The 1,153,433-nt window shown below is 46.1% G+C and overlaps 1 protein-coding gene across 7 annotated transcripts; it reads right to left on the bottom strand.

Annotated features, from left to right (window-relative positions):
• Positions 1-342,888: 342,888 nt before the first annotated feature.
• NBEAL2 (neurobeachin like 2) lies at positions 342,889-1,093,767 on the bottom strand. Of its 7 annotated transcripts, none has more exons than XM_086940998.1 (55): positions 1,093,497-1,093,767; positions 807,189-807,277; positions 760,943-761,107; positions 691,072-691,153; positions 686,268-686,395; positions 685,040-685,122; positions 655,288-655,373; positions 650,524-650,830; positions 641,984-642,090; positions 638,957-639,043; positions 624,449-624,532; positions 622,533-622,631; positions 619,814-620,394; positions 616,810-616,942; positions 597,920-598,039; positions 596,097-596,421; positions 595,172-595,248; positions 589,860-589,952; positions 585,866-586,037; positions 584,549-584,682; positions 583,759-583,918; positions 574,704-574,806; positions 572,016-572,169; positions 569,019-569,177; positions 552,034-552,193; positions 545,034-545,122; positions 543,358-544,086; positions 536,727-536,905; positions 535,727-535,886; positions 533,212-533,349; positions 524,616-524,921; positions 509,724-509,873; positions 508,644-508,801; positions 502,692-502,813; positions 501,371-501,497; positions 498,045-498,202; positions 496,881-497,014; positions 485,175-485,282; positions 481,556-481,651; positions 468,097-468,221; positions 467,692-467,832; positions 466,439-466,569; positions 463,571-463,680; positions 445,996-446,113; positions 439,417-439,514; positions 437,866-437,982; positions 432,093-432,182; positions 430,980-431,089; positions 420,152-420,324; positions 419,189-419,283; positions 408,335-408,451; positions 407,567-407,728; positions 386,983-387,131; positions 352,500-352,635; positions 342,889-349,242 (listed from the first exon to the last, which is right to left on the bottom strand). In XM_086940998.1, the coding sequence occupies exons 1-55, from the start codon at positions 1,093,545-1,093,547 to the stop codon at positions 349,141-349,143; spliced, it is 8,367 nt and encodes a 2,788-aa protein (XP_086797124.1). In that variant the 5' UTR covers positions 1,093,548-1,093,767; the 3' UTR covers positions 342,889-349,140. The 7 variants fall into 7 exon arrangements, with proteins under 7 accessions (XP_086797124.1, XP_086797123.1, XP_086797121.1 ...); XM_086940997.1 differs by having other exon boundaries at positions 502,692-502,816; positions 1,093,497-1,093,765; XM_086940995.1 differs by lacking the exon at positions 1,093,497-1,093,767 and adding an exon at positions 850,626-850,860 and having other exon boundaries at positions 502,692-502,816.
• Between the last annotated feature and the right edge of the window lie 59,666 nt (positions 1,093,768-1,153,433).

The raw sequence follows: 1,153,433 nt of genomic DNA, 5'->3' as shown, positions 1-1,153,433 counted from the left end.
TAAACATTCCTCCCTTAACATATCAGATCACTGAATTGCTATCATGTTCCATAACCTATAATAATTCCTGTGAGAAGGGCAAACTATCTCTTGTCTGCCAAAGAGATCTCTCTATCGAAGTCCTCATATAGGTGCTTGAGTTGTGTAGAGAGTACCAGCAAATGAGGCATAGGATGGAAAGAAGTCTGCTAGGTTGAAATCTAAATTGAGATTATAATTTTTAGTGAGCTTTGGATTGTCACAATATTAGACCCGCCATAGTACTAATGATTGATGCTTTATAAAAATCTTTTTTTGGTAGTGTTGCATTTGGTTTGGAAATATTCAAGTTCTAAAAATTGACTAACAGTGGACTTTTCCATCTGCAGATTATACTGAATGGCCAACAGAGGCAGTGTTGCAGAGGAATATTTCTCTGCTTGCTGAGAGAAAAATAAAAGAAAAGTCATTCCCCAGCCTTCTCCATGCCTCGATCAATATACATGGTAAGTCAAACTCTCATTTAATAATTTTGCCATTAATAAAAAGTTCATACCATCTGATGGCTCTCAGTGCCTTTTAGTGGGGTCTTTCGCATTTATATAATCTTCTAAGACGGTAGCAATATGGGTGACGCTATGGCTATCATGATAGTTTATCAAAGACTTTGACTGTCTATGTGGCTGACAAAATCTTCTTTAGATACTTGTGCAGGCAATTTCTCCTCTGAGTTAATTACCATCTTTCATGCTGGAATGAGGTTTCTTAGGTTAGAGCAATTGACTTACTTTCAGATGGAGGGAAGCTATTTAACCTGTTTCCTGCTCTCTGTGAGTGGGACTCTGATACTCAAGATGGACTGGTATTTAGAAACTGTGTTCTTCTAACTCTAGCCCTCTTTAAATAGGAGCCCAATGCTTTCAATGGTGCAGAGTACTTTCCCATTACACCTCCTACTTGCTGTGCAGTCTTATTCCCAGATACTTCCCTAGTGTGTAATTACTGATGTCTGGTCCTCCGGTGTACTCGTCACCCAGGCCGATTGATCAAGTGGTGCCATTACATCACAAAGCTACAGTAGGATGTCATCTCACATGAGGGCCAATCAGTTGCCTCTTCTAACTCTAACCCTCTTTAAATAGGAGCACAATGCTTTTAATGGTTCAGTGTACTTTCCCATTACACCTCCTACTTGCTGTGCAGTCATATTTACAGGTAGTACCTAGTGTGTAATTGCTGATGTCTGGTCTTCCGGTGTAATCGTCACCCAGGGCGATTGGTCAAGTGGTGCCATTACATCACAAAGCTACAGCAGGATATCATCTAACATGAGGGCCAATCAGTTGCCTAGTACGCAATAGGATACATGTATCATGGTATAGCAAAGGGAGCAATGTAGACAGGATGCCCAGCTGAAGACTAAGGTGGTGAGATGAAATGACCTAGGCCATTATTTGAAACGTATACATTTGTTTGAAGGAGTGGTTGATCATAACATTCTGGAGTACTCTAGCGGTTAGCTGTTAGGGATGTGCTAAAATTAAGATGTTGGAATCTGTTATTCATAGTTTTTATTATTCCCCCAAACCGTAGCGTAAACATTCCTCCCTTAACATATCAGATCACTGAATTGCTATCATGTTCCATAACCTATAATAATTCCTGTGAGAAGGGCACACTATCTCTTGTCTGCCAAAGAGATCTCTCTATCGAAGTCCTCATATAGGTGCTTGAGTTGTGTAGAGAGTACCAGCAAATGAGGCATAGGATGGAAAGAAGTCTGCTAGGTTGAAATCTAAATTGAGATTATAATTTTTAGTGAGCTTTGGATTGTCACAATATTAGACCTGCCATAGTACTAATGATTGATGCTTTATAAAAATCTTTTTTTGGTAGTGTTGCATTTGGTTTGGAAATATTCAAGTTCTAAAAATTGACTAACAGTGGACTTTTCCATCTGCAGATTATACTGAATGGCCAACAGAGGCAGTGTTGCAGAGGAATATTTCTCTGCTTGCTGAGAGAAAAATAAAAGAAAAGTCATTCCCCAGCCTTCTCCATGCCTCGATCAATATACATGGTAAGTCAAACTCTCATTTAATAATTTTGCCATTAATAAAAAGTTCATACCATCTGATGGCTCTCAGTGCCTTTTAGTGGGGTCTTCCGCATTTATATAATCTTCTAAGACGGTAGCAATATGGGTGACGCTATGGCTATCATGATAGTTTATCAAAGACTTTGACTGTCTATGTGGCTGACAAAATCTTCTTTAGATACTTGTGCAGGCAATTTCTCCTCTGAGTTAATTACCATCTTTCAGGCTGGAATGAGGTTTCTTAGGTTAGAGCAATTGACTTACTTTCAGATGGAGGGAAGCTATTTAACCTGTTTCCCTGCTCTCTGTGAGTGGGACTCTGATACTCAAGAAGGACTGGTATTTAGAAACTGTGTTCTTCTAACTCTAGCCCTCTTTAAATAGGAGCCCAATGCTTTCAATGGCGCAGAGTACTTTCCCATTACACCTCCTACTTGCTGTGCAGTCTTATTCCCAGATACTTCCCTAGTGTGTAATTACTGATGTCTGGTCCTCCGGTGTACTCGTCACCCAGGCCGATTGATCAAGTGGTGCCATTACATCACAAAGCTACAGTAGGATGTCATCTCACATGAGGGCCAATCAGTTGCCTCTTCTAACTCTAGCCCTCTTTAAATAGGAGCACAATGCTTTTAATGGTTCAGTGTACTTTCCCATTACACCTCCTACTTGCTGTGCAGTCATATTTACAGGTAGTACCTAGTGTGTAATTGCTGATGTCTGGTCTTCCGGTGTAATCGTCACCCGGGGCGATTGGTCAAGTGGTGCCATTACATCACAAAGCTACAGCAGGATATCATCTAACATGAGGGCCAATCAGTTGCCTAGTACGCAATAGGATACATGTATCATGGAATAGCAAAGGGAGCAATGTAGACAGGATGCCCAGCTGAAGACTAAGGTGGTGAGATGAAATAACCTAGGCCATTATTTGAAACGTATACATTTGTTTGAAGGAGTGGTTGATCATAACATTCTGGAGTACTCAAGCGGTTAGCTGTTAGGGATGTGCTAAAATTAAGATGTTGGAATCTGTTATTCATAGTTTTTATTATTCCCCCAAACCGTAGCGTAAACATTCCTCCCTTAACATATCAGATCACTGAATTGCTATCATGTTCCATAACCTATAATAATTCCTGTGAGAAGGGCACACTATCTCTTGTCTGCCAAAGAGATCTCTCTATCGAAGTCCTCATATAGGTGCTTGAGTTGTGTAGAGAGTACCAGCAAATGAGGCATAGGATGGAAAGAAGTCTGCTAGGTTGAAATCTAAATTGAGATTATAATTTTTAGTGAGCTTTGGATTGTCACAACATTAGACCTGCCATAGTACTAATGATTGATGCTTTATAAAAATCTTTTTTTGGTAGTGTTGCATTTGGTTTGGAAATATTCAAGTTCTAAAAATTGACTAACAGTGGACTTTTCCATCTGCAGATTATACTGAATGGCCAACAGAGGCAGTGTTGCAGAGGAATATTTCTCTGCTTGCTGAGAGAAAAAAAAAAGAAAAGTCATTCCGCAAGCTTTCTCCATGCCTCAATCAATATACATGGTAAGTCAAACTCTCATTTAATAATTTTGCCATTAATAAAAAGTTCATACCATCTGATGGCTCTCAGTGCCTTTTAGTGGGGTCTTCCGCATTTATATAATCTTCTAAGACGGTAGCAATATGGGTGACGCTATGGCTATCATGATAGTTTATCAAAGACTTTGACTGTCTATGTGGCTGACAAAATCTTCTTTAGATACTTGTGCAGGCAATTTCTCCTCTGAGTTAATTACCATCTTTCAGGCTGGAATGAGGTTTCTTAGGTTAGAGCAATTGACTTACTTTCAGATGGAGGGAAGCTATTTAACCTGTTTCCCTGCTCTCTGTGAGTGGGACTCTGATACTCAAGAAGGACTGGTATTTAGAAACTGTGTTCTTCTAACTCTAGCCCTCTTTAAATAGGAGCCCAATGCTTTCAATGGCGCAGAGTACTTTCCCATTACACCTCCTACTTGCTGTGCAGTCTTATTCCCAGATACTTCCCTAGTGTGTAATTACTGATGTCTGGTCCTCCGGTGTACTCGTCACCCAGGCCGATTGATCAAGTGGTGCCATTACATCACAAAGCTACAGTAGGATGTCATCTCACATGAGGGCCAATCAGTTGCCTCTTCTAACTCTAGCCCTCTTTAAATAGGAGCACAATGCTTTTAATGGTTCAGTGTACTTTCCCATTACACCTCCTACTTGCTGTGCAGTCATATTTACAGGTAGTACCTAGTGTGTAATTGCTGATGTCTGGTCTTCCGGTGTAATCGTCACCCGGGGCGATTGGTCAAGTGGTGCCATTACATCACAAAGCTACAGCAGGATATCATCTAACATGAGGGCCAATCAGTTGCCTAGTACGCAATAGGATACATGTATCATGGAATAGCAAAGGGAGCAATGTAGACAGGATGCCCAGCTGAAGACTAAGGTGGTGAGATGAAATAACCTAGGCCATTATTTGAAACGTATACATTTGTTTGAAGGAGTGGTTGATCATAACATTCTGGAGTACTCTAGTGGTTAGCTGTTAGGGATGTGCTAAAATTAAGATGTTGGAATCTGTTATTCATAGTTTTTATTATTCCCCCAAACCGTAGCGTAAACATTCCTCCCTTAACATATCAGATCACTGAATTGCTATCATGTTCCATAACCTATAATAATTCCTGTGAGAAGGGCAAACTATCTCTTGTCTGCCAAAGAGATCTCTCTATCGAAGTCCTCATATAGGTGCTTGAGTTGTGTAGAGAGTACCAGCAAATGAGGCATAGGATGGAAAGAAGTCTGCTAGGTTGAAATCTAAATTGAGATTATAATTTTTAGTGAGCTTTGGATTGTCACAATATTAGACCCGCCATAGTACTAATGATTGATGCTTTATAAAAATCTTTTTTTGGTAGTGTTGCATTTGGTTTGGAAATATTCAAGTTCTAAAAATTGACTAACAGTGGACTTTTCCATCTGCAGATTATACTGAATGGCCAACAGAGGCAGTGTTGCAGAGGAATATTTCTCTGCTTGCTGAGAGAAAAAAAAAAGGAAAGTCATTCCCCAGCCTTCTCCATGCCTCGATCAATATACATGGTAAGTCAAACTCTCATTTAATAATTTTGCCATTAATAAAAAGTTCATACCATCTGATGGCTCTCAGTGCCTTTTAGTGGGGTCTTCCGCATTTATATAATCTTCTAAGACGGTAGCAATATGGGTGACGCTATGGCTATCATGATAGTTTATCAAAGACTTTGACTGTCTATGTGGCTGACAAAATCTTCTTTAGATACTTGTGCAGGCAATTTCTCCTCTGAGTAAATTACCATCTTTCAGGCTGGAATGAGGTTTCTTAGGTTAGAGCAATTGACTTACTTTCAGATGGAGGGAAGCTATTTAACCTGTTTCCCTACTCTCTGTGAGTGGGACTCTGATACTCAAGATGGACTGGTATTTAGAAACTGTGTTCTTCCAACTCTAGCCCTCTTTAAATAGGAGCCCAATGCTTTCAATGGTGCAGAGTACTTTCCCATTACACCTCCTACTTGCTGTGCAGTCTTATTCCCAGATACTTCCCTAGTGTGTAATTACTGATGTCTGGTCCTCCGGTGTAATCGTCACCCAGGGCGATTGATCAAGTGGTGTCATTACATCACAAAGCTACAGTAGGATGTCATCTCACATGAGGGCCAATCAGTTGCCTCTTCTAACTCTAGCCCTCTTTAAATAGGAGCACAATGCTTTTAATGGTTCAGTGTACTTTCCCATTACACCTCCTACTTGCTGTGCAGTCATATTTACAGGTAGTTACCTAGTGTGTAATTGCTGATGTCTGGTCCTCCGGTGTAATCGTCACCCAGGGCGATTGGTCAAGTGGTGCCATTACATCACAAAGCTACAGCAGGATATCATCTAACATGAGGGCCAATCAGTTGCCTAGTACGCAATAGGATACATGTATCATGGTATAGCAAAGGGTACAATGTAGACAGGATGCCCAGCTGAAGACTAAGGTGGTGAGATGAAATGACCTAGGCCATAATTTGAAAAGTATACATTTGTTTGAAGGAGTGGTTGATCATAACATTCTGGAGTACTCTATAGGTTAGCTGATAGGGATGTGCTAAAATTAAGATGTTGGAATCTGTTGTTCATAGTTTTTATTATTCCCACAAACCGTAGCGTAAACATTCCTCCCTTAACACATCAGATCACTGAATTGCTATGGTGTTCCATAACCTATAATAATTCCTGTGAGAAGGGCACACTATCTCTTGTCTGCCAAAGAGATCTCTCTATCGAAGTCCTCATATAGGTGCTTGAGTTGTGTAGAGAGTACCAGCAAATGAGGCATAGGATGGAAAGAAGTCTGCTAGGTTGAAATCTAAATTGAGATTATAATTTTTAGTGAGCTTTGGATTGTCACAATATTAGACCCGCCATAGTTCTAATAATTGATGCTTTATAAAAATCTTTTTTTGGTAGTGTTGCATTTGGTTTGGAAATATTCAAGTTCTAAAAATTGACTAACAGTGGACTTTTCCACCTGCAGATTATACTGAATGGCCAACAGAGGCAGTGTTTCAGAGGAATATTTCTCTGCTTGCTGAGAGAAAAAAAAAAGAAACGTCATTCCTCAGCCTTCTCCATGCCTCGATCAATATACATGGTAAGTCAAACTCTCATTTAATAATGTTGCCATTAATAAAAAGTTCATACCATCTGATGGCTCTCAGTGCCTTTTAGTGGGGTCTTCCGCATTTATATAATCTTCTAAGACGGTAGCAATATGGATGACGCTATGGCCATCATGATAGTTCATCAAAGAGTTTGACTGTCTATGTGGCTGACAAAATCTTCTTTAGATACTTGTGCAGGCAATTTCTCCTCTGAGTAAATTACCATCTTTCAGGCTGGAATGAGGTTTCTTAGGTTAGAGCAATTGACTTACTTTCAGATGGAGGGAAGCTATTTAACCTGTTTCCCTGCTCTCTGTGAGTGGGACTCTGATACTCAAGATGGACTGGTATTTAGAAACTGTGTTCTTCTAACTCTAGCCCTCTTTAAATAGGAGCCCAATGCTTTCAATGGCGCAGAGTACTTTCCCATTACACCTCCTACTTGCTGTGCAGTCTTATTCCCAGAGACTTCCCTAGTGTGTAATTGCTGATGTCTGGTCCTCCCGTGTAATCGTCACCCAGGGCGATTGATCAAGTGGTGCCATTACATCACAAAGCTACTGCAGGAGGTCATCTCTCATGAGGGCCAATCAGTTGCCTCTTCTAACTCTAGCCCTCTTTAAATAGGAGCACAATGCTTTTAATGGTTCAGTGTACTTTCCCATTACACCTCCTACTTGCTGTGCAGTCATATTTACAGGTAGTTACCTATTGTGTAATTGCTGATGTCTGGTCCTCCGGTGTAATCGTCACCCAGGGCGATTGGTCAAGTGGTGCCATTACATCACAAAGCTACAGCAGGATATCATCTAACATGAGGGCCAATCAGTTGCCTAGTACGCAATAGGATACATGTATCCTGGTATAGCAAAGGGAGCAATGTAGACAGGATGCCCAGCTGAAGACTAAGGTGGTGAGATGAAATGACCTAGGCCATTATTTGAAACGTATACATTTGTTTGAAAGAGTGGTTGATCATAACATTCTGGAGTACTCTAGTGGTTAGCTGTTAGGGATGTGCTAAAATTAAGATGTTGGAATCTGTTATTCATAGTTTTTATTATTCCCCCAAACCGTAGCGTAAACATTCCTCCCTTAACATATCAGATCACTGAATTGCTATCATGTTCCATAACCTATAATAATTCCTGTGAGAAGGGCACACTATCTCTTGTCTGCCAAAGAGATCTCTCTATCGAAGTCCTCATATAGGTGCTTGAGTTGTGTAGAGAGTACCAGCAAATGAGGCATAGGATGGAAAGAAGTCTGCTAGGTTGAAATCTAAATTGAGATTATAATTTTTAGTGAGCTTTGGATTGTCACAATATTAGACCTGCCATAGTACTAATGATTGATGCTTTATAAAAATCTTTTTTTGGTAGTGTTGCATTTGGTTTGGAAATATTCAAGTTCTAAAAATTGACGAACAGTGGACTTTTCCATCTGCAGATTATACTGAATGGCCAACAGAGGCAGTGTTGCAGAGGAATATTTCTCTGCTTGCTGAGAGAAAAATAAAAAAGAAAAGTCATTCCCCAGCCTTCTCCATGCCTCGATCAATATACATGGTAAGTCAAACTCTCATTTAATAATGTTGCCATTAATAAAAAGTTCATACCATCTGATGGCTCTCAGTGCCTTTTAGTGGGGTCTTCCGCATTTATATAATCTTCTAAGACGGTAGCAATATGGGTGACGCTATGGCTATCATGATAGTTTATCAAAGACTTTGACTGTCTATGTGGCTGACAAAATCTTCTTTAGATACTTGTGCAGGCAATTTCTCCTCTGAGTTAATTACCATCTTTCAGGCTGGAATGAGGTTTCTTAGGTTAGAGCAATTGACTTACTTTCAGATGGAGGGAAGCTATTTAACCTGTTTCTCTGCTCTCTGTGAGTGGGACTCTGATACTCAAGAAGGACTGGTATTTAGAAACTGTGTTCTTCTAACTCTAGCCCTCTTTAAATAGGAGCCCAATGCTTTCAATGGCGCAGAGTACTTTCCCATTACACCTCCTACTTGCTGTGCAGTCTTATTCCCAGAGACTTCCCTAGTGTGTAATTGCTGATGTCTGGTCCTCCCGTGTAATCGTCACCCAGGGTGATTGATCAAGTGGTGCCATTACATCACAAAGCTACTGCAGGAGGTCATCTCACATGAGGGCCAATCAGTTGCCTCTTCTAACTCTAGCCCTCTTTAAATAGGAGCACAATGCTTTTAATGGTTCAGTGTACTTTCCCATTACACCTCCTACTTGCTGTGCAGTCATATTTACAGGTAGTTACCTATTGTGTAATTGCTGATGTCTGGTCCTCCGGTGTAATCGTCACCCAGGGCGATTGGTCAAGTGGTGCCATTACATCACAAAGCTACAGCAGGATATCATCTAACATGAGGGCCAATCAGTTGCCTAGTACGCAATAGGATACATGTATCATGGTATAGCAAAGGGAGCAATGTAGACAGGATGCCCAGCTGAAGACTAAGGTGGTGAGATGAAATGACCTAGGCCATTATTTGAAACGTATACATTTGTTTGAAAGAGTGGTTGATCATAACATTCTGGAGTACTCTAGTGGTTAGCTGTTAGGGATGTGCTAAAATTAAGATGTTGGAATCTGTTATTCATAGTTTTTATTATTCCCCCAAACCGTAGCGTAAACATTCCTCCCTTAACATATCAGATCACTGAATTGCTATCATGTTCCATAACCTATAATAATTCCTGTGAGAAGGGCAAACTATCTCTTGTCTGCCAAAGAGATCTCTCTATCGAAGTCCTCATATAGGTGCTTGAGTTGTGTAGAGAGTACCAGCAAATGAGGCATAGGATGGAAAGAAGTCTGCTAGGTTGAAATCTAAATTGAGATTATAATTTTTAGTGAGCTTTGGATTGTCACAATATTAGACCCGCCATAGTACTAATGATTGATGCTTTATAAAAATCTTTTTTTGGTAGTGTTGCATTTGGTTTGGAAATATTCAAGTTCTAAAAATTGACTAACAGTGGACTTTTCCATCTGCAGATTATACTGAATGGCCAACAGAGGCAGTGTTGCAGAGGAATATTTCTCTGCTTGCTGAGAGAAAAAAAAAAGGAAAGTCATTCCCCAGCCTTCTCCATGCCTCGATCAATATACATGGTAAGTCAAACTCTCATTTAATAATGTTGCCATTAATAAAAAGTTCATACCATCTGATGGCTCTCAGTGCCTTTTAGTGGGGTCTTCCGCATTTATATAATCTTCTAAGACGGTAGCAATATGGGTGACGCTATGGCTATCATGATAGTTTATCAAAGACTTTGACTGTCTATGTGGCTGACAAAATCTTCTTTAGATACTTGTGCAGGCTATTTCTCCTCTGAGTAAATTACCATCTTTCAGGCTGGAATGAGGTTTCTTAGGTTAGAGCAATTGACTTACTTTCAGATGGAGGGAAGCTATTTAACCTGTTTCCCTACTCTCTGTGAGTGGGACTCTGATACTCAAGATGGACTGGTATTTAGAAACTGTGTTCTTCTAACTCTAGCCCTCTTTAAATAGGAGCCCAATGCTTTCAATGGTGCAGAGTACTTTCCCATTACACCTCCTACTTGCTGTGCAGTCTTATTCCCAGATACTTCCCTAGTGTGTAATTACTGATGTCTGGTCCTCCGGTGTAATCGTCACCCAGGGCGATTGATCAAGTGGTGTCATTACATCACAAAGCTACAGTAGGATGTCATCTCACATGAGGGCCAATCAGTTGCCTCTTCTAACTCTAACCCTCTTTAAATAGGAGCACAATGCTTTTAATGGTTCAGTGTACTTTCCCATTACACCTCCTACTTGCTGTGCAGTCATATTTACAGGTAGTACCTAGTGTGTAATTGCTGATGTCTGGTCTTCCGGTGTAATCGTCACCCAGGGCGATTGGTCAAGTGGTGCCATTACATCACAAAGCTACAGCAGGATATCATCTAACATGAGGGCCAATCAGTTGCCTAGTACGCAATAGGATACATGTATCATGGTATAGCAAAGGGAGCAATGTAGACAGGATGCCCAGCTGAAGACTAAGGTGGTGAGATGAAATGACCTAGGCCATTATTTGAAACGTATGCATTCGTTTGAAGGAGTGGTTGATCATAACATTCTGGAGTACTCTAGCAGTTAGCTGTTAGGGATGTGCTAAAATTAAAATGTTGGAATCTGTTATTCATAGTTTTTATTATTCCCCCAAACCGTAGCGTAAACATTCCTCCCTTAACATATCAGATCACTGAATTGCTATCATGTTCCATAACCTATAATAATTCCTGTGAGAAGGGCAAACTATCTCTTGTCTGCCAAAGAGATCTCTCTATCGAAGTCCTCACATAGGTGCTTGAGTTGTGTAGAGAGTACCAGCAAATGAGGCATAGGATGGAAAGGAGTCTGCTAGGTTGAAATCTAAATTGAGATTATAATTTTTAGTGAGCTTTGGATTGTCACAATATTAGACCCGCCATAGTACTAATAATTGATGCTTTATAAAAATCTTTTTTTGGTAGTGTTGCATTTGGTTTGGAAATATTCAAGTTCTAAAAATTGATTAACAGTGGACTTTTCCATCTGCAGATTATACTGAATGGCCAATAGAGGCAGTGTTGCAGAGGAATATTTCTCTGCTTGCTGAGAGAAAAAAAAAGAAAAGTCATTCCCCAGCCTTCTCCATGCCTCGATCAATATACATGGTAAGTCAAACTCTCATTTAATAATTTTGCCATTATTAAAAAGTTCATACCATCTGATGGCTCTCAGTGCCTTTTAGTGGGGTCTTCCGCATTTATATAATCTTCTAAGACGGTAGCAATATGGGTGACGCTATGGCTATCATGATAGTTTATCAAAGACTTTGACTGTCTATGTGGCTGACAAAATCTTCTTTAGATACTTGTGCAGGCAATTTCTCCTCTGAGTTAATTACCATCTTTCACGCTGGAATGATGTTTCTTAGGTTAGAGCAATTGACTTACTTTCAGATGGAGGGAAGCTATTTAACCTGTTTCCCTGCTCTCTGTGAGTAGGACTCTGATACTCAAGATGGACTGGTATTTAGAAACTGTGTTCTTCTAACTCTAGCCCTCTTTAAATAGGAGCCCTATGCTTTCAATGGTGCAGAGTACTTTCCCATTACACCTCCTACTTGCTGTGCAGTCTTATTCCCAGATACTTCCCTAGTGTGTAATTACTGATGTCTGGTCCTCCGGTGTAATCGTCACCCAGGGCGATTGATCAAGTGGTGCTATTACATCACAAAGCTACAGTAGGATGTCATCTCACATGAGGGCCAATCAGTTGCCTCTTCTAACTCTAGCCCTCTTTAAATAGGAGCACAATGCTTTTAATGGTTCAATGTACTTTCCCATTACACCTCCTACTTGCTGTGCAGTCATATTTACAGGTAGTACCTAGTGTGTAATTGCTGATGTCTGGTCTTCCGGTGTAATCGTCACCCAGGGCGATTGGTCAAGTGGTGCCATTACATCACAAAGCTACAGCAGGATATCATCTAACATGAGGGCCAATCAGTTGCCTAGTACGCAATAGGATACATGTATCATGGTATAGCAAAGGGAGCAATGTAGACAGGATGCCCAGCTGAAGACTAAGGTGGTGAGATGAAATGACCTAGGCCATTATTTGAAACGTATACATTTGTTTGAAGGAGTGGTTGATCATAACATTCTGGAGTACTCTAGCGGTTAGCTGTTAGGGATGTGCTAAAATTAAGATGTTGGAATCTGTTATTCATAGTTTTTATTATTCCCCCAAACCGTAGCGTAAACATTCCTCCCTTAACATATCAGATCGATGAATTGCTATCATGTTCCATAACCTATAATAATTCCTGTGAGAAGGGCAAACTATCTCTTGTCTGCCAAAGAGATCTCTCTATCGAAGTCCTCATATAGGTGCTTGAGTTGTGTAGAGAGTACCAGCAAATGAGGCATAGGATGGAAAGAAGTCTGCTAGGTTGAAATCTAAATTGAGATTATAATTTTTAGTGAGCTTTGGATTGTCACAATATTAGACCCGCCATAGTACTAATGATTGATGCTTTATAAAAATCTTTTTTTGGTAGTGTTGCATTTGGTTTGGAAATATTCAAGTTCTAAAAATTGACTAACAGTGGACTTTTCCATCTACAGATTATACTGAATGGCCAACAGAGGCAGTGTTGCAGAGGAATATTTCTCTGCTTGCTGAGAGAAAAAAAAAAGGAAAGTCATTCCCCAGCCTTCTCCATGCCTCGATCAATATACATGGTAAGTCAAACTCTCATTTAATAATTTTGCCATTAATAAAAAGTTCATACCATCTGATGGCTCTCAGTCCCTTTTAGTGGGGTCTTCCGCATTTATATAATCTTCTAAGACGGTAGCAATATGGGTGACGCTATGGCTATCATGATAGTTTATCAAAGGGGCGTGGCTAAGGCGCCGATGTAGGTGGAAGCGGGACTCCGGAGCTCCTCCGTGCCCGCCTCGCACCACCGCATATCCTGAACCCCGGCTCGCACCCAGACCCCTCAAAAGTACATAGGAGGGCAACGGGGGCACGCAGGGTGAGTTTGGAGGACTGGGGGCCCCTGTGTACACCCCCCCCTGGACTTAACGATTCGAGCGCGGCTCCCGGAGAGGAGAGCGCCCAAAATGGCGGCCGCCGTCCTGCCCTGATGTGCCTGGCGGCTGACTCCAGGAGGCGAGGAAGGACCCCCTGACGCGGTGACGACTGACCGCTGGCCGGCGGAGAACCCCCGGAGACCGGACAAAGGTGAGGGGACCTGGCTGGCACACTCGCGGGTGACGCTGAAGGACGGGAGTCGGCGGCCATGCCTGACCCTAAAATGGCGCCGGCGGAGACCGAGTGACCGCGTTGGCGGCCGGCGACAGAGCCCCTGGTGCTGCGTGGACCGCTGGACCAGCGCACAACACACGACCCGACCTCCTGGTGGTGGCGTTGGGGGGTGCGCGAGGACACTGGCCGTCAGGGAGAGCGGGGTTTGAGGGTCTGACTGCCCATCCCCCCCCCACCACGAGGCGCCTACCTGGGCTGGGTGGCTGTCTGCGGAGCTGTGGGGGCCGAGTGGAGGCCTGGACCTACGAGGGGCACCTGTCCTGATATCCCGGTGACGGCCTTGCCAGGGAGCCTGTGCCACTGTGGATTGGCAGCACGCGCACAAGGGGGACGAAGAGGGGAACAGGAGACGAGGTGCTGACTCCCCACCCCCATGAGTCCCTGAAGCTCCGGGCGGGAAGAGGTGCCTGCCTGACCGGGGGCGTCCGAGCACAGCGGACCAGGTACTCATCGGTGACTACCCTGCCTTAGCCTTCTAGGTGCCCGGACCAGGGGCACTGGTGCCACAGGACGCCGGCGGAGACTGGCCCTTGAACTGGACCCCACGAGACGCAGGCCCAGTGGTCGGAAGGCACGGCGGACCGGAGGCGGACCAAGGACGGAGAGGGGGAACATCGGTGGCCACCGCAGGGGCGCTTGACGATCACTGACCGCCAGGATGGTGCGGGGCAACAGCAGGAAGAAAGGCTTCGAGGCCCTGAGACAGGACGACCCGGGGCACCTCGCCGAGGACGACCCGCCGAGGGAAGGGGCCGGGAGCTCGACCCGCCCACGCGATCCCTCTCTGGGGGACATAATGCAGGCGATTGTGGCGTCGCGGGAGGCACTTGAGAAGCGCATGGACACCATAGGGTCGGACCTAAGCCTGTTGAAGGACGACCACAGGAAACTGAAGGAGCGGGTGACGACCTCAGAGGTGGCCCTGAAAACCTTGCCAGGGGACGTGGCGGAGCTCAAAACGTCATTGGCGGTAATGGCCCAGAAGGTGCGGGTCCTGGAGCTCCGAGCAGAGGACAGTGAAGGACGCTCTCGGCGCAATAACCTCCGCCTGGTGGGGGTCCCTGAGAACGCAGAGGGGCGGGATGCGGTCACCTACCTGGAGGGTTGGCTACGATCCGAGGTGGCCCCGGAGGGACTCTCGCCGTTCTTTGCCATTGAGCGCGCACACAGGGTCCCTGCGCGTCCCCCCAAACCGGGGGTGCCTCCGCGCCCGATTGTGCTGCGGCTGCTGCACTTCAGAGACAGAGACCATATACTGCGGAGGGTGAGGGAAATCCCGGACCTGAGAATAGACAACAGCAGGGTCATGGTCTTTCCGGACTTCACCAGAGATGTGCAGAGGCAGCGTGCCTCCTTCCTGGCGCTCAAACGAAAATTGAGATCACTGCACCTGCCCTACGCTATGCTGTTCCCGGCACGGCTGCGGGTGGTCGATGGGGATCGCACTCACTTTTTCCTGACGCCGCAGGAAGCTTGGAGTTGGTTGGACGCGAGAGGGGAGCCGGACACGGGCCCCACGCCACAGACCCCCCCCCAGGAGACACTCCGCGGAAGGGACACCGACGCGACGATCTGGCTCCCCAACGGGCTGGCAGCAGGAGCGAGCCAAGGCGGTGCAAGCGGTGGCGGCCATCAGCCAGGGGGACGCCAGCCCCTCCAGCAGCGCATCTGAGCAGTCGAAGGACAGCACTCCCAGCCCTGGCTCCAGCAGTGGGCACGAACATTCTGAGACGGACCTGCCGGTGGTGACCCCCCAGACAGCGGAAGGTATCCTTGGCTGAGACGGATCGTGAGACCTTGGCCACACAAGTAAGATAATGGGACATGCAGGTGGGGGGGGGGACCGCTTCTGGACGCTCTGCAGTGGGATGCGGATGCCCCCCCGGGACTTCGCACTGGCACCGTGGGGGACGGGGTGAGTCGGGGGGCCTCTCCTGATTGTTGTTAGGGGTAGTGGGGCGGGGGCGGGGGGCTTCGGACCTGTCTGGAGCCGGCATCGCTGCCACTCCAGCCCTACTATGTAGTGATACGCTCTTTGATTCTTGAGTTTGGATGGGGTTTCCACGTTGGTTGTCTGTCCGGGGGTGTGGGAGTTGGGGTAGTTTGATTGTGCAGGTTGGGGGGGGACCTAGGCGTGCTGGGGGGGTTGCCGGGAGAGTGAGTGGAGTGGATGGGGCTTGGCAGACTTCGCCATGGGATCCGACTTAGGCTATAGATGTCTCACATGGAACGTAAGGGGGATGCACTCGATGCACAGGCGTCATAAGATCCACTCATATCTGGTCAGGCGGGGCATACACATTGCCTTCCTTCAGGAAACCCATCTGCTGGACAAAGAAGGGAGGGCACTGCAGCGGCGCTGGAGGGGGCAGGTCTTTCACACCGGCTACTCCGCTTATGCTAGGGGGGTGGCCATCTGGGTGCGGGCGGGGATTCCCTACCAATGCACACAACAGGTGATTGACCCAGAGGGGAGATACATAATGGTGCGCGGCAAGCTGGACGGGAGGGACCTTAACCTGGGTTGCATATACGCCCCAAATGTGGACCAACCTGCATTCCTCGCACAACTGTCCAATAAACTAGCTCAATTTCTGGTGGAACCCTTGCTCCTGGGCGGCGACTTTAACAGCGTGGCAGACGTTAACCTGGATAGATCCCACCCTCCACTTCCGAATGCACCAGCTGGTAAACTTGCACTCGCGCGCTCGGCCTGGCAGCGCCGGTGGGGACTGGTTGACTCCTGGAGGGCTAACCACCCGTCGGACAGGGACTACTCCTTCTTCTCCGCTCTCCACGAACTACATGTCCGGATTGACGCCTTCCTATGCTCGCAAGACGTGTACGCGGAGGTGTGCCACAGTGAGTATCTCACGCGCTCGATCTCGGACCACAACCCGCTCCTCGTGCGGCTGCGCTGGTCGCAGCTCCGCCCGAGGATCCCGGCTTGGAAGCTCCGCCCTGAGGCACTGGACGATCAGCTCTTCCGTGCCACGATTGCCTCGGGCATTGAGGCATATTTCCAGGAGAACGCGGGTACGGCGGGGTCAGCCGCGACGGAATGGGACGCCTTCAAATCGGTACTTCGGGGCCAGTGCATTGCAACGGCTTCGGGAGTGCGGAGAACGTTACTAGAAGACATCGAGAAAGAGGACGAGACCCTGCGGAGACTAGAGAGGGCTAGACCTGAGCGGCCGGACACTCACGAGGCCCTGCTAGGGGCGCGAGAGGCGGTGGCGGCGACAGTGGAGCGTCTCCGATGCTTTGACTACAAGGCCTACCTCACGCGAGCGCACTCGGAACGCGACAAATCGGGGGCTCTCCTGGCCTGGCTGGCCAACCCGTCCCGCCGAAGCTCGGTCATTCTTGAGCTCCGAGACCAGGCGGGGGCGGCGAGGTTTGATCAACAGGGAATTAACGCATTGTTTTATGACTACTACACAGAGCTCTACCGCAGCAGGGTCCTCCCGTCGGCGGAGGAGTTTAGGGCCTTTCTGGAGGGTCTTGACCTACCGGTGCTGGAGGAGGGGATCGCAAAGCGACTTGGGGACAAGATTGAGGAGAGGGAGGTACGGGTTGCCATCAAAAGCATGGCAAGAAATAAGACGCCGGGCACCGATGGATTCCCGACGGAATTCTACCTCACCTACACGGATCTCCTAGCGCCCCGGCTGACGTGGGTTTACAACGAGTCGAGGCGGCTAGGCTGCCTCCCAGTGTCCACGAGAGAGGCGCTGATAGTCCCCCTACTTAAGCCAGGTAAGCAGCCATGGGACAGGTCAGCGTATCGCCCACTGTCCATGCTCAACCTGGACTATAAGATTCTGAGCAAGATCTTGGCGACGCGTTTGCTCCCTCACATGCCCATGCTGGTACATGCGGACCAATCGGGCTTCATCCCGGCCCGCAATACAGCGCTTAACGTGCGGCGACTCCTGCACATACTAGAGGCCGACACTTACGACGGGGATGAGGCAGTGGTGTTTGCTGTCGACATGGAGAAGGCCTTCGACAGCCTGGAATGGCCGTATCTCTTCCATGTGTTGCGAGCGCTGGGCCTGGGCGAAGGCTTCGTAGATTGGACGAGGCTGCTCTATACGAACGCGACGGCAAGGGTCAGGACGGGGAGGATCATCTCTGAGATGTGCGGAGTGGGCAGGGGCACCCGTCAGGGTTGCCCTCTTTCCCCCCTGCTGTTTGCCTTGGCCGTCGAGCCGCTGGCGGCTCGGGCCCGGCTGGGGCAGGCGTATCGGGGCCTGGACGTCTATGGTCAAGACCACCACATCGCACTATACGCAGATGATCTGCTGATGTTCCTGGCGGATTCGACGGACTCCCTGCGAGGAGCTAAGGCCCTCCTGCAATCGCTGGGTAGAATCTCGGGCCTCCGAGTGAACTGGGAGAAGTCCCACCTATTCCCGGCCCGCCCACGGAGGGCATGCCCGCAAACTACAGAGGGAGTGACCTGGGAAGAGAGGAGCCTGCGATACCTTGGCACCTCGATCTTCCATGACAGAGCCGATATCCTTGAGGGTAATATCGGTACGGCGATACGGCACACTAGAGAGAATTTCGACTTTTGGGGCACGCTCCCACTGTCACTCATGGGCAGGGTGGCGTTGCTCAAGATGGTAACCCTCCCGCGGCTGCTTTACTTCTTCGGGACCCTCCCGATCTGGATCCCGGCGAGCTACTTTCGGCGGCTGCGATCGATGGTCATCGGCTTCCTGTGGGGGACGGGAAGGCGCAGGGTGGCCCATGCCACGCTTCTCCGCCCTAGGGCGGAAGGAGGTCTAGCGGTGCCGGACTACGAGCTCTACTACTTAGCGGCGCAGCTGCAATGGCTGACACAATGGGTGGCTCGGGCCAGGAGGGGGGAGGATGGAGCAGGAGAACCGGCGGGTCCGGTCCAGGTGTTGTCCCGGATTGTCCTGGGACTTCCGATGGGGGATTTCCACCTCACCCAGGAGTTTGCGACGGCCAGGAAATGCTGGAACAGATATCGCCGGAGATGCGGCGTTACGGTTCCTTACGCACCAGAGATCCCGCTTAGACTCTGCGGGGCGCTTCCGCACGGAGGCTCGTGGCACGGGCTGAGCGGCTGGGACCAGCAGGGGCTGTCATCCATAGGTGACCTGTACGAAAATGGAGTGATGTTGCCCTTCGACCTCCTGCAGGACCGCTTCGAACTGGCGGGTGGGGACTTCCTTCTTCATGCGGCTTTAACGGCGGCGATCCGCAAACACTGGGGGGCGGGCATTTCGGAGCCACCATTGTCCCTGGGATGTCAGTACGTCGTGATGATGGCAGGGACGCTCAAAGCGGTCACGTGCCTGACTCGACGCATGGTCTCGGAATCCACCGCTCCGCTGCTGACCCTGAAGACGAAATGGGAGGCCGATCTGGCGACTGAGATCCCCGAAGAGGCCTGGAATGGTATACTGGAGGGGGCCCGGAACGGCACGCGCAACGCAAGGTTCCAGCTGGTGCACTTTTATGTCCTACATAGGGCGTATCTGACCCCTGATAAATTACATAAGTACTTCCCGGCTCACCCAGCGTCCTGCCCGCGCTGCCCGGCGGATTCCGCAGATTTCCGACACATGTTCTGGACCTGTCCCGAGCTGGGGCCCTTCTGGGGGGAGGTGGTGGAGGTCCTGAGGGAGGTGACGGAGAGGGACCTGCAACTCACCATGGCACATTGCATACTACATTGGTTCCCACACACATCAAAGAACAAAGTCACTAGCAAGTTCCTGGACTTGGGGCTTCTCCTGGCGAAGCGGGCCATTACGTCCCAGTGGAAGGCGTCCCGGGGCCCCGTAGTAGAGCGCTGGAAGGCTGAACTGCTTAAATGGGCTAGATGTGAGGGTGAGCTTCGCCTGCGAGCTGCGCTCAGGATAGACAATGACTTGGCACTGGAGAGAGCCAGGGCGTGGGAGGGGCTGGTCCTAGATCTCACGCTCCTGGACGTGGAGGAGGAGGAATCCCCGGTACATAGCCCGGCTCAAGAGGGACGCCCGCCTGACGGGGGGGCGGCATAGACCGCTCGGCTATTGCACTGCCCTTGCGTTCCATCGAGATGTTTTACGGATGATTGCAGACGAATCCTGGTACCATGCTTCGGGTCTGATCTTGGTGACAAGGTTGAGAGTTCAATTAGGTGATACTCTGGCACGCCTGGGGGGGTGGGGGGGCTGGGTAGGGGGCGGGGAGAGTTGGGGGGGGGAATCCTGGGCGGGGATGGCGGGGTAGGAAAAGTTGAGGGGGTTTAGGGGAAGGGGAGGGGGGTATGTTCACGGGAGTTGCACAGAAACTCTTGGCTTCAACTGGACTTGGGACAGGGGAGAGGGAGTGTTAGGTCCGAAAAGCAGCGTTGCCGTTTCCCATCCACTTGTTGGCTGTAGCCACGCACAGAATGCTCCAGCGCAGTTTCCTATGTACCTGCGACTTTGCCGCTCGACCTCCGGGGTGCGAGCTGAATGGCTGTGTGATACTGGGGAGTGGGAGCGGAGCTCACACTGAGCATCAAGGGGAATGGCATAAATTGTACTGTATACCTATCTATCATTGCTGCAATAAAAAGATATTTACAAAAAAAAAAAATGATAGTTTATCAAAGACTTTGACTGTCTATGTGGCTGACAAAATCTTCTTTAGATACTTGTGCAGGCAATTTCTCCTCTGAGTAAATTACCATCTTTCAGGCTGGAATGAGGTTTCTTAGGTTAGAGCAATTGACTTACTTTCAGATGGAGGGAAGCTATTTAACCTGTTTCCCTGCTCTCTGTGAGTGGGACTCTGATACTCAAGATGGACTGGTATTTAGAAACTGTGTTCTTCTAACTCTAGCCCTCTTTAAATAGGAGCCCAATGCTTTCAATGGTGCAGAGTACTTTCCCATTACACCTCCTACTTGCTGTGCAGTCTTATTCCCAGATACTTCCCTAGTGTGCAATTACTGATGTCTGGTCCTCCGGTGTAATCGTCACCCAGGGCGATTGATCAAGTGGTGCCATTACATCACAAAGCTACAGTAGGATGTCATCTCACATGAGGGCCAATCAGTTGCCTCTTCTAACTCTAGCCCTCTTTAAATAGGAGCACAATGCTTTTAATGGTTCAGTGTACTTTCCCATTACACCTCCTACTTGCTGTGCAGTCATATTTACAGGTAGTTACCTAGTGTGTAATTGCTGATGTCTGGTCCTCCGGTGTAATCGTCACCCAGGGCGATTGGTCAAGTGGTGCCATTACATCACAAAGCTACAGCAGGATATCATCTAACATGAGGGCCAATCAGTTGCCTAGTACGCAATAGGATACATGTATCATGGTATAGCAAAGGGTACAATGTAGACAGGATGCCCAGCTGAAGACTAAGGTGGTGAGATGAAATGACCTAGGCCATAATTTGAAAAGTATACATTTGTTTGAAGGAGTGGTTGATCATAACATTCTGGAGTACTCTATAGGTTAGCTGATAGGGATGTGCTAAAATTAAGATGTTGGAATCTGTTGTTCATAGTTTTTATTATTCCCACAAACCGTAGCGTAAACATTCCTCCCTTAACATATCAGATCACTGAATTGCTATCATGTTCCATAACCTATAATAATTCCTGTGAGAAGGGCAAACTATCTCTTGTCTGCCAAAGAGATCTCTCTATCGAAGTCCTCATATAGGTGCTTGAGTTGTGTAGAGAGTACCAGCAAATGAGGCATAGGATGGAAAGAAGTCTGCTAGGTTGAAATCTAAATTGAGATTATAATTTTTAGTGAGCTTTGGATTGTCACAATATTAGACCCGCCATACTACTAATGATTGATGCTTTATAAAAATCTTTTTTTGGTAGTGTTGCATTTGGTTTGGAAATATTCAAGTTCTAAAAATTGACTAACAGTGGACTTTTCCATCTGCAGATTGTACTGAATGGCCAACAGAGGCAGTGTTGCAGAGGAATATTTCTCTGCTTGCTGAGAGAAAAAAAAAAGAAAAGTCATTCCCCAGCCTTCTCCATGCCTCGATCAATATACATGGTAAGTCAAACTCTCATTTAATAATTTTGCCATTAATAAAAAGTTCATACCATCTGATGGCTCTCAGTGCCTTTTAGTGGGGTCTTCCGCATTTATATAATCTTCTAAGACGGTAGCAATATGGGTGACGCTATGGCCATCATGATAGTTTATCAAAGACTTTGACTGTCTATGTGGCTGACAAAATCTTCTTTAGATACTTGTGCAGGCAATTTCTCCTCTGAGTTAATTACCATCTTTCAGGCTGGAATGAGGTTTCTTAGGTTAGAGCAATTGACTTACTTTCAGATGGAGGGAAGCTATTTAACCTGTTTCCCTGCTCTCTGTGAGTGGGACTCTGATACTCAAGATGGACTGGTATTTAGAAACTGTGTTCTTCTAACTCTAGCCCTCTTTAAATAGGAGCCCAATGCTTTCAATGGTGCAGAGTACTTTCCCATTACACCTCCTACTTGCTGTGCAGTCTTATTCCCAGATACTTCCCTAGTGTGTAATTACTGATGTCTGGTCCTCCGGTGTAATCGTCACCCAGGGCGATTGATCAAGTGGTGCCATTACATCACAAAGCTACAGTAGGATGTCATCTCACATGAGGGCCAATCAGTTGCCTCTTCTAACTCTAGCCCTCTTTAAATAGGAGCACAATGCTTTTAATGGTTCAGTGTACTTTCCCATTACACCTCCTACTTGCTGTGCAGTCATATTTACAGGTAGTTACCTAGTGTGTAATTGCTGATTTCTGGTCTTCCGGTGTAATCGTCACCCAGGGCGATTGGTCAAGTGGTGCCATTACATCACAAAGCTACAGCAGGATATCATCTAACATGAGGGCCAATCAGTTGCCTAGTACGCAATAGGATACATGTATCATGGTATAGCAAAGGGAGCAATGTAGACAGGATGCCCAGCTGAAGAATAAGGTGGTGAGATGAAATGACCTAGGCCATTATTTGAAACGTATGCATTTGTTTGAAAGAGTGGTTGATCATAACATTCTGGAGTACTCTAGCGGTTAGCTGTTAGGGATGCGCTAAAATTAAGATGTTGGAATCTGTTATTCATAGTTTTTATTATTCCCCCAAACCGTAGCGTAAACATTCCTCCCTTAACATATCAGATCACTGAATTGCTATCATGTTCCATTGATGGAGCGGTAATTTCTTCTGGTAATTTCTCAATGCAAAACCCTCATGCTACCTCTAATTTACCGCTCAAAAGGTGTTGGGCCCTTCACACCATGTAATACCTTCAGGAGACTTTAAATAAAGATGAACAGTCAAAAATGCAATTTTTATTTTAAGCCAATAAAGAGAGTTGAGTATTTAAAGGGTTTTATTTTCTAGTCAAAAGTTAATTTTCTCTGACCCTTTATTCATTAGTAAAATATCAATCGGGTTACAGAATTTGGAAAACAGAAAAAATAGCATTAATACAGAACATTTTACAGTCTGCATATAATCATTACATATAGGATAGAAAATGTGGCGCAAAATGTCATTCAAAATTCTTAAGGAGTTTCTAAGAAAAAATAGTCTTGCAAGGCTAATCAAAAATCAAATAGTTTGCAAAAATCTCCCATAAAGAGAAATAAATGCATAAGACAAATCATTTCAGACCTAATTAATTAGTAAAGCATAACTGAAAGTTTAGCATCTAATTCTATTTAATCAGCTGCACTCTCTGTCTGTCTGTGTCTAAAGAGCAAGCAGGGAGGGAGACAGCCCGCCCTTCACGAGACCTCAAAGGAATGTGGCCAAGATATGACGTGGAAGCAAGAAACCTCCCCCTGATTCTCCTCGGACACAAACCCTCAGCAATCTCCCGGGACGTTTCTCGTACCTAACCCATAGAAGCCTAAGCCAAAATGAGCAAGAAGCCAGCTGAGCTGAAAAAAACCCGCCCCTGTCAGTTTTTATACACAAAATTTTGGCAGACTACACAAAATGTTGCATTTCAGGAAAACCTGTACGTTGATTGGTCAATCATGGTGGCATGAGTTTTCATCACCCTGACGCATTCTAAAAACCTGACCATGCCAGTTTTTAACAAATGAAGCATACATAATAAATACATTTTATAAGTTTGCAACAATTGCTAGGGAAAATTTTCAATAGTCTTCCTTCCTGCCAAAGCGCAGTCAGATGGACACTTTTAACTAACACTGGTACATTTAGCAGAATCACAAGGATGTACAGTTCAAGGTGTTCTTGACTTCTTGGCATGAGGAAAGCTGCCACAGTCTGCGCATGCTCCCTTCTCATTCAAAGCAAGCCATAGCTTTTGATGGTTTCACAGGCAGCCATTTAATGGTAGGCCCGAAAATAAAACAAACAAAAAGATAATATTAATGTCATGTGAATCAGCACATTATGTTTCCAAACTCCATTATTTATGTATAACATGTAAAATAAATGTGCAATGTGCAACAAAGTAAAAGAGGTGTTATTAACTGAAAATATTTATCAAAATATGCAACAAGTCAAAGTCTTTTAAGATAGAAATTGTGGATTTAGATTACATGGGATGCGCTGGGAAGAGAGAAACACATTCTATTAATCTTCAAAGCTAAAAAGGCCACTTTTCTCTACATTGCAAAAACACATGTTAATTCAGCAGAAGCATTTCAGACTAAATTGGCCTCACTTTCATATTGTGCCATGTTTTTAACTTGCACCAAAATGTGCGTGGCAATTTAAATGCAGTCTGTCTGAAGCACAAAAATAAAACAATGCCTGACTGCAGAGGAAATCTGCTCCATCAATCCACCCTTCTGATAATTCAAATCATAATAAAATGATTTATAATTAATCACACATATTTCATTTTCACAAGTGACATTTTTTAAAATTGCAAAAGCTGAGCATATAACAATTTTAAATCTATTTCTAAGGCAAACACAAGTCTATCTGTAATCAGATCATATATAGCCAAGCTCAAATGTTTTAGTGCAGAGTTCTGTAAGTAGCTTCTTGAAACAGTTAATCTTCTTTAAAATAAGTAACTAAAATAATAAAAAAGGAATTCAACAGGACAGTTTCAGCATTTCTTTTCTCTTTGTCATCAGCTTGCCATCAGAATGGCTCATTGGCATTCTGTACCTTTTTCAATGCAAATTAGACTACTTAGGTGCTGAGAAACTCGGACAGAGCACCACCAATCCTTGGCACTTTTTCAATCAATGCCTTTCACTCTTATCTTCACTTTGATCAGATTCAGATGATTCACCACTTCATCTCTCAGACCAAAGCCGTTGCACCATCCATTATGCAGATCTTGTGTAGCAGCTGCAATCTGGTGAGAAACTGCACACTGTACATCAACCAGACCTACACAGCCATGGCTAGTGTTCTCCTCAGTGTTTTCCACAAGTGCATTTGCATATGCATTTTCAAGCCACTTTGGTGTTGGTGAGACACCGTCTTTGGCAAAAGGTAACTCAGTGCTGCCATTGTGTTGCTTTATTATGCTTGACACTTCAGGCAGATAGCTGCAATCCATTCCTTGTCCAATCTGTTGTTCTGCACTCATTATCTTTGAGACCACATTATAATCTGATTTCAGAGAAACTGGCAATCTATACCCGGGTATCAGTCTTTGCAATAACACTTTTGCCACTATGCAGTTGTCACTTTTCTCAAAAACAGTTCTGATACAACCCTGTTGTGCTGCTTCAAAAACATTTTCTTGAGCCTCTTTTAATTCACCTGTGAATATTCCATAGAATGTGCATGCTAACAGAACACAAATGTGTGCAACTGAATAAGCATTTCTCTCTCCCATGACAACAGTGACTCTCATTTGAGCAGATATACTGCATGTTATGGTAAGGGCAATCAATTTCGAATTTTGGACTGGGGCAACTACTGAGAGCCATGAAGCTTTGATAACATAATGTATAAGGAGCACAGCATGTGCTGCTTTTAATGTGTCACCTTTCAAACATGGGCCATCTACAAAATGGACATTGTTGGGCTGACTCAGGCGTTCATCATTAAAGTCTGAATTTGGCTTTATGCATATTTTCATGATATTTAGACACCCATATTCATTCTTATCACAAACCAAATCATTTGCTGATATTTCTGTGAGGTTAGGGTCAAAGGTCATTGGGCAATACATCACAGGGCAATCAGAAAGGCGAAAAAGGAATACTTCACACGTAGAATATCTGAGAATAAAAATTCCTCAAAAGAACTTTTTAAAATCGTCAAAGAACTATGCAACCCAACCAATCTTTCCCTACATCTTACCCCCTCACAGGAAAACTGTAATAAGCTCAATGACTTTTTCTGTGAAAAAATTGATACCATCTATGCCTCCTTTCCAAATCACATGACCGAAATCAATGAACAGGATGTACCAACCGTTGCACATACCAGCTGCCACGGTTTCGGCCCTTTTTCAGAAGAGGAGGTAGAAAAGGTCATGCTTGAGGTCAAGTCGGGTTCTCCACTTGACCCTTGTCCACATCACATTTTCTCCCAGTTAACTCCTGTAATATGTCCAGTAGTTACTAGAGTACTCAATCTCTCCCTTAGCTCTGCTGAATTTCCAGATTCATGGAAACAGGCCCTAGTCACCCCTTTAGTAAAGAAGGCTGGAGCAGACGTAAACAATCCGGCCAATTACAGACCAATATCCCAGCTACCTTACCTATCAAAGGTTCTGGAGAAGTTAGTCAACAGAAGTCTTTCCACATTCTTGGAAGTAAATGGCCTGCTGGATGATTCACAGACAGGGTTCCGGACAAACAACAGCACCGAAACTACACTCCTAGCGGTGACAGACAGTATCAGAACCAAGGTGGATCAGGGTAGAACAGTCGCACTGATACTCCTTGATCTATCAGCGGCTTTTGATACCGTACCCCACAATCAACTATTGAACATCCTGGCAGAGAAAGGAATACTGGGCAAAGCATTAGGATGGCTACAATCGTTCCTAGCGGATCGAACCCAATCAGTACGTTTGGGTGACTACACATCCCCTCCACGACTCATAAAATACGGAGTTCCCCAGGGGGCGTCATTGAGCCCAACTTTGTTTAATGTATTCGTCTCCTCGCTGGCAACCATTGGCAAAAAGTGGGGTGTCGAAATGTGCTCCTATGCTGATGACACTCAGCTGATGGTCACCATTGATGGAAACGATGACTCCAAAACTAGATTGACGAACTGTTTGACTGAACTGGCAACTTGGATGCAGGACCACTGTCTTAGACTAAACGCCGACAAATCTGAAATCCTACTGTTCGGCAGAGGTACACAGGCCTGGGACAACAGCTGGTGGCCAAGTGACTTGGGTTTGCCTCCCAATCCAACTGCTAAAGCAAAAAACTTAGGAATAACACTGGATAGGGACTTATCCATGAAATCTCATGTTTCTATGATTTGTGGAAGGAGCTTTGGACTTTTGAAGTTGCTTAGACGTGTCTTCCCCTGGGTGCCAACGGATTGCAGGAAAACCTTAGTCCAGTCACTACTGATGAGTAGGCTGGACTACGGTAACTCTCTGTTTGTAGGAATGGCGGATTATCTCTTTTCTAAATTGCAGTTGGTTCAGAATGCCGCTGCCAAAGCCATCTGCAATAAAAGAAAATATGATTCAGCTAAAAGTTGCATGCGTGAGCTTCATTGGCTCCCAATGCGGCAACGAGCCATTTTTAAGCTGTTGTGTATTTCTCATAAGGTACTCTATGGCTCAGGCCCCACCATCCTACACGACAGGGTCAGATTTCATAAACCCTCTAGACACCTGCGATCTATGACGTTAGGAAGAGCAGTTATCACCCGAGCTCGTACTGTCAGGATGGGAGAGCGGGCCTTCTCTCACATTGCTGCAACAAAGTGGAACGAGCTACCCCCTAAAATGAGAACAAATGACTGTTTTGTCTCATTTAAGAAACAACTGAAAACATTCCTCTTTCCCAGGCCAGATCAATAATCTTCAATCAGAGCTGATGTCAAATCACTTGCAACTTCTTTAGCGCCGTGATGTCCTTTCAGGATGAATGTTAGCGCTTTACAAATAAATAAATACAAATACAAATACAGAGCTTTGAACACAGTCATCTTTTTGAATAGGCAATGAGAGAGTGCAGCCCTCCCTCTCACTGCAAATTGGTATATTTTCTTTTAAATAAACTTTCATTCCTAGTGCTGGGGCGCAACATTCTTTCTCTTTCAACTCTAGGAATGCTTTTGTGCAATTGTTGTCCAATGGAAGCGGATCAGACACACCTTTGTGTGTCAGCCTCAGTAAAGGCTTAGCCACTAGGGAAAGGTTTAGTAACCACTCTCTACAGCAGCTAACCATTCCCAAAAATTTCCTGACTTCTGTCTGAATTTGAGGTGGATTTTTCTTGGAAAACATTTCCACCCTTTCTGGTGACACCTTTCTACCTCCCTTTCCAATTTTGTGTCCCAGATATTCATCTGCTTTTTGACAGTACTCCTGACTATTGTCATGCATTGACACTGTGACATGAGCTTTGCAAACGTCAAAAAAAGTAAGCCATTCTTCAGCACATGAAATGTGAAAAAATATATTGGCTGGATTCGGTACCACAGGACAATATGGAAAAAATATGCTTTTAATCTCCTGCACTATTCTGTTCTTTTCATTTATTTTCTGTGAGCCTGTGATCAGAAAGTTACACAAACTTCCAATCAATTCCATCAAAAATCCTTTTATTGGTAAAATTTCTGCAACTGATGGTGTACCTGAAGACATGTCATCTGGTTCTAATTTTAATAAGACATGTTCTGCACATTTTATTAATTTGGCATCCTTCTCTGTGAACTCTCTTATTTCTGTGTTTATTACCTTTTCAAAAACAGAAGGTAATTTTTCAACTGTCTTTTCTGAAGATAATGCTACAACTGTTTCTTGTTGGGCCATTTTAAAGTGCACATCCTCATCAGGAATCTGAAAAATAACATTATCTGATGCACAGTAATCTCTGCCGCTTAACTTACAAAACAATTGTTTTTCTGCTGGGCCTGAATCACAGACAACAGTTTTGCAATCTTCCTCAAATGGGCCTAATTTTGGTGCACATTTTTCTAAAACCTGGTTTGTAATTTCTTTGTTTAAAACTCTTGAAATTAAGTCTGGACTTTCCACTGCCTCCACAAAGCACTTGGTAAATTCTGAATTGTGAGGGTTAAAACGCTCATTTTCAAACACAGCAACCTGTTGGACTGGGTTATGATTTTGTGTCTGGAAATAATTCACTCTTGCCCTGGACACCTTATTTAAATTAATTTTAGCATTTTCCACATTTTGTGGGACCATCTTTGCTTGGAAAATTCCTGCCATAGGTACCTGTTTCTGATTTGACATTTGCATTTGCTTAGCTGGCATATTTTGCATCTGCATTTCTCCATGTTTTTGTGCATCATGTTTAAATTTATATTTCTTCTTCCAATGCTCAAATCTGCTATAAAGATGGCAAAAGGACACATTTTCCCGCAGTACAACATCCATACCTGAATTTGCACAAACCAAAACACCTTTACTTCCATCATGTGTTCTGTAAATCTGTACCCAATCAACATCCTTTGCTGGCACTCCACCCTTCAGGAAAGTAATCACTGCTATATTTTCCTCCATAACAACAGAAAATGATGGTGCATTCATGCAAACCCTTTTCATTGTCTCTTCACTTGGCTTTTCCACAACAACTTTAGATTCAAACCACAATTCAGTTTGCATGGCAATGTAAAAGAACATTTCCAAATTAATGCACAGCTCTTTTAAAATCTCAACAAATCCATCAACTCGTGGGTACCACAGCATAATTCTGTCTCTCAAGTGTGGGAATGTGTTCAGAAATGCTGCAAGTTCACTTTTATTCTGTGGCATAGGAACATGCACTTCTCCCACCTTTTCTCTCAATGAGTAAGCAAAAGTTTCTCCCTCATTCTGCTTATTATTTTTCTCAACTAAATCCGGTGGCTTCTTTTCCTTATCCAGTCTCCTTGCTAGGTCTGGTGGTTTCTTTTTCTTCTCATGTTTTCTTGCCCATTTGTCTCCTAATTTCTCAAACCCATTGCATTTAAAAACAAACTTTATTTCTGCAATGTGCAATTTCATTTCTGAAGAACATATTTTCTCATTTGCTTCATCATCCATATGTACCCTAAAACTTTTCTGAGATGTAAAACTTCCTGAAACATCAGTTTCATATTTTTGAGCCAAATCTGCCAGGCCATTATGTGTAGTTAATGCACATGCAACTGTTTCCTTACTCAGGGAAATTAATTCTTTTTCCTGACACTGGTTCACATTTTCATTATTTAAACAGCATGGACTGTTATTTTTTCCATGTTCTGGTGCTGAATTTAAAACACTAAGCTGTCTCTCTTTTTCGGTGCCTGTGTTAATATGTTCTCCCATGTTTTCAATATTTTTAATCACTGCTGCTTCCTCTAAGCAGGTTTGAAAAATAACATTTTCAATTACATTTATTTTATTTGGGGCTGCAGATGTTGTAAATACCATGTTTCCCTCACCTTTCAGTGCTTGGGGTAATTTCTGTTCAATAATCTGTGTATTCTGAGTTTCTGAAATAAACTCTGCCATAATCACTCCTTCTGCAGCTCTTTGAACCTTTTCAGTAGGGACCATATTAATTGGGACAGTCATAATGTTTCTATGCATTATCTGTGCATCTGCATTTTGCAATTCTTGGACTGAATCAGGCACATTTGAAGCAGTAACACCTGGAGGTATCACTGTCAGTGCTGAATCAACAGGTAATGGGTCAATCTGAAATGTTTGCAAAGTTTTCTCAATCTGTATTTTTCTCTGTTCAACAGAAGCAGTAGCCACTGTAGTGCTTAATGGTACACTATTTTCAGTATTTTTAATGGGAACCACATAAAGTGGTGGACACTCAGTTAACAATGCATCCATTATTTCATCACCTGAATCATTATTTATTTGAAGCTCTTTAACATCATTAATTCTCTTCTCCTGTATTTGGTTCTTTACCTTTTTATCCTCACTTGCTTTCTCTCTTGCTGTCTTTTCCCACAAGCTTAAGGCCTCAAATTGTGCAGCTTTAGATTGTGTCTTTGTTTCACATAACACTTCCCTTAATTTGTCAATAATTTGCAATTCAAAAGTACCATCTTTTGGAAACCTCAAAACACCCTCTTTTTCAGTAATCTTGCACCATTGGTGAACCCACATACATGTATTTTGTCCCAAATTGGTAGACATAAAATGCACAGGTGTTCCTTCAGGAGCATCACCAATAAAAAACACATTTTTCACTTTACCACCTAACAGCTTCTTTAAGCCTTCAAACAATTTCATTTTTGCAATAGTTCAATGCAATTTCTCTTTTACAAAGCTGTCAGTCTCAATTTCAGTCAGTTTTACTCCTACTACTGAACCTCCACAAAATCTTACTGCAATATTTCTCTGAATCAATACCTCTGTTAGTAACAACATAAATACATTCGCTACTCTGTCTGTTGTGCTAAATAAAGGATAGATTTATATTCACTGCGAGTAACACATTCCGCTTACCCTTCACAAAGTAAGACCTTCCGTTTACTCTTCAAACACTACAGGTAAATCCCTTCCGCTTACCTGTCACACAAGCTCAGAAGAACCTGCTACTCCTTTGGACTCATCCTTCAGGATATATCTTAGTCCAAAGTTTCACCAGCGAACCCTTTTGCTGTCACTCAAGCTCAGAAGAACCTGCTACTCCTTTGGTGTGACCCTTTCTAGGTGATATCAGACCAAAGTTTCACCAGCGAACTCTTTGCTATCAATCACTCACGCAGAAAATAGTCCCTAATTTAACACTGCCAGCCCTACCTAGCTTCTCAGTGCTATTCCAACAGACAAGTAACCTCAGTGCAGTGTGGCTTCCATTTACCACCCGCTATTCCTTCCCGGGATTCCACAGGTGTGCATACCTGCGTGTTCAGACAACATGGAACACAACACTAACTTAACATGAAAAGTTAAAACATGTAATCAATAACCAAAAAAGTATGTCCTATGAAATTACCAATATATTTCAATAACACCATCAATTCAAAATGAGCAAAATGTCGCCAACAGTAAAAAAATCCTTACTATTTTCAACACTTCAAAAATACATATATGCTAGCATATTAACAACATTTCACAACCCTATTCATACTCACACCACTTCTTGCATCACCTGCCAGTACTGCTTTGCCAGTCTTCAGGTTCCGAGCATTGGAGTCAGGAATCAGGACTTGGACATTTATCTAACTTGGGCAAATATTTTATTTCCCTCTTAAGGTCAATGATCCATTAGTTGAGTAGTTGATGGTGAAATCAATAATCATTAATCACCAAACTAATCAATAATGACCATCCTCTGATTACCAAAAACTGATGGAGCGGTAATTTCTTCTGGTAATTTCTCAATGCAAAACCCTCATGCTACCTCTAATTTACCGCTCAAAAGGTGTTGGGCCCTTCACACCATGTAATACCTTCAGGAGACTTTAAATAAAGATGAACAGTCAAAAATGCAATTATTATTTTAAGCCAATAAAGAGAGTTGAGTATTTAAAGGGTTTTATTTTCTAGTCAAAAGTTAATTTTCTCTGACCCTTTATTCATTAGTAAAATATCAATCGGGTTACAGAATTTGGAAAACAGAAAAAATAGCATTAATACAGAACATTTTACAGTCTGCATATAATCATTACATATAGGATAGAAAATGTGGCGCAAAATGTCATTCAAAATTCTTAAGGAGTTTCTAAGAAAAAATAGTCTTGCAAGGCTAATCAAAAATCAAATAGTTTGCAAAAATCTCCCATAAAGAGAAATAAATGCATAAGACAAATCATTTCAGACCTAATTAATTAGTAAAGCATAACTGAAAGTTTAGCATCTAATTCTATTTAATCAGCTGCACTCTCTGTCTGTCTGTGTCTAAAGAGCAAGCAGGGAGGGAGACAGCCCGCCCTTCACGAGACCTCAAAGGAATGTGGCCAAGATATGACGTGGAAGCAAGAAACCTCCCCCTGATTCTCCTCGGACGCAAACCCTCAGCAATCTCCCGGGACGTTTCTCGTACCTAACCCATAGAAGCCTAAGCCAAAATGAGCAAGAAGCCAGCTGAGCTGAAAAAAACCCGCCCCTGTCAGTTTTTATACACAAAATTTTGGCAGACTACACAAAATGTTGCATTTCAGGAAAACCTGTACGTTGATTGGTCAATCATGGTGGCATGAGTTTTCATCACCCTGACGCATTCTAAAAACCTGACCATGCCAGTTTTTAACAAATGAAGCATACATAATAAATACATTTTATAAGTTTGCAACAATTGCTAGGGAAAATTTTCAATAGTCTTCCTTCCTGCCAAAGCGCAGTCAGATGGACACTTTTAACTAACACTGGTACATTTAGCAGAATCACAAGGATGTACAGTTCAAGGTGTTCTTGACTTCTTGGCATGAGGAAAGCTGCCACAGTCTGCGCATGCTCCCTTCTCATTCAAAGCAAGCCACAGCTTTTGATGGTTTCACAGGCAGCCATTTAATGGTAGGCCCGAAAATAAAACAAACAAAAAGATAATATTAATGTCATGTGAATCAGCACATTATGTTTCCAAACTCCATTATTTATGTATAACATGTAAAATAAATGTGCAATGTGCAACAAAGTAAAAGAGGTGTTATTAACTGAAAATATTTATCAAAATATGCAACAAGTCAAAGTCTTTTAAGATAGAAATTGTGGATTTAGATTACATGGGATGCGCTGGGAAGAGAGAAACACATTCTATTAATCTTCAAAGCTAAAAAGGCCACTTTTCTCTACATTGCAAAAACACATGTTAATTCAGCAGAAGCATTTCAGACTAAATTGGCCTCACTTTCATATTGTGCCATGTTTTTAACTTGCACCAAAATGTGCGTGGCAATTTAAATGCAGTCTGTCTGAAGCACAAAAATAAAACAATGCCTGACTGCAGAGGAAATCTGCTCCATCACCATAACCTATAATAATTCCTGTGAGAAGGGCAAACTATCTCTTGTCTGCCAAAGAGATCTCTCTATCGAAGTCCTCATATAGGTGCTTGAGTTGTGTAGAGAGTACCAGCAAATGAGGCATAGGATGGAAAGAAGTCTGCTAGGTTGAAATCTAAATTGAGATTATAATTTTTAGTGAGCTTTGGATTGTCACAATATTAGACCCGCCATAGTACTAATGATTGATGCTATATAAAAATCTTTTTTTGGTAGTGTTGCATTTGGTTTGGAAATATTCAAGTTCTAAAAATTGACTAACAGTGGACTTTTCCATCTGCAGATTATACTGAATGGCCAATAGAGGCAGTGTTGCAGAGGAATATTTCTCTGCTTGCTGAGAGAAAAAAAAAGAAAAGTCATTCCCCAGCCTTCTCCATGCCTCGATCAATATACATGGTAAGTCAAACTCTCATTTAATAATTTTGCCATTAATAAAAAGTTCATACCATCTGATGGCTCTCAGTCCCTTTTAGTGGGGTCTTCCGCATTTATATAATCTTCTAAGACGGTAGCAATATGGGTGACGCTATGGCTATCATGATAGTTTATCAAAGACTTTGACTGTCTATGTGGCTGACAAAATCTTCTTTAGATACTTGTGCAGGCAATTTCTCCTCTGAGTTAATTACCATCTTTCACGCTGGAATGAGGTTTCTTAGGTTAGAGCAATTGACTTACTTTCAGATGGAGGGAAGCTATTTAACCTGTTTCCCTGCTCTCTGTGAGTAGGACTCTGATACTCAAGATGGACTGGTATTTAGAAACTGTGTTCTTCTAACTCTAGCCCTCTTTAAATAGGAGCCCTATGCTTTCAATGGTGCAGAGTACTTTCCCATTACACCTCCTACTTGCTGTGCAGTCTTATTCCCAGATACTTCCCTAGTGTGTAATTACTGATGTCTGGTCCTCCGGTGTAATCGTCACCCAGGGCGATTGATCAAGTGGTGCCATTACATCACAAAGCTACAGTAGGATGTCATCTCACATGAGGGCCAATCAGTTGCCTCTTCTAACTCTAGCCCTCTTTAAATAGGAGCACAATGCTTTTAATGGTTCAGTGTACTTTCCCATTACACCTCCTACTTGCTGTGCAGTCATATTTACAGGTAGTTACCTAGTGTGTAATTGCTGATTTCTGGTCTTCCGGTGTAATCGTCACCCAGGGCGATTGGTCAAGTGGTGCCATTACATCACAAAGCTACAGCAGGATATCATCTAACATGAGGGCCAATCAGTTGCCTAGTACGCAATAGGATACATGTATCATGGTATAGCAAAGGGAGCAATGTAGACAGGATGCCCAGCTGAAGACTAAGGTGGTGAGATGAAATGACCTAGGCCATTATTTGAAACGTATGCATTTGTTTGAAAGAGTGGTTGATCATAACATTCTGGAGTACTCTAGCGGTTAGCTGTTAGGGATGTGCTAAAATTAAGATGTTGGAATCTGTTATTCATAGTTTTTATTATTCCCCCAAACCGTAGCGTAAACATTCCTCCCTTAACATATCAGATCACTGAATTGCTATCATGTTCCATAACCTATAATAATTCCTGTGAGAAGGGCAAACTATCTCTTGTCTGCCAAAGAGATCTCTCTATCGAAGTCCTCATATAGGTGCTTGAGTTGTGTAGAGAGTACCAGCAAATGAGGCATAGGATGGAAAGAAGTCTGCTAGGTTGAAATCTAAATTGAGATTATAATTTTTAGTGAGCTTTGGATTGTCACAATATTAGACCCGCCATAGTACTAATGATTGATGCTATATAAAAATCTTTTTTTGGTAGTGTTGCATTTGGTTTGGAAATATTCAAGTTCTAAAAATTGACTAACAGTGGACTTTTCCATCTGCAGATTATACTGAATGGCCAACAGAGGCAGTGTTGCAGAGGAATATTTCTCTGCTTGCTGAGAGAAAAAAAAAGAAAAGTCATTCCCCAGCCTTCTCCATGCCTCGATCAATATACATGGTAAGTCAAACTCTCATTTAATAATTTTGCCATTAATAAAAAGTTCATACCATCTGATGGCTCTCAGTGCCTTTTAGTGGGGTCTTCCGCATTTATATAATCTTCTAAGACGGTAGCAATATGGGTGACGCTATGGCCATCATGATAGTTTATCAAAGACTTTGACTGTCTATGTGGCTGACAAAATCTTCTTTAGATACTTGTGCAGGCAATTTCTCCTCTGAGTTAATTACCATCTTCAGGCTGGAATGAGGTTTCTTAGGTTAGAGCAATTGACTTACTTTTAGATGGAGGGAAGCTATTTAACCTGTTTCCCTGCTCTCTGTGAGTGGGACTCTGATACTCAAGAAGGACTGGTATTTAGAAACTGTGTTCTTCTAACTCTAGCCCTCTTTAAATAGGAGCCCAATGCTTTCAATGGTGCAGAGTACTTTCCCATTACACCTCCTACTTGCTGTGCAGTCTTATTCCCAGAGACTTCCCTAGTGTGTAATTGCTGATGTCTGGTCCTCCGGTGTAATCGTCACCCAGGGTGATTGATCAAGTGGTGCCATTACATCACAAAGCTACAGCAGGATGTCATCTCACATGAGGGCCAATCAGTTGCCTCTTCTAACTCTAGCCCTCTTTAAATAGGAGCACAATGCTTTTAATGGTTCAGTGTACTTTCCCTTTACACCTCCTACTTGCTGTGCAGTCATATTTACAGGTAGTTACCTAGTGTGTAATTGCTGATGTCTGGTCCTCCGGTGTAATCGTCACCCAGGGCGATTGGTCAAGTGGTGCCATTACATCACAAAGCTACAGCAGGATATCATCTAACATGAGGGCCAATCAGTTGCCTAGTACGCAATAGGATACATGTATCATGGTATGGAAAAAGGGTACAATGTAGACAGGATGCCCAGCTGAAGACTAAGGTGGTGAGATGAAATGCCCTAGGCCATTATTTGAAAAGTATACATTTGTTTGAAGGAGTGGTTGATCATAACATTCTGGAGTACTCTAGCAGTTAGCTGTTAGGGATGTGCTAAAATTAAGATGTTGGAATCTGTTATTCATAGTTTTTATTATTCCCCCAAACCGTAGCGTAAACATTCCTCCCTTAACATATCAGATCACTGAATTGCTATCATGTTCCATAACCTATAATAATTCCTGTGAGAAGGGCAAACTATCTCTTGTCTGCCAAAGAGATCTCTCTATCGAAGTCCTCACATAGGTGCTTGAGTTGTGTAGAGAGTACCAGCAAATGAGGCATAGGATGGAAAGGAGTCTGCTAGGTTGAAATCTAAATTGAGATTATAATTTTTAGTGAGCTTTGGATTGTCACAATATTAGACCCGCCATAGTACTAATAATTGATGCTTTATAAAAATCTTTTTTTGGCAGTGTTGCATTTGGTTTGGAAATATTCAAGTTCTAAAAATTGACTAACAGTGGACTTTTCCATCTGCAGATTATACTGAATGGCCAATAGAGGCAGTGTTGCAGAGGAATATTTCTCTGCTTGCTGAGAGAAAAAAAAAAGAAAAGTCATTCCCCAGCCTTCTCCATGCCTCGATCAATATACATGGTAAGTCAAACTCTCATTTAATAATTTTGCCATTCATAAAAAGTTCATACCATCTGATGGCTCTCAGTGCCTTTTAGTGGGGTCTTCCGCATTTATATAATCTTCTAAGACGGTAGCAATATGGGTGACGCTATGGCTATCATGATAGTTTATCAAAGACTTTGACTGTCTATGTGGCTGACAAAATCTTCTTTAGATACTTGTGCAGGCAATTTCTCCTCTGAGTTAATTACCATCTTTCACGCTGGAATGAGGTTTCTTAGGTTAGAGCAATTGACTTACTTTCAGATGGAGGGAAGCTATTTAACCTGTTTCCCTGCTCTCTGTGAGTAGGACTCTGATACTCAAGATGGACTGGTATTTAGAAACTGTGTTCTTCTAACTCTAGCCCTCTTTAAATAGGAGCCCTATGCTTTCAATGGTGCAGAGTGCTTTCCCATTACACCTCCTACTTGCTGTGCAGTCTTATTCCCAGATACTTCCCTAGTGTGTAATTACTGATGTCTGGTCCTCCGGTGTAATCGTCACCCAGGGCGATTGATCAAGTGGTGCCATTACATCACAAAGCTACAGTAGGATGTCATCTCACATGAGGGCCAATCAGTTGCCTCTTCTAACTCTAGCCCTCTTTAAATAGGAGCACAATGCTTTTAATGGTTCAGTGTACTTTCCCATTACACCTCCTACTTGCTGTGCAGTCATATTTACAGGTAGTACCTAGTGTGTAATTGCTGATGTCTGGTCTTCCGTTGTAATCGTCAACCCGGGCGATTGGTCCAGTGGTGCCATTACATCACAAAGCTACAGCAGGATATCATCTAACTTGAGGGCCAATCAGTTGCCTAGTACGCAATAGGATACATGTATCATGGTATAGCAAAGGGAGCAATGTAGACAGGATGCCCAGCTGAAGACTAAGGTGGTGAGATGAAATGACCTAGGCCATTATTTGAAACGTATATATTTTTTTGAAGGAGTGGTTGATCATAACATTCTGGAGTACTCTAGCGGTTAGCTGTTAGGGATGTGCTAAAATTAAGATGTTGGAATCTGTTATTCATAGTTTTTATTATTCCCCCAAACCGTAGCGTAAACATTCCTCCCTTAACATATCAGATCACTGAATTGCTATCATGTGCCATAACCTATAATAATTCCTGTGAGAAGGGCACACTATCTCTTGTCTGCCAAAGAGATCTCTCTATCGAAGTCCTCATATAGGTGCTTGAGTTGTGTAGAGAGTACCAGCAAATGAGGCATAGGATGGAAAGGAGTCTGCTAGGTTGAAATCTAAATTGAGATTATAATTTTTAGTGAGCTTTGGATTGTCACAATATTAGACCCGCCATAGTACTAATAATTGATGCTTTATAAAAAATTTTTTGGTAGTGTTGCATTTGGTTTGGAAATATTCAAGTTCTAAAAATTGACTAACAGTGGACTTTTCCATCTGCAGATTATACTGAATGGCCAATAGAGGCAGTGTTGCAGAGGAATATTTCTCTGTTTGCTGAGAGAAAAAAAAAGAAAAGTCATTCCCAAGCCATCTCCATGCCTCGATCAATATACATGGTAAGTCAAACTCTCATTTAATAATTTTGCCATTAATAAAAAGTTCATACCATCTGATGGCTCTCAGTGCCTTTTAGTGGGGTCTTCCGCATTTATATAATCTTCTAAGACGGTAGCAATATGGGTGACGCTATGGCTATCATGATAGTTTATCAAAGACTTTGACTGTCTATGTGGCTGACAAAATCTTCTTTAGATACTTGTGCAGGCAATTTCTCCTCTGAGTTAATTACCATCTTTCACGCTGGAATGAGGTTTCTTAGGTTAGAGCAATTGACTTACTTTCAGATGGAGGGAAGCTATTTAACCTGTTTCCCTGCTCTCTGTGAGTAGGACTCTGATACTCAAGATGGACTGGTATTTAGAAACTGTGTTCTTCTAACTCTAGCCCTCTTTAAATAGGAGCCCTATGCTTTCAATGGTGCAGATTACTTTCCCATTACACCTCCTACTTGCTGTGCAGTCTTATTCCCAGATACTTCCCTAGTGTGTAATTACTGATGTCTGGTCCTCCGGTGTAATCGTCACCCAGGGCGATTGATCAAGTGGTGCCATTACATCACAAAGCTACAGTAGGATGTCATCTCACATGAGGGCCAATCAGTTGCCTCTTCTAACTCTAGCCCTCTTTAAATAGGAGAATAGGAGACCAATGCTTTTAATGGTTCAGTGTACTTTCCCATTACACCTCCTACTTGCTGTGCAGTCATATTTACAGGTAGTACCTAGTGTGTAATTGCTGATGTCTGGTCTTCCGTTGTAATCGTCAACCCGGGCGATTGGTCCAGTGGTGCCATTACATCACAAAGCTACAGCAGGATATCATCTAACTTGAGGGCCAATCAGTTGCCTAGTACGCAATAGGATACATGTATCATGGTATAGCAAAGGGAGCAATGTAGACAGGATGCCCAGCTGAAGACTAAGGTGGTGAGATGAAATGACCTAGGCCATTATTTGAAACGTATACATTTTTTTGAAGGAGTGGTTGATCATAACATTCTGGAGTACTCTAGCGGTTAGCTGTTAGGGATGTGCTAAAATTAAGATGTTGGAATCTGTTATTCATAGTTTTTATTATTCCCCCAAACCGTAGCGTAAACATTCCTCCCTTAACATATCAGATCACTGAATTGCTATCATGTGCCATAACCTATAATAATTCCTGTGAGAAGGGCACACTATCTCTTGTCTGCCAAAGAGATCTCTCTATCGAAGTCCTCATATAGGTGCTTGAGTTGTGTAGAGAGTACCAGCAAATGAGGCATAGGATGGAAAGGAGTCTGCTAGGTTGAAATCTAAATTGAGATTATAATTTTTAGTGAGCTTTGGATTGTCACAATATTAGACCCGCCATAGTACTAATAATTGATGCTTTATAAAAATCTTTTTTTGGTAGTGTTGCATTTGGTTTGGAAATATTCAAGTTCTAAAAATTGACTAACAGTGGACTTTTCCATCTGCAGATTATACTGAATGGCCAATAGAGGCAGTGTTGCAGAGGAATATTTCTCTGCTTGCTGAGAGAAAAAAAAAGAAAAGTCATTCCCCAGCCTTCTCCATGCCTCGATCAATATACATGGTAAGTCAAACTCTCATTTAATAATTTTGCCATTAATAAAAAGTTCATACCATCTGATGGCTCTCAGTGCCTTTTAGTGGGGTCTTCCGCATTTATATAATCTTCTAAGACGGTAGCAATATGGGTGACGCTATGGCTATCATGATAGTTTATCAAAGACTTTGACTGTCTATGTGGCTGACAAAATCTTCTTTAGATACTTGTGCAGGCAATTTCTCCTCTGAGTTAATTACCATCTTTCACGCTGGAATGAGGTTTCTTAGGTTAGAGCAATTGACTTACTTTCAGATGGAGGGAAGCTATTTAACCTGTTTCCCTGCTCTCTGTGAGTAGGACTCTGATACTCAAGATGGACTGGTATTTAGAAACTGTGTTCTTCTAACTCTAGCCCTCTTTAAATAGGAGCCCTATGCTTTCAATGGTGCAGAGTACTTTCCCATTACACCTCCTACTTGCTGTGCAGTCTTATTCCCAGATACTTCCCTAGTGTGTAATTACTGATGTCTGGTCCTCCGGTGTAATCGTCACCCAGGGCGATTGATCAAGTGGTGCCATTACATCACAAAGCTACAGTAGGATGTCATCTCACATGAGGGCCAATCAGTTGCCTCTTCTAACTCTAGCCCTCTTTAAATAGGAGCACAATGCTTTTAATGGTTCAGTGTACTTTCCCATTACACCTCCTACTTGCTGTGCAGTCATATTTACAGGTAGTTACCTAGTGTGTAATTGCTGATTTCTGGTCTTCCGGTGTAATCGTCACCCAGGGCGATTGGTCAAGTGGTGCCATTACATCACAAAGCTACAGCAGGATATCATCTAACATGAGGGCCAATCAGTTGCCTAGTACGCAATAGGATACATGTATCATGGTATAGCAAAGGGAGCAATGTAGACAGGATGCCCAGCTGAAGACTAAGGTGGTGAGATGAAATGACCTAGGCCATTATTTGAAACGTATGCATTTGTTTGAAAGAGTGGTTGATCATAACATTCTGGAGTACTCTAGCGGTTAGCTGTTAGGGATGTGCTAAAATTAAGATGTTGGAATCTGTTATTCATAGTTTTTATTATTCCCCCAAACCGTAGCGTAAACATTCCTCCCTTAACATATCAGATCACTGAATTGCTATCATGTTCCATAACCTATAATAATTCCTGTGAGAAGGGCAAACTATCTCTTGTCTGCCAAAGAGATCTCTCTATCGAAGTCCTCATATAGGTGCTTGAGTTGTGTAGAGAGTACCAGCAAATGAGGCATAGGATGGAAAGAAGTCTGCTAGGTTGAAATCTAAATTGAGATTATAATTTTTAGTGAGCTTTGGATTGTCACAATATTAGACCCGCCATAGTACTAATGATTGATGCTATATAAAAATCTTTTTTTGGTAGTGTTGCATTTGGTTTGGAAATATTCAAGTTCTAAAAATTGACTAACAGTGGACTTTTCCATCTGCAGATTATACTGAATGGCCAACAGAGGCAGTGTTGCAGAGGAATATTTCTCTGCTTGCTGAGAGAAAAAAAAAGAAAAGTCATTCCCCAGCCTTCTCCATGCCTCGATCAATATACATGGTAAGTCAAACTCTCATTTAATAATTTTGCCATTAATAAAAAGTTCATACCATCTGATGGCTCTCAGTGCCTTTTAGTGGGGTCTTCCGCATTTATATAATCTTCTAAGACGGTAGCAATATGGGTGACGCTATGGCCATCATGATAGTTTATCAAAGACTTTGACTGTCTATGTGGCTGACAAAATCTTCTTTAGATACTTGTGCAGGCAATTTCTCCTCTGAGTTAATTACCATCTTCAGGCTGGAATGAGGTTTCTTAGGTTAGAGCAATTGACTTACTTTTAGATGGAGGGAAGCTATTTAACCTGTTTCCCTGCTCTCTGTGAGTGGGACTCTGATACTCAAGAAGGACTGGTATTTAGAAACTGTGTTCTTCTAACTCTAGCCCTCTTTAAATAGGAGCCCAATGCTTTCAATGGTGCAGAGTACTTTCCCATTACACCTCCTACTTGCTGTGCAGTCTTATTCCCAGAGACTTCCCTAGTGTGTAATTGCTGATGTCTGGTCCTCCGGTGTAATCGTCACCCAGGGTGATTGATCAAGTGGTGCCATTACATCACAAAGCTACAGCAGGATGTCATCTCACATGAGGGCCAATCAGTTGCCTCTTCTAACTCTAGCCCTCTTTAAATAGGAGCACAATGCTTTTAATGGTTCAGTGTACTTTCCCTTTACACCTCCTACTTGCTGTGCAGTCATATTTACAGGTAGTTACCTAGTGTGTAATTGCTGATGTCTGGTCCTCCGGTGTAATCGTCACCCAGGGCGATTGGTCAAGTGGTGCCATTACATCACAAAGCTACAGCAGGATATCATCTAACATGAGGGCCAATCAGTTGCCTAGTACGCAATAGGATACATGTATCATGGTATGGAAAAAGGGTACAATGTAGACAGGATGCCCAGCTGAAGACTAAGGTGGTGAGATGAAATGCCCTAGGCCATTATTTGAAAAGTATACATTTGTTTGAAGGAGTGGTTGATCATAACATTCTGGAGTACTCTAGCAGTTAGCTGTTAGGGATGTGCTAAAATTAAGATGTTGGAATCTGTTATTCATAGTTTTTATTATTCCCCCAAACCGTAGCGTAAACATTCCTCCCTTAACATATCAGATCACTGAATTGCTATCATGTTCCATAACCTATAATAATTCCTGTGAGAAGGGCAAACTATCTCTTGTCTGCCAAAGAGATCTCTCTATCGAAGTCCTCACATAGGTGCTTGAGTTGTGTAGAGAGTACCAGCAAATGAGGCATAGGATGGAAAGGAGTCTGCTAGGTTGAAATCTAAATTGAGATTATAATTTTTAGTGAGCTTTGGATTGTCACAATATTAGACCCGCCATAGTACTAATAATTGATGCTTTATAAAAATCTTTTTTTGGCAGTGTTGCATTTGGTTTGGAAATATTCAAGTTCTAAAAATTGACTAACAGTGGACTTTTCCATCTGCAGATTATACTGAATGGCCAATAGAGGCAGTGTTGCAGAGGAATATTTCTCTGCTTGCTGAGAGAAAAAAAAAAGAAAAGTCATTCCCCAGCCTTCTCCATGCCTCGATCAATATACATGGTAAGTCAAACTCTCATTTAATAATTTTGCCATTCATAAAAAGTTCATACCATCTGATGGCTCTCAGTGCCTTTTAGTGGGGTCTTCCGCATTTATATAATCTTCTAAGACAGTAGCAATATGGGTGACGCTATGGCTATCATGATAGTTTATCAAAGACTTTGACTGTCTATGTGGCTGACAAAATCTTCTTTAGATACTTGTGCAGGCAATTTCTCCTCTGAGTTAATTACCATCTTTCACGCTGGAATGAGGTTTCTTAGGTTAGAGCAATTGACTTACTTTCAGATGGAGGGAAGCTATTTAACCTGTTTCCCTGCTCTCTGTGAGTAGGACTCTGATACTCAAGATGGACTGGTATTTAGAAACTGTGTTCTTCTAACTCTAGCCCTCTTTAAATAGGAGCCCTATGCTTTCAATGGTGCAGAGTACTTTCCCATTACACCTCCTACTTGCTGTGCAGTCTTATTCCCAGATACTTCCCTAGTGTGTAATTACTGATGTCTGGTCCTCCGGTGTAATCGTCACCCAGGGCGATTGATCAAGTGGTGCCATTACATCACAAAGCTACAGTAGGATGTCATCTCACATGAGGGCCAATCAGTTGCCTCTTCTAACTCTAGCCCTCTTTAAATAGGAGCACAATGCTTTTAATGGTTCAGTGTACTTTCCCATTACACCTCCTACTTGCTGTGCAGTCATATTTACAGGTAGTACCTAGTGTGTAATTGCTGATGTCTGGTCTTCCGTTGTAATCGTCAACCCGGGCGATTGGTCCAGTGGTGCCATTACATCACAAAGCTACAGCAGGATATCATCTAACTTGAGGGCCAATCAGTTGCCTAGTACGCAATAGGATACATGTATCATGGTATAGCAAAGGGAGCAATGTAGACAGGATGCCCAGCTGAAGACTAAGGTGGTGAGATGAAATGACCTAGGCCATTATTTGAAACGTATATATTTTTTTGAAGGAGTGGTTGATCATAACATTCTGGAGTACTCTAGCGGTTAGCTGTTAGGGATGTGCTAAAATTAAGATGTTGGAATCTGTTATTCATAGTTTTTATTATTCCCCCAAACCGTAGCGTAAACATTCCTCCCTTAACATATCAGATCACTGAATTGCTATCATGTGCCATAACCTATAATAATTCCTGTGAGAAGGGCACACTATCTCTTGTCTGCCAAAGAGATCTCTCTATCGAAGTCCTCATATAGGTGCTTGAGTTGTGTAGAGAGTACCAGCAAATGAGGCATAGGATGGAAAGGAGTCTGCTAGGTTGAAATCTAAATTGAGATTATAATTTTTAGTGAGCTTTGGATTGTCACAATATTAGACCCGCCATAGTACTAATAATTGATGCTTTATAAAAAAATTTTTGGTAGTGTTGCATTTGGTTTGGAAATATTCAAGTTCTAAAAATTGACTAACAGTGGACTTTTCCATCTGCAGATTATACTGAATGGCCAACAGAGGCAGTGTTGCAGAGGAATATTTCTCTGCTTGCTGAGAGAAAAAAAAAGAAAAGTCATTCCCCAGCCTTCTCCATGCCTCGATCAATATACATGGTAAGTCAAACTCTCATTTAATAATTTTGCCATTAATAAAAAGTTCATACCATCTGATGGCTCTCAGTGCCTTTTAGTGGGGTCTTCCGCATTTATATAATCTTCTAAGACGGTAGCAATATGGGTGACGCTATGGCCATCATGATAGTTTATCAAAGACTTTGACTGTCTATGTGGCTGACAAAATCTTCTTTAGATACTTGTGCAGGCAATTTCTCCTCTGAGTTAATTACCATCTTCAGGCTGGAATGAGGTTTCTTAGGTTAGAGCAATTGACTTACTTTTAGATGGAGGGAAGCTATTTAACCTGTTTCCCTGCTCTCTGTGAGTGGGACTCTGATACTCAAGAAGGACTGGTATTTAGAAACTGTGTTCTTCTAACTCTAGCCCTCTTTAAATAGGAGCCCAATGCTTTCAATGGTGCAGAGTACTTTCCCATTACACCTCCTACTTGCTGTGCAGTCTTATTCCCAGAGACTTCCCTAGTGTGTAATTGCTGATGTCTGGTCCTCCGGTGTAATCGTCACCCAGGGTGATTGATCAAGTGGTGCCATTACATCACAAAGCTACAGCAGGATGTCATCTCACATGAGGGCCAATCAGTTGCCTCTTCTAACTCTAGCCCTCTTTAAATAGGAGCACAATGCTTTTAATGGTTCAGTGTACTTTCCCTTTACACCTCCTACTTGCTGTGCAGTCATATTTACAGGTAGTTACCTAGTGTGTAATTGCTGATGTCTGGTCCTCCGGTGTAATCGTCACCCAGGGCGATTGGTCAAGTGGTGCCATTACATCACAAAGCTACAGCAGGATATCATCTAACATGAGGGCCAATCAGTTGCCTAGTACGCAATAGGATACATGTATCATGGTATGGAAAAAGGGTACAATGTAGACAGGATGCCCAGCTGAAGACTAAGGTGGTGAGATGAAATGCCCTAGGCCATTATTTGAAAAGTATACATTTGTTTGAAGGAGTGGTTGATCATAACATTCTGGAGTACTCTAGCAGTTAGCTGTTAGGGATGTGCTAAAATTAAGATGTTGGAATCTGTTATTCATAGTTTTTATTATTCCCCCAAACCGTAGCGTAAACATTCCTCCCTTAACATATCAGATCACTGAATTGCTATCATGTTCCATAACCTATAATAATTCCTGTGAGAAGGGCAAACTATCTCTTGTCTGCCAAAGAGATCTCTCTATCGAAGTCCTCACATAGGTGCTTGAGTTGTGTAGAGAGTACCAGCAAATGAGGCATAGGATGGAAAGGAGTCTGCTAGGTTGAAATCTAAATTGAGATTATAATTTTTAGTGAGCTTTGGATTGTCACAATATTAGACCCGCCATAGTACTAATAATTGATGCTTTATAAAAATCTTTTTTTGGCAGTGTTGCATTTGGTTTGGAAATATTCAAGTTCTAAAAATTGACTAACAGTGGACTTTTCCATCTGCAGATTATACTGAATGGCCAATAGAGGCAGTGTTGCAGAGGAATATTTCTCTGCTTGCTGAGAGAAAAAAAAAAGAAAAGTCATTCCCCAGCCTTCTCCATGCCTCGATCAATATACATGGTAAGTCAAACTCTCATTTAATAATTTTGCCATTCATAAAAAGTTCATACCATCTGATGGCTCTCAGTGCCTTTTAGTGGGGTCTTCCGCATTTATATAATCTTCTAAGACAGTAGCAATATGGGTGACGCTATGGCTATCATGATAGTTTATCAAAGACTTTGACTGTCTATGTGGCTGACAAAATCTTCTTTAGATACTTGTGCAGGCAATTTCTCCTCTGAGTTAATTACCATCTTTCACGCTGGAATGAGGTTTCTTAGGTTAGAGCAATTGACTTACTTTCAGATGGAGGGAAGCTATTTAACCTGTTTCCCTGCTCTCTGTGAGTAGGACTCTGATACTCAAGATGGACTGGTATTTAGAAACTGTGTTCTTCTAACTCTAGCCCTCTTTAAATAGGAGCCCTATGCTTTCAATGGTGCAGAGTACTTTCCCATTACACCTCCTACTTGCTGTGCAGTCTTATTCCCAGATACTTCCCTAGTGTGTAATTACTGATGTCTGGTCCTCCGGTGTAATCGTCACCCAGGGCGATTGATCAAGTGGTGCCATTACATCACAAAGCTACAGTAGGATGTCATCTCACATGAGGGCCAATCAGTTGCCTCTTCTAACTCTAGCCCTCTTTAAATAGGAGCACAATGCTTTTAATGGTTCAGTGTACTTTCCCATTACACCTCCTACTTGCTGTGCAGTCATATTTACAGGTAGTACCTAGTGTGTAATTGCTGATGTCTGGTCTTCCGTTGTAATCGTCAACCCGGGCGATTGGTCCAGTGGTGCCATTACATCACAAAGCTACAGCAGGATATCATCTAACTTGAGGGCCAATCAGTTGCCTAGTACGCAATAGGATACATGTATCATGGTATAGCAAAGGGAGCAATGTAGACAGGATGCCCAGCTGAAGACTAAGGTGGTGAGATGAAATGACCTAGGCCATTATTTGAAACGTATATATTTTTTTGAAGGAGTGGTTGATCATAACATTCTGGAGTACTCTAGCGGTTAGCTGTTAGGGATGTGCTAAAATTAAGATGTTGGAATCTGTTATTCATAGTTTTTATTATTCCCCCAAACCGTAGCGTAAACATTCCTCCCTTAACATATCAGATCACTGAATTGCTATCATGTGCCATAACCTATAATAATTCCTGTGAGAAGGGCACACTATCTCTTGTCTGCCAAAGAGATCTCTCTATCGAAGTCCTCATATAGGTGCTTGAGTTGTGTAGAGAGTACCAGCAAATGAGGCATAGGATGGAAAGGAGTCTGCTAGGTTGAAATCTAAATTGAGATTATAATTTTTAGTGAGCTTTGGATTGTCACAATATTAGACCCGCCATAGTACTAATAATTGATGCTTTATAAAAAAATTTTTGGTAGTGTTGCATTTGGTTTGGAAATATTCAAGTTCTAAAAATTGACTAACAGTGGACTTTTCCATCTGCAGATTATACTGAATGGCCAATAGAGGCAGTGTTGCAGAGGAATATTTCTCTGTTTGCTGAGAGAAAAAAAAAGAAAAGTCATTCCCAAGCCATCTCCATGCCTCGATCAATATACATGGTAAGTCAAACTCTCATTTAATAATTTTGCCATTAATAAAAAGTTCATACCATCTGATGGCTCTCAGTGCCTTTTAGTGGGGTCTTCCGCATTTATATAATCTTCTAAGACGGTAGCAATATGGGTGACGCTATGGCTATCATGATAGTTTATCAAAGACTTTGACTGTCTATGTGGCTGACAAAATCTTCTTTAGATACTTGTGCAGGCAATTTCTCCTCTGAGTTAATTACCATCTTTCACGCTGGAATGAGGTTTCTTAGGTTAGAGCAATTGACTTACTTTCAGATGGAGGGAAGCTATTTAACCTGTTTCCCTGCTCTCTGTGAGTAGGACTCTGATACTCAAGATGGACTGGTATTTAGAAACTGTGTTCTTCTAACTCTAGCCCTCTTTAAATAGGAGCCCTATGCTTTCAATGGTGCAGATTACTTTCCCATTACACCTCCTACTTGCTGTGCAGTCTTATTCCCAGATACTTCCCTAGTGTGTAATTACTGATGTCTGGTCCTCCGGTGTAATCGTCACCCAGGGCGATTGATCAAGTGGTGCCATTACATCACAAAGCTACAGTAGGATGTCATCTCACATGAGGGCCAATCAGTTGCCTCTTCTAACTCTAGCCCTCTTTAAATAGGAGAATAGGAGAACAATGCTTTTAATGGTTCAGTGTACTTTCCCATTACACCTCCTACTTGCTGTGCAGTCATATTTACAGGTAGTACCTAGTGTGTAATTGCTGATGTCTGGTCTTCCGTTGTAATCGTCAACCCGGGCGATTGGTCCAGTGGTGCCATTACATCACAAAGCTACAGCAGGATATCATCTAACTTGAGGGCCAATCAGTTGCCTAGTACGCAATAGGATACATGTATCATGGTATAGCAAAGGGAGCAATGTAGACAGGATGCCCAGCTGAAGACTAAGGTGGTGAGATGAAATGACCTAGGCCATTATTTGAAACGTATACATTTTTTTGAAGGAGTGGTTGATCATAACATTCTGGAGTACTCTAGCGGTTAGCTGTTAGGGATGTGCTAAAATTAAGATGTTGGAATCTGTTATTCATAGTTTTTATTATTCCCCCAAACCGTAGCGTAAACATTCCTCCCTTAACATATCAGATCACTGAATTGCTATCATGTGCCATAACCTATAATAATTCCTGTGAGAAGGGCACACTATCTCTTGTCTGCCAAAGAGATCTCTCTATCGAAGTCCTCATATAGGTGCTTGAGTTGTGTAGAGAGTACCAGCAAATGAGGCATAGGATGGAAAGGAGTCTGCTAGGTTGAAATCTAAATTGAGATTATAATTTTTAGTGAGCTTTGGATTGTCACAATATTAGACCCGCCATAGTACTAATAATTGATGCTTTATAAAAATCTTTTTTTGGTAGTGTTGCATTTGGTTTGGAAATATTCAAGTTCTAAAAATTGACTAACAGTGGACTTTTCCATCTGCAGATTATACTGAATGGCCAATAGAGGCAGTGTTGCAGAGGAATATTTCTCTGCTTGCTGAGAGAAAAAAAAAGAAAAGTCATTCCCCAGCCTTCTCCATGCCTCGATCAATATACATGGTAAGTCAAACTCTCATTTAATAATTTTGCCATTAATAAAAAGTTCATACCATCTGATGGCTCTCAGTGCCTTTTAGTGGGGTCTTCCGCATTTATATAATCTTCTAAGACGGTAGCAATATGGGTGACGCTATGGCTATCATGATAGTTTATCAAAGACTTTGACTGTCTATGTGGCTGACAAAATCTTCTTTAGATACTTGTGCAGGCAATTTCTCCTCTGAGTTAATTACCATCTTTCACGCTGGAATGAGGTTTCTTAGGTTAGAGCAATTGACTTACTTTCAGATGGAGGGAAGCTATTTAACCTGTTTCCCTGCTCTCTGTGAGTAGGACTCTGATACTCAAGATGGACTGGTATTTAGAAACTGTGTTCTTCTAACTCTAGCCCTCTTTAAATAGGAGCCCTATGCTTTCAATGGTGCAGAGTACTTTCCCATTACACCTCCTACTTGCTGTGCAGTCTTATTCCCAGATACTTCCCTAGTGTGTAATTACTGATGTCTGGTCCTCCGGTGTAATCGTCACCCAGGGCGATTGATCAAGTGGTGCCATTACATCACAAAGCTACAGTAGGATGTCATCTCACATGAGGGCCAATCAGTTGCCTCTTCTAACTCTAGCCCTCTTTAAATAGGAGCACAATGCTTTTAATGGTTCAGTGTACTTTCCCATTACACCTCCTACTTGCTGTGCAGTCATATTTACAGGTAGTACCTAGTGTGTAATTGCTGATGTCTGGTCTTCCGTTGGAATCGTCAACCCGGGCAATTGGTCCAGTGGTGCCATTACATCACAAAGCTACAGCAGGATATCATCTAACTTGAGGGCCAATCAGTTGCCTAGTACGCAATAGGATACATGTATCATGGTATAGCAAAGGGAGCAATGTAGACAGGATGCCCAGCTGAAGACTAAGGTGGTGAGATAAAATGACCTAGGCCATTATTTGAAACGTATACATTTTTTTGAAGGAGTGGTTGATCATAACATTCTGGAGTACTCTAGCGGTTAGCTGTTAGGGATGTGCTAAAATTAAGATGTTGGAATCTGTTATTCATAGTTTTTATTATTCCCACAAACCGTAGCGTAAACATTCCTCCCTTAACATATCAGATCACTGAATTGCTATCATGTGCCATAACCTATAATACTTCCTGTGAGAAGGGCACACTATCTCTTGTCTGCCAAAGAGATCTCTCTATCGAAGTCCTCATATAGGTGCTTGAGTTGTGTAGAGAGTACTAGCAAATGAGGCATAGGATGGAAAGGAGTCTGCTAGGTTGAAATCTAAATTGAGATTATAATTTTTAGTGAGCTTTGGATTGTCACAATATTAGACCCGCCATAGTACTAATAATTGATGCTTTATAAAAATCTTTTTTTGGTAGTGTTGCATTTGGTTTGGAAATATTCAAGTTCTAAAAATTGACTAACAGTGGACTTTTCCATCTGCAGATTATACTGAATGGCCAATAGAGGCAGTGTTGCAGAGGAATATTTCTCTGCTTGCTGAGAGAAAAAAAAGAAAAGTCATTCCCCAGCCTTCTCCATGCCTCGATCAATATACATGGTAAGTCAAACTCTCATTTAATAATTTTGCCATTAATAAAAAGTTCATACCATCTGATGGCTCTCAGTGCCTTTTAGTGGGGTCTTCCGCATTTATATAATCTTCTAAGACGGTAGCAATATGGGTGACGCTATGGCTATCATGATAGTTTATCAAAGACTTTGACTGTCTATGTGGCTGACAAAATCTTCTTTAGATACTTGTGCAGGCAATTTCTCCTCTGAGTTAATTACCATCTTTCACGCTGGAATGAGGTTTCTTAGGTTAGAGCAATTGACTTACTTTCAGATGGAGGGAAGCTATTTAACCTGTTTCCCTGCTCTCTGTGAGTAGGACTCTGATACTCAAGATGGACTGGTATTTAGAAACTGTGTTCTTCTAACTCTAGCCCTCTTTAAATAGGAGCCCTATGCTTTCAATGGTGCAGAGTACTTTCCCATTACACCTCCTACTTGCTGTGCAGTCTTATTCCCAGATACTTCCCTAGTGTGTAATTACTGATGTCTGGTCCTCCGGTGTAATCGTCACCCAGGGCGATTGATCAAGTGGTGCCATTACATCACAAAGCTACAGTAGGATGTCATCTCACATGAGGGCCAATCAGTTGCCTCTTCTAACTCTAGCCCTCTTTAAATAGGAGCACAATGCTTTTAATGGTTCAGTGTACTTTCCCATTACACCTCCTACTTGCTGTGCAGTCATATTTACAGGTAGTACCTAGTGTGTAATTGCTGATGTCTGGTCTTCCGTTGTAATCGTCAACCCGGGCGATTGGTCCAGTGGTGCCATTACATCACAAAGCTACAGCAGGATATTGTGAGAAGTTGGCCCGATATGCAACGTTCGCTATTCTAGCGACCGCTATGTATCGTTCCAACGACCCTTATGGTGTTTGGTTGTAAGTCAACCTATAGACCAGCTATCCTAGTAGCGTGGATACGAGCAGTCTAAGGCTAAAGACTCGAGAGGGCGTGTTAAGCCAGCTGTTTACCACACATGTACCCCTTGAACACCAAGTGAAAGGACACCACACAAGTGTTATGAAAATAAACAGGATATTTATTAAGAATCACAACATCCCTGTATTCTTTATGAGGACAGGGTACTAAGCACAAACCAAATCTCTTAGGAAAATACTTCAAGTGCACAATTAAAACAAGTGTCCGAGGACACGGAAAGTTTAAGGTCTCGGGCGGACCCGATAAGGCAAGTCGGAAGCGAGGGACTCAGGACCCTAGAGTAAAGAGGCTATGCAGGCACCGAAATGCCGAGTTACCTAGCCACGAGGGCTGCGGCTGCACAAGTCTTACAGGCGTCGGGGTCTTCGCTGACGAGCCAGGAGCCGGAAGAAAAGGAGTTGCTGGCCGGCGACCAGTGATGAATAGTTCGTAGAGATCCAAGCCTGGATCAAAGATTGATGACACCTGAAAGCAGAGGGGACCAAGTTCGTACTACTAGCCAGTAGTCAGAGGGTACCAGGAGGGCACCGGTTGGCCGTCACCTCGACTAGGTGAGTGGGCGACGCTAGGCTCTGCAGTCTCACGGACCAGGAGGCGTTGTCGGCGACCACGGTGGAGGTGCGAGCTGTCCCACGAAGGATGATGCTGTCGGCGTCGCTGGGCCCAGGATGGGGCAACAAGCCTTGGCAAATCTCAGGGCCACGTGGTGGGCCTAAGATGGCGTCTTGAGTGGACCAGGAGGGTCCGGGGTGCTCCTCACAAAGATGGAAGCAAGGGCCAGTCTGGAGCAACCAGACCAGCAGTGTTGAGTGTCGGATGTCGTCACAGAAGGGCACAAGCCAGCGGCGAGTGACCAGACAACGTGCTGAGCAGCGAGCAGAAGGGCCCCACGCAGATCGTGGAGATGCTGGGAGACTGCACTTCGGTGCTAGAGCGGCTCAGGGTCGGGGCTTCTCGGACCCCAGAGCACTCACCAGGGAATCGCTTCGATGGTCGTGCTGGTTTAAGAGCGTGCAGGTTCTGATGATGGCCGGTCCCTCGAGGTCTCGTCGCACCCACAGATCACAGCTGAGCTGATGACGTGGGTAGAGGTCAGAGGTGCCAGGGAAGCCGGTTCTCGTCGAGCTGGGCCGTCGGATTCCTTGAGGAAGGACTTACAGCAAACCGCAGAGTTCTTAGATGGTGCCCGCTGATGCAGGGTGACTACTCCTTAGCCACAAGGGAGAAATCTTGAGAAGAGTCTTGAGTGTCCTTTCGTAGAAAGTAGTTCTTGATTCAAAGATGATCTAATTTGGAAGGGTCCCCGCTCCGGCCTTTATTCTAAAGAAAGGGGTGGGTACATGACTAGGTCCTGCCCTAAGGGTGGGACCAGGAAGGGGGTAGTTACACCCCTCTCCCCTGCCGGACTTTCCCCAGGCCAGGGCTGGCGCCCCTGGAACTGGTTCTGGCCGGCAGATGCGTAGTGAGCACCGGGGTGCCACTCCGCAGTCACCTTCTCGCAAAAGCCCTACCTACCCAGAATACACAAACCCTGTCTGGGACGGTGCGAACACCGCCCTCGACAGGAAACCCTTTGTCCAAGCTCTCCTCGCTGGAAGGACTCCCAGCAGCAGGAGGTCAGACTCGTGTCTGTGGTGGCAGCATCCATTTTGTGGAGCTGAGGCTTTAGTTAACTTTAACCGGGGTTCACAGTTAAGTACATGTCGTGTCCCTCTAGAAGGGCGGAAGGCTAACCTCGTCGCCAGAGTTGGTGAGAGGGCAGCATCCCGATTCGTATGACACCTTACTCGACATGCCTTGATAACGCGACACCGAAGTTACCGATGGGGTACGCGTTATCATGGAACAGCCATTGGGTCTTGGTTCCGCAAGCTGCAACCGGGCTCGGCTCGGGCCAGAGCCTAGTTCACACGAGCCCATGCACTCTGCCTTCAGGATTGTCAAGGCCTGCCATAGGAGTGACTGATAGGAACTCGAGTGTCCATTGTATGGTTAGATATAGGGCTACTATATCTATAGCAAAGTGTGATTACACGACTTCGCCCCAGCTGTCATGCAGCCAGTTGTGTCAAATTTAGGCGGCCAGCCAGGGGTGGCATAATACATGCTGCAGCTCCTGGCGGCCCTGGGTACACCTATGCCCTGAGTTACAGGGTCTGATAAGGTGGCCCAGTACCAATTGGTAAATGCACCTAGGGTACATGTCGTAATTTAGAAAGAGAACAGCCAGGCTGTGGGTCTGATTAGCAGGCCCACAGCCAGAGAAAGTCGTAAACCAGTGAAACAAAAGCAAAAAATCTGGGTGATCATAGGATTGCAGACCCTACTCTCCTACATGACCCCCCCCAAACGTCGGAACAATAAGCTAACCTTGACCAGGTGAGTCTTCTTGTTCTAAGTGGAAATATCTGGAGAGCCCATCGGCATTGCCATGATCAGTACCAGGTCTATGTTCCACTGTAAAGTCCATCCCCTGTAGGGAAATGGACCACCTTAGTAGTTTGGGGTTTTCACCCTTCATCTGATTTAGCCACAAGAGGGGCTTATGGTCGGTCTGAATCTTGAAGTGGGTGCCAAACAAGTATGGCCTCAGCTTCTTCAGGGCCCAAACCACAGCAAAGGCCTCCCTCTCAATAGCTGACCAATTCTTCTCTCTAGGGGTCAGCCTTCTGCTTATAAAAGCAATGGGCTGGTCTTGACCATCGAAATTCAGTTGAGAAAGAACAGCTCCCACACCCAACTCAGAAGCATCTGTTTGGACAATGAATGGTTTGGAGTAGTCCGGACTCTTGAGGATAGGCGCCGTGCACATGGCCTGCTTTAGGTCATCAAATGCTTTTTGACAGCTCGCTGTCCACTGAACCTTCTTTGGCATTTTCTTACTTGTCAGTTCGTTTAATGGTGTCACGATGGAACCATAGTTCCTGACAAACTTCCTATAGTAACCAGTCAGGCCCAAGAAAGCTCGAACCTGAGTCTGGGTGGTTGGAGGAGCCCAGTCCCTGATTGACTGTATCTTGCTCTCCAGTGGCTGAACCTGGCCTCCACCTACAAGGTGGCCCAGGTATACAACCTGTGTCTGCCCTATCTGGCACTTGGTGGCCTTGATAGTGAGGCCTGCCGCTTTCAGAGCCTCTAACGCTTTCCGCAGGTGGACCAGGTGATCCTCCCAGGTGGAGCTAAAGACAGCGATATCGTCAAGATACGCCGCACAGAAGTCATCCAGCCCAATAAGGACTTGATTCACCAACCTTTGGAAGGTGGCAGGTGCATTTTTCAGACCAAAGGGCATCACCACGAACTGATAATGCCCACCAGGGGTTGAAAATGCGGTTTTAGGCTTGGCGTCCTCAGCTAACCTGATTTGCCAATACCCAGCGGTCAGGTCAAACGTACTTAAGTAGTTGGCCGAAGCCAATCTATCGATAAGCTTGTCCGCCCTTGGTATTGGGTGGGCGTCAGTCTTAGTGACTGCATTGAGACCCCTGTAGTCTACGCAAAACCTCATCTCTCTCTTACCACCCTGGGTGTGAGGTTTCGGCACTAGAACTACGGGACTAGCCCAAGGGCTATCCGAGGGTTCAATGACTCCCAGCTCCAACATTTTCTGCACTTCACTCTTGATGCAGTCTCTAACGTGATCAGGCTGCCGGTAGATTTTACTCTTAACGGGCAAGCTGTCACCAGTGTCAACCTCATGGGTGCACCAATCGGTCTGACTGGGTGTTAGAGAAAACATATGTCTGAACGACTGAAGAACCTGTTTACAGTCGCTCTGTTGATGTTCGGAGAGGCTGCCACAAAAGACAACACCATCTACCGATCCATCGTCAGGGTTCTGAGTGAGCAGGTCGGGGAGAGGGTCACTCTCTTCTTCCTGTCCCTCATCTAGGGCCATGAGCAAACTCATGTCCTTCCTGTCGACATATGCCTTGAGCCTGTTGACATGAAGCACCCTGTGGGGGCTCCGGGGAGTTCCCAGGTCGACCAGGTAGGTGACCTCTCCCTTTTTCTCCAGGATGGTGTAGGGCCCGGACCATTTGTCCTTGAGTGCTGCTGGGGCCACCGGCTCCAACACCCACACCTTCTGTCCGGGCTGGTAAACAGTCAAGACAGCCTTTTGGTCATGCCAAGCTTTTTGGAGTTCTTGGCTGGCCTTAAGGTTTTCAGATGCCTTCTCCATGTACTCAGCCATCCGCGAGCGGAGGCCAAGCACATAGTCCACTATGTTGGCTGCAGGCTTTTTGAGAGGTCTCTCCCATCCTTCCTTCACCAAACACAGGGGTCCTCTTACAGGATGCCCGTACAAAAGTTCAAAAGGGCTGTAGCCAACCCCCTTCTGTGGGACTTCTCTGTAGGCGAACAAGAGGCAGGGGATCAGGACGTCCCATCTACGCCGAAGCTTTTCAGGTAGTCCATGAATCATCCCTTTAAGGGTCCTGTTGAATCTCTCAACAAGCCCATTGCATTGTGGATGATAGGGTGTAGTGAACTTGTAGTTGACACCACATTCCTTCCACATAGCAGTTAAGTAGCTCGACATAAAGTTTGCACCTCTGTCGGAGACGACCTCCTTAGGGAAGCCCACTCTGGAGAATACTCCAACTAGGGCTCTTGCCACAACAGGTGCTGTAGTGGTCCTAAGGGGAATAGCTTCAGGATACCTGGTGGCATGATCCACTACCACCAGTATAAACTTGTGCCCTGATGCTGTCGGTGGTTCCATGGGACCGACGATGTCGATCCCCACCCGTTCAAAGGGCACCCCCACCACAGGCATTGGTATAAGGGGGGCCTTTGTCGTGCCACCTGACTTACCACTGGCTTGGCAAGTGACACAGGAGCGGCAAAACTCCTTGGTATCTTCGTTCATATGAGGCCAGTGAAAGTGTGAGACAAGCCTGTCCCACGTTTTCGTCTGGCCTAAGTGACCTGCTAAGGGAATCTCGTGGGCCAAGGTAAGTAGGAAACCACGCTGAGACAAGGGTACAACCAGCCTCCTGGTCATGCCAGGCTTGGGGTCTCTTGACTCAGTGTACAGGAGTCCATCTTCCCAGTATACCTTGTGGGTACCTGTGGCGTTCCCAGCAGCCTCAGCAGCAGCCTGCTGTCTGAGGGGTTCAAGAGAAGGGCAGTCTAACTGGTCCTTCCCCAGGTCCTCCCTTGAGGGTCCCCCTGAACCCAAGAATTCAACTTGATCAAGTTCGAACTCCCTAGGCTCAGTTTCCCTCAATTCCTGTAGGTCAGCCTCCTCTGAGACTTGATCCACGACCTGGGGCAAGGGGGAAGGCGCAGCCTTAACCCTACCGCTCTTTTTCTTGGGAGGTGTCTGGTCCGTTGTTCCAGGATCCAGCACCTGTTCAGTGGGGCATTTCCTGACCTGTGACCTAGTCACAGCGAACACATGTGCTGGCAAACCTAACATTTCCATGTGAGTCCGGTGCTCCACTTCTGACCATTGTGATGACTCCAAATCATTGCCCAACAAACAATCCACTGGGAGGTCTGGACTAACTACAACCTTCTTTTGGCCAGTTACCCCTCCCCAGGAGAAAGCTACAATTGCCATACTGTGATTGGTAGTGACATTGCTTGCATTGGTCACCAGGAATTCTGTACCTGGCATGATCTGTCCAGGGTCCACAAAGTTAGGCGTCACCATGGTGACGCTGGCACAAGTGTCCCTATAGGCCTGAGCCATCTTTCCATTTATGAAAGGCGTCTGTCGGTATTTGCCCAAAGTATTGGGACTTATGTCAGGGGACACGTCCGCGTCCCCTGTACTGACAAGGACAGCCTGAGTGAGCGTGCCAACTAAGGTGTCACGCCCCTCAGAACCCAGGGTTAACCCTACTAAACCCTTGGGAGGCGCACTACCACTGCTGACTGTACTAGGGGGCACAGGTGCCTTAGGGGCTGCAGTGGCAGGAGTCTGCCCTCCTCCTTTCTTGGTGCACTCACTAAACCAGTGAGATTTACTTTTACAGTACTGGCACCATCTTTTGGATTGGCCTTCTTTCTTCTTTTGGGGAGCCTGACCCCCACCCTCTTTGGGTTGTTGGGGACCTGTCGAAGACTTCTGGTCATTTTGTTCCCCCTTAGAATCCTTACCCTTCTGGTCTGCTTTCTTCTGACCACCTTGATTCTGGCCCTGGTTCTGTTTAACTCTCGTACGAACCCATCTGTCTGCCTTCTTTCCCAATTCTTGGGGAGAGGTCAGATCCGAGTCGACAAGATGCTGATGCAACAACTGGTTCTGACAATTGTTTAAAATTTGTTCTCTCATCATCAAATTATACAATCCTTCGTAATCAGTAACCTTACTGCCCAGCAACCAGCCCTCAAAAGCCTTAGTGGCACAATCGACAAAATCAGACCAATCTTGAGACTGCGTTTTCTGGGTATCCCTGAACAGCACCCTGTACTGCTCAGTGGTTAGGCCGAACCCTTCAACGAGTGTATTTTTCAAGACTTGGTAATTGTTCGCATCCTCCACCCTTGTGGTGAGGAGCTTGTCTCTTCCTTTTCCTTCAAAGGAGAGCCACAAGATAGCTGCCCACTGACTCTGGGGTACACCTTGCACAGTGCAGGCCCTCTCCAAAGCAGTAATCCATTTGTGGATGTCGTCCCCTTGTTTAAAGGGGGGCACTATCTTACCAAGGTGTTTTGTATCAAAACTCCTTTCCCTATTGCTAGGTATAATGCTGCCACCAGTGGGGACCGCCCCACTTAACTGTTGCTCTCTAGCAAAGGCCAGCCTCTCTTTGGCCAGGGCAAGTTCTTCCCTTTTGATCCTCAGATTAGCTGCCCTTTCCTTAGCTTCGTACACTCTCCGCTGAGGGGACGTCATCCCTCCTTGCGAAGAGTTGTGAGAGCCATTGGTTTGAAGGGATCTGCCAGAGCCTCTTGACAGAGATCTGGCTCGTCCATTCCCAATGTTAAGCTGACCTGATAGTGGCCCCAGGAGTCCCCCAGTACCACTGTCATGTTTGCTTAAGTTGGACCTGCTTAGTCTAACGACTTCTACCTGTCCCTTATCTGCCTCATCCCCAGAGGGATCCTCATCCTCATCCTCCTCCACATCTTCGTTCTCAGTTGCGAGGTGGATGAGGTCAGGATCGTCTCTGGTTCCCTCGAGGGGAGGCATGTCTCCTTCTGGATTAGAAGGGCTAAGAAGCTTCTCAGCCTTTCTGGCATCATAAGTCTCTAGGAGACCAATCAGAAAGGAGGTGGTGGGGTTAGCCCCTTGCTTAATCTTCCTAGAGGTACATACTTGTCGTAACTCATGGAAGTTAAGCGCAGTATATCTTGAAGGAATGACCTGTGGAGGGTCAACTGACACAAGGGGAGACTCATGGTTTCCTCCTTTGTCCGACATACTGTTTCTAGTGTGGTGTAAGTGATGCACCTACCTACACTATGGGTTTACCTACTGGTCCCTTGCTAAGAGTTGCAGCCAAGGTGTGCTAAGCCTTGGGGAGCTGCAACAGCTGGTTCAGTAGAACTCAGAGTATTTTAAGCTTTAGTTATATGTACTAATAGTACTTATGTGATCTTTCAACAAGATATTCTTAGGATACGCGTGGTAAAACAACAGCAAGCTCAAATCCCAACCGCTGCTCACCAATGTGAGAAGTTGGCCCGATATGCAACGTTCGCTATTCTAGCGACCGCTATGTATCGTTCCAACGACCCTTATGGTGTTTGGTTGTAAGTCAACCTATAGACCAGCTATCCTAGTAGCGTGGATACGAGCAGTCTAAGGCTAAAGACTCGAGAGGGCGTGTTAAGCCAGCTGTTTACCACACATGTACCCCTTGAACACCAAGTGAAAGGACACCACACAAGTGTTATGAAAATAAACAGGATATTTATTAAGAATCACAACATCCCTGTATTCTTTATGAGGACAGGGTACTAAGCACAAACCAAATCTCTTAGGAAAATACTTCAAGTGCACAATTAAAACAAGTGTCCGAGGACACGGAAAGTTTAAGGTCTCGGGCGGACCCGATAAGGCAAGTCGGAAGCGAGGGACTCAGGACCCTAGAGTAAAGAGGCTATGCAGGCACCGAAATGCCGAGTTACCTAGCCACGAGGGCTGCGGCTGCACAAGTCTTACAGGCGTCGGGGTCTTCGCTGACGAGCCAGGAGCCGGAAGAAAAGGAGTTGCTGGCCGGCGACCAGTGATGAATAGTTCGTAGAGATCCAAGCCTGGATCAAAGATTGATGACACCTGAAAGCAGAGGGGACCAAGTTCGTACTACTAGCCAGTAGTCAGAGGGTACCAGGAGGGCACCGGTTGGCCGTCACCTCGACTAGGTGAGTGGGCGACGCTAGGCTCTGCAGTCTCACGGACCAGGAGGCGTTGTCGGCGACCACGGTGGAGGTGCGAGCTGTCCCACGAAGGATGATGCTGTCGGCGTCGCTGGGCCCAGGATGGGGCAACAAGCCTTGGCAAATCTCAGGGCCACGTGGTGGGCCTAAGATGGCGTCTTGAGTGGACCAGGAGGGTCCGGGGTGCTCCTCACAAAGATGGAAGCAAGGGCCAGTCTGGAGCAACCAGACCAGCAGTGTTGAGTGTCGGATGTCGTCACAGAAGGGCACAAGCCAGCGGCGAGTGACCAGACAACGTGCTGAGCAGCGAGCAGAAGGGCCCCACGCAGATCGTGGAGATGCTGGGAGACTGCACTTCGGTGCTAGAGCGGCTCAGGGTCGGGGCTTCTCGGACCCCAGAGCACTCACCAGGGAATCGCTTCGATGGTCGTGCTGGTTTAAGAGCGTGCAGGTTCTGATGATGGCCGGTCCCTCGAGATCTCGTCGCACCCACAGATCACAGCTGAGCTGATGACGTGGGTAGAGGTCAGAGGTGCCAGGGAAGCCGGTTCTCGTCGAGCTGGGCCGTCGGATTCCTTGAGGAAGGACTTACAGCAAACCGCAGAGTTCTTAGATGGTGCCCGCTGATGCAGGGTGACTACTCCTTAGCCACAAGGGAGAAATCTTGAGAAGAGTCTTGAGTGTCCTTTCGTAGAAAGTAGTTCTTGATTCAAAGATGATCTAATTTGGAAGGGTCCCCGCTCCGGCCTTTATTCTAAAGAAAGGGGTGGGTACATGACTAGGTCCTGCCCTAAGGGTGGGACCAGGAAGGGGGGTAGTTACACCCCTCTCCCCTGCCGGACTTTCCCCAGGCCAGGGCTGGCGCCCCTGGAACTGGTTCTGGCCGGCAGATGCGTAGTGAGCACCGGGGTGCCACTCCGCAGTCACCTTCTCGCAAAAGCCCTACCTACCCAGAATACACAAACCCTGTCTGGGACGGTGCGAACACCGCCCTCGACAGGAAACCCTTTGTCCAAGCTCTCCTCGCTGGAAGGACTCCCAGCAGCAGGAGGTCAGACTCGTGTCTGTGGTGGCAGCATCCATTTTGTGGAGCTGAGGCTTTAGTTAACTTTAACCGGGGTTCACAGTTACGTACATGTCGTGTCCCTCTAGAAGGGCGGAAGGCTAACCTCGTCACCAGAGTTGGTGAGAGGGCAGCATCCCGATTCGTATGACACCTTACTCGACATGCCTTGATAACGCGACACCGAAGTTACCGATGGGGTACGCGTTATCATAGAACAGCCATTGGGTCTTGGTTCCGCAAGCTGCAACCGGGCTCGGCTCGGGCCAGAGCCTAGTTCACACGAGCCCATGCACTCTGCCTTCAGGATTGTCAAGGCCTGCCATAGGAGTGACTGATAGGAACTCGAGTGTCCATTGTATGGTTAGATATAGGGCTACTATATCTATAGCAAAGTGTGATTACACGACTTCGCCCCAGCTGTCATGCAGCCAGTTGTGTCAAATTTAGGCGGCCAGCCAGGGGTGGCATAATACATGCTGCAGCTCCTGGCGGCCCTGGGTACACCTATGCCCTGAGTTACAGGGTCTGATAAGGTGGCCCAGTACCAATTGGTAAATGCACCTAGGGTACATGTCGTAATTTAGAAAGAGAACAGCCAGGCTGTGGGTCTGATTAGCAGGCCCACAGCCAGAGAAAGTCGTAAACCAGTGAAACAAAAGCAAAAAATCTGGGTGATCATAGGATTGCAGACCCTACTCTCCTACAGATATCATCTAACTTGAGGGCCAATCAGTTGCCTAGTACGCAATAGGATACATGTATCATGGTATAGCAAAGGGAGCAATGTAGACAGGATGCCCAGCTGAAGACTAAGGTGGTGAGATGAAATGACCTAGGCCATTATTTGAAACGTATACATTTGTTTGAAAGAGTGGTTGATCATAACATTCTGGAGTACTCTAGTGGTTAGCTGTTAGGGATGTGCTAAAATTAAGATGTTGGAATCTGTTATTCATAGTTTTTATTATTCCCCCAAACCGTAGCGTAAACATTCCTCCCTTAACATATCAGATCACTGAATTGCTATCATGTTCCATAACCTATAATAATTCCTGTGAGAAGGGCACACTATCTCTTGTCTGCCAAAGAGATCTCTCTATCGAAGTCCTCATATAGGTGCTTGAGTTGTGTAGAGAGTACCAGCAAATGAGGCATAGGATGGAAAGGAGTCTGCTAGGTTGAAATCTAAATTGAGATTATAATTTTTAGTGAGCTTTGGATTGTCACAATATTAGACCCGCCATAGTACTAATAATTGATGCTTTATAAAAATCTTTTTTTGGTAGTGTTGCATTTGGTTTGGAAATATTCAAGTTCTAAAAATTGACTAACAGTGGACTTTTCCATCTGCAGATTATACTGAATGGCCAATAGAGGCAGTGTTGCAGAGGAATATTTCTCTGCTTGCTGAGAGAAAAAAAAAGAAAAGTCATTCCCCAGCCTTCTCCATGCCTCGATCAATATACATGGTAAGTCAAACTCTCATTTAATAATTTTGCCATTAATAAAAAGTTCATACCATCTGATGGCTCTCAGTGCCTTTTAGTGGGGTCTTCCGCATTTATATAATCTTCTAAGAAGGTAGCAATATGGGTGACGCTATGGCCATCATGATAGTATATCAAAGACTTTGACTGTCTATGTGGCTGACAAAATCTTCTTTAGATACTTGTGCAGGCAATTTCTCCTCTGAGTTAATTACCATCTTTCATGCTGGAATGAGGTTTCTAAGGTTAGAGCAATTTACTTACTTTCAGATGGAGGGAAGCTATTTAACCTGTTTCCCTGCTCTCTGTGAGTAGGACTCTGATACTCAAGATGGACTGGTATTTAGAAACTGTGTTCTTCTAACTCTAGCCCTCTTTAAATAGGAGCCCAATGCTTTCAATGGTGCAGAGTACTTTCCCATTACACCTCCTACTTGCTGTGCAGTCTTATTCCCAGAGACGTCCCTAGTGTGTAATTGCTGATGTCTGGTCCTCCGGTGTAATCGTCACCCAGGGCGATTGATCAAGTGGTGCCATTACATCACAAAGCTACAGCAGGATGTCATCTCACATGAGGGCCAATCAGTTGCCTCTTCTAACTCTAGCCCTCTTTAAATAGGAGCACAATGCTTTTAATGGTTCAGTGTACTTTCCCATTACACCTCCTACTTGCTGTGCAGACATATTTACAGGTAGTTACCTAGTGTGTAATTGCTGATGTCTGGTCCTCCGGTGTAATCAAAGTCAAAGTCAAAAAGCTTTATTTCGATAAAAATTCAATATCATAAAAGCAAGACAGTGATATAAAAATAAGTTTGCAGTTTACATTTTTACATTTTCTTAAAAAAGAGGAATTCTGTATCTCTGGCCCAATCGAGGAAAAGCCTCTAGGTTTTGTTAGCTCAGTAACACATAGCCCGTTGGTGATAAAAAATTGAAACATTATTAGAATATATATCCTTTTTAAAAAAGAATTAAACAGAGTGTTTTAGCTTTCTGGCTCGAATAGCCCAGGCCCAAGATAAAAATTTGGCTAGGGCACACACATAGGGTACATAGCTGTCCGAAACAAGTATCCTGATTGCCACATCATGGCTCCTGGTTCCCAGCTGACGGCATAGGTTCTTCAACCACACCCTTCTTGGATTAGCATATTCCTTGCAGACAAACAAAAAATGAGCTAATGTCTCTGGGTTGGCTAGGCATGATGGACATAAATCAGTTTTACCTGTACAGGATTTCCATGTTTTGGTAAAGGTATTCAGTGGCAAAGTACCCGTTCTAAATCTAAAATACAAAGTCCGGGCAAAAGGTTTCCCAATTATATCCAGGTAGGGTTCTCGCCTGGGACAGTCTTTAAACATCAAAAAGTCCTCTGTAAGCCTGCCAAGGGACGTGCTGGAGTGTCTTTGGGAGCAAATCCAATCCCGATAGAGCTTTTTAAGTGTTTGTTTTGGGGGAGAGGTTCTGCTTAGCCAAGATTCGAGTAAGCCCAGGTTGGACAATAGAATTTTCATGTTTTTTAACCATTTGATTCTATCCCAGTTTGGTGATGCCATTATTTCTTTAAGGCCTCTGGCATATCCACTGAGTTCTTCTACCCGCCAAATACGAGCCCATAATAGGAGAGGGCGGAATTTCGCAATTTCGCCAATCTGGGTACAGCCAAGGTCCATGAATAAAGGTAAAAGTGGGGTACTTTGTGGAAGGGACATTATTTGTCTACAGAAATTATTCTCAGATCTTTGGAGAGCTTCGGTAGATGCAAAGCCCCAAAGTTCCGCTCCATAAAGGGCAGAGCTGACACCTTTGGCTGCATAGATCTCAAGGACTGTTCCTATTGGTTTAGTTGAACTGGAACGTTGCTCCCTTAGGAGGGCACCTGTGATCCTTTTATGGTTCAGCAGCATCTTGTCTAGATGGGGCGTCCAATCCATTTTGTCTGAAAGGCGTATCCCCAGGTAGTCGAAGACTTTTACCCTTTCCAAGAACTCAGAGTTTAGGGTAGGGGGACGCACATGCTGTTTGGGGGGATTGAGGACCAGGTACTTTGTTTTGTTAGTATTTATTACCAGGCCTCGGTCAGTACAAAATGATTGGAAATTGTCCAAGAGTTTCTGTAGTCCCATTGGGGTTTTGGAGATTAAGAGCGTATCATCCGCGAAGAGGAGGGTCGGTATGCGTTCGCCAGCCAAGGATGGTTCATCAGATGGAAATTTAAGAAGATGCTCAACCACCCCATTGATGTACAGAGAGAAGAGGGTGGGAGCCAGAACACATCCCTGGCGGACCCCTCTCTCGACCGGAATACAGCCCGTTTTCTCCCCTCCAGGACCCCACCTAATTTGGGCAAAGCTGTCCTGATGGAGCCTGACCAGTAGGGATAGTAAATACTGTGGCAGCCCCATGTCAGCCAGAACCTTCCATAACAAGTTCCTAGGGACAAGGTCAAAGGCAGTCTTTAGATCGATAAATGCGAGATAAAGACTGCCCTTGCCTATCTCTACCACCTTCCAATAAATCATCATAAGCCTAAATGCTTGCTCAATTGTTCCAGTACCTACTCTAAAACCGGCCTGGAAATCGGTGAGAATTTCGTTTTCTTCTACCCAGTTAAGGATTCTGAGTAAAAGAACTTTACTGACAACTTTTTGGCTGATGTCTAGCAAGCTAATCGGCCTATAGTTAGATGGATCATCCCTTGGGCCTTTCTTGTGGATAGGGACCACCTCCTCCCCCTTCCATGATGAGGGAATGGGGGCACCCCTACAGATGGCAACAAGGAGGGAGTGAATAAGTTTGCCCCATTTAACACTATCGGATTTTAACAAGTCCCCAGGAATGCCATCTGGTCCAGCAACTTTTTGTGGAATAATAGAGTTTATTGCATATTCCACTTCCTTTAGCGTGAAGTCAGAGTCGCTAGGGAGAAGCATATAATTAATGTGAGTAGAGGATTGAACAAGCCCTCTCTCGTTAGGGCCATTGTGACAGGAGTAAAGTTTGGAGAAATGGGCCTCCCACACCTGACCCGGAATGTTACAAGTTATACGGTCACTATCTGGTCTGTTGCGTGCCCTTATAGTGTCCCAGAAACATTTGGAATCTTTTTTCATGCTTGCTTCCTTAAGGGTTAGCCAGTAGGCGTCATCCCACTCCCTTTTAGCTAGTCGCAGGGCCTTTTTATGTTCACTTCTGGCAATTTGAATTGGTAGGGGGAACTTCCCTTTAACTGCCTCTATTAGGCGTGATTTGGCCTTCCTGCATGTTGCCGAGTACCAGTCATGTTTGCCTTTGGGTTTAGATAAAGGTTTGGGTTTCCCTAAAGGCCCTTGTACCCAAAAGAGGTCCCCTATGGTTTTTATGCCAGCTTCAAAAATAGTAGTGGCCTTGTCTGCTGATTTAGTAAAATCAATAGAGCCAATTTCGGCTTGCGTACTTTTAACCACTTCATCTATGGAGGATAATTTATCAGTGTTGCACATAATCTTGCTCCACTTTAGACGCCTACCACAAGAGGAGACAGTAATCTCCTGTGGACAGCTTAATGGGACTGGCAATGCATCAATGGGCCAAAAGTTTTTTAAAGATAAGGAAAGCGAGTTATGGTCACTCTCTATGGTAGAAGTAACAACCATATCGATAACCAAACTCCAGAGACCCCTGTCCAACAGAATGTAGTCAATCCTTGTAGAGTGACCAATTCTGTTGAAAGTGGGAGCACCCAGCAGATCGGATCGTGTACGGCCATTGGCTGCTCTTAAACCGAACTCTAGTGTGAGTGCGTTTAAATGGATTGCACTACGGGTCCAGCGCTTAATGGGTGGGATAGAGAAGGTAGGGATACCCCATCTACTATCCTCCTCTCCTAAGTCAGGTATTCCTTCTAGGGGGAGTGGCTCGTATGTGCAGTTAAAGTCTCCTGCTACCAAAATATGACCAGGTCCACTCTGCTCCCCTAGTTGGGCCTCAAGCTCCATAACTGTAGGTGAAATGCACCCATTTTTAGTTCCTCTGATGTAAACATTATAGAGGTCAACAGTTATTCCCCCATGTAGACCCAGTAGGGAAATACCAAGGATATCAGGTGTTCCTGCCTTCTTAATAGTTATCCTGCAGTTAAGCAGGATGCTTATCCAGATAAGGAGCCCCCCTGATGGCCGCCCCTTCCCTGCCTTGGGTTTTACTGCTGGTGTAAAGAAAGTAACAAACCCAACCCGATGCAGTGGTTCAGTAGCCCATGTCTCTTGGAATATACAAATTTTGTGAGCATCTACCAGGGCATTCCACTCCGGGAGACTTAATTTCCTAGAGATCCCTGCAAGATTCCAGCTAAGGATTTTTAACTCACCATATGGTAGATCACCATCAACTATTTGAGGGGTAGGTGGGTCTACACCGTCCCTAATTGGTGTAGGTGGTGACACCTCTGGGTATGTGGGGAGAGATGTATCGGATAATACATCCTCCGTAACGTTATTACTGGGAGGAAAATTTGTATCGAGGCCTCCCGTGAGGGTAAGTCAATCGACCTCATCTAGTACACAGTACCTATTTGGGTGGGCAAACTGTGAATAAGAGGGGTCAAAGGAAGAAGACGGGTCCTGCCATGGCTGTTGCCATTGATGGTTAGAAGAGAGTGATGGCTGAGGGAATTGTTGCCACTGCTGAGCAGTTTGGAAAAAAGGTGGTAAAAGATGGAAAGGTTGTTGCCACTGGGGGCCAGCATGGTGCGGAAATAAAGATGGAAAATTAGGCGGCTGTTGCCAGTAATTAGGGGCATATTGCGGGGGATGTGCAGGCCCTCTATTGTTTGAGATAATTGGCCGATGGAAATTGGATCTTGCCGGGTTGGGGAGGAAGTAAGACAAGGGGAGTGGTTTAATTTGGGTGGCAGGACCACTGTTAGGTGTATTACAGATGAAACTCGCTGCCCCTATATCCCTAAAATTAACAGTAATCACATCCCCTGATATTGTTTTCTTACTCCTACCCACCCAATCCCCTCTGCGCACAGCAAGAATTTCCCCACTCACACTATTGGGTAGGGGTCTGTGTAGTTGGAGCCACTGGGCACATTTGTTTCTTAGCTCTACAAAGGTTTCTTTGACTCCTTCCTTCAGTGGGGGGACGGCAGTCAACACAACCACAAAAGGAGAGACTTCTGGGGGCAGGCTGATTGATTTGTAGCGTGCCTGCTTAGGCTTAGGGGCTTCAGAGTTGTTTGTAGAGTGAGAAACTGGGGTGTTCGTGGGTTTCCCTTTGGAATCCTTCGCTTGGGAAGTGATAGATTTAGTTACAGTGGCTGGTTGCTGCAGGGTCGAGACCTCACTCACCACCTTTGAGGTGGGGATGAGTGGGGGTTGAACAGAGTTGTTCCCTGGATGGGGCAAGTGTGGTGCAGGTGGGTCCTTGGTGGATGAGGGTATTTTCGTCATGTTGGTAGTGTTCTTGGAGACCTTGGCTGGGGGTTGAGGATTGGAGAGTGGTTCTCTGGACCCTTGATACTGGACAGACCCAGGCTCGTTGATCTTATTGGGCCACACAGGCAGGAGAGGGCTCAAGGGAAGGCAGCACTCTCGGCGATCCAGAGGCGAAACCCAGGCTGCTCACACACCGCAAGGACTTTATCGGTGGGGGGGGCGGGAAGAGGACCAGCTGCGGCCGATCAGCGCCGCGCTGCACGCTGGTCCTCGCAGTCCCGCCTCAAGCAGTAAGGTTGATGGTAACTCGCTGATGTCGCGTTGGTGCTCCTATGCACTAGCAGGTATCCTGGGACAAGTTAAACAGCAAAAGTCTTTGCCTTCGAGCGGCGCGCGAGGCGTAGCGCTGCACACAGGCAGGAGAGGGCTCAAGGGAAGGCAGCACTCTCGGCGATCCAGAGGCGAAACCCCGCCCAGGGCGATTGGTCAAGTGGTGCCATTACATCACAAAGCTACAGCAGGATATCATCTAACATGAGGGCCAATCAGTTGCCTAGTACGCAATAGGATACATGTATCATGGTGTAGCAAAGGGAGCAATGTAGACAGGATGCCCAGCTGAAGACGAAGGTGGTGAGATGAAATGACCTAGGCCAACGTATACATTTGTTTGAAGGAGTGGTTGATCATAACACTCAGGAGTTGTCTATAGGTTAGCTGATAGGGATGTGCTAAAATTAAGATTTTGGAATCTGTTATTCATAGTTTTTATTATCCCCACAAACCGTAGCGTAAACCTTCCTCCCTTAACATATCAGATCACTGAATTGCTGTGGTGTACCATAACCTATAATAATTCCTGTGAGAAGGGCACACTATCTCTTGTCTTCCAAAGAGATCTTTCTATATAAGTCCTCATATAGGTGCTAGAGTTGTGTAGAGAGTACCAGCAAATGAGGCATAGGATGGAAAGAAGTCTGCTAGGTTGAAATCTAAATTGAGATTATAATTTTTACTGAGCTTTGGATTGTCACAATATTAGACCCGCCATAGTACTAATGATTGATGCTTTATAAAAATCTTTTTTTGGTAGTGTTGCATTTGGTTTGGAAATATTCAAGTTCTAAAAATTGACTAACAGTGGACTTTTCCATCTGCAGATTATACTGAATGGCCAACAGAGGCAGTGTTGCAGAGGAATATTTCTCTGCTTGCTGAGAGAAAAAAAAAGAAAAGTCATTCCCCAGCCTTCTCCATGCCTCGATCAATATACATGGTAAGTCAAACTCTCATTTAATAATTTTGCCATTAATAAAAAGTTCATACCATCTGATGGCTCTCAGTGCCTTTTAGTGGGCTCTTCCGCATTTATATAATCTTCTAAGAAGGTAGCAATATGGGTGACGCTATGGCCATCATGATAGTTTATCAAAGACTTTGACTGTCTATGTGGCTGACAAAATCTTCTTTAGATACTTGTGCAGGCAATTTCTCCTCTGAGTTAATTACCATCTTTCATGCTGGAATGAGGTTTCTAAGGTTAGAGCAATTGACTTACTTTCAGATGGAGGGAAGCTATTTAACCTGTTTCCCTGCTCTCTGTGAGTAGGACTCTGATACTCAAGATGGACTGGTATTTAGAAACTGTGTTCTTCTAACTCTAGCCCTCTTTAAATAGGAGCCCAATGCTTTCAATGGTGCAGAGTACTTTCCCATTACACCTCCTACTTGCTGTGCAGTCTTATTCCCAGAGACTTCCCTAGTGTGTAATTGCTGATGTCTGGTCCTCCGGTGTAATCGTCACCCAGGGCGATTGATCAAGTGGTGCCATTACATCACAAAGCTACAGCAGGATGTCATCTCACATGAGGGCCAAACAGTTGCCTCTTCTAACTCTAGCCCTCTTTAAATAGGAGCACAATGCTTGTAATGGTTCAGTGTACTTTCCCATTACACCTCCTACTTGCTGTGCAGACATATTTACAGGTAGTTACCTAGTGTGTAATTGCTGATGTCTGGTCCTCCGGTGTAATCGTCACCCAGGGTGATTGGTCAAGTGGTGCCATTACATCACAAAGCTACAGCAGGATATCATCTAACATGAGGGCCAATCAGTTGCCTAGTACGCAATAGGATACATGTATCATGGTGTAGCAAAGGGAGCAATGTAGACAGGATGCCCAGCTGAAGACGAAGGTGGTGAGATGAAATGACCTAGGCCATTATTTGAAACGTATACATTTGTTTGAAGGAGTGGTTGATCATAACATTCAGGAGTTGTCTATAGGTTAGCTGATAGGGATGTGCTAAAATTAAGATTTTGGAATCTGTTATTCATAGTTTTTATTATTCCCACAAACCGTAGCGTAAACCTTCCTCCCTTAACATGTCAGATCACTGAATTGCTATGGTGTACCATAACCTATAATAATTCCTGTGAGAAGGGCACACTATCTCTTGTCTCCCAAAGAGATCTTTCTATATAAGTCCTCATATAGGTGCTAGAGTTGTGTAGAGAGTACCAGCAAATGAGGCATAGGATGGAAAGAAGTCTGCTAGGTTGAATTCTAAAATGAGATTATAATTTTTTGTGAGCTTTGGATTGTCACAATATTAGACACGCCATAGTACTAATAATTGATGCTTTATGAAAATCTATTTTTGGTAGTGTTGCATTTGGTTTGGAAATGTTCAAGTTCTAAAAATTGACTAACAGTGGACTTTTCCATCTGCAGATTATACTGAATGGCCAACAGAGGCAGTGTTGCAGAGGAATATTTATCTGCTTGCTGAGAGAAAAAAAAAGAAAAGTCATTCCTCAGCCTTCTCCATGCCTCGATAAATATACATGGTAAGTCAAACTCTCATTTAATAATGTTGCCATTAATAAAAAGTTCATACGATCTGATGGCTCTCAGCGCCTTTTAGTAGTGTCTTCCGAATTTATATAATCTTCTAAGACGGTAGCAATATGGGTGACGCTATGGCCATCATGACATTGGCTCAGGTCTTAGCTGCCCTAGACCCTGGAGACTGGATGGTGGCGTTGGACTTGCAGGACTCATATTTCCACATCCCCGTCCCGCAGGCCCACCTGCGCTACCTGCGGTTCACGGTAAGCCATGAGCACTTTCAGTTTACTGTGCTCCCATTCGGCCTTACCAGCGCCCCTCAGGTGTTCACGAAAGTGATGGCGGTACCAGTCGCAGCTCATCTGCACAGATCGAGGGTTTCAGTCTTCCCCTATCTCGACGATTGGTTGTTGAAGGCGGGCTCGCCCCAAACAGTCGTCTCCCACCACCAGACTACGGCCGACCTCCTGCACTCGCTGGGGTTCTCCATCAATGTGCCGAAGTCACACCTGTGCCCCTCTCAGAAGCTCCTTTTCATCGGATCGGTTCTGGACTTGGCACAGTTTTCTGTTTATCCCCCCAACAGCGGGTTCGGGATATTCAAGCTCTGATTCCGATCTTTCAGCTCGAGTTTCAGTCAGATTGACGCTGCGGCTCCTGGGGATGATGGCCTCCTGCATCCTTCTGGTGCATCACGCCAGGTGTCGGATACGGGCTCTGCAGAAGTTTCAGTGAGCACAGCATCAGGGCAACCTGTCCGACCACGTCATGATCTCGGAGGAAAATGCGAGTCAGTTGCAGTGGTGGCTTACGAACCGCGATTGGGTCAGCAGCAGAAAACTCTCCCTACCCCAACTGGAGCACGTATTAGTGAGGGATGTGTCCTCCTGGGATGGGGGGGCCACATGGGAGAGGCGGAGATCAGAGGCCTCTGGCCTCTGGTCTCCGGCGGAGTCCCGGCTCCATATCAACCTTCTGGAGCTGCGGGCGATCCGACTTGCACTGAAGGCATTCTTTCCCTCTGACCGGGGAAGTGTAGTTCAGGTGTTCACGGACAACACCACCGCCATGTGGTACTGCAACAAACAGGGCGGAGTGGGGTCGTGGACCCTTTGTCAGGAGGCTCTGCACCTCTGGACATGGCTGGAACACCAGGGTGTCACCCAGGTGGTTTAACACCTGGCAGGTTCCCTGAACGCTAGGGTGGACAAACTCAGCCGCTGTTGCATGATGGATCCCGAATGGCATCTGAACTTGAACTTGGTGCAAGGTCTCTTTCAGCAGTGCGGAGAGCCTTGGTTAGATCTATTCATCACCAAAGAATCATCACCAAAGAGAACGCGCAATGTCATCAGTTCTTCGCGTTGGAATTTCCAAGGCAGCACTCGCTCAGCGGCGCTTTTCGGTGCGAGTGGAGCTGTGGTCTGTTATACGCCTTTCCGCCTATACCACTTCTGCCCAGAGTGCTGAAGAAGATCAGGCGAGACCAGGCCCAAGTCATCCTTGTGGCTCTGGACTGGGCACAAAGATACTGATATCCCGAGCTACTCCGCATGTCAGTCCATCCCCCAATTTGTCTGCCTCTTCAGGAGAACCTTCTGTCGCAGCAGCAGGGGACGGTCCTCCACCCGAACCTGTCCAGTCTCCACCTACATGCGTGGAGATTGAGCGGCGGCAGTTTAGGCCATTTGACTTGCCTCCTGAAGTCTGTGAATCTGATTCTGGCAGCCAGGCGTCCCTCCATAAAAATGGTATACGCCTGCAGGTGGAACAAATTTGTGGCATGGTGCACAGCAAAGACTGTGGGTCCACTCTCTGCCCCCCTTTCAGAGGTTCTCCTCTTCCTTCTTTCTCTTGCCCAGCAGGGCTCTGCTCTGGGCACTATCAAGGGCTACCTCTCGGCCATTTCTGCCTTCTTGAGGCTACCTGATCAGCCTTCTCTTTTCAAGTCCCCTGTTGTAAAAAGATTCTTGAAAGGCATCACACACGTGTTTCCTCATGTCCCCTTTGTGATGCCTCCGTGGGACTTGAATCTTATACTAACATATCTGATGTGCCCTCCCTTTCAGCCACTTCATAACTGTCCTCTTCGTCTTCTGACTCTTAAAACTGCGTTCCTGGTTGCCATCGCCTCTGCCAGGAGAGTGAGTGAGCTCCAGGCTCTATATTCTAAACCTCCTTTCTTTTCTGTCCATCCGGACAAGGTTGTTCTGAGGACTCGTCCTTCTTTCCTGCCCAAGGTAGTCACAGCCTTTCATATCAGGCAGTCCATCACCTTGCCCACCTTCTTTCTGCCTCCGCATTCCTCAAAAGAGGAAGAGAGGCTCCACCGTCTGGACCCAAAGCAGGCGGTCTCCTTCTATCTAGACCACACACGCCAGTTCCGCGTGGACGACCAGCTCTTTGTTGGTTACGTAGGCGCTAAGAAGGGAAGGGCGGTCCACAAGCGGACCATCTCTCGGTGGGTCATCTTGTGCATCAAGGTTTGTTCCTCCTTGGCGAAAAAGGAGCCTCCTGTAGGGCTGTGCACCCATTCCACTCGGGCCACGGTGGCTACTACTGCCCTGGGTCGGGGAGTCCCCTTGCAGGACATCTGTCAGGCAGCTACGTGGGCCTCGCTGCACACGTTTGCTAGGCACTACTACCTGGACAGCCAAGTCCTGAGAGATGGCTTTTTCAGCCATTTCGTTCTCCAGGACTTTCTGGTGTGATCTTGGTTCGCAGACCCACCACCAGGGTTGGTATTGCTGGGGTATCTATTTTAAGGTAAGGAATCTAACACTAACCTGTTTCTTTCAGATGCACAAGTTACTTACCTTCCGTAACAAGATATCTGTAAGAAACAGTAGTTAGTGTTAGATTCCTTCCCGCCCCACCTATCCTCCCCGTTCTGCGAACCGATATATAGGGTTAAGGACATCCCTTTTAGGGCCCTAGTTTCATGGCACCAGTGTTGGTTTCTATCATGGCTCTGCGTTCCTGTCGTGGAAAGCAATGTACAGAACTGACATCAGCGTGCGAGGGCGGCATCTAAGTACTCCGACGACGTCATCCCAGCCATCACGCTGATGACGACGGATGCGGATGCGGAGCCGCAGACGATGCCTACCGATGCGCAAGAGTACTGCTGACGAAAACTTTCCGGATCCAGTCTAACGCCTGGGGATATTCTAAGGTAAGGAATCTAACTCTAACTACTGTTTCTTACAGATATATCGTTACCGAAGGTAAGTAACTTGTGCGTTGCACCCCTATCCTTCATTCCCTTGAGGAAGGACTTTCATGGAAAAATAAAAGTTAACATTGTCCAACCGTCAAAGGCAACGAGACGGATGCAGGTAGGCCTCATTGAAGGCACCCCCACCTGGTCGCCCCACCCAGATCCCACAAACTTAGACCACACCAATTTCATGTTATGGCAGAATTGAGGCCGCAGTTTATTAGGCAGTTTAAACTTACAAGCGATCATTCCACATGCATTACTTCAATTTATTTGAAAGCCTGTCACCTCTGCACCATAGCCAGAAGCACTGTGCCCTATATCCAGTGCCGGCCATCATTCACTTCCCCACTGGGTGACCGTTCACTTCCAATGCAACCACACGTTTCTTTCAGGGTAAGTGTCTGCTTCCAACCTGACCGGGTGACCTTTCACTTCCGGTGCCACCACACATTCTATTCCGGGTACGCTTCTGCTTCCAACCAGACCGGGTGACATTTTCACTTACATTGCAACCACCTTTGCTTCCGGATAAGCATCTGCTTCCAACCCGACCGGGTGACCTTTCACTTCCGGTAGGTACCACCATGCCTTTCCTTCCGGGTAAGCGCCTGCTTCCAACCTGACCGGGTGACCTTACACTTCCGGTGCCATCACGCCTCCCAACTTTTACCGGGCCAAAGGCTCAGCCCTTGACAATTTTTTTTGGGCTCAACCCCCAAGGCCATTGCGATACCTTGCCAGTACCCCCTGGGTCCTCACTGTTACCTGTTAGTGGCCTGTTCTTGTTCATCAGATGCTAAGTTTAAGTAGGATCGCTTTGTAAGTACCGCCAAGCCTTTCTGGGAGGTTTCGCTGCCAGGAAGGCCCCCCTGCCATAACTGCTCCTCAATGCTTCTAATACACCTACAACAGTTTGTGTTATGTATTGCCCATATGTTCCGTAGAACATTTGGCCTGATGTTGTTTTATCGTTGTATATGACCACTGTATAGCTCCCTCATTGGGATGGAGCCTCCGGACAGGGACCTCCAAGGAATAATCTCAGAGTAACCCACTTTATGTAATACATGCTCCTTCCAAGTTAGGAGGTATTTCTTTATAATGAGAAAGAAGTTGCCCCTTTCTATAGTTGGGAAGTTGTTTCCTATCAAAGTCAATGATCACAACATTAGCATTTGTTGACCAGGTGTGGCACATTTGAATCTTTAAAGCAGTGCACCCTTGACCGTTGAAAGAGCAATGTTGAATTCCCCCTATATTGCCGCTAGCTCTGTCTGTAGCCCTCGAAAGGTCACAGTATTTGATCGCCCAACACCGCTCTGCACTCTGTGAAGTAGAACAAAAACACAGCAATGGTGACTAATAATCTCTTAGGAATTACTTTAATATACCGCTTAAGCATTACATTTTTTCATGACTTTTTGCACCGATGTGACCGTCCTGCCCTGGACACGAGTGTTCACTCCCCTTGCCTCCTCCTCTGCTGAGAGCTGGTATTGTAGCGCCTGTCTCCACTTCTGGCAATAGTAACGTAGCGCTTGACTGCAGACCGGTATTGTAGCGCCTGACTCTGCTTTAGGAATTACTATCGTAGCGCTTAACTGCAGATTACTCACTCATAACGCAGCGCTTGACTGCACAGCCCTTAGTCATATCATAGCGCTTGACTTGAAATTGCTATTTAGCATCGCTAGCGCGCACTTCTTAGCTGTGTATGGTAACGTGTTTTGCATATTATCAAGCGCCCACGCTTCCACTGCTGCTGCGTTTGTTGTTGTTGCTGCCATTTTGTTTGGAACCCCTGGCCCTTCCTCCACCTCGCTCCCGCCTCCCAGCTGACCCTCCCACCCACTGAAGCTGTAGGCCGTCCTCGTACTCTGGTACAGCTGTGACCGTCCTGCCCTGGACACGAGTGGTCGCTCCCCTTGCCTCCTCCTCTGCTGAGAGCTGGTATTGTAGCGCCTGTCTCCACTTCTGGCAATAGTAACGTAGCGCTTGACTGCAGACCGGTATTGTAGCGCCTGACTCTGCTTTAGGAATTACTATTGTAGCGCTTAACTGCAGATTACTCACTCATAACGCACCGCTTGACTGCACAGCCCTTAGTCATATCATTGCGCTTGACTTGAAATTGCTATTTAGCATCGCTAGCGCGCACTTCCTGGCTGTGTATGGTAACGTGTTTTGCATATTATCAAGCGCCCACGCTTCCACTGCTGCTGCGTTTGTTTTTGTTGCTGCCATTTTGTTTGGAACCCCTGGCCCTTCCTCCACCTTGCTCCCGCCTCCCAGCTGACCCTCCCACCCACTGAAGCTGTAGGCCGTCCTCGTACTCTGGTACAGCTGTGACCATCCTGCCCTGGACACGAGTGGTTGCTCCCCTTGCCTCCTCCTCTGCTGAGAGCTGGTATTGTAGCGCCTGTCTCCACTTCTGGCAATAGTAACGTAGCGCTTGACTGCAGACCGGTATTGTAGCGCCTGACTCTGCTTTAGGAATTACTATCGTAGCGCTTAACTGCAGATTACTCACTCATAACGCAGCGCTTGACTGCACAGCCCTTAGTCATATCATAGCGCTTGACTTGAAATTGCTATTTAGCATCGCTAGCGCGCACTTCTTAGCTGTGTATGGTAACGTGTTTTGCATATTATCAAGCGCCCACGCTTCCACTGCTGCTGCGTTTGTTGTTGTTGCTGCCATTTTGTTTGGAACCCCTGGCCCTTCCTCCACCTCGCTCCCGCCTCCCAGCTGACCCTCCCACCCACTGAAGCTGTAGGCCGTCCTCGTACTCTGGTACAGCTGTGACCGTCCTGCCCTGGACACGAGTGGTCGCTCCCCTTGCCTCCTCCTCTGCTGAGAGCTGGTATTGTAGCGCCTGTTTCCACTTCTGGCGTCTGTTCATCACCACCCCCTTTTCTGAATCGTTTTTGGCCACTATAGGTGTGGCAGGGTATACTCAGACATGAGTCCCTTTCTCACTGCTCCATCAGGATTCAAGCAAGCCGGGCCGAAGACGGCTGAAATGCCAGAAACCGGTCCCCGGTAGCTTGTTTCCTTTCTGGTGAAGAATTGGCTTGGTAGTTTAGTCTGCCCTGTTCCCATGATGCACTGGGCCAGGGACAGACTGATTTGCATATAGCCAGGTTCTGAGCTGGGATGGGGCAGTGAGATAAATAACGGTGATGGATCAAGCCCTGATCTTTGGACTGGGTAAGAGTGGTCTGTTTAATTCAGACACTCTGTTCATCACCACCCCCTTTTCTGAATCGTTTTTGGCCACTATAGGTGTGGCAGGGTATACTCAGACATGAGTCCCTCTCTCACTGCTCCATCAGGATTCAAGCAAGCCGGGCCGAAGACGGCTGAAATGCCAGAAACCGGTCCCCGGTAGCTTGTTTCCTTTCTGGTGAAGAATTGGCTTGGTAGTTTAGTCTGCCCTGTTCCCATGATGCACTGGGCCAGGGACAGACTGATTTGCATATAGCCAGGTTCTGAGCTGGGATGGGGCAGTGAGATAAATAACGGTGATGGATCAAGCCCTGATCTTTGGACTGGGTAAGAGTGGTCTGTTTAATTCAGACACTCTGTTCATCACCACCCCCTTTTCTGAATCGTTTTTGGCCACTATAGGTGTGGCAGGGTATACTCAGACATGAGTCCCTTTCTCACTGCTCCATCAGGATTCAAGCAAGCCGGGCCGAAGACGGCTGAAATGCCAGAAACCGGTCCCCGGTAGCTTGTTTCCTTTCTGGTGAAGAATTGGCTTGGTAGTTTAGTCTGCCCTGTTCCCATGATGCACTGGGCCAGGGACAGACTGATTTGCATATAGCCAGGTTCTGAGCTGGGATGGGGCAGTGAGATAAATAACGGTGATGGATCAAGCCCTGATCTTTGGACTGGGTAAGAGTGGTCTGTTTAATTCAGACACTCTGTTCATCACCACCCCCTTTTCTGAACCTTAGTCATATCATAGCGCTTGACTTGAAATTGCTATTTAGCATCGCTAGCACGCACTTCTTAGCTGTGTATGGTAACGTGTTTTGCATATTATCAAGCGTCCACGCTTCCATTGCTGCTGCGTTTGTTGTTGTTGCTGCCATTTTGTTTGGAACCCCTGGCCTTCCTCCACCTTGCTCCCGCCTCCCAGCTGACCCTCCCACGCTCCGCCCCCTCCACTATCCGTTTGTGACGGATGGACTTTCCCGCAGCGTCCACGCGCAGCGGTCGCGCCGAAGGTGCGCCAAAGGTAAGCCCGTCTACGCCCGTCCACGCCAAGCCCGCGCCCAGCGCCAGACCCCCTGGCCCCCGAACCACCCACCCCACCCGCATTACATACGACCCCTCCACCCTCTTAGCCCTAAACCCCGGTCGACTCCCTAACTGCGCCCAAGCCACCCCTGGACACACCCATGGACCCTTCACATGCAACTCCTGCAAGTATGATGGCACCAAGACCAACTCCCCATCCACTAACACCAAACAGAGACCTGACACCAACCACCTAAAATGCATCCTGCTCAACACACGCTCGGTCCACAGACATGCCATCGACCTTTGGAATCTACTAGACACCCTCTCTCCGGACGTCGCCTTCCTAACAGAAACATGGATGAACGCCTCCTCAGCCCCAGACATCACCATTGCCATCCCGGAAGGCTACAAGATCATCCGAAAAGACCACACCAAGCAAACAGGAGGAGGCATCGCTATCGTCCATAAGAATTCCATCCGCATCTCAACCAGCTCAGACGTCACCCTCGCTAGCGCCGAACACCTTCACTTCCAGATCCACACCGACCCCAAGACCACACTCATAGGCACCCTCCTCTACAGGCCACCAGGACCCCGTGCACAATTCAGTGAAGACATCACTGACTTTATCACCCCACACGCCCTCCCCTCCGAGGACTACATTCTACTGGGAGACCTCAATTTTCACCTGGAAAAAAGCAACGACAACAACACCACCACCCTCCTGGACAATCTCGCCAACCTCGGACTCAAACAACTTGTTAATACCACCACTCACTACGCAGGTCACACACTCGACCCTATCTTCACCTCCAGCAAACATATCTCCTTCAGTCACACCACAGTTCTCCATTGGACGGACCACAGCTGCGTTCACTTTATCTACAAAAAGACCACAACCAACAACCATCCTCAACCTACTCTGCGAAGAAACTGGAACAAAATCACCATCGACCAGATCTCCTCATCGCTTCTTCAAAACCCCCCTGCCCACTCTTCGAACCCCAACCAAGCAGCCATTAACCTCACTCAATGGCTAACCAACAGCGCCGACAACCTAGCACCCCTGAAAAAACGTCAAATCAAACTAGGCAGAAAAAACGCCCCCTGGTTCAACGATGATCTTAAGAAATCCAAGAAACTCTGTCGCTCCCTTGAGAAGGCCTGGGAAAAAGACCCAAACACCAGCACCAGGGACGCCTTCAAAAACGCCACCCGCATACACCACCAACTGATCCGGACTGCCAAGAAAGCCGCTTTCAAAGACCGACTTGACAACAACGCCCACAACAGCAAGGAATTATTCAACATCGTCAAAGAGTTTACCAACCCCACTGCCAACTCCAACGACATCACTCCCTCTCAAGCCCTTTGCGACTCCCTAGCTTCGTTCTTCCACAACAAAATCGCAGACATCCACAACAGCTTTGACAACCAACCCGGAGACCAACCCACCCAACCTTCCGCCGTACCTTCACCCCCCCTTGAACATCCTTACTGACTGGAACCCAATCTCCACTGAGGACACCATCCGCCTGATGAACTCCATCCACTCAGGATCCCCCACAGACCCATGCCCTCACCACATCTTCAACAAAGCAGATTCCATCATAGCACCACACCTCCGAGACATCATCAACTGCTCCCTCAACTCCGCCACCTTCCCGGAAAGCTGGAAACACGCCGAACTCAGCGCCCTTCTGAAAAAACCCACAGCTGACCCCACCGAACTCAAAAACTACCGCCCCATCTCGCTCCTTCCATTCCCGGCCAAAGTCATCGAGAAAGCTGTCAACAACCAGCTCGCCGCCTTCCTCGAAACCAACAAATCCCTCGACTCCTCACAGTCCGGCTTCCGAGCCAAACACAGCACTGAGACCGCACTCATCGCAGCAACAGACGACATTTGAACTCTACTGCACAATGGAGACACAGTCGCCCTCATCCTCCTCGACCTCTCCGCAGCCTTCGACACAGTCTGTCATAGCACCCTGTTACAATGCCTCAGAAACATCGGAATCCAAGGAAAAGCACTGGAATGGATCACCTCGTTCCTTACCGGAAGAACCCAGAGAGTCCGCCTCCCACCATTCAAGTCAGAGGCCACTGAAGTCATTTGCGGCGTGCCACAAGGATCTTCACTCAGCCCCACACTCTTCAACGTATACATGAGCCCCCTCGCGGCCATCGCACGCCAACACAACCTCAACATCATCTCCTACGCTGATGACACTCAACTGATCCTCTCACTCACCAAAGACTCTAACACCGCCAAAACCAACCTACATGAAGGAATGAAAGAAGTAGCTGAGTGGATGAAGCACAGCCGTCTGAAACTGAATTCCGACAAAACAGAATTCCTTATCTTAGGTACCTCCCCCTCCGCCTGGGACGACTCTTGGTGGCCAGAGTCCCTTGGAAAAGCACCCATCCCGACAGACCACGCACGGAACCTGGGCGTCATTCTAGACTCCTCATTCTCGATGACCAGACAAGTCAACGCCGTTTCATCATCTTGCTTCAACATTCTTCGCATGCTCAAAAAAACATTTCGCTGGATCCCCACCGAAACTAGAAAAACGGTCACCCACGCACTGGTTACAAGCCGCCTGGACTACGGAAACACCCTATACGCCGGTACCACCGCGAAACTTCAGAAAAAACTCCAACGCATTCAGAACGCATCAGCCAGACTCATACTAGACATCCCGCGCAAAGACCACATTTCTGGTCACTTTTTGGCTGTTGGTACCCGCTCAATAACCTGTAAAGGCCCAATTATTGGTCTTAATTCACATGTGGCCCATCCGGACAACAAATATTTTATTTTTGTATTGTACCATTCCGCTTTACATTGCATACTCCTGAGCACCGATCCTTTGAGATGCAGGGCCTATATTTGCTTGCAACCTTGGCCCACACCACAAAGTGTTTGCCCCGCACCTCCAACTCCCTAAAATTGTGTGTTGAAATTGAAACTCTAGCTGTAATTTTTGCAAACAATTTGTACACAATGCCGGAACTGTTGCTTTGTTCCAACCACTACATCCTTTCCGCCATGCCTTTTTGCTGAGCTTCCAATTCCTGTAATGCTTGACCCAGCTTCGAAACAATTCCCCTTTTGTCACCTGACTAAACTCCTTCTTGCTGATAAACTATAATGAAAAGCAACTTATTACTATTTGTTTCACTCCACATACCACATGGCTTTGCAGTAGCTGCCATCTTCAGCTGTACTCCCAACTACTGAGCCTTCCTACCAGCTATGTCGTTGGAGCAGCCTGTTTGTCCATGCTTCCTAAGTTTTGCTTATCCCTTTATTTATTTATTTATTTATTTATTTATTTATTTATTTTTAGAACCGTGTCTACTTTGGGTCTGCTGCAGGCCGTTAAATTGCTTTCCGTACCCATTAATTTGTGCTTCAGCTGTTCACACTTTTCACCGGATCGTATCTAATAGCCTCCAGGCTGCATGCTCTTCCTTTCCCTACGCCCTAAAGCCTATTTTGTTGTGTTTTTTTTTACTTTCTTAACATGAACATTGAAGAACCTTTACTCAGCTATCGTGGTTACCCTCTTTGATAACCACCTTGTCAACCCGACAGTCCATCCCTCTATATTTGAATACTGGTATTATATTATAAAAACCCCACTAAAAATCCTTTCTTTTAGCACCTGCATAGCAAGCTTTGACTCCTTCCAATGCCTGCATGTGAAATTACTTTTGTTGTATAAACCTGGAACCTTTTATGCCCTCCCATATACCTTCTATAGTATTATGTGCAAAAGATACGCTTCTCCCAACAATCTGTCTTTCTTTTGCATAATTATCTATTTATACTCTCTCCTGAATCGCAGTTGGCCTCAAACTACGCCATTGTACCGGCAACCCCGACTAGACGTCTCACGTTGGTGCCTTTATCTTTTGGAAGCACAAGTATTTAACTATAACATTGACATTTTCCACTTCATATATTTCCATTAATTTTTTTGTTTTATTTTTTATTCGAAATTATTTAACCAAAACCTCCTCTAACCAGTCTGGCTACCTCCACCTGCTGTGTGCCTCCACTGTGAGTTTGCGTCTGTTGCGGTGAACTGGTGCTTGAATGGCACCTATGCCTTTTCAAACCGGCCAGTGCACCCCTCATGTACCGGAAAGGGGGGGCCATGACAAAGTGCAGTATACTGGTTGCACCTCGCACCTAACCATCTGCACGAGCCAAAGGGGCACTATCTTGGTAGCACCTTGCAGTGAATAATTCGACCTGATGACAAGCCAACTCTGAAACTGGAAACCATGTTCCCCTGTTGTGAGAAGGTGGCCTGATATGCAGTGCTCACTATTCTAGTGAACACTATGTATCAGTCCAGCAACCCTTATTGATGATTGGTTGTAAGTCAACCTTATAGACCAGCTATCCTAGTAGCGTGGATACGAGCAGTCTAAGGCTAAAGACTCGAGAGGGCGTGTTAAGCCAGCTGTTATACCACACATATACCCCTTGAATACCCAGTGAAAGGACACCACACAAGTGTTATGAAAATAAACAGTGTATTTATTAAAATCACAACAGCCCTGTACTCTTTATGAGGACAGGGTACTAAGCACAAAACAAAACTCTTACGAAAATACTTAAGTTAGCACAGTATATACAAATGCCCGAGGGGCACGGAAAACCATATACTCTGAAAGTGGAATGCGAAATTACTAGCAGGTAAGTACAGTACTAATAGGCTTTGGAATCGCTAGATCTTGACTATAGAATCTTCAGATTACTTCTAGGAGACCCAGGGGACTCGGGTGCAGAGTGTGCACTCTCACGCGTGATGCGGGACAAAGTCTATGGTAGCTAGTAATGGCAAAGTTAGTGTTCTCGGGCGAACCCGACCTGGTAGGAGGAAAACGAAAGTGGATCCTGACCCTTGGATAGTGAGGCTATGCTGGGGCACCGAAATGCCGAAGTTACCTAGCCCAGGGGCTGCAGCTGCATATGTCTCAAAAGACGTCGGGAATCCTCGTAGACGGACCAGGAGCCTGGAAGAAAGAAGTTGCTGGCAGGCGACCAGTGAAGAAAGTTCGATGGATCCAAGCCTGGATCGAAGGAAGATGACACCTGAAAGCAGAGGGGACCAAGTTCGTGACTACTAGCCAGTAGTCAGGTGGCACCAGGAGGGCACCGGATGGTAGTCACCTCGAACAGGGGGCCCGCTCCCATCTTTATACTAAAAAAGGGGGCTGACCCGGTGACTAGGTCCTGCCTATGGGTGGGACTAGGAGGGGGGTGGTTAGACCCCTCTCCCCTGCCGGACTTCCCCAGGCCAGGGGCTGGTGTGCCCCTGGAACTGGTTCTGACTGGCCTATGCGTAGTGAGCACCGGGGTGCCACTCAGCAGTCACCTTCCTGTAAAGCCCTGCCTACCCAGGATACACAAAACCCTGTCTGGGATGGTGCTAGCACCGCCCCGGACAGGAAATCCTTTGTCCAAGCCTCCCTCGCTGGAAGGACTCCCAGCAGCAGGAGGTCAGACTCGTGTCTGTGGTGGCAGCATCCATTTTGTGGAGCTGAGGCTTCAGTTAACTTTAACCGGGGTTCACAGTTACATACATGTCGTGTCCCTCTAGAAGGGTGGAATGCTAACCCCGTCGCCAGAATTGGCGAGGGGTTAGTATTCCAATTCGTATGACACCTTACTCGACATGTTTTGATAAAGCAATACCAAAGATAGCATTTAACCGCGAGGATTATAATGCATTTAAGAGTATATGGTATGCGATATCATGGAACAGCTATTAGGACTTGGTTCCGCAAGCTGCAGACAGGCTCAGCTCATGCCAGAGCACCATCTCACACGATTCCAAGCACTCTGCCTTACGGATTGTTAAGGCCTGCCATAGGAGTGACTGATAGGAATCTGTGTGTCCATTTTAGGGTTAGATATAGGTATACTATATCTACAGCAAAGGGTGATTACACGACTTTGCCCCAGCTGTCATGCAGCCAGTTGTGTCAAATTTAGGAGGCCAGCCAGGGGTGGCATAATACATGCTTCAGCCCCTGGTAGGCCCTGGGTACCCCTATGCCCTGAGTTACAGGGTCTGATAAGGTGGCCCAGTACCAATTGGAAATGCACCTAGGGTACATGGAATCCATTTTACAGAGAGAGCAGTAGGCCTGGGGTCCTGATTGGCAGGGCCCCAGGTCGACTATGTCAAAAACCAGCTAAAACACAGGGCAAAAAGTTGGGGGCAACCATAGTCAGGAGGTACCTTCCTACACCTGTTACCAAAGTCGGCCACCCTGCTAGTTACGCCACACCCGGTCTCTTAACCTACCATCTCCCACCCTTGAGATCTCTTAAAAAACCCCAACTTATGGCAATGTGCCTGGCAGCAGTGGTACATATGCTTGCTATGGTACCCCCCCAGCACTGTCTTGGTGGTGTTCCTTATACTTTGACGCCTGCTGCCCATCCTTTTGTGTTTGTTTTTCAACTTACTTTTAGTTCTAGTCCCTGACCCCTTATGCTTGTCCCTGCTCTGTAGCCCAGTCTGTGACCTCCGCCACTACTGACCCCACTTTTGCTCAGTTTACACAGCCCCTTCTCCGTCCGAATGCACTGCTCCTTTACTTATAATCTAAATTACAACCAACATATTAGCCTTCTTATTAGCACCACCAGTACCAAGACCTTGACGCACATGCCCTTGTCAACCGTACAGGCAGAGTTTGCCGTTGTCCCCCTATTGGCACCCCCCCCCTAGTATTGTGCCCCAGGCGTGTCCATCGTTGGCAGCATGCCTCCCACTGTACACATTTTATTGGTTTCATGTATTCATCTTACACATACATATTAATCATCAACCATCATTATGATTCAGTCCCTTCAGTGGTCTTCCCTTCTCTGCCCCTCTTGATTTATTCAATACGACTACTGTAATGTATTATGGAGATGAAATGTCAGTAACCATAACCCACTATTCTTGCTTACTACAAAATTCTCCCAACTGTCATAAATCCCCCCTCCCCCTCACCGGTGTGTGTGCTTCTGCCATATCTTTTCGTCTAGTGTCAAAAAGCAGTTACAACCGATCTTGTCTCTCAATGTACCTGTTATCACTCGGGAGCTCCCTACTGCTACTTTTGCCCTCTTCCTACTCTTCCTCTATTTGGTAATCCTGCAAAGCTTGTACCAAAGTTTCCCATGCCGTCGCCGCCTCCAGTGCCCTTTCATTACTAAGCCGTCTCGCCTGCTGGTATCTAATTGCGCTCTCGCTGCTCGCCCACTTTAAAAACAGCCCTCCATCTCTTGCTACTAGGCCCTTCCTTCGCCTTCCAATGCCTTGTTATTTCTCTTTTTGCCAGTAAGAGCCCCATATCTACAAACTTACTCGTTACCTTGGTTTTTGATGTATGAGGGAACCAGTGCAAAACGCTTGTGGCCATATCAAAGGTCAGTTGCCGCTCTGTAGTGGTATTTAGAGTGTCTCCCACTTCCTCCCAGTAGGTTCCCATCCCAGGGCAGGACCATATCATGTGTTCTAGTACTACTCCAGTCCTTGCACATCGAGGACATGCTGCCTCTTCTACTTTAAAATATTTCTTAATTTTCCCTGGTGTTAAATATGCTCTATGGAGTATGTAGCAATGCACTAGCTGGAATATCGCGTTTCTCGTGCTCTTCCAGGCTCTACGCATGATCTGCACCCAGGCTGTTTCAGGAATAGGTTTCCCTATGTCTACTTCCCATTTTTCTCTCAGGGTCTCCAGGGGTGCTAGCTCTTCATTGATCATTCTGGAGTAGAGGTAGGAGATCGCCTTGAAGGTCCTAGCTGCCATCATGGTGTATTGGCATGCCATTGTTGTCTTAAGTTCTGCTAACCCTTCTCACCAGTGCGTTTGCAGTGCCCGTGTCAGTGCTGCATGTATAAGCAATCCTTCTCTTGGTAGGTCGTACCTTTCCTGTAGCGCCTGATAGGGCAGCATTGCTCCATCCTCATATAAATCTCTAACTACCGGGATCCCTGCATTTTCCCATTCCTGTAATGGCGTCCAGTCGCCGCCGTGTGGTAGCGCTGTTGCCATTCCCAATGGGATTTCGGGCTCATAGGGGTGCAAGACTCACACCCTGCGTTGGGATCAATTCCAGCACAGTCTCAGTGTTTTTTCTTCCATAGAGAGGTCCCTAAGGTCTAGTTTTTGTTGCATAACTATGAAAGAGAGTATGTGGCGTGGAATTCCCCTGCCTCTTTGATGTTCAGGGCCTCTAAATTCCTTTGCTACTGCTTGTGTCAGTATCTGTAATTGGGCCGCCAAATAATACAGCTCAAAGTCTGGGACCGCCAACCCTCCCTCAGCTTTGGGCCTAATTAACGTTGCTGGTGCAGCTCTTCGTCTACCCGTTCCCCACAGAAAACCCACTATGAGCGATTTCAACAATTTAAACACTGAGCACGGGATCCATATCGGTAGAGGTCTAAAAAAATACAATAGCCTAGGAAGCGCTATCATTTTCAAAAGGGCTATTCAGCCCGTCACCGACAGCGGGAGAGTGGCCCAAAAGGCTATACTACCTTTTAGTGCTACATGTTTTCCGATGCAAATCCCCCTTATGACTACCTTGAAGACGTTCCTTCCTATCACCCTTTTGGAGGCCGAGCCCACATTCTCTGTAAAATAATCGGTTATCCCTTCGCTCACTTCCCTCTGAAAAATCGGGTCCTCTAGCGTTTCAGGTCGTAGTCCCCAAGTGGGGATACTCAACACCCGGTCATCCAGTGCATAGTGAATAGCAGTGGGTTGTGATCGGAGATCGTCCTAGTGAGATATTCAGTCTGTACCATGGAGGGCATAACTGAGGGCGAGCACAAAACTGTGTCTAGTTGGACATGTAAATCATGCATCGCAGAGAAGTAGGAAGGGGGCGTGGCTTGCACGCTGAGGGTGATGGCGGCGTGAGCCCGGAGCTCCGCGCCTATTCCCCACACTAATCCTGCCTGCTGCTGCGAGGAGCCCGGCGCTGTGCCTGGAAATCATCGGGCCGAGCGTGGGCATTGCTGAAGCGATAGCGGAGCGATCAAGGGGCCGCTGAGAGGACCGACCTCCGCCGCACTGCAGAGCCGCCGGAGCCGAGCCGAAGGAATGCCCAAAATGGCGGCCGCAGCGACGGACTCGAGACGCCCGGCTATCTAAACTGTGGGCCGACGCCTGGGGACACGGCCGGGACCCGCCGAGGATCGCAACCGGTGAGGAGACGCCCCTTCCCCCCCCCGGGGGCCCTGAGGAGTTCTCTCCCGGAGGATCCGAGGAGCAGCGGAGCGGCCGCGAGCGAGCGGCCCGGGAAGGCTGCGGGGAGAGCGCTGCGCGCTGCGGACACCCTGAGGCCTGACAGACGCGGCTGGGGCCCGGCGCACCGGAGGAATCCTGAACGCTCCCCCCCCTCCCCCCCCTGAACTATGCGGTGAGCCACAGAGCAGAGCGACACGCAGGGGGGGTTGAGAGAGGCACGGGAGGGGGAGAGAGCCCAACGACCAGGAGCGCCCTGAACTGACCGCGGGGGAGGCAAGCACGCCAGGGGGTGATCGGGACTGCCTGCTGGAGGGCCACGAGAGCTAGTGAGCCTTGGCCCTGGATAGTGGCGGACGACTGCTGGGAGTAAACCCATCCTTGGCGGCGCTGCGACATCGGAGCCCCACCACTCATGGCCTGGGGCACCACGCACGTACCCCCTAGTGTCTGTCCCCTACCCGGCGACACTGACTGCCAACGCTGGATGCCTGAACAGGGAGGGTGGCCTAGCTTTGTGAGTGTTCGTGCCACGCTGACGGAGCAGTGAGACGAGTGGGTGCTGCACCGAGGCCCGAGACCACGCGCAGGCCATTATGGGGAAGCCAAAAGGCAAGCAAGAGGAGGCGACGGCTTCGGGAGCGGCGGAAGGAGACGTGGGGGAGTCCCCGGACCTGAAGAGGCTGCAGGATCGAATCCTGGAGGCCATCACAGCAACGAGAGAAGCGCTGCATAACGACATTGCGCAGGTGGCGTCGGGGCTCGGCCTGCTCCGAGCCGACCACGACAAATTAAAAGACAGAGTGACGGAGACTGAGGGGGCCCTGAAAGTCCTGGCTCCGGCCCACAAAACTCTTGAGGGAAAACTCACGGAGGCTCTTGACCGGATTCAGGTATTAGAGCGTCGAGCAGAGGATGCGGAAAACAGAAGCCGTCGCAGCAACGTGCGAATCGTAGGTGTGCCGGAGAGCGAAGGGGGGACGGACCTACTGGCCTACTGCGACAACTGGCTAAGAACTGTGGTGGCACCTGAGGGCTTGTCGCCCTTCTTTACCCTGGAGAGAGCTCATCGGGTCCCGTCCGGACCACCCAAACCAGGCCTGCCACCGAGACCTATCGCGGCTAAACTGCTGCACTACAGGGACAGGGACCTGCTGCTACAAAGGGCCCGAGACGATGGCCCGTTCCAAATCGCGAACAGTAGGGTTACGCTGTTCCCGGACTTCACGTTCGAAACGCAGAAGCAGCGGGCCTCCTTCCTGTCGATCAAGAAAGAGCTGCGCACAGAGGGCATCCAATACTCATTGCTGTTCCCTGCCAGACTCCGAATTGTGGTGGACGACAAAACAATGTTCTTCAACCTGGCCGCAGACGCTTGGGACTGGTGGGAATCCTACAAAGCGGGCACGGATGGCGCCAAGGTCCGGGAGGAGAAGGAAAGGGAACGGGAAAGAGCGCCGGCGGGGCCGCGCCAATCGCAGAGACTGCGCAAGCGACGTCGCGGAGCCGGGAAACCGACCGCTTCGCAAACGGAAGCCGAGCGCAAAGCTGCGCTGCAAGCAGTGATCACCATTGGGAAAGGGGGTGGCTCTCAATCCACACGAATATTTACAACAAGGGGTGGTGAGGGACAGAGTCTCTGAATTAAGCAGAAAGCTCTCACCCAGTCAAGAGATCAGGGCTAGATCCAACACCGTTTTTTAGCTCACTGCACCATCCCAGTTTCAGAACCTGGCTGTATGCAAATTAGTCTGTCCCTGTCCCAGTGCATGATGGGAACAGGGCAAACCAAACTACAAAAGCCAATTCTTACACTGGGAAGGAAACAAGCTCCCGGGGACCGGTTTCTGGCATTACAGCCGTCTTCGGCCCGGTTTGCTTGAATCCTGATGGTGCAATGAGCAAGGTGCTCACATCTGAGAATACCCTTCCACGCTTAGGGTGGACAAAAATATTTACAACAAGGGGTGGTGAGGGACAGAGTCTCTGAATTAAGCAGAAAGCTCTCACCCAGTCAAGAGATCAGGGCTAGATCCAACACCGTTTTTTAGCTCACTGCACCATCCCAGTTTCAGAACCTGGCTGTATGCAAATTAGTCTGTTCCTGTCCCAGTGCATGATGGGAACAGGGCAAACCAAACTACAAAAGCCAATTCTTACACTGGGAAGGAAACAAGCTCCCGGGGACCGGTTTCTGGCATTACAGCCGTCTTCGGCCCGGTTTGCTTGAATCCTGATGGTGCAATGAGCAAGGGTCTCACATCTGAGAATACCCTTCCACGCTTAGGGTGGACAAAAATATTTACAACAAGGGGTGGTGAGGGACAGAGTCTCTGAATTAAGCAGAAAGCTCTCACCCAGTCAAGAGATCAGGGCTAGATCCAACACCGTTTTTTAGCTCACTGCACCATCCCGGTTTCAGAACCTGGCTGTATGCAAATTAGTCTGTTCCTGTCCCAGTGCATGATGGGAACAGGGCAAACCAAACTACAAAAGCCAATTCTTACCATTCACAAAAGCCAATCCACACGAGGCACGGACACAGAGACGATCATATCGGCCTCGGGCTCGGAGTCGGACCTGTCGGGGGTCCACGATGCCAAGGATCCGGTGGTAACGCCGCAAACAGCAGAAGAAATCCTGAACATTTGACTTGGACCTGTTGGGTAAGGGGAATGGGCCTTGAGGGGGGTCCACCCGCTTAGCGGGAGAGTTAGCTCCAGGCATGGGCGCTGGGTGACTGGCTATGCGCTGTTCTACGTAGTGGGGGGATAGCGGCGGGCCTGGGTCATGCAGCCCCCTCTTGGGCGAGGCCTCGCTCCGCACGCCCTTAAGGCGATTGCAGCTCCGGCTGTGAACTAAATACCTGGGGGTTCTGAGTTAAGGGAGTTTGGATGGGGTCTGGTATCTTGATATTGGGGCCTGTTCTGGGGGGAGGGGGAACACCACAGTTGGGGTTTGGTGATGGGGGGGATTCTGCAGACGCTGATTTTGACTTTCTTAGGGGTTGACCAGTTGGGAGGTTCTGTTTGGGGATGGGGAGGGACCATCATCCGCGGGAGTGTGAATAGGGAGGGGGAGAAGAACCGTGACTTATGGGACAATGGCTAACTCGAATGTTTTGAAATGCATGACCTGGAACGTGAGGGGACTACACACAATGCAGCGCAGGCATAAAGTGCACGCCTACCTACAGAGGAGAGGGATACATATAGCGCTCTTACAGGAGACACACATCACGAAGCAGGAAGGGGTGGCACTACAGAGGAGATGGCGGGGGCAGGTTTTCTACACCTCTTACTCGGCCTACGCAAGGGGCGCTCTGATCTGGGTGAGGGCCGGGACGCCTTTTCAAATGACTAGACAGCTGATAGATCCAGAGGGAAGATTTGTAGTAGTGGAGGGCAGGTTGCGGGGTAAGGCTATAGTCCTATGCAGTGTATATGCCCCGAATATAGACCAATTAACCTTTTATGCGAGCTTGTCGGGGACACTGGCGCACTTCCTGGTGGGTCCGATACTCATGGGAGGGGACTTTAACTCCGTGGCGGATGTGCAACTGGATAGGTCCCACCCGCCCCTGAGAGATTCCCCGGTGTACCGCGTAGCTAAGGGTAGGCAGGAATGGCAAGAGAGCTGGGGGTTAACTGATGCATGGAGGGCGCAGCACTCAACAGACCGAGATTACTCGTTTTACTCCGGGGTACACGAACTCCACGTTAGGCTGGATGCGATATTGTGCACACGAGACGTGCTGACGCAGGTTGCCTGGTCGGAATACCTGACGAGAACGGTCTCGGACCACAATCCGCTCTTAATCCACTTAGACTGGATGACGGAAAAGCCTAGGGTGCCAACCTGGAGGCTCCGGCCGGAGACTTTAGAGGACCCGATATTCGGGGCGGCCCTGGAGGAGGGGTTGACACAATACTTCGCCAATAACGAGGGCTCCACGGGCTCTAGAGCAGTGGAATGGGATGCCTTCAAAGTGGTAGTGAGAGGGCAGTGCATCACACAGTTCGTAGGCACAAGGCGGGTGCTGCTGACCGACCTAGAGAGGGCAGACGCCAAACTGAGGGCAGCGGAGAGGGTCCGACCAGGCAGGCCGGAACTGCAGGGCACGATTAGCTCGGCCAGGGAGGCGGTGGCGGCTGAAGTGGAAAGGCTACGGGCTTACGATTACCGGGCATACATGCTGAGATCTCATGTAGAAGGCGACCGGTCGGGCACTTTGTTGGCGTGGCTCTCCAACCCCACGAAACGCTGCTCCCCTATCTTGCAACTTGCCGGGGAGGGGGGTAATCTGTCCTACACCCAGTCGGCCATAGTGGACAGCTTTCAGGGATACTACGAGACACTTTATAGTAGCACCCCGGGCGACCGGGAAATGAAGGCGGAGGCTTTCCTGGATGACCTCACCCTACCGCGCCTAGAAGACGAGCAGGCGACGGATTTGGGAAGGGACATCGACTTAGGGGAAATCCGAACAGCTATTAAGTCCATGGCCCATAATAAGACGCCGGGTATAGATGGCCTGCCCATCGAATTTTATGGCAAATATGTCGACGCCTTAGCGCCGCGGCTTCTGGCTGTGTACAAAGAAGCAAGGACTGCGGGTCGCCTCCCCCCATCGATGCGGGAAGCGATAGTCATCCCGCTACTGAAACCTGGCAGAGAAGGTAGTAGTCCGGCCTCCTATAGGCCGCTCTCGATGCTCACGGCCGACTATAAAATCTTGAGCTCTATACTAGCATCGAGACTCCTACCGCACATGACCACCCTGGTCCACGAGGACCAGAACAGCTTTATCCCTACCCGGAACATGACATTAAACATTAGAAGGCTTATCCGACTCATGGAAGAACTGCGGGAGGGGAGTGGAACTCCACTTGCCCTCTCGGTCGATATAGAAAAAGCGTTTGATAGTCTAGAGTGGGATTATCTATATGCAGTCATGGCGCGTTTCGGGCTGGGCGCAGGATATATCCGGTGGACACAAGTGCTTTACACGGCGGCCGTAGCGAGGGTGCGGGTTGGATCCCTGGTGTCCCATCAGTACCCAGTGGAGAGGGGCACCCGGCAGGGTTGCTCCCTGTCCCCATTACTGTTCGCTTTAGCGATCGAACCGCTAGCTGTGGAAGCCCGCAGGGGGCGATACTTCGCAGGTGTGCAAACTGGTGACGGGCGACAGTTTATCTCGCTGTACGCTGATGATCTCCTGCTGTTCCTGGACAACGACGCAACTGAGCTCGAGGGGGCGGAGGAGTTGCTGGAACGTTTTGGCGACCTCTCGGGCCTAAGAGTTAACTGGGCGAAGACGAGCCTCTTTCCACTGAAGGAGGACGCGGCCCGCCCAGAACACAGACCGCTGCTTCATTGGGAGCCGACTTGTCTCCACTATCTTGGAGTATACGTCTATCACACAGCGACGGCTTTGTTCGAGGGCAATGTGGAGAGATGCGTCAGGGGGCTGAAGGGTAGCATGGCATTCTGGGCCACGCTTCCGCTATCCATAGCTGGTAGGATAGCGCTGCTAAAAATGGTGGCCCTCCCGCGGCTGCTGTATTTCTTCCGAACGCTTCCGATCTGGATCCCCAGCTCCTTTTTCCGCCGACTTCGCTCCCAGCTCACTTCCTTCCTATGGGGGACGGGCAGATGTAGAGTGGCGCTGGCGACACTCACCCGCCCGAAAGATGAGGGCGGCTTGGCGTTCCCAGACTACGAGCTCTGTTATCTCGCTGCCCAGTCGCAGATCTTCACGCAAGAGGTGGCTCGGGTTTACCGAGGCCCGGAAGATAAACGACTGCGGGGTACGCCACGACACATACTAGCCTACATCGCGCTAGGACAGAAACTCGCCGCCCGGGATCTGTCCCTTGAACAGGATACATTTCGGCGTTGCTGGAACAGAGCACAGAAGCGGGCAGGGATTCAGCACCCCTACGCCCCGGAGATGCCACTGGGCATGTTGACAGCATTGCCCCATGGAGGCGGTTGGTCCCGCCTGCTGCAGTGGGAGGAGGTAGGAATACAGGTGGTAGGGGACCTTTTCGAAAACGGGGAGCTCCTCCCGTACTCGGCCCTCCAGGAACGCTTTGACCTCCCACGCGGGGGCTATCTCCTTCATGCAGCTGTGACGAGAGCAATGCAGAAACACTGGGGACTGGGACTGGCGGAGCCGGAGACGGCCATGGCGTGCCAATACACCATGATGGCGGCGGGAACGGTGAAAGCGGTATCTTGCTTATACAACAGAATGCTCCACGAGCACCTGCCGCCCCTAGATGCACTAAAACTCAAGTGGGAAACTGACCTGGGTAAGCCCATCCCGGACACGACGTGGGCGCAGCTGGTGCGGAGGGTGCGTAATAGCACAAGGAACGCTTGTTTTCAAGTTATCCATTATTACATACTGCACAGGGCGTACATGACCCCTGGGAGAATCCTGAGGTACTTTGGCGCGACTGATGCGAGGTGCCCCCGCTGCGCGGCAGATGGAGCCGAGCTGGTGCATATGCTCTGGTCATGCCCGGCCCTATCAGACTATTGGCGAGCCGTGGGTGAATCCATGAACGAGGTGACGGACCGGACTGTTGACTTTGATGCAGCGGCGTGCATCCTGCATTGGTTTCCACATACCCCCAAAAACAAGCTCTCGAGCAAGTTCATAGATATGGGTTTAATGGTAGCCAAGCGTGAGATAACCAGAAACTGGAAAGCAAGGGCGAGCCCGACGTATAGGAGGTGGTACAACGAATTTCTGAAGTGGGCGGCCTGCGATAGCACGCATAGATATCAGATGGCGCGTAGAACGGCTAATGAGAGAGCGCTAGAACAAGCAACGGCCTGGGACGTAATGGTACAAGGCCTCAGGGATAGTGGAATAGTGGATGACTGGGAGGACCTAGACGTGGCAGGGGTCAGCACAGTACAATAATCTGGTGTTAAGAGAACCGGTGGAGGAGAAAGCCTGAAGCCCGAGGTTAGAGATATACAACGGGAGGCTCCCGTGCGGATGATGGGGGGGGAGGAGGGAACAGGGGGGGGGGATAAGGGGTTTTTGGGACTGGGGGGTAAGTTGGGGGGGGGAGTTCGGGGTTTCATTAGGCGAGGACGGAAAAGTAGGCACACACACAAATCCGAGTCCATACTCCTGAGGAAGAGCAACCAGGCATGGGGGTGCGAAATTACTGCCGCCGCCCGGCCCCCGGGATGTGGGCCTGCAGGCTGTGTACACGAGAAGTTGATGAACCTGACTGTAGCACTGTGAATGATGCTGAATATGTGCAACTATAGGCCTGTGTAAAGTGTGTCTACAATAAAAATTACTTTAAAAAAAAAAAAAAAAAAACGCAGAGAAGTAGGAATAGTCTCGGTCGAGTGGGTAATGTGTACACCACGCTTCCACCTCGTTCCATCTATTCTGCCAGTCTAGCCTGCTTTTAGTCAATCTGTGTACCGGGGAGTCAGCTAGTGGGGGATGTGATCAATCCAATGATATATCTGTTATGGAGTTAAAATCTCCCCCCAGCACCACAGAACCCGCAAAATAATGTGCTAACGAGCCAGATAGTTGCCCCAAGAAGCTCATCTGGTCGATGTTAGGTGAGTAAACGCTGCAGAGTGCTATATCCCTATCACGGAGTCTACCTTCTATGGCCACAAACCTGCCTGCCGGATCTATTGTCTGTTTTGTCACCTGGAAAGGAACTCCAGCTCTAATCCAGATCAGTGCTTCCCGTGCAAATGCTGAGTAGGTGGTGTTAAATACCTGCCCTCTCCATCTTCTCTGCAATGCTATACCCTCAGCCCTGGTTAGGTGAGTTTCTTGGAGTAGTGCTATGTGAATCCCTCTGCGAACTAAATATGCGTGTATCTTGTGGCGCCGTGTCATCGTATGAAGCCCCCTCACATTCCAGGTAATACATCGTAAATCAGCTGTGCCTCCCATCATTAACATGTAACATCTGCATCTCAAATCGTACTCTAGATTCCACACCGGTGAACCCCCTAACCCAACACCCCTTCCAACAATCCAATCTACCTACCCCCCAAGAACAGGACCTAGAACCAAACAGCTAGTCCCCATCCAAACCATTGCAACCTCTAACACACATCTAAGCCCAGCAGCAGTCGATGAGGGCATACCTTATGGGCTATGAGGGGGACTTTGTGCCGACGGGCCACCGCCCAACCTCTGTGTACACCTCGCCCCGAATAAGCCCCAAATAAATAAGAGCATCATTCACCGCTACCCCCCAGTCACCAACCGATTCCCCCCAGAGCATTTAGCAGTTAGTTCACATAAAACTCTGAGTCCTTGGAGGAGATATACTTCGTTATCTCCCATGATTTTAAATAGTCCAGAAGTAGAACATGGTACTGTGTCCTCAGATCTCTCATCCTCTCCCAGTAACATCATGTTCGTTTCCCCAGGTGCTTTAACCCTCATCCAACATCCCATCTGCTGTCACTGGTGTGATCTTCGGTAGGCGTACGCTATCCGCTTCCGAGTTTTCCGTGTCAGACTGGTCTTTGTCCTTCTCCAAATCAGTTCCTCCCGGAGACAGCGTCTCCTGCTCACCCGACATAGCTGAGACCACCTCTAGCACCCCTCGCTGCTCCGCTTCCGTCTGCGACACCGAGGGCCTCCTCAGACCCCGCCTTCTTTGCCGAAGTCTTTGCGATTTTCGTCGTGGTAATCCTTCTGAGATGTTTTGCGCCCTTTGTTCTTGGCCATCCTTCCCAGCTCTGTAGGTCTCCAGCCAAGCACAGGCATCCTCCGGAGTATCATTGAAACATGTTTTGCCATCTACAATTATCCTCAACTTGGCCGGGAACAGCAGGGAGTACTAAAGTCCCTCTTCCCTCAGTTCTCTCTTGATGGCCAGGAAGGATGACCCACGTCGTTGAGTTTCAAAGGTATAGTCCGGAAGTAGGTTGACCTCACTGTTCCCAACGTGATAGGGTCCATCTGTGCATGCCTTCTAGAGCAGCAGGTTTTTTTCCCGGAAGTGCAACAGTCGGGCTACCAGTGTTCGCGGGGGCCACCCCTGTTGAGGTGGCCTAGCCGGTACTCTGTGCGCTCGTTCTAGAGTGTAGAAAGAAGATAAACCTTCCGGTGCCACTACTGATTTCAGCCAGGTCGCGAGATATTGCACCATGTCCGGTCCCTCCTCCTTTTCAGGAAGACCCACTATGCGGATGTTGTTCCGTTGATTCCTACCTTCGTCATCTTCGGCCCTTCCTCTCCAGCACACCAATACGATCCAAAACATTAGCCATCGTGGCCTTCAGTTCTTTCTAAGCCGGTTCGACGACCTGAATCGCTCCCTCCACTAACTTTACTCTGTCTACCAATTTAGCATGATCTGCCCGCAGTAGGCCCAAGCCCGTGGCCACTTGCGCTATGTCTTGTTGGAGAGCAGTGCGGGAGTCCGCTATTGCTGTTAGTATTTTGTCAAACTGGTGTTGTAGGTTAAGGTCCTGCGGCTCCTCAGGCCCATCTTGCTCCGTCTGTCCAGGGGGTTCGCTGTCCGACAACGGCTGAGCCCCGTCCTTCTTCCCCTTCAATTTCCCCATGCTGAGGAGCGTCGGCGGCTATTTCCCCCTCTCCACGTGATCTGGTCGTATCTATGTAATCCTTTGCCGGGGAAGCCCTCTGTCCGCGCCCCGAGTCAGGAGCCCAGCTACGCAGCTCTACTCCCACCGTGTTGGTGCTAAAACCAGGCGTGGAAGTGTATCATTGTGGCACAATACCACTAGGACAATTCATTTCCAGGGCTGCCAGTATTTTCTAATTCAAATATACAAGCAGGTTCCGCCAGTTGTTCCGTCTCCAAGAAATATCCTCAGGGATCTACCAGCTGGGCATCCCATCTGACCTACGTCGCTCTCTGGCTCAAACCAGGTTAGGGCGCTCCTTTGTCTCTCCTCAGTCAAACCCCCTTCGCTGGCCTCCAGGTCTGCTGTTCTAGCTATGGCAGCACCCGATCTTTAGTGATTTAGTCATTGATGCCAGGTACGATTCCCTTCAGTGCTTCTTCCCTTGGGGAGCTACTCGCTCGGTCTCACCATAATCTTGTGCCCGTTGCTGTTCTTCAGTCTGCTGGGTCTGGGGACTCTTTGACGCCCCTTGCGAGTCTCCCGTGTTCTGGGCAGCGGCGTCCCACATCCAGCCATTATTCCCTCAAGGATTGTCCCTGGTGCTCCTGGGCCACCTCAGACGTCTGATTCCGCTCCCCGTCCCAGGTCACAGCGCACAGCGGTCCCGGGATCCCGCACCCGCCTCGGCAGCTCGCGGTCCACGGCCCCGCCATGCCCTGCTCACCAGTGTCAGGTTGGGCCTCTTGCAGCTTTCTCCGCTCTCGGTGGTGCTGCGGTTTCCCCCGCCGTAACTCCTCTCAGTTCACGGATGCTCTGCAGGCGTCCTCCAGGCTGATTACGAGCTGCTCGGGATGTGGGTTCGCACCGTGCCTCTCCTCCGTCTCCTACCTGGGATCAGGGGCCCCCAGGGCGCTGCTATCATCCACTTTGCCTCTGCTCAGAACCCGCGCCAGGAAACGGTTGTCGTCGCGATTGCCGCTCTACGGAGTTTCATTTCACTTTGCGGCCGCAATCTTGGGCTCCCCATCCTTTTCCTGCGCCAGCCAAGTTACGGTCGAGAATAGTTGGGATTTTGCTTTTACTCGACTCCCAGCTCCCGCTCAGCCGGGCGCGTTCCGTTCCGCCACCCTTTGGTGGCATTAGGGGGACCGATATGCCTTTTGGCCAGGATAATTGAGGGCTCGATTGCTGACCTCGTCGTTTAGGCGGCTTCTTCCATCGGCTTCATACCACCTGTACCTAATCTCTGCTGCACAACCCTTGTGCGCTGTACATTCCCTATGTTGTTACCCCAAACACATGTGGCACTACTTCTCAGCGTGTGACCTCCAAACAACGCTCTATCCTCTTCACTGACCCTTTACCAAATCCATGCCACTCTTGTACTCCCCCCTCCCACCCATCCGGCATTGATGGAGGCATGCTGGAGAAGGGGCAGAGTGTGTTAGTGCTCACCATTCTCCCAACCCCCTACCCCAAGCTCCCGGCATGAGCCTTACTCTTCTCCCAAGGCCGGGGGTGGGGTCAGAATGGCCCCCTTCCCATTTCGCAGCAGCTACTAATCCCGCACCACCACTTGTCATGAAACTTTTCCTTTAATTCTTGAAACCTAACCTTTCACGTTCAGCATCACTACTGTCACGCCCAGTCCATGGCTTGCTGTACCCGCCATATATATTTGTAATTGTAATTTTGAATGTTTTTTTGTGAGAAACAAAGAATTGTAGGCTCTCGGTAGTGCTTTGTAAACCATTGTAATCACTGTAGCGGGAGTGCAGACTTATGCCCCACAGCACTAACAACCGGGGCACGAGCTAATTGATCTTTTGTGCTTTTCGGCATCCTTTGGCCATAAACACCACAATCAATGCACCTTAGTTTGAAAATAACTTACCCTTTATGCTATGAAAAAAAACACAAAGCATAGTTTGGCTGTAGTGGTAAATCCCTACTGAATTCCTAGTTCTTAAATCCGAGATTCTTTTCATATTGTTATGTTTATACTACAATTTCTATTACTAAGTATACAAAGCGATCGATGGAATGATTAAATTCATTAATTTGTTGGACCGTATCCCAAACTCATTATTTTACACACCCTGTAGTTTGGACCCAGGTCCCCCTAACCACAATACCCCCCCCCCCCCAATTTTATTGCATGCCAAGAAGACCCGTAACATGTAGCTCTGCCATTTCCTGCCACCTAGCTAACAATGCAGTGACCACAGTTCTATTTGAACATGGATAGTGCAGCTTCAACGTGAAGAACACTTTCTGTGGGAGACACGTACTGCCCTTACTTATGTAATGATGTGCTGGAAAACAGAGTAAACCTGCCCTTAGTGTGATAGGCCTTTGTATTGACAGTGGCTTTTGATGAAAATGTGTATTACGTCATGTTGTTGCTCTTTGCTCCCTGCCTTTAAATAAGGAAATGATTCTCATTCAGCGGCAAGCCTACAGTGTGTACATTAACTTAAGGGCCTACTACCCCAGCTCATTCGAACTCTGAGTATGCTCCTGCCTTCCCAATCATAAGGCAAGGAAATACTTTAAACCTCACAGGCGTCAACCCCGCCATGCACAGACCCGCCGTGAAGACCGCCCCCTGGACTGTAGCCAGCGCCCACCCTCATCTCCTTATCTGGGAAAACACAATTCCTTCACCTGGACGCCTTGCCCCCCCCCAACCACCCAGCAACGAGACACCTCGCTACCCGCTGCCTAACTTCCCTCCCCCGCTCCCACTGGCGCGCTTCTGCCTCTGTCCAAACCCTAATCAGTATCCCATATCCTGACCCCCCTGATCCTCCCTTAGCCAGATAGCAGAGATACAGCCCTCTCAGCACTTGAAAATGCACCATTTGTCCACCCTGCCGCCGAGTCCCCCTTATGATGGCTGTCGATCCAGCTCACTCGTCACAGGGAACTCATTCCGAATTTTTACGCCATACCACTTTCAAATGTCACTAGCAGCCACTGTTCACCCCGCTCCTCATGCATGTCATCTGATAACGTCTGGCCTGACAGCGTTTGTTGTGACAGGCTACGGAGTTATTTTGTAACTTCTTGGTGCCATATGCCTTCCCCATGTGCCAATATTCCCAAGGGAACTATCTTCTTTACAACTCACTGTAGTGACCTGTAAGGGGACACCCGTGTCCATAGAAAGTTACCCAAGCTGTGATGTCATATTACTTTATTTTTATTTTTCGCCAGACAGCAGAGATACGGCCCGCCTTGTACCTTAATACCTCTGTTAATATCCCGTGTTGTATGAATGAATCTGTCTATGAATTATGACTTCCCCCATTCATGCATGAGTGCCTTATTGCTTGACCTACATGCATTAACGCTATTGTAGCCTATTGTAGCCTTATTAGCTCCATCCTTAGTAAAAGATATTGGTCCTGTTGAACAACTCCCTTCCTTTTTAGGTCTCGCCTAGCGAACGCAGGGCATGCCCTGTTTCGCTTGGCGAGCCTCTATTGTTGTGGCTTTCCTTAGCGAAGGGAGACAAACCATGTGCGCGCACGGACAGCGTCTCTTTCAGCGCACACGGGGACAGGAGATGTGCATGCGTTGCCGAGCTTTGTCAATCTGACAAGAATCTCATCTGAAAGCAAATGCCACAGCTTGTGAGCAAAACCACAAGGAGTAAGATAGAGGGCAGCATCTCGGAGTGGAAAAATCCCACAAACATTTCTGGTTTGGTTATATGACTGTGATGCCTTTGCACGAACGAATCTTTTGAACTGCATGAGAACCAGTGGTCCGGTTAAGCAGCGCATGTATTTTTATAGGTGTAAAAGTTATTGGAAGTGGGAGGTGCTCTTAGCTGGCAGGCTCACGCGCGGTGAGCGTCTGAGGCACGGACCTGCGCGTCCTCTGTGGTTTTGCCGGAGGTCAGACGGGTGAAGTGAAATGTCAGTTAAAGAAACAAGAGAAAATATGCAGTGGAAGCAGGTAAATGGAAAATGCAATCATGAAGTCACTCAAGTACAGCTAAGGTGGGGTTTGTGAAATACTTTATTTATAAAGTAAAGGTATTTTTTTCCTCTGTGACGTGACAGCCTGCTGGCTCATTGGCTGCGTCACCATCTTCTTCATGTCTTCCCTCAGCTTCACGGTCGTCTTGCTTTGCTTGAAGGAACACAAGAAGAGGGAGCAGTCAGTCGCACTCACTACAGGCGGCTGCATGCTGCAAAACCTAAACGTTCCTCATACAACCAACGCGTCTCATGCAATGCCTTTAGGACTAATGTGAAGTTTAGTGCGCAATCCCGCTGGCCCCTTGTTCAAATGGGTGGGCGCTTTTATTTACTGAGGAAAAGGCGAGTGTGCACAGGAGCGCTCGGGACAGAATCCGTGTGTAGCTAGGCGATAGAGTGCTTTCACAGCTGGCATAGGAGGACTGTATCCAAGGAATGAGCGCTACAGCAACCGGAGGGTGTGATTCAGCAGACATTGTGCAACCGCACGACAGACAGTGGCGAACAAGGATGCCTGCGGAAGTTTACAGAACAAGTAGACAGCGGAAGCACTCTGGGGTGAAATAATGCTGCGGTCGTGAAAACTTGAGGCATCTCAGAACGGCATGACAACGTGAGAGCGTCAGTGTGATTAGCACAGGGTGTTTACAGCCAGGAAGTGGGATACAGCGCTTGAAAGATGGGGACTGTGCATACCGTGCAAGTGCGTCCTGATGCAACTGTAAACCATTTTAAAGAATTTTCTTTCAAACAAATGAGCCGGTCTGCGTTTTTTTCCCCAACAGAAACTCAAAACTTTCTGTACAACGCTCAAATCTGCACACAACTATAAGCAGTGTCCATGTTTTTTTAGCACAACTGGGACTCGCCGAATTGAAGCTAAAATTGTTAAATTCGAAACAGCTGCAGGTAGCAAACGCCATAGCTAGACTATATAGGGTGACCAGATTCTCAAAATAACAAGCATTTGAAGTATTTGGAATGCAATAGGTCTCACATTTACGAGAGTTTGAGCTATTGGCATTGTAAATGACAATGCCTTTTATTTGTGTGTTGATTTTTAAAACCTAAAGGCATTTAACAATGCCAATAGCTTAAACTTTCGCGAATGGGAGACCTATTGCATTGCAAATGCTTGTTGTTTGCATTCGCTGTTTTTTGTACACTGCACCTTCGGGTGGAGCAGCAATTTATTTATTTATTTTGCCTAGCATCATACGTATGCGTGAACATTATTTTATTGCCCTAGCCAGGGAGCAATATTATCTCCACGTGCCTTTATCCCTTTACATTTTACCTGTAGTTGTGTGACTTGCGTTCCAGCTATCTTTCCGCAGCTTGCGCCTCTTTAGTCTCCACATGCACCCAAATGTGGTGCCATATACAGCATAGTTTGCCATTGTTTGACGCATAATTTGGCGCGAGCCATAGTTGCTGCTTATTTATCTTATGCAATTAACAACCAATGCCAAAGCCAATAGACCCGACTTATTGTCAGTATGCTGCTACTTCTTGTATCATATATCTGGATGCAATGACCGAAACAGCAAAATACAAGTCAGGCATTACACTATGCTAAGCACCCATTTTTGTGAACGTAATTTAAGCCAAGTCCTTGATTATATTAGCCACGCAGCTGCCGTTGTCCTTTTAATCCAGTTTTCGCTGCTGTACTGTCCCTCACATTTTAGGAAATGAAGGCGTTATATGGGGCTGTTACGGCGGGACTATGGAATGTGGTTTTGCAAGTTGGTGGTGGACTTGTCTTTGTAAAGGCAGGAGAGCTTATAAACTCCCATGGACAGCGGAGACACACAAAGACAGACTGGGGGCGCTAGGTGGCGCTTGACCGGCATGGCCGCGATGCAGTGAGGCTCCCGCCGAGCCGGGCATCAAAAAACACAGAAATAACGTCCTGCGCGATTTAAGGAGCTAACTTTCCCAACTCCGGGCAGCGGAACGTGTAGGGCAGCCGGGGCACCAACCCTGAAGCTCCGGCGGCACCTGGGAGCGAGGCAGCGAGCCCCAACAGTTCGGAGCGGAGCGGAGTGACGCGACGGCTGGAGCGCCCATCGGCGGCCTCAAACTTCCCAAGGCCAGGGATTCTTGGGCCTTGCCGCGAGAGCAGTGCGTACTCTGTGAGGCGGAGGGGTGCTATTAATCACGTTGGAGGCCTGCAGGTGAGGAGCTGTGCTTCGCGGTCCACTGGTCCTGGCGAAGTGGGGGCACAACCTCGACTCCCTGGGGACCAACGTTGTGCTGTGGCCGGACCCCCCGAGTGCTTTGCAGTGAGCTGGGAGTGTCCAGTACACCGCCTACGGAGGCAGCGGATGGGGTGATTGGGCACCCCATTCCTTGTGGAGGCCCAGTCCTGCAGCCGGGCCCTGGCGCGGACTCCCGTGGAGGACACCACTTGCTTGGGGAGAGACCTGGCTACTGATGCGGCCTGAGGGGAACTAGTGAGACTGGCCAGGCTGCGCGGTGCCATTTTGAGTGGAGGACCATTGCTGCGATCCTATGCTTGGCGCGCTTTGGCGAACGCACTCTCCCCGGCTGCTGAAAAAACTGCCTGTTATCACATTTGGGTGAAGACATCACAACACACGAGGCCATACGCTGTCCCTGTCCCCTGACATGGCCTTACAAGCCAGACGGAAAGGAAGGCCCTTTCTGCCACTAATCTGCAGGTCCCCCTGGGTCCTATCACCACATCAGAGAAAATAAAGGGGATAGGAGGGGCTTTGCTACTAAAAGCCCTAAGCGCCAAGGTTAAGTCACCGATACAGGTGAAACGCCGTCTTCTGGGAATTGGAGGGCACAATCCATATACTATAGAACTTGGGCGAGCCCCAGGAAGCTAAATACAAGGTCTACAGTCAAATACCAGCATCCCCTGCCCTCTTAGGTTCTTGGGTGGAAGCGGCTAAGCCATAATATCATTAATTTAGCTAGACTGAAGCCGACTTACGACCACCTCCCAGGGACAGCTGAGACAGCAACGACAAGCCCTTTAAGCTCCTGACCTGCGCAGGGACACGTCAGTGGAGACACAAGCCACTACGACACCAATAGGCGTAACCACCCGGGTACAATCCCTCTACAGCAATAGTGCAGACTATCCCAGGCGAGGGACCAGGTGATGAGGAGGGCCCCCCCTGCAGAGATCCCTCCCTAATATACAAGCGCAGTCACAAAATTCCAATCTAACTGCCAGTTTACGCTTGAGCAACTAATCCCCCACAGGATACAGAAGTCTACTGCAGTGCGCAAATGCATATATTGGTATAACTAGCGACGTGGACTTACAAGTGAAATACAGAAAGCCACGGTGGCAGCCGGAAACACATGCCCCCCCTAGATAATACATGCCCCCCAGTTCAGCCTGTCGGCTGCAAGTCTATACTACCACAGGGATAGCTTGTCCTTAAGGTTAACTAGGACCCCCCCTAAGGGATGGAGAACTGACACCGGGGGGAGGGGAGGGGGGGGCACTGGGAAGAAACCAGATAAAATATTCTCTAAAAGTCTCTAGGGGCCCACCTCAAGGGATTATTGGCAGTCCGGGCTCGGGCTGAGGTAGCCACAGTTGTTCTTACTTATACCTGAATTAAGTGTTGCACTGAAGGCTGCAGACCGCGGGTGGGCTGCCAGCGGATACCCGAGCCTAGGATGAAATATAGACAGCAGGACCAATGGAAGGGGAGAAATGACTATTGACATATGACCTTCCCTATTCATGGCAGAGCGACACATGTGCCGACATCAGGGGTGTACAGGTAATAGGACTAGTTATACCTCTTAGTTGAGGTCCCCAGGAGTGGAAATGCGCCAGGGGGTATTCCCACAGTGTAGGGCTGGGCCTAGACTTGCTGACACTCCCACTTCGGTACATCCCAGACTGTGATCCAAATTACTGCACGCCCCTTGTGCCTGCAGACCGTTGTGTGTACATAATGTCCACACTATGCAATAGCATATGTTTGGCCGGTGTAACGCACCTAAATCACACAACTCTTAGTCCCGGCACACCGATGCATGTATCCATTAGCCACCTCATGCAGATCTAGCTTGGTGCTTGCCTGATACAACATACCTCTCTTGCACAGGGGCACCCAGTTACCTGTACACATAGGCGGTATCATGCAGAGTACACTGGCAGATGTTCTGGTGTACCACACACCCCTCAAACAGGTACTCAGTCCTGTGTACATACAGAGAAAACATTTTCATATCTGCCGGCACTCGGCCCGTACATGCGAGTATATATCATAACTAGGGTACGTGTGGGTTATGCACTAGTGATGCTGTACCCTGCACATTCGTAGAGGTGCATTGTGATAGCGTGCTTACACAGCAAAGGGCAAACAGGAAGCTGCCCTATAATATGCAGTTCGCAGACCGGGCCTGCCAGGCGCACCCAGGCGAGTGTAAGGGATACTCACATTTGCTCATCCCCAAGCCGAACTACCCAGCACACCTCACCCCCAGTCTATACGCAAAACCTCAACTTAATGAAATGAAAGCCCTCTACTGATGAGGGGGGGGACCCACAGTGGAGGAGATCTATCCCCTGACTAAGGAGGGGCCCTACCAGTGTATTCTAATGCATGGCGTCTGCTAATGCGTGCAGTGGAAACCTATTACCTGCGGCTGATTGTGTACAAAGCAGGCTGCACGTGTTGCATATCATGTGCGCATTGCCGCCCCTTGACAGACTTAACTTCCAGTACTTGCACTTGAACTCTTTCACTCTGCTGTGTTCTTGGATGCTGTAGCGAAGCCTGCATCTCCTAACTCCTGGAGAAACGTTCCTAAATTGATTTCCTGCGCCGTTACCTTCAAAGCGCTACCTGACAGCGCTGGTTGAGAACTGCTCGCGTTTCCCGCTGCGCGGGAAACACTCGTGTGGGGATTGAAGGCGGCTGGCGGTGGCTGGTCAGTGAGAACAAACTACAAAGCCCACAAAGCCATCGGGGCCAGGAACAACTCCCCGCCACGCCCCCCTCACCTGGCTACAATTGCACAGAAGGTCCGCGCATCGCGGAACGCGCGCGGGCGTCGCCGGGCTAAGCCCGGGCAAAGGGCGGGCCCTCTGTGGCCCTCAGTGACCGAGGTAGGCCGGGCTGGGCCCGGTCCCTTATATTTTATTTTTTACACTGCTATTATCTATTTGCATCTGTGTCCATTTGAGTGGGAGGATAATTCGATGCAAGTACTGTGATAGCTATACTGCACCCTGGTCTTACCTGCTCCGCCTGGGTCTGACCTTATTCCAGACTTTTATACGTTTAATATTGTTATATTTCTATTTTTTTTTTTTTTTTTTTATTGTGGAAAATGTCTAAAACTCTACGATCAGGAAGGGTAGTGGGAGAAAAACCTGCCCGGAAATTAACTACCATCCGTACAAGAAACAAGTCAGTAAACAACCCACCTTTGAAAGGACAATGTCAGTTATCTGAACTCTGGGATCTATCTGGTATAAAAAAACCTAAAGGTGCAACTCTACATAATCCAGATATTAAAGCCCTGGAAGTACACTTACCAACTACCTCTGAGGCCCGATCTCCCCTGGTCCAACAGGGGGCCCCCCAAACAATGGTAGGAGGATCTCCCTTTCGGGACCCTACAGATGGGAAGCTGATGATTATAAGTGTGCCAGTGCACATACCATCGATCCCTCAGGTACCCCTGAATGACAGACCGGGGGATGACTTGTCTGCATTATCCATTGATCTGGAACTATGGGGACGCTACGTAAGCCCTGCTAAAGTGGAATCCCTGGAGCAATTTAAAGTTCAGGGGGGTGCCACCCCATCAGGGTTAATGCTGTACAGTAGCACCCCGTCGCTAAATAGACATGAAATATCTGACTTGCTAAACTCCTCCAAGAGCCCTGACCTCAATCTCCTGGATAATATTTGCACTGCGGAAGCACGAGAAAAGCCGATCTCTGAGTCCATGATCGCGCTGGAACAACTTCTTGCTTCAATTTTGCTGCTTTTAGGGAAATTTGTTGGCAGCTCGGACTGTATCCTTGAATCAGTTACCCAAATCCTAAAGTTATTGCTGCAGAAAGTGCCGGATTCGAGTAAGGCCTCCCCCCTCGAGCCTGGACAATCTGTATCCGAGGGGAAAGTTAATGCTATTAGAAGCGAACTAGATAGGAAAAATTAAGAGCCTGCTATGGTCCCTCTTAAGGAGGTGCCTCATACTGCAGCCTCAAACTGCATCAAGAATATAGTCCTGGAGATAGAGGAGGAGGATAAGGTCTTGCCTGGCCCCAAAACGGCCCAGGAGTTATTTTCTATCTTTGTCCCGGATGGCGGAAAAGATCTCCTGGCCAACAAACTCGAGGTCAATGAAGAACAGAGAAAACATGGTAAACAAAAAAGTACCAAAGCCAGTAAGAGGAAACCAATTCGAAAATATAGAAAGAAGAAGCAACGGAGGATCATCTTCCAAAAATACACAGAGGCAAGGGAGAATGAAACAAGGAATGGGGAATCCTTATCTACTTCCTTAAAAGTGGACATGGATGTGAACTTAACCACTTCAACCTCAGTGGAGGAGGAAAATGAACAAGGCAGCCTGCCTTCCCAGGAAGATTTTCCACAAATTGGGGGCTCTCTCCCAGGCTCACCTTCTCGGAGTGCACTGGGAGGTCCAATTTCTTATCCATCCGGGACTTTAAACCCTTTGGCCCCCCCCTTTGTGGTAACAATTGACTCCGAAAATTCTCGCCCTCCGGCTCGGCCTGTAAGTAGGCCAAAGGCCCCTGTGGATGTGCGTGTACTAGATTTTGTTCCATTATTTGATACTGACCTCTTGTTAAATAGAGCCTGGCTTCTCAAGCGTTTCAGTGAGGTCGAATGTCTCTACCACATTCAGTCTAGAGACATAGAATTGGTGACTCTGTTGGGTGGAAGTCGGGTTTTGAGTATTCGGGTGAAATTTTATTCCCCTATCATAACAAATTTGATACTAGAGCAGGCTGAAAATTTTCAACGCTTAGGTATTGATATTCTCCCTATCTCTACCCTAGGCAAGCCAAACTCTTCTGATAAACAGGGGTTGAGGGGTGGTGAGCAAAACGGGGTAACCTCTCCTCTGAGAGACCTGAAAATTTGGGTTTCCAGGGGAAAACGCTCAGTATCGCACGTGAAGCCTCTTCCACTAGTTGAGAATTCCACACTCAATGATGACAATAACCGGTGGAATTGGCTTCATAGTGCATTATCAACAAAAAATAAGGATAACCCCAAATTGTTCCACCATCTTTAACCCAGCCTTAAACATAATTTCCTGGAACGCGGCCGGTTTCCATAGCAGCCCGGAGAAAATGACCTTTTTATCCACTCTGGAGGCTGATATATTGTGTATCCAGGAAACATGGTGCATAGATAGGTTAACGCCTTTAAAAGATTTCTATGTTTTGGAAATTCCGGCTGCGCCCTCTAAGAAAGGGCATGCTAGGGGGGGCCTCGCCTGTTTACTGTCAAATAAGTTTCAATGGAGATTTTCCCATTACATTGATTCCAGTAGACTTTTCCACACAATAACATTAGAAAATATATTCCTTGACAATGTAAAATACCCCATGGTAATTTTTAATGTGTATATTCCGCCTGAGGAATGTTTTAATGATAAATTGCAGCGGGTTCTCCAGTATATGGATAAGATAAAAAATTCACCTCCTTTTCCTGTAATTTTGCTTATTGGTGATTTGAATTGTAAAGTATCAAACGCTAGTCTAAAACTCTTCAGGGATAAAGCTAAGGAGGAAGCACATTGCATCCCCCAGACGCTTTTCCCTGAAAATTTAAAGACAAATAAAAGGGGGAAGATCTTGTTAAAAGAACTAGCGATCGGGGATGGTATCATCTTAAATGGAAGATTTCCATCTGACGTCCCCGCAAATTATACCCACAAATCCCCCTTTGGGTCATCAATTTTGGACTATGCCATCGCCAGCTACAGTCTGTTTCCCCAGATTCTTGACTTAAAGATCACCCCCACGACTCTGAGCGACCATAGTATATTGTTACTATCAATTTCGTTAAATTCTCTGAATACGGCATCTTGGTCGCTAAACGGCAAGGAGGCCACTTTCCACTCGACATCTGGAAGATGCTTCTGGAATAATGCTGCCATTAATGGGGTGCAGGAGCTACTGACCGATACCCTTAAGGAAATAGAAGAGTGGAACGGAAATGAAATAGTTTGTTTTGAGGAATTCATGTTAAAGATTCTTTTGAATGCTAAAAAAACTGTCCCCCCTAGGAAAAAAGGAGAGGTAGTTCCTCTGACTCTCCGTAATTTAAATAGGGAATTAAACAAACTAATCCGTGCACAGTACGTTGAAAGGGTACCGGAACGTGGGAAAAATATCGCTAGGCTAAAAAGAAAGAGAAGCAGACTCAAGCTAAAAATTAAACGGGACAGGGAGGATGAAGTATGGATCAAACTAAGGGAATCTGCTGCATATGGCAACATTAAAGACTTTTGGGCTATAATCGGGAAAGGATGTGGTACACGCCACTCCCCCACTCCCATAGCTATACCTGAAGATATATGGTCCTCTCATATCCGAGAATTATATGCAGGGAATGGGACCACAAGTGTGGATAACATTATGTATGCTACCCCTGATGACTCGGTCTTCTTTCCCTCTGAGAAGGAAATCGAGTTGGCTATAAAAAATATGCGTTCCTCTGGGGCCATGGGACCGGATGAGCTTCCGATGACGGTCCTAAAACAAGACCCTTTAACCTGGAGCAAAATCTTATACCCCCTGTTTAGGGCATGCCATCTTTCCAAACGCGCCCCTGCATCGTGGAGAGGAAGCATTCTGGTCCCTATCTTCAAAAAGGGGGCAAGGGACAGCCCCAGTAACTATCGCATGATTGCGCTCCTCGACTCCATCGGAAAGGTCTTTGCGAAATGCCTCCTGAGCTCTCTTTCTGATTGGGTCGAGGAGCGAAACATCTTGCCGTTGGAACAGACTGGCTTCCGAAGGGAACATGGCACTCTGGACAACCTGACTGCCCTTCAGGTTATTACTGACAAATATGTCCAGGTGAGAGGGGGTGTCGTATACGCTGCCTTTATTGATTTCTCCACAGCGTTCGATAAAGTAGATCGGGGAACGCTGTGGAGAAAATTGGCGTCGCTGGGTGTCCCTACTCCCCTGTTGGAATTGGTGCGGGCTCTGCACACTGAGACCTGGTGCAGGGTCTTAATGGGGGGTGAAAGGGGGCTTTCGGCCAAAATACCATCCCAGAATGGCCTTAAACAGGGCTGCTTATTGGCGCCCCTGTTGTTTTCCCTATATACAACTGACCTCCCTGCTGCTGTGTCCCACAGTGAGGGGATCGCACCGTTGATAGGAGGGGTGCCAATCGCCTGTCTGATGTATGCCGACGATGTGCTATTGCTTGACTTAACTCCCGTGGGTCTGGCAAATCGGCTTCAGGCTCTTCAGGACTTTGCTGGGGAGCATCATATGAAGATCAATATTAATAAAAGTAAGGTGATGTGTATTGCTGGTAGGAAGAAATGCCGCTCGACAAACTTTGGTTGGGCTATTGGAGGGCATAGATTGGAGGTCGTAACTTGTTATACATTTTTAGGGAAAATATTCTCGGCCAATATGAGCGAGAATCTCCATATAGAGCATTGCTCTCGCAAAGCTCTTGCCCATGGCAATGGGTTAAAGTCCCTATACCTGGCAACGGGGAAAAGACATTTTTCTAGCCTTCTGGAAGTATTTAGAGCTAAAATCCCCGCAACCATCTTGTATGGTATAGAAATAATAGAGATAAAACTTTGGGACTTTTGCCACAAGATTGAGGGAAAACTCCTAAGATCCCTCTCGACTTTAAACAATGCCTGTCCACTGGCCGCCTGCAGGTTGGATTTTGGACTCAGGAGTGCCTGGGTTCAGGGGCTGTGCGCCTTAATAAGGTGGGTAGCCAGTTTGGCCAGAGCAAGAGAGGGAACCCTGCGAGTTTTACTCAAAAATGAACTTTTGGGCAATTTTAAGGAGTTCTCCAAACTCGTTAGTAATTTTAGAGGGGCTGTGAAAATCCTTAGACTGGATGAAAGCGCGCTTTTCTCCTACTCTCCCATGCAGTTAAAGCAGGTCCTTAAGGAGGCTTCGTGGGAGTATTGTTTTCTATCCGACAAAAAAACAGTTGGAGATAAAAGGAATGTGGAGCCACTCATCTCCTCCTATAGATTGAAACAGCCTCAACCGTATGCCCTGTGGAACTTACCACATGGGATACGTAGGTTTTGGTTTTTATTACGGTACGACTTAATCCCTCTTAATGTGCTGCTGTCCAAATGGCATGGCACTTCACCGTTGTGCAATTTATGTAAATTGAATAACCAGGACTGTATGCATGTACTTTTGATTTGTCCTATGTTACGTAGCTTGCGCAATCGATGGCTTAAAGTAATTTGTCTACGCCTCAGCATTGTCACTTTACAAGATTTTCTTCATGCACTTTATTGCCCACCGAATGAAATGTTTTGTGCTTATGTTTTTAACTTTTTTAAAGGATTTTTAGCTATTTATTAATGTTTCTGGAAGAATGTGTCGGCCCGGCCTTGTGGGACTGATGGTTTGCAGTGTAGCTATTACGGTTCGAATACTATGTTTTTATGACTCTTGCACTTTTGATGATTTTGTTACTTTGTCTGTACATGTTTATGTGGCCCTCTTTGAGAGCCAAAACATAATAAATAAATTTGAAATTACTTGCACTCAGGCCACTCGAGCCTATGGGAACTAATGAGCAGTCACGACCGCCTGACGTGCGTTCTAGAAAAGACCTCTACAGCAAACTGAAGCATGTGTAGCTTGCCTAAGACGCTCTTTCGATGGAACCCAGGGCCTCATACACGCAAAGCAAATGCTGAACCAGTTTGCTACATTCCCCAATACACTTCCTTGCCGTTAAAGCCCTTATGCTACTTGTAGGTAGCGTAAAAGAAAGCAAAATTCATCCTAGTACCTCATTCCGAAGGCAAGGAACATGAGTAAACTAATTATTATACTTTCGGGGCTAAGCAACATCCTAGCTATTTTGAGAATTGGCAGTGTACAGCATCCACGCGCATGCAGGAGCCGCAGTATAGACCGCCACCCTGGAAGCCGTACGTCCCCCGAAGGCAGTGATGGAGCCAAGGAAAATGGTCTTGCTAGACATGGTCTCGAATGGATCCTGCAGCTGTTGCAAGGATTCTGATGTCTACTGGACTTCCACAGCGAGCGTGCCAGTTAGCTCAACATTCATATGTGAACTGGCGGAAGCGCTGTGATGCCGGTCAGTGTGAAATAGTGCAAGTGTTTCACTGAAAGAATCTGCCTAGTGAAGGCTCCCGTTAACACTAAAGTGTATTTTGATATTCACGTATGAATATGACACATAAACCAGTGGATCCGCATTAATGCCAGAGAAGTGGCATCTATAATATTGGCACCTGTGTTAATCAGCTAACTTAATTGCCACTGAATGCAGTTTACTTGGGGAATCATTGCATGAAGTGTCCCGAAATCTAGCCACAGATTTACCGATAAATACCCTAAAATAAATTTAAAGGTAATTTAAACATCTTAAAGCAAACATTCAGGGGTGAGAACCACGTATTAGAAACAGTAGAGGTACCTGCTGTGTAGTCATAATACATTTTAAGAATCATCAGGTGTACGACAGTCCGTGAAATTGAACATGCCCGTTTGCAAAACACCACTCGAGGGCAAGGACGATGATATCCTGCCGTGCTGAGCAATGAAATTCTATGAGAAAACGTGGAAAGGACATACATAATTCCAGCGTGTGCGGAGAAACTGAAACCGAGAGACTGTTCCCCCTGGTGGCCAACACGCCCCACTGCCCAAGTAAAAGGCCGAGCGAAACAATTGCTAACACATCCATGACCAAATTATGCCGAGACAATTGCCAAAGGCGGTGTTGCTGTAAACGGCACGAGAACCAAAACCCCAGCAGGCAAAGGGGTGGCCAGGACATCCAGCGAAAACGTCTCTCCGCTCCCGTCGTTGCCCGGCCTAAAGGCATGTACAAGCACCCTTGTTCTGTGTACCATGCCCTGGAGGGCGGCTGTGTGGAACCATGTGTACATTGCCCGACAGGGGGGGGGCGGGATTAGGGGTGGTGGGTGGAAGGCCACTCCACCAGTCTGCCACTTGAAAACGTGCATGCCAAAACACATATAAATAAAGCCAACATGCCTGTGCCCCACAAATAATTAGCCCTGAAGCCTGATGGCGCATCATTGCCCTCACGCGCGGACATCTCGCACAAAATTGCCTTTGAAAATGGCCGGACATGGACGCCATTACCCGCGTGCCCCGGACATGGTGCAACGTACTTCCCATGACAATGGTGGCAAGTGGACGCCATTACCCACGTGCGCCGGACAATGTATGAGATACCGCCCAAGGAAATGGCCGGCTGCCCAGGAGCATGGAGTCTATGTTTCCAGCAGACTGTAAATATATCTTTTATCCTCTGATCGATAATTCACTGAGGCATACATGGAAGATAGTGTAGTCAAGGTCCGCCTGCAACCTGTTTAGAACCAGCGCAAGGACCACACGAAATCATCGCATTTCAGAATGCCATCCTCTACCATACCGGAAATGAACAAGGCTGCCGAGGAAAATAGCGCATCACTCCCTGCATGCTTACACAACCCTTGACCCTCGGACACCTGGAGCAAAACCCTCCCTCTAGCTCCAGCCACAGTTTCTCTACCGCGCCAAAGGCACAACTGAGAAAACATGGTAGTTCGCACTTTAGCACGTTTCTAATTAATCATCACAAACAATTTGCAGGTATATTTCTGAATCATGAAGACAATGATCGGCATACACCGTTGGTTCGTATCCTTCTTAAACTACTTTCTTACAAAATGATAAAGCATTTCAAGTGTTGTCAAAACGCATTTCTGTAACCAGGATCATTACCAAGCTCCAATATGAATATGCAGGAAGGGAACGTGAATGTTTAACGGGAGAACACCTTGAAATATGAACCTCTTCTCACTCCTGCAATCTTGTCACGCAAAGCGCCCTCAGCGCGAGACACGGCAAAATCTCTGCCCAATCAATTATATTTCCGTCTGTTCAGCTATCTATTAGTACACCCGTCTTGGATACGCAATTCACTCACAGAACTTGAAACCAAACCACTCGCAGCGCACACTTAAGTACTTTAAATTACCCCCGGGAAGTGCTACTAGCTGGGGGAAGGTTCTCCGGCTGAAAGTTCCATATGCAATTGGGGCGGCCGCTCCACCGATGCCGGGCACTGGTCACGCTCAAAGCATGCCGGAATAGGATTGATCAACTGCGGGGCCCCACGCGCGACAAATGCCTACGGAGGCATGTCAAACAGCTGGCATGGCAGCCAGACTGAATCAAGCAGCGCACTACCCGCTAAAACAACAAAGTTTAGGTACGAACAATTCCCTTCTGGACTGTCTGAAAGACCGAGCGGCCACCGGCATGCCTGGGACACCGTAGCCCCGACCCCCACCATCCCATTCGGGGTACACGACCCGGAAGCAAGGCAATTGGAAGACCCCCACCCTCGCTGGAGAACACATGGTCGCAGCCCGGGCATCGCGCGCCCGCCCCTGGACGGTGGGGGAGGGGCAGTGGGGCGCTCAATAACATTTTCTCCCGACCGCAGCAATCTTCACGCTAGACAAACGTGACCCAGTCCCCCGAGCTCGATGCCACCTATTCCTATGCCGCACCACCCCAACACAGCCAAGAAGGGGGGGGGGGGGTCGCAGACAACACCGGCCCCAACCCCTGCCCACGAGACACATGCGACCCGACTTACACACGGAGCCAATGGCAGGAGAGGGAGGAGGGGGGGGGGGGGGAAGACCCGCGGCTAGACCACAGCGCCCACACTCACCGGGACAAAACCGTCGCCAGACCGGCACGATGTGTCACAATGACGATCCGACGGCATCCGAGACAAACGAAAATGTTTGTCCCCGCGAGGACACTCCGACGCGTCCGGTGCGGCATAAGAGACGCTAAACTAGAAACCACATATTAATTACGCCTCCCTAGATCTTTATCAAATGAGCCGTACTCGCGAAGATGAAAAACTCCCACTAGCGCCTAAAAGCGCTGTAAGCGCATAGGCCGCCAAGAGCTGACCTATCGCCATTTTAGCTGCAGCCAATTGCACTGCCTCACCCTCAACATTACCGATAAACACGCAGAGCTCCAGGCTTCGTTCACTGCCCTAACGATACCCCTCCATCTTGAGTCAACAGGAATACATTTTGCACGAGAGCAATAACATTACTCTCCAGGGGGGTAACTAGCCGGCTGAGTTCGTGAGAAGATGCGAAAATTCACATGACAGGCCCCTTGCCCTACACATATCGCTGCTCGGATACCCGGCTCATACAATCAAGCTAATGATGGTCCAGGATCACACAATTGGAATGTGGACTGGAACCCTATTTCCGGTTCTTCAAAGGGGGACACAAAAGCGACTGGCCCCGTCTAGTTCCAACCGAGAAGTCCGAGAACTGTTCTAATGAAGCATACAAGGCAAGCAGAATGCTACGCTACTGAAACCCTTGTAATTTCACACCAGATGTAAATCGCGGTTCGGCACTCATAGTTAGACACCGCCTCTGCAGCCTGCGGTATAGACTCACCAAGCAGAAAGCGGATATTCTGGAGGATACAGGCATCGATCCCTCTACCTCTTGCATGATAAGCGAGCGCTCTACTGTTTGAACAAAACCCTTTATGAAAAGAAAAGTCAGTGGAATAGCCCGGTAGTATACTCGCACCCGAGTTGACCAGTGCATGCAAAGACCGATGCGATAGACCTCACGCTCCCATCCGCGCCGGATGCTATCATACTATCGCCCAGCGTGCCCTTGTGACTCTCGCGCCCGCTGAACTGCAAGCTCCTCTGAGCGATGCCCTCTGCCATTTTGGCGTTGGCCTAACGCGCTTCCTTGTGTCCCCTTGCCGCGCGGGCTGACATGGAACCAGTGCTGACACAGACGACAAGGAACGATAATCGGGCATCACACGCATTTCCATAAGCCCTCATTCTACGGGTACAGGGGCTGTAACACGGAGAAATCCCCTGGGGCACTTGGCAGCGGCATGCCCCCAGGCCCGCGCAGCGACACCACCGCTGCCCCATACATGAAAAACGCCGAGACCCCCAACTCACCGCAAGTGAAAGCCGCCGACGAAAAGCCAAAGTACCCGACGCTAGACAAGCCTCGTTTAGACCGGCCTCCGGCCGACCTCCAGAGGCACACCAAAAAGAGTGTCCCAACAACGAGCTGCGACGTCCGGAGCGGCAAAGAGGCCTCCCCAACGGGGCAGAGGTCTGAAGTACTCCAGACTGCTCCTCCCTGCCGCCCCGGACGTGCATCACTTACCAGTCTCCACCAACCAGGGGAGACTGCCTCAGGTGAGGATACTACTGCGTCATGCGGGGGCGGGACAGCCCTCCGTGACTAGGAGCCCGCCCTCCTTATGGCCACTGCGTGGCCTCGGGCAGGCGCAAAGTGCGGGGTAACCCGGAGTACTAGCAGGAAGTACGGAGTGAGGGGGCTAACGCAGAGAATCGTCCTTAGAGGTTCATCTATGTTGTTCCTCGGAGAAGGGCGCACCGTCCCTACTTACAGCGCCTCATGGGGCGCACCGAGCCTAAGCAGGCGAAGTTATCCTTCGATACTAGGAAGACAGCTGGCTCCAGCTCCAAAGACAGGTCTGACCAGGACCCCCCGACCCTCCGGATGCCGACTGGAAGGCCCTCCTGATAGGCATGCGACAAGGCCTCACCTCTATCGACTCCAAAATGGACGCCATGAATACGGGGCTGGATAGGGTGGTGGAGAAGTTGGACCAGCATGAAGAGTGCATTGGGGAAGCAGAACAAAGGGTGTCAGCGCTGGAGGACGGGGCAGGCTCGACTAAGCAACATATGCTGCAGATGGACAAACTATTGAGGGTCATCGCAGAGAAAAACGAGGAGTTGGAGACTCATTCTCGAAGGAACAATGAGAGGGTCCTGGGACCAATACTGGCAGGCTGGAGGACTTTATGGAACAGCAAAGAACAAAATATGAGGAGGGTCTAAGGGGAAACAATGTTTATAGGCCAGCTTGTACCCTGTCCCCCAACTAAACAATTAAACAACAAAGAAGGGGATGCTAAGGGTCTTTGCGAATACTGTGGAAAAACTAGACACTCAAATGTAGTGTATACAGAGAAAACAAACCAGAGGAGAGCATAGAGAAAAATAGAGAAAAATACCCATCAGCCCACCCGTAGGCGGAACCACATCATCTGGGTTAAAGTTAGAAACTGGTATCCACTAGACACCTCTTTAGATCTCTTTTCGAGGGATGCTAGTGTAGGATCCTCCAGTGAGATGGACAGCCAACATGTAGTATTAGTGGGCTGAGGGGAAAAAAAGTTGCAGTGCTCAAACTGTGAAGAAAAGTGTTAAAAATACCTGTTATGATGACAAAGAAAAACTTTATTAGGGGTGACCATCATAGCGGCATGATTAAAAGCAGAGTGAAGATAGTATGGAAGGAATTACTATCAGTCATAGATGTTTAGTTGGTCAACATGTTTCAGCCTTAACCGGCTTTCGTCAGGACCTATACTATACACTACTGCAACAGTGAATCAAACACACCATGGGTGATAGTGATGTAGACCTACCGGTAAACTTTTACTTTATGGTAGTCTCATTTTAATTGACAAAAACTCTCCTGAGGAAAAAGAAAAAGAGAAATGCACACAAGGTAGGAGCAATTGTAAGCATTTTCAGATAACATCAATAGTGTATAAATCAGTATACCACAGTTAGATAAATTTAACTCCACCATAAATGTTATGGAGAAGGCCTCACCTCGCCTGGCACTCGCTCAGGTCAAAGAGGCCACGCTCTAAACAAGGGGATAAAGGCATGAAAGAAGTTTTCTTACATGTGTACATACTCGCCAATAAGTGCGTGATAAAAGCTTTTGGTGATACTAGATGTAGGCAATGATATGTGGCAAGATAGCAGGGAAAGCACATGAATAAAATCAGAATCAAGGCACCTCTGGTTGGTGTAAATATAAATTGTAGGCGCTCTGATTTAAATCGAATATTAAACTCTCTTAATGAATGTGCATATATATAGCCTGATGCTTAGAGAAGAGAGGGACACATAAACAGAACTCTTGAAAATGTGTCCAAAAAAGTATGTCCTGCATGCTAGGGATATTAACATTATACTCTGCAGCTGAAGCAAATTAATAGGCTAGTATTGCATAAAATCTGGAGCTCAGTATAAGAATAACCAGCTAAAAAATCTGGAGCTCCCAAAAAGAAGAGCCCTGGTTGTGTCACCCACCTGTCCGTCGTTGCCTCGTTCTATCCTCTGAGCCGAGGGGAAGGTGGTGAACATATCCGATTGGATAGAATAAAAGGGCCAAGTGCGGACCAGAGAGGAACCGCGTTTTTTTAGGTTCACCGGACGTGTTCGGTTGTGATTGGTTTAGTAACACTCACCGGACGTGTTCGGTGATAATTGGTTTAGTACCAGAACCGGAAACACTTCGGCATACGCTTCCGTCACGTTTGTTTAGAGTGGAGCAGTGGCGGACCTGGTAGAACAGGGCATGCCAGGTATACTCATAGTTGATTGGTCCTTCTGTGAAGACCAGTGACCGGAAGCCGATCTAAGTGTCTCCGGTCGTACGTAACTACAGCCACGTGTATTGGGGTACCGTGGCGGACCAGATGGGAAAAGGCATGGCAAATCTGCTTGTTCTTGATTGGTTCTTTAGAGAAGACCGGAAACCGGATGTCGATCTATATGCTGATGGCCATACGTGACTGCATATATACGGATTATCAGAATTAACCCGTTGTCAATTAATCAAGTCACCCAGACATACAAGTTTTACGTTTCTAAGATACAATATGCCTCTATAGAAAGGCGTCATTTTGAGGTTAAATAAAAATGCTAGAAGTAAACGGTCGTGCGTACCTGCTGCCACTTGTGTTATAAAGGAACCGTAACAGACCAAATAGATAAAGGCATGACAAGTATACTTGCTGTTGATTGTTTTTTTTGCGAAGACCGGAAACTGAATACCGATCGGTAAGCCTATGACCATGCGTAACTCCAAGCGTGGGGATTTTTACATGATGGACCCGGGCATATTGTTCAAAGTAAACCACAGGTGCAGACTTGAAATGTCTAAGATGGATTGTGCACCTGTAGATGGGCGTATTTCTAGCATTGGATATAAACGTTGGATGTAAACGTTTAAAAGTGCTCCCCTTCCCCAGGTTTTATTTGGCCGGTCAGAATTTTGATACAGCATAGAGCACTAGATTTCCATGAGTTCATACCGGGTTTTGAGGTGTATGTTGGAATTGATGAATCTGCACGTGGGTATAAACAAACAAAACCCGGAGGTGGGAAAAGTTCAGGTATCTCAGAGCTGAATCCAGGAAATTTCGTCGTTCAGCCCCTCAATGTCGCATTTAAGTTTAAAAATCCATTTCTGTTCTTTGACGAACAGAAAATGGGAGATATCGCTAACATGTGCAGGTATGAATGGTTGTTCAAGTACTAACCATTCCATATCCTCAGCAGTGTGTTTCATCGTAAGGAAGTGGTTTGTCATTCGGGTTGCTTGTAAGCATGGGCGGAAAATCCGTTCCGCTCGCGGATTTTGCGGATTTTCGGGAAATTCGCAATCCGCAAGATTCGCGAATCTCCCGCAAAATCCGCAAATCCGCGAGCAGCGGATTTTGCTCGCACTGCTCGCACTGTTCGCGTGAGTTCGCGCCCCGCGAATAAGTGCAAAATTGCAGAAATACGCTCTTAGCAAAACTGAAAGTAACTACTTACCAGGTTCAAAAGTTCAGGCTCATCATTAGTAGCCATTTCCTGTAGTGCTTCCTGAGGGGCCCCTCCAGAGTTCAGTTGCCAGTTGAAACTATTATGTGACCCTGCTCTGAACCTCAGAATAGTTACACATATACCACAAAGGTCCTGAATTACAGCTAAGGGAGACAAGCAGGAGCCAGGCTGGAAGTTAAAATCCATTAATCAGCCCCTAATTCATTATTGTCAGTTGGGGCAGGGCAGGTGTTGTAACTAATTTTGCAACAATGAAAGCACTTAGCAAGTGCAAAAGATCACTAATCAGGGCGCACTAAGGAAGCAGGTGCCAGCTAAAAAAATATTCTGTGACACATTAATCAGCCCCAAATTAATTCAGGTCACTTGAGGCAGGGAAGGTGTGCTTTGCTTTGCCGAAAATAATGTACACTGGACAACCAGAGGGTGTGGTGATGAAACAGAGGGTGGCATGGGTGGGCCAGAGGGTGGCATGAGTAGTCAGAGAGTGGCAGTGGTGACAGAGAGTGGCAGTGATGAAGAAGAGTGTCCCAAACAGGCTGGACACGTAGAAACAACAAGTTCGCAAAACTTGCGACCCGACAGGTAAGTTCGCAAATTGCGAAATTGTAAAAACCCTCGCGAACTGGCAGAAACACGGGCGAACACAAAAAAAAAAAATCCGCGGGAATTCGCGGATTTTGCGGATTGCGAATCCGCAAATCCGCAAAATTCGCGAACGCGAGATCCGCAAAATTCGCCCATGCTTAGTTGCTTGTTTGTTACGCCTAATGGTGCTTTTATGTTCTTGTATCCTTAGTTTGATACATAGGCATGACGACCAGAAAGGTTGAAGGGCACATGGGCAAGTGATTTGATAGATAACTTTCTCGCTGTTGCAATTCAGGTGCCGTTTTAGCACCCATGGGCGTGGTGTGCCAATATTCACTGCAAGCGTTTTCTTGGTTTGTGGGCATACAGAACAGTTACCACACAGGTGGTGACCTTGTACAGGGGGAAGATTCCACAGTGTCGTTGATGGTTCATTTGAGATTGAGCGTGGTCTAGTGTGCACCAGTTCATCTCTCAAATTCGAACTTCTCTTGAAAGAAAAAAGTGGCGTTGGAATATTATCACCCGCAGTGTTCAATATACGCAAATTTTGCCGGATGATTTTTTGGACCGATGATGAGGCCGTACTGTAAGTGGTGACAAAGGTAAGTCTTTCAAGGGGCAGTTTATCCACAGGGCTTGCTAATAAGACCTCACGATGATTGTTGGAGGCCCTTTTACATGATTTTTTAATCAAAGCACTCGGATAGAGTTGTTGTTTCAACTTGGTAGAAAGAACACTGGCATGTTCTTGGAAGTCAGGTTTCTCAGAACAATTTCTACGAACCCTGAGAAATTGTCCAAAAGGCAGGTTCTCTCTAAGGGAACGTGGATGATGGCTGTCGAACTTGAGCAAGGAATTTCTGGACATAGGCTTCCGGTACAAAGTGCTAGTCAGGTGACCTTCCTTAGGAATAATCAAGAGATCTAAGAATGGAAGTTCTGTGGCACTGTATTCCACTGTGAATCTTAGATAGTGGTTCTGATTGTTAAGCCAATGTTGGAAAGCAAGTACAGACTGTCTGTCTCCACGCCACACCACAAGGACATCATCAATGTACCTCTTCCACAACACCGTTTGATGGTAATACGGGTTGTTGTGGTTGAGGACATGCTGAGTTTCAAAAAGATGGACATATAGATTCGCCAGGCTTGGCGCAAACTTACTGCCCATGGAATTCCCCGATATTTGGAGATAAATCGAGTCTTCGAATTGAAAAAAGTTCTCGGTCATAGCGAGCCTCGCCAGATCCATGATGAAATGTATGGGTGTGATGCTTTCATGAGTGGTGTTTTCCAAAAGTTCTCTCACGGCCTGCAGGGTTTTTTCTTGCGGTATGCAAGTATACAAAGATTCTACATCGAAACTGACAAGAATGTCAGTCTCGGTGTTGAACTCCACCTCTGGTAGTAAACGCAGAACATCCTTCGTGTCTTGAAGGTAGGTGGGCATGGTTTTCACCAGAGGTCTTAGAAAGACGTCCACAAAGGATGAAAGGGGTTCAAGGAGTGAACCAATCCCAGAGATGATGGGTCGTCCTGGGGGGGGCTGGCTGCTTTGTGCATTTTTGGCAGTGCATAAAAGTATGGAGTGACTGGATATAGTGTGACCAAAAACTTGGCCTCTTGAGATGTTATCCAGCCCTCCGCACTCGCCTCTTTCACTAGATTTTTGATTTCAGTTGAAAGTCTCGTGGTAGGATCAACCGACAACAGTGTGTAGGAATTGGTGTCACTTAACTGTCTCAGACACTCGGCACGATAAGAGGTGATGTTCTGGATGACTATCGCACCACCCTTGTCGGCCGGCTTGATGGTAATGTTTTTGTCGTTAGATAAGGTTGCCAGTGCTACTCTTTCTGCTCTGGATAGGTTCTGAAAAATACCAGTTTTGGACAGGTTAAGAGAGTTGATCTCATGTACCACTGCTTTTTCAAAAGTGCCCACTTTGGATGGCACCTGTTGGAGAAGGGGAACAAAAGTTGATTTCGTCTTGAGACCTGTATTCGTTTCTATAGTTGGTTGTGCTAATTCTTTTCTACTATCAGCAAAAAAGAAATGAAGCCGAACCTTTCGAAAGAATTTTTCAACTTCACTGCGAAGCTGGAAGGCATCCCCATTGTTGGTTGGTACAAACCCAAGGCCTTTGTTTAGCACTTGATTTTCCATGGAGGTTAGAGTGCGTGAACTCAGATTGACTACAAGGTCTTCCTCGCTTCCTGGAATGATAGTTATTGGCCTTGCTTGCTGCGGGTGTTTGGAGCATCTGTCTCGTCTGCCCATTGTACTTGGGTTTGGCTCCTCCGTCTGCCTCTGTTCCAGCCCCGGCCTTGTCCTAAAAAAAGCTTGGCTGTCATAAAATTGAGGCTGCATTTGGTAGTGGGACATGGGCGGTGGAAATTAAGGGTATCCCCATGGGGTTGGTGGCCACCAGGGGCCCTGTTGGTACATGTTGCCTTGTCCAGTGCGCCTACGATTTGGGCGATTGTATCGACCTCTTCCTCTCCATTGTGATGTCCCGCTGGTGTCTGAATCGCTAGAGTCAGGATAGGAGGAGGAGGTAGCATAGTTAGACCCATACCCTTTGCCCTGTTTGTAAGTATCCGTGGGTGTGTATTTTTCACCAGTATAGGGATAAATTCTCTCATGGGAGAACTTTGCCAGATCTTTTTTGAATTTTTCAATCTTAGCGAAAAAAATGGGGTCCTTGTATTCCTTGTTTGCTTTGTTTGTTTCTTCTAGTTGTTTCTCAACACGTTTGGTCGTGAGTTTAGTTTTAATTTGGCCTTCCAAAACTTGTATCTCCACAAGGATGGCATCAGCCACCCTTTTGGCAGTCGTGATAATTAAGATCAACCAATCGCGGGTGCATCGCCACGAGATTAGCGACCAGTCTTTTAGAAAGGCTTTGTCCGTGAGAACCAGTCTGGGAGCATTGGTCACAACTAGACCAGTTGGAGCACATTTGCCATGTAGGTACTCGGCCATAATCTGTCCATGAATAATGGTGCGTGAATGGCTCTTCTTTAAATTAGGAATAGTGTCCCAGTCCCCTGGAGGAGTTGGTCCTATAGTAGGTATTGAGTCCAACATGCTGGGATTCTCACTAAGAATGGATGATAGTGTCTCATCATTAAATGCTAAACCTGCAAAATCTGCCATGTTTCACGCCTGTTAAGTGTCGCCAAAAGAGAAGGCAATGCTGTTGGGGCTAGTCTACTCAGAGAAAGACCCGCAGCCGTAGCTGCACTGAATCAGCAAAGAACAAAATATGAGGAGGGTCTAAGGGGAAACAATGTTTATAGACCAGCTTGCACCCTGTCCCCCAACTAAACAATTAAACAACAAAGAAGGGGATGCTAAAGGTCTTAGCGAATACTGTGGAAAAACTAGACACTCAAATGTAGTGTATAGAGAGAAAACAAACCAGAGGAGAGTATAGAGAAAAATACCCATCAGCCCACCCGTAGGCGGAACCTCATTATCTGGGTTAAAGTTAGAAACTGGTATCCACTAGACACCTCTTTAGATCTCTTTTCGAGGGATGCTAGTATAGGATCCTCCAGTGAGATGGACAGCCAACAGGTATTATTAGTGGGCTGAGGGGAAAAAAAAGTTGCAGTGCTCAAAGTGTGAAGAAAAGTGTTAAAAATACCTGTTATGATGACAAAGAAAAACTTTATTAGTGGTGGCCATAATAGCGGCATGATTAAAAGCAGAGTGAAGATAGTATGGAAGGAATTACTATCAGTCATAGATGTTTAGTTGGTCAACATGTTTCAGCCTTAACCGGCTTATGGAACGCCTGCTGGGGGAACTGTTTGGCAAAGAGTCTTTTTCTACCCATATGTCGATTGAGAGAGCGCACAGATCTTTGGCGGCATGACCCCCCCAGGAGCCCCACCTCGGCTGGTGATTGTGAGATTTTTAAATTACCGTGACCGGGACACCGTCTTACACCTGGCCCGGGAGAAAGGGGAGGTGCGCTATGACAAAACAACTTTATCCTTTTACCCAGACTTCACTCAGGCAGTGCAGGAAGCTCGCCGAAAGTTCACAGCAGTAAAAAAGAAATTGCAGGCTAAGGAAATAACGTATGCCATGTTGTACCCCGCATGCTTGAAGATCAACCACCGTGGACGCCATACCTCTTCAACTCTCCCCAGCAGGTTGAGGAGTGCCTGAAGCGGGAACGCAGCGTGGAGCGGAGGGAGGAAGCATCCTGAAGATGATCCAGATCCCACTCGCCTCTATCAGACCCCGGCTGATGGACTATTGTGGTAGAATCGAACATTTGTGGCCTTGAACTGTTCATACGCATACCTGCTGTCCCGAGTTGGTGATGTATATTTCTTGTTCTTTACATGCCGAAATAGTTTGCTGCCGCCTGGGCACACACCGACGCCTCGTCATAGAGTTCCCCACGCATACTGAGGGAATGGATGGGTGAAATAGTGCAGTGGAGTGCTAGAGCGGGAGCCCCTAGCGGTCCCCCCATTGGAGGGCATTCCCATGTTTTCACGGTTGAGGCTTAGTTGAGTGGCTTGGATGACAGTTGATGGGTTGAAAGATTGGGGGGGTGGGAGTGATCTTCCTGGCCAGTTTGGGGGGCCGGAGTCGGGGGGCGGGGACGGGGCAGGGAGGGATCGAGCACACATTGAGATGGAACAAAGGGGGGGATAGATCACTGCAATGGGCTGATAGTGTTGTTGGCGCCTAATGGCCAATAGTAATGGTATTCAGGACGCATTGAATGTGATGTCCTGGAATGTCAGTTGGCTGAATGATCCCAGGAAAAGGCGACAGGTTTTGGGATACTTGGACCGCCACCATGTTTAGGTCCCCCTGTTACAGGAGACACACCTTCCGAGTGGGAGGATGTCCCCGTTTGCCTTCCGCTGGGCGTTGCACCGCTGCTTTGCTTCCTACTCTAGCTATTCCAGATGGGTCATCACCCTAATTAGGAGGGGGGTGAGATTTGTGCAGGGGGGTATGGATGTGGACTCAGAAGGTCTATACTGTCTGCTTTGGGGAAGGTTGAATTCCCAAGAGGTTGTGATTGCTAATTATTACGGGCCTAACATTGATGATGCTCATTCCCTTCTGGCACTTAGGGGGAGCCCCAGCGTGTTAAGCTTGCCTCTATGTCATATGGGGGGGGGAGATTTTAATATGGTCTTAAATCCCAAATGTGATAATTCTCATGCAGTAGCAGCACACTACACCGCTACACAACGCACATTGCAGGACACTTTGCAGTCCGATTATTTAGTAGACACATGGCGTCATTTACACCCCACACAAAGGGAAGGTACACATCACTTAGCAGTGCATAACACGTGGGCCAGGCTGGATTTTATACTGGTAGCACTGGGAATGGTACACTGGATAGGCAGAGCAACACACCTAGCCCGCACATACTCGGATCATTCCCCAGTATTGGTGTCCATTGCCACTCCTGTGGATCTTTCCCCCTTCCTGGGCTGGCGCTTGAACCCGTGACATTTGCAGGATGCAGTGTTCAAATCAGAGATTGAACTAGACGTTCAGAATTTTTTTAACTGGAACATTGACTCTGTGGCGAGCCTTACGACGGTATGGGAGGCATTTAAAGTAACGGTGCGCGGCTTGTGCATTGCTAAGGGGGGAGGGCATACTACGAGACCTCCGGAGGGAGCTACATAAGCTAGAAGACAAACTGAAAACGCTGGAGAGGGAGATTGGCGAAGGCAGAGGCTTCGGGGCACTGCAAGCCACTCTGCGAGAAAAAATATCAGAATATGAGAAGGCGGCGGACAGGGAGTGCAAATTCCGGGGGAAACATCACGTGGCTCGAGTGTATGGAGAGGGGGATCGACCAGGCAAAGCCCTAGCCGGCAACATACGGGCCCCCAGGTTGCAAAAATATGTCGCTGAGGTGCAAGATGAGCAGGGTAATGTGCATTGTGACCTCCCACATCAAATGGAGGTCTTTGTGATGTGTACAGTTTGGTGTAAAACCCTACAGAGAGGCACCCCGCTAGATCTCCACAGCTACCTGGAGGACATAGCACTGGCGTGGCTCGGGGACACACAGCGCAAGTTTCTAGCACTTGATCTCGAGGTCGACAAGATTACTGAAGCCATCATGTCCATGTCGTCAGAGAAAGCGCCGGGTTCCGATGGTCTGCCCATTGACTTTTATAAAGCCTTTGTGACCACCGTAGCACCTATCCTAAAAGCAGTGTATTATGCAGCTTTAGAAGAAGGCGGCTTGCCCGCCACTATGAGGGAGGTGCACATAATGTCCCTGTTGAAGCCCGGTAAGACGCCGCTGCTCTGCGACTCATATAGGCCTCTATCACTTCTCAACAGCGACACAAAGATCCTGGCTAAAGTGCTGCTAGCTTACCGGTCACCAGGGGTACTAGGCAAGGTTGCCCACTCTCCCCAGTCCTGTTCGCCTTGACGATAGAACCCCTTGCTGCAAAATTACGTTAGCATCATAATAATAGGAGTATCGTGTACCCATCTCGGGCAGCTTCTGGTGTCACTGTATGCTGACGATGTAACGTTGTACGTTCACGAACCGCAGGACAACTTAAATCCTATTTTGAGAGAAATCACCAAAAATGGTGCGGTGGCCGGAGTGCAAATTAACTGGAATAAGTCTGCAGTCTTCCCTTTGACTGACAGCACACAGCCACACGGGCTGGACTATCCCCTGGCGTGGGAGACGGATGATTTTAAGTATCTGGGCATCCATGTCTCCCGGGACCGTGATGCGCTGCTGTGGCTTAATTACGGACAGGCTATGGACAAGGTGACTGATAACGTCTCCAAATGGGTCAGACTACCCCTTTCCATGGCAGGGAGGATATCTCTGATCAAAATGAATATACTTCCAAAATATTTATATCTATTTATAAACATTCCCTATCACCCTGGAGCCTTCTTCTTCCACACACTTAACTCACAGCTAATCCGCCTCATATGGGGAGGCAAGCAGGCGCGGCTGAAATTAACCACACTTATGTTGCCATATCGTGAGGGCGGCTTTGACGTCCCCAACTTTGAGAAATATTATTATTGTGCGCAGGCACACTTTGTTGCATACTGGTTCCACCCTCCCCCATATATGCCTCAGTTAGCATGCTGTGAGGAAGGGAGAAGGCAGCCTGTGAGGGAGGGTGCCACTTGCAAGTACAGAAGGCATGTGTGTGTGACACCACCCGCTGCCGCCTGTATGCAAACGCCACCGCCTTTGTGTGCCCAGGGGCGCGCTACCCATCATCTCCCCCATATTGCCGACTGATGCCTCTACCCCCCTGTGAGCAAATTACTCCTGCCATTGTAAGGAATTGTGCCAATTCCTGCTTTCTGGAAAACAACGAATCAGACTTTAGCTTTGCTGATTAATTCTTTACATGTACTAAGAAATTGGTTTCTCTCCAACAGAGCCACTTGTAGTTCCCAGTGTCCTTAATATCACCGCCCGAGGGCCCTTCGCATATCCTGAATGCGGCCGTCTGATCCACACGCACCTGAGTAACTACCTGCCGGCTGCTCTCAGCACTCCCCGCATTGCTCTCTGTATAGCGCCTCTTCATCCCTCCCCAGACAGCGCTTCACCCCCAGTCACCAGGGGCCAAAATACTTCAATCCCCAACCACGGGCTTAGCGCCCACCAGTGCCTGGCACTGCAAACCCCCACACTCCTCCATTTCCATATGTGGCAGGAATGCCGAGGGATTCCTAGGAAGCCCACCCCACCCCACCCCTTCAACCTGAGGCCAAAGAGAAATGAGGATAGCGAGAGGGGAGAAACCCAGATGTAATTGGAGTCCAGGTGCTGTACGCCCGCCTCCCGGAGGAACACTGCCCTTGGGGCATGATGTGCAGAAGGACCAGTGGCCACTATGCGCCCCTGACTCGACATCCGCTATACCTTTGCACAGTGCTTTAAATGGGCCGGTACTCACCGGTACTGAGTACCGGCACTTCTTCATTTTCTCCCCTTGAGTACCGGCACTTTTTTCCAGAAGAAAGAGAGTACCGGTACTCATGGGGATCTGACTTTAACCGAGGCAGCGCGCTCCCTTTATACCTCAAGTTATACTAGGGCAGCACCTTTCAAGCACTGCACGGAATCAATCACAGGAGCTCGTCATCAGGACCCAGCGTGAGCTGCTTTGTAAATCAGAGCAGGGGTGTGTCTGCTGAGTCATTTGCTTATCCAAAGATCTTTCACAGTGGGCGCTAAGAGGGGGCTGTAAAATCTAATGGGTGGCGGTGGGAGGCACTATTTAGGACATAATAAAAGAACGAATGGGAAGGCTTTTACAGTCGCCACGCATCTGAATTGCTTTCTTGCACACTTCCACTTTCACACTTGCTGATTCCTATTTCATCGACCTTGGACAGACCTTAAGACCAATCAAAAATGTGGAGATTGGCACCTGGTTCCCCAGTACAGACGTTGTCAGCTCTGGCCCTAACTCTGGTTTACAAATGTTCCAGGAGAGACTTGTTAATTTATTTTATGCGTTTTTATATAGCGCGGACTTTACTCGAAGGTGTCAGAGTGCTTCAAATTAGGAACAGTGATGATACATGAGGAGAAAATTACAAGTGAACAAATTACAAAAGCAAACGTTAAGTTACATGAGGCAAAAGTGACAATTGTGAGCAAACAAAATACAAGAGTGTAGCGTGGGTGTGGGGTCAGTGACAGACTGGAGACTTCTTTTGGTTAAACTGGGTTTTATTTTTAGTAATGCTTTTCTACTACTGGAAGTCAGTCTCTTCCGGGCGAATTCTGACTGGTCCGTGGCGGCGGTGTGGATCACCGGTCCCGGAGAGGGAACCTCTTGGTGGTCTTCTGGGGGTCTTTTTCTTCTCGCCTCTCGTCACCGTCCAGCCCAAAAGAGAACCAACAAGAGGGATCGCCGTTAGTTTCAGAGTATATACACTGACTGCCCGTGGGGAGACCGTAGTGCAGGGGACACCGCTGAGGAGTGCTAATATTGACAGTGCTCGGTGGAGGCTATATACAGTGGCGGGGTGAGGCAGTGTGAGGTACGGTGAAGGGAAGGACAAGGGATGGTCTGATAGGTAAGGGAGGTAAGGATTGAAGGGGAAAGGGAATGGAACACAGGAATGGGGTGCGGATACGGAAGATATATACAAATAGTCTACACCGGAGGCTCTTCCCCTCTCCTCCACACCTTGGCCGACAAACGCCGCCATACCTGCTTAAGCCACACTCCTCCCTCGGGAGTGTGGCACGGCGCCTCGCGGAGACGTTGGCCTCCTGGCTTGCTGTCACTGTCTTCTCCCTCGCTCCTCCGTTCACTGGATTCCTCGACTCTTCTCACGCTTCTCCCGCTTCGTCCGCCGCTCTCCTCTCCGCTCTCCTTGCTCCTACCGCCTTCCTCCGGGTTGACGTTGCACGACGTGAATAGGATATCCTGCTTCTTTACCATTCCGGATCCATGGACGTCATCAGGGGGTGTGGTCTCGTCATTCTCGTAGAACGCCCAGTTAAAGGGACCTTCACCCTTTTCACTGGTATCGTCATCCCGTGGCCAGGATTCCCAGTCTCTCTGGAGGGAAGGAGGGGATTCAACGTCAGCGACCCACCAGTCAGGCTGCCACCCCACCTCGCTACACTCCTCCCCCCTTGGATACTCCCGATCGGGGAGAATAGGCACTCGGGATAGATAATCCGCATTACCGTTTTCGGTCCCCTTCCTACGTTTAACCACGAAGGAAAAGGGTTGCAGGAACAAGAACCAACGCAGTACCCTGGAGTTGTGGGATTTGTTTCTCTGCATCCATTGGAGGGGTGCATGGTCCGAGTATAACACAAAGGGTTTGCCTTCCAGGTAATATCTAAGTTTGCCAATGGCCCACCGTATGGCCAAACATTCCTTCTCCACCGTGGGGTAGTTACGCTCTCTGGGGTGTAGTTTTCTACTTATGTATAGTAGAGGGTGTTCAATCCCATCCTCCCCCTCTTGTGATAGAACCGCCCCGATGCCCACATTGGAGGCGTCTGTGGCCAGAGTGGAGGGTTTGTTAAAGTCAGGGGGTATTAAAACCAGGCTGGAGGTTATTGCATCCTTCAGGCGTTCGAAAGCCTGTCTGGCTTCTTCCGGAGGGGGTGACACTAGAGCGTTCTCGACGTTCTTTTTTAGTAGATCGGTAAGGGGAGCGGCTGTCTCTGCAAAGTTCACAGTGAAGCATCTGTAATTACCTATGAGCCCCAAGAAAGCTCTCAGTCCCTTCTTGGTGGTGGGAAAGTGGGCCTGGGTTATAGCCTTAATCTTCTCTTCCAGTGGTGCTATACCACCCTCCCCTAGCATGAAACCGAGGTATTTCACTTTAGGAAAGGCTGCTCGGGATTTCTTGGAGTTGACGTGTAAGCCAGCGGTCTGCAGAGCGGTCAGGATCCTGTCTATGTGGTCTATATGTTCTTTCCATGTGGTGCTAAAGATGTCGTCTAAATACACCGACGAGTAAGAAGTGTGCGGGGCTAGGATTTCGTTCATCATCCTTTGAAATGTTGCCGGGGCCCCGTGGAGACCGAAGGGTAAAACATTGAACTCAAACAGGCCATCTTGTTTTGATTATTTTCACCCCTGAGGCGGAAGCCGGGGGTTCTCCATCTTTCCCTCTCGCCCTCGGGCACTAATTAGACTGATTGCCATATTGTGATTTTACTCAATGTAAATATTTTAAACAGTGCGTTTTTATCATTAGTATTGCTGTTTCCTCGGCGCGAGACTCACGTCGCCCCCGAGGCACTTGACAGCCACCTCTTGACCGGCTCAGCCGATCCAGGGCTGACGCCGGGAAGCTACGAGGGGTGACGCCATCTTGGGAGAGGAATACGGGAGCGGTCCAGCAGTTGGACGCTTCCCGCCCTCCCAGTGCATTTAAGGAGCCTCCCCTATCAGCACCCAGATTTGATTATTTTCACCCCTGAGGCGGAAGCCGGGGGTTCTCCATCTTTCCCTCTCGCCCTCGGGCACTAATTAGACTGATTGCCATATTGTGATTTTACTCAATGTAAATATTTTAAACAGTGCGTTTTTATCATTAGTATTGCTGTTTCCTCGGCGCGAGACTCACGTCGCCCCCGAGGCACTTGACAGCCACCTCTTGACCGGCTCAGCCGATCCAGGGCTGACGCCGGGAAGCTACGAGGGGTGACGCCATCTTGGGAGAGGAATACGGGAGCGGTCCAGCAGTTGGACGCTTCCCGCCCTCCCAGTGCATTTAAGGAGCCTCCCCTATCAGCACCCAGATTTGATTATTTTCACCCCTGAGGCGGAAGCCGGGGGTTCTCCATCTTTCCCTCTCGCCCTCGGGCACTAATTAGACTGATTGCCATATTGTGATTTTACTCAATGTAAATATTTTAAACAGTGCGTTTTTATCATTAGTATTGCTGTTTCCTCGGCGCGAGACTCACGTCGCCCCCGAGGCACTTGACAGCCACCTCTTGACCGGCTCAGCCGATCCAGGGCTGACGCCGGGAAGCTACGAGGGGTGACGCCATCTTGGGAGAGGAATACGGGAGCGGTCCAGCAGTTGGACGCTTCCCGCCCTCCCAGTGCATTTAAGGAGCCTCCCCTATCAGCACCCAGATTTGATTATTTTCACCCCTGAGGCGGAAGCCGGGGGTTCTCCATCTTTCCCTCTCGCCCTCGGGCACTAATTAGACTGATTGCCATATTGTGATTTTACTCAATGTAAATATTTTAAACAGTGCGTTTTTATCATTAGTATTGCTGTTTCCTCGGCGCGAGACTCACGTCGCCCCCGAGGCACTTGACAGCCACCTCTTGACCGGCTCAGCCGATCCAGGGCTGACGCCGGGAAGCTACGAGGGGTGACGCCATCTTGGGAGAGGAATACGGGAGCGGTCCAGCAGTTGGACGCTTCACGCCCCCCCTCTACCCTGGATTTAAAGACGACCACCTCCCGTCCGCGCAGCGGGCGGGCGCAGCGGGCGCGCCGACGGCGCGCCGAAGGCGCGCCTAAGGCAAGCCCGTCTGCGCCCGTCAGCGCCAGCTCAGTGCCCAGTGCCAGGACCCCTGGTCATGTAAACCTAAATATACACGCAAGTAGGGTTTACAGCCGCGATCAACTTATGAGCCTTAAGGGAGTGAATCAAGTTGACTGCCGACGCATTATCCCAGGTAACGATAAGCCTCTCAATCTAAAGGTCTGTGGAGTCTGCTGTCTTAGTTTACCGGACATCTTGTGGACACCAATTAAGGCCCTAACCGTTCCCCATAACGTCAAACAGTATGCAGAAGATGATATTATTAACTGTATCCTATTTAATGCCAGATCTCTGGTTAAACACAGCATTGACTGTGCTGACCTGATTTTAGAGAGAAGGGCAAAAATTGTATTTATCACAGAGACCTGGACGGACGCGGCTTCAGGTCCGGACTTGGTCAAAGCTACACCTACAGGTTACTGTTGTCGTGTTCAAGACAGAACAGGTCAAAGAGGGGGCGGGATTGCCATTATTTATCATTCCTCGCTCCAAGGCACATTTCAGACAGTGACCTCACAGTCGTCTGAAGCACTGGGGTTTAAGTTTTCCATCTCCAACCACTGCACCTTCCAAGGCTGCCTCCTATATAGGCCACCAGGCTCCAAAAACAAATTCTTAAATGAGGTAGGCACCTATCTGGAAGCAGCTCTCTGCGTGAAGTCTTTCACCATGCTAGGCGATTTTAATTTTCATCTAGAGGAAGACTCAGACCCTGATACTGCATCCCTAGCCGATGCAATGCTCGCGGCTGGATTGATTCAGGTGGTAAGTGGAGCCACACACGTCAAGGGACATACCCTGGACGGCATTTTCACAAATAATCCAGATCTCCATTTCAGCCATGTAGAGCCTTTAGCCTGGTCGGATCACTCAGTAGTCCTTTTTAAAATCCAACCGCTTGAGCCCAACAGAGCCAAAAAAAACAGAAAGCCGGCCAAACTCTGTAGGCTCTGGAAGGATTTGGATGGCAAAGCATTGGAGGACTACTTGTTAGCCTCCACTTTCTTGCCACCTACAGATATAAATGAAGCAGCTGAAAGCTATACAAATTGGTTAGATCAAGCCTGTACCTCCCTAGTCCAGTCCAAACTCTGCCGCCCAACGCGTATAATACCTTCTGCCCCTTGGTTCACCGAGGAACTACGCGATTATAAGGTGTCATGTAAAAAACTAGAGCGCCAATGGCGCACAAAATATTCAAAGGCAGACAAAATGTTACTTAATGCCAGACTTAAGACATACAAAGGAATGATTAAAAAGGCAAAAAGCGTTTACTTTTGCGCAAAAATTGAGATCGCGAAGAATTCCTCTCAAGAACTTTTTAAAACTGTGACTAATCTAAGTACTTTGAAATCAGTCACTATTCCCCCTAGTCTGGAGCTATGCGAGACTCTTGCAAAATTTTTCTTGGGAAAGGTAGAGCAAATATTTACCGCCCTGGAACATCAAGTGAGGCTCACTCTCAGTGAGAGAACCCATAAGCTCATGCAAAAGAACTCACAGTCCCCGGAATTCGTGGAGTTCAGCCCAGTAAAAGTAGAAGAAACTATAAAGTTATTACTAAAAACTAAATCAGGCTCACCCCACGATCCTTGTCCAGCTGCTGTGGCCCAACTTGCAGCCACTCCCATCTCAGTCATGCTGACTGAAGTTTTTAACATGATGTTTAAAGGAGGAGAATATCCACTGTGTTGGAAGCAGGTCTCCATCGCACCTTTGCTTAAAAAAGCTACTTTAGACATCTCAGATCCCAATAGTTACCGGCCCATAGCTAGACTCCCATTGCCGGCCAAGCTTATTGAGAGGGCCATGAATGCTCAGCTCTGTGACTTCCTCAGATCCTCTCGGGGGCTTGACATGGCGCAACATGGATTTAGGGAGGGCCACAGCACTGAGACTGCCCTCATTAAGTCCACGGAAGAAATTAGGAAGGTAATGGATGTGGGCGGACGGGCGGTCCTGGTGCTTCTCGACCTGTCCGCGGCCTTCGATACGGTCCACCATAGTATTTTGGTGGACCGCCTTGAGGGCTGCGGAGTACGGGGAGTTGCGCTGAGCTTGCTGAAATCTTTCCTCTCGGACAGAGTTCAGGTGGTTGCCCTGGGAGATTTTGAATCCACTCCTTTCACACTCCCAGGAGGGGTTCCTCAGGGCTCCTCCCTGAGCCCCACCCTCTTTAATATATACATCTCCTCCCTCGCCCCGGTGATTCGGTCATTTGGCTTTGAACTTACATCTTATGCAGATGATACACAAATTGTGGTATCTCTGCTCCCGGGTCGAGAGGAGGGAACAGCAGCAAGATTTCAGGACTGTATGACCGCAGTAAGCTCATGGATGGCTAGGAATTGCCTTAAATTGAACTCCTCGAAGACAGAGGTTCTTCTCTTTGGCAATGAGACCAACTTATGGACCCCCAACTGGTGGCCTCAAGAAATGGGAGATCCTCCCATACCTGCCACGACAGTAAAAAATCTAGGGATACTCATTGACAATCAACTTACTTTTAAGGCACAAGTCAATGCCCTCTCATCCTCGGTCCACTGGATAATAAAAACAATAAGGAAAATTCTCCCCTTCCTCTCCAGTAGCAGCAGGAAAACTGTCGTGACAGCATTAGTGCTGTCACGCCTCGATTACTGCAATAGTCTGTATCTACAAGCACAGCAAGGGATCTTGAACAAGCTACAGACGCTGCAAAATGCTGCTGTCCGCTTAATTACAGGTCTACCCAAGTTTGCCTCCGTCTCCGGGGAACTGAGCAAATTGCACTGGCTCCCAGTACGGAAACGTATGATGTTCAAAGCACTGTGCATAGTGTTCAAGGCAGTGAATGGACTAGGTCCGTCTTTCCTTCAACAACACTTCCAGCTGTACAAGCCAGGTCGACATTTAAGATCATCCAATAAATGGCTTGTCAAGACTGATCGTATTAGGAAAGCTCGATGGGGAGGTCGCAGTTTTATCTCCGGAGCAGCTGGCATCTGGAATAAAATGCCCCTCCCCCTAAAACAAAGCACTGGCCTAAGGACATTTAGGAAGAACATTAAAACATGGCTTTTCAATCTATAGGGACTAACATCGCATGGAGAAAGCACATCATTTCAGCGCCAGGACACCTGCCCGGTAACAGTGCGCTTAATAAATGGTAAAAATAAATAAATAAATCTTCTGTGGCGAAGGCCGTTTTACGTTTGTCTTCCTCTCTCAACGGGAAATGCCAATATCCCTTGGTCAGGTCCAACGTTGTGATAAAGCGTACTTCACCAATCCTTTCGATGAGTTCATCGACACGGGGAATTGGGAAGGAGTCAAAGGATGATATGGCATTCAGGGCCTAAAGTCCATACAGAACCGGGTTGAGCCATCTGGTTTGGGGACCATGACAATGGGGTATGACCAATTGCTCCTGGATGGTCTTATGACTCCAAGTCTGAGCATCTCCTGCACCTCTCTTCTTATGTCCTGTCTACGGGCTGCTGGTATACTGTACGCCCTTTGCTTTACTATCTTCCCTTCCTCGGTCTCAATGCAGTGTTCGGCCATTGGTGTTCGCCCTGGTGATTTCGAGAAAAGACCGGAGAAGAGACGCAAAGTGCCTAGCAGCTCCTTACGCTCTTCCTCGGTCAGGTCTGGGTTGATAGTTAACTGATCTAGTGTCGATCTCTCTTCCTGAGATGGCACACTGAAGTGGGTGGCTTTGGGTAAAGGACCGATCCACTTCTTCAGGATATTGATATGGAAGCACTGCTGCCTTGTAGGGGACGTTTGCAACCTGTAGGTTGTTTTACCTATTGTCTCAATGACCTTATATGGCCCCTTCCATTCACTCCTAAACTTTTGTGTCGAGGAGGGAAGAAGTACCAGTGCCCAATCACCCTTTTCCAGGGTCCTCCATTTTTTCCCTTGTCATAATGGTGTTTTTGCCTTCGTTGGGAGGTTTCTAGGTTGGAATAAGCTAGGTCCCTTAGCTTTCCTAACTTCGATTTTAGTTTCTGGGTGTATTCCAACAAGGACATTTGGCTTGTGGTCTCTTCTTTTTCCCAGGCCTCCTTCGTTATCTCCAGAAGGGAGCGGGGCTGGCACCATAGAGAAGCTCGAAATAGGAATACCCCAGGCTACTTTGTACTTAAGCCCGGAGGACGTAAAGAGCTAAGGGCAACATCTTGTCCCACTCCTTGTTTTCTATGGATAGCATCTTTTTCAACGTGGCCTTGAGCGTCCTGTTGTAATGCTCTACAAGACCGTCAGTCTGGGGGTGGTAGGCTGAAGTGCGTATGTGTCGTAAATCCAATTGGGCGCACACTTCTTTCATCAATTTTGACACAAACGGTGTGCCCTGGTCGGTCAATATTTCCCTGGGGAACCCCACCCTCGAAAACAGCTCTATCCGTTTCTCGGCTACGTTTTTGGAGGTGGGGAACTCAGTGTGAAGGGCTCGGGGAATCTTGTGTTGTAGTCGACTATTACCAAGGCGTATGTGTGTCCCCTTGCTGTACGTGGTAATGGACCTATCAGATCTATTCCCACCCGCTCGAATGGATTCCCTATCACAAGCAGGGGCTGGAGAGGGACCGCCGCAGGTCTATGCATGTTCTTCTGGCAGACCTCACACTGCTTACAGTACATCGCAGTCTCTTTATATATGCCTGGCCAGAAGAAGTGCTTGACAATGTTTTGTGTGGTTTTCTCTGCGCCTGAGTGCCCTGCGGTCAGGTGCGCATGAGCGTAAAAGAGGATCTGTTCTCTGAACGCCTGTGGCACCACTAGTTGGATGGGTATTTCAGGCTTTCCTTCCCTATACAGTAGCTCGTTCTTTATCAGGAACCGAGGGTAGGTACTCTGAGAGGATGACTGTGCTACGTGAGCCGATTCCCAGGCGTTAAGGAGGGTTGAGTCATTAGCCTGAGCAAATCTGAAGCTGCGGTCCAATACCCAAGGTTCTGAGGTGACATAGGTATTCTGGGGCTTCTTATCTCTCCCCTTAATTTTGGTTTAGAACATGGACAGGAAGTCCGGGTTATCCACCCCTATAATCAGATCCTCTGGTAGGGTGTCTACTACTCCTACCCTAACGGAATAAGGGGTCCTTCCCTCTGGGTGCAGGGTGAGGTGGGCTACCGGATATGGCTTCACATCCCCGTGTACGCACCGAATGTGTACTAAGACCTTGGGATACTCTTGGGAGGGCAGTACTAGTCTTTTTTGAATGACGGATTGCCTGCAGCCCGAATCCAACAGGGCCTTAACTAATGTCTGGTTCACATATACCCGTACATAGAAGGACGGCCCCATCTCTGCTGTGTACATCACCGCCTTGGGGATGTACCCGACTTCCATTGGTTCCTCCGTACTTCGTCTGGGACACAGCCGGGCGATGTGTCCCCACTCTCCGCATTCGAAACATTGGGGCCCCCTCATCGGAGCCACCTCCATCCGTACTGGTCTTGTTTTGGGGATTTATAGACCGGATTTGCTTTTCCTCTCCGGCTTCATTAAAGGGGCGGTTTTATGGCCTTTGTCTGTGTCCCAGGGAAAAGATCGTGGCTGCGCCCTCGTATAATTGGAGGCCATCTCGATAGCTTGGGTTAACGTGAGCCCCGAGTGCTGCTTCAACCAGCGTTGTGTCCCGTAAGGTAGAGCCTCCATAAACTGCTTGAGGTATATGCTCGACATTATGTCCTCTTTGCTACGACTTTCCAGCTTCAGCCATTTATCCGCTGCCATTTTTAGACGTAGAAACAGTGTCTTTGGGTTCTCCCCGGTCACCCCTCTCTCTTTCCTGAACCTCAGTCTGTAGGCCTCTGCGTCTAGTCCCAGATGGTCTAGGATCACGTCCTTTATCTCAGCGTAGGGGGTATCCCCAGCGTGATTCGCGACTTGATATGCCGCTTGGGCTTCCCCTGTCAAGAGCGGAGCCAAAAAGTAGGGCCATTTGTCCTCGGGCCATCCGCAAGCCCGCGCAGCCCTCTCAAAGTTTGTAAGAAATGAGTCGGGATCTTCCCCTGGCACGTATTTCTGTAGAGACACCCCTGCAGGATGGGGTGCCGTATTTCTCCTCTCGAGGGGTGTAGACCCTGCGGGATTCTGGACTGCCTTTTGTAGACCCTCTATCTGGGCACTGATAGTGTTCTTGAACATAGTCGGATCAGCTTCCGCTGTGGTTAGCTGTTGACCAACAAACAGCCCATTCCAGTTTCTGCTGCCCCTCAATCAGGTGTTGTATGACCTGATCCATCGTGGATGTCTGGATAGAGGGGCCCAATCCCACTTCTGACACCAGATGTAGCTTGGGTGTGGGGTCAGTGACGGACCGGAGACTTCTTTTGGTTAAACTGGGTTTTATTTTTAGTAATGCGTTTCTACTATGGGAAGTCAGTCTCTCCCGGGCGAATTCTGACTGATCCGTGGCGGCGGTGTGGATCACCGGTCCCGGAGAGGGAACCTCCTTGTGGTCTTCTGGGGGTCTTCTTCCTCCCGCCTCCCGTCGCCGTCCAGCCCAAAAGAGAACCAACAAGAGGGATCACCGTTAGTTTCAGAGTATAACACTGACTGCCCGTGGGGAGACCGGAGTGCAGAGGACACCGCTGAGGAGTGCTAATATTGACAGTGCTCGGTTGAGGCTATATACAGTGGCGGGGTGAGGCAGTGTGAGGTACGGTGAAGGGAAGGACAAGGGATGGTCTGATAGGTAAGGGAGGTAAGGATTGAAGGCGAAAGGGAATGGAACACAGGAATGGGGTGCGGATACAGAAGATATATACAAATAATCTACACCGGAGGCTCTTCCCCTCTCCTCCACACCCTGGCCGACAAACGCCGCCGTACCTGCTTAAGCCACACTCCTCCCTCGCAGAGACGTTGGCCTCCTGGCTTGCTGTCACTGTCTTCTCCCTCGCTCCTCCGTTCACTGGATTCCTCGACTCTTCTCACGATTCTCCCGCTCCGTCTGCCGCTCTCCTCTCCGCTCTCCTTGCTCCTACCGCCTTCCTCCGGGGTGACGTTGCACGACGTGAATAGGATATCCTGCTTCTTTACCATTCCGGATCCATGGACGTCATTAGGGGGCGTGGTCTCGTCATCCTCGTAGAACGCCCAGTTAAAGGGACCTTCACCCTTTTCACTACTATCGTCATCCCGCGGCCAGGACTCCCAGTCTCTCTGGAGGGAAGGAGGGGATTAAACGTCAGCAACCCACCAGTCAGGGTGCCGCCCCACCTCGCTACAAAGAGGTAGCAAACGATACGTTACAGGAGGAAAAAGTGATATGTGTACAGGTTACGAAAGCATACAAAGTACAAGTAGAGGTATAGTACTGCAATAAATGGCAGACACTCCAGCACAAGAACGAACGTTACATGAGGCAATGGTGGCACTTGCGCAAGTATCTAAAGCAAACAAAATGTAAGAGGTAGCAAACAGTATGTTACAAGAGAAAAGTGACGTGTGCATGTTACAAAAGAGTACCAGTACTGGACAGATGGCTCAGTGGGCTGTAGGCCACCGGTTCGATTTAAGGCAGGCTGGAGCAGCATGTAATCCTTAGGCGGTTGATAAAATGCATGCAGATTTCGTGCATACAACCTTGGCACGGTCAAAAAGCTAACCCCGCCCCATGTCCCCCCTTAGCCCCGCCCTAAACTCCGCCCACTGCTCCTTTTGGTGAGTACCTGCACTTATTTTTTTCCATTTAAAGCACTGCCTTTGCACTGAAAGAGGTGGACAGGTCTTTTGACTGCAACTAAGGCAATCGTAGCAGCGCTGATCCAATGCCCTGCCCCCTCACGTGCACTTCCATGGTCCCCGAAGCAGCCGCTATTCTTTAAAGCCATAAACCCTGCGTTTACCTAGAACCCTTCCCTTGGCTGACTTACCAATAAACAGGCATTCATTTCCGTGTCCGTCCTTAAAGTCTTCAATCAAGAAAGCGCTCTTCCCCCACACTAACCCCCCTCATACCTCATTCATGTCCTGGAGTCCCACATGTTATTAATTTGCAAATCCTACAATAACCCTCCTACCAATCCCAGAGACAAACACGCTCAAGAGCGTCATTCCTGACAATCTGAGCGCTCAGTCACTGCATGCACACAGTGTCCTAGGACCCCTCCACCCCTGCTGTCAGCTGCACCGAGCCACAGGCTGGTGTCAGTCAGCGCTGCGGCTTTGCAGCTCAGTCTTCCCCCCCACTGTAACATGACCCTACATCCGTCCGTGCGCATGGTTACCTCATGGGACTGCGTCCCTGTCCATCTCCAAGCTTGGCCACTCACCGGAGGCTTAGTTGTCCCCAAAACCCTCACTCCCACATATCAGGACCACTCTCTCATATCCAAAGGGGACAAAACCCGCTTCCTGTGAACTTAATACTACTGCCCGCCCAAGAGCCCACTGCATATGCGTCTCTGAAATGACTGGGCACTCTGGGGCCCGGGCAAAGGGGTGCGCTCACTGTTCCATCCGGCCTCGAGGCTTAGCCTTCACTATGGCTGAATGCCCCCCACAGCTGACAGGCGGTCTTGCGGGGCACCCCAGGGACGAACGGTGCGCAGGAGAACCCCCAGCCCCCCACTGTCAGATCTGTAATAACCCATCTCAGCATATGTGCGAGGGTCAGGGGGAGAACCGATGCCCCCAAGACCCTCCAAACCCAGGGGTGACTTGCGGTGTCGTGGCCCTATCATGAAAGCGCAGAAGGCCGGGCCCCACGTTCTCTCCCCTCGCTTGATGAGAGGGCCACCACACACCCAGCCCCGTGCCCCTCAGTCGGGCAGACACTGCACTGAGCCATGGAGAGAGTCCACAGTCGGGCTCCTGCCCCTGTTGGAAGCCCACCCTGTGCGACCCTGCATCCGTCCCGATCCACCCAGCACCATCCATACACTGCTGCCTAGCAGACTATCCATCCTAAGGCCTCACGGCTCCCCTAGCCCTCCCGCAACACCCGCCCCTCACCTCACATTCTGCAGCAGCACCTCTCTTCTCCGTAACCTTCCCAGGAGAAAGAGGGTGTTGCGACCCGCGCTTGTGCTTAAATACCCACCACCTCCAGCCAAATTCCTTGCCTAAATTTATGGCTGGGCTGAACCCCGTGTCCTAATCTGCTGCCAAGCCAGTTCCCTGCCTATGCTCCCCTTAACCTCGCCCTTTCCAGCCCGGATTCTGCTCCCAGGGGGGGTGGCCTCCACTAAGGCCCCGGTCCAACCACATCCCCCACATTTGGGGTGGGGGCCGAACCAAGGGGCATTTTCAGTTTAAGACTCCCAAGTCCTCATCTATTCTACCATCCTCTTCCGGGTACGGGGCATGTAAGCAACGGCAGCCTCCAACCCCCATGACAGGCAGATGCAGAGGGGCAAAGAAGCCGGAATGAAAATGCCATCAGGCGGCCCAGTTAGGTTTTTCGAAAGCTGTCATTCTCACCAGATAAACTTCCTGGTTTGGAGTGTTACCAGCCAATTAGCATGAAGCTTGTGGTCTGGAGGCTCCACGGATCCTCTGTGCCTTTAAATACTGATACTTTTTTAATTTTCATTTCCTCAGCAAATACTGAACGGATTTGCACCATTTAACAAAAGGGGTTCTTTCTGAACCATGGGCTACCTTTTTGCCAAATTTGGTGTAATTTCATTCAGCAGTTCGGGCTGTAGCCATGTATAAAGTTTCCTACGGAAAATTGCATTGGGAAAACATGTTTTGGGAACCCCTTTTTTCTCGGCCCCCGCTTGCCGAATCACCCCAAAACTTTCAAGATATAAGATGACCGGAGCACCCCACAAGTTTTGAAAATTTTGCGAAGATTTATCAGCCGGCGCCAAAGTTAATGGGAATAGAATGTTGCGAATTTCCTATGGAAAATAGGTTCTAACTATAACTGCCTACTGGCGACCGACAGTAGGATATATATATATATCTCCTACTGGCTGTCGCCAGTAGATATAGTTAGGGCCTAGTTACCATAGGAAGAGCATTTTATGTTTTGACAATAACTTTGGCGTAGTTTGACGAGCCCTCACAAAACCATCAAAACTAGTTTGACGCTCTATTCAGCTGCTGTCTTGAAAGTTTTCGGGTGAACCATCAAGCAGGGGGGTTCCAAAAGGCATTTTCCCTATGTTAATTTCCATAGGAAACTTTAGAGACAGCTACAGCTCAAACTGCTGAACGGAATTACACCAAAATTGGCCGAAAGGTAACTGTAACTACTGAATGAATTTAGTCCATATCACAAAAAAGGCAATTCCCTGAACCAACATATTTATTTAAATACATTTCCAGTTGTATATCTAGGGAGGCAGAGGATCCGCAACCCCTCCCGATCTTGTGCTGAGATCTGATTGGCTGCCAACACTTCTTGGTTGAACCAAGACACAGAAAAAAGAAAACAAAAGTGGCTGTGCAGAAAGACCCTGACCTCCTAGGCCTCTTGGGGGGGGGTGCCCCCAGTGCCCACCCCGTGCCAAAAAAGCATTTTCTTAAAAAGCTATCTGGTGGGAGTTGCTCTGGATCTGTGAATCCCACCGAGCATGTTCTTTGTTATTACTCAGCCCCTGGGTAGGCCAGGTCCCGGGGGCATTTGAATATCACCAGCGGGGGGTGCATGCCCCTCCGCCTGGGGCTTAGTAATCCCCCAGGGACCACCACCTTCCTGGGTTTTCATTTCAAATGTGGGGGATACCCTTATGGCCTCCCCGCTGTCCTGGGAACCACCAACTCCTGATGGCTTTATGTATAAAAAAAAAACAGAGAGCCGCACAGATGCACCCAAAGCCCTGAGGGCAGGTCAAACTAAGGGAATTGATTCCGCTTTGGATCCGAGAGAGGCTGGAATCCCAGTGTGTATTATAAAACAAAAATGCCTCTGACACCATAGATCAAATAACCAATATTTTTTCCCAAAATATTTTTTAATTATCCTTGGGGTATAATCATATATACTGTTTGATTTTTCACATTTGTTTTACAAAAACATTCATGCCTGTCACTAGGCAAACTAGACACTATTATCTTACCTTCTCTTATCTCTTCTCTAGATATATAAACGTCAAAAAACAATCAACACAATGTGCCCAATGATTATACACAGTGCGAAAAAAAGGGTTTTGAATGTTTTTGTAAAACAAATGTGAAAAATAAACAGTATATATGATTATACCCCAAGGATAATTAAAAAATCTTTTGGGAAAAAATAGTGGTTGTTTGATCTATGTTGTCAGAGGCATTTTTGTTTTATAATACCCAAAGCCCTGAGGGCCTCCACCTCCTGTAGGCAAATTTGAAGCTCAGACCCGCTCCTGGAGCAATAGATGACCTTTGGGATGACCACCCCTCCAAGACTGAATCCCGTGGTGCTACCCCAGGACATAGCTGTTTGCTATGGCTTGGCGGGGCTGGATTCCCCAGGGCTGAAATCAGCCTGGGGTTGGGGCTGGGCAAGAGCCCTCCCCCACTGAAAAAAGGACTGGCACCTGGGATGGAGGTCACTGATGTAATATGTGCAATGTCATAAGTGATCTCACTCATGATATGGTCAGTGACGTTGTTTGAGGTCGTAAGCAGTGCATTGCAGGGGCATACATTATAGTTAACTCAGTTATCTAAAATAAAAACACATAGAGATAGAGTCCTTACCTTAGAATTACCCCCAGGCGTCCGACTGGATCCGGAAAGTTTTCGTCAGCAGTACCCCTGCTCTTCGAAAGGTGGTGGTGTGCGGCTCCGCGTCCGTCGTTGGCGTTGTGTTCCCCAAGATGACCTTGCGGCAGCTACTTAGATGCTGCCCTTGTGCGCTGACATCAGTTCTTTTTTTCTTTGCGCCAGCAACCACAGATCCGGAGAGAGTGGTACCCCCAGTAATTTTTAACTGAGTTTTTTTAGGCTTCTTACCTCTGCTTTTTTGAGTCGATTGACTCCTCGTGTCGTAGGGATGCTCGGTTTCAAGTCTTGCGGGGACAGTCCTTGGATGATGTCGGTGACGGACCCGCACCGCATTTGTCTCTACTATCTGGTAGAGACATCTAGCCACAGATTCCTTAACTTAGAATATCCCCAAGTTTCAGACTGGATCCGGAAAACTTTCCGCAGCAGCACCTCTGTTGTTGGGTTTTAAGGGTTCTTAGCCTAGGACCCCTTTTTTCCCCAGGAGCGAAGAGAGTGTCCTTTCCCTTCCCAGAAATACCGCTGCCCTGTGCTCAAGATAAAACACACCAAAATGGAGCCTATATTTCCAAAAGAGGAGGGACCAAAAAGAACCATTCAAGAAGTCCACAAAAGCAGCCGACTGGGAGGAGGTCGAGTCCAGCAGGAATGTGGAAAAGCTATGTGGAAGAAGAACAATATGGTATCTGTCAGTGATCAATTAGTTAAGCAAACTCTAAACTCCCACTCTATGTATTGTGCACACCTCCAACTTACTTGTGTGTGGCACTGGTAGCATTCAATGGTCTTCTATATCCGTAGAGAACCCCCAGCCTTGGGCAAGTAATGAGTGTCTATTGGCTGGAGTTCTAGGAAGACCTTGCAGGATTTCCCAAAAAAAAAATAGCACAATGTCTAATTGCACAAAGTTCCAGCGCCCCTGCACTTTAAAAAAAAAAAAAAAATTGAAAAAGGGAAAGCTCCAGTGCAATAAGAAATATAAAAATTACCACGCGCGACCCCATGTTCCTGAGAATTTATTATCACAAGCCCCACATGGGGCCGATGCCAAAAGCACGAATGAAAAGCTCCCAACTCGGAGCTCTAAGAAAAGGAAGGCGGGGCGTCCCCCGTGGGCGTCAGCTGCTCGATAAACAAAACGTGTACTCGCGTTTACAAGAAGAACAAAAATGCAGAGGAGGTTTAGCAAAGTTATCCAACAAGCAATGCAGGAACGTGGGGTGGCAACTCACCATGAGAAGGGAAAGTCTGTCAAGAGGTTACACAGAGAATAATGCTCTGCCTTGGCAGGGAGGTAGTACGAGCTGTCGTTGCGGCTTCTCAGCTGGAGAGGAGGTTTCACTGCGGGTAGCGGGAGGGAAAAGGAAAGAGGACAATTCCAGGGCATCCTCGTGTTTCAGTAAACTGCAGGTAGAGAAAGTAATTAGCGCGACCTAGCGCAATGGAGGGAAGCAGAATCGAGAATCCAACAACAGGGGTCAAGGTAGCTTTATGAGGCTGTACAAGAACAGGAATCCAAAACCAGGAGAGCTGGGCCACTGCCAACACAACGAAAGCCAAGCACTGGGCCAGGTAACTTGCTGGCTTATATCTTCACCATCAGCTGACCAATCCTAGATCAGTATGGGAGTGTGCACAATCCCCTTCTGCCTCAAAGCCTTCTGGGAGATGTAGTCCATTAGTCGTGCATGAAGCCCGACTCCTAACAGTTCTCCCCGCTAAAGGCCGCCTCACAGGTCTGTGTTTGGAAGGGTGTAGGGCATGAAATCTCCGTACCAACAGGGGAGCATGTACATTTTCAGCAGGTTCCCATGTTCTATCCTCTGGTGAATATCCCACCCAATCTATTAGATATTGCAATTTACCTCGGTGTCTTCGGGAATCCACTATCTGTTTCACCTCGTATTCTAATTTCTCTTCAACCTTAATAAGAGGTGGTGGGAGTTCAGGTTAAGAAGGAAGAGTGTACGGTTTTAACAGAGAAGAATGGAACACAGGATTTATTAGCATTTCCGGTGGCAGGTCTAGTTTCACTGTCACAGCATTGATAATTCGACTGATTACAAAAGAACCTAAATATCTGGGCTGAAGCTTACGAGGCCCTGATAAACGTAAATGTCAGGTGGCTAACCACACTTGTTCTCCTACTTTATAAGAGGGAGCAGGCGGTCTGTGTTTATCTGCTTGATCTTTCATGCGTTCCTTGGCTATCAGTAATGCTTTTCTGGCTTTTTCCCAAATGGATAGAAGGAGCTTATGATGGTCTGTCACAGCTGGTGTGTTAATATCAGAAGGGGTTAATTCCACAGGGAGGAATTTAGAATGATATCCAGTGTTGAAGAAACAGGGTGATACTTTGGAAGTTGAGTGCGGAGAGTTGCTATAGGCAAATTCAGCTAGAGGCAAGGCTTGAACCCAGTCACTAGTGATGGTGCTAAGTAAACATCTTACGAATTGCTCTAGCATCTGTTTTGTTCTCTCTGTTTGGCCATTTGTTTGCGGATGGAAAGCCGTGGAGAGACTGTGATCAATGTGGAAAATTGTACATAATCCTTGCAAGAATCTGGAGATAAACTGAGGGTCTCGGTCTGACAAGATCATGGAAGGCAGTCCATGAAGTCGTACTATATTGTGGATAAATGCTTCAGTAAGTTCCATAGCAGTGGGTGGTTTCTTAAGGGGAATGAAATGGGCCATTTTGGACAATATGTCTACTACCACTAATTTAGTGTTGTATCCTTGAGTGGGAGGCAGATCTGTGATAAAGTCCATGCTAATGGATGACCAGGGACTGTTGGGTATAGGCAATAACCCTGCAGGAGCACAATGTAAGGTTTTTTTGTCTGGCACATGTAGGACAGGCTTTAACATATTCAGAAATGTCATGATTCATTCCCTTCCACCAAAACCAGTGTTGACAGATATGTAGGGTTTTTGTAACTCCCGGATGACCTGCCATAGGTAGAGCATGACACCACTTTATAGTCATTTTCCGGATCTCAAGGGTGGAAAGAAACGGTCATCATGGTAAAACAGACTGTCTTTTATCTTATGTCGTGGATCAGTCAACCATTCTTAATGATCTAGAGATGCCAAAGCTTGTTCTAGGAGTGAGAAAAAGCAATCTTATTGCTGTCGGAGAAAGAAAGAATACAGACTCAGTTTGTGATCTGGGATGATAGGCATAGGGTCATCCCCAAAGTCTTTATGTTCTTTTCCTAGACGTGACAGGGCATCAGCCTTGCCTTGTCAGACCCCAGGACGGAATTAAATCACAAAATCATATTCACAAAAAAAGGACACCCACCTCATTTGTCTTGTTGTAAGTGCCCTAACTGTTCTGAAATATTGAAGATTCTGATGATCGGAATAGATGGGGATAGTGCGTGGGGACCCTAACAGATAGTGACGCCATTCTTGAAAAGCCATTTTAATGGCCAGAAGTTCCCTCGCCCCAATCGTATAATTTTGCTCAGCAGATGACAGAGTCTTAGAAAAATAAGCTATTGGGTGGAGAGTGCCAGTTTTAGGATCTCATTGTGACAACACCCCACCAACCGCATATTGGGAAGCATCAGCTTCTACAAAATATGGTTGGGTTTCATCTGCATGGCGAACAATGGGTGCTGAGGTAAAGTGAATATTTTTTCTGCTCGGAAGGCATTGTCCGCCGCTTGATCCCATTTAAGCACTGCCCCCTTTTTCAGAAGTCTAGTGATGGGCGTGATTAAATCAGAAAAATGACTAATAAACTTCCTGTAGAAGTTTGCAAAACCCAGAAAGGATTGCACCTCTTTAACGGTGGACGGGGTATTCCAGTTGGTGATTGCAGACATCTTAGCTGGGTCCATATGTATACCTTCTGGGGAGATGAAAAACCTTAGAAAGGCTACCTTGGGGGTGTGAAAAAGGCATTTATCTAGCTTGCCAAAAAGGTTATGCTCCTGTAACTTAGGAAGGATTAAAGTGACGTGGTCTACATGCTCTTTTTCGTTCTGGGAATAAATCAAGATGTTGTATAAATAGACGATGACAAAGACATCCAAGTATTCACGCAGGATATCATTATTGAAAAATTGAAAAGCGGCAGGGGCGTTACACAACCCAAAGGGCATAACGCAATATTCATAAAGGACAAACTCCGTCCTAAAAGCCTTCTTCCACTCATCTCCCTCTCTGATTCGGATTAAATGGTAAGCTCCTCTTAGCTCACGTTTGGTAAAGATGGTGGCTTTTCTGACTTGGTCTAATAGATTAGAGATGAGTGGAAGAGGGTAATTGTTTTTAATGGTTATTTTGTTTACGGCACGATAGTCTAGACATGGTCTCAATCCTCCTTCCCTCTTAGGGATAAAAAAGATAGGAGATGAGACGGGTGAGGTCGAATGCCTTATAAATCCTTTCTTTAACATATCCTGTAAATACTCAGACAGGTATTTCATCTCGGGTTCGGTGAGGGAGTATACTGTACTCACCGGCAGGTATGCTCCAGGGACAAGGTCGATTCTGCAGTCGTAAGGCCTATGCGGTGGGAGGGCTACTGCTTTAACTTCATCAAAGACATCACCGAATTTTTGATATTCCAATGGTAGTAAAGAGGAGTCCGTGGAAGAAAGAGAACAACACAGCGGAGTATGCCAATGGGTGATGTCTCGGTAGCAATGAGTCATACAATAAGGTGAGCATAACGTCACCCTCGTAGAAACCGATCAATATGTGGATTATGTTGTTGGAGCCAAGGAATTCCATGAATGGCTCCAAAGGTGGGGGTGTCAATTAAATCAAATGAAAGTACCTCTGAGTGACCATTGTCGCACATTAAGACGATATCGGGAGTTTGATTTGTAATCATGCCTGATGATAGCTCCGAGCCATCCATTGCTCTTACTTTTTCCGGATGTTTTTTCAACAAGAATTTTAGCCCCAAGGCCCTAGCCATGGCTATGTCTAAACAATTACCAGTATCCCCAGAGTCAAGAATAATAGACATAAGTCTATGCTGAGATGGTAGACCGAACACCACATTTATACAGAAATGTTTCGGCACAGGAATCAGGGTGTCAGCCAGGAAACAAGAGGTCTGGGTAACTTGAGACTTGAAGGAGCGACCTCTACATTCCCCAAGTCAGTCAGTTTTCCAACTGCACAACCAGACCAGTTCGGTTGGTCGCTGTCTTTATGGTACGCTTAGGTTTAACTGGACAGTCTTTAGCGAAATGGCCACCCTTGCCACAGTATAAACAGAGGTTTCTTCTTCTGCGTTTGTCTTTTTCTTAGCTGGAAAGAGGTCCTCTGACACCGCCTACCTCCATAGGTTCACTAGTATCTTTTGCTTCCTTCTTATCGCTTCTAGCCAGAAATAAACGAGAATAGTCCCCTCTAGTCTTTTCTCCCTCCCTTTCAGAGAGACGATGGTCTAGCTTAACTACTAGATCCATAAACGCAGAGCAGTCTTCAGGGGGGTTCACTATCTGAGAGAGGATATCTTTAAGTTCATCTTTGAGTCCTCTATAAAACAAGGAAGTTCTTTTCTCCTCAGGCCAGTGAGTTTCGGTGACTAACTGATTAAAGGTAGTTACATATGTTAGCAAATCCCGGGACCCTTGCTTTAGGTTCAGTAGTTCGTTATCACTAGCTTACATATAAGAATGGCGTGCAACAAAGACTCCTCATTCTCTCTTTAAACGAGGACAGATCATATAAAATAAGATTGTCATTCTCAATGAGAGGCACAGCCCAAAGTGCTGCATTGCCGCTTAGATATGAAATTATAAACGCCACCTTTGCTGCATCATCCGGGAAAGAGGTAGCTCTGCACAGAAATTAAAGGTGACACTGGTTCATGAAAACCCCATATTTGCTGATATCACCACTAAACCTTTCAGGCATTGCTTGAGGGGTCTGAGGGGGAGTGGCCACTGTGACATTAACTGGTGAAGATGTTGAGTCTGAGGGAGCAGGAACATATGGAGGGGCTGAATGTAGCTACGCTTATGTTTAGGTGTAGTGTCTGTCACCCTGACCTCTAATTGTTTCTGTGACTTCAACACGTTACGTAGAGTGAGAAGTCGTTGGTTTTCTCCTCTAAGTAATTTAAGTTTGGTTTTGAGGTCAACTACCACTGCAGCTAGTTCCCTCATAGTAGACTCAGTACTCTCAGTGGACATGGCCTCATCCATGCCGGCTGAAGACAGGATTCTCGCTCAGGGGGAAATACATTTTGTGGGCTTGGCATTCTACTGTTGGGTTTTAAGGGTTCTTAGCCTTAGACCCCTTTTTTCCTCAGGAGCGAAGAGTGTCCTTTCCCTTCCCAGAAATATCACTGCCCCGTGCTCGAGACAACACACACAAAAGGGAGCCAATATTTCCAAAAATAGAGAACCCAAAAAGAGCTATTCAAGAAGTCCCCAAAAGCAGCCGACTGGGAGGAGGTCGAGTCCAGCAGGAATGTGGAAAAGCTATGTGGAAGAAGAACAATATGATATCTGTCAGTGATCAATTAGTTAAGCAAACTCTAAACTCCCACTCTATGTATGTATTGTGCACTCCTCCAACTTACTTGTGTGTGGAACTGGTAGCATTCAATGGTCTTCTATATCCGTAGAGAACCCCCAGCCTTGGGCAAGTAATGAGTGTCTATTGGCTGGAGTTCTAGGAAGAGCTTGCAGGATTTCCAAAAGAAAAAATAGCACAATGTCCAATTGCACAAAGTTCCAGCGCTCCTGCGCTTTAAAAAAAAATAACCCAAAGTATGTGGAAAAGGGCAAGCTCCAGTGAAATAAAGACTATAGCAATTACCACGCGCGACTGCGTGTTCCTGATAATTCAATATCACAAGCCCCACACGGGCCGGGGCCAAAAGCACGAAAGAAAAGCTCCCAACTCAGAGCTCTAAGAAAAGGAAGGCGGAGCTTTCCCCGCGGGCATCAGCGGCTCGATAAACAAACAACACGTACTCACGTTTACAAGAAGAACAAAAATGCAGAGGAGGTTTAGCAAAGTTACCCAACAAGCAATGCAGGAACGTGTGGGGGCAACTCACCATGAGAAGGGAAAGTCTGTCAAGAGGTTACACAGAGAATAATGCTCTGCCACGGCAGCGAGGTAGTACGAGCTGTTGATGCGGCTTCTCCGCTGAAGGGGAGGTTTCACTGTGGGTAGCGGGATGGGAAAGGAAAGAGGACAGTTCCAGCGCATCCTCGCGTTTCAGTAAACTGCAGGTAGAGAAAAGAATTAGCGCGACCTTGCGCTGCGGAGGGAAGCGGAATCGGAAATCCAACGACAGGGCTCAAGGTAGCTAAATGAGGCTGTACAAGAACAGGAATCCAAAACCTGGAGAGCTAGGCCACTGCCAACACGACGAAAGCCAAGCACTAGGTCCCGGTAACTTGCTGGCTTATATTTCCACCATCAGCTGACCAATCCTAGAGCAGCATGGGAGAGTGCACAATCCCCTTCTGCCTCTAAGCCTTCTGGGAGATGTAGTCCATTAGTCACACATAAAGCCCGACTCCTAACAGTTGGGCGCCGGGGGGCGTTGCCGCATGGCTCCACCCTGACGTCATCCATGGACATGACATCAGCAGAGCCATATATGCCCCTCCTGGCACGCTGACATAAGTTTTTCTTCTTTTCCGCGTCCCATCGCGGATCCGGGAAACACAGGGGTTCCTTGGCCTGTTTTTCGGGTCTTCTCGACGCCTTCAGCATCCCAGAACAGTGTGCAATGCCTTCGGGTTTAAGGCATGTGAGACCTTTGCACGTCAGATGTCTGTCACGGACTCGCACAGCATCTGTACGTGGTGCCTGGGAGTGCATCAGAGCTCCAAAGAGTGTGACGCCTGTCAGAGAATGAAACCCAAGTCCTTACAGGAGCATCATATGAAATTGCTGGCCGCACAACTGTCCGATCCGGCACCTTCACGCCGCCACTCTCCCTCTCGGGACCGAGCCCATTCCCAAGGTCGTTCCCGCAGATGTCGTTCGGAGGCGGGTCAGTACAAGCGTACGTCGCGGAGGTCTACCATATGCGTGATGCTGGCGCCTGCTCTTCTTGCTCCTTGCAGGGCATGGGCATTCAGCAGTCGCATCCTCTGTACCCTCCCTTTCGGGGAGCTGGATAGACGCTGGCCCAAATGGAGGCTTATTCCAAAGCACTCCACTCCTACTTTGGGTCACTCCCTCTCCCTGGTGCGCCTTCGGGTCCCATAGAGGTGGAAGGCACTCATGTAGGGTCCTCACCGGCGGATTCGTCCTCAGCGTTGGCTGTGTGCATTGACTCCGATATGACACCGATGGGACACGGCCCAGAGGGCCCTCCCAGTCTCCCGTCCAGCCCGCCCCTTCAGTCTCAGCATAGCCATGAGCGGCTTCATGCACTGACATCGGAGGCGGCACCAGGTTCGATGCCCTGTTCCCCACATGTTGCAGTTGGGTCAACGTTTGACGGGGTCCAGGCCGAGTTCCCTTTGGAGGTCATCGACGTTCAGACGACTCCAACTCGACATCGGTCAACGCCCGTGCTGACGTCCACGCCGCCTCTATTACATGAGGTTGGTGTCCCACCCGACTCCCCGGATGTCGATGCGACTCCCACACGGCGTCTGTCGATGCCGGTCCTAGTGCCTACACTTCCTCTTATGCAGGAGGTTGAAGCTCCTCTGGACTCTCCAGATCCGAGGTCGATTCGGTCCATGGTGCAGGTTCCTTGTGTGGCGTGGCCTCTGGGTCCTCCACTTTTGCTGTCTAGTGGACGGGTTAGTCTCCAACCATATCCTACCAATGGTTCATTATGACCTCCCCGTATGGCAACTGAGGCTAGTGCTACCTACCCACGGGCTATTCACAGGGCTGCAGCTAGTCTTAGGTTTTAGCCCCCTGTGGTTTCCCTGCCTTCTGATCCCTTGTTAGATCTTCTCCACATTGAGCCGGTTGAGGTGGAGCCTTTGCTGCCCCTTGGGGCATCTTTGTTTGACATCCTGATGGGCACATGGGCAAGCCCTTCCTCTGGTGACCCTTGTTAATCGGGTCATAGCTCGTCGACACCGTCCTGCCCCGGATGATCCGCTCGGCTTATCCCTTCACCCTATAGCTCAGGGCCTAGTTGTTCAGGTGGCTTTTGACTTTGTCTTCCTCCGCCTTACCATTATTAACTCCCACCAGGGAGTCTAGGTGGTTGGCCGCATGTGGTCACCAGCTTTTTGCCTCTGCCAGTGCTGGCATCCGCACATTGAATATGGCTTGCGTATTCGCACGTGCATCCTCTACCCTTTGGGACTTGGTCGAGAACCTTCTTCCTTCTATTCCTGAGGGCCCGCGGGTGGAATTGTTTTGCATCCTGCATGATATCAGGGGAATGACGCAATTTTCCCTCCGCTGTTCCTTGACGCCACTGACTCGGTGGGGCGAGCTCTTGCTCGGTCTGTGGCTTTGCGCCGCCATGCTTGGCTGCGCGACAGTCGTTTCACAGATAATGTTCGGGATGCTCTTAGAGATCTACCATTCAATGTTGTGGACCATTTTGACAGCCATGCAGATTCAGCAGTCTCCTGCCTCATATCTGGGCTACCGCAACTCTTGCAGCATGTCTTTCTGCCATGTAGTATCTTTTTATTCTGCGTAGGCGATGTTGCCTTGTTGGTTTGATTTTCAAACAGGTCTTGGGTTCTTTGCATAGCATCTGGATAGTGTAAGCGGTTGTTCCGCCATCTCCGTGTTCATTCAGTACAGCTGGATAGCTGGTTCTGTCTTTCTTTTCAGTCCTCTGAATGTGTGCTTTGCCCAAGAGGACTCCCCTTGCAAGGGTTAAGACCTACCCTGTGTGGGGTATTTACTGGCTATTGGGTAACTGCCTTAGCACTGGTACGCTCCTATGGAGTCTTCCTTATGGACATCCTTCTGGGGTTCAGGCTCTCCTCTTTTTCTGCTGCATTCCTCCTGTTAACATCGTTCTCTTGCACTTCGGTTGCAATTGGCCCCAGTTGTCTGTAGTGATTCTAGGCTTAGGCATGGGTTCCTTATCGTGCGGCCTCTCCCTTGACAAGGACCTTATGTGTTCTCAGCATTGCAGTGATGCTCTGGTCTATAATGGCTGCTCTTCTTTTGACGGCCTCTGTCTCTTGGAACCCGTGTTCCCTTCACTTCAGGCGCTGTTCTTTCATGGCTGATGCCCTGCCTTTGCTTTGCACAAGGGACAAACGCCGCTGTGCGGTACACTTATTACTATTAGCGCAAATTTGGATACACCCTGGTCTGTTGTGTTGTGGTTTCTGTGATAAGCCCTTACTGGGCTTGTCTTTCAAGGTAGCGGATTACATGTCCATCTCTGCTGGACATTGTCTTATGGCCTCGTCTTCTGGCCACTCTCCCAAAAGCAGTTTTTCCACATTCCCTGCCGTTGCCGCACAGGTGTTTTCCGCGCTTCTGCTTTGGGTTCATTCTATAACACTCTTGAGGGGAGTGTTCTCTTCAGGATACTCGCTTCTTGGGTCCGGAGACCTCTAGGTTAGTCCGGACTGTTTACACTATCGTGCCAAGCTCCATCTCCTCCTCTGTCTTGCGGTGGACCGTTGTTCTTCTCGAGTGCGGGCGGATGTTGCTTATGGACCTGCACATTCTCCTGCCAAGTTCTGCTTCTGCATGTCTGTTGGTACTTTTAGCATGTCCTAGTCTATTGTTGTATTACGCTTTATTTTTGAGCGTCTTTCTTCTTATTTGATGTCTGCTGGGCACTTACACAGTAGACTCTTGCTGGCAACGTTCCTTCATGTGGTGTCCGTGGTCTTTGACCTGGTCTACTGGTGCTACAAATTCTTATGTAGGTGTCCGGCTTGCCAGGTCCCCTTTTTGCTGGTTGCCTTCTTGCTGTTGCATCTCTCGCATCTGGGCTGCTCACGCTATTTTACCGGAGGGTCTTTGCTTTACTTCGTGTGGTTCTGACATCCACTCGGTCTGCTTATGTACCTTTCAGTCCTCCGCTTGGCTATCGTTCTTACTGTAAGTCCTGTTTTGGGCATATCTGCTGGTTGCCATCGGCCCTTTCACATATCTGTGACAGACTTACTATGTACTGGCCATGGGTTGACATCCTGCCACTGCTGTCACACGTATTTTACTGGTGCGTGTTTCAACAGTGCTTCTTCCGCTGTTGTGCATACTACACCGGTATGCGCTAACTCTGTTTTTCCAGTTGCCATTTCTGTGGGTCTTATTTACGGTTGTCACGCTGGATCCTGCGGATCACTCAAACCCTAGGTTCAGTTCCACTTCTTGCGAAGTCCTGCACTTTCCTTTTCACACCTACATATCTAGTATGTGTTTTCTTTCTCTCACCTGGTTCATATACAGGGGTTTTCATGCTGTTCTTAACAGCTTGTGGTGCTTTTGCCTCCCCATGTTTTCTACTAAGGCCGATCACTTCGATCGAGTAATCTTCATCTATTACAGGTCCCAAAAATAAAAAAATCTCGCCAGGGAGGTCGTGCTCTGGCACATACAGGACCTGTCCTTTGGAACTCCCTTCCCATTCAACTGAAACTCATTACCAACCATTTATCCTTTCGCAAAAACCTTAAGACTCACCTTTTTTCTTCCAACTAATCAGTTTATGATTCACTATTTTTGTTTATGATCAGGCATGGGTCAAATGTACCTGTTTTCACCATAAGCGCAGAGATATCCCTTCGGGGATCGAGTCAGGCGCTATAGAAGCACATAAAATAAATTAAAAAATACTCCTTTCTGAGCTTGATGGTCTGGTGTGGCTGCACTGGATTGCGGTCCCCACTGTCTTTCATTACCTTGTTGACTGCTACGTTCCCTCTGGAACTTCTTGGAGTTCAGTCGCAGACTCAGTGGATAGATGTCTCTCTCAGATGGATGAGTTACTTACCTCCGGTAACGATATATCTGGTAGCGACACAGTCTGACCGCCGATTCCTTAAAGCCCGCCCGTCCTCCCTATTCTGCTGGGACATTTTCAGGTGGGGTTTTCTATACTCAGCTCCCTCCGGGTGGCTTACTTTTCTACAGGATGACTTTTTCTCTTCACTCCAACACGCAGTGTTCATTCTGTTTTCATTGCTCTACTCCGCCCGTTCACGTGATTGGGCAGTATGCTCATGTGTCTTTTCCAACCCTGTAACTGAATTGGACGGTATGGGATCTCTTCAGGTTTTGCCCACCTTCCGCTCTCCCCTTCTCCATTGCCTTGGGGTTTCTTTCCAACCCTGCGACCAATTGATTCAGCTCTATTGGTTCTGCCACATTCTATAAGTTTTTTATTGGTGTTGCGACGTCTCCTCTGGTGACGTCTTAATGGTGAACTTGTCCTTGATCCTTAGTTCTGGACTTGTGGTCCTTCATGGTTATGCACTATAGTTGCAGGCTATTGTTGTCTGCCATGCTGTTTTTTCACATCTTCTTTTTCCTCCACAGGTGGTTTGGCCTTCGCATTTGTGGAAATGCTTCCCAGAGCGATGCTCTGCTCTTCCTTCTTCTGGTTAACAGGATTCAGTACCTAGCACGGTCCTTTGTGATTCTATTTTTTTTTCAATTTTTGCACATCATTCCCATATTCTCACAGTTTTTGGTGCTGGTTCCGCGTTGTGGTGTGGAAAAGTTTCTCAGACGAAAACTGACGTCAGTGCGCTGGGAGGAGCATATATGGCTCTGCTGATGTCACGTCTGTGGACGACGTCAGGGCGGAGCTGCCCCCGGCGCGAAGAGACTGAATCTGGAAAACATCCTGCAGCAGCACGACGCCTGGGGATATTCTAAGTTAAGGAATCTGTGGCTAGACTGTGTCTCTACCAGATACAGGGGGAACGGGCTCAGAGCTATCACAATCGTTCGTCTGGATCAAAGTCTTTGCACTCAGGGTCTGGTAGGATGAACCACAAGAAGTTGAAGAAGCATCATCGCTCGACGACTTCACATTGCGTGACGCGGGTGGTGCCTCCCCCGCGGCTCCGGCGGTGCCTAAGGTGTCACTGTCGGCCTACCCGCCCTTCCCTGGTCCGCTGGCGACTCCAGCCCAGCTGCAGGAATTTGTCAGCCATGGCCCACCTCTTTGGGCCGTCGGGCCCCACTGGCGTGCCTATGGACCCCGCTGGCCCGACTAGGGGGGTCCTCACCCTTCACTGTTGGCGGCTCCAGCCTTGGTGCCACAGGGCCCCCAATGATCCAGGTTGATGATGGTTGATCTTGTTACACCTCCACCGGCGTCGACCACACCGGCGCCATCTCTGACATTGCCCAGGGCCCCAGATGATGGCGCCCCCTGTCTCAGCCCTGATATGGACACGGAGCTGGAATGGCGTCGCTCGACGCCGATTCCAACGCTGATGAGGCCTTTCTCCCCCTATGTCCAGCCTCCTTATTTTCGGCCTGTACTTCAGTCTTCGGAGGATGGGGATGACGGGGAAGGCTCTGAGGACACTCTCACAGCTCAGTGTGAGTATGACCCGGACTGGGCAGAGGAACTGGGGGATACCACTGGTATGCAGTGGTGTTGCGTAGGGCGGGCCGAGGCCCTCCAACTCCCTACAGTGGCCATCATGACTAACCTCCTGACAGAAGTTCTTCAGCTGGCGGCTACATCTGCGGAGCCACTGCTGCCCTTTAATGAGGCACTGTTGGAAAGTGGGTTATTGTTAGGGGCATATGTAGGTCTGCCAGTGGCAATAAGGCCACTAACACATGGTAGGACACAACATAGGTCTTAGAAAATTGTTCCTATGCTCAACCCTTGGTAGCCTGGCTGCGAGCCGGCAGGTTTAGCTTCAAAGACAGGTATGTAAACCATTTAAAAACACCAATTCAGTAAATAATTAAGACACAACACAGAAAAAAAATACTATTTTTATAAATTGGTATTGGATTTTTATTACCTTAAACATGACACCAAAACAACAATAATCCAATGTAGGGAACCGGAGATATGACTTTTCAAAAATGTAATAAAATATGGCACTTAGAAGATCATTTTGTGATACCTGCTCGCGATAGACCGGGCCAAAGTCACAGTTTCAGGCCGGGCACGATGGAGCGTTGAGCAGCTACAGCTCACAGCAGGTCCCGGTCTCAGTTTCTACCTTCACACTTTTCTGGAGCTTTTCTTCCCGAGGGCCTTCAAAGCTCCCAGCCAGTCCAGATCTGGTGAGGGTTCGCCGGCTTGCCTTTCAACGAGCTCCCGGTCAACTTCCCTGGAGCAGGCTTAGAAAATTTTCTTTTAATGCTTCAGCGGGACAAGCCAGGAATCCAGGCCGGCACGCGATGAAAGGCATTCGGCTCGACTCTTGCGGTTGCTCCCGGTCACCTTTTCTACGAGCGCGCTTAGAAACTTTTCTGGAGCTTTTTCTCGCGGGGTCTCTAGATGCTCCTCATGTAGCCGGATCTGGTGAGGGTTCGCCGGCTTCTGATTTCTCCAAGTCCAGGTCAATCTCTGGAATTTGGAGTGATGGAGCTTTTAGCGGGACAAACCTGGATGGCTTGGCCGGCTCGCGGTTGAAGGAAGGCGGCATGGCTGGCCAGGTTGAGTCGGTCCCTCTGTGGAGCTTTTTTCAAAGTTGCTTCAAAGTCCTCCAAACTTTTTGAACTTCTTCCTGAAGTTCCTCAAGGGGTTCCAAAGTGTCTCAAACTCACTCCAAGGTCAGGAGGCTCCAAGATGGTCCTTGAAAGTTGAGGACGTCAGTTCCCACAATCCACTGGTACAAAACCCTTACAAATCCACTGGTAGTTATCCAAGGTGTAGATTTAGTTGGTGATGTTCCAGATGAGCTCTTTTAACCTGTAGCTTTCAGGGAGTCCACTCTTTAGTTTTTCTACAGCAAGATAATCCACAGGGATGTAGTTTCAGATGGTGCAGTCTTCAGAGGCCAGGCCTTAGAAATCTTTGCACAGCAAAACTTTGCTTCAGTAAGTTTCAAGCTGCAGATCTGGAGGGCTCTGCCCCTCTCAGATACTTATTCCTAACTCTCTGGGTCAAGCAGGAGGTCAGTTCTGACCAATGGGAGCAGGGTAACTCCTCCAATATATGACCACATCCCGTAGAATGTGGTATTATTTTGTTCCAGAGTGTATTAAATCTTCCAAATCCATAATGGCTGATTTTCCAGCAAGGAGGTAAGAGCTGGCTAAAAACACCCCTAGGATGGCTAATTTACTTAGACTCTTCTCCCCTGCATCTGCTCATACCTCCCTTAATCCTACCATCTGCCTAAGGTGGGAAGTTCAGAGCTGTAAATGACACTGGTCTCTACTCCTCTTTGAGGAACATTGTTTACGACACCTCCCCCTGGCCTGGCATTCCGATGGAATAGCACACTGCCCTGCCAGCAGAGCTGGTTAACCCCGGGGGCTCTTTATCACCTCTTCAAGGCATCCTGGCTAATCCACTTAACTCTGACAAATCAGGGCAGACCACTTGAGGGCTGAATTTAGACTTACAAGAAGTTATAAGACTTTCTTGTTTGTTGAATTCCTCCTAAAGTGTACATACAATGATATTGTTGGATTTATTAATACCATTCTGGGAAGTCTTTGAATGGCATTTCTAGCCCTCTTGTATCAAGAGATATTAATCAATAACTTCCTACCATCTTACCTATATAGCAGAGGATTTGCAATGGGAAAAATGACTTGGGCCATTTTTCCAGCACCAGGACTTGCAAAAATATATTTTATAAGTACTTGTCTTATATCTACAGGACCTCCACCCCATGTGCAACTAGGGGAGACTGTAGGGGTTCTGATTCTGTATAAATATTGCAGATCCTCCCTCCACAGTGCTCCTAACATCAAAGTCGAATGTGAGCAGCACTTTACCACAATGTGGGGAGTGAAATGTGAAATTTCACTTTACCTAGGCATATAAAAAGGGTGTACCTTATAAATACCTGACCCCCAACCCTGGGATACCTGGGGTTGGGGGTGCCATAACATTGGGGTTTGGGGCACTTAAAAATGGATAACCTACAATGTTGAGTTTGAGCACAATTTACTTTTTAAAAGCAGTCCTGGGACCCTGGGCCACTTTTAAACTGACCTCAGGCTTCAGCACTGCACACATTCAGGTGCAGAAAAAGGCTGCCGGCATCTAAACTGCTATGCCCCAGGGTACTGGGAACATCTAGGTAGTTTCAATCCCCTGCCCCATTATATATTAGGGGCCTATAGGGGAGGGCATGCCAATCACAGGGGCACAATAATGCAGATGCAAAGTGGAACGATTGCACTTCCAGTTAACGTATGACAGAAGTTTATTTCTTGATTAAATAGATTACAAATGTGCTGGTGAGTACCACCTCTTGATCCCCAGAGGTTTGGTCAATATAGTTGCTGCGTGAGCACGTTCTTTCCTTGTAGGAGGCGCTATTGTGCACTCAAAAATGGCGATAAGATCGCATTTAAAATGTTCATCAAGTAAACTGAAATCCAATCCAATTATTCATCAAATAGAATATTTATTTTCCAATTCGTGATTCACATTCTTAATATGATACTTCTCATATTTAAGAATCCATAATAATTGGCATACAAGTTTAATGCACAGAGTACCAGGTAGCAAAGACTCCTCGATGCATTTCGGGACTAGCCCTTCGTCTGGGAAAATGTCCTAAAGAAAATAAAAAATAACTTAATAAGCTGAAATCCAAGAGCTCCTTAATGCAAAGCAAAAGAAATGCTATTGGTGACCAATAGCATTTAGCGTATCTTTTGCCTTTATGGATTCTTAAATACGAGAAGTATCATATGAAGAATGTGAACAGCAGGGCATTTCCCTGGTGGTGCAACATCTGTCAGGTTCACTGAATGCCAGGACGGACAAACTCAGCCGCAGGTGTAGGATGGATGACGAATGGTGTCTTCACTCTGACGTGGTGCAAGATCTCTTTCGACAGTTAGGATAGCCTTGGTTAGATCTATTTGCCACCGAAGAGAACAAGCGATGTCAGCAATTCTTCGCTTTGGAATTTCCAAGGCACCACTTGCTAGGCGACGCTTTTCACCCTGATTGGAGTTGCGGTCTGTTGTACCCCTTTCCGCCTATACCACTTCTGTTCAGAGTGCTGAAGATCAGGCGCGATCGGGCCCAAGCCATTCTTGTGGCGCCGGAATGGGCTCAAAGAGTTTGGTATCCTGAGCTACTCAGTATGACGATCAACCCCTCGATCCGACTGCCTCTTTGGGAGGACCTTCTGTCGCAGCAGCAGGGGACGGTCCTTCACCCGAACCTGTCCAGTCTCCTCCTCTTTGCATGGAGATTGAGCGGCGGCAGTTGATTCCTTTTGACTTGCCTCCTGAAGTCTGTGATGTCAGTCTGGCAGCCGGGCATCCCTTCACTAAGTTGGTATACGCCTGCAGGTGGAATACATTTGTGGCATGGTGCACAGCAAAGGCTGTGGATCCCCTGTCTGCCCCTCTTTCAGAAGTTCTTCTGTTCCTTCTTTCCTTTGCCCAGCAGGGCTCTGCTCTGGGCACTATCAAGGGCTATATTTCTGCTATTTCGGCCTTTCTCAAGCTCCCTGATCAGCCATCTCTTTTCAAGTCCCCTGTTGAAAATAGATTTCCCAAAGGCATTACTCGTCTATTCCCCCTATTCCTTTCATAATGCCAAAGTGGGACTTGAATCTGGTTCTTACATAGTTAATGTGCGCTCCCTTTGAGCTTCTTCACAACTGTCCTCTTTGTCTGCTGACTTTGAAGACTGCTTTCCTGGTTGCCATTACCTCTGCCAGTAGAGTGAGTGGGCTCCAGGCTCTTTCTGGTAAACCTCCTTTTTTATCTGTCCATTAGGACAAGGTTGTGCTCAGGACACATCCATCCTTTCTGCCGAAGGTTGTCACTGCCTTTCACATCGGGCAGACCCTAAATTTGCCCACCTTCTTTCCGGCTCCTTCTAGAGAGGAAGAGAGGCTCCACCGTCTAGACCTAAAACATGCGCTCTCGTTTTACTTGAACTGCACACAACAGTTTTGGGTGGATGACCAGCTCTTTGTTGGCTACGTTGCCACTAAAAAAGGCTGGGCTGTACACAAAGCGGACTATCTGCAGATGGGTCGTCTTCTGTATTAAAGTCTGTTATTATTTGGCTAAAAAGGAGGCTCCCGTGGGGCTGTTTGCCCATTCCACCAGGGCGACGGCTGCCACTACGGCGTTGGGACGTGGTGTCTCCTTACAAGACATCTGTCAGGCAGCTACGTGGGTCTCATTGCACACTTTTACTAAGCACTACTGCCTGGAGAGACTGCTTCTTTGGTCGTTCTGTTCTCCGGGACTTCCTGGTGTGATCTTGGTGCGCAGACCCAAAACCCGAGTTGGTATTGCTGGGGTATCTAGCCTAAGGTAAGGAATCTATCACTATGTGTTTCTTTCAGATGAACAAGTTACTTACCTTCGTTAACGATATATCTGAAAGAAACGTTAGTAAAGGTAGGTTCCCTACTGCCTCACCCATCCTCCCAGTTCTACAAACTGATTTCTAGGGTTAAGGCCAACCCTTTCAGGGCCTTAGTTTCTAGGCACCAGTGGTCAGTATCTTGCATGGCTCTGCGTATCTGGTGTAAAAAGTTGTGTACAAAACTGGCGTCAGCACGCAAGGGCAGCGTCCAAGTAGCTGCTGCGACGTCATCTCGGCACCCACAACGCCAATGACGGATGCGGAGCTGCACAATGCCACCTTCCGATGTGCAATTCCTAGAAACTATAGGAGAGGTACTTAGCGGCCAGACTCTCAGGTTCGCTAATTTCACCATACTAGGAGATTTAAACCTTCATATGGACGATCTCAACGACAAACATGCCTCCAGCTTTAAAGAAATCATGCAGGTTCTGGGACTGATGATGCATACCTCGGAACCTACTCACTTGGCAGGCCATATACTTGACTGCATCAGCACTAATATAGCGGCGATGAATGTTAAATCCCCGGTTCAACAAACATGGACGGACCACAAATTTATTGAATTTAGTTTTAGCACTAAGGAAACTGAGAAAAAGAAGGAGGATAAATACCTAAAGGATAAACCTGTACCTTGCTGGGGTAAAATCATTGAACACCCGACCTTTATAATTGGGCAAAGGATAGCAAACCTACTCTCTCAGGAAATATCCACACTGACAATCAGAGATTTGAGGACTGGATGACTGAAATAGGAAATAAGATCACAACCGCAGGGACAGGATCCAAATCCAACAAAGAAAAGTACTCTGCACCTTGGTTCTCAGGCCCTCTAAAAGAAATGTTGGTCAATGTTAAAATTTTAGAGCGAAAGTGGCGACGCCACTATGAGCAGGAGGAAAAAAGAGCATATAAGACGGGGCGAAGACAATATCATGCTGCGATCAAAAATGCCAAAGCCAAGTATTATACGGCACAAATTGAAGCGACAGGTAACAAACAAAAAGAAATTTTTAAAATTGTGAATAGTTTCAAAAACTCCAAGGCACTGACACAAGAGATCCCACCCTCACAGAACTTATGTGATAAGATAGTATCTATTTTCTGGGTAAAATAGTCAGCTATCGAGAAAGGCTTTCCATCGTTTAAGTCAGAGGAATCAGAGGTCAAGTCATTTTAAACATTTATAAACCCTGCTGGGAAACCTTTGACCCCATTAGTCTGGAAGATACGCATAAGGCGATATCTGTGATGAAATCAGGATCTCTTTTTGATCCCTGTCCCCCAACGTTGCAGAAAGCAATAGTAGGAGAAGTCAACCCTGAAATAAATTCCATTATTAATGCCTCCCTCGCATCTGGCGAGATCCCTTCACGATGGAAATGGCAGCAGTTAGACCCCTGCAAAAGAAAGCTGTCAAGGATCCGGCTACTCTTACAAATCTACGCCCAATTTCGCTTCTCCCAATTCTATGCAAACTGACCGAATCCTGTGTCAACAAACAACTGATGACCTTTTGGAGGAGAAGGAAATCTTCCATCCGTGCCAAGCTGGTTTCAGGGCACACCACTTTACCGAATCAGCACTACTTTTCACTACTGAAACCATTCGAGCTGCATTGGATCAGGGCAAGAAGGCTGTCCTGATCCTATTAGATCTCTCTGCAGCATTTGATACGGTGTCCCACGCTATCCTTTTACATCGCCTAGCTAATGCAGGCATAGCAAGAACCGTCCTCGAATGGTTCAGAAGTTTTTTAGCACATAGGCGTCAGGTCACCATGCTGGGCCAATTCCGCTCCGAGGAGAAAATGCTGACAACAGGGGTCCCGCAGGGCTCAAGTTTGAGCCCCAAATTGTTTAATCTTTATATGGTTCCCCTGATCAAACTAATCTCTTCGTTTGGCATTGGCTCGATTGCATAAGCCGACGACACTCAGTTGGTACTAACTCTGGACAAAAATGCTTCGAATGCTGAAGTAACTCCGAAAGAATGTCTTTCGGCAGTATTTTCATGGATGACCAGTAACCATTTAAAATGTAATTCTGCTAAAACAGAAATTTTGCCTTTTGGTCCTAATAACTGCTTCTCTCCTCAGTCCTGGTGGCCTAAGGAGGCAGAGGCCCCACCCAATACCATCAATGCAGGTAGAAACCTGGGGGTTAAATTCGACAACACTCTGTCCTTTAACCAACAAACTAGAGAAGTGGCCGGAAATTGCTTTAATCATCATTAGAGGTCTGAGAAAATTCTTTAAGCTGCTCCCTCTGAGTGCCAGATGGACGGTTGCAGTAGCATCGATAACATCAAGATTGGACTACTGCAACAGCCTGAATGCAGGGCTGAACAGATCTGCCCTGCACAGACTTCAGATGGTCCAGCATGCTGCGGCCAGGTTAGTCTTAGGTTGGACAAGAACATCCTCGGCCTCTGCCGCTCTAGATGCACTGCACTGGCTCCCGATACAAAAACGCATTCTGTTCAAGGTTCTGACAATTTCCTTTAAGGCCTTTCATCATCAAGGCCCAGTTTACCTACGGAAATACTTCAAACAATACCATCCAACACGTGAACTCAGATCATCCACAGCAAATCTGCTTATCGTCCCCAATTTTAGGCTGATGACCAAGGGAGGTAAATCCCTATCTGTTATTGGCGCAAAAGCATGGAACAAATTACCCCAACATCTCCGTGCAGTCAATACAGAATCAAGTTTTAGGAAAAAGCTAAAAACATAGATCTACTCACTGCCAGACACAGTATGCAAAACCCTAATATGATCCTCTTCCATCTCTCGGACAGTCTAGCTATGGTCATCTGCTTGACATAGGGAGTCACAGCGCCAAGATGCTCCTCGGAGTGGTAGCGCGCTATACAAGTACCAAATCACATCACATCACATCACAGGGGTACTGCTGATGAAAACTTTCCGGATCCAGTCAGATTCCTTACCTTAGAATTACCCCCAGGTGTCAATCACTACTAATGTTGTTTACAGATATATCGTTACCGAAGGTAAGTAACTTTAACTGCCAAATTTCACTGGTTTTGTATGAGTGAAATCTGAGCCTAACTATAATGACTCTGTAACCTTTGGTTTTTCAAATGATTGTGTGTGTGTGTGGGTTTGTGCATGTGTTTGTATGTACGCACGTCTATGCTCCTTTGTACATGTGCAAAGGCTTTGGAATGAAAATGCAAGCTTTTTGCAGATGGCTATAAAGGCATACGTGGTAAACACATGCGTTTTTAAAAAAAATACATATATGTACGTGTATAAAAATACATGTGTGTTGGGGGGTGGGGAGGGGGGGCGGGGCGGGAGTGACAGCAGTGATGTAATTGTGTCAACAGGTCTGTCCGGTGGAGGCAATTTACGGTGAACGATGCCCGGCGAACTCACTGCTGGCGGGGGGATGTCAACTTAGAGTTTGATCTTCCAGTGCAGGCCGAACTGTTGATATGGGAAAATATGTGATATTGTCCTTTCTGTATGATTATCCCATGACTGCTGACTAATGTGCACACTGTATGGTGCTTGTTTTACCCAATAAAAAGTTTTTTTTTAAAAATACATGTGTGTGTGTATATATATATATATATATGTACATATAGATATACAAAATACATGCATACTGTTATAAATACATGTATTTAATAAAATATATATATATACTTTTTTCCTCAAACCTCAAAACAAAATCTTATACCCACCCACCCTAAGCATCCTCCGCTCCTTGGGACTCAGTTGCTCACCTTCTCCCTTCTATTCCAGAAGGTCCGCAGACAGAATTGCTTCATCTACTGCTGCATGGCACAGTTCTCCCTTGGGTCATCTCATGATGCAACTGACTCTATGGGACGGGTCCTTGCTCGCGCTGTGGCTTTAAGCTGCCATGCTTGGCTGCGTGACCATCGCTTCCCAGATCATATTTGGGATGCACTCAGAGATCTTTCATTTAATGAAATGGATCTTTTTGACCGCCATGCGGATTCGGCGGTCTCCCATCTCGTCAGGGCTTCCATAAATCTGGTTACCATATTTCCTGCCATATTTTCGGGCGCTCAACCTAATGCTCAGGTTGGTTTTTAGTATCCGGTTACTGTTTAGGGCCGGGTTGCCATCTCTATGTTTGTTCGGCGCAGTCGTTGGGCTAAGCACACGTTCAGAGGCTTGAACAGAAGAGAATCGGCCAAAGTGGACGTCCCTTCTAGGGATTAGCCTTACCCTATGTGGGGTGTTTCATGGCATTGGGTTCTGCCTTTGCACGCTCCTATGGAGTCTACAAGCAGACATCCTGCTGGGAGTCTCTTGTCTCTTACTACAGAGTTCCTCGTATAACTTGCTCTATTGCTAGTTGAGTTGGTCTGCCTGTACTGCATTGGAACCTGGCTTGGGTTCCATGCTGTGTGATGTCTATCTCACATGCCTAGTTAGACACCTTGTTGTGGCAAATCTTTCACAAATGATACCCTATTTGTCGCTGTGCGGTCTGCTGCTTTTTGTTTTTATTGGGCAACTTGAATGAACAGCCCCTTTGGGTTTGTCCTCCAAAATGGTGGAATAATAGATGTTCTCTGTTTACTTACGAGTCTTTCCACGCTTTTGCTTGGATTCATTCTGGGCATTCTCAAGGGGCATGTTTTCCCTGGATACTCGCTCATTGAGATCCGGGTCCTTTACATTTGTCCTCACTTTTGCCTCTGTAGTGACTAGATTTTTTCCCTACTCTGTCTTGCAGGGGACTGTGGTTCCTCTCAGGCAAGGGACATGGGTTACTTACTGCTTTGGACATTGTCCTACCCAGTTTCCGCATGTTGGTGAGTATGTTCAGCGTACTCTGGGTCACGTTTCATTGTTTCAACATTTCTCCTCCTGCTCTGTATCTCCACTCTGTTCTTACACAACTGATTCATGCAGGCTCTTTCATTCAGGCAGTGTCCGTGGTTCCTGACCCGGTCTACTTGTACCACCAGCTCTTGTGGTGTCCGGCTTGCTGGTGCCCTTTTTGGGCCGTTGCCTTCTTCCCTGCCTGTTGGTGTGTGCCTCTGAGCTGCTATGCTACTCTACAGGTAGTCTTCACTTATGCGTATGGTTCCAGTGTCCACACGGCATGCTTAGGTCTCTTCCGGTCTTCTCTCTTGTTGTTGTTGCTCGACAGCTTGTCATCTGCCCTTTACATATTGTGACAACATCACCTAGTCCTGGCGTGTCTTTTACTTTTGTACTACAGGCATCTTGTGTCCATGGATTGGCATTCTGCCGCTGCTGTCACTTGTGCCTTCTGGTACCAGTTTCAACAGGGTTCTTTTTCACTGTTGTACATATCAAGCCGATGTTCCATGCCTGTCATACCAGTTGCCATCTGTGAAGGCTTTGCTGCAATTGTTATGCTGCATCCGGCGGTTCTCTCACACCCTTGGTTCAGCTCCACTTCTTACAAAGTCATACCCTTCATCTTTCCTCCAGCTTATCTAGTATATGGTTTCTTCTCCATGCTGGCACTTACTGGGTATAGGTCATTCTGATAGATACACCTGCCAGTAGATTCCTCACCTTGTGAATATCCCCCTTGCGTCAGCAACGTTTGGAAAATTCTTTGTAGCACGCCGGCGTGGACGACGTCATAGGAGCACGGCATCGCGCGCGACTCCGTCTGACGTCACTGACTCCTTGTTAGGCCTACGTCGGCGTGATGACATCAGTTCCCTTTTTTCCGTGTCATCGACGCTAATGGTTTCTGGGATCTTCTGTGATTCAGATAGTAACTTTTGTAACTATTTGTGTGTTACTGTTTCTGTTCTTTGTCGAAGATGTCGTAGAAGAAGACGGGATTCAAGCAGTGCGGCTCGTGTGCCCGGATGATGTTGATTACCGATCCACACGAAGATTGCTTGTGGTGTCTGGGTTCGGATCATGATGTCAAGGGCTGTCGATCCTGCTCTGAGATAAATCCTAAGGCTCTGCGAGAACGGGAGGCAAAGCTTCTACTGGCCAATGTTAAAGGTAAAGAAGCCAAGAGATCTTCGAGGTCAAGATCTAGACGCTCCAGTTCGAAGCCGAAGTCAAAATCGAAATCTCGATCGAGGTCGCGATCGAGGGCCAGGTCGGAGTCGGCGTCGAAGTCTGCTTCTGGACATGCTTCGGGATCCTCGAAGAGAAAGCACAAGAGGAAGAAGCATAGTTCTCGGCATCATTCGGGGTCGCCGGACTCGAAGAGGAAGGCTTCTCGAAGACATCATAAAGACTTTGTGTCTCCTTCACCTGCTGCTGAGGCTGAAGGTGGAGCCTCGTCGGAACGGTCTCGAGAGCATTCTCCGGATCCGGAGTTGGAACCGAATCCGGTTTCGGGACAGTCTTCGGAGCATGAAGAGGTCGTGGAAATTCCTCAGACACCGACTCTGGAGGATGACTTGGAAGGTCAAAAGGGTCAAGAGGAGCCCAATCCGGAGCAGCCTCCTTCGGATCAGCCATTGAGTTCGTACCCTCCCTTTCCTTGTCCTGGTCAGGACCCGTCGCATTTCCTAAATGCTAAGCTTGGTGTTTATGCGAGGGCAATGTACCCCACTGGAGCACCTGCGGGTCCCATGGGTCCTTGTCATTTTACTTGGGTGTCCCCCAAGCTTATGCTCCGGCGCCTTTTCTACCATTTATGCCGGCGCCATATCCTCCTTGGCTCGGTACGGCGCCGCCAAGGTCATCGACTCCGGTCACGGCTTCGCCGGCTCCGGAGCGACCTCGGGATTTGGATCGGGGCTCGACGCCAGTTCTGGCTTCTCAACCTCCAGTTGTTCCAGTTCCTCGTTCGACGCCGGCTCCGACTCCGTCGGAGTCGTTACCGGATCCAACGACTTCAATTCGTCTGGAATGGTCGAGGCGTAGAGCCAGCGTCTCTTGGAGGAGAAGGAATATGGGGAACCTGAAGTGGAGGAAGGCGAGCTTCAGGAGCACGAGGATTGCTTTGAGGATCTGCATAGTGCAAGTAGCCTGGAACTTTCTCCAGAATGTGGGTTGCCTGTGGTTTCGGACGCACCCTCTAGGGATGTGGTGCCATACCATGTAGTTATCAAAAAGGCTGCTGAATTGCTAAATTTCACTTTGCCTACAGTGGAGTTCAAATCTAATATCCTCACGGAGGTCTTACATTCGCCTTCTTCAGTTGTTGAGCCGACTCTGCCATTCACTAAAATCGGTTCAGTCAGAGCCTCAGAGGTTTGGAAAAAGCCTTTGCCTGCACCTGCGGTGTCCAGATCAGTGGCGAGATGGTATAGGGTGGCACCTGGTGACTCTGAGTTCTTGACTTCTCATCCTTCGCCGGAAAGTCTGGTGGTGCAGGCTTGTTCGAACAGGTCAGCAGGCTCTTTTCCCCAGGTTCCTGGAGATAAGGACTCCAAGAAATTGGATCAAGCTGCTAAAAAGGTTTTCTCCTCGGGTAGCATGGCTTTGAAATCTACAAATGCTACATGCCTACTGGGGAGGTATGTGCATGCCTTAATGGATTCGGTTAAGCAGTTGTCAACTAAGCTTCTGGAGGAAGACAGGAAAAACTTCAACTAGGTTGTCTTGGACACTCAGGCGGCAGCCCGCCCGGTTATTCAGAGTGGCATGGACACGGCGTACTCTGTGGCTAGAGTGATGGGTGCTTCAGTGGCCACCAGAAGAGCCGCTTGGCTAAAGTCTTCAGAGTTTTCCGCAGACTTCAGGCTACTCTTATGGATTTGCCCTTTGACGGCATTGGCCTCTTTTGAAAGACAGCAGATACGGCATTGGAGAGGTTCAAAGATAGACGGGCAATGGCTAGATCTTTGGGCCTGCAGGCAAGAGGCTCTAACACCAGGAAGTTCAGGGGCTTTGGGAGGTCCTCCTCTCGTCCCTTCAAATAAAGCCAACAACAGCAGCAACAACAGAACCCTCTGTATAAGTCATACAGAGGTAGACAAAGGGGTTGTGGACGTCAAGCCTCCTCCTCCTCTACTTCCTCCTCTATTACCCACCCCCACCTACAACAGCAAAGCAGCCCTAGATCCGCCATTCCGGATCATGCGGGTCCGGTAGGGGGTCGGCTTACTGATTTTCTATGGGATTGGGAATCGGTTACATCAGATCTTTGGGTTCTCAATCTCGTAGAAAATAGGTATGCACTTCCTTTTCAGGAGTTCCCTCCCAATTACCCTCCTTGCCAAGGTTATTGTTTCGAGGACCACCTGCTTCTCCTGCAGGAAGAAGTCCTGGCTCTGTTCAGAAAGGGTGCGATAGAGGTGGTTCCGGAGCAGGAGAGGGGTCAGGGGTGCTACTCCCGGTATTTCCTGATCCCCAAAAAGGATGGCAGGCTTCGACCAATCCTGGATCTCAGGATCTTGAACTTGTATCTGAAACAGGAAAGGTTCAAGATGCTCACTCTTGCGCAGGTTCTTCAAGCACTGTTGGAAGAAGACTGGATGGTGTCGATTGACTTGCAGGATGCTTATTTCCACATCCCCATCCTGAAGTCACACAGGAAGTATCTCCGTTTTACGGTGGGGTCGCAACACTACCAGTTTGCGGTCCTTCCGTTTGGACTTACTACTGCGCCTCGAGTTTTCACCAAGGTGATGGCAGTGGTGGCAGCACATCTCAGGAGGTTGGGGATACCTGCATTCCCGTATCTGGACGACTGGCTGATCAAAGCGGAGTCGCCAGACAAGGTGCTCCTTCATCTGCAAGAGACAACTCAGTTGTTGTACAGGTTGGGTTTTTCGATAAATGTACCCAAGTCTCACATGGTGCCCTCCCAGCGCAACCTGTTCATAGGTGCGGTACTGGACACTACTGTATGCCGTGCATTCCCTCCTCCTCAAAGGATTTGCGACATACAAGAAATGATTCCTTTATACTACAATGGAGCGGTTGTTCCAGTCCTGAAGGTCCTTCGTCTGCTCGGTCTGATGGCTTCTTGCATTCTGTTGGTCAACCATGCACGCTGGTACATGAGGGCACTCCAGTGGTGCCTCCGCAGGCAGTGGTATCAGCACAACGGAGATCTCAGGGAGTCTGTGAGGATCTCCGGAGAAACTGCGGCGGATCTGTCTTGGTGGGGTGTGGAAGGCAATCTGTCTCAAGGAAAGCCTTTCCAACTGCCTCCATCGGTGGCCACAGTGATAACGGATGCATCCACTCTAGGGTGGGGTGCTCATCTGGGGGATCTGGAGGTCAAAGGTCTTTGGTCTCCGGAGGAAAGGTTGCTTCACATCAACCTTCTAGAGCTGCGGGCGATATGTCTGGCTCTCAAGGCCTTCTTCCCTTCTCTTCGCGGTCAGTCGGTTCAAGTCCTGACAGACAACACGACCGCGATGTGGTATGCCAACAAGCAGGGAGGGGTAGGGTTGCAGTGTCTCTGCAGAGAGGCACTGCGTCTCTGGTCCTGGGTTCAGGACCACCAGATTTGTCTGATGGCAAATCATCTAGCCGGAGTTCTGAACGTACTTGCAGACATTCTCAGTCGGCAGTGCTCTGTCGACCACGAGTGGATGCTCCATCTGGAGGTTGTTCACGACATCTTTCAGATGTGGGGGACTCCTCGGGTGGACCTGTTCGCCACTCGCGAGAATGCTCACTGCCTGTCATTCTGCAGTCTCCAGTATCCGATGCAAGGAGCTTTGGGGCACTCGTTTCAGTTGACTTGGGGAAGTCAACTCCTTTACGCGTTTCCTCCCATACCCTTGATTGCTCAGGTTCTGAGGAAGATTCGATAGGACCGGGCATAAAGCATTGTGGTACATGGACCTACTCCACCTCTCCTCTCACCCACCGCTCCGTCTCCCTTTCAGGGTAGATCTCCTCTCTCAGATGGAGGGGCAGGTTCTATACCCCCAACTCCAGACATTACACCTTCATGCCTGGAGATTGAACGGGGCAACCTGATTTCCTTTTCTCTCCCTCACGATGTGATGGACTTGGATGTCATTCTTTCGGCCAGGCGTGACTCCACCATCTATTCGTATAGATGGTCTAAGTTTGTTGTTTGGTGTAGGGAGAGGGCTATTGACCCTTTGAGGGCTCATTTGTCCGATATTTTGCAGTTTGCTCTTTCTTTGGCGCAGCAAGGGTTTGCTGTTGCCACATTCAAAGGTTACCTTTCGGCGTTGTCTGCATTTCTCTGTTTGCCGGATCAGCCGTCTCTTTTTAAATCTCCAGTGGTTTTGAGGTTTCTGAAGGGCCTCACTAATAAGTTCCCTCCTTCTCCATTTATCGTGCCTCAATGAGACTTAAATCTTGTCTTAACATTCTTGATGTGTTCTCCCTTTGAACCCTTACACAAGTGTCCCATGAGGCTTTTGTCTTTTAAGACGGTCTTCCTAGTTGCGATCACCTCGGCAGGAGGGTAAGTGAGCTTCAAGCTCTTAGTTCCAAGCCCCCGTTCCTGTCCATTCATGCTGATCGAATGGTTCTTAGGACCAAGGCTGCTTTTCTGCCTAAGGTGGTAACTCCCTTCCATCTAGGACAGTCCGTTACCCTTCCTACCTTCTATCCTCCCCCTCACTCTTCCAAGGAGGAAGAGAGACTGCACCTTCTGATAGATACATCTGCCGTGTGGATTCCTCACCTTGTGAATATCCCCTTTGCGCCAGCAACGTTCGGAAAATTCTTCGTAGCACGCCGGCGTGGAAGACGTCATAGGAGCACGGCATCGCGCGCGACTCCGTCTGACGTCACCGGCTCCTCATAAGGCCCACGCCGGCGTGATGACGTCAGTTCCCTTTTTTCCGCGTCGTCGACGCTAGCGGTTTCTGGGATCTTCTTCGATACTTTTGTATCTTATCACTGTTTAGCTGTTACAGTTTCTCTGTTGAGATTTACTTCTTCGCCGAGGATGTCGTCGAGGAAGATGGGTTTCAAACAATGTGGTTCCTGTACCCGAATGATGTCGAACACCGATCCGCATTCCGACTGTCTATGGTGTCTTGGATCGGATCACGATGTTAAGAACTGTCGTTCCTGTTTCAAGATGAACCCCAAAGCTTTGCGAGAGCGGGAGGCGAAGCTTCTACTCGCGAAGGTGAAGGAAAGAGAAGCCGGAAGGTCTTCGAGGTCGGTGTCCAGGCGCTCGAAGTCGAGGCAGTTGTCGCGGTCGAAGTCGAGGTCGGCTTCGAGGACCAAGGCGAGGTCGAGGTCCAGGGAGAGGTCGAGGTCCAGAGAGAGGTCGAGGTCCAGAGGGAGGTCGAGGTCCGGATCCAAGTCGGCCTCGGGCCATGCTTCGAGCTCCTCGAGAAAGAAGCATAAGAGGAGTAAACATCACTCCAGACATCACTCTGGCAAGGAGTCTTCGGATTCGAGGAAGAAGTCACGTAAACATCACAAGGACTTCATGTCTCCTTCTCCAGCTCAATCTCATGTGGGTTCTCCAGTTCAGGAGCAGGAACAGGATCTGGAGTCGCACCACTCTTCGGTGCATGAAGATGAGGTTCCTCGAGCACCGACTCCGGTTGTGGAGCCTGAAGATCAAGAGGGCCAGGGTGCACCTTTGCCGGATCAGCCTCCTTCGGAGCGGCCGTTGGGTTCGTACCCTCCCTTTCCAGGTCCAGGTCAGGATCCCTCGCAGTTTTTAAATGCCATGTTTGGTGTTTATTCGAGGGCTATGTACCCCACTGGTGCGCCTGTTGGTCCCATGGGTCCTTTGTCTTTTAATTTAGGTGTGCCTCAGGCTTATGCCCCGGCCCCCTTTATGCCGTTTATGCCGACGCCTTGTACCCCTTTGTTCGGTACGGCGCCGCCGAGGTCGTCGACTTCGCATGCGGCTTTGCCGACTCCGGATCGGCTTCGTGGTGATTCGGATCGTGGTGCTTCCCCTCCTCAAGCTCCTCGCTCGACGTCGGCTCCGGCGCCGGCGCCGTCTGAGTCGTTGCCGATCCGTCGACTTCGGTGCGCATGGAATGGTCGAGGCGCAGAGCACAACGCCTCTTGGAGGAGAAGGAGTATATGGACTCCGATGTTGAGGAAGGAGAGTTGCAAGATCAGGGAGATTGTTTTGAGGACCTCCAAAGCGCAAGTGGCCTGGAACTTTCTCCTGAGTGGGGTTTGCCATCCGTTTCAGATACTCCATCTAAGGACATAGCACCCTATCACGTTGTTATTAGGAAGGCTGCAGAGTTGCTAGGCTTGACTTTGCCCACAGTTGAGTACAAGCCCAACATCCTTACGGAAGTTTTGCATTCCCCGTCTTCAATTGTAGAGCCTACACTTCCTTTTACGGATGCATTGACTGAGCCAATAAAGGAGGTTTGGAAGAGACCTTTGACTGCTCCTGCGGTTTCCAGGTCAGTGGCAAGGCGTTACAGGGTGGCTCCTGATGACCCTGAATTTCTTTCCTCGCATCCTGCTCCGGAGAGTCTGGTAGTGCAGGCCGCCTGTTCCAGCAGGGCTGCGGGCTCTTTCCCTCAGGTGCCGGCAGACAAGGACTCTAAAAAATTGGACCAGTCTGCTAAAAAGATTTTCTCCTCGGGTAGCATGGCCTTGAAATCCACCAATGCTACTTGCCTATTGGGGAGATATGTTCATGCGTTGATGGACTCTGTGAAACAACTTTCATCTAAGCTTCCAGAGGACGATAGGAAGAACTTTAACAAAGTGGTCTCTGATACTCAGGCTGCAGCTCGTATGGTTATACAGAGTGGTATGGACACGGTGGACTCTGTTGCCAGGATTATGGGCTCTACTGTTGCAACAAGAAGGGCTGCATGGCTTAAGTCCTCCGATTTTTCTTCTGATGTACAGTCTACCTTGTTGGACTTGCCATTTGATGGGACAGGCCTCTTTGGTAAGAAGGCTGACGTAGCTCTGGAGAGATTCAAGGACAGCCGGGCTACGGCGAGGTCTCTGGGCCTTCAGACAAGAGGCTCTGCGACTAGGAAGTTCAGGGGATTTGGCAGATCCACTTTTCGTTCCTACAACCAAGGTCAGCAGCAGCAGCAGCAGCGACAGAATCCTCTGTATAAATCCTACAGAGGAAAGCAAAGGGGCCGTGGTCGTGGACGCCAGGCCTCCTCCTCCTCCTCTTCCTCTAATAATCAACCCCCTCCCTCTGCAGCAAAGCAGCCCTAGATCCGCCATTCTGGATCATGTGGCTCCGGTGGGGGGTCGGCTTACTCATTTTCTACGGGATTGGGAATCGGTTACATCAGATCTTTGGGTTCTCAATCTCGTAGAAAATGGGTATGCTCTTCCTTTCCAGGAGCTCCCTCCCAATTACCCCCCTTGCCAGGGTTTTTGTTCGGAGGACCACCTTATTTGCCTGCAGGAAGAAGTCCTGGCTTTGTTCAAAAAAAGTGCGATAGAGGTGGTCCCGGAGCAGGAGAGGGGTCAGGGGTGCTACTCCCGGTATTTCCTGATCCCCAAGAAGGATGGCAGGTTACGTCCAATCCTGGACCTCAGGATTTTGAATCTCTATCTCAAGCAGGAGAAATTCAAAATGCTCACTCTTGCGCAGGTTCTTCAAGCGCTGTTGGAAGAAGGCTGGATGGTGTCGATCGACTTGCAGGATGCGTATTTCCACATCCCGATCCTGAAGTCGCACAGGAAGTATCTCCGTTTTACGGTGGGTTCGCAACACTACCAGTTTGCGGTCCTTCCGTTTGGACTTACTACTGCGCCTCGAGTTTTCACCAAGGTGATGGCAGTGGTGGCGGCACATCTCAGGAGGTCGGGGATTCCTGTATTCCCGTATCTGGACGACTGGCTAATCAAAGCGGAGTCGCCCGAGAAGGTGCTTCATCACCTGCAAGAGACATCGCAGCTGTTGTTCAGGTTGGGTTTTTCGATAAACGTGCCCAAATCTCACCTTGTGCCCTCCCAGCGCAACCTGTTCATAGGTGCGGTACTGGACACTACTGTATGTCGTGCATTCCCTCCTCCACAAAGGATTCGCGACATTCAGGAAATGATTCCTTTATTTCACAATGGAGCGGTTGTTCCAGTCCTGAAGGTCCTTCGCCTGCTCGGTCTGATGGCTTCTTGCATTCTCCTGGTCAACCATGCACGCTGGCACAATAGGGCACTCCAGTGGTGCCTCCGCAGGCAGTGGTATCAGCACAACTGAGATCTCGGGGAGTCAGTGAAGATCTCCAGAGAAACTGCAGCGGATCTGTCTTGGTGGGGCGTGGAAGGCAATCTGTCACAAGGAAAGCCTTTTCAGCTTCCTCCATCGGTGGCCACGGTGATAACGGATGCATCCACTCTAGGGTGGGGTGCTCATCTGGGGGATCTGGAGGTCAAGGGTCTTTGGTCTCCAGAGGAAAGGTTGCTTCACATCAACCTTCTAGAATTGCGGGCCATACGTCTGGCGCTCAAGGCCTTCCTCCCTTCCCTTCGCGGTCGGTCGGTCCAAGTCCTGACGGACAACACGACCGCGATGTGGTACATCAACAAGCAGGGAGGAGTGGGGTCGTGGTGTCTTTGCAAAGAGGCTCTGCGTCTCTGGTCCTGGGTTCAGGACCACCAGATTTGTCTGATGGCAAATCATCTGGCCGGAGTCCTGAACGTACGTGCGGACGTTCTCAGTCGGCAGTTCTCTGCCGATCACGAGTGGAGGCTTCACCCGGAGGTTGTTCACCACATCTTTCGGATGTGGGGAACTCCTCAGGTGTATCTGTTTGCCACTTGCGAGAATGCTCACTGCCCGTCATTCTGCAGTCTCCAGTATCCGATGCAAGGAGCATTGGGGGACGCGTTTCAGTTGAGCTGGGGAGGTCAGCTCCTTTACGCGTTTCCTCCCATACCCTTGATTCCTCGGGTGCTGAGGAAGATTCGCCAAGACCGGGCCCAAGTCATATTGGTCGCCCCGGATTGGCCAAGAAGGGTGTGGTACACAGATCTTCTCCACCTCTCCTCTCACCCGCCGCTCGGTCTCCCTCTCAGGGCAGACCTCCTCTCTCAGATGGAGGGGCAGGTTCTACACCCCCACCTCCAGACATTACACCTTCATACCTGGAGATTGAACGGGGCAATCTGAATTCCTTCTCTCTCCCTCACGATGTGGTGGATGTCATTCTTTCTGCCAGGCGCGACTCCACCAGTCCATCTATTCGTATAGGTGGTCTAAGTTTGTCTCTTGGTGTAGGGAGAGGGATGTTGACCCGTTAAAGGCTCATTTGTCTGACATTTTGTTGTTTGCTCTTTCTCTGGCACGGCAAGGGTTTGCTGTTGCCACTGTCAAAGGATATCTTTCGGCCTTATCGGCATTTCTCTGTTTGCCGGATCAGCCCTCTCTTTTTAAATCTCCTGTAGTATTAAGATTTTTGAAGGGACTTACTAATAAGTTCCCTCCTTCTCCCTTTATTCTTCCACATTGGGACTTGAATCTTGTGTTAACCTATCTGATGGGTTCTCCGTTTGAACCCTTACACAAGTGTCCAATGAGGCTTCTTTCTTTTAAGACGGTCTTCTTGGTTGCAATTACCTCGGCAAGGAGGGTAAGTGAGCTTCAGGCTCTTAGTTCCAAGCCCCCTTTCTTGTCCATCCATGCTGAAAGAATGGTTCTCAGGACCAGGGCTGCTTTTCTGCCTAAGGTGGTAACTCCCTTCCACCTAGGACAATCCATTACCCTTCCTACCTTTTATCCTCCCCCTCACCCTTCCAAGGAGGAGGAGAGGCTTCATCGCCTGGACCCGAAGAGAGCGGTTAGTTTCTATCTTGATAGGACTAAAGACTATCGTATTGACGATCAGCTCTTTGTGGGTTTTGCTGGCTGCAAGAAGGGCAGAGCGGTGCACAAGCGCACACTTTCCAGATGGATTATTCTCTGCATCAAGATTTGCTACTCTCTGGCGGGTAAGGACCCTCCTGAGGGTATTAGAGCTCATTCAACTAGAGCAAAGTCTGCTACTTCTGCATTGTCTAGAGGTGTTCCTGTTGAGGACATTTGCAGGGCCGCGACATGGGCTTCCCTCCACACTTTTGCGAAGCACTACTGCTTGGATGCTGAGGTGAGGAGGGACGGCCACTTCGCGCGCTCTGTTCTCCAGGATTTCCTGGTATAGCAGAGTGGTCACCCTCCTCCGGGAGTGGGGACTGCTGTGGGACTCTATTCACAAGGTGAGGAATCCACACGGCAGATGTATCTATCAGAAGAACAAGTTACTTACCTTCGGTAACGCTTTTTCTGGTAGATACAGTATCTGCCTGTGGATTCCTCACTGACCCACCCGCCTCCCCGTTGTCCACTCTGCTATACCTGGGTTTGTGTGCAAATGTATTTATGATTTTGTATATCTGAAATTGTATAGTTTTGCACTTTAATTGTTTTTGGTTGCATGTACTGTGTACATTGTATATATATATATGTGTACTTGTTGGTCCGTCCGGGTGCCTCGAAGGCACAGAACAAGCATTTCCAATGCAACGGTCTCGCCTTTGCAAAAGTTAGAGCTATTGGCATTGTAAATGACAAAATTGTTATTTATGTGTTTGTTTTGAAAACAGATAAATAAATGGCACTGTCATTTACAATGCCAATAGCTTAATCTCTCGCAAATGTGAGACCTATTGCATTTGCACCCACACAGAGCCACACACACACACACATCGAGCCACACACACACACACACACACAGAGCCACACACACACAGAGAGACACACACACAGAGCCACAAACAAACACATACAGAGCGCCACATACACACACACACAGCGCCCCACACACACACACAATGCCACACACACACACAGCGCCACACACACACACACACACAGCGACACACACAGAGCACCAGGGGTGAGGGGGTGTGAGAGTGATTGAGGGTGAGTGTGAGGGTGAGAGGGTGAGGGAGGGTGTGAGAGGGTGAGGGAGGGTGCGTGAGAGTTAGAGGGTGAGGGAGGGTGTGTGAGGGTGAGAGGGTGTGTGAGGGTGAGAGGGTGTGTGAGGGTGAGGGGGTGTGTGAGGATGAGGGGGTGTGTGTGAGGGTGAGGGTGTGTGTGAAGAAGAGGGGGTGTGATGGAGGGGTGTGAGAGTGAGGGGGTGTGAGGGTGAGGGGCTGTAAGGGTGAGGGTGGGTGAGGGAGGGTGAGGGGTGTGAGGGTGAGGGGGGGTGAGGGGTGTGGGGGTGTGAGGGTGTGAGGGGTTTGTGAGGGTGAGGGGTGTGAGGGCGAGTGAGGGCGAGAGGGTGTGTGAGGGTGTGTGAGGGCGGGTGAGGGGTGTGTGAAGGCGAGGGGGTGTGTGATAGTGAGGGGGTGTGAGATAGTGAGGGGGTGTGAGGGTGAGGGGGTCTGAGGGTGAGGGGGTCTGAGGGTGAGGTGGTGTGAGGGTGAGGGGGTGTGATGGGGAGGGGGTATGAGGGTGAGGGAGTGAGGGGTGTGAAAGGGTGTGAAGGGGTGGGGGTGAGGGTGTGAAGGGGTGTGAGGGTGAGGGTGTGTGAAGGTGAGGCTTTGTGACGGTGAGGCTTTGTGAGGGGGTGTGAGGGTGAGGGTCTGTGAGGGTGAGGGTGTGTGAGTGTGAGGGTGTGTGTGGGTGAGGGTGTGTGAGTGGGGGTGAGGGTGTACGGGGAGGGTGTGAGGGCGTATGAGGGTGAGTGGGTGAGGGTGTGTGAGGGTGAGGGTGTGTGAGGTGGTGTGATGGTGCGGGGGTGTGAGGGTGAGGCATCCTATGAATTATGTTACAAATAGGTCATCACTAGAGACCACATCTGAAAGTAGTGTGTGATTTTCATAATACCAGGATGCTGATGTAAAGCAAGCAACCACCAGCAGCGTTCTCAAAAGACCCTTTGTACATTCTCAGTTCATAGCCTACAAAAAATGTGCAATATTGTATGGCCATTACAAGTGATGGAGAAAGCAGATTTGGAGCATGTTGGCTTCGGCAGCAGAACTGTTGGTCATTCCGATTTCATAAACATCTCCTAAAATTCCACTCAAACTATATTGTTTAAAACATCAATCTCAATGTATTACATTTAAAAGCAAACGAGAACGCTTGGCCATTGCACTGTGCACTGAGCTAAAATGTCAGTGTATGCATCAAAATGCAGCAGTTTACCAATGGATAAAATAACCTTTGAAGTACATAGTTCAAGTCAAGTCAAGTCAAGTCAAAACAAGCTTTATTCGATTGCATTTAAAATCATAAAAGCAACAAACAACATATATTTAAAAAATTGATTACAATTTGATAAAATTCATTACAATTTGATAAAATCATGTGGGTTAAAAAAAACATTACAATTCAGTAAAATTCATGAAGGTTAATCAAGCCGGGAATTATAATGATAAAATCACCCTTCCAGTTGTCTCGGGGATAGCAACCTGGACCTAGTACGCATAGTGGCGACCAGGAAGCTAGCAACCCCGAGAATTGTCCTGGTGCTGCCTAATAACTGTAAGTAAAGTAGAGCAGGCCGTACCTGGACAAAACCTGCATCTCTTAAAATGGGTGCCAAGAACCTCAACCTACTCGCTTTGTAGTGACTACAAAACATAATGAAATGCATGAGGGTTTGGTCAGAGAAATTATCACAGCTACACGGGGTAGATTCATCAGGAACACCCCACACGGGAAGATCGCCCAGGGAATATTGAATTAAATTGAACCTAAATCTGATAAGCAGGTGACGATGGTAAGGTCTGCTCACAATTTTTAAATAAGGTTCAATTTGGGGCGAAGTCAGGAGTAGGAAGTTAGCTCTGACTCTTGGTTTTGTTAATTCTTTCTCCTCCCGTGTTTGAACTGCCCTCCTCATGAAGTTTTCTTTGATCCATTTCAGATCTCCCTTGAGTATAGTATTTGGGTGGCTATATAGGTTTGGTCTGCCGAGTCTGCCCATCTCTCCCTTTATGTATTCGAGCCATGGGATTTTTGAGGCGTTGTCCAAGGTCATGCAATCCCTGAGGATTTTGTGATTCAGAGCAATGTCCTTGTTCAGCCAAGTTTTGGTCCAACACATGAGGGGCGCTAGTTTGAGCGAGTCAGTAAGATAACCCAGCCCTAGTTCGGTATGTATTGAAAGGACAGGTGTGGATTGTGGAACACCCAACAAGGACCTGAGGAAATGATTTTCTGCTGTTTGTAGTTTGCCACAGTTTGCGTGGCCCCACAATGGGGCTCCATAGGAGGCTATAGATAGGCATTTGGATTTGTAGACCTTCAATAATGCCTCCATCGGTCGAGACCCAAGACGCTTGGCAAAACTCAAAAGTGCAGAGGTGGATCTGGTAACAGCTAGGGATTTCGCATCCACCTGTGGGGACCATGAACCCTTCTCTTCATAATCACTCCCAGGTAAGTGAACACTTGTACTCTCGAGATCCCCTCTCCACAACAACTGAAAGATTTCAACTTTTTTGGCCTTGGGCGCTTCCCTGCCAGCATAACGTGGGATTTTTTGTTATTGACCAGCAGGTCTAGCGAGGACATAAAGTGACCAAATGCATTGAGGAGCCTCTGTAACCCCACCCCTGTGCGGGCTAGAAGCACCGCATCGTCCGCATAGAGGAGTACGGGAACTGCAGACCCCCCCACATAAGGAATATCGGGTGTAGTCCCCTCCAGGGCTTTATCAAGGGAATTGATATAGATGGTAAACAGGAGTGGGGCTAGGATACAGCCCTGCCTAACACCCCGTCCGGATCTGAATGGTCTGGTGGTTTTACCATCACGGGTAGTTCTGATGTTAGCTGAAAGATCTGCATGGAGTGCGGCCATGAAGTCTACTAGAGGGGGGTCAATCCCAATACCAGCCAATATGGTTCATAACTTGGCCCTATTGACCAAGTCAAAGGCCGAAGAAAGGTCCATAAAGGCCAGATATAGGTGACCCTCCTTGGCCATGGTGTATTTACTAATCAGCATGTGGAGGTTCAAGCACTGCTCTATTGTACCTCTTTTCTCCCTGAAACCATATTGCAGGTCAGAGAGCACCCCCTTCTCCTTAATAATATCGTCTAATCTGTGTAGAATGACTCTGCCAAGAATCTTTACGGCAGAGTCGATTAACGAGATCGGCCTGTAACATGCTGGGTCCGATCTGGAGCCCTTCTTAAATATAGGGATAATGGTTGAGGTGGACCAACTTTTTGGGAACCCCACGATGACAGTTGAATTAAAGACATTTGTGAGGATTTTGGCCCAGAATAGTGACTGCGAGCTATATAGGTCTGCAGGGACCCCGTCTGGGCCCGGTGCCTTGTGTTTAGTCATTTCTTCAATTGCCCTAGTAACCTCAAATTCAGTAAAGGACAAAAGGGGGGGTTCGGTAGGTGGCTGATGGGAAAGTGGTGTGGTTAAAAGGTCTGCACTATTATAAATTTTACTGAAGTGATTCACCCAGTCATCCTCTGGAATCACGCAGTCCAGCACAGTGTTGTTAGTGGAGGCAAAATACGGATGATTTAAGATCGTCCAAAATTGGGAACTATCTCTCAGCACGCTGACCGATGTTAAGCTGTCCCATGCCTCGCTTTTTATAGTTTTTTTGCGTGTCTCGATAGCCTGCCTATATTCTTTTCTAAGCCGACCCACCAACTCCCTATCTCTGGGCTGATGTTTAAGAGCCTGGAGTAGAGCATTATGTTTTTGGGAGCACTCCCTATCGAACCATCTAGGGCTAGTAGGAGCCATTTGGTTTTTAGTGGACGTCAGGTCATGGCTAATTTGTGTACATATGGCAGTAAAAGAGGTGATAATGGCCATTCCCTCGCTTGTACTCTCCATGCAGGTTATGATGTCAGCTTGTCTATTTTGAACAAGCTGATCCATGAAGTTCTCCGGGACAACCTTTGCCCAGTTTAATCTGCGGCCCTGCTCCCTAGGGATGAGGGCGTCTCCACCGGCCCCCAGGCGCTCAACCTGGGTCACAGTGTTGTCGCCCATATCCAATGTCAGGACTACAGGGTTGTGATCGCTAAAAGGAGAGGTGCACACATCATAGGCTACCGCCATGCTTATTAGGCCGGGAGTAATAAAAATGTAATCAATAATTGTACTGGCATCCCTGCCTACAAAGGTTGGTGCCCTCACTTCACCCCATGACCCTTCAGCCTCATATAAATTTAAATTGGCAAGTAGGTTTTCTAGGTCCGCCCCATGCCCGGTGTGCTCAAAGTGAGTACTGACAGCTCCCAAAGGGCCCAGTACCTCCATGGACAAACAACCCCAGCCACATGGATGGACGTTAAAATCACCCAATAACAGAATATCGAATGAAACGCGTTGCTTTGACTTGTATGCGGTTAAAAACAGAGAAAGGGACTTCAAGTGAGGACAGCTACTATCCTTTGTGGGGGCATTATAGAAATTTATTATGAGAATTAGCGGGGAGTTTGGCCTGACCCACTCGATGCAGTACATAGTTCACTTTAGGCGCATGCCCAGGTGTCCCTACACAAGTTTCATTGTCACTTCACTTTAGCAAGCATGGTATACACTGGATCAGGGAAATCACACTGGGTGCCTTGAGTCCCTTTTTCTAAGCACTGCGCTCCTACGTGACGTCCTGTCGCTCGCTCTAATACAACAACGTCCATGGGGCTTTAAGTGGGCCGGGTCCTACAGGCACTGGCACCAGCACTGGCAGTTCTAAAAAGCAGGTGCCGAGACGCATCTCTAGCGGGCTCTCCATTTTGCCTTCTCCATCAGGGTGGTAAAAAAAATCGTAACTCTGTAGCAGTGCCACCCTTCACTGCCTCTGATGTAACTTCAAAGAGGCTTGTTCTAGTTCTTGCTCAATCTCATCACTTCAGAACTGAAGCATTTTGAATATTGTATACAACGAAGCCATTGTTGTGTCTTATTTGTCTTATGCGCCTAACAACCGTTGGTAAAGTCAATAGTCCTGCTTCTTGTAAGTGCAATGTTACATGTTGTATTACACATCTGGATACAATGACAGAAGAGGCAATATACCAGTCGGGCGGCACACTATGCAAAACACAGATTTTTAGCTGAAATGTTTTAGCCACGCCATTAATTACATCGATAACGCCCTTTTGAGAGACTACCCAGTTTTTTCATCCCACTTAAACCCCTGAACGTCCAGTCCTGCCCAGTCAGGGACGAAGCTATCCCTAGTGCATCAGGTATTGTGGCACAGGGCCCCAGAGATGTGAGGAGCCCATTGCATCCATAGTCTGTCCGTCTTCTATTATCGATGGCGATGGCGGGCCAATTCGCCTAGCACCGCTGTGCTCCAGTGACATAAATGAACAGAAGAGAAACTTACTCCTCGGGGTAGTCCGAGGGTGCTCCCTCCTTCACCACAATGCACCCCAGCGATTCTCGGGTGAAAGGTCAGCTCAGCAGACTCGATGTATCGAGAGAGAGAAAAGAAAATCCAACTTTCAATGTCAACCCCTCAGAGCTTCTCCCGTCTCTACCTTGATCTCTCCGTTTATTTTGGAATCCCCTGTAGTGCTTTGAAGCGCCCTGCAAGCAGCCATGAAGCATGACTGTATCGTGGGTATTGAAAAATTGTTTAGCCTTAGCTGTTAGCCAACGACGTGACAACATTTGACACTCGCTTTTAGAAAAACAGTGTATTTCTAAAGCTATTTCCAGAAATAAGCTCGGGGAAGTTATACCTTTCTTACCGCAGATATATTCAGAGTAAAGCCACGAATTATGTGCCAAATGTCACCGGAAGTCACAATGAGACAAAATAGAAAGAAACACGTGCCCCGTTATCCGATAAGTTTAGTACCTGGCTGCTTCTGTGAAAACTTATTTCACAGATGCCGGTAGCCTACGGTCGCAGGCCTGGGGTGAATCTCACGTTAGCGTGGAGGGTTTTTAACTTGAGAATACGACCTTTCATTAATTTGCTTCCTTTGCCCTACCCCCTCCTCCAGAGTACAGAGAGTAGATCGGAAACAGTTCATGATGGCCTATGACCTACGGGAAACTGCTGCGCGTGTAAAGTGCCCTAATGCCTTCGGGTCGAGTAAGCGCTACATAAAACTGCAAAAAAGGGCAAAAATATTCACTCCAGTCCCGCTCCCTTCCCCTCTCTCTTCTAAAGCACCCTCGGTGCCTGCTGTAAATTAACTGTTAAGTGCCAGAGTCGCCAGCGGCAGTTTCTGCCCCCAAGAATCTCCACCGGCCGACCTGAGAAATGCCCGATAGAACAAGAACAAACGTTACGTAGGCACTGGTGGCACTTGGAATAAAATGTGATATAAAAACGGCCGAGCTCGTTGGCAATGCCAAGAACTAAGCGAAACACCGGGACACAACAGAAGGACACTTCTGGAGCAGAGTGAGGTGCTCAGTTGTCCAGACACCAGTCAGAAAGTGTAGATGTATATTCCCTGCTGCAGGAGCAGTTCACAGATCTGCCCAGCGAGGGGACACTAATCTGACTACCAAACAAAGAGACCGGTGGACCCTACAGACCCGGCAGCGCAGGGTGTTTCTCAAACAACAAGCACAGCTTCATACCACACTGAAAAAGAGGCCACTGGTGCGAATAAAGCGGGGCTTACCTGAATGAAGCTCCCCTCTGCCGGGTTTAATTGTCCAGTCCTCGGAAGCACCAGGAGAGACTCCAAGCTCCACTGCACAGCGCTGTCCACAGGAAGCGCAAGCAATACTTTGTGTCCCGGGTCCTAGACGCATAACGAACCCGGCGCAGTCAAACTTGCCGAAGTTCGGCGCTGCTTGGAAGGCGGAGGGGGTGTGCCCCCAGCGCGCGATGGGCGGATGGACTGCAGGTGTCGGTGGGGGGCGGAGAGGCGTTCCACAGGCGCGGAATGTGCGGCGGCCGCTCGCTCGCTTCAGCCGTATCCGGGACTTCGGTTTCAAAGAGGAAGGGAGCTGTAAGGAGACTGGCCACCACGCAGCTGGACTTTCAAACTCGGAGCTCGATCAGATGGGCAGTGTGCTTCAGTTGTATACCACTTTTTAACAAGCGCACGCTGCTGCATGTGTTCACAGCGCTTGTCGGCTGGCTCGTGCACAGATCCTGTGCTAACGCGAGAGAAGCTGACGCCGGCGCCGTACACGCTCACAGCGCTTGTCGGCGCGCGGCCAGCTCCTGACGCCTTTTTTTTTAATTTTTTACACCCCATCCCAACAAGAATCGCCAGCGCTAGCTCGACCGAAACCAGTACGCAGCTCCAGATTTCACCGCCGGAGTTCCCTAGGAGACTAGAGGGACTACTCTGGATGCATGGGGCTACAAAAAACGAGAAGCTACACTCAGGGATTGCACTCTGGACTTCCATTGCAGTCCTGAATAGGTAAGATCTAACTATCGTCAGAAGTACGGGGGAGGGGTGTGTGTGTCTCTGTGTGTGTGTGTGTGTGGGCTTCGGTGAGTGTGGCTGTGGGTGCGCGCGTGATTGTGAGAGGCTGCCACTGTGAATGTGGAGCAAGAGATGTGCACGGCTGGGGGGGAGGGGCCAGGGGGCGCGTCCACGAGGTGCAATCGGCGCTCGTCCCCAGCTCTAGGTCACTTCACAAGCAACTTGGCTACAATAGGTCTCGAGCGAGACCTAAAAAAGGGCGGAACTGACGTCATCACGCCGGCGTGGGCCTTATGAGGAGTCGGTGACGTCAGACGGAGTCGCGCACGATGCCGTGCTCCTATGACGTCGTCCACGCCGGCGTGCTACGAAGAATTTTCCGAACGTTGCTGGCGCAAGGGGGATATTCACAAGGTGAGGAATCCACAGGCAGATACTGTATCTACCAGAAAAAGCGTTACCGAAGGTAAGTAACTTGTTCGTCTGGACCCTAAGACAGCGGTGTCTTTTTATCTGGACAGAACAAAAGACTTTCGGATGGATGACCGGCTGTTTGTTGGTTTTGCTGGCTGTCGGAAGGGTAGAGCGGTGCACAAGTGCACACTTTCCAGGTGGATAATTCCGTGCATCAAGATCTGCTACTCCCTGGCGGGTTAGGACCCTCCTGAGGGTATAAGAGCTCATTCTACCAGGGCAAGGTCTGCTACTTCTGCATTGTCTAGAGGTGTACCTGTTGAGGACATTTGCAGAGCCGCGACTTGGGCCTCCCTCCACACTTTCGCGAAGGATTACTGCTTGGATACCGAAGTGAGGAGGGACGGCTACTTCGCGGGCTCTGTCCTCCAATATTTCTTGGTGTAGCAGGGTGGACACCCTCCTCCGGGAGTGGGGACTGCTGTGTGACTCTATTCACAAGGTAAGGAATCCACTGGCAGATGTATCTATCAGAAGAACAAGTTACTTACCTTCGGTAACGCTTTTTCTGGTAGATACAGTATCTGCCTGTGGATTCCTCACTGACCCACCCGCCTCCCCGTTGTCCACTCTGCTATACCTGAGTTTATGTATACTTATGTATATTTATATTTATATTTGTATATATATTGGGTTTTTGATACCTTTGCTACGCGCTATGTGTGCAGTTTTGATTTGTATGTACTATGTACACTGTATATATGTAGTAGTAGTATAGCTTTATTTCGATACGGTACATATCATAAAAGCAGTACAAAAAGTAAAATCATTACAAAGATGCATAATATAAAATACCGTAGAGAATCATAATAGACAATAATACATAAAATTCACGTTTAAGCTATCCTTACAAGTGTTTGCACTAGTAGCTAAAAACAGGTCACAAAAAAGAGGACATTACTGGATCAATAGCTTTTTTGCAGATCTTATACGCCATGCCCAGCCAAGAAATTTTGCCATACAACATGCAAAGAATGGGCGGGCATCAAAGCGCAATATACGTAGGGCTTCTAGGTGTGATCTTGTTCCCAGACTTCTGCACAAGGGCTTTAACCATTTCAATCTAGGAGCTGCATAGACACTGCACTCAAACAGAAGGTGGGCGTCAGACTCAACCCTTGAGTCGCAAAATGGACAAAATGGGACTGTTTGAAAGGGAGGATTCCAAGAGGAAGTGAACAATCCTAAGGGGAGAACACCCACCCTAAATTTGAAGTAGAGTGATCTGTCTCCAGAGCTGTGGATTAGGTCCAAATAAGGTTCCCTGAAGGGGAGATCTTTAACTAGTAAAAACTGGGCAACAGATTTGCAAAGATTAGGGTTACGCATTCTGTTATTTTTTACCCATAACCAGTAGGCGTTCTTTAGAAGCAGCTTGGGCGGTGCTGTTTTATTGGCCCCAGCATCTCCCAATCCCAGCTCATAGAGCAGTCGTTTTACCTCCCTAAACCAGGGTATCTTATTACAACCTGGGAGAGACAACAGATCTTTCAGGGCGTCAGCGTAACTACACAATTCTGGGACATTCCATACCCGGGACCAAAGTAGCAGGGGGCGTAGTTTTGCTTGCTCACAAATTGGGCGAGTGCCTGCATCCAACAAGAGGGGGATTGTAGGAGTGCTGTGGGGTAGCCTCATCAGATCTTTATGGAAGTTGTTTTCCATCTTCGCCAACGTATCGACTCTCTGCGTACCCCACAGTTCGGCGCCATATAAAGCTGCGCTTACAACCCTTGCTCTGTAGATATCTAGCACTGCCCCGATTGGTTTCAATGAGGAGGCTCGTTGTTCCTTGAGCAAAACACCCGTGACCCTTTTATGAGTCAGAAACACCTTTTGATGGTGTGCCTTCCAACTCATTGAGTCACACAAGCGTATTCCCAAGTAGTCAAATTCCTTGACTCTCTCCAGGGGGGTGGAGTCTAAAACAAGTGGGGCGACGGATTTCTTGGGGGGATTAAGGACAAGGAATTTGGTCTTGCTTATATTTATAGCTAAACCCCTGCTGTCACAGAAGGATTTAAAGCTAGAAAGCAATTTCTGAATGCCTGCTGGAGATTTTCGAGATCAGGAGGGTGTCATCCGCAAACAGGAGCGTTGGGATTTTTCTGCCCGCCAGGGTAGGTGCGTCCGCAGGATATTGCAGCAGATGCTCCACCACTCCGTTGACATATAGAGAAAACAGAGTGGGGGCAAGCACACACCCCTGGCGGACGCCCCTGTCTACTGGGATACGAGATGTTTTTTCTCCCTGGACACCCCACCTGATCTGCGCGAAATTGCCTTCATGAAATTTTTTAAGCAAGAACAACAGGTAGGTGGGTAACCCTAAACCATCGAGGACATTCCATAATATTTCCCGCGGGACTAGGTCGAAGGCCGTTCTCAAGTCTATAAAGACTAGATATAACGTACCCCCTCCCAGCACCACCACCTTCCAGTATATCATCAGAAGGCGGAATGTTTGCTCGATGGTGCCTGTCCCTGTTCTAAAACCTGCCTGAAAATCAGACAGCAAATATACATATATCCTGTCATTGGTCCGTCCGGGTGCCTCGAAGGCACGGAATAAAGGGCGGAACTGATGTCATCACGTCGACGTAGGCCTAATAAGGAGTCAGTGACGTCAGACGGAGTCGCGCGCGATGCCGTGCTCCTATGACGTCGTCCACGCCGGCGTGCTACAAAGAATTTTCCGAACGTTGCTGACGCAAGGGGGATGTTCACAAGGTGAGGAATCCACAGGCAGATACTGTATGTACCAGAAAAAGCGTTACCGAAGGTAAGTAACTTGTTCGTCTATTGCCACTGCTGCCCCAAGTGCCTTTATGGGTACAGGTTCCACAGTGCTTTATACCACTGTTTTGCTTTGTCGACCGGTAATGGCTTTTGCTTTCTGTTAACACCTCAGATCCTGTGGATCCTTCAAACCCTGGGTTGGTTCATCTCCTTTTTTGAAGTTATGTACTCTCACTTTGCCACGAGTATTCTGGCTCTATGTTTTCCTTTTCTCAACCCGGTATACACAAAGGGGATTTTTCATGCTGTTCTTGACTGCTTCTAGTGCCTTTGCCTCCCATGGCTTTATGCTCTCTTTAGAGCTCCATGGTCTTGTGGTTAACTGCGCAAACATTACTGTCCTCATTGTGGTTCATCCCCAAGCTTAACTGTGCTGTTAACTTACCTTATGGATGACTAAGTTCTTTCAGGAACTTGGTGGGGTTCAATTGCAGACCCGCCTCCTCAATGGGTGTGGCTTTGGTATCTATTTTGAGTTAAGGAATCTGCGGCTAGACGTCTCTATCAGCTGAACGATTACTTACCTTCGGTAACGATGTATCTGGTAGAGACATAGTCTAGTCACAGATTCCTTAACGCCCGCCCGTCCTCCACGTTCTGCAAGGACCTTATCAGGTTGAGGCTTTCTATACTGGCCTTCCTTAGGGTGGCTTGCCCTTTGTGTTGGAGTGAGAGAGTATATCACCCTGCCAGACTGCTTTGTTCTGTTTCTTTGCTACTTTCCGGCCATTCGTTAAAAATTAGGCGGTATGTTAATAGATCATGCGTTCCTTCCAGCCCTCTGCCTGGATTGTAGGGTGTGAAATCTACTCATGTTTTTTCCCACAATCCTGCTTTCACCTTCTACATTGCCTTATTTATGGTCTTTGCCACCTCTGCAGCCTTTTCCTTCAGATCTATTGGCTATGTACATTTATGGATCTTTGATTGGGATTGCAACGTCTCTTTTTGTGATGATTAAGAAGAGTTCACCACAAAACTAGTGTTCCGGACCTTGAAATTTGAAATGAAATGAAATGAAATTTGGGACTTCTATAGCGCATGGCTGCCCGTGAGCGTCCCAGCGCTGAGATTGCAAAACCTCTGGGGTTAGAAGCAGGGGGGTAGGGAGGAAAGGTTATTGCGGGAAGAGGTGTGTCTTGAGTAGTTTCCGGAATTTCAAATAGTTGGGCTCGGAGCGAAGATGAGATGGCAGAGCATTCCAGGTGGAGGCGGCTGTGACCGAAAAGCGACGTCCTCCAGTTCGGGCTTTTTTGGTCCTGTGGACTGTGGCCAGATGACCTTGGGCTGAGCGTAGTGGCCTGTTGGGTCTGTATGGGAAGATCATGGTCTTTAGCATTGGGGGGCCTTGATTTTGAATGGCTCTATGAGTGGTACAAAGGGCTTTAAATTTGACCCTTTCGCGGATCGGCAACCAATGTAGGGCCTTAAGAGCGGGTCTGGCTGAAGCTCTGCGGGAGGTCCCTGTGAGGATCCTTGCAGCGGCATTTTGTGTTCTTTGAAGAATATTGATCGTAGATTCTGGGGCAGCCAAAAAGAGGGCGTTGCAGTAATCTAGTCTTGATAAGACTAGACCTTGGATGAGCATTTTTTGTGAGGGTACCGGGAGTAATGGGAGGATCTTTCTGGTGGAACGCAGTAACCCCACACACGTACCTGCAGTTTTTTTGGCCTGCGTTTTCAAAGAGAGGTCCTGTTCAAGCCAAAAACCCAGACTTTTGAGTTCCGTCTTGGGTTGTGGGAGGGGTCCTAGGCATGCTGGCCACATAGCAGAGGGAAGAGATGACCTTTTCTACTTCACGGTTTTACTTTTAGGATGTGTACTTTCTTCTGCCCTCTGCCAGGCTGTTTTTCTACATCCTTGTCTCCTTTTAACTTTGATTGAGCCTTTGCTTTTGTGGGGTGGCTTTTCCAGGCACTGCTCTGTCTCACCTGTCCATTTTTTCTAGTTTTCATAATTTTTGCACATTGTTCCCATATTTTCACAGTTTTTTCTTTTGGTAATGAGTCCACCTTCTGACGTGGAAAAGTTTCTCCAAGAAAACTGACGTCCGCGTGCCTGGAGGGGCATATATGGCACCGCTGACGTCATGTCCGTGGATGACATCAGGGCGGAGCCACCCCTGGCGAGCAGAGGTGCTGCTGCAGAAACGTTTTCCGGATCCAGTCTGACCCTGGGGATATTCTAAGTTAAGGAATCTGTACTAGCCTATGTCTCTACCAGATACATCATTACGAAAGGTAAGTAACTCATTCTTTAAGTACATACAAGTCAGCCCTAGGGTAAACCCTTCACTGCCCAGAGGGCAGGGGGCAATGTATTGTAAAATTTAAAAGTAAATTTTTTATGTCCTAAATAAAAAAAAATCAGCGCTACAAATCCTACCCCTCCCATAAGATAACATTGTAGTTACCGGCGAAGCCGCGATGCAGGTTATTTGTGGAGTGGGCGTGTTTCGGACAGCCCCCGGCCGTCCTCCGCACACGCCCACTGTGATGTCGGATGGCCAGGAGCCATCCTGCGCATGGCACAAGGTAAATTCTAAAAGTGACATTTTCAAAATTATAAAGTTAGCATTTTCCTGTCTTAGCCATTTAGGGCCTGTAACCTGTCTCTGGCCACATAACTGGGTGCTGACGACATTTGGGCTTTGTGGATTCCTCCTAGGCAGCCAGACACAATGGGGAGCTTAGGTGTGACTGGATGGGCTGTCACTGGCAGGATGGGAGGGAAGAGCTGGGTCCAGCCTCACTTACACTTGATTAGCTATGTCCTGTCTCAACACACAGGGCTGCATACCCCCTGTAGTTAGTCTGGAGCCAAGGCCAGGAAGGCAGGGCATCTGCGTACTTCAAAGGCCTGCCTCTTGCAGATTCTCCTCACTTCGAATGCCCAACTGTGTATAAATAGTGGACCTCCGACACCAACTCTTCAGTACACTTTTTCCTAGTAGAGTATCCACAAGTGAAGATGGACTGCTGTGATGCTGAAAGTACTGCCAATCTGAAAGAAAGATGTTAGTTAGAGATTCCTTAGAATAACCCCCAGGCGTCAGACTGGATCCGGAAAGTTTTTCAACAGCAGTACCTCTGCACGTCAGAAGGTGGTGTTGGTCGGCTCCGCGTTCATCATTGGTGTCGTGTTGCCAGGAAGACATCACAGTAACTACTTAGATGCCACCTTCGCGCGCTGACGTCAGTTCTTTCTTTTTCCGTGCCAGCCAGAGCAGATCCGGAGGGAGTGGTACCTCCAATCAGTTTTTTGACGGATTTTTTTGCGACTTTTGTCGGTCTTTTTTGAGTCTATGACTCATGGTGCACGAGGGATGCCCAGTTTGAAGGCCTGCGGCGCCTGTCCCTGACTGATGTCAGTTACGGATCTGCACAGCGTGTGCCTCTTTTGCCTGGAGCGCGACCACGACCCCAAGTTGTGCTCTGACTGCTGGTCGATGGCACCGAAGGGTTTGCCGGAGGGATCCCGAAAGCTGCTTGAGCGCCGGTGGTTGACTCCATGCCGTTCGGATTCCTGGTCGCGGGGGAGGTCGAGGAACTGGTTGCAGAGCCATCACCACTCGTCAAAGTCATCGAAATCTGCTCTTTGACTTCTCCCCATCGGTCGGCTGATGAGACAAGGGATTCGGGTGGTGCCCCGCCCACAGCCCTGCAAACAGAGCCTGAAGAGTCGACTCCGGGCTTCCCTCCATTTCTGGGTCCCGGTGCGACTCCCGCCCAACTTCGTACATTCTACGAAGCGATGCATCTTTGGGTGGCCTGAACCCGCTGGCACGCCTTTGTGCCCCGCAGACTCGGATGGGGGACCTAGGCCTTTTCTGCCATCAGCTCTGGCCACTGCGCCGCAGGCCCCCCGTGGATCCAGGCCTGGATCCAGATCGGCACCGGTTGACCTCATTACACCTCCACCAGCGCCGCTTCCTCCGGCACTGCAGCTGACGCAGGTCAAGTCCCCGCTCGGCGTTAACCCCGGGCCTCTTCCTGAAGGAAACCCGGAGCCAGCCCGGCGTCGCCTGATGTCGGACCCGGTGCCGAGAGGGGTTTTTGTGCCCCTGTTCACTCCCGGGGTCCCTTTTTGGCCAGATTGGCAACCTCAGGGTGAGGAAGAGGACTGAGAGGAGTCAGGTGACCCTTTAACTGATCAGCTAGGTTCTGACCAGACCTGGAGAGGAACTGGGGGATGCCAGTGGTCTCGACACCTCCCCTGACCATGGCATTTTGTCTCCTCCCACCATGGCTACAGAGGAGGGAGCGTCATACACAGTGGTGTTACATAGGGTGACGGAGGTTCTCAACCACAAGCTTCCTACGGTGATGGTCAGGACTGATCTCCTGACAGAGGTGCGAGCTCTTCGGATCCCTTGCAGCCATTGAATGAGGCCCTCACTGACGCCCTTATGGGAATGTGGTCCAGGCCTAACACAGGGGCTGCTGTGGACAGGATGATTGCCCAATGCCACAGCCAGGCTCCGGTGACCCCACTTTCCTCTCCCAACACCCCCCGAGAGAGCTTGGTGGTCCAAGCCTCCCCTTCCAAGAGCACATTCCCTACTGCTCCACTGGAAAGGTTATCCAGGAAGCTGGACTATCTTGGGAAGAAGATTGTCTCTTCCGCCAGCTAAGGACTGCGATCGGTAAACACTGCATGTCTCTTAGACTGTTATTCCCACTCTGTGTGTGATTCAATTGCGCAGGTGCTGTGTCAGTGGCCAGAGGAGGCCCAGGCAGTGCTCTCCGGGGATGTCACCTCCGGGAGGGATGCAGTGAAGTTTACCATCTGTTGTGGGCTGGATACTGCCGACTCTCTGGGCAGGACAATTTCAACATCAGTAGCACTTCGTCGCTACGCCTGGATGAGATCGACTGGCTTTTCGGGGGATGTCCAGAACATGTTGATGGACATGCTCTTTGGTGGTCGTCGCCTTTTTTGCGGCAAAGCAGACAACGCTCTAGAGCATTTCAAGGACTCAAAGGCTACAGCCAAGTCCTTGGGCCTCTTTGCCCGACAAGCGCTGTCTGTTTTTTGCCTCTTTTGTGGCTACGGAAGGGGTACTCTGCTATGTACTGCCCAGAGCCACAGGCTGCAGCAAGTTACCCAACCTTTGCGCGGTTGGGGACGTAGGAACATCTGTCGGTGGACTGGCCTGCCCGCTGGCCCCGGAACGACCACTCCCCCTCTGCAGTAGCCTCCAAACCTTCCTAGTCTGACATTTTAGGCCCATCTAACGCCAGTGGGCGGCAGGTTTCGCCATCACCTCCCCCACTTGCACACCATCATGTTGAACAGGTGGGTTTTGCAGATAGTCCAAAGGGGGTAGTCCCTCCCCTTCGAGGCTACCCCTCCAGCCATGCCACCGCATGTCCGAGAGTCACCTGGCCCTTCTCCAACAGGAAGTTACATCTCTCTTGGCCAGGGGAGCCATTGAGCGTGTTTCTGTCACAGAAGTAGGTTGTGATTGTTATTCCCACTACTTTCTGGTCCCCAAGAAGGACAAGGGCCTGCGTCCTATCTTGGATCTCAGGAATGTCAACCCCTTCCTCCAGAAGGAGAAGTTCAAAATTTTGATGCTCGCTCATGTCTTGTCTACCCTCAACCCGGAACACTGGATGGTAATGTTGGACTTGCAGGGCACTTATTTTTACATCACCGTCCTGCCGGACCACCGGAGTTATTTGTGATTCACTGTAGCCCACGAGCATTTTCAATTTACTGTGCTCCCCTTTGGCCTTACCAGCGCCCCTCGGGTGTTCACGAAAGTGATGACGGTGATCTCAGCTCATCTGTGCCGATCAGGGGTTTCAGTCTTACTAGCTGGCTGTTGAAGGCGGGCTTGCCCCAGTCATCTCCCACCTCCAGACTATGGCAGACCTCCGGCACATTGATGGAGAACCCCAGTGAATGCAGAAGTCATACTTGAATTCCCTCTCAGAAGCTCCTCTTCATTGGAGGGGTTCTGGACATGATGCTGTTTAGGTGCTATCCTCAGGAACAGTAAGTCCAGGATGAGCAGGCAATGATTCAGATCTTTCAGCCTCTATCCCGGGTTTTAGTGAGAATGACCATGAGGCTGCTGGGCTTCATGGCCTCCTGCATCCTGCTGGTCGATTATGCCAGGTGGCATATTCGTCAAAAAACACACAAGGGCCTTGACTCCTAACTCAGCACGGCTGAGTCAAACCAGAATTATATAACAAAACGAGAACCAATGCTGAGAAGTTGACTTAGCCAACAAACGATTCACATAAGTAGCTGTTTTGAATCAAGCACAAACAACTTGCTTAAAGTATAGCAACATACGAAATGTAATCTTTTTTTGATTTCTTCACTTGTTATGACACTATTTTTTAGTGCATGGAAATACAAACAATTTTATATACAATATATACATTAATAACGTAAATAACAAAAAAAAACATTTGCACACTTCAAACATACTTGGCCATTCAGTCATACAAAACACATTCACACAAAATGACCTAAACGAAAAGGACAATGGGTCCACGTATCGGTTGTAAATGAATGGAAACAATCCTTTTGTGATTTTACAATTTTTTAGAGTCCACATCTCTTGCTGATGGTTAAAGGACAGTTATGAAACAATAAATATGAGCCAGATACGGGACTGGGCTGGTCGACGCGTTTTGAACCCCTATTAGTGGCGGGGTTCTCCTCAGGACCAAAGAGGGTTCTTAAACCACTTGGCCAATGATCCAAACGTGAAAGGGTAGAATTCCAAGCACGAAGAGCCAAGGTATTTCCAACAATGAAGTACACGTGGGGGCCGCTGGAGCAATGGCTTCTAACTCGCCGAGGATTCCATGTCTCTCCTTGTTGCTGGGGAGGGGCTGATCCACCGCGGTGGAGAAAAAACTTCCGTACTTCACTCAGGCGTACGGGATGATTTACCTTCGCTTGCTGTGTGTGGCATATTCGGGCTCTGCAGTGGGACCTGAAGTTCTATTGGGTGCAGCATCAGGGAAATCTGTCTGAATGCGTCCCGATCTCAGAGGGCACTGCACGACTATTGCAGTGGCAGCTCACGAACCAGGATTGGGTCAACGATAGATCCCACTCCCTTCCCCATCCAGAACACACACTGGTGACGGACGCATCCCTTCTGGGGTGGGGCGGCCACATGGAGGATGTGGAGATCAGAGGCCTCTGCTCTCCAGCGAACTCCGGGCTCCACATCAACCTTCTGGAGCTTTGGGCGATTTGTGTTGCACTCAAAGCATTCCTTCCCTCTGTCCGGGGAACAGTAGTTCAGGTGTTCACGGACAACACCACCACATGTGGTACTGCAACAAAGAGAGTCCATGACCCCACCCGCCCTATGTCAGGGGGCCCTCCATCTCTGGACATGGCTGGAACATCAGGGCATATCTATGGTGGTTCAACACCTGGAAGGGTTACTGAATGCCAGGGCCGACTAACTCAGCCGCAGGTGCATGATGGATCACAAATGGCGTCTTCACTCGGAGGTGAAGTAAGGTCTCTTTCAAAAGTGGGAAGAGCCTTGGTTAGATTTTTCACCACCGAAGAGAACTCGCAATGTCAACATTTCTGCGCATTGGAATTTCCAAGGCAGCACTCGCTAGGTTACGCTTTTCGTTGTGAGTGGAGTTGCGGTCTTTTGTATGCCTTTCTGCCTATACCACTTCTGCTTGGAGTGCTGAAGAAGATCAGGGGCGACCGGGCCCAAGTCATCCTTGTGACTCTGGATTGGGCGCGAAATGTCTGGTATCCCAGACTGCTCAACATGGCCATCGATCCTCCGATCCAACTGCCTCTTCGGGAGGATCGTCTGTCGCAGCAGCAAGGGACAGTCTTCCACACGGACCTGTCCAGCCTCCACCTCCTTGTGTGGAAATTGAGCTGTGCAAGTTGACGTCATTAACCAGCCTCCTGAAGTCTGCAATGTCATCTTGGCAGCCAGGCATCCCTCCGCTAAGACGGTATATGCCTGTCGGTGGAACAAATTTGTGGCATGGTGCACAGCAAAGGCTGTGGATTCCCTCTCTGCCCCTCTTTCTGAGGTTCTCTTGTTCCCTCTTTCTTTGGCCCAGCAGGGCTCTGCTCTGGGAACTATCAAGGGCTACCTTTCTGCCATCTCTGCCTTCCTTCGGCTTCTAGATCAGCCTTCTCTTTTCAAGTCCCCAGTTGTCAATCGTTTTTAGAAAGGCATAACTCATCTCTTTCCTCCTATTTCTTTCGTTATGTCAGTGGGACTTGAATCTGGTTTTGACTTATTTAATGTGTGCTCCCTTTGAGGCTTTTAACTCTCATCCATCACATCTGCCAGAAGAGTGAGTGAGCTCCAGGCTCTTTCATCTAAACCTCCTTTCTTTTCTGTCCATCCGGACAAGGTAGGTATCAGGACTCGTCCATCCTTCCTGCACAAGGTTGATGATCTGCCCGATGTGAAAGGCAGTGACACTTTGCCCACCTTCTTTCCGCCTCCGCATCCTTCGAAAGAGGAAGAGAGACTCCATTGACTGGTGAGATCCAGATAAAAGGAAAGCGCATGTATTGGGTCCAAACATTTCCGAGTGGATGACGAGCTCTTTGTTGGGTACGTGGCTGCCAAGAAAGATCGGGCCGTACACAAATGGACTATCTCCCGATGGGTTGTCTTGTGTATCAAAGCCTGCTATTCTTTGGCAAAGAAGGAGCCTCCAGTGGGGTTGCACACCCATTCCACCAGGGCAACGGCAGCAACTACTGCTCTGGGATTTTATTTTATTTATTTATTTTGAAGGTCTTATATAGCGCGAACAAGATCCTTGTGGATATCAGAGTGCTTTACAATCAGTTAAGCTGGTTACACAAATGCGTAAAAGTAGTCAGATCAAGAATACAAAGCCCAAAGTACAAAAGTGAAGCATAAGGGTACAACATGAGAACGTTGAGTTAGGTAGTGGTCAACGTGCGTACCTAGAAAGTCTGGTGGCCCTTTGTCCAAGTGAGTGTCAAAGGAAAGGGGGTGCTCGGTCAAAGAGATACCTTGGACTATGGGTAGGTGAGTTTCGCCATGAGGAACTCTTTCACTTCCTTTTTGAACGAAACAGTAGAAGCGTTTAGTCTGATTTCTGGGGGGAGTGAGTTCCAAATCCTGGGCGCCATCCCAGAGAAGGTTCGTTTATATGTTTTCTTCCTGTTGAATCTTTGGGGTTTCAGTAGCAGGTTTTCAGCGTTTCTTGAAGCTCTTGACCCACCCGAGATCGTCAACTTCTGTGCGAGCTAACTGGGTGCTTTGTGGTGTAAGGCCTTATGAGTCATGCATGCTATTTTTAGGTGAATTCTGTCTTCAAACTGTAGCCAGTTCAAGGCTTTTAAGTCTGGGGAAATATGAGAGCTTCTCTTTGAGCCAGTGATGAGTCTTGCTGCTGCATTTATAGAGGCTCTTAGGGGTGCTGTTGTCGCTTTAGGGAGGCCACATAAGGAAACACTTCCGTACTCCACCCTCGGGATAACAAGCGCTTGAACTGCCAGCTTTAAGTCGTTAGCTGGCAAAAATGGTTTCAGCTTCCTCAACGTGTTTATCTGGAAGTTTTCTCCTTTTATTGCATTACTAATGTGTTTCTGCATGGTAAGGTTGCTGTCAAGAGTTATTCCCAAGGATTTAGCTGAGTCTACAATGTTAGGTTGGACGTTGAATGCAGTAATATGTTTGACCAGGTCTTGCATCATGGGGACTTTGGCGGGTGGTGCAATAAGGAGGAATTACGTTTTTTGGGCATTCAATTTGAGATGGTTTTCTGCCAACCAAATCTGAGTGTTCCTGAGCATTGTGTTAAGCATTGTAATGTCTTCTAAGGAGTGAATCTTGAGATAGAGTTGTGTGTCATCCGCATACATGTGAAATTGGAAGTTAGATGCATGAAGCAATTCCGTGTGGAGTTCCAGGAAGAGAATGAACAATGTTGGAGATAGAGAGGAGCCTTGAGGGACTCCTAACTTGACTGGTACTGGATTAGAGAGAGTGCTGTTGACCTTGAATTTTTGCGTTCGGTTATGGAGGAAGGAGGTGAACCAGTTTAGAACAGATCCTGATAGCCCCATTCTATGTTTTCGGATACCTATCAGGTTTTCATGTTTAACCGTATCAAAGGCTGAGGATAGGTCTAGCAGGATGAGAAGGCAAGCTACGTTCTGGTCTAGGATCTGAAGCGCATCATCAATGATGTGTGTCATGGCTGTTTCGGTGCTATGACCTGCCCTGAAGCCTGATTGGTGTTTGTTAAGCAGGTCGAAGTGGTCAATATGCTTAATGAGTTGGTGATGAACGCATTTTTCCAGTAGTTTGAGAGACCTGACCAATTTTGAGGGTGTCTGGGATACAGCCTTGTTGTAGAGAACTGTTAATAATTTTGGTCCAAAGGCTCAAAAGCCATGGGGTCAAGTCTTTGACAGACAAGATTCTCACCACTCTAAAGCCGTCCAATCACTCCTCTGACCCTCTCCCTGCAAATTCTAAGGCTTCTTCCGAATAGGTATCGAAGGATGACCATGCTGCGTTGTTTTTTAAGCAATGTTTTGAAGTGATTTGGTGTGATGCTGAAGGGGGTGTAAGTGCGATGTTCATCTGCGGTCTGGCGTGTAGTACAAGGTCATTTAAAAGCTCCTTCTTAATGTTGTCAGTTTTCTGTCTGAAGAAGTCAGAGAATTCTTCACAGTTGGGTTGCGAGCTAGCTGAGTTTTGAAGTTGTTGGGGAGCAACCTTAGTTTGGGTTTTGATGAGCTCAAAGAGTTTTTTGGGCCGATTTCGTGCTTGGTCTAGTTGGTGGCTAAAGAAGTCAGCTTTAGTGTGCTTGATCTTTCTATAGTATGTGTTTCTTTTTCTCCTAAGAGACTTAAGGTGCAACGAAGATGGGACTCTTCTCCAAATGCGTTCATGAGATCTGAGAGACCGTCTATCCTCGTTAAGAAGACCGTTGTACCAGGGCTTAGAATCTTTGGTAGAGACTCTCTTAGTTGTAAGGGGGCTACCTCATTAATTAACGAGGTCATAGAGTTAAAGTAGTGTTTGGTGAGATCATGTACGTCAGAGGAGCCTGCGGGGGGCAGAAGACGGTTAGAGCAGGCAGCGGGTAAGGTGTTGGGGTTTAGTTTTTTTAGGTTTCTTTTCCAAATCTTTGGTTTTGTGGATTGAACCGAGTTCAATTTCAGAGTTTCGTTGATAAAGAAGTTAATAATAAAAAGGTCTGACCAGTCACAGGGTTGGATCGAAACCAACTGAAAGGCGTCAGTTTTGGAGATTATTAAATCCAGGATTGACCCTTTTTTGTGTGTTGGGCTGTTAAACCGTTTGACGACGTTACCTTGCCCTAAATGTGTAAGACTATTAACCACCTCGTCATTGTGGTCATCCCAATGGAGATTGAAGTCAGCCAGGAATTTTTGGGTATTCTGCCCCCCGGTGTTCGAGGAGGTGATGTTCATGAGGTGTTCGGTGAAGATGAGGTTGTCTCTAGGTGGATAGTATATGATGTGTAGCGAACAGATTGATTTGCGATTACTGCTAAGGTTGAGGCATAAATATTCGCAAGAGGTGAAGACAGGGGATATGGCCCTGTTTACTGTAATATTGCTCTGATGTATGCAGGCGATACCTCCACCTATCTTTTCGATTCTGTCTAGTCTCAGGATGTCATAATTGGGGGGCACTAGGATGTCGAGGAGTGGAGTGGAGGATTCTGTTAGCCAGGTTTCGGTTAATATAATCAAGTCAAGTCAAGTTCTTGTGAGATGATGAGGTCAGCTATGTCTGCTACATGCCTAGAGGCAGATCTACAATTTAGGAGTATGCATTTGAGACGGGGAGTGGTGACGGGGGAGGTGGGATCTTGAGTGATAGGGACTCTTCTAAGGTTATTATCGATGATGCCTCTCTTGTTTTGTATGGAGGGCCTGTAAGGGTTGGGAGGGATAGTAGGAATGGGCATCTGAGTAGGAACTAAGGTGTTCGAGAGTTTGGGATCGTACGAGTGAAGAAGAGAGAGGAGATTGCTCTCGGAGAGCGGGTTGGTGCAGCGCGCTGGGCGTGTTACTGTGTTACGGAGGGGGACTGTTTCGCAGCTGTGTAGGGTGGGTTTTTGTAGTAGAGAAGGGAGGTTCCGGCGTTCACTAGCAATCAAAGTACTAGGAAGAGTTGTGTGCCGGGATTGTTTTAAAAGCACATCCATAAAAGATTGGAGTTCGATTTTGATTTGATGTAGAGCAATCATAATCTCATCCAGTCTAGGGTCTGGTGCGCTGATATATGAGGTTGGTGACTGTGGAGTGTATGTGGAAGGCTGCGTAGTGATTGGGTTGAGTGAGTGGTCGAGTGTGGGTAGGCATAGTGTTGAATGGAAAGTTGTCATTAAGGGTGGATGAGTTATGTGTGTGGATGGATGAGCTAGGCACTTTGATGATGGGGGGGCTTTTGTGGGAGTGGAAGGTGGTGTTATAGAAGTAGATAGCCGAATATTAGGGGTGGTTGACTGAGGTGTGAATGTGGGAAGGGGAATAGGGAGAGGGGTGAAAAGAGGGAATGGCGAGTTTTCAGAGTTGCAGAGGGTTGTCCTATTATGTGCCAGCAGACGACTAGGGAGGGAATGGGCGAGATGGGGTGAAGGGGAGTGATGTGTAACATTATGTGACAAGGCGAAGGTAGTGGGAGAGATGATTCTGGGGGATGCGGTTAGAAGGGGAAGCAAGGATCTTGGTCTGAGGGGATTCCATATCTAGCGGGTGGGTGTACGTTGCATTCGATGAGCTAAGCGGTGGGGGGAATGCGTTAGGGGGAGTGAGGTGCGGAGCTGAGATCGAGGTCCAGGGGAGGTTCCCTATCTTCAGAGGATAAGTGATCTGAATCCAGTGAGTTGGGCGGCAGAGTGAAAATGTTCGGAGGTATGAGGTGCAGTGGGTTGGAGGAAGGGGTGGACTGGGTGGGGGTGAAGTATGAGTCAGGTATGGTTAGAAGATGGGGTACTGGTGGGGCATGGTTATCCGATAGGGTGGGAGATGTGGCATCTGATGTGCTGGAGATGAGGATCGATTGGGTAGGTGAGAGAAAGTATGAGTTTGGTATAGGTAGAGGATGGGGTGGTGGAGGGGCAGGGTTATCAGATGGGGTGGGAGATGTGGCATCTAGTGTGCTGGGGATGAGAGTCGATTGGGTAGGGGATTGGTGAGTGGCCACTCTTCTTTTAATGCTGGGGAAGATGTTGTCTAGGAGACTGAGACTGCGATCCGTGGCTTGAATGAGGATACCACCCGTATTGTAAATGGTGATAGTGGCAGTGGCTTGGACGAGCTGGGAGGGGGAAATACAAATAATAAACCCATGTGTGGTTTTCCTCATGGAGGAGATGGACAGTGTATCTAAGAATGCTTTCCTCCATTGTGCTCTTCGTTTTGTGTGAAAAATGATATCCATGATGGTAATCCCATTGTGTGGTGAGAAGTATGGGTCAGCGAAGAGGGTTTCCAGGTGAAGTTTTATGAACTTGTGTTTAAAACGTTTGGTCGATTTTTTTTTAGAGATGGTGGGGGGGTAGATGATGTTGTAGGTGTGAGTACCAGAGAGCTCCATCTTAAACCCAGCTCACAGTGGAGTCGGGGAAGTGGCGCAAGGTGGGACGAGGTGAGGATGGAGGGGGTGCAGTGTAGTGTGGGTAGGGGAACAGGTGAAGGGGTGGTCGGCGAGACTTGTAGAACTGGGGAGTATCCTGGTGAATGCCGGTAGGGTGGGTGAGGCAACAGGTGACGGGCGTGTTGAGGAGAGCTAGGCATGTAAAGAGGCTGTAAGGGGTAAGAGGGAAGTGGTGAGGAGAGAGGAGGCGTAAGGTAAGGTAGGTGAGAAGGACAGGTGATGGGGTGGAAAGAGAGACCTGTATAGGAGGGGAGAGGTGTCCTGGTGAATGGGAGAATGGAGGGAGGGGGTGGGTAGCAGGGTGGGTAAGAGCCTAGTGATGGTGCGTAGTGTGCAGAGGAGTGTACAGGTAGGAAGGAAAGGTTAAGGTGAGAGGGTAAGGCTGGGGGGACGAGGCTTATTGAAAGAGTATGTTAGAAATAATAATTGGAGGTATCTAGAGGGATGAATGAGGGGAGGGGTGGGATGAGGCTTGAAAGAGACTGAAGTGGAGAATGAAAATGTAGTATGAAGAGGGGTAGGTGAGAGGACTTTCTGAAATAATGCGAAAAATCAGAAGAAGCCGGGATAGAGGTTTGGATCTCCAAGGAAGAGGTAGTCTAAGATGGCCGACAAAAGGGGATGTCTAGCTGTATAGTCCTTTGTTTGTGTTCTTAAAAGGGTAAGGGATCCTGTGGTCCTATGACTGTCACTTCCAATAGTGAGTGACTGTGGACTAACTGAGGAAGACCTGTTTCAACCGTTAAAGGGAAGTTGTGGGAGAATAGTCCTCTTTCCATTGTGACAACTTGTAAACATAGGGGATGATGTAACTGATAGGTGGCATAGACCAGTGGTTGGGGGAGATCTTTTATCTTGTTGTTTTATGCTTCAGCCATTTTGGGAGCGAGCAAGAGAAAAAGTTAACCCAACAGCAACTCCATTGAAAATAGCAAAAGTATGAGTGCGTAGTAGCAAGTATGATAAAGTCTGTTGTTAGATTATGAGGGCATCAGGTCGAGTGGTTCGTTAAAGTAGAGACCCTTTGTTGTGTCAGGCCTGTGTTGCCATGGGGTCGTGAGCTCTAAGCAATCTATACTATTCGAGGGAGAAGCAGCATTCGTAGAGCAGAGACCAGAAGGGGCAGGGGCACGAGATGCTTATTACAGAGCAACATAAGGCGGCTTACTTGTGATCTCGCTGTAGGGCCCACGGGAGTCTGCTGCAGTCGCGTCCCGAGAGGCTTTCCGCCTAGTTTATATTATCCGCCTCAACTCAGCAGGGGACTGTAGTTGCGTTGTGCCGGTTAAATAGGATCTCACAGTGTGTTCTTCCCGGCGGACGAGATCCACTGCCCCTCTCAAGTGTTCGACTCCGCAGCGGAATCGTTTCAGTCCTGCCTCCACAAAGGGAACCCACCGCAAATCCGATTGGCGGAGAAGAGCCTCAACGCCTGCGGGCATCCGGAGCTCGGCGGAGAGGAGCCTCAGCACCTACGATCATCCGGGGCTCGGCGGAGAGGAGTCTCAGCGCCTGCGATCATCCGGGGCTCGGTGGAGAGGAGCCTCAGCGCCTATGGTCATCCGGGGCTCACTGCCACACTTCACAGGTGGATCAGCCACGGTGAGTGGGGGCCGCCCAGTGCCTGCTTTACGGACCTGCCTGGTTCTCATACTGGGGGTCGCAGGGCTCCGAGACACGGCGGGGGATCGGGAGTGAGCGAAATGCAGGATGCCAGAGGAGACCAGGGCAGGCTAAACCGTTCTCCGACCTCCGGATCTTGGCAGTCCTGTTACCGGGTCCAAGCCAAAAGCAACTTCATCACACGTAGACCAGCTTGTCCTCTCACTACAGACGATGCACCACTCTGAGATCCTTGGGGAGGTAAGTGATGCGGTGGATGGGGTTAAACGAATTACTCCAATTACTCCCGTTACTCTTAGGCGGTCGGTTTCAGGTGATGCCTGCCGCTAAACAGGGATATAGACCCGAAGGTGATCCCCAGCGCTAGGCAGCTACGTGTGCTTTGTTGCACACTTTTACGAGTCCGGAGAGATGGCTTTTTTGGCTGTTCTGTTCTCCAGGACTTTCTGGTGTGATCTTGGTTAGCCGACAACCCTCCTGCGCTGGTATTGCTGAGGTAGCTATTCTAAGGTAAGGAATCTATAACTAAAGATGAACAAGTTAATTACCTTCGGTAACGATATGTCTGTAAGAAACATTAGTTAGTTATAGATTCCTTACCACCCCACCCTTCCTCTCCATTCTGCAAACTGATATCTAGGGTTAAGAATATCTTTTCAAGGCTCTAGTTTTGTGCACCAGTGGTCAGTGTCTTGCATGGCTCTGCGTTTCTGGCGTGGAAAGTCGTGTACAGAACTGATGTTAGCACACGAGGGCGGCATCTAAGTAGTTACCTCAACATCATCCCAGCGACACAACGCCAATGACAAATGTGGGGCCAACCAACGCCACCTTCCGACGCGCAGAGGGACTACTGATGAAAAACTTTCCGGAACCAGTCTGACGCCTGGGGGTAATTCTAAGGTAAGGAATCTATAACTAACTAATATTTCTTACAGATATATCATTACCAAAGGTAAGTAACTTGTTCCTCTTCTCGACTGCTGCTCTCATAATGTGCTAACCTGCAGCCCTGTTTGCCCTGGGTTTAAGAGATGTAGTCTCAGTCCTTTATCACCCAGGCAAGAATGTCTTCAAGAGCTAGTTGGCTGGCCTCGGATCTGAGGCTTCTGGGACAAACCGGCTTACACAAACCTCGCACCTTCACCTCGACTCTGCCATTTATCATTCCACCCTGACAAGTGGTCCCATCCAAGTCCTAGATCTTTGGAAGTGGGCTTATGGTGCTCCTCCAGCCTCTCTGGATCCAACTGATCCGACGCATCTCCTCTGCTGTGTGGTGCAGACTTGAGTAGAACTGATGCATCACCACAGCTGTATAGATTGGACCCATTGCAAAGACCCGCATCACATCGTAGCCCATTGGAACCACCACTGCGCGACACACAGTCACAGGCCCTCACACCCCCCAATTGAAGGCAGCCTCAACAGCATCTCCCGTCTCTGCATCAGAGTGTCGCAGCTCCTCGGATACAAATCATCGCCCTGACTGCACACCACATCCCTGACACTGGACTTTGCATCACAAGCCCCACTGACAGGATCGTCTGCAATGACACAGTCCCTGGCAATGCAGCCTCACTGTATATCAGAATGGACACATCGCTCAGCTACATAATGCATCTTCGACGTCAATCCTCGCAATGTTCGGCAAAGCCAGAGTTAAGGCACACTGTTCAGCGGGCCAAACAGGGTCCCTGTAGCTGGCCCGAACTCCCATCACAGTCAGCCTGAAGTTGTGACTTTGCCCCAGTGTGGCGCAACCAGATATCCACAGTTGGCGCTTGTCACTATTTTCACTGATATCTTTAGAATTGCATAGCCTCGGTTCTATAGATTGGATCGTTGTCATTTTGGTCTTGTTTCTTGTTCTACTATTCTAACTTTGTGTGGAATCACATTTGAAGTGTTGCACAAATACTTTACACATTGCTCTGTGCCAGGCTACCAGAGGCAATGTGGCAGTCAGACTTAATTGAAAGAAACAGGATAGTATTAAATTCCTTACCTTAGAATATCCCCAGGCGTCAGTCTGGATCTGGAAACTTTTGCGTAGCAGTACCCCTGCACGTCGCTAGGCGTCGTCTGCGGCTCCGCGTTCATCGTCGGCTTCGTTGGAGCCGGTATGACGTCGCCGGAGTACTTAGATGCCGCCCTCGCGCGCTGACGTCAGTTCTTCTTTTTTCCGCGCCAGCAAGCGCCGTTCCTGAAAAAGTGGTACCCTCTAGTCATTTTTTTACTAAACTTTTTTGATCCTTTTGATCTGTTTTTCGAGTCGACCGACTCCATCGGTGCCGGTAGGGATGCCCGGGTTCAAACCCTGTGCTGACTGCAACCGACTAATGTCGGTTACCGACCCCCATCACCGGTGCCGGTATTGCTTAGGGGCCGACCACGAGGACAAGTCGTGCCCCGACTGCCGGGCCTTGACATAGAAAGCTAGGCGGGAGTGGTCCGGTAAGTGCCTCGAGCTCCGGCAGTCAGCCCCGCGCCGCTCGAGGTCCCGGGCCAGGAGGAGGTCGAGGGACCGGTCGTGGGGCCGGAGTCATCACAGCTCGGCGAGTCGCCACTACTCTTTGGGTTCCAAGTCCTCAGGTAAGAGGCACAAGAAGTCGAAGAAGCGACACACCGCTCTTCTGTCTCCAGCCGAAGCTCGCGTGACGCGGCAGGGGGTTCGGGCGACACTGCCCACGCGGCTCTGCTGGAGCCGCAGGCATCGCTGCCTGCTCCATACCCACCGGTCCCTGGGCAGAACACGACGCCGGAGGAGATCGATGCCTTCCTCACGGCCATGAGGTCGCTCACTCCTCTATCGGGTTCGGCGGCGCCTTCGGGCCCCGGGGTCCTGACTGGGAGCCCAAGCGGGCCGGGTGTTCCGGCACCGGTGCCGTCGGGTGCTTCGGCCCCGGCGCCATCGGCGACTTCAGACGCCGCAGGGCCCCGCTGGATCCAGGTCGCCGCTGGTCGACCTAATGACCCCTCTGCCGGTGTCGACTCCTAGGGTGTCGCCCCTGAAGCTCCCTTGATCCGGCGCCTGAACGGCGTTGATCGACACCGCATTAGACGCCGAGAGAAGTGCCATACTTCTATGATCTGGCCCCATCATTTGAACCTGAGTACCAGGAGATGGAGGACGAGGTGGATTGGGAAGGGTCTGAGGACCCTCTGGCACGGGAGTGCCAGTCTTTTTAGGACTGGGCAGGAGAACTAGGGGAGGCCAGTGGTTTGGACACTTCGCCCGACACTGGATTTGTCTTCCCTCCTACCGTGGCTATGGAGGAGGGGCCTGCCTGCAGTGTGGTGTTGACGAGGGCAGCCAAGGCCTTGTCTATTGAGCTCCCCATCGCAGCCGTGAGGACTAACCTCCTCACTGAGGTCCTCAAACCACAGGCAAGCTCTTCAGAGCCTCTACTGCCGTTCAATGAGGCCTTAACTGACGTTCTGTTGGGCACTTGGTCCAGGCCCGCTCCAGGTCCCCCTGTAGATAGGAACTTGGCCAGACACCACCGCCCAGCCCCGGGTGACCCTTGTTTCCTGTCCACCCACCCCACCGGCGAGAGTCTGGTTATCCAGGCTTCCAATTCCCAGACCGCATTCTCGACAGATCCCCCTGATCGGGAATCCAAAAGGTATAAACAGTACAGAAAAAAGATGTTCTCCTCACTTAGTTTGGGGTTGCGGTTGGTCAACACCGCTTACCTCTTGGGCCGTTATACCCACTCCCTGTGGGACACGTTCGCGGACATGCTGCCACAATGCCCGGAGCTGCCCAAGCCCTTGCGGAGGGGCGAAATGTGGATCGGTATTCTATTCGATGTGGCCTGGTTACGGCCTGGATACCACGGACTCGCTAGGCCGGGCGATTGCAACAACGGTGGCGGTTCACCGCCACACCTGGCTGAGATCCGCCGATTTTTCGACTGATGTCCAGAACACCCTTATGGACATGCCGTTTGCCTTGTAGCCAAAGAGGCGACGGCCATCACACAGTGCGCTTGAGCGCTTTAAGGACTCCAGGGCTACGTCCAAGTCCTTGGGCCTGTCGGCTCCGTGCCAGCAAACTGATGCCTTTCACTCCTTTCGTGGCCAAGGAAGGGGCACCTCCAAACGTCCTGCCAGCCACAAGCCGCAGACTAACATCCAGCGCGGTGGTGGACGTGGTAACTGCCCTGGCGGTGCCAGGGGACAACGGCGAGGCCAGTCCACACCCACCCCTGCAGCATCCGCCTCAAAGCCCTCCTAGTCTGAGCTTTCAGGCCCATTTAACGCCAGTGGGGGCAGGGTTCTCCATCACCTCCTCCACTGGCGTGACATCACATCGGACTGGGGGGTACTGCAAATCGTCCGAAGGGGCTACTCCCTCCCCTTTGAGGCGACCCCTCCAACCATGCCACCGCAATACCATCGCGTGTCGGGGGATCACTTGCAACTTCTGAAAGAGGAAGTTACGGCCCTTTCGGCGAAGGGGGCCATCGAGCGCATTCCTGTGCCAGAAGTAGGGTGTGGTTGTTACTCCCACTACTTTCTGGTTCCCAAGAAGGGCAAAGGGGGCCTGTGCCCTATCTTGGACCTGCAGAACGTCAACGGCTTCCTCCGGAATGAGAAGTTCAAGATGCTGACTCTGGCTCAGGTCTTAGCTGCCCTAGACCCGGGAGACTGGATGGTAGCGTTGGACTTGCAGGACGCTTATTTTCACATCCATGTCCTGCCAGCATACCGGCGCTACCTACGGTTCACGGTAGGCCACGAGCACTTTCAGTTTACCGTGCTCCCCTTCGGCCTTACCAGCGCCCCTCGGGTGTTCACGAAAGTGATGGCGGTGGTCGCAGCGCATCTGCACAGATTAAGGGTGTCAGTCTTTCCCTATCTCGAAGACTGGTTGTTAAAGGCGGGCTCACCCCAGACAGTCGTCAGCCACCTCCAGACTACGGCCGACCTCCTGCACCTGCTGGGGTTCTCCCTCAATGTGCCAAAGTCACACCTGTGCCCCTCTCAGAAGCTCCTCTTCATCGGAGCGGTTCTAGACTTGGCGCAGTTTCGGGTTTATCCTCCCGAACAGTGGGTTTGGGATATTCAGGCTCTAATTCCGATCTTTCAGCCGTTATCCTGAGTCTCGGTCAGGTTGACGCTGCTGCTTCTGGGGCTGATGGCCTCCTGCATCCTTCTGGTGCATCACGCCAGGTGGCGGATCCGGGCTCTGCAGTGGGACCTGAAGTTTCAGTGGGCCCAGCATCAGGGCAACTTGTCCGACCATGTCTTGATCTCGGAGGGCACTGCAAGACCGTTGCAGTGGTGGCTCACGAACCGCGATTGGGTCAGCGGCAGATCCCGCTCCCTTTCCCAACCGGAGCACGTAGTTGTGACAGACACGTCCCTCCAGGGCTGGGGGGGCCACATGGGAGAGGCGGAGATCATAGGCTCCACATCAACCTTCTGGAGCTGCGGGCGATCCGACTTGCACTGAAAGCATTCCTCCCCTCTGTCCAGGGGAGTGTAGTGCAGGTGTTCATGGACAACACCACCGCCATGTGGTACTCCAACAAACAGGGAGGGGTGGGGTCGTGGACCGTATGCCAGGAGGCGCTGCGTCTCTGGCAATGGCTAGAACATCAGGGCGTGACCCTGGTGGTTCAACACCTGGCAGGTTCCCTGAACGCCACGGAGGATGAACTCAGCCGTCGGTGCATGATGGATCACGAATGGCGTCTGAACTCTGACGTGTCGCAAGGTCTCTTTCAGCAGTGGGGAGAGCCTTAGTTAGATCTATTCGCCACAGAAGAGAACGCGCAATGTCTTCAGTTCTTCGTGTTGGAATTTCCAAGGTGGCACTCGCTCGCTTTTTGTCGCGAGTGGAGCTGCGGTCTTTACGCCTTTCTGCCTATACCACTTCTACCCAGAGTGCTGAAGAAGATCAGGCGCGACCGGGCCCAAGTCATCCTTGTGGCTCCGGACTGGGCACAAATATACTGGTATCCTGAGCTACTCAGCATGATAGTCGATCCCCCGATTCGTCTGCCTCTTCAGGAGGACCTTCTGTCCCAGCAGCAGGGGACGGTCCTCCACCGAACCTGTCCAGCCTCCACCTCCATGCGTGGAGATTGAGCGGCGACAGTTGAGGCCATTTGACTTGCCTCCTGAAGTCTGTGATATGATTCTGGCAGCCAGGCGTCCCTCCACAAAATCGGTATACGCCTGCAGGTGGAACAAATTTGTGGCATGGTGCACAGCAAAGGTTATGGATCCACTCTCTGCCCCCCTTTCTGAGGTTCTCCTCTCTTGCCCAGCAGGGCTCTGCTATGGGAACTCTTAAGGGCTACCTCTCTGCCATTTCTGCCTTCTTAAGGCTCCCTGATCAGCCCTCTCTTTTCAAGTCCCCAGTTGAAAATAGGTTCTTGAAGGGCATCACTCATATGTTTCCCCCTGTTCCTTTTGTGATCCCTCAGTGAGACTTGAATCTTTTTCTGACTTATTTGATGTGCGCTCCCTTCGAGCCACTTCATAACTGTCCTCTTCGTCTTCTCACTCTTAAGACTGCATTCCTGGTTGCCATCACCTCTGCCAGGAGGGTGAGCGAGCTCCATGCTCTTTCTTCTAAACCTCCTTTCCTTTCTGTCCATCCGGACAAAGTTGTCTTGTGGACACGTCCCTCTTTCTTGCCCAAGGTCATCACAGCCTTCCACATCGGGCAGTCCATCACCTTGCCCACCTTCTTTCTCCCTACACATATCTCGAAAGAAGGAAGAGAGGCTCCTCCGTCTGGACCCAAAACGTGCACTCTCATACTATCTGGATCGTACATGCCAGTTCCGGGTGGATGACCAACTCTTTGTGCACCGCCCGTCCCTTCCTAGTGCCCACGTAACCAACAAATGGACCATTCCTTGATGGGTCGTTTTGTGCATCAAGGCTTGTTATTCACTGGCTAAAAAGGAGCCTCCTGTGGGGCTGCATGCCCATTCCACTCGGGCCACAGCGGCTACGACTGCCCTGGGTCGGGGAGTCTCCTTGCAGGACATCTGTCAGGCAGCTACGTGGGTCTTGCTGCACACGTTCGCTAGACACTACAGCCTGGACAGCCAAGTCCGGAGAGATGGCTTCTTCGGCCGTTCTGTTCTCCAGGACTTTCTGGTGTGATTATTGGTTCGCAGACCCACCACCGGGGTTGGTATTGCTGGGGTATCTGTTCTAAGGTAAGGAATCTAATACTAATCTGTTTCTTTCAGATGCACAAGTTACTTACCTTCGGTAATGATATATCTGTAAGAAACAGTAGTTAGTATTAGATTCCTTACCGCCCCACCCATCCTCCCCATTCTGCAAACCGATATCTAGGGTTAAGGTCATCCCTTTTCAGGGCCCTAGTTTTATGGCACCAGTGTTGGTTTTTATCATGGCTCTTCGTTTCTGGCGCGGAAAAGCTGTGTTTAAGAACTGATGTCAGCGCGCGAGGGCAGCGTCTAAGTACTTCGACGACATCATCCCGGCGTCAACGACACCGACAACGGACGTGGAGCCGCAGTCGACGCCTAGCGATTCGCAGGGGTACTGCTATGCAAAAGTTTCAAGATCCAGACAGATTCCTTACCTTAGAACATCCCCAGGCGTCAAATACGAACTACTGTTTCTTACAGATATATTTTACCGAAGGTAAGTAACTTGTGCAACAGTGAGTGTTAAGCACAGTTAATTTAGGGTTGGCTTGTTTCCTCACCTTGACAAGGATTGTTGTTGTTGCTTGACCAGGGCTCACACCCAAGTAAACCAACAACACAATTTCTTACAGCAAAAACCTCACTTGGCTTTGAGGATTGAAACCTTTCACCCTATGGTATGTCCACACCATAAATATGCGGTAACAGTGGCGTTCACCCTTCCGTGGTTAGGCCCTCATTATGAGTGGGGGCATAACACCACAGAGAAAGAAAGGGTCTGAGGGATGTTTTAAGACCTGCCATGGTTCATGTCCCCCAACGACAAGTCAAACAACAGGAAGGGAACCAGGGGTCTATAACAAGAGCCAGGTCATATAGATCCTGCTCTAGTGACAACTGCTGCTAGTTCAGTTACAGGTATCAGATTACCACACTAATTCTAGACATCAAGGGTACATACTTGTGTAACTAAAAAGAAAGCACGAGTGGTTGTAAGTGAGACTCACAAAGGAGATGCTAATGGATTCCCATCGAATCTCTTGCGATGATCTATATTCTCATTTGGTCATCCAAACAAACATGGGGTGGTTCGTCCCTTGATCATTGGGACCATATCCACACCTAGTGGTGTGGTGAAATAAAATAAAGTGGTAAAACAGTTGTAACTACGTTTTATTCAAGAAATATTGTTTCACCCTCTAGTTAAAACTAAGAACAGTGCAAATAGACTAGCAGTCCTAAACAAATATTGACTGCCACAAAAAAAGGCCTTTTTTGTGGCAGTCGATATTTGTTTACCACTCTATTTTATTTCACCACACCACTCATTATTTTTTGCACTGCACTTCTTCCCATACGTTGTGATATATCTCATGGTCAGCAGAGTGTATGTGGGTTTGACTCACTGAGATTTCTTTACCAACTAGGTGTGGATATGGTCCCAATGATCAAGGGACGAACCACCCCATGTTTGTTTGGATGACCAAATGAGAATATAGATCATCGCAAGACATTTGATGGGAATCCATTAGCATCTCCTTTGTGAGTCTCACTTACAACCAATCGTGCTTTCTTTTTAGTTACACAAGTATGTACCCTCAATATGAGTGGCCTGTTAAATTTTAAAAAACTGCATATCTTTGTTTGCACACTGTTTGAAATTATGTGTTATTTGGACTCTATCACACTGAGTAATTATTGGGTGCCATAAGATCCAACCCTCTGAGATAAATATTGTCAGGTTTCATCTGATAAAATGCAACTCTATAAAAAGGGCTGATAATTAGTGGAATATGTAGATTTTGGTGTGAAAAGCTTCAAAATGGGCTTTTTATTCACCAAAATCTTGTGATTGGCCAAAAGTAAGACTGCCTAACTTTTATCCATATATAAACAAAATGAATCCACTCGTATGGCGGAAGGGGTTCCCTACTACAGTTGGGAGCGCCCAGTGTTGGTAAAATACCCCTCACACACCAAAAGGACCCTTGGTGTCATGCTTCATCATTGGGGTCTTCGCATTCCTCTATGGGATGCGGCGTGCTGCGACCTACGACTACGCTGGAGCACTTTCTCAATGACTATGTGTAGTGTGCGTGAGGGTTTGTTTTATGTGCGTCAGTGGTGAGGTTATCGACGAGTGATGTTTAAAAAGTGCCTGGCTCGTGGGGTAGCACAAAAGAATTTTAATGGGCCACCGGGCTGGCGCTGTTAAAAGGGGTGAAAAACTGAGGTGTTGGATGCAGGGCAATGTGCATCACCTCCTGTGTGTGTGTGTCAACATGTTTCGGAGTATGGAACTCCTTCTTCAGGACGGGGTACACAAATCCCCACCTTACTCACGTTTCTCTACTTTAAAAATTGTGTTATTTACAAAAGTGAGATATGGTGCAGGTTATGCAATGTACCTACAAATTCAGGTTTCTTTTATCGCTATTCAGCTGACCTGCAGAAGAAGGGGATACAATGTTTTTTGTGGTAGTCCACTCCTCTGCGTCCAAAGGTGCAGTGACCTGTGGGAAAAATGATCAATAGGTGCGGGCCTCGATCTCTAGACAAAATGTCATTCTATGTGTGAAATCGTGCCTGGCGTGAAAAAGGGGCACTGACAAAACACACAAACACTTAACATAAAGCACACACTCTATAAACTATCACACTTTAGAAAGTTAGCTTGGTTGCTCATTAATTTGGCTTCTCAGAGTAGTCATAAAATTAAGGATTGGTAGTTAGTGCAGTGAATAGTATGGAAAAGCATACTTTCATAGGTTAATTTCAATGCCTCATGAGCCTCAGGAAACGTAGGGGTCTTCGTGCTGAATCGCTACCTAAGGAGTAATACATAGTTTTAGTGTTCTCAAGTACCTACATTGTCGTCGGCTTTGCAATCTGGGTACCATTGTTTTTTACTCACGATGCCAAAGAGAGACTTCCTCCTGACCGCCCCGTACGCGGCTCCGCTGAGAGTGGTGGTCTGCCGGGCGGTTCTTGTATTATATACTGGGCCTGATTGCCAATTATCCCTGTACTTGTTAATTAGCCACTCCGATGTGCCCATATATGGTCTATGCGTTGTCCGAAGTTTTGTCGCATCTGTGCAGGCCGGTCAAGTTTTTTGCCCATGCGCACTGGTTAGATGCGGCTCGGCGCATGCGCATCATGACTATGTGGCTGTACCCGTGCAAAGTGGAGTGGTGTGGCTCACTGGTTAGAGCCGGCAGACCCAGAAGCAGAGAACGGCCCGGGACCAGGGTTCAATTCCCGACGCGGCAGGGTCGTGGACCAGGGTCAGCGGACTCGATAATTCTCGCCTTGGTGCCTACTCTAACCAGGGATCACACTCGGCAACTCTGGGCATTAGCTTGCCTCATCTCTACAACGGCCCCCCACATTCGCCAGGGATGCCTGGTTTCACCTTGGAGATACCCAGTAGGGACCATCTCACAGGGATAGCCAGGACGGGTTCCCCATCGGTCTACAGCGCCACGACGCCTCAGGGCAGCAGTGCGCTTTACAAGACCACATACATTACATACAAGTATTGTAACGTGTGTACGCGCATGCGCATAGACAAGACCTGTTTATCGTTACCAGTTGTGTCGCGAAAAAAGAAGAAGATGTGTTCATCCCCACAGTACTAGTAGTGGTGTTGTGACTTCATCTACTGATTATTTAGCCATACAGTTAAGGGTGTAATTAGTGTGTATAAGCCCAGACTATTGAAAACACCAACTGTTCAGTTGTTCTCTTGTGATAATGGTTAAGTAACCTGGGGGTGTCTTCAAAACTATTGCGCATTCGACCCAGGCCATGCGTATGCAGACAAACGCACATAGATCGCTATGATTCAGGTTGCCTACAATGGTTTCATGCATTAACCTAAGATATGTATATGTGCATTGCGCCTCTCGATTGCGAACGGTTCATGGTTACCTCCTGGTTGGGGTCTGGTATATGCATTTTGCTGGCTAATGTGGACCATGCCTGGTCCTATATGCAAAATCTTATACAAGGCACACTGTTTGGTCAGGATATTGAAATGCTTATTAGGGCAGTTTACGTTAGTTGGCCCCATGGTATTTCATCATTGAGGTCTCTTATGTGGGTGCCCAGCCTGAACACCCAACGCTGTTCTTTATCAAATAGTCCCGCCTCTGATGGTAATTGCTCTATGATTGTCCACGCAATATCATTGACACAGTGCTGTGTTTCCAGGAAATGGGTGGCCATCTTGGTGGTGCTTTTCTTGCACCGTGTGTTGCTTTTATGTTCGTTCAGTCGTACCTTTGTTGCTCTTGTGGTCATTGTGAGAAGTTGGCCTGGTATATAATGCTCACTAATTCTAGTGATCACTTTGTACCATGCCAAGCAACCCTTATGATGATTGGTCTATAAGGTTGACTTACAACCAGTTATCCTAGTGGTAACGTAGACAAAGCAGTCTTAGGCTAAACTCTGAAAGGCATGTGAAGCCAGCTGTATTACCATACACAACCCCCTTGAATACCAAATGAACGGACACCACACAGATATATATTGAAAATATATATTGATTTATTAACTGAAAGTATCCCCTGGACTCTTTATGAGCACAGAAGCACAAGCGTTAAACACAAGAAAGTTTAAAATACACAAAAGTTGCACAATATGGATGAGCCCTAGGGGCCACCTAAACCATATACTAAGAAAGTGGTATAAGAGATACCAATCGGAAAGGAAACAGACCTAGGGTCTTGGGAATCGCTGGAGCTATTCGAGACTAGCAGTGACTAAGTCGGGAAAGGCCCGCGGGACTCGGGTGCAGTGTTTAAAGTGCACGCACTCACCAATACAAAGTCTATGGTGCGTAAAAAGTACAAAGTTAGTTAGTTCGGAACCTTCCGAGTGACCTAGAAAGCTGAAACTTGAGACACAGGCCCTAGAGATGTGTACCAGTGTAGGAACACCGGCGGAGCTGAGTTACCTCACCCACAGGACGCGGGTGCACAGGGTCGAAGTAGTGTCGGGTTTCGTCACGCTGGTCGATGGTGCTTGGAGCTCAAGATGCTGCAGGCGGCTCGAGGTGAAGAATTCCGGTGGATCCAAGGGTGGATCTGAAGATGTGAAGACCTGAAAGCAGAGGGGACAATGTTCAAAGTCACTAGCCAGTGACTACCGTGGAACCAGATTGGAACCAGGCGATGTCGGATGCAAACAGGCGTTGAGGTGTAGCTTCTCTCTGCAGCCACGTGGACACCGGGGGTTGAGGACGTCCAGGAGTCAGTCACAAGCTGTCACAAGCAGGCTTCTCGCTGTTGGCGGTGTCGGCAACCTGATCAGAGCAAACAGGCCTTGGCTAATGCAAGCCACGCAGGAGTCAAAAAAGGCTTAACACTCGGACCAGCAAGGTCCGAGCGGGTGCTCCTTTTCACAGGAGCTAGGGCAAGTCTGGAGCAACCAGACCCATGGTGTAGTTTGTAGTTGTAGTTGCCAAGATTGCCGCTGACCACGTGGCTAGTGGCCGGGATGGCGCGTCGAGTGGCACAATGCAAAAGGGCCCCACGCAGATCGTGGAGATGCTGGAGGGCTCTTCTTCAGTGCAAGGGCTGCTCGGTGGTGAGGGTTCTCAGTCCCCAAAGCACAATGTCGAGGATGCCTCGGTTGCTGCGCAGTCAGCTTTTCGAGTGTCTTCCAAGAGGTCCGGTCCCACGTCACTCGGTGCCTCCACGGTTCCCTTCTTTGCAGGGACTGTGGATCGGGCTGTGAGAGGTCTGGGAGTCTGGGTCTTGGCTCGGGCTCCGGCGGGAGGCGGCGGCAAAGCAGACGTCGAGTTGCTGGTTGGTGCCTGTGTTCACAGGGTGGCCACTCCTAGGCCACAAGGGAGAATCTCTTCAGTCTTCTGTGCAGCAGAATGTCGAAGTCCAGTCTTCTTCTTTATTTAAAGTTGATTTCAGGATGATCTGCTGTGCAATGGCACTGCTCTCACTCTTATTCCCAATCTGAGGGATGGATCACCTACTAGGTCCCTCCTCTGGGAGGAACCAGGAAGGGGGGCGGTTACACCCCCTTTCCTTTGTCCAGCTCCTCGCCAGGCCTGGGTCTGGAAAGTCCCAGGACCGGTTTGGACTGGCTTATGCACGGGGACACCTTGTGTGCCCCGGGCATATCTCAATCCATTCAGCCCTGTCCTACCCAATACACAAAACCCTGTCTGGGGTGGTGCTCGCACCTCCCAAGGCAGGAAACCCTTTGTCCAAGCCTCCCTCGCTGGAAGGACTCCCAGCAGCAGGAGGTCAGACTTGTGTCTGTGGTGGCAGCATCCATTTTGTGATGCTGAGGCTCTGGTTAACTTTAACCGGGGTTAAGGCTACACACATGTCGTGTCCCTCTATAAGGGTGGAATGCTATCCCCGTCGACAGAACTGTCGAGGGGCTAGTATTCCAATTCATATGACACCTTACTCGACATGTTTTGATAAAGCCAAACCAAAGATAGCAAATAACCGCGAGGATTATAATGCACTTAAGAGTATATGGTATGGCAATATCCCGGAACAGCTTAGGGAGTGGTTCCCGACAGCTGCAATCTGAAAGAAACACGTTAGTGTTAGATTCCTTACCTTAGAATATCCCCAGGCGTCAGTCTGGATCCGGAAACTTTTGCGTAGCAGTACCCTTGCGCGTCGGTAGGCGTCGTCTGCAGGCGTCCCCTGCGGCTCCGCGTCCGTCGTCGGCGTCGTGCGCCGTGATGACGTCGCTGGAGTACATAGACGCCGCCTCCGCGCGCTGACGTCAGTTCTTCTTTTTTCCACGCCAGTGGACGCAGATCTGAAGAGCGGTACCCGGTCTTTTGACCAAGTTTATTACTACTTATCTATCTTTTGTGCCTGGTAGGATGCCCGGTTTCAAACACTGTGACGGTTGTGACCGCACGATGTCGGTCACGGACCATCACCGACTCTGTCTCCGGTGCCTGGGCCCCGACCACGACGTCGACTCCTGTGTCGATTGCCGGGCTCTGACTAGCAAAGCTAGGCGGGAGCGGTCCCGCAAGCTGCTCGAGCTCCGGGTGTCGGCCCCACGTCGAGAACGGTCTCGGTCCTGCCAGAGGTCCAGGGAGCGTTCGAGGGAACGGTCGCGGAGCCGCGCCGGGCGCTCCGGAAGTCGACATCACTCGTCAAGTTCATCAGGTAAGAAACACAAGAAGTCGGGGCGTCGTCATCGTACCCCCGACTCCCCCCGACGCTCGCGCGATGCGGCCGGGGGTTCGGGTGACCCCAACCCCGCGGCTCCGTGAGAGTCGCCGGCGCGACCTGCCCCATACCCTCAGGTCCCTGGGCAAGGTGCGACGCCTGAGGAGATAGAGGCGTTCCTCGTGGCCATGAGGGCCCTGTCTCCACCGGCGGGTTCCATGGCGCCTACGGGCCCAGTGAACCCGTCCGGGGGCCCTGGCGGTTCAGCTGACCCTGCCTCGACGCCGTCGGATGCTCCGACACCGGCGCCGCCGACGGCGCCGATCCCGGCGCCGCTAGGGCTTTCGGGGTCGACGCCGGATGGACGTCCATCCACTCCGGCGCCGATTCCATCCGGGTTGCCCCCGACGCCGCCCCCGCGCGACGCCGGTTCCTCTGTGCCGGCTCCGGGCGTCGTCGTCCCCATACCCTCACCGAATCCGGACGCGGAGTCGGACCGGCGTCGCCCGACGCCGGGATCGACGCCGATGGGGCCTGTCGACCCCGTGGAGCCGGTCTACATGGTTGACACCGACTATGGTGATGATGTGGAGTACGGTGAGGGCTGGGAGGGGTCTGAGGACCCTCTGTCACCTGAGTGCCAGTATGACATGGACTGGACAGGTGATTTGGGGGACGCCAGTGGTCTGGATGACTCTCCTAACCCTGGTTTTGTCTCTCCTCCTTCCGTGGCATCGGAGGAGGGAGCTGCTTATTCAGTGGTGTTGATGAGGGCTGCCAAGGCCTTAAACCTTGAGCTCCCCGTCGCGGCCGTGAGGCCTAACATCCTCACTGAGGTCTTCAAACCGCGGTCATGCCCACAGGAGCCACTGCTGCCGTTTAACGAAGCCTTATCAGACGTTCTGTTGGGCACTTGGTCCAGGCCCTCTTCAGGTGCGCCTGTTGATCGGAACGTGGCCAGACGCCACCGTCCTTGTCCGGACGACCCCAAGTTCCTGTCCACCCACCCCACCCCTGAGAGTCTGGTGATCCAGGCCTCTACCTCCCAGTCCGCATTCCCGTCGGCCCCGCCCGACCGGGAATCCAAGAGGTATGACCAGTATGGCAAGAAGGTCTTCTCGTCCCTGAGTTTAGGACTGCGGTCTTGCAACACCGCTTGCCTCTTGGGCCGCTACACCCACTCTGTGTGGGATACGGTCGCGGAACTGCTGCCACAATGCCCCATGGAGGTGCGGGCAAAACTCGGCAAAGCTGTAGCTGAGGGCCGAGATGCAGCTAGATATTCTATTCGATGTGGTCTTGATACGACCGACTCGCTAGGCAGAGCGATGTCCACGACGGTGGCGATTCGTCGCCACGCCTGGTTGAGATCCGCCAACTTTTCGGCAGATGTCCAGAATACTTTGATGGACATGCCGTTCGATGGCTGTCACTTGTTTGGGGACAAGGCGGACTACGCGCTGGAACGCTTCAAGGACTCCAGGGTCACGGCGAAGTCCTTGGGTCTCTCGACCCAGCGCCTGCAAACGGGTTCGTTTCGCTCCTTTCGTGGCCACGGAAGGGGCGTCCCCACACGTGCTGCCAGCCACGCACCGCAGCAATCATATCCACACGGTGGTGGCCGTGGAAACCGCCGTGGAGGCGGTCGGGGTCAACGGCGGGGTCAGGCCACATCCCCCCCGCAGCATCTGCCTCAAAATCCTCCTTGTCCGTGCTTTCAGGCCCACGTGACGCCAGTGGGTGGCAGGGTTCGCCATCACCACGCCCGCTGGCGCACGATCACATCGGACAGGTGGGTGCTGCAAATCGTCCGAAGGGGCTACTCCCTCCCCTTCGAGACCACTCCTCCAGCCATGCCACCGCAGAACCACCGTGTGTCGGGGGACCACTTGCAACTTCTGCAGGAGGAAGTTACGGCCCTCTTGGCCAAGGGGGCCATCGAGCGCGTTCCTGGGCCAGAAGTAGGACGTGGTTGCTATTCCCACTACTTTCTGGTACCCAAGAAGGACAAAGGGGGCCTACGTCCTATCTTGGATCTAAGGAACGTCAACGGCTTCCTCCGGAAGGAGAAGTTCAAGATGTTGACTTTGGCTCAGGTCTTGGCTGCTCTAGACCCGCAAGACTGGATGGTAACGTTGGACTTGCAGGATGCGTATTTTCACATCCCTGTCCTGCCGGCCCACCGGCGTTACCTGCGGTTCACAGTAGGCCAGGAGCACTTTCAGTTTATCGTGCTCCCCTTCGGCCTTACAAGCGCCCCACGGGTGTTCACAAAGGTGTTGGCGGTGGTCGCAGCCCATCTGCGCAGGTTAGGGGTTTCAGTCTTCCCCTACCTAGACGACTGGTTGTTGAAGGCGGGCTCGCCCCAGACAGTCGTCCACCACCTCCAGATGACGGCAGACCTCTTGCACGGCCTGGGGTTCTCCATCAATGTGCCGAAATCACACCTGTGTCCCTCTCAAAAGCTCCTTTTCATCGGAGCGGTTCTGGACTCGGGGCAGTTTCGGGTTTATCCTCCGGAACGGCGAGTCCGGGATATTCAGGCTTTGATTCCCATCTCTCAGCCGCTATCCCGGGTTTCGGTCAGGTTGACGCTGTGGCTGCTGGGGCTGATGGCTTCCTGCATCCTTCTGGTGCATCACGCCCGGTGGCGGATGCGGGCTCTGCAGTGGGACCTGAAGTTTCAGTGGGCCCAGCATCAGGGCAACTTGTCCGACCACGTCTTGATCTCGGAGGGCACTGCGAGACAACTGCAGTGGTGGCTTACGGACCGCGATTGGGTCAGAGGCAGATCCCTCTCCCTTCCCCAACCGGAGCACGTTGTCGTGACGGACGCGTCCCTCCAGGGGTGGGGAGGCCACTTGGGAGAGGCGGAGATCAGAGGCATCTGGTCTCCGGCGGAGTCCCGGCTCCATATCAACCTGTTGGAGCTACGGGCGATTCGTCTAGCGCTGAAGGCATTCCTCCCCTTTGTCAACGGGAGTGTAGTGCAGGTGTTCACGGACAACACCACCGGCATGTGGTACTGCAACAAACAAGGCGGGGTGGGGTCGTGGACCCTTTGCCAGGAGGCTCTGCGCCTCTGGCAGTGGCTGGAACGTCAGGGCGTGACTCTGACGGTTCAACACCTGGCAGGTTCTCTGAACGCCAGGGCGGACGGACTCAGCCGTCGGTGCTCGATGGATCACGAATGGCGTCTGAACTCGGACGTGGCGCAAGGCCTCTTTCGGAAATGGGGAGAGCCTTGGTTAGATCTATTCGCCACAGAAGAGAACGCGCAGTGTCATCAGTTCTGCGCGTTGGAGTTTCCAAGACGGCACTCGCACGGCGACGCCTTTGGCAGCCTGCTCAGCAACCCCGAATACCAAAGTGTTCTAGGGTCTCAGTACCTCTCAAGGCGCGCAGGTGCATCTCCACGAGCTCGTCAGCTCAACTGGCTCGAGGGAGCCTTTATAAACAGGAAACCAATGTGGGAGCACACTGCTTCACCTCCCAGCGGGTTCGCCCCTGAGCAATATGGTCCATGTAGTTCACAAGGGTGTGTGATTTTAGGAAAGTCTCGAGTAATTACCCAGTTGTGCTGGCCATCTCTGGTATTCGGGGTTGCTGTGGGTTCTGGGGCCGTATTATGCAAAGCAGGCATTTTTATAGTTTGTGCCGGCCCAGCAGAAGGAAACAATAAAATTGTGCCACATTATAGTGAATGTGCTTCCCCTGCACCTGAACATTTTCCTTCCTTCCAGGACTACCATGACTCAAATAGTGGTCACAGGAAAGAAAAAACAATGACAGGTGATCCATTCAAAGTCCTTCATTAGGACTGGCCCATTGGCTCTAGTGATAATTATGGCATGGATAAAAGTTACAAAGATAACAAGGAGGTGAGAGAGAGTTTGGTGGATTCGTTCTCCCTAACAAGTAGAGGGGTGCGAAGACCCCAATGATGAAGCATGACACCAAGGGTCCTTTTGGTGTGTGAGGGGTATTTTACCAACACTGGGTGCTCCTAACTATAGTAGGGAAACCCATCCGCCATACGAGTGGATTCATTTTGTTTATATATACTTGTTAGGGAGAACAAATCCACCAAACTCTCTCTTCCCTCCTTGTTATCTTTGTTATTCAGGCAGTGCACAGCTGCGGGAGTTTCCCTTTGACAAACACACAACACTCACATAGACACACATCCATTTACAGACTCACAATGGAAGAAGAGAATAGCCTCACTTTTGGGGAAGATGAAATAGACCAAATCCTGACGGCACTCAACCCTTTTGAGGGTCTAAGCAGCACAGAACCGGGACCCAGTGTGGCAGACTGGGACGAATTGGCAAATTTAAGGAGAACTCAAATCAAGGTGACCCTACATGGACTGCTAATGACAGAGTACTTGAGAAACAAGATAGCACCACAGAGACTTCTAGTAAAAAACGAACCCTTCATCTTTCAGTCAGATATGCAATTTAAAAAAGAATGGTCACTAATATCGTGGCACTGTAAATGTGACTGGTTGGTGTTAATAGTCAAGACGGCGACCAGAAATACACAGGAACTAAAGATTGACATACAAAAAATCGAAGTGCAACTCAAAACATATCAGAAACCGGCTGACCTTAAAAAAAGGCTAGATGAATTAATCCAGCAGATGTCCGAGTTTGAGATTACTCTAAAACAGAGCAAATTTAATAAATTAAAAAAGGACAAAGACCGTTTCACACCAGAGGGAGCCTACCCGTACACAAACGTCGGCTATCTCTCAAAGAACAACAACAGTGATATCGAAAGTGATGGCTCAGACAGTGGTTCATCTGGATCGAATTCCAGTGGCAACCATAGACAAAGGTCCATGAGAAGCAACCAGAGACGACAGGGACAACAATACCCAAGACTAATAGGGTGGAGGGGTTATCAGGCACAACCACTCTTTCCACAATACCAGGGACACACGCCTTTCACGCCCTACCACTACGGCCCACCACAGATGGGACCGGATTTCCAACAGTGGGCCCCAGACTATGATACAGGCTTTTACAACCAACAGCCTTTTTTAGGGCCACGCCCAGGACCCCGCAGAGGTCGCAACAGGAAGGGCAACACAGTAATGTGGCAAGACCCAGAACAGGGGGACCCCAGAATGAACACGAGGAGCATGATGGGAGCACTCCCGAGCCACCCCTCAACCAGCTAGAGGGGGACTTAGTGGTGAACATCACTCCCTGGGAATTGACAACTATCCAAAGGGCTGTATTGAGCAAGGGCCTAGGTTTTGTTCCAACTAACAAACTTGACTCTTTCAAATTACATATCGAAATACAAGAGTTTGTACGGAAAATCAAACTACGAACTTTCTTTAAAGACAAGGAAACCCTTAAAAATACAGACACTGGACTGAGACCAAAAACCACTTTCACGCCCCCAGATACCTCGCTTTCCATTGAGGTTCTCACTTTTGAGAAGGCTGTTATGAGTGAATTGAAGACACTTAGCTCGACACATCAAGAATGTTTCACAATACCAGCAGAGCGGAACAAGAGGCTATCCGGGAGCTGGCTACTAAGAGAGAAATTATCATCAAACCCGCCGACAAGGGGGGAGCAATAGTAGTCCAAACTACGACAGCATATGAGCGGGAGTGCTCTAGATTACTGTCAGACAGACGTAACTATAAAATCCTACCCGAGGACCCCACAGAGTCACTTAGAATCACGATAGGTTGCATGCTGGAGGAAGCACTGGCAGACGACTGGTTGTCTAAGAAGGAAGCGGAATTCCTTATGCTAAAATCACCCAGGGTTCCGTACTTTTATTGTATTCCCAAAATACACAAGAATCTGGAAAATCCTCCGGGTAGACCCATTTTTTCAGGCATAGGTTCTATCCTGGAACCTCTCTCTAAGTTTGCCGATGCCTTCCTTCGCCCTTTAGTACAAGCAACGGACACCTACCTCAAGGACACGAAGGCAGTTCTACAATTACTAAAGGAGCTTCACTTTGACCCAGAAAACGAGCTATTACTCAGTCTCGACGTGGAAAGCTTGTACACCAGCCTCCCCCACGACAAGACCCTAGCAATCATTGAGGAAGTTCTATACACCTCTAACTGGAAATACCAGACACCGAGAGGGGTAGTGCTGGAATGCATCGCACTAGCCCTGACAATTTTTTTTTTAAATTCAATACCACCATCTATCTCCAGAGCCATGGGACCAGCATGGGGAGCACCTTCGCTCCAAGCCTGGCCGAGCTGTATGTCCGCCACATGGAGACCAACAAGATTCTCCATACCGACAACCCCTACAGACAGTACATAGTCACCTGGAAAAGGTATATTGATGATGTGCTGGTCATCTGGCAAGGGAACTCACTGTCGGCTACACAACTCATGGAGTGGCTGCATGTCCAAAACCAATATTTTAAATTTACCCACTCAATGTCCAAAGAATCTTTGGTCTTTCTGGACCTGAACAGGAAACCAATGTGGGAGCAATTTGCCAATGCAGCCAAAAAACTCTGAGGCCTGCCTTCTGGGAATGAATCAGGCATTGCGGGGGTGTGGTGCTTGAAATGTTCTATAGCGACCTTCCCTCTTTCTCTTCTTCTTTGTCCTTGTGTATGTTTCTGTTCACTATAAAATAGGCAGGCCATTGAAATACAAATAATTTACCTTGACCTGAATAGTCAGCAGGGACATTCTCATTGGATACATCAGTACATGCTATAATGCCGCCAGCAGATATGGGCCAGATTTGCCAATATTTTCCAGTTCTACACACAGATTCTTGCAGGACCATAAGTGTCCCAGATGAAGTATTGGGTCGGATGTACTAGTCTCAAAAGTGTTTGCACTTTACAGCCGTCTTTTGCGACCAGACACTTATTTTTAGAACCAACCTGTATACTAAGAGGACGGTTCTCAAAATAGGAAATCAGAGTGGGTTGCAGTCCGACTTACCCAAATAATATTATTGAGGTAAATTGCAAATCGCTCTTATTGGCCACAGTCGCATGGATAGCTATCATCAGCAGCTGTTCTGCCCAGCCCTCATCTTCCTGCATCCTTTAGTGGGAGGGAGCAAAAGGGTCTTAACAGAAAAGAGACTCCCAACCCCTTTCCCACCGCAAAAGAAACAGCTGCTGCAACATATACCATCTGCTCCAACTTGGAGCCTCCAAGCGGGTGGTAAATGTTTGTTGATTTGGCCCAGTGGGGAAACATGCGGAATTGGACCCGTTGTTCCGGGGGCCGCACCTCATTTCCTATTCTGGGCAAACTAACGTGTAATCCCTATTATTTCACAGGGAATTGCCACCAGATATCGTACCTTTCCAACCCTCTCTCTCCTTCTGGAGATGACAACAATGTGGCCCCCATTACAAGTTGCCTGTTAAGATCCTGGAATGAGCCTATAATGTGTAGGGTTTTTAAAAAAACTAAATGTAAAGCAATTGGAACAAACAATTATTAAACAACGTATCTGTTGGAGACTACTAGCCACAGATTCTTTCATGTACATTTATCCACAGGTGTGGGACTGGATCCGGAAAATTTTCTGCCCAGCATCCCGGCGCGCTATGGGACGGCATCACACGTCTCCGCCCAGGCGTTGTCCACGTGCGTGATATCAGCGATGTCACATAAGTCCCACTCCAGTGCGCCTAAGTCAGTTTTTTTCCTTTTCAGGATTGTGCCTTTCCCTTTCGCCATTGTGTGCATGTGGGAACAGTATGCGAATGCCTTTGGGCTTTAAGACATGCTCATCTTGTGGATGTCGGTGACGGATCCTCACCCCATCTGCATGTGGTGTTTCGGGGAACACCATGACTCCACTGGTTGTGAGGGGTGCCAGCAGATGAAACCGAAATCCCGGCGGAACGCCGGATGAAACTTCTCTCAGCAGGCGTGTCCAGGTCGGCGGCGTCCTTTCGCACAGCCCTTGTAAGGGTTCTCGAAACAGCTGCCTCCCTCGTCGACATCGTCCTTCTCCCAGGTCTCAAGAGCATCGCTCACCTGTCGGTAAGTGGCGCAGTTTGTCCCCGAGGGTCGGTTCCCGGCCTGTTGGGGGTGTGGATTCTCTGCGGGTGGTGCGGCCCCTCGTGTTGTCCCCTTATCCACAGTTTCCCGGTGTGGGGCGACTAGAGCCCAGATGGAGACATATGCGGCGGCTTTGCAGGGCTCGTTGGCTTCTCCTCCTTCCCCTCCTGGTATGTCAGCCGATCCCTTGCAGTGTGCGGGGCCCTCCGTGGTGTCACCGGCGGCTCCGGCCCTGGCACCTACTGGCCTGGATTCAGGTTAGGAGGATGTGGTGCCGTTGGGGTTTGGCCCTTCGGGGGTCCCTCATTTGGACCACGGTGCCTCTGCCTCGCTGCAAACGTCCGCGGGAGTCCCTGTGGTGTCACGGGAGGGCGCCAGAGCTTGGGTCGCACCCGAGCCCCTCCCAGCCCTCTGGACAGGTGGCGGTCTTGTCTGGGGCCGAGGTGACGCTGCTTTGGCACCGGTGGCTGCTGGACCTGGCAGCGCCAAAGGGGTCAGCGGAGGGCCCTGCTTGTCTTGTCATGCGTCGAGGCTGGCGGGTGCTTCCTCGTCCCTCCCCGGGTCTCTCTTGTCCCTCCACGCAGGCAGCTGCCTTGTTGGAGGTCAGGTCAGTGCCTTTCCAGTGCCGCTCCTTCGCTGCCCCAACTCTGGCCCAACCCCGGTCTCCTGCGCCTTGCGCCGAGACAGAGGCTGCCCTGGCATCTCCCCCGGTACCGGACGACGACGATGTCCTACCTCAAATTGCGGACTCTATGGCGCCAGGCCAACGTCAGGTCGTTTACTTGTGTTCGCACGCCTCTTCCCCGGATGTTCGGCGCTTGCTTGTTTCATCCTCACCGGAGACGGGCCGCCGCGTTGTGGCTTTTTCCCCTGACATTTTCTAAGGGCGGCTTCTTGCAGTCTACGCGGCCGTGGTCTCCGCCAGAGGAGCCGCAGGTCCCCCACTCCTCGGTCCCTCTTCCTTCTTTCCGGACCTGGCTCTTTCTTCCTCCGGTTGGCTTCGGGGATGGCCACCTTAGCTTGCAGCCGTCACCTACCGAGGAGCTGGTTTCCCCTCAGCGGGGCCCTACAGAGGTGGGAGCGGCTTTTGCTCGTGCTGTTTCCATGGCTGTGGGAATTTTGGGCAGGAGTGATCCAGCTACCCATTTCCCCGCAGATCATCTTCTGGAGGTTCTCCATGAGTGCTCTGGTGGTAGGGAGCTGTTGCTCTCCTTCGAGGGTTCACTCCTTTCTTCCCTCTTGGGGATTTGGGGTCATCCCGCCATGGGGGTCCCGGTGCCCCACCACCTTGCACCGCCACCATCTGGCGCTGCATGATCCGGCGTGTCTTTCCCTCCACACCTGTACCAGAGGCCCCCTTTTGCAGAATGGCTTTCCTTCTCTGCCGCCGCCGTTGTCTCCCCCATCACAGGAGGCCCGCTTGCTGAACTCGTGGAGGCGCACTATATTCGCCTCAACCAGTGCGGCTCTGTGGGCCCTTAACATGCTGTGTGTTTTGGCTAGGGCCACTTCTTGCTTGTGGGACTCGGCGGAGTCCCTTATGTCTACAGCTTCTCAGGAGGATGCCTGTGTTGATTTGAGGCACCATGTGTTGGATAGCCGGGAGCTGGCGGCGTTTATTCTTCACACCGCTCTGGACATCTCGGAGGTGCTTGGTCGTGCCATGGCTTCTTCGGTTGACCTTCGTCGTAATGCCTGGCTTCAGGACAGTGTGTTCCCGGAGAACGCTCGAGAACGTCTGGTGGACCTTCCTTTCGATGGTGCTCTTTTGTTCCAAGCCCTTGCGAACTCAGCCATCCAGATGTTCTTGGCAGGGCTTCATCCTCCTCCGCCTCCCCCTTCTTCTCCCCTCAGTGACCTGTGGGTTGATCTGGTTCTTGGAGGTGTTCTTCCGTTGGGGCGGGTCGCCCCAGTTGTCTGTTCTGTGTACTTTGTGGTTACTCAAGTCCTCCTTGTTGGGACTGTGGTTCTGTTGGCTGCTGGCCGGCCCTTCTTGACTGTGTGTTTTTGCTTTGGGTTTTCTACACCATGCTGGCCCTGAGATTGGGACTTCTGTGTTTTCCCTTTTTGGCTTCTTGATAAGCCTTCTGCTGGGTTTTGCCACAGGTCTTTTCTGTTGTCCTCTGCTGCGGAAGTTTTTCCTAAGAGGTTCCAATGTCTTGGGACGTGACATGCCCTATGTGGGGCAGTGGTGGCTGTTACATAGCCCGGTCATATGCTGGGGAGCTGTGGTCGCCTGGGGGATTTCGGCTGTCCGTGGTTTTACGGTATGTTGCAGATGCAATGTTCTTGCTGATGGCTTGGACTAGCTTGAATTGCGTCCCAGGGTGTTCTTCTCTGGGGTCGCTGCGCTGTTTACCTGGTCTGGCCTGCTGTACATGGCCTGGCGTTATGGTTCTGTCCGGTGCCATTTCCTTTTGGGCCGTGTGTGCGGTCTCCTCCCTGGGGCATGTCTGGACTCTTCTTCACCTTCCTGCTCTCGGTTGGCGTCTGGCTTGCTCTAAGTGCTTCGTTCTGTGGTGTCCTTGGGGTCTGGCTGAGCTGCTGGTGCCGACCTGTTGTTTTTCTGCACCATTGTGCCTTCTTGCGTCCTTAGTGGGACTGTCATCCTTGCCTTCTTCGCTTCTTCCAGTGGGCCTTGCACTCGGTTCTGCCTCTGCTCCCTGTGGGAGGAGATGGTCCCTGACTTCTTGTTCCTCTTGCGGGCGCAGTCCGCCCCTACGGGGTGTTGGACGGTTCTTCCTGCATGACCTTGAGCTGTCCTTTCGGCTTCCGCCTGCTTACGGCTCCGTTCTGTCTGGGCTTACCTTTGCTCTGCCTCTTCTCCTTGTAGTCTCTAGGTTGCTCTTCTTCTTCGGTGCTCCTCTTCCTTGCCTTGGGTGGAGGTTTTCTCACCTTGTATGGGCGTGGGGTGCTTGGCCTCCTTTCACCTTGCCTTGTTTCCTCTGCTGAGTGAGGACAGACTGCCTCTTCTTTTCTTTTTTTTTTTGCTTCCCCTGTGGGGTTGGTGGTCTTCTGCTGGCGGGGTTCCCCTTGCATGATGGGACAGGGCTCCTCGTCCTGTCTTGGGACTCTGCCCTCGTGGGACTGTCCATTATGACCAGGCAGGTGGGTCCACTCCTCTTGCAGACCCTCCTTCCACTTGGGTATGGCTAGGGTATCTATTCTACGTGAAGGAACCTGCGGCTAGTAGTCTCTATCAGATGTACGCGTTACTTACCTTCGGTAACGATATATCTGGTAGAGACTATTCTAGCCGCAGATTCCTTCACGGCCTGCCCTTCCTCCCCGTTCTGCGAAGACTTTTAGCTTGGTCTTTAGCACTTGCCTCCTTGTGGGTGGCTGTGTCTTCTATGAGTACATTCTTTCCCTCTTTCTGACGGGATGTTCGTCCTGTTTATTTGTTCCTTTTCCTCCCCTTTTGGTACATTGGAGCATAGGTTTCAATCAATCAATCAATGAAGGACATTTATAGAGCGCACTACTTACCCGGAGGGTCTCAAGGCGCTTGGGGGGGGAGGTGGGGGGGTGCTGCTACTGCTCGAACAGCCAGATCTTGAGCTTCTTCCTGAAGGAGAGGTGGTCTTGGGTCAGGCGCAGGTCGGGAGGGAGGGAGTACCAGGTCTTGGCGGCCAGGTAGGAGAAGGACCTTCCTCCTGTTGTCGTTCTTCGGATGCGGGGGACGGCGGCGAGGGCGTAACTGGCTGATCGGAGATGGCGTTTGGGAGCGTAGAAGTTGATGCGGTTGTTGTGGTAGCTCGGGCCTTGATCGTGTAGGGCTTTGTGTGCGTGGGTGAGGAGCCGGAAGGTGATTCTTTTGTTGACGGGGAGCCAATGCAGGTCTCTCAGATGTCCGGAGATGTGGCTGTGTCGTGGGATGTCGAGGATGAGTCTGGCTGAGGTGTTCTGGATCCGCTGGAGTCTCTTCTGGAGCTTGGCGGTGGTTCCGGCGTAGAGGGCGTTGCCGTAGTCCAGTCGGCTGGTGATGAGGGCCTGGGTGACCGTCTTCCTGGTCTCGGTGGGGATCCACCGGAAGATCTTCCGTAGCATGCGCAGGATGTTGAAGCACGACGAAGAGACGGCGTTGACTTGTCTGGTCATGGAGAGGGAGGAGTCCAGGATGAAGCCCAGGTTGCGTGCGTGGTCTGTCGGTTTGGGTGCGGTGCCCAGGGCGGGGGGCCACCAGGAGTCGTCCCAGGCGGAGGGCGAGGAGCCCAGGATGAGGACTTCCGTCTTGTCTGAGTTCAGTTTCAGGCGGCTGGTCGTCATCCACTCGGCTACGTCTTTCATCCCTTCGTGAAGGTTGGCTCTGGTGGCGGCGGGGTCGTTGGTCAGGAAGAGGATCAGCTGGGTGTCGTCAGCGTAGGAGATGATGTTGAGGTTGTGTTGGCGTGCGATGGCCGCGAGGGGGCTCATGTAGACGTTGAAGAGGGTGGGGCTCAGCGAGGATCCTTGAGGGACGCCGCAGATGACTTCGGTGGCCTCTGACTTGTACGGTGGTAGACGGACTCTCTGTGTTCTTCCGCCGAGGAAGGAGATGATCCATTCCAGTGCCTTCTCCTGGATTCCGACGTTGCTGAGGCGCTGCACTAGGGTGCGGTGGCAGACAGTGTCGAATGCCGCGGAGAGGTCTAGGAGGATGAGGGCCGCTGTTTCTCCGTTGTCCATCAGGGCTCGGATGTCATCAGTGGCAGCGATGAGGGCGGTCTCGGTGCTGTGGTTGGCTCGGAAGCCAGACTGTGAGGGGTCGAGGGATCCATTCGTCTCGAGGAAGGCGGCCAGCTGTTTGTTGACGGTCTTCTCGATGACTTTGGCTGGAAACGGGAGGAGCGAGATGGGGCGGTAATTCTTGAGTTCGGTGGGGTCCGCTGCTGGTTTCTTTAGTAGAGCGCTGAGTTCGGCATGCTTCCAGCTCTCCGGGAAGGTGGCGGTGTCGAAGGAGGTGTTGATGATGTCCCGCAGGTGGGGTGCGATGACAGCGTCAGCCTTGTTGAAGACGTGGTGAGGGCAGGGGTCGGTCGGAGATCCGGAGTGGATGGAGTTCATCATGCGGACGTTGTCTTCGGTGCTGATCGGAGTCCAGGCGCGGAGGGTGGTGGTGGGGGGCGGTGGTTCGGTCGTGGCGTGCGCCGGTTGAGTGCTATAGGTACTTCTGTGCCCTTATGCTCTGGTTGGTCCAGGTTGGGGCCTACCTTCCACCCCGCCCCCCCTCTCCCTTCCCCCTTTCTTACAAGGGTTCTGGGCCCTCTGCTATCCCCTAGGTTGGGGTCTTTTGGCTGTGCCTCTGCCCTTTGTTCCTTATGGGGGTTGTCATACTCTGTGATGGGGGCTGTCTTGGAGTTTTGTCGTTCCTTGTGTGTCCTGGACTGGTTCCCCTTCATTGTTTTTGGTTGGGGTTGCAATCCTGCTACATGTTATCATGACATTTTTACATATGTCCTTTGTCTCCAGGGAGGCTATCTCTGTACTGGCAGGGTTGCTGCTCAGGGCTGGGCTCTGTTCTTTATTCTTTTCTCTGCCTTTGGGTACTGCAGTGCCTGGCACTGCTCTTTATGGTGTTGTTCCTCCCCATTCCTTGTTCCAATTTTTCAGCTCCTTTGCACACTGTTCCTATACTCTTACAGTTTTGTCTGATGGTTCCGCGTTGTGGTGCGGAAAAGTTTTCTGAAAAAAACTGACGTAGGCGCGCCGGGGTGGAACTTATGTGACCTCGCTGACGTCACGTACGCGGACAACGCCTGAGCGGAGTTGCGTGATGCCGTCCCCCAGGCGCGCAGGGCAAAAAAAATTCCGGATCCAGTCTCCCGCCTGGGGATAATTCTACATAAAGGAATCTGCGGCTAGAAACGTCTCTACCAAATACATCGTTACCGAAGGTAAGTGACTCGTACTTCAGAATAATCTTTAGACAGTAGTTACTGATGTCGAAGGAAAAAACGTAGTATTCATTGGAGGTCTCTAGTCCCAGCGAAGGTTAATCAGCCATCCTGCCTGCCTGAAACTTTTCACTCATTGGACCCAGTAGGCACAGGCTGGTAATGAGTAAAGAACACGAAATCCCGAAGCCTTCTGGGGCTCATTCTGGGAAGTGCAATTGTGCTTTCTGCTGTAGATTGACTCAAGTCGCAAGCTGGTATTTTGTTCATTGTTCTAATATTAAAAAACAAAACAGAGGACATGTTTCTGAAGGTATGAAATACTGTTTATCCAATTATGTGAGATTCAAAGCCAGTTTAGTGTTTAACTGCAATATTCTAGTTAAAAGATGTGTTTTTTGCATGCCGGTGGTCATGTGCCTTTTCCACCTGGAAGATTGAATGGCATCTTCCCTGCATGCCTTGAAGCGTTGTAAGACGGAGCACGATTTTCTATACGAAGACAATGTAAATAGAAAAGGCAATAAATACCCTTTCAGCAATAGCAAGAAGTGAACGTGAAATTAGATTTTCTTCTGGATTCTTCAGGCACATAATAGGAACCAGGAAAAAGACTTCAACTACATTTATTGTGATTTTTATATAAATCCCCAATTTGCGTTTACTTTCAAATAACAGAAAATACTAAAAATATGTTATAAATAAACCCTGGACTGGGGATACTAGCGGTGCAAGTACCTCCCAAGAATCAAGATCGGGCTTGGTCTTTAAACCATAAAGCCGAAGGGTGGCTCTCCCGGAGTCCTAGGACATTTAATCTCTCCGTAAGGAGTGACCTGAAGCCCCTACAAAAAAAACGTCTATCTGTGTTAAGCGGAAAATTCCCATCCTTGAATCTAAAGCATATTTAAAGATTTATGAGGACTAAAAATACATTTTATAAAAAAAAGAAAATACTCAAGGGCAATGCTATTATCTGTTTAGTCATGGTAATGTCATTTTTGTGGCTGTGATAAATATGATGGCTTTGATGGGGTTTTTTTCCATTGGAGAGTGCGGTTTGGTTACTTCAAGATGGCAGACAGCTTGTGTCGTGCATAGTCTGTGAACCTGATGTCATGTGCAACAGCGGGAGTTGTAATGTGGATGATCGGCCTACATGGCAACGTTCATACATTCACATGAGGAATGAAAGCAGCTGCACACTCTCAAGGGCTACTTTCACTTCTGGCAATCAAATCGTGATGTGACTTGCTACCTCATGGCACAGCAGCCCTTATAAGGAGCTGTACAATTATTTTGTTTTATCTCTGACAGGGGCGAAATGAATGTGGCAGCAGCTAGTGAAAACAAGATAGTTCCCCCTGAGGTCCTCTACCCCCTAAGGTCCTTTGCTTCTTCTGTCAGACCAAGGAGAGAGACAAAAAAATATGCTGGTTTCATTTAGACTTACCAAATACTAGGATATTGAAGGAGGTGCTACTTGCAAAGTAATGTGTTGACATATCCCTCTGTGCACTGCCTCCCACACACAAAAAGTTCATCCTGATGTACTGTGTTGTAAAGATATGTGTAGCAAAAATGTGTGCAACACCGTGTGTATTCTGCTTAAAGGCTTGTTGAATAACAACTAAAATAAAAAATAATATCCTGCCATGCGAAACCACCAAGCTGACTTTAAACATGATCATGAATTTGTTGTTCCTGATGCAAGCACCCAGAATGCCCTAAAGCAGCCATTTGGGAGGACAGTCCTAGGCACAAATACTCAATTGCTCTGCCCTGACATACCCCACTGCACTCTTGGATCTCAAGGTTCACTAGTAAAGAGTTAGGACCATGGACCTTGTACTTCTTTCCAAAAGTAGACTTACAACAGCCAAGGCCTAAACATGGTAAGCGCATTTATATAGCGCTTACAACCCCTGACGAGGCGTCAAAGTGCTTTTTCGGCGAGTAGCACGCTACTCCGAAACCCATAAAGGATTAGTGGTGAATTAGTATAGTGAAATCTGAAATTTGAGAAGTGGACATGTTAGTCTGTTATTTTGATTGAAAGGGATAGAAGAGGTAAGGATTTAGACTTTTTATTTTGGAGGTCATAGCAGTAGTGGGAGGCTAGGGATGAGTAAAATGGGATGTGGAGGTGAAGAGTCAGAGGGAAGAGTTTAAAATTGCTTGTTTTGGGGGATCAGTATAGTAAAAAGAGGTGTGAGATTGTGCAAGGAGGGGTAGAGTAGGGGAGAGTCTAGAAAGGGCTATTTTGGGGATCATAGTAGTGGTATGGGGTTTGGCAATACAAATATATAGTTACATATCTATAGTACAAATAAATGCTTATATACAAAGGGATATGCTGTATATTTCTGTTTGCGTATGGTGCTTATGTGGGGTAGAGCCGATTCTTGGGTAGTTTTCTGAAGATAAGGTGGTTGTCGTTGGATCTTATGTTGAGGGGTAAAGAGTTACATATTTTGACTTCTTGAACAGACACCCATGCCACCCATGTCTTTTTTTCTTGTATGTTGGGATTTTGAGGCGAGGTGCCACTCTAGAGTGGAGGTTCCTATGACGAATGTGTTTGGTGACTTTATTCCTGATGAAGAGCGGTCCCATTCCATGTATGGCTTTGTGGGTGGTCCAAAGCAGCTTGAATATGGATCTTCTGGCAACCGGTAACCAATGCAGGGCTTTAAAGGCAGGGGAGATGTGGTCTTGCGGTTTGATATGCAAGAGTAGTCTGAAAAGACTACAACGGATTCAAAACTTGGCTGCCATAGTCGTTAATGGTGATCCGCAGTAGAGGCTATTAGCATTATCAAGTTTGGCCAGAACAAGGAAGATGGTAGCTTGGACCTTGTGTGGAAATCCCAAATGGGGGAAGATTAGTTGCAGAGTTTTTATAGTGACAAAGCTTGATCTTGCTAGTTTGTCCACTTGGGCATTCATCGATAGCTTGGTGTCCATGGTCATTCCGAGGTTTCTTACTTCCTTTGATACTTTAGGTGGTGATCCCAATTTATCAGGCCAGACGGCAAGCGGGTCATAATGTTTCCAATTGCCACATGTGAGTTTTTCTGTTTTGGGAGCATTATATTTGAGATGGCTCCAAGTCATCCATTGATCCACGGCTCTGAAACAACTGAAAATTGGCGAGTTTCCAGTGTCTTTGGGGCACTCCAGTTGAAGGAGTATTGGCGTGTCATATGCATAGTTATAGCACCTGAGTTGAAATTGATTGATCAGTACAAGTAATGACTTCATGTAGATGTTGATAAGCATGGGCGAGATGATAGAGCCTTGAGGGACCCCAGCTTTTGTGGAGTATGGTTTGGAAGAGAAAGATGGGGTATGGATGACTTTATTTCTGTTTTGAAGGTAGGATGTGATCCAGTCTAAAGCAGTCCCCTCTGATACAAAGGCTATGAAGCCGGCATACAATGTCATGGTCAACCATGTCAAAGGCAGCCGAGATGTCCAAGAGGAATATCACAGCAACCCAGTTGCAGTGTGTTCATCAGGTCATCCCAGATGGCAAGGAGGGAAGATTCTGTGCCTCTTCCTGGACAAAATCCTGTTTGGAAGTCTGAAAGTATGGCATTCTCTTCAATGAATCGTGACATCTGGGGGAACACTGCCCTTTCTATCAGTTTCCCCAGGAAAGGTCCATTTGTAACGGGTCTATAGTTGTCAGGGTTCATCAGGTCCAAGTTTTTTTTCTCCAGTAAAGGGCGTATGTATGACTTTTTTATTTCTTCTGGAAATATTCCGGTAGTTAAAGAATCGTTGATGCTTCTTCTCACTGGAGTAGCAGCAAAGGTTGTTAGAAGAATACTCTTGAAGGTTTGTGGTGGACACGGGTCAGAAGAGCTGCCGGCAGGCCTGCTTGCTTTGACCAGGTCCATAAATTCATTGTGTGAAATGTGTTGGAAGGAACGGAGAGGCTGAGTTTGAGTATTCTTGGATTGTTCTTTTATAAAACGGTTAGTGCTTGTGCTTTGTCTCTGGCAAATCATTACACAGAAAAAGCACACACATTGTCATTGAAATCTTGTAAGTACTAGTCCAAACTGTTTTAAGAACTAATACCCACAAAACACAGACTTTGTGCCACACTGCTGCTGTTTTATAGACTCAAAAATCCTCAAACGTTTTATGGGCGAAACCTTTAACATTGGTGGCCTGTGCTACAAGATTTCTAATATATCCAACTAACCGATAACGAAAAACCTACCAGTAGCATTAACGTTATAATCTCAAATTTCTCAACTTTTCGATAACCAATTATAGAAAAATCGCCAGGAGAGGTGATTTGGTAGCTGGAGGGACAGGCTCAGTGAGAGCACTTTTGAAGCTGAGGTATCCACGGGCGAAGAGACTAAAACCTCCATGTCTAAATGTTTGATTCCCCCACCCTATGTTCAAGCTCACTGCCAGTCACCCCGCTTTCGATGTCTCTTCTAGCCCTCTCAAGGATTAATACAATAAACAAAAAGGAGCAATTCCAGGAAGGATTACTGCTTTGTATTAACCTCAAATGGAAGAAATTCCTTTTCAAGAAGAACCCTCACTCACCAACCTAGTTGATGAAATGCTTCATAATAGGGTTCCCATTGAGCGGCCGAGTGCCTCCTGGGTGTGCTGTGACGCCTGATTACTGCGGAGTGGGTTTTCTTTGTGCAAAGTGAGAAGTGAAAAGTGATTTAAGATTGTCTCTATGCACCTGAGAAGTTTAATGGTTGGGTTATAGGACATCCACCTACTTTTTAATCTCGTCCTATCTGGTTATAGTGACCATTGACATCCATGGTGTATTTGAGACAAGGTCTACATGTTTCAGCCTTCTGATGTGTTATCGCAAGGCTTTCTTCAGGACCAGTGAAAGTAGTCAGGTGTGCACTTGCTAAGGTGCGCACACGTTATACGAGAATGAGCGCAAACTTTCGGTTCTGCTTGTACCGATTGATATTTAAGACGCAAATCTGTGGAATCCCATGGATCCTGCCAGGGGCATTGCCTATTGTCAAACCTTCATCAAGGTCAGCGCCTGCATATGGCACCTGTTGCAGTCCCGGCCCGTGATCCAGAGGGTCTCCAGGACTAGCCAGATGTTTCACTAACTGAAACATCAGAAGTCCAACATGACATGAGCATTAAATTAGACTGTACTTTCTCTGCCACTTGGAAGGGTCAATCGCCACTGTGCACCATTCCTGGGGCTGGGTGGGAACCAGCTCATTCTTATTTGAGCAGGAGGAAGAAGACCTCTGATGAGATGTGCATTGCAGCAAATATGCATGGTACACAGTGAGATGGGAGATTGTTGCTCTCTGGGTAATGGAGTGGAGCAGCTACTGGGGCCTGAAGAAATGTGTCTCTCCAAGAGTTTCTGTCCTCCTAGGTGGACCCTTCATGATCTGAGCTCTTGCAGGTTTTGGGTCCTAGCCAGGTTCTCCAAATATAACTGTTCTGTTACAGTCACACAAGTGAAACCTCAGCATTGTCTTCAATGCAACCTATCCTACTGGGACTAGTAGTCCTGTTTGGCCCATAGAAAACAGGAATATAAGTCCCACAATTTAAAGTAAAAACCTGGACTGGAGCACCACCTCACGCATGGATCTTGGAAACTTAGCAGGGCTGTGTGCTCAGTAACAGACTCCCCCATGCATCCAACAAGTTTGCAATTGAAAAAGGCTAGGCATTTGGTATTGTGCGTGATACTGAATGAATCACACAAGCAGTGCTAAATGTCCACATAGGATCATATGTCACTATCTCGTGAAAACTTTCAGGTACCATATGAGACATTTGTCATGGAATAGCTGTCACTATCTGAGCTGTTGATGTCATACTAACACATCCCAAGATGTGCCATAAGCACTGGGAGGATATCACATGTACACACACACACACACATAGCACTGCACCAAGACCCCCCCAGATTTGGGTGTATGCTGCATTGCATACCATTTCTACTGGTTCCCCATAAAGCAGAGGGTACTTACCAAGCACCCCCTCAGTTAGTATTTTCCTAATCAGTTACACAGAATGGGGGTTACTTTGTCCCCCACATGGCTGAGTGATTAGAGGACGGAGGAGTTAAACAGCAGCAGGATGGCAGACGATCTTGGTTAGAGGTGAGGATGGCTAAGAATGACCATAAAATGACTGCATGAAACACCCTGTATAGAACTTCCTTTTTTTTTACATTGGTTGTCATATTTGTAGAAAATATTTTTTTCTGCCTTTGGGGCAGGATCTATGCCCCAGGTGCCGAGCCTCCACTTTAGTGCAGAGTTTATGCCATCGGAGTGGAGACTTTGTAGTTGGGCCAAAGCTCAAAGTTTCATACACGAAATTGCAAATCGGAAATAAAAAGCAGGAAGTTCCATAGAGGAAGTTGCTGGCAGCTATTTTATGTTCATTCTGAGTCTTCTTCCCCTCCAAGGATCCTCTGCCATCCTGCTCCTGTTTCACCCACCTGCCCCCAACATGTCTGAGGTACTTGAGGACAAGGCACCCCCTTTTAGCAAAACTGAATTGAACATACTAGCTGAAGGGGGGCTTGATAAGGTCCCTCAGCTCTTTGGAGGCCAAGAGGAACAGCTGAGTAATGCAGCGTGCTCCAGAATCTGTGGAGATATCGCAGTGTGCTGCATTACAGTGGGTGTGCACCATCGGCAGGCCAAGACGTCACAAGCACTGGGAGGACCTGTGACGCTGGGCCCGAATAAAGGCCCAGCGTCACAGGTCTTGGGCTTGTCATCCCAGCCACACTTACAAAGGCTCTACCTCAGCCCACTGTACAAGAGGGTCCTGAAAACAGCCTGGATGACCCTCCATGCTCAGCTTGAGGAGTTTGAACAGCAGAGACCTGGTCAGCACATGAACTGGATTATATGGAAGCACAAGTTACTACTTGTGTAAGGAGTAGTTTCTGTCCTGTAACTCCAGTTCTGTAGTAGGGGTATCTCTGTTATAGTCATAATCTAGTGAATAGTCCCGCCCATGTGCGTGGACTCCGGCAATCAAAAATAATCTCTTAAGTTGTCAAACCATGCAGAAAACTGCAAGACACTTAAGAGAGAATTAAAGACAAATAATGTAGCCTATATCCACAGGCTACACTGTCCAGTACTTCAACTAGAAATTCCACCAAACAAAACCACACACAACACAGCCTGCCAGTTTCTTCCATAGAGAAACTTGCCTCTACCAGTAAAAGACTCTGGAATGATAGAGAGGAAGGCATGGACAGACAAGCCCCATAGGCTGCCATTATGTGGCTTACATAGGATACTGTGCCTTTAAGAGAACTTTCCAGAACTTCACAGTATCCCAGAATGCACTGCAGGTCCCTTTTACTTACAGTTCTTTTTTCCGGCTCCTGCTAACAGGACCCTGGCATTGAGCCCTCCCTTTTTTCAAGGGTTTATTGGATTTTTGTCCACTTTTTTGATAAAAGTGTTTGAAGTTTATATTCCTTGGTGCTTCTCTTCTCTCCTGTGTGTTTGTTCAGGCTTTTTAGGGCTCCAAATTGCCTGCTCTTTTCGACAAATGCCCAGCATGTGGAAGGAAGAAGGCCAAGAGTGATCCACACGACATCTGCATTATCTGTCTCCCTGAGGCACATGTCCCTGAAGACTGCGACATCTGCCAGCAACTTTCAGCAAGGACCCTGAGGGACAGGCTGAAGATTAGGCTTCAAGGCCTTGAAGAGAGACGACTGCAGGCTGCAGGTGGGTCTGGGCAGGCCGGGAAGGTTCCCTCTGCCTCTGCTGAGGCCTCTGGGGGGTCCCCAGAGGCAGGAAGACCAGCAAACGGCCCCTGTCTCCGTCAGCGTCGATTGCCTCGACGAGGACGACGTCGAGAGGGATGACGACGGTGTGTTCCCCTTCTCCCCGGGGCTCCGGGTCGAGAAGGCGTGAAGATTCGACGTCGAGGGGCCTGGTTAGGCCGCCGTAAAGACCACCGACGTCGACCGTCAACGTAGCTGCCTGACAAATGTCCTGCAAGGGCACTCCTCAGTCCAGGGCAGTCGTAGTCGCCTTGGCCCGAGTGGAATGAGCCCTCAGCCCAACAGGAGGTTCCTTCTTGGCCAAGGAGTAACACGCCTGGATGCACAAGATGATCCACCAAGAGATGGTCCTCTTGTGCACCGCCCGTCCCTTCTTAGCGCCCACGTAACCAACAAAGAGTTGGTCATCCACCCGGAACTGGCGTGTGCGATCCAGATAGTAAGAGAGCGCACGTTTTGGGTCCAGCCGGTGGAGCCTCTCTTCCTCTTTCGAGGGATGCGGAGGCGGAAAGAAGGTGGGCAAGGTGATGGACTGCCCGATGTGGAAGGCCATGACAACCTTGGGCAGGAAAGAGGGTCTCGTCCGCAACACAACCTTGTCCGGATGGACGGAGAGGAAAGGAGGTTTGGAAGAAAGAGCCTGGAGCTCAGTCACTCTCCTGGCAGATGTGATGACAACAAGGAAAGCAGTCTTCAGAGTAAGAAGACGGAGAGGACAGTTATGGAGTGGCTCAAAAGGAGCACACATTAGATAGGTAAGTACAAGGTTCAAGTCCCACTGGGGCATCACGAAAGGAACAGGAGGAAACGTGTGTGAAGCCCTTCAAAAACCTATTTACAATTGGGGACATGAACAAAGATGGCTGATCAGGTAGCCTTAAGAAGGCTGAAAGGGCAGAAAGGTAGCCCTTGATAGTGTGAGATATCAAGGAGAGAGGTAGGGAGAGTATATGACACTCTTGTTCCCCGGTCAATAGTCAATAAACAAAAGAAGAGTGTCTATGAGACAAAGAACCAAAAGATGGAGCTCAATAACAACCACACTAGGATGTTTAGGAAAGCCCTCACTCACCACCTAGTGATGACATGCTTCATCATCGGGCCCCACCAAATAGACCGAGTGTCTCTTTGGTGTGCTGCAACGCCAGGATTACTGCGGAGCTGGTTGGTGGGTATAGGGCGTGTTGAGTGAAAATGAAAAATTAGTGAGTGTTGAGGGTATTTTATTAAAAATTTGTCAGTAGTGTATCTGAAGCAATTTTTATTAAAGATCACTAAGGACAACAAGTATAAAATATATGTGAGGATCCAGTCCACTTTTAATTGAATGGTGGGATCCTAGAGAATAGTAGTCAACATGTTTCTTGCCATCGAAACGGTGTCAATTTACCGGGCAATTCTTCAGGACTGGGTGTGATAAACCCTGGCGGTATGGGCACTCTAAGGCCCACCCTTACCTAGGGACGTGACATGTGAAAATTAAGAAAAAGTGAAAAAAGTGCAAAAAAATTAGGAATATTGGATTGATTCCTAATTACTCCTGGTTTAGGAGGCTTCAACTTATCGTTTTCTGCACCTGAAAGGTAAGGGACAGAGACACATAGATAGAACAGGACAAACAATTAGAGTTGCTCCTAGTTGCCAGTAGTTTGTATGGTGAAATTGGTGCTCCAAACGTGATAGACACTCTAGCTGTGGAAGAAATAGCGCTATGTTTAACACCGCCTGGTAGCCAAGGGTTCGCAAGGGCTATGAGAGGTGTGGTGTACTATTTGTGGTACAGGCTAGTAGTGACTAAGGGATAAAAACACGAAGATCTTAATTTTTTGCGATCAAATTAAAATATGTACATATGATCATCAAGTTAAAATTGTCTCACTTTTGAGGTGTTAAGGATAAACACCATGGGTCTCAGGAGGGGGGTGGGAGCGTATTTGGCACACCCTATTTCATGGCATAACGAGAGAAAAACATTAACCCGGCATTAGAATCATGATTAGTGGAGCGCGATCAATACTTAGCTCGTTGCAGGTAAGTTGTTCCTACTTACGCCCTCGACGCTCGGCACCCGTGGTGTACCTACGTCGCCCTCGTACCGGACCCCGACGATAAATGAGGGGGTTCGTAAGTTGTTTTTAAAGCCGTGAGGCAAAGCGGCAAATGCTTCCGGGTGGGCGTGGCATGTTTTCGTTTTCAGACGTCACGGAGGCGTTACTGTATCCGAGCGCCCTATTGGGCGTTGTCTCAGAAAGTCCGTCGAGTGAGAGTGGGCCTGCCATTCTGTTGTCTGGGTAACCGGTAAAGCTTGCGTGACCGCCCTGATGTTAACGCGGCCGCCATAATGGTGACGTTGCCGGGTGGGCGTGGTTCCGTGACGTTGGTCATGGAGGCATCGCTATTCATTGGCTAAGGGAGACGTGGGAAAGCGTCTGGAGTTGCCTGGGTGACCATGTTCGTTACAATGTGCAATCTTTGCCGTGATGGTTGTTAAGCTAAAACGGATTGCGTGGAGGTAACATAAAGTGGTGTATAGCAGATAGCTAACAGCCTGCTCATGTGGGGGTTTTTTGGGGGGGGCTCAGAAGAATCATAGAATAAATGCTGATATCGCAAGACTCTGATTCATTTGATCACTGTATTCCAAGGAATGTCATCATTTAGGCCAATCAGATGGGTGCCCAGTCTGTAGACCCACCTTTGTTCTTTTTCAAAAAGAATGTTAGTGATGTTTCTTGTGCCACCTACATGCTCAATAATAGTCCAACGCATGTCGTTGGGGGTGTGGTTGTGTTCCAGGAAATGGCGACTTAGTTTGGTGGTTAGTTTTTTACACCTGATATTGGAACGGTGTTCACCTATTCTTTGTTTGACTTTGCGGGTGGTCATTCCTACGTAACGTAGGTCGCAGGAACAGGTGATCAGATAGATAACATTATCTGTGTTGCAGTTGGTGTGACATCTTTGTGTCCATGTTTTCCCAGGTTCGAGTTCTAGTGTTTTTGTGTGTGTCGTAAGGTGGCACACACTACAGTTGGCACATGGAAAGTGTCCAGTGATTTGTGGGAGACCCCAAGTTTCTGTAATGGATCTTTCCGTGGTTGGGGTTTCAGCTCTGGGTCGTGTGTGTACGAGGCTGTCCCTCAGGCTGCGCCCTTTTCTGAAAGAGAATAGTGGTTTCTCCCAATCAGTTTTAATGCTTGATATAATGCGCCAATTTTTGTTGATTGATTTTTTCATGTAGTTAGACATGGCATTGTATGTAGTTACGCAGGTCAGTGGTATGGTTTCAACGTTGGTGGCCTGATCTTCCAGGAGTGACTCACGTGGTTGATTGCGTGCCCTTTTGTACCCTTTATTAAGTATGTGAATGGGGTACCCACGATGCTTAAGTTTTTCTGTTAATTCTGCAGACTGTGTTCTAAAATCTTGGAGTTCCGAACAGTTGCGTCTGATTCGCAAGTATTGTCCATATGGGAGGTTTTCTTTTAGGGGCCTCGGGTGGAAGCTTGTGAATTCGAGAAGGTTGTTACGAGCTGTCGGTTTCTGGTAAGTTCTTGTTGACAGTTTTGTGCCACTGACTTGGATCTTGACGTCGAGGAAGGTGATCTCAGTTTTACTTAGTTCAGAGGCTTTCCTAAACATCCTAGTGTGGTTGTTATTGAGCTCCATCTTTTGGTTCTTTGAGCCCTTGATAGTGCCCAGAGCAGAGCCCTGCTGGTCAAGAGAAAGAAGGAAGAGGAGAACCTCAGAAAGGGGGGCAGAGAGTGGATCCACAGCCTTTGCTGTGCACCATGCCACAAATCTGTTCCACCTGCAGGCGTATACCGACTTTGTGGAGGGACGCCTGGCTGCCAGAATGACATTACAGACTTCAGGAGGCAAGTCAAATGGCCTCAACTGTCGCCGCTCAATCTCCAAGCTTGTAGGTGGAGACTGGACAGGTTTGGGAGGAGGGCCGTCCCCTGCTGCTACGACAGAAGGTCCTCCTGAAGAGGCAGATGAATCGGGGGATCGACAGACATGCTGAGTAGCTCTGGATACCAATGTCTTCGTGCCCAGTCCGGAGCCACAAGGATAACCTGGGCCCGGTTGCGCCGGATCTTCTTCAGCACTCTGGGCAGAAGTGGTATAGGCGGAAAGGCGTACAATAGACCGCAACTCCACTTGCGACGAAAAGCGTCTCTGAGCGAGTGCCGCCTTGGAAATTCCAACGCGCAGAACTGATGACATTGCGCGTTCTCTTCTGTGGCGAATAGATCTAACCAAGGCTCTCCCCACTGCTGAAAGAGACCTTGCGCCACTTCCGAGTTCAGACGCCATTCGTGATCCATCATGCACCGACAGCTGAGTTCGTCCGCCCTGGCGTTCAGAGAACCTGCCAGGTGTTGAACCGCCAGGGTCACGCCCTGATGTTCCAGCCACTGCCAGAGGCGCAGAGCCTCCTGGCATAGGGTCCACGACCCCACCCCGCCCTGTTTGTTGCAGTACCACATGGCGGTGGTGTTGTCCGTGAACACCTGCACTACACTCCCCCGAACAGAGGGGAGAAATGCCTTCAGTGCAAGACGGATCGCCCGCAGCTCCAGAAGGTTGATGTGGAGCTGGGACTCCGCCGGAGACCAGAGGCCTCTGATCTCCACCTCTCTCATGTGGCCCCCCCAGCCCTGGAGGGACACGTCCATCACAACTACGTGCTCCGGTTGGGGTAGGGAGAGGGATCTGCCGCTGACCCAATCGCGGTCCATGAGCCACCAATGCAACTGTCTTGCAGTGCCCTCTGAGATCAAGACATGGTCGGACAAGTTGCCCTGATGCTGGGCCCACTGAAACTTCAGGTCCCACTGCAGAGCTCGCATCCGCCACCTGGCGTGATGCACCAGAAGGATGCAGGAGGCCATCAGCCCCAGAAGCTGCAGCGTCAACCTGACCGAGGCCCGGGATAAAGGCTGAAAGATTGGAATCAGAGCCAGAATATCCCAAACCCGCTGTTCAGAAGGATAAACCCGAAACTGCGCCGAGTCTAGAACCTCTTCGATGAAGAGGAGCTTCTGAGAAGGACACAGGTGTGACTTCGGCACATTGATAGAAAACCCCAGCTGGTGCAGGAGGTCGGCCGTAGTCTGGAGGTGGCTGACGACTGTCTGGTTGTTGAAGGCGGGCTCGCCCCAGTCGTCGAGGTAGAGGAAGACTGAAACCCCTAACCTGCGCCGATGAGCTGCGACCAATGCCATCACTTTCGTGAACACCCGTGGGGCGCAGGTAAGGCCGAAGGGGAGCACGGTAAACTGAAAGTGCTCGTGGCCTACCGTGAACCGTCACAGTCAGCATCTTGAACTTCTCCTTCCGGAGGAAGCCGTTGACGTTCCGTAGGTCCAAGATAGGGCGTAGGCCCCCTTTGCCCTTCTTGGGTACCAGAAAGTAGTGGGAGTAACAACCACACCCTACTTCTGGCCCAGGAATGCGCTCGATGGCCCCCTTGGCCAAGAGGGCCGTTACTTCCTCTTGCAGAAGTTGCAAGTGATCCCTTGACACGTGGTGGTATTGCGGTGGCATGGCTGGAGGCGTCGTCTCGAAGGGGAGGGAGTAGCCCCTTCGGACGATTTGCAGCACCCACCTGTCCGACATGTCAGTGCGCCAGTGGAAGAGGTGATGGCGAACCCTGCCCCCCACTGGCGTCACATGGTCCTGAAAGCACAGACTAGGAGGGTTTTGAGGCGGGTGCTGCAGGGGAAGGTGTGGCCTCGCCTCGCCGTTGTCCCCGACCGCCGCCACAGCGGTTTCCACGGCCGCCACTGTGCTGTATAGTAGTCTGTGGTGCGTGGCTGGCAGCTCTTGTGGGAGCGCCCCTTCCTTGGCCACGAAAGGAGCGAAAGGCACCCGTTTCCTGGCGTGGGGCCGAGAGGCCCAAGGACTTGGCCCTAGCCCTGGAGTCCTTAAAACGCTCAAGCGCATGGTCTGCCTTGTCGCCTAAGAGGAGACGGTCATCAAACGGCATGTCCAGAAGTGTGGCCTGGACATCGGCCGAAAAGTTGGAGGACCTCAACCAGGCATGGCGTCGAACCGCCACTGTTGTTGCCATCGCTCTGCCCAGTGAGTCAGTGGTATCCAGCCCACACGGGATGGAATAGCTCGCTGCATCTCGACCCTCCGCAAGGGCTTGGGCGAGTTTAGCCCGGGCCTCCTCCAGACATTGTGGCAGCACGTCCGCGACCATGTCCCACAGAGTGTGGGTGTAGCGGCCCAAGAGGCATGTGGTATTGACTGACCGCAGTCCCAAACTCAGGGACGAGAACACTTTCTTTCCGAATTGTTCGTACCTCTTGGATTCCCGATCGGGCGGAGCCGTCGGGAATGAGGTCTGGGAAGTGGTGGCCTGGATGACCAGGCTCTCGGGGGTGGGATGGGTGGACAAAAAGCAAGGGTCGCCCGGGGCCGGGCGGTAGCGTCTGGCAATGTTCCTATCCACAGGCTGACCTGTGGCGGGCTTGGACCAAGTGCCCACAAGAACGTCACACAAGGCCTCATTAAACGGCAGCAGAGGCTCAGTGGAGCATGCTTGCGGTTTAAGGACCTCAGTGAGGAGGTTAGTCCTCACGGGCGCGACGGGGAGCTTCAGGCTTAAGGCCTTGGCCGCCCGCGCCAACACTACACTGTAGGCAGCCCCCTCCTCCGTAGCCACGGTGGGAGGGGAGACAAATCCAGTGTCTGGTGAAGTGTCAATTCCACTGGCCTCCCCAAGCTCATATGTCCAGTCCTGTTGAGACTGGCACTCCTGTGCCAGAGGGTCCACAGACCCCTCCCAATCTCCCTCGTCACACATCACCTGAAATTCAGGATCAGCAGATGGGGCTGGTTCGTGGAAATAGAAATCTCCATACGACGTCGAGAGCGGCGCCCAGCAGCGCCACACCGGCTCCGGAACGGAATTGAGGGCAGGATCGGGGACGGCGTCCGTAGTCGGTGCCGGGGGCGACACCCGCAGGGGCCGGCGCCAGTGAGGTCGTAAGGTCGACCGGCGACGACCCGGATCCGGAACCGGATCCAGTGGGGGCCTGCGGCGCCGGGACCGAAGTCGCCGGCGGCGCCGGGGTCGAAGCACCCGACCCGCTAGGTCCTCCAGCCGGGACCGTTGGGCCCGTAGGCGCCACGGGACGGGCGGAGGAGGGAGGGACCTCATGGCCATGAGGTACCGCTCTACCTCCTCCGGCGTTGCACCGTGCCCAGGGACCGGAAGGTATGGGGCAGGTGGCGACGTCCGCGACTCCGTCGGAGCCGCGTGGGTGGTGTCACCCGAACGCCCGGCCGCGTCGTGCGAGCGTCGGGAGAACGATGACATCTCTGCGACCTCTCATGCCTCTTACCTGAAGACCTGGATCCTGAAGACCGATGCCGACTCTTGGAGCTACGAGGGCTCCGACCCTCGCGACCGGTCCTTCGACCTCCTGTGGGACCGGGACCTGGAACGGCGCGGGTAAACTGCCGGAGCTCCAGTCGCTTGCGGGACCGCTCCCGCCTAGCCTTAGACGTCAGGGCACGGCAGTCGGAGCAGGTGCGGTCGTCATGGTCGAGGCCTAGACACTGAAGGCACCGGCGATGGGGGTCAGTAACCGACATCAGTCAGCTGCACTTGGAGCAGGGTTTGAACCCAGGCATCCCTACCTGCACGGTAGGAGTCGAGAGACTCGAGAGAAAAATGATCAAAAAGATAAAAACGTTTAGTCAAAAAATGACTAAGGGGTAGAGCTTCTCCGGATCTGCGCTAGCTGGCGCGGAAAAAAGAAGAACAGACGTCAGCGCGCGAGGGCAGCGTCTAAGTACTCCGACTACGTCATTCCGACACGGATGACGCCTGCCCGCGCGCAGGGTTATTGCTACGCAAAATTTTCCGGATCCAGTCTGACGCCTGGGGATATTCTAAGGTAAGGAATCTATCACTAACGTGTCTCTTTCAGATAGATATACCATCATGTGTCTTTTTTAGGTCTCGCCTGAGCCAGCGCATGCAATGCTCTGGCGAGACATTTAGTGAGTGGACTTTAAAATGCCGTTCACAGCTTTTTGGGTGGCATAGAGTGTGCGGTTACGCGCACAGTTACGAGCAAAGGCGCCATCAGGCTTTCCTCTCGCTCTCCCAAGCGTGCGCGCCTCGCTCCGCCTCTCTGTTTTCCTCGTGCTTCAATGACTCCCCCCCGAGAGCGCATCTCACATCCACGGGTCTTGTTTAGGCTGCAAGCTATTTCAGGCGTGCCTCGTACTGTAGTTTGGGATGTAATAATATACAAATTGGAGGGGGAGGGTTGGCATTTGTTTATATAAAGACAAATGCTTCAACATGCGCTACTAAAATGCATTCAGTAGAGCTAGTGCGTTTGCAATATTTTGGAAGTGCGCTTTCGCTTTTTCCCGTAAATGCAGCCTAAAGCCTGTAATTCCATCCATGGTTTTTTTCATTATGTGGAATGTTATGCTTTCCTCGGGCGTTGCCGTCTTCCATTAGGGGTTGTTTGTACTCCGATCAGCGGCGGGTTCTGAGAATACATAGGTATAGATTGTAATTGATTGGTTTGTACAATTATCATTACCATCCAATTGAAATTAGATCATGTGCATCTGCTGCCATCACCTGCCTAGATTAGGTAGTGCGTTCTCCGAAACGGACGTCAGGCACTTTTAATCAGGCATGGGCACTAGCGCAGGTTATATGGTGGCAGTCACTGACAGCAGTGAATATTAAACAGCCTACGGGCTGACCTTCTACCAGCCCGGGTGTGCAATGCTTGTGGTTTCCCACTAACGACACAGTAAAGCATCACATTCAAAACCACTCCTGTGGCTGCTTGTTTTGATTAGAAATGGACGTGTGGGCTTTAGTTTCCTGGCTCCTGCTCGTTGTGCTGTCTGTTACAGCTATCCCCTTCCTGCTGTACTGCTTTTATGTGAAATACATTCACATGAAGTTTGACCACATCCCAACACCCAAGGGATAGCTGAATCTAGATGCTGATGAAAACAGCAATGTAGGAGTTATTTAAGGTGCGAGAGAGTTCGTGTACTTTTTTTGTGACTGTTTATAGATTTACACTGTGCTTTACGGAATAGGTGTACAGCGGGAGTCAGTCAATAGGTCTTGCCTGTTACAACACACTGGTCTTTTTTTACACCACACCCTTCGGAGATCATTGTGTACCCTGCGGCTCACTAGGTAGAGCTGTGGCAAACTGCAGTTAGTGGTAGCTCACTGAGCTAAAGGCTGCATGTAACCTGCAAAGCATAAGTCTGAACACTGTAGGTCTTAACTTATTCTTTGGTTCATCTACCATCTGTAACATGAGCTTGATTGGGTAGTAATAAAGAACGATTATTATGTGCAGAAAAAGACAATATTCCTTTTCTGTGTTATTCCATTTAAATGCTACTATTAGTGTAATTCACACACAGACAGGAATACTGAACAGTCCTACAGGGCATACACACACACATTTACATATCTTACAAAGTTTATGGAGTTTGAGAAAGTCAAAATCACTTTGAAAATATAGTTTTTCTCTTGCCAATTAGTGTAGTGACATATAAAGCGTATTTTTATTTCCGCTAATGCACTGCTCCATCTGGCGAAGTATAGCAATATCTAGACTGGCTTTGTCTCACCTCCAGCCAAGCCACAACTTAGGCAAATGGAATTGCTGATTTTCTGTTAAGTAAAGAATTTGCAATGAGGTCAAGCAGAAGATTGAAAAAAACATTTATATCCCTGCAGCCTACTGCTTCACATGGAGAAGCACACATTGAATCTCTGTGGGCCCCACAGCATGTATGTCCGTGTCAATACAGTACATCAGTACAGACAGGTCAATTTGCTGGGCATTCCCATGAACACGGTTCAGTCTTGAGAATAGTTGACAAAACCAGAAGCTTAGTTCCCACTCTAGGTCAGTCCAGAACCTAGTTCAAACATATGAGGAAGAGTTGACTCCAGTGTACATGCGCAGACAGGATTACCCATCTTTAGTATAGATTTTCTAAATTATTAAGTATTCTTTACAGCAGCATTTTGCAGCCCATGCACAAACATCTCTCAATCGGGTTCAGCAATCATAGACACATTATACCCTGTGTGGCTCATCTGTGCGGTGCACTTGTCAAGCTTTCAGAATAAAAAAATGACAAGATTTTTTGGCATCAGAAACCCGTTAATACTATAGTGAGAGAAAAAAGAAACAAAACCAAGGGCAGTATGTGCTATAAAAATGCAATTGGCATGCTCTTGCTGATTAGAACAGCCAGTCAGTGTCCCATTGAGATGTTCAATTGTCTCAGATGAGCAAAGAAAGTGCTTGGTTTCTAAAACTGAAGCAAAAATGCCTTTTGAAGCCTCTGGGCTCACACCCTACTGAGAACAAGGCAATTATACCCTCTCACTCCCCATGTATCTGCAGACACCTCCATAGTGCCAACATCGGCCCATACCCCAGCCCTCCCACAACAATTACTAAATAACAGTCACAACACAATTGTTTGCTGGAGAATGTTGTTGCAGGTTTATTTGCATAACAATATGCCAACATATTGGGTTATCTTATGGGCGATCCAGGGGCAGGCAGCCCCTCGCCACCTGCCCACCTGATGAGCCATAAACCCCAGTGGTAATAACCGCGGGGTGTTGTCAATTTGGGGGAAGGGATAGACCTCCAGTCCACCCCTTACTCACGCCCCTCCCCGCTACGGGGGCGGAGAGTTGCAGGCAACCCTTGGTTGCTCAGGTCCACAACCGCCCGTAGGACTAACGGGGCGCCGTCGCTCCTCCAGGATCCCCACACGAGGACCTCTCTGGGGATAATTGGCTTTAGCACCCTTACTGTGCTCCTGTAGAGGGTACCCTTCTGTATTCTGTACCTAATTGCTTTGTGTTGCAGGCAGAGTTACAGGGCGATCCAAAGGCTAAGTAGTATTAGATGAAGCACACCCCCCCCCCCCCCCCGCTGCTCGACCGCCGGGTTTGCGGTAGGGAGGGAAAACAGCATTCGGGCAGCTTCGGCTAGGCAGGAGGACGGGGACGGTCCTTCGTCGATGACCAGGATCCAAAGAGGGGGCTTGGAGGATGGAAAGGATACAAATACCTCTCCCGCCCTTCCCCTGCTGGAAGTGATGTCACCAGGGAACCCACGCAGGTCCCCAAGACTATACCGCTAACTGGTGTCTGTGCCATCGTGGCACAAAGGATGGCCACCCTCTTAGGGGGCCCCCTATGGTGGCCTGGGGCAGCCTGGGGCAGCCTGGCATAGTGCCAACATCGGCCCATACCCCAGCCCTCCCACAACAATTACTGAATAACAGACACAACACAATTGTTTGGTGGAGAAAGTTGTTGCAGGTTTATTTGCATAATAATATGCCAACATGTTGGGTTATCTTACGGGCGATCCAGGGGCAGGCAGCCCCTCGCTACCTGCCCACCTGATGAGCCATAAACCCCAGTGGTAATAACCGCGGGGTGTTGTCAATTTGGGGAAAGGGATAGCCCCTCCCACCGGCGGACCTCCAGTCAACCCCTTACTCATGCCCCTCCCTGCTACGGGGGGCAGGGAGTTGCAGGCAACCCCCGGTTGCTCAGGTCCACAACCGCCTGTATGACTAACGGGGCGCCGTCGCTCCTCCAGGATCCCCACATGAGGATCTCCCTGGTGCTAATTGGCTTTAACACTGTTACTGTGCTCCTATAAAGGGTACCCTTCTGTACCTTATAGCCTTTGGATCGCCCTGTAACTCCACCATGGCTCTGGATGTGGGCCCCGCCGCCCCAGGGCCCCCCCACCTTATATTAACCTTTACTTACAACCTGCTGTTACCAATGCCTCGCCTAAGTCTAGCAGAAATGGGATACACCTATCCATAGTAGGTATGGACCTAACGTCTGCAAAGCACCCGTGCTTTTCGCATGCAGCAACCCATGCCTGACAAAACCAAAACCTCTTTGCTCTGTGAATTTGCGCATTGCGCTTTTCGCCCGCATGCGCAAGGTCTCCATGGCCTCCCCTGACCGTGCGCCCCGCCAAAACAGTCTAGGCGTAATTTCGGACCCCCATAGTTCGCAGGACCCCAGCATGTTACTCAATTCGCACAAAGTGCCCCTCATCTCCTGAAGCAGGTCCCTACGTCCTAGGGGAACCAAGTCATCACCTCCTAGGTGTATTACCATTACGTCGGGTGGCGAGTCCGCCCTGCCCAGTCTCTGAAGAATTTTCCGCTTTAAGCTATTCCAATGCATGTCGGGTGTCCCCAGCCAAATTATCCTCGTCGCTGTGAACCCGTGTTTCCATTTTCTGCTATCAGCCCACTGAGATACCCTCAGGATTCCAGCATGTCCCATCACCCAGACCATTTTACCTGGCAAATAAAGATGCAGAAGTTTGGCACACTGTTTATTAAATCAACAAAACTCAGTTCTTCAACCACATCAACATCACAATTACACCGACTCTTAAGTCACACACTAACTAGCACATTAAGCTCCTGGATCATTGTTCAGTCGTAACTCTTATGAACGTATATATTTCTTGTAAAAATTTGACTACCAACGCCCCACTTGTTTGATGTGTTCCACTCGCAAGCCCGCCTGGAAGGCCGTGGTTGCCGCCCCTATTCTAAATGAGTGGCTGCCCTGGACCTTATTGCCTGAGAGTTCTAGACACACATCCATTATGCGCTGCACTTGAAATTTGGTCAAAGGGGTACCATCTGCGTGTATCTAGAGGTAACCCTCGCTAGAGGGGAGCAGCGCCAGGTATCTCACGACTAGGCGCACTGGACAATATTTGGCGATCTCCAATTTGTTCAGTACTATCACTTTGCCTGCCCCCTCCTGGTCTGTTTTTGATCTCCGCAGCCTTAAGGTCAGGACCTCTTCTATCAGTACTGCCTCCCGCCTGGACAAAGCTACACCTGATGTGTCCTGTTTGGATTTCGCTACCAACTCACCCATTCTAAAAGCTCCATTGAAAGCCAGCCCAAAAGTTGCAGAAAAAAGAGCTGCTTCAAAAACAGAGTGAGTGGCCCTGTCCACCCAATCTAGCATCCCTGTAGAGTTACAAAGTCTATGGCTGACCTGGTGTCGGGTGCTCGCGGCTCACTCCTGGCCCAGCCCTTCAAAGCCGACCTTATTAAGAAGGACTTGGTAGGATCTAACTGACCCCTTAACCTAGCGTGGTGGCTGATTGCTGACAAGTTTCCTGCTATCCACGGTTGTGACTTCCCCTGGTCTTTGGTCCACATTATGAAGTCCTGAGTCCTGTTCTCCAGGGAAGGCCTCACTTGTTCCCAAGCACCGGTTACTGCGCAGAACTTCTCCACACCCGCCCGGTACCGCTTGATCGTCCGAGGTGCCAAGGACAGCTCACCTAGCCCCATCAAGCACCTTTCAGATTCAGTAGGAACCACAGATGTGCTGGGAAGGGGGTCATCACCTCCCTCGCTCGCGGCCACACCTCCCAAAACCTGTGCCACCTAAAGCGAGAAAGAGTGTCAGCCATTATGTTTTGTACCCCTTGAATATGTCGCGCTCTACACTCGACGTTCTTCACCAAGCACACCCTCACCAGTTCCCTGAGTAAGCACAAGACTAGCGGGCAGGACGCTGACTGCGAATTGATGGCTTGCACCACCGCCAAATTGTCTGACCAGAAGAAGACCCTACGTGCCGACAGCGCAGCTGGCCAAAGGTGGAAAGCCACTACTATCGGGAAGAGTTCAAGGACCGTAATGTTTGCTGTGATCTTCTTCTTCCGCCACACATTGGGCCATCCCTGCACGCACCACTCCATGTCCAAGATGACCCCGAAGCCCACTCTTCCTGACGCATCCGTGAACAAAGCGAGTTTCGGAGACCCCGCCCAAGGCGCCCTCCAAACCACTGAACCATTGAAGTCTTCTAAGAAGCTTGACCACATTCTTAAGTCCACCTTCATCCCTCTACTGAGTCTGACTAAGTGGTACTTTCTGTTGACCTTCGCTGTAGCCCTGGCAATTCTGCCAGCAAACACCCTCCCTGCAGGTATGATTCTGGCGGCGAAGTTAAGTTTGCCCAGCAAGCCTTGCAAGAAACCTAGTGTCACCTTCTCCTGACCTAAGACTGCCTGGATGTGCTGCGCAAGGTCCCGGACCTTGTAGGCTGGTAACCTGGATTCACCTGCCACTGTGTCAATTTCAATTCCTAAAAAAGTCAACACTTGCGCCGGACCCACAGTCATGCCCGGCGCCAGGGGGACCCCTAGGTGCGCAGCCAGTAACTCAAAGTCCCGTAGGGCCTCCCTACACTCCTGTTACCCATCACTCCCGATGAAAAGGAAATCGTCCAGGTAGTGAGACACCCCTCTGAAACTGCTGAACGCCTCAAAGTACGCGCATGACTCCGCGCAACCCATGGGCATGCATCGGTCGTAAAAGTACCGGCCCTCCAGCTTGAAACCTAGCAGGTGTTGGCTGCAGGGATGCACTGGAGGTAACCGGAAAGCCGCCTCAATGTCTGCCTTGGCTAACCAGGCCCCTCCTTCCTGCCCTCCTGACTAAATCCAAAGCCACGTCCAGAGTACAATACGTGACCAAGCAAGCGGCTTCCTCCAAACCAATGGTTGACAGAGGCCCCATCGGGGTGAGAGAGGTTGTGAATTAAGCGGAAAGCCCCAGGCTCTTTCTAGGGTACCACTCCCAGAGGAGACACCACAAAATTGTCCAAAGGTGGCCTCGAGAACGGGCCCACTACTCTCCCCAGTAACCTCTCCTTCTCCACTTTGGCCCTGACCACATCTGGCAGATCTTTGACTGACCTAAGATTGTCCGCCTCCCTGGGCCCTTTGGGTCCTACGTAAGGTATTTTGAAACCCTCACTAAACCCCTACAGTAGCAACTGACTGTCCAGTGTGAGCAGGTATTTTCTCAGGAGAGGCAACAAGTTTGAGGGTGCAGTGAAGGGCCCTTCACCAGTGATCATATCAAAGACGTCAAGCTTACCTGTGGAGGGGACCAACGAGGGGGGGGCCGGGTGCTGTGGGATGACGGTTGCCTAGCTAAACCTGGGAGGGGGAGAGGTGGGAGCGGGGGGGACCCCAGATGCCCTTACTGATTTCCGGCATCCTGTTTACTTTTGGGGGTGCCCCCTTGCTTAGAGTGGCAAGAAGCTGCTGGGTGGGGGCTTCCACATCTGTCGCAAGCGTGTGCAAATTTGCATGTCTTGCCCCAAGAGCAAGCCCCTGAGTTGAACAAACGACAGAGGGGAGTTCAGGAGGTCGCCACCGTAGACTGTTACTCCCTCTCCCCCTGAACCCCCCAAAAGTACTGCTTGTACCCCCGCATCTCATATCGAAAGACACCACTGCCGACATCCTTGTTCCCCTGACTCTTACTCTGTGCCACTGCGCCTTGCACCATGTGAGAACCCATGTGATCCAACCATAACTGCACTTCCTTCTGGACCCACCTCATTTCTGATCACAATGACATTCTCTTCCTAAATTCCCGGTCATAACTCAGCCCACCCTGTCCGCCCCATTTCATGTCCTCCTTGCGAATGAGAGTGCCGTATTGGACAAGAGCCTGCGCCTTCTCGGGATGCTTCTCTAAGATGACATCTGATAGAATGGCAAAAGCGTCAAGCCAGTTATCAATAGTTTTTTCCGGCCACTGCTGGTACTTCGTTTTCTTGTCTTCCTCTTTTGACCCCGCCTTCCTGACATCCACCCCCTCCTGCCCCAGTAAGAGTAGTGAAAAGATGTCTTTTAGCTCTCGCCTTCAAATAACCTCCTTGGCAGCTAAAGGTACCTGCCAGGACAAGGAGCAGTGACCAGATAACAGGGGTGCAGCGGCGACCGACTGCACCAGCGCTGGGGGGGCTAACTGCGCGGCAGGGGAAACTACATTGGGTTTGTCGCTCGCGGCCAAAGGAAGTTGTGCGGCCCCACTGGTGGACAAAGGGGAAACAGACGTGCCGGTGGTCGGGACAGAGTTGGCTAACACTTCGGCTGTGGAGTCCAAAGCTTCACGACTGCTGCTAGGTGTGGGAGGAAAAATGGGCACCACAGGGGGAGGGGACTCCACGGCTCCCTCCGTGGGCCTACTATGCAAAGGCGTGGCTGTGACCACTAAAGAAACACTCGTGCTAAGGGGGGGAGCCCCCAGCGGAGCCTGCGGCACCTTCTCCTGGTTCACCCACACTGCTGCCGCCGTCCTAGACCCTCCCTCTCCAACAGCTGGGACACTGACCGGCGGGGCCGGAGAAGGGGTAACACGACCCCCCTCAGCTCTGCCATGAAGTCTTTCAGAGTGTTCGAGAGCTTACCCAGGTCTTCAAGTGTAGCGTACCCCGCCGCGGTCGTGATATTGTCTTGGGGAGCCAAGGGCTGAGGGGTGACCGGCAGGGGCACAGCCTCCTTCAGGACGTGCAATGCCCTAGCTTTGGCTGGCAGCGGGTCTGGCGGGAATTCCTTGAATGTGGGCTTGCGTACCCGCTTCGATGCCCTCGAAGGACCGGGCTCCTGATTGAGGTCAAGGTCCGTGGGGGGGGGGGGGGGGGCTCACAGATGACGCCAGAGTCCTTAGATTCAACGTCCTTCAAGATCCCCGTGGCCCAAGACAGATCCCTTCCTTTGGCCATATGAATAAACGCCGCCCACTGTGCTTCCTGCATAGCATCCGGCAACAAATCGTCCACCTGCGGCGTCTGCGTAAAAAGGTGGGGAGCCCTGTCTCTCCATGGCGAAGCGTCGGGCTTGCGTTACTCAATCTACGGGGACAAAGTCAGAGTCAGACAAATACTAAAACTCCCCTGGCTAGGCCACTCCTACTGCCGCCACTGCTGAGCCCGCGTCCGCCAGTCCCAGGACTAACTTACTCAAAATTAGGAGGCTATGCGTATACGTGACCTGAGTCTGAAAAGGAGTCCCTAGCGTGACAATTCTGTATATAGGATGAAAAGAAAGGTTAGCAGCGCACCCCTCGCATCCTTAAAATCACGTTGCATGTTGAAACCCCTCACTGCACCTTCTCCTCCCGAGACCGACCTGCCCCTTACATGCAGAGTGTCAGACCATACCTGCTCCTGACCAACTTCCAAGTCCTCTGTGTCTTTAAATTTCTGGCCAACAGAGAATCTGTAATTAGAAAAAACATGTTAGCCTCATCCCACACCTGATTGCCAGTAGCTCCGGCACCCTGACCCCAGTGTGCCGCCCCTTCTTACCCAAACGATCACTCCTGTGGTGTACCCAGGGAGCCCCGTCTCCTCTCCCGCCTGATTCCTGCATGGACATAGAACAACACGTCAATTGCCCTAACCCAGAGGTCTTCAAACTTTTTGATGCCGAGACCCCCTTGTAAAACCTTTTTAGGCGTAAGGACCCCCTTACGACAAAAGATTCTAGAAACTGGTACTCCTCATCATCAACAACTATCGACAACCATAAATGCGCCTGTTAGACCTCATCACATCCATCCATCCATCATTCATCCACCCACACTTTCACACATCCATCCACCCTTTCATCCTTCCATCCATACGCCCATCCTTTACCTATCCACCCATCTATTCATCCACCCACCTTTTCACACATCCATCCATCCATCATTCATCCATGCAACCTTTTACCCATCCATCCATACATCCATCCTTCATCCATCCACCCTTTCATCCTTCCATCCATACATCCACCATTTCACCTATCCATCCTTCATCCATCCACCCTTTCATTATTCCATCCATACATCCATCCACCCTTTCATCCATACATCCATCCTTCATCCACCCACCCTTTCATCCATCCATCCACCCATCATTCATCCCCCCACCTTTTCACACATCCATCCATGCATCCATCATTCATCCATGCAACCTTTTATCCACCCATACATCCATCCTTCATCCATCTACCTTTTTGTCCTTCCATCCATACATACATCCTTCATCCATCCACCCTTTCATCCATCCATCCTTCATCCATCCACCTACCCTTTCATCCATCCATCCATCCATCCATCATTCATCCCCCACCTTTTCACACATCCATCCATACATACATCCTTCATCCATCCACCCTTTCATCCATCCATCCACCCACCTTTTCACACATCCATCCATCCTTCATCCATCCATCCACCCACCCTTTCATCTTTACATCCATCCACTCATCATTCATCCACCCACCCTTTCATCCATCCATCCACCCACCTTTTCACACATCCATCCATCCTTCATCCATCCATCCACCCTTTCATCTTTACATCCATCCACTCATCATTCATCCACCCACCTTTTCACACATCCATCCATTCATCCTTCATCCATCCATCTACCCTTTCATCTTTACATCCATCCACTCATCATTCATCCACCCACCTTTTCACACATCCATCTATTCATCCTTACATCCACCCATCCATCCTTCATCCTTCCTTCCATCCATCCATCCATCCACCCACCCTTCATCCTTCCATCCACACATACATTCATCCTTCATCCACCCACCTTTTCTGTGCCTCTCTCATGGGGGTGGGGTCAGTATCTCTCTGTGTCTTCTTCCTTCTTCCTCCTTCCTCTCTCATGGGAGGGCATCTCTGTGCTTCCCTGCTTGGGGGGGGGGGGGGCAGACAGGCTGTATAAACACCTCACGGTGAAGAACAGTTTCAGGCACATTTCTCCTGCACAGGCGCCAGGTATGTGGGACTTGAACCAATGACTGTAATGTCCTTCTGCTGTTTGCTATGTGTGTTTGTAAAGCGCTCTGATACCTACGGGTTAAGCTAGCGCTATATAAAACGTTAAAAATAAAAATAAACCCCACAGCTAAGTCCATTGATTGAACTCAAAGGGCTACAGCCTCCTCCCCCAGACACCCCCCCCCCCCACTCCCCAGCACGTGTAAGTGAGCCCGGCTGAAACAGCTTCGGGACACACAGAAAGGCACACCCGAGTACTTCACAGGTCTTCAGAAGACCTTTACTTGTTAATGAGGCGTGAATTAGGCCTCCACCGTGATCACCCGGCCTCAATCAGCCTGACGCCAGGAACTGCTGCACGCTCCAACAGAATCTGCGACCCCCTTCCCAGGACTCCACGACCCCCCTGGGGGTCGCGCCCCACAGATTGAAGACCTCTGCCCTAACCCCTCACATCAGGCAGCGCTGTGAAGCACAAAGCTATACCCGGCCTAGAAGCCCTGAAGGACTATGGGTGCACTGGGGAGGCACCGCCCTCTTAAATAATTAGTAGCACAATCTCGAACAAACACGGTATAACAGTCACTTCATATCCACTGAGGCCGTAACTGCCTTCAAATACACATAATTCACAAGTTAGAGGGGGGGGGGCGATAGCGTGAGCAGCGGCCCACGTGCCCCCGCGCCCACCTGGCAAGCGAGCGCCGGGTCCCCGACAAGACCTCCTCCCGCCCCCCCCCCCCCCCCCCCCCCCCTCCGCAAACATGCTGGCCCTGCCCGATATGTAAACTCAACTGGCAGGGCCAGCAGGCATATCCACTGGGGGCGAGAGGCAACGAAAGCCGCTACCGACCAAGAGAAGTGGGGGCGAGAGGCAGCCTAAAAGAGCGCATCGAACAGCTGGTGCAAATCAATTGTAAACAAACAAAGCCACAATCCGAAAATTAATGCCACTCCAGACCCCCATATTCCCAAGCAGCGTGCGAGGAAGGAGAGATCGAAAACAAAAGATTATAAAAAACAGCCCCTCTCCCCTACCCGCAACTGGGAAAGCGGGTAGGGGAGAGGGCAAGCGTGGCCATGGGAGCAAAAGCAAAGCAGGAAGAGGCCTTCCACTGCCCTACCCCCGCAGCCCGAATAAGAACTGTGCAGAACAGTGTTCGCCCCCCCGCAAGCTTCTGATCTAACGCTCTGTAATCGGCGGGACAGGGATAGGCAGGAGACGTGTTTTGGTGATTAAACCACTGGGTTTTATTTGGGTCAACCGAAAGTCTGTACAAGTTTTACGGGGTGCCGGTTTCCTAGGGGAGCGACTTCTTTCTCTTCGGCTCTTTGTTATCACCCCTTCCTCTCGTCTCCTTGTCAGCGTCCGCCTTCTCACTATACTTTCGGGCTCCGTCTTGGCCTTGGCTTTGCCTCGGTGTGAAAAGACGAGAGGGATATATCAGGTTCGCAGCAAATTATGCTAGTGCCCGCACAAAGGGAGGGGAGTGAGGAGAACCCGGTGCTCAACACACGATAGGGCAAGTGAGGGATTCGTGAACTCCGTGATATTTTACAACACTAACAATAGGGGTCAGGGGTGGCTTTTACGTTTCACCTTCCTCCCCACCCAACCCGCTATACGAGCACGCACCTCTGTGAGCCACACCTCTCCAGGGGAGCGGCTGGGCGGCTCGTGGAATCGGTGGCCTCCTGGCTTCGGGACGTCGTCCTCTCTCGGTCCGGCGTTCGCCTCGGCTCTCTCTCCTTCCCCGGGCTCCCAGGGATTGGCTTCGCGTGTTCCTCCTTCCCCGCCTGCTTCCGGTGATCTCGCCTCTCCGGCTGCCACCGGCGCTCTCGTCAAGTCTCCGAATCTCCACACTACTCTCCGTTCCTCCTCCTCCGTACTCGATGCTTCTCGCCTTCCTCTTCCTTCCAGCGAAGTCTCCAGCACCTCGTCGTCTTCCCACGTCTCGTTGCTGTCCTCCCACTTGCTCCACGCCGCACCTCTCCTTCCGCTGACCGCTCCTCCGGTGTATAGACACACCTGGACCTGTTTACCTTCCTCCTTTAAGGTGGAGTCGGGCCCCACCTCCGTAGTACCGCCGTACCAGTTAAAGGGGCCGCATGCAGTCTCTTCCTCATCACAGCTGTAGCGCTCCTCGTACTGGTTCCACGAGGGAGAAAGCGGGGGCTGTAAAAACAAGAGGGAGGGGTCACAGGTTACTGTCTCGCCTGGGGGCACCAGGGGTACCCCCTTACACGCTCCCACCTACCCTATAACCTGCATGCCGGGACAAACAGCTGCAGACCCCCCCACCCCCGCGGGAGGGAGGGAGCAAGCATGGACGCACGAAGGAGGAGCTGAAAACACACCCCGTGCCCCCGCATGCTGAGGCAGCAAGGCCGCACACCCCCTCTCCATCGCCCAACGCCGCAAGCTGGAACCACGTGCCCCGAGGCCGACCCCGGGGAAGCAGATACCCCCACCGTCCCTCGCAGCGCAACCCGGCCCGAGGAGCAGAGACCCCCTCCCCTGTCACCTCCCCCACCCACGCGGCAGGCGCGCACCATAAACCCAAACCCCCGCACCCATGGCCCCAGCAAACCAGAGAGCAGGGCGACCAAATCCCGTCTTCCCCCACGAGAAAGCCGAAACCGGGCCCACCGTCGCCCAACCACGCACACACCGGAGACATTCAGGGACCCGTACAGCTTACTACGTCCCAAGGGCAAGCCACCGCCCACAGCCACAAACCCACCAAGGGGCAACAGCCAAATACGCAACCCCCCCACCCCTGGACCTTCCCACAAACCCGTACCGACACACGCCAGGACAACCAGGAAAACACGGGAACAAAGGCAAAGAGAACCAGGGAAACAAGGGAAAAGCAAGGAAAACCCCAACGGCCTGGAGGGGGGAGGAAACCAGGGAAAGGGCGGCTCACCTTTGATCCACAAAAAAGCGTTCGGGCAGCTTCGGCTAGGCAGGAGGAGGGGGACTGTCCTTTGTTGACAACCAGGATCCAAAGAGGGCGCTTGGAGGAGGCAAGGATACAAATACCTCTCCCGCCCCTCCCCCACCGGAAGTGACGTCACCAGGGGACCCACACAGGTCCCCAGACTATACCGTTAACTGGTGTCTGTGCCATCGTGTGGCACTAAGGATGGCCGCCCTCTTAGGGGGCCCCCTTCGGTGGCCTGGGGCAGCCTGGCATATGCCACTCCCGCAGCCCCAGACTGGTTCCCCATAGAAATGCAAGTGTGAGGGACATGGGGGTGTTACTCCAGGCTGTCCTGAGTGAGGCGTAAATGCCAAGATGTCCCCCTTCCTAATTACATTTGCCAGCCATCCCCGGGGGCATCGCATGATGGATGACGTCAGAAGCAGAACACTAGCTGGAAATGGAATTAGTATTCAGCCACCCTCAGAAGTAAGCGTGTTTCCTGGTTACGTTCCCTTACTTATGTGCCGATAAAGCAAGTGCCAGCGGCGCTTCTGTTTATTGAATGTGGCATAGCAGCCCCCCGCCTGTGCTCTCCATGAAATAACTGAGCTGTTTGGAAGACTCGAAGAACCAAAATGGTCACTGCTAACATTTTTTTTCCGCACAGGTTGTTATTTCATATCCGAACGGGCAGACAAAGCTGTTCAATCTTCTGAGGTCGGTAAACAGAGTGATGGTAATGTGTGCAGTTATTTTCCAACACTTAGGAAGGGCCGAATTTGAGATATCTGAAAAAGACACGTTAGTGATAGATTCCTTACCTTAGAATATCCCCAGGCGTCAGACTGGATCCGGAAACGTTTGCGTAGCAGTACCCTTGCGCGTCGGTAGGCGTCGTCTGCGGCTCCGCGTCCGTCGTCGTCGTCGGCGTCGTGGGCGCCGTGATGATGTCGTCGGAGTACTTAGACGCCGCCTCCGCGTGCTGACGTCAGTTCTTCTTTTTTCCACGCCAGCCAGCGCAGATCTGGAAAGAGCAGTTACCCAAGTCAATTTTTGACTAACTTTTTGGATCAATTTTTGATCATTCCTCGAAGTCTAACGACTCCAATCGGTGCCGTAGGGATGCCCGGATTTAAGCACTGTGAGGAGTGCGACCGAACGATGTCGGTCACCGACCCTCACCACCTGAGTTTAACTTGTCTAGGCGTCGACCACGACGACAAGGCCTGCTCCGACTGCCGGGTCCTCTCTTCGAAAGCCAGGCGGGAGCGGTCCCGCAGGCGACTCGAACTCCGGCAGTCGGCCCCGCGCCGCGTGAGGTCCTGGTCCCGGTCCCACGGGAGGTCAAGGGAAAGGTCGCGGGGGCGGAGCCACCACAGCTCCGGGAGTCGGCACCACTCCTCCGGGTCAAAGTCGTCGACAGGTAAGAAGCACAAGAAGTCGAAGAGGCGTCATCGCTCTTCTGACTCCCCCCCCCCGACGCTCGCGCGACACGGCCCGGGGTTCGGGTGACACTGCCTTCGGAGTCGCGGACGTCGCGTTCCGCCCCACACCCTCCGGTCCCTGGGCGAGACGCGACGCCGGAGGAGATTGAGCGCTTCCTCATGGCCATGAGGTCCCTTTCTCCTCCGACGGGCTCCGCGGCGCCTCCGGGCCCAGCGGACCCGTCTGGGGCCCCTAGCGGGTCGGGGGCTTTGGCCCCGACGCCGTCGGGTGCTTCGGTCCCGACGCCGCCGGTGCCTTCGGGCCTGGCGCTGCAGGGTCAAGCGGCCCGGCGCCTTCGGGCCCAGTGCGGCCGGACACCGCTGGACCTTCCTCGGGCTCTGGATTGTCACCGGTGGACCTTAAGACCCCCCCGGCGTCGATCCGTCCGGTGTTGCCTCCGGCGCCGTCCTTGGGCGGCGCCGTCCCCGATGCTCCTTCATTCCGGTTCCGGCGTCAGAATGGCGCCGCTGGGCGCCGCTTTCGACGCCGCTTGAGGAGTTTTACTTCAATGAACCGGCCCCATTAATTGACAACCCTGAGTATCGGGAGATGGGTGATGAGGAGGATTGGGAGGGGTCTGAGGACCCTCTGACCCGGGAGTGTCAGTCTCATGAGGACTGGACAGGAGACCTTGGGGAGGCCAGTGGTCTGGACACCTCTCCAGACACTGGCTTTGTCTCTTCTCCTACCGTGGGTATGGAGGAGGGGGCAACCTATAGCGTGGTGTTGATGAGGGTTGCCAAGGCACTTGGGCCATGAGCTCCCCTTTGCGACCGTGAGGACTAACCTCCTAATTGAGGTCCTTAAACCGCAGACAAGCTCAGCCGAGCCTCTGCTGCACTTCAATGAGGCCTTGACAGACGTTCTCTTGGGCACTTGGTCCAAGCCCGCTACGGGTTCGCCCGTAGATAGGAACGTGGCCAGATGCCACCGCCCGGCCCCGGGCGACCCATGTTTCCTTTCCACCCACCCCACCCCCGAGAGCCTGGTCATCCAGGCCTCTAACTCCCAGACCGCCTTCCCGACGGCCCCGCCGGACAGGGAATCCAAGAGGTACGAGCAGTTCGGGGAAAAAGATCTTCTCCTCCCTTAGTCTGGGACTGCGGTCTTCCAACACCGCATGCCTCTTGGGCCGCTACACCCACTCTCTGTGGGAGAGGGTTGCGGAAGTGCTGCCAGAGTGTCCGTTGGAGGTAAGGGCCAAACTCGGCAAAGCCCTTGTGGAGGGCCGAGATGCAGCCAGATATTCTATCCAGTGTGGGCTGGATACCACCGACTCACTGGGCAGAGCGTTGGCAACGATGGTGGCGGTTAGGCGCCACGTCTGGTTGAGGTCCGCCAACTTTTCGGCCGATGTCCAAAGTACTCTGATGGACATGCCGTTCAATGGCCGTCGCCTTTTTGGTGACGATACAGACCATGCGCTTGAGCGCTTTAAGGACTCCAGGGCTACGGCCAAGTCCTTGGGCCTCTCGGCCCCGCGCCAGCAAACGGGTGCCTTTCGCTCCTTTTGTGGCCAAGGAAGGGGCGCCCCCACACGTGCTGCCAGCCACACGCCACAGACTAACTTCCAACACGCTGGCGGCCGTGGAAATCGCCGTGGAGGCGGTCGGGGACAACAGCGAGGCCAGTCCACACCCTCCCCTGCAGCATCCGCCTCTAAACCCTCCTAGTCCGTGCTTTTCGGCCCATGTGACGCCAGTGGGGCGCAGGGTTTGCCATCACCACTCTCACTGGCGCACTGTGACTTCGGACAGTTGGGTGCTGCAGATCGTCCGAAGGGGCTACTCCCTCCCCTTCGAGATGACTCAAGCCATGCCACGCAACACCACCGCGTATCGGGGGATCATTTGCGGCTTCTCCAGGAAGAAGTGTCGGCCCTCTTGGCCAAGGGGGCCATCGAGCGCGTTCCTGGGCCAGAAGTAGGACGTGGTTGCTACTACCACTACTTTCTGGTACCCAAGAAGGGCAAAGGGGGCCTACGCCCTATCTTGGACCTAAGAAACGTCAACGGCTTCCTCCGGAAGGAGAAGTTCAAGATGCTGACTCTGGCTCAGGTCTTTTCTGCCCTGGACCCAGGAGACTAGATGGTAGCGTTGGACTTGCAGGACGCTTATTTCCACATCCCCGTCCTGCCAGCCCACCGGCGCTACCTGCGGTTCACGGTAGGCCACACCACTTTCAGTTTACCGTGCTCCCCTTCAGCCTTCCCAGCGCCCCACCGGTGTTCACGAAGGTGATGGCGGTGGTCGCAGCTCATCTGCGCAGGTTAGGGGTTTCGGTCTTCCCCTACCTCGATGACTGGTTGTTGAAGGCGGGCTCGCCCCAGACAGTCGTCAGCCACCTCCAGAGTACGGCCGATCTCCTGCACCTGCTGGGGTTCTCCATCAATGTGCCAAAGTCACACCTGTGCCCCTCTCAGAAGCTCCTTTTCATCGGAGCGGTCCTCGACTCGGGGCAGTTTCGGGTTTATCCACCCGAACAGCGGGTTCGGGATATACAGGCTTTGATTCCAATCTTCCAGCCTTTATCCCGAGTTTCGGTCAGGTTGACGCTGCGGCTTCTGGGGCTGATGGCTTCCTGCATTATTCTGGTGCATCACGCCTGTTGGCGGATGTGGGCTCTGCAGTGGGTCCTGAAGTATCAGTGGGCCTAGCATCAGGGCAACCTGTCCGACCATGTCCTGATCTCGGAGGGCACTGCGATTGGGTCAGCGGCAGATCCCTCTCCCTTCCCCAACCGGAGCACGTAGTTGTGACGGACGCGTCCCTCCAGGGCTGGGGAAGCAACATGGGAGAGGCGGAGAACAGAGGCCTCTGGTCTCCGGCGGAGTTCCGGCTCCATATCAACCTTTTGAGCTGCAGGCGATTCGTCTAGCACTGAAGGCATTCCTCCCCTCTGTCCGAGGGAGTGTAGTGCAGGTGTTCACGGACAACACCACCGCCATGTGGTACTGCAACAAACAGGGCGGGGTGGGGTCGTGGCCCCTCTGCCAGGAGGCTCTGCGCCTCTGGCAATGGCTGGAACATCAGGGCGTGACTCTGGTGGTTCAACACCTGGCAGGTTCTCTGAACGCCAGGGCGGATGAACTCAGCCGCCGGTGCATGACGGATCACGAATGGCGTCTGAACTCGGATGTGACGCAAGGTCTCTTTCTGCGATGGGGAGAGCCTTGGTTAGATCTATTCGTCACTGAAGAGAACGCGCAATGTCATCAGTTCTGCGCGTTGGAATTTCCAAGGCGGCACTCACTCGGAGACGCATTTAGTCGCGAGTGGAGCTGCGGTCTGTTGTACGCCTTTCCGCCTATACCACTTCTGCCCAGAGCGCTGAAGAAGATCAGGCGCGACCGGGCACAAGTCATCCTTGTGGCTCCGGACTGGGCACGAAGGTACTGGTTTTCCGAGCTACTCAGTATGTCAGCCGATCCCCCGGTTCGTCTGCCTCTTCAGGAGGACCTTCTGTCGCAGCAGCATGGGACGGTCCTCCACCCGAACCTGTCCAGTCTCCACCTCCATGCTTGGAGATTGAGCGGCGACAGTTTAGGCCATTTAACTTGCCTCCTGAAGTCTGTGACATCATTCTGGCAGCCAGGCGTCCCTCCACAAAGTCGGTATATGCCTGCAGGTGGAACGGATTTGTGGCATGGTGCACAGCAAAGGCTGTGGATCCTCTTTCTGCCCCTCTTTCTGAGGTTCTTCTCTTCCTTCTTTCTCTTGCCCAGCAGGGCTCTGCTCTGGGCACTATCAAGGGCTACCTTTCTGCCCTTTCAGCCTTCTTAAGGCTACCTGATCAGCCTTCTTTGTTCAAGTCCCCCATTGTTAACAGATTCTTGAAGGGCATCACTCATATGTTCCCTTTGTGATGCCTCAGTGGGACTGGAACTTGGTCCTTACATTTCTGATGTGCGCTCCCTTCAAGCCACTTCACAACTGTCCTCTTCACCTTCTCACTTTGAAGACTGCCTTACTGGTAGCCATCACCTCTGCCAGGAGAGTGAGTAAGCTCCAGGCTCTATCTTGTAAACCTCCTTTCCTTTCAGTCCATCCGGACAAGGTTGTGTTAAGGACAAGACCTTCGTTACTACCCAAGGTGGTCACGGCCTTCCACATTGGGCAATCCATTACTTTGCCCACCTTCTTTCCGCCTCCGCATCCCTCGAGAGAGGAAGAGAGGCTCCACCGTCTAGACCCAAAACGTGCGCTCTCGTTCTAACTGGATCGCACACGCCAGTTCCGGGTGTATGACCAACTCTTTGTTGGTTACGTGGGGGCTAAGAAGGGGAAAGCGGTACACAAGCGGACCATCTCACGGTGGATCATCTTGTGTATCCAGGCGTGTTACTCCTTGGCGAAGAAGGAACCCCCTTTTGGCCTGAGGGCTCATTCCACTCGCGCCACTGCGACTACGACTGCCTTGGGCCGAGGTGTGCCGTTGCAGGACATTTGCCAGGCGGCTACGTGGGCCTCGCTGCACATGTTTGCACGACCTTATTGCCTGGACAGTCAAGTCCGGAGGGATGGCTTCTTTGGCTGTTCCGTCCTCCAGGACTTTCTGGTGTGATTATTGGTTCGCAGACCCACCACCGGGGTTGGTATTGCTGAGGTATCTATTCTAAAGTAAGGAATCTATCACTAACGTGTCTCTTTCAGATGCACAAGTTACTACTTGTGTAACGATATATCTGTAAGAGACATTAGTTAGTGATAGATTCCTTACCGACCCACCCATCCTCCCCGTTCTGCGAACCGATATCTAGGGTTAAGGTCATCCCCTTTCAGGGCCCTAGTTTTATGGCACCAGTGTTGGTTTTTAGCATAGCTCTGCGTTTCTGGCGCGGAAAAGCTGTGTCTAAGAACTGACGTCAGCACGCGGAGGCGGCGTCTAAGTACTCCGACGACGTCATCGCGGCACCCACGACACCGACGACGGACGCGGAGCCGCAGACGACGCCTACCGACGCGCAAGGGTACTGCTACGCAAAAGTTTCCGGATCCAGTCTGACGCCTGGGGATATTCTAAGGTAAGGAATCTATCACTAACTAATGTCTCTTACAGATATATCGTTACACAAGTAGTAACTTGTGCTTTAGGTTCACAGATGCCAAGCAGGTTCAACATGGAGGCATAATCGTAAGGTTCAACAACATTTTGCAGTCCACGCACAAACATCGCTCAATCATGTTCAGCAATCATAGACACGTTATACCCTGCGCAGCTCATCTGTGTGGTACACTTGTTATGATCTCAGAATAAACAAGCATTTGCAATGCAATAGGTCTCGCATTTGCTGGGTTTGAGCCATTGGTATTGTAAATGACAATGCCTTTGTTTTGGTTTTTAAAACATAAATAAAAGACATTGTAATTTACAATGCTAATAGCTTAAACTCTCACAAATGTGAGACCTCTTGCATTGCAAATGCTTGTTTTAACCTTGCACTTTATCTGTGTACTTGCTGCAGTACTTATAAGGCAAATGCATCATTGTAGCACACGGAATGCTGTTTACTGAGGGCATTCTGGGACTGTAGTTTTTTTAAACACAACTGGGTAAATCACCCTTATAGTAGCATTTCAAACAATAAATGCACTTAGATCATCATGATTAGTGAATTTAGGGCCTAATGACTGTTACAGACAATGCTGAGGGTATGGCTTTGACAATGCCTAGTCTTGGTATTAGAAAATTGTGTGTTGGATGCTGTATATTACGTGTATTTGTGTGTATTATTTTCCGGGTAAAATATTATATCTATGAACCATGAAGTAAAGGCTGTTTTTGTGATACTTGTCCCACTCAAAATGATGCAATACTTAGTTGTATAAGTACACTCAATTCAGCGTGTATGTTGTCTTTTACTATGCTATACAACAAATAATGTTTGATAGTAAGTGTAAGACTGCACATTACAGGATAATTCTGGATCCACTTTTAGGTGTGGATATATCCATCCAGATTGTGTCCCATCTCCACTTGTAGACTTACTTTGGTAGCTGACTATGTTTCAATGTCAGGAAACACACATTGCACTAATACTGAAGGTGACGTTTAGTATATACTGAAAAGAATACTGACCTATATTGAGAAAGATTTAATGGGTGAGAGAACTCTATACAGTGCAATGATAGTACACATACTTTAAGGTCCAAGATACATATAATTGGTTATTGATATCAAAGAAGTACAAGGTATGCACTTGCTTTATGTAGTCACAGGCTTTGTTATGATTTGTACAACAACTACACAATAGTTTGCCTTCTATTTCAGTGAACCAGGCTGGTCAAGAAGCATTAGTACAGGACCAGGACCAGGACCAGAGTGGGAGTTCCTCAGCAGGCACGTCCTCTTGATACCATCAGGAAGGTGAAGAAGGGAACCAAAACATCAGACAGATGGAGCCTTTAGCATCCCCCGCAACAGCCAGGGTGGAGGCGGAAGAGACTGACGGGGAGAACATGCATTAAGACACCCCCAGCCAGAGAGGAAAGGAATGTGGCTCACCCCCTTACCCACAAGAACTTGACTCAGATGTGGGCCTGCCACTGACCGGTCCCTAATTCTTGAGGCCCCATTTCATCTGGGCCTCCAGCTGCACCCCCTGCGACTAGCCCCCTTTAATTGCCTGCCTAGAAGATCTGAGGGAGGCATCTGCCCTGATACCCCACACCCCTCATGTTCTACCCATATTCTTTGATGTGTGGTTACCCCTGTGGCTGTATCCCACGAAGTGATAGCAGCATTTGAGATTTAGCAGAATGTGACCTCTCTGGCCATACAGGATCTCCGGGATAAATTCTGTGAGTTCTGAGAGATACTTACGGAAAAATGGCCTACATCAAGGTCTCCATCACTTCCTTGGGTGCCGCCATATTGTCTGCATTTTCCTAATGACTCACCCAGACCAATGTTCTTGTGTCTTCCAGTTTGTCTTCCCTATATGTTACCCCTGCTCCCCTTGGGTTACCCGGAGCTGTAGGGTATCTTTTCCTGCACCAGCCAGGAATAGTCCACAGGGGCAGAGAGGATGGCTAGTGACTGGACTTTGTTTGGACTATGACCTTTTTGTTTTACCCATGTACATAGACTGCTTCCCTTGACACTACCTGATTTGTTTTATTTATTTCCCACAACCCCCTCTAAGTACCCTTTACCATTCTGCCTGAAGAAATGTATTTGATTTACTTTTCCCCTTTCCAATCAACAGTTATTTACTTAATTTATTTCCTAATATACTAATATTTTTCCTGAACGCCATCTTTGTCTTGTGTTATTTATCCTGGATTCAAGGTATGGAAGTCAACATTGGTAGGTGTTTAACTATGCTTTCAACAGGATACCTTGTTACACAGATGGTCATACAAATCTACATACCTTCTCCCCTTTATTCTCATCTCTTCTTGTGTGGTGCTGGCAGCTGATATCGCAGCTTCGAGGAGGATTGATTCTCTCCTCGGTTTGCCCATTGCTTTCCACTGGTGGATGGTGCAGCTTCCTCAAACAACTCATCATTCTCAGCACCTGAAAGACAGAGGTTGTAACAGGATAAGTATTTGCTTTAGTATTTCATGTACTACACACAAGCGCTGGATCAAATAATCTTTGTATCTATCTGATGTTCTACATGTGACCTGGTTTGTGTAAACCTACATGTGACAGCTCACACTGTAGCACTGTGATGTTCAATGCAGATGTGCAATGAAAATTCAAACTCACCAGCTCCAGACACAACTGTGTGTTATATTGAGATCCCAGTGATGTCAGCTGCTGAACCTGGATCCTTGAGTGTGTTGTGCAAGATGTGGATCCTGATCCAAGAGTTTCAGAAGAAAGTGGCACCATCATTAATGTTCAGCATGATTTATATGTGAACATGCAAAATTAACACATACATCAGTGTTTATGTTGGGAACATATTACACACCATCTTCAGATGTTACAAAAAAAGAGGCAATATCTGCTAATCTCCTTTCACGAGCATTTGGTTACTGTGCACAATGTGGAAATCAATAGGTTACAACACTATATGACACACTTCCCTTATGGACGGATGGAAGTGGGTCTGACTGCTGCAGCCAAGATGTCTTAAATACCCCTATATGGTGTTATCTGGCTCACAGATAAGGTCCTGACAGCAGCTGTAAAATGCCATACATATCCATATTTAAATGCAAGGATGAGAGTAATCATTTTACATGTATATGTCATAGGTATAGACCAGTAATACTCAAAGTACCAGGGACCACATACAGCTTCCTGACCTTTACATGCAGCCCCCAGTCAACAGCAGCACTGGGCTGCTGTTAACACAGCACTAACATTGGAAAGATGTTAAATTAACTTAAATAAACAGGTAAACCTGTATTTGAAGGTTAATGCAGGGAAGTATCCGGGGTCTCCTGCATCCCTTAATGTTAGAAACACATTATTTTGTAAAGACATCTTGCAGCATAGGTGCAAAAGTGTGATAAAGCTTTTTCAATATTTTAATAGGGTATGTCATTAACATGCAGAACTGTTTCACCTCAGTATATCAGATTATATCCGTGCATTGCAGAGTAGTTTTTTCAGAGGGATATTTTTCAGACATGGATTTGGTAACATTCATTCTTCCACTCGCCTGCCCCCCCCCCCCTGCCCTGACAACAATGCCAATAGTGACCTAAGAGGTAAATCGGTTGTAATATGCACTATTTGGGTGGCCTTTGTTCCTATTATACATGAACAACATCATAGTTTTTTAAAATCAAACACTGGAGAAAGTTTTGTACCGCATATATCAGAGCACCTTGAAATACGTCTTCAAGATGTGTGATTATGAAGAAAGAGGATGGAAAGTAAACTAAAACAATTGCTTAGGATCACACAGTTTACTTAAGTGGAGAAACTGCCATAAATTCCAGATTTTCTGGTTTCACCTTGTGCTATTCAGCCACCAGGTGTCTATGTTTCATTTCACCTACTAACACCTTCCAATCAACCCCCCATCACCTCCCGCAACCCTGGTGGCCCTTGGCCGCATTGCTGACCATACATTTTTGCTTTGCTGCTGGGAAAATGTTTGCAAGTTTCCATTGTATAGACTTTCAACTAGGGGTGGGCACAACTCACAGAGTTGTAATCCATGGAATCAGTGGCGTAGCTAGAGCTTCTGGCGCCCGGGGCTATCCCTCAGATTGCCGCCCATGGCAGGTAGCGGCGCGAGGGAGCAGAGGGAGTTTCTGGTGTAAAAGTACTGCGAGCAGCAGGGCTGGATTGGCAGGGTTAAAGTTACAGGGGCGTAGCTAGAGGGGGCGGTGGGGGCGGTCCAGCCCAGGCGGCACTATTTTGGGGGTGGCCGGTGTTTTCTGTCGCTTCCATCTCCCCACCTGCGTCTAGGTTTATAACCAGGGACCCGGATACAAACCGAAATTCGAACTGAGATTGTTTAGCAAAATCCTACTGCAAAGAACATACATTGAAGGACACAACGCCTCTTGCACACATCAATACATGTCAACGTGTTCATTAAATAAAACGTTCAGAAAATGCATCAATGCAAGTTCCCCTTCCACACATTCACAAACGCCAATTTTCATCAATAGCCACGGCCATCGCCCTTGTCAACACTTGCCTCCGTTACCGCCTTCGTTCCAGTCAAAGTTCAACTCGAAATGCTTGTCCAGTTGGAAGAACAACCTAGTTACACATTTCGGAGCTAGCATCCCGGGGAACGTGTTTTGACTGCATTATCCAGCAGTTGCTGCAGCACAGGCCCTGCTAAGGCACACAGGTTGCATTGTGTATAAACTCCAATTCTTTATCCTTTATTCTCCCCATGGAAGGCAATGTTGCTCTTTTTTCACAATAGTTTCATAGTTTGTGCTTTATTTCATGCATATACATTAATTTTTATGGATACATCTGCCAGTAAATTCCTCACCTTGTGAATATCCCCCGCGTCAGCAACATTCAGAAATTCTTATGTAGCTCTTCACACATACGTGGACGACGTCACAGAAGCACAGCATCGCGCGCGGCTCCGCTGATGTCACTGACTCCATAATAGGGCTCTGTCGGCGTGATGACATCAGTTCCCTTTTTTCCGTGTCGTCAACGCTAATTGTTTTCTAGGGATCCTCAGTAGCTCGTTTGTTACTCTGTTACTGTTGGTTGTTTCCAGTGTTTTGTTGATTCCTGTTGAGATGTCTTCGAAGAAAACCGGGTTCAAGCCCTGTGGAGAGTGTGGAAAGATGATGTCCATAACGGATCCACACGAAGACTGTGTTTGGTGTCTTTCTTCTGACCATGACGTCCAAGGGTGTCCATGTTGTAAGAAGATGGACCCCAAGGCGCTGCGAGAAAGAGAGGTGAAGCTTCTTGTGGCGAAGGTGAAAAGCAAGAAAGGTAGGAAGAGTTCGAAGTCTCCGCTCGAGGTGGTCGAGGTCTTGTTTGAGGTCGAGGTCGGCTTCGAGGTCGTCTTCAGGGCATGCTTCCCGATCCAAGAAGAAGCATAAGAAGAGGAAGCACAGGTCTTGGCGTCATTCCGAGTGAGAGTCGGATCCGAAGTCGAAGTCTCCAGGTCGTAGACATCGGAAGGATTATGTGTCTCCTTCACTTGCTGTACTGGATCCAGAAGGTGAGCCCGTGCCTGTGGAGTCACCTAAGCAGTCTCCGGCTCCGGCATCGAATCCTTCCCTGGCGGCAACACACTCTCCACCTCGAGAGGAGGAAGAGGCTCCATTGCCTGAAGGGTCTGTGACTCCGGAGCATCAACCCGAGGATCAGGTTGACGTAGTTCCTGTACCTCGACAGGAGCAGCCTGTGGGTCCATACCCTCCATTTCCAGGCCTGGGACAAGACCCGATGTATTATTTAAATGCAATGTATGGGTATTTTCGAGAGCCATGTACCCCTCTGGAGCACCGGCTGGTCCCATGGGTCCGATGGTCTTTAATCTGGGCATCCCTCAGACATATGCACCGGTGCTGTTTATGCCTTTTATGCCGGCACCGGCTCCGTCTTGGCATTTCTCGGCGTAGATGACCTCCATCTTCACCGGCTCTGGTCTTGACTCGGCCTCATACACTCCAGACTGATACTCCGGTACCGTGCTCGACGCCAGCAAGGCACTGGCGCCGTCTGAGTCGGTTGTGGCTCCACCGACGTTGACCCCAAGAATGAGGTCTAGGCGGGAGGCTCAAAGGCTTCTGGAGGAGCGGAGATATAGAGCAGAGGAGATGGAAGAGGGAGAGCTGCAAGAATCTGCTGATTTTTTTGATGACCTTAAGGAAGCAAGTGGTTTGGAGTTATCTCTGGAGTGGGAGCTTTCCTTGGCTGAACTCTTTGATTTAAACTCCGCAGTGGGCAGATTCAAATCTAACATTTTGACGGAGGTACTCCATTCTCCCTCTTCAGTGGTTGAGCCGATGCTACCTTCTAAAACAGGCTCTGTAATTGCCTCATTAAAAGTGTGGCGTAAGCCCTTTTTGTCACCTGCAGTATCAAGGGCTGTTGCACGGAGATATAGGGTGGCTCCTGGGGATCCGGACTTCCTTTCATCACATCAGTCTCCAGAGAGTTTGGTGGTTCGGGCGGCCTGCTCCCAAAAATCTACTGGCGCTTTTCCTCAGGTGCCTGGTGACAAGCAGTCTAAGAAGCTGGACCAATCAGCGAAAAAAGTTTTCTCTTTGGCTAGCATGGCCCTCAAGTCCGCAAATGCCACGTGCCTTTTAGGGCGCTATATACATGCTTTGATGGACTCTGCGAAGCAGTTGGTGTCAAAGATACCGGAGGAAGACAGGCAGAAGTTCAGTGAGGTTCTTACGGATACACAGGCTGCTGCACGCCAGGTGATCCAGAGCGGTTTGGACACAGCTGACTGTGTGGCAAGGGTCATGGAATCATCTGTTGCCACCAGGAGGGCTGCTTGGTTGAAAACACCTGAATGTTTTCCTGATGTGCAGGCTACTTTAATAGACCTTCCGTTTGATGCTTCTGGCCTGTTTGGAAAGAAGGCGCATGCTGCCTTGGAAAGGTTCAAGGACAGTAAGGCGACTGCTAGGTCTTTAGGTCTTCAGTCCAGAGGATCTTCTAGTAAGATATTCAGAGGATTTGGAAGATCTTCCTTTCGCTCTTACAAGCAACCGCAGCAGCAGCAGCAGCAGCAAAATTAATTGTACAAATCGTCCAGGGGTAGAAACAGAGGCCTCCTCCTCCTCCTCTTCCTCTTCCCACCCCCCTCCTACCACAGCAAAGCAGCCCTAGATCCACTATTCCGGATCATGTTGGCCCTGTAGGGGGTCGGCTTACTCATTTTCTACAAGATTGGGAATTGGTCACTTCAGGCCTTTGGGTTCTCAATTTCGTAGAGAATGGGTGTGCTCTTCCCTTTCGGGAATTTCCCCCAAATTACCCTCCTTGTCAAGGATTTTGCACGGAGAACCACCTTCTTCTTCTGCAGGAGGAAGTTCTGGCATTATTGAGAAAAGGTGCGATAGAGGTGGTTCCAGAGCAGGAAAGTGGTCAGGGGTGCTACTCCGGTATTTCCTGATTCCCAAGAAGGATGGCAGACTTCGTCCAATCCTGGACCTCAGGATCTTGAACCTCTTTTTGAAGCAAGAGAAGTTCAATATGCTCACCCTTGTGCAGGTTCTTCAAGCGCTGCAGCAAGAGGACTGGATGGTGTCGATATTTCCACATTCCAATCCTGAAGGCGCACAGGTAGTATCTCCGTTTTACAGTAGGATCGCAACATTACCAGTGTGCGGTTCTTCCGTTTGGTCTTACTACTGCACCTCGAGTCTTCACCAAGGAGATGGCGGTGGTGGCAGCCCATCTTAGAAGGTCGGGATACCAGTATTCCCTTATCTGGACGATCAAAGCAGAGTCGCCAGAGAAGGTGCTCCATCATCTGCAGATTACAACTCAGTTGTTGGACACGTTTATCGAGAAACCCAACCTGTACAAGTCTCACCAGGTGCCCTCTCAGCGCAACCTGCTTTATAGGTGTGGTACTGGATACCACTGTGTGTCGGGCATTCCCTCCTCCACAAAGGATTCTTACAGGAAATTATTCCTTTATTTTACAATGGAGTCCTGAAGGGCCTTCGTCTGCTCGGTATGATGGCTTCCTGTATTCTATTGGTCAACCATGCATGCTGGCACATGAGGGCACTCCAGTGGTGTCTCCGCAGGCAGTGTTATCAGAACAACGGAGATCTCAGGGAAGCTGCGGCGGACCTATCTTGGTGGAGCGTGGAAGGCAATCTGTCTCAAGGAAAGCCTTTTCATCTGCCTCCATCGGTGGCCACAGTGATAATGGATGCATCCTCCCTAGGGTGGGGGTGCTCATCTGGGGGACCTGGAGATCAAGGGCCTTTGGTCTCCAGAGGAAAGGTTGCTTCACATCAACCTTTTAGAGTTGCGGGCAATACATTTGACCGCGAAGGGAAGGGAGGAAGGCTTTGAGCGCTAGTCAGTTCAAGTCCTAAAGGACGACACTACCGCGATGTGCTATGTCACCAAACAAGGAGGAGTGGGGTCGTATTGTCTCTGCAGAGAGGCTCTGCATCTCTGGTTCTGGGTTCAGGACCATCAGATATGTCTGATGGCAAATCATCTGGCAGGAGTTCTGAACGTACGTGCAGACAGTCTCAGTCAGCATTTCCCAGCCGACCACGAGTGGAGGCTTCATCCAAAGGTAGTTCGTCACGTCTTTCGGATGTTGGGGACTCCTCGGGTGGACCTGTTCAGCACTCACGAGAAACCTCACTGCCCATCATTCTGCAGTCGCCAGTATCCGATGCAGGGAGCTTTCGGGGACGTATTTCAGTTGAGTTGGGGCTCACAACTCCTTTACGCGTTTCCTCCCATATCCTTGATTCCTCGGGTTCTGAGGAAGATTCGCCAAGACCGGGCCCAAGTCATATTGATCGCCCCGGATTGGCCAAGAAGGGTGTGGTACACAGATCTTCTCCACCTCTTCTCGTGCCCTCCGCTCCGTCTCCCTCTGAGGGCAGACCTCCTCTCGCAATCGCAGAGGCAGGTTCTACACCCCCACCTCCAGAGCTTACACCTTCATGCCTGGAGATTGAACGGGGCAACCTGAATTCTTTTTCCCTCCCACCTGATGTGGCGGATGTTATTTTGTCAGCCAGGTGGAACTCCACCAAATCTATCTATTCTTATAGGTGGTCCAAGTTTGTCTCATGGTGTGGAGAGAAGTCCATTGACCCCTTGAAGGCTCGCTTGTCCGACATTCTTCAGTTTTCACTCTCTTTATCGTGGCAAGGTTTTGCTCTAGCGACAGTGAAAGGTTATCTTTTGGCTTTGTTGGCATTCCTTTGTTTGCCGTGACCAGTCGTCCATATTTAAGTCACCTGTAGTTTTAAGATTCTTAAAGGGTCTTACGAATACATTTCCTCCTACTCCTTTTATTGTGCCTCAATGGGACTTGAATCTTGTCCTTACTTTCTTAATGGGTTCACCTTTCGAGCCCTTGCATAGGTGTCCCTTGAGGTTATTATCTTTTAAAACGGTCTTTCTGATTGCGATTGCCTCGGCAAGGAGGGTAAGTGAGCTTCAAGCTCTAAGTTCAAAACCCCTGTTCTTGATTATTCATGCTGAAAGAATGGTACTCAGGACCAGGGCTTCTTTTCTGCTTAAGGTGGTAACTCCCTTCCATCTGGGGCAGTCCATTACCCTCCCTACCTTCTATCCTCCCCGTCAACCTTCCAAGTAGGAGGAGCGGCTTCACCGTCTGGACTTTAAGAGGGCGATGAGCTTCTACCTTGACAGAACCAGAGAGTTCAGAATTGATGACCAACGCTGTCTAGATGGATTGTCTTGTGTATCAAGATATGCTACTCTTTAGCCGGTAAGGAACCACCAGAAGGTTTGAGAGCTCATTCTACTAGAGCAAAGTCATCTACATCTGCTTTGTCTAGAGGTGTTCCTGTGGAGGACAATTGCAGGGTGGCAACTTGGGCCTCCCTTCACACTTTCGCAAAGCATTATTGTTTGGATGCAGAGGTGAGAAGGGACGGACACTTTGCTCGTTCCGTCCTTCAGGACTTCTTGGTATAGAAGGGTGGACACCCTCCTCCGGGAGTGGGACTGCTGTGGGACTCTATTCACAAGGTGAGAAATCCACTGGCAGATGTATCCATCAGAAGAACAAGTTACTTACCTTTGGTAACGCTTTTTCTGGTGGATACAGTATCTGCATGTGGATTCCTCACATACCCACCCACCTCCCCGTTGTCCACCCTATATATATATATATATATATATATATATATATATATATATATATATATATATATACATATATATATATTTACATTGAAACATTGACAGTAATGTATACCTGCAATAGTGACAAAGGAAGTGTATTATTATAATTGCTTTCCAGCATTGCCTGTACACTGTGTGTGTTACCTTGATTATTTTGTACTGTGTACACTGTGTATATATGTACTGTTGTCAGTCCATCCGTGTGCCTCGAAGGCACAGAAAAAAGGGCGGAACTGACATCATCACGCCGACTGAGTCCTATCATGGAGTCAGTGACGTCAGCGGAGCCGCGCGCGATGCCGTGCTTCTGCGACGTCGTTCACGTCAGTGTGAAGGGCTACAAAATAATTTCTGAATGTTGCTGATGCGGGGGATATTCACAAGGTGAGGAATCCACAGGCAGATACTGTATCCACCCGAAAAAGCGTTACCGAAGGTAAGTAACTTGTTCATCTTGTGATGTGCCAGGTATTGGATGGATGTAGGTACATTTTTCTATGCTTGAATTAAAAAGGAATGAAAGTGTACAAGTTAAATAATGTACACTGCCCCCTGCAGTGGGTTTGAAAGGACAAATGCGGGGTAAATCTAATGTTTCATTTAATTAGCAGTGCCCCTGAAATAAAGTCGCTACCTGCTACACTGGGCCATTTGTGGAGAATGTGCTACCCCTAGCTCTAGAGTTTGGGAAATATATATTGACTACATCCGTGTCCCACACCCCTCTGCCACCAAGGCCCACAGCCCTACTTGTCTATTTATGGAAGCGGGCGATCGCGGAGGCTTGGGAAACACGTGGCCCTGGTGTCCCAAGTTTGGGTGAGATAGCGTGGGCAGCTGCCACATCCAGAGAGGCCCGCAAGTTCTGGATGTCACTGAAGTAGCTGGCACCTTCTAGACTAGGCCGTGGACGCTTGCGAAACCGGGGAGGGCAGGCCCGGGTCTTCAGTGCCGTCACTGCGCCCTTGCATTAAGAGGGACATCAGTAACATGACTGAGCTGTTTTAGCTCTAGGGGTACTGAAATGGCAATTAAAAGGAATGTAACGCCAAGAAATGAAAATGAATTTATCTTTGTGCTCGTATTAAACCAGAGCTAGGAATTAGGAAATACTGCTCACCTCAATGATACGAGGTAAAAAATGGGACACACTGCACTTTAATGTCACAAAATACATATTTTGCATGAAAACCGCTGCGTTGCACTGTAAAGCAGCCGTAATGATAGCGCATCTATGCTGGAGCCAAGACATTTTTTATTACAAAGCCACATCTGGCTATTGTCGTCCGTAGTTTTCCAGTGTGTGTATGTTTATGGAGAGAGAGGGGGCTGTATTATGAGTTATTGATTCCTACCAGAGACGGGCAAGCCAGCGAATCTCGAGCTTGGCTCAGGATGAACGACTGTCTGTAGCTCGGCACATGGCCCATGGGGTCTGGATGAGCCAAAATAGAGCTGAACCAATTATCCTAAGGAAACTGCCTTTCAACTGGTAATCACCAAAGGGGTAATATGGATAATAGGCACGGCATGGAAAAAAGCCCCCCAACTCAACCCAACATGAACAATCAATAGCCACAAGGAAAATGGGGTGGCAAAAAAATTAAAAACAATTAAAGCACCTAAGATTGTGTTTGATGTATGCTGATCCCTCACAATCAAAACTGTCAAACCAGACGTCTAATAAAGTCAGTCGAGATACAACTGAAGCTGCATCAGTTAGGAATACATTTAATTAAATCAACGTTTCCTTACACCTTTTTTCCAAGAAACAGTTTATACATATGCCTTTTCGTAACCTGTGATACTTGTATTTATTGAACACAGTGAACTAATTTGGGTCAAGGAATAACTGAACACGAAATATTATTCTTTGGGGATGAAAGTGAAAGTATATATATATATGTATCCAGTGGCAGATCCACACAATGTACAACCAGGAAACCTGATTTGAAATCACAGCTTCTTGACAACATTGCGGATCCTGTGCAAATGTGTTTACTTCATGGAGTCTCATTGTGATTGAGCAGCAAACCTTGGGCAAACTGAGGAAGACATTAAAGTCAGATTTCTATATAAAACATAATCTGAACTTAATGTGGTTTAATATACAATAATGTAGCAGCACATACTATAACGATATTGTCTCTGTATACAATGGAAATGACAAGTATATATCTCTTGGTGCACTAATGACAGTGAAGGCATATTTGGAGGTGGGAGAAAGCTCATGTTTAAAATGTATTAACTTTCACAGATGGTAATGTAGTGATATGATCTAATGTACTAAAGTTAAACAGAAGTGTTGACGAAATAACCTGCTTTTATGTGAAAGACAGTTTGTCATATTTTATTTGATATTTGCTGCATCAGCCTATTGATGCCTCCGCTTGTTCTGTGTCTCTTACAGCCCAGTCAGGCTCCTGGCTCGGCTAGGACTTGGCTCTCTATATAAATCTGCTGGCTCGCCCACCGTCAGTCCTTGCAGCCCCTGTAGCATCCCAGTTAACTGCTGTATCTGGTTTATCCCCATTAAATATACACTTTATGCATTGTAGCTGCATTTGCGTAGCACATACACCCTTGATGGAACCCCTACATCCCTTCCATGGACAAGGTGCCTGCTACTCCCTTAGTTGTGGTTAGCCTGGAGAATGAATGTGTTTAGTGTGGCCTATGTGACATTGGTTTCATGCATAAGGACCTGAGGGGTGTTTCTTACATGACATGCATGGAGTGGAGCTAAAAGGAGATAGCTATAGCTTTGCTTTGCTTATGTTTCTAAATACTGTCATTGTTTGGTAGAGTGTGGGTGTAAAGGTGACCTATGTGGGAGTTGTTTTGGTGGTGTGCTTGATGTCTAGCTGATGGTTTTACTGCTGTGGTCTTGTAGCAGCAGTTAAGTATGGAGTGGTGTAAAGAGGAGGAAGGGATACATTTACTTATGAATTTAGCTACTCTTTTAGTGCTGGTGGGCCTTCATCAACTGAGACTTGACCTTCGAGGATTGCTCTATGGTTACGCTGCAGCTTCACACCCTTTCCTATGCAGTGGAAAAGAGAGCGGCATCGTAAGCAGGCCCCAGTCAGCTCCTTTCCCTCCTTGAAAAAACAAAACATAATGACCTCCACACCATGGGGGAAGAATCCAATGGTTTAGGGGCCATCTAAATGTTTTTACTCTCCCTTATTGACAAGTTTTTCATGGCGGTAAGAGAGACTATAAGCTGGCCATTTGACCATCACTCTTAAGAGGGCGGGTAAACACACGCCACACTGCCAATGGTACCTACTCTATCCGGCAGTCAGAGCAGTATGTTAGTAACAGAGTAGTCTCTGTCCCTGAAATACGTAAGGTCGGCCTGTCTGTAAATCAGACCTGCAGACCTTCAGTTTGGCGAAGAAGGTATTCTGCTACTGTTGCAACAAAATATCTCCTTAATCAAACTCTAAATTAGCCCCCTTCTTTGTTTGTAGTCCAAACAATTCACATCAGATTCATTTTATTACCACCACAAAGGACTACTCAACTGTTGATGCAAGTTTTATTTTCTGTAAGAATTTAATGTGATCTAGATGCTTGCTTTCAGTGCAAATACATTAGATTTCACTTTTCAAATGCTATTAAACATTACTTACTTAAATGACCAGGCGCCCCATGCAAATACCAGTGGGGCGCCCTTAGTCGCTCCACAGGCAGGAGCAAAAGTGGGGAGTCCCTCATCTGTTTTTCACCATGAAGAGGGCCGACAGTGACATCATCTGCCCAGCGAGGCATTAATCTGAAAGAAACAGGTTAGTGTTAGATTCCTTACCTTAGAATATCCCCAGGCGTCAGACTGGGTCCGGAAAGTTTCGTGTAGCAGTACCCCTGCGCGTCGGTAGGCGTCATATGCGGCTCCGCGTCCGTCGTCGGGATCGCCGGGATTACGTCAGCCCTCGCGCGCTGACGTCAATTCTTCTTTTTTCCGCACCAGCAAGCGCAGATCTGGGAAGAGCAGTACTCCTAGTCATTTTTTACTAACTTTTTGATATGTTTTGGATAATTTGTCGAGTCGCTCCTCAACTCGCGGTGCCGGTAGGGATGCCCGGGTTCAAACCCTGTGACGATTGTCACCGTTTGATGTCGGTGACTGACCCCCACCGTCGGTGCCTTTACTGTTGCGGGGCCGACCACGATGACAAGTCGTGCCTCAACTGCCGGGCCTTAAACTCTAAGGCTAGGTTGGAGCAGTCCCGAAAGCGTCTTGAGCTCCGGCAGTCGGCCCCACGCAGCTCGAGGTCCCGGTACAGGATGAGGTTGAGGGACCGATAGCGGGGCTGCAGTCAGAGCAGCTCGACGAGTCAACACCACTCGTCGGGTTCCAAGTCCTCAGGTATGTCGAGGCACTCCAAAAAGAAGTCAGAAAAGCGATGACGCTTTTTTGACTCCCCCGACGCTCGTGCGACGGGCCTGGGGTTCGGGCGACACCGCCCACGGAGCCGCAAGTGCAGCGTACAGCTCCATACACACTGCTCCCTAGGCTGTACGCAACGCCAGAGGAGATTAGTGCTTTCCTCACGGCCATGAGGTCGTGCTTCCCTCCGTCGGAACCCACCGAGGCGCCTTCGGGACCCGCGGGTCTGTCTGGGAGCCCTGGAGGGCCAGCGGCTCCTGCCCAGGCACTGTCAGGTGCTTCGTCCCCGGCGCCGTCGACGACTCTTGTCTCGAAGCCGCAGGGATCCTCTGGATCCAGGCCTGGATCCGTGAAGACGCCAGTGGACCTTACGACCCCTCCGCTGGCACCATCACCAAGAGTGTCTCCCCCGTCGCCGTCCCCGGATGACGACGTCCCCGGTTTCAGCCCCGGTCCGGATCCAGCGTCAGACCGGCGCCGCCCGCCGATCGGTGAGCCCTTCATCCAACGACCCAGCTCCATCATTTATACCTGACAATCAGGAGATGGATGACGAGGAGGACTGGGAGGGGTCTGAGGACCCTCTGGCACTGCAGTGCCAGTTGAGCCAGGACTGGGCAGACGAGCTGGGGGAGGCCAGTGGTCTGCACACTTCGCCCAACACTGAATTTGTCTGCCCTCCTACCATGGCTACGGAGGAGGGGGCTGCTTACAGTGTGGTGTTGACTAGAGCAACCAAGGCCTTGGCTCTTGAGCTCCCTGTTGAGGCCGTGAGGACTAACCTCCTCACTGAGGTGCTCAAACAGCAGGCAAGCTCTGTGGAGCCTCTCCTGCCATTTAACGAAGCCCTCACTGACGTTCTTGTGGGAACCTGGTCCAAACCCTCCACAGGCCACCCTGTGGATCGGAACAAGGCCCGACGCCACCGCCCGGCTCCGGGTGACCCCAGCTTCCTGTCCGTTCATCCCACCCCCGAGAGCCTGGTGATCCAGGCCTCTGCCTCCCAGACCGCATTCCCGGGCGCTCATCCAGCTTGGGAATCCAAAAGGTAGATCAGTTTGGGAAGAAACTGTTCTCCTCCCTGAGTTTGGGGTTGTGGTCTGTGAACACCGCCTGCCTTTTGGGCCGTTACACCCACTCTCTGTGGGATACGGTTGCGGAAGTGCTGCCGCAGTGCTCGGTGGAGGTCCAGGCAAAGCTTACCAAGGCCCAAGCGGAGAGTCGGGAGGCAGCACTATATTCTATACCCTGTGGACTTGATACCACGGACTCGCTGGGCAGGACAATGCAACGACGGTGGCAGTTCGCCGCCACCCCTGGCTGGGGTCCACCAACTTTTCGGGGGATGTCCAAGCCACCCTTATGGACATGCCTTTTGATGGCATCACCTCTTTGGCGACAAGGCGGACAGTGCGCTGTAACGTTTCAAGGACTCCAGGGCTACGGCCAAGTCCTTGGGCCTTGGACAATGCCTGCAAACCTCCGCCTTTTGCACCTTTCGTGGCCAAGGAAGAGGCACCCCCACACGTCCAGCTAGCCACAGGCCGCAGAACCTACCTCAACGCAATTGCGGACATGGTAACCGCCGTGGTGGTGCCAGGGGACAACGGCAAGGTCAGTCCACATCCGCTCCCACAGCATCTGCCTCAAAGTCCTCCTAGTCCGAGCTTTCAGGCCCATTCGATGGCAGTGGGGGGCAGGGTTCGCCTTCACCTCCTTCACTGGCGTACCATCACATCAGACAGGTGGGTGCTTCAAATCGTCCGAAGGTGCTACTCCCTCCCCTTTGAGACGACTCCTCCAGCCATGCCACCGCAGTACCATCGCATGTCGGGGGATCACTTGCAACTTCTGCAGGAGAAAGTTACAGCCCTCTTGGCCAAGGGGGCCGTCGAGAGCGTTCCTGGGCCAGAAGTAGGACGTGGTTGCTATTCCCACTACTTTCTGGTACCCAAGAAGGGCAAAGGAGGCCTACGCCCTATCATTGACCTAGGGAGCATCAACGGCTTCCTTCGGAAGGAGAAGTTCAAGATGCTGACTTTGGCTCAGGTCCTAGCTGCCCTGGATCCAGAAGACTGGATAGTAGCTTTGGATTCGCAAGACGCATATTTTCAGATCCCCGTCCAGCTGGCCCACCGGGGTTACCTGCGATTCACGGTAGGCCGCAAGCACTTTCAGTTTATCGTGCTCCCCTTAGGCCTTACCAGCAACCCACCGGTGTTCACAAAAGTGATGGCGATGGTTGCAGCTTATCTGCGCAGATTAGGGGTTTCAGTCTTCCACTATCTCGACGACTGGTTGTTGAAGGCGGGCTGGCCCAAGACAGTCGTCTCCCACCTCCAGACAACGGCTGACCTCTTGCACTCGCTGGGGTTCTCCATCAACATGCCGAAGTCACACCTGTGTCCCTCTCAGAAGCTCCTTCTTATCAGCGGTGTTCTGGACTCAGCTCAGTTTCGGGTTTATCCCCCTGAACAGTGGGTTTGGGATATTCAGGCTCTGATTCCGATCTTTCAGCCTTTATCCCGGGTCTCGGTCAGGTTGACGCTGCGGCTTCTTGGGCTGATGGCCTCCTGCATCCTTCTGGTGCATCACGCCATGTGGCGGATGCTGGCTCTGCAGTGGGACCTGAAGTTTCAGTGGGCCCAGCATCAGGGCAACCTATCAGACCATGTCCAGATATCGGAGGGCACTACAAGACAGTTCAGTGGTGGCTCACGGACCGCGATTGGGTCAGCGGCAGATCTCTCTTCCTTCCCCAATCGGAACACGTAGTAGTGACAGATGCATCCCTCCTGGGATGGGGATGCCACATGGGAGAGAGGGAGATCAGAGGCCCCTGGTCTCCAGTGGAGTTTGGCTCCGCATCAACCTTCTGGAGCTGCGGGCGATCCGACTTGCACTGAAGGTATTCCTTCCTTCTGTCCAGGGAAGTGTAGTGCAGGTGTTCACGGACAACACCACCGCCATGTGGTACTGCAACAAACAGGGAGGGTCGGGTCGTGGACACTTTGTCAGGAGGCTCTGCGACTCTGGCAATGGCTGGAACACCAGGGCGTCACCCTGGTGGTTTAACACCTGGCAGGTTCCCTGAACTCCAGGGCAGACGAACTCAGCCGCCCGTGCATGATGGATCACGAATGGAGTCTGCACTCAATCATATCGCAAGGCCTCTTTCAGCAGTGGGGAGAGCCTTGGTTAGATCTATTTGCCACCGAAGAGAACGTGCAATGTCATCAGTTCTGCGCGTTGGAATTTCCAAGTCGGCACTCACTCGTAGACACTTTTCGGCGCAAGTGGAGCTGAAGTCTGTTGTACGCCTTTCTACCTATACCACTTCTGCCCAGAGTGCTGAAGAAGATCAAGTACGACCGGGCCCAAGTCATCCTTGTGGATCCGGACTGGGCACGAAGATACTGGTATCCCAAGCTACTCAGCATGTCAGTCAATCCCCCGATTCGTCTGCCTCTTCGGGAGGACCTTCTGTCACAGCAGCAGGGGACGGTCCTCCGCCCGAACCTGTCCAGTCTCCACCTACATGCGTGGAGATTGAGCGGTGACAGTTGAGGCCATTTAAATTGCCTCCTGTAGTCTGTGATGTGATTCTGGCAGGCAGGCGTTCCTCCACTAAATCGATATACGCCTGCTGGTGGAACAAATTTGTGGCATGGTGCACAGCAAAGGCTGTGGATCCTCTCTCTGCCCCCCTTTCAGAGGTTCTCCTCTTTATTCTTTCTCTTGCCCAGCAGGGCTCTGCTCTGGGCACTGTCAAAGGCAACCTCTCTGCCATTTCAGCCTTCTTGAGGCTTCCTGATCAGCCTTTTCTTTTCAAGTCCCCGGTTGTAAATAGATTTCTTAAAGGCATCACGCACATGTTTCCTCCTGTTCCTTTCCTAATGCCTCAGGAGGACTTGAACCTTGTTCTAACCTATATGATGTGCGCTCCTTTTGAGCCGCTTCACAATTACCCTCGTCGTCTTCTGACTCTTAAGACTGCATTCCTGCTTGCCATCAGCTCTGCTAGGAGAATGATTGAGCTCCAGGCTCTATCTTCTAAGCCTCCTTTCCTCTCTGTCCATCCGGACAAAGTTGTCTTGAGAACTCGTCCTTCAATTCTTGCCCAAGATGGTCACAGCCTTTCATATCGGGCAGTCCATCACCTTGCCTACCTTCTTTCCGCCTCCGCATCCCTCGAAATAGGAGAGTGCACGTTTTGGGTCCAGACGGTGGAGACTCTCTTCCTATCTAGATCGCACATGCCAGTTCCGGGTGGACGACCAGCTGTTTGTGCACCGCCCTTCTCTTCTTAGCACCCACGTAACCAACAAACGGACCATCTCTCGGTGGGTCATCTTGTGCATCAAGGCTTGCTACTCCTTGGCGAAAAAGGAGCCTCCTGTTGTGCTGCGTGCCCTTCCACTCGGGTCACGGCGGCTACGACTGCCCTGGGTCGGGGAGTCCCCTTGCAGGACATCTGCTAGGGAGCTACGTGGGCCTCGCTGCACACATTTGCTAGACACTAGTGCTTGGACAGCCAAGTCCGGAGAGATGGCTTTTTTGGCCATTCTGTTCTCCAGGACTTTCTGGTGTGATCTTGGTTCGCAGACCCAACACCAGGGTTGGTATTGCTGGGGTATCTATTCTAAGGTAAGGAATTGTTACGCTTGGCCCTGATACGGGGACACTGATAGGCAACAAACGGGCTCGGGTTAAGGCTGGTTTTATTGAAGCCAGTAATCGATCAGTACAAGTGGATCTGTGGTGGGTGGGACACCGAGGAGATCTGCTTCTACTGCGTCTCCGAGGGCGGACCTTCTCCTTCTTGCGGAACCCTTCGGGACTTTGTGGGGGCTGGTCTTCGTCTTCGGAGTCCGTCGCGGCGGGATGTGTTGCTCCCCCAAGAAGGCAAAGAGAAAACAAGGGAGTCGTGAGATCACTGCTCAAGGAACCTTGTTTCAGGGAAGGGAGTGAGAGGAGTCACCGGTGCTCTACTGTACAAGTGGGTACTACCGTGAGGGTGGGGGGAAGTGCACGGGGGAAAGGAAACTGGGATATTTAGGCGTCCCGTGGCTTGGTACCTAGTGTACCTCTACTGTCTACCCAGCCCCGCAATCGGTCACGCACCTGGGTTAGCCACGCACCTCCCCTGGGTGAGTGGCTGGGCGGCTCGTGGGAACAGTGGCCTCCTGGCTTTCCTCCGTCCTTAGCAGTCGCTGATTCTGCTTCCTGCAGGTGTCTTTCCTCCTCTTCTCCCCCGGCCTCTGATGTTCCTCGCCGCTTTCTTTCTGCTCCCGTACTCTCGACGTCTTCCTCCGCTGTTCTTCTCCTCTCTCGCTCTTCTCCTTCCGACTCCGTCTTCTCCTGCAACTCCGTACTCAATACTCCTTCCTCCTCCAACCTCCGGGTGAACAAGCACACCTGGGACTCAGAGCCAGCCCCTTTTGACGGAAACGCACAGTATGCCAGCTCCTCCCACTCAGCGTCCTTCCAGGAGTTAAAGGGCCATTTCGCTTCCGTCGTATCCTCAACAGCTGATTCGATGTCCTGTGGGGCGGGAGGAGAGAGAGGGGGGTGTGGTAAAAGCACACTGCGGTTCACCGCCAAAGATTCTCGCCTGCCCTGATGCATTATGGTACTTGTAGGCGGCGGTGACAAGCCGCCCCCTGGCGATCTCCTGTACACCCCGTTACAGGAATATAACACTAACCTGTTTTTTTCAGATGCACAAGTTACTTACCTTTGGTAACGATATATCTGTAAGAAACAGTAGTTAGTGTTAGATTCCTTACCGCCCCACCCATCCTCCCCGTTCTGCGAACCAATATCTCGGGTTAAGGTATCTCCTCTTCAGGGCCCTAGTTTCATGGCACCAGTGTCGGTCTCTGGCATGGCTCTGCATTCCTGGAGCAGAAAGCTATGTACAAGAACTGACTTCAGCGCGCAAGGGCAGCGTCTAAGTACTTTAAATTCACCGGCGAGGAAATCCAAGTCCGCCCCTTGGTTTAATAATGAATTGCGGGGCAAAAAAAGAAGACTGTAAACGCCTAGAGAGGAAATGGAGGAGATGTTTTTCTGAGAAAGGGAGAGTTGGATATAGGAAGGGTCTGAAGGAATATCACACCCTTATCCGGAAAACTCGTAAAACGTATTACTGTACTAGAATCAAAGATGCGGACAACTCCATGAAGGAAATGTTTCTAGTATATAGGGAACTGTTAGAACTTGCCCCTCTAGCAGCCCCTATAATCGGATCAGTCAAATCCTGCAATCAAGTAGCAGAGTTTTTTGCTAGTAAGGTAGACAAAATCTACTCTGCCTTTCCGGAGGCAGCTAGGGTAGGGGATGGGAGGGAGGAAATCCCCACGACTTTTAAGGATAGGAGCGGCCTCTCGGCATTCTTGGTACCCTCGTGGGAAATAATATGCCACATCGCAGGAAGTATTAAATCAGGGTCACCTAGTGATCCAGCATCCCCCAAAAGACTGCATGGCAGCCTAAACATTCTGGAGCACTATATTAGACACCTACTTACACTCTCCTCTGAATCAGGACAGGTACCTATAACATGGAAGAAAGCAGTAGTCCTTCCTTTGAGAAAGAAGCCCAATATTAGTATGGAGAAATTAGAAAATCTACGGCCCATCTCCCTTCTCCCATACTTTGCCAAGATCGCGGAGAAAGCAATTAACAAACAACTTTCTGCATTTGTTGAGACCAATGGACTGCTCCACTCCTCACAGTCAGGATTCCGCACCCTACACTTGACGGAGTCTGCCCTGATATCTTCTACTGAAGCCTTACGAAGATATGCGGACAAAGGTCAGACAGCGGTGCTGATTCTTCTCGATCTCAGTGCCGCTTTTGACACTGTAGCTCATCACACACTGCTCCAGCGTCTGAAAAAGGGAGGAGTGAGTGGCAAAGCATGGGAGTGGTTGGAGTCCTTTTTAACAGGCCGCAGCTTTCAGGTCGCACAGGGAAATTTTAGGTCCAAAGAAATACAACTTAAACAGGGAGTGCCACAGGGCTCCAGTCTCAGCCCCACTTTATTTAATCTGTATGTGGCTCCAGTAGGATAGATCATGGACAGATTTGGGGTTGAGATAGTGTCGTATGCAGACGACAAGCAACTGATTGCAACCCTGACGCAACCAGAGGAGCAATGTGCTGCCAACTTCTTGCTCTGTATGCAGGAGCTCGCCAAGTGGATGACTGACAATTGCCTCCAATTAAACGGAAACAAGACGGAGGTGTTGATTGTAGGCAAGTCACCATCAGTATGGAACTCGGCCTGGTGGCCGGATGACCTGGGTGTATTGCCCACACCCAGCAATCCAGTGAAGAACTTGGGAATCTGGCTAGATAACAACATATCTTTCGACCACCAGACCAAACAGGTGGCGGGCATTTGTTTTGGTATGTTACAGGTCCTAAGGAAAACACTGGATCTTATCAAGGCATGGACCAGGGTTTGTCTTACCGGCACAGGCATAACATCCAGACTGGACTATGGAAGCATTTGGTACTGGCCCCTAGGTATAGGACATTTCCAGAGACTACAATGCATACAAAATGCAGCTGCTCGTCTGATCCTACAGCTACCCAGAAGAGCGTCAGCAAAAAAAGCATTGAGGACTCTACACTGGCTCCCGATTAGGGAGCGGGTGACCTTCAAGGCCCTTTGTGTAGGGCACCGCATCCTCCATGGAAAAGGTCCTAGGTACTTGCATAGCCTCCTTAATCGGTACGAGCCTACCCGCCAGTTAGGTCTTGTGGTACTGGGCAGGTTCAGGTCCCAAAGTTTAAAAGATTGTCCACCCATTCTCCCTCTTTTAGAGTTCTGACCGCCACGCAGTGGAACAAGCTGTCAAAGAGGCTGCGACTGGAAACATCAGAGCTCATCTTCCGGAAAGAACTCAAAACGGTCCTGTTCCCCAAAGAATAGGGCACGAATGAAGATAACCCCCCACTCATGCCTGGACACAAGTTGAAGCGGATGCTAAGCTATCAGCGTGGGGACACACTTGCTAGTGTAACAAAGTGCTTTATAAAATGTATAAATAAATAATACTCCGACGTCACCCCGGCAATCACGACTCCGACGACGGACGCGGAGCCGCCGACAACACCTACCGACGCGCAGGGGTACTGCTACGCAAAACTTTCCGGATCCAGTCTGACGCCTGGGGATATTCTAAGGTAAGGAATCTAACACTAACTACTGTTTCTTACAGATATATCGTTACCGAAGTTAAGTAGCTTGTGCTATAAGGCACCACAAAGCAAAAGATTGCTTCTTTTTCTTCCTCTGCACAAATCCTGGTTTATTGTTATAACTTAATTCTCTGTGCCAGTTTGTGAAAGTTTCAAAGGGGGCCGTGGTGCCCTCCTCCCCTATCGGCCGATTTCCTGGGTGAACCTTTGGGTCAGAGGTGTAAAACTACCAGGGGAAAACACAATTAAGGGCATTGCCTGCCTACTGAGCTCTCTGGCAGATTGCAAGGTTGGGTGTAAAGGATACTGTAGTGGGTGTTGACTGCCCTCACACAGCTAAAGTGGAGCTTGTGGGTTGGCGGGGGTGCTGGTACTCTGAGTCACAAGCCTCTTAGCTGCACCAGAGGGATCAAGATGCCCGCGCATTTTCCCTACATTATTAGACACATGGCTGCAACCTGGGAAATCGCAATGAAAACTGTAGTGAAACGAGCGCCACATGCTCCGGAGGCCCCGCTATGGACAATTGTACCGTTCAAACGCATAAGCCGAACTATGACCATTACTAGATGGATGGAGGGAGGTTGCTGTAAGATGGGAGACCTGCATTTGGGGCCGCGGTTCCTTACAAGGGAGAAAGCAGAATCAACGTTTGAGCTGGGCAGGGGACAGTACCTCTAATATGTGAATATTTCTGCTGCGGTATCTGAGATCTGGCCAATTTTTCTGGAGGAGCCACCCGTGACTGCCACTCTTCGGGTCCTTACGTTACTGGCTGGGGGCCACAGACTGGTGTCTCATATATATAAGGCATTTTAGGAGAGGATTTAATTACAGATCCACTCCCAGTTCAGGCCAAATGGGACAGATTACTAGAGGAGCCCTTGATGGAATTAGAATGGAAACAGATAAACAAAGGGGTGAAACACATTAGTTCCAATGTGAGATTCAAGCTTAACCAATTTAATATTGTTCATCAAACATACCTGACTCCACATGTATTACATAGAATATACCCAGACCGCTCTGCTCATTGTCCCAAATGTGGCCAAGCCAACGCCCAGTTCTTACACATGCTATGGGAATGTACGGAATTGAAATCCTACTGGGGGTCGATTCTAGAATGCTTGAGGTTGGTGATGGGGTGGATGCTGCCTTACTCTATCAAGGAGGTACTCCTGGGACGACTTCTCAGACCTAAATGAGGAAGCTTACACGAAGGGTCCTACAGTGGGGGTTGTTGCTAGTTAAAAGGAGGATTGCAATTAGGTGGATGAGCTCGCAACCCCACAAAATGGAAAACTGGGATAGGGACAACAGAGAGTGGGCCACAGCAGAACTAATTCGAATGCGGTGTGCTCGAAGAGATGAAAAGTTAGAAGAGGACGCAAGGTTGTGGTATGTCATGATTTCAGAGATCTCCATTGATGAGCCACCCATTTCCCAAACCATTGTGGAAACGCAGACAGATGAAGGGAGACCAAAGGCAGGAGATTTGCCAGGGAGCAGTCCCGGAACACGAACACATTAAGTTGCCTAGGGTGAGATAACGATGGACCTACGATACAAGGTGAAGAGAAGTGCTTCCCATTGCGACCCAAGGGTGGATGAGGGGGGTTGTTTTCAAGTTAATTTGTTGTAATTTGTTTTTTGAACGATTCATATGTTTATATTCCAATGCTGTGTTGAGCGAATTAATACCAGAGTCTAGCTGGAAAATGTCCTTACTGACAGAACTGTATCATCCCTTTTTTTGCGTATAGAATATTTACAAACTATTGCATGCGATATATAAGTGCTGATATACTGATGCAATGACTATTTACGGCTGGAAATTCAATGTTAATATTTTTTTAAACAAAAAATTGGACCATAAAACGGATGTCCTGTGAACATTCAATTTCCCCCAATAACTCTGTTCATTCACTTTCCTCAGTACATGCTGGAGATTTTGCACTTTTGCCTACAGCGGTCCTGGAGCAGTATGCAGGAATGCTGGTCGCTAAATATTGTATTGTATTGTATTGTATTGTAATTGCATTTATATAGCGCTTACTAACCCTGACGAGGCGTCAAAACGCTTTTTCAGCGAGTAGCACGCTACTTCGGGCCCCATAGAGGATTAGTGTTGAAATAGTATAGTGAAGCAAGTACATTTTAAGTGGTGGATAGGTTAGTCAGTTATTTGGATTTTATTAAGGTATGCAAAACCGCACAGGTTTTCCGTCTTGACCAGCGCTACAAATGATGGACACCCCAATTATGCACTTCTTGATTCAGAGCCATGTGCCTCGGGCTTTCAAATGGGAAAACTCATTTTATTTTGTGTGATCGGCACACTTCTTCCCTGATTAGTAGGAAAGAAAAGAACACGCAGGAGGGGTGGCTGTTCCTCGCTCAGTTTTTAGTTCTCGCAAATCGAGATGTACAAAGAATTGTTCCCGTGGGGAGAGAGTAGAGGCCAATTGCACATTTCCAGGCACCATTAGACATGATGCAGGCGGGAGCCCAGCCATAAAAAGCTGTAGGTCATAGGGCGTAGATCGTAGAAAATATGATACAGTGTAGAAACTGCAACGTTGCAAGTATGCATCTTTAGGCAGATGTATTTACCTAAGTACACCAGATTACATCCCTGCATTAAGCAGTAGGCATTGACATGTATCCAGTATGTGGAACCCCTGTACATTTCTAGACCAGAAGCTGTGGTTCATGAACAAATTTGGGCATGTATCATCAGGCATCCTTGTGAGCGGTGTCTTCAGTAGAATATTAAAGTACACTAATCTTTAATAACATGGACAGGGGTCGCTGACCATCTATGCAGATCCACATCCAAGATTGGGCTGGAGTATGGCATTCCAGAACGAAAGTGGCGGAACAGATGCTAAAGCTAGGACCTGTTGGAGCAGGGTGCCAACCCCGAATGAGGATATCTCCGTATTTTGCACATACCAACTGATCAAAAATTTCCTTTAAAGCACTACACAAATGCTATTGAAACACAAGGGTCTGATGCGAATTCCTGAGGAAAGACATCAGTTTTTTTGGGTACCGCTTATCCGACAAAGGCATTGGCCCAGACAAGGTAAAGGACATTCAAGACACTCCAGCCCCGACGTCAATGTCCGGAGTCCGCAGCTTCCTGGGCATGGTCTAATATTGTGGATGTTTTATCAAGAATCTATCAGACCTGACTGGCCCCCTACGAGACCTCACCAAGACCACCAGCCACTGGGTGTGGGAGACCGAGCAAGAAGAGGCATTCCAAAGGACAAAAGCTGCCCTATCAGCTGACACGACTTTGGTGTATTTCGACCCCAGACACGGGTCCCAGCTGGTGGTAGATGCCAACCCCACGGGCCTGGGAGCAGTTCTGTCCCAACAGCAAGCATGTAGAGAATGGGCCCTGTCGCCTACGCCAGCAGGACCCTCACGCTCAGGGAGCAACGCTACTCTCAAATCGAAAAAGAGGCCATTGCAATCTTGTGGGGTTGCCGGCACTTCCACATTTATCTGTACAGACACCCATTTATGGTGTTGACTGACCACAAACCCCTCATTCCACTCTTTCAGGGGTCCTCATCACGTCCTCCCCCGAGGATAGAAAAGTGGGTGCTACAGCTCTAAGAGTTTCAGTTCACTGTGGAGTACAGACCAGGCACCCGCAACCCTGCTGACTTCCTGTCCAGGCACGCCAGACCAGTCACAGAGCCAGGAGCGGCAGAAGCGACAGCCACAGAGGAGTACGTGCGGATGATCATCGAACAGTCCAGACCCCTCCCAATCTCGCTTGAAGAAGTGGTACAGGCAACCAAGGAAGACAACGGCATCCAGATCACCATTCGGGCACTCTCTTCAGGAGATTGGAGGCCGCTCCAAAACCCAGCACCGTTTCGCACCACAGAAATACAGACCACCTTGAAAGCCCTACACCAAGTGCGCCACGAACTATCAGTGTCCACCGATGGCTGCCTTCTAAGAGGCCCTCACCTTGTCCTACCAGGGCACCTGACCCGCCTAGCCGCCCTACTCGCACATGGAGTGCACCAAGGGATCGTGAAGTCAAAGAACCGCCTCAGGGGCAAGGTCTGGTTTCCGGGTCTCGATCAACAAGTCGAGTCGATCATCCAGCGCTGCCCAGTGTGCCTGGCTACCAGCCTTCCCAGCCGACCTGCACCAATCATCACAGAAGCAGGCCCCAACTTCCCATGGGAAAAGGCTAGCGCGGACTTTGGCAGCCTCCCCAGAGGAAAGTATTTGCTGGTAATTGTAGATGACTTTTCAAGATACCCAGAACTCGAAATCATCTCCTCCACAGCAGCTGGAGACGTCATCCCTAAACTTGAAAAGATCATGGCAACCCATGGCCTGATTGGGGAACTCCGAACAGACAACAGCCCGCCGTTCACCAGCGCAGAACTTTCAGACTAACTCGCGTCCCACCGAATCAAACCTCGCCGGGTAACCCCCAGATGGCCCCAGGCGAATGAAGAAGTGGAACGGCTGATGCGGACACTAAATTAAACAATCCAAATTACCCTGGCCGACGGCCACATTCTTGAGCAAGCTCTGTACCAGTTTCTTCAGAAAAATCTCCTTACATCCCACTGCACCACTGGAATCTCCCCAAGCGGCCTATGTTTTGGTCGGACAGTGACTGTGGACAGAGTCCCCAAACCCTACGAACCAGAGGATGGTGTGGGATGGTGTCAGTCGCTAGCACAGCAGACGAAAACCAAGTTGATGACTCACGAAGGAGACACGCTGCAGAGAGCACAATCATGGTGGGTGACCAAGACCTTGTGCGAGATCGTCACCTGGTGAGAAATTCAGGATGCCATTCAAGCTGAATCCATGGACAGTAGCAGACGTCAAAGGCACAATGGTGACAGCCTCCCGGGGACATGAGAAAGTAACCTGGAACGTGTCATTCTTCAAGAAGATCCCGGCCGACGAGTCTGAGGAGTTCCAAGTGCTCGACGGATCTAACACCACGGAATTGGACAATCCACAGGAACAAGCAGGAGATAGTGACCGTCCAATGTCTGTCAGCGGAGAAGCCAGTTGAACTACCCATGCTCCAGAAGGACCCCAAGGTCAGGATTGCCGGAGCGGTCAGCCAACACAAGAGACTGGAAGTCGAGAGGATGTGCCTCTGACCCCGTCAGCCAGGAACAGTCCGGGTCAATACAACCTGCGGCCCCATCATCGGCCATCCCAGAAGTACCAGGACTTTGTAGCCTGCTGTTGACCCTTGTAAGCCAGAGCCAGAGAAGTCCAAGTAAGAATGTTCCACAAATATGTTGCCTGTCAGAGACTGATGTTTACAGTTTTAAAGTTGTGTTGTGTACGCAGTTGAGTTTGTTTATTCCTTAGGCAAAGGAGGAATGTAATGTTGCCCTGTAAGGACCTGCCGACCTCGCAAGAGATTATGAGGGGTGTAGCCCCAGGAGACCCCGCAACATCACCGTAGTAGGCTGGCCCAGCGTACGCTCTGCTAGCACGTAGGGGTAACCGATAAAGAGCCCAGGGACCTGGGCGTGGACCAGTGTGAGTCTGGCCACTAAAGATATAACTACGTGTCTGTGTCCTTGTTTACTAGGCCCTGAACGTAGGACACTACAGGACCCTCTACACCACTTTCCAGGAAAAGGTTCTGTCTGTCCAGAAACACAAGAGATCAACCCGGTTACACAGGTCACGCGAAAGTGGGTGCAGGGGACAAAGGGTCTAAGGCTCGGCTGGAAGTTTGAACCTGGGCCCATTCCGTGTTTGGATATGTGGAGACAGGCTTGTCCTTGGTGGCATCCGGCGTTCCTTACAGTGTACATCAGTGGCAACTTTATGTAGCATTACATATACGAACAATGCTTATCACAATTGGGAGTGGAGTGGTCTCCCAAGACATGTACTGCTCCCTCCCTTCAACAGGAATTGGTGGGGGTACATTTGAAGGGAGCACAGATATTCTTGCATCTCACAAGCAATGCATGCATGGGGCGCACAATAAACAAGAGGGAGTACCATGACACACTGCACTGAAATTGACCAATATAAACAATTAACACATGAAAACAGAGGTGCACTAATGCATTTAAAAGTATTAATAATAGATGAAATGTCAATGGTAGGTGCAAATATGTTCACCTTTATACACAATAGAATGCAAGAAATAAAAGCATCAGACAAGCCTTTTGGAGGAATATCTATGTTAGCTTTTGGTGACTTTTACCAATTAAAACCAGTTTTTGATACATATATATTTGAAAACTCAAAACAGATGTATGTGAAAAATCAAAACAGATGTATGGACCAATAAGTACAAACTTATGGCAAACACATTTTAAATTATATGAACTCACAAAAATTATGAGACAAATAAATGACTTACCATTTGCACAAATGCTTAATAGACAAAGAATAGGTGAGCATACAAATGATGATGTAGAAAAATTAAAAGCTCGCCAAACAGAACCTGACTCAAGTATAAAACAATCTATACCATATATAATGTCTACAAACAAAGAAGTTAATGAAGTAAATAACAATGTTTTAATGTAACACATAAAACACTATCCAATGTATACAATAGTAGCAATCGATACAGTAGCAGAAGACCGAAGTGCAGAAGTAAAAGAAGCAATAATAGAGAGATTACCAACAAACTCAACACAAACAATGGGCTTGCCAAAAATATTACATATTGCCATTAAATTACGTTATGACCTAACTTCTAATATTAATGTTAATGATGGTTTAACTAATGGTGCAACAGGAATAGTTGAATATGTAGATAATACAAATGATATTCCAATTGTTATTTGGGTAAATTTTGACAATCACAAAATAGGTACACAGACAAGACAACAAAACAAACACCTATACCATACAAATATTTCTCAAAGTTGGACACCAATATTACCAATTTCTCGACATTTTCAATATAGCAAAAAATGTATAACAATTATACGGAAACAATTTCCATTACGCCAGTCATCTGCACGCACTATACATAGGACACAAGGTGAAACAATAGAACCATTATATATACATTTCAATAACAGCAAAACACATCACTTACATTATGTAGCAATCAGCAGAGCAAAATCTTTAAAAAACATATACATAAAATGTTTTCATGAAAGTCAAATATTAACACACTTAAAAGTCCAAGAAGAAATGTTCCGCTTAAAAACATATATGTTGTTAGAAATATCTATAACACAAATACAACAATATAACAAATGTTTCACAATTATAGCACATAACATAAGGTCATTACAAAAACATTTCAAAGCAATGAAAGCTGATACTAATATATTAAATGCTAACATATTATGCTTAACTGAAATCAATATTACACACAAAACACCTTGCAAGACGTATAGTATTGATCATTATAATTGTATATTTGACAAATTTTATAACAAACATACAAAACATGGAATTGTTATATATTACAATAAACAACATATAATACATCCCATATTTACAACTCAACAACAAATTGACATTTTGAAATTCACACAAACTATCAACAACACAGACTATCTGATAGTATTTATATACAAACCGCCCAAAGTTGCAATACAAGCATTGTTAACAATTTTAACTACTACATTGAATGCATACCCAAATCATAAATATGTCATAATGGGGGATTGTAATACTGATTTACAACAAGCAACACACAATACCAAATTGCTATTGAGTTACATGAAAACACATTTCAATTGCGAACAAAAAATAAACACACCTACAACAGACTACAACTCTTTGCTAGTCCACATTTTTACAAATGTACATTTTACAGATTACGGCACATTAGAATCATATTATAGTGATCACAACCCAATATGGATAGCTATTTGAATACATGCATTAGATTGTTACCTTTACAAATTGTTCTTTTTAAATGATTGCCTATAATGTTTCTTAATTACTGCATTATATTTTACAGATGATTTCCATTGAAGAATTGAAGAACATCAAACAAGACGATACAAAGCCATACCAAAAAGCAATACGCGTCAACATTATTAGATGTTCATCAAAGACTTATTATCGGAATGCTAAACAAGAGAATAAAGTTTTATACCATATGGCTTTAGCAGATGAAACTGGATGTATAAAAGCAACACGTTATAATGAGGATTACTATAATCAAACCAAAGAACAAAATGGAATGATAATTCGAAATTATATTATCAAAAATGCTATATTGTTATTGACAAAACAAACAAACATTGCAAGAATGCCACCACTTACAATTTCAGCAGCTGTTATCCAGGAGGCTGAATACATGTTACAGCCACCAGCACCACAAGTGTCTCCAATAAAGGCTGTAAGAGGAGCTACTGTGAAGACACTACTGAGTGTGTCAGGAACAATAACAGAGGTAAGCTACATTCAATTACTTTTTTATCTGCAAACATTTGCCTATGTTTCTTCCCCCCCCCTCAAAAAATGAAAATTTTACAACTGTATAGCTATACCCAATTGTCTCTAATTAAATGCACTTTAAAATGTTTTGAAATATGGATTTTAATACACAACTTGCAACATTCCGATGCTCATATTCAAGGAACTATTTTATTATGTTTACTATAGCCTCTAGAACAATGCTTTTTTAAAAATTAGGCCAACATCCTATGACATAAAAAAAACAGCAATTAACCACCAATATGAAGTAAGTAAAGCGCTTTATATATGTTACCATTTGCAAAATATTCCTAAATACAATGCAATTCACCTATAAACAGCATTTACCTGTCTCAAAGAACTACTTGTACAACAAAAACAAATTGTACAATGCTATTTGTAACAGGTAATTTCTATACAGTTGTTTTTGGGGGGTTGCTCTGACTTCCTTGCTTCTTTTTGCTAGCTTACCATCCTTATCTTATGCTCTTCATTCTTTTACTACAAAACAACACAAGAGCCAGTACTGTGACCTCTATTTAGCTTCAGTTTCCTGCGCGCAAAGAATTAAACTAAGTGCGGGATGATGACAAATTTCACAGATTCAATCACTTATATTTTTATGAAAGTTTTTTGAAAACATTTGTTGGTTAAAGTTCACCAAAGATTCAACACAATTTTGAAAACACAAACAATACATGGTACAATATTCATAAAAATTACATTTTCATAAAACAGACAATAGTGAGAAAAACACATTAGTGAAAAAACCAACAGTCATACATAGTTGATCAACATTTACATTCGAAACTCACTCTCTCATACACACCATACATACGAAAGTCAATATATACAATTTAGAATGTCACAAAATAATTTTTAGAAGGAAAGGGAACACCATAGAGATAAACCTCTGTCCTCTGTATTGTTCTCAGCATAACACAAGTAGAGTAAGCTACTTGTGTTACGCTGAGAACAATACAGAGGACTAGACGCCGTCTTGACCGAAGGCTCTTGATTTATTAGCAGCAATTTTTGCAGCGTTGTGATCAACAACAGCCCCGCAGTGGAACTCGACTCAAACAAATTTCACAAATAACTTGTGTACATCTTCCCTGGCAAGCATTTGGCCAACGTCCGGTTTGTCATTCGCAGTATACGCTCTCATCCAAGTTATGAGGTCCTGATGAGAACCCCCCCAACTTGTCAGGGGTTCGAAACGCGTAGACCGTTTTACAACACCATAAGATCTTGAATTTCAAATATTTTTTTGTGAATCCCTAAAAAAATAGGGTATTTAATCCAAGGTTTATCTCTATGGTGTTCCCTTTCCTTCTAAAAATTATTTTGTGACATTCTAAATTGTATATATTGACTTTCGTATGTATGGTGTGTATGAGAGAGTGAGTTTCAAATGTAAATGTTGATCAACTATGTATGACTGTTGGTTTTTTCACTGATGTGTTTTTCTCACTCTTGTCTGTTTTATGAAAATGTCATTTTTATGAATATTGTACCCTGTATCGTTTGTGTTTTCAAAATTGTGTTGAATCTTTGGTGAACTTTAACCAACAATTTTTTTCAAAAAACTTTCATAAAAATATAAGTGATTAAATCTGTGAAATTTGTCATCATCCCGCACTTAGTTTAATTCTTTGCGCGCAGGAAACTGAAGCTAAATAGAGGTCACAGTACTGGCTCTTGTGTTGCTTTGTAGTGCTAATGAGGCTTGGCCTTACTGTGGGAAGCCCACACCCAGTGTTTTCTCACTTCATTCTTTTACAGCATACTTTCAATTTCATTATACAACTTGCGACTCTATACTGCTATCATTCAATAATTTTTCTTTTTTCAAACTTAGCCTACAAAACAAGGCATTTTTTCATTCCTATCACATTTTATGCTACTCCAAAAAAAGCTCTCAATATTGCCCCCCCACTTTCCTTTATAGTCTGTAAGAGCAGCACAACTAGTATATTACATGTTTATAACTAAACAGAACTGATGTTTAGTAGGTGTGTGTAATTTGCTAACACACATTTATTTACGCCAACTCAGAATGTTACAATTCTACGTGTAACAACTAATTACTACCCATTTGCTTCTTTTGCTGTTCTAATCCCCTTACCTTTTATTTGTTAACTTACCATCAGCTTCTTTTACTACTCCCTAACTTGCAGTATAGCTGAATTTCAATAAAGAGCTTGCAACATTGCAACTGCTCACATTCCAACAATTGAACAACAATACAAAGTAAGTAAAGCAGTTTATATAATTTACTATTTACAGAAAAAACTAACTACACTGAAGCTCACCTACAAACAGCATTTACCGATCTCAACAACTACTTGTAAACAACTTAAGACTGTTGTATGTTATTTGTAAAAGCTAATAACTATCAGTTTCCTTTGTTTATTACTCTGAATGTATTTAGCCAAATAAGCAGCAATTCCTTTACTATGCCTTTTCAATAAGTTAAAATTTGTACATATGAAACAACATGCAAAGAACAATTTTTTTGCCTAAATACAACTATATACAAGAACAGAAATGAATCACGATTTTATGTACTACAGGTAGAAGCTACAAAAAATATATTAGTCGGAGGACAAGAAACAAAGATTAAGAGTATAACAATTAATGATGCCACCGACTCTGCAAAATCTGTTGCTTCTCTCCAAAGACTAACTTTCACAATCGAAATTGGGAAATATGTACAGATAACGCATCTCACTGTACATGAATTTAATGGAGAAAAAATATTAAACACGACTAGACACACTACAGTACAAGTAAGTAATATTTTTTCCACCTGTCATACTGCAAAACGAAAAACACAAAATACTTTGTATGACCTATAGAGAAAGTGTTTTAATACAACCACCAAAGGAAAACATTACCGTAACATTATATGGAGTCGAAAAAACATACCAAGAAAAAAGCACAATGACAGTGCAGGTAGAAACAAGTGAAAATTTTCAATCGATGGACATAAACAATACAACTTTGATGGACCTCCTAGACATTGATACAAATACAGAAGACTTTGAAGATGCTTTAATACCGCATTTACAGATAATACTAAATGTACTGTTTTGCAATGGGTGTATAACAGACATAATTAAACAAGTGTGACAACGTAACAAAAAGAAACACATTTTGTGTACTGCAAGAAACTGCTTTTTTGAAAAAAGAGGAAATCGCTAGCACATAATGTACACATTTTTGCATGCTGTTCTAAATGTACGTTTTTTATTGCAATGCTAGTGCACAACTGTTTTTGCTTTATACTACATTACTTCTTTTTTGTTGTACAAATTATTGCAAGTACTGTGCTTTTACATTGTTAAGTTTTCAAGCATTAGCCTCAAAAAAATGTGTCTTGCAGAAAAAAAAACTATTGCAGTGTTTCTTTCTATCACTATTATGCCTGATACACTTTATATACAAAACAACTTGCATTTAACTGAATAATATGTTATTACTTACCTTAACAACAACGATGTATATACAATTTTTCATATTATTGAAAAATAAACAATTTGTGAACAACGCATATGTAGAAAAGATACTACTCTTTTACACGATAAGTTTTTGAAGTTTATAATTGTACAGTATTGGCAATTGCACATATATATAGAAATGTCTTTGTCTACGTCATTAAAATATGTACAATATCTTAAAAACCATCATTCTAGTCCTTCTTTTATGCGAACAGAAGCTATGCCCACAAACATATATTCAATTAATGTTAGAACACTTAAAAATAATTATCTTGTCAGATGTTAATAGTTGTCTTTACTTATTTATTAATTGCTTTTGTGCCCGTTTTGCCTTATGTTCAACTACTTTCCCCAACCGCTGTACCACCCCCAACCCCGCACCCTTACTGCCGACTGGCCATTCACTGACCCACCTCCCGATTGTATTGTTGTAGCGTCAGCACCCTCATGCCAACATTCACAGCTCTTGTGTGCTATGAGCACACATGCATGTTTCACTTTTCGCTGCGGCTACAAATGTCTAATTTTTAAAAATTAAAAGTATTGCCATTGGAAATGACTAAACTATTAATTTTGTGTTTTTCAAAAACAACACATAAATAATACAATTGTCATTTACAATACCAATAACTCAAACTTAACTAATGCGAGACCTATTGCATTGCAAATGCTTGTTTTATGTAGGTTATCAAATGGGTGGCCGCTCTGAGGTTCGATATGACGTTATTGTCCTTACAGCATTCATAGTAGGCCAATTTTACATGGTGTTATCTCCAACCTCAGCTGGCAGTTCTTACTTCAGCTTACGGTTCGTTGGCTCATTATCTTCGAGAGTCCTTCTAAACCCCCTCCATAGTGCCAGCGTCTTTGATTCCCCTTTATGATTGCCCTGCACATTGTGAAGATAGTAAGTTTTTCCTTCTCTGGTCCCTCACAGCAGTTGATCCTTGTATCTTATTATGGAATAGTGCTTTTTGAGGTCATCCCACGGCCTGGTGCATTATACCTTATACTTATCAGCAGGCCTAAACATGTTTATGCGGCTCTAGCAGTAGTATTTTCATGGTACACCCACAGGGTTATTCATTTGTTTGTGCTGGTCAGGCCTGTAGTCACAGCCTGAGTCAGTTTGCACACACAACCTTCTCACTTCCTCTGGAATGGGCCAGTATTTGAGATGGCTATAGCAGGGGAGGGGATAGAGTACCTGCACTCTCAACACAAGGTAAATGCCTTCATTTGCGCAGGCGAAGGTTTACCTGTTCACTTCCTGGCCGGCATCTGACCACCAACAAACTGCATATGGGCTATTTCCAGTGGACGTCAGTTTCTTGAAGTTTTTTAATATATTGGTATTGCAGGCATCCCATGTCTTTACAGGGGGTGGTCACAGATTGGTCGGTTTGGGTATTGGGTCTGGGGAGCGATGCAACATGGGTTACATCTCACCCCTGCTAGGGTGTGACTTGCAGGGCCAGAAACCGCTAAAGTGGGGCTACTAAGTGCTACCAGATGGCAGCAATGGGTATCCGGGCATCAGATTTTTCACCTAGTACAGGCATGCATTTGTTCCCATTGGACACTCAAAAAATGCCTACCACTGACAGAACTTCTGTTTGATTCTTCGTTAGGCCACCATGCTTGGGTGCATTGGTTTAATTTCAATGGTGTTACGATAATCATCACCCAGAGCCCCCACCTTCTAGAAATGAGGAGGTGGAGGCTTTTCGTCATTCTCTTTAACGCAACAGAGTGGTGCTGAGATGATGTGTTGAATAGTTTCCCTCATTTTGCACTTCTTTTGGGGTTCGAAGATCTGCAAGTTACATTCTTTGAACCGGTAGGGAATCTTGCATATTGAGGTCAAGAAATGTACAGCCGGGTTCAGAAAGGCAGAGCAATTCGCGATTGGCAGGATCGACCCTTCAGATAGCGAGTCCTAGCTACGCTAGGAGGATGCCAAAGAGGCACAGGAGATTACATCCATCCTTGGATGGCAATTTTTGGGTGAGGACACTTCAGCCTCCTGCTGGGGGGAAAAAGGGTGATGGGCGAGAATACATTGGGTCGATCGATGGATCTAGGGTGCCAAACAGTAAAGTTGTGGTATGGCCTGAGATATCTTTTGGGGAACCCGTATAAGGGGGTCCAGAGGACGAAGTAACTATGGGCCAGAAGCTGGGCACCGGAAGTCCCACAATCTTAGGGGCAGTCATGAAGGCTCTCCAGAGGTGCTGGGGGGAAGCAGAGATCACCAGTGAGCTCTTTGGGTAGCCGCCTTCTTCTGCCACAGGGGCAAAGTTTCGACTGATTTACTGAACTTTCCCCTTGAAGGGGTGTTAATTTGCGTGGGCACTGGGCAGGCAGGAGGGAGGACTGACCTGCTGGTGGTCCTGGTCCTTTTTGCGGTACCCCGGGATGCCTGGAGTTGAAAATTCTGTGGGGTTTGGCCTGGTGAAAGGTACCCCAGCAGGGAATTAGCGCTATGCGGTGCCCTGGTGTTTGTGGAACTGTGGGTATTGCCCATCTCTGCGAGCGATGGAGGGGAAGTTGCAATTAACTTATGCCCTGAATGCCCTTAGTTGAGGTCGTGGGCAATGGAGATGTAAAAGGGGCCAGCTGGCACTTTTTCAATTCTGAAGTGTTCTACTGTTAGGGTTGGAGACAACTGTTTTTTTGCATCTCGCATCCCCAAATCTGCAGTCAGTCCCAGGCCAGTCCCTCCACATGGCTTCCCTTGTTGAGTTTTTCTCTTTCTGTCGCTAAAGGAATTACATGTCAAGTTATTTGTCTTGTAGTACAATAAATAAACTACCAAATTATGTAAAGCTAATCAAAACAATAACATTAATAAAACCCTCTAACCACTTCAACGATCCTTTACTTACTAAATTCTCCAAAGAGCTTACATTTTCTATTCTCCCGCTCTGGCCTAAGATTGTCCATCGATTTCTCTCACAAGGCATGATTCCTCACTGCCTAAAGATAGGACAGGTCAACTCTATTGCAAAAAAAATGAAAGCAGACTTGTCAGACCGCCACCGCCGGCTCTGGGTGACCCAGCGTTCCTGACCTAATACCCCTCCCCTGAAAGCTTCATCGTAAGCCTCATCATTAAAAGGCATATTCCCTTCTGCTCCCCCAGATAGTTTCAGTTTGTTTATTTATTTTTGCATAGTTAATTAAAACCATTGCAATAGTAACACTACAAAATTCTGAAAACATCGCTATTAAAACCAATTAAAATTCAAAGATGGAAAATTAATTGCAGTTTAAAATTACATTTAGGTTGTGCTAGACTTAAGAAAAAAGTCAATAGGTCGCTGGATGCTGTCATGTGCTTGTCTCATATTATCTTTATTCCAGTCCTGCTTGTCCATTTGTCCGATTAAATTGTCTTTGTTTATTGCAGATTTGTCTCTGCTGCTGATAAGCATCTTTGATGAGGTTCCGCTAAGTCCTTTTTTCCGTCTGCTAGTCAGCTTTGCCGCAATGGATTTTGTGAAGCATTTTTTGGTATTTTTGGCATTTTTTGTTCAGCCATCGACAGGAGTTTTGCAAATTTGCGGTTTAATTGAATACTTACTGGGTTAAAACAGGTCAACACTGCTTGCCTTCTGGTGCGGATACCTTTCTGTTTAAGAGGTTCTTTTAGGAGCTGTTACTGTGCTTCGTCCAGTTATTCGCATAGGCAAATTAAGTGAACAATATCACCATTCTTGGTGTTGCACAGCCTGCAAGTATTTTGTTCTTTTGTCCTCAGCCATGGTGGTAGGTGCTGGGTACATGGAAGGATCTCCAGTCTGTACCTTAGGAAGTTCATTTTTATGGCCCGGTGATAGCCCTGATTGAAGTATGGTTGTGTGGCGAGTGATTTATAGGAGTTAAGGGTCATCCAGGCATGAGATCTTTTTGTGAAGCTTGTCTTGTCCTCCAGTACGGAGATTAGTTTTATGTTTTTTCAGATTAATTTTTTTAAGTTGAGGTAGCCGAGTTGCGCATCCCAAAGTCCAGAGAGTTTGGTAGAATCCAAGGTTAAATGAAGAAAGTTTCTTGCCTGGGAGAACTCCCTCTGTTGTATATTGTGCTACAGCAAATAGTTAAGCGTGTTTGTAGTGGCACTTCTAATCTTATGCCAACAGATGATATATGCACCATACCTGGGTAAGACTTGTTGTTGAAGGCCAAACTCCAGCCTTATTTGAGCGGGTGATGTGTAGAGCGGAAGTCAGAAGATGGACAGTAAGGTCAAAGCTTACAGAACTAACTCCTTAGCGTCTCTTCCCCGCATCGCCTCGCTACCATAAGTGATAGAGGGGAGAAGTTTGACCCCGCTAATGGTAGTTCAAGCCAAAGTCGGTCCCATCAATTGGTTTGCCAAATTTTTCGTCGTCAGGGCAGTCAACAAACCTTTCCTTCTTATTTCCTCTTTTTTGCGCCAGAACATCCCTTCCTTATCAAATATGAATCCTAGGTACTTATACTGAGAAGCAGAGTCAATTTTAGTGCTGCCAAGGAACCACTTCTTCTGTGTAGTCTTTTTGTTATTTATTGACATTGTCCTCGTCTTACTCAGATTTATTTTTTAATTTTGTTTTCTGTTGCGTATTTCTGCATTTCCGTTAGCAAGTGTTGAAGACCGACGTGAGTATTGCTGAGCAGAACTAAGTCGTCTGCATACATGAGATTGGTCAAAGTTCTCTCTCCCACCCTTGGAGAGTGGGAGTTGCAGGCATCAAGCAACTTTGGAAGATCAGCCATGAATAAATTGAACAGGGTTAGTGCAAGCACACAACCCTGTTTCAGTCCTTTTGTTGTTGGCACTTTTGAGGAGAGATGGGTGCCACTGCCTAGCTTTACCGGCACTCAAGTGTCCATGTGTAGAAGCATCAGCATGTTTGTGGGGGAAACTGGTGCCATGGGACATTCCACAGACCACCTTAGTCTGCCTCTCTCAATGTTGTAAAAGGCAGCACTCAATATAACACAGGTGTAAAGGTAACTTGGAAGCTTTTGCTGCCTCAATTATTAGTGAGATTGCAAGGATATTTGTAGATGTGCAAGTCATTTTGCGAAAACCGGTCTGATTCAGCGGTATTATCTGGTTCGTCTCAGCCCAGAGTGTGAGCTCCTCTGATAATGAAGCAAAATATTTTGCAGGCACCATATTAATCAAAGCTACTTGCCGGTAGTTGTTGGGCTTGTCCCCTTTTTTATGAATTGGGACTATTGTGGAGCCCCTTCAGGATTCTGGTATTCTATTTAGCTGCCTAATTTTCAGAAAGAGGGGTTGTAGGATATCCACCCAATTTTCACTCTTTGCTTTGAACGGACCAGGTGGCATGCCATTTGGTCCCGGGGCTCCTTCTTCCCTCCCTTTGTCGATCTGCTTTTGAATTAAGAGTGACAACGGGCAGCTCTCTTCGCCTGATTATATGATTCCTGTGGCTGGGTACTCCTGCTCCCTTATCTCGGATGTGCTTGGTTTAGCCTGTCCCTCTGGAATCCAGATGCTGACCATTTGAGCTCCTGAGTTTTCTGTGTGATTGTTAAAGTGACTGATAAGATAGTGTATCCAATTTGCTTCTGAGATGTGAGACCCAATGCCATTAAATTGTTGGTGCATGATACCATTCACAGTTTTCCAGAAGCGGGCACTGCTGTTACGGTTTGTATCGTATAGTTTTGCCCAGGTTTCATTCTCGCAATCTCTCTTGATGTTCCATTTCAATCTTTTTAACGCTGCCCTTTGATGATTGAGGAATGCTCGTACATTAATGTTCTCTGGGGATCTTCTCAGATTACGCAGAACCAAGTTTACTGATCTTTTGAGTAACTTGAGCTGGGCTTTCTGCTCTTTCTGTATTTTATTTTTTCCACATTTTTTCTGCAAGTTGTAATTTGTAGGGAAAGCATCTTCAAGCTTTTCTAGCAGTATGACGATCAAATTCGCTCACTGGGGACATTTCACAATCTGTGCTCGGAGCTTGCGAATTGAATAATTGTATTGCAGCTTCAACCTGCAAGTTTGAGTTGTTTATTGTGCATTTAATCCTTTTTAGATTTAAGGTGTGAATAGGCCCCAGGGATATGTCTGGCCTAATTAAACTAGCTGCAGTAGCTGTTAGTTGGATTTCCTGGGGGTGATGGTCGCTGTCACCCTTGTCCCCCATTCTGAACCCGAGGATGTATGGGAACAGCGCGAGACTTGCAAAAGGTGTAATCCAGTGTAGAGCTTGTTGTCGTGGAGTAAAAGGATTCAACTGGGGGAGAGTCTTCACAATCTTCGCGCACTGAATGGAAGATTTCCGGATGTTCTAGGTCTTCAAGAAAGCAGCTTTTACGGCTTTTCCTCTTTCCCTGCAATGAAGCGCATTGTGTAGGAATATTGTAAATTCTAGTTTAGATCCCCTGTCAGGATGAACATTGGATATTCTATCTCTGCAGCATATTCAGTCAATTGGTTGATGATTTTGGTTGAGTCCTTAACTTGTACGTCCATCCAGAACGTAAAGCAAATTATGCAAACCTCCATTTCTATTTCGTCAAGGGCGATTCTAATTGTGGCTGCTGGTATTGTGCTTGACGTCGGGTCTGTGAGGGTTGCTGAGGCTATTTTTGTTGTAGAAACATAAATGATCAGCCCTCCTGAGCAGTGGCCATACCTACCGGTCCTAGTTGCTGGTGTGGCGAAACAAGTGTAACCCTCAATATGCTGTGGGTCCATGAGCCAGGTTTCTTGCAACATAATAATGTTGAAGGAAGTAGCATAGTTAAAATAGTCAGGGTCCTCTATTTTTGTTGCTTGGCCATTAATGTTCCATGAGCATAGACTAAGGGAAGGTTCCATTGCCTTGCTGTAGACTATCTCGTGGGTTGCGTCAATCCTCCTCTGTGCGTGTAATTATTGTGTGAGATAGTGTTTCTCTGAAGAGACCTTGGTTTGAGCAGGCGACTGCCCTCGATCATACATCTGGTCGATCCCGCTAGCTCCTGGTACTCCATTGGCATGATCTCCCCTGCGCGCCTCTGAGTACGCTGTTTGAGTGTACTTGATGTTTTTTTGTTACAGGGCTTACAATGCTCAATAATGGAAATGGGTAGGCTGGTTTTTGAAAAGGGGTAATATCAATGCCCCAGTTTTGAAATATCCCCAGTTCAGCTAGGATTGTGGCTGCAATTTTGCTTCTGGACCACGTTGTCTTTGTTGCCTCTGAGCTTTGAGAATTAGCAATAGTTATAAACTCTACAGAGAGTAGATCCTTTGAACTTATGTCAGCCAGGTTTGGAATGGACTTCGTAAGTCTTAGAATGTTTCCTCGGTTAAGTGAATCATGATGTCCCTTTGAGGTATATAGAGGATGAAAGACTAAGTCCTCTGTTTCTTGCTGTCTGATTCTTGGTGTTTGTGGTGTCGGTAGCTGTAAATTTGCTGTGACCATTGTTTCAATTGGACGTGTAAAGCTGGTAGTTTTTTCGGGTTGTATTTCCACTTGATTGCTTGGTCCTTCTGCCAAAAAGTTATTTATGGTTGGTTTGGATGTTGTAAACATGAGGGTTGCTTGCTTTGGAATTTGGCTCCCGTTCTGTGTCTTTGTTTTCAGTGACTTACTGCTGGGGCTGACTTTGGTTGGTGTAATAAGCCTTTTAGTCTCTCTGAGCGGTGAGACCTGATTTGGCCGGTCTATCGAATCGCAAACTTTTCTTCTGGGCCGTGTGGTTGAACTTGTGATTGCAGCTTTTTGCTTAGCTTCACTCATACAGAGAGGCATGCTATTCAGGGGCCTCAAGGCTGTCTGCTGTAGCGATGCAGGTTCACTGGATGGATCCTTTTTTTCTCCCCTCATTTGTTGTCTGTGTGTAGGCTGTTGGTTGTGACCTCTGTCAGATTTTATTGCTGCGTAGTGGTAGTGGTTTCTTGTCTTTATACTTCTTTTTGTTCTGTGTTGTCCCTTAGTGGGATTCCTTGTCCAATTCCTTCTTCGGTTTCCGCATTTGCCATAATCTCAATTGCCTGTTATGTAGCTGTTCCTTGTACCAGAAGATGTTTGGGAGTGACTGGCAGTGATTGTGTCTGGTTTGTTAAGCTTGCATCTCTGTAGTTGGTGGCATGTTTGTTCTGTGAACCTAAGAAGATAGGGAAATATTTCATCACGTTTGCTTGGGGCTTTTGATTGAACCCTTTCCTTTACTGTTGGCAGCGTTGTTTGGCATTGAGTTTTGGAAGCCCTCCGTCATCGAGCCTTTCCGTCATTTCGATGACCACCTCTGGATTGACTTTATGCGTGTTGCCAGTTGTTTTGCTGTTGATTGTTCCCTCCGTGCTATTGGAGATAGCCTGGTATTTTATTGAGTTTTCTGCTGTCGCACCTTTGATATCCTCTATCAGACCACTTAGCTGCAACTGCGACCAGGTTGTCAATAAATTATCCACCTTGCCCTCAATGCTGAGGTAAGTGTTTGATTGTGCTCTTGTTATCAGGCCATTTAGGTTCCCCAGTTTTTCATCAATGCCTGCGGTAAAGACTGCCAGTGTGTTTAACAGTGTTAATTGGATCTCCATCTTTTCTTACTGATATTGCAATGCTTCGACGACTAGTTGTAGCGTGTTTTGTAGTGAGGTCCAAATGCCAGTGTTTTGATCCTTTCTGTGCTCGTTATCCTTTGTGCTTTCATTGTTTTGTGTCCTGCTAAGAAAGATTCCCAGGGAGATTCTTGGGGAGAGTCTTGAGGAGAGTGCGCTCTTTGTTCCTGGTCTGAAGTGTAAGTGGCGAGCATGTCCTACCATTCTTGTGTGTTTAAGTGGGATATGGTCACCATTCCCTCCTCTTTCTGGTTTAGGTCCGGTATCCCTGCGCATGGTCCTCCGTGTTGGGTAGACATACTTCTTTGAGCAAGGGGTTGTGGGATTGGTGATGATTTTTTGTTTACTCGATTTATTGCTTTGATAGGAGTGCTATAACTTCTAATTGTCATGTTGGTTGAGGGGCTGGAGTTAATTTCACTTGATTGTGCCCCATCTTCTCTCCTTGGGTCTGTACTGACTTCACTCATGCTTAGTTTCCTTGATAGCACAGACGTCGGCTCAGATAGGGAATTCAAGAAGCACCTTGGTAAGAAAATGCTTTCTTCCTTCAGCTTGGCATTGCAGTCTGTGAATACTGCTTGTCTCTTGGACTGATACTCCCATACTATCTGGTATACGGTCATGCAGGTGCTGCCTCAGTGCCTGGAGGAGGCCCGGGGCATTCTCTCACAAGCAATTGCAGATGGGGTAGACGCAGCCAAATTCACCATACAATGTGGACTGGATACCACCGAATCACTGGGTAGAATGATTGCCATGTCTGGAGCTGTTAGAAGTCCTCAACCAGGCATTGCATCTGACTCGGGGGATGTCCAGTCTTCCTTCATGGACATGCCCTTTGATGGCCCTCGCCTTTTTGGCAACAAGGCAGACTCAGCTCGAGAATCCTTGAAGCACTCAAGTGATAAGGCCAGATCCTTAGACTGAGGTGGATGAGAGGTAGCCACGAGGCCCGCCTTTCATCCCTTTCATGGCTATGGAAGGGTCGCCCAACTACGTCTTGTCCAGCCTAGCCACGAGTCACGCAAGCTCTCCCGTCTCTGCATGGTCGCGGAAGTGGGACCCAGAGTCCTCGTGGGTCAGGGAGCCAGGGGCCGGCCAGTCCACCCTTTCCCCCGCCACCGCCTCCAAACCTTCCTAGTCTGACATTCCATTCCCATCACCAGACAGTTAGAGGCAGGATCGGCCTTCACCTCCTCCACTGGCAATCCATCATGTTATCACTACAAACGGCATGGAGGGAGGCGTACTCTTGAAGGGGAAAGATTAGCCCCTTCAGACTACATTATTATGATCGCATGTCGGAGGATCATTTGGCTCCTCATCTCTCTTCGTCAAGAAAGCTATAGAGAGGGTCTCTGTGCCAGAAGTAGGTTGTGGTTGTTGTATGTCCTTCCTGGGTATCAGAAAGTAGCACAAAGGCCTGCGTCCTATCCTAGACCTCCGGGTCCTCAACTTCTTCCTCCAGAAAGAGAAGTTCAAAATGCTCAGCCTAGCTCAAGTTCTGTCTGCACTCGACCCAGAAGACTGGATGGTGGCGTTGGACTTGTAGGATGCTTATTTTCATATAACCATCCTGCCAGCCCGCAGATGTTACCTTCAGTTTACAGTGGGCCACAAGCATTTTCAGTTTACTGGGCTCCCTTTTGGCGTTACCAGTGCCCCTCGGGTGTTCTCAAATGTGATGGCATGGGTTCCGGTCTTTCCTCTATCTTGACAACTGGCTGTTGAAGGTGGGGTCGCCCCAGTCTGTCATCTCCCACGCCAGACTATGGCAGACCTCCTGCATTCGCTGCGGTTCACTATTAACGTGCACAAGTCACATCTGATTCCCTCTCAGATGCTCCCTTTCATCAGGGTGGTTCAGAACACTGCAGTTTCGGGCCTATCCTCCCAAGTAGCGAGTCTGGGATATATTCGGGCTATGATACTGACATTTCAGCCTCTATCCTGGATTTTGGTGAGAATGACTCTAAGGCTGCTGTGCCTCATGGCCTCCTGCCTCCTGCAGGTAGGTCATGACAGATGGCATATGCGGGCTCTGAAGTGGGACCTGAAGTTCCAGTGGGTGCAGCATCAGGGGAATCTTTAAGACTACATCCAGATCTCGGAGATAACTATGCACCAACTGCAGTGGTGGCTAATAAACTAAGATTAGGTCAGAGGCAGATTTCCCTCCCTTCCCCAGCAAGATTTCATGGTGGTGACAGATGCTTTACTTCTGGGATAGGGTGGCTACCTGGGAGAGGCAGAGATCAGAGGCATCTGGTATCCAGCGGAGTCTGGTCTCCATATCAACCTTTTGGAGCTCCAGGTGATCAGACTGGCACTGAAAGCATTCCTGCCCTCTCTCAAAGGGAAAGTGGTGCAGGTGTTCACAGACAACCCCACCGCTATGTGGTACTGCAACAAAGAGTTCACAACCCCACCCTACCCTGTTTGTCAAGAAGCTCTCCACCTCTGGACGTGGCAGGAAAATAAGGACATAACCCTTGAGGTTTATCACCTGGCGACTGCCTGAACACCAGTGCCAACAAACTCAGCCTTCTGTGCTTAGTCGAACACAAATGGCTTTTCCATCCAGAGGTGTGGCAAGGTCTCTTTCAACAGTGGGGAGAGCCTTGGTTAGATCTGTTCACCTCCAAAGAGAATGAGCAATGTCCGCAGTATTGCGATTTGGAGTTTACAAAGCGGCGCTCGCTCAGTGACGCTTTTCGTCGTGTGGCACTTCGGTCTCCTATACACATTTCCGTCAGTACCAATTCTGCCAAGAGTGCTCAAGAAGATCAAGCATGACCAGGCTCAAGTCATTCTTGAGCTCCAGATTGGGCATGAAGAGTCAGGTACCCCGACCTTCTGAGCATGGCCATCGTTCCTCCGATCTGACTGCCCCTTCGGGAGGATCTTCTGTCACAGCAGCAGGGGAGGGTTCTTCACCCGAGCCTGTCCAGTCTACTCCTCCTTGGGTGGAGATTGAGTGGTGACAGTTGACAGCTTTCAACCTTCCACTCGAAGTCTGTGATGAATACCGTTTTAGTGGCTGCCAAGATAACGCCTGTAGATGGAACACATTTGTGGCATGCTTCACAGTAAAGGCTGTTGACCCCTTTCTGCTTCTCTTTCCAAGGTCTTTTTGTACATTCCTTTTTTGGCACAGCAGGGTTCTGCCTTGGGCACTCTTACAGGATATCTTGCAGCCATCTCTGCTTTTCTTCGGCTGCTAGATCAGCCTTCCTTAAAGAATCTGTTAATAATAGGAGATTTGAGTAAGGGCCTTTGTAGGAGGCTGGTTTAGTATATGGTGCACACTTATTTAAGTGAAGCACCCTGCACTAATCCAGACAACCCTTATGGTGATTTTAGTGTTCTTAGACAGCTTTGTATTGTAGCCTGAAGGCTGCTCTCCACAGCCACCTTAGACATAATCCAGAAGGAGCGTAAAGCAGCTTGTTTTATCAGTAATCTTTCACATAACCTACCCCCTGTGATTAAGAACCACACAGTGCAGTTATAAAAATATGTATTTATTATAAACACTCACTAACACATTGCAATATCTCCTTCCTGGAGATATAATCACAGTAAACACAATACAACAATAATAGAACAGGTAAGTAGCACAATACACGATGGTCTCCAGGGGAAGACCAAACCATATACTAAGAAAGTGGAATGCAACCCACAAACGAAGTAAAGACTGGACCCAGAAGACATAGATGTCTTGGAGACCCAAGGAATCACCCAAGGTCAGTCCCCAGGAACCCCATGGAGGCTGTGTGCAGATTGGGAACACGATCGAATGATCAACACAAGACAATGAGGGAGTCACGGTTTCAGTTTTTAAGAAGGACCCTTCCCAGAGGACCCTGAAGAAACCCTGTGGAAGATGGAAGGTTGGAAAGTCACCCCACCTGTGGATACCCCAGGAACCAGGATACCTGTAACAGTGAAGCCGGGTGCAAAGGTGCGAAGTAAAGTGAGAAACCACCATAGACCACAATAGAGGACTTAAAGATGCCGCTGGCAAGGAGACGAAGGAGTCTGGTGGAATCCAAGGGTGGATTCAGAATTTGAAGTACCTGCAAGCAGAGGGGACAGAGTCTTTGCCACTCAGCCGTGACAAGGAGGCACTGATGACGGAAGATGCAGGAGAGTTGATGGTGCCCTTGACGCTGTAGCTGTGCATACCAGGAGATGCCGTGGAAGACCAGGAGCCATTCACAAGCTGTCCCATGTCGGATGTCAAGAGCCAGGGGTTCGGTGTCCGGCAGGAGCACCAACAAGCCTTGGCAACGGAAACCAATGTAGCAGACAAAAAGGTGCAGTGTCGGGACCAGCAAGATTCAAGGGACTTACCACAAGCAGCTATGTCAGGGTAGGCCCCAAACAAACAGGGGAGCCTACTGAAGCCAAAGAAGACCCACGAGAGGACCCACAGGCCAGAGTCACAAGAGTCGCAAGAGGACCTCGAGCAGCTCACCAATGCTGAAGGCTTACAGTGCAGAGGATGTGGTGAGGACAACAATCTTTGGTAGCAGGAGATGCTTGAGGCTGGAGATTCTTACAGCCGAACGATCTCTGAAGTAGAGAGTCAACAAACCTTGGAAACGGCAAGGTGATGAGGTGCACAGGGGTTCTGTTCCTGTGGTTCCAATGAGGGATACTGGCCTCCAACTCTGTGAGAAGATAGTGTAGGTATCAAGGGAATCACAGAAGCACCACCTGTGTTGCTGAGCCTTTTGGAGTCCGCGGAGCCCAGGATCAGCAGACCGATCAGCTTCGTTGTAGTGCCTGCAGATGCAGGGGAGTGACTCCTTCACTTCAAGGATTATTCCTTCGGATGTCTTGGATGTCCACAGGCATGTAAAAGAACCTGTATGGAGCACAGGCACAGACAATGCAGAACACTCGCTGGATAACAATACCAGGAGCAGCAGGAGTCTTCCCAGTGCAGTCTTGGTTCCTAAAGCGAAGTCCAACAAAGTCCAAAGTGCCCAGACAGTTGAAGATGAAGTGGTTTGAGATCTGAATCTTGTCCCACAATGAATCAAGGGACCCACCCACAGGTAAGCCCTTAAGTACCCAAAGGAAAAGGTTGGGATGATTCAGGGGTCACTCCCAGAGAAGGGGCTGGACAGTTCAGAGCATACTCTCATGTCCTTTGTCTAATTTCATACCATAGCGCAAGCCAACAGCTCCCTCAACTGGTTCCAACTAGAATATGCAAGGAGGGCACCAAATGTGCCTTTCAAAGCAGTCTGGTGGGGCTGGGAAACGCCCCCACCCCAGCTCAATACACTGTCTATGAGGTGCTCACACCTCCCTGTGATAGGAAACCTATTGACTTGCCTTCCCCTGCTCAAGCTTGGCTCAGCAGCAGGAGGGCAGAAGTGTGTCTCGGGTCAGCAGCAGCCATAGTGTTCCCAGTACCAGTCTTCTAGAACTAGACAGCAAGCTGAGGGCCTCCCGGAGGAGCTTTACAGTGCATGGAATCATACCTCCAACAAATTTTACGGTGATGAGGTATGATTCCAACATGTTTGATACCAAACATGCCAGGGTTCATTACAGCCAGTTTAGAGTTAGCCATTGCATAATGACACATGGCCACACTATGTATCGTAATGGCTTATGCACTTACAGCCCAGGAGAATGGACTCCGAGGGTTGTAGGCCTGTCCTGCTCATAAATGGGCACCCTCACACTTATATGTCACACCTATGGCAGACTCTTCAGTCCTGAGGGCAGCGTGCTTGGTTAGATATTGGTTTACTTACAGGTTTTAAGTGCAGTGACCTCAGATATGTCTTAAACAGTGCTAGCACCCGCTTACACAGGCTGCAATAGCAGGTCTGTAGTCACAATTTGAGTGGTCTCCCATGGGAGGCATAAAACATTCTTCAACCCATGGGGGACCCCTAGTGTACCTTTGCCCTGGGTACCTTAGGTACCCCCCAGATTGGCTAATGATGTACCCTTGTTCCCTAGTACATGGTACTAAGTACTCCCCATGTCCAATTTAGGGAAGAAGCACAGAGACTGGGGCCCTGATTGGCAGGATCCCAGTCAGACTAGTTAGAAAAACATAATGACACCATCAAAAAGTGGGGGTGACCATGAAAGCAGATCCTACTTTCCTACAGCCTTATTCATCTGTTCTCTTCATCTCCTTTTGTAATACACCAATGGGACTTAAATCTGGTTCTCACTTTTCTTATGTCTGCTCCCTTCGAGCCTTTTCATAACTGTCCCCTCAGGTTGCTGATTGTCAAAACTGCCTTCCTTGTTGCCATCACCTCTGCTCGCAAGGTGAGCGAACTGCAGACTTAATCCGACAGATAGGAAGGAATTAAGGTTTCGTCTGAAGCACCAGTTTATCTTCTAAGCCCCCTTTCCTAAGGTCCTCACACCTTTTCATGTGGGACAGTCCCTCACTCTGCCCAACTTTTACCCACCCCTGCATCCCTCAAAGGAGGAGGAGAGACTCCACCATCTGGATCCAAAATATGCACTGTCTTTTTATCTTGATCGCTCAAACCACTTCCAGGTGGATGATCAACTCTTTGTTGATCTGTTTTTGAACATCCCGACCTTTCTTAGCAACCACATAGCCATCTACTGATGGGTTGTCCTTTGCCAAAGCATAGCATATTTTGATACAAAGAATGACCCTTATTTAGGGATGTGTGCTCATTCCACCAGAGCAAAGGCAGCAACCACAGCATTATCATGTGGAGTCCCAGTCCGTGCCATCTGTCAAGCAGCAAAGTGGGCATCCTTGACAGCCAAGTCTGGAGGGACATGTACTTTGCCTATTCGGTCCTCAAGGACTTCCTGGTATGATTTTGGTTCACAGACCCTCCTCTCTGGATGGTATTGCTGGGGTATCTATTCTAAGATAAAGAATCTACAGCTAATATTAATCTGAAAGAGATGATAGAAACTAAGTAACTTACCTTTGATAATGATGTATCTGGTAGAAATATATATCTCAAAGAAACAAGTTAGTGTTAGATTCCTTACCTTAGAATATCCCCAGGCGTCAGACTGGATCCGGAAAGTTTTCGTCAGCAGTACCCCTGCTCGTCGCCAGGCGTCGTCTGCGGCTCCGCGTCCGTCATGGTGATCGGCGGGATGGCGTTGTCGGAGTACTTAGACACCGCCTTCGCGCGCGGACGTCAGTTCTTCTTTTTTCCATGCCAGCAAGCGCAGATCCAGGAAGAGCAGTACTGTTAGTCATTTTTTGACTAACTTTTTTGATCTCGTTTGATCACTTCTCGAGTCGACTTTCGACTCGCAGTGCCGGTAGGGATGCCTGGGTTTAAGCCTTGCAAGAACTGTCACTGCTTAATGTCGGTGACCGACCCCCACTGTCGGTGCCTTTACTGTCTCTGGGCCGACCACGATGACAAGTCGTGCCCCGACTGCCAGGTCTGGACCTCAAAAGCTAGACGGGAGCGGTCCCGTAAGCGGCTCGAGCTCCGGCAGTCGGCTCCACGCCGTATGAGGTCCTGGTCTAGGAGGAAATCGAGGGACCGGTCGCAGAGCCGCAGTCATCGCCGCTAGACGAGTCACCACCACTCGCTGGGCTCCAAGTCCTCGGGTAAATCGAGGCACTCGAAAAAGAAGCCGAAGAGGTGACATCGCTCTTCCAAATCCCCCCCGATGCTCTCGTGACATGGCCGGGGGTTCGGGCGATGCTCTGGTGGAGCCGCAAGCGCCACATCCAGCTCCACACCCACCGGTCCCTGTGCTGCATGCGACGCTGGAAGAGATATGTGACTTCCTCGCGGCCATGAGGACTCACTTCCCTCCATCGGACACTGTTGAGGTGCCTTCGGACCCGTGGGTCAGACTGGGAGCCCTAGCGGGCCGGCAGCTCAGGCGCCGTTGGGTGTTTCGGACCCGGTGCCGTCTTCGACTCCGGTCCTGACACTGCAGGGCCCCACAGGATCCAGGCCTGAATCTGGGTCGTCGCCAGTCGACCTTACGACTCCTCCACTGGCGCCGACCGGGAGGGTGTCGCCCACAACGGCTTCCCCGGACGACGTCGTCCCCAGTCCCAGCCCGGTCCGGGTCTGGCGTCGCCCGGTGTTGTCTCTGGCGTCGATGGGTGAGCAATTCACCTACTACCCGGCTCCATCATTTGTACCTGACTATCAGAAGATGGATGACGAGGAGGAATGGGAGGGGTCTGAGGACCCTCTGGCACTGCAGTGCCAGTTGAGCCAGGACTGGGCAGACGAGCAAAGTGTCCAGACCACTGGCCTCCCCTAGCTTAACACTGGATTTGTCTCTCCACCTTCTGTGGCTTCGGAGGGGGGGGATGCTTACAGCGTGGTGTTGAACAGGGCGGCCGAGGCCTTGGCTCTTGAGATCCCTATCGTGGCTGTGAGGACTAACCTCCTCACTGAGGTGCTCAAACCGCAGGTAAGCTCTTTGTAGCCTCTTCTGCCGCCGTTCAAAGGAGCCACCACCGACGTTCTGTTGGGCACCTAGTCCAAGCCCTCCACAGGCCTCCCTGTGGAATGGAACGTGGCCCGACGCCACTGCCCGGCTCCGGGCGACCCTAGCTTTCTGTCCGTTCACCCCAACACTGAGAGCCTGGTGATCCAGGCTTCTACATCCCAGACTGCATTCCAGACCTCTCCTCCAGGTCGGGAATCCAAAAGGTATTGTTTTCCTCCCTGAGTTTGGGGCTGCAGTCCGTCAATACCGCCTGCCTATTTGGCCATTACACCCACTCTGTGTGATACGGTTGCGGAGGTGCTGTCACAGTGCTCGGAGGAGGCCCGGGCAAAGCTCGCCCAAGCCCTGGCGGAAGGGCGGGATGCAGCACGCTATTCCATCCTGTGTGGACTTGACTCAACGGGCTCGCTGGGTAGGGCGATTGCAACGACGGTGGCGGTTCGTCGCCACGCCTGGCTGACGTCCGCCAACTTTCCGGGGGATGTCCAGGCTACCCTCATGGACATGCCCTTCGATAACCGTTGCCTCTTTGGCGACAAAGCGGATAGTGCGCTGGAACGTTTCAAGTATTCCAGGGCTACGGCCAAGTCCTTGGGCCTAGGCCAACGCCAGCAAACTTCCGCTTTTCGTCCACAGGCCGCAGACCCAGGCTCAACGCGGTTTGCGGACGTGGTTACCACTGTGGCGGTACCGGGGGACACCGGCAGTGTCAGTCCACACTTGCCCCTGCAGCATCTGCCTCTAAGCCTTCCTAGTCTGGCATTTCAGGCCCATTCGTCGCCAGTGGGGGGCAGGGTCCGCCATCACCTCCCTCACTGGCGTACCATCAAGTCGGACAGGTGGGTGCTGCAAATCGCTGTGGTGGCTAGGCATTTTCTTATCTTGCCCCCCGATTCTGGAATAGCCTGCCTCCTCAGTTACGCTCAGGAAACAATCTGATTCAATTTAGAAAGATGTTAAAAACCCCCCTCTTCTAAATTTCTTCCCTCCTGTTCTGATGTTCCTCCGTCCCCAGCGCCGAGATACCCTCATGGGTGATTCAGCGCTATACAAACCAATAAATATCAAATATTGTCCGAAGGTGCTACTCCCTCCCCTTCGAGGCGACCCCTCCAGCCATGCCACAGCAGTACCACAGCATGTCGGGGGATAACTTGCAACTTCTGCAGGAGGAAGTTACGGGCCATCAAGCACGTTCCTGGGCCAGAAGTAGGACGTGGTTGTTATTCCCACTACTTACTGGTACTCAAGAAGGACAAAGGCAGCCTACGCCCTATCTTGGACCTACGGAGCGTCAACGGCTTCCTCTGGAAGGAGAAGTTCAAGAGGCTGACTTTGCCATCCAGGCTCCTGGGTCCAGGGCAGCTAGGACCTGAGCCAGAGTTGGACTTGCAGGACGCGATTTCCACATCCCCGTCCTGCCGGCCCACCGGCGCTACCTGCGGTTCACGGTAGGCAACAAGCACTTTCGGTTTACCGTGCTCCCCTTCGGCCTTACCAGTGCCCCACGGGTGTTCACGAAAGTGATGGCGGTGGTCGCAGCTCATCTGCGCAGGTTAGGGGTTTCAGTCCTCCCCTACCTCGACGATTGGTTGTTGAAGGCGGGCTCGCCCCAGACAGTCGTCTCCCACCTCCAGACTTCGGCCGACCTCCTGCACTTGCTAGGGTTCTCCATCAACGTGCCGAATTCACACCTGTGCGCCTCTCAGAAGCTCCTTTTCATCGGAGCGGTTCTGGACTCAGCGCAGTGTCAGGTTTATACCCCCGAACAGTGGGCTCGGGATATTCAGGCTCTGATTCCGATCTTTCAACCTTTATCCCGAGTCTCGGTCAGGTTGACACTGCGGCTCCTGGGGCTGATGGCCTCCTGCATCCTTCTGGTGCATCACAACAGGTGGTGGATGTGGGCTCTGCAGTGGGACCTGAACTTTCAGTGGGCACAGCATCAGGGCAACCTGTCCGACCACGTCCTGATCTCGGAGAGCACTGCGAGCCAGTTGCAGTGGTGGCTCACGAACCGCGTTTGGGTCCGCGGCAGATCTCTCTCCCTTTCCCAACTGGAATACATAGTAGTGACAGATGCGTCCCTCTTGGGATGGGGTGGGCCACATGGGAGAGAAGGAGATCAGAGGCCTCTTGTCTCCATCAGAGTCCCGGCTGCATATCAACCTTCTGGAGCTGTGGGCGATCCGTCTTGCACTGAAGGCATTCCTTCCCTCTGTCCGGAGAAGTGTAGAGCATGTGTTCACGGACAACACCACCGCCATGTGGTACTGCAACAAACAGGGCGGGGTGGGGTCCTGGACCCTCTGTCAGGAGGTTCTGCGCCTCTGAACATGGCTGGAACAGCAGGGCGTCACCCTGGTGGTTCAACACCTGGCAGGTTTTCATAACTGTGATGATTATTACATATTTGGTTGGGTCTCACGATGTAGAAAAGAATGGTGAACAGGCAACACTTACCCCACCTACCTCAGATGTACAGGAGGGTGCATCCGCAAAAGATAGAGATATGATCAGGGAAACTAGTCGGATGTTACATGTGGATTTGTCAAAAGGTGATTTCACTTTGAATGCATATACTCGTTTGTTGTATGAGTATGTTGATACAATAGAAGCGACAGACTGCTATGTGTGTATGCAACTGCCAGCATCAGTAGAAGAAGGGATTCAATACCATATTTTACCTTTGACGTATGGCATCACATGTAGTGTTTTGTTGAACATGTTTTATAGTAAGCCACATTTTGAGTACTACTTCTCAAATTAAGAACTGGGACTTCGGAGATTAACACCTTATAATAATAATATTTATTCATGTACTTATGATGTGGTAGAGAGGATATCTACGTATTTTGTGCCTACTATTAATTTAGATACAACTTATGCCCATAGACACAATCTGACCTGTATGTTATCTGACATCGAGAAGAAGTTTGTAGATCAGATAGAAGATCGGCACAAGCAGACTTTATTTAGACCAGATCCAAAACATAAAGGTATTCCATGGACCCAGGAAGAATTAGATCACAAGGCGAAAGGGAGTTCTGGCCCAAAAGCTTAAGATTTCCAGCAAAAAGGGAAACTGTGCATTAGACATCCTTCAACATATTAGGACAAGATATTTGTGGGCAAGAGTGATTGTGAACACATTTTATTAATTGAGGAATCAATAAGGAAGGCACTATTGGATAAATTAACCATAGTGCCAAATGTGTATTGTGTGTGTGGAAAAAGTGCTTATATGAAATTGCCAAAGAATTGGTATGGTACGTGTTATTTGGCTGTGGCATTTCCAAACATCTTCCATATGGACGATTTATGGCCTTTAGAAAGAAAAAGATCTCACAGAAGAAACGTGGTGTAAGTGCCGGAGAAATTGTTGGCGACTTATTTCGCGCTATGATACCTAGCTTGGGTGTGATTTTGAATGATGTGAAAATTAGAGCTTATCCACCAGTGTTGCCAACTTTCTATGTGAATAAGGCACAAATCTTATTACTTGTTGATGGGGAGGTGGTTTCGATAAGGGCTGTGGTTCATCGTCTTGCATTAGACGTGTTATTAGCAAAAGCTGTAGGAGTCTGAAAATTATTGAAAGTTCAACAGTGCTGTACTTATATTCCTGACAATAGTCGGGATATAAGGAAGCACATTAGTATCAGTTCAGGGATACATCAAGATTTACGTGATCTGGCTGCCGAGGGACTTTGGGAACAAATTGGTAAGGGATTTGGAAAGGTTGAAAGCTGGTTTGGAAGCCTGGGTCAAGGAATAATGGGATACATCTTGAAACCGATCATAATAGCTGTCATTTGTATAATGGTACTATTGGGAGTCATCAAGGCTTGCAAAGGGTACGGCCTAATGAAAAATCTTTGAAAAAACCAGAGCAATAGTTTGTACAACTGCAGGACAGTCATTATCAGCACCTTAAAGGGGTTAGAAAGATTTAGATAGGGACTGCAAGCCACAACTTCTGTTTAGGTCGGTCTTTTCTACAAGGAGAAAACTGTGAGAAGGTAGAATATTGGTGTTATCACACTAGTCATAAGAGGGGGGAACTGATAGAGCGCTTACAGCACTCTAAACCATGAGTATAATGCACCCATACAATTTAAACACACTCACATGTATTTTTTTCGTTTGCAGTGTTTATATTAGCATTGAAATGTAGCGTACACATTTAAGTAGGACTTTGCACAAATAATATTTCATCCTCCACATTATACATACAGGAATTATATGTTTCTTTAATACATACAATGTAATTTGTGTTTAGTTTAAGTTGCCTGAATTGTAGGCCCAAACTGCAAGTTGTTTTGAGTTTCGCTTCTCCTTGATTACTCAAGAATTATAATTAAATGAATCCTCTTTGCGCTCGAAGACAGTGTGTTCATCCTACTGCAGGTGCAGGAATTCTACTTCGTTATACTTAGATTTAAGGATATACCCGGAACGTCTTTGAAGAAAGCTGTAAGGCGAAAAGGGAAGACGCCTTTCGTGTCTGGCCTATCTGGGATCCAAGGCCACTAGAAGACAAACCAATTTAATTAAAGCTTCTGTGGAAACTTACTGAAAGATGTTGCAAATGTAAAAGTTTACATTGGGACATATTGTGGGTTGAACATTGAATCTGTCTCTGCGCATCATACAAATAGACAAACACTTCTGCTTATTTACAGAAGAGAAGGAGCATCTTAGAACGAGCTCCATAGCTTTAAGCTATCAGACCCATTTGACGTGAGTACTTCTTATGAAGTCAACACGTGCTGACTCCTTTGGGATAGGATAGCGGGGAAATAGGTAGGATTTCCAAGTACAGCAGAGTAGGGAAAGATACCTTTGTTTCCTTCTCTAATGAAAAGAGAATTGGACTCAGCTTCTATTCTTTGTTGCATTTTGATTTTGGAGTTCATCATATTATGCCTTGCCTTTTGTGCCGCAGGAATTATATTCGTTGACTTGGCTCTGTATTGATTTCAATGTATCTATATACTCTGATATTGAGGTGTGTTTATATTCATTTATTTTTGGCCTTATAAAAAATCCACAAAACTGAAATTTGGAGTCTGTGGCCCATTAAAAGCATGACTAAATTAAAAGTATAACCTTGAATCGTTTTACTCCCCTCAAACATTTTTAGCAGGCTATCAAAGACCACCTGATTTGAATTTACTAGGGAAAGCAAGGAGTAAAATTTTGCGATATCTAGTTGTTTCACGGCCTACGAGGGCTGCTTCTGTCTTGGGTAGACAGCAAGCAACCCAGTAAAGTAGCAGTCCTCTCCTCACAGCTTTCCCGGCTCTTCTTCTTGGCAGGTTTCTAGATCCCAAAGAGTTCCAAGAACCGGGGGTCTGAGCCTCAGTATTTATACCACACTTCACATTGTGCCAGATGAACTTTGTCTTTGTCAACACCACAGAATTTCACACAGTGCAGTTCTGTCCTGCTCAGGCCAGGTTGACTACAGGAGGTGGAGACAGCATTGTGGAAGGCAGACACCATCCATTCGGGTGCATGTGTCAACTCCTCCAATCACTCTAGATGCAGAACTGAACCATCAGCCAGGCTATGAGTCACCCAAGAAGGGCAGGACACACCTCAGCCCGCTTTGTGTCCGTGTCTAGTGTGAATGCACAAACCAGCCCCTGTCTGTGTATTCACTGCCTCTGCTTGTTAGTCTAAAACCCAGACAAATAGATGGTTAGATGAGAAAATACCCACTTTCCAAAAGTGGTATTTTCGAACACAGAATTCAAAAATACATCCTTTAGTAACGATGATTCTTATATTGTGAGTTCAGGCATACTAAACTCCCATTTCTCTATCTTGTCTCAATGGACATTTAGGTTTGTAAACTATACATGGGGGTTGCCTTGTAACATCTATGGGACAGATAGCCTTTCAATAGTGAAAATAAAATGTGTGTTACATGTCCTGATAGGATATGTACTGGTGCACAGTATTTCACTACTTTTCACACACACACTGCACACTGCACACAGAGGTACCTTGGGTCTTCCTTAGTGGTGTCTTCCATAGAAGGAACGGGATGGTTATGGCCCGGCAAGTGGTTGCACTGGCCAGGTCGACATGGCCTTAAAACTGCGCACAGACACTGGAAAGCTACTTGTGTGGGAGGGACAAAGGGTTCTCAGACCTACCACTGTAATCAGTGCTGCAGGCCCACTTGCAGCATTTGACTTATCGGCCCTGGGCACACACAGAGTAACTACCAAGTCCCTAGTATAGTGCACTAATAAGTCAATTATGGAAACACCAATCCATAAACACAATTTACAATAGGAGTACTTGCACCTTTGTACTGCTGATCAGTACTAAAGTGCGCAGAAACACTAAACCAGCAAAAACAGTGAGCAGCACCCTCCCAAAACCAGGTCAGAAAGCCAAAAGGCAGACCTGTCATTTTTTGGCGTGTTTATCCTAACACCCTCCACCCTGAACAAGACCCACTTTTGGCAGCATGGTCATCGGGAAAATTATTAGGCATGAGAAGTGTGTCCCCTCTCAGCCAGGACCACCCCTAAGGTGTCCCAAGCTGAAGTGACTCCCTCCCCAAATGAAGGGGGACATACCTTTAGGGTGACTACGTCCTTTGTAAGTAGCTTATTGGTTACTACCTGCCAGTACCTGTAAATACTCAATTTAGTGGCAACCCTGAACTTTGATCCTCAAATTCCTGCTACCTAAGAAGAACGAAGAAGAAGCCATGCAGCAAAGCCTGACGACGACTACTGACTTAGTCTCCAGCTTTTCAGGACAGACAACTTCTTTCAGTCTTTAGTCAGTGACTTCCAGAAACCAGAGGAGGACTGCCTGCTCTTCAACAAAGACCAGATCTCCCGAAGACTGCGGCCATGTCCACAAGTAACCAATTACAAGGAATCCGGATCCAGCTGGAACCGCGACTCCTGCCCATTCTCCACCTGACACCCATGGTCTGAGTCTGGGCTCACCTGTCCAGTGATTTCTCCCCAGCGATCCTGACCTTGAAACCATTGGTGGCTGACTTCTCCTGGACTCCACAAACATGCCTGCAGCCTCACCTCAAAGGTTGCCCCATATCACGACTGCCTCTGGTAATGAAATCCCGACTTCCAATGGCACCCCTTCAACCTCAGCCCCCAACAGGCATCCACCAACACCTCTATTTACCTGCCCAGCTGTTGGTCACTTTCATCCACCCTCCTGGTCTGAGCCTGCAGTCTCTGGGCGACCGAGATTCCAAATTCACTTGCATTGGGTGCCCGATGCTGATTTGCACCCTGTACCCGGCCACCCCTGTTTCACTGGTGGTGTATCTTTGATGGTGCCTTGTGCGTCCCTGTGCTTACCTAACCCCCCTGGGCCTGTGCCTTGAAACTGCGGGTACTTCCCTACAATCAGCACCTCGTGGTGCTCCCCCAGTATCCATTGACTAACACTGGGCTCAGTGATTCCTGCACCCGCCCGCCCCAGTGCCACCCAATACCTACCTTGATCTGACCCTTACCCAGTGTTGGTGTAAACCCCAGAAGACTAGGGGGCATATCATCAAGCCCCAGCGATAGTTATCGCTAAGCGCACTTAGCGCTAGGATAATTATCACCGGGTAGCGTGGATTTTTATCACTGAGCTAGCGTGCTATTAGCAACGCTTATCTCAGAAGTGATAAAAATCCTTGCGCTAACTGCCAAATGAGAGATTATCGCTGGAAAACCAACGATAATCTCTCGAATTTTGGCGTTAGCTTGATGAAAAGGGGCTCACAAACTTAGTCATGATATCCACCTTCCATAGGATATCATGGCTAAGTCAGGCAAATACCAGGTGTAAAAAAAGCATCGCTAACCGCGGTTAGTGATAAATAAAAAGCAGCACTAACAGGGTTAGCGATATCCTTGCTAATAGGAGAAATGTCGCTTAACAACATTTCTCCTATTATTTTTCTCTGGAACGCCCCCTTTGAATCTCATTAGAGATGCAAGGGGAAGCGTAGAGAAAAAGGGTGCTAACATGCGAATTTGAGTGTTAGCACCCTGTTGCTGATAGGGAGATAATTTTATCTCCACTTTCTTGGCTTTTAAAGCCAAAAAGGCAGAGATAAATGCCTTGATAATATGCCCCTAGATGTGTAAGTCAATTAGTTACCTGTAAATGTGTATAACTGTTTTCCTTTCACAGGATTGCATTGAATGTCTTCCTGTTTGTGCTGTCAATCAGCAGTAGCAATACCTTAGAAATGTACAAGATAGACAGTGCAAAAAAATACTTTGCAATAGTGATAGAACTTTTCAGGTACAGTAGAAATGTGGAATGAGTTGTCTTAAGTTAGGTTATATGAGCTTTCTTCGATGTGAAAGTCAATCGCTCTGTTTCCCTGCACTCTGTATGTGGGTCTCTGATACTCCAGATGTATTTCGGTTTAGAATACTCTGTGTTCTTGTAACTCTAGCCAACTTTTCACCATTGCAAGCATTGGGCTCCTTTTCAAAGTGGTTTACCATTACACCTCCTACTTGCCTTGAATTGTTAATTACAGAGAATTAGCTAGTGAGTAATTACTGATGTCTCGTCCTCCTGTGTATTAGTCCCCCAGAGTGATTGGTCAAGTGGTGCCCAAACATGATAAAGCTACAGGAGGATGTCATCTGACATGAGGGCCAATAAATTGCCTAGCAAGAACTTGTCCTAAAACACCTACAGCCTAAGGGACTCAGTAAATTCTTCGTGGTGGAAAGTGCCCACAGGGTGCCTGGAGGTCGCCCTAGACCCGGGGCCCTCCACGTCCCCTGCTAGCGAGGGTGTTGAACTTTAGAGAGAGAGATGTTATCCTGCAAAATGCTAGAACAACCGCGCCCCTCCCCTGTGAGAACACTGATATAACCTTCTTTCCAGACTTTACACAGATAGTACAGAGGCAGAGAAGATCATTCCTGGCAGTAAAGAAACAACTCAGGGACCGAGGATTCAAATATGCCATGCTTTTTCCCACAAAGCTCAGAGAGGAGGCAGGGGGACGAACTTGGGGGCATATTATCAAGAAACGGCGTTAAAATTATCAAGCCCATTATTGCCGCTTTAGCTGCAGTTTCCTGCCCCTAAAGCGGCGATAATATGCCCTTGAGAATTCCAATAGAAGCCCATGTTCTGGTGTTAACATGGCCTTCTATTGGAATTCTCAAGGGCATATTATCAAGCCCATTATCACCATTTTAGCGCCAGTTTCCTGCAGCTAAAGTGGCGATAATATCTGAAAGAGAAACGTTAGTGATAGATTCCTTCCCTTAGAATATTCCCAGGCGTTAGACTGGATCCGGAAACTTTTGCGTAACAGTACCCTTGCGCGTCGGTAGGCGTCGTCTGCGGCTCCGCGTCCTTTGTCGGCGTCGTGGGCGCCGTGATGACGTCGTCTGAGTACTTAGACGCCGCCTCCGCGTGCTGACGTCAGTTCTTCTTTTTTCCGCGCCAGCCAGCGCAGATATGGAAAAAGCAGTAACCCTAGTGAATTTTTGACTAACTTTTTGAGATCATTTTGATCCTTTCTCGAAGTTTTGCGACTCCGATCTGTGCCGTAGGATGCCTGGTTTCAAGCACTGCGAGGATTGCGACCGCACAATGTCGGTCACGGATCCTCACCACCTGTGCCTGACTTGTCTAGGCGTCGACCACGATGACAAGGCCTGCTCCGACTTCCGTGCCCTCTCTTCGAAAGCCAGGCGGGAGCGGTCCCGCAGGATACTCGAACTCCGGCAGTCGGCCCCGCGCCGCGTGAGGTCCCGGTCCCACGGGAGGTCGAGGGACAGGTCGCGGGGACGGAGCCACCACAGCTCCGAGAGTCGGCACCACTCCTCCGGGTCGAAGTCGTCGTCAGGTAAGAAGCACAAGAAGTCGAAGAGGCGTCATCGCTCTTCTGACTCCCCCCGACGCTCGCGCGATGTGGCCGGGGGTTCGGGTGACACCGGCCACGCGGCTCCTTCGGAGTTGCGGGCGTCACGTCCCGCCCCACACCCTCCGGTCCCTGGGCGAGACGCGACGCCAGAGAAGATTGAGCGCTTCCTCATGGCCATGAGGTCCCTTTCTCCTCCGACGGGCTCCGCGGCGCCTTCGGACCCAGCGGACCCATTTGGGGGCCCTAGCAGGTCGGGGGCTTCGGCCCCGACGCCGCCGGTGCCTTCGGGCCCGGCCCCGCAGGGCCCCACAGTTCCGACACCGCCGGTGCTTTCGGGCCCGGCGCCGCAGGGTCAAGCGGCCCGACACCGCCGGCGCCTTCGGGCCCGGTGCTGCGGGACACCGCTGGACCTTCCTCGGGCTCTGGATCGTCACCGGTTGACCTTACGACCCCCCCCCCGGCGTCAGTCCGTCAGGTGTCGCCTCCGGCACCGTCCTCGGGCGGCGCTGCCCCCGATTCCTCCTTCGCTCCGGTTCCGACGACGGAACGGCGCCGCTGGGCGCCGCTTTCAACGCCGTTTGGAGATTTCCACTTCTACGAACTGGCCCCATTGATTGACAACCCTGAGTATCAGGAGATGGGTGATGAGGAGGATTGGGACGGGTCTGAGGACCCTCTGACCAAGCAGTGTCAGTCTCAAGAGGAATGGGCAGGAGACCTTGGGGAAGCCAGTGGCCTGGACACCTCTCCAGACACTGGTTTTGTCTCCCCCCCTACCGTGGCTTCGGAGGAGGGGGCAACTTATAGTGTGGTGTTGATGAGGGCTGCCAAGGCCTTGGGCCTTGAGCTCCCCGTCGCGGCCGTGAGGACTAACCTCCTCACTGAGGTCCTTAAACCGCAGTCAAGCTCGGCCGAGTCTCTGCTGCCCTTTAATGAGGCCTTGACCGACGTTCTTTTGGGCACTTGGTCCAAGCCCGCTACGGGTTTGCCCGTAGATAGGAACGTGGCCAGACGCCACCGCCCGGCCCTGGGCGACCCATGTTTCCTGTCCACCCACCCCACCCCCGAGAGTCTGGTCATCCAGGCCTCCAATTCCAAGACTGCATTCCTGTCGGCTCCGCCGGACAGGGAATCCAAGAGGTACGAGCAGTACGGGAAAAAGATCTTCTCCTCCCTTAGTCTGGGACTGCAGTCTTCCAACACCGCATGCCTCTTGGGCCGCTACACCCACTCTCTGTGGGAGACGGTTGCAGAAGTGCTGCCAGAGTGTCCGTTGGAGGTACGGACCAAACTCGGCCAAGCTCTTGTGGAAGGTCTGGATGCAGCCAAATATTCCATCTGGTGTGGGCTGGAAACCACCGACTCACTGGGTAGAGCGATGGCAACGGCGGTGGCGTTTAGACGCCACGCCTGGTTGAGGTCCGCCAACTTTCGGCAGATGTCCAAAACACTCTGATGGACATGCCGTTCGATGGCCGTCGCCCTTTTTGGTGACAAGGCAGACCACGCGCTTGAGCGCTTTAAGGACTCCAGAGCTATGGCCAAGTCCTTGGGCCTCTCGGCCCAGCGCCAGCAAACGGGTGCCTTTCGCTCCTTTCGTGGCCAAGGAAGGGGAGCCCCCACACGTGCCGCCAGCCACACGTCGCAGGCTACAATCCAGCATGGTGGCGGCCGTGGAAATCGACTTGGAGGCGGTCGGGGACAACGGCGAGGCCAGTCCACACCTTCTCCCACAGCATCCGCCTCTAAACCCTCCTAGTCCGTGCTTCTCGGCCAATGTGACGCCAGTGGGGGGCAGGGTTCGCCATCACCACTCTCACTGGCGCACTGTCACTTCGGACAGGTGGGTGCTGCAGATCGTCCGGAGGGGCTACTCCCTCCCCTTCGAGACGACCCCTCAAGCCATGCCACCGCAACACCACCGCGTATCGGGGGATCACTTGCGGCTTCTGCAGGAGGAAGTTTTGGCCCTCTTGGCCAAGGGGGCCATCGAGCGCATTTCTGGGCCAGAAGTAGGACGTGGTTGCTACTCCCACTACTTTCTGGTACCTAAGAAGGGCAAAGGGGGCCTACGCCCTATCTTGGACCTACGGAACGTCAACGTTCAAGATGCTGACTCTGGCTCAGGTTTTAGCTGCCCTGGACCCAGGAGACTGGATGGTAGCGTTGGACTTGCAGGACGCTTATTTCCACATCCCCGTCCTGCCGGCCCACCGACCTTACCTGCGGTTCACGGTAGGCCACGAGCAATTTCAGTTTACCGTGCTCCCCTTCGGCCTTACCAGCGCCCCACGGGTGTTCACAAAGGTGATGGCGGTGGTCGCAGCTCATCTGCGCAGGTTAGGGGTTTCAGTCTTCCCCTACCTCGATGACTGGTTGTTGAAGGCGGGCTCGCCCCAGACAGTCGTCAGCCACCTCCAGACGACGGCAGACCTCTTGCACCAGCTCGGGTTCTCCATCAATGTGCCGAAGTCACACCTGTGCCCCTCTCAGAAGCTCCTTTTCATCGGAGCAGTTCTCGACTCAGCGCAGTTTCGGGTTTACCCACCCGAACAGCGGATTCGGGATATACAGGCTCTGATTCCGATCTTCCAGCCTTTATCCCGAGTTCCGGTCAGGTTGACGCTGCGGCTTCTGGGGCTGATGGCTTCCTGCATCCTTCTGGTGCATCACGCCCGGTGGTGGATGCGGGCTCGGCAGTGGGGCCTGAAGTTTCAGTGGGCCCAGCATCAGGGCAACCTGTCCGACCATGTCCTGATCTCGGAGGGCACTGCGAGACAGCTGCAGTGGTGGCTCATGGACCGCGATTGGGTCAGCAGCAGATCCCTCTCCCTTCCCCAACCGGAGCACGTAGTTGTGACGGACGCGTCCCTCCAGGGCTGGGGAGGCCACATGGGAGAGGCGGAGATCAGAGGCCTCTGGTCTCCGGCGGAGTCCCGGCTCCATATCAACCTTTTGGAGCTGCGGGCAATTCGTCTAGCACTGAAGGCATTCCTCCCCTCTGTCCAAGGGAGTGTAGTGCAGGTGTTCACGGACAACACCACCGCCATGTGGTACTGCAACAAACAGGGTGGGGTGGGGTCGTGGACCCTCTGCCAGGAGGCTCTGCGCCTCTGGCAATGGCTGGAACATCAGGGCGTGACTCTGGTGGTTCAACACCTGGCAGGTTCTCTGAACGCCAGGGCGGACGAACTCAGCCGCCGGTGCATGATGGAACACGAATGGCGTCTGAACTCTGACGTGGCGCAAGGTCTCTTTCGGCAGTGGGAGAGCCTTGGTTAGATCTATTCGCCACTGAAGAGAATGCGCAATGTCATCGGTTCTGCTCGTTGGAATTTCCAAGGCGGCACTCGCTCTGAGACGCTTTTCGTCGCGAGTGGAGTTGCGGTCTGTTGTACGCCTTTCCGCCTATACCACTACTGCCCAGAGTGCTGAAGAAGATCAGGCGCGACCGGGCACAAGTCATCCTTGTGGCTCCGGACTGGGCACGAAGGTACTGGTATTCCAAGCTACTCAGTATGTCAGACGATCCCCCGGTTCGTCTGCCTCTTCAGGAGGACCTTCTGTCACAGCAGCAGGGGACGGTCCTCCACCCGAACCTGTCCAGTCTCCACCTCCATGCTTGGAGATTGAGCGGCGACAGTTGAGGCCATTTGACTTGCCTCCTGAAGTCTGTAACATCGTTCTGGCAGCCAGGCGTCCCTCCACAAAGTCGGTATACGCCTGCACGTGGAACAAATTTGTGGCATGGTGCACAGCAAAGGCTGTGGATCCCCTCAATGCCCCTCTTTCTGAGGTTCTTCTCTTTCTTCTATCTCTTGCCCAGCAGGGCTCTGCTATGGGCACTATCAAGGGCTACCTTTCTGCTCTTTCAGCCTTTTTGAGGCTGCCTGATCAACCTTCTTTGTTCAAGTCCCCTATCGTTAATCGATTCCTGAAAGGCATCACACATATGTTCCCTCCTGTTCCCTTTGTGATGCCTCAGTGGGACTTGAACTTGGTTCTAACTTTTCTGATGTGCGCTCCCTTTGAGCCACTTCACAACTGTCCTCTTCGCCTTCTTACTTTGAAGACTGCCTTCCTGGTAGCCATCAACTCTGCCAGGAGAGTGAGTGAGCTCCAGGCTCTATCCTGTAAACGTCCTTTCCTTTCAGTCCATCCGGACAAAGTTGTGTTGCGGACAAGGCCCTCCTTCCTACCCAAGGTAGTCACGGCCTTCCACATTGGGCAATCTATCACCTTGCCCGCCTTCTTTCCGCCTCTGCATCCCTCGAGAGAGGAAGAGAGGCTCCACCGTCTGGACCCAAAATGTGCGCTCTCGTTCTATCTGGACCGCACACGCCAGTTCCGGGTGGATGACCAACTCTTTGTTGGTTACGTGGGGGCTAAGAAGGGAAAAACCGGTGCACAAGCGGACCATCTCGCGGTGGATCATCTTGTGTATCCAGGCGTGTTACTCCTTGGCGAAGCAGGAACCCCCTGTTGGGCTGAGGGCTCATTCCACTCGAGCCACAGCGACTACTACTGCCTTGGGCCGAGGTGTGCCCTTGCAGGACATTTGCCAGGCGGCTACGTGGGCCTCGCTGCACACGTTTGCAAGACATTATTGCCTTGACAGTCAAGTACGGAGGGATGGCTTCTTTGGCCGTTCCGTCCTCCAGGACTTTCTGGTGTGATTATTGGTTCGCAGACCCACCACCACGGGGTTGGTATTGCTGGGGTATCTATTCTAAGGTAAGGAATCTATCACTAACGTGTCTCTTTCAGATGCACAAGTTACTACTTGTGTAACAATATATCTGTAAGAGACATTAGTTAGTGATAGATTCCTTACCGACCCACCCATCCTCCCCGTTCTGCGAACCGATATCTAGGGTTAAGGTCATCCCCTTTTAGGGCCCTAGTTTCATGGCACCAGTGTTGGTTTTTGTCATAGCTCTGCGTTTCTGGCGCGGAAAAGCTGTGTCTAAGAACTGACGTCAGCACACGCAGGCAGCGCCTAAGTACTCCGACGACATCACGGCGCCCACGACGCCGACGACGGACGCGGAGCCGCAGACGACGCCTACCGACGCGCAAGGGTACTGCTACGCAAAAGTTTCCGGATCCAGTATGACGCCTGGGGATATTCTAAGGTAAGGAATCTATCACTAACTAATGTCTCTTACAGATATATAGTTACACAAGTAGTAACTTGTGCTTTAACGCCGTTCCTTGATAATATGCCCCTTGGTTTTTCGATCAGCCGGACACAGCCTCGGAGTGGTTAGACAGCCAGGTAGACCGTGACTCCAGACAGCCCAATCGCGGAGACCGCTCCGCAGTCCGGCAAGGCAACTGAAACCGACTTTGCCGGCTGGCGACTGTACCTGGGGCTTGGACAGATCCTCGGCGAGGCCCTGCGCATACATAGGTCCGGAGGAGACCTCTCTTGGCCTGGAGCCCTTTCCGTCTGACTGACCATAATGCCAGCAGGCAGTAACTCGTTTGGGTTCTACATAAATGTAATGGAAGGGGGAGGGTGGCAAGACAGGTGCTTTACCCCATATTTCTCTTCCTTTAGTTTACCAGTTGGGGCAAGAGGCGCTCTGCAGATTTCAATGGGCAGTTGGGCGCCCAGATTGCAGGGAAGCGGGGTAGGGTTTTTTTGGGGTGGGGGGTTGTTTGGGGTGGTGGATTATTGTTTGGTAAGTGGTTTTCTTTTTTTTCATTGACAGTGCAGGTCGAATGGGTTGTAACAGACGTAGAAATGTATCAAAGCTTTAATGTGTGCTCAGTGGGACAAAAATTTTAAGATCTTAAGTTGGAATGTCAATGGGCTTGGGGATAAGATTAAACGTAGCATAGTGCTCCAACATATCAAAAGACATATGGCTGATGTAGTCATGCTACAAGAAACACACCTAGTTGGTAACTCGTGCAAGGCCATACACAGATATGGCTAAACATGATTGCTCACGCTGGCTTTACGTCTAGTTCACGTGGAGTGGATATAATGTTCAGAAAATCATTTCCTCTCACAGTATCGTCCACCTAGACCGATGATCGGGGTCGCTACATTGGGGTCACAGGCATGTGGGAGAGTCAAACCATTGCACTCATGTCAGTTTATGTTCCGCCGGGTCTACAGGCCTCCACATTCAAAGACCTAAGCGCCTTCTGGCTTTACCGGAGGGTCTGCTAGTGCTCGGGGGAACTCCAACTCAGTACTTTCAGCAACATTGGATCGTCACCCCCCCCACCCCCACCCCCCAGCAATAGGGCTGGTGGATGGTTGGAGGGCTTATAACCCAGACAAAATACAGCACACTTTCCACTCCGGCGCACAAGCTAGCCTCTTAAGACTTGACTACATCATAGTCCCTGGATCAGACATAGAATATATCCTTGAAATCAGACACTTAGCTAGGGGAATTTCTGACCGCTCTCCACTTTGGGTACACTTAGTGGTCGGTCGCACTCGGGTGACATGACAGACGACAGCACTCCCAAAGCGCTACATACGCTTCGCCTTAAAGAAGACAGCTACAGAGACTTAGTGACTGAAAAGGCCAAGGCACTCGGGAGAGACAAGCTGGGGTGGAATCTACGACCTGGGTGACAAGGCGGGGAAGTTAATTGCATGGCTCGACAAAAAGGAGTGGGCCAGCAGGCTGGTCCCTGAGCTCCGTAAAGCCGATATACTCCGTTACGGACCCGCAAGATATAGTTAACCAATTTGCTGACCACTTCCATACCGTTTATACCTCAATAGCACCATTACAATGAAAGTGACTCTGCCGAACTCCTGCGGGACATCTCTCTCCCCGCACTTTCAGTAGAGGACCGTGAATTTCTCGACAGTGCTCTGACCACAGAAGAGATAGCACTTGCTACACGCGTGTTACACCCAGGCAAAGCATTGGGTCCCAACGGTATCCTGATAGGCTATATTTTGTACAGTTCTGACTACCTTGCTCCATATTTAAAAGCCATGTACGAAGACAGCCTAGAGCAGGGGACACTACCGTTAGACCAAAGAATATCTTCTATTGTCGCTATCCACAAAGAGGGCAAGCCCAGGACAGAGTGAGCGTCATATCGCCCTATTTCGCTCCTTAATGCAGAACGTAAAATGTTGGCCACACTATTGGCTAATCGACTTGTCAAAGTTATGGGAGGCCTAGTTCACCCGGACCAATCTGGCTTTATGCCGCACAGAAACACGGCACTGAATCTACGCAGGGTCAACGGCGTCCTATCAGAGCGCCCACTATACAAGAACAGGCAATAATTGTTCATGACCATTCTAGATTTATACAATTGGTGCGCCTCCTCTATTGTGAACCCTTCGCATACTTAGTAGTTAACAACAAAAAATCAGATAATTTTCAGCTCAGTCGAGGGACACGCCAGGGATGCCCCCCATTCTCCCCTATTGTTTGCTCTAGCCCTCGAGCCCCTCGCGGCCTGGATACGGACGGACCCAGTTATCTGTGGATTGCCATGGTCCCTGAACTAGGAAGATCGACTTTCCCTCTATGCTGATGATATTCTTTTATACCTTGCCTTCCCCAGGGAATCTCTGATTGCAGTGTTTGACATCCTGACTATTTTTGTAGATACTACAGTTTCAGCGTAAATTGGCAAAAATCCCTCCTCTACGTCCTCAGAGGGAACTCACCCCTAACACCGCAAGGCTGCCCCCTTCAAATTGCTACGGAGCGTTTTAAATACCTGGGGATCTTTGTATCCCTAGACCGGACACTCCGTTACTCTTGTAATCTTGTCCCGCCGCTGAAAAGACTCAAACGAGATATAACGAGCTGGAAAGCGCTCCCTCTCTCCCTATTAGGAAAAGCAGCCCTTTTTAAAATGATGGCCCTACCCCGGTTCCAATACGCTTTACAGAATTCACTTGATCCTGTCCCCAATGCTTATTTTAGGGAAATGGAAGGGCTTCAGAGAGATATTCTGTGGGACGGTAAACCATGAATTGCTTTGCAAAAATTAACCCTCAACTGGTATGACGGTGGAATCAGTCTACCAGACATTAAAAAGTATTACTGGGCGGCGCACCTTGCGGCCATAAACCACTGTACCTACGGTCGTTCAAACGACCCTGGCTACGCTATGGATAAATGGCTCCTCCCCGGGGGGACTTTCAACCGGTTGCTATATTCTAAACCAGGCAGATATCCCCTTACAGGCCACACCAAACACTCTACTGCTGTATGGTACGCAACCAATAGGTCACTAGGATGGAGGATGAAACTCACACTGGCTACCCCGCTGTGAGACTCCCAACGATTGAGGGACCTTTGGAAATCAAAAGGATTTGATAAGTGGGAACTCATTGGGATCTCACGTGTTCAGGATCTCTGGGACAAAAACGAGATAAAATCATTTACCACACTGCAGCACCAATATGAACTAGCAGACTCAGAATGATTTCACTACACACAGTGCGTCATGCACTTCGATCGCTCCTCCCTGCTGGGTTCTTCCCCTTGACGCATCTCCCTTAGAGGACAGAATACTCAATGGCCATTTACCGGAGAAAACCATCTCAGAAAATCTACAAAAAGTTAATAAGTAGCATGGAGAACCCCCTCCACTTTCTACGAGAAAAATGGTTGAATGAGAGTATTTTTATTGACGATGAGGAGTGGCAGGAGGCGGTGTCCTCCTCAAGAGTAGTTGCAATCTATGCACGCCTGCGACTGTGAAGAATTTGAAGCTGAATCAGAGTCAACGTGACGGGGCCCCAACTGCTACACATGGGGGCGGCTGGGTGGGGGGGGACTGTAGGAGAGGATGCACTCAGCTAGGTACATGTCTCCACATCATCTGGGACTGCACTTGTATTTTATCCAGTAGGATTGTATATAAGAGGTAATCAGTGAGGTTGTTGCGATTTCTCTCCGCCCGGAGGCGCGTCAATGTTTTCTCAACATCCCACGGACCTAAACAATCATCAAACATTATGGGTCACTGTGGGGCTTACCATAGCGAAAAGCAACGTAGCGCTGCTCTGGGGAGCCACTCACGCACCCACCCTTTCAGATTGGAAGAAAGACCTCGATTGGTGCATGTTCAGGGAGAAGACTGTATATATTGCTCGGGTTTACCCCGGAAAATGGACCAGGATCTGGGACCCATGGAATTCCTATAGGGGGAATGTTTGCAGCCCACCCCGTGGAACAGACCCTGATTCTGTCTCTTCCCCATGACTTCCAATAGAAAACATTGCTAATTGATGATTGCTGCTTGTCTCCACTGTAAACACAATTGCCTAATCCTTCGTACTGTATGTAAATGATTGTTAATAAAAAGAATTATAAAAAAAAATAACTGTTCTATAAAAGGCAGCATCTAACATGGAAGATAGAGAGGTCAAGAGGCCTAACAAGAGAATTGATGAGTTTACAAACGACAGAAGGAGTCAAGCCATATTTGTTGCATGTCAATAATATAAGGGAAAGGGAATTACTGGTGAAGTTTCATCTAGGTACCATCAGATGGCACTTGAGTTTTCCTCTTGGTCAATATGAGCCCAAAACCATTCCGCCGTGACCCTGTGATGAATCCCCCCCCCCCCCCCCCCCCAAAAAAAAAGAAATCCTGGCACATTTTATATTGTTCTGTGAGTTTTATGATGTACACAGGAAAATATTTCTACTACCAATAGTTAAAAAACAGGGTTTCTATCAATATCATCCTACCATTTACTATCTGCAGATGCTTCCGAATCATTATGTAACTTATTCTGTGGAAGCCTTTTTGAAAACTGCACTTTATGGGAGCAATTGTTTTGCTTTTTAGGTTTTATTAATTGATAAGTGATTGCATTAACTTGTTTATGATAACTTGTATTATGCGTTGCTGTGTTTTTATTGTATAAAATCTTTTTTCTATGTATTTTAGATCAAAATCCTTAAAATCCCTGTTTTTGTATTTTTTAATGAGCGGAAGTAAAAAGTATTTTTTAAATAAAATTTGCAAAGAAGTGCTAAGTGCTGCATGGATCGACCAGACCTCTCATCACAGGGAAAAGGGCAGACATCAAGGTTCATTTGAAAACTCGGGGGGAAGAATAAAAAGTATTTTACTATGCCAGCCCCAACCAAATCAACAAATTAGGTTCCCAGAGTCCGCTTATAATCAAATAAAGAACCATTACTTGGGTTTCCAAGAAGTGAAATACTTACCATTTGTGTGGGTTTTACCCTTGGCAAGTAAAGGCTAGTGGAATTCTTGCAGTAAAAACTATGGCATCCCAAGATCTACATTTCGGAATGTTGGGAAAAACACTCAGTTTTACTATCTTATTCCTCATTCCCAGGTGTGAGCCAAAGAATGGTGCAGTAATACAACACCCTGTAAATACTACACACTTTAATACTGGTGATTGATGGATGCAGTTTCTGCAGCAAAATAATGGTCTGACTGTAATGATGGCCAAAGGCCACCATAATTATTAGTATCAAAGACAGCTAATCGTGCAAACAGGAACAGCTTCCAGACAATATAATATGGCAACAAAGCAAGTTTTTGTGGAGGTAGTAAGGACATTAACATGAATAAACACAATTACACCTTTCTTAAAAAAAAATACATTTTATTATTATCTCCAAAGACCACAGACACCATACATCATAGCAAAACCAGCTAAGTAATACAAATACAAAGTAAGGCATTTGTCTTCAAGTTTAAGGCATTTTCATCAAGAATGTGCTTCTATTTTGGATAGATAACAAGAGGAGATGTAACATATTTCGTTGTTTTTGTCTACCAAATTTGAATACCGAATTGTCCTTCTGGTACCTCACCTACCCCTAGTATTTCATAAGGTCAGAATCGGTAATAACTGATTTCCCAATCAGCAATAATTTCCTTTTGATATGGGCCCTTGGGCTTCATTGCAATTTAATAGAAAGGCCACGGAGTGTACATGCAAATTAAAACTTTGCACTCGTTCTAGAATGTCTATTATTAATGCAATGCACAGCGTACTATAATAAAACATAGAAACAAATATTGGGATGTGAAACGACTAAGGAATATGATCTAGCAGACTCGTGCTTCCAAAATGAGCACGTTCCAGTGTCTAAAACTAGCAAAATCGATGCTAAAAAAACTGCAGGTTGTGGTTTCTGGAACAAGCAGATAATAGATCATGCTCTTCTTGAGTTTAGGTCTTACTGAATTCAAAACCTATGTTCAGACTGAGCATGCTCTAGTTTCTATACCTAGGAAACTTTAGCACCTCGAACAGGCAGAATCAATGGCAAGAAGTCTGCCATTCTACAACATAAACCCTTCTATTTTTTTCTATGGTCTACAAGGTTTAGATGATACAGACTTTACATTCTAGAACCTAGAGCTGCTGTGACAAAACCAAACTCCAAGTGGAGGCTTGTAGAGGGCAAGCAGAAGAGAGACCATACATGAATATGTTTCCTTTCTATGTTTCATAAGCACCATGAGGGAGTCCATTTTGAAGCAAATGTGACTCATGCAGTCATTGTTTTTAAATATTGGGGGGCAATAATTAATGTATGGGGAAAAGAATGCAACTGTCTTTATAAAAAGATACTTGCCAATGTCAGGGTTTTCCTCCAATGGTGGGGTTTCTCTTATTGAAAAACACTGGCCAAATAGTAACAGAATAAAAATTGGAAAACAGCTCGCTGGTAGTTCTGGACTTTTCAAAATTATTGCTAAGGTGCCCTTTTGAACGCACAAATAATGTCATGGCAGGACAGCGTTACACTTGACTGCATTCCACAAAGTCTAGCAGAGAAGTCTAGTTTCAACTTTTTTATGATTTGTCCATTGACTTAATCGTACATCCTACAGTCTTGTGCCATATGTGCTGAAAGATCTGCAGTAAACTGGCTGTTGGGTCTCAGAGGATTAGCAGATGCAGCCTAGTGGCCAAGTTGTTGCTATCGGACGTGGAGAGTTGGGAGGTTCGGTTTTGTCAATGCCAAATGCCCAAATTCTGCAATTCTTGGCAAATCACTTCATTGCCCTGTGTCTCTGCTCCTTACCTTTGGGGCAGTTGGAATCTGCGCAATGACCACTATTTGCTGGGGCAAGCACAAGGATAATGGATGCTAAAAGGTTGGGCCTACACATCTCATTTGCATGCTTCTGATTTGACAATAAGGACGACCAATGGTAAGCAGTGAGCTGCTTTCTAAGCCCATTACAATGTAACAAAAGGTTACCAGAGACACTACACTAGGAGATAAAAAAGAGCATCTCCTATGGACCATATTCCCAAAGCATCCTTCCCAAGGAGCGTATGGGAAGATGACGACACATGATGAAAAAATCTCACTCCGTGTAGGCAAACGTTGCACACAATATATTTGACTCTGAAGGGCCACAGTCAGCCATATCTTTGGTTTTAGTCTACAATTAGCAGTGAAACAGTAAGGATTGTGGGTGAAAGGTTTTACTCATGCTAACATCTAAATGATAATGTTGCAGGTTCACAGGAAACCATAGGAATGAAAATGGTGACGTTGTTATGCTCTTAAATTACTCATGATGGGACTTGAGGTACGGATTTGTTTTGAATTAAAAGCAAAAAATGAAATACAAAACGGGGGTGAACTCACGTAACAAACATTTTGGAAGTTGTGGACTAAGCAAGCCGTTTGGAAGAAAGAGCTTGTTCTCCAGTGCATGCTTTCATCGATTACACCGTCTCGGTTATGAAGCCCCTTTAACTCTTTCTAAAATCATAAAAATAGCCATAGAAATGCACCTGACTCCATTTTGTTCTTCAGAAGAAGTAAATGTCAATGTTCAGAGTCTAAGCACCCAGGTGGACACCACCAGAAAAGCACTGCTCCCATTTCACAGAAACCCAGCTAAAATGTTCTTTCTGTCAAGAGCCATTAATAGCATCTACAAGCACAAGAATATTCTCTTAGATTAACTAAATTAAAGGCAAGAACCAAGTGAAAGGCAAAATGCAGTATTATCTCAGTGGAATAAAAAAAATATATACAGGTCAAAATCACTACACTTACAACAATATTCAAAATAAATTTCTTTAAAATAAAGTAACTTTTAATTAAAAAATTGATTTTAACAGATAGCCAGCATAAGAAAATAATGAAAAATAAGTTTGTTTTCAGGATGCAAATATTGCACGTTTGCGTGAATGGGATATTTTCCACACAGGCTATTGGTGTCTGACTGCATCATTGGAAATCCTTTCAGGAAGCCCAATGCATTGAAATTCACTGATTCCTGCACTTCTGTATTGATCAACAGAACCCCAGACATATAATCAAGTGGCTTAAGCCGGTCCCCCACTCTGACCCACTCAGGGCACATATTGAGCCAGGGCACAGCCCAGTGTATTTGCTAATTTATTTTCATTGTTCTATTCAGCAGCACGGTTAGCTGGGCCTCACCAAATGTTAAGCGAGTGGCCAGCCTGCCTACCAGGTAATTGTTCTCTACTTCCACAGAGGACCATGCTTCATATTTAGAGATCTCCGCCTGCCTGTTGGTGCTCAAGATAAAGCTACCTTCATATAATTCTGAATGTTGTTATTCTGTTTGAGAATGGGTTAGTACACAGAATCTCAGTACTCTTCCATATTTGCTCTGGCATTCCTCCTCTGAGCAAAGTGTTCCGTACTATGGGCTCTCCTAAACATGGGAATTCATAATGTCACTGAAATCTCGATTTTCACAAAGCATAAGGCTACACAAAAGAACTGATGTAGTAATGTGCTGACTCCTTCTATAACCTTCTTAAGAATGAGACCCACATTAAAAGGTAGATGAACCTTGTCTTGGGATGGAAGACCATGTATAGATGTTAACATTGTGTCTTCTTCCGAAATGGTCCAGACGTACGTTATCCAATGTATAGAAATAAAAGACAGGAAAACCTTCTCCTTAATATAAAGATGGCAAGTACAAAGAAAGTGACCTATCTGGTCTCAAAACGTCAAAAGTGGATCACTAAAACACTGGCCAATAGAGTTGTCTCATTAGTAATCTAAGAAATGAAGGAATGTACCCTGTAGTTCCACTATTTACTGCTTGTATAAATTGTGCATTTATAGGCGAAATAGACAGTTTTACACTACCCAGTAAGTAAGCATCACTGTTGGTCTTTTGACCAAGATAGATGCCCTCTCAGAGATCTACTGCTTACACATTTGCACATTCTTTGGCTTCTCCAGCCAGTAGGCAAGCACACCAAGGATTGAGCTGTCAAATAGAACTCAACAATTCCAATAGTCTGTAGGGTCCCACAGTCAATCACCCTAGTGCCAGGAGCAAATGCATTATTGCTAAGATCTCAATCACATAATGGAATAACTGAACCTTTTGAAAGGCCGAAAGGATCTACTTTCCACTGGGGTTGCACACCTGACGGTTCCAGAGCTGAATGGGGGAGTATACATGATGGTCCCATATACCTGGCCCCACTCTCAAGCATGGACGTACACTCATGGTTCCAACTACTGAGTACAGAGGCACACACTAGTTCCCATAATTCAATGGGGGTACACATACACTGGTTCACCTCTCCTACATACAATGGTAAAAATGTCCAGTATGGATGTATACTCAATTGATCCTCACTTAACAGTCAAACCATTATCAGCTGTCCAAATATACTATGGGGAAGTGCATTCAACTTTTCTATTTAAAAAAAAATTAATTAATGGATGACACATTAACGCCCAAATGATCCATGTGCCCAGCTGGAATGCACATATGATTGTCTTGCTGCCCCATTACAACGCACTCTTACTGGTCCGATGGCCCACCATTGACATCATTGCCAATTAATGTACACACTCATGAAATATCATACAAAATATCAAAGCAACTTACCGTTCATCAATGTTAGAGTATGAAAATTCCTTGTGGTCCCACAAACGTACCACAGAACCAGGATATTGTACAATAACAACAATAAACTGCGAAATTCTTATTAAATAAAGAATGGAGTTGATTTTTTTTATAAAACAATACTGTACACTAAAAAATGCCCCTACAGTAATACACAAGTTCAAAGACGCAAAACCCACAGAGTGGTTTAAAACAGGAAATAAAATAACAAATCTGCTTCGTACTGCTGTTACTGATCTGAAAGACATATACCTATCCATTTATTTTGCCAACCCAACATTTACCACAATGGATAAATATCAACAACATTTAAGAGGCTTTGGTTGCCCTTTGGATATTTGACCTATGACTCCCTTCACGTGCTTTAAATTTCACCTTTGAAGAAGTAGGCACTGCTAAATGTCTAACTTCAAATCATATGGAAGAGCAGCCCTAATGCAATTGTAATAAATCACATATGAACTCCTCTATGGAAAGCAGTGCAATCTCAAGAAATCAACAGTTTGCAACGAAAATAAAACCTTAAACTGCCATGCCCATGTAAACCCAGGGAAGAGGAGAAATGGACTGGGCCACAGAGACATGATGCAAATTCCCAACATGAAGGCACCTCTGAAACACATTCATGGCTCGTTTAGAGACCGGCAGAGGCTGACATGAGCCCATCTCCGACCAGGCAGACTGCGAAGTATCTGCTTGCAAGCAAATGGGAAACTTGCTCAGAAATTCTAATGTCGCACAGAGCAGGTAATGGAAGGGACTGTGCAGGCCTTAAAATGTAGAAGCATCAAGATTATTCACAAACCAACAAATGACATACAGTGATATGACAAATGCAAAATGAGGAAAGAAGGGATGGAGCAATACCAGCCATACAATTCGAATGATCATACAGTATTAGAAACAGAACTGAGCAAAATCTGCCACAGTACATAAGGGTGTGCAAAAGTACAGCAAATCCTCAAAGGTTACAGAGGAAATCCAATTCCAATGTTCAACAGAAGCCATGTCTTTGCCCCAACAGTGTTTGATCCTAAAATGAAAAAGTGCAAAACATTTAGAAATTGTATCATGTTTTAGAATCAAGAATAAAGGCAGAGAGGAGGGCGCTAGCCAGTGGCTGGAAATGATGGCAAACCGATGATGAAGACAGAGCCAAGCTCTACCATTTCAGCAGTCAGGGTAAGTAGTCAAACCAGAAACAGCAGGAGGCTTTTGAATGTTCTCTTTGGGGATGATTCGCTGACCATACCCGCTACAAGACCACCAGTTAAAACACAAAATCCACGTTACAGTGTTGTGACCACATGAATAAAAGCTACGATGCAAGCCCATAAATCACCAGTAAGCTTTTTGCATTCATTTTTGGTACAGTTCCGTTTGTAGTGCAATTCGAGCCCTTATATCCCTTTTCAATGCGGAACGGTAGATTTGCCGAGCTGTTAAGCATTATTTTGCACATGGTTTCCTCCGGACTGTTAATCAGGTGCACACAAAAATTTCAAGAGCCATAAAGACACCACCATGTGAAATCCACTTTAAGGCAACAGACGCAGGTAGAAAGAGAGAGAAGCAGCAGATTGCGTGCTGTCATAGGTAGTGGTCCTTGGTAATGCTTTTTCTGTCTTCTCTAGAGCTCAGGCCATTGCACTGTGTGCTTCTTTGGACTGGTGAGGAACCATCACTGCAGTGAACAGTAGAGAGGGCTCCAGCCCTTCTGAATGCCGACCCTGAGAGAGAGGTAGGAGGGCAGCCAAGTGCTGCAGGGAGGCCTTGCTTAAACAATGCACCACTTGGCAGACTGCAGCCAAGCAAAGGTTCAAAATTCCCTGTTTCCTCCATTTTCAATTGTGCAGATGCAGACCCCTTTCCAGGTTGTATCTGCATGGGTCCTTAGGCCCGTTAAGGCGTCCACTTCCCTTCTTTGTAAGCCACCTTGTGGATGTGTCTGCTACTTGGCCTCTGGTGGGTTATACTCAGTTTCCCCAGATGACACCTGGGAGATTCGTCGGGTAGAACCCCAAAGTCTTCTGGAAAACTGTCCTGTCTTCACCTGAAGGAAATAGAGCAAGAATGAGTTAGAGAATGACCTTAGTGGTTAGAAGACACATCATGCATAGAGCCTTTTTACATTAAGTTCTTTCCTCGTTCCACATTATTAGCTTGCGAGTCCTAAACTGTGCAGGTGAATGGTGCATGTGGACTGTATTGGGTGTGTCTTCTTTCCGTAAGATGGAGCTGAATGAGAGGAAAGTGAATCAGCTGTAAGGGAACAAGGGCAGTTTAGATGGAAGCTTTTTGTAAAAGAAACCCAAGCTTTATGTGTCGACTAACTGGTTTTGCCAAGACATATTTGCCCTATGTTTTATTTCTCTTTATGGGAGATTTTGCAACTATTCATTACTGATTTAGCTTCAGGCTAAGCTCACTCTTGCTTCTATTTCTTGAACTCTTCATGAGTTCTGACTGACATTATTTGTGCCTCATTTTCTTAGAATAGGGATTCTTTCCTTCAGGGAATGTGCTCTATGCAATTATGATATACTCTGTATTTATTCTATTTTTTCTATTATCAATCCTTTAACCTGATTGATGTCGGACTAATGAATGAAGAGTCACAGAATCTTACATTTTAATTGGAAAACAAATACCTTTTAAACTACTCACAACTCTGGTTATTGCCTAAAATATGTATTTGCATTTGATTATTTGCCCATGTTTATGAAGAAGTTCTTTGGTCATACATGGTGGAAAATATTGCATTGAGCGGATACAAGGGTAATGGTAATAAAAGGTAATGGTGTTTTTGCAAGGAGAGATTACTGTGAGATTTCCTTGCAAACACTGCCCAAAGATTCTCTGCGTGCCTTTGCTGCTCACACCATCTTTATATCCACTCAAAGGTATCCATTCTCTGCCAAATCCTCTCTTCTCCACCTTGCCCATGCTGCCCACATCCCCAACTTCTGTGCACTTTCCTATTCATATTTAAGAACCCAAGGAGAAGTACGGTGCGAACAGCCATCACATCGCGGCTGTTACATCACATGCTGTTACGTTGCATGCGTTACAATGGATGCAAAGTTACCACGCGTACACAATAAGACGTATCACATTACATTGCATGCACTTTTAAATGCATGCTCTTTTAAAACCCATGTGATGTAATGGACGGCCGCCGAGACAGACGTGTGCCAGGACAGAGACGAGGAAGAGACAACGTCGGAACCGTAAGAGAGGAACCACAAGGAGAGAGAGGTAAGGGACAGTGTTTTAGGCTTTAGGGCTTAGGGTTGAGGGTAGTGTCAGGAAGTCATAGGGTAGTGTTTTAGGGTTTATGGTAGTGTCAGGGGGTATTGGTTGGTGTACTGTTTTAGGCTTTAGGGGAGTGTATTGTTTTGTTCTGTAGGGTACTGCTGTGGAGTGTGTGTTATGTAGGGTAATGTATTAGTGTGGGGGGTGTTATTTGGAAAAACAAATTGCGATGTAAAAGCATGCTAGGGATTTGGGTGCATTGTAAAGGGATTTTGTATGACTTTCAAAGGAAATGCGAAGTAATGGTTTGCGCTGTATAAACTTGCATTGTAACGGTACATGCAAACTAAAAACTGCGATACATCGCAAACTAAAACTACTAAAACAACGCATGCCTTTGCATACTCATACATCCTAAGTGTGGAGATTATTGAATATTTAGTCTATCATAAAACCTCCCACCGATTATAACAAAACATTAAATGTTTGATGGGCCATTGATTCTTAGAGTGTCATTACACAGATCACACAATTTCAGTAACAACTGATAACTAAGGATTGTTTTCGTTCTTTAAGGCAGGGGCGGCTCCTCCTTTATGGCGGAGGAGCATCGCCACCCTGCTGAAAGCCAGCAAAGGAGTAAGGACAAAAATAATAAAAATGTTTCATCAACATTTTATTTTTACCCCTGCAGGCTGCGAGGGAGGGGCATGGCCTCTCATGCTGATGCTGCAGCACCAGGGAGAAGGGGGGAGTGGTGGGCACTGCCAAGTGCTCATTACAGTTTGGCCAGCCTTCTGGGCCCAGCCAAACTGTCATGCGCACTTAGCCTTTCTCCACCTATCTGCATTGTACAGCTGGGTGGAGAAACCAACATAGAGTGTGAGCCTATGTCTGAGAGCCGAACCGAGGTGCTCAGACCAATCCCAGCACTGCTCACATGCTGAAAATAGCATTCCCAGCATGTGAGCAGCACTAGAATTGGGAGCTGAGTGCCTGCGCACTGTGTTGCAGGCTCCTGGCAAGGCTGGCAAGGACGGGCGGATCAGGGGCAAGGTACGGCTGTCTGAGCAGGTACGTTTTCTTTTTTTATATATATACTTGTTTGTTTGTTGTGTGTACCTCTCCCCACCCCACCACTTCATACTACGAGTGGCAGTTACTGCTTTAAGGATGCTGGATACTCAACCACCAACGCAACATGCTTCTTCATCCTGAGTCCATTTCTCACTCTGGATTGAATTCTGTTTTATCGAGGGAAACTTTCTAAAAAAGCCTTGTTTGATACTTTAACTGAAGGTAGCTTGTGTGCATTTCAACCCTTCGTTAATGCGCAATCTAAATTACCACGAAAACTGTGAGAATTCTGCATACATCTCAAAATATATAATTTTATTTAGAATAAGCTGTTCGTATTTATGAAGTGCTGCAGATAAGTAACGGTGTGTAGTAGTGGCAATGTTGAATAATCATGTGTAGAAGTAAAGTCCCTCAAGAAGTAAGGGGACACTCCATGACACATCTTCGTATTTGAAGTGCCTCTACCTACTCACTAATGTAGAAATATTACATTTATATGATAGGGTAGACATTCCTCATGTTACACATTCAGACATCACATAGTGTAAAAGGCTGAAGTTAAGGAGGAAAAGCAAAGACTAGCTGAACTGTGGAAAGAATGAGAAAGAGAACAAAAGACTTCCTGGTCAGCTTGAAAGAGGGCAAAAGGGCTGGATTGAGAGAATGAAAACAAAGTAGATTAGTGAGTTAGACTGTGAGAGGAAAATGAATAAGAACAAATAAGAGTGAAAGGATGCAAGGGTAGCTAATTGTGAAATTTTTATACCATTTTGAAAGCATTAGACAAATTATTAAGAATAAAGACGAAGACAGAGAGAACAATGGGTTAGAATGCAGGAATTAACAAGTGAATAAAAGGGAGCAGAAAAGAGAGAAGACCAAAAGAACTGGAAGGGAGGCCGAGCGAGACAATACATATGCCTCAATATACCCAGTTCCATATCTCAAGGAAACAGTGCTGAATTCATTTCTCACCTCGGAAGGCTGTCCAGCTCCCACCACAATCAGCTTCCCATCATCCAGCCCAACAAGGATATGGCTATTTTCTTTGGTCACAGAAACACAGTGTATCGGCACCTTCATGGGCATCGGAGGCACTGCCACTTTAAGACTGAAAAATACAAGAAAAGACCCATGACACATCCAGAAAATTTGCATGGAAAGACAAAATAGCATTTATGCACTTTATGACTAGGAACTGGAGGGAATCATTGAATTAATTTCCTAGAATCACCCCAGAATGCAGAGCCCACTCTAAAGGTTGATTGTGACCTTAACTGCCCACATCCAGACATTGCAACAAGAAGTGATCAACCAGAAGAAGTATTACCTACAGATTAAGGACTATATGTGAAAGAGTCACTACAGTAAGTAATCTGTCCCCTTTCTATTGACTTGCTTTGGTTGTGAAGATCACATATATATTGTATTGGAGGTTAGAAATATAAAGCTTGGATGGCGCAATGTTCCACCTTGACCAGCTCCTTTCCCCTGTAATGGCCCACGAGACCAAGAGAATTGTAGGAGGGTTGGTAGTTCAGTATTAGAAGAAGTATACTACGTAATTTGTACACAAAGTAACTTTCAGTGCCTTTTTGTCCCCATGTGAGAATATTGCAGAGAACCCCATCTGAGCAAGAATTACATGCAGAACCTCTGTAAAAAAGAAAAGTGACACCCATCGAACACTTGTAGAGAGAAGGGCTCATAGTCCTTGTGGAGACCTCTTGAACAACAGGCAAGGCTTTAATGCAAAGGCATTGCCTAAAAGCAAGGTATTAAGAGTATTTCTTAACACAAACACAAACGTGAAGAAAAAGAAAGATACTAGTTATAACAACTGTCCTCAACCACCAGCCAGTTAAAAAAGTCTACTCTGAGTTAGCCTGTTATCGACAAACGTGCCCCCCCCCCAAATCCCTATGAGCCCAGGGACCCCAAACACACACCACAAATTTGTAACCAAAAGTACCTCCCAGCCCACTACAAAGGCACAGCCCTCTGAGGCAAATATACATTAAGGAGACCATCAGAAATGGATCATGCCTTTAATAGAAGAAACTGGAACACAAGCCATGACTTCAAGGGGTCGGTAGAAACTGTCCATAATCCTGCCTCAAAAATCTTCAACAAATGATGGAGGGAATACTGAATGATTCAAACATTCACCCCCAGTCAAGAGATCTGGGTTAAATCCATCATTCTTTTGCCCACTAAGCCACCCCAGTTTGGACCCCAGTCTTGACCCTGTGCCTCATGGGAACAGTCCAGACCGAACTGCCAAGCCAGGTCCTCCCTTGACCGGAAACAAGCATACTGGAACCGGTTTCATGGTATGTCACCCTTCATCAACCAGGCTAGTTAGAATCCAGTGGCAAAGTGAGCAAGTGACCCATGTCTGGGCATACCCACCCCATTTAGGGCGAAAAGTGTTAGGGCAAACAAATGATGGACAGAATGCTGAATGATTCAAACATTCTATCCCAGTCAAGAACTCTAGGGTGGTATGGTGAGCAAAAGAATGATGGATTTAACCTAGATCCTTGTGACTGGGGAAGAATGTTTGCAATGGCCAGCACTCCGTCCATCAATTGTTTCTTTAGCATATGTTGCCCTAAGTGGAAAGGGTATGCCCAGATGTGGGTTCCCGTGCTCACTACACCACTAGATTCAAGCTAGCCTGGCTGATAAAGGGTGACGTCCTAAAACTTGTCCGAGGATGCTTGTTTCTGGTCCCGGCAGGACCTGGTTTGGCAGTTCGGGCGGGACTATTCCCACGAGGAACAGGGTCAAGAATGATTGCATATGGCTGGGTCCATACTGGGGTGGTGTGGTGAGCAAAAGAATTATGGATTTCACCCAGATCCTTGTGACTGGGGGAATGTTTGCATTGTCCAGCATTCCGTCCATCAATTGTTTCTCTTTCCAAAAACTTCAGGACCTAGAAACCCATCTTTCCACAAGGAGCTGCACTTGAGACCACAAACAAAGTAGAGTCACAGGCACTGTAGGGTCCCCCAGAGTGCCCATCTCACCAGAGAAGATTCTCACCCACATTTACTGCCAACATGAATAGAAGCCACCTCAAAAGCCTGATAATTCTGACAAAACCAGGAAAAGCAGAAGGTGGGTGTTCAACAAAGACTCGTCAAATTAATAATAACCTCAAAAGGTTATTCAAACATAGACTCCAAAATGAAAATTCTACAGGACTTCAGGAGAAAAAAGACAATATGAAGTTCCTACAGACTCAGTTGGGAGAAAGTTTATTGGAGACTACCTGGAAGGCATTGAGCAAACAAAGTTTTCTTTCTCCCTCCAGAGGCTGTCAATAACTGTTTTTTAAAAGCATGCACCACTTCATGAAAATAACATATCAGAAGCTAGAATGTCTGGCAAGAAAAACACACAAAAACCCTTCAGCAGGAGCTAGGGAGATGGTAGATGTCCAAGTGCCATGGACTGCTCTGTCAGCAAGGTGCATGAAAGTTAGATGATTTGAGTCCTGGCAATAAGCTTGGCCCCTTTACAAATTCTATTTTTCTTGACAAAAATTATCCCACATGCACGTCCCCTGGCATAGGTCAGGAGAAAGAGGCGCTGGTAATGATAATAAGCTACTGTATGAGAAAATCCGCACTGTGTTTTTGCCTAGGACCATGTTTACACTTGAAATATCCCTTCTTAACTTTACAAAGCTCTGTTACAGGTAAAACTGTAAATTTACTAATATTTGGAAAAATATATGAATCTTTGCTTTGCACAAATATCCTGAAATCTCCAAGTCCTAATTTTACAAGTGCAATATATCGCATTGTGATATAACCACTGAGGCCATTGGTGATATAATGCACGGTCATTTGTCACTTTGGAGAATTATGGTTCTATTAAATACCAAGATGTGTGACCTGTGAGGTTTATAATGTAACTTGTACGTGCCCTAGCTTAAGGTGTTTTTAAGGAATATCTTTGGCTTCTGTCATAACATACTAACAAAGCCCAGCAAACCATGCAACATTTTTTGCTAACTAAACTTGAGATTTTTTTGTCAATAACTTTGTTTTTATAATAATATACTTTGAGAAGGCATACCATATTTATGTGCTTTTTCAGCAGACCCTGGACCGCACATATGAATAGTGTCTATTTCCACATAACAAGTTTATCTTACCTAGATTACAGACCACCTACTCACAGACATGAGTCTGCCTACCTGGATCTGGGTCCACCTAAACTGAGCTGGGTCTATCTCCACAGACATTGCTTGACTTGTGTGGGCCTGCACCGGACAACTGCAAGCGGGTCAACCACACAAACTGAACCTGTGTAGACCTCCCTAATAGTCAATCCACCAGGTTAGAAGTTGCTAAGTTGACAGACCACTACTGACAACCGTAGCTGCTGTCAAATCACGTTCATGCAAATACAAGTACCATTGACTGCAGTGCTTTAAATTAACAATTGTATAACAATATTATTGCTTCATGTCATCAATATTAAATCTCGCTAGACCTCATGTGTTCATTCATTGTTGTCCTTCATTGACTGCATTCAAACAACATTTCTACAATTGGTACACAAAGTGTTGTCATGTTATTAAGCGATTAAGCTCTATATAAAGCTTAAAATAATAAATAAATCTGAATTTGCTGCCACATCCTACTCAGACATTTGCCATCAGAACTGGCTCACACTCTTGCAGATCACAGTTTTCCTGTGCAAGTCTCTCTCTCCCTAGGAACAATGGCAACTGTCTTTTTTCCACTTCCGTAGATCAAACTCACAATTCACAATGTGATGCCATAGTGATTGCTTCTACAGAGTCTGCCAAAACAAATGAAATCGGTAGCAGCCATAGCCAGGATCTGAACATTAAACCTTTAGAGCGTAGGGTTGGAGGGTAGGTTGAAATTGACAATTTAAATGGCAATTTGGTAATCTGAGATCATCTGCATTGAACAAATTAGAGTCATTAGTGAAACTTCTCAATGTCCTTTGTCTACAGAAAAATTGTTCACAGTATTGTGCGACTATGTGTGGAACATGTTCTGAAGTGCCTATATGCCAAACCACACAAACTGTGTTCCATAGACGATCATATAATACATTACTTTATTTATTTGACAAAGGTCCAAATTGGTAGGTCTTACAGAGTCGTGTACAGTTAAAAGATATGAAATTCAATTTTCAAAATGCTTTATTCGGTTTGTACAAGTACAACCATATAGCAACACATAAATACAGTTTCAGGTTTATATTCATGTGAATTAAATGATAAAACATTTAAAATAACAGCATTATCCATACCACACTTTTTTGGTTCAATTTGTAGTACAACAGAATCACATTAGGGAGCTAGGTTAGGATTAATTACTCTATATATTCTAACAGCAAATATTATACAGTTGGTAAGTGTAAAGGACAAGAATTCAAAGAACCTATTATATACATAAAGTGCTATTGCTATAAACATGTCAATAACTATAAATATAAAGTGCAAAAGGGCAAAAGGTTATTTTGTCAATATAGTCATTATAGCAGCAATTTTATTTACAATAGATATCTGTGCAAAAAACGCATATGCAAAGACTCTAGTGCAAAAAAGCAAATTCCACATTAAAATGTAACATTTGAATTTAATCACCCTAGCAACAATTATTACACAGTAGGTAAGTACAAAAAAAGTGCAGATGTAAGGTGCTAAAATTTGGAAGACGTACTGTGTACAAAGTGCTATTGACATATCAAATAAATATAAAGTGCAGTAGAATATTTTATCACTATAGATGTTATAGCAGCAGTTAGATGTAAAGTGCAGTAAATATTATATCACTTACAGAGTCGTGTACAGTTAAAAGATATGAAATTCAATTTTCCCATTTTTCAAATGACTTTTGCTCAGCCTTCCATCAACCATGCACATTTACGTATGTGAACTGTTATTAGACCAATGTAGAATTTTAGTTCAAAGATACAATTATTCAAGACATGCAGAGCGCAGTGTTATTTGATTTTCTTCACAGAACGGCAGAGCCACAATACATCATTTCCAGGAAAAGGAAACAATTTTCAGCAAACTTTGTTTAACCGTGTCGAATTAGTTATGATTTGCTAGCCATTTCTACATTCTTCCAAACTAGTACTTCTATGGTACACTGAGTAGGAAAGCACAACCTGGGAACCCCGAGTAACCGCCCCCTAGCACGTTACCTTGTCAAACACATGTATACATCTATGACCCCAATTAACTAATAACGTTCCACAAAATGTAGATGTAGATGTCTACCAAATGTTCTGAAAAAATTTGGTGTGCATTGCTATTTGTTAAAGCAGAAAACACTTTGCAGCAAAAAAAAATGTTGTTCTTTACTCCCAAAGCAATTGCACAAATGATTAGTGCTGGCATAGGTAGCGCAGTGGCTTTTACCAGAACATCTGCCTCCTGAGGTTGCAATTGCATCATGCTCATTTGTTAAAAGGAAACCTATCACTTAATGCAAATGAATCTCAAAGCTCTGTGGTTTAAATTTTTAGCAACTAGGTAGGCCTTGGAGGCCAACTGTAAATGGAGTTTAATATTCGAGCCAGCATATGCCTCAAGAAGAAGCAGCAATATTATTTACAGGGTCAAAATTCCAAGGCTGCTAAAGTCTCACCCAGGACTAAGTCTAAGGATCTGAAGTCCATGGTTTTATTCCATACGTTCATAGTGTAAAACAACAAATGAAATTATTTGTGATTCTGTTGATTCCTTTTAAAAATTGGGTGATAATTTGTTGAGAATTCTTTGAGACTAATCCATGGATATTATCTAACCATGATACTTGATGAGGGACATGGCCTGGCGGCGATGGAGTAAGCAGCAAAGCTCCAGATCTCCGTCTGACAGACTGTCACTATAATCCATCCTGACCCTCCAGACAGCTGAACCGGACCAAATAATCGATCCAGACCCGCAATTTGGTGAGAGGGCACCCTGAGGTGGCAAGACGTTTCGTGGCAGCAATGAAACGAGCACCCGAGGGAGCGTGGCCTCCTCGAAATGGCAGCAACCAACGGAAATTGAAGGAGGGAACCCCCGGCATCTGGTACTGCCCCCGGAGTGTTGGCGGAGCCGAGAAGGTATGGAGCCCGCCACAATCCAAGCCTGCGGGGTGCGCTGGGTCCTGGCTTGCAGGGGACCATTGAGTGGAGAAGAGAAGGTGGATTGCAACTGAAGAGGTGACAGAGGAAGGCACCCTCCAAAGAGTGAGGCAAGTGAAGAAAGGAGCCCAGCTGTGCGATTCCCTTCACGATGTGGTAAGCAGCGGCTGCGGGCGGACCCAGGAGAGAGACCGCCATCTTGGGTGAGACAGCCGTCTCCTCTGTCCTCCTGGCGTCCCTAGTAGACCCCCAGCGGGACAAAGTGGATGACGAAGTGGGTGCCATGGATTGAGGAGCTGTTGAATTTATTCTTTTTACAGTATTCCCAGCACGAAAACTGCCATTTGCCAACACGTGTTTCGTCTGTTACGAGACATTTTCAAGGCGATATGCGTAAGATTTTTACGATGTGGTCTGGAGTATAGTATCAAGCGGAGGTGTCCTGTGCCCTATCAAGACAATAGGTGTACACAAAAGAGATTTGATATTATAACGATGCTTGTCCAAATACGCAAAGAAGTTGCAGATGAGTCCTTCACAACTTGTTCCAGTGCGAGATTGTCTAAATCCAGGCAATCCCTAGTCTCTCTGGCACATGTGTCTAATGTGACTAAAAGCAGACTCTGTATATGGGCTAACGTTCTCTAGTACAACAACTTCTGGCTTCAGTGTCGTAACCAAAAGCGGGGCGTGCTGCCAAGTTTTTATTCCCAGTACTATTGAACGACGTCCGTAACTTTCCGGAAAACACGCTCCACTAAGTGGAGAAACCCTGATAAGTTTCCAACTACTCGTCCTAAGAGGTCTACACGGCAACGTGTATTCCTTCTCACTGCATCGAGTCCAGTATTGCTGGGATTCACATGGACACAGACCCGACCTGTAATCCCAACATGAAAGCTCCGCCCGGAGGCACTAGATGATCAGGATTTCAGGGAAGGGATCCGGATGAAAATCACACAATACTTTGAGGGCAACGCAGGGACAGCTTCCTCCACAATGATGGAGTGGGACGCCTTTAAGGCGGTTCTGCGAGGTTACTGCTTAGCGGAGTGCAAGGGGATTAGGCAAACGCTAATCTCGGAGATAAGCGGGGAAATCCAGACAGAAGTGCAGGACGCTAGGGAGGAAGTAGCGAAGCAAACATAATCGAAGCTTCTCATACATTCTAAGCAATATCGGAGTAGGGCACACGTGGAAAGAGAGAAGTCCGGATCTCTACTAGCATGGCTGACTAACCCCAACAACAGACATTCCCCGAAAGTGGAATTAGAGGACCAAGCGGGCACTAGATGCTTTACCCAGGAGGCAATTAATACCATCTTCGCACAATATTATACAGGACTATACCAGAGCCCCGCGGGGCAAGACGATCCGCAGCACGGGAATACCCAGAGGGCCACAATTGTCTAGACTAGAGCTAGGTGAGGAGGAGGTACTAGGGGACGACATCACAGAGCAGAAGGGAACAGGGGGCCATAAAAAGTATGGCACGCAACAAAACCCCTGGCACTGACAAGATGCAGGCGGAGTTTTATGGGACATATACGGAAGAATTGGCTCTTAGACTAACAGGACCCTACAACGCAGCCCACAGGCCAGAGTTCTCCCGGAGAGCTCCAGAGAAGCACTCATTGTTCTGATACTAAAGCCAGGGAAGCCTGCACACGTCCTTTCAGCCTATCAACCCCTTTCCATGTTAAACATGAACTATAAAAATAATAAGTAAAATCCTAGCAACCTGACTATTACCCTACATGACTAAGTTAGGGCACCCGGACCAGGCTGTGTTTATCCAGGGACAAAACACAGCGATCAACATACGGCGGCTCCTAGCTATCATGGACTCATGGGATCACGACATACCCGAGGCAGCGGTGTTCGCAGTGGACATCGAGAAGGCCTTTGATAGCCTTGAGTGGTCCTTCCTCTATGTAGTGCTGGATGCAATGGGTCTGAGAGGTGGTTTCGCTGCATGGGTGAGACTGTTGTACACCAAACCTATGGCAAGAGTGTGCACAGGTAAAAGAATATCCGGAATGCAGGCGGTACAGTGGGGAATGCTTCAGGACTGCCCCTTCTCCCCACAGATGTTTGCCCTAGCAATGGAGCCCTTAGCTTTCCGAGCGAGACAGGGACAGCCCTTCAGAGGCCTTGTGGTGAGAGGCCTGAGGCATCACATAGCACTATATGCAGACTATCTACTGATCTTCCTCCAAGACCTAGAGGGGGATCTGCAGGGAGCACAGACCATGCTCCGGGAGTTTGGCAACCTGTCAGAACTCAAAGTTAATTGGCATAAGTTGGAACTATTCCCCATGGTGCCACACACACCACCGCCCCTGGTATTGAATACCCTTCAATTTGAGCCCCAATGCCCGTCATATCTGAGAGTAAGAATCTACCATGAAACAGTAGGAGGGCAATGTGGGCAGTGCAGTAAGCTCTCTGAGAGCTTCTATGGGCTTCTGGGAAACCTTGCCATGGTCTATTGCTGGAAGGGTTGCCCTGCTGAAGATGGTGGCCCTGCCCTGTCTGCTGTACTTTTTTGGCACCCTCCTAGTATGGATCCCAAGGGAAACGTTTAAGTACATGGATTCCATGATCACATCGTTCCTATAGGGAACAGGATGCAGGCGAGTGGCTCTAACCACACTGAAACATTCTTCGGCAACAGAAGGGATGGCTGTGCCAGATTTAGAGCTATATTACCTGGTGGCACAGCTCAACTGGCTGATACAGTGGCTGGCAGCGGGGTGGAACCCGGAAAGGATCCAGTATCCATTAGTGCCGACAGAGGCAGAACAGGCAAAACTGCCTTCGTACTCGCAGTAGCAGACATTAATCACCTTGCTTTCCATAGTGTCTTGTGCTAAGTGCTGGTCCAGGTTCCTTCAGCACACAAATCATAGAATCCTGTACTCACTGAGTTACCAATGACACTACTTCTAGGCCTCCCGCAACTAGGGAGCGGAGCAGGTATAGAAGACTGGGAAGAGGCAGGAGGACTGAGAGAGGGAGACCTATAACGTGACTCTGAAATGCTCCCCTTTGAGGACTTTCGGGCAGAATATGACCTGCCCCAGGGTCACTTCCTACTACAGAGGGCAATCACCATGGGTATGAAGAAACACTGGGAGACCGGAACAGTGGACCCACAAGCGCTGGACGGCTGCCAGTATGTTGCCACATTTACGGGGAGGATAAAAACAGTTCATGGCCCTGTTTAGGCAGGAGACTAAGACATTTAGAAGCCGATGGAGCGATTGTGATTGCAATGGGAGGAAGATCTAGGGATCCTGCTCCCAGAGGAGGCCTGGGAGAGTATAGTTGAGAGAACATTAAAAGCAACCAGAAAAGCAAGGTTCATACTAATTAACTATTACGTCTTACAAAGGGCCAACCTCACTCCAGCACGCTTTAGGAAGCACTTCCATGTTGGGGTAGCAGCATGCCCTAGGTGAGGGTTTAGAGAGGCACACATACTACACATGGTCTGGGAATGCCCCAAGTTTATTCTATTCTGGGAACAGGTCCTCCACATTTTAGGAGCAATCGTGGATAAAGAGATCCCACACACCCCAGGACACTGCATACTGACCTAGTTCCCACATACAGTCAGGACCAAAAAGACAGCGAAATTCCAGGATTTGGCATTGGTACTAGCCAAACTGGAGATCAGTGGAATTGGAAGTCAGCAGGGGGAACAAGGGTTGGAACATGGAAGCACAAGCTTAAAAAATGGGCAAGTGCGGAGGGAGGATACTATTGGCAGAGGCAGGACGGGGCATAGGCACCACTGACTGAGCCAGAGCATGGGGACAATCAGTGGAAGAACTATCGGCACCCCAGCAGGAACAGGAGCAGCCAATTCGAGAAAGAGCAAGCCAGATAGAGGAGACAGGTCCTCCCCAGGAAACCCTTTCAGTGACACAAGACACATGACGCACGCAATCAAAAGATCCTACTGTAGGAATATACTAATCGTCAACCACCTGCGGGGACAGAGAGAACAATAAGCGGAAGCGACCTAAGAGGGAGAGAGGGTTGGGGGGGTGAGCAGGATACTAGATGAAAAGTTTGGGTATAGAATGCCAGCAATGCATTAAAGCACAAGTTACTACTTGTGTAACGATATATCTGTAAGAGACATTAGTTAGTGATAGATTCTTTACCTTAGAATATCCCCAGGCGTCAGACTGGATCCGGAAATTTTTTGCGTAGCAGTACCCATGCGCGTCCGTAGGCATCGTCCGCGGCTCCGCGTCTGTCGTCGGCATCGTGGGTGCCGTGATGACGTCGTCGGAGTACTTAGACGCCGCCTCCGCGTGCTGACGTCAGTTCTTATACACAGCTTTTCCACGCCAGAAACGCAGAGCCATGGTAAAAACCAACACTGGTGCCATGAAACTAGGGCCCTGAAAGGGGATGACCGTAACCCAATATATCGGTTCGCAGAACGGGGAGGATGGGTGGGTCGGTAAGGAATCTATCACTAACAGATATCTCTTACAGAAATATCATTACACAAGTAGTAACTTGCGCATCTGAAAGAGACATGTTAGTGATAGATTCCTTATCTTAGAATAGATACCCCAGCAATACCAACCCTGGTGGTGGGTCTGCGAACCAATAATCACACCAGAAAGTCCTGGAGGACGGAGCGGCCAAAGAAGCCATCCCTCCGGACTTGGCTGTCCAGGCAGTAGTGTCTTGCGAACGTGTGCAGCAAGGCCCACGTAGCTGCCTGACAAATGTCCTGCAAGGGGACTCCCCGGCTCAGGGCGGTAGTAGTCGACGCGGCCCGAGTGGAATGGGCCCTCAGCCTAACAGGAGGATCCTTTTTAGCTAAAGAGTAGTATGCCTGGATGCACAACACGATCCACCGAGAGATGGTCCGTTTGTGCACCGCCCGTCCCTTCTTAGCGCCCACGTGATCAATAAAGAGTCGGTCATCCACCCGGAACTGGCTTGTGCGATCCAGATAGTATGAGAGCGCACGTTTTGGGTCCAGACGGTGGAGCCTCTTTTCCTCTTTCGAGGGATGCGGAGGCGGAAAGAAGGTGGGCAAGGTGATGGACTGCCCGATGTGGAAGGCTGTGACTACCTTGGGCAGGAAAGAGGGTCTTGTCCACAACACAACCTTGTTCCGGATGGACAGAAAGGAAAGGAAGTTTTTGAAGAAAGAGCCTGGAGCTCACTCACTCTCCTGGAAGAGGTGATGGCAACCAGGAAAGCAGTCTTCAGAGTAAGAAGGCGGAGAGGACAGTTATGAAGTGGCTTAAAAGGAGCGCACATAAGATAAGTAAGTACAAAGTTCAAGTCCCACTGAGGGATCACGAATGGAACATTGGAGGAAACATGTGTGTGATGCCCTTCAAAAACCTATTTACAATTGGGGACTTGAACAAAGATGGCTTATCATTGCTGTGCACCATGCCACAAATCTGTTCCACCTGCAGGCGTATACCGACTTTGTGGAAGGACGCCTGGCTGCCAGAATGATATTACAGACTTCAGGAGGCAAGTCAAATGGCCTCAACTGTTGTTGCTCAATCTCCAAGCTTGGAGGTGGAGACTGGACAGGTTCGGGCGGAGGACCGTCCCCTGCTGCTGGGACAGAAAGGTCCTCCTGAAGAGGCAGACGAATCGGGGGATCGACAGACATGCTGAGTAGCTCTGGATACCAATATCTTCGTGCCCAGTCCAGAGCCACAAGGATAACCTGGGCCCGGGCACGCCTGATCTTCTTCAGCACTCTGGGCAGAAGTGGTATAAGCGGAAAGGCGTACAATAGACTGTAACTCCACTCGCGACGAAAAGCGTCTCCGAGCGAGTGACGCCTTGGAAATTCCAATGCGCAGAACTGATGACATTGCACGTTCTCTTCTGTGGCGAATAGATCTAACCAATGCTCTCCCCACTGCTGAAAGAGGCCTTGCGCCACGTCCGAGTTCAGACGCCATTCGTGATCCATCATGCACCGACGGCTGAGTTTGTCCGCCCTGGCGTTCAGAGAACCTGCCAGGTGTTGAACCACCAGGGTCACGCCCTGATGTTCCAGCCACTGCCAGAGGCGCAGAGCCTCCTGGCATAGGGTCCATGACCCCACCCCGCCCTGTTTGTTGCAGTGCCATATGGAGGTGGTGGTGTCCGTGAACACCTGCACTACATTCCCCAGACAGAGGGGAGGAATGCCTTCAGTGCAAGTCGGATCGCCCGCAGCTCCAGAAGGTTGATGTGGAGCTGGGACTCCGCCGGAGACTAGAGGCCTCTGGTCTCCGCCTCTCCCATGTGGCCCCCCCTGCCCTGGAGGGACGCGTCCGTTACAACTACGTGCTCCGGTTGGGGTAGGGAGAGGGATCTGCCGCTGACCCAATCGTGGTCCCTGAGCCACCACTGCAACTGTCTTGAAGTGCCCTCCGAGATCAAGACATGGTCGGACAAGTTGCCCTGATGCTGGGCCCACTGAAACTTCAGGTCACACTGCAGAGCCTGCACCCGCCACCGGGCGTGATGCACCAGAAGGATGCAGGAGGCCATCAGCCCCAGAAGCCGCAGCGTCAACCTGACCGAGACTCAGGATAAAGGCTGAAAGATCGGAATCAGAGCCTGAATATCCCGAACCCGCTGTTCGGGAGGATAAACCTGAAACTGCGCTGATTCTAAAACCGCTCCGATGAAGAGGAGCTTCTGAGAGGGACACAGGTGTGACTTCGGCACATTGATGGAGAACCCCAGCAGGTGCAGGAGGTCGGCCGTAGTCTGGAGGTGGCTGACGACTGTCTGGGGCGATCCCGCCTTCAACAACGTCGGTGTCCCCTTCCGCTCGGCCGAACATCGGGGACACCGACGGATAGAGCGGGGCCTCATACTCCCGAGCGGTTGCCGGGTGAGGTGAGGTCTTCACCCACAAAAAGCTGGGAAGAAGACGTATGTCTCTCCCTCCAGTGGACATACAATCCCTTAAGTTCCTGGTAGATATGTATATTTTTGAGATTTTTCACTTCACATACTTTGTAGTTGCAGTAGCTATTCCATGACTAAGGGTCCTGAAGAAAGCCGGGGAAGTCCCCCACTAGGCTGAAACATGTCGACCGTCCTGCAAAGCGCCAAAGAGTAGCCTTACTACTCGGCGTGTTTTTAACTCTTGACACTCAGCCTTCTATTCGAACTCTCTGTTGAATCTGTGTAGTCATTTTTTACTCATCACAACCACTTGAGCACTGCACCTTATTTACATTACTCCACGATGAGTCACATCGCTAGAGTATTGACATTCTGTCCCGCACTGGCACTATATGGCCGGATGTGGTGATGAATAACCAGAAAACCCCCACATGACGTAAACTCCGACATAAAGGTTGGGCTGATGGGTCTGGTTCTAGCGTATGTTTATCAATCGTTTTTTGCACACATCGATCCAACTGTTTTGCAGTGATTAGCATAGTCACACACCATTCTCAGACCTGATCTGCTCTTCTTTGTGTTTTGTAAGTTGATATTAGGGGAGTGAGCAGACAGGTCGTAAAACATTCCCCTGGACCCTCCACATACGTGTTTTGTTTTTGAGTAGGTGTGGAACGGCCACGCCGTTGTCCCCGACTGCCGCCACGGCGGTTTCCACGTCCGCCACTGCACTGGGTGGTAGTCTGCGGCCCGTGGCTGGCAGGACGTGTGGGGGCGCACCTTCCTTGGCCACGAAAGAAGCGAAAGGCAGCCGTTTGCTGACGCGGGCCAAGAGGCCCAAGGACTTGGCTGTAGCCCTGGAGTCCTTAAAGTGCTCAAGCGCATGGTCTGCCATGTCGCCAAAGAGGCGACGGCCATCGAACGGCATGTCCATAAGTGTGTTTTGGACATCAGCCAAGAAGTTGGCAGATCTCAACCAGGCGTGGCGACGAATCGCCACCGTCGTTGCCATCGCTCTGCCCAGTGAGTCAGTGGTGACCAGCCCACACCGGATGGAATAACGCACCGCATCTCGACCCTACACAAGGGCTTGGCCGAGTTTAGCCCGGACCTCCACCGGGCATTCTGGCAGCACGGCCGCAACCGTATCCCACAGAGAGTGGGTGTAGCGGCCCAAGAGGCATGCGGTATTGACTGACCGCAATCCTAAACTTAGGGAGTAGAATACTCTCTTTCCGTATTGCTCGTACCTCTTGGATTCCCGGTCGGGGGGAGCCGACGGGAATGCGGTCTGGGAATTAGAGGCCTGGATGACTAGGCTCTCAGGAGTGGGGTGGGTAGAAAGAAAGCAAGGGTCGCCCGGAGCCGGGCGGTGGCGCCTGGCCATGTTCCTATCCACAGGGTGACCTGTGGCGGGCTTGGACCAAGTGCCCAGAAGAACGTCTGATAGGGACTCATTAAACGGCAGCAGAGGCTCGGCTGAGCTTGCCTGCGGTTTAAGGACCTCAGTGAGGAGGTTAGTCCTCACGGCCACGGCGGGGAACTCAAGGCCCAAAGCCTTGGCCGCCCTCAGCAGCACCACGCTATAGGCAGCCCCCTCCTCCGTAGCCACGCTAGGAGGGGAGACAAAACCAGTGTCGGGCGAAGTGTCCAGACCACTGGCATCCCCAAGCTCTCCTGTCCAGTCCGTAGAATACTGACACTCGCGTGCCAGAGGGTCCTCAGACCCCTCCCAGTCCCCCTCGTCACCCATCGCCTGGTACTCAGGCTCAAAGGATGGGGCCGGGTCAAAGAAATAGAAATCTCCCATCGGCGTCGAGAGCGGCGCCGAGCGGCGCTGCTCCGACCCGAACGCAGAAACAGGGACGGCATTGTCCTGGGACGGCACCGGGGGCGACTCCCTTGGGGCCGGCGCCGGCGAGGTCGTGAGGTTGACCGGCGGCGGCCCGGATCCGGAACCAGATCCAGTGGGGCCCTGCGGCGTCGGGACCAAAGTCGCCGACGGCGCCGGGGCCGGAGCACCCGACGGCACCGGGGCCGAAGCACCCGGCCCCCGTGGGGACCCAGTCGGGACCGCTTGGCCCGTGGAACCCGACGGAGGAGCGACCGACCTCATGGCCATGAGGAAGTCATCAATCTCGCCCCAGCGTCGCGTTCTGCCCAGGGACCGGCGGGTAAGGAGCAGGCCGTGACACCTGCAGCCCCGGCCGCATCGCGCGAGCGTCGGGGGGGGGGGGGGGGGGGGGGGGGAGTCAGAAGAGTGATGACGTCTCTTCGACTTCTTGTGCTTACCTGAGGAGCCTGAAGACCGTGGACGACTCCCGGAGCCATGGTGGCTCCGACCCCGCAACCGGTTCCTCGACCTCCTCGCGGACCGGGACCTCGAGCGGCGCAGGCCGACTGCCGGAGCTCCAGTCGCTTGCGGGACCGCTCTCGCCTAGCCTTAGACTTCAGGGCTCGACAGTCGGAGCAGGCCTTGCCATCATGGTCGAGTCCTAGGCAATGAAGACACCGGTGATGGGGGTCGGTAACCGACATCAGTCGGTCGCAGTCGGCACAGGGTTTGAACTCAGGCATCCCTACCGGCACCGTCGGAGTCGTACAGACTTCGAAACAGATCAAAAAATGATCGAAAAAGTTTAGTTAATAATAGACTAAGTTTGAAACCTAATGGCTTATAAATTGAAGGAAAATTTTGTGGAAGTCTGCAGGCTTCCATATCATGCTTCTAGAGTCATATTCGTCTGAGCAGATTTATTCTGTTAATGTCCTAAGTTTTAAAGAAACATTGTGCAGAGGAAGCTATTCCCAATAGTTGGTCTATTAATATTTTTGTAACTGTGATTCAGAAATTCAAAAGTGGGTAGGCAGTGGCACAACACAGGCCCGGCGGCGCAGTGTGCCCTCCATCCCCTCAGGGGATATCATTTCAATCAAGACCAATGAATATCTATGAGATATGGGGCCTCTCATTTTACATTACACCCTTGGTTGTGGGGATCTCTAGTCCGAACATCCTATATACAAGGCTTGTAGAATCCAAGGAGTACTCTGCTGGATCTGTTCTGGGTTACATCTCAATGAAGACTAGCAGGTTGCTACTAAAATATACCTCAGATTGTATCCCTCTCCAAAGAGTTGACAAAATGGGTAAATATTTCTTCCAAGTCTTAGATGCTCTCCATTGAAGAACTCCGAATGGGTTTTTTTCTTGACACAACTGTATTACTTACTCTCACCTGTCAGTAAGCCTTCAGCCAGTTAAAGACTATACTTTATACCTAATGTTTTATTTCACTGGTGCTTTGAATTTTGCATTGAACCGGGAGTATAATCTGACCATTTAGCACAAATCGTAACCATAAGTCAGCCTTTTCTAGAAAAAGCAATATTAAGCTCTCTGTATGACTGAGAGTATTGACCTAATGAAGACATTAAATAGTTGCAGCTGGCACCCGGGGAGGGGTGGTGGGCGCATGCAAACAAATTTCCAAACGTACCTCAGATGTCCTCTGCTCTTCTTCCGACAGCAGTGCGGCACCTGCAAACTAACTTGCCCAATTCTGGTGCTGCTCACATGCAGCATGAAAGCAGCACCCTGGTTGGTGGGAGTGGCCTCTCTTGGAACTCCGCAGTGCATTGGAGGCCTGCACTTGCTCTTTTTTCAGGACAGCTGGGTTGAGAGGTTTCAAGTGTGCATGTTTTGTTGGCCGTCGCAAGACGGTCAGCCAAAAAGACATGCACACTTAAAACAGGGCAAAGGCAGCCTCTGCCTACCTCTCCTCCCTGCTGGTACTCAGCAGGGCCTGCCCCATCCTGACACTCAGTTTAGGATTAAATATTTTTATTGAGCATGTCACGACAGGATGGATACATAACAGCCATACAGATCACTGTTTGCGCCAAGGAGCGACGTGCAAAGTAAAGCATTAATTGGAGGGTACAGCACCTTTCTCATGTACCTGGGACAATTATACACAGCAAGCCGCCTACAACCCAGATTGGGCCGGCCGCGTTGAAAAACAGGGGGGACTGCAAACTCGTCCGGGCGTTGCCACCCGCTCCCCCAAGTGGAAAAACAGGGGTAAGAACCTGCGATTCGAAGCACTCTAATCCCCGAACCGAATCGCTATTCCCACTGTTAGAGTTTACCTTGTTCGACATGTATCTGTTCATCCATGTCTGTGACATACAATTAAACAACCCACCCCACCCGACCCCACCAGCCACTCCTACGTGAAAACCCAACCTACCCCCCCCCTGCCATACCCCGAACCCGAAACAGCCCCAACAAATCCCCTACCTCCCCCTCCCTCCCCCCCAACCCGAAGGTGGTCCATGGTCCGCTCATCCACCTTACTCTTGTACCTCTACTACTTTCGGGTGGGTCCTCCCTGTCCCCCTGCCTGATCTGCATCAGTTAGCCGCAACAGTCTCAAAAACCTCGGACATGTGACTTCTACAAATTCGGACGACAAGAGAGACAAGAATGGTTTCCAAAGCTCCGTGTACCTAGCTCCTTCACCGGCTTTAACTAAGGAAAGCCTCTCCATGCCCAGCACTGTCCATAGGCGGTGGAGCCAACCCAAGCGGGTAGGGATCTGTGTCGACCGCCAGTGCACCAAGATAGCCATCGCACTGGGGTCGGCGCTGCAGAATATCAGACGGCCCCTTCTAGACTTCAGTGGATAAGTCAAGGCGTTAGGCAGCCCCAGAAGGACATACGCTGGGAAGCGGGAATGTCTGTCTCAAAGTGGGCATCTACATCGCTCAAGACCTGACGCCAGTATTCCTGCAACAACTCGCAATCCCAAAGAATGTGCGTTAGTGTCCCCAGCTGGCCACATCCTCGCCAATACAGCGGATACTTACCACTATCCATCTCATAGAGGCGCTCCGGAGTGTAATACCAATAGGTCGCCACTTTCGTGAGCGTGTCCGTGAGCCCCATATGGTAGGCCGAGTGTCGCGCTCTGTGGTATATCCCATCCCATTCCTTGTGGGAGAGAGTTCTCCCCAATTCTCGCTCCCAACGAGCCCTACTCGCGCTGTATGTATACTTGTGTTGGAGCATGAGTGTTTTATATAGGTCTGAGATCAGTTGCTTGTCAGATGTCCGGGAAATCAGCCAGCGCTCAAAGTTTGTCATCTTTCTGTCTGCAGTGGATCTGATCGCAGGGTTCAGGGCTCAGTGTCTGACTTGGAAGTATCTGAGCCTTTCAGACTCTGGGAGACCATACTCCTGGCGAAGCTGTATGAAGGGGACAATCCCCTCAGGTCCATACATATGACAGAGCGCCCTGCAGCCCGCTGGCTTCCAACGCTCGAAGGCCCTCTTATCCGTCCCCGGCTGGAAGTCGGGGTTGTCAAGAATAGGAGTGAGTGGTGAGGGCAGAGTGGTAAGACCGAGCGCGGTTCCGACCCGGTCCCATATTTCAAGCGGGACGCGTGTGATGAATAATGCGTAAAGATTGGGGGGCCTATGTATACGGTGCGTGAACGGGATCTCCTGCAGGGTCCTCCCAGCTACTGCCTGGTCCTGAAACAACCAGTGCTTCCCGGATTCCCAGCGGACCCATTCCGCCAAAAAGCGTAGCTGTGATGCCTGGAAGTATGTTGCCAGGTCCGGAACGCCTATCCCGCCTTGTTCCGGGGCAAGCCTCGCTATCTGAGCCTTCATGCGGGGTTTCCTCCCGTTCCAAATAAATTGTGAAAGCTCCGACTGTGTCTGCTTGATCCACCCCCTGGGAGGGGTGAGAGGTATTGTGCGGAAAGTGTACAGAATTTGGGGGAGCACCGTCATCTTAATTGCCGCCACTCGACCGAGCCACGACAGCGGGTAGTGTTTCCACTGCCTGAGCTCCCGTCTTATTTTCTGCCTCAATAGGGAGTAGTTTATGTCCACCGTGGTCTGTAGAGAGGGAGCCAAACGAATCGTGAGGTTCCAGACCGCCTCCCGAGCCCATTGTAAGGGGAACCCGTCTTGCAATGCGGCACGAGTGCCCGGATCCAAGGAAATGTCCAGTGCCTCCGATTTCGTCATGTTGACCTTGAAGCCCGATACTTGACCAAACTTGCGCAGGTCTTCAAGACAAGCCGGCAGGGAACTACGAGGTTCCACAAGGGATAGGAGAACATCATCAGCATACAGACTGATCTTGTGCAGATCTCCTCCGAATTTGATCCCTTTAACCTCCGGGTCTAAGCGGATCATCTGCGCCAATGGCTCCATATAGAGCGCGAACAGCAGGGGGGATAAAGAGCACCCCTGCCGAGTACCCCGTTCGATCTGAAAGCCAGTACTGTGGCCGAGGGATGTTTATAACAGTTCAAAACCCTGGTCCTAAATTTCGGGCCCATACCTGCCCCCACCAGGACCTTCTCCAAATAGGGCCAATGCACTCGGTCGAATGCCTTCTCGGCGTCTATGGCCAGTAACATGTATTCCCCCTGAGTTCTAGACGCCTTTTCCAGTAGATGGAGGGCCCTCTTGGTATTATCAGAAGTCTGGCGCTCCGGTATAAATCCGGACTGGTCCGGATCGATCAGTCCCCCCATGTACGGGGCCAACCTAGCAGCGAAAAATCCCTGTGTAGAGCTTGAGATCCACATTTAAAAGGCAAATGGGTCGGTACGCTCCACAAACCCCGTGATCTTTACCTGGTTTAGGTATAACCGCGATGGAGGCCTCAAGGAGATCTCCAGAGATCGACCCCTCCTCCGCAAAGGAGGTAAAGAGCCTTGCAAGCATTGGGGCAAGCTGTGCGCAGAAGGTCTTATAGAAACTCGCCGGGAAACCATCCGTGCCAGGCGCCTTGCCGATTTTGAGTCGGGAGATAGCCGAAATAACCTCTTCTGGTCGGTTGTCCGCCTCCAGGTTATCAATTTGGTCCTGAGTCAGCACAGGCAGAGAAATCGACGCCAGGAAGTCCAGTTCTGCCTCTGAGTCAGTTGGGCCAGCTCCATAGAGTTCCGTGTAGTAGTCACTGAAGGCCCTGGCTATCGCCCGATCTTCCGTGACTAGCACGCCATCCTTTCCCCGCAGCTCCCTGACCTCCCGATTCTGCGTGGCCGTGCGCAGCTTGTATGCCAGAAGGCGTCCACACCATTCACCACTGGTGTAGTAGAGGTGTTTGAGTCTCAGCGCCGCGTACTCTGCCCTGTCTAAATCTAAGGCCGCCAGTTGATGCCGAGCAGCCTTCAACTGGCGCCATATCCGAGGCGCCCCTGTCCGTCTGTGGATCTGTTCTAGCTCCCTGGTTTTCTGGGTGAGCTCGTCCCTTTTAAGTTGGCGTTCCTTGTTCTCCGCTGCTGAGAGGGAAATAAATTCTCCCCGCAAAACCGCCTTCATCGCCGCCCACTGGGTAGCCAAATCTGTGTCCCCATTGCTATTGTGCGAGAGGTAATCTTGAATCACCTTTTGGATCGCGGCGACCGTGTCTGCCCTGTGGAGCAACGTGTCTCGGAGCCTCCACACTCTATCAACCCGCTGTGTCGGCGGTCCAGTAAGAGTGATGGTGACTGGTGCGTGGTCAGAGAGAGACGCTGTGTCAATGTCCACATCCGTGACAAGGGACTGTGTGGATAGTGAGACAAGCAAGTAATCCAGGCAGGCATATGTTTTGTGTGCTGCCGAAAAGTGTGTGTAGTCCCGTGTCCCTGGGTGAAGCGTGCGCCAAGCATCCACTAGCCCTAGCTCCTTTAGACGGAGCATCCCTGCCTGCGAAAGCGCCCCTACCTGACTAGTGCACTGGCAAGATCTATCTAACTGGTTATCAAAGACTAGATTGAGATCCCCCCCTAGCAAGAAATGGCGATCCATGGAGTCGGTGGCTTCGGCCAGGGCCTTATGTAGGAACTTCTCTTGTCCCTCGTTGGGACCATAAATGGAGCCAATCGTGTAGTGCGTGCCGCCAAGTGCAAATCTGTAGACTAACAATCTACCTCTGATTTCCGCAATCTTCCCCAAAACCTTGCCCTTGAACTTGCGCGCGACTAGAATAGCCACCCCTGCTCTCTTATCTGGGCAAGAGGAGTAAAACTGGTGAGGGAATTTATTAGATTGAAGGCGATGGCAGTCTCTCGCCAGCAGGTGCGTTTCCTGGAGGAGGCATATGTCCGCCCGGGATTGTTCAAGGCAGAGTAGGACAGCTTTACGCTTCACCGGATTATTCAGCCCCCTCACTTTTAACGTGAGTATCGTCAATGGGCGGAAAATCCGTTTCGCTCGCGGATTTTGCGGATTTTCGGTAAATTCGCAATCCACGAGATTCGCGAATCTCCCGCAAAATCCGCGAGCAGCGGATTTTGCTCGCACTGTTCGCGTGAGTTCGCGGCTTCCCAGTACAACTTCGCGCCCCGCGAATAAGCGCTAAATTGCAGAAATACGATCTTAGCAAAACTGAAACTACTTACCAGGTTCAAAAGTTCAGGCTCATCATTAGTAGCCATTTCCTGTAGTGCTTCCTGAGGGGCCCCTCCAGAGTTCAGTTGCCTACTTGCAACTATTATGTGACCCTGCTCTGAACCTCAGAATAGTTACACATATGCCACAAAGGTCCTGAATTACAGCTAAGGGAGACAAGCAGGAGCCAGGCTGGAAGTTCAAATCCATTAATCAGCCTCTAATTCATTATTGTCAGTTGGGGCAGGGCAGGTGTTGTAAATAATTTTGCAACAATGAAAGCACTTAGCAAGTGCAAAAGATCACTAATCAGGAAGCACTAAGGAAGCAGGTGCCAGCTAAAAAAATATTCTGTGACACATTAATCAGCCCCAAATTAATTCAGGTCACTTGAGGCAGGGAAGGTGTGCTTTGCTTTGCCACAATAATGTACACTGACTGGACAACCAGAGGGTGCTGTGATGAAACAGAGGGTGGCATGGGTGGGCCAGAGGGTGGCATGAGTAGTCAGAGAGTGGCAGTGGGGACAGAGAGTGGCAGTGATGAAGAAGAGTGTCCCAAACAGGCTGGACACGTAGAAACAACAAGTTCGCAAAACTTGCGACCCGACAGGTAAGTTCGCGTTTGCGAAATTGTACAAAACCCTCGCGAACTGGCAGAAACCCGCGCGAACACAAAAAAAAAATCCTCAAATTCGCGAGAATTCGCGGATTTTGCGAATTGCGAGTTCGCAAATCCGCAAAATTCGCGAACGCGAGATTCGCAAAATTCGCCCATGCTTACAATTCACCCAACTCCATCTACCTGACAGGGAGCCCCTTTTTTTGCCATAGCATCGGGCCCAGCCCGCCCACCCATAGCACTCAGCAGCAACACCTCCACCTGTGCAGCAAGCCCCCCGAAACCACAGACCTTCCCATCTCTGTCTACCATGGATTAACACCAGACCCCTCAATTCCTCCCGCCCTCCCCTACCCTCCGTCTCCCTCTACCCCAACACCCCCCCCTGCCTCCCCACCAACCACAAAACTCAGAAACTGTACTTGTCCATAGTCACTCGGAGACGCCTCCGCCAGTAGACGCCCTTTGGACCATTGTCTGTCGCCAACCCCAACTCCCTCCCCTCCCCCCTTCCCCAACAACTGCAGAAAGTCAATGTCTCTCATCCAGAAAGTAAAAGTAGAAGAAATAGAGGAAAATGTAAGGTATTCTTACTTAGTCTGTCCGGGAAAGCCTTCCCGCCAACGGCCATGCGGCCAGAACGAACCTTCAAGATATGAGCCGGCAGCATTTCATTCAGCCCGTGGTGCCGGCACAGCTGTCTGTTGCCACTGCTTCTACAGCAGCGCGTTGACCTGCTTCGATTTCCGTCGTTGGAGGCTTCTTGACTCGTCGCCGCCGTCTCTGGTGGCTCCACTGCGACTTTCTTCCGTCCGCACCCGGTGCTGATCCCTGGGCTTCAGCCTCGTCGTCCGGTCTCTCTATTCCCAGCAGTGTGCAGGCCTCCGTAACCGAACGCAGTTGGTATTGTTTGTTCTCTAGTTTAAAAACTAGACGGAATGGGTGGCCCCAGCTGTATGGGATGCTGTTCTGTTGTAGGTAGGTCGTGACAGGCTTGAAGAGTCGTCACTTGTGGAGTGTGAGCGCGGACAGGTCTTGAAACAACTGCGGGGATGTGCCCTGGAAAGTTATTGGTTGAGCCTGGCGCGCTTTCTGTAGAATTTCTTCTTTGGTGCGGTAGTCTTGAACGCACACCAGGATGTCCGGGGGAGGCGCAGTCCCTGCACGCGGCGGTCCCGTCCGATGAGCCCTGTCCAGCCGCAGAGGGGACTCCAGCGGCCGTCCTAGCACATGGTTGAACAGCTCCCTTGCGTAGCGAAACACGTCGCTGGTGGCGTCGGACGTGGCTACATTGCGAATGCGAATATTATGGCGATTAGAACAATTTTCCAGGTCTTCCAGGTGGAGTTGTAAGTCCACTTGCTGGTCGTGTAGCCTGATAATCTCCTGTTGCTGGGCCGCCAGCTCCGTGTCCCTGTCGTCGCTCTTGGTTTCCAGGTCCGCCACCCGTTCCCCTATGCCGTCCATTTCACGTCTCACCTCCCGGATTTCACTGGTGAATTCTGTTTTGAGAGTTTGTATGTCGTCCCGTAGGGACGCAAAGAGAGACTCCAGAAAGGCTTTTGTGATGGGTTCCGCCCCACTGTCGGCGGCCTGGTCCATCTTCTTCGGGACCAGAGCCCCCACGTCCCTCTGCGGGGGGGGTCAGTGTTTTCGCGAATAAGTCTTTCACAGTTTTACCCCTAGGATGCCTGTTCGACGACATCCCGCCGCTCCGGAGACGTTACCGCCGATGCGGGGGTCTCTTCCACGTTCCCCCCGGCCTGCTCGGTCCAGCCCGCGTCTCCCGCAGGGATGTCCTCGGAGCGAATGAGCCCGTGTGGGCCCGTCCGGGGCTCGTGATTAGGTGTGTCTGCTATGGGCCGGGTCTCTAGTCTCGCATGGACGGGCCTATCACCTTCACAGAGTCAGTCGCCACCTCCAGTGTCCCCGCGGCCTCCGCTCGTGGCACAGCGCCCCTACTCCTCAAGCCTTACAGTGTGTGGAAGCCAGTCCGACCCGGCAGGCCAGAGTCCGTAGCCCCACTCGTCGCCGCCCAGCAAGGCCCCTCAGTGATGGCGTCCGCCAGGCCTATTCTCAGCAGCGTTCCGGTGAGCACGCCTCTACCGGGCCGATATGCCCGTCGACTGGGTCCTCCGCACCATGCCTCCACACACCCCCACACTCAGGACTCACTGCTTGTTCGTCCGTCGTTCTCAGGGCCAGGACCCCCGCCGCACCCCTCACAATGACCAGGTTGTGGGAGTCGGAGTTTCCGGGGTACGGAAATGTCTGTGTCCAGGGGGACCACCTCGCTTTGCACCGCACGGTACTGATCACCTCCTATGAACAGCCGAGCTCCGGGCGGGTGCGGCTCCGGGCGGGTATGCGTGCCACGTGGGGTGGGTACAGCGTAGCGCGGCCGGGACCCGCAGCTCCAGGGATGGCCCCCGTTAGCTCCCGGGGACCGGAGGAAGCACGGCGGCCTCAGATGCGGTCACCTCCGTGTCCGGGCGGGTCCCCACCGCCGTCCCCCAGCAGACGCCACTCACTGCACAGAGAGGGAGGTAGGCCTGGGCCTCCCCGATGCTGTGGTCACTCAGGCCGCCAGCCCGTAGGCGTCCCCAACTACAAGTTCAGCAAGGGGGGGGGGGGATCATCACCCTCCGGGTCTCGGGCGCGGGCCAGGTAATTCGAGGAGAAGCAGGCATGTAGGATCCTGACTGGTACCGGGCCGATGCGCCCACCGAGAGGTAAGCCGCCACACCTCAGGGCCGCGGCGCTTCGCAGTTGTCTTTCACGGTGCTGTCCGCCGTCTCCACCAGGTCCGCTCTGTTGCTAGGACGGTTCCAACAGCGCTGGGCACCAACTACGGTTGGAGAAGCCGTCGGAATCGGTGCTAAAATCAGGCCGTTGGCAGGAGCAGTGGCGAGACACGTCCGCTCACTCCGCCATCTTGGACACGCCCTGACACTCAGTTTAGGATGTGATTAGATATAAAATCTCTGACATTTGGGGGGGGGGGTTAAGTGGGGTGATGCTCCTCCACTCAGAGGAGCAGCTCCTGGCATTGAAATGAGGAAAAGTCCCAAGTACAAGGCTAGATGCATGGAAAGAGATGCAAAACACTTTAGAATTACTGAGTCTGTTTGATGAGACAAGTGGCTGTGTTATGCGTGGGTCTGTATGGGATAAGGCCCTTAAGTTGTAACTCTCATACAATACCACCATTTTTTTACTTGAAAACATCGACCTTTCATTAACCTTAAAAAAGCCACATGGCATACTCATGCCCTAAAACCCAAACAGTCTCTTATCAATAAATATTTCATGCAAGTGTTAAAACAACCAGTAAGCCTGTCAGCCTTACCGAAGGTAGGCAATTTGCGTGAGCAAAAACATCAATATGGAAAACAAATAGTTTTAGATTAGGGTTGCCACCTTTCCAAGAGAGAAATACTGCTCATTTGTTGTTGTTTTCAGAGTCTGCAAACGCCTGGACATGATACTAAATAGGAGTGTAAACAAAATTGTGCTTATTGTATTTTAACATGACGTTCCTGCCTTCGTTAATGGTCCGCAACTAATAATTACACTAAACAAAGCTCTAGAACACATTTAAACATGTTTTCTATTTGTCTCTGTTGTATGCTATTATTCTATTGTATTCCATTATGATTGTGTATTGCTAAAAATTCTGACTTTAGGTGGTTTTGATTATTTTTCTACCGGTCGGGACATGAAAATACCGGTAGAAAAACGGTCAGGGGCAACCCTATTTGAGATACACATATAATACACAGAAGCCTGCAATCAAAGATCACAAATCTGTCTTTAATTTCCTTAATCATTTTGAGTTGTGACGCTAGTAAAAGAAAATGACGTAACTGCTCAACTGTAATAACTTAGCGCAGTTGAGTTGTGATGTCATAGCGCTCGGTGCCAGAGCCAACAGCCAAAATGGAAGGCAGATCTAGTGGCATAATTGAAGCTGCAGTTTAAGCGAAGAAAAGGAGAACTGGCTTTTTGTTTTTGCGATCTATTATTAAAGTGAACAATAATCAGCAGAAAGGAGATTTTTTCAATGTGTTTATTTCTTTCCTGTAATAAACCCTTGTGGAAAAACAATCTCACAGCATCATGCTGCAATTCATTCTGAATACTTTTAAAACCTGATACACGTTAAAACTGGTTCTAGTATATTTTTTTAAATAAATGAACTGCATTTTGGATATTGCATTTCCTACCACAGATCTGTTTTATTCTTCATGACTGCAACCATACTATCCCTTTTATATGAAGGAGCAAGACTTCAAGAATATAAGACATTTGTGGGAAAAGCAATGGTTTCACCATGTATTATAAGGAATAAAATACCCTCTGCTGAATGCTATTAGGATATTGCATGTCACCTTGATATTACACAGTTATAGACAGGAGCACAGCATGCGGCCTCATTCCTCTATATGCTCCTGGAACTCCTGGATGACCTTGCAATTTTTTTTAATTTACAGAAGGTGTACTTTAGCCGATATTTTGTAAGACCTTCCTGTGTTTTGGGCTTTTGGCACTTCACAGGGGGTTGATCACTAGCTTTATATAATAATACTGCTCTAGGAGAATGTGTTACTTAATGTATTACTTAACTTCATTTTACAGCCGAGCTTGATACTAACCCCATCACATTTAAGCAAGGTTAATAATGCGATTTCATAACGCATAGGCAACTGGAAAAACAACAAAAATCGGTTAAGGGTTTTAAAACAAATAGGGCACTTAGGCCTACTTGTGCCCTACTATGTTATTTAAAAGTGGTCTTAATTAATGGGCCAAATGGTTAAATCTGTCTTCTATCTACCTACTTATTTATGTAGCGCTGAGGGTATCACATTGCATTACAAGACATGTGAACAGAGACCATAGCATTAATACACAGATTCAAGGTTGACAAAGTATATCCAGAGGGAATAAAAAACAATGCAACATTATATAGGTATATCAAATAATACAACATTATTCATTGGCCGCATTAGTGATGGCTTAATTGGTGCATTTGGTCAAGCAAATGATCCTGTTAGTGGGCTGAGCAGTTGTATCCTCTTAGAGGAATCAGAGACTTGGACAGTTAATTCTAATCTCATTCTGTTTTATTGACGGGTGAGAGACCAATTGGCATTACACTTAAAGATCCACAATTAGGCTTACAATAATGACTTCTACTAATGTAGCTGTTTTGTAGACTTGAAAGCCTTTGATGGTCTGGTGGTAGACAATGCCCGACTACAGCATAGTTGACATATGAGCGCATACCATATGCTCTGCTTGGTAATACATGGGTTAGGGTCAAGTTACGGAATGGTTCTAAAATGTCCGACAACATTGATCATTCTACATGCTTTTTGAAACAGGAATTACTTCTTGCAACCCTGTTAATTAGTTTACATACTGCAGACCTCAGTCAGGAGATAAGCTACTAAGACATTTCCCTCCCAAGCTTGACCCTTCTGTGTCTGTTACAATATGATGATGACACAGTAATTCTGAATTTAACTGCAGTTGGCATTTGTAAAAGAACAACCTGGCTAATGTCCTGAACATCAAACATTTGATGATTTTCAAAGTGTGAGGACAAACAGTGACATCTTTGGCTGTAAATCTAACGAGTCAGGTGTGTGGTTCCTAGGTGGCAAAAAAACACATATGCTTAGAAAATACATCTGCTGGCTAGGTACGTGCCATCAGAAACCTTTACACTACCTCAGCCCCTCATTAACTCATGTGTGCGGTCATAGGAGCTCAATTCCAGTCCTCTTTGATGAAAGGGAATGAAGCTTATCTGTGCTAATCTTTGTCCTTACTAGACCTATCCCAATGCACAGTATATTGGTCATTTGGCATGCCATTCGGTTAGATTGCAACAATGACAAACCCTGGACTTGGAGCCAAATTTTTGAAAACCTGTGTTAAGGCTAGGTTTAACATTAATACTTTAATACTACCCACCTTTCAGGTACTGCTACAGCCTTAGTACTATTGCTACAATGAATAGTGTTATTACTATTTGTACCCCAATTGCAGCTTTTAGAAATCATAGAATAGCTGGCAGTACTACTTGCCCTACTACTGCAAGACCTGCTATTACTGATACTGCTACTACAAGTTAAACCTCCAATCCTACCAGCACACTGGAAGCACAATTACTGCAACTAGTAGTATTGCTTACATTAATACTATGGATAAAGCCATGCTACTACTACCTGTACAACTGCTGCTGCTACTATACCAAATATTTCCACTCATACTACTCCTAACGTCTGCCATAAAATCTATCAGTGATAATATTGGTTATACTACTAAAAGTACTATAATGTTCTTCTCAAACTAGTTTCACTAGAAATACCTCATTAATAATACTAATACCTCTACTGCTTGTGCTGCTACTACTGCAACTTCTTTTACTGCCAGTACTGGTTGTACTTCTATTATCAGAAACACACTTAGTACCGCTATGTACAATTTTAATACTATGGGCAGTTCTAACAATAGTAAAAGTAGTATAATTGCTAGTGAATCTAGACTCATAAAAATGGTACCAGCATTGGCAATCACAGAACTAGCAGTGATACAATCAGTGGAAATAATGTGTGTAGTACTACCACTAGTAGCATTGATAGCAGTAGCAATAGTAGAAGCATCACTCGTAATAGTTCACCTCCAGCAGTATTTGTACTGGTACCTGAAGGCTACTTGGAGGAGAAGCTCAGGCTGCACCTGCTTGGAGAGAGCTTCTGTGTCTTGAAATATGGCCAATGATAATTACAATAGCAACTGTACACCAGACAACTTTTCCTGTGTCCAAGCCATGAGTGAAATACCATAGATGCCTATCGTGGTGTGATACTAGCTATGTAAACACAAGGAGATGATTGGGGTGAGTGTCTGAAAAGTTTCAGCGCTCCGTCTCAGTCACAGATCTGGGTTGAATCCATCATCATTTTTTAGCTCACTTCGCCACCCCAGTTCAGACCCAGCTATATGCAAATCAGTCCTGTGCTGCCAAGCCATGTCTTCCCTGGCCGGAAACAAGCATCCTGGGACCAGTTTCAGGCTAACAGCCCTCATCAGCCAGGCTAGCTTGAATCAGTTGCAAAGTGAGCAAGGGACTCACGTCTGGGCAAACCCTGCCAACTTAGGGCGAACAAAACAAACACAAGGAGATGACGGACGGAGCACTGAAACTTTTCAGACACTCACCCCACTGGGCACAGGGTCAAGACTGATTTGCATATGGCTGGATTCGAACCAGAATGGCATGGTGAGCAAAAAAACAATGGATTTAGGCCCAGATCTCCGTACTGGAGTGAATGTATGACATTGTTCTGCATTCTGTCCATCAATTGTGTTTGCATTTGTCACCCGAGTGGGACAGGTATGCCCAGACATGGGAACAATAGAAGGTACCCTGCCACTTATTTATAAAGGTCCCAGCTAGAGGATCCTAATTTGATAAAGAAAGGGGGTGATTAGCCCAGCGGCTGAGGCTGCACAGGACAAAATTAGGTCATTCCAAACAGATTCAACAACATGTTGTGAAAAAATACATATTTTTTTATTATTTTTCTCTTTCTAGATATATCCAAATGACATACATGTAAAAATTTATATATTCACTGATTGTTCAGAAACCACAAAAACAAAGACAAAATGTTTTTTTCAGATTAAGATCTGCCCACATTTCATACAAACTACCACACTCATTCACACAGGGATAATCCTAACTATGGGAGAAACATTCAACTCTCATTTATCCATTTCTCTAGTCCTGGTGCAGACAACAGTGGATCTTAGTTTAGTTGTCTAACGCGGGGGTTTTTTCCTTCCAGGAAGATGGTATTAATACGGGTCCTGATGTACTTGGAGAGGGTTGCCGTATTCCTGGGACAACATGCCGACGCGCGTTTCGGTGGAAAGCCAGTAAGGCTACACCTTCATCAGGGCCAGGGTAGTATGTTGGGCAGAGGTAAGAAGTAAAAATCTGTTTAGTTTTTTCGGTACGCCTATAGATTAAGGGCCACCTTCAACCTTTTTTTTAAAAGGAGAGACTCACTGCCGTTTGTTACCACAATTTCAGGGCTCCACTCGTGATCCTTCCTGTTGGCTTAATAGGGTTCTATCTCTCGACCACACCCCGCTCACACCGTGACATCAGATTCTTGGTGATTTTATCATACCATTCTAAATATGGACAAGACAGGGAGATCAAATCTGCTTTTCCTTTGTCTTAGACAGAACAGTCTTTTCCACTATTAACTAAACAGCTTAGCAAGGGTTTATACCTTCTGTTCGGTTATACTGTCAGTTATCTTGTCACTTCTTGAAATGAGACCGCTGGGCATCCGATGGGACGTAGGTTGGTAAGCGATCCTATTTATAACATGGCACATAACGTTTTTTAGTTGTTGTCTAGGCATGTCTATGTCTCCATAACTTAAAACAAAAGATTCATCTATGTTTAGTTACCTTTAGTTCCTGGTTTTTTACTCCTGGCGTCACAGGTCGGTCCGAACTTAATGCATAAGGTGTTCTTGTAGCTAATAAAGACAGAGAAACAGATGGGGATGGGGGATATAATTAGCCATCCGTTTTCATGTTAATAGAGATTTAGTTCCCGGTTTTGACACAAAGGTGTTTTCCCTTCCTGCCAGAGTCGGGTTTTAAAGATGACTCGTTTTATAGCTTGCAAGATGAACTTTCCCTTCCGGATCAGATTTAAGATGACCCGTTTTGTAATTAGCAAATGCCGGCTTCCCCTTAGTAATTATTCAATAGCGGACCGATAGACAGATAAAAGTAACCACCTTGTGTGATAATTTAGAATAAACATTTCCCGATTATCGAGTGATGGATCAGAAGTGCATACGCCCGGGCTGCACATGTTGGAATAGCTTCCCGGTTAACCGCGTTTCAGTTTTAAGGCGAATTTTTACCTCGTGATTAGAAAGAGCCGGGTTCCTGGTTAGGGGTTCCACCGACAGTTTTCAAAAACATAGCGGGCTGCCGTTTCCACAAGTCCCTGAACCGGGGCGAGAAAGATTACAAAACACCCGTCAAGCAGTGGCTTGGCAAGATTTTACAAGCTCTGCCCAGTAGATGTCCGCAATTTGCTTTTTAGAGCTTACCGTCTATGGGTCGGTTGCTGTCGTTCACGGGGGTTCCTAGTGTCCTGTACCACGCGCTTGGCCGACCAAGGCAGCCGGCGGAACCCCCGTGAACGACAGCAACCGACCCATAGACGGGACTTGTGGAAACGGCAGCCCGCTATGTTTTTGAAAACTGTCGGTGGAACCCCTAACCAGGAACCCGGCTCTTTCTAATCACGAGCTACAAGAACACCTTATGCATTAAGTTCGGACCGACCTGTGACGCCAGGAGTAAAAAACCAGGAACTAAAGGATCGCTTACCAACCTACGTCCCATCGGATGCCCAGCGGTCTCATTTCAAGAAGTGACAAGATAACTGACAGTATAACCGAACAGAAGAATGGTATGATAAAATCACCAAGAATCTGATGTCACGGTGTGAGCGGGGTGTGGTCGAGAGATAGAACCCTATTAAGCCAACAGGAAGGATCACGAGTGGAGCCCTGAAATTGTGGTAACAAACGGCAGTGAGTCTCTCCTTTTAAAAAAAAGGTTGAAGGTGGCCCTTAATCTATAGGCGTACCGAAAAAACTAAACAGATTTTTACTTCTTACCTCTGCCCAACATACTACCCTGGCCCTGATGAAGGTGTAGCCTTACTGGCTTTCCACCGAAACGCGCGTCGGCATGTTGTCCCAGGAATACGGCAACCCTCTCCAAGTACATCAGGACCCGTATTAATACCATCTTCCTGGAAGGAAAAAACCCCCGCGTTAGACAACTAAACTAAGATCCACTGTTGTCTGCACCAGGACTAGAGAAATGGATAAATGAGAGTTGAATGTTTCTCCCATAGTTAGGATTATCCCTGTGTGAATGAGTGTGGTAGTTTGTATGAAATGTGGGCAGATCTTAATCTGAAAAAAACATTTTGTCTTTGTTTTTGTGGTTTCTGAACAATCAGTGAATATATAAATTTTTACATGTATGTCATTTGGATATATCTAGAAAGAGAAAAATAATAAAAAAATATGTATTTTTTCACAACATGTTGTTGAATCTGTTTGGAATGACCTAATTTTGTCCTGTGCAGCCTCAGCCGCTGGGCTAATCACCCCCTTTCTTTATCAAATTAGGATCCTCTAGCTGGGACCTTTATAAATAAGTGGCAGGGTACCTTCTATTGTTCTCTATACAGTGGTTTTTTCCCCCTTTGGCCTGCCTATATATCTCTAAGAAACCCTACGGGGAGCCCCCTTCTATTGTTGTTGATGCCCAGACATGGGTCCTGTGCTCTCTATGCCACTGGAGTCGAGCTATCCTAGCTGTTGAGGGCTGAAAGCCCAAAACTGGTCCTAGGATACTTGTTTCAAGTCCAGGGAGGACCTAGCATGGCAGTTCCGGCTGGACTGTTCCCATTGGGCACATGGTCAAGACTGATTTGCATATGGCTGGGTTCAAATTGGAATGGCATGGTGAGCCCACAAAATGATGAATTTAGGCCTAGATCTCTGTACTGGGGTGAATGTATGACATTGTTCTGCATTCTGTCCATCAATTGTTGTTTTTGCACGTGATACACTCCAGAAGTAGAGGAACAGGTGTAAAAAGATTGCATATGAATAAACAACCCAGAGTTAGCGAAAAAATAAAGGAATAGAAAAGTAGAATTCCTAGTAGTAATACCATGAGCAGAAGAAGCATTATTAGTAGGAGCAATAATAGTGATAGCAGAATAGTGAGTGTACATCATAATTTTATTTTCAGGTATGTATATGGAGTTGGGACAGGATCATTTTGTAAACAATGTATACAATTGTAAAACTGCACTGCCTAGGAATCTGTATGGAGGAACATGATTACTAACTGAGTAAACTTGCTACCGGAAAGAAAAAGAAAATGTAACCTTTCACTTTTCATCATTACTGCGCCAATGGATTTGAATGAAGTCATATTTATTAAGGTATTTTATCCATAGGGCAACCCAGTGCCAATTAGACTCAAGCCCAAAGAGGGCAAGAAGTTTATGGTAACAGGAATAGCCAGGATTTTAGATTTGTTTGCCTAAAGGTACAGAATTTCACTAGCTCTGGGTGAACAGGTGTAGAATTCCAGAGCTTAGCAGCAAGATAGGTCTACATCCTTGTCTGGAAAGCCTGATCCTGGGTATTGTCAGCTGATGAAGATAAGCAGAGTGTTGACGTGTAAGAATTGCGTGTGTGAATCTTCTTTTTATGCAAGCAGGACCTATACTGTGTACAGCTTTATGTGAGATATAGAGAGTATCCATAATGAAGTCTGGATGCTATAAGCTCCTGTACCATAGTTTTACGTGAACCAGTATGATCTTGAAGGAAGTTTTTTTAGCAAGGTGAGCACTATTTTGAGAACAGGTGGAAGCCCGTGATTTATATGTGATGAAAATAAAGTTGGATGTCGATATGATGCCTATGTTTTTAGCCGTTTCTCTGGACATTATTAAGGTGAATAGACATAAGAATTCCAGCCCTCTTCTGATGTCACTTACCTTTTAATGGGATGGAGGCTAGTCAAAAAATAGGCAAGGTAACAAAAATGCTTGTAAGGGACATTTTATTTTGCAAAACTACCATGTTCACATGCCAAAGTTATAGGCTTTCCAAAATGGCTTTGGAGGTAGGAGTTGCTATGTAACCTGATCAATGTGTTTGCTTTTGCGGATGCTGTTATATCAAATGGGTATATCAGCCTACGTGACTCAAAACCAAGATGTACTCTTTGTGCTGTGTCATGAGTTCTCTTATTGAGTCCAATTACCACACCATGCGCCTATTTGGTAATTTTTCCTTGCCTACCTTAAAAATTGTTTCCAGACCTCCTATCCTCATGTGGAGAAGTGTGGCTGAATGATTAGAGCGGCAGACCCTGATGCAGAGGTCTAGCCCGGGACCAGGGTTCAATTCCCCGCCTCGGCTAGTCTTGGGCTCAAAATTCCACGGACCTCATAATTCTCGCCTCGGTGCCTATTCCAATCATGGAGTCCCACTCTGCAACTCTGGGCAATAGCTTGCTTAATCTCCACAACGGCCCCACAAAGCTAAGGATGCCTGGCCTCCACCTTGGGGGTGCCCAGGAGTGGACGCCTCACAGGGAAAGCCAGGATGGGTTCCACAGCGGTATTCGTACAAGCGCCTTGAGATCCTTGCGGGTGAGTAGTGTGCTATAAAAGTATCAATTTACATTAACATTTCACTACTATGGTATCAGGAAAATGAACTTTACCTCTGAAGGTCTCGGATGTGGAGAGAACATTGCATAGTGCCCAGGACCACATACTCTTGGGTGATGCACATGTCGGTCACCTGCTCATCCAAGGGGACAGAGGAGAGATGCTTGCCGTTGACAGAGTACAGATGCAGGGCATATTTATCCTAAAGAAAACCACAAGGGGGAAACACAAAGAAAGTCAAATGTACCCAAAGGCAAGGTCTTTGATAGAGTAAACGTAATGGCATTTTAAACTATCCACTGTAGCTCAACAATTCAATACAGGCTATCAAGCAGGCAGTGCTTAAAGATGCAAATACACTGTTGAATATTTTATACAAATAGGATATACTTGTTCCAGATGACTTTTTAATTCAAGTATTAATGAGGCTGCTGCGGTGTGAGACCTATTACATCCAAAGTTCTTCATACTAATATGCAGATTTCATTTGTTTGTTTGTTTGTTTGTGATTTCCATGAATGCTTGACGCTGTTGCTACCACTGTCTTATTAACATGTGAGAGAAAAGAAAGTGAATAATGTCACAACATGCATCAATATGGTGAGGTTTAAAGACACAAAGCATTTATCCCAAAAGACTGGTACTTGCTTGCAGTTGGCCGTAAGCAAGCAGAGATCTGGACATCTAAATGAGGCCAGCAGGCCGGGGCTCTGAATTCAGGTCTTTTCAGATACTATTAAACAATACAAAGGTACTACGAATAACACAATATTTGGGGTGCTTCGAAACAACAATTTAATGGTATAAAATGAGATATATAATGCACTACTAATACAGTGTAAGCATTCACGATCACAGTTTTAATATCCACTTGTCTGCTTTACATGGAGGATTTGTCCCTATTCTTCGGTGGACTCAATGACATTAGAGGTATGATGTCCATTTGTATCACCTACGGTAATCAATAAACATGCATACCACACTAATTAAATGATGGTGTTGGGGCATTGGATCAATGGGACTCCTAGGGGCCTATTTTGATTCGGGGAAAACCACTCTGAATAGCCGTACAGAGCGTTTTTCCCGTACGAATCGTACCCTGCAGCCTCCCCGTACGTACGATGAAGTACGATTCGTACCAGGAGCAGGACTCCATACGAATCGTACAAAGACTGTACGACTCTAATCTCTGTACGATTCTCCCTCGGAACCCGCTGTAAGCGACATCCGTACGGTTCGAAGCAGGTTTTCCCGACCCAGCAGGTACGATCCGTGTCGGGTACGCACCGTACGACGCTTTTTTTACTGGAGCCCAAAACGTCCGGAGAAGTAGAGTATGCCTCGAAACAGGTACGGAACGCCCCCCCCCCCCCGGGTACGGTTCGTAACCCTGCGATCATGGGGTGTACGCACTGTATGGTGTGTATGTGATTGTCCGTACGAATCGCCCTTACCTGATGTGGACCGTACGAATCGTGTCCGCATCCCCCGGTCGGGATCGTACTCGTCGGGTCGTACGGCATATTTACGAATCGTACGGTTCACTGTGAGGCCCCAAGGCTGGTCTCATGTTCTTAGTTAAAAATGTCAAAGAAACAATTACTCACTGTAAACTTATTCTAAAGAATAAACTTCATATTTAGGGGGTGCAAAATCAATCCTAAAAAGATGTGTATTTGCGATTAATGTAGTCTCTAATACTATGAGAAAAAACAAAGGTAAGCCAATGCAGTGAGCAGGAAAGGGAGGCCATGAAAAACACAAGGTTTTCAAAACTCGGTTACAAAATTTTCAAGCAGTGATCACATGGTGCAGAAAAAAAGTGAAATGACAATTGCCAAAGGAAATCACATCCACTCACAGAAGACATGATTTCCTCCTACTGATTTAGTCACCTCTCGAGTGCCAGTTCCCTGCCTTGGTGTCGGCCTACTAATGATTTATGACTAGTAACTCTCTGTTGTTGCCCTAAGTAACTCATTCAATTCATTGTTATGGCACCACCCTGATTACTGAAAACTTATTTCTGTGGAACTAAATGTGTTAAATAACTCTATTAAGTACTCGTCCACTTTGGTTGGCTCATTGAAATGTGCTTTGACCTAAACTGCTTATTAGATTGTGCTTATTTTTTGGATGGATGTTGCATTCCTCAACTATGAAACTTTATTGCTAAAAATAAGTCTCAAGTGGGGGGCGTGGCTTGGCGGGCGAAGATGGCGGTCGCAGCTTTGTAGAGCTCCCGCCGGCCCGGACACAATTTGCTCATTTATCCTGGCCCCGAGCCCGCTAACGATACCACGCGAGCTGCGTCTGTTCCTGGAGGTGCCTGGACCTCTCCAGTGTGCTGATCTTCCATTTCAAACTTTTCCGGGGACCCGGGACGCCGGCGACGGAGTGCAGCCTGGCGGTTGAGCCGGGACCTCGATTTTCAGGAGGCCGGGAGGTGGTCGGTGGCGGGCTGCCGGAGATCGAGTTGGCCGGACGGGTCCCCATCCGGCGATTGCAGCACCGAGAGCAGAAGAGTTGCAGAGGTGCCCTGGGGGTCTAGTGCCGTACATTGGAGAACCTCCCCGGGCGGCACGGTGCGGCGGCGGCCTATTCCGCCCTTGTGGGACCGGGGCCTCGAGTTTCGCGACCTTGAGACCGGCCTGGACCTGGGCGCAGTGGTTGACGCTTATCATCCCAGAGAGACTTTCGGACGTGTGGATGTGCCCTGGCCCAGGGCTCGGAGCCTCCTGAGTCTAACGCTGTGGGACCGCTCCTGAGGATCCACCGGGGCCCGCCGCGGAGGGCGATTGCCCCAACTCCGGGGTGTGTTGCCCGGCTTAGCTGAGGGCTCCGGAGACAATAACCCGAGGCGGCTACCGAGGTGTAGTGAAGGTGGGACTGCACGCGGCCATGACCAGAGGTGGTGGCGGAGGCCCGCCTAAGCAGGGTCCCATCGACAAATTTACCGGGCCCAGTGGCGGATCTGGGGCGCCTGGCGGCGGCAGCGGGGCTGGGCCGGACAACGCGGCGCTTCTGGCGGCAATCACCCAGCCAGAGACATGCTGGATGCTAAGATTGGGGCTGTGGGTGCAGATGTGACACTGCTGCGCCAAGACCTTCGCAATGCGGTGGAGCAGATTACGGAGATGGAATCCAGAATCTCGGTGGCAGAGACGGACATCGGCGCGCTGAAACAGAAAATGGCGGACATGGAGCGTGTCCAAAAGACTCTCGCATCTCGAGTGGAGGATGCCGAAGGGCGCGCACGCAGGAACAACCTTCGCTTTATAGGTTTTCCGGAGAGATGTGAGAAGGACGACATGGAGCAGTTTTTGTCCCAGTGGCTGGAGAGCTGGCTCCCGCCGGGGGCCCTGTCTTCTTGTTTTGTGATTGAGCGTGCACACAGGGCCCTGACACAGCGGCCGCCGGAGGGTGAGCGTCCTCGGCCTGTCATTGCTAGACTTTTGAATTACCATGACCGCGATGTCATACTGCGGGAAGCAAGGATCAAAGGCCCACTTTCTTATGAAAATCACACCATCATGATCTTTCCCGATTATACTAGGCTTGTGCAACAACAAAGACAATCGTTTGTAGCCGCCAAGGCCAAGCTGCGGGGCCTGAAACTCCAGTACTCTCTGCTGTACCCGGCTCGCCTACGGGTGGTGTACCAGTCCCGGACCCATTTCTTTGACTCGCCAGAGGAGGTCTTTCGGTGGACAGACGAAACGGTGAGGATCAGGCCGCATGCCCAGCCGGGGCTAGATCCGGGCGGGTCAAGGGGATCATCGCAAGAACGGACAAACCGCCAGGCACGAAAAGGACGACATCGGAGGTCACGATCACGCAAGAGATCCGCCTCCGCCAGTGCGACGCAGACCAGTGGAACAATGGACTCTGAACACTCGGACGCTGGCAGTTGAACCCTGATGGGGCCTGGGCCCTTGTCTTTCCCGGTAATGTGTTGCCCTACTTGCAACGGATCATGTAGTGGGGCTGTTTATGGGGGGGAACCGCCGCTGCCAGACTGCCAGCTTTGAGACTCTTTGTGGCTATATGTGGTGACGCTGTTGGGGCTCGGGAGGCGACTTCCAAGGGGCCTCTGACCCTCACGAGTTGTGGGAGTTGTCTGGGGGGGGGGTGTGTGTGTTGAGGTCGGGATGTTGGGATCCTTTGGTATGGTTGGCCCTGGGTCCTCGGTTTTGGATCCGGGTCTATCCATGCCGCGACAGATACTTCAGTGTTCTATGAGGTATAGGGGTGGGGGGAGTTGGGACGGGGATGTGGGGAGAGTTGGTTTGTTGTTGGGGGGGATTCAGGACTGGGATTGGGTGGGAGTGGTGGGTTCGGATTTGGGGCTTTGGGGTGGATGGGAAGAATCGCACGTGTGTATTACTGCTGGACTGGGTGAGCGGTGGGGTGTGTTGGGGTGGCGCAGGGGGCCTGGTGGGGGGAATCACCTGGACAATGGTTGATCAGACTACTATGCTTCCCAATAAGTCCATACGAGTTGTAACATGGAATGTGAGGGGGATGCTCGATAAAATCAAGCGTGGAGCGGTGTTGCGCTGGGGGAAAAGGGAGGCGGTAGACGTGCTTTTGCTCCAAGAAACTCATATGTTGGGCTCCAAGGTCCTTAGCCTTCAGAGGTTTGGCTTCCAGCAGGTCTACCATGCCGGATTTACAAGGGGATCCAGAGGGGCGGCCATCTTGGTTCATCGCAGGGTGGCTTATGTTCATGAGAAGCAGTGGGTGGACCCCCAGGGCCGCTTTGTCTTTATAAAAGGAATGATGGGTGCTGAACCTGTGGTTTTCTGTAGTGTTTATGCCCCTCCCCCTATGCAGTGGGCCCTGTCGGAGAGACTGTTTGCGATATGGGATGAAATCCCGGATGTGTTGACGGTGGTTGGGGGCGATTGGAATGAGGTGATGGACGGGTGCTCGGACCGCCAGAGGCGATTGCCAGTGGCTGTGGATCCTTTTCCCTCTGCCCCGCATACTAGGCTGCATGTGACAGCGGACAGTTTGGGCTGGGTGGATGTGTGGCGCCATTTGTATCCGGCTGCGCGTGAGTTCACATATGTGTCGGCTGTACATGGCTCCTTTTCGAGACTTGATTATATCTTTATGCCTGGTGCCTGTCTGAGTCGCGTGCGAGACGCTGCTATCTTGCCCAGGGGTCTGTCCGACCACTCCCCAGTTGTGGCTACAATAGATCTCCCCACAAAACGGCAGCCGTTCCGTTGGCGGATGTCCTCATGGCATCTACAACAACCTGATTATGTCCGTCACTTGCGGGAGGCGATTGTTAACTATTGGCGCGATAACCTTGTGGGGGACATTGACGCGGTGGTGGTATGGGAGGCGCTGAAGCCCACGATACGGGGGGTGGACATCGCTTGGTGCACTGCCGCCCGCCGGAAGCATCGGGAGGCCATTACCGCTGCGGCCGCTCGGGTGGAGACCCTGGAACAGCGTGGGCGGGAAGGGGGTGATGAGACTGTGGTACGGCTGCTCCTACAGGCGCAGCAATCCTATGCTCCAGTCTTGCATGATGAGGCCAGACAGGCGTGGCTAGCCACACGCAGTAGGATTTATCAGTGGGGCGACAAGTCCTGCACAATGCTCCACAGGCTGTGTCAGTCTACTTTTCAGCCGCTCACGTTGCCGGGCCTCATGGCAGATGACGGCTCGGTGGTAACGGACCCGGCCCGCCTAGCGGCTAGCTTAGCCCATTACTTCGAGGAGCAGTATGCCCCTCGAGATTCCCTGGAGGCAGACGAGATATCCGCATTCCTGGATGATCTGTCGCCGAGGGCCGTCTCCGATGAAGCCAGAACGGCACTGGACGCTCCGCTCTCTGCTGAAGAACTCGGGGAGGCGCTGGGGCAGCTCAACACCGGGAAGGCGCCGGGACCGAGCGGCTACCCGTGTGAGTTTTACAAAAAGTTTCACCTCCAGCTGGGGTCTCAGTACAGACGCGCGCTTGAGGCGGCACGGGTTCGGGGGGAGCTACCACCGGATTGGCGCCACGCCGAAATCGTGGTGTTTCTGAAGCCGGGCAGGGCCCCTGACAGGCACGACTCGTACAGGCCCATATCGCTATTGAATATAGAGGCCAAAATCTTGGCGAAGGCCCTGGCGAACCGCCTTCTTCCCTATATTACGGACCTGGTCCACCCCGACCAGGCCAGGTTCATGCCCCGCAGAGCCACTCGCCATAACATCCGGCGGGCGCAGGCGGCGGTGGATGCCATGGGGGCCCGGGACGAACAGGCGGCACTCCTGCTGGCGGATATGGACAGGGCCTTTTACTCTGTAAGTTGGGCGTACCTGTTTACACTCTTGCCCCGTCTTAATCTGGGCCCGTGTTCCTGTCATACCTGAAGTTGCTATATACCAATGTCACTGCCTCGGTTCGGGTGGCTGGTGCCGCGTCCGGGCAATTTCGGATTGGTCGGGGGACCCGACAAGGTTGCCCATTGTCCCCATACCTATTCGCCCTGGCTATGGAGCCCCTGGCATCTTGGGTGCGTACTGATACACGGATACGCGGGTTTGTGTGGAGTGGAGAGCTGGTGAATAGAATTGCATTATATGCAGATGATATCCTCTTTTTCCTCACGGACCTGCAGCACTCTGGGCCCTGAGTCCTAGACGTCATGCGCGGATTTGGCGAGGTCTCCGGTCTTCGGCTTAATCTGCACAAATCGACCTTATGGGTGCTGGGCGGCGGGGTCGTGGCGGACCCCTGGACAGCGGGACTGCGAGTGGCGACAGATGGGCTGAAGTACCTCGGTGTATTTCTCTCGGAGTCGCGCACCGTTGCCTGGGACCGCAGCATTCTGCCGGTGTGGAAACGGGTCCAGGCCGACATCAAGACGTGGTCCAGGATGTCCCTTACTATTTTTGGAAGATCTGCTATCTTCAAAATGGTTGCGCTCCCACGCCTGCTGTATCAGCTACAAAACTACCCCTACACTATTGGCCCACAGTGGTTTCGCCAAGTTAATTCGGCGCTGGGCCGTTTTCTATGGGCTGGTGGTGCGGCCAGAGTGGCGCTGAAGACATGCTTCCTGTCTACCTATTGTGGTGGCCTGGCCACCTCCGATCTGTTATCTTACTATCAGGCTTCTCAGCTGCTCATCCTTAACAAATGGTGGTACAGTGACAGGGGAGACCCGGCCTATGCCTTGGAGTGATCGCTTATGGGTGATAACATGCTACACACCATTCTATACTCGGCCCGCTTGCGACGAGCACTGCCGTCGGTCACGAGAGTGGTTTTTGCGGTGTGGAGACAGGCCCTACGCCGCATGGGCTGGTGGGGCAAATTGACGGCAGAGACGCCGTTGTGACATAATAACCTGCTCCCGGAGCTTTCGGCTCTAGACGGGTTTGAGGGATGGGAGGCAATTGACATTTCGCTACTGGGCCAGGTAATGTCCGGCACTACCCTTAAATCGTTTCAAGAGCTCCGCACGGAGTTCCAGATGCCTCAGTCCCAGTTCTTCCGCTACTTGCAATTGCGCCACGCCCTCACCCCGAGCATTGCCCATCTGGACTCTCTCCCTGAGTTTAGCCCGGTTGAGGCGAAGGTCTTTATGGGGGACCTGGGGGATAGAAAGGTCTCCCGTATTTACCAGACACTGGTCACTCACTGCTCCTCTACCCTACTCCCTCTTCGGGCGGCATGGGAAGTGGATGTGGGCCCCCTGGATGAGGACGATTGGAGGGAGGCCTTGGAATCCCCGCGTGGGACCGCTATCGCTGTGCGACTCCGGCTTATCCAATTCAAATACCTTCATAGAGCCTATTACACCCGCGAACGGCTGTGGAAAGCTGGGTTGATTGAATCCCCGGAGTGCCTGCGCTGTGGAGCCATGCCTGGATCCCTGTTGCATACCGTGTGGTCGTGTGCTCGATTGTCTGGCTTTTGGAGGGGTGTGTGGAGCTACCTGTCCGAGGTCCTGGGTTGGGATCTTCCCCGCACTCACCGACTGGGGTTGCTGCATGTTATGGAGGGTGTTGGTGGGAACATCTATAAACGTCGCCTGCTGCTCTTGGGGCTTGTTGTTGCCAAACGGGATCTGGCCCGGGCGTGGAAGGGAGTGAGGGCCCCCCCTTGTCTGTGTGGAAGGCAGGGTTGGACTACTATATGGGACTTGAGAAGCCGATCTTTGAGGCAAGGGGTTGCCCCCGCAAACACTACAAAATCTGGAAGCGGTGGGCCGACTACAGAGGACTATCGCTGGATCCCCCAGTGGAACGTGAAGAGGACATATGATTGTGCTAAAGTTGTTGACCCGATTCTGTGGCACACCCGTCACACTACACCTAAACCTTTACTTGCTGCTACTTGTACACATGCGTGGGGAGGGGGGAGGGGGGTAAGGGGGGTGGTCCTGGGAATTAGGGAGTTCTGGGAGTTGACGGGGTAGGGTGGGTTGTGGGTTTATTCATATTTGAGCCTATTTTCGGTACCTAATTGACCATTACTACATGTCCTATAAACTGTGTCCTAACTGTTGGTGGTGATCTCCGATCTGTGGGGTGCCACGATTTTATTGCCTGCTTTGCTCAATAAAAATGGTTGTGAAAAAAAATAAGTCTCAAGTGAACCATTGTTTCTTTAACATTAGCATTGGCCCTTTTCCTGCTTAGTGCATTGGCTTACCTTTGTTTTTGATCAAAGTGAAAGAGATATATAGATATGCTTTTGTGATTAATTCTCTATCTTTTTCTAGTAGATAGTCATTGCTTCAAAATGTGTGGAGTGTATTGCCAAGTCAGAAAGATCCAAATCCTACTCTACAACAGATGACCAAGAGTAAACTGATCAGCTTTGGTCAAGACGCTGGAAAAAGCTCATCTTAATCAAAGGCCTTGTATGGTGTTTTGTTGCACAGAGGCAGTTTTCTTGCTTATGAAACTAAGCCACCAGCTTCAGCTCAGCAATTTTAAACTAATTCAATGGTTTCCCTGTCCCAGATGTGAAGATTTAGTAGAATCTGTCAGATGGGTGAAGTAGAAACTGAACTGCACATATTGCTATGTTGTGAATATTTTTGTGGAGATCTTGTTTTACTTATTATTCAAATGAACAATTGTTACTTACCTGTAAACAGGTGGTTCTCCAGTATTGGTGTCTTTCATAGATTCACATGCTTGAATATTCCCCATCGTCTGAGTGGGAGTCCCACGGTAAATAAAATAGCAATAACATACTAATAATATGTATATGTAAAAACATAACACATGAAATACACATTAGCAAAAAGGCAGTAAAAGCCTAGCCAAAATTCCAAATAGGAATACATGAAGAGAGAAAAGACACTTGTAGTCTATTCCTGTCATTATGTTGGTCCAAACCGTAGCCAATCAGGCGCCAGCAGCCCTCCAGAACCTTCTCCTCAGAGCTCAGTACCTCAGATTTTCGCAGCACAAGAGTGACCACAGAGTCTATGAGGAGAAGAGAGCCTCTGAGGGGAGGTGGGCCGGTCGCATGTGAATCTATGAAAGACACCAATACTGGAGAACCACCTGTTTACAGGTAAGTAACAATTGTTCTTCTCCAGTATTAGGGTGTCTTTCATAGATTTACATGCTTGAATATAGAATAGAAAGCAGTAATAGCCGAAAAAGGCTTCCATAATCATGATACCCATGACTTATAAGACCAAAGCATATATATATATATATATATATATTCACTGAAAAAACCATAGGTTTCACACCAGTTATAGTTAGGTGGAAATTTTACTAGCATAAAACCATTGAAATTCCCACGTTATAGTTAGATGGACTCACTATAACTTGCGCGTGCAATGCACTGCTGATGACGTCACATATTACATCACTCATGACATGGTCAGTGACATCACTCATGACATCACTGATGACATCTCAAATGACATCACTGATGACATCATCCAGTGAATGTGTATCTTTCTGAAAAATAAATATTTTTTATGTATGTATATCTAAAGGTTGATGGAAGAATAGATGGGTAAATAAATGTCTAAATGGATGTTTTTTTTTGTGTAAAATTGATTGGTTAACTGACTTATTAAATGTATCTTAGTGAATACATATATAAGCGAGTAATGTTTAAATATTTAAATATCTGTGTCTCACTTTGTGTATAAGTGGCTGCATGGGTTGGTGAGTAGCTACATGAGTGTGTATATGGGTTATTAGTTGTTTTTTTGAGTATCAGCATCAGTGTCTGTATGGTTCGGTGGGGGATATTACTAAGAGCACAGATGCATGAATGAGTGACTCACTATTTGTATGTATTTTGAAGACATCTATATCATATATCATATATATATGTAGATAGATATAGTCCTGCAAGTCATACAGTAACATGGTAAACCATAATGGAGGAGGGAAGACAGAGGCTCACCTTATTGAAAAAGATTGCGAAGCACAGCCTGCCCCACTGCAGTATCTGCTTAGTTGATGGCACCCAGGCAGTAGTGTTTTGTAAGCGTGTGCCTGCTGCACCACGTGGCTGCTCTGCAGATCTGATGCAGTGGCACACCGGCGAACAGGGCAGTTGAAGACGACATCGCCCTGGTGGAATGGGCCCTCACTGAAGACTGTAGAGGCTTGCCTGCCATTTGATGGCAGAAAGCGATGGCCGAGGAAACCCAACCAGCAATAGTAGGTTTGGTAACTGGACGCCCTTTGTGGAAGCGTCCATAAGCTATGAACAGTTGGTCAGCTTTGCGAAAAGGGGCTGTTCTGCTGATGTAAAACTTTAAGCACCTTTTAATGTCCAAGGAATGCAAGCGTTGCTCCGCTGGAGACTGTGGGTTAGCAAAGAAAGTCTTTAAGAAAACAGGTTTGTTCATGTGGAAATCCGAAGGCACCTTAGGCAGGAAGGTGGGATTAGCGCGAAGCACTACACAGTCCGGCTGGAATTGAAGAAAAGGAGGATTTATAGTGAAGGCATGAATATCATGGGCTTGCACTGGGATAGAAGAAGCAGCTCCGAGAACCATGCCTGTCGAGGCCATCTTGGAGCGATCAGAAGAATGTGGCAAGGCTGCCTCCGCATCTTCCACAATACTCGAGGCACCAAAGGGATCAGAGGAAAAGCGTAAGCAAACAGATTGCACCATTGATCAAAAGGGCATTGCCCTGTGACCCTCGGTGGGGATGCCAGCTTGCGTAAGATGGGCATTTCCGGTTCTCTGGTGTGGCAAAGAGATCCATCGACGGACGACCCCATCGCCGAAAAATCAACTCGAGTGTTGGTTGACGTAACTCCCACTCGTGGGTCGATGACGCGGACCTGCTGAGGGAATCCGCTACAATGTAGGATACACCTGGGAGATGAACTGCGGTGAGAGTGATGTGGTGACTTAGAGCCCAGTCCCAGATCGATTGCGCCAGTTGAGACAAAAGTGGAGACTTTGTTCCGCCCTGCTTGTTTATGTAATGCAAGCTGGTTGTGTTGTCCATTTGAATAAGGACTGACTCTCCTTGAAGCAATGGATGGAATGACTTGAGCGCTAGAAAAATGGCCATCAACTCCAGCCTGTTGATGTGCCAGGCTCTCTGTGGCAGAGTCCACTTGCCCTTTATGGACAGACCTTGAAGATGTGCCCCCCATCCTTCCAACGAGGCGTCCGTCGTTAGAGTAAGCTCCAGAGTGATGGAGAGGAACGAAGTCCCTGCCGACAGATTGGATGGCTGCGCCCACCATTTGAGAGCCGCCCTCATGCGAGCGGTGACACAGACTATGTCGTTGAAGGAACCGGTGACCTGACGTCACTGTCCATCTAGCTCCTCTTGAATGGGGTCTGTCTGTAGTCTACAATTTGGGATCAGTGCAATACACGATGATGCCATTCTTAGAAATTATTTTAATAGTCGGACTGAAACGGACTGTTTTGTCCGTAGAAGAGACACAAATTGAAGTATTTTTTGTTGACGCTCCTGAGACACAAATGCTTTTGCAAGAGTGGTATCCAACGTGGCCCCTGGAAAATTCTTGCAGAGAGCTGGATGTAATTGGGACTTTTCGGTGTTGATGGAAAGTCCGAGGGAGCGAAATACCTCCTGACAAAGGCGTGTGTCCTGAAGCAACTGCGTGTGAGACTGTGATTTTAGGAGACAATCGTCCAGGTATGGAAAGATTTGGACCCCCTGGAGATGCAGATAAGCTACCACAGGAGCTAACACTTTCGTAAAGACGCGAGGGGCGGAGCGTAGGCCAAAAGGCAGTACTTTGAACTGGAAGTCTCTCCTTCCCACGCAGAATCGCAAATACTTCCGATGTCGCGGAAGAATAGGGACATGGAAGTAGGCGTCTTGGAGGTCGATAGTTGCCATGAAATCTCCCATTGAGAGTAAGCGTAAGATCTCTAACAGCGTTAGCATTCGGAAGGATTGGCACTTGAGATATTTGTTGAATGCTCGCAAGTCCAATATTGGCCGCCAATCCCCGTTCTTTTTGATGATAAGGAAAAAACTGGAATAAAATCCCTTCCCCCTTTGAGACTTGGGCACCACTTTGACAGCCCCCTTCTGTATCATAAGGCGAACTTGATGGAAAAGTTCCTTGATGTGGGCTGGAGGTGGGCCGGAAGGTGGAGTAGGAGGAGGAAGTTTGATGAACTCTAAAGCATGGCCCTTCTCTACAATGTCCAGAACCCAACGGTCCGAAGTGATGGAGGACCATTGAGAACAAAACAGGGAGATTTGACCTCCAACTCTTTGGGGCAAAGGCAAGTCATTGTCTCTTGGGAACAGATCCTCTGTAGGAAGATTTCCCCCTATAGGTCTTAGAAGACTGCTGATGGGAAGACTGTTGCTGGTTATTGGAGTAGCATTGGTTGTCTTGGTTGTAGGAACGATATTGGTTGCTTCCTCCTCGAAAAGTTGAACAGGTGCCGCGTCCACGTGCACCTCCAAAGGGCTGCTCCCGAAATTGTACATTTCCTAAAGAGCGGGCAGTGTCAGTATCTTTTTTGATAGATTGTAATGCCTCATCAACATGTGCTCCAAAAAGTGACTCGCCATCATACGGCATATCCAGTATTTTTGCCTGCACTTCTCGCCGAAAGGATGTGGAGCGTAACCAGCCATGCCTGCGTAGAACAGCCGCTCCAGCGAGCTGCCGGAAACCCGTACAGGCAATATCGACGGCACAGTCAATAATCTCCTCCGATGTTCTCTCCCCTTCTTGGAGAAAAGTTGCAAAGCTTCTGCCTTTGAAGCATCTGGAGCTAAAGCCAGAAACGCCGTCATGTCTGCCCATATCTGGCGGTCGTAACGCCCCAAAATAGCCAAAGCATTGGCCGCTCTCACTGTGGTGGAGGCCATCGTTGAAAATTTGCGGCCCATCACATCCAGGCGACGACCGTCGCAATCTGATGGGGTAGTAACAGTAGACGCAGGATTCCGAGAACGGCGCTGAGCTGCCTGTGGTACCACCGAATCCGGTTACGGCTGTCCAATAAGGCACGCTGGACTTCCAACAGGCGCCTTATATTTCTTTTCCAACCGGGGCATCTGTGCCGGCAGCGAATTTGGGGTCTGCATCAACTTCACCCCTTCAGCCCAGATAAAGTCAATAATAGGTACAGTATGGACTTGCTTAAATGGTTGGTTTTTTAAGTCATAGAGGAAGCAATCCTCTTCCCTCTGGACTCTTGGCAACTTAAAACGTTGAGCCGCCCTATCCATCAGCTGATGGAAACTCGCAATGTCCACAGGAGGAGAATCACCTGGTGTTGCCGGAGAGGGAGATGGTGTCTGAACTTGATAATTATCCCACTCCGCCATATCCTCATCATCATCATCTCGCACCTCACCATCTTCGCGGTCCGGAGTAATGTCACCTCCGTCGTCGTCATACACAGTCGTGTGTATCTGAACTGATGTTTGTATCTGAGGAGCAGAAGTTGATAGAGGCGGCAGAGGAGCCCCAGCAGGCATTGCAACAGGCGTTAAAACAGAAGGAACCATAGGTACCTGTGGAGAAGGCGGAAAACGCCTATTATAGTCGCCCAAAATATGCTGGAGATTAGAGATAAGCGACAACGGTACTGTCGCAGTAGGAACTTGAACAGGCGTTTCCTCCTGCTGGAAATATTGGTCAATCAATCAATCAAAGACATTTATAGAGCGCACTACTTACCCGTAGGGTCTCAAGGCGCTTGGGGGGGGGGGGGGGGGGTGCCGTTACTGCTCGAACAGCCAGGTCTTGAGCTTCTTCCTGAAGGAGAGGTGGTCTTGGGTCAAGCGCAGGTCAGCCGGGAGGGAGTTCCAGGTCTTGGCGGCCAGGTAGGAGAAGGACCTTCCTCCTGTTGTCGCTCTTCGGATGCGTGGGACGGCGGCGAGGGCGTGGCTGGCTGATCGGAGGTGGCGTTTGGGAGCGTAGAAGTTGATTCGGTTGTTGAGGTAGCTCGGGCCTAGATCGTGTAGGGCTTTGTGTGCGTGGGTGAGGAGACGGAAGGTGATTCTTTTGTTGACGGGGAGCCAATGCAGGTCTCTCAGGTGTCCGGAGATGTGGCTGTTTCGTGGGATGTCGAGGATGAGTCTGGCTGAGGCGTTCTGGATCTGCTGGAGTCTCTTCTGGAGCTTGGCGGTGGTTCCGGCGTAGAGGGTGTTGCCGTAGTCCAGTCGGCTGGTGACGAGGGCCTGGGTGACGGTCTTCCTGGTCTCCGTGGGGATCCACCAGAAGATCTTCCGTAGCATGCGCAGGATGTTGAAGCACGACGAGGAGACGGCGTTGACTTGTCTGGTCATGGAGAGGGAGGAGTCCAGGATGAAGCCCAGGTTGCGTGCGTGGTCCGTCGGTTTGGGTGCGGTGCCCAGGGCGGGGGGCCACCAGGAGTCGTCCCAGGCGGAGGGCGAGGAGCCCAGGATGAGGACCTCCGTCTTGTCTGAGTTCAGTTTCAGGCGGCTGGTCGTCATCCACTCGGCTACATCTTTCATCCCTTCGTGCAGGTTGGCTCTGGCGGTGGCGGGGTCGTTAATCAGGGAGAGGATCAGCTGGGTGTCGTCGGCGTAGGAGATGATGTTGAGGTTGTGCTGGCGTGCGATGTCTGCGAGGGGGCTCATGTAGACGTTGAAGAGGGTGGGGCTCAGCGAGGATCCTTGAGGGACGCCGCAGATGACTTCGGTGGCCTCTGACTTGTACGGTGGTAGGCGGACTCTCTGTGTTCTTCCGTCGAGGAAGGAGACGATCCATTCCAGTGCCTTCTCCTGGATTCCGACGTTGCTGAGGCGCTGCACTAGGGTGCGGTGGCAGACAGTGTCGAATGCCGCGGAGAGGTCTAGGAGGATGAGGGCCGCTGTTTCTCCGTTGTCCATCAGGGCTCGGATGTCGTCGGTGGCGGCGATGAGGGCGGTCTCGGTGCTGTGGTTGGCTGGGAAGCCAGACTGGGAGGGGTCGAGGGATCCGTTCGTCTCGAGGAAGGCGGCCAGCTGTTTGTTGACGGTCTTCTCGATGACTTTGGCTGGAAACGGGAGGAGCGAGATGGGGCGGTAATTCTTGAGTTCGGTGGGGTCTGCTGTAGGTTTCTTGAGTAGAGCGCTGAGTTCGGCGTGCTTCCAGCTCTCAGGGAAGGTGGCGGTGTCGAAGGAGGTGTTGATAATGTCCCGCAGGTGGGGTGCGATGACAGCGTCGGCCTTGTTGAAGACGTGGTGAGGGCAGGGGTCGGTCGGAGATCCGGAGTGGACGGAGTTCATCATGCGGACGGTGTCTTCGGTGCTGATCGGAGTCCAGGCGCGGATGGTGGTGGTGGGCGGCGTTGCTGTGGTCGTGGCGTGCGTCGGTTGGATGCTGAAGCTGTTGTGTATGTCCGCGATCTTGTTGTGGAAGTAGGAGGCAAGGGAGTTGCAGAGGTCTTGCGATGGGGTGATGTCGTTGTTTGCGGCGTTGGGGTTGGAGAGCTCTTTCACGATGTTGAAGAGTTCCTTGCAGTTGTGTGCGTTGTTGTCCAGCCGGTCTTTGAATGCAGTTTTCTTGGCGGCGCGGATCAGTTGGTGGTGCTTCGGGTGGCATGCTTGAGGGTGGTCAAGTTGTCCGTTGTTGGTTCCCTTCTCCAGACTTTCTCGAGGGCTCGGCAGTTCTTCTTGGACTCTTGAGTTCGTCGGTGAACCATGGGGCTTTCTTGCTGGCGGGTCTGCTGGGCGGGGTCCTCAGAGGGGCGAGTTCGTCCGCGCAGTTGCTGATCCACTTCGTGAGGTTGTCGGCGGCCTGGCTGGGGTTCGCTGAGCTGGCAGGAGGGTGCTGGCTCAGGGAAGCGGAGAGCTGGTCGGCTGTGATCTTGTTCCAGCTTCTTCGGGCAACCTTTGGCCGGTGGTGGTGGATCGTCGTTCTTTTAAAGGTGAAGTGGACGCAGCTGTGGTCCGTCCAGTGGAGTCCTGTGGCGTGGCTGAAGGCGATGTCTTTGCTGGATGAGAAGATGGCGTCAAGTGTGTGTCCGGCGAGGTGGGTGGGGGTGGACGCCAGTTGCTTGAGTCCGAGGTTGGCGAGGTTGTCGAGCAGGGTGATGGTGTTGCGGTCGCTGTTGTTCTCCAGGTGGAAGTTGAGGTCCCCCAGGAGGATGTAGTCAGCGGAGGGGAGGGCGTGCGGGCTGATGAAGTCGGCGATGTCCTCGCTGAATTGTGTGCGTGGTCCCGGGGGTCGGTAGATCAGGGTGCCTCTGAGAGTGGTCTTCGGGTCGGTGCGGATCTGGAAGTGCAGGTGTTCGGCGGTTGTCAGGGTGTCGTCAGTGTAGGTCGTGATGCGGATGGTGTCCCTGTGGATGACGGCGATGCCTCCTCCCATCTGGTTGGCGGAGCGGTCCCTCCGGGTGATCTTGTATCCCTCTGGGATGGCGATGGCGATGTCGGGTGCTGAAGAGGCGTTCATCCAGGTCTCCGTGAGGAAGGCAACGTCAGGGGCTGTGGTGTCGAGGAGGTTCCAGAGTTCGATGGCGTGCCTGTGGACGGAGCGGGTGTTGAGCAGGATGCACTTGAGGTGGTTGCTGCTGGTGTTCGGTTTGGCGGGTGCTGATGCAGGGCAGGTCCGGATGCAGGTGAACTTGCAGGCGTGGCAGCTGAAGGGTCCGTGGGTGCGTCGTGGGGTGGCTCGGTAGCATCCTGGGATTCGGCCGGTGTTGAGTGCGTTGAGGGAGGCGGCGGTGTACGTCAAGCGGGTGGGCAGGGGTCCTCGAGGGCCAGGGGTCCTGGCACTGGGCGCGGTCCAGGCGCGGACGGGCGTAGACGGGCTTACCTTTGGCGCGCCTTCGGCGCGCCCGCTGCGCGTGACCGCTGCGCGTTTGCACGGTCGCCATATATGGCGAAGTGCGAGGGGGGGGCGGAGCAGCTGGGAGGCGGGAGCGGGGAGGGTACAGAATGAAGAAAGGGGCGGGGTTAGCGGCGGTGGCGGGGAGCGGGGAGGGAAGAGGGAAGAGACGGGGGCAACCAACAAAATAACAGGCAAACAGGCAATAGGGGGGACAGAATACAATTTGGAACAGAAGACAATTAATACAATTACAGTGGTACAATGCAGGAAAGCGAGCACAGACCACGCCGCTCGATGGCAGGGGGCGTGGTCATGCGGCGGCAGTCAGAGCAGAGAGGCAGGTAGGCGGGGAGGCACTCGCAGCAGCTGGTGGCCGTGCGGCGCGGGGGGTGTCCTAACTAGGTCACACTCACCTGCGTCGCACGGTCGCCATATATGGCCAAGTGCGAGGGGGGGGCGGAGCAGCTGGGAGGCGGGAGCGGGGAGGGTACAGAATGAAGAAAGGGGCGGGGTTAGCGGCGGTGGCGGGAAGCGGGGAGCGGGGAGGGAAGAGACGGGGGCAACCAACAAAATAACAGGCAAACAGGCAATAGGGGGGACAGAATACAATTTGGAACAGAAGACAATTAATACAATTACAGTGGTACAATGCAGGAAAGCGAGCACAGACCACGCCGCTCGATGGCAGGGGGCCTGGTCACGCGGCGGCAGTCAGAGCAGAGAGGCAGGTAGGCAGGGAGGCACTCGCAGCAGCTGGTGGCCGTGCGGCGCGGGGGGTGTCCTAACTAGGTCACACTCACCTGGTCCTCATCATCATTGCTATAATCCTGACACTTGATGACCAAATCAGATGGACTACGTGCCGCCCTAAAAGACTTGTGCACATCTTCCTCCGAGTCCTGATCCGAATCCGTGGCAAACAAGGGCGAGGGAGGTTGTGGATCACTGGAGATGGAAATCTGGTCAATAGGCACTTTGCGGCGTTGGTGGAGCGTGTCGACGGTGGCAGACTCCATGGACGAGAGTGGCAGCAAAGGCAGAGAGGCAAACGCGGAAGAAGTCGTCGGTGGAGCTGACGACGACGAAGGAGTTGCTGGAACCACACTAGAAGAATCCATCGTCAATGGTTCCGTCGTGAATGGCAATGGAGTCGTCGACAGAGCTTTCGTCGACGGAGTCGACGATGAAGATGACTTCTTTTTCGTCGACGGAGCAACTGTCGACGGGGCGGCCGTCGACGGGGCAATCGTCAACGGGACGGCCGTCGACGGAGCTGTCGTCGACGGGGCTGTCGTCGACGGAGTTGGTTTTTTAACACTCTTCGTCAACGAAGATTTGGTCATCGACGGTGGAGGCTTCTTCGACGACGAAGCAATTGGAATAACAGATGGTACAGTCTTGAAACTGAGAGTTACCTTCGTCGACGATCCTGAAGCAGACGTCGTTGTCACTGTCGTCGCCGACGAGCCAGAGACGGCAGATCTAGTCGTCGGGACGACCGTCGACTTTACCGTCGATGATGAAACATGTTTTTTAACAGAAACATGAATGAAAGATGCAGCAGACGCCTGAGAGCCAAGTCTCGTGGGCGTGGACGTAGCAGGTAGAGGTGAAGACACCGCAGGGGTCAGAGAGAGTGACATCTTCTTCTTCTTAAGGAATGGAGAAGGCAACTCCTGCACACTACCACATTTTGAAGCTGCTTGGGAACGACCAGAAATGATACTTTCGGCATCAGAAAGTACATTATCCTTGTCCTTAAGTCTCTAAAGCCCTAGTAGAGGACGGCCTTCGCTATCTTTTAGAGTGTTTGTGGAAAAACTTCTACAGAACTTACATTTACCCACATCATGGTCGGGGTAAAGACAGTAAATACACTTACTGTGAGGATCTTCTGAATAAAGGCGTAGCTTTCCACAAGAAGAGCAAGGTCTAAAAAGAGACTTCTTACTTGAAGACATGTTGAAAACACAGGAAAAACCTGAAGTAGTAGAGAAAACTGAGCAGAGCTCAGGGAGACTCCCTTTCACATGACGTGCGGTAGAAAGTATGAGGTACTGAGCTCTGAGGAGAAGGTTTTGGAGGGCTGCTGGCGCCTGATTGGCTACAGTTTGGACCAACATAATGACGGGAATAGACTACAAGTGTCTTTTCTCTCTTCATGTATTCCTATGTGGAATTATGTCTAGGCTTTTACTGCCTTTTTGCTAATGTGTATTTCTTGTGTTATGTTTTTACATATACATATTATAAGTATGTTATTGCTATTTTATTTACAGTGGGACTCCGACTCCGACGACGGGGAATATTCAAGCATGTGAATCTATGAAAGACACCCTAATACTGGCGAAAATTTAATTTCAATTACTTTATTAACATAAGCACTGCTTCTTGTTTAATCAACATTCTATTTATGAAAGGTGGACACTAATTCCTATCACTGCCCAATTTTTTCTCTGACTTCCTAGCAGAGCTCTGATTTCTCTAGCCAGAATATCTTTCAGAAATCAAATCCTGTATATATCTGAAACAATGTAGTCTTAACTACATACTAAAAATGTATCTTCTTTTTACTTCAATCAAATAATACCATTCAGTATTGGTTTCATGCCAATTGCACCGAAATAAAAATGTAATATAAAAACAGTTACATAAGTAGCCCGCCCCTATATTGCCCTATCTAGCACTGAGCCTTGTTATTTATGACATCCTCAGACTTGTATATTGCACATATGCACCTTAATGAATTCGGAAGATACGAAATGTATCTCCTTAATTGGTATATTCTGTAAGAATTTGAATAAATTGCTGTTTTTTTTATTAATGTTAAATAATTATAAGAATATTATTCATGATGTAAAATTTCGTATATGGTTTATGATTAACAGAAATAAACAATTTATAAACTTTACCTCACCCATTAACTTACACGGCAACTCACTGTTCTGTCATCAATCAATAACATATTTCAATCAGTAAAGTCTCCCTCACTCACTTTACTCACTTTTGATCTCCCACAAAGAGCGGCAACCCATTTTAGCAAGTGTCCCACAGTGAATCTCCAACTCACACATTTCTGCTACTTCAGCTTATCGCAATCTGCATTAAGCATCTGATTGGGCTATGACCACAATTTCCAATTCACTAATATATTTATTTTCAAAACTGTTTAAACAGTTGTGTGGAGATAAAGTGGCTTGCGACCCCGTCTGAGTCCGCCAACACGTAAGCGGCAGGGGAATCTTCGCGGAAAAACTTTGAGATATATATATATATATATATACACACACACACACACACACATATATATATACCTACCTTTACCTCTTAGTCCATTTTCAATCCTTAGCCTCTCATCCTATTCAAACTTTACCCCTTTCTGAACTCACCTTTATGGATGATCTGTCTTCAATGGTGGTTTGGGCAACAATCTGTCCCTCCAACCCAACTGCAAGATGAGAAATGGTCATCGGTAACATGCTTTCACTTGGAGGTTTTATGGACTTCATGAACTGCCCTCGGCGTAAAGTGTGGACAATGATGGTGCCATCCTGGGAAAGTAACAGACTATGTTATATCATGAAGACATTGGTTATCCTTCATTGTGTTAATTATGTTCTTCCGCAAGGATGGTCTATTTTGATCAAAATATCTGATCATACTAGAGTCATTTACAGATTCAAATGATTTTGAAAGCTCCTTTCCCTCTCCCTTTTCCAACAGAAACAAGCATCCCCGTCTTCTCTTAAAAGTCTAGAAGAAATTCACCGCAGCATATGTAATACATTGTTTTTAAGATCTATCAAACTTCCTAGCAATTGTCTCATTACACAGATGCTGCATCGACTAAAGTAACAATGACCCAGTGCCATTTAAAATATCTTCACAGGCCACAGGCATTCCCTCCCATACTCACAGACTCTATGAATAAGTAAAGCCCTCGTAGTCTTTGCACATGAGCTTATCATCTCCATGCCATAACCACAGTGACTATATCACTCCCAAAATAATTTCAGAAAATACCATTTAAATATTTAATGTATGGGTAACTGAATTTATTGAAGTGTTACAACAGAATCACCGGCGGCCAGTAGTAGAGATCAAAATGTACATTAACTTTAGTTCAGTTAATAGCACTATTCCTATCAAATCTTTACCTTTGATCCAGACACAGTCATGTCCAGTTCTGTGCTTATGGCAACACATGTGACCTCTTCATCGTGTCCATACAATACTTGCACAGGTTTTGGAGCTAAGCCATAGGAGAAACCACCCTGTGAGAGACAAATGCACAATTGGAGAAGAAATACAATTCTCATTAGGCTGCATAGCTGTCAAGGCATCAAAGAAAGCATATTCCATAAGAGTGCCCCACAACCAATACTCTATCTCTGAAAGTAAATTGTATCAAGTTGCTTTGTGGGAGTGAACCATGAAAACAAATATACATCCACAAGTGCATACAAACAAAATCTGCAAAAAACAATGTTTACATTTTAGCTCAATAATGACCAATGTTTTAAGATCACTAGATAAGCACAATTAGAACGACACCTCCTTGTGCACCAAAGATCTCACTCTGAATGATATCACATGGACCAGAGCATATATAGTAGCATGGATACATAAAGGGCTTGCGTTGAGTGGTTTCTATAAACATATAACAATATATCTTTTGTGATGTCACATTTGAGATCATGGATATTGTGACAGTTGGGGGCCAATCGTAAAAAAGTTAAGGTTCGATAAGAACAGTAATTTTTAAATAGCTTGCATTTTGGATTTTGAGAGAACATTGGTGGTACTTCTTATAATTTTTCCAGTGTTATTTGAATTTCATTGTGTACATTTTGTCAGACCAGTTCATCAAACATTCAGAATAACCATAATTCTTGATTTCTAGATTTATAATGGACATGGTGTTTATGAGACTTGTCCATCGATGTCACACACAGTGATTTTTGATGATATGGATATTGTGGCAATAGGGAGCCTTATGAAGTTAAGGCTGTCAGAAAACCTTAAACAATATTGTGTCGCGCGTGGTGGTCAGCCAGCAGTAAGTATCCTGTGGGTGCTGGAGGTGGGCCGTGAAGTCTGTGTGCCACGCTGCCGTACCCACCCAGTACGATTTTGGATGCTGGCCAGTGTCCGGTGGCTGCGGGTCTGTAGTGAGATCTGCAGCGGCGGCGACTCCCTGTGTGCCCTTAGAGAGTGGGGTGGAGCGACCCCCCCAGCAATAACGGCTGATCTCTGGCGCTGTTTGGAAGGTGCGCAAGGGGAGGCCCGCTGCAGTGGAGGAGCTGGGGGCCGCCACCACGATATCGCCCCTGAGCTACCTGGGCCCTGCAAGGGAGCTTTGGTGATGGGTGGACGCACCAACCAGAAGCTTCAATTCACGCCGGCTTCCAGAGGGCAGCGGATCACGGTGTGCGGCAGATAGGACGAGTGCAAGTTATTTGACTGCCCCTTTGATTGAGGTCCTGAACGGATGGAACGTGGGGCCTCTCCCCGCAGTGACATTATTGACCTCGCAAACATATGGGACACTGCAGAGGACATCCCAGGGGCTGAGTGGCATCCTCTGATTTAGCTAGAATATTTGGCTTGGGGTCCTAGGACCCTGGTGGCGAGAGAGCGACCCCATCCACCGGCCTGCACCTATACAGTTGCTGACTACGTCAAAGGCCTCCTCATTTAAGTATGGCCACAGGGGATTGCTTCTTATGTGTGCCCCTCCAGTTTTGCTCCAACCGTCATTGCCCCGTGGTCCTAGCCTTTGGCTGGTGGTCAGTCTGATCAGCGGGGTGTTGGCCCCAGGTGATTGAATACGCAGCAGTGTGGGTGCTTGGGGCACCTGCATCCCGTGGTACTTTCTGGACAGCGGTGGGATACTGCAATTGGGCGGGGCCTGCCCGCGGGTCTGACCCACGTGGCACGCCTGCCTCCACTCCCCGGCACTTACTTCCAGACAGGTGGATTTGGTATACCTGAAGGGCGTGAGAAGTCTGCAGCGGCCCCCCTCCCAATGGGGTGCCTATTTTGACGATAGCCTGCCTGTGCGGCCAGCGCCATTCGAAAGTGGTAGAGAGAGACGGGGCTGCTTCAGAATTATCAGCACACAATAGGCCTCTGAGTCTGGGACTTTTACACGCCGAAAGTGGCCCTATTGGTGCAGTCGAATAAACTGGACAAGTACCCGGTCCCGAAACAGCCATTCTCAGAGGAGGGTGCAACAGGTGGTCAGGCGGACACCTCGGAACAGTCTCTCAGTACAATTACGGCAGCCATTCAGGTTCTGGGAACAACGATGGAAACCAAAATCTACAAAGTTTCGATCAAAATGAATCTTCTCAGAGCCAATATGAACAAAACTTCAGAGCGAGTCACAGTGACGGAGACTAAGATTATGGCGCTTCAATCTACCACTCGTAAGCTGGAGGAGAAAGTTCAACTGCTGGTTCATCAACACCGCCAGGTGGCCCTGAAGGAGGAGCTCAGGAAAGGCGTGGCTGCCGGAACAATATCCGCGTAGTGGGGGTCCCGGAGGGGGCAGAAGGCCCTAGAATGGACCTTTTCCTTGAGGACTTAATAATGAGTCACCTGAAGCCCAAATGACTATCCACCTTCTTCACAGTAGAGAGGGCTCATACAGCTCCAGTCCCTCCACCAAAATCTGGGGCTCCTCCCAGAACGATCATTGTCGGGCTCTTCAATTATAGGGACCGGGATGCTATCCTACAACAAATCAACAAAGATAGGAAGGACCAAAAAAAAGGTGGAGGTGTGGCAATTATCCACAACAACAACCTTTCAGTCATCGAATGCGACACCTTCAACTACAACGCCTTCGAATGCCTTACAGCCAACATCAGAACCACGGACAACAACCTACTGCAATGCCACCTAATATACCATCCCCCAGGCAACAACACTATATTCACAGAACAACTCTCAAACCTAATCGCCAACTGCTCCCTCAAAGAGTCCAACACCATCATTTTAGGGGATCTTAATCTGCATTGGAACAACGTGAACAATGCCATTATAAAATCACTAAACGAACTTCTACACGCAAACAACCTCTCCCAACACTGCTCAAAAGAGACCCACAACAAAGGGGCAACACTGGACGCCATCATCGCCAGGAACGATACAATCTCTATTGAACACATCCTCCCGGTAGACTGGTCTGACCACCACCTAATCCTATTCCACCTCAATCAACCGGTCCAGTCCCACCCCACTAGCACAGCCCCCAGCACATGGTCCAGGAGTCTTTCACAAATCAACCCAAAAGAACTAGAAGAAAAAATAGCCGCCTCCCTGCTGAGCCACACAGAAGGTCTCTCAACTAACGAACTCATCTCTCACTACAACTCCACCACTACCGCCATCCTAGACCAACTGGCACCTCTAAAACAAAAAAGACCCAGGAACATTCCATCGAGAACCTGGTTCAACAAAGACATCAACGAGGAAAGGAGACTTCTCAGAGCCACAGAACGACAGTGGAGAAAAGACCCCTCCTGCAGCCGGCGCGAAGAACTCAGAGCAGTAAGAAGAAGGTATAAAAACCACATCAACAATGAAAAAACAAACTTCTTCTGCAACGCGCTAGAAAAGGCAAAAAATAGACCTAGAGAACTCTTTGAGATCATCAAAAAACAAACCTCCAAGCCATCCACCGTCCATGCTCAACCCTCCAAAACGCTATGTGACAACTTCGTCTCCTTCTTCAATGAAAAAATCGCCAAGATCGAACTATCCCTAGACATCAGCCCTACCCCGACCATCAACATCAACCTAACTACAACATCCACCACCGCTGGAGACACAACCTCTACTGCCTGGTCCTCTTTCGACCTCATCCAAGAAGCAGAGATCCTCAACCTAATCTCATCCTCCAAACCCTCCTCCCATAACTCTGATCCCATCCCCGCCCAAATGGCCAAAGACCTCAAACTCACCCTTGCCCCTCTCTGGTGTAAAATCATCAACAGCTCCCTAAAATCTGGCACCATCCCGGACTGCCTTAAAGTTGGCCAGGTCACTCCCCTCCTGAAGAAACCAGGCCTGGATTCCAACGACCTCAACAATTTCAGACCAGTCTCAAATCTACCCTTCCTAGCCAAAATCCTAGAAAAATGCGTACTACGCCAACTCAACAACCAGCTCGACAGCATCAACTTGCTTGATCAAAACCAATCTGGCTTCAGAAAAGGCTACAGCACCGAAACCGCAATCCTGAACATAGTAGATGACATCCGCAACTCCCTTGACTCGGATCAATGCTGCCTACTCATCCTTCTTGACCTGTCAGCGGCGTTTGACACGGTTGACCACAAGCTCCTCATCAAAGCCCTCAAAGAACGAGTAGGTGCGGAGGACATGGTCCTGAAATGGTTCGACTCCTTCTTTAAGAACCGCTTTCAAAGAGTAAAAATAAAATCCTTCACATCAGACCCTCTACCCGTGACCAGAGGGGTCCCCCAAGGATCCGTCCTTTCCCCTCAACTGTTCAACATATACATGGTTCCCCTCACCATCATACTGAAGAAAGCTAATATCCCTTTCCATCTATACGCGGACGACACTCAGATCTACATAGAAGCCACTTCCTATAACGACATTCTAAGACTCAACAACACTCTAAATGAAATCCAAGAATGGCTAGGGACGAATCACCTCAAATTAAACCAAGGGAAAACCGAGATCCTCCTCATCTCCAACAAAGATGACAACCCCAAATTGACTGAATGGGTGAAAGCCATTGACGCTCTCAAAGGAAATCTCACCCGACCAACACAGTAAAATCACTGGGAATCACCCTGGATAACAAACTTACTATGTCAAACCACATCAAGAACTCTGCGAAAGCGCCTTCCTCAATCTGAAGCTCCTCAATAAAATCAAACCACACATCCCACAAAAAGATCTCCAACAAGCCACCCAAGCATTGGTCCTATCCAGACTGGACTATGGGATCGCAACACTATCCGGCACAGCCATATCCCACCTAGCGCCACTGAAAACCACCCTTAATGCAGCAGCCAGAATGGTCTCAGGTGCAAGAAAATTTGACCACATATCCCCCGCACTCAAAGATCTTAAATGGCTTCCAGTGGAAATGCGCGCAAACTTCAGAACGGCTTGCCTCACACACAAAGCCCTACACACAGGAAAACCGGAATATCTAGCCTCCAAGCTCAAGAAAGCGGGTTAATCCAGAAACCTCAGAAGTACAAACTCTCTACTTCTCATCCCCCTGAAAACCCGGAAACAAAAACCCGCCAGCCTCTCCTTTGCCGACAACGCACCAAAAATCTGGAACTGCATCCCAGTGGACATCAGAACCACTCCTTCCTTTCCCGAATTCAAAAGACAACTAAAAATCCTCTACCTCAACCGCGCATTCCCGAACTCTACCTCATTAGCGCATCCTGGAACTCGGACTACCTCAACAACTCTACCTCAAAACCGCCACCCAGGCGGAAGACCACTGAGCTAATTTCTGACCTGTAGATACCCTGTTTACAGTATGCTGCACTATTTTTCGCACCTGTTTCTTCCTGACTGAATGTAAAGCGCTCTGATACCCTGGGGTCTGGCCAGCGCTATAGAAAACTCCAAAAATAAATAAATAAATAAATAAATACAGGCGGCTCAACAACATGGTGACCTCCCGTATGAGAAAACGATGGTGAGGTTCTTCCCGGACTTTGTCGAAGGTGTGCCGCACCTGTTGCACCTTTAGAGTAGAGTTAAGCGAGCCCTAAGAGATAGGGGCATCAGATATATGATTTTCTTTCCAGCGAAGCTCAAAATCTTTGCTAATGGGAGGTTCTTCACAACTCCATCTGATGCACAGGCCGGGCTGGATGAGGCGCGACCGCAGAAAGGCACTTTACGTGTGGCGGATGGCTGGAGAGATACCCATGAGCGCTCACAATAATTTTCAAGTGGGCAAGAAGGAATGGACATGAATGACCGGCATTCCCGGCGGTCCAGAACGTTGAGCCCGGTGATCTCAGAGACTCACAGAAAATGACCTCACGGCTATAGAGGTTTCGTTCTAGGACTCATTGCTGCATCACGTAATGTATATTGTTGGGGAGAGTAAGTTGGTTAACGCACTCTTTAAGATGATTGACTTTGTAGGCTTGCTGCCACACTGCAACCATTTTTCTCCTGGACTTGGGCAGGAGTGGGGCCTCGCGGAGCTATGTGTAGGCGACGCTCGGCAGCCCCTTTTTTTAGTTTACTGTTTTTTTTTCTTTTTTGAGCGACAGGCTCTCTGCTAGTTGGAGATGCGTGTAAGGTTAAGCCTGCGCAGCAGGTTAGCAGTGAGGGGCGGTTGTAGTTTATGGGGTCTTTTTTCTTATCATTGTGTTATACTTGCTTCAGATCATTGATGATACTTGCACTGACCTGGGTTTTGGGACATGTGGCATTGTACAGATGCTTTGGGGTAGGGGGTGGACAAATGCTGGGAGGGCAGGGGGGAGGTGATTCGGCAGGTGTCTTTTTCCGATGACCTCGCAGCATAGTAAACACCTGAGGGTGCTATCCTGTAATGTGAATAGTCTGCTTAGATAATTTGCACCAAGGTCCGTTTAATTTTATCGTCCAGACATACTCCAGATGTGGTGCTCCTACAGAAGACACACCTGAAGAGGAATAACTATCTTGCGCTCAACAGGTTTGGGTACACGCTGGCAGTCCATGCAGTGTTTACAACGCATTCCAGGGGTAATGCGATTTTGCTTAAGAACAGGTTACCTTTGGTGATTGCTCGCTCATTGACTGACCACATGGGGCGCTATGCTGCACTGTCGTGGACATGGGACGGTCCCCCTAGATCACACAGGATAACTTTCCCAGATCTTAGCGACCTTCTTCTAGACATGCCAGTGGGCACTCACCTCCCACGTGGTGACATGAATGAGACTATGGAGGTGGCACTTGACTGCAACACTCGCTCCCCTAGGGCAGGGGGGTCAGAACCGTTTGAGGGCTTTGTGACTGCAATGGGGTTGGTGGATCTTTGGCGACTACATAATTCTATGACCAGGCAATACACTCACATCTCCACTTTTAGACTACATCTTAATGCACTCTGCTCTGACTGGCCTTTTTCAGGCGACTTGTCATAGGGCCCATGGAATCTCTGACCACTCCCTGGTGGAGCTACTCATATAGGGCCCGGCGAGGGACTGGACTCTACCCCCACGCTTAGATCTCTATTTATTTAAAGATCAGGAGTTTAGGGAACACTTTGAGGAATGTACGGAACTCTATTTCTCAGAAAATGTGGGATCTGTGCGCTCTCATTGTATACTATGAGAGGCATACAAGACGGCAGGCAGGGACTATGTACAAGAGGAGGCTAAGGCTAGGCGAATGGAAAAGCAGGTGGATTGCAATAGTTTGGAACAGGAGATAGCACTGCATGACTCGGCGCCTGGACTGATTCAGGGGGCGAGGCTGAACACCTGCATACACTTTGTTCTCTCTGTTTGAGTCTTAGGGATTTAGGGGAGAATTCAGCCCATACCTACACCATAGCCACACAACAAAGTATTTATGAACTTGGCGACAAGGCAAAATAAACTTGTTGCGTGGTTAGAAAGGAGACAGAGGTCGTAACTGGGTCTCTGAGATTTGGACTTAGGAGGGCGTGGTACGGGTAGCGGGTACAGTTATAGCCGAGGCGTTTACCAAATATTACGAAGGGATCTACCGTTCCTAGTCCGATAGGGGTGAAGAGGAGTGCCTGGAATTTTTGAAGGATATTGCATTACCAAAACTGCCGGATGAGGACCGATAAGCGGCAGACTCAGACTTTACGATAGAAGAAATTGAGGGTGCTGTGCGGGATCTCCAGTCAGGGAAAGTAGCGGGTCCTAATGGGTTCCCCGCGAAATTGTACAAATGTGTGGCAGGTCAACTGGAGCAGCATATGCTTAATATGTTTCGTGAGGTAAGGACCGATGGACAGTTCCCTCTGGACTTGATAACAACTACTATTGTTGTCATTCCTAAGAAGGGCAAACCGCAGGATCTCTGTAGCTCATATCATTCAATCTTGCTCCTGAACTTCAAGGCCAAAGTACTTTCCAAAGCAATTGCAAACAGATTGACTTCATTAATACAGTCTTTGATTCATCCGGATCAGTCCGGGTTCATGCCTCACAGAAGTACTAGATTGAATCTCTGGCGATTATTTAGGGTTATGCATGTAGAACAACAGAGGCCAGATGTCCCAGCAGCACTCCTCTCACTTGATGCCCATGTGGAATTCAACAGTAAGGACTCAAATTCAAGTTTATTGTTTGATTACTTAAAATCATGACAAAAATGTTAAGACCATATAACTCACCTATACATGTGTTAATTTAAAAAGGAGCAAAGAGGAACTTTGGTTAGTACAAACGCAGTGCAATAGATTAACAATAAAATTGGGTAACATTTAAAAATTGTCTGGATGTGCATTTATCTTTTACAGATCAGGCTCATTAAGTAACATGGCAGTCACGGAATGGTTTTGAAAAGGTTTAAAAGAGGGGAACAAGTCAATATGTCAGCTGAATTCGGTGTCCATGTGGACCTTGCTGGAGGGGGCCGGCGGCTGCTTGAGTTTCTATTCCAGAATGAGATCTGGACCAACCGGCGGAAGGATTGCTGCCTTTTCTTTCCCCAACATTTTTGCAGCTCTGGCAACAAATTTGGTAAACCGAATGTTCAGCTTTATATTTTTCTGGTTCATAGCTGCCATTATTGCCTGGCGACCTCAGTGAGCGCCTAAATTAATCCATTCCGCTCTCAATAAGGTCCATCTGTCATGTAACAGAGCGGGACATGCGCAGGCTATATGTTCCAGGCTTTCAACAGTATCGAATGGCTGTATTTGTTTGCAGTCCTTGCAAAATGTGGATGTGGTCCGGGTTTCCGAAGCTGGGTTGAGCTTTTTTACGCTGCCCCGTTGGCTCGTGTTTGGGTTAATGGGTCGGTGTCTAGAATTTTCTGGCTTCATAGGGGCTCTCGCCTTTGCTCTTGGCAAATCCGATAGTGAGGGGGGTGGGAAGAGTATCTCCGTGTACGCATATGATATCCTATTGTATGTCCATAGACCCAGACAGACCTTTCTTAGACTTATCCATAGCATACAATCGTTTGGGCAGTATTCCAGTTACTGCATCAGTTGGGATAAGTCTTTGGTATTCACCTTGGCGGGGTAGTCACCGGCGTTGACGTCGGCCTGTAAGGATCTGGTGCACAGGGACCTATTTTAATATTTAGGCATATGGATCACTAAAATGAAAGAGGCGTTTATTCGCCTGAATGTACACTCACAGCTAGAACGGTTGAAAGGGGATGTTGTTTACTGGCGGAGCTTGACGGTCTCCCCTATGGGGAGAGCAGTTTTATTTAAAAGTATGCCTTTACCGCGTCTTTTGTATGCCATACAAAACACTCCACTCCTGATTTTTGAAGTTTTCTTCCATGCGGTTGAATCCGAATATCGGACATTAAGAAGAAACTACAGAGGGGGGTTTACGAAAGAGGGCTGGCGGAACCGGATATAAGGAAGTATTATTGGGCGTCACAACTGGTTAACGTTGATGGATGGGTCTTCTCACCATTTGATGAACCGGCCTACCGGGTCAATCGTCATGCAATGGGCAGGGGTAGTTTTCTTTCAATCTTATATGGGGGAGGATAGATGTTTTCGTCCCACCCGCCCCATATGCAGTACGTGGTCATGGCCTGGCGGAAGGCTACTAAAATGATTGGATGGGAGTCACGGCTGACTGAGCAAACCCCCCTTTGGGAGGAAGATTTTTTGAGCGAGGTTAGCAGCCTGAGGGGATTCAATGGCTGGAGCAACATTGGCATTGTTCACCTGGGAGACATCTGGAAAAAGGGCAACATGATTTAGTTTGATAGTCCGCGGGTAGAATTCCAAATAACACCGACTGAGCATTTTCATTACTTGCAGTTGTGGCACGCACTCCACTGCCACTTAAAGGATGGAGTTTTGTTGCCGGAATATACACCACTTGAAGACAGACTCCACCTAGACCCAATGATTGGCAAAGCAATATCCCTCATGTATAAAAAACTTATGAATAATGCCCCTGACTGTTTGGAACCCCTGCCGGCGGCGTGGGAGTCGGACGTGGGTCTCCTGGAAGATGATGATTGAAGGGAGGCCATGCAGAGCCCTAGAGAGATAGCTGTACGGGCCAGGTTCAGTCTTATTCAGCTCCGTATTTTACATATATTCTACGTGTTACGATCTGTGCAATACCGCATGGGCCATTGTATGTCAGCACAGTGTGTGAGGGGCTGTGAGGAAATAGGAACGTTTCTTTCATATATTGTGGGATTGTCCCAAGATTCAAACATTCTTGAGGCAGGTGGCACAAGTAATGGCAGCGGTGGTGGGTGATCAGGTCCCGGTAGAGGCGAGATGGCGCATCCTGGGGTGATGGGAGATATAGCCTGTCCTAAATGGGCCACAACCTGGCTGGCTCTTGCAGGAGTGGTGGCGAAGCGTAATAGTGCCAGAGCATGGGGCGCCAATGAAGCCCCAACAGTGAGACTCTGGGAGAGTGAATTAGACTGGTGCCAGCGGGCTGAGCAGACAGTATACCAGAGCAGGGGATGCCCCTGTAAATGGTAGAAGATATGGGGGGCCTGGATCGACTATAGAACTGATCAGTCTACAACATAATATGAATTGTTGAAACCTTATGCTACACGGTTTACCTGCTGAGAGGGTGGGACACTGGGGGTTTGAATTGCTCTGCTCTCAATGGATCTGTGTATGTCGATCTAAATACTATATACTCTGTAATGATTCCAGAAGCAAATATTTTGTTTTTGTTTTTTTGGGTTAATAAAAAGAATATATTAAAAAAGTTGTATTTTATCAAGAAATGTATGTACTTAAATAACTCATATGAAATTGTATTCATGTCTTAAAACAAGACTGAGCTGCTCACCTGCTGCAGGACCTGCCACACCATACAGGTGGTATCCCTTGACCCAGAAATGAGGTAGATTCCACAGAGGTCAAGAGCAAGACATGTGACAACATCTGAAAATAGATGGAAATAAAGGATACTCTAAGTCTCAGGTCATCATAAAGAACACATTATATGACAGTCAGGTAAGTATATTGGAAGTGTCAGCACATAAAATTAAGTGAAGTCATGTTTGTTGCACTAGTAGCATCAAGGGACAGGCATCAAGTGAGGACTGCTTAAACTGTCAGTGAGCGTGGCATAATTAGCATCACTGGTAGAAAATTAACCAGACAAGGTAAGTTCAACATGCTTAACTATGACACACTGACAGCTGGAGGAGTGGAACACACTTCAACATGACAGACAAAATAGGAAGGATTGGTGTGAATGGAAAACAACAGTAATAGAAGCAGAGATGCTCAGATTAGATAATATCAGGGAAATATGTACGAAGGGATTTACGGAACATTATGTATATGTATAGTGAAGAAAAAAAAGGTTGAAGGGACATTATAGTTGGCTGTAAATATCAGTTAAAACATTCCATTTTATACAAACAACACTACATAGATCACTAAAACTGGTGAATTGAAATGATATTGTTATCAATGATGTCAATTCAGATGTTGCTCTATGTGATCAACGATGGCACAAACCATGTTATGAATGACATAATATGCGAGGTCATTAGCAGTGCATGGCGAATCACAGGTTACAGTGACTATAGGGCAAAGATTAACACAAAGAGCTCAGTCAGGATGGATATTGTCATGCACGAAGTTGGATGTGTCTGTAGCAGATGTTATGCTCATATAAGGCATTAACTAATGATTGGCAAGGCCACATGACACTTTCTAGAAGTAACGTGAGATCTTGGCTGAACGTTTCAATCATAGATCCAGCTTTCATTGACATTTTGTCCTGGCCACATTATGTTACCTATGTGCCTGCTGATGTGTCCTATGACCTTCCCTTTACTCAGTGAGGTGACACGTAGGCTGTTGTCCCAGTGTCCAGCACTGAAGAGCAGCTTCCCATCATGTGACACAGCCAATGTTTGTGAGGACAACTCCACACCCTGGGCGAAGGGACCATACAGGAAACGCTGCATTCTGTACAAGAGAAGAAAAAAATCACACATCACTGTCTCCATCCAAAACATAAATATCCCATCCAACTCTCTGCTTCTATTTCACAGCATGTCTTCAGATTTTCTACATTCGCTCTCAGTAGGCACCATTTGGCAACACGTTTCTGTGTTGGAAATTATGTCACACATAAATCTGATATGATTACTTCAATTACCAATACTTTAAGGTTCTGTCATGTCCCTCGCAAAAAAGTGATGTCAGAGATCCCTAAAATACAAAACAAACTATCTGGTGTGTCACTGTTCCATGAATTGATATTGCTTGTGTTGTATATGTTATTAGTGTTTTTCGTCCATCAAAACACAGCTGAACATTTTGGAAGTCAATGAATCTATATTAACCAAATTCTAGAGTTAACAATGTCTATGCTGCTAATCATTAAATGAGAGAAGTAAAGTGAAATACAGGCAAACGGAAAGGATGCCAAAGTACCAGCATAACAAACAACACAATAGAAAGCATGTTTGAATTACCATCAGCCACTGGCAATGGCACAGGGCCACATTCCAAACCATAGTTTTTCACCAACAAAGCCCTTCTAGACAGAGACCCACCTTTTGTACAATCATAGGGTGCAAACAACAAGTACTGTATATTGCATACGTGGAGTTTTAAATTAAGCTTTATAACAGTTACAAAACGTTCCTTAGATGTACTGCTTTTTAAGCACCTGTAAATCTACACAGAAAAATACACAACAAAGTAATCTTTATTGAATCATTTGTGTTTGTAAGATATGTAGATTCTGCTATTAATTCATCATAGTAATTCATCAATTAAACGTAAATTTGGAATGATTTTTTAATAATGTTTTATACATATTTTAGGAACCCCCTTGCAAATATGCTTTGTAAAGCAGGGTATTATGTGCTGTGACAAAAGGCAGCTGATGATGAGATACATGCCCTTAAAATGTGCATTTTTCGTATCATGGCATTTCAGTAGGCTGTCATTTCCAAACAGACATTAGATCTTTACAGGTAGGCCTTTGATAGTGCACTTTGGAACTCGGCATCTGAAGTGGCGTAAAAAGCTTTGTGCTTGAGCATGTTTCATGGGAACACTAAAATCCAAGGAGAAAGCTAATATTCTGTGATAAAAAGAACTATGGACTTCGAAAGGGAATTTCCAGCAACTAAGTTCAGCGATGAGATTTCATCAACATGTTTTTATGCCCAGGAACATTTCTACAGAAGCAGACATATATTTCAATAGAGTAATAGAGAGGGTGCAAATATCTTTTGGCTTAAGAGAAGTGCAAGGCAGACTCCAGAATCTGATCATGGTCCCGGAAATTGAAAGGTGTATAGATCAAACTAAAGTAATGCATTTTGTTTTCTTTAAATGCGTTCAAGGCAAACCATAAGTATTTTTAGAGGTGAAATCAGCATTTTATTTTGCACAGATTTGATCAACTTAGCTATTCTAACTAACAAGAACAGAGTAAAGATGTATTGTTGTATTTCATGTACTCACTGCAACAGGAAAACTGGCTTACAATGTTGCACACAATAAACATTTTCTTTGTCTGCTAAAAGCATCAAAGTTACTTCAAAGCTTTGAAATATACTTTTCTTGGAAGTCATGAATAGTCATATCACCAGATCTAGTTGATGTTTAACTGAGGGGAACACTGTTTTACATAGCCAAAAGTACATAAGTGGTATATTTAGTCTATGGAGATTGTCGCTGCTTTAAATACTGTGCTTCTGAGTATGTATGTAAGAAGTGTTTAGTATTTAGATATTTCAGTAGAAGCAATAGGAATACACAAATTCAATAATTTTTACATGTAAGAATGTTACTCATCAAAGATTGACATGTGAAGTTCAGTTTATTCCCTCAAATAGTATGACAACGTATGTACTTAATAAGATGACTATCAATGTAGGAATGGTTCTAGCTATCTCAAACACCACCTATAACCTTGCAGAGTGGAGCCAATATCAGGTAATGCATTTGTCCATGTATTCAATGTATGCATCTGTTTGACTCAGTAATGGTAAAAATATCTACAGTTTGTTGCAGTCCTTGTTTTGAGTTTGTTCGCCCTAAATTGGCAGGGTATTCCCATACGTGGGTCCCTTACTCACTTTGCCACTGGATTCAAGCTAGCCTGGCTGATGAGAGGTCCCAGAATGCTTGTTTCTGATAGATACATCTGCCAGTGGATTCCTCACCTTGTGAATATCCCCTTGCGTCAGCAACATTCGGAAATTCTTCCATAGCTTCGCGCCGACGTGGACGACATCATAGAGGCACGGCATCGCGCACAACTCCGCTGACGTCACCGACACGATATTAGGCCCATGCCGGCGTGATGACATCAGTTCTCTTTTTTCCGCGTCGTCGATGCTAATGGTTTCCTAGGGATCGTCCGTAGCTTTTGCAGTAACCTTGTTACTTTGTTATATATTTGTGCTTCTTTGTCTTCTCTCTCGACATGTCTTCGAAGAAGACCGGTTTTAAAGCTTGTGGGGAATGTGGCAAAACCATGTCCATTACGGATCGACATGAATGCTGCGTATGGTGTCTTAGCTCCGACCATGACGTTGAACACTGCCTGTCGTACAAGAATATGACACCTAAGGCCCTTCGGGAGAGAGAAACCAAGCTTCTCGTGGCGAAACTTAAAAGCAGAAAGGAGAAGAAAAGTTTGAGGTTGCAAACTCGGCGTTCGAGGTCAAGATCTCGTTCAAGGTCGCGCTCGGACTCGTCCTTGGCCCATGCTTCGAGATCTTCAAAGAAGAAGCATAAGAAGAGGACCCATGAGTCCCGGCGTCACTCGAGGAGGAACTCGGGTTCAAAGCCGAAGTCACAGGTGAAGCTGGTTGAGAAGGTAGTGGTGTCTTCGACTTCGGAAGAGCAGGATGCCGAGGGTGAAGTGTCGCATGTGAATTCGGCAGGTTCACCGAGGCAGATATCGAATCCATCTCCGGTTCCGTCCCATCCTTCAGGTCGGGAGGATGAAGGTGAGGAGGAGGTGGTTGGTGAGGGAGAGGCTCCGTTGCCTGTGAGTACGTCGACTCCGGTGCCCGAGCCCGAAGAGGAGGTCGACGTTGTATCGACTCCGCGCCCTCAAGAGCAGCCCGAGGGTTTGTACCCAGCCTTCCCGGCTCCAGGTCAGGATCCGACAGAATTCCTGAATGCTATGTTTGGAATATACTCAAGGGCTATGTACCCCACTGGGGCTCCTGCTGGTCCCACGGGTCCGATGGCGTTTAGTCTGGGTGTTCCCCAGACCTATGCACCTGCGCCCTTTATGCCGGCTCCAGCGCCGCATTGGCATTTTTCGACGCCGGCGAGGCCTTCGACTCCGAAGCCATCGACGCCAGGACCGTCGACGACGATTCCATCGATGCCGATTCCATCAACTCCGATGCCGAACCCTGAACGACCTCGTGTGAAACTACCTCGTCCAACGTCGGGATCGGCGCCGGCACCGACGGAGTCGACAGTGGATCCGTCGGCATCGTATGTGAGGCACAGGTCGAGGCATGAAGCCCAGAGGCTTATGGAGGAAGAAAGGTTTCGTGAGGAAGATGTGGAAGAGGGTGAGCTGCAGGAGTCTTAGGACCCATTTGATGACCTGAGGGTGGCTAGTGGCCTTGAACTGTCTCCTGAGTGGGATATAGCCTCAGTGTCGGATGCACCCTCTAAAGATGTGGCTCCTTACCATGTTGTGATGAGGAAGGCGGCAGACTTACTAACATTACTCTGCCTACTGCTGAGTTTAAATCGAATATTCTCACAGAGGTCCTTCATTCACCATCTTCAGTGATTGAGCCAATGCTGCCATTTAATGATGCCCTAGCAGAGCCAATTTTAGAAGTTTGGAAGAAACCTTTGTCAGCTCCTGCAGTATCTAGGGTTGTTGCCAGGAGATATAGAGTTGCTCCTAATTACCCGGAATTTTTGTGAACACACCCTCTGCCTGAGAGTTTGGTAGTGCAGGCTGCCTGTTCCAAGAGATCAACGGGAGCTTTTCCACAGGTTCCTGCAGAAAAGGAGTTGAGGAAACAGGATCAGGCTGCTAAAAAGGTTTTCTCCTCTGCCAGTATGGCGTTGAAGTCCACAAACGCGACCTGCCTGATGGGCCGTTATATCCACGCTCTGATGGATACTGTAAAATAGTTGGTGCCAAAAATACCAGAGGATGATAGAAAAGACTTCCAGGAGGTTATCTCGGACACTCAGGCTGCAGCAAGGCAGGTGATCCAGAGTGGTTTGGACACAGCAGCTTCTGTGGCGAGAGTCATGGGCTCTTCGGTGGCTATGAGGAGAACTGCATGGCTTAAATCGTCTGAGTTTTCAACATATGTCCAGTCTGCATTAATGGATCTACCATTCCATGGGTCTGGTTTGTTTGGCAAAAAGGCAGACGCTGCTTTAGAATGTTTTAAGGACAGCAGGGCGACGCTTAAGTCGTTGAGCCTTCAGACCAGGGGCACCTTTGGGAAACATTTTAGAGGGTTTGGCACATCTTCTTTTCGTTCCTACAAGTCAACTTAGCAGCAGCCGCAGCCGCAGCAAAACACACTGTACAAGGCGTACAGGGGCAGACAGAGAGCTCGTCCCAGAGGTCGCAAGTCGCCTCCTCCTCTTCTTCCTCTTCCCCTTCCCCTTCCAAGCCCCTGCCAACGCAGCAAAGCAATCCTAGATCCGCCATTCCGGATCATGTGGGCCCAGTGGGGGGTCGGCTCACCCATTTCCTACGAGATTGGGACTTGATTACATTGGATCTTTGGGTTCTCAATCTCGTGGAGAATGGGTACGCTCTTCACTTTCTGGAGTTTCCCCCAAATTACCCTCCTTACCAGGGTTATTGTTCGGAAGACCACCTGCTTCTCCTGCAGGTAGAAGTCCTGGCGCTGTTCAGAAAAGGTGCGATAGAGGTGGTTCCGGAGCAGGAAAGGGGTCAGGGATGCTACTCCCGGTATTTTCTGATCCCCAAAAAGGATGGCAGGCTTCGGCCTATCCTGGATCTCAGGATCTTGAACTTGTATCTGAAGCAGGAGAAGTTCAAGATGCTCACCCTTGCTCAGGTTCTTCAGGCGCTGATGGAAGAAGACTGGATGGTGTCAATTGATTTGCAGGATGCATATTTTCATATTCCCATCTTGAAGTCGCACAGAAAGTATCTCCGTTTCACGGTTGGGTCACAACACTACCAGTTTGCGGTCCTTCCGTTTGGTCTTACTACTGCGCCACGAGTCTTCACCAAGGTGATGGCAGTGGTGGCAGCACATATCAGGAGGTCGGGATACCTGTATTCCTGTATCTGGACGACTGGCTGATCAAAGCAGATTCGCCTGAGAAGTGGCTCCATCACCTGCAGGAGACAACTCAGTTGTTGCACAGGTTGGGTTTTTCGATAAATGTACCCAAATCTCACCTGGAGCGTGGAGGGCAATCTGTCGCAAGGAAAGCCCTTTCAACTGCCTCCATCGGTGGCCACAGTGATAACGGATGCATCCACTCTAGGGTGGGGTGCTCATCTGGGGGATCTGGAGGTCAAGGGCCTTTGGTCTCCAGAGGAAAGGTTGCTTCACATCAACCTTCTAGAATTACGGGCCATACGTTTAGCGCTCAAGGCCTTCCTCCCTTCCCTTCGTGGTCAGTCAGTTCAAGTCCTGACGGACAACACGACCACGATGTGGTATGTCAAGAAGCAGGGAAGAGTGGGGTCACAGTGTCTCTGCAGAGAGGCTCTGCGTCTCTGGTCCTGGGTTCAGGACCATCAGATTTGTCTGATGGCAAATCATCTGGCCGGAGTTCTGAACGTTCGTGCAGACAGTCTGTCGGCAGTTCTCCGCCACCCACGAATGGAGGCTCCATCCAGAGGTAGTTCATCAGGTCTTTCGGACTTGGGGGACTCCTCAGGTGGATCTTTTTGCCACTCACGAGACTGCTCACTGGCCGTCATTCTGCAGCCTCCAGTTTCTGATGCAGGGAGCCTTGGGAGACGCGTTTCAGATGAGTTGGGACTCGCAACTCATTTACGCATTTCCTCCCATACCTTTGATTCCTCGGGTTCTGAGGAAGGTTCGCCAAGACCGGGCCCAAGTTATATTGATCGCCCCGGATTGGCCAAGAAGGGTGTGGTACACAGATCTTCTCCACCTCTCCTTGTGCTCGCCGCTCCGTCTCCCTCACAGGGCAAATCTCCTCTCCCAGATGGAGGGGCAGGTTCCACACCCCCACCTCCAGACCTTACACCTTCATGCCTGGAGATTGAACGGGTCAACCTGAGTTCCTTTTCTCTCCCACACGATGTAGTGGATGTCATTTTGTCAGCCAGGCGTGACTCCACTAAGTCCATTAATTCCTATAGATGGTCTAAGTTCGTTGCCTGGTGTTGGGAGAAGTCCATTGACCCTTTAAGGGCTTGTTTGTCCAATATTCTTCAATTTGCTCTTTCCTTGGCCAAGCAGGTTTTTGCGGTGGCAACTATTAAGGGTTATTTGCCGGCCTTATCGGCTTTCCTTTGTTTGCTGGACCAGCCCTCTTTGTTTAAGTCACCTATCGTTTTACGGTTCATCAAGGGCCTTACCAATAAATTTCCTCCTACTCCTTTTATTGTGCCTCAGTGGGACTTGAACCTTGTACTTACTTTCCTGATGGGTTTGCCCTTCAAGCCATTACACAAGTGTCCCTTGAGGCTTTTGTCTTTCAAGTTTTTCTGGTAGCAATTACCTCGGCAAGGAGGGTAAGTGAGCTTCAAGCTCTTAGTTCAAAGCCCCCATTTTTATCTATTCATGCTGATCGAATGGTTCTCAGGACCAGGGCTGCTTTTCTGCCAAAGGTAGTAACTCCTTTCCACCTGGGGCAGTCCGTTACCCTCCCTACCTTTTATCCACCCCCTCACCCTTCCAAGGAGGAGGAGAGACTTCACCGCCTGGACCCTAAGAGGGCGGTGAGCTTTTACCTGGACAGGACGAGAGAGTTCAGGTCGGATGACCAGCTGTTTGTTGGATTTTCTGGCTGCAGGAAGGGGAAGGCTGTGCACAAGCGCACGCTCTCAAGATGGATAATTTTATGCATCAAGATCTGCTACTCCCTGGCGGGTAAGGAACCTCCAGAGGGTATAAGGGCTCATTCTACTAGAGCTAAGTCTGCAACATCTGCTCTTTCTAGAGGTGTGCCTGTAGAGGACATTTGCAGAGCCGCGACTTGGGCCTCCCTCCACACTTTCGCGAAGTATTACTGCTTGGATTCCGAGGTGAGGAAGGACGGCCACTTTGCGCGCTCTGTCCTCCAAGATTTCTTGGTATAGCAGATTGGACACCCTCCTCCGGGAGTGGGGACTGCTGTGGGAATCTATTCAAAAGGTGAGGAATCCACTGGCAGATGTATCTATCAGAAGAACAAGTTACTTACCTTCGGTAACGCTTTTTCTGGTAGATACAGTATCTGCCTGTGGATTCCTCACTGACCCACCCGCCTACCCGTTGTCCACTCTTCTATACCTGAGTAATTGTAATGTACTGTATATATATATATATATATCCTGATATTATTATCAAAGAAAATGTTTTATTTTAAATGTTTTTCCTGCATTGGCTTCACACTGTGTGTGCATTATCTTGACATTTGTGTACTGTGTATACTGTGTATATATATATCTACTGTCATCGGTCCGTCTGTGTGCCTCGAAGGCACGGCACAAAGGGCGGAACTGATGTCATCACGCCGGCGTGGGCCTAATATGGTGTCGGTGACGTCAGCGAAGTCGCGCGTGATGACGTGCATCTATGATGTCGTCCACGTCGGCGCAAAGCTACGAAAGAATTTCCGAATGTTGCTTACGCAAGGGGATATTCACAAGGTGAGGAATCCACAGGCAGATACTGTATCTACCAGAAAAAGCGTTACCGAAGGTAAGTAACTTGTTCTTCCGGTTCAGGGAAGACCTGGCTTGGCAGTTCGGGATGGACTGTTCCCATGAGGCACAGGGTCAAGACTGATTTGCATATAGCTGGGTCTGAACTTAGGTGGCAAAGTGAGCTAAGGAATAACAATGGATTCAACCCAGCTCTGCGACTGGGGGTGAGTGTCTGAAATGTTTCAGTGCCCCATCCATCATCTCCTTGTGTTTGCCAGTTCGGTCAACTGATCCTTTGGAAACTAAGAGAGTAAGAGAATGAGCTTCATTAACAGTGAAACTTGCATTTGTAGACAAGGATATCTACTTCAGCAGAAAATATTTTCTGTTGAGCAAAGAGTTTAGACTGCTATTTATGTCATTCTTTCATCTTTGCTTCACTCCCTCTTAGCTGTTTTGTCCTCCTTTCTGTGTTCTCCTCAATGTCTACCTTGGTCTAAACCCTGTGCCACCTCCTTTATCCTTCAAACGGTCTTTTCATCCATGAAGTGCCAGGTTTCAAGGAACACTGAATAATCTAACAGTAAATGTTATGTTATGCACCTGCTACTCCAGCTTATAACCTTTATCATCTCCAAAAAAGACCTAGAAGTTATTTTATTCAACATTAAGTTCCTTTACATGTTTTACAGCTCCACACAATAAATGTGCACAGTGGAACCCTCACTGTATGCAAACCCATTTGCTAATACTGCATCCCATGCTGACCCTGAAAGATGCAATTTTATGCAAAATTAAAAAAACCTTGACTAGCTAATTTATTTTTTGTAGTAATTTCTTGAATACAAGATTTTTTAACATGCTTTCTGTATGTGCTATTCGTCCCATGGGTACGTACATCATTAAGACACTTTCTTTAGTCTTTATTGATGCACTATGAAATTGAAAAAAGATTTTGAAAAATTCTTGGCTGTAACAAGTTGCCTCTTCGAACCCCTAAGAGGACAGGAGATAGAACAGTATTTACCTATGATTTTTCAAACAATCTATTTTCTCGAAGCAAAAAATTTCATAAGTGTATCTCATTTTAACTTGGATTTTCCCAAGTGGAAAATAAAATGTTTACAGAAAGAGAAGGAGCAGAGATAGTTTGTTTGTTCATTGATATATATATCTACCCAATGCAAATAACTAAAAGCAATTAACCTATGACCAGGTTTTGAACTAGGTATGCATTCTAATGCTGGACAACTGAACTTTCTGATTTTGTTTACTAAGGCATTGTATCCCACAATTCTGAACATCATATCATTGCTATAATGGCATGCTGATTAATATACACAGGAGATTGTAGGTGTTTGTGATCATAATATTCTCAGGTTCTCTATAGCTTAACTGATAGGGATGTAATTGAATGAAGATGTCAGAATCCATTATTCATAGTTTTTCTCATTACCACTAACTGTAGCATAAACCTTCCTCCAGAAACTTATCAGATCACTTAATGGTCATTGGGGTACCATAATCAAAAAGAATTGCAGTGACCAGGGTACGCTGTCACTTGGATAGCAATGAGATCTTTTTACCTACGTTCTAATATAGGTGCTAAAGTTGTGTAGAGAGTGGTAGCAACGGAAGCTTAGGATTGAGAGGTATGTTAGGTTGAAAATAAAATTGAGATTTGAATTCTTTTTGAGCTGTGTATTTTCACAAATGTTACAGATGTCATAGTACTGATTGATAACCCTTTATCAAAATCTGTTTGTTGTTGAGTTGCATTAGTTTGAAAATATTCAAGTTCTGTTAGTAGACTAACAGTGGACCTTTCCATTTGCAGAATATATTGAATGACCAGCAGAGGCAGTGTTGCAGAAGAAAAATTCTCGGAGTTGTTGAGACCAACCACCAAAAAAAAGTTTCTGTTCTTTATGTATGGGTTTTAAAAATCTTAATGGAATTTAAAGAAAGTCATACCATTTATTTAAGAATACTCAATATGTTGGCATTACTATAAAATAGCTAATATCTTGGGCCAAAAATCATTAAATAATATCCTAAATAACTCTTAACTAATAATGCCAATATTGTATGTCTTACTTTATTTCAAATGGAGCCTTTTGGACACAATGCCCCAGTGTATGCTAAATTCCTTTTGTAGAAGTGAAATGAAATTCTGAAATTATGGGAAAGTTTCACACCAGGCTTTACGTAAAATGGCTAAGTGGATGTATTGTATCTCTCCGTTTAGAAATGGGAGTACAAATTGACCTTCGTGTGTGTACATTTTATAAAGAGATCTACAATTTTTGCAATCCACATCACTCTTTATAGATTTTATTTCCAGGGATTTTGTATTGTCTACCAGAGAGATGTTCCAGTATCACAACAATAATGGCAGAGTGGCCCCTGGTGGCACACCACAGCTAATTTCACTCATTTGAGCATCAAAATATGCAGTACAGCAGTAACAGTACAATTGTGGCAGACTCCAGCATATCCATTTTATGTTGGAAACTACATCATTCACTGTTTGTTTTTCTCCCGGAAAGCATGTCACTGCTCTTTACAGCACAAGCAGTCACACAGTTTATTTGAAGCCCTGTTTGTGCCTGCCTATAGAGGTATTTGTGCTGACCTAGGTCAATTCTGATTAAATATGTTGAATATTCTTCATGCAATATGGAGCATAAATGAGTGAGACTCTCAGGTAACAACTTCTCATTGTTATCAACAGTATTGGCCAATTCACAACCTGCACATGTTAGACAAAATGGCACTTTGTGATAGTTACCTGATGTTTGAGATGGTGGGATCCTTGGTGAAGCTGAAATAGTTGGAGATATTTTTATCATACGGTAACCACCCATGGGTTCCCAGCAAGCCATTTGCACTAACAGTGACCTGGAATGAGAGAGAAACAATAATAAAATGGGGACGAGAAGAGTACATGTTACTCTTTTGAGCGGGCCATCCACCCAATGAGTCTTCCTACCAGTTTAAAACTAATACCCTTAACATCAATTGGTAATGTGTTACTAGATGAATATGCACCACACAGTACCCCACAGATACAGTTATTGCATTCTCCTGGAGCAGAAGTTCTTTTAGATCTAGAAATTTATTTTAGAACTAGTGGGGGATAATTGGAATGCAAAATCCTTCTTTAAGGTGGTGGCACATTAGTGCCACAGGCCAACATCTAGTTATCTCTAGTTATGATGCAAGTGGGTAGCAATGGGCTATCGGTGCAGTGTCAGATCGCTAGTGGTAGCACCAAGCAGGTGATTGCATCTTGACGCTGCTTCACACATTTTATATTGAGTGCTAGAGACAATTGTTGCCAAGTGCAGTATAAGGGTTGTATGGACAGCTTCTTCCCACAATGTCTGGAGTAATACGGACAATCTGAGTGTAAGGGGCAGCACCCAGATGCAAAAGGCTGTGGTGATGTGCAAGGACACTATTGGTGTGCAAGCAGGGCAGGACTTCCAGGGCTGGTTTGCTTTCCCAATTACGCCAGACCAGCCCTTGGACCACTGCTGCTGCGCTTTTGTTACAAGGGGCCAATTTTTCAGCACTTTAAAAATTCCCCCCAGGAACAAAAATGTCCTCCACCAGTTGAAAACTGCCGCCCACCCTTCCAGCTCCCCGGGGAAACACCTGGTGCCTGCTACGGCCAGATCGGCCCTGTGTGCAAGGGCAGTCTAAGTGTGCTAACAGAGAGACAGACCTCAGTGATTAATGTGAGAGGCAAACAGAAATGAGCAGAGAGTGGTTGCTAGCACTCATATGGCAGTGGTGGGATGATAGAAGCAGGGTGGGAGTGGTGGAAGGTACCTCTTACATGTCCTACAGTGGATTAATTCAAGTATTGAATTTCCATCCAGGATGCTTTGAAACTTACCAGCACATCTGGGGATCCCTGGGTGATGAAGGTGTGTGCCTGGTTTTTAGGGACTACAGCTTTCACCAGGGGCTCTCCATCCATCATTCCCTGTAAAAGATTGTCACAATAATATATTTTAATTAGCATATACTTATTGTGTATTGTGACTAAAGCAATGTAATAATAGAATATTCAGTTGAGCATTCATAGAGTACAAACTTTCTCTACACATCCAACTCGAAGCTACCCCTGTGCTTGATGCTTGCAGAGATTGGAAGGAAATGCATGTGCAAATGGACACGAGGAGCTTGCACATGAGGAAATAGGGAAGTGTTGAAAAAACTAAACTGCATGTATGTTGGATCTCACACTGTGGCAGGCCCTATGTCGCAGTGCAGTAGAGAAGGCACACAGACACCAGTAACTCTGTGTGGGCTTGAAGTTATGCGACCTTCGCATGTTTATTTATGCTCTCTTTCCACGCCTGGCCAGAGTGTGTTACATTGTGTGCTGGCCCTTCCGGGCTATGGGGTAACGGGGAGGATCCATATGGCAGCATCTAGACCGCTACATCCCTACTCAAGTCAATCTTCAAAACAGCAAAACTAAAATGAACACATGAAGTCTGTGAGTCTTTGACTTGGCTTGGGATTTGGTCGGAGGTTATATCTTGCTGGGGTACTATGCTGACAATCCAGAACATCACTTGGCTGCGCTAGGTGCATGGTTGTGGTTGTCTTAGTGCTAGTGACCCCACGCGAAGACAGGTCAGACACAGTTGATTCTCGTCCTTGGCTGAAGAAGCTTTCTTCTGCCGTGGCCGCGGATCCGGGCATGGATCACGACATCAACTTTGTGGCGTCAGGGCTTGGTATCCTCTTAAACCAGGATACATTCTGTGTGATTGTTTCCTCGCCTCGTTGAACTGTGATAGCGATGCCGTAGGTTGGCAATACAGTCCATTGACGAGGTTCATAGTTCGTGCGAAACTTACATCCGCCACAAAGGTTCCGCAACAGGACAAGACTCCCTGGGGTTATGACCAGGATCTTGGCTTTTCTCTTCTCGCTAGCTTCTTTCATTGTTTATTGTTCACCATGTCTGGGTACCAGCAGGGTCATAGGGTTCTGGAACCCAACTGCTCGCTGTGGAATGATATCCCAATGGGGTCCGACTAACATCAGGGACCAGGGTGACCTCTGCATCGTAGAATGTGGGGTGCTTCGATAATCTCGTAGGAATCTGTGAACATCAGGTTCTGGGTCTGATTATTTTGACACAGTAATGCAGATGATATTGTTCAGTGTCGCAAAAGCGTTCCTCCTACCCGTTGGCTTGTGTCCATTGGGGAGTGATGCGATGATGGTGGACTCAGAGTGACTCAAGCATGTTCTTAAACTCAGCCCCTTGAAATAGGGGTCCTTTGTAGGTTTTTGATCTCTTGGGGTAATCCAAATAGTGTGAACATTTGTTCCTGAAATGGTTGGAGATGCACAAAGGCAGTAGATGCAGTTACTTCAACTACGGGATATTTAGTGTAACTGTCAATTAGTACAGCTGTCACTCTTCCGTCCCGAAAACTGCCAAAATCGAGGCTCACCCGCGACCATGGAGACGTTGCAGGTTCATCGCTTATTACAGGAGCAGGGTGTTCTTGACCGCTGGTTAGTTGGCAAGGCCGGCAATTCCTCACTAGCCCGTCTACTGCAGCTTCTAGTTCAGGGAACCACATCTTCTCTCTCATCCTTGATTTCATTGGTGGCTCCTTGGTGGCCTTCGTGAGCAAGGAGCGTGGCTCATTTGTGGAGGCTTGTGGGAACGACAATTCAGGATCCTTTTAGCACTACTCCTTCAGGGGTGATGCTCAGCTCTTCTATCACCTTCCAGAATTTGTCAAGGCGGTCTCCGTTGGCCCCGTCCCGGCCGTTGGGATCCCTTCCGAATAGACTCCAGCACAGATTCTGTGCTCATGAAGGTGGTAGTTTGTTCTTTGATCTCATCCATAGTCAGAGCTCTTGGGTAGGCCCATTGAGATATCATGTAAATGTAGTCTTCCGTCTTTTGCTTTTGTTTTCCCCTGGCTTCAGTACCCTCGGGGGGGGGGATGTTGCGATAGAAAGTCTCCAGGGTTTTTCGCACCTGGTCGGTACACCACTTCCATTTGGTACTATTGTAATTGTATTGCCCAGCGTTCAATCCCTGGTGGTGGATGCGGTGCGGTGCCGCTGAATAGCGGGACTAGGGGTTGGTGGTCCGTCACCACTCAGAATGGATGTCCGCTGACATATAGGTGGAAATGGATGCAGGCCTACTTAATTGCCGGTGCCTCTCTCTCAATCTGGGAATAGCGAGCTTCCGTTGGTGTGAGGGCCTTGCTTGCAAACGCCAGAGGAGCCCATTTTCCTGGCTCTATTTCTTGGGTCAGGAGAGCTCCAAGCCCTGCAGGGCTGGCATCCACCAGGAGTTCAGTCCTCCTAGTAGTGTCAAAATACACCATGGTTGTTTTTCCCAGAAGCGCCGCCTTGATTTTCTGGAATGCTTGTTCATCTTCTTGGCCCCACTTCAAGCTGGCATTCATCTTCGTCAGAGCCCTTAGGGGTTCAACCAGTGTGGCCAGGTTGGGTATGAGCCACCCGCAGTAGGTAGCTATCCCGAGAAAGCTGCAGGTTTCCGATACTGTTGTGGGGGCAGGCGCTTGTTGGATGGCATGTGATTTGCAAGGGTCTACCTTGACTTCGTCTTGGTTGAATGCTTATCCAAAGAATTCTATGGACTTCTGGAAAAACGAGAACTTTTCCCAATGGAGGGTGACCCCATGGTCGGCAAGGCGTTGGATCGTTGCTTTGAGGTGGCGGTGGTGTTCCTCAATGGTGGCGGAATGTATTAAGATGTCATCACTGACAGTAAGCACCCCTTGGAGACCTAACAATAGTTCACGAACCATGTTCTGAAATATCTCCGCTACTGAGGAGATTCCGAAGTTCAGCGCAGGCTGATGTGGGTTGAAAAAGCTGTTATCTATCTTCTCTCCTCCACCAGCCTCAATCAATGGTACCCCAAGTTGAGGTCCGGCTTAGAGAACCACCGGGATCTGTTTAAGACAGCCAGTATATCAGTGACTGTTGGTGTTAAGTGTCTCTTATGTGTCTGTTTGATTACTTGGTTAGGCAGGCGCATGTCAATGCATAATCTGATTTTCCCTGGCTGTTTAGGCTTCTCCGTTATCACCATGGGTGAGACCCATGGGTTGGGCTGGTGACCTTTTCTTTGACTCCTTGATGTTTGAGTTCTAGAAGCTCTTGTTCGATGAGGGGCCTGAGATGAAAGGGTATTCGTCGATGGCGCAGAGCAACGAATTTGACCGCCTTAGAATGCGTCAAGAGACCCCCAATAAAACTACACATCGATAAACCTCTGAATAGTTGGGGAAACATGACTAGGTTGTCTTCTGTTTGTAGGGTCTTGACTGCGTTGGTGAAGATGATTAGGCGGGGATCTTCGGCTGAGTCGCTCCCTACTAGGTTGTCGGCCTCCATGTCGACCACATGAAACATTGTTGTGACCTCACGGTTTTCCAATTTCACTTGTACCACTATCTTGCCTTTGAGGGGTAGAGGCATTTGACTGCCATAGGTAAGGATTCTCACATGTGACGGGACTAGTATGGGTCTTGGACTTAGGTTGTCAACAGTGCAAACGCCTATGACATTGACGAAAGCTCCAGTGTCAATCAGGGCGGTAATGAGATCCGATGATCTCAATGGCGCAGGTGGCTTGGGGGCACTTCTTCCGCTTGAGGGTGCTAGCGAATGATATGAGCTAGGATGCACCTTCTTCATCGGTGGAGGAATCTTCTTGGTAGTGCCATACTTGTACTGCTGTCTTGGATGTCTATGGAATTTCATGGTCTTCTAGTGACAGATGTCTCACTGATTTGGATGGTGATCTCCTTCATCAGGCGCCTCGATTCTGTGGTCCTCCTCTGCACACCACTGCGCAATGGTTGGGGTTGCCGCATTTTGAGCACGTCCTGCCTTGCGTGGGGCATTCTTCTTGGTGGTGTTCTTCCCTTCCACATTATCTGCACTGTGCCCCGTGCATACTCCTGCTCGTCCATCTCTTTCGAGCACCTTGGGTCAGTGTGCGTATAGCATCCACTCTTTCAGTTTTGATGGTTACAGGTTTTTTCACCTTGTTGCGTCATGGCTATGTCCATCGCAGTTGCCCTGGCATCCGACAGATCGTGGAATTGCACCATTATGAGGATATCTTTAAGGATGATGCCATGTTGCCGCAGGATAAGGGTCTGGAGGTTCTTGTTTCGACACCCTTGTATTAGCTGGCCTTTACCTCCTTGTTCTGGTTGTCGGCCGTACATTTGCTGGTCAGTTCTCTGAGTCGTGCATGAAACGCATCCATTGATTCGCCTTCTCTCTTCCGCGCTTGGCGAAGCTTAAATCGTTCATAATCAGGGTGAGTTGAGGATTGAAATGAGCGTTTAGAGCTGTCACTGCAGCATTGTAGTCGTTGGGTGCACTGGCGTTAGTTAGGTGAGAAAATAGCTTGTATATCTCCTCCCCCACAAAGTGCAGTAACAGCGACCGTTTACCTGCCCCATCTGTTTCACGCGTTGTTGTGAAGTAATTGTCCAGCCTGCTGATCCAGACAGTCCACTGAGGAGGAGCAGTGGCCAGGTCAATGAGTTCACTGAATGGGGGCAGGGCATGGATTAGTGAATGCTGTGCCGTCTGGTGGGCGACTGGTGGCTCCCCTTACAGGCTGGGTGGTTGTGGTGTGGCTTGACCAGCTTGGTTATCCATCTTGCTGCGTGGGCCTGGATGATTGGGCCGATCGGGCACTTACTTTTGGTGATACATTGCACTCTGGTTGTATTTGCCTTGAGAACTGCTTCTACTGTGTCCTTGTCAATGGTGAACTTTATTTAATGTCTTGTCCTTCTATTTAGTTTTCCTCTTTGTCTTCTACCAGGCATGCAATGTGTGGGAGGAACTGTTCCCTTCTTTTTCTGCTGTTTTTTTTTTCGCTGTCTCTCTCTTCCCACTATCCCACAATACCAGGGCGGGGCTGCACCAGCCTGCAGGGGGGCCGTGAACCCACTATCGCACGAATGCCTCAGGAGAACAGGAGTGGCACAGCGGGAGCGGGATGCTGCTGGTGGTATGATCATGCCGCATGGGAGGCAGCAGGATTCAGCAGGACGCACCTGTGCATGCGCGCACCTCTCGGCTCGACGCAGGCTACCACTGGGGCCGTACCGGAAGCACCAGCGTCACAGGAGGGCACGTGGGACGATGCAGCACGTAGGTAGGCGTGTGAGCAGGCTTGTACCTCAGGAGCCAGTTGCAGCGGGAACAACGATCAGGCCAGCAGGCCATCGTGGAAACACACGCTTCTCAATCAGCACGTTGGTGCCAGTTTTGACTGTTTAGAAAAAAAATCCACTATGTCTGTTCGCTTATCCGATAATAAATTAGTGGTAGAAATTAAATCCTATGTGTAGGATCTGCTTCTTATAGTTACCCCCACTTTTTGCTGATGTATCACTGTTTTTGGCGTAGTCTGACTAGGGTCCTGCTGCCCAGAACCCCAGTCTATCTGTTTTCTCCCTTAAATTGCAAGTATGTACTTAAGGGTACCCCAGTATCCAATCTGGGGTGTATTTTCCATTTTGACCCAAAATGAAGTGACATGCTTCTATGATGGATAACCAAATTAACACCTTGAAAGGGGACTTGCATATTTGAGATATTCAGAAGAGAAGACAAATTACCTCAGCAAAGAAGGATTTCAGCTCCCCAAGGTTTTCAAAGACACTGGGGGAATAGGTCTCCAAACGGGCCAATCGTCTAGCAGCATGCAAAGCAGAGAGACGTGCTGGGTGCGGCTCCTTTGGGGGGTAAACACATTAGAATAGCTTAGTTCAAACAGTAAATATATGGTTGATGTTTCTAAAGGCCCCAGTTTGTAGCAAAGCTAGATAGCTCAACCATTAATGTCCTCTACATATGACTGTACAAAAGAGACCCACAAAGCACACACTGTGGCAACAAATAAATCAGATTTCTGAAATTCTGATAAATAAGGGGATTAACATTGCCCTACCGAACCTTCACTAACAAATCAGTCTTGAAATATTAGTTCATATTGAAATTTTCATTATCAAGTATGATAAATTTAAGGCATATTTCTGTTAAATGGTTTCATCATGGTTACATAATGAGGGTAGACACCAAGCTTTCTTCTATCTCTCTAGTTCATAACTCCTCATTCTACATTCACGAAGCCCTTCTCATCCTTTGCTACCATGTGTTATTTTCTTTTTCAGTGGGAAGAGAAGAGGACTTGTTAGTTACACACCATGCACATTCATGTTTTGCACAAACCTCTCTCCTACTTTGCCTCTGCTTCCCTTTTCTGCTATGCATCCGTTTAGTTATGAAAATGAACTCGGTTTGCCTCTCTCTTCTGCTGCCATCTCCTTCCATTTTCTTTCTTACTCTACATTACATATTTTGCCCCATGAGCCTCCATCTGGCCAGAACATAGTAGACATAGAAAATGGTCTACTCTGGCTTTTTTACATTTTAATTATGCACCATTCTGTCCTCCAGACCCACTTTAAAAGTTATTTTTTCAATTAGCCTTTAAATTCCAGCCTTGTTAAAAAATCTAAAATTATCGAGCCTTTTTTACATTCATCTTTAAGCTACAACTAGTGCTATTTTGTTCAGAAATGTCAGTTTGGCAAAAGATCAATATGATCTTTTGTCAAATTGACATTTTGAGATTCATCAATCTCAGGGTCATCAGACATTTTGTACTACATGGTCATTTGCCAAGTTGACATAACGAAAACATAGCAGCCTGGCTAACCCCTTCCCTTTAGATTGAATTATTTGCAATCGATATTAGCATACCACAACATAGGAACAACATAATACATCAAACTAGTGCAATACATCAAACTGTACTTACACTAACCCATGAGCAAACAACCCCTGCTGAAACTCTTGTAAACTCACCAGAAAAACAACCCCTCTAGGTACTCGCTCATATTCAATACATGACATGTAACCCCTTCCCAAAAGGCAGGAGAACAGCAAAAGTTGGACATAGTTATATGGAAACAGTTAAAGTGTGCGAATCGTATGCTTGGTTAGATTTGGAGATTGACTCTGTATGGCATTAACCAACATCCTTGAATCCAGAGCTTGAAGACATTCAGACAGAGTGTGAGCAACAATATTACCTAAGCATTCTAAAATGTACATTCTTGAATAATGATGCAAAGTAATGCCAGCTTTCTATAAATCCCACATACCTTGAGCAGCTGGCATGGGGTCTGTCCAAAGTTACTGATGATTCCCTCTAAAGCTTTCCGCTCTGTCTCATCTGCAATGGCATCCAAATCAACAACACCTATAGATTGCGGGAAAAATGTGTCAATCTATGCAAGAAACTATTGCTGCAGAATCACATTTTAGGCTCAAATTTAGGCTCAAATGTTCCCATTCTTTAGGTGATGGTCTAGCATCTGAGCTACTTCATCACCACTAGTGAGTCTATGGGTTATCACAGTTGGAGAGTTACCAACATTTCTGAAAGCTGTACAGTACCACCTCTGCATTCTGACACAAATCACTTGTGAACACTATCATAGGAGCTACAAACATCAAGGGTTTGCACACATCTAAGCAATGTTTTCTACTTGGCAACCCCTTACCCACATCATGCAGCAACTTGCTAGAGCAGCACTCGAGGCTCATATATGGCAGTGCTCAACAGAACGTTGACATGCAGTAACATGTTATCTACTGCATCCTGCAGCAAATCACTGCCATCAAAAGAGAAGAGGATCAGTAAAATCACTTTTGCACACATATCATTCAAAGTGTCAAGGGGATCCTCCATTTTACCCCATGTGGTCTACAGCTGCATTAACCCACTGGTACTCATACAAGAACTGAATACTTTCAGATCCAGATGCTTATTGATGATACCAACATATACATTAACATTTAAAACTCTCACTCATTTTAGGAACTCTGCAGATGCAATGAGATGTCCCAGGACAGAGCAACTGCGCCTGTCTAATGATCCCACAAAATAGTACAAATTGTTCATTGGAGGAAGCCATAAAGTAGCCTAAGCCATGTAACTTTGTATATGTTCTTTTAGTAATACTTTCCAAGCTCAACTATCTAACATTTCAGCAAAAAGGTAAATACGATTTTCACTTAAGGCTACCCAGCAGTTGGAGAGGCATGTGTAGATAGCCTGCATATGCTTTTTGTAGAGCTGCCATCTCTGCGTCCCTTCCCTCTCTGTAGGGAGAATGGGGAACCTACAACTATACTTACTGTTACTTGGGGAAGGCCTACGTTGGCATGGTTGTCAAAAGAAAGCAGCAGCATCACACAAGTAAAAGTGATCAGGTGTAGATATTCTGTGTATAAAGTGTGCGTGGGTGGGTGTGTACTTTGACAAAGTCACTCACAGAAGTGTATGTCACTAACAAAAAAGAAAGATTTCTCCAAGTGTGTGCTCTCCTTGGTCTCCTTATGTGGTACTACTGCTCATGGTGAAGCATATTTGGGATCTAACATGAAGGAATCCTATTTTGGAGGGGGGCGAGGGGAGAACTGCAGGCTATGTTTAGGATTGGTAACGTAAATGGTTGGCCTTATATGGCTTGGCTGTAAGGGTGTGTAACAAGAGAGTGGTTGGCTAGATGGATGCATGAAGTTTACCTGGGTCCTTATTATTTGAAGTGATAAGCCAGTACATTAAGAGAAGAAAGAGACTCTCAAAAGCAGACAGTGGCGGCTGGTCCATGGGGGCTTTTGGGCGCCGCCCCCCCTGTTTTCTCGCCGTGCGAGAAGGCAAACAAAGGTAGTTATTACCAATGATAATAACTACCATGTGTTTCTGCCTTGCCTTCTCGCATGGCGAGAAAGCAGAAGTTCCTGTATGGGCGGTGTTACTCGAGGGCAGGGGGGAGCGGCTTGCCCACTGTTGGTAATACTGTCTGTTTGGGCAGCCTGAGAGGCTACCCAAACAGACAGTATTAACACAGTAGGCAAGCCGCTCCCCCCCTGCCCTCGAGTAACCCCTCCCACTCTCCCTGTCTCTCTGTATGCTGCTGTGCTGCAGCATACAGAGAGAAATGACGTTGGTAGGGCAGCCGGCCGAACCAATCACAGCGCTGGCTGCTGTGGAGAGGAGGGAGGCTGCCTGCTGCCTTCTGATGACGTTGGAATTCTACAGCGACGGCGGGAGTCGGAAGTCTGGATCCTCAGTCAGGAAAGAAAAGCGGGAAGCCATTAACCAAGGTAAGTTTCGCTTCAGTTTATTAATATTGAATTATCCGACCTCCCGCCCCCCCCCCAACCATTCAATAAGCACCTGGACAGCTGAAATATCCAATTTTTACTAACACATATTGGTGCTTTAGCAAGCACATAAGTTAGAAAATGATGAAAACTGATCACTACTATGCTGAGTAGAGAAAGTGATTTGCTTATTTAGTTGCCCTTAAATATTAGAGGGGGCGAGCGACTGAAAGCTCAAGACATCTGTCTGGCTCTGGCTTGCTTGAAATTTTTTTGGACCTTTCAGTCCAAAACTAGCTGAACTTTAACGGGCTTCTTCGTGCCACCTACACTGTAACCTAATGCACCAAGAATTAAAGATAAAATGTTAAGCAGTATGTGAAACAAGAGACAAAAATAGACACTCATCTAGTAGCTGAGTGGCACAATGTGAAATCAGAAAAAATAGGAATTTTCCCGACTTCCCCCAGACCAAACTGCATGATTTTAGGCAATTATTGTATTTTACTGTGCTTCCCTTTTTCCTTTGAAATACCTAAGTTCAGAGTGTGCACTATAAAAGCACATCTCTTGTGTCTGATTTAAATAGACTATAATGTTGTTCCCTGTAAGAATATAGGCCACATACAGTGTGCACATACCTACCAGCATGAGAGAGGCTGGGAAGGGGGCAAGAATATTTGTAAGTTCAGGTTTAAAAACCTTCCCTTTGGCAAATGACTCTTACTGCAGATATATAATCTGTTGTACTAAATTGAAACGCTTCTGCATGTTAAAGAAATGCACTTCTTTGAATTTTGAAGTGTCTCTATCATATTTTTATATGGTGTTTGTTGCAAGGTTTACGTGCCAAACATTTCCCAGGCCTGGCTCCTGCACGGGTTCGTTGAGAGATAATTTGAAGTTGAAGCGATTTTAAGATTGCCAAGGCTCCAGCTCTGTGTTGATTGATTTGTTCGTGTATATCCCCAAGACATTCACCTTCGTCTTTGCAGCATTTACCACCAACTTGTGATCCACTTGTTTGATGTTTATTGTACGGCACATATTGCGACATGAACAGTAACGGACCTTTCTCAATCGAATGGGAGCATTCCTGTGCAATATGTGTGAATTTGTTTTACCCACGATACCGAATAAATACATTTGCAAAACAAATGACAGAATGGTAATCAGAAGACTGGAGGCAACTTTTCTAGGCGTGATTTGTGATACATTGATCAGAGAGATGCCTGTGTTTGATTATGTGTCACTAGTTTGTTTCTTGTCTAGCTTTAAAGGAGGCTGCTTTGTCTTTTTACTGGCTCTACACTGAAGCGGGCTTCTGAGTGGCAGTGGTGAAGGTACTTGCTTCTATATGCTGGGCAGATAAGAAAGCTGGCCATCCTGTGTGGGTGACTGATGTGGTGTGTGTTAGCAGTGCCCTCCCCTATGTACCCTCTCCCTGCATTAACTTGCAAATTGTGTGTGTGTGTGTGGGAGAGACAATCAGGCTTGCTCGCCAACAGGTCCCAAACATTTGCGCTCCACCACTTTCAAATGTCACCAGCCACCACTGAAAGCAGAGAGTCTCTTACGCATAGGGTTGTGAAACATAAACCTCCTGAGAGCTGCCAGTAAGGCCTTACATTGGAATGGTCTCTAGAGGAAAGAGGTAAGCATTAAGATTACCCTGGGTCATTCAAGGGGGATCCATTTGGGAAACCTAGTTCAACTCACCACTCCAAAACACAAAGAGGCTCAGACTCACTGGTGACATCAACTAGGACCAAGAAATGTCAGTAAAAGGCCATGTAGCTTCATGACCAGCCTGCGGTTCATTATGGGCACTGTTCACTTACCTTTCAATCTCATGAGTGAGTGCTACCCCCGTCCAAAAAGAAAAAGCCAAGTTATTATTCTGATCATAAACAAGGGTTATAGGCAGGTTTGAAGCAACAGGTGATTCAAAGTTTATTCACCCACAGACCGTGCACTGACTGCTCCATGACAGCCCCTTCTTGTTCACGAGCAGGATGCTCCAGCTTAGGGAAGCAGTAGAGACTCAGATAGCTTATACAGGGAGCCTACACTAACAATCAAGTAAGGGAAAGGTGGCTTTATGACACGGTTTCTGACCTTCTATAACCTAGTTTAGGCACTAGTTCGGGCCGGTTTGTGATGTTTCTGGTATATGGAGCACTACACGTTGTTTGCATCCCTGCTAAGGCATTGACAGCCACATTTGATCCTTATGAAGGGCCGGGATGCCCTGCTATGCCCTACGACCCTTATTCTGGGACAACCTCCTGTTCAAATTACTAGATCCAGGGATAATCTACTCATAATCCTGTCACATTTCAAAACTGTCCAGCTTTAGGAAAAAATAGGATAAAAGTTGAGGTCATCCAATGGAGAGAGGAGTTGGTCTAACGGCAAGGATGGTCGACCTCGAATCTAGGGAACTGGGTTCGAGTCTCAGCAATGACGCTGAATATCTAGTGATTCTGGGCAAATCACTTAATCTCCCCTTGCCTAACAAGAAAAATGAATGTGTCCTCATGTAATGCAACGTGTGCTATATAAAGCGCTCTGATACCAGATTCGGGTCAAGTTTGCACCATATAAAACTCTGTAAAATAAAAAATAAAAAAATCCATCCTCCAACTCACTCCAAGCTGCTCCATTTGGCACAACACACTCAGCAAACAAAAGACTTGGGATCATACAGAGTTCAACCACTAAAGGGTGCCATCAACAGTGATTAACAGAAGATATCAAAGAAATACATTAGGATCATATGGCCAGAATGGTCTCCATCCAGAGCGAATAGGTGTATACCCAACTTACAATGTAGCAATCGAAGCAGCTCTTGATTATCAATCTCATGATTGGACTATGAGTGCCCAGCAAATTATCTATACCATATCCAACTCGAACACACTAAATACCTCGCCTCCCCTTACTTGCACTGCATTCACTGGGACCATCTAAAATAAGAACCATGCCCTTTTTTCTGCCTCACTAACAACCTTTAGTACACATATAATTTTGAAGCATCACATATTCATCTATACTTCAGACACAACCACAAGGTGACATGTCACCACCATACAAAACACTGAAAAACAAATATTTCCACAACATGTGGCCATTGTTCAACTGGAATGGCATGGTGAGCAAAAACGATGGATTTAGGCCCAGATCTCTGTACTGGGGTGAATGTATGACATTGCTCTGCATTCTGTCCATCAACTGTTGTTTTTGCATGTAGCTAATATCTGAAACAAAGGACCGAATATTGTGAGACCCCATACACACAGCCAAAATACTTGATCAGACAATGATCAGAGTAGATGTTTCTGTCAACCTAGAGTTAGAAGGGTCCCCCAGGATCAAAAAATCTCGGTTCACCAGAATGGCCCCAAAAGTGCATCTTGCATTGCAAGGTGAAGCACAAGAAACACAAGATTAATGAAATGCAAGTGAAAGCACAGATACAAGCAATCTTGTGACAGACAAAATAATGCAAACAAAACAGGTGGTGGACCGAATGTGGATCAATGTCACACACTCACCCCAGTCCGAAGATCTGGGCCCAAATCCATCGTTTTTTTGCACTCCACACTACCCTGGGTTAGACAATGGCGATATGGAAATCAGCTCTGACCCTGTGCCCCATGGGAACAGTCCAGTCCGAACTACAAAAGCCATGTCCTTCCCAGAACGGAATCAAGCATCCGAGGACCGGACCGGTTTCGAGGTAACACCTCTCATCAGCCCGGCTAGCTTGACTCCAGTGGTGTGGAGTGCCTGGGACCCACGTCTGGGCATCCCCAGCGCACTTAGGGCGGAATATGCAAACAAAACAGGTGGTGGACCGAATGTGGATCAATGTCACACACTCACCCCAGTCCGAAGATCTGGGCCCAAATCCATCGTTTTTTTGCACTCCACACCACCCTGGGTTAGACAATGGCGATATGGAAATCAGCTCTGACCCTGTGCCCCATGGGAACAGTCCAGTCCGAACTACAAAAGCCATGTCCTTCCCAGAACGGAATCAAGCATCCGAGGACCGGACCGGTTTCGAGGTAACACCTCTCATCAGTCCGGTCCTCAGATGCTTGATTCCGGTCTGGGAAAGATATGGCTGTTGTAGTTCGGACTGGACTGTTCCCATGGGGCACAGGGTCAGAGCTGATTTGCATAAAGCCATTATCTGACCCAGGGTGGTGTGGAGTGCAAAAAACGATGGATTTAGGCCCAGATCCTTGTACTGGGGTGAATGTAAGACATTGATCTACATTCTGTCCATCAAATTGTTTTTTGTAATTTTCAGACAAAATAATGCAAGCCAAAAAACTGTAGAGTGTACAGTTATTTAAAGTTGGACAACTACTGGCAACCCTCTGCGACAAAAATGAGTTATTTTTGTGGTGTTATGTGACCTGTTTGATGCTAACCTTCCCTGAACTCCACGGGCACCTACGAACCGGCATGTGTTAGTAGGACCAGCCAACTGATAGGGACTGACTTGCACCCCTTAATGGTTAGAGCTGGAGTCTGAAGCACGAGCACCCTCTTACCCTCATAGGTGCAGTAGTAGAAGACGTTGAGGGCCTCCACAGCTGCCGGACCTCGTTGCTTGTATCCAAATATCAAGTCAATCCACTCATGGAGGTGCTCGGAGACGTACTCCGATTCCTATTTGGAGAAGCATAAAAAGAAAATTAATCGTATAGGTTTCGATTGAAGAGCTTGGAAAAGAAATATGGGTGTCAAATGAAGAGAGCACAAAAACTGATGAGTATTATTTTATTTACCAAACCACTATCTTCATGTCTTACATTCAAGTTCTTATTTAGTTTGTGCAGGTGAAAAATGCAATGGCTGCCCATCAAATTATATTCAGAAATTGCTACAGTACAGAAAAGGGAGCAGTGTATATAAAAATAAGTAAGTGAGACCGAAGACCAACTTGCTTAAAAAGGAGGCCAAGGTAGCCTATAGCTTCTTGAAAGAGAAAATAAAGCAATGTTGCACAGGTTTCTTCTTGTTGTTGTAAGGTCTGTATTTCTAATTCAATAGCTGTGAAGTGTAAACAATGGTTGTTGTGCCCTTGTAGCGGAGTTGACAGTGAATGGATATTCGTTTTTATAGATTCAAAATAATAAGATGAGAGCTTTAATGACACCAGGACTACACACCTAAGAAGAACCTTGAAAAACTGTAACTGAATTTATTAATCAATGTAGACTTAAAAGTATCTTTGCTAAGAACACAGGCTGATTACTAGAGAACTTTGTTTGTAGGCAGAGCGTGATGAGATCCCTTTAATGGAGGTGGATTCTGTTTTTGGAAACAGATACTGCAGTTGGCAGATTTGATGGTTCCAGCAATAAAAACACATACCACATTCCCTAGGTAGATGACTTCCAAACAAGGGACTTAGAATTCAATTCATAATGTTTTGAGTCAATATTTGTACCTTTTTAATCACGTATAGGAAAGTCTGAATGCCCAGTCAGAAGTGTTAAAACAACATTTAAAAGTATATTCAGAATCTATTTTCTAAACACTCCTAAATCTAACACACTAGGTCAATAATAAGTGGCAAGGGGACCAAGCAACTTTCTCAGATTCAGACAATTTGTTCAAAAGCAGAAGTTGAGATCAGCATGAAACACCAAACATATTTATCCTCATGAGAATTACACGTCACTGGTAACACATTTTTTGAAAAAATCTCATTTTTACTGGTGCTAGAAACTCTATGATATGCATCTAACATATCAGCAATTGACTGCGATGTTGATCTAATCCAACCTGATGAAAATGGTTAAGATCAGCCACCAATGAAATGGACATTAATGCCAGTTGCTTTATCTCTTCATGTAATGTTAAATAAGGCAGATCTACTAGCTTTGTCAAAGGGTCATAACACGAGAATATAAAAGACTAGCCTATTGACTTTATCAAGGTGTCAGCACATCCACATATATAAAGCACACCTATTGGTTTAGTGAAAAAGAGGCCACAATAAATTTGCTCAGACGTGAGTCCCAGGCTCTCCACACCACTGGAGTCAAGCTATCCAGGCTGATGAAGGCTGATAGCCAGAAACCGGTCCTTGGATGCTTGATTCCGGTCTGGGAAAGACATGACTTGGTAGTTCGGACTGGACTGTTCCCATGAGGCACAGGGTCAGAGCTGATTTGCATATAGCCAGTGTCTAACCCAGGGTGGTGTGGAGTGCAAAAAAACGATGGATTTAGGCCCAGATCCTTGTACTGGGGTGAATGTATGACATTGTTCTACATTCTGTCCATCAAATGTGTTTTTTGCAATTTTCACCCCGAGTGTGCTGGGGATGCTCAGACGTGAGTCCCAGGCTCTCCACACCACTGGAGTCAAGCTATCCAGGCTGATGAAGGCTGATAGCCAGAAACCGGTCCTTGGATGCTTGATTCCGGTCTGGGAAAGACATGGCTTGGTAGTTCGGACTGGACTGTTCCCATGAGGCACAGGGTCAGAGCTGATTTGCATATAGCCAGTGTCTAACCCAGGGTGGTGTGGAGTGCAAAAAAACGATGGATTTAGGCCCAGATCCTTGTACTGGGGTGAATGTATGACATTGTTCTACATTCTGTCCATCAACTGTGTTTTTTGCAATTTTCACCCCGAGTGTGCTGGGGATGCTCAGACGTGAGTCCCAGGCTCTCCACACAACTGGAGTCAAGCTATCCAGGCTGATGAAGGCTGATAGCCAGAAACCGGTCCTTGGATGCTTGATTCCGGTCTGGGAAAGACATGGCTTGGTAGTTCGGACTGGACTGTTCCCATGAGGCACAGGGTCAGAGCTGATTTGCATATAGCCAGTGTCTAACCCAGGGTGGTGTGGAGTGCAAAAAAACGATGGATTTAGGCCCAGATCCTTGTACTGGGGTGAATGTATGACATTGTTCTACATTCTGTCCATCAACTGTGTTTTTTGCAATTTTCACAATAAATTTATCAATAACGTATTCCAAAGAAATCCTTGTAAATACACACCATACATAATATTTGTTGTCACAATCTTTGGAATAAAAACGCTTTATTTTAAATATTTTTGTGAAAAAACAACCATACAGCAGAATCCTCACAGTGGGCAATGTCCTTTTATCAGGCTACTTAAAGCCTTTATATTGGACATACTGATATAATAGCAAATTATGTAAACAGGGATGCCGCAGATACAGAACATTAGGACCTGGTTTATCCATGATTGGCTTATTTGATTTAGTGGTAGGTCCCTACTAAAGTGCGCTGTGTGTGCACAGGACCCGTAAATGAAATACTAATAGAGGGTCTGCAGCATTGGTTGTGTCACCCAAAGAAGTTGCCCTGTAAACTTGTTTTTGGCCTGCCATTGCAGTGCCTAAGTGCAGTTCTTAACTACCATGACAACCTGGCTAATGCACTCACTTGTAAGGCCCCAACCTTCCCATTTAATACATGCAAGGTACCCCTAAGGTAGGCCCAAGGAACCCCCATGGACAGGGTGCAGTGTATGTGAAAGGTAGGACATGTAAAACACACCAGTACATATCCTGACATTGAAATACTGCCAATTTAGTTTTTTGCTATTGCACGGACTAGCTCTGCCATAGGTTATCATTGGAGCTTTACGGTAGAGCATGATAAACAGCATTTGGAATTTCTAGATCTTCTAATAACAGCTACACCAACAGGGCTAAGATCAGAACTATACAAAAAACCTATGGCACGTAACTCTTTATTGTGCTACAACAGCTGCCATCCAAAGGCTTTGAAAAATAACTTGCCTTACGGGCAGTTCTTACGTATTCAACGTAACTGCTCTACTAAAGAGACATTTTATGAGCATGCACACGCATTGGAGAAACAACTAAGAGCAAGGAAATATCCCAAAAAACGTGTACATCAATCCCTGAAAAGAGCTGCGAATAACAATCATGTCTCTTTTAGAACCGGCAACTCCAAAAAAAAGATCAAAGGATAACGTTTGTCAATACATTCAGCACTTTATCTAATAATGTGCAGAAAATAATTAAGAAACATTGGACCATTCTGAACACTGGTTCTGACAATTTACCACTGCCACTTTTTGCCTTTAGATGAGGTCCCAATCTTAAAGACAAACTGGTGCACACGAGACCAAAGAGTAAGATTCCATGCTCTGTAGGCACGCTTTAGGATCTGCCTGCAGTTGAAGGACATCATCCTTGCGGCATGCGTGCAGCCTGCCCGCAGACCTCAAAATCAGTAAGCATAGACATTGGTAGCAATCGTCCCTGGCAACAGAGGAGACTTACCAATTCTAACAGTCAAAACTTGATATACCTTATAACGTGCCCCTGCCATCTTAAATATGTTGGGAACAAAAGGGGTTAGGTCCTTTATGTGGTGAGGGCTAGACCTAATATCAATAGTGAACAACACAAAGTACCCAAACCACAGTGACTCAATAAGTTTTTTTGATACAGGGTAAGAAACCAATTTATTGTCGCTTCCCTAGACACCATTATTTTGTGTCAATCATTTTGCCTCCTCGATTGCACCGGCACAGCCCCGGAATCCAGGATGGGAACATGAGAAGGCGCCCCGGCAAGCACCCAAACCCGAGAAGAAGGCGCCACGTCCGGGCGAGCCACCTAAGCCACGGCCCTGGCAACCCATGAGCCCGGGAGCATCCGGTCCCCAATGCTTTGACTGCGGGAATTGGGGGCACATTGCCAGACACTGTCCAAAGAGAAGACCCCCGGATGAACCGATGGAAGTAGGGTACCTTCCAAAATCCGTACTCTCCTCGGCAGAGATGGGAGGCACGTACAGAGTAAGTGTCAGGGTAAACGGGACCTCCATTCCTGCCTTACTAGACTCTGGGTGTAGACAGTCCGTAATTCAAACCAAACATGTAACCCTGTCCCAGTATATTCCCAGACAAATGGTGAGCATTCGGTGTGTGCATGGGGATGTACGACCCTACCCAGTAGCAAACATTCCTATTCAAATCAAGAAGGGGGATACCCAGACGGTGAGGGTGGGAGTGTTAGCCTCTTTTCCCGAGGACCTTATCATAGGCACCGACAACCCTCGGTTTTTGTCCATGTTTAAGAACAGTACAGAAAGTCACAATAGAACACCACCCCAGGAGAACGGTCCCCGTGCCCCCTGTCCCTCGATGCTCGCCCCTGAACCTTGGCTATTAGACAGGCGCTTCCGCTATGCGCAGTCAAACGACCCCACACTTTTTAACGCCTGGGAGCAGGCCCATCAGGGTCAGGAGCATGATCCGGACAGGTTTCCCCGATTTATCATTAAACATGACCTGTTATACCGGGAAGGAAACCCCAACGAGGAAGCACAACTACTAGTACCAGTGTCCTTCCGGAGTCAGGTGCTCTTCTTTGCCCATAGTCACTTATTAGCGGGACACACGGGGGGGGGGGGGGGAAGACTACCCAAAACATTCTCAGACACTTTTACTGGCCGGGCACATACAAGGACACAGCGGTGTACTGCAAGGAGTGTTGCATTCGCCAGAAAAAGAATATGACAAGGCCCCGCAAATCCCTCTACAACCCCTTCCCATTATAGGGAAACCATTCGAAAGAGTCGGCATGGACCTCATCGGTCCCCTCCCGAAGATAAGAAAGGGGTTCCAACATGTGTTGGTAATGGTTGACTATGCGACCCGGTTTCCTGAGGCCTTTCCACTAACCGCGGCCACCACTAAACAAGTGGCGGAACGGGTGATTGAAGTATTCAGCCGAGTAGGGTTCCCTAAAGAAATCCTTAGGGACCAAGGTACCCCGTTCGTGTCCAAACTAATGAGGGAAGTATGTAAAAACCTCGACATACACCAGATCCGCACTTCTGTGTACCATCCGCAAACGGATGGCCTTGTGGAGAGGTATAACCGGACCCTCAAAACAACACTTCGTAAAATGTTGGAGGTCAGCGGGGCTGAATGGGACCACCTCTTGCCCCTGGCTCTCTACGTGATCCGAGGACAACGGCAGAGCAGCCTAGGCGTGTCTTCCTTTGAACTTTTATACGGAAGACAACCCCGGTCCTTGATGGAGATGACAAAGGATGCCTGGGAGAACGAGCTACCGGAGGAGACAGCCACCACCCTAGAATACGCCCAAAGCCTAAAATCACGATTGGGAAAACTGGCGTATACCCACCTGGAAACGCAACAGAGACGGCAAAAGGCCTCCTATGACAAAGGGAAGAGATGGAGACGTCTGAAGATAAACGACTGGGCTCTGATTCTCCTTCCTTCATCCAACCAGAAGTTTCGAGCAGAATGGGTGGGCCCCCACAAAGTAGTCGAAACTATCGGCAACACAAGTTACCGACTCCGGACTGGGCCCCACAAAACACAAGTGTTAATCTTCTGAAGAAGTGGTTAGGTCCTGCACCCTCCGAAGCACATTTAGCCGCCCCACTGTCAACGCCATCCACCCGTGAAGAGCTGCAGATCAATGACGAGCTTACTTCTAGCCAGAATGAAGAACTAAACAACCTCTTATTACGTCATGACACACTCTTCTCTAATCTACCCGGCAAAACATCTATGGCTGAACACAGCATCGAGACGGCCCCAGGGAAGACGGTAAAAATCAAACCATACCGAGTACCTGAATCCCGGAGAAGGGCGATACAGAAGGAAGTGGAGGACATGTTAAAACTGGGAGTCATCCGACCGTCAAAAAGCCATTGGTCCAGTCCCATAGTCATGATCCCCAAACCAGATGGCTCACGTAGGTTTTGTATGGACTTCAGGGCGCTGAATGAGATCTCCTGCTTCGATGCCTATCCCCTCCCGAGAGTCGATGAATTAATAGAGCGGTTAGGGGATGCACAGTATATCACAACACTCGACCTCACCAAAGGATATTGGCAGGTGCCCTTAAAGGAAGAAGACCGACGGAAAACTGCCTTCAGTACACATGAAGGACATTACGAATTCACGGTCCTCCCCTTCGGATTGCATGGAGCCCCTGCCACCTTCCAGCGACTCATGAACACCGTACTGAAAGACGTATCCCAGTTCGCCTCGGCTTACCTCGACGACATTGTTATTCATAGTCCATCCTGGTCCGATCATCTACGCCATGTACATGAGGTGTTCCTAGCCTTGGAAAAGGCAGGCCTGAAGATAAACGCAAAAAAATCAAAAGTCGCCTATCAAAAGGTGAAATATCTGGGGTATGTCCTGGGTCACGGGCTCATTGAGCCTCAGATTGAGAAGATCAGGGCAATAGTGGAAACCCCTTTTCCCGCCAACCGAAAACAGTTGAGAGCATTCCTGGGATTGGTTGGGTATTACCGACGCTTCATTCCACAGTTCTCTCACATAGCGGCGCCCCTTTCAGATGCCTTGCGACATCCCGGTAAATCCTCTGCGTCCCTACAACCCACAGAAGCCATGTTGTCAGCATTCACCCACCTCAAACATATCATCACCTCCACCCCGGTACTGACATCCCCTGATTTTTCTAAACCCTTCACCCTGCACACTGACGCATCAGAGTATGGTATAGGAGCTGTGCTATCTCAGATTGGACAGGACGGTAGGGATCATCCCATCCTATATGTAAGCAGGAAACAGATTCCGCGTGAGTTGCGCTATGCCACCATTGAAAAGGAGTGTTTGGCGGTTAAATGGGCTGTGGAGAAGCTGTCTTACTACCTGGAGGGGCATCCGTTTACCCTGTTCACTGACCATGCCCCCCTCCTCTGGATGGCCAGAAACAAGTCTAACAACGCGCGTGTGATGCGCTGGTTTCTGTCTCTCCAGCCGTACTCATTCACAGTGCGGCACAGGAAAGGGGTTGACAATGTGGGTGCCGATTTCCTGTCCCGTCATCCGCTCCCCGAACGTGAGCGTCCTAGGGGGGAGGAATGTAACGGGGTGTCCCCGACGTGGCTCCCCGTTAGGGGGTCAGGACCTGTACACATGCCAAAGACTCCGCAAAGTGCTTCCATTAACCCCTCTTCTATCCCTCAGCAGATGGACTATCGAGGGACAGGAGACGAGGTTGCAGCGGCCCAGGAGAAAGACAGAGACTGGCCCTTTAACTATCAAGGAGAGGACGAGTGGGCGAAGTTACGGATTGACGGAACGCCGTCAAAAGCGGAAATCCAGGACGACGAGGTGTGCTTGTACACCTGGAGAGGAGAAGAGGAGAAAGGACGGCGAAGGAGTGAAATGAGCGGGACGGAGGAGTCGCACCGTGGAGGAGGAGGAGCCCCGACTGAAGAGGATACGCCTGGAGGCCACCGATCCCACGAGCCGCCCAGCCACTCACCCGGGGGAGGTGCGTGGCTTGTGCAGGTGCGTAATCGGCTCAGGGGCTGGGTGGGACGAAAGGGCAGTCCGGTGTTACATTAGCGGAGTCCCTGGTTCCCGGTTATCCCTATCCCGAGCACAATCCCCCTCACGACCCCTTCACTTGTATAGAAAAGCTGGAGCACGTGTGGGTTTGAATCCTCACTCCATTTCCCGTATACTGCTGTCCGAGTAGGACAACGCTCTCACGAGTGACTTTTGTTTTGTTTCCCTCCGGTCCTGGGGACGGGGCGTTGGCAAGACGGACCCCGACGATAACACAGCCCGACGGAGCCAGACCGGCTATCGGAGGACTCAATATTTAGAACACCGCTGACGAAGAAGGTCACGAAGCCGATCTCCCCGGAGAACCCCCTTACTGAGAAAGACTTGTTCTGATCATTTACTCAGTTCATTAAAACCCGTTGTAACCAAAACACGCTTGTTGCCCTTCACTGCTCTCCCCGCGAGTCCCGGAAAGGTTACACAGCTCTATAACCGATTCTGGTTATGGGGCAGGGGGTGCGGGTAACATTAGTGAGGAAGGAATAAACCATCACCATTGGTCCCTGGATAGAACACTAAACCGATGAGTGCGGTGCTCAGTGCGCAAAAGGAAATGGTGACCTTAGGATAGTCCCCCCCTCCTCCCTCTGCTACCCGGTCCCCCCCTCTTAAGTCCTAGGAGTGTTCTGAAACACTCCCATACCTGGCTTAGCCACGCGTCTTCCTGAGAGTGGCTGGGCAATGCGAGGGGACGGTGGCCTCCTGGCTTCTCCTGTGGTGGAGTCTCCTGGACGTTCTCTCGGCCCTTGGTTCTGCTACCAGCTCTCCCGGCTCCGATGTCCTCCAGGTCCGTGGCTCCACTGCCAGCTGTCCCGGCTCCGACGTCCTCCAGGTCCGTGGCTCCGCTGCCAGCTCTCCCGGCTCCGACGTCCTCTTGGTCAGTGTCTTCAGTCCGGTCGTCTTCCAGCCGGCTTCCTCTCCTCCGCTCAAAGTCGCATTGGACCACACCGACGTTCGCGTCTTCTGGGCCCGCCTTTCTTTCCCCGGAGGCTAGTTCTGATAGGCCGACAAACTCCGACGTCATAGGGGTGGAGTCAAAGTCCGGGAAGTCCAGGCTGTCCTTAAAGGGCCCGGACCAGTCCTGTTGAGGAGATGGAGAGTCAGTTACGGGGGATCGCAAAGGGGAGTTCGCGACCCCGTGACAAATCCCCCCCCCTAGCTTTTCCCGTTCGGGGGAAAGAGGATAGCGTGACAGGAAGTCAGCATTCGTTTGGTTTGTCCCCTTCCTATGCCGTACTTCGAAGTCATATGGCTGGAGTGAAAGGAGCCAGCGCAAGATGCAATCATTCCGGCCTTTGTTCTGCTGCAGCCAGGTTAAAGGAGCATGGTCGGTAAACAGTGTGAAATGGCGACTTTCTAGGTAATATCGGAGTTTCTCGATACTCCACTTGACCGCAAGGCACTCTTTTTCTATTGTGGGGAATGCCGCCTCTCGAGGGAATAGCTTTCGACTCAGGTACAAGAGGGGTTTTTCCCTGCCTTCGGTGTCTAGTTGTGAGAGCACTGCCCCTAAACCCACGCCTGAAGCATCTGTTTGTAAAAAAAAAAGGTTTCTCGAAGTCAGGGGCCATCAAGACCGGGGCAGAGGACAGGATGTCTTTAAGGGTTTGGAATGCTGTACAGACTTGAGGGGAAGGTTTTTTGAAGTGCACAGAAGTAGCTCTTTTCTTTAGCATGTCTGTTAGGGGGGCAGAGGCTGAGGCAAAGTGTGGGATGAAACGGCGATAATAGCCGACGAGACCTATGTAGGCCCTCAGATCCCTTCTCGTTGCTGGGAAGACCTGTGACTGGATGGCTTTTACCTTTTCTTGTTAGGGAAACAGATGACCCTCTCCCAGGACATAACCTAAGAATTTGACTTGGGTAAATGCTATTCGTGATTTTTTTGAGTTTATGTGTAACCCGTTCTTTTGTAGAGCCCCCAGTATCTGTTCTATGTGGTGGAGGTGGGCCTCCCAGGTGGGACTGTGGACAATGATGTCGTCCAAGTAGGCGGCTGCGAACTGGGTATAGGGGACTAGGAGGGTATCCATAAGACATTGAAACATCGCAGGAGCCCCATGTAACCCGAATGGAAGAACCGTGAAATGAAATAACCCTTCAGGTGTCGAAAAGGCTGTCTTCTCCTGATCTTGGGGTAGAAGGGGCACTTGCCAGTAGCCCTTGGTGAGGTCAATGGTGGTTATGTATTGAGCCTCACCAAGGCGTTCGATTAGTTCGTCCACTCTCGGTAATGGGTACCCATCTTGTTTTGAAACCTTGTTAACGGCACGGAAATCTATGCAAAACCTAGTGCTTACGTCCGGTTTTGGCACTAAAACTACTGGGGAAGACCAGTTGCTTTTGGAGGGGACTATGATTCCAGCGTCCAACATTTTACTTATCTCTGTGCTTAGTAACAACCTTCGAGCCTCGGGGACGCGGTAGGGCTTTTGTTCTATAGTAACGCCATCAGGGGTTGGGATCGAATGGACTGCTAAAGTCGTCCTACCCGGTTGGTCTGAGAAAATGGGCTGATCTTTTAGGAGTATGTTCAGCACTTCCTTTTTCTTCTCTTCAGGAAGTTCATGGTTTAGCACTGCTCGCTCTATGGTATGCGGGATTGACGAGGCTATGGAAACTGCCACAGGTGACCATGGAGGGGGACCCAACCACTTCTTAAGGATGTTAATGTGATATATCTGGGTTCTTGAGGGTGAGAGTTTTAAGGCATAGGTGGTTTTTCCTATTTTCCTTATCACTGGGAATGGTCCCTGCCACTCCTTGCGGAGTTTGTGAATAGACGTGGGCAAGAGAACGAGGGCCCAATCTCCTATGGCCAGTTCTCTCCATTTTTTTCCTTTATCATAAAAGGTTTTCTGTTTCACCAGGGCCTTCTCCATGGTGTCATAAGAGAGAGTTCTCAACTTATGCAAACGGGTCTTTAGTTGTTGTGAATTTTCCAAAAGTTCTTGGGCATTGTGAGCCCCATCTCTTTCCCAGCTATCGCGGGTGATCTCGAACAGAGTGCGGGGCTTCCTTCCAAAAAGGAGCTCAAATGGGGAGGCTCCCAGACTACTCTGATATTAGCTTCGTAGGACGAACAGCGCCAATGGAAGCAACTGGTCCCAGTGTTTCCCCTCTCCTGTCAACAATTTCTTTAGGGTGGTTTTTAGAAGGCCATTATAACGTTCGACTAACCCGTCGGTTTAAGGGTGATAAACCGAGGTGCGCAGGTGTTTAACGTTCAAAAGGTTGCAGATCTGTTTCATGAGGCGGGAAACAAAAGGGGTTCCCTTGTCTGTTATTAATTCCTTGGGAAAACCCATTCGGGCAAACAATTAAACTAATGTTTGGGAAATGGCGGTTGTTGCGGAGGCCCTTAAAGGAAACGCCTTCAGATAGCGGGTAGCGTAATCCACGACAACCATTAAATACTGGTATCCTCGGTGTGATTTAGGGAGAGGTCCGATTATGTCTACACCAATCCTTTCAAAAGGCTTTCCTATGATGGGAAGAGGAACTAAAGGAACTTTTGGCGGGATATAGGGATTGCGTTTCTGACAAATGTGACATTCCTGACAATACTTTTTAACCTGTGCTTATACCCCAGGCCAGAAAAAGTGTTGTATGATCGAATTAGTGGTTTTTCAGCCCCGGAATGCCCTTCCAAGAGGGGGGCATGAGCATAAAACATGACTTGGTCACGGAAGGTGGTGGGCACAATTAATTGTGCGGTCGCCTGGTCATGGCCTAACCTATATAGGAGTCTGTTCTTTTCCACAAAACAGGGGTAGAGGAGCCTTCCCCGATCTTTGTTCTCTTGGGCATTCTGCCAGGTTTGAGCTAAAGAGGCGTCATTTAATTGGGCAGCTCGAAAATTGGAATCTGAGGCCCATGGTTTGGCCACTAGTAAACCAGTGTTACTGTGCTCTATTAGTCTACTCCTTTGTAAAGCTTCCGTCATTAGAGTAGAAAAACACGTATTATCTGTACCAATAATAAGGGGTTCAGGTAATTCGGGGAGTACTCCTACCTCGCACTGTACTTGTGTACTTTCCTCAGTTGTGACTGTTACCCTGGCTAAAGGATAGGTTCGAATATCACCATGTACACATTTTATCCTGACCGTCCGTGAAGTGAAGAGGCAGGCAGGGAACTTTTCCTGACTACTGAATGGCAACATCCTGAATCTAATAAGGCTTGGGTTTTCTGATTATCAAGCAATACACTTACATAAAAGGCGGGCCTGTTTCTTGGGCATACATGATGGCGCGGGGCATGTATCCTACTTCCATAGGTTCTTCCTCTTTCTTTTTGCGACAATACCTCGTGATGTGCCCTCACTCTCCACACTCGTAACATTGTGGACCAGTCATAACAGGAGGATCGATTTTATGGGAGCGGGGTTTAAGAGGAAATTCTGTCGGGCCCTTGTATACTTTCTTTTCGGTTTTTCCTGGGACTTTACTGGCGTTGGGTCTGTCTGCTTCTCTGAAGGTAGGACGGTTTTGGGCTCGGGCATAAGAATTGGCCATTTCTATAGCATGTTCCAAAGTTAATCCTGCATGCTGTCTAAGCCACCTTTGAGTCCCATAAGGAAGTGCTTCAAGAAACTGCTCAAGGTAGATTTTATTCATAACTTCTTCCATATTACCGTCCTGCGGTTTCAACCAACGGTCAGCGGCGTCTCTTAATTTGTAGAACAATGTTTTTGGTGCATCGCTTGGTTGTCCTCTTTCCTGTCGGAATCGTAGCCTGTGGCTTTCATCATCGACCCGAGTCTGTCTAGGACAAGCTGTTTAACATGTCCGTAGTAGGCTGTCCCGTCTTTGTTAGCCATTTGATAGGCTGCCTGGGCCTTCCCGGATAAAAGGGGTGCTAGATAGAAAGGCCACTGTTCTCCCAGCCAGGCACTAGCTCTAGCTGCCCTTTCAAAGTTCAAAAAGAATGAAATGGGGTCATCCCCGGCAACATACTTCTGCAGAGGTACCATGGCCCCAGGAGGAGCAGCAGCGCGACTTTGCCCCAGGATGGCTAAGAGTTGGGTTTGTCCCTCAGCTAGTTTGGTTAAATTGTCGGCTTGTTGTTGTATGGCGGCTGTGAAGGCTGCCCTGTCATTGTCGGCTTGTTCTGTAGACTGTCCCACAGCCCACTCCAACTTGGCCTGTCCTTCCCTCATCTGATTGAGTAGGTTCTCCATCTTTGTCAGACGGAGGCTCCTATCTGGCTCGCCCCTTGTAACCTTAAGGGTATACAAGGAGAGAAGGAGCCAATACGGAAGTGTGGGAATAACTATATTTTTATTAGGCGGTATATACAGCAAGTTCAACTCTTCCAAATTGAATGAGTGTTATGCTTCTTGCAGCTGATCTTCGGTATGTGTACACGGCTTGATCAGTTTTCTTTTCTCCTCACCGTCTCGCCAGGGTATAATGAAAAAGAAAGGAAACGTGGCCGTTAACTCACAGCTCTATAACAGATTCTGGTTACGGGGCAGGGGTTGCGGGTAACATTAGTGAGGAAGGAATAAACCATCACCATTGGTCCCTGGATAGAACACTAAACCGATGAGTGCGGTGCTCAGTGCGCAAAAGGAAATGGTGCCCTTAGGATAGCCCCCCCCTCCTCCCTCTGCTACCCGGTTCCCCCCCTCTTAAGTCCTAGGAGTGTTCTGAAATGCTCCCGTACCTGGATTAGCCACGCGTCTTCCTAAACGTGGCCGGGCAATGTGAGGGGACGGTGGCCTCCTGGTTTCTCCTGTGGTGGAGTCTCCTGGACGTTCTCTCGGCCCTTGGCTCTCCTACCAGCTCTCCCGGCTCCGATGTCCTCCAGGTCCGTGGCTCTGCTGCCAGCTCTCCCGGCTCCGACGTCCTCCAGGTCCGTGGCTCCGCTGCCAGCTTTCCCGGCTCCGACGTCCTCTTGGTCGGTGTCTTCAGTCCGGTCGTCTTCCAGTCGGCTTCCTCTCCTCCGCTCAAAGTCGCGTTGGACCACACCGACGTTCCCGTCTTCCGGGCCCGCCTTTCTTTCCCCGGAGGCTAGTTCTGATAGGCCGACAAACTCCGACGTCATAGGGGCAGAGTCAAAGTCCGGGAAGTCCAGGCTGTCCTTAAAGGGCCCGGACCAGTCCTGTTGAGGAAATGGAGAGTCAGTTACGGGGGATCGCAAAGGGGAGTTCGCGACCCCGTGACTCAGACATAATAAGAACTGTGCACAGCGCAACTGATTGCGAAAACACACAGTGCATGCCAATATTATTGAATAGTCGGGACCACAATTCCCATTACCCTCTGCGAGAACAGGCATAATGCGTACGTACGGCGATACCGAGATGACGTTTTTTTCACCAAATTAAAAATGGCGCCACGGACTGTGCAGGTACCTCCCCGAGTAGGCTCGGAGGGACGCCCGGAGTACCGACAGTCAGGTGAGCAGCCGAGAGTCTCATTTCTTTGCCGGGACAAAGCCTTTTTGAATGTACGCTTAGCCTTTGAACGCACACACGCGACCGTCTTTCGGTCTCTGCGTGTGTGATCGGGTTCTGTTCTGTTCTCTCGGCATTCCCTTATGGCAATCGAGTGAGAGCAAGGGAGCACTTAGCCATCAATTGCAGAATGGAGCCATATTATGCTCACCTTTAACACCAGTTTTGAGTATACTTTGGGCAATACAATATCTGCCAGTATCGTGAGAACTTAACTCTTCTTAAAGAGACGACCCGATGTATTTTGTGATCACGATACACACTGAATCACAAAGTGTCCCTAACATCGATTTTTTTGTGCTTTATTTGAAGCGTTTTAAACCAGCATAGCGCCCACAAAGCAAAATAGACCCCTTGGGTCAGAGGAAATTCGTTGTACACATTCTGTGAAAGAGGGGATGCCTCTAAATAACACTATTGTGTATGTACATAGACTGAAAAGCGATACCTGTTGATGCACGTACTTTTTCAACTGAAAAGTTGAGTCAGGGATACATGCCATACACCCATGATGTTTATGGGCTGAATATGTGTACTAATGACGCATATGGTTGACACAGTACTTGTAGTTGCAATTGGTTGTACCTAACAATTTTTGACACCAATTTTGTGTTTTCTCATTTTGCTCCCTTCTTTTATCTGGCATAACTACTCTCTACCTCTGGACACCATCCAGTACCCCGGAGGATTTTCCGTACGCACCTAGGACGCCCAGGTGACATGGTTGTAATATAATTTATTCACTCTATATCCATGCAGTAGCGATGTATTGGTCCCGATGAAAGCATGAAAGATGTCCATTTACTGCCGAAACATGTTGGCCTATAAATTCATAGAGTAGCTATTTGTTAAACCTACTATTTTCCCGCACTGTTTTTAAATATTGGAAGTTTGAGAGTTATCAATAAAATTTCTCTTCCTCTCAACTCTCCAATTTTATAAATATCACCACGCTCACACTTTCACTTGTTTTCACGCACTGCAAATCAGTTATCTGAACATTGTCACTCAAGATACACCCTTAAACACTGGTGCATCTACTTCAAATCATCAAGTGGCTGCAAGTATATTTTTCTTGTTGTGAGGAGACCCAGATGATGACAAGGGCGGTACCGGACGATAACTGATGGGTACTTTTATACCCTGGAAATATCTTGTTGTGCTTGAGTAACACGGATGATTACTTTCTTTTTAATATATTTTTTCAGGGAGTTTTTATGCTGGCTATAGGAGGTTGAGTTATTTCTCCAGACCCACAGACACCTATTGTTTCTTTGATACCATTGGAGCTGCCTTGTAACATTTTACAAGTGTAACTTTCAACTGGGAACAGCTAAAGGTTTGGAGTTTGGGATCTCTGAGATCAGAATTTTGAAACATACCTTTTTGTAAAGGTGGGTTTTAAATTGTGTGTTTGAAAGTGGCACTTTTAGAAACTGGGCGTTTTCTTGCTTTGCGATCCTGTGCCTCTACCTCCCTGTCAGTCTGGTTTAGACTGACAGGGGCCTGATTGTGCATTTACTCTAGACAGTCACACAAATGGAGTTGAGGTGTGCCCTGCAAATACGGATTAGCTTAGTAAGGCCCATCAGCCTGGTAATGGGCAGAGTGGTCAGAGGAGTTGTCACATACACCTGAAGGCTGTGTCTAACCCCCTGGAGTGTGTCTGGAGCCAAGACCAGGCAAGACAAAAACGTGCACACTATAAAGACAATCCTTTAAAGAATGTCAACTTCAAAGGCCAAAAGTTATATAAGTATTGAACCTAAAACCCCAGACTTTTAGAATACTTCTGGATCAAGAGGAACCTCTGTCAAGAAGAGCTGTAAGGAGGAGTACTCCCCCTTTGCTGCGTGTTGTTTTGCTGGTTTGGCCAGCAGTTGCTGCTTCGGCTGTGGAGAGGGAAAGGACTGAACTTTGCTCTGTATCCTGCTTGTGAAGTTTCTCCAAGGGCTTGTGTGTGGCTTGCCTCATGTTGGAAGTCTCAGGGCCATCAGAAACTTTATCTGCAGCTGCCTGAACTCCACTGGTGGGAGATCTGACCAGCCAAGTGGTGTCAATTCCAGTTCTGAGCCCTTGGCGGTGTTCCCTGCAACAAAAAGCTGCGAAATCCTGCAAAATCAAAACATGACCCTTCCAGCGCCTGTTTTTCTGATGCAGAACTGCCATGTGGGAGAAATTTTCATACACTACCGCCGTAGAATTCGATGCAGCACCTGGCTTTGGCCCAAAGAACGACCCCAGCCGGAGTTCAGCACAGCGGTCTGCAAAGTTTGAGGCCCCCACACTGAATCCGATGCAGGCCACGCAGAGCAGCTGAGAAGACTGATGCCTCATTGGATCGCGGCTGAAGAAATCAATGCAGCACCTAGTTCACCCCTCCTTCCTCGATTGAAGCGCAACCAGATTTTCACGCATCGCACCTGTGTGGCAAGTCTACGAAGATGCTGGGCTTCAGTGAGGAACCAAGGCCGCGTGTCCGGAGAACCAACCCATCACCTCGCCCGCACAGTAAGAAACGTACACATCACCTCTACTCCTAGTAAGAAACTAACACATCACCTCATCTCCAGTAAGGAACAGATGCATCGCCTCCCCTGTGTAGCAGTAAGGAACCCATGCATCAGCTCCCTTGGAGAAAAGAACCGATGTATCACCTTTCCTACGAGTAAGGAACCGACGCATCACCCTCCCTGAGTGAGAGGAACTGATGGTTCATTGTGCTTTATTGCGCCTCACCTCTCCTGCACCGGTTTTCATTGTGTGATTTTGAAGCATAGCAGGTACTTTGTGCTAAAAGGGAAGCATCAATAACTTTATATGGACTGAACTGTTTTAGCTCTTTTAAAAGTAATATTTTGACTAGCGTGTAATGGATTAGTGTAATTATTGTCTTGTTTGGTTTAGATAAAGATATTTTATTTTTCTAAACTGTTGTGGTGTCGATTTGTAGTGGTTTCATTGTGTTACTGTGTGTTATGTACAAATACTTTACACATTGCCTCTGAGATAGGCCTAATTGCTTGTGCCAAGCTACCAGAGGGGTGAGGGGGTTATCTTGCATTAATCCCCTTATCCTGACTAGAAGCAAGGGTACCTACTTGGCAGGGTGAAAGCCACTGCCATCTAGAGACCCTTCATTTCTAACAGGCCACCGTGATGATTTTACTGAACCAGGCATACCAAGGCCTTTCAAACTACCTAAACCCTGATGGAGAAACACTATGATTTAACAATTTGAAAACGTTTTATTCTTTGATAATCTTACCAGTGCTTTCCTATGTTTATAGATAAAATCTTCTCGTGACTCAGCCCACCTTGGAAGCACAACATCGTTCACCTTCCCATTAGAGATCTGAAGGCATCCAAGATCAAATCCTGCACATGAAATATAGATTAGTTCTCTGAATCGCATTTCCCAAAAAATTTACTTCTTGACAAAAAAGATCTGTAATCCTACCACTATTTCAATTTAATTCTCAAACCACTAAAAGTGTTATAGATATAACAAGAATGGATATGGCAAAAATGTGGTAACTGGCAGACTTACTGACTAGATACTTAAAAACTGACCTCATATAAGGAATGCCTAAACCTCTAGCTAGCCCATTTGCCAGCCTCCTTTAGCATAATAGATAATAGTTCTCTTGTCTCCTCCATCTCAACTGTTGTACATAAAAGTACAGTATACAAAAATATGGTCTGACATCAATATTGTCCTAAATATCATTTACAAATCTATCATCTCATCAGTTGTAGATTTTCTATTATTAAACTTAAATGGGGAAATATTTATGTAAATTATATTTAGAACACCATATTTATGACAGACAATATTCTAACTAAGAAATTCAGGTACCACATTCATCTAAAAATCTGTTAATTATTTTGCTGATAGCACATTTTTGTGAGGCAGTGCATCCGAACCTCAGGTGGTATCACTTAAATATTTGGAGCCAACTCTCCACTGGAATATGCAAATTTTCCTAACTTGATCCACACACTTCATACAGTTTGGGCCTGATTCACTAACTGCATTACATACTGTAGTACTATACTGAAGTTACTTACAACAAAATGCAATTCAGAAACCTACTGGGGGAAATGTTCACCCCTCCTATATTTTCAATACAAAAATGAATCTTATAGCATTTATGTTTGAATAAATACAGTTAATAAAATATTTTATATGTATAGAAATCATTTCAATATATATAACATTTTGTGATTGTTAATTCATAATAAATATGCATAAACATTTTAATTAGGTGTGATATTCTAAATGAAACTAAAAAAAGAATTGCAACATATTTAGATTAATTCAATATTTTATTCAACCCAAGCTAATAGTGCTGTGGCGTTGTTTACATGTTTTTGTTCTACATTTAAAGTAGGTAAAATGAATTTACAATAATTTTTACCATAAAAATGTTTTACTTTTTTTTTATACCTTATAGGTTTTCACTCTATGTTTCAGTAGGGACTTCTGTACCCAGTAGTGGTGATCTCTGCCTACATGTGAAACATTACTAGTAGTAACTTTATACTTGTAAATTTAACTCCACCTCCTATTTTCAGTGGTGGAGACATGTCAGTCTACAACTTGTAGTAAATTTTACATTCGGAAATGATAAATAACTAAAAGAGTAAATTAACTACATAGTGTAAGAGCATACATAGATATACTCATGTGTAAATTTACCTTTGTGAATAAGCTCCCTAGATGTTAGTTTCATCTCTACATTTTCTCGCCTCACGATGTTACAAAGTTAAGTCCTTGTCTGTCTTCTTTAACAGAATCCTTATAAACACACTGCTGTCCCTTGTTTAGTCTGGTCTGAGCTGTACTGAGTCAAGTTTTATCCTGCTAGAGCTGCAACTTGGAAACCTAGAATTTACCACTCAAATATACAGTGTATATTTTTGTCTTGTGAATTTTATCTCTACCTTTGACTTCTTTGATCTCCACTCTGCAATTGTTATATGCATCACTTACAGCAAAGAATCAGTCCATCTGCTAGCTGAACCGGACCATAAACAACATGAAGCTATTGTGTTTGGTAGGCCAAAATGGTATGTTTGAGAACATCAGCATCATTTTGTCTGTGATGCTGCAGTTTATTTAGATCTGCTTTCCAGATCAACTTTTATTTTCCTATCACATCTTACTGATATACATGTTGCTTCTTGTGTTCCCCCTTAATCCCAGGTGTCATTTCATACCATGGTATGCATATAAACTTCAAGCAATTTTGACCCAGATCCATTGTTTCTACCAACACCTGTGCATGATACAATCTTATACATTCTACATAATCTTCAAGTTGATTTTTTTACAGTAATACTATAACTACTTATATGCCTGTGTTTCAAGCGATTTATAATTGAAGCTTGTGCAATTATTATGGGCTTGTTTTCTTGTAGAGCGCAGTTTTAAAGACAAGTGAGTTGTTCTCTCTATAACACTGTGCAAACTGAATTGGTTCAAAGTGTGAGCTTAGGAAGCAAACATGTTCTTGTGAAAGGTGCCACTGTCCACCAACTGGTATGGACTGCACTCAGAATAAGGAACAAGGGAATATTTGGTTGAATGAAAAACAGAGAATAGTAAAGGATACTTGTTACACCCATCTTCAATGGAACATGTAGCATTTTCCTTATGCTCCTTAGCCACCCCATATAGCAAAATTACAAACATGATTATTTTAGCCATATAATTGTTTTTTAAAACACTGAATATAGATTGTTTGATCGTCCTTCTAAATTTCAGGTGGCTACTTTTATCCTCTAATGTTTTGTGGGGCAAGTTCAATATTTGAGATCCTAGAACTGTAATGTCTCTTCCGCCATAACCAGCCTGTGTTTTGAGCCTGGTTTGGGTCATAGAAAGTAGTATACTATGCAATGCAACCACTATGGTGGTACTAATGATTCTATAATTTCCACCATCAATGTTTTCTTGATTTTATTGTAGAATCTCCTAGGATGGTATATTTGGTTAGCTATAGGTTGAAATTGTCAAATATTGAACTTCTTCCCACCTCCTTCTAACCCCACATAATTAAACTCAGAAGAGCAGATTATCTGCACAAATACTGGAAAATATCCTGTGGATCGTAACGGATGAGGCCTTTACCATTTCCATTCTCCAAGAACTCTGGAAAATAGAAAAATTCAGGGATTAACTCTTTCACATCCACGGGGTTCTCCATTCGGGCCTGCCAGGCAGCGGGGACCGAGTGAAACTGTCGATCTGAACAGTCAAACCTCAAATAATCAACAGGAAAAAGAAGAGTAAAAATTAGACAAAAGAGACTGCCTTATTTTGTTTCACTTAAGCAATTTCATGCACTGGAGTACTGAGAACCCATTGCGATACATCAGATAGTGGAAAAAAGAGGGGGCAATTTATCAGTCCCACAGAAAACATCAACATAATTAATCATTTAGAAAAGAGTGAGTACGCTGGCAATTCCACCAAGACAGCTCTTTTTGTATCTATAGCAATATATCTCATATCCAAGCCAACAGGCTGTACATGCCTGTACTACAAAGTAAAGATGACAACAAGGACCGGAATTTAAAAACAGTAATGGAAAGAACAGTAATTAGCATTTTGTTTCTAAAGGCAAAAAGAGTAACAATCAGAAACAGCTCAAACAAAGAGCCGATGTAGCAGTGTAAGGTTCAAGAACAGGACACGCTACCCCTTGCACTGGAACTTTGCTTACATTAATCTGAGCACACAAGCTAATTCTTCAGCGAGCACTACGACAAGAAGAAAGACAAACGTACACAAACTATAAGGAACAATACAATACTCTGAAGAGAAGTGTGTAAATGTGAGGTTTCAGCAATGTTGGGATGGCTCGGTCTGCATTGGTCATAACTGGTAATGCTTGGTGGGAGCAGGTTTATGTGATTAGGTGTGTTTTTATTTACTAGTATCATAATTTCAGAAGACAGGATCAGTTCCAGTTAGAAAATATTATAAGCATAATAGTAAGTTTGTGGCTGTTTAGCATCAGGAGCATGATGATTAGCTTTTAATTGGCTATTGCCATGCTACTAAGATTTGATTGAGCATGGTTTTTGTTAAGATTGGGGTGGTTGGTCAGTGTATTTTAGACACAGTAGAGCCACAGGTTACTTAGATTTGCTGAGAGTAAAGAGCGCAATGGTGCTGTTCGAGTTCATTTATGTCACTATTGTGCTGTCTTGGTTACAGTGAGGTTGTCAAATAATATTGCTAGTTCAAAATGCAATGCTTTGGCTGCGGGTTGTGACTATTCTCTGCTGTGTTGATTTAATCATTCATTGCTGTAAAAACAAAGGCATTGGGGCTCATCACAAAAATACAGTCTGCCTGTTTCTTTCCCTGTCCTTTACCTTCCACTCTGGAGCTGTATGTGGAGAGTGGTAAAAGGCTCCACCCGGATCATATAGTGCATCACGCCAGCTGCGTTTGAATAGTGGGTCCCATAGTGGAATTTATCAACAGTGCCCGATGGATCCTCGAAACTCTCATACCTGAGAAAATAGACATTGTTGAGAAAACTGGAATTCAAAAGTTATGAAAATTAAAATAAAAGCAAATATGTGTTTATTGATGTGAAAAATATTTACTCATATGATTTCAGGTGTTCAGTTTGACACCACCACTCTTCTGAAAGAAGTGCACGCAATTTAAGCTAATGAATATCTTCTTTTAATAGCAACCAGATTTTGCTTATGAATAACTGTGCCTCACCTTCCTATGGCATTCATCTAAGATTCACCACAAAGAGAACTCACTTTTCCTTCACTTCCTTTGCGTGCCTCTCATTCACAACACCAATTGGCTTAGAGAGATCCCGAAACACTTCCGGGTTATTCAGATCCAGCGTTTCCGAGACATAGTCCCGCAATATCCAGGGAAACTAGAAGCAGATAAAGAAATACATTTGGTCAAATAGTACCAACCGACTTTAAACTTTAAGTTGAGGGACTATTTAAGGCTGCAACTTTTTTTAAATGTTACTCAGCAAATGTGAAAAACGGTCTTTTTGTTTCTGTTTTTCTAAAATGGCATCGTGAGTTTACGTTAACTTCACAACAACAAATCAAGGTATACTTTTTAAATGTTCATTTACCCATTTATGTTTGCTGGATTAATTTATATCCTGCAGTTTTAACGGATAATGTATTAGAACGTTTTAACAGCCAATCTGAGATTATGGTAGAGGTTAGTGGATCTCTTCAGATATACTAAAAAAAAATCCTAAATAGTTTAAGGTAATTTGTATACTTTGCTGAAATGTGGTGAGCTGACATATGTCACTTATCTCATTACTTAGCACAGCACGCTTATTGTAGGGTTTTCAATCAATAGTTATTGATGGGTGCTTTAAAAAATATGTACTTATCTTTATTAAACAACAAAACACATCTTTTAATAAAGCATATACTTTTTTCCTTTTTGTAATTTTGATATGTAACTTTCAGATCATGATGATTTGTTTAGGTGCTGTTGTATTATATTTTTTATTGAATGGATGGCCAGTCTGTACCAATAACTGATACTGTATTTTGTTTTTACAACAATTTTGGCCTGGATAAGTAATTTTATCAAAAAACACATTGGCATTGTCTACATTCCGTAAAATGTAGCATCAATTTTGGAATATTTCTTAATGTTAATAACAAAGCTCTGTTTTGGTGCCTCCCATATTACCTACCTATGTGCATAATTTTGAAACATTAGGTCAATTAATAGGTCAATTAAGTGTCATAGGGGAGTGCAACTAGGCGTTGGCCTTATCAACAGTTTAATCCTCAAATTTGCATAATTTTAGATTAATATCTGTCCAGTATATATTTCTGTTGGTCAAAAGGAGAACAATTCAAATGTGAGTTTTGTTACTTAAACAAATGGTAATGTTTGGGCACTGGACAATTCATTTGACTGCAAACATTCATAACATCTGAGTGCAAGGGAGGAGCTGTAGAATAAAAGGTCTGGCAAATGTTAAGCTTAACCATCTCATAATAATGGTACATATAAAAAGACAATTGCTAAAAGAGAGCTTGGGTTACGTCTGTGGATTTAAAAGAAGCCAATGTATTTCATTTGGGGGTTCTGTGCAGTGCTGTATGCCAAATAGCCTTTTTTAATAGTTCTTACCTCACCTCACTGCAGTGCAGTAATCATATCTCCTTAAAGATGTTTATTGTAGCATCCATAATATCACAGGAAAAAAATCACATGCATCAGCATCTGCGATCCTGCATTGGTACCCCTGCAACTTCTATATCTCTGACCAATGACTGGATCCAAGTGAGTCTCCACTGCATGTTTTCCTTCCTGTGGAGACAGCGGCTCTGAGGAACTGGTACTGTATTCTAACCATTTGCATGGTTTGGAAAGGATGCGTTGGTGCTAACATCATGGGTAACCCTCCGTGTGTACGAGGCAGTGGGTTAACTCATCAGCTATCTACAGAGAACTAGAACTTAATGGAACGCCTACGAACATCCACACATAACCTACTCAATGCGTGCTCAAACCTGGTAGTCTAAATCTGGTTACCCAACTATTTAAGGTTGGAGTGAATTCTCCCCAATTGGTGAGAATTCTCCTTCAATCTTAACTTAACAGTTTACTCAGGGATGTGTGATTTTATTTTTTATTTAGAAGAAGGCTGCAATGACACTAGGGCCCTCTCAGACCTGATGAACAGCTTTGGCTTTTGCAAACAGGTCAAGTCTTCAACACACATTGCCGGCACAAGCTGGATGATATTTATACCAACCAATGTGGGCATGCCTATAAAAGACTCTTTCTCTAAGCTTGGCAAATCACTAATTGGTGGGGTTTGGAGTGCATAGTGAAAATCTGGAAAAGACTAGACAGGGCAAATGCACCACCTACAGAAGGTGGAGTAAAACCTCCAGCCATGAACTGATTGTGAGAAGTTGGCCTCGTATATGCTGTCCACTAATTAAAGTGTGCACCCTGTACCAGTCCAAACAACGCTTATGGTGATTTAAGAGGTCACAGATAACCTTAGAAAGCTATCCAAGTGGAAGCTGCGGTGAGCAGCCTTCAGGCTGAGTCTTGAAGGAATGTTAAGCAGCTTGTTTTACCAGAATGCAACCTTATAGTATTAGTTAAATGTAAGGAGAACCACAAGGTAGTTATAGAAACATGTATTTCTTAATATTACACACTCTAAATATGACGCAGTATCTTCTACACGAAAATACTCACAAAGCACACAATACTGTAGCACAAAAATAATAGAAAACAGCACTAATACACAGTGGGCTCCAGGTGGAGACCAAACCATATACTAAAATAGTGGTATAAGAACCACAACTTATCAAGACAGTGTCTAGAGGATGTAGACTGCTGGGACCCCATGGAACCACCCAAGGTGAATAAGAAGGGACCCCATGAGGAGGGGTGCAGTTTGGGAATAAGACCACGTGCCAAATACAATTCTATGGGGAGAGTCCCTGTTGAAGTTTAAAGTTTACGGACCCCTCCAAGTGGACTTCAAAGAATCCCCATGGAACTTAGGAGGTTGGACAGCCACCCCACCCATGGAGACCGTAGTACCAGTTACCTATCCCAGCGAAGCAGGGTGCATAAGGCTGAAGTGGTGTCGGAAACCGCAGTCGAACTCAATGGAGGACTTCGAAGAAGAGCCACTGCGGGAAGGAAGAAAAGTGTCCGTTGGAATCCAAAGGTAGATTCTTGTTGAAGAGTACCTGAAAGCAGAGGGGAGAGAGTTTGGGTCACTCATGAGTGACCAGGGGCTTGGTAGACAAATGCCAACCGTTGTCGGGTGCTTCATGTGCGTTGAGGAGGTTCTTGACTCTGCAGCCCCCAGAACCGAGAGACGTCGATGACAACCAGGAGCAGGATAAGAGCTTTCCCACAAAGGATGTCAAGTACTGAGGGGTCGGAGTCCAGTTGAAGCACCAACAAGCCTTTGTAATGGCAACCCATGCAGAAGATCAAAGAAGGTTACAATTTAGACAAGCAAGGTCCAGGAGACTCACCAAACACAGGGGAGTCAGGGCAGGCCTAGAGCAACCAGGGGAGCCTGAAACAAAGCAATGTTGACCCTCAAGAAGACCCACAGGCCGGACGCACAGGAGTCGCAAGGGGACCTCAAGCAGTTTCACAAAGCAACAGCTCACGGACCAGAAGGTGCGAGGAGGCTGTAGTTCTTTGGTGGAAATGGCCCCAGAGTTGGGATTACTCGGAGCCCAGTGCACTTGTTCTGGGAAAGCCAACAAGCATATGCACTTGTAAAAGTACACAGTGCACAGGGGTACGTTTATTGCAGCCCCCAGAAGGGATTCTGGCCTCAAACTTGGTGAGAGGGCAGCTTGGACCTTGAGGGACTTGGAAACCCACCTCCTGTGTTGCTGGAGCCTTCGGAGTCCGTAGGAGCAGCAGACCGGTTAGTTACGATGTAGTGCCTGCGGTTGCAGGGCAGTGACTCCTTCACTCCAAGTGAGATATCTTCAGCTGTCCTTGATGCTCCACAGGTCCTGCACAGAGCCTGTAAGGTGCATGGGCACAGACAATGCTTCGAACTGAGAGGGAGACGAAGTAATGCCCAAACAAAGTCCAGGAAAGTCCAGCGTGTCCAAACAGTCGAAGTTCAGTGGTTTCTGGTTCACAATCTTGTCTAAGTCGAATCTGAATGAATGAATGAATTTGGAATTTGTATTGCGCAACTTTGCCCGGAGGCATCAAGGCACATAGGGTGGAAAAACAAGCTGAGTGAAGTGTGAACACAAAGGACGGGTTACAGATAGGCTTCTGCGAAGAGCCAGGTTTTTAGACCTTTACGGAACGAGTCTAGGGACGCCAGGCCCTTGAGTTCTGCAGGAAGCGAGTTCCAGAGTTTCGGGGCAGGGAAGAAAAGGTCTTCCCTCCCAATCTAGGGTCCTACAGCCAGGCAAGCCCTTTTGAACCCTCGGGAGAGGGTTGGACAGATTCAAGGGACTCTCCCAGGGGAAGTTCTGGAGAGTGGGGAGGTTACTTCCATGTCCTTTGTCCAGTTTCTCATCAGAGCAGGAGCCAATGGCTCCCAGGACTGGTTTGAACTGGACTATGCACAGGGACATCAAATGTGCCCCTCATGCAGACTTTCGGTCGCTAGCAAGCGCACCCACCAAGGTCTAATAAACTAAATCCTGTCTGGGAGGTGGTCACACCTCCCTGTGACAGGATGCCTATTGTTCTGCCTTCCCCTGCTTGAGCTCGGCTCAGCAGCAGGAGGGCAGAAATGTGTCTCTGGTCTGCAGTAACCATTTTGGGCTGCCCAGGACTAGAAGGCTGGTACCTGGAACACCAAAGACCTCACAAAGCGCAATTCTGAGGGGTGAAATCACACCTCACACACTGGTTACGGGTGTGGGGGTATGATTGTACAATGTTGGACACAAAATACGATAAGGTTACTTTCAGAAGTTATATAGAGTGGCGATATGGGACCGCGTGATGACCAACTCTAAGTCATGAATGGCTGCAGCACTAACAAACCGGGAGAATGGAATCCATAGGCTTCCGGGGTGTCCCGCATATGCAGTGGCACCCTCTCACTTAAAACCTATGTCACCCCTAGAGCAGGCCTTGACAATCGTGAAGAAAGGTGCTTGGTTCTAAGTGTAAAAAACACAGTTGATGGACAGAATGCAGAACAATGTCTTACATTCACCCCAGTACAAAGATCTGGGCCTAAATCCGTCATTTTTTTTGCACTCCACACCACCCTAGGTCAGACACTGGCTATATGCAAATCAGCCTTGATCCTGTGCCTCATGGGAACAGTCCAGCCCGAACTACCAAGCCATGTCTTTCCTAGACCGGAATCAAGCATCCAAGGACCGGTTTCTGGCTATCAGCCTTCTTCAGCCTGGATAGCTTGACTCCAGTGATGTGGAGAGCCTGGGACTCACGTCTGAGCATACCCAGCCCACTCGGGGTGAAAACTGCAAAAAACACAGTTGATGGACAGAATGCAGAACAATGTCTTACATGCACTTGTAAAAGTACACGGTGCACAGGGGTACGTTTATTGCAGCTCCCAGAAGGGATTCTGGCCTCAAACTTGGTGAGAGGGCAGCATGGACCTTGAGGGACTTGGAAACCCACCTCCTGTGTTGCTGGAGCCTTCGGAGTCCGTAGGAGCAGCAGACCGGTTAGTTATGATGTAGTGCCTGCGGTTGCAGGAGAGTGACTCCTTCACTCCAAGTGAGATATCTTCAGCTGTCCTTGATGCTCCACAGGTCCTGCACAGAGCCTGTAAGGTGCATGGGCACAGACAATGCTTCGAACAGAGAGGGAGACTAAGTAATGCCTAAACAAAGTCCAGGAAAGTCCAGCGTGTCCAAACAGTCGAAGTTCAGTGGTTTCTGGTTCACAATCTTGTCTAAGTCGAATCTGAATGAATGAATGAATGAATTTGGAATTTGTATTGCGCAACTTTGCCCGGAGGCATCAAGGCGCATAGGATGGAAAAACAAGCTTAGTGAAGTGTGAACACAGAGGACGGGTTACAGGTAGGCTTCTGCGGAGAGCCAGGTTTTTAGACCTTTACGGAACGAGTCTAGGGACGCCAGGCCCTTGAGTTCTGCAGGAAGCGAGTTACAGAGTTTCGGGGCCAGGGAAGAAAAGGTCTTCCCTCCCAATCTAGGGTCCTACAGCCAGGCAAGCCCTTTTGTACCCACGGGAGAGGGTTGGACAGATTCAAGAGACTCTCCCAGGGGAAGTTCTGGAGAGTGGGGAGGTTACTTCCATGTCCTTTGTCCAGTTTCTCATCAGAGCCGGAGCCAATGGCTCCCAGGACTGGTTTGAACTGGACTATGCACAGGGACATCAAATGTGCCCCTCATGCAGACTTACGATCGCTAGCAAGTGCACCCACCAAGGTCTAATAAACTAAATCCTGTCTGGGAGCTGGTCACACCTCCTGTGACAGGATGCCTTTTGTTCTGCCTTCCCCTGCTCGAGTTCAGCTCAGCAGCAGGAGGGCAGAAATGTGTCTCTGGTCTGCAGTAACCATTTTGGGCTGCCCAGGACTAGAAGGCTGGTACCTGGATCACCAAAGACCTCACAAAGCTCAATTCTGAGGGGTGAGATCATACCTCACACACTGGTTACGGGTGTGGGGGTATGATTGCACAATGTTGGACACAAAATACGATAAGGTTACTTTCAGAAGTTATATAAATATGGGACCGCGTGATGACCAACTCTAAGTCATAAATGGCTGCAGCACTAACAACCCGGGAGAATGGACTCCATAGGCTTCCGGGGTGTCCTGCTTATGCAGTGGCACCCTCTCACTTAAGACCTATGTCACCCCTAGAGCAGGCCTTGACAATCGTGAAGAAAGGTGCTTGGTTCTAAGTGTAGTCACCCTTAGATATAGTAACCCTATATCTAAAATAAGTGGTGCTTGCACCATCTTACACAGTCTGCAATGGCAGGCCTGTAGTTCCATTTTGCATGGCCTCTCATGGGTGGCATAATACATGCCTCAGCCTCTGTGGTACGTATGCCCTCGGTACCTGGGTACTGTATACTAAGGACTGACAAGGGCACCCCAGTATACAATCTGGAGTGTACCTAAGGACATGACATATCAGTTTAGGGAGAAAGAAGATAGAGTGGGGTCCTGATTAGCAGGATCCCCATCAGACCAGTCAAAAACAGTATCACATGAAGCAAAAAGTGGGGTTAACCATAAGAAGCAGATCCTACTTTCCTACACTGATGGAAGCTCATAATAATATGCAGGCAAAAGGATATAGAGGTCTAGAAAAAACAGCAGAGGATTTCAATTAATGGGTGCTATCAGCTATTGTTGGGGTAGTTCCCATTATTAGCAAAACCAGGGGGAGGAGGAAAACTTCGCCCCATGGTTCTCAGAGAGATTGAAAGACCTCCAACGGAAAGGCCATAGGCAAGAACGGTGGTGTAGAATGTCTCTTAATTAGTAAGAATACAATAAACTTAAAGAAGCAATTTAAAAATACAAAAGTGCCAACAAAAAGGCAAAATCTTCATATTTCCCCCACAAAATAAAATCTGCTATTAACGTTTCTAAGGAATTGTTTAAGATGGTAAGAGATCTTACGTCTCTGCCAGCTCAACAGGATTTGGAAAATTCTCAAGATTTTTGCAATAGGGTGGCCTCATTTTTTAAGGATAACATTTTGAAGATCTTTTCTAAATTTCAGATAACTGAGGACTGATCAGCTCTTTTATCTATGAAAGATGATTCTTCTGGGGTGACCCCCACTAATGGTGAATTGTGCACATTCTCAACCATTCCGGCAACAAAAATGTTATGTCTTCTGGGACAAATGACACCAGGTTCCCCAGATGATCCTTGCCCGCCCACGGTGTTGCAACTCACACCAGATGTAATTGCTGCATTCTTAGAGAAAGTTTAGTCTCAGGTTTTGGAGTCCGGTGTCTACCCCCAGTGCTGGGAAGAGGTGATTATCATTCCCCTTAAAAAGAAACATAATGGGGATCTGGGAGATTTGAAACATCTTTGACCTATCTCCATGTTCCCAGCATCGGCTATATATCAGGCATTAGCTTCGTTTTTTATGGATCATGAGCTTTTTAATCCCTCACTGAGTAGCTTTAGGGGAACCACAGTACCAAATCAGCACTAATTGCAGAGGTGGACTCTTTTCACTGCCAAATGGATCAGGGAGTCCTGGCTAGTCTAGTTATGCTAGTGTTATCCACACCGTTCAACACCATATCTCCACTTCGGCTGGTGAAAAGACTCTATCAGGGTGGGCTGAGGGATTCTGCTTTAAATCTTTTAGAATCCTTTTTGGTGAATAAGACCCAAACAGTGAGCTGCGGGGACTTCAGGCCTAAACCATCCTAGCTTTCCTGTGGAGTCCTTCAAGGGTCCTTCCTCAGTCCCACCTTATTTTTCCTTCACTTGGCCCCTTAGGCAAAACGTGTATGCTCTTATGTTTTTCAGGTATTGTCCTATGAAGACGATACCCAAATTATTGCCTCTATATCTTGTGACTAGACAGAAGTAGCGGACAAGTTCATGCCTTAAATGGTTGAAGTCAGCATCTGGATGCGAGAGAATCCACTTAAAATGAATGCAGAGAAGACCGAGATTGTGGTCTTCGGGTCAGAGACCTCGGTTTGAACTGACCGTTGGTGGCCTGAGATATGCAATTCTGCTACCTGTTCCGGGGGTCTCTGCTAAAAATGTGGGGGTGATCTTTAATAACATTTTGAAATTTTTACTCTCATGTTAATAGGACAGTGAGCTCTTGTTTTTGAACTATCAAGAGCTTGAATAAGATTTTTCTGTATCTTCCCAAGGAGCTAAGCATGTCAATGTTCTTTGCACTCATACCATCTCGCCTGGACTACTGTAACTCCTTGTACCTCAGCGCCAACCAATACTCGCTGAATAAACTTCAGGTTATCCAAAATGAATAAATGAATGAATGGCATTTTTATACAGCGCAAACTGAGCCCCAAGGGGCATCAAGGCGCAATACAAACAAACATAAAAGTCCAAACTACCAAATAACTAACCCAAGAGGCCACTGGGAGAGCAAACCCTAATATACTTGAGAGAAAAGCTAGGTTTTCAGAAGTTTTTTAAAGATTGCTAAGGAAGATTGACTGGTGAGCTCCAGGGGGAGGGAATTCCAGAGTTTGGGAGCCAAGGTGGAAAAGGCTCTGCCTACCCATCTTACCTTTGCAAACCTAGGAACCACAAGCCTATTCTTCGATGATGATCGAAGAGTTCTACTGGGGGTGTATGCACACAAAAGAGACCTAATACCTTCTGATCCTGAGCCATGAATAGCACCATGGGCCAGACAAAGAATTTTGAAGGAGATCCTAGATGGAATCGGAAGCCAGTGAAGGTCCCTTCTGGCCATTGTTGCAGAAGCTTGCCTAGGAAGGTTTAAGACCAACCTGGCTGCCGCATTCTGTACCATTTGGAGGCGGTACATTACAGTACTCTAGCCTTGATAGTACTAAGCCAGCTGGTGCTTGTTTCCGGGGTGCCAAGGACAGGTAGGGGGCAATTTTCTTTAGGATTTTAATAATGCCACAACAGGTTGACACTGTCCTATTTACCTGAGAATCGAAAGATAAAGCAGGGTCAATTTGTACGCCAAGGTTCTTAGCAATAGAAGTGGGGGTAGGACAGTCTCCCAGGGACGGTGGCCACCAGTCCTTAGACCAAATATCTTGGCTCCCTCCAAAGACCATAATTTCGGTCTTTTCACCATTTAGTTTTAAGAAATTCCACGCCATCCATTGGGAGACTGCCTCCATACAAGCTCTAAACTTGGAGGCAGTCTCACAGGCTGGCTGGGTGATGGATACCAAGATCTGAGTGTCATCGGCATACGATAGCACATCCAGGCCAAAGGATCTTACCACCTTTGCAAGAGGGGTAACATAGAATTTAAATAATAGAGGGCTCAATGAGGAGCACTGAGGAACCCCACATTGCACCTTTTGGGAGTCGGAGAGGAAGTTGCCCATTTTAACTCTCTGCTCCCTGTGATGGAGAAAGGAGGAGAGTAAACTAAGGGCAGAGCCCCCTAATCCGATGTCCTTGAGCCTGGAGATCAATATTGACGGGGACAAGGTGTCAAATGCTGCTGTGAGATCTAATAACACAAGCAGCGAGGGGTGTCCCCTGTCAACCTCAGATCGGATTTTATTAGTCACAACAGTGAGAGCAGACTTAGTGCTGTGAGCTGATCAAAAGCCGTGCTGGGAGATATCTAGCATGTTGGAGTTTTCAATGAAAGCAGACAGATTTTGGTTTATATAAGATTCCAGAATCTTGGCTGGAGCCGGGAGCAAGGAGATGGGACGGTAATTCTTCAGGATTCCTGGATCGAGGGAGGTTTTTTTAAGCAAAGGCCTAATAATGGCGGTCTTCCAGGGGGAGGGAAAGATACCCTCTCGGATCGTCAGGTTCATAACCTCCAATAGAGGGGGAAGCACAGACCCTCTGCAAGTTTTCAAGATTTTTAATGGGCATGGGTCCAGAGGCGAGCAGGACTTGGTAGCATCAAGTAAAAGATTGAGATCTTCTAGAGACAACAGGGGGAAGCATGTGAGCGACGGTTTAAACAGAGCATCGGTCTTTTCTTTAATAGCAGGAGTTGAAAAGGAAAGTCCTACTGCCTTAGCATTTAGCTCTTGATTGCTGATTTCAAGAGCACCGTAGACATCAGCAATCTTATCGTGGAAGAAGCTCGCTATGTTGCCACAAAGTTCCTGGGTTTCGATGGTAGGGACGGCAGGTCTAGGTGCCGAAAGAGAATCGATAATGTTGAAAAGGTCTCTAGGAGATTTTAAGGAGGTCGTCAGATTAGTGAAATAGTGCCTTTTTTCTTCCATTATCGCTTTCTTATAGTCTCTAAGAAGAAATGTATGCAGGGCTTTCCCCCGTGAGTCAGGATGAGCAGTCCAGGACCTTTCTTGTTTCCGGCATTTCTGACGCATGGCTTTTAAACGGTCTGAAAACCAGGAGGGCTCTTACGGGCTGAGTAATATCGTTTAACCGGAGCAAGAGAATCTATAGCACTGGCTAGGGCATTTGAGAGGTCAGAGGCAGCCCTATTTGGATCCCCCGAGGAAGGGCACCTAAGATCATTCATAAAAGATGACAGGGTGTTATCATTTATTGCTTTGTAGTTCCTTCTGGTGGACCATACGCTACTCTTTGGTTTATTACCTAGGTTGAAATTTACTTTAAAGTGAAAGGGAACTGCCAGATGGTCGGACCAAGAGAGGGGAATAGGGGTGCCAGTCATAAGTCTAGTGTCATTTGAAAAAATGGCATCCAACGTATGGGTGGCCAGATGTGTGGGGCCGTTGACCAGTTGGTCTAGTCAACATGCAGCTAGGCCATCTACAAGTGCTAGCGTATCCTTAGTATCTGTGGCCTCTAAATAAAAATTGAAATCGCCCAGACTAGTAAATTGGGGCCTGTCAACATAAGGCTCAATCAGTTTAAGAATTTCATAAGGAAAGGTCGTTTTTGGGCCTGGGGGTCTATAAAAAAGGATACCAGAAAAAGAATCAGAGGGAAGAAAGTTAATAGAAAAGTACAGTGCCTCAAATGTAACTGAGGGCAGAGTGAGAGGCTTGGTACAACAAGTGAACAAAATTCCCAGCCCACCACCCCTGCGCCCTGTCCTATCCAATCTGGACAGGGAATAACCCTCAGGAACTACCTCCACAAGATCTGGGCCAGAGGTTTCTGAGCCCCAAGTTTCAGTAATAAAAATCCAAGGGGGTTTATTTTGGGAGACAAAATCATTAAATGCAACATTGTTTCGCACCAGGGACCTAGCATTTAAAAGCAGGCCCGCCTCACTAAAAAAAATTAAGAACGGGCGACTGGTTTCCAAGTATGACAGGTTTTTTGTGACGAGGGTAACAAGGGCGTCTAGATCTTAGAGCCCCCTTACAGCAGTGGATATTAGCCAGATCGTCAGGAAGTGAGATAAAATTACACGGTTTAAGCCCAGGTCTGAGTGCCAAAAGTGTGGAGTAGGAATACAACTCACAATTTCCATGGAAGGGGAAGCGAGATCCAGCCCGTCTGGCCCCTGGCGCATCCTCGGCGCGGACCGGCGCAGACGGGCTTAACTTGGGCTTAACTTAGGCGCAACTTCGGCGCAGCTTCGGCACACATTCGCTGGGCGCGTCCGCTGAGCGTGGAGAAAGTTGCCCCTCTTAAGTATGGCCGCTTCACGAGCCTGGCGTCCCACCTGACCAGGATTCGACCAATGAGCTCGGGGGGCAGCTGTTCGCCTACGCGCCCTGCACACTAGCGGGAACACCCGTGGTGGACCGGGACACACGGCAAATAAAGTAACAGATGGCTAGGTAAGAAGCCTATTGTGCATAGAGTGCAGAAACACAATATTTTTAAAATGCGCCGAAAAAGTATTAAATTACATTTCTAAAATTACACAAAATCATGAGCAGTCATAAGCACGATTAGCACTACACATGCAATCCCAAGCTCATATTAATCATGCACTGGGAGTAAGGACCATCAGAACTATTCCAATTGCCCTTCTTAAGTATGGCCGCTTCACGAGCCTGGCGTCCCACCTGACCAGGATTCGACCAATGAGCTCGGGGAGCATCTGTTCGCCTAAGCGCCCTCCACACTAGTGGGAACACCCGTGGTGGGCCGGGACACACGGCAAATAAAGTAACAGATGGCTAGGTAAGAAGCCTAATGTGCATAGAGTGCAGAAACACAATATTTTTAAAATGCGGCGAAAAAGTATTAAATGAAATTTCTAAAATTACACAAAATCATGAGCAGTCATAAGCATGATTAGCACTACACATGCAATCCCAAGCGCATATTAATCATGCACTGGGAGTAAGGACCAAAATGGGGCTGTGTGGCTGATGTTGGGCATTCCTATACATCTTTCGGTGAGGGAGGGACTGCGTACACTGCATTGGCTTCCAGTGAGGAAGTGGCCGATTTTTAAAGACATGTGCCAGGTTTATAAAGCATCAGCAAGCAGGACTCTTATGATCTATGAACCCCCTTCCTCTGGTATCTTCTGAACCGGCAGTTGAGATTGGCAGATCAGAGGAAAGTGATTGTTCCCCATTTCAGGAAGAAGAGATGGGGTGAGCGTGCCTTTTCTGTAGCAGCGACCGGGTAATGGAATACTCTCTGTGCAGATATTGTTAGCTGTAATTCTTACTCCTGGTTTCGCAGGCACGTGAAAACTTGACTTTTTTCGTAACCATAGTTGCTTCTACTTACCTTCCCCATTTGCTCCTGCTGGTTATAGAGCTTTAATGCCTTATTGGTTTTATGTGCTTTACAAATTCAAATTCAAGATCAATGTGGCAGGAAGAGCCTCTAAAATGCCACCTGGGCGGAGGCGGAGTCCATTACAGACTACAAACATATCACCTGTACATGACTTATGATTGATTCTAAGCACAACCCTAGTCCAACTCTCAGTTCAGAGGTATTAAATATATCTTCTGATTGGCCAAAAGGAAAAATCCCTCTCTGCCAAAAAGTTAGGGAAATGCTTATGCTGCCCTTCCCATCACACCAGAAAATATGCTCGCCTCTCCAACTTAATACTTTCAAATACCTTTTAAAGGACTGCCAAATAAATGTAAGACAAAGACATACATGGAGACAGAATGAATTCATCATCTTACCACGGGGTACTGAGAGAGGTCATTGTAGGTCCTGCCTGCAATGGTGTTCAGCTGCATCAGATATTCAAAGTTTGAGATCTCCCTCCAGACCCATCTCTGGAAGAGAAGAATGATTTAACAGTGAAACGGATTGTGCTGTTGAAAGGGGCATGCATCACTCAGATTCTAAATAAGGTTGGGCCTTGTCAGCAAGGACAATGATAAAGATCAGGGAAGGTCGATTTTAGCAATAGCCTGCTGTCCAGATATAACAGAAACACAAGCAATGGTTCCTTTGTGTTCATTTAAGAATGTTCACCAATTAAAATGAAGGGCAATATGAAAGAGTTACTTACCTGTGGTAATGCTCTTTCTGTTAGAAGCTTCATCTACCTACAGATTCTTCACTTGTAGAACAATCTCCAGGCATCTGACTAGATCTGGAAAGTTCAAAGCAATGAGGTCACTGATAGAAGGGCGCTGGACTCAGCTGAAGTGATTGTTTAAGATGGTAAGAGCTAGACATCCATGCACTGGGGAAGGTGCTCTGTTTCCCTCAATTTTTCTAAGCCTTCGAGATGAGAGGGCTGGTTGACATAAATTAAGGATTACAGTACAGAGAAAAGGCAAGATGGGATCTTATTAACTTTCTCTATGAACCTTCCATCAAATGGAGAGGCTGGTAGGTTGGTGAGGAATCTGCAGGTATATAGAATGTTCATCAAAAAGAGTGTTACAGCTAGTAAGTAACTTTTTCTTCTGAAGATACTTCTAACTGCAGATTCCTCACCTATAGAACAGATTTCATAGCCATATCCAGACTAGGTGGAGCATTAATAAATGATTAAACTAGCAAATCTAGAGAAAGACAGATCTGGCAAAGTGTTCCATCCTGTGCACCTCCATATCCAAGCAGTAGTGCTTAGCAAAGGTGTGCAAGGACGTCCATGTTGCCACTTTTCAGATTTCAGCAATCAGGACACCTCAAGTAAGAGCAGAAGTTGTTGATTTAGCCCTAGTGAAATAGGCATGGATCCCTCAGGAGGCTCCATTTTGGCTAAAGCAGAGTAGGTCTGAATGCCAAGGATGATTCAGCGAGATAGTTGTCTCCCAAACTGCCTTACCCTTTTTGGCACTACAATAGCCAACACAGAGATGGTAGTGTGAACACTATTCTTTGGTGCGGTCCAGATAGTAGTTCACCGTCTGTCTAGAATCCAAGTGATGCAACCACTCCTCCTCTTTTGTGGGATGAGGTGGAGGGTAGAACGTTGGGAGAATGATGGATTGGGCTAGGTGAAAAGGAGTGATCACCTTAGGGAGGAAAGCACCCTGGGTTTACAACACAAACTTGTCTGGAAAGAAGATAGTGAAAGGAGGATGACAGCCAAGGGTTTGTTACACACTGACCCTACTTACACAAGAACACAGTTTTGAGGGTTAACATGTGAAGAGTACAGCAGTGAAGAAGCTCAAAAGGAGTCCCAATAAAAAAGGTAAGAACAAAATTCAAGTGCCATTATGTAACCACAAAGAGATTGGGAGGAAGAAGTGTTGTCAGGCCCTTAAGAAACCGCATGACAATAAGGGACTGTGGAAGATGCCCTGGCAGCAGATGTAATTTGTCACCAGCAAGATAATGCTGGCTCAGGTTGTCAGCTCTGATATTCAGAGACCAGGCTAGGTAATTGGCAGTTAGCCAGATCCCTTTGTGGTGTATCGCAGACCACAAACTCAACAATTCCAGGTAAAGGTTGAGAGACCATAATCCCCCTTGCTGTTCACATACCACATTGCAATCATGTTGCACGGCAAGATCAGGACAACCCGACCCACGATGAAGGAGAGGAAGGCCTTTAGCACCAGCCAAATTGGGGGGCCCCAAAGTTGCTTTCGGACAGCCTTTCCATGTTGGAAAGGCTTACACAGAAAGACTGTTGGAAACCAGCATCGTAATCCCGACTGCGGAAATGCCGTCCATAGGGGTTTACGGTGCATTTCTGACCAGCTGGAAGACTCAGAGAGCTGGTCGGAATGACCGGGAAGTTTGAGTTCCGAGCGCCGCCATTGTAATTGGGGGGTCGGACATCACACCGTCCTGGTCGGTCGGAAAGCCTCCGACCAAGGTCAGAAAGCTTTTGAATAGCAGTCAGAGGCTTTCTGACCAACATGGTAATCGGCCCCAGAGTGTCTAAACTCTAGCCCTCTCCCATACCAATCCTGATAAAGGCTATAACACCGATAAAGGCACTTCCCAGCCGAAACATGTCGCCCAAACCACAAGGTGTTGTTGACCAATAACTAATCCACTTCAACACTCCTGTCTCTTTTAACCTTATCCTTCTCTTGGTCAAATAAACCGTTGCAAACAGGAAATGGGATCACACTACTGTTGCAATCAAGACAGTCTCCCTCATGGTGGAGGACAGTGGGTCACTAGGAGAATGGAGCACTCAAGGGACAGATCCGATGATGACACTATCCACCAAACAACATGAGCGGAGATAAAACATACACTACATGCTGTGAAAGTGTAGTTGTGGGTCTACGATACAACTTTCCTGAGGCTCTGACGCATTGACAAAAGTGATTCATTCTTTCCTCTTTGATTATAGTATTAAGAACTTTGTAGCCATTGATCATTTACTTACTTATGGGCAGTAATTCTTTCACTAAATGTGCACATGTACACACTTGATTAGTCAGTTTATGGCAGAATGCATTGTATTCCTATTCAATATAATGGCTGTGTGTTTTTAAATGCACCCATAGTACCCACTATTTATGCATCTCTACTAATATTACCTGGGTTCCCATGAATACAGAGATACCTCTTATTTGTGTAAGTCACTCAGAACAGAAGTAAAGTGAATTTAAAACTATTTTATTGTATTAAGTTAAGGCAATCCTTTCAGAAATATAATCTCTTAAATTCAGCCACAACTTTGAAGCAGAGACTAAGGATTGGCCTAGGTTAAAGGGTATAAGAAGGGTGACACAATTTCAATTTTGCCTGTGATGGGGCGCGAGGGCAAGAAGGATCACAGCTCCAATCCGTTCTCTTGATCAATTCAAATGTGGGAATGAAAGAGCTGTAGACTCGAGGGGCTGGATTTCCCAGGGACGTTAGTCAGGAACCCATCTCTACACAGGTGGAGCCATTTATATAGTGTTTTGTTGACAACTTTCAGCCAGTAAAAAGCTCCTAAGAAACTCATTCAATGAAATAAACCATTAAAAGGAAAACCATATTATGCTAGTGTTTTCCTTTTGATATGGCAACCGTGTTTCAAGAGAGCAGTAAATCACTGGGTCCTACTAAGCTGTATACATTATCTCCCTCTCTGATGAATTACAGTCTCCCGTCCTAGAATCTGCAAACTAGTGAGAGTGAAGAACCTTTTAGCAGCATAAATATCTGCTTGGGACTCCACCCAGATCACACACCTGACTTGTATTACCCCATAACTCCTGAATGTATTAAAGATATATAGAAATCAGCCAACTCTGTGGCTCTGGGTGTAAAGCAAAGATAGATATGTGAGATTTACAAAATTCATGAATCGATCCAACGGGTGGTTTGGCAACTACAGTAGGATCCCACACAACTTCTTGAAAAAAGATGAGCAAAGAGAAATACCTGTGTAAGACCCGATGCTTTCAGCAGCTCCTGTGGAGACCGGCTCCCAAAATAAAACTGATTCTGTGGCTGAAGACCAAGGATCCTGGAGTAGACTTTGTTTCTAACCTTTAAAGATACCAAAGAGAAACAATATTAACACTTAGAATGTGATGCCTGATAATATTAAAACCCTGTTTTTATATAGCACTTCCGACCAGTCACCTGCAGTTTCCAAGATGTTTAAAGAACAGTTGCAACTATTACTCATTGATTTTCACCCCTGGTAGGACAGAAGCCTGAACCAGCCTTGCCAGAATTCCTACTTGGGATCTGCAGATCACTGCTTATCTCAGTGGTGAGCTCCAACTCACTGAGGTATCCTGCCAGCTAGGTGGAATCTATCTTGATGTGTAAAAGTGAATTGTATCCTTGGGATTATACTCCACATTTTCAAGACTCCTGGACTAAATGTCAACATCCTGATCCTGCTGGACAACTTGACAACAAAACAAAAGTTATGGCTACAACATACAGATGCAACCTGAAAAATTGATATTTTTTCAAAAATCTAACCATCCCTGACATTTACCACCTACACTGGTGCAATATGAGAGTAATTGTTGTGGTATCAAAGGTAATTTTCCAAATTTGACTCTCTGGCATTTTGGTCAATTCCTATCCTCTTGTTTGCCCGATTTCCAGTTGGTGATTTTTGTAACTACCTGAAATAGATGAGTAACCACAGAAACATATCTGATCTCTATGGATCTATATTACCTAGCAGGTCAGCAGTTTTAAGGCTTGGACATCTGACTGCTTTGTCTGATAGCCTCTTGCAGCTTATCCCACACTTGGAATAGACACGACTGTTCTTTCCTGGCTTATACGTGCCTGAATCTGTGGCCTTGAGTGTGCTACTGTTTGGGAAAAATATGAAGGTTCTCTTTCTTGCTCTGATTCAGAGGTCTTTCTTTGGAAAAGACACTGGCTCTATTTATCAGTATTATAAGGTCTAAGACAGATACATAAAGCATTAATAATGACCCCTTCATTTTAGGATAATGGAATTTGTGCAATTAGAGAAAAACTACTGTGTTGGCCATTGAAAAGTGGGGTACTGAACAGGAAGTGACTACGCTTCACATTTTCGACCACTTACAACAGTGCATCCACTGCTGTGCATCAAGTCTCAATCCATAATGCTTTGAGATTGATACTTTTTAGGCATATCAATGTTGCCTAGCACAGTTAGTCTTTCAGAGAAATGACAGAAAACCTGTAGTTATCATTCAGTCTAAGCATAAAAAAGAGTAAAAGCAAACTGCATTTGGGAATGTACCAATGGAAGACATACATATAAAACTTTCAAGTCTCCCATAAAATGATGCTGAAGTGCAGACACTGTTTAACTTTCCATGCATTTGTTTCAAGATGTCGGGCAGCTGTTGGATGGATAGGAATGTGCTGATCTAACAAAGTAAAATTTGGTTCTTTCATTGTTTGCTGTCTTTCCATTTTTTGTTCTATGGGAGTTTATTCCTTTGAGCAAAGATATTGGTGAGCATAATATTTTTAACTGCAGATGGAGATAAGGTATGTCTTAACACTGATGCACACATTTCCTAAAACGCTCTTTGACAGTGAATCGGTCTGGAATTACAGTCACTTGTTTGCTTTTGTTAATTATTTCCTCTCTGATTATGTAACTCTTTTACTGATTCATTTTCATTCTCACTCCCTCTTGTCACCCGTCTCCCTTTCGCCCCATTTGCTTTTATCGTCTACATTGCTACTGGGTAACCCTGATTCCCATTTTTACCCTCTGTTTTCCATCTTGCCCATTACTGCTTCTCTATCCTCCTCTCCGTATACTGCTCCCTCTCCCTTTCTTTTCCCTCTATAGTTAAGGTTTACTGATGTACATTTTCTTTTTCCTGGCTTCCCTCTTTTTCTTAACTTTATTCTTCTCCTTCCATATTTTCTGCTGAGCCTTGGAATTCCCCAACACCATCTGCACCCCATCTCCTGTTTATTCTTTTACTCTTATTCACTTATTCTATGAAGCACAATCCCACTATTCTTCTGTTGGTCAATCAATCAATTATAAAGTGCGCTACCTACCCGCGAGGGTCTCAATGCGCTGGGGGGGCGGGGCTGCTACTGATCGAAGAGCCAGGTCTTGAGAAGTCTTCTGAAGGTCAGCAGGTCCTGGGTCTGTCATAGGCTGGTAGGGAGAGTGTTCCAGGTCTTGGCGGCGAGGTAGGAGAAGGATCTGCCGCCAGCTGTGGTTTTCTGTATATGATTAACTGAGGCAAGGGCGAGGCTGGCGGAGCGGAGGCTGCGGTGGGGGTGTGGAAGCTGAGTCGGTCGTTGAGGTATGTGGGTCCGGTGTTGTGTAGTGCTTTGTGTGCGTGGATTCGGAGTTTGAAGGTGATCCTCTTGTTGACGGGGAGCCAGTGTAGGCCTCTCAGATGGGGTGTGATGTGGCTGCATCGGGGACGTCGAGGATCAGTCGTGCCGAGGCATTCTGGATTCGTTGTAGTCGTCTCAGGAGCTTGGTTGTTGTTCCTGAGTAGAGGGCGTTCCCGTCGTCGAGTCTGCTTGTGACGAGGGCCTGGGTGACTGTTTTTCTCGAGTCGGGGGGGATCCATTTGAAGATCCTGCGGAGTATTCGGAGGGTGTTGAAGCAGGATGCGGAGACGGCATTGGCTTGCTTGGTCATGGAGAGGGCGGAGTCGAGGATTACCCCCCGGTTGCGTGCATGGTCGGAGGGTTCCGGGGCAGGGCCTAGCGATGTGGGCCACCAGGAGTCGTCCCAGGCTGATGGGGTGGGTCCGAGGATGAGGACCTCCGTTTTGTCTGAGTTCAGCTTCAGCCTGCTGTCCTTCATCCAGTTGGCGACAGCCTTCATTCTTCTGTGGAGATTGGCTTTGGCGGTGTGGGGGTCTTCGGTGAGGGAGATGATCAGCTGAGTGTCATCAGCGTAGGAGATGATGTTGAGGCTAAGTTGTCGTGCAACGTGGGCGAGTGGTGCCATGTAGATATTAAACAGCGTTGGGCTGAGGAAGGATCCCTGAGGGACGCCGCAGATGATCTCGGTGGTTTTTGAGCGGAAGGGTGGGAGGCGGACGCTTTGGGTTCTGCTAGAGAGGAAGGATGAGGTCCAGGCCAGGGCCTTCTCTTGGATACCGGCGTCATGGAGGCGTGTTGTTAGGGTGCGGTGGCAGACCATGTCGAAGGCTTAGGTCCAGGAGGATGAGGGCGGCTGTTTCCTCATGTCCATCAGGATCCTGATGGCGTTGGTTGCGGCGATGAGGGCGGTTTCGGTGCTGTGGTTGCTGCGAAAACCGGATTGGGAGGGGTCCAGGATATTGTTGTCTTCGAGGGAGCGGGTTAGCTGTTTGTTGACAATCTTCTCTGTCACTTTTGCGGGGAACGGGAGCAGGGAGATGGACCGGAAGTTTTTGAAGTCCTTGGGGTCCGCCTTGGGTTTTTTCAATAGGGTGTTAATCTCGGCGTGCTTCCAGCTTTCCGGGAAGGTTGCGGTCTCGAAGGAGATGTTGATTGTTTTCCGGAGGTGGGGCGCGATGGTTGAGCTGGCTTTGTTGAACACGTGGTGAGGGCAGGGGTCGGATGGGGATCCGGAGTGGATGGAGTTCATGGTTTTGATGGTGTCTTCGTCGCTGACTGTGGACCAGGCGGTCAGGCGGCTGGAGGTCGCGGGGATGGTGGTCGCGGTGGTGAGTGCGAGGGTGTCAGAGTTGAAGCTGTTGTGGATGTCGGTGATCTTGCGGTGAAAGAAGGTGGCCAGGGAGTCACACAGGTTCTGTGATGGTGGGATGTCGTTGGTGTTGGAGCTGGGGTTGGAGAGTTCTTTTAAGATGCTGAAGAGCTCTTTGGTGTTGTGTGCGTTGTTGTCTCGGCGGTCTTTGAAGGCGGTCCTCTTGGTGGTCCTGATGAGTTGGTGGTGTCTGCGGGTGGTGTTCTTGTGGGCTGTGTGGCTGTCTGGTGTTCGGTCGTGAAGCCATTTCTTCTCCAGCTTCCGGCAGGTTCGCTTGGATATGCGGAGGTCTTCTGTGAACCAGGCGGATTTCTTGTTGGTGCGGTTGGTTGTGGAGATTTTGAGAGGGGCGAGGGTGTTGGCGCAGTCGTTGATCCTTTGTTTGAGGTTGGTCGCGGCGGTGTCGGGGTCGATGGGGTCGGCGGATTGTCTCAGGGCGAGGGTGGTTGTCAGTTGGTCCTTGGTGACCTTGCCCAAGCAGCGGCATGGCAACTGTTGGGTGCGGTGGTGTGTGATGGGTTTCTTAAAGGTAAAGTGGACGCATCTGTGGTCCGTCGAGTGGGGTTCAGTGGTGTGGTTGAAGGAGACGTGAGGGCTTGAGGAGAAGATGGGGTCTAGCGTGTGTCCGGCGGCGTGGGTCGTCACAAGCTGTTTGAGTCCAAGGTTGGCGAGGTTGTCGATCAGGGCGGTGGAGTTGGCGTTGTCGTTGCTCTCCAGGTGGAAGTTTAGGTCCCCGAGGAGGATGTAGTCCGTTGAGGCGAGAGCGTGGGTGCTTATGAGGTCAGCGATGGTGTCGTTGAACTGTGGTCGTGGTCCGGGTTGTCTGTAGACCAGTGTTCCTCTGAGGGTGGTGTTGGGGTCGGTGTGGATCTGGAAGTGTATGTGTTCGGCCGTGGTGAGGGTGTCATCGGTGTTGGTCGAGACTCTGAGGGTGTCTTTGTGGACAATGGAGATTCCCCCTCCAACTCCGTTGGTCCGGTCTCTGCAGGAGATCTTGGTGCCTTGTGGGATGACTATGGCGATGTCAGGTGCTGAGGTGGCATTCAGCCAGGTCTCCGTCAGGAAGGCGACGTCGGGGACGGTAGAATCTAGGAGGTCCCAGAGTTCACTGGCGTGCTTGCAAGCGGAGCGGGTGTTGAGGAGGATGCAGCGGAGGTGGTTGAGTTCTCAGGTTGGTGGTTTGGCGGGCTGGATGCTGGTGAAGCTGCAGTTCCGGCAGGTGAAGGGCCCTTGTGTGTGCTTCGGGAAGGCATGGTAGCAGGGGTGGTCTCGTCCGGTGTTGAGTGTGTGGAGGGTGCTTGAGTCGTAGTGCAGTCTGGTGTTGCGGCGGGTCCGGGGACCAGAGGTTCTGGCGCAGGGCGCGGTCCGGGCGTGGTCCAGGCGCAGACGGGCTTGCCTTCGGCGTGCCAGCGACGCTTGCACAATGCGCCCTCCTTAAGAGGCGAAGTGGGAGGGAGGAGCAGCTGGGAGGTGGGAGTGGGGCGGCCAATGGGGACGGGACACAGAATCTAAGGGGCGGGGCCCGCGTGGAGCAGCGGCAGGGAGCGGGGAGGGCACAGAGGGCAATGGGCGCAAGGGACCAAGAGAATTAAAATACAAAATACAGAAAAGAACAGAAATAGGCAGTACAAATGAATACAGGGGCAATACAGAAGTACAGCAGAAAAAAGGAAAAGGCTACGAATCACCAGACCACGGGAGCACACCAGCGGCGAACTCCTGGCAGCAGCAGCAGTGGGGCAGAGTCAGGGGAGCACAGGAGGAGCTGTGTGGCGTGGGAAGCGATCTGACCCGAGAACAGGGTCAAGGGTCGCGTTTATCGTGTTTATCTCCTCTCTTAGCCTTTTTTCTACTCACCATCAGGTCTACCTCTCCCAGAGGCTGCCAATTCCTCTTCCAGCTCATAATAAATATCACTATCGCTGAAGATTTCTCCTACCAAGTTTGGAACAGAGTAAGCAAATGCTCCAAATCAGGGTCTGCGACTCAGTCCATTTTCTCCATTGTAAACAGGATACTCTGGTGTCCCACAAACTCAATAAAGGAAGCTTTCTAGAAAGAGATCCTTGTTGGCAATGTAAAGAAGGTGACACATGATCTTTTGTCATGAACTTTAAAAATACTGGAATAGGATTTAATCAAATATGATATATATTTCTACCTTGAACTAATAGAGACATAGGCAGAGCTTTCACTGTTCTAACACTAGATAATCCTTTACAAAAAGATCAGACAACTCCTTAAGACTTGCTCCATGAATTGGCCCTTCAGAAAATTCCTTCTTGTTGTAAAATGTAATAGGCTCTCTCAGAAGCACAATGGTGGAACTGTGCACCAGTCACAGAAAACAACCCTGAACTCTCATCCCTTTCCTACACATTCCTATCACCAAATACCTGAACAAGAAAGACCATGAAACAAATGTGAATTATTACTTGGTATTGAACGCAACCCTTGACTGCTTCATTTTATCACTTCATCTTCTCCCTAAACTCTAGATTAGATTATATTAAGACGTTTACAATAAAAAATTATTACAATGCCAAACATTCTTATTAAGCTAAACATTTGCTATAAGTATTACAATAGCCTGCATCAGTTACAACTAAGATTCATGATGGTCCAGCTGTGCAGTGTTCTTTGATTGCAAGGTCACAGTGCCGAAGTCTCTCATGCTGCTACAGAACAGTATCAGTTGATTACAAAATTACCAAATTATAACACGTAATTTTTTTTTAAAAAAATGAAGAGTTTGATATAGCGTTGGCAAGACCCAGGGGTACCAGAGCGCTTTAAAGAACAAAGAAAGAGACACAGGCAATAGACAAGCCAGTGATTGGAGAGCATTGATTATAAAATACACACTTGATTGAGGGTTGGGTTACAGCAGTTAGTGGAGAAGGAACCAGTAATATTAGAGAAAGAATCCAGTGGTGGGCTAGGTGTTGGACTCTGAGGGGTTGAAGTGTCGGTTGAGGAGAAGAATTTGCAATTGTCTTTTGAAGCTCATAAAGGGGTGGGGGGTTGGTCCTGATATTCACTAGCAGGGCGTACCTGATTTTGGGTGCATTGCCCAAAAGGGAGCATGTGAGGGCTTTTTGTTTGTGTTTATTTGGTGGGATGAGAAGCAGAGAGTTGGTGCTTCTAATATTTCTTGTATGGCCTGTCTTGTAGAGTTTGGACGTAAGGTAAGCTAATTTCCCAGTGTGGAGGAATTTGAGGTTGAGGCAGGCCATTTTGAGGCAGAAACGGCTTAGATTGGGAGCCATTTAAGATTTTTCAGGGAGGGGCAGATGTGATTGTGTCTTTTAGTTCCGGAGACCATTCTTGCTGCTGTATTTAGTGTGGCTCATAAAGGGGGCTATGTATAATTTTGCATAGCCAGTGAGGGTGGCATTCCTGTAGTCCAATCTAGACAGTACATTGCTTGCATGGCAGTTTTTAGATCATTTGGGAAAAGAAATGGTTTTTGTGCAGGAATCTTAGGTTGTAGAGTGCTCTCTCAGTTAAGTTTTTATGTGTTACCTTATGCTCAAGCTTGGGTCATTAGGTGACAGAGTTGGAAACGTTAGTTTGAAGTTCAAAGCATCAATGGGGCTTATCTGCTCTTGGATTTGGGTGGTCAGTCCATTGTAAAGGAGTAGAAATTCAGTCTTATCTTGGTTGAGTTTCAGATGGTTGCATGAGAGCCAGTTTTGGACTTTAATGAGAGTGCAGTCAAGTCATTTTTTACTTCTAGTCAGGCTATTTCTAGGGAGATCTGGGTGTCGTCTGCATAGAGGTGGTAGAGAATATTTGCTTGTTTGAGTATGGTGGTGAGGTGTTCCATGTATATTTTGCAGAGTGTAGCTGAGAGGACTAAGCCTTGGGGGACACCCCTGGTTATGGTGAATGTTTCCGAGGTTTAGTTGTTGATTTTTATTAGTTGGGAGCAGTTATCTAAATAAGAGGTGGACCGGTTAACCCCTTCCATGCTCATGACAAGTCCAGCTCGTCATGAGGCACGGTTGAGCTGTGCTTATGACGAGTTGACCTTGTCATGAACAATGATAAATACCACTTTGCAGCACAGGAGGGGAAACCCCCTTAGCAGCCAAGGTGTTAAAGACCAGGCTGTGTACTCTGATCAGTCTTTGGAGGGATTCTATAAGCAGCTTGTGATTGACTATTTCGAAGGCCACTGATTGATAAATGCTGTCTACTCATCCTCCTAGATCAGTGTCCAGCGAATTGTGTATTTCATATGCTATGTTCAGTAGGCCTGTTTCCATGCTGCATCCCATATCACAGCCTGATTGTAGTGAGTCAAGATTGTTTGAGTCAATGTGTTGGGTGAGTTGGGAAACAACGCATTTCTCAAGTATTTTAGCCAGGAAGGGAAGGCGGATCTGAAGTTGGTGAGGCCGCCTGACGTAAAATTGAATATTCATTAAAAGACATTGTCAATCAAAGGATGTTTTTCACTGGTGTTCGCCCTACACCTGCAATATAATCTATTTTGAATAAGAGGACATGGACGTATGACAAAAAGATGGAACATATATACACACCTTCTTAAAGTTATAAAAGAGACATTATATATAAGGCTTAGTCCGAGTGTTAGCCAAAGCCAGCATGGGTCTATACCTTCATGCTTAAAACCAGGGATAAAACCATATCTAAAATCAACTGTGGGTGTACACAAAACCGTACAGAACCAGACCTTAAAGTGGAGGAAGACTATACTTGCTAGAGGGTTTTTGGTTAATACTTCTGTTAGTCGTGAACTACACTCGGCACCAACTGGGAAGGGTGGATACATTTTGGGCTGCTGATTAGAGTGCTAATTAATTTACAAATTAAGGTAGTCTAAGGTACTGTTTGAAGTGCTATAAATGCCAACCTTATATCCTGTGGCTAGTAAGTTGGGCAGCCTGACTGCTGCATCAATGAAATAAGTGCTTATGGTCTTTCCTCATTTTCGCTGTGTCAAACCTTCTCACAGTAAATCGAAACCACAAGGGGTTTCAATACTACTAAAGGACACATTATTTCTGGGGCAGCCAAAAGGGCTGAAATGCCTACTTTAGGAGATTTCAAGACTCTGGTGGACAATTAGGTGGATTCCCCTTTAATATTCAATTCCTTCACTGTAGGAACTTCTATTCAGTGATCTAAACATAGGGCATATCTAGAATTTTCTATATGGTAATAACATTTTGAATATGCAAACTGCATGAATAAGATTGCAGCTGCTTCTTCAGGCCTTGAGACAAATGGGCTGAGACAAGTACACTGACAGATCCCCGGGAGTATATAAGTTAGCAGCCCAACTTCTATGGAATTTCTCCTTCAGAGCCTTCATTTTGAGATCCGGCAAGATATTTTTTACTAGCTTTTTAAAGAGTTTTGAAGTCTGTTTCGGCGAGAGATTGGCGCACTGTATAGCAGGGGCTTCTATATTATTAAACGAGCTGTCCAAGTACTGTGACCATGAGGAATTCTCCTGTGTTTCAGCCAGCCAAAGAAATGTTATAAAGTCCCAGCAGTGACCCTACCACGGTTGTCTGGCCCAAGTTGGAGCGACTAGAATGAGTGTCAGGGAATGTTGTTGTAGTTTGCGCACCACTAAGGGAAGTAATGGGAGAGGAGGAAAAGCGTACGCAAATAGTCTTGACCAGTTCCTCCATATCGCATTGCCCTTGGACAATGGGTGTGGGTATCTGGCGGCAAAGTTTGGGCATTTTGCGTTTTCGTGGGTGGCAAAGAGGTCTATCTGAGGTTGTCCCCACATTTGGAAGAACGGATGAAGAACTTGTGGGTGAAGCTCCCACTCGTGGATCTGCTGTGTTTGTCGACTTAGCAGATCTGCGATAGTGTTTTGTACTCCTGGCACGTGTTGGGCTAGGAGGAAGATTTTTTAGCGGTATAGCCCATCTCCATATCTGCTGAGCTAACTGAGAGAGCTGCAGAGAGTGTGTGTCCCCTTGTTTGTTTATGTAGTACATAGCTGTCATATTGTCTGTGCGGACTAAGACAGCCTTGCCTGACACTTGAGTTTCAAAGGCTTTCAGAGCTAGAAACACGGCTAGCAACTTCAAATGATTGATATGGAGTACCTTTTGTTGCGTGTCGACCTGCCCTGCGTGGTGTGCTGCAGTAGATGGGCTCCCCAGCCGGAGAGCAATGCGTCTGCTGTCATGACTATTTGGGGAACTGGCTCTAGAAACGGTTGTAGTCAAAAACACACAAGGGTCCCTGAAAATGAATGCTAGGGGGAGGAGGCAGGGAAAACACTGTAATCAAGAACGAGAAGACCTCCCCTAGAACTAAATATATGAAAAGGCAAACACTCTAATCTTTGAAAAACATCATCATAGTCCCACACAGAGAGTATTTATTTGAAAAACATATGTCTATATATTATTTTTTTCTGAAATTAAACAATAAGGACATCAATATATATACATAATCTATTTACATTTCAAAACATATGTGACGCAGGCCCTCTCACAGCTTCATAGCAATCTCCAATCACACCCATCCAAACCATCATCAGTCATACCAATCAACAATATATACAACATATATACAAAGAGCACAGACAAATTAAAAAAATAAACACCATTGAAAACAAACATACAAAGGCAAAACAAAACAAAAGGCGCCGACGCGCGTTTCGGAACAGGACCGATATCCACCAATCCTTCGTCAGGGCGCAAATGAATACATGTAATCTTTTCTGTAACTTCTCAGAACATCAGAAGTATACCAGTAAGTTCAAGATATAATTCAGTAGATACAATTACTTGTATAGATTTTACGCTGAGAAATGAAATCGAGCTTGAGTCGCCTGAAGGCTTGGTTAGCTTCTTAGCCGGGCCCGAAAGTGGGGCAGTAGAAGTGGTTTGACGGTGTGCACCCGTGCTGGAGGGCGAGGGTGTGACCGGGGCCTTCTGTGTCGAGGAGGGGTCGGGTCGACTGTCTTACTTACGACCCGCTGCGCTGGAGTGATGTCCTCGATTTCGGAATCGTCCACTTCGGAGCTGCTGTCGACGTTGTGCTGTTCAGGGACGTTGACGCCCTCCTCGAAGATGCCGTCCAGAATCCGAGCTGAAGATCTTTGAGCCATTGTTCTCCTCGCTCTTCGGTCCCGGATAGTCTTTTTGGAGCAGAAAGAGGCACAAGCTTAACAGTCTTTCGCCTCGTGCTTCGGAGAGAGACAGAGGTTACACACCTCATGCAGGCTGGTGTGGGGAAACTTCGACCCACATTGAGGACACTTTTTAAATGGCGTCCTTTCCATTAGCTGGAGTTGAGGCCTAGGTAGGCCCGACGGCCATCGACGACGACCGGAATCGAGATCCTCCATGTTTGAAGATTAGCGTCGACTGGAAAGCGTCCAAACCTAAGTTTTTGAAGTTTTTGGTGAGGATTGCGCGCCAAAGGAAATCGGTTCCAACACGGAGCGCTGGAACACATCCGAGCCCGGTGGCGGAAAAAAACAATCTGGGGATGGAGCCGATGCCCATGCGCAGTATCATCCTAAGGAGGAGTCACCTATCTCGTGACTTCGAAAGACTTTCTACAAAAAGACAAACTGCAAACCTCTGGGCCCAACACTAGATGGCCATCTATGCATAGTGTGTAATCTTTAGCTCATATGCCTCGAACATTAATTTGTGATTGGAACATAATTTACGGACATTTTTTAAATAATGTTTCGTGTGACAAAGTTTCCTACAAGGGTAAGAAGGGATACAGGTTCACCTAGCACATGGCTGACACTGTCGCAACCCTAAGAGATGTTCAGGGTTACAACCCTGTCAGGTAGTCTACCGATTATAATGCGGCCAATACACTGTTATAATGCTCAGGCAACTGTGAATAAACCATCAGACTCTATGGAAACAAAGGTGATACCAAAACCCCAAGTTCGCCCCTCCCAGAAGAGAAGTACAAACCATTTTCTTGAAGTTCATGAAGTAATTTGCCTGGTCGATGAAGAAGAACTCCAGTGCCGATCTCCTGAGGTTATACCTACGCAGATGGACCTCTCGTAGCTGGGACAATGGCCGTTTGAAATCATAGCCGATTCCTGGATGGTGACAAGAAGAGGAAAAAAGGTCAACAATTGGTTTTGACTGCATTAAAGATTATACCCTGCTCAGTTCTGTGTGGATGATGCATCTTCAATGAGCACCGCCTATGGGTGAGGAATGTGGGAATCTGTTTTCTGAAGTCAAGTCGCCTAGAGCTTTAATACCCTGCGGATAAACATCAATGTATTGGGAGGTGGATGGCACAAATTATGGTTACATACAGATGTCCAGGTTTGGAGCCTTCCACAAGTATCTGAAGCCATGAAGTTAATCAGACAACCGCGGAGTGGCAGAAGAAGCCACAGATGACACAATTTGTTCTTCCCTGCAGTGAGAGACCTGCAGGTGAATGGCAAAACCTTGAGCAGGATATGCTATGGATTTACAAAAAAAAGCGGCACATAGAATACATCCACCACGTCTGTCATTTGACAGAAAGAAATGCAGAAGTGAAACGTTTAAAAAAAATAATAAAAAGTGTCTGGTCTTCTCCCTGGCCACAGAATGGATTCAATCCCTGGGATACGCTGGCTACCTCAGTTTCCCCAGAATTGTGAAAAGAAATCAGCCTGTTTCTGGCAAGTGCATTCCCAGATGACCCTTTTCAAACTGTCATCCTGCCCCTAGCTATGTTACCTAAAAGTTAGTTTAACAAATATTTTAGTCTATGACAGTTCAACACATTTCACTGTCCTGAACATTGATCAACTTTCTTTCTCTCAGCAGTCTCCAAAACCCTCTAATCTCAAACTCTCTTGAAAGCAGCCAGTCAGTTCATCCCCCATATTGATCTCAAGTCAGTATTGCTGATGACTGTGATGTACTTCAGTAGACATCTGAGACGCTGAAGCTCCCAGACCCAAGACCCGAAGAAAGAGTGTTTTTTTGCTTCTCACAGGACCACGTGTCGCCTTCAAGCCAATCCACCAGAAACTAAATTGGTGGGGAAATCTAGAACACAAGGAGACTATGCAGCAAACCAACCATCCAAAAAAGACTCTCAGCAATGAGGAAAAGCAGGCTTACCTTCTTCAGTCTCCTCTTTCTCCACACTGCAGTCATAGAAGTACACGTGCTGCGTGGTGATCTCCAGCCGACCTGGGATCACAGCCACGATGGTGATCATCTCGCAGTCTTCGGAGATCACGAGCTTCTCCTTCTGGCTCTGCTCTTTGGGTTCATGCCTGGCGAAGAAAGAAGCAAACAATACAATATGAGAGCACACATGAACAAGCAAAGCAGAATTGTTGGCTTTCAACAACTCTGTGGGTACGGTGGACCTCTTCAAGCAATGCAACTTCAAAGCATTTAGGATACACCCCAAGATAAAACTATTTGCAGAAAACTAGCAAACCTGTACAATCATGAACACCCAGCGCTTTTGCAAGCAGAACCACTACAATGTAAGCGCTCCGCTATTCAAGTATCCAAAGGGAAAACAATGCCCTGACTAACTCATGCCAACGGAATACAAAGCACACATTTCCACAGCGCGTTACATTCTAAAGGCACAATTCATTGTTAGAACAAGGCTACTCTTATTTTATATTATTTCAAATGATTTCTTCATTTCCAACAGAGTATCCATTTTTGAATGTAGCAAATGCCTGAAAAAGTGGACTTTGAATAGAAGACGGTAACTGAGATCAGAGTAAGAGGAGTAGTGTAACTACCGTGTCCAGACAAGTTACCATGTCAATACCAGGACATCCAATGGTGCAGTTAACATAAGACAAATACAATCTGTGATGCACTGGCTGTGGCGCAGTGGTTCTGCAAGAATTGGTGCTAAGTTACAAGAATGTTACAAATTCTCCCAGCGGGTCAAACCACAACATCGGGGAGAGCTTTATCAAAGTGCTACATGGAGTGAGACATGTCATTTCAGCTAGAAATCCAGGGGCTGTTATATGTTTGCTTATGTGTGCATCATCACACTGGACAAGACACGGCCCAGAAACCTACTCTGACACCCTTCTGAATTAATGGGCTTTTGCCTTATCTATTAAACTAAGGAACTGTGTGACTACCAAAGGCAAATAATATATCTTTCCCTCTTTTTTGGGTTGCATTCTAAATGTATTCAAAGAGAAGTAGACAGGGAACATTAGAATAAATGCCCATTTGCTTAAGCACATTCTTTGGAGATTTCTGCACAATCTGCCAGTCGCAAGAGAATCCTTAAGTGTCGCCTAAATATTTCACCCCTCTGGAGTGCATACAATCAGTACTTTTGAGGTATTGTAACTAATTTACTTACAGCTGCAAGCCTGTGGCAAAGATGCAGAACAAAGAGAACATGGACAAGAAGATTAGGAACAAATAGAATAAGAAATGGCAGCACAAGAATAAGACAAAAAGCATCAAAATAACAAAGGAAAGAACAAAAAAGTATAAAAAGAAAAAAAAGAAAAAAAACAAGAACAAGAAAATGAGGAAGAACAAGAAACACAAGAATGGAAACAAGTTGAACAATACAGCAAACCAAGAAAGAAATACAATAGTAAAATCAAGAGACATCTGTGGTGGTAACAGAGGGAAGGAACACACATAGGTTAGTACCAATATTATATACCCACACAAAAGACCAATATGCACCCAGCTGTGGGCAATACAGCAAAGAAATATCCAAGTAAAAAAACAACAGGCACAGTGCCACATGCAGAACCAACATTTAAAGACAAATACGAACAGTAACATATAAAAGCAAAATAAGTCATATTAAGCAGAAAGAAAAGATCAAAAATACAAAGGTAAAAGCAATGTTTCAAAACAAGCCACACTCATTAATTGAGTAAACTGCCCAAAGGCAAATCTGTAAGTGGTCTAATCACTTAAAAGTATAGAGCTCTTCTTCTTCCTTCAGTCATTATGTTCTTTCTAGTTGCATTCCGTGGCCACATTCAGTACACACATTTCACAAATCATTAAATATAGCGCAATTGAACACCTAGGTAACTTTGTCATCGGTGACATCACGTTATAGAGAGCTTATGACAACATGACTTACCTGTAATAAGAAAAAAAACACTCCTACTGGCATATACTAGTTTAATAAAAGTCAGAAGTGACCGACCAGCATAAACTGTTCAACTTTTAGCCTGCAGGTGGCAGTAACTACACACGTATATTGCATCACACACTACGTTATGGTAACGTTTTTTAGGTCGAGCATTCGAGACCCCTTGTATATACTTTAGTATATACTTATATGTGAATGTACTTTGTGGGTTCTGGAGATCAGCCTTAGGACTTGTCTGCTTCCGCTTAGGGACTTTTTTTCTGTTCAACTGCCTCTATTTAACTGTCTTGATAGAAACGACCAGTAGAGGTCAGTAAAATACCAGAATCCATTTAGTATTCTCTAGATTCCAATCCATAGAAATTGTCTTCCACAATCACCCGTAGACAATAATATTTTGTTAAAATCTTGTATTTTCAGTGATATGACCATGAAGGTCCTGATTTTATATTAAAAACAGAGCTTTGGACTATACCATTTCCAGCTGAAAGGGAATATTGCTCTCCATGTGTTCCCATACCTGGCGTGTCACGCAGTTTGGTGCTTACTTTCCCTCCCAGTTAAACAACAGTAGATGTTTCAGCACTCAGGCTAATGGGCTGCATAGCTACATGCATATAAGGTCCCAAAGGCGAGACTGATTGCATTGTAAATGCTAGTATATATAGTACAATACCTTAGTTTTGCCCACTGCTAAGTAATACTGTACTGGAAACAATATTTGAAACCAGCAGGTCACTTTAATAAAGCCTTATAAAGGCCATGGGCCTTCCACCTAGTGTCTCGACGTACAGTCATGGGACTCCATGGTGGCTTGCAATGCTCTAATAATAATAATAAATGTACAGCTTGTGTTACATTATCTGGTGTATGCTGTGACAATGCAACATATATTTTTACAAGAAATCCAAAAAAGGCATACCGGAACAAATAGTGAAATTGCAGATATGAGAAAAGGTGGAAATGGCGTAAAACATGTCAATCATTAGGAAATTAGGGAGTAGCCTGGAACATTAAAATTATGCCTATGTTTGTTGACACTGCTCGTCATCCAAAATCTCCCACCTAGATTCGACCAACATCAAGGATTTTCCAACCAATGTAAACAAATACATGACACTATGTCCCTTGAGCCACCACTGGTCACATTTCAGAAGTGTCTGTGGCTTTTAGAAACATTTCTTGCTAAACAGTCAAACCAATCTGTGGAATTATTGATTACTGCAGTAGCCTTTATGTACTAAAAAAGGCGTGAAACTACACAACTGCTCCAATATTTCAACAGTCACTGAAGGAACAGAACGCAGACAACATGCAGAGGACAACTTACTGGTTAAGGTTATCCAGAAACTTCAGATCCTCGTCCCCCAGTTGGTCATCCTCCATCTCGCTGACCTTTGCCTCTTTCGCTACAGCCAATGGCAGGGGCTCTGTGAGGTTTGTGAGGTGGTCGCCTCCTGACAAATACAAAGATCGTGTGAATTCTGGCACATCATCGAGTCTTATCTTCCAGCAAAGTGTGACCACTCAAGTAAGAACCGTGCACAAGTACCCATTAAACAAGGAAAAGGACTGTAGTGTGTCACAGGGCTCGCTGAAAAGGTAAGTGTGGGTGGAATATGGGGCGGAACTGATCTCAGATGGCCTTGGAAGAACAGCTGGTGAATGCCACTAGCCTGATGAATCGAGAGAGCCACCCAACCACACTTTTGAAGGCCTTCAACAAAGAACAAAATACAACATATGGCAAGAGCATCCATATTCCGTGTAGTATTAGAGAGGCGGCCACTAAAATGTTCACCTAATGAAAATGCCATCCAATAAGTGAGGCCCCACAGAAAACTCTGGCCACTGACACAATGTAGTGAGGGATTTAGGCTCAAGGAGGAGTGAGAATGTCCTTCAATGCTTTAAGCAGAGGTTCTAAGGCTGTCTTCCATCTAGTTAAAGAGACCCAACAAGTAAGACAGCCTTCTATTAGGGTGAACGGTCTTAAGAACAAGTGGGGCTGTCTCCCAAGAAGATTGCCAGGTACAGTGGGTCAGGCTGTATCATGGATGGGAGGGGTAAAGAGGGAAACTGAATGGATTAGGAATAAGGCAGACAGTGAGGGAGGATGCCTTCCAGCTGGTACTGTCAAGAGAGATATTGGTTCCAAATAGTCAAGTAGGCTTACTAAATGAAACTGCCTTACAATGAGTTCAGCAGACTCAATTTCTAATACTCTATTAGCTGAGTCCCACAGCCATTGCAAAGTGATTTAAGTTGAGTTAACAAGTGAGATCTATTAAATACTACATGGGTCGTGGGCTTAACAGTTGTGACTGACGTCCCATGACCGACCTATATAGGTCACTAAATTGTGATGCAACAGGATTATTTTGTTGACCAAGGCATGTGAAGTACAGACCTGCACTGGGCACCCATGGCCTATGACATGACATTAGGGACAATGTAGAAACGGTTGAAAAGAAGGCCAGCATTTCAGTTCTTTGGGTTATATTTAAAGTAGCGCCAGGATTTTCCCTCACAAGCTATAATTCCAAACATCTGACAACGGGAATTTTTTTTTCTTATTCTGCTTTAAATTATGTGGTTTTAGTTTAAACCAGCAACATTAGCTCTCCTGCAGCCATCATGTATTCTCTCACCTGAATTGTCCCGCAGGGCGCTCGCCTCGCCGTGAGGATCAAAGTTGTAATTTGGCACCAGTTTCAGCCTCATTCTGGAGTAGGTTTCAGCACTCGACAACTTCCACTTCACATTAGTAGGGCTGCTGGCATGGAGGAAGGTAGGAAAGAGCAGGGAAATTATTGATTTTTAATGACATGTGTCAAGCATCGATCATTGTTCACAACAGCATTCATTATCAATATTAGAACATTGGACTGTTGGGACAACATTGAAGACAATCGGGGGAAAACATGGCGGCCGGCTAGGAGCGGGTTGCGCGTGTCAGTAAAGGCGGTGGCGCGGCAATATTGTTGTTATGGCCTGCACGGGTCGGGTATGAGTTGCTGACAGTGCAATTGATGATGAGCGGTTTACCTTAGTGGCTTCTTTGTAGTTGTGTTCTGGGGAATTACGGTTCGGCGGTGCATGGCGGTTCCGGCTGCAAGGAGGTGGAGGCGGAATCAGCAGTGGAGACGGAGCTCTGCTGGGAGAGAGCGGTGTTCGAGCTCGGGAGAGGTCATCGCGCTGCATCTAGGATTCTGTTCCGAGGAGGAGGTGTTCGTGGAAAAGGCAGGGAGGCATTTGCATTTGCTCCAGGCAAGGAAACAAAAGAGAAGTTGCCCCCCGTTTCAAAGTTGTGGATGACCTGCAGGACGTTGCAGGTATTGGAGGTACAGAACAAAGTGAGGACGGTTTAAAGCCTGAAGCTCAGACTGTAGCAGGTCAGACTGGGGTTTCTAGATACGCTTTGAGAAGTGCTGGGAGGGGGGGGGGGTCTGAGAAGCTGCTATCTAAGTACAATGGCTCACCTACAGCAAACATTAAAAGTGTTACTGAAAGCAAGCTTAAGAATATAGTTAAAAAAAACAGGAAACAGGGTAATAGGTGTAAAAAGCTGGGGAAGGCAGGCTTACTGGAGCGTGAGATTAAGATAACACCCTCTCTCACCTCATTTTTTAAAGTTGTGCCAAAGGCTTTGATATTAAAGGGCCAGTCTCCATCTAATTTAACAGGTTTACCAGCAGCCCCTAAATTTAATCAGGCTTCTCTGAGTACGAACTGCACTTCGGAGGTGGGCAGGATCACTGGGCAGGTGCCTGCGGATATAAATTTGTTGGACTGGTCTAAGCACTTGAGCCCCAATCGTTATCAGGTTCTTTCTTTAGACATGGAGGAGGTGGGTCACGGCCCGCAGGCTCAGACGGATCCAATCGGCAGTGCAGAGGACAGCATAGAGCAGCTTGCCCTTTCCTCAAATGCAGGTGTCTCAACTCTGGGGGCCCACAGGGTATTCAGGGAACATGAAGACCCCAAGCTTATCTGCTGTTGAGGTGGAGAAGTCTAATCAGTTGAGTTGTCATAGTGAGGAAGGATTTAAGATAGATCCCAAACCAGTAGACTGTGATCTTCCGGTTATTGCTCTCTTAAAAAAATTCAATATTGACATGCATAAGGGGTTTGAGGTTTCCAAGTTGAATCTGGAAAGTATTAGAGCTGCCTGAAGTTTCTTAGAGAAAAAAATTGACGATTTGAGTTCCCGCACAGTTGTTCTGGAGGCGGAAGATAAGGATCTTCGGGAGGAAGTCATGGTCAACCGCAAGGAGCTAGATGCCATTAAGATTAAGGACAGGGAACATGAAGAGAGGGTAGAAATATTGGAAAATATGCAAAGGAGGGATAATTTGAAGATTTTAAAGCTGCCAGAATCCTATCTTGGAATGTAAATGGGTTGCGTGTGAAAACGAGGAGAGAGTTAATCTTGAAATATTTGAGGGATTGTTTGGCTCAAATTATAATATTGCAGGAGACCCATTTATCAGGGGTTGAAAGTAAGGAACTTTTTTCAGCACATCGGTGGGTGGCTTATGCAGTTTACACTCCTCAAACAGCGGTTACGAAAGGAGTTGTAGTTCTAATCAGGCAGGGGTTAAATATCTCGGTGGAGGGTATAGCTGCCGATGTAAGAGGGAGACGGCTGAATGTGAAATTAAAGATGGCCGGGCGAATGTTTATATTATTGGTTATTATGGTCTGAATCAGGACGATGTGGGTCCTTCAGATGAGCTGGCAAGATAATTATGGCGGGCGATTTTAAAACGGTTTTGGACCATAAGTTAGATCGATGGGAAAAGAGTAGAGCGATGGTCAACTCTAAAATGACGAATAGAGTTAAGATGATGATCGCCCAGGTAGGCTTGTGTGATATTTGGAGACTTAGGTCTGGTCAGCAACTAGGATTTACATTTTATATCAAAAATATAACCATAAATCTCGCATCGATTACTTTTTGTTGGATTCTAGGGTGATTGATTGTGTGACCCAGGTGGGTCAGGTTGGTGTGCATCTTTCGGATCATTCAGCCATTACATTGTCGCTGGAATTAGAGGACGGCATATCGGGTTCAACATGGAGGTTAGATCGCACGGTCCTCAATGACCAAAAAGCATTAGAGATTTTGAGTGAGGAGACTGAAGTTTTTCTCGAAAAAAAATTGGGATCAGCCAGGATTGAGATTGTTTGGGACACATGCAAGGCATTTTTGCGAGGAAGATTGGGTGCCCTGGGAGTGAAGAAGAGGAGATTATATTATGGTAAGGTCACAGAGTTGGAGAAGAAAATCCGTCAGCGTGTGGCTGATATTGTAAATCTCTGTAGATCTGGGTTAAAATTAGATCTGGTGGGAATTCTGAGTCAAAGGGTTAAGGAGAAATGGGATGCAAGCCAACTCGCACATTTTGAATATGGTGAGGGGTGCAGTAAACTGCTAGCTTGGAAGGCGAAAAAAGACCAAGTTTTCAAATCTGATTAAAGAAGTAAGAGTTGTGGAGACAGGTCCGACGATCACAGACTGTAAAGGAATAGCGGCTGCTTTTCACGAATATTTTGTGAAAGTTTATAATGAGGATCTTAGGCCTGAAGAGCAGGCGTTAACAGGTTGGTTAGAGTTTCTGGAGCCTTTATCTGATGAGCTTCAGGACGTATTAAATCAGGAAATCTCTCAGTCCGAGGTTGAAGGGGTTATTAAGGGGGAAAAAGAGGCAAAGCACCTGGGCCAGATGTTCTTCCAGCCGAAGTTTACAAATCAATGATAGGCATACTGTCAACAATTATTTGCCAGCTATTTAATCAGATTTTTTTGGGTAAGGCCTCTCTGCCTCCTTTCTGGAATGAGGCAAATATTATATTAATTCCAAAGCCAGGGAAGTCACCAACGTATATGGATTCTTATAGGCCTATATCATTACTCAATTGCGATTATAAATTGTTTGCAAAAATTATGGCCGATAGATTGAGTGTTATTCCACATTTAATTCATGAAGACCAAAAAGGTTTTATAAAGGGCAGATATTTGAAAGAATTAACCTTTTCACTCATTGTTGCTATGGATATTGCCTCGGCCTACGATCTTCCTTTGGCAGGTATCGCACTAGATGCCGCCAAGGCGTTTGATCCCGTAAATTGGGCATATCTACAGGCTTTGATAAAACATCTCAATTTAGGCCAGAATTTTAGTGGTTCTCTTCAATCTTTATATCATTCCCCCACGTCTCAAGTGGTATTTAATGGGATACTAACTCAGCCAGTCCCAATTATGCGGGGGACCAGACAAGGGTGTCCCCTGTCACCACTTTTATTTGATTTAAATATCGAGCCCCTAGCATGTAAGATAAGAGCCGCAGAGAATATTGCTCCGTTTGAATTTGAGGGCTGGTCCGAAAAGATTGGGTTATATGCTGTTGACATAATCATTTATACCCCTAAGTTACATCAGTCAATGAAATGCCTTTTAGAATTGACCAAGGAGTTCGGGCTGTTTCAGGCTATGCTATAAATAAAGACAAAGCGGAGAGTATGGTCTGAACTCGAATATTGAGGGAATAGGTTGCAAGACTGAGATGAGATATCTTGGGGTTAGGATAACGCAGGAGATTAGGGATCTTACTAAAGTTAACTTTCTAAAACTAAAAAAGGATATTACCGCCACCCTCCGAGGGTGGGCACATCTACCGCTGTCGCTGTTTGGCCGCACGAATTTGGTGAAAATGATGATTTTGCCAAAGATAACTTTGTTTGAAACAGTTCCTTTGATATTTAAGAAAGACTGGTTTGCAACGCTACAGAGCGCGATTAGTTCTTTTTTTATGGGCTTCAAAAGGGCCGCGCCTCTCTTAGAAGAAGCTCAGGGGAAAACTTGTGAAGGGAGGGCTGGTGGTCCCAGACTTTCAAATCTATTCATGGGCCCTCCTGTTGAAAAACTGCAGAATGCTGTTGGATACCCCGAAAATTTCAGTTATTGGGAAAATGCTTTGTGCAATGCTCAGAAAGAATAATTTTAATGAGCACTGCTTTTTGTATAAGTTTGCTGATCCGAAATTTCTTAAAAAGGTTAGGTTAAAGGTTTTAAGAGAACTAGCAGAGTTGTGGTTCAGAATTAGGAGGTCATTAAAAATTCCATATTATAGTTACATGGCTCGCACCAGGGTCTCCCCCTTGGTCAAAGGACGCTTTGGCTCGACCACTAAGAGAGGTCGGTCCCCAGAGATGGAAGGATTTATTTCCGGATGGCAAACTGATTTCTTGGGGACTTTGTGAACAAGAATGGGGTCGGAGCTTCTCCAGGTTTAAATACTTGCAGATTCAGAGCTGGTCAACTGAAATGGAAAGTCTAATTGGAGCTCACAATGAATTTGAGGAGAAGCTTTTTTTAGACAGCCTATTTAAAAAAAGAAGTTGCATTGTGGTATTGGCTGATGCTTGAGATGGAGAACGGTCCCTTTAAGCTGCCTGAGACCTTGTGGGGAGATTGCTTGCCAGAAATCGCAACAGACCACCAATGGCAAGTAACAATATCCATGCTTTATAAAATAGTGAAATCTACAAATTTAAGGTGGAATAATTTTTTTACGATTCACAGGGTGTATTGATCCCCTCAAAGACTTTCTAAATTCAGCTCTGGTGGTGTGGTGGTGTGCCCCAAGTGTAAGAGTCCTAAGGAAGGCGATCTACATATGTTTCTGCTATGTCCGAAGAGAAGAGATTTATTTTTGGGCAGCCGTGGGTAGCTGTTTCTCAAAAGCCCTAGGCCTGCAGATCAAGGTTTGCCCTGAACTAGTTATATCAGGAAGAATGGATCTGCAAGGTAAGGGTACAGATGATTACGCTAAACTCATTTTTTATGCTATACTGTTGGCAAGGAGAGAGATTTGTAAATTATGGATTTCTCCGGCCCCCCGACAGAACTGGACTGGCTACGAGCCATGAGAATCACTGCTAAGTTAGACATTTTGGATCAGACCAAAAAAAGGTACAGATTTTGGACCCCATTTTTGTTAGCTTTCGGGTGAGGGAGATGGTTTTGCTTAAGTTTTTGGTTAAAATATACATCCAATAACTAAGCCTTCGCCTATTTCGGCTGGTTGAAGTCTTCCTAGGTAAAGTGAAGATTTGAGGATAGGGTGGACACGCTCTCTAGGAAGACTCTCTGTCCCACTCACATACGGGGCTGTGCCCAGAGGAGGGTCTTATCTCTAAATAGCGTTGCGCAAGCCTTTTTTCCTGCACAGCCAGTGTATGAGGTAAAAAGCCCAAGGGCGGTATCGTTGGTTAATGGGGATTAAAAAAAAACAAAAAAACATTGAAGACAATGGAGTGCTCCGGGATTCTAATGGCCGATAGAAGCCCAGTACTGGAGCCTGCCTGTAATGGCGGGTATAGGCCGCTATGGCAGGCTATAAAGCTATAATAGATATACCTGCATTTAAGCATGCACACTGAGTAACGGCAGAAAAGTCCCCCAAAGCCTACCAAGTATTTTTATTTTCCAACATATAGAAACACTTAAATTCCATACTTAGAAGTCATTTGACGTTACAATTCACCGATCAGTCATACTTCCGTTCTCATGTCAGGACACATTTATGACCGCTCACCGCTCAGCCCAGGCTCCACGTGCAGATGTCAGAAGCCGACGAAGAGACTTCCACTGTCGCAGGACCGCACTGTGGTGGCAGCCAATCTGCTTCAAAAGGTTGGCGTACCGCAAGCTTTCATACTTCGCCCGCTTCATTACTGGCTCCAGGACCAGATCCTAGGAGAGGATAGGAGACCAATGAGAAGGAAGGCAGAGTTAGAGATCAAGACAAATGAGACTGACACACACTTGCCAATGTGCAGAAGGCAGGGAAGCAAGACCCAGCACCAAGGGCAACTGCAGTATCCAGAGTCTGCTGCATCGTTTGTCTGTCTGTGTGTTCCACATTTGTACCCAGTGTCTAGCATGTCTGTATAATGTTCTGCCTATACCCTTTGTGCTTCTGTGGTGCTCTGATGACTTGTGTCAGATAAGTCTGTGGTCATCATGCAAACACTATATCCCCATAAGTTGATGGCACCAAGCAGAAATTACTAGTCCAGCCTGTAGCTTTAGTGCGTTTTTCAATGAGAATGATAACATTTTCTTATGGGGCAGTCACACTGTTCTTTCGAAGGCCTAGCTTATATTAAAAATGCAACCAGCACACCGCGTCAAATTGAAATATGTTGTGGAACAGTAAAATGGGCAGGAGCAAAACTATGGAACTTAATCTTCAATTTCATTAAAGAGATAGCCAGATTTACACTCTGTACAAGTGAAAATGTTCAGAAAATTGCAACAAGGCCAAAGTTACTATTTAGTCCACCTTTTAGAAGATAAGAAAAAGTTTTGCAATAACTTTATGTCCCTAGGACGATCTTTTAATTTCAGGAACTGCTTAGATATTCACCAATGTAGCCACTATATTAAGGTTAGATAAATGGTATACATTACACCATGTGGGCAATAGTGGTCCAGAATGCTTTGAACCTTTATCTAAAGTCACACAGCTAGCAACTCTACTTGGCATATGGCACAAAGAGTAGCTTCCACCAGCCCATACAATGACCTGGAAAAGAATTAGGAGATGAGATGTGGAAATAGTCAAAGTAAAAGCCAGTTCCTGCTATTCCCAACACCATTTCCATGCATTCACCTGAAACCGGGCCCGGCTCTCCGCTTTCTCAGCCTCGCGGCGCAGGGAGCTGCTCATCAGGGTATCGTAACAGGAGTTCCAAAAGTTGGACATGTGGTCATGGCTCTTGGCAAACGTATCCATCTCAAACTGTGACATGGCAGGCTGCACCTAATAAAAGGATGATGAGGGGTAAATAGCCAGGCAGAACTATTCACCAAAATAATAGCAGTAGAGGTCTAAAAAGACTGCAGCTTTGACTTTTTTTTCATTTCCATCATGTTTGGATTTAGCCCCTCAATCGCAAATACCTTGTTATTGAACATAACATTTGCTCCAACAACTTTGAGAAAACTGTAAGTTTTACTTTCTGTGCACAGGTAAATTAAGTTCTTCCCATTTTGTAGATGTGGTCAGCATTAACCTTTAGAAAGTTGCAAATAATAAAACCTCAGTTTGCGTCCACAGTGGATCTTAATCTAGACATAAGTGGCCGGTTTCTTAAATACTTTCCACCTTTGATTTAGCAGATATCTGAATGAAGCCTGATGATTCGCCCTAAAGACCAAACATTTCACGCTTTGGTAGTTCCAAATACCACAGAAAGGTGGTTACTATTCTAATACTTTTCAGAACTGTGAACAAAGCTATGAAACATAAAATGGGCTTTTCTGAGTGGCAGCTGCCTCACCAATCAAATCACTCAAGTAAATGAGCTCCTTAAGACCCTCATTGCAGGAGAAGGGCTATATTCAGATTCTTTTTAAACCCCTTTTTGAACACGGATCAGCTTATGTGTTGGGTGGTAAGTATTGTCAGAAATAGGGTGGGAGGATGGTATCCCTGCCAACTCAATAACACCACTCTGGTTAGGTCAAAATGCAGGTTTCAGAGACTCTCTGCTAAACTACTGGTTGCTGTGGCATGAGCAGTAGGCAATCCCCAGATAAGTGTGCATGCTAAGTTCAGGCAGTACCAACAATTTTAAAATAAAGTTCACAATGAAACTCTCATACCCATTTTGAAAAATAAAGAACATTTTAATGAGCATCAAGATCATCAAAATGGGTTAAGAGGAGCCGGGGTACAAATGTATAAAGTTTTCAGGTAAAAAGCACCCAGAAAATGTCAGGCACTAAGGAAAAAGGAGCAGATTCTTACCTGTAACTCCAGTTCTGTAGTAGGGGTATCTCTGTTATAGTCATAATCTAGTGAATAGTCCCGCCCATGTGCGTGTACCCCGGAGCAATCAAAAATAATCTCTTAAACTGTCTTCTTTGCAGTCCTGCCTAGACACTTAAGAGAAAATCAAGCCAAATAATGCAGCCTAACACTGCCAAGGCTACAAAGGCCACCACTTCATCTAAACAGTGAAACGGATAGCCAACAATGTCAGATTGTACACATTTTACCAGGTTTCCCTCATAGACAAAACTTCCCTTCGCCAAAATTCTTGAAATGATAGAGAGGAAGGGTTTGACAGACAAGCCTCCATAGGCTGCCATTATGTGTCAGGAAAAGGGATACCGTGCCTGTAAGGAACTCTCCAGAGACCCTCGGTATCCCAGGATGCACAGCCAAAGTCCTTTTACTTTCAGTTCTTTTTGAAGGTGTATAAAGCAAGGCCTGTAGCATGCATTACAGTACCATTTTCTCCACCAGGGAGGAGGGCGGGCGCTTATGACTATAACAGAGATACCCCTACTACAGAACTGGAGTTACAGGTAAGAAACTACTCCTTCTGTAGTAGGGGATCTCTGTGTATAGTCATAACCTAGTGAATAGAATGGCAAGCCCATCCCAAGAACCAATCCGGTGGTGGAGGAAAAAGACAACACCACTACTGTGCAAACAGATTTCTCAACGAAGCCTGCCCAACCTGAGCATCTGCCCTGGCATCAGAGTCCAGACAGTAGTGCTTAGCAAAGATATGGACCGACTTCCAAGTGGCAGCCCTGCAGATATCTGCAATGGGAACATTACGTAGCAAAGCAGTTGTCGCTGCTTTGCCCCTGGTAGAATGAGCCTTAAGCTAACCCCCTAAGGTCTTGTTAGCCTTCTGATAACATAACTGGATACAGGACACAATCCATCTAGAAATGGACTGTTTTGAGGTGGCAAGACCAGTCCTGACTGACCCATAATTGACAAACAATTGGTCCGACCTACACTTGCCAGCCTCTAAAACCTTCCCTTTACTTCATGTGAGTCACCCCTATGGTAGGCCCTAAGGCAGGGTGCATTGTAAGCATAAGGTAGGACAAGCTCTGATATGTATGGCATGTCTTAATAGTGAATTAAAGCCATTTTCGTTTTTCACTATTGTAAGGCTACCTGTTCTCATAGGCCAGAATGGGCTGCTGGAATTATTACACTCTATAATCCCAGCAGGCTCAGGGAACATGGTAGAAAGTCAAGTTTAGTATGCCTGAACTCAGAATAATAAAATACTTCTTTCAGTAAAGTTTATTTTAATATCCTGTGTTTGCAAATGCTACTTCTAGAAAGTTAGTATTTGCTTGCCTAACCATTTCAGCCCGCCTCTGCTAGGATGTGTATCTGCTGTCTGGGTTGTGTGAGTGACAGGGCTGGGGATGACAGGTGGTGAATGGAGGGATTACACCAAGGTGGGTGGTGGGAGTGCCCCTTGACTCTGAATAGGGCTGTGCTCTGCCACCACAATGCTGGCTCCACCCCCTGGGGAGCGACTGATGACTCTGCCCGACACCTGGTCCAGGAAGAGGGGAGACTGTCAACAAAGTGCTCCTGACTGTACTTGTCCTCTCAATGCTGGCTCCACCTCCTGCGAAGCGTCTGCTGTCCCTGCCCCTCACACTGAAAGAAGAAGCCAGGAAAAACAAAACAAAGTGCTCAGAGACTGAAATGGACTATGCAAAGGCCCCCCTGGCCTAAAAAGACAAAAGAAACTGACTATAAATGTAGGAGCCCTGCTCCTAACAAATCAGATCCTGTTTTCCCACAACGAACTTCTGCCCAACTAGAAGGACCAAGAAGAAGCTGAAGGACTGGCCTGCAGTTTACCTTGCTGAGGAAGGAGAGAAGACCTAAGAGAACTTTGCTTTATTGTGCTGAGAACTATCTCCAAGGGCTTGACTGAGCTTGCCCCCTGAACGGAACTCCAGGACCAGTGGGTTCCTTGTGTCTTCGCTCGTCTGTTGAATCGAGCCGTGTGTTCCTCCTGCCGGAGCTGAGACTGCGCCCCCTCCTAGGGCTGTGGCACTCGGGAGCTGGCCTGCCTTTCTACCCGTTGAGAGCCCCGCTCGTGTAGAGCCGCTCTCTGCCCCTCGGGTCAGGCCCCCTGCTCCTCTGCCACTCTGCCCGCTATTGGAGCGTGCAAAAGTGCTCTCTCGCCCATACCACTGGAATTCCCCTTCGGAGAGCGATCTACGCCTGGACGGCCGTCCGTACGTCTGAACATACCCGCCACCCCGCTTTGCCTCCCAAGACACGATACAGGCCGCGTCGCTCTCCTGATGTGACCCCCAGTACCATCCGTACTGGAGGTCGTGGGCCGCGCCTGCCTGTGGGAACACACCCGCTGATTAAAAGAGACCCGGAGATAGGCTGGTGCCACGAAGGGCACTATCAGCGTACGACTCGTCCCCTACAAAGAAGTACGACTGAAGACTGTACGCCGTGCCATTAAAGGTACTGCACTGTACCAACTTGCTGCAACGGGCTCGGGCCCGCAACATTCTGATTTCCCCGTGAATCCTGTGCGCCTCCATTTATGTCAATACACTTCTGCCTGACCGGCCCGGTACGCCACCTGTGTGAGGCACGCACCCTGGTCGGAGCCGTCAAGTTCGTGCCGGAGTACGAGTCGCACAAGAGTGGTACGACTCGTACCCCTCAGTAAAGACGACCGCGCCGTACGCGGCGCACCGCAAGGCGCGTGGGCATCAGCAGGGCCTGTTCTCCCCGCCCGAACGACACGCACAGAAGCGCTACGAAGCGCACAGCCCTCAAGAACCTTGTACCTGCGCCTGGAAATAGTGAACTGAGAGTGGTGGAACTATTTTTAAGGTGATTGGAACCAGGTGGAAGCAGCCTAAGTATTTTTCTGAACCCTAAAGAAACACTTGCCATTTTGAAATCTTGTGGCCTCAATTTTAAAACGTTATAGAAGGTCTTGTGATAATTTTACCTGCCTGCATATATTTTTACATAAAGTACACGTATTTTGATCTAATCTATAGCCTGGTGTCCATCTGTGGGGGATCATTGGATTTACTGTGTGTAGTCATAAATGCATAACTGACAGCGCCCTGAAGATTAGCCTTGGCTGCTCACGCCACGCAACCTAAAGGGTGAGCATGGGATATTCTGAAGGGGTAATTCCCTTGCCCTGAATAGAGGAGAGGGTCCCTGCTAGTCACAAGTGCCTACCTGTGCCAACAAGAGACCCCCAATTCTAACAGACCTGAACTTGTTCTTGTCCTTCTTGCGCACCAGAAAGAGAGTAAAGGCCCTTTCCCCTTTGGGACAAAGGGACGTCTTCTATCGCCCTTTTTCTTAACAGGTTATCGGCCTCCGCTTGGAGCTCGAGCAGTTGGAACTGCAAACAAACCGGTGGAATCGCTGGAGGAGGGCTGATGAAACGAAGACTGTATCCATTGCAAACATTATTCAGCACCCACTTGTCCTGAGTAATTTTTCTCCACTCTGCCAAGTAATTCTGAATGCTTTCCCCTACCGGAGCGGGTATCGGAAGAGAGGGAAGTAGCACCTCAGGGCTTAGACCCGGCCGGGCCCTTGTTCGCCGAGGAGGACTGCTGTCTGCCTCTGCCCCTCTGACGCTTCTGGAATTGCTGCCGCTGGTACTGCTGCTGTTGTTGCTGTTGACTAGCTTGACGACCCTGCCCTTGTCATTGAGAGCCATACCGCCTCTGGAACGGACGGAAGGACTTCCTCTGCTCTTTTGGTTTCTCCAAACCAACGGCTTTAAGTGTCTCTACCTCTGCCTTCGTGCGGGCCATCTCCGCGTCAACATGTGACCCAAAGAAAGTTGATCCAGACAATGGTAAATTAGCGACTCTTTGTTGCGCCTCCGGTTTGAGAGATGTAAGGTACAGCCAGGCATGTCGTCGTAAATTGATGCCATGGCAGTAACCATGAACCGCCAGGAGAGAGGCGTCTGCCGCAGAGCTGATGACCGGATTGGAGACCATCATGCCCTCATTCAAAATCTCCTGGAAGTCTTCTCTCCTATCCCTCGGGAGTAGCTCCAGGAATTGCTGCAGGGACTCCCACAAGGAGCGGTCATAGCGACCTCAGAGCGCCGAGGCACTCGCCGCTTTCATGGAGGTGGCCGCCGTCCGGCAGACTTTCCGTCCAGCTGAGTCCATCTGATGGCTTTCCTTATCCAGAGGCACCGTAGAAGACGGGGCAGTAGCATGCAGCTTCTTGGCCGCAGTTACGATTACAGAATCCGGTACTGGATCTGATCTCAGGAACGCCGGATCGGAATCCGTGGGCCTGTACTTCTTCTGCAGCTGGGACGGAGCTGACTTCACTGAGGCCGGAGTCAGAAAAAGCTCCATAGCCTGTTCCTCCAGTCCTGACACCAAGGGCAACAAGGGGCGAGACAAATGCCGCTTGTGTAAGGTTTCAAATCACACCGATGTAGAAGGTGCGGGTACCGTCAAAGTGATCCCCAACTTCGCTGCCCCTCTCAATAGCGCCTCCTGAAATATTACGATGTCATCCACCGGTGACATCCTCGTATGGTGGAAATCCGACAAGGTGGGAGAATATCTCCGGCCACTTGAAGAGTCTGTATGACGGGACCGTGACCTATCCCTCCGGTGACGATGACGGGACCGTGTCGAAGACCGACTGTCACTCCGTGATCGATGTCTCCCTCTGGACCGTGATCTAGATCTACTAGGCCTCGGGCGATCCACTGGCCTTACAGGAGGCGGGAGCTGCGGAGGCAGAACCAGAGTCCTAGGCTGTGGAGGCCTCGTAGGGGGTGACGGAAGGTGCGGCAGAGATGGAGGAGACAGTTGAGGAGAAGGAGACGGAGGAGGCAGAGAAGTCGGAAGAGGAGGCAAGGGAGGTAGTGGAGGAGGCTTCCTCGGAGGCAATGTTGCAGGCAATGGTGGAGGCGTAGGCGTCCTGGGCCTAGAAGCCGAATAGGTCTGAGAATATTCGGATTCCGAAGACCTAACCACTCTCCTCTTCTTCTGCGCAGGTCTTGACAAGGATGCTCTGGAGGCAGACCTCTTTTCAGCCGAGCGCCGGCGCCGCCGCGACCGGGGACTCGTAGATGCAGAAGATAGGCTGACTACTGAGGCAGAGGCCACCGTCCTGGCCCTTGAACGCCTCCTCGACGACGACTTTTCTCTCCTCGACGTCGACTTCTGCGCCTTTCTGCTTCTCGACGTCGATCGTCCAGACGTCGATGAACTCCTCGACGTCGACTCTTCTTTTCGACGTCGACTCTTCTTTTCGACGTCGACTTGTCTTTCCTTGACGTCGAATGTCGAGTCGACCTCAACGGCGGTGTCACCTCGACGGCGAGCGCCGGTGCCTCTTGGACTCATCTCGACGTCGATGATGTGTTGACGCCGGTGAAGTCCTTGACGTCTACCTCGTCCGAGGTCTCAACGTCGTTCCCCTCGACGTCAAACGTCAACAACGCTTCGACCCAGGGTCGACGGGGAACAGATAGTCGTCATGCCTCTCGACGCCGAAGCCATCGACGTCGACCGGGACCGGTGCCTTTTCTGGGCCTTTTCTTGACTGGGGGGCCCCCCAGATGCCGAAGCACGGGCAGAGGACGATGACTGAGTCCCTCCATGCCCAGACCGACCTGGTTCCTGATGTCTCCTCTGCTCCAGGCCTTGGAGACGAATCTTCTCCCTGTCGTGCAGGGTCCTCCTGGAGAAAGATTGACAAGTCTCACAGACTTCAGGGACATGGGAGGAAGGGAGACAGAGTACGCATACTCTGTGGGGGTCAGATTTAGCCTTCTTCCTGGCACACTCAGGGCACTTGTCGAATAAAGCTGGCATATTCGACAGAAAGAGTGGGCAAAACTGGCTAAAAACACAGCAAAAGGAAGAGGAAGACCCCAGACATCGAGTGAAACACTCAAAACACTTCAAAAGTGCCAAAAATTGAAGAAATACCCAAAAAGGGAGAGCTCAATGCTCCAGGGTCCTGCTAGCAGGAGCAGAAAAAAGAACTAAAGGTAAAAGGACTTTGGCTGTGCATCCTGAGATACCGAGGGTCTCTGGAGAGTTCCTAAAAGGCACGGTATCCCTTTTCCAGACACATAATGGCAGCCTATGGGGGCTTGTCTGTCCTACCTTTCCTCTCGATCATTTCAAGGATTTTGGTGAAGGGAAGTTTTCTCTATGAGGGAAACTTTGTAAAATCTTTAAAATCTGACATTGTTGGCTATCGTTTTCACTGTTTAGATGTTGTGGTGACCTTTGTAGCCTTGGAAGTGTTAGGCTGCATTATTTGTCTTGATTTTCTCTTAAGTGTCTATACAGGACTGCAAAGAAGACAGCTTAAGAATTATTTTTTATTGCTCCGGGGTCCACGCACATAGGCAGGACTATTCACTAGATTATGACTATACACAGATATCCCCTACAACAGAACAACAGTTTGCAATGGACAATAATCTAGGCACAGTTTCGGATGGACCGCTTTGGAACAGAGGTCAGATATACCAAGAAGGTGGTGCAGGTCAAAGGGTTGAGTTTCAGACTTAGTCTCCAACTGCTGGGAAAGCTTCTTCTGGCCAATCCCTCAGCTCTTGGTTCTCATGGTGTACTTCTTGGCACCACTGCTGGGCACTACTCCTGGAGGGTGTAGTCCTTAGTCAAGACCCTGTTCTAGTCAGAAGTCCTACTGCTGTACAAATCCCTGAAGTAGTTTAACAGGAGGCCCACCACATGACCCATGGAGAACAGTTCCAGTCTGTGGGTGCTAGCAGCATTCAGGAGTCCTTGTGTGAGTCCCCTTCTTTCAGCAGAAGACAGAAGTCAGGCTTCTTCTTCGTCCAGTAATGTTCTGAGGAATTGGTGAAAGCGGCACCACATTTATCCTGTGCACTAACAAGTGAATGTAGGTATGCTACCACCCATTCCTAACAATTTTCTCACAGGCCCCCACCTCCTGTTTGCACCATTTTCATTTGCCTTACCGTACAATTACCCAGGAGCCTCCTGTTTCAAGATGTTGTGAAAAACAATTGGTCCTTCAAACATTTAATTCAATTAACAATAAATTTAGACCAGAATCAGTACTATATTGTATCAATCATGTCCAGTCGGACACTTGATTTAATGGATCAAAAGCAATTAATAGTGATCACACACAAAGTAATCGAGTGGGACACAGACCTGTATCCTACAGAAACACAAAAAAAAACAATTACAAACGTTTTTCAGGCAAAACAGGGAAAAACTTTTAGCCAATATAAATAAACTTGGCAAGCTTTTTGAGTAAACAGTGATTGCACTTGTTTTAACAAATCAGTTTAACGTGCAAGCTGTTTAAAACGTTAACAATGTTTCAATACATTACTAGATACTTGGATCATCATCAGGACAGGGAGCATTTTAGGTCTGAGGTAATAAGCTGCCTGTGGAGACATTGGAGCGGGGAGGGAGGCAGGACACACAGAATTAAATGTAAATGTAAAAGATTTAGAGTGCAAGGCCTACGGGATCAATGGCCTTGTTTGTAACCAATGCGCAAGGGTAAGGATCGAGGTGCCTACAAACAGTCATGCTGTTCCCGGGTCTATGGTGGCACTCAGGTCAGAGAATCTGTGAATTATGGTGAGGACCGAGTAATGGTTGAATAACAGCTTAAGAAAAAAAGCTCCAGTGGCTTGGTGTGTGTAAAAAATTGAATCTATAGGTGAATTGCAAGGATCAAGGTGCCTGCATTTACTCATGCTGGTGCGGGTGTTGGTGGCGCGAGTCAGGGGAGTGGGGGATCGCATGTTATTTTGCACAGATGCGTCAGAGCTAAGGGTGAGCTTCGAGATGGGTGGAAAAGGTGTTTTAAACTAGGACGGATGAGCGGTCGCTTGAACGGAAGATGAAACAATTGAACCGCAAGGAATAAAGCACTGACCTAGACCAGAGGAGTGGAGGATCAGTGTGAGAAGGGGAGTGAAATTTGCATCCTTGTGGTGTGGAAGACACTACAATGAGCGGTCTTAAAAAGAGATGCGGGGTTGGTACCTATTACGGCTATGAAGGCTGGGTGCCGTACTGTAAAAATTCCATGAATTAAAGGAGGTGCTTACCTAGGTGGAAATCCAGAGGCGGCTTTTATAGGAACCCTTACAACAGAAATAAAGGCAACCTTGTATTGATGGCCGAAGGGTGTCCGAGTTAGTACGACTCGATACAGGCGCTGGCTGTGTGCCGATCACACATGCAGCCTGGGGAGGAAAAGAATACTGGAGTCGGTTCAGGTTCACGAGCGGCGGGTTGTCAAGGTTCAGCCAGTGGTCTAGCGCAGTTGCTGTGCGTGCTTACCGGTAGTGTGAAGTGGTGTGTGTCAATCTGATCACGAGCTCAATGGCTGGGATGTAGAGACGGTGCGGTCGAATTAAAATAGAGTGATGCCGCACACGTGGTCAATGGAGAATGTGCGGCGTTCATGTTGGGTGAGGAGAAAAGTGTAAAGCGTGAAGGGATTGGATCAAGGATGAGCCCGGTAAAAAGACTAAGTAGGAAAATAGAGCAGTGGAGGGAGTACCAGATACAAACAATTATTGTAGTTCGCATATGTAGAGTACCAGATAATTATTGTAATTCGTATATGTAGAGTCGATAATTGCTTTTACAATTTACGGAAACAATTTAGCAATATAGGAAAAGCAGTAAGAGGTAAAAAAAACAAGGTTATGAGGTTTGGCATACGGGAATTGTGAATACAGCTCACCAATTAAAGATTTGCAATTTGGACAAATGAAAGTAGGAATAACCGTCAATGTTATCAGAGCAAAGTCGTCCAGTCTTCATTTCTGTTCAATCCGTTTCTGATACTGTCCAGATGGATAATTAGCTTCAGTTCCTCTTTATTCAAGAGTTGTGTCAAATCAGCTCCTCTGGCTGGTAGTTTTACAGTATTTTGGACCGTCCATCTGATATCGTCCTCTTTATGGCCCGCAAGGTTGAAATGCTGGACCAGGGGCGCATTTGGTGTTTGGCAGCGAATCCTGCTGCGATGCTGTCCAATGCAGCTTTTGACTTTCTGCATGGTGTGTCCAATGTAGTTTTTCAGGCTTGGGCATTGTATTGAATAAATGATGTTACAAGTGTTACAGTTAGAAAAGGATTGTGACTTGATAACATTATTGAAAGTGAAAACGTTGCCTTCCATAGTAAAATTACATACATTACAGTTACTGCATTTTGAGTGTCCCACTAGAGGCGTGAGCCCCCAGTATGCATCTAGTGTGAGGGGTTGTGTGGCACTAGGCAGTGCTGCTCGTACCAGGTGGTCTTTCAAATTGCGACTTTTGCGAAATGCAAATAATGGACTTTCAATGTTTGAAATCCGAGCATTAAGTGTTGGCCAATGTTTGAGAATGGATTTTCGAATTGGATTAGAAACCGGTGAGAACGTTGTGACACAGACTATTCTGTTGGTGTTGTCTTTGACCTTGGGTGATAACCGGATTTCTCTCGGGCAATACCATGTTTGCTTTTGGGCATTGCGAACCAAGCATTTAGGGTAGCCACGTGCCTTCAGTTTGGTTGATAAAATAGAGGCTTCTTGAAAATAGTCTTCTTTTGTAAAGCAATTATGCCTGATTCGCAAGAATTGGGAATAAGGTAAGGATTCACGTAAGGCTCTCGGATGATTGCTTTCATACCGAAGAAGCGTGTTACCCTCCGTGGGCTTTCTGTAGAGTTTAGTCAATAGTTCACAGCTAGAATGGTACATAGTGAGATCCAAGAAAGCAATAGAGGATCGGTCTAGAGATACAGTGAATTGTAGTCCCAGGCAATTGTTGTTTAGCCAATTTAAGAATTGACAAAGTGTGACTTTGTTGTTGTGCCAAATTAAGAAAACATCATCAATATAGCGGCGCCATAATGTGATGCCGGAGAAGAAGAGATTTGTGGGTGATAGAATGACTGTGGTCTCTAGGAAATCCATGAAAAGTATTGCTAGATTGGGGGCAAAAACGGCCCCAATTGAAGTGACCTTGAACTGTTGGTAAAACTTATTATCAAAAGTGAGAAAAGTACCTGGTGAGACAAAGGTCAAGGAGCTGGAGTATGAAAAGTGTCGGAACAGTTTGGGGCCTGGGTCTGGAGTTTAGAATGTTTTGGATGACGGTGAAGGCAAGGACCTGAGGGATGTTAGTGTACAAGGATTCGACATCCATTTGTACACAACAGGTCCAATGTCTGGTTGAAAGGATGGTGTTCCACCAAATTTATCATGGCCATACTGTCCCTGACATAACACTCAGTCTTAGATGAAAAAATCCACATACTGGCCGAGTGGTTCAAGTATAGAACAACACCCTGAAACTATAGGGCGGCCAGGAGGACTAGTAAGGCTTTTATGTATTTTTGGTAATGTGTAAATCACCGGCATTCTAGGTGATTTTGCGTTTAAGAATTGGAATTCTTTGGGGCTAAGGTAACCTTCTGTTTTGGCATCAGTAGTAATTTGCTAAATGAGTCCTTGTAGTTCCTTGGTGGGATTGGTGGGAAGTCTACAGTAGTGGTCAGTATTCGATATTTGGCACAGGATTTCTGCTTTGGAGGAGTCTTTTTCTTGTAGTACAATACCTTCAAGATGGCAGGTCCAAGGTGCCACTATACAGGCATGTCTTCAGATTCTTGGCCCCTCTTCTACCTAGCAGGGACAAATTGGCTTTCCATCCTACTGTGAGTGGAGCCTAGCTGGCTAGGAGTTTCCTGGGTATGAACACAGGAAGCCCTTCTTGGCATCTCCAAATCGAGGGCAGTGCTCATCTGTAAACTGTTGCCCTCCACTCCAAGCATTTCCTTGTCTTCTACCCAAGAGTCTGTTGTGTGTTCCAGGTTATCCACACGGTCTCCTGTTTCTTTGTCCCACAGCCTATCCTGGAGACAGGACTTGAATTCAGTTTTGAGGGAGCTGATTTTGGAGCGGATATCCTTCAGGAATTGGTCTATGTAGTCCTGTGTAATAGGTACCGACAAGAATCCCGCAGCCGCTGTTGGTGGGGTGCTTTCTTTCAGGTCCATCTGTTGAGGTTTTGTGCCAAAGTGACGTGACAGAATTCTCCTTGGCAGACTTAGGGCATAACTGTTTTGGTGCAAGGGTACGGGAAGGCGGAGACACTCTCCACCTCACTGCCTAGACAGTTCCAGAGGCATCGGGCGAGTACTGAGGCAGTCAGGCCCAGCTGGTTTTTGAGGGCACCCTCATCTGGAGCTCTCAAGGATTACAGGGAGGAGTCACAGGTACATTGCTCGTAGTGGCATGTGGGGGGGGCACACCCAGTAAGACCCACTGAGTGTGTTGTGAAGTCTGTGGTTGCCCGATGGGTCACAGGGCACCCACCAGTTGCTAGACTCCCCAGGGGTGACTGAGGAAGTTCTCAACAAGCAGTACTGTGTGGGCACTCCTTATAGAGGACGGTCTAATTTGCTGCGCCTTGTGTGGAGGGGTTCACAAAACAGCTCCTCAGGTACAAACATTGTCTCTGTTTGGGGTGGGGGACAGTGTAAGTCCACAGGTCAGAGCCCAATGAGCAAGGCCCAGGAGCTTCAGGGTAGTGCTACCAGTAGCGTAGGCCCTCAAGTGCAGTAGCTGGCAGAGGGGGTAGCAGGGAGGTGAGGCTCAAGGGCAGGTCGATGTCTCCATTGTAGACCAAACAGTTAATCCCAGCCATACCCCTTGCTTCAAAGGGTAGTTCAGTGATCCTGCCCTTGGTTCACCGACACCCCTGCACCATTCAAATCACTCATTCTGGGGTGGGGGGGGGGGAATTGGCATCGGAAGCCCATTCCATGGCTGTGTGTTTTTACATGGGGGGGGAGGGGGGGGGGGGGGGGTTGCGGCCATCCAGACAAAAACGGAGCAGGAGGAGGCTGAGTGCCACCGGTGGCCAGGTGCTATTGTGGATGGCCTGGGCCTGAGGCTTTGCAGGATGCTGTATGTTCCTGCGGTGCCTGTCTGAGAGAGCGGGTGGGGGATGGTGTGCCTGCCTTCCGGAGACTCATCGGCCTAGAAGAGGTTACTGTTCTCTGTCTGTGGGCGCAATCCTCTGTGGTCACGGGCGACAGCAGGGTGCAGGAGGAGAGCAAAGTGCTGTAGACCCATGCATCGATCAGATCACTCACTGCAGGGGGAGGGAGGAGGCCTTGCTCCAGCGATCAACCTCTTGCCTGTACCCAGTGGGATCACCGCCAATGAGGGTCCTCTGGTCAGACATTAAGCTGGCGCTCCTTCAGCTGGCGCAGATGGAGATCACTCGCCCTCTCTGTCCAAGCGCCAGTGTGGATGGCTCTGGCTGTGAGGCCAGGGCCCGATGCAGGGTGATGTGTGCTCCCAGGCTGCTCTCTCAAAATGGCGGGCTGGTGATGTCACGCTTGGGCTCGGGAGACTTGTTGTGGCTGTAGTGTTTGCTGTTGCGCATCCCAGCCCCTGTGGACAACCCTCTGACGGCACAGGCAGCAGTAACCTGCAGGAGGCGTATTTTGGGGCAATCCAGGGATGATTAGACAGCATGTGAGGCCATGGGAGTCTGGAGACAAGACACCACGTCTTACTTCATTACCGTTCTGGCCACAGTCCGCCCCCAATGAAATTCTAAGGGGTCTACTGTCTCCATCCTCCTTCACTTTGGTATCTGGGTCTCAACGCTCATGCCACAGAAATGCAGTCAAAGCACTTCAATTGTCTGGGGATGATGTATACACCATCCATCTTGTATTGTTCTAAATCAAGTGGCACCCAAATATCAACCACACTGCTCCCATTACTCAGACTCTCACCATATACAGAGTTACTTACATAAATGTACTCAACATGCACAAAGGATGTTGGTGCAAAGATCTAAGGTTCAAATAACAGCTCAGCGTTATGAGAGGGGTTAGCTGACTAGCCTCTCTGTGACAGAGAAAAAGGTCTAGTCACACTATTTACAAAATTTGGTACACTGCCGCTTTGTGTGTCTCACTCAAGGCATGGACAGTATTTCTATACCCATTTTGAGGATATGCTTTGCCCACCCCTTCAAGCAGAGAACAGGTTCCTGACCTCGCATTAACAGGGTCCATCCTAGGCCTCTGTGCACATTCTGGATTAGTGTAATGGCAGGGCCAAAGAAAAAAGTCAGGAAACCAGTTTCATAATCAGTAGACCACTCATGGCAGGTTCACCAAACAGGGGACCCTCCTGAATTCGAAGCATATGAGAGGAATGTTCTATTCTGTTAGATCTGTTTGCTATCTTGGCATCGCATTACTTCTAATCAAAAGAAAAGCGTCTTCTTTAACTGTGATATAACCACAAATGATTTCTAATTTCTAACTGCTGTTGTAGGTCTTTACATGAAACAAAGTAACCTTATTCTATGGTACCCCAAATCTAAACAAACCAGATTGTGTAATTAAAAAATATTCTGCTGAATTATTCGCCTATAATGCCATCCTTAGATTGATAAATCCTACAGATGTCACTAGAAGCCGTCATTCATTGCTAACTTTTCCTCTCCGTTTCTTTTATTTGGAGATATTTGATCAAATGCTGGATCTCATCCATCTGTAGACAAAATTAGTAAAACTGTCATTGGTTGCATATATTTTGCTTATTAGAGAAAATGTAAAACTGGTGAGTCTACATAAAAATGAAAAGTTTGCATCCATCACAACAGGGGGGCAGAAGAGGTGTACTTACGTGCTTTTCGATGAATGCCCTCCACTCGGATCTGCCGCAATACTCCTGGAAATCTTCGTAGAAGGTGGGACTGCCATTAGTGGGTGGCAAGGAGGGCAGGTGGTACTGAAGGTGCAAGGTCTCAAAGCACTGGTCCATCAGTGTGCGAATGATGGGCACCAACCAGGAGAACATCTCAGTCTTAGTACAGAGAGACTGCATCAAGGGGGCCTCCAGCTTGCCAAGCAGATAGCAGGCCTCGTCTCTCTTCGTGATAGAGGCCGTCTGCAGCAGGCTGTGGAGCTTCACATATGCTGAGGAGTGCATCTAGGGTTCAATGAAAAATAACCTTTAAGTGGTGCATTGACCACATGTACTACTTACTTCCAACACAAAACCGAGACACTCTCAAAGACGCTTTAAAGTACTGTAAATTTAGTTTAGGAAAACACATGACAGACAGCTCATTTTTTGATGAAAAAGCCCTAAACAGACCCTTTAGAAATAAGCAGTTATTACATTTTTACGTAAAGTTTATAAAAACAAAAGGCGGACTATGATTAGTTCAATTTGAGACTGATATGAGATTTAACTTTTATTGCTAAAATGTTGGCAGATGAGTTGGTTTAACAAACCAAGATTACTTTGCCTAATACTTCGCTGGCAGAGTACCAGCGGCACACAGATGTACCGAAGCAATGCCTGTGCATGTAAAAGAGTAACTTTTGCCCTGGAGTGAATTGAGATCCGCAATGTGGTGACCATGTTAAATCCCTCTGAAAGGACTAACTTGGTTGACTCTTACTTCTTTTCTAACCAACTTATCACTTGGGTTGGAAGTCCTTGAATTGGCGTGTGCTCTTCCAACAAGTAGAGGAAACTGTTTACAAGTCATAAATACTGGACATTTGTGACTCGGGCTACTCAGATGTATGCACCTGACGCCCCCTGAGTTATACTTCTACTCGGGATTACAGAATGTCCTTAGAGTTGGTCAGTTTTTGATTGAAAAAGAGACATCTCTGACTGAATGGGGGTAAATCAGGGGCTTTGGTGATCATCACCTTGACAACTTCACAAAAATCTGAGACAAACGCAGAAAGAAAGACTTCAATATCCAGACCTGTCCCCTCCAAATTTCAATGTCGTAATGCTACTTATTTGAGATATAAACATACGGTTATACTTAGTTGCTTTGAGCTGAGTTGTGTGAACTGCTCTTTATTTTAATTTTCACTTATTATGCCTGGCTTCATAATTACACTCCCAGTTTCCCATTTTTACTGATTTGTTACAGATGAATACAGACAGATCTCTGTGTGTTTCTTTATTTTTTACTTTTAAAAGTTGAAAAATACACAAAGTTGCCCTTCTTTTGATTGACTCTCCGTGCTGTTATTCACATTATGTGTCAATAGCTGTGTAGATGGACAGTCAGCATGGAGTTTTAGAAAACGAAACAAGAGTTCCTTAAAGACTGCATACGTTTGTGCTATAATGCAGTAAAGGATAAGTGCACATTTATTGGATAAAGAAAGTTGAAATATACCTATTACAACTTAATTTAGTCACAAAACACACAACAAATATGGATATGTAGGAAAGTGCCCCTTTTTGCCTGGTTGGCCCCCACTTTTTGCCTGATGTTGATGCTCTTTGACTAAGCGTGCCCAGGGCTCCTGCTGACTGGGGACCAAGGGCCGATGTTCTTTGCCTGAAACTGTACCTTTGCAACCCCAATTGGCAACTCTCTGGCCAAGTGTAAGTCGCTTGTCAAAGGTACCATGGGTACCAGGGGCACTGTGACCAGGGAAGGCCCCTAAGTACTGCAGCACATATTGTGCCACCCTTAGGGATCCTATACCTTAACACACATACACTGCCCTTCCAGAAAGCGTATTTTGGAACAGAGAAAAGTGAAGAGTCGACATGGCACACATACCTGTGCACCACGCCTACAACCCACTGCTTATGCTACAGGTAAGACCCCCCTCTAGCTGGGTGATATACCACTGGTTAGGGTACTGGTGCATGAGCCCTGTACCCCTAGTGTCTAAGTCCATTCTTAGAGTTTGTAAGTACAGTAAAGCAATTAAGAGTATATGGTCTGAAAGTTTGTCATTAGGAACTCCACAGCACCATAATGGCCTTACTTAATTCTGGGAATTTTTGTATGAAATTTCTCAGCAGATTAAACCCACACTGATGTCAGTGTGGGATTTAATGCCAAATGCGCTCAGAGGGCATCTTAGAGATGCTCCCTGAAAAACGACCTAACTCTAATGTCCTGGCTGCTCACCAGCTGCCACCCCCAGACATGATTCTGGACCCCGGGTCGAGAGCCTCCCACTCTCAGGTTCCTGAAACAAAGTACATCCTGGGTAGAGGTGATAAACCTCCTCACCCAGGATGGGCAGGGTCCACGAAGAGGAAGCTTCAAAGGCTTGCTGCATTTGGGACCTGACCCAGCCATTTGTTTCTCCCAGCAACTGGCCCCCACCGGTTCTAACCCCCACTTTGGGAGGGAGAATCATCAGGAAAATCAAGATAGGAGGAGAGGTATACCCATCTTTGCCAACCCCACCCCTCGGGTGGGGGAGGCGAGACAAAGCACAACACTCAGTCCACGCTATCTTGAAGATGGGGGACCCAAACAAAGTGAGGCTTATGCCCCCCTTCCCACGGAAGGGTGGCATAATAGGGCTTGTACCCACCCCAAAGGAGGGACCCATTGGTCCCGACTTGTACCCACCTGAAATAACCCTACATTTTGAATTTAGGGGCAACCCGAACCTTGCCTCCTCAGACAAGCAAGAAGAAGAAGGGCCGAAGAGCCATGCTGAAGAAAGAAGAGGACACCAACTATCTTGGCCCCAGTCATACCGGCCTGTCCTGACCTCAACCTGCTCCAGTGGAATCCTGGCATTTGCAGCAGCAAGAAGCCCCTCCATAATCCATAAACCAGAGGACCTGCCCTGCCTTCACTACAAAGACTAAGGGCCATATCTATGATGGCAGCTTTGTGATCACAAACGCCAAATTTTGGCATTTGCGATCGCAAAATAGCTAAGTGGTATGCATGTAAGCAAAACAGCCTTGCAAAATAAGAAATCGCAAATTTGCGATTCCCTATTTTGCGATTGCATTTAAGGAATCGCAAATTGCGATTCCTTAAATGCAATTTATGAGGCCCAGAAAAAGTGCAATTTGGCCATAAGGAATCGCAAATTACCACCAACTTCAAGTTGGTGGTAATTTGCGATTTCTTTGAAAAATTAACTTTTTTGCATTTTTCTAAGTGCCTTGTGGCACACAAATCTGCCCTTTGGGCATGTATGTGTGTCACATGGGCACTCATGCACATTTCAGGGGTGCAACAGGGTGTCCTTTTGACATCCTGACACCCTTGAAATTGCATTCTCAATTTGCGATTCTCTAATTGAGAATCGCAAATTGAGAATGTCTTCCCATTCATACCTATGGGCCTCTAGGCCCAGAGGAATGAATGAGGAGGTATTCCTTAATTGCGAATTGCAATTTGCGGTTCACAATTAAGAAATATGTAGGATTCGCAAAATTATTTGCAAATCCTACATACATAGCATTTTGCGATTCTCAAATAGCGATTCTCTAAAAATTGCTATTTGAGATTCACAAAATGTAAATTTCATACATATGGCCCTATGTCTCCGGTGTGCACCAGACTTGCTCATAGGACAAGACACTGGCTCTGGCTGAATCCACGAGTCTGCACCACTCTGTACGCCGACATCCACTGCCCGAATTTGAGTGTCCCAACAGTACAAGAAGGTAGCCCCAGCGATCTTGACCTGGGCCCTGGTGATTTCTGACCTACCTCACGCCCACTGCAGCCTCTATCAGGACGGTCCCCCCGACCATGACCAGAGCTGGTAAGGAAACTTGATGCCTCAAGACATCAATGGGCCCAACGCCCCACAGCCTTGGATGGCCCAACTGACGGTGTCCAGGAAACCTCTGTGTCCTAGCAACCACCTTCATTCCATCTTATCTCTCCAACCATTGGTCGCCTCCAGGAATCCTCCTTGCCACATCCTGTAGTGTTTGTTCTGACCAGAGATCTCCTATTGAAAACAACAGGGCACCCAATGCTGATCCAGCACCCTGCACCCGGCCACCCCTGTGCCGCTGAGGGTGCCCCTTGTGTGCTAACTTGGATCCCCCTTTGCCTGGAGTTTAACCCGAAGAGCTTTGCTCCCTCAACCCAGTGACCTGCCCGACTGCAGCCACCAACCAACAGCCCTCTAGCCCCGTAGCCTAACATTGGGCCTTAGCACTCTGCACTCCACCATCATAGTGACGCTGGGGGTGCTTTTTAAGTACATACTAAACCCTGGGTGAACCCTTGTTCTACACCCAGAAACTCGACCCTCCACACCGTTTTCTTACCTGCAAACCAATAACCTAATTTTTCTCCATAGGATTGCATTGACTGGTTTCCTCTGAAAAACCTTTAAGTGTTGAGGGTGTTTGCATGGCAAACCTAAGTAACTGTGTTTTATTGAAAACGTATTTTACTAGGAAATGTCCCAGTGTAATATCTAGGCATAACACACTGAGTAGAAAAAGTCATCTAAAAAGTACCCCAAAAAGTTATCTGAAAAGTAACCACAAAGAAATTATAAATACTTAGGGGCACATGCATCAAGCTAGGCAATTGCGATTCCTTAATAGCGATTATTAAGGAATCGTTATTAAGGATTCGCAATTGTCTATGCATGTAGGTTTTGCAAAAATATTTGCAATTCCTAACACATTCCTTAAATGCAAATCGCAAAATGAGGATTCGCAATTAAGGAATGCCTTCCCATTCATTCCTATGGGCCTAGAATGCAATTTGAAGGGTGCCAGGGGCCTTTAAGGCCACCCTGATGCACCCCCAAACTTGGCATGTATGCTCATGTGGCGCACACAAATGCCCTAAGGGCATAAGTGTGCGCCACATGGCACTTTGAAAATTGCAGTTTTGTGCATTTTTTCAAACCTTTTGCAAATTACCATCAACTTGCAGCTGATGCACATTTAGGAAAAGGCTTTGATGCATTCCAAATAGGGAATCTCAATGTGCGATTCCATAACAGCATTCGCAATTTAGGTAATCGCAAAATTTGCGATTACCTATATTGCAAATGGGTTTTGGGTTCATGCATCCCAATTGCCTAAATACCGGTCGCAAAAGGGGCAATTCTGAGAATCGGCTCGTTTGCGATCGGTATTTAGGTTGATGCATGTGCCCCTTACTGTTTTGAAATATTCTACAAACCTGTAACAAAAGTCATTTTCATCCAGCTTGCCTGTTGATCAATCTACTTTGAAAAGTACGATTCGATTTACCTGTACCAAGTCCTGCTTGGTTCTAAAAATAGAATACAACTAAAGAAATATTTTGAATACAATTGGTCTGAGTTCAGTCTTTGAGTGTGTGACATCATTTCTTGCCTGTGTGTGTACAATAAATGTTTAACGCTATCCTCTGATAAAGCCTTACTGCTCGCCCACACTACTACAAATAGAGATTAAGGTATTATCTATCTACTTTAACCTCTGTAAGCCTTTGGGGATCCACCGGACTCTGTGCCACACTAAGTAGTGTCCTTCAGTGCCAGAGACTACTATGGCAATGTATTTTTTTTTTTAGACCAAACATTTTTTGGGGTTTTAGACAATTCTTGTCAGATTGTCTAGGTCCCAGCAGCAGACTTACAAAGCTATGACAAAACACGCACTGGGAAAGCCAAAAGGCTTACATTTAAGCCCAGACCCACTGATTTTACTAATGCTTGTTTATTTACCTGGAATGTTGAACTACCATTTGGTAACCGCAACAAGCATGACTGACTAGTTCGCTATACTTTTTTACTTTGTGTCATTTCCTTACCAAGTTGAGTTTTATTCTGGGACACGTTTGCTGTGGTGATTTATGTTTTTATCTGAAGGCACTGCTGTCAGGGTTCATATCATGCAGCCATTTCTGACAGACAGAATCAGCAGTGTGGCGAGATCCCCTTCAAAGAAGGGGGGCCACAGAGCCTGCGTATTCATGAACTTAATGGTGTAAATGACTCCATGGATGAATAGTGGACATGGAACACCCTGCCCACACAGCTGCGACAGACCCAGGACCTGCTGTCCTTCAGGAGACTTCTCAAGACCTGGCTGTTTGAGCAGTAGCTTCTCCCCCACCCCCGCTCAGGGCCTTGAGACCCTCACAAGTAGTGTGCTCTACAAATGAATGATTGATTGACTTATTGACAACGCCAAGGTTAGAACCATGGTGAACTATACTAGTGGGTAAAGGGGGTGGGAAACCTATGAAAAATGAGCAGCACACTGGGGAAATGAATTTTATTTTCATGCCCGAGCAGAGAATCGATCTGATTTACACAGGAACTAGGCCTCATTCAAACTGCTCTTGGGATACCATGACATGTAAGGAATGCCGTAAGTAGTTAAATCAAAAGCCGCAGTCTGAACCCGCTGGAGCTGCTCGCTTGAATGAGGCAGGAGACCTAGAAAAAAACCACTAATGAAGATCCACGTGGATGTCTCCTCTAGCCAAGGCTAAAAAGTATTTTTAAGGAAGTAAACGTCCTCCTTCTGTCCTCATCAAGAGAATTTGGAAGAGGAGTTCACCTGGGTGACTGCGGTGGGCCAGTAGAGTGGTCATATTAACCCCAAGGAGTGTTTTTGTTCAAGACATGGACTGGAAGGATTCTCCAGATGGAAGGTACCAACTCAAGTACATGCCTCTCTTCCCCAAGTCTTAGGCATCTTCCTTCAGTTTGTAAAGTCTTCAGGTCACGGATGTAGTCCATTGAATACTACTCTCCCTTCCGTTCCCCATTGTGCGTGTTCAGACTGACTCTATTCAACCAGGTACTGACCCACTGAGAGACAACCACATGAAGGTCAACCCATCGTGGGACAAACTCATCAAGTGGGATGGGGGGGGGCAATAAAATGAAAAAACAAAAAACACAAACCCTCTGAAACATATTTTAACAGCAAAAAAAACTGAATTACAACAATGCAGTTCAGCTGGAATCTATTACTAAGGGAAATATAGGTTGCAAAACCCAGGCGTGAGCAGAAACGGGAAGTACACATTGATGGCTGCAGCATGGCGACAGTAACTGGAGCTTCACAATGTAACAGCTGCTGAGCAAACACGGGCTGTTGGGCTGTGGTGGATGGAAGGGATGCTGCAGCTGGTAAGCACATCCAGAGAGAGGGGGATAAAGTGAAGAGAAAGCACACAAGGGGCAATGGTTTTGCAGCTGAGGGGAATAAAGGAAGTCAAACAAGGCAATTAAGGTAATCAGGGGAAGGCACAGGAGGCCCCTGTAATAAATTATAGGCAATCAACCACGAGTTGCTGAATACGTATGAAATCAATAACACTCAAGGGTTAAACATAATAATTCAATAGGTAGATCAACTAGCCTCATTTGGTAAGTTAATAAATTGTTGCGTCAGTGCCTGCTATAAAAATATCCTTCATTTACCACAGTGTCAACTTTATCGCAAGTGAACTAAATCATACGGTGCTGTAAATGCGCAGCAGAATGAAGTTTTCCTGAAATATCTTCTGCATACCATATTACTCTTTGAGGATTTTTTTGTGGGTTTTGTCTCAAGTGATCAACAAACTTTTTGGGGATACACATTTTCCCTGAGAAACATGCACTTGCAACTTGAATAGTTACAAGCCCCAAGCTAAGCTTATACTATACCTTCTAAATACCTGAATAAAAGTATTTGAAATTGAAAAAAAGTTTCATATTGATACTCAGGCACATGCATCAACCATTTTTGCGAGCACAAATGGTGCAATTCGCAAAAATCAGCAGTTTGCGCCCGCAAAAAGGGCATTTGCGATGCATCAAGGCACTCGCAATTTGAGAATTCGCACTTATTTGCGATTTCTCAAATTGCAATTGCATGTAAGGAATCGCAATTTGCGATTCCTTAAATGCAATGCATGAACCTCTTTAGAAAAGTGATTTCGCTAATAGGGGCGCAAATTACCGTGAAGTTGCACTTGATGGTAATTTGCACATTTTTCAAAGTTTCATGCTGCGCACACACATGTCCTTGGGGCAGGTGTGAGCTCAACATGGGTGCACATCACTATTTCAGGGGTGCAACAGGGTGTCATTTTGACACCCTGGCACCCTTGAAATTGCATGCGCAATTTGCGAGTACCTTTTGGTACTCTCATATTGCGCATGCAATCTTCCATTCATTCCTATGGACCTATAGGCCGATAGGAACGAATGGGGAGCCATTCCTTAATTGCGACTCGTAATTTGCGAGTTGCGATTAAGGAATTTGTAGGAATCGCTATTTTCTCAGCGATTCCTACATGCATAGGCATTTGCGCTTCCTTATTAGCGAATCCTTATTTTTCTCTAATAAGGAATCGCAAATAGCATGTTTGATGCATGTGCCTGACTGTTTCGAGCTTTGGACTTCAAACCAAAGAAAATATTTCTCTTGGTAAAGAAACTTGGTAAGGAAGTTGGTGAATTGGGGCACAGCTGCTTACGTGCAATGCTTCTCCTGTGAACCCCTTTACCTGAGTGTCTTCCAGCATGATGTAGCCAATAATGATCCTTATACCAATCTGGGCCATCTCCTTAAGGTCCGAGGTCCCATTGGACAAGTGATGCCACACCCCCAGCCTGTCCAGCAGGCTGGTCACACCTTCAAAGACCTACACAAGGGAAGAGGAGAGCATTAGAAGTTATGCATTGTTTGCTCTGAAAGTGCAAGAGAAGCTTCCTCCATGTTCTTTCAAACACATACATACATAAAAGTGAGAGAAATCGGCTATTTCAAACAAAATCGCCAATTCAACAACCTTTGCTTCTAGTGCAGATATTAGTAGGCATTCAAATGATCTTCTCACCAGGGAGTTTCTTAAAATAAAGCTTAATCCACCTGAGCCATGCTTGTCCATCCACTCTGGGAGCAACTTTGAGTCTCATTGGGTTTTATTGTCATTTAGCTTTACGCATCATAAGGTATCCATACCGACCTAACTAAATCCTCCTTAACCAAATGTCTCCCACCCTTCTATTAACTCCTATGAACCCTACCCTCATAACCCGCCTCTAACCACCCAGCTTCGCAACCAGCTTTCTATTAGCCCTCACAAGGTCACTCATTCTGACATGTCTTTCCAAAAAAGGTATTGGTACCTTTCCATTAACCCTAGAACCTCAATCACCTTGGACGTGTGAAGCCTCCATCATCCTGGTTGAAGTTGTCTTGAATTGGGCTCTATAACTTATTGAAGTTGTAGGTCTCATCCATTATATCAATTGCCAGTTCGTCGTGGCACAATGACGTTCTAACCATAACGAAAGGACCAGCTGTTTTGCTACTAAGAGTAGGCGTGATATTGTTTAGCCCTGTTGGGGATAAGTTTCCCCAGCAGCTGGCTCCCTAAAAATGTTCGTATATGGGCACCTCTCTATTTCTCTACCTGTAGCCTGGGAATTGCCAGACAATATCTCCACACAGAATTAAGTAAACCTAGGTAAAAGAAGATAGCATATGCATTATCATTCCAGTCTCACCACAGCTTCTCCAGTCGTTGATGGATTTGGAGTCCTCCATTCTGTATAGTCTTGCTGGGGTGTAAATCCACCTATGGAGGATCTTCTAAAGCTTCTCTTTACACTGTGCATGGTGTGATCAATATGATGTGCACCATTTAGGGTTCTTACCTGATCTGGCTATCAAGGAGATGGTTGCTTTCACCACAGAGGGTGTAATTTGTGCCATAATTTAATTTATGCCATGACTGGAAGTAGTTCAGGAGAAAACTTTTTATAAAAGGTGGGTGTAAAATCATCTGGACCTGGAACTTTGGCTGGTTTCAGGTTTTGATAACCCCCAACACTTCCAATTTAGTTATGGTTTGGAGGCAACGTTAGACTTCGGAAAGTGACAAAGTGCAGTTTCATAGACCATTATTTGGAGGGGTGCTATCTTTTCAGATCATGGTGTTTCATTGACTTTCACTCTTATATTCCCATCAACTGCAGGACTCAACATGATCCCTAAACCTCCTTATTCTTTGCAACAGCAGGTCCCTCAAGCCTCACAGCCTTATTCTGTTCATAGGACACACTCATCTACAGCCAGAGTCCCAACCTTGCTTAGTGGGTAGGAATGCACCCAGGGCCAGACAGGGGACATTAGCCCCACAGCGATTGCCTGCACAGTTGTGTATTTTCCTACTGCAACCAATCTTTCCCTTTGTGCAAGGAATACATCTGTGTTCATATTTAGTTTTAGATTTTTTGTGTGTGTATGGTACAAAGAACATATTTATATATTTATTTGGGGTATTCATTAACAAATCGCTTTCCCAAAATATAGAAAATTACATTAAAAAATGACAGGATAACTTTACCATAAAATACAGAAAACAGAGTAGATAACTTCGTAAAACTTGAGCGATATGACAGATGAAAAAAAGGGCAACATTTGATCACAATAACCAGGTCTAAATTAGGCTCACACTCAAGGTAATCATATAAGTGCAAGATATTCGCTGAATGAAATATTGAAAAACTTTACAAAGAAAGGTTGAGTTGCATTACTCTATAGGACTGTTACCACTGGCAGAGAAAAGAAAATACGCCTTTGACCTGTTTGAAGACTTCTATCAACTTAGATTCAAAGTTAAGAAACCTTCTAGTCAGCTAAGGCCTTGGTACTATAATGCGCTTGCTTTTGAGTAACCCACAGCTGCTGTTCACCTATTAGATCCAAGCTTGCTCCACATCATGAAAACTCCCCTAAAATGTAATGTTCCTTTGTTACATGTAAACATCACACGTACTCCCACATTGAAAGGAATTCACCAAGGGCAGTAATAATGACTTGCTTTTTGCTCCGCCTGCCACCACTTGAGCTCCTCCAGTGAACCGAACAATATTAGGTGTGCACATCTATTAGTTAAGGCATGGTCTATTGAAGCAAATCCTGCACCCTTCTTTAAGTTTTGTCTATTAGTGTTGGCCCCATACATACTTTATTATTCGATGGGTGAGCTGTGACTTGTTCAAATCACATACCTTCTCGCTCCAGAGGGTTTGATTGTTGTGTCCCTCTGAGAATAAGAAGTCTTGGAGGAGTCGCAACAGCTTAAGTACATTCTGAGTGTGGCTCGGCAAGGCTGCTGGGGTGGATTCCTTGATATCCGTGAATGCAGACTCCAGCATCATCTCCAGGAGGCTGCAAGTAAGAAGACCGTGTCACACAGCTCAAATAAAGTATTTCCAACAGGTTATTCCACAACTAGACCTCTGTCAATATCCTGTCTCTAAGATAAGCCTTCTTACTTTAGTTTCCCGCTAAGCCCTTCTTTAAGAGGCTGGTAGGGCAAGGATCAGCTAAGTCCTGAATATTCTTCTGGAATAAAAGATAAGGTACCAATGCTGCAGATGTTTCCGCACTGTTCAGCAAATATAGCCAGTGGATCAAAGATTTATATATTCCATCCTAAAATCTACCAGTTCTTGGTTACAAAAACTTTCGTAGTGAGCCATCTAGACAGAATAAAAGAAGGCGATAAAAGTATTTTCCATACAAATTCCAGGCTTGATGGTGTCTGATAATTCAAGCACATTTTCTAAGAAACCTGGGAGGGATTCAAGATTAGCTGTTATTTTCTACCCTAGCCTCATGTCCCCCCCACTATTTACTGGATTTTATCAATTTTAAGGAAAACACCAAGCCCACTGAGGCAGTAGATGCCTAGTAGTTCACCTGATCACTAGCTCAACCTCTCACATGCAAGTTAAGACTCACCATAAAAAACATTAAGAATTAATAAAGCTGATTAACAAGTTCCTCTATCTCAGTCTATATGGATAATACATTATTGTAGTGTTTATAATGTGGAGCAAATAAGACGATCACTGAGGGTGTGGTGATGAAGTACTTTCAAAGGAATTTCATGCCCATGACAGCAGATGGAGCATCTTTATGTAGAGGTCATCCAATGCTCCCCGAAATTGCAGGAAATGTACAGACTGGTTAGCTATTTGAGGTCTGGCTGTGCTGGACACTAACCTTCTTTTGATTTCATCCGGAGGCCGCACCAGCTCGCAGGTCATGCCCAGCTTGGTCAAGACTGAAAATACCTGCCCTCTTTCCTTCCATGCCAATTCGTCATAGCCCTCCAAGCCTCGCCACGTCACAGAGAAGATGATGTTTGTAAGGAGGTTGCATAGCTCTTCCTCTGGTGTTTGCTGCCAACAAGAGAACCAACAGCAGCAGCAAGAAGAAGTAAAAATAGAAGGAAATTGAATAAATGAAATTGATTCCAATGAATTAAGATCCTTTCACATTCAATTAGAATACATGGGATTTTCTATCCAAAACATTACCACAAGGAAAATAAGTATTACTATTAGAGCTAACTTAAAAGTAAGGGTGGGCGTAGTTCGCAAAGTAGAGCTACACGAAGCTACGCGAAGTGCACTTCGCACTACGCGAACTTCACGTAGCACTACGCGAGCTGCGTAGTAGCATGTTCGCACTGTGCAAGATGCGTTTTCAATGATTGCACAGTGCGGGCAAGCATCCGGCACTGTGCAATCATTGAAAGCGGCATCTTGCACTGGGCGAGCTGTAGTTTTCTGCTGCTCAAGTAGATTATTACTCGAGCGGCTGCTTTCTCAACGCGAACTGGTAGTTTCTCATTAAGAGCGGTCGTGAGCATGCGCAACCACTCACAATAAGAAACCTTACCTCCCCGCGTTGAGAATCTCGCCGGGATGTCATTTTGATTGCTCGCGGTCGTGAACATGACGTTCAGGACCGCGAACAAGCAAAAAATGAGCGTTAAGCTGCACTACGCGTGTCCGCACTGTGCTACGTGCAGCTCGCGTAGTGCAAAGTTGCGCAAACTTCGCAAACTCCGCGAGCGTAGCGTAGTGCTTCGCCCAGGGTTACTTAAAAGTAACTGCATAGCTACTCCGTCCCTGTTAGGGTGAGCACCCCAATCCAAACAGATACAATTATTTGTCACAGTGAACTTCAACCATAAACTTCACCACCCAAAGAAATATTATAAAATTAATTAAAATGGACTGGTGGCTAGTTACTGCAGACATTCAAGGTGAATTCTGGGTCCAAAGCATTACTAATTTGGAGAGTGAAATATTAAGTTCTTGCACGGACAAACATCTCAACACATCGCCTAACAGAATCTAAACAAGTTTCCTTTGTGAACATGTACATAAATACCTAATTTTATCAGTGCCTTCTGGACAAGGCAAGTAAAGTTGGAATCACGCCATGGCCTGGATTTCAATCAGTGAGTCTTAAGGGTTAGAGCATGAATTACCTGCCTTTGTATCATTCATATAGTGTGTCCTGCCATTGACAGACCCACATAGTGCTCTAATTCATTTTGGTTTCCTGGGATCCATTTAATGTGCATTGTTCATGGGGTGTTAAGTGCAATGTGTCTTATGTGGAAGGTTTTTGGTGATAGGCGCAAGATTTTAATAAGAGCTTCAAACATGTTGCTATGCAAGTCACTGCACATAAGCATGAGTAGCTGGAAGAGAGTGTGAAGAAACCCAGTGGATCACACCTGCCCTTTAAAGAGGGGTCCTTATCGCAAAGATAAGATAGTCAGACTCACCTATATTCACCAAGAAACAACAGGGAGGTGATCCCTTCAAGCACTGTTAAGCAAGCAGGATATTTAAGATTACAATAAATGGGAATGGGCCTATGGGCCTAGTGCTATCCAATAATGGCTCATGAATGAGGTACAAAGGGTGCCTCTATCAAACAGCACGTAATTTCGACAATCGGATGTTTTGCAAGTTCGCCAGATCGTTGACGCACATGGGACAAGCCACTTATGCACGAAAGGCAAGCATGTCTGCACCTAGCCATACCTCTCCCGCACCCAGCCCAAGGAGCCCTGGTCTTTCACCTTCCCGCCACTACCTTGCTGTGACCCTCCATGCCGTCAACAATGGCCCCTCTTCAACACAGTGCTGCCTCACTACACCACACAACAGTGAGGGAGCTTTCTCCTGTGCTTCCTGTAAGATGTCATGCACTTATGCACAGCCACTGCACCACCAGCACCCAATACCCCTCTCTCACACTTACCCTGTCCTACAACCACCCACACAACATTCCACACTTGCATGCATGTTCCTCAACACACGCTCACTCGCTCACAAAACACGCCGCAAACAGCCCCTATTTTCTTCACTGAAACTTTGCAGAACCCTGCATCAGCACCTGGCATCGCAATAGCCATCCCCTCCTCCCTCACCACCAAACACCCCACCCTAGCTACAAGGTTGCCAGACAAGACAGACTTCACAAGCCCAGAGGTGGAATCACCATCATCTGGAAGAATGCCATCCACTGCACCAAATCCATGGACACGTCATCCTCCAACATGAAACATCTGTTGTTCCATGATTATTGCCTTGCAAGAACAAGATAGAGATGAACCATGGGAATGTGCCAAAGAACCTATAAGCAAACGATTTGAAATTATATTGGAGGGAGGGGGCTAAACTTATGATGTATACAATGTAAATGTCTTGATTTATAAACCTAATAAAGTTTGTTTTAAAAAAAACAATTAAACATCTATTGTTCAAGCTCCACATCACAGCCAAGTTCACTCTAAGCGGTACTATAATCTACAGACCACCAGGACCAGGCACCAACTTCAATGACCCCATCACTGACTTTGTCGCACCACTCGCCCTCAATGCCAGAAATTACATTCTACTTGGAGACCTGAATTCCACCTGAAAGACCATGCCGACCGCAACTCAACTCATTACAGACCTTGGAAGCCTGGGCCACGCCCAATTTGTAAAAGAGACCTACACACATCTCTGTACACCTCCAGGACCCTATTTTTACTACTAAAGCAACATCTGATTCAACAGGTCCACATCAGTGAAACAGACGGGCCACAGCCTAGGTAAATTCAGCATCCCCGTCTTAGTACAAAATACACCAGCACCACCACCAAACCGGTCGCCAAAACTGGACCAGCATCACTGACGAGGACTGGAGTACCACTCTCAACACCCACTGACCCAAACATAGCAACAGCTTCCATTAAACCATCAAGAATTTAAACCATAGGATCACATCTTGCACCAACTCGCTGCCACCATGAACTCCATCTACTTAGAGCCAGATCGGACCCCTGGCCCCACCACCCCTACTCCAGAGGACTGCAATAAATATGTGCCATGCTCACACCCATTCTAAATGACTCTACTTCTTCTGCAACCATCCCAGGTGCTTGGAAACATGCATCTGTCCTTCTATTGCTGAAGAAACCCTCTGCAGACCCTTCACCATCCGTCAACTATAAACTGATCTCCCTGCTACCATTACCGGCCAAGGTCTTAGTCAAAATTATCAACATACACCTCACTGAATAGCTCAAGAACCACCAACTCTTCAATACCACTCAGTTTGGTTACAAACCCACCCACAGCATGAAAGCTTCCCTAATTGCCACCATGGAAGACATCAACATGACTCTGGACAGAGGAGAGACTGTGGCCCTCATGCTCCTGGATCACTCCATAAGATTTGACACAGTCTCGCACCCAAACCTCATCCAACGCCTGCACGACATCAGATTCCACGAACATGCACTCTGATGGATCTACTCCTTTCTTACTGGAAGGACCCAGTCAGTCAGCTGTTGTAAGGTTCAATAGGGCCTGAGCACAAATCAACATTTTAGTTGCAGGTTTAAATTTGCCATCTTCTCTGAACAATTACTTTTTACATGCTTTGCATGTACACAATAGCATACTTAGAAATGGTCCTGTAGGCAGCACATTTCTTAGCAGGCACACTATCAAGTTGCCTAGTACACTCCGTCCAAGCTTAAGAACATTGAGCACAATACTATTGTTTTTAGCTGTTCGGCTTGAGACAGCTATGAGTCGCAAAGACAAAAACACATCAGTGTAGCATCTCTGACATAGTGCGATTGCAACAGTGGTGTTTTTTACATAAACCACCTATGAGTTTTATGCGCCAAAGGAGTACAAGTATGGATTATTCTAGACCCTGTGACTGAGATGCAGCTCTGCTAATTCCAATTTCTATCCTGCCAAGCTGGAGACCTATTCTATACCAGACTGGCTTCCTGATACATCATATATTGGTACTGGGAGTTTGGTTGTTCCAAGAGAGAGTACTCTTACTATTCTCTAGATAGTGTAGGTAGGATTAGGGTACGAGTATTCATATATGCATTAACATACAATCGTAAAAATCATGCAGCCTTGTCATAACGGTAAAACTGTTTATCTTTTTCACCATTCTTGTAATGCTAGTAACATAGCTTTGTTTCCTCCAGCTAATAATTGCAGCTCATGTTTTTACACAAGAATATAATTGCTTCAATAAATGTTTGAAAAGCCATTTAGTATATTGTATGCATCTCCCTCTGAGCATGCCTAAATAACAACAAAATGGTAGATCTATTTCCAAGATTTCCTTGGACAATTAGAGTAGCCATGCTCTGAGGTTCCACATACCATTCAGTACGCTGTTAAGATAAGGGGTTCTGATGGAGCACTGTTAGCTACCTAGAAACTGGGGCAACATACTCTGATAAAATTGATTAAATCAGTCCCCATATTCTGATGTTTATGTTGTCTGTATACACAGTCCTACCTAATTTGTAAGAACCATACAACACAGCATGGCCCCGTACCACTCTGATGTCCGCGCAATCATCCGTGGAGTTCCGCTAGGATCCTCCCTGAGCCGAACCCTCTTCAAAGCACACACAATCCCTCTGCCAGCGTCATCCACTCTCATATCAACGTCCTCTCCTTTGCCGATATCATACAACTCATCCTCTACCTCATGTACAAGACACTCAATACCTGATTCAAGTTTAATGCCTGCATGACTGAAATCATCCACTGGATGAAGGCCAACTGTCTAAAAGCTGAACACCAACAAAACTGAAATTGGGATATTCGGGGAGAATACATCAATGTGGGACTCCACCTGGTGGGAATAGAGCTAGCACGACACCCACCACCCATGCCAAAAACCTCAGGATCATTGACAGCAAACTTGGCATGACCGCCCAAGCCACTGCCATCACCGCGTTATGCTTTCATACCCTGAAGGTGATAAGGAAGATTTTTACATGGCTCCCATTCAGCACACGGAAAACCGTCACCCAACCCCTGGTCACAAGCAAGCGGGAACACCCTCTCTGCCGGGATCAACAGAACTCTCACCAGAAGGCTGCCGATCTATCAGAACTCGGAAGCCAGAATCACTCTCAAATGCCCATACCACACTCATATCACACTACACCTGAAGGAGCACTGGCTTCCTATTTACAAATGAGCATAATTCAAATGCCTCATCCCCTTTTTAAAGGCATTTCATGACACTGCTCAAACTCTACTGCCCAGCATACCTGAACAATCGCATCTGCTCTAACAAACCTTCCAGATACCTGTCTAGACTCCTACTTGCACAAATCCCACGCATAGAGAAAACCAGATCGGGTGGCTGAGACTTTTCCTACATTGTTCCTAAAGCATGAAAAGACCTGCCTCTACACATAAGTGCCTCCGCACTAATAAAATTGAGCATAAAGCTGAAGAACTGTAGTTTCAAATAGGAGCACTAGGACCTAGGTGTGCCTAGACTCACACCTGCTCGGCGCCAGGATACCCTTCCAGGTGTTAGTCCACTCTACAAATCAGCATAACATAACTACCAGAGCTACATTCTTGTTTTAAAAATGAATCACAAATAATGCTTAGCTACATGGATTGATGCTAAAGTGTACATCTAAGGGAACAGAATGCAGTATTAATAGGTCATACATTTACAGAAATGGATATTCAAAAGTAAGAGAATTACAGGACCTCAGTAGAATTTAGATACTACAAATAAACCTGTAATTCACATTTTTATATAGCAAATACTCTATACAATGTGTATGATTTATATCTGGTATACAAATAAATTAAGATAAACCAAAGGCATAGTCAACTACAAAGCTACCCCTTTTATCGGTGTAGGCAAAAAAAGAACCTATGTGAATGTTGTTACAAAACTGGTCATTGATCAATGCATATATGTAATAACATCACACTGTATTTTATTCCTTGCTCAATTAACATAAAGGGTAAACAATGTTATGGTGTCTAGGCAACATGTTTACCAAATCTCTGACTGTTAACAAAGTACATGTTATTTCTCTACACTTTGTTGTCAGTATGCACCCGTGTTTCCTTGCTTCTGCCACCGTCCTTTTGTACTTCTGGGTAGTAGGTTTACTGCAAAGTTTCTCTTTACTGTATTTTACATCATTTTCATCTATTTTGTTTGTGCAACTGTCCATATCCTAAATCCAAACTTGTCCTTATTGCCATGATTCAAATATCTCTTTGATCATTACTTACTCTTGGAAATGAAAGGAGGCTGCACTTTGATCACTTTACCCTAAGCAACACACCATATTCTCTTTGGCTCCAGTTCCTAAAGTTCAAGTCTACAGATAGTTCTCATTTTTGAAATTCAGTAGTTGCAAAACTGACACAACGTGGCACATTGTGCCATTCCTTAAAGACAACACTATCTAAACAGTAAATAAACTTTTGCTGTTAATTTTTTAGCACAAGGTAGAAAGGACGTACTGTACCTGGGGATTGCTGGTATTGGAGGTAGTATCGCTAGGCAGTGTTTCTTGGTAACTGTTTTCATCCAACACATTTGACAAACTGGAGCTTTTCCGAACTCGTAGACCTGGAAATGGCTTAAAGTTCTCGAGTGGGGATGGAGTTCCTGGGAGGCTGCCAGGTGTCTGGTTACCACTTTCAATAGTAGCAATCGAGCTTGTGCTGGCAAGATCAAGACGAAGATCGAAGGGGGACATGGAGAATGGGGAGAGTGGCTGGTACACGCTATCAAAAGGAAGTGTATCAGGTGAATTTGGTTCATCTGACCCTTGAATGTCAATAGTGTTTGATGAAGAGTGGCTGGTGCGGTCTAAAGAGTCAAAAGATTTGAAATTGTAGGGGTGAAACTGTTTTTCCTTGTCAATGGGAGACATGGAGTGGTCAGAGTACCCTTCCGAGATATCTTGATCATTGTTTTCAAAACAGAGCGGCATAAATATGTCTGGGTCTGGAGTGGCTGGCTGGGTATTCAGATTGTCCAGAATCTCTTTCTCTTCCTCTAACCCAAAAATCTTATGGTGGTTTGCATTTCTCAGCCGATCTAGGCAGTAACTGTTGGTGGAGCCCGAAAGACTGAGCTGTCGAGACTCGAAGGATTCTTTAACGTAAAGCTTAGTTAAGGTGTCCTGCCAGCCAGCTTGTTTGGCAAGATGTCGGACAATGTCTTGTTGAGAATATATCAAGTGGAAGAGCTAAAATACAAACAAAAGGGAAGCTTTCACAAAGATTTTAAATTAAAACCGTTCATTTGCATTACTACTGTTTTGCTATACTTGATTTAGCTCCTGTTTAAGACATGGCAGACAATATTGGACTAAACATCCTGTTGAGCAGCAAAATCCAGTCAATGAGCTGAGCCCTTCTTGGAACCACTGAGATCAAATCTGTTTACCCTGGTCAAGACTTTAGGCAATATATACATCAATGATGCCCCAACTTGGAAGATTAAGAATAAGATCTAGGATCAAAGCACAAGGGAAAAAATATAGTCTATTCCAAGCATCAGTACACAAACGTGGGAGAAAGGAAGTAGCAATCAGAAGAAGGGCACTAAAGAATCCTTCCAACCCAGATTTTAAACAACAGTTCAACAAGGACAAAGTTAGCATAAAAATTCTACAATTCTTGAACAATCTCATGATTTACGTGAGGGCACAGCATATCTTATTACACTTACAGTGTCAGCTTGTCACAAATCTATCCATACTGTTTTTTCTCATTCATATATTTTGTATTGCTAACAATTCTAATAATATTATGTAGGCTGTTTGGCAAAGGCTTCTGAAGGTCTATGAGTTTTACGATAAATTATGCATAATAGACCAGATAGCTTGTCAAAATAATGCAGAGACGTTCTTCTCCCTACTTTAAAGTCTGGAGACAAACTAAGTGTCATTCATGTACTTAAACTGTTGCCTTTCAACAGGTACAACTATTCATTAAAGTAAGTTAAACCTCTAAAGAGAAGGTCAAGGAAGCATTACTAAATAATGAACCCAGTCATGGCATGATGGCTGCAGTAATCCCCAGGTACACTCAGAGATGCAGAGGAAAATATACTCAAGCTCTCCTCATAAACTTTCTTCAAGATGTCAAGTTAATATAGGAAAAACCTCTGGACAATCCGGACTTACGGTACCTTGCGACAAACATCAAGTCTCACAGTTAACTCCGCCCTATGTGATAGGAACACCACGGCCACGAGATCCTTGTAGTTTGGATATAAGTCTGTGAGATGAAAACAAATTTAGTATCATAATTCATAAAGGGGTACAGAAAATGTGATAAAAACCAACGGCTGCATCCTCCATTGAGTCTACCAATTTCACTACCTATCTTGGCGCCCACAGCAATTACTGGTTTCAAGCATTGATTGCAGGGTTTGTTTCCATTGCCTTTCGTAAACTCCAAATCACAAACTTACTCCTGTCCAGGTTTCTTCCACTTGCTTCAACTTGAACATCACTTTACAAATGAGGAGACTCTGGAGATGGAATTACTGAGGTATGGCACACAATACATTTGAATTCTATAGTCTGTAGCACCTTAATTAACACTGACAAAAAAACCTGATCAGCAAGTGTTGAACTGAATTTTACAGCTGGATAAGAAAATGAACACTTTATCCAGTGGAAACCCCAAACTCAGGTCCCATAGTCTACCCGGAAGTCACCCAACACCTATCAATGTTTCTCTACCATCAGACAAGCCATTCTGAATGTTCCATGGGAAAACAAACTGCAACAATATCTGGCCGCCAAGCATTCCGCCTTCCATATACATTGTCCTACTAAAATTTACATATATTTACTTCTTTTCTTTCAATGCGTCTGCTCCCCGGTTCCATACTTCTGGTATTTCAAAAAAATAGGACATGGCCTGGGAAATAGCCTTATGTTTGGCTGGAGGAAGAATCACACAATGAAGGTTCATTGTGCACTGTATAACTATTTTGTGCTTGTAATCTGTTTATTAAAGGTTTTCCACAAAACAATACACAAAATGTTTTCAAAATACTACCCCACTTTGCGTAGATAGCATGATATAATAATACTGCCACAGGTAATAGTATAGCGATGTTGCAGTGCATCAATAGTCGATATAAGTAGAGAGCCCCAGGCAAGCAGACATGTCATAAACCAGGAAACAAGTAAACAAATATTTCCATCACACTTAGGTCAGAATGCGATACAGAGAACCCCAGGGTCTCTATTACACAAAGGGCGCACTTTCCCTGTTTGCACCCAAAGCACCTGTTTTAAGGTGCGCCGTGGCGCAAACAGGCAAAGTGTGCCCAATTGCAAAGTTGTGCTGGCCTGGGGGCAGTGCATTCAAGTGAAAAATGGAGCGGCTCTGAAGCAGCTGCTCCGTGTTTCACTGTGCAGACAGCAACCTGCCTGCACTTTTAAGACAGGAGAGACATCACCTGCCTGCAAGGGGATGTCTGGGGGGGGGGGGGGGGACTAAGCGCATTGCCGCGTCGGATTACTACACGCATTTCCGTGCTGGAGGACAAGAGCCGCCAGGGATTAGGTAAATGCGTAGCCGCGCTGGATAACTGGGGCCATTAGGGATATTTAGTTTAGCGCATTGCCGCGCCGGATTAGGGCAAGTTTGCCAGTTTCTGTTGAATCGCAAGGAAGCGCTGTGATTAGTCGAGACTTCGCTTTTAGGGTTCTTTGGGACATTAAGACGTGCTCTTGTTACATGAGAGTACCGCAGCGGAATTTAAGCTGTTTGTTAGTATTTATTTGGAGGCATTATTTCTCATTTAATGCTACGTGTGAGAGAGAGACTCACCTGGATTACATTAGAGCCAATTCTGTCATAGGGACAGAGTTGTAGAATGTACAGAAGTATCGTTTGAGGCCTAAGAAGCAAGACCACAATAATCAGAAGTCCATATGGTTACAGATAAATCCATAATCGTGTGTATAACGATGTACAAGCAAGTGTACTTAATTACTATAGACAATCACGGATTTTAGTAGTTCTACGCTTGTGTCTTTTTCTTTTTGCTTACTTTATTTTTACCTTCTGAGCCTTGTTCTGAAGAATACTTGTGGCAGTTTCAAATGTAAGTTTATGTCCACACATAGTCATTTTAATCTACACCCCAGGAAGTGTGTATTGTATGTATGACCTGTTCTCTCCCCCCTGCAGGGTTCATGGGCTGGAAAGAGGAGAGAGATCCCTGCAGCTCCCAACCAGTTCAGGATTGAACATTCAAACTGCTGCAACTTTATAGTTTCTTATCCCTTTTTCCCCTTCCCCTGGTGTGGTTCAATCTGTATGAGTTTATGAGTACTCACAGGGGGTTCCATATAGGGTAAGAAGGAGATCAAGCATCAGTCATCGCTCCTGCTGTATCCAGCTGAGGAGGTTAGTTAACCTATGTTCACTTTATGACGAAAGGAGATATTCATGCTCCTTCACACCCCAGGGCACTTTCAATAATACGACCTGTGGTCCTTCACATTGCCTCAGCTCAGAGTAGTACATGAGGGAGTCCCTTTTGTGGTAGGGGGTGGGGTAGGGCGAGAGGGCTGCAGAGTATGGGTTGAGCATTACTTTCACAGCCATGGTGAGGGACAAGCTAATCATAGAGTGGCAGCACTTCAAGTTTTGGAGGAGTGAAGCAAGTGCATTCAAGGTGAGACAGTTAGTCAAGTAGCAGTTGCCAAATGCATGTGAATTTGGTATCAGTATAGGCCAGTTTGTGATCTAGCTGCTCCATTGCCATAACATTTGAGAGGTGCATGAACCATAAGGCAATGGGGAAGCGTCCATAGTCTTTTTCCAGGCAAGCGCTATCAGCTGCTTTGCAATGCTCAACATATAGCTAATGAGCCTTCAATCATTGTGCGACATCAATTCCAATGCGAGGGGTCGGGAGCCCAGTATTTCTGTGGTGTAACAGCCAGGGAATACGCATCCCACTGTGCACTTCATGTGTCCTATAATCTCCTTCAAGTGAGTTATGATAGGAGAGCAAGACCATCAGATGTGAAAGAAGTTGGACCTTACAAGAGGGCTGCACACATAAGATGGTGATTTGGTAGGGCACCGCCAAGTGTCGGAACCTGCGATCACCCTGTGGTGCTCTACCTCGTAGGACTGCAGCTCTGTCACCCGACTCCAAGGGTGTTCAGGAAGCTGTGCTGGAGTGGATTGTTGACTGCAAAAAGCACAATTGATGGATGGAATGCTGAACAATGTCAAACACTCCCCACAGTACAGAGATCTGGGCCTAAATCCATCATTTTTTGCTCCCCATGCCACCCCAGTTTGTATCCAGCCATATGCAAACCAGTCTTGACCCTGCTCCCTATGGGAACAGTCCAGCCCGAACTGCCAGGCCAGGTCGTCCCCAGACTGGAAACAAGCATTGTTGAGGCAGGCAGGTCCGGTGCATTGGAGAAGGGTACAATGGGTATTCAGAGACAAGATAATGCATGCCTCACTCCATTCCATTCATGGCCTCACCACCGCACAACTCTGTTTTAACTACTTCAAAGCCTTTTCTTTGCAGCTGCATTCAATTAGCATAATCTAACAATACCATGCATTAGAAGTCCTAACAGTTAGAGTCTTGTCCCAGCACCAGCCGGAAGATCTCTCCTCTGTCTCGATAGCTAAGTATCTTTGTGATCAGCAGCTTCATCGGGCGTGCCGGGAAGAAGTTTCAGAAGGAAGAATTGGTGTGCTCATTCTACCAAAAAGGATGGCGAGAGATCATTAGCTGCGACAGTTGAAGGATGCATTGAAGCAGTCACCCAGGTATAAGAGCCTGGGGAAAGGATGTAGGCTGGCCTATAAGCAAGCCCTAGATACTGGTCAATCAACTCTGTGGGAGATAGCTTGGAAGGAGCAATGCCAGGCGTGTGAGAGTTGGGGCAGCTCATTCTTTTGGAAAGTGGATAATGGGCCTTACTTTACGAACGTCTCTGGCTTGGTAATATGTCATCATATTTTTGAACAACAATGGGTTAAAGACTTTGAAGGTGTTTACAATCAGAGAGGGGGACAATTATATGACAGTAGAGGTTTTAGCCGGGGATCCAGTGGGCTTTACCTTGGAAGAAGTTACTCAGCGCAGCATGATAGTGTCCAGCAATAAGGCCCTGGTACCAGACGGAATTCCTGTGAATCAGTTGAGGGCCATCTCTTTACTCAAATCTTGAACATGACCTCTTGGGACGGGTGATGCCCTCATGGTGGAGTGGTGTGGCTCACTGGTTAGAGGCGGCAGACCCGTAAGCTGAAAACAGCCCGAGACCAGGGTTCAATTCCTGACGCGGCAGGGTCGTGAACCAGGGTCAAAACGGACTCGATAATTCTCGCCTCGGTGCCTACTCTAACCAGGGATCACACTCAGCAACTCTGGGCATTAAGCTTGCCTCATCTCTACAACGGCCCCCCACAGACGCCGGGGATGCCTGGTTTCACCTTGGAGATACCCAGAAAGGGACCACCTCACAGGGAAAACCAGGACGGGTTCCCCAGCGGTCTTCAGCGCCAGGATACTCCATGGAGTCGCAGTGCGCTTTACAAGTACACCCACATTTACATTTACATTTACATGGGGCACAGCAGTGATTATCCCGGTCTTTAAGACGCGGCCAAGGACAACCCTCAATGCTTTCATGGACTTAAAGTCCTTGTTCGACAGGGTTAACCATGTTAAACTCTGTCCCTTGCTCTTCAAGATGTGCGTTAACCCGAATATTGTGGTCCTTTTAGCCAAACTTTATTCTGACACTTCCACCTCTATGCGTTTTTTTCACAGGGCGCTGATAGCACTCGATCATTCCTCACTACTAGTGGTTTCAGCCATGGGTGCATTCTTGCCCCATTCCTGCTTGCTCTATATGTGAACGGGCTGGAGTCTGCTCTCCTCTCAGTTTTGGTAGACTGTCCTTGGGTTGGAGCTAGATCCCTCCCAGTCTTGTTAAACGCTGACGATGCCGTTGTTATGGCCCACAAGGCTTCGGGGTTAGATCTAATCCTGATCAAGTTTCTAAGTTCTATATTATAGTTGTTTGTCCAAAGTCCACTGGCAGTAAGATTTTTAAAGTGGCTAATTTATTGAGGGCACAAGTTCTGAATTTATTAAAACTACATGGGCGGTTTCTAGTTTTGGGCATAGGCTATGTTAGTGGTCACCGAGGAACCTCTTAAAAGAGAACCAATTTTTACAACAGGTAGTAAAGGTTCCACACTCCATCCCAAAATTTTCAGTGCAGGCGGAGCTTGGGCTTGGTCATGTGACAGAAAGGTGGCCCTCAGCCCCCTACTGTGCTGGATCAAGGTGTGGACAAGGGAGGAACTAAAGCTTAACCAGTTGATCCTTGCGGATTGTTTAACCCTGATCTGGTGCACCAAAATCCTGTGGATAGCCTATGTGAGGGCAGCTTTTGCGTATCTCAGGAGAGCAGATATCTTTAGTGATCCCAATTCTTTGTCCCTTTGAGAATTGACATGTGTTAAGAGGTTGCTTCTGGGTCGAGCCCTGCTGGATACCGAGCAGTGTGAGCTGCAGAAACTCTCAGTGTGGGGAAACAGGCTCTTGAAGACTGTTCATAGTATGGAGCTGTAACCAGCCCAAGTACACCATCAGTGAGACAGGCTTCTTCTGGCCAAGTTCACGTTTAAATCACTTCATCATCTTTTGGCTTCTTCAACTGGCTGGGCTTTTCCTGATTGTATACTGCCTTGCTGTTGTGACAACAAATCTCCGCAGGACACTCTACACTTCATTATGTTTTGCTGCAAATTTAGTAGGCCTAGGAAACTATTTTTAGTCCTCCTGCTGAAGTCCCAGAATTTTTCTCAAGTAAGGCCGGTCTTGGTTTACCTGCAGAGGCTTCCCAATCAATTTATGTTTTCTGTTTTTTTTTTTTTTTATAAACTGCATTGTGTCTAGGAGATCAAGACCTGATTCGTTTTTGGACAGTCCCGGCTGACAGGGGCTTTCCGTTTTATTGACTGTCATTTTTATGTGGAAATGTTTTACTGAGGTGATTTTATATTTATGTCTTTGTATTCTTTTATGGTTGTTTTTGTTAACCGAATAAAGATTTTATGATGGTGACCCACAGCTGCGGATACTCCACAAACATTGTTTTAAGGATCATTCGTGGTGACTGTCCTCTATGCTTTCTGGAAAACCGACAAATCATAGTTTTTCTGCTTCACCCACCCTTCTGGTCTGCCACTCAGTTTGAGGTCGTGGTCAGGCAAGCCATCATAGTCTGCAGTTTTTTTAGTCCTCCAGGTCACTGACGCGGTCTTTGAATTCCGTGACCCTAGCCACTACATTCCTGAGGTCCTTTCCCAGAAAGGGCACGCTCAAGGATACTGCCCTAATCTTTCTTTCGAGTGCCAGGTGGGACTACAAATTTTCCTGTATGATGACCAAGTTGGGGAGAGGGATCCATCTGGTCACCCCCTGACCAACCCAGCTCTGCATTATACTCTGCCGCCATCACAGCTGTTCAATCCTACTTACTGAATGTGTTGCGCATTCCTTGGTAAGGAACTTGGCCAGCATGATTTCAGCGCAACTCAGGTGCACCACAAGCAGCTGTTTCATTTTTGATAAGCGGATACACTGTTCGAGTGATTTCGGTTCTGAACTTTTGCCTTCCTAGAACCTTTATTTCGACCTGAGTAGTGCCCTCTACTTGCCTTTATAGGCTAGAACCTTGTACCACATTTGTATTTATTACAAGAGGATGGTACGATGGCTGGTAAAAGATTGGAGCCTGGGGAATCTGAGAACCACTGAACCTGGGGACCTCTTTTTTCTAAACCCGACTTTGGCATTTGCATGATATGTAAAATAAAATGTATTTTAAAACATGTGAAGTGTAATGTAATTTGTTCATTCAAATGTGTAAAGTCACATTATCCTGCAACACTCCCTTGCTCTATCTTGCATGCACATTGAAAAAAAGTCATTAGACACATCACCAACCACAAAATGATGTGATATAATCCAAAACACCTTATAAATCTGGCCTTATTATAATTAAAAAAAAATTACATGATAGAATTGTTCATGCACTTTACTTAGTTGCAATTTCGTAGCTTATCTTTAGGTACAAAATATGTTTTTTAATCAAAGGGGGTCTCACCTGATCCAAGGACCTGCTCTGAGAGACAGCGAATGAGCAGCATGGACACTGAAATTTCATTCAGGAAAGAGATGAGCCCCTGGTAGCCGATGTCCTTCAGCTTTAGCCTGTGCTTGTATCGCTCATGGATCTTCTCAAACTTCAGCATCTTGTACATGATCTTTAGGGGTGCAAATGTAGAAAAGGGAAGAGGGAAGTTGATGGATACCATTTACAAAGTTTTGTTTACTGTTGTAAAAATAAAGCATGTTTTACAAATGTATCTATATGGAAAAGTGTGCACTGTCATTTTGGGCAAGTGGATTGTGTCATAACTGTTCGTATTGCGGGATTAATATTTTGGGTAAGTAGAATATGTCACAATGTTACTCATTTTGGCGCATGTTACTTTGGGTAAGTGGAATATATTATAATTTTCTTATTTTGGGGCATGTTACAAATTAAATGGAAAATAAAATTTCAGAACCTACAGTAAATGAAGAGTTTCTAAAGAAATTCTAGGTCAAATGACTTGGCAGGTGGCTGTAATGGTGTGTTAGTGCTATGGTAGTGAGGGTATTATGTAAAAATCTCCACTCCATAGAATCAAAACTCTTAATCCTCACAAAATTACCAAACTTTTGAAACACAAGTCAACAGTCGTTCCCCGCTACTAATTAACAAGCATTTGCAATGCAATAGGTCTCGCATTACTAAAGTTTGAGCTATTGGCATTGCTAAATAGTGCAACACCAATAGCTCAAACTTTAATAATGCGAGACCTATTGTATTGCAAATGCTTGTTATGTTAAGGTTTCAGAAAGCTCCTGGGATGGAGGGTGTATATAAAGGGATGTCCCAGGGTAAACTTGATGTCATTAACTGCTTTCTTAGCCTTACTTTACAGCCTAATACAAGCTCATAACCCATTTATTATGTGACAGGCTGTCCACCAGTGAGAATGTGAGGATGACCCTGTGAGTCCATCCTCAGCACAGTAACTTTGTCCCAGAAGCCCTCTAGGAAGGGCCTGACTAAAGACCAGGGCTCATGTCTGTGCAAGACTATGTGAGTGTGATGCTTTTGTCAGCCCCTAGGGGATGCCCCAGCCAGTGTGTCCTGACAGAGGGAATGGCATCAGTGCAGAGAGGGTGAGTCTGCACTAGGCCTGGGCAGAGTCTGCTTTGAGTGACAGGACCTGAAGGTGGCTGAGTAGAAGTTAGGGTGACCAGCTCACTCCAGGTCGTTACAGGCCCTGTCTTCAGTCCTGAACTTTTCACGTACAAACCATTTTAGGTGAGCAAAGCAAGACTACAACGCCCAGAATGCATTAGTATATTACACAAAAGGCCAGGCCTGGAAGCCGCGGGTCATGCAGAGCACTCTTCGGGTTGGAATGGGGGGGGGGGGGGGGGGGGGGGGGCTTTGATTCTTCTTGGGGGCTCCACAGCTGGGAAAAAGCCCATCACTCACTCGTTTTCAAGACTTCAATGTTTAAACTGCAGCTAACAGTCAAGCAGATCCAGACTAAATGATAGAACTGTGATGACACTTAATGAACTGATATATAAACCTGCGTCATCAATTCAAATGAAATTTACAAAACCTGCCAACAGAAAGGACCTTGCACCACTGAGACACACCGGAAAAAAGTGGAAGCTGAAAATAAGAGGCGTGGAGAGAAAATGGCCTTGCTACAAAGAGATAAAGAATTTCAGGCACATTCCTCTGAGAACTATGGAGAGAAAGATATTTGCTAACAGAAGTCCTAAACACACAAACACACACACACACACACACACACACACAACACAGACACACACACACACACACACACCCCCAACACAGACAAACACCGAGCGCCAACACAGACACTCACACACACTGTAACTCTGTACACAGGAACAGCAATTCACAGGAAGTTCATCGCCTGTTACTCGAACCCATGCAGACCAATACAACTAAATACATTTTTAAAAAATAGCATTCTAATGAAAACAGGAGCTAAAGAAAACACAGGCACGTGTCACACCTATGTCTAGACGGGAAAGACATCAGCAAGACTTTTGGAGCAAATTTAAATAAGAAGACATACGGAAATGGATAGCTGTAAACCCACTATTCACGACTACTGCATCTACCAAACCAAAACTGTTTCCTTCTTTTTTTAAATTTAAATCTGCTTGACACAAACACCGCTCACATCACTGCTCACATACATATGTGACACAATGAATAATCACCACTATACTAGTCAAGTTTGTCTGGCTGCCATCCATGATTATAACTGGACAACGACCTGGTGCAAGACACTGCATTCTGCTGCATTCAGACAGCTTTTGGAACAAGCACCGCACCGTCGGCACAAAGGATCTGGGCCCCCTGACTGATGTTTGAATTCTAAATGACAGCAACACCCAGAGTTCAGTGGGCACCTCAAGCCTGGGGACTATGGCACCACTGCACCTGATGCACCAGTCGCCTCTGGAAACATCTGGATATCCGCCGGCTCGCTGAAGCTTTGTAGTGCTGACCCCTTGCAGCGCGACCACACAAGCTGCAGTGACAGTGGACGCTGCGCTGACACTCACCTGGGTTTTGCATGGCTGCCAACACTGAGCGTGTCTGCAGCACAGGCAGGCTGTGGGGGCAGATCCCTCCACTGCCTGCTCCTCACAAGGCTCCTGTCCCTGCAGGTGATGGGTTTCGCTGAAGTGCACCCTGCGCGAGCTCGCACCTCTCTCCTCGGCCTCTCTCAGGGCTCTAAGGAATTAGAATATGAAATATGGCAAGTCAGCTGGGTGGCTCCAGCCGCTAGGTAGACAGGAGTAAGGTTTTCTCCTTTGGTGTTAAGATGGCGACGGAGGCCTGAGAGCTGGAGAAGGGCAGGAAACTCCAGCTGTTAGAGAAGGAGTGAACAACGGGGTTGCTACAGGCACGATAAGAGAGGACAAAGAATGACCAAAGGTGAAAAGGGGTTTGAGGTGGTGCTCCTTGCTTGGAAATAATATTGGCGGTTGTTACTGGCTTGTTTTTAATTGCGGCCGTGAACGAATGAAAGGGAAACCATACAAAACCAGATTTGTAAATATTCCATGCATGGGCGGACCGGGGCACGGGCAGCCAGCCCAGGCTACCCTCGATCTGCTGCGTGCAGATACCCGACATCACAGGAAGCGAGCGCAAACAACGAAATGTAAAACGTATGGCTGAAACACGCCTGCAAGTTGTGTGCGCGCCACTGCGAGGCATATGTTTTCAATTATCGCGCCTGTGTCTGGGCATGATAATTGAAAACATATGGGCTTTGGTGCGCGTAAAAAACACCAATAGGCCATGGGCGGAGCAACGTGACCGCCTATTGCGTGTTCTGTTACAAAAAAACACGCACTCCAAGCCCAATCAGAGAAGACCATAGGAATAACACAAGCCGAGCGTGTTCATTTCCAGGGTCCATTTCTGAAACCTGGTCAAAAGGACTCTCGCTGTGCAGTGTAACGCTAGGCGTGAGACCTAAAACTGACATATTCTTCAAAAGAAATTAGGCTTATTACAAAGATCTAACGCAAAGTAGACAGTGACTCTCACTTTTGATAGTGATGAAACACTTCTGAAATAAGCAACTATTTAATCAACCATATTAAAGTTAGAGGTGGGTGAAATTCATGCAGTTTGATTCTGCGGAACCCCATGGCCTTTTATTAAGATTCTGCTGAATTCCGCGACGGGCAGAGTGGTCATTTGACTCTATTTTCTTAGCGAAAAATGCACCCTCTCGTCCAAAAATAGATGCAAAGATGCATTTTTCTTAGAAACCACTGCATAATTTTTAATTCAGTCCAGGCCTAATTAAAACAAGGACAAACTACTTATATGCTTGGAACAAAGATAGCAATTTTTATCAAAGGCTTACAGTTGTAGAAACGTGCAAAGTGCTCAGTGATTACTAAGCCAATAACAAAAAAGCCAGAAGTGTAGTTAAATGTCAGTATGTCAAACCTTTTTGACTTAAATAATTTGATTAAGTCTTTAAGAGTGAGGAGAAGGGGCAGTTAAATGCAATGTAGTTATGTGCAGGACCGGGAAGAGAAATAGACATTTAACAGTTCTTGATTTACACAAAGATTAGATGGAAACATGAAATGTAGACTGTAGAACTAAGTTAAAAAATACTCTAACAATCGGGATTCTCTTGAAAATATCAATATGTGTATAAAGCCACAAAAAACGCAGATGCATCTCTTTATCATATTGAAATTGGTAGGTATGGGACTGTACAACATAAATGTCAAGTACACATGAAACAGGTACTGACAAAGGCAACAGGTCTGACTTTAATTGAACCGTACTGGATCTTCAGTTACCTGCAGGCTACTCTTTAACATGAATAGATCGAGAAGAAAAACAAAAACATGGGGGAACAGTTGTGGTGGTAAATTGGTCCTTTATTTAATGCAGAGCCTTGGAAGGCAGCCAATCTCTCTTCTTTGTCAAAGTTTGTCCATTGAGTTTAAAATCAGAGAAAAAGCTCAATAGTAGGTCATCAAGGAGATTTTAAAATTAGTGGAATTGGTTTATTTGTTTCGAGACACAGATCACCAGAACTTTGGAGAGGAAGGTAGGATTGGATACAGGTTAGAAGTTGTTAAGACCATTGGTATTTGCACCTTGTATTTTATGAAGAGGACTGGCTTGTCCAGTTTTCAGAATGTTAAGAACTGTAGCTTAAGTCAGGGAGGAATTGACCATTGTTCTGATGTAGGGGATGCGGGAGACACTGATATCTTTTACCAACTTAGCTGGAATGGGGACCCTAGAATGAGAGTAAGGTCTTAGATATGCTTATGATAGTTTCTAGAAGGAAGACCACAGTGCAATATGTTTGTCCGATAAGTTAATAGATGCTGCAATAGGTTCTTCTGCATTGATAGAGAGCCCGATCTATCTTATTTTATCCTGGAAGAAGTTAAATGTAAATGTAAATGTGTTTGAGCTTGTATAGCGCACAGCTACCCGCAGTGGGTTTCCCGGTGCTTGCTTAGGGAACCCGTCCTGGTATTCCCCTGTGAGATAACCCCGTCAGGGTATCCACAAGGTGAAAGCCAGGCATCCCGCCGCGAGGGGCCGTTGTGGAGATTAAGCAAGCTATTGCCCAGAGTCGCAGAGTGTGAACCCGTGAGTCGAGAAGGCACCGGAGCGAGAATTATTGAGTCAGTGGAATTTTTTAGCCCAAGACCCGCCGAGGCGGGGAATTGAACCCTGGTCCAGGGCCGATCTCAGCTTCCGGGTCTGCCGCCTCTAACCCCTGAGCCACACTTCTCCAAGTTAGAAATTTCAAAGAATTTTTTAAGGCATTTTTTTGCTCCTTCTACCTCTGCTTTGGTGACTGATGCCTCGATTTGAATATGTGTTTTTCATAGGCTTTGCATTTGGTTGTAAGGTCAAAAGGTTAGGCGTCAATGGGGTTTGTCTCCATCTTCTTTCGTCCATCTGATTAATTTTTCCCTTGTGTCAGTTATTAGTAAACTACTGATGGGACTTTTTGTTCTTCTGTGTTATCTGTTTGAGAGGGATGAGTTAATCTGCTATTCCTTTCATGACTGAAATACAATGTTGTCTCAACGAGTTTGTTTCGGGTTTATTATTTTAGTTTTTTAACCATGTGGACATGTGCTACATCCGTGCTGGGAGTAGTACCAAGACCTTACCAGTGACTGCATGAATTTAGAGTAGGAAAGTATGCGTCATACACTGACTAACAGCACCTTGTTGGACACCCCAGTTAGTGCATGGTGGGCTGTCCTCACAGCCAGGATTGTTCTTCTGCTTTTGTGCTTATGGTCACTCAGAAGTGAACTCAGCCCTGGGAGAAGAAAGTAAAACTTTTGCTATATTTGTATTTACCAAATGACTGAAATGGAATCCAGGGAAAGGGGATAAGACACGCTTTATATACTGCACCTTTCCAAGAAGGTGGTCTGTCCTTAGGATGACATAAAAAGTTCCCAAACCTGAATCTACAATCACACATCAATGGCATTGGGAAAGAAGAACAGCATCAAATAAGACTTCTTAAAGGAATAAAGTCTCTCAACTCTCCAGGCGACTTCAAAGTGCTGTGAAAAATGACCATAAGTATGTACATAAGCGGCGTTCATTTTCGTTCCCCCTACCCCTTGCTGTGAACAGAACAGATACTGCGAAGCACTGACCACCTCGTCCCGCTAGCGTAGGCCCATGCACACGTGTACACACCAGCCATTATAGGTATCATGACCCCTCTGCCCGTTTGCTAAAATCGCCGGCTCCCCTCCCACGTGTGTTGAACATCCCCACTCTCACATGCAAAGACCATAAAAACCCTCTCCCTCTGCGCGACCCTGCACTGGAGTTAACACTCCGCTTGACCCACACACCCCCCCCCCCATTTCCTCCCAGGAACACCCTTCCCCTCTGCTGACGAAACCCCCCAGCTGCACCTGATCTCCCAAACTCAAGTCCCAAGTCATAAGACCTAAGCCTCGTGGATTTACACCCCTCCCTGAACTGATCTTTTTCCTGCCCAACCTTTGATCTGATCACCCCCTCATGCCCTCGTGTCCTGTTGGAATGTCCAGCTGAGAAATCACGATCTCTTGTTACATACAGGAAGGGGGGGATGACATCCGAGCAACGGGTATGGGAATAGGCCTGAAGCTGGGATTCCAAACATGCCTTTTTCCGCCTCAAAGTGTCTCTATTGTAATAAAGAATGTTTTTGTACCATAAAGCTGTGTATAAAAGGCGAAGCTTCAGAGAACTTGTTAGAGCACCTCCCGAAGACACTGTGTTTCGTGTCCGAAATGACAGGCTCTCCTCATGAGAAATAAAACTCTGTTCATGTGTTCCTGCTTCCAGCGCTCGTCTCTTTATTTGGTAACTATTCAAATGGAAGCTAAGAGGCGCGTTGCGCCAGCAGCCTGGGCATCGGTCGTCATATGGGCTGACTTTTCCACAAATGGCGTCCCAACGTGGGGCCCATCAGCGACATAGAGTCCAGTAAGAGAGGTCCAGACGATGGGGTGAACATCTAAACGATCGGAGTATACCTGCCTTGAGAGGACCCTCGTCCGGCTGCTGATTGAATGAACTTCACCGATTCCGAACGGACCTCTCTCGAGTGACCCACTGTCCTGACTGGGATCCCACAGGACTGCTGCGGTAAAATCATGGAGTAAGAGAACGATCGGGCGCTGGAAAGGGGAAGACGAAGAACTGTCCACATGGTCCGGTCCGGGTAAGGTTAAGTAGGACGCCTGTTACGTCTAATTGGTAGGATGGCTTTATCCATCTGATTGATTGATTGATTGTTTGTATTAGAATCGGTATTTAAATACTGATATTGCTCATTGATTGGTTGCTCTGTTGCTCTTGGAGATTCGCTGTCTGCAAACAGGGAAATAACAGGCTCTCTCTCTCTCTCTTTGCAGGTAGCAAAGGATAGGTAACGCAGACTTTTGTCCCCGTTGTAATCCGTCGTGCCTATCTTCCTCCCCCACTGATTGATTGTTTGACACAAACTGTTGTTCGCGGATTGTTTTCAGGAGATTCTCTGCCTGCAAACGGGGAAGAACAGGTTCTCTCTTTGCAGGTGGCGAAAGGGTAGGTAACGCAGACTTTTGTCCCCGTTGTAACCCGTCGTGCCTACTTATTCTCCCCATTGATTGTTTGATTGACCGAACATTGATTGTTCGATATTGGTTCTTTTGAGGTATTCACCGCCTGCAAACAACGAAGAATAGAAATATTCTGTCTAGTCTTTGCCCGCCGTGATAAGATAGGTAATGCAGACTTTTGTCCCCGTTGTAATCCGTCATGCCTATCTTCTCCCCACTGATTGGTAAACTAGTTCCACCCGGACCACTTATTGGAGGTAGATCATCTGGCTCAACCGGAGGGTACCCCTAATAAAAAGGGACATATAATGAAGTGATCACTGCATCAGGTTAACCGAAACTTTAGCATGAAACACATTAGAAAAAGAAGGAAAAAGAAATCGAGCAAAATCAGTAGGCCACTGATGAGTTATCGACTTCGCTGAAAATAAGAAACGCTAGAAATAGCCTGCAACAAGAAAAACATAAAAATGGCGAGAAAAGCCATGCTTGACACCAAAGCGGCCACGAGGTAGCTAGGTTCCACCCCCCTACTGCTTCAAACATGTCCATCCCACCACGCTCAATAACGGTAACATGGAATAGATACAAATCAGCATATACCTACCCCCATTCCGGAAGCTCCCGAAGTGCAACAGGCCCGCGGCTACGCCCATCCGGAAGGCGAGGCCTCGACGCGTGCAGAGCAGGGCCCGGCTGGCCGCCATCGGAGGGAGAGGCCGTGGGGCGGATGGCCCGAAAATGTACTGGTCTCCATTCTTCTGCCGCTCTGCAGGCCACGGGGGGGGGGATGTCTTGCCTCTGCCTCCGACCCCCCCCCCCCTCTATTGCCTGATCCGGCCATCATCAAATACCGGAGCCAAGGCGAGGGGGTCCCTTGTCGGCAGCACTTCTTTCAGCAATAATGGCTGCGACAACACTTCTTTCTTCAATTATGGCTTTAACAACGCTGGACTGTTGGTTGCAGGACAGCGCCCTTCTGCGACAACGCTGGAGGGTTGCAGGACAGCGCCCTTCTGCGACAACACTGGAGGGTTGTTGGTTACGGCAGCACCTCCAATGATGGCTGCGACGATGGAGGGGGGGGGATGTCTTGCATACGCCACCGACCCCCCCCCCTCTTCCTTGCCTGGTACGGCCATCCTGAAATGCTGGAGCCGAGAAACGGCGTGGGGTCGCTGGGAGGAGGAGGCGGCGCGAACGAGCCTCCTCCACCTCCCCAGGTGGAGGCTTCCAGCGACACCCCAACGCTCCATTTAAAGGGTCCCTATCGAAAAGCGGCGCTTCGCCCAGGACCGGCGCGCGTCCTGTGCTCTTCTCCTCGACCTTGAAGATTCTATGAGAGCCGGGGGGGCCCGACCCCTCCACACGGGCGCCCTCGTCCCCCGTTGGGAACCGCGACATCGGCGCGCTCCTGCCGTCGCCGACCTCAGTTTTGAAATGACTAAGACCCTGCAAGACCGCCAACTTGAACAGTTCCGGTGGGATACCAGTATGACCCGGTAGAAAAATTGTTGCCTCCCTCCCCACTTTTTGACTGATGGTTCACATTGCCAGTCTCTTCTGTTGCCCTTTCGAAAACAAACTCTTGAACTGCCGAAAGAGGTTCTGGTCCAACCACGACATGGTGGAGACATTTTGACTATACTTGGGCCTGCCTGACCTCGCCCAAAATGGCGCCGGTACAAATGAAACTTTCAGCTCCTTGTTGTACCCAGATTGCTCAGCCTTGATGTTATGAGATATGTATGTCGTTTTTAACGCATGAGTTGATAAGGGATGGGTACTTAGTACGTGTTTGGACAATGAACGGATATAAGGTGGATAGTGATTATGTGTTTGGACAAAGAAGAGAAAGGTTACGGGCACTGAGTATGTGTTTGGACAAGGAATTGATATAAGATAGTCCTGTAATGTGATTTAACAATGAATTGATATACGATAGGCGCTGATTGAACGTACGGACAATGAATTGATGTAAAGTTTCGATGCCCCATAGTTATTGAAAGTTTGAATTTTCGACACTTATGATACCTGCTCACAGCTAATGTTCGACATGATTTCATTGCACTTGCCGCACATTTTTATGAAATAAATGACCTCTGACTGTGTTCCCCTCATGCACAGTTCCAGCCTACTCCGTGGCCGGCCCACGAGGTCGTAGGGCTGTATTTGTACACCAACATTTTTTATTAAAGATTTAAAAAAAAAAAAAAAAGCAATGATAATTGTGGCGCTTGGATTAATACATTTAAAATGTATGGCTACTGTCTCCGATGTAAGCAAAATATAAGTGAGATGATGCAGCTTAATTAGGGCCGAAGGGTAAAAAGGACCTAACGCTCAGAAACATTGCCAGTTTGAATGGTCCAGGTTTTATTATATGTTTTTCTTCATCTTTGTGCGGCATAAGACACTTGATGAAGATCCCAATGCGTAGCCTCTACCTTATATGCCATAGGCAACAGGGAAGTTGTTTTAGATGATCCTAAGCCACCCTGAAGGAATGCCACTTACCCCCCCCCCCCTCGTACGAACGGAAATGGTCCTGTACCGCTGTAGACCATCCCTCTTCCTAGGAGGAAAGCATGAGTTCACCCCGCGCTCTGCACCGACTGCCCTTTCGCTTTTGACCCTCCCTTGCACATGATCTGAAATGCCATGCCTGGGTGATTTACGCAGATACGCAGACCATTGATAATTATCTTTCCCACACTACTGGTCCCCCTGGGCTTAAAACGCCGAGATGGTAGGGACTGCACCCCCGTAGAGATAGACCGAGTATTTGGTAAGTAAAAGCCTTTTGGGTTTTTTGCACGCTGATGTGTTTTAAAAGGCTGCCCCCGTCCTCCTTCTTTCCCCTTCTTTCTGCAGGTCACGACGGAACATCGATAAAAGTATGGAGGAGCGATGATCGAACGACCGATGGAATGGAAAAACGGGGATTTGAACATGGTGCCTATACACGACGAACCTCGACAGATATATCACTCCCTTGCTCTGACATGACAACACCTCCCGCAGAACCTAGTGACTGGGAGGGTGGTCTGACGTAGAAACTTGACGGGTTAGTACAGTATGACATAATACGACTTGAATATGACTCCAACCGGCACACCAGATAATGCAACTAAGAATGATGGGCACCAATGAATGAATCCATATGTCTAACTAAATAGGGAAAGGTTAAGGAATATTTCGGGGTAAGGTTTACCTAAATACCAACCGTCAGGAAGACTAGGAATATTATCAATGTTTAAAATGTACCACCCCCTTCTTGCACCCTCATAGATATAGCTAAGCTGTCCCACTGTTCTCTCGATTGATGCCCTCCGTTGCCTCAGCCTGGAGAACCGCTCGCCAAAAGGAGGGAAAGAAACATGATTCCAAGATCCCATCGTGGGCAGTGGCCCGACAAGGTTAAATTCCGACCAATTGACAGAGGTGTAAGTATTAGTAATCGAGAACACTCGCAAGGACAGCCAACGAGCTCAGCCCCAGATGAATAAAATAGGATACTAAGGATTGCGCAGCATGCAGGAAGAAATCTTTTTGGCCAGGAACTTTTCTATGTTTTGTCTTGAATCTTTTCATGTGACGCATGTACTGCCTTAAATCTTTTTATGTGACGCATGTACTGTCATCTCCGCGTTGAATTCGTGTGTACGTTGCTTATGGATCTATGTCATCCCTCTGCCTGTGTTTCTATATTGCCTGACCCCTGCCGTTCTATGTTGTGTGCGCACTAAGTGGCCTATTATGTACACGTCTCTCTCTCTCTCTCTCTCTGTCGTGCGTGTACCGAATAGTTCATTTAGGATGCGGACGACTCTCTCTCTCTCTCTCCGAGGGTCCCCCTTACCCCTCTTCCTTTGTGTGGTAACATTGTGCCCCGCCGGCACAAGGCTAATTGGGTCCTTTCAGAACACGAAGGTGTTCGGCAAAATCGACAGACACTAAAAGAATCACAACATGCCATGTTACTGCCTCTCCTTCCTGTAAAATTAAGAAGCTTGAATTGGCAAAGAAGGAAAGGACAGGTAAGACGACTGATGTCCCCTAATCTGGCCTTTTATCGGGGGACTATAGGTCAATGGCCATCTGTTTTCAGTTCGTTAGAAACACAATCCCCAATGCCCAGAATTGTCCCACCCTTCTGCACCCAAGCATGGATGTCCAAAGCGTCCTCACCTCTCCCGATTGACCCCAGCTCCATATCTGATGCCCCCGAACTATAACTGACGACCCTGAATAAACCACTACTCTCTGGGAAAAGAATGTTTTAGCCTCTGTCCCGCTCTCATGATGTTAGATGTTAGTAACCCCCATTCGCAAGCGTTAGCCGACCCTGAAGGAAGATATAAGACTGACAGGACTCGGGTTAGGCTACCCCAGACTGATTTTGAAATATGATAAAATATGCAGTTGATATGAGTCTGGCTTCTCTCCTTACATGCCATGAATACCAGCTAGACTTAATACAAACCTAGTAGAAATGCCTTCATACATACTCCATGGTAATAACTTCTGACTGTGACCGATGAATGCGCCCCTACTGCGTAGGATTGAAGGCGGAATTGAAATGCATAAGTGTCTTCTCCTGCCAGTTCTCTAAAAACTTGTTTTGTACCCATTCAAAGATACACGATCACCGGAGGAGAAGGGCCGGATGTGACGCTCAGCCTGGCCACAGATCATTAAGCACATGCAACCACGACCAAAGGTGGAATCGCAGAGCAACGAGACGCGGGACGAGGCACCACTCCCAAACACGGAAAAGGAAAGGATGAAGGGCTGCCCCGAAGCTCTTCACATGACTTTTTGATCACCACGGAAGGAAAAGAAAAATGCAGGTGCCGAGCATAAGGCACCCCTAAAAAGGACTAATTAGGGAACAGGACTGTGGTCTAACAGCAGAGGACAGACCGCACCCTGCAACGCGTAAGGTTGGATCCGAGCTGGACCGATAGCTCCATCGCCGGTGCTCAACAGCGCCAATGAAAGAAAAACGGACTAGAGCCTACCAGTGATGGCTTGCTGCTAAAAAGACACTGGGACGAAGATATCATTCCCCTGCCTCTTGACCGATTGCTTATATTGAACTAAACTCCTCTCTCAACCACTTAGTATTGTTTTCAAAATGTTTACCGGTCACTTTTTACTGTACATTTATATCACCAAAGAGAAAATCCGAACACCTATAAAATGTAGTATGCTGATCCCTAGACTTGTATGAACAGCCTATCAAATGTAAATTCATATATACTGCATTCTGTCTATCGTATCAACTGCACATGATAATACGCAAAATCTGCTAATATTGACAGACGCCATTCCGATGACTTCCCATGACTATACGTCCACCCCATCAGTTAGGATAAACACGGAAATGAACTAGCTTATGTTAAAAGCGGCGACTGTGAAAAATGACCATAAGTATGTACATAAGCGGCGTTCATTTTCGTTCCCCCTACCCCTTGCTGTGAACAGAACAGATACTGCGAAGCACTGACCACCTCGTCCCGCTAGCGTAGGCCCATGCACACGTGTACACACCAGCCATTATAGGTATCATGACCCCTCTGCCCGTTTGCTAAAATCGCCGGCTCCCCTCCCACGTGTGTTGAACATCCCCACTCTCACATGCAAAGACCATAAAAACCCTCTCCCTCTGCGCGACCCTGCACTGGAGTTAACACTCCGCTTGACCCACACCCCCCCCCCCCCATTTCCTCCCAGGAACACCCTTCCCCTCTGCTGACGAAACCCCCCAGCTGCACCTGATCTCCCAAACTCAAGTCCCAAGTCATAAGACCTAAGCCTCGTGGATTTACACCCCTCCCTGAACTGATCTTTTTCCTGCCCAACCTTTGATCTGATCACCCCCTCATGCCCTTGTGTCCTGTTGGAATGTCCAGCTGAGAAATCACGATCTCTTGTTACATACAGGAAGGGGGGGATGACATCCGAGCAACGGGTATGGGAATAGGCCTGAAGCTGGGATTCCAAACATGCCTTTTTCCGCCTCAAAGTGTCTCTATTGTAATAAAGAATGTTTTTGTACCATAAAGCTGTGTATAAAAGGCGAAGCTTCAGAGAACTTGTTAGAGCACCTCCCGAAGACACTGTGTTTCGTGTCCGAAATGACAGGCTCTCCTCATGAGAAATAAAACTCTGTTCATGTGTTCCTGCTTCCAGCGCTCGTCTCTTTATTTGGTAACTATTCAAATGGAAGCTAAGAGGCGCGTTGCGCCAGCAGCCTGGGCATCGGTCGTCATATGGGCTGGCTTTTCCACAGTGCAGTCCAAGGTTTTGTGCTCTCTCAGCTTGACCATATCAACTTCCTTTTGGCTGGTATCCCTAAAATGCACCTTGCTCCTTTAACCCCTTCGACGCTGATGACGAGCTCAGCTCGTCATGAGGTACACCTCTCGTACGCTCATGACGAGCTGAGCTCGTCATGAACCACAGGATTTTTAAATCTTCAGCACACAGCGGGAAAATGCGCCGCACCGATAGTGTTAAAGGCTGCACTGAATGAAGCTACATGACTCATAACCCTGCTAACCGGCCTCCCATAGAAGCAAAAAGCATATTTAAACTGGCATGCACATCCCAAGAGCTATGCATGATGATTCGTCAGACTACCTAGCTGGTAAACTGATCGCCTTGAGTGGGTCACAATTGCTCAAAACTGCACTCCCCTTCTTCCTACAAATCCCAATCTTCAAAAAAGCAAAGTATGTGCGTTTAACCCGTTGGAAGCCCATCTGATGCTAGACCAAAGAGCTAAAGAACATATATCTCAGGTTCATCGATCACTGATTGCTAATACCCCAGACCCTCTGATCTCTTTGAGGGAGGGGTGGAAAGCAAATTTGGGCCCATTAGATACTGCTGAGTGACTACTTAACTAACAAATGAGACATAGCCAAGATGTGGAAAGAATGAAACCCCCCCACTATGCCCGATTGGTGACTTGATAGGGATCACTGTTGAACCCTGGAAAAGGAACTATAGAAAGCTAGTGGATGTCCTTCAAGGTTTTGGGGACCTTGGATTGATGCAATGCCAACCAGTACTTCAATCTGTGGACTTAACTTGCTTATCATTTACCGGTGCAAGCTTGATCACTGGTATTTTCATACGTCCAGTACCATATTGACTCCTAGGATGAACAAATTACTGGAGGTGCAGATGTCAAGCCAATTTTACTTATGTCCATACAATTTAGAAGATTTGTACCTCCCTTAGTGTATGGTTTAATAAATACATTAGCAATACATATGTGTATTTGCGTGTTGACAATAAAAAAGTTTGGGGGAAAAGCAAAGACCTTAAGATAAACCATCCCAGAGAGTAGCCTTAAAATTGGAAACCCTCTGGCAGTATAGGTTTTGAGGCATGGAATATGCCAGTTCTCTTCCATCAAGTCACAATAGCTAAACCAGTGCTTTAAAACCTTTGTTTGCGGAAGTAGAATGGCCTACAAGGAACTAGGTGAGTCTCCACAGGACATGCCCTTTGAAAGTGATAAGGTAAATGTAACCACATGTGAGGCTATCTTGGGTACTGACACAGCTATTTCTGCTCCTTTAAAAGCATTCATCTTGCAAAAGGTTTCATCTTCTTTACAACCTCAATTTTCCTCACAGTTCAGCAGAAATTATATGCTAGGGTTCAGGCATTACACAAGACAGTATAAACCAGTGGAAATAGAAACAGTTTACTCTGGGATTAAGTGCATTGGGTGTATAAGAAAGCGGGAAGTGCCAGAAGTGGAGTCAAATGGGGTGGAATTGTGAGATGCAGAACCAATGGGAAATCATCCTATGCATTATTCTGCCCCATACCATAACAAATAGCAACAAAACAATATGGCGGATTTAACTGGTCTCTAAAAGGCTGTATTATTAGATAACTAAGGGGGTTGAGCAGTGCTTTTAATAGGCTGAAAAACAATGGGGTTGCTTATGGAGCTGTGGCCTAAGTAGAGTAACTAAGAATCCTGTATAAGAGGTGTGGCCTCTGTAACTAAGGACGGGTCAAGGACATGTGACCTAGAAACAGACTGGGCTCATCTCCCTCTTCTTCTTTTCCATCTAGTCCTCCTCTTCCTCATCAGCATCATCACTCTCCGGGATCTCCTTCTCCCTTTCCGCTCTTGTGGGTGATGGCCCTGTCCTCATACTGCTGGACCTCCTGTGAGTCCTGGGTCCTGATTCACATGATCTTTCTGTCCCCCTGGACATCTTCTTCCTGATCCGTCTTCTGGGGATTCAGTCCAGGTGCTACTCCTCAGCCTCTTGGTACTCCTCCTGGTGGTTCTTGGGGTGCGGATCTGTAAATGGTCCACCTAAAACTGGTCCTTCTCCTCCTGGTCCTGCTCCTTCAGGGATCCTCATCCTCCTTATCGTCTTCCTGACTCTTCTGATCTTGATCCTCCTCCAGGTCTTCATCCAGTTCCTGACACTTCTAGACCTTTTCCTGTCTTTATGCTCCCACTTAGGAAAACACCAGGAGTAAGGTACCCACTGCAGAGATTTGTGTGTATTGAGCAAACTTTATGGCACAATTGTGGTAAGTTAACTCTTGTGGTTAATGTGCTTACTTGAGAGAGATGTGCGTCATCTCTGGTACAAACTGATGCATCATAAAATATCACAGATGAAGAATATGCCTATTTGAGAGCATAGTGTGTAACAAATAGGTTACATACTTGTGTTTTAGGTAAGATAGCTCAGTAGGCTAATGGTTTTGTTGGCAAGCCTTTTCTTTATCAAGTGCCTAACATTCAGTTTCTTTAATGTGCTACATTAATCTTATTATGACTGTACTTACACACAAACATACATAAATACCTGCTTTTTATACAGTGCTTACACAAACCTCTATCATACATACTGAATGTGAGAAACTCTACAAATATGTTCAATCTTAATTTGTCTCATGGTGGGATGTGCAGTGACAGGCTGGGTGTATTGTAGATTCACCTGATGAGCCAGGTTTTTGGCTCCGGCTGTTCTGGGTATGAGCTCTACCTCCCTAACCAGGGCACAACATGGACAAAAAGAACTGTTCTACTGTTATGTGAGCGGCATTTACATTTGCATCCCCTGTGCAAGCTGCTACTCCACACAGAGAGGCACACTGTTGAAGATACACTCACTCCTTATATGTCTGGTATCAGCACACACTTCACAGGGACACATCCAGATGATTCACTGGAACAAGCAGGATTCTAGATCCAGGTCACAAATAGCTACTGGATCTAGAATCTGGCTCGATCCAACTTTATTACAGCACTGCAATAAACAAATATTAAACTCCTCGTCAAGAACGGTGTCTCACCTTAAACACCCTCTCGCGCACTTCATCTGAATACTTTTTTTGAACGAGCAACCAGTAGAAGACCTCCACATTCCCTGGCTCCAAGAGACAGGAGTACAGCTGTTCCTGTGCAGGGCTCCCTTTCAGGAGGCTGTGGATCACCTCAAGCATACCACAGACCTGCAAGGCACAAACACAGCAAAGGAGGAATGAGGGACAATGATTTGACGCCATTACATCATCAACAGTGAGCATCAGTTAACAATGAAAGGAGAGTAAAGCTTCTGCATTCTGCAGGAATCAATCAATAAAACAAACATCAACAATAATGAAGACCATTTATCCAGCACACCTCACAAGGCGAACCATTACTTGCCATATAAGAACAATAGCTATCATTAACCAACTAAAAGTCCTTGGAATTGACCTGGGAAGTGTAACAGGTTGAGTATGTGACAGATACAGCCAATCTCTACTGCAAAAGAGTAAAGAAAGTCAAGAATCCAGCACCCAATAAAAGATCCTAGCACATGATACCATGCTCTGAACATCTGATTGATGTGTACTGTGAATGCAAAGGGAACTCCTTTTTACTTAGCATTTTTCAATGAGGTCCAGATAATATCATAGGGAGTCAAACAAAAGTAGACATTTGGTGATAGAGTATCTCATGTTTTCTACTCTTTTGACAGGAGCAACCAAAATAGGAGATAGCCTAATAAACTAGATTTTCAACATTTGGAATTCTTTCTCTTACAATACAGACAAAGAATTTGAGAAACTCCTAATCTCTTCTCAGCAAAACCTATTTTCTAAGTTTGAGTGATCTCCTAGACCATTCATCATCATCTTTCTTTGCTGCAACTGAATTCATACCATGTCTGGTGGCTCCCAGCTTCTAAACTCTCCCATGAGTACATTCAAGGATATGATCAGGTTTTGCACAGCGAAAGTTGTGGTCATACAAACTTGCCCAGAATTTAGCTGGGTGCGCAGTCTAACTTTTTTGCGGGAGTTGGTTATGTCTGGGGACTCTCTTTTCGGGAAAAAAGCTTGAGAACCATTGCAGTTAGTACACTTACCGTATACATTTCCCATACATTTGCTACAAAGATATAGGTTCCAAGGGTGTACTCATCAAACATTCAACCAATGTATGTCACACCTTGTTAAGCAAGGTTCATTCTCCCCTTAGATGTTGGGGAAATTGCCCCATGAAATTGATTAGATGAAATTGATGGGAAATTGCCCCATGAAATTGATGGGATAGTGGTGGCAAAATCGGGCATTGCGCTGCACCTTTCCCCTACACATGCATGAACAGCCTTAAGTGATACAGGTAGTTCAGAGAATGCACTTTCACATGGCCCATTATTTTGCCATAACATTGTTCTTCACTTCTACATTTCACTTCCTTTCATTTCACCACGCTGTTCCTTTCCGCTGAGATTCCTAGCCATATTTCATGACTGTAAATCTATGAGTGAAATAGCTCATTGGATGGGCCATGGTGGAAAAATTAAAACACATTTCACAACCTCAGGCTGTAACTAGCCTCAGACTGCAGAGGTGTCACTCAGAACACATACACCTTAACAATTCAGACAGTAGATGTGACACTAAACTTACAGACCGCAATAGTAATTATCTCTCAAACATTAATATTATGTATATTTGGAAATGCAACAAACCTATTCCCAAAAATCTGATTATTATTGTACGGATTAAAATATTCAATACAAGATTTTTAACTTTGCAAAATATTCTCAGTCCCCTAAAGCCTAGCTCATTAACATAAACATCTATTTTTTGTTATGAAATAACAGGGTTCTGATTTTTAATAACTAAATGCTTGTAGCCCAAATATAGTTTTGTCAATTAGGTGAAGTAGTTACATGTACTACTCTCACATTTGGATAGATTCTGCCTGGCAAGATCATGTATCAGTACTTAATGCCGGGATGCCCACAGCAGACAAATAATTACTTCCATTTTTCAAGTCCAACAGTATTCCAAAGTGTTCACCATCACTCCATAGATGTTAACAATGCACCAAGAATTACAATGATGCCAGAGAAGAACCAGTACTATACCAAGTGTAGGCATCATCATATCAAAGATGTCCAAAACGTGGCAAAAACTGCCAGCATTATGTAAAGGTCAGTGCTACTCAAGGAGTGGGTACATTTAACACCACCCTTTTTTTCAGAGTTTTACATAGGGCACACTTGACCCGGAGGTATCAGAGCACTTTACATGAGCACCAGTTGCGTTAAAGACAAACACATTCATTTTTTGTTAGGCACAGAGTGATTAAGTGATTTGCCCAGAATCACAGGATGTTGAGCGTCCCTGCAGAGACTTGAATCTGGTTCACCAGCTTCAAGGTTGACCGCTCTTGCTATAAGACCACATCCTCCCTCCACTCCGGCACTTACACCCCTGTATTTAAGACTTTTATATATTTTCCCTCTGATGTGTCCCTCTGTGGCTCCCTTCTGCTCCTTGCCCTGATTGTTAACCTCCACGAAGCTAGAGGGTGCTATAAGCACCCCATACAAGGCCATGTGTACACAGTGCAGGGTATGCAACACAGCCAATCACCATATGACTTACAGCAAGAAAGAGAAGAGAGAGAAAAACACAAAAAGGGCAAAGTGGAAAGGAACGAAAGTTGAAAAGTGATAAAGGGAGAAATCTGGAATGAAAAAGAAACTAAAAGTCAGATAAAGAGTGTCTGGTGGTGGATTACAGAGGCACGCAATAGAATCAAGACTTCACAGCATTGGTAATTGGCACCCCGACCACCAAAGGCACTTGCCACAAACTTATGAACAAAGCTTTGTGCCCTGGAACTTATTCTTTCACAAATTAAGCACTGTTGAGCTACCCCATGTACCACTTGGCAACCTTGAACTACGCCTATGATGGATGTATACTTCAAACAGCTAGAACTGAACTTGCCGAACATGTTCTTATGTGCTGGACACCCCGCAAATGGATATTAAGAGCTGATACCTGGTCCTCGTCGTTCACAGCCGCCAGGTAGCTCACCGCACTGTTCAGCTCATCAGTGGAAAAGTTCTTTGCAAGGAATTCTTTCACCAAACTGAAGAGGGACGTTTGAAGGGTCTTTACATCATCAGCTGTGATTTGGTTTTCCTTGGGCGCCCTAAAAGACCACACAGAGGAAGAATTTTCATTTCTCATAGGACTCTGTCTACATTTACCTTTTAGCACACAAAACTTTCTTTAGATAGCTTTACTATCCACTACACACAGAAACATAACTATATAAATTTTCTTGCGAAGAAAACACTGTCCAGAAGATGGGAGGGAGTTTAGAATGTGCGCATGAGGATGCAACACCAATGTAAAGCACAATGTTGGCTTCAATGGCACCGCATCTGACAATCCGCGACATCACCATTGATGAAGATTTGCTCACATAGGTTCCTTTGCACTGTCTACCACGTGTTTTCTGATCAATGATCCTCCTTTCTCAGTGAGATCTTCAACCTCATGATCTCATATCCCCCTCATCTCTGCAAAGGTGGCAGAGCCTGATGCAAAAATTTACAAAATCCTGATTGAAACATTTGACTGAAATATTTTAGGCTGGAAATATCTTCTTTACCCAATAAATTCAATTCAAATCAATACTTCGGGTTGAGCATTTTCGTTTTAAAACATACACTTGGAAAGTCAACAATATTTTCACACTAGATAAATATGAAGTCTAGTTCTATTCATGGATTATGTGAGGTAAAGTGGTTGTTGCAGATGGGCAGCACTGAAACCTACACTAAACCATACTGTATATTAAAACATAATAAAATAGTATGTTCGAGTGAATAATACTAGAACAGTTTCAATACAGTTCCAATTCCTTCAGAGAGGAAATAAAGTATCTTGGCCACGTCTATACTGTTTCGAAATTATTATTAATTGTAGTGAGAATAGATAAATCACTATTCTAGCTCAATTTTTAGCGCTTTTGGCAATGTGTATGTCCCATATCCTGGATGTACTGTAATTAATATTTTAATGTTACAGCTAGTTATTAATGCTTTGACATTTCTTTATTGATGGACTTAAAGTTATTTTGTTTAGAGAAAAAAATGGCCAGTTGTTTTCAATTAGTTCGGTTCTTACCCAACGACCTGATAATAGTTTTAAGGATAAAGTCCAACAGCACCTGCAGCTTAGAAAAACAATCGCTGCCCTTTTCCCTAAAAACTTCTGACTTTGTATCCCTTGAATTGAAGTCCATTTAGCATGTTCTGTACTCCTGTTCTCGATTCTATCAGCAAGTTTTTTGTTTACATGATACGATCTGGAAATAACAGAAAATGATGGCAAAAGAGACTGCATTTGGGATTTTAGGCCTGCTGCTGTGAGCACACGAGGTTAAAAAAGAAGCACATTTAAAGGTGTTTTAAGTAAGAATTGTGCCTAATTTCTTTTATGGACAAGATCGAACCAGGCAATTTTGAAATTAGATTCAAGTTTATGAAACTGAAATAGATTTTATTTGAACTTGGCATAATGACCTCAGGCATATTCGGCAGAACAACGGCACAGTTCAAAACTATTCAAATTACAGAAGTCAATAATAAGATACAATATCAACATGTTTCTGCCCTTGCTTGAATGATCACTGTGGGTCCTTGGTAGAACTGAATGTCCTCTTATTGTCAGACACACAGTAATTTGGTAATATAATGCAGACAAGTGCAGGCCTGCTTGCAACAATACCAGGAAAAAATCAATCAAGGTGTTTGTTAAGGGCAACTAATCATCCATAAGGGTCTCAAGGCACTGGGGAAGGAGGGGAAGAGTTTGCAGGTTCCAGTCCATCAAGGAGGGGGTCTATCGAAGAGCCAGGTTTTGAGGTTTCTTGAGAAGATGGAGAGTGATGTTGTCTGACTGAGGTGGAGCACTAGTTCATTCCAGGCTCTGTCCACGAGGAAGGAGAAGAAGCGGCCACCCGATCGGGTCTTTCTGGTGCAGGGGACTGCGGCGTAGGAGAGCTGGGCTGAACACATACTAGTTTCCCTGGAGGGATCAAGGGTGCTGCCTAATAGGGAAACGTGGGAAGCACGTCCATGTAGCGAACCTTGCCTCATGGGTACTGTGCTGGTCAATTCTCGATATTTACGGCCAGGCCTTACCCAAGTTTGGGGACACTGACATTCAATTCCAAATAATTTCTACATGGGGTATGACTTGCCCTGATGAAAGCCCAAGATCTACACTGACCATTCAAGTAAGGAAAGAAACACGATGATATACTATAAGCGGGTGTAGTGAAGATAATTTACCCGAACATATCCAGGTAGTCTACATTTTAAATCATACGTAGGATGCAAACAATCAAGAGAAACCGGGTGTTCCTAAGGTATTTTATACAACTGGATCCCATCGGGTGCTATCTGAAAGTGCTCTCTCCAACATGAATGAGCCCATCCTGGTTGATAGGGACCAGGATGAGACCAAATGATGAAGCATGCCACTGACAGAGTGGGCGATGGTCTGAATACAAAAAAAGAACACACATTCTGACTATTGAATATCTACAAGATGAGATATTCGGACACAAACACTGCTGTTGGTCAGGACATGGCACAGTTCTATGTTCTTCCACCGTAGAAGAATTGATCTCAGGACAGAATACCTCAAGCCAGTTTCAGCCGTGCAACTCACCCATAGTGCTTCCTTACGGAGTCCAGGATATACTGCACACCATACTTTTTTCGAATCTTCTGCTTGTGGTCTTTAATGACGGATGAGAGATACTGAATGTGTCCTGCAGAAATAGGCATTAAGAGCACAATAAGCTGAATAATTGGTAAACATAGGTGAAGAATAGAAGAGTTGTGTGAATAAACAAAATAAAGGTTAGACCAATGGATTCATTGTACCACGCATATCAAAAAAATAACGAGTGTTCAAATACCCATGACTTGTGTTATGAAACCTTTTATAATGTTTTTATTTAACCCCTGGTGAATGCAAAACATAGGGAGGAGGGTTCAAATGTGATCTAGTGAGTAACTCTTCTCTGACCAACAGTAGCTCTAAATTTAATCGTAATACAAAAGTGGAGCTATTGTAAAGGCATCTTTTTCTGTCTAGGGAAAACAAATCAAAACATATGAATGTCTGGGGGCAAAAAAGGGAACAATACCTCATACAGTATAGAAGCGGTAAGGCTCAGTGAGAAAAGAGCAGTCTGGAACTCAGCAGATTTTATGGTTATAGCATTTCATGCCTATTGACAAATTAAGTGTTTCTATGTAGATTGAACAAGTGCAACTTCATTAAAATATATTGTGAATCCTTCTCTATAAAAACTACCAGGCCAGTGGGGAGGTCGATTGCACAACGGTTAATAATGCTATGCCTGGTTGTGATACAGGCTTTTTGCGATTTGTCTGCAATGTGTAAGAATGGCGATATTTGCATCTGGAAACCCAGAGTACTCTTAATGTGAGAATATACACACATACACAGCACGTACTTGTTGTAAAGTCATGAATGAACAAATTAATGTTGGGGTTTCTAAAGCACATGGCTACCTTGAGGTCTGTCTCAGAGCTAAATGGAAAGTAAGAATCAGAGATTACAGGATTCTGGGAGTTGGAGTTCCATACTGAATCCAACACAGCGGATGATCACATGAGCGGGGGCGGCGCCAGGAGTAAACTTTATTTGGATTGACAACACTCAATCTGTGCACAACGGACATGAGGAACAGCGGCTAGGGGCGTCTGAGGAAGGATTTTTATCCGAAATGCATTATGCCCGGCTGTAAGGAACTTCAATAAAGAACCCCACCTGTATTTCTCTGCCTGGGACTCCTTCCTTTCATGCAGTTGGAGGGTTTCGTCAATATTCACGTGTCAGCCAGAGACACGCTAAGGATTCCCGCTTCATCAAGAGTTTGCCTGCTTCACTGGTGGTTTGCGCTAGCAATCAACGTTCTTGTCAAGGTATTGACTTCAGGCGAACCCACCTTTAGAGCACAGCTATGCGAGGAACACCGCGGAAAAGCGGACCGTGACTGCACGGTGGCGGTGGTGCACTGTCATCATTCCATGTTCCAGCATAATCAGTGCTCGACAGGTCGAAGCAATGCGGGGACTCGAGGGGTTGTGATGCCTCAACACTCACCTCACCATGCGTGCCCAAACTCCCCAACGCCTGCAGACAAAAAGACTTAACTTTTGTTTCCCCCATCACGCTACACCAGGCACACAGGATTCTGGGAGTTGGAGTTCCATACTGAATCCAACACAGCGGATGATCACATGAGCGGGGGCGGCGCCAGGAGTAAACTTTATTTGGATTGACAACACTCAATCTGTGCACAACGGACATGAGGAACAGCGGCTAGGGGCGTCTGAGGAAGGATTTTTATCCGAAATGCATTATGCCCGGCTGTAAGGAACTTCAATAAAGAACCCCACCTGTATTTCTCTGCCTGGGACTCCTTCCTTTCATGCAGTTGGAGGGTTTCGTCAATATTCATGTGTCAGCCAGAGACACGCTAAGGATTCCCGCTTCATCAAGAGGTTGCCTGCTTCACTGGTGGTTTGCGCTAGCAATCAACGTTCTTGTCAAGGTATTGACTTCAGGCGAACCCACCTTTAGAGCGCTGCTACGCGAGGAACACCGCGGAAAAGCGGACCGTGACTGCACGGTGGCGGTGGTGCACTGTCATCATTCCATGTTCCAGCATAATCAGTGCTCGACAGGTCGAAGCAATGCGGGGACACGAGGGGTTGTGATGCCTCAACACTCACCTCACCATGCGTGCCCAAACTCCCCAACGCCTGCAGACAAAAAGACTTAACTTTTGTTTCCCCCATCACGCAACACCAGGCACACAGGATTCTGGGAGTTGGAGTTCCATACTGAATCCAACACAGCGGATGATCACATGAGCGGGGGCGGCGCCAGGAGTAAACTTTATTTGGATTGACAACACTCAATCTGTGCACAACGGACATGAGGAACAGCAGCTAGGGGCGTCTGAGGAAGGATTTTTATCCGAAATGCATTATGCCCGGCTGTAAGGAACTTCAATAAAGAACCCCACCTGTATTTCTCTGCCTGGGACTCCTTCCTTTCATGCAGTTGGAGGGTTTCGTCAATATTCACGTGTCAGCCAGAGACACGCTAAGGATTCCCGCTTCATCAAGAGGTGGCCTGCTTCACTGGTGGTTTGCGCTAGCAATCAACGTTCTTGTCAAGGTATTGACTTCAGGCGAACCCACCTTTGGAGCGCTGCTACGCGAGGAACACCGCGGAAAAGCGGACCGTGACTGCACGGTGGCGGTGGTGCACTGTCATCATTCCATGTTCCAGCATAATCAGTGCTCGACAGGTCGAAGCAATGCAGGGACTCGAGGGGTTGTGATGCCTCAACACTCACCTCACCATGCGTGCCCAAACTCCCCAACGCCTGCAGACAAAAAGACTTAACTTTTGTTTCCCCCATCACGCTACACCAGGCACACAGGATTCTGGGAGTTGGAGTTCCATACTGAATCCAACACAGCGGATGATCACATGAGCGGGGGCGGCGCCAGGAGTAAACTTTATTTGGATTGACAACACTCAATCTGTGCACAACGGACATGAGGAACAGCGGCTAGGGGCGTCTGAGGAAGGATTTTTATCCGAAATGCATTATGCCCAGCTGTAAGGAACTTCAATAAAGAACCCCACCTGTATTTCTCTGCCTGGGACTCATTCCTTTCATGCAGTTGGAGGGATATATATATATATATATATATATTAGGAATACTGCTTTCGTATTGCGCTGCACCGAGTCTTGCCAGCCAACAATGAAACTCGGACACGGACGAAATGGGCTCTTGCTTTCCTTTATTGCAGAGGTACTGTCAAAGACGTTTCGGCTCAACGGAGCCTTGTTCACATGACAACGTTTTGATAGAAGGACAGCCCTTTTAAAGTGCTAGTGAAGATAAATAATAAGTATCAAGTATCAAGTATCAGCGCTTAGAGGCCCCAGTGGCTATAACGCGCTATACAAATCAAATAAATAAATAAATAAATAAATATCACCTGTGATTGTCTTTAGCATGGAAGATATACTTCTAGCTACTGAATGGTAGCGTTAACATCTGTTAAAATAGGTTGCATAACAGTAAAATACCCATAGTAGATACCAGCGTCACTAAATTCATATGACAGTACAAGCATGTGAAAATAATGGTTGGCAAAGATATATATATATATATATATATATATATATATATATATATATAATTATATATGTTTATACAACAATGCCTGTGACATGAGAGGCACACTGCAGGGCTCTTCCCTCCGGGCTGCAATGTCTCAGCACGCTTCACCACGTTGCAAGGAATAGTATGCCCGACGCGTTTCTGGGGGACTCCCCCCGTCTTCAGGGGCTGCTTCCAGTCGACACTCAGTGTTCGTCACCAGTTTTATGGACACTTTCTATCAGGCAAATCCGTGGACAGACATGTGTCCTGTTTGGCTGGAATTATGGGATTTGTAGTCCATGGTGATGCGAGCACATCGATCGTCTTGGGTAAATTATGCTTGATTTGATACCTTAAGTAGGCTGCTTGTTGTGCTTTAGCGCGCTGCAATTAGATGACGAGTCCTGCGCTCCTTACACAACCAAAGGTTTGGATGCGATGAGCTTCATCCTGCCGCTCACCGTTTTAGAACAGCAGGCGATGGTGCTCTCCCCGCGGCCAGGCAGCCGCGTAGAAATGTTTATACAACAATGCCTGTGACATGAGAGGCACACTGCAGGGCTCTTCCCTCCGGGCTGCAATGTCTCAGCACGCTTCACCACGTTGCAAGGAATAGTCACAGGCATTGTTATATAATTATATATATATAATTATATATATATATATATAATTATATATATGTATATATATATATATGTTCCAAAAGGTGTCCTGTGCTTAAAAGACGCCACTCCGCAAAGATAAGTTCTTCGAACCTTTATTTTCAAACAGGCAGCTTCCTACAGAGTTCTTTAATGACGCCCTGACGCGTTTCGAGGCAGCAGCCTCTTCCTCAAAGGGCAAAGCAGTGAGTGTTCAGCTGCACGTTCCAACTATTAATTCCCTTCTCTGCATGCCGCTCCCACAGGGTACTCTCACAGCATGCTGGGTGTTGTAGTGCTTTGTATGCTGAGCACTCACCTTCGTGTTGCTATTTCCAGTCTTTTGAAACCCCTCCAATGGGGCTCCGTTGGGATAGTTGTCTGTTTGTTTGAAGTAATCCTTGCGCCGCCGATGCCAGCATAATTCAGGCATGAGGACCCATTGTCGATTTAATTAATAATAAATATAAATAAATAAAACAAAAACCATAGAAAGTATGAAAGCATTTTAGACAAGGTTAGGCATGGGGCAGTGCTATAACAGGCCAAAAGGCTACAGGATTTCACTGTCCTCTTGCAGGAGGCACACCTTCTTGAGTTCAGGGTCTAGTGTTTGGCTCGATTCGGGTTCACACAAGCATTCCATTCTGGTTTTGTGAGGCAATCATGCGGCGTGGCCATTGTCATTCATTGCAAGGTCCCCTTTCAGTCCCTCAAGACATGGATCGATACTCAGGGCAGATATGTCTTTGTGGCCGCTACAGTCTATGGAGAGTGCCTGGTCGTTGGTAGTGTCTATGTACCCCCCCCCCCCCCGCTTGGGCAATCGGGCAATCTTTTGTAGACCACATTATAGGCTTCCGGGGAGATTTGCTGAGTCGCATGGCTATTATTGGCAGTGATTGGAACGATGTAATGTTCCCAGAGAGGGACAGATGGCGGGCAGATGGGGATGGTGTGGAAGCACGGAGTCGAGTTTGAGGTCATTGGCAAGGAAGGTAGGGTCAACAGACGAATGGCAGGCCTATCATCCCAAATATGCCGGGTATACTTATTACTCTACAGTTCAACATTCCTTCTCCCAGCTGGACCATCTGCTGGTGCCGGCTGGCCTCATTCATAGAGTATCTGGGCTAGACATTCTGCCTAGAGGGTTGTCGGATCATTCCCAAGTAGCATTGTGGCTTCATGTAGGTCCGCAGTGTACCCCTTTCAGATGGCGACTGTCACCTTGGCACCTGGGGAATCTGTTATAAAAGGCACACATATTCCGCGCCATAGTGGAGTACTTCTCCCTCAACCTCGAGTCTGCTTCCTCCAAAATTGTTTTCTGGGAAGCACTGAAACCCACTCACAGAGGCATGGAAGTCCGTTTTGCGCCACTGAGCGCAAGCGTAGATCTCAGAAGTTGCCTCAACTGGAGGTGCAGATGTTCAATCACCAGGAGCGTGGTCGTGGCGAGGGTGGTGGAGCGGCACGAAGACAGTTGAGCCTGGCTCAACAAAATTATCAGCGGGTGCTCTTGGAGAAAGCCAAATGTGCATAGTGGGCCTCCAAAAGTTGTATATACCAATGGGGGGAAAAATGCAGTAAAATTCTACACAGGCTTGGCCAAGCGTCCCTTGCGATTGCCCCAGTCCCAACTCTGTGCGATGGGAGACAGGGTCTGTTTTGCCCGGCAAAGTGGCTAGATGATTTGTGGTGTACTATGAGACTCTATATGCCGATAAAGAGGTTATGACAGCTGATCAAATTGATGAGTTTATAGATGCCCTGCCCCCTTAATCACTATCTGAAGAGTTTTTTCAAAATTGCTAAAATCACTGGTATCCGCACCACGATATTTCAGAAGTCTTGATTTTATTGTGCAGATGCAGCAGGCCAGCTTCCCACTCTGAACATTGTTCTAGCTCCAGTGCAGTTCACCATCTGCCAATTGTATTGGCTGAAAAAATACCTTGGCCACAGTCAAATAAAGACATACCTAAGGGCACGGTCAATGCTGTGACATTTACAAACAAATGCTGTTAAAGAGGAACACAAAAAAATGTAAAGACGGGTATTTGGTAACTGACAGCAGTTTAAAAGTATGTCTACTATTATGATTTTTAAAAATGACCTGTCTGCATCATGTTCCGCAAATCTTGTTGGATCTCATAAGTTTGTCATAATAAAAATTGGGTTGTGGTTCTAAAATGTTTGGGAAGTATTGTTCTACAGTAAAGCAGAAAGACAGTTACTTCTATGGTTACCATAAAACTCAGCATAACACTAGGATTATGAGATTCGATGAGTGCTAAAAATATTTCATAAAAGAATTAAGAAGGGCGGGACTGATTTACTGACCTTGGTGAATACGGATTTGCATTTCATGGGTGGCCTCCGAGGTTTGTGAGAACAGGAACATACACAAAATAGCGAGGCAGGAGAGGACGGGCGTTGTTTATTGCTGGAAGGAGAACTCCTCAGGTGTGAGCCCACAAAGCTCCAGGCTACCTCGTCTGTTCCACCGCTCACACATAAATGCAATGCAGACTATGACATCATAATCAGCTACTTGCCAATCAGATGGGTGAGTTGCAGCACGTCACCGCTGACGATGGCTGCCATATTTCCACCAGCAGGACTGAAAGGGATGTCCGGTGACCAGACATCCAGAGGTTCCCATTTCCCAGACAATCCCGGGTTTTCGTGGCCTGTCCCAGTGTCCCAACAGTTTTAATAAAAACTGGAAAATGTCTTGGTTTTGGGTAAAGGGGAGGGTAAACGTGCACATTACATTTCAAACATGGTGCAGGCTCGTCTTCCCTCTGGCCCTCTCTTTTTAAATCACAGAGGGGACAAAAAGTTACTTATTTTATATTTTGTAAAGTCCCCCTTACTGGGCTGTAGGTTCTTACTGAAGTGGGACAGCAGCATGTAAAGAGGGGCTAAAAGCAACGAGAAGGCCCTCCTCGGGTGGCACCCAAACTCGTGAGCTTGCCCCTCAACTTTACCACAAGTGAGAGAGGGGGTATTGAATGCAAACTCTGGACTATTGATGTTTAAATTGTGAAATGCTGGCGTATATTTAATGCTGAGTCACGTTTCAAAAAAAGTCCCTGTAAGTTTTATGTTCCGTCCCCTATCGTAGCAAAGGCAAATCGATGTTTATTCCACGTTCTACCCCCTAGGGGCATGTATACTCTTATCAAGTCTTGGTTTTATCTTTTGAGCTCTGTTTTACTTTCCTAAATGCAGAACTGCATGTCCTAGAATGCAAACAGAATGACTGAGCCACTCGAGTCAGCTTGATGTCACTGTAATGTCTTCCCTTAGCGCGGTGCAAGGGTGACGCAAAACCTAAGTGAGATGTATCAAGCCACCCAAGGTTCTGCATGGCTTGATAAATCTGGAGTAAGGCAAGGCTTGGGGAAACATCCTTTACCACACAACTTTTACCATGCAGTGCTTTTACAACGCAGGTTTTACAACGAAAACCATTACAACGCATTGCACTGGTGGGCGCTCTAGGATAAGTAATAGTTTAATTTACTATCAAACACCTTCCCTACTATCCACGGGGACTGGACTTGGAATAGTAAATTAAACTGTTCACTATCCAGCACCCCCCAAAGCAATGCGTTGTAATGGCTTGCGCTGTAAAACTTGCGTTGTAACAGCATGCGTGGTAAAAGCATGCGTTGTAACAACGTACATCCCAAGGCTTGTGTTACTCTGCCTCGAAGAGGCATTCCATGGCTGGAACGAGGGTGCTCCCACACACCCACCAATGGATTCTGGCACATTCCCCGATTTACTATTAGTGATACCCTTGGAAATGGTTAAAAATGCTAAGCTTCTCCAGGTGAGGCAGAAGCATAACGAGGAGAAATATCTTTCATTTTTCTCGTTTTTTCCTCTTTCTAATTGTGCTACATTCTGAAACACACGTGGAAAGAAAAAAATCCTCTCAGGATTGTTTTGCTTCAGGAAGGTGTCCCTTTGTGCTCAAAAACTATCCTGCCTACAACGCAGGCACCCTTGCAGCATAGACGCAATGGTGTCTGCTTTGGCACTAGGCAGCCAAAACTGCGCCTGCGCTATGTGAAAGATTGTTAAATATTCCCCCAAGTGTCCCAGTTTGCTAATCAATGAAAATGATAAATACTGCCAACGTTTGGATGGAAGATGTTTAAATCCATTTCTTCCTCGTAACTGTAAATTAACAATTTCAGAAAATGATTCTGGGGATATCTGGGGCACGCGTGAGGCGTTCAGACTGTAGAAGAGATTTTTTTAAATTTAGCCTTCAGCTCATATGCTTACAATAGACGTGCACATACAGTGTGTGAGGAAGCTTACAGCTAAAATTTATTTGTTTCCATGGGCAGGGAAGGCCGAGATATGCGACACACTGTGACTAACGGTCAGCGCAGCAGGACTGGAGATGGAATACCAATGACGGCTACCAGATTAACTCCTATGGTATCACGCTATGCGGTCAGTAACCGGTGGACTATCAACTTTTGCTGTCGTGAAGAAATAGAATGCAAGAGACAGATGAACATTGTGTTATGTATGCTGTATATATCTGTCCTAATCTGTGCTATTGGTATTGTTTTGCAATAAACAAAAAACGCCTATTATTTTCTCAGTACTGTTAGGAATTTTTTTTTATCAACCAATGTATTAATCAGCCCCCTAATAATGAATGTACGTCTCTTGAATCGTTCAGAACATAACTCTTGATCGGCCGAAGCTTTGTCGGAAGGCACACACACTGGAGACATGAACATATTTTACACCTCAAAAGCAAACTAATGAATATATGGAAGACCTTCAAGAAGTTGACTCAAAGACAGGGGCCTAGCTCACCTAGCCTCACAGCGAAGTCGCTGTTGCTCCAGATGCGGAAGTCGAAGAGCAAGTGTTGGTACATGAGGTGCAACAAAAGGGCATTGCCCTCGGAGGAGACCTGGTCCATCAGCATCTGCGAAGCCATCAACACGTTCATGTCCACCATGACACTAGAAACCTAGAGAAGCAAAGGAGAGATGCGATGAGCAAAGCTAGATCAATGGTGGATCTAGGCACATTGTCATGTATCTTGCACCTACTCGATGAACTATGGGGGGCTTCTTCAGCTCTTTACAAATGCAGAGGTGGTATTCAAATATCACATATAGGTAAAGACGGGGAAGATTTGCAAAATGATGGACATTTGCAACAGCCACCATCTCAAAACTGAAAACATCGTCCCAAATTATGGTTCAAACATATCACAACCCCATCTTTTGTAAAAGCCCTGCAGTGTTTTATTTAATAATTCAAGTAATTTTAAATTTCCCATTCCTATAGTAATATTAATGTTATCTGGTTGCTACTTTAACAGTTTGACAATCACAACCTCCAAAAACCACCTTAAGACTTTTGAAAACTTTCACCGTGGCATGAAAAACTAAATTTGCAAACTGATGGAAGGTATTTTGCAATGACATTAAATTGCAGATAAATCGAGGAAAACTCCAGAGCAATTAATCAAAGTTCCATAGATGAAATTGAATCTTTGCACCCTTGAGACATTACTTTACAGATGCCCGGCTATTCCTACCTATGTGCCTCTCACTCTGGCAAATCCTTAGGCCACGTACTGCTAGATTCTTACTTTTTGCAGCAAAGCGCCGATGATGGCTGGACCATGGCACTGCAGCATGCTCTCCTGGTTTACCGTGTGGTGCTGGATAAAATTCTTCACCATCAGCAGAAAAGCCGCCACACCATTCCTTTCCACCCTTCCTTCTAGAGATGAATGAACATAAAGGTACACAAGTCATCAATGAAACCGTGTGAGGCAAGTTTTTTCGAAAGTGGATATGATAAATCTGCGAGAGCAAGAATTCCAACCATAGATCCTGAAGAAAACCTGATAGGATCAAAAATCTGGTGCAAATATAGTGACAAGTGGGCGAAGAACGAAACCAAAGACAGGGAATACAAGTGTGTCATTTCTTTCCGTTGGGACCAACTCCTTATATATGAATCAGACCGGACTGACAGAAAAGGCTTTATGGAATATTTCTCCTCACACCAGCAGTTGGGAAGAGACGTCGTTTATCCAACCAACCCCTCCAGGTCCCTTCACAGCAATACCGTTTATGTCACCAACATTCTAAGGTAAGTGCCCGGACATTCAAAAGACAAAGGAAATGTAGGGGGAAAGGAGAACAATGGGGAGGGAGAGGATAAGGGTAATACCAAGTGGAGAAAACAAGGAAGGTACTTACAGTGATACTGGTGTTCAAATAATACAAATAAGTGTAATATATTACAGCACTCTACTTAATCTTAGATTGAGAAACTTGAATAACATCCTTTAGATAGACCACCAACTTCAGGAGCGTTGGTTACAAGTCATGTTCACGCCCCTTTTCATAAAGTCATGGCATTCTTTAGGTAAACAAAGAACCCTATCCTGGACATCCTTATATTCACATTGTATTCCAAATTGTCCACCACTCCCCCTAAAACCTGACACCTGTGGCAGCTTGCGCAACAGCCTTCTGTGTGACGGTAAGTTCAGACCCAACTCATATATTTGTAGGGTGCAGACACTCAACCACACGCTTAGCGCAATGTCCAGGAGCATGGTGTGCGAGGAGAACTCGCTCTCTTGCCGTAACTACTTGTCACTACTCTCACGGTCATTTCAATGGCACACTGGTCGGAGTAGTCAAGGAGAATGTGATGGCAATTCCACTGCACCTGTCACTTTGATAAATTAATATCACTGGCCCCCGTAGGAAAAAAATATAAGTTGCCACCCATCTGTACGCCGATTGATTTCGCAACATGAACTGTAAGGGTTCAGCCTGTCACAGGCTTAGATTAATTAGGATTCAAATGTATGCAAAGAAGGTGTCCTTTGCAAATCATCTGCACACGGTCAGTTTCCATAAACAACAATCAGTGCTCCTGTCTTTACCTGATGATTTTCCCAGTGGGAGGAGCATTCCCTGGGCATTCCTCGAAGATGTTAATTCCGGGCCAACAAGGTCATGTGTTTCTTGATTTTCTTCGGTTTCTTTCGTCTTAGAAGCCATCTGGTCAAGAAGTGGGAGCAGCACCCCCATGCCGCCGACGCAGTTCACAACATCCTAGAAGTCGGAATTGGGAAATCAGATGAGGGATGGGATTCAATACTACACCAAACATCTTTACAAATATTACTATGAATCCAAAGGCAAAAAGAACATGGCCAATGCTTTTGCTCCTGCTGATGAGTCCCTCAAATACCCAAAACAGAGGTAGCCAAGGAAATGAAGAAATATGCTACAGGCGAAATATGTCTAAAACAATATACTTACATTGGGTAGTTTAGAATATGTAACCAAGAAATGGAACACATTTGTTAAAAACAGAAACAAGTTAACTGCAGTAAGTTTATTTTTTCGGTCCCAACAGAAAATATTTACTACATATTGACTCCGCAGAAACCATTCAAAGTTACTGATGCGATATAAAGTCAATTCTAGCAGCTGGGGGTGTTCATATTTGCTTTGAGGCTTATTGACAGTTACTGCTGTACAGTAATCGGACGAGGTTGCAGTTGTTGGGATTAAGACCATGCTGGTGTTGGTGATGCATGCATTATTTATGTGCTCTAAGTACGATCTGTTCATCTGCTCTGCAAGTCAGATACCAAGCCACATCATTCATTGGCAATTAGTTTACAATACATTTATTTTTACATTTCTCTAAATGAGTACTGTTTCAACTGCATTGTAATCACAATGATTTTCTCATTCGGCCTGTCGCCAAATGTCAACTGCTTTACAGGATATCCCCTTTTCCTGTCAAACTATTCTCCCTGGTCACTTCTTTATTGCCACAAGTTATTTTGTGGCCTTCTTGACTCTTTATCTCCTTCAGGTATTACATTGTCCTTACAATGTATCATGTCATACCCAGTTAATCTGCCCTTCCTCAAACTACCTAAGAACCCAGTCTGGCTCAATGCATTCAATCTCAACTCCTTTAAACACCAGCATGGACCACGTTCTATACACATCAGAAATGTACCCCATTCTGCATGCCACTGGAATTCTTGGGGCTCATAAAATTACTTATCACAATAGTAGTCACTAACAGATAACCTAACCTCTGACTGACATTCACTCCACCAGCTATTCACAAATGGCGGCCCCTATGGTGCAATGATTGTCCAGGAGAAAAGAGCTCTCTTTTTTGGTTTAAAACTCTAGCATTCAATCTAAGAGTAACTGTAGTCGCCCCTGTGGCATTGTCCACCCGGTGGTGGGCACAGTGATGTAATTGAAAAAATGGTGCCCCTCTTGCAGACTAGCCTCTTCAGATCACATTAATAAATGTTTTTTGGCTGGTTGTGGGCACTTAGAGGGGTTTTGATTGATTCCCCTGCCTGCACATTGCACCCCTGTACAGGTACATCATTGTTCATGCAGATCACAGAGCGAGTGCCACAGCTTTGACAGGCATGAAAGAGTAAAAGTGGAAACTATGCTGCAGCATGCTTGTATCTGCTCATGCCTCCTGCCTCCTGCCTCGAGGTGGCTGGTGATCTGTGATAAAAAAAAATAAATATAGGGAGGGCAGAAGAGGATTAAGTTGGCTAGAGATGGAGTGTGAGTTTTTATGAGAGTGAATATGCATTTGGGAGAGAGTGCGGGGGGGAGTGCGGAGAGAGTGAGTGCATATGTGTCTATACGTGAGCCACAGAGAGCACGAGATGGGTGATCCAGGAAACCCTGGACCTTCAGTTCTCATCAGCAGCTGCATGAGCAGTTTTTCGTCTCACGACAGTGTCCCAGAGTGCACTGTGCTGCCCACACAAGAGTAGTGTGTCCCAATACAGCAACTTCACACTAATGCAGCACTTTATGAGAAATTATTATCGTACTATTACGAATGATGTCCTGTCCAGCAAGAACTCTTTCTTGGACTTCCATATACTCATGAACCATCATGAAATGCGAAGTTAGTTACAAGATTCCAGCAAACCTTTTATATGAGGCCAGCACAATTACATTTCTGCACGTGGCTTTCTCCAAAAGTAGCTGAAAGAAGGGTTTACACTACCCTGCCTCCGAAAATTCAATTCGAATAAACCCATCACTTACATCCTGGATAAATACAACAAATGGTCCAGATTTCCTTTCAAGTCTTCATCTTGGTTTTAACGATGCTACCAACATAAAATGTACACCAAGAGCGGAGCAGTATGCTTTTCAAGCTGACATTCTCTCCAGAAGACCAACACGTTTCTGTATTAATATCGTCAGCATGACACGTCTCACAAATGATTTAAATTTCATTTACATTTTAAAACCACGAATTTAATTATGGATCTAGGGGAAACATAGGATATATGCATGAGAACAGAAAAAACAGCTCAGTGTGTCACTTTCACCAATATACATGTTTTTGCTTCTCCTGGTGGGTTTCTTATGGAATGCAATTCACTTCAGTAAGTAAATTCTCAGTTCATCTCTCTGCTTCACTTCAATATTTGCTTTGCACATTGGCAATATTTAAAATTTTCATATTCATAAATGAGCTATGAACAATCCACATCACAGTATTTTACTGAGCAGTGTATACTGTCTAAATATTTAAATACAAATCTGACTGAGTGACAAAGCAGGGTTTTCACTATATTTCTGGCAACAACTAAAACGTAATAATTGACACTTTTGCTTTCAATTTAAAAACTACATTTTAGACTCCAAACATCTGAAGATCAATACATGAATAATTTTCTTCCTGGCAAAACAGTACATGACTCGTGTCCACGTTTCCTTTACTCAAAATAATTTCAGTGGGTTCAGCAAGACCAACATACCAGTTACATATAGTCTTATAGTTTCTACATCACATCTTCTAATATAGGTTTTGAAATATTACAAAAGTACCCTTACTCATTTCATTCTTCACGACTTTCATATCTGAGCAGTTTCACCTCTTAAATTACAAAGAAAATTTGAATTGTCTATACAGTCCCCAAATTTATATTTGCTAGTCACTAAAATTGCACGAGAACACACACAAACTTTAGGTTTTTGCTAAATCTGTCTAAATGTCACCAGCATTACAGTGGCATCATACAGACATTTTAAGCTGATTTGTACATTGTACAATAATGATTGTGTGTGTGTCCATACATATACACACACGCATTATAATTATAAGAAATTTAGCTACCCTATTGCGCAGTAAATAAGGAATTCATTTTGCACAGATTAATTGTTGTGTTTTAATATTTGTCGGATACTTCTTATATTATCTCGTGGGCTACGAAAAATATTAGTTCATCCAAGAGAACTCAAAAGAACAAAATCCATAAGATATTACCTATATCTCATGGTGTTCAAGTAATGTTTTGTACATGTTTTTTTCTGCACAGAATACACCAAGAAAAACAGGCTTCTGAGGGGATACAAATTTAGTAGAATGCAAATTTGACAAGAAACCTGCATTGCAGAGTTCTCCTCTGTGCACGCCCTATCTTGGTAACTTCAGTCTTTTAAGAGGGAAGCCGTACAAGCTTTATGCAAGCACAAATCAAAGTGGATGTAAGGGATACAAAAGTGGGCCCAACATAATCCCTAACCACAGCCCCAACACGTACATTTATTTGCTTTCTCTCGTTTTAATGTTATTGTTACATTTAAATAAATATTTCTGCATAAATTAATAATGGTGGAGACATGTTTCTCCATGCCCAAAATATTAGCATATCTAGGAGACAAGGCACTGTAAATCGGGTTATCTGAGCAGAACTTAAACCTCAAACTCAGTGGTTCTAAAGTGGAGAATTTAGCAGCTAAGTGTTCAACAGTCAACAATGAAGGCACTGGGTAACATTCACTCGTTTCACAAATTAATTGCAAAACAAAAACAATTTTGTGTACACAGCAAAAGAACCCTACAGAGAGCCTTACCTTGATGTCCCAATTCACAACTTTGTGACCGGTCAGTCGTCCATCATACAAATGATTTGGAGACAGGTCCAGACAGATGTTATTTTTGCAGGCCTGCACAACAGCAAAAAAAATTGAAAAAACCTGGATTTGTGTGTTGTGTTTGTTCTATTGATAATATAACTCTAACAGGCAGGGACAGCTTTAAAACTGGTGGTGCCCTATGCAAAATTGTTTGTTGGCGCCCCCCCCCAATGACCACCTCCACCTAGTCTCCATAACCACTGTCTCTCAGATTCATTTATTTGCATAGCGCCACTCATAACAGTGTAGGGTGTCAGAGCACTTTACATCACACACACACACTGCACAGAGACAATCATATGTGTGTAAATCAGTGTATAGGAAATGTTACATCAGACAGGACTACAAGGTGTAGTGTATGAGTGACATGCCATCGATACTGGTAGGTAATATAGTTTAAGAGTCCTTATTCTGGAAAAGCACAAATTCAGAATTTAAAACATAACATCATTATTAGGAGTTCTCTTTAATAATAATAATTATTTTCTTCCCAAATGAACCCTTTTGGCAAGGTTAGGATAATCAAAGACTGGGCCAAAAAAACATTTAGCTCTAACATATATTTTGCAGTTTGCATGCAGCTCTTTGATGATAGTTAATAGCTCAAGGTTCTATATTAGGATTTTGACTTATAAATTACAGAAGCAGTAACCCACTGATCTATTTACATTATATACACTTGGTAATCTGCATGGTATACGTTCTTAGCAGCAGGCATTTTAACCTTCTGCACTACCTGGTCTCTTTCCAGGAAGGCGATGAATCACCTTATCTTGACATTTAATTAATGGCTGAAAATTGCTTGAGGCAAGTAACGCAGCAGCAGGTGCTTTTAAACTGATAATATACTTGCAAAACTGACGCCCCTTCAGCAACCGGTGCGTTGGCATCGATACACCACCCCAGAGCCGGCCCTGCTAACAGGCCACTGTCAGCCAGCTTCCAACTATGTGGCTACAAAGAAGTAAGGACACCACATAATCACCAGCACCAAGGTCACTAATAGTTTGAACATGACCAAGAAATACATGGTCAAGTGAATTGAACTCCATTCGCCATAGAGATTCCTCTTTTTCCGTGGCCAATACTGCACTGACTCCAGGCAGACTGATGCAGAAAAGTTTTTTTAAACTTAATACAGAGTGGAAACTTAGTGGCGAGAGGGTTCTCATAACATACAATCTTTAGACATAGATTCCAGATTTTCAATAATACATAGTATGGATGCAGACACCAAGACACTCGGGCCTGAATACGATATTGTTCGGACTTCAGTTTGCCCGACACAGTCTCGATCCTGGGACAGACCAACGTCTGTGGGAGCTCAAGTTATGACCTGAACACAGGCTCCCAGTACGAAATGGGAGGTGTTGCTCATCCCGGAACCTATGACAGGCATCTCAAGGTGCCTGCCACAAGGTGCAGGCATCAACAGGGCCCCCCAACTGTAGGCAGCAGGCACAAGGGGGCCCTGCTGGGGGCCCAAAACACGCTTTCTGACATGGTTTGCATGTAAGACAGGCCAGCATGGAAATCATTTCAGAAACTGTGCATCATAATCTCAAGGGCGGAAAGGCCCACCCTTTGAGATTACTGGTCGGCTTCTGACTGGCTGACAGGTTCCCGGAGCCCGTCGGACGCCAGCTGGAATGACCGGCCGGTTTACTTTCCAACTGCCTAGATGGTAATTAGGTGGGCAGAAAGTAAATTGAGGGGCTGATTACGATGTCGCCCTGAAGGCTTCAACCACATCGTAATCGGCCGCTCAGTGTTGTGTATGCAAAGCAGGCAGAATATGATAATCAGCTTCTAAATGGGAGCCAAAAAACATACTGAGCATCCGCTGAATGTGAAAATAACAAAAAAATAAATGGTCTTTTTATGCATCCCTTCTAGATAGAAATCAAACTCTGCATAGTTGCCCGGTAAAGCACAGTAGTAATCAATAGCAAGCACCCAGGGTGACAATACTATTGGGCATCATAGCCGATAGCAGTGAATGAATGGCCATTCAAACCACATCCGGAACATTTGGTGAGGTTAGCCAGGCTTGAAATAAATTAGAATGACATGCTTGTAAATGTACTGGCTAATCACTTGATAAAGGTGCAGTTCTATAGTTCTTCCGATCAGCTAGGCTTTATGCTAAAGAGATGCATCAGACAGAACTGTAGAAGAATATACAGTTAAATGGAATACCAATGTACGGTGACAGAACCAACAGGAGTCCTCCTGATCGATGTCGCTAAGGTGTACAACTCTATTAAATGGCAGCATATGTTTACAGTTCTAGAGAAGATCGGATTTTGGCCATACTTCTTATCTTGGTTCCGATTGCTTTGTACGGACCCCTTGGCTAGGGTAAGGGTTAGTGGGTTGTTGTCAGAGACCTTTAATATTTGCAGAGGCATGAGACAAAGATGTCCTCTTTGCCCACTGCTGTAAATGTCTGGTGTGCTGCATCAGAGGGACCAGCGTATTTGACGAGGCAGGTGGATGCCACCAGAAGGGATACTGCTAACGCTGCTGATGTCCTTTTACATATAGGCAGAATAGTGAAGATATTTAAACTATTTAGTAGATACTATGGTTTCAACATCAACTGGACAAAATCACTAATCTATCCATTACCAGTAAGGAGTCCATGGCTCCATTTCATTGCCCTTTCAGATAGGAGAGGCTAGGGTTTTGATTCCTGGGCATGTATGTAACACCAGCTGGGAATGAATGCTATAAGTGACATCAGTTAGTTGCATTGACAAAAATGCAGACAGGCGTTCAACATTGGTGGGATCTGCCCCTTTCACTCGTTAGGTGCACAGTGTCCCATCTACAAATTGATACTAGCCAATTTACTTTAGTTCCTGCTGAAAAAGCAATACTGAACAAGCATTGTGCATGCTGTTTAACAGAGGATCTCCAGCGGTTGCATTGACCAAGTAGACCAGTTATATGATGGGGTTGTTGCACTACCTACGGAAAAGGTAATGAGGATCAAAGCTGAGAGTAGTGAATGAATGGGCATGTCAGGCCACAGGAGGAACCTTCCTTCAGGGTAGGGAGGCATGTAACAGGTGGTGGGCTAAAAGACTAGACACAATGGGAAGGTGGCACTACAACTTCCTGAACACACCAAAACAACTGTAAGAATTTACAATATCAACAATATGAGGCTACAAAGCAATTACAATACTGATGCCAATAAAACCGCTCTATCGGATCCAATGGAGTCCAGCTGAGGAGATTTTGGAGGCTGGCCACAGAACTCTGTGCCAACGAGTGTGGACAGGTGGGCAAATGTTTCAATTTATTATGGCCATGCCCTAAGATCAGGTATACTGGGATGGTGTTGGTGACTAACTGAAGAGGGTTTCCAGAACGACTCTGAATATTGAAGCAAACAAGCATTTGCAATGCAATAGGTCTCACACTGCTGATAGTTTGAGGTATTGGCTTTGCAAATAATAATACAACACCATTAGCTCTTACTTTAATTAATGTGAGACCTAGTGCATTACAAATGCTTGTGTACTGAGCCAGGAACCAGCATTGTATGTCTCAGTGCAGAACCGCAAGCTGCTCCTAGAGGTCCCTAGAGAGCAAAGCACCAACATTGTATGTCTCAGTGCAGAACCGCAAGCTGCTCCTAGAGGTCCCTAGAGAGCAAAGCACCAACATTGTATGTCTCGTGCAGTACCGCAAGCTGCTCCTAGAGGTCCCTAGTGAGCAAGGTACCAGCACTCCATGTCTAGGTACATTACCGCAAGCTGCTCCTGAGGTCCCTAGTGAGCAAGGCACCAGCACTGCATGTCCCGGGGCAGTACCGCAAGCTGCTCCTAGAGGTCCGTAGTGAGCAAGGCACCAGCACTGCATGTCTAGGTGCAGTATGGCATACTGCTCCTAGAGGTCCATTGTGGGCAAAGCACCAGCAATGCGGACCTCTTTTGGTCAAATATGGACCTGCACCCTGCAGAAGATATGGTAAATCCACTCTACCCATAATGCATTACATGCAACAGTACTACGAGTAAATTCAAATAGCTATGTCCATATATACAATTAGTAGCTTTGAAATGTGACAATTGAATTATTATATTAATTTCAGATTAGGTTGTACTCTGTGTGGAGCTAATGAAGGGAAACTTATAGATGATCTCATATAAATATGAGATGTTCTAGTGAGCGAAGTAACCACTGCCAGTCTAGCTTAGAACCAAGTGTGTGTCTTGCCTAAAGCCTTTTAAGAAAATAGCGCCTTGAGGCTGCAATTAAAATCTAGCGAGTAACAACACATGTAGCAAGGGGTGTCCTCATGGGAGGTTACAAGAAGAGACAAGGTGGTTCTAAGTAGGGCCTACTAAGCCTATTGACTAATGAAAAGACACCATTTACAAAGGGCAAGGACAGGAGCCAATTAAAAAGATGGGTGGAAAGTGGGAGGAGCTTTATGCCCATATCCTGAATACTGCAAAAACAAATACAGCATGTCTCGAAGAGACAGCGCACGCGGCTGCCTAGACGAGACCTAAACATAAGCTTTTGGGAAGATGGGCTGATGAAACTCTTTTTGAATATATGAAACTAATCCAAGCTATTGGGTTTATAGTGGCATGTAGGGACTTTGTCAGATTCTGGGAGAAAGCAGACCTGCCAATGTTGAACAAGTGTTGATCAAAGATAGATTGGTGCATGAGGGTGGAGAAGGAGGTATATGAGGGACTGCTCATAAAAATAAATGGAAAGAGTGCACGGGAAAGATTGTGGCCAATGTACAACTGTTAATAACAAAAGGGATGTCTTCCCACAAGAAAGTTGCTTTATCACTTGTTTTGATGGACATTTTGAGGAGGAAAGGATGGGGTCAGCCTGATGTGCACCCTTGGGCTGCTTTCAGTTTATGACCACAGTTTTAAATGTCTATCCGCCTGGCAGTATATATAAAAATAAAATAAGAAACATTAAAAAAAACTTTGCAATAGAACATTCTATGTTTAGGGCAATGTGTGAGAAACTAAGGCACAAACAGCATGCAGAGTAGAAATCCAGGTTACAGAGGGAAGGTTATAGATAAATATTAAATAAAGTGGGAATGGGATACAAAATTGTCTCTGGAGAACATTATACAACAGTAAATATTACTGAGCTCAGGCTCACTAATATGGAAGACTAGCTTTACACATCACTAGTCTTAGAACAATACACATATGCTTCTGCATTTAGCCCTTCTTTTGTGCTCAGTGTTTCCTCACCTGTGGAGTGTAGCATAGCAGAAGTTTATTTGTCAGTTCTGAAAGCTCACTCTCAGGTTTAATTTGCGAGTTTGGTCCTGTAAGAGGAAAGAAGGGTGTTGTTAGCTCTAATGATGAAATGTGGGTTCTGCGCGTGAGTTGGTAACTGATCACAGCTCCCTCTCATTGCTTCACACTATGCATTCTAAGTGCATACCACCAGAACTTGACCACACCAACTATTAACGCAGGTATAAAGCTAAAAGTTGTGAATAGAGGTATAAACAATTCATTTGCACAGGCAGGGAGCACAAGGAAAAGTTATCAAATTGTTTTTCTTTAATCATATTTGAGGCATTTTCAAATTAAAACTACATTTTACAACAAATTCATCCACAAAAATGGAAAGAGTAGGATAATATAGACAAAGGTATATTTTAATACAAAGAGGAATAGTTACCATAGCATAGAACCACAATAGTTTTCTAGAGTGAATAACTGTTAAAGTATTTTTCATAAATATTTTTTTCAAAAGAATAATAAACATTTATTAGTCTGAATTGTGATACCTTGTTTTGTTACCAGTTACAGAAGAAATTATGATTTAATGTCTTTATCCTTCTGCAAGGAGATTATTATTTTTGTTTAAAAGTAAAAAAAATATTTTAAAAAAAAGATTTCAGATGGTAGGTCAATTTTTCCTTCAGCTTCAAAAGCCTAACGGAGGCAATGTCAAATAATTTGACGCATCTCTAATTCTATCCATGCTGGACTTAATTCTGTAAAAGTGTGTATGACTGTTGCTTGCCTTTACCACAGATTCAACTCTCAGTACTTTGGAAGATTTGCAAATTATCATTCGTTCATGCCTATTTGTCTCTGTAATTAAAAAAACTGACATGGTAAAGTGGATGAACAAACATGGAAAGGAAATGTTTGCTCTCACCTGAACAATGAAGTGCTTTGACCTGGCCCGGTTGAAGTGCTTCGTGGAAGATATAGACTGACCCCAGCTGTCCCTGGAGAGACGTTGGGGTCCCCCACTCTGTGTCTTGGGTCCCTGCAGCAATGGTGGACACCAGGCCTTCTCTTGGGTTTGGCGAAGTCCCCAAGCCCCACCCATGGGTCGGCATAGCTGTAGCTGGAAAGGACTGCGATCGACTCAGTGGAGAATGCGAAGAGAAAACAAGGTCCGGGGAATGGGAGTGAGATGTAATGACAGTCGTGGTGGTGCGGTGGCCTGCAGAACCAATGCAGCAGGAAGTAAAGGACTAGGAGAAAAAAAAAATGTTGCTGATGATTAAAAACACATCCACTGTGTGGGCAGGCGTGAGCAGGAACCGGTAGCCATCCAACAACTGATTTTTGACAAAGTTTAACAAAAACAATTACAGGATGGCCAATCGTGCATCCGCATTCATGCACACTCATGGCAGACATCTTTTACTTTTTTTCTAGATGTTAATAAACATCTTTATAGGGCAAGTATTGACAGAGAAAGCAGCTCAGCAGCTACAGCTAGTCCCATTGGCTTTGCCAAAACTTATTTAGACTAGTTCTTTAGCTGCGCTTTTGCTCTTGCCTCCATCTCATATACAATGAGACGGGTCACCTTCAGCAGTGAACATATTATTCAGATTTCCAGTATGGTCATTTGTCTTTGTGGCTACTGATGCTTTAGCCTCAGGTAGTCTTTGTAATGGATGACTTACACTTAGGCACTTCTGTAACAAGGAGTAGGCTATAGTCTAGCAACACAGTGGAATGATTTTATGCGAGTTATCGTGATTAAAGCCCAAACATTTTGACAGAGGGCGCTTATTTTTGCCATTTGAAAAAATGACATTCTATATGTGCCTTACAAACGAATATGGTAGTACAAAAATGCATCTAAATAAGCAAACCTGCACTTACATGCTTTTTCTGCGGCTAACACCAAATCCACACAGTGAAACAACATTTTAGACGGTTGAATGAGTTTTCATTTTTGAAGCTTTTTTTTGTTTTTAAACAAATACTTCCCCTAACCTCTTTACATTTGATGTTTAATAATTTTAACAATATGTTTAAAAGGACGATGAACTGTGCCAGTCTATTGCTATTTTGTGCCATACTGCACAGCTATACAGCACTGCTAGAAATCATTGTCAAAATTTACAAGTCCCATGCTGTACAGAAGGAACAAATAGCAATGGCAGAGTCAAAAGTGAGACCTATTGGTGTCTGAGCAAAATCAGTTAAACTCTCCATGCATGAATAAGAAAAAATGACATATGGCAGAAAAATCTTATCACATAAAGAAAGCAATGGCGCCCATGTCTTAGAGAAAATACATTTAGAAACAGATAACATCCGTTGTCACAATAAAAGCTGGTACCATCTGTCACTATAAACAGCCATTTGAAAGAAGAAATGGGCTTCTTTAAAGTGCATGTGGCTTAGTAAAACATAGTTAAAAATGGCAAGAGGTTCAGCAACAAATGGTAAGCAATGGGCAGACTGCAGGCCCCTTGTTGTTTAAAATATATCTTGCAAGTGAGAATAAATGTGCTGTCGCAGACAAGACCTAAAAAAACTGTCCTCCAAAAGCATGAGTCCCCCAATTAAAATGCTTATGGAAAAATCAGACTGTCCTGGACTGGATGCGGCGGTCTGACTGGTAATCTACAACGGCTCCCTTGAAGGCCAGCTAACAGGCATACACAAGAGCAGACATTCCCAACCCAACACACACAGCATGAAAGCACTTCCAAGTCACACTATCACTACCTCATTGAGGGAGGGAAATCGCAGCTGCGCAGTCTTGCTCAGTTGCCCATCCATGTATACATTCACCAGGTTCTGTCCGAAGGGCCGCCGGCCAGCCACATGAACAATATCCACGCAGTGCTAAAAAACAAATCGACAACACAGAAGAGCAAATCATCAATCAATTAAAAAAAACGAACCATATATAATGTCATGTAATCTGGTCCTCATGTAAAGCACTCTAACGCCTTTGGACCAAGTTTGTGCAGTATAAAAATGCAAAAAATAGAATAAAAAATAGAATAAATAAAACCATGTGATATGACATGACCAGCTGTTGATGCGTAGTAGCACTCTGCATAGCACTTACCCCAAGTCACGCAGATATTTCATATCTTCATATCTTCATATTTTGTTTGTTCCTTGGTCAGTCATGACCACCTAGACTACCTAGTCTGCACGTCATCACCCATTGTAGTGCCTGGAGTCCCTTACACAATCTTGCAGTTTTTGAAACTGTTATATTCTCTAATGGGGGATGTGGAATGTTAAGGTGGTAATGTGGTGTTTATTGTTCCATGCCAAGCGTGGAGAGTCCGTTCTAGGAAATAGGTGCTGGTTGGAGATAGGAGATCATGTTGAGATGCTGTTTCCACCAATAAACTTACTACAAAGCATCCGATATCGAGTGATGCTTACAAGATTGGTGACGAGGACCAGTGCAACTCTAGGAACAGCCCTGTGGTCACAGAAGGGGCCAATAACGTGAGCACACCTCAGCATATGGTGTGCTTTTCCTGTGTTTCACGCTGGAACGAGGTAATATTGAACATTATATGAGTATCAATTATCCCAGCGCTATTGTAAAATCTTGAGAGGATTTTATTATTTTTAATAAAATATATTTGGGAAGGCATCACAAGCAACACCCATGCTTATGAAGGAGCATGTGCAGACATTGGCAGAGAGTGGTCCCCTGATTTTAGTTTGGCTACATCAATATGACCTTTACATAATCATAAATCTGAGACCACTCAACAAGGTAATGGTAGTATATGATGTTTCCGTAGAAGAAATTGTAGCAGGAGCTAAACATGTCTTTGCTGGTCGCTTGAGAGCGCTCAGGGGTTATGTCTACAAAAAGGTTGCTAAACCCAATGCCATGACTGTCCAACATAAGCAGGGGAGGGTTCAGATTCTTGCAAGAATGAGGTAAAAACTATGCTTGAAGATATGGTGAAAGGGGAAATTATTGAGCCCATAGAGGCTTCCTCTTGGATATCTCCAGTAGTACTTAGGGGGAAAGCTGGTGGGGGTCTTAGATTTTGTGTGGATCTCCACCGTACCAATCACAATATAGTGGTTGACAATTACCCTCTACCTAATATAAAAGAGTTGGTTTTAATGTTCAAAGGAGGAAAATTTGTGGTAAACTTGACCTAAAAAATGTGTCCCACCAGATTAGGTTTCACTAAGACTCCAAACCGCTTACAACCCTTATAACTATGGAAGGAACCTTCCAGTTCACCAGGGTACCATTTGGGCTGTCATCCACTGCAAGCGTGTTTCAAAGTATGATGGTGGGAGAATTCAGAGGGCTGGGAAATGTAATTTTCTTTCAAGATGACATCCTGGTGTTTGGTGAAATAGTTTCTCCTAAACAGGTGTTGGACAGGCTTATTGATTCTGGGTTAACTCTCAAGAAAGAAAAATTGTAATTCCTAGTGGAGGAAGTTGAGTACATTGGGTGCACTCTTTTCAAGCAAGATGAGAAAACTAAATAAGACTTGTTGAAAGCTATAGGAGAAGTACCTATTCCCCACAAGAAAGATCAGCTGAGGTCCTTTAGACTGATAGAATATTATGCAAAATGTATTAAAGTGTTGCTGAATTTTCTTTTTTACAGATCCTCATGAGGAAAGGGTGAATTTCTGTCTGGGAAAATGATCAGAGACAAGTCTGCATACATAAAAATTGATTTGTGTGAAGCTGGTGTATTGGCTCAGTTTGATGTGCGGCTGAAGACTATAATTACGTTTGATGCCAGTGCCATATGTATTGGGGCAGTGCTGTCACAAGTTAATACTTTTGGTGAAAGAGCAGTAGCCTTCACATCTAGATCTTTGACTAACACTTAGAGAAAGTATTCAGTTTATAAACTTTATTTCGATTTAAAAGATCACAAAAGTCAGTAATTGAGAGGGTGGCATTGATAGCGGCTTAAGGGATGGAATATTTCAGAACTTATGTTTGGGGTCTCCAGGTGACTCTTTGCACTGACCATAAACCACTGGTGAATATACTCTTACCAGGAGGTGCAGGCAAAGGTTCGGCAACATTAGCCAGGTTAGCAGCTCGTCTTCAGGAGTATCGCTACCTTGTAGAGTATATTCCGGATGGCGCAATAGACAAGCTGACTGTTGGCAGGAAGTTGATAAAACCAATGTGGTAACTAATGGAAAAGAGGAAGCTGTGGCTAGCAATGGGATGTAATTGTAATGAATATGCCATTTATGTGGATAAATAGCTTGATAATGACCGTCGCCCATCACCATCTCAGTCATTTTCAGCATATTTTAGCATAATATAGTGATGTGTAGGCCTGTCTAGTAAGAATAAGTTGCAAAGTAGGGTTTGATTATGTCCCTTTCTGTTTCTGACTTTATCTTGCTTAACAGCAGTGCTTGCTATTGGTTTTGGCATGATCTTATGCCATCTTGCATACTAATTTTGCTCTTTTGCGTGAATAGAGGTCTATACTTGAGTGACTCCATTTTCTAAGCTATCACCATTTTTTGAGCCTCTCTAGGTGAGAAGGCATGTTTTACTTTTCACTTGTTTTTCGTACTTCATAGTCTGGTAGAGACTGGTTCTTGTCAGAGGTATGTGCTCGCTCTGCTTCTAAGTCATAACAGACGCCTGGCCAGCTGAAGCTGTGGCCTTGGTGCAGGGTGGTGCCGACTCTGATGAGAAAAGGGGGCGAGGCTCACAGGAGCTTCGTCTTACGTTTCCACTTGTACTAAAGGAGGTGTCTGGGCTCCGTTTGGTGGAAGTTCAGCACAGGGCAGACGTGCAGCTGTGGCAGTAGGGCGTATAGTGTTGCAATTGTCTCCTGGTTCGTCCGGGGAACTGGGCTCCCCTCTGGCAAAGTGGAAACAGGATGAACAGACAGTGGTGAGGTGTTCCACTAATTCTAATTTTCCTACTGTTCTTGCTTAACTATCTTCTTCTGTTTTCAGGTACCATACTTATATACATATTTCTACATATTTTTCCTGATTGTGTTTAGCAATTGCCTAATTGTTTGTTGGTTGTTGGCTATAAATAGTACAGATTGGCCTACCGTGTATCATTTACTAATAAATATATCTATATCCCAGATATACCAATTTGCTTGTTTTCCTTGTAGCAGGAGGTGTGGACTCTTCATGGCCAAGTGCTTATGTTTAGAAGGATGAAAACATTCCCTTCTAGTAGGTAATTGTGTTATAGGAAGTTGTTCTACTCCTGGCAAGTGACTAATAAATATATCCATATATTCGCGTATTTCCTTGTAGCGGGAGATGTGGACTCTTCTTGGCCAAATGCTTATGTTTAGAAGGATGGATAACTTCCCTTCTAGCAGGTAATTGTGTAATGGGAAGTTGTTCTACTCCTAACAAGGGAAGTGCAAATTCTAATTATTCCACCCCCAGCCTTGTGACGAGAGGTATTGTGTTTGTTGTATGTGGTTCTTCCTAGGCGAGTATTCTGTGGCGGAGAGGATCGGCTAATTGCCTCACGGGCAGCGCCTATCGCTAGGAAGATTGTTATTGTATGAGCCCTCTCAGCAAGAGCTAAAGTATAAATAGTGTTATTGTCCCTATGTGAGGGTGGGTGTGCAGCGGGCCGGTAAAGCAAGCGAGGAGGCCGTATATAGTGTGCTATAGTAGGGGTTTATTGCAGAGTCACAAAGGTAGAACACAAGGAAAAATAAGGAGGACGTCCGGGTACTGGATCCACTCCGGGTCTGCGTTGCTGTTTGCTGTCTTCGGCGGTTCCAACGGAGGCTCCGGCGACGTGGAGGATCCACGGAGGGCAGGGAGCAAAAGAGAAACAAAAGGGACCGTTAGTCCTATCCTAGTCGTAGGATCTCTGCTACCCTCACCGTCACCCGGGTGTGTGGGGGAGGAACGGAAAACCGAGACAGTGCGGAAAGGAAGGGATCGGGAGGAAGGAATACGGGGCGGGAAGAAGAAAGGGTGTTCGGTCGGGACGTGAAGAGGGTGGCGGGGCACACAGTGCAGTGCTGTACAAATATGATACAGTGCAGGGGACGTGATTCTAAAGAGAAGGGGAATTTATACAAGGACTATACAGGGGACTCCTAGTGAGTAGAATTAGTGAGGTTAAAGGCACTCACGCGGTCCGCCGTAACTCTCCCGTTGAGTTACGGCCGCTCTACAGCCACCTCCTGTGGACTCCACCACTCTTCGGTCCACACGTCTGCTTCAGCCGTCTGCTCTCCGTCTCCTGCCTCTTCTCCTTCGCGTCCACCAGTCCGAGGTTCCTGCCACAAATCTCCGACAACTTGCACTTCCGGGTTCTCACTTTTATCCGGTGCTGTCGCTGCCATAGGGGCGGAGCTTCCGGAGTCCGCGATATTTGAGGCTGTCTGACCCGATGTTCTGGTTGGTCCCTGTGGGGAAAAGAAGGGTGTGACTCTCTGGCGTCTTGCTGGCGTCTCTGGTCGAGTCCTTATGGTGACGTTATGAGGCCGGGGATACAGTCCCGGGGGAGGCGACGGAGGTAAGTTCGAGGAAGGGCGGTGTTCAGTTCGGGGTTGTCGGGATGCCGTCTCACATCCCCTTTCCCTAGCTGTCCTTCCTGTAGGGGCGGGAGACGTAGGGTATCTCGAAAGGAAATCCGCGTTGCCCTGTTCGGACCCCTTCCTATGTTGGGTAGTGAAGTGGAAGGGTTGTAGGGAGAGGAACCACCGGAGGACTCTGTCGTTTTGACCTTTGTTCCGGGCCATCCACTCCAGAGGGGCGTGATCCGTGTAGAGGACAAAGTCTCTGCCCTCCAGATAATAGCGGAGATGATCCACCGCCCACTTGATGGCCAGGGCTTCCTTCTCCACCACGGCGTAATGTTTTTCACGGGGGAACAACTTGCGGCTGACATACAGAATAGGCCTTTCATTACCTAGGGAATCCTTCTGGGATAGCACTGCCCCTAACCCATGATCGGAGGCATCCGTTTGTAGGATAAAAGGCCGGGAGTAGTCGGGGGGTACTAAGACAGGACTGGAGGTCAAGGCTTCCTTCAAGTCCGTAAAGGCTTGCCAGGCTTCGGGAGAGGGGTTCCGTAGCTTCTCCTCGGATCGGTTTGATTTTGTCAGCAGATCCGTCAGGGCTGCTGCTCTCTGGGAAAAGTTTGGCACAAACCGTCGATAATATCCGAGAAGACCTAGGAAGGCTCGGAGATCTTTTTTTGTGTGGGGGAAGGGAAGGGATCGGATAGCAGCTGTTTTGCTTTCTTGGGGTCGGATTAAGCCATCTCCCAGAAGGTACCCCAGGTATTTAACCGTTTTCGCCGCCAGGGTTGTTTTGGCGGGGTTAATGGCGAACCCAAAGGACCCTAGGGAGGAGACAACGTCAAAAAGATGTTTCAAGTGTTGGGGCCAGCTGTCACTGAAGATGATGATGTCATCCAAATAGGCGCCGGCGTACTGTGCGTGGGGTCTCAAGACGCGGTTCATAGCGCGCTGAAAGGTGGCGGGGGCACCATGTAGACCAAAGGGCATAACCAAAAATTGGTACAACCCCTCAGGGGTAGAAAAGGCGGTCTTCTTTTTATCCTGTTCCCTGAGGGGTATTTGCCAATACCCTTTGCATAGATCCAGGGTCGATATGTACTTTGCTTTGCCTATCCTTTCAATCATTTCATCGACCCGGGGTAAGGGGTAGCTGTCAAAGGTAGAGACCTTGTTGACCTCCCTAAAGTCAATGCAAAAACGGACCGATCCATCTGGTTTTGGCACGAGGACGATTGGAGAATTCCAGTCACTCACTGAGGGTTCTATGATTCCCATCTTCTGCATGTCCGCTATCTCCTGTCGTATGACCTCTCGGCGTGCCTCGGGAAGTCTATAGGGCCTTAAGCGGACTACTTTTCCTGGCATCGTTTCTATTGCATGCTCGGTGATGTTGGTTCGACCAGGAGAGGAGGAGAAGACCGCTTTCAGGGGTGCCAGAAAATCCCGTAGTTCCTGGGTTTGTACTGGAGTTAGTTCCGGATCTACACAGGAGCCAAAAGAGAGAAGTCGGTGATCGGGGTTTCCGTGTAGAACTGGACGGGGTCCTTCCCATTTTTTTAGCAAGTTTACGTGGTATATCTGGGAGGTTCCACGGGTAGGGTCTATCTCTACCTCATAGGTAACCGGGGTCACCTGTCGGAGTATAGTGTAAGGCCCTTGCCACTGTCCGAGAAGTTTTTGGTCTGATGAGGGCATCATGAGGAGTACCAAGTCATCGACAGCGAAGACGCGTGACCTGGTACCCTTATCATACTGCTTCTTTTGGCTATCTTGAGCGTTCTCGAGATTCTGTCTCACTATGTCCCGGATCATAGAGAGGTGGGTTTTCAGGTTCTCAAGGTATTCCGGGAGCGGACGGGTACGATCCGGTTCGGCCTCCCAGGCCTCCTGTGCCATGTCTAGCAGGGTACGCGGGGGACGCCCGTACAGTAACTCATACGGTGAGTAGCCGGTGCTGCTCTGGGGTTTGCAGCGGATGGCGAAGAGGGCCAAGGGTAGCATGTCCTCCCACCTTTTGGCTTCTAGGCCCAAGAGCTTCTTGAGGGTCTGTTTGAGGGTGGCGTTGTAGCGCTCCACCAATCCGTCCGTCTGCGGATGGTATGCAGAAGTACGGATTTGTTTTATCCCCAGTTCAGCGCACACTCGCTTCATCAAGGCAGAAACGAAAGGTGTGCCCTGATCGGTCAGGATTTCCCGGGGAAACCCTACCCGGGAAAACAGGGAGATCAGGGCTTTGGCTATCGTTTGGGTAGTGGGTTGTCTCAGGGGTATGGCTTCAGGAAAGCGGGTGGCGTAGTCCACTATGACCAGGGCATAGCGACACCCGCTACGGGAGGGCAAGAGTGGTCCTATGATGTCCATCCCTATTCGGCTAAAGGGGACGTCTATGAGAGGGAGGGGTTGCAATGGCACTCTGGGAGGTCTATGTCGGCTGTTTTTCTGGCATACAATGCATTCCCGACAATAGTTTTTGATCCTTTGGTACACCCCGGGCCAAAAAAATTTCTCCAAAACGGTTTGACTGGTCTTTTCGTCGCCAAAATGACCCCCCAGAAGGTGGCTGTGGGCAAGGAAGAGGACCTTGTCCTGGAAGGGACCTGGGATAAGCAACTGGGCGTTCTGTTGGGGGCCCCCTTTTCTGTACAGCAACCCGTTTTTCTTAAAGAAATAGGGACCTACTTGCAAGGGGTCTTCGTGATCGAGGGCCCTTCCCCACGCTTCCTGAAGAAGGGGATCCTCCTGCTGGGCCGCTCGGAATTCCCTGTCTGTCTGCCACGGGTGGTCATCAGTAAAGGCAGGGTACGCGCTGACGTATTCTTTCCTCTCTTTTCTCTTCTGGCTTTTGGTTTTGTGGGTTTTAGGAACCGTTGCGGGGTTGTTCTGGCCTGGATAAGGAGCGTCCTTCCACCACTGGGACAGGGAGTCTGAGGTGTCCTGGAGAAGCGTAGGCAGTCCCGGATAGTCACTCCCCAGGATGGCTTGTTCGGGGAGAGCGGGCACCAGACCAATGGTGAGGGAAGTCCCGGGGTCGTGCCGGTGCTGGACACGCACCTGGGTAGTGGGGTACTGTTTGGTGTCCCCATGGACACACTGAATGGCAACCATCCCCGTAGGACTGACTGGATGTGCCAGATCTTGAGGTCTCAGGACGCTCTGACGGCAGCCGCTATCGGCAAGGGCCATGACTCGTTGGCCATCGATAGAGACCGGATAGTGGAAGGCTGGTGGTGTGGTCCCCGGAGGGTTGCATAGATAGTTCCTGACCAGCCCGACCTCCATAGGTTCTTCCTTCTGCGGGCACATCCGGGCAATGTGACCGAAACCGCCACAGGCATAGCACTGGGGTCCTGGATTAGGGGGACGGAACACAACCGGGGAGGGAAACAGGGGGGTTGGTTCTGGTCTTCGTTGTAGAAGGGGCCGGAGAGGCCGTGATGGTCCGGCGTTCGGGGCTCGGTGCGGGTGTTCCTCCTTTCCCCGCTGGAGTTCCTGTGCCCGGCTGAAGGCCGAGGCTATCTCAATGGCGGTTTCTAGGGTAAGTCTGGAATGCTGTCTCACCCACCGCTGGGTGGCAGGATGTAAAGAGTTCAGGAACTGTTCCAAATAGATTTTCTCAAGTATCTCGTCTTTTGTAGAGTTTTCTGGCCGGAGCCATCGGTTTGCAAGATCCTTAATTCGGAATGAGAGGGCCCTGGGATTCTCTTGTGGCCTCTCTTTTGCCTGGCGTAGCTTTAATCTATACGTGTCATCGTCGATCCCAAGTCGTTCCAATATGCACCTTTTGATATCAGCATACGGGGTGGTGCCCTGTATGTTGGCCTGCTGGTATGCAGCTTGTAGATCGCCTGTGAGAAGGGGTCCCAGATATTGCCCCCAACGGTCCACGGGCCAATTGGCTGCTTGGGCAAGACGTTCAAAGTTAGTAAAGAAGTAGTCCGGGTCTTCCCCCGGGACGTACTTCTGCAGTACCACAGAAGGGAGGGAGGCTAGTGGTCTCTGCTGACCCAGGGCCGTTGTTAGCTTCTCCATGGTCTCTCCGTAGGCGGTCCCTTGACCCTTCAGGACATCGTGCAGTTGGCCCCTGTCGTCTTCAGCTGTTTTTAAGAACTGCTCCATCAGTTTGGCAAACTGTTCCTGAGATTCCGCCATCTTCTTAACAACGGCCTCCATGCTTCCGGCAGATCCCACTTCTGACACCAGATGTTCTGGTTGGTCCCTGTGGGGAAAAGAAGGGTGTGACTCTCTGGCGTCTTGCTGGCGTCTCTGGTCGAGTCCTTATGGTGACGTTATGAGGCCGGGGATACAGTCCCGGGGGAGGCGACGGAGGTAAGTTCGAGGAAGGGCGGTGTTCAGTTCGGGGTTGTCGGGATGCCGTCTCACACCCTACCTTGGGTAAGTATAGTATAGCGTCACCTTTTTGGGGTTCCCAAGGGGAATAGTCCAGTGTGACCTGACCATTGGCAAAAATTGGGTCATTTCAGTAATAGAATGTACCCAAGTGGCTATGTCCAAAGAAGAATGGTGCCTAGGAATAAATGATGATTGTGTCTTGAAAGAAGTGTTGGATTTAATTATGAAGAGAAGTAAAAGAAAGTGTGGTGTGTGGATTGGTTTGACAGTTTTTCATGGTGCAGAGGGGTGCCATCCAGATGGCAGTAGCCAATAGGAAAGATCTCAAATTGCCAGTAAGTCTTGTCTTAGGAAATTGGTCAACTAAGAACGGTGTAACTGGACAAATAGCCTTTGACATAATTAGAGTAAGAAAAACAGGGACAAAATTGTTCCCTGCTTGGATTAAGACTGTGTTGTGTGATGAAGAGCGAGGTGTAGTTTCTAGGGATGAATGGACTGGAGACATTGCAGTGGGTGATTTGGTGAAGGTAATGCCACGACGTGTGGAAGGTAGTCTGAAGAAGTTCCATGGACCATTCCGAGTAAAGGAGGTACACCAGTTCTTTGTTGTATTGGAGAATGGGGAAAGGTGGAGTCGGAGGAGTGTTGCCCTATATAATAAAGCAAGGGAGGCTAATGAGAGTGTTAGTGGTTGTGGCAGTTACATGTTGATGGATGATGACACTTTAGGAAGGAACAGTGGTAGTGCTCCGAGGGGAGGTGGTGTAAGAAGGTCAGGTGCTAATTGTGAGGGAAGTATAGGTATTGGTGTGCAAATGGAAGCAGAGCAAGAGTCAAGGAGAACTCATAGGTTTAGAAAGTCTCCTCAATACTTGAAGGATTATGTTAGGTAAATGTGTATTAATGGAAAAGGAAAATATATTTTTATCTATGAATGTAGTAATGTTTTATATTATATTCTAGGTATATTGCTTTATTTGCTTTATTTTAGCTACATTGTTTGTGTACTCTTTCTTTTAGTATTGCTCTAAGGGAAGGGGATGTGTTATATTCTCTAATGGGGATGTTTATTGTTCAATGCCGAGTGTGGGGATTACGCTTTAAGAAGTTGATACTGGCTAGAGATGGCAGACCACATCAAGGCTGTTTCCTCTATTAAAAATACTACAAAGCATGCGGTATCGAGTGATCATTACAAGTGAAACAATGCCTCATTCATAGGTACCATCCATTATGGTTGTGTTCTTCTGGTAAGGCATTTGGTTTCATTTAAAGCCACGTATACTTTTCCTACATGCTTACACTTAACACATAATGATTACTTTATTCTCCTTGCTAGTGAAGATGAGGGGGAAAAGGACAAAAAAGCCCTTATTTTCAGATACAAAATAGAAAGAAAATTAAGATGACATACACATGAAACAAAAGCACCCAAAGACGAGACCCTCCTCAAAATAATTATAAAAAGGTAGCAAAGCACAATAATAGATGAACTTGAATATAGGAAATTTGATAAATCTTCAGATACTGAGAAAAGATACTATTTTACAACGTTGTTTAATTTTCTATACCCAGAGGATGCTTGGTATTGTTCATTAATGGAATTCCATATTCACATATTAACTACGTCACACTGGAGTAATCAGAGACAGCAAAGGTTCGATGCGGATGAGGTAGCAAAGGCCCAAGGATTTCAAGGCTTTAGACAACACTTGAATAAGTGTAGTTACTTAGTGGATGGAGACACACTCGAAGCTCTGGACCTCTTGGGCTTCAGGGTTAGGGAAACAGTTTTGAAAGGTTGTGAGTGTGATCTCCACATAAGATTGGTTGAATTTGCCAGGATTAATATCCGTTTTTTTCAGCTCTTGATATGAAGGACAAAAAGCATCTCTGTTTGCAGCAAGATTTCTTTATTTTAATTCATACGATAAGGACAGCCGACACGTGTTTCGCCCCCTCTTGGCGAATTGCGCCGGGGCTTTCTCAAGGCTGTTGAAGAGGAATAAGAGAAAGATTTAAAACTCGTGTGGTCTAAGAGCAGTTGACCCCAAGAAAGAACACCGAGTGTGTGGAAGTGCTTAGATTAATTCTTTGATACTAAAAACACCTCAAGAATCAATATCTGTGCCTAAAGAATGATGGTGCCTAAGTAAAGTGCAGTGATCAGAGGAATTCCAAAGAAGCACAAAGCAAGATTCAAGCAAGAGCAGCGTGAGTGAATTTAAAATATTAATTTACAGACAGACAGCAGGATTTGAAAAGACGTGAATAGAAGTGTAAAAGAGAGTGTCACTCTGTTCGGTTGATCAATCAAGGAAACCCAAGGTATTAGAGCACAGAAAAGTGAAGGACAAGCGAAAAAACAGTGTGGTCAATGAAATACAGTAATAATACCTAAATGAGTTAATTCACGTCGAAAAATCCTGTTTCAAGATGTATACATTGTCCGTGGTAAAAAAATATAATTCTTCAGTAATAAAAACATTTCCTGTTAATTTAAACAGAACAATTCATAAGTGCAATTGTATTGGCATTCAAACATGTGTATAACATATTAGGTAGGACATTTTGTCAGGTAGATTCGCACTATGTGAAGTCAAAATCTTAGAAGGGAACAAATTTCCAACTGAGAACCCCGGATTCATGCTATTAATGCATCAAGTTTATCTACCTCATTAGCAATGATGCCTGGCAATTGTATATTCTACTTTTGTCACGGAAATCAAAACATTCAAGCGATCATGTGTCCACATTTACTTCAAGCATGTTGGTGTTCCTAATAACTTACATTTTGATTGGGGCATCTATATTGCAGAAGCCTATGTTTGCCTCCTTTCAGCAGTGTCTGGTAGTTTGTATTCAAAACGACACACGGAGAAAATGTTTGAAAAGTCTACATATCTTAATAGCACATTATTTTTTCTACATATTACACAAATTTGCGCATTTTGAAACATAGTTGGAACCATGTATACTCATGATTACTTAGCAGCTAAATTAATTATGCACAGTAATATTAATGTGGGACAGAAGGGATGGTTATGATTACTAAGTCTTGTGCCCGGGCATATATTAGGGTGATTAGGAGAGGCATAGTCGTCCTATATGGTCCGCCCGTTTTGTGTGGCTAACTGGCTGAAATGCCGACGTTCGTGTTAGGGATAAAACACAGGAAAGCCAAACACGGGGTCTATTATACGGGTTGATGTCAAGCAGGCTAACTGGCGGGCCACAATATGCATAGGCGATCGGAGTAACGCCGTGTTGGGGAAAAAAGTTACGAGCGTTTCTATTAGAAAAAGAAAGAAACGGGCATAAAAGATATAAGTCACCGGCTTTAGGCGCGGAGTTACAGAGAGCAATTACACGCAATGTGGGAAGGCGGCGAATCCGACTTACTTTTTAGGCTAATGCCTACGGTCCTAAAATCCTCCCGGCATGGCGATTCCTGGGTCAGGTCCTTCCGCATCTCGCAAACGCGGGATCCGGTAGTTAAAGGGAACAACCCGGAAGTAAAGGGTGTTCACTGCGCGAGTTAATGTATTTTTGATAGGCTAGGTTGGGAATATATTGTTATTTGTTTTGTTGTTATGTGGGCATGAAAGAGTAGTCCGTATTGGTTTTTTTACCAAACATGGAAAAAAGGTTTATAGATGCAGCGAGGGTATTTTAGCTGGAGCAGAAGGTCCTGAAGTGTATTGGTCGGCTCGGTAAGGCGGGCGCCATTTATAAGTGGTGAAAAGACCGACCAAACAAGATGTAAAGTTTGGACAATTATTCGGTTGGTTGCATTTGGGGTAATTTTTTGTTAGTTTGTTGGCTTGGTGGGCATGTAAGACTTCTCCGTATTATTTTTATTAAAGGATGGAACGAGAGCGTTATCATTGCAAAAACTATTTGTGCTGGAGAGATTGGTCAAGAGAAATATGTAATCGGCTCGGTAGAGCGGAAGCCATTTATAAGTGGAGAAAGGAAGGCCGATCAATCGTAAGGTTTTGGACAGCTTGTATACTGCAAGACGTAAATATACTCTTGGAATCATATGCTTATTTAGAATAGCCAGAGAGGTATTGAAGCAATTTGTACTGATTTCCAAGGTATGCTGTCATTATTGGATTATGTTTACATCAGATGTCAAGAGGTAATGTCTTAACCTCAAAGAATGGGAACGAGAAATAAGATGCGCAATTCTTGAACATTCAAGATTGTGTCATTGATTGTTTTGTGGATTTTAGGACCGTAGGCATTAGCCTAAAAAGTAAGTCGGATTCGCCGCCTTCCCACATTGCGTGTAATTGCTCTCTGTAACTCCGCGCCTAAAGCCGGTGACTTATATCTTTTATGCCCGTTTCTTTCTTTTTCTAATAGAAACGCTCGTAACTTTTTTCCCCAACACGGCGTTACTCCGATCGCCTATGCATATTGTGGCCCGCCAGTTAGCCTGCTTGACATCAACCCGTATAATAGACCCCGTGTTTGGCTTTCCTGTGTTTTATCCCTAACACGAACGTCGGCATTTCAGCCAGTTAGCCACACAAAACGGGCGGACCATATAGGACGACTATGCCTCTCCTAATCACCCTAATATATGCCCGGGCACAAGACTTAGTAATCATAACCATCCCTTCTGTCCCACATTAATATTACTGTGCATAATTAATTTAGCTGCTAAGTAATCATGAGTATACATGGTTCCAACTATGTTTCAAAATGCGCAAATTTGTGTAATATGTAGAAAAAATAATGTGCTATTAAGATATGTAGACTTTTCAAACATTTTCTCCGTGTGTCGTTTTGAATACAAACTACCAGACACTGCTGAAAGGAGGCAAACCTAGGCTTCTGCAATATAGATGCCCCAATGAAAATGTAAGTTATTAGGAACACCAACATGCTTGAAGTAAATGTGGACACATGATCGCTTGAATGTTTTGATTTCCGTGACAAAAGTAGAATATACAATTGCCAGGCATCATTGCTAATGAGGTAGATAAACTTGATGCATTAATAGCATGAATCCGGGGTTCTCAGTTGGAAATTTGTTCCCTTCTAAGATTTTGACTTCACATAGTGCGAATCTACCTGACAAAATGTCCTACCTAATATGTTATACACATGTTTGAATGCCAATACAATTGCACTTATGAATTGTTCTGTTTAAATTAACAGGAAATGTTTTTATTACTGAAGAATTATATTTTTTTACCACGGACAATGTATACATCTTGAAACAGGATTTTTCGACGTGAATTAACTCATTTAGGTATTATTACTGTATTTCATTGACCACACTGTTTTTTCGCTTGTCCTTCACTTTTCTGTGCTCTAATACCTTGGGTTTCCTTGATTGATCAACCGAACAGAGTGACACTCTCTTTTACACTTCTATTCACGTCTTTTCAAATCCTGCTGTCTGTCTGTAAATTAATATTTTAAATTCACTCATGCTGCTCTTGCTTGAATCTTGCTTTGTGCTTCTTTGGAATTCCTCTGATCACTGCACTTTACTTAGGCACCATCATTCTTTAGGCACAGATATTGATTCTTGAGGTGTTTTTAGTATCAAAGAATTAATCTAAGCACTTCCACACACTCGGTGTTCTTTCTTGGGGTCAACTGCTCTTAGACCACACGAGTTTTAAATCTTTCTCTTATTCCTCTTCAACAGCCTTGAGAAAGCCCCGGCGCAATTCGCCAAGAGGGGGCGAAACACGTGTCGGCTGTCCTTATCGTATGAATTAAAATAAAGAAATCTTGCTGCAAACAGAGATGCTTTTTGTCCTTCATATCAAGAGCTGAAAAAAACGGATATTAATCCTGGCAAATTCAACCAATCTTATGTGGAGATCACACTCACAACCTTTCAAAACAGCAAAGGTTCGAGTCTGAGAGCTGGGAACATCTATGATAGAAATCTGATTTTGTTTGATAGCCTTGTGCTTAAAAATACACTAAATAAATATATGGTGTTACACTAGCTTTTGCTTGGAATCGCAAAGGTTAAAAAGAGGGCTTTATTTTGTGTTTTAATTCCTGGGTGAAAGAGAGGGACATGTAATGTGGAAGATGGCAGCTGGAGAATGTATGTTTTCTATCACAAATTATGCCGATTTTACTTGCCATTTCTCTGAAGATATTTTGGATGGTGATACTGGACATGCTTACTATAAAGATTGTTAGATGGTTTTAATCATTGCCTTATGGGGGAAGCAGCCAAAAGACATTCCAGGTTGATAAGAAAATATACAGCTATACCCACTAATTTTCCTGTCAGCCCTAGTCAGCATATGAGGGTCAATGTCCAATTTTTAGGTGGCAAAACCTAAGTTGTCGTTGAAAGTTCTATTTTGGAACAAAACTTACACTGGCTTTAGACCAGCCCAGTTCTTACCACTGGTGGTCTTTTTTGTCACATGTTTCTTCCTTATTTGATGCTTTCCAACGTGTGTTTGTCCCTCCCCTGGAGCACAGTTTATTTACCTGCCTTTTGATTGGCTGACTTGGTTCCTTCCTGTGCTCACACTCAGGGAACTATGTTTCTTTTTCATTTAACACGCTGTAAGAGTGCATATGAATTCTTGCTATTTGAGGATTCCACCTGAAATGCGCTCTGTATTGCTCTCTCCTCTGACCCCCACCCCAGCTCATCCATTGCTTCACAAACGCTTTTTTTTGCTTATTTGTTTTTATTTCCCCTCAACGCCTCAGACTCCTAGTGATGCAAAGCCAGTGAGGTAGTTGGAGGGACAATGAGACCTGGCCATGTAAATGGACATGTAGAAACTGTCTTGTCATAGTGTCCCTTGACCAATACCCATTGCTCACCCCAGCGTTGACGATTCAAACTGGCTGTGCGTCATGATCGTTGCACATGTATGAGTGATGACGCATGCAAGGGAATGTGTCATCACTCTTTGCTACCATCAACTCATGACATATATGTGTAAATGCATTTTTTGTTTTCCTGACGCTGCACAGCATCAGCGAAAGGCATTTATTTCTGCAAAAAGCATTGCCACATTCAATAGGTTGAAAAGATTAGACCTTCTTGGTTTGTCACTGTTTGTTATATTGCAGTCAATATAGGGCATTAGCCTAGTTAAAAGACCTCATAATATTAGGACAGAAAAAAGGAAACAGAAGCCCAGGTCTATAAATTATTCTCCTTAGAAGTACACGGTGTGGTAAAGTTTAAAAAACAGACATTGAGTTTTCTTTTTCTCTTTTCACCGGTCCCCTTTCATTTTATTGCTTCTCATTTATTTTGCTGAATTTATTTGCAGAGCTCCCGCAGCTACTAAAAGTTGTTACAGGGCTGCCTCCTTGCTTCTTCAAGGGTGCACCATGTCTTTTGCCAACACTGCTTCTAAACCACAAGCAATCTTGAAATTGTATTGTCCATAGCATACCACTGTGTTACTGTTCCCAAGATGGCCACCATGTATTGAAGCAGCATGTCGGCCATCTTGGATCAGCATAACAGTGATACAATATGCCATTCCAAGACCAAGGTCACATGCGATGTTTACTAATCGTCCATCTTGAAATGCATTGTGCATAGTGTATCATTGCTTTATTGACCTCTGTATTATCATGAGTATTTTTAAGAATTAATGGTCAGAAGAGATTCAGCATTACATAAAGGGTTATTATATTTTTGAACTAATTATTTTTGGAGCGTAGATTTGAGTGAGCAATTTTCTAAGTTGAGCATCTATCATAAGCATTTTTTTTAATTGCCGAAATCCTTTACTATGCTACTATTTGTTTATTTACATTCATCTTTGGTTCATCTCATGATGAATTAACTCGTATTCTAAGCTAAGTTTTACATGTAATGAATATCTGCCAAGAAAATTATAATTTTAATTACAATTAAATATGCTGGGGCCATACAAAGAGGAACCACCTAGAGCTACTTTTCCCTGTAGGAAGAAGGAGTGTGTCTACTGTGGCTAGAATTGCTATGGACCTGAGAACAAAACACAATACCAGCTGAAACCTTAGCATGGGACTTAACATGAACAGCCAGTCATTGAGACATGGAGACCTACAGTTTTGCTGACTTGGTCTTGAGGTCCACACCAAGTGTTGTCAATCACTCACTAGCAGCAAGGACTGATTCAAAATGGCAGTACATAGGTTGCAGAGGAGACTCTATGATGTGAGTTTGCAGATTACAGATTATCAACAGATATTCGTACAAGGTTTTTTGCGAGCCCTCAGCCCATGACACTGGGTGCCAGACCGAATAAACTCCTTCAAATCTGCAATTTTCTCCATGAGGTGCTGAGTGAATCCCTTCTAGGCTTCATGGGGTATATCTATCACTAATTGTCTGGCCCTAGAGGAATTCCAGCTTATTTCTGAGGGTCTCTGATATGCCAACCAATAAACATTATCTTATGATGTATGTTTCATAAGTTATTTCTATTCAAATGTTTGTTGCCACCCTGACCCTAGACTAATCGTCCCCCTATTGCCCATAGGTGTACCTGGACAGCTGAGTACCAGCAATATTGTAATTTATTGATGACGAACAGTAGAAACTGATATACATATCAGCTTTTGAGATTTTCATGTACCCTGGAGTGCAAAACACAATGTGCTAGCCTATCGCTCAGACCTCCTTGGCACCCCATATTGGAACCATTCCACTGGCTCTCCATTCAGAAGAGATGTCAATTCAAGATGCTGATCTACACCTATGAAGCCCTTCACAATCAAGGGCCAGTGTACATCAACCACTGCACAAACTTCCACCAACCATCCAGACACCTACTCTCCACCTCCCTCTCCTTTGCTCACACCCCTCGCATTCGCTGAAGCAACAGTGGAGGACCCTTCTTCTCCTATCTTGCTGCTAAGTCCTGCAACGACATCCACCTTCACCTCTGGAACTCATCCTCTCTTCTACAATTCAGGAAAAGGGCTCAAGACCTGGTTGATAAGCAGCAAGGCCCTCGATACCTGGATACCCTCGTGGGTGATTAGCCATGCTTAATAAATCCTGATTGATTGAGTGTAATAATTCACTTGCCCTTTGACTCATGTTAGGTGCCAACCCAGTAACAGGAGATACCAAACACCTATTTTCCTAAATTCTCAACAACACATTGTTGGCAATCAGGAGCATCCTCTAGTTTACATTTACTTTAATCTATTTTTGTGGGAGGCTCTGCATGCTTGGCAAAACAGTTTTAGATATCTTGGCACAAGACTAGGCTATGGAAGGGATTTCAGGAAAAGGTCATAGAGATAAGAACCACATTTTTACATTTTCCCATCAGTCCTTTGAATTATGGATTCACGCTTCACTCCTGGGATTGCAGAGTCTTCACACTCGACAACCCACGGGCTAATACTGAGATATAGTGAATTAACATCTGCCATTATGGTTAATAGTTTTTTCACTTTTTGAGGTGACATGGTGTTTTATTTGTTTTCTTTCTGAGACTGCAGATAAAGTAATGTTACTTTTTCAAAGAAATAACATTGATAAAACATTGCCTTTTACAGCCTGAGCTTAATGTATATTTCTGTATCTAGGGTGAAATCGATTCAACCTTCTGAAGTAAGCTATGCCTGCTGGTCTACACTGCTATTGAAGAGTCTACAAAAAGTCATACTTGGCCAAACCTTTGCAGAGCAAAAGTACCCAAGGCTCTGGACACCCTTGATAAACAGCAATAACCTCCAAAGATATTGTCCAGAATCCAAATACTATCCCAGAAACTGGAAAAAAGGCCTTACTCACCCATGCGGAGTCGTTGAAGTGGCACTCTGGCAGGGCCACGGTCATGTATTCTTTTTTTGTGCATACTGCCACAACCAACATCCCATCCGGAGTGAAGAACGCTTCAAAGCCTGTTCCGCTTGCTGTGAAAAAACTGATGAAATACAAATGGCTATGATTGAGCAGTATTAGTAAAAATGTGGAACCGTGATCAACTGGGGTTCGGGGTAATGTCATAAAGGTTCTAATAGGCACTGATGTTCTTTGCATTTGGTACAAAAGGGGGTTCTTTGCATTTGGGAAGCTTGCCAGGCCCAGGAGGAGTCAAGGAATCCTGCATTGAAATATCTCGGAGGTGTCCGAGAACATTCATGTGGATGTTTTAGGTGAGCACCTAAACTGCCAAGTTACCCTGAGGATATTAAAAGGTATGCATGAGGGACCAGGAAACTCTGTATGCAGAGCAACGGAGAAGGCAAAAGGTGCAAGAAAATGCTGTAGGTGGATTCTCCAAGGGTAGTGCCACAGAGTCATTTGCATGGATATTATGGGTGCAAGGGAACCCCATGTGGGCATATTACAAAATGCACATGAAGTGTAATTGTGTAGCACACACGTACTACAGTGAGTACTAGAGGTTCAATTGAGCCACAGAACTGGCATGCAGGATTGTAGTGCGCATGACATGCAAGTAAATCGAACATAGATATGGTGGACTGAGACCATGAAGTGAAGCGGATAAGCCCATCGATATTAGAGTGGATACTAGATGTTCAACAAAGCTGGACATTTAGATTTTGAGATGCCACGTAGCCCTGCAGTACACACATCACATGAGGTGCATGAGAGCTGCATGGGGGTGTTGGGGAAAGTGTTCTGACAAGGGCGGATTAATTCCTCGAAGGAGGCATGTCCTATTAAAGGTGAGGTGGCAGAACCAGCGACCATAAGAAATGATTTGGTGGGGCATTGGGTTCAGTTAAGTAGGCATATGAATTTCTAAGTTACAATAATGGTCGGGAATTCAGGAAACTACCTACGCACAGGAGTTATTAGGACATTAAACTATCCTAACTAAACGGGGAAACCTAGCCACTATCTCCCAGGGGTCGGGCCCCCAAGATCAGTTCTGCTACTGCTCCTAGGTAGACTTTCAGACCTACTCACCCACCAGTAGTCAACGGACTTGACTGATTCCGAGATAAACGTCAGCACTGAGTGCTCCGACGTGGCTTCAATGTGACATTTTAGCTCCTTACAAAAAATCTCTAAATAGTAGGGCTTTCTTAATAGAACAAATCTTGCTGCTTCTTATCCATGTCCTATCACATTCATGAGCTTGGAGGGGTTTGCACTCTACATAGACATATGACAGACGTTTTTAGGCTTTTAAAAAGACAATGACAACTTTTTATTTAAAAAAAAAACAATAATTACACTTAACGTGTTGAGAAAAAAAGAAGTAATTTCTGAATGTGTTTAATTAACGTTGAAAGTGCTTTGAAGAACAAATAGTGTTTTGAACTTTTGCCCCAAAACAAAAAATGTGTTCCAATTTATGTGGCTGCTGGAAAGATTTTTGATTGCCTTGACAAAATAACTTTTTGTCCCTTACCTCTGCAATGAATCAATCCCATCCACCTCTTGTGCAATCACCTCTAATGTATCATACTTTAAGCACATTATGAGATTTAACAAATAAGATCTGGCGTTGGGGTGGTGCCAAATAAGTGGCGCAATCCCAACGCAAAATCTTGGCATCAACTAATAATTTTTTTTTTAACTCTGTCACAAAGAAATTGGCAACAAGGAGAAGCATGGTTGTAGATCTGTTATGCTTAATTGGTTGCAAAGTATGCATTTTAAAATATTTGATTGAGTTAATGTATCTGCTGTGAAGGTGCCCAGTAAATCTCCCGGAATAGTATTAATGGTGAGATAATTCTGGTGGTTAACGCACTTGCTGGAGAGATCTGTGTTTTGTAAAGTCCCAGACTTGAATCAAAGTAGTAGAGAAGGTAAATGTGTCTCCTGCAAAGCACATCATCTAACACTCAGATGACAGATTTTTATTTTAAGTAGATAGTAAAGTGGGTTACTGCTTTTAACACAGAGATTCTTTTGTTACCTACAGTTCATAAATTGTAATCCTTCTAGAAGACCACAGTGAAGTATGAAGGACACGTGACTCCTACACCTTGTAACCCTGACTGTCTCATGTAACTCATTTTGTACTTTGATTTACACATGTACATGATTTATTGGGTTGCATAGCGCTACAAGAGAAATAAAATAGTGCTATTGAAATTGTTATTTGTGTAAATACTGGGACAGGCCAACACACCTGACATTCTTACAGTGCATGCATCTATTATATACAGGGACTGAACAAAGGCAAAAGCATGCCTCTCTTAAGCACCTGTGAAAAAATAACAAGCTATGTGCCTTTGTTTCCCATCTGTGGCATTTACAATTAAATGTGAGGTTCCAGGCCGCCTCCAGTCAGGATATTCAAACAAAAGGAGGCCTGATGGCCCCTTAACTTCGGCCCAGCTGGAGGTGAAAAAAAAACTCCTTGTCTAGAACTTGCTGATGGGAATCGAAAGCAAACAAGGGGCAGGCGCTGCTGAACGTGTTCCGAAGTCTGAAAATTACACCAGGACAAGTTCAGCATATTTCTGTGGGGCCCAACTTCTTGGCAGGGGGGACGGCGTTCGCCCTGTGAAAAGAGTGGGTGGAAGCCGTGTACCTGCGTGTACCCCCGACTTGTGCCCTGCATGGGTCTTAGGATACTATCAGGTAGATCGTTTACAGAATAAGAACTGAATGGCAAGTTTGGAAAATGCTTTTTTACCAGGTTTTTTGGTAACACAGGTAAAACAGCAGCCAGATACAAATACAAAACAAATCTACTTCAGCTGATGCACCCCTACCAACGGCCCTTCTGGTGGAGGCCTACACTGCGCACTGGACTGGATGAGCCCCTCCTCCCATGACCGCATGAGCACTAATGCTGTCCACTTACCTATAGAGCTGCTTTCGCTTCAGTCCTACAAGGAGCTCTTGCCCATCTGTGACTTCATCGTTCAAACAAATCCAGGCATGGAATGCAAACCCACTTCCAGGCCACCGCTGGATGACAGGAACCATGATGCCTGACATACTCGGCATGAGATCAAAGTACTGCAATGCCCTCTCTGGTCCTTCTTTTCTGGCCATGGCCGAGAGCGCACGCACCACCTGTGTAGCATACGGGTGGGCAGCAGCTTTGCCTTCCACACGCAGCAGCTTGATCAGTTGGCGGAGTTCCCCAGGTCTGATGGAAAGCTGGCCCAGGACCTGCAGCAGGCTGATCAGATTCTCTGCACACTTGGCATCCAGCTCCTGATTGGCACCTAGTGCCGCCAGTAGACAGCGGAGCATTCCAGCCCCAACGCATGTCATACGGTTCTGCAAGGATGAATCGCAAAGTTTTTTTAACCAATCAGAGACGAAGATCTGGAGGTCATGGGAAGTCAGATCAGGGATCCACTGCACTAGGATCAGCAGTGGTTGTTCATTGCGGATGAGCGGCAGAGGAGTTGAGCTGTGATCGCCCTCCACAGCCTAAAACCAAACAAATTGCATACATAATTAGAGAACAAGTGAAAAAAAGAAAAGGTGAGAAAATTAAATTGAAGCACATCAAGAAGTATGAAATAAGAAAACAGGCAAAAAGTAACAAAGATAAGTAGACAGAAAGGATTGCAAATAAAAACAGGAGCAAAAGAATTTAAAAAAAAAGACATTTCTGAAAAAAGCAGAATAAAAATACTGAAAAGTGAAAAATTAGGAAAAATTACAGAAAAAAGGTAGCATAAGTGGAAGACGGATAGAATGAAAGGAACATATACAAATATAAGATAGAGGAAGAACAGGAGTAAAGGTAGAGCGAAAAAAGTAAATGAAATAATTCAATACAGGTCTAATGTCAAATAAAAAGAAAAAGGATGATTCAGAAAATATGAATAGAAAAGATATGGGAAAGAAGGAAAAGAAAAAAGATAATCATAGAATACCGAAGGAAAAGAGTGGCAGAGACGAGAATGGCATTCCATTACAACTGTCTTGATCTATGAAAATGACAAAACAGATCAATTGCAGTGGAAATTATATTATTAATCTCTGCAACAAAACAGTGGCATCGCAACTATCCTGAAGTACAAAAATATCCTCATAACAATCAGCAACAGGAAATTGCATTACAACTAATGCACAATTATTCTGCAGCAGAGCAATAAAATTGCTACTACTGTACCTCTACGTTGCCTACAACAACTAAGTTGCATCATAACTGACCCACAATATTACAATTATATTACGGATGCTTAGTAGCACGAAGGTGACATCGCAACTGTTTTGTAGTAAGGAAAGGACATCACAACTGAATTTAAATGTTACTTTTACAATGCTGTTATCCTATTACAAAAAAAGGTTACATCACATCTGTAATTTCTGTTAAAATGCAGAATGGTATTGGGTTTGTTCACAGATTAAACACGGGCAAAACACAATCACTGACAAAGGCATGCAATTCAGATGCACTTTGACATGTAAGGCAAGATACCTTTTATTATTTGGTGTGGAAAATGTAAAACACGCTGGACCAGAGTCACAAAGAAAAGATGTACATTTACGAATATATCTATTTACAATGCATGCTTTAGATCACATGCCATTACAATGCGGTCATTACCACAACTGAGTTGTTACAACCCGAACCTTCACATTGCAAGTCGTTACAACGACTTGCTGTAGGGGGCGCGCTGGACTTAGCTATAGTATAATTTACTATTCCTACTTCAGTTTGTCCAACAGCAGGGATCTACAATCCAACCCCTTCTGCCCCCTACAGCAAGACGTTGTAACGACTTGCGATGTAAAAGGTTCGCGTTGTGACAACATGGTCGTTGTAACGATTACGTTGTAATGGCATGCAATCTAAAGCATGCTTGTAAATGCTGTTTCCCATATTCACACTAGCGAAGGTACCATTACTAGCAGGTGCAAAAGTAAATTTATGACTTCACAAACATCCTAGATGGAGGTCTGGAGATGTAGAAATGCAGCCCCACTTTGCCCGTGGACAAGCCCCAAACCTCAGTTACCCCAGATCTGGTCCCAGGGTGGGAGGAGGTAAGGGAGGAGTTTAGGAATTCCAAAAAACAAAAGGGTAGGTGTTAACAAACTCTCATGGCAAACAATGCCTTGAATCTCTAACTCTCCTCCACACCTTGTGAGGAGTTAAGTGCTGCATAACTGTATGCACCTGTGGCCTACAATTATGCAATATTAATAACATTTACGCTCAACAGGTATCCTTTTGTAGATAGCTGTCAGGCATAAATGGAACGATAATCGGGTGAAAGCATAAGTTTACAGTCGCAACTGGCTTGTGAAATGGCTCCATGTATTGTAAGGAATTGAATACCATCAACAGAATTATGATGGAGTTCTATGACATTATAAAGGCCTCAATGTGGTGGCAAAACTCGTGGTTAAGATGTAATGTCAGGATTACGCATGTTTGCGGACTATTCTAACTGCACAGCATTGCTGATGATAGCAAGCACAGGTAGGAAAGAGAGGGAGTCGGAGAGATTCACGTATAACTGTTTGAATAGCGCACTCTGGAATCCAGCAATTCCTGAAGATCACCCGAGATCCTAGACTGTACCAGACCACCCACGTTTTTCTCCGCTTACCATGTTGAGTAGCTCTTGAAGAAGGCTTTTGGTTGGTTGACTTTGAGTCTTCAGAACTTCGTACAAGTGAGCGTATCCTATCCGTTCTTTGAACACCTCCTGCAAACGTATGAAGAACACACTGACTCATTTGCATCCATAGAACATTTCTGGACATTTGAACCACTTCTACACAATCTTTGTAAAACATTTTGAAGTATTTGTCTAACTGTGGCAATTGTGTGAAATCTAGTCCAATCTAAAATAACCTAATTATGTTCTATGTGCTATCTAGTCTACTGTCTTCTATGTCTAGTTTGTTCTATTGTTTTCTAGTGTAGTAAGCTCTTTGTCCAACCTTCTGTAATTAAGTCAATGTCCTGTGCCTCGATTACTGTATGTATGGACAAATACAAGCTGTCATGTTTATTTCAAACTGTTGGGTAACCCATGTCTATTATTACTGAGCCTAATCTAGTTTATTTTATAGCATTCTAATCTAATCTGCTTTGCTCTCATTCATCTATTTTTTCTAAGCTCTTCTATCACAGCATATGCAATGTGTACAATATTATGGTGTGTCTTGTCTTAAACTTTGTCTATTTTATCCTAATTCACTTTGTTCCAATTAATTTATACTGTTCTAGAGCATTTTACTTGTGTATTGTCCTGTCTTTTCTTTTGCATTCTATTTTCGGATATACAACTTTACTTTTATATCATATCATATTATCTTTAGTATTAATAATCAAAACGTGATAGGTTCTATGTTTGCCTCTTATAATTAAGTCTATGCCATTCAGCTTAAAAAAAAGGTTTACTCACTATTTTGTTGTTTTCTTTTCCATTACTTACATTGTTACCAACTGTCATGTTCTATTATTTGCAAATACAAGTCCAGAACTGTATTGTGTTCTAGTCTGCTCTAAGCAGGTCGGATCTAGTCTAATTTGCTCTGCCCAATTATATTCTCTTCCCTTACAGTCAACTATCTATCAATCTAGTAATTTCTGCTCCATTCTGATCTAGTACATTTGGTTGTAGTCTATTGCTTTTTCTTTGCCTTTCTCAATTACTACAGCGTCTCTGTTCCATTTTATTCTCATTCCTTATATTCTAACCTTAATATTTCCATTTTAGTTAAACTGTTTCAATCCCTTTGCCTTTCCTTTTTATTACTTCTATTCTGCCATTTTCTGTATACCATCTTTTACTGTGCTAGTCTCTACTGATACAGTTTTTACTGTTATAGCTTCTTGCAGCCTGTGGTGTTTTATCCTATTCATTGTATCCTAGTGACTTTTATTGATGACCATACGACTAAACTCTATAAACAGACGGCTATATTACCTTCTGCTTTTGTAGTCTCTTCTATTCACTAGTCTTCTACTATGGCAAAGTATTTTCGATTTCATCATATTTTGATCTCTAGTACTGTAGCCTAGTCAATTCTGTATTTTATTATAGAATCTCTTATACTGACTTCTAGTTATATTCTAACCACTTATTTTTTTTATTTTAGTTTATTCATTTCCAGTTATTTCTAGTCAAGTTTTTTTTACCATTTTCTAGGCACTATTTTAGTATTGTATTCTAGTCTATTCTTTAGTTTATTATATTATAAGATCTGATATTGGCTTCTAGTTTATCCAATTTTAACCACTTGTTTCTTATTTGTTTTCAATTCTAGCCTCATATAGTGTCTTCAATTATTCAAATGCAATCTATGCTATTCTACGGGAGCAGTCTATATTTTGTCATAGCTTCATCTGTTTAGCTATCCTGTGACGGTTCCCCTACAAGAATTTGATAAGTAACAAAATTCACGGAGGCATCTTCTGCATATTTTAACATGCATTAGACCACCAAGCACTCCTTAAGGGAGGGGAGAGTAAGATACTGGGGATAAATATCTGCATGTGCCTGGGTGGAATTACCTTTGCTGATGGGGAATTGCACATGATCGACGTCAGTACTCGGATGGTGTAGACCGTGATTGAGTCGGAACCATTGTCAAACACCTGAAGAGAGAGAAGAAATTATCAGTACTCGCTGCTACAAGCAACATCTTTGTCATTTCCCAAGCTGCCACCAGCACACACTACTCCAACAAGGTGTCTAAAACACAGACATTAGACTCTACTGAGAAGCAGAAAGATGAGGACTATACCCAAATGTGTGTGATTGTTCACAACTAAAGCTGTGTAGGTACCTGGACAGCAATAACTGGCCTTATCCATTCAGCTCCATGTAAACTCTAAGCATCCAACAAGATAACTGTGAGAGCATGACAAAGAGTTGTACTTGTTGCAAATACAGCTTGGTGCATTGGGCGTAGCTCAGGGAGCACAGCAGGCACATGCAAATCTGTGCTTAACTGCAAGTCATAGGTTGTAATTCAGGCAAAACTAATTATAATTTTCATCATTTAGAGATTAATTAAATGGGTGCCACTGTGTTGGGTAACAAACACACCTTTATTTAAGGCCAAAATGTTGTTTGTTAGGTGCTTGCCAATATCGCATTAGAAAAAAGTTGAAGGTGGAGTAATCCAACAACAAACAAAAATGTAATATTTCCTTCCATTTCTAATCTAATGTTTATTTCCCTCTATGCAAATCGCTGTCTCTTTATGAGCTACCTACACCCATGTTGTATACCTGTTAGGTCTCACCCATCTCTTATTAGAATTTGTCACAGGTCAAAAAAAAAAAAATCTACACATGTGATGATCTGCAAAGATGAGTTTTCTCATTTCTTACAGGGAGAAGAAAATAAGCTTTTTTTCTCCTTGATAATTGAAATATCTATCATAAAACTACTGAGAATTGCCACATCTACAAGTTGGCAACATGAATGACTTGTGGTAATCCTCTTTACTAATATACTTTACCTGTGAGAGAACTGCTACTCCAGAGGATGTCAAGCCATTGACTAAATAATTGCCACTTATACTGCAGACTGCTATGCCCTACATGCATTGCTTTACTTACCTTGGTGTCTCTAAATCTTTTTTTGGGTCACCTTTAGTGTTTCCTAGTCTTAGTTTCCCATTATTAGCAAGATATAGGTATATCTTTGGAATTACCCCTAAAATTACTTTTGAAAATACTTTGCTTGATGTAATACACAAGTCCACTTTTGCCACTCTGAAGCTAGTACACACCCCTTTCTGACTCCAGTTTTAACACCTCTTCAGCCATAGCACAACAGATTTCGATTTATATATTTGTTTGTACATGTACACAGACACACAAAATCCCAAGTAGGTTAACTTGCCTACTGGAGCTAACTCGCCTAATAAGTTCCCTAAGCATGGTGCTAAATCAACTGAGCTTACTCCCCTTGATGCAACTGCTTTTTTATTATTGGCATCAGATTAGGTTTAATTAATTTCACTGGTCTTCAGTGATTTCTCAAAACCACTTCCTTCTAAACTTGTTAAGACTTCACTCGGGGCTCTGGAACACACATTTCTGAGTCAGCTGACTTCTATGTTACAACTTTAGAAATGTTCCTTTACTGTCTGGCTTTTAATTCTCTTTATTACTGCAGCATAAGTTAGGAGTAAAGAAAGACCCCATGTTTTACTATACTGGCTCCATTGAAGTAAGACAGAACGTGAAGTGCATACATAACGCTAAGAATGGCGCCTGGTTACAGAATAACTGAAATATATTAGAGCAAGCAATATTAGTCAATTACACAGATTTGACAGACATGTCTGTCTAATGATTTCCTAATTGTATGGGCTGAACTGTGATGGTAGTGAAATATTTTGATTCCTTGACCACAGAGTTGGCTTTATGGTATGGGAAGGTCATCGTTTGAAGGAATTTCAACAGTTCACTCAACAGAAGAAGGGCACGCTATGAGTACTAGCTCATCTAATTATAAAAAAGTAGTCAAAATGTCCACACAATAAATGGCGGGGTTAGAGTTAGTGGCGGTTCTTGAGTGGAGAAGAGGTTGAATACTCCTTTTGCTCCCACCCAACAAACAATATTTACACATTGATATATTTTTGTGCTCCAATATTCTTCTCGGAAGGCTCAGATCTGTATTCGCCCGAAATTTGCATCAGATCTTAACCCTACATCAATTCAGTTGCGTGCCCATAGAGTGTAGTTCTGTGCGGACAATGTTTATTTGAGGATCAGGCACATAAATACAGTCATAGCTTGGCTGAGATAATTTTTGGGCTTTAATTTAAGATCAACATCAATGTCACAGACTTGGGAAGCCCTTAAACCTTTTATAGGATGGGGCACAACTGGATGTTCCTTAGCCGAGAAGGCTAAACATAGACAGGCTATGGTAATAGCTAAATTACAACCCCCTAAACTGGAGAAGCAACGTTCTCAAGAAATGTAATAAATGGATCCCCAGAGGTGATAATATACTAACAACTAGCAGTTGCCTGCGCTAAGGTTTTGGAGACTTATCACAAGAAAGATGTGGAGGCATACAAGGCATAAAGAGGAAAAGGCTTATGAATATAGCAAATTTCAAAGGTGAAAACTATCCTTTAAGAAAATAAGGGAAGCTGGAACTAAAAATAATACTTTAATACTGCAGAGTCACTGGTTGTCATGCCCAAAAATATTAAAGCAGTGTTTTACAACTTTTACCATAAATTATATTAGAAAGTATAGCAAATATCTTGCTACACTTCCTAATGTAGATATAGCAAATATCCAAGTATGCTGTGACTGTAGCAGAGATCATACGGATGAGTGCTCCATGAGATTCATAATGGTGACATATGTGTTCGTGCCAGGGGTGGATGATTTAACCTTTGTATTTTTGTGGTATGTTCTTTTTAACACCTATTTGCATATAATGCAGAAATATTTTTAAAATGCCTCATATTTATGGATTTCTGATAAAGATAAGAGCAGCAGATGCTTATGGCAATGCTGTGTTCACCAAAAACGTGGACTTTGCCATCTCTGCCACAGAAGAGAAAGCCAATAGTGTTTGCATACTATCTGGATGTTCTAAATGCTTATAAGACCCAGCTTATTTGTAATAAGGGATACCATTGACTCTAGGGTTGTCCCATCCACTGGATTCCATGGCATCAGATCGGCTACTAATATCCAATAATTTTAAGGCAAGTGATGTCCTCTCTTACAACACTACTTCCTTTTGGCCTCATCAACTGCCCTACCATTGTGAAAATGATAATGACTTCTAAGTTTCAATCTCCATTTTAGTCATCCTGAATGTTTAAATCCAGAAAGTTGATTCTGCCTTGAAAAGTTTTATATGGGGATATAAGGGACCATGTTGAGCAGTGACATTTTCTAAAATTAGAATGAATAGTCTGTTTATTTATTTATGGGCCTTGATCGGGGGTGGATGTCAACTGAGGTAGTGGTGGATGCGCTGAGGCCTCAATGCATCAGGTGACTTAAATATCTGAAACGTTGGCGTACACAAGAAAATGTTTTGATAATTGACAAGGACCTCCATGGCAATTGATATTTTTTCATAATGCTATTTTGTCTTCTCGGGTTTCAAAAGTACGGGAAACCGAGGATCTGGGACAAATTTCAATTAATTTGGGGTTCTTTAAAGGTGAGGGACGGGGGCTGAAATGATATAAAGAGTTTGCTCTGAAACAGATTAGCCCCCACCCCAAGGATGAAATAAATAAGCACCCATTCATCATGATTACATTATCTGCTGAACTCCCAAATCATATCAGACTAAACTCTTTATATGGCTAGAACTATGCCATATAAAGAAAGAAATAACAAAAGAAAGGCATTAATCGAGTAGTCAGGCTACTTTGGAGTAAGTCCTCATTGGTTTATGTTTTATACTTCAGCTTTGTGCTTTTGAATTAGGTATTTCCCTATTTTAAAACATTGCCGCATATTTTGTCTTAATCTTGCCATCAACCTCAAGTTTTTCTTTTTCTAGCTTCCATTCTCTGCTTGGAATGCAATTCCCTCTTACGCTTACTGCATATGTTTTCCACAGTTGTACTACAAGGGTTGATTCCACACCAAATTTTCATGACAATCTCAGAATACTTAGACTTGTGTAAGCAAGTTTATCCCAGGTGGCAATCCAGAAACGTTGCTATGCTCCAACACTAGACACAGTTCAATTAGAATGGCTCATATTTTGGGAGCAACTACATCACGATAATTACATTGGGAGTCCTTTCATAATAGGTAGGCTGTACTTCCTTTACTTCACATATTTTTACTTTGATGGTAAGTTACTTTATTAAAGATGTAAATCATCTAACTATAACGTTATATTATATATATATATATATATATATATACACATATATATATACATACACAAATAATTTATATATATATATGAATATATACACTCACATATATACTATATACATATTTTTTTTCTTCTCACTAACATAAACAAAGGTTACGGGGACAATATGGTTAAGTAATGGAATTTTAAAAAAAACTTAACAATTCACTGAAAAAACCAAAGGTTACAGGTACGTTAAAGTTAGTCTCAGGTTTCACTCGTACAAAACCAGCTGAGTTAACTATAACCCGTGCACCACCATTGTGCACTGCTAATGACCTTAAATACGACATCACTCATGACACTCATGGCTTTCTTAGGCCCCGGGGACCCGAGGGCCATTTCTAAAGATAAAGGGGTGGGGGGCCACGTAGCCCCCTCCCCGAACCTCTTTAGGCACTGGGAACCCCATCACTCAAGCTTGTGTACTTTTTAAAGGGAGGGGCCCCCCTCTCCGAGCCGTTATTGGCCCTGGGGACCCCATCCTCTAGGCCCCAGGGAGTGGGAGGGCCATGCAGCCCCCTTCCCTTTATGAACACAACTCTGGGGGTAGGCTCCCCGGGGCCTATAAGAAACAAATGCCCACTGTTTTGTTTTTCAATTCAGCAAATGTCTCTTGGGATCGCAGCATTTTTTGCTGGTTTTATTTCTTTATTGGCCCTGGGTGAGGGTCCCTTGCCCCACCACAATAGGGTCTTGTGGGTCTCCGTATCGACCCTCTCCCTATATAACTTTTTGTTTTGTTTTTACAAATTATGGGGTCCCCAAGTCCTGTAATGGCTGCCAGCAACATTTTTTCTCATGTTTCTGGTAGCCAATGAGAGCACTCGAGGGAGTCTGGCTCGAGTTACATGGCCAAGGGAAAATAAAGCTCCCTGGGCCAATAAGAACGCTCTATTTTTAGATTGCGACTTCTGCAAGAGTCTCTCAAGACTCTCACACACCCAACCATCTAGATATCTATATTTGCTTTTACCCTTAATCTCTCCTTGGGACCCTTAATATCTTGAAAATTACTGAACGAATTTACATCAAATCACAAAATGCACAGTCTGGAGATCAAGATCTAACTTCCTGCCGAGTTAGGTGCAATTCCGTCCATCAGTTTTTGCTGTAGACTCTCTTAAAAAGTCTATGGAAAATGCATTGGGATTTTGCATTTTGGAACCCACCTTTTTTGTCGGCCCCTGCTTGACGCATCACCCCAAAACTTTCTACGAAGGAGCTGCAGTGAATGGCCTTTTTGTTGGAAATTTCATGATGATTGGTCAAATGGGCCCAAAGTTATTAGCAAACCAAAAAGCGCTTTGACTATGGAGAAGCTGTCCTAACTATAACTACCTAGTGGCGGCAGGCACTAGGTAATATATCTATATCTATAAATATAGATTGATCTATCTAAACAAATAAATATTTACTACATAAACGTATCAAATGAAATTAATTTGGAGAAATAAAATAAAAAGATCAGGATAATTACTTACCTTCAAAGCTGTGAAGTAAAGGTATTCCCAATGTAAATAAAAGCACAATGTAAACATATGCTTACCACAATTTCTTAATAAATTCATTCATATATTCAGGCAGCTTTCTGTAATGTATGGGCTTTTTGCAAATGTTTCATTGGCTTTACCTTACTCGTACGTTTTATTTATTTCTTTATATCCTCATGCTATGTGGAAGGTCCGTATTTCTCTGCAAAGCACCCCAAAAAACCTGAAAGACCACCTAGGTAGGAACATCATACGGATTTGTTTGCTGCAAATAACTTTTCCGAAACATGACCTAAATCCCACATTTGCCCAAAACAAAAGTAGCACAATGTTTCAATGTAATGTAAATGTAATTTTACTTTTAAAGCGCACTAATACCCCAACTGGGGTGTCCTGGCGCTGTAACGCATACCGCTGTGGAACCCTTCCTGGCTTTTCCCTGTGAAATGTCCACTCCTGGGCACCCCCAAGGTGAAGCCAGGCATCCCAGCGCTGTTTGGGCCGTTGTGGAGATTAAGCAAGCTATTGCCCAGAGTTGCAGAGTGGGACCCGTGATTAGAATAGGCACCGAGGCGAGAATTATCAGGTCCGAGGTAATTGAGCCCAAGATCCGCCGAGGTGGGAATTGAACCCTGGTCCCGGGCCAGACCTCTGCATCAGGGTCTGCCGCTCTAACCATTGAGCCACACTTCTCCTCAATCAACATCTTTATTCCTTCAAACACAAAAGGACGATTGGTTGGAATACTAATTTGAGAGATTGGCAGTGGTTATATAAATTGCAAAAATTCCTCTGAGCACATTTTGTATGTTTGTTGTTCTTTGTTTCTTGACATCCATCACATCAGAAAATACCATGTTACCTCTTCCTAAGTCTGCTTTTTGTTGCAGTCATCAGCCACTGTGCACCCACAGTCTTGGTTGTGTTTGGATGCTATGTGACCCCCATGGCTCACAGCCAACACAGCTTGGGTTACCACTTGGCAACACAACTACGTTTATCAGGAGCTTTTGGGCACTTGGAAGCATTTTTCTTGACATAAGGAACTTGGAATCTCTTTTACAATTCTGGAGTCAATGTAATTCAACATACACACAGAATCTTCCTAAATCAGGTTAGAAAAAATACACCAATTTACAGTTGCGGCCAAATTAAATGGACATGCAGGATTTGTTTGCCAATGGTGGCTCAAGCTGCGGAACATTTATTGTGCACACATTTAGAAAGGTGATACATTTGAGAATTAAACCACTGACTGTTCCTCTACATTGCACCTCCCAGCCATGAGTTTTGGCTTTAGGCTAATTTTACACTTCCTTGCCTGCATATATCCTCTTCCCAGAGTTTGTCTTATGTTGTGTGTTTTGAGCTGAGGCAGAAAGACCAGGAGGCTGGGGCGGATACGCCGAGTGCCCCTGCCTGACTCTGACACAGCCTTACTTGCCTTTTAGCAGAGCTGTTCTCCTAGGAACCAGCTCACTCAGCTCATCACAGGTAGAAATTATGCTTTAGAACTCGGGAATATCTTAAGAAGAGAAATTCACTGTATGAGGTAACAACTGAATTGCAGTGAAATAAACACTTTCTGGTCAAATTTAGACTCTGATTATTAATATTTTGGTCATCTGTGCTCACCTCTCTCAACAGGTTGCCCCCAGTCAAAAGATAAGCTGCTCGGCGAGAGGCGGAGCTAACAAACTCTGAATGGGTAATTTAGTACTAGTGGCTTTAAACTTCTCTTTTAGCGATTGTCATTTTGGACTACACGTAAAATGATTTGTAATAAGCTCATATTGTACTCTTCTAAATGATCCTTAACCAAGCTTGGTCTCTTGTTGAATAACTAGACTAATAGATGGCTGAGAGGTACAATGTATCAAATGAATGCTTGGAATCAAGGATACCCACCCTCCATGCATGGTTATTCCATACTCCACACCAACACCCTCTGTTAGCCCAGCCTTGTGTGACTTACTCTTGAGAAAGGTCCACTGGATAGCCTGTGCCCAGTAGGGTAGCATCTGTGCAAACAGTCCAACACCACAACCAAACAGATACAGAAACAGAACCTGACACAAACACATGGTCAAGCAGCAAGACACATGAAAAGAGACACAGCAAGAGGCTAGAGCAGTCCCACCCTACACCAACCAGTGATGTCAACATGCATGGAACAAAGGAATGCTGAGCGGCAAGGGGGAGGGAAAAGGATGGTGATACAGCAGAAACTACTGACTCTGAGGAAAATCTTTCTACTGAAAAGTTATGTGATCTGATACAAGCTATTCTCAACCTGTCGGTCATTCAAAAGTAAACTGCTTCTAGAGTGTTTCTGTGAGAGACAAGCACTAAAGAATATTTGTTTTCGATAACAATGGATGGTATCAGGGACAGTGGAATGGCTTTTAGGGCTCAGGGTGCATGGAAGGAGTTTGTTTGGGCTGAGAGGCATTGACAGGCAGTGTGATCAGGTTGGAGCAAAATGGAAGAAACTGTGAGGTGCTCTGGGTACATGTAGGTAGTGTACGTAGGCGAGTTACAGGCCTGTCAACAAGCTAGTACCCTCAAAGCTGTGCATATTTAAGAAACTAAAGCCCTAGCAAATAAGGACAATTCAACTTTAACTGTACGCTATCTGAAAAGTACAGTTACCCTGTTGAATAGGCTACCTTCTGAGGGGGTCGCTTTCCCTGTCAGTGTTGATGGTTCACCCACAAAATTGCAAGTGACAGGTTTGTAGCCCTACAAGGTTGACTCTGCATTATATCCTTAAATTGACAAATTTAATATTTTAAGTCGGGAACTAATAAAACGTATTATTTGATCACCTACAGACAACTCAACTCGGGTGTGAGCTTCATAGTGCAGTTATCATTAGGTACTATAAATATTACTTTAATTATCAATGTGGTTATTATTGCTACTGTCCTCACACCCAAAGAGGCACAGCATCACATCATCGATATTTTAGGGAAACAACAAAAATATATATATATATTTTAATAGATTCACAAAGGGTAACTTCTAACATCAGTTTGCCCTGTTTCAACTCTACTAGAATGTAATAAGCACATATCTAACTATACTATTTAATTACACTAAATATACAAAGTTAAGGTCGGTGTAGTTGGTTATCAATACTAACTTTCAACCTGTACTGTCTAGGGTGATGTGTAACTATTCTAATTTTGCAACTATATACCAAAGTGCAGGAAAAATGAGGGAGTAAAATGAGGAAGTCATATGTTCATAAGAATACTATTGTACGCTTTAGAGAAGGTCTTAAAACATTGCTATGCAGAAACAAATTACTTTTGAGCTTTTTATAGTATTTCTAATTTCTTTGGGGCTCTCTTTCTACTGTATTACACATGTTATTTTGAATTACTAGTAATGAATTCAGGCGCCTAGAGACAATCAGTTCTGTAGTGCAACCTTATAAACATATCAGTATATAAAAATAAACAAACTATTTTAGGGACAAATATTTACTAATGCTACAATACAAATACATAACATTTCCACCTATCATTTGACAGATAGAGGGATGTCAGTCTTATCCAAAGATTTACCAATGGAGAAAATTCAGACACCAAAATGGAGATTCTGCAATCCATGATAAAAAAACCAGGGTAAATGTATTTTTCAAAGATAAAAAAAACACAAGATCTGAAGTGTTCACAAGACTTCATAATAAATCTATTTTCTGTCCTTCACTATTGGAAGCAGTTATATTTAAAAAAAAGTATTACATGATCTTATAGAAATGAACGCAAAAAACTGTCAGTTAAACTAAACAAATCTAAGGAGGAGTATGAAGTTATTAAAACTTACAAATATGCTACCAATATGTGATAAGATTAGTACAGATCTTCGACTATTGAATAGACTCCATTTATCTCTCATAGGACGATGCAATATGTTATGGTTATGTTTCCGAAAATCTTATACCTATTCTGATCTATACCAGTCGCTATTGAAGAACAGATTTTAAAGTAAATAGATAGCATTTTTAGTAGCTTTGTCTGGAAATATTCTAAAATCCGTCGATCCTTTAAATTTTTAACATTGCCACAGGAACAAGGAGGGTGGTCTGCTCCAAATGTTAGATATTACTATTATGGATGCTTTTTACAGCAAATGGTGTTTGTAATTATGCCAGGTAGCAATGGCAGACAATATAACCCAAATGGTGATTTACCCTCAATATATGAGTTAGCCGTAGGAATCAATGCTCGAGGGGTACTTCTTCGACAAATTGAGCCCAGCTATTATAAAAAAAACAAGTTTAAGATAATGCAAACAATTTGGAAAATTTGGAGAAGGATGAAGACCCTAGCTAACATACCTACATATAATAGATATACTCCGCTATGGCGATCTTCCCCCTCTTCATCATCCCTGTATGATAGATTGGCTAGACAATGGGAGGAAAAGGGAGTCCTGACAGTGGGTGACCTATATTCAGCTGAACAAAGATTGTCATTTTCAGGGCTTCAACAAAAATATGGTATATCGGATAACTCATTCTTTAAATATAAACAGATTATAAGCTATTTGAATAAAACAAAGGATAAGGGATTATTACTTCATAAAATACCCTTAATTGAAATTATTTCTAATCCCCAGACTAGAATTAAGAATATATATAAGAGTATTAATGGATATACTCCCAGACGATCTGGAGGCGGTAGAAGCTAAATGGGCTTTGAAAACCGGAGATCCTGATACCGATATATGCCGCTCTTTGAATCTATCCAACGAGATTTTTCTTGCGCAAACCTGAAAGCCCAACACTATTATACATTATATGAGCTCTACTATACCCCGGAAAAACTACATCGCTGGGGTAAAAGAGAGGGTAATAAGTGTCCTAGATGTAAACAAGGACTCGCGGATACAATTCATATGTTTTATAGCTGCGAACAATTAAATATATTAATAAAACAAATAGAAACTTTCTTGACAGCAGCCGTAGAATGCCCTATTAAAATATCTGTAACTTAAATGTTACTAGGATGTGATGAAAGTATACAATGCGGTTATCATATGAGTAAATTTGTTTTTATTGCAATAGCTGTAATGAGACTTCTTATATCCACCCATTGGAAAGACTCAGATGCTCCACGGTTTCAAGCATGGATAGGTCGTTTACTGGCTATATATCATCTCGAAAAAAGCACTCTATAAATGTAAAGGCCGGGGTGCTCGAAAGCGTGGCAGAGAAATCTGGGCTCCTCTGAAAAAATGGATTACCGGGCAAGCCATTATATAAAGGAATATAGGATATAGAAAGATCCCAGAAAGACTAGACCGGCAATAATGCTCTGCTAGCGTAATTGCAATGTTTTGGATTGTCTTCTATCCCCTTTCTTTTGCTTTCCTTTTTCCTTTCTTCTCAAACAGTTATCTATTCACGTTGGGACGATGTACTCTTGTTCTTTCATTTGACTCAATGTATATATTATAATTATATGTAAATTTAAGCCTTTGCATAAACCGGATGTTATAGGTTGCATATGTATGATCTAGTGATGAAACTGAATTTGCAAATCCTCTTCAATAAATTTTTTTTTTTTTTTTAAACTGACTAATATGCTATGAGATATAGCCATAACTGAACAATGTTCAATATTATAGGTAACTAAATGCTGATGCCGCCAGAGGAATACGGGAAGTGATAAATAAAATGACACAGGAAGCATTTACAAATGACTGCGACAGTCAACATGAATTTGATTTCCTCAATAAAAAAAAAAATTAATATCAATTCTCTACATTTTACCAAAAACATAAAAAACTTTGAAAACGCCACTTGGAAGTCAAATAGTCTCTGTATGTGGTTCCATATTAGAGCCTATCTCAGTATATTAATTTCTTACTACAAACGTTTGTGACTGATACTAAAGTATATTTAAGAGACTCTGCATTTTATTAACATGCAAGGGATGTCCTGAGTTTAATCACAACAATTAAATTCTAGTTAGTGTTGATACTGAAGCTCTTTACAACTTTGTCCTTCAAGATGAAGCTATAAATAGGCTTCTTTTAGGTAAAACAGATGCAGCACACATGATTTCTACAGAGTTTATATGTAATTTGTCTAGAATAGCCCTTAAACGCACTGTATGTAACAAAATTACTTCTACTTTCAGATAAAAGGTATATCCATGGGCTTCATATTTGTGCCCGAAATAGTGAACCTATAAATATCCTTCATTGAAGAGAAAAGGATCAACATAAATCAGAATCCAATTACAAATCAGATCCCTAAATAGTTTCTTGCATTGATGTTATATTATGTAATTTAAATGGTCTACAAGAAGTTCTGCTAACATTCAACAAATGTTTTGATGCAAGAATTAAAAACTCACATTTCATTAGGACAAAAGTAGGCTCTATTTTCTGAATGTTCTTGTACAATGGGCAGATAATACATTATACATGGGTTATAAAGCCCATCAATGGCAACATGTGATTAGATTTTCTAGTTACCATCTAAATATTTTTTTTTTAAACTTCCTTTTCCACAATTTCTACCCACAGAGAAATTATAACAAAAAGAAATGTATTGTATGCAAGCCAACAATGTACAGTAACAACTGTTTGAAAAGGGGTATCATACTGGACTGGTTTGTAATGCAAAAGGGCATGGTAAACACCTTAAAAGACTTACTTAATGGATGCCCATTAAGATGTCTTACCATATTGAGCCCAGTCTCTAATAAGGTCAAAAAGTCTTATGAGCCTTCATATTCTCAGTCCTTAAAATGAATCAAACATTTGTTTGCCATTAAGTAGGGGTCAAATTTGAGAGACAAATTAGTCAAAGCACATATCAATATAGAAAAAGAGAAGCAAACTAAATTATGGGGTGTCACTATGGTAACAGATCATTAAATTAGTTTTTATATGTAGTGTATGTCACTTCACTGAACATTTAAGGAGGTACAAACTGCAGATAAAATAATCCATTCAGAAGACTCCTTAAACTGTAGCAGCAAAGTAGGTATTTATAGCTTCACTTGCCCCTGTGAAACATCTACACTGGCACAAATACTCAGCCAATTAAAATGCATTATAGGACACAATGCCAAGATTAAATTCAAAATGCAACATTTGTCGATCACTGCATAGAAGCAGCTCATCAGCCAGATGTGCTAAAATGGACAGTGGTGGTAACTTTACACACACACGACTATAGTGGTGGTGACATACAAGGAGACCTAAGGGCTATGCATCTAAATTTATTCATTAGATACTGTCACTGAATGTGTGAATAATTTTGAGAAACTTAACAAGTTAATGACACAATAGAAAAGTCTGTAAATTTAAATATATCTATTTATGTTGTGGATGACAGTGTACTAGAGCAACGACTTGGCATGTTTTAACGCTTTATGTCATTTTACCTTAACATGGATGCTCGATATGGTTCTTATTTGTTTTGGACTAATAGTTAGGATTGAGTATGCACATATGTTCTATTCTTGAAAAGTATATATGGACTCTGCAATAATTAAATGCATTGATTGAACTATTTAAAACTTTGTAATGCTAGCTTTTAAAGAATGTGTATGCTGGTACCTGGCTCCCTAGAAGGGGAGTGCCTGTATAAAACTTCCACAAAAAACTTTATGTAGTCTGGAAGATTATATAACAGATGGTGTACCTATTGATATTATAAATTATTATGTCTTACGTATACAGTGGCTCAGTTAATACTTTTATTAAGTATACAATTGCATGGTGATTTAAGAACTATTATTAATGTACAAATTAAGATATATAGGGTCCTTTATAATACCTTAATCATCACCCAACTTGGCCCTCGAATATCTAGGTAACATACAAGCTGCATATTTACCTAAAGACTAGGGGCCCGATTCACAGAACTAACTTAAGGCAATATCCTAAACTTGCTACCATTTTGGTATTCAAAGAAGGCACCTACTCATTTCGGTATTTACAGAAGTTAGGAGTCCTAACTTTAGGACTCCTAAATGCCTTCTGTGAATACCGAAAGTCTTAAGTTAGGATTTTTCTCAGTTTAGGAGTCCTAAAGTTAGGAGTCCTAACTTTACTACTCCTAAACTGAGAAAAATCCTAACTTTAAGACTTTCGGTACTCACAGAAGGCATTTAGGAGTCCTAAAGTTAGGACTCCTAACTTCTGTAAATACCGAAATGAGTAGGTTTTAATGAGCACAGCATTTTTTCAGGGCCAAAACTTTTTTATGTACAAATTGCACTGACAAATACTGCAAGTATACTAGCTATACAGATATGGGAACTATGCAGCAATGCAACTTAGCTGTCTAGTCTAATAAAAGCTAAGATCACAGGACTGCACAGCTATATTATCCAGCTTTGCTATGCAATTAAACTATCAACTACTTTTACAATGTTTACAGGAGTATGTGTTGTGCCTATGCAAATAGTAAAAATCAGTAATCCGTGATCTAAAATAGACGCACTAAGACAGTTAAATTTAAATGACGAGACAGTTTGTTGAGAGTGTCACATGAATGGTCACTATAATTTGAAACTATTCTTGTGACATTATTTAGTAGCCTGCTGACATCACGGATTCCTATAGAAGCAGAAGAAAGTAAAAGGAAGAGTTTGCCACTATCCCACAAGCAGCATGCAATACCTTTTGGATATCGATTTCGGTGAGCAATCGAGTGGCGAGATCACTCCCGCCCTCCTCCGGCTTACGGCAGCTACCACGCAGGTAGAACTGTCAGGAAACGGGGTTAGAAAAGTCATGTCAGCCAACAGGAGCATGGATTCAGCAAAACACATCAGACAGTAAGGTGTGCAGCAGGTAACATAAGGGTACACGTAGGATCCACACCACACAAGGGGTTCTGGTGGAGAGGGAACACCTCTCAGCAGAGGCAGCTCCTGCAGCAAAAACATGTAAAGCTTCTCTTGCACAGAAATACTTCCTGGAAACTGGGATTGGAAAACACCACACAGGATTATGCCCAACTGTTTGCTACTACCCCACCCTTCGCCCAACCCCACAATAGTCCACAAAGATACATCAATGCAGTTAACAGCCACTAGTACAAGGAACACAGTAAAGAGGGGAGGAGGGCTTTCTACTCAATAAAACACTTCAAGCTTCTAATTTAATAAACAAAATAACAAATGTAGAATGCCAACAAAGATGCTTGTAGCTGACAAAAACTCTCAATGTTAGCACTCTGTTCTCTAACTAGGTCACTACTCTACGAATACCAATAAATACATTGAAACCCTGCAGAGTTGCCTTAACATCAAACAGATTTTATCTTGATGTCGGACTTTATTGTACATCGATGGGTTGATGTCAGTGTTTCAACCATGCCAAAATCTTTTAACACCAATATCCATAGTTCAAGACTTCCACATCAGAAACCAATGTCTGAACATTTATCAAAATATCGGCTCTATTCTCTGTTACTCCCTTTTACTTTCTCAAGCTTTTCCATCATAAATACATTTATAAATGGAACGTCCTAGTGTTTTAAGCAAACGGGTTTGAATGGAGAATTGTCATGATGGATCTGGGCATGAACACTTAAAGGCATAGCAATGGACACATTTTTGGAATTGATATTGCTCACGCTAAATATTAAATTTGCAATTAGCAATCTGCACATCTGGAAACAACGTTTTGAAAAGCCAATTCGGCTTCCAGCTGGTCAATCAGACATTTGTCTGTAGGTGCTTATATAGACACAACTGTAAGAATATACCTGATTGGGACACAGTTCCAAAGTCCAATTACTCACTTATGATTGCTATTACGTTTTGCGGACAGTTCCAAACAGTTTACATTCCGAAAGAACCTACAGTAAATCTGGAACTCCAAAAAGCCATTTGAGTGTCCAACTAGCCTGTCAGAATTGTACTTTAGTATCTCCACGATACAGGGTTACAGCTTTCAGAATCCCAGACAATTACAACAGTCCCCCTTCCTGGCTAAAATAGTTTGTCCAAATGATCTGTTCTTCCCTATTTTGTTCACTGTGGGTCCAACTCTTGCATCCAGCACCCTGGTTTGAAAGACTTGGTATATAACAAAAGGACACATAGTAATCATGGATAGACCATTGAGTTACATTGGTGGGATCGGACAAGGACAGGGAAGAAATGGGCGTCCTCACTGTTTTCCCTTTAATGAATTGAATAGAGATACTTAATTCTGGGGCAATACATTATTCATCAAGTAAAGGATAATCAGCCAACCATCACTTCTATTCATCTGGCCTTTTAATTAAAACTTAATTTCAACCAACAGAGAGCATATCAATTTGGATATAAAAGATAGCATTCCACAAACAGATTAAACTGTTAGTCGGTGGCCCAATATAGGGACGCAGAGCCCCATAGGACTTTGCTCTGCCTAAGATTTATTACTATCTGTAAGATTGAGAAATCTCATTATACATAACATAATTTTGCAGGAGACCATTTCATTTTGCCTTATGCCACTGCACCTCGGAAATGGGGAAAAGTTCTACCTACCAGAGGCAGAATTACCTGATATTTTTCAGTAAGGAGGGGGTCTCCAATAGGATGGTTAGGCAGAGACAACCAGAACATGTTAGGCAAGGGGTACTGGGAAATCTCCCAATATCACATCTAACAGGTGTGTATCTTTATCTCCTATCCTCTCTAAACCCCCTGTGATAACAATGAACACTTTTAAGAAACATCTTATATTCTGGAGGTTTGTTTCACCACTTTCCCCACTTACCTGCATCCATTTAATAAAATGCACACAGAATTAAAGAGACAGAGGCATTTCAAATTAAAATCTTATTTTCAACTTTTGAGAGGAAGGAAATAATAATAATAATTGCGTCCCCTCTTGGGACAGAAGTGACTGTTTTGGACAGTGGATGAAGGTTGAAGAGAACAGTGAGCGAGTGTTGAACTAATCAGAGTTTGTTCACTCAACCATTATTGTACCTGCTGGTATTTCAGATTAACACATTGTACTATGAGTGGGTTTATAGTTTAAAATGGATTATCCAGCACAATGTTCAATCCAAATCATGTGGGGAAGGCAGGGTGGTCTCGCCCTGGTAAAACTCTGAATGTGGCCCACACCTATCAACCTTGAATATTCCAATATGGAACCTGGGTGATTCTTTTCACATCCAAAATGGTAGTTTGGGGGTTTTCTCTTGAATTACGCAGTTTCCAGATTCCACATTTTGAAAGTACAAATCTGAATGTTGAAAATTTGTAATGAACTGGCAAGAGAACCTTTCCCCTGATTGGAAGAATTCTTAGTGTTCATCCAGAACTGAAAAGTATTTGGACGTTGTGGCATATACTGCTCATTGTTGGATTAAGATAACCATATACAAAGAATTTAGATGATTGGTAAAGGGTTTGTAAGTCTTTTAAATTAAAACAATGACCACCATGAGATGGGTATGGTCACATTTGTCTTTTACAGCACCACAAAGCTGAAATACTGTTAACACACATGCTTTAAATAAAACATATATTATTAAGTATGTACCAAATGTAAATATGTGTAGATTCCTTTGGTGAAAAGTAATCCAGTCAATTTCCGTATAATTCCTGGAAGCTACTGAACTGACCTCCTCCCCTCCACCCCCCAGACCGCTACCCAAGTTGTCCTGGACCATCTCGAAGCGCTAGACCACATTACCTTGCTGTTCTGAATCAGCCTGATGATATGCTCAAAGCAGTTGTTGCTCAGGAACAGTGCTTGTAGAACAGGCCGGTCTCCGCAGTTCAACATTTCGGGAATTGCACCTGGTTGAGGGACAAGTGAGATAGGAGGGACAGTTGAAAGGGAAATGAGAACATGAGCAGAATATACTCTTCTAAACTAAGTCATATTAGCAACTTGTGTACTTTGAGCATCACACAGTAACCACGGTCCAGGACATGAGGAAAACCCTATTTCCAACCCTATAGAGTAAGGTGGAGTGGGCTGATGGTTAGGTCAAGCAAATTCCCAGACAAGTAACTTAGGAGTATGTCAAGTCACTGATCTCCCCTAGCTGAAGCTCCTGGCCTTACAGAGCCTGGGGCAAGTTCTCATATCACCATATGGACTTCGTAAAAAAAATACATTCCATCACAATGCATGATCACAACACACAAATGTAGCTTTTCGTCTAGAATGTGTAAGATGTTTGCCATGACAATGGAGCCAAAGGTTTTGAGACTGTGCTACACAGTTCCTTCTGTGATCAATTTTCCATTAAACACAATGGAAACATTACAAACAATAAAGAAAACTTTTTTTTAACACTGACAAACTCTGTTCCCACATGTATTCCTTTCTCTAAAAGAATATATTTTTCTACAACATTCGGTATGTAGCTTGTTGCCTTTATTTATTTATCATTTACAACTTGTACATCGCAGATTGCATAACTGAAACGCATCTAAGCACCAGTGGGATAGCAAGAAGTGGAGGAACCACGAGAGAGAAGCGGGGGTTCGAATAGGCATTTTTTCAAATGTTTTCTAAATGCAAGGATTTTGTTGGGGTTTTCATTTGGGTTGAGAGAGGCTGTTCCACAGGCGAGATGCAGCAGCCAGCAATTTGTTTTAGTGAATGGGAGGAGGTTGAAGTCATTTGAGCTGAAAGGCTTGGAAGGCACTTGCTTTTGTTTTCTAAGTATATGGATGCTGAGCAAAAAAGAGGCAGAGCATTCTGAAGGTGACAATTTCCTCGACCACTAACAGGTGATGAATTCTGGAATGACGTCTTAGCTTATGACCAAGCAAAGGATGAGGAGTTGGGCTGCATGTTTTCCGTATTGAAGTATGTTGATTGATTTGGTAGGGCAGTGCGACCAGGGCACTGACCTTTGGTGGGGGGGGGGGTGTTTAGCAATATCTTAAGATTTAAAAGCACCTGCTGCAGAGTTCCTTAAGTACCAACCTCTCAGGCAACAATAAAAAAATTCAAGCTCACTCTTGTGATTAATGTTCCTGTCAGACAGACAGAGATCGGAGTTTCGTCTAGTGGCAGTTTTGACTCGCCATAAAGTAGCGCAGAGGGTTAATACGCCTGCTGCAAAGAACAGAGCTGTATTTTATGTGGGTAGCTGAGGGGATTACTAAAGCCAGTCTTTATCAATGCTTTAAAACAACTTAAATGAATGTCAGAGAGGGGCTATAGAGAGTTCAGGGGCATGGGCACTTTTACCGAGTGATAGTTGGGAATCCGAGGAGGAGGTCACGGGGCGTGGGGGCAATTAAGATTGTCACACCTGGTGCCATCAGTGCTAAAGCTGGGCATGGATCAGGAACTGAAGTCCACGATAAGGTGGTGAAAGATGAGACTAGACTTCAGTGGAGACACTCAAGATCAATCATAAAAAGCCTCAAGACTGACATCTGTGTCCAAGGATAGGAGTCTAGCTGATCCTCCTTTACTGGCCGAATTTTGCCCTAGGTTGTGGCCAGTTACAGTACATCATTTACTGTCATGTGTTTAATTGGTCAAGGTCTGGCCAACAATGATTGACCAGAAGTCAATCCATGCAGGAGTGGAGAACGACAGACAAATGAGGTTTTGAAAAGGTAATTATGGCAGATCTAGGTCAACCACAACCATGAGAAATGGGGCCACAGTTTACCATGATTGGTACAATTTAACGAAGGTGAGTAAAATAATTTATAAGGGACATTGACAAAACAGTCTAAAACTGTGGATAAAGAACAAGTTACTTACCTTCGGTAACGCTTTTTCTGGTAGATACAATATCTGCCTGTGGATTCCTCACCTTGTGAATATCCCCCTTGCGTCAGCAGCATTCGGAAATTCTTTTTGTAGCTTCGCGCCGACGTGGACGCGGACGTCACAGAGACACGGCTCCGCACGCGACTCCGCTGACGTCACCGACGCCTACAATAGGCCCACGCCGGCGTGATGACATCAGTTCCGCCCTTTTTTCCATGCCTTCGAGGCACACGGACGGACCGATGACAGTAGAAATGTACACAATATACACAGTATAGAAATAAAAGTAACACACACAGTGTGAAGTAAATGCAATTAAACATTTTACAAGAAAACAATCCATCAGAGATTCTCTGGCAAAGAAGAGTGGACAACGGGGAGGCGGGTGGGTCAGTGAGGAATCCACAGGCAGATATTGTATCTACCAGAAAAAGCGTTACCGAAGGTAAGTAACTTGTTCTTCTGATAGATACATCTGCCGTGTGGATTCCTCACCGTGTGAATAGAGTCCCACAGCAGTCCCCACTCCCGGAGGAGGGTGTCCACTCTTCTAGACCAGGAAATCCTGAAGAACAGAGCGCGCAAAATGACCATCCCTCCTCACTTCGGTATCCAAGCAGTAGTGCTTCGCGAAAGTGTGGAGGGAAGACCAAGTTGCGGCCCTACAAATATCCTCTACAGGCACACCTCTGGCCAATGCAGAGGTCGAAGACTTAGCCCTAGTCGAATGAGCCCTTATGCCCTCTGGTGGTTCCTTACCGGCCAAAGAGTAGCAGATCTTAATGCAGAGGACGATCCATCTCGACAAAGTCCTCTTATGGACCGCTCTTCCCCTCTTGCAGCCAGCAAAACCAATAAAGAGCTGGTCGTCCATGCGACAGTCTCTAGTTCTGTCCAAATAAAAAGACACCGCCCTCTTGGGGTCCAGACGGTGCAACCTCTCCTCCTCCTTGGAAGGGTGAGGGGGAGGATAAAAGGAAGGGAGGGTGACGGATTGACCAAGGTGGAAAGAAGACACCACCTTCGGCAGAAAAGCAGCCCTGGTCCTTAGAACCATTCGATCAGCATGAATGGACAGGAATGGGGGCTTGGAACTAAGAGCTTGAAGCTCACTTACCCTCCTTGCCGAAGTTATCGCAACGAGGAAAACAGTTTTGAAAGTCAGGAGCCTCATGGTACATTTATGAAGAGGCTCGAAAGGAGCCCCCATTAAAAATGTCAGAACTAGATTCAAATCCCACTGAGGCACAATAAAAGGGACAGGAGGGAACTTATTAACGAGGCCCTTCAAGAACCTCAAAACTATAGGAGATTTAAACAGAGAAGGCTGGTCAGGCAAACAAATAAACGCCGACAGCGCTGACAGATAACCCTTCACTGTGGCAACAGCAAGCCCCCGCTGTGCCAGAGAAAGGGCAAACTGGAGAACATCAGATAAATGGGCCCTCAAAGGGTCTATGGACTTCTCCCTGCACCAAATAACAAACTTAGACCACCTATAAGAATAGATGGACTTAGTGGAGTCACGCCTGGCTGACAAAATGACATCCACCACATCGTGAGGGAGAGAAAAAGAAATCAGGTTGCCCCGTTCAATCTCCAGGCATGAAGGTGTAAGGTCTGGAGGTGGGGGTGTAGAACCTGCCCCTCCCACTGAGAGAGGAGATCTGCCCTGTGAGGGAGACGGAGCGACGGGTGAGAGGAGAGATGGAGAAGGTCCGAGTACCACACCTTTCTTGGCCAATCCGGGGCAATCAATATGACTCGGGCCCGGTCTTGGCGAATTTTCCTCAGAACCCGAGGAATCAAGGATATGGGAGGAAACGCGTAAAGGAGTTGCGAGCTCCAACTCAACTGAAACGCATCCCCCAAGGCTCCCTGCATCGGAAACTGGAGGCTGCAGAATGACAGGCAGTGAGCATTCTCGTGAGTGGCGAACAGGTCCACCCGAGGAGTCCCCCACATCCGAAAGATGTCGTGAACTACCTCTGGATGGAGCCTCCACTCGTGATCGGCAGAGAACTGCCGACTGAAACTGTCTGCACGAACGTTCTGAACTCCGGCCAGATGATTTGCCATCAGACAAATCTGATGGTCCTGAACCCAGGACCAGAGACGCAGAGCCTCTCTGCAGAGACACTGCGACCCTACTCCTCCCTGTTTGTTGATGTACCACATCGCGGTCGTGTTGTCCGTTAGGACTTGGACCGACTGACCGCGAAGGGAAGGGAGGAAGGCCTTGAGCGCCAGACGTATTGCCCGCAATTCCAGAAGGTTGATGTGAAGCAACCTTTCCTCTGGAGACCAAAGACCTTTGACCTCCAGGTCCCCCAGATGAGCACCCCACCCGAGGGTGGACGCGTCCGATATTACTGTGGCAACTGAAGGAGGTAGTTGAAAAGGCTTTCCTTGAGACAGATTGCCTTCCACACTCCACCAAGACAGATCCGCTGCAGTTTCTCTGGAGATCTTCACTGACTCCCTGAGATCTCCGTTGTGCTGATACCACTGCCTGCGGAGGCACCACTGGAGTGCCCTCATGTGCCAGCGTGCATGGTTGACCAACAGGATGCATGAAGCCATCAGACCGAGCAGGCGAAGGACCTTCAGGACTGGAACAACCGCTCCAGGGAAAAACAAAGGAATCATTTCCTGAATGTCGCGAATCCTTTGAGGGGGAGGGAATGCGCGACATACAGTAGTGTCCAGTACCGCACCTATGAACAGGTTGCGCTGTGAGGGCACCAGGTGAGATTTGGGTACATTTATCGACAAACCCAACCTGTGCAACAACTGAGTTGTCTCCTGCAGATGATGGAGCACCTTCTCTGGCGACTCCGCTTTGATCAGCCAGTCGTCTAGATACGGAAACACATGTATCCCCGATCTTCTGAGATGAGCTGCCACCACCGCCATCACCTTGGTGAAGACTCGAGGCGCAGTAGTAAGACCAAACGGAAGAACCACAAACTGATAGTGTTGTGACCCCACCGTAAAACGGAGATACTTCCTGTGCGACTTCAGGATGGGAATATGAAAATACGCATCCTGCAAGTCGATTGACACCATCCAGTCTTCTTCCAGCAGCGCTTGAAGAACCTGTGTACGAGTGAGCATCTTGAACTTTTCCTGTTTCAGGTAAAGGTTCAAGATCCTGAGATCCAGGATAGGCCGAAGCCTGCCATCCTTCTTGGGGATCAGGAAATACCGGGAGTAGCACCCCTGACCCCTTTCCTGCTCTGGAACCACCTCTATCGCACCTTTTTTGAAAAGAGCCAGGACTTCCTCCTGCAGGCGAAGCAGGTGGTCCTCCGAACAATAACCCTGGCAAGGAGGGTAATTGGGAGGGAATTCCCGGAAAGGAAGTGCATACCCATTCCCTACAAGATTGAGAACCCAAAGATCCGATGTAATTAATTCCCAATCTTGTAGGAAATGAGTAAGCCAACCCCCCACTGGGCCCACATGATCCGGAATGGCGGATCTAGGGCTGCTTTGCTGCATTGGCTGGGGGCTGGGAAGGAGAGGAGGAGGAGGAGGAGGATTGACGACCTCTAGGGCGGGATCTTTGTCTGCCCCTGTACGACTTGTACAGCGTATTTTGTTGCTGCTGAGGCTGCTATTGGGAAGGTCTGTAAGAGCGAAATGAAGATCTTCCGAACCCCCTGAAGCGTTTACCAGTAGTTCCTCTGGACTGAAGACCCAAGGACTTTGCAGTGGCCCTACTGTCCTTAAAACGTTCCAAGGCAACATCAGCCTTCTTGCCAAACAATCCTGAGCCATCAAAAGGCAAGTCCAACAATGCAGACTGGACGTCCGCAGAGAACTCTGATGTCTTAAGCCAGGCAGCCCTCCTGGTGGCCACAGATGGACCCATGACCCTTGCCACCGAATCAGCAGTGTCCAGGCCACTCTGAATCACCTGTCTCGCAGCTGCTTGAGTGTCTGAAATCACCTCCTGAAAATCCTTCCGGTCATCTTCAGGAATTTTCGGAACTAGCTGCTTGACAGAATCCATCAAGGCATGGATATACCTCCCCATCAGGCACGTTGCATTGGTTGACTTTAAATCCATACTGGCTGATGAGAAGACCTTCCTGGCACCCTGATCTTGCTTCCTGGATTCCTTGTCCCCAGGAACCTGTAGGAAAGCTCCAGCAGACTTCTTAGAGCAAGCAGCCTGCACCACCAAACTCTCAGGCAAGGGATGAATAGATAAAAATGCAGGGTCCTCAGGTGCCACTCTGTACCTCCTCGCAACTGTTCTTGAAACTGCAGGAGCAGACAAAGGCTTTTTCCAAACCTCATAGATGGGCTCAGTCAAGGCCTCGTTGAATGGTAACACAGGCTCAACTATTGACGAGGGAGAATGAAGAACCTCAGTCAAGATGTTAGGCTTATAGTCAGCAGTAGGAAGAGTAATGTTCAAAAGGCTCGCTGCTTTTTTAATAACAGTGTGATAAGGCACCACATCCTTTGATGGCACATTAGAAACTGAAGCCAACTCCCATTCAGGTGACAGTTGAAGCCCACTGGCCTCGCACAAATCCTCAAAAGGATCCTCAGAATTCCGTAACTCTCCTTCTTCAGTATCTGAATACTGATACCTATCTTCTTCCAGGAGTCTCTGAGCCCTTCTCCGAGACCTTTCCTTCACAACCGGAGCCAACGGGTTCGGAATCGACTCCGACGGCGCCGGAGCCGGCGTCGAACCCGAAGTCGGACGAGGCTTCTCAGCTCGAGGTCGGACAGAATCTTGCCTCGGAGTCGTAGGCATCGGCGTCGATGTGACCGGCGTCGACGGAGTCGGCGTCGAGCGCTTCGGCGTCGACGACACCGGAGGTGTCGGAAAATGCCAATGCGGTGGTATAGCCGGCATAAAAGGCATGAAGGGCGCAGGGGCGTAAGCTTGGGGAACACCCAAGTTGAAAGCCATAGGACCCGTGGGACCAACAGGTGCACCAGACGGGAACATTGCCCTAGAATAGACACCAAACATGGCGTTCAGAAACTGAGATGGATCCTGACCTGGAGCTGGAAACTCAGGATAAGAATCTCTGGGTCGTTCCTGAGGAGGCGGAGTCGAGACGACGTCGACCTCTTCAACGAGTCCTGGAACCGGGGTCGACGAACCCGCAGGCACCTGAACCTCGATTTCACCAGCCCCCTGCTCCTCACCTTCATCCTCCTGACCAGAAGGATTGGATGGAACCGGAGAATGGACCTGCTCCTGTGATTTGGGCGAACCTGGTTGTGAAGCCTCACCAACAGAGACATGCTCCGACTCCGAAACCACCACCTCTTTACTCAGGAGCTTAACCTGGGACTTCGGTCTTGAACCAGAGTCTTTTCCGGAGCGATGACGTGACTCGTGGCTCCTCTTCTTGTGCTTCTTCCTCGAAGACTTCAAAGCGTGAGCTGAAGAAGACTCCGAGCGAGACCTCGATCGATACCTCGACCTCGACCTCGAACGACGAGTACGAGACTTCGAAGATTTCTTTTCCTTCTTACTCTTAAGCTTAGCCACAAGGAGTTTCGCCTCTCTCTCTCTCAGCGCCTTCGAAGTCATCTTCTTGCAGCAAGCACAGTCCTCGACGTCATGGTCGGAGCTTAAACACCAGACACAGCAGTCATGTGGATCGGTGATGGACATAGTCTTGCCACATTCGCCGCAAGCCTTGAAACCAGTCTTCTTCGACGACATCCCGAAGAATCTGAAGATATACAGAATAACAGGTAAATAGTAACAAAGTTACTGAAAAGCTACAGCACGATCCCTGAAAACCGTTAGCGTCGACGACGCGGAAAAAAGGGAACTGATGTAATCACGCCGGCGTGGGCCTATTGTAGGCGTCGGTGACGTCAGCGGAGTCGCGTGCGGAGCCGTGTCTCTGTGACATCCGCGTCCACGTCGGCGCAAAGCTACAAAAAGAATTTCCGAATGCTGCTGACGCAAGGGGGATATTCACAAGGTGAGGAATCCACACGGCAGATGTATCTATCAGAAATTGACTTACTCATCATGACTCTATAAAAAATGGGAGTTGCAGGTCATTCTTATAATCTTATTTTAGACCATGCCTATATTGAAATCTTTCAGGATGATCTTCCATCACAAACAAGCCACCAAATGGGTCAGAAATGCAAACAGGGCAAATTATTGTAGCAAACTACAACATCCAGATGTGAGGGACTCTTGAGCCTCTCTGTACTGCTGTTACACAACCTGTCCTCAATAAAGCTGCCACTGAAGTGAAGATCAAACCTAGCCACTTCCATTCCCAGACACATCCTACAACATCCTGTCATCTGCACAATGGTGGTAGGAGACAAAATAAATTAACAGCTAAACCAATGCATCTACGTGTCACTCTGATCTTGCTGCTTTTCAATCTATTAATCTTGTGTACATTTTCTTGTGTTGATTTTTTTTACTTCAGACCGACAACAGATATTCAGACCCACACGCCCACAGGTATACGTACTGAGCATGCCGATCCTGAGAGTCAGGAGCCCTTCTTCCCACTGGCACGCAGCACCGTCATCCACGCAGGCTACAGGACGATCTGAGTTGAGGACCCTAAAATAGCTGTCCAAAATTGTCCTGATCTCCACCTGGCGTTGTGATGGACTGCTGCCATGTAGGATATGGACTATGGCGATCAGGCTTTTTAGGGTCAGCTGCAGCAAACGGGTGTCTGTGGGGTCCCTATTTCCCAAGCAACACCAGCGTCTGAGGACCAGCATCAGGACTTCCACCGTGGCTGGTGTGATGAGAAGTAGTGCATTTTGCTGAAAAACATTTTTTTGTAAACAGAAAAAGACAAAGATAAGTACAGAAACATCATGCCCTGTGAATTTAATAGCAAAGTAATCTCTAAAGCAGTCAGGTGCCACAATTACCCGGAAGTAAAAAACACTATCTGTAAAATGTTTTTATGACCAAAGCATGTAAGAATATAATCCAACATATATATAGTATTGTGAATGGAAATAGCTACTAACCAACACATGCTCTGTGGCCACTAGTGTCATTGTCTCAAATTGTTGAGGGCACACATGAAGTGTTCTCTCCTCCCCCACTCTTTAGAAGCATGTGGACAGATACACTCTGGTGATGCAGCAATGAGCTTGGATTGGTACAGAGACCCAGATATGCTGCAAGCAGCTTGCCAAGAATCCCCAAGCAAACAGCAAGTTGATGAGGGCCGACTAGCTCGAAACACGTGCCCAATGATATCCAGCACTTGCTGTGCTAGCACGAGTTGGAAAATGCTTGATTAATTTTGAGTATGAACACTCTTGAGGACTGCACCTAGCAGAATGTATGTGGTGCACTGGTGTGGGCAGACAGGCAGAGTGCTCCTCTCCCCACTGTTTTCATTTCCTCAGATCCTAGTGGAAAGTGGAAATGATAACACTGCTTGCCAGAGGAGTTCCTTGCCAGATAACATCAGCGGCACTGGCATCACACAACCTTCAATCCCCACTGACAAAGCGGTATGTATTTTTCAAACAACATACACTGAAAATTCAAGGCTGCAGCAAGTTATTTAAAAAAGGTAATAGGCACAAAGTTATACATCAATTAGTAATGGCTAAAAGCAAACTTCCTCTTATGGGATCAGGGGTTTGACTGGTGAAAACATGTATTTATTTATTTATTTATTTATTTATTTTAGTAGTTTTATATAGCGCTAGCCTGACCGGAGGGTATCGGAGCGCTTTAAAGAGTAAACATTGCTAAGATAACAAACTAGACAAGAGAAAGAGATAAAAATAATGCATGGTGATGTTGAGGGTCAGCGTGGTAGTCGAGGGAACATCTGTTTCGCCTACTTGATGATGGAGCAGTAATTAAGAGTCTGTTACCCCACTGTGAGTGCTCCTATCGACTCCCTGGGGCACGATTGAGGAACAGGATTTTGAGATGATTTTTGAATTGAAAGCAAAGCAGCAATACTGTGGTAACCAAAGCTGGTGTTAGGTGCACCTCCGCTCTACGCTAAGTTCCTCTCAGTGATGACGCTTATCTATTTGTTGATCAAATGTTTCACTGCAATGGCAGATAAAAGGCTTGTCTGCCCCAGTGGCGTAACGAAAAGTGAGGGGGCCTCCCTGCACTGTACTTAGGGGGGCCCCCTCCGGGCTCAATCAGGAGCTCTCCCGGCCAGAGTTCAGTGCCGAGGAGGCCCCTTGGAGCTAGGGGCCCCCCCAAACCACGTAGGCTGCGGGGTCCTGTGTTACGCCCCTGGTCTGCCCTAAGCAACGGAACAACTGCTACATATTCACTTTCAGTGTAGATCTTGCTTCTTTGCAAATCAACTTTCAATCTAAAGAAATAAAGAACGATTGGGATTACTTATTTATCAGTGGGTGGCTGTTTCTCCACCAGGGCAAAGGAGTAAATCATTCTGTCGCATTAACGGAGATGCCGCCCGCCAAAATTAGAAATGACCGGCAAGTTGACGTTTTTTTCTAAAGTCTTGGCAGAAACCACTGTCATGGCAATTTCTGTGAATGCTTTTTGCAGTTTGCTGTAGGGCCTCGTCAACATAATGGAGCCTTGGGCCAAACGGTTTTCTTTTTCATTTTTAAAAAGAAGATTCCAAAGAGGGATATTCTTTTTGAAAAATAAAAAAAAGGTAATGGTCCCCTCACCCTGGGAGTCATCTCCCATGTTGTGGGGGGCATTTTGTGTTTTTTACTGTCTTATCACCAGGGTATGCCTGGCAGTGACGGACAGTGAAAAAATGGCTATGTGTCCACCCATCCTAATTGGGTCGGATGGACACATTGCCAAATCTCTGTTGGCTCAACGGACTAAGGGCCGTCAAAGGGATTTGGCTGTGGCGGTGACGGAGTAGTCAACCCTATAGTGGGACAACTATGTTTGTGGGGAAGGACCACTCTTACTGTTGCATTGGTATCTAAGTCAGCCCCTATATTTTAAAACCCGAAAGGAAAGAATATTTAATGCCCATAACAAAGGCAAAAATGTTTTATCGGTTTTTTTTTACTCAGCACTCTCCCAAGCTTTTCATCCACAGCTTGTAAGAAGAACATACATTTTTTTATGTCACATTGTTAGGTTTACGGTAAATCGTCATCAAACCCGAGCGTAGAGTCCCTTCTTTTATTGGCCACTATGGTTGGAAATTATTACAACATAAACTTTGCAAGGCAAGTCAACTTCACATTACTGGGCAAACTGACCCAAGACAATTGGATCTCGCATGGCTTCACGAGTCAGGTGAAGAGGGAATAACAAAAATTAGTGCGCCAGGACAACTGATCCGTACAAGGCTTAATAAACAGAGTGAACTGGACAGTACGAGGCTCAAAAGCAACACTTACAGAATATGAAAATGCTTATTGAGCCAATATATCGGATTTGGTGAAAGCACTCTTTCATGGTTCACATTCTGCTTAAGCAATGCTAGCCAGCATGTCTAGTTAGAGCCAAATCTGCCTGACATCACTATCTTTGAAAGTGAATTCAAACATGTTACATTACTCCCTATGATCATTTTCCACAAACATAGGATCCTATTAATCCATATCTTGGAAGCTCAATATGTCTGTCAAAATGTGTATGCTTGACACCCAGATCCACTGGGTGAATCTGTGGACCCTAAGAAGTGGCAACTTGTTTTAAAGATGCTGAGCAATGAATGAAGCTAAATTGGCTGCACCTTAATGGCTAGAGCACTGAAATTCCTCTCCAGGGCCCAGAGAAGGTCTCACCAATGACTCAATGTCCCTACCCATAATGTCAGTCTAGAACATAAGTACCCTTGCAATGTTATTTCACTGTGACCATGAAGTCAAACGCATTTGTTTCCTCACCAATGTCAAGTCTCTGCTCAGCTGCACCTTCCTCAACAAACACAAATTTTCATAGTGGTCACCTACCATACATACAATTGCAATGCAATCTACGCACGGCTCCTTTGATAGACACCTTTACAAACTCCCATGAGACTTGGTTCACATTCAACCTAATGTTTCGCGATCATACCATGCCCACCCTCAAAGATAATACTGAATCCTTGTCGAAAAACAAATCAGTTTAAAACCTTCGGATTGGCCCAAGATATGTTGCATGGTTGCACACCTTGATATTTTTCCAACCATTCCAATCAACCAGGAGTTTGAATTTAGCCAACCATACCCTCCTTGCCATGTCCCCTTATAGATACAAAGGACTAAGCAGCAGATCACTATTTCTAAGGTCCTTCCCTATGGAACAGCATTTACATACACCTAGGGCATCAGAAAGACTTCCTGAAGCTCCAAGGAGACCTGAAAATCCATCTCTTTCATACTGAATTAGAAAATAACCATAACTCCAAACGTTTTGCAAATACACCTCTGGCTTCCCAGTACAACTCAGTCTGGTTAGATGCCTAAGGCTGGATCCAGCACTCCAGCTAGGACATAACCATTTTAAATCCCCTTGTACCCGCCTCAGCTGCTTGCATTGATGTCAGGTCAACAAAATAGAAGATATAGTGTAAATCACACCACACATTATTGACCTCCAGAAACATCACTGGGCGCACCTCTTGCCCTCCTTTTAGCCCCTCAAATCCCTGATTTGCTGCTGAAGGAGTATGGGAAGGGCAATAATGTTAACACATTAAAAGCCTTACAAACTTTCTCTTCCTGTTGGTGTCTTAATGACTGCATAGACAAGGGGTCATGTGCCAGATGGACCAAAGGGAACATCATGTGTAGCAACTCCTACTCCTGGTGACCTCTAATTGATGGTCATGGCTACTTGGAGCACTGCAGTCATCCTGGAGCACAAACCAGTCACTCACGGTCACTCACTACTCCTGAGCCCTGGTATTAATTGTGCGCCCTCCAAAGCACTCCGGGGAGACTCCTGGCTGCATGACTTGCTTTACACTGCAAGCACAATATAGAAATAACTACATAATTGTATCAGTCAAAGGGCATGGAAAGGTTTAGTAAGTCAGGATAATTGACCAGTACAATGATAGCTCTTATCACTGGCTGCTACCAACAAATAACTGCCCCAATATACTTGTAAAGTAAAAGAAAAAAGGCATAGACTCGAGCAAAATCAATATGCTTTGGTTTGGGAGCTGGTGCCATTAGAGAAGTACAGCATGATGAGCACGGATGCACCGATTTTGCCTCCAGCGATTATCTCTCATCTAATTTGTACTTTTATTGCCTCTGGTTCTTGAACCCAATATCAACATATAGACCAATATTACCTTGACACCGGAGACGATGGCGCCAAAAAGATGGATGAGTCGCACCTTGAGTAGTTCTGGAAGGTGCTCCCCGTCCTGGAAGGTTTCTGTAAAAGAAGAAGGCTTAAAGGTAAAGTGATATGGAGCCTGGGTGTATAGCACCTAATGATCGACCAAATACATTTCTAAGCACTCACAGTTTTGGCAGATAATTGTACTGATGCCCAGATAGACGAATGGGCCAGAATCATATCACTTGATCAAGGAGGCAGGATAGGCTGTCACTGCACTCTACTACTTGAGAAGTAGACAACTCAGTCTCTACATTACATGTCTTGAGCTACACAACACTACCTGAAGGTGGTGCAGACATGTCACATGTCACTGGCTTTCAGTTCCAGGATTGTGAGTCCTTTTAATGAGCCAATGTCGGTGATTTGTTTCTTAGAAACCATATTGACAGAGTGCAATATGAGAAAGGCACAAGAGAAAGTAGCAACCTAAAAAGGCAACTTTATTATAGAGGCACACTAGTCACAAGGGGAGTTTTAGAGATGTTATGGGTGGCGTTGTCTCAATGGGTGGTAGGGTTGGGAAAAACCATTACATGTCAGGCTTAGAGGCTGGTACCTTTGGAAGACTTACATGTCCAAGGCATTGTTAGGTCTTGTGTGTTTTGTAGTTCTAAATCAGGTCAGACGATTTTAAATAGCCATTATAAATTTAAAAGATCATTTGGGACGTCTAAGGATATGGTATCTGAAAGCTGAGAGGTATTTAGGAGTGTCTGTTACAGACTGTTTTGGGAATATTTTCGTATTACCAACATTTGGGGTTAATTGAGAATAGCTACCTAAGGCTGCTCATGCCATTTCCAAAATGTAATTATTTGACTAAAATGCAATGCAGGGTTAATAGAAAGTTGGGATTAATTATTAAAACAGCATTTCACAGTTCAAAGGTTGGGTCCACACATATAATATTCACACATTTAATATCTGTGTCTGTAAATAGGTAAATGTTTTTACAATTCTATTCTTTAAAAAAGCCTGCTTATCCAAAACAGTTATAAAAGTGCTTATTAAGAAGTTAAAGTAGTATAAGAACGTTGTATTGATAAAAGGAAGTACTATTATTTAGGGATTTCTAATAAAAAATAGCCAACTTTGCAGGGCATAAATGTGTGGAAGTAATCTAACTAATTTTGGTGTATTTTAAAAAGATTCCTAATTTCAGGTGTAATTAAAAACACATGGCAGAACACACTGCAGTAGCCACCTAACTATCATTGCCAACTGTGGAGATTTTGCAAACTACTTTAATACCATAATAAGATAGTGATGCATTATTTCCACCCTCTTCAATAGTCTCAGGGGTTTTGTGAGTTGTGTGACTCTCGTCACTGACTCAAAGAATATTTTAAATGATGTAAGATTTTTTTTAATCTGATTTTGAAGTTGTTTTTAGCTTTCTCAGCGACTTTGGTCAGAAGGCTGTGCATGCGTTCATGTGTTGCTTGAAGAAGGCTTTTAAAACAAATAATCATAAACTCTGAAAGGTTTTACTCATAAAAGTATTTTTCTAGATGATCCCATGGCCTATTGGTGCGATTATTCAAATCAGTAACAACCGCCTCGCAAATATTTATGATGCGTAGTCCAAATTTACCCACTTTATTGTGCTCCTAGTTTTCTCAAGCTGTGTGATGTGGTTCATCAATGTGTGTGGTGTCTCTAGTGCAAGTCTCACCTCTTGTGGCCTCCTCTACCTTGAAGATTCATGCTATAGGGGCCTGGCCAAGAACAATTCACAATAGGCAGAGGTTACCTCACTAAGCCACCAGCCAGGGTGAATATTAGTGCTTGGTCACTGCCCCCACCCCTGAGATATTCTGCTAGCTGTCAGTGTCCTCGCTCTCTTTGGTGAACGATCTTGATCTCACGCCTGTCACAGTGTTTAAGGATATGCAGCAGCATGTTGGGGTTCAAGGGGGCCTGGTGCCTTCTGTCTAGTTCCCCGTTCAGTGGTTTTTCTTAAAGTGCCAAGTGCATATGCAAATTTATTGGCGCTCCCTAGGGCTCGCTTTAAAAGGGGGCTGCCAACAGGAAACAGGTGCTTGGTTTCTTTATTGGTCCCTTGCCGTGTAATTCCTGTTCCTGTGGTTCTACCTTGTTCCCCTTCCTTCGAGCTCTGTTCCAGCGGTCTTTTCCAGTGCTGGGTTTTGATCCCCTTTTTTTCCTGTTACCCTGTTTTCCTATTCCTTTGGGCATTACTGAACCCTTTGTGGGGACCTGTTTTTGATCTTCGGTGACGTTCTGGGATTCACGGCTGCGTTTCCTATAAGTTCTGGCATCCCGTTATTATCCCTTTTTGTATCCAAACCATCTTGTTGTACGTTGTGTTTGAGTGGTTTCACGAAGGAGCTGAATAACGGCCGTTTTTTGCGCTACCTTTGTGTTCTTTTTTAGATTCCAGGGTTTTTTTGAGTGTCTTTCGTATTCACTTGATGCCTTTTTTCCCCTGTCCCTTTTTGTCTTATGAATTGTGAATTCCACCCCCTTTGACATTCTCGGTGTTTCCCGAGGGGGCGTGGTTGGTTTGGGGTTACGCAAGAAACAACCAATACGATTGCAGTGGAATACTTCCTGTTTCGTATCAAGCCACTCCCGTTTGTTAACTTGGGTAAGCAAGGAGGTCGGTAGTTCGTGTGTGTACTTGGCACTGGTAATAGTAGTAGGGGTGTGTTTAATCTTGTCCCCTTTTTTTCATTTTAGCGGTCTCGTCTGTGTCAAGCTGTCAGCTGCCAAGAAGCCAGAGGAGACGAGCTGTGTTCCCCAAGACCTTGGGTTCCCTTGTTTTGTTACCCACCTTCTCCCGGTGTCGTGTTCTCCACTATCCGTTTTGGATTGCGGGTCACGGTGAGGGTAAAGGATTGGGACGTTCTTCACTCCTGCGGTGTTGGGCCGGTCGGCATCGGAACAGAAAACCAAGCCCACGAATTAATACACCGCCCGAGTGAAGAATGGTTGAGGAGGCAGCAGGGGGGGCTTCTTCGATGCAGGAAATTATGCAGGCTTTAGCACACATGCAGGGTGAAGTCCAATCCCTGCGTCAGGAGAATCAGGAGTTACGGGGGACACTGAGTGAGGTGAAGGAAAGCACTAAGAGAAGAGGGAGGGATCCCTCAGTTAAGGCTAGGCCCCCCTTGATTCAACCAGCCACATTTAAATATGAGAGGAGTGGGGGGCAGAGTGGGTCTCCTTCTCCTTTGTCTGTTACAGTGAACACTCCCGTGCCGGTGACTCTAGCAGCTCCAGAGAGGTTTTCCAGGGATAGTAGCAGATATGCTATATTTATGAACCAGTGCCATTTGCACTTCATGTGTCGACCAACCGCTTTTCCTGATGATACTACTAAGGTAGCGTTCGTGATCTCATATCTCTCGGGTACTGTAGCTAGTTGGGCGGTCCCCTTAGTGGAAAACAATGACGCTGTGTTAAGTAGTTTCCCGGCCTTTAAGAACCAGATGCTTAGTCTGTTTGCTAAGCATGCTTTCATGCAGGCAAGCGATGTTGAATTGTTAAAACTACGGCAGGGTAAGCAGGATCTTCTGGGTTATGTGGCTACTTTCAATCGCCTAGTAGCAGAGACACAATGGCCCATGGCAAAAAGAACCTCTTTATTTTATCAGGGCTTGTGCGAGGACTTAAAAGATATAGTCACTCAGGTTGTAGACCCCCCCCGAAGATTGTGTTGAGTTCATCGGTTTGGTTGTTAAACTCAACCATCGAATGAGTGAAAGAAAAGGGGAAAAGATCAGGTTTCAACCCCCAAGGACAACTGTAACCAAGAGAGAAACATCTGAGAATGGGGGCGTAAAAACAGATCCCGAACCTATGCCTTTGGGTGGGGTGCGGGGTCCCTTATCCTAGGAGGAAAAGGAGCGAAGGCGCTTGTTGCAGTTGTGTTTGTATTGTGGGAGGGGTGGACACTTTGCTCGAGAGTGTCCAGTGAAACCGTCCCGGATACCGGAGAATAAGGCTGTGGCTTTCGTGGGAAGGGATTGTGAGAGTCCTTCTGTCCTTGAAAGTGGTTTTTGTAATCCATACGACGTACAAGGGGCGGTTCAAAGAGTCCCGCATCATTTTACGGTATCGGCTTGCTTCGCTTATTCATCTAGTGGTAGAGCTTCCTTGTCGGTATTATGGGATTGTGGGGCCACAGGGAACTTTATGGACATCGGGTTGGCCGAGAAGTTGATGGTTCCCTGTGTGATGAAGAAACAACTTGAACCCGTGAGGGCTATTGATGGCACGGAGCTAACCTCTGGGTCGAATGTACGACAAACCGAACCTTTGTTGATGACATTTGATATTGGGCATTCTGAGACGGTCTGTTCGATCTGATTGTCGCACCAGCATTTGGGGTGGTACTCGGGGTGCCCTGGTTACAGGCCCATAATCCCAGAATCGATTGGGCGCGGAGGTTGGTCACGCTTGATTCGGAGTATTGTCTTCTTCACTGTTATTGTGAGGCGACTGATTGGGTGTCTCCGTTGTCTTGTGCAGCGAGTGGTTGCGTTCAGAACAGTTTGCCTCCTTCGTTTGTGGCATATAAGGAGGTGTTTGATAAGGATCAGGCGTGTGTATTGCCACCACACAGGGCTTTTGATTGCCGTATTGTTGCGTGTTTATCTAGGTTCCTGATCGATACTGTGACCTTATGCCCCTATTCGGCTATAAATCCATTTATTCCCTATATTGGCATAACCGTTCAAGTGCGATATTCAGAAAGTCATCTCTGGCCTCACACGAACAGAGTCACATTCCAGAATAGTTCTCTGCCACTTCCTTTGCAACCAATTAGTGCAATGACAGAGCAGAAGTCACTATCTGATATTCCTAGATTAACACTCCGAGTTCTTCAACAAGATAAAAACTCAGCAAACCTGGAAATCCCCGCTTGCTGTGTTTTGATTAGTAATGGAACTCTAATGAGCAACTGATAGCTATCACTTCCTAGTGACATCTTTAATTGACGTCTTATGTCCAACAAACTTGCGTCAAACCAGGCACCTGTCAGGTATAAATATTACCAACGTTGCCTTAAGCAAGGCGCGTTCCTGTTGCTGCAGCAAGCTGCCCATCGCCTGAAGCTGCTGATACCATTATCGCTGCTAAAGCGCGAACGATGGTGTGGTGTAACTAGGAGCTGAACAGCCGTCCCTCTGCGAAGAGCCCAGCAGATGCCAGCTGCCCGCGGACGCTGTCCCCCCTCCTTCTCCTCGACGCGCTGAAGAGAGACGCTGCCTTTCTCGTGCAGAGAAATCCAGCTCCAGCGTTTCTAGTCTGCCCTCGCGGGTGACTGGATACCGAGTTCCCCCTGAAGGAGATACCAGACCTCCATCATTCTATTCAGAGGTATGGTGTTGACTAAACCCTTATTGAGAATTCTTGAAGCAAACCTTGGCAAAACCAACTTAAACTGAAGCTACTTACTTACTCCCCTTCCACGTGTTAGGCTTAGGTCAGGCACACTGGGGTAGGCTTAGTTAGAAGCACCAGTTGAGTATTTTAGCCCAATGTATATATGAATGTATATATGTTTTATTACTTTTAAACCATTGTATGGCTAAGAAACCATATCAATGCTTTTACAGTATTATCTTGCAATACTTATCTTACTGTACGTACTTTTTATCATAACAAGTCTTGCAATTGTGGCAATACATTTCTCTTGTACGAGAAGAAAGACTGTTCAATAAATGTTAACCTTTTATTGACAAACGCCCGTCTCTCTAGTCTCTACATATTGTGAAAGTAATCTGCACTAATCTGACTGAGTGAAATACCTGTCTATTGTTTCACACGACCCTAGAGATTGACTCTTGATCTGAGGAGCAAAGTTGTCATGTTGCACGGTTGTTGGAAAGCTGAATCCCTTCTTGTCTGTGCCAGGGAAGCTGATCACTTCCCATGCAGAGAAGAAAGTTTCCAGTGACCTCTGAGCTAGTTGGTAACACACCCAATTAAGTTTAGCATAGTCAGTAGAGGCCTGGAAGATCCGCACTTCTACGTCGATACTACTGTTTATGTTATTCCAATGCGCAGGGCCTAGTGGGAAACTAGGAACTACACTACATGGCGCCCAAACGTTTGGTAAGGCAATAAACTAACGCAAGACGTTAGAGTAACTCAGTCGTGCATATTTCACACCCCTTTCTCCCGTAAATACTCCAATAGACGTCTGGAGTGGGTGAAAGGTTAAAATCCGCCCGAACTCAGTAGGAAGAGATTCCTATGTAAAGCTCTGGTTTATTCAACGTTGAAGGATACAGTGTTCCAAAATATTGTGCACCTAATCTTTGTCTCCTTGGAGACCTACTCTGCAAACCTTGCATTTCTACAATGCCAGGAGAAAACGGAACCACTGGGGCTGCAGCAGATGCGACTCAGCAAGGTCCCGAACACACAGACCCGGATGCAATTATCATCCCGGTCCACTTAAGAAAATCTATAACTTTAAAACTTATAGAGAACGGACTGACACCACAGGGTGGTACAGTAATTTTCGTGATAGAGGCTCACGAATATCGGCAGACAGAGGTATTCTATTCATGGATAAACTTTCCAGCGGCAAACGCTAGAACAAAAGAGTTTCACTATTACAAAATAGAGAAACCTCCGGAAGAGTACGCTCCTTTCGAGGAGACTGAAATCCCACTAAAATTCCAAGAGCACCTGCTCTGGTTTAATGGCGCCCTAAAACATAATGATCACATACCCAGGCTCGGTCCACTAGGTAGACCAGGAGCAACGTGGCCGGTTCTAGCCAGCTACACACCACATCCGGACATTGAAAAAAATGTCAAAAGAAGATCTCTTAGTTAACATAGGAGAATTAACAAAAGCTTATAGAGAGTTAGTAAAATTATTTATTAAAAATAATTCAAACACTCCTAAAAAGAGCTGGGATGGAAATAAACAATCCACTCCCAAGGAAAAAGTTTTCCAGTCCAGAGGAAGGTCTCCTCGACGGAGGGAAAGAACTCCGACTCGAGAACACCAGTCTCCCCAGAGGGAGCCCTCTGAGAAAAGATACAACCTTAGAAATAGGGATAATCTGAAAAAACCTGATAGATATCAAAGTATTGATACACGTCCCTCTCGATCTTTTCCACAGAAATCGGAAAGAAGAGGACGGTCAGACCCAGGAGAGCACACCAAGTCCAAAGACAAGGAACCTGCTCAGAGTAAAAAATCTCAATTTTCAAAAAAGAAGGTAGCCAGTATTAGAGTAATCAACCATGCCGAGAATACTGAGGACACAGTTGAAAAACGGGGAGTGGGCATTGACAATGTTGGACAGTGCAGCAGAAATCAGTATAGCGCGCAAGATCCTGATGAGTCATCTGGAGACAGTGGACACGAATGAATACATTCAGGTTGAAACTGCCGACACCAGACTTAGCGAGCCCCATAAAATATACGAAATAACATTGCGTATAGAGGGTGATAAGACTAGGAAAATAAGAGGTCTATTTTGGGATAAGCTCTCAAAAGGCTATGATATTCTGTTAGCTGAAAAAGATTGGCCCCCAGAGTTTGTCAGGGAGTGCCCTCGTGGCGAAGAAGTGATTATGCCTGCCTTCTCGAATCACATTCCGATTCATAAAAAATATACATATGCAAGGAAATGGGCAGTAGCCCAGGCACCGGCATTGTATAAAAATCATGTAGGATGGGATGAGGACTCTCCTACTCACAAAATCCAACTAAAAAGTGAACCAACTGCCCAACGGCAGTATCCCATTAAGCAAGAAGCTAAAAAACAAGTCAGGGAGATCTTAGATCAACTTGAATACCAGGGGGTGATTGAAACATGCACCTCTCAAATGAACAATCCTTTGTTTCCTGTATCCAAGCCAGACAATTCATATCGTCTAGTTTTGGACTACAGACACCTTAATACATGTTGTAAAACTTTTGCAGTACAAAACTCGCATAGTGCAGCCCTAATGAATAACATAGTTAGGAAAAAATATAAAACGACATTAGACATATCTAATGGTTTCTTTTGTCAAAACATTGCACCAGAAAGCAGATATTTGATCGCTTTCTCAGCATTTGGGTCGCAGAAAAAATTCTGTCGACTCCCACAGGGGTTCAAGAACAGCCCAGGACTATTCTCAGCTAGGGTAACAGAGTTACTACAAATATATGATGATGAGGCATTATCTTACGTAGATGATATCTATCTCACAGACGACGACTTGAATACTCACTTGAAAAGAGTGAACACCATTATACTTGGGTTCGCAGCAGAGGGTTACAAATTCAACTTTAAAAAGTCTCGAATTGCCCATCTGACAGTACTATTCTTAGGGTACGAGTTATCAAGTGAAGGGAAAAGCCTAGCGGACAACTTCTTAGAGAAGTGCGCTGTACTCCAAGCTCCAAAAACGCTGAAGAATTTACAATCCATACTAGGTTTTCTGAATTTCGGAAGAACTTACATCCTAAATTACGCGGAGAGGGTTAAACCTCTCTACGGACTAATTAAACCTGATTTTAAACAAATCAATTGGACTCAAAAACACACAGAAATTTTGAGATCACTGCAAACAGACATGTTAGCTAAAACTAAATTAGATACACGTGACAATACACGCGATCTTGTAATTCGAGTCATCCCAGGAAGATGCGGATTCACGTACCTGACCTCTAATGAGGGTGAAAAGGTACCAATTTCAATTAAATCTCACTTGTACACACAAGCAGAGAAAACATTCAGTCACACAGAAAGAACTGTGAAAGCAGTGCAAATCGCATTAGCAAATGAACGAGAACTAGCACACGGCAAACGGATTAATATCCTCACGGCGGAATCCGCCTTCGAGGCGCTATTCAGCCCAGTAAACCTGCCTACAGTGTCACTGGATCCGAAATGGATACAGTGTTTAGATTCTCTAGGAGCGGAAGATGTGAAATACTATTTCGCCCCGCAATTCGAAGAACTGAATGATTTAGAATATGAAGAAGAATGTCCTCTGCCAATCGAAATTCTGCCTCTCCCACAATACGCCAGTATAATCTATACAGATGGATTTGTACAGCATTTCAACGTAGAGAGAAAATCCTACGATGCAGCATGTGCGATCATTAAAGGTCGTTGGCTGTGCGGTAAATTCAGACCGAAAGTAACAAAAACTGAATCTGTAAGAAACTGTTCGGTTCAGAGAACTGAAATAAGATGTTTAAAGATGGCGCTCGAAAATGCAGAACGTGAATTCCCGACACTTATCGTGTGCGATTCTCATTTTTGCGTCAACTCTTACAACAATAAGCTGCAGAGTTGGATTGAAAACGACTACAAAGATGACACAGGTGCCACAATAAAGCATAAATTGCTCTGGAAACAGGTAGCTCTTTTACACAAAGAACTACAAAAGACTCACGTGATTCACGCACAGAGTCTTCAACGTGATGGCGTTCACGTTGCAGGGAATTCATTGGGTAATTCAGCCACAGCGGAAGCAACTAACCCAGCTTCCGTAGCCACAAAAAAGCATACAGATAAATACATAGACGGGGAAACCATGCTGGCAGTAAAAACGACCGTAAAAGGCGACTGTGCAGCACTACCCGTGAACTATCCACTCAATTATGCATACGTAATCGATGCAAACTCCGTTCCTTTTGCTCGAATCCCTGGAGTGGGGGACAGAGTAATTCCAAACACGAACAGGAGAATATTTTTAATAGCAGACGCACATATGGGCTTGGGTCCTAGGCACAGAGAGATCAAGGAATCACTGACTGAATTACAATCAGTATACTGGTGGCCGGGAATGAGTGTAGAACACCAAATATATGCAAACAACTGTGAAAACTGCAATAGGGATCGCAGTAGCGAACCTTGCTACCGGCTACCAATCAGAAAAAGCGTAACGCTGCCTACACCCCATCCTGCGTCCTATTAAACAGTTAAGGCTAAACACACTTAAAAAATGAGGCCTCCAGCGCTCGGCTGACGCTAGAACGGTTATAAAAGATTTGCGAGTCTTTATCGGCACATACGCAATTACCACGTTCCATTCTGACCAGGGTCCTGCTTTTAGCTCTCGAGCTTATAAGGAGGCCATGGCCAGCATGGGAATTGGGTTGCGGTATTCTTGTCCGTCGCACCCCGAAGGGAATAGTGTGGTAGAAAGAAAAAACCGTGACATAAAGCAATCTATAACAGCGAAGGTATTAGGTTCAGGCGCTGGGTGGGTCAAACATTTAATAAGTGTCCAGACTAGTCTTAATAACTTGCCAAGAAATTCTCTAAAAGGTTTCAGCCCATACGAACTATTGTTCGGAATTAGAATGAACATTCAGGACCTCGATAGTCAGATGTCAGTGGTACAAGAAAAAACAACAGACTTTGACATCAAAGATCGTTTGGCTGTTTTACAGGAACTGAATGAAACAAGAAAATCCTTAAGCAACATAAAGTTAAAGCAACAGCCAGATACCACTGAGGAGGCACCACAAGCAACAGCCCCAGCAAGGCCTGTCTGGATTCCAAAGAATGGGGATCTAGTCAGAGAAAAGATCGCGGTGAAGAAGGAATTTGGGCCTTCTTACAGAAAAGCAGTACCTGTCTTGGCAGTCACCGGAACAAGATCAGTAGTACTACCGCCCCTTGCTGGTAAAAAGGAGAACAGAGTCGTGTCCATCGACCTGGTAAAACCACAAGCATGTGGCCTATAATCAACAGTAGGCCCAGTGGACTCCCAAGAAACAACAGAATACCCAAACTTGCAACAATCCAAGAGGTTCAAACTGAAAGACTAATCACATTCGATCAGCCTGCAGTGCACAATGAAGGACTATGCAATAATGCCATGGAACTCGTGTCTCTTGAGACACAGATTGAAACAGTTCATCAAGAAACAACACCAGTCTACACTAATGTGGCATCAGAAAGTGCTACGGAGAGACAGATTGAAAGAACAATCCCAACAATTGACAGAACTGCCTCTGGTTATTTCATCAACTTCGACAACTTCTCTGAAGATCAAAACGACCCCGAAGTGATGCCAGAAACAAAAAAGACTTTTAAAGAAAAAGCAACGGAACTCTTTCATCAACTAAAGGAAATCTACCTTATTTCACCTTGGTTAGAGTTCTGGTTCGGTCTAGGTGTATTTTTCCTCCTGCTTTGGCTCATCATGGTACTTTGTTTGGGAAAATTCATTGAGGGAAAATATAGTACAATGGACACAGCAAGTCAGAACATCAACCTAGTCCTGAAACCACACAGATCATCCCACGTGAAGAAAAGAGAACTGTCAACAGTAAATGTCACAGCAATTCCAATACCTGGTGGGGTAGTATGGGAGAAAACAGACTATGAGATCTATGGTCCGGTCGAAATCCTGAAGTATCCTCATCAACTGAAGGTTTCCTTAAGTGACTTTGTAAAACCAAGTACATTCTCTGATGATTGGGACTTTAACAGTATTAATGACATGATGTCTGATTTAGTAATGTCAGCTAGATTCACAGATCATGATTATTTACAAGGTTCATCTAGTTATGAGCAGTTATTCTGCTACACACATTATGGTGATCATTATTTGCATAAATCTGCACAGCCTAGAAATGTTTTTATGTATAATCAATGGGAACATTGTGCTACACCACCTAAAAGCAGTTCTAAAGCATTTTTTGAGAAATTCAAATACTTCTCAGGGTTTAACACCAGTGATGCAGAAACGTTTTATTACAAACTGTTAGATAGAACAGGAATGAAAACAATGCTGACAAATTCTAAATTAATATATTCAGAAGCATTTTATGACAAAATGATGACATTTGGTTTTGATTATTGGAAAAATAATATTGAAACGAAAACCATTTGGGGTACAAAAGATTGGCAGGTACAAGGCATTGAAGCACTATTTAGAACCTGCATGATACCAGAACAAATGTTGTTTTTAAATGACACAATACACCAAACATCCTGTCTTGGCCTAGCTAAGATCAAAGACCTTAAAACACTGTCTATTCCAAAGCCAATACCTGAAAATATAACTGCAGATATTGAGTTAGACGTGTCACAAGTTTTACATTTTAACAGAACACATCCTGATTGGAAAAAGTGGTTAATCTGGCCTACTGACACAAACAGCTGTCAAGATAGATTCCTGAATAAAACACAAGGGTTAAAAATGACCAGACTAGACCCTAGATACTCCCAGAGACAACATCCAGGGATAATAACAACATACAGTGTAGGGAAACTCTGCCTTGAATGGCTAACATCATCCACACTGGCTGAAATTAAGCAACACTTGTCTTTACTAAAAGATGGTGCTGATTTGCGCGATTTCATTCTTGGACCACGCAAACAGCGTCAAAAGCGTTTCATAGCGACCAGTATCTATGCTGCTTACAACGAGGCTTGGAAAGTCAAACAAATTGAAACAGCTGAAAAAATACGAGAAATTGATCGTATTAATTTGGAGAAATCACTTTCTGTAGTAGACAATGGGTTAATGACTCTGTCTTCCAGAATATATTCGTTGGACAATATTGTATCCTCTGCCTTTGATGTGATAGATAGAGACTTGCTAATGTTACAACATGGCCAATCTCAATTACGTTCTATTATACAATTGGGCTGGACGCTGCAAAATCTTCGTTCAGGCTATGTGCCTTGGCGTTTAATCAACACAACGTCATTATTTTCCATTTTTAACCTTACTGATAAACAGATCAGTTTGGCACAGAAAGGAGCAGACTATACAATCCTGAGCATCGAAAAACTTGAGAGATTACCATTGACAATGTCAGAGAGTCCTGTCATTGAATGGATAATACACGGAATTATCACAATTCCGATAACAACTTTCCGATTTAAAAAATGCCTTGAATACATACCTACTGGCCAGTATGAACAATTGGGTAAAGGATATGTAAAATCAGAATGGAAATTACCATACACACATTCTTGCTATAGTGACAGCGACAAAAATGTATTTCTTAGTGGTGAAAATTGTAAACATTCACTAAGCGGTATACTTTTGTGTCAGGGTATTAATTTACACGGAGCATGTGATGGAAATTCTAACAACCTTTCATGCCACCAGCTAGTCACACCTGCAACTCAGATAGAGCCCTTCTTTATGCAACTTGCAAACGGGAGTTACATTCTTAGAACGGATCACAGATGTTGTGGCCTTGTGCCAGGGAAAAGTTATCTTGTAAGAGTAACATCCATGGTCAAATGCTGTATGCAGGCATTGTTCCCGAGTGGGTCTGCAGACACAGTGACTCCCATCTGGCCTCGTCTGAATCTCTATTCTATACGAATTGATACTTTAAGCAAAATGAAGTCTGTGCTTTTGCAGACAACAGTGCCCATAACGTCATCAAAAGAGACGTATGATCTTCTAGTTGCAAGGACAGCTACTGAAGTTCATGAACTTTTATCAACAAATTGCCCCGTGCATTTCGTAGAAATGCTTAGCCAACTCCTTAACATGTCTAGTGCCACAGGCATCCCAGGCATATTTAAGACGATTTTTACGGGACTGCTAACACCTTTTCAGGCAATTTTGGGAATCGTTCCTAATTTTGTTCACTCTGTTTTTGGCGGCATACCCTTATTTTTGGGACTTGTAGCAGGGATTTTATTTTTGACCGTCCTGCTTCGTTATGGCAAGCCAAAGCTCAGACATAGCTCCCATGGGAATGGAAGAGACAATCCTAGCAATGCGCTACCGGGACAGGATAACTAACGTCCTTGGATTGGCCAGGCTGAGAGATCTAAACATGACCTGGTTCCTTTCATTCAGACCTATATGGCAGAACTGTATCTTACCGGTACTTCGATGTATGCTATGCGGAGATGAGTGCGTGTTGGACATCTGTCTTTCACTGCCATCAGCAGTACCAATGGACGTCAATACTTTGCTCAGTCCAATAACGGCTCACGCATTGTGTTGTCCCCAGCGGCTACCAATCCTGATGACGGCATTCGTTGAGACTCCTGTGCTACGACTAGGTGGTAACAGTGGAGCGAGTGACAAAAGCAACATCACCCAGGTACGACCTTCTGTGAGCATTGCTGATCCTGACTATGATGACAGCAATCATTCTCACACCTGCCAAGATACAGCACTATCAAATTTGGTTGAACTGTCACCTGATTTTGTAGACCAATTCTTTGAGAGCCTGTCTGATATGATGTTCTCACCCGAACAGAAACAATAACTTTTAAGAAGCTTTCAGACACACAGCGTTCCCATGAACTCTGAATTCGGCCTTCAGTTTTGAACAACAAAAACTGCTAAAAGCGTTGGAACTCTATTTCCCCGTTCAAGCAATAATTCTTTTGAATTGGACATTTTTTAATATCGACCTTTTTTTTTTGGCACGAACAATTCTTTGCTTAAGGTAAAAACTATTCTTAGAGAACAGAAGCTTCAAACTTCTATTTCTAAACACATCTAGAGACATAACAAACTTACATCAGCCTCTAGCACATGTTATTGCAATGCATTTATATGTGATGATTTATCTCGCCCTTCTTCTGTTTCAGAGATACTTCATGTGTAATTCTTTTTGCATAATCGTTCATTGATTTCATATACAATAATTTTGGAATGATTTCTATGCTTCAAAAACGTACAGTACCTAAATTTCACGTATTACAATATACGCCTATTTCGAATGCATTTATGTATTTTGGGGTGGGCAATGTTACACATGCATCTAATTGCTCTAGTTTTAGTAATTTGATGGACATGAAAACGTGGAGTGGGTGTTGCGTGTTTATCTAGGTTCCTGATCGATACTGTGACCTTATGCCCCTATTCAGCTATAAATCCATTTATTCCCTATATTGGCATAACCGTTCAAGTGCGATATTCAGAAAGTCATCTTTGGCCTCACACGAACAGAGTCACATTCCAGAATAGTTCTCTGCCACTTCCTTTGCAACCAATTAGTGCAATGACAGAGCAGAAGTCACTATCTGATATTCCTAGATTAACACTCCGAGTTCTTCAACAAGATAAAAACTCAGCAAACCTGGAAATCCCCGCTTGCTGTGTTTTGATTAGTAATGGAACTCTAATGAGCAACTGATAGCTATCACTTCCTAGTGACATCTTTAATTGACGTCTTATGTCCAACAAACTTGCGTCAAACCAGGCACCTGTCAGGTATAAATATTACCAACGTTGCCTTAAGCAAGGCGCGTTCCTGTTGCTGCAGCAAGCTGCCCATCGCCTGAAGCTGCTGATACCATTATCGCTGCTAAAGCGCGAACGATGGTGTGGTGTAACTAGGAGCTGAACAGCCGTCCCTCTGCGAAGAGCCCAGCAGATGCCAGCTGCCCGCGGACGCTGTCCCCCCTCCTTCTCCTCGACGCGCTGAAGAGAGACGCTGCCTTTCTCGTGCAGAGAAATCCAGCTCCAGCGTTTCTAGTCTGCCCTCGCGGGTGACTGGGATACCGAGTTCCCCCTGAAGGAGATACCAGACCTCCATCATTCTATTCAGAGGTATGGTGTTGACTAAACCCTTATTGAGAATTCTTGAAGCAAACCTTGGCAAAACCAACTTAAACTGAAGCTACTTACTTACTCCCCTTCCACGTGTTAGGCTTAGGTCAGGCACACTGGGGTAGGCTTAGTTAGAAGCACCAGTTGAGTATTTTAGGCCAATGTATATATGAATGTATATATGTTTTATTACTTTTAAACCATTGTATGGCTAAGAAACCATATCAATGCTTTTACAGTATTATCTTGCAATACTTATCTTACTGTACGTACTTTTTATCATAACAAGTCTTGCAATTGTGGCAATACATTTCTCTTGTACGAGAAGAAAGACTGTTCAATAAATGTTAACCTTTTATTGACAAACGCCCGTCTCTCTAGTCTCTACATATTGTGAAAGTAATCTGCACTAATCTGACTGAGTGAAATACCTGTCTATTGTTTCACACGACCCTAGAGATTGACTCTTGATCTGAGGAGCAAAGTTGTCATGTTGCACGGTTGTTGGAAAGCTGAATCCCTTCTTGTCTGTGCCAGGGAAGCTGATCACTTCCCATGCAGAGAAGAAAGTTTCCAGTGACCTCTGAGCTAGTTGGTAACACACCCAATTAAGTTTAGCATAGTCAGTAGAGGCCTGGAAGATCCGCACTTCTACGTCGATACTACTGTTTATGTTATTCCAATGCGCAGGGCCTAGTGGGAAACTAGGAACTACACTACAGTATTGATTTGGTTCCGGGGGCCATTTTGCCCTGTAGTAGGGTTTATGCGTTGTCGGAGCCGGAGGAGAAACATCTAGGGCAGTATTTCGATGAGATGTTAAAGAATGGGTTTATTCGGCCTTCTTCTTCGCCTGTGTCATCCTCCATATTTTTTATACCGAAGAAGGAGGGTGATCTTCGCGCTTGCGTGGACTACAGAGCGTTGAATAAGGTCACAATAAAGAATAAGTACCCATTACCTCTCATACTGGTGTTGTTAGATCAGCTACGACATGCCAAGGTGTTCACAAAGCTTGATTTAAGAGGTGCTTACCATCTCGTTCGCGTCCGCGAGGGCGACGAATGGAAAACGGCGTTCCGTACTAAGTTTGGTTTGTTTGAATATTGTGTTATGCCTTTTGGTTTTTGTAACGCCCCTGCCGCTTTTCAGTTTTTTATAAATGAGGTTTTGCGTGAGTTTTTGGATGTCAGTGTGATTGTTTACATTGATGACATTTTGGTTTTTTCCCCGTCCTTTGAGGAACATGATGCTCATGTTTCGCAGGTTTTGTCTAAGTTGTTGGAACACCGTTTATTTGTCAAGCTGGATAAATGCACATTTGGTGCGACACATGTTGAGTTTTTGGGATTCTTGATTTCTGCGGATGGTATAAAGATGGATCCCCGGAAGATCGAAGCTATTGTTAACTGGCCCATACCCACAAGTGTTAAAGATATACAGGTGCTACTTGGTTTCGCCAACTTTTACAGGCGTTTTATCAGTCATTTCTCTGACATTGTTTCGCCTATGACTTCATTGTTGAAGAAGGGAGTGGTGTTTGATTGGACGCCTGCTGCACAGTTGGCTTTGGAAAGATTGATCAGGCTTTTTACATCTGCTCCTGTGTTGATGCATCCTGATCCTGCTCTACCGTTTTATGTAGAGGCGGATGCGTCCCAGCTAGCCGTTGGGGGCGTGTTGTCTCAGCGTGACAGTGAATATGGGTTGATGCATCCAATTGCGTTTTTTTCAAAGAAATTATTACCTGCTGAGCAGAATTATACGGTAGCCGAGAGGGAACTATTGGCCATAAAGCTGTCTTTTGAGGAATGGCGCCATTACCTTTGGGGGGCTCGTCACCCCATTACTATCTATACGGATCACAAGAACTTGGAGTTTTTCCGGTCTGCTAGGGCTTTGACTCCCAGACAGATGAGATGGGTGCTATTCTTTAATGAATACGATTTTACCATCACGTATAGGCCAGCCGCTCAACAGGGGAAATCTGATGCATTATCTCGGATTTATGCGGATCCGTCACAGGGAAGCAAGATGGAGGAGTCCAGTTTTTTGATTCCCGGTGATAAGATCGTTGGTTGTGCTTCCATAGACGATTTCATGGTTAAAGTGCAGGATAAAATGAAACAGTTGGATCTGACTCTGTGGCTGTCGGAACCTGGAATCACGTTAAAGGATGGGTTATTGTATCAGGCAAAGAAGTTGTTTGTGCCCCCTGAGTTGCGTACACTGGTTCTTACATATTGTCATTCATCGTCCTTGGTTGGGCATCCGGGGGTCAATAAGACCAAAGAGCTGTGTATGCGTTGGTTTTGGTGGAAGTCTCTGGCCCATGATGTACAGGTATTTGTGGCCTCATGCCCGGTGTGTGCTGTTAGTAAGTCCTCGCACATGTCTCCATCTGGGTTGTTGCACCCTTTGCCAGTGCCTCCCTCCCCCTGGCATACGGTCAAGTATGGACTTTGTGACCGATTTGCCGCTTGATTCAGGGTTTACGGCCATTTTAGTTGTTGTGGATTTATTCACTAAAATGGCTCACTTCGTTCCCTTGCCAGGGTTACCCACATCTAGAGAATTGGCTGATGTGTTTATGGCCCAAGTGATCCGACTGCATGGGGTTCCTACTGCCATTGTTTCAGATGGAGGGGCACAGTTTGTTTCACATTTTTGGACTGCCCGGTGTCGGTCATTAAAGATGGAAGTACGTTTGTCAACAGCTTACCATCCACAAAGCGACGGGCAAACAGAACGTACCAATCAAACCATGGAGCAGTATTTGCGCTGTTTGCTAACGTCACTGACGGGCAGTTGGGTACAAGCCCTTCCTGTGGCTGAGTTCGCATATAATAACAGCATGCACTCCGCTTTAGGCATGTTGCCGTTTTATTGTTCGATGGGGTTCCATCCCAAGACAATTCTTATTCAGCCATCTGAGAGGGTACCAGCAGTGGATTCCCTGAGTAGGGATTTGATTGAAATCTAGAAGAAAGCCCAACAGCAATTATTTGAGTCCAAGAAAGCCATGAAAGTACCGGCAGACAGGCATAGACGGCCAGCTCCTCTGTATGCAGTTGGGGATAGGGTTTGGCTAGCAACGAAGAATCTGAAGTTGCCGGGACCAAGAAAATTACAGCCTCGGTTTGTAGGTCCCTTTCCTGTCCAGAAGGTGGTGAATCCAGTTGCGATCAGGTTGACTTTATTGGTATTGGTATTGGTATTCATCCTGTATTTCACACCTCTTTGTTGAAGCCATACGTCACCACTTCTCAAGAGTTGCCACCTCCTCCTCCCGTTTTGTTACGACCCACGGAGGTGGGACACGATGAACACTGTCCAGAGCCATGTTTCAGGAAAGACTACACATCCCATGATTCCCGGGGGAGAGCGACGCGTCTGGCTATGACGTAGTTTTCAGGAAGTACAAGACGGAGTGAATCCCGCATCGCCTCGCCGTATATTCTGAGTCCGGATTGCTGTTACGGTAGGATCCCCCGTCCAGGATTGTGGCTGCGTATCCTTTTATGTTCCTTTGCATTATTCCTTCGTGTTCCTTGCTGGGTTCTGTGGTAGTGTGTTACGCCCAGGGGAAGTTCCTCTTGGCGGTTAGCGGAATCCTTTCCAGTGGCTTCGTGATCAGAGACCCGTTGTTCTTGTTCTCGGATGCTGCCTTTACCTAGTAAAGCTTCGGTTGGCATTCATGTTTTACTAGGAGGCTACAGACTTAAGCCATACGCTTTGACTATTAGTTATTTTAACACGGGCAGTGGCTGTGCTAGTGTTATTATTTGGGGATCCCCTGCTGCAGAGAATGCGTATCTGTTGGGGGTGATTTAAAGAACCTATTTTGAACTGGAAGACTGCTTTTCCTTGGGGAACAATTTCATGTACTTTATGCTCGCTGGTTCAGGACCAAATCAGCCGGGTGTAACGACAGTGAGGCTTTGGGTGACGTAACCCAGAAGTCTTTTATTTGTGAGGTTCTACGGAAGCATAAGCCTGTTATTTTGCTGTTTACTTATCTTTTCACAACAGGGGTATAATGAGCTTCGCCTGGCTGGCTGTTTTCCATTCTGCCCTCTGTTGAAGCCCCTACTGTTAGCAACACTGGTATGTGTAAGTTACCATAGGGAGATATCAATGTGGAACTGTGCAATTGTTAATTCATGGTGTCTTGTGTTCTTAGGATTGTGCTGTTATTTTCTACCATCTGAAGGCCAGGCAAAGCCAACCCTATCCTACCCTCCAGGTAACTAGAGTTCAGTCATAGGGCGGTTCAGATTAGAGAAGCTCAAGAAGTCAGGTTATATAGGTTATAAGACAGAGTGTGATTGTTTGCTTCTTGTTCTCATTTCAGCTTCTCCGCCCTCCCGTTCCTGCCCTGCTGTTCCTGTTATCCCTCGCTTGATCCCCACTGTGAGTCTGTTATTGTCAGACCCAGAGGTTATCGAGAGGTGGAACCCTTATTGGCATCGTACCATCCTGAGGACATTGGGACCTGACACGTTTTGATAGATGATAACGTGGAGTATGAGGTTAAAACTGTTTTGAATTCCAAGCGGATGAAGGGACAGCTGTATTACCTTATTGACTGGAAGGGTTACCCCCAAGAGGACCGTTCTTGGGTTCCGGCGAGTAGGGTTCATGCTGCCCGGTTAGTTCGTCTGTTTCATCGCCTGCACCCTGGGAAACCTAGGCCTGTAGGAAGGCTTTCGGTGTTACGATATCATGACCACTCTCGAAGACTTAATGGCCGCATTGGCCATAGTGCAGACTGAGTTGCAGGCTTCCAGGGCGGAAACTGCAACGTTGCAAGCACAGGTTGATAGGTTGAATAGAAACCCTTTCAATGCAGGCACCCAGCCTACTTCTTCTGTGGTAGTGGAAGTCCCCACCCCGATTCCATTGGCCGCTCCAGAACGGTTCCATGGGGATAGTGATAAGGTGCAGGTTTTTCTCACTCAAGTCCTTTTACACTTTTCATGCAAACCTAAGGTCTTCAACACTAACCATGCAAGGGTGGCCTTTCTCATATCTTATTTGGGTGGGGATGCTGCTCAGTGGGCGGTACCACTAGTTAAGAAAGACGATCCTTTGTTAAGGGATTGGGAGGCCTTTAAAGCTGAGTTCGAGAAAACTTTTAACCGCAGGTCGGCCACCTTGTCAGCAGATAGGGACCTACTGGGGTTAAGACAAGGAAATAGGGATCTGATAACATACCTTAATGATTTCCGAAGGCTAATTACTGAAACGGACTGGCCTGAAAGCAAGCGCCTAGCCATCTTTTACAATGGATTGACTGGGGAGATGAAAGACGCCTTGGCCCCAATCGACCCCCAACCCAGTACTTGCGAGGATATGATTAGCTTGGTGCTGAGGTTGGACCATCGCCTCAGTGATAGACGGGGAGACACTAGGCGAAAGGACAGGACTAGGTCTAGTTATGAGTACTCCAGAACAGCAGAAGCAACGTCCGCTGCAAAACCCGAGCCCATGGAAATAGGAGCCGTTAGATCCCCTCTATCGGCGGAGGAAAGAGAATATCGAAGAAAGAGGGGATTGTGTTTATATTGTGGCAGGAAGGGGCACTTCATACGAGAATGCCCCACAAAGACCAAAAATCGGTATGAAAATCGGAAGGTGTCTGTTTTGTCTTCTGAACAGGAGGCGGGAAACGAGAAGGCTTGAAGAGGAGTGAAGGGTGCCCTTCAAGTAAGTTGTATATCCCTTCTTTGGATAGACAATGCACAAAAGAAGCTATACATTTCTATGTGGATATAGGAGTGGACATACAGGAGAAAAGGACCTGGATCAAAGCAATGTTGGATTCAGGGGCGACTGGTTGTTTTATGGACCAGGCCACAGCTAGTAGTCTAGGGTTGGAACTGCAAGAGAAAGAAACCCCTGAAGCTGTGTTTGCGGTCGATGGTCGAAAATTGAATTTCGGACCTATCAGGTTACAAACCAAGGAGCTCTGTGTGTCCATGGGTGTAGAACATCAGGAGAGGTTGTTCTTCAATATTATTCACGCACCGCAGTATGGGGTGATTCTTGGACTACCATGGCTTAGAAGACACAATCCCGCAATAGATTGGGAAAATCAGGTGCTACATTTTTCTTCGGAGTTCTGTCAGAGGAATTGCTATCCGATGAATCTAAGTCCAGCTATCGGGTTGGCTAGCATCCATTATATAGCCACGGCAGTGGAACAGAATGTGGAACTCCCGGCTGTATATCAAGATTTGGCAGAGGTCTTTAGTGAAACAAAAGCAGAAATTCTACCACCCCACAGACCATATGACTGCCAAATAGATCTGATTCCTGGGGCTAAAATACCAGCAGGACGGGTGTATGCTCTAACGGAACCAGAGACTCTGCATCTCAGGTCATATTTGGATAAACTGTTAGAGCTCGGATTCATCAGGGAATCTAAGTCTCCGGCCGCCTCTCCGTTATTTTTCATCCCGAAGGCCAACGGTGATCTTAGAGCCTGTGCAGACTACAGAGCATTGAACGCCATAACGGTGAAGAATAAGTATCCACTCCCCTTAATCACGGTATTGTTGGAGCAGGTGAAGGATGCAGTGATATTCACACGGCTAGATCTAAAGGGAGCTTATCACTTAGTCCGAATGAGGCCCGGGGATGAGTGGAAGACAGCTATAAAGACACGTTTTGGATTATACGAATATTTAGTGATGCCCTTCGGGCTGTGTAATGCTCCAGCAGCCTTTCAATTCTTTTTGGATGACGTTTTGAAGGAGTACTTGGATCGTTTCGTCATAGTATATATAGATGACATTTTGATTTACTCCTCCACCTCCAGTCAACATACGGGTCATGTGAAGGCGGTATTACGCACTTTATTGGATCATCGACTATACTGTAAGCTCAGTAAGTGTGAGTTCAACGCTACCTCAGTGGAGTTCTTAGGGGTCATGCTCACACCACAGGGCCAGGAGATGTCCGAAAGGAAGATATTGGCAGTCAAAGAGTGGCCTACACCCAAAACAGTAAGAGACATCCAGTGCTTCATTGGGTTTGCGAATTTCTATCGCAGGTTCATAGAAAACTTCTCTGCTATGGCCTGCCCTATGACGAGACTGCTAAAGAAGAAGGTGGCATTTGTTTGGACAGAGGAAGCCCAAAGAAGTTTCGAGGAGCTGAAGAAAGCCTTTGTATCGGCACCGGTACTGATGCATGCAGACCCTAGCAAGCCTTTTATAGTGGAAGCAGATGCTTCGGATGTAGCTGTAGGAGCGGTATTATCGCAACGCCATTCTGACACGGGCCAGTTGCATCCAGTGGCATATTTATCCCGTACGCTAAATCAGGCTGAACGAAACTATGTAATCGCCGAGAAGGAACTACTGGCGATAAGAACAGCCTTCCTGGAATGGAGGCATCATCTCATGGGTGCGAGACATGCGGTAACTGTTTATACGGACCATCGCAACTTACAGTACATGGCTGCAGCTCGCCATTTGACGCCTAGACAGATGCGATGGATGATGCATTTCGCTGAATACGATTTCATCGTGACCTATAGGCCGGGAAAAGATAATAGAAAGGCAGATGCATTATCGAGACAACATACCAAAACGGACTCTGCAGATCGAAAGGAAGAAGCCATCATCAACCCGGAGAAGGTTATAGGGGTCACCTGTACCCAGATGTTTCTACGTAGTGTTATGAGCAATGTACAGAAGGAGGAATGGAAGAAATGGTTACAAGCACATAAAGAGTGGACAATGGTGCAGGGTCTCCCCATGCGAAAGAAACAGTTGCTATTACCTATCCAGGCCCTACGGAAGCAAGTGTTTCAGTGGTGTCACACTGCGCCTTGTGCAGGACATAACGGCAACAGCAAGACACTTGAGCGGATACAAAGACAGTTCTGGTGGCCAAACATCAAAAGAGATGTGACGAATTGGGTGGCAGATTGTCCGGTTTGCAACCAGATGAAAACGTTGCATACAAAACAGTCAGGTTTATTACAGCCGCTCCCCACGCCTGATGTTCCATGGGAATGCATCTCTATGGACTTTGTGGTAGGCATGCCAATAGATCAGGGGTGTACCACCGTCCTAGTGGTAGTGGATTATCTGACCAAAATGGCGCATTTTATTGCTTGCAAGAAAGTACCGTCTGCTAGTGTGTTGGCACATCTTATCCTCCAAAACATAGTGAGGTTACATGGGTTGCCCAAGGTGATTGTATCCGACAGGGGCAGTCAGTTTACAGCCAACTTCTGGAAAACTTGGTGTAAGGCTTTAGGTATAACATCCAGTACATCCACAAGTTTCCATCCTCAAACAGATGGGCAGACAGAAAGGGCAAATCAAACCTTGAAGCAGTATTTGAGATGCTATGTGGATGTCACTAATGAGGATTGGGTGGGACGGTTATGGTTGGCTGAAATAGCTTACAACAGCGCTGTTCATGGGTCCACCAAACATGCCCCTTTCTACTGCACATATGGCTTCCATCCTAATTTCACTCCGTTCCATCACCCAGCTTCCGCGTCCCCTGTCCCCGAAGTTCAGGAAAGGGTGCGGGATCTCCAGGAGATCTGGTTGAAAGTTAAGGGGGAATTAGCACTAGCCAAGGCAAAATACAAAACCTATGTAGATAAGCACAGGCAGATCGGTCCAGTGTACAAAAAGGGTGACTATGTATGGTTATCCACAAAGAACATAAGATTCAGGAGGTACAGTGTATTTAATCCTAAATACATAGGTCCTTACAAGGTTCTGAAACTGGTGAATCCTGTGGTGGTGAAATTGGCTTTGCCTTCCTCCTTGCGTATACATCCAGCATTTCATGTATCACTAGTCAAACCTGCGAGGGTGGGTAAAAAGATCAGGCCTTCTCCTGTTGAGGTCAATGGTGAGGAAGAGCATGAAGTGAGGGGTATTGTGGATTCCAAAATCTATCGTACCAGATTGTGGTATTTGGTGGCTTGGAAGGGGTACGGAAATGATGAGAATTCGTGGGAGCCTGCATCAGGTGTTCATGCTCCCAAGTATGTTCGGCTGTTCCACAAACGTTTCCCCCACAAGCCATGTCTCTGTCAGTGTTCTTCGGGGGAGGGATGTACTGTTACGACCCACGGAGGTGGGACACGATGAACACTGTCCAGAGCCATGTTTCAGGAAAGACTACACATCCCATGATTCCCGGGGGAGAGCGACGCGTCTGGCTATGACGTAGTTTTCAGGAAGTACAAGACGGAGTGAATCCCGCATCGCCTCGCCGTATATTCTGAGTCCGGATTGCTGTTACGGTAGGATCCCCCGTCCAGGATTGTGGCTGCGTATCCTTTTATGTTCCTTTGCATTATTCCTTCGTGTTCCTTGCTGGGTTCTGTGGTAGTGTGTTACGCCCAGGGGAAGTTCCTCTTGGCGGTTAGCGGAATCCTTTCCAGTGGCTTCGTGATCAGAGACCCGTTGTTCTTGTTCTCGGATGCTGCCTTTACCTAGTAAAGCTTCGGTTGGCATTCATGTTTTACTAGGAGGCTACAGACTTAAGCCATACGCTTTGACTATTAGTTATTTTAACACGGGCAGTGGCTGTGCTAGTGTTATTATTTGGGGATCCCCTGCTGCAGAGAATGCGTATCTGTTGGGGGTGATTTAAAGAACCTATTTTGAACTGGAAGACTGCTTTTCCTTGGGGAACAATTTCATGTACTTTATGCTCGCTGGTTCAGGACCAAATCAGCCGGGTGTAACGACAGTGAGGCTTTGGGTGACGTAACCCAGAAGTCTTTTATTTGTGAGGTTCTACGGAAGCATAAGCCTGTTATTTTGCTGTTTACTTATCTTTTCACAACAGGGGTATAATGAGCTTCGCCTGGCTGGCTGTTTTCCATTCTGCCCTCTGTTGAAGCCCCTACTGTTAGCAACACTGGTATGTGTAAGTTACCATAGGGAGATATCAATGTGGAACTGTGCAATTGTTAATTCATGGTGTCTTGTGTTCTTAGGATTGTGCTGTTATTTTCTACCATCTGAAGGCCAGGCAAAGCCAACCCTATCCTACCCTCCAGGTAACTAGAGTTCAGTCATAGGGCGGTTCAGATTAGAGAAGCTCAAGAAGTCAGGTTATATAGGTTATAAGACAGAGTGTGATTGTTTGCTTCTTGTTCTCATTTCAGCTTCTCCGCCCTCCCGTTCCTGCCCTGCTGTTCCTGTTATCCCTCGCTTGATCCCCACTGTGAGTCTGTTATTGTCAGACCCAGAGGTTATCGAGAGGTGGAACCCTTATTGGCATCGTACCATCCTGAGGACATTGGGACCTGACACGTTTTGATAGATGATAACGTGGAGTATGAGGTTAAAACTGTTTTGAATTCCAAGCGGATGAAGGGACAGCTGTATTACCTTATTGACTGGAAGGGTTACCCCCAAGAGGACCGTTCTTGGGTTCCGGCGAGTAGGGTTCATGCTGCCCGGTTAGTTCGTCTGTTTCATCGCCTGCACCCTGGGAAACCTAGGCCTGTAGGAAGGCTTTCGGGAGGGGGTACTGTTGGGGATCAAGGGGGCCTGGTGCCTTCTGTCTAGTTCCCCGTTCAGTGGTTTTTCTTAAAGTGCCAAGTGCATATGCGAATTTATGGACGTTCCCTAGGGCTCGCTTTAAAAGGGGGCTGCCAACAGGAAACAGGTGCTTGGTTTCCTTATTGGTCCCTTGCCGTGTGATTCCTATTCCTGTGGTTCTACCTTGTTCCCCTTCCTTGGAGCTCTGTTCCAGCGGTCTTTTCCAGTGCTGGGTTTTGATCCCCTTTTTTCCCTGTTACCCTGTTTTCCTATTCCTTTGGGCATTACTGAACCCTTTGAGGGGACCTGTTTTTGATCTTCGGTGACGTTCTGGGATTCGCGGCTGAGTTTCCTAGGAGTTCTGGCATCCCGTTATTATCCCTTTTTGTATCCAAACCATCTTGTTGTACGTTGTGTTTGGGTGGTTTCACGAAGGAACTGAATAACAGCCGTTTTTTGCGCTACCTTCGTGTTCTTTTTTAGATTCCAGGTTTTTTTTGGGTGTCTTTCGTATTCCCTTGATGCCTTTTTTCCCCTGTCCCTTTTTGTCTTATGAATTGTGAATTCCACCCCCTTTGACATTCTCGGTGTTTCCTGAGGGGGCGTGGTTGGTTTGGGGTTACGCAAGAAACAACCAATACGATTGCAGTGGAAGACTTCCTGTTTCGTATCAAGCCACTCCCGTTTGTTAACTGGGGTAAGCAGGGAGGTCGGTAGTTCGTGTGTGTACTTGGCACTGGTAATAGTAGTAGGGGTGTGTTTAATCTTGTCCCCTTTTTTCATTTTAGCGGTCTCGTCTGTGTCAAGCTGTCAGCTGCCAAGAAGCCAGAGGAGACGAGCTGTTTTCCCCAAGACCTTGGGTTCCCTTGTTTTGTTACCCACCTTCTCCCGGTGTCGTGTTCTCCACCATCCATTTTGGATTGCGGGTGTTGGGGGTCACGGTGAGGGTAGAGGATTGGGACGGTCTTCACTACTGCGGTGTTGGGCCGGTCGGCATCGGAACACAGCAGTCTTTGAAGACATCTACATAGAAGAAAACCCTACAAAGACTACTTTGCTTCACAGCTGCTCTCCACCTGTAGCTCCCATCACTTCCTGCTTTGATTCCATCTGTATTTTTTTTAATGAATGGTGCCCCTTTATGGATTTGTGGGGCAGTGCTTTCTTCTGTGATCCTTCTGGGATCTAACACTTTTCTCCTCCCTAGAACCTCCCAACACTACTAGTTTTCACCACAGGAATTCAGTCCAACAGATGTTCCCATAATTTACAGAATTAGTAATAAGGTGCATTCATTTAACCGCATCGCTGCTGCGGTGATTTTTGTGCTGTGCTGCACCATTAAAAAAGCAATGTTACATGACGAGCTCAGCTCGTCATCAGCACACGCCACCCGTGGCTGATGACGAGCTGAGCTCGTCATCAGCATCGAAGGGGTTAATCAGCAGAAAGCCCCACACAAGCTTGCATTAGCTTATCTTGGGCGCGTCTAAGCCTCTGCTTGCATTCGTTTTTTACATATATAAGAATGGCCTTTAATATCTATAAACTGCATTTATACATTTTTATAAACACAGCCAAAGAGGAACTAATACTGGTGAACACAGGTCAGAGTGCATATTATGGATATAGTATTGTACCATGTAATTATGATGGAAGAACTAGTTAACCCCTTCCATGCTCATGACGAGCTCAGCTCGTCATGAGGCACAGTGGAGCTGTGCTGATGACGAGCTGAGCTCGTCATAAATAAAGCAAAATGACACTTTCCAGCACAGGAGGGGAAAATGCACAGCAGCGATGTGGTTAAAGATGGCTATCATATTTGCCCAGCAACATAGTTACTATGACCTCAGGGAGTGCCACTGAAATCATATAATAAGTGGAGAGGGTAGCAAAGGGTAACAGGCTAGCAAATAGAGCACGATATCAGTGAAAACACTGCACTGAACCTGAACCTTCTAAATGGTCTTGAAAACTACTTTTCTTGACAAAAGATGAACTTAACAACAAAATAGAAGGGGGTTCCCCAGTGGGATAGTTCAGATATAGGCAAGAAAAAGGGAGGGGAAGTAAACAGCTGAATAGAACAGAAATACCCTGGCAATGTAGATAGCTAGGTCCCAAGGGGGGGGGATCCTAAAAATAATGGGGGTGGTGACAAACGAGCTACATATCAGAGACAATAGTACATCACACAAATTCAGTACATCTTTGTTATGAAAAATAGAATTTGTTTATTAATAAAGCAGTGGCTCAGACACGTGCAAAATTCAGGGCAAATATGAAAAAGTAGATAAAACATTAAATATAAAACAAGTCAAAGTTGATCTTCACAGAGAACAATCCAAAGTTCATGTCCCACAAAAGATGAACTTAAAACCATCAAACCACAAGGGACGCCCACACTGCACCATGGACGTCAATTCGCCAAAATGCCAGGGGTAGCGGAAGTGACTTCAAATGCCCCTTGGCCTTCACTTTCACTCACATATAAGTATGTTTATACATACACACACATTTACAGACCCACTCACACATACACACACTCTCTTCCTGCACACACCTTCCCAAACTCTCTCTTACATAAAAACAGTCAAAACTGCAAGCAAGCAGGCACACAACATACATACATTTAAAAGAATTTAAATTTTTGCTTACCTCAGCTGCAAGGGAAAGTCATATTCCAACTATTTGTACTCCATTTTAATATAATGAAAAAATTGACAAAACCGAGGAGAGTGAGGCCCTCACCGACGTCCATAAGGACGATCTGCTTCTGTTCCTGGCACTGATTTTGCCACTGCTGACGCTAGGGGTCACAACTGCAGTGCCAAGGGTCACAAGGGGCATGCCAGCGACCCCTGACAACCTCTAAACGACGTCCATGCACCGCACTGAGCAAATAAGTATATCATTCAAGTCCAACCTTCTGAGACAGGGGTTTGAAGGGTTTTCAATCCGAAAAAATGTTTTTAAATCTGGCCAGACCATTAATTTTGCATTACAGGTTGCCAAATATATTTTTTAAAAAGCCATATATTTTAACCCATTCGATGCAGGGGATATTCCCCCGCTGTGCTGGGGGGGAGGGGGGCGCGCACAGCGCTCACATGCTCATGACGAGCTGAGCTCGTTATGAGGCACGGCGCTCCTGTGCTCATGACGAGCTCAGCTCGTCACAGCCACACCAGTTCCCGTAGACCGCTCAGCACAGAAGGGGAATTATCCCCGCATGCGAGCGTTCCATGGCTCATGACGAGCTGAGCTCGTCATGAGCACGGGAGCGCCGTCGCTCATGACGAGCTGAGCTCGTCATGAGCTTTCAAGGGGTTAAAGGCAGTTATAGAAGACACAATATTTGGAAACATTGGGATTTGGCACACTACCCAGGAGCAGAAACTTACCATAGCAACAAATCATAGCAGTACCTATAAGATACCTGTGTTGTGAATGCTTGTGACTGTTTTCCAGGCCAAGTGGGCTGAAGATCCATCTGCCCAATGAAACCCTGAAGGAAGCCCACTGTGCATCCAGCAAACCCAGACTCAACTTTATTTTTCAAAGGCATCTGTATGTTGATAAATGTCAGGTTCACGAATATACACTGCTGCTTAGCTTTTAGGGGAGTTCTGCAAAAGGCAGACATACAATATTTCGGTTTTAGTTTCATGCTTACCTTGAAAGTAAGTGCTAAATTGTTTTGGAAGAATAGCTGGTACAAACTTGTATTTGTTCCTCTCTTTCATGCTCACAACTTCCCTGGAAACATAAAAAGAGACAGTGCTATGTTAGCAGCAGGAAGTACAAGAGGAACTGTGACTATCGAGGAACAGCATCACTGCTGCACCCGTGACCAAGAATGCGCCCTATGGACAACACCGAAGTAGTGCATTGAGCCGGGGCTAGTCTTCTTCAAAGATCAGCCTTTTGAGATGTTTGAGATGAAAAAAGATCTCTCATCAATTCTACATGATTCAGGTGGAAATAACAGACCTCCCAGCAGGAAGTAACTCTCATGGATAAAATGTACAGGCCACAATTGTGAACTTCCCCCGCCTGCCTGCCTCTCTCACCCCTCCCCAACCCGGGTTTTCCCTCTTTTCCATATACAGCTAACAGATGATCCGCTGAGTCTCTAGCAACCACTGGAGTGGGGATACAGGCCTTTTTTAGAATCTTCCCCTCCGGAAAGAACCAACAAAGTGTCAGGGTCAGAAATTCTCTGGTACGATAACTGATGGGGTGGAAGCCATCTAAGGGTCACCAGAGAACGAAGCCATGGACCCGACACTTCCATTTGTAAATGATATATCTGCTGCTCAATGCTTTGGTAAAAGGTCCAAGCTGTGGATTAATTTAATAATTGTTTTAGGATTCTCTAGTGACTGTAGCAGAGTCAAGGTGCGTGGCGTGCCATTTCTTTGGACATCAGTTGAGTTCAAGGTCATGTAATGTCCCAGAGGTAAAATTGTGTGCAATGTCACTACTACTACAACCGTGCTTTGTTTAAATGAAACCAACAGTCCCTGTGCATTTTGACAGATTTACTAAAATAAGGCGGTGCATCATGCTATTAGACATGCAACTCCAAATTCAGAAAGAAGGATAATTGTGCCAGAAAAATGTGGGTTAATTTTGAAGATGGCTGTAGTACAGTGAAATATGTCTATTTTTTCATCATTTTAGTGATTATGTCAAAGGCTCACTTTTTTTCTGAATCTAGTTTCACTATGGACAACCAAAGGTGGACAGTTTGTGTAATCTTGTTCTGTTCCGCTTCTCTTCATTCTGCGTCTATACTGAGGACCGTGCCCGCATTCTAGCATTCACAGAAACCGTTGGAAGTGATTGAGTCCAAAGTGTGTGTTATACAACAACAAACCCCACCCATTTCACACACTTACCCAGTGAGCTGCCGTCTCCAAGTCTGGTAAGGATCAAACAGGCATTCGCACAGGTGCAATGCATAGATGGCGATGTTCTCAAACTGAGACAATGGTGGGAAGCCCTCTTTATGGCTGTGGTCTTTCAACTGCCGTACAAAATAAAAAGAATTAGGACTGTCAAATACACTGCAATATACCTCCCAAAACGCAACTACGCACTCTTTCCTGTGTTATGCTTAAAAGTGACCAACTGTATAAATCCTTCTTCCGCTACAAATTAACTATGTGTGACTTTGTACGTCAACATACTGAAATCAATTGGTATAGCAGGATTGCGGACTGTACTTCAAAGGGAATACAGGAGGAAAGTTGCTGGCTCTCAAACAAGAACAGTTGTAATGGGGTACTTTCTATTTTATTAATTTTTCTTAGGTTTATCCCTTTCTTGGTTCATGTTACCTTTTCCTTCCCTGGTTCTCCACATCTTGTGCCTATTGCCTTATCTCACTTGTGCCTTTTGAGCGGGGGTTCAGATTTTGTTTGTAACGGAACGCAAGCTGAGGGGTTGGTCAAGGCACCGAAGTATTTTCAGAATAAACAATTCGACTACAGTTTCTGGTCTCCTGACTTCTCAAAAACAACCAAATTCTCATTCCCTGTTCCCCACTTGACCAAATTGTTAAATTGGCAATATTAAGCACTTTACATAAGTAAATCTGAAATTTCGTTCTAGTCTCTTGCAGTTCAGTCACATAATAAAACTAGATTTTTCGTTGCTAAAAGCATGGTAAGACATCTACAAAACCGAGTAAACTTTTGGCGTTCACATGATACTTGCAAACTATGCACGGAACCGATAGTCGTTTTCTTGAATTTACAAACCACAAATTAATAAATTAGGGATAAAGTCTCCCCTGCCATACATTAGAAGGATGCTGCAAGTCACTGAATAGTTCCATAACCATTATAGAGGAAGGAACCCTAAGGCTGAGTTCCTTCATAATGTTATGGAACTCCACGGTGGACACCTCAGAGTTTATTACCCAGGGAGAGGAAGGCACTATCCTGGGCTGGAAGCGCACCCTGCCATTCGAACTGTAAATTGATAAGTGTCTTTGAAGTGAGTGTGTGGATTTTGCTGAATGCTGGGGACTGGCAGCCTTTGTTAGAGATTCCTAATCTGGTGTCTTGGCTCTCAAGTGGTGGGCACTGCCACCCACCCACGTGCTTAGATCACAAACACAGAAGTAGGTACACAGATTATATTTCCCCCTCATGGATTAGCAAGATTCTCCACAGCAATCCGGTCCATGTCCCACCCCCCTCTCTTTTTCGTCTTTTCTCCGTACTTGGAAGTTGCAGATCTGAAATAGGCTGATGCCTCACATCTGAATCAACAAACAGGACTCATTCACAGCCTCTTCAATGTGATACTGGCACATGAAGAAAAGAGAGAGATAAGCCACGCAGATAGACGCTGCCATTATTCTGCAGGTGGGAATAAGGCGGGGCATTAGGAGACAGGGCGGGCGTCTGGCTACAGGAAAAAAAGACCACTGTCTTTGTGCTCTGATTGGATAGGGCAGGTTTGTAGGGAATGTTCCCTGTCTCTGACAAGAGACCAAAACTGGTATAATAGTCTCATTTAGTTCTCTGTTCAGGGGGAAGTTTGGATCACTTCTGTAAGTTCTGCTTAATCCACAAGCCAGCGAAGATTGCAGAATAACGGTGGCACATAATACCCAGAACGGAACTCCTTTAAATGAATCATAATACATATTTTTATTTCACAAATCAGCCTCTTGAGGTTAGCTGTACATTAGAGCTACAGCCTTCAAGAAATTAACTCACGTACTGGATGAAAGTCTATGAATATGGCCTGAGTTCTGAAACAGAGTCTACTTTTATGTGAAGTCTAGAGACCGCTTTAGCTGTCTTGCTAGCCTCGTAATTAAACAATGAATACATAAAAAATACATGCATGCATTCATACAGAAAGGGGCTTTAGGCCAGCTCTTTTCATCCATTGGTAAGGTAAGGTAAGGTAATATATTTATTTGTACACGATTAATTAAAATCTTTACAAAAATGTAAAACACAGATAAAAACATTTAAACCACTAAGTAGTTAAGATTAAAAAGATCAAAGTTCACAATGGTCAGATCAAGGTTGTCCTCGTCCATTGGTCAACTGTTATTCTCATTTGGCTACTGCCCATCAAAGCAAAAAGCATGGGCTAGTGACCAGCCCACTTCAGCCATTTTTGCCTGTGATTGACACCGTTGAGCCTGATCACGTGTACATACCCGTGTAAAAGAATGTGCACTCAGTGCAAGGACTGGTAGGCCAATAATTTACTTTGCAATGCTTTTTTTGCTTTTTAATCTTTATCATTGTATTAGTCCTCCTTATGTATTTAAACTATGTGTTTTAATTACTATAATTCCATGCCCATATTACCTTTCTTGCATCAATAAAAATCATATTTTCCTGTGATGTGCATTGAAACTAAAAGGATTTCTATTGCTAGTAAGCACCCTCACAGTCCTATAAATTTTTTTGCAATGGTTATTTTATTTACATTTAACATATTCACTTCAAGAATAGATTAATTAAAAACTTAACAATATAGCACATTGAACCTACATAAAAAAAATTGAATTCGGGGAGACAAGGGATATAAAATGATTATAGTTAACTTGTTATTAATACAATTATTTAAAGTCAATTGCCATTTAGTCAAAGTGCACAGTGCATTGGAATTAATAGAGCTTAAGTGTCATATGTCCATCACGATGTTGTGATATCAAAAAGATAAAATGTGTGTTTTACAGTCAGCAGTCATTACATGAAGGATCATATGATTGGGATCTGTTGGAAAATAAAACCAAGTGCCATGTGCCTTTTATTGATCAGTGATCATCACCGCGAGTAAGTGGGTTCCTTTAAGCAGATCCTGCACCGCCTTGAAGTTTTTGCAGATTTAGGCCAGTTCCAAGGGGACCGCTGTGGTAAATATCCAGGTTGTGACATCACTGCAGGTCCTTAAGCCATGGTTTAGAAAGATTGGCTTTAGTGACATCTGCCTGGAGTGGAGTAGTGACGGGCAGCAGCAGAGTTAGTGAGGGAAAGATTCAAGTTTGTAGCCACACAGCCTGCACTTCACTATATTGGAAAGGATCAACCAGTTTGAATTAAAGTCTTTAATGTGTAATGTGATCATCCTGGCAGCCACATTTTGAGTGACGCAAGCTTTCCAAATTAAACAACTAAGGTATGGCTGGGGTTTTAGCCCGACCTGGTGTTCGTTGTTATATGAGGCTGCCAAGGCTTGTGAAAATTAGATAGTCTTGCTATTTCCCACATCAGCAAGTTTCGAAAGGAATCTTGTCTGTTTCTCCAGTTTGCATTTCACTACTATGTGAGGAAGCAATGGAGAATTTAATACACTTAAGTCAATTAGGAGGGCATCTGCTGAGGCCATTAAATATGTTCTCCAGGGGCAATTTTTGGTTTTGAATATATTTTGAAGGACAAATTTCAAAGTGCTGTGCATGGCCGAGATGCATCTATGATAGTATTTCATGATAAAGCCCATGCTGGACAGATTTAGAGCCTCTAGGCCAAATTCCAATCTTACCAGTGATCCCCTGGTGTAGTGTGGCAGCCTAAACACTCTTTTGTAGGCTTTTAGATGTAGTTTACCCATGCTTTTGATGAAAAGTCCAGGGAAAGCCTCACTACCATTGGTGAGGGCAGATGGTAATGTGGCCCTGAGCACTTTTCGAATTGGTGCTGGAAAGGTCTTTTATTTCGAGGAAGGCATTCAATTGGCAAAGTCTGTTGATAATTAGTGCAGCCTAATCTTTAAGATAATTCAGGTGTGTTTTAATTTCCCATTTGCCGACAGCCAAGTTCCTAAATAATTATACGATTTTGCTCCTGTTATTTTCAAGGGACCAAGCAATCAGTGACTATTGATTTGCTTGTTTTTAAAGTATTAACTACCATCTTACTTGTCATTTGTAGGTATGGAGGACGTTGAGGGCTCTCTGGATCCCTATTTTTGAATTATCAAGAACTATATCATCAGCGTATTGCAATATTGTAATCTTGGTTATTCCTATTTTTGGGGTAATTAGGTTTGTATGATTCAGTGATGTGGACATATCTGTCATATATAAGTTGAAGAGCATTGGGGCTAGAGCACATCCTTGTTAAAGGCTTTAGTTAGTGTTGATTTTTTTTTCATTTCAAGAATGTAGGCACCACAGTTAGTCAGATACCGTTTTTTATTTTATTTTTATTTTTGCTCTCTTTGCTTGAAATAAAAAATAAATAAATAACCATTGCGCCAGTTTGCCCAGGCCAGACCTACTGGCCTTGCCAATGCTTGTTTCCTTTTCTGAAGAGGAAGGTGCACAGCTTAACAAAATGAGGCAGGACTAAGAACCCAAAGCAGCCCTGGCAATTTTGTCAGACCCGCCTTTAGGGAAGCACTGACTAGCCCTGATGGCTGTAAACACTTGCTTGCTGCTTTTTTTTTTACTGGGGATCCATATTGCAGCACGGCTGCAAAACCAGACCCCAGTAACAAAATCAGCACAACCCTTCCAGCCTCCCAGGGAAATGCCCTGTGCCTGCTACGGCCAGTCCGGCCCTAGGCAAGACCATCTCACACTCTTCCACAATCCACTTCACTTCCAAATAACAGTTGACATCACCATTTCAAGCACGCAGCAGTGCCCTCCAGTTCACAAGCACAGCAATGCACAAACTGTGAGAGTATGAAAGTGGGTGCGGGTAACACCCCAATACTCACCCTGGATGTAGAAGCCGAAAGCACGTTAATAACTTCAAAAATGAAAAACGGCGTGCGGTCCCCCTCCACATTCTCCAAATTTCTGTTAAAGAAAGAAAAAAACACAAGTATTCAGGGGTCTGCTGGCCCGACTGAGATTTCAAGCTACAAAAATCCCCACACACTGATGTTCTGTAGCAGTGTTGACTGCCAGAGATGCGAAGGCGTGGTTTTGAGACCTAAACCTAATAATTCTGGACAACTACCCACACTCAAGAAGAGGAGGTTATTATAAATTACAACCAAGCAAATTAAAGAATAAAATAAGGACTGGGAAAAAACCCAATACACAATTATGCATGAGGGTGCCTGGAAAAAGCTGTTCGCCTGCAACACCTACATTTATGACAACACCTAGATTTATGACAATAAAACCTGTTATTTAAAAGACAAAAGACAATTCAGCTTTTGGTGTGCATGTGATAAATGGAATTTCACCATTCTCTGTGCTCCAATTTTTCTTAGCATTTTAATTCTTGTTACTATTATCAATAATATTATTACTATTTTAACCATCAATATTAAGGCACGATCAGCATGCGCATGCGTACCAGATCGCGCCATGCAGAAACTTCAAGACTACGTCTTAGGAAAGGAAAGTGGTCATAAGGCAGAGGGAATATCATTTGCAGATGGCTACCTTGACAACCAGGAGTGATATCTTCCATTCTGATTACAAGAGTTCTAACTTTAAAGGTCGTTGATTGCAGTTTTCAGAAATGATTCTTTCTTCTTCTTAGAGACTGTGCGATCCCATCAAAAAATAGGCCCAGTGTACACAAAATATTTACATATATCAATTTTACTTGTACGGTCATTCACACCCCGTTCTCCGCATGCACAATGATCAACTCTTATTTTCTCAACATTTAATTTTCTGGTCAACCGGGCAGGTGTGCGGATATGATAAAGGTGACACACTGATCTGGCACACCGTGCTCCTAGGACAAGAGAGACAGAGGTTTCTAGGGCTATCATGATTACTGGGGTGCAAAGTAAGGATTTAGGCTAGTGCGGGACAATTCCAATCAGACTTTACCAAAGATGGAGGCCTGCCACTGCCAGTCTTTAGGCAGCCATATTAAAAAGGATGGTACACAAGCCACTGAAAGGTAGGATTTACGATGTGTGGCATAGGGGTAGTTCAATAGGAGATTTAGATCTAGATGACAATGTGGGATAGGAAAACACTCCCTTTGTGATTCATGGTATTCTCGACTGGTACTGAAACCAAAAAGCAGCTTTTGAGTAATAAGCTAATGGGAACCAAACCAACACACTCTTGAAAAGTACCAGTCATAAACTAGAAAATGTGAGTTAGGTCAGGGTAACACAGTAACATACGCAAGAGATCTGGAAGTCCTTTGCTGTATTTATTTTTCGTATACCTCCGTTGGAAAAGGGCTGCACCATGCTTAGCGGTGGTGGTGTAGTCGCAGCTTTTGGAATAATGAGAAGACATCACACCCTGATATGACCTGATTACATGACTACTTCACTTCATCTGGTGAATAAATATTCCTTGCAAAACCTCAGATCACTCTCACAGTGCCTCTCGTCGAGCCTCATTTACTCAACTCTCAGAATGTTCCATGTCCTAGTCTGGAGAAAATGCTCCCAAGTGAAAAGAAGTCCTACGCGTATAGATCAGCAGAGGCGCAGTGGGCCAGGTGACTGATTACATTTTAAGTTTTCTCCATTTTAATCCAGAAGTCTTCGTCCAGTACATTTGAACTGTTCTTAGGTCTGCCTACCTACCTGGTGATTTCAAGGGAAGGTTGTGACCTGCATGTAGTGCTGTAATCAACTGTGGGAAGATTGCCTGATCTGCTAGTAACCAATAGCCTGTGTAGCTACCAGTCAGATGTACCCACCCAATCCATTTGTGTTTCAAGCAATAATGGTCATTAAGAATGAAATAAGATCCCACTCGTTTCTGTTCTCTCGAGTACCAACCAGTTATCTTCTTTGCCTTCATTACTCAGGTCATCATCCTGTTGCTTACACACATTAATTTGCTTCTACGGAAACTGTGACATTTCAAATTCAAATCCCATCAGATTGTTTCAGTTCAGGTTAATAAAAAATAATCAAGTTGATAAATCCTAACAGAAATTCACTGAAAGGGAAAAATATTTTGGAAAAAAATATCAAAAAATGGTTTGTGACGAAGGGCTTCAAATTGTTATTGTTAATTTTTTTAATGGAAGGCTGGTCAAAGTGGCCTTGTTTCACTTTCCACTGAAGCTAAGAGAGGGTGAAGGGAGGCCACACAGAAGAGTGGCTGCTGCTGTGGCTCTGTTGTGCCATGTTGAAGGGAACATCATTATTTTAAATAAACAATTCAAGCATGATAAGGCAAACAAAAGAGCTTCCAAGGAGCTCGTTGGGGGCTTCTCCTCAAAAAGCATTGACAATACCTATACGTAAGGTTGTTGTAGTACATTTCAAAGGCAAGACTGTGGTCCCAAAGGAGTTTATCTGCATTATTCAGTGGTTACTTACTGCGAGAGAACATCAATAAACTGTACATTACAATGAAAAGCAAAGAAAAAGAAAAAAAGAGCCACGGCTGAACCGTGTCGCTGCCCTTTATTGAAAATGCAAGCATTATTAATCATAGTACTGCCACTTAGCAAATTAGTATGTATGGAGGGTAAAAACATATAACGATGGCACATGAGAAGTCAACACTAATTTGTTTTAAAGAAAATACGGCGCAATGACAAGTAACTGAAAAACAGGGTGAAGTCGATCCTTGCATAAAATACTATGTCGACAGTTATTTGTATGTAAACATATCCCTGTAAGTGCAATAATCTGTCTGACCGGACGAGCGCCGACTCACAGTCACAGTTTTCTCTATTTTGAGTAACAATTCCACTCCCTTATCGGTTGGTTTGATTAGGATACCCTAATTCTGGTTTAGAGAAGTAAGTGCTTCCTTCTCCATTTCGGTCAAATTAAAATCTAGGTATGGTTTGTCTTTGTTGATGTGCATCACTGGTTGGTTGTAGCCTTTTTGTGGCTTCCTTACCATGGGTGCTTCGTCTGCCTGCAGAACCTGTTCATGACTTGGTTTAGTTTCTTGCACATAATTGTTTATGATTATAATTATGTATATGCTAAACAAAGGTATACAGGTATGTAAAATTTACCCTGCCTGGGGGCCACGATTAGCCGTGTTTGGCATACACACTAATGTGTGCCTTATTACTTGAAAAGCAAATTGCATATGATTGGGCCTGTGCCAATGCGTTCTTATTCATAGAATTGTAACTTATACATGGCTCAGCCTACCCGCCTTGATGATAACCCTTACCGAAGTCAGACACTTCAGTCGTTTAGGTTCAAATATGTTTATTACAGTAATAACAGAGGGCAAGTTACATACTGTACCAAACAGAAAGTCAAACTGACGTAGCATTTCCCCCCTTGAGACAAACACTTCTTAGGTTCAATAAGCCAACTATCGCCCATATACCATACCGAAACCGAAACTCCAGCCCTCAAGGACCCCACTTGGGAGGAAAGAGAATAACACTGAGACAAAGAACGAAAGCATCTAACTATTCTTAACCAAAAGAACTCTCCCGCTCTGCACCACCTCCCTGTAAGAGAACCCATCAGCCTGTTACTGCAGTAGACCCACCCACAATAACCAATGTCTCAGCAAACTAAATAAAAAAATCCCTCAGGCATACCAGAGTTATCTGGTAAGTTGTTTAAAAACGCCTCAGTTGATACAAGTTATAAAAATAGGTAACGCTTCTCTCCCTGCTACACTTCCAGGCACGCTTGATAATTCACCGAGTTAGCCAGGCCCCTTAAAACCCGTTTTTATGATCTGGCTTGACAGCGCAGCTGTCGCCAGACAATTATGTGAGCATCACTAGAGAGGGACTTTGGCTCCACCCACATGTTACGAGCCACGAGTACATGTTTTGATTGGGCAAAAGTTGTCTGCTGCCGCAAAAAAGTGCTTGCCCTCCAACAGCTGTGATCAGTCTGTTTATTTATCCAGCCGCCTGACTTCCAGGGCACATACATGCCTGTGTAATGCTGTTAAAGTGTCTTAGATAACTAGATCATTTATGGTGTTTTTCTATGGCAGCAGCACAGAAGGGAGGAGGGCAGTCATTACACTACCTAGATTTTTAGGTCTGGCTTGACTGTGCAACTGTTGTTTACCTTTTAACCTACACTATTATTATTCTATAGTTCTTTGTTTCCGCACAAATACACGTTATTTACATGTAATGCTTCCCATTACTCTACAACATTTCTTTAAATGCCTCTTTCTTGATAGAGACAAGCTTCCTTTTCCTGGTCAATGTGCTCGTGCTGAGGTCTGGGAAGAACAGGAGGCAGCACCCATCCTGGAGAGTCATCTGCACTTTAGTGGCTGTCTATGAATTTTCTCTCTAGTCCAATGTCTTTAGAGAAGCCATTAGTCTACCACCCACTGTAGGGTCATCAGTTTTTTGGGGCAGAAAGACAAACAGCTGTGCACACCGTCTACAGTACTAGCCGGTCTGCCTACACACTGGAAGTCTCCACCAGTACTGACCCTTTGGAAATGCAATGTATACCTAGAATCCAAAGAAGGATGCTCCTCTGGCGATTGACCATCCTTTCAATCTTCTCCATTTTCACAATCCTCGCAATAATACTGTTCTTAAAGGTCTGCAAATCCTGTGTCCCTGTGTCCAATGCCACAGTGCAGGCCTCCAGCCCTTGGAACCTTTGTACACACCCCGTGCTTTGCTTTTGGGGCGCCTCTAAATGGTCAGATGTTTACTTGCAAAGTGTCCTGCTGTAGGGGGCACCGGGGTTCTGCAAAGTGCCTCGACGTGTTTCGCACTAACCATCCAGGTGCCTTAGTTGAGGCGGGATGCAATGGGCAGTGGCCACAGTGTGCCATGTGATCATTCAACCAACTGCAGGAGTGTTCCCCTTCTGAGAGGTGTCTGCGGGGACGCACTTATAGAAGAAGGCAGACACGACTGTCAAAAATCTCACAAGAAGAGATTCTTGTTACCAAGAGAGGGTAAATAAACAGGAACCAGACTTCTTGAGCCTTCTGTGTGGTCGTGCGGACATAATAGAGGTGAGAAAATATTCACAAGAACACGGCAATACATCCTCTATGGAAGAACAGCAGGAGGATGAAGAACTTACTATCAGTAGGGTTGAGATATAGGCCATCATCACTGATGCAGTGAATAAAGCCTTGGTGGAATCTTCAACAAAAATACAAATAACGATTATGAGGATTATGATGATCAAGTAGCAGGCACAAAGGAGAAGTATGTTCAAGGTCCCTATTTGCAAATCAGAAGTGTGTTGGGTTTTCATCTAAGAAGGTGGTGCAGGATGGCCTCTTAGCCCAGTACAATGCACCTATGTTGGACAACTTGCTGTTAATGAAGTGGTAAAGAATATGGTACTTAAAGAGTGGAACGGTATTGATAAATAATTTTTTTCACGATTTCTATCAAAAAGATGGCCATTGAAGGATTCTTAAATCACCTTTCCACAGATGCTGTAAGGGAATTCAATTGGGCGAGTATGGCATATTCATCTTCTTTGCATTTGAAGAATCAACCTTGCCGGATGCAATAGACAAACACGTTGAAAGATTATTAAGGATTATATGAAGGCTCTTATTTTTCCTTTGAGGGTGGCAACCTATGAAGCATATGTGGGCCCAGTCCTTACTAAAAGACTTACATTTGGTTTTTGACTATCTTCAGGAGGGGAATAACACTGCAGGTATTTTAGGGAGAATGGAACATTTATCCCAGTTCCTGTGTGATGTATTGTTTAATATGTTATGGCCCTCTTCAACATCTGTGGGTACAGGACTATCAGGAAGTAGACTTCTGCCGCTAAAATTGTGGAAGTTGGCCCCTTCAGAGGGCTGTCTAGTTCAATAACTTCCATTTTGGGGCAATACGCCATTTGATTCACAACTGAATGATTTTGTTCACAAGTCAGCAGAGGAAAATAAGATGTTGCAACCTTTAAGACTCTTTAAAAGAAATCAATATAAGGGTTAAAAGAGGGAAGACAATCCTTTTGTGACCGGGTTCAAGATTGGGGGCTGCAATGTATGAAAAGTCCTGACTACAGACCTCTCATAATCAGCAAAAAAACTCCAAAATCCGAACTACCAATGCATTTGTGTGTGTGGTGGAGGGGGTGGAAGAAGCAATAAAATAATGTATCCCTCAGTGGGAAAAATATGTAAAAGACTATTGTGTCCTATTCTTTACAAGGAGTGATATGGAATGGAATGCAACCATCCTCTTTCTAAACCTTGGTTGGTATGAACTCAGTTACCATATGTCAAACTCAAGAAGAAAGCCATGTTAGCAGAGATCAAATACCGGCTAAACAAGGGAGCGATAGAGTCAGTCCTGACGCAGAGTTGTATCAAAGCTTCTATTCAGTTCTTTTCTAGTTCAAAATGTAAATGGACACTATGGGCCAAACCTAGATTTAAAGGTACTGAACAAATGTGTCCAGTATGTTCCATTCAAGATGCTCACCTCAAAGATAGTTATTCCCTTTAATTTTGAAAGGAGAGTTTTTGATAACCTTAGACATAGAGGATGCTTACTTTCACATTCCAATAGATCCATACAGCCAAAGATACCTGCCATCTTTGATGTGGAATCAGCATATTAAGTTCATAGCTCTTGGTTTCAGACTCTCATCATCCCAAGTGGTCTTCAAGAAGATAAGATTTTGGCTCAAGTAGGTGCAGCTTTGTAGTTGGAGGGGGTTCAGATATTTTCATATCGCTACGATTGGTTAGATATGAAAATATAATATGATTTGTCTGTTTTTTTGTTGGTTTTTAATGCTAAGAACATGGGGAAGACAGAGTGTCAAGTCTTGGAGCCCCTGGGTTTCCTAATAAATCTTCAAAAATCATAACTAAAACCAGAGCAGCAGAGCCCTTTTCGACACATGGAAAGGGGCGAGTGTTTCTTTCAGAGAAGATTGAAATTGCCCAATTATCTCATCAACTAATTTTCCCAAAAGCTTCAGCTCATCTCTGGTTAACAGTAGAAGTGTTAATGGCTCCATGGCAGTGGTTGTTCATGGGCTTGAAACCATCGAAAACCTAAGGGCAATCACTTGTTCGATCACTGGTCTCCAGTGTCCATCTCCAGTGTCCCAAGATGCCAGCCAGTTGGTACCGGTCCCATCAGAGATGATTTAAGGTTTCCAGTGGTAGTTGGTGCCAAAGAACCTACAGAAAGGAGGTCCAAAGTAGAGTCCTTTTCCCTTGAATCTCTCCACAGACGCAAGCCTCTGGGGGTGGGGTGCAACTCTAGATTTGATGGAAATAAACAACTTTTGGGCACAGTCGGCGAGTTGGCAGAGCTATGGTACAATCTTTAGAGGTTTGCTCAGTATATTGCGGAGAACCCATGCCTTAAAAGAAAAGACAACCAAGTAGTGCAATGCTACATAAGTTGTCAAAGAAGAGCAAGAAGCAAATCTCTCTCCTATCTGGCTAGCTCCATTTGTTCATGGTCAATGGCACATTTGCTTCCCCTAATGACGGTGTATATTCAAGGGGAGGACAATATTCATGTGGACTAAGTCACAACATACCATTTTGCTAGTGTTTCATATCAGCCAACAGGAATTTCAGGTGGTGTTTGAGTACATGGTGAGATCTATCTGCTTCCCAGTCAAAGCCATGCTCCATCACTTCTGTAAGGAGATCTGGTGTCAGTAGCATGGGGAGGGTAGATGTTCTAGCACGTCTATGGCTAGACGAGTCATTCTATGTTTTCCCTCCAATTGCCCTCCTCCCACAAACACTGCAGAAGATTTGGGGAGGAAGATTGTGAATAATTTTGAGAGCTCTTTTTTGATCCTGCAGGCAGTGGTTCCTGACATGAAGGTTGCCATAAGTCTAGCAGCATGTTTTTTTCTGTTCTGTTCTGTTCCATCCCTATCTCAAAAGTAACTTCTGCAGCTAATTGTAGAATCCTCGAAGCTGAGAGGGCTTGGCTGTAATTGGTTCTGTGGATTTGGTATTGGAAATTCAGGCTAAACACTAGAAGAGAGATCTTCAACCTTGCCTATAGTGGGAGCTACTTCTGATCAATGAAAACTACCCGTAGCAACTGTCTGCTATTTGTATTAATTTAATAAGAGTACATAAAAACTAAGGGCATTATTACAAGTTTGGCAGTCTTCCTGTTGGACCGCCACTGTGGTGGTCCCAGGAAGACCGCCAAACCAGTGGTGAACCCGACCGCTGGATTATGACTTGAATCCGGGACAGGCGGGAGATGCAGCGGTGTCTAAACAGCATACTGCCACTGTGACTGCGAATACAGCACGTTTGTGCACTGCGTGCCATGCACCATGTTGTACATACCACACAGTGCACGGACGGCGGAGCAATTCTAAGGGTACAAAGCGTGTGCCTCCACCCCCCACGCCCCCGCATGCACCCCCATGGGCACATTTGCCTGGGGGCCCTGTCAGGGCCCCCTTACCTGCATTTCTGCCAACCTTTTCGCAGCAGCGTTCTTGTGGCGGTCCCACCGCCACCGTCATAACACAGCAGTCAGACTGCCACCACGAGTACAGCCGTCCCAGGACCACTGTACTGGTAATAAGGTCCTAAGCAACTTTGACTCAACTCATCGACAAGTCTGTATTGAGTCCACTGTATTGCATGTAAAGCATTATTTGCACCAAAGCTGCTTAGTAAAAGGTGTACCCATGAGGTCCCCAAGGATCAGTTTTGTCCTTTATTCTTGTTTATGAATCACCTGTCGGAGGCAAGCATCTCACTGGGGCAGGAGGTTTCTGTCTATAAAGACATGGGATGACACTGTCTACCTGTAAGAGCCAGGGCTGAAAACCTTCCATGAAGTGGCTTAGTGTCCTAAAGTCCATTGCTTGATGTCCACAAACAACTAGAATTTTGTAACCCTTAAACATTGCAAACTTCATGGGAAAGGATGATTAGCAATGCTATATTTTCCAAGGTACGTGAAGACTTCATAACTTTTCTCAAGTAATCGTATCTCTGCAGCCACTGCCATGCACAAGGATAACCAGGTCAGGCAATCCAAAAAAACATGTTAAAGTACAACGGGGTCCAATATGTAAGTGACGGTGACAAGGAGGAGGTGGACCATAGGTAATGAAGATGATCAGTAAATAAATGATAATGAACCATAAAAAACATATTTTTTATTAACCATGAAGTGAATATGTTGAATAAGTACAATTAAAGTGTAATTTGGTCCCTACATACTGGACTGTTAGCAGCCTGTGCCATCATCTACACTGGTTATTTTAAGGTGTTTCACACTCGTCTGGAGGCCATATACAGCACAACAAAGTCTGAAAACATTAAAACACTCAAACTCAGTAAAATCTCGATTTTCTAAATAGTACTAAGATTAGTGCTACGGTGGAGCTTTGGTCTTGGTTATTCACAACATCAATGAGAACTCAATTCTTAGTTCCCATTTTGGCTCCGATATCCACTCTGGTTAATAACGAGCCTCACTCAGAGCTCTGTTCTTGATGTCAAAGACTTATGCAAAGCTCTGTAGTTACCATTATCGTCAGGTACCCCACAGACAGTATCTCGATATCGAGAGTGACTCCAAGCTCTGCTCACACGTGAAACTGCTCTTCCTAGCTCTGCATTGGATGACGCGTAGTTACCCAGAGCTTTGTTCCTTATATTGCTCACCCGACCTCAGTGTTCCATCCCACCTCAGATTTCCACCCCAATTCAAGGTTTAAACTCAGTGTTCTACCCCACCGCACCTCAGAGTTACGCTTCAGTGATCCACCCAACCTCACAGTCCTACCTCAGTGTTCCACCCACCTCAGAGTTCCACCTCAGTGTTTTAGCCCACCTCAGTGTTCCAGGCCAACTATGAGTTCCACCTCAGTGTTCTGCTCTACCTCAGTGTTCCACCCCACCTCAGAGTTCCACCACAGAGTTCCTTTCCACCTCAGTGTTTCACCTCACCTCAGAACTGTACTCTTTTGACGAAATTGAGAGATATGGATTTGGCTATGGATGGAGAGAACCAAAGTCCTAGATATTTTATATGTTTAGAATTCAACTGTGAATCCATCAGGACCCGAATCTCAAAGAAGATTTTCAGATCTCCAAGTTCACTTTGAATTCTAAACATATAAAATATCTAGGACTTTGGTTCTCTCCATCCATAGCCACATCCATATCTCTCAACTTCGATAAATGTATAGATAAATTACAAAAGCTTACTGCGAGGTGGCATCAGCTTCATCTCTCTTGGTGGGGTCGCTTAGACACCATCAAAATGATGCTCACCCCATAATTCTCTACATTATTTCTAATATAACACTACCTATACCAGATAAATACCTTCACAAGATTAACTCTATATTGGTAGCATTTTTATGGCATAACAAAAAACCAAGAATGGCAGTACAAAAATTAACACGTCCAAAATAAGGAGGTGTTAATTTTCCTCACTTTCCTAGCTATCATAAAGCATTTCAACTAAAATGTCTCTCACATTGGATTTCTTCTCACTCATCCAACACCCCACTATGGGTTGACCTTGAAGCTTCATTTTTAGCACCTTTTTCATTTCAAGAATTTCTTTCTTTTACTCGCAAACCGCACAAAAGTTGCGCACCAGTAATTAAATATTCATGTAAATTGCTACAGACCACTCTTTGATCCCACATGATCTTGAAACTTTTCTCCATTCCACAATGTGGCATAACAAACTTGTATTAATTAAAAATAAACCTATATATTGGAAAGTATGGAGATATAAATGTTTAATCTGGGTACATCAACTATTTGATCAAGGCTTACCTCTTCAATTTTCGCAAGCACAAGACCTATACCATTTACCGACTTCTTTCAAGCATACATTTTTCCCCCTGCAAAATGCAATCTCTGACTCATATGCTAAGTTCTCACATTCTCACTCCTCATCCTCCTTGCCTAACAACATTTGGAATAGTCTCCTATGTGTACACCAGAGGGCCTGTACTATTTATTCTCGTTTAACACAACCTCTTATAAATAGAGATAAATGTAAAACTGAACTTTCTTGGGAGACTGATTTGGAAATTTACTGGCCCATCTCTTTATGGAATAAAATATGGCAAAAAATAAGGAAATACTCCAGAGCGGCAAGCACTACCCAAACAATCGTTTTTATCTATAACGGACTGTTTTTTACACCTGCACACTTACACAGGATACACGTTGCTACTCCCAGTACAAGTTGGGAACAGGTTTGGTCTCAAATTAATACCATCTTGAATACCACAGCTCCCTTGTCCTTTACTAATATTTTCTTAGGTAGCGTATCCACTGATTGGCAAAAAAGCCCTTCACAATTCCGAATCATTGATGTACTACTAGCAGTTGCCTTTCACAGGTATCAAAGAATTGGAAGGATGCCTCCAAGTTGTCATACCTCGCCTGGTGGTATGCTATTTGCCACAATCACAGATTAGACACAATTCTAGTCCATCCAATCTCACTCGCCACAAAGCGATTACACCTATGGCCGACTGTCACACAATTTTTAGATAGTAGCGCAAAAAGATTCTTTATTCCTCACCCTTAATTACAAGAAGTTGCTAAGCCTCCTTGACTTCCTTTATTACGTATTTTCATACCTTATATATCTTTTTATTACTATATACATGACTACATATTGAAATGACATTAGTTTTCTTTTTGTCCTATACGTTATTTAACATGAACCAGTCTTTCCTTCCCTATAGTTTTGTTTATCTCTTAATGTACTTTTCTTTTCATATTTAATATAACCATGCATCATTAATATCCTGTATTTCTTTATATATTCTTGTACTTGTTTTTTCTTTCCTTCAATTAATTATATGTACGAAGTATTGTTGATAAATTATTTTTTCTTTAATAAACTCCCTTTTGAACTTAAGAACTGTACTCATTATAATACCCTGACTCCAGTGGAGACTTGTAGTTAAAAAGGAACAGGCTTAGTCAAGATCTGCTCTTGATAATTTCCACACTCACTTGATATTACAAAGGCTTATTCAGAACTCTGCTCTTCATAACTGAGCTCTGCTTCTGTGAAAAACCGTGACCAGCTCAGGGCTCTACTTATACTACCCGGACTCATTCACAGCGCAGCTCCTGCCAACCGAAAGGATTTCTTCTATAAGATGCAGGCCCAGAACTTGACCTGATATCATCCAGTTATTCATAGCTGGGGCCCTGAGGATGTATATTTCTTGTTTTATATAATTTTGTGTGAGGTGTGGGCCCTTGAGCTCACACCATCTATTGTTTAGTAAAATAAGGTTGGTAACTTGTAGTTATGTTGTTTGACGAAGCTTATTTTGGATGGTTTTATTTTTAGAACGAGCATACTGTTTTGTTTTCTGTAGCTCCTAGAACAATGTATTTGCAGTGGCGGATGCCTCTGAATGGGTGGGGGGGGCAGGGAAAGCCGGGTGAGAAAAAAAGAAAAGCATAATCTTACCTTCTCAGCCGCCGCACGCCTCTCCTCCGTCTGCTGCAATCACCGGAAGCATCAAGGCTTCCGGACTCTCCCAGCCAATTACGACGCTGCCTGAGCAGCATCGTGATTGGTTTGAGCGGCCTGTTTGGTCACTCCGGCAGTGCCTAGGGAGGCTGGGAATGTTCTCCACAGGGCTGTGCAACACAGCCCAATGGAGAACATGCCAAGTGCGCATGACAGTTTGGCCGCCCCTAGAGGACAGGTCAGGCTATTGTGCACACGTAGGGAGGGAGTGCAAACCACTCCTGCTCCATCTGCTGCCAACCAGCCCCGTCCCACCCGACCTGGCTGGAGCAAAGAAAAATTTAATTATGATAACCTCTTGTTATTATCATTTTATTTTTATTTTGCACGGCTCGAGGAGCAGTGGTGCGACGCTCCTCTGTATTAGTGGACGAGCCGCCACTGTGTATTTGTTACACCAGACATAGACAAGCTCAGGCTGCCTTTAAAGAATAAAAAGTCATTTTAATGACGAAAAAAAGAAAAGTAAAAGTTCGGACTTCTTGGTTTGATTATTGAGGGATTCTTAAAAATGTGCTTGCTGGCATCTTTCAAACACTTTGAGGGCCAATGTGTCTTATTTTGTAAAATGTGTAAAGTTTAGAACTGTTGCCAGAGATTTCCTTTACTTCGGTTAGTGTCAGGGCACCTTTGTCATGTATCCTCATTACAGTTTTCCATGATCACCACAAGGGTGTCACTAGGGTTCAAGTTAATATATGCTCCTATTTTGTAACCCACTGCAAACATATATCTGCGGATAGGAACATATCGGTTTGTCGGTGGTTCTTATTGTGATTTTACTCAATGACAATTACCTTTGCTGCCTCGAAACACACAGTTGATAATCAAAGAAACACACCTTTGAAAAGGCCTCACTATTGCCCCTTTCTAAACGTTGGGGTGCTTCAGCGCCTGCTGCTGCCTTTGTTCCAACCTGACTATAAGGAGATGTATAACAGAAGGAACATGTCCACATGCCCAATGTCAAGGGTGGCATCTTCAGCCAGTGCTAAGTGTTTTGGCCAGCTGTACTTTGCATTCTGGTATTTTTCAGCTAAAACACATAGTTAAAACAATCAATGAAACCCACAATACAATTTTTCATTGGCTAGAAAGCCAGAACAGGTTCAAGGTGTAATACAGGACATGGGCTACTTGGCAGTTCTGCACAAAGATGGACTGAAGGAAACTATACAAATAAAAGTGAATTTCCTTATTTTACCAATTTGAAATGTTTATATTTTGCTGCGTTAGTGGTTTCTCTGATTTTTCGGTGTAGTGTATACAGAACAGTAGCAGCTTCAAGTATTTTCTTTTACTGTTCTCTTCTGAAATACTTCATAGCCAGTTTGTACATTTCGTTCCAGATACATATCTTTCCATTTAACACAAAAAGGGGATGCAGTTTTCTGGAGGGGGGGGAATGCTTGAGGATGGATCCGAAGAACTGATCAGAAGGACCCGGGGGAATCCCTGTGAACAGATCTGAATGGCCTCACACACCCAGGAGGGCGTCATGCTTTATCGCAGGGCACTCCTCATAGAGCCGGCACTGTAAGGCTTGACGGGCCCTTCATTGGGGGCTCTTTAGTGGAGATCTTTTGATCTAGCCCAGGGTTCTCCAAATTCGGTCCTGGAGGGACAGATCTATGCCAGATTTTTCAGATAATTACATTTATCTAAATGGGGATATGTTGAAAATCTGCCATGGATCCGTTCCTCCAGGACTGTCTTTGGAGAACCCTGATCTAGCCGTATGGTGAATGCAAGTGAGAAGGTATTGGTGTAGGGTGGTGCTCAAGTGATTTATAAGAGTCTAAGGGAGGCGAAAGGAGCATTTAATATGATGGCCCCCTTGACACAATAAAAACAGCATGGTTATCTGTCGCACTTATGTACTGAGATAGCTCAAAAGATAAACATGTTTCATGCCTAGGTGCCAGCAGGGTCAGTGGATTTCTTCAGGTCCAGGTAACTGTACCTACCTTACTACGGATTGGAACCAAGACATACTTGCAGGTAACCAATCCAGAGTAGTTCACCTGCACCTGCTGTGGTGCAGGAAGGACAACCCGTCAGGAGGGATAGAGATAATCCCTTGGGAAAGCAGAGGGCCACATCTTGCTGTGGGAACCCAAATGAACCACGCAGTCTGTTTGCCAGGACCTACCCTCCTCTGCCAACCAGTAGGTGTTGGTTCCGTGCCATACATCACTGTAATGTATGTGCGAAAAATTACAGTGACTAGCAGCAACATATTGACATCTTTGTACTGTATGACTCCGATATTTTCTGGGAGCAATGGATTTATTTTCTACTAGACCAAAACCAATGAAAACAGGAAATGCTGAAGAAATAACTCAGTAAACAAGTACAACCCCTTTCCAAAAGCATCAGTCACGCACAAAGTTAGTATTTCCTCCTCACACTCCGCATCCCACAATACCTCCAGTAGGCTTTTATCACTTTGCTGTATTTGTGAATGCCCACCTTAATAGGGTGGTAAAAGGAGATGAGTAAAGTACATAAAAAGTCAATTCAATTAGAAAAACAACTCGAGAGAGACGGTGTATTAAATGAAAAGTAAACTTGCAAACAAAGAGCAAGTTAAATGAGGTAGTTGTTCAGATGAATATCTGGTCAGAACAATTAAAGGAGGAGTTTGGGGGACGTGAAGTAATGCCAGTGAAGTAGTGAAAAAGATGAAGTTGTGGTTGGGGAAACCACACGTGTACCTAATAGCCTGATGACCTTTATTTACCAGGGTGTCATGAATGAGAATGCCAATAGTTCAGCTGAAAGATTAATTTTTGTTCTAAAACACTGAAAGGCCACTCTTGTGGACTCTCATTTCTTGAGATAACTTAACAAGACCACACGAATTGAAGACCTTGCAGTGATATTCCAGACAGAAGACAACAGACAACAGACAACATTCCTAGCACTCCTGCCCAGGGTATAACTGCCACTGAATAACTCCCCATGTACATGCTCCTGCAGGAACACCTGAAATTCTATCAGCTGTTCCAAAGAGCACCTGCAAATATCAAGGTCTCACATGCTCAAAAGAGCTTGGAACAGCCATCTTGCACGTTTATATTGAGTAGGGATTTTGTTGCTGTTCATGATGACTTGCAGATCATTACTGGAGACCTAGAGATGTCTTTTTTTTTTTTTCTACGACTGTTCAATTGAATCTTTAGTCTGTTTCAACCTGTGCTCCTTTAAAGGTTTAAAATCAACTATCCATCAGTTTTTCACTTACGACTAGGCACTGTCCTATTCAGCAGTCAGAGGATAAAATACTTCGTTTTCTTATTTAGATTTAAGAGGATACATTCACTGGGAGTGGGAACTTCACATGTCACATTCTAAAAGCAGTGCTAGTTAAAGCATGGCGGTTAGCTAGAGACACACCTCTTGCAAAGAGAACCTACATGAGACAACACTCAATTTAGGATTGACAATCCCCAATAGTCTTCTGCTGTTGGTTTTTAAGAAAAAGACCTGACTGAGTAGTGCTCCTGGTGCATTCTGGTCAACATGGTCCATCTTTGCAAAGATGCAGTTCTTCCAGTGAAGAAAAGGTGGATAACAATTAATTTCTTCCAATATTTTATTTTCTTAGCCCCAAGCGGTTGTATGACTTAACAACTACTGCCTAAACCACGACTTCTGGATCAACGAAGGCTAAACCACGACCATTACTTAACCACTACATTTTAAACCACTACACCATAAACCACGAAAAAATTACATTTAATGTCATTTTTTCTAAAATACTATTTTAGATGTTTTCAAAAACGAGCACACTGATCATATGCTGTTCGTTTTAAAATTAAAGCAACACTGCCATCTTCTGACATAGACTGGTAATTTATGTTAATTAATTTCTTCAACCTTATGTTTTTTTTTTTTTACTTTTAATCTTCACGTACTTTTCAATCTATATATATATTTGTATTCGTATTTGTGGGGGGGGGGAGTCGCCCCACACCCCCCATTTACCCTTTAAAACGTTTTCCTAGCATACTCCGGTGTTCTATAAATCGTGGTTCCATCCTTCGTTGTTCCTTCTTTCGTGGATTTTACCTTCGTGGTTCAGCCCTCTTCGTTGTTTAATCTTCGGTGTTCAGGTGAGCCGTTCTTGAAACATCGTGGTTTAGGATGTTTCCCGCCCCAAGCACATGTTTCATTCTTCATGAGCTCTTTGGTGAAGAACAGCAGGTATTGAGCACCAAACTTGCTTGCAGCGTAAAATTGAAAGACCAGTCCCGCCTTACCTGTTCATCAAACAGCATGTTGCTGCAAGTGTCTTCTCCATCTGGTGCACAGCCATTCACCCAGAGAACCATTTTATGCAAAACAGCCTCCCCATGCGTCTACACTCACTACTAGCCTTCAAAATGATGTTTAACAATCACAGACAGTTTTTCCCATAGGGTGGCTGTAGGAAGCTGGCTCTATATTTACTATACCAAATCTACAGTGCGCGTATTGTCCAGTGGATCCCCAGAGGCTTACATAGGCTTAAGTAGATAACACTAAAAGCTTTATTTGTGGTAGTGTGGTTGAGCAGTTATGCTTATCAGAGGGCTGTGTTAAGCATTTATTGTGCACACTAAGGCAAGAAATGATTGCACACGCTTAAAGACTGAATCCAGACCAATTGTTTTGTATAAAAAGGTAATATTTGGTTATTTTATTTCTGGAACCAAGAAGTACTCAGTTGCAGGAAAGCAACAGTTTTTAAAGTAGTAATACTTTTCAAAATGCAGTAGGAATAGATTTGCAAGGCAGTAGAAATGTTTTACAGTCTTAGAAATACATGTGTGATACCAGGTTAGAACAGTCAAAGTTTGGAATAGAAATAGATGAACTTTGGCATGCAATTCATTCCTAAGGGAGGAAAACAGTGTTATGTATTAATAGGTAACTGCACAACTTGCTTTTCCAGTCTTCGAGGGTTTAGAACAACCCTTGGAAGGGTTCAGTGTATGGTAGGTGCTGCACCACGAGCTGCACTGCGGGGCCGGGTGCTTATATCACTATAATAATAATAATAATAATAATAATAATAATAATAATAATAATCCACATTTGTAAAGCGCACAATCACCCATCAGGGTCTCTAGGCGCTGGGGGCTATCGGGAAGATTAAGCAAGCTCTTGCCCAGAGTCACATGGTGCTGGGCTAATCTGCCGCCGGTGCCAGGGATCCAACCGTGATCCCCAGATTCCGGAGTCAGTCGCCCTAGCCGTGGCGCCACACCTCTTCCCTCCGATCACTGAGCCAAGTGTTAGTCAACAGAGACTGGGGCACCCAATCAGGTGCGGGATTCAGTATCTACACCACGATGGTCAACACCGGCAATTATATTTTCCCTCACGGTCAGGGGAGAGCAACAAGAATGAATAAGATTTGTGAGACCGCTAACACCGTTATCTGCACAGTCGTTGTCAGCATGTTACTGTAGATCAAATGGAGGCACCACCAACTCAGCAGTTACGGTCGTGGAAATAGACATGCATAGGTGATGGAGGAGTTTCGCCTTCATCGGACCATCACGGTGAAGCAGCGGTTGTGCAAGCAATGCAAGAGGAGGCCAACAGGGCCACTGGCTGAGGGGATACGGGCTCTTGAGAACAGAGATGTAAACAGCTGGGGTTGTTGGACCGAGAGGATCTCTCTAAGTTGTGGAGGCTGTCTAGCTGCTGGCCTTTCTTCTTGCAGACCAAAAATATCAACAAAGGGAGTGAAGAGGTGGTGCAACAAGGCACCGCGGTGGGCTAATCCTCCTCTTATGAACGTCTAAATAATCAACAAAGACCACCTGAAACAGACATACAATACATATTCCGATGGTGTTGGAATACACTCAGTGTGTTAAAATACCCCTCACACACCAAAAGGGCCCTTGGTGTCATGCTTCATCATCGGGGTCTTCCCGCCCCCGCTGCGGGACGGGGCAGTGCTGCGACAAGCGGCTACGCCGGAGCACCTTTTAATTGTGAGTACTATGTGAGTGATAATGGAGTGAGTGTCAGTGAGGTCAGAAGTGATGAACAGTGAAATTAAAGTTAAAAAATACCTGGCCTGGTGTTTAGAAAAAATTATTTAATAGGCACTGGCTGGTATCGTTAAAAGGGGTGAGGCGGAGTGCAAGATCGGGTTACTAGTCTTGCTCTCCTGTGTGGGTCAACATGTTTCGGGGCGACATGCCCCTTCGTCAGGACCGGGATGTATAGATCCCCCTGTCACTCACTAATGCGCTCCCACAGATAGAGAGTGTTGTGTTTGATCAATGTGTATAAATAATTTAAATACACGTGAAAGAAGCTCGGTCAGTAATACTGATGATGTAAGCCTGCAAGGATAAGAACACAGGATTTTAGAAAGAGCGCGGATCCCAATGCGCTTTACTAATGAATACCTGTAAGGAATGAAAATACACATAGGGGAAGAAAACACACTTTAGGCTGTTACATGTCACGCCAAAGACTTCTTAGGGGGACCTGGATAGCCGGATATGAAAAAGACAAAATATATAGAACTGTGGAGAAAAGCATTCATGGGCTTATTGCCTGGCTGGCCGAGGATTTCCCGGAGGGGCCAGGTAACTTCACAGGGTGCAAATGGGAAGGAAAAAACACACATAAAAATGTATACATACATACACACACCAATATAAAGCATCAAAAACTAGCAAAGAGATGCTTATTCACTTTTTATACATACTTATTGAATGATGAGACAATGCCCCATGAGCCAAGCTGGGCGAAGGGTATAGAGGGTCCAACTGTGGGGAGACATGGAGAGATAATGCCAGGACCTAGATTAGCTTTTTACCCTGAGTGAATTAAGGTAGTGTATACCAGGTCAGGACTGTCGGCTATGCCGTACTTACTCAACCCCCACACCTCAGTGCTTCCTCCTTCGTCAGTGGCTTCCGTGGTAATGGTAAGCCGGGGCAGGGCGGGTCTTATATAGTGAGGCCGTGGCTTGTTAGCAGAGCCTTAATTAATTAACTCGAAACCGATGTGCGTGTTCGGTCGAGTGGTTTGGGCGTGTGACCAGAGCGGCCATTGTTAAATGTCCGAGGTCGGCTGGGCCGGGATAGGTATTGGCAAGGGTCGGTTGCATTTCCCTTACGATAGGTAGTAGTTGGCGGAGGGGGTGGGTAGAATGCTAGGATACATCCCAGGTCCGCTCTGATGCTAGTATCTGCGTGTCAGGCGACACATGTGCCTGCGCGGTGAAGTGTCTACACTCCGCGCATGCGCAGTAGAGCTGCATAGTGACTATCTTGTCGCGCATGCGCGGGAGGGAGGTGTTCCTCCGCGCTGCTCATCAGGAGCCTGGGGGGGTTTTTTGCCAATGGAAATACGGAGGGACGCTTATGAAGATGTATAAATCATTGTCAAAGCGGAACATGTGTTATTTACCAACTGTCCTGTAGGCAGAGGTTGTACATGGGTGAAGACTGATATTCTCAAATTATGTTCCACTTACTTATAGTACAGAAGACGAGTACTTATCTAAAAGACACGAAAGCAGTCCTACAGTTGGTAAAAGAGATACCTTTTGACCCCGAACACGACCTCCTGTTGGGACTGGATGTAGAGAGTCTCTACACGAGTCTCCCCCACCGAGAGACTCTAGAAATTATTGAGGAAGTCCTGTTCTCAACCCCATGGGCGTACCACACCCCGAGGCAAGTGGTCCTTGAATGCATCTCCATGACCCTAAAAAAGAATTTCTTCATGTATGAAAACACATACTACCTACAAAAACACGGCACGAGTATGGGCAGCACCTGTGCGCCGAGCCTAGCAGGGCTCTATGTGCACCATCTCGAAGCCACCAGAATCCTGAACGACCAGAACCCCTATAAGAACCATGTGGTCGCATGGAAAAGATACATAGATGACGTATTAGTCATCTGGAGGGGTGATCAAAACTCTGTGGTACAATTCATGACTTGGCTGAACCAACAAGATCGGTTCCTCAAGTTCACCCACACAGCCTCTAATGAAAACCTTGTTTTCCTTGATTTGAATATCTACCCCTCTAATGGCAAACTAGAGACATGTACTCATTTCAAGCCCACGGCTAAAAACAGTCTGTTACTATATAGTAGCTTCCATCCACGACATCTACGTGACAATTTACCCTATGGCCAGTTCCTTCGCCTTAGGCGTAATTGCAGCGCTATCCAAGATTTTAAAACCCAAGCAGCTGATTTGAAAACTAAGCTCAGTAACAGGAACTATCCTAGCAAGGTAGTCAACAAGGGTTTTAAGAGAGCACGGAACAACAACCGAGATGCCCTTTTGGAAACTACAGCAGAAAAAGAACAAGACCAACGCCCGATTTGTGTCACAACGTACAACACCAATTCGAACCAGATCACAAAAATTGTGAACAGACACTGGAAAATTTTGAATTGCGGAAAACTAGATTTCCCAAAACCAATGTTTGCCCACAGGCGTGGTAAGAACCTGAAGGATCTGCTGGTCCACACGAGACCTAAACAACTCACGAACGAGAGACCCTCTGCCATTTCAACCATTGGAGGGCACCACCCATGTGGCTCGTGCACATCCTGTCAATATACAAAAAAAAGTCGTAACATAACTTTTTCTAACAAATCCACATGGGAACAACGTTGCTTTACCAACTGCAATAGCCGGAATTTGGTCTATTTGATCACCTGCCCATGTAAAAAAGAGTACATTGGCATGACCACACGACCGGTCAAGATACGAATGGGCGAACATCGAAGCAACGTACGTTGCAAAAAAACTACCACAAGAATGGCCACCCACTATGCCACAATGGGTCACAGTATAGACGATCTGCAATGGACAGTCATAGAAGCCTACGGGAGTGACAAGGACCTTCTTGCAAAAGAGCAACGTTGGGTCTATCGCTTGGGCACGCATCTCACAGGATTAAATGACGATATTCCTTGGTCGCAATTTAAGGCATGATTAAAACCTAAGCGAGTTCCATAGTTCGGGACCTTAATACAGTACTAATATAAAACTCAACACCATCGTGTCCCACCAGCAATCACAGAAACCTGCAATGTGGTCCTGGCCGACATGATGTGTAAATATGTATGAAAATCTCGAATTTTTATTTTATTTATTCCTTTTTACAAACTGTGTGCAAAAAATAAGAGTTTTTCGCTCTGAATAGCTGTAACCTAACAAGAGCCTCTTTATTTTCCCACCTATAAGTAAGTGGAACATAATTTGAGAATATCAGTCTTCACCCATGTACAACCTCTGCCTACAGGACAGTTGGTAAATAACACATGTTCCGCTTTGACAATGATTTATACATCTTCATAAGCGTCCCTCCGTATTTCCATTGGCAAAAAACCCCCCCAGGCTCCTGATGAGCAGCGCGGAGGAACACCTCCCTCCCGCGCATGCGCGACAAGATAGTCACTATGCAGCTCTACTGCGCATGCGCGGAGTGTAGACACTTCACCGCGCAGGCACATGTGTCGCCTGACACGCAGATACTAGCATCAGAGCGGACCTGGGATGTATCCTAGCATTCTACCCACCCCCTCCGCCAACTACTACCTATCGTAAGGGAAATGCAACCGACCCTTGCCAATACCTATCCCGGCCCAGCCGACCTCGGACATTTAACAATGGCCGCTCTGGTCACACGCCCAAACCACTCGACCGAACACGCACATCGGTTTCGAGTTAATTAATTAAGGCTCTGCTAACAAGCCACGGCCTCACTATATAAGACCCGCCCTGCCCCGGCTTACCATTACCACGGAAGCCACTGACGAAGGAGGAAGCACTGAGGTGTGGGGGTTGAGTAAGTACGGCATAGCCGACAGTCCTGACCTGGTATACACTACCTTAATTCACTCAGGGTAAAAAGCTAATCTAGGTCCTGGCATTATCTCTCCATGTCTCCCCACAGTTGGACCCTCTATACCCTTCGCCCAGCTTGGCTCATGGGGCATTGTCTCATCATTCAATAAGTATGTATAAAAAGTGAATAAGCATCTCTTTGCTAGTTTTTGATGCTTTATATTGGTGTGTGTATGTATGTATACATTTTTATGTGTGTTTTTTCCTTCCCATTTGCACCCTGTGAAGTTACCTGGCCCCTCCGGGAAATCCTCGGCCAGCCAGGCAATAAGCCCATGAATGCTTTTCTCCACAGTTCTATATATTTTGTCTTTTTCATATCCGGCTATCCAGGTCCCCCTAAGAAGTCTTTGGCGTGACATGTAACAGCCTAAAGTGTGTTTTCTTCCCCTATGTGTATTTTCATTCCTTACAGGTATTCATTAGTAAAGCGCATTGGGATCCGCGCTCTTTCTAAAATCCTGTGTTCTTATCCTTGCAGGCTTACATCATCAGTATTACTGACCGAGCTTCTTTCACGTGTATTTAAATTATTTATACACATTGATCAAACACAACACTCTCTATCTGTGGGAGCGCATTAGTGAGTGACAGGGGGATCTATACATCCCGGTCCTGACGAAGGGGCATGTCGCCCCGAAACATGTTGACCCACACAGGAGAGCAAGACTAGTAACCCGATCTTGCACTCCGCCTCACCCCTTTTAACGATACCAGCCAGTGCCTATTAAATAATTTTTTCTAAACACCAGGCCAGGTATTTTTTAACTTTAATTTCACTGTTCATCACTTCTGACCTCACTGACACTCACTCCATTATCACTCACATAGTACTCACAATTAAAAGGTGCTCCGGCGTAGCCGCTTGTCGCAGCACTGCCCCGTCCCGCAGCGGGGGCGGGAAGACCCCGATGATGAAGCATGACACCAAGGGCCCTTTTGGTGTGTGAGGGGTATTTTAACACACTGAGTGTATTCCAACACCATCGGAATATGTATTGTATGTCTGTTTCAGGTGGTCTTTGTTGATTATTTAGACTTTCTTCTTGCAGGCCAGAGTCACGTCGACACAAGTCAAGTGTCAGTCCTCTACCCATGTGTTCTTGGGGTTCTTTTGCAGCAGTGAGTCACGTCGACAAAAGGTGTCGGTCCTCAAATGCAGCGGTTCCTGTACCAGCCGACACCGGGGACTAGAGCCTCTAGCCCAAAGGGAGGTTCTTGGCGATTTGGAGAAGGCTGTAAGGTCTCCAGGTTTCTTGGAGGCCTTGCAGGGTTTCTGGAGGACAGCAGGTCAGGTTGTCGAGCAGCTTGCAGGTGGTGGAGTTCTTGCTGAGTTCTGTCTGCAGTGGTTCAGTTTCTGGTTCAGCAGCGGTTCTCTTCTGTCTTCTTCTTTGGTCCGTCAAATCTAAGGATCAAGGTTCAGGGGTGCCCGTAAATACTGAATATAGGGGCATTAGAGGTACGGGCAGATATAGCTAATGAGCTACTTGCTTTTAGGGTGACTACACCCTTAGAATGTCCCCTCTCTGGGGAGGGGGCATCCCCTAACCTTATTGGGTTGAATAATTCCATTCAAGGGTGAGGATTACCTAAGGAGGGGGTCATCTCGGTCCAGTGATCCCTAGGCGTGGTCCTGGCAGAGAGGGGACAGACCTCTTCTGACTACTAATTTTCCTGCTGACCTTGCCACCAAAAGTGGGGCTTGGTCAAGGGGGTGGGGCAACTTTCCTAGTTGGAGAGGCCCTGGCTAGCATATCAAATAGCAGGAAGCCTTTGAGGCTCACCGCCATGAATGCTATTCCTGCTTGGGGGTTAGGTGTGAAACACCTCCACCCCAAGCAGCCTTTGTTCCTGACCCAAGAGAGCACAAGGGCTCCCATCTCAGGGGGTCAGAAACTTGTCTTTGTGTGGCAGGCTGGTGCAGACCAGTCAGCTGGACAGTTGGTAGTTTTTCAAGGGGCATCTCTAAGCTGCCCTCTGAGTGCATTTTATAATACATCCAACACTGGCATCAATGTGGGTTTATTCTGCTGAAGAGTTTGATACCAAACTCCTTAGCATTCCGTAAAGCCATCATGGAGCCGTGGAGTTCCTAATGACAAACGCCCAGCCCAGGTACTCAATATGGCTCCACTGCACTTACAATGTCTGTGAATGGCACAGACATTGTATGCAGCTGTGCCTTCACCTGTGGTATACTGCGCCCCACCTTAGGGCTGTGGGGCCTGCTAGAGGGGTGACTTACCTAGGCCACAGGTAGTGGTTGGTGGGTATGCCACACAGGGATGTGTGCCATGTCGACTGTTAAGTTTTGTCTGCACCAAAACACAGAGTCTGCAATTGCAATGGGTTTGTGTTTGGTAAGGGGTCTCAGAAAGTGGCACAATATGTGCTGCAGCCCTTAGAGACCGTCTCTGGTCACAATGCCTTGGTTCCACTGGTACCTTTTACACGGGACGTATATGTGAGTGGGAGGTGTGCCAATCAGGAAAACAAAAGAACAGTTTTGGGAAATAACACAGGCACTGGGAACCTGATTGGCAGGGATCCAGTGCACACTCAAAGTGCATCAGCTATCAGGCAAAAACTGGGGAGTAACCATGCAAAAAGGGGCACTTTCCTACAATGGCCACCCCACTCTGTGTCATTACAGGCAAGATTTCCAGTTGCATCGCAAGTTATTCAACTTCGCAGCCATCTGTCGATTTATACACACTTCGAGACACCTGGGCCCCTTTGGGGACTGTATAAGTCCAAAGTGTTGAAGCCATGTGGCACATAGCTTTTAAACTGTGTGGGACATTTTCAGCCAGGATACATCACTCTGCCTGCTGCCATACACCAATCCATGTCAGAAAACACCAAAGGTGTCAGCAGACTTGCTTTTTTGTGCCACATCTGTGCAAGCCACCACCCCCCCCCCCCCCCACACCCAAATGAACCAATGACCTTCGCTATCGCGAGATCTCTCCTTTCCACTACACCCCAAAAGCTGCTTTGGCCTCCAAGCCAAAGGAGACTCCTACTCTTATGCGCTATAGGTGTGTTACACCTGGCAAGGAGGACAGTGTTTTCGTGGCACTGCCAGCGTATGTGAGGTGAGCCTCTCGCTTTTTGACCAACTCTTCCCCTCCTTACTCCCCTCCTCTGCAACCGGATTTCCCCCTGTCTCTCCTTCCAGCTCCACCCATTACTCCCTTTCTCCCCCGCCGACCCCACCCCACTCCAATTGGCTGCACTCTCGAGAAACACAGGTCGGCCCTCTTCCCTCCCCGCCCCAACTCACCTCATCTCCTATTCCTCCCCCCTCACAGTATGTCCCCTCCCACATTACTTCAGCCTTACCACTAGCTAATACGCTCCTCGTCCCATCTGTACTATCGCGATACTCAAATCTCTTCTCCTCCCCCATACTTCTCCCTTTCACCCCCCTTCTTAGTCCACCTCTCCTCCAACCCTCTCCCCCGATTAACGTTCCCTATGCTCCCCTTATCCCTCCTTTCATCCCTCCTCTCCACCCCTGCATCCCCTCGCCATTCATCCCGTTTTCGCCACATTCCCACTGCATCTCTCTCCTCCCTCCTACTCCTCCAGTACTGCTGCACTACCCCCTTTCTCCTCGTAGTAACCCATCCCATCTCCAACCCTCGGGCCCAGCAGGACCACTTCCCTTCCACAACTTCCCTCTCTCTCAACCCCCCTCACTCTGCCAGATGACCGTTCCCTCACTTCCACCTCTCCTAACTGACAGGACCTCCACAACCACTGCACCTCGCTTCCTCCCAAACCTCCTACATTCCCATGACGCCACTCAGGCATCTCCCCTCCTACTTCCCTACCGCCGTGTTCCGCACCTTTCTCCCTCTAAATTTGTCCTTAACTCCTCTCCCTCCTGCAACACCAACAATGACAACTCTCCCTTAACGCCCAATTCACTTGCTCCTCCTGTGAACCCCTCACCCCAACTTACCTCCTGTCCCCCACCTCTCCCCAACTTACCTCCTGTCCCCCCACCTCTCCCTGCCTTCCACCACCAATACCACCACCCCTTGTCTCAATCGAGCCACCCAACCTTCCGTGCTCTGCCTCATTCTCACTGGAAAATACGCTAGGCTCTCTGATCACCTCCATCTCCCAGCTTACAGCTGCCATTTCACTTCTATGCTCTAAGATCTCCACCCATCCATGCACCTCTACTCCCTCCCAACTTCCCATGAGATGCACCTCGCCCCTTCACCCCAATACAGCCAAGCCCAACCTCTCGTCTGCTAACGTCTTTAACTCACACAAGCCCTTGAACGCCACCCTCCTTCAACAGACATACCCTAGCAACCCCACTATCTACACTATTCCGACCATCACCTCTGTCAGAACAAAGCATCCACCTAAACCTTCCCGAGCACCCCCACATAAGTACAATATCCCGATCACCCTTCAGAGCCCAAGTGCCCCCGTCACCAAAACAGTCTTGACAGAGCTGCGCTGTATGCTTCACAACTGCAGATCTGCAGTAAAACACAAACTTGAAATCTCCGATACCATCACCCTTCACAAACTTGACATGCTCTTCCTCACAGAGACCTGGTTCAAAGATACCTCTCACTCTATGTTTGACCTCCTATTACCCACAGGTTACTCCATATTTAGGAATGACAGAACTGACAACACGGGGGGAGGTGTTGCAGTCATCTTTAGAAACGCCCTCCAACTTAAGGCTTCTCCAATCAGTTCCTCCCTCACCTTTGAATGCCTTTCTCTTGAGCTTCAATTGAAACACCATCCACCGCTCAGATTCCATATCATTTACCGCCCGCCTCGTAGTGGCCCTTCGTTTATAGAAGATCTCACTGACTTCATCAGCGACCAATACACACAAAGTGACAATCAGACCTTCGTGGGTGATTTTAATCTACACTGGGGCGTACTGCAAGACTCCTCTGCGAACTCTCTGGCCACCTTCCTCTCTACAAACGATCTTATCCAACACTGCATTGAACCAACCCACTCTAAGGGCGCAATCCTGGACCTTGTTATTTCTAAAGCAGGCATGCTTTCTACCTCTACCCCAATCCATGTAGATTGGTCTGACCATCACCTCATCCCATTCTCTCTTCAACTTTCACACTCGATAACTCTTGGCCAACCCAAGAGGGCCATCTCCTGGTTCCGTGATGCCAAAAATATTGATGTCGGTCCCCTCTGTGAATCAGCTTTGCTTTCACTTTCAAGGCTAGACCCAAACATAGCTGTTGACGATCTCACCTCCCAATGCCTCACAGTGCTTGCAGCTGAAATTAATGACGTCGCTCCACTCAAAAGCAAAAGGATAAGGCCCACTCCCTCAGCACCTTGGTTCAACAAATCCCTTTATGAGGAAAGGAAGCAGCTAAGATTTCTGGAGAAGCAATGGAGACAAGTGCCCTCCACAGACAATTTAGCCATGCTTCGCACAGCAAGATCCAAGTACCACAAGCATATCTTCCTTGAGAAAGCGGCGCACTTCAAAACCCTCCTTGACTCCGCCAAAAATAGACCCAAAAAACTTTTCGATCTCATCAAGATTCCGAGCTGCTCTCCCCCATCCTCCGAGGTGGAGGATTCTACTAAAAGAGCAGCGGACTTCGCTATTTTCTTCGATGAAAAAGTGAAATCACTTGTGGATCAGGTCGCTCATCCTACACCTCCAGAGGAGCGCAAATCCTTAGCCATTTGGCAGAGCTTTGACCCCATCTCTGAAGATGCCCTTCTCAAGTGCATACGCGAAACAAAGCCCTCCAACCATTCTCTTGACCCTATCCCCAGTGCCATTGCCTTGGACTTCTATACCCATTCCCTTTCCTATTGGACCACTCTGATCAACCTCTCCCTCTGGCAAGGCTCCCTTCCTGTCTCCTTCAAAACTGGGCAGGTCACCCCTCTGCTTAAAAAGCCCACTGCTGATGCGAAGGATCTCAACAACTTCCGCCCAATCACTAACCTTCCCTTCCTTGCGAAGATCACAGAAAGATGTGTAGCAAAACAACTCTCTCGTCATATCAAGGACAATGATCTTCTTGACAATTGCCAGTCTGGCTTCATCCAAAACTGCAGCACTGAAACAGCCCTACTGCAAGTGGTTGATGACGCACTGAGGATACTCGATTCGGGGGGGTCCTGTCTTCTAATTCTCCTTGACCTCTCCGCAGCCTTTGACACTGTCAATCACAACACCCTCCTCAATATCCTTCAACAGAGAATGGGCATGGAGGGCACTGTGCTTAAATGGTTTGCATCCTTCCTCTCTGACAGATCCCAAATGATCAAAATAGCGAACAGTCTTTCTTCTCCTGTGGCGGTAGGTCAGGGTGTTCCTCAAGGCTCTATACTTGCACCCACATTGTTCAATCTCTACTTAGAACCACTGGGAAACCTCCTAAGCAAATCCGGGATTCACTATCATCTCTATGCAGACGATACTCAACTCTACCTCAAGGTTGCCTCCACTCATGATCTCTCCTTCCTAAGCTCTACTCTGGACTCCATCCAAAACTGGATGTCAACTCATCAACTGATTCTGAATCCCTCCAAAACTGAATTCCTCCTCTTCTCCTCCTCACTCTCTCCTCCCCCGGTCCAATCATGGATGGATCAGATGAATCTACTAAACAATAAACCCAGCATTGTCGACAGCGCTAAATCCCTTGGAGTCATTCTAGACAAAAAACTCAACCTTACTCCCCACATCAATTCTATTGCTAAATCTGCTCGTTACCAACTGCGCCTTCTTTGGGGAATCCGACGCTTCTTCCCGGAGCAGGACCTCATCACCCTGGTGCAATCGCTGGTCCTCTCCAGACTTGACTACTGCAATTCTCTTCTTACTGGCCTTCCCAAATCTCACCTGTCCCCACTTAAGTCTGTTTTCCATTCTGCAGCTCGCTTCATCTATGGGGCCAAAAGAAGCGATCACATCACACCAATGTTATCCAACCTCCGCTGGCTTCCCTTCGAGGCTAGAGCTATCTACAAGACCGCTTGTATCACCCACAAAGCCTTGCACTCCTCCTCTCCTCGCTACCTGGCGAATAAACTGAAACTCTCTGGAGGCTCTAGACCCTCACGCAATGCGGAGAATCTACTACTTGAACCTCCCACTTTCAAGAAGGAGAGAACAATGGCCCAATCCTTTTCAGGCAACGCAGTGAGAATCTGGAACTCCCTTCCGCCTCAGCTCCGGACCACCGCCTCCTCCCAGGCCTTCAAAAGGGACCTCAAAGTTCTCCTCCTCCAGAGACACCTCCAAAAGTAATTCACGTCCTCTTGTTATTTGGAGGAAGGCTTCCCATAATTTCCACGACCATGGAAGTGCCTTCCCAGTGTATTCCTGGGGTTGGAGTGTCTGCCTCTTTGGAGTATTTTCCATGTACCTGTGTTTTGTGCCCTTTTGTAACATGCACACACCACTTTGCCCTTGTAACACACGATCTGCGACCTCTCACATGTTTTTACCTTTGATACTGGCACAAGTGCCACCTCTGCCTACATAACACTTGTTCTTGTGCCGGAGTGTCTAGCACCTTTTGCAGTATTATACCCCAAAAGATACTTTGTCTTCTCTTGTAACTGCACACTTGTCACTTTTTCCTCCTGTGCACTTTTTACTACCTCATGTATTTTTGGATGCGCACAATTTTTACTACCTCATGTATTTTGTTTGCTCACAATTGTCACTATTACCTTTACTACCTCATGTTTTTTGACTGCTCACAATTTTTACTACCTCATGTATTTTGTTTGCTCACAAATGTCACTATTACCTTATGTACTGTAACGTATGCGTTTGCAATCTGTTCTTTTGTAATGTTTCTCATTATGTTTCATTTCTGTTCCTTATGTGAAGCGCTCTGACACCTTCGGGTAAAGTCCGCGCTATATAAAAATGCATAAATAAATAAAATAAATAAAGTGCCCATATGTCCACAGATTCTTGGGTGGGAATGTGCGCATAGCTGCAATGGGTTCTAGTATAACATATCCTATGAAGGATAAAAATAGCATGCAATGCCCCTAAAATGTTATCCCAAACTGGCTCTTGCTGCAGTGGGATGTCAGATGACCGAATACCAAGGCTGTCTTGCTCTTGATTTCATCTCATGCCTTTTTCACCAACCATCCAGCACTTCCTATATCTGTGTCACTCCTGCATGTTCTTTACTTTTCCTTTACTGTCCTGTACACCTATATATTTATCTTCCTTCAAACTCTTAGTGTAGTCAATCTGATGTTGAAAAATGAGTCCCGGTGATAAGCACCGGGAAAACGAAGCACTTATTTATTATGACCTTTTCTTAAAACGTTGATTTCAGGGGTTTCGCTGCGAGGTTTATCCCTGCTTTGGCCTGAGGGTGGCACTAGAAGATAATACACATACAGTACTTGCATTTATCTTTCTAAACCTTGGTTGCCTGCCGCTGATAAGAGAACGGTTGCGAAACTATCGATCTCTGAAGAGTAAGGTACCTCTCGTGATCACATCTTTTTGTCGTGCTGTTCTCGGCATTATGTCAGTAGTTCTCTTTTATTAGTAGGTAAGGTGATTCTGCACGTTTCCCCTTTCTTTGCTGTGGTTTTCAATTGTAGCTTTTAGCGTTTTCTTTGACGTTTCGGACGGTTTGTTTTTAAAGTTGAAGATTCTCAAACATTACATTGTGGGAGGGCGGATTTATCTGTGCTGGTTTTGGCGGATCCGTGGATTAACATATCCACTCGTGCGATATTTTTGACCCCAGGGTCACAGGTTCAATCTTTGGGGCCCCACTCCGCCTTTCAGCCTTACTAGGTCGATAACATTAGTACTACTGCGTAGTGTGACAATAATAATAAATATTTGTTAACAGTACCAAAAGACGCCACAGGGAGTGAGCTCTAACCTTTAATGTCAATGAGTAAAAGACGGCCACTTGTTGCCACGAATATTCCCACATATCGATGACCGGGGTTCTGATCCAGTTACAATGTTGCCGCGGTTTAGAGCAGGGTGCAACAGAAGTCGTGAAAAGACGCAAAACGGATCCCCTGGCCTGGTGCATCAGGTTTTTCCATTCTATGTCACTGGGAAAAGCTTTGCTACATAAAGCCTCAGTGCTGTGCTGGAAATGTATTTAGATGTGCTCACTGGCAGACTCGCACGCACAAAGCCATACGGCTTTCAGCGCTTCGAGGTGGTATTAAGCGCTATATGAAATTATGAATGCAATTTCAGTACAGCTGCCAGCGAGTGCAGCGACATGAGTCTGTCACTTTGAGGGGAGGAGGCCCACCCCTCTTTCATTTCGGTCAGAGAGAGGTCCTTCGAGGCCTGCCACCTACCGTAGCCAAACTTGCACATTGACCAGTTTCAAATGGGTTCTACTGTGGAAATTGGCAGTGTCTTGTTTTTTTTTTATATATATATTGGTCTTTATATGACCCCCCTCCCCATACTAGGCTATGTCGGAGACCGGATGTAACACTCCATCTCCAAGGCAACACGGAAGTCGACAAGATTGGGCCTGAACCCATCAGCCTTCATTTCGGTCAGAGAGAGGTCCTTCGAGGCCTGCCACCTACCGTTGCCAAACTTGCACATTGACCAGTTTCAAATGGGTTCTACTGTGGAAATTGGCAGTGTCTTGTTTTTTTTTTTTTATATACATTGGTCTCCCCATACTAGGCTATGTCGGAGACCGGATGTAACACTCCATCTCCAAGGCAACACGGAAGTCGACAAGATTGGGCCTGAACCCATCAGCCTTCAGACCACCAGGGGACAAAGACCTGGGCTCAGTCTCCACCCGGAGTCGTTCACACAACAGGGGTCACGTCACAAAGCAAGCACGAGAAGGGCCACTTTAAGGTGTGGTCTGTTCCTAGACTGGTTTGGTATTACATAAAGTGGCAGAGGCAGAGCCACCGTAGCGCTACGCTCCCATCTTTGGCAGTGGTTGTGGTTTTACACTGAACCTTTAATGAAATGTGCGGTTTTTGGCCAGAGAGGTAACAGTATTTGTTAAAGTCTGCAATTAACTACCAACACATACTTCCAACACAACCAAAACAATACAACAAAACCAAAACACACCCTAATCAAATAAATATTGCAACACAAAAGCAAAAACCCAAAAGTCAACAAAATACAAAAAACATCAAACGAGGAACAACAGGACACAGTTATAGGCTACGAAGAACAACCACAAAAGAACAGCAGCCTACAACTCTACAACAATTCAATACAACACAACTATACTTCTGCAACAGCTGCAAAACAACAATGAAACTACACGACCTAGCGTAACAATGCATCCTTTAAACACCACATCATCATAATGCAAGACAAGCAACATAACATATCACAGAACCAACACAACATTAAAATACAACCTAAAACACAGAACCAGAACACACTTAATTTGTTTATTTTATTGCATTTTGCTACTTTTTTGTTTTAAATTGTTGTGCTGAGACTGTTTGCTGCTGTATTATTTTATTGTATGCAATTTTGGGGGCATTTGTGTTGCAATCTGTTGTATTTGTGTGCTCCATATTTGCTTTGTAAAAAAACTTGCCTAAGGGTCACTGTAATTATGCAATTTTGCGGCAGTGGTGATTTTCGTATAATTATAGATCTGCTGCATTTGCCACATAATCCATCATCTGCTGCATAATCTGCAGATTAAAAAAAATGTTTGTTTCCAGCTCAAAGTTTCAAAAGTTACTAAAAACACAGCAAAACGTGTTGCTGCGCAATGGAAGGCCCTTTGTAAAGTTGAACTGTTCCCCTTTCTGGGTTAGTGAGATGCCGTAGATAAATAAAGAAGCACATTGTGCCCTTCCAGAAATGATTGACTTCCACTAAAGAGCTACGTTTGAGCTCAATGAAGTATCCACAGTTTGGATTCCTTTGGAACAACACTGAGAAGGCTACACACGCCCTACCTTGTCTTGTCCTGAAGAAGACCTACGTTTGATGCTTAGATGTGGCACAGTTTTACAAGGGTCGGAACCTCGACGCACAATGAGAAGCAACACATTCCACTTTGACCATTATAAATTGATCAAGAAAATTTCTAGGTCACTGTGAGAATAAATATCTGTTTTTACTCTGTGTTTGAATGTTAATGTAATTTATGTATGTATCTAATGCATTCGTTATGATTTATGTACGCAATACATGTTATCGCACCATGTCTCGTATCTTTCACCAGATATTATTGTGTATATGACCTGTTCGTTCATGAAAATCTTTTTGCCTAAAATAAATTACTGAATAATCAATTAGATGGTGCCATTTACTTGGAGCATGTGTTTAGGTAGTTTTTCTAGAAACATTTGTTGATATCCCAACGGAGAAAAGGATAATAAACTTTGACGTTATTTAGCTTTGAAAAATGTGTTGTGGCAGAACCACTGTTCGTTTCATATATTTGGGTGTTAATCAGGCACTAAAAAGGAAAGGCGCATCTAATGTTTAGACAGTATTAACAACAAGTTTTAAATTGACAAAATAAGGAATACTATCAAAAAATGTGCTGCATAATGCAGCATAATTTGCATTTTTTTGCCACATAATTTAATGAACCCTGCCACATAATTTGTCCCTCCTGTGCCGCATAATTCCAGAGTCCCTGGTTATATTTTCATTTTGTTGCATTTTTGTTGCGTTGGTACGTGGCTGTGCTAGATCAACTGCATTCTATTCGAATAAATATGCACAAACACAAATATATAGAAACATTCAATCAAGTATCTATCAGGCTGCCTTGACCATTATCTGTCCATGCTGGAGGAACTCTTGAATCTTTCCATTTTACCTGCAACAGTGTCTCAAGCCTGGAAGAATGCTATGGTCACACCCTTGCTCAAAACACATCACTGTATGCTGCCAACCCATCTCCTTGCTGCCTTCTGCCTCCAAAGTGCTCGAAAAGCACAGAATTAATATTAAACTATTCCTATACTAAGGCTCATGATCTTCATTCCTCCCATTCTGGTGTCTGCTCTCAGCACAGAACTGACTCTGCCTTGATGGCAGTGGAGGACCTCAAATGGACGCTGGACAAGGGTGTAACTGCAGCGTTGGTTTTGTTAGATCTGATTTGGCCAGGGAGTCGCCAACATGGGTACCTAACATTCCACACAAATATCCATGTCTATGACAACGCCTGAGACCATCTCTTTGGGTTAGGGGTTGTAAGCCCCCCAGCCTTGTTTAATTTCATACACAAACAAAATGTTAAGCCATCAAAAATTTGCAGAGTAACCACATTATTTACATCTTGTTTACAGAGACTCTAGTACAAGGGAATCACCTAACCATACCTAGTCTGTTCCGGTGCAACCAACAAAACATAACCGCTCCGAGTGAGATCATGACTGGCTCTGTGATACTTCCTCTTACACCCCACCCCATCCAGAGGATGGGTCCCTCCTTATGGGAGAGCCCTACCTTCCTTCTCTCGTTTCGGGAGCTCTTCCGCAGCGTGAGCTCTTGTGCAAGGGGCCTGGCTATCCTTAGGCAGGCACCCCCTACACCCAAGTTCCTTGTCCTCCAATGCCTGTGCTAGCTTGCTCCAACTGTGCCTGCGCAAGTGGTTGATAGATAAGGACAGTATGTCAGCGACCACCTCAAACCCTCCATGCCCTTGAAACCTCCTTTCGACTTGCTGCTAGCATCCCTTGGAGGGTCCAGTGTCAGTGAGGTTAATTTGGACCCGAAGTGTCCCCACCAATCATGACCTCACCTGCCAACCTGCTTAAATATGACAATTCAGCGAAAACACAATACATTGATGCTAGAAGAAAAAGTATTAAGCATAATATTAACGATTTTGGAAAAGGGGGGTGGTGATGGACAGAGTTTCTGAATGATGCAGAATACTCCTACCCAGTCAAGAGATCAGGGCTTGATCCATCACCGTTTTTTAGCTCACTGCACCATCCCAGCTCAGAACCTGGCTACATGCAAATTAGTCTGTTCCTGTCCCAGTGCATGATGGGAACAGGGCAAACCAAACTACCAAGCCAATTCTTATACTGGGAAGGAAACAAGCTACCGGGGACCGGTTTCTGGCATTTCAGCCGTCGTCGGCCCGGCTTGCTTGAATCCTGATGGTGCAATGAGCAAGGGACTCACGTCTGAGTATACCCTCCCACACTTAGTGTGGTCAAAATCGATTTTGGAAAAGGGGGGTGGTGATGGACAGAGTTTCTGAATGATGCAGAATACTCCTACCCAGTCAAGAGATCAGGGCTTGATCCATCACCGTTTTTTAGCTCACTGCACCATCCCAGCTCAGAACCTGGCTACATGCAAATTAGTCTGTTCCTGTCCCAGTGCATGATGGGAACAGGGCAAACCAAACTACCAAGCCAATTCTTATACTGGGAAGGAAACAAGCTACTGGGGACCGGTTTCTGGCATTTCAGCCGTCATCGGCCCGGCTTGCTTGAATCCTGATGGTGCAATGAGCAAGGGACTCACGTCTGAGTATACCCTCCCACACTTAGTGTGGTCAAAATCGAATATTAACTACATAAACCGAAATTCTGATCAATTCCTGCAAAAGAAAAGGGAAATACGTACACCCTAGATAACCTAAACCACACCCCCAAATACCTGCGCCCCATACCCGGGCTTCCCTACCCCCCCCCCCCCCCCCCCCCCCCCCGGGGCTTCTTGCTTTGGCGATGATGGTGGGTGTGGAAAATAGAGCTCAGCCCATGTGGCTCCCAAAGGACATAGCATCTAGGTGGGGGGTGCTAACAGCGCTGCATCCTCCTTATGTTTGTAGTGGGGTTGAGGGGTGTCGAGGATCAGTGTATGTCGTGCCGCGTTCTGTTTTCACCAGAGAGCATGGCAAAAGACACCCGCTCGCCGTCACATGGCTTCTTAAGTAGGAGTGGGGTTGACCCACATGACCTACAAGTACTTTAGTCTTTCTGGGGCAACACCCGATCTTGGTCAATACGCACCCCCTGGCTCATCCCCAAGCCCCGGGACGAAATGCCTCGATGCCAAGGATGGCTCTCCAGCTCCCAGCCATATTGTTGACTTTTTCAAGTGGGAGAGTCTCTGTAAGTGCGGCTTTCAATACTGTTTTGCACAATTCCTTACAAGATATTGGGATAGGGTGTTGTTAGACCTGGCACCACTGGCGTGGGTCTCCCTTCCATTTTTGCTGTTGCCTCATGTGTTTTTGCTGGTGTTAGATGCTTTGGGCACTGTGCCACTGCTGTCCAGTGCCACAGTGCGAGTGCTCCCTACTGTAAATTGATGTATTGATAAGTGGTTCCATGATTGAATGTTTGGTTTACTTGTCAGACCCTAGTACAGTGCACTGAGTGTGCCCAGGGTGTGTAAATCCAAATGCTGCTAGTGGGCTTGCAGTACTGGTTGTGCCACCCACAGAAGGGGCCCTTTAAAATATGTCGAAGGTCTGCCATTGCAGAGCCTGCGTGCAGTCTGGTACTGTCATGCTGACTGAGCAAGTGCACCCACTTGCCAGTCCCTAAACCTTCCCTTTTCTTCATATTAGTCACCCCTATGGTAGGCCCAAGGGCAGGGTGCATTGCAAGTATAAGGTAGGACAAGCCCTGATATGTGTGGCATGTCCTAATAGTGAATTACAGCATTTTTTGTTTTTCACTATTGCAAGGCTACTTGTTCTCCATAGGCCAGAATGGGCTGTTAGAATTATTACACTTTATAATCATAGCAGACTCGGAGAACATGGTAGAAATTCGAGTTTAGTATGCCTGGACTCAGAATGATAAAATACATCTTTTAGTAAAGTTTATTTTAATATTCTGTGTTTGCAAATACCACTTTTAAAAAGTAGGTATTTCCTTGCCTAACCATTTGAGCCTGCCTCTGCGAGGTTGTGTATTCCTTGTCTGGGTTTGTTTGTGACAGGGTTGGGGAATTCCAGGAGACAGGCTGGGGCAGCCCGGTGGTGAATAGGGAGATCTGCATCTAGATGAGAGGGAGGAGTTGCACCTGGGACCTGAACAGGGCTGGGCCTTCCCTCTACAATGCTGGCTCCACCCCCTGTGGTGTGTCTGATATATCTGCCCTGCACACTGAAAGAAGAGAAGGGAGACTGTCAACAAAGTGCTCCTGGACTGTACTTCCCTTCCACAATGCTGGCACCACCTCCTGTCTGATGTGCCTGCCCTGCGTGGTGAAAGGAAAGGAGAAGTCTGGTAAACAGAGTACTTCAGAACTGGCTTGAACTGGGCACAGGCCCCTCTCCCCTCAGAGAACAAAGAATTTAGGGGTATAAGTATTGGTACCCTGATCCCATGAAATTAGATCACTTCTGGACTTACAAGACGAAACCTCTGCTGAGGAGAAGGAACCTGAAGAAACTGAGGAGAGACTATTCCCAAGCTGAAGTGCTGCTTGGGGGATTGGCCTGAAGTGGTTGCCTGACTGCCAAAGAGAGGAGAAAGAACTTTGGACTTTTCTATCAACTTGTGCAAAGATCTCCAAGGGCTTGGAAGAGAGGTTGCCCCTGACCGAAGTCCCAGGACCAGTGGACTTCACCAGCCTTTGTGACTTGTTGCTGGAAACAAGTGGCTACAGAGGCAGGGAGCTGTGACCGACTCTCACGACCGGCCCGGTGTCCTGTAGGCACAGCACCAAGCAATGTCCGCCTTGAACAACGCAAGCTCTGCACTCACCGACTCCGTCAACGAGCCGTAGCCTGCACCGCGATTGGAGGACACCGCGACGTGCAACGACTCCCTACACCGAATCGAACTGGTCTGACCGAAGCGGTCACTGCTGCTGACTTTGAATCCTGTGACCGCACCGGAGTTGGGCACCGCCTCGCACGCTTTGCAACGCACCGCCCGACTCGCACCGCTGTCTGGACTGACCGACGCCAGCTCCCGAACTCCAGCTCTGCACCGTAAAGCTGGAAGCACCACAACGAGCAACGTCCGCCTCGAACAACGCAAGCTCTGAGCTCACGACTCCGTCGTGACGCCGTCAACGAGCCGTAGCCTGCACCGCGCCTGGAAGGACACCGTGACCTGCAACGCTTTCTTTTTCTACACCGCGACGAACCCCGGAACCGGCTCACACATCCGTGCTGGCCGCCTCAAGGAAAAGGTACTGTGACTGAGTCTGTCGACATTTGAGTGGGCCCGGACTGTCGCGGTCCACTGGATTTGTTAGACTCTGTGTTCTTTTCAGCAACGCTGTAACTGGACAAGGCTACCGACTCGCACAGAACCTTGAATTAAGCCTTTTTAACCTGAACTTTTGAAACTTAATAGTACTGTGGATTCTTTTTTGTCGCTTATTGGTCTTGTGATAACTCTATATAAAGTATACTTATTTTTTTATATGAAACCTGTGTGGTGTCCATTTGTGGTGTTGTCACTGGGTTACTGTATGTGGTCAGAACTGCTTAACTTACATCGCCTCCGAAATAAGCCTTCACTGCTCGCGCCACGCCACCTAGAGGGTGAGCAGGGGTTATTTTGAGAGAGTAATTCCCTTGCCCTGACTACAGGAGAGGGTCCCTGCTTGTCACAAGTACCTACCTGTGCCAACCAGAGACCCCCAATTCTAACAGGTGTAAGGAGTTGGCTTGGTTGCCCTCTGTTTTTTAAAGGTGGAATTTCCAGGTGCTGGATAAACCCTACTTCTCTGAGACACTTACAATTGAGTTTGGAGTCCCTCAGGGCTCGTCCTTGAGGCAGACTTCTTTTAATATCTACATCCGACCTTATAGAATTCTTCAGCCTCATTCTATTTTCTTATGCCAAGGAAACTCAATTAGTCAACTTCTCTGTCCTCTGAGCAAGGCTGCATTGCAGCATGAATAGATCTTACTTTCTAGCGGTTTCCTACTGGATGAGGATGAACTGTTGGTAGCATAATGTAGGGAAAACCAAAGAGCTAGTAGTGGGGAATCAGCTAGCACTCTGGGAGCTGGTGAGGTGGCCAGATGAGCTTGGACTTTCCCTTTTGCTAAACATCTGGCTCGATAGTAAGCAAAATTTGGACCTCCAGATTAAAAAAACTGTCTGGATGCTGCTTTGGTATACAGCACAGCCTAAACCTAAAAATAATCCTTAGGCCTTACCAGACCATACGCAGAAGTCCAGGCAACTATCAACTTATGCCTGGACTATGACAATGTACTCTACCTGGGAGTAAAGCAGTCTTCTGCCAAGTGGCTGAAGACAATCCAAACCCCCCGTGCGGTTGCATATACCTAAGCAACAACCAGTGTCTTCTCATCTGCCCACACTCCACTGGCTTCCCGTTGAGGAGTGGGCTAAATTTAAGGCATTGTGTATTGCCTATATGGTTCCTTTCACACCAGACCAAGTTTCATTAGTGGCTTGATTCAGCCATACGTGTCAGCTAGGGTCCTTCATTCAGCGAAGTCCAACTTAGCAATCAGCCCGGGTTTAGGAGAGCTAGAGCAGGAAATCAGGCGTTTAGTTATCTGACCTCCAAGCTTTGGAATTCTCATCCAGTGCAACTTCGGTCCACTCCCAATGAAGCTCTCTTTAGGAAAAATCTTAAAACATGGTTCTTCTAGGACCGCATTAATGTGTTGTGTTGTTCGGCAGCAGCTCGGGGAAGTTCTGGTTGGGTAGCAGCACAGCCTTATTTACCACCAAAGGGCACGCAATAGCACCAACCAAAAATGTAAGAGGTTCCAGGACTCCTGCAAATGAATTGCTGAATCAAGATCACCATGGCATTAGTCCTTTAGCGCTCAGACCGTTAAAAGACAACCTGCAGCGATACCCCAAAAATGCATTCTGTGGCCCCACAGAAGTTAACATCGAGTGGGAACATCCTGCCTAAAGCTACAGAAAACTGATCACATTATCTCGAACTTGAATCTAACCCACTGGAAGGAAACACTGTCTCCGTCATGGGAAACGGCCCAGAATATCTGCAGAAATTGGGTGCCCTCTAGATCATGGGTGTCAATGTCAGTTAGGAACCTGCAAAGCTGATCACCCATAGCAAGGGCAACCTTAGACACAAAGGAACAACGAAGCACTATGGACACTACTTTGCGACCCTTGGAGTTCATGTAGTCCTGCCTGACATTTAAAATGTTTAAAGCCAACAAGAGTAACTATACACTTGACTAAAATGTTTTCTTTTAGACCAGTAGTGCTCCTCTGCTAAGGCGGTGGAGCGTCGCCCCACTGCTCACTGCGCTGTTCAAAAAGGGAAATAATATGATAACGCAACGTTATTATCATTTTTTTTAAATATACTGGCTCGGTTGGTTGGGGCGGTGCTGGGCTGTTCAAAGCTGGGGGAGGAGTGGTAGGCACTTCCTAAGTGCGCATGACAGTTTGGTCAGCCGTCTTGGGATGGACAAACAGTCATGCTCACTTAGCATGTTCTCCACCAGGCTGTATTGCACAGCCTGGGTGAAGAACATGCACAGCCTTCCAGCCCCTGTCTGAGCACCAAACCTCGGCACTCAAACCAATCACAATGCGGCTGTCATACAGCATTGTGATTGGCTAGGGGATTCTAGGAGCCTGTGTGCTTCCTGCTGCAGGAGACGTGAAGAGGACTGAGGAGAGGCGGCGGTGGGTGCAGCAAAGTAAGTGCTTTTCATTTTTTTTAATTTACCCCGTCCCCTCCCTCCTCGTCCTTACCACTCCCGCTTCACTCCCCCCCCACCCCACCCCACCCCGTTCGGTAGCAGCCACTACTGAGTTAGACTGTTATGTAAGCGGCCCTAAGACATACAGGCCAGAAAGCCAACAGGAAGCACTCAAGCAGCAAAAGGGTTAAAAGGCCGGAAATGGAGAATTTTCAAGTATTCTTGACTGTTACTCCAAATACCGATACAGACCTAGTCATGAGCAAAGCAAAGCTAGTGCTTTTCAAACCAATGTAATACATGCACAGTAAAACAACACAAACCCACTACACATTAATCACAGATATCATTCCATGTAAGTAAATGTAACAGGAGGGTATAGATATTCTCTCTTTAATAATCTTACTTTTAAACAACACCTTCAGTAGTAGTTTTCACACAGACTTCATTTTCATAGAAGGATAATGTTACTTACCCAGTAAGCGTCTGTTCTTGGCATGTAGAGCTGTAGATTCACATGCTTGGCATACTCCTGCCATCTAGTGTTGGGTCCGGCAGTTTGCAAGTTGTTTTTCTTCGAAGAAGTATTTCCAGTCACAAGGTAGGTGACTCCTCCTTTGGTGATAGTGCGGATGGGCATCGACTCAATTGTGAGATGATTTTCCGCAGAGGGTGAGAATGGAGATCGTAAGAGTAGAATAGAGATGTCCATGTGTATGTTTTGTAAAGTAAGAGAGAACTGCAACAGATATAGGTACCCGCCGAGGTGGGTGGGCGCATGTGAATCTACAGCTCTACGTGCCAAGAACAGGTGCTTACTGGGTAAGTAACATTATCCTTTTGATGCATGTGAGCTGTAGATCACATGCTTTGCATAGACTATACAGCAGTAGTCTCCCAAAGCGGTGGCAAACCTGTAGCTGTTTGAGTTGTTTGAAAGAATGTTCAAGGTACTGCCTGACCTACATAAGCTTATTGTCTTGCTAACACATCTACACAATTGTGCTTGGTGAATTTGTGTGGTGTAGACCATGTTGCAGCCTTACAAATGTCAACTATGGGAATGTTTCCTAAGAAAGCCATAGTAGCCCCTATTTTGCGAGAGTAATGCGCTCTAGGGGGTATTGTTAAAGTTCTTTTTGCTTTTGCATAACAGGTTTCAATACATTTAACAATCCTCCTAGCAATACCTGATTTGGAAATAGGATTTCCCTTGTAAGGTGGAGCAAAAGAAACAAAAAGTTGTTTAGCCTTACGGAATGACTTTGTTCTGTCTATGTGGTATAAGAGGGCTCTTCTGACATCTAAAATGTGTAGATCTCGCTCTGCCACTGAATCTGGTTGAGGAAAGAGCACTGGTAACTCAACCGATTGATTGATGTGAAAGGCAGAAACTACTTTAGGTAGAAATTCAGGGTTGGTACGAAGAACCACTTTGTCTTTGTGAAGCTGGAAGAAAGGCTCTTCTTTGGTTAGTGCCTGAAACCAAATTCTATGACTTCAGGAGCCAGCTCGGTAGGTTCAGTTCTTTGGGATAGAGGTGTTTGATTTTTCCATGTCTCTGTGTGAGGAAATTGGATGTGAGAAGCAGCTTTTGATGTGGAACTTCTGATAGCTCCAGCAGGGTTGTGAACCAAGGTTAACAGGTCCATGTGGGAGCTACTAAAATCAGTGTGAGGGATGTTTGCCTGAGTTTCCGAACCACTGATGGAATGAGTGGGAGAGGCGGAAAAGGGTAGGCAAATATCCCTAGTGCACTGCCTTTTGAGAGCGGGTGTGGATACCTGGGGCGAAGCTTGGGCATTTTGCATTTTTGTGTGTGGCAAAAATATATATTTGAGGAAACCCCCAACTTTGAAAGTACGGAGGAGAACTTGAGGGTGAAGTTCCCACTTGTGGATTTGCTGCCTCTGTCTGCTGAGAAGGTTGGCAATCTGATTGTTCACTCCTGAGAGGTGTTCTGCTAGGAGATAGATTTTGTGGTGTACGGCCCATTTCCAAATGTCTTGAGCTCGGTGTGACAGTTAGAGAGAGTGTGTCCCCCCTGTTTTTGTATATAATACATAGCTGTCATGTTGTCGGTGCGAACTAAGACAGCTTTGCCTACAAGGTGAATTTGAAAGGCTTTGAGCACCAGAAACACTGCTAGCAGCTCTAGGTGATATATGTGGAGAGCTTTTTGCTTTTAACTACACAAGCCTTGAATTGTATGTGTCTGGAGATGAGCTCCCCAACCAGAGAGCGACACGTCTGCTGTTAGTATTGCCTGTGGAACAGGGTCTATGAAGGGGCGTTCTTTTGACAAATTTTGTGGGTTCCACCACTGCAAAGAGAGATGAGTACGGCCGTTTATCAACACTAGATTAGTTAAGAGACCCTGCGACTGGTTCCACTGACTCACTAAGCATTTCTGAAGGGGACGCATGTGAAGCCTGGCATGGGGAACAATAATGATGCAAGAGACCATCATTCCCAGCAGCAAAAAACACAGTTGATGGACAGAATGTAGAGCAATGTCATACATTCACCCCAGTACAAGGATCTGGGCCTAAATCCATCGTTTTTTTGCACTCCACACCACCCTGGGTCAGACACTGGCTATATGCAAATCAGCTCTGACCCTGTGCCTCATGGGAACAGTCCAGTCCGAACTACCAAGCCATGTCTTTCCCAGACCGGAATCAAGCATCCAAGGACCGGTTTCTGGCTATCAGCCTTCATCTGATGAAGCACAGGGTCAGACTGATTTGCATATAGCCATGTCTGAACTGGGGTGGCAGAGTGGGCTAAAGAACGGTGATGGATTAAACCCAGATCTTTTGACTGGGTGTGAGTGTTTGATTGATTCAGATGCTCCGTCCATCACCACCCCCTTTTGTACCGCATTTGGCCGCCATAAGTGTGGCAGGGTATGCTCAGACGTGAGTCCCTTGCTCACTTTGCCACTGGATTCAAGCAAGCCGGGCTGAAGACGGCTGGAATGCCAGAAACCGGTCCTCGGAAGCTTGTTTCCGGTCCAGGGAAGACATGGCTTGGCAGTTCGGGCTGGACTGTTCCCATGAGGCACAGGGTCAGACTGATTTGCATATAGCCATGTCTGAACTGGGGTGGCAGAGTGGGCTAAAGAACCGTGATGGATTAAACCCAGATCTTTTGACTGGGTGTGAGTATTTGATTGATTCAGATGCTCCGTCCATCACCACCCCCTTTTGTACCGCATTTGGCCGCCATAAGTGTGGCAGGGTATGCTCAGACGTGAGTCCCTTGCTCACTTTGCCACTGGATTCAAGCAAGCCGGGCTGAAGACGGCTGGAATGCCAGAAACCGGTCCTCGGAAGCTTGTTTCCGGTCCAGGGAAGACATGGCTTGGCAGTTCGGGCTGGACTGTTCCCATGAGGCACAGGGTCAGACTGATTTGCATATAGCCAAGTCTGAACTGGGGTGGCAGAGTGGGCTAAAGAACGGTGATGGATTAAACCCAGATCTTTTGACTGGGTGTGAGTGTTTGATTGATTCAGATGCTCCGTCCATCACCACCCCCTTTTGTACCGCTTTTGGCCGCCATAAGTGTGGCAGGGTATGCTCAGACGTGAGTCCCTTGCTCACTTTGCCACTGGATTCAAGCAAGCCGGGCTGAAGACGGCTGGAATGCCAGAAACCGGTCCTCGGAAGCTTGTTTCCGGTCCAGGGAAGACATGGCTTGGCAGTTCGGGCTGGACTGTTCCCATGAGGCACAGGGTCAGACTGATTTGCATATAGCCATGTCTGAACTGGGGTGGCAGAGTGGGCTAAAGACCGGTGATGGATTAAACCCAGATCTTTTGACTGGGTGGGAGTGTTTGATTGATTCAGATGCTCCGTCCATCACCACCCCCTTTTGTACCACATCATTCCCAGCAGCTGCATATACACTTGAACTGGTAGTGAGTGAGTGGGCGGAAACTGAATAATCAGAGCCTGAATATTGTGAATTCTGGTTGCATTGGGGAAAGCCAGAGATTTTTGAGTATCTAAAGTGACTCCTAGGTAGTTTTGAGTGTTGGAAGGTTGAAGATGCGATTTCAACACATTGACTGTGAACCTCAGTAGGTGTAGTAACTGCAGTGTTATGTGAGTGTGCTGGAGACACTTTGGGTTCATACTGGCTTTGATGAGCCAGTCGTCCAAGTACGGGAAGACATGAATGTGTTGTCTTCGTAGCTCAGCAGCGACTACTACCAGACATTTTGTAAGGACTCTAGGAGCAGTGGTGACTCCGAATGGGAGTACCTTGAACTGGTAATGCTGCGCCGCTACCACAAATCTGAGAAATTTACGATGAGTGGGATGTATTGGAATGTGGAAATATGCGTCCTTTAAGACTAGATAGACACAGTCGCCCAGTTGTAACAGTGGGAGCACTTGTTGTAGTGTCACCATGTGAAAGTGGTCTGATTGTAAGTAAAGGTTTAATTCACTCAGAGGTCTAAAATAGGTCTGAGAGAACCATCTTTTTTGGGTTTGAGAAAGTACAGGGAGTATACGCCCGACCCCTGATATTGTAGTGGTACGGGCTCTATGGCTCCCTTCAAAAGGAGAGTTTGAACCTCTTCTTTGAGGAGGTGTAAATGGTCTGATGACTTTTTGTGTGAACGTGTAGGAATGTTTGGAGGATTGCTGGTAGGCTAAAGGCAATAACCAGAACGGATAATTCCTAGCACCCATTTGTCTGTAATTATTGAATGCCAGACGGGTAGTAATTGTGAAAGACGCCCCAACAGGTTTTAAATGATTGGGGGGTGGGGGAGTGTAGGCAAATCACTGTTTGGTATTGGAGGGGGAGGTGTGTGTGTTGGAACCTCTACCTTTGCCATTGTTGCTTCTGTAGCCGCCTCTGAAGAAACCCTTGGATGCAGAGGGCTGATTGTTGCCCTTGTACGGTGTAGAGGCAGTGTCTGAGGAGGTATTCCTGGACACCCCACGATAGAAGGAGTGCCGAAAGGAACCCCGGACAGAAGGGGACTGTAGGGCTCCCATATATTTTTCCACGTCTGTGTCCTTTTTCATCTTTCTAAGGACGTGTCTACAACAGAACCAAAGAGGTGTTGTTTGTCAAACGGCGTGTTAAGAATAGAAGATTGAACTTCTGGTTTAAACCCAGAAATTCTTAACCGTGCATTCCTTCTTAGTAGTAAGCTGGTGTTGACGACTCTAGCCGCAGAGACAGCTGCATCTAACGCGCACCTAATAGAATTGCTAGAGATGAGCTTTCCCTCTTGCACTAGGTCTTGAGCTTTGGACTGATGATTATCAGGCAGAAATTGGAGCAATTGCTCCATTTCATCTCAATGCGCCCTATCATACCTGGCTAAAAGGTCTTGGGTTTTAGAAATGCACCAGAAATTTGCAGCTTGGGAGGCTACTCTTTTCCCAGAGGCGTCTTTCAACTTAGATTCTTTGTCCGGAAGTGGAGCATCTCCAGACCTTTGAGAATTGGCCCATTTAAGGGCATTTGAAACTACTAACGAATCTAGGGTAACTGGCCCTTGATGTAAACTGGATCTGATGGTGCAGAGTTATACTTTTGTCTATCCAGGGGGTGAGAATACGTGCCCGAACAGGACCCTTAAATATGTCATCCACATGTCTTAACATACCTTTGAGCATGGGGAGTGTGTGAGTGGATCTTTGGGAACTGCTAAGTATTTCATAAAGGAAATCCTCCTCTAGAGATTCTTTATGTAATTGAACCCTGTGATAATCCGCAGCTCTGTTGAATAGTTCTATGTAGCTTACATTGTCATCTGGTGGAGAAGGTTTAGTAGGGTAAGGATCTGGATCGTTACCTGTGGGAGAATCTTTGTAGTAATCTTTCCAGGGGTCTGCAGGTGCAGGATCATTGTCCCCATCATCCTGATCATCAGGTTCGTATGGTGGTGGTGAATTATTAGGGGTAATTAACAAGTGTTGTGTTTCCGGAGAAGGAGGTGATGGAGGAGGAGGAGAAGGGTTAGTACCCACATGTTTCTTCTTTAAAGGAATGTGATAGGCTTTCTCTGAGTCAGATTTGCGTTTGAGTGGCAATTTGGTCAGAATATGTCCAGTTTTCGCATTGTTTTGGTCCGGTTTTGGAGGTGAGACATCGGATCGGGGCTCCTTCGATGATATCGGAGCATCTTTATGTTTTGGCGCCAATATTTTCGGTGCCGGTGTCTTGGGGTCTGGGGATTTCTGTTCCTGAAGATGATTTTGGCGTCGAAGGAGGTGGGCCCGAGACGGGTATTGGCTTCGACCCTGAAGGTTTCGGCTCGGTGCCTCAGTGTGGACGACTCGACCCCGAGCCGAAAGGCTTTGACGTATGTTTTGGTGCCGAGCCCGAAGGCGGGGCCTTGGAAAAATGTTCTCGGTACCGACCATGGCCCGAATGTGGAGGTGGAACCAGAACCTTTTTCTTCAGCTGAGTTGGACTTTGGGCAAGGGAGGATCGGTACTCACAATACGCTGACCTTGCGGAATATCTTCATCCACATCGGAGCCGGACTCAAAGAACGAGACAGGGTCCTCTTGTTCTTCCTCGGCAGCTATTGCATAGCCAGTTTCTTGTTCGGAATCTTATCTGAAGAGATCCGGAATGGAGCCGATGCTCTGACTCTGCATGTCACAATGTCTAGCCCGACAGTCGCAGAGCATTTTATTTGAACGGAAAGATTTACACACGTCGCAGTCTTGTTCATTGTGCTCCGGATATAAGCACAGGTTGCACACTCGTGCTAGTCGGTGCACATGAACTTCACGTGGCACAGAGGGCAGAATTTGAATGGAGTCCATTCCATCAACTGAAACAGCCACAGGTTAGCCACCGCTTTGGGAGAATACTGCTGTAAAGTCTATGCAAAGCATGTGTTCTACAGCTCACATGCCTTGAAGGGATGTTAGTTACCCAGTAAGCATCTGTTCTTGGCATGTAGAGCTGTAGATTCACATGCGCCCACCCACTTCCCCAGGTACCTATATCTGTTGCAGTTGTCTCTAACTTTATATCCATACACATGGACATCTCTATTCTACTCTTACTAACTCAATTCTCACCCGCTGCGGAAAACAATCTAACAATTGAGTCGATGTTCATGCACACTGTCACCAAAGGAGGAGTCACCTACCTCGTGACTGGAAAGACTTCTTCGAAGAAAAACAACTTGCAAACATCCGTATCCCAACACTAGATGAGGAGTATGCAAACCATGTGATCTACAGCTCACATGACTCGAACATATAGTTCATTGTAAAGTGAGTTGATTCCTTGCCCGTTAATCCATGCATATGAATTGATAACAGATTGCTTAACTGACACTCGCAGATTTATTTTGAGATTTAGATGAAAGCTGGGTTTTGGCTGCTACTGCTGAGGTCTGTGGGCGGTTTACATAGTGCAGTTTCTGTTGTTCCATAATTTGCAACAGGATTACTAGTACCCAGGAAGTGTGTGTTACTAAGTGAGCTTTGCATCATGACAGGTGCAGGGAGTAGAAAATGTCAAGATCTTGAGTAAACTATGCAATTGCCTGGCTTCTGATTTATCCAAATCAGAAACGTGTCATCGGGTTAACAAAGGAGGATCAGTGGTTTTTGGATTTGCTATTTCATGAATTTCTCTTCCATGACAGCTGCAGAAGGATTTGCATATTGTTGTGCCATTCTCGTGCCCGTTGCAGTGCCTATTCACTGTAAGAAGTGTCTGCCTTTGAAAGATTTGTTGTTATGTGTATGACTCATGGGCAAGCTGAATCCTTTCTGGAATTCCTACTCAGTATGTCATCTGGTGTTTGTTTTGTGGGCAGGCTGTTATATAATCTTCTTTGGGTTAATATTAGAAATGTGCACAAGTAAATTTCTTGTAAGGGGAAGGTAGTAACTAGGGATTTTTATACCCTTTAAAGTTTACGAGTGTGAGAGAGCGTAAACTGAATAAATTGTATGAGTACATTAGAATCACATATAGTAGGCATAAGTCATAAAGAGAAATGCTATGAGTGCCGAGAATATATTCACCTATATTCGAATTGTGTAGTTAACTTAGAGAGTCCATATAGAAGTGGAACTAATGCAGAAATGAGTATAAAATGTATAACCTTATTAGACGTGATTAATCATGGTCCATGTTAAATGTAGCTGCTAATGGGAAAATGTCGTGCTGCAAGCACAGAAGGGAACAGGCCTCATGGCCATGCCAGAAAGAATTAGAATGGTACACATTTCATTTACATGGACGGCACTAATGTTATAATCATATTGTTTATTCGTTAGATTTATATTCCATAGATGTGTTTCCTTCCATAGATGTGAGTTCTTTTTATTAATCCAGAAATGATGCTAACATGTTATTTTAGTTAACTGCTGCGAGAAGGGTTGTAGGCCTAAAAGTTCTAATCTGCACGTACTGGCACAGGCCGACTTGTGTCTAGAAATTGTTGCAAACTTCTGTTAGAAGTCTATGAGAATGGGGATCCAGCTACGGATGTCTGTCTGCAAATGTGAGGGGGTTCAAATTAATAATTGGATGAATAGAGAGTTGTTCAGGAGTTCGGTGCAGACACGTAGGAGGGTTCAGGAATGTTTGGGGGTATCGGCGGGCCGGAGACGAGTCTGAGAAGCAAGGTCAACTCTAACGCACGAGGCCCAAACGAAGAAGATCATGGAAAAAGCCAGAAGAAGACATCACGTGAAGGGGCGTCTCTCGAGGGGCGTCTCAGAATGTTATTGTTTTGTATTAGGGACAGCACCCCTGGGTGGAGTTAGAGCAGATGCCTGAGGACCCTTCAGAGAGCGGATGGGTAGGCAGAGAGGGGTCATGACTGGCGGATATATAGGTTTTCACTTAGAGACTAAGGGCCCGATGTAGGTAAACTCCACTTTACCACTTCTGAAATACCGAATCATACCGATTCGGTATTTCAGAAGTGGTAAATTGGAGGGGGGGAAATGTAGGTAATCCAGATGTTTTGATTACTGATTCGGTAAAAATCGGTATTTACCGATTCGGTAAATACCGAATCGGTAATGCCCATTGCTTCCTATGGGCTTTGAAGCCCATAGGAATCAATGGGCATTACCGATTCGGTATTTACCGAATCGGTAAATACCGAATCCATCAAGGGTGCAGGGGGTGTCACTTTGACACCCTCTGGCACCCCCAATACTGGCGTGGGTGCCATGTGGCAGGCATACATGCCCTAAGGGCAGTATGCCTGTCACATGGCATAGGTGTGCATGCACACATGTGCATGCACACCTGGATTCGGTATTTTAACACCCAATTAGATTGGGTGTTAAAATACCGAATCTGAAGGGCCTGTGGGACTGAAAGTAGTCCCACCTACATCCCGATTTTTAAAACTCGGTAAACTTACCGATTCGGTATTTTTCAAATTCGGTAATTTTACCGAATTGGTAAAATACCGAATCGGACAAAAAAAGGTCCCCTACATCTCAAAAGGCCAAATACCGGTCGGAAACGGCCGAATTCGGCCGTTTCCGACCGGTATTGGCCACCTACATCGGGCCCTAAGAGTGGGTGATCTTCTCAGGAAGTCATTCACAACTGACACCTTTTGGTAGGTTGGGATCTTGTTAAGTAGGGATACCATCCAGATCAGGGTAGGGACAGCCTAACCTGTACCTTTTTCTCCTGCTGTAAATGTCAGGGAGATCACAATTTGTGTCTATGCTTGCAGCCCTTTTAATTCTAGAACTAGTGTTAGTGGTATTCTTTGCTCGTCTGAGGGCTTTCAGAGAGCACATGTATGTAGTTGTACCCGTATATCTTTTGAATCTCATCTTGAGATGTCTGTATCTGCAACTTACCTTAACCTTATAATAAACCTTTGAAACTTAGAAGTAGTCTGTGGTTCTTCCGAGTCAAGCCCATTATTGATTGAACTAACCTGGTATTAGATGCACCTTCTTTCCTCAATGACAGGCAATAAAGGTTCAGTCGACCAGAATCGGGGTTTAGATCAAGAGTGATAAGATATTGATCAAATCTCGAGCCCCCGCAGTTGGTAGCTATAGAGGATGGTTGCCTTCTTGAGGACGGTGACCTAGGCCAGGTTAGCTTACCCCAAGGCCCCTAGAGATCGATGATCGGAAGAACCGCCCGCCGAAGAGGATCCGGATGACGTGAGACAAGAAAAGCAGCAGTATCGGTCGAGAGTGAGTATAAAGGGTCATGCGTGTTAGATTGCGGTGTTTCTGTGTTGTATCTATGTTGTAATGTCTGGCGGAGTTGAATGCCTGTAGAGTGATTGTGAGACAGGTTGTGAGCGCGCGCAACCGGTGCAAATCTTAAGTTCAAAGAGAGCTTAAGTGGTTCGGGTGTATCGGACATCCAGAGTAATTGTCAACCAGTGTGAAGGGGGTCATGAGGTACCATTGATCGCCCGCAGGACCGTGATAGGGGGAACGAAAGAGTGAGTGCGTGAGTAACGGACGCTGGTCGGAAGTTACTGTGTGTAAGCAACCTATCGGAGAGACGGAAGACATTTCGTCAGTTGTGGTGACAATGACAGATAGACTGTGGACGTACAGTCAAGAGAAGTGACGGCTTGGTCGGAAGTAGTCATTTTTCAGTGTATGAATGGGACGCATGCATGACCGGGAGACGAGCTGAGAAAGGAGGGGTGCTGCTGCGAAGCGGAGACTAGTGACGTCAGAAAGTGCCGCGCTGAGATTGGCCGACCGGAGCAAGACCGCGCTGTGATAGGCCAGCTAGCAAAACCGCGCTAGGATTGGTAGATTGTCATCAGGAAGTAAACAGAATAGCGAGGTTGAAAATCGTACGTTTAATCATGAAATGTTTTAAATGGTTAAGAGCGGCATTTAAGAGAGAGAGGCGGAGATCTTATGATGGGGAAGAAGCCCCGCCGGAGGGTACGCCGGCTTATTATATGGCGGCAAATGTTGGGCTGCATACGATCATGTGGATTTCAGAGTGGAGTAAGATTACAGAAGGAAATGAGGAACTGACGTTTCCAAAATACGGGACGTTCAGATTAGAGGTACTACACAGATTAAAAGCGGTCATGACCTCAATGAGACCTATGCCTAGACCGACACAGTTTGAAGCTCTCAATGCATGGATTAGGGCAGCGCACGAGAGAAACCTGAATAGACGCCAAGAAAGGGTGAAACGATCGGTAAGAGCAGTACAGGATGCCAAATGGGACGCGGATGCTAAAAGATGGAGAGTGCATAACATTGAAGTAAACAAACTGTACCCAGTATTAGAGGTGACTCCAAACAAGAGCCCATGTGAGGAGGATGATGAGAGTGAGACAGATGACAGCCTGATAAATAGGTTACTAACAGATAGGCCACCCCCGTACAATAAAGAGACAGGGAATGTCGAGCCATGCAGAGAAGGGGGGCCTGAGAAAGGGGAATATGGACCACTTCCCATTACAGATTGGGATCCCACTGCAAGTAAAGAATTGTGTCAACCTAATCCGGTGCAGCAGGTAGTCGGAAGGTTTGTGGTACAAAGGGCCCCAGAAACGGAGTGTGCCACATCCTACGCACTGCCAGATGCCCTGCAAGTACCTGTTACTATAGGCCCTATAGTATCGATTTATGACCCAGCAAGAGCCAGAGGGGAGGAACAGGTACGGGTGGACAGGGAGAGAGCAGAAATGGCAAGAAGGAATGATACAAACAATTCCCAAAGTCAGTTGCCAAGACCAAGAGATTGGAGCACCCCAGTACATACAACAGTAGATCCAACGAGAGATCCGGAGGGGCCTAGATGGCCGACGGATCTAAGGGGATCAGGACGGAAATCCTTCCAGGAGCTAAACGACTACATGAAGAAATGGGATGAGGCAGTAGAGGCTCACAAGAGCATCCTAGCAGCGGAAGCTGGAAGGGAAGGCCAGGATAGCAGGACCCGGACTCACTGCGGAGCTGATGAAAGTCGTCCGGAGTGGGACGGGAAGGGACAGGACAGTAGCAGAGACCCTTGTCCTACCAGAAGCCCTGAGTGTGGGGGGGTGTCTCGCCGGATTCACAGCGAAGGGGATAGGAGAACGCAGGAGTATAGAAACAGCTTTAAGTGCACTCACCATGCGTCTGACAATAATGGACAGAATGGGAGTTGCGAGAGGCCTCGCCATGACCCCTGTGATTACGGACATGAGCGCAGTCCGGGAGATATGGAGAACCGAGAAGGATCTTACCAGATACTGAGTGACACTAGACAGAGAGAGAATGGCGACCGGAGGGAAAATAGCAGGGAATCCTGCCGTGGAGCGAGAGAAGATAGAGAGAGTGGACAAAATAAGATTGGGGGTAACAGGCCCGTGTTCCATCACCTTCCAAGACAGGATGGCCGAGCATGGGACCTAGAGAGATGGGAAGAAGGGAGAACTCTCCTTAACTCTCCTGAGCCCAAGCGTAGGACTCGGAGTTGGGATGGTAGAGAGATCAGTGAAACCCCTTCGAAAGACATATTGCGAGCTGAGATAAAAGCCAAGAGACTGGATGTTGCTAGCTTAAAGTCAGATCTAGATGACATGGTGGATGGTACACTACCTCTAGAAAGAATGGAAATGTATGAGCAGGATGAAATACTGTTCATGGCAAAGGACATCACTCGAAAGGCGAGAACAATCCATGAGAAATTAGTTGAACTAGCAGGCAAATATATGGTGGACCTGTCGAGGACCAAAGCATTACAGGGTAACCATAGACTGCATTATTCAGATCGAGACTTAGATGAGAGAAGGACAATAGGATTGAAAACACACATAAGGGAACTGATCACTGGAATAAGGACGTGGAGGGCACTGGATAAATGGGAAGAAAGGTGGTCCAAGAAAGGGACAGTAAGGAGAAGCATGCTTGGTATGACACCAGAGGGAGGACTACAGAGAGTAGAGGCATACCCTTTGCGTGAGGTTGCAAACGGGAACTATGTGCATGTGCCATGGAGTAGGGGGGACTTAGCGGCCTTTACCAACTCCTTCCCTAAATTGAGGGAGAACCCAGTCGAGTGGTACAAGCAAGTGGAGAGGTTTGTAAAAATCTCCAAAGTACTGTGGATAGATCTGAACACACTGTTCGACATTGTGGTGCCAGGAGACTTGTGGACAGCATGCAAAGTTAGTGCTGAGTGGCCCACAACAGAACCAGAGAGAGATGCACGCACTAATGGGCCGTCCGGGACAGTAATGGCCAAATACGAGAGAGTGATGACTTGGCTGAAAGAAAAGGTGCCAATGCAGGACATAGATTGGGTCAAAATAGATCGAACTAGACAGGAACCCAAAGAGACAGTTCATGAATATTATGAGAGATTGCTGAAAGCGTTCAAGCAGTACAGCGGGTTGGACGTAATGGATCCTAAAGACATAGGGCAGTTTGTGTCTAAATTTGTTTTGGGCTTAAGACCAGACATTAGTTTAATGATTCAGCAACACTTGATTTGTTGGCAAAATAAACCTTTGGATGAAATTCTGAGATATGCTAGGTACTGTTGTGATGAGATAGATTCTAAAGCAAAGAAGCTAAAAGAAAAATTGATGGTGGTACAGATGCAGTCAGCGAAGGGGGGACCACAGCAACAGCAACAGGGAACTGGGACCGGGGGCAGGAAACAGAACAATCAGAACAAAGGTGGCGAGGAGAACGCCAACTTTAGACCAAGGGTAGACATAGCGGCATTGAAAAAGACGACTAGGGGCCACCAGTGTAACGAGGTGGGGCATTGGAAACGCGAGTGTCCCTACAACGTGGAAATAGGAGAGCAAGAAGTGGAGGAGGAAGAAGTCCAAAGTACACCAGGAAGAGGGGTAACGCCATATCAGGGAAAGGTGCTCAAAGGGGGGACTCCACCTCCACGAGCCCAGTTCCCTCAGCCACCCAGAATAGGGACAACGGGAAAGACCTATAGACAGATGCCTCTTTTTGTAGGAGGAGAAGAGTGCTATTACGTAGACCCTCTAACTGGACAGAGAGTGGGGAGAGAAGACTGTACCCTCGGGGCAGCCTTAGAAGTGGACCAAAGGGGACCCTATGTTGAGGCAGAAGTGGCAGGGTGCCCCACGACATTCCTGGTGGACACAGGAGCCACCCGTTCCACGATAAGATCAGCCGCAGTCCCAGGCTTGCCCATGTCTGGAGAGACCATACAAGTGGTGGGGGTCGCAAACAGGAGAATAACCAGCCAATTGACAGAACCAGTGCAGGTGAAAATAGGGAAATACAGCGATGAGCATCAGTTGTGGTTTGCGATTCTAGTCCTGTATGTCTATTAGGAAGAGATCTTTTGTGTAAATTGAATTGTACAATATATTGCACCCCGCAAGGAGTGGAGGTATTGACTAATGATGATGACGCTGACTTCAAAGTCGCAAATTCGAGAATATGTGTGGAACTGTATCCCACCTTGACAGTGGATGAGCTCCATGGGACCTAAGGGAGACTGTGGCCCCGGAAGTGTGGGATTTCACTGGGGAGGAAATCGGGCTAGTCAAAGGAGTGGAACCAGTGAAAATCATAGTAAAACCGCATGCTGAGTTTCCAAGAACACCCCAGTACAAATTGACTCCAGAAACGATTGCAGGTATAAAGCCCGTGATCGAGTCCATGATCAAGCAGGGAATACTGAAGGAAATCGTGGGTAGTCCATGTAACTCTCCGATTATGGGTTTGCAGAAACCAAACGGAAAATTCAGGATAGTGCAGGACCTTCGAAAGATTAATAACATAGTCGTTTCATGTTGTCCAGTGGTACCGAATCCATCAGTGATATTGTTTCAGATACCGTTCCAAGCTGAATGGTTTACCGTGATAGACCTGTGCCAGGCTTTCTTTTCAATCCCATTGGACGAGGATAGCCATTTCCTTTTCGCTTTTAAGCTGGAAAATCGCGTATTAACATGGTGTCGTATCCCCCAGGGGTATACAGAGAGCCCATCGATCTTTAACCAGCTGTTGAAGAAAAATCTTGAAAGTCTAGTGCTGCCCCAAAAGTCAGTTTTGGTTCAGTACATAGACGACCTACTTGTGGCGTCAGAAACTGAAGAGGCTTGCAAGGAGGACTCCATTGCCTTGCTAAATCACCTAGCTGCAAATGGGCACAAGGTGTCCCCGGGAAAATTGCAGTACTGCCTGACAGAAGTGCAGTACTTGGGGCACAGGATTGAGAAAGGCAAACGAAAAGTGTCACCAGACAGGATAGAGGCGATCATGAAGATGAATGCGCCTAAAACGCAGAGAGAGGTCAGGATGTTCCTAGGAATGGTGGGGTATTGCCGACAGTGGATAGCCAACTTTTCACTGAAAGCAAAACCCTTGCAAAAACTGACGCACAAGGAGGTGAGTGATCCGGTACCATGGGACAAGGACTGTTTGATGGCGTTCCTGCAGCTGAGAGAGGACCTGTGTCGTGCTCCTGCTCTGGGAATGCCTGATTACGATAAAATATTCTTGCTTTACTGTTGTGAAAGAGAGGGTTGTGCGTTGTCTGTGTTGGTCCAAATTCATGGGAATGCCCGTAGACCAGTTGCCTATTTCTCGGCTACTTTAGACCCAGTAGCCGCAGCGTTGCCCGGATGTCTCAAATCCGTTGCTGCAACAGGTGTCAGTATCGAGCGCTGTGAGAACATCGTGATGGGGCACCCGTTAGAGGTGTATGTGCCCCATTCTGTTGAACTGTTGATGACCAGGACCAAAACACAGCATCTGACCAATAGCAGGCTCACGCGTCATTCTTGCTGCAGAGAACGTGACCCTCAAGAGATGCTCTGTTTTGAACCCTGCTACCTTGATGCCACTTCCAAGTGATATCGATGATGATATATGTACAGACCATGACTGCCTTGATGTGACTGAACTATGCACCAAACCGAGACCCGACATCGTTGATGAGCCACTGACTGACCCCGATGAAGTTTTCTTTGTCGATGGCTCATGTGTAAGAGACGATGTTGGGCAGTTGAGAGCAGCTTACGCTGTATGTACAATAATGGGAGTTGTGGAAGCCGGATGCCTGGAAGGAGTACACTCCGCTCAGGTAGCTGAAATTGTTGCATTGACGCGTGCCTGCCTGGCAAGCAAACAAATTCGAGTCACCATATACACCGATAGCCAATACGGTTACGGGGTAGTTCATGATTACGGGCAGTTATGGTCTCAAAGGGGGTACATGACCTCTTCAGGCTCTCCCATTAGGAATGGAGAGTTTGTACGTCTGTTGTTGGAGGCTTTGCAATGTCCGGCATCCATTGCCGTTGTAAAATGTACCGCGCATACCAAAAATATGGACTTCGTGTCACAAGGCAATAGATATGCCGACGAAGTCGCGAGATACTGTGCAGAACAAGGGTACTCTTTCACGGAGGTGGAAGTGGGTGGAATACATGTCAGAACTGAATTAGCCATGATTTTGGAAACTGTAGACTCTTGGGATGATTTAAAATGTATGCAAGAAAATGCACCAGACTTCGAGAAGCAAACATGGGAAACTGCAGGATGTGTGCTAGGTGAGGCTCATTTCTGGGTGTCAGCAGATGGAAGAGCAGTATTACCCAATGAGATGGTGAGCCCAATGGCCAGACTGATTCACGGTTCAGTACATCTAGGAAGAGATGCTATGCTGAGAGTATTCAGGCAGACCTGGTATAATCCGAAATTCAGAGTAGCAGCAGAAGCAGTGTGCCAGCGTTGTGTGACCTGTCAGCAGCTGAACATAGGGAAAAGAACACCAGTCGCACTGAGTCACATAGGGAGGTCAGGAGGTCCATTCAATCGGATGCAAATCGATTTTATAGAAATGCCAAGGTGCAACCGCCTTCGTTATGTTCTGGTGGTTGTTTGCATATTTTCCCGATGGGTCGAGGCATACCCTACACGAAGGTGTGACACCCTCACAGTAGCCAAACTATTGCTTAGGGAACTCATACCTAGGTTCGGGGTACCGGCCTCTTTGGAATCAGATAGGGGAACGCATTTCAACAGCGAGCTTGTGAAGATGATTTGTGCGGCCCTAAACATTGACCAGAAGTTGCATTGCAGCTATCGACCAGAAGCTTCAGGAATTGTGGAGCAAATAAACTGTACAATAAAATCCAGGATTGCAAAAATGTGCTCATCAACGTCCCTGAGTTGGCCTGATGCGCTGCCATTAGTCCTTATGAGCATTCGTAGTACCCCAGACAGGAGAACGGGATTATCACCGCACGAGGTGTTAATGGGGAGAGCAATGCGATTGCCGTCTGTGCCAACGGCTGCACTGTTAAACATCACAGATGATATGATCCTGGACTATTGTAAGGGGCTGTCTGACGCCATTCATTCTGTGTCCCTTCAGGTGCAGGCTGCCGAGGTTCCATCGTGCCAGGACCCGTGTCATGACCTGTATCCTGGGGACTGGGTCCTGGTGAAAAAACACGTGAGAAGAAGCTGCCTAGATGTTCGTTGGCGTGGGCCCTTCCAGATCATCCTGATCACGAACACTGCAGTGAAGGTGGGAGGCCTGCCCAACTGGATCCACGCGTCGCATACGCGGAGGGTTCCAGCACCTCTGGAAGAAACAGCTCCTCTCTCGGATGTAAGTCCAGCAGCGGACAGAGAAGCCATAGAGGGGGCCAGTCAAGCTGTAGAGGTGCAAGAAGGAGCTGGAAGTGTGTCTGACCAGGCTGAGGACGGTCAGTACAACAGTGAAACGGACGACGCTACAGAAGGAGGAAGTAGCTGTGAGTACGAGTCGGACTCCGACCCAGCCGACAGAGAGCGAGAGCCAAGCCGAAGGACAAGGAGCAGAAGGGTAAGGCGTGGAGAAGCCAGTTGGCCGCAAAGAAGGAGTTCAAGCCTGAGGTCAACGCCAGAGAGAACCCTTGCTCCAATATCGGAAGACTCAGACCAGGAAGAAGGTGCTCAGGGCGCTGCAGCACCAGATCTGAGAAGATCAAGGAGAGTACGTGTGCCTAACAGAAGATACGCCACCCCTGAGTGGACATATCTGGCGACAGATGTCTTGGGAACGAGCGACAGGGAGGATCAGGGCGGTGCTGGTGTCCTGCTCTGAACCCATCATCAAGGTGGAAGTAAAGCTGTTAGTGCCCGGAGTCGAAACAGAAGGGACACTAACTTTCACACTCCCCAGCCCTCCCCGCTTAAGCAAGTTAAAGCACATGTTTTTCACTGAATTGCAATTCCCCGACTTTGGAACCAAGGTAACAGACCATGAGGAGCACATCCTTCGTTTGGAAATATTGAACTATGCTATTCAAGCCGCAGGCCCAGGCCTCATCGTAGATGCTTAAAAGACTTTGTAAATAAGCGAGAAGAAAAAGAAGATTACCTAGCGCCCAGGAAGCAGAGAAACTTAGGGACCTTTCCTATGAGTAGACGGAGAAGGGCTAGGGATGTCTGTGTAAAAAGCTCAAAAGACTTTGCAAAAGAGGATTGCCAGTTTCCAAAGGTGTGGTTCTAAAGACTGAAAGATTAAAAGAGACTGTAAAGGAACGGAAAGAAAAGAACTTTGTGTTAAAGATAAGAAAAGAATCATACCGTCTGAAGAAATGGAGACCGGCACCCCGAACAGAAGGGCCAAATGTATAATAGGCACACTAATAGTAGGAGTGATTTTTCTTATAGCCTTAGTAGTAACCGTATCGTATGTTATGGGACATGAGAGTGAGGCAAAGGTAACGGATGACAAGGCCGTAGTGACACCAAACCCCACTATTGCTAGTAAGAAGGGGGAAAACGTACAGGAGAAAGCGTTATTAGCAGCAGAAATCCGTAGGTTACACATGGATGAGTCCCAAGGCGACTATAGGTCAAATGCTTATGCTAAACTTTTGTATGAATACGTGGATGCCATGGAGGTCAAAGACTGCTATGTTTGCATGCAGTTGCCGGCGTCTGTAGATGAAGGCATTAGATATCATCACCTCCCGCTGACATATGGCATTACATGTAGCTTATTGCTTAGTATATTTTATGGGAGAGATAGTTTTGAATACTATTTCTCCAATTATGATTCTGTGTTACCGGAAGTCCCAAATTACAAGCAGATGAATAAATGGGACTACTGGAAGAGTGAAGACAGATTGGCCAAGTTCTTCATTCCGTGGATTACTTTAGATACTTCACATGCCCGAAGAAATAACCTGACATGCAAGGTGTCAGAGGTCGAGAAGAAGTTTATAGGGCAGGTGGATGATCGATATAGGAGGCAAAAGATCCTGAAGAAATCAGGACAGGGGAAAACAGATTGGACCGAAGAAGAGAAGGCACACAAGAGAAAAGGTAGTAGTGGTCCAATAGCTTTAGATAAAACGCAAAGAGGGAAGTTATGTCTTCATAGAGCCAAAACGTATTACGAAAATGTATTCGTAGGAGAAGTCAGTTGTGAACATGCTTTCAATTTAGAATATTACACAAAAGATTTCCTGAAAGGAATGCAAGTGATTCCAAATGTATATTTTGTGTGTGGGAGAAATGCCTACGTGAGACTACCTGACAACTGGTATGGATCATGTTACTTGGCAATTGTCTTCCCCAAAATATACCATGCCCAAGACTTAGAGATCATAGAGGGCAAAGCTTTGGCGAGAGGAAGAAGAGACCTAAGAGATGCAGAAATGGTTGGAGATGTATTTGGAGCTGCATTTCCTCTTTTAGGACTAATCCTTAATGATGTCAAAATTAGGAGACTGGCTACAGTCGTGGACAGGTTGTCTGCCAGCACTGCTAGGTCCTTAATGCTGGTGGAAGGAGAGATGCAATCGATAAGGGCCATGGTGCTCCAGAACCGTCTTGCATTAGACGTCCTGCTAGCAAAAGAGGGCGGAGTCTGTAAGGCTTTGAAGGTCCAGGAATGTTGCACTTACATTCCAGATAATTCAAAACCTCTTGAAAAGGTCATTATGAATATAACTAATATTCACAAAGAGATCGAAGACCTATCAAAAGAAAATGTTTGGGAAAAAGTGGGTCATGGAATGGGTGAAGTTGGAGGTTGGTTCGCCAACATAGGAAGGAGTTTTGTTTGGTACATACTGAAACCTATCATCATATTAGTGATCTGCGTGATCATGTTGTGGGGATTGGTGAGGTTGTATCAATGGTACAGATCAAATAGGTTGGAAAGATCCAGGAGAGAGCAGCTACAGAGATTGGCTGCTATACAAGACAATCAGTACAGGAGCTTGAGGGCTCTAGAAACGCAGAAACGAGGAGCATTAGCGATTACTTCAGTTTAAGTGTTGGTGATGACCCCGAGAGGTCATCAAAGGGGGGAACTGAGAGAGCGTAAACTGAATAAATTGTATGAGTACATTAGAATCACATATAGTAGGCATAAGTCATAAAGAGAAATGCTATGAGTGCCGAGAATATATTCACCTATATTCGAATTGTGTAGTTAACTTAGAGAGTCCATATAGAAGTGGAACTAATGCAGAAATGAGTATAAAATGTATAACCTTATTAGACGTGATTAATCATGGTCCATGTTAAATGTAGCTGCTAATGGGAAAATGTCGTGCTGCAAGCACAGAAGGGAACAGGCCTCATGGCCATGCCAGAAAGAATTAGAATGGTACACATTTCATTTACATGGACGGCACTAATGTTATAATCATATTGTTTATTCGTTAGATTTATATTCCATAGATGTGTTTCCTTCCATAGATGTGAGTTCTTTTTATTAATCCAGAAATGATGCTAACATGTTATTTTAGTTAACTGCTGCGAGAAGGGTTGTAGGCCTAAAAGTTCTAATCTGCACGTACTGGCACAGGCCGACTTGTGTCTAGAAATTGTTGCAAACTTCTGTTAGAAGTCTATGAGAATGGGGATCCAGCTACGGATGTCTGTCTGCAAATGTGAGGGGGTTCAAATTAATAATTGGATGAATAGAGAGTTGTTCAGGAGTTCGGTGCAGACACGTAGGAGGGTTCAGGAATGTTTGGGGGTATCGGCGGGCCGGAGACGAGTCTGAGAAGCAAGGTCAACTCTAACGCACGAGGCCCAAACGAAGAAGATCATGGAAAAAGCCAGAAGAAGACATCACGTGAAGGGGCGTCTCTCGAGGGGCGTCTCAGAATGTTATTGTTTTGTATTAGGGACAGCACCCCTGGGTGGAGTTAGAGCAGATGCCTGAGGACCCTTCAGAGAGCGGATGGGTAGGCAGAGAGGGGTCATGACTGGCGGATATATAGGTTTTCACTTAGAGACTAAGAGTGGGTGATCTTCTCAGGAAGTCATTCACAACTGACACCTTTTGGTAGGTTGGGATCTTGTTAAGTAGGGATACCATCCAGATCAGGGTAGGGACAGCCTAACCTGTACCTTTTTCTCCTGCTGTAAATGTCAGGGAGATCACAATTTGTGTCTATGCTTGCAGCCCTTTTAATTCTAGAACTAGTGTTAGTGGTATTCTTTGCTCGTCTGAGGGCTTTCAGAGAGCACATGTATGTAGTTGTACCCGTATATCTTTTGAATCTCATCTTGAGATGTCTGTATCTGCAACTTACCTTAACCTTATAATAAACCTTTGAAACTTAGAAGTAGTCTGTGGTTCTTCCGAGTCAAGCCCATTATTGATTGAACTAACCTGGTATTAGATGCACCTTCTTTCCTCAATGACAGGCAATAAAGGTTCAGTCGACCAGAATCGGGGTTTAGATCAAGAGTGATAAGATATTGATCAAATCTCGAGCCCCCGCAAGTGCTCGGGATGAACTAGTCTGTAGATGAAATCCCCCAGTTTACATGTCATTCAATGAAACACATGACATTTTCATTCACCTTGTTGTTTTCAGAGGTAGGTTCATGACCAGGAAGGAGGGATTTTAGGAAGCTCGCAGAATGTGGCAGGAATTGGGTTATCTGTCCTTAAATATTAGAGCTGTTCTTAGGTGAAATTTGGCATGGGTGTGGTGATTTGTCTCAAAAACACCTATTAATAAATTGTGAGCGATGGCTATATTTGTATGTATTCTTTGACACTGTAAATTCCTTTTTCATCTTGATTTAGGGGGATATCTGAATCAATTGCAAGTGTAATCACGGTTACGGTCTCTGCCGGTATGAAGTTAAGGGGAGGTTTCTGTTTGCTGACAATCTGAAGCTTAATACTTTGTTGTCACAGTCAACATACACATTCAATTCTAGATAATGTCCACTAGATAGGTTGAAGTTAGGATTTTGTCTAACCTTTCCTAATGACCCCAGCGTCCTTGTTTGGCCAGAAAAAAGTTCCTATGTGTGCAAGCATCTGAGTTTGGTTTACCATGTGTCACAGCATTTTACCATCTCAAGTTCTTGGCTAGGTCTGACGGTTAGTCATCCCTCATAAACCACATGCTGTTATGTGGGGATTAATTCATGTACAGAGTGGTTGACTACAGATAGTTGGTTTGAGTGTACATCCTATATACAACGGCTGATGTTAAGATTTGTGAGATTTTTTTAGTCCTCGGGCTGCTGCCATTCGATTTCTTGCAGCTTTTGGAGTTATCCTTTTAGCATATGGATGGACCGTGGATTTTGTTTTCCATTGATGTGGTTCCTTTTGTTGACTGTTGTATGATAATTAAAAGATTGCTGGTCCTGCTTTTTGCTGGGTCCAATTTTGAACGAAAGTTTTTATAGAAGTGACTTGTTAGGGCTGCTGTCTGCCAGAACAGTTGTGACGTGGAATTTTGTAGGTTGTTCATAGTGAGGTGTAGGTTCAGGGCCCATTAGATATGAGCTTCTGATTTTTGCATTTATTTTTGCGGTGTTATATAGCGCAAACTCGGCCCTGGACTGTTTTTCTTCAACACGTTATATTAAACAAGGTCATATTATTATTTTTTAGGCACATGGAGATTAAGTGACTTGACAGAATCATAGAATGTTGAGCCGACTGAGAGTCTAAGCTGGCTCCCCAGTTTCAAAGTTGGCAGCTGTGGCCGTTACGCCACAACCTCTACCCATTGAGTAAATGTCCCAGTAAAGATAAGTCACAGTTAGCATACGTCACAGTATGTCACTGTCCACTTTTGTTTGCTTTCTACTGACGTGTCTACCACTGCAGATAGCAAAATGGCTTATAGTCCATTAAATCACCAAGAGTACTTTGTTGCTAGGACAAATTGGGGGGGGGGGGGAGATTGAGTGTGGCTAGGATTCCAGGTTTATTTTCACCAACAAGTGCCTGAAAACAAAGCCTGAAAACAGGGTCAGCATGTATTTATCTATTTATTTTACTTTTTAATTGTTTGCTGATACTTCTAGTACCAATGTTACCACCTTCTGCCAAGGAGGCAGTAGGTGGAATCTTTTAAGGTGTGACTCAAAAACTTGCTTTGCCTAAATTTAATACTTTTTAGAGTAGCCTGATTTCCTCCTTTACAAACCCACTGTCCTCTGGGAGTGAGTGAGGGACGAATGATGGAAGCTTGAGTGGATTTTTGTGTTCATGAGAGAAGAGGCTAGCTGGCTAGAAGGCACGCTTCTGCCATCCGCCCTCAGATCAGGAGGCCAGGCACCTTGGAGTAGATCACATTCTTAGCGTATATAATACTCTATACCAGGAGGTTATTTGGCAGATACACATTGGAACCTACCATGCGGAGCTCTGCAAAATGTCTTCTCGAACACTCTGGACAGAAGAGCTACGCTGGCTATCTGTATTCAGTAAACATTGGACTGCTTCACTGACAAGCAAGTATTTGATTGTGTTTGGCTGTAACTGAGTAATGCGATTCACTCACAAGATTTTGGCCCTGATTTAGAGTTTGGCAGAAGGGATACTCTATCACAAAAGTGGCTGATATCCCATCTGCCTTATTACAAGTGACTTCTATTCTATAGCACTTGTAATATGGAGAACCTGGTCGCCATCGATTTTGTGATGGAGTAGCCCATCTGCCAAACTCAACATCTGGCCCTTTGCACATAAATATACCAACAATCCATTGGTCTGCAGCCTGTGCCTGTTATTCAGTATCGTTGAGCCCCTTTGACCCACTTTAATCAAGGACTGTGGGATCCTGCTGTGCCACTGCAAAAGCAGACAGCTTCAGCCTGGTCATTAAGGGAAGACTGCTTGCACATGGCATCCATCACAAAATGTGTAGGGCAAACCTAAGGTGTTTGTTGCTCCGAATCATCAACTGAGCATTAACTCAATTGGAATAATGCCAGAAGAGCTGGCCGCATTAAAGACTTTGTGGTTTAGGGCCAGGTAGATGGCCAGGTGGGTGTAGGCCTTCCAGCTTATACTGGTCCTAAGACTGTGGTATGCAGGATCTCGTCTGTGCTGCAACGTATTCTTCCATTTACAATGTTAACAAACCCTGAACCCTTTCAGGTCCTCATGCTCTGCTCATGTTCACAGGATGAGGGCTGTGGGGGGCATCATTCAGGCCTGCTCAAGGCTTCACAGTCTCCCCTTGCTTCCTCTTGGTTCGGCCAGTGCATGTCACGAGTACCTTTTAACTGACCTGTCAGTAAAAGGACAGGTGCAATACAGTGAAGACAAAGCTGATACTTTGATGTTGAAAAATGAAGGGAAAGGGGGAAGGTAAGATGGACCTGCAAGCTCTTATTGGCTGGAAGTGGACAGAACAGATCTCCATAGTCAAAGACGTTTTAAGACATGGGCACAGTGGGCTCTGGCCCAGGGCCCCAGCCTTCCAGTGGGCCCCCTGATAGAGCCAGCTCTGTTCTGAAGTCTTACCCCGAGCTTGAATAACTCCTAAACAGATTGTTTTAAATACCACTTTCCTGTAGTTTATTTTTAATGTGAGTGATGTGTGAGAATCGTTTACAGACATTTTGCAGAGAAATGTGTTGGTGTTTCATGCAACATCCATAAAATAGTTTACTTTAAGATCAAAACAGGACCTCCCACATGAGAAATGAGAGGGGGTCACAGAGATTATATACAGTAATACTGGTGAGCTGCTGCTGTGTTACAATATTGAAAAAACACACCACTATCCCTGCATATTAGATGTAAACACTTTCGAATTTCGAGGTGTGTGCCCATGCACTGTCAGTGTCCTGGCCAAAAGGGGCATGAATGAGCTGATACCGGATCATAAATTCAAAGCTGTTCCCAACAGGGGTCCCCAAAAAATGTTCCACCCAGGGCCCCCCAAATCCTTAAGATGTCTATGTCCACCTTGTCCTTGTCTGTAGAGGATGGTAGATATGTATTCCTTCAGGGTTCCTCATCTGAATGAAAATGAGTAAACTATAAGGAGCATGGGATTTCTCCAGAGTGAAACGAGAAACCTAGATGCGTGTGGTAACCTTTGTGTGTGACAGTGCCGACACAGTCAGAAAATGCACCATGTACACGCACACACAGCTGTATCATTGGTGTTCTCACACCTTATACAAATCAGTGACTACATAGCAGTGGTATTAATGGGACGGCATGACACTGGCTATTACAAGTGGATAGAATTACACTTACCATTCTGCTGGCCATGACCTCAGCCTTCGGCTGCAAACATTTGTCCCTAGTAAATCTTTGTGTCCAGTGCTTAATTTGTAAAACGATAAGTACCGGGGCCATGACCAGGAGGCCACTGCAGCTTGCACCACCCATTGCCCCGTCATCGCTGCCAATGACAGTACCAAAACAACTACTAACCCTCTCTCTCACCTGCTAATGTGATAGTTCAGATTATTCCAGGTCTCCAAAGCTAAAGGAATGGCTGAGGAGGCAGGTATTAGTTTTTTTATGTACATTATATTCATACTAAACCACTGTTCTGCTCATCTCTAAATTTGCTGAGCAGAGCCACCATGTGGCAGACACTTGTTAGTGTGGGGTTGACAATTAAGTGCTGGTGCTGAGCACTGGAAACCACAGGCTCAAATTAAGCACTGTTTGTGTTCCTACCAGAGAACATGCAAGGCCACAGTGCCCTGTGCAGAGACCTACAATGGCTCAGCATTTCGTCTTAAAAAAGCACGCCAACAAGCAGGAGCCTGGTTTAGCCAACCTTCAGATAGCAACACAATTGAATGGCTGGCTCCATAACGAATACTAAGGGCTTAAAGTAAAAGAACACAAAAATTGTATGCTAGCGAAGAAGTAAGTGGCAGGCGCTACTGCACATCGCCATTTTCCAAATCTCGCATCCCCGCCAACTACCTCCATATTGTTCAATAATCTTACTGACCTGCCATTAAAGGAAGTGGGAAGTGCCCAAGTCCTCGTTCCCTTCCGTTTTCATCTCTCGCACGTTATAACACTCAGGCAACCTAAAAGAGCTATTACCTGGTTCTGCAACACTAAAAACATTGATCTTGACACTTTTTTGTGAGACTGACATGCGGTCACTTCCTAGACTTCACCCCAACATTGATGTCAACGTTCTCACCTCTCAGTGCCTCTTAGTCCTAGCTGTCGAAATTGACAAGGTAGCTCCACTCCAAAGCAAAAGGAAAAGATGCACCCCTCAGCACCTTGATTCAATAAAGCTCTCTACATAGAAAGGAAAGACCTTAGAAGCCTGGAGAAAGATTGGAGAAAATCTCCTTTCACCTCCAATCTCTCTCAGTTAAGTTCAGCAAGATCCAAATACCACAACCACATCTTCCACGAAAAAGCTTCACATTTCAGATCCCTCCTCGACTCAGCCAAACACAGACCCCAAAAACTTTTTGACGTCATCAAAAACCCTAACTGTTCTCCCCTAACTACTAAGCCAGAGGACTCCACAAAGAGAGCAGCCAACTTCGCTATTTTCTTTGATGAAAAGGTAAAAGCCCTGGTGAATCAGGTCGCTCAACCCACCCCCTTTGAGGAGCTGAAATCTTTAGTCACCTGGCAAAATGTTGACGTTATCTCGAAAGATGAACTCCTTAAATGCATCCGTGAAACCAAACCATCCAACCATTCTTCTGACCCCATCCCTGGCGTCTTCGACATCGATTTCTACACCCATACTCTCTCTTACTGGACAAGGCTAGTTAATCTCTTCCTTAGTCAAGGCTCCCTCCCAGTCGCCCTTAAATCAGGTCAGGTTACCCCTCTTCTAAAAAATACCTCCGCTGATGCGAACGACCTCAACAACTTCCGCCCTCACACACACCTCCCTTTTCTTTCGAAAATCACTGAAAAATGTATTGCGAAACAACTTGCCTTACACATTATGGACAATAATCTCCTTGACGTTTTCCAATCTGGCTTCATCCAAAATTGCAGCACTGAAACAGCCCTGCTACAAGTGATTGATGATGAGCTGCATATACTCTAGTCTGGGGAATCGTGTATTCTGATTCTTCTAGACCTTTCTGCAGCCTTTGACACTGTTAATTATAGCACCCTCCTCAACACTCTTCAACAGAGAATGGGATTGGATGGCACAGTGCTGAAATGGTTTGCTTCTTTCCTTTCGGACAGATCCCAAATGATTAAGATAGTGATCATTCTTTCATCTCCATTGGCTGTAGGTCAAGGCGTCCCTCAAGATTCTATCCTGGCACCCAGCTTGTTTAATCACTACCTGTAACCATTGGGGAACTTCCTAAGCAAATCTGGGATCCATTACCATCTTTATGCGGATGACACTCAAATCTACCTCAAGGTGTCTTCCTCACACGATCTCTCACTACTCAACTCTACTCTCAAGTCCATTCACAACTGATTGTTAGCTCACCAACTCATTCTAAATCCTGCCAAAACTGAATTCCTCCTCCTTTCTACCTCTCTCTCACCTCCTCCCATTCAATCGTAGATGGATCAGCTGAACTTACTCAACAACAAACCCATCATTGTCGACAGCTCGAAATCCCTAGATGTCATACTTGACAAAAAACTCAACCTAATCTACCACATCAACTCTATTGCCAAGAACGCATGATACCAGTTGCGCCTTCTGTGGGGATCCGTCGGTTTTTCCAGGAGAAAGACTTAAAAACCTTGGTACAATCGCTGGTTCTCTCAAGACTGGATTATTGCAATTCTCTTCTGACGGGGCTACCTAAATCTCACCTCTCCCCTCTCAAATCCATCCTCCATTCAGCAGCTCGCTTCATTACAGGGTCTAAATGAAGTGACCATATTACTCCTATCCTGTCCTTTCTTCGATGGCTTCCGATCGAGGCAAGATCTATATACAAAACTGCCTGCATCACGCATAAAGCCTTGCACATGTCCTCCCCTTGTTACCTGGCAAACAAATTGAAATTGTCCGGAGGCTCGCGACCCTCGCGCAATGCGGAAATGCTTCTGCTTGAGCCCCCCATCTTCAAATGGGAAAGATCGATGGCACAATCCTTCTCAGGCAATGCGGTGAGAATCTGGAACTCACTTCCCCCATTGCTTCGTGCCACCTCCTCTACCCGGATCTTCAAAGCTGATCTCAAATCGCTCCTCTTTCAAAGACACTTTCAGAACTAATACTGTCATGCTCAGGCCCCTCTTGGAAGTTCACTCATTGTAAATGTGTCTTTTTTTTCCCCCCTGTACAGTCCTCTCTCCTGCGTGCTTTGTTGGATTTTGTGTTTATGTAGCCTGCATTTTTAGTTTGTAATGTTGTATTGTGTTTCCACTGTTCTCTTGTATTGTGACTGGCTCTATTGTACAGCGCTCTGACACCTTCGGGTAATGTCCGCGCTTTATAAAAATGCACTAAATAAATAAATAAAAGAAAATCATCAGTGATAAAACAGTGGACAAAGAAAATCCCAGACAATGCAGCGTGCCAGACCATCATGTACCTGCAGATGATGATAAAAAACTTGATGAGGAGGAGTCCCTGGCACAGGCCCGCCTCGGCCGACTCTTCGCTGGAGAACCTGTGCACACAGTTGCCCAGCTGCTGGCTGAGGACCTGCAGGACATCCCGGGGCAGGAGGGGTATCTCGGACACGGAATCTTCAGGCCTGTGAAGGAGGGGATGAGGAAGACGTTAGGCTTCAGGTTCATAGCACACACGAAGGGGTTAAGCATGGCAGGAGACAACACCAGAAATGGGCAGACAGACAAAGCTTGTTACATGCAGGATATGCAGATTTTCTCAGTAACGAATGTCACAACATGAACAAAGGATTGTTATTTTATAATATATTCAAAATGCAATAAGGATTTTTATAAGAATTATAATCAAAGGTAAACTTCCTTAACAAAGCAAATCAAACAACTGATATAATTTAATAAAATAGGAGAGTCTTTCTGTGACACATTTGTATCATTTGTATATTTCCTATACCTTTTATTGCTTCCTAGCAGTTTTCCCGAGTCAGTCAACTGTCATTGTGCCTTCCGTTTAATTTAGATCTTTATTTCTACGGCAAAAGTTGCGATTTTAATCCAAACTGTGATTTTTAAGACGGTGGGAAAAAATGTATAACCCCCTTCATCAATCACATACCTCGAAAAAAAATCAATTATGATTTACAGAAATCGGGATTTTAAAAATCGAGATTTCTGTCAGTCAAACTGCAAATATATACAGAAGTGTAAACAGTTTCAAGGCCACAAAGCATTTTTTTCCCAAAACCTAGTATCTCAAAATCTACTAATTGGATTCGGTTTTTACTTTAGATAAGAGAAACATTCTCTGTGGGATCTAAAATAGGCAAATGTGTTTAACACCGCCCTCACCCCTTTATCTTTATTCCACTACATGGTACAACACAAAAAAATGGCATGCCAGACCTTACCTACATACACTAAGCGATTACCACATTTTGTGCAAATCTATCCAAGGGGGCAAATCAATGGAAAGTGTGGCTGGTGGTCTTGCTTTTGGAGTATGATATGGGTGTGTCGTTTGATGTCGGTGGGTGTGTTCTGCGGTGGGAGTTTGAATATATGATGCTAGATGTGTTAGGGCATGAGGGTGTTCGTGGAGGGGTATGATGACGGTTGTGTGCACTTTTAATGGCGGGTGTTGGAAGGTAAGTTTTTGGACACTGGTGCATGATCGTGTGACAGTGAGTGTGGGTATATATTGGAGATTGTGTGGATATACAATAGTGGTTGTGCAGTCATACATGATGTCGGCTTGACAGCCATATGATGGTGAGTGTGTTGTCATATGATGGTGTTTGAATTCACATTTGAAGGAGGATGTTGTATATTCCGGTGTGTTTGTTGATGTATCCTTTTTATCACGTGGAGATTGTGAAGTTGGTGGCAGTGTTGCCATGTAATGTAGGTCATGATGTTTTATATTGTTTAGTATATCACGTTTCAAAATGAAAAAGCATTGCAAAGAGCATATATTGGGGTGGAAGTAAGGGTGGATGTATACGGTGGGATTTTTCTCCACGAGTTTCACCACTGTACCCCATAACCTGCAGGTAATGTACACATGACTGCAACACCTTCTGGGCCGCAGAACAATGTTACCAGCTTAACTGAAGAGAAGAGAAAAGTTTTGGGCAAAATTATTTTAGCAACTCTGTAAATTTATTTTGCTATGTAATATGTTGTGTAGTTATTTCAGTACATGGAGAGCAAGAACAACGACCGGACCATTGAGGACGAGAGAAAATGTCAAACGACACAACAGTGTGATGCAGCAGACAACACGCATTCTAGTCAATACTTTTCGACTAGTGTGTACACGTACACAATATTATTGTTTAGTAAATGCTTTCTGTGTTGTTGGGTTTAATAGAATAAGCAGAGCATGGGGCCTACGATGCAATCAGGATGGTGCTAAATCTTTTCCCCTTATGGCAAGTAGAAGAATGTAAACAAATCTGCCTGTTAACGTGAATTTGTCCTGGCACTGCCATGGTTTTTGCTTAGGCTAATTTAACTTCAAGTAGGCGCCTGTCCCTGTGCCTCAGAGGTGCTGGGTTGGCATTCGAGATGTGTGATCGATACTAAAACTGAAAGTGTAGGAGGAGAAATATATTTGAGTTCTGTTTGGTATGGGGAGCCTATGTCCGTAGCTGATGTATGGGGGATCCCCCTTCTAGATTATTCTTTGTGATTCCCAGACTATTATTTATTTTTAAGTCGAGCCTGGGCAACGCATGTGCTGCTCTACGTGCCATGCTGTATTGGAGTATGGAATAGAAGCCCCGCCCACTCTCTGTCCATTGGCTTGTGTCATTGTCCTTCATAAACGCATGCTGGCTTCTGATTTGTTAATAGGGCTGTTAGTCCCTCCTTAGTACCTCCTTGTCTTCGTTTGTAACCTCCCATGAGGACTGTCCCTTTTACTTCTGTTGTTACACAGTGAGTCTTTTAGTCTGTAAGCACTATTTTCTTTAAATAGTTTCTCCTACTGCAGGCACAGTATGCTTTCCTGCAACATTCAGCACGCCATGCATACTTTCACTTTCTAAGCAGCTCGGGAAAATGGCGGCTGCTTCTTTGAATAGGTCTCGCATTTACAAGAGTTTGAGTTAATGGCATTGTATAATGACAATGCCCTTTATTTATGTGTTAATTATCAAAACATATAAATAAAAGGCATTGTCATTTACAATGCCAATAGCTTAAGCTCTAGCAAACGCGAGACCTATTGCATTGCAAATGCTTGTTAAATGTTAAATGTAAATGCTTTCACACTAAACTGAAATGAAAAATTAAAATGTATTTAACAGCTTGAATTCGGAAATGTTACTCTTTGGCAAGCTGGAGAATGCCTGACTTCAGCATGGTGGCTGCCAGGCTCGGGTCTGCCCCAGCCCATTCGGGTAGGTTCAGGGCTTCAGAGTACTTTTTGATTGCGAGTTGTCCTTTGCTAAACACAATAGTCTGGTTTCTGGCAGATGCTTTAACCTCATTTGCAGGCTCTGGAAAATATGGCCTATGCTCCCAGCACCCATACACAAACCCATAAACCATGCCTCAATACATTCTGCTGGAATTATGGTAATGCTACATATCTGGGCCCCAAGACTACCATGTATGTAACAGAATGTCCAGAATCGCACAGCTAGGCTGACCCTTCGTCGTCCTCGCTTAGCTTCCATTTCTCTTCATCTCAAAAGCCAACTCTGGCTGTACTCAATTTAGCGCTCTTTGTTTTGTCAATCAAGCTATTTACAACGCAGGCCCAATCCACCTCACGGATAAATGTAAACGATATGGCCCTTCATGAAATCTGAGTTCCAAGTCTACTCTATCAGTAACAGTTTCACTTATTTAAAAATACGAGATGTGGCGATGGAGCTCTATTTTTCCTGGCTTTCAAACATTTGAACAAAATCCTTCTATCCTAGAGGCGTATTCGAGATCGCATTCTCTTCCGGAAGAAACCCATGACCTGACTTTTCTTTTGCATGCTGTTTCCCTTCTTCCAGCATCACCTTGAGGTATTTGCACACGTTCCCAGTCAATAACTCAACGTAACAGTCTTTGCGTGTTGGTCAGAATTGCCTGCACTTGACCAGACTTGGTACCGGACCTCCACTAACAAACAGAGCTACCAGGATAAGACTGAAGATTCTCTTGCTTGGGTGGCTGGTTGAAGGGTGACCCAGCCAGTCAGGTCACACTGTGTAGCACAATTTCTTTGGCTATGCGAGCCTCGCTGTACTTACTGATTACATATAAGGAGTTTTTTGTTACTTTTATTATGGGTAACAAATCTGGCCTCTTGACGACAAGATGAGATGCTTGGAGAGGAACGGGGAAGTATTGGGATCTAGGAGGTAGACGTGAGAGTGGAATTCATAGTCCTAAAGCAGGAGGGTTGGGAGGGTGGCCGAAGTTCCTAGGTCCACAGTGCAACCTATTGGATGAATATGTTGGAAGATGGACACTGGATCGGCTGCTTGGACTTTATGCAAGCACAATGTGCCGCGGCCGGGCTGGGACCGCTCTGAGAGCTTACATGAACCCAAACTTTCAGAAGACTCATTCTTATTGCATACCACACACCACACTGAGAACAATAAACACAGGTCATGAGAACAGGCTCCCCTGCATGGCTGTGCGTGCTGAGGCACTCTGCAACGAAAAGCTAATAAACCACAGTGTGTGGATACAAAAGCAAACACGCTGTAAGTAGGCCACAGCCAGGTTCCCACTCCTCCCCTACAGAAATGCCAAGCCTCAGTGTGTTCAAAGGTATGTGTGAGCTCCGTTTATAGAGAGTTTAAGCCATAATGCAAGCAAGAAGCTTCCCTAGATCCTTCCAGCTCTAAAGATGGGACACCGCTGCCATCACTGCCTGAACCGCCAGGCCTACATGATTTCTAGCAAGCAGTACCATATGCATAGGTAACAATGCTAAAGCTGCAGGCAGGTAGCCAGCGTGACAGGTGTGCAGAATGCCTGAAACTCCAGCCACCTATTTACAACAAGCACTCGCAAAGCCAACAGATTGTGTCTTCATAATGCCAGTGCCAAGCTATTGCCTTTGAGAATATTTATTTGTAATGTATTGTTAAAAAAAAAAGTTAAAAGAGAACCCACTTCCAAATGGCCAATGGCACGTGATAACACACATCAAGCACTGGTGGCCATCTTGGAATGTTTTTTGTTTGAGATAACGCGTTTCAAGACGGCTGCTGCTACATCAGCATGTATGTATCCTCACCGGTGGCCATTTTGGGACAGGTGTACTCAGTGTAAAAGGATTCCTCGATGGCCACCAGTATCTGTTTGACATAATAATGTACACGAAGCAAAACCAGCGGCTTTTTGTTTTTAAGTATAATATTCTGTTCGACAATGACCAACACCCATTTTGAAGCAGTAAATTAAATAAAAAATTGTTCAGGACCTTAAAAAAGAAAAGATCCAAGTAGGCCGCCTTCAGTGTGAATAATAAGTTGTTTTTTAAGGAAAATGTAAAGCAAACCAGGGAGAGTTGGGAATGAAACAGATAAGCAGGGGTGAGAGTGAGAGGGAGAAGCAGAAATGTGCGTGAAAACAGGGGGCAGGAGTACCATCAGTAAGAAAATGTAAATAAAAAAAAAGAAAATGAATAATAAAGTGGGGAAGGATGACAGAGTAACTGATGCGAGAGGGAACAAGTAGATTAGAGGGGGTGAGAGCAATGAAAGAAGTGCGATCCCATGAAGACTTGAAAAGAAGTTGTTTCCTGAGGTCAGCTGTTGAAGTATACAAGTTATCCTGTCAAAATTAGGGTAAATAAGCTACGCTTCATGGGAGGGACAAGGCAAGAAGAAGAAGGACAGCTATCACATAAGAATTTGCCATGAGATTGACAAGAAAGCCAACCAATGACCAACAATGGCCAGGCACAAGGCCCACTGTAAGTGCTGGTGTTCTGTACAACTGGTCTTTAGCTAAAGCTGCGAGTGTCAAGTAAGACCTTAAAAACAAGGCACCCAACCCTGGTCATTGTGGGCACCCTTGTGGGGTGTGTGGCTGCTGGCACCCACCGGGACAATGCTGGCAAATTTCGAAAACATTAAAGAAACTGTGCTCCGCCCAGCAAAGGCGCCAACTCAGAGATGGTCAGGAGTGGAGGACGGATTTATATTCAGTCTGTTGCATCCTCATTTACTGCAGCCTGCCCCGCCTTCCTCGGAAACGAGAACCCCTCCTCTAGGGTGCGTGGTCCCTGACACCAGTGAACTCAGACCTAGGGTGGTAGTAAGCTGTGCGTCTGTACAACGGGTATTAAAGCAGTAGTAGTGCATGCATCTGGTGCTCCATGTGTAATATGAGGTGCCCTGGGGGCATAAAAAGTAGGGGCCCCGCCAGGGCACCTCTGTGACCCGACCCTGGTACTCTAGGCAGAAAGTGTGAGCTGAGGGTGTGGGTTGTGTGGGACAACTGTAATGACAAGCAGTGCTTTTGTGAGCACTTAAGACCCGTTAACTATGTATTGGTCAAAACTTTATAGGACTTAGAAACAGTGGTGGCTCCTCCGCTATAGCAGAGGAGCGTCGCCCTCCCTGCCAGATTCAAAACTTAACAAATAAAACGATAATAAAATGGCACATTATCATTTTATTGTTCCAGTTTTGGTCTTGGGGCGTGGCCATTGTAGGGGCAGTCCTAGAGGGGAGTGGTGGGCACTGCTATCAGTGCGCATGTCGGTTTGGCCGACCGTTTCAGGCCAGCTAAACCGACATACGCACTGAGCTGTCTCCAACCTAGCTGCATTGCTGGGCTGAAGACAGCAAGACATAGCGCTCAGGCCAATCCCTACACTTATGTTGAAAGAACAGTTGCTTTTCAATTTTAGGTCTGGTCAGTCTCATGTAATCAAAAAATCCTAAAAGGAAAATACCTACATATAAACATACATAGAGGGGCTTACGATCCTTCCCTCCATTCACATCCGTTTAACTGTAATTAACATTTAATTTACATACAGCAAGGGGTAAGAGTCAGCCCGCTTCAGCCATTGGCTCTCTTGCACTGTGAGTACATGCATTTTCCTGATTACATGTGTTCATAAGCCTAAAAAGAAGTGCAATTCAGTGCCGGGTCTTATGGGACAATTTATTTTTCTTGTGCATTCAAATTAAGTCCTCAGGTTACAGTAATTCAAAACCAATACTATATTTAATTTGGATCAATACAAGTCATATTTTCACGTGATGAGCATTAAAAAATAAAAAGCTTCCTATATCTGTTCCAAGTACACCTTCCTGCTAGGAACACTGTTCTATTTAAATTGTATGTGATTAATTAAGAAAATAGAACACAATTTTGGTACACGCATAAAGCTCTCATGTTTAGGTGGTGGTATGTTTTTTTTCTTCTTTTTATTTTTGTGGTTTATTTTGGCAAAAAGAATTCCAAATAAATTTGCAATCGCACCAGCATGCTAAAGCTAGACCTTTTGAGTTTGTCAATACTTGTTTTCTGTTGCTGAGCCTATTGTCATTTTTCTAGGATATAACACTAGCTTTCCTCCTCTTATTTGGAGCCCGGGAGTAGGAAATCAGATTGCATTAAGAAGACATATACTCAGCGTAATGAGTTTTAATAATTGGCACTCTTTTCCAATGTATAACCAAACGCTGTACTTATGGGCAACATCTATATACTTAGGAGATCATGTGAGTATAGCTTCCTTTTTGCGAAAGAACCTGTTTGTGAGAATCTACAGCAACCCCTACAACCCCAGAAAAAAGTGGAAAAACACCTTGCTGCGAGCTGTGGTGAAGGCAGCAGGTCACCTCTCAAAACAAATCATTAGTCAATGAATCCTACTGATTTATCAGCTGTGTAACCAGCACCAGAAGTTACAATCTAAGCCAGACTAATGGATCATAGTAGAGGCGTGGAACGACATGCTTTCGGTTGAGATCAATCGGGATAGTGCAAGATTTTGGGCTATAGTCAATAGACCCTTTTTTACAGGACTTAATAACACTCCCTTAGAATGTAATATTACTGAGGATCAGTGGAACTCCCATTTTAATACGGCTTATGGAGCATCACAAGTCGAGATGGTCTCCCAAGCCACTTCTGTTTTAGCCCGGGCAATTCATAATTGATTTTTTATAGCAACTGAAGTGGAGGCAGCAATTGTGCAAATGACTAGCAATAAGGACCCTGGCCCGATTGTGTCCCGGCCAATTTATATAAAATAAGGCCACAGCTCTGGGCTATAATTATAACTAATCTCCAAAATACCGCTAGAAAGCAGGGATTTCTGTCTTCCTGGTCTCTCTCATTTATTATCCCAGTATTTAAAAGGGGCAGAGAGGTGACCCAGGTTGCTACCGACCTATCTCCTTGATCGATTCAGTGGTGAAGAGTTTAGGTACAGTTATTTTAAATAAACTTACTGATTGGTTGGATGACTCTGGAATTTACATAGATTGCCAATATGGTTTTAGAAAAGGTAGAAGTACAATAGATCAATGTTTAAACCTGCACCTTTTGGTAGAGAAATATACAGTGGTAAAATAAGGTACGCTGCAGTTGGCCTTTATGGACCTGTCCTTGGCATTTGACCTAGTAAATAGACCAACGTTATGGTCAATATTGATGGATATGGGGATGGACCGCTGTTTAGTCTATTTTTTAGCAGATCTCGGTAAGGATCTTTATGCTAGGGTCTGAGTCAACCAAGATGGTAAATGCATGAAGCACTTTAAAATTGACAAAGCGGTTAGTCAGGGTTGTATTTTAGCCCCTTTGCTTTTTTTACTATATATAAATAATTTAAATATCTCCTTTAGCACCCCCACTTTAGACTGTCCACGTATAGGGTACAGGGTTATTCCTGCACCCCTTTACGCAGATGATGCGGTTCTTTTGGCCCGCACTGCAGTTGGCCTGCAGAAACTTTTGGATTCCTTTGGATCTTTTATGTAATCCCTGGACCTTATTTTCAATAAAAACCAAATCGCATACAATGACAATGGGGCAGAGGCCAAATAAAAGTAAAACTTTTTATTGTGAAGGAGTCGAGCTGTCAAGGGTCTCCTCTTCCCCTATTTGGGAGTTTTATTTGATGAATGAGGCTCTTGGATTACCCAGCTAAGGGCAAAAAAACGTGTTATGTCGATGTCCATAGCTGCCAATGCAAGGTTTTGCTTCCTGATTGGGAGCGAAGCCTTTTGAAGCCTTGCTTAAAATGCATGCCTCAAAAAGCATTGCATTAGCATCGTATGAGTCTGCGATTTGGGGATATAAACCCACAATGGTACTTCAGCAAGTTGAAAATAAATTTATGAGATATCTCCTGGCAGTCCCCAAATCTACCTCTACTTTTTCTATTCACCAAGAGCTGGGCAGTGGTTTTGTTGATGATCAAATTGGCATGGGTCCTGTGATTTGTTGGCTAAAGACATGGATTAATACAGATCTGGGTCTGAACAGAGAAATCCTTAGGGACTGCTTAGCGTTGAACAACGTGGGTAAAATCCAATGGCTACAATATGTTAAATCAATGCTTGGAAAATTAGGGCGACCAGAACTCTTTGCTACTCCGGAAAGGATAGCGAAAGAGGATGTGGCATGGGTTAAAGCCCAATTTTTAAATATGTTGTTTGTCGAGAGAGAGGCATTGGAGATTGTTAAACCCACAGTGAGAGCACATTTGCTGTTAAAGACAGTCCCACGGATTGAACCGTATTTGTTAATCGTTACAAAACCTTTACATCGATTTCTTCTAATTAAGTTCCATTTTAATCTCATCCATTGTCTTTTAGCAGATGTACAGGGCTGGAGCAGGGTAAAAGACCTAGGTCCCTGTTCATGTGATTATTTTTCTTTGCAGGACACTATGCACTTTACAATGTTTTGTGAGCATTTTATCCCTATGAGGCGAAAGTTTTTAAGACCCAATTTAAAGGGGAAGGTATTTGTGCAAGTCAGACCAGCCCTACTATATCTGCAGTTGCTAAATAACCCATGGACGATTTTTAATGTAGCAAATTTTTTGGTGGCAGCAGTCAGTCATAGGAAAAAAAGGGGCTGGATAATTTAAAGTGCTGATTGATTTTATACATAGATATAATTGCCTTTATCACATGATTAATGAACTATAAGTCATTTGCTTTACTGGTATTATTTTATTGTTTGTATGTGGTATATTTGAAGGAACTCCAAATGTATAACTATGTTTTTAATTAGTTTTTCTATACATTGTTCTCTGTGGTGTACTTTAATGACTTTGGTTAGCCGAATAAAGTGGTTTGATTCATTGGATCATAGTATGTGAACCCCGGTAAAACTATGTGCTGCATCCACCAGCTCAGTTCCCTGCCAAAACTGGATTTGCTTAAAAATTGGACGTTTACTACACTTAAGAGCTCAAAGAGTTGTTTGTCATTTATCACAATTATGCCACAGTAAGAGCTCTTCATCACTAATAGGAATCTTTGTTGAGAGAAAAATTACATTTCCTGTGTTTATACCTCTTGACTAAATAAAGAGAACAGCTCAACAGGAATGTGTTTCATAAGTGTTATTTTGAGATAGCTGGATGGCTCAGTGCAGAGGTCTTCATGTGGCTGAGAGGAGAATTTATGTTCTTAGGTCCTGTCCAGGAATGAACTGGTGAATCCCCCAAATTGATTTAAAATTGCAAACAACCTTTTGCCAAGGATGAAGCCAACAGAGTGTCACAATAATGATTTGGAACAGTCTACTATACTAGGTCTGCATCCCAGAGCACCTCAAGTGTCAAGCCAAGATAGAATTGGTATGACGGAGTGAGTGGGCGAAATGAGGAGAAACTCAATTTTTAATGGAAGGAGTTTCAGGTGGGATAAAGTCATACCATATTGCACCTTTTGCAGAGTTTTGATCATAAGTCAAGCATCTTTGGGGGAGTATTCTTGAGCTAAACTTGAGTATCTTCAGCATAGGGATAATTTAAGAACTTTTGAGTAGGATGCTAAACGATTCTCTGTATCAATTGAGGAGTAGGGGCCAGTATGGACCTTTGTGTGATTCCTTATGTCGAAGAGACTGATAAGAAAAGGCACTGTCTGTTTTGATCAGTTGAGCATTGTTTCTTAAGTCAGTGGTGAACCAAATGAGAACCCTGTCTTCAGTGCCTGTATGTTCTTGAAAAATCTTAACAAGTAGGGAGAAATACACAGTATTAAATGCAAATGAAAGATCTGAACAGACAAGAGTTGCCTGGGTCAAGAGTGCAGAGTTCATCATCTACTGCCTAGAATAATGCAGTTTTTGAACCAGACGCCCTGTCTAAAGCCGGACTAGAACACATCAAGGAGCTTATTGTCCATCATAAGTTGAGTGACTTGTGGTGGAACACAGCTCTCAAGAACCTTTCACAGAAAAGGCAGACCTGTGGAAGAACAGTAATTGTTGAGAGCCCTGCATCAACTGACTGTTTCTTCAGCTTGGGGATTACAACTGATTTTTAGGCAATTGGGGACCATTCCATGCGAAAAAGATGTGACTAGATTAGCCTCATAGGGTAAAATTAGCTATATTCCCTGTTAACTGTTCAAGAAATGATTTGAGGGTTAACTCTATCTACGACTTTTAATAGATCATATTCTGGAACAGGGTTGAACTTGCTCCATTTTGTTTGAGATTTACATGAGATTCAGGTCCTTCCAGGAGTGTGGGAGGTGAGGCAGAGATAGTTCTATGAAGTAAATTGTAAATTGTAAACTGTAAATTGATACTTGTATAGCGCACTACTCACCCGCAAGGGTGAGTAGTGCGCTATACCAAGTTTCTGGTCAAAGAAACTGGTTAACCCTTAAGACTTGGCAGTGGGGTCTTAAAATCTAAAGATAGGAGGAGTCTTATCAGCAGAATTGGCTATATTGTTTTTGGTAGTTTTCAGCTGAATTGATCAAGGATTTGTTATGGATGGCATTGGCCTTGAAGATATTACCCTTGCTGGCCTTAGAGTTTTCCAGGTGAGGGGGGTGGACGGTGATTGATACTACTAGGTTTCCTGTATCCTTAAGGCTCTTCTTTCTACTAGTAGAACTTTCGAAAATCAGGGAGAAGATCGTTTACATCATCTCTGTTCGTTTACTTTTAAAAAGGGCTAGATTGTCCAGACCATATGCTAAACGTTCAATCATATTAGCGATGGAGGTTTTGAAATCATCATTAGTTTTGATTGGAGAGAGGTTATCTAAAGCCTTACAGCAAGGCAGTTGACATCAAGATTCTTAGTAACTCTAAACTAAGGGTCTGACTATGACTTTGGGGTTTCTCTCACGGGCCGCCAAGCTAGCGCCCCACGGGAGGACCACCACAGCTGTACTCATACCGCCTGCCGGAGTACGATTGTAATGTTTGATGGGCAGTAGATGCTGCTGCGATGTCACAGCGGTACATGTCTAAAGGCCTATAGGTGAGTCCTAGTCACCACGGTGACACCACACAGCCCGTTCCTGCAGGGTGTGGCATGCACCATGTGGTGAACGCTGCACCATGCAGGAACTGCGGTGCAAATCTACAGGGGGGCACAAAATGTGCCCCCTGCATGCACACCCACGCCCAGAATCACAGGGGGGCCGTGTTAGGGCCCCCTTTGTTGCTTCACGCCAGCCTTTCTATGGTGGGCTCACAGCCATGGACAGGCTGGCGGTGAGGCAGCTCATAATATGCTTGGCGTTGCCGCAGCAGCACCGCCAGCATATTACTCAGCATGATCGCTGTGTCACCGCAGCTGGATCCAGGATTCCCGGAGGCCAATCGGTCCAGTGGCGGGCCAACCGCCAAACTCCGAATAGGGCAGGCAGACCACCAGTCTGGCAGTTCGTCGACCGCCCCCACAGGTTTGGCGGTCCTATGGACTTCCGAACCCATAATCAGCCCCTAAGTAAGCTCCGCTCTTCTTTGCCCACAGTTTATATTATGTTTCAAGAATAAGGAATCATGTAAAGAATCGGACCAATTTACAGAAATGTTGTCACTGTCTGAAATAAATTCCCTTAGTTATTATGAGGTCCGTGGTCAACCCTTTGATGTGCATAGGCTTACAGCAGTGTTGAGTAAGGTCAATTCCAGAGAGGAAGGATAAGAATACATTTACTTTGCTGTCATTAGGGTCACTACAATGGAGGTTGACGTCCCCTACAAAAATATTGGCACCTGATAGAATAAGTTGATTGGTCATGTTCTCCATGTGCTCCTAAACATAAGTTTGATTGTCTTCAGGCGTGTGGTAGATGACATTGAGTATAATGGGGAATGAATTCTCGGATTCAATTTCTATTATCACGCACTGGAAAGAAGAGAAAACATTAGTTTGACATAAGTTAAAAGTATTTTAATTCTTAGTCCAAAATAGCCTTGAAGGCCAGACCCTGGGAATTTCTAGATCATTCTGACACATTTTCTTAATGGTGCCAACCCTTAACTCTCCCTGATCAGTGCAGACGCCAGGAAGTCTCAACTGAACAATAAAAGCTGCCTCATAAAATGTTGTTTTAAAATTAGCACCATGTTGCAGTATGTGAACCTAACCCTACCTTTATATGTGTTTGTTGAGAGGGGAAGGGAAGGGCTATAACCATCCCTCCATTTTCATTTTTAAATCATTTAAACTATTTTAAAGCTGAATGTTCTACATACACTGGCTAACATGTCATTTGTTTGATGTGCAGATCTCAGGAGAAACCCTACCATATTCTAACAATTCAGCTTCTGGCACAGTATCAGGAAGCATAACTTCTCTGCGGCAACAAATCACCTATGTAGTCCTAACAATGTGTGTGCTTCCTCCGTTGATTGTGCTGAGACTCATTGCTCCATTGAACCCTGAAAGCAGGTGCCAGGCCTCAAGTCTACTGGAGTTTTCCCTGCACCTGGTACATCCTATTCATCACAGCAACCCCCTTCACATTATTTAATCAGGCTCATAGTTGTCATTAGGGTAGTGGATACAATGGCAGTAGGGCCCAAGTTTGTGAGGGACCACTGGATCCCAATTATGGCTGTGTTTTATTACCCATCCGAAGACCTACTGTCAAGTCTTCCTTGTCCCTGTTTGCATTCTGGCTTTGGTACCCATAACAAGATCCTATCTTTCATGCAGATATTCTTTTACCCTCTTATCAGACAAGGGCTTGACACACTACACTCTAAGGGGCATATTATCAAGGGCCATTTCGCCGCTTTTTTGGCATTAAAAGCCAAAAAAGCGGCGAAAATACATCGCCCTATAAACAAGGCAGCGCTAACATGCATTAGCGCATGTTAGCAGCCGTTTTTCAAACGCCACGCTTTGCATCGCTAATGAGATGCAAAGTAAGCGTTCCTTTCAGGAAACAACAGGAAAATGATCGCTAACCGTACATCGACGTATTTACAAGCCGTCCCAGAAAAAGCTTAGTGATGAAAAACTCTGCGCTAACCGCTGATATCGCCTAATACTAACATCTGCTAAATTCTCAACTTAGCCATGTACATAATGGGAGGTGGATTGTTTGGTTACATCCACTTCTACCAATTTACAAAATTTTCTTCAGCGCTGTTCTAACATCACTGGTTTTCATGCGATATTGATGACATTTGCCGTATATCGCCGGATTTCACATCGCCTGTTAGCAAATCGCTGCAAATACGCCGCTAACATGGCGAAGTGAACCGGCGCTATACGGCGATTAAGCTAGACGCGTTTAGGATATTTATTGCTCGTTGTTGATGATATGCCCCTAAGGAGGCCCGTAGACTGTGAGAAAGAATGCCATCAATGGCTGTTTTGTTCACAACAGCCCACATAGTCTGACCTAAGAGGACACAGAACAATGTCACCGGCAGCGGACACTGAGGCACTTCTAATCTATGGATCTTCATTATGGGAACAGTTGCTTCCTTCCCACATCAAACTCAACTCCAACAGATGTTATCGCATGGCAAGTTAAGCACATAATGGCAATAACATTACATAGCATATAAAATAGAAAACAATGAGTCACAGTGTTATTACTCATATTTATATTGCACTAAGCTCTCTGTAGTGGTGATAAGATCAGATGTAACACTCTACAACTCAAACAAATTACGCTATCATACTCGCCAATAGGGCCCATTCAGGGGGGGGACTCCCGATGTTTAAGACAAAAAAGAGTTTATTTTATTTTGGCTGTCTCCCACCTGAAATTGCCTCTCCTTCCATAGAAGTCAAAGGGAGAAATGCATTCTCCCGATTATATTTTTTTAATCTCCCACGTCCCTCTTCTAAAATGTTAGCATGTATGAGCTCTGCAAGTCTGAATATTCCAAATGCTTCACCAAACATCTTCCACCTTCTTTGATTCCTAATCTGCAATGAGTAGGAAGGAGTCAGGATCGCTGCAGATTTCAATTTCTACTTTATTAAGTTCCCACTATCTACACTGGCCACCTGATATACTAAATGCCACCCTGTCAAAAGGGAACAGAAAGACTGGTAACTAGCTAGGCAACCGAGGGCCCAATTAACTTCTACGCCTAGGCCTCTAGGCATTGGCCAACCTCATCAAGGTTATCTTAAAATAGCTTCGCCTCAACACATGCATCCACCGAAAAAGTCAGCAAATAGTTCAGCAATAAAATAAAACAATGAGCCAAAAAAATCTACCTCACGCTCAGAATATACTTGGCAACTCAAGGATCCAAATTGAGAGACATGCTTCCTGCCAAGGAGTTGGCAGGCTGCTGGCCGCAGGATTCCAGCCCCTATGGTCAAATCCTGCTGCGCTCGGCCCGCACCAGCAACGGGTTGGATGTAGCATTGCTTAAAGCCAGTGGCAGCTTCCCTGCTAAGCAGAGGAGCTTCGCCCTACTGCTATTTGAGCAGTGTTAAAAATAAAAAAATTAAATCATAATAACAAGCCATTATTATCATTTTATTTTTCTGCGAGGGGTCGGAGCCAGGTCGGGGCAGGGCTGAGCACAGTGAGAAGTGTTTTTTGCACTGCTAAAGTGTGCAATATTGTTTTGCACAGCACATGCCCAGGCGAACACAAAAAGATAGGTTTTCCCTCATTGACCATAGTACTTCATCAATGACATATTTCAATTCTTAATGATCAATATTCAAAGTACACTAGTGACAACCAAAAACAGTTCTTTATACTATTTATTTTCTTTTTCTTAAATAAATTTGTTAAAAAAAGCTCATTTCATTCTTTATATGTGTCAAAAGACATCACATTTCTTACTTCTCCACATTATTTTATTTCTCACTTTTCCACATTATTTTATGATTGTTATATGTGTATACGTCATCATATCAGAAATCCATAAATAAACAAAAATAGATTTTTACAGAAAAAAAGACAATTTGTTAAGAGCAATTACAGTCCACAAAAAACACTCACCCCTGGATACAAAGCATACTCCCAACAACCATACCAATCCAACCTCACTCACATCAAATACACTCAATCAAAATCTGTACAAGGATGGGAACCAAGGAGATCTCTGCCAAGGAAAAAATCTCAAATTCCTCGTGCGGAATCTCATGCTTGTCATTTGAGATTTGACTTGGTTGACTATGGTCAATGAGGCAAAACCTATCTTTTTGTGTTCACTTGTTCCCCTCTTTCCCTGACCTACATTAATTCCGAGGGGGTCCCTTCAATTTTGCTAGAACATGCCCAGGCTCTCTGGTACTGAAAGAGTAGCCAAACAAGGCTCTGAGACGAATCACGGCGCTGCTCACGCAGCGCCGTGATTGGCTAGGAGCCTTGGTGCTTCCGGCGCTGCAGAGTGAGGATGGAGAAAAACATGCAGCGGCGAAGAAGGTACGTTTAAAAAAAACGTTTTTATCCAATGCCCCCGCCCCTGTACCAAAGCAGCAGCCACTGCTTTAAGCTGTGCACAGTGGGGCTGGACACATGGAACTTCAAGTTGTGTGGCAAAAACCCATTGGGCATGGTCTTCGACCATGTACTAGGCACAGGCAGGGGGGTATAGAAGGGGCGAGTCTTAGGGAGCAGAATCATTTCAAGCAGATGGACTTAGCCTTTCATCAAAAAACATGAAATTCAAAAAAAAACTACAAATGTGGAGAAGCTCTTGATAGGATTGATTATAACACCTTAACATAGGTTTAAAATCTAAAGGCAAAAACAGCACATACTCCAACCAATACACAATACTACAATCATATGAATATGATGTCTAATTACATATTGTAACGATTTAAAATATATTGAATGTAAGAGAGAAAGTTTCTTTATGAGAAATTCATAAAGAGACAAAAGGTACTGGGCACAGAGATGCCATCATCAGTAATTGATGTTTATATTTAATACATATGTAAAAACAGATAGACACTTACAAAAAGTGATACCAGAGAGCAAAGATTCCTATGAGAGTTAAAATATGAAATTTACTGTTGATGGGGCTGAACAAAACATGTCATGCCACAAATTAACTTTCTTAGAACGTTTCTTACAGATTTGTCTAGCCATGAAAAAATCATTACTAACATAAAAAATGTAAACTCTGATATAACCATAACTACACTATATTGATTGTATGAAAATATGCAGAGTGTAATATGTGGGGAGGGTTCATGACTTAGTATAGGCAAATACTAGTCATGCTGCCCCCCCCAAGCAATGATAACACATAGTTTAGTTCACTCTGCACATCTGCAAATATGGTTTATGAAATGATGTTTTTTCATATGCATTTGTTTTATAAAAGGGAATTTAATTAAAACCAGAATGCAAGAGGTTAATTAATTTAACATAAAGTAATATTTTATTACCATACGTAAAGCCTACCTCAGGCTGCACACACACAAAAGCCAAAGGCTCGCGGGCAAGCAGCCACAAACCACGCACGGCCTTCTGGCATGTGGAGCATGCGGTTGGTTTTGCAGGTCCTGGCAGACTTTACTGACTGGCAAAGAGTCACAATATCAAAATATAAAAAGTGGGTCTATTGGCTTTATCATAGGGTTGAGCATATCCACATATCTAATATCTTTCTCTAAAAAGCAACAATATTTTTAATCAAATGCATATTTCAGTAATTTATTTAATGCAATGTTTAATAATAGTGATTATTATAAAATCAACATATCTGTGAGTCTTTTCTTTTAACAGTTGTTAATATTGAATTTTGTGGGCTGAAAAATGATAAAAGAAAGACTTCGAAATGTATTTATTTATTTATTTTAAATAAAACCAGCATGTCTTTGAGTCTTTTATTTTAGCATTTTTAGCCCAAAACATGCAATCATAAACAAGAGGGTCTTGCATGGCAGCTAAAGAGCATAGAGATGCAGCTAGTAGTGTTTTTGAAAAATATGGTAAGCTCTCCTGGGGTCGTGAATTTAATGAAACAGGAGGCTTACTTTTTTTTTAATGCTGATGGAGGGCTGCTGCGCTACCTGCAGCCCCCCACACAACAATAAAATAAATGCTTGATGGTGCCCCAGCATCTTCTCCGGGCACCACAAGCATGAAAATATGTTACATTAAAATGCCCTAGGCATTATGAGGCACTCCTTGCTAGGCGCAATGAGCTTCTCCTAGATACGTTTTTTTTCTAAATCGTGGGGGCCGTAGGAGGAGCCCAGGGTCCCACGGTCCCTCCATCTCCCCAGCCATTACCCATCTTGGGTAACAGCAGGAACCTACATATGCCACCCTGCAAGTGCCTTTACCGGTCCCAATGCCGGTGCTGTATTGTTTTATAAAGGAGAGGAAAGAATGCCGCCACCCACCCCAGGAACATATCCCCCCCCACCAATGAGCCTTTAGGGCCCCAGGGACCCAACCGCTTTTTTTTTTAAAGAGAAGAGGACATTTAGCCCTCCACACCCGAGCCATTACGGGTCATTGGAGCTTCAGTGGTAGAAGACATCCTATGGCTAGGGGTGAGGACATTTTTATGGATAGTTTACAGTGTGAAAAAACAGAACTTGGTTGACGGCCAATGATGTATGAAAATGCATCCTGTAGCCACAATGGTGTATCAGTCCTATCAGAAGAATCAAGCAATCCTGTATACGTCTTTCACCGTAAATGTTTTTCTATTCTGACCCACAAGTGTGTTGGAGAATATTTCTAAAGCGCAACCTGTAGAGCATTCTAAGGTTCACAACTGTGGGCTTGCCAGGACTAAGGGCCCGAACACAATGAACTAGTATTTCTGCTCCCACCCGCTGAGACCAGTGCTTGATTAGTACCAGTGGTTTCAGGTGGTTGATACTGACACTCATTTTCAGGGACCGGTATTGATTTTTCCTCATCACAGTTTGACTCAACGCAAGAGACTGAAAGGCAGAAAAGGGAGAAAGGAGGAGAAAGGGAAAGTTATGAGAACAGTGACAAATATAGAAAGTAAGTAGGGATGAAAAATAACCTTTAAGGGTGAGATAAAGTGACAGTGTGGGGTGATGGAATAAAATGCACTCCAATTGGTGGCTCAGTTTACTGTAAATGTAAATGTAGCCGTACTTGTAAAGCGCACTGATACTCCGGAGTGGCCTGGCGCTGTACTCATACCGCCAGGGAACCCTTCCTGGTTTTTCCCCGTGAAATATCCACTCCTGGGCATCCCCAGGGTGCAACCAGGCATCCCTAGCGCTGTTGGGGGCCGTTGTGGAGACTAAGCAAGCTATTGCCCAGAGTTGCATGGGACCCATGATTAGAATAGGCACCGAGGCGAGAAATCAGGTCCGAGGAATTATGAGCCCAAGATCCGCCGAGACCAACCAAGGCGGGAATTGAACCCTGGTCTCGGGCCAGACCTCTGCATCAGGGTCTGCCGCTCTAACCATTGAGCCACACTTCTCCACCTTTACTAATGCATCCATTTCAGAAACCTATGTTTGACCTCATGGTCACAGATTCGAATCCAGGCGGGCCAACTCGGCCTTTCCAAGTTCCATAAAATAAGTAACACTGAGTTGGGTAAAATAAACCAAGCACCAAGAGACCAAAGGATGAACAAATGTGTTATGGAAACCTTAGTTAGTATTGACCAGTGCTGTTGGCGGACTCTTAATTAATCCTTTGGGTGCCTGTCATTATTTATCATACAAATTAAGCTCACAAGGCTAGCCAATATATTTATGCTGGAAATATTATTAGGGAGGACACCCTGTGCACATAGAATACTAGAAGTAATGTTGAGACCATCCAACTTTAATTCAAGATCAGCAAATATTTCTAATAAATTTCTTCCATACAAATCAACACTAGAACGCCGAGTGGATTATGCTGTTGAAACAATGTAGATCTTAATTACGGTCTCTTATCTCTGAAAATATACTTTTTTATATTTCAATTTTTTTTACTGAATTATTTCAACACCTACAATAAACCCTCAGTACATACATAAGTTGAACAAGTCAAATTGTATCTCATACCAATACACAGTCCTGCGGGGGGTAACCACAGCAGGATAGTCAGATTGTGGCAGACATTGCCAATGCAACAGTACTTATGAAACACAGTAAGACCTATAGAAATAACTCACTCTCCTGTGTAGTCCACAGAGTCAAGAGTCTTGTAAGATGATGTACGTAAAATAGTATTAAAAATGATGAGAATGATCTATGATCAGAAAAGGAAGGAACTATCAATTCTCAAGTAATCTATGTTACGCCTAGATTCCCCAAGCAAAAACATTGTAAAAGGAGACAGTAACACAAGGGTGAATGAGTATCGTGACAGGAAAATATTTATTGATCTTTTAGAGGCATTCCTACTGTCTCCATTATAATATCTTTCCACTTGTTGAGTAATGTTGTACTCAGTGGTGAGGACTGTGTTGACATATATTTATATAAATTGGGGATCTAGTGACCTAGCGTAAAAGAATCTGTTGTAAAATATATTTCCCGGTGAGTAATAGGACAAAGCTTTGTGATGGCCACCCTCAGTTTCAGAATGTGTAAATATATAAGTTTTACAATTTAAATCTTTTCTCTATCTTTGCAAGAAACATAGGCAAATGTATATGATGTGTCAGTTATCATCTGAATCTCAGATTCACCTAATCTTCCCAAAAGACACTTTTGTCATCTATTTTTAATTAGTCATTATTGTACAAAGACAGAAAAGTGATCTGCATAATATACATTTCATCTGGCTGTCTTGTTTAACCGCATGCGCGCTAGCGGAATTCTGCTCCTGCGCTGACTTTTTTAAAAACGCACTTTACATGACGAGCTGGGCTCGTCATCAGCGTGCGAGGAGGCTACACCATGACGAGCCCAGCTCGTCATCAGCGTGGAAGGGGTTAAGAAGCGCCTGTGATGTCTCTCTCAGAGTAAGATAAGAATGATCAATTCCAAAGGTTCTTGCACTTGGGGCATCATAACCCTTGAAAGAACATTTTGGCCAGCCATAAATGTAATTTGTCCATACCACTCTGGGAAAGACTGACAAAACTTTGTCAAACACCTTCACATCTAACACAAAAGCCACTACCCGTGAATCAGAAATTTTTATTTTTTATTATGTGAAGGTATAATCTTATGTTGTCACTGCAGTACCTGCCCCTAACAATACCAGTTTCACAAGGGTGTATTATAAGTTGTAAATCTTTCTCTAGGTAGTTGGCTAACATGTAAGCATACATTTTATAATCTAAAGGTATTAATAAGTTTAGATGATATTTCTTTGGTAATAAAAGATCTTTACCTACCAAGATTCCTTCTCAGCAGATATAACGGGATTAGGTGTAGGATGAGTCAGGGCTAGAGAGTTTGGAGAAACAAATAGGGTTCAAACACTAGCCTGCTAACCTTATGTTTGCCTGTAGACTACACTTACTTCCTGGTCTTAGGACACCTCTGGGGGTGAAGAGGTAGAATCAGAATTTAAGGGACTAGCAAAATCTAGACAATGCCTGACAATGTGTCACTAGTTATTGTAGCTAACTGTTCATACTAGGTTGCACCTGTTCATGCATCTATAATCTTTCAGTTCCATCAGGTAGCTAGTCTGCCTACCACCCTCCAATTGGAGTTTTATTGGGTTCTTAGTAGCTTCAGGTAAGTTGCATCACTCTGGTTTACTTCCTCAATTCAGGTCCAGTTAGGTTTGAAATGGTGTCCTGGTGACACCTTCTGTAATTCTGGTTTGGAGTATGTTTGTCCCCCACTGCAACTAGTAGTCGAAGTGCTAGTCATGCTATATTTTTCAATACTTTCTGTGGTCTCCAAATGCCTTGCAGCTGGTGCAGTGCCATACCCCATTCCCACCAGTGAATCCTTCTGTACTGCCCCTGACCTGTGCTAGATCCAGCCCAAGAGAAAACGCCAGTACCGAGTTTCTCTATGTTACAATTTGTTTCCTCCCATTCAGTATACCCGGATGTTTTGCTTTTTGGATCACCCGAGTTTGGATTTTTTACTGCGGGTTAGTCTCACTACATGCATATTAGCCACAATAATCACATGGCACATGGATAGCTCGTGGTTATCGCCAGTGTCCGTCTTTTAAGATAAGGCCACTGTGACACAGCTAGCATAAGGAACACTTGGCTGGTACACGTGATTACAGGTGCACACGTGTGAGGGATGCGTGTGTGATACTCCTGTCGTGCACAGCCCGGTAACCTGGTGCAGAGGGGACTCTACAGGATTAGATATTGATCTTGGGTAGGCCTTATAATGTTAGTGTATACTCATAGGGAACATCAGTGGGATTTCCTGTTTTGCCTGCAGTGACACTTTAGTATATACATAGAGGAAAACTGCCTTCAGGAGCAATTTGCTTCCCTTTGGCCTACAAATTCCAGTGACATATCAAAATGGGGTGGAACATGTACAAGACAATCAAATCTGCAAGTTCCAATCTGAACAACTAATGGGTCATCCAGGAATGGCCTTTTTCTCTGGTTCAGCTCAGGATCAGAGCCCAGGCCTGTTGTCACCCTGATGTGCCAAGTTACATTTCTCAACAGCAGCAGGAACAAAGGCCGCCACACACAAAAGGAGTAATTACAGTGCTTCCCTCAGCTCCTGAGCAGGAATGGGTAGGAATAAAAATCTGCATTTGTTAATTACTTGCCACACTGAACCAGGACTGGGGGCAACCCAGGCAAACTGAAAAAAGGAGGAAGCCCAGACAACTGGAGCGAAAACAGTCGGGTTACTCTTTGAACTTTGGTGGGAAAGGTTCTGGCAGTGATGTCAGTGAGGGGCAGAGCTGAGCCCCCAGGTGCAGATAAGACCAGTGACTTGGATGACCCCATCTTGAACTGTCCCAGCCTGCTGTGCAGGAGGGTTGGGACGGGGGTGGAGAGATGATGTGGCACCCTAGGATTGGCCAGGGGTGCATGGCTTCAACATCCTTCCACCATCCTTTAAAAGCTTATGCATAAAGGAAAGGCTTCCTCTTTGTAAGTGTTTTTGTGCTTTTGCTGCTGGACACTCGGACTGCGACAGCCATGGGCAACTGGAAGGAGGAACCATCTGATGCTCAAAAAGAACTAGGGACTCTGCCCCATCTGACCAATGGGTCTCTACAATGGACAGAGACACTGGTCCCCTTACTTCTCCCGAGGACCAGTTGGGGGAAAGCCCTGGACTTCTGCGTCCACAGATAAAGTCCAGGAGGTTGAGCTGGCAGAGGGAGACAGTGGAACCAGCTCCCTGGGAGGTATACTGCCTTTGAGGTCTGCTGAAACTGCTCCTGGTAGCTAGAGCTCGCCATCTGGAGTACACATGGGTCCAGGATCATGCATATCGATCCAAGTTAAGGCATTTCTAAGACTGATGACCTTTTACCAAGAACCAGCATGAGTGGGCCTCCCCTGCACCTTTAAGAATTACCCCTTGGGTGGCCCAGTGCAAGGATCATTTAATTATTTTTACCCAGGCTTGTGTGGGGCCCCTCCCATGCATTTGTCTGAACTGGGGTGGCGGAGTGAGCTAAAGAATGATGGTGGATTAAACTGAGATCAGTTGACTGGGGATGAGTGCTTGCAATGTTCAACACTCCGTCCATCATCTCCTTTGGTTTTGCTTTGTTCGCCCTAAGTTGGCAGGGTATGCCCAGACGTGGGTCCCTTGCTCACTTTGCCATTGGATTCAAGTTAGCCTGGCTGATGACGGCTGATTAGCCAGAAACCAGTCCCAGGATGCTTGTTTCCGGTCCAGGGAAGACATGGCTTGGCAGTTCGGGCTGGACTGTTCCCATGAGGCACAGGGTCAGACAGATTTGCATATGGCCATGTCTGAACTGGGGTGATGGAGTGAGCAAAAAAATGATGATGGATTAAACCCAGATCAGTTGACTGGGGGTGAGTGCTTGCAATGTTCAACACTCCGTCCATCATCTCCTTTGGTTTTGCGCTATTTCTGCAGTGAGGCCCCCATACCCCAGGGGCTGATGCAGGTGGACACCGGGCAAGCTCCCTCGCACCACCCAACAAAGAGAACAGGGGCCGGGTCCACATCTCCAGGAAAATATTAGGGACTGAAACACAAACCAGTGACTGCAAGAATAAAGTATTAGCTCACTAGCTAGGTAACTTTTAACGCCACCTGCACCACTCCCCCTACACTGCAGTACACATATTTCAACAAAAAAGTGCTCCTAAGTAAATACGCAAGTGACAGCATACCCCAGACAGTAGATGTTTGGGATGGCCCCAATGATGAAGCATGTCACCTAGGGGCAACCTTCTGGTGAATGAGGGGACTCAAGAAAAGAATTTTCTTTTCTCAAGACAGGGATGTGTTTCACTCATTAAGTGAACCCCCCTTTTCCCGTGGCTAGGTTTCTTGATCCGTCAACTACAGATTGTTGTTCACACTAGACAGTAATTACTGATCATGGTTATTGTGCTTTATTCATATTAATAAGCACATTTACACCTGGTTATTATTGATTGCTGCATTTACGTTCACAATTATGCTATTTTTAACATGTGGTTTGTTGATCTTGAACCTTTGACCAAACCAACAGACTTCCCTTACATGCCTGTATGACCCTATGGGGGTGGGGCGGGGGAGATCACAAGTGATTACGCAATGTCATCCATGTTATCTACAATCTTTCTAATGTATATATCTGTAATTAATGCATTGTATTCGGTAGTGTATGTAATAAATGTAATTTTTCTTTTTCTAAAGAAAGGGCACTGACTGGGCATTTATTGTGTGTTACCACTTTGCCAGTGAATGATGATTACTAGCCCACACCACCTCCCCTGAGTAGGCCTTGGATTGCTCCGCTTCACTACCCTGAGAGAGTAAAGCTCTACAATGGGGTGCTTGGTTCCCAGCAAGGGGAAATTGTGGACCTATTACTTGCACAGGCCTCACATCTTGCACAGCTAATAACCCAGAGTCCTACACGCTCTCTCACTCCCTTAACTGTTCACACTGAGTGGTTATAGGGAGCAAATAGTTCAGGGACAACTAGGGCCTTCAGCAGATCTTCAAACCAGGAATCTAACATTATCCTCTTTTTTTGTGGAACCATGAGCATGACTTCTGCAGAGTGACTCTAACTTTACCTGCCTAGGAGAATTCTTGAAATAAGTCTATTAGCATGTTAGAGATTTCTTTAGAGTACTTTCTGTGGAAAGGAGCTGAAACCTCATTCGGGCCCAGCACTTTCTATTTAAGGGATAGAGTGGCTAACCTTAGATAGCCACTTGATTTAATTGGTTTATCAATATAGTCTGTATATCAATATACTCACCACTTCCTCTCTGGCAAACCAAGCATATCTAATGTTCTAGATTATACTCACAGTTGTGTAATTGAATGTCTTTACTTTTAGTGCAAAGGCAGGCACGGAATTCTTTAACCGCATCGCTGCGGCGGCTTTTCCCGCTGTGTGCGGCAATTTTCAAAAAGCCGCGTTATATGACGAGCTCAGCTCGTCATCAGCACACGACCACCGTAGCTGATGACGAGCTGAGCTCGTCATCAGCAGCGAAGAGGTTAAGTATTGTAGTGATAGTATTAGCTTTTGCATGAATGTTATTGTATTTTGTATGAGTTTGGAGGGATAATTAATCAAATGGGCATCCACTTTCCCTTGGATTATGTAATCTCAACCTCTTTTATATTTTGCTGAGAGCATAGGTTTAACATTATTTTATGTAATCTAGATTGATGAAACTCACAACTGGATTGCTATCCAATAAGCCATCTTTTAGCAAACTATAATACCTCCCCATTAGTAAGTAAGCATCTATAGATAATTCCGTTAGCATTTCAGTAAGGGTTGTCTAGAAATCTAGGACACATGCATTTACCACAAAGTTCTGAGTCATCTCTCTGAAGCCTCTTAATCAGCCAACGCCCTCCTGTCTGCGGCTCAAACGTGTATTTTAAGGTTACATTTTTTTTTTTTACTATTTAGGTACTCACTCAATTTCTTTTATTCATCACCTGTGAAAACCTAATTTCCTACACCAAAAAAATAATCCCATAGAAAGCGCAGCTTTCAGAAATAACAATCTTTTACCAGGGTACTATGCCACATTTCAGTCTTCTGCAATATTCCAACACGCTCCTCCTTTTCAGTGGATGGTTCAAGCCTTTAGAAATGAGTGATAAGATTTGCAGTGAAGGCATCATGTTTGAGATAAGTATGATCCTAAAAGCACAAGGATCAGTAAACTAATCCGGGTTATCCTGAACTAAGCAATGTCTATCAATTACCTAAAGACATGACGTAAAATCTATGGGTCATTCAGGGCATGCAACTTAATGTATCTCACGTTAGGTTCTAAGTCTTGCATCCTCCAAATAGGAATTCTAAGATCTGTGAGTTTGCAACACCTGAGTTAAAGAAGAAAAGAAAATGGAACGCCAGTAAATACAAATAATGAGACTCCAGTCTCACACCCAAAACCTCCCATTAAGAGTGAACCCCGTCCGCTCAACTAATGGTGAGAAAACATATGAGATCTTTCAAGTATAATAAAACATAATTTAGCCACATGACTACAAAAACAAACGATTTGTAAGCTGCAAACAAAATATAACAGGGTATGCTTAATATCTTAGTAGAGCACTCCTTGATTATAAATCCTATGGCAATTCTATAATAATTCTATTTCCTCAATGTATGATTTTCATACCGCTCTTAAATTCAGGACTGGGGGAGTTGACATTAATCAGCCACATAAAGCATATATAATTATTAGTAGAGAACATCACATGTACTGACGATTATCAGATATATTTACCTAATCAAGCCATAAGTGAATTGTCAATGCTCATTAAATTCCAATATTTATATAGAGGGAAAAGCAGAATTAAGACACGTGTAGGCTAAATGATAATCCCAGATTCGGATATATTTGAAAGACACTCTACCAGGACAGCTGAATTCCAGAAAATGTTAGCTCTATCCTGAAAGGTAATTCTGATTCTTGATAGGCCAGAAACTTAGTAGGTAATGTTCCATTTCCAATGTCTCTTACTTAGACACAGAAACCCATTTTTCAACTGCACGGCTTATTTGGCATAGTCCTGCAAAATACCTGGTGTCACTCCTTCCTAGGTGTTTTGTTGAACTTTTCTCATGTAGGGTAGGGCCATTACAGAGTCTTAAGATCAGAGATAACAGAATATCATCTTGCTAAGGAATTTTGAATTTTTCAGCTTTTGTGATGGCGATATGAACATCCTCTCTTTTTCAAAAAAGTATAGAAAGGCAGAACCAGAGTGTGTGGCAGCCAAGATTCCAAGAACTCCACACAGGAGTTAGCTATATCTTCAGCACATTTTCAAGATATAGAAAATTCTAAAGTTACCTCTTCTTTTTCGATTCTACAAGTTGATGACTTCTTTAAGTAGTTTGATGAGTTGCGCATGGGAGTGATTATTTTGTCTTTTTCTGATAGTGATCGCCTGTTCCTGACGACTTATCCTTGATTAATTTCCTGAAACACTAGATGTCAGTGTTTTGAAGTCATTCCTGATGCATTTGCATCACATCTGTAGTAAGATTGATAGTTTGAGCAAGATTGTGCATAGCTGTTAATTCTTTTCCTTATCAGGTGTATATTAGTTAGAGACCTGCTCTTTCTAGGTAGAAGTTTACCAGGCAGCGCAGCCGTCTGGTTCTCTAAAGACATCTTGGCGACATTCAGAAAACTTTCCTGGGAATGCATACCACCTGTTGCTTACCATTTGCTTTATAACTCACATTTTCTGGATTTCTATTTGCTGGCTTCATATGTTTTAGGCTAGCTAGCTTGAGTTGGTCCCTCCCAAGGAGCAAAGCCTTTTCACACTACCTCTCCTTGTATTCTTCCACGAGTGCTTCATTCTGTAAACAGGCCTGTAAATATTGTTCTTGTCTTGTCACATTTGCTGTGCATTAATAGACAGATGCCAAATGTCAGGCTCTATTATCTGACAGAACTGGGTGTTTACTTTTCTTTCTCTGACTTCAAAGTGAGAGGATTTATGTGACAATCTTGCTGGATACTGGGGGTAGAAAAGGTTTTTTTCTAGGACACAACATTTGAAGGAGCTGCACAAGTATTTCAGAATATATCAGAATTAGGAAAGCACAAATGAAGCAAATCTTTTGTCACTTCTGAAGTGTGTTGAAAACAAATAATTTAATATCATCAAAAGAAATCAATACAGAGAAGATGCCATTTCCACACATTATCGTTTCTGTGCTTTATAGTTGTGTTAGTTAAACAGTATGTCTGTGCACATATAATAGTAAATTAAATTGAAAATATGTTGTCTGTAATGGCAGTGTTCTATGGATACTCAACTCTACTCTGCACTGCTGTACTCAACACCACTCCACGCCTCTCTACTCTACACCACTGTACTCTATACCAAAGCACTCTACACCACTGCACTGTTCGCCATTGCAGTCTAGGCCTCGCTACTTTACTCTGCACAAGTCCTCTCTACGCCACTCCACTCTGCACTCTTTGCCAATATACTCTATGCCAATACACTCTATGCCAATACAATCTTCTCTGTACCAATCCACTCTACGACCCTGCCCTCTACACCAATCCACTGTACACTGCTCTAATCTACTTTGCACCACTGCACTATATACCACTTTACACCATTACACTCTATGCCACTGCACTCTACTCTGAAACAATCTAAGCTACGCCACTGCAATCTGTGCCACTGCAATCTGTGCCACTCCATTCTAGCCCACTCTATTTTAAACCACAGAACTCTAAGCCACTCTACGACACTGCACTGCTACATTCTCCACAACTGAACTCTATGTCACTCTACCCTACTGCACTCTATGCAATGAACTCAATGTCACTCTACTCTGCATGACTGCACTCAGCATCAGTCCACTCTACGCCACCAAACTCTGCACCACTCTACACCACTGCACTCTCTGCCACTCTACTTTGCATCACTCTATTCTACACCACTGCACTCTACTATGCACCACTGTAATCTACACTACTGCATTCTACAATGCTGCATTGCACACTGCTGAATTCTATGCCACTGCACTTCATGCTACTATACTCAACACCAGCCCATTCCATGCAACTGTACGCCACTGCATCATACTCTGCATCACTCCAGGCCAATGCACTCTATGCCACTCCATACCACTACACTCTACGCCACTCTACTCTGAACTCTACCCCACAGAACTCTACACCACTCTACTCTGTATTACTGTATTTTATGCCAATGCACTTAACACCACTGTGCACTCTACAGCACTCCACACCAGTGTACTCTGCGCAGCGCTACTCTACACCACTCTGCACCATTGCACTCTATGACACTGCACTGTCCGCCATTATACTCTGCAACACTCTATACTGATGCACTCAAAACCAATCCACTGATCTCCTCACCATGCCACTCTATGACACTAGAGTACGTCACTCTATGCCACTCCATTCTTCACTATTCCACTCTATGACACTCGAATCCACTCTCCTTGTTGGACTCGGTTTTAGCCATGCTAAACAGCAGCCATGCCAGAGTACAACATGGCTAAAACACATTGGCAAAGCTAATAGCTCTTGCATAGGCGAGAGACATATTACTTTTTCCAATGCCTGTTTCAATCAGGAAATCTGGCATTGGTAATTAAGCCTTGGAACGCTTAAGGCCCTGTTGTTTTGGCTGCTTGTCTTTGTGTTTCAGCCATTGTATTTTTGTACAACATCTGCCTAGATTTGTGATGCATTATGAGACTATGTGTTAGACCCTGCATCATTGGCGTGAGTCTCCCTTCCATTTTGACGGATTGCCTCCTCTGTTTTGATATGTTTTTGCTGGTTGTATGCTTTGGGCACTGTGCAACTACTATTCAGTGCCACAGTGCAAATGTTCCCTATGTTAAATTGATTTACTAATTAGAGATTCCATGATAGGGTTATTTAATTTACCTGTCATCCCCTAGTCCAGTGCACCATGGGTGCCCAGGGCTTGTAAATCAATTGCTGCTGGTGGGCTTGCAGCACTAGCTGTGCCACCCACAGAAGCAGCTTGTAAAGTGTGTCTCAGGCCTGCCATTGCAAGGCCTGTGTGCAGTCTAGTACTACCATGTCGACTTTGCAAGTGCACCCACTGGCCAGTCCCTAAACCTTCCCTTTGCTTCATATTAGACACCCCTATGGTAGGCCCAAGGGCAGGGTGCATTGTAAGTATAAGGTAGGACATGCTTTGATGTATGTAGCATGTCCTAATAGAGAATTACAGCTATTTTCTTTTTGCACTATTGAAGGTTACCTGTTCTCCATAGGCTAGAATGGGCAGTTAGATTATTACATTTTTATAATCTAACTGACTCAGGGAACATGGTAGAAATTCGAATTTAATATGCCTGAACTCAGAATGATAAAATACATCTTTTAGTAAAGTTGGTTTTAATATTTTGTGTTTGAAAATACCACTTTTAGAAAGTAGGTATTTTCTTGCCTAACTGTCCAGGCCTGCCTCTGCTAGGTTGTGTATTCCTTGTCTGGGTTTGTGGGTGACAGGACTGGGGGATTCCAGGAGACAGGCTGGAGCAGGCCAGTGGTGAATAGAGAGATCTGCATCTAGATGGGAGGGAGGAGTTGCACCTGGGACCTGAACAGGGCTGGACCTTCCCTCTACAATGGAGGCTCCACCTCCTGTGGCTTGTCTGGTGTCTCTGCCCTGCACTGTGAAAGGAGAGAAGGAATCTTGACAACAAAGTGCTCCAGAGCTGTACCTTCCCTCCCCTGTACTGGCTCCACCTCCTGTGGGGCGGCTGATGTCTCTGCCCTGCACAGTGAAAGGAAGGATAGATCCATGTAAACAAAGTGCTCAGGAACTGGTTTGGACTAGGCAGAGGCTTCTCTGCCTTCAGAGAACAAAGGATTTTGGGTTATAAATATTGGGACCCTGATCCCAAGAAATTAGATCACTTCTGGAACAAGAAACCTTTGCCAAGGAGAAGAACCAAGGAAGCTGCAGGAGTTTGACTGCCCCTCTGCCAGTGTGCTGTTTGCTGGGTTGGCCTGCAGTGGTTGCTTCATTGCCAAGGAAAGGAGAAGGTACTTTTTAAGGCCTTTCATCATCTACATAATATTCTCCAAGGGCATGAACTGTGATTGCCTCTTGCTGAAGTCTCAGGGACAAAAGACTTCATCTCCAGCTCCCCCAGTGAATTTCCTTGCTGGGAATTCAATCTGCTGACATTTGCGTGTCGCTGGGAGCTGGAAGCGCGGTGCATCGAGAGGAAGCATGTCGCTGCCGCAGCTGAAATCGTCGCATCGCCGGAGAAACGAGCCTTCGCTGCATCTCCCTGGAAGCGTGTGCTCATCGGAGCTGCCTGCTGTCGCATCACCGGAGAAGCTTGACGCCATCGAGAGAGTTGCCATCGCATCACCGGAGAAACATGTCACAGGGCCTGTCCCGGCTCCAAAGTACAGAGTCGTCGGAAGGCTGCCAGGGTGTCTACACATCGTCATCGCATTGCCGCATCAAGGGAGTCATCTTCTCGCATCGCAACCAGATCATCGCATCAAGGCGCATCTTGCGCACTGCAACAGGCCCGCAGGCTGAGAATCTACGCATCACCTCCGCACCGGTAAGGATCACAACGCATCCCCTACTCTGCGCAAGCATGGAGGCACGACGCATCATTTCCCCCGGATCACGGAACCGACGCATCTCCCCTTTTGCGAGCCTTTTCTTTACTTTGCGTTACGCATCCAGGTACTTTGTTGAGAACGTTGTCGCATTTATCATCAACTTGACCTAAGTAACTTTTATCATTTTTAAAGCAATCTTAAGTGTAGTATTGTGGATTTTTGTCGTTTGTGGTCTTGTGTTAAGTCTATATAAAGAATACTTATTTTTATAAAAACCTGTGTTGTGTCCATCTGTAGTGTTTTCACTGTATTACTGTGTATATTCACAAATGCTTAACACACTGCCTCTGAGATGAGCCTGTCTGCTCGTGCCAAGCTACCAAAGGGGTGAGCAGGGTTTATTAGGAGTGTAATCCCCTTATCCTTACTTAGAAGTAAGTTTGGACAAAGGTGAATACCATTGCCAATTAGAGACCCCCAGATATAACACTATGCATAGGCCTGTACAGGAGTATGAGTTCCTAAAGTGCATGTGCTGAAAGAGGCCGTAAGAAAGTCTGTCCCATGTGTACTGTTTAGCATCAGACTCTCTTTCATATTGATTTTTGCGATCCTCAAGTGACCAACTTGACACATGAGCAATGGTATAACCTCAGCCTGGTTTAACAGTTTTGATGAATTAAATACATAATTTATGCCCCTGAATCATAGTTTCTTCACATATCCACAGTCGACTTTCAATATATCCCCATCAGAATATAGCTTAATTACCCATTACTATATATGTCAAATATTGACTCTCTGTACTCTGTGGTGTGGGTGCTACTGGAGCAACAAATGTTTTTCTCACCATTGGTCTTCAATGTGGGATATTTCCTTCATGGGGCAATGTAGTATGAAAGTCATGTCTCAGCCAACCCTAGATTATGGATGTTTTGGATTCTCTTCTTTACCACGGATCCTGGCGCATGATCGAGGACCGGACCTGGAGCAGGATCAGCTGTTTCAGCCTCTGCATTTCACCCTAGCATGGGCAGTGGCAGAGTGCAGTGGGGGCTACAGCAGGCGCGAATCATCTGTTCTAATCTCTCCGTGACAAAACCCTCCTCGTTCAGTCGTCCCAGTCACTGGGCCATCTTGTTTCTCCTGAGATCCCAAGCTCTCCTGTGCGCGTCAGATTAACAGGCACAAATCTTCAAGGAGGAGTCATCAAATTCCATTGTCAGTGCTCCTTATGGGGTTTAGGTCTCATTTCAGCCATGTGGTCTCTGAGGGTATGGCATCAGGAATGGGAACTTGGCAACTATGTCGCGATTTCCCTCCGGTGCAGGCCACGCCCCTAAAATGTCAATGTTGCTATCTGTCTAAGCAACGAGCACTAGATCACTGTTGTAACTTCCCAACTATACGAGTACTGTAAATATATTTATGTTATGCTATACAGTATGTAATCGTACTGACCAAAATTTACAAATGGCACTAGTGCGTAACGTGCAACTTGGATACCTCACTCACCCCTTGCTTCAAAGCATTCTCTAAGTTAACTTGGTGGGTTTAGGATTTGAGTGGTGTTCAGGCACTAGGAGGCCTGACAACTCACAAGAAGCCGCATGCGACACACTGTTTCTTCATTTGGTGACTCCATGAAGAGCGACTGTCACGCGGTGGGCTGGAAACCCTCGCGCACAGCAGGTGTCTAGATGAGGTATGACCGCTCTAGATGACGTCATTCTTGTTGAGGGAGAAGGGTCCTGATATACCTTCCCGGAGGTTCTCCAGTCACCATCACATCTCTTCTTGCTACGGTCTTCCTTCCATAAAGTGCTTCGGGGTTTTATTTATATGATCAGGCTTTACATTGCCAGATAAATTCAAATGACAATAAGAAACAAACATCAGAAGACACTTGGCGTTCCAAAAGGGCCCATGCCAGAATTAGGCATGTCTTCTATTATCGATCTGGGGATGCTGCAACAACAACTGTCGCGCGTCTAGTTCCAGTGCCCTGCAAGACTGGCTCAAGGAGTGGTACATAGACTATGGCCATTAGTACAACCCCCTAAAGTATCCATTAGGCGACGCGCAACGCTGTATAAAACTTCCAACTAAGTACGTACGTCATGCAAAACCATGAAATAAATCAACAAAAATAAGGAAAAGTGACAGTTTCTGCCCCTTTCACTGCCTTCTCATGCAGAAAGAATGTTATATATAGTTTACAAGAGAACGAATGGAACAAGATGGGGGGGGGGGGGCAGTGGCACGAGGGTTAACTCACTAGTCAAATGTACAAAAAACCCCTAGGTAAACCCACGGTCGTCCACGACTGTGTATAACCAGAGACAGGCATGGTTTGTCAATAACACTGAAACAGGACGTGAAGTCTTCTGTTCGTTTTCTTAGGTTCTTGCTTCCGCCCCCCACAAACTAACATCACGAACAACCCGGTTTGCGTAAGAGGAGGTGAGGTGCAAGTGATTGCCACACAAAGGATGGCCTCGCAATGCTTTATGCAATCTGTGCTCACAATCTGTACATCTGCAGTGCAACTTCCTGGACACGTTCGCGTGGACCAAAAGCAGAACGAGCCCACGCCAGCCCGGTGCAGGTCGGAGAGTCAAAGCTACGCAGGCCGCGCACAGGGTGCTAGACGGTGACGTCAGACGCAGGCCAAAGGGATAATCTGGTCTACACAGGATGCTCAGTGCGGCTGACCCACTTGTCTGCACAGACCACAACAGACTGGCAAGGGTATTATTACTACAATTAAGTTAAATTATGTGCTAGAGTCAAGGGTGCGTGTAAAATACTCAGGTGTGGGGATGATTTTGAGGGGATTTCTTAAAAAGGGCCCTATTGCTTTCTTGATATAGTTGTGCTCTGCAAAAACCTGCATAGAAGTGGAGCCCAGTTTATAGGCCTGGCAGATGGTCTGATTCTTACATCCAGTCCCGTATTGAGCACACTAACCAGTCCAGTGCATATACCTTTGTTAACCTCCTCTCTCTAATGGTCAGGGTTGATTGCCATATTTACTAATGCAAGAGTAAGGCACCTAGAAGACTGACCTCATGGTAATCATGGTGGACCAATAGCAGGGTCGGCCCACTCCCCATGGGTGCCTGCCTGCCTGCAGCACACCGCTCCCCCATACCATCCAGAGCAGGTGAAGTGCAGTTGCAGAACAAAGGCATGTAGCGCTTTACTAAAACTGTAATCAGATAAATAGCAAGCACCGACAATGGCATAAGGTCTGGCCTTGTTGGGGGAAGTGTTTGGTAATAGTCGTTTTGTTTTTTTGTGTTGCCATCGGCTATCCTACACAGAACATTCCACAATGAAACCACATCTTGAACTACAACTTGAGAGCTGGCTGTGATGTCCTTTGTTTAGCACTTCCTGTTTTCACTTCCTGTCTTTCCCCCATTTCAACACTGTTTTCCAAATCACTTGCTCCTTCCTTTTCTGACGTTCTCTCTCATGCTTTGCGCCAAAGTTAAGGTTTCTAAAAATAGGTGCCGGTGTACACCATATACAACAATCGGCAGAAATTAACCAGGGTCTGTCCATATCATAACCAACTTGTATCCTACCTAGCCTCGAATCCCCCCTAAATTGTGTCACCCAGCAATGCACATTGAGGGAGCAATGACAGCCCTGGTGTGATCTTACGCCAATGGTCCTCTGAGTGTGCCCTCCTGCAGTGTCTGCATATGACAGGGGTGCAGTCAGTAGTAATTCTAAAAAATAAGTGCAGAAGACCAACGTTTTCTGTAGGAGCCCTCTGCTGGGTCTGTCAATGTGAAGAGTTTTTGAAAACAATGGCTACCAAGTCTCGATTCCACATATGCAAAAAGTATGGGGCGAACCTGTGATCCTGGGCAATTGATAAATGTACAAAAACAATGATTCCCTCGGAGGGAGGGGCAGCCCTAACCTCCCTTGCCTAACAAGATATGTACAAACATATTTTTGATAGAATATCCAGACATCATTTATTGTCCTATATCAGTACAACAAACCCATAATTTCTGAGACAGCACAGTGAATAGTGACATAAGTGAGTAAAGTGTGCAAGTGCTATTCACGATATATACAATGCTAGAAACTGATACTTGTTAAAACTTTAACAGCAAGACTCAAAGTTACAGTACGATGTGTGCAATATTTCTATTAATATAAGTCCACTAGTGATATAGTCAACGTTTTGACCCGAAAGGAAATGTTGCATGGCCTTCACCAGGACCAACATGATAGCAACTGAAAAAGCTAAATGACTAGATTTAAGTATTGAACATGTGCTAGAATAACTGAACACAACAAATCAACAAAACAATCAATATGGAAATGCACCATCAAGAGATCAGTGAAAAGCACCCCACTGTGCTTGCAAGCAGTGGTCTGATTCCATCTCATGCCTCTTTCTTCCACCATTCAATAATTCCTGTCTCTATCTCTCTCTAATAACCTATTATAACTCTATCACCCCACTTTCTCACTTTTCCACTGTACTCCTATCTTTCTTTCCTCCTTCATTCTCTCTTTACCAGCTTTCTCCCTCTTGCTCTTATTCAAAATAAGATGAAGAAAAATAAGTCCAGGTCCCCAAAAATTAGCATCAGAGTCAACCACCTGCAACCACCAAGATAGGGGCCAGCAGGAAATATTTGGAACCTTTGAGTAAAACAGAGTGGAAATAAGGGCAATATCTTCCTGTTAAGGGTCATGTGAGAGCTAGACGTGTCCTGACTCACAATTTCCTGTTTCACCCACGAATTCCTAGCTCTATCCCTTAAATTTCCTTTGTGGTCTTTCTCTATAATCTTCCGAAAGTCTCTTTCACGCCAACAAATTGGAGAAACAATCCATTAATAATCCATCAAAAATATATGGTGCTGGTCTCAGGCAATATTGGTTGAACCATACAGAGTGTGGAATAATTACAAAATCATAAGTAATCGCCCTATAGGAGGAAATGATAAAATGTAGAACCCGCATTGACAATTTATAATGATAGCTTGTGTTTTTTAAGTAGCCTGTCATTTTGGTTGACTGCCTTTACTAAGTTCCATTAAGAGCAGGGGCAATATTATTAGTAATGTAATGGCCCTCAATTTACCAGCCCCCAAGGGATGGAAGTTTCAGCTGGCCTTGCCAGGGTTCAAACTAATGACATGCAGACGACCACAATTTGAGCAGTGAACAACCAGCTCACTAAGCCATTCTCTTGGCTTAAAGAGGAGCACACTTTTTTTCCCCATGCATACATGTAAAAAGCTATATAGTTTTCCCCCAAAACTGGGTTAGATCAACTGACTTAAAACTTACTATGAAGCAGTGGCGGCTCCTCCGCAATGGCGGAAGAACTTCGTCTCACTGCCTGGCTCAGAGCCAGCAAATGTAAAATAAAACGATGCTCTTGCACAGTTTTATTTTACATTTGTCATCTCTACCAGCGGTGTTGGGAGGGGCGGGACTTAGGCATGGGAAGTGATAGAAGGCATGCTACATGCACTCCCCTCCCCAAGTGTGCATATGTGTTGGGATGGCTGTCTCAGGCCGACCAATACACACATGCGCACTTAGGTTTTCTCCAGCCCAGTTGCATTGAGCAGCCGGGGAGCTGGAGAAATCCCACAGAGTTCCTGGTGAGAGCAGGGCGTTTCCCCTGCCTGCTCAGACCAATCAACACGCTGCTCTGCAGCACGGGGATTGGATGGGAGTCTGCATCCCATGGGCTTCTGGGACCCAGGACGAGAAGAGGTGGCGAACGCCATACTGGAGGCGGCCGGCAGCAGCGCCAAAAGGTAAGTTTAAAAAAAAAGTAAAACACTGTATTCCCCACCACCTTCCCGCGTGACGCCTCCCTCGCGACCCCACTAGCCCACCACCCTTTGTTTATGGTGGCTGCCGCTGCTATTCAAGGTTTCATCTGGTAAAAATAATTTCCCCATTTACTCTGTGGGTTGTGGTCCCACGGTTGGGAGATCAATGGGCTAAATTACAATAAAAAAAGATCACATAGTTCAAGGAACAATGCATTTCACTGTTTAACTTTTTCAGGCGGCTCCCTTGCTAGCCCCTGTGAGAGTGTTGTTTGTCATGGACAAAGTAAACTTAGCCATAATACAATATCTGTTCACCTATGTACCCTTTTGAGCACTTTCAAGCTTACACCTTATTGACCCAGGCCTGAAAAAGCCCAAGATGGTTTTCTACAGAGCACAGGCTTTGCCTTTCTTTCCTTCTTCGGAGCCAACCACACATTGATTCAAGTTTAAGAGTCATGCCATGTGGGATACGGCTAACTCGGAGCATCCCTACATCACTGCAATTTTCAACTTTGATCCAATGAGGAAAGGAATATGTGAATGTTCGGGTCATCACTGTGTGAATGATTAGTTTAGACTCACTGTATCTGTATACCCTGATCATCTGGCACGGTACTAGCTCTCATTGACAACAGTGGACAGTCATGCTCTACACGCCCCAATTCCGTTAAAACTTGAGTTGGTCGAGGTTCCTTTCACTGCCCCAAAGAGGAGTCTACCCCTCCGGGCTTGTGCTGAAAGTGTTGCTTATAAATTGACAGCATATCTTTGGATCAATAGATAGTGTGTGTAACCTTCAGGTTTAAATTCTGGAATGACCTTATTAGACCCATCAATCTTACAAATCTGAAACACTGATCACCACTAACATGGGTTATAATATCCCTGATAACTCCAGAAACAAGTCAGTGTGTTTGTGCGGTGTTAAGGTTTTATTTTGAAAACGCGCTACTCAACAGTGTGATATCAGTGTGTTTTGCACAACATTTGTGATGCATGCATGTGTTATATGGAATAGTTTCACACGTTTCTAATCAGTTAAGAATTTCCACTCGAAACCTTACAGAGAGTGCAGAGAAAATGGATCAAGTGCAGTCAACCAAGCTCTTGTGGTAGCAAAGACAAACCATGGGGAGAAGAAAGTGTGTGACTCCAATAGGAAGCAGAAGAAAGAATGAATCCGTGGCGAGGCAAGAGTATATTATCACAAGTGATATATTCATAACATTTGCTCAGTCCCTTTGCTACACAGTGTGGCTCCTCAGCTGCTCATTGTTTTATCAAATGAAAGGAAGTTGTGTCATCTTCAGTCTTCGATGTTGTCCTGAACCATCCACCAGGAACAGTTGCCAGCTGCAGTATTAGTATGGCCTGAAAACCTATCCTTTTTACACCTTTGTGGAGTCTAACAGTCTTCATAAACGAACGTCTGTAACATATTTACAAATGACCACTGAATGAAGCATTGTGGGCCTCTTGGCGACCATTTACAGTTCTAAGTCAAAGTCACTTGTTTGGTGGAAACACTGCTGGCTAACTTCAAAGATGTTTAGCACAAAGGTGACCCTTCTGCAAAACACATGCCTTAAACTCTGCTAGCATTGGTGGCTTAAGTTAAAAAAACGAGTTGTATTTTAGACAGCCAACTGTGACTTACACCCCAAACAAACTATGTCAAGTCACAAGCCAACCCGCAACACGAGAACCACAACCCACAACTTTGATGAGACCCATGTTCGAACAGGTTGTTGTAAAGCAATGAGCACTGGGATGCCGTCCAGACTCAGGACCAAGCTGCCAAGAAGAACCCCAAATGCAGCTACTATGATCATAATGCCAGTCGTCAAGCAGTTAAACTTCTTTAACGCCCACAGTTAGAATAAATAAAAAAGAACCTTTCCCCCAATTCCCCAGTCTTGTGTGGGTAAATGCCACTTTATCTTACCCAAGGGTTTCTGTTGTTTAATCTCACCTTCCCTTGTAATCACCTTTAATGGCTGCAAATCATAATCTTCCTCACTCAGATGTATTCACTAACTAAATGCCTATTTGTAACAAAGTGTTCCGAAATAGCCATAAGCCAGCATGGCTGCCAGTATGCAAAGCAAAAAAGAACAAAACAACAAATATTGGCAAAGCCGATATGGCCTGCCTGGCATGCATGCAAGTTATTTATTAAACAAGCTTTGGTAACAGGCACTAAAAGTTTAAAAAGTTAACATGGCACTATCTGAATGTGGCATGAATAGATTTGCAAAAAATAAATAATTGCCCAGTGAAAAATAAATAAAAAAATATTTTAAAAAATACATGAAATTAAAACAGACTTTGGCCGACCTACCCTTTGGGCAGATGGGCGCATCTTTACAAGGTAAAATTCCATCACTTACACTGAAGAGAGCCTAAGGCTAAAGTGGGTTGACCCACTGTCCCATGCTGTGTACTCTGGTGTGCGGAAGTCAAACATGAATGGCACTTGAACAGCCCAATCGATGTAGAGAGCTGGCCGAAAGCTCCGGTATGTATGTATGTATGTTTATATATTTATTTATACACACACACATACATTCAAAAACATTCTTGGATGCTTTTATTGAAAAAATAGGCTGTGTAACTAAAATCCAAACTACACAGGGATTGTGAAATATGTTCCAGCCTGTGCAGAAATTACATCATAATGACAACCTTTGTACAGCCTCATCATTGCCTATTATTTAATTGGTAGTCTAGAGCAAAACTGGAATTTTCAAATTGCAATCTGGACCCATTATCAGCTCCACACTGTAGGAGAAGCTTCAAACATGTCCACTGTTAACCACTGCCCATAGTTTGATTAGCAATCTATTTGTGAAAGCTCATCAAAACCTGAAGATTCAAATTGCCCATTACTAACTGTTGGAAATTGGGTTACAGGTTGAGGGGCATAAAACCCTGCCAGCGGTGTAACGAAAGTTGAAGGGGCCCCCTGCAAGGTATACAGAGGGTCCCCTGCTCTGGATTTAATCCGGAGTTCTCCTGCGTGAGAACAGTGCTGAGGGGGCCTCCTGCAGCCTGGGGCCCCTCACGCACTGCATGGGATGCGGAGGCCTGTGTTACGTCCCTGAACCCTGCTCAAGCAGCAGCCACAATTCCTGTCAGGTTGAAGTCACAATAAAATCCCATATTACCTTGTGCTTAACCCTCTGGCAGCTTGGCACAAAACAGTCAGGCTTACCTTAAAGGTAATGTGTCAAGTATTTATGCAGCACTTCAAACAGTAATAAAGTGAAAACGAACACAAGAAAAATCTCACACCAATTTAGAAATATAGAGTAAAATGTAATAAATTATTTGGCACCAACACAACAAAAATCCAATCAGTACAACCTGACATATGCAACTTTAAAGGTTCGGGTAAAAATAGTGCCTACAAGTACTAAGCGCCAACTGTGGTTATCTGGCCGCGCCAGAATGGGACAAAGTCACAAGATTTACTTTGTCAGGTTGAATTGGCAGTTTAAACTGCACACACAAGCAGCCATGGCAGGCTTGATACATGTTTAAAAACTCCTTAAGCAGGTGTCACAATGAGTGCTGCAGGTCCATTTATAGAATGTAATTTGCAGGACCTGAGTACTCGTGGTACCACGTAACTAGGGACTTACAAGTAAATTAAATGTACAAATTGGGTGTAATCCAATTTCACCATATATGAAGGAGATATAAGCACTTTAGCACTGGTTAATATTGTTAAAGTGCACAGTGTCATATGGCCAACAAAATCAAGATCAGCGAGAAATGGAGGAGTAAAGCAAAACATTTGAGGGAAGACCATTCAAAGGCAGACAAGCCTAACTCTAGCTCGGTTGTAGCTTCAACAGACATTGATCTTATAGCCAGCGAGTACCTTTAAGAAAGCAAGGACTGTTGTGTCTGAATCACTGCATTTGTAACTACATAATAAAATAAGTGTATCCTAGTTTCACTACAGACACTCAAATAGTATAGTCCAGTATTCCACTTACTGTTTTCAAGTAGATCTTCCCTACTTGCAAAAAAAACCATTGTTTTCATGCTACCTGCACCACAAAAAACAGGAAATATAAAATACACATACTGGGTAACTTGCGTTATATGTTCCTTTAAGGCTTTAGCTAGATTCTTATGGCATTTGCAAACCACTCAGTCTTAGGCCTTATGATTTTTTAATACACCAGAGCCACTTGCTAAAGCTAAATTGCAGTTACTCAGTTAGGTTTCCCTAACAAAATAAAATATATTGTTACAAAGGTGGTCTCTAGTTTGCAGAGGTTTTCACCCTGTTCAAGCAGGGACCACCACTCTAGTCAAGGTAAGTCAAAAACACACCCTAACTTAACCTGTGCTCACCCACTGATAACTTGGCACAGAGCAGTCAGGCTTAAATTGAGAGACAATGTGTAAAGTATTTGTGCAACAGTTAAATTACAGTAACTCAATGAAAACACCACAAAAAGAATCTGAGCAGGTTTAGAAAATAGAGAATATTCATATGAGTAAAACAGAATCAAAATGACAAAAATTTAAAAAGTAGAAGCCGAGATGTGAATTCTGGAATATTAAATGTGAAAACAATGCTTAGAAGTCACTAGAGTTCAAAAAGTTACTTAAGGTCGGGAGAGACCGGTGCATATTAACAGTTCAGACAGACCATGATCGATGGCTTGTTGGCAACAGGACCCATACAAGTCCCCCTGAGGAAATATCTTGGATGGAGCTCTGGAAAACATCGAGAGTCTACTTCGTCATCGAGCCGCGCAAAGCGGGTTCCTCGTCATTGTCAAGGACCGTCAAGGTAAATGCAATGTGTCTGCATCGCGCCATGGCGAGTGTCCTCATTGAGCAGCGCAGGCTGTGGATTCTTGATCATCAGGCAGCCTCTGCGTTGAAGGCGATGTTGTGAAATTTCTCACGCAGTCGAGTCAATTAGTCGGTTTTTGCAGAAATCTGCTGAGGAACCCACTTTTGAGGTCCAGTACAGGAGGGGGTACCTCAGGCAAGGGTAGTACTCACAGATGGCAGAGTCCAGCAGGATTGCAGGAAGTTTTTTTTGTCCCTGAGACTTCAGAAAACAGAAGGCAAGCCAGCTAGCCCTTTGAGTCACTCTGAGTTCAAGTGAGATGGGTCCAGTCCTTGTCCTCAGTAGGGCAGAGATCATCAGGCAGCAGGGCAGCTCAGCAGAGTAGAGAAGGAGTTCCTCAGAGTAGTCAGTCACAGCAAAGTAGCAGCCCTTACAGCACAGCATAAAAGGGCCTTTGATGTATGGGTGACTTCAAATGAGTTCTCTGGAGTGCACAAGGATCCCTTTCAGCCCAGTCCTGTCTGCCAGGCTGCCTGTGGGGGTAATCAGACCTTTGTGCGAGGACAGGACACAGCAAATTCAGATGTAAGTGTGAGACACCTCTACCCTTTCCTGCCCAGGATGGCTATCAGAATGCAGATGAGTCAACTGCCACATCCAGCCCTTCCTGTTTTTGGGGCTGTCTGGAAGGAATGCACAAACTGTAGCAGTCACCCAGGCTAGACGTGTATTAGAGACAGTCTGCAGGCACACAGAGCAAAGTTAAGAGCAGAGAAATCTCCACGTCCTAAAAGTGGCATTCCTAAAATGGTAATGTCAAATCCAACTTTACCACTAAAGAGGATTTATCACTACCATAACAAAGATATGAAACATGAAGCAGCTACTGCTTTCCAATCAGGAATTACAGCTTAAGAGTGTTTTAAGGAATTCCCAATCCTAGCCTATGTGAGGAGTAGGCCTTACAGCAGTGAAAAACGATTATAGCTATTTGTCACTGCCAGGTCACATAAAACAAGTATTTGTCCTGCCTTTTAGTTACACAGCACCCTGCCCTTAGGATCACTCAGGGCCTACCTTATGAGTGACTTATGTGTAATAAAAATTAGTATACGGCTTGGCAATTGGCTTTAAAAGCAAAGTCGAAGTGGCAGTACATTGAACATAAAGGCCCCCCAATGGCAGGTCTGAGACAGGTTTGAAAGGCTACTTGTGTGGGTGGCACAGCCAGTGCTGCAGGCCCACTAGCAGCATTTAGATTACAGACCTTGGGCATATGGTACAGCACTGTACAAGGGACTTACAGGTAAACTAAATAAGCCAATCAGGTGTACACCAATGTTACCATGTTTAGGGGAGAAGCACACACATGTTTGCACTGGTCGTCAGTGGTAAAGTGCTCACAGTCCTAAGGCCAATAAAACGTGGAGGGAAGTAGGCAAACAATTGGAGGGAGACCACCCAAAGGATGACAGGTGTGTAGATATATATATATATACATATATATTTAGTATTTTCCACTGTTCCTGATCTTCTGGGTTGGAACCTACGGCCCGATGCGGGTAATGGTGAGGCACCCGTACACATAGAATCACTCTCTATCTTCCACAAAAACACACACTCCAGTGAATGAAAACAATAAGGCATAAGTTCAGTTCATCATTTTCTTCCAGTACGATCAACAAACCAAAAACACACACTGTGGCCAAGGGGTGCAAGATGCTGAAATGCGTTGGGTGTTTTTGATTTGTCATCGCACTGGAATAAACTAATGAACTGAACATTTGCCTTATTGTATTCCTGCACTGGAATGCATTTCTATGTGGAAGAGAAGATTGAGATTGATTATAGATATAGATATAAATATATATATACATAGACACATTTACACAAGATAAAGAATCAATGCAGTAATTAGACTAACTTTGTTAGCCTAATCAAGTATCACTATGTTACTTTCTTTAGATGCTCAGATGAATGGTATCTATTTTCTCTTTGGCTAACATAGTACACAGACCCTGTCTCTCAAACATGCATAAAAATGAAAAACTAGAGCACACGTTCAATATTATTTCCAGAAAGCAAGGACCTATTTTACAGACCTTCTATGTTCCAAATTTAAATTTAGGGGTCAAATGGTGCAATTTGTGTCTCAGTGACATAGGAGGGCTGGGGAAGTATAAGTCACATGATTTGTTGTTTCCATTCAACTCCCTTGTCATTTATGGCCTTAGTCTGAGGTACCACATACATTGAACGACTTTAGAACTACCTTATACGACCACCAAATGAGAATATTGTGGCTGCAAATGACAGATCTCAATTCACAGACTTGCAATTTGGATACATTTACAGGAACAGGTTGTAATTACAACTACAGAAAATCCGTCAAGTGGCCAGTTTCTCTGTAAATCTAGAGAGATCTCAGAGAGCGGGCTGGGGTGGCCACTGTGGAGCATACAAAGTTAAGCCTTTCGTGCGTAATCCCAAACATTAACAATGCCTTTTTCTTACCCTAAATTTACAGAAAGTCTTTCCAATAAAAGTTGGATGTAAGAGTGATTATGGTGTTAAAGTGTTCCAACACCCTCATATTCCCAGTGGGGCCACATGGAAAAGAAAACATGGACAATAAAATTGTACAAATATTAATTTTTCCTAGTCAAGTGGATTTTGAATATAAACCTGCAGGCAGTTGCCAGGATTAAAGTTGAGGTAAGCAGATGTATTGTTGTAATTTCTGAGATTCCCAAGAGCACTCCAGAGAATTTGTGTGAATTCAAAATATGAGCAAAGCCAAGGCTCACAGACCTACTTATTCCTTTCAAAAATAGCCAAAGAGACTCTATTGAATGTGTCTCTGATCCTCATTGTCGTTTTCCAGGTCAAGTGGCTACTCTGATTAAAAGAACTGTCTTATGCATGAGGTCATCTGGACTCCAAGTGGGTCCCCTGCCAAAGCAAGAAAAGCTACTTTTAATCCAAGAAGGATTCTTAGCCCAAACAATCGACCTATTTCAATCTGTTGTAGGATTTTGATGAAAAGATTTTGGAAGAAACTCTTGCACCAAGAAAATCACCTTCAAGCTTCTCATGCAAGCCTGTAAAGCCCTCCACTATCCCAGACCTTCATACCTCAACCACCACCTCTCCTTCTACACCCCCACCAGACATCTCCGCTCTGCCCAACTGGCCCTGGCCACCATCCCAAGGATCTGTAAGACCACGGCTGGAGGGGGATCCTTCTCCTACCTCGCTGCGAAGACCTAGAATTCCCTGCCCCTGCATGTGAGGTACTCTCCATCTCTGCAACAATTCAGTAAGGATCTCAAGACCTAGCTCTTTGACTGAACAGCAGACCCAAAACCCCCCCACCCAGCGTCTTGAGACCATCACGGGTGAGTAGTCACGCCTTATAAGACTCTGATTGATTGGTTGCACCACTCATGTACAGTACACAGTCTCATACTGACAACTCTGGAAGACCACTAGAAATGTATAAAGATTTCAAACACCCAAGGTTTTACACAACAACTTTAGATTCACATTCTCTTCTTATTTTATCACAGGTTCCATTGTATTGTCTTCTTTTATACTTTTTCAGCAGTAAGCACCACACAAATAACAATGTAACGCAAAACATTAGCTAGCATTGTAATGTATTCCTCGAATACAAGCATGTAGGCACAGCTTGGAGCCATTATTCCATGCATGTGAAATTGTGAAACAGAAAATAACAGTTGCAACCGCTTACGCTTTGTGTAACAATATGTTGTCATGTCTCCGTATTGATGACTGTCCAACCGGCAAGACAGTTAAAGCTCTCTGTAGGCAAATGCTAAACATCTGTGATTTCCCTACAAGCATTAAACACAAACCTACAAAGTGGCCAGCAAAACATGTCCATACAGTGCAGTCATCGCTTGGGGGGCCTCAATGCTCTACAAACACAAATTGTCAAGCCACTGACTTAACACACAAGAGTAGGATCAGACGTACCTTCTCGGTTCCAATGAGTGCACTGCGATGACCTTCTCAAAGCTAGCCACAAACACCTCCAGCCACTGCTGCAGGTAGTGCAGATCTTTCTGGAAAGAATGAAATCAGAGTGGCACAGAGGTAAGAAACAGGAAATACTCGCAGTAAAATAGTTTATAGAGTAGACAACCTACCGAGGAACAATAGCAGAGTCCATAAATAGGTCTGAAAATGTTCAGATACTCCGGTGGAAAAATATTCATGCAAGGAATCTAAACATTAATATTTTACAAGTAAAAGAGCCCAAAGTGGCTCATGGAGAGCAAAATCCAGGCCAGGTTTTCAGAATGTTCACATAAAATAAACATACACGAAATTCATCTACAATAATGGTATTTGCATTGGAAGGTTAAGATTCAGGCCAAATTCTCAGGATCACACTGAATACATAAAGGAGTTCAATCAAACTGCATTGTATGTAAATTTACGAGGTTAGTCTGAAAATGTGGCCTGGATGTGGCCCTCCAGGACCTACGTTGACACCAGATTTTCGTTGTCAAGGGTTTGCCTCAAATTCTGGTATTTAGTGGCCTTCATAAACCAGTTGTAGGTATCCACACTGATAACATTCTCCTTAATTTGTAATTTTATCTCTCAAAGTTGTTTTTACTGCAATCTTCTTGAAATGCATAGAACAGCATTAACTCCGCCAGAAACATATTAAAATAACCTCTTATACACACAAATGACGATTGGTCTAAAATGCGCTGTCAACTTCAGGAACATTGCAAGAAAAACAAGCATTAGCAAAGACAATCGGTCAGCTTACATGTAGCAAAGTATGCAAACGCTAAGATCCATAGAGGCTGTTGTGTTAATAGTGGTGATAATGATAGTGCTGGAAATTATGGTAATAATGGGCTTGGTAATTGTGGTTACAGTTAATATGTGGGTTCTGACAAAAACATTTTTCAAAAACCTAATGCAAAAAATATATCCAAACATGAACTACTTTCCCCATAAAAATCATGTAGGAGTTAAGTAATTGAACAAGTGTGGATTGGGTCTATTTTTCAGATATAAAATAGTCCCTCACACTTTGCGTTCGAGCACTATGTACGAGAAGAAATGACACTGCCAATACCATGCGCTGTGTAAGTGGAACAGTTGTGCTTGGAGCCAAAGTCTGCTCTCTATTTTTTTATTTTAAAGAATTGGTAACAATATGTCTTTCAGACAGCTAAGTTGTCAAGACGGCGTAAACATAAATGGGAAACATTTGTTGCAATATGCAATGGAATGTAACTACTTCACATGACTGCCTTCACATCTGCAATGCTCTGCATGCAGAGCTTTATCTGGGGTTTCACGCTAGCATCAATGTGCATAAACATGCTCTGGGTAGGTAAGATTCCACTATGTAAGATTTTTCATCGGTTTCTTCGGTCTCCATGAGATAGTTCAGAATAAGCAATAGGCAAGGCCAGACTAATATCATAAAGAATTTAGAAATTCTTCTGTTACAGTCACACCCCTGCCAACCTTTGTTGAAACTCAGTTGACCAGCAGTCTATGAAAAAGACAAGATCCTGCACTGTTGGCCGACAGGAGATGAGATGAGTCCATGAGAGCCATCTTTGATTTAGAGATCAGCCTCAGATGCCACATAAAATAACTTGTTGGCTCTGTTCTGACGTACTTACTTAAACATGTATTACTACTAGGCTCTGTGAGAGGTTAGCCTGGCATATGATGTCCAATAGTTCTAGTGATCACCTTGCACCAGTCTAAACGACCCTTATTGATGGTGGTTGTAAAGTCAACCTTATAGAAAGCTATCCTAGTGGTAGCATGGACCAGCAGTCATCAGGCTAAGACTTAAGAGAGCGTATTAAGCAAGTTGTTTTACCAATTATAATCCCTTGAGTACCAAATGAAAGGACACCTCACAAGGTATATATCAAATATATATGTATTTATTCTAAACACAACCCCTCTGCACTCTTTATGAGGTCAAAGGTAAAAATACAATACAAGTCACTGAGTTAATATACAATAAGTTGCACAGCATATGTTATGCCCTAGGGGCCTCACTAACCATATACTAAAATAGTGGTATAAGAACCACAAGAGAATTAGAAAGCAGGCCTGGGGCCTGTGGAATCACTGGGGCTACTCTAAACAACCAAGGGTTAGGAAGTAGGAGGCCCACGGGAGACGTGTGCAGTGTCTAAACACAGACGCGGGTTACCATTGACTTTCTATGGGAAACGTAGAAGTTACAAATATACAATTTAAGGAAACTTCCCGATGGACTAAGATGGAACCCTTTTAAAGTAGGACACTCCGAGAGTCAAGACCCATGGGAGCACCGGAGTACTCGTGTTACCTCACCCAGGGAAGCCGGGTGCATAGGAGTCTTTTCGTGTCGGGTTTCGTCGTTGTTTTCAATGGAGAGCTGCAAAGAAGTCCTGCAGGCGACCAGAGGAAAAGTGTCCGGGTGGATCCAAGGGTGGATCGAAGATCTGTAGAATCTGAAAGCAGAAGGGACAGAGTCTGGGTCACTTGCCAGTGACCAGGGCGGCGATAGAAAGATGCCACCAGATGTCGGGTGATTTCAGGTGAAGATGTGAAGTGTGTCTCTTCAGCCACGAGGACCAGGAGGCGTCGACAGTGACCAGGATCTGGATTTGAGCTGTCCCTCAAAGGATCAGGTTGACTGTGGTGTCGGTATCCGGACTGGACCCAACAAGCCATGGCAAACGCAACCCACGCAGGATGTCGAGAATGGCTTTGGTGCAGACCAGCAAGGTCTGAGGAACTTCTCCTTTGTAGGGAAGTTGGAGAAAGCCTGGAGCAACAAGCAAAGCAAGTTAGATGTAAAAGAAAGTCTTCAGGAGGCTCACTAGCCAACGGACTAGGAACCGGGAAGCCGCGTCAAGCTGAAATGCAAGAGCGGGCCCCACGGGACACTCGTGAAGTGTGGAGGCCTGACCCTCGGGTTTGGGGCTTCTCGTATCCCAATGCACAACTGCGAGAGACCTCGGGAGTCAATACATTTAGCAAAATGCAGAATGTCCACGAGTTCCGGTCCCACATCTCTCGTGTCCGCCACGGGTCTCAGCTTTGCAGGGATCGAAGGTCGGGGTCAGAGATGTCTGGAAGTCCATGTCCCGTGTCGCAGATTCTTCGGGATCCGGCGGGAGCCTCGAAAATGCAGATCAGCAAAGTTGTTGTTGGTGCCTGTTTGAACAGGGTGGTCACTCCTTGACCACAAGGGAGATGTCTTCTGTCTTCCAGTCGAAATGGAATGTCGAAGGTCCAGGATTTATGTTTCAAAGTTTCATCCAGGGTAATCTAAAGTCCTAGGGACACAGCTCCTATACTTATACTGAGTTTAGGGGCTGGACTACCCTTAAGGTCCCTCCTATGGGTGGACCTGGGAAGGGGGTGGTTACACCCCTTTCCCTTTGTCCAGTTTCGCGCCAGAGCTGGGGCAGAGTGCCCCAGCAACCGGGTTGAACTGGGAAAAGCATGGAGCCCCAGGCAGTGTCTGGAAAGCATTCACTGAATGCAGCCCTCCCTGCACCAATACACAAAAGCCTGTCTGGGGAGGTGCTGGCACCTCCCTGGACAGGAAACCTATTGTCCAGGTCACCCCTGTCGGAGTTTCGTCCAGCAACAGGAGGTCAGACTTGTGTCTGTGGCAGCAGCATCCATTTTGTGATGCTGAGGCTCTGTTTAACTTTAACCAGGTAAACCAGTAACTACATGTCTTCTCTCTCTAGAAGGGTGGAATGCTACCCCCGCCACCAGGACTGGCGGGGGGGGGGGGTAATATTCCAAAGTGTTTGACACCTTACACGACATGTTTTGATAAAGCCAAACCAACGTTAGCATTCTACCACGAGGACTATAATGCACTTAAGAGTATAAGGTATGGCTATATCATATAACAGCTATAAGGAGATGGTTCAGAAAGCTGCAGAGGGGCTCCGCTCATGCTAGGGCACCCTCTCACATAAAACCAAGCACTCTGCCTCCAGGATTGTTAAGGCCTGGCATAGGAGTGTCTTATAGGTGTATATGTGTCTATATGTATATATAGATATAGGTATACTATATCTAAGTAATGGGTGATTACACCACCTTACCCAGGCTGTGTGAACAGACCTGTGGTGTCAGTTTGGAAAGCAAACCAGGGGTGGCACAATACATGCTGCAGCCCCTGGTAGGCCTAAGGTGCACCTATGCCCTGGGTACCTATGGTACACTATACAGGGGCTCACAAGGGTGACCCAGTAACCAATCTGGTATGTACCTAAAGTACATGGTATACATTTAGAGAGAGAACAGCTGGGCTGTGGGTCTGATTGGCAGGCCCACAGCCACACTAAAGTCGAAAAAACAGAGAATCGCAGCAAAAAGTTGGCAGAGTATGCCCAGACGTGGGTCCCTTGCTCACTTTGCCACTGGATTCAAGATAGCCTGGCTGTTGAGGGGTATGAACCCAAAACAGGTCCCAGGATGCTTGTTTCCGGTCCAGGGAAGACGTGGCTTGGCAGTTCGGACTGGGGTGGTGGAATGAGCTAAAGAATAATGATGGATTAAACCCATATCAGTTGACTGAGGGTGGGGGTTTGATTTGCTCAAATACTCCGTCCATCATCCCTTTGGTATCGCTTTGTTCGCCCTAAGTTGGCAGGGTATGCCCAGACGTGGGTCCCTTGCTCACTTTGCCACTGGATTCAAGATAGCCTGGCTGATGAGGGGTATGAACCCGAAACCGGTCCGAGGATGCTTGTTTCCGGTCCAGGGAAGACATGGCTTTGCAGTTCGGGCTGGACTGTTCCCATAAGGCACAGGGTCAGACTGATTTGCATACAGCCATGTCTGAACTGGGGTGGTGGAGTGAGCTAAAGAATGATGATGGATTAAACCCAGATCAGTTGATTGGTGGTGAGCGTTTGATTTGCTCAAACACTCCGTCCATCATCCCCTTTGGTTTAGCTTTGTATTGTATCCAAAAGCTACCTCCAGAGCATTTCAAAGCATACTAGCATTTCGCCTTGCAGCAACAGCGCATATATCCACACGGATTGATACTTATGACGTTTTTGGAAACACATAGTAGCTGAGCGACATGGACCCTTTACTAAAACGCCGGACGCCAACTAGCTACAATGGGGTACAGTGGACCCTAAGCTAGGGGTTAGTGTGGGGCTGCAGCACCCACTGCCTCAACAGTCCTTGAGGTAGAGTTTGTTGGGTTACATTTTGTCACCTAAAACACAATAGAACCTTGAAAGAAGGTTTCGCGCCACTATCAAATGCCATGAACGGTGACCACGTACTACCAAGAAACATTCCTCAAAAAGGAACCTCAGCAGTACTCTGGGTCAGCGATTCCCTCTGTCTTTTCATCTGCCCTGAATGCTGCTCTGATATTTTTCATTATCAAAAGATAAAAACTGCTCAAATGATGAGATTGAGGTCATGTCTAGGACTGGTTGTCCTGGTGGTGGCACCCGTGACGTCTCTATATGTGATTTTTAGGGGGCAAACATACATATACAAACACATACAAAGTCATTTAATCATTTGAAGAAGACTGAATTGAACATTACTAAGGTCTGCGGGCGTGGGTCGTGGTCCTCGGGTGTCTCAATGACTCCTGTTCTTATCCTCACACCAGTTCCTTGGCAGACACATACACCGTTTTCCTGCAGATATCTTCCTGAAACCCTCCTTCAGCATATCTCGCCCTTTAACTCTTTCCTCTACAGCACCCTCTTCCCTCTCTCGCTTGCACGTTCTTTCTTACATCTTCTTCCCTTTAATTTCTCCACTCACGATGCACCCCCTCACCTGTTTGCACTGCATTTTCTTTACCTTTCACCCTGACAATATTTCGAGAGCTGTGTACCGCCTCGCACACTTTTTAATAGAATCACAATTACCACTGGAACACCTGACCATTGCCCTGTCCTCTCTGCAAAGAGACCACAGATCGGATTAGCATGGATTATGAGCCGCCTTTCTAGCCACTGATGGGCACAGTGAAAAACATGCACTGCCTTCGGCCTGAACAACACATCTCTCAATTGTGGCCCGTTATAAACACCACAACCTGAACTCACACAGATACAAAGACGCAACTCTTTCCACTCTACGCACCAAACATGGGTAATATGTACTATGAAAAATACAGAAATAACATCCTGAAAAAAAAACAAATACTCTCAGGGAAAGAAAGAGCAGGTATACCATGAAATGCAAACAGGGACATTGCTGTCCTAGGTTGAGAAGGCAGTATCTGTTTTGGTCCGCTGCGGCTGTCGCCCGTGGTGGGGTACAAAGGGAGAGGGTGGGCAAGACATTTACAGATAGAGCTCAGGCTCCAGCTTCCCCCTCCCCACCCCATCCTATAAGCAGCAATGCCACTGACTGTCTGGCACAGGAACTTAAGATGCAGCTACAGCAGGCCACCTGCCACTAGAGGGCCTCCTCTCTCTGGTCACAGCAGGATCCCATCCCCTCTTCCACCAATCAAGCTTTGGCCCCATATCTGATCATTGGCGACCCTGCACCGCTCCGCTGCCATCCCAGGGCCTTTCTATCCACCTAGGGACTTTCTCCATCATTTGATGACATCTTTTCCTGCTTCCATCATCAGAGGTCCTCAAACTTTTTAACACCATTGGGAAAATCTAAAAACACAATCTCCTTCTTTGCCCTCCTTCTGAAGGGTCCTAGCAACCCATCCTCCTGCGCTATTGGATCTACATTTCGAAGCATTGTGGTTTGCAAAGACATTTGACCTTCTCTGGAGTTTCTAGTCTCACCTACAGAGAGCTTTTACCTGTCTGCTGTCAAAGATCTATCTAGAGTGGGCTTTGGGTCAGTCACTGGTTACCGTTGGCTGGCTTTGTCAATCTCATTTTCTTGCTTCTTATTCGATGGGTTTCTTCCCTTTCAGCGTTTCTCTCTCCCCTGGAACCTAGCTTCTGTGCCATACTTTTGATTGGGAGACATGTTTACTCCCATTGCTAACATCCAGGGAAACTACGCATTTCTTTTTCCTTCAGCGCTCCATGCCAGTGCATGAGTTTTCTTGCCACCTCCCACTTTTGCTGCTTCCCCGCTGAAATTCCCACCCGCAGACTCACTGCACTGCACTCTCCACCACCCCAAATCATCCTCTGCCTCATCCTTCCATTCCAGTTTTGTCTGTTTTTTAATGTTACTCCTCCCCCCTCAACCAGCTCTTTCTTTGCTGACACCTCCTTCAACACCAGTTAGCACTCACAACCACTCCCACACACTCCACCACTCCCCTCTCCTCACTTTGCCTGGATCTTCTATTCTGTAAAAAAACAAAAAAGGAGGGCTCAAGCTGCTAGGTTGGTTGTTTTTTCTTTTTTTTTTTAATTGTCTTGGTGCAACTTTTAAACTTGTTTTTATTTTTTGCTGTCTTGGAACAGTAAATTAAATAAAAAAACAACATGGACTGGTATGTCATGAAACGTGCATCATGAGACACGATGGCGCATCCGTATTTCTCATCGCACTGCTTTTCTTTTTTTCCAATGTAATTTGCATTAGAAAACTGATTTTTTTCCTCTTTGACAATATTGAACAGCATCAGCAAAAAGCGGAGTCCTATTTGCTTTGCTAACGCTTGTTTTGTTACTGCTTCGCTTAAATGTGTGAATTTTGTAGGTGGTCTCTTTTGGTTTATTTTGATGTTGCCAATGATGATATTTCACTCACATTCTTGTACAGGTTTATTTTGATATTCAGTTTTTGAGGTACAGCCTAGCTGGTGTTTGGTTGTTGAAGGGATAATTGAAAGCAGGCACTTTGCATTGTGTATTTTTCTGGTTCTGCAATTGGAGCGGAAACTTAACAGTTACAATTTATAACTCACCTATTCGATAGGTTGCCCTTTGTTGATGTTTTTGCTATTGCTGATTTTGGTTTTTTCTTCTTTAATTGGTTTTTTTATTGATAATCTGAATGAACACACGTTGGCTGTTGGTATTCTCGATGTTGTTTGAAAATGTTTTGCATGCTAGGGTCGTCCTTGTTTTAATCACACGACTCGGCATGAAAATAATTTCCAAAATGGAAATATGATCTCACACAAAAGAGGAACAAGGTAAAGATAATTAAGAGGGCGAGCGTGGGCGCTGGTTATGCGGTGGACAAGGTTTCCAAGCCTTCCCTACATGTATTTCGCTGCTTATCTATCTAAGTCACTCCGATCTGCACACATTATGGTTGTGAGGACGCGTGTACTTGGCTCGCCAGACTGCACAGCTCCAGCCTGTCCCAATCCTTAAATCAGCAACCCCAGTGCACATATGCTCCGACTAGCAATGAAACAGGCGTAGACTATAAGTGGCATAAGGGGTCCTCAACCCTGCACTCCTACCCTGAAACCCATCTCTTAAAAGGCATTTCAGGGGTCAAAAGAGTTACAGCAAACAAATGATGGACAGAATGCTGACAATGCAAACATTCTCCCCAGTCAAAAGATCTGGGTTAAATCCATCATTCTTTTGCCCACTAAGCCACCCCAGTTTGGACCCAGTCACATGCAAATCACTCTTGACCCTGTGCCCCATGGGAACAGTCCAGACGAACTGCCAGGCCAGGTCCTCCCTGGACCGGAAACAAGCATCCTGGGACCGGCTTCAGGGTATGTCACCCTTCTTCAGCCAGGCTAGCTTGAATCCAGTTACACCCTATGTGTGGTGACGCACTGATCCAACCAACACACATTTTACCTTTCCGATGAGCCGCTTATTCCTTCACCATTCCACTTTTCAACACTCTTTTTTTCGCAACCTCGTCACCACTCAATATTCCTCGCCACGCCACTTTTGAACGGTCCTCTGATCCTCTTAGTTCTCAACATACAAACGTGAACATTATTCGATTCAAAATCCAGTGAGCATGTTGAACCACAGTTCCTAGGTTCTTGATTGATAGACATGCAATCATTGACAGGGCACTGCCAGCCAAGCAATTGCCCGGGCACATCTTCCCAGTGCATTGCCTGCCGGGCAATTTCCAGGTAACCTTCACCCATACATTCGCCCAGATCAATGCTAGCCACTCAATCATCCCCATGGCACCGCAGCCATGTAAACCCTAGTGTAACTGCCAGGGCTCCTCCACCCATGCAAACCCCAAGGCACCTCCAATCACACAACCTCTCAAGTCCCCATCACTCCCGCCCACCATGCCCATGGCACTGCCAGACAGGGCAATGTTAGCCACATATTCATCCACAGGGCACTGCCAGACACAGGGCCGGACTGTGAACAGCAACCAGCCCTGACAGGTTGCTCCTCGACTGCCCCTTGGAACGGGAATGCTAGCAAAAAGCACTTCTCCTGCTCTTCTTACAGGGGGTCGTTATTGCAGCACTGCTGCAAAACCGGCCCCGAGTAAGAAAACCGGCCCCGGTTGGCACAAAATCGGCACCCACCCGTTCAGCCCACCGTGGAATTTCCTTATGCCCACTATGGCCAGTCCGACCCTGACTAGACACGCAAGACCTAAGGCAGAGCCCCTAAAGGAGCAGCCAGCTACGCAATCGCTATTGAACCACCAGTCACACAATCCCATAAGGCACCTAAAGCCATGCAATTCTTGGGGCACCGCTAATCATGAAATCTAGAGGCCACTGCCACAAGATCTTCAAAGTGCCTCTAGCCACAAAGAGATCATAGCACCAGCAGCCAACTAATCCCCTTGCAAACAACAGCCTGGTATTCCACATGGTTTTCGGGTGTACGGTTCCCACCAAACCCCTGCCCTCAGTCTCGCATCTTCCAGTAACCAACCTGTTTTCCAAAGCACCTGGCCGGCACTGAATTACTGTGGACACAGTCAGCCTCTTGATCACAGATCCATGGGTCCCGGGGAGACCTACAATGTAGGCCAGTAGCAGTTTTGACTATTCCCCTCAACAATGGTCATGGCTCCATTCTCATAGATTCACAGCTCTTCCTTCCATTGTTATGGTAATAAGAATACAACCTTTATTCAGTATTAAAAAAAACACTACATGCATATAAAAAAGATACTCCCTATATATATTCATTTCACGGCACCACTTTTCTTAAAAAAACATAACAGAAATTCACTTGTGAGCAATCATTAGGATTATTTACATCCATCAAATGTTTTGGTTCATCCATATTAATACTGTCTTCCAAAGCAGCTAATGATTTATTAACATCAGTTAAAACTTCAATAACACAGGATGAATCCAGGTCGTCCATTGCTGCCACATAATCTACACTCAGTTTCTGTCTGATTACTGTCCATTCACCATCTGTGTCTAAGACTGGCAGTTGTCCCAATCCCAAGTGTCAAACAAGCATTTGCAATGCAATAGGTCTTGCATTTGCAAATTTTTAAGCTATTAGCTTTGTAAATGGCAATGCCTTTTATTTATCTATTTTGATAATAAACACATAAATAAAAGGCTTTGTCATTTACAATGCCAATAGCTCAAACTCTTGTAAACACGAGGCATATTTCATTTCAAAGAAGCAGCCGCCATTGTCCCGGGCTGCTTGGAAAGTGAAATTGCACATGGCAAGCTGAATGTTGCATGAAAGCATATCGTGCCTGCAATAAGAGAAAACTCACTAAAGAAATAGTGCTCACAGACTAGATAAGACTTACCCTGTAACAAAAGATGTAAAAGAACCAGTCCTCATGGGAGGTTGCAAATGAAGACCAAGCAGTACTAAGCCTATTAACAAATCAGAAGCCAGCATTTACAAAGTACAATGACACAGGCCAATTAAAAATAAGGGCAGGGAGTAGATGGAGCTTCAAGTCTGTACTCGAATACAGCATGCCTCGCAGCGCATGTGCTGCCCAGGCTCGGCCTAAACATTTATGGTGATCAACTTTTTTTTTGCGAGACAATAGAAAACTATGGGGCACTTTAATCCAAACCCACACATTTATCACAGCTAATACACGTGGGTGTGCTCGTCAGGGCATTTAGATAATCGAATGTGTGCCACTGAAATACTTTCAGTTTCACAGACCAATTTAACTCCTTTCAAGAGAGGCTGGCATCCTTTGCTCCCAAAATCTCTTATTTTTCCACCGAAGTGCTTATTTTATGCAACGCATATACAATCTATGGAGATTACGGACTTCTCAGCTTGCACGTCACCAGTCCAGGTGCATGTCAGCCCCATCAGGGACCATGTCCCTTGTCAGTTAACCCGTTTACCGCGGGCGTTATTTCGGCGCAGTGCGGGCGTTCTAAGGAGTGGGAAGGGCTGCTTCGGCCGTTGGCCATTCGCAGCACCAGCCAGGTAGTGCTTGCGACGGCCAACGGCCGACAGGAGCACGGAAGGGGTTAATACTTTGGGTAAGTGATTTATTTACACTGGCTGAAATAAAACATTCTGCGAGGTGGATATCAGAAACGGGGAGTTGGTGTCGAGCAGGCCAGAGAAAAGCTGGCAACACTGACACACTACAGGTGCATGGCTAGATCTAGTGGCTCAATGGGCTAATCCCACCACACCAGGGATCTGTGTTTCACTTCATGGTCACAGGTTCAAGTCTTGGCGGGTCCACTCAGCATTTCATTCTTTCAAGATAGATAAAAAGAGTACCATTGAGTTGGGTACCAAAAACAGCTGTTATTCAGCTGCAATATGCTCCAAGCAATGATTGTGCACTTTACAAATTAATTACTTAAAATATATATGCATATAATTGCAGGGGCCCAATGTTTTACCTTGGAAGCCATCCACCACGATGCTGCTGCATACCAAAGCTGCCTGGTCTTTATTCCACCAGATGCTTCTTACCACGTTTCCTGTACCTTTTTCTCATTCCTGCATATTCTTTCTCACCCCTGCTTCCTCCCCTTGTCACTGATTTCACATATTTGTCTTTCTTCCTTCCTGCTTTGGGCCAAACTTTGATGAGGAAAACATATCCCCCTTTTCTAAAAGGCTGCTAGTGTCCACCACTGCTCAAATTAAGCCTCGTCTGAGCGCACTGATTAAGGAGGGCACAGACATGGTCTGGTGGTTTTAAACGAATTAAGTTTTCTAAGACCGGACCTAAGCGAAAAGCAGCAGACAAAAGTACAGAACGGCCGAACGTTTTTTAAAATACATTTTTTTAGGTTATGATTTTATTTTTATAGCACACATTCACGAATTACCTGCCCTCTTAGTGCTCTGTGGACTTGACTACGGACTATAAACTAAAGTGAGGGTCAAAAATATTTCCAACAGGTTGCGCGCAGACGGCTGTCATAGGCAGCAAGTGTTTCTTCTACCCGCCTCCGTCACATAAGAGCAGCGCGTGGAAGGAATGGGAGGAGTCGATGGCCAAAGGCTATCTGCTGATATGAATGTTGCGTCACTGAGCCCCTGCCAATCACCTCCCGACAGAGACTGCGCGGTACCGAACTCTGCAGAAGGTCAGCCGAGGTCGGGAACATTCTGGCTCGAGCCAGCACGCAAGGCCAGATCTAGAGAGGAGAAGCGCCTGACGTCATCTGCACTATGAGAGAGAGCAGAGAAGACAGCGCAGAGCCTGGAGGTGTTACACTGCGTGGGAGCTTTTGGGATGTTGTCTTCTAAAAGTGGCAACAGAAAACAGATGTTGGCCATGCCTGCTCCCTCCACCTGGGCATTGGTTAATCCAGCTGCTGGCCTGGATGTTGTGAGGGCGAGGGTGGGGGCTAGGGCGTCAGGATCCGTCTGTAGAGTGAGCTAGATCACTTAAACAATATTGGAGGCCATTGAGGACAAGGAAGGAATTGGTGTTGCATTGGGTACCAGTTTGAGTTGCGGTGTTGGCTCAAATACAGTGATGATTCTGGCCAGTTTACTCGTTCAGCGATAAACAAATAATAATCTGCCCGTGTGTCAAGTAAATTGTGCTCTCCGATGCCCCTGAGCCTCGTCCGTGCTATATAAAACTGCAATAAAACATTGGCAATGCGAATAGATCTGGCTTTATAGGAATGTTGTAGGTTAATACGCAGCATTAAAAGCAGAGAGTATGGGAATGAATATGTAATTGTATGGAAGCAAAGAACTGTAAAATAATATTGGTGTAGGTTAAAAGGTCAAGTGACAGTTGCACTGTCAAGCCAGATCTAAAAATCTATGTAGGTTAATGACTGCCCTCCTCCCTTCTGTGCAGCTGCTAGAGAACACAGCATAAATTATCTAGTTAGCTAAGACACTTTAATAGCATTACAATGTCATGTGTTTGGCCCTGAAAGTTCAAGCTCATGTAGCTGGATAAATATTCAAAATGATCAAAGGTGTCTGGAGGACAAGCAGGGCCAGACTGGCTGTAGCGGACACCGGGCAATCCCCCAAGTGCGCCGCACGGGTGGGGGCAGGTTTTGGGCCCCTGGGGCTGTTTTTGTAACAGGGCTGTTTTTGCAACATAGCTGCAAAATCATCCCTGTAACAAAACCGGCCCTGGGAAAGAGCTCGGCGGCACCCCAACCCCCCGCGGGGAGGAGGGGGGCGAGGACTTTGCCAGGGCTGGTTTTGGTTCCCAGTCCGGCCCTGAGGACAAGCACCTTTTTTTGGGGAAGTGCACAACTTCTGCTAAATCAAAACATATATTCATAGCTCCCAAAATGTGGGCAGAGGCAAAGCTCTTCTGCTGGTGGATCTCGCATAACAAGCATTGACAATTCAAATAGAAAAGTTAAGTTGTCCCCGAGCACAAACAAACAGTTTTCAATAGTTTCTTCAGAGAAAAGATTAACCAAATCAAATTCTTTCTTTCTCAAAGTTCATTAAATCAGTTCTTTTTATTTTCTTTTTTCTTTTCTCTTCACACATCAAATGATCTTCATCATAATCTCAATCTTCATAATCCATATAATTCATACAAAATGTAGCCAATAGAACAGAAACCAATGACAACACGTGTTTCGTCACGGGACACAGTCACCCAATGACTTCTTCAGGGCATAAAGGTATTTTTCTTCAAAAACACGAGAGCCGATTCCAAAGGTCAGATATTTCTCATATGGTAACATAAACTCTATCTGTTTTCACAATTCAGAGTTGTTCAAGCAGAATAATATAGTCATTAGATCTGGGAGAGTACTCCCTTCAACATCAAGTGGGTTCCAAATACGTAAACAATTCAAATAGGTCAGGTCTGACTTCAAAGGAATGCTGTGTGGTAATGCTCAGACGTGCGTCCCGTGATCTCCACACCACTGGAGTCTAGCTATCCTGGCTGAAAACGGCTGATAGCCAGAAACCGGTACTAGGATGCTTGATTCCGGTCCAGGGAAGACATGGCTTGGCAGTTCGGACTGGACTGTTACCGTGAGGCACAGGGTCAAGGATGATTTGCATATGGCCATGTCTGAACTGGGGTGGTGTGGAGTGCAAAAAAACGATGGGTTTAGGCCCAGACCTCTGTACTGGGGTGAATGTATGACAGTGTTCTGCATTCTGTCCATCAACTGTTGGTTTTGCGTGTGGTAATGTGAAGCATTAAAAGTAAATAGCCTGAGAATAGACATGAATTTGTTTGTTTGGAAATAAAGAACCATAGAATAATATTAGTGTCGGTTAAAAGGTATGTGACAGTTGCAATGTCAAGCTAGACTTAAAAGTCCATGTAGGTTACTGCCTGCCATCGTCCCATCCGTGCCACAGCCAGAGAAAAACATCATAAATTATCTAGTTATCTAAGACACTAATAGCATTCCAACGTCATGTGTGTGTCCCTGAAATACAAACTTTGAATGATGGATAAATAGACAAAATGATCAAAGCTGCATGGATGGCAACCACATTTGTTTGTGGATGCATACAACTGCTACACATTCAAAACATGCACTGCTGGCTCCCAACGTGTGGGCGGAGCCAAAGTCCCTCTCTAGTGACACTCACATAATTGTCTGATGACAACTGTGCTGTAAAGCCAGATTATAACACGCATTTGCAATGCAATAGGTCTCACATTTGTGAATGTTGGAGTTACTGGTGCTGCAAATGGCAATGCTTCTTACTTGTGTTTTTTTTGCAGTGGAGTTATTATTTAAAGAAAAATGGTGCACGTCGTCCTGTGGTGTTTATTTTGTGAGATTGTACATTAAATATGGATCCACTGGGTTGTAGGTGCAGGTGGAACTCTACAGATCTAGTTGCAGCAGGTTTGAAATATTCCACAGATGTTCAGGAGCTCAGACATTGTGAATTAAAGACCTCGAAATTATGACTACTAGTCACACACGTCACTTGTCCAAGCATGGAAACAATCCAGCAGAGTATCTGCAGTTCTGTTAACTATGGGCAAGACTTGCCAGGGTTAAAGAGAAATCATTGTTTTCCCCGATTCCCTAAGAGTGTGTGAAACTGTTTCATATATTTGAAATACATTCATTACACTTTTTGATTGAAGAAGTTTGCCAGTGCCTTGCATAATTTCCCACGCTAGTACGTAAGGCATTAACACACTTGTAAAGACCTGAAAGAAATTCATATCAGCGAGGCAGGCTGACTTAATGACACAATTTATTTAGTGTACTTCAATAACAACTAGGATTATTATTTACCTTAATATCCTTTAGTTTGGCCCACACATATCTGCAGTAGGCACATTAACCCACTGAGCTATCTTACTGGAACTAGCATAGCAGAGAGAACTGACTTCTAGGGGTCTTAGCAGACATTAATACCTGGAGGCTCTTCAGTGTGTGGGTTTCAGCAGTTTCCAGGATAGAGGGCAATTAGTTTGAGATTTCAGTCTAGAGCCAGCGCAATTAATAGATGAAAGAGATCTCTGTGTACAGTAAAAGATCGAGCCAATGGATCTGAAGACATGGAGGAGTCAGCCAGAGAAGGACAGAACTGAAAGGTTAGGCAGTAAGAAAAGGGTTTATACAAAGAGAACAAAAAAAAAAGAATAGAGAACAATAAAGGAGTAGAGCAAGAGAGATTTACACAAGGAGAACTAAGAAGAGGGAGAATAAGCAGTAGATGGATAGAAGGAGACACAGAGGAGGCGAGAACAAGAGACCGATGCAAGAGAAAGCAAAAGCACAAAAAGGAAAAATAAAGATGTAGAGAACAAGAGAATGGTGCAAGGTATACACAGCAAGAGGGGATTCCAGGAAAAAGAAAAGCTCAGAGCAAGCAAAAAACCGATGCAGGAAGAGAGGTAAAGCAAGAATTAGATACAAAGACTACAACAGAAGGGTAAAAATCAAGAAATGGACACACGAAGAAAGAAAGGGATAGTGAAAGCGCAAGAGACATACACCGAGAAAGAGGTGGGGTAAAGAGAGCGGCCAAGCGACCAACACAAGGATAAGCAGAAAAATGATTAAAATGCAATAGATAGACACACAGAAAAGGGGTAGAAAGAAAGCAAGAGATACAAGGAGAGAGGCAAGTGATTGAAAGCGAGAGAGACAAGGAGATTGGTAGAGGAACAAAGAGAGCAAGAGAAATATAGTGAGAGAGGTAGGGGTACACAGAGAGAGGGAGAGGGGTAGGGACAGCTACAATGAGAGACATAAAGGTGCAGTCACTTACAGTCGTGTGCTCAGACATGCAGAGGGGACGCTCACACGCACTGGATAACAGTAGTTCTATCATAGCAGTTAAAAACTCCTGGGATCCAAATCCGGTTAAGGAGGACAGTGTTTATTAGCTCTAAACCACTTTATGGGTAGGTGAGGCTCAAGATCTCTGAACCGGTTTATGGGTAGGGTCAAGAGCTGTAAACCAGTTTATGGTTTGGTCAACATCTCTAAACAGGTTTATGGGTAGGTTCAAGCTTTCTAAACCGGTTCATCTGGAGGATGGCCACAGCACTTTATAGAATCATAACACAGTGTTTCTCACACCGGACTTTGTGCGGCAATATAACGCATTACATTCTGGGAGTTGTAGTTTAGTATGCTGCAATTTACAGAGAATGTTAAATTGGTATTTGGGCGAGCCGAGCAGAAGAAATGTGTGGCCACTATTGTTAAAGCTGTTGAAGCAGTGCGGCATGCTACGCTTTATCTTATGTGTTTTCCAACCACGCTTTATCTTTATGTTTTTTTCAGCAGCACAGCACATCACTGCTGAAAAAAAACATTCGATAAAGCGCAGCTGAAAAAACACAAACGATAAAGTGCATCGTGCCGAGCTGCTTTTCAAAAAATATATTAGGTGTGCAGTGTCAAGATTGAGTTGGGCGAGCCACGCATAAGAAAAGAAAGGCGCTGCCGCCATTGTTGAAGCTGAAGCAAAACCAGAAGATAAGGCACGGCGTGCCAGGCTGCTTAAAAAAAAAATCAGTTGGGGAGAGCGTGTCTATTGACAAATCAAAAGCCACCATTTACAAAAGACAGTAACAGGAGCCAATCGAAAAGATGGGCGGAAAATGGTCAGTGCTTAATTCCATAACCGAATACAGCATGTCTCAAAGAGACCTGCTGCCACATGCTTGCCACATACTCCTGTCCCCACCCTTGTCGAGGCTTGCCCCTCCCTGTCCCTCCATTGGTCCTTGTCCCTTTCCTGGACAGAAAAAAAGCACTATGAAGCATCATAGAGCTTATTTTGAAGCACTGACAAATCAAAAGCCACCATTTACAAAAGACAGTAACAGGAGCCAATCGAAAAGATGGGCGGAAAATGGTCAGTGCTTAATTCCATAACCGAATACAGCATGTCTCAAAGAGACCTGCTGCCACATGCTTGCCACATACTCCTGTCCCCACCCTTGTCGAGGCTTGCCCCTCCCTGTCCCTCCATTGGTCCTTGTCCCTTTCCTGGACAGAAAAAAAGCACTATGAAGCATCATAGAGCTTATTTTGAAGCACTGACAAAGTCAATTGTCTCGCCAATGCAGGGCTCCAATGCACCATGGGTAAAAGTTAAAAAAATTAAAAAGTGCTGTTATTTCGTCAACACTGACTGCGTCTTAGCCCTTTAGTTCTTGCATAAGCCAGACCTATTGGCTTTGCAAATGCTTGTTTATAAAGAATGAGAATTTTAAGCCCTCTCAGTCCATCATTGTATCTAAATCCCTCAAGCTTGACCTTCTCATAATACTCCATAGAATGTATTTATATTTACAGCGCAATGACCAAGACTGAACATGGTACTGTAAATGTGGTAAGACCACGATTCGATAAAGAGGAACTACCACTACCACTTCCCCTTCCCTACTCACTATATCGGTGTTAAGCAGCTCATTCCAGCCCAAGCCTTTTGCTCGCGAAATATATTGGCTGCTCCCTTCAAGTTTGGTTTGATATTATAATCCCACCAACTATGCTCCTTTTTCATTACTAACATTCAGGATCACTGGAATTATGGAGTAATAGAGAGCCAAACTAAACATTGTGTGACATAATTACACTATTTTTTTGTCATTTTTACAGATATTTCTGCTGTTTTACCTCATTATTACTAGTTAATTACCCATGCCATTTCACAGCAATATTTCTGGTTCTCTTAGTCTATTAGTCAAGTCAAGTCAAGTCAATTTTTATTGTATAAAATTATTAAAAAATATTACAAAAACGTTTCTAAAGGTTAAAAACACATATGTAACTATTACTTATATTAGAGTCTGTTGATCATATGAAGAATAAAATGAAACATATTTCAGTTTTTTGCCAAAATTCCCTGTTCGGCTTGCTGTAGGAGGGATTGGGCTTTCATCATATATTTAACCCCCCTACATGCCAACATAGGAGATGAACCATCTAGCCATTGAATTACTGCTTGCCTACATGTCCAAATGTTCAATTTGTTAAAAATGTTCTTTAAAAGCCGTCTCCTCAAATCATTAAGCGCCGGGCAAGCACATAGTAAGTGAGTTAATGATTCATTTTGATATCCACATAGACGACAGTGAGAGTCAAGGTAACAATTTTGCCAGGATGGTAACAAGTCCTTTGAAAACTGTAGGCCTAATCGATGGTTTATATATCTTTGTTTTAGGAACCTATTGAAATGACTTTCCAGATACGTCTGTGGCTTTATACCGGAGTATGAATTTATCACGGTCCACCCGTGTCGTCGTTTTGCTATACTTGTTTTATCTTCCAGATAGGATTCCCATTTGACAGCATTGTTTGTGATTTTGTCAAAGGTATTTCTATTGGGCATTGAGGCCCAGGTTTCTTCAATTCCTATACAGGTCAGGGATTGGGACAAAAAATCTCCCCAACTATTTGGCACGTGTTGTTTCTGCTGAGTGGTGATTTCTTCCCAACACAGGTTATCCAGTGAGCCTTTTTCTGACGTTCGTAATTTGTGGCAGAGTTTTACAAAGGTTCCCATACTGCGAAACTTCTGGTTCAAAAGGCCAAATTCTAGACGAATCTGTGCCAGGGCTGCCGATTTGGGGAGGTTTAGGGTGGCTTTATATATCTTTGTTTGTAAACTGTTTAACAGTCCCGCTTCCTTACCACACCAGGTGACCAATGCATATGACAAGGTGGGTAGGGATTGTGTTTTCATCACTTCCAGCAGATGTCTGTAGTTTGGGCAGCTTAGTTTTTTTTTGCAAATATCGGTATGCATAGATCAAGGACTGTGTTTTTGCTTTTAGATCTGTTTTGTGTTCTTTGTTTGTTTGGCCTCGCCCCAGTTTCAGACCTAGGTACTTATATGATGTTTTCTCCTTTATTAGGGTACTATTTGCGTACCATTTGAATGCTTTCTGTTTTGGACCCACGATGCGGACCACTTTGGTTTTGTCTTTATTTAGTTCCAAGCATTCGTGTTCCAAATAAGTTACCAAGTTGTTAATCATCCTTTGCAGGCCTATTGGCGTTTGACTCAGAACGACAATGTCATCCGCATACTGCAGGAAGGAGATTGGGATTTTTGACAGATAGGGAGGATTCCCTTTCCCGACCTTAGTCTATTAGAAACTTGATCGATTTGGGCTAGAAACAATTTTCATAGAAATAGGGAAATGGTGCACATTGTTGCAGTGTGGTTAACCCATAATTATGTGGGTTTTGCAGATTTGCAAAATTCCAGTGGCCCTTCTTATATTTTGGATCAGTGGTATCCAACAGTGGTCATAAATGCTGACAGTAATGGTGTGTTTACAGTACATCCACATTATGTACAATCTCGTACAATGAATGTAAACGGCAATGATTTTAGGTAGTAAGCCTGAAAAACACCTCTGGATCTTGAACTCGTGGATACAAATTGGACACCCCTCTGCTTAATGGCGAGACTCTAGGTGTAATCAAATAACTCTATACCTATTTCACTAAAGTTTATACAACACTGGAAAGGACCATTTGAGCCGAAGCCCTACAAAAACTAATTTTGTCTCATTAATAAGACAACTGGAAATTTAGGACAGACATTTTTTGTCACTTTTGAGAAACATGGATCCAGATCTAATATTTAACAGCAAGGACGTCCTGGGATAACTGGCCAGACGCAAGGTGTGACGTATTGTCAGCGGGTTATCCATGCTCAGAAGACCCGTTTGTTCATCAAATGCTCACCTGAAAGTTTAGACTTTGTATTCTGTGTAAAATAACATTGCCAAACAAGCATTGGCATAGCCAATAGGTCTTGCTTCTGGGACCCTATAAGTGGTTAGCCATGCAGCATACAAGCTGCGAGTTTACAAACATTAGAAAGAACACAGGGCAACCAGTCACATTTTGTTTAACAGTGGTAGTTGCGCTGGACAATTTTTGAACCATGTGTGCTTGAAAGTTTGCTCTTTGCGCTTATAAATTGGTTTGACCTAAAAAGAGGAGGAGGATGGAAAAACGCGGAGAGAGGAAGAAATGGAGGTAAATGAGAAATAGGTGGAGAAGGAGAAGCAAAGAGACATGATGAAGTGATATGTAGAAAGATGGAGCAATACAAGTGAGAATGGAGATAGCAAGGTGGCAAGATGAAGGGGAGAAGGGAGATTAGTGCAGAGATTAATGTTAAACAGTGACATGGAGGCAAAAAACGTTAATAAAAAGAGAGAGTGCATTACAGGCCACAAACAGCTTTAAATTACTCTGCGTATTGCTAGCCGCCAGCAGGCAGGAAAGGGGTGTGGGGAACGAGAAGGGGTGGTGGGGATGTGAGGGGAGGGCAGGAGAAGGAGCGGGAAAGACTGGGAGAGAGGAAGGGAAATGTATTGGTACGGAAGAGGGGGACGATGGGGGAGGGCAAGAGAAGGCCGAGCAGCGAAGAAGTGGGGAGAGAGGGTCAGAAAATGAAGGTGCGCAGCAGAGAGTTGAGAGGACGGGGGCAGAGAGAAGGCAAGCATCTGTTTCTGAGTGACCCCAAAAGGGACGCGTCACTTCGGGTTAGTTGCCAAGACACCAAAACAATTTTTGTGTGTGTGTGCGGAGGTGACAAATACTGACATGCTGCGGACGAGCAACAGGCGAGGGGCCCACCCTGCCCACTCCAACCACTTTCGCAGCCAATATATCTCCTGGGGCCATCCATGTCACAGAAGGGGCTGACCGCGTTCCAGCCATGAAATTACAGTCAGGGGCACAAAAGAAACAAGTGTTTCTTAATTCTGAATATGAACAACAAACAAGCGCCTGTTGTGTTTATGGAGGATTGGTAGCAGCGGAGAGGCAGATGTGTAACACATCTCTGCTTGAGAGAAGGCGCGCCGGCGGCCAGTGGGAGTTAATGGTGCGTGCAGACCCTTTGCAAGACATCCCCTAATTGACTTTATGTAATCCAGCCAACTAGGGGGGGACTGTACTGTCAGGGTCTGCAGCTAGCGGCAGGGGAGAGCCTACAATTAAAGGCGGATTGCCACCGGAGTCAGCTTTTATTCAGAGCAGACAGCAAGTTTTCAAAATAATTGAGCTTGCAAAGTCTGCAAGCTGGGACAAGGAAAGACGGGATAAGAACAAGCGCAGACAAGCGCGATCACGAAAGTGAAAGCGACCGTGCTGGGTTGATTAGTAACCTTATCCTGGAATTCAGCTGGTACACTGCGCGATGCTGCTCGCTCCACTCGCTCCTCAGACCCAAGTTTACAGAAAAGGCGGGACATACCCCCGCCTTTGGCCATTTGCATGCTTTCATTTTTTAAAGCTACACGCAATGGCCAATAAAATGTGTGGGTGATAACAAAATCACAGGGAGAAGTCTGTATGAAGTCAGGAGTGCTGACAAGAAGCCTCCCCATAGAGCAGCGCATGCGCACTGCGCTAGGCACGACCTAAAAAAGCATGCATTACTGGTGAGTATTCCACTGAACCTAATGGCCAACTGTTAGAAGGGGGTGGGTGCACACTGTCTCACACTCCAGCAATCAGTTTGGTCTCTACTGAAGAAGGGCAAATATCCTGAAACACGTGTCTAGAGATACACAGCACTGGCTGCACCAACAAGGGTGAAAAACTAAAGCCGGACACCGAATTAAGTGTTATCATGCACTGCATGTACTATGATGCATCAGGGCAAACTGAGTGCTGGGATGTTAGGCAGTCTGGGCCCATCCTCCTCCAGTTTGAAAAGGCTCCCTTGAGCTAATGAGCTGATGAGCTCTGGTTGATACACCTGCGCCCAGCGAATGGTACAGAAGCCTGAGAAGACTCTGGGCAGCATTTCCAGCACCCCCAACAAGAATGTGTTGCCATCTACTGAAGAAGGACAACTATCCTTAAACACGTGTCTAGCGATGCACAACACTGGCTGCACCAACTAGTGTGGAAAACTAAAGCCTGATACCGAATTAAGAGTTATCATACACTGCATTGACACTTGAGAGCGAAGTGGTCAGACGCTACTGAGCGAGATATATCTGATAAGGCTTGGACAAGTATACTGGAACATCCCAAAAGAGTGTCCCGGAATGCAAAATTCAAATTCATACAGTGTATGATTTTGCATAAGTCCTACTTAACCCCGCGCCGCCTATACTGGATGTTCCCAGACACTCAACATAACTGCCCGCGCTGTAAGGCCGAAGAGGCAGGTTTCACACATATGCTGTGGACATGCCCTCACATTAGAGAATATTGAGGTAGGCTATGTGGCGCTGTGACAGAGGTCACGCAATTGCAGATTGCAGACAATGTAGAAGAATGCTTGTTAGGGCTCCGCAAGTGCACGAGCGCCCAGAAAGTCCAGCTTCGCTTTCTAGATCTCGCTCTTATATTAGCAATAAGAGCCATAACGATGAGGTGGAAATCTGTGAGGCCCCCTGCGCTATCCATATGGTATGATGAGGTGGTTTGATGGAGTAGCTCTGAAAGTGCGGCAAGAAGAAGCCCGGGGATTGCGCAAACACCCACTATCTATGGAGTGGGATGTTATACTGGAGGATTTTAGGGCAATAGACCTCAACCCGCAGCACGCCACCCCAGCAACACCGTAACTAATCCCTTACACCGCAATGGTCAGCGCACTTAAAGGGCTAATGGGAGGACGCAAATCCCTGCACAGATCAAAGCAGTGCACAATAAAGTGAAAGGGAGCACCGTGCAACACCCAAATGGGCAATAGCTACCTCAGCGTCCAGATATGGTGGGCCAGAAGGCGGGTGGGGTTAGGTGGTGGGGGGGTTTAGTTAGTAGTTACATATATTGATAGCGTTATCCTATCCAGGGCATTTTTCTAACTGTCACATTATAGAAAATGTTGTTGTAATAGTGTGACTGTTAGATTTGGGGGTCTCTAGTTGGCACAGGTAGGTACTTGTGACAAATATGGACCCGCTCCTCTAGTCAGTATAAGGGGATTACACTCCTAAAATAACCCCTGCTCACCCCCTTGGTAGCTTGGCACGAGCAGAAGGGCTTTACTTCAGAGGCGTTGTAAGTTAAGAAGTTGTAACCACATACAGTAACCCAGTGACAACACTACAAATGGACACCACACAGGTTTTATATAAAAAATAAGTAGACTTAACCCCTTGCATGCTCATGACGAGCTCAGCTCGTAATGCACTACAGTGCTCCTGTGCTCATGACGAGCTGAGCTCGTCATGGCCTTTAGAACGCTCGCACGCTGGGCTAATTCCCCTGCTGTGCTGAGCGTTCTAAAGAAACTGGTGTGGCCATGACGAGCTCAGCTCGTCATGAGCACAGGAGCACTGTATTGCATGATGAGCTCAGCTCGTCATGAGCATGGGGGCGCTGTGCGCGCCCCCCAGCACAGCAGAGGAATGTGCGCAGCAGGGAAGGGGTTAATATAGAGTTACCACAAGACCATAAATGACAAAAACACACGCTATGATTACTTTAAGATGGTAGATTTAAGCTTAGTTCAGTTCAGTTCTTAGATGCAACACTGTGCGTCAATGTACCTGGAGTTGTATTGCGCTTCCACAATAAGCAATGTCGCAGCGATGGGAAATGCGGCAAAGTTCAGATACGAAGAAATAAAGACGTGAAGATCTTCCAGATGCAGCACGCTTCTCGGGGATGCGAGGAGTTCTCGGTTCGATACGTGGGCTGCAGCGGCGACACCCTTATGATGCGATGACAACAGCTCCAGCGGCAACGCTCTTCTCCTACGATGCGTGAAGCTTCCGCTCGATGCGACAGCTACAGCGGCGATATCCAAGATGCGACGTCAGCCGCGCCGACGGCGGCGCGGTTCTCGGGGATGCAAGGTGTTCTTGGTCGATGCGGTGCAATGCGACAGTTCCAGGAGCGACACCCTCCTTCGGAGTTGCGACGGCGACACGCTCAGACCTCATTGCGAGATTCTTCTCCTGATGCGATGCAGTGCGACCACTACAGCGGCGACACTCTCCTTCGGAGTTGCGACGGCAGCAGCAGCGACGGCGACATGCTTCCTCTTCGTTGCGGCACACTTCTCTACGATGTGGTGCAGTGCGACAGTTCCAGCGGCGACACCCGCCTTCAGAGTTGAGACGGCAGGCACAGCGACGGCGACACGCTTCTTCTCGTTGAGTCGCACTTCCAGCTCCTTGCGACACGCAGTCCCTCAGAAGGCCCAAAACAGCAGCAGGCACTTCCAAGAGAACTCTGGGGAGCTGGGGGGGGGTGAAGTCTGTTGTCCCTGAGACTTCAGCAGGAGGCAAGCTCTTTTCCAAGCCCTTGGAGATCCTTCACAAGTTGTAAGCAAAGTACACAAAGTTCCTTTCTCCTTCCTTTGGCAGTAAGGCAACCACTGCAGGCCAATCCCCCAAGCAGTCTTCAGCTTGGGAATAGTCTCTCCTCCATTTCTTCAGGTTCCTCTCCTCAGTAAAGGTTTCTTCTTGTAGTCCAAAAGTGATCTAATTTCTTGGGATCAGGGTCCCAATATTAATACCCCCAAATCCTTTGTCCTCTGAGAGCAGAGGGGCCTTTGCCCAGTCCAAACCAGTTTGAAGCACTCTGTTCACAAGACTCCTTCTTTCCTTTCACAGTGGAGGGCAGAAACATTGGACGCCCCACAGCAGGTGGAGCCAGCATTGTGGAGGGAAAGCACAGCCCTGGAGCACTTTGTTGACATGATTCCTTCTCTCCTTTCACAGTGCAGGGCAGAGACATCAGACGCACCACAGGGGGCGGAGCCAGCATTGTTGGGGGGCAGGTACAGTCCTATTCAGGTCCCAGGTGCAACTCCTCCCTCCCATCTAGGTGCAGATCTCTCTATTCACCACTAGGCGGACTCACCCAGCCCTGTCACTCAAACTCCAGATAAGGAATATACAACCTAGCAGAGGCAGGCTTTGGATAGTTAGACTAGAACATACCTACTTTCTAAAAGTGGTATTTTCAAACACAGAATGTTAAAACCAACTTCACTAAAAGATGTATTTTATCATTCTGAGTTAGAGCATACTAATCCTACCTGAGTCAGGTAGGATTATAAAATGTAATATTCTAACTGCCCATTCTTGCCTATACAGAACAGGTAGCCTTACAATAGTGAAAAACGAAAATGGCTGTAATTCACTATTAGGACATGCCACACACAACAGGGCTTGTCCTACCTTATACTTACAATGCACCCTGCCCTTGGGCCTACCATAGGGGTGACTGATATGAAGAAAAGGGAAGGTTTAGGGACTGGCAAGTGGGTGCACTTGCCCAGTCAGCATGACCGTACCAGACTGCATGCAGGCTCTGCAATGGCAGATCTTAGACACGTTTTACAAGGCTGCTTCTATGGGTGGCACAACCAGTGCTGCAGGCCCACCAGCAGCATGTGGATGTACACGCCCTGGGCACACTCAGTGCACTAGACTAGGGTTTGACAAGTAAACCAAATAGCCAAACATGGAACCACTGATTAGTACATCAATTTAAAATGGGGAGCATTTGCCCTGTGGCACTGGATAGCAGTGGCACAGGGCCCAAGGCATCTAACACCAGCAAAAATACATGAGGCAACAGCAAAAATGGAAGGGAGACCCACGCCAATAGTACCAGGTCTAACAGTGAAATTTTGCTATGCTTATCTGTATATCCTGTAATGATTCTGGTACAGTAAACCAGCTGTATAAAGTAAAGAAATACCAAAGAAAAATGTTTGTAACTATTGAAAATCACTTCATGGCAGTCAATAAAGTTTGTTTTTAAAAATAAAATCATGCACTACATTTACTATGATGCATCGGGGCAAACTAAGTTCTGGGATGTGAAGCAGTGTGCACCCACCCACCTCCTGTTTGAAAAGGCTCCCTTGAGCGAATGAGCTGACGACCTCTGGTTGATGCACCTGCGGCCATCGAGTGGTATAGAGACCTGAGATTACTTTGGGTAGCATTTTCAGCACCCCCAACAAGAATGTGCTGCTCTCTACTGAAGAAGGACAACTATCCTGAAACACGTGTCTAGAGATACACAGCACTGGCTGCACCAACAAGGGTGAAAAACTAAAGCCTGACACCGAATTAAGTGTTATCATGCACTGCATTTACTATGATGCATCTGGGAAAATTGAGTGCTGGGATGTGAGGCAGTGTGCACCCACCCTTCTCCTAATGGCCAACTGATAGTTGGATGCATTTCTTGAGGGTACAGCAGGAACATAATTAACCGCATCGCCGCGGCGGCTTTTCCCGCTGTGCGCGGCATTTTCAAAAATCCTGCGTAACGTGACAAAGCCAGCTCGTCATCCGCGCAGCGCAGGTAACGCCCATGACGAGCTGGCTTTGTCATTAGCGTCGAAGGGGTTAAAAGCACTCTGATTGTCCTGCAATAGATAACTTTATTCATTTGCATAACTGTGCCAACATTTTGAGTCAAGACCAAATTTGACAATAAGTGGATAGCTTACGGATACAGACGATATCAAATTTATTAAATTATGATGGTTTGGGTGAGCTTTTTTTTCTTAACCTCAACAGTAAACCATGGAGAATGGACAATGCACCCTGTATTGGAGCACAACATATTTTAATTTGACAGTATTTGATCAAGCATTAGTAATTTCTTCAAATTAGTCTATCCACGCAACATTAATGTTATTCCCTCTGGATGTGCATGATCTTGTACCAGATTATAACATTCCTTATTAAAGTACACTATTGAACCCATCTAGGCTCATGCTACATAAATACCAACAATTACCTACACTTGTACAAAGATTTCCAACCAACAATACCCAAACTGGGACATTCCAAATACCTTCCCATTGCATTTACCCTTCCTAACAGATAGTTTCTGTGGGGCATTCAAATGGAATACGTTTTGGCATCTCCCAGTTCGGACAGTGAATGGGGACTGATGTAGCATTCCAAAATGTAATGGAATTGTTGACATTGTATAGGTATTTTAGACAATGTAAAGGTATAGTACACACTGGAAAGGTATTGTAGACATTGGGAGACAGTTTTGAGGTCAAAAAATATTTTTTATTAAGTTGTCCTAACTTTTTTTCCAAGAGTTAAATACTAAGGATCTTAGTTGACTGGGATAAAGATCAGGAATGTTCACGACAAATACAAGTTCTAATAGAAGGTACGTTTGGAAAAGACAAATGATTTGGTTAATTTGACATGGTAAGTATGACATTTGAAAAATAGGATTTGTAATTCGAAGAAATACTTTGGGACAATAATTTTTCTGTAAAGCTAGTAAGGTTTACTTATTTGAAGACCCCAATTAAAAAAATAGATACTACTTAAGTAAACAGCATGTCTTTGTGATTGATACTGTACCCTGCAGTGCTCCTCCTGACCTCAACCCACCAATTTTTTAATTGGGGTGTACTAACTCCAAACTTTGGCACAGTAAGAAAAAGGAGGTACTGGGAACTTTGGCCAGGATGACACAACAGGGTGAAATAGGAAAGGCACTAATAGATCCAAGACCTCTGGACTCCTCATTTTATAGCATAAGCACTAGTCAACACCACTTATTCCACCCAGGAGATCCTGCTTCTGTAGCTTCTCTCAATCTGGACCACTCCATTTAGTGTAACTCATTCGACATTCTTATTTTTTGATTTGTAAACCCAATATCAGTGTTATGAGTTTTCCAGTCCACAGATTAGTTTATCATACGAACAACTGCTGAAGTCAAGGCAGGGCAAGACCGTTGCCAGCAATAATTTTATGTGCTCATAGAAGAAAATTCAGTAGGGATATGGCATCTGAGATACACTTGGGGATATGCCTAGAGCATTGAAGAATGGATCACGTCTAGAACATCTTAACATGACACTTCAGGGGGAATACAGAAAACCAGCAGCAGAACAAAGCCAGTGGAAGAACAAGGACTTGCTTTTCTGAAATGGTGGTAGATGCCTCTATCGCCTTCCAGCAAGGATTATTATGAGAGTCAGTACCAGTATCCAAGAGAGGATAGGGTACACATGCGATAAAGATGAAGGTCGATAGGTTGACTGATCATATTTCTTTAGCGTACACTACAAATAAATGTCTCTTAGGACTGCCAAGTCATAGCATTAGACCACAGTCCGATTTGGAGGCTAAGATGACCTATACTGTTACGTCATGCGCCAAAAGGGAGACAGCAGCTAGGATTTTACCTTTATAGTCCACATCAGCCACCAGTATCTATGTAGGTAACAATCACTCAAAAGTGATCCCATCTGGGTGACACCAGCATATCTAGATTTGTATGGGTGTATAGTGCTTCTTGATCTAGCGCCTTCACAAGTTGACTTGTCTACAGGAACTTGGCAAATTGAAACCAAAGCAAAAAGAGGATATTTAGGAATAATATTTAAGAGACGAATTTGAGAGGTCACAGACCATCCTGGTGTTATGTTAAATCGATTAAATTTGGGCATGGAGCGTTTGCAATTTCAAGAAGCGTAAGGATGAAACAACACAGTCTCACACTCATCTTTTCATCCCTGGCATGTTTTAATTCATTCACTTGGTTTCAGTCTACAAACTGAATTAGTTCCTATATACTGCATAGATGATTCCTCCGTGCAAACGGGGACTCTTAAACAATGTATATAGCTCTGGAATCCCAAAGTCAAGAAATCCACAAAAAAAGGTGATTAATGAATTTAAAGACATACACATGAATAAAGTTACATGACCCCCACCCCCTCCCTTTCTTGGTCTGTTTTGTTGCCTTCTCAGCTCACTGAGGCAACCTTCTGGTGTTGTGGAGTGCTATCTGATTATCAGCATCACGTCAATGTGCCATTTACACACTGATAATTCGTGGCCAGCCCCAGCTATTTATCAGTCATCCGCAGAAGGCCTTGACAGAAAGGCGTCCGGTTTCACAGAAATGGGATCTCTGCTCATCAGTGTGATAAGGCGGCGTGAGTCGTAGGGCCAATGCGCCATCGAAAGACTCACAGTTTCCACTTCCTTTGTTCTCGTCTCTGGAGTGACAATCACGTGGCTCTCGCGTTGCGTCCGACGTCACGTGACCACAGCACTAAACGGCATGATGGCTGCGAGCGTGGGCCCGCCTGAGCGTAGACTGCAGATAAAAGAGATCTACCATCCGCATCTATGTTCCCCAGTGCACTTCCTGCCGCAGTTACAAACCCCGCCTTATACTGTTATTGGGTGTTTGATCCCTGACTAATGTTGTTGGTTACTGGTGTGTCTCCGAAAGTCGTTTTCAATTTACGTTACCGATTTTGCCCTCCCCAGTAACTCTTGGAAGGAAGGGAGCAAGAGCTGATATTTGCTAAGTGGGTATGCTTACTGGGTGTTCGGATAGTCGAAATGCGGGTGTGGGAGACAAAGGCGTGAGGTAGATTCAAGACTGCGCCTTTGCAACTCCAGCATTCAGCGGCAACCAGTGCTTTAAATTGGCCGTACCTTCACTTTTTTATTTTGAGAGGGAGTGTACCTGCACTTCTCAAGACTGACCTAATACTTTTAATTGGAGGGTATCAGCACTTCTCAGAAGCAATCAGGTACTCTGGTACAGAGTGCATGCACTTCAAGCCCCGGCACCAACAGAGGCGGGCTCCTAATAACATCTATGGGTGCCTGCGATTATCTATCTATTTTCTACAAATTAAGCACAGTACACATTAAGGAGAGTCCTGATTGGAGTTTTTCAATCACCATACCCAAATCTCATTGCAAATACATTATCGGCTTCTGCCACAGATCCCACCAACAGCATCACATCTTTTAAAGGTTTTTTAAAAAATGGCTGCCTGTGTTGGGTGCCCGATCAGCATCTGCAGCGCCAACCCAAAGTGCGCGGCAGATCTAGCTGGAAATGTTCATGCATGAGTTAAGAATCACTGCCTGATCATGACCTGGCATAAAAGTATGAACGTTGGCCACATATTTGTCACCAGTTAATACGTATTGTGGGGTTTCAGATGGAAGAAATGAGCATCAGCCAAGAAAGAAAATAGTTCAACGCATAGTAGTTCCTCTTGGTGACAGAGATCTTCCTCCTCCTGCTGCCCGCACAGATGTTCCACGAGGCCAACAATATCTCAAGTAGGTCAGCAGTGGAACCTTACTGAGATTTGCACATGTAGCACATAACATTGACTCTTCAAACATATAAAGAGTTTGTACAACCAAAAATGTTCCCTAAAGCGTCAATTATTCATTAAGAACAGAATAGTTCTCTGTTATCTAACAGTGTTACTAATGGACTGTGATTCTCTGTTGTCTAACGGTGTTACTAATGGAGTGTAATTCTCTGTTGTCTAACGGTGTTACTAATGGAGTGTGATTCTCGTGTTGCTGAACGGTGTTATTAATGCGGAAATGCTGAGTTGCAACTGGTTAGGACCTCCAGTCTCAAGCTAATTCTGGGGTTTGGAGATATGCAAAGCACTGAAAGTACACTGGGGGATACTGAAGTGGGAGCAGATGTCAAATGTATCTGTTAGCATGTCTTTCACTTCTTCAGGAAGTGGGAAGTGTGAATATACACCCATTTGGTAGGCCTCAGCAACTATGTTACAACCAATGTCTTCACACGCACTGCCAAGCAGCGAGTGTCACCAAGGGAGTCACTTGTCTTTCATGGATCACAACTCACATGCACATTGACTGCCCAGTGGGATTTTCTCTGGAAGCACTCAATGGAGTGACTTAATGACGAAGATGGTCCCAGATGACTGTGTGTCCTAGGGATAGAGACATGACCTAGTGGTTAAGCTGCCCACTGTTGAACCAGGAGACCAGAGTTCGAACCCACACTGTATGATCTTGGACAACTCACTTCATCTTCCATCACCTTGGGTTCAACATCGACTGTCATGCAATGTGTGCTTCATCAACTCATTCACAAGAATGATCGCTGGGGTAATTTCCAAATAGGACACTAGGTTTGGAGAAGAGTCGGCTACATGACAGAGGATGTCCGCTCACCGGTGGAAGAAAAGCTTTCTGTTTTTAATGTTACAATTAAAAAAGCCCCCTTAAGGCATCTGGCTCCAACACACCTAAATTGATGCGGATTGCAAGTTTAAGAATCCATCTACACAGCATTGTGGAGACTTTTAACTGCTGGGGAAGCCTGATTTCTAAAAAGTAAAGTGGCAAGAACAAGTGAAAGCTGCTGCTATTAGAAATTATCCAAGCCATTGAAGTTCGCAACGGGCTGGTATCATCAAATGGGCCAAGCTCGTAGACTCTAGAGGGGTTCACCCATGGGAATACTTAAGAGCAAAGATCGGGCCAGGCTTCTCAAGATTTAAATATTTACAGTTAGCCTCATGGTACGATGCAGAAAAAGGGGAGGTCAGTGGGAATGGAGAGATCGAAGGGTTGTGGCAATCTACCCTCCCAATTAAGAAGGAAATCTCAGAATGGTATAACAACTTGTTAGAAGCTGAGGACCACGCGCCCCCCCGCCCCTCTACTATACCCCCGCTAAGATCGCCAAGTTTGCTCCGGAGCCACCCCCAAAATGTCCAAGATGTTTGTTACCTTTGGCCAATGATCTACATGTATTCCTAGAGTGTCCAGTACTGGCAAAATTCTGGGCAGAGGTGGGCGACAATATCTGTGATATCCTTAACATCTCTTTAGATATTAATATGTCATTGGTGTTATTCGGAGATGATGGTCGACTTAGTCAGACCCTCTCCCAGAAAAACAGAGGTTTATTAATTTTTCTGGTACTGTTGGCTCGAAGGGAAATCTGTAAGAGGTGGAAAGACCCCCTACCACCACAGAGGGAGGATTGGATTAAGGCATCATTTTCCATGGCTCGTCTGGACTATGAGGGTACGGAAGACAAGCTATTAAACATCTGGCACCCCTTTGTGAGCTGGAGCCAAAGTCTAAGATTAATATAATTGGTCTAATGATTACACCAGGTTTCCTCACAAAAAAAGGGATTGGTCGGATGACCCAAGCGAGTGCTGTAAGCCGGAGGGGCCACAGATCGAAAAACTGGCTTCATAAGATCCGCAGAGGCTTGACAGGTGAGATGAGGATCAAAAAAAAAGAAAAAAAAACATTTGTTACAATGGAGTAATCTTCTGGAAATTTACATCATTTGAGAAAAGCAATATAGCCTTCTCTTTCTCCCTGCATCTCCCGGTTTCTTATAGAACATCGTGTATGCATCTGTAGCCTGATTCACAGAAAACAGAGTAAATGTACCACTTCTAAAATGTCCTCCTTCAGCTTGGGTAGATTTACTACATTTTGAGTAATCACAAATTCTAAAGAAGTACCTTTAAAAATGTACAAAAACTCACATTTTCAGGGAGTCTCAATATTTCCTCTTCTTTACTATTACTTCTTGCTTTCAATGCTACAACCTCCAGATTGAGTAGTAGCGTTATGGTGCAACAGTATATCTTTACACTATTTATTGCTCCACATAGTTAAAAAATAAAAAAGGAAGATACACCTCTGAAAATGTAGGAGTGCTTGCAATACATTATCACCCTAACTAAATACAATAGAGTAATAGACAAGAGTACAAAAGATTAACATGAGATATACTCCTGATTTTCATCAGGCACCGTTTCTAAATAAAAGCGAATGACTAAAGAAAAAAATTGAGGTTTGCAAACTTTTTTTTTTACTCAAACTTAGTCTTGACTAGATCTTAATTGGACCCGCTCCCACAGTCTTGGCCATGGGAACTAGTAATTTCCTAATTAGTGCTGGTTGGTGCTCAAAACCGCTGTGCCTTTTTTGGGGCAGATAGATACATTTAAAAACCCTTTTCCTTGCGACTTTGAAACTGGATGCAAGTTGGAAATCTATTTTCTTGAAACTGCTGAAAAGGGGCACAAAAGTCCAGATTTTAGCATCGAAACTCACATGAAGACAACTTTGTTAACTACAGATATTAATCATAGTATCTGCGAAAACTTCTGGAAGGTTGAGAGGGGAAAATGTGTATCTTTGTGCACACCAAAACAAACTTCAGCACAAGGAACTTGTCCTCTTCAAGAGTGCAACCAGAGTCGAACTGGAGACCATACAGAATCAATTGTACTACCAATAGGCACAAATGCCTGACACCCAGAAAAGTCCTTCACCAAATTGAAAAATGTCATTTTAAATTTAAATATCTTCATTAAACTCTTCAATTAAATGTTGGAGTGGTGGACCCGACATCCATGGCATGGTTTTCCGCCAATGTTTTACCTTCTACACTCCTTTTTTTGCTGGCTTTAGGACTTTTTACCACTGCTATCTAGTGCAAAAGTGCTTGTGCTCTTTCCCTGATATATGCTAACATTAGCTTAAACCCAATTGGCACATTTAATTTACTTGGAAGTCTCTACTAATGTGCTACTACATGTACCCAGGGTTTGTAAATTAAATACTACTACTACATGTACCCAGTGTCTGTAAATTAAATACTACTAGTGTCCCTGCAGCACTCTTTGTGACACCACCTTAAAGTAGCCCTTTCAACATGTCTCAGGCCTGCAGCCTGTGTGTGCAGTTTAATCTACCATTTCGACCTAGCAAAATAAACCTTTTGCTAGGTCTAACCCTTCCTTCGAGAGGAGAGATGTGGCGCAGTGGCCAGCTTGGCTGACTTCGGAGCACTGGGCCTGCGGTTCGATCCCCAGCGCTGGTGGCAGCTCAGCTCAGCATCATGTGACTCTGGGCAATAGCTCACGTAATACCCTCGACAGCCCCCTACGCCTTGATATCTTTGAGGGGTGATATGTTCGTGCTTTACAAATACAAATTATTATTATTATTTTTAATACATAGAAGACAGCACTAGGGTAGGCCCTAAACAGCCCAGAGGGCAAGGTGCAGTGTATTTAAAAAGCGAAGCATGTACTATAAATATTTACATGTCCAGGTAGTAAAAAACACTTACATTTGTTTTTTACTACTGCAAGGCCTACCTTCCCAGTGGGATAGCTTTGGGTTAAGTTATTACATTTAATAAGTAATCATTTTCAATTGACAGCAGGTAGGCATGTCTAGGTTTGTATCTAAAAAAAATGATTTAAAGCCATCTTTAATGCCTTAACAGCGGCAGCAATTCTGCCGCGGTGCGGGCGTTCTAACGGGTGGGCATGACTGTGATGGCAAACGGTTGTGCGCAGCACCAGGGAGGGAGTGCTCTCAAGCACGGAACAGGTTGAAGGTAAATTTGGATTTTAAGTCACAATTCTGAAAATACCACTTTTAAAAATTCGTCATTTTCTGGTCCAAACCATTTTGCACCTGCAGCCTGTTTAATGGGTCGCATTACTAGTTGTGGCTGGCAGTTGGTCTTTGTGTATTGCTCCCAGATAGCGGAAAAAAGGGCCATTGGTGTTGGCAGAATTGGCCATCTTTGACTTGGTGAGCAGGAGGAGCTGTTACCTACCACACTTTCATATCTCAAAGGCTCTGACTAAGCACACTCGCAAAGGGTTTGACACTAGTCTGTTGTAACCCCTGACAAACTGAGGGCAGGGAGGCAGGAAATTCCTAACACCACTGGTATCATGTATTATACACCAAGGTTCTTTTTAAATGTGGACAATGAATTAAATAAGTAAATGAATTTTGCACAAAGGATAAAAATAACAAACAAAATATACTAAAATCAAAATAAATAAATTGAAGAATTTTTGTATAAATTCACGTTTCAGCACACATTTATTTGATTATTTGTAGAGGGTCTACTATTCTGTTTGGATTTTTGATTTAGGGATTATCTACGCCCTTAGAGTTTTGCTACACTGTCTTTCTCTACATGGTGCAAACCCCCATAACCTTCTCATACTTCAAAGTGGGCACCAGGTAAAAATATTGAACCCTCAGGCCCAACTCTTTAGTACACCTCTTGACCTGTGGAAAACTCAGAAGGGCTGTTATGCTGCATTGCTGTAAGAAGGAGTGCTACTCTGCTGCCTGAGTCAAGGACTGGATCTGTATCTTGAACCCAGGACCCCCAGAGTGACTTCAAGCACCTGTTAGCTGGCCTCATGACCAGAGCCTCAGGGACAGAATAGTTCCAACAACCTTAAACCCAGCACCTGGACTCTACCAACTGTGAGTCCTTTCTCCCCAAGGGGTGTCACTCCAGTCCTGGACCTTTGGAAGTGGGACTGAAGGTGATCCGTCAGCCCATCTGTGGTCCCAGCAGAACTGACACAGCATGACACACCGGCTCCCTAGACTCTGCATCAGAACCGCTGCTCAACGCAGGACTTCCTCGGAACTGCCGCTGCTTGATGCCTCTCCATGCAAGGACCTTGCATGGTCTTCACTGCTTAACGCATCCTCAACGCAGAACTTCACAAAGTTCCACAACCAGAATTTAAGGTACTTTTGGTCACCGGGCATAACTTGGTCCTTGTAGCTAGCCTGCACTCCATCTCGGTCAGCCTGAGCTTAAGATTTTGCTCCAGTCCGACGTGACCAGATAACCACAGTTGTCGCTTTGTGACTCTAAACGCTATTTCCACTTGAATCATTAAAATTGCATAGCTCCGGTTTTACTGATTGGATTTTTGTCATTTTTGTTTCAAATAATTTTTTAAACTCTATTTTTGTGTTGTGTTTTTCCTTTATTACTGTTTGGAGTGCATAAATACTTTACACATTGTGTCTAAGTTAAGCTTGACTGATTTGTGCCAAGCTGCCAAAAGTTAAGCACAAGTTAAATAGGGGGTGTGTTTGTGTTTCACCCTGATAGATTGTGGTTTCTGCTTGAGTAGGGGTTTCACCCCCCACCCCACCAGTAACCCAGTGTCCAGCATGACAGAAAATTACTTTCAATGGTAAAGCTCTTATTTGGCTTCTGTAAAAGCATCACTCTACATCATAGCAGTACACAGGACGAGAACCAACCAGACAGAGGGAAACAGGAAGGAAGTAACAGTCGCCACCACCGCCACCTCTAGGCATCTTTTGCACTGAGACGCAAGGAGAGCTGAACGTGGCAAACTAGCAAGTTACACACTGACTGTTTTTAAAGTGTATGCACAGTGCACCTGGGGGTAACTTCTACATCACGTAAACATACACTTCATACCTGGGCACCAATATACTATGTAGAAGGGCAGCAGTAACCCTTGAAAACAAGGATGCCACACTTTGAATGGAATGCCAGGGCTTAATTTGTGCCAGTGGTTGCAGGTTGTGGGCACCAGTACTCATTTTTTATGGACCAGGACTTATTGTTCATCCTCAGTTATGGTTAAGTGATTCCCATGTACTAGAGTCTCTGTTAAGGTTAGGCATCACTTGTAAACAAGATGTAAATAATGTTGTTACTGTGCACATTTCTGATGACAAAATGTTTTGTATGTCTAAATAAACATGACCAGGGGTCTTACAACCCCTAACCCAAAGAGATGGTCTCATGGCATTGTCATTGAAATTGAAATTGATGTTTGGCGGAGTGGTAAGTATCCATGGGACATCTGCGACTCCCTGAGCCGTTTCAGAGAGGAAGGCAGAAAAGTGAGAGACATGAGAGAAAGAAAAGAAAACAGTGGCAAAGGGAGAAAGCAGGGATAAAAAAAGAACCGGCAAGAGATAGTAAGGGTGGGGTGTGGGTGAAAGAGGCATGAGATGAAATCAGGTCTAGGCAACCTTTAGGTCTGCACTCACGCGGCATTCAGCCGCACATGTGATGGGCTGCTAAGAATTTAAGCACCTGAACATTGTCCTTTTAGAGTGAAAATCAATCTAAAGCAATGTGTTGAATACAACAGCCCTACCTTTGGAGATCCCATCTTAAGCTGCAAAATCTAACAAAGTGTTGTAAAAAAAGTGGTGCCCAAAAGCGGTCCTTCCCTCGCCTCCCACATCCACCTTTCACAAAGTCAACAGAACATGTTAGTCAGATCATCCAACCTCAACCATTTTGATGGCATTAGGTTTTCGAAAATGCAGAATTTGAACGGTGAGATTTATAAGGTTACTACCAAAAACAAATAAGACTCGGTTCATTGCAGCATCAACAGACACATCCCTCTGTGAGCACTGGGGGTCCATCCCAGATGCACTTGAGGGCTCGTGCTGGACCGACACAGATCTTTGGAGCAGACAGAGATGGACTTACAGGAGCCAGTTGAAGCACACGTCAAGGCTCTCGGAGGGAGGACTGGAGCAAGGAGCCCTGGGGCTTAGGCTGGGTGATATCTTGCGCCCTTGCAATGGGGCCATATTTGAGGAACCGTGGAATGACTGCCTGCCTAGCGCAGTGGCGACGTGAGTCTCCCCCTGAACCGCTATGATGTGGTACCGCCCAGCTCAGCGGGGCTTCTGCAGGGTCGAAAGGGCATTCATATGGGAACCACCAAAATGTTTGCAAGAGAGGCCTGATCGAGAGTCAACAGTGGGGAAAATCTTCGAAAGTATGCAGTGCCCTACTGCAAATGGCAAAGCACGGAAACGGTGCATTGAATTGAAGCTTAAAGCAAGCTTACAGTGCCCAAATGTACGTTTTAATGATTGTAAAACGCCCTACATAACTACAAGCAAGGGCACTGACCTACCTGGAACCTCAAGGGAGCGTGCAACGCCCTCTATGAGATCGACAAGCTAGTAAAGACCAGGATCCGATCTTCAATCCAGGATACGGTGCCATATATGGCATCATTAATCAAGGATACAGCGCCTTAACCAGAACCCTTCGAGCAAGCATTCTGTAATCTACAGGCAATCTTAACACAAAATTAATGGTGTATGTTGTGGACTCTTCAAGTGTGCACACAGCGCCCTAAATGTCATCTTCAAGCTGGTCCGCTGAGCTCCAAAAACAGTATTCAGGTGAGCATACAGCGCCCTAAATGCAAAATTCAAGTATGCATACAGCGCCCTACACCTACGCACCATCTTGAAGCTGATCTCTGACCTCCACATACAGTATTCAGGTGAGCATACAGCGCCCTCCCTACATGTCATCTACAAGCTGGTCCGCTGACCTCCACATACAGTATTCAGGTGAGCATACAGCGCCCTCCCTACATGTCATCTTCAAGCTGGTCCGCTGACCTCCACATACAGTATTCAGGTGAGCATACAGCGCCCTCCCTACATGTCATCTTCAAGCTGGTCTGCTGGCCTCCACATACAGTATTCAGGTGAGCATACTGCGCCCTCCCTACATGTCATCTTGAAACTGGTCCACTGACCTCCACATACCGTATTCAGGTGTGCATACAGCGCCCTCCCTACATGTCATCTTGAAACTGGTCCACTGACCTCCACAAACAGTATTCAAGTGTGCATACAGCGCCCGCCGTACATGTCATCTTCAAGCTGGTCTGCTGACCTCCACATACAGTATTCAGGTGTGCATACAGCGCCCTCCCCATGGCGCCCTCCCTACATGGCGCCCTCCCTACATGTCATCTTCAAGCTGGTCCGCTGACCTCCACAAACAGTATTCAGGTGCGCATACAGCGCCCTCTCAACATGGCATCTTCAAGCTGGTCCGCTGACCTCCACAAACAGTATTCAGGTGCGCATACAGCGCCCTCCCAACATGGCATCTTCAAGCTGGTCCGCTGACCTCCACATACAGTTTTCAGGTGCGCATACAGTGCCCTCCCTACATGTCATCTTCAAGCTGGTCCGCTGACCTCCACATACAGTATTCAGGTGAGCATACAGCGCCCTCCCTACATGGCACCCTCCCTACATGTCATCTTCAAGCTGGTCCGCTGACCTCCACATACAGTATTCAGGTGAGCATACAGCGCCCTCCCTACATGGCGCCCTCCCTACATGGCGCCCTCCCTACATGTCATCTTCAAGCTGGTCCGCTGACCTCCACATACAGTATTCAGGTGAGCATAAAGTGCCCTCCCTACATGGCGCCCTCCCTACATGGTGCCCTCCCTCATGTCATCTTCAAGCTGGTCCGCTGACCTCCACATACAGTATTCAGGTGAGCATACAGCGCCCTCCCTACATGGCGCCCTCCCTACATGTCATCTTCAAGCTGGTCCGCTGACCTCAATATAGAGTATTCAGGTGAGCATACAGCGCCCTCCCTACATGTCATCTTCAAGCTGGTCTGCTGACCTCCACATACAGTATTCAGGTGCGCATACAGCGCCCTCCCTACATGTCATCTTCAAGCTGGTCCGCTGACCTCCACATACAGTATTCAGGTGCGCATACAGCGCCCGCCCTACATGTCATGTTCAAGCTGGTCCGCTGACCTCCACATACAGTATTCAGGTGCGCATACAGCACCCTCCCTACATGTCATCTTCAAGCTGGTCCGCTGACCTCCACATACAGTATCCAGGTGAGCATACAGCGCCCGCCCTACATGTCATCTTCAAGCTGATCCGTTGACCTCCACATACAGTATTCAGGTGATCATACAGCGCCCTTCCTACATGTCATCTTCAAGCTGGTCCGCTGACCTCCACATACAGTATCCAGGTGAGCATACAGCGCCCTCCCTACATGTCATCTTCAAGCTGGTCCACTGACCTCCACATACAGTATTCAGGTGAGCATACAGCGCCCGCCCTACATGTCATGTTCAAGCTGGTCCGCTGACCTCCACATACAGTATTCAGGTGCGCATACAGCGCCCTCCCTACATGTCATCTTCAAGCTGGTCCGCTGACCTCCACATACAGTATTCAGGTGAGCACACAGCGCCCTACATGTCATCTTCAAGCTTGTCCGCTGACCTCCACATACAGTATTCAGGTGTGGATACAGCGCCCTCCCTACATGTCATCTACAAGCTGGTCCGCTGAACTCCACATACAGTATTCAGGTGTGGATACAGCGCCCTCCCTACATGTCATCTACAAGCTGGTCCGCTGACCTCCACATACAGTATTCAGGTGCGCATACAGCGCCCTCCCTACATGTCATCTTCAAGCTGGTCCGCTGACCTCCACATACAGCATTCAGGTGCGGATACAGCGCCCTCCCTACATGTCATCTTCAAGCTGGTCCGCTGACCTCCACATACAGTATTCAGGTGTGGATACAGCGCCCTATATGTCATCTTCAAGCTGGTCCGCTGACCTCCACATACAGTATTCAGGTGTGGATACAGCGCCCTACATGTCATCTTCAAGCTGGTCTGCTGACCTCCACATACAGTATTCAGGTGCGGATACAGCGCCCTCCCTACATGTCATCTACAAGCTGGTCCGCTGACCTCCACATACAGTATTCAGGTGAGCATACAGCGCCCTCCCTACATGTCATCTACAAGCTGGTCCGCTGACCTCCACATACAGTATTCCGGTGAGCATACAGCGCCCTCCCTACATGTCATCTACAAGCTGGTCCGCTGACCTCCACATACAGTATTCAGGTGAGCATACAGCGCCCTCCCTACATGTCATCTACAAGCTGGTCCGCTGACCTCCACATACAGTATTCAGGTGAGCATACAGCGCCCTCCCTACATGTCATCTACAAGCTGGTCCGCTGACCTCCACATACAGTATTCAGGTGAGCATACAGCGCCCTCCCTACATGTCATCTTCAAGCTGGTCCGCTGACCTCCACATACAGTATTCAGGTGAGCATACAGCGCCCTCCCTACATGTCATCTTCAAGCTGGTCCGCTGACCTCCACATACAGTATTCAGGTGTGGATACAGCGCCCTACATGTCATCTTCAAGCTGGTCCGCTGACCTCCACATACAGTATTCAGGTGTGGATACAGCGCCCTACATGTCATCTTCAAGCTGGTCCGCTGACCTCCACATACAGTATTCAGGTGTGGATACAGCGCCCTACATGTCATCTTCAAGCTGGTCTGCTGACCTCCACATACAGTATTCAGGTGCGGATACAGCGCCCTCCCTACATGTCATCTACAAGCTGGTCCGCTGACCTCCACATACCGTATTCAGGTGAGCATACAGCGCCCTCCCTACATGTCATCTACAAGCTGGTCCGCTGACCTCCACATACAGTATTCAGGTGCGCATACAGCGCCCTCCCTACATGTCATCTACAAGCTGGTCCGCTGACCTCCACATACAGTATTCAGGTGAGCATACAGCGCCCTCCCTACATGTCATCTACAAGCTGGTCCGCTGACCTCCACATACAGTATTCCGGTGAGCATACAGCGCCCTCCCTACATGTCATCTACAAGCTGGTCCGCTGACCTCCACATACAGTATTCAGGTGAGCATACAGCGCCCTCCCTACATGTCATCTACAAGCTGGTCCGCTGACCTCCACATACAGTATTCAGGTGAGCATACAGCGCCCTCCCTACATGTCATCTTCAAGCTGGTCCGCTGACCTCCACATACAGTATTCAGGTGAGTATACAGCGCCCTCCCTACATGTCATCTTCAAGCTGGTCCGCTGACCTCCACATACAGTATTCAGGTGAGCATACAGCGCCCTCCCTACATGTCATCTTCAAGCTGGTCCGCTGACCTCCACATACAGTATTCAGGTGTGGATACAGCGCCCTACATGTCATCTTCAAGCTGGTCCGCTGACCTCCACATACAGTATTCAGGTGTGGATACAGCGCCCTACATGTCATCTTCAAGCTGGTCTGCTGACCTCCACATACAGTATTCAGGTGCGGATACAGCGCCCGCCCTACATGTCATCTACAAGCTGGTCCGCTGACCTCCACATACCGTATTCAGGTGAGCATACAGCGCCCTCCCTACATGTCATCTACAAGCTGGTCCGCTGACCTCCACATACAGTATTCAGGTGAGCATACAGCGCCCTCCCTACATGTCATCTACAAGCTGGTCCGCTGACCTCCACATACAGTATTCAGGTCAGCATACAGCGCCCTCCCTACATGTCATCTACAGGCTGGTCCGCTGACCTCCACATACAGTATTCAGGTGAGCATACAGCGCCCTCCCTACATGTCATCTACAAGCTGGTCCGCTGACCTCCACATACAGTATTCCGGTGAGCATACAGCGCCCTCCCTACATGTCATCTACAAGCTGGTCCGCTGACCTCCACATACAGTATTCAGGTGAGCATACAGCGCCCTCCCTACATGTCATCTACAAGCTGGTCCGCTGACCTCCACATACAGTATTCAGGTGAGCATACAGCGCCCTCCCTACATGTCATCTTCAAGCTGGTCCGCTGACCTCCACATACAGTATTCAGGGGAGCATTCAGCGCCCTCCCTACATGTTGAGCATACAGTACTCCGCGTCAAACACTGAAGCAAGCATCCAGCGCTCTACACGCAGTCTTATGGCAGGGATCCGGGCTCTACTTTAAGGGTTCAATCGTGCACACAGTGAAGATGTAAGCAAGCATTCAGTGTCGCCAATGGGCTCATCAAGAGAGCGCACCGTGTGCTACACAGAATCTTCCAATGAGCACACACTGGCCTCCCCATAACCTTTAGTGAATAGATAGCGCCCTGCATCGAATCTTCGTGTAGGCACATACTGCCCTCAGTGGAACCTATATGTGAATGTATAGCACCCTTCATGGAACTAAATACATATGCACTCCTGCAAGTGAGCCCTCAGTGCCATGATGCATGTATTAAAACTCTAGGAGTGGGCATACAGCGCCCTATACTGAAGAGGCAAATGAGCATACAGAGCCCCCCATATGCCCTGTAACTGAGACGAGTGCCCTCTGTTGGTCCTACCAGCAGCTGCAGGGCACTGCCACGGAGTATTTACCTGACCCGTAGGAACCTTCAGTCGCTGGTGTCCATCTTGCGGCTCTGCTGTCCGCGGGGTGCCACCGTGCGCCTCCATCGTCCGGGCAGTCCACTTGGCAGCAGTGCCCCTGAGCACCCACCGAGCCCCCAGGGCTCTGTCCATCGTGCCTGCAGCTGCTTGGCCAACACCAGCCAGGTCTGCGCTCCGCCACTACACCCAGAGACCTCCGTGGCACGGCCAGGGGGAGACCTCGCAGGCCATCCAGTGAAAGCGTCAGTGCCAGGGGAGATTGTCACACGGCAGGAACCGACAACCTTGCACACTTGTGCAAGAAAGACAAGAACCAGTAAAAAAAAGGGAGCCAGGAAATGCTAAGTCACTTAAAGCGAGAATGACACTTCCTCCCCCACCTCCTCTCGCCCCCCATCGACTGCGCAAGAAAACCACCACTGGAACATTTCATTCTTTGAGCAAGAGTCGCTTCTCATCAGTGCCTCTGCGCCCACCTCCCGATGTAGGAACGCTTCGGGGCGCCGTGACCCGACCCTGAGGGATACAGAATGAAACTGGGAGCTGTAAGAACTACAGCAGAGGTGGAGTAGTATTTAAAATAAGCGCACAAGACTATTGCCAGAGAGGCCCTTATATAGGAGGGAATATTCTCGCATAGCGCTCTGTGCAAAGCAAATAACCTCTTGGTGCTTGGGAGCACTTAGAATGAGACTTGGGTCAAAGCAATGGAAACCCGATGCCTCAACGGCAGTGCCAGATTCTTCCACTGTCCACCAGTGCTAGCTATTGACACTGCCCCACAGTGCCACAATTGTATAGCGCCTACCAGCTTCACACAGCACTTTATAATCAGGACTCCCTGGCCCCAGATCCTCCTACTAACGCCCTATCATGCCAACTCCTTACACTTGCTACCAGCGTGGCGTCTAACATGGCTCACCAGCGCCAGAATACTCGACTGCCAGTGGTAACCACTCACAGCGCCTACTAGTGGCGCAACTGTAAACTGCCTGCCACCTTCTCTCTGCCAGTTTCTCATAGGGCGCTGGCCCCAGCTCCTCACACTGCCCATCATGGCTGGCTTTTCACAGTGCTAGCTTCCCACACTCCACCACAGTGCCAGCTCCCCACACTGCCCACCAATAGGCACCCCAATGTGCCGGAGTGATAGTATAACTCTTAACGCAACTTATCAGTGAAAACTCCTTACACTACCGGCAGCTCGCACTTCTACCAGTGCAAATGTATCCGCGTCCCACCACTGCCACCCCTCTGCAGAATGACAGACTGCCCTGCCAGCAGCAGACTGCCACACTGCCTACCAGTGCCAATACCTTACACTGAGCATCAGCACCAGAATGGCACAATGTCCTACCAGGGTCAACCCCGTACACTGCCCCCTACTGCAGAAGACATGGGAAAGTGTCTACCCAGGGGCGGCTCTAGGCTCATGGCGGCCCTGGGCCAGGAGCGTAGGTAGGGGGCCCCGGAAGAGGCGGTCCGGGATGGGCGTAGCGCGAAAGGCCAGTGAAGTTGGGGGGGAGTCAGGGTGTTTGGAAGTGAAACAGAGCCGGAGGCCGCCAAATACCTGCCAGGGGACAACACGAAAATATATATCCATCCTCAGAGGATTATTATATTAAGGATATATATGGGCGTGGTGGCCCCTGGGGTTTTGTGGCCCTGTGCAGGTGCACAGCTTGCACATGCCTAAGGCCGCCCCTGATCTACCCATTGCCAGCTCTTTAATCTGCCCACAAGTGGAGAGTGGAAAACCGCCACACCAGGACCAGCTCTTTACACTGCCCACCAGTAAAGAAAGACTGGCAAAATGTCACACAGATGCCAGAGCGGCCCACTGATCCCAGCTCCTTTATGCCCATCAGTGCCGGAATAGCAGACTATCCGATTACTGTCATGATGGCACACCGCAGCACGGGTGCCAGCTCCTCACATACACTGTCCCTCAGTGCCAGACTGACACCACACTGCCACACCAGTGCCAGATCCTGACATGGCCTATCAGTGTCCGCTCCCTACATACACTGTCCGTCACTGCCAGACTGCCACATTGCCACATCAGTGCCAGATCTGGGCACTACCGCACTGGTGCCAGCTCCTTACAAACATCGTGGCTGACAAGACTCGCAGATGGGGGGGGCAAGGGGTTGAGCGGGAGGATGGGAGGTTTAATGCGAAAAAAAAGTTAACTTACCTTCGCTGACCCAGTCCTGCGTCATGTCTGCTCCTCTCATATTGGTTTCTACAGTTTCAGTTGGTATTTCTGTTTCATATAATTTAGCCTTTGATTTTCCACTCGGCATGCAATGCTACAAGTAAATCCAGTGAATACTTTCTGCACCTCAGAGTTCCATGACCTTCTAAAGGAACTAAGCAAACACAAGGAAATGATGGACGGAGTCTGAAACTTTTCAGACACTCTCCCCCAGTCACAGATCTTGGATGAATCCATCATCATTCTTCAGCTCACTTCGCAACCCCAGTTCAGACCCAGCCATATGCAAATCAGTCTTGACCCTGTTCCTCATGGGAACAGTCCAGCCCGAACTGCCAAGCCAGGTCCTCCCTGGACCAGAAACAGCAACCTGGTACCGGTTTTGGGGTAACACCTCTCATCAGCCAGGCTAACTTGAATCCATAGGGAGAGTGAGCAAGGGACCCACGTCTGGGCATACCCTGCCAACTTAGGGAGAACAAAGCAAAGGCAAGGAGATGATAGACGGAGTCGGAGCGCCCAAAACTTTCAGACACTCTTCCAACCCCCCCCCTAAGTCACAGATCTGGGATGAATACATAATCGTTGTTTAGCTCCCTTCACCATCCCACCAGTTTAGACCCAGCCATATGCAAATCAATCTTGACCCTGTTCCTCAAGGGAACAGCCCAGCCCGAACTGCCAAGCCAGGTCTTCCCTGGACCAGAAACAAGCATTCTGGGAACTCGGCATTCGGCTTTATTCCTCTGTACAGTCATAGAACTCCTTGGTAGGATTGGATGAAATTTAAAGTACGCCAACGTTATTCATTTAATTTCAGGACTTTCCCATTTCACAAAATTCCCAGAATTAAGCCATTAGGCAATTTCACATAATGATATGCCGGTCAGAGTAAAAATGTAGCATGAAATGCATCATTCACAGTAAAAACGAACTGAAAACGCACGTGGACCAAAAAGTTCAAGCAGCTTTTCATGGTGCTTTTGTCTTTGCACTTTTGTTTTTGGGGCGCAGCATGTTCTTGCATCAAAAATGTATGCGAGGATGCTTTTGCGTATTAAAATATAGAGCAAAATGACAGATTTGCATTTTGTGAAATTTCAGAATTTCGCACAAATTTCCTACTCCTTGCTAACTTGCAATACCCTTATAATGTACAGCCACGGGTACTTTATCCCATACAAAAAAACAATAACAATGATAACTACAATAACAAATCTTTGCAAAGTAGTGTGGTGACTAATATTGCTTTGCTCTGGGGCCATACCAGTTGAAAGGTGCATTTGTGCAGCCCAGGTTTGCATAATTATTTCCTCATCTCAAAGAGTCCCCTTCAGAACAGCAATATCTATTGATTGGTCTATATATAAGAACATATGTGGTACAGGCTATTGTATTACCGATAAAGGGCCAGGTGTACCAACATTAAGAATTATGATTCCCAAATATTTTAATTCTTACTGATTAGTAGTTTGAAATTTTCAATTCATAATGTACAACAATTTTATTTTCAAAATAGCAATTCGTAGTTGGTCGAAAATCGACCTACCTCCTTGTACGGGACCGGGAGCAGAAGGTGCAGAAGGAACTGAGTCAGACACTTGCAGTAATGATTTCAAGGAGGGTTTTATTTTCATGTACACTTTTCTTCTCCTGTTAGAGAGTCTTATCCGTGCAAACTCGTCCGGCTCAGTTCTGACGCCCTTGGGGAAAGCCGGGAGTTCCAGGGTGGTTCTGCCTCGCAGGGGATGAGTTTCCGTCAGACCGGAGGTTCAGCAAGGTCCTTTCTCAGGCGGTTTCCCAATATGGGCCAGGACCGTAAAGAAAGGAGAAAGAAGAGCAATCCCTGGGATGTCCTGCGTAGGACGTTCGAGGTGGGCCGGGAGTGAGGGAAACCAAGTGCAGAGTGTCTTTACAGCGGACGGTACTGTGCCTTTCGTGCTCGTGAGGGGAAAGGAACAGGGAGACTATACACTATGTACACTGGCTTGTCAGTCGATAGGCTGGCCACTCCGACCTACCCAACCCGCCACTCTGCCCCGAACCTTTGTGAGCCACGCTCCTCCCGCGGGAACGTGGCGGGGTGATTCGCCGAGACGTTGGCCTCCTGGCTTGACGTCCACTGCTGGGCTCGTCGGGGCTTCTTCTTCGTCTTCACCGCACTGCTTTGAATCAGATCTCGCTCTCCACTCTTCTCTCTCCAGGGAAACGCCGTCCGCTGTCTTCCAGGGTCCTTCTCCTTTTGGCTCTGTGATGCTCCAGATGGGCGGAGTCTCGTATTCCTCACAGGCGGAATTAAAAGCGCCTTGTCCTTTTTCAATCCAGTCTTCCCAACGGTGCTCAGTGTCTGCAAGTGGCCACTCCTCCGGGTAAGGGGAGGAAGGCTGTTGGGTGGGAACAGAAAGGGGCGACAAGGGAACAGCTGACCACCAGTCTCGTGAAGTATCAAGTTCCTCACAATTTTCCACACAGTGGCGTCCAGCCCCGTCACACTCCTAAATATTAAGGATTTAGGTCACAACTTGCGACCTATTAAGAATGGCAGTCATTACAAGGTTAGTGGCCTTTCGGAGTCAGCAGACCACCATGTTTGAGACAGATATTTAATAAACCATTTTTTTAATGCAGCCCATATTCCTTAAAGGAAAACGGGATACGTTTCAAAAAAGAAAATGAAATGTTTAAGTTTAATTTTTTAAGATTAGGCAGTGGTCCATTGTACCACTCTCTGCTTCTAAAAAAATATTTTGTTTAACTCTCAAAGGAGAAAGGGTCCCATGGGGACCCATTTCAATTTGTGAATGGGTTACCACTAATTTTTAATTGATGTTAAAGTTTTACTGTTTTGCCACCAGAGTTCAGTCACAGAACATTAATGCATACCTCTGCAATTCGATATTTGGAAGGAATGCCGTAAACATGCCTCTTTCAAATACAGAGTCAGAATCGGGTCTCGAACACAAATTGCGATTCGGTAACAAGTTACCAGATCGCAATTTGCCTTTGATACATTGAATGCAACTTTTTTTAAGTTACCGACATTTTGATTCTGTGAATTGGCCATTTGCGACATCAACAATCTTTGTACATCTGCCCAGATTTTCTTATCACTATTTCATACAATATTATAGTTATGTCATGTATTACCAAAATGTACACACCTTTTTTTAATTTTTATTTTAACTTGATCTTTATTATCTGTACATTTATGTGGAACTTATGTTTAATTTTTGTTTGAAAATATAAATGAAAAGGTAAAAAAGTAGATATTAGGTAGACTTGAGATGGTGCAGAGAAGAGCCTGAAAAAGGTGTGCAAGACCTTTGCCAACAACATAATGAAAAGAGTTGCAAGAAAAGATATCTCAGTGAGCATGACTGGGGGCCAAAACAACATAGTAGTGGGGGGAAAGAGTTAGCATTTTCAGATTCACTTGGGCCAGGGATATAAAAGCAACAGAGGAGATGGACAGGTTCCTGCTGAAGTGTGGCTCTACAAAAAGAGTTGAGTCTCAAAAATGTTTGTAAGTGCAACCAGCACCCTTCAGGCATGCGTGTGTAATAGGACCCGTACCCTCCAGTTCTGCCCCCGCCTCCCCTTCTACATGAATACCCAATGCAACCTCCCCCACATTGTAATAACAAGAGATTCAGGTGGGGTAAAAAGGCCATGTTTAATCACAACATTGAATAAACATGACAAGCGCATAGCATGCATAATTGGTATTCAAAATCACATTTTCAAGACATTTTATGTACCTTTCACATTCCCAGCCCTAAGGGAGGAGTCCCATCTGGTTCGCATCTCGCACTGGGTATCCTATGCCAGGTGCCGTGCACCTGCACCTTAGAGTGGTGGGCCCGCACCCATGGTCCTTGTCCGGCATTACCAGGGCCCACCCCCCCTACCACCAGGCTGCCCTGGGACGCCCGGGAGGCACGAAATCTGTCGCCCTAGCCTCCGCAGCCGGTGGTGACTTCCTCCCTGTGGAGAGCTTACCATATCCCCCCTCAGAGCTGGCCTATGGAGTCCGCCAAGCGGCCTCCCATCAACTACTGTTTATTGATCGCAGGTCACATTTCCGCAACAACGCCCCCCTCAAACCACTATTCTCAGGGACAGGTGGGTGGGAGTTCGCAAAGCAGGCTGGTCCGGCGCCTGGAGACGGCAGTAACGGGGCACTGTGCAGTCCTGGAGTGGTGGAGGGAACAGAGACCCCGGTCACCGGGAGTTGACCCTAAATAGGCCAAAGGTCTCCACCCCCCCACCACTCTGGATGTGCGCCATCGCCCGTGACCCGGAAGTACAAAGGGGCGGCCGGTCGCCGATTGGCTGCCCGGCCGCCCAACCACCATAACTGCTGGGCGGGGCCCGGAGGTGCCGGGTCCTAAGGGCGCGCCTCGCGATACTCTGCTCTTGGCATATGATGTGTGGTGTTCAAGGCTTCGCTGCCATGGCAAGGCTGGTGCGGATTTGCTTTGGGGGCTCATTGCGAGCCCCCAGGGGAGTGGGGGGTTCCCATGGTACCCCCCTGCTTGTCCATGCACTAGGTGGCAGGCACTGCGCGGTGCCTGCCACGTTATGCATGGAAATTCACAATATGGCATTTTACCATTGCGGGGTGTGCTGCAGCCTGGTTGAAATGCCAGACGTGACCGCCGTGGTGGCGGTTGAATCATGATCAGGGGTGCGAGATGGCGGGCATGGCCAGGGCTGCCCGCCATCCTAATAGGCCCCTATGTGAGGTAAAGGACCTACCATCGCGCAGCAGGCCATTAAAATTGACAGACTATGGGATCTAACAATCCTCAGATGCCTTGACGGTTACTGCTTTTTCATTAGTAACACTGTTGATGCTGGACTAAGTAGTTTAACAATCGACTGAGGTTAGAAATTAATCTTAATTTTTGGTACTTTCACATTATTTGATGCATCTAAACAACTGTAATGAAATAAGCCGCCACAAAAGCTACCACTGGACACGCAATCGTTCATTAAATGCTACCCCCATTCCTCAAAAAAGAAATCCGCGCCCGCATTTTATGTTTCCATGTCAGTTTGTTTGCTGTGGTGTTGGGTCCTGGCCTCATACGTATGGTGACTTTTTATAATTTTTAGGTCTCGCCCTGGAACAGGGACAGAGACTCTATAGCTGGCGGATGCCGGGGAATGAGGGACAAGAAACTGGCACGATTTTTAGCATTCGGATTTGGCTGCGCGAACGCGCACGTTCCGTCCTGCGCCGCCCTCCCAGCCTACTGCGCATGCGCCGCCCTCCCAGCCTACCGCGCATGCATGCATGCACACAGACACAGACACACACACACACACACGTCGCAGACAGACACTCGCTCACACACACACCCCCTCCCCCACAGTCACACACACGCACTCCAAGACACATACACACACGCACGCACACACATACACAGGCCGCCCCCCCCCCCGCGCCTACATGCTCCTCTCCCTCCGCCCGCCCGCCGCTCAGCAACGCACTCACCGGCTTCCTCTCCTCAGCTGCAAGGCCCGGCAGCAGGACTCTTCTTCCCTCCTTCGGCACCGGGGCGCAGGGTAGGCTCCTGCCTGCTCCGGTGCTCCCTGCTCCCAACACGGCTCCAATCGCGGCTCTTCCGTGGGAGGCGGGGTAGGCTCCCGCCCTCCTACTTCCTGTTTCCGGGTGTCGCGCCGGCCTGCCTGACTTCCTGGTCGCAGGCCGGCAGAGTAACGAGGATGTTTTGCGGTATGTATTTATTTATTTAATTATGCATTTTTATATAGCGCAGACTTTACCCGAAGGCGGTATTTATTTATTTATGTATTTATGCATTTTTATATAGCGCGGACTTTACCCGAAGGCGGTATTTCTTTATTCATGTATTTATGCATTTTTATATAGCGCGGACTTTACCCGAAGGCGGTAATGCTTGCCTTAGCGTAATGGTGTTCCTTCTTAATTTATTGGTGGTGTCCCTGTTAGAATTATTCCCACTTTTAGTCTAGCAATGCTTGGCATGATGTTGGCATCTTTGGCATTATTGAGCCCATCCCTGGTATAATGGGACCACAACGTATTGTGGGCATTCTTGACACAATTGTGCTTCTCTTCACCAGCGGTGATGGTCATCCCTGGCATGCGATGGGTGTTCATGGAATTGGATGTTGATATGTAGACATGTAAAGCCAGACTCTGTCCATGGGGCAGTAATATTCATGAGTACTTGATGACATGGAGATCAAAGATACAACTAAAACTGAAAAGCCATTATTTTGAGAGACTGTCATATTTGTTTTTGGGAATCAGAAATATTTATTAAAATGAAATGCTTGTAATACCAAGCCAATGCATGATTACCAGCTGTGATCGTGTTTTCAAAATGTTTGTAAAGTTGATATTAAAGTGATAATTCATGCTAATTTCTGTAGTCTTATTTACACCTTGTTTACAATTATACTATACTACTAATGTATGTTTACTAGCCATAACTGTACTGTTATATGTTACATTTTAATTACAGTGTTTGCCTTTTACAATCATTTTCTTACAAACTACCTCATAAAACAAAAATATTTATGGCTAAAATATTTTGCACTGTTTGCACAATATATTTGTGATGTTTACACTTACCTATTTGAAATTAAAATGTACAAATGGACATTTAGTCAATTACCATTAAAAAGTTTAACTTTTTTGCTAAGATATTCTTGTAATCTTTTATGCAAACAAATTTAAATACTGCATAAATAATTTTAACAACAAATACTTTATATGTAGCTTTTTATGTACATAAGAAAACTATAGCATAAAGCAAAAAACATTGCCATTTACAATAATAATAGCTCAAACTTAAATAATGCGAGACCTATTGCATTGCAAATGCTTGTTTCTTTCTGCACTCAAAAAGAATGAAGAGACCGCGGGGTCGCTGACGACACGCACATGGTCATATTTACCATTCTCGAAGCACACACAGGACTGAATTATCTTGGTGGGTAAATGTAGCTGTGGCACAAGAGCGTTTACAGACCCAGGCCCAAAGATATGTTGCCTTTGGCAGTTTTTCTTTCCCCAAGCCTCACAACCATTTTTAGGACACTTGTAATTTGACGCCCTCTTGTGGTCATTTGTGGTGCTACCACAGCGGTCCTGCGTTCATGATAAAATAACATGGGTTTTGGAGCCGGACATTTAAAGCCAGTTATTAATCCACGGGAGGCATATCGGCTTAAGTCACACAAGCTGGACAAGGACGAAAATACCACATTAGCACATGAACTCGATAGCTCTCCCACACCTATATCTCATCTCTCCAAAGAGTCAGTTTCTTGTGTAAGAGTTTCATTAGAGTGCCATTAGTACAGGCTGTATTGGGAGCAAACTGATTGGCTGTCTTGCGCTCATGTGATAAGAGGTGTCAGTATTAAAGTTCAAATAAATACTCGCGTTCTCTTTGCTGAATCCTGTATCCCGGCTATAAGGATAGCTCAGTTACCTAAATAAAGCTGGGTTCTCCGCTACACTGTGGCCCAAATAGCTAGGTAGAAGGCAACTTAAACCAAGTTAATGTTACTCCTTTTATTGACCACAGACGGAGGCAGCCCTGCCGAGGACTCAGAGGTCAGTCACAGATCTCCACGGGGGGCTCCCAAATAGGCTGAGTCAGCACTTTGCCTCTGCTGGAGAAAGCTACGGAGCAGTGTTTGGAAGCAAGGACGCCTCGGCAGATGCCGGACGGACATATCTCCGGAGTGCACATTCTGTCTCACTGAGGGGTGAGGAAAGCAACAGTAACAACATGCATAGAAAGAAGGACAGATGTTAGTAATGACCATGTGGACAAAACTGGACACTTAACGTGACTCAAGTGTTAAGTTCTCCAACAGAAACCCTTGGGAGCTGGGGGGCATATTATCAACGATTTTAAATAATTATCGCAAAGCGCGCTTAGCGCTGTTTTTTTTGTCGCCAGCTATCCCTAGATTTCCTCACCGTGATAGCGCAGTATTATCAACGCATATCGTAAAGGCGATAGGTAATCCACCTCCCATTGACAAGATGATTAAGGTAAGTTTTTTTGAGGTGTTAAATTCCAGCGATAAGCGCGGTTAGCGCGAGTTTTATCACTTCGCGGGCATTAATAATAGAGGGTAGTTGTGTTTGCGACTGTTTCAATGGAGTTTAAGTCAGGAACGCCTACTTTGCATGTCATTAGCGATACATATCACTGAAATGTAAAGCGAAAAGGAAAACAGCTAATATCGTCGGAAAACAAGCGCTAAAGCTTGTTAGCGAGTCCTTGTTAATGGTGCAATATAAAAATTGCCGCTTTATCGCCAGGAAGTGCCGCTAAACTAGCGAAAACTCGCTTGATAATATGCCCCCGGGTATTTAAGAAATTATCAGCAGAGACACAGTGAATATATACCAACTGTCTTGCATGTAGATGGGTAGACATTTTTGGCTTCAGTACTTTTGTTAGAGAAACCCAGACTAAGCCATTGGCTAATAATTAAAAGCCATATTAAAAGAGGGTCCGCTCAGACTGATCTGGCTGATATCGCCACTGAAACCTCGTATAAGAATTACTGTTCGCTATTTGAAGAGACGCACTTGCACGCTAAATATGCACAACATCGACAACCGTCAGGTAGGAAGGTGCCAATGCAGAGGACGCGAAATGTTTTTCTCTCATTAGAAAATAAAAGTTGATAGAAAAAGATGCCACTTGCTAGGAGACAATGTTGGTTTTGTACCTCAAATATACAAACTCTTGTTCGCATAATGTTCTGCGATGGCATGGAGTCCTACAAACCGTCGAATATTTAACACCAGGCCTCTCGGGCTTTGTAACATATTAAAAGAAAAGTCATTCAGTATTCTTTATGAATCTTAAAAATCTGGATGTAAGTAAATCTATTGTGATGATTCTTGACGGTTTTAAATACATACAGGCACATGCATTAACCTTTTTAGCGAGCGTAAACGGTGCGATTCTCAAAAATCGGCTGTTTGCGCCCGCAAAAAGGGCTTTTGCAATGCCTTAAATTGCAATTGCATTTAAGGAATCACAATTTGCCATTCCTTAAATGCAATGCAGTAACCACTTTTAAATAGCGATTTCGCTATTTAGGGCCTCAAATCATCGAGCAATTGAACTGGTCGGTAATTTGCAAAAACGTTGAAAAATGCACTAAAGTGCATTTTCCAAAGTTTCATGTGCATGCCCTTGGGGCATGTGTGTGAGGAACATGGGTGCACATCACAATTCCAGAGGTGCAACAGGGTGTCCTTTTGACTCCCTTGCACCCTTGAAATTGCATGCGCAATTTGAGAGTACCTATTGGTACTCGCATATTGAGCATGCAATTTCCCATTCATTCCTATGGGCCTGTAGGCCCATAGGAATGAATGGGGAGCCATTCCTCAATTGCGACTCGCAATTTGCGAGCCGCGATTAAGGAATGTTTAGAAATCGCTATTTTTATAGGGATTCCTACATGCATACGCGTTTGTGAGTCCTTAATTGCTATTAATTAATAATCACAATTAAGTACTCGCAAAATCATACCGTGATGCATGTGCCCCATAGGCTTTTAAATGGCAAGCATTTCATGAAGTTTATTATGGTTTACGGTAAACTCAAATAAACTTTATACAAACAATGGTGGGAATAGCAGGTCACGTCAGCATTTACTATATTTGCAATATGTCTTATCTAAAAATCTTTGTCAAAACCATCTATTTCTAAGCTGGTGGCCGAGGGATAAGTGGCACATGTGACGCCTCAGGAACGACTGCCAAGAAGACACTGCCAGGATCTGCAGATCCTCCCTCCCTCTCCCCCCCCCCCCCCCCCCCCCCACCCCCCACGCTGCACGACCGGTAAAAACATTCCATCTGTTTACATAACACGATGCTGCATTCCAGCCAGGACAGCAGAAGTTATGGCACCCACAGGCGCACTGGGCATGCGTACAACAGCCAGGACAGCAGAAGTTATGGCATCCACAGGCGCACTGGGCATGCGTACAACACTCCAAATGAACCCGGAAGCTTAAAGGTCAACAATGCATCTGGAGACTATCAGTGGTGAGCCCTGGGGCTGCACCACAACAACTCTCTATTGAAGCATTAAAAAAAAAACTAAGAAATCTATTATGCACCAGTTCGTGATACTTGCATAAAAGGAAATTAGGAATACAGTATTTGCTGCAAGCTAAAGGTTAGCCTCTGGGTTAATATCAATGAGAGGGTTTTCTCATAATTTTTACTATGTTTCTGTAGTAATAACAATGGAAATAATATATTTTATTTGATTTTCAGACTAGGTCCTATGTTTCAGTACCAGGGTGAAGGCTTTGCGATGGTTACCATCTTTCTTACATAGCCGCACTTCTCAGGTGGCTCAAAAACCTTTTCTATCAGAGGTTTTTCCGCTGCAGCAGTGGGTGTTGCAAGGCTTAGTGTTCAGCCCTACCTTATTCAATCTTTATATGCGCCCCCAGCTGATATCATCAAGCGTTACAGCTTTAACATTGTGTCATACACCAATGATACGCCGCTTATTATCACCCCGCGTCTCGGGTGAAGGAGACACTGTGGCTCTGTTAAGATCCTGTCTGTGTGAACTGGCTGAGTGGATGGACCAAAGCTGTCTCAAGTTTAATGCTGGGAAAACAGAGGGTCTTATTTTGGGGGAGCAGCCATCAATTTGGTCCTCGGCTTAGTGGCCGGATTCACTAGTGCCTGTACTGGACCCTAAGCTGAAAGTTAAGAACCGGGGCATCTGGTTTGATGCTGGGCTCTTGTTTGCCAGTCAGATTACCAGTCCAGCGGGGAAATGTCTTGGAATTTTGAAGACCCTGAAAAACAATTTTTGGGACTCCTTCCAGAGGCCGCAAGAAAGTCAGTGATCCAGGCCTTGGTCATGTCACTATCTAGATTGATGCGACTGCAGAGGGTGCAGAATGCAACAGCTCGGCTGGTGCTTAATCTCCCAAGGCAGTCTGCTATGGGCCCAGCTCTTGTCACACTGCACTGACAGCCACTGGGTAAGGGAGTGTCCTTGAAAGCTATGTGCTTCTGCCACCGCATTCTGAATGGAAAAGAACCTCGCTATCTGCACCCTCTTGTCAAAATGTACATACCCAGTGTGAGAAGGTGGCCTGATATGCAGTGCTCACTATTCTAGTGAACACTATGTATCAGTCCAGCAACCCTTATTGATGATTGGTTGTAAGTCAACCTTATAGACCAGCTATCCTAGTAGCGTGGATACGAGCAGTCTAAGGCTAAAGACTCGAGAGGGCGTGTTAAGCCAGCTGTTTACCACACATATACCCCTTGAACACCAAGTGAAAGGACACCACACAAGTGTTATGAAAATAAACAGTTATTTATTAAGTATCACAACAGCCCTGTACTCTTTATGAGGACAGGGTACTAAGCACAAACCAAACTCTTACAAAAATACTTAAGTTAGCACAGTATATACAAATGCCCGAGGGGCACGGAAAACCATATACTTGAAAAGTGGAATGCGAAATTACTAGCAGGTAAGTACAGTACTATTAGCTTTTGGAATCGCTAGGACTTGACTAGGGAATCGTTGACCAGCTAAGTACCCTGAGGCGGAAGCCGGGGTGTCTGGGCTGCTACAGAACTAGCGTTTATTTTAAAATCTTGCCTATTTGCACTGTGTTCATGTTTTTATGCTCGATCTGATTACTACCAAAAACGCACTAAACAGCGCCTGAAGGGGAAGATCTAAATCCCTCATCAGCGTCGCTGCACCACGTGACTCGGGGCCACGCCCACCCTCGTAGCCACGCCCACTCCAGGAAGTATAAATTCGCCGTGCTCGCTCTAAGCCGGTGTTGACCAGCTAAGTACCCTGAGGCGGAAGCCGGGGTGTCTGGGCTGCTACAGAACTAGCGTTTATTTTAAAATCTTGCCTATTTGCACTATGTTCATGTTTTTATGCTCGATCTGATTACTACCAAAAACGCACTAAACAGCGCCTGAAGGGGAAGATCTAAATCCCTCATCAGCGTCGCTGCACCACGTGACTCGGGGCCACGCCCACCCTCGTAGCCACGCCCACTCCAGGAAGTATAAATTCGCCGTGCTCGCTCTAAGCCGGTGTTGACCAGCTAAGTACCCTGAGGCGGAAGCCGGGGTGTCTGGGCTGCTACAGAACTAGCGTTTATTTTAAAATCTTGCCTATTTGCACTGTGTTCATGTTTTTATGCTCGATCTGATTACTACCAAAAACGCACTAAACAGCGCCTGAAGGGGAAGATCTAAATCCCTCATCAGCGTCGCTGCACCACGTGACTCGGGGCCACGCCCACCCTCGTAGCCACGCCCACTCCAGGAAGTATAAATTCGCCGTGCTCGCTCTAAGCCGGTGTTGACCAGCTAAGTACCCTGAGGCGGAAGCCGGGGTGTCTGGGCTGCTACAGAACTAGCGTTTATTTTAAAATCTTGCCTATTTGCACTGTGTTCATGTTTTTATGCTCGATCTGATTACTACCAAAAACGCACTAAACAGCGCCTGAAGGGGAAGATCTAAATCCCTCATCAGCGTCGCTGCACCACGTGACGCGGGCCACGCCCACCCTCGTAGCCACGCCCACTCCTCTCTCCTCCCATTACTATGCTCACTACCCGACAGCGCAGCGGTCGAGCGCAGCGGGCACACCTTCAGCACGCCGAAGACACGCCAAAGACTAGCCCGTCTGTGCCCGTCCGTGCCAGGACGGGGCACGAGGGCGAGGCTCTCACTACCACCGCTCCTCCCAGGCTGGTAAGAACTTCTTCCGCTTTGAGAGCGCTGCGCCCTACCCCTAAGCCGAATTGCTCTCTGTCCAACCTCCACAAAGTCGGAACTCATGTTTGCTCCGAATGTAAACTATCGACCATCGTATATCAACCCCACCCCAACCCTTCTAGGAGACACAGGAAATGCAAAATATTACGTAAAAATGTGCAGCCAACATACGTATTTTACAGTACAAACTGTAGATCTTTGCCTAAGCATAAGCATGAGATTTTTAATCTCCTCACCGAAGAATGTCCTAGCGCAGTCTTCTTAACCGAGACATGGCTACATGACAGCGCCGGCCCAGATGTTGCTATTGCCCTCCCCGACAACTACGCCATTGCCGGAATTGATAGGGAAAAACAGGTAGGGGGCGGGATAGCTATCATTTTTAACAGAGAGTTCAAATGTACTTTGGAATCTGTACCAATTCCAGATTGTGAAGCGGGTCTTTTTAAAATCACTTTGAACCCCAATTTTACTATGTCAGGCCTTCTGATTTATCGACCACCAGGTAACCCCTCCCAATGGGTATCAAACTTTGCAAATCTTATTACTCCCTACTATATGTCATCTAGCAATTTCTCCCTATTGGGTGATCTAAATCTTCACCTTGAAGATCCCACCATCCCCTCATGTTATAATCTGATGGAAGATCTAGCTGCACTGAATCTACCTATTATAAACTCTAGCCCTACTCACATAGCGGGCCATTTGTTGGACCCCATAATATCTAACGTCAGGGAACTCACGTACATCGCCACTGTACCTTCTGGCTGGTCCGACCATCATCTCATCAGTTTTAGCATTTCCTTCCCACCCTCCCCCAGTGTGAAACAAAATACTGATGCCACTAACAGAAAAAACTGGAAGTCAGTCGACATCGATGCTCTAAATGCGGCACTCAAACAAAACCCTCCTAGCCCTAACTCCAACATGGACCACGTAGCTATTGAAACACAAAATTGGCTAACAAATGCAGCAAATAGCTGTCTGCCCTCTACTCACACCAAAGGGAGTAGGCATCGTCCTCCGGCCCCATGGTTTAACGACAGCCTTAAAATTGAAAAATCAAAATGCAAAGTACTAGAACGCAAATGGCGTAAAAAGTACGACTTCAATGCCAAAAAAAGCTATCATGAAGCCAGAAATCACTATCATGCAGCTTGTACAAAAGCAAGAGCTCCTTTCGTCTCAAAAACAATTATTGAAGCAACTAACATGCCTAAAACTCTGTTCTCCAAAGTTAAGGAACTGGCGGGCGCACATACCACAGCTGTTGCACCCCCCCTAAGCGCTCAACAATGTCAGGCGTTAGCTTGTTTCTTTACTGAGAAAATCGACAAAATTATCTCAGACATCAAGGCTAAAATTTCTGTCTCTGACCCACCCCCTCCATCTGACCCTATTCTGCCTCAACCCACTGCTTTGGGTGAAAGCTTACTGAAATCCTGGCCGACTCTTTCATTAGAGAATCTGAAAGGAATCCTAAAAACTGTTAAATCCGGCTCCCCTAGGGACCCCATCCCTATTAAAATTATAAAAAAACTGGATGACCAGTCCTTGAATATCATAGCCAATCTCTTAAACTCGTCCCTCGACCTCGCCACTGTCCCGGCCTTATGGAAGCATGCCATGGTGACACCCCTCTTGAAAAAGCCAAATGCAAACCCAGAAATACTGGCCAATTATAGACCTATATCTCTACTTCCTGCTTTTTCAAAGTGCCTTGAGAGACACGTTCACTCCACTTTAGCCACTTTTGCAGAAGAAAACTCCTTACTCCATCCTTCGCAATCTGGCTTCAGGGCTGGCTTCTCGACGGAAACCGCCCTGTTAGGTGTCATTGAACATATCAGAAAACTTCTTGACCAAGGCCAGACGGTCGCACTTGTGTTATTGGACCTAAGTGCGGCGTTCGACACCATCTCTCATGAAACGCTTATTAGAGAGCTATACACTAATGGCGTAAGAGGAAAGGCTCTGGATTGGATCAAATCCTTCCTGGCAAACAGAACCTTTCAGATCGCATCTGCACAGGCCGTGTCAGACACCCTGCCTGCAGCTCATGGAGTGCCGCAGGGGTCCATCCTGAGCCCTCTGTTTTTTAATATTTATCTCAAACCGCTGGTAGAACTTGTTGAAAAGCTAGGTCTAACGCTTATGAACTATGCCGATGACACCCAAATCATTTTTTCCCTGTCCGATTCTTGTCCCCACTCCCCGTCGTTACTCAAGGAAGGACTATTAAAAATACTGAACTGGATGACAGCAAACCAGTTAAAACTGAACGGCGACAAGACGGAAATACTGATTTTGGGAAAGGACAAAGCTCTCTGGAACCCCGCGCATTGGCCAGACCAGATGGGCATTTTTCCTACCCCGGTGTCCCATGCTCGAAATCTGGGCTTTGTACTGGACAATGCCTTATCCATGGACAAGCAGGCCAGTAAAGTTACTGGCTTGTGTCTCACCATAGCTAAATGGTTGAGGAAAATCCTGTGGATGTTGCCTATGTCAACACAAAAGACCGTAGTCAATGCCCTTATCACATCAAGGCTTGACTACGGCAACATCCTCTATCTGGGCGCAAATAAATCTGTCATCGGACGACTGCAAGTAGCGCAAAACGCTGCGGTCAGACTCCTATGTAAGATTCCTAAGAACGCTGGAGTCTCGAACTATCGTCGGGATCTTCATTGGCTCAGGATAGAGAGCAGAATTCGTTTCAAGGCCCTGAACTACATGTTCAGAATAAAAACAGGAGCAGCACCAAAATACCTCCCATCCCTTGCCTGTCTCTACACGCCCAAGAGAAACCTCCGGTCTCAGACAGCAGCTTGCTTCTGTATACCAAGGTTTAAACGTGCAAGATCAGGGGGCAGATCTTTTGCCTATCTTGGACCCTCCCTGTGGAACACGCTTCCCCCAGGCATCCGGAAGGAAGAAAACTACTGTAGGTTCAGAAAGCTTGTAAAGACCTGGCTGTACGAACAATAACCACTTCAAACAGTTACCCCTTTCTGTCCTTATTTCTAGCTGTGTCTAGGCGCCGGGAAACCCTTCTTGGGTAGCTGTTGCGCCCTATAAATTGATAAAATAAATAAATAAATAAATCGTTAGATTACTTCTAGGAGGCCTAGGGGACTCGGGTGCAGTGTGTGCACTCTCACGCGAGATGCGGACAAAAGTCTATGGTAGCTAGAAATTGCAAAGTTAGTGTTCTCGGGCGAACTCGACCTGGTAGGGAGAAAACAAAAGTAGATTCTGACCCTTGGATAGTGAGGCTATGCTGGGGCACCGAAATGCCGAAGTTACCTAGCCCAGGGGCTGCAGCTGCATAGGACTCAAAAGACGTCGGGAATCCTCGTTGACGGACCAGGAGCCTGGAAGAAAGAAGTTGCTGGCAGGCGACCAGTGAAGAAACTTCGGTGGATCCAAGCCTGGATCGATGGAAGATGACACCTGAAAGCAGAGGGGACCAAGTTCGAGACTACTAGCCAGTAGTCAGTGGGCACCAGGAGGGCACCGGATGGTAGCCACCTCGACTAGGTGAGTGGGTGACGCTGTGCTCGAAGATCTCACGGACCAGGAGGCGTTGTCGGCGACCAGGATGGAGGATCGAGCTGTCCCACGAAGATAGAAGCTGTCGGCGTCGCTGGACCCAGGATTGGGCAACAAAGCCTTGGCAAATTCAAGCCCACGAGGTGGACTCAAAATGGCGTCTGGAGTGGACCAGGAGGGTCCGGGGTGCCTCTCTTCAAGAAGGAAGCAAGGGCCAGTCTGGAGCAACCAGACCAGCAGTAGTGATGTCGTCGGGCGTCGTTCAGAAGGCCACAAGCCAGCCGGCTAGTAGCCAAACAACGCGGTGCACAGCAAACAGCAGAAGGGCCCCACATAGACCGTGGAGATGCAGGGAGGCTGACCTTGGGTGCTGGAGCTGCGCAGGGTCGGGGCTTCTCGGACCCCAAAGCACTCACCAGTGGAGGACACGGTGGGCTTGCAGTAAAGATGTCGTGCAGTCTTGGCGATCGTCGGTCCCTCGAGGTCTCGTCGCACTCACGGTTCTCAGCTTTGCTGTAGAGGTGAGTAGAGGTCAGAGGTGCCAGGGAAGCCGGGTCTCGTCGAGCTGGGTCGTCGGATTCGTGAAGAAGGACTTGCAGCAGACCGCAGTGTTTCTTAGGATGGTGCCCGCTTGATGCAGGGTGACTACTCCTTAGCCACAAGGGAGAATCTTGATGAAGAAATCGTGAAGTCCTTTCGAAGAAAGTCGTATCTTGATTCCAAAGATGATCTAATTTGAACAGGGGGCCCGCTCCTATCTTTATACTAAAAAAGGGGGCTGACCCGGTGACTAGGTCCTGCCTATGGGTGGGACCAGGAGGGGGGTGGTTACACCCCTCTCCCCTGCCGGACTTCCCCAGGCCAGGGGCTGGTGTGCCCCTGGAACTGGTTCTGACTGGCCTATGCGTAGTGAGCACCGGGGTGCCACTCAGCAGTCACCTTCCTGAAAAGCCCTGCCTACCCAGGATACACAAAACCATGTCTGGGACGGTGCTAGCACCGCCCCTGACAGGAAACCCTTTGTCCAGGCTCCCCTCGCTGGAAGGACTCCCAGCTGCAGGGGGTCAGACTCGTGTCTGTGGTGGCAGCATCCATTTTGTGGAGCTGAGGCTTCAGTTAACTTTAACCGGGGTTCACAGTTACATGCATGTCGTGTCCCTCTAGAAGAGTGGAATGCTAACCCCGTCGCCAGAATTGGCGAGGGGTTAGTATTCCAATTCGTATGACACCTTACTCGACATGTTTTGATAAACAATACCAAAGATAGCATTTAACCGCGAGGATTATAATGCACTTAAGAGTATATGGTATGCGATATCATGGAACAGCTATTAGGACTTGGTTCCGCAAGCTGCAGACAGGCTCAGCTCATGCCAGAGCACCATCTCACATGATTCCAAGCACTCTGCCTTCAGGATTGTCAAGGCCTGCCATAGGAGTGACTAATAGGAATCTGTGTGTCCATTTTAGGGTTAGGTATAGGTATACTACACCTACAGCAAAGGGTGATTACACGACTTTGCCCCAGCTGTCATGCAGCCAGTTGTGTCAAATTTAGGAGGCCAGCCAGGGGTGGCATAATACATGCTGCAGCCCCTGGCAGCCCTGGGTACACCCATGCCCTGAGTTACAGGGTCTGATAGGGTGGCCCAGTACCAATTGGAAATGTACCTAGGGTACATGGAATCCATTTTAAAGAGAGAGCAGTAGGCCTGGGGCCCTGATTGGCAGGGTCCCAGGTCGACTATGTCCAAAACCAGCTAAAACACAGGGCAAAAAGTTGGGGGCAACCATAGTCAGGATGTACCTTCCTACACAACCCCCCCCCCCCCAAACGAAAGGAGATAAGGCTATCCTTGTCCGGGTAAGCCTCTATTACCTAAGTGGCCATATAAGGAAGGACCAGCTCTGGCTTGGTTTCCCCCTGTGTCATGGTCCACTAGGCAACTCCTCACCCTAAGGGTATCTGAGGGTCTCCACCATAGGGAATCTCTGTCTCTGGTGTGTCTTGGGAAAGTAGAAGGCTGATGCTGGGATGGAGTACTGAAGTGAGGCTCCTCTACCTTTGGGCTCAACTTCCTCCAATCACCATTCATCATGTGTGCCTTTCTTTCTTTAGCTGAGATGCACTGAGCTCTCAGGGTCAGCCTCTGGCTACCTAAAGCTGGAGGCCGAGTCCCTTTGTTTGGCTTACTGGAGGGACAGGTCAGGTTTGGGGTTTTTAGGCCCCGTGTTTGGCTGTGCCCAACAGTGTCTAGCTGTGGGAGTTCCCTAACTACTTTTAAGGGGGATCCCTCAGGAGTCTGTTCTATTTTCACTTGGCTAGGGTTACCAGCTTCAGTGATCCTAATCTGCTGATTAAGGGGTTCTTTTGGACAGGGGGCCCTTTGGGGTCCACCACTTGCCTCCCTGTCCTCTTCAGCCCTGGGCTGACTGAGGCAGGGTAGAGAGGTGCAGGTTACCTGCTCCAGACTGGGTCCCACCTGGGAAGGGTCCACTGCCATCAGGGGCTCTGCCAGGCTAGGCCTGACTACCTCTGGGGCAGTTCCTTCAACAGGGGTAGAGTCAGTTCCCTGAGGAGGCTGGCTCTCACCTAGTGTCTGGGAGGGGGAAGACTCTTCTTCCTCCTCAATGCTCTGTGTTTGAGTGGAGTGATCCATTGTTTCAGGCTTCACAACCTCACTATCTGTTTGAGTAGAGGCTGAGACCATTTCAACCTTGCCAACCTTTTCAGGAGGGCACTCAGTTTGTGTTTGGGCTGTGATTGTCACAGCCCTCCTATCCTGCTCTGGAAAGTCTGTCTGAGCCTGGGCAGTGGCTACCACTGCCCTCCCAACCTTTTCAGGGAGGAATGGTGCTTGGACTGGGGCTGTAGCTATTACTGCCCCACTAGCCTGTCTGGATAGGCCTATCATTCTGGAGTGAGTTTCTTGCTCCACCTCAGCCCATGCTGAGAGTTCCAGGTCATTCCCCAGTAAGCAATCTACAGGTAGGTTATCTGTCACTGCCACTCTCATGGGCCCTGTGACATTACCCCAACTGAGCTTGACTACTGCCATGGGATGCCTTCTCTTCACTCCATGAATGTCTGTTACCTGATAAGTAAAACCAGGGGTCAGTTGAGCAGAGGGGACCAGATGGTCACTCACCATGGTGAGGCTGGCCCCTGTGTCTCTGAATGCCTCAACTTTCTGACCATTCAATAAAACTTCTTGTCTATACTTCCCCAAAATGTGGGGTCCAGTAGTGAAGTTGGCAAACCCCATGCCAGTCTCACAGACAAGAGTGTGGTCAGGGAACCTGGCTAGGCCATAGTCCTCCTGATTGCCCAAAGTAATGCCCACCACATTCTTGGGGGCACTCCCACCACCTGGGGGATTACCACTAGTGGTAACAGGAGGTTTAGGAGTATTACCTGGGGGTATATTTCCCTTATTACCATTTTTAGGGCAACTGGCATCACTTTTGTAATGACCCACCTGTTTACAGGTATGGCAATAAGGTTTCTTCTGTTCTGAAGGAGTGTTCTGGGACCCACCACCCTTGTTGGAGTTTTGGGGCCCTTGGGAAGTCTTCTCTGTGGATTTATCCCCACCCTTCTCTTGAGGCTTGGTTGATTCCTTTTTCTGGTCACCACCCTGGTTTTTAGGCCTAACCCTGGTTCTGACCCATTTGTCCGCCCTCTTACCCAATTCCTGTGGAGAGGTCAGATCAGAGTCTACCAGGTGCTGATGTAATAACTGGTTCTGACAATTATTTAAGATTTGCTCCCTCATAATTAGATTATACAATCCTTTAAAATCAGTAACCTTACTACCCAGTAGCCAGCCTTCAAAAGCCTTAGTGGCACAATCAACAGTCAGTCCAATCTTGAGACTGAGTTTTCTGGGTGTCTCTGAACAGCATCCTGTATTGTTCAGTGGTTAAACCAAACCCATCAACCAGTGTATTCTTCAAGATTTTGTAATTGTTAGCATCCTCCACCCTTGTGGTGAGGAGCTTATCTCTACCTTTACCATCAAAGGAGAGCCACAAGATAGCTGCCCACTGACTTTGGGGAACACCCTGCACAGTGCAGGCTCTCTCCAAAGCAGTAATCCATTTGTGGATGTCATCCCCTTCTTTAAAGGGGGGCACTATCTTATTCAGGTGCTTTGTATCAAAACTCCTTTCCCTATTGCTAGGTTTATTGCTGCCACCAGTGGGCTGTAGCCCACATAATTCTTGCTCTCTAGCAAGGGCAAGTCTCTCTTTGGCCAGGGCAAGTTCTTCCCTTTCAATCCTCAGTTTGATTGCCCTTTCTTCAGCTTCATACACTCTCCTCTTAGGGGAAGACATCCCTCTGTGAGAAGAGTTGAGAGAGCCATTGGTTCGAAAGGATCTGTTAGAGCCTCTTGATAGAGACCTAACTCGTCCATTCCCAATGTTAAGCTGACCTGAGAGTGGGCCCAGGGGTCCCCCAGTACCAATCTCATGTCTGCTTAAGTTGGACCTGGTTAGTCTACTGACTTCTACCTGTCCCTTATCTGCCTCATCCCCTGACACCAAATCCTCATCCTCATCATCAGCATCATCTGCCTCCTGAAGGGGATGGTCATGGCTATCATAGGGACCCTGTAAGGAGGGCATATTGCCATCTGGATTAGAAGGGTCTGGGTTACCAGCCCTCCTTGCATCATAAGTCTCTAAGAGACCAATCAGAAAGGCAGTTGTGGGGTTAGCCCCCTGCTTAATCTTCCTAGAGGTACATACTTGTCGTAACTCATGGAAGCTAAGCACAGTATATCTTGAAGGGATGACCTGTGGAGGGTCAACTGACACAAGGGGAGACTCAGAGTTTCCTCCTTTGTCCGACATACTGTTTCTAGTGTGGTGTAAGTGATGCACCTACCTACACTATGTGTTACCTACTGATCCCTTGCTAAGAGTTGCAGCCAAGGTGTGCTAGGCCTTGAGGAGCTACAACAGCTGGTTCAGTAGAACTCAGAGTATTCTAAGCTTTAGTTATATGTACCTAACAGTACTTATGTGATCTTTCAACAAGATATTCTTAGGATACGTGTGGTAAAACAACAGCAAGCTCAAATCCCAACCGCTGCTCACCAATGTGAGAAGGTGGCCTGATATGCAGTGCTCACTATTCTAGTGAACACTATGTATCAGTCCAGCAACCCTTATTGATGATTGGTTGTAAGTCAACCTTATAGACCAGCTATCCTAGTAGCGTGGATACGAGCAGTCTAAGGCTAAAGACTCGAGAGGGCGTGTTAAGCCAGCTGTTTACCACACATATACCCCTTGAACACCAAGTGAAAGGACACCACACAAGTGTTATGAAAATAAACAGTTATTTATTAAGTATCACAACAGCCCTGTACTCTTTATGAGGACAGGGTACTAAGCACAAACCAAACTCTTACAAAAATACTTAAGTTAGCACAGTATATACAAATGCCCGAGGGGCACGGAAAACCATATACTTGAAAAGTGGAATGCGAAATTACTAGCAGGTAAGTACAGTACTATTAGCTTTTGGAATCGCTAGGACTTGACTAGGGAATCGTTAGATTACTTCTAGGAGGCCTAGGGGACTCGGGTGCAGTGTGTGCACTCTCACGCGAGATGCGGACAAAAGTCTATGGTAGCTAGAAATTGCAAAGTTAGTGTTCTCGGGCGAACCCGACCTGGTAGGGAGAAAACGAAAGTAGATTCTGACCCTTGGATAGTGAGGCTATGCTGGGGCACCGAAATGCCGAAGTTACCTAGCCCAGGGGCTGCAGCTGCATAGGACTCAAAAGACGTCGGGAATCCTCGTTGACGGACCAGGAGCCTGGAAGAAAGAAGTTGCTGGCAGGCGACCAGTGAAGAAAGTTCGGTGGATCCAAGCCTGGATCGATGGAAGATGACACCTGAAAGCAGAGGGGACCAAGTTCGAGACTACTAGCCAGTAGTCAGTGGGCACCAGGAGGGCACCGGATGGTAGCCACCTCGACTAGGTGAGTGGGTGACGCTGTGCTCGAAGATCTCACGGACCAGGAGGCGTTGTCGGCGACCAGGATGGAGGATCGAGCTGTCCCACGAAGATAGAAGCTGTCGGCGTCGCTGGACCCAGGATTGGGCAACAAAGCCTTGGCAAATTCAAGCCCACGCGGTGGACTCAAAATGGCGTCTGGAGTGGACCAGGAGGGTCCGGGGTGCCTCTCTTCAAGAAGGAAGCAAGGGCCAGTCTGGAGCAACCAGACCAGCAGTAGTGATGTCGTCGGGCGTCGTTCAGAAGGCCACAAGCCAGCCGGCTAGTAGCCAAACAACGCGGTGCACAGCAAACAGCAGAAGGGCCCCACGCAGATCGTGGAGATGCAGGGAGGCTGACCTTGGGTGCTGGAGCTGCGCAGGGTCGGGGCTTCTCGGACCCCAAAGCACTCACCAGTGGAGGACACAGTGGGCTTGCAGTAAAGATGTCGTGCAGTCTTGGCGATCGTCGGTCCCTCGAGGTCTCGTCGCACTCACGGTTCTCAGCTTTGCTGTAGAGGTGAGTAGAGGTCAGAGGTGCCAGGGAAGCCGGGTCTCGTCGAGCTGGGTCGTCGGATTCGTGAAGAAGGACTTGCAGCAGACCGCAGTGTTTCTTAGGACGGTGCCCGCTTGATGCAGGGTGACTACTCCTTAGCCACAAGGGAGAATCTTGATGAAGAAATCGTGAAGTCCTTTCGAAGAAAGTCGTATCTTGATTCCAAAGATGATCTAATTTGAACAGGGGGCCCGCTCCCATCTTTATACTAAAAAAGGGGGCTGACCCGGTGACTAGGTCCTGCCTATGGGTGGGACCAGGAGGGGGGTGGTTACACCCCTCTCCCCTGCTGGACTTCCCCAGGCCAGGGGCTGGTGTGCCCCTGGAACTGGTTCTGACTGGCCTATGCGTAGTGAGCACCGGGGTGCCACTCAGCAGTCACCTTCCTGAAAAGCCCTGCCTACCCAGGATACACAAAACCATGTCTGGGACGGTGCTAGCACCGCCCCTGACAGGAAACCCTTTGTCCAGGCTCCCCTCGCTGGAAGGACTCCCAGCTGCAGGGGGTCAGACTCGTGTCTGTGGTGGCAGCATCCATTTTGTGGAGCTGAGGCTTCAGTTAACTTTAACCGGGGTTCACAGTTACATACATGTCGTGTCCCTCTAGAAGGGTGGAATGCTAACCCCGTCGCCAGAATTGGCGAGGGGTTAGTATTCCAATTTGTATGACACCTTACTCGACATGTTTTGATAAAGCAATACCAAAGATAGCATTTAACCGCGAGGATTATAATGCACTTAAGAGTATATGGTATGCGATATCATGGAACAGCTATTAGGACTTGGTTCCGCAAGCTGCAGACAGGCTCAGCTCATGCCAGAGCACCATCTCACACGATTCCAAGCACTCTGCCTTCAGGATTGTCAAGGCCTGCCATAGGAGTGACTGATAGGAATCTGTGTGTCCATTTTAGGGTTAGGTATAGGTATACTACACCTACAGCAAAGGGTGATTACACGACTTTGCCCCAGCTGTCATGCAGCCAGTTGTGTCAAATTTAGGAGGCCAGCCAGGGGTGGCATAATACATGCTGCAGCCCCTGGCAGCCCTGGGTACACCCATGCCCTGAGTTACAGGGTCTGATAGGGTGGCCCAGTACCAATTGGAAATGTACCTAGGGTACATGGAATCCATTTTAAAGAGAGAGCAGTAGGCCTGGGGCCCTGATTGGCAGGGTCCCAGGTCGACTATGTCCAAAACCAGCTAAAACACAGGGCAAAAAGTTGGGGGCAACCATAGTCAGGATGTACCTTCCTACACCCAGCAGAAGTCTTAGGTCCGCAGGAGCCTCTTTAGTCCTAATCCCTATTGTAAACAAGCATTTGCAATGCAATAGGTCTCGCATTTACGCAAGTTCCACCTATTGGCCATGTAAATGACAATGGCTTTTATTTATGTTTCAAAAACCAAAACATAAATAAAAGGCAATGTCATTTACAATAAAAATAGGTCAAACTTTCGCAAATGCGAGACCTATTGCATTGCAAATGCTTGTTATGTGATGCATTGGCTCTTTTATAAGTCTCAGAATTAGTGTGGATTATGTACAACAGATAGAGCCCATGCACTTGCTCGCACAATCCTTGCCATACAGTTTTTGGAGGGGAGTGGGCCTGACTTCTAAAGATTTTGCTTAAGAGGGCTCAGAGCAGAAAAGCTTGAAGTCTTTTGACTTATTTGACCATAGAATGGTCAGTGAATTCTTAAACCAGACAGTAAGGATGCCCTAGTGCAGTAAGGGAACACTCAGTACCAAACACTGATACTGCTGAGTACTGTTCATCTGCGCCTAACTTGGAGAATCCTGACAATGAGAATAGTCTGGTCCCCCCTTGTTCCAACAGCCCCCTTAGATTTCCTCTTCTTAAACCTGGGGATAGCACTGCTGTCCGATGCCAGAGCCTGGAGGAGCTCGGTAGCCTGGAGGGCAGCTCTACTATTAGTTTCAGATGGGAAACAGTCCTTAAAATGCGGACATTACAACACAATGCCTTTACCACGCATTACCTGTAAAGGCATGCTTGGTTAAGGAATATGCGTAATGGCATTTAGATGGTACAGGCATATGCGTAAAGGCATATGCATGGTAAAGGCTTGCGTTGTAAAGACAAGGCATTGTAAAGGTACTGCATGCGAATGAATGCGTAGTAAAGTTGTGTGTTGTAGATGCATGCATTAAGATATACAATTGTTACAGATATGCTACAGGCTCAGGCAAATGTGTGATGGCTATTTGGCCTCAAGTACAAACCTGTAAGATCAGTGAGGTCACTGTCTATCAGATCAGTGCTGGAAATGGCAAATAATTGCTTCAGGGACTAACAAATTGCAGCTGGAGGGCGTGAGCTCGTGATGGGTGGAGTCATGAATGTAAATGTAAATGTAGCGTGTTTATATAGCGCACATATCACCCCCGAAGGGGTCTCAAGGCGCTGTACACATACCGCTGTGGAACCCTTCCTGGCCTTTCCCTGTGAAGTGCCCACTCCTGGGCACCCCAAGGTGAAGCCAGGCATCCTAGCGCTGTTGGGGCCGTTGTGGAGATTAAGCAAGCTATTGCCCAGAGTTGCAGCGTGGGGCCCATGATTAGAATAGGCACAGAGGCGAGAATTATCAGGTCCAGGGAAATTGAGCCCAAGACCTGCCGAGGCGGGAATTGAAACCTGGTCCGGGCCAGACCTCTGCATCAGGGTCTGCCGCTCTAACCATTGAGCCACACTTCTCCACTTCTCCATGAAGGACAACATCAGGAGGAATACAGTCAACAAGATTAATTCTATGATTTTTTTATCAATGAACCGCACCCCCAAACACAATGTAGTAATGGAGATTGTGGTTGTACTGCTAATGTTCTGGTCACCTAATGGTCACACGCTGCATTTTAGGATAGTTTGGGAGGAATAATGAACCTGCTTCCCAGATCCAGGTGTAGCCTGCAGGTTTCAGGGTGCAATACTGGTAAGATAATTCTGGTGCTCAATGCACTTGTAGGAAAGGTCTGTGGATACTCTCTTTCGCAGACTGAAACCTCCTATAGGAGTTTAAAGGAAAAGGGCGGCTCCTCTTCAGGGCTTAGCCCCGCCACCTGTGATCCGCCACATACTTCACTGCGCCTCGGCCCACACTTGTAATAAATGTAATCGAGCAGCGTTCATACAAACACCACTTTTGTGTTTACGTAGACTCTGTGGTGGGCAGGTCGGCCCTCTTATTAGCCTATCAAGGAGGCTCCTCATGACAGAAGTAGAAGGGGCTGAGGGACAATCCAGCTACAGCTGCACGGCCAGAGACCCTGGTGCAACCGCACCTGCTTCACACTTAAATCAGAACACTTGTACCCCAGGAGTTCAAATCAGAACCCTTTACACCTGAAGTTGCGAGCGTCTGTGATTGTGTGTGTGCGCGCAAGTGTATGAGGGAGAAACAGTGGGTGTGAGTGCATGGGTACATGTATGTGTGAGGGTATCCAAGGCAATTTTTAAAACAATGAGGTGAGCCCGTGGCAAGTATTCCAACCCAGCTGTGCCTGCAGCAGAATTGCTTGTAAAGTAGGTCACAAATTGTTCAATCTGTGTGTTACCTCAGTTAATTACTAACTTTGTTGCACAGAAACTTGAGTTAGGTAAAGGTCACAATGTTTCCATCCATTGTTTTAGTAGCCCAGTGCCAGCACCAGCCAGTAACAGTCCATGTTTACATTGTAATCAATGAAAGTTTTAACTTAATATTTCATTATTATAAGGTTGATTAAAAAAAAGGTTTCCAGGGGGTAGTAATAAAGACCTACTGTCAAGGGCCACTGTGTGGTACATAAATGTGCATCATTACAATAATAATAATAACCAGACATACCTAAAGTTCCTACAGAGCCTAGATAGACCGGCTTAATTTCCATAATTACAGATTATGAGAAAATTCAAAACACTCAAATCTTAATCTGTGCTTTCGCAGCCTGTGAAGGGGAATGCTAGTTGCATCTTAGTTTCCTCTCCTGGGCTACTCAGGCTGGGGCACGGTGTGCATTTCCAGCCGGGCTCCCCTTGACCTCTAACTGCTCCCAGCCAGTTCACAGCTCTGACGAAAGGCTTTACTAGTCCTCCCTGCAGGGAGGCACCGGAAGCAGCCCCTGCTGCGCACGAAAAGAAGAGCTCCTTCTGCCTCACGGCTGCTGCGTCACACGGAGAAACACACCTGGGGCCTGCACGGACACTGCTCCTTGCTGTCCTGGTGTCATCACCCTGGACCACAACACGACTCACTGCGGCCAGCCTCGGACTGCAAACCACCGACTTCCGCCCAAGGCAGCAGTGCGTGACTGCGTCAGACGAGGGAACGTGCGAGGCGTGCACGGGACGGCCGGGAGCACGAGTATGTGGATTCGTCTAAGCTGGCGAATACGTGTTGTGTTGTCTGAAGCCTGAGATATCAGTCTGACATGTGGTTTAGCTGTGAGACTGAACAATGTCCGTGCCCGTGAGTTGGCTCGAGGCTCTATGTATGAAGAGCCCTTGAGCCCCTTGACTTCCGGCTTTGACCTTCATGGCTTTGGGAACAGGGAGCCTCAGAGATGAGGGGAGTATTTGTATGCACCCTTCCTCTTCTTGGTAGGGAGGGAGTGAGAGTCCGACTTTAGGTGTAGATTTCAAAGAGCAACGTTTAAAGTGAGGATCTCCCTCCCGGGCCAATTTTTTCATCTTTCGAGGTCCCACCCCGCAGCACTGTGAGGCGACCTCAGGGTGGCATAAAAGATACAAATGCAGGTGTACCATGACCATGCCTCAAAAGGGAGAGCTGGGATGAGAAAGACCGAATCATCAGAGTAATGAAGATTACTGGTAAGTAACCAGGGCGCCCACTGATCCCAGCTTCATTGGGCTTGAGCGCTCCACCCCCTTTGTATGTGCAATACCATAAAGGTGAAGGGAGATGGGGGTAGCCACACGTTGCTTGCCATATATTTCTCCTATGAAGAATGGGAGCCTTTCCCGGGGACGTCAACCTCATCGCCTCTCAACTATTGCAGCAAAAGTCACTTGCCAGGGAATGAAACATTGCCAACGGCTGAGAGAGAAGCCGTACATGGAGCCAGACGCAGGTGAGATCATTTGGCAAAGGAGGTACCAGGTGCTGGAGGGTTCAGGACATATGATTTCAAGCACAAGGAATCCCAGAAAGGAGGTACGACCACAAGGGAGGTGTAGAAAGATGTAATATCAAACAAAAGGGGTATATGTGGGATTTGAGACAAAAGAGATCTCAGACAGACAAAAAATGGCACAGAGTAAACATGGACCAGAAAAGAGTAAAATAAAGTATAGTAATGACACGGAGAGCAACACCACACACAGGAATAAATACAATTTTGGCACTAACTTTTTTTACACTATGGCTAGGTATCAGAAACCAAGTACTCCCACTAACCACACAAGTGAAGGTAATGTCTGACATAAGCATACTTCTGAAGAGGAGTTCTGTTTACCATTGCTGTGGTATGTTACAGTAGGGATGCCTAGCATGGCTGCATGAAGGACAGATCCAAGCAGATTTTACAGCTAAGCCCACAAGTTACGTGTTTATATAAAATAAATGTGAATGGGGATAACTTAATCAGTTGCTACCCTGAAAATCTGACATGGACGGGCCCTACTGGTCCCATGATGCACACCCATTTCTTAAAGCCTTGAAAGATCAGGTTCAAAGTGTCGGAAGTTTACATACCCGTCAACTCACCTCATTTGGTGGGTGTCATCACCATTTCACTTCTATTCACCCACCTGATAAATTGCCTCCACAGACTTTAATGGAATCAATCACTTTTCAAACCTATAATAACACCATAAATAAAGTGTGGATTCCCCATTGACCTTAATGGGAACACACTCTTAACACCTTGGCTGCTAGCAGTTTTCCCTTCCTGTGCTGGAAATTGCTAAAGTCCATAAATCATGACGAGCTCAGCTCGTCATCAGCACAGCTCAACTGTGCATCATGACGAGCTGAGCTCGTCATGAGCATGGAAAGGGTTAAAGAGGGCAAACACAAGGAGATGATGGACGGAGCGCTGAAACTTTTCAGACACTCAACCCCAGTCACAGATCTCAGTTGAACCCATCATCGTTCTTTAGCTCACTTTGCCACCCCAGTTCAGACCCAGCCACATGCAAATCAGTCTTGAGCCTGTTCCTTATGGGAACCGTCCAGCCCGAAATGCCAAGCCAGGTCTTCCCTGGACCAGGAAAAAGCATCCTGGGACCGGTTTTGGGGTAACAACCCTCATCCGCCAGGCTAGCTGGAATCCAGTGGCAAAGTGAGCAACGGACCCACGTCTGGTCATACCCTGCAAACTTCGGGCAAACAAAGCAAACACAAGGAGATGATGGCCGGAGCGCTGAAACTTTTCAGACTCACCCCCAGTCACAGATCTAGGCTGAATCCATCATCGTTCTTTAGCTCACTTCGCCATCCCAGTTCAGACCCAGCTATATGCAAATCAGTCTTGGCCGTATTCCATATGGGATCAGACCAGCCCGAACTGCCAAGCCAGGTCTTCCCTGGAATGGAAACAAGCATCCTGGGACTGGTTTCGGGTTAACACCCCTCATCAGCCAGGCTAGCATGAATCCAGTGGCAAAGTGAGCAAGGGACCCTCACCTAGGCATACCCTGCCAACTTAGGGCAAACAAAGCTTTAAAAATCACAGGTCATCAAAGAAGGGTTAATTTCACCCTTGTACTGAAAAGGCAGTTTAAAATGTGAGTTTTCACAGTTTCCAAACTTTTAACTCATTTGATTTATTCCTTTCATTTGGATCTTGTACTGCTGAACCTACAATGGAAAAATGAAAAGGCAAGTTCCAGAATGAAAGAAAATACCAGCAGCATGAACAGCTTACATGTGGTATAAAGAAGCAACTTGAGACCTCTTCTAGTGGAAATCTTAGCAAGTGAAAGTCACTGTTTTTATATAAATCCCCTTTACTGTGACAGAAAGAGAAAGTTTGATGATGCACTTATTTTAAACCATTAGTGAAGCCAGTTGTGAGGATAAGCCAGTGGACAGCATTGGTGTGAGTGTGTTTACACAAGTGTGTGAGTTTGTTGCAGAGGTATACCAGTGCTGTTTATTCCTTCCGATGCATTGAGAGTTTAAGGCTTTGTATCATCTGGACAGAAAAACAAACTGAGCAGTTAGGTTTTGTCTCAAGACTGCTGCAGAACAGCTCTGTTTCTCAGCTGGAAACTGGAAGCTGACCCCTTGCTCATCCCCGGAAAATTGCTCTTATATACTCTTGGAGTCATTAAGAAGTTCTTGCATCGCATTGCTGCAGGGATGTTACTAAAGAGCTCTTGGGGGGCGAGGAGGATTGCTGTGGCTGACCCACTACAGGGGGAACATTATGGGTGTGCCAGCAATTGTGACTTAAAATAGGGAGTCAGACTTTGTTAATGGGGGCATTGCTGGGAGCTGACATAAGTTTTCACTACTGGAAAGCTAGCACTGGCTGATGAGGGTCATAAAGGTGCTTTTTTTCAGCAGCGCTCTTAAAAATGGCACTGAGAATACACAATTAAACGGTTTATTGTGGCCACCTGCCTATTGCTAAACACACCATATACACCTCAAGCACAGCTCATGGCACTACAAGGCTCTCTCTAGATAGAACCTTACACTGGACACAAAACATACCATAATTTGCAGTTACTAAAGTAACATTCAAGTAGCAGTTGGATGTCACTCAAAATGTCATTTGTATGATGTAGATATGCCATGTGTAAATACACGGCAAACACAGAAATGTCACACATAGGCAAGGGAGTAGTTAGTACATAACAAATACCCCCCACCTCCCACTTTGGACCAAAGCTCTTATGGCACCAATCAATGCGAAGCAAGTCATTGCAACCGTCCCCAGAAGAGCTCTCTTGTCTCTTCCATCCACGCATTTATTGATTCATCTTTCATCCACCCTCTGATGTCCACCATTTCACCTTTACATTCTGTCATCCATCATTGCCTTACACCATTCTGTCCGTCTGTCCATGTTCCCATCCAAATCCAAACCTATCCATCCAATTTTAAACCTATCCTTTCATCCCTAAACCTATCCATTCATCTATAATTTCACGCATCCATCCCTCCATCCACCCTTTCACTTATCCATTCTTACAATAATCCATCTATCCTATTGCTCATCCATCCATACCTTTGCTCCATCCTCTCTCTCATCCATCTATTTACCCTTTCACCCATCCTTTCTCTAATCCTTCCCTTCCTTCGTCCATCCATTCACTGTCACTCTACCATCCATTTCTTCCATTCCTCCACCCTCCCCTTCACTCATCTATCCATCCTTTTTCATCCACCCTTACATTCATCCGTTCACACATCTATCCTTTTGCTCATCCGTCCATTCACCCGTTCACTCCATCCATTCAGCCACCCTTTCACTCCATCCATCTTCTCTTTCACTCTTCCATCCACCCTTTCACTCAGCCATCCATCCTTTCACTCAGCCATCCACCCTTCCACTCATCCATCCACCCTTCCACTCATCCATCCACCCTTCCACTCATCCATCCATTTACCCTTTAACTTATCCAGCGTTTAACTTATTCATCAATCCATACTCATTTTCCATCCACTCTTTCACTCATCCATCCATTCATCCTTTCACTCATCCATTCATTCACCTTTTTATTCATCCAGCCTTATATCCACCCTTTCACTCATCCATCCTCTCATCCAGCCACCCTTTCACTCATTTATCCATCCACCCTTTCACTCATTTATCCATCCATCTTTTCACTCCATCCACCCATCAATTCTCCTTTCCACCCAGCCATCCACCATTCCACCCAGCCATTGAGCTCGGGGTTCACATGTCAAGCATAATGCACAGTTCCGGGAAGTGAGGTGACTGTGACATAGCCTTGTGGTTCCAGTCGTTTGCACTTTTACAGAGCACGAACTCGGCACAGGGTTTTTGGAGTGCTCTACAGGAGTACCAATGCCATTACAAAAGGTCAGGTTTGTTCTTACTTGGGGACAATTAATGATTTGCCCAGAATCACATGATTTAGAGCCGATGCCAGGACTTGTACCTGTATCTGGTTTCTCACTTCTATTAACCTAACCCATGTGCTAGGAGACTGAGGAGAGGGAGTTTCAACCTCTGGAGGGGGGGCTGCCCCGGGCCTAGCAGCACTTGATAATGGCTGCAAGGCCCAGGGAAGGGGGCCCCTTACCTGGACCTTGCAGGCCAGGGGACTGAGCGTTGTTAAACACTGCCCTGCCATGCCAGTCTTTTCTGCCTGCTCCCTCCTCCCTCAACCCACCTCTCCTCACCTGACACTGTCCAGCTGGTCCTTGGAAGTAAGGGGCCCTTTTGTTGCCTGGCAACGCAAAACGAAAGGGCAGGAAAGGCTTCCTGGCAGATTTTTAGGAGGGGTGCTGCCCCACCCCCTGATGTCGTGATCCATCACAATTATTGGCTTTGCTGCTGCCCACTTCCCCACCCACTGTTTTCCTTCCCCCCACCCCTGCACCCCCTACAATGCCACCACGCCATTGGAGCAGGGAGGCCAAGCCACCTCCCTTAAAAATTAAATTTGCAATTGGATTTAAATAGAGCTTACTACCCCTGACAAGGCAGTAAATCGCTTTGATGTGATCGGATTGGGCAGAGGCACTGGAATCGAGACGGGCAGACTGATAGTTTGGTATTTCACACACAAGCGGACCCCATGTTTTCGACCTGAACGCAGGGCCCTGGGCAGCTGCCCGCATTGCCCATACTTAGTGCTGGCACTGTCCACACCCAACGCATTTTATTCCTCCACGAGACAGACGCAACCTGCCGCGCGAGGCTGTGGACAGTTGTAAAATTCGGGCTGGTGTCACGTTAAAGCCACAAGAGGGCACTATACTGCAACGCGAGACCAAAAAAACGGCCGTATTCAGAGGAGTGTTAGGTAACCAGTATTGGTGAAATGTCATTTTTCCCAGTGGCTCTTAAAATCTTGCACCGGAGCAGAGCGAGGCAGAGTGAGTAAAACTGAGATTCATGGTGTGAAACTCGCACTTTGGAGTCTTTTAACTTTCGGACTCAAGGAGTCTTAACTTTTCTCATGTTCACTGATTTACTTTAAAATGATAACATGATATGGCGATGCCACTTTTGAAAGTCAAGTCCTAAACTTAGGTCTAAATGGATTGGGCCAATGTACAGGGCAGAGGCGCAACTAGAGCCACATTTCGGGGGGTGGGGGGGCTAAGAAAAAATTTCAGGGGGGACTCAACATTTAATCAGTAGGCAGAGTGGAGCTGTAGGGGCTCTTAGAAGGGATGAAACACCTGGAAGGCCTAATTAACATTCAAATCGTCTTTTAAAGACCTGTGAAACGTTCGGGTGCGGGGCTGTGTGTGCCCGGGATCTGTCTCATCGCGGGCTGCCACACACGAGGGGAGGGGGGGAGGAAGCCCAGTGAGTGCAGGTTCTGAGCCTACCCACCAGAGGAGAGGCATATAGGGTATGAAAAGGCGACACCACCTCCATGATGGTTGTGGCTGTTTCTAAATTTCTGCACTGAGCCTGGTTAACTAAAAGTAACATGTTAGATATATTAAATTAAGGTCCCAATCTACTTTTTCAGCGAAAAGAAAAGAAAAAAAGAAGAAAAAAAAATAATCTACTTTTTCAGCGGATTTTAATCTTCTGAAGATGGTGGCTGCATCTTGCGCTTTGCACACAGCCAGGGCATCTATATGGAAAGCGCCAGGCATTTCATGCAATTATGTGCTATTTGCATGTTTTGCACTCGATTTTAACCTGACCATGCAATTTCATCAGTCTTTTAGATATTTAAGATTTGTTAACTATTTTATTCTTGTAACCATTGTAAAATGTTGTATGTTTGTATTTTTTGATGATGAAGCAAAATGTTTCGAATTATCAAGAAAGAAGAAAGATGAAGGTTAAGTACGGCCACTTCTTCCATTCACGTTGGAGCACAGACACTCGCTTGTCCCCTCACATAAAAAGCGAAATAGACTTATCCTGAAAGCAGATGTTTCCAGAAACCCTTACTTGAGCGCAAGTGCGCGTTTTCTTAGTCGATCTGTGGCCCCTTTAACACAGACCAGAGTGTGATGTCCATGTCTCGTGCACAGACATGAGGACAAGGTTATTAATATAAATACCGCCAGAACCAGTATTGTGCACGTGCGCAGGTTGTACTAAAAGAGATGGGTGGAATGCTTGATTTAATCTAAGCCGCTGGGAACTACTCTGTGCTGCCCCCAGTCCATCTTTATTTTGCACACCATGCCACCTCAGTTTGGACCCAGCCATATACAAATAAGGCCTGACCCTGTTCCAGTATGAACACTCCAGCCTGAACTGCAAGGCCTGGTCCCCCTGAACCGTAACACAATCAACCCAGGCCCGGTTTCACCCTTATTAGGGCTGATCAGTTAGGTATAGCTTGTTTCCAGTGGCACAGAGTTTGATGAGCCCACACGCAAGCTTATCTTCCATTAGCTTGTTTTAGAAGCAGACGCCCCAAGTGTGACAGGTTTGCCCAGACGCGTGTCCTATACTCACTATGCAATAAGACTCAAGCTATACTTCACTGATTTGACCTAAGTAAGTCGAATGCGGTCTGAGGTTGCTTGCGTTCCCATCTGGAGGGGATCTGGCCTGGCAGTTCAGGCTGCACTGTTCTTAATGGAACAGGACCAAGACTGATTTGCACAAGGTGTGTGTCTAGAACAGCACAGTGGGCAAAAAACTATGGCCTGTAATGCGCCCAGAACGATCGCCAGTGGTGCGATTAATTCAAGCATTATGCACACTGATGACACGATCTGTGTAGAAGGGGGTTTTGACTTACCAGCATCTGTTAACAAGGTGACTGCGAAGAAGTAGCACCAGCAAAGGTATCCTGCACAACAGCTTTACAAACACATTTGATAGTAGGCATGCTAGTAAAGTGGAATAGGAAGAGCGGAAATGAAGCAATCCAGAAAGGATGTGGCCCCAAACCTAAAATGCAGTGGGTCAGTGAGAACTAGCAAAATGGAGTTAATGGTCAGCGCATCAGTGACCACCACTAAGCTGCACTGGATAAGAGTGACCTGATTGGAAGTTGCCTCTTTTCAAATCTTGATCTTAAGTCAGGCTTGCTCCAACTACAACTACACCCAAGCCAAAATAAATCATACCCTGGTCAACACCGTCTGTTACAGGCCCATTTTACTTTAGTGTATCCTCAGCTGCTCAAGTTGATCAGAAAACAATGCAGGAAGTTTAGTCAAACCTAGATGGAAGGACAGCTGTCAGCAGTGACACCTTGATGATTGCCGACAATGTTCACCAGCAAAACACTCATCTTAGTGCCATCTTCCAAAGAATAGGAGACCGTGATCTGAGCCCCAATAACGGAAAATGTGAATACATAAAACCCACTCTGGACTTCTTTGGTCATGTATTCAGTACAGCAGTATTCCATGCTGACCCAAGTCAAGTAGAAGATATTTAAGGTACAGCAACTTCTTCTATCCCAGAACTTTGTAACTTCTTGGTAATAGTAATATTCTGTGGCAGCTTATCCCTAAGCTGGCCATGTTGGCCAGACCATTAAGGGAGCTTCTGAAGTCCGCCGTACAATGAGTTTACACCACAATAGAGTATTTCACACAAAAGAGTCAGTTTCAACAGGTCAAAGATCCAGTTGACCTGGTCCACCCTGGCTTTTTTAGATCCAGAGAAGTGCACTTCTTTCAACATGGAAGCCACATCAAGTGCGCTAGGGCCAATGATGATGTAATTCTACCAGGGAAGCGAATCTAGGCCTGCAGCCTTTGCCAGTTTCACAGACATAATAACTAAGCAGAAATATCCAAATATAGAGTGAGGGTGACTGAAGACCTTTCGGTTTTTATAATTCTCTCTACTCTTGCAAGCACTCAAATCATCAAATGTTGTTGCTTTAATGTGACGCGCTATGTTTGACTTGTTTGCCCTGATGATGTTTCTGCCTCTTTGTGCCACAGGAATCAAATAACATCTCAATTATGAGTCCCAACAAAGCTGGAACAAGTCTGGAGTTGCTTGTGTTCTCATTCAGAGGCAACATAGTTTGTGTTATCGGGATAGACTGTTCTATTCATTTAACAGAACCAGCAGCTGACCCAATGGTCAGTGGTGCTTGGGGTATCTGAAGTTGGGCCGGGTGACATAGAGCTGCCCCTGCGGTACGCTCAGAAAGTGAATGGCAGTGGGTGACATTGCACATCTCTAAAATGATGGGAAGTCATATAGAACCATCCTTGCGTTGAAATATGCGCAAGCTGTAACACTTTTTTTGCAAGAAGACATAGAGAAAGGAAGGCTAAGAGACTTTATTTAGGCTACCTGCCATTCAAGAACTGAGCAGCTGCCTCTAGTGGGGCATCGTGGCACTCTGGAGCCATGTTTGGTGGGCCAGTGCCATCTGCTTTCAGAAAGGTGTGGTTGTAGTAGGACCTGCATTCGAAGAACTGAGTGAAGTGCATGAGGTTGTGGCACGTTTGCTACTCGTATCGCAGTGAACGTAGGCTTGTTCGTGTTTAATGGATATGTAAGCGAGATAGATCGCGCTTCAGGAAACTTTGCTTGTTTAACCTGAAATTGTTGAGTTCTTCTCTGGGAGATGATTATCCTGGCTTACTTACATAGTGACTAGATGGTTTTGTGGTTAATGTGTGTTTTGTCTTGGTGGTTACCTTGGCAATACTTAAAGCCCGGGAATTCAGTGTGGAGTGTTACTTTCATGTCAGGGACTACTCTTCTTGAAACACTTTTGCACTACTTTTCATCAAGTTGCATTAATATGTTAACACGTAACAAGCGCTGGCAGGGCGAAGGGGTGACGGCAAAGCAACTCAGGACACATATGCAAGATGGGGCGGTGCACGGGAGCAACATGGGGAAGCAGGGGGTTGAATGCAATTTAGAAGTGCAAGTGGGGGGAAGCAACAACAGGGAGAGAGAGGAGGAGGGCACGGGTGGAGGGAAGCAACATGGAGGGTGCTGGGATGCAATGAGGAGAAGCACACGGGTGAGCGTACCGGGAGGGGTCCAGGAGAAGCAAACGGGTAACAAAGAGCATCAGTGAGTTCAGGGGGGCGAGAAGTACACATGGGAGGCAGCTCGAAAGCACATGTACTCTGATGGAGTGCTTAACACAGAAGAAAAAAGTAGGGTTTGAAAAGCCAGCAGTGGAAGCAGAGATGCAAGCATGTCACATATATTGTAAAGCGGCAATGCTCCCTGGGAGGTACCAACACAAGATTGAGAAGCTGAGACATGAATAAGAAGCAAGAAATTGAGAGTAACAGGTAAGCCAATGAATGATAACCAATGGGTATGTTCTATGTAAGCCATAATTAGTGCTTAATTTGAGCTAGTCGTTTCCAGTGCTCGGTACCGGCATTTATGACAGTCTGCCACATGGGGGTGCTGTTTGTCAAATTTGGAGACCAGCGCAACAGTTGTTTATTAATTCAGTATACATTAAAAATTACTAATACAAGCCATTCTTATAGGTTTGAGGGCCTGGAATAGTCAGACTTATCCCACTTGTCGAAGTGTGATGATCAGTAGTTTGGTTGTTACTGCAATTGGCAGAACTGACGGTGGCAATGTTCGGTGAAAGAGGAAGTGGCCCCCTGACGAGGGCTCTGGCATGTATTTTTTTTAACATATTAAGTGAATATGTCTCAAACCAGTCTGCGCATGCAGTAGGGGCAACCTCAAAAAGACGATGTGGACAAGAAATCTAAGACTGCCTCGAAGAAAAACTAAAATGTAAAGTTGTTTCACAAGAAAAACGCCACCCTGAAAGGCCTGGGTGCCATGGGGACCCTTGTCTCCTGCAACACCTCAAGCCAAGCGTGGCATTTGTGCAATTCATTATAAAATCTATAGTTTTCATTTTCCCATTTAAAGCATGGGCTCCACGCCCCAGAAAGCAAAGCCGAATAGGTTAAAAAGCCAGAACAAGCAGAAAGTGGCACATATGACATGCTGTCATTTGACATCAATGGGGATGCATCACTTCTACCTACTTTACCAAATGTTAAAATTAAAAATCCAGCGTGTGCAGATGAAAGCAATAGGTAAAGCAAGCTTGGAAAAACAAGTCTTTCTTAGTCTGACAATGGTGCTGCAATGTCACTTTAAACAACCAAAGTTGCCATGATACGGGCTAGACAGTATTAAAAAACAAGAAAGTAAAGCCAATAGTTCTGGATTTGGTAGCCAGGCTTTTGGTTTTGCTTGTTTGTTTTGTCATATTTTCTGTACAACTTTGGCGGATTGCCGGACTCTATCCAATATGATAAAAGATACACTTGCTATAAACAAAAATATGTGTTACTTTTTGGCCTTAAGTAGCATACATTGCCATAATAGTCTCTGACAAGGAATCGATGTGCCTATATAAAGAACACTAAAGAGCAGAATACCCTCACTCACAGGGAAGTCAGTCAATGACTGAAGTGGGCTGACCCACTGCCCTGTGCTGCATGCAGTAGTGGGTGGAGCAATAATGCAACAGACAGAACAAAAGACCCAAAGGATGAAAATGACTGGCTGAAAACCCCCTATATCTTTACTATATATAATTTAAATAAAATCAAAGGTTTCGGCTAACAGCAGACCTATTAAAAAAACATGTGGCTGAAAACATATGCAAAGCTTACTTGTCCTAATAGGGTCACTCATCCTTCACAGGCTAATACAATCATTAGGCGTGCACTGGCATTATTTAAGGGCCTTGGGGGGATTCCGTTTGTTTGAGAGGGTCTTCAACTTGTTCATCACATGAGACACCCAAGATGACACTGTTGAGAAGTGTAACTGGAGTCATAACGTGTCCATAAGAACACTTCTAGCATTTTAGACCATACAATACCACTGAATGGTCAAGGTACTTATAAGCTTACCCGTGTCATCATGAGTTCATCCAACCCTATTTTTTCTCTGCTCTCTGGGACTTTTAGTCATTTGTTCATAATGGGAAAAAATCAAAAGCACAAATCCCAAAAGATAAAAAAATGAGCTTCTTAAAGTCCTCTCATATGACTGGTGGGTGCAGGGGGCAGCTTGCTAGCCCTGCAGACACACCATGGAAAAGAAAAGCTTGCTCACTTCCCCGCTCAGTCTGTACAGTGTTCCTGGTGGGCTCTCAGCAAAATGTTTCCATGCATTAAATAAAACCTTCCCATCATTTATTTAGGATTAATAAAACGATAAGCAGACATACAAAGGAGAAAGTGACGTATTTATGGGGGTTTTAACTGCCCACTGGCTGCCTCTGGGTCACTTCACCTGTTTTTGCTTACTGACTCGGTCGAATGCGAAACTGACCCTGAAATGAATGACTTTATGGGGCAAAGCTTGATAGACAGGGGTTCACTGGTTACCTATCGGTTTCTAAGCAGAAGTAAACCTGCCAGAGTACTCAAGGCACATCAATGACTAGTCAATGCATGAAATGAACAGGTCAACCACCAACCCAGCAGTCGACATTCTCAACTAAACACCTAATATGTGCTTAATAGAAAACTCAAGATAGTTGCACACTCCCTCGTTATTTTTCGTCCCTGCGTGCTCTGTTGGCCTATATTTTCCTTTCACTCCCTCTTCCTTTCCCATTTCTCTGCCTCTTGCTCTGGGTCCAAATCTGATGATGCGAACAAGTAAGTCCTAGCCCCCAAAATGAGATCTGGTGCCCAATATTTGCAACTATTGGCACCAAATAAGCCCTGTAGCATGTCCAGTGACTAGTAAGAGTCTACAGAACCAACCAAAATTCCCAACAATTATTAAAAATGTCAGTTCAATATATGTTCCAAACGATCAACAAAACCCATAGAGATTCAAAAAGGCCAGTCAAAGCCTTGAGCAACTGTATGAAACCACAAAGGACCAACCAAATCTTCAAATGAATGGAATCCGAAAACCCAACATTTCAAACTTTCGCTCAGCCTCAATCTCAGTGACCTGACTTGGCTCGTGCCAGACGTGGAGTACAACGTTAGATCAAGACTAGAAATTATTAACAGAGAAGGTAAACAATGTTTGGAATGCTCTGTGGGCTCAGTATGCACTGGACAGGGCTGACCCAGGTGGTGTGGTGCCAGTTACCGTTGGAGCTGGCGCCGCCGGAGCCTGCGACAGCTGGAGACATTGTGCAGGGCCAACCCTCTGCTATTTCCAGTATTTTGCACGAGTTCCTACTCAAACTTGGCCACAAACCTTTCATAGATACACATACCCTGAAAGAAATTGCATATTATACTTTGAAGAAAACTGTGGGCTTTCTGCAATCATTTAAAGTCAGAGTGAAGGCCTCCCTCTCGAACAGTGTCTTGTCGGATGTCCTTCGATGAGTAGTTCAAAATCTACGTCCAGATCATTGGTTTGATCAACATGAGTGTGTACACACTTTACGTTGAAGTGCACTTCTTACACTATGTCACAAGTATACTTATGTGTGTGTTAGAACTCTTTCATGCACTCCAACACAGTCACACTTCACACCCTTATCTCAGGGAGAGGTGTGGTGCAGCGGCCAACGCCGGAGCATGGGGTTCCCGGTTCGATCGCCAGCGGCAGCTCAGCTCTGCATCATTTGACTCTGGGTAATAGCTCACTTACTCTCCCTGACGCACGCAGCAGCTTGAAACCTTAAGGGGTGATATGTTTGCGCTTTACTAATATGGATCATTATTAATATAATAATTCTGCACATATAGAACTAAAATATACATCAAAGTTATTATCCTTGCTAAGGTTCGCATTTCTTCTGTGAGAACATTGATAATATCTACGCCTCCTTCTCTAATTGCACGCCAGAAATTATCGAGAACAATGTACTAACTACGACTCAAGCTACTTGTACAGGTTTTGGCCCTTTCTCAGAAGCCGAAGTGGGCAAAGCCATGCTTGAAGTCAAGTCAGGATCCCCACTAGATCCATGTCCACACCACATTTACTCTCAGCTAACCCCTGTAATTTGCCCTGTCGTAACAAAAGTTCTGAATCTTTCCTTATGCTGTGCTACATTCCCAAGATCCTGGAAGCAGGCCCTAGTTACTCCGCTAGTAAAAAAGGCAGGATTAGATGTTAATAATCCTGCCAACTACCGGCCAATATCCCAGTTACCCTACCTCTCTAAAGTGCTGGAGAAATTGGTCAACAGACGGCTTTCCAGCTATCTGGAAATTAATGAACTGTTGGACGATTCCCAGACGGGTTTCAGGGTGAACAACAGTACTGAAACAACACTGTTGGCGGTGACGGATAACATTAGGGCCCAGGTAGATCAAGGCAAGACAGTCGTTCTGATACTCCTTGATTTATCAGCGGCTTTTGATACCGTTCCACACGACCAATTACTGAAAGCCCTGGAAGGGAAAGGTATACGAGACAAGGCATTGGGATGGCTAAAATCTTTTCTGGAGGATCGAACACAATCAGTGTGTTTGGGTGACTTCATCTCTCCCCCGCGAAACATTAAATATGGGGTGCCCCAGGGGGCCTCACTCAGTCCAACTTTGTTTAATGTTTTCGTTTCCTCATTGGCAGCCATTGGAAGACGGTGGGGTGTCGAAATGTGTTCTTATGCTGACGACACCCAGTTAATGGTTACCATTGATGAAAAGGATGATCCTAAAACCCGACTGATAAACTGCCTGACTGAACTGGCCAACTGGATGCAAGAGCATTGTCTGAGATTAAATGCAGACAAGTCAGAAATCCTCTTGTTTGGCAAAAATCCCCAGCTCTGGGATAACAGCTGGTGACCAAGCAACCTGGGGTTGCCTCCGAATCCCACCCCAAAAGCAAAAAACCTGGGAGTGGTATTGGACAGTGCTCTGTCCATGAAATCACATGTCTCCACTGTCTGCGGCAAAAGCTTTGCATTGCTGAAAATGCTCAGACGAGTTTTCCCCTGGATCCCGACTGAATGTAGGAAAACTCTGGTTCAGTCATTGCTGATGAGCAGATTGGACTATGGCAACTCACTGTTTGTCGGAATGGCAGACTATCTCTTTTCCAAACTGCAGATAGTACAAAATGCCGCGGCAAAGGCTGTCTGTAATAAAAAGAAATTTGATTCGGCTAAAAGCTGCATGCGAGAGCTTCATTGGCTCCCGATGCGACAAAGAGCCAATTTTAAATTACTATGTATCACACACAAGGTGCTATATAACGCAGGCCCTACCATTTTACATAATAAAGTTGAATTCCACAGACCACCGAGGAACCTCCGATCAAGTACATTAGGAAGAGCCACCACCACCCGGGTGAAGACTGTCAGGATGGGAGAGCGAGCCTTCTCGCATCTGGCGGCTACTAAGTGGAATGAACTTCCTCCCAGTCTTAGACTGACAGATGACCTTCTGTCCTTTAGGAAACAACTAAAGACACTACTCTTCCCTAAATCAGAATAAATCATCACTCAGTGTGGTTATTGTACCTCTCAGCATCCAACTTTAGCGCCGTGATATCCTACTCAGGATGATTGTTAGCGCTCTATAAATAAATTAAATACAAATACAAAATTAAAATTGCAGTAACACTCTGGTAAGTAAATTCAAAACACCCAACAAACAAACAGTGTTCGTCCTAAGGGTGCATCTTCATGGGAGCCAAGTATGTGCTCCAGTTTTTTGCATATTTCAAGCATCATTGATTTCCCGTCCTTGTGTTTGCTTTTCCCGACCCCAGCATGTTTTTGCAAACAAATACCCTTTCGTGTCAGTGTTGTAGGGTGCCGCTGTAAACAACTTGGGGCTGGCTGGCAATAGGGCAATGCTACAAGGGCTGGCTCAAAAAGCTAGCATGGGCCAATATGGACTGGTTTTGTGGCCAAGGTGCGCTAATTTTTTAATGGTTAGAGATTTACTGCTGAAAAGGCTAGAGCAGTGGTGCACAGCAGTTGTGGTGAGACTAGAGAAACCTGCATATAGGCACAGGCAGAGACACAGACAGACACACAAACTTTCTTGGACGAGCTCATCATTATGCACGACAACAGAGGATCCGCCCCAAACATACCCTACAGTAAATTTAGTGAATACTCTTGGTATTTCAACTTCTGCATAATGTCACTTGCCCGATATGCTTCAAAATGCATAAAAAAGTGCTTCTATTAAAACAATGTGTCTCAAAAACCCTTGAATCGTGATTTGTGAATGGGCACATTTTTTATGACTATACCCAGGGCCGATAGAAATAAGCAACAATGGAGAACTAAAGTATGCGGACAGGGTCGAATAAATGATCAAGCAAAGCAAATTAAGCATCACGACATGCCATTAAAGACAAATTATATGACGCATCCATGGTACTAAATACCTGTTTCGACGTGTTAACACTTATTGATGCAAAACTGATCCAAATGCTATATAAAAATACAGAGGTTGCATAAAACGTAAACATTCAGACAGCGGTATAAAGCAAGCCGCTGTGCGGTGGGAGGGACAGCCTTCTTGGGGTCACTTTCAGCCCAATGCCTTTGAAAATCTCTGAAATATGGGAGCCTCAGGGTCTCCTCACTGCGTTCGCCAGGGGAGCCACATGTTGAGTTATGCCACCGCTTCCAGCATACCCTATTCAAGTGTTATTCACCAACAATCTGCACGGGAAACAACCGTTACAACGCATGCTTTTACCCCGCATGCTATTACAACGAAATGGCTTGCTGTAGGGGGCATAAGGTGTTGGATTTAACTCAACAACTTCCCTACTGTTAAACAGACTGGAGTTGGAATAGTAAATTATACTACTCCAAACTCCAGCGCACCCCGACAGCAAGTCGTTCTATAAACTTGCGTTGTAGCGGCATGTGGGGTATAAGCATGTGCTGTAACGTCATACAACCATCTGCAATTTGGTTATACAGAGAAGTGTGAATAAGCTATTTTAAAAACACAAAGAAAAATAGTTAACTTTTTTGCTTTTGGCAGAAAACAAGCCAACATGAGCAGGGTTCTTGTAATAAAAATATGCTCACCTCTTAGCCACATTTTAAAGCCTTTTTTGGAGCTCAATATCAGGTTTATTTTATGTTCTGACTATAGGATTTTCAGATGCACTTCTTTACAATAAGAAACCATCCTGTAGAACAGTATGATATATTATATATATATATATATGTGCTCACGAAGAGACAAGTTGAGATACAAAATGCCAGACCTGGAAAAGACACGCAAAAAGTTTGGGACTCTTGTAAAGTCAGAATACCCTCTTGAAGAACATGAATTTTGTGACTAGTAAGGAAAAACACTTTTGTGATAAAGAATAATTTAATCTATCATTTCACCCTACATGATTAGTTTCAGAAAACCGACGGAGGCTCCTCTGCAATGGCAGAGGAGCATCACCCCACTCCACTGCCTGACTCAGAGCCTGCAAATGAATAATAAAACCATGTCATTGTCTACACAAATGGTCAGACCAGCAGTGCAACAAAAACTGTCCCAGAAGAGGGAATGCTCTATTTTTGCAGGCACCTTAAATATTTTTAATTTTTGCAGTTTTATATAGCATAAACTTGGGTCAAGTGGATTGGCGGAAAATAGATTTCTTAGAGCACTACTTTCCGTCCCCCAGTCCACTCCCATTTTTACCACTCACTCAGAGTTAGGCATTGGGTATGTTACAGATCAAATAAAATCTGCCCCTGTCATCTCTTGGTTAAAAACCTGGCTAAATGATGAAATCTCCCTAAATCACCAGATCCTCAAATATTGCCTGGCCATGGATGGTGCCCTAAAAATCCCATGGCTGGCATACGTAAAATCAATGTTATCACTTGTGGGACGTGTATATCTTTTCCACTCCCCTGATACCATCCATATAGAGGATGTCATGATGATAAAAACATCATTGTTAAACTCTTTTATTGCAGAGCGGGAGGAAAGAAAGTTTAAAAAACCTACCGTTAGAAGCAATTACGCCCTCATTACTGCCCCAGGTCTAGAACCCTACCTGGTCTTTGTTAACAAACCATTCCACCGTTTTCTTTTAACTAGATTTCGTCTAAATTTGATACACTTTTTGTTGGGCACTTATGCCAGATGGGAAACTCCTGATAATGCAAGTCCATGTGATTGTGATCATTTCTCATCTCAGGACACTCTACATTTTATCATGTTTTGCGATCATTATGCACAAATTAGGAAAAAATACCTCCTACCGATTCTTCGAGAGGCTGGCTTTTTACAGGTCAGACCAGCACTCCTATTTTTGCAATTGTTGCACAATGTTCGAATAACTTTTCATGTAGCAAATTTTTTAGTAGCAGGAGTTCGCATAAACAAAAGGCGTAACAAAAACATTATTTTGTGCATATATATTATCCTTCTTGAACTCATGAAATATGCTGACTTGATATATGATATATTTTGTACAGATTTTATTATTGTCACACTTTATGTCTTTTTTATATATTTGTATCCTGTGTCTTTTTGTGATTTTTAAACAAATCGAATAAAAGTGATTGACTGACTGGATTGGAGAGCTTAACATTACACCAGATTACATTACACAAGTCCAGATTTTGTTTTTTAAATCATGGGAGATCAGGGCCGGACTGGGAACCAAAACCGGCCCTGGCAAAGATCTCGGCCCCCCCCCACCTCCACCTCGGGGGGTTGGGGATGCGGCTGAGCTCTTCGTCGGGGCCGGTTTTCGCCGATTTTGTTACAGGGCCGATTTTGCAGCTATGCTGCAAAAGAGCCCTGTAACAAAAACGGCCACCAGGGGCCCAAAACCATCTCCACCCTTGCGGCGCACCGGGGGATTGCCCGGTGCCCGCAACGGCCAGTCCGGCCCTGTGGGAGATTAAGTGTTTTGCCCGGACTCACAGGATGTTAAGCCAACGCATGGATCTGAACATTATTACCCAGTTCCAAAGTCAGAAGATCTAGCTGAAAGGCAACAGAGATTTATCCTCTATGTGAAAAACTGGCCTCAACAGGCAAAAAAAATAGTTTAACACATGAGATCTATTTTGAATAACGTACAAAACATTCTCTTACCAATAAAAACAAATAGTGCCCTAACCCATCTAAAACTTAAATCACTATCAACCCCCAAAAGCAGGTTGTAAAATACTCCAATATTCAAAGTCGTATTCGAGCAAAATGTACAGCTCATCTAAAGGTGTAGCCTTCATTCTTCAAATGAGCTCTTACTGTGAAAGGTGGTAGCAAATGACAGGATGTAACCCTCGCCCAGAAGATATGGCTTACTACCAAAATTTGTTTTGAACTTTCAAGTTACTGCTTGAATCAAGGCGCAGATAACTCCGCCTTTCATCTTTCCATATGCTGATAAATTGAATGCAGCTAGCTTGGGTAATAGTAACACGTATTATCCACAGCTGAAACACACGGAAAAACTGTGGTGTGAACCTGTGCGTGGGTGTTTGTTTCACATATCCCTAAAAAGAGTTCCACTGTTTTACTGGCAGAGATGTTATTAGCAAAGGAACTATAATACACACCCAGGCAGCATAAATTGTGTTTTATAAACGCCTAGAGAAACAGATCGTATTCTATTAATATCGGTGCTGTAGGTTATTAAACTTTTGTATTAGAGTGACAAAAAGCACCAAAATCGCGCAGTTCACCTCTAGAACTTTTACTGTGCGGCGCTGACAAATGAATGCATCAATACTGTTTTATTTGGAGAAATTAGGGTTGGATATTTTAATCAGCTGGGGTATTTCTTCTCAAATGTATATAGCGGATTAGGTTCAAGGTTCAAAGACGCATTATTCGGATAACATCGTATCCATAAAAGCACAAAAAACACAACAGACAAGTTAAAGGATGTATGACATCACAACGCATGCTTTTACCACGCATGCTTTTACATCGCAACTTTTACAACGCATGCCTTTACAACGCATAGTGTTGAGGGGTGCTGGATAGTGAATAGTTTAATTTACTATTCCAACTCCAGTCCCCGTGGATAGTAGGGAAGGTGTTGGATAGTAAATTAAATCTATTCCCTATCCTAGAGCGCCCCCCAGCGCAATGCGTTGTAATGGTTTGCGTTGTAAAAGTTGTGATGTAAAAGCACTGCGTGGTAAAAGTTGCGTTGTAAAGGATGTTTCCCAAGTTAAAAGAAAAAATTTACAAATTAGAGAGTCATGACAAAACCATAGCATCAACAATATACAGTAATCATGAAATTCATAGAAATTCATAAGAGGGGAATATAAAAGCTCAAGGGTTAGACATCATTTGACGTGCTCGAACTGCAATTCTCAAAAAGGGCCTGTGCGAAAGACCAACTCATCATTGCCCAGGGTAGGTAATTTTAAATAAGCGTTTCCCAAACTAATAGGCGTGTTCTTTTTAAAATACGGAGTTAAAAGCCACTTAATATACTTTAGATAGTATTTACAAAAAAAAAAAAAAAGAACTGCAAAATCGTTTGGCCCCTCTGGCAGTCACACGGACAGGGAGTACAATTAAGGTCAGGGTGGTAACCAAGGAGAAAACATAATATAAATGTGATGGTGCCATCCCTTAGACGAAACAGAAGGCTCCTCTCCCAATGGCTCATTGGCAGGGTGGTAAAATTAGCCAGCGAGTGTGGAGGATTTTAAATGGCCATGTAGCTATGGACAAGGGATTTTTTTAGATTCCTTCTCGAACCTTTCTGCTCTATGTAACGAATAGAGCGCACTACAACGCTCACTTTTGTTTGCCGGTTTATGCGCCTCCTGGCGCGTCCGGTTGCAGCGCGCCACAGCGTGCCTGCCGTTGTCCTTGCTGGGAGGTGTAGTCACCTACCTCCCAACAGCGACGGTGATGGCAGAAGGTGCGAAGTGAAAGGTACGAGCGTACGGGCTCTGCTGTCACCCCTGTGCCCCCCCCTTTGGCTTCCCTGGCAAGCTTAGGCGGTGATGTGTTCTCCTGTTTTATCTTACACGCTTTGCTGTCATGTAATATGTTTCCTGTGGCCTTTGACTTATTGAAACGAATGAATGCATGAATATGTTAGACCCTAGAGCAAATACAGGACTTGTTTCTTTAAGTAGCATCCTTAGTGGAGTGGTGTGGCTCACTGGTTAGAGGCGGCAGACCCGGGAGCAGAGGACAGCCCGGGACCAGGGTTCAATTCCCGACGCGGCAGGGTCGTGGACCAGGGTCAGCAGACTCGATAATTCTCGCCTCGGTGCCTACTCTAACCAGGGATCACACTCGGCAACTCTGGGCATTAGCTTGCCTCATCTCCACAACGGCCCCTACATACGCCGGGGATGCCTGGTTTCACCTTGGAGATACCCAGTAGGGACCATCTCACAGGGAAAGCCAGGACGGGTTCCCCAGCAGTCTGCAGCGCGGAGATACCCCATGTGGGGTGATTCATGCGCTTTACAAGACATCATTACATTACATTACGTACAACCATTTGGCTATTTACAAAGTTGCTTCACTGGGGCACACCCGGTTACTTATGCAAGAGATTAAAGCCAAACAAGTCTTGGTTTGAGGTATCAACTGCGACCTTCGGCCTTCCTGGGGACTGCGAGCCCAGCACAGAGGCAACGCTGACCAGACCGGGCCTGTCCCGTCACGTTACATGGAACAGTGACCCCAGTGCACCCTGGGAATGCAACGTTTTCCCACAGTCACTCTGCGCGTGGACGAGGGTGGACAATAAATAGAACGTGTCTGCCGAGGTTAAGGTTCACCGCTGTGGGCGGGAGACACCCTCACTTCAATGATTTAAATACTGCTGCATACACAGTTACCGTCCATGATGGAAATGTCATAAATGTGTGTTTGAAGAAGGAGCACAATTGCTGTGACTAGCGACGAATACAAATACGCCAGGGTCACAAAAGGAAAGAACAATAACCCGTATAATGGAGAGCAGTCAAAAGTGGTTTTGAATGATACTGCTGTGTCCACCCTGCTTACGTCACTTCCAGGACACCACGCCTCTGCCTCCAGTATTAACATAATTATATTTGTCAGCTTCTTACTATAGAGTCACATTCTGCCTGCTCTTGACATATTCCCCACAATGGCCCCCACTTTGCACTTCGCCTCTTTACTGCTATAAGTGGCACGCGTCTGACCCAGGTCTTTTTCCAGTTCATAGTTTGCCTTCACAACTTCTTATGTCAAGTTATTTATATACCTTCATACCATATTCGTGTAAAATATAGATTATATGAGAGTGTAATAGACAGTAGCAAAAAGGTTGTATTAAGCACTAAATAAAACAAATTATTGTGACTGTAGACAATAGTTCAGAGCTTTTCCTTCTAGATCTGTAGATAGAAGGCCAGGGGCCCGATGTAGGTCGCCAATTACCGGTCGATAACGGCAGATTTCGGCCGTTACCGACCGGTATTTGGGATTTGAGATGTAGGTAGGCTTAATTTACAGATCGGTATATTTACTGATTCGGTAAATTTACAGATTCTGTAAAATACCAAATCGGTAAATTTACCGAATCTGTAAATACAGATGTAGGTGGCACTGAAAACAGTGCCTCAGGCCATTACCGATTCGTTATTTACCATGTAATACTATTACATGGTAAATAACGAATTCCAGTGTACATGCACATCTGTGCATGTACACCTGTGCCATGGGGCACACAGACATGCCCTAAGGGCATGTATGTGTGTCACATGGCACACAAGGCAAAATCAGGGGTGCAACAGGGTGTCAAAGTGACACCCTGTCACCCTTGCAAAATCGATAATTTTACCGAATCGGTATTTACCGATTCGGTAATTGACATGGATTCCTATAGGAATCAATGGCAATTACCGAATCGGTAAATACTGATTCAGTAATTACCGAATCCTACAGATTCGCTAAAAATTACCGAATTTTTACCTACATCTGGGCTCAAATGTGGTCTCCAGATGCTATAACATGGGAATGTTTGGATTAAAAATATAGCATCCATAAAAAACACACAGATTGACCTCTCTGCTGTGTTCGACCCAGTCTCTCACAACACCGTCATCAACAGACTCTACAATATCGGCTTACAGCATGAAACCCTCAAGTGGATCACCTCCTTCCTAACAGGGCACACACAGAGGATTTGTCTGCCTCCCTTCACCTCCGCTCACAAGGACATAATTTGCAGTGTACCCCTAGGATCATCACTCAGCCCGACCTTATTCAACACCTACATGACTCCCCTCGTAGACGTCATCAGATCCCACGGCCTCAACATAATCTCCTACGCTGACGACACTCAACTGATCCTCTCGCTCACAGAGAACCCTTTCAAAACCAAAAACAATTTCTCCAGTGCTATGGCCAACATAGCCAACCAGATGGGAGACAACTTTCTCAAACTGAATTCCGACAAAACTGAGGTGCTAATTTTAAGGGACATCACGTCCGCCTGGGTCGACAGCTGGTGCCCAGCTGAACCTGGATCAACCCCTACACCAATAGAACATGGACCCAATATGGGCATCATCCTCAACAGCCAACTGACCATGAAATGGCAAGTCAAAGAGGTCGCCTCCTCTTGCTTCCAAACTCTTTGCATACTCTGCAGGATCTTCAGATGGATCCTATTCAGACCAAGAAAGGCCGTCACTCAGGCCCTCGTCACCAGCTGCCTCGATTACGGCAAAGCTCTGCATGCCGGCATCGTCACCCAGCTCCTCAGAAGACTCCAGACCATCAAGAACGCGGTAGCCAGACTCATCCTGGACAGTCCCAACGATTATACATCACCACCCGCCTCAGAGAACTCCACTGGCTCCCCATCCAGAAGACATGCCAGTTCAAGTTCCTCTCACATGCCTACAAAGCCCTCCATGATCAAGGACCAGCCTAGATCAACCATCGACTGAAATGCCATCAACCCTCTAGACACCTTCACTCCTTGTCACTCGCCCGCACCACCTGCTGCCGAAGCGGAGGCGACTACTTCTCTTACATCGCCTCCAAGACCTGGAACAATCTGCCCCTCCACCTCAAAACAGCTCCCTACCTGGTGGACTTCAGAAAGATACTCAAGACCTGGCTTTTCAATTCAGACATGGCATCCTCAGCACCCAGATACCCCTATGGGGTGACAGTGCTGCACTCTACAAACACTGATTGATAAAAAAAATCCATTAGAAAAAAATAATTAAGCAGCAAAACTCATACAAAAGTTATCAAATTAAAATTGGATAGATTAAATTATCCATTACAACATAAAAAATAAATAAAGCACTGAAACGCATATACAAGTTATCGAGTTAAAAAAATAACACTTCATCTTCGCTTAAAATTGCACACTAGCTAAACTGAACTTTACGAAAGGACCCTCTTGCCTATTTCTATTCTTCTTTAAGAAAATCAGAAAAGATAGCTTATCCTGCAGATGTAATACATTGTTCGCCTTTGCACTATACAATGTGTGTGAATTTAGAAACTGACATAACCGTTGCCTCATTGAGCAACATTCTACCCCAGATTTGGTGACTCCCATATGTTGAAACCCCAATCTAATGACATATAACTAGTGGTATGACAAAATTCTTTGGTCCACTCCTGCAGAATTTTGGTCAAGGGTGCCTACATGTTCACTGCCACTGGCTGCCTACCAGATATACAAAAGTTATTTACTAATTGTGAACGCTCTGAATGGTGGGGTGTGACCAGGGGACCTAAGCCACAGAGGTCCACATTAGGCACCTGATTCAAAACAGCAACCCAGAAGGTCCCATGAAATCGACAACCACTGCCGAAGGTTCCACTTTGAGAGGACATACGCCATCTTTTTACAAAGAGATTGCCTATTTCCCACATCCGTCTGTATTAAAAAAAACTTTCCAAACTAGGAACCAGATCACAAAGAGCTTTTATTGCCACCCACATCTAAACCAAACCCTAAATTGTTACAGATTATCGTAATTTAGAGTTGTACTGTTAATATTTTGCAATAAATGTTCAATAAAATGATTTAGCAGCACTGAATTACCTGATGAAAAACAAATTCTCAACAAGGAGATGCGTGGAACTTTGTTGTAATAATCATTTTAACGCATGGAGCTCACTGTATAGCAGATGTAATAAAACCTACACAAGTGGTATACTGGGTAATAAACACAACAGACAAAGAAAACATAGCTTTGGGTATATGGGGAACTTTTTAACAATTAACATTTTCATTGTTTAAAGAAAAAAACATAAATACCTTCCTACCAGCCACCAGAACACTGCAGCTAGAAATAAGTCAACAGATTTCCTCAACTTACAGTGAGATGCAGTTCCATAAGTAACATATGTTGTCTAGTTTACTTTTAATTATTAGATATATACGTTTCCAAATGCATATTATATGCCACACTCTTTGAGCAATTATTTCTTGCCAGAAATAGTGCTGACAACTAAATGCTATACAACACAGATCTCTTGATTGGGTGCGAATGTTTTATTTGTTCTGTATTCCGTCCATCATTTGTGTGTTTTTTTTGCTTTCTCGCCCTAAATGCGCCAGGTATGCCCAGACGTGGGTACCGGGCTCACCGGGCCACTGGATTCGTGCTAGCCTGGCTGATGAAGGGTAATACCCCAAAACCAGTCCCAGAATGCTTGTTTCTGGTCCAGGGAGGACATGGCTTGGCAGTTCTTGCTGGACTGTTCTCATGAGGAGCAGGGTCAAGACTGATTTGCTTATGGCTGGGTCTAAACTGGGGTGGCATGGTGAGCAAAAAAACAATGGATTCAACCCATATCTCTTTACGGGGGGGGGTGAATGTTTGATTTGTTCTTCATTCTGTCCATCATTTGTATGTTTTTTGCCCTAAGTACGCCAGGTATGCCCAGATGTGGGTCCCGGACTCACTGTGCCACTGGTTTCAAGCGAGCCTGGCTGATGAGGGTGAAATACCCCGAAACTGGTCCCAGGGTGCTTGTTTCTGGTCCAGGGAGGACCTGTCTTGGCTGGGTCTAAACTGGGGTGGCAGGGTGAGCTAAAGAATGATGGATTTAACCCAGATCTCTTGACTGGGGGTGAATGTTTGATTTTGTCTTCAATCTATCCATCATTTTTGTGTTTTGTATACAGATACTTAGGGCTCCATCAGTAGGGGGCACCTCATTGACCCTGTTAACAGCAAACATCAGCCTGTTGCTAAGTGTGGACGCCAGCAAAATGTCATATCTCCCACGGTGTAAAACCCTTCACCGCCTTCATGCTCCTCAAGCGGGGAGCATTTTTTTCCGAGTGACTCCTTTTCTCCTTCAGAAAATCATGAAATATAATATAGTACAATAGAATACGATACAATACAAATCACAAATGTATTTGTTGCCACTTAATAGCAAGTATTATTACCCAACTCTATGTGATTTCTTTAATCGACCTCAGGTGGATGTAAGGCAGAGGCGGCCCAACCAGGATTCGTATTAGCAAACCACAGTCTCAACATTGTGCACTGAACAGACTGTGCTAGATGAGAGACTTCCCTTGTCACCTTATGGCCTACATATATCTATGATCAACGCACAACCCTAAGCCCCTTGTGCCTTTTTAGGTTTCGCTGGGGGGCGGAGCTGTAAGCTCCGCCTCCAGAGAAATCTGTAGTTTCTAGTATGGGTGACTTTACCCCGCCTCTCTGCTTCATTGGCTAGCTCCATAAATGGAGGCTAGCCATTGGAACAGAGAGGCGTCCGTCAATGCCGGACCAGACACGGGGGCGTTCCCGAGATTCTTTGGCTTTTGCCGACGTCACGCGACGCCGGGAACGCCCCCGTGTCTGTTCCGGCATTGCCGGCACCTCCCTTGCTGCTCGGGACGGGTGAGTGACCTTCCCTCCCTTTCTCCCCCTCCCTCCCTCCCTTTCTCCCCCTTCCTCCCTCCCTCCCTCCCGTTCTGCTCGATCCCCGCCCGGGGGTTTCTTCAGCCGGCCGGCCAATCCTAGCGCGGCCGGCCGGAAGTGCCCGCCCCCCCGCCCCCCCGCCGCCCGGGGGAAGAAGGAAGACGGCGGCCCACAAGCAGTATGGCGGGCTCCTCCAGCAGCATTGGCGGCGGCTCGAGGTTTCATTTTCGCCAGCTCGCCGCTGCTTCCTTGTTCCTGAGCTCTGGGATCCTCGGCGGTGAGTTGGTTGAAACCTGCAGCCAGGTATATTCTATGGGCATGTCAGCGCCTTACAATGTCACCTGCAGCCAGGTATTCTGTGGCCATGTGGACGCCGTATACTGTCACCTGATGCCCATAGTTTGCCACCTGATTGGTATTTGATGCCCACCTGATTGGTATTTTGATCGAAGATTAGGTGAGACGTGAAATATAAACAGGAACTAAATCACTGACATTGAACACGTTCAAGTTTTTCCATCCATTGTTTTAGAATCTATGAGTTATTTGCCATTGTAGTTAACTACATGAATGCAGGACCCGTTTCGATGTCTATTTTTAATTACTAACAGGTCTAAGACCCGGAGGAGCCAGCACAATTAAAGCCCTGGATTCCAGGCCCTGGTGACGTCACTCGGCACGTCATGCCCGCTCCTCTTACAACACTTGGGAGGTCTGAAGGGTTTTCCCCTGTATAGCAGGTCGCTACTCTATATGCTTCATTTATGTAACGTACTCCTGTAAAGCTCCCTGATTCCTGGGGGCCATGTCCGCGCTATATCAAATTAAAGATATGTATATGTAGTATTTGTACATCAGGTCGAGTTAACCTGTCACTCCAAAGCAACCCGCTTTGGTACACATGATGGATTTGTCTACAGAAAAAGTTGATAACTTCATAGAAATTCCATAGGATACAATGAAATGTTGGAAATTCTTGTTTTATCAGCATGTGTAGTTAGAGTGGCCTCCAGTTCGGGGCTGTTTTTTGCTTCCAGTCAGTGTGACAAGTCATGATGACAGCATGATACCTGTTTCACCCCAGACAGACCCCTGCGGCCGTTCACCCTTATTTCCATCTTCATGGGGTTCACACGCGGCGTGGATGCCTTTAAGGACATTGACGTGTTGTCAGTTACACTGCTTTCCTGAGCCTGGTTATGACACAGCCCAGCTGCACCCCGAGTTGTCATGGCGGTACCTATCACTAAATTATTTCGGAGGCGTTAGCACTCCTGGCTTTAGCTCCAGGTTCCAAAGCCCCGCCCCCTCGTGGTAGGTATCTTCAGACCCCGTCAGGGAGAGGCCCCTCCTGCCCCGTGGGGGCCATCCCGGGATCCGAGCTTCCCACGGCCATAAAGCCGAGGTGTCAAAAGCCTGCACCGCAAAAGGGCCGAGAGGAAGCCTCTACGGGTCAGCCCAGGAGCCAAACTGGACAAAGACGGAGGTGTGAGGCTGACACTTCGACCCACGCGCTGCATCGACCTGTCAACTTTCCCATGGCAAGAGGGAGGCACGGGAAATGCCAGTGCCACAAACACTCGCAATCACTTCTCTGCTCTGGGGTCTCTCGCAGGCGTTGTCATGCATTGCCCTGTCATTGAAGGTTTTTTATTCTCTTTGCATCGGGTTGTGTATTGTGCAAGTTAAGGCACCGCCCTTTCCCACCCCCAGGTTTAGGCATTTGACTCGGAGATCAACTGTCTCCGTGCCACACTAACTTTATAAATTCATTCCACTGAGCAGCAGACAGTAGTAAAAGCTAAAGAATGGATGTGTTCAATTAAGTGTTCCCTTGGTTTAAGGCTGTTCTAAATCTGCCCAAAGCCAAAAATGTTGCGATTGATTTATCAAAGGTTTTGTTATGGTTTAAGGAAGCCACACGACTGCATGTTTTGGATTACAATAGTCCCAAACCTTTCCTATTCCAGGGGAAATAGCCCGGGTTTTCCAAGTGTTTGTCATGGTTTAAGGCAGCCTTAAGGCTCTCCCTCTTGGCACGAGACAGTCGTAAGGCTCTCCTTTGATTTAAGGAAATATTTAGATTGATTTAAAACGGTATTAAGGTTGAATCAAAACAGTATTAACCCTGTTGTCTCTGACAGACTTTTCTAATCAAGGCAAGATGGTCTTGGTTTGCAAATAGATTTCGGATGGTTTAAGACAGTCTTAAAGAATTAGGACTATCCTTTTTAGGTTTCGCTGGGGGGCGGAGCTGTAAGCTCCGCCTCCAGAGAAATCTGTAGTTTCTAGTATGGGTGACTTTACCCCGCCTCTCTGCTTCATTGGCTAGCTCCATAAATGGAGGCTAGCCATTGGAACAGAGAGGCGTCCGTCAATGCCGGACCAGACACGGGGGCGTTCCCGAGATTCTTTGGCTTTTGCCGACGTCACGCGACGCCGGGAACGCCCCCGTGTCTGTTCCGGCATTGCCGGCACCTCCCTTGCTGCTCGGGACGGGTGAGTGACCTTCCCTCCCTTTCTCCCCCTCCCTCCCTCCCTTTCTCCCCCTCCCTCCCTCCCTCCCTCCCGTTCTGCTCGATCCCCGCCCGGGGGTTTCTTCAGCCGGCCGGCCAATCCTAGCGCGGCCGGCCGGAAGTGCCCGCCCCCCCGCCGCCCGGGGGAAGAAGGAAGACGGCGGCCCACAAGCAGTATGGCGGGCTCCTCCAGCAGCATTGGAGGCGGCTCGAGGTTTCATTTTCGCCAGCTCGCCGCTGCTTCCTTGTTCCTGAGCTCTGGGATCCTCGGCGGTGAGTTGGTTGAAACTTACATTATGACAAGCTTAGTGCCGTTGTGTCTGGTATCAAGGTGTTATATTACAACTAGCTCCTAGATGAGTATAACATATAGTTTACTGACTGACGATGAAGTGAGCCATGTTATAGGCAGAGGTGCACACTGAAAATTCCAATATCTCACATACATTCAGATGCACACGAGCCAAAGGGGCGCCGCAGATGTTACGGTGCCCATAGGTTGCTGGTCTGTGCCCAAAGCACGCTAAGAACACGCGAGTCTTAAACGAGTCCGGGACACACTCAACACGTTGTACTTGGGCCGTTTCGGATCTGGCTGGATTCTTCACGCAGATGTTTTCCCTCGTACTAGAACAAAATACGGCAAACAAAGATCTCGACTTTGTCAGTTAGGCTCTACACACTCGACCTCCATATTAACACAAAGTGTACGAGAGTAGGCGTGGTTTTACACTGACGGAAAGGGAAGTCTTCTTGACCATTAAAGAAAAGCTTTTCTTCTCTTTATCGACCGGTACCCCTTTCACCATTTCTAAGTACCCCCGGGTCCTCCGCTTGTATGAGTCCCCCCAGGGTGCTGCAAAGAGTTCCGTACATTTGCTTAGTTCGTAGTCAGTTTAGCTCTGCCGGGAGTGTTGTGTAGCCTTCTCAGCCAAAAATCACTGTGGGTGTTTTTTTTTTAACATTGGTGTGTTATTTTCTTTTTTTCTCCCAAAAAAAAAAACGAATCCAAAGTAGGAGTGCAGTAGTGGAAACAACGTAACGGCAGCTGACAGTCAGCGGTTATGTTTATGATGCTGCATTGTTTGTGCCAGGTTGGAAGTTACCGGCTTCCGGGTGTGGGGCAGGACGTTCCAGAGAAGTCCGATTCAGGTGAGGTACTTGCAAACAGACATCTCGTTTATGCATCTATTTCTGGGAGACCGGGCAGATTCGATTATTTGTAAAACACGATAGTAGCAGGGTTATACTTTTATAATACAACAAAAAGGCAATTGTTCGCAGCTTCGAAGCACTAAGCTTAAACTATCCTCTTGAGAAACAATTATTGTCTCGCCTTTGTGGCAGGTTTTCCGGTGATTATAGTGCTGTTCATTGAGTTGTTCGGTATTTTTAGTATAGTTGAAATCATCAAGCAGCGGTCAGTATTTCCATTGTATACGTTGACAGATGCATTTTGGTGATTACATTTTATCTTCACATATATCGAGAAGTGCATATCATCTGGACTTTAAATTGCTTCTCACATCTCTGTAATTTTGGTCAAGAAAGTCGCTTGGCAGCTTCCTGAAACCGAAATCTCCGTCTGACCAATATAGTGTAAAATGTGTGTTCCTTCGTGGCCTCTAGATTACAGGCAGCCTACCCTGGTGGTACGTATATGCATTTTTCCTGTTTTGAAAGCAGGACAAAGTGTTGTAAAATCTGAATTTAGCAGCCCACCATATCGCAGCTGATAAGGGTCAACGTTTTAAATATATGTGTTATATTAACTGCTTTGAGTAGGATGACAATGGTGAGTGGTCTCTAAGGGGGACGTGGCAAGAGTTAAGGCACCTTTATAAAAGGTGGGGCAAATACCTGTGAAATAGAATACTACGCCTCACATTCATAAACGGGGCTTCTGATCATAACAATAACCGGGATCAGTAAGCTCCACACTATGTAGCAGTTTGTATGGCAACTTTACCCTGGGCCATAAGCAATAATGCTGGTGACTGTAGCCTGATATTTCTGGCTTCTATTCTTCCACTGCTTACTTTTCAACCATTACTTTTTTAGGTTTCGGCTGCAAAAAAGCTGCGCAAGCAGCTTTTGCGCAGGAGAAATCTATTGAGTTACAGTATCGTGCTCGGCTGGGGACGCAGGGCACCGGACCGCCCCCTGCAGTGAGTATTGGAGGCACGGGAGGGGCGGGAAGCCCGGGTGTCGGGGATATTCATTGAGCATGGGTTTAGGGAACACGTCCGAAAAATGAGGGTGACCGATCGGTACTCTTTCTTACCACGTGACTGTATAGTGGGCCTTACTTTGCCGCCACCTCTTTGATTCCCTCACTATAATTCAATTGCTCCATTTTATTTATGCCAGTAGCGCATTCACCTGGAGCTTGCCAGTACTTATTTCTAGTAGTCACCGTAACCTACGCGATTTGTTTACTTTTTCCATGTCTATATTTCGCTGGTTTATTACACATGATTTGGGATTTAGGAGGGTGCACTTTAACTTCCAATGTGTGCCCTTGAGCAGAATTTTTTCTTAATAGTTTTATGTTCCTCTCCGGTTCCATTTGTCACGTAAGTCTTGACTAGCCATCATCGCTTTATTTTCGTCAGACTCCTGTATTTTTAAGTGTGTAGGTTTTGTCCCTTAGGCCTCGTTGTCTGGGGTTCTGCTGGCCCCATGTGTCTAGTTGCACGTGGCCAATGGGCATTCCCAATAGGAATAGATCGACCCAGATATGTACATACAATACCATATTGGACGGGTATATCCTAACTTTGTATCAAATGATTCCCCGTTGACTGCAAGTCAAAGGGACACAGCTTTGTAAGTTCTGGGATTTCCTTCATACAATCATTAGTTTCAGACGTGTTGGTCGAATTGAAGTGAATCAGGACTACACATCCCAGAATGCACACGTTTCTAGCTTCTGACTGCCCTCTACAACCAGCAGCGTGTTGCTTTGCCAGAGCCACTCACCTCCTCCTGACTCACCACCTGCAGCATGTTCAGCCGATTCTTGCCCATTTTTGTAGCATGAGCCACTTCTGCCCACCAGAGACATGCCACAAAGGGCGCTAAGATTCGAGCCGACGTCTGGGCTTCGAGTTCTCCTGTGCCTCAGTGAGAGGGTGCACGTGGATCGGTGTTACTCGTGTACACTCTGCGGTGGAGAGTTCCTTGCCTCGATTTACGCTATACATTCAGGGTCCAGTGTGAGAGCTGTGTGTGCTGTGAGAGCTGTGTGTGCTGTGAGAGCTGTGTGTGCTGTGAGAGCTGTGTGTGCTGTGAGAGCTGTGTGGGCTGTGAGTTGTGTGTGCTGTGAGAGCTGTGTGTGCTGTGAGAGCTGTGTGGACTGTGAGAGCTGTGTGGACTGTGAGAGCTGTGTGGACTGTGAGAGCTGTTGGCAATGTAAATAACAATGCCATTTATTTATAAGGAAAAAAAAAAAGAAGAAATGTCATGAGCAATGCCAATAGCTCTAACTTTTCCAAAGGCGAAACCATTGCATTGTAAATGCTTGTTAAGATAATAGTACAGTGCATCAGATGCAGGGCACCAGATTTCCAAATTCTGAAAGAGATGGAGAGTTGCGCACCTAACACGTTTGCCTTAATTTTTGTGTGAAATTCCTCAATAATCAGCATAGGAAGAGAGCTGCCAGGTTACCTCGTGCCAGGTGCGACACCTCCAACAAGACCCAGCTTTTTACCATCATTACATTAACACCACAGACTTTAAGATTTGATTTGAACATTGCAAGTATAGACTAAAAGTCCCAAAATGCTCTTGTCGGCAAAGCTGGGCCGGCTAAATAGGCCATACATCGATCTGAAGCCCTTGGCAGAGTAGCTCTGCCATATGCTGTGGTAGGACGGGGCATGGGTGTGCCATAGGAAACCCCCTGGAAGCACAGGGGCTATCAGTGCTACTTGGGTTTCTGGCCATGAAAACAGGCCAAGAAAGAGGCGTAAAGTTTTCTAGTTATAGGAATCGTTTCCTAAGGCACAGAAATATCCATTCAGGGTGATGTTGCAGACCCTAAAGTGTTAGAAAGATTTCATTAGTTTCTCTTCAGAATGTGCGTAAATAACTATTGTAGCAATGCAACATATTTGGAAAAAATGCACTGTCAAATTTATGGATAGGCCTATTGTTTAAATTTAGCAGACAAAAAAAGTATGGCGAGAATATTAAACCCTCCTCCCACCACCCCCACTTCCCCCCAGTTGGGTTTTCTTGCTTTCCACTGCATATGCGTAATGTAATATGAGCCTGTACTAAATCAAGCCCAGGGTTGATTTTCACCCCGGTCCAGTCCTGCTTTGCCAGATGGGGCATTATGCTCTCAGAAAACTAAATGTTCCTAAGTCCATGCCTGAGTAGTTCATCAAGGACAGATATTTCCTTTGCATTCTGGGATTTGTAGTCCTGTTCAACAATCTATTAAAACAGAACCACAAGCACCAGAATGCAGAACAAATTCGGACACGATGCACTACTATATCTTGAGCCTGTGAACTTGAGAGATCTGTACTTTTGGCACAGGACAGTAAAGTGGATGGTTTCCGGCTCACTTTAGCATCAACTTAGTTTGGTTCCCTCCACGTGTGTGATACACACCCTGTGCTTTTCTGACGCATTCAATTCTTCAAGGCTTGTTTGCACAATGTGTGACTCACTTCCCTCTCTCGGGTGGAGCCCCACACCTACGAACCGGTCTTTCACGGAATGTAAGAACCGTACAGTTCACAGGCCTCGAACCATGGCGGCTCCTGTATGCGCCCCGCCAGCCTCCACTGCGTCACCACACATGCCAGTCAGCCTTTTGTGGCAAGTGAAACAAAAATGCAAATATCCAATTAGTCTAAAGTTTCTGTCTTCATTTCTTAAAGGCTGGCCTTTGGGGTGGCACAGAGAAAAGTAGACGAGGAGGACGACATTTTAGCCAAGGGGCAAATTCTGTGTACTTTGCTAAGTATTAGCCTTTAATTCAAGGTCAATGTCAGAAGGGGCAACAGGATTGATTCTACATAGAGGTAACTACAGGCAACCGCAAAGCCACTGCGACTTATGGGCTGGCGTATCCTGCACATAGCAAAGCGTCGCCATTAGTTGTTCAACGATACATATATAAAGGGGTCCCAGTATATACACAAGCTATCAAACAAATCTATCACAAAAATGAAAACAATAGTGACCTGAAATCTTTATCACACTTGTTTTAATCACAGTGTGAGAGGAAAGCAACAAATTGCAAAAAAAAATTTAAGACAGCAGAGGCATTTTGTCACCATCATAGTAGAGTGTGCCCCAAGTGGTGAGAGGAAAGGAAAGGTAGTGCAAAGTGAGGATAAATAGTAGCAAATCTTAGTACAATCTAAAGTGCGATAAAAGTTCAGTCATTTGTAAAACAGTACATAATTCGCCCTGGCTTCAAAACGTGAGCCAGTTATACCAGAAGACAATTGTTCACAACATTTCCATGTGACAACGTGCTCACAGCACTTCTACATATATTAGACTCATTATTAGCGCAAGCCGTTGGTTGGATAGAAACAAAGTCGAGGTTTCGACCCCAAATAGATGGTAGGCGACAGTTTCAGCCTTAAAACTGGGTCTTCATCAGGACGTGGGGGGGGGCAAAGGAATCATGGGGAAGACATCAAGGATTTTGGGCCAGGAGGCTCCAAATCCGCAATTGTGCTGGAAAATTGTTGTGTAACGAATAAAATCACCAAGCACATAAATTACTGATGAGATGTCATCATAACAATGAAGATTGAATTATATTTGTAGAAAAAGTCTTTCAGAATGAAGAACACGAGCCGCTCTCAAAGTCGGCACCCACTTGCAAAAGGCCGCGAAGCGGCCTGTCCGTATTCGTGTTCTCCTCCACAATGCGCATTGTGGAGGAGAACACGAATATGGATCTTCATTCTTATGATGACATCTCATCAGTAATTTCTGTGCTTGGTGATTTCATCTTTTCCTCGAACTCACTCTGCATGGGTTCTTGAAATCTAAACTCTAATCTTGATCTATGGAGTAGGGAACTTATTTCCCTTATGAAACTCGTTTAATGCAAGTTTTCATTTGATGCTTTATTCTAACAATTTTCTTTGATGCGATTTCTGTAAACTTGTTTGACTGATGGACTAACTGTAATAAAGACAAAAATAAAGAAAATAAATGTACTGATCTCCAAATCAGAAATAAAGCTTTTAAACTATAAAACAACCCTCGTCGACGGAACTTAAACGGTTTATGACATTTAGGTTTGAGATGACAGTTTTGCTCCTGGACTACTAATACAACCTTCCAAGGTTCATCACTGAGAAGAGGAAGAAAGATCTAGCGCAGAAAATGGGGCTTAACCATAGCTGATGGTAAATGAGAGGATATAGAAAGAAAGAAAACATAGGGCCAGTCCGGGCTATCGGATGTTGAGAGGGCCCTCATGATCTATGTGGCTAGGACAAAGTCCTTTCGTGAAACAGAATCTGTGTTTGTGTCTTTTGGTTCCTCTAACAAGGGAGATAATGCATTCTTGTTATCCATTCGTTGTTGGATTAATTTGCTGATTTCCTTGGCATATTCTTTGTCGGAGTCTCCTCCTCCTGGGGGTGTTCAAGGCTGTTCTACTAGAGGGGTGTCTGCTTCCTAGGCTGAAATCAATGGGGTTTCTATTACTGAAATCTGCCCAGTTGTTACTTGGGTCACTCCAAACACCTTTGTTTGACACTGCAGTTTGCAGTATGTTTTACATGAGAGCACTGATTTTGGGGTGGGAGTGCTGCATAGTGATTTTCTTTAAGGTTTTTGATACTTCACAATAAATCACTATGGGGTTTTGCAATCAAAAGTATTTTTGGATCTTTCAGTGCGATCTGTGTCTTGGTGTTCCTTGAGGGCTGGTTTGGCAGTGCTTTGGTATTCCACATAAGTGATGAATGGGACGAGGACATGGGGGAAACTGGTGGTAATGTTGAATTACTTAGCTGTAAGCGTCATTACTCCTGGTCCTACTGTCCTTGTCCCATTCATCATGCCCCTCCCACCCTCCTGGATGATCTGGCATTCATTGGGAGGAGCTTTGTAGTTCACTGGGAATGCTGGGTAAGTAATGCCTATGTAGTCGATGGCCTTAAGGGCATCCAGTTTCCGCATTCTTCTTGTTCTTTTTCATGTCCTGCGAGGTGGAATCACCTCATTAGTAATAAATGGGGTGAGGACAATAGGGCCAGGAGTAATTAACATTAGCAGTAAGTAAACAGACATTTCCAGAGTGCATGAGCCTATCAAGACTAGAACTGGGTGTCAAGAAGTCCACAGGCACCAGAGGCAGGTAGGCCAGCTTAGAGCCACCTCTCCACCAATACAAGGCAGGTAATCCTTCCTGTATTCAAACTCCAACTCTACTTGATACAGTCACAGTCCATGTGCAGGGAAAGGCCTTCAAGGCAGGTCAGGGTTCGGATAGGGCCATCCCAGGGACATTGGCAGACCAGGGCCACAGAGAGGACAAAGACAGGCCAGTGATAAGGCCAAGGGATGGGACATGTATAGGGAAAGCATGTGATGTCTAAAATGATGTACTGCGAGAAGTCATGTACCAAGACGAACCACATACAGGGATAAGTTTCAGACAAGCTAGGCACAGACTGTACAGGGAAAGCCAAGTACGGAGACGAATCAAGCACACACAAAACAGCAAGTGCATTTGTAAAGCACGTCTCCTCATAAGGAGTTGTCCCTGCGCTATTTACAGATCTAGACGTTTGTTATTGCCCAGCTCATTGGCATTAGCTGTACCAGCCTTGGAAGGATGAAAAGCTGAGTGAACATGTCAGAATTCAAACTTGTGACTATTGATTGGTTCAAACAGAGATCCCTGGAGTTGATTCAGTGGTCCACTAAACCACTAGATCTCGCCATCCCAGCGGCAGGCCCGGAACAGGACAATATATTAGATGATATGCAATAGGGATTCGCCTGAACACTGGTAAGGATGTGCGGGAGTCAGGCAGCTACAGTGATAGGCCATGCAGTCATAAGGTACACAAGTGTGCAGGCACAAGGCTAGGCCACACACGGTCCGGATGTGCGGGAGTCAGGCAGCTACAGTGAAAGGCCATGCAGTCACAAGGTACACGTGTGCAGGCACAAGGATAGGCCACACATGGTCTGGATGTGCGGGAGTCAGGCAGCTACAGTGAAAGGCCATGCAGTCACAAGGTACACGTGTGCAGGCACAAGGATAGGCCACACATGGTCTGGGTGTGCGGGAGTCAGGCAGCTACAGTGAAAGGCCATGCAGTCACAAGGTACACGTGTGCAGGCACAAGGATAGGCCACACATGGTCCGGATGTGCGGGAGTCAGGCAGCTACAGTGAAAGGCCATGCAGTCACAAGGTACACGTGTGCAGGCACAAGGATAGGCCACACATGGTCTGGGTGTGCGGGAGTCAGGCAGCTACAGTGAAAGGCCATGCAGTCACAAGGTACACGTGTGCAGGCACAAGGATAGGCCACACATGGTCTGGATGTGCGGGAGTCAGGCAGCTAGAGTGATAGGCCATGCAGTCACAAGGTACACGTGTGCAGGCACAAGGATAGGCCACACATGGTCTGGATGTGCGGGAGTCAGGCAGCTACAGTGATAGGCCATGCAGTCACAAGGTACACGTGTGCAGGCACAAGGATAGGCCACACATGGTCTGGGTGTGCGGGAGTCAGGCAGCTACAGTGATAGGCCATGCAGTCACAAGGTACACGTGTGCAGGCACAAGGATAGGCCACACATGGTCTGGGTGTGCGGGAGTCAGGCAGCTACAGTGATAGGCCATGCAGTCATAAGGTACACGTGTGCAGGCACAAGGATAGGCCACACATGGTCTGGGTGTGCGGGAGTCAGGCAGCTACAGTGATAGGCCATGCAGTCATAAGGTACACGTGTGCAGGCACAAGGCTAGGCCACACATGGTCTGGATGTGCGGGAGTCAGGCAGCTACAGTGATAGGCCATGCAGTCATAAGGTACACGTGTGCAGGCACAAGGCTAGGCCACACATGGTCTGGGTGTGCGGGAGTCAGGCAGCTACAGTGATAGGCCATGCAGTCATAAGGTACACGTGTGCAGGCACAAGGCTAGGCCACACATGGTCTGGATGTGCGGGAGTCAGGCAGCTACAGTGATAGGCCATGCAGTCATAAGGTACACGTGTGCAGGCACAAGGCTAGGCCACACATGGTCTGGATGTGCGGGAGTCAGGCAGCTACAGTTATAGGCCATGCAGTCATAAGGTACACGTGTGCAGGCACAAGGCTAGGCCACACATGGTCCGGATGTGCGGGAGTCAGGCAGCTACAGTGATAGGCCATGCAGTCATAAGGTACACGTGTGCAGGCACAAGGCTAGGCCACACATGGTCCGGATGTGCGGGAGTCAGGCAGCTACAGTGATAGGCTATGCAGTCATAAGGTACACGTGTGCAGGCACAAGGCTAGGCCACACATGGTCTGGATGTGCGGGAGTCAGGCAGCTACAGTTATAGGCCATGCAGTCATACGGTACACGTGTGCAGGCACAAGGCTAGGCCACACATGGTCCGGATGTGCGGGAGTCAGGCAGCTACAGTGATAGGCTATGCAGTCATAAGGTACACGTGTGCAGGCACAAGGCTAGGCCACACATGGTCCGGATGTGCGGGAGTCAGGCAGCTACAGTGATAGGCCATGCAGTCATAAGGTACACGTGTGCAGGCACAAGGATAGGCCACACATGGTCTGGATGCGCAGGAGTCAGGCAGCTACAGTGATAGGCCATGCAGTCATAAGGTACACGTGTGCAGGCACAAGGCTAGGCCACACACGGTCCGGATGTGCGGGAGTCAGGCTGCTAACCAGTGATAGGCCATGCAGTCATAAGGTACACGTGTGCAGGTACAAGCAGTGCTTTAAATGGGCCGGTACCCACCGGTACGGAGTAGGCTCATTGCCTGTGCTGGTGAGCAGGAGTTGGACGTGTCTCTGGCAGCCAAGGTGCTGCTTCTTTGCCTCCGATCTAAGCCCCAGCTGAGCTATTCAGCAGGGCTCATTTGAATAATGTCCGGTGCTCACCATCACGCTGTGCTTGACAGAGCAGGGTCCGTTCAGGCCCTGTGCTGTCAACCACGTTCACACTATCCTGTGCATTCGTGCCAACACAGGAATCATGTCAGTCCCTTGGCAGTGGCAATCAGGCTACGGCCAGCACGGGCCTGATGGCAACTAAAAAAGCCATGGTAGGTGAAGAGAAAAGATGGCTTTTATCATACCTGGGTCTTTTGTGTGTCTGCTATGTTTGTGTGTATGCCTGTTTTTGTAAGAAAAAGGTGAAAGAAATGGAGATAATCAAGACACTCTCAGGAGGTATTTTAAAGAAAATGTGTGGCACTTTGTTTGTACATGTCTGCTCTGAGACAAAGATTCATAAATAAAGTAACAGGGAGGATGGGTGGGTGAGTGAGTGGATGGATGAGTGAGCAAGGGTGGATATATAGATGGATGGATGTATGAATAGATGGATGGATGAGTGAAAGCATGCATGGGTAAAAGAGGGTAGATGATTGGATAAAAGGGCAGATGATGGGTGGATAAGTGAAAGATTGGATGGATGAATGAAAGGTAGGGAGGATGGATGAAAAGGTGGATGATGGATGAGTGAAAGGGTGGATTGAATAAAGGAGTGAAAGGATTGATGGATGGATGAGCGAAAGGATTGATGGATGAGGGAAAGGGTGGATAAAGAGATGGATGAGTGAAAGGATGAATGGATAGGTTTGGAGATGGATGGATAGGTTTAGATATGAAGGGTGGATAGACGGAATGGCGAAAAAACTGAATGATTGATAAAAGACTGAAGAGACGATAGAATGTTAAGGTTAAATGGTGGACTTCAGCAGGTAAATGGTAGGATGAATGGATAGATTGATGGAAGAGACAAGAGATATCTTCTGGGAAGGGTCATGATATGTTGCTTAACTTGCTTGGTGCTATAAGTGCTTTGGTGCGACGTGGGGGAATTTTCAGTTTCTTTTAACTCGTGTGCTCAAAAACATATAGTTTTAACAGTATGACATTAACCCCTTCAATGCTGATGACGGCTGGGAGCCGTCATGGCACACAGTGCTCGTGTGCTGATGACGGCTCCCAGCCGTCATGACCACGCCCGCGATCGGAATGTGCCGCACAGGAGCGGAATTCCGGCCGCGGGCAAGGGGTTAAGAGTGTGCAACTATTGCAGAAAAAAGAAATGTTAACAAATCGCATTTCTCTTTCATTTTGTGTAATGAGTTAACCTGCTTTGTTTATATAAACACATTTCTCATGTGTTTTGGTATGTGCTGCGACTAATATAGAAGTTAAGTATAATCATGTCGTGCCCTTAGCCCCGCCCCACTCACTACACCTGTAGCTCATTTTAATGAGTACATGCACTTATTTCTTCCCATTTAAAGCACTGGGTACAAGGCTCGGCCACACACGGTCCGCGCCGCTGTAAGAAGAGCTGGCCCTGGCACCCGATAACTGCGCCCTGAGCCGCTCCAGCAGTGAGTGGTATCTCAAACAGGACTTCCAAGCGCCTTTGCTCGGGTTTGTTGTGGAGCAGCAGGCATGGGCGGCGGGAAGAGGAGAGCGTGGGAAATTCGAGAAACGTCGTGAATTATTCAACCTACTGCAACTATGACGTGAACGCTCTTTTCACGGACCTCATGTGAGTGGGTCAGCGTGTCTTCTGTTGTTAAACGAACAGTCCGAAGCTGTTCACCTACCTTCCGAAGACAGTAAATAACTCGAGCATTAAAGGATTTGGTGAGAACACTCCACCTGCCGTATAAGGAACCCATTATTTAGAACACTAAAGGGTGGTTTAGTGTGTGATGAGCCGCAGATATTTATGGTCAACGCGGAAACGTCAACAATCCCTACTGCATGCAACTGTAATAAAGCGCCGACGCAAATTAAAAAAAAAAATACCTTTCAATACGTGGGCCACAGGTCTCCCGCCTGACTTTACCTCGGATTCAATATATTGTCAATGAGAAAAATACATTCTCCCGAATTTGTCTGTTTCTTACTTTACAGTTTAAAAATGCTGGCTTGTATGCAATTCGAAAAAAGAGGAATTCGCTTCTAAATCGGACAGTTTACCCACATGAAATGCACAACGCATGTCAGGAGAGCCAGAAGAGAGTGCCCGTCCTCATGGGTGCCCGTGACGCAGCGTGAGTCCAGCACCGAGGCCTAAGGTCGCCCTGGCAGTGCGTGAAGGGCGGGCCGCTTCTCTGCCCGGGCCTGTGGCGCCCGAGGGAGTGCGAATCGCTGAATACCACCCGGTTCAAGATGGCATTTTGGACTCCACAGCCATCTGGGTTTTTTGTTCTGTTTCAGAGCTCCACCCTCCAAGACCCTGCAGCTAAATTCATCCTGTCACGCCTTGAATGTTCAGGTACACGCACATTTGCAGGACGGGTCCACACAGCGAAAAATAAGCCGCGCCTAGAAGGTCTTAGAAGGAACCTGACATAAAAGGAAGAGAAAAATTCACCAGTAATCCCGAGGGAGTGGCCGTCAGGCGAAGACGCGTTTAATTGCCGACAGGTCGGCCGCAAGCCAGAGGCTCGGTGACCACACTGGATGAGGCGTCTGATTACAGGTCTGTTGACCATCTCACTACCCGCTGGTGGATAATTAACTGGTAAAGCATGCTGGGAGAGTTGAGCATCCCGCGCCCTAGCCCCGCCAGGGCCTGCTGAGGGTTAAGAGGAGCTTTCAACGACTGACCTAACCTCAATAAAGGTTTAGCCTGAGTAACTGAGTCACACATTCTTACCGGCTTATAGGAAAGAACCTGGCACCAAAGCGCCAATCAGGAGAACCGCATATCGGTAGAACAGCTTGGAGTAATGAGCGCCACCATCTGTGTGTACCTGCAACTGCCTGATTCAACGTTCCAGCAAGGGCGATTTGGGGTTTTATCCTTCCCAAATTTAGTTGTACAGAATTTTCAGTCATGAGATTTGGATGAAGACAAGGCCCTGCTAGAGAGATAGCGGTTAGAAAGTTTCAAGTGGGCTGTCAACCTTTGCCCTTCGTTTTATTTAAATGTCTGCTCCAGAGTGAGCAACCAGGGCTGCACAATGTTCTATGTCAGAGGGAGCAACCAGGGCTGCACAATGTTCTATGTCAGAGTGAGCAACCAGGGCTGCACAATGTTCTTTGTCAGAGTGAGAAACCAGGGCTGCACAATGTTCTATGCCAGAGTGAGCAACCAGGGCTGCACAATGTTCTATGCCAGAGTGAGCAACCAGGGCTGCACAATGTTCTATGCCAGAGTGAGCAACCAGGGCTGCACAATGTTCTATGTCAGAGTGAGCAACCAGGGCTGCACAATGTTCTTTGTCAGAGTGAGCAACCAGGGCTGCACAATCTTCTAAGTTCTCAGGGGTACCTGGAACAATTTATTAAAGTCTCGCTCTAAGTGCATGGCTTTATCAGCTCATGAGTTTCTACAGCGTTTACCACATAATTATTCAGCTCTAGGCACTTTAGAGAATTTAGGATAAGGATTCCGTGGTGGCCAAGCAGGTGTTTGACAGCACTACACATGCAATCTGCCACAACAAGTGGTCAAAGTACACTGAGCCGACACACGCGTGCGCTGAGGAAAGAAATGAAAATAACAAATTGATCAGTAAAGAGTAGTGATTTAGAGTTTCTCTTTATATTACTTCTTATTCTGTTGAGTCAGTGTCCATTGGGCAAGAGTGTAATGGCACACTGGGCTGGATGGTGGCCGTGCCATGTTCCATCACCTCCCGGACTTCACAAAGGACCCCGGAGGGCCTTGCACACACCTCATAAAGGGCCAGAAGAAATATGAACTCACCACCTTCACCATTCTAGAACTCCACTGGCTCTTCTTGCCGGAGTGCACCTTCAAAACTAATTGCATCATCTGCAAAGTCTTCACAACTGACACTCCTGCCTATCTGGCCAGTAACCTCACCACTTCCGGTGGCTTCAGGTACATCAGCAGTCCAGATACCCCCAGACTAGAGGAAAAGAGGTGTACAAAGAATCAAACAAGACAACAGGCCTTTTCCCATCTATGCACTGAGGATCTGGAATGATTTCCTCCATATCGCTTAGGACTGCCACAACTTTGCTCCAATTTAGGAAAGAGTTGAAGACACACCTCTAAAGTACACAACATCATGATGCAGGAACAGTCCACTTTCGCTATTAGAAACTAGCTACCCCTCCAATCATGCAGTAACTGTCTTTGACCCTATACAGCGCTCCTCTGTTTTTGGGTTAGGTTCACGTCGTATATGTGCATATGCTGCTTAAATAATATAGTGGTGATGCGGACGGTTCCTAGAGCCATGCCTTTGTGGTGTCATCCGGGTGGGCAGGGTCTTGCCTCGAACCTTGCTTTATGACGCAAACCAACACATTTAAAACATTTGAATGCGGTTCATCTGTGCAGATGTTTGCTACGTCTGCTACTTTTTTCCTTCCAATGACCACTGGGTCTGCAATGGAGGTTTATAGTTCTTTGAGGCACTTCGCATAAAACTGCAGTGTTAGCTATGCAACTGGCATTACCAACACGAGGAACAGGGCAGATAGTTGTTTAAAGACCTTATTGTCGGGTAGGCATAGTAGGACGTATTCCTGCAAAATGATGTGTAAGAAAGTGGATTATTATTTGGAGTGGGCGGTCACCCCCTCAAAGTAATAATAACTCTTATTTAGTGACTCTGGGGGTTCACCCGGACAACTCCAACTCCTTGTAGTATTGGTGAAGGGCAGACAGGTATAATATAGGACAATGTTTAAAGTATCTATGCAACACCAAAACAGTAATAGAGTCAAAAAAGCACACAATAAAAATCCCAAACAGAATTAGAAAAGAAGTGTACAACTGAATTAACATATGACACCAAATCAGCAAAAATCAAATAAGGCAACTGCTATGAATTTTAAGTAAAAATAGCAACAAAAGGCACTAAGCACCCATGATAGCCTATGGAAGTGAAAGACTGGGAGGCAGGATTTTAGGATGAAAGCAGTGAAGCGTGGGTCGGATAAACAAAGTGGGATCGTCCTGGTCAAAGGTTTTACCATCTAACTTAGTCTTTTTTATGGAGCTCAAAATCCTCCAGTGAGGCAGGCTTCAATCTATATCCAAGGAAAACGCATCAAAAAATTGGACACCTCTGCTGTGAGGAAGTTAAAAAATGTTCCAATTCCCAAATTTTCAGGATTTTTAGAGAAGCTCCTCTGGGTCATCTCCAAGGCTCCCAGGAATTTAGGGACAATAGTTTGGGGCCAGGGCTCACTCCAACAGAGAACACCAGCAAAGTTCAGTCCAGGAGTAATTGGTAGTAGCCAGCTGGTCACTTCGAGAAAAGGGGCTCTTACAGCTTGTTGTGTCTCCATACAGGAGGTCACCCAACTGACCATTGGAGTCTATTGGTTTGCCCTGGGTAGAAGAGAGGAGGTCCTATCTTTTAGGACTACTCTAAGGTTAGAGCAGGTAGGGTCCAATCCTGTTCTGATCCTAAAATCTAAAATGGGGATACCATTCCTCCCTTTTGCAGAGCTCTTGTGTCCACCCAGAGGTGCGGCCAGGGAAATGAGCAGTCTCCTCCCCTGCATCCACTCCAAACCAGTTTCTAGGATTACCTTCCTTCCCACTGGGTTTGGAACCAGCCGAGCTAGCGTGGGCCTTGAGCCCAAAGTTTTTCAATTCTTCAGGTCTCTACTTACACTAAAATATTAATGGGCATTCATCACCTTTGTCCCTTTCAAGTTAATCAAGTTTCTGTCCTTCCTGGGTTGATAGGGATCAAATGCTCCAAACCTAGTCCACCAGGCCAAAGTCATTAGTCCGCCTTGGGCAGCAGGTTTCATACTGATGCAAATTAGCCACGGGAGGTAAAGGCAGGGAAAAGTTAACTTTTCCAAAAGTTACTTTTCTTAAATATTTATTAAAAATGCAACTTCACCAATGAATTGGACTTTTTATATATAGGCACAATAGTCACTAAATTACTATTTTAGTTGTTTTCTGTCACATGTTATAGATTAAAGTCCAGATCCAGTCACAGCCTTGCCAGTGTAAATAGAAAGTGGGGGCAAGTCACTAGAGCAACATGTCAACTTTTATTTTGAACATGTTCCACTTTTAATTGTCAGGCACCCTACCTTGTAGACAATAAGATGCACTTAGGGGTGACTTATTATAAATTTAAAAGCAGGGTGTCCTGCTTGTCAAAAAGGGTTATTTTGACAACTTTGACACTATGTTTTAGACTTCTGTAGTCAGGGTATACAGAGTAGACTTGAAGGCATGTTTTAAAGGCCCACTGTGGATGGCACAATAGGTGCTGCAATCCACCGGTGGTATTTATCTTCCAGGCCCTGGGTGTATTTCCTACACCATATACTAGGGACTAATAGGCAAATTAAATATGTCAATAATGGTAAACCAATTTAACCATGTTTAAATGAGAAGCACAGTGGAAAATATAGGGCAGTTCGAATAACGTCGTGGAACCCGAGCTCAGAAATATAGCTATAAAGATGGTTCCCTAAGGGATCAGTGAAGCCTCATGGCAATTGATTTAGCACAATAATGCTTATATCATTTTGGGAATTTCTTTGTATCAATAATTTCAAAAACTTTCTTTGTGTTTTCCTGGCATGTATTATAAACTTGGTTTAAAAATGGTCTATCATTACCAAACATACCTTTAACAACATGAAGATTTTTGCATTCATTGCTTGTTTAGTTTCTAAAGTGCCTTATGTTTTGGTATATTATTATACATCTAAAAACCATTCGACAAAGGTACATGGAGCGCATATATCAAAAAAGTGCATCGAGTTCCACTGTCCCTTGCAGACATTTATGGAGATGTAAACACATCAATCAAGTGTTTTTAATGCACTCTGAGGTAGATCAAAGAATATCATCCAGAGGCTAAACTTATTTGTAGATAAAAGTCGTTCTTAAGCTGGATCAATCCATCAATATTGGTGCATTTCCAAAGCGAACTCCTCAAAAGATGAAGGGTTTGGCACGTTTTAGTCTTGCACTTTAAGGCCTCATCAAGACAATATCAGTTTGGACTACATGGAGCATGCAATTCGAGTCCTTCGGGATTGCACCCCATATTGTTCAAAGGGGTCATGGCATAAATCCCTGTCTCTGTTCTTAAAGCAATGTCTTGTGTGGGCTCTAGGAAGCACAGTTTCTCACACTGTCCTCAGTGCCAGCTCTGTATACTCTCCCAGTCCCTGAAAGGTACATATGATGGGAGAAGTCGCAGTCACATATAGGTAGCGGCCTCTAAAGTTAGTATACGGGCGGGTTAAGTAATGGGATACCATGAAAGTGGGTGCTGAGATCTTGAGGCGAGGAGTAGGATTTCATAGAGGTGCTGGGATAATTGAGCAGTAAGTTATCAGGACAGTTGGTGGCCAAAAGCCCAGTACAGGTAGGATTTGTTGGGGAGCTATGTGGCACTACTACTGTTGCCCTGGCACTATCACTAATTTGCTGATTCATACACTCTGGCTTTGGCACCACTTAGGAAAGTGCATGATGTATTTGTTTTCATAGCAAACACAAAGAGATGATGGACGGAGCGCTGAAACTCTTCAGACACTCACCCCCTGTCACAGATCCTTCTTTAGCTCACTTCGCCACCCCACTTCAGACCCAGCTATATGCAAATCAGTCTTGACCCTCTTCCTCATGGGAACAGTCCAGCCCGAACTGCCAAACCAAGTCTTCCCTGGACCAGAAACCAGCATCCTAGGACTGGTTACGGGGTTACATCCCTCATTAGCCAGGCTAGCTTGAATCCAGTGGTAAAGTGAGCCAGGGACCCACGTCTGGACATAACCTGCCAACATAGGGCGAACAAAGCAAACACAAGGAGGAGATGGATGGAGCGATGAAACTTTTCAAACACACAGATCTGGGTGAAATCCATCATCGTTCATCATCATTTGCTTTCATGTCAAACCCAGCCATCAGGGGAGCAGAAAAACAAAGACTTCACAATGAGAAAGGCTGCGCTGGCATACCTGCCAAGTATCAGGCAACAGGTGTGACACAACTCACGCATTTCAGTGTGGTGATCCGTATCACCGCACTGAAATGCATTGTCACGCATTTATGCCACTCGGCAGCGCGCGCCATCAACGGCGCCTGTTGTGCACCTGTGCGAATTTCAGCACCAGCTCTGCTGCTCTGAGACGTGCTGCCAGAAGCTGCTTGCTGGACTCAGTAAGTAAGTTCATAAATAGTAGTTCCATCAAGTCCGGAGGAAGTTGGAAGTCAGAGGCAGAAGGGCAGGGGTCTCAATTTGAGTCGATGAGTCTTTGCTGTGTGCACTGCTGACCAGACTGTCTGCGGTGCGCAGCGCCGCAATAAAACACCCAGTGCCGCCTTCACGTTACCAGAGACCGGGGGAAGCTGAGACGACCAGAGGGATTCATTTGTAATTTATCACTCAGTGCAGTGCAGCTACTGCACTGCTCTGCTGTTCACTGGCGCAACGAAAAGTGAGGGGGCCTCCCTGGATGGTACTTAGCGGGGCCCCCTTCGGGCTCAATCAGGAGCTCTACAGCCAGAGTGCAGTGCTGAAGGGGCCCCTTGGAGCTAGAGGCCCCCCGCACTGCGGGGGCTGCGGGGGCCTGTGTTACGCCCATGCTGCTGTTTAATTAAAATGTAAATTTTATCATCTGCCCGAAGGCGGTCGGCAAGCCAGGCTGGCTCAGCTGAGCTCTCACTGGGGCTGCCGGACCACGGCAGCCTTTGAAACATTGTACATTTCACGCCCGAGATAGTAAATTAAGACATTAAATAGGCGGTGTGAGCAGGTGGAAGTTATGTTTGTAACTTTCGTTTTAGCAATTGAAGCCCCTACTGCTCGCACCCCCGCCTGTGCCTTTCATGCCCTTGTATCTCACCCGGGACAAGGCGTCTTGGAGGCTCCTCATTATGGCTGTGGGTCTCTCGGTCACTCTGAAGACCGAGGGCTGCCTGCCCTTGAACCCGCCTCAGCCAGTGCTGCTATCATGCTGCAAAGGAAATAAAACTAAGGGGCAAATTTAGAATTACTGGAGCATCCCTGCAAATTAGCAGGGATGCGCCAGTAATTGTGCGCCATGCCTCCGCCACCCATGATGCGCCGCATTTACAATGCAGCGCACCATGGGGCAAAAACGGCACAGATGTGTCACGCATCTGTACCGTAAAGGTATCGCATTGCTGGAGTTGCGTCGCATGCACGACGCAGCTCCAGCAATGCTCTGGGGGCCCATTCTACTAATGCTGCGTTAAGCCTTATGCCTGCTTCAAGCAGGCGCAGGGTTTTGACGTAGCATTGGCCTAAAAGTGACCAAGTGAAATCTTGTAGATTTCACTCAGCCACTTTTAGGAGGCGTTCCTGCGCTGGAACGCCCCCCCCTGCACCAGAACTCCTCCTTAAGGCGCAGGGCTTTACAACGTGACGCATCTCCCAGATGCGTCACGTGAAATATAGCCAGCACCATGGCACATCTTTTGCGCCGCCGCTGCGTCACAAAAGTGACGCAACGGCGCCACATAAAGAGGCGCATAGGGCTTGTAAATCTGCCCCTAAAGGTTTTCAGGACACACGCACAGCGCTGGTGAAATACGAAGGGCCAGCAGCTATGCTGCCAGAGAGCCAACCACCCTTCAAAGGGGTGTGATCGGAGCAGGATGCTGCCTACCACATACACGTGGAATAGCTGGCACAGGAACCTGACCCCGGAAGACTCCGTCCATCAAGATCAGGTGAGAGCCTCAATAATCTTCGATTTAATTATATCAGTTTATCTATAGTGTGAACGCATGAGCCAAGCAGTTCACGTCTGGTTTGTATCAACAACCTTGTGGCCTGTTCTATTGTCTTGTGATTGCTGAAGTACTTCCACGTCTGTCCATTACGCACTTCAGCAATCACGAGACAATAGTACAGGCCACTAGTTTGTTGATGCAAACAGCAGGAGGCGTGAAGTGCTTCTTAGCTCATGTGATTGTGCACCAAGCACAGTCTCGTCCTGACAGCAGAACAGTAGATGTTGACACTGCTGGGGGTGCATTCAGTCAGGTGCATTTAATCAGGACACTCATGAGCTTTTCTTCGAAAGTTGAGGCTTCAATGTGCAGAATATTCTAGTGACCTCCAGAACACCAGGCAGCTGCAGGTTGAAACCAAGACTGACTAATTGTGATAATTTACTAACAGGTAACTGAGATCATGCGCACTGGGGCCTCTCACATCCTGTTTGGGTCAGTCCATCTCACAGTTCCCTTCCATTCCTGGTGCTTTTTTGAAGAAGTTTTAAGATGATCCTATAGTTTCACATTACTCAAATAGTTGCGATTTCTGATATTTATATGTTTCCCTTGTCTGACTTCATTGCTTTGATTTTGCTCGCGAGAAAGTGTCACTCATAATCATTAAATGTCACTCATAATTACATTGAAATTATGAAAATGTCACACATAAGCAATCTGAAACCTTTGCAGCTATGCGCTGGCATTAATCCACAGGTGTCCGCTGACCACGTGTGATCCTCGGCAGTTGGCAGGAAGGTTGGGCAACAGCTCAGCTGCGCGTCACACGTTCTAGCAGCCGCCTGATGTTTACTGAGCTGAAAAATACAGCTGTCCGCCCACAATCCTCCGAGCTACGGGGGCCTCTTAATCCGAGCTCTCGAGGATCACTGCTCACGAGCTACATTACCTGCACATACCTCCTAAGGCGGAGTGCAGCCAGCCTACGTCACGTACGTCAAGCTATCGCGCCCAACCCCTGCCTTCAAACTCTCCCGTTTAACGGTAATTGCAAAACGAAAACACACGTTTACATGTTCTGTTTGACGTCACTGAGTCTACCCTTCACCGGAAGTACACAGAGAATGAGTCTTACAGAGACATTGAGACAAGTTAGTCGTGTTCCTGTTGTCCGGTCTGCCGTGCATAGAAAGCGTGTGTTAAAATGGGAGGGAGGCCTCTCAGAGGCACGCTCAGAGCAGTCTCCTCATCACTGACTCGAGTTGGCTTTATAAACACCACCTCCATACATAATTTAATGTTAAATATTAGATGGTTAGACAATATGTTTAGTCTTACTTCGTATGTGTAGCATAATTAAATAAACAGACCATTTACATTATTTTATGGAACGGAAATATGAAATAAAATTATAAAATCAGCATAACCTAATAATATGTGATACATATATTTCCGAAAACTAACCATAAAAAAACAGAGCTTTGTAAAGTGGTTTTTAAAAAGCATTCGATATAGGACTGTACTTTTCTGTGGTTAGAAAAGCCACCAAAACAAGCATTGACAAGCATTTATCTACCTGCATCTTGCTAGGATCCCTGCCTGTCTTGAGACCCCCAGACAGCCAATTTGGACGCTGTCTCGGGGAATCCTCCCTCGCTGCCGCCATCTACAGCGAGCGAGTTAGCTCCGCCCACTTCACCGGCCACGCCCCCTTCCATCTGGTCAAAAGGGCGCGCTGAACTCTAGCGCGTCCCACTAACAATCTCCTGAGGCGGAAAGCCGGGAGCGCTGCTAAATCTGCTTATTTTTAAAAACTTACTTGTGTTATACTGTGTTTTTACCTACCTGCATCTTGCTAGGATCCCTGCCTGTCTTGAGACCCCCAGACAGCCGATTTGGACGCTGTCTCGGGGAATCCTCCCTCGCTGCCGCCATCTACAGCGAGCGAGCTATCTCCGCCCACTTCGCCGGCCACGCCCCCTTCCTTTCCTCCTCCTTTTCTTGACCACCCTATAAAACTATGTGCATGGGCCGGAGGCGCAGCGGGCGCGACGATTGCGCGCCGAAGGCGCGCCTAAGGCAAGCCCGTCTGCGCCCGTCCGCGACTGTCCGGGGCTAGGGGCGCGTCACTCTGCCCAACTTACCATCTACTCCCCCGCTCAACTACGCGGCCTTCGGGGCCCATGGCCCTTACCAGCCTCTACCTGCTCTCGTATTTCGTCTCTTGGCCTGTCTCCGGCTGCTCCCCTCGACATCCCTCCTCCCCAAGACACCCCCCCCCCCCATCCTTCTAGACACAATGTTCTCCCTGCTACCTCCAAAACCCTCTCGGCATACTATTTAAACACCCGGTCTGCAGTAGCCCATGCGCACAAACTCTCGGTACTGCTAGACCTTCATGCCCCAGATCTTCTTTTTTTAACGGAAACTTGGTTCTGTGATGACTCCCTCCCTGCTCTACTGGCCACTTTACCAGCCCCATATTACGCCCTTCGGGCAGATCGCCTAAATGGCAAAGCTGGGGGCGGCGTGGCGGTCATTGCCCGAACCAACCTTCCCTTCCAAACTCTGTCTCTGCCAGACATCGCCACCACTGAGTATCTGGCTATCCGCACCACTTCCATTACGCCCCCTCTTACCTGCATACTCACCTATCGCCCCCCTCAATCCCCTTTATTGTTTCTCCCTGATTTTTTGGAAGTCCTGGCCACGATCACAATTAACAACTCCTCCATTCCACTCCTGGGTGATTTCAATTTTTGGCCCTCTGACCCAGCTGAATGTCCATCTTCAAAAGAATTTTCAGAGACCCTTCAATCTCTCAACTTTACATCTCATATCCATTCTCCTACCTATATCAAAGGTCACATCCTAGACCAGATCTGGACTTTGAATTGTCCCGTAGAGTCCCTTTCCATCTCGCCCTGCACATGGTCTGACCACCACCTGATCTCATTTGCCCTTCCCATACACCCTCCGGTCAAGCCACCACTACCCAAAAACATCTGGGTCCGCGCTTGGGGACGAGTTGATCCGGAAAATCTATCCTCCCTACTCACCACTTCCCTCCCCTCCTTACAAGGCCTATCTACCCTTTCCCAGGTCATGGCCATTGAACAGTGGCTCTCCTCAGGCTGCGACTCTATTGCCCTCTAAAACGGGTCACCTCTAAGCGAGCGAAGGATGCCAATCAGTGGTTTAACGAAGATCTCAAGGCCACCAAACTAGCGGTACGTCGTGCGGAGCGGGCCTGGAGGAGAAACTATTGCCCCTCACTGCGATTGGAGTTCATTAACATCTTGACTCAATACAAAAAGGACATCCTGGAGGCCAAAACTACCTATTTCTCCTCCAAAATCCTCGCAGCCGAGAACCAATCGAAGGAAATCTTCTCGATTGTGCACAATTTGGCGTTTTTGGACAGAACGTCTCTAAAGCCCGCCCCTTCCAAGGGACTCTGTCACTCCCTCAATAACTATTTTATTCAGAAAATAGCCACCATCAAAGCCAATATCCCTCCCCCCTCCCCTACTTTTGTGGATCCCCAGTGTCCCCCCCCCCAAGGGACAACTCACCACCCTCCCCCCTCTGACTAAGGAATCTCTGACATCCATAATACCCCATGTCAAATCCGGCTCCCCGTTAGATCCCTGCCCTGCTCATATTCTCCGTCACATCTTTACCACTTGTCCAGACCCCCCCTTCACCTCCTCAACAGCTCTCTTTCCCAGGACGTGGTACCTTATCCACTCAAATCAGCGGTCATTGTGCCCATCTTGAAAAAGCCGGGCGCGGACCCCTCAATCCCCGCTAATTTTCGCCCCATCTCCCTCCTGCCATTCCTGGCGAAAGTGCTCGAGCGCCATGTCACCTGCGCTCTGAGCTCTTTTGTGGAGAAGTACGGGGCTCTTGCCCCCCGCCAGGCCGGGTTCCGCCCCGCACACTCTACGGAGTCCGTAGTCCTCTCGGTCCTGGACAACCTCAGGGAGGGAATGGACACCAACCAGCCCCAGGCCTTGGTCCTCCTCGATCTCTCAGCCGCTTTTGACATGGTGGATCATACCATCTTGCTTTCCCGTGTCAAGGCGGCGGGGATCGGGGGCACCGCGCTGCTTTGGTTATCCTCCTTCCAGAGGGACCGCACCCAGGCAGTCCGCCTGGGTGACTTTACTGCGGACTTTCGGAAAGTTCAGTGCGGGGTTCCCCAAGGCTCCTCCCTTTCCCCTCTTTTGTTTAATCTTTATATCGCCCCTCTTATCTTCTCACTGCAACAAATGGAGGTCGCCGTGTTTAATTATGCGGACGACCTCCAGCTTGTCTTCAATCTGTCTTCTTCCCCCTCTTCTGTTCTTAACTTCCAATCTATTATGATCCATATCCGGGACTGGATGAACCACAACCATCTGAAACTCAACCCAGACAAGACCGAGCTGGTGTTGACGGGTGGTTCATCCAGCCCCTGGTCTTCTTTATTCTGGCCCCCCTCCCTAGGTTCTCCACCTGTTCCCTCTACCTCAGTCAAAACATTAGGCATTAAACTCAATTCTCAACTCACCCTTCACTCCCAGGTTAGCTCTGTGGTTTCTTCTTCCTTCCTTTCACTGCGCACTATACGCAGGGTGTCCCGTTTTTTTTCCTTTGCTGCCCTCAAATTGATCACCCTGGCTATGGTCGTCTCCCGCCTGGATTACGGCAACGCCCTTTATGCAGGTATACCTGCATATAGTCTACGGCGTTTGCAGCAGATCCAAAACCAGGCGGCGCGCCTGGTGTTCAAACTCCCGAAGTCTCATCACATCACTCCCCTCCTAAAGTCTCTACATTGGCTCCCTGTTCGTGCCCGTGTCCAGTTTAAGCTCGCCTCCATCACCTTTCAAGCACGACTGGGCACGGCACCGGCTTTCATCTCATCTGAGATCACCCCCTATGTTCCCACCAGGGAACTACGTTCATCTACCCAGTCCCTTCTTACAGTCCCACGGTTCCGGAGAAAGAAATGGGGAGGCTCGAAATTTGCGACCCTTGCCCCGCTCCTCTGGAACTCCCTGCCCCTCGAGCTCAGAGCCTTAACCCTGTATCCGCAATTCAGGAAGCAGCTCAAAGCTCACCTGTTCACTAAATCCTTCAATTAACCCATTAGCAGTCTGTTTTTCCTTCATCCAGCTCCAGCCCCTTCGCCCAGATCTTTTGTTAGTTGTAGCGCCATGAAACCGCTGGTGTATGTGCGCTTTATAAATAATTTTAAATTCAAATTCAAATTCTAATAGGTCTGGCTTATAACGGAAAGTGGTTCTGTAGTCACTGGTGACTTTAAGCACTCAGTAAGTCATCATACAGGCACTGTATTACTCATCCTTGCATTTATGCATCATGTCTTCTATCCACCGATTCATTCATGCAAACACTTATCCCATTCACATTTAAACCAAAATATACAAGAATATGCAGATAAGATCAAAAACATAAATGCATGAAAACGGTTGGCTTATGCGTGCAATAAAAAAAAGACATAGCAGAAATACACTATAGGCAATATCATTCCAACATGGCCGGGTGGTTTAGAAGCAGTGGCTGTGCAGGATGTGGTGAACTGTAGGTGAAATGAACAGCAAGCAAAATAGTTCTGGCATTGAAGCACACTCATTTCCTGAAGGATGTACACGTTTAAACACGCTAAATGCTGTCACTCGCAAGACAACAGAGCCACTGGTTGAAGTGGGCTGTCCCATTGCGGTATACTGTGTTGAGCATTCATGGTCCTACAAGGCAGAACGTGCAAAACAGGCATCCCTGTTCAATGGAGGCACGAAACTTCTACCCTATCAAAGTCTGTACTCAAGTAAATCAGCATTTGGGCGGAGAAAAAGCATTTCTCTCAGTAGTTCTGCTAAAAACTCTATTTCTGTTGATCACAGTGTCTGGCAAAATATGCGCTGTCAAGCCAGACCTAACGAAAAATACATATATGCAGGAAAATGGAAAACCTAGGACTGAAATGAACGGAGTCAGCTATTGCTCATAAGGAGGTGACAAGGGTACAAATTCTGGATCTAAAGAATGTTAAGACAGGTTCTTGGAGATTCGGTATTACAACCATGATGATAGCTCTGCACCAGGTCTAGCAGGCGGCAGATAGCCCGGCTTCATGACACAGTGAGCATTAAGGAGACTAGGCCTAAGAGATAAGAGGTATTAGTACCGCGCATCAGTTATCAGACCAACAATGAAAAGCCATATAGAGCAGACAGTTTTCAGAAGTTAGCCAGCACTTATGGGCGGACTCATTGCTTTGGTTCACTAATGTCATGAGCACTTTCATGCTAGTTACTACACCTAACATTAGAGGTCAAAGGAAGGTGATGGACTTTAGAATGCTGCAAGTACTTCTTCAGGAACTAGTCTTCAGGGTTGTATGCGCAAAGATCATGACACCACCCAAGAGAGAGATGAGACCTGAAACTAGTGGACATTAGAAGTCCTCAAAGACGCTGAGTGTCCTGGGGTGAGCTGGGGATTACAGAGAGCTGCATTGAACCACACAATGGCATACGAAGGAGCCTTCAGACCAGACAACAAAGGATGTCCAAGGCATAAAAAGGATAAAACCAGCATAAAAATGGAAAATATATATTTTAAAATATTTTTTAGTCTGGCAGTTCAAATTTACAAGTTTGAAAAACAAACTCGGAAAGCAAACATGAACATTTCTAGTTCGAAAATAAAAGCAGTCCTTGAGTTTGATAAGATAGTTTGACTTTTTCCCATATTTTAATGATTTGTTTTGTTGGTAAATACACTCTTGCATCCTGTGAACACCTTAGAATTGCTACTGCGAATAAAGGAGTCCATTCTGGGAAGTACATTATGCTTTTCGACATCTAAGTCTCTTTTTAGGTCGAGGTAATATCCGGTCTGCCGAAGGCAGAACCGGAAGTACTGAGATTTAATGACTCTTAGTAGTACGATTTGTCCCGCCTCTGTTTTTGCCTCTCTCCCATTGGCTGGCTTCCTAAACGGAGGCCAGCCATTGGAAGAGAGAGCTGTCCCTCCGAATAGGCTCCGTCCTTTTCGGATTTGGAGGTTTGTTCGGTGTTCTTCTTTCCACTTTTAGGCCACGCCCATTCTGAGAACACCGAACACGCCCCCAAATCCGAAAAATTTCTGAAGCTTGAGGCCGCCATTTTCCTGCTGGTAAAGTTGAGGTAGGCTGCTCTTTCCCCGTTCTCGCCGTCTTTTTCCCCGCCCCCTCCCGCTGTCTGTGTCTTTTCGTTCCCGATGTATCCCGCCCCCCTCCCGCTGACCGTGTTTTTGTATCCCGCCTTTTTTCCCGCCCCCTCCCGCTGTCAGTGTCTTTTTGTTCCCGTTGTATCCCGCCCTCCTCCCACTGTCCATGTTTTTGTATCCCGCCCCCTCTTTGTGGTTGTGAGAACCAGCTCTGATGTTAAGCGGGTGTGGTCAGTTTAGCCCCGGCCGTGCTGCAGGGTGTCGGATGCTGACTTTAGAATCGAGTGCTGTGTAAAGTGTGCTTGTGCGTGAGGACGTGCAGTCCCGCTCGATCAGGACTACACTGAATGTGCTGTCTGTTTCAGCCAGGAAGTTTTTCACCCCCGGGTCCCTCCCTGTTCTGCTGGGCGTGTACGTGTGGGCAAGAGGCAGGGACCGACGCCTGAAGGGGGGTCTCATCCCAGCAGCAACAGCCAGCATCCTGCGGCGGGCAGGACCGGGGGACTGGTACCGGAGGCCTGCGCCAGGCAGGGGGACACCCGGTCTGTGGAAGGGAAAACTAGGGTAGAGGAAGCAGGGAGGAAGTTTGGGTGCAGCGGTGGGCATAACAAGAAAGAGAGAGCAGGAAACTGGGGCAAAGCAAGGGAGTCCTGGGGCGACAGGGTAGCGACAACATGTGTGGGGGGATGGTCGTAATAGCAACAGAGGAAGTGTAGGGGGCGGGCCAGGCAACACAGACGCAAGAAAGAGAAGAAAGTGCTGCAAAGGAGGTGGGCACGAAAACACAGAGCTGAGGAACGCACGGGGAGGGGCTTCTAAGAGAGAGGAGGGGTGCATGAGGGTACCTGCCAGGGCAGAAGCTGCCGTGGTAATACGTCGGCGCGGGGCATCTGATAAAGGAAGGGCACTTTAAGAATCACGCACAGCATATGGCGTGCGCTCTTTCGACTTGGAGAGTCGAGAGACCGGGTCCTCCGAAACTTGCCTGTTTTTGGACAAAGCTGAACTTTGAACTAATGATGGGCAAGAGCTCACAGATGCTGAACTCAGAGTAACTTCTTCACTACAACAGAGAGACCCTGAGGTGTACGGAGTACAAGGAGATACCGGGCGTAGGCAGATGGGTGGGGTGATGCTATCAGTGAGTGCTAAGGAAGTGGAGGGCAGCGCCGAGAGCATTAAAAGGGGAAGTGGGCTATGGGTACCGGCAGAGGAAGGCAGGAAAGGCTGAGAGGGCCGGGGAGGGACGCCAGGGGCTGCAGAAGTGTGGAGAGAGGGCGCCCAGGGCTTGATTGATTGCTTAAGTGAGTGAGTGAGGGTGTGGAGGTACCGGAGGGTTCAGCAGCTGTTGTAGTGAGAGCTGTAGTGACAGGGTAGGGGGCTGCGACACCGGACACTCCCGGACCAGCCATGAGTGTACACGTTGTCCGGACCAGCGCCAGCACCGTGACGGTGTCCCAGGACTCTGGGCCCATCGACAGGGGCTATCTCCGGACCGTGCAGGCGATGCTCAAAGTGGTGCAGATGGTAAGTGCCACCCCCACCCCACTTCACCCCCTCGGTCAGGAGGTTGACCCTCTTTGTGTTTTAACTTATTGCGTGGAGCTGGAGTCGTTTCCGACATGAGACAGGCCAGACTCTGCAGCATCGTAGTATCATTTTCCGTAGCGCCGATATAAAGCCCGGAGGCAACTTTATAGCGCTTTTTTTTTATTGCCCGTCAAGCGCGGTGGGAGGCTGTAAACGTACAGAAATACCAATAACAGTAGCAGGGAGCGGTTTTATAATGCCTATAAAGCAAAACTACTAGTACCAGCCTGCAAGAGGGATTCTGTATTCTGCTCTCAAATGACACGAGGTCACGTGACATCTTTGATAGCTCGAACATGTTAGCCTTACTCGTGAAATCACATCTACAATGGCAATGCGTTTCGAAAACTGACTGTATTTTTCGTTAGAACTCAACAGAATACATCTGGAAAAATATGTATTAGTTGAGCTTAATGAATGCTGTGCTTGCTCTCCTGCCCCCTGTCTGTGCTTTCTCTCCTGTGTGTGTGTGGCTCTGTGTAGATAACTTTTTTTGTAGGTGGCTCTATGTGTGGGTGGCTCTGTGTAGGTGGCTCTGTGTGTGTGGGTGGCTCTATGTGAATGACTCTTTGTGGGTGGCTCTGTATGTGTGTGTGTGTGTGTGTGGGGGGGTGGCTCTGTGTGGGTGTAAATGCAATAGGTGATGCATATGCGACCGATTAAGCTATTGGCATTGTAAATGACAATGCCATTTATTTAACGATTAAGCTATTGGCAATGTAAATGACAATGCTATTTTTTTTTTTTTTACCCCACTGCTACAGAGCAGAATTGCGCGGAGCGAGCACCCATACAGCCCTTAGCAAACCTACGGCATGTTTTTAAGTGAAACCGTGGCCTCAGTCCTGCGAGCTTGACCCTTTGCGCCCAGCATCTCAGGTCTAACTAATTAACATGGCCCGTTAAGAAACAATCGCAGCATCATTCTTCTCTTCTCTGCCGTTTCATGTTTCACCGCCCGCTCGAGTTCCTCTTTTTTAAATTTCCCTCACGTTTCTTTATGGCGCCACACCCCCTTGGTGTTTATGCAGGTGCTTGCATTATTCTGACAAGAAGTTTAGCAATTGGTGGTTTGATGTGTGTGTTAGTGTTTTAGTCTGCTGTTGGCTGGGCCACGGGGTGTCCAGTAAAAACATCATAGGGGGGGGGGGGTCTCATGAAGGGGCGACATCCCTCTCCCTCACTACCTCACTCTTTCACTACCTCACTCTCTCTATCTCACTACTTCACTCTCTATCTACCTCACTCACTCTCTCACTACCTCACTCTATCTCTATTTCAATACCTCACTCTTTCTCTCTATCTCACTACCTCACTCTCTCTCTGCTAATGCAATAGGAATCACATATGCAAAAAAAAACTAATGCCAATAGAAATGACAATGCCATTTATTTAGGGATACAAAAAAAATGAGCAATACCAATAGCTCTACCAATAATATTGCCAAGACCATTGCATTGTAAATGCTTGTTTGTTACGTAATCCAGCTGCAACTGAAGATCCTCTCACTCCCTTCATTATCTTGGTTCCGCTCATAATTATAGAAATTCGCTATTACTGGAGGAAAAATCCGCAAACTCTCATTCAGCACCTCTATATGGCAATTAAAAGTACAGATGTGAAAAGTACTGCAGTACAATTCATTTGTACTCCTTTTCCTTTTCCACTATGAACCATCCAAACCTTCCTAGCAGTTTTCCAACACACTTAAACGTAAAGTGATATAACATTTTTAAACTCTTTTAAAACTCTTGTAATTTTATTTCAAACATAGGCTAAAGGATCTTCACACTTAAGTCTTTCAAACTATTTATTTCTAACTTTTGAACCAGTGCTCAAGGAAATACCATGGAGCACTGGGACTCGTTGGAACACGCCCACAAATAGCACCATGACAGGGGCATTAGATCTGAGAGGAGAGTTTGTAATAGGAAATAGACTTCAGAAGAGAGTGAACATCCAAGGGATACCAGGAGATTCAATCGAAGAGATGCTGTAAACCCAGACATTGATCCATATTCCGCACTCTGAATCTAATATTCAACCAAACACAAGAGGAAGTGATAAGAGCCTAGCCTTCGTGGCACAATAATGATTTAGAACAGTGGTTCTTAATCTGTAGTTCCAGGTCTCCTGGGGGTCCACTAGGCATACTTAGAAGGGTGTAAAAAAGTATTCGCAAATAAAGACGCAAAACTAAAAAATCTGAAAAGGGTTTCTATATTTGATTGTGGATTAACCAAAATATTTCAGTACTTGAGCATTTGGTTGGTGTAGACTTATTCTTGGATTTTTGTGTATTCTTTTGAAGTTCAGATCATAGAAATTGCTGAGGTCAGGGACCCCTAGCTTACACTAATGACTCTGTGGGTGGTCCACGGATTCCAGTAATGATTCAGTGTGGTCCACAGAGATCGAGAGGTTAAGGTACCAGATAATTCCATCTCAGAGACACTTTTTTTTTTTTACAAAAGTTTTTTATTACAAGCCGTAGGTAAAGATAATACATTGGTACATAAATTTCTTCATAATTAAACACATTTAAATCCAAGAGACAACCCTAGACAATAGAATACCACAGTAAAAATAAAACATATTTTAAGATTATCCAATCAGTAGACAATAGACAACTGGTGATAAAGGGGCAACATCACGAATAATATTGCTATTATTATACCGAACAAAGAGTGTAAATTCAAAGAGTAGAACGACCGACGCTTGAAGGTGTTGTTATGTGCAACATGTAGCCTTAATAAAGTGCAAATGCATTAAAGTGCCCATATATAATTATACAAAGTATTTTGTTCATAAAGTGCTAATGCAAAAATAAAAGGGAAGGAGAGAGAAAAAAAAAAAAAAAAAAAAAAGAATTTTTCTCTTTCCTATTCCTTTCTTCTTCCGCCTGTATAAAGTAACTAGTGCCATAAAGTACTGGTATATAGGAACAGAACTGTTAACATATTAAAGGTACTTAGCAATTAGATATAACATAGCATACAAATACTTATATTTCCTCTTATATAAATGTAATGCCATCTTTTAATTAGCTAGGATATAACAATCACCTTCCTTTTAATAGTTCAAGCTGGTCAAGATATTTCCAATTCCTTTCGAATCTTGCAGTTGCACCCACTCTACCTGCATAGGCTCTCTCAAAATTATAAGTTCTCTTCATTTTATTAACCCACTTAACATGGCAAGGACACACCGTGGATTTCCAATTTTGCAGAATCAGAGACCTTGCTACGACAGAGGAAATAAAAATAAACACTTCTTCTGATTCATTGAACTTAGTCCTGTCTTTACTAATGCCAAAAAGGGCAACTTCCGCTTCTGGAGGAAGAGTTTTCCCTATTGCCAACTCCAGATCTGTAAAAATCTCCCTCCAGAAGGGTTCTAACTTTGGGCAAGAGAAGAAAATATGATGCCAGCCACCCTGTCCCCTAGTTTTGCATCTAAAACATTTATTTTCGTATTCGGGGAACATCTCAGAGACACGATGGAGCAAGGCCAGGAGTGCTAATATGAAAGAGGCAGAGGACCAAAATGACAAGGGGATTGCCTTCAAAATGTACCTCCAGTTTGGGAGGTTCCAGGAATTTTAGGCCCACAGCTTCCCCAGGAAGTGACCATGAATTGCTTGGTGAACTAACAGTAAGAGCATGGAGAATTTGAGATTTCAGGATGAAATCGAAAAGCAAAACGTATTGTGGGTTTAGAATGACAATTTGTGCTGAATGTATTGCTTTAAAATTAGTACTGTGTGAGGAAGTCATTTGCAAAAGATATATTTTTGTGAAAGAGATAGTGTAGAACTCAAGTGTAAAAGGTGTGCGTGTTTTAGTCCAATAAACACTTGATAATTCTAATTACGGCAATTGTTGCGAAAGACCACTTATGGACCACACCAAAAACTTACAGTGAGTTTATGTCAGACCACTGCTTACATTGGTTGGCTTTGCCACCCATTTGTTTGCTTCTTATTCAATGGCTAGTCTTCATCTGCTTGTTTTTGTCCCTCGAATGGAGGTTATCCCCCTTATGCCGTCCTTTTGATTGACTGACTTGTATCCTTTCACTGCTTACATTCAGTGCATGTGTTTCCCAGCTGTCACCTTGGTGCACTTCAGCCAACCCAAATACTGGCACCCCATGTGCTATCTGTTGCTCTCTCATCCTCCACATGGTCTCCTGAGCTCATGTTCCCTGCAATATTGCTGCTTATTTCTCCCTTTTTCAGCGTCATTTTTTATTAGGTCTCGTGGCGTTAACCGCGCGTAAGCGCGGTCTCGCCAGAGACCTATTGTCAGCGACACAGCTTTCCAGGAGACAGGAGCTGGCCGCGCGCATCTTGAAGAAGGCCATCGGAGCGGGCCACGCGCACGCGCACGCGCACGCTGTGGCCATCTCCTGTTTCCTGGGAAGCGCAAACACACACGCATGCGCAGACACACACACGAGCGCCCATACACACACGCACACATACAGAGACTTCCCCCCCGCCCGCACACATACACACACGCGCGCACACACACACACACACACACACGAGCGCACCAAGACCCCCCTGCCGCCGCCTAGAAATGTGAGCACCAACCAAAAAGGTTTCCCATGCTCTAGCAGTCTTGTGCCCTGATGGCTCTCTCGCTCTGGGCCCCCACCGCTCCTCACCTGCCTCACCAGTTCTCCAAATTGTGTTCTACTCTATGTAGCAGAGAGAGGTCAAAATGTCACCGCCGGCCGCTCGATGTCTAGCGCGGCTCACAGTCCGCGAGCGGCTCATCAGTGCCCAACAGCTCCTGCATAAAATTGTCGCGGTGGTCAATGCTTCCGCGCTCAGCTGTGGCCCCAGCAGCAACCAGGAAAATCACGGAGGCACGGGCCTGGGGCACTCTCTTCGCTAAGCAGAGTTAGCGGTCATCGTCAGGTCAGGGCTGGGGTCGGGGCACCCGCACAACTCCGGGTCCATGCCACACTCTGGCACCAGCTCACAACGGCAGTCGCAGGTTGGGCCGTGCGCAACACTCCGATGTTGGGTGGCTGGGGCTCCGCGGTCCACTGCAGCTCCGGAGGTCACAGATTGCAGCCCAGGGTATGTGGTGACCGGGACGACAGGTAGAATATAGCGGATTTAGGATTTACAGCAGGATTGTGTAGGATTACTGCGGGGCTACGTGAGCCGGGCTAAGACACGTCCCCCATGCTGGTTGTCATTGCACGCGCAAGTCTTGTTTTTCAAGCAATCGCTTTGTCTGCCGTGCCTCCCGGGCTCGCTGCGAGAGGGAGCTGTGAATAATAACTGCCAGTAGACCCGTGCTGAGGTGCATCATCAGAGCTGTGTGACTAATAACTGCGTCAGCCCAGTTCTGAGGTGCATCATCAGAGCTGTGTGAATAATAACTGTGTCAGCCCCGTGCTGAGGTGCATCATTAGAGCTGTGTGAATAATAATAAATGTAAGCCCGTGCCTGAGGTGCATCATCAGAGCTGTGTGAATAATAACAGCTGTGAGCCCGTGCCTGAGGTGCGTCATCAGAGCTGTGTGAATAATAACTGCGTCTGCCCCGTGCTGAGGTGCATCATCAGAGCTGTGTGAATAATAAATGCGTATTTATTTATTTATTTATTTATTGTGACTTGTATAGCGCACTATAACCCAGGGGTCTCTAAGCGCTTTGTTAGGGTCAGCTAGACAATAAAAAGATGCATCAGATTACATTTAGCGGCCACCCCACGCTTGCTGGAAAAGCACAGTTTTTAATTGCTTGCGGAAGGGCATTAGTTTCTTTTCATTGCGGAGTTTCAGCGGTAATTTATTCCACATAGCTGGCAAAGTATGTGAGAAAGCACGCCCACCCACGGTAGACAGTCTACAGCGTGGCTGAACCAAGTATATGGAGTCAGCAGATCTAAGCACCCTCCCTGGTTTGTAAAGGGACAGGCGAGATTTCAGATAGGTGGGTGCTCTGCCATGAAGCGCTTTGTGTACAATGCAGAGCCCCTTGAACATTAGTCTCTGCCTCACTGGCAACCAATGGAGTTCCCGCAGGAGGGGGGATGCCTGGGTACTCCTTGGTTTCTTAAAAATGAGCCTAGCAGCATCGTTCATGACCGTCTGCATTCTGTTTAAGAGGCCCTGTGGGAGTCCTATATACAATGAATTGCCATAATCCAGCCTGGCCAAAATCATTGCAGAAACCGCGCTCCTTAAGGTGGAAAAAGAGAGCAGCGGGGAAACTTTCCTGAGTTGGCGAAGGAAGCCGACGCAGCAGCCCACCACAGCTGTGACTTGCTTTTTCATGGACAGCTTACTGTCCACCTGGATGCCCAGGCTCTTAACCACCTCAGCCGGTTCTGGAGGCGTACCCAGCTCCCCAGGCCAGAAACGGTCACACCAAGGGTTGCCAGCGATGGTAATCGGCAACACCTCGGTTTTGTCCGGGTTGATTTTTAGGGAGTTGCCGGACATCCAGTTAGCTGTGCTTCTCAGAATGTTTTGCAGTCTGGTAAAGGCATTCTGGCTGTCCTCCAGCTGGATGATGATCTGGGTGTCGTCTGCGTAGTTATACACCTGACAGTCCATTTGATTAAGCATTCGAATCAAAGGCTGTAGGTATATGTTGAACAATAGGGGTGACAGAGCAGACCCTTGTGGGACTCCGCAAGTGATCGAGGTTGCGGTAGAAAGCATGTCACCTAATTGCACTTTCTGCGTCCTCCCTTGAAGGAAGGATGTGAACCATGCCAGTGCTATGCCCTGAATGCCGAAATCCCTCATCCGCGACAGTAGTTGTTCATGACACACAGTATCAAATGCCGCGGAGAGGTCCAACAGCACCAGGGCCCCCGGGATTTTCTTGTCTGCTCTGTTCCTAAGTTCATCTACGATTGACAACATAACCAGCTCCGTGCTGTGGTTCGCACGGAAGCCTGCTTGATTCGGCTCTAGCAGCATGTTGCTTTCCAGATGTTCTGAAAGGGTGATAAGGACATGCTGCTCCAGAACCTTCGCCAAGAATGGTAACTGGGAAATCGGTCTGAAGTTCTTCAGACATTTTGCGTCTGCCCCCGGTTTTTTTAGCAAGGCAATCAGACGAGCTTCCTTGAAGGCAGATGGCACTTGACCAGTTTGTAGAGAGAGGTTCAGGAGACTCAGCACGTCATCCTCAATGCCCGGGAGTGCGAGTTTGAACACTTCAGGTGGGCATGGATCCGATCTAGAGCCGGACTTAACCCGTCCCGTGAGGGAGACTAAACTATCCTTAGTAATCAAGGGTAGATTAGAAAGCGGGATTGTAATTGGCAGTATGGCTGGGACATCCACCGGTGGACAGTCAATTTGCGAGGTTGCCGCAATTTCAGTGACCAAATCAATGACTTTGTTGGTGAAGAAATCCTGGAACTTCTGACAATCCTCCTGACTAAAGTCCGGGGACTGTTCCTTGTTTTTCCTGAGCTCCGTAAGGACTCGGAAGACTTCTTTCTGAGGGTTCGTAGCCGAAGAAATCCTCTCCTCGTAGAACTCGGACTTCCTGGCTATAATCGCTTGCTTATAACCAGCGAGAGCCCGTAAATAGTTGCTACGAGAGTCAGGACTGTAGTTTTTCCGCCAGGATCTTTCCAGTTTACGTAGCCCACGTTTCTGAGCTCTGAGTGACTCATTATACCACGGGGCCCCTCGTTTCCTATCCGAACGGTTCACCCTACAGATTGGTGCAACTTTGTCTGTGGCATTCTGAAGTTTGTCCAGGAGTGCCCCACAGAGGGCCTCTGGGTTGAGGGGGCGATTGTTGGCAAGGGGGTTGGTGCGAAGTAAATTTATCATTTTGTCCCCATCAATCTTATTCCACTTCCTAACTGCCTTCCATCCTCCTTTAGTTGTTGTTTTCTGTCTGTCCGCCAAAACCTTGCCTCTCACCAAGTGGTGGTCAGACCATGCGCATGGCTGAGCCGCAGCCATGTCCTGAACAGGAACTGTCGTCCACACCAAGTCTAGGGTGTGTCCCTTAGCATGTGTTGGGCCTCTTACTTGTTGAACCAGGTCTAATGAGGTTAGCGCCTCATCGATCTGTAACGCCTGACCATCTTTTGGGACCTTCTCCCAATGGTAGTTAAAATCCCCCATTATCATTACCTTGTCATATCTTGAGCGTATGTCCTGTGCCAGTCTTATGAACAAGTCAGGGAAGTCAGGCGTGGTCCACGGAGGGCGATAGACTAACATAATCAGCAGACAATCCGTTCCTGATTGCAGCTTAACGCCCATCACTTCCGCACCTGCTAAATTTTCCATCAAGACCCTTTCGACCAATAGGCGTGAGTTGTACAGGAGGGCAACACCTCCCCCCCTCTTGGCTCCGGGTCTATTATGGAAAAGTGCCGAAAAGTCGGGTGGTAGGGAGGCAACGAGATCCGGCATAGAAGAGTCCTCTAACCATGTCTCGGTGAGTCCCAGGAGATCTAGTTCTCCTCCTTCTAGAAGGGTAAACACCTCTAAATTGTGTCGTTGCAGGGAGCGTGTGTTAAGTAGGCCAAAGCGTAAGCCTCGGGCCTGACTTAGCACCTCCCGACCCGACTGGGGAGTAGGGGCAGACAGGAGTCTCTCGCGCACAAGAATGGCAACACATTCTGGGCTAATATCAAGATTGCAGGAGTTCAAAGACTCCAACTCACCTCTGGTGTATACCAAGCGAGAACCAGGGATCGTGGCCCCGGGTCCCGTCTGGTCCCTGATGGGCACAGATGGGCTTGCCTCTGGCGAGCCTCCGGCGCGCCCACGCTGCGCGCATACGCTGCGCGCCTGCATGAGGGCAGGGTCAAGTAGCCTCGAGCGTGCAAGGTGGCCAGGCAGCAACTAGGCTGTCAACCACAATGGCGTCCCAAAGCGGCGCTTCCTCCCCCAAGATGGCTCCCGCCCCAAGAAAGCAGCTAAAGACCCGCTCAACAGCGGTGCAATCTCCGATTAGAGTGTGGGTATGTCCTAACTCAAACCCCACCAGAAAACAGGACCCTTCGATTAATTTTAAAAAATGAAAATTAATTAATTATTTCCGCGTTTAAAAAGCGCTGTGCTCGCGCTAGTTAGCAGCATGTAAATTCTATCAGGAGCAGCCTCAATATCGCGGCGCTTACCTAGCAAGAAGAAGCCCTGTGCTTCTCAGCTTAAGTAGCCTCGAGCGTGCAAGGTGGCCAGGCAGCAACTAGGCTGTCAACCACAATGGCGTCCCAAAGCGGCGCTTCCTCCCCCAAGATGGCTCCCGCCCCAAGAAAGCAGCTAAAGACCCGCTCAACAGCGGTGCAATCTCCGATTAGAGTGGGTATGTCCTAACTCAAACCCCACCAGAAAACAGGACTCTTCGATTAATTTTAAAAAATGAAAATTAATTAATTATTTCCGCGTTTAAAAAGCGCTGTGCTCGCGCTAGTTAGCAGCATGTAAATTCTATCAGGAGCAGCCTCAATATCGCGGCGCTTACCTAGCAAGAAGAAGCCCTGTGCTTCTCAGCTTAAGTAGCCTCGAGCGTGCAAGGTGGCCAGGCAGCAACTAGGCTGTCAACCACAATGGCGTCCCAAAGCGGCGCTTCCTCCCCCAAGATGGCTCCCGCCCCAAGAAAGCAGCTAAAGACCCGCTCAACAGCGGTGCAATCTCCGATTAGAGTGTGGGTATGTCCTAACTCAAACCCCACCAGAAAACAGGACCCTTCGATTAATTTAAAAAAATGAAAATTAATTAATTATTTCCGCGTTTAAAAAGCGCTGTGCTCGCGCTAGTTAGCAGCATGTAAATTCTATCAGGAGCAGCCTCAATATCGCGGCGCTTACCTAGCAAGAAGAAGCCCTGTGCTTCTCAGCTTAAGTAGCCTCAAGAGTGCAAGGTGGCCAGGCAGCAACTAGGCTGTCAACCACAATGGCGTCCCAAAGCGGCGCTTCCTCCCCCAAGATGGCTCCCGCCCCAAGAAAGCAGCTAAAGACCCGCTCAACAGCGGTGCAATCTCCGATTAGAGTGTGGGTATGTCCTAACTCAAACCCCACCAGAAAACAGGACCCTTCGATTAATTTTAAAAAATGAAAATTAATTAATTATTTCCGCGTTTAAAAAGCGCTGTGCTCGCGCTAGTTAGCAGCATGTAAATTCTATCAGGAGCAGCCTCAATATCGCGGCGCTTACCTAGCAAGAAGAAGCCCTGTGCTTCTCAGCTTAAGTAGCCTCGAGCGTGCAAGGTGGCCAGGCAGCAACTAGGCTGTCAACCACAATGGCGTCCCAAAGCGGCGCTTCCTCCCCCAAGATGGCTCCCGCCCCAAGAAAGCAGCTAAAGACCCGCTCAACAGCGGTGCAATCTCCGATTAGAGTGTGGGTATGTCCTAACTCAAACCCCACCAGAAAACAGGACCCTTCGATTAATTTAAAAAAATGAAAATTAATTAATTATTTCCGCGTTTAAAAAGCGCTGTGCTCGCGCTAGTTAGCAGCATGTAAATTCTATCAGGAGCAGCCTCAATATCGCGGCGCTTACCTAGCCTAGTGTAGGCCCCGTGCTGAAGTGCATCATCAGAGCTGTGTGAATAATAACAGCTGCGAGCCTGTGCCTGAGGTGCATCATCAGAGCTGTGTGAATAATAAATGCGTCAGCCCCGTGCTGAGGTGCATCATCAGAGCTGTGTGAATAATAACAGCTGTGAGTCTGTGCCTGAGGTGCATCATCAGAGCTGTGTGAATAATAACAGCTGTGAGCAACAGCATACTCTTGCACACACTCTCACTGCTCACCAATTCAAAGTTTGCAAAAAATTTTATGCAACACATTGTCATACACAATGCCAATAACTCAAACTTTAATGCTGCGAGACCTATTGCATTGTAAATGCTTGTTTCTTTACTTTTGCTAATCAGCCTAAACACTCCACATTGCTTCCCTCCATCCACCTCCATTCATTTCTGTGCTGCTCCCATACCACTTGCAATGTTTTTCTTAAAACATTTTTTTTCATGAGGGCTCAGCATCTTTGATTAGCTTACCAAGTTGATCTTTTTTCAGAAATGCACTTCTGTGAAAGTTATGATTTTTTTTATATTTACCGCTCCAAGTAGCGTTCAAACTCCTGGCTCATTAAATCAAAAAAAAATTAAAATGCCAAAGCCATCAATCAGTAGGCACACATGCATGGTGGCACATGCGTGCACCTACTGAATGACGCAGCGCCTGTAGTGTCATGTACGTGCTCATGGGGAAGTCACTTTTTGGGGGGATTCTGTACAACACTAGCAAAGCAAATAGGTCACAAATGCGAAACCTACTATCTTTGCCAACGTTTACACAAGATAGTCATAGCATTCACAGTGTACCGACAGGGGTAGCAGCAAAGAAATATTGATTAATGGATTGCATCTTACAATACAGATGGGACTCCTAGGGTCAGAAGTACAACTGTTTTTAGAGTTTGCAAACAGGAAATCGGGCCAAATGCGACCCCTAAAAGGGGTTGTAGCATGTATCAAACATATTTTGCGAGTCGGTAACCTATTACCGACTCGCAAAATAGGTTTTGTGAGTCACTATTAGGAAAGGGGTGTGCCAAGAGCATCCCTTCCTAATAGAGAGTCGCAGGGGGGTGTAAGATTGTTTTGCAACAGTAAATGCAGTCGCAAAACAAATGGATTTACCACCAATTTAAAATTGGTGGTAAGCTAGTCGCCAACAGGAAGGGGTCCTGAGGGGACCCCTTCCCCTTTGTGATTTGCAGCAAAAATGTTGTTTAAGAACAGGCAGTGGTTCTATAGGCCACTGCCTGCTCTTAAAAAATTAAACTAAACGTTTCATTTTTATATATCAATGTATCCCATTTTCCTTTAAGGAAAACAGGCTGTATGTAAAAAAATAAATACCTGCTTTATCGGAAAAGCAGTCACAGACATGGGGTTCTGCTGACCCCAGCAGGCCACAATCCCTATGAGTGCTGGCTATTCCCATAGGGTTGCAAAGTGAGACCTGCCTCATGAATATGAATGAGGCAGGTCCTTTGCACCCATTTGGGAATCGCAAACAGTGTCTCAGACCCTTTTGTGCATCAGTGTTTGCAATGTGTGAGTCACATAACATCCAAAATTGCGAGTCGCAAACAGGGAGGGTCGTACATATGGCCCTTAGCTGTCCACGATTCTTCCTTCAGGTCCCATACATTTAGTAAAGCACCATAACAATCTTAAATGATCGTGCACTACTATAAAAAAAAACTGTGAAAAATATATACACTTATGAGAAAATATATGCTGGAAGATAGAAAATGGGCTCATAAAATGCTCCCAGCAGCATTAATAATTTAGCTATTAAACGCAACATTTAATACTTCTGCCTTGTAGACTTTCCAAAACAAGTTCTCCTTGTAACTTTTGATAAACGTTTTAAGTAGTCAGTTTGAAAAGTTTGTCAAAGTTTACAAGGAGAACTTGTTTTGGAAAGTCTCGAAGGCAGTAGTATTAAAATGGCCTAGGGCAAGAACTCCTGTGCCTTCACCCATCCACACCCTTTCCTTACCTTCTCCAAGCTGCCCTCGATCTTTACTGTTGAGGTAAATACCACAGGTTTCCCGAACCGCACCAACAAAAGTGAGCTGTACTACTGGGTACAGTAGATCCACTACTAAGGTGTCAGGATTTGTGATGCTCATTGACTGCTCCTTATAGACCTCTGCTGAGCTGTCTGTAGTTTAACCTGAACTGTGCCTTCACTGTTTCTGGCAGGAACCCACAAACCATTTACTGTGGTGGCTGGATGTCCCCGAATTGTGCTTTTTCTACCACTTCTGAGGGATCCAAATGACCCCTCCATGGGTGAGATCTATAGATTTCTTTGGGTTGTGCCTGCATATTTTTGGGAACTACAAAATGCCATATGAAGCTAATTTTGTCTCGTGGATCGCACCACCAACGAAGCTAGGTAGTGCTCGCACAACCACACTGCCACTGCTGTTCAATCAAGTAAATACAGTAAATATCATTTGTAAGAAACTGGCTAACTGATTGAGGGGGGTGAGACCCTACAAGCAGCAGCCACAATCATTGACAGTGTGAATTCACAAGCAAACCCCAAATTAGCCTGTGCTTAATTCTCTGGTAGCTTGGCACAAACACAGTCAGGCATAACTTAGAGGCAATGTGTAAAGTATTTATGCAGCACTTCAAACAATAATTAAGAGGAGAAACACACCACAAGAAAAATAAAATCCCAAACCAATTTAGAAAAATTGAGTAAAATGTAATAAATAATTTAAGACAAAAATCCAATCAGTAGAATCGGAGATATGTAATTTTAAAGATTCAGTGAAAATAGCTAAAAAGCACAAAGTGCAACTCGCGGTTATCTGGTTGTGCAAGACTGCATGAAAGTCACAAGTTCAGGTTCAAGTCGACCGCGATGGCGCGCGGGCTGGAAACAGGGACCAGGTTAGACCCCTTGAAAGAGTTACCTTCACGGTCCAGTGCAAAGAGTTCTGTGTGCGTTGAAAGAGACTGTGACGAGCTGGGAGAACGTCACTGATGGCTGTTGAAGTAGCTCGTAGAGCAGATTGGACAGCATTGACGGTCATCGCTGTAGCGCAATGATCCCATCAGGCATCGCGGACAGTCATTGCTAGAGCTTCGCATTGGCGATTACCACAAGTTGTCGATACCTTAGCGCAAAGTGCAATTCTTGCACAGCCAGGAAGTCACTGTAGCGTGAAGAGTTGGGTTCCGGGAACTTCGCGTTGGTGAGTGGCAAGATCTTGGTGAGAACAGGCCTGGTCGCGAAGAGTCCAAAAACTTCAGGAGAGCTCAACTAAAGCCACACCAAGGGTCCAGGACCTTGGAGGCACCAGTTCGGTGTTAGAAACTCCGTCCAGTAGAGGCCAGCAGAGGTCAAGCAGGTTCAGTTGCAGGTCCAGGCAGCAGGTCAGCTGGGCAGTTGTGGGGAGCCTCTGGAGCTTGTTATGTCCCTGTAGCTCAGAACAGGATGTCAGCTGGCTCTACCTGCACCCTTCAACCCATGCAGAACTGACTCCAAGGGTCAGTATTCCTTCTCAGCAAGCAGGGCAGCAGAATGGCAGATTGGCAGTCCCTCTGGCAGCAAAGCAGCACAGCAGACCTCATTCTGTAGCATCCACAGGTCCAGGAGCATACTGAAGAGCTGGGTCTGATGGTCCAATATTTAAGTCTGGTGTTCACTTTGAAGTAGGAGAAGTTTCTAGAGTAGACCACCCTAAAGCCGACAGGTTTAACACCATATGACACAGTCCCTAACCCTCAGTCATATTTCTATAAGCTTGTACACACATATTAGCAGTATCATGTCCACCACAAGACTACCAGATGACATGTTGGATCCGCATGCATCTCATGCAACTCTTCCCCTAACGGTCATACACCAACCATACACCTCTCCAACCAAACATGCAGGTCCACCTGTGATTACTTTGCACAGTTAGAGTGCCACTAACCCATATTAAAGTCTGTTGCACGCTACAAGGTTAGCTAAGGCGAACTTTATTCTGCTACCCTGTGGCAGGATTAAAAACAGATAGCTTGCAATATAGCTGCCAACATTAGAGACAGCTGCATTTGGAAATGATCAACATGTTTCGGCCTCAAGACCAATATAAGTGTCTTGACCTTCATCAGGATCTAATTTCAGCTACTGCAATCAGTGAATATATACAATAGTGGATGAAATCACAATAGATAACAGTATGTAATACCGAACCTGTTGTCCTGTTGTTCAGTAGATTAGACTGTGGATCTATGTTAGGACAGCTCACACTCTACTTTGTCTGTTCAAACTCTTTGAGCAAACCCCTTGTTACCTCTAACGATGCTCATACTCTCTTCTATTCCTGGCCCTAACGCCACCAACTTTATTTATTAGGCTGGTTGGCGTATGTACCTTTGGCTCATAGCCCAGGAAAGATGCAGTAAATTTCCTGACTTTTGTAGGTGAGTCTCACATTTATAACCACTCATTACTGTTCTAGGCTGGTTTGTTTACATCATGTGATATACTGTTTGCCTTTCTGTGCAGTGGTTCTACCATGCGTTATATATTTATTTTCCACATTGTAAATGACACTGTACACTGTCTCTTTGTTTCAAGACAGGTTCCACCGTCGAGTCTACTGAACAACAGGAGAACTGGATCAGTATTGCATATTGTTGTCTATTGTGATTTCATCCACTATTGTACATATATTCACTCATTGCAGTAGCTGAAATCTGATCCTGATGAAGGCCACAACACTTATATAGGTCTTTTGACTCATGAATAGGACCCGTGGGTTTTTTCTGTGTTTGGCAACACACAGTTGTGCCTGTGCACCTCAATCATGACATCGCTGCTAAGTGGTTGCATCTTATGTTACTGACACATTCAGCCAGAAATGTTTTTCAGCCATGAGCATTGTGCGTTCAGAGAAGCAGGGTGTGTATAGTCACTTCGGGGCACTATGGCAGTGTAAATGCTATTTCTAGAAAGTACATTCGGGAATCTATTTCATTACATGAGCACAGCCAATCCGTTTTATATTGCCCTAAATTGTCATTCAAACTTTCACACTGAATACCTTAAAATCTCACACATATGAATGCTAAAAACCTGGAAATGTCACACAAAAAAATTACATTTGAAAACTTGGCAGCTATGGCCACCAATCCTTCTGAGTGTGATAAAAAATGCCATGAAGCTCAGAGATTGTGCCTACAGTTCAAGTGCCTAGAGGCAATTACGTTTGCGCTACATATAGAGTATTGTTTCTATTATTATCAACAGTTATTTATCATCAGGCACTAACACCAGACAGACGTAAAAACAGGGAGCCATGTAGGACTGCACACAGCACATCCAAGGGGTCTAAACAAAAATGCTCCCACTCTGGCTCAGGCTTTCAACACAGAGCTAAAGATAGCCTCTGGACCTCGGCCAAAAGGCCCTATCTTCAGTAACACAGGCCTGCCAGCACTGCAAACTATTCAGTGGAAACTGAAAGCACATTTCTGGACCAGGAAATGGTCCCTTGGCCAGGCTGAATGCCGAAGGCCATCCTACTGTCAAAGCATCAACAATCAGCGCTATTCTGGGCTTATGCACTGTGCACTCACTCCAGCATTTATAAACTAGAACTAATAAAGCATTAACCCCTACCATCGAGAGGGAAAAGATCACAATGCGCAGAGCCAGCGGTAAGGGTTTAAACACTACAGAGCTACACAGATCCAAGTGCTTAAAAGCTAACACCTTCCTCAACAAAAGTGCTTAACCCCTTGGACGCTGATGACGGAACCGCTCCGTCATCAGCTGCGGGTGCGCTGTGCTGATGACGGAGCGGTTCCGTCATGGCCCGCTCTGAACGCCTGCGCGGCGCGGATTCCGCGCCGGCGCTGAGCGTTCTATTGAGCGGGGCGGGCCATGACGGAACCGCTCCATCATGAGCACAGCTCAACCGAGGCTGGTGACGGAGCGGTTCCGTCACCAGCATGCGGCCGCCCCGCCCCCTTAGCACTGCGGCGGAATAGCCGCCGCAGTGAAGGGGTTAAACACTAGGACTCTACATAGACCTCAGTGCTTAGAAGCTGGGGCTCTGGAGACATCTGTCTGCTTAGACACTTGAACCCTGAACCAATCGCGGTTTACATGGCAAATGCTGTAAACAGTGGCAGCTCCTCCGCTAAGGCAGAGAAGCGTCTCCCCACTGCCAGGAGCAGCAAAGAAAGGGAATAATAAAATGATAATAACGGAATGTTATAATCATTTTATTTTTATCTCTTGCTGCGGCATCGCGTGAGGGGGCGGAGCTGCAGGGGAGGAGTGGTAGAACTCCCCTGTTCTCCATGTAGGCTGCACTACAGCCTCTGCATGGAGAACATGCCAACCCTTATAGCCCTTGGCTGAGCGCAGTGTAAAGGCGCACAGACCAATAACAACGCTGCATTGGATTGGCTTAGGGGTGGGAGGCTGGGTGCCTGCTTCCTGTTCCGACCTGGAGTTGGACACATGTGAGCAGGAGAGAAGACGCGGGATCGGGCAGCAGCAAGGTAATTAAAAAAAACAATAATTTTTAAGCAGCGTGCGAGCCTAACACCCCCCTCCCACCCGCGAGCAGTGCGGCCCGCTTCTGGCTGTAGAGCCGTCGGATCCGGGCAAACACCAGGAACTAGGCACTCTGATCTATGACAAGCAGGAGGTTTAAAGCACTAGTGAATACGAGCTATCTTCCTGCACAGACATTAGTGCATATAAGATGTCCATGTACATAGAAGATATGCGCTATGCAAATATTTGTGCTTAGAAGTACGGGCTCAGCACGCATCTGTTTGTTTAGAAGCTGCGGATCCATGAAGATTCACATGCTTAGAAAGCTTGTTACTCAACAGGCCCAAAAACCTAGAGGCTGGCACATAGCACATACCCACCTATGTAGGAGTGAGGAGCTAGAATCTAGCACAGATCCACCTTTCTAGAAGATGGGGCTCCATATCTAAGTACTTAGCATCTTGAAATCCAAACAGATGTATGGCTTCAAAAACTAAGCACCGCACAGGCCTTTAATCCTAGAATCTTTCATTAGTAGCACACTTATCTAGAGTTTAGAAATGCTTCTCTTCAAAGTGTGCCCCCATAATTCAGAATGTTGCACTTCTCATTAGTATTACTTTGAAGTTTCAACTTCTCAGTTCTTTAATTATTTTAGTCTTTACTTTATCACCTTCACATTCCCTCATTGTATTTATTTTAGTCAACATTTACGTTCCTCTTTGTAGGTTGAGCCTACCAGACAGAGCAAGCTTTCTTGGAACAAAAGACCTACTACCAGCTCCCAAGAACTTCGAGTGATCTTAAAGCCCCCCCCCCTACTGTTAACCAATGGTTGGCTATATTGTCACTCTCCTTCGCTTGCTTCTTATTCAGTGCTTGTCTTGTCCATCCTAGGTTTGTCCATCCCCGGGAACATGGCCTCCTACCTTGTATCCTCCCACTGATCACTTACATGGAACAACTTTTCTTCTTTTTGTTTAAGTGCCCCATGAGAATGCATGTGTTTCCCAGCTGGCTCCATTCTGTGCTTCTCTCAATGTACTCTCTTGCCCATGTGGTTCTTTCCCCACTCCGTGTTGCTCTCGCTCTTGTGTTTCTTCCTTTTCCACAGTGATGTTCTCTCCCTCATGTGCATCTCCAAACCTTCCTTCTTGCTCCATCCCTCATGAGCTTCGATTTCCTCACTCACCCCACGACACCTGCTCTTCTCAATTGCCCTCCTTTCTCCTCCCTCCCGATACTATTTTGTTTTGTTTCATGTTTTTGTTTTTGGAGGTCTAGACAGGCCTTCCACTTGAGAAACAAGTGATTTTTCATTTTCATATATTTTTATATATTTTACCGATTCATCTTGGATTAGTAAATTTAAAAAATGGAGTATGCATCATGCTTATCCGTTATAACCCATACGTGCACCTACAAAATGAAGTGGCCAAACCAGCTATATAATCGGGTCTTTTTTCTTTTAGTTCATGCCTCATAGCGTGAACAAAAAGCATTAGTGGAGCAGATAGATCTCAAAGGAAAAACCTAGTGGGTTTGCCAATGCTTGTTCTTACCTTTTCACCCTACCCCCGGTCTCCTTTGGAGTTGCTATTTTCTTTTTTTATATATAAGATGAAAGCCACCATAACCCACATTTTTCCTCCACCTCTTCTTTTAAACTGCTTTTCCTCCTTTCCCTTTGTGCCCGTATTTCCTCAAATTCCTTTTGCTGTTGAATTGATAAATATGTCAGTTTTCATTTTGAAGTTAAACTTTAGAAGTAATACATTGGGAAGTAAAAAAGACTGAAATATTGAGGTAATGCCATTTAACCAGTGGCATAGTGGAAAGACGGGATCTAGTTGCTCAAAATGAAAAGAGAAGATGGCGTTATAAACTGGGAAAAGAAGGAGATGAATATAGGAGTGAGGTGTATCCAATGAGGAAAAATCAAGATCATTATATCGCATCTGGGCAAAGGGTCAGGGCCTGCTGGGATTGCACATGTTTTAGCCTATTTTGTCAGTGGTCACTGGACCTTTCGACTTTGAAATCAAAGCATAGAAAAACATGTGAGAAGACAAAAAGGGACATTTGAGACAACAAGTACTCTAAAATACGAAACTTCAATGGACAGATGATAATCTAACCCCCAGACGAAAACATGAGAACTCAAAGCCTCAAGGAGTATTCAAGACTCCACTGCCACTTAAAACATTTAAGAGTCACTTATCCCTTAGCATACACCAGGTCTCAAGGCTCTTCAAGACTCTGAATACCCGAGGGCCTGGGATGACACACCAGAATTCAAGGCCTCAAAGTACACCTGAGAATCAAGGCCCCTAAAGACACAAAATAACTCAAAGTTGAAAGGACACGGAGAACCCATGTCGTGAAAGGTACTTCCCACCTCCAGGGCTGTGTGTTTACAAATGAACTAGGATACATTTTCAGCCAGGCAAAAAATATATTCTGACACTGGGTCCAGGGATCGGACTGACCGTAGCGGGCACCGGGCATTTCCCTGGTGCGTCGCCATGGTGGCGGCTGGTTTTGGGCCACTAGGTGGGGCGTTTTCGTTACCGGGGGCCAGTTGTGCAGCAAGTGTAGTGCTTTCCACGCATCCTAATGCCAGCTTTTTGTGCAGGGTATAACAAGCCTCTCACATTTTAGCTCCCAAAAGGGGATGCAGTATTCTACCAAGACTAACTTTTATTCTTTTCAATTCTGATACCAAAAATCCTCTCAAGACTACCCACCCCCTGCTAAAAAATACACAGTTGAAAAAAATATTGGAAATTAACTGCAGTCGCAGTTGGTAACCTTAGCAACAACCCTTCAAACTTTTTTTCTGTTGGGCAAAGGTTGATTGGTATTTTTTTTTAAAATAATATTGGACAAACTCAAGGGTGTACCAGCTATGGGTGATAAGAGCAAAGGAAATATTTACAGGGAAGAAGAGCACAAAAGTTACGATGCAAATGAGGAGTGAAGTATGCCAGCTCACTGTGACTTCCTGGAGTTATATGCCGAATGGGATCCACAAAACAAAACAAAAAAGTGTCTCTTGAAATTCAGGAATTGTAGCAGACTGGTCCTGATTCCCTTTGCTAGAGTTGTAACACACCTGATTGTGGTATAGTTCATAATCTGTAGAAATGTCCTAATATTCGCACATTTTGGCTTTAGATCAAAGATTTTTTGCAGACACACTTTTATTAATTTTTCCCTTTCAGAACGTTTATCACTTTTATATGATACATCTGAATGTCACCTATATCCATTCATGCCTTTAAGTAGCTGTTTGGAGGACTAATGCGTAGTGGGTTGCTCTGTGTTGATGCCTCCGTCACCCAGCATCAGTAGGTGGAACCTTGTGTTAGTCAGTATTCTGAATTCTTATGAAATGTTAAGATTGCGTTGTCGCAGGACGTCAGAGTGCTTAAGTCCTTTCAGGAGTCGGCAGAACGCAAGCTGGATGAGTATGAAAGTAGGGCCCGGCGAAACAACATCCGCATCCTGGGGGTGCCTGAGAAGTCAGAGGAGCCTGCCCCTGACTTATTTGTGGAGGATCTTATCCTCAAACATCTTCAGCCCAAAGGCCTCAGTAATTTCTTTACCGTTGAACGCCCGCCCAGAGTGCCCGGGGGGAGGCCGAAGCCTGGGGCCCCACCCTGTCCTATGATTGCCAGAATACTACATTTTAGAGACAGAGAACTTATCCTGCAAACAGCAAGAGTTGGAGGCCCCATCCATTTTGAGAACACCGCTCTGTCCTTTTTCCCGGATTTCACGCAGACAGTACAGTAACAGCGTAGTAATTTTCTAGCAGTTAAAAAGAAGCTGAGAGACAGGGGGTTAAAATATGCTATGAGGTTTCCCGCGCGTTTGAGAGTGGAAGTACGTGGGAAGGTTTGGTTCTTTGACAATCCGGATATTGTAGCTGATTGGCTTGACACTCTCCCTCGGGATGGAGAGGAGGCGGGGTCGGACCAGGAATGAGGAGGCTTTTGATCCCTTCGGAGTAACTTTCATTTTGTTGATTATTGGGGTCCATGGGGATATAGTACTGCATTAGGGCCTACCGGAAGTTTGGCACAACTATGGGCTCGGGAGGGATGCAGTGGTGTTTTGGGTTTGGGCGGGGGTGGCGAAGCGGGATCCTCTTCTAGTTTTTTTTTCTTTGAATTGTTAGGGGCGACAGGCACTCTGCAGTTTTCAGCTGGCAGTTTTGAGCCCAATGGGCAGGGCAGCAGGGTGGGGGGTAATTGGGGGGAAATGTTAATTTTTTATGTAAGTAGGTTTGTAGAGTTCATCAGCATTATATTTTCATTGAATAAACGGCATGTAGAGGGAGGCGGGGGTACTGGGTAGACGATGGGGGTAGTGAAATAAAAGTATTGAGTTGGAACGTTAACGGGTTGGGGGACAAATTCAAGCGGAGTGTTGTTCTTCAATTTCTCAAAAGGCAGGCGCCAGACGTGGCTCTGCTTCAGGAAACTCACTAGTTGGTAATGTATGCAACCCACTGCATAGAATGGGATATAAATTGATTGCACATTCGGTGTTTACATCAGGTTCTAGAGGGGTAGGAGTATTGATCTGCAAAGCATTTCCATTGGTATCACCTCCACTTGGGAACATGGTAGGGGCAGATATAGCGGAGTCACAGGCAAGTGGGAGGATCACCACATAACCTTCCTTCCCATCTATGTTCCTCCAGGTCTGCAGAACACGACCTTTGTTGACTTGGGGTCGGTCCTCCTTTCGCTCCCTAAGGGCCTTTTAATTTTGGGTGGCAACTTTAATGGGGTCGTCTCCGGTATGATGGACAGGCATCCCCCTCGAGAGATTGGGCGAGCGATGCAGTGGTTGCCTGATTTTATGGATCCAATGAGTCCGATTGATTGCTGGAGGTTGCTGTATCCGGACAGGAAACAATATACCTTTCAGTCTGGGGTGCACAACATTCTCTCTAGGCTGGATTACTGTCTGGTTCCAGCGGCTCAGGCTTCAAAAGTAACTTAAGTTGACCATTTGGTCAGAGGGATCTCAGATCATTCTCCATTATGGATTCATGTTGTTGTGAATCGTAGTCTGGCGGGACGAGTGGCCCCTATAAACCCCTGGTATCTGCGCAGCCCTAAGATTCGGAAGGACCTTCTTGCACAATTGGAAGAATATTTTGTTACTAATGTGGGCTCAGTCTCTTCCTCGCAGTACTTATGGGAGGCTTTTAAAGCTGTCATTAGGGGGCAGGCCTTATCACTGATAGCTGGTGCTAAGAAGAAGTAGAAGGAGGTGGTGGTGGAGTTAGAGACTGAAATTGAAGGGTTGGAAAGGGATTTGGAACTAGGGGTGATGCAATGTAAGCTTCATCGGTTGCGAATGAAACAGCATGACTATAAGGCTCTGGTCACAGATAGGGCAAAAACTCTTGGCAGAGAGCAGCAGGGTAGGCTTTACGATATGGGAGACAAAGCAGGGAAACTCATCGCGTGGTTGGACAAGAAGGACTGGGCTTGTCGGCTGGTCCCAGAGCTTGCTTCTGACGGAGGGGGGGGAGGGGGTGGGGGAGCTTACAGAACCACAGAGTATTGTAGATACATTTGCTAAACACTCCCAGACTGTTTATACTTCAGTCTCTCCTTATCCGGAGGCTGATTCCCATTTCCTACTCCGGGATATACAGCTCCCACATCTCTCCGCAGAAGATAAGGGCTTTATGGATAGTGATCTAACAGCTGACGAGATTGCTTCAGCTTTCCGTTCTTTAAACTCCGGCAAAGCATTAGGCCCCAATGGTCTCCCTATAGAGCTTTACAAGCTTAGGCCGGATCGCCCTGTGCCCTACCTGAAGGAAATGTTTCTGGAGTCAAGAGAAAGAGGGGCCCTCCCGCGAGACCAGAGGGTTGCATCGATAGTAGTGATACACAAGGAGGGTAAGGTTAAAACCAGTTGTGCCTCATATAGACCTATTTCTCTGCTCAATGCCGAGCCCAAGATTTTGGCCAAATTATTGGCAAATAGGCTGATCAAGGTCATTACTGGTCTGTTTCATGCCGACCAGTCAGGCTTTATGCCCCACAGAAATACGGCATTGAATTTACGTAGATTGCATGGAGTTCTGGCCAGGGCTCAGGCTCTGCAAGAACCGGCTATAATTGCGTCATTGGACACGACAATGGCATTTAATACGATTGAATGGCCGTATTTGTGGGCGATGTTGGCTAAATTTGGTTTTGGCCCCGGATTCATTGGCTGGATTCACCTGCTGTATTCGGAGCCACTCGCACATGTGGTAGTCAATAACAAAGTATCTGCTGCCTTTTTAATGGGAAGGGGAACCAGACAGGGTTGCCCGTTATCCCCCCTTCTTTTCGCATTGGGTAAAGAGCCTTTGGCTGCCTGCATACGTTGGGAGCCTTCAATCAGGGGTCTGCGATGGTCCGCCGACTGGGAGGACCGCATATCCCTATATGCAGATGATATCTTGCTTTATTTGGCCTCCCCCGTAAATCCCTTATTGTGGTTGTTGACATCCTTGCCTCCTTTGGGAGGAACTCTGGCCTTTCGATCAACTGGGTTTGTTTTAAAGGGTGACCCTCCGGTACCTCCTAGACACTGTCCGAGACAGATCAGTTTAGAAGGGTTTAAATAGCTGGGGATCTTTGTGTCCCTAGACTCAGCAGTTAGGTACTCGCGGAATCTACTTCCCCCTCTTTGTCAACTCAGGAGTGATATTGGTAACTGGAAGAAGCTTCATCTTTCACTCTTAGGCAGAGCAGACTTGTTTAAGATGATGGCTCTCCCATGCTTTATTTATGCCCTGCAAAATTCCTTAGATGTAGTGCCCTCTAGTTATTTCTGTGAAATTGGGAGTTTGCAACGTAGTCTACTGTGGGAGGGCGGGCCTCGCATTGCATTACACAAATTGACTGTTTCCTGGTACGACGGAGGTATCGCCCTCCCTGATTTTAAAAGATATTACTGGGCGGCCCACCTGGCGGCAATTAACCACTGCACATATGGCCGGGTTGATGACCCTGGCTACGCCATGGATAAACTACTTTTTCCAGGTCATAACTATAATAGAGCCTTATACTATCGACCCAACAGGATGCCATTGACGGGTCACACTAGGCATTCCGTGAAAGTCTGGCATTTGGCCACGGCCTCCTTGGGATGGAGCAATAGGTTGACCATGGCTACTCCGCTCTGGGACTCTGAGAGACTTGGAAAACTGTGGAAGACGAAAGGCTTCGATAGGTGGGAACTCATAGGTATCTCTACGATCAGGGACATTTGGGGGAAGAGGAAGATCAAATCATTCGAGGACATGCAGTCTGAATATAAACTTGCTTATTCAGAATACTTTCGATATAGTCAGGTTCGGCATTCCCTCCTGTCATTGTTGCCTGGTGAAGCAGAACGTTCAGAAGCTTCCCCTCTGGAAGATAGAATATTGGACGGCCATCTACCGGACAAAACCATCTCTCTAATATATAAAAAGTTGATTAATCACAGGACTGACTCTTTAGAAGTGCTTAGAGATAAGTGGACACGGGACGGAATAGAACTAGACGAGGAAGATTGGCAAACAGCTGTATCCTCCCCTAAAGAGATCGCAATTTCTGCTCGCCTCTGACTGATACAACTTAAGATTTTACATGGGATTTACCTTACGGGACCCAGGTTGGTCCATATGGAACTTTCGGAAACGGGGTTATATAAAAGGAACTGTGGTCTAATTGGTACCTTTATGCATATTATTTGGGAATGTACACATGTCACCGCATACTGGCGCGGCAAACATCACATTATACATAGAGTACTTGGAGTTACCCTTTCTCTGGAGGCTAGGAGGTGTGTGCTCAAAATATGAGAGCCTACACACCTACACAATTCGCAGACGCAATGGGTCACACTGGGGTGTATGATTGCCAAACGGAATATCGCCCAGTTGTGAGGGGCATAACGGCCCCCCTCCCTGGAAGATTGGGAAAACAACTTAGACTGGTGTATGTTCAGGGAGAAAACTAAGTATCTGGCGAGGGGAGGCCCTCGGAAATGGTCACTGGTCTGGGGGCCTTGGAACAGCTACAGAGGAGAAATTTGTACACCACCTGTAAGCGCTATCCCTGATGGTTCCCCCTCCCCATGAAATTCCAACATCGTATTGAATTTTGTTTACTCAGTTTATTTATTTGATTTATTTATAGATTTGTAACGCGCCGGAATCACACCCGAAGGTGTATCCCCGCGCAGTGCTGTCTGAGGGTGCAAGGAGAGAAGGCTCTAGTATTGAAACAGAGTGGTCTTAAGACTCTTTCTGAAGATTGAGTGGCTGGTGCACTGCCTAAGGGAGAAGGGAAGTTGCCCCGTGATGTATGCTCGGCTACCATGTTTACCCTCTGAAGTGAAATTATTGCTGATGTTTGTTTCAATAAAAAGAAATATAAAAAAAAAGATTGCGTTGTCAGTTGCGGGGCGTCTCCAAACTCGATAAGCTGCTGCGCAGTACCTGTTTGTTTTGACAATAAACTTCACTGTTACAAGAACGAAGGTTGGTCCACTTATTACAAATATATTGGCGACGATCTTCAGGTACTGCGGAACCCACAGAGCATCCTCGTTCCAGAAGAGTCATGGAAATTGTGTGTGGAGGAGCAGAGGAATTAACTTCAGCTTGTTGGAGCTTCTGTTCCTAAATGTCGGTGAGGTGGTGGACTAGAAAGCACATTGCCAGACAGGCTGGTGAGGTTCCGATCGTATTACTGTGTCCAGTGGTCGGATGTTAAAGAAATCAAATCTTGGCAGGAGCCCATGCGCAGTACTGGAAGCTTACCAGTTGTGATTAGCATTACAGTCTTTGCGCATTTCTCCCGGCGGCAGAGACTACGCAATACAGATGTCGGCTATTTTGGATCGTGGTTGGCAATGCAGTCTGTACATAGTTGGCACATGTCAGTGTCGCATTCGCAAAGTGCATGAATCGTAAACATTTTATGAAAATAATCAGTGCAGTGACGCTCACACCACCTGGTATGCAAGTGTCATTTGTGCATTTCTGGGGATATCATTAATGCAGTGATATGCACACCATTTACAACGGAAAAGATTGAACTTTGCAGCAGTGTATGGTGAGTTTGATGTGAAGTGACGCGCACACCCTGTAGTGGTTTGATTCGATTCAGCTCGTTGGATAAATGCAGTGATGACACATCTTTTTTTGTCAAAGATATGTTTATTGATTTTTTAAAACAGAGAAAAAAATTTGACAATCCCGCACATCGTCCCACCCATGGGGTAGCATTGAAATCCGCCCACACGCAACCCGTTAAGACGGTCAGAGCTCCTTGTAACTAGACCCTTAACATACAGAATAACGCTTCAATAGGTGCAGTGCCTGATATAGACGGGTGTTCCAAATGGCCTGTGAGGTAAGTGTGTGATCAATGGAAGCCTGGGCAGATGCCTCCACAGCAGCTCGGCTGAGACCTACGTGCCCCAGGTAGAACTACCAGCCGCCACTTAACGCTAGGTCAACGGCGAGTTTCCACTTGCAAGTTCCCTGGTGGGCCTCCCTGGCAGGGTGTGGAGCCAAGACCAGGTTTAGTCAAAGCTATTGTGGATGCATGTCCACCAGTTGATAAGGCTGAAGTCCTTCATTGGATATTGTGAATTTTACTCGAGATGTGTTAGAAATTATGTTTCAAAGTTAAGCCGCTAACAAATATGTTAAAGAAAAACGTACCTTTCAAATGGGACACAAGTTGTCAGGAGGAGTTTGATTGGATCACATCACTTTTGGTTGGTGACAGGATTCACAAACCATTTGATCCGAACAAAAAATGTACCATCACTGTTGATGCTAGTGGATTTAGGTTGGGAGCTAGTCTCACTCAAGACAATGGTGACACAGAAAATACCTTGGGTTATGCTTCCAGGGTAGAGAGAGAAGCAGAAACTAGCTTTTCTGTTATTGAGAAAAAATTGTTAGCCTGATGGTCGGTCATCAGGAAATTCCATCACTACATTTGGGGTAACCCTTTTGTTTTGAGAACCTATCATAGTCCTTTAGTTTCTATCCTTTCAGGTGGGAAAATCAATGAGCATACACCTAGAATTGCAATATTTTCAACTAAATTGTTGCAATACAATTTAGATGTGGTAGACGTACCTGGAATTAAGAATGTAAGAGCAGGTTTTCTGTCTATATTCCCTGTGACCAAGTCTGACACTGATTTGGAAAAGGAGGAAGATCAGGATTACTGTTTTGTAGCCTCCATTGATGTTGAAAATACGTGTGCTGTGCGGGAATCAGAGTGGAGGAGAGAGTTAGTAAGAAATGATGTTCTTGTGCAGGTCATAAAATATGTCAGCTTAGGGTGGTCTAAAGAGAAAAATGTAACGTATCAATTTCAGACGTTTGTAAAAGTTTCTCAGGAACTTCTGGTAGAAGATGGTATTCTAATGCGTGGAGAGAGGTTGATACCCCCTGAAAGTTTGAGAAAGCGATTATTGTGTGGTGCACATGACGGCCGTTTTGGGAAAACTCTAACCAAATGCAGACTAAGAGAGGTGTTCTGGTGGCCACATGTGGAAATTAGAGTTGATGATCTTATTGATAAGTGTGTGGTTTGTGGAAGTGCTGAGAAAGACTTCGAAGTGAGGATCCCACCCATGCAACCTGTTTATTTCCCAAGTAGACCGTGGGACAAAATAGGCATCGATCTGATCGGTCCCTTCAACTTACTTCCTGCTTCTTCTAGATTTGCTATGGTGGCTACTGACTATTACTCCAAGTGGCCTGAAGTTCGGTTTTTGGATGAACCAACTTCTAGAACATCATTCATTTTCTCAAAGACGTTTTCTTAAGAGAAGGGTTTCTGTCTTTCATTGTTTCAGATAATGCTGTACAATTTGTCAGTGCTGAGTTTCAAAATTTTCTGAAATGGGTGAATTGTTCACCACAAGAGTTTGCTATATCATCCCCAAACCAATGGCCTGGTAGAGCGAATGAATAGAGTTTTGAGCAACTGTGTCCAGTGGGCCATTGCCAGCAAGTGTGTAGTACAAAATGCAGTACAGTCCATGCTTTGGTTCTTCTTCACAGCTACCCATTCTGCTACCAGAGTTACGCCTTTTGAACTTTTGAGAGGCAGGAAGCCTTCATCCAAACTTTTTGCAGGGTGGATTTCAAAATGAGTCAAGATGCAGGTTATGGATGATGTGGATGAGTTTGTCAGGTAGAATGTGGACAAGGCTCAAGAAGAGCAAAAAACTATTTTGATGAAAGGAAAAAACGTTCTCAGAAAATCATCGTTGGTGATGCAGTGCGTATTAAAACTCCTGTTCACACAACAAAGGGACAATTGAAGTTTTCAGAACCTGTTATTGTAGACAAGGTTTGTGGTAATGCTATTAGAGTAAATAACAAGAATTGGTGGAACTTTGCTAGAGTGGTAAAGTTGAAGAGTCAGCAATAGAATGACAGAAGAAACAGTGTTGATGGGCTTGAGGGGAGCTACGTCAACAATAATTGTTTTGGTTCAGTATCCAATGGAATGGGTGAAGGTTGCTCCGTTTTGTTCACATAGGAGCAAGCAACACTGTAAAGTTCCGTTGAGATTTCGATGAAATTATTTATCTTTAGTTTTCCTTGCTATACTTATATGTTGTTTTTTTAATGTTGTTTTTTTATAATAGTTTTTTGATTTAGGCATTATGTTGTTTCCATTAGATTTATTGTATTGTATGAAATTCTAGTTTTTTTCCCCAAAATGTTATTCTATTAAGCAGTTATTTAGTGTTAAAAGAAACTTCTGGAGGGAGAAGATAATGTAGTGGTTTGCTCTGGGTTGATGCCTCCGTCACACAGCATCAGTAGGTGGAACCTTGTGTTAGTCTTTATTCTGTATTCTTATGGAATGTTAAGCTTGCGTTGTCAGTTGTTGGGTGTCCTCAAACTCGTTTTTTTTACAATAAACTTTAGTGTTACAACAACGAAGATTAGTCCACTTACTACATAATGTTAATCCAACGCTTCAATCTTGGCTTGAAGATCAGTTTGATATGGCTAACTTTGGAAAATGATTTACAAGTTGAATGACAATTTAAATCTTTTTGATCATATATGGTGTACTTTTATAAATTTAAGGTGATTCTGACTGTATAATGGATATTTACTATTGATAGGTACTCACTTGATTCTCATATATTGTATACATGACACTTTTTGTTGCATGTAACAGTACATTTTCATCCTGTTGTAATGATTTATCATCTACATGTGTAATTGAGGTATTTGTACTATTGCTTGGTTTTTATTTTCTTTCTTTTTTGTTAATATTCCTTTTTGTTATCAATATCATTGTTCACATCTAATATTGTATAACTGGTGTTTTTCCTCTGTTTTATGAAGGTATTTGATTTGTGATACTTGTACGTTTGATTTTGAATAAAAAGGTAATAAAGAAATAAGAAATAAAAAAAAAAGAAAATGCGATTTGGTCTACTCCCATCCACTCTTCTAGGTAACAGACGGGAGAGGGAGGTGTGTGTAAGTGGGCAAGGCCCAATCAGTACACCTACAGGGATTTCAGCAATGCGTTCTAGAGGGTTGGGCTCGACATAATAATTTAAGAGGTTAGTTTCAGAGCTGACAAAAAAATCAATGTCGTGTGTGATACCATTAGGAAGTAATGGCTTGTTAACCGCAATTAATTTGTTGTGTTTTTTAAGTTACAGTTAAAGTTACAGTTACAATGTAAACGATAAACTACAAGTCCCCAAAAAAATTCATTCGATGAACGCTGTAAAGTTAGGACATGTGAGGAAACTACACAAGATAGAAGGCAAAGCTGCCTCTATATGGTTCCTATCAGGGTCGTACTGAGATATAAAATAGGCCTTGCAAACAGTACTTAATGTGAGCTGGTGCAGGTCAGGGTCGCTTATTTTTGGGGACCAGTACTCATTGTGAGATACTCATTTTCCCGCACCAGAGGGAAAGCACACAGATCAGAAAAACAAAGGAAGAGAAATACAGCAAAAGTGTCACATAGGAAGAAAGCAGGAACCTACTAAAGAAAGAAACAAGCAATATGCAATTAAATCGGTCATGTATTTGTGAAAGTTAGAGCTATTGGCGGTGTAAATGACAATACTTTTTACTTTTGTGTTTTTTGTGTGCAGTGGAGTGATCATATTTGCATAGATATCTTGCCATTTGTATGACTTTGCAGCGCTGCAGAACCAGAAATAGGAAATAGGTTACGAGGGAGGGGATGTGGAAAAGAAATGACACCAATGGAAAAGGGAATTAAAAGAAAGGTGCTTATGGCACACAGGAAGCTTGGGCCTCAAGAGGTGGGGAGGTTAACAAGACACTGAGTGCTGAGGCTACAGTTTGGGGCTGGCATGTTAACGGTACTTGCGCATTTCATAATGTAAGAAGCTGACAAAATATATATGAATCTATACAAAAAAGCAGTTTGGTATTGAGCTTCACTGGATAGCCATAGAAGCCTTGCAGTCATCGCTACATAAAAGTATAGGGAAACAAAAACATTCAGCTGCCACTCCAGGAAAGCCCTGAAACATTTGGCGCTCTCTACTCAAGCAACAACCTAGTTGTCTCTGCTGTAAACAAGACAATAAACAAAACAGTCAAGCAGCTTTAAAGGAGCATGTGCTGGTAGTGAGGGCTTTGACCTGCCTTAACCAGTATGTGAGCATGATATGTACACATAATGTAACAAGGGGTGCAACAATTAAGTTGCTCCACATAAAAAATAAAGCAAGCTGTAGGGAAACAAAAACATTCAGCAGCCACAATTGGAAAGCCCTGAACAATTTGGCGCTTTCTACTAAAGCAGCAACCCAATTGTCTCTGCTGTAAACGAGACAATAAACAAAACAGTCAAGCAACTTTAAAGGAGCATGTGCTGCCAGTGAGGGCACTGGCCCACCTCAACAAGTATGTGTGCATAATATGTACACATAATGTTGCAAGGGGTGCAACAATCAAGCTGCTTCACCTCAAAAATAAAACAAGCTGTGCGTATACCATTTGCTACATAAAATAATAAAAAACAAGGAACATTGTGTTCTTATAGAAAGCAAAAGATGAGCTTCATTTTATAATAGGAAACAATATGTAACGCTGTTACTTGAAAAAATGTAAAATGCTGTAGCGTGACAAAAACAATACTTGTCCTGGGACAAGATGCAAGGAATCATGCCCACCTATCCTAAATAAACAAAGAGAAAAAAACATTGCAATGACCGGCAACTCTCCCCTGAAAGTGATCAATAAGATGGCAAATAGGACTGTAGGGAGAATCAAGTGAAATGCCATGGCTCCTCCTTCAAACGTACATCTCATAAGAGTAGCAGCAAGATAAAACAACGAGGCTGCACAGACGTGGATGCCTGCTTGTGCCCAAGTGGCGGACTGCTGAGTGTGCACTCGATCAGAGTGTATGAATGCTTTTTAATGCTTTTTGCCGGTGCTTGTAGCGCCTTTCAAACCAACACATAAAAAATGTAGACGCTGGTTAAATAAAGAACACATTCTTTTAAAATTGTGTGCATTATCATTAGTGGTTACCATAATAAATCTCTCGGCCTTAGTGACACAGAATTCACACATGCTTTTTGATGTTACGAGGCAGCACAGTAGTGGATGCCTGCTTGTGCCCTGGGGAGACTGCTGAGTGCGTGCTCAATCGGAGCGTCTGAATGCTTTTTGCTGGTGCTTCTAGTGTTTGAAGTTTTTGAAGCCAGATAGATATAGATATATATCTGAGAGTTTCATGAAGTGCAGTTGAAAGAACATTAAAAACCCCAGTGGGTTAAAAACCACAGTCCTGAGTTTCACGGGCTGCATTGTTTAGCCCACCTCCATGCTCCTCTGGCTCCCAGAATGCTGGCGTTATTAGGCGTCAGCTGAGATCCGCTACGCGGTGGGGCTTCATTCGCGACCGGACTAGCCGCATTTAATTCAAAACACAAGAGTTGCCCACTTGAACGAAGCTGCACAGCCACAGGTAAGTTTCAGCAATTTATTGGAGGTAAAATCAGCAGCCTGCTTAGCCCAAACAGTGTCTTCAAAAGGTCTGCGCCCAACGCGTTTCGTGCTCCCCGAGCACTTGGTCACGGGCAGATTTCTTCAATGCATCCATGAGTCGATTGCCAGCACCATTTAACTGACGTTCGCCTCAGTGGGCGTGGCAGCAGACACTGCCTGCTGGTTCTTGTAGTGCATAGCTTGATATTCCTCAAGTGAGAGTCTCATGAAGTGCAGTTGAAAGAACATTAAAAACCCCAGTGGGTTGAAAACCACAGTCCTGAGTTTCACGGGCTGCATTGTTTCGCCCACCTCCATGCTCCTCTGGCTCCCAGAATGCTGGCGTTATTAGGCGTCAGCTGAGATCCGCTACGCGGTGAGGCTTCATTCGCGACCGGACTATCCGCATTTAATTCAAAACACAAGAGTTGCCCACTTGAACGAAGCCGCACAGCCACAGGTAAGTTTCAGCAATTTATTGGAGGTAAAATCAGCAGCCTGCTTAGCCCAAACAGTGTCTTCAAAAGGTCTGCGCCCAACGCGTTTCGTGCTCCCCGAGGACTTGGTCACGGGCAGATTTCTTCAATGCATCCATGAGTCAATTGCCAGCACCATTTAACTGACGTTCGCCTCAGTGGGCGTGGCGGCAGGCACTGCCTGCTGGTTCTTGTAGTGCATAGCTTGATATTCCTCAAGTGAGAGTCTCATGAAGTGCAGTTGAAAGAACATTAAAAACCCCAGTGGGTTGAAAACCACAGTCCTGAGTTTCACGGGCTGCATTGTTTCGCCCACCTCCATGCTCCTCTGGCTCCCAGAATGCTGGCGTTATTAGGCGTCAGCTGAGATCCGCTACGCGGTGGTGCTTCATTCGCGACCGGACTAGCCGCATTTAATTCAAAACACAACAGTTGCCCACTTGAACGAAGCCGCACAGCCACAGATAAGTTTCAGCAATTTATTGGAGGTAAAATCAGCAGCCTGCTTAGCCCAAACAGTGTCTTCAAAAGGTCTGCGCCCAACGCGTTTCGTGCTCCCTGAGCACTTGGTCACGAACAGATTTCTTCAATGCATCCATGAGTCGATTGCCAGCACCATTTAACTGACGTTCGCCTCAGTGGGCGTGGCAGCAGACACTGCCTGCTGGTTCTTGTAGTGCATAGCTTGATATTCCTCAAGTGAGAGTCTCATGAAGTGCAGTTGAAAGAACATTAAAAACCCCAGTTGGTTGAAAACCACAGTCCTGAGTTTCACGGGCTGCATTGTTTAGCCCACCTCCATGCTCCTCTGGCTCCCAGAATGCTGGCATTATTAGGCGTCAGCTGACATCCGCTATGCGGTGGGGCTTCATTCGCGACCGGACTAGCCGCATTTAATTCAAAACACAAGAGTTGCCCACTTGAACGAAGCCGCACAGCCACAGGTAAGTTTCAGCAATTTATTGGAGGTAAAATCAGCAGCCTGCTTAGCCCAAACAGTGTCTTCAAAAGGTCTGCGCCCAACGCGTTTCGTGCTCCCCGAGCACTTGGTCACGGGCAGATTTCTTCAATGCATCCATGAGTCGATTGCCAGCACCATTTAACTGACGTTCGCCTCAGTGGGCGTGGCAGCAGACACTGCCTGCTGGTTCTTGTAGTGCATAGCTTGATATTCCTCAAGTGAGAGTCTCATGAAGTGCAGTTGAAAGAACATTAAAAACCCCAGTGGGTTGAAAACCACAGTCCTGAGTTTCACGGGCTGCATTGTTTCGCCCACTTCCATGCTCCTCTGGCTCCCAGAATGCTGGCGTTATTAGGCGTCAGCTGAGATCCGCTACGCGGTGGGGCTTCATTCGCGACCGGACTAGCCGCATTTAATTCAAACACAAGAGTTGCCCACTTGAACGAAGCCGTACAGCCACAGGTAAGTTTCAGCAATTTATTGGAGGTAAAATCAGCAGCCTGCTTAGCCCAAACAGTGTCTTCAAAAGGTCTACGCCCAACGCGTTTCGTGCTCCCCGAGCACTTGGTCACGGGCAGATTTCTTCAATGCATCCATGAGTCAATTGCCAGCACCATTTAACTGACGATCGCCTCAGTGGGCGTGGCGGCAGGCACTGCCTGCAGGTTCTTGTAGTGCATAGCTTGATATTCCTCAAGTGAGAGTCTCATGAAGTGCAGTTGAAAGAACATTAAAAACCCCAGTGGGTTGAAAACCACAGTCCTGAGTTTCACGGGCTGCATTGTTTCGCCCACCTCCATGCTCCACTGGCTCCCAAAATGCTGGCGTTATTAGGCGTCAGCTGAGATCCGCTACGCGGTGGGGCTTCATTTGCGACCGGACTAGCCGCATTTAATTCAAAACACAAGAGTTGCCCACTTGAACGAAGCCGCATAGCCACAGGTAAGTTTCAGCAATTTATTGGAGGTAAAATCAGCAGCCTGCTTAGCCCAAACAGTGTCTTCAAAAGGTCTGCGCCCAATGCGTTTCGTGCTCCCCGAGCACTTGGTCACAGGCAGATTTCTTCAATGCATCCATGAGTCAATTGCCTGCACCATTTAACTGACGTTCGCCTCAGTGGGCGTGGCGGCAGGCACTGCCTGCTGGTTCTTGTAGTGTTTTAACTGCCTAATACCCACGGCGCTCACTGGAGAAGGATCGTTGTCTTCAGAACTACAAATACCAAGAGCACTTGGCTGTTGACGCCCTTTGGGCGGGACTTTCAGTTCCAATGAGGATATGAAGGGCAACGCAACTGTTGGGCATAGTCAGTTAATGCCTGTGAACAAGAATGAACTGCATTCGAAACGCGTCAGGCTGCTTTTGTGAAAGTGAGGGGCTTCGTACTCTTACCTGAGATCCTGAATAAAGACAGAGTTAACTTTCCCGTGTGTGGCATCTTCAAAAGGGTTCTTTCGTGTGATTGATTTAAAGGCGGCCAGCCCGGTCGCGAAGATGCCCCTCTGCTGCTGCGGATCAGTTTGTGTGACCAACCCTGGTTGCGCATTATGAACGGGCGGGAGATACCGCTATGCAGGATTGTGTAAAACAGGAAGATTTAGTTTGCGCCCCTTTGCAAACCCACTGGGGCAATACTGTTTTAACTGCCTAATACCCACGGGGCTCACTGGAGAAGGATCGTTGTCTTCAGAACTACAAATACCAAGAGCACTTAGCTGTTGACGCCCTTTGGGCGGGACTTTCAGTTCCAATGAGGATATGAAGGGCAACGCAGCTGTTGGGCATAGTCAGTTAATGCCTGTGAACAAGAATGAACTGCATTCGAAACGCGTCAGGCTGCTTTTGTGAAAGTGAGGTGCTTCGTACTCTTACCTGAGATCCTGAATAAAGATGGAGTTAACTTTCCTGTGTGTGGTATTAGTTTCAAAATAGGAAGCAGCTGCAAAAAAGTGATTGTAAATAGAGCCAAGGGTTGTTTCGGTGAATCAGCCACTGGAAGGAGCCAGGGAGGCGGGGTTTTGGCGTGGCGCAAACACAAACACTTCTCACTACACAAGCAGAGGCAGGCCAACAAAAATAAAAGTGCTCTGAAAGTATTGCAAATAACATGAAGGGTAAGAGCAAATGTAACAGGTAAGTATGCAGTCTGTATGGGAAGTTTAAAAAGTGCTAAAGGAGGAACTAGTAAGCCATTTCACCAATCAAAAGCATGGAAATTAAGAAGGATAGTAAGAGGAGACAATAGAAAAGATGATAGGGACTTGAAGCCCATATTCTAGATACAGCATGCTTCACAGAGCAGCACATGCGCTGCCTAGGCTCTACCTAAAAAAGGCAGGGAGTGTCTGCTGGTGGATTAAAGAGGTCTGTGATTGTTTTACCACTACGAGCCTTGGTATTCGGCATGCTGATGTTGAATTGCATTGGCAGCCAGCTTCTGAGCAGAGCTTCAAGCATCGGCACTCGTTCTTTTACAAAATAAGTACTGGGCCAGGGCACCAAAATAAAAGTGGCCCCCATTTACGAATCAGGTCACTAAAAAAGTGGCCCATTTTGCAAATGGGAGCAGTTTTGAACTTGTGAAGACAAGCTGTATAAGTATTTTGTAAGGTAGGGAAGACTGCGTGGTTTTGAGGTTGATGAAGGTAATGTGTAATTTAATATTAGGGAAATTAATAGTAAAAACAGGCCCAGCAAACCATAAAATTGGGCCCAGAAACAGCCCAAAAAACGGCCAACACACTGGCCTTATGATCAGTCAAAAAATCAGCATTTACACTGGCCTGTCACTGCCTGATTGCCCTACAGGCATGGGCATCAATTCACCAAAATGCCTGGGGTAGTGGATGTGACATCACAAACCATTTGACCATAACAACATCACAGTAAGAAACATCAGATAACCCCTGACCTTGATGTTTTCCCCAGAAGGCATATCACATGACTCTAGTATCACAACAATCAACATAGCAGAAGTTCCCTTATAACTGACTGATTAGTAAAACAGCATAACACAGACAAGTGTCTATTTTAGAAGCCACCTATATTATGGTGCTGACTTGATCTTTCAAAATTCTGGGGCGTAATACCTGCCCTGAATTGTAGTGAACGTGCATATCTAGTAAACCAGACCTCTTCAAGGGGGAGAAATTTCTCTCCCTCAAGAAAAGAAAATGTTGAAAAGAATTGTGTGAATTAGTGCATTTTAATGCACACTTTTCACATAAACTTTCTAAAATGCTATAGGTGCTGAAAGGGCACTCATTAAATATTGAAAACCTTTCATGGTGTGCCAAGCCAATGAAGCCTGATGTTCCCCAGGAGTTGACACATTTTTCTAAATGAGGTATGCCCCTTCCCCCACATGTCAAAAAACTACCTCCATTGTGCCAGGGCCAGCATTTTGTCATGGGTGCCCTCAATTTTCGGGGGTGCCCCTTATATAAAACAAGCATTAGGAATGCATTAGGGCTCGGGCTGTTTGAGTTTGAGATAATGGCATTGTGAATGGGAATGTGTTTTAGGCATGTTTTTTGGAGTGCACTGTCAGCTGTTGATGATTGTGGAAATTGTAAGAGTGGGTGGTGCACTGTCAGCTGTTGGTGTGTGTGTGTTTAGTGAAAGTTGCACTTACAGTGTTTGTTGTGTGCGTTGGTGTTTAGCGGCACTGATGCATGGTGTTTTTTTTTTGGTGAAAGCATTAATTGACAGCTGGGGGTGTGTTTTATGTGTGGTGGTGAGTCTGTCGGTGTGAGTCTGCACTCAGTCTGCACTCACTGTCACTGCACTCACTCTGCACTCACTGTCATTCTGCAGTCACTCTGCACTCTCTCTGCATTCACTGTCAACTCTGCACTTACTCTGCACTCACTGTTACTTGCACTCATTCTGCACTCCCTGTGATTCTACACTCAATGTTATTCTGCACTCACTGTCATTCTGCACTCACTTTGCACTTACTGTCATTACTCTGCACTCATGTAATTCTGCACTCACTCTGCACTTACTGTTACTCTGCACTCACTCTTCATTCACTGTCACTCTGCACTCACTGTTATTTGTACTCACTCTGCACTTACTGTTACTCTATAGTCACTTTGCACTCACTGTCACTCTTACACTCACTCTGCACTCACTGTAACTCTGCACTCACTGACTCTGTACTCACTATGCAGTCACTGTCATTCTGCACTGACTCTGCACTTACTGTCACTCTGTACTCACTCTGCATTCACTGTCACTCTGCACTCACTCTGCACTCACTGTTACTTGTACTCACTCTGCACTTACTGTTACTCTATAGTCACTTTGCACTCACTGTCACTCTCACACTCACTCTGCACTCACTGTCTCTGTACTCACTTTGCAGTCACTGTTATTCTGCACTCACTCTGCACTCACTGTCACTCTGCACTCCGTCTGAACTCACTGTCACTCTGCACTCACTGTCACTCTCACACTCACTCTGCACTCACTGTTAGTCTGCAGCCACTGTCTCTGTACTCACTTTGCAGTCACTGTTACTCTGCACTCACTCTGCACTCACTGTCCATCTGCACTCAGTCTGCACTCACTAACACTCTGCACTTACTCTGCACTACTGTCACTCTGCACTCACTCTGCATTCACTGTTACTCTGCACTCACTGTGCGCTCACTGTTAATTGCATTCACTTTGCACTCACTGTCACTCTACACTCACTGTTAATCTGCACTCAGTGTCATTCTGCAGTCACTTTGCAATTACTGTCACTCTCGCACTCACTCTGCACTCACTGTCACTCTGCACTCACTGTGTCTGTACTCATTTTGCACTTACTGTCAATATGCACTCACTGTCTCTACTCACTTTGCAGTCACTGTTACTCTGCACTCACTGCTATTCTGCACTCACGCTGCACTTATTGTCACTCAGTCTGCATTCAGTGTCACTCTGCACTTACTCTGCTCTCACTGTTACTTGCACTCACCCTGCACTCGCTGTCATTCTACACTCATTGTTATTCTGCAATCACTGTCATTCGGCACTCACTTTGAACTCACTGTCATTGTGCACTCAGTTTGAAGTCACGGTCACTTTTGCACTTACTCTGCACTCACTGTTGCTCTTACACTCACTCTGCACACAGTCATTCTGCACACACTTACTCTGCACTTACTGTAACACTGCACTCAGTCCGCACTCACTGTTACTCTGCACTCACTCTGCACTCACTGTCATTCTGCACTGACTCTCCACTCACTGTCACTCTGCACTCACTTTGCATTCACTGTTACTCTGCACTCACTCTGCACTCACTGTCCATCTGCACTCAGTCTGCACTCACTAACACTCTGCACTTACTCTGTACTACTGTCACTTTGCACTCACTCTGCATTCACTGTTACTCTGCACTCAGTCTGCGCTCACTGTTAATTGCATTGACTTTGCACTCACTGTCACTCTACACTCACTGTTAATCTGCACTCAGTATCATTCTGCAGTCACTTTGCACTCACTGTCACTCTCGCACTTAACTCTGCACTCACTGTCACTCTGCACTCACTGTTTCTGTACTCAATTTTCACTTACTGTCAATATGCACTCACTGTCTCTGTACTCACTTTGCAGGCACTGTTACTCTGCACTCACTGTTAATCTGCACTCACTCTGCATTCACTGTCACTCAGTCTGCATTCACTTTCACTCTGCACTCACTCTGCTCTCACTGTTACTTGCACTCACCCTGCACTCGCTGTCATTCTACACTCATTGTTATTCTGCACTCACTGTCATTCTGCACTCACTTTGAACTCACTGTCATTGTGCACTCAGTTTGAAGTCAATGTCACTTTTGCACTTACTCTGCACTCACTGTTGCTCTTACACTCACTCTGCACACAGTCACTCTGCACACACTTACTATGCACTTACTGTAACTCTGCACTCAGTCTGCACTCACTGTCACTCTGCACTCACTCTGCATTCACTGTCATTCTGCACTGACTCTCCACTCACTGTCACTCTGCACTCACTTTGCATTCACTGTCACTCTGCACTTACACTGCACTCACTGTTACTTGCACTTGCTGTCAATGTACATTCACTGTTATTCTGCACTCACTGTCATTCTGCACTCACTTTGTACTTACTGTCATTGTGCACTTACTTTGAACTCACTGTCACTCTTGCACTCACTCTGCAGTCACTGTCACTCTGCAGTTACTGTGCATTTAGTCTGCACTCACTGTCATTCTGCACTGACTCTGCACTTACTGTCACTCTGTACTCACTCTGCATTCACTGTCACTCTGCACTCACTCTGCACTCACTGTTACTTGTACTCACTCTGCACTTACTGTTGCTCTATAGTTATTTTTCAGTCACTGTCACTCTCGCAGTCACTCTACACTCATAGTCAGTCTGCACTCACTGTCTCTGTACTCACTTTGCAGTCCCTGTTACTCTGCACTTACTCTGCACTCAACAGCACACTACACTCAACACCACACAACACTTTACAGCACTCTGCACTCAACACCACACAACACTTTACAGCACTCTGCACTCAACAGCACACAGCACTGTACTCTCAACAGCAAACAACACACTGCACCCAACAGCACTGTGTACTGTACAGCACACTATACTCAACAGCACACTGCACTCAACATCACTCTGCACTCAACATCACTCTGCACTCAACATCACTCTGCACTCAACATCACTCTGCACTCAACATCACTTTGCACTCAACAGCACACAGCACAATGCACTCAACAGCACACAGCACTCTGCACTGAACTGCACACACCACACCACACTGAACAGCACTCTGCACACGCCTCTGCACTCAACAGCACATAGCACTCTGCACTCAACATCACTCTGCACTCAACAACACTCTGCTGTCAACAGCACTGTGCAGTCAACAGCACACAGCACTGCACTCAACAGCACACAGCACCCGCACTCAACATCACTCTGCACTCAACAGCACACACAAACACAGAGAGGCCCGATTGATCAGCGACATTAACGATTTTCAGATCACTAGGTGAAATCTCAGCCAGGGCGCTCAGCCTGTTATCGTTCCGAGACTGTAATACAGAGGACTATTAAGGTTGCTAATATTATCCACAGTTACAGCGCTTAGAAACGGCAGTACAGAATCCACCACAATTATATATGAATCAAGGCTCCAATCCATGCCCATCACTAGCTGTCAGAGCTCAGCATTTCTCATCAGGATCCTCAAATCCACTGGCTGATGCGGCGTTGGACGTACTGGGTGGGGTCCAGTTGAGAAGCGCCTTTACTCTGAAATGAGCAAAAATACAGCAGCCCTTCTGCCCCATTAAAGTAACAGGAGCCTACCGAAAAACGCTCCTGCCCGGTTTTTTTTTTTTAAATAGACCATGCTGAGAAGGAGTGCTGGTACTGTCCCACTAAAAGGAAATGCACCATGCCGAGAAGTGCCGGTACTACCCCACAACAAAGGAATTCCGTTAGTAGGTTCCAGTGATGTCCCAATAAAATAAAAGGTGTCCCGCAAAGAAACGTGCTACTGCCCCGTTAAAAGAACAGGAGCCCTGCTGAGAAGGGCTGGCGCTGTTCTATTAAAGGGACAGGAGCCCTGCTGAGGAGGGCTGGCACTCTTCCATTAAAGGGACAGGAGCCCTGCTGGCACGAAACTGCACTTTCCTGGTAAACGTCTTGTTGCATTGTGCCAGTACTGTCCTATTAAAGAAACACAATACCTGCTGAGGTGCAAGGGTATAGACGGGGCAAGATTAAGAGCAGTGTTTACACTTTCAGCGAACGATTAAATGTTTCATCTAGGATTCATACAAACTTCCGCTTTTGTACCGAATGGCACCAATACGAAGCTTAACGGTAATTCTTTTTATCGACCTCTGGAAAATGAAGGTCTGAGTCATCCCTGACTGAAGTGAAAGCTTTGCACTGCAGAATTTACAGTTATAAGCCTCTTCTCGCTCACCTCCCTTGCAGGTTGTGAATGCACATGTCCCCCACTCAAGGAACACGCGTTTGTCGATTTATTTTGGGTGCTTTAATAAATCGACAAACGCATGTAATACGGCGTGTTCCTTGAATGTGGGACATGTGTGGAGTTGCCTTTGTAATGTTGCTGAAAGATAGCGGTAGCTTGGATGCAGGAAGTACTAAAGTACTCGCTGTCATCTCTGCACTGATTTCTCACGCACTCTCAGCTTACTCTGTCTCTTCACTCACTGGCTGTACTTTCTGCAGTAATGAAGACTGTGTATCTCATTGTCGCCACACCACCAAGCCAGCTCTTCAAAGGCCAGGAATTAAACATTAAAGGATGCAGACGAGCGCGCGCCCGACAAATACACATTAAAGGATGCAGACGAAGGCGCGCCCGACAAACGCACTGCAGAATGGTGAACACGCCCAGACCATCTGGATTCCATTACAGAGGCTCTCTGACAGCTCCTAATTGAAATTAATGGACTGCCGTGCGCAAAACCGCACAGAAAATGCAGGAACTGGCAAACGAGAATTATACATGGCCTATTGCGTTAAGCCTACTAGAAAGACGGCACCGCGAGGACCAATTACAATGCAGATGCCAAAAATAACTACCGACAATCTCGCGTACTGAAGAATTTTTGCTACACTATTCGGAGCCCCAAACCAATACGGCTCGAAGCTCCGCCCCACTGCTGACGCAGTGGTGACGTAGGCCGAGCCCTAAAAAAGTGACAAAATATGCTATTGAGGGTTTTTTTAAATGTATGCCATCCATATACCATAGCTGACCATTATGTCAAAACGTTCCTCATTATGTCAGGGCTGGCATTTTCCCTTGGTTGCCACCCTCCCATATTTCAGGTTGCCCACTGTTAAGTCAAGAATTACCTCCATTGTGCTAACACCAGCTTTTTGCCACTGGTATCCTCATTCCAAGAATTTCCTCAAGTATGCCAGTATTTTTCCACTGGTGCCCTATGTGCCAAAAACATTACCACTAATATACCAGCAACAGTATTTTACAGTTGGTGCCCTTTATGACAAGAATTTCTCCCAGTTTGCCAGAGCCAGTATATTGTCAATTGTGTATGTCATGCTAAGAATTGCTGCAATTATGCCAGTATTTTGCTCTGGGTGCCTCTATAAGACAATAATTACCTTCAGTATGCCTGGGCCAGAAAAAAACTTCACCCACATTCACTCACTCACACTCCTTCTCTAACTCACACTCATTCTCAGTCACACTTCCTTTCATTCCTTGACTCAGTTGCATTCACTCTTAAACTCACTAATTCTCAATTATTCATGTACTTACTGACACTCCGGTCCAGGTTTACTAACGCTTTGCCTTGGGTTTGCATCACTTTTGTGATGTAAACTGGGTCAAAGCGTTCATGTGGGATTTACTATCCAACGCAAATCAGGATTTGCATTGGGTAGCACTCCGAAGTAACGCAAAGCAGTGCTTTGAATCAATGGTCATTTCATGTATGCTGCACTGAGGATCTCATGCAACCACCCATCAGTTTTGATGATAATCCCCATCTAAAATCATTAGTAGAGAGAATCTGCACTAACATCTTAGACCTCCTCTGGGCAGGCATAACATGGAAAAGTGTTTTCCTCCTTTTTCCTACTTTTGCATGTATGCTGCACTGTACGTACAGTACACATACAAAGTGGGAAAAGCTGTATGGCATAGGTTTTGTACTAGAAGCGACCACTTCCAGCACAAAACCTATGCTTCAGAGAACACACATACCCATTTCACCATGGCATATTGGTCTGTGCGTTGGCAGATGGCTATCAAAAGTGAACCAGCAAAAAAGGAGAGCAAAAATGCACCATATCTGTTAGACCTGGCATCTTTTGGCATGTTTCCCCAGTCTTTTTGTTTTCTGACCTCCTGGTTTTGATGGTGTGCTGAACTTCTTTTTTGCTGGTTTAGTGTCTCTGGGCACTTTCTCACTGCTGTTCAGTGTTAAAGTGCAAATGCTCCTACTGTAAATTGTGTTTTGGATTGATGTGTCTGTAATTGGCTTATTTGATTTACGACTAAGTCCCTAGTACAGTACACTGTGTGCGCCCAGGTCCTGTAAATCAAATGCTGCTAGAGAGCATGCACAGCACCATGCGTAACGTCTTTTTTTTCTATTAGTAACCTTTTTTCCATTGTTGTTAGAAAACTATTTGATGTTAAAATCTGCAAACTTTGCAGCATGCGGTAGATTATAGGCCAAGTGTGGTAGATCCATGACCATGCAAAAAACACAGCTGCAAAACACATCTGTAGAATTCCAGCGAACCTGTGTATAAGCAGCAAGCTAGAAAAAGGTTAGCTAGCAGTTGTGGCCTCCAAGGTAAGCCTTCTGAATCATTGAGAAGATCCAAACATTCCATCCAGGGTGCTAGAGTGTGATATGCTGACTTACCACTTAACTCTGTGAAATTCATGATCACTTCAATCCAAAAAGACTATGTCACAGCTAGTGTAAAACAACAAGCCTTATCATGTTTGTGTGTCCATATCCAACACACTCCTCCATCGAAGACTAATATTTGCAGGCTAGCCCAGCCATGCGTCCATTATACTCAACATGAATCTTCCACTAAACCCTGCAATCTTTACTGCCTAGCGCAGCCATGCGTCCATCATACTCAATATGATTCTTCATTTCAGGACTGTAATCTATCCTGGATAGCCTCATATACGTCCATAACCGGGATGCTTGATCCATCGAAAACGTTATACTTTACTGGACAGTACTAATCAACCAGCAGTACTCCGTCAACATTCTGCCCAAGATAAGTCACAATCACAAAGACCTCATTCCATGTTTTATTCAGCTTAGTCATTGGCGTTTAATATGGCTGATCACCAAACCTTTACAGAACATTTTCTACCACAATAACCTGGATATAAAGTAACCTTGTTGTGTACCCTCTGTCAGGGTCATATACAAGTTATTCACTCCCGCAATCAAACCATGAGGTAAAGATGCAGATCTGTCACATTTTAGCTTTTAAAATATTAGTGATGCCAACAGAAACAAAAATCAGCACGGTCAATAGCTCTCTGCTATGCAGGAGCTATTGGCTTTGGCAATGTGTTTTAAACATGTTGTACACCAGCATGGCTGCTGATCAGCATGGCTAAAAGTTAGTGATGTAGAGGAGAGTGCTGTGGATTTTAAGTGGAGTGTTGTAGAGTGGAGTGGTATAAAGTGGAGTGCCATGGAGTGGTGTAGAGAGTTGTAGAGGGGCGTAGAGTGGCGTGGAGTGGCATATAGTGTTGTGGAGTGGTACAGAGTGTCGTGGAGTAGAGTTGAGTGGAGTGTCATGGGGTGGCGTAGAGTGCAGTGGAGGGAGTACTGAGAAGGACACAAAGTGAAGGAGAATGTTGTAGAGTGGAGTACAGTGTTGTAGAGTGGCAAAGAGTGGAGTGGCGTAGAGTGTCATAAAATAGCATGGCAGAGAGTGGAGTAGTGTTGTATAATGGAGAGGAGTAGAGTGAAAAGGGGCAGAGTGGAGCAATGCGGTGCGTTGTGGTGTAGAGGTAAGTGAGTGGCGTGGAGTGGAGTGGAGTGGAGTGGCATAAAGAGGAGTAGAGTGTTGTTAAGTGGACTGGCCTAGAGTGGTATAGAGTGGAGCAGAGTAGAATAGAGTGCCATAGAGTGGAGTGGCTTAGTGGAGTACAGTGGAGTGTGTGTTATAAGGTAGAGTGGAGTACAGTGGTGCGCAGTGGCATAGAGGGAATTGCATAGAATGGAGTAAAGTGTTGTGGGGTAGGGTTGAGTGGAATAGAGAGGCTTAGAGTGGAGTAAAGTGTCATCGAGTGGTGTGGCGTATCGTAAAGTGAAGTGTTAAAGTGGAGTGTTGTAAAGTGGAGTGCCATAAAGTTGAGTGTTGTGGAGTCAAATAGATGGTCATAAAGTGAAGTAGAGTGTTGTGGGGTAGAGTAGAGGGTGCAGAGGGGAGAGGTGCAGAGTGGAGGGGTGCAGATTGATTGAAGTGTCAGAATGGGATGTCAGAGTGGCGTGGAGTAGCATAGAGTGAAGTGGTGTAGACTGGAGTGGTGGTCAGTGGAGTGGCCCGGAGTGACTTGTTGTAGAGTGTCTTAGATTGTAGTGGCATGAAGGGGAGTGGATGGTGTGTTGTAGAGTGTGATGATGTGACATAGAGTGGACTGACATGGTGTGAAGAGGAGTGGAGTGACGAAGAGTGAAATGGTGTGGAGTGGAGTGATATGGAGCAGCATGTCAGAGTGGCATGGAGTGGCGTGTCAGAGATTGGAGTAGCTTGTCCTGTCGTAGAGTGGAGTTGAGAGTTGTAGAATGGTGTTGTAAAGAGTGGAGTACTGTGTTGTAGACTGAAGTAGTGTAGAGTGGATTAGTGTGGAGTATGCATGGTGTGGTAGTAAACTGCCATTATAGTCAACAAATGTTCAATTGAAATACAAATTACATTTGCAGAGACATACAGTTTTACTAACAATAGTATATGTCCCACAAAGGGTAATGTTGTTGAAATGTCATTACCTAGTGTATTGATTTGTTTTGATCATATTAAAATATTTGTTTCCACCACACTCCAAAATTACAAAAAAAATTGTTTTGTTTGTGCTTTCCTAATAGGGATATATTCTAAAATATCTTCATAGTTCATTTACAATATGTTGTGTGTTGGAAAAATGCCTTTCACAGCAGGATTGTCAGTTAAATCTTCTCACTTTGAAGTCAGCATGCTCCTGCAGAAGACAGAACTTCACATTTGACCCATGTATTTGATTGCCCTGCAAATGTGGCACTATATGGTCTGATTTAAATTCTAGTTTATAGAAAGTGAGCACATGTTGAAGAATATAGTAAATAGGCTATGCTCCACAGGAGGGACAAACTGAAGCTAGACAGCCTAAAACAAATAAAGGCAGCAAATAGAAATCAAATAACTGAGAGTTACAAAACACAAAGCCAATGGCAATCAATTGGCATAATGCATTCCTGAGGAAGCTTTAAGAATGTCCCCAAGAGGTAGCTACCAAACCAGACAGCTGAGCTGTCTGGTAGGCATCAACCCAAAAAGCCAAATTTGAAAGTCTCTACTCCAAGAACCTATTTTTAGTTCCTGCGTAAAGTCAACTTTTGCATTTATGCAGCTTTATGTAATCAAGAAATCGGATTATTTTTTTTACATATATATAAGGCTCTCTTCCTGCATTGTTAATCTGTCATTCACATTTTGCTTCCGCCCACCACAGCTTACAACATAGGGCCAAGGCTTGCTTTAGGGCGGAGAGATTGGTGCAGCCACACCAGGCACTGACCTTGAGGGGTGCTGTGTTCAGAGTAACCTAGGATTTTAAAAGCAACTGCTGCAGAGTTCCTTGAGCCTCCAATAGGTTTCTGGCGGCAATAAAAATGTGGATATAACTCTGGTGATTAATGTTCCTCCTGGAGAGAGATGGAGTTTTGTCTAGTGGCAGTTTTGACTCGTCATATAGTAGCACAGCGGGTCACCCACGACAATGTTTCAACATTAGCATCTCCCCTGGAACTTAAGTGCCTTCTCCTTAACGTACGGTCCCTTCCTAAACATCAACTTCAGATCTGGGATCTGATTTTTACCCAGCAGCCTGATATATGTTTTTTCACCGAAACCTGGATGAAACCCCATACAATAACTGCAATTACACTAGGGGTCCCAGCAGGCTATAGAATCATACATGTGGATAGGCCAGTTAAAACAGGAGGTGGATTAGCCATCATATTTAAAGATACTTATAAGATAGCAATGTTGGAACAAAACTCCACCCCTCTTCTGGAAATGATGGTATTTAAAATCAACTTAGCAAGTAACATCTCATGGAAGGGTGCACTAATATATCGCCCACCGGGACCGAATCCAGATTTTGCTCTGTCCCTTCTGGAATTATTGGCCCCTCATGTTAGGGCAAAGGAGGACTTTTTTCTCCTTGGGGATTTTAACATACATATGGACAACCCTGAACACCCAGAAACAATCCAACTAACAGCCGACCTGTCCAACCTTAGACTAGAGGCAATAAATAGTGGTGCGACTCATATAGGTGGTCACACCCTCGACTCCATATTTTCCAACTGCACTAAAATCAGGTGCCTCCCCGCTATAGAAATCCATTGGACAGACCACTATCTGATTGAGTTCTATCTGGCTGGACCTACCAAACGACAACCCAGAACACCACCTCCTCCAATCTACCGTCGCCAATGGCATAAAATATCTGTTGAAAATCTGCGTGAACATTGGCAACAACCTCAATTCTCCGAAGCAGACTCAGCCGAATCGGCACTGGAAAAATACAACAATTCTCTTAAATTAGCTATTGACACCCTTGCCCCGTTAAAACTTCATAAGCAGTATCCCCCCACCAAACAAGAAAAGTGGTATACCCTTGACCTCAGGAAAGAAAAACAGAAATGTAGGAGGCTAGAAAAAGCATGGAGGAAATCTAAAAATGGGCAGGAAAGGAAAATGTTTTTAGAGGCTCAGTCAAATTACTACAAAAATATAAAACTAGCAAGGAAAAATAATCTATCCCTACAACTTGCTGAGGCGGGTAACTGTCCGAGGGAATTATTTAAAATCCTGCAAAGCTTTGTAAAACCTACAGCCAGTGAGAGCCCTGACGATGCCTCACAGACACTGTGCGATGAGATCTCCATGTTCTTTGAGGACAAAATCAATTTGATTTACAACAAAATTATCGCCTCCCAAGGCACAGAAACTTGGCCCTTCCCCCCCATGTGTACCCTCTGCACAGATTAAAAACACCTTTCTTACTATTCCACCAGTCAGTGATTTAGATCTTCCACTCCTCATCAACCACATGAAAACCGGCTCCCCCAATGACTACCTTCCTGCTAAAATGGTGGCCCCTCTGATCTCCATCTTGGGACCCTCCATTCAGTCAGTAATGAATACCTCACTGGCGAAGGGACAATTCCCGAGGGAATGGAAGATAGCGGTGGTAAACCCTATAAGGAAGAAAGCGGCCTCCCCCTGGACAGATCTCTCTAACCTCCGGCCCATCTCCCTCCTACCCTACATCGGTAAGATGACAGAGAAGCACGTAAACACCCACCTATTGAATCACCTCGAGGCAGCAGAAGGCCTGGACCCCTCTCAATCTGGGTTCAGGCCAAACCACAGCACCGAATCGGCCCTACTAGCAGTGACCAATAACATCAGGATGACACTGGATAGTGGGGGGTCTATGATTCTGGTGCTGTTGGATTTGTCTGCTGCCTTCGATACGGTGTCTCACGAAGTGTTTCTCGGCCGTCTGAGGGATGTAGGGCTAGGAGGTGCAGCTCTGTCTTGGGTGGAAAGCTTCCTCTCCTGCCGCTCTCAAGAAGTCAGACTGGGCTCCCATAAATCCATCTCTAGGGAGCTCACCAGGGGTGTGCCACAGGGCTCATGCCTTAGCCCCACATTATTTAATGTGTATGTGGCCCCCCTGGCCGACTTAGTGAGGTCCTTTGGGTTTACCCCGGTATCCTACGCCGATGACACCCAACTTCTGTTCCCTTTCAAAACTTTTACACCTGCCCTGCAAAAATCCTTTGCAGAAGGCATGAGGGCCGTGTCAAGGTGAATGGCCGAGAACTGCCTACAATGCAACGTGGGCAAAACGGAAGTTCTATTGTTCGGGGAAGCGGCGACACTGTGGTCTGGAGAGTGGTGGCCCACAGAACTAGGACCAGTACCTGTCCCAAAGCAGACTGTCAAAAACTTAGGGGTGTTATTCGATCAAGCCTTGACTTTTAAACATCATGTCAATCAAGTTGCTGGCACATGCTTTAGGGCCATTGGACTATTGAAAAGGGTGTTCCCCTATATACCGGATAGTCACAGGAAAACCCTAGTCCAGGCACTAGTGATCAGTAGATTGGACTACTGCAATGGCCTTCTTTTGTCAACCAATGAAGGCCAATTTAACAAACTGCAAGTAGTCCAAAACACGGCGGCGAGGTTAGTCCTTAATGCTCCATCTAGAACTCCCTCCCGTCCTCTATTAGCTAAACTCCACTGGCTGCCAGTGCGGCAACGCACGAAGTTTAAAATTCTGTGTACCATTCTCAAATGCCTGACAGGAAAGGGCCCCAAATATCTCAATAAAGCCTTCCAACCCTATGTCCCAGGCCGATCCTTACAATCGAGCAATCTCCATTTACTACAGGTCCCTAAAATAAAAAAGTCTCGTCAGGGAGGTCGTGCTCTGGCGCACACAGGACCCGCTCTCTGGAACTCCCTTCCCCCTAAACTCAAACTCATTACCAACCACCTATCCTTTCGTAAAACCCTCAAGACTCACCTTTTTACTATTAGTTAACCTGTTCATGCCTTGCTACCTCTGTAAGTGACCCGGCATGGTATAAATCTCCTTCAACTAGCAAAAGCGCGGAGATACCCCTTCGGGGGTTTATTCAGGCGCTATAGAAGCACATAAAATAAATGTGCTGCTGCAAAGAACGCCTACCATGCAGATCACAAACTGCATTTTTTTCTGGCTAGCTCAGAGGATTACTGCTTTTGTCTTGGAGACCCTTTTGTTACTTGTAGTTCATAAGTTACAATGCTAACATGGCTCAGTGACCAATGAATTGTCATCAAAGAGGTGCATGCAAATTGCATAGTATAGGTTAGGATGTTCTGGTTTTTTTTCCTTGGTCTTTTATTATCTGTTCCTAATGTTGCGCAAAAGGGTTAATTTTTGTAGATATACATTCTTATTAGTAAAGCCAACCCCAACCAGCGCTTTAAAACAAATTAAATGTATGTGAGAGAAGAGCTATGAAGAGATGAGGGGCACTGTTGGGGGATGGGAATCTGTGGAGCAGACCAACGGTGGGGGGAGGCACCAAAAAACGATTTTCACTTCAGGCGCCAGCAGTGCTAAAGCTGGCCCTGCATAGAACAATAGGTCAGCCCTTGTGCACTGAGTGATGGCATTTTTCCAGATCAAATGTGCAAATCTGCCTAATTAGAAGTGCACTTTACTACCAGAGCTGGGGGCCCAAAACTTCACTTGGCTAATGATTATTTAGTTATATTCTTAAATCTTTCTTGTCGTCTTGATGCATAAAATTGTTTCGCTCAGCTACAGTTATCTAAACTCTATTGCATCAATAAAAATGGTATTTTCTTGTGATGTGCATTAAACCTGAAAATGGTTTCCATACCTGCTGTGAGTGCTAAAAAGCACACCTACTGCTTTCATAACATGAAATGCAATGGTTATTTTGAATTTACTTTAACATTTTTTACAAGCATAGGAGCCCCCTGTTTAGGTGGGCATGTTTTCTATTTGTATTTCTTCTTTTTATTTGCACGACATATGTTTGCAATACAAATGTACCCACTATTCCTGCTTGCCAGGGCCAGCCTTGTTCCTTCTGGAACTCCCCGGGGGTCTCTCCTGCACACTTCTATAGTGCAATGTTTCTATCAAATATTTGCCTACACAGCCGAGTCTTGCACTCTTACATTGATAACATTCAACTCTCGTCAAAGTTAATCTTTGCCTTGGATAAAAACCCAGAGAGCCTCCAACACACTGCAGATTAGATGGAGGACAGACAGAGGTCTTTCTGATGGGAAGAAAAATATAGAAACGAAACCCATGACTCCCATTCAACCTGCCTTCCCAAGTATTTGTGAATTTCACCAGAGTCAGAGCCACAGGTGAATGACTAGGGGGAGAAACCGCTGCCCATAAACTGCTGGCTGTGACTCAGAACAGCGCCGCACCTCTGAGGTATATACAATTCCTAATCCTGTATAAGCTTAGCTTTAGCTAGTTTTAGGAACAGAATGTTTCTGCCCATCACCGATCAGTTGTTAAAGCCACAAGTACTTAGTGAAGATGGTTTAAAAATCAGAAACACAAAATGGCATGTCAGTTGCGTCAAAGTTTCTATGAAATCACCAGCTATGATGCCATCAAGTTATCGCGGGTGTGATGTCACTTTCAACCACGCCTGAGCCTTTATTACACTAATTGCACTGTTGTTACTATCTGTAAATCTGAGGTGCCTATTTTAAAATCCCATCTATCCATTCGCTGCAAGCTGAGGTAACCCTGTCACTTTACGGAACACTATTCGACGTACCCACAATTTCTTACCTATCGAGTAAGCTGGTTTTGGACACCATAAAGTGAGTGCAGTTTCTCAAATCTTGTGCAAGATGCTCTTGTTCAGGAGACAAGAGGTACTTGCATTCATCTAGTAGTCGTGAGAGAAGACCATGTGAAACCGTGAGACCACAGCAGATGCTCATCAGGCCCAACATATATCAAAATACTACAGAGAGATGGCCATTACTAGCAGCAAATGCCCAATAACCCCAGCAGATAACCAATATAAACATTGTAAGCATTAAATACCCACTGTAACAAACAGACCTAAATGTGAGACCAAGAGATACTCTTTGAAACAACCATCACTTACCAAACTGCAATCAACAGATATCTAATGAAACTAACAGATACCCATTACAAACATGTCCCTGTCAGTCAGACAGCAGTTACAGTGAATACATATATGTTAAAACAAGTTCTACCCTTCAAATCCAATTAATGGGTGTCACTAGAATACATCCACTGCGACCAACTGATACCAAGCCCAAAAGATACTCATTCCAGCTAATTAGTTACAAATAACAGCCAATAAATACCCAAAGCAACCAACAAATACTTCTTACATACAACATGTTTCCTTCACAACCAGCAGATACAGTTTGCAAACAACTGACACAATGAAACCAGTAGCTACATTAAAACCAGCTATTACAGCAAACGGATCCGCACTACAACCAAATAACCAATAGATGTGAGCTACAACCACCATATATTTCCGTTACAAGCCATAACAACGCACCACAAGCACACTGCAGTCAATACCAGCAGGACACTGAAAATGAATAACCAACACAGCAACCCAATTCATGGCCTGCACGCTGCTCCTTTCTAGGATATATTAACGTGTGTCTTCTTAGAGGCATATTCCTACCTTCCTGTGGCACTGAATCCAGCAGCAGCAGCACAGGAAGGAAGGGGCTGTAGTGTTGCTGCCAGTGGGGTGTACCACTGCAGCACACGCCCCCTCCCACTGTTCCTCACATGTGTTGCCCTAAGGCGTAAGGGGGCTTTGGTACAGCCCTTGCGTGAACGTAACGTAAGCTGTGAAATAAATAGCCCGGCAAGCCTGGGCGTGGCCAGTTGGCTACTAGCTATCAACGTAGCCCGTGTGTCCGCCTAACCCTCTTTTCTAGGCCCTTGGCCCTCTGCACAGCAGGACACTACATTGGCGACGAGGCGGTGGTCTCACCGGCCCCACCGCGTGCCCATCACCAACGCGCCGTGTTTTGGCGCCCCCGCTGCCCCGCAGCCCAACCCCGAGCAGTTTCGCTCGCAGCACACCGCCGGACTCACCAGGTTCGCTCCGCTGCAGTGGCGGCCCCGCCTGCGAGCTTACGGCGACCCGCGCTGCCCTTCGGCGGTCCCGCCCGGCTCCTGCCTGCCTCCGGAGCCGTGCTCCCTGCCACCTCCAACATCTACGTGACCGGTGAGTCACCAAAGGTACAGGCTGCGGTGTTCTCCCGAGGCGTCTGCGGCCCCGACGCGTTCGTTTTCGCGCCCTCTGCAGACGCCGGCCCAGCGCGACACCCCCGGTGTTCCCGCGCATGCGCGATACGCGCCTCCGACGGCTCCTCACGCATCTAGCGTGTCCTCGGCCCCGCGGACCCTGTCTTCCCTCACGTTTCAGGCGGAAAAGTGCCTGTGTGCGCCTGCAAGGTGTCAGCCCTCCATTTTAACGCTCCTGCAGCTACCGCTCAGCCCCCCCTGCCTGCAAGGTCGGCCTAGACGACCTGCTACACAGAGTCCCACGCACCTGGACTTTATCGACGCCTCACACCACTTCCCCCAGCTCACTGGAAGTGCCCAGACGACCCACGGTGCCCTGCTCCTGCCACCATGGCCAACGTGCCTCCTCTGGAGCCCTTCTCCATCACAGGGACTCCTCCCTCGCAAGCTACACGTTGGCGCAAATGGGTTGAGCGCCTGGAAAATTATTTCATCGCGGCGGACATTGCTGTGGCGCGACGTCGCGCCATGCTGCTACACCTAGGAGGGGAAGCAATTCATGACATCTCTAAAGACATCACGGAGGGAGACCCGCCGCACACCTACGCCACCCTGCGAGACGCCATCACCAGGTATTTCGAGCCTTTCACTAGCGCGGACTATGAACGATTCCTGCTCCGTCAAGCCCGCCAGCTCCCGGAAGAGTCAGTCGATGTATTCTACGCGCGTTTGAAGAAGCTAGCCAGCACGTGCAGACTCCCGGACGCGGATGACGAAATTCGCGCGCAATTCATCCAAGGGTGTTCATCGCTGAAGCTGAGAGAGAGGGTGTTGGAAACAGACGACATGCCCATGCGCGACATCCTCGCTTTAGGCCGCTCCAAAGAGCTCTCCAAGGCGCGCGCCGCCCACATGGAGCCAGGCCCAGCGGTCAAGATCAAGACTGAACCAGTGTGCGCAGTCAAATCACAGCGCTCAGACAACCGGACGAGGCCCCAGAAAAAGGACCAGCCTCACCCACCTCCCCGCGACCGACCCTGCCTGTGGTGCGGAGGGGCCACCCCACACAAAGGAGCCTGCCCGGCCCAAGGGAAAATCTGCAGCGCGTGCGGGAAGGCCAACCACTTTGCAAGCGTCTGTCTGTCATCACAGCGAAAGAAGCAAAGCGCCCCACCCCGGAAGGCGCGCCAGGTAGCGCCACTACCGAACACCTCTAACAGCAGCGACATGGACGACGACGAGGAGGACGCCGCGTCAGTCCATGTAGTGCGCATGCTCAACACCCTGGCAGCCACGTCGTCCAACGAGCCCATGTGCACCGTCCAGGTCCACAGCCAAGCGGTCAGAGCCCTCATCGACACCGGCGCAACGATAAATCTAATGGCAGCCAGCGTGTACCAGTGCCTAGAGGATGCCCCCATGCTTCACCCCACCAGAGTGCAGGTATTTGCCTATGGGACCCGACGCCCCTTGCGCCTCTGCGGTGTATTCCGGACAACCGTGTCTCACAACTCCACACAGCTGCAGACAAAGATCTATGTGTCCCAGGAAGGGTCAGGGTTCCTCCTCGGCTGCAAGACTGCACGGGAACTGGGGCTCATCCATTTTGCCCTCACAGTACAAGCACAAGGCCTAGATCACCTAGTCGCAGACCATTCCTCGCTGTTTGAAGGCATCGGATGTCTACGAGGCCCTCCCGTCCGACTTCACATCGACCAGTCAGTGGCCCCTGTAGCACTCCGACACAGGCGGGTTGCTTTTCACCTCCGGCCCAAAGTGGAAGCCGAACTTAAAATGCTGGAGCAAGCCGGAATCATCGAGAGGGTGACGGGACCCACTCCGTGGGTATCCCCTATCGTCGTAGCCAAGAAACCAAAGCAACCTGACGCAGTGAGGATATGCGTGGACATGCGCATCCCCAACCTGGCCATCAAACGGGAGCGTCATCTGACGCCAACCATCGATGACATCATCGGGGAGCTCGCTGGCTCCAAATGGTTCTCCAAGATGGATCTGCGGTCGGGGTACCATCAGATCCCGCTGCACCCGGACTCACGCCCCATCACAACGTTTTCCACACATGCGGGCCTGTGGAGGTACACGAGGCTCAATTTCGGCATCTCCAGCGCCGCTGAGGTGTTTCAGAACATCATCCACACCGTCCTCCAAGGCCTTGACGGAGTCCTGAACGTGAGCGACGACATCCTGGTGCATGCCCCGACCCTGGAAGAACACCTCAGACGGCTCCAGGCCGTGTTCAACCGTCTACAAGAGAGAGGTCTGACGCTCCACAAGGCCAAATGCGAATTCCTGCGAAAGGACATGAGTTTCTTTGGATACAAATTCTCCGACCAAGGAGTGGGGCCTGACCCAGACAAAGTGCGAGACATCCACAACGCGCCGGCGCCCACCTCCATTACAGCAGTCCGCAGCTTCCTAGGCATGGTGACGTACTGCGGGCGCTTCATAAGGGATTTGTCCGACCTGACAGGACCACTCCGCGACCTCACCAAAGCGAACACCACCTGGAAATGGGGCCCGGAACAGCAAATATCCTTCGACAACACAAAGGCAGCCCTGTCAGCCGACACGACGCTGGCGTATTTCAACCCACAAAACGAGTCGCAACTGCTAGTGGATGCCAGCCCCACCGGTCTGGGTGCCGTCCTGTCGCAACGGCAGTCATGTGGAGAGTGGGCCCCCATTGCCTACGCCAGCCGCACTCTCACACCAACGGAGCAACGCTACTCACAGATTGAGCGGGAGGCGATCGCCATTCTGTGGGGGTGCCGCCATTTCCACATCTACCTGTATGGCCACCCTTTTACAGTCATCACTGACCACAAACCCCTCATACCGCTTTTCCACGGCTCTTCCTCCCGCCCACCCCCGAGGATAGAAAAATGGGTGTTGCAGCTGCAAGAGTTCCAATTCTCTGTGGAATACCGGCCCGGCACACGCAATCCTGCTGATTACTTATCCAGACACGCTCGCCCCGTCACGGACGCGGAAGCCGCCGAGGCAGCTGCCACTGAGGAATATGTCCGGCTGATCATCGAGAGGTCGAAACCTCGCCCCATGTCCCTTGAAGAAGTGTCCAGAGCCACCAAGGACGACGACTGCCTCCAGCTCGCGATCCAGGCCGTCGAGTGCGGAGACTGGAAGGCGCTCCAGAGCCCTGCGTCCTTCCGCACCTCCGACGCCCAAGCCATCCTGAAAGCCCTATATCTGATCCGACATGAGCTATCAGTCTCCGCCGAAGGATGCCTCCTGAGAGGCCCCCGCCTGGTACTGCCCAGCAGCCTGACCCATCAAGCCGCCCTGCTCGCGCATGGATCGCACCAAGGGATCGTCAAATCCAAGAGTAGACTCCGGAGCAAAGTATGGTTCCCTGGGCTAGACAGAGCAGTCGAGGATGTGGTCCACAGATGTCTCGTGTGTCTGGCAACAAGCCTTCCCAACCCTCCGGCACCCGTGGCAACCGAAGAAGGCCCGACATCCCCGTGGGTACGAGTGAGTGCAGACTTCGGCAGCCTCCCGGGAGGCAAGTACATGCTGGTCGTGGTAGACGATTTCTCCCGCTATCCTGAGGTGGAGATCGTATCGTCAACAGCGGCCTCGGAGGTGATACCAAAGTTTGAGAAGATAATTGCTACTCATGGGCTCATGCAAGAGGTCCGCACAGACAACGGCCCGCCCTTCAACGGCAGCGAATTTACAGACTATCTCCAAAGCCAAAACGTGAAGCACAGACGGATCACACCAAGATGGCCTCAAGCCAACGGAGAGGTCGAGAGACTGATGAGGACACTAAATAAAACCATACAGATTGCCATTGCTGACAGCCAGTGCCTGGAGTTGGCCATCTACCAGTTCCTCCGGGAATACCGGTTGACTCCACATTGCACCACAGGGATTTCTCCGAGCCGACTCTCATTCAACCGAGTCATGGCAGACACCATCCCACACCACCCAGCATGGGAACTCGCCCCAAACCCGGAGAACAGGTCCATGGAGCAACGCACAAGAACCAACCAGGAGGCGTCCAGACGGAGGCGAGCATCGGACAGCCCGATACAAGTAGGGGACAAGGTTCTAGTGAAAGACCGCCACCCAGGAGGAAAGTTCCGCCTGCCATTTGAACTACACCCATGGACCGTAACAGCGATCAAAGGAACCATGATCACAGCTGTCAGGGGTGGAGAGACTGTCACAAGAAACATCTCGTTTTTCAAGCAAGTACCAGATCCTGACTCTGACCAAGATGAGTGGCAACCAACACCCCCGATGCTGCCACCCGGACCGGAGGAAGCTGGCACTGCGACGGCTCGAGCTGAAGACACCACCCCGACTGTTCCAACCACCGAGAGCACAGATAAAGAATCCACCGTCAACGACAGCAGGAGCGCAGAAGGGCCGCCCCCAGCCACAGGAGAAAGCCGGAGCCAGACAAAGTACAGCCTGCGTCCATGTCCGAAGCCCTCCCAGAGGTACCGGGACTTTGTAGCACAGTGTTGGCGCTGAGCCAATCAAGATGGCTGACCCCGCCGAGATTAAAGTAAGACTGTTCTTTTATTTGCTTGTTGAAATGTTGTGTTTGCCACCTTTTGAGCAGAGACTGATCCAGAGACTTTGTGTTGGACTTTTGTTTACGCTTCTCAACCAATGCTCACAGCATGCTGTGCTGATCTGATAGACTATGGGAACTGTTTGCGTGTTACTTTCCTGTTCTGTTCTTCTTATCCCTAGGTAAAGGAGGAATGTAGTGTTGCTGCCAGGGGGGTGTACCACTGCAGCACACGCCCCCTCCCACTGTTCCTCACATGTGTTGCCCTAAGGCGTAAGGGGGCTTTGGTACAGCCCTTGCGTGAACGTAACGTAAGCTGTGAAATAAATAGCCCGGCAAGCCTGGGCGTGGCCAGTTGGCTACTAGCTATCAACGTAGCCCGTGTGTCCGCCTAACCCTCTTTTCTAGGCCCTTGGCCCTCTGCACAGCAGGACACTACAGGGGCGGGACAACGCAGAGCTCCCAGAGACGCACAGACCCAGCCTAAGAGTGACTCCCACTGAAGCACTCCTCTTCAGAAAGGCTCAGACAGCTCGAGGCGGCGGGGTCAGTGTGTCAGCCTCTGATCTGCAGTTAGAGGCCCGCCGACAGCTGAGAGGCTCCTCGGGTATGGAGGTCAAGGCAGGGTAGGGTACTCCCGACTTCGGATCTGGGGCACTTCTTAGTGGAGCCGACAGTCTGGATTTAGGGGTCAAAAGATATACCAAAGACTGGAGAACCAAGCAGGTGGCGAGGGTGTTGGGAACAACACACACAAATAAATAATGCAAGCGAGATTACAGCGGTGCACTTCGTCCCTTCCCTTGCAGCTGTGTGAGCAGCAAACTTTCCCTTTTTAAAGCCCACTACAAACCGCCTGCATGTAAACCACTTCCTCTCTTAACTTTCAGACAGAAAGTGCACATCAGGTTTTCTCGGTTTGAAGGAAAACGAAGATGTGCCGAAAATGTGCCAAAGATGGCCGACTGGAGCATGCACACACCTGCTACTGTACACAACCTTTCACAGTTTATCAGAGACCCTCAGCTGCGGAGCCCGCCCCTCTCTTCACCCTAACCCCCCCCCCCCCCCCCACTTTCACTAGTTCTAAATTGTGACCCTCAACGACCTATTGTCTATTATCACGAAATTCAATGGATATGAATCTAAACTGCAAAAAAAATCGAGTTGTATCAGGATTTCAGTATCAGGGTCCTGATGAATGGACAAAATAACCCACAAAGAAATGAAAAAGTTAATTTCACATTAATGTTTACAAGCGTTAAATCAACAATTAGACCTTTTTAAAACGTGTAGAACACGTTGGTAACATTTTACACAATTTGAAAATACCTTTGCAGAAAATGGATTTTAAAAAGATTTTTTTTAAGTATATGAAAAACTAGCAGTGGGTTTTTTGCTCTCCAATGCAAAAAAAAGGCAATTTCTCAGGAAGCAAAGGCACGACCCAACTTTAAAATCCTAACGTGGTTTGGTGTGAATGCGCGAATCTGCTTTTGAACTATACCAACTTTTACAATTGTGAAGCTGTCCGGGAGCAGCCTAAAATTAGAGAACATGGGCTATGGACTATGGAATATGGCAGACAGCCATTAGCTTCATAAGCCTAGTAAACGTCTGATTTGCAAATGCTTTGCTTTTTTTTATTTTCCCCATCCTGAGTTACACATTATGTGAGACAAGTGAAATGCAGACAGACACAGAGGTGTAGCGAATACTGGTGCAGCAGGTGCAGTGGCACCCAGAGTGCCCTGCAGGGCTCATTGAACCTCAATAACCTCTGTATTTTAGTACCCCAACTGCAGTCGAATGGTTAATTTTCCTTGCTCGCACTAGGGCCCATGGCATTTTTGCTACGCAATTGGACAAGAACCACCCAGACTATCTGACAGAGCCTTGGCATTGGCTCTTCAAAAACCAGATCGTCTGTCCCCTACTGAGACCTTAAAAGAAACACCATCCAGTGAACTGGCTCCCTATCAGCGTTGGCCGGGCCAGGTATGTGCAGTGGGGTGGGGCGGAAGTCGACAGACAACGGAATAGGTAAAATTAAATAAAGAAATAAAACCTATTCAATCGGCGGTCAACTCCACCCCCCCCCCCCCACCCCCCCCAGCTCCGTTGCCTCACTGCGCTTATCTGCACCGGCCACGACAGCTCCTTATCCTGTCAGTTTGTGGCTTTAAAAAACTTCAGTCAGAAGGCACAACTGATCCTTTGGTAAATGTTGCCATTAGAAGACATATAATACTTTGATCGATTCATTGAATGCAAAGTGAACCTAGATTGGGGGCAGTTCATCCTTTGACGTGTGACACCTAGAACAGAAGAAAGGTGATCTCTGGGCGAGAAGGAATCAACTGATGAATTACACGGAGGGTTATAAAGAGTCAATCACTTAAACGTCAGCTCCAAGATAGTTGATCCCTTGATGGATGTCAGCTACAGTATGAGGCAGCCAACTCTATGATGGCTGATGGCTGGAGAAGCAGATGGGTGATCAGACAGATATCATCTAGAGTACAGACATTTGATTGTCGGATGTTCCCCCCTGGTAGGAGATCCGCTGGAGCCGAGGTCAGGTGATTATTTCCTAGTGTCGGCTCCAGTGGAATACAGCTGACCCTTTGGCAGGAATCAGCGAGAGTAGAAGACGGTCGAGATGGCACTTGTCATCTGGAGAAGACAGTTGATTGCATGATTCAATTCATGTAAACATAAAAACAGATGACTGACTAGATGCCTAACCTACCATGGGGTGTCACCTTGCAGGGAAGGGATCACACTTTTGATGGACGTCAACTCAACTTGGTGACGGCTGCTGACACACTAGTCATGGATAAGTGAGAGCAGACCTTGCAATCTGACCTCTCACCTCATTAGTGGTCAAATGCAATTCCATTGTTTACTTAGATAGCTCACAAAAACACGGCCACAGCAGCTGGTCTTGTTTGACCACATTTCTTTTCTCAACGATAACGATTTGTTTTTGTTTTACACCTAATAGGAAATGGGACATGGGAGGATCTGGGCATTTGGGATCACCGGTGTTGTTGAGGAAGCAAACTACACATGAAGGTCTTTCAGAAAAGATTTGCTTTGAAACAGACATCATTTTGTTTACAGAAGAAGTTTTTACATTGTTTTATCAGCACTGGAATTTGTATTATTCACCAGATGTGTTTCAATTTGCAAAGTCATATTTAAAAATGTCTGGCACAGTTTCAAAGACTAGTCTCAACAGGAGCAAGTTTTGTCAGCGACTGACTTTAAAATGTTGTTATGTAAAAAGCTAAGCAGGTAAAATAGAATTTTGGCTTGAACACAAGCGATGTATCACATGCTGTATTAATAACATGCTAGCGAGAAAAAGTGCAAATCATACACCTCTTAACACGGATCGCGTATAAATATTATTATCTGTGCATTACTGCAATGAATTACTCGCAAATGCCTGCAAAAGGAATTCCTGATTGCTGTGTCGCAATAGCAATCATTTATTTGGTAAATTATCATAGATGTATGAATTCGATATCTTAAAAAAAATATAGAACATCTGGCTGTCATGTAAAATGTCTGGTTCTCATTTAAAGTGCTCGGATGCCCTTTGGTGAAGTTTGCGTTACAAAAAACTGCTAAAATATAGAAAATAAATCAATCTTACACTGGTGATAGCAGGCTATTCACACCCTTGTGATGTTGCGGGAATACTCTCTCTGTAAATAGCCTATAAAAAGGGAATGTTTCACTTAAAAAAGGTTTGAAACACCTCCCCAGGACTACTACTACATACCTATCCAAGGGAACGCCTAACAACGGTGCTCCATGCACTCAACTGGCTACCAACGACAGGTAGACGCAGCTTCAAAGGCGCTCCTCATTATCCCTACATCAATCTAAGATAAAAAGACGTGTGATTCCAACTAGCTAGATTCCAACTATGTCTTCAGAAAAGATACTCCACTCACAATTATAACCCCAACTAAATATTCGCTCCTACGGGGAAAAAACGTTGGATGAATGTCATTCTCAAAACCTACAGTAAAGCTTTAGACCTCTATCCGAGACGAAATACAAAGCACATAAGAAATTCAGAAAGTAAATAAAGACTAGTGTCCCCCAAACCAAGGATGCAAAACCATGGACATGTTAGCACCACCAAACCAAAGTGAAGTTAGAATGCTACGCTCAAGAGTCCTCTCCAAAAGACTCAGGAACAAGACCCGCTGCCAGAAAAAGGTACATGAACTAGTAAAGTAGATGACTAGAAACACTGCAGGTATGGACTGTACTTCTACTTCTCCGGGTTGTCCCAGTAAAACATCCATTCTGGCTGCCTGTAATGAAGGCAGTCAGGAGGGTTTCTTCCCATCCCCAGAGCGGACCCATGGAACATTCCTATTATAGCAACCCGCACACATACACTAGCAGCGGGTTTCAAAGATGCAGATTCTAAGGCCAAGGACCGGAAAAGTGGTTCTTCCTAAATGCCTCCAAAATGGAGTGCCGCAAAACAGGGGCAATAGAAGCCCCCCAAGTTCCAGACAATCCTCTCCACACAAACAAACACACATATCGAATCAGCATCATCACAGCATTTGTATAGAGTACACTACCCAAGAGTAACATTCCCTATGCACCGTGGTTGACCAATCTCTCTCTTCCAGGCCCCCACATCAACAAAGTCACAACACACATATACTGGCATCGAAAAACGACTGTACAAGCCTTATCAACAAATCAATTTCACCACACCCATCCTTTCCTTCAATTAACCTTTGAGGCTTTCAACACCACATAGGTGTGTGGAGCAGTCAACACTGTGATTGATGCCTTAGGGGTAATAGGGTGTGTCCTGTCGTTTCAGGTAGCACTAGCATGTTGGTGAATCTATGCCCAGGGGCATGACGCCACGCTGAAATGAATGAGATGAAAATTAATTTATAAAGTACGCAATTATCTCAAAAGGGGTGTCCTGATGCTATACTGACGAGGAATGGTTTTAGACGATGCCTAGATTGAGGCGATAAAAGGTGGGTGTTAGACCTGTCTGACTTTTTGCGTAGTCCCTCCAATTTATTATTTATTTTGTCCCCTTTTTGTCCCTCATGCCTTTATATATTTTTGTGTCCACTAGCTTTTTCAAGGTGTTGGTCTAGGGGATAGGTGCTTTTTCACCCTCATAGTCTTTCACCTCAGGCCTAGAGGCCTTTCCTGACAGGAATATAGTTGGAGTCACAAAATGGTGGCTACCAACTGTCCCAACTGACAAACCTAGAATCTGTCCCATAGGATAGAGTAGGGCATTCCAGAACCTTCTGGTCCCTTCTGGACCTCTGAGGGTCAGCTTATATAAGGCGGAATGCTGGTCAGCCATTTTGTCTTACCAGAGAGAGTCAGCTGGAGGACAGGCTGTAGCTGAAGGTGGGGGTAGGATAGTCAAAGGGTTGACTTATTGATTCACCACCCTTCCTCCCTTGGGTTACTTGACTTGTCCCTGCTGTTTTGGATTGCGGGAGACCCTGCGCGCCTGGCCAACCCTTAGTTTGGAAGTAAGGGGTGAAGGAGGAGAAGGAGACTGCGGCGCTGTGGAGTGCAGTCCTCTGCCCAGTTGAGAAAGACTCTGTAAAGACTCTGCTGTGTGTTGCTAAGAGGAAGGGGAGTACCCTCTAGCCCTTTCAAACGAACCCCCACCTTCCCTCTCACAATAACCCCCCCCTCCTCTGGTATATCACCACCAGTAGGTTCAAACTGTTTGAGGACATTTGGGGGGAAAATCCTGCTTCAGGTCGTCTTCAGGGATAGTGCCACCATGCAACCCGACTCCCGATTCTCTCTCCTTACCCTCAACCAAGTAGGAAGCCAGCGCGTGCTGAGAGAGACTTTCGCGCTCCAGCCGGGTGCCCCCTCTGCCTTCATCTCTGTTGATCCTGGTTTGGCAGCGGAGACACTCAGGGAAGCCGCCGAGCGAAGTGAACCAGTTCCGCTTTTGCGCGGAGGTGCGGGAGAGTAGCGTCTCTCCCTGGCGCCAGCGCAGTGAAGGCGGGCCCGAGGGGAGTGTCCGGAGCCCTGAGGAGAGGCGGCGTCTGCGGGGGAACCCCGCGCAGGACAGGAAGAGAAGTGCTTCCCTCTCAACCGACGCTGTGGTGAGGTGAGGGGAAGCGCCGGAGAAGACGGTGGGGCAATCGCCTTGAGGAAGCTTGGCGGGAGGAGCGGCTGACTGGGGACGGGGGCGGAGTACCCCCAATTTCTGGCTACACTGACTGCGTGGTCCCGGGCTCCTGTGGCAGAGTCCTCTCAAAAGCGGAAGCCCTCCCACCAGCTAAAGCCGGCTGTCTAATACAGTAAGCGAGGTAAAGGGGGGAAAGTACAAGAGGAGATTGACATTCCGGTTGGGCACTGGTGAGAGTGTTGTTTCACTCCCAAGGCTTGGAGTGGGGAGGACTTGTGAACAGAGGCTACCCTAGGTGACCTGACATACTTAGGTTCCAACAGTGGGTTTTTAATTGTTTCCGAAATTCAGCTATCCAACTTTCCACTCGTAGCCTAAAAGGGAAAGCGTTCCATGCTGTGGCCAAAACACATTGCCTTTTCTTCCTTAACACATTTCCATCTCTGTCTGCTAGGGAAACTGCTGTGCTAAACTAGCATGACGGGCAAGCTCCTCATGGGACAGGGTAATTTGCCTCCTTCACCCACTCAATCTGCAAATTCTGGGGAAATATCTCAAGCTGCTGCTGCCCAGGCCTACCCCTGCAACTGTGAGATGTCTGTAAGGCGTGTATCCGACTCCCACAAGAGATTCTTCAACCTGGAAATGTGATCAAGACAGGCCTGTTCATGTTGTAATGCAAGAAAAATTGGCACTGGGCAATGAATCCCATGTAGGTCAAAGCTTCATGGGCCTTGTTTTAAGTCAGATAGGACTAGGCTTGAATATCCTTTTAAAGTCAAATTGATCCAGATTAGGCAGGTCTTTTATTTTCCCTCTGGAACCGTCCTTTTATATCATGTATTTCTAAGTAAGAAAAACTACACCAGGCCATGCACTAACAGCAAGACAGGTCCTTCCATGCAGGCCCGAGCGAGTCATGCATTTGAATGATATTCAGGTCCAGGCTTCACTTCCTTTCCATGTAATGCTTGTAGAAGTCAGACAAAACCCTCTCAGATGACTGGGGTCAGGCTAGACTGACCAGATTCCATAGGTCCTGCTGCGAGAGGAGCTTAACATGCGGATATAGGTTGGAAGGTAATTGAATATGCAGTATATATAGATTCCACAGGCTGTTCTCAAGACATTTAGGTTCACACTAGACTGGGCATTTAATTACATCTAGGTCGAGGCTAGACAGACCCTTGAATGCCCGAAAAACTCAGACTACAAAGAACAGCTCACGCCATTTGAGTCTGGCTTGGACAAGCTACTGAATTCCATTTAGACGAATGCCACTGTGCCCTTTAGTCACATGCAGTTGCGGGTTGGTTACGCTTTCCCTAGCATTCGTGTCCAGATTAGACAGGCATACCAGAGATAAGCGAGTCATCCAGTCCTGTTTGTAAATTTGGTTTTGTCAATGCCGCTCGTAGCAATCAGTCTTTCCGAATCCTACTGGTGATATCCGGCTTAAGGCATGGAACATTGAATTCACAGCTCTGTGATTCATCTATCGAGAGTGGTATTCAAGTGTCCTGTTTGATGACGAATATGACACCTACCCAGTCCTTAATTTAAGCAGGTAGGGGTCACCAGCACTTATTTTTGGGGGCCGGCACTTCTTTTCCCTCACTAGACATTTACAGAGTGAAAACACTGAGATCAGAAAGAAAATGGAAGAGAAAGACGTCAAAACCGTCACAAAGAAAGAAAGCAGGAATCTGCTAGAGTGAGATAAAGGGGCAGGGCGTGTCTGGAAGTGGATTAAAGAGGCATGAGATGGATTTAGTACTACCAGCCTTGGTATTCGGCTCGCCCATGTTTAATTCCACCAGCCACAGGCTTCTCAAAACAGCTTCGGGTACCGGCATTCTTCCTTTTACCCAGGGCTTTTAGTGGGATGAGAAAACTGGGGGGGGGGGGGGGGGGGTTCTCTCAGAGGGGCGTGGCAGATGTCATTAAGGACGTTACTTAAAAACACATATGCACATATGCTAAAAATCTGTGTTTAGCATAGTGTGCCGCCCGACTGGGATTTTGCTGCTTCTGTCATCGCATCTACATAAAGAATACAATAGGTTACATTCCACCTAGAACAAGCCAAGGCTATTGGCTTTGTCAATGGTTGTTAGTTGCATAAGCTAAATGAGCAAGAACTTTGGCTTCATTCAAGTGGACTTTGAGCCCGAATCTAACCTGCACCAAGTAAGCGCCCATCCCTCTGTCTGATCCCGATCTGTCTTGGGTAGTGCTTGACTGTGTCTGTTGGGTGGGACTGTACATGTACTGCCTGAGTGTGTCAATGTCTGTGTATTCATCTCTGTGCATTCGATACCTTTATGTTGGCCGTGCTGTGTGCATGGGTGATGTATGTCTGGTTGTCAGTGTGCATGTAAGTATGATGGTCTGGGTTGTGTTACTAGAGACAGAGCCACAAAGCTTCTGTGTGCATGCACTCAAATTAGCAAATCATAAAAACACATATGCAACTGTTTGTTTATGGATATGTGTACTTATATATTTGGCGATATATGTCCACGGGAGAATGGACCCCTAGTAGTTTGTGTACATGGGTAAATACGTCTGGTTGTCTGTGGGCATGGACGTCGGTAGGTGTGTTGCTCTTTCTTCGTACATGCATATAAGCGTGCTCTAAGTCATTGTGTGCTTAGATGGTGTGTCTCTGTATGCACACTTCATGTAAAAGCCAGCACTACAAGCTTATTCAATTCATTTTTCTTTGGTCTATTGTACCTCTGCCCTCCATTTCGAAATGGGAAACACAAAACTGGATGAATTAATCACACCTGATGTGTAGGAACTCGAAAGCTCCTAATTAAGTTATGTTAAATGATAGGCCTCTACCAAAACAGCCTCAGGGTGATGACTATTCATTCAGCCCATCTTCATCAGGATACGGATTCTAAAAACGACATCTGTCATCATTCTGACAATAGTTCCTAATAAGTCTCTGGAAATAAATGCAGGGACCCAAACTTTATGACAAGAGCCCCCTGTGCCACTACTGAATGCTGCCTGGCTGCTAAAAACGAACACTGTCTGGTCTTAATTCTATCTCGTGTACCTTTCTTCCACTGCGTTAAGCTTCCTGTCTCTTTATCTCAGTTTCTTCGTCAGCCCTGCTTTATTCCTCTATCAGTCTTTTCCTCTTTTCTTCTTCTTCCTCCTTTCTCTCTTTTCTGCCCTTCTCTTTCTTGCTCTCAGACTTCCGGTGCTCACCACTGGATCAATAAAGCAAAGGGTGTTATTTCACTCTTACCTACTACTTTCGAGTCACATTGTGAGCGGGATGTAAAGAGCCCGGGAAGTCGAGAGAGAACATGATTAGATTTTTCTTGAATTACAAGCTTTTCCACATGACATATCTGGGGATGAGTGGAGGGGTGCATGAGAAGCAGAGATCAGATTAAAAAGTGTAAACAAGGCCGGGGCGTAGGAGAAAGCTTTAGAAAAGCAAATATTAAAACCGCATCGCGCAGGCTGGCTTGTGTTCCCAAGGTAACACACCCACCGTGCGCCTCCCTCGGCCTCCCCATGGAAGCTCAAGCCCGCTCGGTGAAGGAGAGCCGCATGGCAGGCGCTGAGGCGCGCAGAGGGACTAAATACTTATTTAGCAGCTCGGAAGGGAGGGCAGGGGCCCGTTGGCGCACTTCCTGAAAAGCCAGCAGGAGCCGCAATATGTCACGGCTTTAGAACCCGGAAGGTCCTGTGCTTTGAAACAAGCGCGCGCAAAGAATTATGGTCAGAGGGTCGCGAGCTCTCGAGGCAAATGACTCTATATAGGGCACAGGTGCGACGGGCTTGGGCCAACATGTAATGGTTTAAGATATATATCCTTTAAACTGTCAAGATCAATCAGTAGACGGACATCAGGTCTCCAGATCACCAACCAATATGGCCAGTTAGTAGTCCAGTCAGTGTTTGGCAGTGCTTAATTTGTAAAAAAATAAGTGTCAGGGCCCTTCTCGGAAGGCCACTGCAGCCTGCACCATGCATTGATCCTGCCAGTGCTGCCAATGATAGTACCAACTTAACACCTAACCGTCATACTCCTGCAAGTGTGACAATTCAGATTATTTCAGGCCACACAAAGCTATAATAATGGTGTGAGAGGCTGCTATTATTAATTTTCGGTGTCATTTGACTCAGGGCTCGAGTCGGGGTACCACGCGGGTGGACGGCTTCCCCCTACTTCCCCCCACGCCGTCCCCCCTGTGCAAAAGCTGTGCTGAGCTGGCGCTAGCGCTGTCTACGGCTCCGGTTCATGTGCTGAGCCGACAGTTCCAAAAGACAGTATAATTAAGGCCCCAGGTAGGGCGCCTCCACTCCAGCAAGTGAGCCATTATCGACACAGGCACCCCCGGCAAGCCCATTCAGTGATATGTTATGGCTGGAGTCAGGTTACAAAAGCACAAACAGCCCCTCCAAAAGCTCCTCGAGTACGATTCCGAGCCTTGCCCCGCCTCTCTCGCGCTCCTCCTCTTCGGGGTAAACTGTCTGGTTAGCTAGCTCAGTGGGTAAAAGCAACTGCATTAGACATCAGTGTATGCCTTGCAAGGCTCATGTTTTTTTTCTCACTTTTCCGCCATCTAGTTTTACCCGAGTGCACTGGGCAAAAGTTGGGCTGTTGCAAACTTTGTCTACTAAGTAAGACTATTCTCGATTACGGACATTCTTAGTAGGTCATTGCGTCACTTTCAGATGAGCTCTGTAAAATGACATATGAAAGGTTTCTGTAATATTAGATACTTGTTGCCGTTTTGTAAATTATTATTATTTATTTTTTAACTGAATTTTGAACTGGTTGGGGTTTGCACAGGCAGAATGCGACACGCCAGCGAGGCCGCAAGCCCCCTTCACACAAACGATAGCCCCCTCCACGCATGAGCGTCCCCCCACTTCTAGTTTTTTTTACCTTCCGCGACGTCACTTCCTGTCGTGACGTCACTTCCGTTGATGGAGCAAGGATTCGCACGTAAAGCGACTTGCTCTTAATCAAGAACCTCGCCTAACGTGTAATCATATTAATTCAACCCGTCCGTCATTTGTTTAGCATTTTCCCCAACCCACGGGTGTCCCCAGGAGGCTTGCCTGTGTGTCTTTTCATCCTAACAATGCTTGCACTACGGAAATGGCTGCTTCGCAGAAATCCAGTCTGCGCAAGCGTGGGTCATAACCATGTGATGTGACGCACTCGCATTTTGGAGGGATTTTGTGCACATGCGCATTACTGCAAAAATGGCCGCTTGTCTCTAACCACGCTCTCTGCTTGCTACCGCTGCTTCTGCCTATCTGTCTTTTTGCACTAAATCTTAATATATAGATATTATAAAGTAAGGAGTGCATTGAACTTTTAATGGTGTACAGAATAATCAATTTTTACGTGTGATTCTAATTTGTTCTCGCTTACTTTTCATGTACCGCGTACCAATGGGCCGGGGGGTCGGGAAGCCGAGCCATACTGAAGCCTTTCTAAACCCCGACACGTGACATGGGAAAAACCCCACTGCGCAGAAGCTGAAACAAGCCAGCTGGCTCCTGAAGCTCGATGTGCCTGGGAACCCATCACGAAGATGCTGCAGTTTACCTTGACCACGATACACTGTTGCTATATACTATGCACTTTTCATTGTCTTCTATATTCCTATGCCTGGGAACGTGAATCCAAAAGGCGGGTATGCAAAATTGAATAATAATGATGGGAACACTGAATTATAGGTGGTAACCATGACCTAACCACCTCTCCTGACCAATCATAACATGGGAACTTGTCACTTGCAACATTTGTGGGTGGTCTAGGGGTCCCAAAACAGTATAATTAGGCTAGTTTAGCTTAGAGAAATTGTCCGACTTGTCCGAGTAGCAGACCTGTCACTGACCCTACGAACTCTATAGGTGATTAATCTAGAGTGCTGCGGAACACTCTGTCCATACTTTCCACAAGCTCCTAGGGGTGGAAATAGTCCTAAGTGCTGGCGAAGCACTTTGCCGGGAATATTCGAAAAACCCAATCGGGGTTACTGGCGGATTACTTGCAGAGAGAGGGGGTAACGCTGGCGTTGCATCCGAAGCTGTAGGTGTTGGTCGTACCTTGGTGAGCCCAGTCCTGACCCAAATCCTGAGGGGTATCCTGTCCTGACTGTCCGTGAGCTGTACCTGCTCACATTCTGGCATTCCAATCCTTGAGGGTCCTTGTCCCCGTCTTTCCAAACTGACCCGTGGCCAGGGTTAGTCATCTTCCTCGTTCTAGGTAAATATCCTTAGTGGGTGTCTGTCTGACCATACTCTTACTCTTTCTTTTCCTTAATAAAGCACTCTTGCCAGAGATATTATTCTATCAGCTTTAAAGTGATTTTTATGCAACTGTTTATTAGTGATGTTCCACTTCTCTCCCTACCTGTAGGATTATTAAATTGACATATTACATTAGTGTGTTCCATTTTTTCCCCTTCCTTTAGTATGGTTGCAGTGAACTTAGAAAGAATAGCATAAGAAGCCTAGTTTAAGTACACTTTTTAGGTCCTGTTCATGTCCCATGCCCTAGTTTAAACTTGTTTGAATCACTTTGTTCATCAATACTCATACCCGTAGTGTTCCCAATTACTCTAATGGTACTTGCCCTAATCCATAGTTACATTGTGGCATTGATGCTAATTATTGATGTATTGATTTGTATTCGCCTAATTATTTTGGCATATTCATTCTGAAATTTCTTGATAAATCTTTAAAACTCATCAGGTGTCTGTGGTCATTTTACAGTATAAAGTGTGGATAAATGTACTTGGTATATAAGAGTTCTACTCCTTTTAAGAATCTTGTCACCTGTCCACTGCTAGCTCCTGAATCCATCAGGAGTAATGTGCCTGTGGTAAGTCAGGTACATGAATAGTGAGTGGTGTGAGAGTCACCCCCGAATTACTCATAGTAGCGTGCAAAGGATTTCACCCGGTTCATGCAAAACACTGTCGTCATTTTCACGCCAGGGCCCAGTGCGTGGAAATTTGGTAAACTCAGTGACTCGGGTGACCTGCGCGCTCTATCACCGTCTCTGAGCGTCCCCCCACTTCTTTATTTAGGACTTGTGCCCTCTTTTGACTTAATAAACACATTCTTGTTCACATCTCAGACAGCGCCACCATGTGGTGGACCGTCATTAGAGCCGGTATTGACAAAGTGATGGTGCTGAGCACCGGAAACTACTGGTTCAAATTAAGCACTTGGTGAAGTGCATTAAAAAATGTATGGGAACTGTGAAGCTGATCTCAATGGGGGTGGAGTGAGTGAGCGTGGGGGCAGGTGGCTAAAGAAACAAAATATTCTGTAAATGTTTTCAGTCTTTCACCTTCAGGTGACTACATATAAAATAACACAGAGCTTAAATGCAAAATGGCTGCAAGTGAAGTTAACCAGTGAGAATTGCATTATCATACACATGAAACCTCTATTAGGTAATGTACTTCAGAGGTCTGTGTGTAACCAGAGAGACACAGAATTGAATCTGGGTTGATGCAGTGGAGAATAGTGACTTGTGTGTGTGTTTAGAGCTATGTGATCCAAGTCTGTGACAGAAAGCATTGTGAATATGTAAGTTGTTGTTTGAAACTTGCATTGCATTATGTATAAGATAGGTTGTTACAAAATACACAAACATGTTTAAGATTAAAAGGGCTCCCAAAATATAAATTTTTGTAATACCCAGACTGTATGTAGTGCATCTTTTTTTATAGCTGTCCTTTAAAAGCACACACTTCACAGCTCAGCTGGTAACTCCCACCCTATACCTCTCAAAAAGAATAAATCTGTGTCATCAGGAAGCATCAAGTGACAATCAATTACAGCCAATACTAGCTTCCAATCTCCTTTTACATTTGCAGATTGACTAGTTGCGCATATTTACATTTCTTTCAGGTAGCATACACCCTGACAAGATTGTTTATTTAGCTGTCTGCCCATTATTCTCTTTCACAGCACAGGAGACTTCCCCCCTTACAGTTCAGCTGCTGCATTTCAACTCCCTGAATTAACCGTCCGAGACAGTTGTCTTTTCCCAAAAAGTAGGTGAACTGTTTTACTCAAATTAAAAAAGTATGGAATGTGCCCCTCAGATCCCGCCCACTTTGACCACTGGTTCATACAGTAAACACTGGCTGGGCAATGTTCAAGTTAGTCAGATTACGTTGATTAGACGTCTAGTGACACCAAACAAACTTACAACATATAAAGATATCAACAATAAGCCATCAACTGACTTCACACTGACTCCTACAAATGATATCTTAAAAACCCTACCATACATGCCAATAGACGTACCCGATTCATACGGAGACTCCTGATTTTTTAAGGCACAAATTACTTTATTTTATCTGTCTTCTGCCTGAAATTGCCTCTGCTTCAATAGAAATCAATTACGGAAACACGTTCTCCTGATATTTGTTTCAAACTCCCCCACTTCCCTGTTCAAAAATGTTGGCATGAATCTACCACCATACTGACACCTTACTTGCAATCTTCAGAACCAGGGAAAGAAGGCACTGAACCTATTAATGCTGTGAGACGTCAACAGGAGAATGTGTGCGGCACACTTTACATTTAACATAATAACAATTATGAATTACTGGGAGCAAGACATTTCATAGGTACATATATAAACAATCATGCAACTCCCAGGTTCAGGATTTCACTAATGGCAGTAAGGCTCAGGGGGAGTCCATGCCTAAAAGTGTGACACACACACCTAATGTGAGAGACATGACATACAAAGAGCTCAAGCTAGCGTAGGCCCCCCCCCAGTGACACTGAAGGGTTTTGTAGTAGAAATTAACAATTTCACGGAAAACTTATGGCTCCTAAAAGCAATATTCAACAAGGCCACTACAGCTACATAAGGTTCTGAGCGAATGGCACCTGGGAACTCTATCCAAGCTGAAAATATATTTTAATCAAATTCAGAAAAGCCATCAAAACCTGGCATTTTGACCAATACTTTTCTTCCGTTAGCTTAGAGTAAGTGCACTCTGCAAATAAATATAACATAACATAACATAACTGGCCAAGAGCGGCATTGTGTTTAACCTCATAGCTGCTATTAAACATTCCTCCCCAGTGCTGCGCTGTCCATTAGAACTAGTGCTGAATGGACGTTCAATGGTCGTGCGCAGCACTGGGGAGGTAGTGCTGCCGTCGCCCAATGCACCGAGGCAGCACTTAAGGGGTTAAAAATGACAGATTCACACCCAAAAGGTAAACTGAAAAGGTAAACTATGACGCGAGCCTAGCACAACACAAGTGAGACTGTACTCCATGGCGTGATAGTCACACTAAGGGCCTGATTACGAGTTTGGTGGATGGCTTACTCCATCACAAACAACGAGTTCCATATATCCATTGGAATATAATGGAACTCACAATTGGGCGGACAGGATAGCTGTCACTTTGTGATGGAGTAACCTATCTGTCAAACGTTAACAGGCACTTAGTGGCTCAAAGTGTTCCCCATAGTATCAGATTCACGCTCACAGAGAAACATAAGGTGGATGGTCCTGTTCTCCCTACCGCAATATTTGAAAGGAATATTGATGCTTACATAAAGCATTGGTTGATAAGTTTAATCATGATTAACAAGCATTGACAAAGCCAATAGGTCTGACATTGGCTGCTAACCTTTTGGCTTTTCCACTGCTATTTCTGTTTGTGAATGTTTTTTGTATAAAGACATGCGACATACCCTCGGTCAGAAAGTAGTGTTGGGGGAGCTATTGAGCTTTCTGCCTAAGTAAATCAAACATTTTCTAAAAGCAATTTATTTCAAAATGTAAAAACACACATTTCACTAGTAATAGAAGCCTACTTATTGTGCAGATGTACACACTGTGAACTGTGTATGTCACGCATCACAGACAAGTAAGACTATGCCGGACGTGGGCTGACTGATGTCCCATGCTGATTGTTGTTGTGGGCAGAAGCAAAATGTGAATGACACAATTGCAGAACAATGGATGAAAAGGACGGACAGAACATATATATATATATATATATATATATATATATATATATATATATATATATATATATATATATATATATATATATATATATATATATATATATATATATATATATATATATATATATATATATATATATATATATATATATATATATATATATATATATATATATATATATATATATATATATATATATATATATACATTTTTTTAATGGACTTGGTTAGCGCCAGATCTAAAAATTATTTAAGCTGATATTACGACTCTCCTGAAAAAGAGAGGTATGCATAGAATGTATCTCTTATGCGGCTGTAACTCATTTACATTATATCAGCCCTTTGAGTACTCCCATAATTCAGGTGCTAATTTTACCACAATTGGTAATCAAGATATCACAGCAAATTCAGAATTACATGGGAATAATGTTTCCACATTCAAACATGCAAAGTCAGCTCCAGGGTGTTGCTGATGCCACTGGGCATGGATTTCCTGTGCAGAGAAGTGGTATTACTGCCTGGATAATGCGGTCAATCCACATTTCTCTAAACCAAAAATAGAAATGCAGCGAAATCCCTTTTTGATCACTTTGCACAATTTCCCCCATCTCACGACAAATTATAAAGGCCAAAAAATGTTGCATTCCTTGCTGCTTTAAAAAAATTTTTTTAAAGCTTTGTTATTTATATATTTAAATACCTTACAAACTAGCGGTGTTCTGTATCTAGATTTTAATGATGTGAAAGTCTTATTTTCTTATTGACAATATTTGTAACTGCATTTATACAACGCTTACTACTCTTGACGAGGTGTCAAAGCGCTTTGTGGCAAGAAGCACACTACTGTAGCACCCAAGATTAGAGATAAATAGGTAGTAGATGAGTAATATGTGTTCCCTTTTCCTTGTAGGATTAATTGTGTTTAGTTTGTGCTCTTGAGATTGGATGCATGTACTGAAGCACTTGAGTAGGGCTCGATTCATTGAAATGGATTTCTAAAGGGAAGATGTGAGATGCTATTAGGAGTGGTCGGCATGTGCCGGTAGTGAGATAAACTGGACCGAAAAAAGGAAAGGGTTTGGAAAGCCTGTTTGTGAGTCCACATTGTTCAGAAACTTTTAGGTCAGAAAGTGAGTAGAAAGGAAGAGTTTTATTTAATAAATAAAATATTGCACACACATAAAAATATATGCATATGTATAAACACATACTATACTTAGCCATATCTCTATATAAGACAAACTATATTTTATATATATATATATATATATATATATATATATATACATACACATATACAGAGACTTATGTACATATATGTTATCTATAATAGCAATACTATGACATACATACATAAGTAATGCATAAACATACATTTATTATAATAAACATGAGGTTTCAATTAGTTTTGGTATATATAATTTTTACATACCTATACAATCCATAAATGCAAGAACATAGATACAGCCACATGTACATAGCCATATTGACATAGCCAGACATTTGTCCATCTAAAGCATAAACATGCATGGATGGTTTTGTTTGTAAATATATATGTATCACATAGACATACACACACACATACATACACTTACAGACACATGCACGTGAGTACATCCCTATAAAAAGGCTATGCCAATATTGATGCACACATGTATATGCACACAACAGATACACATATTCACATGGTGCGTAACTATACATACATTCCAATATATTATTGTTGTACATTGTTGTGTTGTGAGTATTGCAGCAATGTAGAGAAGAGCCATCTGTTGTCTAGTCTCCTGAAACTGAACTGGTTTGGAGTGGATCTGATCTCTGGGGGTAACAAATTCCATAGTTTACCAGCTTGTACAGAGAAATATGGTTCACCTATGTGTGTTGTTTCTTGTATGCTGGAATTGTGAGATGGGCTGCCAGTCACCAGCATAGGTTCCTTTGTTGTATGTATTTTGTGATTTTCTTCCGAAGGAAAAGCGGTCCTCTGCTATATATTGCCTTGTGGGTGATACAAGGCATCTTGAAGGAGGGTTTTCTGGCAAGTGGTAACCAGTGGAAAGCCCTTAAGGCAGGGGATATATGGGCGTATGACTTTACATGTAGTAGTGTGGCAGAGGACATCTCTGTAATCTTAACAAGGTTCAATGCGAGCTGTGATATAGACCATCAGGGTAATCTAGTATTTTAATCCTAGGTGCAGAAGATGTGTAACAGTGTTTACATGGTAAGAAAGCTTGATCCGGAAAGCTTATCCAATTGGGCATTCATAGACAGTTTGAAGATCAAAGTAATTCCAAGATTTCTTACCCCCTTGGATATTTTCGGTGGTGGTACTAGACTGACAAGCCAGACACAGAGAAAGCTTTAATTTTTCCAGCCGCTATAAGTGAGAATTTCAGTTTTGGAGGTGTTCATTTTGAGGTGGTTCCATGTCAACCACAGTTCCACAGGCCAAAGACAACTGAAGATTTTGAAGTTTCCAATGGCTTTGGGGCGTTCCATTTTTAGAAGTATCTGCATGCCGTTGGCATGTTTATAGTGGGGGAACGCAAAGACATTGATTAGTTCTAGTGAAGATTTCATGTAGATGTTGAAAATGATGGGTGAGATGATAGAGTCTTGAGAGATTCCTGCTTTTAGACTGTAGGGGTTTAAAAAGAAAGGAGGAGTATGGATCGCATTTGTTCTATTGTGTAGGTAGGATGAGATCCAAGCTAGAGTAGTACCCTTTGTCCCAGCTTGCTCAAGTCATTAGTGTGTCATGATCCATTTTGTCAAAGTCAGCTGAAAGGTCCAAGACCATGAGAGCTGCAACCCCATTTCAGTCTACTGTGTTTTTAAGGTCACTCCAGATGGAGATTAAGGCTGATTCAGGGCCTTTTTCTGGATGGAATCCATTTGGAAGTCAGAAAGCAGGGAGTTTTCTTCAAAGAATTGTGGCATCTGGCCGAAGACCTAGGAATGGCTCATTTCCTAGAGGTCTGTAATTGATGAGGTCTTGAAGGTCGAGGTTTATTTTCTTCAACCCCCTCCATGCTTATGACGAGCCCAACTCGTCATGAGGCACAGTGGAGCTGTGCTCATGACGAGCTGGGCTCGTCATAACTGTCGCGGTCCGCCCACCCGTAATTGATTCCCCTACTGTGTAGGAGAATCAATCAGTGGGCAGAGTCATAGCGAGCCCAGCTTGTCATGAGCACAGCTCCACTGTGCCTTATGATGAGCTGGGCTCGTCAAGAACACTGCGGCCCTGCCTCCCCTCCGTGCGGTAATTACCCCTGCTGCGAAGGGGTTAATAATGGGCATATGTAAGCCTTTTTTAAAGTCTTCTTCAAGTCGTCTGGAAAACTCTCATAGTTAACAAGTTATTGATCAGTATTCTGACTGGAATGGCTGCTGAAGTTGTTAGCATTATGTTTTTGAAGACTTGTCAGGAACAAGGGTCAGAGGGGCAACCAGTGGGCCAGCTCCTTTTTGTAAGAACCAAAATTTCCAGGTGTGATCATTTTTGAAGGAGTGTAGTGGCTGAGTTAACCTTCCCTTGGAGGAGTTTGTTGGAAGGTATTACTGCTATTTGGCCTTTTGTGTGTCAAGTATGACTCCAACATGCCTGCTTTTGTTGTGTAATGCGTTCCAGTTTGTGACAGGATTCCTGTAAAACGGGGTAGGTTCCTGCCGCGCATTTGGGATTGCAAAATTCTCGGATTATAAAAGACGTTCTTTATCGGAGTCTTTTACATACTGGGTTCAGCTTGAGTAGCAGGTTTGTTTCGTTTTTTGATTATTTACTTTATTATGTCTGTGTAGGCGTATTTGATCTTGAGGGTTGTTGGTTTTGAGCCAAGTTGCATTCAAGTTTTGCAATTTTCTGTTTTGTCTTTTTTAAATCTATGTTCATCCAAGTGGTTGGTTTTGTTTTGTTATGTTTTCATGAGAATATGACAACAAAAGCTTCATGAGGCCATCCATAGTTTTGTAACTGAGTTTATTGTGTCTAGATCAGTGTTGGAAATAGGGTGGGTTTCTAGGTCCTCTAAATTCAGCTTGTTCCAAGGACGATATGTAGTTGCGGGTAAACGGAGTATAGCTAGAGTGAGTCATGCTGTCTAGTGTTGTAAGGCAACCAGGTGGTGGTCTGACCATATGACTGGAGTAATCCTTCGGAATGTGACTAGTTCCGGAAAGCCACAAATTATGTCTAAGGTGTGTCCTGCAATGTGTGTGTGGGTTTGGGAATGAGCTGATGTAGTTTGCATGTGTCTAGGCCAGTGAGGGTTGTTCTGAAGAATGGCATAATAGGTTTGTCAAACCATATGTTCAGGTTACCAAGGATGTATAGGGCTGATTATTTTGTAAGTGGGTTTGAAACTGTGCATAGAAAGATGCGTGGGAATGTTCAATTGCTAAGTGGCGATCTGTAAAGGAGGAGAATCTGACAGAAAAATGTTGGTGTAAGGTTTCGTCTGACAACGAGGGCCGCACAACCTTCCAAGGAATCATCCTCAGCTTTGGAGACTTGTTCTTTCCTTAAATATGATGGCAAAGCAGCCACTTCTTTTGCCTATGCAATTTTGTGTAACATTTTGATAGCCTGGTGAAACAGCTTCGTGCAATACTGGAGCCATGTCTTCCCCAGCCATGATTCAGTTATGAAGAGTAAGTCAGGATCTGGGTCTGTCGATAGGTCGAAGATGTGATACTTGTTTTTTAGGTACCGAACAAGCTTTTATTAGCAGGCAGTTTAAAGGAGCTTTTTTTGGAGGTGGTGTGATTTTAGGCTGTGGGTCAGTACAGCCCCTGGAGGTTTTAGGACATGTTCTATTGGTGATTGTGCTTGGTGTAGCAGGACAGAAATTTAGTTGATTTTGTGTGTCGTTAACATAATGCAACATGCCTGGAAGGCATTTTATAGGGTGTGTGTGTGTGTGTGTGTGTGTTTGTGTTTGTGAGAGGTGGGGAAAGTGGGGTAAAATTGAGGCAATAGGCTCTGTAGGATGCATGACGTTACTCCGCATACTTTTACTCCGCATACCGTTACAACGCGACTTTTACAACGCATACCATTACAACGCATAGCGCTTTGAGGTGCTGGATAGTGGTAAGTATAATTTACTATTCTAACTCCAGTCCCCGTGGACCCTAGGGAAGGTGTTGGATAGTAAATTATACTTATCCCCTATCCTAGAGCGCCCCCCAGCGCAATGCGTTGTAATGGTATGCCGAATAAAAGTCGCGTTGTAATGGTAGTGCGGAGTAAAAGATGCGTTGTAACAGGTGTATACCGGCTCTGTATTGCCTTTGAAAAGTGGCGTTGTTGTGTGGTAGATAATGGGAAGTGAGGGTATGATGTCTGGTGTGGAGTGGCTTTCAATTGCTTATATTGAAGGTGGAAAGGGTACCAGTGAGAGGTGTTGGTGGAGGGGTTGGTTTTACTGCTCCGAATTCTGCAATGAATGATAGACTGCTGAGTAAGTCAGACTGGTATGTATTTTTGGATTGATCGGTCAGTGACTTTGTTGCTTGGAAACTGTCATGTATAGATGGCGGACAATGCGTGCTATTTGTGTTAGCATTAGGTGCCTGGTGCATATGTGTTGGTGTTCTGGGATGGATTGGAGTTTGTGAATATCTGAGCTGTTTGACAGAGAAAGGTTATATGGTTGTTTGAGTTGGTTTTGTTTGATTAATATTGTGTGATATTGAAATTGGGACTTAAGATGTAGGATTTGAATGTGAGGGATTGGGGGTGTTGTGGAAGTTGAAAGAGGTGGGCTAGGGTTGCGTGTTGACACGGAGTCTGAGGACTGAGAGGGGGCATAAACCGGGGACAGAAAAGTGTGCTGCAGGGTGAGTAAGGGGACGAGAAGTGTTGTACTGGACTTCAGTAACAAGAAGAGGGAGGTTGTGTAGAGGGAGGGTATGACAGGGGGTTGAGAGGGCTGGTATGGACAACATTTGGAGTTGGTGGGGTTAGTGGAAAGTTCTGATGAGATGAGGGTGTGTGAGACTGAGAGGAGTATGGATAGGTACTTTGTGGAGCTGTGGCATAGGGGGGACATCTATACCACACACCACTAAATGAATTGTCTCGTGGTGCATAAATAACAAAATTTGCTAACCCCCAACTCATTGCCACATGTTTCATTGGCCTCGGAAAAATAAAAGAAGTAGTCAGGCTTGCAAAGATTTAAAGTTGGGAATTGAAGTTACAGATAGGTGTCTGCAGCAGGTGCTCAACCCACTGAACTTTCAGCACAGATTCTATTTCTGTCCTCTAAAGTGTGAAGCTGTCATGTGGATGACTTTTTCAAGGTCCTATGAGTAATAATTGTATTTCTAAAGTGCTTTTACCCAAAGAGTTTTATATAAAACATTTGTATACACATTTGAAACTGGTACCCATTTTACTAACTTTGGAACGATAAAAGGTGGAGTCAACCGTACGATTATACACAGATCTCAACAGTGACTGTTCATCTCGCTGAGGTATCTTGCCAGCTTACGAAACCTACACTCCCAAACACATGCTCATCTGAGCATGCTGCAAAACAACGTGCAGTGTGGGTCTTTTAACTAGAAAGATCACAAGACAGCACTGCCAGGGGTCACACTCTGTCAGGATTAAAAATAAATATTTACATTTGCGAGAAAATCAATTTTGCAGGAAGCAGAAGCTGTTGATAAGCTGACTGTTGACTCTCCACGCCCCCAGCAGCCAGTTCCTGTTCCCATGCAAATAAAGGCAAGTCCAATTGCTAAGCAAACACAGAACATACGAGTCCTTTCCTTGTTCTTTAATTACAGGTTTTATACACTCTGCTGCTCAGTTCATTATTGTGATGCTGAATCGCACACAACCTGGACAGGGACCACGGGAAGGGATGCTTGTGGCAAGAGAAAAACACTAGACACATTTTCCAAGAAAGATGGCAAATGTGCTAGGAATGCAACAGAAGCCAGTGTTGGGTGGGCTGGCCCTGCCAGATGGGCCAGATCGAAAGGGCCACTGTGTGGGCTTGTTCCTGGTCCCATCGTGGCCCACAGGACCAAAAAACGGCCCACAAATTGGCCCTTTGAAGCTCTTCCATCTAGTAGTGTAAGGCTACAGGAGAAGCCTGTCCAACCCTGACCAGGCCGTTACTCAAAGCAGACAACTCCCAAACGGCAATAGACGGCCATTGACAAGGCCACAAGTGCATGTTACCTGTCAGAGCCTGGCTACCATACCTGGCCGACAACCCTCACTGCCTGACAGAAGATCGTCTCTCCTTTCTCCGGCACTTCAAAATGTCAGCTTCGATTAAAGATGAAGCAGAGTTGAAGCGACAAGATTGAGTCCCCATGTTTCTACCTGGTGTCTCAACCAGTAGGACAACTCAGTTGAATGAGCACCTGCTGCCCTCTTCCATCCCCCATGGTCTTTGAAACACTCTCACAGTTGCGTTAAGTGCTGTACCCATAACCTACGTAAAAGGATATCACCTTCCCTCTTCTGAGAATTTCCTTTCTTCCTCTTTCCTCTCCTTCCAACTTTTCTTCCTCTGCTATTACCTACTGAGCTCTGAAGCAGCCTAACATCAGATTTAAGTGCTATACGGACTGGCTTCACGTTTATGGAAAGGACATACATCGACTCTCCACAAAGTCAACTGGATTCATCATCAACAGCAATCTCTCCTTCAAAACCCTCGTCACCAGGACAGCAGACAGCCTGGTACCAACTCTCCCTTCTACAGGAAATAGCTTATCTGCCCGAATAAGATTTCCACAGTTGCATAGCGGAAAGGGGGGGCGGCAGGGGGAGCTGAGATTTGGGGATGGCATCCTCCCCCCCCCACCCCGGCCATCGCGGTAATCGCCAGCAAATGTCACCTGTGGCCGGAGCGGGAATCGCCAGCACCCCCACCCTCCTGCTCTTACCTGCGGCCGGCCCACGAATCGACAGAGCACCCACCGCTCTTACATGCCGCCAGGGGGATCAAAAGTAGGTGCCGCCACAGGCAAGCCATGGTCTAGCTACGCGACTGGATTTTCAAACCAGTGCCCAAGCCCAGGTACTCCCTTGCTTGCACTGTGGCAATGCCCTTCTCACTAGAGTGCCAGATTCCAGTCTTTCACGATGGAAGGGCATCCGGCACACCCAGCCCGCACCAAGGATCAAAGGCTTATGACAATATCATTTGCAGAATTAGCAGAATTGGAAGAAGTAGTAGAAGCTGGTGCGATGTCCTGGCAGCCATCTTTCCCTCACAGGGTGCCGGCAGGCCCGGTGCGTGCATTCGGGCGTGGGGGCGTAGCCCCCCCCGCCCGCAGCTCCCTCTGCGTCTTTGAACTTAAGTAAACTGAATCAGTTTACTTAAGTTCAAAGACGCCAAGGCAGAACTGACAATCATGTCAGTCAGCATGACGTCGGACCGCCGACCCCCTTCAGAGACTGAAGGGGGTGGGCGGTCTGGCGTCATGTTGACTGACATTATTGTCACCAGGGACAGGCAGCAGCAACACAAGTGCCCATGAGTGGGGACGGAGGGCGAATTTTCGCACCGTGCCCACTCATGCGCACTTGTGTTTTCCCTTGTTTGCGCATGCCCATTAGGAGCCCCTCGGCACCCTAATTGGCGTGCAGCGGGCGAAGATTAGCCAGTGCCCCTAAGCCACGCCAGGCGCTGCTGGCAGCGCCAGGATTGGCTGAGAGGGCCTGCCAGGGCCGTTCGTGAACAAGGCGCCAAGGGGAGCAACAGAGGTGGCGTGGACCGGCTGAGGTAAGTTTTCCGTTTATATTATATTTCATTCCCTGCCAGGCTGCCACCCACCCCCGTGCGAACACCTCCACCCCACCCCCACCCCCGTGACTGGCGCCGAGGGTACTAGGGCGCTTTACACGAGCGATTAAATCCTATATATTTATAGTGCTTTCCTATGCAAGATCCGACAAACACACAAGACATAGGCAAAAGGACTGCACGCGCAACCACCAAAACTGACTGGTGGCACAAGTCTCGGGGACAGCATCTATGCATGCCTGATTTACAGGACATCCACGGGGGGGGTACCCAGCCTGAAGCACTCCACCACCAGAGGTCACACTAATGCAGGATTAACACCTTTTAATTGCAGATACAGAAGCAACCAACATGGTATGGCAGTCTCTCTCGCCTGTCCCTTTCAACGTCTGCATGGCACCACCAGTAAGCATGGGCTCTTACTTACATACTTATGACACCAAGATCTATCTCAGAAATCAGGAGGGGGCTGGATTCCATTCCCAAGATCTCATCTACCTGTCTATTGATGCACCGGAAGAAACGTTATCTCACTGCATCACAAATCCAAAACCTCGTCACTAGTTCAGATGGTTCCCTGCAGCTTCTCCATCCTGCTCGCCACCATACAAGAGCTACGTCCTCACACGATAAGGCAGAACCTCGACTCAGAGTGATTCTTAATTCGACCTGATCTGCACGCAACAGATCAATATCCTCCAAAACTCCTTGGATCACATAAAAACTTTTTACGCATGAGTTAGCTGTGTGTGTACAGAGTAAACCAAGGTAGAGCTTGAACGAGTCCAGGCCTTGGGCAGGAGTCCAGAGATACGACTCTGGGTCGTTTACAAAATAACAGGAGTTTGGGGGTGAAGATTATTATCCTGCCCAAATGCAGTGTTCATTCAAGGATCAAGTCCTTGGGCTTTTTTTAAAATTTCAGGAGTGTTGGGCAGTTCCGATGTTCCAGGACAACGGACAGTAGGAGAGCACCCTTCTGTGCAATTGTTTGTTTCCAGTCTGGCAATGTTCTGGTTACTGCTGCAGCCCTTGTCAGCTGCAGTGGTTAATTTTGACAACAGGCTTAAGACTGCTATGGGGGGTCCTGATCATCTACTACTTACATGTTTTATATAGCCTTAAAATGCCAATTCAAGGAACCCTAAGGCTGTTTTGGGACACTCAGCATGCACAAATACCAAAACAACCAGGATTCAGACAGCCACAGTGAACAGACTGCACAAACCTCAGTAGCCACTACTCTCAGTGGAGTGGCCTCGAAGACCCGGTCAAATCAGCAGAACACGCGGGACAGGCCAGCTTCGCCAGGCAACTTGTCTGTAATGAGTTGAACACTCTCTCTCGATTGAAGGCGACCTCTGATGCTCTCCAAGTGCCAATGCTGTTACAGGGCGTCACACCAGCGCATACCAGCCTATGCGGGTAGCATTGGCCATAGTAAGGAACTACAACTATTTTAGTTCCGACTTGGGCTCTTATGGGACTCTGCATAAACTGCCATTTCTATCTGTCTGGGCTAAAGTGGTTCCTTTCAGCTACTTGGGGTAGAGGACTCTAGGGAGTGGGCAGCGAAGCCGCGCATAGGTGTGGGGGAGGGGTTGAGCATAGAGATCAAAATACTGTTCAGAGCAGTTGAGGAAAAGTGAATCCATTCTCCAGGTTTAATTTAGAGGTCATTAGGCATTTGGAGGGCTTGGAATGAATTTCAATAAGCATCAGATCATGGCACCCCCAAACAGGTTTGCGGAGTTCACCCTACTCAACTCACCTAATCCAAATTCCTTTCAGCCTCATAAAACTATGAGGCTCTTTACAAGAGTAATGTCCCAGTGTTGCAAGTCGAAATGGGCGAGCCAACAAGTTAACAGTCAGACGAGACTGAGACGAGCCCTGAAAACGCTTTTCTTATAAATCATGCATGAAAAGCCGTGCAAAACGATGGTAAAAATGCTTCAAAATTTTGAAAGAGTATATTTCTGTAACACGCGTTAGCATTTCACCTTAGTACATCAGTTAATGTCACACTGTATTGAGCGGTATTCATTAAAGCAATTGTTTTTAAACATGAACTTAGAAACGTTTTCAATCACTGTTTAATGCTTTGCCTTCCATTCTTGGTGAAGGACGGTACGCAGACGGGTGGCAGGCAGAATCCAGGCTCGGCTCGTTTTGGGGCTCGAAGGTCCCACAGGACCTCGAGCTGAGCCAGAGGCAAGCATTTGGCTCACGCTTTCAGCGGCTCGCCCACCTCTAGTCGCAAGTAGACTATCACAACACCATCTACATGGGTCAACTAGCCAATTCCTTCAGCAAATTCAGAGAGCTCAGAACTATAGATCTCACAAGCTTTCACATCACCCAACCACTGCAGATCAAGAAGGCTTGCAGTTATCCTAATTCTCAAAGTCGGCCTCTCTCAACCATTTGCCCAGCTAGGAGACAGAGACGGACAGGTTAGCGCCCAAGGTTTACCTGTTTGAACCCACTAAAGTCTCGCTCTCTCACTGGAAGGCAACTCTAAGGTTTCCTTTGGACTATAGACACGTCGCTTTCTATGAGCCTATGGCCCTGCCACCAGCTGAGGAACAAATGGATGATACTGGACCAAACTCTGATGCTGACTTTTCTTCCTTCCTGTAGCCCTCACTTGCTATACAATTATGTGTTGATGGGAATCGGCCATGTTTTCCATCGCCAAAGGAAAAAGCCCTAAGTATTAGTTGCTTGTCAGATGCCCACCATATCCTGCATTTGTTTAATCCATGGAGAGTGTTCTTCGGTCATGCCTATAGATAGCTTTAACCGTCTCGCCTGCCTCGAGTTCTTTAAATTGGAGCTCAAAATAAAAAACATGTATATTCATACTCACACACAGTAGCAGCCAGTGTGTAGATAGAGTTGTGTGGCGGGGGGCAATGGATGGATGATGAGCCAAATAAAATTAAAAAAAACGTACCTGTTGCATCGCGCTTCTCTCCACTGCAGTACTGCAGGCACAGGCTCCCAGAGTCCAGATGCTGCTTTCATGCTGTTGAAAGCAGCGTCAGGATTGGCCTCAGGTAGACTGGAAGCCTGTGCCTGCTCTCTCCAACCAGGCAAGCAGCTCGGGTTGGAGAGAGCTTCAGTGCGCATGGTGGTTTCGCTGGCCTGAGACAGCTGGCCAGATCATCATAGGCATCGAATACCATTGCAGCCACTCCTCCACCAGCCGGTCATCCCCCTGGCCTCACCCCCAAGCATCGGCTCCGAGAGCAAAAATAAAACAATAATAAACAAGGGTTTATTATCATTTGATTTTTCTTTTTTTGACTGCTGGCAGGTAGGGCGACACTCCTCCGCCACAGCTGAGGAGCCGCTGTTGCTCACACACATACTGAGGCGTTTGCACTCAGCCGTTTGCTTCCATTTGTCTATTGAAGTGAAGTGTCATTTTCATTTCGCTTCCACCCACCACCAGTAGCAACAAATTCCTGTCAAAGGCGTGGGACGGGCCAGAGGAGGGAGGTACGGAGGTCAGGGGAGAAATAAATAAATAAAACGTACCTTAATGCCGCCATCTACCGCCTGAATCGTGCTCTTCCTGACTGTAGGCACTGGGCTCCGAGAATGCACTACGTCCAATCCTGATGCTGCATGAAAGCAGCGTCAGGATTGGGCTGAGCACTGGCAACTTGCACTCCCAGGCAGACTGGGAGCCTGTGCCTGCTCTCTCTAGCCCCAGCAACAAACGCTGCGGCTGGAGAGAGCTTCACTGCACATGAGGGTTTGGCTGGCCTGAGACGGCCAACCAAACACCTCATGCGCAGTGAAGGCAGTGCCCACCACTCCCCCACCAGTAGGTCATCCCTGGACCCACCCCCAAGACTCATTAGAGTCCTGGGGGCGGATCCAGGGGAACAAAATAAAATATCTTTTTATTTGCTGGAGGTGGCGGGGTTGTGCTCCTCCACTCTAATGGAGCGGCCGCCGCCACCTACCACAGAATATAGCATGGGGGCAGCTGTCCCGCCCTCTTCAGCTATTGACTCTTCTTGCAGTGATTGACTATGTTTAGAGGGTGCACATCCACCTAATGAATAGTTCATTTCAGTTTCAGAGATGGTGGGCCTATCTCTCCTTTCATTTAATATTTTTTTTTATCAATTTCTATTTTCTTCTATTTTGCAAACAGAAGTATGCCACCTTTTGAGTATCGCATTTTTACTTTTGTTAACTTTGAATGTGTATTGCACCCGCTTCCGAAAAAAGTATACATAATAAAACATTGCTGGGTTGACACGGCCGTATATAATGTGTTTGAAGATGGTTGTTCGAATTGGTGTTGTTTTGTCTTTCGAGTGCACTTAGCAGCAGTCTTTGTGGAACACTGTGTAGCTTGTAGAATCTGTATTTTACAACCAAGGTCAGACTGGCCTTTAGGGCAAACTGGCAGTGGCAGAAGGGCTGATCCGATAGGCCAGTGTACGGGTCATTTTTTGGCTGTTTGTGGGCTTGATTAATTGTTTCAAGGCCTGGTTTTTACTGTTAATGTCCCAGATATTCCCGCCACTGCTTAAGCTGGTGGCTGCAGGTGGAACCCACAGGAACCTATTATTGGTGGCACGCTCTTTTTTTCCTCGTCAGACTTACTTACACTGCAAGAGTGGGAGAAACCCATTAGGGGGAAAAGGAGGAGAAAGAGAAAAAAAAATGTGACAAAACGAGAAAGTAGGAGCTTGCAAGAGTGAGATAAAGGGGCAGGGAGTTTCTGGAGATGGGTGAAAGGGAATCAAAACTACATAGCATAGGAATTCACCTTCCCCGACATTTAATAACCCTGATCTGCAGCTTCTGAGCAACACTGTGGGTCTCTGGACTTTTTGTTACAAATGAAGCACTGAATGTACTGCAAAAACTGCCAATAGCAAGCATAAATTCAAGCAGTCTCCCATACATTGCAAAAGACCTATACAGCGTGTCATTCCAGGTTCACAACTGCCCTAATTTGGAAATGTGGGCCACTTTTTTGCTATTTGATTCCCTAATGTGGGACATTTCAATTCTGGTGCCGGAACCTATTATCGGTCCCAGCCCGACCTGGCCCACAACTTTCTTTTATTACTAACAACCATCTCCAAAGATTTGTTGTGCATGTTCAAAGAGTCATTCAGAAAAGGGGGTGGTGATGGACAGAGTATCTGAATTAAACAGAACACTCATACCCAGTCAACAGATCAGGGCTTGATCCATCACCGTTTTTTTTAGCTCACTGCACCATCCCAGCTCAGAACCTGGCTACATACAAATTAGTTCATCACCACCCCCCTTTTCTGAATCGTTTTTGGCCACTATAGGTGTGGCAGGGTATACTCAGACATGAGTCCCTTGCTCACTGCACCATCAGGATATCAGGATTCAAGCAAGCCGGGCCGACAACGGCTGAAATGCCAGAAACCGGTCCCCGGAAGCTTGTTTCCTTCCCAGTATAAGAATTGGCTTGGTAGTTTGGTTTGCCCTGTTCCCATCATGCACTGGGACAGGAACAGACTAATTTGCATGTAGCCAGGTTCTGAGCTGGGATGGTGCAGTGAGCTAAAAAACGGTGATGGATCAAGCCCTGATCTTTGGACAGGGTAAGAGTGGTCTGCTTAATTCAGACACTCTGTTCATCACCAACCCCCTTTTCTGAATTGTTCAAAGAGTCAAGCAGGGTAGGGTTTTATAAATTCGACTGTGCCTCCATCTGCAGACCAGAGGCCGCATGTACGAACACATTTTCCCACAGACACAGAATGGGTAAATCCCTTGGATACATCTGGTCCCAGAGGCTCTGTCTGAACTAGCATGCCCTCCATGCGACTTCTTAGTGGATGCTCCCAAATTCAAGTCCTGAAAATACTATGAAAAATAAAGTTAATCACACCTTTCTCTGCAGGACTCTGTACTCTTCCTCCAAAGCAACATGTCTAGGCCTTAATGCCGCATTGGCCTATTGCACTCTTGTTCAGCAAGTTACACTGACTCCTGCACGTGCGGAAATTAATAAGAAAAGCCAAAACTAATCTCTGCTATCTATACCCTTCTTAGAAGTACACAGTGCCACTGTAAATGTTCTGCCTTTTTATTTACACTAGAGCACCTCTTTAATCCGTGAACAGCCGGTCCTAAACTGATTAGGATTTTTTTTAACGGTAATCTCCTTAACTGTGCACCCTTTGTTCAAATCTGTCTCATAACAGCCCGCGCGTGAAAGATAAATCAACATTTCACCTTCCATCATCTTCCAGCGCCCACCACGACTTCTTCCTTTGCTCTTATTTTCTGCTTGACTTGTCTACTGCATCCCCCCTTTGTGTAAATTCTCCATCTCCTTATTATCATTTTTTTTTTCATTTTTAGCTCTGCCCTTTGAGACATCTTTAGATGTATCGCAGGACTAGGCTTTTTCCAAAACATTCATACATAATGTAAATGAATGAGAGGCTTTAGTAAACCGCCTTAATCCATTGGTCTGTTAACCCCTTCACTGCGGCGGCTATTCCGCCGCAGTGCTAAGGGGGCGGGGCGGCCTCGCGGCGGCCGCATGCTGGTGACGGAACTGCTCCGTCACCAGCGTCGGTGGCGCTGTGCTTATGACGGAGCGGTTCCGTCATGGCCCGCCCCGCCCAATAGAACGCTCAGCACAGGCGCGGAATTCGCGCCGCGCATGAGCAGCGAGCGGGCCATGACGGAACCGCTCCGTCATCAGCACAGCGCACCCGCAGCTGATGACGGAACGGTTCCGTCATCAGCACTTAAGGGGTTAAACTGTCATTCAGGTTTTGCTTCTGGCCGCTGCAGCATTAGTCAGTTTCAGCCCACTATTCCATTGGCCTGCTTCAATTTGATTAACTACACAAAGCCTATGCGCATTGTGCACATCTGTCTAAAAATAACTCCCTACTATTCAGTGACAGAGTTGTTTCGAATTATGCTTATTTATTGTATTTTATATTAATCTTAAAGACCAGTTATTTATTTTTCCTGCATTTCAGGTGCCCCTTTAGATGGTGATTCCTTTTCCATCTCTTTTTTATAGTTGTTGTTAGAAGCGGTTTACCTAACATTGTGACACTGTAGGCTGCCTACAATAGCAGTGATTTGTGAGGTTGGGATTTCATCTTGTCTCCTTCACAAACAAATAATATAAAAGGTACGCATGGTGAAACCGAAAGCCTTTTTAATTAAAAAACGTAACTACTAAACCAGTCACATCAGTGAATGTTTTTAAATGTTACATTTTTATTGAAAACATATATAATCTTTCATTTTACTTATTTTCTTTTTATTTTGAATTTTATTTTTATATCGATATTCCACGTAGTGTTGTCGAATACACGATATTCCTGGTAGTAGCCTTTTGTATATGCACCATAATGATGCTTGCTGTGATTCATTGATTGTTTAAGTCTTTCCTTTAGCTTTACATACTAGCCCACATTGCGCTCTGTGCCTTTAAATCTATGCCCCTAGCTTTTGAAGTTAACGCGCGAAATTGCATACATTAAGCCACACCCTACGCGTCACACGCGAACTTCTCCAAACTGAATACAGCTTTCCGTGCAGCGACTTAGGACAACTTCACGGCGAGAACCCGGTAAGGGATAGATTAACGTGGTAACTTCACGCGCGTAGCGGTTATTTAACAACTGAGACGTTTATTTTTTAACAAACCGACAGATGCGGGCTATATTCCCGTATGAATGTGTGTAACATCGTTTCAACCTTGGACACATTTTGAATAAGGAATACACCAGTGAGAATTACTGATTCCCGTGGGCTAATAATTCTGTCTTAGTTTACCTATTAATACACTTGACTTATGTTTTATGACACGTGTCTTGCACGATACATTATATCATGGCGAACCGTTTGAAGGAAGGTTGTTTAACTTTATGCTCAAACCAGGGTCCACCACCTTTGACTAAAAGTGTATGTCACACTATGAAATGCTGAACATATTATTTTGTCATCTAGAACTTGCATGTTATATTATGATGGAGTGTTGTGTTAAGAATATATTTTGCGTTATACAGAAAGAGTGATTGATACATGTTTTGTTTCACAGATTTCCCTGATGAAGGCCTTTCGGGCCGAAATGCATTGGAAAAAAGTGTGGTTCTTTATTTGCAAAAATAAGAAAGTTGATTAAATGGATGGATAATCAATGTATATGAAGAAGATATCACATTGAATAAAGTAATAGTATGAATAAAAATACTGAAGAAGACAAAAGCGCATCAAAGCTTTATTTGAAAAACTTTCATCTAAAACCGTTTTTGAAGAACAAATTAGCTGGATTTCACAGCACCTAGATTTCTGTGCCCTAGGTGACACTTGCACATTCCGTGCCAGTGCTATCTTTACACACTACTCCACTACGCCACTGTATGCTACTCCATGATGCTCCACTCTATGCCACTCCACTCTATGCCAATCTGCTACACTCCACAAAACTCTACTTCACTCTATGACACCCTACAACACTCTATGCCACTTAACTTTACAACACTTCTCCATTCTACGCAGTCCACTGTATGACACGTTACTCCACGTCCCTCTACTCTATTCCACAACACTCCACTCTATGCCACTCCAAGATGTGAGACTCTACTCCACTCTAAGCCCCTCTATTCAATGCCCTTCCATTCTACTCCACTCTAAGCCCCTCCACTCAATGCCCTTCCATTCTACTCCACTCTAAACCACTCTGTGACACTCCACTCTACGACACGTCACTCTACTATCGTGTATGCTACTACATTTTGCCATGCTGAACAGCAGCCAAGCTGGTGTACAACATGGCTAAAACAGTTTGGCCATAGGGGGATCAATCGTCCGTAAATTTCACGGACATTCCGTAAATTGGACATCACGTCCGTTGTCCGTGAGGATTCCTTTTACGGAAGCCTTTTGTCCGTAATTTTGGGCCTTTCAGGGAACAGAGCTGTTCCCCTGCAAAAGGCCTCAGCTCCCTAATGGGGCCGCCTCGCACTCCTCTGAGCACAAGAACAGCCCCACCCGCCCATTATCATTCTGTGTGGGGCTGATTGCCACATACAGAATATCAATAGGTCAGTCTCGGCAGGCACAGCATGTGGTGGCCTCCTCCAGCCTGGGTCCAGGGCAGGGCATTCTGTCACACAGAAGTGCAAAAACGCTCATGCTACTGCTACGTGAGAATCCGGTTAATCAAAGGAAGGTGGTGAAAGAAGTTCACAGGGAAGGGATTATAGTTATAGTATAGCAGCCATGGTTGCTGCTTTTTTATTTTATGCAACTAACAACCATTGACAAAGCCAATAGTTCTGGCTTGTTGTAGGTGCAACGTTTCGTGTTCTAGGTGTAACGTTACTGGTTTTATTCCATATCTGGATACAATGAGAGAATCAACAAAAATACCAGTCCGTCTGCACATTATATTAAGCACAGATTTTTAGTTTATGTGTTTTAAGCCACACATTTTATTGCATCGAACACCCGTTTGGAGAGACCCCCTTAGGTTTTTCATCACACTTAAAGCTCTGGAAAGAACATCATGTCACTGTTTCCCCACGTCCAGGCACTGTGCATCATGCATGACTCATGCCTTCTACTTTTTTAGATTGCCTATGTGCAGGGGAATAGTGAACCCTCCCCACCCCACCCCTTGCTTTAGGAACTACAGCGAGGGTGGCGTTCTTGATGGGTCTCATAATTAATGTGAAAAGGTGAGTGAGTAAGTACGTGAAGGAATGGGTGGGTGGATGGCTGGATAGATGAGTGAAATGATGGATGGATGGATGAGTGAAAGATGGGAGAGTGAATAGGTGGATGGATGAGTGAAATGATGGATGATTGATGAATTGATAAGTGAAAGTCTGTATTGATTAATTGATTAGTGAAAGGGTGAATGGAATAACAGATGAGTGAAAGGGTGGATGTAAGGCTGGATGAGTGAGTGAAAGGGCAGATAGATGGACAAAAGGATGGATAGATGAGTGAAGGAGTGAAAGGGTAGATGGATGAGAGAAAGGGTGGATGGATGAGAGAAAGGGTGGGTGGATGAGAGAAAGGATGGACGAATGATAAGTTTAATGGATGGATTCATGAATGGATGAGTAGATGGATGGGTGGGTGAATGGAAGGGTGGATGGCTAAGTGAAAGGGGAATTGAAAGAGAAAGGGGGATGCATACATGGATGACTGAACAGGTGACTAGGTGGAAGCATGAGTGACTGAATGAATGAGTAAGTGAAAGGATGGCTGGATAGGTAAATGGCTGGATGGGTGAGTGTACAGATGGATAGGGTGAAAGGGTGGATGGATGGAAAATGGATGAGTAAAAGGGTGGATTGAGGGATGGGTGAGTGAAATGATGGGTGGAAGGATCCGTGATGGATAGGTTTGTAAATGGTTGAATTGTGGACATGGATGGGCACAAAGATGGAAGAACAGAATGAACGGTGAAAGACTGAATGATGGATGAAAGTATGATTACACATTGTAAGCCCCATTATCTTAAGCAACATTTCCTATACATTGACTTTCACATTTATATGAGTGATTGTCTCTATATAATATGTGTGTGTTGTAACGCACTTCAACACTCTGCCCCACATACTTGGGATGAGTAGCACTATAGAAGAAATGAAATACACATGAGGGAGGATCTATGTGAAGATGAGGGGCGCCATTGGAGGGTGGTAGCATGGCCAGACTGGCCGGACCGGGCATCAGGCTTTTTTTCTGGGAGCTGGAAAGGTGGGGGCAGGTTTGTTACCACAAAAAGACCTGCACATTTGCTTAAAGCTGCGCACATACTGACAAACCATGAAGTGCACAATTGTCTCAACCCAATATAAACTTATTTTCACTTGTACTTTAGTGGTTGTCTATTTACTTACTTATATACTATTGCACAACCTCCTCTGATGTGTCTGTAAAATGTACCTTTTGTCCTGAATTTTGACCTCCTGTCCTCAATTTCGACCCTTTGTCCTGAATTTTTACACTCGCTGTCCTGAATTTGCACCCATGCCAGTTGGTCACCCTAATTAGCCAAACCAATAGCCCTTGCAAATGGTGAGACCTATTGGCTTTGCCAATGTTTGTTTCTAGCTCCTCGTGTATCTGTCTGTCTCTAAATGAGGCGTTTGGACCGAAAGGTAGGCAGGCATTTGCGATGGAGTACCTTGTCACCAATCTCTAAATTGAGCCAAAAGTCTTTGGTCGCAACAATCGGACTTGAAAAATAAGACGTAGTATCTGTCCACAGTGGGCAGCTGTGCTCCCTTTGGAGTACAAAGGCTGGTCTCCTGAGACGACACCCAGTCACTGCCCACACCGGAGAGCTTCTGCGCAATCCCAGCTCTCCCGAGAACTCGAGCCTGCCAGAACCTGCCAGGGAGCGAGCCTCCCCCTGCTGATCCAAGCACTGGCCTGTCCCACCTACAACATTAACACCTGCAGGGAAAACACAGACAGTACCTGCAAAGCACCATAAACCTTCACATAAATCAGGCCCAACCTACCAGCAGTCGGAACACCTGCTGGGAAAACGCAGGCCATACCGCCAGGAAAAAAAGGCCATTCTGGCAGGGGGGGGGGGGGGGGGGGGGGGGGAAGCACACAGGCTGTGCCGGGTGAAAAAAGAAAAAAAACCGCACAGGTGACGCTCAAAAGAAGCATTATAAAACCAAATCATAAATCAGCCCCAATCTACCAGTAGTAAAAATACATGCAGAGAGAAACAGGTAAGTATAAATGTAACAAAGGCCCCACCTCCAGGAAAAAACACAGGTCATAGGATCATAAACCTTTAGCATATAATCGGGCTCAACCTACCCGCAGCAAGAACATCGGTTGCGAAAACACAGGTCATTTTAGCAGATGAACACATGCTATAAAAGCAAGAAAAAAACACAGGGCATAATGGCAAAAAGAATAAACACAGGCCATGTAGGCAGGAAAAGCACAAGACATACATGACCAGCAATCGTCATATAAGTAGAGCATAAACCAGTCCCAATATACCCACAGTAAGAAATTACATCTAATGGAAGAGTATCAGCCAGGAAGGCACGTGCTGTGTATGCAAGGAAAATCACACGCAACGTCATACTGAAACTCTAGTAAAAGCAAGAACAAATGCCGGCAAGCATAGCCAATGATGGATAAGACCACACTATAAACCGCGAACGAAGCACAACCCTAAACTTAACACGGTCAAGCCATACATGCACCAAAAACCAAAATATAAATAAAGACTGCCATATCTAGTTCACGTCACGAATTAACTGCATGTTTTTTTTTTATTGCAAATCATTTCAGACCATTTGTTTCAAATCAAGCAAATATTAAAAGTCCAAGAAATCAGGTATAAAAACGCGAGAGAGAATCATTGTCTATGCCATCCGAAAAAGGCACAATATGAGAAGCACTGTTCAATGCCACGAGAGCAGAAATGCGCGAGTTCCGGTTTCCAGCTGGCCGTGCGCATGCGCGCACAGGCTCGGACACACCTGAGCTCCCGTAGGCCGCCGCACCCTGCAGACACAACAGTGTTTCATCACCATGCCAGCGCGCGGCGTCAGCCGGTAGGCGCAGAGACACCGTGGCCTCAAAGGAAAAGGGGGGCCGTTCCCAGCAGGCCAGGGCCTCCCTGACAAGTAAGGCTGCGGCGGTGCTAGTCACGGATCAGCCACGAAATACTACTTCTTTCCCCAGCATGGTAGGAATGGGATTTTAGCAGCGTTTTAAATGGAAATAAGGTACTCACTATTTAGGGTGCCTGTTTACTCCTCAGACGTGTGGGTACTCTTCCATTTAATGTGTTGCAGCAGTGCTGAGAAGTACAGGTACTCACTGTTTAGGGTGCCTGTTTGCCCCTGAGACAAGCCGGTACTCTTCCATTACAAGTATTGCATCTTTATTGAGAAGTGCAAGTACTTGCCCTTTCAGATAAAAGAAGTGGATGTACTCAGTTCCCATACAAGAGGCCCGACTCAGGCGGGAGACTCTTGATTTTCCAAGCCCAACATGGCATTATTGTATCGGTCTCCCATCTGAAATTGCCTCCCCATCAATACTAATCAATGGGGAAAGGCGTTCTCCCGCTTCCTTTTTCAAAATCTCTCAGTTACCTGTTCTAAGCTGTTGACGTGTATGAGTACCGGCAGTAGCAGCACATTTAAAGCACTCAGAATTAATGTATAGCATGTGGCAACATTGCACAATGAAGTGGCATAGCTCAGTTACATAATACAAATAGAGAGAACATTTGCGTAGTAGAGTTACATAGTAATTATTGTTAAAAGAGTGGTATAGTGACACAGTGATGTTGAGTAGCTATACTTTTTACATAATACAGAGGCCTATTTAGCAAGACTAAGCGTGGCCCTTCACAAGGAGACCATAAGGACCAATAGGTGGACTGCCTTATCTGCTACTTCCAGAGAACAGGACTGTTACCATAACACCAGATTCAGATTGGCTAGTGGTGCTGGGACTACTACTTCCACCAGCACTCTAAAGTCCTCTTGCAAAGACAGATCTGAAGTAGGATCCATGCATTCTAATATAATGTTGGTCCATATCCACAGATACCAGAGCACACACATCTGCAAGAAAGATTGCGGGCTGAGCTAATGCACTAGGAAAGGTCCCAGGAACGGTCAGGCCACACTAGAAGCTGCGCACAGACAGAAAAATAGGACTGGCTGTCAGGACCCACTAGAAGCTGCTAATGAACAGGAATGAAGGACTGGCTGAAAACCCTACTAGAAGCTGTGCATGAGCAGGAAAGGAGATTGGCTTCTAGGCCCTACTAGAAGATGTGAATGAACAGGAAGAGCGGACTGGATGCTCGCTCTGTATTGGTGTATAGAATCTTTTAGTCTAGTGACCACCTGGAATTCTTTCAGAAAATGGGAAGGTCTCTACACCTTGGATTAATGGGTCTTATGAACTCAGAGTAATCTTTTGGAAAGAAGGAATGGGACTGTGTGATGATCATACTCACAATGGATTGAAAGGCCTTCCTTTTTCTATGATCGACTGTTCCTGCTAGAATTTGGGTTAAAATATTAAATTAATCAAGTCCTAAAATAAGAGGGAATAAAGTATCCCTGGATATCTAAATTAAATACAGAACATTTTGTAGAGAAATATACAAGATTGAGCTAACTCAGTATGTGCTTTGAACTTCGCTACCTGCCAGCCTCAACGAGCCAGAAGAGGACTGCCATCTATGAACTTCAATGAGCTTAGTAAACATGAGTAGTATGATGTTGGGATACTAACATTTAAGATGCTTGTCTCAGACGCTTTTTTGTTGAAGAGGATGTGGTGTAGAGCATCTGGGATCAGTCTTATACTGAGGGCTTGATCATTAGTAGTACCTCTGCAGGAGTGGAGGTGGAAAGACACCGCCTACAGTTGTAGATGAAAGACGACTTCTCTACAGGTCTGAGCCAACGTTACTGACAAAGTATCAAGCCAATGGCTTGTTGCTGGTCGAAGAAAGCCAATGTTTGAAAAGAGGCAGACCCAAGCCCACTCAATGTATACTGGAAGCAATAGACCTTTTTGTATTATTATTTTCAGAACATATACACCTTACATTTTAAACTCAAATACTACAGTAATACCTGTGCATATTATGTCCAATGGTAACAACATCATGATACAGTCCATAAAAACTCCAACAGTGCAAAGTATATAATTTGCACACATAATCGTGATCAATGCACTTTTATACATTAGCAGTACTCTCAAAATTATCTCCCATGCCAAACATGCGATTTGCCTTTTCTATTAATAACGCATCTGTGCCCCATCTGTCAGAGCTGAAACCTCAGGAGATCGCATCTTCAGTTACTATACCCCGTTCATCCCATCTGTCACCGCACCTTTAGTTACTGCACTCCGTTCATTCCTTCTGTCCCTGCACCTTCAGTTCCTATACCCCTTTCATCCCATCTGTCACCGCACCTTTACTTAATATACTCTGTTCATCCCATCTGTCACCACAACTTCAGTTACTATACCCCGTTCATCCATCTGTCACTGCACCTTCAGTTACTGTACCCTGTTCATCCCATCTGTCACCGCTCCTTTAGTTACTACACCCTGTTCATTCCTTCTGTCCCTGCACCTTCAGTTCCTATACCCCTTTCATCCCATCTGTCACCGCACCTTTAGTTATTATATACCCTGTTCATCCCATCTGTCACCACAACTTCAGTTACTATACCCCGTTCATCCATCTGTCACTGCACCTTCAGTTACTGTACCCTGTTCATCCCATCTGTCACCGCTCCTTTAGTTACTACACCCTGTTCATTCCTTCTGTCCCTGCACCTTCAGTTCCTATACCCCTTTCATCCCATCTGTCACCGCACCTTTAGTTATTATATACCCTGTTCATCCCATCTGTCACCACAACTTCAGTTACTATACCCCGTTCATCCATCTGTCCCTGCACCTTCAGTTCCTATACCCCTTTCATCCCATCTGTCACCGCACCTTTACTTAATATACTCTGTTCATCCCATCTGTCACCACAACTTCAGTTACTATACCCCGTTCATCCATCTGTCACTGCACCTTCAGTTACTGTACCCTGTTCATCCCATCTGTCACCGCTCCTTTAGTTACTACACCCTGTTCATTCCTTCTGTCCCTGCACCTTCAGTTCCTATACCCCTTTCATCCCATCTGTCACCGCACCTTTAGTTATTATATACCCTGTTCATCCCATCTGTCACCACAACTTCAGTTACTATACCCCGTTCATCCATCTGTCACCGCTCCTTCAGTAACGTACCCTGTTCATCCCATCTGTCACCACACCTTCAGTTATATACCCTGTTCAGCCCATCTGTCACCGCACCTTCAGTTACTATACCCCATTCAGCTCATCTATCATTGCACCTTTAGTTACTATACACCATTCATCCAATCTGTCACTGCACCTTCAGTTACTATACCCTGTTCATCCCATCTGTCACCGCACCTTCAGTTACTATACCCCGTTTATCCCATCTGTCACCGCTCCTTTAGTTACTATACCCCGTTCATCCCACCTGTCCCTGCACCTTCAGTTACTATACCCCGTTCATCCCATCTGTCACCGCACCTTCAGTTACATACCCTGTTCATCCCATCTCTCACAGCACCTTTAGTTACTATACCTCGTTCATCCCATCTGTCACCGCACCTTCAGTTACTATACCCCGTTCATCCCATCTGTCCCCACACCTTCAGTCACATATTCTTTTCAGCCCATCTGTCACCGCACGTTCAGTTACATACCCTGTTCATCCCATCTGTCACCGCACCTTTAGTTACTATTCCCCATTCATCCCATCTGTCACTGCACCTTCAGTTATATACCCCGTTCAGCCCATCTATCACCACACCTTCAGTTACTATACCCCGTTCAACCCATCTGTCACTGCACCTTCAGTTACATACCCCGTTCACCCATCTGTCACCACACCTTCAGTTCTTATACCCCGTTCATCCCATCGGTCACCGCACCTTCAGTTACATATCCTGTTCATCCCATCTGTCACCACACCTTCAGTTACTATACCCCATTCATCCCATCTGTCACCGCTCCTTCAGTTACATACCCTGTTCATCCCTTCTGTCACCGCACCTTTAGTTACTATACCCCGTTCATCCCATCTGTCACCGCACCTTCAGTTACATATCCCGTTCAGCCCATCTGTCACCCCATCTTCAGTTACTATACCCCGTTCAACCCATCTAGCACTGCACCTACAGTTACATACCCTGTTCATCCCATCTGTCACCGCACCTTTAGGTACTATACCCCGTTCATCCCATATGTCACCGTACCTTCAGTTACATACCCCGTTCAGCCCATCTGTCCCCACATCTTCAGTTACTATACCCCGTTCAGCCCATCTAGGCCTGCACCTTCAGTTACATACCCCGTTCATCCCATATGTCACTGCACCTTTAGTTACTATACCCTGTTCATCCTATCTGTCACCGCACCGTCAGTTACATACCCTGTTCAGCCCATCTGTCACCGCACCATCAGTTACATACCCTGTTCAGCCCATCTGTCACCGCACCTTCAGTTACTATACCCTGCTCATCCCATCTGTCACTGCACCTTTAGTTACTCTACTCCGTTCATCCCATCTTTCACAGCACCTTCAGTTACATACCCTGTTCATCCCATCTGTCACTTCATCTTCAGTTACTATACCCTGTTCATCCCATCTGTCACTGCACCTTTAGTTATCTACTCCGTTCATCCCATCTTTCACCGCACCTTCAGTTACATACCCTGTTCATCCCATCTGTCACCGCATCTTCAGTTACTATACCCTGTTCATCCCATCTGTCACCGCACCGTCAGTTACATACCCTGTTCAGCCCATCTGTCACCGCACCTTCAGTTACTATACCCTGTTCATTCCATCTGTCACTGCACCTTTAGTTACTCTACTCCGTTCATCCCATCTTTCACCGCACCTTCAGTTACATACCCTGTTCATCCCATCTATCACCTCACCTTCAGTTACATACCTCGTTCATCCCATCTGTTACCGCACCTTTAGTTACTATACCCCGTTCATCCCATCTGTTACCGCACCTTTAGTTACTATACCCCATTCATCCCATCTGTCACCACACCTTCAGTTCTTATACCCCGTTCATCCCATCAGTCACCGCACCTTCAGTTACATACCCCGTTCATCCCATCTGTCCCCGCACCTCCAGTTACATACCCCATTCAGCACATCTGTCACCGCACCTTCAGTTCATACTCTGTTCAGCCCATCTGTCACCGCACCTTCAGTTACTATACCCTGTTCATCCCATCTGTCACCGCATCTTCAGTTACATACCCTGTTCATCCCATTTGTCACCGCATCTTCAGTTACATACCCCATTCAGCCCATCTGTCACCGCACTTTCAGTTCATACTCTGTTCAGCCCATCTGTCACTGCACCTTCAGTTACTATACCCTGTTCATCCCATCTGTCACCGCATCTTCAGTTACATACCCTGTTCATCCCATCTGTCACCGCACCTTCAGTTACATACCCCGTTCATCCCATCTGTCACCGCACCTTCAGTTACATACCCCGTTCATCCCATCTGTCACCGCATCTTCCGTTACATACCCTGTTCATCCCATCTGTCACTGCATCTTCAGTTACATACCCTGTTCATCCCATCTGTCACAGCATCTTCAGTTACATACCCTGTTCATCCCATCTGTCACCGCACCTTCAGTTACATACCCCATTCAGCCCATCTGTCAACGCACATTCAGTTACTATACCCCGTTCATCCCATCTGTCAGCGCACCTTCAGTTACTATACCCGTTCATCCCATCTGTCACCGCATCTTCAGTTACTATACCCCATTCATCCCATCGGTCACCGCACCTTCAGTTACATACCCCATTCAGCCCATCTGTCACCCCACCTTCAGTTACTATACCCCGTTCATCCCATCTGTCACTGCACCTTCAGTTCATACCCTGTTCAGCCCATCTGTCACCGCACCTTCAGTTACATACCCTGTTCAGCCCATCTGTCACTGCACCTTCAGTTACTATACCCCGTTCATCCCATCTGTCACCGCACCTTCAGTTACTATACCCCGTTCATCCCATCTGTCACCGCACCTTCAGTTACTATACCCCGTTCAGCCCATCTGTCACCGCACCTTCAGTTACATACCCTGTTAAGCCCATCTGTCACCGCACCTTCAGTTACTATACCCCGTTCATCCCATCTGTCACCGCACCTTCAGTTACTATACCCCGTTCATCCCATCTGTCACCGCACCTTCAGTTACTATACCCTGTTCATCCCATCTGTCACGCACCGTCAGTTACATACCCTGTTCAGCCCATCTGTCACTGCACCTTCAGTTACTATACCCTGTTCATTCCATCTGTGCAGTGTGTATACATATACCCTCTACCAGTACAGCTGCTCCTCAGTTCAGCTGATGTCCACCCACCACAGTCTCCAAGGGCGCCTGTGGGCGGTGGCCTGCCATCTGGAATGTCATGCAATAGCCTAATCATCCCAGCCTATGTAATGAGGTTGCCTTCCAGTTTTTGACTGCAGAGTCGGTTTCATCAGCAGTTCCTCCGCTGTGGCCCATTCTAACATATCTCTGGATGAGACTTGAACTTTTGGCAGGCGAGCCCTAAGTCAATGCATAGCTATTCTCCTCTTCACAAGGACCATTGCCAATAACTGAGTTTTCTAGCCATTTTTCCCTTCTCTTTTAACTGAGTTTTCTAGCCATTTTTCCCTTCTCTTTTTTCCGGTATTTGACCCCAAAACGCAGTGTCTAGCTGAGGGTTGCACCGCCGAAGAGCACCCTGGGTACATTCTATTAAGCAAGACAGAGGTCAAGTGAGGCATTGTGTTAGCTTGAAGCGGGCGGTACTTCTCATCAGACATGTAAATATTTTAACCCAGTCCACATCTGTGGCTAGATCAAGAAAGCTCCCCTCTGTTTGTTCCATTCTCTCAGCTTCTGCCATGGTCTAGCAGCAAGAACGGCTCTGTACGAAAATGTGATCAACTTTCTACAGTTTAATAAAGTAAAAAAATCAACAATCACTGTAGTCGGTGTAGGCGCGACTGGGAAGAGTGGCCCATATTTCTCTGGCCGTGTACTATTTTTGCATATTGCAGAGGTTGGCCAGCCCCAACATTAAACATCTCTCATGGATCCATAGAGCTCAAAAATCTATTGTTAGGGGACAGGTCTGCAACAGTCTGACAGCCCCCTCTTCCAACTGACATGCTGTGGGTAAATGGTGCAAAAGGATGTATACTCCATACCCTCGTGTCTCGTACAAACGGCGAGTGACGTACAATTCTTTTGATCACTTTAACCTATCCCATACAGACCCGCTTAATAACAAATGGGAGGCGAGAGGGCACACCCCTGCCTTGCATTCAGAAACTGTCCAACGCATGATCCGCGTTGGTGCTTCAATAGCCAGCAGGATTCGACTTAATTTTCCAGCCCATGTAGACTTCCACGTGGATCAAGTCTGGTTCTACAAACACCTTGTGTGACAACTCAATCATTGTGCCCTGAAAAACACATAGGACCGTAGAAGGAAGACCATTTTTGATAAAGCTGCTTTTCCCATAACAGATAGTAACTGTGTTCCAAAATCATATAGAGGCACTCGTCATCACCCGTCCCATATTCATGTTCTAGTTCTCAGAGTCATCATGCAAGATACGAATCCACAGGTAGTGAAAATGTGTAGTAGCCCACTCAAGGCCCATCCTCTGCAGCTGCTGTATCTCAAGGCCCGTAAACGGGCACAGAGGGAATAATCTAGACTAGTGGAAGAGGTATGGTGCAGCGGCCAGGATGCCTTACTCCGGACCACAGGGTTCACGGTTCAATCGCCGGCGGCAGCTTGGCCCAGCACGGCAATAGCTCACTTAATCTTCCCGACGGCCCCCAGCGCCTTGACACCCTTGGGTAATTGTGCGCTTTAAAAATACTGGATTTCATTTCATTTGATGGTTAAGCTGCTGTCCTGATATCCGCACATGCTCCTCGAAGGCATGGAATAGAACGGAGACCAAATAGGTCAGTTGCTGGATATACATTAACTAGCAGCCCGCCCCAGCGTTGCCTGGGGCAGAAAGGGGCTGGGGGCAGCATTTGAGGCTTGCATGCACTTCTGCCCCCGGCCCCCTCCCGCCCCGGCCCGGCCCCCTCCCGTCCCGGCCCCCTCCCGCCCGTGTCCCGGAGAGCCTGATCCTTACCTTAGCTGCCGGTCCCGCTCCAGGCGCCCCGCTCACACAGGCCGCCACTCTCCAGGCGCCCCGCCCGCACAGGCCGCCACTCTCCAGGCGCCCCGCCCGCACAGGCCGCCACTCTCCATGCGCCCCGCCCGCACATGCCGCCACTTCGCCCATCAGCAAGCAGGGCCGCGGCAGTCCTCCCAGCAGGTCGCGATCTTCGGCGCCATTTCCGGAAGTGTTGCCAGGGAGCGCAAACGCAAATTATGTCATCACGCAGACGTCGCTGCCATCGCTACTTGCAAGGGACTACTTTATTTTTATTTCGAAATTTTTTAAACCACGTATATTTTTTATTTTTAATAGCCTATGTCCTTCTGCTTGCCCTGAAGTTTTCAAAGATGTCTTGGGTGTTTTGATTGGTGGTGTACTTTTCGAGTTTACCTGGCTCAAAGGGCACAGTTCTCTCTTTATAATAGTAGTATAGATACATCATCTGCAAACAAGGAGACAACCTGGGTAAACCTCCCCCATCCAGCAAAAGACCTGGTTGACAGCACAATTCAGACCTAAAAACACAGAACAGGTTCAAACCAGCTGGGATGGACAAGTGACGAGACAGCCAGTAATCTTTGACCCTTTAACCACCACGTTCATCCTCCATCCAATCATGACGCCCTGGAGCTCCTTCGTGGGGACGAGGAACAAGCAGATTAGCCCCCTCTAGGCCGCATTCCTAGCAAAAATTCAAGACTATCCGAGAGCCCAACCCTAAAGCGGATTAAGAAAAATGGCACATTATGGTCTTAAAATGACGCGTTCAGCGATCGCTGTACATTCCGGTCCTTGAAAGAGAACTTTAGCCAGAAGGCAAGAAGTTCTAATTTCAATCCACTTGCAGAATTTATATTCTGGCCTCAGGTGCAGTGGAGTTCGCTCTTTCAACTTGAGGCATCTGTGAACAGCTCTACAAATCACAGGTCTAAGCCCACAGAGCTTTCAGTGCTTCGACCCGCTGGATAGAGTCCTGATCCCTCCTGTTCGTTACAGTGCTGGGAAGCAGCAAACCCCTGGCAGGAAGTGGCTTATAAATACGGCTCATGGTTTTCCGTTTTTCCTGATTCTTACAGGTAGATGCAAAAACAACAATTGATGGACAGAATGCAGAACAATTTCATACATTCAGAGATCTGGGCCTAAATCCGTCGTTTTTTTGCACTCCACACCACCCCAGTTCAGACATGGCCATATTACAGGTAAATACCGACACAAAACAACGGGTTTCCTATCTGTATTTACAATAGAAAATGCAGAAACTTGTGCTAGGTTTGGGTGACTCTGTGCACTCCTTCGTGGCCGCAGGTTGACCCCGTGGCGAGTGGAAACAAGCGAGGAGATTTCCAAACATTTCTCCAGATGCGCATTTGAGCTGATAGTGTGATAACATCTGCATACGAGTGTACTGTTGTATTGAATCGGGCTGCTAAGAGTGCTCCACCCCAGCAGGGATCAAAGTCTGAGCGCACATTTATGAGTTAAATAAAATAAATGTCAAAATACACCAGTTACAACATCAGTTTTCCCGAAACACATAACAAATATGTATGAAAATCAACAAGATGGGTGTAAAATATGGATAAATACAACAATGTTAACAGATTAAATACGGTAAAACCAAGAGATTCATTTATAAAGCAGGCACGCTTAAAGAGCTGTTAGTGTCAGGACCTTTTCCCAGATCCTTGAAGCTGTGGTGACTGCCCAGCACTATCAGGGGTGAGGGTGTATGTTTGTCCTACTTCCTTCCTAGGTTGGACCTCCCCAGGCTCCTGGGCTCTCCTGGACGGCCTCGTCGAGCAGTCAAGGGCTAGTTAACCCCTTCGATGCTCGTGACGAGCTCAGCTCGTCATGAGGTACACCTCTCGTACACTCATGACGACAATGGGGATAAATCAGGATCAGCACAGGAGGGGAATTGCTGCAGCAGTGATGGTGTTAAGGGGTGACGGTTGACACTACGGTGACTGTACCACAGTGATCACACAGAGGTTTTGTGAACGACTACTCAGAGCTATCACTTAGAAAGAAGTAACACCATTTAGTTCAGGTTAACAAACACCTCAGATGTATAGTCAGGCCCACAGGAATATGAGGCAATGGAGAACTAAATTATGTGGTGAGAAAAAGCTAATTAAGCAATATGAGCTAATTAAGCAATATGATGCGACATTGTGCGGCAGTATTTTTCAGCTTTTGGTCATGTTAACTCATATTCTAGGCACGTTTTATCTCAATTGTACCAGGTTAGCACCTAAATACACACAAAGGAGACCTGTTGACCTTTGCAAAGGTCTGCCATTGCGCCTTTCAGTCTATCACACTTTTTAAAAGTATCTTTTGATCCGTTTAAATTAGAAACTGATTTTGATGAATCTTCAAACTATGCATCAGATGGTGGATTATCTGGAAAGTGCGGTAAATCCATGATTATGTGCATAATACCGCGAATAACACCATTGCCACTGAAGAGCAGTGGTCCTGTGCATTGGCATTCGAGTGCCTGGAATAGAAATACCCAATGAATGTTTTAAATGGCTGAACTCACGCCAGCGTCCTCTTCGTGTTATGGCCCACACAGGTGAATGTATCAATCAGGGAAGCCGGCTGAGATGGACAGCAGACAGTACCAGAGGGGAGATGGCATCTATTCCCTTGGGGTTCCCCTGAGCTCAGTATCACTTTCATTTCATTTCTAATCCCCCTACAGATCCAGATTCCATCACCAGGCAGTGGACGAGGGAGAGATGTACACCCTCACCACCCGATCTCACTCCTGTCTCAGTCCTTCTCACCAGCGGCGTAGCCTGCACTTTCACAGACCCCTGGATTATCCATAGGTGCTATCACCATTCACCCACCCGCCACTGCTGCACCAGCCCTCTATGCCCAAGGCTGGCTGGCCATTATGCACTACCGCTCTCCAGCTGGTGCGGCTTGGATATTTCTGGGCAGATCTATCCATTCACAAGCCTCTTCCATCATTTCCTCTCCTGACCTGGTTTCCTCTCACCCTAGTAGTGTTTTGAGACAGCTTGAAGGGCTGCATCAAGCGCTTAAGAAGCAACCAATAGAACATAAAATCATTTTGTGCGTGTCCTGATGGGAGGCGGCAAACTACTAATTTCTGTGTATAGCTCGTTAAGATGAGGTGGAATAAGGATGGTCCTGTGTCTGGTTTCTATATGAACAGGGACAAGTCTTTTATTCTTGGGTGGACTCGGACAAAGAAGCCCTCTTTAACTCCTGAAGGAAATATTCAACCAATAAAGAACAACCTATAGGAAAGAGAGTGCATTTGGATATATGGATCGCTCACTCAAAGGAGGAAGGTGGCGCTGAGAAAGATGGTGGTCCTTTCCTGATCCTACTCAAAATATTCACATAATCTTAAATTGTAGCTTCTTCAGGCCCCAGGACAAATCCGTTGGCAGGTTTGTGGTAGGCAACTGGGAGATGCAGAATATCAGCAAATCTCAAATAACAACAACAGAGGGGTCCTCTGCCTACTAAATACAGAATGGTTAATGGTGGCCAGTGCAAATGCAGTTTGCGGAACAGAGGAACAAAAGACGAGAACTGCGAGCTAGAACGTGGTAACACGGATATCACCAGCCTACTACTCCAGGAGGTGTCAACGCATGTGGAACTGCAAGTGGGCAGGGTCGTAAGACAAGCATGGGACAGAACCTGCAGGAAACTGGGCACGGAATGAAGGGACATGCCCAAAAGCCCACTATGTCACCCAAACCCTCCACGAAAGTAGGGTTTTTTTAAAGTCCACACACACATTTTTTCGGAAATATGCATAGTTTTTGTGAAATTAAGTGTTATACAAAAAACTTTCTACTGAGATCTCAAGTATTTTTTCTCCTCAAGGGTACGCTTTACACTGAAAACGATACGTGATGCCAGCAGTAGACTGATTTAATGGGAAAAGGTCTTTTCGCAATTCAATTTTCTACAGGAACCAGTCTTTAGTGAGAAACAATTATGCAAAATTTAACTTTATGCAAAAATCAAATTTCAAGAATTATGGGAAAATTTAAGGCATGAAATAATTCAGACAAGCCTACCTGACAGCTGCCAGGGAAACGAATACAGTGGTGTTCAAGAAACAAGAATAGACCGAGCAAGTACTTTCATACACATCATAGACTTTGATGTTTTTGCGAATAATGGGATGACTTTGGCATATATGTTGTATTACGGTAGAGTAGGAGGGTGATGAAGTATCATGCTACAAAATGGTGAATTGGAAAGTCCGATAATGCTTTCCAGGAACTTACCTGCCGGGTACTGATGTTGTAGCTTACACCCACATTGATAGGCAATTACAGCACAACACAGGTACCTTTGAACCTTTACACACACTGTAAGCTTCACCTTAGCTATGTAAAGGCTCCTTGTAGACAGTTTGATATAGCACAGACTAGCCTTTTTATACGGTCCTGAAGTATCGCTGGTCAAGAGACCCCTAGCGAGAAACATGTCGACCTTTCTTTCTATTCACTAGTCTAGACTCTCACGAGGGAGCATTATTTCCTGTCGAGTTTACTCTATCTCCTATTTAACTTGGAGTAAGGGACCGCTAGAATAAACCTGATCCTGGTACCCTTTACCCCAATTTTAACCTCTAATAAACGTCTACACAGTACTGGCCCCTCACCCGCACTTCACCAATACGGCAGTTGGAAAAAGATCTCCGCCAAAGAGCCCCTCTTTGAGGCGTTGCCCGTTGGGTATTGCACCGCCTACCCAACGAGGAGCATTGCCGATGATGAAGCATGACACCTGCAAGGATGTGTGAGGCCATTATATCCAACAAATTGGATACCCAAGCGTTTTATCACTACGCACCGGTGTCACCAACACCAAACGTCCACCTGGAATAGGAACAGCTGGGTACCTTTTGTATCTCAAGATTAATGTATGCCTACTGCATATTGTTAAACATATGGCTGGATAGGTTATGGACCAATTTAAAAAATCTGTTTACACAAAAAAATGGGGAAAGTCTACAGCCTAACCCGCAAACGCTATGGAAGAAAATAGTTTAAGGGTCGTCTTTGGTTTGATTTTGCGCTTGACTGTGGTGGAAACCAGTAAAAAAAAAAGAAACAATGGGCCAATGTTAGCCTGTGTTTGTACAGCATCATGAATAGACCAGGTGAACTCAGATCTCTTGTTAGCAAACGGTTGGATTCAGGGTCATCATAAGGTGCTGAGACAACTTTCTCGGTTTCTTCTAGTCGCTGTCAAAAAAAATTCTACTGGTCTTGTGATGCCAACCTAGCCTTTCTATTTTGTGTTACCCAAATAGAACAATCATTGGCAAAGCCAATAGGTCTTGCCTTTGGGCCCTTTTCTTTGTTTTGCCGAAGCCTTATGGCGATGTTGTGCACGCCATGTGAGTTTTTGGTAAGTTGTAATAGGTCTTGCACTGTCTGGGAGGCTCGACCCAAAAAATGGCCTTACCCTAGCGCTTGTTAGGCATGGTTGTGAGTGAATTTGAGCTGTCATGGCGGTCCATGATCGTCTGGGCTAGGGACTTCAGTTTTGTGAGGACTGTTCTAGAACAATCCTGGGATGCCAGAGAGTCAATTAAAATAATTTATGGGGAAAGTTCTAGCTCCAACCCTTAGCAAGTGATTTTTAACCCAAGCACTTGTTGCTTAAGGCACAAAACTGCCTTTAGTGGGCGTAGATTCAGGGGCCCCAGGAATTGGACTGTTTCTGACCTTTAATGTCCGACAGGCTCACGGTCAAACTAAAATAGGACTTGGAGACCCTCTTCCAGCACCCTAGCACCCCAGCCCAAAGCTGGTAGGTGAGCATGCTTAAGCGGTGGCACAGGGATGATGCAAGCTGGAGGGCAGTCCGCAAGTGGCTCTGCTGGAGAGCATTCTTCCCAGACACTGCTTGTGAATCCAACATCTGCACTTAACCCATCCATTGGTTTCTGGTGACACGTCACTGATGGGCTACAAGAACGTCCCTAGAAAAGAGGGCCTCATAGTGACAGGCCATAGGAGGTGCAGCAGGCTTGGTACCAGCCGATACTGAAGACCGGTGGCACACAGCTCGGAGTATCCAGGCAGCATGTTTGGTGTTTGCAAGTCAAGTTGGCGGCGATCTTCAAATTACTGGAATGGAGCCGTGCAGTTCAATGGGCACGGGCAGTGCCCCACTGACTGCCAAGCAGAGGAGGCTGTGTGTATTCAATTCTGATCCCACCAATCAGCTTTTATGCAATCTTAGTTGGCTTTCTTTCTTTCTTTTGCTTCTGGAGTGTCATGGTTGTCTTTAGCTGGATCAAATGTGTATTCCAGCTTCAAGCCAAACACGGGTAAAAATATTCCTTGGATGGAGATGTTTTCAGATATTCCAGTGCACATTTTGCATGTTTCCACGCACATCTGCAGCGAGGCTTTCTAGTGGAAAGGTGTGTGCATTCGTATAGACAGAGAAGCAGTCAGAAAGAATTTTATATGGAAAGTGGCATGGGTGATTTGCCTAGAACGCATCAAGCCACCTTTTTCATGCACCGTGTTTTTAGTATACCGCACTCACAGTAAACACTCGGGTGGGGCAAGAAGAGGTCCCTGTTACATCTGGATTCTAGACTTTCTCCAGGGTAGGGTCCGTAGTCCATGGCTCTGCAGTGCAGCCAGAGGGTACTCCCAAAACCTATTAATCAAAGGCACCAGCCATTAACTTCAGAGTAAAGGATGCATATGGGGGATGGCGGGCACCCGTGTGGCCGGTTTCAAGTGGTGCTTTTGGGGAAGCCTCTTATCCCAAAAGCAGCTTAGGGATCTACTAGGGAAAATTGATGGCACTGTCCAAGTGGTCACTGAAATTAGGGGCCACTGGGCATATCTAAACAAGGGATCCTTCAGCTGAAAAGAAGAAAACAAAACAAAGCTGTTAATTCTTTCCCTCCCAATAGCAAAACTGATGAAACTGACCTTTCATCAAAACTCTACCAGGAAAGATTTTTACATTTGTTAATGTACACGTAAAAGTAAAGAATGCAAAATTATGGAAAGCATCGGAGTGCTGTCACACAGGAAGGCCATACAGGAACATATTCAGGGCAACTGGAATGATGCGATTTGTCCGGGGGAGGCAATGTTTTGCCTTTTCTTGCCTCATAAGATACTCACCCCTGCTGCATTATTTGGACCTCCCCTGCCCCATAATTCCAGTGGCCCTGAGTATACTCTAGGAGACATGAAACACACATTTTTGTTATCATGTCACCTAAATAGATATTTGTATTTACTTTTACAACTCTCCCCAAAGGACTACCCTATGGGGCATCCTGAGCCTCTTTCACCCGATCCCCCTGCTTCCACTCGCGACTCACCCCAAACCTCTCCTACTATGAACTCCCAAGCTCTTCCCTCCTTTACCCTATTCATCCAGCTAACAGAAGCACACGGTCACCACTCCCAAGAACAATTCAGATGTTCCCTCTACTAGCCCACTTTGGGTTCCAGAGTAGCCTGCTGTTTGCCTAAAAACATTTCAATGACTCCTCAAGGGTAGTAAGTGCTACATAAATACAATTTACAACTTTGGTTATCCGTATCAATAGTACCCATGTTCTGGACCTTGGATGGGTAAATTGCCAAGATACCAGCCTGTGCCATGCAGATAGGACACTTAGCAACAAATAAACAGTCCCACTGTGCCATTTTACAAGAGATTATTTTTAATAACATAACTAGTTGGGATATTATATGTCACCTCTTGCAACCAAAGCACCGATTTATCCTTCCTTTGAGCCCTTTCCATTTAAAATTCAATCATTTAGTCTGTCCTTAGAACGTCTGAACGTTATTTAAAGTTGTGTTACCCAATCAACGCATGCCTTTGGAAAATCAACACAGGCACATCACAAACAGGAAGTGCAAGACAACGAGGAAGGAAGTGGAGCAACCGCTGCCAGAGGAGGCGGGTGGGGCACAATTCTCCAATCAGCACCTAGAACGCAGCAGCAATTAGCTGATCTAAGTCGGAAAGCTATGTGCCGAAGCTCAAGAGTAATGTAGAAATAATTACTGGGATTGTCGGCTTCAGAGCATAATCCTCCCTGCTTTACAGAAATCTGTATTTATTTCCAGTCGGAGCTGTTCAAATGCAATGTGGGGGCATAGGGACACAGTGGGCTCGCGCTCCTTTGAGGGTTGGGGGGGTTGTGATGTAGTATGGTCTTTCTCCCTGTGGTACACTACCAGACAGGATAGAACAGTGGGTTCATGCGCTTTCCTCCAGTAGCTTGTCAATTTACTCTAAATTGCCCTGATGTAAATAAAGGCAAGGCAACGATCGGTTCTCGACAATAACAACCAAACAAATAAAATATTAAGTAAATAACCGCAGGGAAAGGTAATATAAACAAGAATAGCTTAAGTGTGAGGACAGCTCAGCTGGTGGTGTAAGCTATAAATGGTGAAATAAATATTACAGTAGGTAAGAACTAAATGGTCTGGGTAGACCTTTTTCAACAAGAAAAAGTCCCTCTTATGTCTTTCACATTTATATTTTTATCTTCACTTTTTTTCACGAATACATCCTGTAATCAACTCTCTTTCATACTACCAACCATTCAATGGAACCTGTTTATTGCAAAAAGATATATCCATTTATTAAAAATCATACAAACAATCTTTTTAACACTAAAATCTCATCAAATAATATTAACCCGTTCCAGGCTCGCCTCGGCCGTTGGCTGACGCAAGCACTACCTTGCGGGTGCTGCGGATGACCGTTGGCCGACGCAGCCCCACCCACTCAGTAGAACGCCCTCACCGCGGCGGAATGTCCACCGCGGTAAACGGGTTAAAATACATTACATGAAGTGTCATCAATGGGGGTTCACAAATACAATCAAATCGGTATTGCATATAAATAAACACTCGTAGTTCAACTATATTTCTTCAATGTTATTCATACCTATAGTTCACTACATTCCTTTTATGGAAACCATATCAATGGTTTTTGTTTCCCTACATGTAAATCAAAGGAAGATTATCCGATAAATGCAACAAATATCAACCCCACCCAAGAAATTTGTCGATGTGGCGTTTTGGTGGAACACAGTGGTTAACCCCCAACTTCTTTGGGACAATTTAAAAACAAAAAAAACCACTGATGTTCTCTTTCTAATTTCTTTCTGGACTGACTAGTCAACGACTTGGATTATTACTGGTAGATCGCACTCAAAGTGTTATTCGTCATTCCTCTCATGAAGATTTGGTACCCAAAATCAACTTCATGACAGTCGATTCAATCCTCGCGGGTATAACATCAATAAGCCACTTCTCAATTTTTGGCTGGGTAGACTTTTGTGCCATTGCTTTAGTGAAAGTTTTAAAAACACAAAGAAATTAGGGTCAGACTGGGACAGAAAATAGACCAGGGCATCATAATAATGGGGGATTAGTGAATTAGATAACTAAAAATAAAGGGCCCATGTTTGCATATGGAAGACTGCATGGATAAAGGCCCATAAACAGCCAAGAAAGCAATGGAAAAGGCAATAAGGCTCGCATATGAGAGCTATTTGCTTTGTTAATGTCTTTTTCAGGTCGAGCCTGGGCAGCGCATGCGTTGCTCTGCAAGGTATATGGGCTATTGGGGACTTTAGACACACCCATCACTTTTGGTTGGTTAGTTGAGCTGCTTTTAAAAAATTCCTTTTGTCTGGTTGGTTAATATTGTGAATATGTCCCGCCTTTCAGTGCTTGGTTCCCTCCCACCTGACATCACCAATTGGTTCTTTTGGTTGGCCAGTTCTAGCCATCTCTTGACTCCTTGCTTGCACCAGGGCCGGCTCTAGGCATGTGCAAGCTGTGCACCTGCACAGGGCCACCAAACCCCAGGGGCCACCACACCAATATATATCCTTAATATAATAATCCTCTAAGGATGGATACATATTTGCGTGGTGGCCCCTGGCAGGGATTTGGCGGCCTCCGGTTCTGTTCCACTTCTAAACTCCCTGACCCCCTCCCCTCTTCACTGGCCTGCGCGCTCCGCCCCGCCCGGACCCCCTCTTCCGGGCCCCCTACCTACGCTCCCTGCCCAGGGCCACCATGAGCCTAGAGCCGGCCCTGCTTGCACACCCTCCTGTTACACGCAAATGCAGCATCCATCCATGTCGTTATCAGTAAGGTGACATTTAGGCCATTTTCTATAGGGCACTTGCCTGCCAAAGAATGCCAGGGGATCCCGGAGGTAAGATAAAGCTTAAACAACCATTTGCAATTACATAGGTTTCACATCACTAAAGGTTTGACTTATTGGCATTGCAAATAATAATTCAACGTCAATGGCTCAAACTTTCAGTAATGCAAGACCGATTACATTGCAAATGCCTGTTTAGCCATGTTGTCCAGCAGCAAGGCTGCTGTTCAACATGTCTGAATGTTTTTTTAAAAAGCACTATGAGCAGGAAACGCTCCATGTCAAAGTGCTCTTTTTTAATTTAACTTTTAAAATTCAGCCATGTTATAATCATTGATGTATAACACAACTTAAAATAACATTTATTTTAAAACAATGCTGTGACACGGAGCACTGGTACTTCATAGCACTTTTTCAAAGCAACTTTCAGAAATGTTGCACAACAGTTGTGCTGCTTTATGAAAATGGCTAAAACAAATTGGCAAAGCCTATAATTCTCGCTTTACCAGTGCTTGTTGTCATTGTTATTACCTCTGCACTCTCTTCATTTATCGCTTCGAAAACTTCAAGAACAAATACAAAGGACTCACCTTTTATAATGTCAAATGGGGGTAAGTAAGGGCTAAGGCGGAAAGTTCAAAGATGCGGATTTGACAACTCACACGGTGACTGCAGCCGATGTCCCTTGAGGTATGAAAAAACACCCCAGGACATAGGCGACAGCCTCAGTGACCCTTTGTGTATTTTTGGGAGGGGAGGAGACAGGGCAGTGGGTTTGGTGGAGAGTAGAGTACCTCTTAGGTAGGTCTTTCCACAAGGCCTCGACCACTCCAAGGCCATACCAATAGTGAAACGCACAGAATATTTGAGCCAGACTCTGGCTCAGCTCGAGGTCCTTCTGGATCCTCAAGCCCAAAACGAGCCAAGCTTTCATCTGGCTTCTGCCACCCACCCACACTGTAACCTCTTGCAAGAATTAAAGACAAATCATTGACCTCTGATGAAAAAACGAAGAGAGAAAGAGACACCCATCTAGTGGCTGAATCACACAATGTGAAACCAGAAAACAAAGGATCAATCTCGGGTTCCCCACTTGTCCAAATGTGATCCTAGGCAACTATTTTATGTCATCGCACTTCCTTATTCTTCATTAATGTATGTGATCAATCGCGGCTTCCCCACTTGAGCAAATTGTGTGATCCTAGTTAACTATTTTATGTCATTGCACTTCCTTATTCTTCATTAGTGCAAAGGATCAATCCCGGCTTCCCCACTTGACCAAACTGTGTAACGCTAGCCACCTATTTTATGCCATCGCAGTTCCTTATTCTTCATTAGTGCATACGATCAATCCTGGCTTCCCCACTTGAGCAAATTGTGTGATCCTAGCCAACTATTTTATGTCATTGCACTTCCTTATTCTTCATTAGTGCAAAGGATCAATCCCGGCTTCCCCACTTGAGCAAATTGTGTGATCCTAGCCAACTATTTTATGTCATTGCACTTCCTTATTCTTCATTAGTGCAAAGGATCAATCCCGGCTTCCCCACTTGACCAAATTGTGTGATCCTAGCCAACTATTTTATGTCATCGCACTTCCCTATTTATCATTGGTGCATATGAGAGTACCTGAGATCTGGATGTGGATTGCACATAATTCACTGTAGTGGTTAATTAGACTATAATGTTTCTCCATGTTTAATAAGATTCTAGACCACATGTAGGGGACACATGACAACAGTTGCCTTAGTTCTCTTAGGTCCTCTTGGTTCACTGATGGCATTGTCAGGACATGGAGGCATGATTTTTTTAAGTTCATGTTTAAGAAACAGCCCCATTCAGTACAGTGATTAAATCTGATGTACTGAATTGAAACGCGTCTGCCTGTTAAAGAAATGCACTTTTTTGAATTTTAAAGAATCTTCATCATATTTTCAGGTCATGCAAGATTTACATCGTCTCTTGGAGTGAAGCCAGACCCTTGGCTCGGCTCTCCCTGTTAATCTGCTGGCTCGCTCGCCCCTGTTGCCGAGGGTTTCTTGGCACCAAGGGTGTCTTTTCGAATAATGTAGAAAAACAAGACTCATCTTTTGCTTGGTAGGTTGTTTCTTTTTTGAAATACGCGGGGGAGCTCGGGTCTGACGAGTACAGTGCGCTCACTCGCCCAAGAACACAGATCATTTTTTCGGTATTCACCCAGGGGGCCGTTTCCACTAATTAATTTGTTTATTTGCTTCTTGACTCTGGAATTTGGAAGCTGAGTCACGTCATCGAGTAAACAAACATATAACTTTATAGCAAGATAGATTGTGCAAACCAGCCCAGCTACAAGCAGTTGAAAAAGGACAACCATCTAAAACATCCAGGTAATTTTCATACAGCAAAAATTTTAATTTTTAAATATCCACTCTGTGCACAGTACAGGGATCAACAAGTTGCTGATTGTACATTGTCACTCTAGGGGTCTCCAAACCGGTCCTGGAGGGCCGGATCCATGCCAGATTTTTTGGATATCCCCATTGAGATACATGTAGTAATTTTAAAAATCTGGCATGGATCCGGCCCTCCAGGACCGGTTTGGAGACCCCAGTGCCCATCACTGCCGCCGAATGACCATTTCTGACTGATCAGTCCAACATAAAATATTCGGGAGATTCATTCAGAAGAGCAACCAAGCAACCCGATATTTACCAGAGAAATCTAACATTTAGCAGAGCAGCCCAACCTTTGGAAGACAAGTCCAACGTTCCGCACAGCGACCCAGCAGCAGCAGTCCAACAATCAGCAAAGCCACACAACATCTGATAGCGCATGACAAAATCTGGCAGAACAATCCAGCCTTGAACCACCAGGCCGACTGGGGAACCCCAGGAGAGAACAGGTGGGCACGCTTCTACAATCAAAAGCTTTACAAAGGTTCCTGTACCAGCCTTGTTAGGGCTGGACTGTTCCCATTGGGCGCCGGGTCAAGACTGACTTGCATATGGCTGGGTTCAAACTGGAATGGAATGGAGAGCAAAAAAACGATGGATTTAGACCCAGACCGCTGTACTGGGGTGAATGTATGACATTGTTCAGCATTCTGTCCATCAATTGTTGTTTTCGCACCTAGAAACTGAGAAGCATCTCAGAGGTCTAGGAGCACAAATGTAAATAGAGTTAAGCTGCCTTTAATGCAGTTTTAAATTGGAATCCAGCAGACTGAGACATAGAGATGTGAGATAGGTCAGGAGCTCACTATTATGCACTCCCCCATGGTCAGAGACAGATGCACCCAAGTTCACCTAAGTACAATATAGCAGTTCTTAATTTGAGCAGGTGGTTTCCTGTGGCAGCATCAGCATTTATTTGTCAACACTGCTAGTATGATAGTCTGCCACATGGTGGCGCTGTATATCTAATTCAGAGATGAGACCAACAACAGTTGTTTATTTGTTCAATATATAGACAAAATTACTCATTTCTGCCGCCCAAACCATTGTTATAGTACTGGAGGCCTAGAATAGTCTGAAGAGTCGCACTTGTAGGAGTGCGATAGATAGTAGTTGTGTTGGTACTGTCATTGGCAGTGCAAATATGTGTCGCAAACTGCAGTTACTTCCTGACAAGGGCCCTGCACGTTTTTTTGTTTTTTTTCTAATTAAGCACTGCAGTATAGAAAAAAATAGATGTGCCCAAGATTACAATTTTAAACGGGGCAGAATATCCAGAATCAAATAAGGAGGGAAGCAGCACAAATATTCGTGCCTCAACTCACACAGCGAGCGAAACAAGTAAGGGGAATGTGTGCAAGATGCGACATGGGATTTAACAAAGGGTGGTATCTGCCTAAAAAGAGGCTTCTGTTACCACTCCACCTCACCTTGGGCACCCAGTAAAGGCAGGTCGTGTGGAAACTGGCAGGGAGATACTCCACCTTATCAAGAAAATACCCAGGTGAGTGCAAAAGCCAATGTGTTCTTTTATAGGCAGAGTGCGACTGTTGTGACGAAGCCATCTATTTGTCACACAGCTGTACTGCATCCTTTTCAGACATGAGCCCAGGGCACAAGTCCTAAAAAAAGAAGTGGGGGGATGCTGACGTCACGACAGGAAATGACGTCACAACAGGTGGCTTGCACTCAGTTACAGTTTATAGTTATCGAGCTCCTGGTAAAATAAGTGGGGGAACACCGTCCACCCGCGTAGTACCCCGACTCGAGCCCTGTCAATGAGCCCCTGTCAAAAATATCATGGGGGGAGGGGTGTTGGGGGGGGGGGGGGAGAGATGGGGAAATGCCTCGGGCTCCCAGAGGCAAGCTACTCCAGAACACCTGGCAGAACTAGTTGCCACCTCAGTTGCGTCGCGATCAGAGAGCAGTACTGCTAACATGGCGTGTGAATAATGGATGCATGTGATATTTGTAGTGCTCAAAATTAGCAAAAAGGCAGCGCAGCGCTGTACAGACTTAAAGGCAAAGAAAGCTACTGTCAGCAAGTCACTAGAGGGGTAGGGGGGTCTGAGAGTGGAAGTGGCCTGTTTCTCGTGAGCTAGAATTCTTTAAAGAGGAGTTCTCCGCTTCAGAGTAATATCACACTGTTAGTGATGAAGGAAAACCAGCTGTGTGTAAGAGCACACAGTGAGTGATGCTGGTCAACAAACAGCCCTGAGATCCCATAGTATGCTAAACAAGGAAGCTGGACATGCCTGTGTCAGGGTCAGCGGTTACACAGTGAGAGAAGCGAGTGGCTGCTATACAAAGCAATCATTGGCAAAGCCAGATGGTCTGATGTTGCCTTCCACCATTTTGGCTTTCGCAGTGCTTATTTTGCCAAGTTATTTTAAAAAAAATTTTTTTTTAAATAAAATGTTGTTCTGGGAGTTGTTGTGAAAGAGCAGAAAGCTGTCACTTATAGTGGAGTTAGCCAACCGCTGAAGTGGGCTGACCCTGCCACGTACTATATGCTGTGGTGAGAGCCATTAAACTTTGAATGACACAGCAACAGTCCAATGGATTAAGATGGCTGGTTGAAACCACCACATGTCTAGAATATACCAAATTTTACTAAAATCAAACAATCGTGGTTAACGCCAGACCTAAAATGTAGAGTGTTTAAGAGCAGACAGTAGGTGAGGCAGGTAGAGAGATGTACCACGGTCATGTCGAGTCATGCCTTCATGAATTTATAACCACAGTAACATTGCGAAATGATACCTTTAGGCAGCGCGGTGAGAGGAGCAGTGCAAAGGAATGGGACGTGCCTAAAATCACACGAGTCATCCACTGTGGCTAGGCCCTGCTATCAATGCACGTTATGCTAGTAGTTAGGGCAGTGCACGTTTCCCGGCACCTTCACACCAACCTGCCCACAGTACTAGCTGTAAATATTTGAACACCTTTTTTCGAGGTTCAATTCGCTCTGTCGGTTTTGTGTGTCCGCTTATACGTCATCCGAAGGCTGAATCAAGCCAAACTGGTCTGTGGGACCAGCCATGGCGCACGTCACGCTGTCTGCTTTATGCCAACCGTGGAAAGCAGGCGGTCACGAGCCCCAGTGGACTCGTTCTTACAGGGCAGCTGAGACAGGTGACTGTCACTGTTACTGGTCGAGAGAGCCTAAGCAGGGGCGTGGCTTGGTCAGTAAAATGGGGGGGGGGGGGGGGGGGGGGGGGGGTGGAGCTTTGGATTTTCCGACAATCACGCTGGCATTTCTTGTTAAAATACATTATGAGGAACAGGACAGGACACGAGGGGGCTTAATTAGGAGGCAGTGGAAAGAGAGAGGAGTGCGGATTGTTAGGGGTACTTAAAACACAACAGTTTAAAAAAAAAAACAAGTTTTAAGGTAGAGACGAGAGAGAGAGTGTGTGCGCGCGCGTGTGCGTGTGTGTGTATGCACACATGTGTGTAACAATCTAGGGTGAAATCCGACAGACACCTACCTCACCATACCGGACTGAAAGCACCTGTACCCATATATTTACTACAGAATACATTTTTATTGGGGTGTAACACCCCAACCACCACCACCCCCCCCCCCTCAAAGCTACGCCCCTCAGCGTAAATTGTTTTAAAAAAACTTTAAGGGGGGAGCATTTTTCCTAGGATCCTACTGCAGGGACTGCTGAACACCAGGGTTGCCTGAAACCACAGCTGCCGCGTCTTGATTTTTTCCCTTCACATGCATCACCAGATACAGGAACGAAGGGACCCAGCGACTTGCAGGCCAATTTCATTCACTCCTAGAATTTTGCTAGGATTTTTAAACTTACACTCATTATAGGAAAAGGGAATCTACTAGTCCAAAAATGTCCAACTACTATGGTTAAAGATCCAGGAATGCATGAGGGTGACTCTCGTGATACAAGGACAGTCCATAGCTCTGCTCCTTCTCCGGATGGTGAAACCAACCATGAACCATGGATGGTGAATAAGAGCTATCTGGAAACTCTCAGGGTTTGGTCTCAAGGACTATCACCTATCTACATCAGGGCTCGGAACACTTCCTCAGACATCCTCATAGCACATCTGACATGTACCTCTGTTTTTCTTATAGATTATTCTTTGCTGCTACGTAAATAGGCCAAAGTGTGTTTTGTTAAACCTGAACTTACTGATGGGCATATTTTCCCACAAAAGTGCACATTTTGTGATGAAAATGATAAGATTTAGTTTGGTGGGTTAACGTTGTTCATTAATTCATTCAGGAGGCATTCAACAACAAAGATTTCAAATCTCATGTGATATGGGGGTGGTATGTAAGGGATTTGGGCCAAGCGTTCAAGATAAAAAAAGACATCTTTATTCCCAGGTGTGAGTCTGCATTGAAAATCGTGGCCATTAAGACCACAGTTTCTGAATCACTTTAACGAAAGTGAGAGCGAGGAAAGACCTAAGGGGTAAGTATGTAGGATGGTCCAGTATTGCCATCAAAGGGTTCTGGTTACATAATCCACGCGATTGAAGGGCGAGTAGTTTATGAATGTTAACAATACTGGACCAGATTAAACAAGGTACTGGTCAGAACCCCTTTCAGCGAGCCACGAGGCACACAGGGGATAATGGGCCAAACTGTGGTGGTTTAGGCTTTTAGCGACTGATGTCCCGGAGTCCGACCTATTATGGATCCTGAGCAACTGGGCCAAGTATCACTTCTGCGCTTGACTCTCAGCAGTTGCTGTGGACGAGCACACAAAGTATCCCGTTTGCAGGGCCTTCGGGGGCAGTGTAGATACAGGCTTGTGAATACGACTCACGATTCAAAGTACACCCAGTATTGTCAGTAAATCAATGTTTAGTCAAATGCTTGCTTTTATAATACAAATAAGTATTTAATTCTAACTACACACATACAAAGAGTTCCTCTTTGACTCTTTAGGAATGTGCCAAAAGTGTCTGTGTTGCCACATCACCGCCAGCAGAGAGTCTTCCATGGGGCCCACAGCCCCAGTTCAAGTCTTACCCATTCCTGCAGCATGAAAGTGTTCAGCGGTTCAGTAAGTGCCCTTACCACAGGCACTCAAGTTGGGATTCTGTTCGGAGAAGTCCGGTTGCTTGCAGTACACGTGGCGGCACCCGACAGGTGCAGGCTCTCTCCCTTGAGTGGTGCTTCCGGATTTTCCCAGTGATCGGAGATGCTCCCAATCCGTGGAGACGAGGTAAGACATGGGGTGGGGGATTCGATCCATGTTTTAGTGTGCTTGCTTAAACAGCCAGTCACAACTGCAATCTTATTTCCGGGCAACAACCCAAACTTCTGACAATGTTGGCACTAGCAGCCCCTCCCAGTCCAACAAACCAGCAATCTGTGAGACAGGCTTATGTCGTGGTGCACATGCATGAGCCGTGGTTGCCTATGACAACAATTCCGGTACAAAAGGGGGTGGTGATGGACGGAGCATCTGAATCAATCAAACACTCACACCCAGTCAAAAGATTAGGGTTTAATCCATCACCGTTCTTTAGCCCACTCCGCCACCCCAGTTCAGACATGGCTATATGCAAATCAGTCTGACCCTGTGCCTCATGGGAACAGTCCAGCCCGAACTGCCAAGCCACGTCTTCCCTGGGCCGGAAACAAGCTTCCGAGGACAGGTTTCTGGCATTCCAGCCGTCTTCAGCCCGGCTTGCTTGAATCCAATGGCAAAGTGAGCAAAGTGAGCAAGGGACTCACGTCTGAGCATACCCTGCCACACTTATGGCGGCCAAAAGCGGTACAAAAGGGGGTTGTGATGGACGGAGCATCTGAATCAATCAAACACTCACACCCAGTCAAAAGATCTGGGTGTAATCCATCACCGTTCTTTAGCCCACTCCGCCACCTCAGTTCAGACATGGCTATATATGACAACAATTCAGCATTAGGGATCCAGAAATCAGTAGGGCACTCAGGGCAGTGGTACACATTACTTACCATGCAGAGGATCTTTCCGTTCCAACAGTACCCGTTATATATTTTATATATCACGTTTCTTTTTGGGTAGATATCTTGAAAAAGCTGTTTTCACAAAAGAACAGCTAACAATGGGCAGAGACTGGAGTCAGAATGTTTGGATTTTGTTTACCTTTCTTGAGCAAATTGTTGATAAAACTATGGGAAAAGTGTGGATTAAGATGACTTTGCACCAGCAGCATTTACTACATAAATGTGGATTAACCATATTTGCCACATAATTTTTAGATTTCACAAAAAATATTGTTTCTAACTCAAATGGATGAAAATAATACTGCCATATAACTTTGCTGCATAATCTAGTACTCCATGCCACATATTCCTAGTAGCTCTGACAAGGTAAAAGTTCTGCACAGTGGTTTGGGGGGCTGTCACTATGTTGATAAAATCCGTATTTCAAAGGCAATAATGAATTTCCCATATTTCATGGTTCCTTGTGATATGGGTTTTGATACCACTATATTTTGTGATATAGACACACACACACATACATACATTTTACCAATCCAAAGCTGTAATATTGTGCCTGGAGTGGTAAATGGCTTTTGTCATTTTACAGCTCGGCGTGGATAGCACTGTGCTAATTCTATGCTTAAAGACTTTGCTGTACAAATGGCAAAAGACTTTGTCCATTTCTATCTCGGCGTGGATAGATCCTATGCCTAAAAACTTTGATAGAAAAGCAGACATTTGAGGTGAGCAAATTTAGAGTGTCGCTGGTGTTGAGGGTGCTCTATACAGGAGCAGCCTCCCACTTTTCCTTTTTTACATACATATATATATATATATATATATATATATATATATATACATATATATATATATATATCGTAGCTCCAACTCGCTTCCGTTTATGAGAAACGTTACAGGCACTCCAGGGGTATACGCGGCAAATATTTATTTAGCCCACAAACAAAGTGTATCAAACGCGTTTCAGACCAAAGTCCTTCATCAGTGTTTACAGTTTTAACCGCCTGACAGCATTATATATACGTCATCGGAATGTAACTGACAACGGACTAATACAATAGTACATGTAAGTATGGCGGCCATTTCTAAATGGTTAACAATAAAATATGTCATAGTTCCTTTTATACCATATCGGATATGAGAGCCGCCATTGCCGGTGCATATTTATAGATATTGCCGTGTATCGGCATGTCACCGGCATAATGCACGCACATCATTAATTAGCCCATTAATAAATACAGTCAGTTTAGTGAGCACCCACACAAATGATTAAGCATGTGTATATGCAACAGCAGCAGGCATTCAAAGGCTAGGAATATTCTCTAAATCATAGTCACAGACTCACAGTGCATTTGCTTTTTGTTATGCGCTGTTGACTTGATGCCACTCAGCCAGAAAAGAGAGAATAATGCCGTATATCGGCTTTTGAAGAAAAACATGCCACAGTGCCTTCATCTTAATCCTAATTACAAAACATTAAAATTCCTAGAAATTCTTATCACCACTCCCTACAGGGCTGGAGAAGCAAAAGAGGGTTAACATGATTATTTTCATAAATTTTGACATCATACAATTCATTCAAAGTCTGAAATCCACTACAGGTCATAACCTTCCACACCATACCAAATCGACAGGAACCATCAGCCGGACATAAGTTAAGCTAGATCGGACATGAATACATTGTTTGAAGTATACATTCCCCTTAATGTATGCTGATACTACCTCCCTAAATGGGCAGTGAGTTCTTCCCCACTGTTAAGACCCAGTGGGTGCTTTGTCTGCATATCGATAATATAGCGGGACTCAAGTCTGCGGAGACTTAACAATCTATCCCCCCTCTGGGATTTTGGGGTATGTGATCCAGGCCAAAGTATTGTAGCAGCTCCCTGTTACTTTGATGTACTTTGGCAAAATGTCGAGCTACGGGATATGCAATATCTTTGTTCATAATAGCTCTCTGGTGTTCCAGGATAAGCATTTTCACATTTTTGATAGTGCTCCGGATATATTTGAGTCCACAAGGGAAGACAAGACAATATACAACATAGGGTGTTGTGCATGTAATAAACTCCTTAATGGGCTTCAGTTGGACCATTCCTGGAATCTTATATGAGAGTACCCGCTTGCTGTTTTCGCAAGCACGGCATTTCCCACATGGAAAGAATCCCTTCATGTCCTTAAGTGTCCCACTCACTTTTGGTTTTACTGGTGCAAGATGGCTATGAACGATTTTGTCTTTGATAGATCTTAATTTTCTGAAGGTTATTAAGGGTTTCTGGGGGACATCATTCCCGATCAGTGCAGAGGATATGCCAGTTTTTTGAGAGTACATTTCTTAAGATATTAGCTTGATCTGAGAAAGTCGTAATCATATGAAACTTATTACTAATCTCAGATGATTGGTTTTTCTTACTCTTGCTCTCTAGTAATTGCTTTCTGGTATCCTAGCTACCTTCATGCGGGTCTTCTCTAACGCTGCCTGATCGTACCCCCTTATGCGGAATCTCACGACGCATTCTTCTGCCACCTTTGCAAAATCAGAGTCTTGCGAGCAATTGCGTCTCAACCTGAGAAGTTCGCCGTAAGGTATACTCCGGATCAAACTTGGAGGGTGGCTGCTTTTAGCATGAAGTATGCTATTCCCGGCCGTCGGTTTTCTATATAAGGCCGTCTCCAACCTCTCCCCGTTCACGAAGACCCTCAAGTCTAGGTAGTGTACCTCCGTGGTACTGATGTCAGCTGTAAATTTCAAATTTAGATTATTTCTATTCAAGTCACTAATAAATACTTCAGCCAGTGCGGAGGAGCCCCTTCACACTAGAAAAAGGTCGTCAATATATCGACGCCATGCCACAATGTGTTCTGCCCACTTGGTGTTGTCTCCCGCTAGGGCCACCTGCTCCTCTCACCAGCAAACGTAGAGGTTCGCGTAGCTGGGGGCGAAGCAGGTTCCCATCGCAGTCCCTGAGGTTTGCTTAAAAAGCTCGTACTGGAACAAAAATATATTGTTCCTGAGACAGAACTCTAAAAGCTCAATCAACATGGTACTGTGTTCCATGTACTTTGCGGGTCTTTTATTCAGGAAATACCTGACTGCCTCTATCCTTTGGTCCGAAACGCGTTTGTTACACTTTGTTTGTGGGCTAAATAAATCTTTGCGGCTTATACCCCTGGAGTGCGTGTAACGTTTCTCATAAACGGAAGCGAGTTGGATCTACGATTTTCACCGCGAGTATCAGCGCCGAAATCTGCACCCACCTGGGAGTGCCCCGGGATTGCTGATGCGAGCCTGGATATATATATATACATACACACACACACTCATATGTCCAGCAGGTTCTGGCAACTAAGGGAAGCATCCAGATGTCAGCAGGTGCTCAGAACTCTGAGGGGTATCTCCGTCTATTCAAATCAAAGTAATCTGCTCACGACAGAAGGAATAGATAGACCATCACACCAAGGGCCAACAAAATTAATCCATTTCTCGTTTCGGCCGTATCAACGGCCTTGTTCATGATGAATAAGGACAATATATATGTTTATATTTTAGTACAAACTCAGTTTAGCTATTTTAATATTCATCTGAACTCAAAATTCACTGAGCACAGATACATTTCACTTCATCAAGTAACATTGGAAACTGGGCCAAATGTGAGGGGGCGATTAGGTTGCAAGTAGCGCAGCGCACCGAGAGTGAAAAGGCCCTGGAATGGGCGAAAGCTTGGGAAGCGCTTGTTGTAGCAAAATTAAATTCCCCGAAGCGGAGGGAGATAACACATCTGTAGGCCACTCTGGGGCAGCTATGGGCTAACGCCTCATGGTTAGTAGAGGGGCTTGCCAAGCACTTTGGGTGACATGCGGGGGCAGCAACCTTCTATACGAATTAATCCCCCACGAAGATGACAGTCCTATTAGCTTATTACAGCCTACATTTAAGTGACACGCCTGGGGGGGTGGGGGTCTATTTGGGGACCAGAATTTTCATTGGTTGCAAATAATTGTCGTGATGACCGTATGTACTGAGCAATTGATATGGGCATCATATGGTACCTCAGATACGCCACAAATAACCTGATTTACACTGTGTCTTTGCTACCCAGCTGGGGTATGTAACCAAAACCCACCCTTTAATTTTTGGGATGTTTGAAAAATCAATAAAAATTGTTTTATAAAAAAATCAAGTTACATTGGAAACATTTCATAGAGACATCTTTAGTGTCTTATTATTCAAAAACTGCTATCAATGATGATATCAAAATGTATACATCATAAGTCTCTAAAAAGGGCTCTGATGTGTTTAAATCACAATGGCGAACCTAAAAATCTCCCTCATGCAAACTGTGACTGTAAGCCATTAAAAACTTAAATTATCTATGATGTTCCACAAGGCATTGACATAATCCAGGGTTAATACTCATCAAATGCAACGGGCAGCAGACCTCATAATCCTATATTTATCGTTCTAAAGGTCTGAGGAATTTTGATGGCATGCCCGATTAAAAAAAATAATTAGCAATAGGACACCACAACACTCCTTGGTATTCCATACCAACTTCCTCTTGGCTACATCACTTGAACAGTCATCTTGTCCTGATTACGCAAAACGGATGTATGACGTTACCACGCATACCATTACCACGCATACCGTTACAACGCGGTATTTACAACGCATACCATACAACGCATAGCGCTTTGAGGTGCTGGATAGTGGTAAGTATAATTTTATATTCCGACTCCAGTCCCCGTGGATACTAGGGAAGGTGTTGGATATAAAATTAAACTTATTCCCTATCCTAGAGCGCCCCCCCAGCGCAATGCGTTGTAATGGTATTCGTGGTAATGCCTGCGTTGTAAGTGTAGTGCGTGGTAAAAAATGCGTGGTAACAGTTGTACACCACGCAAAACATATTTCACAAGCATCAAATTAGAAATATGTTCCCAAAGAATAAATGATAAGCAATAAAGTATTTAATTCATAAATTAGCATCATCAAAAATGCTTACCATAGCAACACAATATTGCAGTAAGAAAATATAAAGACACATCAGAATGTCACTTACAAATTCCTAAACAATAAACAAAAAAAGATGTTAAAACGTTCAAAATTGGTCTTCAGGTTTTCCAAAAAAGTAAAATCATAGCAAACACAACACAATTAGAGCTACTAGAAAGACACAATAGAATAGTCAAATGAAAATAAATTATATAAATAGAGCTGAATCACCTAACAAAGCAATTCACTAACAAAGAAGGTAAACACATTTAAAAAAGTTATTAATAGTTTCCAAAAACTAAAAAGCGCACGGTACAAATAGAGCTACTAGAAAGACACAATATTTAAAGTAACAAACTAGAATTTCTATTGCTAACAAATGCCTAATCAGCAACTTAAATAAAAGATGGTAAAAACATTAAAAATTGTATAACAAATTTAGAAAGTAAAAAGTCATTCAAAACACAAGACAATTAGATCACCTAGAATGACCCGATATTGAAATTCACAAAATTGGTATTATAGAGCTTCCAAAAAGTAAAATCATGCAGAGATGCACAATGTTCAACTCCATATAATGCAATCTTGAGTAGGAGGCCAAGGATCATGCCACCTTAGTCTTAGAAGGAGACAGATCCCTCAGTTTACAGAATCTGTATGTTTCTTTCTACATTCCCAGATTTCTACAGAGTGTGCTACAGCATATCTGTTGTGGCCAAGCACTAAGACTGTTGCTTCTTCCTTCCAAATGGAAATCGGAAATTAACCTTCTTCTTAGTAAAGTTTTGTAGAAGCGAAAGCACGGTTTGTCCAGGAAGGGTGACCTTAATTACGTTCACAAATAGCTGCAGGAGAATAGTGCCAAATTGCAATAAATTTATCACATCTATAATTGTCTTGGATTTCTTTCATTGACGTATGATTCAATGTCTCATGGGAGTTTAGACTGGGTTGGTACACCCCCCAAAAAACAGCTGTCAGTCAAATAGAGCTTTTTTCATGTGTCAATTGGATAGATTGCAACAATTTTGGAGTTACTTAATACAACAGTAATGCAAGCTCTCATGCTATCAGACATGGTGGTATGTCTTGAATGGTTTCTAGTATAAAAGGCTCATCCACTGGCTCCAGGGAGCGGCTATGTCCCTTTATTGCTTAAATTATGTATATTTCTTTTGGTGTCTCATAAGGATTATCATGGTCTCCCATCTTTCTCCAGACGTTAATCCTTTGATCCATCTCATCCAGTCCAAGGATTTGAGATCTCTATCTACACTGACGATGCCCAGCTCCTAGTCCATATAGATGGTGACCTGAACATAGTTGCCAATATATTTTTTTATCAGTATATGTTGGTAGCATGGGACTAGGTGGCAAAGCCTCAAGTGCAACAAAACAGAAGTCATGATTGTGAGTATTCGAGGAGGACCTAACCCCCCAGTCTCAGCAACTTCAAAAAATAGTGTAAACGGGAATGACTTTGAAAAACATGGAATTTAAAACTGATCCTATTTAGCAATGGAACTTCCAGTTTCTGCTACCTCATCCTTTTGATTTCTCCAACTTATAATTCCACATAGGAACTCGCCCTGTCTTGCTGTTTCTGGTAGAGTTTCAGCAGTCACCAACCTAGTTGCATTAAATCTGGATTACAACAACTCCCCGTACCTCGGACGGCCTAAGAAAGCCACCAATGCATCTGCAAGTTGTTTGGAAAGCAGGGACTCACCCTGCTACTGGCACCTGTGATTTCAACTTTATTATCCATCTGCTACTCATTCTGTACAAATGACCCGCCTCTCCCCAAATCACACTACCGGTCATCTGAATTGTGCACAGATCTGTCAATGGATGTTTAACCATCTTTGTAGATCACTTTCTTCATAACTATCCTGATACTTTCCTGATCACAAGATCTTTGTCTACAGAAGACACCCAGACTCTGAATACAATGAAACCATGGAAGATCTCTCATCTGGCTCCTTTCACCTGGAGTAAGTTTCCATTTCACCCGAGACTGATTTCAGATCTTTGAGCTTTAAAGTGACCGCTATGGCCGAAACACATCTACTTTAGCTATTGATACCCGTGAGAAGTTCTGGAGTAGGTTTTAGATCTTAGGAGGATGGAAACAAACAAAAAAACGACTTGATCAATGTATGAATATGATTCTAAAGAGCTGTTACTGTAAAATTATTTCATCTAATAAGGATGATGTTTGAGCCAATAAACATTATCATCATTATTATTTTAACATAGGTTTGCCAAGCTGGGGAGAATGCTGTGGATTATGCTGTGGATTTTCACCACTCAGTCACTGGTATGAAGCATCCATAAATCTATACTACTATTATAAAGAGAGAACTGTGTCCTTTGAGCCAGGTAAACTCGAAAAGTACACCACCAATCGCAACACCCAATACAGCGTTGGAAAGGGGGGGTCTAGTAGATGGACATAGGCTATAAAAAAATAAAAATAAACATTATTTAAAAAATAAACAATAAAAAAAAAGTAGTCCCTAAGAAGTAGCGCCGGCCGTGTGTGCTAACAACGTGCGTGCTGACATCATCGGAGGAGCGGACAACAGCGCGGGGAGGAGCGGAAAACATAGCCAGACTGGAGGGAATGAGGTACGTGAACCGCGGGGAAGAGCGGTGAAGTAAGGCGGACTGGAGCGGAATGGAGGACAACAGCGCATGGAGGAGCGGAGAACGTAGCAAGACTGCAGCGCCATGAGGTACGTGCAACGCGGGGAGGAGCGGTGAAGTACGCGGGGAGGAGCGGTAAGTGAGGCGGAATGGAGCGGGATAGCGGACTGCAGCCGGGCGTGTACACTGGCTTGGTGTAGTGGGGGGCGGTGAAGTGAGGCGGGCTGGAGGGTGCAGACATTTAAGTGAGAGTAGTGGGGGCGGTGAAGTGAGGCGGACTGGAGCGGGGGCCTGGGTTTGTGCGACTGGGAGCAAGCACTGAGGTAAGGTGCACGCAAGCCTTGAATGCTGCCCCCAGCCCCCTTCTGCCCCAGGCAACGCTGGGGAGGGCTGCTAGTGCTACAATAAAGAACACGGATACAGACAGCGAGAGGATATTAGATCTCAAGGGGGAACACATTATTTTAAGTTGAATAAATAAATACAAGGATTGTGATTTAGACAGAATGCAGTTTCAAAAAACAAAGGATTTCAAGAGCTGAAACTGGGCCAATTAGTAACAAAAATGAAGATTGAACCTCATGGATACAGTGGTTATTCCTGAATATGTATGATGTAATCTCAGCAAAAGAAAAACAAATTCATAGCTGAGCATTTGCTTGTAATAAACATTTCCACAAAGAGTGGTGCCCCAACGGACTCCCATGACCACCCTCATGTGCTATGGGCGTCCTTAAGGGTCTAAGATTCATGTCCCTAAGCCTACTTAAAAAAAGCTAAGTTTATCCCAAAGGGACTGGCTTTTCTCCTTCAGTCCACCTGACAATCCCATGACAGCTTTACAGAAAACCCAGTCCCCAGGCAGTCAAACTAGGTCACCGCTTATAACAGGCTGTGGTTACAAGAAAGTTTCTATATATTCAATATTTGAGACCCAGCAGCATAATTTTTTATTTAGCAAAATGTATATATTTTTTCCTTATCGTAATAGCCAGAAAAATCCAATACTGGAAAGCGTATAGCATTCCCTGAGGAAGAATTAAATTACATCACCCACAGAAAGTAAAATAGGGCCTCGCTGCAGGTGTACAACAGAAATGTAAATATTTACATTCGCCATCACCTCTGGGATTTGTTCCAAGTAGAAACTAACAATTGGTGCCAGTACCAACAAATACTCTCAGCGAACAAGGAGCGTTCCTTAGAAAGGGCTTAGAGTTTCACCTCAGCAACCAGAGCATATTCTGGAAGAAATCTCTCAATGTAAAGTAAAACAAGCCTTTGCAATGCAATCGGTCTCGCCTTTGGGACCTTGTATGTATTTAGCTATGCAGCACATTAGCCTAGGTACTGAAACATCTACTGTTCTTTAACATGGAGAGAAAGTAAGCAACAAACTGTGTGATGCGCCAGTTATGGGAATACATGGAGAGAAATATTGTCGTTCAGCGGGAAATGGTATAGTCCAAAGCTTTGTTCTTAAGGGCCTTCAGTGGTCTTATCACTGAAAATACAAGATTTGAAAAATATATTATTGTCTACGGGTGCTCGTGGAAGACCATTTCTATGGACTGGAATCTAGAGAATGCTAAAGTTATTCTGGTATTTTACAGACCTCTGTGTGTTATTTTTCTATCAAGAAAGTTAAATAGCGGTTGTTGCCAGAAACATTTTAAAAAAGAAACTCCCTCAGCAGAAAGCAATTCTGGTATTTTACTGACCTCTGCTGGTCGTTTTCTCTCAAGACAGTTAAATAGAGGCAGTTGAACAGAAAAAAAGTCCCCAAGCGGAACTAGACAAGTCCTAGGGCTGATCCCCAGAGCCCACAAAGTACATACACATAAGTATATAATAAGTATATACAAGAAGTCTCGAGTGCTCGACCTAAAAATGAGCTTGACCGTATGAAAATCCATCTCAATGATGCAAGGCTTCTTCCCTGTTGGTGTTTTTTTTCCCACTGAGTTAAATGCAGAGTGGAGATAAAATCCAATCTTTCTTAAAAGCACATACTTTAAGGAGTACTTTCCTTACTGGAAGCGCAAGTAACTTTTGCTCTTCCGACATGCTTTCATCGCCTGAAGCTCTGGAAGAAAGGTCTAATGGTTATTCCTCAGGGATTCAGAGCAGCTGTTGTGTCTGTCCTATTCTTTTTAGGCTTATGTTAAACTAAGCTGCTTTTCTGTACTGCAGCTGGTCCAGAATATGGCGAGGACATTGGTTTCTCAACCACATACATTTAATAAATTACAGAGGCTCGAGGTAAACTGCATTGGCTACCAGCAGAAGAAATAACTGTCTTCAAATCTATATTAGGGTTATTCAGACCTATACAGCATCAGTGTCCCTGCAATTCAGGCTTAGATCTCAATATACCTCCTCTCCCATCCCCTTTACTTAGCGTCTCATGCTATTGGCCTAGATCCACACGTTAAACGATCTTTGTTCTCTGTTCTAGCTTCTGAAGCTTGGAATCAACATTCTTTGCCACTCAGCCAGAAAGTGCTTCACAAAAAGTTAACATACCACCTTTTTAATTTCATGACATTAACCCCTTCGCATCCATTCAAATCTCTCGAGTTGATATTTCTTAGGGAGTCCTTCGTTTTCCTGGGTATAAGTTCCAATTATATCGTTTTCATTCATCCAATCATCACACATTAAGGTTGTACGAAAACACTGACAAACTTTGCCAATTCCTGATTCAAAATCTGTCAGTGCTGGGAGAAATAATTACATTCGAATCTATTCATGGATAAATTCAATTTGATAACACCTGGCCAAATATTTTCGCAGAGTAAGCTGTGTAAGCAAAATAATTAATAATCAGCAATCGTTTGCATTATAATTATTGCCTCTCACTTGAAATTTTCTAGGATGAGAGCATCCTGCTGGTACACAGAACTAGTTTAAAGATAACCAAGGCGGCAGCGTCAAAATGCAAACTCAAGGTCACTTCTGAATAGATCAATCTAGAATATAATTTGGGCCTATTGATTTCTTTGTTCTTGTCCACATAAACCATGGAACACAACATCCAGAATAGAAGGGTCTATTTTTAAGGTATCTCTGTCAGAATTGTCATGCCTGCCAACAACAATACCATATAAAACTTCTCACCGGATATAGTCATTGGAATAGGGTCATGTACACTGGAAAAATGAGCCATCCATTCGGTGCTACCAATTTGAGAATCAATTCTGAGAACATGAGGTTTTGTTCAACAACCAATCAGGGGCCAGGCTTCATTGCCGTCTCTATTTAAGATGGCTGTCCTCAAATCAAAGCATGCCAGTTTCCTAGCCTCGGTTTCTTGTGAAGCGTTAATTGCTCTAAGGTCACTCACATTACAGAGATCCAGTGAAGTGGTCATTTTGTTCCCTCAGAGTGAACTTCAAGTGTTTAGGAAGGACAGTCATTGTGAAAGATTAGCTAAATAAGCTTTAGTTTGGAAGTGGAAGTATGACAGTCACCCAATAAAAGAGATGCTAAATAGACTATGCTCAAGTGGAGAGGTAAACACTAGAAGGGAAAGGGAAGCCAATGAATAAGAAGCAAACAGATGAAAGGGACAAGGAAACCAACTAATGGTAAGCAATGCATCATCTTTATGGCCACTGTAAGTTTTTGATATGGTCCACAAGAGGTCTTTTGCAAACAGATGGCTAAAAGATATCTGCAGGTTAGACCTAAAAAAAGTGAATACAATAGGATAGCAGTACTCTTTGTTGCTGTTAACAGCATACACAAAGCACCAGACAACACGCTTATTATTTTGCATTCCGTAGTGTATGCAAAACACTAAGAGCTTAATACCTCTGGTTTTCAAATCACCTTACATACAACGTCTCTATCATCACTTTAGCAAGTTTAAATAGCTAGATGGATAATATTCTTTATTTGGTTTAAAATAAACCATGAAAGCATACAAATATATATTAAAACAGTAAATTCCATAAAACACATTACATTGACCACCACAGTCCGCCATGTCACAATTCATCTGGATTCAGGAATATTTTAATACAGGAACAGCAGTTAATTTGATAACCAGAAACAATGCAATACAGCCGACTAGACCCTCTACCAAGTTGTTTGCGTACTTACTTAGTAGCACATTATTTAGAACCAGTACAAATCAAATATAATCACTTGGCTGATTTTGATACATTAGGTAGGAAAAAAGAGGATCAGGATATACTGGATGATTTACCTACTTGGGTTGAAATTCTCCATTCTTTAAATTCGCTAGCTAGTGGAAAGGCGGCAGGATTGGATGGGATCCCTACAGAATTTTATAAGAAATTTGCTGACCAATTAAAAAGAATAATGGCAGAACTCTTTATTCAGATATTTCAGGGGGAGAGCCCACCGGCCTCATGGTCAGAGGCTAAGATTGTGGTGTTCCTGAAAAAAAATAAAAACCCTCTTGACTTAGGATCTTACCGTCCTATTACATTGATCAATGGTGATTCCAAAATTTACTCGAAACTTTTAGCAACTAGGCTTGCACCAAAAATAAATAAAGTAGTATCTTATTACCAGCATGGGTTTATACCAGGAAGGTCAACAACTGACCATATACAACGGGTAATCTCTCTATTTGATTATACGGAGTCAACAGGAGACCCTATGGCGCTTATCCTGCTGGACGCAGAGAAGGCGTTTGATAGGGTCTCCTGGAGATTCTTATGGGCTGCAATGTCTCATTGTGGAATCACCAACATATTCATCAAGGCTACCCAAAGGCTCTACAATAAACCAAGCGCCAGGGTATTGGTAAATGGGCTTCTATCAGAGAATGTTTCGATTTCGAGAGGGACAAGGCAAGGGTGCCCTTGCTCCCCTCTTCTTTTCGCAATATATATTGATCCATTCATCCGATGGCTAGAGAGCCTTGCATCAATACCCCCGATTCAAATACGCAATCATAATACTAAAATCTTAGCATACGCCGCTGATATCGCACTTGTTACTAGGGATCCCAATCTAGCTATGCCTGTGATAGAAGAAGAGGCGTATCGGTTTGGGTTAATCTCAGGCTATAAATTGAACTCCAATAAAACCGAGATTGTTCTTAATAACAAAATTACGATGAGAGACCCAAGAGTGACCAATGAGGCCGTATATTTAGGTGTTAAAATAAATGTGAAAATTTAAAATATCGTTGTGAACAACATAACCCCTCTGATATCACGTACTAAGAAAGAGCTGATCCGACTGAATAATGTACATCTCACTATTGGTGGTCGCTGTAATGTGATCAAGATGATTTTTTTGCCCCGTTTTCTATATTTCTTTCAAACTATTTGTCTTGAGTTTTCTCCCCATATTTTTAAAACTATAGACTCTATGTTTTCTAGCTTTATCTGGGGATATAAGAAACCCAGACGGGCACTTAAATGGCTAATGCTACCAAAGGAGAGAGGAGGATTATCTCTGCCTAATTTTAAACTTTATTATTGGGCCCTCGTCCTAAAATACTGTGTCAAAATGATCACTCACGATCAAACCAGGCTACTGATCCCGACCCCGCAAGAAATTATACTAGGAGAAGAATGTACTGGCTGCTTCTGGCGGCATGTAAATGATAGCTATTTTAAGAAAGTTAAGTTCAAAACTATTGCGGGGTGTACAAAGTGCCGCCTTCGACACGGTGGACCACTCCATCTTGGTCCACCGGCTGAGCCAACTGGGAATCACCGACTCAGCCCTCGCATGGATTAAATCCTTCCTTGAGGGAAGATCATTCCAGGTATCAGACGGCTTTTCCACGTCTAAACCCCTGCCCATGCGGTGTGGGGTCCCTCAGGGCTCCTCCCTTAGCCCCACACTTTTTAATGTCTATATGGCCCCCCTTGAAGACATCATCACTCCCTTCGGTGTCAAGTCAGTGATGTACGCTGACGACACCCAGCTGGTGGTGTCCATTAACCACTCTGACTCTAGCCTAGGAAACCTCGCCAGTTGCCTAGAAGGGATCTCACAATGGATGTCGGACTCTAGACTCAAGCTCAACGGCGACAAATCCGAAATCCTCCTACTGGACAACCGACACAAACTACCCGTAAACCTCTCTTGGCCAGCCTGCATGGGCACCTACCCTACTCCCAAAACAGAAGTCAAAAGTCTAGGTATCTGGCTTGACCAGGACCTTAATTTCAAAACTCAGGCCAGGAAAACATCAGGGACTTGTTTCGGACTAATCCGTATGGCCCGTAAGATCCTCCACCTGATCCCTTCCCAATCCAGGAAGTTACTGATGCAGGGACTAGTTAACTCAAGACTTGATTATGGCAACATCCTATACTTGGGAGCCCCTGCATCAGTCATTCAAAAACTCCAGGTGGCCCAAAACGCCGCAGCTAGAGTCCTCACGGGAACCAAAGCACGGAACTCGGCGAAACCTGCCCTCAAGAGCCTTCACTGGCTCCCAGTCAAAGAGCGCATCACGTTCAAAACGCTCTGCATAGTGCACAAAATCCTACAGGATAAAGGCCCCCCTATACTCAGACCCCTGATGAAACCTCACAAAGCTAGCCGTCACCTAAGATCTGACTCACTTGCACTGGCCTCCATCCCGAGAATAAAAAAGGCAAGATCGGGCGGCCGCAGGTTCGCCTACAATGCGCCTAAACTGTGGAACTCCCTCCCACTACCCATGAGGAGTGAACAGAACTTACTATCATTCCGGAAAAAATTAAAAACCTGGCTCTTTCCCTAAACACTTTCCTGCATCGACCCCACTCGGAAGAATCTTGGTCCTCTTAGCGCTGGGATGCCCAAGGGTAGCTATGCGCTCTACAAATCCTCATCCAAATCCAAATCCAAATCCAAAGTGTGGAGCAATGTACGTAGGCTCTTGGGGTTTGGGCGGTCCTCATACTACACTCCAATGAGTCTTAATAATGATTTACCGGACATTTTTCTGGATAGCTGTATTAACAGATGGGTTGCAGCTGGAGTGGTACAGTTGGGCTGTTTTTACGAACCAGAGGGCTTCAAGATGTTTGAAGATCAACATGTAGAATATAATATTAGCCACAGGGATTTTTTTAAGTACCTGCAGGTTAGAGATTTTTTGGCAAAAAAAATTGGCGGGCGGTGCAATTTCAAGAATAATCAACTGATTGATAATCTCTGTAAAAACAACACACCTAAGATTGGGGAAATATATGAGTCCCTGAATTCAGTGTTTCCAGATGATATGAATAAACAGTATTCTTTTTGGCAGATCAAGTTGGAAGTACAGTCTACTATTCCCCGTCGCGCATATGAATTATCCCAAACATCGCTAATGTCAATAAAACTACAAGCCCAATGCTATAAAACATTCTTTTGCCTATATTATACACCTGAGAAAATTGCAAAATGGGCGACAGGGAAGGGTACTACGTGTCCACGTTGTGCATTATCTGGGGCTGATATGATACATATGTTTGCAACATGTAACACGCTTAATATTCTGATCAAAGATATATCCGAATTCTTGTCTGAATTGTGCCAAATAAGAGTGGACGTCTCAATCTGGGAAATTATGTTGGGGTAGCAACTGCGAGCGGCAGGAAAACGTGCAGGGGTTGATCTTTGTGGGCATGGCAATCCTCCGACTCTGTATTGCTTCGTCTTGGCTCGATCCCAATCCACCTACCTTCCAACAATGGAGGGCTAGGCTACTTGCGACCTGCAGCCTTGAGGTTGCAATCTATAAAAATAAAGGATCTAATAAAAGAAGAAAGAGTATGCAGATCTGGGCACCGCTGCTACAGTGGATTCAGAGACAAACATAGGCTGTCATATATATACTATCTCATATTACTATCTATTTATCATGATTTTACTGCTGTCTCCGCATATGTCCTAATGAACTTTAATTTATTAACCACAGATTTATGAATGTAATAAGTCTTTTTGTATATTATTGGTCTTGGGGGCTGGGGGGTGGGAGGGTGGAGTTTGTGTATATAATGGAAAAAATTGTCAATAAAAATATTTAAATAAGTAAAAAAAAAAATAAAAAAAAAAAAGGAAAAGTTCACAATATAAAAAAAAAGGCAGGCAAAAAGAGGCAGAGTCTATAAAGTGCTTGTGCATTAAAGTGACAACTATCATATTTAGTAATAACAACATGATTTGGTGCATGTATCAATTGGAAATATATTCTGGCTAGTGTTCATGCAGTGTGCAGGCGGACTGTGGAAAGATCAAAAAGTGCTAGTGCATTAAAGTGCCAAGAGTCCCATTAATTACTAAATATCTTGATCACCCAAATTACATAAAAATATCCTTAGTCAAAACATCTAAGTCAACATTCATAATTAAAAATTCTAATTGATAAAATTACATTTAAAAAAGTTTGATGGTCACTTAATGGGATAGCATGCTTAAAATATTAAACTAAATCTTGTGTACTGCTTCATTGTGTTACATCTCAAACGCCTGGCATACAATAAAGATCTAGAGAGTGCAAAACATAGATATTCCGTATTAGCACTTTTAGCATCCTAATCGCGTCCTTCAAAATGAGATATAGATAAAATGAGGCAAATCAGGATTAGCCATGTATTCCAGACTGAGGAATAAGGGCAGAAGAAGATAAAATGTTCCCCTGTTTCAGCACTTGCCTCACACAAGGGGCACAATGGTTGGACAGGACAGCCATTCCATCTACTACAAAAGGTGTTTGCTGGCACAATTCCAGAGCTAAATTCTAGAAAGATAGATTTAGCTTGAGGTGGTTCTATTCTGTTCAGGAATAGTTCGAACAACATGTTAACCTTAAAATCTTGAAACCCCGTTAAAACACCAGTGACACTGTTACACAACCATTTTTCATAGATGCAATTCCAGAACAACTTTTTTAAACGTGCCAGAGTATTTTTCTTGATTTGCTCAGGATTTTTCCAGTATTCACTCATCTCTAGTCTAGATAACCAGGTTTTGATGTTCTTAAACCAGGGTATCCATCCCATTTTATCGAGCATTCTTACCACTCTAAACGACTGAGTTAGATGTAAAGAAGATTTATTGGTCCAGCCCCTAAAACAATAGGCTAATGGCACACGCTATATTCTTTAGACCGAGGTCTAATCGCATTGGTGTTAGGGGGGCATTCTGGGGCAGTGCAAGTACCTATCTCATAAAGTTATTTTCCACTTTTTCAAGACCCCTATGTGGTTGTACCCCAAATCTCTGATCCATATACGGCAGCCCCAAGCCCTCTTGTACAATAGATTTCGAAGGCAGGTGTAACTGGCATAAAATGTGAGTTTCTTTAGCCTCTTGACCACATTGAATCCTGTATGTTGTAGAGTTAGCTGGCTTTTGGTTAGCTGAGGTACCCATATGAGAGTGTTTTCTATTTGTACCCCTAGGTAATCAAAGTTACTGACTTGTCCCAAGTAAACTGCCCCTAATTTTACCCTTCCTCTAAATGTCTTGTGTGGGCTAAAAGTCATGAATTTTGTTTAGGCGTTTTAACTTCCAGGCCGTATTTTTCACATGAAAATAATAAGCATTGGCATAGCCAATAGGTATCGCTTTTGGGACATTATAAGTGTTTAGCCATGCAACAGCTGATGTTGCACCAAGAATATTGTTCTCCAGAATTAAATACTTATAAGATCCCAAAGGAGATATCTATTGGCTATGCCAATGCTTGTTTTATATGCTGGTGAAAGCTTATTGTGCACTGGGGTGAAGCTGCATGAATTGGTATACATTGGAAATAGTGTGAGACCACTCAAACAATACATCCAGTAACACCACAGAGTCTGTAAGTTTATAGGTTGTTGTCTTGTGTAGTGTATATGCTTAGGAGGGCCACAGTGAGCAATCAATTGGCCAGGGTCCCTGGCTGCTGGCGACGTCCTGGCGCAGATTGGCTTGCCTTTGGCACGTCCGCAGCGCGTATCCGCTGCACGCTCCGCTCTGCATCACTATTTATGTTAAGTGAGGGTTGGGACTAGACCGCCAACCCTTGTCTACCCGGAAATGACCTCCCTCCACACAAACGGGATTGGGACCCGCGGTGGACCGGGGAGACAGAACCGGAAGTGAGTCTGCCTGAGAATGCACTCCACACTCTACAGGTATTTCCCTCGTATTTCCAACACAAGTACAATTTTAAAACAAAGATTGCACAAATTAAAGCGCAAACATGAATAGCATTGGTGGGCGTCAAGCGCCAAGCAGCTAGCGCTGGGCAAATGTCACTACCTCAGTGTTTCTGATAAGTTAGCTCTCCATTCCTTCCCCTTTCTCTTGGGCATAGTTATTACTATGAAGCCTCATTATAATATGCAATATGTTGATCCGCATTCCCATCGCTTCAAGTGCTACCCACAATTTTTCTCTAGGGATGAGATCGAAGGCTGCACAGAGGTCTACGAACACTACATACATATGCTCTTTCTTCATAACCATACATTTCCACTGTATTAATAGAAATTGAAATACTTGATACACAATACTTGTGTTAGCTCTAAAGCCCGCCTGTAGCAGGGACAGGGCCTGCTACTCCTCCATCCATGTTTGGACCCTCGCTAAAAGCGATCTACAGAATAGCTTCAGCGTAATATCAATCAGGCTAATTGGCCTAAAGTTTGCTGGGTCCCCTCTGTCTCCCTTCTTGTAATTTTGCGCCACTTTTGCACCCTTCCTGGTACCTGGTATTTCTGCCCCTTTTGCTATTGCATGAGAGGTTTGATTAAAAAATATATCCCCAGACACTTGGCTCAGAGGCAAAGAGGTCTCCTAGAACTTTGTCAAGGCCTGGTGCTATGCCTTTTTAGGTCGAGCATTCGAGGCCTCTTGTATATACTTTAGTATATATACTTTAGTATATACTTATATGTACTTTGTGGGCTCTGGAAATCAGCCCTAGGACTTGTCTGCTTCGGGACTTTTTTTCTGTTCAACAGCCTTTATTTAACTGACTTGATAGAAAACGACCAGCAGAGCTCAGTAAAATACCGAAATTGCTTCAGCATTCTCTAGATTCCAGTCCATAGAAATTGTCTTCCACGAGCACCCGTAGACAATAATATTTTTTTCAAATCTTGTATTTTCAGTGATATGACAACCGAAGGCCCTACTTTTATATTAAAAACAGAGCTTGGACTACACCCTTTCCCACTGAAAGGGCAATGTTTCTCTCCATGTGTTCCCATACCTGGCTTGTCACGCAGTTCGGTGCTCACTTTCCCTCCATATTAAAGAACAGTAGATGTTTCAGCACCCAGGCTAATGTGCAGCAGAGCTAAATACATAGAAGGTCCCAAAGACGAGACCGATTGCATTGCAAATGCTTGTTTGAAACTAGCAAGGGCCTCCGGTGTCTCGCCTATGGTAAAAAATAATCAGGTTATTGTCCCCGTCTTTCCTACTATTGCCGCTAGCAAGATATTAGGGGATTGGCGTGTTTTGGTCAGCTGTTTGTTCAGCTGTTGAGACTTCAGCCTGCCTCTCAACAGTTTTTAAATGTAGTCACTGTTTCTGTATATCTTTATTACGTGACAAAGTCAAAATATGATGGAAGATCAACGTGTTAATGGAGTGCAATTATCTAAATCAATATTGTGTTGAACTTGCTCGTTATTACCCCTGTTTAAACAGGAATCGCATTAATTTAATAGAACGAATGCCTAAAGGTAATGACATGATGCATAATTTATCAGTTAAGGAACATAATAATGCCAGTGAGAGCAGACCTGCCAAGGTTCCTACCATCACTTTTCACAACAAACAGTGGCAGACAACGCATTTCAATCTCTTCATAGAACATTTGAATTATGGGGTTGCATCAAAATGTACAGATACCTATGGTGAGGTTGTTACCCTGCTGTTCTCTGGGAGCAAAGACACACCCACAGTTAGTCCCCAGAGCCTTAAAGGAGCTCCTGCTTTTAAACAGATCAATATCTAAAGTCTAGTTGCAAGGGCCTCCTCAGCTTTAGGGGGACTGAGGTTTTAAAAAATAAAATAAGCAGCAACGCAAGAAAATGATTGAAAAATGTGGCCTGTCAAGTTACTATTGAGCGAAGCTACTTTAAATCTAGTATAAGCCGAGCCAGAAAACGTGCATGTCATATTCGATCCTCCAACTGGCATGAAACGCCATATTATATGCGCCGGATGAAATACATGCGTAGCCAGGGAAAGCGCCATCGACGCAAGTGTCCTCAGTGAGTCAAGAATTATCAGTGCACCTCCCTGTGTAATCTGACTGCCAAAATAGAAAATATTGTGACAAGTCAGCCAAAGGATCTGATCAGTATAAATGAGGCAAAGTCTAGGTTTGCACACGGTAACACAATCATAAGATACCACTGGCGACCGGTGAGAGGGAGACCAGTCGATGGAAGTGTGCTCAACACCACAAATCCACAAAAGTGAGTTCAACTCACTCAGATACGCCCAACACCATCTTCTAAACCCTTCAGGACACATGGACGGTGCACAGGTTTCGAGAGGATGCAGCCAGAGGCTTGTCTCCCCATAATGGACCCACCAATGTGGAGCTGACCGGCGCCATGGTTGAGGATACGGAGGAATTAGTCGTCGTTCATCAAACTCCTAGAGGCATCATTTGTTCACATAGTCAAACGTTCCATTCAACCTCCCTTCTTTTAACATTGCTGTGGAGGATTTTTAGCAAAATAACATCCACCCGACACAACCCAACATTGGATGCTATGCCTTAAAAAGCATTGGCATAGCCAATGGGTCTGCTTGGTTATCAGACGTTTCAATGAAACATTTACATAGAGGTATCATTTACAATAACATTTACATCGCATTGTAATGTACCTCTATGTAAATTACATTTACATTGCAAACATTTACACAGACTTACAATTAAAACATTTTAATGCCTTGTAATTTAATGTATATTTTTCACTTCATCCTTTCACTGTTAGAACTTTATAAAAGTGTGTGTGTTCTATTTAGGGGAGGAATATGTTCTATTCAATTAATGTTTATTTAATATTAGACTTTATTGAATAAAGAATATAATTCATTTTCGAATCAGGTTGTAAATCTGTTGTAGGGCAAAGGATGGGAAGTAATATATTTTTAATGTATCCAAAATCAAATCCGATTGTATGTTTTAAGGAATTTTAAAAGTGACATAGGGGCAAAGAGCGGGAAGACATTTCTTTATTAATTGCAATGTTTTTTATTTATTATAATACCGATTAAAATTCTATTAAACAGAAAATTTTAAAGAGTACTGACAGTGAAAGCATGAAATGAAAAATGAATATGAAATTACAATGCACTGTAAAATAAGTGATGTAAATCTATGTAAATAAACTGTAAAGGTAACATATTGTCTGCTTTAATGTGCCAAAGTATGTAAACACACTCATCACATCAAAGCTCATCCTAAAGGCTTTGCTAATGATAGAAAATAAAAGTGAAAAAATGATTGCCTTCTGTATAAAAAGATTATAGAATATAAAGAATTGAATGTGGTAAACAACATGAGGAATTGAAGTATGTTTGAGATGTAAAATAGTCCCACATGCATCCCAAGGGCAGTATTTCCTGGAAGGCGGAATGATCTTCAAATAGCCAGTAGCATGAGGTAACAGAGTAAAAGTCTCTGGGTGGAGCAAAAGCCCACACTGTATACTTTGAAGAATTGGTACCAGTGAGTCTGGCAGACCTAAAGGCAAGAGTCAGTAGTGGAGACAGATGATGCCACTGGGTGGGCCAAATTACTCTGAATAAGTCGCACAAAACTACACAGACACGTTTTCGATTCCCCACACGGCCAGCTCCATCAATGTCAAGACCCATCACATACAATCAGTTTATTTTATTTAGGCGCCAAGAGGGAATCCAGTCTTGGGTGAGCGCTGCATGAGTAGGTATTAAGCACATTGCCAATGTTATTAACATACACCAGGCAACGGTGATGTAATCATCCCACGTTACATCTACATTTTCATTACAGGACTTAGTGGACAAAAACCTGAACATGAAATCAAATAGTTGCAAATATAGAAATGTAACAGGCGAGACAAGCCAGAAAAATCCAGCCTGTCCATCTCCTGCAGATAAGGGGGGATAAGCCTCTCTCATACAGCAGCCGCCCAATACAGAGCCAGTCTAATACAGAGGGCCTCGGGCAGCGCCACACAGATGCCGCCCGCCTCAAGCAGCACCACTCTCATGCAGATGTATGACGTTACAACGCATGCTTTTACAACGCATGCCTTTACAACGCGGTTTTTACAACGCATGCCTTTACAGCGCATAGTGCTTTGGAGCGCTGGATAGTGAATAGTTTAATTTACTATTCCAACTCCAGTCCCCGTGGATAGTAGGGAAGGTGTTGGATAGTACATTATACCTATTCCCTATCCTAGAGCGCCCCCAGCGCAATGCGTTGTAATGGTTTGCGTTGTAAAAGTTGCGTCGTAATGGTAGTGCGTTGTAAAAGTTTTGTTGTAAAGGTTGTTTACCCTCTCATGCAGCACATTTCTGAAGACCCTGGAGTTTAACATGTAAGACCACATGTTCTATTGGCACCATGGTTATTTGGCGCCATGGTTATTTAGCGCCATGACACTTTAGTGGCTGTGTATATAAAAAATAGTGACTGCCTCTTCCAGCGCCTGCTTTCAACAGAGCAACGTAAGTATTTCCGTGGACCTATTTTTCAAATTTAGAATGTTACCTTATTAAGTTATTTCATTTTACCAGCTTATATATATTCTAAAACCTAATGAGGGGAATAAAGTGCTAACTTCCTGGAAGCACTAGCTACTAGAATTAAAAGACGTGAGCCTTCAAACCTTTCCTGAAAGGATAGCGGATGGCCAGCACTCATGAGCTGTTCAATATATTTCAATCTGGATGGGAATAAGTAACCCATGTGATCAGTTGACCAAAATAATCTACTATTTTGTTTACGTTAAAATACCTGTTAACATTAGCTAGGTACTGATGGAGGGACTGAGATTTCACATGGGCGCTAGAAGTAGGGTGGGCAGGGATGCTGCAGCACCCACCCCTCCCCCCCCCCCCAATATAGAAGGTGAATGAGCAATAAAGATGCCTTTAAATTTTGTTTTTATCTTGTCACAGAGGTCAAATGTTAGGTTCATTTAGCTTATTCTTTTTACATAAAGATTGGTGTTTACTTTTCTTTCACGGATTGCAAAGTGAGAGGATTTTGTAATGTAAACTATGTGACAATCTTACTGGGTGTGAACGTGTACTTACAGAAGGTAGGATATTATGTTTTTCCAACACACACCAAATTCTGAACTGTACAGATATTTCAAACCATATCTGCAGTTAGGAAAGCACAAATGAATCAATGTATTTTGTAATTCTGAAGTATGGTGAAAACAAATATTTTAATGAGATCAAAACAAATCAAAACACTGTACTTGATGATGCGTAAATTATAAATATTCATTGAAACTCCCCCTGCAAAAGGTAATTGTTTGTGTGCTTTATAGATTTATCTTCCAGACTGAGCAAATTTAGTAGCCACTCTAAAATGTCCAATCTGTAAATGACCGTGTGATACCTCACCATGCTATAGTGATATATTTGCGATGGCGTGCTCCACATTGCGCTACCGGCAACATACCACACCCTTACCACTCTCCTGCTGAATGGGCATGCCTCATTTACTATACTTATTCTTTGTGTGAAGCTTGGATTTACACAATCCCCATGTATTCAGTGACATGCTGATGGCAGCACCCCCACTCTGAAAATTGTTCCAAGACCACACTACGTGACAATGTGGAGAATGTATGGATAGTATGGAACCAGTGCAAAAAGAACAATTGATGGACAGAATGCTGAACAATGTCAGACAGTCACCCCAGTGCAGAGATCTGGGCCTAAATCCATTGTTGTTTTGCTCATCATGCCATACCAGTTTAAACCCCGCCATATGCAAATCAGCCTTGACCCTGTGCCGCATGGGACAGTCCAGCCCGAACTCCCAAGCCAGGTCCTCCCTGGACCAGAAAAAAAGCATGCTGGGGCTGGTTTCAGTGTATCACCCCTCATCAGCCAGGCTGGTTTAACTCCAGATCACGGGAACCCACGTCTGAACATTCCCGTGGGGTAAATGTTTATATTGTTCAGCAATCCGTCCATCATCTGGGGGTGGGTTGTTGGATGTAGCAGGGCCCCATGTCAAGATCTACCTCAGAGCCTCTGTGCATCCCCCAATAAGAGATACGCAAACTTTAAAATATGGATGCAAATCACAAGACCAATTGGGGTCAGCAGTTCAAACTGGAGGCCAAATGGAAAGGGGAGCAATGTGGGATTTAAGGTTTAGAGTGGGCACACACCTAGTATATCAGAAGCCGCAAACACAGACACACCCATCCACCAACACCTGAAAATAATCACAAGCGAGGTCCTTACAAGAGGAATAACGTCAGATGTATAGCAAGTTAAGACTCTCCAAGATGTGGGTTCCAGGACGGTACCCCGAATAAGGATGAAAAACTGGCACTGCGTGACAATCAGCAAAGCAAAAAGCTTCCAACAAGTCGTCTGTGAGCAAGCCAGAAATGTTAAATACACTGTGGCCTTTACTCCTAAAATGGAGTCTGTCATTTTTTATGTGTATGGTCACAGGAAGCGGGAGTTGGGGCTATCACGGAGTTACCTTGCACAGCACTGCGTGCCCGCCCTGGTGCCCGCTGGTCTGAGGGTTTCTTCACACCTGGATGAGTGTGCTCTGCCGCCAGGTGTGTGCTTTTACAAGGCGTGCCATAAATGGCTGACTGAGTGGGGGAGGGGGCCTGTTGTGTCTCAGTTAGTCATGCCCAGTACTTTGCTGCAACACCTGCTCAAAGTTTTAACTTATAGAACCACATCCTCTTGAAGCCAGAGCAGCAGGGAACTGAAGGGGTGGGGCCTGCAGGAAGGTTCCCTTCCGACCCGCTGCTCAGCCCTCCAATGGACACAGAACTGCTGCCGGGCTGAATTTAAGGACTACGCGACGTCGCCCGGCAGAGGCGTGACGCAGAACAATGGACACCCTCCAAAATATGTTGAGAAGACCTACCTTTCATTCATTTCATTTCATTTCAATCTTTATTTCGATCAATTTTAAATCATAAAAGATGTACAAAACATATTCAATTAAAACAGCATGAGGATCCAAACATAGTTAAGCAACTTTTAAAATGGTATAAAAACATATGCTGAATATTACAAGTACATAGAATCAAAACATTTCATTTATGCCGACTCTTGTTCAAGTTTTAAAAAACGATTACGGATATGCCAAATCGCAGTCAAGAATTTTGCCACCCTGAATACAATAATAGGTGAAAGGTCCGTTTTTAGAATCCTATAAGCTGGGAGGTATCGTGTGAAGCCCATTTTTTTTAAGGAGGGGGACAAGCCAGTATTTCCTTGGTCTTTGATAGGCCTTACAGAAAAATATAATGTGTAGATCATCTTCCCGTTGGTGCGAGTATGACGGACAATGCTCTCTCGATGGAGACTGGGCCCAGTGTTTTGTGAAAGCCCTTGTAGGAAGTGTGCCATATCGCCATTGTAAAAAGACTTTCCTTGTAAGGACCGGGGAGATGTCATCTAGCAAAGTCTCAAATAAGTACACTTCCTTAAACTTGAGAAACAGTTCTGTCAAGTACCCCTCCCGTGTTTTTCCCGTTGTAGCGGTGTGCCTCATCTCGCGAAACTCTAGAAGTTTACGTGGGGTACTAATACATGTATTAGCTGGGTCTAGCCATAATTCTGGTCTACCTAATTCCTCACATGTTTGTTTGATGTAACTTAACCATGGGATTTGTCTTGATTTAGGTAGACAGAGGATCTCTTGGAGCTCCCTCCTATAGCTCTCAAGTTCTGGTGTGCTCCAGATGCGGCGCCAGAAGATTATTGGTCTTAATCCCAATTCCTCCACAATGGATCTCAGACCTAAGTCAAGTCTCAGCGGGAGGAGAGGGGTGCTTACGGGCAGGGCCGCCATCTGCCTAATGAAGTTGTTTTCAGTGGTTTGCAATTTTTGGCTAGAGCAGTGACCCCACAATTCGCCTCCATATAAAACCGCCCCTCTGGCCTGCATTTTGTAGATTTCAAGGGCAGCGCTAAAAGGTTTGTAGGTCGATCTACTTATCCCTTGCACAGCACTGCGTGCTCGCCCTGGTGCCCGCTGGTCTGAGGGTTTCTTCACACCTGGATACGTGTGCTCTGCCACCAGGTGTGTACTTTTACAAGGGGTGCCATAAATGGCTGACTGAGTGGGGGAGGGGGCCTGTTGTGTCTCAGTTAGTCATCCCCAGTGCTTTGCTGCAACACCTGCTCAAAGTTTTAACTTATAGAACCACATCCTCTCGAAGCCAGAGCAGCACGGAACGGAAGGGGTGGGGCCTGCAGGAAGGTTCCCTTCCGACCCGCTGCTCAGCCCTCCAATGGTCACAGAACTGCTGCCGGGCTGAATTTAAGGACTACCCGACGTCGCTGGAAGGGATACCTCCCGGCAGAGGCGTGACGCAGAACAATGGACACCCTCCAAAATATGTCGAGAAGACCTACCTTTCACTCAGGGACGTAGCTAAACATAAACATATTTTTCATGTGTTTTGATCGTGGCTGCAACTGGTACAGAATTCATTATGTATCATCATATCTTGCTCTTAGCCCCGCCCCTAGCCCCGCCCACTTGCCACACCTCTAGCTCATATTAATGAGTACCTGCACTTATTTTTCCCCATTTAAAGCACTGCTGTTACTAGTAAACCGGTGGGCTGGGGCGTTCTTTTGATAGGGCCACTGGTACCACCGCTCCCAGATGAACCGAGTTCTATACTAGGCATCACAGGGGCGTGGAGCTTTCAGGAAGATCCGCCCTAAAGGTGGGGCCTCCTTTGTGGCAGGGGCCCGCCTTATGCACACTCATGCCCAACACGCGTTTTAGAAAAACGCAATTCCAGCCTGTCAAGGCCTAGGCACTGAGGAGGGGTGGGGGACTCAAGGCCTGGGTACCCTGGGGCAGTAAGCGTGTTGCACAAGATCTGGGTACCCTGGGGCAGTGAGCGTGTTTCACAAGGTCTGGGTACCCTGGGGCAGTGAGCGTGTTTCACAAGGTCTGGGTACCCTGGGGCAGTGAACGTGTTGCACAAGGTCGGGGTACCCTGGGGCAGTGAACGTGTTGCACAAGGTCTGGGTACCCTGGGGCAGTGAGCGTGTTGCACAGGGTCTGGGTACCCTGGGGCAGTGAGCGTGTTGCACAAGGTCTGGGTACCCTGGGGCAGTGAGCGTGTTGCACAAGGTCTGTGCATCCAGTGGGCAAGGCCATTACAAAGGGCTTGGGAACCATGGGGGGTGTTTCAGGGCACCCTGAGGTAAAGATTCCACACATTGCCTGGACACACTGGGTTAAGAGGCTACATAGTGCCTCGACAGACTGTGGTGAAAGTGCTTGACAGCGCCTGGACACACAGGGGTGAAAATGCTAGTGTGTCTGGGCACCCTGTGGTGAAGGTCTGAACAGACAGGGCTGAAAGTGCTATCACAGTGAAATAGCCAAAAAGTGGTACACAGTGCCTGGACAGACTGGGCTGAAAGTGCTACACAGTGAATAAGCACGAGGGGTAGGAGATGAGAGTTCTACACAGGGAACGGGTGCCCTTGAGGTGAAAGTACTACACGGAGCCTGGGCGGCTTCGAGTTGAAAGTGCTACACATTGCCTGGACACACTGAGGTGAAAATATTACACAATGCCTGTACGGACAGACTGAGGTGAAAGTGCTACACAGTGCCTGAACACACTGGGATGAAAGTGCCACACGGCCTGGGAACCTGGTTGGAGGTGGTGGTTCTACACAAGGCATGTGTGTCCTGGAGGGAAAGCCCTACACCATGCCTGGACACACCGAGATGAAAATATTACACAGTGCCGGGACACACTGGGTGAAGATGCTACACAGTGCCTGTGTACCCTGTGAGTTAAAAAAGGGGTGGGGTGGAGGGGGGTGTTCTACACGGGACCTGGGCGCCGTCGAGGTGAAAGTGCTACACAGGGCCAGGGCACCCTGGGGCGAAGGTGCTGCTTAAAAGCCAATCCCAGATCAAGCACGGCAGTCTGCACAGAGTTCGAAGAGGGTGCGGACACAAAAGTTAATATTCCTACCTGGGCTGGCATCTGCCAGTCACGCAGGGACCCCGCGACCGGATGGTGAAATAAGCGCGTTGTTCCCAGGGGTCGGTGGAGATGTTTTCTTCTCTGGTGAGGGTCCCTCGTCCGAGTGGGGGCTGACTGCCTGAGACTGGCGACTCCCTCGGGGCCGTACCCCCCTGCTGTGCTGCTCTGTTTGGGCACTCTTAGGCGCGTCGACCAGTGCTCTCCTCACAGCCTGTGGCACTGGACACCCAGCGAGCACTGCGAGGACCCTGTCGATGGTTGGCCGGTGCCCACCAGGAGAGGCTTCAGGACCTGCCGCACCTGTGGCAATCCGCACGGATCTCTCCCCTTCTCAACCTGCGGCTCTCCTGCCACGGCTCTTCCCTGTGCGGCAGACGGCTCCGCCACGCCCGTTCTGGGCTACCGGGTTGTCGTCGGTGGTTTTTTTTTTATTCTGCGGGTTGACCATCCCTCGATGAATAATCACTGCTCGTGTTCAGTTTATTTCACTCCTTAAGTCTCGCGGATGAGTAAACCACCTCCCCCCATCTTCCCACGCTGTAATGAACTCGTTCAGGGGAGGGAGGGAGCCGTGATCTATACAAGGAACGTCCCTGGATCCCAGATCCGATCTGCGCGCACGTGCTTGGCACAGCTGCGCCTCGGGGTGTCCCATGCTTCGCACAGGTGCCCTGGCCCCCCTCCACAGCCACTGTACAGGCTGCAGCAGTCACGGCGCAGCCAACAATGTGCACCACTCTGTCGTTATTATTGTATAGCGCTCATGCCGCCTCGCAAGCACTTCCTGGCGCTTTTCCTGGACACGCGACTGGAGGTTACTGTTGAGAGGAAGACACAAGTGATCACGATGGACGGGTTACTCTGGTTCTGGGGCTATTGTCCACAAGCAGGGGGCAGTATAAATACATTGTTCTTTATAGCACCCGTGACCTGCCCTATGCACAAGTGTCCACCCTGGGTGCAGATGTTTCTACCTATACACAGGCACTACGTCCCATGCACAGGTGTCCACCCTGGGTGCAGATGTTTCTACCTATACACAGGCACTACGTCCCATGCACAGGTGTCCACCCTGGGTGCAGATGTTTCTACCTATACACAGGCACTACGTCCCATGCACAGGTGTCCAACCTAAAGGCAGATGTTCCTACCTATACACAGGCATCTCTTTCCATACACCGGTGTGCACCCTAGGCACAGATGTTTCTACTTATACACAGGCACTACGTCCCATGCACAGGTGTCCAACCTGGGTGCAGATGTTTCTACCTATACACAGACACTACGTCCCATGCACAGGTGTCCACCCAGGGTGCAGATGTTTCTACCTATACACAGGCACTACGTCCCATGCACAGGTGTCCACCCTAAAGGCAGATGTTTCTATCTATACACGGCCTCTCGTCCCATGCACAGGTGTTCACCCTAGGCACAGATGTTTCTACCTATACAGAGGCATCTCGTCCCATGCACAAGTGTGCACACTAGGCACAGATGTTTCTACCTATGCACGGGCATCGCGTTCCATGCACATGTGTCCACCCTAGGCACAGATGTTTCTATCTATACATGGCACCTCGTCCCATGCACAGGTGTCCGCCCTGGGTGCAGATGTTTCTACCTATACACAGGCATCACGTCCCATGCACAGGTGTCCACCCTAGGCGCAGATGTTCCTACCTATACACGGGCACCTCGTCCTATGCACAGGTGTCCACCCTGGGTGCAGATGTTCCTACCTATACACAGGCACTATGTCCCATGCACAGGTGTCCACCCTAGGCACAGATGTTTCTACCTATACACGGGCACCTCGTCCCATGCACAGGTGTCCACCCTAGTCACAGATGTTCCTACCTATACAAAGGTACTACGTCCCATGCACAGGTGTCCACCCTAAAGGCAGATGTTTCTTTCTATACACGGCATCTCGTCCCATGCACAGGTGTTCACCCTAGGCACAGAATGATGTTTCTACCTATACAGAGGCATCTCGTCCCATGCACAAGTGTGCACCCTAGGCACAGATGTTTCTACCTATACACGGGCATCTCGTTCCATGCACAGGTGTCCACCCTAGGCACAGATGTTTCTACCTATACACAGGCATCTCGTGCCATGCACAGGTGTCCACCCTAGGCACAGATGTTTCTATCTATACATGGCACCTCGTCCCATGCACAGGTGTCCACCCTGGGTGCAGATGTTTTTACCTATACACAGGCATCTCGTCCCATGCACAGGTGTCCACCCTAGGCGTAGATGTTCCTACCTATACACGGGCACCTCGTCCCATGCACAGGTGTCCACCCTGGGTGCAGATGTTCCTATCTATACACAGGCACTATGTCCCATGCACAGGTGTCCACCCTAGGCACAGATGTTTCTACCTATACACGGGCACCTCGTCCCATGCACAGGTGTCCACCCTAAAGGCAGATGTTTCTATCTATACACGGCATCTCGTCCCATGCACAGGTGTTCACCCTAGGCACAGATGTTTCTACCTATACAGAGGCATCTCGTCCCATGCACAAGTGTGCACCCTAGGCACAGATGTTTCTACCTATACACGGGCATCTCGTTCATTGCACAGGTTTCCACCCTAGCCGCAGATGTTCCTATCTATACACAGGCATCTCATTCCATGCACAGGTGTGCACCCTAGGCGCAGATGTTTCTGCCTATAGACAGGCATCTCGTCCCATGCACAATTGTGCACCCTAGGCACAGATATTTCTATCTATACACAGGCATCTCATACCATGCACAGGTGTCCGCCCTAGGCGCAGATGTTCCTACCTATACACGGGCATCTCGTTCCATGCACAGGTTTCCACCCTAGCCGCAGATGTTTCTACCTATACAGAGGCATCTCGCCCCATGCACATGTGTCCACCCTAGGCACAGATGTTCCTACCTATACACGGGCATCTCGTCCCATGCACAGGTGTCCACCCTAGCCGCAGATGTTTCTACCTATACACAGGCACTACGTCCCATTCACAGATGTCCACCCTAGCCGCAGATGTTTCTACCTATACACAGGCATCTCGTGCCATGCACAGGTGTCCACCCTAGCAACAGATGTTTCTACCTATACACAGGCATCTCGTGCCATGCACAGGTGTCCACCCTAGCAGCAGATGTTTCTATCTATACACAGGCATCTCGTCCCATGCACAGGTGTCCACCCTAGCCGCAGATGTTTCTACCTATACACAGGCATCTCGTGCCATGCACAGGTGTCCACCCTGGGTGCAGATGTTTCTACCTATACACAGGCACTACGTCCCATGCACATATGTCCACCCTAGCCGCAGATGTTTCTACCTATACACAGGCATCTCGTGCCATGCACAGGTGTCCACCCTAGCCCCAGATGTTTCTACCTATACACAGGCATCTCGTGCCATGCACAGGTGTCCACCCTAGCCGCAGATGTTTCTACCTATACACAGGCATCTCGTCCCATGCACAGGTGTCCACCCTAGCCGCAGATGTTTCTACCTATACACAGGCATCTCGTGCCATGCACAGGTGTCCACCCTGGGTGCCGGAGTTTCTACCTATACACAGGCATCTCGTGCCATGCACAGGTGTCCACCCTAGGTGCAGATGTTCCTACCTATACACGGGCACCTCGTCCTATGCACAGGTGTCCACCCTAGGCACAGATGTTTCTACCTATACACATGCATCTCGTCCCATGCACAGGTGTCCACCCTAGCCGCAGATGTTTCTACCTATACACAGGCACTACGTCCCATGCACAGATGTCCACCCTAGCCACAGATGTTTCTACCTATACACAGGCATCTTGTGCCATGCACAGGTGTCCACCCTAGCCCCAGATGTTTCTACCTATACACAGGCATCTCGTGCCATGCACAGGTGTCCACCCTAGCCGCAGAGGTTTCTACCTATACACAGGCATCTCGTCCGTACCCCTGGGTGCAGATGTTTCTACCTATACACAGGCATCTCGTGCCATGCACAGGTGTCCACCCTGGGTGCAGATGTTTCTACCTATACACAGGCATCTCGTCCCGTGCACAGGTGTCCACCCTTGCCGCAGATGTTTCTACCTATACACAGGCATCTTGTGCCATGCACAGGTGTCCACCCTGGGTGTAGATGTTTCTACCTATACACAGGCATCTCGTCCCGTGCACAGGTGTCCACCCTTGCCGCAGATGTTTCTACCTATACACAGGCATCTCGTGCCATGCACAGGTGTCCACCCTGGGTGTAGATGTTTCGACCTATACACAGGCATCTCGTGCCACGCACAGGTGTCCACCCTAGGCGCAGATGTTCCTACCTATACACGGGCACCTCATCCTATGCACAGGTGTCCACCCTAGGCACAGGTGTCCAGCAGATGGTTCTCCCTATTCAAAGGTATGTTATCCTATGCACAGGTGTCCACCCTAGGCACAGGTGTCCACCCTAGGCACAGGAGTCCAGCAGATGTTTCTCCCTATTCAAAGGTATGTTATCCTATGCACAGGTGTCCACCCTAGGCACAGGTGTCCAGCAGATGGTTCTCCCTATTCAAAGGTATGTTATCCTATGCACAGGTGTCCACCCTATGCACAGGTGTCCACCCTAGGCACAGGAGTCCAGCAGATGTTTCTCCCTATTCAAAGGTATGTTATCCTATGCACAGGTGTCCACCCTAGGCACAGGTGTCCAGCAGATGGTTCTCCCTATTCAAAGGTATGTTATCCTATGCACAGGTGTCCACCCTAGGCACAGGTGTCCAGCAGATGGTTCTCCCTATTCAAAGGTATGTTATCCTATGCACAGGTGTCCACCCTAGGCACAGGTGTCCACCCTAGGCACAGGAGTCCAGCAGATGTTTCTCCCTATTCAAAGGTGTTATCCTATGCTCTGGTGTCTCACCCGACGCTCAAGTGCCTTCCCCTAGGAGCTGATGTATTTCCCTGTACTAGAATCTATACTCAGAGAAGGATATTTCTCTACCCAACCTTACTTTATTTGTACCCCAAAATACAGGTGTCAATCCGTATAAACTGATGTCTCCCACACATTTACAGGTATCTTAAGCAATAAAGGCGTGTCTCACACCTACGCGGGACCAAACGCCCGTGTTCATCATGCGAACACACAGATGTCTCTCCCCCCCCAAAACGAGGGTCTCTCCCTTTCAAAGCTACCACCGATCAGCGGAAAAAGCATCACCCATCACAGAAAGGTGTTCCTATACATAGAGTGAGCCTCCCGGGTGCACACGTCTCATCTCCTCACACAGGACTTTCTACACGTGTCTCTCCCTTGCAGATTCTGCTTTAAGATGTCGCACTCCCAGGCAGGTGTCAAAGTGAAATCACCAGGTATCTCCTAAAACACACGCCCCATGAACAGGTGTCACGTCGCGTCTTTCCCATTGTTTCCCTGTATGTGCAGGCACCCCCTCCCCAGCAGTGTCCCACCCAATGAAAAGGTCTCCGCCGCCCTCCCGCTGTACACAGGTGTCCGTCCAGATCCCCCGCACTCTCTCACCACAGCTGAGTGCCGCCCTCCCCACAAGTCTCTACCTGCAGAAGGCGGCGCATCTCCCGCACGCGCAGGTGCCCCCTCGCCAGCCTCACCTTGGTGTAGTACAGCATCCAGAGTTCGTACAGCCTCTCCTTGGAAGCCATGGCTGGCTGTCTGTCTGCGCTCCGGGCGGCTCCGTCGTCCTCCTCTCACCTCTCCCTCATCCTCCTCGGGGTCATGGCTGCGCAGGGCTCCGCGGCGCCACCCTGCGTGCAGTGCTGCGCCCTCGCAGGGGTCCCCACGCACCCGAGGATAACTTCTGCCGGTTTCCGGGCTGCCCTCCTCCGCTCGCCCAGCTCCTGCCCTCCTGGACTGCTGTCTCTCGGCCCCTCCCCCGGGCAGGGCTCAGGGGAGCCCGTCGCGGCCCTCTGTTGGCTACCTGAGGTACGGCAGCGCTCTCAGAGTACTCCCGACAGCCCTCTAGTGGCCCTCGGTGGTATTGCGGGTGCTAAATTATTCGGCAACCTTGTCTCCTCCGGCAGCGATTTCAGTGAGCCTCCTTCCTCACAGTCATTGTCACTCATTGGGCGTGAATCTCACGCTTAACTAATCCAAGTTTTCCACGGCATACTAAAGTTATCCCACGGTGTAGCACCATATATTTTGGATGTAAATACCACACACCCTAGACTAGAGCACAGTCTACCCTGTTCATTCGAGGAACGCCTCGGAGCATAGAGATTCTCTCACCCATGCGTGACCACATCTCCAACACTTTAGCAGTGTGATCGGAGGTGAAAGTGAGAAAGTACCAATGAAAGAAAATAACATGATGGAGCATATGGGCGTCAAAGGGAAAAACACAACTAGCAAGAGGATTGACGATAAAGCAGAGCAAGAATAAATGAATGAAGAAAGAGGAAGAACGAAGAAGCACAGAAAAATGTCTGAAGTAAACATGGGTCAACGAAGGACTGAATTATAAAAAGAAATATGGCTGGAATGGGTAAAGAAGGAAAGAAAACGTTCAATAGAGGAAAGGGAAATAAACAACAAAGAGAAGAAAGATAGAAAAAAGGATGAAAGAAAATTAAAACGAGAGTAGGAAAGAACCATGAAAAAGGGAGAAAGGAAGGAACAAGGAAAGCAAAGTAGTGCAAGAATGAAACGTGACTGGAATAATGAAAACAATAATAGAAAGAAACATGAAAGTAAGAAAGAAGGAAAAAAGGAGAGGGAAATCATAGGAAAGAGCAATGCAAAAAAGACAGGATGGAGACTAGAAAAGAAAGAAGCAATGATATAGGAAAGAAAAGTGGAAAGAGAAAAGGAAGGAAAGAGGCAATCATGATGAAAGCAAAATTATAAGCAGGTAAGGGAAAATAGACAGAAATGAGAAGAGAAAGAAGAACAGAAGGGTTTAACTCATCACTCTCCTTTTGTACTCTACTAGCCATGCCTCTCAAAGCCAATTTTTCCTCCTATCAGTACGTCCGTTGTGCTTCAAAAACCTACCAAATTATTATGAGCACCTTCATGTCTTCTGCAAGGCAATGTTGTTACATATGTGAAACTCACTGTAAAAGTTCAAATACCTAAACGATGTGTGTGTAAATATTGAATGTTTGTAATGTGCAAAGTGCTCTGATCTAGTTGGATAGTGAAGTGGCCACAATTCATTATTATTTTTTGGGCGTAATGTAAATGTATATGTATAGGCATTTATATAGCGCACTACTTACCCGGAGGGTCCCAAGGCGCTTCGACTGCTGCGAAACCCTTCCTGGCTTCCCTGAGAGATGGTCCCTTAATGGGTATCTCCAGGGTGAGACCAGGCATCCCCGGCGGTCTGGTGGGGCCGTTAGTGAAGATGAGGCAAGCTAATGCCCAGAGTTGCCGAGTGTGAACGCTGATCAGAGTGGGCACCGAGGCGAGAGAATTATCGAGTCCGCTGACCCTGGTCCAGAAACCTGCCGCGCCGGGAATCGAACCCTGGTCCCAGGCCGTCCTCTGCTCTCGGGTCTGCCGCCTCTAACCAGTGAGCCACACTACTTCACGTGTTAATCTAATTGGTCTAATAGAGGTAAAACAATACTGCAACACCTAGAATGTGTTTAGTTAACACACGGAGGTCCACAGCTTGAAACGGCATTCTTGATGACCTGGATGGAGGTGATCACCTATGGATACAGGCCTGCTCTATACTACACTCCGAATACAGTTGGCTTTCTCAATTTTTTCTTTAACTTTGCTTGTTTTATGGTATGTCTTGCTTTAATGAGGATCTAATCTACCTTTTTACACAAACCGAAAAGCTGATAATTGACAACAAAACAATCAAAAAAAAATGCATGAACCAGTGATCTACTGTAATTTTGCCCAACTGTATTGAAAATCAATAACAAATAGGTACTTCACAAAACCCCACCCTCTCGATCCTCCTTCAGGCCATTTGCATACTGTCCTCCCAACACCCTAATCTTATTCTTTTGTCATTACAGTGGTGTACAGGGGCTCAACAGGTGATTTTCCAAGCTCATTCTTTTGATGAATGTGTGACTATGAAGGAAGCGTCCCCCCACACTTTTGCCATGACGCCCATAGTTGAATAAGACAAGGGTGTTGCTGTATCAGCAAATGGACTGGTAGGGTTACAGTTTATATCCCTTTAACATAGTTTGAGTGTACTCCATAGCTTAATAACCCTGACGAAGACCCTAGACCTTGTTAGGCTAAATAAGCGGTCAAAACATGTTGGTAATTTAATTAGACCAGGCGATTCATTATCAATCACTAGGTGACCAATATTTCCCCCATGTTTTTAAACATACCAGGGGTACTCACAAAATTAAGGAATCCCTTTAAGTTTACTTTTAGGTATATTTTATAACCCCCCTTTATTCTTATCTACAAAAAAAGGCAGGACCAAGTGCTTTGTCCTGACCATAGATTTATAAGAACTCCCAGGGCGAGACTAGCTTCCTCTGGTCAAGTCCACCGGTTTTGGCATCATTCCCACCTCGGTGTGAGAGGTCGTCAAATGATGATGCATGCCTCGATAAGTTGAGGGTGAGACAACCTTTCAAATATTTTTGGATGACCCATATTCCAACTTATACGTTTTTTCTAAAGATTAGGGTTGTGATGACCTAAAAAATCCCTCAAGTGACTTTGTATGTGTTACTTTGTTGAGCGGACCCAAGCGGATCCCTGTAGGCAGCCCATGCTCCTCTGCGGTCAGCTGAATTTGTGACTTTGTCCCAGTAAGGCACGACCAGATATATAAGTTGGCGCTTGGTGCTTTTTGGGTTTATTTTCACTGAAATCTTTAGAATTGCATATCTTCGGTTGTACTGATTGGATTTTTGTTGTTTGGGCCTTTTTTATTTATTAGAAATCACTATATTTTTGTAATTTGGTGTGAATACTTTGTGTGGTGTTTCCCACTTTATTACTGTTTGGAGTATTGCCCAAAAACTTTACACATTGGTTCTACTTTAAGCCTGACTGCTCAGTGCCAAGCTAACGGAGGTTGAGCACAGGTTAATTTAGGGCTGGCCTGTGCCTCACCCTGTGACAAAAACAAGGAACCCCTGATATGGATCAATATCCTGGGACAGGGCAAACAATTTATGCGAAGTAACAATCCCAGGCACACAACCAAGGTAATGGCACACTAGACTAGGCAAACACACAACTAATTCAATATGAGAAAATACATTTTTAATATGATAAAGACATACGATAAAAATCAATACATTGATCAAAATTGATAAAATAACATTGTATTAATACATATGTTTTCACAATAAAAGAGGTTATTCTTAAAAAGGTAGATGGTTTCCTGTCGACGCGTTTCGACATACAAACTATGCCTTCATCAGGACTTTTACCATCATAATTCTGTGAAAAGAGATTATAAAAATGTTTTACTATTTAATTTCTTAATGTTGTAACAATATAATTGAACCAGTTTACGTTTGCCAAAACATTCTATTGCCAAATATTTATCCAAATCATGATGTACCGCTTAATAATCAAAAGCTTATATTCATGTCAAGTACCTATGCATTATATATTCTCTAAGGCTAATATGAATAAAACACAAATGTCTTCATCCTATAGCCACACTTGATACAATACAAACAATGGTTTGTCTTATTCTTACTGAACAAGTAAGATTAACTTTTCCTACATGCACATATTAGCTGGTTACATTCTTTGCTACATAAATCGTTAACATTTCATGATTCTGTTTGAGATTTTGATAATGATTCATGAGTGAAGGATATTTTGCTGAAATTAAAAAATAACTATAAGTAGAGAATTTTAGCGGGAAAACCAAAAATAGAATAAGTAGAGAGAGAGAATTGGTAAGTAGAAGGTAAGTTGGGGTAACTATTCCTATCCTCTATATGTTTTATCTTATTTAAATCGAGAATCCTATAAAGCTAAGGTTTCAACATCTAAATACATTCATAATTCAGTGTCTCTTTAACTCAGTTCAAATCTATTTGCCTAATCGTTTTCCCTGCTGCTTTTGCATTCGTTTCAAGCTAGATGGTTACAAACCTAAAATTGGGCATAAACCATAGTGAAAGGTCTAGTTCCAAGAAATTTACTTAGTCACATTATATATCCGTTTCAGACTCTTACCTTTCTAAAATTATATATCAGGACGATTTGACCCAGTGTAAGGTTGGATATTCTGATTTCAAATTTCGAAAAAAAATCAGTTATCTGCAAATGAAGAGAATGTTGTAGTTTTTCAAGGCTTGACCTTTAATTTATTGGTCTTCAGCTATATAGTTTGGCGCCACTTTTAAAAGTGATCATTCTCACCTTGATTTAATAACTATATTTTGTCTAAAGGTTTCGATTTTCTTTTTAAAAGCATGGAATCAATAGAGTCCACTACACGACGACTGCCTGTAGACAGGAAAACATTATTATATTAGTGACTCTTCTGAACAAGTTATTGAATGTACCATTTACACGAAAACACAACCTCTCTTACCCTAAAATTTAGGACGATAATTTTCATATAGATTATAGCTCCATGGAAAGCGAAAGCAGCGGTATCTTCAAATTCTGATTTTGGAGAGTTTTAATCTATAAACATAAAGTGGCAGGTAATTGTAGACCAAAGTATATAAGGAACATCAGTTAAATGTTGTTTCCGCATGGCTAACGCTTACCTAAATTATGTAGCGTTATGCCATAATGATCCAACTGCGAGCCTGTAGTTTGGTCTAAACGTGTTGAACCACGGCGTGAGTATATGATGATTATTTGTCCGCTGTTTATAAGCCGTGTGCACGATATATCTAATTTAAAGAAAAAGACCCTGTATCTTAGGCATAAACCACCATTGGTTAACTAAGTTAAAAGATAAAACGATGACAGTTTCTTACCGGTAATTGCACTTTAGTGCAGCGTTTCAGGGTGGGGATATGTTGGTTTCTACTTCACTGTTCCCAGCCCGTATATACCATATATCTAATTTAAAGATGGAAACCATGTATATTAGGCATGAAACGACCTTATTTAACTAAGTTAAGTGGTGAGAGGGTGACGGTCTCTTACCGGTAAATGCACTGTGGTGCGGCGTTTCCGGGTACAATGCTTCGCGAGTCAGTTTTCCAATGGAATAACATCGCGCTCACTTTTGAAGTTCTTTATATAAGGAGGATGTCAATTGGTCCAACCTATTGCCTAATTTCTTAAAGGGAAAAGTCCCATTATTAGGTAACACGTTTATGTAAGATGGCGACTGTTTGTTTACCTTCGTGCTAGAGATTCTATTTACTTTCTTATTTATTATGCTAGGAGCCCGAGAAAAAGGTCTTGTTCTTTACAAGTAGACTAATTTTGTATGTTATGTTAGGAGCCTGACTATTTATTTACTTTCGTATTACAGGCTATGTTTACATTTTAATTATACTGAGGGTCAAAATAAGGGATCCCTTTATTTGTAAATGTCCTATTTTTATATGTTATACTGAGAGTAGGAATAGGGAATTTTATTGTTTAAGGAATAGCCTATTCAGATATTTTAAATTTTGTCTAGTTAGATTACAGGATCGCATTCTCCCATGGTAAATCATTATTTAGACCATGAGTAAAAGTCTTTAAAGTAAAAATCCAGAAGACTTCTCTCTTTTTTCTTATTTTCTCACCTCCCTTAGCATTGGGTATTTCGATCTTTTCCAATATACGCCATCTAATATCTGATGGAGCATGTTGGAATTCCAAGAAATGGGTAACCAAAGGGGCCGTAAGTTTGCGTGTTTTTATAGCTGATCTGTGTTCGGTCAGGCGAATTTTTACTGCTCGGGATGTTTTGCCCACAGACCCCATATTGCATGGGCATACGATCTGATAGATTATATTGCAGGTGTTGCATGTCCAAAGGTCATTCGCTTGAATGTCACAGTCATTAAGTCTAAAGGTTTCTCCTGGTAAAATACCATCACATGAATGACAGGAACCACATCTCGAGGTGCCTTTTACAGGGTTCAATCCTTGTATGGATTTTTGTATGAAGGGAGGATTGCTAGATTTTCCAGTGTATCTTGATCTCACCACTAAATTTTTCAGATTTTTATTTCTTCGATGCGCAAACATCGGTTTCTTCAGCTTAGGCTTTGATGGTTCTATATTTAATAGATGCCAATTGGCCTTTATTATTTGTCTGATTGTTGCATTCAGTGTTGAGTGTTTTGTGATACACACCAGTTTTGGTTCCTGAACATCTTTGTTTGATCTCAACAGTACATCTCGATCATAATATCGAGCCCTTTTATATGCCTCACCGACAAGACGGTGCGGATATCCTCTATCGAGGAATTTCTGCTTCATTTTCACAGATTGAGCATCATAGTCCTTGATATTTGTACAATTTCTCCTCACCCTAAGAAACTGTGAGAAGGCAATACCATCTTTTTGGTTCCTGGGATGATAACTTGAAAAATGAAGCAAGGTATTCCTAGATGTGGGCTTTGAATATAGATCTACTTCCAGCTTATTGGAATTGTTTCTAATATATATGTCCAAAAACTCAACTTGGGTCGCATCAATATGAGCAGTGAAATGTAGGTTCTCATCTGCAAGGTTGATCCACTCCAAGAATTCTCCCAGAGTCTGTTCCCCATTGGTCCAGATGAAGAAAATATCATCAATGAACCTGCACCAATGGGAAACAGACTCATAGAATGGGGCCATCTCATTCTGGATGTTGCGGGATTCAAAACGTGCCATATAAATAGTAGCTATCGACGGAGCCATGGCTGCCCCCATGCTCACGCCCTATATCTGTTGATACAATTGGTCCCCAAACTGGAAAACATTTTCCTGCAAAACTATAGACAAACACTCAAAGATAAAGTGCTTATTACAGGGTATTTGATGTAAATCAATAAACCACATGGTGGCTTCTAAAGCTCCGTCTTGTGGGATATTGCTATACAAAGCTTCAACATCAAGTGTGACCAATAAGTCACTGTTTTCATCAAATGGTAAGTTTTCTACCTTAGAGATCATTGCCCCTGTATCCTTGATATATGATGGGGTTAATGGAATATACGGTCTGAGAATGTTGTCCACATATTTGGATAGGGCTTCTGTAGGAGCGCCAATCGTGGAAACAATGGGGCGGTAAGGTGGATCCTGTTGGTTTTTGTGCATTTTTGGGAGCCCATAAATACATGCTATTTTTCCTTGTGATTTATTCAAAAAATCATATTCTTTCTTGTTTATTATCTTTCGATCTAGTGCCCTTTTTGTAATTTGATGAATTTTTTTAATTACCCTGTCAGTTGGATTAGTGGTAACTTTTTTATAAAAGAGGGGGTCATTTAGCATACTCAACATATTCGTTTCATATATATTGGAATCAATGAGGATAATACCGCCTCCTTTGTCGCTGCTCTTTATTATCAAAGATTTGTTATTCTTAAGGTTCTGCAAGGAATTATGTTCTTCTTTGGAAATGTTATATCTGGGTTTAGGCACATATCTAAGTGCTTGTTCCAATTTAGATAAAACATCTTTTTCAAACATAGCCATCTCTGGACCAAGTTGGTCCAATGATGGGGTAAATGTGGAAGGTAGAGCTACAATGTTATTGTTGGTATTATCCTGATCTATGTCTACTTTATCCATGAAGAACTTTTGGAGTCTTATTTTCCTAAAAAAGGAATGCAAATCAGTTCAAATAAATTTACAGTGGCATGTGGAACAAATGTTAAACCTTTAGAAAGCAAGGATATATCTGAGGCCTCTAAGTTATGTTTTGAAAGGTTAAAGATGGGAATCACATCCACTGCTTTTGATATTGTCTGCTGCGAGTTTCCAGATAATGCTGGGGTTCCATGGGATGTTGGTATATCTGATGGTGACCCCGGGATGGCGGTTGGAATCGTACTCTTTGCCGTCCCCGTTTGGCTCCTCGGTATCCTAAAAAAGACTGGCGCATATTTCTACGCCCATTTTGGGGATTATAATGACCCTCTTCTTGGTAATTAGAATCACTATCGGATTCAGGGTCTGAGGAATCTGAGAAGTTATTCACTCTTTGTTGATTATAACTTACCTCTCCTTGTTGGTTATCTGTTTTATAAAAGCTTTCTCCTAAATAAGGGTAGGTACGTTCCAAGGTATAAAATCTTTTATCCTTTGTGAATTTTTCTTGCTTTCTTTTAGTAAGATATTCAGCAAAGGACAAAATGTCCTTATTCAAAGCTTCAAGTTGTTTGTCAGCTTCTACTATTACTGTAGATGATTTAACTTTATTTTCTAGCTCCTCTATTTCTTTCTTTATATCTGATGCTAACTCTTTGGATGTAGCTATGATGAGGATCATTAGATCCCTGGAGCACCTGCTGGCTATCATGCTCCACTTATGTAGGAAAGATTTTATATCTACAAATAGGCCCAGGATATTTCTAATTCGTAATCCTAATGGAATGATTCCAGCCTTTAAGTAGTTGAGCATCAACTCACCATGAGCTTCTATCCTTATTAGTTTCTTTTTCAGGTTAGATAATTTTGCTATATCACTATTGCCCTGTGATTTTGACATAAAGTTGGAACTAGAAGATACTGTAGTACCCACCAAAGTAGCAAAATCCTCATCGGAGAAACCAAATGTCTCCATTTGGGCCATCTGGAGATTTGAGACGAGGAGGACGTTTGGAAACGGAGAATAAAAGAGAAATGATAGGAAAAAACAAGATATATTCCTATAAAAAAGGACAGAGTTCTAACACATAGGTACGGAGAGCAGCGGTAGATTCATAAACATAGAATTACGGTCCCACACGGATAACCGTGGGTATCACTATCCAACCTTACACTGGGTCAAATCATCCTGATATATAATTTTAGAAAGGTAAGAGTCTGAAACGGATATATAATGTGACTACGTAAATTTCTTGGAACTAGACCTTTCACTATGGTTTATGCCCAATTTTAGGTTTGTAACCATCTAGCTTGAAACGAATGCAAAAGCAGCAGGGAAACCGATTAGGCAAATAGATTTGAACTGAGTTAAAGAGACACTGAATTATGAATGTATTTAGATGTTGAAACCTTAGCTTTATAAGATTCTCGATTTAAATAAGATAAAACATATAGAGGATAGGAATAGTTACCCCAACTTACCTTCTACTTACCAATTCTCTCTCTCTACTTATTCTATTTTTGGTTTTCCCGCTAAAATTCTCTACTTATAGTTATTTTTTAATTTCAGCAAAATATCCTTCACTCATGAATCATTATCAAAATCTCAAACAGAATCATGAAATGTTAACGATTTATGTAGCAAAGAATGGAACCAGCTAATATGTGCATGTAGGAAAAGTTAATCTTACTTGTTCAGTAAGAATAAGACAAACCATTGTTTGTATTGTATCAAGTGTGGCTATAGGATGAAGACATTTGTGTTTTATTCATATTAGCCTTAGAGAATATATAATGCATAGGTACTTGACATGAATATAAGCTTTTGATTATTAAGCGGTACATCATGATTTGGATACATATTTGGCAATAGAATGTGTTGGCAAACGTAAACTGGTTCAATTATATTGTTACAACATTAAGAAATTAAATAGTAAAACATTTTTATAATCTCTTTTCACAGAATTATGATGGTAAAAGTCCTGATGAAGGCATAGTTTGTATGTCGAAACGCGTCGACAGGAAACCATCTACCTTTTTAAGAATAACCTCTTTTATTGTGAAAACATATGTATTAATACAATGTTATTTTATCAATTTTGATCAATGTATTGATTTTTATCGTATGTCTTTATCATATCAAAAATGTATTTTCTCATATTGAATTAGTTGTGTGTTTGCCTAGTCTAGTGTGCCATTACCTTGGTTGTGTGCCTGGGATTGTTACTTCGCATAAATTCTGTGCCTCACCCTGACAAGGATTGTAGTTGCTGCATGAACAGGGTTCACACCCCAGTTAACCAACAACCAAATTTCGAGGTGGTTTCGCGATGAATTGCTAATGCACGCGCCAATGGGAATGCTCTGATTGGCTGTTCGCAACCCGAATAGAAAGTTCCGGCAGCCATTTTATCTACGGAGAACGGTTCCCGGGGCTAAAAATCTGTGTGAAAACCCACATAAGGAGTCATGGTGGAGATACTCTGACCCCATGGTTGAGAAATGCAGGTGTTAGTGACACAAGTTATGTGTCCAAAATGGAATTTTTTAATCGTGTGATATTCGCAACGATGTTGTGACCGCTATAGCGGTCACACATTTTACCATCGCAGGGATGTCGCGACATTTCGTAGTTGTCGCGAATATTGGTGAAATATAAAAAAAGAATATCAGTGAATTATTAATACACATTATATAATTTTGAGATTCTAATCAATATTTTTATAGAGTTATTTATATAGTGAGTTATCTACTGTGATGGTTAGAATCTATACTACTATTATAAAGAGAGAACTTGCACCTTTTGGCCAGGTAAACTCGGGAACCACAGCGCCAATCTACACACCCGATACATCTATGAAAATGTCAGGGTGTGTAGATGGACATAGGCTATATAAATAAAATAAATAAAGTAAATTAAAAAAATTAAGTTTGAAAACAAAGTAGTCCCCTGAAAGTAGCGCTGGCCGGGACCTAGCGCTGGCCGCGATGCGACGTGGGTGATGACCGCGACGCGACGTGCGTGATGACGACGAAGGAGGAGCGGCGGTGCAGTGACGAGCAGCTGTGCAGTGAGGAGCGGCGGCACAGGTAAGGAAAGGGAAAGTTTTCGAGGCTTTCCTAAACTCTCAGTGCAAGACTGTGTGATGCAGGGGGAGGCAAGAAGGACCTTCGCAGTGCTATCAGCTGGAAGAGGCAGCAGTAAAGGAAAATGTCGGAGCGGGAGTGAGTCGGGGCGGGAGGGGGCGGGAGGGAGTCGGGCGGGAGGGGGGCCTGGTCCGTGTTCGTGCATGGGCATGCACGGACAATGTCGGGGCGGGCGGGGACCTGGGCGGGTGGGGGCCTGGGCGGGCGGTTGGCCCTGAAGCCTCATTGCCCCCAGGCAACGCTGGGGCGGGCTGCTAGGTAATTATATAGTAATAACTTTTAAATGTCGTGTTAGCTATTGAAATCCTGCTTTAGCTTTCTGCGTTCGTGACGCGTTATCCAGAGTCACAGCGAAAACGGAAAATAGGTTTTTGAAATGATTGTTTTAGAAATGTAGTAGAAAAACATGAGTTTGTAGTGTACAGTAATAAACCTCGAGTGTGTAGCATACTGTAAAGTGTTGTGCATATATGTGTTTTCACTTTATGGAAAAGGCGCGATCATCACGATTAACAACATCATTGCGACATCCCGAATAACCGTGAAAACAGAAAATAGGTCTGAAATATGTTTTTTAAAGAAACTTAGTACAAAAATATGAGTTTAAACATGCTTTGAAAGAAGTATGTATATAGTAATGTGCGTACGCCAATGTTCAGAATGGATTTTTTTACTTATTATTTTTGGGTGTGTTGGTGATCATTAAATGTCTGCTTTTCAATTCAATTTTCGCAACATATCCGCAGGGATCAGGACCTCATTGCGAAGATCCCCAAAAACAAAAGATAAAAGAACCTCCAGATTACAACTTCACAATATTGCAGGTCTTAGGGTGGTTCTAACAAGAGGCGTTGTGTTGGTTGTGTGTATATGGATGCTACATATAAGACGGGATGCAGAGTTTCAGGTTACTTAGAAACACCCTGTTGCCTTCATCTGTAAAGTGCACTCCATCATTTCCATAAATTCCATTTCGGTCAAAACGCAGATTGTTGTTATAGATACACCCCATTAGATAGTCTCTGAGGAATGCAGAAGCCGTTTTATTAAAATGTTTCCTGGCTTTGTCAATCTGTGGACAGAATTGATTTGACCACTTCCATTTCTGTCTTTGGCATATATTAGAGTAATCAGAAATCGGCAAGCGTTGCGCCTGCCTGGGACTTCATATCCCAGAAAGCCCTGCTATGTGGGGGCGGAGCCACATCCTTAAATTAGGACGCAACAGGCCTGGTAGGGGTGAGTTATCCTGGATTGTGAGTCTGTCGCACTTCAGACCCGGAAATCTACGAGAAGCAGACACGCGGTCGAGTCCATTCCACAGACCATATTTGTTCCTGGATTTCAGCAGCTAAGTGCTGCGACCTCGGCGGGTGTTTCCAGCCCGTGCCTTGGAGGAGTAGAGAAGAGCTGGAGCAGATGCTCAACACTTCAACATTGCACCGGGGATAGAGGAAGGACTTCCGGTTTTCTTTCCCGTGTTTGCCTGCATGGGTGGGAACTCGTGTGGCAAAAAATCCCCACTCCGCTCTGAGGTAAGAGCGTAGACTCTCGGATTGCTGTGTTAGCTAAAAGGTTGGATTCAGCTATTTTCCCTCGGTGGGGTGAGAACCCCTTTTTGTATTTGTTCTTTTGTGCGCAACGGAGGGACGCACCACACCTCCCTCACCTTTCTCATATCCGGAGTGCAAGACTTTGTACTTTTGAATTTTTGTCGGAATAAAGCTCAGACGTAGGAGCTTGTTTAGTATGTTTTTCTAGAAACTTGGAAAGGGACTTAGGGATTCACCCGTGTTGTTGAACGAGTGATCACCCCCTTGGGTGGTTTGGGATCAAGACATTTTTCTCTGTTTTGATAGCCTCTCTCTTCCTAACTACCAATATATTTCTGTCAGAGACTTCCTGTCTAACAGCTTATTTGGGTATGAAGTGCATACCGCATTTTGGAACATAGGGAGAAGAAGCTTGGTTGTTGGTTGTGAGACATGTCAGGTTCTGGATAACCTAGTGAGACTCATTGAGTGTAGTGTTGCATGCACTTGTGTTTTTATCACACTGTTTTCTGTTTTACAGATTCTACTCCCTGCTGTTCCCTTCCTTTCCCTTCTCTCACTGGATCGCCCTAATACTCTGTGCAGTCATTGTAGGAGTTGGGGATGTCAAGGGGTGGAACCTCTATTGCATCGCATGAAACCTAAGGAGTATTCGTCTTCCAACAGGATTGTTACAGAAATTTTCCAAACTAATTCTTTGTTCATATCAGCTCCTATGTTGAAAGTTTGGGGGTGATTCGTCAAGGGGGGCAAAGAAAAAAGGGGGGTTCCCAAAACGTGTTTTCTCCATGCAATTTCCATAGGAAACTTTAGACAAGGCTACAGGCCGAACGGGTGAACATAATTACCACAAATTTGGTCTAGAAAGCACGCTTTTGTTTATTTGGGGTAAATCCGTTCAGTAGTTTTGGAGAAATGTCAAAATTTACAGATATCGATATTTGGGAATTCTGCCATCTGATTGGCTGGGGTGTTACGAGCACCAGCTTGTTGCTTATTGGTTGTGAGCGGTTGCAACTAGGAAGTGTTGGCCACCATTTTGTGATTTCATTGAAAAGAGTAAGGGGAAAAAAGGCGAAAAGAGTGGGTATGTAGTATATGACATTGTGTGTATGATTTCAAAAATAGTTTATATTAGGGCATCAGTATGTGCATCAGATTATCAAGTGGATGATATTATCAGGGATGTCATCAGTGATGTCATTTGAGGTGTCATCAGTGATGTCATCACTGATGTCATTTGAGATGTCATCAGTGATGTCACTGACCATGTCATGAGTGATGTAATATGTGCCATCATCAGCAGTGCATTGCTGGCGAGTGAGTTATAGTTAGCTCAACTAACTATAACAGGCGAATTTCTCTGGTTTTATATGAGTCAAATGTCCAACAAACTATAACATCCCTGAAACTTATGATTTTTGTATTGAATTTCAAATGTTTTTTAGATGCTAATCCCTAACTATAACGTCTATAAAACCTATGGTTTTTGCAGTGAATATATATATATATATATATATATATATATATATTCACTGAAAAAACCATAGGTTTCACACCAGTTATAGTTAGGAATTAGCATTTAAAAAACCTATTAAATTCACTGACAAAACCAGTTATAGTTAGCTGGAAATTTTACTGACATAAAACCATTGAAATTCCCACGTTATAGTTAGTTGGACTCACTATAACTTGCGCGCCTGCAATGCACTGCTGATGACGTCACATATTACATCACTCATGACATGGTCAGTGACATCACTCATGACATCACTGATGACACCATCCTTGTGACAGAGTGACAGACCTAATTTCAGTGTAATGTAACGCTTGAAACAAATATTCAAAAATAGAAACAAACATTTTCAAAAAAATGGAGATACCCAAACCAGTAACAACAACCAATTCAGTAATTCCACCATCTATATACTCATCCACTCATTCACCAACAGTTCTATATAGTCACTCATATATATACTCACTCATCATATGTAGTGATACACCTATACATCCTGTTACACATCAGCAGTCATCCAAAAGTTACTCACACACATACTCACACATGCACATAAACTATTGAACATCCATTTATTTGCATATACATTTATACACACACTACCACCTTACTTCTAAGGAAACTTACACATACTTTCTCTCTTAAACAATCACTTATAGAAACACATACTTATTTAAACAGGAACTCCTACAATCTCTCACTATATATACTATACTCACTTATATACATCAATACTCACATATACTAGATTAAAACATATGTCGTTAGTAATGAAGACACTAGTGAGACAGTCATTCACTCACTAACACACACATATACACACTCGTCCACCCATACAGTCCTGCACATATTCTGTCTTCAAAACACATACAAACAGTGAGTCAGTCACCAACCCCTGCAGCCACTTATACACAAAGAGAAACACTGATACAAACATTTAAATATTTAAACAATACTCGCTAATATATGTATTCACTAAGATACACTTAATAAGCCAGTTAACCAACCAATTTTTTTTAAAAAAAACATCCATTTACACACTTATTTAAACATTTATTCTTCCATCGACCTTTACAAATACATATATAAAACAAATTTATTTTTCAGAAAGACACACATTCACTGGATGGTGTCATCAGTGATGTCATGAGTGATGTCACTGACCATGTCATGAGTGATGTAATATGTGACGTCATCAGCAGTGCATTGCAGGCGCGCAAGTTATAGTGAGTCCAACTAACTATAACGTGGGAATTTCAATGGTTTTATGTCAGTAAAATTTCCAGCTAACTATAACTGGTTTTGTCAGTGAATTTAATAGGTTTTTTAAATGCTAATTCCTAACTATAACTGGTGTGAAACCTATGGTTTTTTCAGTGAATTTCAAAGGTTTTTTAAATGCTAATTCCTAACTATAACTGGTGTGAAACCTTTGGTTTTTTCAGTGAATTTCAAAGGTTTTTTTAATGCTAATTCCTAACTATATAAGACCTGAAAGCCCACCAGGAATCTCCAGTATGCGCCAGGGGACTGCATTGCAGAGAGGTGTAATGAAGCCACAACCCTTTTTACACCTCTCTGCAACGCAGCCCCCGTGCATGTTTGTAGAGGGGGGACTAATTCCCCTTGCATACTGGGGGTCCCTGGATCATATCTGCCCAAACACCGATATTCCGAACGATTGTAAATGACTTTTCTTGAGAAACATTTGGATTTGGATTATCATGTCCTATACTTTGGAATTTTTGAAAGACTGACTTTGAGGATGCTATAAATTACTCAAGTCTGCCCGAATTGTGTGGGTAAAATTGATACCTAGTCACTTTTAATAAGAATATACTTATGTCTCGTCTAACATTTGGAAGAAATATCTAGTTATATGACAACGGGATACCGACATAACTTGAAGGAAATAAGAACGCCCTGAAGAAGTTCTGTTGTACAGAACGAAACGTTTCGGCTGGCGGTGGTACATAAACTTAAGGAAAATAAAAGCATTTGAATATACACCAAGATTCAGCGCTTCAATAAGTACTCTAAGTGATATGATTTGATTGGACTCATTGTGAAAGTGGTGCTGTGCCAAACTTTGGAATATTCTCCACTACTCTCTACTACTTACTCTCTACTACTCACTCTCTACTGCTCTCTACTACTCACTCTACTACTTACTCTCTACTACTCTCTACTACTCACTCTCTACTACTCTCTACTACTCACTCTACTATTCACTCTACTACTCTCTACTACTCACTCTGCTACTCTCTCTACTGCTCTCTACTACTCTCTACTACTCACTCTCTACTCTCTATTACTCACTCTCTACTCTCTACCTCTCTACCTCTCTCTTCTTCTCTCTCTACTAATCTCGACCTCTCTACCGCTACCTCTCTACCTCTCTACCTCTACACCTCTACCTCTCTACCTCTCTCTACACGCACACATATAGACATATATGCATATATATATGTGCATATGCATTTATATATATGTATGTGTATGTATAAAAAAAACAACTAAACATTTTTTTTTCTAAACAGCTACTTTTAAAACTGTCATTCTTTTTTCCCATGGTACGCTCCCGGGTACGCGCACCCGTGCGCGTACCGGGCGCTCCCCCCGCGAAAATCAAAAAAAAAAAAATTTTTTTTTTTGCCTTGCGGGGCCCTTTTATGGCCCCCACATCAAACCTAGGGGGTCAGGGGGGGTCTACTCTGCCCCCTTATGTTCATTTCCCTCTTTGTTTTGGCCACCTCTTGTGTCTCGATTTTACCGAGACACAAGATGGCGGCCGCTCCGGACTGTTTAGAATGTTTACAGACACCCGAGAGCCAATCAGCTTTCCTCGCGCAAGTCGCGTGGCGCGCACGGTACGCGCACCCGTGCGCGTACCCGTGCGCTGCTATAGATATATATATTTTTTTGAACCTTAATTACTCAAAATCCACTGGAGCACATATCTTGAGACATAGCAAAGGCACATCGGGCTACCAGTCCCTACAATTTTGCCAAGTTTGGTGGAAATCCATTCAGCCGTTCGGGCTAAAAGTGAAATCGACCGCCCTATGGAAATTAACATGGGGAAAACGCGTTTTGGGACCCCCCTTTTATCTCGGCCCCCGCTTGACGAATCCCCCCCAAACTTTCAGGGAAGGACCGGACCGCCATGAGACCATTTTCCTGAAAATTTCAGGCAGATTCGTCAACCGGCGCCAAAGTTATTCAAAATAGAATGTTGAGATTTAACATTGAAAATTATCCTAACTATAACTACCTACTGGCGACCGCCAGTAGGTAATATATATATATATATATATATATATATATATATATATATACATATATATATATATATATATATATATATATATATATATATATATATATATATATATATATATATATATATATATATATATATATATATATATATACCTATAGGTAGTTATAGTTAGGATTTGTTTCAATGCAAAATCTCAAAATTCTATTTGGAATAGCTTTGGCGCCGGTTGACGAATCCGCCTGAAAATTTTCTCAAATTTGCCTCGCGGAGCTCCGGTCCTTCCTTGAAAGTTTGGGGGGGATTCATGAAGCGGGGGCCGAGATAAAAGGGGGGTCCAAAAACGTGTTTTCCCAATGTTAATTTCCATAGGCGGTCGAACTCACTTTTAGCCAGAACGGCTGAATGGATTTCCACCAAACTTGGCAAAATTGTAGGGACTGGTAGCCCGATGTGCCTTTGCTATGTCTCAAGATATGTGCTCCAGTGGTTTTTGAGTAATTTAGGTTAAAGAAAATATATATCTATGGCAGCGCCCCGGTATGCGCACCGGGGCGCGTACCGGGCGCGCTACGCGACCTGCGTGCGGAAAGCTGATTGGCTCTCGGGTGTCTGTAAACATTCCAAACAGTCCGGAGCGGCCGCCATCTTGTGTCTCGGTAGGATCGAGACACAAGAGGTGGCTAAAACAAAGGGGGAATTGACCATAATGGGGCAGAGTAGACCCCCCCTTGACCCCCTAGGTTTGATGTTGGGGCCATAAAAGGGCCCCGCGGGCAAAACATTTTTTTTAAAAAATTGATTTTCGCGGGGGGAGCGCCCGGTATGCGCACCGGGGAGCGTACCGGGGGGCGTACCATGGGGAAAAAGAATGACAGTTTCAAAAAAAGTAGCTGTTTTAAAAAAAAATTTTTTATATATATATATATATATACATACACATACATATATATAAATGCATATGCATATATATGCATATATGTGTATATGTGTGCGTGTAGAGAGAGGTAGAGAGGTAGAGGTGTAGAGGTAGAGAGGTAGAGGTAGAGAGGTAGCGGTAGAAAGGTAGAGACTAGTAGAGAGAGAAGAAGAGAGAGGTAGAGAGGTAGAGAGTAGAGAGTGAGTAATAGAGAGTAGAGAGCGAGTAGTAGAGAGTAGTAGAGAGAGTAGCAGAGAGTGAGTAGTAGAGAGTAGTAGAGTGAATAGTAGAGTGAGTAGTAGAGAGCAGTAGAGAGTGAGTAGTAGAGAGTGAGTAGTAGAGAGTAGTAGAGAGTAAGTAGTAGAGTGAGTAGTAGAGAGCAGTAGAGAGTGAGTAGTAGAGAGTAGTAAAGAGTGAGTAGTAGAGAGTGAGTAGTAGAGAGTAGTAGAGAGTGAGTAACAGAGAGAATAGTAGAGAGTAGTAGAGAGTGAGTAGTAGAGTGAGTAGTAGAGACTAGTAGAGAGAGAGTAGTAGAGAGTGAGTAGTAGAGAGTAGTAGAGAGTGAGAAGTAGAGAGTGAGTAGTAGAGAGTAGTAGTGAGTAGTAAAGAGTGAGTAGTAGAGAGAGAGTAGTAGAGAGTGAGTAGTAGAGAGTAGTAGATAGTGAGTAGTAGGGAGTGGTGAGTAGCGAGTAGTAGGGAGTGAGTAGTAGAGAGAGAGTAGTAGAGAGTAGTAGAGTAGTAGAGAATGAGTAGTAGAGAGTGAGTATTTGAGAGTAGTGGAGTAGGAGAGAATAAGTAGTAGAGAGTAGTGGAGAATATTCCAAAGTTTGGCACAGCACCACTTGCACAATGAGTCCAATCAAATCATATAACTTAGAGTCCTTATTGAAGCGCTGAATCTTGGTGTATATTCAAATGCTTTATTTTTCCTTAAGTTTATGTACCACAGCCAACCGAAACGTTTCGTTCTGCACAACAGAACTTCTTCAGGGCGTTCTTATTTCCTTCATGTTATGTCGGTATCCTGTTGTCATATAACTAGATATTTCTTCCAAATGTTAGACGAGACGTAAGTACATTCTTATTCAAAGTGACTAGGTATCAATTTTACCCACACAATTCGGGCAGACTTGAGTAATTTATAGCATCCTCAAAGCCAGTCTTTCAAAAATTCCAAAGTATAGGACATGATAATCCAAATCCAAATGTTTCTCAAGAAAAGTAATTTTCAATCGTTCGGAATATCGGTGTTTGGGCAGATATGACCCAGGGACCCCCAGTATGCAAGGGGAATTAGTCCCCCCTTTGCAAACGCGCCAGTGGCCTGCATTGCAGAGAGGTGTAAAAAGGGTGTGGCCTCATTACACTTCTCTGCAATGCAGCCCCCTGGTGCATACTGGAGGCTCCTGGTGGGCTAGTTGGCCCCCAGTATGCAAGGGGAATTAGTTCCCCCTCTGCAAACGTGACAGGGGGCTGCGTTGCAGAGAGGTGTAACAAGGGGCATAGCCTCATTACACCTCTGCAATGCAGCCCCCTGTCGCATACTGGAGGTTCCAGGTGGGCTAGTTGGCCCCCAGGGGCCCCCAGTATGCAAGGGGAATTAGTTCCCCCTCTTCAAACATGCACGGGGGCTGCATTGCAGAGAGGTGTAAAAAGGGTTGTGGCTTCATTACACCTCTCTGCAATGCAGTCCCCTGGCGCATACTGGAGATTCCTGGTGGGCTTTCAGGTCTTATATAGTTAGGAATTAGCATTAAAAAAACCTTTGAAATTCACTGAAAAAACCAAAGGTTTCACATCAGTTATAGTTAGGAATTAGCATTTAAAAATCCTATGATATTCACTGAAAAAACCATAGGTTTCACACCAGTTATAGTTAGGAATTAGCATTTAAAAAAACTATTAAATTCACTGAAAAAACCACAGGTTTCACACCAGTTATAGTTAGCTGGAAATTTTACTGACATAAAACCATTGATGTCACTGTCATGAGTGATGTAATATGTGACGTCATCAGCAGTGCATTGCAGGCGCGCAAGTTATAGTGAGTCCAACTAACTATAACGTGGAAATTTCAATGGTTTTATGTCAGTAAAATTTCCAGCTAACTATAACTGGTGTGAAATCTATGGTTTTTTCAGTGAATATATATATATATATCTATCAAACAGTGTAATAATATCACAAATATCGTTTATACACCTCCCACTTGAGCATATTTACCTATCTGTAGGTATGACAACGCTGAGTATATTCATTATGGGCACTGAATAACGTAATGTGTATTTTACCGTTACAAGATGGCGCTTGCGAAAGTTGGGAGAGTTTCAGTCCTCTGTCGATGTCGACTGAGAGGTGTAACCTTTGTACTTTGTAAAGAGTAATAAATGCACCGGTTGAATGTGTGCACACACACACTGACGAAGGCCAAGTGCCGAAACGCGTCTGTGGCTAGCTTGTAGTTGAATAAACTACTGCGTGATTGAAGGTACCCCCCGGGTGCTGTCATTTCTTCCTTGGGATTTACATGGTTGTGACGAGCGTAATATATATGTGATCAAGGGCAGTTCCTGCCCGAAACGCGTCATGCCTATCCTAACTTGCAATGGATAATAAACCTAAGCTGTGAACACTCGAAGAGTTGTGTGGTGGTCCGTATCTTTCTGTGGTCGCAACCTTTGAAGCAGAGATTGACCCATATATATATATATATATATATATATATATATATATATATATATATATGAAGAAACCACTTTCCTGGAAAAGAAAGAGCGGAGGCCAGAGGGGGATTCTTTGGAGGCTCTGTAATTCAGAGATGCATGAATTGATGGCGACGAATGCATTTCGGCGTGTCAGTTGCCATCTTCAGCGCCCTGCACCAACTGAAAGTCTCACAGTAATTCCCACAATCCTGCTTCGCTAAATGATGCGGACGGCATCGGACTCCTCCCCTAGTTGAATGAACTCACCTGTTGGAGGTCATGTGAGCATGAATGAACTCCAACTCCCAGCAGGCAACATGATCATGCTGCTGGACCGGTGGTGTGGGGGGCAAGTAAGTGATAGCCACAGTTCCAATGTCTTTTGCAGATTGGGGTGATTCGACTCCTTTTAATGCACCAGTGCCCCAAAGCGTCTCCTCGGGTCCCCTCGGACCGCTGCAACCAAGCAAACAGGAAAATCCATGTGCGGGGACAGCCGTATCGCTATACAACGTCCTGACGGGGGTAAAGTACCACCCACCGCACTTCTCTCCCTCACTTGCTTCGGTGGACACTGGATTTCTCGATCCCTCGAGACAATGATTCACTGCAGGCAGTGCATTGCCAGACTTATCCAGGTCACTTACACAGCAGGGCCTTCCGTACCACGCTCCTGGCTAGGCGCGGAATATATGAAGAAACCACTTTCCTGGAAAAGAAAGAGCGGAGGCCAGAGGGGGATTCTTTGGAGGCTCTTTAATTCAAAGATGCATGAATTGATGGTGGCGAATGCATTTCGGCGTGTCAGTTGCCTTCTTCAGCGCCCTGCACCAACTGAAAGTCTCACAGTAATTCCCACAATCCTGCTTCGCTAAATGATGCAGACGGCATCGGACTCCTCCCCTAATTGAATGAACTCACCTGTTGGAGGTCATGTGAGCATGAATGAACTCCAACTCCCAGCAGGCAACATGATCATGCTGCTGGGCCGGTGGTGTGGGGGGCAAGTAAGTGATAGCTACAGTTCCAATGTCTTTTGCAGATTGGGGTGATTCGACTCCTTTTAATGCACCAGTGTCCCAAAGCGCCTCCTCGGGTCCCCTCGGACCGCTGCAACCAAGCAAACAGGAATATATATATATATATATATATATATATTACCTACTGGCGGTCACCAGAAGGTAGTTATAGTTAGGATCGTTTTCCATAGGAAATCCGCAACATTCTATTGGCAATAACTCTGCGCCGATTGAGGGATCTGCCCCGCATGAAGCCTGAAACAGAGAACAAGCTGCAATCTGCAGCCCATACTTGCATGGGGATATGCCCCTACTTCATGGGTGTTCATGACTCTGCGACGGGCCGACTTGTGAGGCAGGGAGTGTGGAACGTGAAGAAAAACACCAACGAAGCCCAGAACAATTGCTGCAGTCCTTACCTGAAAATGTGGCATGTCAGCTGCTCAATGGAGAGAAAAGACAATGCTGACAAACGGAACCAACGCCAGCAAGTGAGAAACACTGCATGCTGGGAAATGCAGTCCACCTGTGGAGGCAGAGATGACTCCGTGCCACAAATTCCAGGTAGCCTACACTACTTTAGTGCATAGGAATTGATAAAGGACTTAAAATGGGGACTACAAGTAACAGAGTATATATATATATATATATATATATATATATATATATATATATATATATATATATATATATATATATATATATCCAGAAAGTCGCCATTCATAGCCGCTTCGCGCCGAATAACGAAAGAGCAGAACCACCAAGTACGTGCCGTTTTCAGTGATTTATTTGTGCCAAATTACCAGCCTGCAATCCACCATGACGCGTTTCGCCTCGACCAACGAGGCTTGATCACATGACGTGTCATAGACACAAACAAAGGCATTTATAGTGCAAATATTCAAATGGGTTCAGCTGGTGTAGTTTCAAACACAAACAAAATACTTAATGTTTAAAAACGACAATAAAGGGCATAGTGCCCATAAGGTTCAACTGATAAATAATCATTAGTGGATTTTTGGGTTAATCCTAATTACATTTATAATGCATATGAGTAATTTCATATATTTACACTTTAATTAAAAACCCAAGAAATAATCCAAAAATTTCATATATATACATTTCATTTATATGCAGACTAATTACACTATGTACAAGGCAATTACAACAACATAACAGATAACGGAACCTTATAGTGACATTTATAGACGTTTTAAAATCCGATCACAATAATCACTGTTGTAAACATTCAACCCAAGTGGGTGAAGAAAAAATCATACCAGACAGAGACTGAAATCCCATTTCATTAACTCCCCCTATAATGCCCTCCTTGGGGTGCTGCAGATATTTAAAGAGTGTTAAGTAAAAGTGTAAATGCTACATAAAAAACCTTCTACAGAATTTAGCAGGCTACAGAATCTGATCACGAATAACTCCCTTCGGAGGATCTCATTTTTCCATATTCATCTTATGACTTACAAACTACAGGAGTGAGCTAAAGAGAATTAGAGGCAGGTGTACATATCCTCACTGGCGTTTAAACCTCCAGGATTTTTACTGTTAAGTTCTAAAATATATCTCGTCTCTAACTGGCGCAACTTAGCGTCCCTGTTACCACCTCTCTTAAGAGGTAGAATGGAATCGACGAGAAAGTATTGAAGACTGCTGGGGTCACTATTGTGCACAGATTTGAAGTGCCTGGCCACTGGGTAAGTCTGATCCTTTCCTGATATCGCCCTGAGGTGTTGCAATATGCGCTTGTGGGCGGGCAAACGAGTACTGCCCACATATTGGAGCCCACACGGACATTGCAAAACATAGACCACATATTCGGTCTTACATGTGAGTCTCTAGTTGATGGCAATTGGCTTCTCCAGGAAAGAAATGTGCGTCTTATTTATCCCATGGCGACAAGCCTTGCAAGTTTGGCACTTCTTGAAACATGTGATGTGATCCATCCAAGATTTGGAGGTATCTAAGCTACTGCTTACCAGAGCATTGGCCATGGTGGGGGATCTACGAAACGTGAGGTTCGGTTTGTTGGATACCAGACCCCCTATAACTGAGTCCCCCTTGACCAGGTTCCAGTTTTTGTTGAAGATTTTCCTTATTGCTGAATGTTGGTTACTGTAGGTGACAATGGCTCTAGCTTGTATTTGCTCATTGTCACTCCCCATTGTGTCAGGTCTTATTCTGGGTACTAGGGCTTGTTCTCTTGAGATTTTCTTAGTACGTTTAATAGCCCCATCTAATATTTCATTACTGTACCCCCTGTTGAGGAACCTTATTTTGCTAGCTTGCTGGGCTAAATCACATTCAGTATCCGAACTACATATTCTCCGCAACCTAAGCATCTCCCCGTAGGGGCTACTACAGATGAGATGTTGTGGATGCTGGCTTCTTGCATGACGCAACGTATTCCCTGCGGTTAATTTTCTATGTAGTTTTGTTTGCAATGTGTCATCTTTGATGTAGACCTCCACGTCTAAAAAATTTACAGTTTCTTTGTGAATCTGTGAGGTGAATTGTAAGTTCAGATTGTTGACATTTAGTTCTCTTACAAATTCAGTGGCTTCCTCAGATGACCCCCTCCAAATCATAAACAGATCATCTATATACCTGAGGTATAACATCACCTTGTTAATCATGGTATCTCTAAGTTGGTCCATGAGGACCAGTTCCTCCCACAGCCCCATGTGCAAACATGCGAAGCTAGGGGAGAAGCAGGCCCCCATGGCTACCCCTCTCATTTGCTGATATATCTGATTGTTGCATGTAAAAAAGTTCTGTTCTAGGCATAGCCTTAACATACCAACAATAATTTTATTATGTTGTACACATTCTATGGGGCGTTTGTCAAGGTAATGCTCCACTGCCTTAACACCATCACAGTGTTTAATCGACGTATAAAGTGAGGTCACATCCAAAGCCATTAGGAGAAAATCATCATTCCAGTCTACTGAGGCCAATTTACAAATAAAGTCAGTAGTATCCTTCACATAGGAATCCAGTTTCTTCACCCACTCCTGTAAAAAATAGTCAATATAACGAGAGATATTTTCAGTGGAACTGTCTATAGCCGAAATGATTGGCCTCCCAGGTGGCGTCGAGGCATCCTTATTCACCTTGGGCAGAAGGTAGAAGGTGGGGATGACCGGGTGATCTTTTTTCAGATATTTAAATTCATCAAAGGAAATCAAACCACTGCTCCGCCATGCCATCAACTTTGAATTTTGGTCATTCCATGTAGACTTAATTATGGAAAGATTGCTCTTTCTGTAGCATTCCGTATCTCCCAATTGCCACTCAGCCTCTTTTATGTATTCTTCCCGTTTCCAAAGGACGATATTTCCCCCTTTGTCGGCTGGTTTTACTATTATTTTGTTATCGGCTTTGAGTTTTCTGACCAAGTTGTTATAACTTTGATTTTGCCTGTTGATGGCCAGTTGCTTTTTGTTGGAAGCAGTGTATAATTTTTTCAAGTCCTCTATGATGAGTTCATGATAAATATCTAAATTGTCATGGTTTGATACCGGCAAGAAGGTGGACTTAGGTTTGAATGGTGTAGTGCTGATCCTGGTACCACAAGTTGCATTGTTATCAACACCCAAATTTGTATCCAGGCTCTCACGTTGTAGCGCCCAAATTTCCTGAAATGCAGGTCCTTCCCCCGCAGTTAGTAAAGAGGGGCTTTGTACCATCATCGTTTTGGGCTTTTTGTAAGGTTGTTGGCGGTGGAATTTGCTGAGTTTTAATTTCCTGATATATCTAAAGGCATCCATCCGCGTGTTCGCGTAGTTAAAGTCCCTAGGTGAATGAAATGAAAATGAAATGAAATGAAAGAAAATTTATATCGCGCAAACTAAGCCCCAAAGGGCATCAAGGCGCCTAGCTCAATATAGATAGATTATCTGTCCCAGGAGCTGATTACTGATAGGCTTTCTTAAAATACCATGTTTTCAGGGCCTTTTTGAAGAGGGAAAGTGAAGATAGAGACTTAAGTTCCAGAGGGAGTGCATTCCAGAGATGGGGGGCGACTGTAGAAAAGGCTCTACCTCCCCATCTGGTCTTCTTGGTCCTAGGGATAGCCAGAAGATTTTGTTGCCGTGAGCGCAGACATCTGCTGGGGACATAGCTGGATAGAAGTGCTCCCAGCCCAACTGATGTTTCAGTTTTAAGAGCGCTGTGTACCAGACAAATGATTTTGAAAGAAATACGATACTCTATAGGAAGCCAGTGTAAATTCCTTCTGGCTAGTATTGCCGAGGAGGATCGGGGAGTGTCCAGGATGAATCTTGCAGCCGCATTTTGAACAGTTTGCAGTCGCTGTATTAGTCCCTTGTTAATCCCTGCATACAGTGAGTTGCAGTAGTCCAATCTTGAACCAACAAGTGCAACCACTGTCTGTTTCCTGGCTTGCGGGGAGAGATAATGTACTATTCGGCGGAGAATTTTAAGAATTCCCCAGCAGGTAGCCACTGTTCTATTAACCTGAAGGGTCATTGCCAGCGAGGTGTCGAACATCACCCCAAGGTTCCTAGCTGAATGGGAGGGGACCAGGCAGGTTCCCAGGGATTGCGGCCACCAATCACTTGACCACACATCCTGGTCCTTTCCAAAGATCAGCACCTCAGTTTTATCGCCATTCAGCTTCAGGGAGTTGACTATCATCCAGTCAGAGACTGTTTGCATGCGACTCCTGAAGCTGGAGGCGGAGGTACTGACCGGTTGGGCTAGTGACACCATAATTTGAGTGTCATCTGCGTATGACGTTACTTCCATTCCCTGGGCTTTTACCAATCTCGCTAGGGGGGCCACATAAATGTTAAATAGGGTCGGGCTTAAAGCCGACCCTTGTGGTACCCCACATTGCAGAGATGTGGCAGGGGAGAGGTATTCTCCTAATTTAATCCTCTGTTCTCTAAGGTCTAAAAAAGAGGACAGAAGGTCCAGGGCTGACCCCTCCACTCCCATCTCCCTCAGACGAGATGTTAAAATTGAGGGAGATAGGGTGTCAAATGCTGCGGTCAGGTCGAGTAAGACCAGCAGTGTTGTCTGACCCTGATCTACCTTCATTCTGATGTTATCAGTAACCATAGTGAGTGCGGATTCTGTACTATGGAGTTTCCTGAACCCATGCTGGATATGATCTAAAAACCCAGAGGAGTCCAGGAACGCAGACAGATGCAGATTCAGGTGAGACTCAAGCATTTTAGCGGGGCAGGAAGTATAGATATGGGCCTGAAGTTTTTCAGGATTGTGGGGTCAAGTGAAGGTTTTTTGAGTAATGGCCTAACAATGGCTTTCTTCCAGACTGACGGGAAGATCCCATGTAACAGGGCACTATTCATTACTTCCAGCAGTGGGGGGAGTAGTGTGTTCCTACACTCCTTCAGCACATTAAGAGGACATAGATCCAAAGGAGAGCAGGATTTAGTCCTATTCAGCAATGAGTTGAGATTATCGAGTGTGAGTGATGGGAAATTGGAGAGGGTCTTGGAGGGGTCTTTATTCCAAGCCTCTAGAATAGGTAATGCCTGGATAGCATTGGTCTCAAGGGACTTTTTCTGCGCTTCTAAGTTAATAGCTATCTCATCGATTTTGTTGTAGAAAAAAGATGAGATCTTATCACAAAGCTCCTGGGAGCCCTTCACAGGGTCTGGAACTTGTAGTGTACAAAGGGAGTCTACTATCTTGAACAACTCCTTCGGTGAGGTAAGAGAGGTAGTGAGTTTAGAGAAATATTCTTGCTTGGTTTTAATGACTGCGGCTTTATATGTATGACAGTATGAAAGTCCCAGGGATAGGATGGCAATCTCCTTTGATGTTAACGAAACATCTGTCAGGTTAATTATTGAGGGGGCGCTAGCGTCTGTCCCCGCTTTTTGTTCCACTTGCCCCGATTGCTTTTTTTCTCTCCACCTACTTTTGTGGAATTTTCGGCGCTCGAGCCGTTTGCGGTTAGCCCTCTGTTTCCTTGAGAGGCTTTTGGGTGCGAACTCGATCTCAGAGTGTCCCTTCGATTTTCGCACAGACAGCTCACCTCCTGTGCAGGGGTAAGTTTTGTAAACCCCAATCCCTGGCATTTTGAGGGACCTCCCTCTGTTTCACTTACTGCCGCTGAGCTCAAATCAGTAGAGGAGGCAGATGTAGACGCCACTTCTCATGGCTTCTGCCCTATTTTACCGATTTGTGCCTTAATACCATCATATCTGCGTGCAAAGGTGAAAATATGTCCATTCAAATAATCCAGTCTGTCTCGCTCAAATTTGAAGGCCTTTCGCTTTTTGATAATATCTTCCTCCTTAGCCAGTCGAATTTCCATGTCCTCCCTCATATTTTTGATATTATCATCAATGTTGACTTTTGCCAGTTCCGCTTCCAATGTCTCAATTTCAGTTTGCAATTTTATCCTATCACTTTCCGCATATTTAACTAGAATCCTCATTAGTTTTGCTGAGGACTACAGATTCGCCTCAGCCCACTCTTCCAACATTAGTGGGTCCGGACTGTCGTAGCTTGGTGCCAGCGTAATGCGGAGACCCCTCGGGACCCGTCCCACTTCAAGGTACCGTGAGAGGGATTTGTTTTCCCACCATTTTGCCTGTTCCTTCTTGGTGAGCTTCTCCAATTTGCGAAACAAATCCCTAATTGTTGGGTTCGCGTTCCCCTTGTCGGGTTGTTGAGTGATAGAGGCAGAGTCTCCCCCAGCCGGGGTTTCGAAGACCGATTCAGCAGCCTGCTCCCTGTATCTCAACACGGCGGCGGACATTGCTTGTTATGGCTAATTTAAATGCAGCTCACCGAAAACACCGGCGGGCTGCGTGTTTGAAGTTTTCCACGCTCCCACCAGGCACACTCTCCACTGCGCTATGCGTTTGCTGTCTTACCCGGATAGGGCTGCCGCACACCTCAATCCTTCTTCGGTGATATCGGCTCCTTCAGTTCCAGTCAGGTGTGTGCTCACTCGCAGGGGCATCCACGGCTTCCTCCTACCGGAGTCAGGTTTTGATTCCGGTTCACGGAATCACAGCTTCCTGCCGTGTTATCGCCCAAACATTGGAGAGGGGTTCCGCTCGTAACCAGGAAGCTCCCAGGTACTATTAGCTCCAGAAAGCCGCCGTTCACAGCCGCTTCGCGCCAAATAACGAAAGAGCAGAACCACCAAGTACGTGCCGTTTTCAGTGATTTATTTGTGTCAAATTACCAGCCTGCAATCCACCATGACACGTTTCGCCTCCACCAACGAGGCTTGATCACATGACGTGTCATAGACACAAACAAAGGCATTTATAGTGCAAATATTCAAATGGGTTCAGCTGGTGTAGTTTCAAACACAAACAGTGACAAAATACTTAATGTTTAAAAACGACAATAAAGGGCATAGTATATATATATATATATATATATATTAACTACTGGCGGTCGCCAGTAGGTAGTTATAGTTAGGATTGTTTTCAATAGGAAACCTGCAACATTCTATTGGGAATAACTTTGGCGCCGATTGAGGGATCTGCCTGTAATTTTCCTTAAATTTGCCTCGCTGCGCTCCGCTCCTTCCCTGAAAGTTTGGGGGGATTCGTCAAGCGGGGTCTGAGATAAAAGGGGGGTCCCAAAACGTGTTTTCCCCATGTTAATTTCCATAGGGCGGTTGGACTCACTTTTAGCCCGAACAGGTGAATGGATTTCCACCAAACTTGGCAAAATTGTAGGCACTGGTAGCCCGATGTGCCGTTGCTATGTCTCAAGATATGTGCTCCAGTGGATTTTGAGTAATTTAGGTTCAAAAAAATATATATATCTATAAGCGCGCCCCGGTACGCGCACCGGGCCGCGTACCAGCGCGCTACGCGAGTTCGCGAGCGGAAAGCTGATTGCTCTCGTGTGTCTGTCAACATTCCAAACAGTCCGGAGCGGCTGCCATCTTGTGTCTCGGTAGGATCGAGACACAAGTGGTAGCAAAAAAAAAGGGGGAAATGACCCAAAGTGGGCAGGGTAGACCCCCCTGACCCCCTAGGTTTGATGTGGGGGCCATAAAAGGGCCCCGCGGGGCAAAACATTTTTTTTTTTCGATTTTCGCGGGGGGAGCGCCCGGTACGCGCACCGCGGAGCGTACCGGGGAGCGTACCATAGGGAAAAAAGAATGACAGAGTTTTTTAAAAACGTAGCTTTTTTTATAAATTGGAGGTAGTTCTAAAAAGAACTGTTTTTTTTTGTTGTTTTATATTTTTTTATTGTTTTTTGGAACTTTTTTTAAAACTTTTTTTGGCTTTTATGAACAATTTTATATTTTTTTGTAATTTTTATGGGGACAAACAAAAAACAGGGAATTGTAAACGGCTCAACTGGAGCAAAAAAAATCAGAAAAAAATTAAGGTTTCTTTGTGCAGTTGTGGTTGTCTCCAGCACGGTTAATCAGTTTGATACTTTGCTCTCCATAGCAAATTGTAGTCCCGCAAAATTGACAAACAATTTTAAAATCTCCAAACTGGGGTTGGATATTTGGGACCATCTCCCTTGTCTCTGGACCCGATGGAGTGGGTTGTTTACTTTTGGAGGTGCTGGGAGAAGATTGGGGAGGGTTTCTTGACAGTTCTCTGACCTCTGCCGCAGCATAGTTGTTAGGGTGCTTGCGTTGCATATGGCGAATCATTGTGTTGTTGCCAAATGAATACTTTTTTGCAGGGTTCCCCCTGGAAAGTACAGTGCCACAGATGAGACATGTTACTTTTGGAGCATTAACTTTCTTTAGTCCCCTTGGGATTTAAAAAAAACTCCCACACAATGTGCTCCTTTGGCTTATAGGGGTATTATCTTCAGGCAAGAACTGCCTCTCCTCCTCCTCCTCCTCCTCCTCTTCTTCTTCACCACCACTGTGGTGTTGTGGTGGTCCTTGTGGTGGCGGTGGTGGTGGTGGTGGTGGTTGAGATGCTCCTGCTGCTGCTGCTACTGTAGCCATTTCTCACTACAAACAGGTCTGCAAACAGGTCTTCCTCAGTTAAAGTACAAAGTGAGAATGAGGAAAAAAGGTGGGGGACACCATCCTTGTGACAGAGTGACAGACCTCCTTTCAGTGTAATGTAACCCTTGAAACACATATTCAAAAATAGAAACTAAAATTTACAAAAAAATGGAGATACCCATACCAGTTACAACAACCAATTCAGTAATTCCACCATCTATATACACATCCACTCATTCACCAACAGTTTTATATAGTCACTCATACATATTTATTTTTCAGAAATACACACATTCACTGGATGGTGTCATCAGTGATGTCATGAGTGATGTCACTGACCATGTCATGAGTGATGTAATATGTGATGTCATCAGCAGTGCATTGCAGGCGCGCAAGTTATAGTGAGTCCAACTAACTATAACGTGGGAATTTCAATGGTTTTATGTCAGTAAAATTTCCAGCTAACTATAACTGGTGTCAAACCTATGTTTTTTTCAGTGAATATATATATATATATATATATATATATATATATATATATATATATATATATATATATATATATATATATTCAAAGTTCCAAAGCAATGAAGATGCGCACTCAGAAGGGAGATTTGATACTGTTACGCATTTCGACACTCAGCGGTGTCTTGATCACACGACAAATACAGTAAACAAAGGATGTGCTTAAATAAACAATAAACATAAATGAGGCACACAGTTTCTGCCTGCATTTGACGTCAGACATAACCCGGTTCCAGCGGCGATGGGTAGGTGCTTTTCATGCAGCTCAGGAAATCACCAACATTGTCGTGGAAGATCTCCCTGAAGCTTTACCCGCTGGACACTGTCGTTGTCTGATTGTTTTTAACTTTAGGTATTAACAATCACAACCTGAAGAAGGGTAACATAATATTGTTCTTCCCTTCACTCACTAGTGTGGTAGCCATACGAGCTTACATACACCACACTCCGTGGTAACAGTGTAGACAGTTACATACATTTCTAGATACTTACTAACTAGTCCCCCTGGTCCTGAAGAATCGCTCAAAAAATTTAGAGTAGCGAGAAACATGTTGACCGGACTGCAATAAATTCCAGATGAGAGCGGGAAACATCACTTTCCACTACTCTCCTCTAGGAAACCTTTTTAACTAAAGCAGTGGCCTTTCTGAATAAAGCATTCCCGGTACCACTAGCTTTATTTTAACTTACAAAATCACGTCTACCCTAAATTCTGGCCCCATACCGGCACTTCATCCATACGGCAGTTGGAAAAAGATCTCCGCTAAAGAGCCCCTCTATGAGGTGTTGCCCATTGGGTATTGCACCGCCGACCCAACGAGGAGCAGGCCCAAATGATGAAGCATGACACCTGAAAGGGTGTGTGAGGGCATTAAATCCAACAAAATGGATTCCCAGGGGGACCATCAGGCTACCCTGTTCTAATCCACTTGCATTGTAGACTGTATCTCTATTTCTCTCTTTCAAGAGGAACAACACGACAACCTTTGTATATACGTGTAATTTGGGCACGTCGTGTGTGGACCTTCTGCACCGGTGATAGCAGTAACCGCCCCCTACTCCTTCCTTTTGATACCAAAGTCAGACATGACCGCCATCTTGGAACAGGTAAAGTTCAATACGAGCAAAACCAAATGCATTGTATGTATTCGCTACTCTCGGCTTCATACACATGAAAGTTCATAAATAATTGATCATGCTAAATGGCGAAACTGAAATAAAGGCAAGGCGCAGTCCTAACTCAATAATATGGACATCCTTATACATGCTCAAAGTGCAATGTTCCTCCCAGTGCCTGTCTAATGCAAAAAATATATGCAAACTCACTGTTTGGGTGCCACTCCTAGGGGACCACTGAAACAAAACTGGGTATTTAGGGGTAGATTACTACAGTTGACACACTGTAAATAACAGTACTGGCGGACAAGTGCCGAACTCTCCCACCCATTCAATCCTAGCGGACTAGTGCCCTAATCTCCAATTTGCTGCTAAATGCGTGCATACATAAATTATGAATACATCCCTGCGGTTAGGGCACTCCTTAGGTTCTATGAACAAGACTCCCAAACAGTTATCCTTTGTTTAAACTTCTTTTATTTTTCAATGATTCCTATTGGATATTTTATATCATATCATCAATGGTTCAATGTTCATGGCGCAATGCTTTTATTCTGTAAGATCCATCAAAGTCTTATAAACGCTTCGATGCATTTTGGGCTTCTTAGCCCTTTTTCCAGGAGCTCTACGAAATCAAAACTGAAATGTACCATATCAATGCATCAACAAACAACGTATAAAACATATAATAAAGTGAGCCCATGCAAACATGTGTGTGTGGCGAAAAAGAGCCAGGGTAACCGAAAAGTGAACGGGCTGTGAACCGTGAACGGAAAAACCATGCGAGTACGTGAACTTGCTACACTTATGTCTTTTCCCCAACCACATGCACGGCATTCATCATCACCCTATTTCTCTACAGACTAATTAGAGGTAATAGATTCAACCAGGAGGATGCCTCATCTGAACTGCAGATATAATTTACGAGCCAAAGGGGGTTCAACTTCATCAATGGTTACCTCATAACTAATGCTTGGTTTAAAATCAATAAAAGACAATGTAAAGCCACCTGTACTCTTGGTCGCTATATTGGTTGCAGCCTCCCAATATAGTTTTTTAATCTTTGCTCTAGACAACTGGCACAATTGCTCAGGAGAAGACCAATAAATATCTAGGCTCAACCTCTGCGTGAGTGTTTTAATGGTGTGGAACTGAGGAATGTTTGCTACACCTGGGTGACCCATAAGATCTCTAACACCTTCTCGAGAAGATTCTAACTCAGCGGTCGACCACAGACAATACCAAAATAATACAATTTTGCATTAAATGTTATGCAGCATCGTCCTATGAGCAAGATCTATGTACAGGGGTACAAGAGGCTTGCTCATTGGGAGAGAGAACAGAGACCTCATGAATCTGTGCTCACCCTTGGCATTGCTATTAGTGTTTGAAGAGCCCCATATTTTAGCACCATACAACACAGACCCAATACATTTAAAATTATAAATCTCCAGAACAGTAGCCATCCTCCTAGAGGAAGTTTTGTGGCGAACCTTCATCAGTTTTATAGATTGTTGCATAAGCATCTATTTGGCCTTTCAGTCTGAGGGGTCCAACTCATACTGGGTGTCATGTGTATACCTAAGTAATCCAAGGTGGATACCCAATCAATACACATGTTTCCCACTGGTATCTGTCTGCTACAATAGAATTCCCTCCTCCTGTAAAAAAAATACACTTTGTTTTGCCGCCATTTAGGTCAAGGCCCCTATCATAACAGTATATGGCGAAACGTCCAGGAGCAATTGAATTCCCTGGGGTAGTTATAGTTAGCCTATAGTTAAGCTCGGATTTCACACACACAAAACCATAGAAATTCAGCAGTTATAGTTACCTGAGCTAACTATAACTTATGCCCCCACAATGCACTGCTAACAGGCTACAGGAACGTCCCGCAAATACTGCCCAAAAATATATTTTAAAATCCGGAAAAACAAGCCCCCTCTAATTATACGGTAATTTCAGTAAATCTATTGCCCATCGAGCTTCGAGCTTTTTTGTACCCCCAAATAAAAGTGCCTAACATACCTTCCAACTTCTTTAAAAAAACATTAGAGACAAGGAGAGGAATTGACTGGAATAATTATAAAAACTTAGTGAGTACCTTCATTTTTATAATGTTGCACCTCCCTATTATTCCAATTGGGAGCTTGTGCCAACTATTTAGTCGCTTAGATGTGGCTTCTAACAGGGACTCATAATTCAGTGTAGGTATACACTCAATCTGCTCAGAGATGCGCACCCCAAGGTATGTGGCTATTGAGCACACACCCGCTATAGGTCTGTCAGGACGAAAGCTAAGGATCACTTGTGTCTTTTTAACATTCAACTTCTAGCCTGACAGATGGCCAAATTTGCTTGCTTCCTCTTCAATAAGGCTTCTAGCTGTTGCTGGGTCAGTAGAAAAAACAGCAATATTGTCTGCGTAAGGAGTTACCTTAAACTGGCTTGCCCCTGATATCAGTGGTGCAATTCATGTATTAGAGTGTAATGCCCAAATAAATGGCTCAATATATAAAGCAAACAGCAGGGGAGAAAGAGGGCATCCCTGTCTGTCCACCTTATCTAGGGAAAGATGGTGATTGTAGGCCTGCATAGAGCATTTTTGCCTGAGGTTTGTAATACTGTAGCAACCCATGGCGGGGCCAACCGAGAACACTGCCCTGAGCCATGGATTGCGGTACGGGAGCGCGAAGGCAGGAACTACATTTCCCATGCGGCAATTGGCTTGGGCGCGTCTGACGTCATCGCGCCTCGGCTCAAGATTGCTGCCGGAACTCAGCGCGGTGCCGTTTATCCTGAACCGCCGCCGAGCGAGGACTGGTAGGGGTGCTTTGCACCACCATTTCTCTTCCCTTGTGCCTTGACTTTTTTTGCCACCGCCGTAGCAGTCCCGTTGGCCGAACCTTCCGTGGGTTCTTGCGGGACTGCTGTTGATCACCTTCCATACTGTTTACCTCGCAATAACGGTCCCATTGGACGAGCGTTTCCTAGGTTCTTGCGGGACTGTTATAGGTCTAAGCGATTGTGCCTTGCTGAGACATAAATACTATTGCTGCATTCCTTGTCTCTGTCGCAGTCCCGTTTGCTGAACCAATCCTGGTTCATGCGGGACTGCTGTTTGATTTAAGGCTGATATAAACCTTCTGAGTTCTAAGAGGGTTATATGTGTAATCAGCCTTTCATTATTCCTGGGAAGGTCACTTGTTATTAGTGCCTACGGGGATATGCTGTTTTGTGAACCATTGATGCATACTTGAATTACCTTTCCTGGATGATAAGGATTATCGTTGGGGAAAATGAACTAACCAGCCAGTTGTTTTTTATGTACGCTGGTATATTTTATAAACCCTTAATTTGGAGCACACCTTATGTTCTTCTGTTATTGGATACTTCCTTGGTGATATTAATCAGGGAAATCTGGGTTAAGTTACTGGAGCAATGCTGAAATAATAACTATCCCTATTATTTTGTATCACGCAGCAGGGGTAGGTTGAGCTTTCGCCTGGCCAGCTCCATACACCTTCCCCCCTGTTGAAGAGATTGCTATCAGCCCACGGGGTAGGTTTGGGAGACATTTTATGAATTCAGCATTTCTGAACATTAAGACTTAGTACTTCTCACAGGTCATATTTGGCTGCTTTCTTCTGGATTCCTGGATGCCAGGCATTGTTACGTTATTTTCTTTTACAGATATTGCTCTTCCCAGTGTACATACCAGATATATTGTGTAACAGTATAGTGAGAAGCTTAACTAAGAATACAAATGTACTTTGTCTCATAGTGCCTTGTTCTCGTTACAGGTCTCCCTCCCTGCTGTCCCCATCCTTTCCTTCCCTCGCCTGACCACTCCATAGTGTCTGTTGTTTTACTCAGACCGTGGTGCTGTCGGGAGGTGGAGCCCAATTAAGCATCGTACGATTCCGAGGATCAAGGACCTGACAAATACAGAGCCTGTACCCATTGGCTGAATTTCCCTTTAATCCCAAGGGCTGCGATTATGGCCCATAAGTATTCCCAGACCACCCTGTCAAAAGCCTTTTTGGCTTCTAAAAGAACCATGTCTACATTTATTGCTGACTTCTTAGCTAGGTCAAAGGCCCCCACTGCAGTGTTAACATGCCCAGTAGTATCCCTTCCCTGAATAAAACCATGCTGCTGACTGGATACTAACCCGGGCATTATTGGGGCGAGACGATTAGCCAAGATTTTAGCAAACATTTTTACATCTGAATTAATAAGGGGGATTGGACGATAAGAGCCGCACTCCTCTGGAAGTTTGTCTTTAAAAAAAAAGACTATATTTTTCATATTCCAGGTTTCTGGGATCCTGTCCCTAGAGCCGATATGATGTATAACTGCCCCCATAGGCGAGACTACAAGGTTCTTAAAGGTTTTATACAACTCTGCAGGTATAGAATCCTTCCCTGCAGCCTTCCCAGAGGGAAGAGAATATTGCCTCTATGATTTTGTCATGCGAAATTTCCTCCTCCAATAAAGCCAAATCTCCTGCACTCAGAACCGGTACGCAGCATCCTTGGCGGTACTGCTGTAGATCATCCTGCTCTGGTTCTGTGGGTTGTGCATATAGTTTCTGATAAAACTTGGAGAATTGATCCACAATTACCTGTGGACATGTATGTAAAATATCATTTGTCCCTTTAATAGCCTTTATCCAGGTTTTGGCCCTGTTGTATGCTACTTGATGAGCAAGCACCTTCCCGATTTGTCCCCCTTTATTCATATTGTAAAACCCTGTGCTTATTATATTTCACAGCAGTTTTCTCCCTTAATGACCAACTCATAGCTGCCCTTGCTTCTACCAGAGAGAAATGCAGTTGGTCTTGGTCACCAGCCGTTCGTTGAACCACTTCTGCATGCTGAATTTCAGCAGCAATCATTGCTTGATTAACTACTCTGCCCAGGGATTCCAGTTCTTTAATCTGCTGCGAGATGTATTGCTGGGTGACTCCTCTTATAAACGCCTTCATAGTGTCCCAGATGACCAAAGGAGAAGCCGTCCCAGTGCTATCCATTAAGAAGTCCTCTAGTTGTTTATTAATAATATCCAAATACCTACTGTCTGTGAGCAAGTAGCGTGGAAATTAAAAGGATCTAACTGTCTTACGACCGGCTTCAACCTGAAAGGACGGTAGTATAGGATTAAGATCGGAGCAAATCCTAGGACACATAACTGCAGAATCTATTATATTCTCCACAGACCCATGCCATGTCAATTCTAGATTATTTGTGTTATCAAAAGAGACTAGCTTAAATATGACCAATATTGTTAGGACTCTGATTAGATTTGTCATGGGCACCTCGTTGGTGAGTTCATGAAGCCCTCACCCACCAACCTGGTTGGTGGCATGCTTCATCATCGGGCCCACCCAGTGACACCTAATGTGTCCCGGGTGTGCTGCGACGCCTGATTACAGCGGAGCTGGTATTTTACTGAGAGTGCAGTGTGAGGTGTAAAGTGAAGTGTGTGTATAAACGGATTGGCGAGGGTCCCAGTACCCGAGGGTAAATTACATTTTAATAACTGGGCCCCCGTCAGCGGTTAAAATAAGGCTTGGGGATGTTTAAGGGAGGCGAGTTTCTACCTCCTACATCCATCAGTGGGTCGACATGTTTCAGCCAGTGCCTTAAACTAAATCTGTCTTTCCTCAGGACCTTTTTAAAATAGAGTGTAGTGCAAGATAAAAAGGAGTGTTATCCAGGCTATGTGTTACACTCACTAAGGTGTTTCTCTAAGTGTGAGAGGGGATTCCCTTCTCATATATTCCTGTACCGACAACATTGAAGACATAGACAAAACATGTAAGAAGAGGAGAGTCAAATAGGCGTCTTCGCCACATAGTCATATACATAGGATGCCGAATGTACAGTGCTCAGTGGGTAGACTACAGTCGGCAAAAGTGTAATGGCACTGGTGGTACCATTATTGTGATTATCGCAAATCATTGGGGGTGGTGTCGCTAAAACACGGGTATATATATATGAACACAATCTTCATACCAGCAAATCCTGCAATGAAGACACCGACCCAAGGCTGCAGTAAGGGAGATTTTATTCAACCTCTCAGGCGACGCGTTTCGAGCAACTCGTGCTCTTGATCACGTATATATATATATACGTATAGAAATACTTACCAACCACTCAAGTCCATTGGAAGCACATCTTTGTTGAAGTTCTTAGTAGAAGTTTTGTAGTCCAACGATCTAGGAGAGAAAGAAAAAGACTTAGATATCAACACCCAGGTACAGGGTAAAATATTTGGTGAAGGGGAGGCAAAGGAGTAATAGATGCCCAGCAAATGTTAACCACAGATTGTCTATTTAGTCAGGCAGATTACTGATTGGTGAAGCAAGTCAAGACAGCATATTAAAGAGACAGATAGCCACATTGCAAGGACAGGTAATTATTGTTAAGTGTGAGATTCATTGAAGTATTGTTATACAGGAATTGCTAAGGTTTTTCTTTTGCAGGAAGCACTCAGAAGCATTGAAGCAGTGCCGTCCAGCAAGAAGAATACGTGGCGTGTGTTAGCCGAATGACCAGTTTCCACGGGAGCGAAGAAGAATACCTCCACCTCCAGGACACAGAAGCAAGAATGCGAAATATAACACACTCCTGTCTACTGTCCCCTAAAAGTATGAGGGAATAACCCAAGGAGTGTCCACCACTCTCCTCATACGTGGGGGGTCGGCTGGTACCAGAAGGAGTCTCAGGCGGTGGTCCAGGCTAGGAAACAAAACCAAGGTATACAATGTAATAATCCCACTGTTACTCTGACCCCAATTGATGAAACATTGATATGCGTGATATTTCAGGTATTCTTACCCCAACTGCAGGTCGGGCGTGCCTTATCGATGAGTTCAGGTAAGAGGGAATGCAGGAGACCCAATAACAGGCCAGTATATGCAGAACTCACGAAAGACTCACACACCAGACTCAAACAGAACAAAATAATAATGGGAGTGAGGTGCACTAACCGGCTGTAAGGGGCAGAACAGCGGAGCAGTACACACTCAGGAGGAGAGGCACCCGGCCCCTAGGGATGTCCAGGGCGGAGCGCTCACTCTCAAAGGTTTCTCAAACAACCGGGAAGGGAAAGGATAGGTTAAAACCCCACTGCGGGAGAAAATGAAATGAGACGAGCCGAAGACGCCCGCAAAATGCGTGAGGAAAGGTAGGGTAGTCGCAAGCGCTTGCTCGCGTACAGAAAAAGAAATGCCGAAGACCGGCAGAAGCTTTCTCACAGATTACTCGAAGAGCGGGATCCAGCAGAACAAGGTGGCAGCTTCAATAAAGGCAGGAAATCTCCAAAATAACCGGAGGGCTCTGAAGGACGCCACAAGACACGAGCAGGAACCAGGAAGTGGAGAGGGGGGCGTGGTACCAGGATAGGAAGCCAAGCAACGGCTACTGACTGCCACGCCTCTTTACTCTCGTTAGGGAGCGTCCACAAATGTCTTGAGTTCAAGTTTTAGGGATATGGGCTAAAATCGTACTACCTGCAATCACACATGTCAAGGCTTCTACCTCCTAACAGCGTGTCTCTTTCTGTCCCAATCCCCTTTTCCCCCTCTTTGTTGCCAGAGTTTGTAGTCGACTTTCGTAATGGAGTTTGGGAATTGAGGAAAAGTCATCGGCTCCTGCGGAAACAGAAGTTTTGGATTGGTACTTGACAGCTGTGGCGCTGTTATGTTATTGGGTGCAAGATGTTTTGGGTGTTTTCTTCAGGGCCCTTGTTGTTTTAGATCTTCCCTTCTTTTTCACAGAGTATGAACTAGGCGGACTGATCTCGGCTTGAGCCTCATCTGCTGGGTTATTAATTACTACCGGTGAGAGCTGTATAGGTTGTGTCTGCATAGCTGGTGTAAGAGTATTGTTGCCCTCAGATGATTCTTCCCTATCCAAAGACGACATCTGCAGTGCCAGCTACATTGAGGGATCTGGTCTGGAGATAGGTGTTTCTTTGCTCAAATCCCCTGCTATCCCGTTCAGAGTCCAGCTGTTGAGTTCCCCCCCCCACACGGATTTTGTGACAGTTTCCATTTGTTCGCCACTACTTCAGTAGCTGAGTTTAGTTGCTACAATGTTCTCCATCATGCATGCACAGTATATAGCCCCTTAACGAACCAGGTCCTGCTCAGACCCGCCCAACTCAGAGTACTGGCCCTCATTTTGACTCTGCCCACTGCTTGCTTGGCCAGAAGGAATTGCCTCTAATATTGCACCTGCCAGTCTATCCCCAGGTGACTGCTCCGATAGATTGCCAGCTAAGAGCAGATTTGCTGCTTTGCCTGATTGTAAAGTTTTCACCATAGGCTTACCCACTCTTGACTTTCCTCGCAAAGCGCTCGTCCCCTGAGCTTCTGCCGATTGCTGCTCAATGCAAGCCCCGGCAGTAGAGCCACCTCCTGAATTTGCTGGTGCGTGAGCTGCTCGCGCACCTCTCGATATCGTCTTCGACGGGCCATGTCTCCTCCTGGTAGGTGAACCCGAGCCGAGGGCAGTCCCGACCAGCCGCCCGCCGAGCAGCGTAATCCAGCCAGCCAACAAGAAACCCGGAGGCGAGCAGAAGCCGTCCAGCAATTGCTGCGAGCACCACCAGCATTCGTCCTTGGGTACAGCGAGGCTACATGTACGTTTAAAAAAAAATAAAAAAAATCTTGTCTGTGTCTTGGTTTTCTTTTCCCCTCTGTCTGTGTCTCCTTGTTTTACCAACCAGGTCCAGTTTTCCATCATCTGGCGTGCGGGAGCCTTCTGTGTGCCTGCTTACCGCTGCAGCATCAGTCCGCCATCTTCCCCCGTCCGTAACCACAGCCATATTAGTGGTCAGGAAATTTGAATACAGTACCATTAAGACCCTGGCTAACCAACGGGGAAGGTGGGCATTAGCGCATCTTGAGATAAGGGGAAGGAAATATATTTGTTGTTCAGTATATGGTCCTAATGTTGACGATTCAATTATTTTCGATTTCTTAAATATTGAGCTTCTATATTGGCAGGGCGAGTGCCTGATTATGGGGAACTTCAACTGTGTTATGGATTATTCCATTGACTCAACAAACAGAGCTGCTACCTGTAGAATGGGGAAAGTGAGGTCTGCCATATTAGAAATTGGCCAGCGGCATACCATAACGGATGGTTGGCACCAACTTCATCCAACTGTCCCAGGCTATACATACTACTCTGCCCGCACAGGCAATATTCTAGAATTGCGCGTATCAAGAGAGAGAGAGAGGACTAGAAAGCTAGTCCGAGTCCCCGTAGTTTATATGCGTTATCAAAAGAGACTAGCTTAAATATGACCAATATTGTTAGGACTCTGATTAGATTTGTCATGGGCACCTCGTTGGTGAGTTCATGAAGCCCTCACCCACCAACCCGGTTGGTGGCATGCTTCATCATCGGGCCCACCCAGGGACACCTAATGTGTCCCGGGTGTGCTGCGATGCCTGATTACAGCGGAGCTGGTATTTTACTGAGAGTGCAGTGTGAGGTGTAAATTGAAGAGTGAGTTAAAACGGCTTGGCGAGGGTCCCAGTGTATGTATATATATATATATATATATATATATATATATATATATATATATATATATATATATATATATATATATATATATATATATATTACCTACTGGCGGTCGCCAGTAGGTATATATAGTTAGGATTTTTTCTCTATGGGATTTTTGAAAATTCTATGTCTAATAACTTTGGCGTTTGAGGACGGAATTGGCGGAAATTTTCAGGAAAATGGAACATTTTGTTTCTGAGCAGCCCCTGACAATTTGGGGGGGTTCATCAAGGGGGGGCCGAGAAAAAAGGGGGGTCCCAAAACGCTTTTTTCCCATGTTAATTTCCATAGGGCGGTTGGCCTCACTTTTAGCTCGAACGGCTGAATGGATTTGCACGAAACTTGGCAAAATTGTAGGGACTGTTAGCCCGATGTGCCTTTGCTAGGTCTCAATATATGTGCTCCAGTGGATTTTGAGTAATTTAGGTTCAAAAAAAGATATATATCTGGGCGGAGCCTAACCACACATCTGATCTGATTGGCTGTCAGCACTTCATCCAAGAAGTGTTGGCAGCCATCTTGGGACCAATATACATGATAGCACCTCATTAAAAAGCATTGTAGTTAATAGAGGGTTTTAGGACTTTAGTTACATTATAAATCATTTGTTGATGGTACCATACTCGTTTTAGGAATTGTGGTGGGTTCTAAGGTGATTTTACCATGTGAAAAAACCTTCTGCTGTGATATCATGAATATTGTTTGAAAGAAAACTAATATCTCATGATTTTCCCACAGTGGTTTGGAAGGGGATCTATAAGCTAAACTGAAAGCATATTTTCTGTAAATTCACATTATCTTTCTCAGTCATGTGAAAATTAAGTCTGACATTCTCAGTAAAACATGTACATCCAACAAGGACAGAGACTGTCAGTTGATTCCTTTGTGTTCTACTGCAGCCTCCTAGAGTGTTCTAAAGAACAACTAGAGCGCTAACAGTCCTACTTATTACAAAGGTATGGCACACCTGAAGCCATCTTGATTGGAATAAAGTGGTAACTCTTAAAACATTTAATTTAAAAAGAAACAACATGAGGGGGTATATTTTGCCATAGAAAGTATGATTAGTGCTGCAGAATGAAAAATTAGGGCACATTTTGAGTGACTTCTCAAATCCTTTTCTATTTCATTAAGACATTCTGACATGCAGTCTCCCAAAATGGCCACCAGAGACAAAAGAGCCCAAATGTAGCCCAAATATCACCCAGATGTAGCCCAAGTATAGCCCAATGACAGAATGTCCCAGAGTGTTCTAAAGAACAACTAGAGCGCTAACAGTCCTACTTATTACAAAGGTATGGCACACCTGAAGCCATCTTGATTGGAATAAAGTGGTAACTCTTAAAACATTTAATTTAAAAAGAAACAACATGAGGGGGTATATTTTGCCATAGAAAGTATGATTAGTGCTGCAGAATGAAAAATTAGGGCACATTTTGAGTGACTTCTCAAATCCTTTTCTATTTCATTAAAACATTCTGACATGCAGTCTCCCAAAATGGCCACCAGAGACAAAAGAGCCCAAATGTAGCCCAAATATCACCCAGATGTAGCCCAAGTATAGCCCAATGACAGAATGTCCCAGAGTGTTCTAAAGAACAACTAGAGCGCTAACAGTCCTACTTTTTACAAAGGTATAGCACACCTGGAGCCATCTTGATGGGAATAAAGTGGTAACTCTTAAAACATTTCATTTAAAAAGGAACAAAATGAGGGGGTATATTATGCAATAGAAGGTATTATTAGTGCTGCAGAAAGAAAAATTAGGGCACATTTTGAGTGACTTTTCAAATCCTCTTCTATTTCATTAAAAAATTCTGACATGCAGTCTCCCAAAATGGCCACCAGAGACAAAAGAGCCCAAATGTAGCCCAAATATCACCCAGATGTAGCCCAAGTATAGCCCAATGACAGAATGTCCCAGAGTGTTCTAAAGAACAACTAGAGCGCTAACAGTCCTACTTATTACAAAGGTATGGCACACCTGAAGCCATCTTGATTGGAATAAAGTGGTAACTCTTAAAACATTTAATTTAAAAAGGAACAAAATGAGGGGGTATATTTTGCCATATGAATTATGATTAGTGCTGCAGAAAGAAAAATTAGGGCACATTTTGAGTGACTTCTCAAACCCTCTTCAATTTCATTAAACAATTCTGACATACAGTCTCCCAAGATGGCCACCAGAGACAAAAGAGCCTAAATGTAGCCCAAATATCACCCAGATGTACCCCAAGTATAGCCCAATGACAGAATGTCCCAGAGTGTTCTAAAGAACAACTAGAGCGCTAACAGTCTTACTTATGACAAAAGTATGGCACACCAGAAGCCATCTTGATTGGAATGAAGTGGTAAGTCTGAAAACACTCAATTTAAAAAGGAACAACATGAGGGGGTTAATTTTGCCATAGAAAGTATGATTAGTGCTTCAGAAAGAAAAATTAGGGATCATTTTGAGTGACTTCTCAAATCCTCTTCTATTTCATTAAAAAAATTCTGACATGCAGACTGAAACATGCACTTTGAATACCAGCAGCAGACGTCCCTGGTGAGCAGTAGCTTTACTACAGTGATCTAATGTGCAACTAGAGTGCTAACATTCAGAATTTATGGCAAATGTGTGACACATTTGAATGCCTTCTTGATGGAACCAAAGTAAACAAGCATTGAAAATGCAATAGATCTCGCCCTCGTTTAAGTTAAAGCCATTCTGTTTGTAATGAGGTGGCTTTTTAGCTTTGCTTTTATTAGTGTTTTTTCAACTTTCATGTAAATAACATGCATCTGTATGCATATAAGTATATGTATGCATGCATTTATGTTTGTATTTATATAGATATACAGATGATATATGTTTATATATGTATGTATATATATATATTCACTGAAAAAACCATAGGCTATAGACCATATATAGTTAGGAATTAGCATTTACAAAACCTTGAAAATTCACTGAAAAAACCATAGGTTATAGACCATATATAGTTAGGAATTAGCATTTACAAAACCTTGAAAATTCACTGAAAAAACCATAGGTTATAGACCATATATAGTTAGGAATTCGCATTTACAAAACCTTATTTTACTAACACAAAACCATTGAAATTGCACTAACTATATATCGCGCACCCGCAATCCACTGCTGATGATGTCACATATTACATCATTCATGACATGGTCAGTGACATCACTGATGACATCACTGATGACATCTCAAATGACATCACTGATGACATCACTGATGACAACATCCAGTGACTGTATGTTTCTGTAAAGTTAAAATATGTCTTACATATTGAAGAATGAGTGGATGTATAAGTGTCTGGATGAAGGATTTAGTAGGTGCATGACTGACTGTATGAGTGAGTGATTAAATGTGTCTCACTGAGTGCATGGGTTAGTGACTAAACTGTCTTAATTTGTGCATCATTATGTCTGTTGTTCTGTAAACTGTTGCATGTGTTGATAAGTAGCTATATGAGTAACTATATGGGTTATCGATTGGTTGCCCAAGTATTTGTATGGGAGACTGAGTGTGTGTGTGGGTGGCTGGGAGGTGTATGACTCTGTGCATAGATGTGTGAGCAGTTGATTCACTAGATGTATGGTTTCAAAAGTGCATGTGGAAACAGCTGTATGGGCGGTTGACTGTGTGCATGAGTGTATTGGTGAGTGAATGGATATCTCAGTGCTACAAGTCAAAGTAAGTACATATGTAAAACACAGTACATGTGAGAGTTGACATATATAAATAACTGTGCATAAGAGCCAGTGAATGTGTGAGTGGCTGTATGGATCATTGTGAACTTGTATCAGGGATTGTATAAGAGAGTAAATATGTGTTAGTATATGTTTGAATAAGTAAAGTTTGTATAACTGTATAGTTGAGGAAATGGAGGTGTGATTGATTCTTTGCATGACTGACTAGGTGTGTGAGTAACTCCATGGATGAGTGACAGTCTGTGAGTGTCTGTTTACACTGATTGTATCTAAGGTTATATTAGAGTCTGAAGAGGTTCATCGTATTATCACATGAATGATATCATCAGTGATGTGATCAGTAATGTCAAATGAGATGTCATCAGTGATGTCATCAGTGATGTCATTTGAGATGTCATCAGTGATGTCATTTGAGATGTCATCAGTGATGTCATCAGTGATGTCACTGACCATGTCATGAATGATGTAATATGTGACATCATCAGCAGTGGATTGCGGGTGCGCGATATATAGTTAGTGCAATTTCAATGGTTTTGTGTTAGTAAAATAAGGTTTTGTAAATGCGAATTCCTAACTATATATGGTCTATAACCTATGGTTTTTTCAGTGAATTTTCAAGGTTTTGTAAATGCTATATATATAGCTGACACATCGAGTGGCTTAGTGGTTAATGATGTCCCGCTCATGCAGGATTTGGCAGATCTCCGAGCAGAAACATCAAATTCTCAGAGCACTCAGGGACAAGATAAGACATACACGGGTGGCTTAAGCAACCTCAAACCACGCTCAACATTCACCCCAGTCACTCCATATGACAACATTGATATTTTCCAGGATGCGGTGGTGAAACAGATCAAAGCAATACACATGAGAACTTTAAAAATCAACCAAAGTAAATGTCACAGAAACAACAACTATCAGAAACTGATTACAAAAATTAAAGCGGACGGAAACATGATAGTCAGGCAATCTGACAAGGGAGGCAACGTAGTGCTTTGGCCCAGAACATTATATCTAGAGGAGGCCTACCTACAACTTAATGACTCAGATTGCTATAAACATTGTGATGCAAATGCCCTCAAAAAAGCACAAACAGACTTCCACTCTCTTCTTATGGGATGGCGTTCCAGTGGTCTTATCAGCATGGACGAACTGAAATGTCTTAAAAATGACCATCCTGTAACCCCGTGTTGTACCTTATTCCAAAAGTACACAAAAACCCAGCTAAGCCGCCGGGTAGACCCATCATTTCGGCGTGCGGGGGGTTACTAGAGAAAACTACTTCCTACATCGACCTGTTCCTCCAGGAGCATGTACTGGCATTACCATCATATATCCAGGACTCCAGCGATCTAATGAGGAAGTTGATGGATTTGGAGTGGCAGGAGGACTACTGGCTGGTAACCCTAGACGTGGCTTCTTTGTATACCAGCATAGTGCATAAAGATGGACTTAGGGCCACTGAATACTTTCTTGGCAAGCGACCAATAGAACTGTTAGAACATAACAAAATGTTGCTTGCTATGATGAATTTTTGTTTACATCACAACTACTTCATGTTCCTTAACCGCTATTACCAACAAACAAGAGGGGTTGCCATGGGGGCCTGTTTCTCTCCCAGTTACGCCTGTCTTCACATGGGGTATTGGGAGAGACAGGTCCTCAAAGGCATTCATCAAGACATCTGTACTTGCCATATCATTCGATGGTATAGATACATCGATGACATCCTTATGATATGGCGAGGTACATTGGAACAAGTTACCAGTTTCATTGATACTTTGAATCGAAATTCATACAATCTTTCATTTACATCGCATATCAGTCAGGATGTAGCACATTTTCTAGATGTGACACTAGAGGTCAGTCAGGGCAAGCTAGAGACCAAGCTGTTTAGAAAGCCCACTGCGGGCAATACTATATTGCATGCAAAAGTCACCATCCCCCGCATCTAATTCGAAGCATCCCCTATGGGGAGATGCTTAGAATTAGGCGAGTGTGCAGTACAGAATCCCACTGCAGGGAGGCACAAACAGCGAGTAAGCAAAGGTTTCTAGCTAGGGGCTACAAGGAACATCTCATTGATTCAGCAATTAGAAAAGCTAATGCCCTATCCCGCACAGAAGCACTGACCCATAGAAAACATCAGAAACCCAGTGCAACTAGCAGTGAGCAGCCAGTCAGACTTATTTGGGCTTATAATCGTCAGCATGGGGCACTCAGGAAAATCGTTAATCAGAACTGGAATTTGATTAAACTGGATCCAGTTATAGGAGATCATATGCCTAACAAGCCAGCAATCACTTACAGGAAAGCATTTGCAATGCAAAATGCTTTGGTTAAATCCAGCCCTGAAGTGATTCCTCCAAAAAACTGGTTAGCTGCAAGCCGCGGTTTTAGAAAATGCTCTAGCTGCAAGGCCTGCGCACAGGGACTCAATAAGACCGAGTTTCTAACAGCTTTTTCTGAAGTGCCACGAAAAATCACCAAGCAGCTGACTTGTAAATCAGAATATGTGGTGTATGTGCTGGAGTGCCCGTGTGGACTGCAATACATTGGGAGTACCAAACTGCAGGTTCACAAGAGGGTGCTCCAGCACATCCGGGCTATCAACACCAGCGACGCCACATATCCGGTGGCTAGGCATTTCAAGGAGTTCCATAATAACAATAGTGGGCTCCTGAAATATTATGCCATTGACGCCATAGGCCCACTCAGAAGGGGAGGGAATAGAGAAGGGATCTTGAGGGCTCTCGAGACCAGGTACATCTTGGAGATGGACAGTAAAAGCCCCAATGGGCTTAATTCCACTGAGGACTTTTACACATGTCTATAGCTCCAGTTATTCCCAGTACCCTTATCAATATCTTTATGAGCTGTGCTGCTTACTGTTTCCAATATGTCTATGTTCCACAGCGTATGCCTTAAAATTGCTTTTGAAAGTATCATCTCTTCTGTAGTTAAGTTAACTGTATCATAGATTAATGTATTTAGCAATAGATGAACAGCATTGCTTTTTAACTTTCACTTGTTTATTATGGTGCTAGTACGTCAACGTCTCAGGCAAATATTGATTTAACACCTTTAGCAAGGTATTAGCGATTTCTGAAAGAGTATGTTTAACTCTAGGCCTTACATGTCTATCCGGCACTATATTACCAGTTTAAACCCTCATGGTAATTATTGACAAATGTATGTAGAATATTAGTTGTATATAGATGTATATATATGAATTTATGTATATATTTTAATCAGAAGTTTTGCGGACCTTCATGCTGGACATAAATTGGCTGTTGCATTTATGCAGTGACTACCTGGGAGCCAAACAGCTTTTACTGAAGTTAATGCCCTTAAGCACAAATTGTAAATATATGAATTATGTCGAATAAGAACATTTTGGTTAATCACCACGTGTACAGAAATGTTACATAGCTGTCCGCTTTACTTTTTAAGCTTCTGGTTTGAATGTGCCGGTTATAGAATGTGTATTTATACAGGAATAGTGAAAGCACTTGCACTTTATTGCCATACCTTGCTCCGTCTTTTGCACATGCATTTGAAACAGTGTTTACAAATGTGTTTTCAATTTGTCTATTTAAGTAACAACCAATCAGTGAAGACGCTGACGCTGCACCAGCACTTTAAATTCACGCAACTTTTTTCGTTGCGCCATGTGACCAAGCCCTCTGTGTAGGGCGAAACGTTATCCTGGCGTGGTGTGCGAAATAATAAAAACTCACCTGCACTCTGGGTCTTCCGTGTCCTTGTTGGAGTTGGCTGATCATTGATAGCTGGCGCAGCGGTGGGGCACAAGTGGCGATATATATATATATATATATATATATATATATATATATATATATATATATATATATGCATAACTCTACCTACTTGACGTCTTTTAACTGTTCATAACATGCACTATATAAGGGAACAAGTCTTTCATAAATGATACTGCAATATTACTTCATACTGCAGCTGTAATGTCTCTTCACTGTTTTCATTGAGTGCTTAATTGCTGAGTAGAATAATATTGTCTCTTGCGCAAATGATAACTGCATTAATACTTCCTACTTCAGCTGAGTTGTCTCTTCCCTATTTTCTTTAAGCGCCTTATTGCTGAGTTGAATTTTACTGTCTCTTGCGCTTTTTATTTCTCCAGATGAGGCGCTATTCACTGAGTCATCCAAGCAAGACTGTCTGAAGAGAAATATCTGGAACAAACCGCTCCAGGATGCGGTGGTGAAACAGATCAAAGCAATACACGTGAGAACTTTAAAAATCAACCAAAGTAAATGTCACAGAAACAACAACTATCAGAAACTGATTACAAAAATTAAAGCGGACGGAAACATGATAGTCAGGCAATCTGACAAGGGAGGCAACGTAGTGCTTTGGCCCAGAACATTATATCTAGAGGAGGCCTACCTACAACTTAATGACTCAGATTGCTATAAACATTGTGATGCAAATGCCCTCAAAAAAGCACAAACAGACTTCCACTCTCTTCTTATGGGATGGCGTTCCAGTGGTCTTATCAGCATGGACGAACTGAAATGTCTTAAAAATGACCATCCTGTAACCCCGTGTTGTACCTTATTCCAAAAGTACACAAAAACCCAGCTAAGCCGCCGGGTAGACCCATCATTTCGGCGTGCGGGGGGTTACTAGAGAAAACTACTTCCTACATCGACCTGTTCCTCCAGGAGCATGTACTGGCATTACCATCATATATCCAGGACTCCAGCGATCTAATGAGGAAGTTGATGGATTTGGAGTGGCAGGAGGACTACTGGCTGGTAACCCTAGACGTGGCTTCTTTGTATACCAGCATAGTGCATAAAGATGGACTTAGGGCCACAGAATACTTTCTTGGCAAGCGACCAATAGAACTGTTAGAACATAACAAAATGTTGCTTGCTATGATGAATTTTTGTTTACATCACAACTACTTCATGTTCCTTAACCGCTATTACCAACAAACAAGAGGGGTTGCCATGGGGGCCTGTTTCTCTCCCAGTTACGCCTGTCTTCACATGGGGTATTGGGAGAGACAGGTCCTCAAAGGCATTCATCAAGACATCTGTACTTGCCATATCATTCGATGGTATAGATACATCGATGACATCCTTATGATATGGCGAGGTACATTGGAACAAGTTACCAGTTTCATTGATACTTTGAATCGAAATTCATACAATCTTTCATTTACATCGCATATCAGTCAGGATGTAGCACATTTTCTAGATGTGACACTAGAGGTCAGTCAGGGCAAGCTAGAGACCAAGCTGTTTAGAAAGCCCACTGCGGGCAATACTATATTGCATGCACAAAGTCACCATCCCCCGCATCTAATTCGAAGCATCCCCTATGGGGAGATGCTTAGAATTAGGCGAGTGTGCAGTACAGAATCCCACTGCAGGGAGGCACAAACAGCGAGTAAGCAAAGGTTTCTAGCTAGGGGCTACAAGGAACATCTCATTGATTCAGCAATTAGAAAAGCTAATGCCCTATCCCGCACAGAAGCACTGACCCATAGAAAACATCAGAAACCCAGTGCAACTAGCAGTGAGCAGCCAGGCAGACTTATTTGGGCTTATAATCGTCAGCATGGGGCACTCAGGAAAATCGTTAATCAGAACTGGAATTTGATTAAACTGGATCTTTAAGGCAATGGCTTATCTCTACATAAGAGTGACGAATGCTACTGATTTCTGGAATTTCTACTCTGATCTTTTTGTTCTTTCTCTTTATCTTTCATTGTCTCTACTCTTGTCTTCATTTATTTTCTTTAGTTAACAGATGCACTGGGTAACGGGGAGTGCGGGGGCCACTGGGGGTGCACTGCTTTCTCGCAGCTGCCCATTCATTGGCAGCATAATAACGGTGAACATTCCTCCTGTACGAGACAGGGTGGGCGGGCAGACGTTGAGAGGGATGGGTGGCTTGGGTGGGATGGAGGGGGTAGGCGGAAGAAAATGTCCACAGGGGAGCACAGAAACACTGGGGGAAGGAGGTAGTAGATTGCAATTGGAAGTACAGTACTCAAAAATAGAATGAATAGGCACAATAGGAGGCGAGGCAGGGAGACTATATCATTTAGGGGTCTCGGAGATATGAATAACATCTACTGTGTTGCAGACTAGTGGAATGTTTCAGGCCTATATAGTGGAATCAAGAGACAACTTGTTTGGGAGGAGTTGAAAATGTATAGACCTCAGATTGTCTTACTTACACATTGAGCATATAAAAACTGGGGTCTTTTCAAACATTTGGGGTATCAGACAATTGTATGCACAACTCTTCAATGAATTTCTAAGGGTTTTTAATTCCATTTCCTAACTATAATGTCCCTGTAACCTTTCATTTTCTCAGTGAGTTTCACTGTTTTTTTAATGTTATTTCCTAACTATAACCTTTAACCTTTAAGAGTGAATGTATGAGCAGTTGTATGGGTCTGTGAGTTAGTGTGTGAGTGGCTGTATGGGTCTGTGAGTTGGCGTGTGAGTGGTCTTGTGGGTGTGTGAGTGGCCGTATATATCAGTGAGTGGGTGTATGAGTAGCTATATTTTTCTGTGAGTGGGTATCTGTATGGGCCTGTGAGTGGGTGTGTGGTGACTAGCTGTATGGGCCTGTGAGTGGATGTGTGACTAGCTGTATGGGGTGGTGACTAGGTGTGTGTAGCATTTTTGGGTCTATGAGTAGGTGTGTGAGTGTATGGGTGTATGAATGGGTGTGTGAGTAGATTTGACAGTGTGAATGGGTGTTAGTGGTTTTGTGGGTTGGTGAGTGGGTGTGTGAGTAGCTGTATGGGTCTGTGAGTGGGTGTGTGAGTAGCTGTGTGGGTGGATATGTGAGCAGCTGTATGGGTCTGTGGGTGTAAGTAAGTAAGTAATCATGATTTGTTTGGTTAATAAAAACATTTACAATTTCCATTTAAAAAAACAATAAGTAGCAGCATAATTCATGATTGAAAATCGAAAGAGCATATCCTAAAGCATTCTGGGTCTGGGTCTGTGAGTGGGTGTGTGAGTGGCTGTTTGGGTCTGTGAGTAGGTGTGTGAGCGGTTTTGTGGGTGTGTGAGTGACTGTGTGGCTGTGTGACTGGCAGTGTGGGTCTGTGAGTAGATGTGAGAGTGGCTGAATGGGTATGTGAGTAGGCATCTGATTGGCTGTGTAGGTGTGTCAGTAGCTGTGTGAGTGACTGGGCCAGAATGGAATCTCACCTACCTTTTTATCCAACAAGAGTCTACAATTTTGCATAATGTGTCTACCCGCCTGGAATACTTTCTACTGGTAAATAGTAAGTACAAACTCGTTGGGTAAATGTGTAGTGCATATTCTACATTACAGCTGCATAAATGACCAAGAGGAAATGTCTCTATTGAACTTCTATGTGTTTAGTTTCAGCAATGTGATTGTTCCTGAAGTGTCTGCTTCAAGAAATCTGTGATAACATGAATTTTGCCTATAGAGAAGATGACGAGAGAACAAAGAGGTGAATCTCCAGTAAGCAAGGGTATTTCCTAACTATATAAAGCATGTGATTTTTTGAATGGTTGAAATATCCTCAAATCTATTTGCATCAAGAATGCATCCCCAAAATCGGTGAGACACAGGCTGGGGGTCCTTTTGATAAGCTGTCCATCATCTTGGCAAAAGACGGGAAGACCTTTGCATACTACTAAGGTAGACGGGGCAGGGCCAAATGGGCCAGGCTTCCAGGTGATTTTGCACATTTGCATGCTGGTTCTAATTTAAAGGGAGAACCATTGACTCTGCTCTTACCAGGAGAGGACAAGAAAGATCTCAGTCGCCAGTCACTACAGTTTGCACTCTGACAGATAAACAATGCAGTCACCTCCAGCAACGATTTCAGATCATTTTTCAATGTGGAATTGCAGGGAAAAAAATGTTTGCTTTGCCTTTGCAAAGCTCAAGTAGGTAGGGTCATTTGTCCTTTACAGAAGGGTAGGGGGGCCGCATGACCTCCCTCCCCAGCAGTAACAGCCCATGCAGGTAAGAGCAGTGGGGCGAGGTGGGGGGACTTGACAGAAGATGACAAAGCAAAATTAAATAAATAATTAATTTTCCCTCCTCGTCGTCTGTTGAGAACCCCCCACAACACCCCACTGCTCTTACCTGCATAGGCCGCTCTTGCTCCCTATGCTGATTTCGGCCCAGGGGATCCCATCCCCCAGGGCCTGGCCACTTGATGCTGTGTGCCATTGCCCTACCCGGCGCACCCCTTGTGTACTGTTGGGGACTGTGGGGAAGCCCCAATGCCCTCGCATTCCCTGCCGGGTGCCCACCTCATCGGGAGCCGGCATTGCTCCTGCATGCAGCTGGCAAGAAAACTGATGAAGAGTCTGCTCCCAGTGGGTGGGAGCAATTTTCCTGCTCCCACCTGCTGGGGGTGGACTTACTGTTTGCTCTTGCTTGGCAGGAGCTGTCAAAGCTCCCACCAAGCGACAGCAAACAACTATGTCCAAGGATAGCCACCTCGGGACATAGGGAGCCGGCCCTGTGGGATGGCGGTCCCCAGGGCCATTAATGACTGAAGGAGTAGGGCCACGCGGCCCCCTCCTCTGTTATTGTAGGGTCTGACCTGGGAAGGTGGTGGTCCCCAGGGCCAAAAACGGCCCAGGATAGGGTCCACACAGTCCCCCTCTCTGTGCAAAACTGACATTGACGTGGTCTCCATGGCCCTAATGGGCACAAGAGGAGGGTCCCCGTGGCCTCCTTCTTCTATATTGGCCAAGCCACAGGGAGGTGGCAGTCCCCTTGGTCATAAATGACCTTGAGAGGGGGGGTGCATCCCCCTCCACCTCAATTTTATTTGGACTGCTCCTGGGAGGTGGTGGTCTCCGGGACTGAGATCGGCCTTTGGGAGAGGGGCAGCAGGCACCCCCTCCCCAAAATAAATAGTAGTCTTTGCCCCCGGAATCTGGCCCACTGGGATCTGTTTAAACAAGCACAGGAGATCACGCTAGGTTCCACCGCAATTCCGCTTCAAAATATTTTTTAAATATTTTTAACCCCAGGCTTATGTGGTCAGAGTAATCCAAACCTGCCCCCTTCTCCTTTTTGTAAACTTTTTCGGGGGGACTCAGCTGAGTCCAAGTCCCAAAATGGCTGCCAAGACTCCCTGGTTGAAGTGTTGGCAGCCAAACAGATCTCAGCATGAGATCTGTTGGAAATGCGGAGGATCTGCATCCATAGATATACAAATGTGTTTTTTTCTTTACTAATTTGAAAACTACTGAACAGATTTACACCAAATCACAAAAAGGGCTCTTTCTGGACCTGGAACTACTTCTCTGCCAAATGTTGTGTAATTCTGTCCAGCAGTTTGGGTTGAATGGTACAACGTGCTGCATACATGGTATAACACAATATGTTCAAATATGGCACTCCACGCTGGCACATTTTGGAATCTTTTGATCTTCACAGCTCTTTGAGCAAACTATCCAATAGCGGTTCCGACGGTTAACTAATGGTAACAGAGGTTAACTTCTAGCCACATAAGCATTCACAAACACCGGCCAAATGCAGCATCTCCAGTAGAAGTGACTCCCACAGAGAATTTACAAAATAACTGAACTGTACAACTGTGGATTCTGTTACCAGATCCAAGTACAAAACAAAGGAAGTGGCAAATTAAAGTTGAATACTTCGGCTTGTACTGTCAATGGGGAAATTGCAGAGTTTATTAAGAACTAAGGTGGCATGGATGGAAAACCATTTGGCGCCCATAAAGGAATACGAGAAGTGTGGCTCACTGGTTAGAGGAGGCAGACCCTAATGCAGAGGTCAGACCAGGGTTCAATTCCCGACGCGGCAGGGTCTTGAGCTCGAAAAGTCCATGGACTCGATAATTCTCGCCTCGGTGCCTACTCAAATCATGGGTTCACACTCTGCAACTCTGGGCAATAGCTTGCTTAATCTCCACTACGGCCCTACCGCAATGGGATGCCTGGTCTTCACCTTGGGGATGCCCAGTAGGGGTTATCTTGCAGGGAAAGCCAGGACGGGTTCCCAAAGCAAGCGCTAAGAGACCTGACGGTGATTTGGTGCTATATAAATCGAAATTAACATAACTTAACATAACAGTAAATAGATTTGATTTTAAGATTTATTTAGCGCACGAATGCCCGGAGGCGTCTAGGCATTATGTGGCGGAGTCTGCCGGATCGTAAGATGAAGGTGAAGTTAGTTAGAGAATAGCCAGGATTTTCTAAATGAGAGTAACATTGGGCTGTTATTGATCTCTATCGGAAGCGAGTTCCAAAGTTTCACTGTGCCCAGAACAAAGCTTGTTCCTCCCCAGCAAGCTTTCTTGTATATAGGAGTCTGGAGGAGTTTACACTGAGCTGAGCGTAGGTTTCTGGGTGGCTGATACCAAATGAGATGTTGTTTCAGGAACGCAGGTCTGGTTCCATGCACAGCTTTGTACGCTATACATAGGATCACTCCCTGTGTGTTTCATCCCGAAAATATCCAGAGAGAGAAAAACCATGGAAGAATTGCACACAACACTTTCTGTTTTGCCTTTGACTCAGTATCACAGACTTTACATTTGTTCGGACAGGCTACCAGTAGTCAATAACTGCTGCTAACTTCCCTCCCTGCAATTATGGGACAAAGCATCAGGCAAATGTGCCTAACGGGCGAGGGGTTATTAACAGCTGTTAATGTCTTGCAGTTAAGGGCAATACGGTTATTAGCATCCCCTCCACTACCCAAAAATAACCAGCGCTGCAGGAGCAGAAGTCGCTTCTCACCTAAAAGATATGGTAAACATAACAGCTCCATTTTCCTGCAGCACACTGCCAGCCCCTTCTGAAGCAGCCAGTTTTGAAATGGCTGCCTGAATAAACAATAGAGATTTAAATGAGCTTACAGATGCCCCAAGGCGTCAAGGCACTGATAGCTAGTCCTGAATCACAATTCGGACTGATAGCTGACTCTCAAAATAATGCAGGTCTCAATACAGGGTGAAAAGCCAGGTTGTTAAGGCCTTTCTGAAGGGAGTATGCATCTTCAGGCAAGAAAGATGGTGAGGAAGGGAGTTCCAGAGCCTTGCTGCCGCCACAGAGAAAGCTCTGCCTCCCCATCTTTTTTTTATGAAATCTGGGGACGACAACCAGGTTGTGGTCTGCTGGGTGAACAGTCCTGCTAGGAATGTACCATTGAAACATGGTTTTGATTCGTCCACGACTAGCAGTATACAGGGCCTTATGGACAATGCACAATGCCTTAAACATGATGCGCTTCTTCAATGGTAACCAGTGAGGAGCAGATAAACCTTTTGCGACCAACTGATGTTTTGGGATGTTTAAGGTCAGTCTTGCAGCTGCGTTTTGCAATTTTGTTTGCGCCGCCTTATCAATTTCCAGGTAGAGCGTGTTGCAATAATAAAGCCTTGATGAAATGAGTGCTAAAGCTACCTAGTTGCACGCTCCCCTCTGTGATTTTGCTGAGAGGAAAGCCCAACCAGTCAAGGAAAAGAAGAATAAAGTACTCAATCTGTTTACTTTTTCTACTTTACTTTGGCTGATTGGGCTTCTTTCGCAGTAAAAGCAAGGGGAGGCGCCAGAACAGCCATATGTCTATGGCCTACTTGACAAGAGTCTGTTGGAAGGCCAAATGAGATTAGAGGCGTTATGGTACCTCCTTTCAGGTTAAAGGTGCTCCCTGATCCCATAGCACTCCACCAGTATTTGCTCTTATGTTGGTGATTTAGATGGGTCTCCCAGAAGGGAGGACAGGGAGGTGACAACCTGCCGCAATAGCTATAGCCCACAAAGGAAGCATTCTGATTAGCTGGACAGCTCTCAACGTTCCCTCCAGGATTATGAATTGATTTATTTCAGACAGATTTGTCACATATGTATTTCTTAGGACAATAGGCGCCAATGTGCAGGTAGATGGCCTGGTGTCATCCCACCCTATCACCCCACCTAGCAACCATACCCATTTGTCCTCCTCTCTCTACAGACTTACTTTCTTCTATCTCCTCATCCCTCCTTATCTTCCCTCCTAAATTCACCCCTAATTTTGCCCCTTTCTCACATACCCACACTCCTACTCGCCCCACCCATTGACTCTATTGCTCATGAGGAATCTGCCCCTTTTGTGGCCGCTGCCCCGCCTCTGGGTTTTCTGCCATAAACTCTCACAGGTTTTGACTCTAATTTTCTGGGGGCAAACAGGTGCTCAACACCATCCTGCCTGTGCATTCCTTCCTCATCTCCTCTATCTGAGTACTCCTCCTCCTTGCCCCAGTCCAACATGTGGAGGTGGTTTTGCGTTAATAAAGAGGCCGCACACTGGTAAAGTTGTTAGTGCTTTATTTCATAAGGAGAGTGCCGGGGTCACTCCCGCATGGAGGCTGTCCCGGGCAGAAGATGGCCAAGGCCCGTCCCGGCATGCATTTGCGCGTTACATGGATAAACCACTAGAGCGCTACACTACACAACATTGTTTGCACTAAAGCCATAGCCAGCCCCTTTTTGGATCCTTTCAACGAAAGACTTGTGCCCCCCTCTCCCTGTTCATACTGTCGCTCCCCACCTGAGCCGTGTCTGTAGAGCATTCCCGCTCTGATACTCTTGCCTGCCTCGCATGCGCCCTGCCTCTTGTGTAATCTGGCAGCAACGCTGCCATCCCTACCGCTGCCTTTAAAGTGCTTTCTTTCAATGCCTTTTGTTTCTCTGTCCTCAGGTGTCTAAATTATCCCCTGTATATGGTTCGCACTGGATAGGTGATGCTCCTTGTTTTCCGTCAAGCTCGGATTCTTCCAAAATGGTGCCCGCACTGCCTTGCCTCTCCCCCTCCTGCCAATCTGCTTGCTTCAGGGCTTCATGTGCCCACTGTCCCTTCACACCCTGTTGCAACTGCTGAATGCTGCTCATATCCATAATCAGGGCCCCCACACGCGACTCACCTTTGAAGATTTTTGGACAGAGTGGTGAGCACGAGGACTCCGCTGCCTCCACCCTGTCGGAGGCTCTTGTTGCTGGCTTTGTTCCGCCCCCACTCAGCAGGCCTGCCTCCAAGCCTCCTACTAAGTCATCTTTACCTGCTGATTTGGCAGATGGATGGCTTTCACAACACGCAGATCACCCATCTTCGCCTAAATTAAGGCCATGCAATATCCCAATCAAAAAACAGTGACTGACCCAGCAAGCTACCAGCCACAGTGTTACCTTAGGCTAAAAGCCCCAAAACTGCATCTTGGGCACCCTATCACTGCCCACCCTAATAGCTTGAGCCTAACTGTGAGTACAGTCCTCTGGACTGTGCCACAGCCCAAAAATGCCACGGGGATAAGATCGTCCCCTGCCGACTGTCCGCCAAGCCCCTATTGTACAGCAACTGCAGTTGATCAAAAAAGTAATGTTAAGTTGTAAATTCTATATACTAATTGATAGGCTTTGTAGAGTTTTGTGACTGCAAATCACTTTTATTGTGGTGGATAATCTGCCGGTATCGCAACTTTTCGACTGCTGAAAACCTCGGGTTGTTGTCGGAAAGGTCTCATTTCAGAGTGCAATTCAAAAAAAGGGGGGAGGTAGAGGGAAGCTTTAGCCAGGTTCGCCCTCCACAGCATAAAGTATACAAAAAAGATCCGAACGTTCAGATCTAAAGAACCTGACTAGCTACTGAGACATGACATCTTTCGGTCTGTTTCAGGAATAGGGAAAGAAATTTTTTTCTTTATAGTCCCCTCACTCACCGGAGTTTCCTCACGGTGACATGCTTCATCATAGGGGCTTCCCAACCCGCTGCGGGTTGAGGCGTGCTACGACTA

Source organism: Lissotriton vulgaris, chromosome 10 (assembly GCF_964263255.1).
Source record: "Lissotriton vulgaris chromosome 10, aLisVul1.2, whole genome shotgun sequence".
Taxonomy (NCBI): domain Eukaryota; kingdom Metazoa; phylum Chordata; class Amphibia; order Caudata; family Salamandridae; genus Lissotriton; species Lissotriton vulgaris.
Note: the sequence above shows the minus strand (reverse complement) of the source record. Positions and strands in the feature narration are given on the sequence as shown.

Coding starts and splice junctions, on each gene's coding strand:
- NBEAL2 (XM_086940995.1), bottom strand. CDS start 850,769: ATGGACAGAGCCCTGGGGGCTCGGTGGGTGCTCAGGGGCACTGCTGCC. Junction 685,123..686,267: donor TGGAGACGGCAGCTCACTGG/GTAAGTGTGTGA, acceptor TTATGTTTCCAG/GGAAGTTGTGAGCATGAAAG. Junction 501,498..502,691: donor CGCCCTGCGGGACAATTCAG/GTGAGAGAATAC, acceptor TGTATTTGTCAG/GAGGCGACCACCTCACAAAC.